Source organism: Takifugu flavidus, chromosome 4 (genome assembly GCF_003711565.1).
Source record: "Takifugu flavidus isolate HTHZ2018 chromosome 4, ASM371156v2, whole genome shotgun sequence".
NCBI classification, from domain to species: Eukaryota; Metazoa; Chordata; class Actinopteri; order Tetraodontiformes; family Tetraodontidae; genus Takifugu; species Takifugu flavidus.
Genome location: NC_079523.1, coordinates 2233461 through 3087591, shown reverse-complemented (window position 1 = coordinate 3087591; position 854131 = coordinate 2233461). Strand labels below are relative to the sequence as shown.

Here is an 854131-nt window from a genome sequence, read left to right as displayed (position 1 = left end):
GAAGAGAAATACGTCTGGATTTGGGCTGGCTGGAATAACCAGACAGTGCAGGTGATTTTTACTAGGTGAGCTCCAGCTGTTAAGGAGTATCTTTATCTCATTTTAGTAGTTAAATATTGTCCCTTTGGAAACTCGGCAGCAGACTTCTGGAAAAACCAGAACGTGTGTCAGGTCGTCAGACAACAAATTGCTGCAAAGTTGATTTCAATCAGATCTGTGGACGCACAACTGGGTCAGCGCAGGAGGCTCGGGAGTGCTCCCCTTCCACCACCTCCCCCGTCTCTTCCTTCCCCAAAGGCACCTTCATTGATAATGAGGGAAGGAATGCAGGTAGAGCTGGGACTCGGGGGGGTTTCAATTAACGCCCTGCAGATTGTTAAGAGAGTAATAAGGCGCTCTGCATTTCTGTGTGCATGTGTGTGTGTTTTTTTCTCACGTGTTCGTGTGTATGCATGTAAAAGAGACGCCTGTCGCTCAGCGGGATGGAGGGGCTGGAGGCAGGAGCGGGCTGTGGGAGAGCCGCGGCCCACCGTGGCGTGGAGAGCCTGGTAGCATCGCTCTTCTTGGATGTAAAACGAGGGTTTTTAATTGGTCATCTGCTTGGTGTTGCCACACTGCGATTAACAGCAGGAAGTCCGGGGGTCATTAAATGCACTCAGGAGTTGCAAACATGCGTATGTCCACAGGTTCGGATGACACCTTTCCTCTCTGCAATTATGAGAAATCTTTTTTTTTGCCTAGTGTGATGTAAGACTTCTGCTGGATGAAATCAGACCATGTTTTTGAACAGATCTGCAGTTAGACCGGAAAGAGAAGTGAAGTGGGCGACACCTGTACCTGTCAGGGAACACAATCAGCATGTGTTTGTTTGCTGGAAGTCTCTGTTGCATTTCCCATGATGCCTCAGTAAACACACAAACATACCCAAACACACCCTGATGATTCACTAAACAGTTATTAATTGGTTGACTTGCTTCAGCGGAACTCTGCACCTCCTGCTCTGACTCTCGTTAAGACTAAGTAAAAGAATGCACCTGCAGCTATCGTTAACCTCTACGGGCTGGATAAGAGCCCCTCGCTGTCTTTTCAGCATCTTTGTACAAAACAATCTTTTATAATGTTTGCAAGAGCAACAAAGGCAGGCTTGCGTGGTCGGTTCCTTCACCGTTCACCTAGATTCACCAGCTTTTGTCTCAGCCACGTAACATGCCCCTCATATCTCAGTCTCGCGGGGCAAATATTTACCCATGCTGCAGAGCTGGATGTGAGGTATGTTGTTATTGCTAGACGAAAAGGCATTTGTTGTATTTACTGTTATGGGCCTGGGTGTGAGCCTTCTGCGTCAAAGTCTGTGTTTGTAGTGCAGAGGAACGACATGCAGTGGACAAGCCTGCAGATCTGAAAGGCAGATACCAGCTGACATGTGCACTGTGTGCGTGAGAAGGACTCGTCTGTACAGTATATGACTTTGGCATGTTCTAACCTTGATTTATGGTGCAGAGTGGTTTTTGCTGTGCTGCAAGCCTGCGAGTGAATGTTTAGGGGTGAAAAGGACGCGTTCAGGTACCCTGAGGCTTATTTAATGTGTGAAAACAAAGTCCTGGGCCCCTGAGATGAGCAGCTGCGTGAATGATTGAAGGACACATGGCTCCACCCCGATGCTTGCATTGGAAAAAGGAATGCATCAACGTCTATTTAAATGTCAACAGAAACCGTAAACCATTTGACCAGAAAAGCTGCCGGGAAGATGAAAATAATAAACTGTAACAACGTGCAGGGGCGTCACTCTCTAGGCCGAGACTGCACATGCACGGACAGCTCAGACCGAGCAGCTGGGGAGATGGAGTTTTCTACCGTTGACATCAGCAGGTGTATTTTAGGTTGTTGTGTGTTTTTCGCAGCGAGAACTGACTTTTCTACAAAGCTGCAGTAGGTGAGAGGGAACGACACAGGAGGAGGTGGGACACTTTACTGGCAAGACAAGATTTAGGGAAGAATGCGACGCACTGAATGTGAGCATGGCCAGAAGCCGAGCTCCATAGGCCGGCAGGAAGGACCGCTGGACGTGTCACCCCACAAACGAGTGACGTCGTCCCAGTTGAACACGAGCGTAAGACTGATGGGAGCACGCCCTGGTGATGGCCACCATTGAGGACTAGGCATTGATCTAAAAGGGCCCATTTGCAGTGTTTGAAAAACTTTCAAGGGAGCTTCTACTTGATAACTGGCTGAACTGGTTTATTCTTCCTCGATTTTCATTCCTACTTAATGGGTTAATAGTCTGTATCAAACATGCTTTACTAGGGTTTTTATCTGTAAAAAGAGCTTAATCCTTTAATTGTAGCCACTGTAATGGAACACAAAGGTACGTCCTCGTGGGTTCCTGCCTGGTTCGATCTGTTTGGTGCAGACTGATGCGGCTTTTGGATTCAAAAAATAGACTTAATGGATGTTCTCTGCAGAGCACCAGGCCACTTCTAAAAGGCACCAAAAACAGGCTGCGATGCTGGAAACACAACCGTTGAGTAGAACAGCTACAGATCGGCTCGGCCTGAGCGTGTTTTTGTTTAATATCCTCAAACTCTTTGTGGAATGGACAGAAAAAAACGCAACAGTAAATAACAAGGAGGAGGACAAAGCATGATGGGCCGGAGCGCTGCGGAGAGAGAATCAATCAGTCTTCAAGGGTCTGTTGATTAGATATTCCACAGCCTTCTTCATCTTTGTTAGGCTTTAATTAATTCATAATACTGAAACAAATTACCTTTGCACGGATGAAAATTACACCTAAATGTGCCATGGCAGTTTGGCATTTGGTGATTAAATTATCTCTGGAGATTCCGGGAGTTTGATAGAGCAGCCTTGTCTTGATGGAGTCATGTAACATTATTGAGTTTGAAATAACAATCCACTCATTTCCTACATGGGACCAATTGTTAGAGAGGAGAGGGAAGACAGCGAGGAGAGGAGCGCCGGGCCGCCTGAACCGCACTTCTTTGTTAAATACGTCGGCATTTGGGCTTTACTCACCCGTCTGCGCCTTCATGACAACTGAAAAGATCGCCAAGTTTCTTAATCCACCTTTTTATAGGAAGTCTTATCGCACAGGAGAATGCAAGAAGGCATCAAATTCAAACAGCAGTTTTCTTTCTCAAGCCATGCTCATTGTTCACCAGATCACCACTGTGCAAATCCTCCACAGACAATAAGATATAATAAAAAAAATGTGCAATAAGAATACTTCTGCTGCCCGATACAATAAAACAGCCTTGCAGGAATAAAGGAAGCAGGAGAGCCCATCTTTGAAAACTGATAAAGGAGTTAAGGAATAGAATGGACAGGACTCCTTTCTTCTCTTTTTATAGGTTAAAGATTATGGTAAGCAGATAGTCTTTATCTTTGCGTGAGGCAACTTCAGCTTAAATGAAGAAGTGGTTCCATCTATGCATCATCACCACAATCAGTCCACCTGCAGCATCCGTCTGATATTTACTGCACAATGTCCACCAGATTAAATGTATTTAATAGATTTTCTTTTATCCCCAACACACACAGGAAAGGGTTGATGTTTAAAACTAAAAAAGAAACTATTCCAATAAAAGCTGGCATCACCATAAACCAAAAATCCAGAGTGAATCTATTAAATTACAGCACAGACACACAAACACATGTACATCTGCATCTGTTTGCTATCTCCCTAAAGGCGCCGTGGAGGGGGAAAAAAACCCTCCTCCGCAGGCGACGGGAGCCTCCGTGTCAATTATCCTGCCCTGAACCTGCGATCTCCTCTCGTCTCTCCTCCCTGCCTCCCATCATCCTCTGCTCCTCTAATAGGCCCTCTCTCAGGATGATGAGAGGACATGCTCGCCTCTGATGGCAGCCCAGCACAGCTCACAATGCTCTGTGTCAGGGCAAGATTAAGACAGGGCAGAGGGAAAAACATTCCCCATCAGACGTGTGTGTGCGTGCATGTGTGTGTGTGTGTGTGTGTGACAGGTATTACACTATCAGGTATTGTCGCTTCCTCAAAGGAAACATGCCAAACAGGGCTGAGATACTAATAAACATGGATTGAATGCAAGCCTCTTTGTAACAAAGCGAGCGCACACACAGATACACACACACACACACGCACGCACGCACTTTCAGAAAGGATGAGCAGCGGAAGCAAGGAAACAGGAGAGAGAGACACACACATACACAGGAAAAGGGGGAGAAAGATGTATAAACTGTCAACACTGTCACAGAAAATGGCCCTCAAATTAAGCCGAGCGTGTGGTTCTACAAGGGACTCAGGGAAATTGCCTTTTATCGCTTCCCAAACAATGGGCCGTCTGACAGCGTTACGTATGATAACACACACACACACGCACACACACGCATGCGAGTCTGACAGTGCTGTGCCTGATAACTCAGCCAGCCGCTATTTACATTATTCCTCCCTCTCTGCCACCCTCCCACTGTCTTCTTCAGTGACTTTTACTGTCCCCGGCAGCCGCACGCTTTCATGTGGTTAATATCATGCAAAATAACAGCTTCTTATTTTCCTGCCGCCCCCCCCCCCACCCGCTCCTCCACATCCCGTCTTTAATGGGGGCTAAACGCTGTAAGCTGGCTGAGCGTGAGGGCCTTTTACACACACTAGCGTGGTTCCCTCTCCTCTGTTTATCATTGTTATTATTATTAATGCTCGGCTGTAAACGCAGCGCCTGAGACGAGTGCGGAGGAGAGAGGGACAAATAGAAGGAGGAAGAAGAAGAAGAGGGTTGAGGCACGTCTCTGATGTGATGCTTGTTAAATAAACTCCTATTTACCGCACTGACAGAGCGATTATTTACAAGCTCGCATCATTACGCCGCCTCCTGGCTCGCCTCCGTTTCAGAGTGGCGCCGGCGTTTGATGCTCCGTGAGGGCCACCCTGGTCGGAGGATTACCACGGCTGACAGCGTAATGAAATGCTGCTACTGTACTGCGTAATGATGATTGAGGCCTGCAACACGTTGCTATCTGAGGGGATTTGTAATGCTCCGAAGTTCAGGATAATGAAGGAAGTGCTGCGCTGAGCCACAAAGCCAGCCAGAAGTGTAATCTCATACATGTGGGCCCGTCAATGCCAGCGTTCTCATGCTTTCTTTCTAAGATTCCTCAATCTCAGTGTGCAACTCAAGTTCAGACGGAGTTTTCCAGAAAGCATCCAAAAAATGGGCACGGGGTCAAAGGTCATACGCCGTTGATGCTGGCATCGTGTATGTCGTGGGTACATTACTGGCCACATGTTCCACGTGTGAACGCCTTTTCTGCATGATGATGATGTTCTGCCCCCTGTGATTTATCTTAAACGTATTATTTGGTTGCCCAGGAACTGCATGTGACAAAAGGGTCTGGACGACCGTCTACACATAGGTCTTAAGTCCCTCTTCACACATTAGAATATGTGGGTGTTTTCCTCCGTCTGAGTGTGATCAGATAGCACTTGATGGCATGAAAGTGCAGGTGTAAATGCACGCAAAGCATCAGGGTGCGTTGTGATTCAACCTTCCAAACCACTTGAGAAGGTGGTCAGGGACGCATGGTGGACACATTCAAGCATGAATGCAAACGCAACTGCAGCCCACAGAGTCCACGTGCGCGGTGGAAGAAAAGGCAGGTGGTCGATGGATAGCAAAAGGATGAATTATAGAATCTGGTGGTTAAAGCAACCAAGGACAGTGCACGTGAGAAGCTATGTGGAGTACGTGGATGTAAGTGGAGAGAAAAAGCAAACGGGCAGAAAAATGTGATATATGAAAGCCCACCAAAAAACATTTGTGTCAGGTGGATAACTGTCACCCAAAAGTTCTGATTGCTTGCAATCCACATTTGAGCCGAGGTCTGTGGCGTTTCCCCTATCATCCACACATGACAAGCCGTCGGCTGACTTCAACGGACACACACGCACGTCAGAGCGATCCCTGCCGTCCCCTGGGGGAGCGGGAGGACGGGGGGGTGAGGGGCATCGACCATTACGTCATACTTAATATTCATCAACTGTTTCACTCACACCCATCCGCCCATTCAGGGGATGAGAGATGCTCCATTGAGATTTTTCTGTTTGAAAACTCCTCCCCTGAAACCTCACAATATGCCCCGCTTCAAACTGCTCTAATGGTCTGGTGCTCTGAGGGCCCGTTAGAGAGGTGTGTGCGTGCACGTGGAAATGTGTGTTAGCCAGGAGGGGATAGTAATGTGGTCTCAAGGGCCTTTTCTTGACACTGAAGGGGATGAATTCAGGAGAGCAAAAAAGGGAGGGAAGGAGGGGGCAGACGTTGAGGCAGATTTATCTGGCCAATCGCCAAACCTCTTTTGTGATTTCCACCAGCCACAGAAGTCCCACCTTCCTCGTGCATCTCATCAACATCGAGCTTCATCCCACTGTCCCAAAAGTGAGAAACTCTGGGAGACAGGTGCCAACAGCCGGCTGTGCTCATCCCTTTTGCAGCCAGGACTTGTTCATCTTTATATACAGTCTGTGATATCCATCAATTTATCCACACTGATGCCTGTGTGTGTGTGTGTACGTGTGTGTGTGTGTGTGTGTGTGTGTGTGTGTGTGTGTGTGTCTGGGCTTGCAACATGAATCCTAAGCTAACAGGCCCATTCACATAGCCGGTGGCTTGTAACCAAGACCTTGTTTGTAACCAGAGTCTCAAGGATTACGGTGAAAGGGGAGAAGTCTGATCTTGAAAATCACAACACCCCAACCTTTGTCGGAGACACACACCCATGCACACACAGACGCACACACACACAATGGCTCATTATCTTACACGTGTGTCACCGCCGTTTTACGGCTTCTATAGAGGCCGTATTCAGAGTATTGGAGGTGAAGCCTGGAGCAGACTGGTGTACAGTTCTTTATATTTTCTTTGCCTTTTAACACCCCAGCTCCCCTCCCTCCCCTGCTGAGTCCATTAAAGGCCTGCAAGTTTATCAGGCTAATGTTAGCGTACACAGCTTTCCCCCCGTAGCACATCCTCTTTTCCATATCTCAGCCACTCACTGTGCACAAACCTCACTAATGCTATCTCTGCCATTCACAGCGGATGGGTCCCGCTAACGATGCTAATTAGCAAGTGAGTACAATGCACGCTTCATCTCCCCTCCCACCTGTCAGTGGAACACGCTGCACAGCCTCAAAAAACAGAGAAAATAACTTCCTTCGCCTCTCTCCTCCCCCCCACCGCCCCCCACCACCCTCACATTTCTGTGTTAGCGCTGTTTTATGTTTTGTTTGGCTTCCCTGTGAAAACTCAATGAGAAACTTTACTACCTGTCTCCAGGCGCGTGTGTTCGCGCTCCCTTCAGTGCAATTTCATTTGATAAGAATATTGAGAGGGAGGCGCGGAGGGTGAAGAGACCAAACAAAGTGAGGACATGACAGGCGCGGGGAGAGGGGGAAACCCTAGTAAATGAAAAGATCCCCCGCTGTTTACAGCTGTAACCTCTGTTCTTTCCCTCGTACGAGTCTTTGACAGAGGACAGAAGAGTTTCCTGTGTGAGAAGGCGAGAGAGAAAGAAACACAACACCAAAGGAGGGCAGGGACCGCCGGATCCCTAAACTGTGCACCACACCCCGGTACGTATCTTTATCCCTGGCTCCACACACCTTGAGGGCATTCTGCTGTTCACCTCTCAGATGAAAAGAGTGAATGTAGCCTTTCTGATGCTAAACAGAGTGGTGTGTTTCTGCTCCCCAGAGGATGCACAATCCCATTTCATCAATTCAACCAGCTGCCCACACACACAAGTGCTCGTCGAGTGCACGTGCGTGGGCCAGTGTGTGTGAGAGACAGCAAGAGAGTGTGTGTTTTAGCCCAAACGCATTGTGTCATTGGTGGGTAAAATGCGACGGCAAAAGCTGCACTCTAAAACGGTACTCATCCTCTGAAGGGCCTACTGTGTTTCAGTGGCGCTTCCTAACGAGGCATTCATACTGATCTATTACAGACTATCACACACACACTCACACACCGACACACACACAGTAGAGAGAGAGAGAGAGAGAGAGAGACAGGGGGCATAACCAAGGCTATATGAGTGAAATGAGTGGAATGAAATCAGAAATTAGATTAGATTTGTGACAAAGGGCAGTTAAATAATTCTCTTTGGTTTTTAATGATGTATTCACACGTTTAAAGGATGCATATAAAAGGTAAAGTTGAGCTCTGATGATTGCTCAAAACTTTAGTGCTCATTTCTGTTCAAATGTCTCAAATGCAGGTTTGCAGATTTGCCTGGAGTTTCTCTTTTAGCTCATCGCTCTTCATTTTTACACATTTTATCACAATAACGTCAAGGTCACAGGTTTGTTCTCACAGAAAAGGTTGTGCTGAGGCACTTTACATAAGAGAGGATGCTGATATAAACGTGTGTGTGTGTGTGTGTGTGTGTGTGTGTGTGTTGTGTGTGTGTGTGTGTGGTGTGTGTGTGTGTGATGACATCCGTCCTCATGTTGCGGCCGCTGGTGATGAAGATTTGGGTTTTAAGAGTTTTAACAATGTAGAAAATAACAGCTATTTTTGCCCCTCTGTGTCTGATAATGACTTAAAAAAAATCATATAGGATACTTTAACTAACGAGTTCCCACCCAAATTGATAATGACTCAGCATATTTCGATGCTCTTGGAACCAGCATGAGTCATCAAAAAAACTTTATTATAAATCATTTTAAAAATGAACCATTGCAAATATAATCATTTAAACTGAAAAAAAGTATATAAATACACATTGATAATGAATGATTTTAGGTCTGAGTGTGCTCCATTATTACTGTGTTAATAAGTTATTTCTGCAGCCCGTAATGTTGACCTGCTGAAATATTATCGATCTGTTACCGTCTTTATGGACGAGAATCAAAGAATCTCCTCCAGTGACAAACACTTCGCAGGGCTGGAGACAACGAGACCATCCGAGACTCAAGTTTCCAAATGCAGCCCTGCAAAATTCTTTCATTCTTTCAATTACAAGGGCAAGCACAACAGCAAAATGATAGCGCTGCACTCAGATACGTGTGTGTGTGTGTGTGTGTGTGTCAGACTGTGCTCTTTGTGTCTGTATCTTTGTGTCGTACTCAATCCATCCAAGACATTGATTTCTCCTTATGACAGACGGAGGCCTCTATGAGGGGACAAAGATGGAGTGATGAATGGCTGCTGTCCTCAAGAGGGGTGCTTGTTTTCCCGTCTCCCTTTGATGAGGTCAAAGACGCGTCACTAAATCACAGACCATTTACAGATCCACATAAAAACCCTCTTTGCTGTACAGTAGGTCTCCACTTGGCAGCGCGGTCGCAAAGTTTTAAGGTTTTCTTTCACATTTCTTTATGTTGCCGTCTTTAGAAACCTGTGAATAGAGAAAATCATTGCATCGGCACGAGTGTTCTGAGCTTTTATGACACGGGAATTTCAGCTCTGGGGACCTTCCACTGCAGTGGGACCGGTCAAACCTCGACTGGAGTCCAGCGGTGGCAGATTTAGCCGATTGGACTCGACTGGGAGACACCTGTCTGTATAAGGTCCAGATGGACACAGTGGAGACCAATGAGGCTAAAAGAACTGTTTGTGGTGTTCAGAGGAAGCAGAGCAGATCTGGGAAAGGCTACAAATAAGTGAGCAGGGGTTGTTTATGTGTCTTTACCTGCCCGGCCCCCACAGCCAAGCATAAGGGGGGGGGGTTGATGGATGGATGGATGGATGGATGGATGGATGTTTGGATGGATGGATGGATGGATGGATGGATGGATGGATGGATGGATGGATGTATGTAGTATGTTTGAGGATGGATGGATGGATGGATGGATGGATGGAATGGCGATGGATGGATGGATGGGTGGGTGGGTGATGGATGGATGGATGGATGGGTGGGTGGATGGATGGATGGATGGATGGATGGATGGATGGATGGATGGATGGATGGATGGATGGATGGATGGATGGATGGGTGCACTGGCCTCCTCACATGCACTTCTTATCTGTGAATCCTGTTTGTATCAATGAGCACGTGTTTGTGTGCGCTCGCATCCCAGTGTCAGAGGTCAAAAGGGGGAGGAGCCAGGGGTGCTCATGAAGTCAACAACCAAATTCCAGCCAAACAAAGCTGGATTTGTGCACGTCTACAATGGAAAGGCTTTGGGAAATGCTGAGAGGTCACAACTCTTCACTTCCTTATTCCCTTTATTACACGTTTTAAAATGGGAATTTTTTTGGTTCAAATAGTCATTAAAAGAAGGAGTCAAGAAACTAAAGAATTTCTTTTTTCCACTTTTATTCCTTCATCCTTTTTGCCACTGTGCGCACACGTGCACGAGCACGAGTGTGTGGCGCCTTGCTGTGGAGCGCTGAGGTCAAGAGGAGCCGACCTCCCTTCATGCTGAAAGATGAATGAAACACACAGAAACGGGTCGGAGCTGCAGAGACGCTCGCACATGATTCAGACCGGATCCTCCAACATATAACCTGATCATTAATAGCTGCTGCTGGTCCGGTTCCATCCTCGGTTCGGCCCGTTGCTCAGATCCGCAGGGTCGTCTCCGCCCTCCCAAATGAGGGATGAACACGTCGCACCTTCACACCTGCTCAGGCGCTCTCCTTCCCTCCACCCTATATTTTCCCTCCTCGCCTCTCTCAGACTAAACAAATCGCACTTGCATGGGAAACCGCTCTGAATCCAGATGCTGCCCCTCTCTCACTCCCTGATCCTTCACTGCTCGTCCCGCACACCCTCCCTCCGCTGACCTTCGACCCCACCCCCGGCGCACCCCTGCCCCTCTCGCGGCACCTCTTCCCTCTGCCTTTCAAAAGTGACCTCCACCCCCCCCAGCGACACCAAAGTTGAGAGTTGCTCTCCTTCTCTTGTCCATGCGCTCTTCTCTTTTGGAGACAGGCCGCTGCTCAGCCTCGGTGCTCTTTTGATAACTCTGTTGTCCTCACATTTGCAAAAAAAAAAAAAAAAACCTTTGGGAAAGGAACCAGGAGAAGGGACGCGGGTGTAACCGCTAAGTGACCCTTATCACGCCGGCACACCTCTGCTTTTGATCGCTTCAATTAAACACTTTGCGTCACTTGAGAGCCCAGAGAGGCCATTGTGTGTTTTAAAATCACAGGTGCTCACTCACATCTCTGTCACTTAGCAGAAACATTTCAACATGGCTACGCTTTTATCCCTCTGATGCAAGATTGCTGCATGAAAAGCACTTGTTCTGCGCCGTAATGGCCATCCGGACTGGGAATCAACCCTGTGCCCACCCCAGCACAGTGAGAGAGGCAGACCCAGACCATCACAGACAGAACTTTTCTTTTTTCTAGGCCTGCAGTTATATTTCCCAGGACAGCTTTCCTTCTCCATTAACTGCTCTGGTGCAGTTTCTGGCCTCCTCTGGCCCAGATTTGTTCTAAAATAAACCAGAAATGGCCAAAATGTGGGTCTCCGAGCACCTTTGGTGTAATTCCTTCCACTGGATAGAGAGAAAAGAGCAAAATATTAGTACAACTGCATCTCCCACTCACCACAACCAAAGCGGGGCCACCCTGACACACGGGACGGCACTGCTGACCTCTTCCTTTACAAATCTCTCCCCTTGAATTTAGCTGCAGAGACATATGTGGGATTTCTGTGTCTCTGTGTGTGTGTGTGTGTGTGTGTGTGTGTGTGTGTGTGCGCGCAGGGGTCTCCAGTGATTCCCCAGAGCCAGTCCCATTTCTGAGCTTTTCCAAACATCACCTCTCAAAGTCCATTCTCAAATAAAAGACAACATGGAAAGAAAAACAGGACAGCGGCAGAAAAAGGAGGAAATGTTATTTAAAAGGTACCAGACCACAGCATTTTCCACTGATATTATATACTCCCTGCCCAATCCAAAATATATACGGGCCGCAGGCCAAGAATGTAAAAATAAAACACATAGACTCAACATCTGGAGCAAACAGAACAAAACCCTCATTTAATCTGCCCTGAATACGACATTCTACCGAGCCTGTCTCACTGACTGACACACACACTCACTCAAGCCGCGCACAAACACACATTCTCTGTCACTTTAGTCCACATGTACTGTCATGGATCTGCAGAATGGAAACGAGGCATGAAGGCAGAACCAGATTTTAAGGTAAATGAAGAACAAAACAGGGGAAAAACCCTGCTTCAATAAGTTTAGAAGAAAAGAGGTTTTTAGCTGAAAATAATTAATCACAATTTAAAAAGGGAATAATGGGGCTGTACATGCGGCTCAGCATGTGTTTTTCATCCTCCTTATTTCCTTTTTAACTCAAGCAAACATCAATAAAAGGCCAAGAAATCAGATAATCATCGGATGGAATCACAAACTGCACAAGTATTGCAGCTTATCACGTTGAGCGGTCTGTTTTCCTCATGCAGGGCAGTACACAGAGTGTCAGATGGTGGGCGGAAAAGATGACAGCGATCTTATCGCTCATGTCAAAGCGAACAAACGAACACACACAAACAATGAAGAACACGATGAGCGAGAGAAACGGCGTGGAGAGAGTCCCAGAGTCTGCTCACACTGATACAGCTGTCAAGGCCAGAGGTGTGTGCATGCATACGTGAATATTAGTGGCTCTGGGTGTGTGTGTGTGTGTGTGTGTGTGTGTGTGTGTGTGTGTGTGTGTGTGTGATAACCTGTAACCTCAAAATTCAATCCAGCTTTTTACTGACAGCAGTGACAACAGAACAAAGAAATACATCAGAAATATTTTTTTCTCTCTTTCTCTCTCTCTCTCTCTCTCTCTCTCACACACACACACACACACACACACATTACACAGTGACTATTGATAACCTTGTAATAACTCATGATAGAGCTGTATTGTTTAAATGGGTCCTTGCAAACTGTGTCTTATAAATATTTCATTTACTCCAGAAGAATTCCCACTTTGTCTTTAAATTTAGTGTCCACTTAAAGGGAATTTTATTCAATTAAAAGCACTGAGATGAAGTTTAGACTTCAGGTTTAGTGAGAGGATTTGCAGAACAGCCCACTGACACCACATATATGCAGCATATTTTATGCTATTTTAATACGTAATTATTTATCAATTATTTATTGCAATAGAAAGTGGAGACAAAAGCTAAACTAAATATATGTATATTTTTTGTGGCAGAAAAGCAATGTTTAATGTGTGTAATATCCCATTTTAGTGAGCATTTCCACTTTTCTTTTGAATTTATTGAACAAACCTATGAAAGAAAGATGACGTGCAAAGACGTGCAGCTGTGGTGACCTTTCTGACCCCTTTGATTCTTCCTTTGATCATTCTGTCATGTTTAGTTCATTTACTGTTTGTTTATCGGGAGTGAATCAAAGCACACCCAGAGCAGATGCTGTACATGTTAATAATGCAGTAAATCATTGCATTATTGATTATTAAAACAACACTGGGCTATGATTCACATCCTCTTTCCCTTTAAATTTGAAGATTAGTCTTAACATCTCTCTCCTCCCTCCAGTCTCTCTGTTGTCCAGCCGTCCTCCCTCCTCCCCTCCTCCCCTCCTCCCCTCCTCCTCCAGCTTCGTTAATTCACGATCAGCATCATGATTGAATATTAATAATTCACGTCAGCTTTCCCCCGTGACTCATTACACCCCTTCGGTTGGAGAAGGAGGAGAACTGCTCACAGATGAAAATGTAAAATTTCCCCAGTGTGGGATAAATAAAGTCTTTTCTTATAAAAGAATGCACGTGCATGCTCATGCGCGTGCACACTCGTGACCATTTTCCTTTCAGAAATGTATAAAGTTTGGTATTTTGGCCCGGACAAGCATGCATAAACACACACTCCCTTTTAGAAGCTGCTTATTTGAATGAGCCGTGAGGTGCGGCCGTGGTGCGAGGGCCGTGACACTGTGCATCAGGAGAGACTCAGAAATTACTTCAGCAGTACGATCAAAAGCCTTTGTGCTCGACAAAAAAGCAGGAGGGCGCCACATAAAGCGTAACCTTTCCTTGAGAGGGAAAACAAACGTGAAAATCAGCTTGATTTTGACGGCGTCTGTGTCTGCATATGTAACTCATGATGGCAACATCTCAGGGAGGTCAAGGTAACGCCCGCGAGTCCCGGTCACAGTAGAGCCATTCTCTTTGAGTTAACAAAGTATGTTATTAATCCAGTAATTAAATATGCTGGGAGACTTTTCACAGCGAATCAAGCATCCTTGCAAAGTTGTCATGGCAGTGGCAGCCTGAAGAGTTCTGGTTTCAATGGAATTTTCATGTCGCTCTCAAGTGCAGAGAAGAATGAACGCACCACCTAAAGTCAACCCCAGAAACTCTAGCGACTATCTTTCTCTATACGATAGGGTTTTAAAGCTAAGCACAATGCTCAGAGGCTCCGCAAACACACACACACACACACACACACACACACACACACACACACACACACACACACACACACACACACACACAGGTGCAGTCTTGTACAACCATTTAGCCCCATTAGACACAAACAGGGGTGAACACCTTTCAGACTGAGAAGTGTGTGTCAATCAATGGAGGTTAAACCTGCGAGTTCAAATATAAACAACTGGATAAGTCACAATCGATACCTCCCATCCCCTCAGCAAGTGGTCAATACTTTCACACCTCTACTGACGGAGAGAGAGAGAGAGAGAGAGAGAACTGTGTATATATTCATTAACAGCCTTATCACAAAAATGCACATCTCCCCCCTTCTCTCTCTCTCTCTCTCTCTCTCTCACACACACACACACATACTCACACTTGATTTGCTCTGATTTGACGAACCTGTTAGCAGAACAGCTGCAACTGGATAGGCAGCGGCTCAGATTTATAAAAAGAAAACACAACGCTTCCTATTGATTTTCCTGTCGTGCCGGCGTACCTCTGGCTGCCAGCTCACTTTAACAAATGTCTATTCTCATCCCAGCCACGTTACAAATGAAAACGACACACGTGCGCACGCATCTGCGGCCCCTCGGTGGAGCCGGTTTGTGCTGATGATACAACGCTAATGTTTTTTATATTTGTGAAATAATAAATATAATTTTCCCCCCAGTGTCAGGCCAGAAACCAAATCTCTGTCAACCCCAAATGCGGGAAAAAGGTTCTGTGTGTGTGCGTGCATGTGTGTGTGTTTTGCTGCTGAGTGCTTGTGTGTCTCAGTGTTAAGCCGCAGAGGAGATGGACTCCATATGCAGAGTGTTTTCACAGGCCTGGAGGAAATCATGACTGTAGCAGAAAACCCACCTCTTTCACTCAGGTCTCATTTGTCTGTGTCTCCGAGTGCATTCGGTGTGAGTGCGCGGTGCACGTGTGTGTTACCCGTGCAAGCCCATGTGTATTCCTTTGGCGATTTCTGTTTTCAGTGCTGGCGTGCAGGGTGTATCACGCCCACCGCTCTGTGACCAGCACAAAAATAAAAACATACCTTACCTCCCATTAACATACCAGCCTATGTGTGTGTGTGTGAGAGAGAGAGTGTGTGTGTGTGCAAATGCGTATATATTTATGTTTCCAAGGTTGATGAGTGGGTGTTGGGAGTGTGTCTTTGGTGTGTGACTCCTCTAATTGAGGGCTCTCTCCTTCAGAAGGCTATTAAGGGTGCTGTTGGGCCTGAATGTGGCTGCACTCCTGGAGGAACGTTAATCTGCTTTTATGTATTTGTTAGCGATGGTGGAGGAAATTGTCATTTAGGGGCCATTCAGGAGTGCGTCCATCTCCTCATCGTGGAGGTCTCTTACCTTTTTCGTCTTCTTCTCGCAACTTGGTCCAGATATCAGCAGCAGGCATCGTGGGAGAGCCTCCTGAATCAGTTCTCAGTCATGTCATGAGAGCAGGAGAGCAGGGCTCTAATGTGGAGCTTTATCACCGCAGTAAAGCTGAAGCTATCAGTGATTGCTAATACAGCTCAGCCTAATGATTTACACTGACAGTCTTAGCAGAGCACAAGCTAATAGCTCGCTGGTGTCTCCACAGCGAGTGCTAGCCAGTTGTGTTGCTGTCTAACGTCGCGCTGTTGCTTTGCAAAAGAGGGACTCACGTGTTGGTCATTGTGAGGAGGCCAGAGAAGAAGGAGCCCAGGAATAGCTGAGGGTGACGATGAGACCTGAGATACCAGAGCGGATGAGGGAGGAAGCCAAGAGAGTCAGATGAAATTCCACAGATGAGGACGGCAGGTGTTAGTTATGAACTTGTCAGAGGAGCAGAAGTGGAAAAACAGGCATGGAAAGGAGCCCAAAGAGCCGCGGACACAGGAGACAGTCTGTCCTTATGATAGAATCAATAACCATTCATGCTCGGGTGCTCTGGAACCAGCAGTTCTTCCTCTAACGCACACAGATCAATCCAGGTGATTGTCAGAATGAACTCTTTGCTCTCTGGCTTTGATGTTGAATCTCCAGGCGCACAACATGGTTTAATTCCCCGAGGTATTGAGCTAACGATTGCAACACGAACGGCGGCCTCCTCCGTATCACTTCACTTCCGTGTCCTTCATCCTTCTGTCATTTCTGGCATCAGAACTCCCTATTTCCTCCCCGTCTTTTGCGTCAACACTTGCGTGCGTGGGTGTGCGTGTCGGGCGAGGGCGCCCCGGGTTGACGCCGCGCCTGAGGTCGACCCCTCGCTCTCATTAGTCATGACCCCCCGCAACCTCCCCTCATCTTCAGTGACACGCGGGTCAGAGCGAGTGCACTAATTATGGAGGCTCGGCCACGGAGGGAGTCGATGTTTGCAGGCTGCAAACAGGCAAACAATAATTAAAGCCGGGGTAAACAGGAGGTCCTGACACGGGCTCGGAGGTTTTCACCTAATGTCATGCTGATGCTACGGATCCTCCGGTGGCTGCTTGAGAGTTTGGGAAACACAATAACGCGCAGACATTTAGCTTCAGCAGCTGCTCTGACTCTTGCGTATAGAGAGGACTTATATTGTCAGGGGTGTGTCACTGTCAGGCCAGGCCAACTCTTGAGATCCTCCCCTGGAGGTTTGTTCCCGTTACTGCGTTATTATCACTGCTCAGTGTGTGTGTGTGTGTGGGGGGGCTCATCGGGAACTCACGGAACTCTCTGGCACCGCCACATCCACCTCACAACATGAAACAACCTTCAAAGAACAGGAGGCGCCGCCGGGCGCCAACAGCGAGCGATAATTTCATTTTCCAACTGCATTTACGTCTATTCGGTAAGATAAAGCCCTAATGGTGTACTTTTGGGTGACGTGTGCATAAACAGGCACATCAGTATAAATGGTGCGTTTTGCAATTCAAAGTCCCTCCAGAACCGCACGTCCTCAACCAGCATGGTGCCGCCAAACAAAAGCTCGTGGTTGGCGGCGGGGAGAGGAAATAAGGAGGTAAGGACAGATAGGAGCCGACGAGGGGCTACGATAACGAACCATTAAACCCGGCACCGCTGTCCAAAATCCTGAGGAGAGAGAGATAGAGCATCTTTAAACACTGTCATTTGACTTTGAACAAAGTGACTTTTGAAGTGAAAGAAGCCGTTTCCCCTCTTTTTTTCCCCTTTTTTCCTTTTCCTCCACATTTTAATGCTCCCTGCTCTATCATGTAAATCCCCATTCAAATTAGTTGGGCATTAGAGCCCTCAGCAGTAATGTCAGAGCGACTGAATGAGATGGGGGACTTAAGCACCTAACGAACAATGAAATTCCCAAGCCTTGGGACAGGACAATTAAGAAGCAGGCTTAGCCAATGATGAAAATTTATTGCTATCTAATACATATTTCTATTTTCTGAACACTAACCAATTTGAATGTGATTAAGGGGGGTGGGGCGCTTCATTAAAGAGACGCTGGCTCTCAGAGGTCGCTGGAAGAGGAGCCTTTTGATGTTAAATTACAAATACGGAGGAGAAAGCCACTGTCATTGTCTTTTGGGGGTCCGAGTATTGTTTTCTGTGGTTCCCCTTAAACGGGTTAGTTAACCCCTCACTGTCCAGGAGAGATGCTAATATGACGGGCCTCAGGGAGCGAGAAGGGGGGGCCAGAAATGGAGAGGGCTTTTTTGGGGGGGATAATAGACAAAATAAATGCCTTAGCATTTATTCCTTTCATCAGAATGAAAGCATCCATCCTGCCATTGTTTCCTTTCTTTCCTTCTGCGTCGGTCGGTCTATCGGCTGCGCTCGCAGATTGGGGGGGGGGGGGGGGGGGGGGGGGGGGGGCACGGTGAGCCGGAGTGAAAGGAAGAGCAAAAGAGGAGTAAAACTAACAAGCTCATCTGAAAACAGCACCGTTGACGGCAGGTTACACCTCTGTGATGTTCAGATAATCCACAAATATGTTCAGGCCGAGGACCCAGGAAGGGACGCGAAATGACACTTTAACTGGTGATTCTGACGCGATTCCAACGACACAACAGCTCACCTGTTGGCTGAAACAGAAACCAACCCATTTCTGTTGAAGAACCCCCGGACAGAACGACAGCCACAACGTCTGCACAGAAACTCTGCATAATGTTGGTTCAACGGGTAAAAACGCAGTGAGAATAATTTTTCAGAATACTGAGGGAGAGGAGAACAATGCATCTTTTGTCATTTAACCGTCCTGCCCAGGCAGACAGACCATAATTTGGGTTGGAGAGGAGGGCAGCAAACTGTGCATATATCTTCTCCCCTGCAACACGCACAGGGCCAGATTAATTTACGTTAATGGATGCGTTCTCAGGCCTAGTTTGGAGGGGATAAAGGACATTTTCATTAACTTTCTTTATATTTAATGTTCAATTAGTTGCGGGTATAACCGGACCATAATCAGATGGAAACATGGGCAGGAATTAATGCCCCGGCAGGAAGAAAGAAAGACCAAGGGATTGGTATGCACCCACTGTAAGCTGTGTGTGTGTGTATGTGTGTGTGCACGTGTGCACGTGCATGAGAGAGCTTGTCCTCATAAGGGTGTAAAACCCAGTGCTGAGCATGCATAGTATTACAGTACAAAGGCATTAAATCTCATAAATATATTTATAGAGATTAGTTGAGATATTTACATGAATACACAAATATATGCTGTGTTGACAGCAGCAGCGCCGGCGGGGGAAGACTCGAGGAGGTTTACGACGGCGGAAGGAGGAAATGAATGACACGGAAAATGGAAAAATCAAACACTTTATTGTGTGGGTGAGGAACGCTTTTATCATCCTGATAGGCAGTGTTTAACGCCGTGTGTATGTGCGTCTGTGACTGATGCGGCGTGTTGTGTTGCATGTCACGCTGAATGATAGGATTACTCATTTTCCCCTTAGCAGAACACAAATCACTCTTTTATCCGCCATCATTGAATCTTTATAGGGTTAAGTGTCTATGTTCACAGCTTCACAGTGAGCGAGTGTGTGTGTGTGTGTGTGTGTGTGTGTGTGGGGGGGGGGGTGGTAGAGACAGACACAGAACGTGCACTCACTCCAGTTTTGTTTGCATGTTCAACAGATTTTGCCTCCCTCCCTATCAACATCAATCAAATATCTAAATGTCTGTCAGAAGAGTGATGTCTCACTCTGCTACAGAAAAGATGTGTGTGTTTGTTTACACCCACCGGTTCGTTACAAGTCTGATATATGGGGCCCGTTGAAAAGGGGCGGAGCAAAGTGGACTTTTCTCTTTTTATTGCCCGTTAGAGAGAATATTAGCTCATGCCTTGAGTATCTTATCGTGCCGTTTGTTTAATGGGTTTACAGTAGAAATCCCACCTTTTTTTATGGTTTCTGGTCAAGTAAGAACAAAAGAATAAGAAGAAAAACAGCTTCACAGCTGCAGCATGCTGGTTACCAGCTGGACCAGTAGCTGATCCACAGGTTTACTCCGTCAGACACATGCTTTTCCTCCCGCCTGAATGGATCAGCAGCTGAATTCTTCACCCTTCCCTTTGATGCTGTGAATTCCTGGCCTTGAGTCCAGCGTGGTAAAGATCATGATGGCAACGTGTTCTTCCTTTGACGGAAAGAATGAGGAGAATGATTTCATTTCTGCTGCTGCTGGTGGTGAAAGTCCAGGACGGATGATTCCACTTTCTGTAACTTTGTCGTACTTAGAGATTTTTAGCACTGTGCTCCGTCCTTCTAACCTGGATTCTCCATATCTGAGATATAGAAATCTGCTTTTAAGAGTAAATCAGCACTAACATTTGGCAAGATGCCAAACTAATCATATTATTTTCAAATCCGGAGTGGATAAATCCAAATAAATGTCTTATCAGAACCGTATATATAAATAAAGCAGCAAAAAAAACCTTACTATATCATTTTCTCCACCTTTTACATCAATTTCATCAGTGTATTCAGAGCCCCACCCCTGTCTGTGTCCAGGTGAGATATTCATCATGTTTGGTGATGTTGTAGTCATTAAAAATGATGAAAAGATCAGGTCTGAATGTTTTTAAATACAGCAAAAGTATTTCCTCCTCTCATGTAAGGGCTCCAGTATTTGCACTCTCCATTCAGCCGAATTCTTTTCCTACTTTCAAACAATTTCATGCTCCAATTCTAAACCCTGCTGCTTAAAAGATAACAGGGAACACAGAGGAAATACTGATCACTTGGCCGTGATTTCCTCTGAGTTCATTAGCTGCCTGCATTAATTAAAAACAAACAGGATAAATTGACCACAAATGGAATTTTGGGTGAAATCTTGTCAGCAATCCAATAAAGACATGGGGGGGGGGGGAATATAATTTCAATTAGAATGTAAGCTGCTAAAGCTAGGGTCAGACCTGCCCCTCTCCGCTGAACTTCAGGGCTTCCTGGGCTCTGTCTTGGTGAGAGTATCCAGGGAGTTGAATACAGGCGATTACTGAGGTAATTTGGCTGAAAGCCCACTTGAATTGGCCCAAACCCTCGATGCTATCAGCTTCACAATTAACCAACAAAAACAGATAACCTCAAAATCTCTGCAAGCCGCTGCAGCCATAATATCTCACTGGTCCAACACACACACGCACACACACACACACACACTGTACTTGTACAGACACGGGGTACTAACGCTCGTGAAGTCACACAAAACTGCTTACACGAACTCAAATACACTGCAGGGATTTCTGCCCAATTAATATGCATGCAAAGCAATTTAGAACCCAACAAGATGTTTTTGTCTGACTGCTCGAGGGTAATTTAGCACTTCTGTTTCCACACAAGCTTGCTATGCAGAGAGAGAAGCAAGAAGCAAAGAGGGGTTAGAAAAGTGGAATGGATTTCTTGATTAAAACTGCCCTTTTCCCCTCCTTCTCTCCGCGTACAGAGGCACGAGGCTGCAGCCACACACACACTGCAAACATGCAGCGAATCCATATGCCCTAATACAGAAGCGGCATCATTGTTAATTTCCTTTGTTAGCTGTCTGCTCCCCTGGCCGATTTAATTTGTGGTGGTGTTTTAGTGAGCAGTGGGCAGGAATTGAATTAACAGACATTCGTTCAGCGGCGCGTTCCTCTGTCTCCGTCCAGACGTGTGTGTCAGCTTCACATATTGTTCAATAATTGGACCTAGATTACTGTTGATGTGAATGCATGATCACACTGATGCCTCTCTGTAACAGGCATCTGCCAGAGGTGGATAATGGAACGGCTCGCCGCTCATTCCTAAATGATTCCCCCGCAAGATGTGGGGAAGAAAAATCACCATAGGCAAGAATTTGTTTGATGTGTTTATCACTCGTGAGGCAAACGGGAGTCAAAGTGACCATAATGGTTGGAACAATCGATAGAAAAAAGAGTGTGTCTGCTTCCTCCGCATAATTAAACCTTTAGTCACTTTCAATTAGCTAGCCTTTCTCCCTGTGCACGCCTTTATGCAAAAAATAATTAGCCAATTAGCCAATTAACATGTGTGCAGGTCTTTGTGTTAACGAGGCTTTTACAAGCCGCAGCCACCTTGCAGTGAAGGCAGACAGGCGGCGGACATCGTGGGACCGCCCCCGCATCCACGTGCACGCTTTTATTTGCCCCGCGCAGACACATGGACGTATGCTTATTTTAGCCAGCTCCGTGATTACATGTCTTTCATTAGGCGAATCAAGTGTGTTGGGACAGGACTGGAGGGAAGCCAGTGGTCCCAGTAGAGCCCTCATGTTGCTTCAGTGGGGCCCAGTGTCCTACAGTCTATGAGGCCCGCACCACAAATCACACAAGTTTATTTTTACACCGCATTGTGCACAAACGCACATCTTTCAAGCGGCGTATTATGCATCTTTCAGAGACAGAGACGTGCACGCGCTCTGGTTGTATCAGTGTCTGTTCTGTGTCTGTTCTGTGTATAAATACGGCTCAGAGACATCAATAATGGCTTCTGCTTCAAATAAACAGAGAGCAGAAAAGCCTCCCATCCCTGCTTTCCTCTGACCTAAATCACAGCTGGATGGACACCCCGCTTCCTCACACTGGACGCTCTCAAGGACGCCGGCGCACCGCTACCAGATCCTTTAGCGCCTACGTGCGTTTAAGCCAGAGGGCGAGCGAGACGGAGGGGAAGAGAGAGTTTTGATATATTCCACATGTTGCTCGTAGCCCAGACACAACAACTCCTCGGCACAAGTGGGAGTGTTATGAGGGGAAAAAAGAATTGTGGAGACGGCGGAGAGGTTTCTGCTGGCGTGGAGAAAAAAGAGGGAGCTGCTGAGATAAACTGAGAGGTTGCTGGGGGTTCATCGAAAAAGAACCCTCTGGTCAACCAAACGGCACTCAGAACAGAACCCCTATTTCAGCCCCACACACACACACACACACACACACACACTCACATTTAGTAGCGGAGATCTCTCTGTCAGTAAAGAGCTCCGGCCTCCTTTAGAACGTTTATTTTCCCATTCGGTCAATCTAAACAATCCCTTAAAAGGGATCCTGGATGTTTATAGGCCTTCACAGAACAAATGCTGCCTTTCTGACCCTCGCATGAATACACACACACACACACACACACACACACACACACACACACACACACACACACAACACACACACACACACACGCTCGCCCACATGCACAAAAAAAGAAATGTGCTCTCCAGCAGAAGGAACGGTCAAGTGCTTGTAGCAGAGGCACTAGGAGAGATAAAGAACCAAAGGCAGCAGTGCTCATAACTTTGCGACACAACAAACACTCCATACACTCGTCCCGCTTCGATAGTCGGAGCTGGAGTGCAGCCCACAGGTCAGGATTTACACTAAAAACACACCGATTGCCACTCTTGCGATGTCATCTTGAGGCAATGATTTGGAGCATGTGGAGGAAATAAAAGGGAAGGTTGCGTTTGCCTGGTTTTTTTAAAGCCTTGTTAAGGAGACTGCCCGCTCGGCCTGGATTCTAAAGCCACTCAGACAAGCCGTGTTTTAGTGTAAACACACACAGCGGTTTTCCCCTTACATGGCCATGTGCTGCCAAACTGTGTTTGTGAGTGTGTACGTGTGTGTGTCGAGGATGGGTGATTATGGTCATTATTATCCTGCTCCGTGTGTGTGTGTGTGTGTGTGTGTGTGTGTGTGTGTGCGGACCGGACCGGACTCGTTGTTGCAGAGCTCTGTTGTTTAAACACAGCCAGGTATTTAATGTCATCTACAGTGCAGCTTTCATCTCAGGCATGCGCCCACACGTTACGCTGCATTCACACTCGAAACCGCCGTTAAAAGAAGGCGAGGGGACGCTGCACTATCTTCATGTAAAACTTTATTGGGGGAATTCTTATTGATTGCAGTTTGCCTTTAAAGCATGTTCCTCATTTCTATCTGTAGAATAACGAAGTTTGAGCTTCTGTAGCCCAAAGACTCGTCAGGCTATCACAGCACATGTGTCGGCATGATAGTGCTGGTTATAACTTTGGGCAGTCGGGGACACAGGGGAGTGTGAGGGGCTGGCAGAAGGGTGTCGGGGGTTCCTGGAGTCTAGTAATGAAGCTCAATCTATCATTTCGTCTCATGCACACACACACATAGCTACACACACACACACACACACACACACACACACACACACACACACTGGGAATGGCCAACTTCACAGACTCTAAGGGCACCAAAAAACTGATTACGATTGGCTGGTGATGAAAAATTAACAGGTTTATCTCTTTTCCTCCCACTTCTCTCAGTCTTTTTCTCTGCCCCTCTTTGTCATAGTTACACTTTGCGCACCACCCTTCCCCCCCGTTCCGTCCATCTCCGCTCGTCTCCACCTCCTGCCCGGCGATACTTTTCCAATTTTCCTTCCGTGTCTCCCACTGAGCCCAGGGGAGGACCGGGGCAGAATGGAGCTGTGATTAAGTTGATACATTGGAGATAATAAAAGCAGAATGGCTATCATTCTCCGCTCCCCGCTGTAGCGGGAGAACTTAAAGCCTCTTCGCTCCATCCCGCACCGCTCTGGGCAGTTTGGACACCGGTAGACGAACCATATGTAAGGAGAACGGCTGGTAGACGGCGCTGAGAGGCAGAGGAGGCGATGAGATCGCAGAGTCAGCTTTAGTCTCGCTCGTTGCAGTTTCATTCAACGGGAAGAGACGAGGCGCGCTGAGACGTACAGCTTATTCTGCTTTGCCTGCCTTTAAAACTTTTGACTAGTTCAACAACCAACTCTGAACACTCTCACTCAGCCCTTATTTTCATTTACACGACTGGATTCAAACATGTGCTTTGACTGTGACACAGAGAGACACACGACACCAGCAGAAACCTTCCCGGCCTCTTGAAGTTCATACAAATTATCCTCAAGCTTCAAGAATATGTCGTGAATTCTTTCAGCAGAAGCATCAGGAATGTACTTTTGCTTTGCGTATCCAAGCCTCTGCGTATAAGTAAGGAACATTTAAGTGAGATCTAAACATTCACAGAAAAATGTGTCATAAGAACATTTTTCACTCCTGGGATCTTGTGAGACATAATGGACTCATTCAGGAGCCGTGTCTCTTCGGGTGACTTCTTTTGACTTGGATTTGAATGACACAAGAACCAGCCTTGGTGTTGGAGCAGGAGGAATAAAAAAAAAAACAACTCTCAAAGTCTCCAGTAAAAAGGAAAAATCTAAGGAGAAACAGACATTTGAGTGCTCTTCTGCCAACGGAACACTTTGTTCCTCCGGGACGTAAACATGCTGATTTATCTCAACAGCCTCTCTTCAGAGACGGCGGCGCTCCCTCCTCCTCGCCTCTCTTCGGCAGACCTCTGCAGCTCAGTGTCCCTCTGCGTCCGGCTGCGTTGGGCTGCGACCCGCTGCCCTCGCTCACTTTGGGCACCAGTGATGTCTGCGTCGGTGCTCAGGTGCCTCACAAACACGTCGTACCCGGGTTCTCCGGCGATGACCGGCCTCCGTTCCCCGCCTTCCCTCCTTTCTTTCTCCTCCTTCCAGTCGTTCCTTTTAGCCACACGTGCACCAACGTCCGTTCCTCTTTCTTCTTTCTCCAAAGATAGAAGTTTGATAGCGGAAGCATCAGAACCAGACTGACAGTTGACATTCTCTCCCCCCTTTTTTTGTATAATACCTGTCCTTCTCCTTTATTTCCTTCGCTCTCCTTTTGTTGGAGGTGCAGCAGTGAGGGGGGGTGGGGGGTGCAGGGAGAGATAGCAGCTTTGACAGTCTTGTACGATTTTAGAGCGCCGGGATGGGTGAAGAGGAGGCCGGGGGAAATGGAGGTACGAGGGAGACAAAAAGAGAGACGGGGCAGGTCTGGAGAGTCCGAACGGTGCTCTCAGTCCCTTGTTCATTCATTCATGCCCCGATGTCACCCCTCCCCATGTTTACACTTTTTACATCCTCTGTTTTCTCTGCTCTTCTTCCTCTCCTCCGTCTTTCACACCAAGAGGGGATTTCTTGTGAAATTGAGTTTGTCCATGTGGAAAAAACAATACAAGACAGAAAAATACTTTATGCCTGGTATTTTGTATACATGTCAGATCGAATGAGCGTAACTTTAAATTGGGACCGTTTGTGTGTTGTGTGTGAAAAAGAGGGCGAGGTGCTGAGTTGAGAGGAGGTTTTAGTTTATCTTCAGCAGGAAGCAGATGAGGCATTCATGAGAATCTATTTTTTTAAAAAGCTTCACATTTGGCGGCTTGTTTTTTTTTTACATACTTTGACAAAATGACTCCGACTCCAAAGATCTTGTGTTCTAAAAACACATTGTCACCCACTCCTGGAGCATCTAATTATAGTGGAGGGGTTTGTGTGCCCCAGTGACCCCCGGAGGACCGGAAGGGCCCAAACAAAGTGTGGTTCAACAAGAAGCCTGTGAGGAACACAAGAGTGTGGCCTGTATGGGGCCCCATCCTGGAGCCAAGCCTTAAGGAAGACACTTTGGGGGGGTTGTGCTGTGTCGATGGTCAGTTGGGGGGGTCAAAAGTGCTCAAAGTGAAAGGTGAAGATGTTTCACGAGCACCTGAAGGCTTCTTCATTTCTGAAACCCGAGGAGGACGTCCTGGTTCTTCACCTGGCAGGTTGCAGGTGTGCAGCACAGGAAGCTCTCGAAGGCCTCGCTGCCAACAGAAAAGTCACATTTAATCTCGTTGCACATCCCTCAGCCACGTCTGACAGATGATCAAACCCAAATCCATCCAAATGGCACGCGAGTCAGCGGATTCATCGATTTGTTTTTGTTTCAGGTAAATAAAGTCAAATAAAATAAGATGAGTAAAAACAACATCTATGTTTCAGATCCTGGATTTTTACTATCAGGAATCTGACAATTATTATGGCTATAAAAGGAGATCTTAGAAATTACAACACTTAACAGATTAAATTGGATGAAATAAACTATATTGGGATCTTAAAATGAAGCACTTTCAGATTTATTTTAGGTACATTGTTTTACACTTTTAAAAAAAATTAATAATGCATAATTGTAGCAGAGCCATGCAAAGAGAGTGAGGGTCCCTCAGCTGTGTTACTTCTATGAATAATCATGTCTTTATTTAAACTCAAGGATTGTTAAGGCCGAGGCCCTCATTTACAAGGATGTCCTGCAGATAAAATAAATATTGAAATAAATAAATGTAATGAAATGAGATCACATCAGATGGGAGCTCATTTGAGTTGTACATTAAAAGCAGCTGCAACACCAGGGCCCAAGTCATTTGGCCCTCCCAGGAAAAAATACATTTGCAATATTTTAAAAATGTGATACTTTATTCACAAATCAACATCTTTCCACCAGATATATTTCTATAAAATGGTTCTTCACTTAGAGTATCTGCCCAACAGGAACCAAATATAATCACTATTCCTGTGTCTCCATCTGTGTGTGTGTGTATCTCATAACACAATATATATATTTTATAAATATATTAAACAGCACATCTCAAATCTGATGCTAAAGGTTCAACAAACCTCTTTTCTCGTCCCCTCCCAAAACAACCTTCCCCTTCCCGTCTCTGCCACTTGTCCATCTGTGTGATGTGTTTAAGCCAATCCCATAATAAAGGATGCAGCCATACATATTCATGATAGAAATCTAGTAATTAGTAAACCCCCCCATGCACCCCACACACACACACATACACATGCCTCATGCATATGTATGTCTGGGGCAAACAAAGGCGGTGGCAACGCGGGCCATTCTCTATTAACGCACACATCCATTTGTGATGGCGCAGATAGCAGTGCTGCCACTCACGCATACGTGCAGGTACACGGGCGTGGATGCTCCAAACTATCCCACACACACACACAGGCACGCACACACACTCACGCAGATGCAGGAGGATGAGAGGGGAGGGGCTTTTTCCTCTGTCATCAACAGAGAACCTGTAATTTCCTGCAGGCTGAAAAACTGTTTTAAACACAGACTCAGATCAGCACTGACGAGCAGATGCTCTTTCACTGTCTGACTCTCTCTCTCACACACACGCACACACACAACACACACACACACACACACACACAACACACACACACGCAACACACACACACACACACACAACCCTGCATCAGTGTTGCATCACGTTCAACAAAAAGGCAGCCAGGCATATTTAACAATCCAAACCCTTGTGGGATGCTGCCTCCTCAACCCTATCCCTCAGCTACACAAACACACACACACACACACACACACACACACACACACACACACACACACACACACAGAGTGTTTTCTCTCGATGAACATAAAAAGCGAAATGCAAGTGAGAATTGCAACAATCAATGCAAAGCGATTGCATCATGTGAAGCTCCTGTTGCTTTGAACGTGACGGCTTGGTGGGTTTTCGTGCCATCTGACGTCTTCAAGCGCAGAAGTTTAAATCTGCTCCGGTTGAAGTTGTTTCACAAAGAGAACCGTGAGGAGTAGTGAGGTGAGGGATGAGCTATAGGTGGAAAAGTTTTCTCCCCCATATCTCAGCAAGCAAAACAAGAGTAGAGACGACGCCAACGTCGGCCTTCTTGGAGGACTCGGTTCTTGCTTTCTTCTGATTGGCCAAAGTGCTCAACAGGCTACTACAAAGGTCACATTAATAAAACAACCCTCGATAACAACAGCATCGCTGCCCTTCTGATGGGGCTAAGTTTGTTTTCCAAGATGAAAATGAGATGAGAGATGTTGTGAAAGGTGCACAACCTTCTGTCACCTTACATTCTGTTATAAATCGTGCACATATTCTGTTTCCAAATGGTTTTTAGTCACCTGGTGAGCGATTTATCCCATTAATCCTTCTTAAATTCCTGTTGTTACCGAAGAGAAAAGTAAAAAGAAATGCAACAGCTGGTTCTGTCGGTTAAAAAAAAAAAAAAAGAAATCCGATATTTAAAAGCGGATTCCGGCTCAGTTGATTGAGCGTTCCTTGTCACTTCACTCTCGCTGAACTTGCGTAACTGAGAAAACAAAAAACGCAAACTAATTAAATGAGTGAGCAACTAAGGTGGCAGCAGGGAGCAGGAAGAGAAAGTAGGTCAGGAAGGGCTGCAGTGCTGCACACCACAGACAAATGGATTATTTCTTCTCTGGGAAGGCTAAAAGCCGAGTGATGAATGGATTACAGCGAATTAATTAAAACATCAGCATGGACTTCAAATATATGACCAATTTTCCAGGTGTCCCTTTAGTTTTCTGAACTTCATGACAGCAATTTTTTTTTAAAACAAAGACCTCCTGTCACTCAGACTGCTTCTTTTATTCGGGATTTAAAAAGTCGTACTCGGGGAAACGCTTAAACGTTCAGCGGTTTTCATTCCCTCGCGCTGAAAGTTATAAAAATTAGCTCAACGCCTGGGAGGACAACGGTGTCACTGAGATTTCAGAGTAGAAAAACATGATTTTCCAGGGGACAATAGGACTTTCTGTGCTCACGTGGCTGCGGCCCAGCTAAAGTATTTGGACAGCACCACCTGCAGAGAATGCTCCTCCATCGTGAATATCACATCCTCGAAGGTGCACACACACACACACACATACACACGCTTCCAGGACAGGCTCATCTGAAGTTGTAATGGGTCAGGTATAAAAGGCCTTTTTGTGTGCGTGCCAATCAGGGGAGCAGGAAAGCCAATAAGCGTGTGGAGAAAATGAGAGGTTTGCCACAAAGAAACATTCAGATGCCTAAAATAATACCGTTCAGCAGCCATTCACAGGTTCACTTTAGCATATGAATCATAGAGAATAATCGTGTTTCCGTCAAGGGAAAACTCTTTAAATTAGATGGCAGCAGCAGCTCTGAAAGGCGACGAAAGAATAAAGATGGAGCGCTAAAGATCTGATGTTGCCAGTTTGAGGTGTTTGCTGGACATTCATTATGTGCAGTCTGGGCCGTAAAACGTTAGCACACTCGCTGATGTTCACCAGGTTGTTATGGTGTAACGTTAGTCCAGAACAGGGCTGACGGATCATTCAACTGGCCTGGAAGACACTGTCTAAATTTAAACCTTTCTGGACAGAAACGCAGCACATTTTTCAACTGCTGGGACACAAAAAAAACATAAAATACGAGGCTGAGTCGACGCTGAGGAGTCAAAGTCAGCGTGAAAGTAATCTAAATATTTATAGAGGGTTAAGCAGACATGCATCATCACAACTGCCACCAGAAGAACAAGCAGAATGTCACCATTTCCGAGAAAAATGGACCAATGGTGTTCTTTGTTGAAGTGAAAGGTGAGTCAGTGTCACTTGGGGAGGTGTGGAGCTCACAGAGATGGAAAAGTCCATTCTCCTCTCTCAAAAAAGCGTGCACGTGTGAATGTGCTGGACACGCTCGTCGCCGATGCAGAGATTTAAGAGTCACACATACACACACACACACACACACACACACACAGTTCCAGAGCATCAACAAAATCCCAGGTATGGCTGAAAAACACACCGAAGGACAGCGAACGACTGCAGGATTCAACCTTCACAGTGGAAACAAAACCTGAAGGATCAAAGCTCTGACAGCTGCAGGTGGAACACAGCAAACACCCATTTTTCTCTCATTATTTACGAGGTTATTTACCTCTCCAAGCCACATTTTAACCACTATCAACAGTTTAAATTGAAACTTTAACACAAACAGATCTGTTTGCATTGTTGAGAGCAGGAGTGTGCCTGCAGGATTACACATTTCTATTGTTATTTTTCAGACGAGTTATACTATTTAAGGTTACCTGGGGAAATGTCCAAACACCCCGTAAGAGAGAGTAAGAGAATATCAGTTCTGGAAACTTTGAACAATTTGGATGTTGAGGTTCTGACAAGAACCTGCTCCTCAAAAAAACAGGTGAGGATCCAACGACCAAATAAGAAGAACAAATAAGACCCTGAACTGATGCACAACCATGTTTAATCTATGCAAAGCACCCAAGTCTGCATCTCTTTAGAGAGTGAACGACAGGTCAGAGTGCCTCTTTACAACAGACAGGAAAACACACCCCTGGGCACGATTTAGTTCTGTGAGGTGAACAATGCCGGGAGTACACAAAAGAAAATAATGTAAAGAGGAGGAGAAGCAGGAGGGCGAAGGAGGAGCAGGAAATGAACTAAACCCCAGTAAACTGCACCTGCAGGGATCTCCTCCTGCGTATAATGAGAGTGTTTAATGAGTGCACGCTGCTTCACGCCTGTGTGTGCGCGTGGCTCGGGTCGTGTGTACATGTGACTACGATAATTGAACGCACTCTTCATTCCAGCCTGCAGCAAAGACAAAAATGCACAAATCTATTTTGTGTTTCATGTTTGGCGGCACAACAGGCAACAAGGTTGCATTCATGGGCTCTAATTAAAACGGCAAGCTTACAGATGCAGGTGGTGACACTGAGAAGTCTGAGAGAAAAACTCCTTTTATTCTGTGGTTGTCTCAATGCAAAGGTCATGCACAGCTGTGCTAGCCTGTGTGCGCACGTGTGAAATGCTATTAATTTTCAAATGCGACATCTTCGGGAGGAGCTTGTTGCAAGAAGGCACTCAGGACATGGAGAAAAGGGGTGGTGGGGGGGTGGAGGAGGAGGAGGAGGAGGAGGAGGAGGAGAGGAGGAGGAGGAGGAGGAGGAGGAGGAGGAGGAGGAGGAGGAGATGAGCAGCTCAATTTATCAAACCCCTTTGTTGGGGAAGACTAATTAATTGTTTGTGTGATTGCTTTTCCACAGAGCGCACATAGAAGCATGTGTGTTCATCACGCTCAGCCAAATCCCTGGATTGGTTTATTCAGCAAGAATAATGTCTGTTCTCTGCTCTTAATGCATGTGACATATACATCAGACAGCTTTTAAACCTCGGATTCATGAGCAGGGCCCCCTCAGCCGTCACCATCTGCTAAACTCGTGTCTAATAACGCTTTTGCATTTGAACCCAGATAGTCTCTTAATTACAACTGGCTGATCCCACATTCCAAGTTAAACTCATAGTTCATTTATCCTGTTTTGTAGGTAATGTTTAGTCAGCTCAGAAACAAAAGTAATAAGATACTTATAGACTCTGGAGCCGACAGCAAAGTGAGTTTTGTTCAATTGAACATCACGTTTTTGACTTTATGAACCCCCATATCCTAAAATTAGCTTATTAAGATGTCTGAATGAGGCTAAACTGTTTATTTTTTTAAAGAAAAACCCAATAAAAGAAAATAAACTACACTTGTTTAATCAGAGGCACTAAAAACAACAGCAGTTTTAAGAACAAATACAGGTTGATTAATGAAAGAGATTTTCAGCTGCCACAGCCGTCGGGAGGGAAGGGAGTCGTTTCAAGCTGATGGTTTTTCAGTTGTGGCTTGTTTATTGTGTGTTTGTAGCTTGTGTGGTGTCACTGTTGTGAAATGGAGTGAATCCAAACACGGGTTTGTCGCGTCAAAATGAAACACAGCTGCAGATTGTCGAAGAAGAGAAGTGTTGAGGAGGAGAGAGAGAGAGAGGGAGAGGAGAGAGAGAGAGGAGAGAGAGAGAGAGAGAGAGAGTCAACTCTGAGGGCCGTCGGACGCCCGTCAGGCTCTGCAACCAAGCAAAAGCCCACCCCCCCCCCCTGCAGAAACAAGCATGACACACAATAACCAGCCAACCGCCACCTCTGCACCCCCTTAATCCTTTGCAGGTGACTGTGTGTCTGAGGAAAACACAGTTTGGTGGAGGAATAACACAATACCACAGTTACAGAAAGGTCGAAGTATTTTTCAAATTGTTTGAAGAGAAAAAGCCCCCTCGTTAAAATGTGGGACGAAAATCCAAGTTGCTAAAGCCCCCCCCACACCGAGCGGTATTAAGGTTTCCTGCAGAGCGGAGAAGTGTGTCTTCCACTGCTGGCTTGGAAGAGCAAGGTCACGCTAGAAAGCCAAAGCCCACTTTTTATCCTGACCTCCAGGTTGCTCCGAGGCGGATAGGTCACAGCTCACGGAAGGCTCGGAACTGGTGCGTTCGCCACAAATCGCTCCCCATTTTAAAACACACACACACACACCACAGACACCCACACAGACACACACTCTTGCCAAAAAAATGGACAAACCTCAGAAGTTTAGGTCAGTACGAGGAAAAGTGCACCCAGGCTTCACCTGCATCACCCAAACACCGTTTACTATCTCCTAAGTAGGCAGACAAGCGTCCGGATAACTTGGCGCAGAGCCACAAACAAACCGAACGCCGAATCAACAGCGCTCGCCTCCGGTCACCGTTGCCTGGGCGAGCTGGAGGAGCCCTGATTGAAAATCGGCTCGCTTCACAAAGCGTGACACAAAAAGCGAGAGGATGAGCGCTTTCCCAATGTTTTGGGCGTGCGGGGGTTTAGTAGGTAGCTGGAAGAGGTCAGACCGGTTCTCTGGCCCAGCCCAGTACCCAGCCGGACTCCGGGGTAGGGGAGAGGCAGATAAGGGGCAGGGAGAGGGTTAAATCCCGGCTGCCATGGCTAATGCCTCAATCTTCTTGCTCCCCTTGCTACAACAACACGGGATCAACAAAGACAGGATCAACAAAGCTCCAGCCAAAATCCTCAGATGCACTGACACAGAAAATTCCCAGTCCTCTGCAGGCCACACAGGGAAGACGCACACAAACACACACACGCTCGTGCGTGCACGCGCGCGCGCACACACACGCACCTCCGACTGCTTAGGGAACAACAAACAAAGGCGGTAAATACAGCTGCAGACGGCTGGGCAGATAACAGACAATCCCATTCCCAGAGTGCTCCGTGGCTCAGTGGCTGCTGACCGCCCTCTGCAGCTCCGTACCTTGGCCATGCCTCCTACACACAGCGCAAACACCTGCTGCGTAATGCTTCAACTCACTCAATTACAGCCTCCCTCCTGCAACGGCAAACTTTCCCTCCTCCCGGGCGCGTTCCACTTTTATCTGTTTGTTTCAAACTCGCTGAATTGTTCATTTATGACCGATTCAGTCTGGATAGAAACACAATCAGCATTTATTGTTTGGACAGACAGTCTTGACTTTGCAGCATCCTCATTCGGTCTCATGTGTTCTCAGAGTACAAGTCATGTATTACAGTCCTGGGGGGGGGGTTGTTCCAAACTATGGGTGTACAGCTATTTATCACATTTTAATAACTCAGCTTTTATATAAAGATATGTGCATTACCTTTTTTTATTGTACATGGATAGATAATAACAGTCAAAGCTGATGTTTCCATCCACATAAAGGGATTTATTTTTATTTTTGGTGTGTTGTGGAATTTCCAGTGGAAACCGGACTTTCAGTGTTGACTGTAGGCTGGCTGATTTCATCCTGGTCAAATTACCAGAAACTGAGCTAAACGAGCTCATAATGGATCACAGACAGCTGGAGGCTCGTCTGATGGGCCGTCTATTAGCGTGGGTGCATTTTAGATTGACACTGAAATAGTGCGGAGGCCAGAAATGTCCGTAGCCGTCCGTGTTTTAGCCGTGCCAAGAGCGCACGAAGCGAGGCAGAGAGCGCTCGCGGAGGGAGCGCGGCCTCCTCGCTGCTGTTTGATGTAATTCAGGAAGTTGGTTCAGTAACTTCATCCCTCCATCGCGGTGACGGACAGGAGAAAGAGTGATGAAGGAGGCCCTTGTCTGGAGAGCCAGGGGTTTTCCACATCTGTCCTCTGCATTGTAGCCAGCCTTTCTAAACAGCCCAGGAGTCTATGACACACACACACACACACACACACTCACACACACAGCAGCTATGTCTGAGCGAGCCTTTGGAATGCTTTAACGCTGACTGCAGTTAGGCGTTAAATCATCCATACTAAAGTTACCATTGAGAGAAAACAATCCATAGCTGAGCAATGTCTGTGTTTGCTGCGTGTGTGTGTGTGTGTGCGTGCGTGTGTGTTTATGAAACGCCAGTCACGCAACACTGCTCTGCCTGCTGAAGGGATCCTTGTCTTTCTTTTTTCTTCCTTCTCTCTTTTCCTTCCCTCTGGAATACTCTCCAGCATGCACTCGCCTTTTCTTTCTCCAGGATATATGATAGGTGGCCCCCCCAAATCCCCACAACACGCTCTCGCACCCGCAACCTCCTCCCTCCCCCTCCCAAAGCAACTCCATTCTCCCACTAAGTGTCAGTATGTAAACAGCAGCAACGCATCCAGGCACATTTACACAATCCAGCCGAGCCAAACTCGAGGCCGCTTGCTTCAGTCTATTAATGTCAGAATCCAAAAATCGGAAGTTTTCCCGCCCAAATACGCGCTGCTAATTTATGCATGACCAACAAGGATCAGCTCTATTTTCATCTTTTACTCAATTTTCCTCTGTGTCAGTTTCTTAGCAAAGTGCTCCCTCCAACATTGTTTCTTTCATCCTCTCGATTTCAGCCGTTTTATGCTCATCTCAGCAGGCTGACATGTCAGCGTGGTGGGCGTTTGACAGTCAAACACATTTCAGCGTAATTGCCACCTCATAACGTCGTAATTACAATCGAAGCTACAGCACTCACTTGTGAGAGGCTTGACAATAATGGAAAAGCTGTAATGATAGGTGTGTATCATGAACACACACACGCGCGCACACACACAGGCCAAAACAGCATTGTTCGCTCTGCTCTGGCCCTGTTTTTTAAGCCGTTTCTCTTCATGGAGATATCTCCCGTTTAATTCAATTAAAACATTTAAGCAGCCTAATTGGAAACAACTGCCTGGAAAAATTAAATTACATAAACAAAAAATATTCTGACAGATTACGTCTAATATTCGGCATCTGGGCCTTATTAGGCTCCAGCAATAACAGCGCCAGCGCACGGGCCGGAGGAGGGAGGAGAACTATTTTCTCCTGTATGAGCTCGGACCGACCAGGAACCCCAAAGGTGAGCTGTCTGTGTATGTGTGTGTGTGTGTGTGTGTGTGTACGTGTGCGCGCACACCTCGTGTTTATTTATCCTCTATTAGGACCGGAGCAGACTTAAACCCAAACAGACCTGAGGAGTGCCCCCTCCCCATATTTCAGCGCCCCCCCCCCCCCCCCTTCTCTTTGGCCCGATTAGGAACATATGGGGATGGAACATGCAAAAGGTGAAACAGAGGGGAGGAAAATGAAGGTGGGCCGCTGCTGGGCTGATGTATCGCCGCCGCTGCGTCCCATAAAATCACCCGTGTGTCGTCGGTGACATCCACGGCTGTGACATAACACCTTCCTGTCGGTAACGGCGCGCGGAGCTTCCCGGCGGCAGGCGCTGACTCATCGCCGCCGCCGCGGGAAACGTCTCCCCGAGCGGCTCCGGGCCTCCGCTGCTTTTGTCAAGGTCATTTTTCAGCTTCTCCTTCTCTCTGTTCCAGCCATGAAAACGTCCTCGCTGGTCTGCAGCTGACCCTACACCCCCCTTCCCCTCCTCTCTCACGTACCTGCTGTGGTTTCGCCCCATGTCATCACATCAGAGTCGACAGCTCTAATCACTGTGCAGAGCGCACGGGCTGTAAAACATGGCAGGGTCTGACAGCTGGGCTCAACACACACCTTTCATTTTCCTTTACCAGCACACAGACTCGCGTATACAATACATATGTATGGACAGAGATACACAGCTGTGCAACCAAACACACACACACACACACACACAGGCTGTCGGTGTTCTGTAGCCATGGTTTCTCTCCTGGGTTCCTCCGTAACCCTAAACACGGTAGGTGGGAGGAAACAGGAGGATCTGTCAGTCAACGTCTGATCCACCTAATCCTCAGGTAAGACGGGAGCTTTAAGATGGGGAGACTGTCACAGGCCACCCGAAGAAGAAAAAAACATGCACGTGTGAATCTGACCCTGGACAGGGACGCACCGCTTTGCACTCCTCTTTTTTGGTTTTACATTTTGAATGAATTTCGTGTGTCACCGGTGAAGACGTGAGACATTTGGACCTGTTCAAGGTTTTATCACTCAGAGCCTGTGGCAGGAAAACCAAATCCAATATTAATTAAGGTCATGGCGATTTGTTCACAAATGATTAATTCAAAAGGACAAATCTTTTGGGCGAACAGACGGAGTGAATCGACTTCCTGAATGATTGTTTTTTTTTCTCCTTTTCGTGGGTCTGTTGGAGTTTGGGATTGAACTGCAGGATGAGCAGAAATGAGTCCTTGGCTGACACAAATAATCAATAATCATGTGCACAAGTGCACAAGCACAGCAAGTTTGCTTTGTCCGAGGAGCCGCTGAGTGTTTCTGTCTTTCAATCCAAGGAGAGCAAGTAAGTGAAGTGAGCGTATGAACAGGAAAAAGGATCCTTGTGAATGACAAGTGCAGGAACTCTGAGAGAATAACGCCACCTTCTAGCTTCTTGAACACCGCTGCATCTCATGTAAGCACTTAGAACATACGGAATCAATAATTAGTCCTTTGATCCAGGCAAAGTCCTGTTCCTCTGAACTGGTTTGAATTGCTCTTTAACTGTTTTCATGCCAGTCAAACACGCCCCTGCATCTGCACGCTGACCTACTTGCAATATAGTCCGCCGCTGCTGTAAGTTCTAAAATTGGACAAACCCATCCAGGCGTGTTTGAATGAGACGCCGAATCCAGGAATGAGCAGGAAGAGCTAATTGTACCAGCTGAAGCAGCCAAATAAGTTTTCCTTCTAACTAGTTATCACACGGATACAGTTTTAGCAACTGGCCACATGGGGGACTCCCCAGGGATCTGAGGTTCCCCTGGGGGGGGGGGGGTTCTGGCGGCGCTGGCAGTGGGAACAGTGCAGTGCAGAGGACCCCAAACAGCAGGCAGAATGAATCTGAATAAGCAGCGCTGTGGTGGAGGCTGCCATCATGAACTCAGATTTATTTTGTCTCCAAACCAGGTTTAATTTCCCCAACATGCTAACTTTAGCATTTTCCCCGGTTAGCATCCCCTGTTGGGCATTTTGTTAATAATAAACTACATTAAAGAGGTGCATCGGCGATGTAACCAATAGATAAAGCTTGGTTTGAATTGTGATGCGTGTGCACCTGCACGTCAAATCTGAGTGGTGGAAAGCGTCAAGTTCTCTGATTTAATCAGCCTCCGTTTATCTCCAAAGATAAGTCAACGCCAAAAAGTGTTTTTTTTCCAAAAAAGTTATTAATCCCCCCAGTTTTTATCTTTGGATACAAGGCTTCAAAGAAGTGCAATCACAAATGTTTGGGTATTTATGGGTTTTACTACTCAAAGCAAGCAAATGTTTTCCGCATATAAGTATTCAAATTATCATTATTCCTTTTTGCTGCTTGCTTTAGGAGAAAGGACCAGTGCCTCTCAAGGTCGGGCTGATTGTAGTTGAAGTGGGTTGTGTCCTTGCAATGTCCAGTCCTTGTATCCTCTCCAGTGTTCGGGGCGTGCACGTCTGTCTGCGCATGTGAAGCCACGCGTGTGCTCGCACGTGTGCGCACATTGAGGGAACTTTATTGACAGCCGCTCAAATACAATAGAAATGGAAAATTCTTGAATCCCTTAAGGACACAACAAGCACTAAATACGGGCAGAATGTTTGAGTTCAAACCCATTTTACTCAGCCAAACACAATTACGCATAATAAAAAATTGAAGTGGGCACAATTAACTCGAAATTAAAAGAGGCTGCTGTCACATGCACAAATAATCACTGCGTCCTCTGTAATACACTGCAGCTTCATTCAGGAAGACAAATGAAAGGTGACTGCTGCCAAAGAATAAAACTGGTTAAAACACCTTAAATTTTACGTCCTTGAGCATTCCTGGAATACGGAATAACGTCGATAGGTTCTCTTAAAAACAGCCATGAGGGAAGATTGAGCTCTCGAAGCACCTGAGCACCAAACAATTTTTTTCTTATTTATTTATTTCTTTTTACCAGCCTTTAGTTGGAGAAATTTCCTCACAATGTCCATTCAAAAGCCGCAATCCTGAAAGAGTTTTGCTCAAAAGAAGCAAGGCTACCGCTACGTTTTTCTCTGCTGGAACAACGTAAACCAAGGAAACACGCCGCTCAGTAAATCCGGACGCCGCCATAGTGAGTCGGCTGTGACGGCAATGTCAATATTTAACAAACAAAACTGGTGAGTCACAGCTCTGTGTGTGTGTGTGTGTGTGTGTGTGTGTGTGTGTGTGTGTGTGTGTGTGTGTGTGTGTGTGTGTGTGGTGTGTGTGTGTGTGTGTGGTGTGTGTGTGTGTGTGTCAGGAAGCAAAAGGGCTTCAGAAGATTTATCACTGCTTGATCAGGTTGCATATGAGTTACTGCAGTTACCCACAGCCCTCCTCCATGAGCCCAGGGGCCAGGCTGGTGTTTCAGCCCGTGTGTGACACACACACACCCACACACACACACACGCGGCTCTTCTTGGGCTCTGTGTGTGTCATGTGGCCATTAGAGAGTAATGGCTGGGTGAGGAGAGTAGAGTTTCCCTGTGGGCTCAGCACAGCAGCATTGATTACACACAACAGAAGCACCATCCAGGCCTTGCCGCTCACTGGGCGGAAAGACAGGGAGGAGGACAAAAAACGGGCTGGAGAATGAGGAACAGGTAGCGTGTCAGGAGTTCAGGGGAGCTTTCTGTTCTCCCATCAGCAAAGACTTGGGAAATCTGGATGAAGCGCGGCTCCAAAAGGCAGAAATAACAGTTAAAAAAAGTTCCATAAATCACCCCCGTTTTGTGAAGGCTTCTTTTAAACTGCCAACAGCTTGAACAGCCACTGGGGGGGAACAAAATAACATGTAATAAATAATTGTGTCGCGTTTCTGTGACAAAGTGAGTCAGCAGAAACAGACCCAGACAGCGAAGCAGCTCTCGGTACGATTGTCACTTCCTTTAGGTGCATCCATGCTTTTCCCTTTCTAGCTTCTCTTATTCTGCTTTATTGTTATCAAATATGCAGTTAAAGTGGGTTTTTTGTTGTTTTTTTGGAGTCCTCAGTGCTGCTTCTTTGTAATCCTGCTGTTGTTGAGTCTGAGTGATTCTCACAGCAGGTTCCCACGTAAATCATCATCAAGTCCAAGCCTTCTCTACTGTAACAACAGGTCCTTCATTAGCTCGTTAACCTGCTATTATTGCAAATCCCGTGGTCCCCCATCCCCATATTGATGTGATTCTGGGTAGTAGATGAAGATGACCTCAGTAAACCAGCTGGTAAAAGGCTTTTTCTGGGTGCAGCAGGTGTTGGAATGGAACTTTAAGGTTTTCCCACTTTTGTCCTCAGCCTGCCCAGGAAGCCCATTCTACGACTCTTTCCTGAAATCAGCAAAGGCAAACTTCTGACTGACAAAAGTCAAGGACGTGCTTTTCAGGAGAACTTGTGCAGGTGAGCCGGATCTGGCCATCATTGTTGTGCACGTGCACGCGACTCCAGGTAAATCTGGAGCCACCTGTTGTTTGTCTCAAGTCGATGCAATTTCTATCCAGGAAATGCAAAATTTACCCCTTTGTTTCAAAGAACTGAACATATCGAGGGAACCTGGTGACAGATAATGAATTCATTCTTTTATTCCTGAAGCCACCCTGGTTCCCCTAATCGAGTATTCTCTGTAACCCCAACAGCAGGATTAGGAAGCGTTAAAAAGCAGCGTTGCACACGGGGGACGTACAACATGTTAGCATTGCACAAGATGCGTGAATGGGCTGTAATTCCCCAGTTTAAGTCCCTTATTTCCATTTTGTCATGTCTGATCGGCTGTCGTGCTTTTGAACAAACATTGACATAATTAAAATGCAAATGCCGTTTGGTGGTTGAGAAGACAGACAGATTTCTGAGCTGATACGCACACATGATGAGCATCAGGAGAAACACACACACACACACACACACACTCACACAGCGATACTTTAAAGACACCCACAGAATTATAGAAATAATTATAAAAGTTCAGGGAGAAATAAACATTCCCTCTTGGAGCAGAGGACCTTTTGAGTGGGATTTGTGCTGAAAGTATAGGTGTATATCTGTACACACACACACACACACACACACACACACACACACACACACACACACAGAAAGGACTCTGCTCCCCAGCCACTGGCCTTTCTTAAGAGCAGTTGTTTGATGAGAAAAGAAGCCAGCCTTCACCCCAGGGCCTGGAAGAAGCCTGGGGAGTGGGTAAGTGGGTTAACCCAGAGGCCCAGACAAAGCCTGAGGAATGGATAAGTGGGTCACCCGCCCTCAACTGAACACTCAAAGGATCCACTCTGACTTCTCTTTTATTATTAGAGCTGGTCTAATATGTGAGGGGACCCGGAACAGGAGCACACCTCTCGGCAGCAGTGTATCGGCTCCTGCGTACGGGAATGTGCGCAGCCGATCGTCATCAACGCGGCCTTAATTGGCGCAGGGCGCTTGTTTCCATCCAAACTTTCATGAAGATATACTGGAAATGTAGGAATCGGGATCGTACTCTGTCTCAGAAGAGCCACTTGGAGGGTACTTGAGGACCCCTGACTATCTATCCAGCTGCAAACTGATAAAGAGCAAGACTGCACGGAAAATCTTCCCCAGCCTGGAAGCTTAATGGTTAGAGTGCAAAGACTTCAGTGCAGCATGGTGCAGCCTGCCCCACAATACACACCCATACACACACTCCGAGAAGTGCATACTTCAGTGAGGAGATCAGCAGGAGGATCAAGTGTAGTCTCTTGTGGTGCAGAAAGGCCTTTGATGAAGAGCACAAACAGCGAAAGCAGCCCAACATAAAATGCACACACACACACACACACACACGCATGGAAAAAGAGAGTGCGATTGGCTAATTTCCTGTTAGCGGCAATTACGTTTTCACCACAGATTCAATACATTTTTTTTAAAAATATGGCAAATTTGATTCATGTGGTTCTTTTTCATTTGTTCATCAGCCGCTCCTCGTTTCCTGTAATTTGTAAGGCGTTGCAAGATTAATGAATGACTTTTACCCCCGCTAATTTTGAGTGACATCTTCCACACAGACACGCACGCGCACGCGCGAGCACCAACGCGCACGTGCACGCAGGCACACAGAGTTCCCACATAAACAAACAGAGCGGGTCTTTGTATTCCGCTGCACGTCACCACAACACAGATCAACAGTCCCTGAGGTAACGGCCAAAATAAAGATCTCATTACTTTACTCTCTCTCCCGCTCTCGTCAGCTGCCAGACCCTGACGTCTCCTTTCATGTTGGCCGGGCCTCTGAGAGGAGTTGAGAGATGCTGAGAGGCGCAGAGAGCCTCCCAGGGCTTTGCGCAGCGTTTGATTCCTGCTAGATAATAGCTGGTTCGCTGTCAGCCCTGGGATGATCAGTTAAATCCTTAATCACTGCCTGTCCACTTGCATGACAGTTATTTTAGGGCTCCTTTCTGGACCTTCTCTTCTCTCCTTCCAGCTCTCCACCTCCCTCCCTCCCCCGGTGAAAAGTAATCCCACAACAGAAGCAACAGAAAACAGCAAGTGGTGGATGAGTTCAAGGATGGAGGGACACTGTGTGGTGGTGGTGGTGGTGGGGGGGGCATCATATGTGGGGATTCCTAAGTGGAGCTTATGTTACCCACATAAAAACAAGCAGAGTTGGGCTCAGAACTAAATAATTGGTGAAAAAACACTTGCAACTGTGGTAATTTATATTTTCTGTTGCATCTGAGCTTTTTTTTTTTAGAAAAAATGATCTACAGAAATGAAAGCTGAGACGGAGGGTTGGATGGTACTGATTGGGTAATAACTAAACATCCTGGATGAAACTAATATTTCAGATACATTACAATGTAACAACAATAGAACTAAAAGAGAAGAAGTCCAGAGGGGGGAAGGGGGGCGTGTCAAGATCAAACTGAGAGGAAGTCGTCTCCGACCCATCAGAGCTGCTCTTTTCTTCTTCATGTACCTGCCTGATGTGGAGGACATTCAAAGCCGAGCAGAGACAGTGAAGGCGCTTCCTGACAGCCTGTCCTGTCACCATGTCACGAGGTGAGCGCTACGGCGGGAGGAGAGCTCCCCGTTCATGTCCAATCCAGGGGTTTGATCAAGGCTGCTCCACCTCCAGGTGACTGCTGACAGCCCCCCCAACTTCTCTCCGTCTGCTAGAAGGAGGGCATTTAACTTTGAAAAGGACTGAAGTTTTTTTGGTGAGAAGACTGAGGCAACCTGAAGTTCTGTTCACTACAGAGGAATCACATGAGGCTTTGGACAGCCTGGACACTGATGGTGCTGAGCCGGTACCTTTGAAGCCGAGTGACGACTAGACTGGAAGTAAGTTTAGGGATCAAGTAGAATGTGAAAAACAGAATTTCATTGAGGGTCAGAATAAAACGAAGCTGAAACAGTTGCTAATTTCACAGCAATCCTATAGATGATGCTTTTGGCTTCATACTTATGTGTTTGTCATCAAAGAAGTAATTACAAATTAATAAGACCGTAAAACTCACAAAAGATGGTTGAAGGGTGCCATAAATCTTACATTTTCTGATGCATTCTGGTGGTTGTGCGCACCACTGAGTGTGCAGAATGCTGCTATTGTGGCCCTGGTGCAGCGGCAGCCATACCCCATTGCCTCATTTCCACAGTCTCGACCTCTGACCTCCGGGCTCTGAGTGGCGGTGCTTTGCTGCAGTGCACAGGGAGCCATTCAGCCAATGGAATCAGAGCACAGCTGGAGGTCAGGGGGTCAGCGACACATCATGTATGGAATTCCATAGAGCCGCCGAGGTCAGAGGTCACATTCGATCACAGCCAATACAGAGCAAAGCAACCAAGAGGCTTCCACAGCCAAAGCAAAACAATGACATGGACAAGAGGCACAGAGGGGGGGCAGTTTAATAGTGGTGGGGGGGTAAATGATTGAGTGATGGTGAACCAGGGTGTCTGTGTGGTGGACTTCACCGGAAGCGTCTTTGGGACGGGGTCAGTGTTCCCAGCAAGTTCTGCTGCTGGTGCATTTGAGTAAATCCTCTTAGCGTTAATATTTCTTCAATGTGTGTGTGTGTGCGTGTGTGTGTGTGTGTGTGTGTGTGTGTGTGTGTGTGTGTGTTATTGTGTTGTGTACATGTTTCTGTGAGGACTCCCAGAGGGGATCCTGCTGCCGAGACCACTAAAAGATCTGTTCAAAGATCAAGAGTCTTTCCTCTTAATCTTCGGCTATGAGGGCACGTTACGCCTATAGACTGTGTGTGTGTGTGTGTGCACGCGCGTGTGTGTCGCTGTGGGAGCATGCTCGCTGCTCCCTCTGCCTAACACTCACTTTCATCACACACACACTCAGAAGTGACAGTCCCTGTCTCTACAAAGGGATTTAGAATAGCACCAAGAGACCTGCCATCTTGTTCTCTCTCTCAGTCTCTCTCACACACACACACACACACACACACACACACACACTCTCGCACACAGAAATACCCACACAAAGCTCGGTACAAAGGGATTCGTGATGTCACCCAGAGACGTAAGTTAGTTGCACATAATTTCTCATTATTTCTCCTAATGAATCTCAAAAACAAGATAGAGGCTGTTAAATTGCCACTTGTTCTCTTCTCGCCTCTCCTCATATTTATTTCCTGTCATCCCTGGCAGACCTCCTCCACATCCCGCTCCCCACTGACACGTATCCCCAGAACGCACACGTAAACACCAGACCCACAAAGGCCTACGCGCCTCAGCTAACAACCGACACACAAAAACACGACAACAAAGCGGTTGTTGTCGAGTTGTTAAGTCCCTGCCACTGTTGCCAAGGGTCGAGGAGATGGCAAGCCGACAGAAAGAGGCATAACACGATGAGATGGGCTTTGGAGAATAAAAGACGGCTAATCCCTGCATTTGGATATGAGAAACGTGGGCCCGCAGGAGAACGCATCAAAGCCGGCGCTAAATTAGCCTACATACAGAGAGTGAGAGGAGGAGAGACGCTGCTGATTCGAGACGGTGTGAGAGGAGCACAGAGAGGTAGTCTCCTAGGGCCCAGATTAGCAACACACACTCATTATTCTCTGGCATCGCACAAACACACACGCACACACAGGCATGCACACAGATTAGAAACATACACTCATTATTCTGTCTCAGTGGGATGCTAAACCCTAAAATCCAGCACGCTTGCTGGGAGCACTTCCAACTGGCTAACGGACTAACTGGGTCCGACACTGTCTTTGTATTTGTGTGTTTGTGAGTGTGTGTGTGTGTGTGTGTGTATGTGTGTGTCATGGAAGGGCTAAGGAAAGGAGGCAATTAGGACTGAGAGAGTGCTGGTTCATTCAGCTCCACAAGTGGAACCATCCAAAGCAGGAATTGAAACTGGAAAATTGAGGCAAAGTGTGTGAAAGTATTTGTGTTTTGAGGGTTAGAAGAGCTTGAGAATAATGAGACGTGGTGTCTCATTGAAAAGATTTAATAAACGGGCAAAGAAGATGGCAGTTACCAAGGTAAATGAAAGGGAACAAAAATGTGAGCTACATCTCCGAACACATTATAATAACCCTTCTGTGGCTGCTTGTGTGGAGTTTATCTGAGCAGTCCTCAGTAGTTCAGCCCAGGGCGCCAGCCGGTGATGTCCTCATCATTGGCCTGATCCATAATGACAGAACAGAGTGGAATAATTGCGTACGAGCTTCCACTGACTTCACCTTGAGGACGCGTCAGGTGAGGTGAGCAGAAAACGGTGCGTGTGTGTGTGTGTGTGTGTGTGTGTTGTGTGTGTGTGTGTGTGTGCGTGAGTAATTCATCGACCTTTTTTACACCAAACCGTTTTCTGTACTTTTAGGAGTTCAGACTTTATCCAATTTTAATGGTGATAGTGGAATTTTCAACTGTTTCCTAAAAGAAGTCGTACTGAGATTATGTGTGAAACTACTTTGTTTGCTCAGAGGCCAATAGGTCAGTATTATTAACCATAAAGAGGGTGGAAGTCTACATTTTTGGATGCGTCTTAACGTCCAGCTATGGTTTCTATACACGCCTCTTCCTTCCTGACATTTGCAGTTTATTACCGAAGCGATGCCCACGAGCAAGTTATCAGCCAGCATGAACATCCAGTTCATACATGTTACCTGAGCAGTGAATATGAGCGTTCCTTTCATTTTAATGCGCTGACATTTATAACTATGCTAATGTTAGCATAAAATGTTAGCTTTCATTAGCTCAATGCTGTACTGAGCTTCTTTGCACTGGACCAAAACATCAACTTTCATTTCTTGTAATTCTACATTTTATACTCTACGTGGAAGGATTTATCCTCCTTGAAGACAAAGTCAATATCCATCGTGAAATTCTCCCTAATTCCCGATGTGATCACCGTAATCTCCGGCTTCCTCGCTCTCCTCCCTCCTCCTCCTCACCCCCTTCTTCTTCCAGTCCTCAGAGGGTAGAGTTCCAACCTGAAAGATGCAGCCGTACCTACAGTAGCAGCTTCAGCAGCTGCCTCACTCAGCCAGACATGGACAGACACACACATACACACACACACACACACACCCAGTAGCAATTATGGCAATCAGCAAGCCGACCCAATTAGTGTTTCCTGCTTGTTAAGCCCTAGGGGTTGGCTGCCCGACCACCTCACTTTGCATAACTTAATCTGCAATGACAGGGTGTGACACTCAGACTTCTGACCCCACCAGCAGCTTGTGTGAGCACGAGTTTGTGTGTGTGTGCGTGTGTGTGTTGGGGAGAGAGAGAGACATCATCCATGTGTGGTTGCAATTTTACAATTTACGTGCGTCAAATTGCTCCCAGACTGAACGGGCTTTAACGGGTGCGAGTCCTGGATCCAGGGGAGGAGCGCTCGATGTGAGCCTGATTCCACAGCTGCTGCTTTTCTCCTGTGGCTTTCTCTCCTGTCTGAGCTGGTTAGAGGCTGACGGACAGCTCTCTTAGCACGTATCCTGTGAGCGGGCAAACACAAACACCGGCCCGGCCCTGAGACAAACACACATTGGCAACAAGCAGAGGGAGCACACACACTCCTCCACCGCGTGTAGGTAGGAAGGGAAGCCGAACCCCCCCACAGCTACGTTCAGATGCCTCTAAGCATGTGCCGCCATAGTAAAATTTATTTCACGGTCAACCACTTGTGATGTTATGAAGTGTACCATCGGCCCTCCCCTTCCCATTGAGTGGTTGGCCCATGACACATGTTGCTAGGCATTAAACCTGACAGAAACCATGGTTACTGAACACAAAAGAACTATTGTGGAGGTGTGTTTGATCCTCGTGTGCGTGTGTGTGTGTGTGTGTGTATTTGAACTCAGCGTGAACCACATGGTGTCTGCGGAAGCTTTCTTGGAGGGGAACAAAAGCCCAGCCGAGGGTGTGAGTGTACCCGTCACCCTGAGAGAGGAGGCACAACAACTCACATCTTCCCCAAGTTTATATCCTCTTCTTAATTCTCCAATTTTCCGTTCCACCACTAATTGTTTTCCCTCCTTTTTCTTCGTTAATTTTCACTCTCTTGAGTTCAAAACTGGCAGAGGGAAGGACGGCGTGGCGGCTGTTTTGCACGAGTATCTCTGTGGTGCCTATTCCATTAAAGGCAGACTGATAAACAGGCTAGGATAATTAAAGGGGAGTGATAAATAGTGCTGCCTTAATTAAAGGGGAATGATGAGGACACGTGTCGAAATGTTTTGTTAGCGGGCCGACAGACAGATGAAGGAGGAGAGTAATTGCTTTGGATTAATTATTTGGATACGGGCAGCGAGAGGGGAGACACATCTCTCGAGGGCTCTCTCAGGATGGAGGGATGGAGAGGAGGGGCAGAGGAAGAAGCCTGGAAGGCTGCTTTCCACGACGCTTTCACAAACCTCCGTGTCTTTTTGAGCCGAGACCGAAAACTTGGATCAGAGAGGTGAGGGTGAGGTGGGCAGAAATGGGAGGAGACGGGAGGAGACGGGAGGAGACGGGAGGAGACGGGTTCGATAGCAACTGAAACTAAAAGTGAAAGAAATGGAAAAATAAAGAGCTCGTTTCCATCTTTAGTCTCACTCTGAGTTCAGGAGTTAAGCTGACCTGGCGTTTTCTCTCGGGGGCATGAACTGTGAAACACACACACACACACACACACACACACACACACACACACACACACACACACACACACACACACAACATCTACCTAACCCTACCTCACCTCTTTATATATACTTTACCATGTGAGGGAATCATTTAACCATATTAATTGACAGTAAACTCACCCTAGAACGAAGGCCCCAGACTCCTGCATACACACGCACGCTCACACGCACACACACACATTCCTCCATCACAGGTGGGTTCCTTCACTCACAGGAGCAGCGAGCGGGTAACTGGTGGTAACCGGACTCTGATCAAAAGGAAGATTGACATAAATAAAGAGCCGGCAGGAATGCATTGTGAAAACAAAATATGAGCTGGGCCCCACAACATTCCCTGGAGGAGAGGGCACGGCGGAGGGGGGGCGAGCGAGCGAGCAGGAGAGAGAAAGGGGGGGGGGGGGGGGGGCAGTTTTATTTAAGTCTCTCTTGAATTCAGATCCACTGTCTCTGCTATTTGTCTCAGTCCCAAAGATGAAAAACCGGTGAGGTGAAGACGCATGTGCACGGCGGCCGTTTCTGACAGCGACCAACCACCAAACTGGTGTGATACCCCCCCCCCCTCCCCCCAACAGCCTGGGTTTCTCCCCTCTAGTGACAGCCCAGTCTCGCCGCCCCTTGTTGAATAAGAGCGAAGCGTCATGGAGGCAGTGATACTCAACTCCCTGTTAGCTGAACCTTTGCTAGCCTTCCTTCACCCATGGGTGGTTAGGGTTTATGTACACACAGATAAAGACCGGCACGCTCACACTCACACACACACACACACACACAACAAAAACCTGTCTGGAGAACTTCCATGTAGCTTCTGTGTGTTTGTCTCCATGTAAGGCATTAAATCGAGAAGGGAAAACAAAGCCTACGTAGCGGCTGTACACACGGCCGTAACACTACCATAAGAGGAGTCTGCAGCTGGCACTGCCGGGTCACTTCCACTGGCCAGGGGACATTTTTAGGTTTTCTTTTCCAAAACAGAACCACAACTATATTGGTAAAAAAATAAAAAAAAGCCTTCGCTGAGATCAGTTGGGTGGAGAAACACCCACGAGGAGCATCGCTCGAGGAGGAGCAGAGAGACGTAACGGAGGGCGTCCAGACAGGAGGTGGCACAGGGGAGACCCCCAGCCTGGACGGAGCGGGTGTCAGTGCACCTGAAAAGTGTGTGTCAGTGCCCCACCACACACACACACACACACACACACACACACACACACACACACTGGAGGGGAAACAGCAAGATCCTGCTGCGTGCTGCTCCCACTCAAGTCAATGAGGCCGAGAGTACAGGTGATGGAAAGAGAGAGAGAGAGAGAAACCCCCCCAGAGGGGCGAGATTCAAAATCAAGGAAGGGAAAAACACCTCAGATGGAAAAAAAGAAGGAAAGATCAACAAGGAAAGGTAAATCTAATTACAGAGGGCAGATATGGCGGCGCGGTGAGTTAACACTGAGACAATAAACACTGATCCCAGCCAGGCAGACAGCGCGTGTGCGTGTGTGTGTGTGTGTGTGTGTGTGTGTGTGTGTGTGTGTGTGTGTGTTGTGTGTGTGTGTGTGTGTGTGTGTGTTTGTTTTCATGTGAGTGATAGGGACCAGAGGAGGGCAACAAGGAAAGACGAGCCCATGTTTGTTTGTACATGGCTGTTTCTCAGGCCCTTGACACTGACATTCCACACACACACACACACACACACACACACACCACACACACACACACTGACATTTCCATCAAGCAGAGGTCAGCACACACCCTGTGACTAAGTCTTAAACCGCATTTCCACCAAGGTCTGGTTCTGTCTGCGTTTCCATTGTCAAAGGTGGGGATGTGTACCGAAGCTGTGCTCCACCATCCTGCTTCTGTGCATTTGTATCTGGCTTTATGAATATTCCACGTCAGACACACAACAAACCTGAAACGGACGACCTGAAGGGTTCTGCCTGCACCGGGCTTATTAAACCTAAAAAAAAAAAAAAAATCTAGCACATATTACACTTGTTTTTACAGTCAGTAACACCTTCATTCCCGATCCTGCAGTGAAACAGAGCCCAGTAAGTCCAGTAAATACCGCTGCTCTCAAACACACACACATCTGATGACCCCGGTCCGTACACACACACACACACACACACACACACACACCTCGCAGGTCAGAGTCGGGGGGGGGGCAGCATACCGCTGTATTAGTGTTCTTTTACCGCGGATAAAGAACGGCCATAAAAGGTAAAACTGTCCTGCTCGGACCTGCTTACTGTAAACAAGCAGCGCGAGGGAGCGGGTGAGAGATGCCGTCTGGAGGTGCAGAAGATGGAGAGAAGTGGAGGGAGGAAGGAGGAACGGGAAGGCTGGCACAGCGACAGGACCTCGGGGCCCGCGGCCTTCTGTGAGCTACCTCTGTCGTCATTACAATGTAATAACTCTTTCTTCACATTGCAGGTGTTGATTGTTTGAGGCAGATTTCATATTTATGCATTATTAAGTCCAAGGCCACCTCCCTGTTTGTTTTTTACAGAATTTTACAAGGAAAATGAGTCTGTCTAGTAAATAAACAAAGGAACTCAAGCACCACACCATTGGGCTCGTCCGGGATAAACCACAGTGGAGGGTTTGGGATGGATTTTTGCCGATTTTTGTCTTCCTTCAGCGCTAATCTTCAACTCAACTGACATGTTTCCTAAATTAAGGTGGCTATTTTTATTATTCAGTGCGGAACTGAAGTGCTGTGGTGTGTTTAATAACATCAGCGCTTTAGTAAGTGCACTTTTACAGAAAAATCTGAAAAAAAAACCCTCTTAGAAACTTGCTAAACCCTGCGCAGACGCTCCAGAGCATCGTAGCTGTCGATGCGGCGCATTAGCCCGCGGCTAATTGGCTGATTAATGAACATCTCAGCACAAAAATGTCATGATATGTTTCCAATTTAGAGTTTCTGCCCCGTTATAAAACATCTCAGCACAATGTTGACCATCTTGGTGCTCCTGTCCTGGCGTTTGACTGCTGTCAATCACAGGATGCTTCTGTCATCTGGATCATGTTAAATCCAACAGACTTCTTCATTAAGGATAGAAAAGACCTCCATTAATGTCTAATCGGCCACGTTTAATAGATGTAAATGTATTAATAAATGTCCTCATAAATATGGCAACATGTCCAACATCAATATCTCTGTTTTTTTCCCAATTTCCTCCTATTTTTTCAATAAATAGGAAAAAAAGTGAAAGAAATCAACATCTCATCGTCCTAACAGATAAATGGCATTGACCAAAAATTACATTTTAGAGAAGTAATAGCTTCCAGGCTTTGGATGTTTTTCCTTCTTGTTATTTCTTTTAAAGTCCGAACCAAAGCTATATGTATGTGCACGCTGTCACACGTGCAGATTGGCCAGGGGCGCCGTAACAATGCTAAGTGGGGAATGAAAAACACGAGTCGCGCTGTCGGGCGTGAAAAAGGACGTCTTTAAATGAATAGGGTAAACCACCGCAAATGGAGAGATGCATCAAGGTGGAGGCTGGATGAGCCGTGAATGGAAGCAGGAGGGTGAAACAGGCACAGGCTGATTTGCGTAATCCCATCATGGAAATTGACTTTTAAATGCAATATTCAATTTCCTCACACAAGAGGGAGAGGCGGCGGCTTTTTGGGTTAATAATAATAACAAAATAATGTACTTGAGACGTAAAAGCAAATAGGAGAAAAGTGAAAATAGGTGAGCCTTTGAGGGTAAAGACGCGTTCCTGCAGCACGCAAACAATGAGCAGCAGCCTTCGCTAACAAGTCTAAGAGAATTAGTTCCACCTTGGCCCCTCGGCTCTCACAATGAGAGGCAGAAGCGGCGCGGCTATCAGCAGGAACACAGGAGTCGGGGCAAATATGCAGAATAAACAGCCTTCTTTCAATGTAAGCATTTGAGAAAGGAGCAGACTTTAAAGCAAACGTGACCAAACAAGGCAGCGAAGGCTGAGACGTGTGATGCGCTGCAGCACCTGGATGGTTGAGGGTTCGGGTCTGTGTGTGGGCTCTTGGATTTGCCGTAGCAGAAAACTCGCTCTGCTAGCAAAGTGGGGACATTTTGGCTGGTCCTCAAAGCATCATGGGACCGTTTTAAGGTTAAGACTTGGTTGGAGGTTAGAACTGGGTCAGAGTTAGGGTTGGAGCTGGGGCTGGGTAGTGTTTTATGCCTATAAAGTCCCCACAAAGATAGACTGATTTTGCTGTGTAGCGAGAGTTTGCTAAGCCAGTGTTTTGGATTGATGGTTTGTATCTATCCGGTGTTGTGAGGTTATATTCATCAATATGACAATATTAATCAATATTAATCAATCAATATTAATCACAACTTAAAGATTCCACAGACTCACACTTTTTGACAGGTTTGATTGGTTTTGCAGGATTTAGGCTGTTGGATGAATTTCAGCACCAACGAAGAAGGCAGTATTGTTTTTGGGATAAACAATGCAGACATAATTTGTTGACTCGCCTCACAGCATTGAGGGAATGACAGTGACCTCTGACCTCTGACACCTTTCAATACATAAACAAAACCTCCAATGTTGAGAGCCTGAGGCAGAAAGCAAAACGTACTTCTTTTTAAAACAAAAAATGATCAAAGTGTTTGCAAATGCAGAAATTTCAGAACCTTCTGCATATTCATTCACGTACTTATTAGCATGCTAAACATTTCAACACGTCCTCAAATTTCTGAGACCAGATTAGAATCTTGGGCTGGGCCCTTCTCTCCTCTCCGTCGTGTTTTTCCGCCGCATAATTACCTTTATATTAACCGCTTTCCATTGGATTATCGTAAACGAGTCACCTCAGACAGTAATTAAATCATCCAACAGGTGAAAAGAGGAGATGATGGACATCTCCTTTCACGGGAGCCTCTCGAGTGGCTCCTCGCTGAACTCCGCGACGGGTCAAGATGCATTTTATTAATTCTGCGTTCGCAAAATTCATTTTGGGCATTAATTTGTAGAAAATGTGATTGAACTGCAGGAATGTTTCAGTGTGCTGTTATCCAATCAATGTCCCAAGGGCACGGCGTCAATTTTCTCTTGACAGTAATGAAAATCAAAGGCTGTTATATGAGTGGGTGTTTTTTATGCACTTTTAAGCACTTAATTAAACATTCTCGGAATTAACTAAATGTTAAACGCTGCTGCCTTCCAAGATGTGGCGTTAACGTGCACATTGGCTGTTCATCAGACCTCGGCTCCGCGGGGAGAACGCTGCGTCCAGGAGCTGAAGCTGGAAGGAGGGAAGCGGTTCACGGGCCAGTCTCGGTAGCCGTCTCGGAACCACGGACGCTCACACACACCTTCTCCGAGGACTGATGGAGGGAACGGAGACAGCGACAGAGGGGATAAACAAAGGGGTGAAATATGGAGACAGGAGGAAGCTGGGAGTCAAAATAAAAGCGGAGGAAGCAGAGGGATGAGGACAGGATGAAGCTGACAGATATTAAAACAGCCAGAACACACCGAGAGAGCTTTCCCTTCCTGATAGCTCATATACAGAGATTAGTGGGAGCCGGCGAGAGAGGACTCCTCGCTGGAAGAAAGAATCTTAAAACTGCACAGGAAAGTGAAACTTCTTTAAACCCATTGGGGGCTTATCAGGCTTTCTTCTTCGCTTTTTAAAACTCTCAAAAGTAATTATGATATTTTCAACCAAAAAAAAAACCTCCACACGTCGCGTGCAGACTTTGAAACCGGCAGTCAACAGCAAAAGCAGGAGATTATTCTAATGAAGAACATTTGGGGCTGATATTAACATTATAGAAAAAGCTGGATCAATAATGTGTTCCTTTTTTTATTCCTCCTGTTGTCACATCAAATACTGAAGCTCAGTTTGAGTAAATATCCGGGACGATTCCGAACACGTCTATTCTGTTCCCATATAAACTACGGATGGGATTATATGACATTTAAGTGTGGCAGCGTAAGCTTTGGAGGCTGTTTTATCATACGATGCGTTTGTAGGGAGGTCGAAAAATGTATTTGCACATTAAACCACATTTGTAACCCTGTAAGGAGAGTTTTTACACATTTTTACACGTTTTTCCACATGCACGAATGTGTGAAATCATTTCACTCCGAATCTGTTGCTTTGTGTCTCCCAGGGAGAGTCCAGGTACACCCCCCCCCCCCCCACCACCACCTTCAGGGTTCTACGCTCTGTTCCACCAGCCGACACATGAGGCGTGAACGAAAACACACACACACACACACACACACACACACACCACACACACACACACACACACACACACGGCGTGCAGGTGGGTGCAGGAATCTCACTGTTCCCTTGAGAGAGATTGATGTGATCTGTTCAGCATTTCATTGTTTGAGGACAATCCAAGCGAGCAGGCCGCACATCAGACCGTGTGTGTGTGTGTGTGTGTGTGTGTGTGCACGCGCACGTGCGCAGCAGAGCGCGAGCGTTAGCGAAAGAAATTGCTCTATTATTTTAGCGACTGCAACAAATCAGCTGCTTCACCTTTGCCCCCTCTCAATTGTCGAGGCAAACGTGGACAAACTCCGCCGGCACGCACGGCGGCGGCGGCGGCGGCGTGTTCGTGCGGCGCCCGGCCGAGTGAATAGAGTCTTTCACATCTGCAGATAAAGGGATGAAGGGTAATAATAAGTGTTTACTTTATTCACTAATACACTTGAGCTGCCCTTTCAGGCAGCTCTGCTACAGAGGCTGTGAAGGTGACAGCAAAACACTCTTCGTTCGCAGCGTCTGAAAAGGCAGAAACTTCCCTCAACTAAGCTCTTCACGCGTCCCGAGAGAACAAATAAATAATCAAACTCCAACAAAATGGCTCCACTGGACTGATGGAAACATGACGGGCAGCGTCTGAGTTCACCTGGTAGATGAGTTCTCTCACTCTTCAAGGTTGAATTTATGTTGCACCTTCTTTTGTAAAATAGGTTATTTAAGAACTGTATTAAAAATGTGAGATTAAGTCAGCAATATGATACAGAAAAAATAGGTTTCTTTACACTAATGATATAGCGGAATGATCTAAAAGTGAATACTCTGAGTTATAATAATTAACTGACGTGTGATTACTGAACCTCGAGGGGCAGAGCCCATTCAGAGATGGATTTTCAAAAGAAAAGCGTAGAGTGAACCGGCTAATCACTTCTCTGGTTTGTCACTCAGGTGGCACTTTTTAAAAATCAAAAAGGAAAATGGGTATCGTGGGAGGAGGGAGCGACATTGAGACAGAGAGAGAGAGGGAGGCAGTTGGTCCCTGTGGCGTGCACATATCACGCCTGCACAAATTCTTTGACGGTCTTGAATACATTTCTACGGCAGGTCCATCTCACCTCAGGCTAGAACATTGCAGAACATTGTTATGTATGTGGAGATGCAGTTTTTAGGTGTAAAACAGTCGTAGATGAACGCTCATTCAGTGTTGGTGTGACGCACGGCGCGTTCTCATGCCAGGCCACTAGTGGGCAGTGTTTGTTGCTTCAACAGGTGTGTGCAGGAGAATTTCAGGAGGTTTTCCTTGTCTACACGCAAGTGAAGGCTGGGTCATTACACTCCCAACAGTACCACTGTTGCCATGTAAACATGGATCTTCTGTTTGTAGCTGATCAACTTTAGCATTAGCTTGTTCCTGTCTGCTCATGTGGTTTAAGGGGAACCTGTCAAAGAACCAGGTTTCATCTGCGCTAACCAGAAGTGACATCACATTTGTTAGTGCTCCGAGGGAACACCTCAAAGGTGACGCGCCACTTTTTGACACCGTCTAAGCCGGACCTTCTCGGGATTCTTGGCGGCGCCTCGCAAGCGGTGCTTCAGCCAAAGTGTTACTACTTTGTTCTTTTCTCAGACGCGTCTCCATAATGAGGAGCGTCAAGTCCCATCAAGCCCAGGGTGACAGGTCCACATTACAGATGCATACATCAGTGCACTCATTTCAATGTAATAACACCTGTCAGGCCTGATGAGGGGGGAGGGGGGACGGCTCTGTCTGGGAGCACACACACACACACACCCACACACACACACACACACAGGTGAGCGCAAAATGAAGTCATCAAGAGGCATCTATTGACCAGTAAACTAACAGATAAACACATCAGATCTGAAGCCTAAAGGTGTTTTTTGACCTATGACCTCTGACACTAGTCTTTAGTGGTGTCTTTCGACAACAATGCAGTTTTATTAAAAATAAATAAGAGCAGAGCGTCTGAACGCTCGCACCACCTTTGATCCAGATTGTGTTTGGCTTGGTCCGTTGTCCTGATGTTCTTGTAATAAACACCACGGATGCTTTAGCGGATCGGTCCGGACGAACCAGGAAGTGAACGTCACCCCCGAGCGTGTGCGGCGTTCCTCGGCGGGGCGGCCACATGCGCACGCTCACATGCGCACGCTCACGTCTGCCCCTGCGCGCTGGCGGCAGAAGCTGCAGAACAAGGCATTACCATAAATTCATTAAAGTGGCCGGGCAGCATTTATAAACACGTTGAGATGTTGTTTAGAATGTCTGACTGGATGGATTACACGTCTGCACGGGCGAGTGAGGGAAACACTCCCGATACACACACTGTTTACACTGGGGGGGTGGGGTGGGGGGGTTAATACATCGCTCCACGGGGTCCCTGAGTGGCATGTTTTACAGAGTGAAATAAACATCCAATAAAATAAACAGCAGTCGGCTGAGGTTCTGTCCCAGAACAGCAAGTCTTCATCTGCCAGGCACACACACACACACACACACACACACACACACACACACACACACACATCCACAGGTGTGTGTAGAGACACGGGACAGAAAATAACCTGAGAAATGTGAAATTCTTTTCATTTTCGTATTCCTCCACTGAGGGTGAAGGTAAAGGTGAGAACTTCTGTCTCTCCACTGGAGCAGTTTGAGCTGAAATTATTGATTATTGGTCGATCGGATATCCAATATTCCTCTGTGGTCTCCTAGAGACAGAGAGCTGGTGCGAACTTCAGACACGTCTTTCCGTTTCATTGGCTCCTGGATTAGAGACTCCAGGGAGCGTCTATAAAGTGCAGCGACAGCGAAAAAAAAGCCCAAACATATTCCAAAACCAGCGTGACCTTCGATGACCCCTGCAATTTTCCCATCAATCTGCCACTTTTATTCTTTAACATCCGCGCACGAGTGAAATAAAAAATCGGATCAAATTTAAGCATATGCTGAATAAATGGGAATATTTGGAAAGACCTGTAGCGATCAATACTGAACAGAAGCAGGCGCACCCGGCTGGGGGTGGGAGACGTCTTCATCTCTTCATCGGTTCTGACACTGAGATACATAAAGAGTTTCTACCGCTGCCTCTCCCTTTGAAGCACTGGTGTTTTGCCAGTGATTTTATTTAAATTAATGGTGCTTCTGGCCTTGACACTCACTGCCATAAAACAAGGGAGCGCAAATGTGGGCAGAGAGGAGTTGCAGGGGGGGGCGAGGGTGTTGATAGAGCACGGAGAAGAGAGAGAGGGAGATTTGGAGGACAAATTTACTGCTCTGTGGAGAAGCCTATGGGGGGAGGAAGAGGGGAGGAGGAAGAGGGGAGAGAAATCAGACAGGTTGGACTATGAGAGCACACACAGACGCACTCTGTTTAATGTCTCGCTGACATTTCTGGTCTCCATCTCCTCCCCGCTGACCTGCTCCTGCTGGAGGGACGTGCAGGAGGGAGAAGGAGAGGGATGGAGAGAGGGAGCCCAGGGAGGAGGAGGCGCTCCCGCTGTACTCCAACCAAGGTCACGAGCCCCAGACAAAGTCGAGGGTCAGGGTTCGCGGGAGGGCCAGCCAATCAGGACGGGCGAGGATCCAGTTCCACTCGGCGATGAGGCTTTTTTCATCCGTCTTCCCGCCCGACCGTCTTTTGTGTTTTCTCTTCCGACACCCGCAGGTTTCCATCCATCCGTGCCGTCTTTCATCCCGTGATTTGTGGCCTTGTTATGAAGTTATAAATGCGACGGGGGGAAAAAAAGAAGAAGAAGAAGTGAGCAGGAGTATCTGCGGGGCAGTTTAGAGGCTACCTAATAGTTCACTCCCTGAGTCCTTGAGTGGATTCCTTCTGGATTCCGTCACTCTATTAACCCGTGCAGGCTCCGTGCATGTGTGTGTGTGTGTGTGTGTGTGTGTGTGTGTGTGTGTGTGTGTTTGTGCATCATCGAGGTTTTCGTTCACTGTCACTGCTCCGTGTCTGGTGCTCATTTCATTGGACTAAACTAAACCATCTGTGTACGCACTGGCTGGAATGTTCGACACATATGTGCACACACACACACACGCACACACACACACACACACACAGATGCTGCTGCTGCTGCAGTTGCTGCCTCAACACCTCCCATCCGGTGACCCAAACCTAAATGCCGGTGTCCATATCAGCAGATGCTAGCTTCCAGGGGCTCCGCTGACCCCCGCGCATCAGCTCGACGGGCTGCTCGGATCTTCGCGCCACAGAAAGGGAGAAATCCGGCGTTTCAATGGGCCCCCGAAACATCCCCGATGACAAAATAACAAATAATAATCAGAGCTCGGGGTCTGTATAAACCTTTTACTGATGACAGAGCGTTTATCCGAGCGGTGTCTGGGGCCTGGAGGGCGCGGTGCAGCGTTGGCAGAGGCAGCGGCGTGCAGCTCCGGCCAGGCCCGGGAACGCTTCACTAACCTGATCAGCACCAAGACAAATAGAGGGGTGATTGCTTCCCCGTGGCACATCTGGCTTCTCTTAAAGCGTCGAGAGGGAAGGAGCAGGGTGGGCGTAGGCTGCGTGTGTGTGCTTTTAGAGGCTGACACTTTGCATAGGGTCTTTCAAACACGCCGCTGACTGGCCGGACAATTACAGCCAATCGGTGCTGTCGGCTTGGCTGCTCTCGCCTGTCAATAAAAACATTTTCGTTGGGAGCGCTCGGGCTTCTCTGGACCGCCGCCCAGGCCCAAACAAACGTCTGCCTCCGAGTTCCAAAACGGAAGCGGCACAATTCCAAACTGGTGGAATCAAAATCTCTGCAATTTTGCAGAGGAAACCGAGGGGCGAGCTTCATCCTGATGAAGGTGAGGAGGGAAACCAGTTGACCGTGGAGGCGTGTGCGGCTCTGTGTGTTCACAGGTGGCAACGCTTTCCCGTACAGGGCGGGTGGAGCCCCCTGAAAGTTATTCTGAGTGTTATGATAGATAACCTGCGGCAAATACCAACAATAAAACTGAACCAACAGGGACCACCTCGTCTTTACTGGGACAGACTGGACCTAAAGGAACCCTCAAGGCAGCACTGGGTCAGAGCTCCTCCGCCTGGTGGCGGAGAACGGAACTACAGGCAGTCTTGTGCCAGGCTGTAATAGATGAAACTCGTGTTTATTCTAATAAAGCTCTGTTTTTGTATCCATTCAGGATCTGCTGACTGGCTTTCTGCTTCTGCTTTCTGTCTCTCTCTTTCTGCTTCTATTCCTTTCAGCAGATAGTAAACAGCGCTGCTGACGGGACGGGAGCTGTCCAAACAGCAGGACAATAATTGTTTGTTGTCGCCAAGGATACACACCAACACACACGGACGCATCTGGCTTCTATTAACTGTATCCAAGCATCTTACACACTTATATCACTTTGTGTGTGTCTGTGAGAGAGAGAGAGAGAGAGAGAGAGAGAGAGAGAGAGAGAGAGAGAGAGAGAGAGAGAGAGAGAGAGAGAGAGAGAGAGAGAGAGAGAGAGAGAGAGTTTGCATATGCACACGCGTGTACATTGGCTAAGGAATGCCCTTTCCAGTTAGGGAGCAGGGGCCCACGCTAGGGGCTTTAGAGAGGGGCCCAGTGTGTGTGTGTGTGTGTGTGTGTGTGTGTGTGGTGTGGTGTGAGTGAGCCAGTGGGAGCTTAGCAAGGGGCCCTGTGTTTTGTTCTGTTCCACATCAATGGGACGTCAAGCCGGGTTTGGGCCTGACAGCACCCGGATTAAAGGTTTTCTACCAGACTCTCTGCCCCCTCCCCCAGCACACAAACACACACACACACACACACACCACACACACACACACACACACACACACACACAAACACATAGACACACACACCGTAATGAGAAAAAGGGCTTTAAAAAAGTGTGTGTGTGTGTGTGTGGTGTGTGTGTGTGTTGTGTGTGTGTGTGTGTGTGTGTGTGTGTGTGTGTGTGTGTGTGTTTGTGTGTGTGTGTGTGTGTGTGTGTGTGTGTGTGTCCCTGACAGAAAACATCATTTCTTTAGGTTGTTACAATAATCTCCACACGGTCTCCATCATCAGCTCCTTTATTTGCTTTAAGTCCCACAAAATCCCCATTAAAAATGCTAAAAAGCAGAATTCTAATCAAACAGATTTTAAAAAGCCACGCGAGTAACAACAAGCAGGAAAATATTTTGTTTCCTTTCACATCCAGGACTTCTCATCAAATCCAAAAGAAATTTTTGAAATACAGAAAAAAAAATTGAGGAATGAATCATGGAGAGAAAATAAGGGAACATAAGGGCCGAACTAACCCAAGGTCAAATTAAAAAGCCAGGACAATGAAAAGAAACACAGAGCCCGTGTGTGTGTGTGTGTGTGTGTGTGTGTGTGTGTGTGTGTGTGTGTGTGTGTGTGTGCCTGCCTTGAACCTTTTTATCCATGTTTGTTTTGTTGTTTTGAACATTAAATCTTTCACAATGTCTTCATGGAAAAATGGAGTTTAATCTCTGGTCCTGGTCCCGGTCCTGGTCCCGGTTCTGGTCCTGGTCCTGGTTCCGGCCCTGATGTAGCAGCTTGTATCTGTTCCGTTCAATTTTAGATCATTTTATGTGAGGATGAAAAGGCCCAGAGATCAGTTCATAGCTTGAATATTTGTCTGATTTAACAGGATATTAAGAGATCAAAGGTCATTCCTGGTTGAAAATGAAAAATGCTTCAATCAGATTAGGTTCTTTCTGGTTCTGGTCGAATCACAGGTTGAAACGGGTCAGCTTTAGTTTATTAACAGGTGTTTGAGTTTGGCCAGGGACCCAGCGAAGGTGCTAGTTTGAAGCCCAAACAGAAACACTTGGACTGAGCGTTTGGAGCCACCTGGAGCTCCACCAGGGCCTCTCAGGACTCTCAGAAGCTGCTCCTTTCCCCTCCCAGGTGGGTTTTGCAGATCCGGCCTGAACCGGACATTCAGCTGACAACAAACCCTGTTTGATGCTAGCTGCTGTCGGGCCCCCGCGGTCGGGGTGTTGGGGAAGACATCGGCGCCGGCCGCCTCGGCTCCCCCATGACTTAATTAGTGCTCTCTGATTCCCTGCATCAGTTTACTGCATCGGAACAACTTTTATCCTTATCTGTAATCAGCTCGCCCAGAAGACTTGAGCACAATAGAAGCCCGTTTGAAGTTTTCTGTCTTATGTGGAGCTCTCCAACAGGGGCCCAGCGCAGTTTGCCTCAGAGGAGAATGCGGGGCCGGGAGCGTGTGGAGAACCTGCGCCGCTGCGTGCGGTGAAGCACCTGATGTTCTGTTTTCCAGCCCAGAAGGCTCAGATGCCACCGCTTCCCACTAAGAGATTTCCCAAATAAGGTTGAAAAAGCGGCATCCTGTCCCGAAGGGCCCAACGTGAGCATGTTCATCATTTATCTGCGCTTTTCCCTCCTCGCCTGCAGAAGAAAAAGAGCCCAGTGATGAATACTTGAGGTGTCATTAATATGCATAATCAGGCAAAGCTGGACATTAGCCTCTCCTCTTAGCTCTATTATCAAGAGATGACCATGACAGACTGCACAGCTTTTATGAACCTCTTTATGTGTCTTATGAGATATTCTCATCTCTCTGGTGATCAAGGTGACCGCTAATTTCATGGCGATCCCCCTCATCAGCACCTGCAAGTAAAAAATAAATTAAAAAAAAAAACTCTTGTGATCTGACGGAAGTATTTAAATACGAAATTATTTATTCTCTGTTAAATGGACAGTTTGAATTTTAACAGACACGCTGTGTTTTAGGGCGAAATCAAGTGTACAATTGATGTGCGTGCGTGCGTGCATGCGTGCGTGTGGGTTAGCGTTCCTCCTTTGCCAAGATCGCGGCCATTACTGGTGCAATTGCGACATCTAGTGTTAAAATAAGGCAACAACGCCTTCGTCGCTTTGAATTTTCTAAATTATTTTTGCTATTTTTTTTAAATTAAACATTAAATATTTCATCTATGATAAGTAATAAATGTGTATTTTTTTGTTCTGGCGGTGAAGATCTAATTCTGGCAGCTGTCACCGAATCTGAACACGAATGTTGTGGCCATTTAGGGTCTTTTTTGACACTTTGTCTTTTTAGAAGTTGCATTCAATAGAAATATCTGGGGGGAAGAGATAAATATGCAGCATCTATTTAGAAGGGTGTGTGTGTGTGTGTGGGGGGGGGGGGTCCTAAAATAAACCTTTCATTATTCAAATATAGCAAAAGTTTGTTTAAAGGATTATAAAGAGTTACAGTCTGTCCTCGTCACACAGGCTGTTTTCTGGGTGGCGTCCCTCCATATTTCCAGCAGAGGGCGCCAGAGCGCCAAATTAGGTTTAAACCACGGAACGCCTTGAACTTTGACTACATTCATTTAATTATGTTTTTTTATGACGTAAGTACTGAATGGTTTGATACAATACACAAACCACAACAAAGGATCATTTAACTAATCTCCTGGCAGCCTGACAACCGATACTCCCTGTGTTTACTCTGACCGTTGTCCCTGAGAAACAGTTATATACTCACCCTCCCACCCCCACCCCCACCCCCCAGCATTACAGTAACACCTGTCATGTACACACAGTGGCTCCAGACAGGTGAACATTTAACCTGTCCGACTGGTTCAGAGCTACTCTGTGACGCCATTAGTGGAATTACTCCAAATGGAAAAAGCAGGTGACGGATGTCACACTTAAATCCTGACAACTATGTTGCCATAGTTCATTTATCCGATTAGAATCCTGAAGATGTGGAATGATTATAAAAGTAGATACAAAAAGGTTAAAAAAAAGCGAGGAAAATATGGATTTCTTCTCATCAACTGTCAAGATCATGTAAACAACACTGGCATTAATTAATGAGATTAATTATTTGAACTTTTATTTAGGGACGGTCCCAGGAGGGAGGTACCAGGTACCAGTACCAGGTACCAGGTTCTGGTGATCCGTCCTCCTGGCTGTTATCACTGGGAAGAGGGATGCTGAGGTCTGTGAAACAAGCCGAGTCTGGCCTCCGGTTCTGTTCCACTCCCATCGTTTCTCGCTCCTGGACCCGCTTCCGCTCTGATTCTGCGTCTCGTCCTGCAGACGCCGGCGCCGGCCCCATCGGGCGGGAGCATCCTCGCCAGCTCTGGAGATGATTCCAAATTTGGACAGATTCCTCCTGAACGGGCCAAACCACAACTATTTCTTCCTGACGCTCATTTCAGCGCGAGCGTGTCAGAGCAGCACCTCAGGACACCTGAGAGGGGGGCAACATGTTGAGGAAGGTGTGTGGTGGTGGGAGGAACCCCTGCAGATATAGAACCAGCACAGCTATAAAATAGACACAACACACGCGTGGTTTCAGGCTGATGCGTGATAAAGAGGTTAGAAACGACAAAGCACGTCGAAATAAAAGAAACACGCTGCAAATTCAAGATATTTTGGAAAAAAAAACAACTTTTTTTTTAATTTAACAAGCATACAAAAACAACAATCATCTGTTTAAACTACCAATACAGTTTCAGTGCAATTCCAAAATATACTTTATGTTCTCAGCAGGGCGTGTTAATCAAAGTTACCGACGTCAGAAAGCACTTCTGAAATCTTTGATTATCCTCTCCCAGCTCGTCCCGACCAGAGGAAGCGAGCGTGGTACCTCGGTGAGGTAAAAACCGTCCGCGTTCAGTCTTTCCCGTACAAAACGGCACAAGACAAATGAAATATTAAATACAGAAGGAATCATCATTCACTAGAGAACAACACAGCATGGACCAATTATCCTGTAAACAAAGCTTGTAAACAAAAACAATGACGGGCTGTTTTTGGACTGTGGGTTTTCACAAATGACCAGCAGATGCGTCGCCACTCGGGGCGCACGTGCGGCCGCCGGTTATCATGTGCAGGCGACACGAGTGGGCGGCGTGTCGCTTCTGTGAGAATCATAAATAACGACCCCCCCACCCCCCCCCCCCCCCACCGGGAAGCCTGATGCTGGAGGATTCAGGCTGCATCACTGAAGCGCTATAAAAAAGTGCGAGAGGGGGCACGTGGCTAAATAAATATCCGAGCAGCGACATCTAAAGTGAAAGAAACCCCGAAATCTGAGCCTAACAAGCGGAGAGCAACATCCAGTACCCAGCTCCCACGACTCAGAGGATCCAAAGGCCTGGTTCTAACCTGTCTGGAGGCGGAGCTCTATTGATATGGTCCATCATTCTTTGGGGAATATTTCCATTTTGCTGCGTATTGTCTTTCTCTGCTACAACATATGCTGCAAAAATAAAAAAAGACAGACCCAGGACATTAACATTAAGAACTCTCCATTATTGTGTCGGCGCTCCGCATGGACGGTGCTACAAAAAGGCACCTTTTCGTGTGCAGCTTCCTCTGGAATTAGCTAAACGTTGCAATTCCTCTCCAGGCCTCCAGGGAAGCGCGGCGTGATCGTCCGTTAGTCTGTTAGTACCAGATTCATCACAAACGCTGCATTTGACCATAAATGACTAATCAAACCCAGATCTCTGTGAAGCCCACATCACAAATGTCCTCTAAAATCAAAGCCAAAGACTTGTGGGTGCATATCATTCAGTATTTGTGCTATATCGATTATGGGGGCGCCGATAGGCGTTCACTGCAACCATTTAAGACATGAAAATGGGAGAATTTTCTTATAGCTGTACAGCAAACTTGAAGATAAATGATAGGCAAACTGTGATAAACTGATCAGGAAAGACAAGCATTCACCAGGTTTCACCCAAATCTCTCACACCAGGCTGCTCCAAACCTTCCAAATGCACTTGATGAGTTTTCAGTGCATTTCAGCCAAAATAAGTTCAAGAGTTCATTTCCACAAATGAAAACGGTGTCTGACCGCGTGCGTGTGTGTGTGTGTGCTTTTGACAGTGGATAAATAAAATCACAGGTAAAGGCATGATCACAGGTTAAAGGGCAACTCAATACCAAATTAAATGGGGCTACATTTAATTAAAGCTGCACTTTTCTGCCCTATTTGTTTCAGTATTCAACTACCCTTTGAGTCTTCTCTTCTTCTTGTGCATGATTTAAACCCTCTCTTCTACGTCTCCGACAGTGGCGTCCCAAGTCTCTCACAGTCTGTCCCCCTCTCTACCTGATACACTCCTCCTCTGAGGGGCTTTCTGACTCTTCGTTCTCGCTGTCCTCCAGCTCTGGAAGATCTCCCCATAGGAGCAAATTCAGACCTGCGGCGAGAAACCTGGCATGAGTATAAATACAGCTAACTGCTGGTGCACCCAGAGGCTCACACTGACCAGTGGAGTCCAGTCTGTTGAGAGTTGACACGGCGTCGCTGTTGAACATCCAGAAATGGCCGTTGTTGCAGGAGAGCAGGCAGGGCTTGCATGGGGCAACAACGTGATAGCCCACAACATTACCACTGGGACAGAGGGAGGAGGGAGACAGAATAAAGGAGAGATGTCTGTCAGCACTTTGCTACAGGCCCTTCTGAAAAGTGCTAAATCCACTAGTGGGCGTCTATTATCTGAGAGATGTTTGTTTTTGCCCTGTTTACAGCAACAACAAAAGGCCTGGAAAAACAAAAGGGCCCGATAAAACCACGGTGTAGCGTTAAAATCTGCCTCCTTTTAGAAAACAAATGAGCGGGATTTAATTTTAACTAGCTCTTAATTGCTAAGAGACCAACTGCAGAGGGACTTCCTGAATTACAATTAACATGATGGGTGTTTGCAGCTCTTCAGGTGATTACTGTTTGCTGAGCCACACAGCAGCAGGGGGTCTTTTTAAAAAAAATAATAATAATAAAAAAGAAATTTCTGCAGGCTATAGGAGACTTTGACATACCACTTGAGACATGCAATGTCCCTCAGTTTGCATTTGCAGCTTTCAGTGGAGTAGCAGCTGGCCACAAAGTCAACAGTTCTTGGAGGAGGTGCATGTAAAAAGAAGAAAATGTACAACTAAAACGCCCATTTGATACACAGTCACGTCATCGCCAACATCTCTGTCACGGATCCCTCTCAAATGGTAATTAGCCCTTTATGTGCACATCCGTTCTAACTGTAAACAATGAGGGTAAACGACAGCACACAATCGCTAGCATTGCTAACTGCTTTAGCACTTACCGATTTGGAGGTATATCAGTCGAAAAAAGCTCAACCTCGGTGTCTGCAAGCAGAACTGCTTTCATGCCTCTTGTGCAAAGCAGGCTGTCACAGTATATGCAGTTCACCTGGGTCACGCACTTGTTTTTGAAATTTGCGTTGGATGTAGACATTGTTAACCTGGCCACAATGGAGGCACTCTCGCTATTTCTACCCACAGCCAGCAAACACGCAGGAAATCCCACAATCGGATGCCGAAATAGCTTGCTATTTGTTTAATAGCAAAACCCGATGCAAAAATAAAAAATAAAACGTCTTTGTGCAGCCTCCGTTGTCCTTCTTAAACGTCAAAACAGAAGACGGCTAATGTTAGCTCGCTAAGTAAATGCACAGTCAATGAAAACGCGTACGGTCAAACTATCTCAATTTTTTTTAAAAATGCGTCATACCAATAAATCGCCGTAAAAACAGACGCGTTTTACGCGGCTGGCTGAGCATCTATGCAGGTGAAGATAACGGCTAAAACCAAAAGCTGTCCGCTTTGTTTACAACTTCCTGGTATCTAATGACATTTCCTGAAACTATCTTTAAAAGACCCTTCGGCTGATTCTGATTGGGCGAACCTGACAGCGGCACGTCCCCATTGGACGGATTGATCTTCGAGTCTGGATTCTATTGGCTGGAAGCACGAACAGGAACGCCCACATTCAAAAACTCGAAGAGGGATTAGCCGAATCGCGCGTCACTCAACTCTTATTCCACCAATCGGGGTGTGAGAAGGAGAAAAAGGGTGGCGTTGGGGGGTTTGTTCTGAAGAGCAAATAAATAAATAAGTAAAAACTGTTGATGCGTTGACCTGGGAGTTGGGGGTCGTCTTGTTCAGAACTCAAATTACACACTGTATATCTAAAAATATGCGTTTCCCTTGTGTCGCTGCCGTTAGCTTTAGCTTAACTACAACTGCAGCAAAACGATAGCATAAAGTTAGCGTGTACTTTAGTTTAGACAGCTAAATTAGCTGCGGATTATACTTTACTTTATTACTTTACTATTTTTATTTCGCCATAAAACACACTTTAAAACAGGCTTTACATGACCAACCAAATATTTTAGCCACTTTTCCGCATGTACCGACTAATAACGTGCGTGCATGCCGGCATCCCGAGCTGATATCACGGTTGGAAGTTGACGCGGTTTTAACCTCGTGGGAGTTTTGGAGTTTCTGCACGCACACGCATGCTATCCACGCGTTCGTCCGTGCCCATCTTGCGCTGTGAGGCTGAGGAGCCAGTCCCACATCTCTTGGTTCCTCCTCTCTCTCACTTCAGGGGGGACGAGGAGTGCAGTTGGTGCAGTTTGGACAGGCGGGCGGCCAGAAGCGAGGCCAGGACCCACTCCGGACAAGCATGAACGACCTGATCTGAGCGCCAACTTCCGAGCCATTGTGTTCCTTCACCCCCCCAAGAGTGGAATGAAATGCGCGCTCTCTGGAAGTTGTTTGCACCATAACCGGTTTTGAAGAGGCGCGGCGGCGGATGGAAACGGAGCAAAAGCAGCGGCAGCAGCGCCAAACTCACAATGCGCCTGGACTGAACACGAACACGAGCACCGCGGAGACAATACGAGCCGAGGAGCCGCACTCACTTTCCCCGGAGCCGTCGCCCTTCGCTTCGAATCCCGTCTCGGCGCGTCGTTCGCAAGATCCCCGGCTGATTTATTGATTAGTTGGGACAAAATTGACTTCGCCACCGGTTTGATCTCCACGCTCAGCCATGACGTCTCCGGCAAAATTCCGAAAGGACAAGGAGATTGTGGCCGAATATGATACTCAAGTGAAAGGTAATACCTTCGTTTATTAAATAAAGCAAATAAACATCAACGCGTAACTCGAGGTGAAGGAATGCGCCTTGAAAACTGTTGGAACTGCAGCGAGCCTCCGAGTTGCCATGCTTGTCTGTCTCCCCTCACCTCAGGCGTAAAGGGGACGCTCGCCTTTGTGCTCACCCATCATTTACGGGGCTTGATTGACATTTGCGGACGCGGCAGATCGATAATACGATCAATCAACCGTCATTCAGAAGCAAGACGTCATGGCCAGAGTGGTTTCCAGCCGCTGGCAGCAGTAGCGCAGCGCCTGGATGTCCAACAAAGGCAAAAAAAAAAAAAAAAGGCAATTCCCCCCCCCAAAAAAAACCCTGCTGAGATATCAGAGCTTCTGTGCAGATGTGGCCCCTCTGGAGCATTTGGAGAAGAGCTTAATTGAGTTTCATGTGCGTGTGCGTTTTATTGTGTGCTGCTCGGAGGGGTTGGGGTTTCGACTCGGAGCAGGGCGTTTTCTCTCCCTCGCTGTCTCCGGCGAGACTCTGCTGGTGTGCAGCCTCGTCGTGCCGCAGGAGCGTGCGTGTGCGCCGCGGCCTGCGCGAAGATTACCGTCCGCGACGGGTGATCAATTTGTGCAGAGGCTTGTCTATTGATTGTAGCCCCTCGGTGTCGCAGTCGTTGGCGATCAAGGACGTGACAGGGCAGTTTGGAGTGGCTGGAGGGGGACGCTCAGACTTTAACCGTTTCCATGCTGAAGTGCGCGTCTGTCGCCAGGCAGGAAAACTGTCCAGCTTCCACGGTGTAGACCCCAGGCTGGGGAGGAAGGGGGGATGCACAGGTGGCAGGAAGGAGAGGGGATGTGGAAAATGAGGAGAGCAGGATGTTACGCTGCTGCGGCGCCAGATCAACTGGAAAACCACCTTTCTCATCCAGTCAGGTCTCTTCAGATTACGACTGATCCCTTTTCCAGTATCGTCCTTCGGAACAGTCTTCCTTGACTTTGTAGGACATTACTGACAGCAGTTGTTATCTTAATTGCTCTGTTGGTAAACCAGGGGGGGGTGGTGCCAGTATTCCCAGTTAACAGGAAAGCAACAAGTCAGTTGTCATTATGAATCATTGCAAGGTTTAGAACCACTGGTGCCACAGAAATTTCCTGACACATGGACCGTTCCAAATGCCGTCCCTGGATCCTCTCGGTTGCCATAGCGTTGTCACTGTTTCCTTCCTTTGTGCAAAAGCGCAACCACGGAGCCCTGAAATACACCTGAAGCCAAGCATTGCTAGATAAATAGATCATTTATCTTTCATTAGAACTGCCCGTATGGACAGAAATCCGTCCCATTGCTGGTATAGGTGGCCTCAAATGGATAAAGGAGTGTTCAGATGGGTGTCGGGTAATTCCGCTGTTTGACACTTCTTCTTAACCTGCTAATCTGCTAACTCCTTTAGCTGTCGACACAGTCCCATTAGTGGCGGCTGTCTGTTGGGTTTTCAGCCTGTTGACTAAACCTTTGTCCGTCGACCGCCTGGATCGATTCGTCCCGTCAGTTACTTCATTACTGCCGGGACGACCGGCCTTTTGTTGCCCCATCCACACTCCCGCTTCCCTTCCTGGGCTGGAAGAAAGCTGAACTTCTTCAGCTCCGCGTGTGTCATGTGACGTCGACGTGGCATCCCCAGCAGTCCTCTGCGTCTGGGAAATGCACGCGGCCTGTCATTAACCTGTAGCCACTGCTCATGATTGTCTGACTGAGGGTACGAAGTGGCCGTACGCAAGACACTTGAACGTCGCGTCTCTGTCTCCCTGCGTTTGCTAACCTCTGTCCAGCGAGCTCACTGAACGCCGCAGATCCTTCTGCCCCTCGTGATTGACAGCTGCACAGCGGAAGCTGAAACCGTGGCTGCTGTTCCCAGATGCTAGCTGCACGCAGTAGATGCAAGTGTCCCATCATCCGTCTCAGTTTCCAGTCCCTGAAGCGCATGTGAAAATGATTATCCCCACTACCACCAGCATGAGATGATTAATACCTTCAGCCCACGAGCTGAAAAATATTGCTTTTATTCTCTCTTGCAGACAGAGTGCTTGCTAATTTGAGGATAGTTCTCATATTCCTCGTGAGGAGGGTGTTTGTTTCAGTGACAGCAGAAGAAAGAGGAAATAAAACAGGAATATGGAACGTATCGTTCAAGTTAAAGCAGGTTTAGGTTTTATTTGGGGAAGTCGACGGCTACCACGGTCTTCTGATAACAAGTCAGCAAGCTCCCCATATTATTTCAAAGGGAGGGTTATTGTAAATCAGGCGGTGGGAAAGATTCAGAAAATTAGGGCGTGCTGCTAAGAGCGCGGCAGATGTTTCATTTTACAAGTACATTTTGGCTAAGAGGTTAAACATCTGTCAGTGTTTTACACATCTGGGAGTGTCAATAAGGAGCTGCCTTTCAAATACCTGCTGCAACCAAGAGAAATATATGGATTCTTCTTCATTACTCAGAAAAGCTGCAAACCTCAATGCATATTCTCATCCTGTGATTAAAAGTTTATTGATTTCTTTTGCCTGAATAAGGCGGTTTCTCTACACACTCGAATTCATGTCTGCGTAGGTTACTGGGCTGCCTATTCACAAGGTCGCCAAGGTCAAATGTATGTCTAAATGGATGATTTTCATTGGCACACACACAATAGGAAAAAGTGGTGACACAGCAGATGTTTGTCTGCAGCCAGGGTCACTGATCTCTCTGTGTGGGGGTTCACGCCTGCTCTGTCCCCTACGTTTATTCTCTGTATTTGATCAAGAGAGGCTCAGATATTGCCGAGGGGTCGGCTGACCGATTCACCAACCCTCTTCCTTCTTTATTAATGTGGAAGAAACAGAAAAGAAAGTAATGAAAAAGCAGCTGAATTTTATATTGAAAGGCTGCGGTTGCCTTCACTGGCTACTTGTGGTTGAGAGGACCATGAAAACCACTTGGTGAATCAATTAGTCGCATTTTTGTGTTGAATCCTTTAAACAACACGCTGCCAATCACAGCCAGATTGTACTGACAGAGTTCAGCGGTCCAGTTAGGAACCACACGTCATTCGCAGCTCTTTTTTTTGCACTGGTTTGCCTTGAAATCTGCACGTCGCGTGTCTCTATGTTCTGCTGAAATCTGTAAATGCTAGCACGGGGCGCTAAATAAAAATGAAAACGCTCAAAAACATCAATGGGGAAGGATGTGTGATAAATGATAGCTTCAGTCAGATCTGCGTGCGTGTGTGTGTGTGTCACTTCCTTCTACGATTGTAGCTTCGAGACAAACAACATGACACACACTTTATCACTGCAGTCAGCACTCTTACTTCTGGGAATAAAAAGGAACTTGGATATAAAGTTTTTGTAGTTATCGAGCATTTTAACCCTTTTTTTTCTAAACTCGTATGTCAGAATGAAATAGGCAAAAAGGAAAAACTGCCCTTTAAACAAGCTCTTGTTGTAGACGCAGGCCGAAGCCATGAGCAAAGCATGCAGGCAGGTATTTCACAGCTTTTGCCATGGTGGAGGATAAAATAGTCCACCCACGGCCGAATACCTCCTCCTAGCTACATTTTAGATCTGTGCCATGAAAAAATGGTTCAAGAATTGTCCCGCCGAGGCGACTAAACGTTGCGTGACTGGCTGTTACACCGCTTCATCCATTTTCGAGGACCTGACCCTTACAGGAGCCGCATAAATGAGGAACCGGCTGAAGTGCTGACAGATGCAGTCGTAGGGAAACTGGACGCTGCGAGGAACCAAAAACCACCATGGACCCAGAGCATGTGGGCTCCTCAACTAGCCTCTGCTGCCTGCCTGTGAAGGAGGCCCCTGAGATGGAGGATACGGATGCAGGTCGGCCCCCGTACTGGCCCTTCAGCACTGGCCCTTCAGCACTGAGGCATACCGGCTTTTTTGACTCGGGAGATGTTCATTTGCGTCCTTTTGCTGGATTCAATGGCACCGTCTAATTGCACTCATTATCATTCCTTCTATAAGCATGCTCGGTGATCGTGTCAGAAGATGAAGAATTCAAAATCCAACAAGAACTGACAAGGCAAGCCAAACTTGACGCGGCGTCCCGTCTGCCAACACTTATTAATCACACGTTTGAGAGGTCAGCATATTGCATTTCAATACGCATTAGAACAGAGCTGAGAGGGGGGAAATTCCAGATTTTCCGGGGTGTAATAGCATTAATATGGGCTGATAATCTCTGAAAATGTGCCAACCTCTTCAATAATTCCAGCTGGTAAGTGCTCTATATTTCAGTAATTTAATAAAAAATGTTCCCGGTAAAGAGCAGGAATACGGTTAAACAAGTGAACCCTGAATCTCTCGGCAGCTTTGAGATGAGCTCGTTCTAGAGCATTTTATTGGGAGAGGTGTTGGAATTGGAAACCAAGTAGCAGCGACGTTTTCAGCCCAACCTACAACTTATCAGCTGTACTTATCAGCACCAGTTTAAACCCATGACTACCGGAGGGACTGGTTCTGACTGAGGTAACGAGTTCACCTCCGTGGCGCTCAAGGCCGGCGCCAACTTGTCAGGATATATTTGTCAGTCGTGAGGAAATGACACGCAAAGTTCATCAGAACCCGGACGGCAGGTTTAAGATGATGAGTTCAGCTCTGCGGTCATGAAGCCACCACATGCACTCAACCAGGACGTGTGTGTGAGAAGGTCTCTATATAGAGCGCCCAGCACGGCTGAGACAAAGCCCCCTCATATCCTTTGTAAAATAATCAATAGAAGAACAGGCATCCAGCTGTAAATAAATAAAGAAGAGGCCGAATGAGGAGAAGAAGAAGAAGGGAAAAAAGCCGAGGGGGTAAAGGTCGGATCCTGCTCCCAAGGGGAGGCCTGAGGAAACAGGTTGTGTTTGAACAGCCTTCTCGTATCCAGGCGGTAAAAGGAGTAAAGTACGTCCAGGGAAAGGGAAAGAGCCTGCTCAGGAGGAGGGGAGGGTGGGACAACAGTTGCGATTGGGAGTGTTTTGAGCATAAAACGGGGAATAAAACCCACTTCTGCTGATCCGTGCAGCCACCCGGTTCAGCACGTGCATGTTGTGGGAAACGTGCGCTCGTTTTTGTGTATTTTCTGCTCTCCATCCCCTTGTCTCCCTTTACCTCTCCTTCCCCCTCCATCAGCAGCTTTCCTCGGCACGTAGGCACCATCGGTTGCCAGGGTTACTAAATTGCCCCCATTTTTCTAGGGTTGTGAGGAGCACGAGGAAAATGAGAAAGAATAATGTAGATTTGCCTCCCCGGTAGGACGGAGCTAATCACGGTCCCACCGTACGTGCACACGCGGCATGGTGTCGGCACACGGAACCGTCACGCCTCATTCTTCGGGTTTTTTTTCCATTCTTTTATTTTCTTTCCTACCTCCCGTTTACCGTTGGCTCTCTTCAGTCTCAGTTTCCTTTTGTTCCTTTCTTTTCCACAGAATCACCACTGCTGTCTCCTTATCTTCTCAGGTTGTTGGGCACTTTGTTCTGTGCCCTCCCCAAAAAGCAGTTTGGGTCGTCATCCGTGTGTTTAGGCTGGATATTTCTGGAGGCGTTGGCTAACATTTTGAACGTATATCGGCTTTAAATGGGTTGATTAGTCTTGGCCGGTGTCAAATAGAGTAATTCAGCGCAGTGGCAGGTTTCTTCATGTGTGTTGGAACCTGGAAGTGGGCATTTGCCACCGACTGACACGCTCCACTCGGGTTCATGCCTCCGTTAATGCTCTTTTAATGAAGCCATTCATCACATTGTCTCAGCTGAATCAGCTCTTTCTTGCTACCCCCCCTCCCGGTTGCTACGTGGATGCTCTGGTTCTATTTTTGGTATTTTGCTGCATTAAAGCCAGCTGGTGTCGATACGTCCCCCCCAAAAAAGTTCTTTTTAATGCATTTCAGATTGTTTATTGGAAGGATGTAATGTCCAGGCTGAAGGCGAGACACAGTGTCCGGCGAAAATGGCGAAGTCACTCTCGGGTAGGAAGCCTGAAAGCTAACCAGGAACATCCTCTTCTCCCTGATGCTGAAATTGGAGAATCAAGCTTTGTTTCCCTGTCCCAGGCCCCTCGGTTCACACTCAAACCAGATGCAACGTTCACCTAAACAGGTCACGGGCTGCATGTTGGAGTTGGGCTGTATTTTTCTGCTACTTGGTTTGGTTTCACCGCTACGTCTGCAGTTGAATGCAAAGATGAACGTTTCTTTTATCCACGTCAGCCAACTCGTGACGGAGGCCCCTGCTGTTCAAACACGGACGCGGGCATGTGCACGTGCGTGTGCAGGAGCAGACTCGCAGGGAAAACAAAGAAATGTCACGCGTTAGCTGACAGTGGCAGAATGAAAAAACTGCTTTGGTGGTTGATCTGAGCTGGTTTTAAATGTCCCCCATAAGGAATCACCTGACCCGACGGGACTGTTGCCACACCAGAGCGACTCTCCTGACCACCCGGTGAAATGCTTGATGGGTAATTTACCTACAATGAATCGTACGTCACGCCGTTTCTTACCAAACACTCAGTCAGTTTTTTGGGATAATTTGAATTGTACAAGCGTGGACATGCACGCTGGACAGCCACGTCGAACAGAAACCTGCTGAAACTCATGAGCCGGTATCCTTTGAACTAATAAGTGTGTTTATCTTTGGATTACTGTGTGCACGTGTGACTTGCACAGTATGCACTGGTGTGCATGAACCCACCCTGACGATGTTATTTGCGTCCTGCAGCCTGTTCTGTTGGGAGGCCGCGACACCAACCCCGGACTTGATATTTATCTTTCTGATTTTTTTTTTTAGGCACCGTCCCTTGTTCTGTCTCACCGAGCGTAGCTGGGGGGCAACGATGTGCGTGCAAAACATGCGGCTATTTTCTTCTGTCATGCATATTAACAGCGTCCCCAGGCCGTGGAATGCACTCTGTCAAAGTCTCCCAACCCGTCGTGTACAAACACAACCTGCGCCGAGCGTTTGCGCCCATTGTTGCGCTTCCGCTCTTTTAGCTAAACGGCCGTTGAATGAGCTTGTTAATACTTGACTCTCGTCTGGCCGATCAAATTTGAAGTGGTGATTCATAACCAGCCGCGCACGCTTCCAACTTCTACGCCGCTCTGTTGACTCGCCCGTCATCCAGATGGTGAGATTGAGTCCGTGTTTGATCAGCGAAGTTATTGCGTCCCAGTAACTTTATACATTCGCTTTACACTTGCAATTATGGGCTATGACATCATTTCAGTTGCTCGGATCGTGCGAGTCAACCTGCGATGGGTTACAGCGGGGCACAAAACTGCACTGTCATGTAGTGCAGACCCCCTGCTGAGACCTGGGCATGCTCACAGAGGAGCGTGTGCTGTGGGATAGCCCTCTCAGCTCACTGCCCCCTGCACCCTTCACCCATCCCAACATTCCAATTTAGTGGAAATGGGAACATCCTTGTCCTTCCACATGCACAAACACACTCCCATTCCTCTTGTGCAGTGGCCCATATTTCAGGGCTGTGTGAGGCCGATGGGCGCTCTCCAAACAGATTACATCGAGTGTTGGAGACGCTGTCGTCTCGTTGGGATCTGTGCTGAGCTGGATGCTGTCTGAGACCAGTGTGGGGTTTTTTTTTCCTACTTTTCTTGGAAACGATCAGAGGTGGGCCTCTGGTGCCGGCCGGAGGGATGGTGAAGTCAACAAAGAGGAGAGTATAGACAAGGGTGGTGCCTTTTCACACAAAGACCATCTCAGCAACCCCTGCATGGCGTAGCTGCTGGACATGAGCGTGCACTGGTGCCCCATCACGCTTTCTTTTCCAGATCTCTCCTCTCTCACCCTCTTTCCATGTGTGACTGCTCTCTGTGTGATGGTTGCACAGTCTGTTAAAGGTTACTGTCCCCGACACATGCACATTCACACAGGCATTCTTTCTGTGTGAAAGGCTGCACTGGGAGACAAAGGGCCGAGTGGCTGAGTGTGAGTGGGGCTCTTGTCATGTGCTTATGGTATTCCCTCTCAGGAATGTGCACGGGAGTGCTTCCCAGTCTGCTTGTGTGAATTCCCAACGTTGGACTCCTCCTGGAGCACATATTGCAATGTTTTAGGAACCGCATTCATTTTTACGGTGGTTATGCGTGATAATCTGTCCAAATTACAAACTTGTTGCTTTGACTCGGTCATAATTTTGCATAACGACGGCTATTATCAATATAAAGGATAGAATAGGGGTCATATTATAGGGTCATATTCCTACAGGGTGGAAAATAGCTACGAATCACCACATACGGGGATTTAAAATAAATCCACATGACTGTTTTTTATATAACTCAATCAATCAATCAATCCTTATTTATATAGCGTCTGTTACAGTCAAAACTGTCTCTAGGCGCTTTCCAGAATCCCAGGGCCTGACCCCCAACAAGCAACAGTGGCAAGGAAAAACTTCCCTATAACAGGAAGAAACCTTGAGCAGGACCAGGCTCATGTAGGAAATACATTCATTATAACAAACTGCTATATAGGAGTTGAGTGTCTCAGCGGGGTCGGAGGTCAGTAGGTCAGCATACAGCTATGAAGGTGGCAATAATGCACATAATCTCAAGAATATTAAATTTGCTGCTTTTAAGGTAACGCCTATTAACGGGCCTTAAGATAGCAATTCATCTAAAACTATTCTGGAGGGACCAAAAGGGGAAAATGTTTTAGAATAATTTCCAGTACGTTAGAGCAGCTATTGTATTTCTACAGAGATTTCAACGTCGCACACATTGTTTTTCGTTTCCTTTGTCAGTGATAATGGCCAGGAAGGCTTACAGTACACGTGAGTCAGGTCCCTGCCTGTAACCCTCTCCATTGTGGTGTTCTGGTACCAGACAATGAAGAGCGCTGTCCTCCAGCTGGAATCACCCTCATAGCTCACATTCTGCATGGTCCATATGAACACAGCTTGGCTTTTACAGCCTCGGCTCAGAAGCCATTTTGCATTTGTGAATTATTTTGTTGTCTTTGGTGTAACACAGAGACGGGGTCTTATTTTGAAAGGGGGGGGGGGGTCTGTCAGAGAAGAAGGGAACATCTGGGAGCAGAACAGCAGGAGTCTCCCAGATCAAACAAGGTTCCTCTGTGAAAAGAAATAGAAAATCCCTGCCAGGAAAAGGGATCCACAGATTCAAAGAGAGATTTTTTTTTTCTTGATCAAACCAGTGAAAACCATTGAAGAATAAATACCACTCCTGATTTGTCTAAATATGCCTGATGATCTATTTCCCTGTGTAAATGGAAGCTGCAGAAGAAGCGACATGTCCTCCTCAAGTCTCTGAGCTCTCTCACAGCTACTGCGAACTGCCTCAGAGGTGTATCTCAGCTCTGGCTTTTTATAGATGTTTATTATGCAAAGATTCTTTCTAGTTTCACACTTCGGTGTCCTGAAGCAGCATCAATAATTCAGCAACATTGCAGAACTTGCTGCTGTACACAATGGTTCTCTCTCTCTGTAGATTCCTCCATATTTATCTGTCGTTGCTGTCACTCCTTTTTTATCCTTCCCAGCTCTGAGTTCTCTCTGTTCTCTGTCAGGTTTGTCAGGATCTGTCAAGATTCCCATTTAATTAGAACTCGTTTTTATACCGTGTATAAAAAGTGGATGATCACAGAATTTATTTTTCCTTCCGTGGAGAAAAAGGTTCCAATGTGATGTAAGGAGATAAGAGAGAAGTGTAGAGGGAAAGGAACCGTGTGAGATGAACAGATGGAGTGTTATGGCAGCCAACGCTGGCTGACTGCTCGCTGTTTGTTGGTGGTGTGACTGCTGATGGGAGAACGATGACCATATTTTCAGACATGCTGCAAACTGTTAGATAGTTAACTCACATTGTGGACGAGCGTTTCCAATGTATCTGCTCTCACACACCTCTTTATCACCCCTTTCTTTTAGAAGAAAGGATGCTGTGGGGGGACCACAGGGTCACAAGAAAGAGGCGTGGCCGCCCACATTGCACTCTATTGTGTTTCTTCTCTCACACGCACATCACTTCACGGGAAAGGACACACACACACACTCCGTGCAAAGTCACTGACCTCTTGTTCAGTGGCTTCACATTGGGGGGGTTTAATCTCCTGGTATCAGGGTTGTCCGGGCATTTCTGAGTGCAGATAACTTTGTTTTTGTTGTCACGAGACACCAGGCTCCTGCAGCATCAGAGGCCAGGGTGGAGATACGACTCAACTCCACTGAACATGTGTAGTCAGCAAGCTACCAAGAGAAGGTGAGATAAATCAAGGTGTGACGTGTGGATTGATGATTTGCCCTCTTCATTTGCCTAAAAAGAGGCAAGATGCATTTTTTGGAAGAGTTTCACAACACATTTGATAGCCGCAGCATTTTTTCCTCCTTATCTATGGACAAGAAGACTTGACTGCATCACAAAATTGGACCTTGACTCATCAGAAGTGGATTATGCTATATTGGCCAAAGAATGTATGTGCCTGGTTGCTTCATCATACTGTCGAGACGCCCATTATGACTCATGAAATGCTGAGATTTGAGCTACGGGGTTGATGGTCTGCATAAGTATGCAGGCCTTAATGCCTGAGAAAGCAGAACAGACCTTTGAGTGTTTGTATGTTCTGAGAAGCACAAAGGCCTCAAGTTGACCCTCAGATGGTTTTAGATTGACACGTCCATCCGAGTCCATATAGTTGCAGTATAATGGAGCCAAAGTCCACACGTAGACGCAGTTATTCTCTGTCTGCCACACTACATGGCCTGAGAATCAAATGACATGTTAATCAAAACATCCATGTGAACTATTCCCTTTGTTGTCTACAACTCTCTCATCCATATGCTCCAATAACTGACCTGCATTGTGCCCCCAGTAGTGCGTTGGTGTTGTGAACTAGTGGCCTCATTCAGTATTTTTATAACAAGCGTTTACCTCATGGGGGACTTTAATGACGGGAATTATAAACAGCTGCGTGAAATAGCGCTAACAATAAAGAAAAATCTGTTTTTCCTCAAGAGAGCTGTGCTGTTGTCTCATGATTTTAAAAAACAGGAAAAACATTTTAAGCTGCACAGAAGCGGAGGCGCAATAAGATCCTTTCTCGGGCAATTCCCCTGGACCTCCGTGGTACAGAACGGCTGCGGTGGTTTGCTGTGTTGAAGTGGTAAGTTACTCTCCTCCCTGGGAGATTGTCGGAGCGGTTTGGCCCACTTTTCTCTCCGTATTCTCTGCGTCTCTGCAGCACTTTTGTGAACAGATGGGGAGTTCACGTTTGAAAGAATTTCACAGTAGCAGAGAATGGTCCCTGCTGCAGGAAAACCATCACAAAGGGTTGAAAGCTGTAATCATTTCTGCTGCTCTGTAATGAGTCATTTCTTAGGATCAACCTGTGCCTGCACCGTGCTGCCGTGGTGTTTACTGGACGGGGGCAGGTTTGGTGGCGCGCCAATCGTTTTAGGTGCCAGTTTCATCCATTCTCACCTTCACAGGCTTTGCTTGTGACTGGCTGCCTGGGTGAAAATGTGGCTGTATTTATTCTCGAGCCTGACAACACTTTCAAATTCAGGCCATTTGTCTGCAGGGATCGTGATGCATCCAAGCCCTTCCTCACACTTTGTATGCGCACTTAGGCAGGCGTGAGAATGAATTCTACCCCTGCAGTAGCAGGTTGGAAGGGGGAAATGGATGCAGAAAGAAAGGGAGGCCCCGTGACTGCAGTTGCTGCATAGAATGAGCCTGATTCAGCTTTTTTTCTGCCTACAGTGAGTCTGAGAGCCAAAACTCGCATGAAGCTAATGGCATGCCGCTTTTAACCTCTGCATCACCTCAGGTTTATTATCTTTTTGCTACAGTTGAAGATACGTCATACGGCATATTGGTCGGTTTTCCCAGATTTGCCTGAATGGTGTATAAAGCTGCATAATTCCACAATGTCACCTCCAGGTGTGGCGATAGCATCTGGTACCATCAACTTTTGTTCCTTCTGCGAGCATGTTCCACTGCGTTCTCACCCCTAGCCTCGCTGCTCTCCACTGATACCCAGATAAAGATCAGCAGCCATCAGCTGATATCGTCGTTAGCTTGCAGTGCCGCCTCTCTCCTCTACTCCATTCCCATTTCAGCAGCTCATGGAATGCAGCGATAAGAGTTTGGTCACGTACACATCTGTATGTATATTTTTACATATGTGGAGAGTTTGCTGTCTGACAGAGCCAGTCATACACAACTGGTAAATGACAGAGTGGAGGCTATTACACACTGCGTTAGGCTTCAAAGTGCTAATGGTTTCCTCTGGGGGCAGGAAGGGGTGGGGAAGCTTCGCTGCACGCTAAACAAACCAGCCCAGACGAAGCACGTCAGTCATCTAACCGGACCAATTCTGACTGATGGGTGGCTGAAAAATTAGGATCACTTTTCCAACCCCGAAGGAGGCAGTCATCACACACCCTGCCCCGATCTGACGAGCCTGCTAATGCCGCCAGCGGGCCTCGGCTCCACTGACGACGTGTCTTCTCATGAAAAGCATCCATGCCAAATTATGAAAATCGGCTCATATCACGGACGTGATTCAGGTGGGGTTTGATAGTAGGAAAGAACCGCACACGAGATTTAGATCAGTGCAGAATCTGTCAGACAGGCCTAATGCAGACGGACACACACTCGGCAGGCCTCCTTCCCTGCTTGTGTTGTGGATTATTCAAATCCCCTGACTGGCTACTAAGCTGATTAATGGGCATGTTATGTGCTGGCCATTTAGAAAAACTGGAAAGAGTCTCCCATCTCTCTCTCTCTCTCTCTCTCTCTTTCTCTCTCCTTTAATCTTTCTATTTCCTTTTCTCTTACACACACACACTCCCCTGCTGGCCATGGTGGTACAATAAATGTGTGTTTTTGTCTGATACCTATCCACACCACCTCAGACAGATGGTCCAGGTACTGACAGGGTGAGCAAATACAAGAAAGATGAAGACTGCTGGAACAGACTGATGCCCAGATGGCTGCGTCCGGCAGAGACAGGAAATAGAAGTGACAGCAGGTGGAGTGTGGATGGACGACGCACACAAATTAGCCTTGATGTGCGCGTAAAGCATGGCAATTTATGGATTGAAGATTCCGTGCGATGTTATTTTCCACTTAAGCAATTCATCAAAATTCCTCCAAAGATCCACAGTGTAATGCAAAACAAACGTAGGATTTGATGTCAAATTTGACTGCTTGAGTAATATCTGGACTCAAAGTAATTCAATAATGAATTAAGCACTATAATAACTGAGGGGGGAGTAAAAATGTGTTGTGGAGCTCAACAGAAAACCCAATTAATGATTTTTTTTTTCCATCTTCGTTGCTCTGTGTCTCCAGAATGGGTCAGGCGGGGGCTGTAAATGGTTAATGAGGTATTTAACTTTTGATAAGGAGCCTTTTTCACTATGCAGAGAGACTCCAGCCTCCCAATTTACAGTCCTGCTGCCCCTTTTGCCCACACGAATAAGGGAGCAGAGCATGAGTAAAGGTGGTCGGTGGATGAAAGCGCACTAATAAAAACAGACTTTGGTAGGTGAATAGACCCAGTTGACGGGATTAGTGTCAAGTCATTTTCACACCAGTCACAGCTGAAATTGATCGCTCTATTGTTGGTGGACGTAGGATTCTAACTCCCTCCAGCGGTTTCCTGACCCCTGACCCCTGACCTGTGCACCGCTCGGAGTGCAACGCGGCCCTAGCGGAGCCCACATGGCACCGGCGAGAGTCCCGTCCCCCTCCTGTCACTTCAGATAAACCGCCCAGCTACCTCAAGGAGGGTTAATCACTTCCTGATCTGAGGAATTCACCCCTGCTGTTTTCCGCCTCCCCACACGTCACCGCAACCGCCACGCCACCCTCTTCTCCCCGTCCCCCTCCTCTTGCCGTGAACCAGTAATGGCGACCAGGCCAGACGCCCAAAAGCTTGAGAGGCAAGTGCTGCTGTTGCCCTGTTGACATCATTTGGAGCAGAATCTGCACCACAGCATCCAGACAGTAGAATCGCAGGGTCAATTTCCCACCCACAGGCTAACCACCCACTTAGTTGTCAAGTAGGACGCTTCGCTCGTGTTATTGTAGCTGGGTGAAACCGAAGTTTGTCTTCTTTAGGGCTCTGTCTATTTTCCTGTACAGTATAATGCTCCCTGAGCCACTTTCACACATGTGCTCCAATCCCGACTGTTTCTGCATTTTTGACCCAGATTTTATCCTCTGCTGGTTCCCTTGTACAAATTCCAAGTGAACCTAATGTCTGACTGCAGCAGGAAAACCTTCAAAGCAGCAAGTCGTCTTTTCTTTTCCTCGAGTTTGCCAGTTGTTTAATTGTTTTGGGCATTTTTCTGCCAAAGTTGAAGGCATTTAGGTCAGAGGGTTTCTCTCCTGCTGCACTAAATTCAAGTCTCTGAAATCTCCCTTTTTTCATGCTCAACTGTAGCACAGAGCAGGTTTTATTTCCTTCTTATCGTCTTCCATCTCTTTACGCAGCGGGCGCGCAGTGGCTTGGCCTGAGCACAGTTTTCCATGTCTAAAAGTCACTAAACTCATTTAGCAGCCTCCTGGAGACGACACTTCTTTTCCGAAAGGTTTTTAACTTTGGGTGAGAAAGGAAATGCCTAAACAAGTTAGTGTGTGTGCGTGTTTGTTTTCAGAGGAAGGTCCATATCCAAGGAAAAGACATTGGCTGAAATCTTTCCATTCCTGCAATAGTTTTCCCTCCAACACCGTACTGTACTGAAATTCTATCTTTTCCTGCCGTCCCCTCCTCTCTCCTCCGTGCATGGACGCATGTACAGGGGAGCTCTATTAGGCAGGCATGCCTGGAACTAATGGACTCCACTTGGCTGAAGGCTCTTATTAAGAATACTACCTCCAACCTGAGGTTTCAGACAGATCGCTCAATCAAAAGCCCTAAGAAATCACATGTCACGCCCCCCCTTCCCACCACTGACTCGTATGAAAACACACCCAAGCCCAGCCTACAAGCCTCAGGCCTCAGTTTCCCTGCCTGGTTTCAGGTTCAGGGAATTATATTGGTGAGCTTCACAGCTGCCTGTTTTTCTTCAAGCCTTCATATTTGAAGAAACTCAGACACACACACACACACACACACATTTCCTGTGGTTGTTTTACTATGACCCTCCCCTCCTGTGGGCTCCCTACAGACTATGAACTGGTCCGACTGACTTCCTGTCTCTCTGTCCTCTCTTCCTGTGTGTACAAGGATGAATGGACATATTATTCGCTGTGACGCAGTACCCCCACCTCGCCACCCCCCCAGCTCACACTTTACACTGCCTTCTGTTCTTTCTCCTCTTTTTGCCTCTTTCATTCTTCTGTGAACAATGGTATGAGCTCACAGTGGTACAACTCAAAACCATTTCTACCCCCTGTTGCTCCCCCTCCTCTTCTGCACTCCTCTGTGCTGCAGTATCAGCCCCCGGAGCAACAAAGCCCAGGCCTTTCTGCAGAAACAGTGTGGACAGAGGTGCATGCACACACAAATAAATCACATATGAAGGTGAAATTCTACATAGAACTATTTTCTAAGTCTTAATTGGTCGTAGATTATCAACTTTTTTCTGTAATGCTCATACTGATCTCTGTCCCATTTCATTTGGTGCAGAGAGAAAGTGCGTCAGAAGGTGTGTTTCTGTTGTTTTTGTCTGCAGGCTTGACAGCAAAATACTTATATCACTTGGATCCCAGTCAAGCAATACAATGCATCAGCTTCTGTTGGAGCCCCGGGCATCATCTGTTGTGGTTTCTGGTTCTTCTGGGGTTTTTTTTTCCTTCCCCAGCAGCCTTCCCACTCTCATCTCAAACCTCCCCGTGACTGAATGTTCGTGTGTGTCTTATCCAATAATAAGAAGGACAGATCTGGGATGGAGCTTCCAAAAGCTGGGCTGGATAAGTGCCGACAGGACAGCTCAGACAGCTTGGACTCGCAGCATGTCGTGCCCGCGGCTTAAGGTGTTTTCAGGTACTGTCGGCTCAGAGCGACGCGTTTTGCTCCTGTAACCAGGCCGGTTCAGAATAACCCCGAGGACACGTTACGTCTCTCAGTTTCCACCCCACCACTCCTAACAAAGCAGTTTGACAGAAGAAATCAAGAAGAACAAGAAGAAATCCTTTTCCACTTTAGCATTTTGACCTCTAACCTGCGAAACAAGCAGCCGCAGCGACACCGAATGTGGTGGCTGCACCATTCATCTCTGGCTTCTTCATCTGTCAGGCATCACTCCCCATTTTTGTTTTATGTAGGTCACAGTCAGATCAATAATAAATGACTAGTCAGGCAGGTTTGGATGATGTCAGATTTCTATCTGATTTTTCTACATTTCCATGCTCTCAAGTAAAACAGAATTAACCAGCAGGTTACTTCTGGAGCTCTTAGACCAGCAAGAAAAGGAACTTTTTTAGAGAACTGCCTTGATAATTCCGGTAAGTTGTTGCTCCAATCACTGGTGCCGGTTACAGCACGAGCAGGATTTCCCAGCGTGATTTCCTCCCATGCGAGCAACTGCAGATGTCGGGGCTTATCATCAAGCAAAAAGTGACCGTTTCTACTATGAGTGCAGTATGACATCACTAGAAAGCTGCGTAAAAACATGTGGAATGGAAAAATAAGGTCAGAGCGTGCTCAGGGTTGAGCAATAACTGTCCTTTTGCAACGTGGTCTTAGGCGTCATTGTGCTTTCGGTGAACAACGTGAAAACTCTGTGATCGAGGATCGAGCAGGGGGAGCCAGACAGAAGGAGGAGGAAAGGGGGGGGCGGTATCTGTTAAGTAGAATCCCAGAGCCAGAAGACCTGTTCTCATCTTCCTGGAAAATGTGACCAGACATTTTGGATGGGCTGCCGGGGCGTCACATTACAATTCGCTTCCCTTTTTTTTTGGGGTTCTGGTCCCACAGAATGATTAAATTTAATAAGATGGGAAACCTTGAATTTTCTGGTGCAACCTTTACAGACTTGTTCGCCTCTTGTAAAACCACTCTTAATATAAACAAAGAGTTTATAGTCCAAATCATTTTCCTTGGGTAATTCGGAGTCATGGAAGATCACAGGACTTTCTCACCCATTAGTATTAAAGCTGCTGGAACATTTCTTTACTCAAATGGCATAAATGAAGCCTTTATCCCCACTCAACTGGGTCCAAACTGGTACAGACACACTCGGTTTACCGGCCTATACGTCAGACTAGTGTAATTCCAGCGTGTTGTTCCCTGTTAATTAGTTAGAAGAACATCTCTCATAGTTGTACCTAGGTCGTTGTTGCTCTTTTGACTTCTGTTGTTTACGGGATCTCTTCCTGTCACTGCTTTGGAAGTCAAAACACCACTAAAGCTTTTTTACTTTATAAACGATGGTGATTAACGATGGCTTCATTTGTTTGCGTGCTGCAGTTTTTGGCTAATTATATGGCCAAAAATCTCAAGGCAGCCTCGCGAGGCGGTTGTCTGACTCACTCGCCAAGACCGACAACAGGGCGCTCCACACATACTCCGACCGCAAGTCAATAACAATGCAGATACTCAGACTAGGTCATTAACACAGACGCAGGCCGTGTTTATGGTGTAGCGCCACGGGACAACAAAACTCCCCCGTTCCAGTCTGAAGAACGACACCGCCGGGGGCTAAAATAACTTCTAGGACCGTGTTCACGAAAGAGAAGTGCTAGTAGGAGCAGAAATGGTCATTTCAATACGCCGCTTTTCATTGTGGAGAGCAGAAACCGCCCTCTCAGCTGTCAAACACAGGGGCAACATCAAGTCAGCCTGATGCGTGGATGGCTCGTGTGTGTCTAAATCGGTGTGTCTGCGATACGTCTGTGCCTCGCTGAATCTGGGATGGAGGCCAAAACCATCCCAATCCTCTTCAGCCGACATTGTAAAGGTGGGACGGTGGTGTGAGGCTACAGCATGGTGCAGCTGCACAGGCTGACAATTGGAGAAGCGTGTGCGTGAGCGTGTCATTGCTAAATTCTTAGAAATGGATGTGTGTGCCGTCTGCTGGGCATTGGCAGACAGCTACGAGGGCATAACATTAATCTGTCAGCTGCCACCGCTGATCCAGCTTATCACCATCATGTGCTCGGATGTGTGCACGTGTTGCCGTGGACGCTCCGTGACTCTGCGGCACACACCGATTATTTTTACTCACAGAGGCTCATTATGTCTGATCAAGCTTAACTCTTGCTAAAGCTGTATTTTTGATTTGATCGGATGCTTTTCGTTTCGATCCCTGAAAGGTTTCGACCACAAAACTCTCAAACGTTGCAGGTTCCCAGTCTGATCGGCCAAATCTCAGAGGGCAGTTTGACTGCATTGGGTTTTTGAAAATGTTCCCCCTCTCATCCAGAGGTTCACTGGGTCCTAAAAGAGTCCCACACTTTTAAATCTGCTGTTGTCACTTCAGAAGTGATGCTGAGAACATGCGTCACACATACTGCGATTGCCTTGCATTACAGGTTTGATGTTTAATGAGGGTTTCCATGGAAATGGAGCAGAAACGCAGGACTTGAGGCCAACTCAGTCACGCTTTGTTGTAAATGGTTGTTCAAAGTCTTCTGCAGTAAACATTCTTGTCAGTGGTGCTTTCTACCTTCAGTATGTTAATTACGCGTCTTCTGGTGAGGATCTGGCAAACATAAAATTCTCATCTCTCTCATCTCCCTGTGTCACGCAGAGGTCCGTGCCCAGCTGGTGGAGCAGCTCAAGTGTCTGGACCAGCAATGTGAGCTCAGAGTGCAGCTGCTGCAGGACCTGCAGGACTTCTTCAGGAAGAAGGCGGAAATAGAGGTGGATTACAGCCGCAATCTGGAGAAGCTAGCCGAGAGGTTCCTCACCAAAACGCGCAGTACCAAGGACCATCTACTCAAGTATGGGCTCACCCACCTCCAGTCACACACTCACATTTTGTCTCTTTTGGATGCCAACCGAGGAGACGAGTGGCTGCCTTTAAGGTGCCGTTAAAGTTGCCACAGTAATGATGATTACCAAGAGTGATGGGGGAAGTCCAGGCAGGCCGAAATCTACAGACTTGCACCAATCGCTGCTTCCTGCTGCTTAAGGAAACACTCGACTCTTCAGTTGTGCGTTAGGAAACATGCCTGTTACCCGTGGGGTCATGTGACCTTGCCCAAGGCTGTCTTTGAGTGCTTCTCTGTCATTTTTCCCCCTTCAAAGGACAGGTGGTAATTCTGTGCTCTGACTGTTTTGTAGAGTCGTGCTGTGTGTGCAGGCTTGCCAAAATGGAGATCTCTCTCTCTCTCTCTCTCTCTCTCTCTCTCTCTCTCTCTCTCTCTCTCTCTCTCTCTCTCTCTCTCTCTCTCACACACACACTCACAAAAATACAAACTAAAGCTCATCAGTGTTCACAGCATGATGTGTTCCTATTTATCTGGCAGGTTTTGGTGGGAGAGAGCAGTTTGTTGCTCTGTAGGAATGTTTCACTGAGCTGTTTATCCTCATCACAGCACACACACACACACACACACACACACGCATTCATTTTTGCTCATTACCCTCCTCATATCTTTGCTCCTGTCTTTCAATCCTGGGACTGGTTCTAATGTCTTTTAAAACTCCAAATGTCTCGTAGTTTGATTTTGAAATTACAGATTTAAAATGTATAATAATATTATTGATAATAACGTAGAAGTTGGTGATTTTCAAGGTTCAGAATTGATCACTGCAGGCCTAAACTGGTCTGATCTGAGCAGCTGTTGAGTGTTTTGATTTGATGGTGGCTGTTTTTGGAACCTAAATCTGATCAGACTGACAATTTCCATCACAACTCTTTGGAGTTTGGGTCTGGAAGGACAGCAGGGTTATCTAAAGCGTCGCTGCAGGTTCATCGTTTACTCGCTGATCCAGTAACTGATTTCTCATGTCTCTCCATGTATCCACAATGGGGGGTGCATCGGGAAAAAATGCAAGTTAAGGGGAAAATGAGGCAGTTTAGGAGAATTAAGATGCACCCTGGGCTCACTGTGGTTTGTGGAACAGCTGTTTGTCATTGGAATTGCTTACTTCTCAGAATGGTGCTGTTTAATTGGCTATTGATCTGCTGTTTTGGACACCATTTTTTTATTTTCTCAAAAACTATCTTGAACCTAGAGAATTCCCAGATGATATCTTACTCTAATCAGAAGAATTATGGTATTTTTCATAGACCACAAGCACCATCTGTTACAATCTGTTGACGTTTGGGTGATATTCCAAAATTAAACCTTGTCAGCTTTATCCTGGAATTGAAAGGACGGTTTGAAATAATAAAAAGTCTAATTGAATGAGCACCATTTTAGATTTGGGAATGCAGAGATGTCAAGCATCCTCGTTCACGATGTTAGACAGGAGCCAATTAACTCTAGAAAAGAAGATTTGTGTCATCTGTCTCACGAATGCGAAATCAGCTTCATTCACAAGATAAATCGACACCATTTGAAGTCTCTGCTAATCATATGAATTTAGTTCTGTCGCTGGTGTAACGCTGCAACCAGGGCAAACCCAAGAGTCTTCAGGCCTACTGAAGAAACATCTGCTTGGAAAGCATAAATTATGTAAATTACAGCCTCAATGGTGCATAAAGTAGACAGCTACCAGGTACTAACACCAGTTAAGACGGTATCATTCAGAATGCCTGAAGGTGACTCGACCTTGTCTGTCTGGGCTTGTCGTTGTCTATATTTATTTCACTGTTCATCATTTCTACATTCGAGCGTTCTTGTGCTCTTTCCTGTTGCGTGGAACCTCGTTCTGCAGACACATTCACTTCTCAACTGACACAAGCCCGCACTCTGATGCTCTTTCATGCACTCAAGCGGAGGCAGAAAGAGATCGATCAAAATAAAAAGGCCGAGAGGACACGCACCTTATAAACGCACACATTTAGAGTACACAAACACCGGCCATAGTACACACATCCCGCACGGATCAATACGGACAGTTGCTGAGAGCGTGGTAAACGAGTCAAACTGGAAAGGAAAAGGAGGTTAAAGGGGGCATCGTTGAAAATGCAGGAGAGGAGGTCAGCTGCTGCTGTAGGTCTGTTCAAAACGCCGTTTCAATCCATCAAAGATGGCCGGAGACTAAATGCGTGGACATGCTCGGCCTTGTGTCATGTGTCTCTTTAACGTTTTCTCCTCAACCAGCAACTTTGGCTTTATCTCCACGCATCACGCAATCTGGGTGCCACCCTGGAATTTCAGCTATGTTCCATGTGCTAGCATGTGCGTTGCCTTTCGCATGTACAGCCCGGCGCTGACTGCTCCCAGCAGTGCGTGTATGTGTTGATCCTTTGGAGACCCCTGGTATTTATGCTATTTGGCAGGCTGCATATGTCAGAGGCTGGTTACACCGCTAAAGTACAATGTGCGTGCGAGTGTGTGTAGGCTTGTGTGCTATGAGGCTGACAGACTGAGAGGTCACATGGTGAAACCCTCACAAGTTGACTCAAAGCCCGTCCTTATGCTTAATATTAGGCCATGTTTACAGTTAATTAGATGCAGCCCGTATACAATTCTGTGGATCTGAGATCATATGACCACTGACCACATGCGCTGGTATTTTATTCTCAACAATTAGTGTTATTAGCCCTGTTGTGATTGTTGTCTTTGCCTATGTAAGCATTCTACTTCTGAGGAAGCGGCTTTAATTACGAATATAAATGACTATTTTAGCATTTTCACTCCATTTTCACTGGCAGCACCCGACCTGCAGACTGACTCTGCTCCCAGCCCGCTCTGGGTGACCTTCTACGGGCCAGTGACATTTCAGTGTTTGCCTTGTGATAACTGAGGGTCAGAAAGAGTTGGGTGACATCGCCATGGTGATGGCTGGTGGCTTGACAGCGGTGTGTCACATGGATGTGGACTGACTGGGCGGTTGTGCAGATAGAGGAACTGTGGCTCCTTTCTGGTGGTGAAAAGCAAACTGTAAAGATGTTTTGCCGGAAAACAAAGACAAAGCAGAGCAGCAGAAACGGAAACTGCAGAACCTATGAACACACGAACATCATTAGACATCAAACACACTTGTATCTTTACAGATGTTTTTTTCCTAAAATGATGTTTGTTGACCTCAGCCATCTGATCAGTAACATCTGTACCACTGTGTCATATGAACTGTGTGTGACTCCAAACCCTCCAGTCAAAGACACAGTCTGTCTGACTGTCTGCTTGGGTCACAGTCTGACTTTTCCTGAACCCCTCTGTGTGTGTGTGTGTGTGTGTGTGTGTGTGTGTGTGTGTGTGCACGCGCACGAGCTTGTGTGCACGTGTGCATGTGCAATGTAAATGCCTGGCAGCACTTTACTGTCACTATCCAGTTAAAGCTGCTTTTAACTGAACAAAGATGCTCTTTCATCCACTTACATGCACTTATAATCCCTTTTACCCACTCGATTGTCCATGGATCATCCATGTTTTACACACACACACACACACACACACACACACACAATCAACTAATGTGTGCACACAACGATAGTGCCAGTGTTACCAAGTTATTGACATTGTGCATCTTTCTGGACGCTTGAATCCAACCCAGTAAATCAGCACTGAGCCACCAGACTGTTTTCTCGCTCCCCCTGCTGCCTTTTTTTTTTTTAACACTTTATTTATTTCTGTGACAGCTGTGCTTCTGAGGGAGTCTGACCTCTTCCTGCTGGGTTCTGTACCCTGGCTGAATCCACTGTTTGAGTTGGCTTTCACATTGTGCATGTGTGTGAGTGGAGGGGATGCCTTGTTGCCCTTCCTGTCCTATCCCAATGCCATTTTCTATCCAGTTTGTGTAGATTATGTCTGCCTCCTCTCTCAGCAGAGGAAATAGCATCACCAGATTACATCAAAACCTTGATAAATAGTGTGATCATACATTCTTCATGCCGTCTTTTTGCCTGCATTTCCAGGAAGGAGCAGACCATTTTGTCTCCGGTGAACTGCTGGAATCTGTTGCTGCTCCAGGTGAAGAGGGAGAGCCGTGACCATGCTACTCTGTCTGACCTCTACCTCAACAACATCATTCCCCGCTTTGCACAGATCAGTGAGGACTCAGGACGCCTCTTCAAGAAGGTGCCGCACATTTACAGAAGGATTACTTCCATTTAATTTACAAATTCCTGAAATTTCAACACATTAAAAATGGTTCTAATTCACAGGTGTATTAGCATAAATATCCAGTGAGCTTTTGCCTTCATTTTGACAAGCTGATACATTGAATTCATGTCATTTTTTGCCCTTCCTGTGCACCTCGCCACCATCTGCTTTCTGTCATGGTTGATTTATTGACAGACTGCAAGTTGGCTGAACCTCAGGCCAGAATAGTTTATCTGTAGCTTCTACAGACAACACAGTTTGGGCCTTCTATAGGAAAGAAACTGGTTGTTCTTTGGCATGAGGGTTGCATCCATCAAGTCTGGGTCACAACATGTCTGCACTAATGCACAAAGAGCATTATCTAATACCTAGATAATTAGCAGATAAGTGTTTCTTTATACCCTTAGTCAGACTACCAATAACAACAGTGGTAAGGATTTTTATGCATGTGTAGGAGTCACTGATGCAAAGAGAAGTGGTCACATTTCAGTCATTTTGACAGGAAGTGATACTGTCAGAAGCACAGCAAAGTTATCATTGCTTGTTTTGAAATGGAAGATGTGCTAACTTGCCTTACACTATTAATAGGAGCACAGAGTCCTCTGTGGCCGAGCACATCGAGGCTAATGAAATGTGGTGGTTGCTGGTTACTGTCTTGCTCTCACTGATGCAGACATATAACCACAGGCAGCATGATGCATCAAAAGGTCATGATCTGAAGTTGGTAGACAAGCTGGCTTGGACATGATACATTCGTATTTTACAGAATGAAGGTGAAGCAGGCTCCATTATCCTGTCATCTCTACCCTAAATACTACTATCTTTCTCTGCTGCATACACATGTGTTCTTCCTCCATGTTTACCTTGTTTGTTTCTAACATTTAGCGGCATAAGCTGATGCTGGTTTTATCCTCCCATTTTTATATTTTCTCCTCTTAACTGCCTGTTGGCTCGTTGTTGCATTTTCCTTCAGATCGACGTATGGAAGGATCACATAGTCATACGAAACAATTATATGATGGTCATCATTTTTGATTTGTCTCCTCAGAGCAAAGAAGTTGGAGTTCAGCTCCAGGAGGATCTGATAAAGGTTCTTAATGAGCTTTACACGGTAAGAAAAAGCCTAAATGGAATGTTTTGCATCAATGGGGAGAGTCCTGTTCTCATATCAGGGTTAGAAGTTTGTCCTCACAGCTGGTATATGTATTAAATACTTATTGATTTTATTTAGACACTATTTAATGGCAAAAACAATGATTACTTGTATAGATGTGTGGAGTTAATACAATAATGTGTTGGCAAAAGGCTTATTAGATCATGCTGAATGTATGTAGGGCTGCTTTCCAAAGCTTAATAGGCTTCCAAAAGACTTACAGCAGTTGTCATAGCAACTGGCTCACCAAGTTTTGCCTTATACATGTAGCAAACAGGGCAGAATATCTAGCTCAAAGCAGAGACTTGCAGAGCAATGCAGCCGATTTCAGGTGAAATCAGACAAAGTGTGTGTGTGTGTGTGCGTGTGTGTGTGTGTGTGTGTGTGTGCGCGTGTGTGTGTGTGTGTGTGTGTGTGTGTGGGTTCGTTAGATTTGGTCATTGATATTTCACTGTCGCCGTATGTTGTTTGGACTTCTCACGCTGTCAGAGGGCATTGTAGCATCTGGTTACACATGTCCATGGTCCTGCCAAGAGGAATGAGTCAATTACTGTGTTTTACTGTGTGTGTTGGTGTGTCAGAAAGTTTCCTCACACACCACTGCCATGGGCAGTAGGCCACAGTTTAGCTTGAGCTCAGCCAAGCCTATAAAAGCCAGCTTTTTGCTTTAATTGTAGTATATATTACGGGATAGAAATAGATTTGGTCTAAGTAACGCGCTCTTGGTCACGTGCATACTCGCAGACATGCATCTGTGTTTTTCTGGGGCATCTTGGATCTGAGGTTTGAGTAGTGTAATGATGGCTCTGGTGGTGGCCACTAGAATAAGGCTGACACTGCACACAATTATTTGTTAGACTCTTCTCCAACTTTGCTAAAAAGCTTCTGCAAACTGTTTGAGCGAGTCATTTGCTAAGATGCCATTTATCAATGCTAATTAAAAGTCATATTTGTGGTGCTGAGTTGTCCTGCAGAGTCCACCACACACACACACACACACACACACACACACACACTGCAGGGCTGGACAATAAAGATAGCTCATGTTTGTCATCACCTCTCCATCCCCGTTTCCAGGTGATGAAGACGTACCACATGTACAACACTGACAGCATCAATGCCGAATCCAAACTGAAGGAGGCGGAGAAGCAGGAGGAGAAACAGATGGGACGCTCCGGTCGACTAGACGACAGACAGACGCCACGCTCCCCTGACACCTTGGCCAGCATCAAAAGTGAAGAGAAACCCATCCGTCGTTCCAGTGTCAAAAAAATAGAGAAGATGAAGGAGAAGGTGGGACCTTGGGCAGGGGGAGCTCCACCTGTTGTCTTTGTTTCCCATGAATGATTTATGAGAGCATGTCTGGCTTATTGCTAACCTTGTTTGTACCAGCTGGGAATTGTCACAGCAGAATTGTCACAACTGTTATCCGTGATCAGTACTGAGGCTTCTCCTTCCACCATCTATTATACTCTTTTCCTTTTTCTGTCATTCCTGCTGGATTTCTGTGCCTCTATTGTTAATAGACTGGTTTTTTTTTTGTCTTGCTGTTATCAGAGACAAGCAAAGTACACAGAGAACAGGCTGAAGGCCATCAAGGCTAGGAATGAATACCTGCTGGCACTGGAGGCCACCAACAGCTGCGTCTTCAAATATTACATCCACGATCTGTCCGACATCATTGACGTGAGTATAAACACACGCTGATAGTAACATTTTGTCATGTGTGTGTGTCTGTGTGAGGTAGTGTTGCCATGTGTTTTGACCAGCGGTGGTCCTCTCTAGAATATAAAAGTAAAGGAGTTGAGTTGAAAGAGTAGAACAGACCATAAATCTCCTTTGATTACCTCCGTATGCTACGCCAACTTGATTTATCCTTCGTATTTGTGTGTGTTTATGCGTGACAGTGCTGTGACCTTGGCTACCATGCCAGCCTGCAGCGAGCCCTGAGGACCTACTTGTCTGCTGAACAGAACGTAGAGACATCCAAGCACTCGGGCCTGGAGATGCTGGAGGGGGCCACGGAGAGTCTGGAAGCCAACGGAGACAAGCAGAAACTGATGGAGACCTACAATAATGTCTTTTGCCCCCCAGCTCGCTTTGATTTCCAGTCCCATATGGGAGACACGGTACATGTCCCGTTCTTTTGGAACACTTCTTGGTTTTTTGGTTGTTGTTTTTTTTTTTTAATTGCACATTTAAAAATCTTTTCTCCTTGCTTGTGGGCACAGATGGGAGTGGTGTGTGCGCAGCAGCCCCTGGAAAGCGAGCTGCTCCAGAGGTGTCAGCAGCTGCAGTCCCGCCTCTCCACACTGAAGATTGAGAATGAAGAGGTCAGACTTCGCGGAGCTCCCTCTAATATAACTCAAGCTACCTGGTCTGTCTCGGATAAAGAGAATGTTTCTCTTATCAGGTTAAGAAAACAATGGAGGCCACTCTGTGCACCATCCAAGACATGGTGACGGTGGAAGACTACGATGTGTCTGAATGCTTCCACCACAGTAACAGCATGGAGTCCGTCAAGTCCACCTTCAGTGAATCCTATCTGAGCAAGCCCAGTCTTGCCAAACGACGGGCCAACCAGCAGGAGACGGAGCAGTTTTACTTCACGGTGGGTGTAGTGGACGCTCGTCCATGGTTTCCCGAGTCCCGAGTAAGCTTTATTGTGGTTTTGTGTGAGGATGTGTTTTTCTTTTGTAGAAACTGAAGGAGTTTCTTGAAGGCAGGAACTTGATCACCAAACTCGAGGCCAAGCATGACCTCATTGAGAAGACCATGGGGGAGAGTAAGTGGAAATATTACAGCGGCCTTTCACCTTTCATGGGAAAATCTCTGCTGCCTGTGTGTACAGCTTTAAGAAGAAAAGATTATTCCGTTTCTGTCCATCTGAATCTGTTTCCTGCCCTGCTTCTCTCCACCTCTCTCTCTTTCTCCCTCCCTCTCTCCCCTCCCCCCTTCCTGTTTCTCCCTCTTTTAGGTCAGAAGACTGACTGTTGCCTTGCCAGGTAGGTGTGGTGAAGGAAGGAAATATGCTCCAACTCACACTTGCAGTACATGCAGTACAGCAGCATTAAAGTTTGATTTCTTGGCATCAAGGCATATTATTTTCAAGTCACGGTTTGTGTATGTTCTTTGCACATGGTCACGTGTGCACAGATGGAGCATGACAGACTTTTGAGCATAAATACACACTCTCTGGAGACGTAATGACAGAGTACTGTATCTTTCTCCTGTGTCTTTCTGTCTCCGTGTAGCAGACAGAGAAACTCAACAGTTCGGAAGCAGGTAATTATCTGTTAAATGTATATTAATCTATGGATCTTTGTCTCTCAGTCACTGTCAGCCGCTGCTGGGATGATTCATTTTAGCTATTTTTACTGTATCCTCCCTCACAGCGCTTCATGGGACTTCTTGTTATTAAAGATGTTGTTATAGACTTAAAGTTTTACTTTAGTTCTCCAAAGCATCAGCCACACTCGCGAAGGTCATATTTGTGGCTCCCCCTTGTGGACAGTTTGGTTTTTTGCTTTATCTTTAACATTTCAGATACATTTTTTACATTTTTAACTTACTGCAAAACCGAAGCTTGATAACTGCTACAGACACCATTCAACACATTAAAACTGTGGTTTCCTAGCAACGCCTGTTTCTCGCACCCACGTTGTACACACAGAAATACTAACGTGCAGTAAGGTGAGCTTGTTCAGACGTGTCGGTGTGTCTGTGTGTTTTTTTGGATGCTGCACTTTTCTTTTCCTCCTCAATAGGAAGTAATTCTGCTCTGCCTCATTTAGGACTCTGCTGAAGCCATTCCTCTGATGGTGGAGAGCTGCATCCGCTTCATCAGTCGCCATGGTGAGCGGAATTCTGCAGTGATGTCATTGTTCAGGAGCAGCTGTTCCTGTGTTGCGACTGGTTGCTTAGCGTCAAGTCTGAGCAGTCCTGTCAAACTGGCTTTGGAAACGCAGGAACACTTGGGTTTCAACTATAACTAATCCCATGCGTGTTTGTAGGTCTGCAGCATGAAGGCATCTTCAGAGTGTCTGGCTCTCAGGTGGAAGTCAATGACATCAAGAATGCTTTTGAGAGGGGTAAGATGCCCTGACCCAGCAGGAAGTGGTAGGAAGGAGATTTCAGATGTTTCACCTGCTTGTCCTTATAAAAGGCGAGGATCCACTGGCAGGAGACCAGAATGACCACGCCATGGATTCTATTGCTGGTGTTCTGAAGCTGTACTTTAGAGGAATGGATCAAGCCCTCTTCCCTAAGGATGTGTTCCATGACCTCATATCCTGTGTCTGTAAGTCTCTAATCCTTTGGTCTGTTTTTGTTTGAGTGTGTGTTTATGTGCTGAGTAATCTCCTGGCTGTCATGGTTGTTCCAGCCATGGAGAGCCTCCAGGACCGGGCTGTCCACGTTAAGAAAGTCCTGCAGTCTCTGCCAAGCAAAACCCTCATCATCATGAGATACCTGTTCGCCTTCCTCAACCAGTGAGTAGCAGGATACACACATGCTGAAGAGGGATTCACACATTATCCTAAAAAATCCTTCGTAAGCTGGTTGAAAAGGAATGACCAGTAATTTCAATAAAATCTTCGTTAATCAGCAGAGAAAAGCTGATCCGTGTAATCTTTTTAACGCATCATTTAAGGACAGGAACCCATGTTGAACTTGTCACTGACACTGTCACACTGATTTAGGTGTCCTCAAGTGTTGCAGAAGCTCCAGATAATTGCTATAAAGGTGAACGCAGCACAGTTGCTGAAGGAGTTATTGAGAGCAGTTGGTGGTTAGTTGTCCTGGAGGCAGGTTCATCTGACAGTCGCATCCCTAAAATCCATGACAAAGTGAGAAATGGGATGTCAGAAGAGTGAAATTTGAGATTCATGGTAAATCAAGTAGCTCCAGAGAGCTTCTTTGCAGAAGAAATAGGAGCTGCTGCTTTTTCTGGAATGATTCATGTGCAAACTTCGCAGATCCTCCAACTCACGGTGAAATATGTTTTTATTTTCATGTTTTCATACACTGTGTCCTGGATTCTGGAACTTCTATTTCAAGGAGCAGTTAGGTTTGTGTCCTCTGCTATGCGAGATTGCCCTCTAAATGACTGACCTTTCCAACCTACCAGCTTGTCCCAGTACAGCGAGGAGAACATGATGGACCCCTACAACCTGGCCATCTGTTTTGGCCCCACCCTGATGTCTGTCCCAGAAGGCCATGACCAGGTCTCTTGCCAGGCCCACGTCAATGAGCTCATTAAAACTATCATCATCCACCATGACAGCATCTTCCCAGGACCACAAGACCTGCAGGGCCCCATCTACACCATCCCTGGTGCTGGAGACGACTTCTGGTGAGTGTGTACAGCACAGAACGCAGCGAGAAAGTGTTTTCTTATTGGTTTCTAACCAGTTTGATAAAGAAGAATAGGCCAGAAAAGGGGGTGGGGTGGTGGTGATAAAGGGTCCGTCATGGAGTGCTGGCGGGCTTGACCTGTCTGCCCTGCTCTGAGACGGGACCACGAGGATCAGCTTACCCTCCATCCCACGGTAGATTAAAGTAGGGTCTGATCACATATCTAGCACAGCGCTCAGCACCCAAGGGTCAACTTTGAGTTTCAATACAACTACAAACCTCAGGCATTGATTAGTGCTGGTCAGCAGAGTTGTTAAGACTGTCGATCACCCTGCAGTGATCACCCTCCACCGTCCACAGAAGCCTTTTATCACATTGGCCCATCTGGGATTAGTTTATACGGCTCCCTTCATGCTTAGGTTGGAGACTGACTATTGAAGTGGTGGAAACTTTGACAACCTATTGTGAGTTCCCACTTTAATTACAAGAAATTCACTCTTAAAAATAAATATCTTTGGGATGGAATTTTTCAATCAAAATGTTTATCTCTTGTGTTTTTTTTAGAACCAATCAATTTAAACTGAACCAGCCATATAACAACATCTATAATATAGATTAAGTGCTGTTTGTATATTATATAATGTCTGTCATAGAGTTGTTTGTAGTTTGTGATAGTCGCCTGTAGTGACGGATGACAAAGTGTGCACGTGTGTGTCCTGTGTTAACTGTAGTTAACACCTGAGCCTGTGTGATCCAAATCTGATTTCTGCTTTTACATCCTCATGACTTTGTCTCTCCTCCCTCTGTCCGCATTAGTGACAGTCCACACTGTGAGCCCCCCCTGGTGGAAGAGCCTGCGCCTGACACCGGCTCCGTCAGCCACAACAGCGAAGACGGTACGTAAGCCAAATCCTCTCCAGCGTATCGGTTTTCTTTTCCTCCTTCCTCACTTGTAAATTTTGGCTGTGACAACTGAGAGCAGCTCACCTTCTTCTGCTTTGCTCAGCAGCTTTGTACAGCAAGACTAACCAGCTCTGCACTAATCCAGCTTCCCCTTTCTGCTCCGCTTCTGTTTTTTCCTACTCTCCGTTTCTCTGCCACTTCCTGTGTCTGGCCCCCCTCCTCTGAATCACAGGCTCGTTGGCTGTTTCAGAGACTGACCCGTTTGAAGCCGTCGCTCGCTTCGACTACTGCGGCAGGACCAGTCGGGAGCTGACGTTCAAGAAGGGAGCTTCTCTGCTTCTGTACCAGCGGGCGTCTGATGACTGGTGGGAGGGACGCCATAATGGAGTGGATGGACTGGTGCCCCACCAGTACATTGTGGTCCAAGACAAGTACGACAAATTGTCAAATCTGTTTGCCATCAGGGTGAAGAGACTAAAAACAACTTCAAACATGCATAAAAATGACTTGTGGCCTTAAAATGATCAAAAGACAGAAAATAGTCTGATGGAATTTCCCACAGCTAAATAGGTTGATGTATCAAGATAATGTTTATTAGCGCACATCATAGAAGAGGAACTGCACTGTCGGTTTTCTGTTTTGGGCTCGTACACGTTACATATATTTACACACTCTCTGGTTTAATGGTTTCAGGGTTGATGGTGGCAGAGGAAGTCCAAAACCGGATGTAGACAGCAGGGATCTGCTGGAGGAGAGGGTGTCTACTCGAGGCAGCGCTGCTTCTCCCACTGGGGCCCATGTGGCTGACATCTACCTGGCCAACCTCAACAAGTGCGTCTCACGCTGAAACCAAAACCCTAAAAAAGAATACGATAAACATTTAAATATAAAACTGAAATGTTTCGTTCAGGATGAGAAAACGCCCCGAGTTGGGGGGCATCCGCAGAACATTCCGCGGCTCCGAAAATGACGGTTCTGGTCCAGGTGCCAGCGGAGGAAGTGCCAGCATGAGGACAGCTTCTCTCCCTGTGGGCAGTGCCCTGGTGAAAGAGGCCGGGGAGAAACGACCCGTCAGCTCTCACAGCATCCTCAATTCAGTCACTCGCCATTCCTCTCTCAAGACCAAGGTACGGATGAGTCTTCGGGGCAATTTGCTGAACCGACTGTTCTGTTTGACTGTGCTGCTAACATTCTGAACCTGCAGGTGGAGAGTCCACAGTTACGGAAGTCGACACCAGCAGGACGCTCAAAGAGCTTCAGCAACCACAGACCACTGGATCATGAGGTGTTTTCTCAGGTGGAGCACAGCTCACAGGTGCGGATCACTCCGATAAAACCATCTTTTCCTTATTTTACCTCCACAGCTTCTGCTTGGGCCGTTGAAAGAAAAAATGGTTTAACCCCAAAAAGTAAAATGTTGACTTTCAGCGTTAATTTGAGAGTGTAACAGAAGATTATTGTGTGTGAACCACCAATCCAATGTAGTTGGAAGGTTGGGTGGTCCCTCATCGTTCTAAATGTTGCTTTTGTCTGATTCCTGGTGGTGTTGCAGGACATGGAGACTGCAGTGAGCTCTGCATTAAGCGAGTTCGGTAAGGTGGAGAGACAGAATGCATCTAAACATACGCACGCCCCCGACGTAGTCCTGGACACACTGGAACAGCTCAAAGGCGTGGGCGGCGGCGGCGGTGGAGGAGGAGCTTCAGAGCCATCCAGTCCACTCCACTCCCGTTTGTTTAGGGACAGCGAGGGCGGCTCCTCACACGCCCACCCGCTTCAACGCAGCGCCTCTTCAGCCAGCGACGTGCCCTCATCTTTCCGCCCAGCTAAGAGTCAACCACGGAGCCCTCTGCCCTCTGCTACGTCCCCCTCGCTCTCCTCCTCCTCCCTCTCCTCTTCTGTACCCTCCTTTAGAGAGTTGCGACCCCCGGCAACAAGGCCCAAACCAGTGGTGTTCCCAAAGAGCGGAGGAGGGGCTAGCAGCCCTGCCATGGGTTCCCCGACTTCAACGGTCCCCCCTACACCCCCGCCTCCACTCACAGGCCAGACACACTCTCTCCCTCACACCCTCCCCCTCCTCCTTCCCCCCAGTCTAATGATAAGTCCTGTCCAGTTTAGAGCCCCCCTCCTCCCGTGTGATCCCCGATTCTTGCAAACTCTTCGATTCAGATCCTAACAGGCGCAGGAAGCACTTCATTTGTTTCAACCCCACTTTTTATGTGTAGCATTCCCTAGTGTGTGTGTCCAGATGACTTCAGAAGATGCTGGGTTCCCTTTACAATTTCAAGATTTTTATTTTTTTTCTCGACTCGGGGCAACTGGTTTTAATCCACATCCAATAACACCCTGCACAGTTTGATGGTGATTTCAGGCTTGTTTTTTTGTTTTTTTTTACTTTGCCACCAGAGATTCACTGGAAAAGGGAACAGGACTTCAGTAAGGAAGCTAACAGACCTGCAGTTAAATACACTAGTTTGTAATGTTTGAGTGGGTGTGCAAGAGTGTTATTTGCCTGTGCACACAGATCTAAGTGAGGATTAAAAAGCACTGTTTGATTTCTTTCTTCTGCATTGCAAACATTTCTCACGACCCATGACTGGTGAATGGGAAGAGAGTGTTTCCTTCTTGAGAAGAGACTGTGAAATGCAAAGCTTTCCAAACAAACTCTCTGACTTCACACATAAAAACGGACTTGAAAAGACAACCGGGCCAGATGTGGCCATAAGTCCAGCAAAAAAAAAGAGCTTTAGTTAATATTTTCTTCCATTGGGGTTTTTTTGGTGATTTTTATTACTGGTAATATTAATAGTCATTACTAGCATCCCAGTGGGAGCAGCGTTTTCCAAGATGTAACATTCTGAATGCAAAAATAGCAATAAAAATCCGTTTTTGGTTTGAGGCATTACTTCCCTTCTGCAGCTCTATATTTTATATGTAGAGGACCACTGAAACCCAGCATTTTATATTGGTAATGTTGGACTGAACACGCAGACACACACTTCAACTTCAAACTCGTGTGTGATGGCGTTTTTTTTTTCTTTTATTTTTGTTTTGTTTCGGCAGCTAAACGCCTTTCAGGTTTTCCGTGCATGCTGGGGCCATAGCTGGCAGCCACAGCGATGAGCTGCCTGCTTGCATCCGTTCGTACGGATGCGGTACCAGCTACAGGACAGCATTAAGGCTTACGGCTTAATCATTTACAATAAAAAAAGGAGGTTTTATAATTGTAATAGTGTGTATGTTTGTGTAATAATCACGATGAAAACTGGAAGCATGAAACTGAGGATCCTCCTGAGTGTGTTTAGACAGAAGCACAACCGACCACCTCATCTGTGCATCAGCGTTGATTTTATTATGATTGTTGTTGTTCTTACTTTCCACTTGTCTATAAATGCTCAGAATCTGTAATGGTGAAACGTCGTAGCTGTCCAAATGTGTGAGCATGCGTGAATGTGGAGCGCGAGTCCATTTTAAAGGGAGGCTGCCTGGTGGCTTTATCAGAGACGCACACTTGGGGAAAAGACTAAAAAACTTGTCCCGTGTTCTGGAGGAACAGCAGCCTCGCGAGCTGAATAAATATGCACTGTGTACACAGAAGCAGATTATTAAAAAGCCTGTAGTGGTACCTGAAAGGGTGTCTCTTTATAAAAGCTTTACAGAGAAATTTACTGATGGTTACCAGAATATCCCTTTGCAAAATCTGGTTTTTATAACCGATAAATTGAATCGTGCCATTCAGGATACACCGAATAAATTATTTTCAGGGTGTTTTTTTTTTTAAATAAATATATAAAGTTTCTCCACTTCCAGAAATCCAGCAGAGAATTCTCAATGATAATTGTTTTTTTTTAAAAAGTGTTTTTAATCACTGTGTGCATAACCTGGGGAATTTGTGTCGCTCTTACCTCATCGTGGCAACAGGAGGGAACGTGACAGCTTGTGTGTGTGTGTGTGTGTGTGTGTTTTGGTGGTGAGTTACACACACTCTGTCGCACACAGACATGTGGTGTAATCGGTTGGTGTGTTTTGTCCCGGCGGCGCTGACGGTGAAGCGTAAGCCGGGACTCGACTCATCAATCTCAAATCAGTCTTAGTGCACTTGAACAACTCTGCTTGCGTGTGAACTAACTGCGTGGGGGCTGATGTGTCAGAAATGTTCATTTTGCATTTTTGTGTCCATTTGAAATCAAGAGAATTAAAAAAAAAAAACGAGACCATAATGTCAAAAGTATTTATAGTTGTCTCTGTATTACTGGAGAATCCTGTGCTCAGATATACTTTGTATATACAATGTTGTACATTACAGAGGTACACTCTTTTTTGGTACAATATTGTACATAGCAATAGTAGTTAAATCAAATAGGCCTTATATAATTCTGTGTAGTTCTTGTAGTAGATCTGTTTTATGTTTTGTTTTTAATAAACATTGCTTGCTATATAAATATTTGCTTTGGTGATTGAAACCATAAACATATCATGAAATTATGACTAAAACTAACGAGATTACAAAAGATCTATATCCCCAGCATTTTTGATGCGAGTCTAGAATATTCAACTTTTGTCTTGGTAATAGTTGTTCCAAACTTTTGATTTTTCTTTTCTCTTCTAACTCATTTATACAATGTATATAAAAATTAAATCGATATGTTCAGATGAATAAACTTCCACGAAGTTGACTGGTACTGAGAGTAGCTGATTTTGTCAATAAATGTAACAATTATATAAAACGTGAATAATTAATCTACTTAAAAACGAAACGGGCCTGTAAATATTGTCTGAAAGGATTCCGGAACATTTTACAGTAACTTTTGTTTTCAGGGGAGGACTTTAATGGTGGCAATCGGAGCTTCTCGCGTTGTAAACAAGTGTTTCACCAGTCAAATAACTTCTTTCCTTTTGGAGATAAACGTCAGACTTCTATTTAAAGTGATGTTTATAATTAATTAACAACACTGTCGGTGTTGTCGACGCCTTCGGCCGCTCCGTTTGCGCTCGGGTGCTTTATTTTGCGGATCTCCCGCAGACCGAAGCCCGTCCCTTCCGAACCTCCGCACTTCCTAAAACTGTGACCGGCTGCTGCTGGTGTTGTCTGGCGGGGCGGATCGACGCTCGAACCGAAGAAAATGAGCGGCCGAGTCCCTCGGCAGAGCTTCCGGCACTGACGTACCTGTTGCAGAGGCAGGTGAGAAACCGGCCTTTCTGGCACAAACAAGGAAACCGACGTTGTTATGACTCGCTGGATTTTCCGTGCAGCGCCGGAAAATCATGAGCTGTAACTGACGAAACTAACTCTGACACCACAAATCCCGGAAGACGAGGCCTTCCAGTGGCCGCCGGAGAAGTAGCGAAGCTAACTGCAGCTCCAGACAGGTAAAAGCGACCTTTACTGCTGCATATTGAACTACCGTTTAATTAAGTCCAGTCTTGTAGATGTCAATAGGAGGATTAGTTAGTATGGGGTGTAGTTGTACCCAATTCCCGACCTGAATGTCAGCTAATGTAAGCTAAAGCTACATGTCATTTACTTTATGGTGTTTTACTGTAATTGGCTCTACACAGAAGAGGAAGGAGTTTAATGGTTTTACATTGATATTTTAATGCCCCTGCTGTTTCGCCAATTGGTATAGAGTATTTTCTTTAGTTCTCTGCAAAAATAGTCTTGTGTCATTGCAATATTTACTAAGGAAAGGCTCATGTGTTGTTGGAATTGTTAGGCAACAGCTCATAAAAAGTCGTATTTTCTCTTTGCAGGATATAAATTATGTTTATAATGTTGCTATCTATATGTGTTAAAAAAATAGGGACCACACATTTTTATAAAAAGACTTGAAGAATTACTTTTACTTTACAATCTGGAAATCTTTTAATTAAATCCAGTTAGGAACAAAAAGGTTTATTTGTAAATGGTTATTGATATGTTACATAAGAGCCAGCTCACATTAGTATATAATTAGTATATTAATATAGAATCATATGATAAAATATTAAATATATTGCATATGTTTTTCTCATTCGCCCCTAAGGTGGATGTAGAGGTTCCTTTTTAAAATAATGTCAAATTTGGTTGTTTTGACAGTGGTTGTTCCAGCCTGAAGAACGGGAACAGATTCTTATTTGGTATCATTTGCTCAGTCTTTACTGCAGCATGTCAGGGATGATGGCCAGCACACCAAACTACCTGTGGTCCTTACAAGATGTCCTGGGTCAAGGGGCCACAGCCAGTGTCTACAAGGCACGGAATAAGGTAGCCAAACACCGTAGGATGCTGTCCTAACACACTTTCAAGGTTGCTTTTTTAAGCAAAGCTTAAGCCTAGTTTTTATTTTATTTTAACGCAACAAGAGTTATTGGAATAAGAAAGGCTTTATGGCTGTAGATTTGAAGGTGACCTTACTGTGTGAAACTAATTTAATAGTACGTTTGTGTGCGCGCGCGCGTGTGTGTGTGTGTGTTTGCAGAAATCAGGCGAGCTGGTGGCTGTTAAGGTTTTTAACACTATGAGCTACAACCGCCCGCACGATGTCCAGATGAGAGAGTTTGAGATGCTGAGGAAGCTCAACCACAGCAACATTGTCAGGCTGTATGCAGTGGAAGAGGTGGGTTGCCTCCACCTCTCTGTTTTATATGGGCTTTAAAACATCCACTTCACATTTCTCCGTTGGTCTGCAGCTTCCGTCCAAGCAGAAGATCCTGGTGATGGAATACTGTTCAGGTGGAAGTCTGCTCACTGTACTGGAGGAGCCAGAAAATGCCTTTGGCCTTCCTGAAACAGAGTTCCTCACAGTTTTACAGTGTGTCGGTGGGTGTAGATCTGTTTTTATCAATTATTTCATCTGTCGGCATTAAGGTTGCTTTCTGCTCCTCAGTCCGGGGGATGAACCACCTCCGTGAAAATGGAGTGGTGCACAGGGACATTAAGCCGGGCAACATCATGCGGCAAGCTGGGGAAGACGGCAAATCTGTCTATAAGCTGACTGACTTTGGTGCGGCGAGAGAGCTGGAAGATGATGAAAAGTTTATTTCCATCTATGGAACTGAAGAATATCTGGTAAAGTAGCTGTCGCACTGGTGCACATCAGCTGCATCTCACAGCGGAGGAACCTTTTTATTTATTTAATGTAAATGCAGATCTATGCGAAGCATACTGAAATTAATCATACTGCTTCCTGATAATGCAGTTTTTGTGACGTTTAGCAATGCAAAATACTGAAGGGGTGATTTTCATGTTTCTGGTGAGACTTAAAGGACATGCATCGGTGAACGCGACTGAATACTCAAGACAATTAAATTAACTGCGATGTAACAGTTTTCAGATGAAGTGTTTAAGTCCATTCAGAGTTTTTTTTTCTTTTCTGGTCTGTATTAAACAGAAGGAAGCAGGGTTTACACGCGTTCCACAAAGCCACAACTTGCTTTGCTATAAACCTCAGATGCACTAGAAATGGAACATTTGAGCAGTATCTGCATGAGAGGGTGTAGCCGTTCACAGTACACAATGGAAAGAGTCACCGCCCATTTGTTAAGCTCCAACAGCATTGGTTTTCCTAAATTTGCCTCTCAATATTTTCTGTCACGTATTTTATGAGTTCTACCAGTGACGGCAGTGAATGGTGATGAAATTGTGTTAATGTCATGGCCATTCAGGAAAAGTGCAGGTCTTAATGCTGAAGAGCAGCTCTCACGGTCAAGGCCGGGTTTCCCTCTAGTGGGGTAATGTGGTACTGCACCGTTTACATGATCTAAAAATGGCCTCGCGCTCTCCCCCAAGATGGATTTAATTTATCGGTGGTCTTGAAGGTAGGGGGTCAGGCAGGGGGTAACCTGTGGTCAGGCAGGTTCCTGGTGGTGCCAAAGCCCGTAGAAGATTGTAATGTATTTGCTGTTATGTGTGTGTAGCATCCAGACATGTACGAACGCGCCGTGCTGCGTAAGCCTCATCAGAAATCCTACGGAGTGAGCGTGGACCTGTGGAGTATCGGCGTGACGTTTTACCACGCTGCCACCGGGAGTCTCCCCTTCATTCCGTATGGAGGACCCAGAAAGAACAAACTGACCATGTAGGACCGCATCAGCTGCACTTCACATGTGTGAAAGAGGCAAAAGTAGATGAGAAACACCATTCAGCATCTGTGAGCGTTCCTGTTCTAATCTGTAGGTTTAAAATAACAACGGAGAAGCCAACGGGCGCCATTTCTGGATTACAGCGCGTTGCAGACGGATCCATAGAGTGGAGCTACAGCCTCCCCCACAGCTGCCAACTGTCACAGTATGTCGGCACCTAAAACCATGTTAGACACCGGCGCTCTGCATTTATCCGTTCTTTCGGTCTGCCTGTAGGGGCTTGAAAGTGCTGCTGGTTCCAGTGCTCGCTGGTATAATGGAGGCCGACCAGGAGAAGTGTTGGGGTTTCGACCAGTTCTTTACAGCCACTACAGACATCCTGAAGCGGCAGCCAGTTCACCTCTTCTCTCTGCAGCAGGCCATGGCTCATTGCATCTACATACACCACTACGACACGTATGTGCTCACACACGCCCGCACCGCTCACATTATGCAGCTTGTATGGGAATATATGCAGGTTGGACTCTCCTGACCTTTAAATGTGTGTTGCCACATCAGAGTTTGTGTTTATTTTATAGCACAGAGAACATGTGGGTGGATCCAAGTGAATCAGGTACTGAAAATGTGCCCAAGATCAACTGTAAATGTAAATCATTTGCAGAACCGCGAGGACACAAACCTGTGTGTGTGTGTGTGTGTGTGCGGAGTTTCTAACTAGCTACATGATGTGATCGTGATTCTACATCTCAATCCTTTCAGGGTGGCGACGTTCTTTGAAGAGGTGGCGTCTCAGACCGGTATAGGAGTGGAGCAGCAACATCTGCTGTACCTGGGTCACGCGCTCCCTTTAGAAGGCAGCATGAAGGCGGTCAACCTTCCCCACACCTCGCCCACGCAGCCCCTCACTCTGCTCAGCTACGGCTTTGAACCAAATCCCAGCCTGCCCTTTAGAGAGCGTAAGACACTCCAGCACACCTCTGATGCACATCTGTGAAGACGCTTTACTGTTGTCCTCAGAAGACGATGTGCAAGTCCTCTGATGTACATATAAGTGACAGGAGCAGATGCTTTCTAAGATTCACATCATGTTTGGGGTTTTTCTGTGTAGCGGAGACTCCAGTTATTCCACCCAAGTTTGATGTTCTGGCAGACTACAATTTCACTAAGGTACGGCGGTATATTCCATAATCGTCCATCTTTTAATCCGACTTTAAATGACACTTGTTTTTGTTGTTTTTAGCGTTATTTAATGGCCTTCTGGTTTCCTCCAGTTCATGTTTCTCCTCCCCCTCTCTGTTGTCTCCAGGTGATAGTGGGAGCCGTGCACCAGTATCTGATGGTCACACAGTTGTTGCGCACACACAGAGAGCTGCTTCTGCAGGGCTTCTACAGCTACATGTGAGACACACACACAAACAGGCTTGTGTCACTACACCGATGACTACACGGCCCCCTACATTTCTCCTCCCTCTTTGTCCCTCTCGCATGTTTCGTCATCAGGATGAAACTGCAAAAGGAGTGTGGAGAAGTGATGCACAGCATCGCGATGATCACCATCAGACTACAGTCGTGCCTCAACTTGGACCACAGGATTCACATGCTGTGAGTTCCTACGTGTGTGTTAGCGATACACGCGCTGGTGTTTTATTAAATGTCTTGAGCTCCTATCTGACACATGCTGCTCCCCCCTCGCTGTGTTCTTACACTTTTAGAGGCCACTATGCTTCTGGAAACCAAAGTCCTGCTGACAACAGTCAGAAGCTGAAGTCGGTGAGCATCTTCAAAGACAAATCTGCTGATATTTGATGATAAAAGTGGATCAAAGAGATTAGATAAAGTAGGAATGATCAACAATGCGTAGCGGCGCTTGTACTTGAAATATTACAGTTGATTGAATCAGGATGAAAAGGTCCGCTCAGGGTGTCACATGATAAAAGTGGCAGTTGCGATGAAATAGCTCCAGCTATTTATCTTTAAAGGCAAAGAGGTTTATTCATTCATGTGACAGCACACTAGCAACAACACGTCGTCACTGCGCTCATTAGCGTTCTCGTTGAAGTCGTTCTCTGACCGTTACCCCTGCCGATGGGTCGGCCCGATTGCTTAATTGCTAATCCGGGATTAGAGGCCATTAAGCCCCTGTCAGACTTGCGATCTGTTGATCCAGGATTCAGCCTGTTCCCGTCTCCTCAGGTCCATGAGCACTTGCCGATTTACGCCGCCTGCATCCAGGAGTTTCAGAGCCGGCTGGACCACCTGCAGATAGAGCAGGCCAAGCTGGCGGAGGTGCTGGCCAGTGACAAAAGGTGCCCGGGTTCAGATCTGCGCTGCCATGGTGGCTCTGTGGTGTCTGACCTCTGACCTCCTGTCCCCCCTCGCAGCTGTCAGAAGATGCAGGTGCTGCTGCAGAAGATAACGGCGATCCATCAGCATTATCGTAAAGACAGACTTAACGGCAGTATGTATGTTTACCTCAGTGCATCTTCATCCCTTTGGTCTGTTGCTCTTTTGACAGAAGACTCTAATCATTTCCCGCAGAGTTGCCGTATAACGACGAACAAATCCACAAGTTTGAGAAGTGAGTGGGAGCCCGCTCACGCAGCCTGGGGCAGATTCTCTGCTCACCTCTCTGTAATCTGCTAACTCTGCTCTCCCTCTGAAGGATCCACCTGTCGAACCACATTAAGAGGGTGAAGTCTCTCTTCAGAGAAGACTCTGTGCTGAGGTACAAGGAGCTTTTGGCCTCAACCCGGATATGGAGCAGGTCAGAGCCGGTCCCATCCTTAACCCCGGGCACGTGTAGCCTTGTTGGTTGCAAATCAAAATTTAAAAGAATGTTTTTGTTTATGTGTGTCTTCTGTTGTACAAAGCAGCGATGCCATAGCCTGAGATGGTTTTTCTCAACATTTTTTACTTTCCTTTCACCACGTTTGCAGCGTTTTACTGGAGATGCAGACCCGGCTGCAGGAGTTCAACTCTTTCTCCATCGGCTTGTTGGCAGACTTGGAGATGAGTGAGCAGCAAAAAAATAAGGTCGGTTTTGCACTCTGCCAGATTAAAGATTGGAACCTGACAGGCAGGAAATTCACTTACCCTCACCCTTCCTGAGTGCGTAATCATATCACAGCCTGCACTGACCCATTTCTTTGGTTAAACTGGAGCCACTTTAGCTAAAGGACACAACAGAGGCACCACAACTGGATTTTCTCATTTTATAATTAAAGTTAGATTTGGGCTGTCTGAGCTGTGGGTGCGTGGGGGTGTTTAACGCTAATTGTTGGCCTCCTGTGAGGCCTTTATTTGATCAGGCTGGCTGGCCTTTATTTAGCTACCCGCAACACCACTGGTCTTTACTGGCTGTTGTTCCATATACAATGACCTTGTGTGCTTTTAATAGCCAGCATTGGATGCATATCCTGTACTGTCTATTTTACGGGAGTCTCATTCCCATCGTTTCCTGTGTGATCCAGTCACCTTTTGCCCTGTAGCATCTCATCAATGTAATTTAGCATCTTGTGTCTTACGTAGGCTCTGGACAGGATCCTTTACAGCCTTCAGTCCAACCAAGAACCACAGCAGCCTGGATTGGAACCCACTGATAAACAACACATGGTGTTGAGGTTCGTGTGTGTGTGTGTGTGTGTGTGTGTGTGTGTGTGTGTGTATGGGGGGAAGGGGGGCAGGCCACTGATGCTTGTTCTAAGACCTGTTCTCACTGTAGGATGCATCATCTGAAGGAGGAAATGGAGATTCTGGTGAGAGAGCTGAAATGCAACAACAGTATTATTGAGAGGTCAGTTCGGTGAATTCCAGTCCGTCATTTGACAAACCGCAGGGACGACGCTGATACGGTTCGGTTTTGTTTATCTGCAGCCTCGGGGCAGCGAACGCTGCGGCAGCTCTGGAGCCGAATCCGTCCAGACCTTCGACAATGTGATCCAAAGGCCAGCGTCTCTCACAAGCTCGCTCCTCCTCTCAGGCACCGACTGATGACGTGTCCCCCCCATCTGAACGTGCTTCAGAGATTATTACAGATGTTTTCCAGCTTAAAGCCTTTAACTACAACTCGGGGCGAGTCAACACCTCAGATGTTGATGAACAGGAACTCTGATTCCTCAGAGTGACCACATTCTTGTTGTAAATGGGATTTTATGTACAATATTTGTGTGAAATCAGGTAAAAGTTTCAAAGATGTAGCAAGAATGACCACTGACACATCATGTGTGCATGTGTGTGTGCAAGCACGCGTGCCATTAACTGTCCTGACCTCACTGACATCTTTAATATTCAATCAGAATATTAGTGTCTCCAAAAATCTTCTCTTCTTCTTTACTGCTTCAACCCGTCGGGCTCACGGGGAGGGTCCACCCCTGGACGAGTCGCATGTTCGTGGCAGGGTCTTATATGAGCATTTGTGGGTTCGGTACCTTGCTCAAGGGTAGCTCAGCAGTCTGCACTGGGGTTTGAACCAGAACCCTTCAGTTCTCAGACCAGTTCCCAACAGACTCGGATATCAAGGATTTATTTAATGTGAATGTCACCTCTGTGGGTTTAATGACAGACCATCAGGAGTCCGTATCAACACTGCCTGCCCCCCCCCCCCCCTCTCTGTTGATGTTTTACTTGAATGATGGGGTTTATTTTCCAAGACAGAGAAGGTGGGGCGGCTTCTAAAGCCAAATAATGATGAGCTGCAGAGTGAAAGTGAAAGTTGCTGTCCTTTCAGGGGCTTTTCTCAACAGGGTTATTGGGAGAGCACAACTGCCGCTGCTTTTGTGGTTCTGTCCGACTCGTGACACACGCCTGACAAAATGGAACATTTCAGAAATGTCCTGCCCTCAGCCCACGTCGTCAGGTGACGTTATTCTGTGGTAACATGAAGTGAAAGCGGTGTTGGTTCTTATTCAGAAAGCCTTCCTAACATGCAGGGCTGGATTTAATAACCAAACATTTAAAATCCTACATTTGTGACAGAATTTAAGTATATATATGTATTTCTATATGCTTACTCCCCGCCCAGTAGCTCTGAGACCGAATAGCAGAGGGACATCGGTAAATCCCGGATTTACGCGCGCTCCCGTCGCTTTAACGGGGGCGCGCCCGTGGTGTTTAAACCCGTCACTTCTGCGTCATTACTCCACGTTGAGGGCGTGAGTTGAGTTTACATTCAAGACACGGAGGGAAAATCGCGCACTCACATTGTGGAGATTTCGGAATGATGGCGTCTGCGAGCGTGGTGGGGCAGCACCCGGGTCCGCACAGGCTGGACCCGGAGCCGCAGATCCTCATCCTAAAGCTGCGGGGCTCCAAGAAGAGAGTCACCCTGCCGAGGAGGTCGTCCTGGGAGAGGATGGTGCTGCGGAGGAGCAGCGAGGACTCCGCCGAAGAGGAGACTAAACCCCGTCCGGTGTCTCCGTCCGCAGCGGTGAAGGGAGAAAGGATGCCCGGAGAGGGAGGCGCACCTCCGGTCACCCCCGCTGCGCCACGCAGCGACGCGGATGGGCACCAAGGAGACAGTGGAAGCGTCCTAGCCGCTGACTGCCAAAGCGACTGTGATTTCAATCATAACACGCGTGAGCGACCGTGGAGGTCCGCCGGCAGCGTCCTGCCCATTGGACAGAAAGAAGCGCACCGACCGCGGGAGCCGGCGCACGGGAGACGGGACACATGGAGCGGAGACAGCAGGCAGAGCATCCTCTGCTCATGCTCCTCCGTGCTCGCGCCGGGTGGCAGCAGCCTCCCCCCGCTGCAGAGGCTCACCCAGGGCAGGACCGGAGTCGTGAGGCTGACCCGGACCGATCCGCCACGCAGGGAGGCCTGGTCGATCTTTGAAATGGATCCACGAGTGATGTCGGAGCGGGGCGAAGGGCACAGGTTCGAGGCGAAGCCCGTTAAACAGGACTGGTGCGACGTGTGCAACCGCCAGATCACCGCGCAGGCACTCAAGTGTCAAAGTAAGTGGTCCCGCAGAAGCGTGCAGGCCTCTTCTTCTCATCTGCGTGTTGTTTCACACATGAAATGAGGTTTATAGGCGACAAACCTGCACAATTGCAACCTTAAAGTCTACTCCGTGTGACTGCTGGGGGACTTTCTGCTGTTAGAAAGGCGAAGTTGCCCGTCCCGCTGATGCGTTTGGGAGACACAGTAACCTTTTAGATACCGCTGCCTTTCTTCCTCTAGCTCTGACAGCGCGGGTATTCTTGGGGGGATTTCACCACACGGGAGGAAACGGCGTAAATGTGCAGGTCCGATGAACTTTATGAGCTATTTATTGCCCGTGAAGGCATGGAGCCTGATTATCTGTGCAGCCACACACCAAACCTGCGCTGCGCTGGCGTTGATGACGTCACGCCCACCTGCACAGCCCAGTTGATCTGCACACACGTTTGATCTGGCACATGCACACGTGCAGACATTTAAACCTTCTGCTGTCTCTGAGTGTGTGTGTGTGTGTGTGTGTGTGTGGTGTGTGTGTGTGTGTGGTGTGTGTGTGTGTGTGTGTGTGTGATAGAAATAAGGAGAGACGGAACAATAGAACAAATATAATGGAACGGAAAGAGAACAAGTGTGAGCGAGGGATTCAGGAAAAGAGTGAGAGTTTGTCCAGCACAGCAGAGATGTCTGATTTACTGAGCTCAGTGGAGCGAGAGCAGTGATTACGGAGGCACCACACACACACACACACACACACGCTGGAACGACTCTCAACCCAACAACTTCACTGGAAGTTTGTCGTCTCATCGCTGCAGGGGTCAGGACATTTGTCACTGTTGATTCTGCTCCTCGGTTTTCTCAGAAAACCGGAAGTCCTGCATGGGAGGAGGGGGGTCCACTTTACCAGCAGTACTAAGTTGGACGTTTCAGGGGATTTTTATGGGGAGAAACAACCAATTCTGCCAAAAATCAAAACACCCGCATGCGCTGCTTTCAGTTCCACCCAGCAAATGACAGGGCGTCTGAGCCGGCGTCCGTAAACGGGCAGCGTTCCCTCCCTTTGTCTTCTTGCTCCCTTCCTCTCTAATTTATCACCACCTCGTGTGCGTGCCGGCTTGTTGCATTTGGATCTTGGCGAAACAGCAATGCAGCGCTCTTCCCCTGGGAGGGGGGGCTGTTGTGATGTGGCTGCGCCTGCAGGAGTCCGGCCAGAGCTGCCAGACTCCCAGACTGCTGTCGTGCTCTTGTGTAATCCTCTGAATTATTGCTATGGTTGACTTTTGTCTATTTTTATGTTCTTATTGCTCAGAGTTAAATGCTAGGTTTGTATCCGATTACCCCCCAACACACACACACAAATCTGCTTCACATAAAGGAAATGCAGCGTTTTTCTCTTCTTCACGGATAAAATAATCCATATTTCTTTCTAAAATGTGTCCCTACGTAAATCGAATCCCGCAGTGCAGGGATGACTGAGGGAGGGGCGCCACGACCTTCCTAATCCCGGGTCTGAGTGTCTCCTGTCTGGGATTATGTATATAAAGATGAGGTGGGGATTACAGGCCTTCAGCCAGAGTCAGATGCCAGATTAATATTCACTTAAAGCTTTAGGGGTTAACCCCCCCCCCCCCCCCCCCCACTGTACAGCCAGATTACTCTGCATATGTTCTATATATACTGTGTATGTTTATCAATCTGCTGCCATTTAGACCTGACCAGGCTTTCACCACCACCTGATTAAGAACAAATGTAGGTCGCATTGAGCCGTGAGGTAGTTTTTTTGTTATATCACCATATTTGTGTGAATGGGTGTGCCCCCCCCCCCCTTCTCCAGAGGCACAATTGTGCTTTCGCAACAAAAAGCAGGTCTTAACACCGCGGATCTCCCTCCGACGGTGGACGGGAGCTCCAGAAGGCTGGAACAGATGGGGGATTGTTGCCCGGCAGCAGATGTGGCTCCTGTCAGGCACATGGACGGAGACCCGCACTGATACACATGGCTGCCAGGAAGCCCCCACAGACCCAGACACACACGAGTATTGACCACAGACCTGCACAGAGAGCTCCCAGTGTGTTCTTTATGTCTCGTGGTAATCCTGCCCCCCCACCCACCCCCCCCCCAGTTGGGCCCTGCTCCACATAAAGCAGACTCTGTCCCACGAACCTTTTAACCACTTCACCTCGGCACCGTCAAAGGTCACCGAGCTTAATGGCTCCCAACCTTATTCCCAATATTCCCTCATCGTTTCAAAAGCCCGGACGAAGAATTCAAGAAACCGAACACTTGGTCCCGTTTCTGCGTGCAGGTTCTCTCCTCGATGCTCCGCCGCATGTGTGGCGGCGCGGTGGGGAGTTTCAACCGGGCTATATTTAGGTCGTCCTTGGTGGACGGTGATGGGAAGGACGCGGCTAAAGGGCAGAAAACTCTGGATGAAAAGAGGCCGTTTTATTCTAAGCACCTTCATTCCTCACCGAGGTTGCCGAGTTAAGAGTTTAATTGTAGAGTCGAGACGTTGCCTCCCTCTTCTTTTTACCTCTGCTGGTTATATAATACGAGTAAGAACATCCTGTCCCCCCCCCCCCCCCCGCCTTTGATTCTTGAAATAGGGTATGTTAAATCTCAGCGTTTTTCTTTCTCAGCACATATTAATCACAACAACACACATTCAGCCCCCCCCACACACACACACACACACACTCACGATGGTCTACGGTTGCTGTGTGGACCAGCGGGACACCTCTGCAGTGGTCTGTGACGTCCCCACACTCCCACCACCTTCTTTCTGCCTGAATGAAGTGCGAGGGGGTGTCTGTCTCTTTAAGCCGGCTGTTTGCTGCTGCAGAGCGTGTGGGTGCTGCAGTGGAGGCAGAGGGAAGATCGGGCGGCATCGATCGAGGTCGTGCAGCAGAGACGCAGAGCTGATGTCCACGGGTTCCCCGAGCGAGGAGCAGTCGGAAGTCAGCGGAGCCAGAGCGGCGAGAACATCAACATTCCTGTGAGGAGTACAGGTGGAGGGGTGGCAGAGCAGGTGGAGAGGGGGCTGTTTATTCGGAGCGTGGCACCAGTGGCAGAGTGGCTCCGCTGGGATGGCAGAGGGGGGAACTGGGGGGGCTGGCGCTGGGGCAGTCCCCAGAGGGACAGGGCCACCAGGAGGGCCAACGAGGGCTACGCACACAGGACGGTGCCAGCAGGATGGTGCCGCCACGCTTCATCCATGGCACAGATAGCGCCTCTTGTCGCAGGGCGCAATGACGCCAAGGAGGAGGCGGCACCCGCGGCCAGGTCGGGGAGAGGTGAAGGCGTCGGGCCAGGCAGGACTTTCCTGGGCCAGGTCTCGCTGCATCTGGAAGAAGTCAGGGGGGAGCCGGAGGGGGACGTTGGCAGCGCCTGTTTCGGACAGGTGTCGCGCCGGCTGGGGCGGTTCCTGAAGAGGCTGCCGAAGTCTCGCTCGTGGAGCGACGGCCTGCGACTCCTCCGACGGTCGTCCTCTAACGGATCTCTGCTCACCACCTCAGGTACGGGCGAGGAGACCGGAGTGTGTGCACGGCACAACAGGAACCAAAAAAAGGAACCATTTGGCTCCTGGAAGTTGTGCTTTAAAGGTGGCGAAAGAGGGAGAAGGGTTGAGCCGACATGTTGAGCCGGGCCGGCCTCAGAGGCTGCCAGCCCACATTTTTGAGCATTGTTTGTGCCGGTCAGTCGATCTGAACCGCACTGACCTTCCAGCCCTGTCAGGCTTTGTCTGCATCCCCTCACCCACACATATTGGCTGATCCCTGCTCTTTTGTGCGAGGGCGGCCGCGTGTGTGAACCGGGAGGCTGCCGGCCGGCCGCAAACGTCCGAATCGTCCAGTAAACGGCTCGGATGAAAGCAGATGGCGCCGGGTTTTTTTTTTTCTTTTCCTTGATCCAGAGAAGCAGAGAAACAGCCAGCTAACTTTAATTAGATAACTTTAATGATTTTAATGACAGCAACATCAAAGATCTCTTTGGTGTGTGTGTGTGTGTGTGTGTGTGTGTGAGACCAGGTGAATCATGACTCGGTGGTTCTCCTCTCCACCTTTGTGACGTCACAGTGAGCAGAGTAAAGGTCATTTCTGTGACGGAGTTCCCTGTTGAGTAACTCATTGAAAGTTTCCCAGAGTAGATTCCGCGGTTCCTCTTTTAAACTTCTTCTTTCTGTTATTTTTGGTGTTTTTCTTTGATGATTCAGGTCAGGCTGGAAATTCCTTTGCTATTCCTGGAATTGCTAAGAACAGCCTGGGTGAGCACCGTCTGGCCTTTGGAAGTAAAACCTGTTTTTACTCGAAGCTCATTTGTCTCTTAATATTTCAGTAAAGCTGAATGTCGAGGGGGTTTTCTGGGATTGTGGACTCAAACATGGACATCGAGCATTTTTGGGGTATTGGTGTCTCACGAAATCAGAAATAAAAGCAACTGAAGCCTTTTCTCCCTCCCTTTCTTTAACTGAAGGAGCGTCTGCAGCCGAGCAGATGGGTGAAGGGAGGGAGGGCAGACGAGGAAGTGATGGAGATACGGAATGTTTGCATCAAATATCACTTCAATGCTCGAGTCCAAACACGCACAGATGTCCCAGTAAACGGCGTGTCCTCGGCGTTTGATCAGGAACATGATCAAGAGGAGAGGGCTGTTTATTTCCCTCCTCCGAAGCCGTTCTGCCAAGTGCAGAAGGAGGCGCGTCCGTGTGGCGAAGCTGAAACAGTAGACGTGCACAGATGGGAATGACGCCATCCTCCTCAAACCCGCCCGGAATATATCCATGGAAAACAATAATGTTATCAGTTAAAACAGGCCAAACAGAAAAGTGGGTATCCAGCTCTCGATGATCTCTGGGTCCACAAACGCTAACAGAAGTGAGGGGTGCTGATGTGGATTTCTGTGACGTTCAGCTGTAATTGTGCCAGTCACGCAGTGGGAGAACTGGGATAGATGCTCCAAATGAGCTCTGATGGGATCAGACTGGGTAAATCCCCCCAAAGACCCCCGAGCTCCTCTTAATTCCTTTGTAAGACCTGGAGAACGCCGTTTAGGGTCGTTAGCGACTGTGTTAATATCCGCGGCCCCCTATTAAATCTGCACCTTCCACCTCAGCAGACGGATCCAGGCTGCTGCTCTATCTGCCGCCTGCAGACATCCTCCATGAGCCCCTAATCCCAGTCCCAGTATCTGACAAGCAACCGCCCTCATCCACGCTGGGAGGTCACATTTGGAGCCGATTCTTTTGTGAATGGTGTGATGGGAAGACTTCAGGGTCTGAGCGACCGTGGCGACACATAACAGCGCCGCCGCCCTCGTCCTTGTTGGGCCAACAGAACCTTTGTGAGGATGAGGGTTTACGGGTTTCCTCTGCCATCACACCGCCTAGGGAAGGTTATGTTCATGTGACCTGAATTTAACTTCATGAAGACAAAATGGACAAACAAATTCACAAAAATACCCCCCAAATATGAAGTCCAAAAAGAACCTTAGACGGCCCAAATAATCTGTCAGGTCACCATCAGTCAGACGGGGGAATCACAGGTTTAAGGCTGAACTTCCCCTCTTGTGGTTTGGACAATATTGAATCTTCTGCAGATGAGAAAGAGGGAAACACCTGAAGGTCCCGGAGGTCAGTCTCATGTCGGATACTTTTCAGAAAAGTACCGTCCTTTTCTGCTGGTTGTGTTTGTGCCAGCAGGCCTGCGTATCCTCCTCTGACTGCAGCCTTTTCTGAACCTGCTTATTACAGTGGCCTGCATGAGAGAGCCAGCACGTGCTATCAGTGTGGGAACGATGGGGGTCACAGGTGACCTGCTGACAGAGGCGTATCTGACTGGGTGTGGATCAGGAGGAAGTATCTCTGAGGGTCTCCTCCCAGTTTCCAAAATACCGACTGAATCAGTTATCAGGAAAGGACCGCACCTTTTCTTCAGAGCACCTGCGATCCAACACAAATACAGCTTTTTCTCTTGAGGATGACGCCAAAGGAAGTTTAAAGGTGGGGTTTTCACCACCCCAGAGGCCGTTTGGGCTTTCCATGATCTGATCCACTGGCCTCAACAGAGAATCCTTAAAGAAAAAGCTAGCTTAGCATTACAACAGTGCCTGGGTTTTGGACTCAAACAGGACCTCAAAATGATGAAACTGAAATCAACAGTTGGGTTTAATATGTCTGTATATATTGTTGTGAGATTAAACACAAGACCAGAGGAGACGACGGAGGTCCTCCCTTGCGTCACTCTGCCCAGTTCCCATCTTATCTCTCTGAGTTGACCTCTAAGCTGTCATGAACAGCATCCCATATCTGAACTCGATACTCTTTCCTCGACACTTCCATCCTGTTGTCGGGGAAGTGCAGCCTTCAGCCCTTCCCTTCATTGTTACCCTGTAGTCCAACACAACACACACACACGGTGTTCGTCGGGAAAAAATGGTCTATGTTTTTAATCCCAGCCATTTCTGTTTTGTTTCTAAGTGAAAGTGGGGAAGTGAGAGCTTAATTCAGAACTGTAGTGAAGACAACGTTGCTCAGGGACCAACGATATTCCACAAACTGAAGCGTTCCATGTGCTTGTTATCTACGCACAGCTATTCCCCCCGCAGAAACACCATTAATGACATTTCCAGATAAGCAGCCCCTTAGAGACGGAAAGAAAGACAAAATAAAAAAATAAAAAAACTGAGTTACCAAGGTTTGTTTGGGGAATTTTGGGGAAAGTACCAAAACCTACTTGTAGTAAAAAACAAACAAAAGCCACTTTTTAAGATGTGTGATGGAATTATGTACAATCTAGTATAGAGTGTTGAAGTGTACACCAGTTGGTATTTCAACTGTTCATATTTAACCCTGTCCAAACGTGATATTCAAATGAGATTAACAGATGAGGATCTCCAATGGGCCATGAGCTCACAGGTGCGTCACCGCAGAATGGCCACTAGATGGCGCATTTTACCGTTAGATGGATTGCGTCGTTAGACGTACTAATTGATTAAATTAGATTTGAATTGTCTTCTGTCCTTCAGACTAACTTTCAGCCCGATGCTAAATGTAGTTCATGACATTTGCTTCTCAGCAAATGGTTTTATTCTTTTCTTCTCTGACCAGTGTATTTTTGTGTCCACCAGACTGCAGCTACACCTGCCACCTGGAGTGTGAGAGGAAGGTGCAACTGGACTGTAACCAGAGAGATAAAGAACTAGGGCAAACTCCATCTCCCAGAAGCCATTGCTCCTCCACTGCACCACAACAAAAGGTGAATATTTTAAACCTGAATCCAAAGTTTTATTGTGGAGTGATTTTTTTTTTTTTTAATTGCTGTTCAGAATTGAGTTTACAGTTAATCCAGCAAAAGCAGAAACCTCAATCATTTCTGCTACTACGGCCACGATTCCTCATGTAGAATCAGAGCAACTTGTTGAAGCCTCAGGAGGTTCTGTGTGCATGTCTATGGATGAATGTATTTTTACTTATGCATGCGTTTGCTCGGGAGGGGGGGGGGGGGGGTCGCCATGTTCCAGGTTATTACTGAGACCGTACATCACCCAAGGATCTTGTGTACCTCCTCCTGTCCCTCCCGCGGCAGCCTCATCCCTGTCAGGGATTATATCACCTCATGTCTTCAACTCTCATGTGAATCCAGGCTAATTACTGGTGCTGGTGGGGGGTGGGGGGTCTCACTCCTGTCTGTTGCCATGATTTAGGTCCAAAGCTGGAGTCTTTCTACTCCCTTACTGTCCGAGCTACAAGCCATCCAGTCATGGTTGTACATGCACGCACATGTAGGAAACTGTTATGAGCCTGTGCTCAGCTTTTCAGGATCCCTGCATTAGTCACCCACACACAGCAGTTCACACACTCACACACACCCCACAGGCCTGCAGCAGAATGTTGGCAGTTGCTCTATGCGCCCTTTGGGGCAGATATTATAAAATTAGCCCTTTGGTGACATGTCAGGAAGACTCTGCGTTCAGTCGGTACAATGACACACTCGGAAACATTCTGATGAGAATGATGAGAATGATGAGAGTGGGGGAGGGGGCACTCAAGTAAAACGTACCAAATGTCAAGCAGCAAACATGTTCCTTCATTGGCTGCTTCTTCTTTGGGTACGAGCTGTTTGTAATGGCGTCATAATTAAGGAAATGAGGTGAAAGTCCGAATCAAGCGAGCGTTGGTGATGCCTGGCTCGAAGGTTTGTGCCTCGCTCTGCACTCTTGTTCGGTTCATAGAGTGCGCTAATGCTCAGACCAGAGGAGACATGACGGCTCATTTCCTGCAGTCTTCTTCCCTCCCCTTTATTCTCTTTTATTGCCACTGTTATGTGTGTGTGTGTGTGTGAGTGTGTGTGTGTGTGTGTGTGTCTTTACAGGTTTTTGTGTGTGCCTCAGCAGTAATCGATCCCTTTCTTCCACAATAAGCAGTTACAACATGCAGCAGAGCAGCACCGGTCCATCGCCTAGTCCTGTTCTGTGTGTGTGTGTGTGTGTGTGTGTGTGTGTGTGTGTGCGTACCGCCCTTCAATTTAACTGATTATCCTGATGGAGCAGGGCTGCAGGTCATCCGTCTTTGAGACAGAAAGACAGCCGGTGAAATGACGACATGCTGTCTTCGCATTCTGCAGCCCTCCAGCAGCATATAGATTTATCTATAATCAACTCTGACTAGATTCTAGGATCCCAGAGAGACACGCATGTGCGCGCTCAGCTGGAGTAATTAGGTGCTTTCTGACATGGAGGTCCCAGAGGCGGTCAGAGGGCAGATTGGCAGGTGGAGGGCGCCCGCGGCGTGGAGGGAAATCCCACGTTGCTGCAGAGCATCCACAGCCTCTCCTTCCGGCATGGCCCTGTTTTTGCAGCCTGTTTGCATAGTGTAAAGCTGCTCGCTCACTTCCTGTATGTGCTGCTCTTGCATATGCAAGCGTGCGGCTTTTTCCTCTCTTGCTCATCACTCATTTCACTTCCTGCTCACCGCTGCCTCCCCCTGCGCAAGAGCTGACCATGCTCTGCTCAGCGGAGGAGAGGGAGGAAGGGGGGGGAGGGTGTCTGCAGGCTGATAACGCACCACAGATGGTTGAGCAAGGCTGCGAGAGAGTGAGAGCGCAGGAGTGAGCGAGCAGGAGAGGATCGGATGGAGCGGGAGGCATCTGTCTCTGTTAGAAAAGAGCGAGGAGGCGGCGCCGGCTCTGAGAGAAGCAGCGGATCTCGCTCACTGTGAGGATGGAAGCGTCGGCCCAATTGATCTGCTGCCACAACCGGGACTTAAAAGGAGGCTTTTTTTCTTCGGCGACACAGAGCGGGATGTGTTGTGGCGCACACGCTGCCTACGAGTGTCTGCTTGCAGATGCTAGAGGGGCTCTCAGGTGAGCTGGGTCAACTTGAAACCAACCTGTAAACCGACTCCAGGACGCCAACACGCAAGCACAAATGGACATTCTGTGAACACGTACGCGTGCGTGTACAGCTGTCGGTGACAAGGTGAGTGCGCTATATGCTATGTGCACGATTGTGACACCAGCGCACTCACCCACACACAGGAGGAAGTGACACGTCTGGGCTGCACTTTCCTGGTTGTCTCTCTGGTGGCACGCAAGGGCGACGGATCTTCAGCCGGGCTCACCTGCCGGGTTCACAGGTGGGATTCATACGTTCGGGAGGCAGCAGAGGAGCCCTGACGTCCCTGGTTGTGGAAAGGAACAGGTTCTGATTTTAAAAAAAGAAGGAAAGAAAGGTACAACCCTTCTTCCTGCTGCTGCTCCACTGCATCCAGGCTGTTGCCATCTCAGGACTTCTCCATGACTGTCAACACAGTGGAGACCCCGTCCATGACCAGCAGCAACAGCATGAGCAGCGGGTACTGCAGCCTGGACGACGAGAGCGAGGACTTCACCTTCTTCACGGCCAAGACCTCGTTCTTCCGCAAGCCCAAGCAGGCGCCTAAGGTACAGAAGCGAGACGGATCGCACCACGTGGTCCGAAAAGCTCAGATGTGACGGGCCTTTCGTGCCGACTAAAAAAGAAGTTGTTGCACCAAATCCAGGCCATATAGCAGAAGTGTAAAAAGGAAGTGGCGTGTGAATAAGCCTGTCGGTGCGGGGAACAGGAACTGACACGCTTCTGTTCTGCCACATTGACCCCTCAGCCTTCTTCACCAGCCCCTGTGCTTTTTGACCCTATACTTTCCGTGTGTGTGTGTGTGCGCGTGTGTGTGTATGGTTGGCTATGGTGTGCTTCCTCGTCTCAGCAGGCACGCCGATTGTGAGTCCGGTAGGTTTTGTGCGTGGGAGTTCTTTCCTCGAAGCAGAACTCACACACAAGCACTAAAATGTGTGTGTGAGTGTGGGACAACCACTTACCGTGAGCCATTTTTTTAGTTACCATAGCAACCCATTGGTTGTATTGGCACTGGTATTTGTTCTACAGTACATCCGTGTGCTCGGCTCATGAACTGTGTTAACCGATATAATTGCATTAAACGCGGCATTACTTGAGGATTGGCCCCATGATGCCCAGTAAATTAGTGATACACCGGAGGCTGGTGTGAAGCCCGGAACGAGAAGCTCTTTGCATTTATGTAAATGATGCCCGTCTCCGTGGCTGCGGTCGTCCTAGCAGGGTCTCAGCTGTCTGGGTTAGAGGAGGTATAATCTCTGAATAATTGACCATCTGTGATGTCAGCGTGTACAGTCGGAGTCGCTGGCAGTGGCGGTGGTATCGGCGTTGACGCGTCTGGGCTCGGCCCGTCTGAGGGACACGGATGTGTGTGACACGTGCTGTACGTCTCCATCCTGTGCAGTAATTCAATTATGACTCCTCCGATGACATGTTTGAACTCCTTCAAGCGGCGTGGAAGGGATCTCATCTGAAGACATGTATGTGTGTATCGAATTCAAAGAAAATGTTCACTGTTTCTGCATTAGTGTGCAAATCTATTTACTCAGATACCCTGGTGGACACATTCAGGAGAGTTCTGATCCTCTTTTCTTTATGAATTATTTCCAGAGATGAGCCTTTTGCTCCAGATTAGCCAGCCAGCATTAATGTGTGTGTGTGTGTGTGTGTGTGTGTGTGTGTGTGTGTGTGTTTTGCTGCCGCCGCCGTTCCTCTGGCCTGTTTTAGCATTAGCAGTGACTCTTGACCACTTGTAAGATTCGACCCGATGGAACCGAATCTAATGTGACACTCGCAGAGACGGAGGGAAGGATGGCGAGGGACGGCCAGGCCAGGTAACATGGAGACGGCGCTGGCATGTGATTAAAAACCAACTCCTTTGCAGCAGCCGCGCGACCTCTTATGTCTGGTCTCATTAGAGCGTCAACGTTTACCCCTGTCACCCGGAGGTGTGCACGTCCCTGTTTGTCTGCGTGACGAGTACATGTGTGAATGTGCACACATCTACCCTGCAACCCTTATGTAACAGTCCTAGATGTCTGTACACTTTCAGACTGGTTTACATCAGTCTGTGTGTCGCCCTCACACGGCCTGTGGTGGTCACCTCTGATTCAAGACAGCCAGAGGTCACCAGCGGGTGACTTTACGACCCGGTAAAGCTTCAGTTATGGAAGCACTGGTGTAGGAATGTGCTTGTCCCTTAGAATTGGTGTTTTCCTGTGACCACAGAGCCAAAAAACACAAATAATTAAGGGTTCGCATTTTTTTGGTTCTTTCGTGTCATCGGCTCCTTCGTGACCCATCGGAGGGCGTGTTCCAGGAATTTTTCTGGAACTCAGAGGCGGAAACTCCTCTATTGTCCCGCTCTTTTGTCCCTTGACCGCTGGGGCTGGTATTTGGAGAGCGAGCCCAGGGCGCTGCCTCCCATATATTTCAAAAGTTGCATACAAACGCAGGAATTCCTGTGTGGTTCTATTGAATCTAAGGAATTTGAGATGCAACCTAAAGCTACAGTCTGCTGCACCGCTCCACACACTGCTGCAGAGAACTGCGCTTCGTGCAAATAATCAAATACATGATGTCATGGATTAACAGCAGACATGGAAAAATCATAAATTATATAAAACAAACACGATTAAACAACCTTTGAATAAAGGTCTTCACTTCACTTAAACCAAACTATGAGGGAAGAGTCATTATTGTAGCTTAATGGAGGGTGAATGAATGTAGGAAAAATGAGGTAAGTGGCACACACACACACACACACACACACATGCACACACTGCATGCTCTCTGTTGAATGAAATAGTGACTTCATCACCTGAGGACTCCCCCTGAAGAAAAGATTCCAGCTCTCTTTCTCTCTCTGGCCCAGAAACTGGAAACACAGAGGAGCAGGAAAAAACTGTTATTGTGAGATAGCGAGGGAGCATCCTTCGGTTCTATAAATAACCCAGTCAAACTCTGTGTTGCTAAGGCTGGCTCAGCAGCCAGTCTTTCATCATTCCTCACCCTTTACTCGCCTCGTTCACTGCTCTCAGCCCCCCCTTCCTTATTTACTTATTTATGCTTGTGGTCACATGCCACTGAGCAGGCGGCATGAGTTTGCGACCTTCTCATTCTGCGATGCTGAAAGTGCGTTTTGTCCCATTCACAAACTTTCACTGTAGCGTCAGAGGCTGCTTTTCTCTCTGAGGGTGCAAAAATGAAAGAAGTAATTAAATAAAACATGGGGACATCGGTTGTTGTGGGTAAACACCCAAAGGTAAAAAAAAAACGAAAATAAAACTCAGTTTAAGGTGGAAGATTCTGATCCAGATATTTATTCATAAACCTGAAAAGGCATCTGAGAGGATTTGTTTCGGTAGAAACGGCGCCATCTGCTGGTCAGGCCACACCACTGCTACTACCGGCGCTGATTCGATTGTCCCTTTTGCCTTTTCAGCCAAATGAAGCAAAGGAGGATGAGGACAAGGGAACAAAGGAGCTGTCAAAGGAAGAGGTGAAGGCACGGATACAACAGTATAACTCTCAAGTTTCTGACATCGGCATGAAACTGGTAAGCTTTTAAGCCGTTGCGAACGTATTGTACAAAGTGCACGACAAGAGCTCAGCATTCCAAATTGTTAATTCACCTTATTTCAGGCTTCAGATGGAACCTACACCGGCTTCATCAAGGTCAACCTGCGCCTCAGTCGGCCTGTCACGGTCTCTGCTGTCGAGTCGTTCAGCTCTGACGGGCCGATTATACTCGGCAAGGCGGCAACAGAGTGCCTGGAGGGAACAGACAGGGAACGGACTGATAAGAGAACGTCCTTCTACTTGCCCTCCGACTGTATGAAGCAGATCCACCTCAGCTCTGTTAGCACCACCAGAGACGTCATCCAGGGTTTGCTGAAGAAGTTCATGGTTTTGGACAATCCCTGCAAGTTCGCGTTGTACAAGCAGATGCACCGCGATGGACAAGGTGGGGAAAACTGGCCTTGTTTGGAGAAAACGCCGCCTTATTTTCCATTATCATCTCATTCGCTGTTGTCGCTGCACCTGCAGATCTGTTCCAGAAGCTTCCTCTGCACGAGCGTCCTCTTCTTCTAAGGTTGAAAGCAGGACCTGATCTTCAACGGCTCAGCTTCGTCCTTAAGGAAAATGAGACGGGAGAGGTGGAGGTAAGAAATGACTTGTCCAGAGGGCAGTAAACACAACGCAGAACGAGCATCTCTCAAAGCTAACTTCCTGTTCTCTCCTCTCCCGAACACTCCTCTTTCCTCGACAGTGGCATGCGTTTTCCATCCCTGAGCTGCAAAACTTCCTAGTGATCCTGGAGAAAGAGGAGGCGGAGCGAGTCCGGGCAGTGGAGCAAAAATACAGCATATACAGACAGAAACTACAGAAGGCCCTACGACAACACGACCCCTGACCCCCCCCCCCTCACCTGTTACCTCCTCAGGCCAGGAAGAAAGGAACCATTTGTCCTTTAAGGACTGGAAATTCATTCTGAGGACTACAGACAGAGCTGAACTTGTCTTACACGTGTAACACCTGGACATACGGAGCATCCGCATGCAGAGACACACTCTCTCTCAGGCTCAGGACCCCACCGCCCCACCCCCGCCATCATCCCAGCGCCCCTGAGGAGAGAATCTGGGCTCTAGCGTGAAGTGAAAAGGCTGCGGGGGGGGGGTCTGATGGCCGATAGACAAAGACAACAAAGCAGCATCTGAAACCTGGACTTGAACTTTTGTGTGCTTGAAATGACGAACCCCTAATGTCATTAAAACTTCTCCCCCTCCTTCTCATCCTCCTCCTCCTCATCCTCCTCCTCCTCCTCCTCCTCCTCCTCCTCCTCCTCCTCCTCCTTCTGCTGCTGCTACGACTAAGTGTTACTTATGCATGAGTCTCCTCAACTCGTCCTCCTCCACATAGTTACGAGTGAATCAGTGGTCACCTGAGAACTTTCTTGAGAATCTCTTTAGGATGGAGGGACAATCGTTCAATGTTTTCTCAATCATCATTATTACTAAAAAGGATTTTAAAGGGGGTGTTCGCCAGGTGCATTTTGAGGGAGGGAGGCGTTTCAGGCCAGAGTTGTTGGTTTGGGAAGTTTAGAAGCAGCGAGAAGAAAGAGATGAGAATACTGGAGGATCTGTTCTCTGATTTTATTTTATTTTTCTCAGGGAAAAGAAAACTTTAAAAAAAGTATCTCCAAGTCTCCACGTTGTCCTGACTTATTTTCCAGCTTTAAAGAAGGTTCCAGGTGTTTTTAAACACGGTTCCATTTTATTTTGCATGTGTAACTGATTCATATCAGAGGTTCTGGAATCCTGAACAGGGTTTTTGGGCTCATGGCCCTGCAGAGATCCGAATTCTCAGGAGACACCCGGCTTTTGCCTCGTCTACGTGCTCACTTCAGGCATTGCAACGTGCACTTTGAGCGCGTCGAAGGCAGATGTAACCTTGACATTTGGCGCTGCCCTGAGGATTTGGTTGCAGTTCTGCTCCCCATGTTGTGGTGACATGCTTCACTCAGCCAAAACAAGGACCTACAGTGGAACACATGTTAAAAAAATCCTGGATTTCCCCTCTGATGCCGTGGGATACAGCTGTCACGCACCTCTGTGACAGGAACTCTGACAGATCCAAACAACCACGCATGAACTTTACCCCCAGTTAAAGCACATTTACTGGTTAAGCTGGGCCACAGACATCACAACAGACAGGACGTTGTTGCAGGAGTGAGGCTGCTAGTGTTTGGCTTAAACGTGAGGGGATTTTACGCCAAATGTTATAGAGGGTTATATAGAGGTTTATCTAATCAAGGGTGGTGACATGAAAACTAAAAGCTGTTGTTTTTGCAAAGGTGCAGGTCACTGAATGGCTCTTTTATCGCCACGCTTTTTCCCCTCAGTGATGCAGACGCAGAATAAAGTTTGTGATAACGGCTCTGATGGACCAATGGTGTGTTTGCAAAGCATATGTATAACATAGACACTGGTTAACGAGTCACTCATTAGTGTGTGTGTGTGTGTGTGTGTGTGTGTGTGTGTGTGTGGTGTGTGTGTGTTGTGTGTGTGTGTGGTGTGTGTGTGTGTGTGTGTGTGTGTGTTTAGGTGCTCCTAACTGATTCATTCTTAATTAAACATGCATTTCATGCACGTGTAACACTGTGCAAATGTAATTGGTCGTACCAGATGTTTGCCGTGCATGCACCAAAAGAAGGCGTTTACCAAAGCATTAGCGCTCTTGTTCTCCTACAATAACAATATTGACATATGAAGCTTGTTGCTTCTTAATAAAACCCAAACCTACTGTCGTGGAATTTACTTAATGCCACCACCCATACTGTACCCGCTGGCAGTGCCTTTGTGTCCCGTGCTCCTGCTGTCTGCCTGTGTGTGTGTTGTGTGTGTGTGTGTGTGTGTGTGTGTGTGTGTGTGTGTGTGTGTGTGTGTGTGTGTGTGTGTGTGGTGTGTGTGTGTGTGTGTGTGTGTGTGTGTGTGTGATAACTGGGAAATTTGCATGTGTGCAAATCACAGTTTCAGGTGTTGCTGTTGAGTTACGTAACGTTACTTTCTCGCCCTTCTTGTGAACACATTTCCCTTCCCAGCAGACCGTGTGTGTGTGTGTGTGTGTGTGAAGTGAGTAATTTATTTCACAGTACATCTTATTGATATTATGTAATTTCAAGGATGTGGAGATTTAAAGCTTTTATCACAATTTATTTTGTTTTAATTGTGTATAAGAATAGCAGCAGAACTGTACAGAATATTGAACTGAAATAAAAAGTCACCTCTAAACATCCTCTTTTTGCTGTTTTCATGCTTCTACCTTGTAATACTGGTATTTCAATAGGGTTTTTTTTTTAAATTCTTTATTTTAAAAGGTCCAAGCTTAACATAGACTGAGATGAACCACTTTGCTCAGCGCTGATCTGAGCGGAATGTTTGTGCTCTGGTTGGAAAGTGCTGAGAGTTGCAACATGTGCTAATACATAGCATGAGTGGCTCTGAGAGGCCAATTGTAACTGAATAATTACAATTTTCTTCACACACACACACACCACACACACACACACACACACACACACACACACACACATCACACACACACACACACACACACACACACACACACACACACACACACACACTTTTTCAGGCTGATTCTCTTCAAGGGACATTAAGAAAGAACGTGTTGGGCCAGTAAACTGGCCGCAGGTGTCGGTGTCTGTCACCTCCAGGGAGTCCAAATACAGCCATAACCTTTTCAACCCACCAGAAGGACTTCTACCTGCACCTGGTCACCCCTCTTGTCGTGCACAGTTGTCAATCTGTAGTTTGTGAGTGGAGCATCGCTTTGCTGTGTGCACATGCTTGCACTTTGGACTCTTTTACAGCTGAAAGTGTGAGGAATACATCGGTTTATAGGTATTGTCACTCTGCTCTCTCTGCACGCCGCCATCTAATAATAATCCTCACCATGTCCAGGCTGGCCTTAAAGGCTGGCTGCTGACCAGAGGTCTGCCCGAATCTGTGTCAGTATGCTTATTTATGGCAGCAAATATAGACAGACCCCGTTTCTCACCTCTGAGAAAGAGCTAAGATTAGCATCACCCCCTGCTCAGTATGTATCACTGTTTGAATTTAGCCTGTCTACCTCCCATCCCAGCCTAGTCTTTCTGCCAGTCCTCTGGCCTGTATGCCCCTACCTCCCAGTATAGATCTCCATACACTCTCCAGTTTCAGTCCATCATTCAGCTTTCATGACAGGATAACCAACACCACCCTGAGTGCCGCGGGCCGAGAAAAGGGTCTATGGCGTTAGATAGTATTGTACATTTATTATTTATTAATTAAGCGTGCGCTATTTTAGTAATTACTCAAGCAGTGCAAACAAAGTACACTCATCATCAAGATCATTTCATTACAAGTACATGTCAAATTTGCGACCGTCCAAAAATTAAGAAGACAGTGGCCATAACTCTAGATGACCGGTCATTCTCAAGCCAGAGGGCTCTTAACGATGCATTTACGAACCTCTGGTTCTAATTCTTATTTTTCAGGGTGCACATGTAGCACCTTTACGAACGAAGTTTCCACAGGCGAACGTGTTTTTCCACCCACGTTGGGGCGCTGCAGTGACGCCGCTCAGACGGTAGGTGGCGCCCGTGTGCGTACTGCGCGGCTCCCCCGCTCAAGCCCCGCCCCGCTCCCCGCTCTTCGCCCGTCGCTGACTCCGGGGCAGGTTCTGTGAAGACGCCCTTAGCAACAACACACAGCTGGGTCGAATAAGATACTCCTACTGTACAGGCGACGTATCAAACTCCGCTGCTTTAGCTCCACGAATGCAGTCGGAACCCCCCTGCACGAAGACGACGTGCTCCTGGGTTTGTGCACTCAACATGGGGCTTGAGCACAGATAGCGAGCTAGCCTGTTTTGGCTAGCCACCCCCCAAAGACGAGCGAAGCAGCCCCGAGCTGTCCCGAAGGAGGACGAGGTCCCGGTGGTCACATCGAACGCTGGCATCGCTGTTTGCTAACTGCAAAGTCAGCTAACCGGAGATAAAGACGGGAATGGTGCTCTGGATCTGCTCCCTGTATCGACGAAGAGAGGCGAGGGGCACCCCAGTCAGACCAGCAAGCTGTGATATTTGGACTTAAGCTGTTTTTAAACCACTCTCCGCCAGACGGGTGTTTTTGTAGCCGTGCGAGCTAGCTGGCTAGCCGACCGAAGGGAAACGACCCCCACCGCCTTTGCCCAAGTTCTCTCCGACCGCAGCCGAGGCTAATGGGAGCCAGGGCGAGTGTGTGAGCGGCACCCCGAACACACACCCCGTGGCTTTACCAAAACACCAGTTTAAGAAGAAAGGTAGATAATCACAAGGAGAAAATAACTTGAGCTCAACCGAAACCTCAGCTCACGAAAGTCTGCAGGTTTGGGTTTTTTTTTTTTTTTTTTTTTTTTTTAGCAAACTGAGTTTGCAACGTGACTATAGTGTGATTTTTTTTTACTTTCCTCTTATTTTTTTGGTGGATTTTGTTTTTACTTCGGATGCTGGCATCACATATCTGCAAACATGATGATAATCAGCAGAAAACCAGAGGGCCCAATAGCAACAGGTAACCACAACTACCGTCCCTGTCTGTCCTCAGCTGCTGTCGTCCTGTCCAAATGTGTCTCTTTGGATCGGCTTTAGTCTAAACTCCACGCAGCTCTTGGCATTCTCTCCAATACTCGTGATCAAAATAACATCGGCAGATATTCCGTCTGCTCTGCGGGTCGGACTCGACCTCCAGGTCCTTTCGAAACACGTTTTATTTCGCTCTCACGTTGCGTTTTGGAGGATTGAACACTTATTTGGTGTGATCATCTATAGGCCAGAGCTTTACAGTCCCATTAAAGTGTGTATGCTCGTGCATATCGTTCATATTTGCCTTCCCTGTTTAAGACAGGGGGAATGATTAACCTGCATGTACAAAGTTTGCCTGTAAAGCCCGGGTCAGGCCGACCCTGCTGTGTTCCTATAGATGTGGTCTGAGAGCAGCAAGAGGAGGACAAAGAGCTGTGACTTCACCCCGCTACACGTTTCCTGACACATGATCTGCTTTATGCCTCTGTGCTTGAACCGTGTTCTGCAGACAGCTGAACGCCAGCTGGATGTACTATCCTGGCTTTTGGTCTTTTTTTTTTTTTTTCCACCCCAGGAAAGTTTGCTTGAAAAACAAAGTGGAGAACGTGATTAACTCCTCCTAATGGTAGCTCGTCCTGCTAATATTGTATGCAAAGCCCTAATGCCTTTGTTTGCTGTGCTGTGCAGGTCTAATGCATCTGTATCCAGGCAGCGAGCCTAATCTGTCCCAGGGCCCGTCTGCTTTGCACCTCAGAGACCTGGGCTGTGACGCACCTGCAGATGGTTACGACAGCCCCATGGGCAAATCAGAGAGAACATTAAACCTGTCACAGTTTTGGGATTTTGTTAATGAGCTAATCCTCGCTAAATGGCTCATGCTAGCTGGCTGCAGGCTCATATTGTAACCGTAGAGCCGCACAGCCGGTGGATGAAGCTTTGTCACACGAGGAACCGGCTTCCTGCCCCCGTCTCCGGCACTCACCCCCGCTCACCCCCCTGCATATCAGCTCACATTTTGTGCCAGGCTTGATGCCACAGAGGCGTCGCCATTGACTGACGTGCGCCCGCGTCCTTCATGCGAGCTCTATTTCTGAGCACACCTGTGTGCTCTACTTGACTTTGCCCAACTGGACAGATGGGCAGATGGAAAGATGCTGTCGTCACAGGGGCATCTGTTACCCCTAATAGGCCAGTAATGCCACTTGCAACGCTAGCGATCTGAGACCCTAAGCCCTAGCTAAGCCGGACAGGTTGAAGGTCCACTATTGGGTGAACAGCAATAGACACTGGAGATGTAACAAGGCTCCGTTCATCATTGTTGGTTAGATAATGCGGAAGCATTGTCCCCTTGTGTGTGTGATAAGTGATGAAATAATCAATGGGGCTGCCCGGTTTGGGGGGGGTTGACGTCCTCTGCGGGGATGAGATTATCTGACTCGCAGATCTGATGTTTTTACGTGATGACTGATTTGAGTTTGTTCCTTCTCCGTCTCCTTCAGCGAGGCACGGTGATGGTCTGTACGACTCCTACATGAGGACCGACCACATCCTTAAAGATGAAGCCGATACTGGTCCGTCAGGGCTGCCCCCCATGCCCAAACACACTGTAAGTATCCACACAAGCGTCCAGACACGGGCAGTAAAGCCTCGGTCTCACTGAGAGTTGATCACTCCTTTATAGGACTCATGGACAATAACAAGCTCATGTGAGTTATAATGATTGACAGCCTGGGGGGGATAATATGAACATTTCCTGAACATTTTCCCGGAGCTTTTTGAACACTGAAATACTCTGAACACTGCTGATACAGGCACCGGGCCCAACCTTTGACTTGAGATCTTGTTGGTGATCATTTGGCTAAATCAGCTTTGTCTCCGCTTTATGGCCCTTATCAGTTTAAGTAGTTGCTACCTTTTAACCCCGTTTGTCATTTAGTCCTGGTTGTTCAGAGACAATCGAGCCCCAGCCCGGCATGTTTCTGCTGTGGCCCCTCTCTGAAAAGGCCCCATGGCAGAAAAAGAACACAATCACAGACAATAAAGGTCCACCAGCCAAAGGGGGAAGTCGTTTCTGATATATTGTAAAGATTTATTGGGCTTTAAAACGTGACCCACTAATCAGCGTTCTCATGCTCCGCCCCTTCCTCTGTCTCGTGCTCTCTGTTATCAGTGATCATGCACGATGCTCAGGCCTACTTTTCTATTCCAGTTCCGGCCTTTAACCTTCTGTGTTTACTGTCACGTTCGCAGGGGTAATCTGCTGAACGTGAATGGGAGCAGATCTGCCCGCTTTGGCTCGTCGCACCGGCCGCGTCCTCCCTTGGTGTCATAAAACGTCACGTGGCGTACCTGTTGTTGCGCCTTTGTTTGCGGATCGGCGGGCGGTTGTGCAACTTTGTGTGCTCGCAGAGAAGCTCTTATTAAGGTGTTTGTCTTACCCCAAAGAGATTAGCTCCTGTCCATCTGCTCCGCTGCAGTCAGGCACACGTAGTACTCTCAACCCCAGTCTGGGCGCTAAACACGCTCCAAACACGGGTCGTGGCCATCGTTGGCTAGTTTAAAAGGCAGCCGCAGCCCCGGCCAATCAATAACCTATCAGAGTTGGTGCTCCACATATAGAAATAGTGAGTGTTTTGGTGTGAGGGGGCCTCAATCAATGGCTGCCGAGCCCGTCTGTAGCCGACAGCGGGGCAACAGCTGCCTGGAATCGCAGGTCAGCCGGTTGTAATACGTTAAGACTCCGCGGTTACATGTATGGAAACCCGTCCTACATTCCGCCTCTATTTTGGATCTGAAACTTACAACACAAACACGCGCTGAGCTGTTTCTCCTTTCAGAGCGACGCGTCAACACCTGCTTTTAATTTACATTCTCCGATGTGTTGTCTTCTTCGGCTGACATGTCCGCGGCCGTAGACCTGCTCCGCTGTGTGAACGAGCCGAAGCCAGAAGCCCCTTCGGGGGGCAGGGCGGCCCCGTGGTCTGGAGAGTGAAAATTATCCTTAGAATAAAAGCTGCCGTTGGAAAAAAGCATTAGCGCTGCTTCAGTGTTGAATCTGTGTCAGCTGATCTTATTAGGAGCCACGCTGCTGCTACGGTTTCGGAGCGTAATCTAAATATAATGACCATCATTTCCCTCAGGGTCCATAATTTTGTGAAGCGCTCTTTCCGCTGGTGAGACAGAGAGGGAGAGAAGGGAGCGTCAGGAAGGAAGAATTCCTGGGGTTGCTTAAAAGAAGCTGTTTACTGGCAGGCGAGGCAGCCGGAGAAACCCTTCTAACCATTCAGTATGATTTGAGCAAAAACAGGTCTGTCCGATTTAGGATTTATGGATGTTGTGTTATCCAGTTTGGATAACACAACACGTTCCCGCTGTTTAGCCTCAATCAAGTTCAGATGAAGGCTCTCTGAGATTCACACTCCCAAATCCAAGTGTTGATATGATCCAAGCAACACGGAGCTGGAAATGGAGATGAATTTGCATGCGTTGGTTTTGAGGGTGGGTCTGTTTCGATTTGTTACCAAACTGGATGTTGAGCCGGTCCTGCTGGTTCAGCTCCTCTGCTCAGAGCCGGCGCTTATCCGTATTTGTTAAATAACGTCATTTCATGCGTGTTTTGACCTTGAATCATCGGTGCTTATTCGGCCGATATGCTGCCAACTTTTGTTTTTCAGATTTAGCTCTTTTAATCACTTTTCCTTGAAATTCCGTGAAAAGTCAGTGTTGCAGCCTTAAAGGTTTCGGAACTTTTGCTACGTCTGGGTCACGTGTCTTTGTAAAGTCTGTATTTTACTGTGGCTTTTGTGCGCGGCTGTGTGTGGCCTCAGTGTTCCACTGTTATCCACCCAGACTGTTGATGCAGAGCAACACAGACGCACTGTCTTCACTCTGACTGTATTGATTCATCACAGACACCATGGTGTGCATACAGGAAAGTACGCCATGTACGCCATGTTTGACTTGTTCTGCTGTGATGTTTAACAGTTTTCTATGGTTCCTTTTCATGTCTCCTCTCTCTCTCTTCAATCTCTTATAGGTTGTCAGTAACAAGACAGTCCTGAGGGATCAGGTGACTGTACGGGGCGGCCAACTGAAGGTCAAATACCTGTATGAGGACTCCACCAACAACCGAAAGATCAGCGCTATAACCACAGCGACTACTCAGAACGGTGGGACCACTGGCCACACGCCCACTAAACCGGTCCAGGTCTCCAGCTTGTCTAAGGAACGCAGCGTAGACAGGTGAGCCAGACGCGCCCATGACCTCATGACCTTAACCGTATGTGGTCATTATACGGGGAAATCACTTAATTGTACATCCTATTTCTGTCACACACAGCACTGAATCCACTAAGGGTCCCGGTGAATCCACCGGCCAACATGGACTAGGGAGCGCAGGGAACAGTGTGAAGATGTGTGGCCCCCTCACCCCTGACCAGGCTCTGAGGCTGTACAGATCACAGCTGACCCCCTTGGAGCAGGCGGAGGTCCAGTCGTACCCCGACGTCTACTTCGTGGGGCCCAACGCCAAGAAGAGGCCTGCTGTAGCTGGAGGCACCAACAACTCTGGTTATGATGATGAGCAGGGCGGATACATCCACGTGGCCCATGATCATCTAGCTTATCGCTACGAGTTCCTGAAGGTAGGACGTGAACACTGTCAAGTGTGCGTAGTCAGCCATAATCGCAGTGGAATCAGGAATAAACTTCTCTGTGATTTGTGCGTCTCCAGATTATCGGTAAAGGCAGTTTCGGTCAGGTGGCTAAAGTCTACGACCACAAACTGCAGCAGCACCTGGCGCTGAAAATGGTCCGCAATGAGAAGCGTTTTCACCGGCAGGCGCAGGAGGAGATCCGCATCCTGGAGCACCTGCGCAAGCAGGACCGTAACGGCACCATGAACGTCGTGCACATGCTGGAAAACTTCACCTTCCGAAACCACATCTGCATGACCTTTGAGCTGCTGAGCATGAACCTGTATGAGCTGATCAAGCGCAACAAGTTCCAGGGGTTCAGCCTACCGCTGGTCCGAAAGTTTGCACACTCCATCTTGCAGTGCCTGGAGGCCTTGAGTCGGCACAGGATCATCCACTGTGATCTGAAACCAGAGAACATCCTACTGAAACAGCAGGGGCGCAGTGGCATTAAGGTAGGAGTTATGGAGGCCTTGAGGGAATTGTGTGTACGCTGGGACCTGCTCTCCGGATTTAAGTGGATGCTTTGTTTGTCTCCACCAGGTGATTGACTTTGGCTCCAGCTGTTTTGAGCACCAGAGGGTGTACACCTACATCCAGTCTCGTTTCTACCGAGCTCCAGAGGTGATCCTTGGTTCCCGTTATGGCCTTCCTATCGATATGTGGAGTTTTGGCTGCATACTGGCCGAGCTGCTGACCGGCTACCCCCTGTTTCCTGGAGAGGATGAGGGCGACCAGTTGGCCTGCGTCATGGAGCTGCTGGGCATGCCTCCACAGAAGGTCCTGGAACAGGCCAAAAGAGCGAAAAACTTCATCAACTCCAAAGGTCATCCCCGCTACTGCGGAGCCAACACCCTGCCCACGGGGGCCACCGTGCTCACAGGGTCCCGCTCTCGCCGTGGCAAGATGAGAGGTCCTCCGGGTAGCAAGGAGTGGAGCGTGGCACTCAAAGGCTGCGAGGACCCCACCTTTACTGACTTCATAAAGAAGTGCTTGGACTGGGATCCTTCCACTCGCCTCACTCCTAGCCAGGCCCTCAGACACCCCTGGCTGTATCGACGCCTACCGAAGCCCCTTCCTGGGAACGACAAGAGCCCAGGCGTGGTGAAGCGGCTCCCGGAGCACCACAGCACCTCTTTTCCCTCCATCCTCGCTAAAGGGGGTCCTGTCTTGGGTACCACAGCTGACAAACTAAGGAGCAATATGATGGGAGATTCTGGGGAGGCCATACCTCTTCGCACAGTCCTACCTAAACTTGTCTCTTAGACAGAGAGAGAGAGTCCTGCGATCTCCTCTCCCCTCCCTCCTCTCCTCCTCTGAACTCCTCAGGAGGGGTCAGAGCACAGGAGATTGTGGATTTGAGGTTTTAAAACTCGTTTGGTTGGTCTTTTAATTGTTTTCTGCTGAGAGGTGTCGACACCCCAGTTACTGGTTTTTAATATTAGCTGAACAGAGGCAGAAAAAATGTTTTTATACAGAGGATTTCTTGCACGGCTGTGGGATTTCTATACACAGCCATTGATTATGGTTTGGTTTAGATGATGCTTTTTAAAATCCTGTGTGAGTGAGTGGACAGCTTCCTACATGAGCAAATGTTTCTAACTTCTTACGTGTCGTAAGTGAAACACACTCGGAGCACATCTGCACTCTCACTTGCGCACGCTTAACACTCAGAAGACGTCCCCCCTTTTTCGGGGGGCATGTTTATATTAGTCAAACTTGAAAAGGGCTGTCGAGATTACTCTTATCTGGTTTGAGTTGCTCAGCAAATGTTTGGTCAGCCACCGCGATTCAATAAGAATGAAATTAATCACGCTCTCAAGTTTTGGCCCCGCCCACTGAGACACTTTTGTCCCTTACAGACACAAAGGCCTTGACCCAGGGACTGACATTATGTAGTGACTGAAAGAGTAGATTTCTTTAGCAATAAATCTCCACTTCTTTCTCTTTTCCACCCTCACACCCTCGCTCGCTCTCTCCACTGCATGTCATCTCAGTATGTGTTGTAAGTGTGTGTGTGCGTGCGCTCGGTGGTCCTAGTGTGGGAGACATTAAGAGGCTGTAGGACAACCTATTTACAGCCACCCTGCTCCCAGCTCCCCCACAGCTCCACTGGAACTGTCACAGAGGTGTCACTCCATACTTCACAAACCAGTTTACGTGCGACCGCCTTGTGAAGCTGGCCCACTTAAACCGACAGTCTCTGCTCATGTACTAATTCAGGATGGAAAGTTGGCTTTGGAAAGTAAATATCAATGAATATCACCTGCCAGCGTTCCCAATCGACCCCTGCGGCCGTTGGCAGCTGTTTATTAATCCTAATGGAAGATTGATTGAGATCATGCAGTGAAATAAAGCGAGCCAGGTGGATCCTCAGAGGGATGTGTAGAAGAGGACAGGACGTCTGGGTGACTAAGGAGGTTTTTTACGGTACTGAAGACAGACACGCTTCTCAGGGAGACATACTCGATACATCCCTTAATCTTACAGACTGTTCAGCTTAGATCCAATGTCCTTTACTGTGGATAAACATGCAGTTTTGTCTTCTGTGAGTTAGTAAGAGATGCATTATATGAGTGTTTCTGCGACAGGGGTCCGCTAGCTCCACAATCTGACCTAGTTTCTCCTCCCCCACCGTCTCTGTCTCTCATTTCTCTCTCCAGCTCATGTAGGGCAGGGAACCTCTTAATACACACAGTAAATGATGGTGCTGTCCAAATTTACGCGCTCAGAGACGCACGTCAGGTGCATGTTGTACGGACCACGCCGCTCAAAGAGATCTTTAATCCCCATTTTGATGTGAACAAGTCAGGGATTTCTACTGTCTCCATTTTTTTTTTTTTTTTTATAGAATTGGTGTCTATCGCAGTTCGGTCCAGAATATCAGATGATATCAAATGCAAAAATGTGGAAAAAGAGAAAGATAATCTGTTATGTTCTCGATGTGTGTTCGTAGGAGGGTGTTTGTTGTTCCAGCATGAAGTCACAACCTATTACCAAGACGGAGATGAGAAGAGAAACTGTACAGTAACCAAATGAAGTTGTGATAGTTTTTTTTCTAAAGAAAATAAAATAATTAACTAAAAAAAATGCTTGTCTTGGGTTATTTTTCACAAAACTGCAGACATTACATTATTTATTTAGCCTGCAGATTGTTAAAATGCAGATTAATGTAAATAAAACGGATTGAGAGCAGTGACAATTCATTTTTAAGTTCATCTCCTGAATCACCATAAACCACTCTCTAAGTACACATGGCTCATTATGACCACGATTGACCTCCCAGTTATGTTGCATATTCTGGAAGCCTGGTGAAACTTGTGATAGTGGCTCTGTTCCGACGGTGGAGGACGGCGGGAACGGGGCGCGAGCGTCCTGATGGGTTCGTGTTTTAAAAAAATACCTACAAGTTGCCAAAATCAGGAATAGCTTGACTTAAACGTAGGATGGGGAAGGACCAAATGAACCTGTTAGAACTGGCTCTTTCACCTCATGTAATCTCATTTTGATTCATTCATGTTAAATAGAAAAATAAGACAAGATGCGTTCTTTACTTCAGGACTTCGGCAGGTGATTGTTTGTTGCCCCGAAGGATCATTTTGATTTTGGATATAAATTTGACCGGCTCAGGCTTGTTTACATCCTAAACCAGCCTTGATGCCATGTGGGCGCCTCGGTAATGATGCCACTTCCTGCTGAGATCCAGCCATTGATGCTTGTGGCCCTGGGGAGGAAAACTCAGCTGCAAGTGCAACAGAAGAAGAAGCTGGTTGGGCAACATCACTTAGTGAACAAGATGTATAAGGTGTTGGAGTTGTTGGGTAATTTGAGGCAGGTGTTAAATGCCAGCCGATCTTGAAAGTATGGAGGACACTTCACGGTAAAATGTGGGGATCGCCTTTCGTGTCGCCACGAGCTCAGCTCGCTCGCTCCATTAACAGCTAGTCGGCGTGTTCTTGTTAACATGTTTATCTAAATTACTGTGAGATCATGTTGAACCAAGGAGCAGGAAGAGAAAAACTGGACCGGCGGGATTTTTCTCTGCTGTTTCACTTCCTGTCTGTAAATCAATGACTGAGCCGTATCTGATGGCGCACGTGGGTCAACAAACAAATCAAGGTGTGGAGGCTCACGACAGACACTTTAAGCAAGGACGAATGGCTTAAAAAGTCTGTTTTGTTCTGTTTGTTCCTTTAAATAATGCAATCACTTCTTCTGGAGCAAGAACAGTCCTCCTGATGTAAAGCAGATTAGGTCAATCCCATTAGAACCCAATCCAGTCACCTTCTGACCATATGGTCTAAAGCTCATGTGCTACATCTCCTCTGACACGGTGACTTCTCCTCTCCTCTTCTGCCCTTCTCTAGTCTCTCCATGGAAGCGTAGGCTGGACCATATGGACTCACAGCAGGAAGGCGAGAGGGGGCAGAATGACTATTAACGCCGATGACCAGAACTCCAGGGTGGGAACATTGTTTTACTCTCTGAATGTACTCATGTTTGCACCTGGAGACCCTGGAAACATTGCAAACATTCCCACCTCACCTCGATGTACCTTCCCTTCAAGGAGCTAATCCAGCCCCTGCTTTTGCTAGACACATCTGTAGCTTTATCTTCTTTATTTTAATACAGCTTTGGTTGTAAAATTTCCTACAACACAGCACAAAACAATACTCCACTGGTGCAATCCATATTTTTGCCAACACTCAGAGGAAGAGGAAGAGGAAGAGGAAGCACAACACATATTATATATGTTTGGACTTTCATTCTATTGTCATCGTCCAAGGGAACTTGGGTCGTCTGGACTAAAGCCAGAGATTTTTTTTTAGCTTGATTTTCAAATAAACAATGGAACATACACACACTGACACACACACGCTGCGGGTCACAGAGGGCAGATAAACACCAGAACTATGAGTGTCATCTGGCTTCAGTCCACCAGGACAGCTGAGGTACGAACCGGGCCATGGAAGCAGCAGGAGAATGTCACATTGGTCCCGCATTGCACCGACAGGCCAACGTGCGCACACACGATGCAGAAGCGATGCAACAAATGTGCCCAGAGGCACAACAGCAGACTACAGTCTTACTCATATGTGCACAATGATACACTCAGGGCTCCCACAGCTGAGCACATGTCCACACAGGCTGAACAGTTGCAGATCCCTGGAAGAGGTGGGGCCGTGCACGAGCAACATTTGCCCACCCAACCCACCATTCCATGCAGTCTCTATGGGAAATATCCACCGTGCACTGCGTGCGCTGCATTTCTGAGGAAGCCTTTTACTGATGCCTCCAACAACAGCTCACTTGAGCTCGCCCAACTGTAACTGCTACTGTGATTTCTGCCCACATATGCAGCTCCCAGATTTAGGTTTTCGGTTTCCCCGTCTTGTTTACACGACCCGGCTGGGTCACAGTTCAGACTGGAATAGAGGGTGAGTCATCCTCCCTTCCACCGAGGCGCGTCGAACTGCCTGTTTCTGCGTGTGCGTGTGTATGTGATTCTGTAGGTATTTCAATTTCCAGTTCTGCAGCCTGGAGGTAGAAGGTCTGCACAGCAACACTCCAGGAAGAGGCTCCGAGGATCCAGTAAAAGGCCTGCTTGGCAACATCTGCACAACTGCACCTTCTACTGTTTAAAATCCGAGACCGGGATCGTAAAGTGGGTTATTCATAGTCCTGAGCTACTTTAAAATGACTTTATGAGCTGCAATAGACAGCAGTATTACCACTGTACTGATATCTATGTGTGTTCCTTGTTCATTCCCACTGATTCCAATAAACTCAATACACAAGATGAAAACAGAAAAAAACCCCATGAAGACGCAGATATATAAATAGGGCTTTTAACGAGGGGGGATTTTTGTTCCCACGCAATGAAATTGATTATTCGCATCCGTTTGGACGTTCAGTGGTGCTGTCTGTGCTCCTTGTGTGTGCCAGCACTGAGGTTGAGCACTGACGGGGGGGTGGAGACTCAGCGTACTGTATGTCCTTATATGTACTCTGCTTTAAACCATAAATGGCAGCCAGATACTGTCCTCAGAGAGCTTTAGAACACAGTTCACTCCAGCTGCTCCTGCTGTACCTCACAGCTGCGTGCATCCCAACGATCCCAGGTCACCTGAGACCATCGGCCTTACAGGTGTCGCTGGGATGGGATGCGTTGCCATCGTGTTTTGGAGTCTTATCTGTTGCTGGGTGAATGGGATATTTTTACGGTCGGTTTCAGATTTCTCTGGGAAAAGAGGACAACCTTCAGCAGGGAATTTTTGGAGTTTGGGAGACAGCGATCCGCTGGCATGAGCCGCGGTGCGTGGTGCTTGTTGCCCGTGGCGACTCGGGGGCCGCCACATCACACATAAACAACCTCGCTTTGGTTGATCATTCGGACTTTTTTTACGCAGACACTTGTTAAAAAAATATCCCATTATTGTCTGCAGAGTTCCATGTGTGCATGTTCACGTGGTGTGTCTGTGTGTAAACACACCAGTTTCTGTCACATGCTTCCTCTTGTTTGTAGTTGAAACTGAAACCATTTTTCTCAGTACAAAATTCAATGTACGGTAGTCAGTGTTACCCAGAAAGAACAAAGTATCAGTGAAATTCCATGAAATCCCATTTAGTGCCCCAGTTCTGAGGTCAGGACATGTGTGTCATCCAATATTTCATAAGCAGCGGGTGTTTGTTAAGTGAATTCAGTGCAGATTATAGATAATCTAGTTTGAAGACACACTACATTACAGTGACAAAAGGGACAAAAGCCTCTATTGAAATGTTTTAAACACAACATTATGTGGCAAAATTTGCAGGACATTGTGTCTCCAGTAGAAATATATGTGAAATGTATATATAGTTATGTTTAAGCGTGTGTCGGGGGGGTGTCACTGGCCTCGTTCTCTCTGTTGCCCTCGCTCTCTCATGTATCCCTCTCATTTGTAGCAGCTGTTAGCTGAAGTGTTTTTCTTCCACGGCGGAACATGGAGAGCCCGTTTCCGTCTGCTTCTGACAGGAAACACGCTGAACCGCAGAGAACGGCCCAGCTGATGGCACACGCCGCCCCACATGCTCAGACTTTGGAAATATCTGAACATCGATCACAATCTGGGAACCTTCCCCTTCCCTTTGATCCCTCCCTTTCCTACCTTAGCTAATAAATGTGATCAGGCTGGCTTTGCCCTACTTGAAATACACTGACTGCCATACACTAACCCTAACACTGACTGCATCTTTACAGTATCTGCTCAATGTAAATCCCACATTAGAGATGGGGGGGTGGGGGGGTGGTTACCCTGTTCAGCATGGGACAGGAGGTCGCCAACTGTCGGCACGCGTGCCGTGACTGGCACACCGCCACATAAACATGGGGCCATATGCGCAGGACTCTCTCAGCAAGAGGTAAAACCGTCTGTTAAACAAAGCATCAGCTTTACTGGCAGCCCCTCGTTTTCGTTTACTTCGCCGACGCTCCGGAGCATCACATTACTGCCCGAGGCCCAGCGCGTCTCTACCCTGCTCAACCATTTAAGACGGGTTTTTATTGGGCGTTTGCATGGGGTCCGGGCTCTTTCATACAGTGCCCGAACTCCCCAAATAATTCAAAATCTGTAAAGTGTGCGCAGGTTTTGACGGCGTTATTATGCAGCGTGCGCACAGCCAAGGTCACTCACACTGGCATACACACACGTTGGGAAAGGCTGAGCAGAATGTTGCGAGACCTACTGCACCAAACTGTGGTTTACCACCCTCTGTGTTCCCTGAGTGCATTAAGTGTCGAGTTCAAGAGTTCAGGGCTTAATGTTACTAATCCTGTCAGTTGGTGAAATGCACACTGAAAACGTGATGTGGTGTTTTTTCACTCTGTGGGAATAGATTGGGGGTCCATAAGGACATCTATATATGTCATCCTGTGAATGAGTTCTTTAAGATGGGCAGGTGTCTGCTGCAAGCGCATGTGGGCCACATATGTCAAGCGTAGCATTGAACGGGCTCCAGACGTGACAAGGCGCGATTCTGGCTGAAGGGAATACATGTCGGAGCACCAGGAATGGAAATCTACACCAGTGGTGCATGCTGGTCCGTGGGTCCTACCACCGTACAAGGGCATAGTGGAGGCAGAGGACTGGTGTACCAGCCCTGCACATGCACACATCTATGTGGGTGTGTGCAGCTACATGTGTGCGTGCGTATGGGAGGAGAGGCAGGACGGGGGGTTGATGGGATTGCAGTGCCAGCTGGGCAGCTTAAATATAGTGCAGAGGTGAGCATTGCAACTGCATGGGACACGAGGAAGCCATGACTGCCAGTCCAATAGTAATTCGCAGCGGATTTCTCTCAGTCTGTGATGACAGATGAGATGAGAGAGGATGATGATTAAACTGACTTGTCTCATGGAGTCCAAGCTGAGCCTTTAATGATGGAAGGCTGGGACCTAGTGTGCAGTTTGCACATTAGGGGCAATGTTATAGGCATGTGGGGGAGAACCGAGTTACAGGTGGGACGGGACCGGAAAGCTGAGGAGTATATGGAGTGTGTAGAACAGACTCACAAGGGCAGTGGGGCAGTAGGCTGTGTGTAGGAGGTGAAACGTGACAGGGATCAGACTGGCAGGATTAAAGAGCACTGGAATGACTTCGGCTAATGCACAGAACAGAGGGATTGGATGGGGGGGAAAACACAGTCGGGGGGGCACAACAGCAGCTGCTCGATAAAGAACACAGTGCATACACACTTTATGTGTATGTCCCACACTTAAGGGTGTATATAAATGCATGGGCATGCATATATTCAACATACAAGCGTAGTCAGAGTTGTTTAAACTGGTTGTTAATCTCATGCACAAAGTGGCTCTTTCACCTCATGTAATCTCAGTTTGGATTAAGATGGATTATTGGATTACACGACCTGGACAGGCAGAGAGAGAACCAGCCATAAGGAAATATGGATAGAAGCTTGGAGCAGAACGTACACAAATACTTTGTAATATTAGGGGCAAGCACAGCTAGCCACAGAAATCAGTAAAAGAGATCAGAAACTTCTTTAATCCAACACTGTCTGAGCCAAATTTAATAAATAGCTCATCTGAGGGTAACTGCAGATTTGAAAAAATTGTATTTGCCACATTCAATAAAAAAATGCTCACCAATAAATGCTAAGCTAAGCTAACTAGCTGCTGCCGTCACATTTAAGGCCAGTGGGTCTTTCTAACACCGCAAAGCCAAAACAAGGACCGCGTATCTGTGGACACGCCTAAACTCACACGTGCACGCATGCATTCATGCAAGCGTGCAGTTTGTGAAAGGCATTTTAAAGGCCCAGCTGTATTCCCGGTCATCATAGTGACACACTGAAACCCTCCACCAAGTGGTGCCCATAAGAGGGTCTGAGCACAGGTTTATATGTAATCACCAAGCCTGAAGGTCAGTGGCCTGGACAGAATTATTGGGTCTGCACCCAAAACTACAGAGGCGATCTCTGTGTGGATGAAATGGAGCATCCTGGTGTCACTGGCTCAGCAGAATCAGGCCTGAGTGAGAGTGAAACCCCAGAGGAAAAAAACAAAAAACAAACAAAGTTGAGCAACAAGTATGCAAATGTGTGAGAGGGTGTGTAGCGTTGTGGTGAAGTTGGCTGTAAGCAACACTGTAAGTGAAATTAGGGCATTCTTTATGGAAGACATGCTGGCACCAGAAGTAGGCTAAATAATCGTCCCTTATCAACGGCCTCTTGTTTATCGGGTGACATGAGGGAAAAAAGGAATGCCCATGTGACTAAAATGTGGTGGCAACTGCTCACACGTGGGTCAACAACTTGTTGTCCTACTAACCTTGAAAGCAGAAAAGAACAACGTATACAGCCAGCACTCATTTTTTTCCTTTATAGCTGCATTTTGGATTCAAAATACATTCACGATTCAGTTAATAATAAGGTAATAAAAGACATAATTCATAGCTTATTGCACACATTCCTCCGTGGGACCCATGTGGGTCAGGCTCTGCTGATAGATGAAAAGGGGGCTTCCACTGGCGGTCACATGCTCCCTGCCGGGCTCTACAGGAGGCCACCCAACTGAGGAATGACGAGCCGAATACATGGATTCCTTTGTGTAGATGCATGTGCAGATTTTTGCGGTATTGTGCGGCTCCTCTGTTAAATCGGTTAAATCTGTCTGGCTTCCCACAATGCAAGCAGTGTGCCCTCTGTGCTTTTAAGTGGTACGTGCACTCAGACCACAGCAGTCCGAAATGTGACTGGGCCGCAGCTGATCTTGAATCATAAATGAGCTACTCTAATAGCTGTATTAATAAATTACAACCCCAGGAAGTCACGATACGTTTGCACAGACTGTGCGAATTTTGCACTTGTATCCATCAGCTGAGATGGATTTATATCCCCCCCATCGTTTAGTGTGCAAATACATTTGAAAAATGAGTGTGTGAAGCAAGAGAGAACGGAGGACCGGAGGGACACGAGCCCTTGGCCATAAGGGGTGGCCTTGGCCGCTAGTTACCAGGAAACCACCTCTCTCATCCCCGGCATTTATAACAGTTCAATGAGGTGAACCAGGCCGCGAGCAAATCAAGACACAAATAGACCAACAAGTAAACGAGTTGACAGACTGATCGGGAGGCAAAGTTTCCAGAGTCTCTTTTAAGGCTCGGCTAAGATCGTCCGTGTGTAAACAAATTCATCGCAGCAGTCGAAGGATGCGGATAAAGTGGGATAAAATGAGATCACACGTAAATGTGGGCCCTCGGTGCTCTACATAGCAATTAGAGAGAGATACAGAGACAAAGAGAAAAGGGGGAGTGAGAGATGAAAAGAGGGCGGGGGGTGTCTGCCTGCGTGCATCACCGGGGTGAGCAGGTTCAGCAGGTTCTATGTTGGGTGGAGTGTCCAGGTGCTAGAATCCCGTATCAGAGCCAGCACTGACCATGGGTCTATATCAAGATCCGGCTAGGGTTTCAGCCCCAGGCGGCGATGAAGGATTATTCCGACAAAGACGGGTTCTGACCAGCCTGAAATAACTGATCCAAACTTGCTCCGACTTTTGCGCACTAATGAAGAACAGAGGGGCGGGAGGGGCGGAGGAGATGCACCTCTTGCCCCCGAGCCTCCCGTACTGTCAGGAAGTTAAAAGAAGTGCTGTGAAACTGGAGAGAGTGTCAAGGGAGCATTCTGGGAAGGAGCTGAGAAAAGGAAAATGTCAGCATGTCAAATTCTCCATCTCTTTGCACTCTTTCCTGATGGTTCTGGACGCTGGTGGAGAACCCAAATACAGACCTTACGGCTTCAGTGCAACTTGATAATGCAGAAAATAACAAATGGATCCACGCCGTGTCCCCCGGGACACAACGCTGCAGCCAAACGGTCCCACTGAGGGCCAGCTATAAGTGACCCTGCAGCTATGCACACTAACTGTAACTCTGTATCTTGTGCGAATCCATCAGCACAAAGTCGCCGATGCTCGAGCAACAGTTTCCAGTTTTGGAACCTTCTCAGTCATGTGTCTGTGCATGTTCTTGTGCACAGGTGTTTGAAAAGGTGCACTCAGAGTATATATGGACACCATGAGCTCATGTGATGTTCACGCCTTACGTAACTGGGGTAATAACAGTCACTTGTTGCTCTTTGCTCAGTTTCGCTGGGTTTTTATTTGTGTTTCACAGAAAAGCCGGTTGGTGCACGTTCAGCTCCAGGTGGAATAGATTTTAAGAACTGCGCAGCTAAACATTCCAATTAAAAGTTAAGCATAAAGTGTTGCGCAATTTTGGCCATTGTTTTATTTCTAATGACCTGCTCAAATTCAAACCCATCTTTTGTCATTTTTTTGGAAAGTTTCTCTCATGAGTCACAGTGGTTTTGTTGTTTTTTGTTTTGTTTTTACGTGAGGCCTGAAAGCAGGATCACACAATTCCATTTTGACGAATTTAGTTAAAATGACATTTTCATCCATTTTCGTATGTAGCGCGTCTGAGCCATTGAAAAGAAAGATATTTCTTAAGAGTGGCGCTCTAATCTTATTTTCACATTTAATCTTGTTTAAAGCCATAAACAACCACTGTATTTTTTAAAGCAACCTTTTATAAACAAAAGAGACAATGTTAATGCCACATCACCACATAAAAACATCTAAATTTAGGTTCTGTCCCGTCTTGATTATTGATGTATTTAACCGGAAGGGCTGAGTGTCGCTCTAACAAACCCTGCGCTGTCGCGCCACCTAGTGGTTAAAATGGGTGGCACATGTAGTCTGGGGTAAAACCAGACGTTTCGTCACTTGGTAAAATTTGGGGGCATTTCCAAGTGAAAATGAAAGAGCTCCCCGGGGTGAGGGTGGAAGGGGATCGGGCAGCGTCGGGATCAGGGCAGATCAGAATCAGGGCAGATCTCACTAAGGGCAGATCTCATTCAGGGCAGATCTCACTCAGGGCAGATCTGAATCAGGGCAGATCTCACTCAGGGCAGACCAGAACGCTAATGTATGCATATTTTCATATTTCACTCGAAGGTGACCTTGGGGTTATTTTGTACAACGTGGCTGAACTGTAGCCGTCTCACCTTGAGGTAACCTTTAGGGACTCCGGTGAGAGATTGTGATCTATTTTGGACCCCGGACCTCCCATTTTACAACCAAAACAGTCCGAAAGGCCCTTCTCTCAACCGGGTCACGACATCGCTGCGGCGAATCTTAATTCCCATTCTGGAGCCGATAAAGTCAAACTCTGAGCCGCGTTTGTCAACACCTGTGCGACGTCTGCCTACGTTTATTGACGCACTTCCCCTTTAAGCGGGCGGGAGGGGGGTCTATGACGTCAGCAGTCAAACCTGCTCCTCCTGGGTGTCCGTCGGAAAGTGAAGTGTTTGCCGTGCTACTGTCCTGTTGCCCCAACGTTCGCTGGCTTTTTAGTCGATTTTTAACTTCGCATGTCGGGTTTTGTGCCATCGGGTTAGAGAACCGGCCGCGTTGATGATTTATGGGGTGTTTTATGAAAGTTCAAGAAGTACTGCTCGACGAACCGGTGGACGGCGGACGCCACCGGCGATGGGTAAGCTAGCGCGGAGCGATAGCTGAGTGGTTAGCCGAAAGTCACAAGTCAAGAATAGGATCGAGTTAGCATGCTAAAGGCTAGCCGCTACACGGTTTATCGGCTAACAAAGTGATTTTCCTCTCGGCGGCGACGTCACAAGTAGCCGTGATATTCGGTCGGGCCTTGTTGCTGCGCACCGTAGCGCTCGTCACAGGCCAGCGAAACCGAGAAGAGGACCGAGTTTTGAGGAAGAGGGCAGAAAAGTATTGTTGTGAGGCGGCTGTTCGTCTCTCAGCCCAAGACAATGCTATCCAACGCACAGAACCACCCACTGTTTCCTAACCCGGGGGGTCAGCCGAACCCGACCGGACAACAGAATCCCGCCGGGCACTTTCTCCCATTTCACGCCAGACCCGGCTTACAGATAAAGAAGAATGCCATATCTGACGACTACAAGGTGACCAGCCAGGTGCTGGGACTGGGCATCAACGGGAAGGTGCTTGAAATCTTCCACAAGAAGAGCGCCGACAAGTATGCACTGAAGGTGAGACCTGGATCCTGCCGGGGGTCGTGTTGTTGCCCCTGCAGGGGGGACGTGTTGTTGCCCCTGCAGGGGGACGTGTAGCCGGAAATGGTGGCATCCTGGCAGCAACCGCAGGGTTTTTACACACTAAAGCCATGCCTGATGGAGACTTAGTGCACCTTTGAAACAGGGGTTAAATTAAATCTACCTCCCCCCCTCCCCAGTCTTTGCAGAAGAATAGTTTGCAGAATATTTTTGACTGCTTCTAAAGATGCACGCGTGCAGACTTTAACCCCCGGAGCCTCACAGCCTTGGTTACACCATCATACAACTTTATTAACTTTATTACAAAACTGCTGTTCTCCTCGATAAAGCGGAGGTGATTCCACCAAGGCGGAGGGGGGGGGTCATTTATTCACATCAAGTCCTCCCACTATGGCCTCAATAATCTAACGTCTGTTCAATCAACACCCCTGAGTTTTTATTCCTTTTGTAACTGTAGTTGTGGTGAAAATCGAGTTTTTCTCTATGTCGTTACTCAATAATGGAAACCCCACCCCCACCCCCAACGCCGTGACCTTAAAATGTTTTTTTTGTGTGTTTGTGTCAGGTAGTTGGGTGTTTGGATGCCTCCCTTAGCTTAAATGCTGGGTAAGAGACTAAAAACCGAGCTAGATGCTTTTTAGTTAGTAACATTAATATCCTGCGCTCCAGTCACACCATTTATACCTGCAGCCTCTCTGTCGTCATCATCAGACACCTTTCACTCATTATCGGCACCTTTTAGAGGAAGTCGAATGTCTACGCTGCCGTCTCAACATTCCAGGTGATTGGGAGGACCTTCTCCATGGACTCCTGAGCCTGTAATCAGGCCGTGTTCCGGAAAAGGCAGTTTGTTCTTGTTTTTTGTAGACGGATATTTGGGATTCTTCTGCATTGACGGGACTCGTGTCCAGGTGTTTTATCATACGTGATGGTCACATTATGGTAACACGGGTCAACAGCCGGTCCTACTGAGGACTGACCGTTCTGGATGTTGACCTTTAGCATCTTCCAAAGGTTCTTCTACTCTGGGCTTTGCTGTTGATTTAATGAGAACATTTCTGCCCAAACGCCTCCTTGAGCAGCCCAGTCAGTACAGGCCTCGGTGCTAGGCTGTGTTGGCTTTATTAGACCCGTTTGTGGGGCATTTTGGTCCTAAATGTCCTCTGGTTTATCCTCCCTCCCAGGTTCTGCCCCCTCTCCTGTTTGTCCTCACCTCTTTGAGGACTTCTCACTGGTGTCACGGGTTAAATAAAACCCCGAGACGTGTTTGCGTATTTAATGAATCACCAGAAATTAAAGCTCCTGAAGTTTGGAAAGACGTGTTTCACCACTAAGATGTTAAATCCTGCCCAGTGAGTCACTGCTGGGTTAATCCAACCTGTCAAGGTCCAACTGGGGAGGGAGGTCTGACAGTCAGAGGCTCTTGTTTACTGGGTCGATCCTGGAGGAGGTGATGTGACGTTAATGTACGTGAAAATACGCCACCAGCAGTAGTAAAACTCTAAACCAGTCGAGACTGGTCCAGGAGTTTGAGCCAGTCAGTCAGATGGAAGCTGCTCCTCGGAATCCTGAATCACTGGAAGAACTGAATGTGTAGAGACACAAAGGAAGATGAGGAGGGAAGGAAGAGACGGGAGCGTCAGAGGAAGGAAGGCGTGCTAAATTAACCCCTTTCAGCCCATTAAAGGCTAAAACGGCATCGCCAAACGGCTCGTCCGTGTTTCAAGTTCTCTACCGGAGAGGGAAGCGGTAAAAGCGCCGTTGTCCCAGTCGGAGGTGATGCGCTGCACGTCCGATCTGAGAAAAGGAAGTCTGGGTTGATTCCTGCTGATTGGTGGTAACAGTAGAGGAAGTGATGTTTGTTGTAGATTCAAGTGCGTTTGTGCAGGCCAGGAGCCAGAGCTGCTCGTCTCTCGTCAGCTGGGTTGTGTGTTCCGTCGACGCCGGCGGGGATTTACACCGCGACCACGTGATGTCAGAGGGGCTGAGCTCCCGAGCCCAAGTCACCGGGACGCCTTAAATGAGTCAAAAAGCACCCGTCCCCGCCGGCACTGTTTGAAGACCCGCCCAGACCTGCTCCGTCTCTACGCCGTCTCCTCCTCCCGTGAGACGAACTCCTCCACGCCGGAAGGCTCAGGAAATGAGCCGACAGTTTCTATGTGTCACGCTGAGCTCAGACACTCTCACTTCCTCTCTCGCGGTCGTCATTCATACTGGTGTCTGCATGTGTGCAGCGGGACACCTGCTGGCCTGTAAACCTGTGTTTTTCGCTGTCGCCGTGACGACGAGAGAGCTTTGTGACCAGATATGTATGTCAGTGGCACGGCCACCTCCCACTTGGGTCCGAATCTCCTCTGTAATACAGACACAAACGCACCTGCTGCTCCTTAATAAGGTCAGTTGTCAGGAGGCATTCGGTGTGGTAATTATTATGTGGAGTTAAGAGGCTTTTCTGATCCAGCCGGGCTTAACCCCAAACCCCGTATAATCTCTCACCTCCACAAATGTGGCCGTCCCGGAGCCCTCTGTGATTTTAGATCCATGCATCAGCAGCTGGAGGATGGGGTGCTACCTCAGCTAATTCCCCCCCCCCCACCTCCCGGTGCCTGCCCTCTGGCCCGGGAGCTTTTGTGTGCCCATCTGCCCCCTTATCTCCCTCCTTAAGAGCAGATGGGATCCTCCTGATGGCGGATATGATTGGTCATATTTTGATGGAGTCCTTTGTTGCCATTTGTAGGCCACAGCAGAGTGAACATCTCAACATGTGATACTGTGAAGCCACTTTGAAATAACGTATAAAATAGGACGCTTTTTTCGCCGAACTCTGGAGGCCCAGGCTCAGGAGCTAGGCTGCCAGCTCCAGTGATACAAAGGTCATCAGTTCTGGGCCCCTGCAGGCAAAGTGTCCTTGAGCAAGATACTGAACCCCAAAATAGCCTCCGCGGCTCCATCTATGGTGTCCGAATGTGCATGATTGGTTAAACCTGACGGACATGTGGCGCCCAGGGAATGGACGTCGGCGTGAGTGCAGATAAGAAAGAGTGCTGCATAAATGCAGAACGTTGCCATTTATTAGCTCCGTTTTCATTCTCGCCCATAAATATTATAGCTGCGTGACCCCAGATGTGATCATTGTGCCCCATCGTACACATCTGCTCTTTAAAGTGGCGGCAGTAAGACTGTGAACGGGTGACACAACAGGCTCTGCAGATCCTCGGCTTGGTTCGCCCCCTGTTGTGTGCTGGACTTGAAGCCCACTGTGGCGCTGCCACTGTGGGCAGTGTTGGAATGCACCAGACGAGAGACGCTTGCTTATTGTCTGCCGACGGCTGAATTCTTTCCACTGAAGGGCAGAGATATTTTAGGCGTTTATTTGTGTGTATAGAGCGCAATACCGTCATATCTGGTGCACGACTCAGGATTCAACTGGCAACACCTTTTCACAGAAACTGTTGCACAAACTGCTCCTAACTAAATAGAGATTAGCACACACAATTAATAGACATTCCTAGTTATCTTCTTCCGTCATTATAAATCTATTCTTATCTCATTTATTTGTGTTCTCATGTTTAAAACAAATTCAGTTTGTAACTGGGGTGTAATGCAGACTTCTGCCAGCTGAGGGCAGCACTGCACTTCCATCCTTCACTGTTGTTGCTGTTGTAAAGTGGCAATAGAAAAGATGTCGAGGAAAGGAACACCAAACCTTCATCACTTTGAGCAGCTTTGAACATTGGAATGTGATCTCACTCCCTTATGCTCATTCCTGGTTCTTGTGCCGCTTCCAGATTTTACAGGACTGTGCCAAAGCCCGCCGGGAGGTAGAGCTCCACTGGAGGGCATCGCCTTGTGCCAACATCGTACGCATCGTCGACGTCTATGAGAATCTCTATCATAGCAGGAAGTGTCTTTTGATTGTGATGGAGTGGTGAGAGAACACGCACGCACGCACACACACACACGCACACACAATGCATTCTAATCATTTCTCTAGCATAATTGACTCAGAAATATAGTTTCATATTTGTAATCTATGACCAGAGCTCCCACCTTCCGCCGTACCTTCTTAGCTAATGTCAGTTGTGCTTCGCCATCTCTGTACTTGTCATCAATTGTTCAAAGCTCCCTTTGATTATGGTAAAGTCTCGTGACCACCTTTAGTTGTAAATGGCCCGTTTCTCCTAAATGGGCGGAACGTCTGATCTTTCTTTGTGCTGCGCTACATCAAACCACCAAACCTCCATCCACCTTTGCACATGCACAGGTTGTGGTTACTGTATTGGTTGGGATCTTGCCTCGACTACAATGGTTTTTATTTATGAGAAAGTCGTTGAGAAAAAGAGCAGAAGAGCCACTGTTGAAACCTATATAATTCTCAGAAGACTGCAACAGGAAGCATGATGTGATTTTTCAAGTAAGATGACCTTTGATTACATCCTCCCTGTTGTGTAAAAGGATGTCATGATCTTTGGATCACCTCAGTCATGTAGGAACGTCTCGAGGAAGGATGTATGGTGTTGCTCAATTTTCCCGTTAAATCCTACTTAATTTCTCCGAATGCTTTATTGACTCCTTTAAACCTCCGATCATTTATACAGAGAAATGTTTATTTAACCAGCTGTCAAAACCTAAGTTGGCGGTTCCTCGCTGAGAACACAAGACTGTTTTAAACCAAAACTAAACTCAACATTGTTGCTTGGAGGGCTACAAACACACCTGAGGTGAGCGGTCCACTCAGGTGCACCACAGAAGGAACCCGCTCCGCTCCTATAGTGCAGCAAGAAACAATGAAACCGGCAGTTTTCATTTCTTTTTCATTTCCTGTCGCCACTGTTTTGTTTTTTCAGAAATATTGGTACCGATTTACCAAGCTATTGTTTTTCTCCGCCCTCGTTAGCACCTGTGCTAGTTAGCACGTGCCTCCCAATAAAGGCCACTTGCACTATAACAGCGTTATAGGTTATGTTCCATACGTTTATGCCAACAACTCAATTGGTGCGTCAAAAAATCCGATGGAAGCAACCAGAACCTGTTGTCTTCTGCCCCCGATAAAGACACGGATTTAAAACTGGCACGTGAACACCGGGTGGACCTGCGTGGAAGACCATGAGCAGCAAAAGGTGCCCGAGCTGTGCCTGATCAGAAAGCAGTAGTGATAATTAATTAATTCTTGCCGCCTTCAAAAATAAACCAGTTTAAGTGATGAAACCAGAATACGGCCCTGCCTTATGAGAAAGGAAGCACGAGCACAAAGGTGTTGGTACATCTGCTGATAAGGTCTGTTAGCAAGTCTTTTAAAAATCAATCTGCTGAGAATTCACACCATTTTGACACTGGGGGTGAAGTCAGCATATTTACGGAGCGTTTCTCCTTAAAAGAAGCCCTCGGCCAAGTGTGAGAAAACTCATCCCTGAGTGTGGTTCATCCTTTTGATATCAAAAATCACTCACACCCCCCCCCCCCCCCCTCCCTCCCTCCCTCGCCATGCAAGGCCTGAGTGAGTGATTTGAGAAGTTTGATGTGTGCTGTGGTTTTGCAGCCCCGCTCTGATGCTCACGATCTGCAGTTCAGCTTTCATTTCAACGTGTGCCTCTGAAGTATCGGGCCGCGCTTTCATGCACACGTTCACACACGACGCCCAGCGATGACTGTACACGAAACTTAAACGGGCAAAAGAAGCAGCTCCGCTTCTCTCGCAGCCGAATTCTCTGAATTTCCAAATTCAACCGAGCTGCGGAAACTCACTTTATTCAACTTCCCTCAACAATACCGAGGTTTAATCCTCAAAAGAAGAGCTGCTACCTGTCACACACGGCATCAGATCCAACATTTAAAGTGATGAATCGCCACTTCATTAATCCCCAATAAACATGCTTTGTTTGTTTGTTTGTTTGTTGACAGTATGGACGGCGGGGAGCTTTTCAGTCGCATCCAAGACAGAGGAGACCAAGCGTTCACAGAAAGAGGTGATTTGGCCCACACTAGAACCAGAAGGATGACGTCTAAAAGTTGAACAAAAACTCACACCTGCTGAAAGACAAACACATCTCTAAGATTCCCGCGGTTCCGGTTCTTTATTTTCATTTTTCTCTCAAGACCCCTGGGAATAAAGGGCAGGAACACCTGGAGAAAGCAACAAACTGCTGCGCTCCACTTTCCTTGACGGATCTATTTTCTCTGTTTGCTTTAGAGGCCTCCGGCATCATGAAGAACATCGGGGAGGCGATCCAATACTTACATGCCGTCAACATTGCGCACAGAGACGTCAAGGTTTGCATCACAGCTCGCGCCGTCTCCCGCCAGAGGAGGGTGCTTTTGAGAATCACAAGACATTGCGTGTTTCACTCTGCCCTGACTTTCCCAATCTTTCCTGCAGCCGGAGAATTTATTGTACTCCTCAAAGAGGCAGAATGCCCTCCTCAAGCTGACCGACTTTGGCTTCGCCAAGGAAACCACTACTCATAACTCTCTGGCGACGCCCTGCTACACGCCGTACTATGTTGGTAAGAGTCTGACCATGTCATCTGGCAGCTTTTGGACTTGTCAGTCGACCAACTTGATCTGCCCGTCCTGTCTGCAGCTCCAGAAGTTCTCGGTCCAGAGAAGTACGACAAGTCATGTGACATGTGGTCCTTGGGCGTAATCATGTATATCCTGTGAGTGAAAGCGAGCCCCTCCCCTCCTCAGATTACCCGGGCTTGTTGGAGCTGATTTAGTCTTTTCCAAACCTTCAGGTTGTGCGGGTACCCTCCCTTCTACTCAAACCACGGTTTGCCCATCTCCCCTGGAATGAAGAGGAGGATCCGGATGGGCCAGTATGAGTTCCCCTACCCTGAGTGGTCCGATGTGTCAGAGGAAGGTGAGCGATTTTTTTTCCAAGTGGGTCCAGCTGTGGGGGAATTACTGTCTGGATTTATTACGTCAAGACTTTATAGTGAATGACTGGATGTTTAATGCTCCAATGAAGCAATAAAGATTGTTTTCTGTACAGCCAAACAGCTTATTAGAACCCTGCTTAAGACGGAGCCGACACAACGGATGACCATCACAGAGTTCATGAATCATCCCTGGATCAATGTAAGCGCTCTTTCTGAAGGTACAGCACCTCCGCTTCAGCACGTCTGAGTGTGTTTCTGTGTCCGTCCCCAGCAATCGATGGAGGTGCCTCAGACTCCACTTCACACCAGCCGGGTGCTGAAGGAAGAGAAGGATGCGTGGGAGGATGTCAAGGTGGGATATATCTCCTTAATTAATGGCGCCTCAGCGCAGCCTCTACTGCCCAGGATTCCCCACTTTTGACAATTTCTGTTCCACTTTATTTTAGGAGGAGATGACCAGTGCCTTGGCGACAATTAGGGTGGATTATGATCAAATCAAGATCAAGACCATTAAGGACTCGACCAATCCGCTGCTAACGAAAAGGAGGCTGAAGGCCAATAACACCATTGTGAACCCGCAGCCTGCAGCCCACTGAAAGACGCACGTGTGCATGCACATGCAAACACAGGTTGTATATCGGAAGCAATAATCTGGCGACACAGGACTGGCATGCATGGATTTTCTGTGTTTTCTTTTTCATGGTAAATTCTAATGTTTTGTAGGATTGTTTTTATTACTCTACCACTTTAGCCCTCCCAGGAAAGAGATTATACGTTTTAGAGAAGGGGGGGAGAGCGGATCTGTGAGCGCTCTCTCCTGTCCTTTCCCAACCAGCAGGTTGGGAGTTTAAAGGGGTTTTATGTTGGAAGTAAAGCCTTAGCCTTGGTTAGCAGTAGCCTTCCACCCTGCAGCCCCTTTCCAGCTCTTACCCCAAACCTGTGAATGTTTAATTCAACGGCTAAATTCCAAAAATAAAAGTAAGGGACAGTTTCTTAACACATAAGCAGATGTATTTTAAACTGACTGGTGGAATGTACGGACACTGTACCTGACTGTTGGGAATATCCACTCGCTCCGGAGCCCGAACTGGGAGTCAAAGGAACTGAATTGGGAGGCCGGAGATCGTCTGAGGTTCTGTTGATCTTTTTGAATGTTGGAAAGAGGCCTATGCACTCACACAACGGCCACGTGCCACCTGGCAGAGCACCTCACTCTTGACCCCTCCCTCCTGCCTCCACCTGCACCCGCGGTCCGACGGCAGAGACAGACGTCATGTTTAAAATGGAAAACCGGCTCCGTCTTTCTCCCACAAGTAGCTCACGGGAGGATGGGAGCCAGAAGATACTGTATTTTTTCATAGATTTTTCAGACATGTTAGCTTAGGCCTTGCCGATTGTTGCTAAAGCAGCAGGTGACTTTTAACCCCCACCTACCTTTTACCAATGTTCTGTTCAAGAATTCATTACAGTGCCAGATGATTTCAGGTTCCTGCTATGCAGACGTGGTTGTCAGTACCGCTAAGACCTTCTGTTAGCCTCCTTTCTTTGCTAATAGCAGTATGTGTGTCTTTCATGTACGTTGTAGCATTCTTAAGGAAGTTAAACGAGCCTCTCGCTTAGTGTTACTGTTGCCCACACCATGTGGGGGGGGGGCAGAACATGCAGCTTCCCCACTTCCAGGAAGACTGGTCTTAAGATAGAGTTCTTACAAGCTGTTCCTTTTCCTGGAGCAGACACAGGCGTACCACCAGCAAGCTGTCTTCTCATTAACAATGGCTGTGATGGATTCTTCTGTTACCCCCCCCCCCCCCCCCCCACCCCCACCCCACTCACTCAGATACACGGGAAACTATTTTTCGTCACTATTAAATCACATCTACATCACTCTCCACCTGGCACCAATAAATGTCACCGTCTGAATGTTAATTTAATGTTTGTGACGATGTTCCTTTTCTCACGGGTCTGGACACATTTATTTTTGGTAGATGAAGCACACGTGTCTTTTCTCGTTGACTTCCACCGGCCATACTTTTGTCTGCTTCAGCTTTCAATTAAAAAGAAACCTAAATCTTCCTCTCTTCTCATTTCTCGGCGTCTTTGATGTGGCTTCCGAACTCAATTTAGAAACAGAATCTTATTTTTCTGACCCAGTTATTGATCTTTTAACTCTGAAGCTCTACCACACCGAGCACAAGATTGTATTTTTTTTTTTTAATTTTTGTCTAAGTCATGTTTCCCTTCTGACTCAGGAGTCTGGTGGGTTCAGGATTAGTGGCGAAGACACAAGCTGCCGACTAAACTCGTGACGAGCAGACTTGGTTAGCATGAGTGACATCTGGAATATACACGTTTGCGCAGCAGCCCAGTGTGGTGGCGTTGAGTCAACCAGGACATTTGACAACACCGGGCTCTTCCGAGCCGTTTCCCGTTAATGCACGAGGTCGCTTCTCTTCAGGTGAACCTCGCCGTCGATATTAGTGAGGCGAAACCTACAGTCACCCCTCTCTTCAGGGGGCGGGGGGGGGGGGGGCGCGGGGGTGTCCCCAAAGGTGGCACTTCTGAGAAAGAACCACCCGAGCCAACATCCTCTTCAGAAAATGCAGAAAGGCTTTATTTAAGATGGGCCGTGAGCCTAATGAAGCCCGTCATGGCGGCGTCCCGCCTACAAAGTGGAATGTCAACACTTTAGTGTCGCACGAGGCCTTTAAAGGTGAGCGGAAACGCAAAGACTGACAACTTCTCAGCTGAGGAGTGCGGACTTCTTTGAAGTGCCACGGCGTTCTGATTGTCACACATAAAAACACATCCTGTGTGAGCCGTCACATCTCACCTGATGCGGCGGCATGTGCGATGCCACACGAAAACAACCACACGGCGGCTCGGAACCAACGCCGCCGAGGCCTCCTGGACGCCGTGGCATGGAAAACAACGAAACGTGCCAAAACATGCCAATCTGTGGCGTGTGCTGGAAATGACATTGTTGGTGTGCTTGGGCTGTGAGTGCGTATGTGGAGGCTGCTCTGGTTGCTCTGATTGGTGGTTGGTCTTAAAACATGCGTCTTTTGCCGAAACCTTTTTTTTCTTCTGAGAACTGCAGCAGTGGGAAACATGTCGAATTACGCATGCATGTGATCGAGACGCTGACAAGCTGCAATGGGGGGGTTAAAGTCCTTATGTTCTGCCACTTTCTCTGCATTTTACCTCGAATATCAAGATGCTGCTGAAGGAGGTCGTCTGTTCAGATTAGCACGCCTCCATCAACTTTTTTCTTTTAATACCAAAAGTGGCGCTTTGTTTTCAAGGTATCGATGAAGTGATACTACGTTTCGTCCCACGTTTGCTGAGCAGGTGACTGAGGAGAGTGGTTTCACTGCACAGGCCTGAGTCACCACCAGGACTTTCACGGCAGGCGGGCGGACCGGCGCCTGCTGCTCGTGCGCGTCTTCACGGAGGTTCTTCTGCCTCGGCTCAGCAGTGAAGCCCGTCAGGTTCCCCCACGATGCTCCAGTAAAGCTCCTGCTGATCTGCACAGCTGCAGTTTTGCATGTCGAGACTGCACACGAGACTGGCTGCTCAAATTACTGTAAACTACCATAGTTCTTGCTGGGAAGTGATGTATATATGGGTCACATTTGAGGTTGGAACCCCCCCCAACACACACGGCAGCTCTGCAGGATGTGATGTACATGCTGAGCTACATGCTCACACAGCAAAGCCATAAAAACAGTCGTCCGTATCAACATCTTATTTATTAAACAAAGTATTCAATAAATTATGCATACATATAAAAGAGGAAAATAAATATTACAAGTAGCAATATGGGGTGTACGTTAAAGACACAATATGGTCTGAAAACTTGTCCTCAGGACAATTAAGATCAGCAGAGGTCTCGGAACATGAAAGCTGGTGCAACAGTTGTTGACACCCACAAAAACTAACGGACTGGCCTCCTTTTCCCCACATTTGAGGCTCCTCAGGCCACGTTGCGGCGCCTCTTTGAAGCCAGGTAGCTCTCGATGTAGTTGAAGAGCAGGTCCAGCTCCCCCATGGCTTTATACAAGCCTTTATCCTCCATCTGTGGACAAGCAGGTTTGCAACTTCAGTAAACTTCAGTCGGAGTGCACGAACTTGAGTAGTAAAGTTCTGCTGCTTACCTTGGTGTAAGTCGAGTTCAGGACATTGATGTCAAAGCGATTCTTACACGCGAAGTAATGTTTCTGGAAATGTGAAAAAGGAAGCTTTGGTTAGCCTCTCCTGGCCTGGAAAACCCGCCCTCTGTCCCCGGATGGGACCGGGGGGCTCACAAATCCGCTCAGCTGTTTCTCATTCATTTTTAATTCGGATCCCGCTGCCCTCTAAATAACCGCCGTCCGAAAATGGAAGCGTTAAATGTGGCCCGAGCGCGGTCGCCGCGGTGCACGTCGGGCACAGAACAAAGAAACTCCATTTGCGTCAACGCCGCAGTCATCGTGGACGCGCTGCACAGCATTACGCACGGGGAAGAGAAGCGTACTCACACAATTCGTGACCTCGATCTTGAGCTGGTCGAAGATCTGCTGAATGGATTCCACATGGGGCTTCAGGTTCCTGGTTTCCGCCGTGACCGTGGCCAGCGCCCTGGGCAGAACCGAGTCCAGGTAGAACCTCAGGATCCCGTCCATAAGGTGGCAAGCAAACGGCGTCTGGAGAGGAGCCAAAGCGCACACGTGAGTGTGGTACTACTTTCCTTGTGAGCGCGCTTTCTTTCGATTGTTTAGAGGGGCTTCCGACATAAGGGGGGGAGAGGGGAGGGGAGGGGAGGGGAGAACCCAAATCTTACTTTAAACGTATCTACGATGCTTTGGTCCAGAAGCACAATGTCCAAGTCGTCGTTTGCTTCCTGCAAAGAGAGAGCGCGCAATGAGCAGATGGACACATGCAGCATCCCTTGGACGCGGCCGGTGGCCGGCCCCTCTGCTGGGAGGGGGGGGCGAGGGGGGGCGCTGGCTGCTGCAGGTGCCGCCTCTACTCACATAGTAGTCCCGGATCTGAGAGTAGTTTTCTCTGAGCATCTTCAGGCGCGCAGGGAAGCCCTCCACGAAGCTGCAGCAGCGGTTGTTGCACAGCGCCGCGCACCAGACGGTGCAGGCGCAGCACAGCAGCAGCAGGACGGAGAGCAGAGAGCCGGGAGTCATGTCGGGGGTCTTCTGGAGGAGCAGGGCGGAGGTGGACGCGGAGCTCCGAGGTGCATGCTTTGGAGCTTATTCTTATCTTAATTTATAGCCGAGGAGTCTGGGAGGAGTCTTACTGGACGCAGCGCGGGGATTTTTTTTTTCCAAGAGACATTCATCAGTGATGAACCACTCCTCTCATTAAGTGATGATGCTGGTTTAATTCTTGAGGTAATAATTTGCGCAACACGCGGAATTTTCCCACGTTATCAAATTTACACCGATTTTTAGTTTTGTGGAGATTATTCAGCATTAGAAGCGCGCCAAGGGGCTCTCGAGAGGAAATAAGTAGCACGCGACTGCGATGCTAGTTGATGCTACATTTTTGGGGTCTATTTTTTTTGTTGTTGTTCTTTCTAAAATTAGAAATAAATGTAAAAACATTTTAATGAGCATTAAATGCATGGAAGAGGGACTGGACAGACAGCTGGATCTTTAAAATACACATGAAAAGCTCCATTAAAGCACGAGGGGCTGCTCCTCTGTCTCTCAGTGGACAGGTGTCGGTGTCCCCAGTGTCCACCACAGGTCTTGGTGGGTCCAGTCCCACTGAGCCCACCTTTCATGGACAACTTGGGATGACCAAACTGCACATTCTTGCGTACTATCATGGTTTTGTTCAAGCCTCCAGCTACAAAATCGAGCGTCTCATCGGTGTATTTTAAAATCTCGCAGTGTTGTTGTTTTTTTTAAAAATAGCTTAGAAAAAAAAGCGAAACACAAAGAGGAACTGGTGACACACGAGTTGTGTCTTCCCTCACTTTATCACTAATGCGTGATCTGACAGATGACATCTACTCATACTTTAAATGAGTAATCGCAGCTCTGAGGTTGAGCTGTGTGCCTATAACATGTTTGTCAATGTAAAGAACAACATAAGGAAGTGGACAGAACCAATGGTGCTTTCCCATCAGTACTTTTTCTGTTCTGTCCAATTTTCCAACACTTTGCTCTCTTTGGTTCTTCTTTTGGGCAACACTGGTATTTTCTCATCGCCTCGTTCTCCCGGGGCAACTCGAGTCCAGGTTGTTCTGTCTCGGCCCCCGTTTGTTCTGAAAGTCCGTTTCTGTTCAGCATCCTGACAGATTCATACTATAATTTGGGATGAGTCAGCAGTAACGCTGTGGGGAAACTGGTGCGTGCGTACGTGTGTGTGCGTATGTGTGTGTGTGTGTGTGTGTGTGTGTGTGTGTGCTACCTGTGTGCCCACATTACACTGGGACTTTGTCATCTGCCATACCAGCTGAGCTGTTACGTGTCGTGTTAATCACCATTAATCACCATTAATCACCATTAATAAATGTTGATCGCTGCATGTCAGAGGAGACTCCTCGACTTGAAGGAGGTCAATGTCCTGTGCTCTGTTTTGAACTCTCCCATTAGTGGCCTCCCCAGGAACCGACTCGGCTCGTTCATGCTCTTCATTCCGCTGATCTTCTGCAGCCGGATGGGAGCGAGGACGGTCAGCTGCGTCGGGGGGGGGGGGGGGGGGGGGGGCGGTCGTCCTGCAGCCTTCAGGTGGTAAGCGCCTGCATTCCTCACCACTGCCGTGTCCTTTAGGGGAAATGGATCTGTCTTTTCAAACAGTCACCGCACTCTTTCACTTTCACACGTATGCCGTGCAACCATTTATGTTTTTGTTTCAGAAATATGATTGTGTCAGATAGGAGAACAACTAACAGTAAAGCTCAGAGTTCCTCTTACCGAGGAAAAGGGGCACAGGCACATGATGACAGCTGACCCCCACGCACTCAGCTGGGTGTCCACACAAATTCCACACAAAGTTAAGTCAGCCGCCAAACATGTGGCTGCTCTCCCACAACGCACAAAAGTGATTGAAACAGAGGCTGAATCCCCTAGAACCGCCTCGCTTCTTCTGAGCAATGACACATGCACTGATGTCAACTCGAACGCACGTTGCCCGCTAAGCAAATTTCCTCGCGGGTGCAGATGAAACTCTGAAGTTCCCTCTGCACACCAGGCATCTCCCTGACATGATTACGAATGCACATGCGTAAGAGGGCCCAAGTTAGTGATACATTCCAGTGCAATGGGCTCAAAATGGCTGCGGTAGCCTCATGTTTTGGTGCACCTTTGCTAATGCGTAAGCACACGCCTTTGATTTGCCGTTAGCACAGGAGATTGCGATGGTGTTAACCGCACCGTGCGACGCTCGTTTTGACAGCTCATGTGTTTCCATGAATGTTTAATCGGCCGAGAGCTGAATTAGCGAAAGTAAAAAAAAAAAAAGAACAGTGTTTCTCAATGTCATTTGAATTAGGAGATGCTGAGTAATGGTTCGGTTTATTTTTAATTCGATTCATGGAGCTGGGCTAATGAATGGGCTTGAGGAAATCGAGAATGGAGGGTGTGGGCGAGACTTAAAAAAAGGTGAAATGATGAAAATGACGCGTGCCTGTGGTTTTTGTTTTAGATTATTGTGTGTGTGTGCATCAGTTTGCATTGATGATAAAACCTGAAAGTAAAACTTGCTTTTTTTTGCTAAACTTCTCGCTGATTGTCGGAGGCGTTCAGGCGGCATTCGATCTATAGTGGGTACATGTAAATATTATCATCAAAGGTGTGAAAGCAGGAACTCCAAGCATCATGTAGTGGGATGGGTCCTAGAGGTCGACGTTATCACGTTTGGGTTTAACCTCCGTTGGTGTTTTACAGCGTTTCACCGCTACGGTAACGCAGAGACCCAGATCGCGGCTCACTCTCTCACCAAAAACGGTCAGAACTGACCCTTTGCCAAAGGTAATAGTAACAGTCTGGGAGTATCCGAGACAGAAAGGACTACCACGTGCATCTGAGAAATGTGTTCACAGCGGGGTAATGTTGACGGCGAGGACGTTCAGAGACTCACCCGCTACAAGAACTACAATGTTATTGCAGCACATGCTAACACAATAGATTGTTTTATTTTAAGGTAACTTGGATTTATGAATATAGTGTTTGATATGTGATATGTTGCTAAGTGGTAGGATTTCCATTTGTCTATAGTGCACCAGGATGTTCCTATACCGTGGATTTGAACGTATTAATATATATTTACCTGGTACAATTTTACCCTCAAGTGGAACGCAGTAACTTTTAATATTCAACTGCCATCTTGTAGCTATCAACTGTGTGTTAATTAGCGTTAGCATCCTACCTTGGAACAAACATGGTAGTTTTAGTTGTCTTCAGCTGCGACTGAGTTCTTCCACACTGTTTATCCATATTTGACATCTCTTCGGTGGTATTTTTGGTTTTGGGAAAGGCGTCACTCAACGTCACCGAAACGTTGTGGATATCTTTCTCAGGAAATGCACGTCTACACATGCAGCCCTTCGGCATTTTGCTCCAGAAGTGCCGGAGTGTAAGTCGTGCCTAGCTTAGTTACCCTTGCTAAGACACAATTGGTCAGTGGCAGTTTAGGTCCTAAAGTGTCAGCAGCCGAGGAAACCACTTTCAGGGAAGTGGTAATCACAGACACAATTCAGATGCGACAGAATAAAATCAAATGGGGTGAAAGTTGGTTGTTGGCTTTGTTGTTTGCTTCCTCTTTACTGTTCATTCATGGCTGATGAGCATTTTCTCTGAAGGTTACCAGGTAACTTCACACCTGGCCGACCAGCTCACAACTTAATATTTCTTACTTACAACACTATATCGCCTAATGTATCATATTTGATACAAAAAATGTCATAAACAAAATGATATGGCAAAAAAAAAGGGATTTTGTTAAAACGTTCAATAAACATCTTATTTCCAAAAAATTAGAATTTTCTGGCTATTTTTTGATGTGTCAGGCTTTATAGGGCTAAAGAGGGTTATACGACAGCCGGCTTGGTTGTTGGACCTTCACAAAAAAAAACCAAAAAAAAACTCGAAAAGTCCTGAATGGATTTCAAAGGATTTTTCAGGAAAGATCCCATTAAATATTGGTGATTTTCTGGCTTCAAGAGGGATCAAAGGTGATTAACAATGTCAAGGCTATAACTATACTATGCAACCGTCATTACTATGCTATGCTATTCTACGGGTATAAGTGTCTATGTAGAGAAATTAGCTGCTTGTTTTTAGGTTGAAGAGCCTCCATTAACAGAAGACAACTCATCTCTCTATAAGGGCCTCGTTTCTCTAATCAGAATCATAGTCTATAATCTGCCACCTACGCCTGTGATCCTTTCACCGACCATCTGAGCAAAATATGGAGGCAAACTCATCGCAGGAATGCTTTGTGTCTCGATATATAACGTTAGACGGAAACATTTAAGGTCAGAGTAATAATGGGTTTTGCAACGAGTGCAGGATGCGCGGTTATGTCAGCAAATTTCTGACGAATGCGTTGAAGCAATTTAAATTTCTGAGTCAAACACTTCCCTTTTAGACCTTCACAATATACATGTGCACACAGAATGTCTAGATCACACATTTTGTCCAAAAAAGGGATTTTATTTTGGCCTGAAATTCCTGTCGCTAAATTTAGCAACAGAAATTGTTAATCATAAAAAATAAAGTTTAAAAGATAGGTTCGACCCACGTAAATGACAGTTTGTTGTAATTCTCTCAGTGCCAGAAGAGGGAGACAACACTTTCCCAGTTCATTCAGAGACACATGTTAGCATGCTAGCAGGACAAATGTTTGGTGCTGATATATAACCGATAGAAGTCTTGGTTGATGGTCGCACAGTTCAGAGTGGACCTCTAATAAAATCTAACATCTTTGAACTGGAATGAAATAGAAAAAGCCACAAGGATTATTAAAGGTTTTTAAAAATCTTTATTTCTTTCCACCCCTAAAATACAACTTGGGTCCAAAATAGTAGAAAAATGCAGTAGAATACCTTCAAAAGGTTATTGGTCTGATAAATATTATAAATATATCACAAACACATCGAATAATTTAAAAAATGAGAGAAATGTATAAGATTCAGAGTGATAATTGCTGAACACCTTCACTCTGGGGTGATATAAGAGCCAGACATTGTCAGGGTTGCACCGAATATCGGGACCATTCAGCTCAGACTTTTCTGCTCGGAGTCCTGCAGCCATCCCAGAATAATGTCCAGTTCTCCCACAGCCTTCCGTGCAGCCTTGCCGATTTCCAACTGTTCAACAAAAAGGGAGCCAACGTGACCTTCTCGAATAACAAACGACACTTTGTAATATAAATATAACTGTAAACCTCCCTAATGTCTCAAGTTGCATCGTAATCGATGTGTTCAGGTTAAACAAAGCAGTAAATCTGGCCTGATATTGTTCTATAAATGCTGTTTCCAGCAAGTATTGAAGAGAAAGTTGTAGAGTGCAAGAGATTGGAGGTTGCTCGGACGCTTTAGCGCCCCCTGCCGTCCACTGCCGGTACAGCCCAGCCCACGTGAGGACGTTCCGGTTCTGTACCGCTTCTGCTCACGTACCTGGTTGAACGCTTGGTGCAGGGCGTCCACTCGTTTCTGCGTCGGCTCCTCGCAGAGGCAGTGCTGTACACAAGAAGACGTCATTATCACCCCGGCCTGTCCAACCTGTTTGGCACCTGTCTCCCTGCGCAGGTGACTTACACATTTATGCATGTCCTTCCTGATGATGATGAAGGTGTTGGCCAGCGAGCTGAGGATACGCTCATCCTGAGGCTGAGAAGACGTGTAGCTCCTGAACACTCTCTCCACGTAGAAACGCAGCACAAGGCGCAGGAAACAGCATCTCTGGCCGTCCTAAGAGGCAGAGCTGGCTGTTAGACAGGTGCTCTCACGCACACGTGCTGCTTCTGAGGCAGCAGTGTGAGGAGATTTATCCAGATAGAAGCGTTCTAAAGCGTTGGAGCTGATGGAGCCTCTTTTCTTTGCTCCATTTCTACTATTTGAATGGGAAAAGTTTTTTAAAAAAAACCCTCACCTGGACATGTTCAATCAGGGATTTGTCCAGAAATTTCACTCCGATCTCGTCGTCCCCTGTTATCTGGAGTTTTAAAAACAAAAGCCACAACCGGTGAGGATCAAATGGGATTCCTGGTCGCTGGTGTTTCCGTTGGACTGCTCACTCACGGCATTCAGACGGATGCTGTAGTAATGTTTGCGCAGCTCCTCCAGGTTAACGTTGACGGAGCAGCTGTTGAGGAGCAGCGTTTGGCTCCTCGCCGGCTTCGTCAGACAGCAGAGCAGGAGGAAGAGGAGGCAGAGGGATGACAGAGTCTTCATCGCTGCGTCTGAACCCACACAGATAAAATAAAATAAATATACACGGTCGTTCAGTTTCAATAATAATATAAAGGAACTCTGGCTTGATGCTGTCACAGAAAGATGCAGCATCCAACAAAGATCAATCAACCATCTCTATCAGACCCAAAAAGAGAGATCAACCGGATCAGCTCTGAGCAGATCCACCTGTCTTCACACTCACCTGTGTGTGTGTGTGTCTCAGAGGAAGAGTCCAGGACCGATGCATCTCTGTGTTTCCATCCCATCTCTTCTTATAGTGCAGCAAGGTGGTTTTTTTTCTTTCCTCACCAGGTATTGCACAGGTGCACGAACATGCACCCACATGGCAATTATTTTAAAAGGAGAAGGAAGTGGGTCGAGATTAAAGGAAATGCCTGCTGGTGTCACAATAGCTTTTGGAACATAAAGAGAAAGTTCTCTGGATGGGGAAATCTTTCCACGCAGTGACGAGGAAGGCATCATTGGAGAGAAGTGGCTTGGCTCCCGCGCTGATCTTTCATTCTCTCATTAGTCATTTGGATTCCTTCATTATTATTATGATAAAGGAATCAGCAAATGAGCTCACGCTCATTGTACAAGTGTCTGATGCGAGTGTTAATCATTTGCTTCGGTTTTAAGAGGAATTTGGTGGAACTCCACATCTGCTTTGTCTTCCTCTCCATTTTCTGGAGGGTCATTCTGATGACGTCTCTCCTGTCAGACGTGCTTTGAGCGGAAACAGCTACACCAAACCACCTTTCTTCCTGTATAGCTGCTGTGGAAAGAATCCTGAACCGGGAAGTCCAAGAAAACCAGTAAATCCTGTGATGGCAGTAATCCCAAGATCATCAAAATGCCTCTAGTCTGACATATAACTGTATAGAAGGAAGTGCCAAAATTTCCCTCTTGGAATTTTTATCTTTGGCCTGCGGCGGAACGCCCAATGCATACTTCCGGCCACTAGAGGGCCCCACAGCGCCGTCGGGTTGTGTGGAAGCCGTGCTCAGAGGTGTTAGCCCTAAAGTCTCCTTAGCTACATACAAGGCGATTAACAGTTTGCATATTCTGCTTAAGTTGCGCCTCTCCGATCATATCCTGGAGTTTATCCTCTTCCTCACATTCATAAAAGATGTCATCAGCTTTTACATCAAACTCCAAACACAATTAAATGAGACACAAGTTTTTATTTTCAATTGTTTGTACAAGGCGTCTTCATACAGACGAATAATATACAGAAGACTAAGTAAAAACATATATATATATATATATTTTAACATGGAATACCTTGAAAATCACAGGCACATGTGGGACAGTTTCAACTACACGGTAGTTGTGCTTGTTCCTCTGACATCCACCGCAGATCTGGTGTCCCTGGTTTCGGCGTTGCTCCGCCACAGTGAACAAACTACCATCCTCGTCTGTAGTGCGTCTCTCAAAGTACCTGTAATTTCAGGTTTCACTATGCTTTATTCTGCAAAGTAAGTCAATAAGAGAGAAATGACTGATACAAAGTAAAACTCCTACAAATCCAAATGTGTCAAATGTCAAGCTGTCCCCTCTTTCTCCTGAATCTGACAAAAACAAAAGCACAAAAAAAACAAAACCCAAAAGCAGAAACTATTTATTTGTTGTCACAGAAATCAAGACCTGTTCTAAATGAAGCCTTAAATTAATTCTGCTGCGTGTGACGGTGGGTAGCATGTTGTGGCTCCTCTACAAGACAATCGAGCGGAGGTGTCTGAAGCACATGATGACGCTCATGGGGATGGGAGGGCTCAGGTGGTTCCCATCCAAACGCAGGTACCTGGGGCAACAGTGACAGAAGTAGTTAAGTCTGTAGGTCATGACATTGATCAGAAGCTGAGGGTTGGTACCTTAGTCTGGGGACCAGAGACTCGTCTGCTAGTTCATCTTCTAAGGTAACTGGGCAGATCTGGGTGCCGTTGATGCCTGGAAGCAAGAATCGGTTTTGGTGCCGCACAAGGAATGAGCAGGAAGGGACAAAGGACAGGACACACTCTTAACCATTCAAACAGACCTGTAAATAGTGAGACTAAGCTGTAGTATCCAGATCAGAGGTTTGGAGTGTGTTGGAACACTCACCACTCTGCTGGCTTCCCCTCCAGACTCCTATTGACAGTCTGGAGTATTAAATAACTGACTTATTTAATAAAACAGAACATTATGAGCAAAGCCAAGGTGAGACAAAAGCTTGCATTTGCTAAGAAGACCTAACAGAAATCAGTGAAGAGGGATCCCTGGAGCGAATCGAAGCTGTTGCAAGGCCGGCTTACTCTCAATTTGGTTGTGGTTGAGGTGCAGGTGCTCCAGGTGAGAGCTGATCATGGGGATGGAGTTGATCTGGTTGTGGGACAGTTGCAGGTCCAGCAGGGTGGAAATATTGAACACGCCTTTGGGAAGCCCTTTGTCACTCAGCTGATTGCGGTTCAGTCTCACAAAAGACAGATGATACATGTCTTTGAAGTAGTCCCTGAGGAGCAGATGAAGAGAAAACTGGATGAGTTCAAATCCAGGGAAGGTTGTAAAAGCCCCCCAATGCTCCAGCTTATTGAGGACTCGCAGTGAGAGGAACTAAATTCAAGTAGATTATTCTGAACAGACCGGCGCTCATCCGTGATGAGGCACCGTATACTTGCTTTGGGATGTCATCTATACTGTTCCTGTCTAGGAAAAGCTGGATGAGGCCGCTGGGAAGAGCGGGAGGCATCTTTCTCAGGATGTTGCGAGCCAGATTGAGCTGCACGAGGCTCTTCAGGTCCTTGAATGTGTTTGCTCCCAGGTCAGAGTCAGCCAGCTAGAAGACACAAGCAGATCACCACCTTTGTTCAACCTTATTCACACTTCTCATAACATCCACGTGAGATGTGGCAGGAGGATCAAGGGCACCTGGTTGTAATACAAATCCAGCAGAGTCAGGTTTCCCATTTTACTGAAGGCGCCTGCAGGGATCTTAGAAATCCTGTTCTTACTGAGCCGGAGCTGTTCAAGACTGGCCGGCAGACCTGAAGGAATCTCTTTCAGCCGGTTCTCTTGTGCGTACAGATACAGCAGTGCCGGGATCTTCTCAAACACCTGTAGGAGTCATATTTACAGGGAGATGTAGAATGAATGGTGTCTAGCAAATTATGGCATCATAACTACTGAGCGCTGAAGCTCCCAGACCTGCTTGTTTATCTGGTGAATTCGATTATTCGCCAAGTTGATCCAGCGGACCTCAGTAGCATTGACGAAAGCCCCCTCTGTCACCTCTGTGATGTAGTTGTTCTGCAAATACAAGTAGTGGGTTCTAAACGGGATGGTAGGGATCACGCGGATGTTCCGGTTCTCACAGTTGAGGGCGTTTGGGTAGCTGGGGTAGCATGTGCACTCTCTGGGACAGTCAGGAAATGCAGAGGGCGGCCCCAAAATGACCGGGGGGAACTCTGTGGGCTCCTTGGGCTCCGGCTGTGCCGGTGCACCGGGCTTGGCCACGGAGGGCTTCTTGGTAGTTGGTGGACGTTTCGTGGGTTTCTTTCCACGAGCTCTCTGGGTGGACACCTCTCCCATCAGGAGGAACAGAACCAATGCAGAGACGAGTCCCGCGCGGGCCTTCATGGTCCTACGGCAGGCCGAGAAAGAAACATTCAAAGACCTTCAACACACGCTCCATTTGTTCTGCTGCCAACTACAAATATCCCCTGTGAGGGAGACGGTTAGGTCGGTTAAACCTCCCTCTATATTCCACCCCTGTTGGAGGCCCTCAGCGGTGCACTCTGACGCTCGCTGCAGGCCAGGACACAGGGAGAAATTATTTATGTATATAATAAATCTCAGTTAGCAATGGTTAGCATTTGCTAGTGAATGTTTCTGACAGGAGGTTTTATTATGCTTGTGCTGACAGGCCAGTTCGGTAGTGGTCAAGAGAGACTGGCTATAAATTTGTACACCGTGTCCAACCTCCCGAAACATAAACATTGGCTGAATATTTATTCCCACACGAGATGCTGCTGTGTGACACGATAACACAACTAAACGAGGACCTTCTCTGATCACGTTAGCGTCCGCTCGTGTTGCGAACATGTAAGCCAATGATGTGAGTAATTGGTGCAAATTGATCACACGCTCTGAAAATAAAACACTATCCCAATTGAAACGACTGGAAGATGCTGATTTGGAGGCCTGGAAAAAAGAGCAACGATGGAGATTGTTTAATATGACGAATTTCTGGAGGAGGGGGCAGATACTTCTCCAGGAAGTCAGTACTTATGAGAGAGAGGAAAGGGAAGGTTTGAGGATAAAGACTCTATTGTCAGCTCCAACCACCAGAGAGAAATGATAATGAAAAGTGCAGGTCTGAGAGGCTAGGACTCTCTGACCCAGGCAGGACAAGAAGAAAAGTGCATCAAATTCCCCCTGGATGGAGACAAAACAACTGTATTGGAAATACAGAGATTTGGCTTTTACACAATTGGCCTGATGTAAACAGCCACCACAAAAAAATGCAGCTTTCCAATCAGTCTGTTCTGGCTGAGCAGCAAACTCCTGCCAATTTGACAACCTTCTCATATGAATCACAGGCCAGGAATGGGGCTCAGGGCCAGCTCGTGTCCTGCCTGGAAAAATAAATCTCAACGTTTCTCTCAAGTGTTCCATGGCACTACCCTTCCTCTTGCCTCTCAGCCCCCCTAAAGCTTCCAATCCTATTGTTCAAAGCCAGAACCAGCACCACTGGTATCACAACCTGCAGCCTGGGACTAAAGGTGGAGCCGGGTGACCCCCCCATAAGCAACTCTGATCAATTCTAAAACTTAATTGCAGATTTCTGCAGGTCCTGACAAACACCAGAATGACCAGAAGCACCACAGATGGCTATAATTCACGTGACCCCGGGCCATATTAAATACACTTTACAACCAACCATTATTGTGGCATGTAATTACATCCTCCTTGCCACGTACAGCACATAGGCGCACACTTGGGCGCCCTGCAGCTTTGGATCAGGCTGGAACAATGTCCCCAATCACGGCACCTTTATTTACTCTGCATCCCAACTCATCGTCCAAACCGATATACGTTACGCAACACCTGCGCACAATCAGCCGCTGTTTGAACTATTTAGAGAGTCTTGATTCTCACCAGAGCTCACGGGTGATATCATAACAGGACCAAAACCTCCATCATCAGCACATATTCTGCAGCAGCGTCGGTGCCAGCAGCTCGTGTGGGTGTGGCGGTCCAGGCTGTGCAACGCTCCGCTTTCATTTGGAGGTTTCAGCCACAGACATCCTGCCCTGGTGATCGGGTGTGATCGATGGCTGTTTTTGAATTGATTAGTATTTTGAAAGTGCTGAAGAGCAGTTTTCAGGCGGGCTGCCGCCTTCTCGTCTTGGTCTTCAGCAGCTCAGCCCATTGTTTTGCTTTTGCATTCTTCATCAGAGGATTTGAAAAGTTCAGCCCAGTCACGGCCCAGTGCTCCAGCTCCACAGTTCCAGAATGTTCGTCCTCTCTGCACACTTCAACCAGCTCATCCTAATCTTATTAACACAAATGTCTCACACAAACAGCCATGAAATTGTGATTGATGTGCTGAGGGAGCCTTTCCTGCACCAACAGAGAGCTTTCCATGTTTTAGCTGCTGCTTTAATGAAGGAAGCTGAAATCAACCCAGATAAGAAATAATGAAAGCCACAGTCTGTCCTTATGCCACCAGTGTGGACCAGTGGTGCCAGGACCACCCACACACACCCACACACACACATGCATGCATGCAGTTTACGGAGGCCCGAAACAGTAACAAACAAAGCTGCTTACCTGCCTCTGGTACTGCCCTCTTTTGTCAAGTCCCAAATTTGCGTCTTGCCTTCTCTGCCTCTCTCGCCCTCTCTCTTCCTCTGTTTCTCTCTGTCCCAAGCCTGCCCTGCCCACCCTCTCTCTCTCTCGCACTCTGTCTTTCTCTCTCTCTCTGTCTTTCTCTCTTGTGCATGGCTCCTTTCCCTCTGAAGGTCACAGCGGTTCTTTCTTTCCCTCTTCTCGGCTCCGGGCCAGTGAGGTTTAATCTTAATGCCTTCTGGAGGTCCGTTGGCTCTTTCCTGTGTCTGAACTGTGTCAAAGTTTGCTTTCATGAGTTTTTAAAGCAGGGAAACATCTGATGCATGTTTGTGTTTGTGCATTTCTGCCCAAGACGTTAGGATTTGCTGTGAACAGGGCACCTCTGTGGAACGCTGAGCTGTAATTGCGAATCTCTCCCACTATTGTTTAGAATATTGCACTCATGTCCGGTCATGTGGCTTCCATTAGCAGCATCTCTCTTGGTGTCAGTTAATGTCCCAGAGCCTTTTCTTCTCCCCCAGCATCACTAAACCGTCTGATTACTGGGGTCCCGAGGAGATATGTGGGCAGTTGTGGAGGTGGGGGTATTCCGGGAATTAAGGTTTTGTGGCACAGTGACTGTGTGTGTGTGTTCGTGTGTGTGTGTACACACCCTTGGGGGCTGTACATGTGTTTTGCTGCCCTGCATTCTTGTCGAATGAGCTCCATTATGAAGCAAACATATGTTCCGCATTTCTCTCAGCTCTTTTCTTGAATTTGCACTATAGGTCGACACGTTGCCAAACAGCTGCTCCTCACAGGTCCCCAAAGGAGGATACTTCCTCAAATACGACATGGAGAAAAGTGGCATGTGTAACAATGATGTCATCTTTGGGTGGTTGCTTGATTCTGCTACCACTTAACAAATCGACCAAGAACGCTATTTAACAAGTGCTGGACAGCTTAGATGTGATCATCAAGTCTCAGAGATCAAACTACAGACTTGAGATACTTTCAAAAAGCCCCCCCCCCCCCCCCCCATTCGATGACAGCATGCGGGTTTAAATATGGACACCACTGGACGGAAAGCAGACCTTGACATCGTGCAGGCCGGTTTACAAACGGAGAGCACGTCAAAGGTCAGAGTGCTGTCAGCCTCCCAACACATGTTGTCACAAATGCTGCGGAGCATCAGCCCAGATTAGCTCTGGTGCCGTCATCCTGCACCACCAGGTGGTTCTAAGGTCGGCGCCACAGACCAACGCCAGCTCCTTTCTTTGCATATAGCAGTAAAACGTGCTGAGAAACCCTAAATGTTAGAGTAGACAAGCTGGTTTCTCTCTATAGTTTCACACCAAGCGAGAAGACAGATGTGATCCGAGTTTACAGGGAGAAAAGCTGCATTTGTTTTTTTTGGGGGGGGGTGTTGTTGAACATTGTTGCTTTTACGAAAGCTGGTAAAATATCTGTTTTTGCACACACATCTGGGTTGTTGGTTTTTTATTTTGTGATGTGTGTTTTTCTGACCTCTCACACCAGGGTCTCCGGTCCTGTATTATTACCTTTGGCTTTAAAAACAAGCACCAAAGCACATTTTAAACATTTCTCCCTACACGTCAAACCTTGCAGAGAGCCCGTAGAATCCTGTATCGGCCAGGTTTCCATGGCAACCTGTTGCCTCAAGAGGGGAGATTGTAAAGATGACTGGAGGAACGCTTTAAGTTGCGCTGTTAAACACGGCTGCAGCTGTTTCCCAGGCAGATACAGAGCGAGCGAGGCAGGCTCAGGCTGCGGCCCAACCTAACGTGTTCTGTGTAACGATTTGAGAAGCTTCCAACAGTGGTCTGTTCTGTCATCTAAAGCTGGAACCGCACGGATGAGCGCTTTGATTTTAAGGAGACAAATGAGTTTCAATTGGACGCGTTCCTGGAGGAAATATACTGTCAGACATTTGCGGGCGGAGGCCACACATCTGAGCTCCACAACTGCTCACATGTTTCTTCCAAACATGAAAGTGTTGCTTTGTAGCTCTGAAAATCATCCCAGTAATCAAGATCTCATTACTTTCTGCAAACTCAGCAATTCTTACCCTTTTATATCCCTGAGTTCGGGGAGTTTATATTCACTTTTCACTGACTAATACTGAGACTCTGTGTATACAACAGCAGAGCAGATGGGCAGTTGGAAGGTGGTTTGTTTAATATATGATGTCACATGAAAATTATTCATCCTTACATAACATGAACCATATGGTTCTGACACTCAAACAGAGAAAGATAGCCAGTAGAAGATTAAAAAGTGTTTATGTGTTACGTTTTACAACTATAGGTTCTTTTTGTATAGGATCAAATGTTTCCCAATTCACAGTGTTCATCCCCCCAATATTAGGCTGAACTAATTTCTCTTTAAGGGCGTTGCATCAAATGTCTGTGCTGTGACCTCAGCCGGGCGTGGGCCCAGACAAGTGGACCTCATCTGGAAGGCTGTGGGATGTAAGCGTACAGAACCAAGACCGAGAGTCACATGATTTAGATGGTGGGATTGTGGGTGAGTTACAATAAGCTAATTTATCAGTCACATGACAGACTCCATGTTCTGTCTGATTAACTTCAGCCTTGATTCCAAACAATTATTTGTTGAGTTTGATGAATGCACGCAAGATAACGACTCCCATCCTCCTTGAGTAAAAGCATATTGACAAAAGCTACATTTTGCTTCTTCGATCTATTTTGTCTCCCTTCACCACTTTGAGCTAAACTCTGTTTCAGACAGACATCTTTTAATTGTTTCCATCAGTTAAGAATCTTGTCTCTGATGCACCAAAGATCTGTTTTCAGTGTGTTCTTGGCCATGAGACCACCATAAAAGACTGCTAGATTTTGATGTGATCTACACGCTTCATCCGTCTGGATCTATCTGATCTCCTCGTCAGCATGTCTGACTGTGTTTGAGGCTCATTTCCTGATCAACAACATGAAAACAACGTTTTAATGGCACGCTCGTGGCGCTCTCAAACCTTAAGTACGTTTTAGGAAGTTCCTGTCAGGTTGACATTGATGCCTGGTTTAAAATCTCCATATTTAGTTTGAATTTGCAGGTCACAGCATCAACTAAAGACAAAATTAAAAGGCTGAAAAATCTACAGAAAATTCCACAGTGTTGCGACGCTCAGTGAGAGACTCAGACAAGACCAAGTTGTCTGGTCTTCAGTGCTGGGGAACACTGACGTAGGAAGGAGAGGGCTGATTGCACATGCAAGTGTCTGATTAAAAAGGTGTTTAAATCAGTATTTTTCCACATTTGAAGCAAAAACAGGAACGTTGTCATGGAAAAATGCCAAACGGACATGGAAAATTCTATTCATAGTCCAAAAATGTTCCCTTCAAAGCAGCAGCACCGGGTTGTTAATCATAATGAGGTGCTACTCATGTACCAGAGATTTTCTTTCTATAAGTATATCAGACAGTTACCGAAGACGTATCAATAATTCTTTTCAAGTTAATTTTTGTAAACCCAAACAGACCAAAACAGGGGCTGGTGGAGGCATTAAAGCCCATTCCTGAGCTCTGCCTTGGAAACCAGCAGTCAAAACAATGTGCAGCGACGCTCCCTGTGGTGTAATAGGTGCAAACGTGAGAGCTAAAAAACTCAGGGGGCCTCACATGTCCAAGACTCATGATTACAACAGGCTGAAATCTCTTCCACCACTGTTGGTGTTTAGAAGCAACAGTAATAATTCCAGAAGTTCTCTTTGGTCCCCTTTGGGTTGAGCTTCATTCTGGAAAGATGATACGACAATAGTAGGTTAAAAATAGTAGACTAACATGCTGATACCTTCCTGCTAATAAATCTGTGCTACATTTTGACGGCCATGCTTCATGGCAGTGAAAAGGAGGAATGCAGGAGGGCTCTGGTTTCTGGGTTAAGGACAAAACTCCTTAAAAAACAGAAAAAAATGGAGTGTGCCAGACATAAGAGGGGCAGGGGGGTTAAATGGATAAATGTTTACTGTTGAACAACGTTATAACAGAAACAGAGGCTACCATGCGCATTAAACCTTGCGTCTGCAGATCATTTGAACTTGGATGTGGTCATGCAGCTCTGCAGCATCTCCCGATAGCTCATGATCAGCTGATCTGCCTGTGGTTGAGCTGGAGCTACTCCGCCAAAGACTTGAAGTCACAAAGACAAACATGCTTGACAACGCCAGTTGTCCCCCAGACACATTTCTTTTCTCCTGAATCATAGCCAAAGGATGAATATTAGCAATTAACAGAAAACAGCAAAGCTTTCATGATAATCCGTCAACAGAGCCCCGACTGCTCATCGCTGGAGTTTAGGGCTGAAGGTTGATCTGGGTCCCAGAAGCCCTGCAGCACCATCAGACATGCGGACAGAGTTTAAAAAGACATTGTGTCACCTGGAAACTATGGCCCGGGATGTAGTAATGGTAAATACACAGAAGACACACAACCAGAGCTGTGAGGTGTTGTTGCTGGAGTAACTGAGCGTCTGAGAGTCACTCTGAACCTGTAAAAATGACGTATTGAAGTATTGAACAAAATGACTCCAGAGGAAAACAGGCAGTTGTTAAGTTCTTGTGCAGAAAACCTTCCGCTTTCTAAGAGTGGAGTAAACCCACATGTGGCCATGAATCATAATAATTACCAGGGATAATAAACTGTGACTGCTTGTGATGAGTCGTGGGCGATAATGACTTCGATAAGTAATGCCATCTTTAGAAAATATCTACTATCTGATCTGAGTCATGCATCTATTATGAGCATTTGTTAGCTGTAAATATCATCACTTTCTTGGATTCCTCCGTGGATTCTTACTGCATTGTGGAGGTATTAAACACTTCTAGACATTGGTGCTGTCTTTCCCACTCCAGGACAATGTCAGTGAAAGCATCTGGAATCACTACACCATTTTTATGCGTCGTTAAAATCTTTATTTTTGTATCCACTGCATATATTTTCATTGCATTTGCTGCATTACGCTCGGGATGACAGACTCCAGCCTTCAACTCAACGGTCAGCAGGTCCCAGGTGTAATGGTTCCACCGTGGGTCAGAACCATTCGAACTCTCTCCCCGTCCCCACTCACACAGCTCAGCACAACCCCAGCGTATGATTTTTCGGGTATTTCGTAGCTTATATTGAGTAATAACATACAGATGTGCAGCCCCGCTGCGGCAGAGCCTGCGCACGGACAGAGTGAGAGGCAGGAATTTAGTGGGAAGGTCTGCTTGTGTGAGAAATGTTTTGATCAGTATTGGACCTCTGAGAAAAAAATGTGGTTTCTTGTACAACATCAAGCTGTGGCATATGTTAAAGAAAAGTAGAGCCTTTTCAATGTTTGGCAGCACATCAGTCAGACCGATTATTTCTGTCTGCTCTGTGACTTTGAAATTGACCTTACAAATAACGGCTTAAACATCGTCCTTCCGTTTATTTAGTCACAACTTCCAGGTTCAGACAGTAAACTTGCTGTATTTTTGCTTTTCCTCGTCAGAATTACAGGTAAATACTCTGGAGCACTCTCAGGCACAACATCCAGTCTGGCGGTATTTGTTGGTAGGACATGTTGTTTCCATCCAGTCGCAATACCTTCATCCTGGAGTAGGACAGAGGGCCCACCTCTCTGCAGAAGCTGGTCGTGTTGAACCCTGAAGCAGACAGATGGAGAAGAAAGACATGCATGGTTTCTTAGATTCAGCAGTGACAAATGTGGATTTACTGCTCTGTCCGGATGTGGAAAACCAGCCAACAGATTTCACATCGTGTTGCATGTGTTTGTCACATGTACTATACAGTCAAAACACCAGTTTCATCTTATCAAAGACAGTCTTTGTAATCTGAAAATGCTCTTCCTTCCATAGGTTCCGCGTTTCCTATTGGATCACTTGCAGGTACGGCACTGAGACTGGAGCACAAACTAACCGCAGCGCCTTCTTTGGCCTATTTTATTTTATTTTCATACTTCTGTCGGCCCAGACTGTCGTCTTTGGCACTGGAAGCCACCACGGTAGCTGACCTGCTGCTAGCGAGACAATGAGGTGTGTGTCTCTGCGTGAGTGTTTTGCCATCTGTCTGTCTCGTTGGTACCGAGCACTGCTGTGTGTTGCACCAGGGAATGAGAAACAAGAAAAATGTTTTCACAGAGCTCGTGCGCTGAATCTCCAGCCGGGCCATCCGTGCTGGACGATCACGCGAGCCCAAATTCGACCACAGCCTGCAGGCCTCTGACAGAAATCCTATCTGCGAAATAAAAAAGGCGAGAGGGGGAAGAAGAGACCGTAGAGAGGAGAACAGCATGTGCTTCTGGCTCATCTGCTGCAGCTACTTTAGAATCCATCTCAGATGTTTTCTCCTCTTTTCATGACACAGCCCACTTTCCCTGAATGTCAAACAACCAGGATTTTCTCCTCTTCTTCTCTTCTACCTTTTATCCCTTCATGTCTCTCAGTCCACGAAAATTACCTTTCAACTATATCCTCCATCCATTCCATACTGACAACGCACATGTTACCCATTTTTGTAATTTTCTTTGCAGATGACACTGATTTATATTCTCCTGCCTCCAAGTAGGTCTATAACGTCATCTGATGGTAACCAGCCTTTGTTTTAACCTTCACTACTCTATTGTGGGAAATCAAATATCGTATTAAACATGCTGGAGGGTCAGTTTTTGTTTGGACTGGAAAATGTTGTAGAAATTTCCACTTTGTTCCCTGGCAGCCACCGTAGGATCACCAACAAGCCTGAAAAGGAACAGATCTGATTTTCCTTCCTCTTAGGGCTTTTCTTTCTTTTGGGATGTGATCTTATCACCTAGTCTTGTGGTTTGTATCTTTTTTTTGCTCTCTGGACTCGAAAGCTTAAAATGGAGAAAAGAAAAAAAAACGTCCTCGTCTTGTTCCCAAACCACAGCCCAGCCATTATCTCGAGGTCCGGCTGCATTCAAGTAGGCCATGGCTTTACTTCAGCTCTCACATTTTCCACATTCTGTCATTCCCCGGAGCGTAAGCTCCGGTTCTCCCACAGATGGTCGCTCAGGCAGAAGGTCAGTCACATATCTCATTAATATCATAATTAGCTATAGAAATGTCTCACATGTGATGAGAACTACATTACCTCACCTTTTATTTCATTGGCTTCCAGGTAGAGGTACTGCAGGCTGGTGGGGACAGTCGGAATAGCGGCAAGTTTGTTGTAAGAAAGATCCAGTTCCACCAAACTGGAGAGGTTGAAGACCTGTGGGCGGAGGCCACTGCTCTGAAGACCACAGCGACTTAGACGAAGGTACTTCAGACCAGAAAGTCCAGAAAAACTGTCATCACTCAGCTGAGAGAGACTGTTATCGGAGAGATAGAGCTGCTGGATGGAGGGCGGCAGATGTGTGGGGACCGATGAGAGCAAGTTCCCACTGAGCTCCAGCAGCGTCAGGCTGAGCAAACCTGCAGGGTGAGCAAAGGGACACGTGCACACACTCATTAAAGACACGTGCACACACTCATTAAAGACACGTGCACACACTCATTAACGAGCATTCACAGGAAATAGATGTAATGCGGTCTTTATAAGTGAACAATCATAAGTTGCACTGATTATGATAACATTTCTGATTAAGATGTTCAAAACCACATATGTGTGATCTTTATGACTAGGCCGCGATTGCTCAACTCTCGGTGAAGCACAGCTCGCTGCAGATACTTCTTTGGCTTGGCAACCAGCCTGTTGCAGTAGCCAACGAGGAAGTATCGCATTGTTTTTCTGAGCTTAAGTGACTCTCTCAGGAAATTTCCAAATGTGTGATTCATGTCATTTGTGCACTGACGACAATTCAGCAGCAGCTTCGCTCAAAGGCGACTGTAAAACCTCAGCCGAAGGGGATTGGACCGACAACCTTTATTTGACCGGAGGCACCGGTCTACCACCTTACAGAAACACATTAGTTGCAGCTCTGCACATATGTGTAATTAGTCTTTTAGCACTATAAAATGGACAGGTGTCAACTGCGGATGAAGATAAAGTTGCCGTGACCTCATTAGGTTGTTTGGCTGATTTTCCTTTCCCTGTAGTTCCATCACCAGTATGTGCAACATGTGCAGGGTGCAAAAGGAAATGACGCATAACAAAACCTTTGAGGTCTCCGCCTGTTATGGTTTGCAGCCTGTTTCCCTGCAGCAGTAATAGCCTCAGTTTGCTCATGTTCCTGAAGGCTCCCGGACTGATGCTGCTGACTCGATTATGGGCTAGTCGCAGCTCCTGGAGTCCAGCCGGGAGAGTGTTGGGCACTGATTCCAGGTTGTTGTGGTTGGCAAACAAGTAGCACATCTGGGTTTGGCTCTGCAGGGCGGCCTGGTCCAGTTTATCGCTCCGCAGCTGATTGTGGTCCAGGATGAGCCAGCGCAGATCGGTTGTGTTGGTTAGAGACGAGGACAGGGATGAAATGTTGTTGCGCTGTAAAGAAAGAGGAAGGGGGGCAATTTACCATTTTATCCTTCAGGAAGTCGACCAAAAACCAACTGATTCCTACCTGCAGAAACAGATATTGAGTTCTGTCTGGCAGATCGTTGGGGGCGTCTGTCAGGTTCCCGTGGTCGCAGTAGACCGCGGTGGGCCAATGAACAGGACACACGCATCGCCGCGGGCAACCGTGGAGGTTGTTGGCCCGGATCCAGGCTGGACCCAATCGTCCGTGCAGGCTCATCACACTGGGTTCTCCTGCCAGACGGTTGATCCACAGAGGAACCCCTCCGTAATCCATGTCAGCTTCGGCGCCTGAGATGGCGCCACAAGCCAACAGCAGCACCGTCAAAATGCGACAGGAGAGAGCCATGGAGACGGAAAATCCTTTAGAGAAAACAGCAGGATTCTGTTCAGCTTTCCTTGATTCAGTGGATCATTTTTATGAAGGTGCTTCAGAAGAACAGAATGTTTGGTTTGGAAACTTGACCAGCTTCGTTAGGTAACTTCAACAGGAAGTTTCCGTCTGGTACATTCTGCTCAGGCTGGATCGATCCTGGTGGCAGGAAGGTTTTCTGCTCTGACATTTTCAACTTAACTCTTCTATTATTACTACTGTTTTACTACTTAAGGGATTTTATTTATTATTTAATCTTTCTATTTAAGGCCTTCAGACTAAATTTCGGGAATAATAAATCAGAAGGCCAACGCAAGATAACCAATAAATGATTAAAGTTTGTGTGTGAATACAAAGGCAGAGCTGTTAGCATTCGGAACAACTCAGTTTTTTATCTCCTAGGGCAGAGAAATAGCAGTGTTTATATTTTAAAGAACTTATATAAGACTTCCAACCCTTATAAAAAGCTCCATAACATGCCAAGATCACCCATACTTAAGATTCTGCTGTCAGATTATAGAAATTTCGGTTTCTTGAGGGTGGTCAAGATGAGCTCCTGATAATTCTGTTATCCACAGTCTCATTCCATGAACACGCTTTTACTGTCAAACCTCTGAGAGGAAGAACAATACAGGTTTCCCTGCAGATACAGCTGTTAATGGTTACAGTAATCCCCACACTGGTGCACGCAACTCTTTGATTTACTGTATGACACGTTGGTGCACGACAGCGGTTTGCCTCATCAGGAAGTTAGATCTCAGCAGCACGCCTGCAGCCATCCGTCTGCGCTTCCCTGCAGACTGTGCAGGGACGGACACGCTCGAGCTGCTGCCGCTCGAGAAGCTGCTGCTCAGCACGCACGGCCGCGCTCACATCTGACTGGCGGTTAGGGTTTCTGCAGAGTCAAAGAAGCACATTTCAGCATTCCCACTTTTACCTGCTCGGACGAAACAGAGTGACGCTCCGGCTTCACAGAAGAGACTCGTCCTGTTGACATTTCCAGCAAATCCCCTGGGAACTCTGTGTGTGTGTGTGTGTGGTGAGAGAGAGAGAAAGAGAGAGAGTGTCTTCTGCCTGAAGGCAACTAAGCCACAAAGTACCTGGGGACCCAAAGAGACCATTCAGTGTGTGTGTGTGTGTGGTGTGTGTGTGTGTGTGTGTGTGTGTGTGTGTGTGTGTGTGTGTTCCAAACAGAAGAGCACATTAGCACAAGTGGAAAAATTAGGAAAGAATTTCCTGGTGAACGCGCAGAGAGAGCGCCCCCTTCGGGAAAGTTCCCCCACAATGGTTCTGATTCAAACGGATGACGTAACAGATTATATCACTAATTTGGTGTTTGACCAGTGTCTCTCTTTTTTTTTTTTCTTGAATATTTCAGTGGATTTAAATGAAATATTGCATAGGAGTTATGTGAATCATACTGACTGTTTTTTTAATGTTTTCTATTTAAACTTAGCCAAGTTGTCCTACGTTACCATATTATGTAGGTTTCCGTTTCCCACATTCTGAATTTCTCCTAAACACTTTCATGGTTGTTGTAACTGCCGAGCGAGTTTTTTTCTGGGAAGCTGAAGGTTGTTTCTGTCAGCAGGAGCTTCTCTCCGCTTCTCTCTGTCTGCTTTCGTCATAGACTAGGGGAAGGAATGTCATCCACTCTGGCTCCAATCCATCGCACATTCCACTGAAACACACCTGCGCACCAGCTCAGTCGGCACTAGTTCTCACCAGTTACAAGAATTAAATGCTGTGTTATTCTGGACATGGTCAAGCTGCACTCTGCAGGATTGATCTGCTTCTGAAGGCAGAAATATCATTTAACACCACGTCCTGATGGATATGTTCTGATTTCCCGGGTCTGGTTCAGGAACTTTCGCCCCTCCTGCTTTGGTTTAACACAGTCAGCTTTCAATAACACAGAGAGAACAGGTCAATATTGGGACAAAACTGTTTAATAAACCAACAGATCTCTCTGTAAATAGAATAAGTGGCTCTCTGACGTGCAGCTGACCTCAAAAAGTCCCTTTCATTTTCAAATAAATCACTTCCCTCCCAAAAGATTCTGTGAAGGTGACTAAATGCAACATCCTATGCCATCCTTCTCACCATGTGATGAGCAGAATTTGGCCCCGGGGTGTTTTTTTTTTTACAGGCTGACATGAGCAGCAGGTTCTCCGCAGTCTGTCAGGTGCTGCCAGGGAGTAGCTGAAACAGATTTCTTATAACCGCTAAACTCTATCAAATGTTGCAATGCAGCATTTCCTGTCCAGGTCACAGAGATTTTTCCTTTTAGACGAATCCCGACAGAAGTGGAAAAAAGTGGAAAAAAAGAAGAAAAGAATATTGAGCGCACCTAAACAGGATCTACGGAGCGAGACGGAGACAAAACAAATCTTCCTGTGGACGAACGCGCTCTTTTTCCCGCGCACATCTACAAGCACCGAGCAGGATCATCTTAGATTGTGCAGAAAAACGCCGCATTTCTGCCTGCAGACAGAAACAGAAACGACAATTATAGCATTTGATAAGACCATAATAAGCTCTCTTTATAAATTAAATAATTAACATTTCACTTTTAGATGATTGGCCTAACCCCCCCTACACCACTGTGCCCCCCACCCCCGTCTTGTTATTAGACGTGTCTTAAACTCTCTCTGTCGTTATCTTTGTTTAGAATTGAGTGTTTAGAAATTTTCCACTATTCACTCACCAGCCCTGTGCGGGGAAAATAACAACAATGTGAACATTCAGAATCTCAACCAACCTGCCTAGCCGGTGAACTACTGCAGTACCCCAAATGTCCACTAGAGGGCACCGTTTCATCTGGAATGAGCGCATCCATCACACGTCAATACAGCGCAACCAAACACTGAAGATCCTTTGAGAGTTTATTACAGCACAAGATTTATCGTCTATTTTCATTACATCCTCATTTGAATCACAAGTATGGGCAAGATTTAGGAGGGAAAATCCTCAGCTTTTATCTGTAGGAGGAAAAGATGGTGCTGGACTTGGCAATGTGTTGCACGTGTTTGTGTAAGGGTTTTCTGCATGAACATCTGCTTTCTATCATATGGTTTATGCTGTCCGGTGTGCCTCAGAGCGCCGGTTCAAGTTACCTTGAGGAGAGTCCCAAGAGTGGACCTCTTTTACTTTAATTACCACCACCGAGGAGGTTATATGACAATTTGTTTGTTTGTTTGTCTCACTCTTAGCAAAATAACTTGAACAGACATGATTGGATTTTAATGAAATCTCCAGGAAATGTTTTTAATGAGCCGCAGAAGATCTCAAGAGATTAATTATTGGTGATTTTCCGAATTCAGGAGGAACTTTGACCTTTGTTCATCCAAAGATTGAAGTCAAGGAGCTCTGATCATAAAGTGACCTTCTATGTTAGGTAACCTCGTTTACTACTGCCTATATATACTATACTACTGGTACTGGTTAACTTGTAGTTATTTTCAGGCTGAACAGCCTCAATCACAGGAAGGCAACTCAACTCTCCAAGTCCTGCTTGGCAGGATCAGTCTGAAGAGAACAACCATAAAACCGTTTTGTCCCGTTCACCCAAACCACAAAGGATGGTGTTTAAGGGCTTCATGCTGCAGGTGAGTGACAAAGAAACCTGCATTAGAAGCTGAATTCCTGTGACATTCCTGTGAAAGGTTCATGGCCTGCGAGGTCCTCAGATCTCCTGATCCCACCGCTGTTCATAAACCAGAGACAGGGATGGGAGGAGGGGCGCTGTTGGGGGGTTGATGGGCAAATACACCTTCAGGTTTTACTTCTTTAAGTCCTGGAGCCAATCAGTTACAAACTCACTTGAGGTTATTGGGTCAAAGGTCACCTCCGAATGGTGATAAAATTGTCTCCAGTAATAAATAATCAAAGTAATGACGAGTTTGTGGTCGCGTGTCCTTGAGGTTTGAGGGTGTTGTCACTTCCTGCATCAGTGTGACCTAAAACCGCACAGTGACAATAATAGAGAATATCACCAGGCCTCAGTGACTCTTTGCTTTTAAATATGTTTGGGGTTATTTTTCTACGCTCGGTGATTATTTCTATCCCATCATTGAGATCAAACCTGGCTGATCTTCGTGACCTTTGTGACCTGTTTTCAAAGCATTTCCACATGGATATTTCTGTCACCATTCCAGTGTCTTCTACTTTAATTTTTTGGTTTTCTGGGATAAGGACATTTTTTCTTTTTCTTTTATTCGATCAATTCTCTTGTTTTGACCTCAATCTGCCAATGGACTGTGATAAAGGGCGACCTTTGACCTTAATAAATCAGTTGAACCACTTCAGCCATTTTCCCGGAATAAAGAGTCTCTGGGGTTTTTGTCACACTTTTTAATTAAAAATCACTTTTAAAAACATTTAAGAACACGTGTTTTCATACACAGTAAATCAGATGGATGAATCTCAAACAGTGCTGAACAATGACGTCCAGATGTGGAACCAGTCCCGGCATGTGGAGGCAAGACGAAAGCAAAAGTAAAACGTCTCGTTCGGCGCGCTCTTCCTGGGAGTAAATGTGCCAAAACAGTAGACTTGAACCCGAGGCAATTTAATTTCACTTAGTCACCCGATAAACGGTTGTTTATCCAGAGAAATGGTTTTTGTAACTTCGCCCTGAGTGTGAGTGGAATTCTGAGGCAACAAAGAAGAAAAAGATGTTTCCTGGTGCTGCAAATGATGGAGGATATTATATAACCTCCTCCACGCTGCAGATGGTGCTGCCGGCATCTCTCCAGGTCCTCTGTCCCCCAGTGTGACCCTCTATTCTCTCTAAAATGACTTGATCAAACCCGGAGTGATTTGTTTGATGTGCTTTCATATTTAGTCTTGAATGTTTCCTTGAAACCTCACTTCCTGGTGCAACAGAATCTTCAAAGCTCGCACCTTTTGTTTCCTTGTGTCATAAAACACAAAGCGGTGATTAAAGGACTGGAGAGGAGGGAGTGAAACGGGCTCTGATGGAGCCGACCATGGAGGAAAGGTGCAGAGCAGGAAGAGGCCCAGGCAGACACCAAGAGAACAAAGTCACACATGTTTTCATTTAACCTCGTACAAGATGTGAAATAGTGAGGAATGAAGAAAGTTGGAAACAACCCAACCTCTATTTTAATGGATGAAGCTTTTCTTTCAGTCAAAAAAACATTAAAGAGTTAATAAGAGTTAATAAACATAAGAGCAGCGCAGGGCTAAAACATCCTTTGCGATTGTTTTAACTGTCCAACAATAAGAAGAATGAACCAGGAGCAGATAGAGGGTGTCAAACCCATTACAATTAAGCAAAATATTAGCCCAAACACAATCGGTACTGGTGTTGGTAGGTCAAAGTCAGGCCTGAAATGGGGCGCAGGCGGGCAGATGAAGGGGTGGAAGGAGCCAACACGGAGGGAACATAAGAAGAGGTGGAGAAAGGGGGTGGCAGAGCAGAAAACAGAGCCCGGGGACAGAGCCCGGCTTTTTTTTTGCTGCTGGTTTTTGAGTCCAGTTTGCAGCTGAGCAGAGAGGACGGCCGGTCTGATCAGGTAGGTGTGTGAGAGGGATTCTGCTGTTGCTTCTACATATTTTACTCTTGTTTTCTAGAATTTCTCCAGTTTTGAGGCAGAAGCGTCGACAGTCACCAGGCTGGCGTTCACCGTGTTGTTTTCAGTATTTAATGCTTCCTGTCTGGATTCCCTGTGGATTAAGACCCCAAAGAATGCGCCGTTCTGCAGGCATTACATGTCCCGGCCGACTCACTGCAGATTCCAGGGGGATAATAGTCGTCCCCACTAAAACCTTTCCAAAAATGTTCTTTTGTTGTTTCTATTCTTTAATCACCCCCCAGATCTACGTGTGTGTTTCACTTATTACTCCACACAAAGCTTTTCTTTTCAAGACGTCTCATCTTTTTACTGTTTTTGACATGTTCCTCCAGAAAAAGCCGCAGATCTGGGACCATGACCACGCGCGTCGTCGCCTTCCTCCTGACCGTTCTCCTTCCGCTCTCTCTCGCCCACTTGAACGACCCGTTAGCTTGGCTCTACACCCGCAACACGCAGGGTAATGATCACGCCTCCCTGCAGGCAGATGCTGCCATCAGTGCCTGTCCAGATGTGTGTGACTGCCCCCCGACGTTTCCGGTGGCCATGTACTGTGATGGGCGGGGCCTGACAGCCGTTCCCTCCATCCCCTCCCACATCAAATACTTGTACCTCCAAAACAACGCCATCACGGCCCTGCCCGACTCGGCTCTGGTCAACGCAACCAGTCTGGTGTGGCTCATGCTGCACCACAACCAGCTGACCTCCGAGGCCATCGGAGCGAAGGTAAACAGATGTGGTCAGAGAGAATAAATAAATATTCGCTCCAAACTACGACGTCACAGCTGTGATAATACGGTTATGTAAAATTGTCCTGTCATTGCATCGATATTTTACTAAATGAATATTAACTCGAGAAAATGCTCTAGAACGTTGGCTCGTGCTTTTACAAGCCCAGTTTTCTCATCAGCTGCAGCACATTTAACATCTTTTTCACATGAAAATCGCTGTGGTCCACTCTTTAACCTTCAGTTCCTCATTGAACAACACACAGATTGTCACCTGTCCCTCTGCTGCTGCTCAGCCTGACCTTATTTTAGATCTTTCTGTGTTTTTTTTTTAGGCTTTTCTGAAGCTGGAGGCGCTAGAACGTCTGTACCTCCAACACAATAGCCTGACCAGCATTCCTGCAAACCTCCCTCGCACCCTGAAGGACCTGAGAATGAACCACAACAAGATCGAAAAGGTAACGTTTGGCGGTTTTGGGCGGGTTTGAACCCTTTAAAATGATCTCCCCATCACTCACAGGTGGCGGTTGCAGACTTGGAAGGAATGGACCAACTCTCCCTCCTGTACCTCCATGACAACGCCATCACAGACATGGGAACCTCCCTGAAGGCCCTGAAATCCCTCATGGTGCTGGACATCAGCAGCAACCAGTTAACAAAGGTCATCATCCCTTTGCAAATATTCCATCCCTGTTCTGCTACCAACCTCCGGTGTCCCCGTAGGTCCCAGACTCCCTCCCTGAACAAGTGCACCAACTCTACATGGACCACAACTCCATCGACTCCCTCCCAGAGAGTTTCCTGACCAGTCTGACCCAGCTCCAGTATGTCAGGCTGGCGCACAACCAGCTCACTGACCAGGGCGTCCCCGCCAACACCTTCAACGTGTCCGGCCTGGTGGAGCTGGACCTGAGCTTCAACAGGCTGGAGAGAATCCCCACCGTGAGCACGTCCCTGCAGCACCTCTACCTGCAGGCCAACCGGATCAAAGGTACACACACCCCAATCATGGCGCCGCGTCATTGGTCTGTTGTTGACGGACCTACGACTGCTGCTGGTTGTATGCTAACGTCCTCTCCCCCCCCCCCCAGAGTTCACTCTGGGAAGCTTCTGCGTCTTCACGGACGTCACCAACTTCTCCAGACTGCAAACGCTGCGGCTGGACGGCAACGAGATCGGTATGGAGGACATCCCTGCCGACTCGTCCCTCTGCCTGCGTTCGGCTTCCGCCATCGACGTTTGATTGGCGTTGTGACGCGTGGCGGCGGCAACTCGTCTCATTGGTGCGAGATGTGGTTGGCTGGGAGACTTGTTCTGTTATAGCCGTCCTTATTTTGCAGTTTGCATTTGTTTTTCTTTACTAAATAGTTAAACACGCCACTAATCCTGTGTGTATTTGATACCTTGGCAGTTTTTATCTGCCTCTATCTACCTTTTTCTTTCTTTCCGTGCATGTCTTCCAGTGATGTGTGTGTGTGTTTTAAATAATAAGCTGCATGTTTTTGTAACTATCTGCAGGATCGTCTCAACTTTCCACAATGAAACTGGTGTAAGAACCAAAGACCAGACTTCAGTTTTGTGGCCTTTGCCGTGAAGAAAATGTTGGTTTTCTGTCCGTGATCCTGTTTGTTCTTGTCATTGAATGATTTTTATGTAAAATAAATCGATACTGGGTTTTGAATTTGGCACCTGTTTCTTGTCAACAAACCACTTTTCCTTTGATACAGTTTCTGTTGAATGACACTGGTTCCGTGTGTTGAACAACCCATTGACCTGATTTAATGAATAAGCCATCTGACTGTTAAACAAGTGCGTGTTTGCTCAATGTGTTTGTTTGTGCCCAGGAATGTCAAAGTCACTCAGAGAATTTGACCTTTGGAATCTGACCTGTTCTTTCACCAGCGTGTCAGAAACCAAAACCTCAAACCGCTGCGACGTCATTTTCCTAGCAAGACGATTCTGACATTGTGAAAATATGAATTTCTGAGGAAAATGGCATCATCTACATGTGGTTGTCTGTTATTGAGTGCTGTTATCTGTGGTTTCATCAGCAGATACCAGCGCAGCATGACAACGCCGGTATGACTGTCACTCCCCATTTCACGCTGATCTCTCAATTATTATTAACTATGAGTCTATTCTTACTCTCAGTTCATCAAATGAGTAATCCTCGTGACAATAAACTCACCCAGCATGCGTCAGAATATTAATATTAATCATAGATTAAGCCTGTCAGGCCCCCTGACAATGGAGCATTTTAGCGTAATAAAAGATTGAAGCATCCTGTTTGTGTTTCACCACAACAGACCAACAGAAGCGGAATAAAGGGAGGTGAAGCTGTGGTTTGATGACATGACGTTACCGAGACTGTGGTTGTGTTTGGACGCCACCGGCCAAAATTAGAGCTAACATCATCGCTCGCAACAGCAGCTTATGAGATTAATGCTCTAATAGAGAGGGAGGTGTAAGGTCATTACTACACACACACAGACACACCCGCACACACCCACACCCACCCACACACACACACACACTCTGAAGGAGGGTCCAGTTAAGTGATTGGACTGGAACACTCCTTTGTTTTGTGATGACTGAAGGGAGGGGGCTTTAAAGCCACCCTGCTTAGGTAAAAAGATTTCTTTCTCATTAGGGAGCAGGGAGACAGAGATGAAGGAAAACGGTTTAAAAAGTTTCAAGGATTTAGTTTTTGGGAATCCTGCGGTTGTGGAAGAAGTAAGATTCCCAATCTCATGTCCTTCACATTCACTGGAGGGTCGAACAAACATTGTTTTCCATATGAATATTGATTATAAATGACAGGATTGCGGGATTTAAGGTCCATCATCGCTCTGAATGCTTCACTCAGCAGAACCCACATGTGGATGATGGTGATGAGAACACAGAACGTGGGAACTGGACCAGTAAGAAAGAGTACCTCCTCTCCACCATCGGTTATGCTGTCGGCTTGGGAAATATATGGAGATTCCCATATTTGGCCTATAAGAATGGAGGAGGTAAAGTTGTTAAATCCACCTTCCGCCTCATCTGGCTTTGATATGAGGATTGTTGATGTGCTGTTTATTTTGCTCATGAGGGCAGGTGCCTTCCTGATCCCTTACTTTGTGATGTTGGTGGTTACTGGAATACCTCTCTTCTTCCTGGAGAGTGCTTTTGGGCAATTTTGCAGCCAAGGTCCCATCAACATTTGGAGAGCAGTTCCAATCATGCAGGGTAGGTGTGAATTCATTCCGGTTTAGGGACAAGGAGAACAAGACGAACTGGTTGAGCAGCTGAATTCGGTTCGTCACTGATTTCACCTTTTATGACCTTTGTTTATTTGCTTTGAAGGTAGGAAGGAAAGTTTAGCAGCACTGATCATTTTAGTGCCGTTGGACCCATATTTGGGCCTTTTTTGACCCCTCTTATCCTCTCCAGGTGTCGGTGTTGGGATGGTGATGGTGACGTTAATAGTTTCCATTTACTATAACGTCATCGTCGCCTACAGCCTGTACTACATGTTCGCCTCCTTCCAGTTTCCTCTGCCGTGGTCCGCCTGCTTCAGCTGGGCTGACGCCAACTGCAGCACCACCCCCGCAGGTCTGATTGTGGTGATTTTAGAGCTTCGCCTCAGCTGTGAGACGATGTTTGAAACTTTTGTCTATTTCTTCGATCTTCCAGGGTCTTGTAATGAAACTGGTGTTTTGGGGGCCAACTGGACTCAGGAAAACCGCACATGTCCTTCATCCGTGCAGAGCCCGAGCGAGCAGTACTGGGAGTAAGAAACACACACTCGTGCAAATTAAACAAACACACACACAAACACACACACGCACACACTCGTGTTCTCATTTGCAGCCGGGTGGCTCTGCAGAGATCCTCTGGTCTGGATGAAACGGGACCGGTGGTCTGGCCGTTGGCCCTCTGCCTGCTGCTCAGCTCCATCCTGGTCTGCGCATCACTCATCAAGGGTATCAAGTCATCTGGAAAAGTAAGTCAACATTGGTCAAAATGAGTGAATTTCTGGCTCTAAACTAAAGTTTGCATTGGAACATGTTTAAAGTTATTTAGGAAATTGACTGAATGTTTCATTTTCTCTCACTAAATGACAGAAAAATGAGGCAGATATCAGGTCTGGGGTTCCTGTCTTAAATTAGATTTAAGGAGCATTTATAATGATCAATACTATGTGTTAAGTATTAAAACTTCAAGATTCTCTAAACAAAATAGCTAAAATTCACCAGTGGTAAATGCCATAACTGGGCTGTTGAAAGAAAGTTCTCGTGTGTTCATTTGGGCTTTTGTCCCTGCAGGTTGTGTATTTCACAGCTACGTTTCCTTATGTGGTGATTCTGATCCTGCTGATCAGAGGCGCAACACTAGAGGGCGCCAGAGACGGCATAGAGTTCTACATTGGTTCCCAATCAAATCTGACTAAAGTGCTGGATGTACAGGTAAGTGTGGAAAAGAAGGAACAAAATAATAACAGCATCACATTCACGCTGAGTTTGTGCTTATCATAAAGGTGTGGAAGGATGCAGCTACTCAGACCTTCTACTCTCTGTCTATCGGTTGGGGGGGAGTCATGACTCTTTCCTCCTACAGCAACTTCCACAACAACATGTTCAAGGATACTTTTGTGGTCACACTCACCAATGCTGGTAGGAGCACAGATATCTGAACAGGATCTAACATGATTCTGCAATTTTTCTACCCGTTAATGCCACGTTTGTTGCGTGTGACAGGTACCAGCGTGTTAGCGGGCTTCGCCATATTTTCCATACTAGGTCACATGGCCTATATCTACCAAATGCCTGTGGGAGAGGTGGTGAAGGAAGGTCAGACACGCCATGTAGATTAGCTCCTAATCAGAAGTCACACAGCCTGTGGGTTGGGTTGTCTAATTCCATGGGTTTCTGTCCTCGTGTCTGTGTTTGCAGGATTTGGTTTAGCATTCATTGCGTATCCTGATGCTCTTTCCAAACTTCCCATTTCACCCCTGTGGTCCATTTTGTTCTTCTTTATGCTCTTGACTGTTGGGCTGGACTCCCAGTTCACAGGCATTGGTGAGCCCTTTATCTGTCCTCCATGCTGGTAGATATCAGACCGTTGCTCTTGTCATGGCTTCACCAAAATTATTATAATATTATCATCATTATCATCACTAGAGGTGCTCACCACCTGCCTGACTGATGCGTTCCCTAAATTCTTGTCAAACAAACGGAGTTTGGTGACTGTACCCACCTGCCTCATCCTCTACCTCCTGGGCCTCCCGTGTGTCTCCAGGGTACGTCTGGCTTGTCTTCTACCAACTCTTCCTCTGATGGGAGCCTCCTCACTCTCTGTGGTGTGTGCTTGTGTGTCAACAGGCAGGAATCTACTGGGTGACGCTCATGGACCAGTTTGTCGCCAGCTGGGTGCTGCTGTTTTTGACGCTCTTTGAGATCATCGGCGTCTGCTACATTTACGGTGAGCTTGACCTTCTGGAGACGTTTGCACCCCGAGCTGCAGCGGTGACGGGCTCTCCTCGTGCCTTCGCAGGAGGAAACCGCTTCATTGAAGACATCGAAATGATGCTCGGAAAAAAGAGCTGCGGGTTCTGGCTGTGGTGGAGAGCTTGCTGGTTCTGCATCTGTCCGGGCATCATAGTGGTGGGTGCAACGCCAACCATAGGTGTCACGGGGTTCTGTGGAGAAGAACGGACTTTTATTATGCTTGTGAACTTTTAAATATTCATCGTTTTATCCTGGGAGAAAAAAAATGCAGGTTCTAAATAACTGCCAGACTCTAAAACCTCTAAAAGTAGAGAGACACAAATGCCTTTGTCACAGGTGATCCTGGTCTGGTCTTTGATGACCTTCACCTCACCTTCCTATGGAGGGGTGCCGTTCCCAGGCTGGGGCTTGGCTCTGGGCTGGTGCATGACAGCGTTTGTCCTCGTCTGGATCCCCGCCATCGCAGGCTGGAAACTGCTGAGAGCGGAGGGAAACCTCTGGAAGGTCTGAGGCTACCTTAAGGTGTGAATTCTGTGAACTGCGTGACAACGCGACTCTCTCTCATTCCCTCAGCGCCTGAAGACGTTGTGCTCTCCAGCTGAAGACTGGCATCCCTTCCTGGACGCCCATCGAGGAGAGCGTTACTCCAAAGAGAGCCGCCAAGCCCGAGGGGACGATACAGTCGATCCGAACGGGATCTCAAGCTCGTGGCTGTGATGGATGTTTACGCAGCCGGCAAATGCGCTGAAAGATAAAGTGACAAGAGCAGATTAATTCAAAGAAAATCACCTGGGGCGTATCAAAGCTGAAGAGCTAGAAAACCGCCTGTAAATGATTGTTAAGACGACACAAACACCATCGTGACAATAACAATTTATCACGATGATATCAGGTCCAACATTTTGATTAGACAGATAAATGCACTTATGTTATTTTCTGTAATCTTTGTTCTTTTTTTCCTCATTGTTCTTTTTCTGCTCTTGACTGTGGGGCTGGACTCCCAGTTCACAGGTATTGAATATTTATATTTTCGCTGTTTGATACTTGCGTATAAAAGATAATAAAGGATTTCTTTCTACGGAGACCCGGAGGCAGTGGAATCCGTCCAGGCTTCAACTGCGATGTGCTGATTTTAAAGTTTGAACGCAGTCAGGAAGGTCTGACAGCTGTCAGAGCAGCTCATCTTCATGGAGGTTATAAGGTCCACGTTGTTCTTAAAGGTTTGTAGTGTCACAGGGTGTGCACAGGAAAGTCACATTTGAATTAGCCAAGCATGTGACTCCAATGCCTGAAGACATTAAATATTAAGAAAAACCTGCAGCAGTCCACCAATATTAAACTCAGCTTTATAAATGCCTTATAATGTCTGATAGCTTAATAAATTAATAAATCTACATTTTAATTGTAATTGTAAAGAGTCTTGCTGGTAGAAGGGCCGGAAAAGGCTCTTAAACATAAAATGTGCATGTACATGCACAGGTTTTCAGGAGTCAGGCTGTAAAAATGCATTTTATGGGCATCGTCGTGCACCGATTGGCTCTTCCCCTAAAGAGGTTCCTGGTCCAACGGAGGCGATTGGCTGATCTGAAGTGTAAATGCTGCGCTGTGGATTTGACAAACACACTCATTTAACTTGAGGACTCTTTGCTCAGACACTTTGATCACTGAACACACTCTTCAGCGCCATGAAGCGCTTAAAAGAAATATGGATGAACAGCTCGAGCGAATCCAAGGACCGGATTGTGGATCAGGTCAGTGATCAGGTCACATTTACGATGGGACGCTCAACGCTTGTTGAATTATTTGGCAAATACGCCATTTAAACTGGTTTGGTCAGAATACGTGTATGTGTGTGCACGTGTATGTGTATGTGTGTGCACGTGTATGTGTATGTGTGTGCATGTGTGTGTGCATGTGTGTGTGTGCGTGTGTGTGTGTGCGTGTGTGCGAGGGAGAGAGAGAGAGATGTGCTAGTTTTTATTTAATTTTTTCTCAATGTCTGAGTCTTCATGAGGCCTGTAAAACACTCACGTCTGAGTGTGATCAGAATGTTGATGGAATTCATCCTTTAACTTCTTTCTTCTAACTTCTGCTAATAACAACAATTAAAAAGAGCCCATTTCATCTTCAAGACACCACCTTCAGCATGTGTGACGCACGCTGTTCCCTTTGATTCTGTTCTTTGATCCTTCTATGGATCCTTTATTTTGTGAAGACTCGCTCTAATCTCCTGTGGTGCTGTTGCTCTCCCAGCGGGATTGTGGAAGGAAAACACGGATCAGTCGGGTCTGACGGCCTCGTTCCCTCACATCGATTCACTGTCACTACAGTCAAGTCTCTTCGATCTGCACAAAAAGCCCCTGAACATGTCCAACTGTCCAAATAGTAGATCAACAACATGGCTCCTGTGTCATAATTTTGTAATTGCACTGAAATTGAAGCTAAACATCTGCTCTATAGTCCCATTTCATCCATGTACGCAGCCAAGTGAAGCCGTTGGGTAGTAAAAGCTGGGACTGGTTTGGATCTTTTCTGAACAGGAAACACACGGTGATAATGGCGACGCCACTCCACAGCGCCCTCATTGGTCCAACCGGGTAGAGTACATGCTCTCAATGGTCGGCTTTGCAATCGGGCTGGGAAACATCTGGAAATTCCCTTACATGGCCTACAATAACGGCGGAGGTAAGTGTTTCCAACGCTGAGAAATGTTTGGATACGGCAGGTATCGGGGAAAACATGCTTTTATTCCTGTGAGCAGGTGTTTTTCTCATTCCCTATTTCCTGATGTTGGTTTTTTGTGGAATTCCTTTATTTGCGTTGGAAACGGCCGTTGGGCAGTTTTGCAGCCAGGGCTCCATTAACGTGTGGAGAGCTGTGCCGATAATGCAGGGTAAGAAACAAACACAACCGACATTTTCCCCATCACAATCTTAAAGCTCCTTCGCCTAACTCTTATTCCCCAGGCGTGGGCTTCTCTATGGTCATGGCGGCCGCGCTGGTGACAGTTTACTATGGCGTCATCATCGCCTACAGCCTGTACTACATGTTCGCCTCCTTCCAGTTTCCTCTGCCGTGGTCCGCCTGCTTCAGCTGGGCTGACGCCAACTGCAGCACCACCCCCGCAGGTGCTTTCACACTCACGAGTCCGCGGCATCGAGCGTCCACGTTAAGGCCGACCCTTCATGCACGCCGTCTGGTTGTTGTGTTTCCAGTGTCTTGCAATGTCAGTGGTGTTTTGGTGGCCAACTGGACGCAGGAGAACCGCACTTGTCCTTCCGCCGACATGATAACGGTTCCAGTGCAGAGCCCCAGCGAGCAGTACTGGGAGTAAGAGTCACACACTGGGACAAATGCTGGCACACACACTCACACACAAGCAGGTGTGTTCAGATGTGTTCTCTGTCTCAGCCGTGTGGCGCTGCAGAGATCCTCTGGTCTGGATGACACCGGACCGGTGGTCTGGCACTTGGCCCTCTGTCTGCTGCTCAGCTCCATCCTGGTTGCTGTAATCCTCACCAGAGGCATCAAGTCATCGGGCAAAGTAAGAGGCTTTACACCAAACACACTCCGTTTAAAATGCTGCATAACACACTGCGCGTTTCTACATCCGGTGTTTCACAGTCTGGGAATAAGTGTGTGTTTATCTCCTCTCCAGGCTGTGTATATTACAGCCACGTTTCCCTATGTGGTGATTCTGATCCTGCTGGTCAGGGGTGTAACGCTAGAGGGCGCCAGAGATGGGATAGAATTCTTCATTGGCTCCAAATCTAACTGGACTAAACTGGCGGAGGGAAAAGTATGGGAAAATGACACAATAAGGAGAAACGAGGCAGACTTAGTCACTACATGATCAAAACGGTGTCTGTGTAACCCATGCTGTGCGTTTTAGGTCTGGAATGATGCAGCAGCTCTGACTTTTTTCACCTTATCAGTTGGCATGGGTGGAATTTTCACGATCTCTTCCTACAGCGACTTCCACACCAACGTATTCCTGTACTCAGTTATGATGATCTTCATTAGTTACGGTAGGACCAAGTCACCTTCACAAATCACAGAATTGAATGATCGTCAGAGTAAAAAGCATGGCTAAAAATGGTTGACAATAAGTGAAGCTTCACTATCTGAAGTGGGGTGAAAACTAATACAATTTTCTGGAAACAAGCCTGTAGATCCACTGTTGGATCCACTGTTGTAGATCCACTCTTCCATCAATCAACAATTTCAAGGTCACCATATCCTGGTGTGCAAACTGCAGCTTCATCCCGAAGTCAAATATTATCATACCAGATGAAGTTTTCTTCCCTGTGTCATCGTGAAGACGACTGCCTCAAGGCTGCAGCGACAACTGATAGAAAACTTTAGACAAAAGGTTGTTTTGTTTTTTGTGCTGGAGCAGAATATCATATATTGTTTTTCAAAGAGCGCTAAAACAAAAAGGCGTTCAAGCCCTTTAAGATATTGTCGGAGTTCCAGGGCTGAACTGTCCTTAAAGTGACTGAAAGCTCTAGGAAGACTATATATTTATTTAGCTCTAGGAAGACTATATATTTATTTAGCTCTAGGAAGACTATATATCTATTTTGCTCTCTTCTTTGAGTGAATAAAAATCCCGTCTTCCGTGTGTGCAGACAAGGGCGATGCAGTGCGTGTATTTGGCCACTAGAGGGAACTAAAACGCATTAATACCAGCTTTGGCAGAGCAGTGACTTAATTTCATTGTTTCCAGTGGAAATAATTGCAGCGATCTCTCACATTCAAGAGAAGAATTCCCTTTGTCCTTTGTTCAGGGATCTGTCATATGTATTTATGTTGCTAAATCCAGTATATGTTTTTTGGTGGTTTCCTGTAATCTGCCTGCTTTCCTCTCCCCACAGGGACCAGTGTGTTGGCGGGCGTAGCCATCTTTTCAATTCTAGGTCACATGGCTCACATCTACAGAAAGCCTATTGGAGAAGTGGTGAAGGAAGGTCAGGTTAACACCGAAGCCATTTCTTGGAAAAGAAAGCCTCATATAATAACCTTGCGTCACGTTTTCTCGTCTTTCTGCAGGGTTCGGCCTCGCTTTTATTGCATATCCAGAGGCTTTAACCCAGCTGCCCATTTCCCCTTTATGGTGCGTCCTGTTTTTTTTCATGCTTTTCATCATTGGCGTGGACTCTCAGTTCACTCTCATAGGTGAGACCCGTCTCTCCCTTCTCGTAACCGCTCTACCTCCTCGGCTCACTCTTCCTCTTCTGCTCTGTAGAAGTGATCATCACCTGCATTTGTGATTCCTTCCCCGAAGTGGCTAAAACCAGACGTCACTTCATCGCCTTCACCGTCTGTGCTGTAATCTTCCTGCTGGCGCTGCCGTGCACCACACAGGTGCGTCACTTCCTGTCTGACTCTTGAGTCACAACATGATGACTGACAGTATGACTCTGTGTGTCTGTGTGATAGGCAGGAATATATTGGATAACTCTAGTAGACACATTTTCTTCCAACTGGGTGCTCCTCATCTTGGCTCTGGCAGAGGTCATCGGCTTCATCTATATATACGGTACATGCAACAAGCTGGTCTTTCTGTGAAATCAGTCCTAACGTGCGCGTGCTTTACCGTCTTTGGTTAACTCACCTGTGCTTAAGGCTTCCGATGAGATGCAAAATGGGGAATCTTTTGTTCTGTCTCTGGGAATTTTGTCCATTTTTCCATGTTTCCCTGTTGCACTGCAGGGGGGAAGCATTTTATAGAAGATGTTGAGATGATGGTTGGGAGCAGGAACTATATCTTCTGGTTGTGGTGGAAAGCGTGCTGGTATCTCTTCAGTCCCGTCATTATTGTGGTGAGTGCAGCCTCACATCAGGTTGGCGAGTTTCTTTTTTTTAAAAAAACCTTAAATACCATCATTAGATAGTCGATTACATTATATTTGAGTTTCTAAAATCTGCAAGGAAGAAAATAGCATAGCATCGTACCTAATATCTATCGCATATGGTAAATGTTGCATCCTTGGTTTTGTCCAGGTGATCCTGCTCTGGTCCATAGTAAAATCTGCGCCCCCCACCTATGGAACGGTGCCCTTTCCAGCGTGGGGCCTGGCTTTGGGCTGGTGTATGGTGGCAGTGGTCCTCGTCTGGATCCCCGCCGTGGCTGCATACAAGCTGACACGAGAGGAAGGAACCTTCTGGAAGGTGGGTGTGATGCCTGTCACAGCATATGGAGCCTTTTATTGATGTCTGGTGGATCCATTGGTGTCGCTAACGTTGCCGCTCTTTCTGCAGCGATTGAAAACACTTTGCTCTCCCAGCGAGAAATGGCACCCCTACCTAGATGTTGACCGAGGAGAACGTTACTCAGCAGAACGTTGCAGCAGAAGAAGAGCAGAGGCCACAAACAATGAGCAAATGTTAAAAAAAACAACCAGCAAGTAAGATCAAGGAAATGGACATTGCACTAGAAAAGGACTGCTAGTTAATACCTCGACAGTGGTATTAAGACTGTGTCTTTCGTGGCATTATTGTCATCAAGATTGGTGCTTGTGTGAAAAACTGGTGTCTAAAATCAGGATTTTAGTTTCCAGTGCGTCAGCTTGGGCGCCGCCTAGTGGTGAGAATACAGAATACCCTGAAGCGTTTGATGACCATGTTGTGTTGAGCGATTATTTAAAGATTATTTCGTTATTTTTCAACATAAAATGCATACGCAATCACATCTGTTTAGATTGATTTTGTTTTTTAGGGAATATTTGATCCGAATGAAAATGTAATTAAGGTAATCTACAGCGCAGCGCTTATCTGCAGTTCCAGATTCAACCACCAGAGGGAGACAACAACCCATACACAGTTCTTTCAGTCTAACAGTGGCTCAGAAGACGTAACAACTTATTTTAAATAATACTTCCTCTGCTGACGTAACCTGCTGTTTAAAAGGTTTTTTTGCTGAAAACAATAAAACAAAGGTATTTTTAAAGACCGTGCTATAGACCTGTTGATGCATACACACGCGTGCGTGCAAACGCAGTGATTTAACATGTGCCAGATAGAGACGATGATTAAAGTGCACCCATCTGCTGCTGCTGCTGCACCGACAAGTGACGCAATTACAATGCATTTATGTCTATTTTCAGTGGTTCAGCTGCGGGGGAGCAGGTGTGATTAAGTTGTACAATTAAGCGTGGCTTCTTTACAGACTGTGCGAGTTGCCTGATCCTTGGATTCCCCCCCACCCCCCACCCCCTCACTCAAATAAATCAAATTAAATTTAAACAAAACGTGGTTATTGTGCAGGATGTGAGCACCACACAGTGCGATTATTTCCCTCCGCTTCCTCCTCCTCCTCCCTCAACCGCATCTCTCCCTCTAACGACAGGATGCTCAACAGCCCCACCGCGATTACATACTGCTGTTCTTGTCACCATGGCAGCAAATTCTCAGTCATTTTTTTTTATTCTTGGCCACATTTCTGTGTGTGCGCTCGCACCATATACCCTCGCATACACATTTAGCTGTGATGTGGGAGGGTTGTCCTTGAGAAGTCCCTTGGCCAGCTGAAGAGCAGTCCACCTGTGAACAGAATTCAAATGGTGCAGCAGAGAAGGGACACTATGCAGGCATTAGCATACTGCACTCCCGACATGATTCAACTGTTCTGCTGTTTATGCCACTGTGACTGTGTGTTTCTGTGTGTGCGTTCTTTGTCCTATAGGTGAACCTCGCACTGTTGATGTTGCGCCGCGTGGATCTTTTCTGCTCCTGTTCCGATGAGTGTCAGAGTGGGTTCGGGGTTTTCTAACACTGACACCAAAATCGATGAAAACGCACTTTCATTCGGCCCGTGTTGCTGCAGCGAAACTGTTAAAACTCAAACACATCATCTTCTTTTCTCTAAACCATCATAAATGTTGAAAAAAAACAATCAGTGTACCAACAAAGGTTGAGCTTCTGCTCTTCCCAGGCAGCCGACACTGAAAGCCCATATTAACAGAGAGAAAAAGAGGGAGGTGAGACAGAAAGGGAACCGAGTGAGGAGAGATGAAAGATAGGCAGAGCTGATTTTCTTTCTCCAATAAAAGCGACAACCTCCGGTGTTGCTATGGTGACCTCTTCTCTTTCTTTCTTTCACTGAGCTACCACTTATCCTTGCTGCCTTTCAGTCAGTCTGTGTATGTACGCGTGTGTGTGTGATGATGATGATGATGATTATGGCTCCCGAATGAGGACATGAATATAGCAAATGAAGAGGAAAGCCATTAGGCAACTCGCTAGAACTTTAAAAGAACAGCAGCGTTTCCCGGGTACAGAGGACGCGTAGAGAGTTAACAGGGTGGCCAAACTGACAGAAGTTAACAAGAGAAAAGTCAGTGAAAACGCTGCTAAACTGGCAGAAATATGCGCCACAAACAGATGAGCTGGAGGCAAAAGACAGAGAAACTGGAATTGGAAGCACAAAAAAGGCAGCAGCAGGCAGGAAAATGGAGCGAGAAGCCTCCAACATGAACGCGTCCGCACTTTGATTCTCTCATGTTTGACTCTGGATAAATGGCCAGCAGGGGAGACCCAGTCCGACCAGTTTATTCCACTGCCTGCATCAGCTTACTGCTGCATCAGAGAGCAGAGTCCCACCGTCCCCGTGTCACAGCACCGTTGGGCTGTACGAGGCTTAAATCTGCAAACAAGGCTGGAAATATTTAGTGAGAGCAGACTGCACAGCCTGGGCTGAATTACACCACTTTCGTAGATCACAGAGCTCATCAAACATGCTGCAAAATTCTGAGGATTCGCCAACTGACGCGGTTGCTATGGCGCACGAAACTCCAATCATTTCACAGCAAATCCCAACAGGACACTTTGTTTCTTTGAGATGACTTAGCATTTCTTCCTTTTTAATTACCAACACTGGCTCTTTGATGGGAAAAGCTGTTAAACACACGTCCTCATGTGAAAAGATCAGAAAGAAGTGGGACTTTCAGCAAACACTGATTTAAGGAGCCGCTAACCAACAGTTCTGACTGCACTTGTTTTATTCTGGGCTTTGGTTTAAGATTAATGGACATTTACTCAACTCAGGTTCGTGACTCATGCACGCTGCTGCTTCACTGCAGGAGTACCAGCATCACCATTAGCAGAGTGTCTCCTTTATTAATTAAGTTCCTTTAAATTCCTCTTTTCGGTTCGTTGGTCAGCAGGGAAGCGAAGACAAGCATTTCTGTCTAGTGCTAGATTAATTCTTTAGGGGTTTTTTTTTCTGCTCGGAGAAACATCTGCAGCCGTTCCGCATATGAAGGCTGATCAGAGCAACATTGCACGTGTTATTTTAATGCTTTAGTTGTAATTTTAAATGAAATCATGTTGAAAGGTTTATTATGCTGGATTGTGAGAAGGGTCTCCATTAGGTAATAAGAGGCCTTATTTCTCTTTTATTAATATAAAAGACATCCCGAACATCCCATTCCTGGAAGAAAAGCAAGTTAGACAAACAGTTACGTGTCTTTGTTTTCAAGCTGTTTTAATATTTGATTAAACATAAAAAAAAGTCATTGTACTCTTTAAACTCCTGACTGCACCACAGCCTTAAGCATTCTGGCTCTAATCCTTTTCAAACTCGGGCACATCCTGATTTTTCTGGTACTATTTCACACCCAGCGTGCTTCCTTTTGCATCCTACAATGACCTGACAGTATAAGCAGGTTTCTGATCCACAGGAAAAAGGCGCAAAGATAAAATGCAGCTCAAGCCAAAGAGAGTTTATGATCTGGAAAAGTGGCACGCTGTCACCGATGTAAGTGATTTTCCTTTGTGAGGCGCGTCAGTGGGTGAGGAGGAGAGATGAGAGGGACAGAAGCTCCACTGCAGAGCACACCTCATCTCCATTTTAGCTGGAAGGAGGGAGATGAGAAGAGAGAGAGAGAGAGAGAGAGAGACGGTATGTGCAGATTTTCTCTTCAGCTCACAGAGAGGAGAGCGCCAGTGAAGCGATATTTCAGGAATGTCAAGAGCTCCACTGGCAAGCAGACATCCCATCACTGAAGGACCAGGAGAAGGAGAACGGCGGCACAGGCAGACGAGGAGGAGGAGGAGAGGGGAGCGAAGGATGTAGCAGCTGATCCAGTTGTGGTGAGAAAACCCTGGACATGTTGATGAGGTTTTGTTTCTGGGCAAACATGCCGTTACTTGTGCACACACGCGTCCGCATCTGTTCTGTTCCTGCATATCTGCATGCTGCAGTTAAATCATTTATGTTATGTGGATCTATATCACTCAGCTCTCCTCTGCCCCCCCCCCTCCACCCCCACCCTGTTGCAACAAAAACACACCTTATGAAATGGACCATGTCAGTAACACATGTACTCCTCTTCCATCCCTCCTCTCCCTCTCTCTCTCCATCGTTTCATCCTCCACATCCTCATCCTAAAATGTCTCCTCTCTTTCCTGGATAGTTAAAGGGCTGCAAACCTTCAGAGTTCTGCCTTTTATCTGACGTCTTTCGTGGTGATTCTTGTTCCACACGTGATTTCTTAAATCCTGACAAACGCTCGAAACAAAGGAGAATTAGCAGTGTCATCAGTCCTACAGTAAAAGAGAAAACGTCAGTTCGTAAAAAGGAGACGAGAGAGCCGACGCTTGTTTCTGGTTCTTAAGCCTCTAATTAGGCAGCATTAATCGGGAATGAAGTGAGACGCTCGCATCATCGACAAACCGTCAAGAAAGCCAAAGCAAAGCTAATCAATGCTGTATAATTACGCTGCCTGGTGTCTGAGCAATCTGGAACTGCTTCAGACGTCAGCTTCAGAACATCTCAGGATCAGAAGTTGGAGAAGTTTGGAGCCGAGATGAGTCGAGTGCTGCTGTGAAGGAGGAAGAGGTTAAAAACAAGCTGATAAAGCCGGAGTTTTATGGTGAGATGAGCTCGCATCAGACATCAACAGCTGGTAGAAATGCAGTTTATCCTCTTCAGTTTAAGGCATTTGTGCAGAATAACACCGGTCATGATGTTTCCTCCCAGTTCTCTGAGCGATTCTGCGCAGTAAACTAAAATTCTAGGAATCTAGATCAAAAGTCTCTGTTGAGGTTCGTGTATTAAAGCAGAAATCACAATCACTTTTCATGAACTCCAAGAATCATTGGCACAGAGACAAACACCAACATACAGACAACATACAGCTCGTCTAAATTATCTATAGGTGTCTGAGTGCAAATATCTGCACGGTCTTTTCTTCCTGTTTGAAAAGACTGGGCCATCTTGGCTCCACACAAAGGCAAAATTCTTCTATAGCTGCATATGTGGAAGGAGTGTGCGAGTGACGTCTGGCACTTCTGCAGAAAAGGGAGCTGCCGTTATGGGATGTTCGAGCTGCCACAGATGCTTCAGAGGCCACAGGTTTTTGTTCCCCCTCGTTCGATATCGCATCATCATTCATTTGGACCCAAAACTCGATTCCTAAGCAAACCTCAAAACATTGAGGACCGAGTAAGTCTGGGAGATTTGTTTCCATGGCAACTGTGCAGTAAGCCTGGCACTGCTTGTGAGCAAATACCAGTGTCACATAATAGAACTCGGATCCAACAAATTGTTTTATTCTTTCCCGTGTGCGAGAAAACTGTTGCATGTAACTCTGTCAGTTCCAGGGCTGAATTTAATTTATATATAACGTCTCAGTTCAGCTGTAAAACTCGGAAAAGTTATTACATCCAGAACGTGAGCAAACGTCTTTTATTTTTGTCAGGGATTCGTGGGCACGCGAGACAAAAGTGGTGCCTGAATGTTGACAGAGCGAATGGATAAATGGCAAAATGACCAGACAAAGGGTGAAGAGGACGGTGAGCACTTTCAGGACTAATGGTGTAAAAGACCAACAGGGAACGGAGCAGAACACTTCGACACGCGCTGAATGAGAAGCACGGGCATGAAATATTTAGGAGCTTCATGATTTCATCACTCCTCGCGTATTCTTCTCTGGGCTGAAAGAACAGATAACATCAAAGTAGTCACATTTCTACAACTGAATCTTCTTTTTTTCCCCACTTTTCCTTCAGTTATCACATTTTTTCTATATTCTATTCATTTTTCCTCTCTCTTCTCTCAGTGAGGAAAACAGTGAGCTGCCATGCTGCGACCCACGAGTCCCGCACCCGTGACCAGGACGAGCTGAGAAGGTCGCCCTCGCCGCCCGCCGAATCTTTGACCAGGAGGGAAACTCAGTCTGTTCTTTACATCAGAAGCATTTGTCAGAAACGCGACCACTGAAGGATGAGACCGATCCGGCTGCACAACCGTTTACTGCCCGCACACACACCTTGAAAGTGTTACCAGAGCACACACACTCTGGATGATTCATCCCGCGCCTTTCTAACAGACACATTCTGACCTTGATCGCCGCCGCCGAGGATTATGAGGCCAGCATTCATGTTTTCACACTGTCTCCTGTGTCTCTTTGTGGGTGTGTGTGTACCAGCTGTGGTGCGCTCGCTGCCTCATTCGCTGCCGTGGCCTGTGCTCTGCCCGTCACGGTGCGTGTGTCAGATCAAACCGTGGTTCTCCTTTGACTCCGTCTACCATGAAGCCCCCACTGTGGACTGCAACGACCTGCTGCTGAGCCGGCTCCCGTCACCTATACCCGTAACCACACACACCCTCCGCCTGCAGAGCAACCTGCTGTCCGAGCTCGACGCCACGGTCCTGCATGGGCTCCCCAACCTCACCGACCTCGACCTTTCCCAGAACCGCTTCAGCCACGCCAGATCAGTAACCCAGAATTGCTCCTTACCTGCTCTGCTCTCCCTCCACCTGGAGGAGAATCATCTCAGTCACCTCCCCGACGCCTCCTTCTCCTCGCTGCCGAATTTGCAGGAACTGTTTCTCAACCACAATAATTTACGCTCAATAGCACCCGGAGCGTTCATGGGTCTCGACTCTCTGCTGCGCCTGCATATCAACAACAACAGACTCTCCACGGTTGACCCTCAATGGTTCAGGGCATTGCCTCACTTAGAGGTTCTCATGCTGGGAGGAAACCCCGTAGAGGTCCTACCAGAGCGAGGCTTCTCCACTCTTAAATCCCTCCGGAGCCTTGTCCTCGGTGGTATGGGTCTAAGAAGCTTGGCAGAAAACGCGCTGGATGGGTTGGAAAGTTTAGAGAGTCTGTCCTTCTACGAGAACCTTCTAACGACAGTTCCCACTCAGGCCCTCAGGACGGTTTCGGGACTAAAGTTTCTCGACCTTAACAAGAACCGCATCAAACTAATCAAGACCGGAGACTTCCAAGACATGATCCATCTCAAAGAGCTCGGTCTGAACAACATGGAGGAGCTGGTGTCGATTGAGAGGGCTGCCCTGGACAACCTCCCAGAGCTCACCAAGCTGGAGATCACGAACAACCCACGCTTGTCCTACATACACCCAGAGGCTTTCCTGCAGCTGAGTAGGCTGGAGAGTCTGATGCTCAACTCCAACTCACTGATCGCTCTGCACCAGCACACCATGCTCACCCTGCCAAGCCTCCAGGAGGTGAGCTTACACTCCAACCCACTGCGATGCGACTGCCTGTTCCGTTGGGCTCCCGACGAGGTCTCTCACCTCCGCAGAGAAGATTCGCGGACGAACCCTCCGACGCCTCGGACGGTGCGTTTGATTCAGCCTCAGGCTACGCTGTGCTCTGAGCCTCCGGAGCTCAGAGGACGCAGGGTGAGGGAGGTAGCCCCCAGAGAGATGTCGGCGTCATGCCTCCCTGTCATCCCACCTGGCTACCTTCCCTTCTACGTTAAGGTGAGAGAAGGTGGGAAACTGCTGCTGCACTGCAGAGCTCTTGCAGAACCGCAACCAAACATCTACTGGGTGACTCCTTCTGGAATCAGAGTTGGTCCTACCCCTGCACACGCATCAAACGATGGACCGCCTCCGGCTCCGTGCCGCAACCTGGCAACCTTGGAGGGATTCGATCAGACGTCCACCTCCAGGAACACTCCAGATCAGACTCCGTGTGCCCGGTCCAAACAGTATCAAGTGATGCCTGAGGGAACTCTGGAGGTGAATAACATCACCCTCAGCGAGGCAGGATTGTACACCTGCATAGCCGAGAATGCCCTGGGAGCAGACACACGCAGCGTTACCGTGGGCGTGCACGGTAGAGACAGAAAGGGAAAGAGGGGGGTGGCTGCTGGCACGAAGAAAGATCCATTACTGAAGGTGGGCGCCAGGATGGAGGTGAGGGAGGCGGGGCCGCACTACGCCGTGTTGTCGTGGCAGAGCAGGAACAACCTGCCGTCGACGCGCCTCTCCTGGCAAGCCATGTACTCAGACTCACACAAACCCACCTACATGACTCGCATCCTGGCCGGCACGCAGAGCTTCAACCTGACCCACCTGCAGGCAAAGACCTTTTACCGCGTGTGTCTACATTTGGGGACTGGCGAGGGGTCCAAGCGGGCCAGCAGGAGATCGAGAGAGACCAGAAAGACCGAATGTGTCTCATTCAGGACAAAGGAGGCGCCGGACCCTCCGACCAGCCTGCACCTGAGTCCCGAGCTGACCTCCACAGCGGTGACCCTCCTGCTCCTCGCGCTCATACTGCTGCTGCTGGCGACCCAGGGCTGGGACGCCGATCCCGGGGAAAGGAGGCGCCACAGCGCCCTCCTCCAGGGAACAACACATCCCAAATCTCTGATCCTGAATCAGTTTTCAAATGAGAGCGACAAAGATCAGCCAAAGCAGAGTGAGAAACTGCTCCTACATATGGACTGCTGAAATATTGGTACACTTCAATAAAAGAACCCATCACCCCCAACTCAACACACACACACACACACACACACACAGAAGAGTGGAGTCATATCTCAGTGCAGTGGTCTGTAGAAAGAGATTTGTATTTATTTTCTATAACGTATATATTGACATTGGTATGTGTTGCGTTGTGATGTAAAGAATGCCTAAAGCCTATCCAGGGAATGAAAACTGGACAATCATGTGTGAGCGGCTCTGGGAGGAAAAACGCTGAACTGAAACTAAAGAGAAAAGCGACGGCTACTGAACTCCAGGACGCTCATATTTCCTCTCTATATGTTTCTGAGACCGAACGTTTTCCACGCTGATAAAGTCTGAACGCAATCGCTGCATTGATGTGAACAACCTTTTTGCTTAGCTTCTAGTGCCCCCGTACGAGCCCCCCCCCCCCCCCGCAGAACACGTGCAGTATTCTTACCCCGTCTAACATCCTCTTTCAGTGCGAGTGACCTAAAAGTGATTGTGTTAAATTCTATTTTGAGCTATTATACAATAAAGTTTAATTTCCACAGTTTCTCTCTTCAGACCCGTTTTCTCAACTTTGTAGCGTAAATGAAAAAAATAAATGAAAAGAATCCAGTGATGCACAGCTGGAAGCACAGAACGGCTGAGCTTACTTCATCAGAATTCTTTAGATTTTCTCCAAGAAGACGATGGTAACAACATCCCAACAGACTGAGAAGTGAAACTCACATATTTTAACACCCACATTATTGTAGCAGTATTACGTTATAAACCGTAAATACATCTATTTCACTACATATGGTATATTAAAATTAGATCATTAGAGCACACATTAACAAACATATACTGTACATATAGATAGATAGATAGATAGATAGATAGATAGATAGATAGATAGATAGATAGATAGATAGATAGATAGATAGATAGATTAGATAGATAGATAGATAGATAGATACACCCTGTTTGACCCTCTCAAACTGTCACCAGTCAGATTTGACTCATCAGTAAAAACACAATTTCAACATTAGTCAGAATTTATTTATTCACACAAAACATTTTCTTGAATAAGGCAGCACAATACTGTATATACATACAAAGATCTATATGTATACCACATTTTTGACTTCACTGTTATTTCTTCAAGAATGCGTCGTTCTTCACCATCACTGGCAGCGAATGTAAATAAATATTTAAGAATGTAGAAGAGAAAACTACACGGAACCGCCCTTTACTGACTGATATTTGAGCTCTCGGCTTCACTGGGATCTAAAATAACCCACTAAAGCAGCTGAAGTGTTTACATTCAGTACATTTGCAAAGTCTTTTAAAGTAACTGAAGTGTTCGCTCACATCCGTCTTTCCTACTTCGCTGCCTTTTTGCACATTAATGTTCCCGTTTGTGCTGGTAAAAAAAAAAAAAAAAAAACTGGGACATTTTCAAAGAAATGATGGAGTGAAAACACATCAGCTACAAGAGAACACAGAAAACATCCGGGGAAAAACCCTCCAAGTCTTTTTGCTTTCACAAACACCATTAAGACATTTATGCCAGTTAGCATTTAGCTATATTAGCACTGCTGTCATCTTCAGGTTCTGTTGCGGCTCAGTCTAACATTACGCGCTCAATAATCTGAGCAGATAAGACCTAAACTGTCTTCTTTTGTTGTTTTTAATCTAAACGTCTGCATTATGACCACGTTAAATAGACTTTACAGCGTGAAACAAGGACAAAAAGTGATGCGATTCTCCCCAACATCATAGTCATGTTTTACAAAAATATATACTATTCTGCATAAACAAACGACAAAAATACTCTCAAAGCTCACACGACAACTCATCTGAATAAAACCTTTCTCAAACGAATGTCACCAAGAATATAGCTATGTGTGCTGTAATGTCAGTCCGAGAAAACCAAAAACCCTTGTTTGATCTCGTTGGATTGTTGAGCGAGTAACCAAGACTCGCTGATTAGGCGAAATCACCAAACGCAACTCGTCTCTTCTCAAATACGGTTCAACCTCATTTCTCAGGTGTGTAAACTCATGATCATCGTCGTCACCATTTTTAAGAAATCTGGAAATATTTAATGGCCTCATCTATGCATGTAGCGCTTACAAGACTTAAGAATATTTTTTGTTATTCATGTTTTAGTTGTTGCAGTTTAACAATAATGTCTACCCTATTTATGGGATATCTGCTTCAATCCATTCCTGTGTTCGCTGCTTATTTATGCTACGCTAACGCCGCGATTAGAGTTCAAGGTCAGTTTTTGTCTGATTTTATCAAAGAAATGATTGAAGCCATAAAACCAGCACAATTACACCCCAGAGACACGCACTTAGTGTGAAGTATATACACAAAGTATGAAGGGCAGCGGCATCGTTTTGTCTCGTATCCGAGCCAGAAGAGTCACGTTAGTATCACCCAGTCCGTCTGTGCTGGTTCTGTCTCGGACTAAGTGCAGGAACGTGGCGGCTAAAGGCTCTCGAGCTGGTGTTTTATGGCACAAATAAGGCCTCATGCATCAGAAAATGTACACATTCAAAACTCCACACTGAACATTCAACATCTTCACAGATCGGCACAAAATGGAGGCTTGCGTGCACTAATGCGACCCGACACGAGCGTCCACACAGGACATGATTATTACGAAAGTAACGGAAACTCAAATGACGCAGTCCCAGGCTTTAGCGCTCCGCCGCGTGATAGAACAGCTGATTATCTTTTATCACCTTTTCCTCATCTTCTGCTTTACACGTCTTTCAATTTAAAAAAAAATTACATTTCTCTTTATCACTACATCTCGTGGGCTCGTTCTGTTCTACTGCAGTGTCCTTGAGCAAAAAGTTAAGTGTGTGAATCTCATTTAACGAGTGTATGAGAGCGGAAACTCTGAACATTGCACATCTGTACTCTGGAGGGGGAAATGCTGGAAAATAACCCAGGATATCTGAAGTAGAATAATGGCCGGAGGTAAAAATCAGGGCTGTCAAACAACATAAAGAATAATAAAGCCTCATATATTTAGAGTTGGGGTTGGTTACTGAACAATAATATTTCCGTTCTTATTGAAACAGTCTCATATCATCATCTAATATTTGTTGTTAAAGAATAATTAAACAGATTGGACAGATTATATCATTTAGGTATTGATAAATAATTTTCTAATTATGATCTAATATTTTTTACGTAATTTTTCTAATCCATTGGTTCTACACCAGATATCACATCACTAATCTATACCAGACTCTGGATATTTACAGGACCCATTTTTGCTTTATTAAGCTTTTTCTTTCTTGTATCAAACTTGAAAAGCTCAATAAAAACCTTGTAAATGAAACATTTTAAGCAATTCTTTCCAGAGCATTTTGATTGGAATTAAATGGATATTAAGTGAGTTGATTGTCCAGAGTCTTTTCCCACAATCTCGATCAGTAATCCCTGTTTTTCCATATTTGTAATTAATGAAGCATTATTAACATTTTCATGTCTGCTCAAACTCACTATTTTGGTGATATTTGGCTACTTTTAACTTGTTCAGCTACTCATTCAGGGGTATTTTTCTATTAATAAGGAACCAGGGTCAGAAGTGTGTTGTTGTCATTCTCCACCACCACCTGACAGCCCTACAACTGTATAAACTACTGTAGTTGTTTGATAAAGCACATGAAAACAAAAGAAATACTCATTCGGAGACGCCTCAGCTGTAGTTGTAGGAGAAGTTGTACGAGCTGGGCTCTTTGGGAACTGGCGGCGGGGCTTCTGGGATGGTGATGTTCTCCAGATCGAGGAGGCGGAGCTTCATCTCCATGCTAATGAGTGTGTCTAAGTCGCTGCGTGTCAGGTCGCTCCCCATCTCCCTGCCCAGCAGCGCACACAGCCCGTCTGTCCAGATGCAGTACTGCTCACGAAGACACACGCAGAACGACTTCATCACAACAAGGTCCAGAGTCAAAAGCTCATGAATGTCGAGTGCTGGGCAACGCAGCCCGAAGCCTCACCGAACTCACCTCGTATTTGTTCGGCGCGACAAAATTTAGGGTCTCGTCTGGATCATAGAGTACGGAGAAGGCCAACTCCAGCACCTCCTGGAGGCAGCAGAGAAAACAGAGGATCTCATTTCACGAACTGGACTGAAAAACAGCAACACTCAAGGGGGAGACGGAGAACTTGGTCCATCACCTTGTTTTGCTTGAGAGCACTTTTTTCTTTCATGTGAGGACAGTCTTTCCCGGTCACCACAGACTTGATATCGGAAACAGGGACTGGGGGAGAGAAACTGAACAGTCACACAAGCGAATCCAGGTTTCGGTGCGGGCGGCTGTTTTGAAGCATCTTACTCTTGTCACTCAGCAGCTCAAAGGGAACTTCCCCCTGAGGCGACTCGTCAAGGTCCCCGTAGTGCAACACTTTGTGATTCAGCGAGAGTCTGCAGAACCAAAATTTCTCTAACAACGATGAAAAAAAAGACAGAGGTAAATGATGCTGGATTCACAATGTAACACAACATTAGTAAATTAACGGTGAAACGTAAAGGGTGACCTGTTCATACCCTGCCGTCTGCGATTGCCAAGTTTACGGAAGCAGCTTCCTTCACAGAGCCGGTTGAGCCGCTGTTGCTTTATGAGCTCTAAGATCTCCGGCTGAATCCTCTCCCGCAGCTCACTGCAACATGAACACAACATCAGCAAGAGGGATGCACACATACACGCAGGGGCCGCGGTGCGGATTCAGGATAAATCACCCAGCAACAGATGGAAGAAGCTCGATTAGTTGGGACAGACCATTTAAGCTACAGCTGCACAAATTTAACAGTGGATGATTTACCCTCCATCCACCGTAAAACCAATGGTGACTAATCACAAAGCACTAACGCTGGCGGAAGACGAGACTTTCAATGTCACACTGACATTGCCACAGCAATGAAACATCAGGCAGAAACACACAAGAACTAAATCAAAAGACACTAATGATGCTGCCTCAGAATGTTTACTCAGTACTAACATGATCGGAGGAGACTGGAAGTCGTCCTGGCTCATCCGCTCGGACTGACGCAGACGCAGAATCTCGGAATAGTTGAGGCCTCGTAGTTTGTTCTTCAGCTGGTCCAAAGATGACGGCTTCATTGCCAGAGCTCTGGTGATCTGCTCCCGGACCACCTGCATCACCTGCTCCGCGCAGACGTGAAGAACATGCAGGTGATGATAATACAGTAAAATATCAGAAAGATTACATATATTTGGTGTTGATGACTTCTGCCTTTTTGTTCTTTCACCGGTTTATTAGCTCTTAATAAAGGAAAACCTAAAGATACTGTATGTGTGCTGCCCTCTAGTGGCCAGATTGCACCTCATGAGACTGTACTGTGCTGTGTCCTCAGTGCTAATGTGAGATCCTGTGTTGTTTTAACATTCATTTACCACCCATCATACAGCACCTGAACTGTTCCTGCTGTTGTTAAGACTCGCTGTTATTGTGAGCTAAGCGCATTTGCCTCTTTTGCTTTCAATTTGTCGACAGGTCAGACGATGTTAAATTCACCGCATTAGCAGGGCGGTAATTACTGAACCGAATGAATTTGTTGGAGGGGATGAATGCAGAAGCAAAAGTGCATCTATTAAGCACGATTAAGTGGGTTAATACCAACCTTATTGAAGTCTTCAGCTGTGGCTCTCATCTCCTTCCAGGTTTTATTAAGCAGCTGGATGCAGACACAGAAGAACTCCTCCCATGCTCGGTCATGAGTGAAGAACATGGGGTGGTAGTCGTTGCAGCCCTCGTTAGCTGAAAAAAAAGAGAAGAAAGAAAAACACTTCAACTGTAAAACTGAAATTAGAAGCAGGGAATACGTGCGATGGCTACAGAGCATAATGACTACGATCGTGCATTAATAAATCAATGACTAAGGCTTCGGGTAAGTACTCACGCAATTCCCCGACCTGGAGTATCTCACACAACATCCTGGTGAGCTCGATGGCACATCGGCCAAAGGGGCATTCGTGTTTGTCCTCGCGGCTGCTGTTCTCCAGGACGATCTGTTAATTACCAACCGGTGATGGATGAGATCAAGCTGTGGATGTTTTCTGTTTTCCACCTCGTTAAGATGAAAAAGGCTAAGACTAACCCTGATATACGTGTCCTGGTGAACCTTGGCCAGGTACAACATGTTGTCCACGGCCAGCATCCCAGGAGGCGTTTGGGTGAAGTCCATGGCCGGGTTGACGTGGTTCTGCATTTAAAACATCAGGGGTGTGACACAAAACCATGAGGCGGTTTTATCAATGTGGCTGCCTGACTCACAGTGAAGCCCAGCATCTTGTAGTCCTTAGTGTACATGGCCTTTCTCTTCTCAGTGCCTGTGGGGTCGTTTTCTCCATCAAAGGCAATTCTACGCAGCTCAAAAATGACGTCCCTCTGAGCCTGAAACGCAACAATCAAAGACATGTTCTTTTGTAAACTTGTAAATGTCAAACCTTTCAAGTATGTAACATCTCAATACTTCCTGTGAGTTTTCACCTGGTCATTAGGATCCATTTTGGTCATCATTCGCTCTTCCAAAAGGTTAAAGGTCAACACTTGCAGCACGTAAAGCTGGTGCGCCATTTCTGCTTTGATTGGTCGATTTCCTCTAATGATGTGCTAAGAGACAAAGATGAGGGACAATATGTTAGCAACAACGTTTAAATTTATGGGCAAAACTGGTCAAATATTGCTGCAGAAAAGAGTGTGACAGGCATCCCGGTGAGCTCAGATATCGGAGCAGCACAGCTGATAGCAGCAACCGGTTCAGATCAAACACTTCCAGAGGAGTTGGTGCCAGGAAAAACTGCTTTCGGAGCAGAGTTTGTTCCACTTCACAGACCACATGTCTCATCACATTTGCTGGTTCTGTGGCAGAGCTCTCCGGGTATGTAAATCTTTCAGTTTCTGAACTATTTTAGGCTTTCAACACCCCCCAAACACCAGCGGAGGACAGACTCAAGGAGGATGACCACGGTCCAAATCGATGCAAACTGCATAAATAACTTCTAAATTATGTCGGAAAGTTTAATGCCCCTGTCAAACATGCATTTTAGACACATTACTCACATTGAGGATGATAGATCGCAGGTGTTTCTGAGCCAAGGTGCTTGCCATTTCCTATGGAGTTATTAAAAACCAGATAAATCAGATGCAGGGAGGATGCTTAGATATGCAGTCAACAAAGGCGTGGATGAACGCTCGGTCGTGTTCAGCAAAGCCTTCACACCTTCTGCATAACATGGGACATACGTGAGTTTAAATCCGATCCATCAGCTCAGATTGTTTGCTGCTGCAGCAAGTTCTGCGTTAATATTCATGGATTATGGAGAGGCTTTCCAGAGCACAGAGAGAGCGAGAGCGAAGGAGGACAACAGCTCCGGGGTGGAGCGGGGACGGTGTGCGATGTGGAGGGATGCGTACTCACGGTGAGGTGCTGCTCCAGCGGGTTAGTAAACTCCACCTCCAGGTTGACAGGAAGGAGGTGGGACGTGGGAGTGACAGTGATGAAAGCAGAGTGCACACATGGACAAAGAGACATGGAGACGTGAGCATGCGACACGATAAGAACATGAGAACACATCGCGGAGAACGGGACGTTCAGCAGTGGAGACCCAAAGCTGTTGGACAGCCTGACGCGTGCAGGATTAGACAGGCGCGGCTGTAAAAATGTGAATAAGTCTGTTAAAAAACTGGTTGGGTTGTTGTAATTATCCGGCATCAGCAGCAGAGCACAAACATTCAGCAGAAAACACACTACAGAAGGGGAATTACTAACAACACACCAGAACAACAATACATTCACAACAACAACAATTCATTTATATTTCTGGAAGGAGATTCTTTGACTCTCATCAGCTATCATCGATAGATGATCGATAAATAAAGATGAATTGAGTCAGCCTGACGTTGTGCTCGGCTGGAAACTGGCAAGTAAAATAATTCAGTTTGAAATCAAACAAGAAAATGAAATAAATCTTTCTTGTCATGGAAAATGTGCACTACCGAAAACAATCTTTCTGTTAAGCTTCACTGGCACGTTTTTTTATTGCCCTGCCTCTTTTATTTAAATCTAATTCAGCTGTGCTCTTGGATGTAATTAGCCAGTTTTTACTGTCTACTGACTCCATTCTCTGCACTTTCCTCCACTTTAATTGCAAAGTTATTACTTTTTGCTATGGAAGCGCACTTTAAAGTGTTCTGTTTCTCTACATTAAACACTTAAAGTGAAACCGACAAGTTCAAAATGAAGAACAATCATTATAAATGAGACACCTACACAGAGGCGCAGAGGACAAGAATGGGAAGCAGGAGGAAAAGTTCGGTGGCGGCAGGACGTGAGCCAAGACAGGGATGACTAACAAAGACACAACCTCCCTTCGCGAAACGTTTGAATTATACAGACGGAGCAACTTTGGATGCAGCAGGATTTTGCACATCATTATTAACAATGTAAGAAAAACACACAGTTAAATCTATAAACACATCCTGCAGCTCTCTGAGCACAACAGACATGCTGCTTTGATGCAAAATGTCCGTTCATGTGTCATAGATGTGATGCAATGAGGGAGCAGCCATAAATACACCCCCACTCTGGTGCATGTGTGCGTGTGTGAGTGTGTGGGGGGGACTGACCTGCCGTCTGTCCTCAGGAGCTTTGAGGAAGAGAGCGTTGATGAGGGCGATGGCGTAGGTCTGGATCTCCTGGTTTGACCTGGAGGAATGTTACGCAACAGAACAACCGGTTAGAAGCATCGTGCCCTGCGAGCGTCAAACTACAGGCCGACAACGACTAACCTGCACTTTAAGCTCTACTGGCGCTCAAACAAGGAGATAAACGATCATATTTACAGTTTTAAACAAAACCAACAATGATTTGAACCTGCTGACGTGTTTTTGGAAACCTCCTACGGTGGTGACGAAAGCAAAATGACATCAGCCTGAATTCTTTTTCCTGGGGCAGACCCCATTATGAAAGGCAAGTGAACAGTCTGCATTAATCAATTCATCAATCAAGGGCATGAGCTACAAAGGAGTGCTGATGATTAGGGCACTGTTGGTTTCGCCTTAACAAAAGGAAGTCTGCTCCTCCGTCCATCAGAGTGCGTGACGCCCCTGTGCGTGTGTGTGTGCTCACACTTGCAGGTGCCCGATGAGCTGTCCCACGGTGATCTCCTGAGCCACTCGGTGGTACAGGCTGTGACTGTTGAGCACCATGCTCTCCAGGATGGCGAGCGAGCGCTGCAGGATGGACACGTCCACCATGGGCTGGTTCACGTAGCCTGCGATCTGAGCGTGGACAGAGAAGACGAGGAGACGTCTGTCAGGCGCGAACAGCAAATCTGCTTTTGAAACTCCACGTCATTTTAGAGTACAACATTTCTCGATGAGTGAGAGTTGTTCATACACAGGCAACAATGTCTGCATAATATGAGCGGTAGCTTGGCAACAGCACCCACTCACATCCAGCAGGAAGAAAGACATAAAGGATGAATAAAGTGAGAAAAAAACTGTCCATGAATTTCTGCAGGAAGCCTGCAGAGTGAAACACGCTGTGGTGTCCTAATGAAAGTGCCCTGTGGTTGAGGTGGCACCTGTTTGATGAAGGACAGGGAGATAAGGTCCCACGACACAATTCCGTGATCCATCAGCTCTAAGAAGGCAGTGAGGGTGAAGGCCAGCATCTCACCAAAGCTGCGGGACACAAATCAGCCACTTTTACCTCACCAGACTGGGTTACAGGACAAAATGTGACAAAGACAAGCAGCCTGTCCACTCACTGGGTGCCGCTCTCCACCAAACGTGCGAGTGTCCCGATGCCCTCCATGTTGATGAACTCCGCGGCGAAGGTCGGGTCCGCCGACAGCTTGGCGAGTTCTTTCAGGGCCTCCAGTCGAGCGTCGATGCCGTGGGACTGGACCCGCTCCAGGAGCTGACGGGCAGCACGAGCCTGCAAACAGGAGTAAAGATCAGAAATGAGACGAGATGAGATGCAAATCCAGTCAGAACCGTGAGACGTTCGAGTACGTCTGTGATGTCACGCGTTAATTTGTACCCAAAAGTCCATTTTTATTAATTCATATGTTTGCAGAGGGGGGAAAATGAACATACTTGTAAAAAAAAAAAAAAGAAAACAGAAAAATAAACAAGTAGGACTTTGCTCATCCAGTGCTGGAGGAGTGCGGTGCACCCGCAGTGCACTTGGAGACGGGGTGGGATTAGCAGAATATATTATCATACATTATCATTCAGAGCGCTGGATGCTGGTATCAACCGTGGAAAATCAACAGCTTTCAGCCTTTTCAGAGCCGAGCTCTCCTGTCGAGTAAAGATGAGCGTGTCTTGAAGAAAATTACACGACACAAAGTTTGTGACGGCCATGTAAAAACCAGGAATATTCTCAAGAGGGAGTCCACAAATAGAAACAGGAGCCACAGTAACACAGACAGAATAAAACAGGAGTAAACAAAGCGCACTCACAGGCGAGATGGCTAATCGAAGGATGGTGCCATTCTTGATTTCACTGCGACTCTGTAGGATTAAAAAAAAAACAGGACAGAGAGTTAAAAATAATTCCCTAATCTGAGCATGGCTTTCCATAAACGCCAAAGCTGACCTGCTCTGTGATATAAAGCTGAGGCCCGTCGGCGTAACGCAAGGCAAACTGTTCCGAGCCTGACAAAGACCAGCTGAGGACACAGAGAAGAGCAGTTACTCATAAATAAATGCTGAATTATGGTGAAGCAATAGAGGCACACAAAGCCACTCAAAAATTGAGAATAACATGTGCAGTATGTGAGAGTTCGCTCCAGGGCAAACACAAATCTGTGCGGAGGAGAATCATTCAGTGGGTGTAGAAGTAGTCAGAGGAACGTTTAGTTTTCCAAACTGGGGTGGTGGGCAGAATCAGGCAGGGATGAGATTTAATTGTAGGGAACGTCACACATCTAAATGGATGCAGATTTAATTCAGCTGCAGCGAGCTTGTTTATTTATTTAGTTGGTGCAAAATCTGAAGAATTTACATTCTATTTAAGTGAGATTATGATACTTACCCATCACATACTTCCCGGATTATTGAAGACAAAGCCCGTTTCTGCAAATAAACAGAAAAATGAGTTACACCGGTTGCACAGTGAGGCGCGAGCGGTGCCTGTGAACGCAGCACGGACCTGGTCCATCTCTATCAGCTGGGCGTTCGCCCCTGGCCACTCGATAGCAACCTTCACTATGTCCGACGGAGGCGGCATGTCTGCGTAGTAACAGCGATCTGCAAAAATCAAGTGATGTGGAGAAAAAGAAGTGTAACGACAGATGACCGACAAGGCTTTGATTCCGAAACAAACTATCGCCTTAATCATTCACCACGGCAACAGCATGTTGAAATGCCTGGATGCCTCCTGAGCTTAAACTCAGCAGCTGAATGATATTAAGGTTATATGTCACCTGAAGAGGACGTGTGGGGGCGGTCAATCACTCTGAAAGCTCTGCTGTATCGACCTCTGTGTCAGCACCTCTGCAAGCACAGAAAAACCACACAGCCGGCAAGTCAGCACAGAAATTCCTTTTAAGTCCCACATTTCGCCTCATCCAAGCAGCTGCTCGCACTGAATCTCTGAATCATTAATCTTGACCTTTTACAAACCCACCCACCTGTCGGCCCACTCACACACAAGCAGCAGGCACTCATTTTCTTACTTTACAAACAAATTATTTTTCTAAACCTTCATATAGTTGCAGATTTGGAAAAAAGCCAAAATGTTTTGCTGTTTGCAGAAGAAAAACTCATGTATCTGCAGCAAAACAAATTGAAACATGAAGTCCCTTTAGGCCCATTTAATGCAAATTAAATGCAAACAAGAGTCTAACTGTAGTTTAAAAAAAGTGCTTTTTGTGGTATTGTGGGCATTAAGTTAAAACTATAACATATGTAAGACAGCAGTATAAAGTGTTATGTCAGTTACAATATAATAAAATTAGATTATGAATGCAGCCATAGAACAAAAACTTTGATAGAAATCATTAATTCAGCCATCTTGGTGTTTTTAAACACGGTCCAGATCTAAATTATGTTCTGCAGGTTCCAAACTTCGAGAGACATATTTCTAATTAAATGTGTACAATAACTTTTGTGAGAGTGATAAAAGCTAGCATCTGTCCGCTTTCCTTCGTTGTTGTCATTTGTTTTTCTCCAGCCCAGTGATGTAACTGCTGCAGAACTGGGTTTACTGGGCTGTGGTTCTGGGACATTTGGACCGCTGTGCTGATGCTTGTAGCATAGCAACAGGAGCAGCTAACTCTGACAAAACATCCCACATTTCAAAAACACTCATTCTGTCGCTACACGCAGATTCAGGATGCGGTTTACCTGCACATATACTGCGGTTTTGGCCTCTGGTAGCAACAGATTTACATCAATTTCTGCATTTAAATCCAACTTTTGAAAATTCTACAATTAGCCAAACTCGCTGAATGTGTCGAACAGCGCCCCCAGTGGTCAAGCGGCGCGGCTCCCAAAGTCATGACTTCTCCATTAGTGGACAAAACATGGACATTCTAACCATCTCATTCTCAAGATGATTAAATTAAGCTGCATTTAAATGTATTTAGCGTGAATGTTGATGGTAATCACCGACCGCTCGGGTGATGTTTGTATCATCTCACTGAAGTCTCCGATCACTGATCAATAACCCGAGTATCGCCTCGTCCGTCAGAAAACCAAACCGGAATAATCAAATGGTTAAAAAAAAAAATCAAATACAAAAATCGAGCTCTAGGGGATCGATCAGGCTGTGCTGGAGACACTATAACCGCGGGGATCCCACGGACTCCAGCGGCGAAGGCTGCGTTTTGCAGCACCGTGATTTTGCAGCCAAACCAGCCACAACTTCCATCGACACGTCTAAAATAACAATAACAGTAATAACAATATAAATACCGAACATCTGATCGAGTTATTTCCACCGTGAGATGACAACAACAGCCTCCCCCCGTTATCAGAACCAGCAGCAGCCGTTTTCCACGAAAGGTGGCTCGTGTTATTCAAGCAGCCTCCATTGCGGTGAGTCAGGACCGGGCTCAACAGACGTCCTGGTGCCTCCGTGGACCCATCATCTGCCTGGAGGCCACTTACCCGCGAAGCTGTGCGAGCAGATACTCCCCCGATGAGTCGGCCATCGATGATGCTCCCTGTATCCCCCCCCCACCACCTCTCTCTCTCTCCCTCTTTCTTCAAGGGAAAATACTTTCGGACGGCACCGCGATTCCACGCCTTGTAGGCGGGACAGCGTGGAAAATGTCACCGTCTGGAGGCGAGCTGCTGCTGCAGGCCTCCGCGCATCGCTGCAGCCCGACATCCTGCAGGAGCCCCCGCCGACCGGGGGCCAAAGCTCTGGCACGGGCTCCAGGTGAGGGTGGTACAGATGTTCAGCGCATGGGAATATATTCTCTGGAAAAGAGGGGTGAGGATGATGGGATTAGAGCGCGTCCATCCGTTTAAACCCGAAACTCTGCCAGATCACGACTGCTTACCTGGATGTGCACAGAGGAAAACATTTAAATCGGATGGAAATGTGCCCATTACTCATTTAAAATGTAAAAACATAACGAGACTGGTGCAATATGGAGAAGGCAAATGTTCCATTTTCCACTTCCTAAAGACAAAACGCCTCCGTCTCATCCCAAAGCAGCATGTTTACATTTGTGCTCTCCTTGTTTAACTCCTAAATAATCCAATTTTACACCCGGCAGTGAACACAACACAACCTCAATGCTTCCACATCACGTTTTATTGAGCACGTAAATCCACGTGTACAGGAAAACTATTCACAGCCCCGACCGACGAGTCACACCCAGGAGACGACAGTTTGGAAACCAACAGCTCAAACATTACATTACATGCATGACATCAAAAAATAGTATTTCTGTTAAATATTCACCCCCATGAACGAACCTGGACACGCCCGACCTCAGATAGTTGACAGGCACAGACACCCAGCTCAAGTACCGCTCTGGAAAACTACACACAGTCATATTTAGATGATATTTTTTTAAAATGTCCATCGGTCAGCGACACGTTCTGCAGGTCTCTGGGTCAAACGAACCCCGGGAGGATGTTCAGAGGAACTAGAAGGCCGTCTCCATGCAAGTGGCAAACAGATGCATCTCTTTGCTGCGATGTCGCAGCATTTCTTCCGTTTGTAAAAAACAAAATAAAATAGATATCGGCACATAAACACAAAGATGACGGTGACGATACTGTAAAACAGACATCAGCAGAAGCAAGTCACAGCGGTTTGGGGTTAGTAACATACAGGAGTGTGTGTGGCCTTAATGTGTGTGTTTTGTACGTTTGCTCATCACCGACAACCTGTCAAAACTGCAGGGCTGGTTTCATCCTCTGACACGAGCCACAAAAGATTTAGAGGTAGGGCACGGGTTCGTTAGTCGGGGTTCACACCTCACGCACGTTGTTTGACCAGTTGGGACGCCCAACGCCCGACAACACAGCAGAGATATTGCACTTTGACACTTAAGTCCGTACAGAAAGACGAATTAAAACAGGAAAATTAGGTTGGATTTGGATTCAGTCTAATTTCTCTGCAGTCGGCGTGAGCGTCAGTCGGTAAATACACACAAACGCTCAACGTTACAATCAAAGTAGCAACGTCATCCGTCTTTATATTTCAAAGGCCACTGAGGGTAGTTGGGTGCCTCGAAACTGGCCAAATCCTTAAAATCATCAGCTTGAAACACTGAAGGAACACTGATTATATTGGGTTGCTTTTAACAACACCCCAACGTCTAAAATTATTTCAGTTAGCCAGTAAATAACCACCAGATCTTACAAATACACAATGTCAAAAGGTGAAGAGGCTCCAGACGAGGTTACGTTTACAGTACAGCTGAGGGTCAAAGGTCACCCCTTCAGCGCATGACCCACAGTGAATAAATCCATCTACTGCAAGACTCCAGCTACTGACGTATGGAAAGTGTAAACGCCATTAAGGGAACTCGTGAAGCTGTCATTTCCCCTTAATATCATTTAAACTGGTATCAGCCCACTTCAGGGTCAGAAAGAGAAAAAGGTTCATATTTATTTTAGAAAGAATTCTCCATAACTACTGTAAACATTTACGTTAAACTCTGCTGCTGCATGTTAGAAACTGGCAGGCGAAACGAGAACAGCATTCAACAAATATTAAAAATAATTTAATAATTCTGGACGCGATTAGCGAGCGTTTCCAGCATGAGAATGTTTTAAATCAGCAAAAGCAAAAGTTCTCTCCTCCAGCAAAGCCTTCCGATCAGGAATGATTTGAATTATGTTTAATGTAAAGGAATGATTCGGTAATTTGACTGAAAGCTCAGCTGTTTTCTGTCGGTGTCATCTTTGCTAAACAAACTCCTGCTTCATTAATATGATGAACCACTTTATAACTACAGTATCTAAAATTGGCATATTATGGGATGTAGAAAAATAAAATAATGCCATGAGTGTTGGGTCAATCATACAGTCGTCTATAAGGGTTTGTATTTACAGCGTTATATTTTTCTCTGTCGTGCATAAGTTTTATACTTCAATGATGAATTCTGCATGGTGTTGGTTAGTTCTCCATTAAAACTAATATATCTGGACAGATTCTGACCATATGTACACGGATTAGTTGAGATCTGTGGGGCGGTTCACAATAGACAGATACCAGTCAGTTTTCCTGTAAGGACATTAGTTTAAAAATGGAAAACTTTGAAGGGACTGATGGGAATCTAGCTGAAGATGCTCCTCAAAGTGCCGGTGAGATGAACAGATGGAAACAGAAAGAAGGCCAGAGAAACGGTGATGTGTGGCAGCCAGGTCACCACCCGGCGCTGTCCCAAGATTCCTCGGCGGGTTTTGTGGGACTCTTCTTTGACTTCCCGCCTGCGTTCTCCCAGTTGTTGTCCCAGGCCTCCCAGCTCTCCTCTGTGCTGTGTTTGTTGTTGGACGCTGCTTCAGAGCCCCAATTGTCCCAACTGTCAGAGCTCTTCTTTGCAGAGTTATCTGCCATGGTCCAGCTGTCACTGCTGGGAGATTTCTTGGCTTTTAAAGAAGTATTACTGCCAAAGGTCTCCCAGAAGTCCCTTGAGACGGACTGGCTGCCTTGATACCCCTGGTTGGGATCCATGTTCTGGTAGCTCTCTTCAGTTGAGCTAACATCAAAGAAAACAAAGAGAATGGGTTCAATGCCGTTAGGAAGCCTCACATTTGGAAACGGGAGACTCGGCTCTATCTGGTCGTTACTCTTACCCGTCTTCTGCTTTTCCCATGAAGAGGTTAGTCAGCTTTGTTCCAGCTCCCTGAACCTAAAGGCGAGAGAACACTTGAGACGCCAGCATGCTTGAGCAATTTATGAATGAAAGTGTGAAAACATCCAGATTTTAGATCTCTAGTGGGACTAACAACCAACTATAATAAACAACAAAGTGTGCAGCAATGAGAAAACCTACAGACCTAAAATTTAAAAAAAAAAAACAAGAAAGAAAGAAATTCTTCAGCCTAACCTTAGCAACAGTCAAATGTGGTTAATATAAAGACACGTATGTTGAAACACTAACTGCTATTTTACTCACCACATTAAAAAGGCAGCAAGAAAAATAAGAGATTACATTAAATTAGTATTGTTCAGATATACATTTTCCCAGCAAAACCAGTCTCCCTCGCACATGGAGGCACATTGGAGCAGACTACAGATGTGGATCCGATAGATGTGAGGTGGTATTAGTTGCTCAGGAGATTGGTTTTGCCCCAGTGTGGCAGACGTCTGCCCATCCTACCTTGTTTGCCAGCCCAGTCACGCTGACTGCCATTTCATCTAGTAATTTGCCATCTTTCACCTGGATGAGCCAAATTATCGTTAAGAAACCAAAGACAAATGACAGTTTCCAATGTTTGACAGACGTGAGTTCAGCGAGCATCTGCGTGTTTTTTGGGAAGCGATTTGTGTTAAGCACAGTTCCAATCAACACGAGAAAAAGCTTTGCTTAAAAAGTAAATAATGCAACCGAGAAACTGCAAGCAAGAAAGACAGTTGTCATGTGGCAATGCATAGACGCTAAAGTCAACTGTACATCAAAAGACAAAACTAAAGAATCCCAGTCTCTCTTCCAAAAGTCACATGACAGTCAGAGTCCCCCCCGAGGGGGGTTAAATAAGTGTTTGGAATAAGGCTTGGCATCCAAATATCTGGGGTTTACTGTTAAGCCACATCCAATAATAGTGCTGTGAGTCTACAATGACTCATGCGTATTTCTAAATATACTGTGCAGCCATGAGCTTCGGCTCCACGGCTGAGTCACAAACACAAGTGCTTAAAAGTTTTGTCTTTTGATATAAACTGACAAAGCAGACAAACTAAAGCAAGCAGGGCAGAAAAGGGCAAAACTGCAGCTGCTTATGTTAGAGCACCGCCACCACTACCCCACCACATTAACTCCACGTATGGCGTTACCTTTTCTTGTGTAGGTTTGATAACATTCTCATTTAATGTCTGTCCTAACTCTGTGGCCTAGTCAGAGGTCAGAGGGGGAGAATTCACTTGAATGAAACAGTTTGTCATTCATCAAAAGAGCAAGATGCTGCACTGCTGTGTGGAACGACAGGTCATTCATCACCATCACACTGAACCAGAGAAGGAGGGGTAAAAAGCATCAGCATACCAGAAATATAGACTTAAAAATAAAATCATGGCATGTTTAGTGCATTAAAGGCAGTCCCACTGAAACTGGCATGCATGGATAGATAACCCTGCCCCCAAAAGGTCATGGGGCATTTCTCTAGCGGGGCAGAAATTGAAGGCAATTCCAGCCCCAACTGTTTTTCACAGGTTATCTACAAAATTAAAATACAGACTTCAAGGCAAACAAGATGCAAAGTTATTCAAGCTGAAGTGTTAAAACATTTATATGACATAAATGAAAATGGCTAATGTGAATGATCAAATAAAAACACATGATGCAAAAAGAAGCACCATGCACCCATTATCTGCTTTACCGGTTCTGGGGGCGCTTTATAGCCCTTTAACTAAATCCAGAGAAGGCAAAGAGATAGTAAGGTAATAACAGAGGTATGTTAAGATTTACCATTCACAAAATGGCCTATATTATGGCTTAGAGTATATTTTAATAACACAGAAAAGCACAAAGGATAAACAGAATCCTGACCCAATAAATTGTTAAGTAAAGCAAGTATCATCTCAGTCATCTTACCTTCAGGGTCGCTTGATTTGCAAGTTTAGCTGTCTGCACGACAGAAAAAAAACACCTAATTAAAAATGCAGTAAAACAAATACATTATTTATAAGTACACAAAGGGTGCATCTTTTACTGACACCCTGTGCATTAATAAAAGATCTCTAATCAGCATATCTAAATGATTACAATTATTACAATTATGACTGTGGCAACGTGTTGGTTTTGCAGACGTCTACGGGAAATTCAGCCTGGGTGTCGCCAGGCCTCGTCCGTGTACACACCCTGACAGGCTGATGGTGAACAACATCACAGTTATGCAGCACCATTCAGTTGTGGTTGAAACTGCTGTCTGTGGTCCTGGATCAGCAGTAAAAACATCAGCGGGATCAGCCTTTCAAACACTTACATTGTCTTTGGCGATGGACGCAATCTTGCTAGCTCCAACCGTAAAACTGCTCCAACCCTGAAAAACAGGCAGACAAAAGGTGAGAAAAACAAAACACAGAGTGCCAATAATTGAACACATCTCGACCTACCGAGTAAATAGAAGACATGGCATTGTTGAATAAGTCGTCCTCTTTTTTTTCAGGTGTCACAGTGTTCCCAAAACCAACATAACGGTTCTCTTGATTCCCACTGTAGCCTCCTCCACTGTCCCAGTACAAATACATTTGAATTAGTGAGAAAAATAGGCATGTATGTATTAATTTAAACTGTAAAGTAACAAAATATGTACCTCTGATAAGAATTAACATCATCACTCAACCAGTCTTCAAAAGCTTTGTCATTTGATGCAGCGGTGTTCTGCCCAGATCCTCCAGAGCTGAGGGCAGAGGCACGACTTACTGCTTTGAGCTGTTAACTTTAAATACCGGATTTTTCAAACGTTCACGCCACTTTTACCGGTGAGAGGAAGAGAGGCCAGTCTTGGGTTGAGGAGATGTCCAGTTCCTTGCAGGGGACGTTTCCATGGACCACTCCTTCCCCTCAGCTAAAGTTGCCACCTGGCAACACAAAAGAATCATCAACTCACACCCCTGTACTGGTTTGCAAATTTAAATTCAGAGGATTTCCTACCCTGCGAAACATTTTAATATATATATTTTTGTTGTTTAAATGCGTTTAAATGCCTTTAACCTCACAGACATGTGGACTTTTAGAGAAGTGTCTGCATCTTTCACCTTGTCTCGGAAGAGTGCTGCAGCTTTGCTGTTATATTTCTCCTGCAGGGTCCAGTTGGGGTTGAAATCATCCTGGAGTTCCAGAAACAGTCTGAATTTTCCATTTCCTCCAGCTTTCATCTTTTCAAGCTCAATATCTTTCCACTTGTCCATGGTGACAGAGCGGACAAAACTGCAGGCAGTGGAGAAGAGACAATAATAATGTAATTACCAGATTCTGTTACTTTAAAAGTATTAGTCGACTCTACACGAATCAACACGATGCTGCATTCCAGTGAGCTTACCTGAGATGGACTCCGAGGCCCCTGTGCTTCCCAGAGCACTCGAGACAAATCCAGATCCCATATGTCACACTAACCCACTGAGGATTAAAAGCCCCACACTCAAAACAAAGCTGGAAAAAGAATAGAAAATGGCATTATGTGCAGTCCATTATTGAACCAATCAATTTTACAATTTTAATAGATACAGTATACAGTGCAGTGTTTTATGAGGACATTTTTAAAACAATGTACTTATAACATGCATATTTAACATTTGATTTAAGTTTGACTTGATTAATTCTCCGGTCTTCACACTAGAAAGGGATTATAGAAGCAGGGATTTTCAGAAACTACCACAGTAACACAACAGAATTATAAATTGCATCGTACATTATTCTCATCTTGAGTCCTCACTTCCTTCAAAACTCTTCGGGTCCGTGGACTCGCCATCCTGATCAATACCTACCAAAAATATGAAAAGACAGAGTGATTAATTTAAATTATAATATACTGAACACCCACAGCTAATGCTTCCAACCCACTTAATGGTTTAATGGTGTCTCTCTTTCCAAGAGAACTGCAGACAATACAGTTATAACACATACTTGCAAAGCATTGACAGGTGTTGCCGTTTGAATGAATGTCCATATTTTGCCCATTTTTAAATTTTATGCTGCCCTGATTTTCACGACATCGAGTCTCTTACACTAGTTTAGTATTTCCCTCAGTTCATTTTTCGGCCTCCGATTTCTGCTTCTTGATGGTAGCGTTTACCGTATTTAGTCTGCTGTCGAGCTCTTTAATTGCCAAAACTCGACCATTTTTCAAAACAGTCCGGTAGTTTAACCCTAACACTGAGGTCTAGTTTAAATTCAGCATTAGCTCTCTGTTCACCTATTTATTGGGATTTGATTAAAATGATGTGGCGACTGACGGGTACCGCTAATGTTAGCTACATTCGCTCATTTCTTACCTGTCTGTGGTTGACTGAAGAGAAGACGCTGGTTTTAGACGGTCCGACTCCCTTACCGACAAACTCTACCAAGACTTTTCTTCTGTGATAAAGGACAACAAATGTTATGTTGTCAAGGCTGTTAAATGGCCGATAGAATTATTACCACAATCGGCTGCTGATGTTACACACCGGTAGCCATGTTCCTGTTTGCATACGTTGGCAGTGCAAGGAATTGTGGGAAACGTATTTCCTCAATATTCCTCTTCTTCTGGGGAAAATGACTGCCTCTGTTTTTAGTTCGTACGCCCTCTAGTGCTTTGGAGTGGCACATGCGCGAATATAGACAAAGTGTACTTGAAACTCCGAAAGAAACACCCCAAATGTCTGTCAGAGTTGGTTTTCGATTTTAATCCCGTAAACATGACGCTATATTAATTTTTGTTTTGTCTTAAAAAAGAGATGAAGAAGTTTTCATGTAATGTGGAATGAAGAACACAAATTTCAAATATGGATACTTAAAACCCTGTTGAAATACAACAGAAGTAAACCAAGGGTTTATTTATTTTTTTATTAATATTGCACTTGGCTACCCAAAGATATTTCCCGTATACAAGGTGATATCTGATATCGTACAGATGGTGATATATGGAATTTGAGCTTAAAGTACACGCCTCAAAGAGGTTGCAGTGTTAAATAACCACGACCTTGGCTTCCCCTGTTTAGCCAATGCCATTAACAGCTCTTATCAGGGCAACTAATTGTATAAAATGAGACCGCTGTTGAGGCAAGAACACAGTCTGTCATCATGAATACCTCTACAAGTTTGAGGGTGCGCTTGCCTGCACTTGTGCTAGTGCTGCAGGTTGTCATCATAACTCTTTACGCTCTCTTTGTTACTTACGATGACAATGCAGACGCTAAAATGCAGAACAATGAGACAAACCCGATGGAGAACTCCGTTTATCGCGACTACCCGTTTTTTGCCGACGTGCAGGTGATGATCTTCATAGGTTTTGGCTGCCTGTTGGCCTTTTTTCGTTTTTACGGCTTCAGCGGAATGGTCTTCAATTTTCTGACAGCTACATTCACCATCCAGTGGGCCATCCTTGTGCAGGGATTCTTCCAGTTTTACTATGATGGTAAAATTCACCTGGGGGTGATCAACCTTGTGAATGCAGAGTTTGCCTGTGCCGTGATCCTCATTTCTTTTGGTGCTGTGCTGGGCAAGACGAGCCCTGTCCAGCTCTTGTTCATGGCTATACTGGAGGTCCCTTTCTTTGCTGTGACAGAGTGGGCTGTGTTGAAATACCTGAGGATCAATGACGCAGGGGGTTCCATTCTTATTCACCTGTTTGCCTGCTACTTTGGCCTGGGGGTGACATTTGTGCTGTACCGCCCAGTTTTAAATAAGGGACATGCAAAAGAGATCACCAGCTACCATTCTGACATCCTCTCTGTAATGGGGACCCTGTTCCTGTGGGTGTTCTGGCCTTCGTTCAACTCTGCTCTTACCATAAAAGGCGATGACCAGCACAGGGCAATTCTCCACACTTTCATCGGTCTGAGCTCCTCCACCATCACCGCCTTTGCCCTCTCGGCATTGTTCAACAAAAGAGGAAAACTCACGATGGCTGATATTCAGAATGTGACTCTAGCCGGAGGTGTAACTGTGGGGGCATCTGCGGACATGATGATTTCCCCTGTAGCTGCATATGTACTAGGCATTATGGGCTGTACTGCCTGTTTCTTTGGCTACAGGTACCTGTCACCTTTTCTGGCCCAGACCATGAGGATCCAAGACCAGTGTGGGATTCACAATCTCCACGGGCTGACAGGCCTCATTTCCTCCACGGCAGGGATCTGTGCCATCCTCCTGGCCAATGAGGAAACCTACGGGCCCAGCATGTACCAGATCTTCTCCCATCGAGCGCCACCTTTGGGTGATCCAAAGCTGCTGGAACTGCAGAAGCTGATACCCGGGCTGAAACCGGGCTTGGGGCGCTCTGCGGAGGAGCAGGCCATGTACCAGCTGGCAGCCATCGCCTCCACCATAGCAGCAGCTACGATCGGCGGGCTGATCACAGGGTGGGTCATGAGGCTCCCCTTCATGGCGTCGCCGCCCGACGGCGACTGTTTTGACGACGAGCTGTTCTTCGACCTGCCGCCTGACGCCGGCACAACGGTGCTCAGCGACACCAAAATCTTTGATGAAAAACTGAAAATGAACTCAGTGTGAACTTTTGAACAGGCATTACATCTAAGATCTTTTATTCAAATGTTTTTATTTGTTATTTAAAGAGACAAAAGTAGCTTAATGCCAATGTTTGTATCACCAATGACACGTTATTGCTTGAGGATAACTGTAAACTGAAATAAAGCCCATTAAAAGTGCATCATTTGTTGTTTTTATCTTTTGCGAGTTTATCACTATATCAATATCAATCTGATGACAAAATTAGCAACAAAATCCGTCACAGAGACATGAATTAAATGGAATGAGCACATGAAAAAGAGGCATTTTAATAAAACAGAGGCAGAATGAATATCTATCATAAAACAGGGATTCTAGAAATGTATTCTATAGGCAGATGGGTGGAAGGGTAACAAAAACATTCATTTCTAACAGAAACATTCATTTCTAACAGAAGCATTCATTTCTTGCATTCGTTTCAGAAGCATTTTCCCCCCTTTTGCATATTATGGGCTCTTTCCTCGCTATAGGATACCAAGTTTGACCTTACGTTCGGTACATCAGAATGAAAACAACACTGGGGTCAAATGTTCAGATATCAGTGTCCAACGGCATTATTTTATTGGAGCTCAAGTTTTATGGTCACAGTTCTCTGTCAGATAAACCGGGGGTGGATCGAACATCGTGTGCTGTTTGTGGCGCTGCTGCAGACTAAAGAACGTAAGTCACGATGTCACGGATGTTGCAACGAACAAGATTTACAGTGTCGCCAAACTGAAAACAAACTGATTCTTAAAACGAAGAATCCACATTTCTCACCTGCGTCCACACGTTTATTAACATATTATGAAAAGTGATTATGATTAGCACATTATGGATGCTGAGCAGAGATGATTACTTACTGTTGGTACGATAGAGGTCAAGTTCTGGTGCTCTGGGCCTAATGAACAAAACATGAAATCATTAAATCATCAAATGATTGAAACACAAATCATCACAACATCCGAGGAACTCGGTCATTATAAATAATCTAAATAATCTTGCTGATTCTTAATTTAGATTCTCCACTGATTAATGCAACAATCACTTTAATTGGATATACTACTTTTATAGTTTAATGGACCGCTTAAATAAATGAATATTAAAAGTGATGTCAACTCTCGCACATTAACCTCAATAAAGAGAACACGCAGGAGTACATTTATTTATTTATTACATCATTGATAAAGTGTTGCCAATAACAGATAATGGGTGAGGTAAAGTAGTGGGTCACCGACTGCCTTTATCCAATTAGCAAAGTCACCTTTGAATTACTGATAAAGTTGAGAAAAGCGTTTGCAAAGTCCTTGGATTCAGAATGTGTGTTATATGCACAGGTTTGTTTGTAAGAAGGGGAACATGTAACTTTAATAAACCACACCCTGCTTTTATACACATACAGTGATTTTTAATAGTTAATATTCTTTATTATGAAACCTCCCCGTGATTTCATCTTCACCAGTCAATGGCTAAAAGGTCGAATGAAGATCTGCAATGTGAAATGCAACTGTTATTCTCTGGTTATGTAATAAATGTATTATTTAATTGCACCCACTGATGTTATCGTCGATCTCAAACCTGCGCTCAGCAAATACCACCGGGGTTGAAAAAGAAAACAACGTGGACTAGTCAATTAGAGGTCAACTTTCAGTGATTACAGTGGCTTAAATTAAATGCTTAATCAAAGCATTGCGTCAGAAAAAGATGTTTACAAATGCTTCAGCAACTTCTCCAGATGGACTCAAGCCAAAATAATTCTCTTTAATAAAGTTGTTTTATATGATACCTCAGTTAGTAAATGCAGCCTAATATGATCATTATAAAAGTTTATTATCTTCCAGTCTTATTGGCCTCTTTAACTGTTATCACTGACATCACATATAAAGTCATGTTATGTAAGCAATAATACAAAGTACGAATAAATAATCTTCTGCATCAAGCTCACCACCAGCACCACCAGCCGCAGCAGTAGCAGCAGCAGCAGCACCACCACCACCAGCACCACCAGCCGCAGCAGAAGCAGAAGCAGAAGCAGTAGCAGCAGCCTGGTGGGGTGGTTCAAGGCAGGACTGATCTGTACATTCCTCTTATTTACACCAAACACTAAACAGCTGTTTCTGAAACACTCAGACCAGCCCATCAACACCAACCACCAGCCTCGTTCAAAGCCACTCAAGTCCACTTTCTTTCCACCCCAGTGCTGAATTTGAACTTCAGCAAGTCGTCTTGACCATGTCTAGATGTCTAAGTTGCAGCCATGTGATTGGCTGATTAGGGTTTAATAGTTTAAAAGAACTTTTTAAAACGGAGTCTTCGATTGCCATCTGGTGGTGGATTTTGCTTTGTTGCTGAAGTCCACCCATCAGTTTTCTGGCTATTCCTTTTTCTCCCCTGAGAAGATCTTTGGAAATAATAAATAAATGCTTTGATGAGCAGCGATTGCAATCATTTTAATATGTAAAACAGAGGTGCTGAAATTTAAATTTTTGATTCCTTTAGTTCATTTTCTCCTGTGTGTAAAAAGACTACAGAGATCAACGTTATCCTTATCCATATTTGTCAGACTGGAGACACAGAATCAGGATAAAGCTTCAAACAACGACAATCCGGGCCCGACATGCTGCATCTTTGTCCTCTTCGTTTGGATATTGCAGCGCAGCACCACAGCGCCATCCAGCGGTTATACGTCGACATGCACAAAACTTCATGTGGCGTTTCACCACGTCTCAAAGATGGTTGGCATAACCCTCTCCCTCTCCTGCAGGGTCGATGGTTTTAACGCGATGGGTTTGCACAGAAGCGTACAGATCGGACACGATGGAGGCGCCCTCCGTGCAGCCTTCGTCTTCCCTGTCTGACTCTGGAAGATCCTGGACCTGAATGATATCTGAGTACTGTATCTGTGGAGAGTTGTGGCCAGACTGCACTCTGGGGGCCTTCAGGGTCAGGTTAGCATAGCACTCCCGAGGTGCTCCCTGAGAAGACAAACAAGAATACAAGTTATTTTTAACAGCACAGCTTTTGCTTCATATTATTGTAAATCCAGATCACTCCCAGAATCACTGACTAAGGGTACACTGAATGAGACCTTTATATAATCTATAGATGAGTTATCGAGGCTTGGTTGAGCTCTTGAATGTGGAGAATCAGATTCAGCGATGAGAGTCATGCCTGCGGAGTAAAACACATCATATTTAAACACTGACAGATGTTGAAAGAGAGAGAGAAAATATCCAAGACACTTACTTGTATAGGTTAAGTTCCCATAAATTGGATTTTCCTCCATCTGTCTCGAGCTCCGTCTCAATATGGAAAGAGAGGAAAGGTGTATTTTTCAGCCTTTGGTTTAAGTTCTCAAAAAGCCCCGAGGCTGCCTTCGTTAACAAAGAGTCTATAGCAAATACACACCGTTGCTGCTTCTTTGACTGACGTATTGCAGTTCCTGTTGCGCAAAGAGAAGCACATCAAATACATCAAGTACATAGGAAGTGAAAAATCTTTCTCCAACAGTACGAGATTACCTGAGCGACATCTTGACACACAGCAGTAAATATTCAAACACAGTGAGAGGACCAGCAATGCTGTCAAAATCCCAATGCTGTAAAAATAACTGGGCTTGCTTCCCCAAAGACACCAAGTATCATCTAGAGAAACAAAGAAAATGGTTTTGAGAGTCGATTAAATTAAAACAGCTTATTGTGTCTGTCAGTGTTGTCTTTCCAGGGTTTCCCTGCGCACCATCCCACCATTACAAGGATCAACAACACAGAATCAAATGAAATTACTCTTAAAACTGCTGTGATTAATAGTTTCAGCACAGTATAGTTTATTTGGAAAATATTCCAAACTCGGCATGCAAAACCGTGTGTACTGACACCATAGAAAGTAGCACGGCAGCTTTTCCTGAGAGGTTGCTTAAGTGATTTGCATTGTCACTGTCGACAGCACATGGGGGCTTGTGAAATACCCTGAGTGATGAGGATTTAATATAGCTTTTAAACAGCCACTGTTATTAAAGGCCACTCTCCCAGGTTCCAAGGAGCACCTGAATAACACAACCTACAGAAAACGCCAAAATGTTTTGTTTTAGTATAATATAATAGGTGAATATTTGAATGTTAAAGCTGAATAAAAGAGAGCAGAACCATCTCTCAGACTGTACCAACTGCATGTTTCTAGTGTATTATTCTGCTGGTAACAGGAGTCCCGCTGGCGCAATATGAACACACATATAACACATATAACTCAAGTCATCTCAGCATTTGATGGTCGTTGGTCTGGTTGATAAAAACGCACACAACTAACCATTAAAAATGCAATCAAATCGTTCTGGGGTTCAGGCAACATTCAGTCTTGCACTCACCGTTATTTGCTGTGTCGTTAAACATCGCCGTAACGCAGATCTCAGCATGTGAGGAGACACTGCAGCAAATTCTCCACTCAGAAGTGTTACAGGATGTGTGCTTTTGCAGAAAACCACAAAAGTTCGAGAGAGAACATTGCGATAATGTCTATTATATTTGTTTTCTTTTTACATTATTGATTAATGTTGGGTTGCTTTAAAAAATTAAAGGATTAATTGGGTCTACACCAAGAAACTAGGGATGGAGGGAAATTAAACCGTTTAAGACACAATTTATATTCTCGGGGGATCTACAGTTTTTTTGCATGAATAAAAGGAGGGAGGGGTTAGGATCTATTTACTGTTCCTCTTCAGCAGTGGAGCATGAACTACTGTGTGAGCTGATAAAGTCGTTAAACCAACAAATATGAATCCAACATGTTCTAAACACAGAGATATGCGAGTCGCTGATATGAAGATTTAGAAAAACGATGTCTTTTCCTTTAATAATGGGAACACGCCACATAAGTGGAAACTTAGGGCGTTTTAAAACTTAATTTTCCAAACAAAAAGAAAATTGTGATTTTCTTGTTATCGTCATTTCCTAACTGTCTTCGTTTTTAGTTAGGATCTCGGCCAGTTTTACCAAAATAACTCGAAACGTTATTCATGGGACAAAGAGCAGACGGTTCCGGGGGGACTTTGACTTGTTGCACTTGAAAGGATGAATGATATTCAGTCTCACTTCTTCTTATTGTCTAATTTGTAATCGAATGTGTGGCCCCTCCCCGATGGGCGGGTCTAAACGCTCAACCCCGCCCCCTCCCGTACCCCTGTCCTCTTCTCTTCCCGAACGCTGATGTGTTCTTAACTTCAGCCCTGCGCTCCGACAAAATGTTCAGTTTGGGTTCTAAACTGCTGCTTCTCTTCCTCCTCGCGTTTCCCTGCGGCCTCGTATCTGTCGGTGAGTCAGGTTTGTGCAGCTGTTCGACCTTTTTAAAGTTTCAGTGTTTGATAATGTGATCGCTGGGAAAACCTTGACGTGGCATATTCACACATCTGTGCACAGCAGCTGGAAACGTCCTGCAACGATCCCGCACGTTTGGGCGTTTCATCTGTATTTAGTGTTTTCACTCCAAATGAATTAAAGTGTTTCTACTTCTAGCTGCAGCCACTTAAACGAATTACAAACAAATTGATTTTTTTTTTTTTTAATGTGGAGTTAGGTGTCTCCTTGTGCAACAGAATTATGTTTTATTCAGTTATGAGCGTGTCAGGATGCACAGCTTTCACACGTCATCATAGATAAGTATGAAACTTGTGCTTGTGGGGGCTGCTGATCTGCTGACGTACATCAATACTGAGAAGTGACAAATGCCCCTAAACTTACGTTATTACAGTCGCAAATGGGAAAAGTCAGAGGCGTTTAAGAAAAGAAAATTGAAAGACTGTAGGTGAGACAATCGTGGATCAATTGTATTTATCGGCAAATTGAGTTTTTTGGATTTACACCATGTTTTTGCTCAGATATGCTACATTGTTGCTAACTGCTGCCCTGCTTGTGCTCGGTGCTGCATACTGAGGGCAAGTTGGGTCACGAGAACACCAAAACCTCATTAATATTCCACCATTTGCGACTAATGTGCCCCTGTTCCACGCAGGCCACGTCGCCGCGGACGCTGACTCGGCCGAGGATGTAGCCGAGGATCCCGAAGCCGCCGTAGACGAGGAGGAAGATGATGGCGACGAAATGCTGGTTGAGGAGGACCAGATGAGGCCAACGGTCTGTGTTCTGCGATGTGTCACCGATTCTAATTTAACATTCTGACGATGTAACAGTGTCGTTATGGTTTCTTCAGGATGGGGACGAGGAGGACATGGACGAAACAGACGACAAACCGTTGTCTTCACACCCCGATGCTGACACAGCCATCATCTTCGTGACCGGCGAAGGTTGGTTCGGCTCCCTTGCGTCATGTAGGTTGTATCTGTCGAAAGGCGGATTGAAACCCGAACCGTCTCCTTATGACAACTTTAGAGTTTCCGGCCAATGAAATTGTGAAGTTCTTGGTGGGGTTCACCAACAAAGGAAGTCAGGAATTCACCGTCAAATCACTGGAGGCCTCCTTCCGTTACCCTCAAGAGTTCCAGGTCTACATCCAGAATGTGAGTTTGATCGGCTGTGGCCATTTAATTCAGAATGAATAGTGCTGGCACCATTTATCTTGACAAACTTAACTCCAGTCTCCTCCAGAAACTCCCACATGAGAGCGATTTAAATTGCCCGTAGATGTGAGTGTATGAGTGCATGTTGTGTGTGCAGGAGTGTAAAGCCTTGTGTGTTTAGATTCATGAATCTTTTATTTCTGTGTGTAGTTCACAGCTCTGCCTCTGGACACCGCTGTGCAGCCAAAGGCTCAGGCCTCCTTCGAGTACTCCTTCATCCCTGCTCAGCCCCTGGCAGGTCGCCCATTTGGCCTCGTCATCCTCCTCAACTATCTTGATGCCGAGGTAAAAATAAAGGCTATGACTTATTTATAGATCTTTATTGAAGGCTTGCGCGTGAGTTTTGTCTGGTCTTTAAAAATGCAGCGTGACGGTGCTGCGTGAAGATGCTCCGTCAGGGGTTTCTCCTCCCAACCCAGCCTGGTCTCACAGAGCTCATAGAGTTCTCAATAGGTCACGTAGCCTTTTACGAGCTAATGTCAATTTCTGATTTTGTTCAGGGTGGGGTGTTCCAGAATGCTGTCTACAACCAGACTGTCACGATCACTGAACCAGACGAGGGACTGGATGGAGAAACGTAAGCCTTCTTTTTACAGGTTAAGCCGTCCAGGTTAGATGCAGTTATTTCTCATAAGGCTTCAGGCAGCTCTCATCATGAATCTGGCCTCCCCAGTGGATCGCAGCGCATGTAGGAGCCTGTGAACAGAGGTGTGAAATGGGCGCAGGGAGCTGTTGAATTGTTCCTCTGGTGCAGGTTTCAGAAAAAGACACCAGCAAATGTCGCCTTTCCTCCTCAAATCATTGCCGGTTCAGTCTTTCTACTTGAATGTTGCACGTTTGCAGCTGTAACACAGACAGGCTTCCTCTACATCTGCCTATATGAGTCACGGAGGTCTGGAGGACACCGGGAGACCCATAACCGCTCCAGCTGTTGCATTGTTCTCAATGCCCGTGTATGTTTTAGCTTTTGAAGAGTATCTGTTTCTCTGTAGGATGTTCATGTACATCTTCCTGGGTGGCCTGGTGGTTCTGATGCTGTTCGGGATGTACCAGGTCCTGGAGACAAGGACGGTGTGTGTTTTTGGTTCTTTTCCATTGACCTGTTTTTAAGATTGCTGGTGTTTGACAATAATAATCTTTTCATTGGGTTCCTACAGAGGAAGCGGATCCCTCTGAAAGTGGAGAAGGGCACCGGCGGGATGAGTGATGTTGACATCAGCTGGATTCCTCAGGAGACTCTCAACGCCATGAGTATGTTCATATGTTCATGTTTCTGCAGTAATTCAAATGCAAAAATCTGATATCAAATATTCCATTTTTCAGACAAGGCTTCACCTCGAGCATCTCCAAGGAAACGAGCCAACAGAGCGGCCGGAGCGGATCAGTGATTCCTTCCATCACTGTACTTAAAAGGGAATCAACAGTGTGTTAAAGATGTTTGTATTGATTCAGCCTGCTGAAGCTTCCTGGACTCCTCTGCTCAGATAAGAACTGTCAACACTAAAAGGACGGAGCTACAGCTCTTCCTTAAACGGACCCCTTTGTCCCCACATATGTGTGAGAAAATAATGGTCATTAATCTGTCATAATTTGTGCCTTTTTAGGGAAAATATAAAGGAATAATCCACATACATTACAACCACCACTGTGCCTTATTTGTATGTATTTGTGGTGCCCTGCCAATATTCAAAATTTTAATAATAAAAGGGTTTCTTTGTAAAAAAAAAAAAAAATGTAGCCTGAGGAATGTTAAACATGTATTTCTTAGGAAGGCAATGGCAGCTGCACATACAACAAATGTTAAAACAGTGTTCTGGAAGACTGTTATTGCTGTGAGAGGCTCTCGGAGCTTTTTCCAAACACAATAAACGGGTGAACCAAATGCCTGTTGTGTGAAATGCTCCCGATTTTATGTAGATATCATTTTTAAAGCTAGGATTAAGGCTGCAACGTGTCAAAAGTTCGATTTGTACCATGAGTGGATGGTGCATGAGGTGCGCTGAGGTAGCATCAGATATTAAACGGAATAAAGTGAGAGGGCAGAGGCAGCCGCATCCTCCTGCTCCTCCCTGCCTCCTCGGGGAGGAGGATGGGGGCTGTCCGGTGTTGAGGGGGGATGATGAGCTCAGTGCGCGCCGGCGGAAGGCCACATCAGCAGTGCGGAGCAGAGAAAGACTGTTCACACTCACAAATCAAGTGTTGATCTCATCGGAATCAGGGAGCCACAGTGATAATTGTCTGACAATCCACGATCCGCCGTTGAGATCCGCTCGCATCAATGGACGCGCCCGCAGAATCCCGCACTCTCAGTCTGTCTTGAAATGGGATGACATGGGATTTTTCACGTCGAAGAAGATCGGAGGGATCCTGCCGTTTGCCTTGGGTGAGACACTTTCATGCGTTTACCCCCGTTTGGGGAAAAATGCAACGCGTGCTTTCGAGATTCACCGCAACTACTCGGTTTTTATCAGTTTGCGTGATGGTTACCGAGACTTGTGTCGTCACGAACAGCTCACGCACCCCTCGATGAGAGATGATGTATGCTGTGTGCAAGCTTCTGTACATTCAGCCGTGTGAAATACAACTCAATCGATGTCTGGGGAGGTTGCCTCTAATTTAATATTTCATTAACGTTTTTGTTACACCGGCACTTATTTTGCGCTGTGTTTGTCCAGGATTTTACATGTTTTTGAATGTCTTTTTCCCTCCTGTGGAGCGGATGCCAGCCTTGTAGTACTCTGGTATCATGAAACTTCATTTGGAGAGGCACGACCTTTGAAATTCACACCGATGTGGAAAAAACCAAAATGCGTGCACTATTAAATTAAAACTCAAGCATGTGAGTGAAAAACACCGTGTGTGTGTGTGTGTGTGTGTGTGTGTGTGTGTGTGTGTGTGTGTGTGGTGTGTGTGTGTGTGTGTGTGTGTGTGTGTGAGTGAGTGTGTAAAGCACACAAAAGTATTTAAAGGACCTCGCTGGAACAATGTCAATTAAAATGATGTGACTCTTGTCTTGTCTGGTCTTGCAGCACTTTTCTCTCTGGTGGTGTCAGGGAACCCCACAGGTGCAGACGTGAGGTGTGAGAACGTCTATAAAGACTTTTCTGACTGTGTCCTGGAGCTGGGCGCGAGCATGGACAACTATCAGGAGAATGTGACCAGCGAAAAGGGAGTGGCGGCCGTGTGCAGGTGATGATGACTGAATGACACGAACCGATTTCAGCCCAGAAGGCGGAGAGAGCTGGGATTAGGCTCGACACAGAAGTGTGTGGCGGTATTAGAGCTCGAAATGCTGCAGGGACAAAGCCCAGATGCCATCATCTCAGTGGGAGAACAGAGAAACGGTGCTCAGGCGCCGAGCTGTTCGTCTAAATAATCGATGAATTTGCTGCCGTCGTCAAATCCTGGAGATGATTTTTGTCCTTGTTTCTGCAAACAGAGTTTAGCAGAAGAAACACGCACCGTCCCTCCGACTTGTTAAATCGCCCGTGATATTGGTTCACTTTTTGATGCAGTTACCATGGTAATTAAAAGCCCAGTCTGACTTAGCTGCATCCAATGTAGCCATCTGAGTGTCAAGATATTGGCGAGTAAATCAACCCATGGCAACGCTGGCTGCCTGCACCTTCTTGCTGGAATGAAAACTGTCCACGTGTCTGATGATCCTCTGTTTGTCACAGCCACTGGGAAGCTTTTCACACGTGCGCCCTCACCGCGCTGGCCGACTGTCGGGATGAAGTCAGCTCCATCTGGGAGACGCTGAGGCAGGCCTCCAAGAAGATGCGCTTCCAAGGGAGTCTGTTCGACCTGTGCAGCCCCAGCTCGTCGCCCAGAATGAGGTCACCTTTTGCCCTCCTTGCCCTGACACCAATAGTCGTGCTGATAGCGACCGAGCCGATCTGGTCGTTTGGTTAGAGGAGAGGGGCGAGAAGCCCGTCTATATTATCATAAAGCCAAGGATTAAAGTTTTAATAAGAATAATTTTGACAGAGCAATAGAGATCCGACAAGCCGAACAGTATTTCTAATTGTATTTCCATCTGTATCCACGCACGTTAGGAAACCGATCGACTGTTTGGGGAAAAAGAAGATCGATTGTGAGTAAATCAATTCAAGGAATTTCACATGCAGAGAAGCGTGTGATCAGATAAGTCAGAATCCGATAGCCAATAATCTGATCAGCAGTGATAAAGGTAAATACTCTGTAACCATACACAGAGTTTGTATATTTATTTACAGAGTATATTCTAGAATCTCTAAAGAAAATCCCTTATCTTAAGTGAGATTTGGTACCAGTGCTGTATCCTCACTCACATTGATCAAAAGGACCAGTTAGCTCAAATATTCCAAACACAAGCGCTGATCTGTAAAACTAGTCACATGATCTTAGAGGAGAATTTGACAAATTGTTCTTAATATTCTCAAGCATGAATAAACACTCAACTCCTCCAACCTAATTTTTCCATCACTACAGATAATAATTTTCTCTATGTTTCAGATCTGGGAAGAAGTTTTATTGTCATTTATGTTATTTACTTTTTTTATGGTCGTGAGAGACGTTAGCTGCTAAATCTGCACCGGAACTAAACGAAAAAGCACAACTCGTTCTTAAATGAGGAAATACAGTCATACTTCAGAACGGCGAGCAAGGATGAGCCATCAGCAAAACTATCAGAGGCAAAGAAATATCCGTACAAATGGTTTTGTATCAGACGTGTCTGTTTGAGATCACCCTTAAATGTGTGATGTCAGACTCCTGTAGGCACACTGAGCAGATACCATCAACCTGTTACTGAACTCTTTTATTTTCACATGAACCAGTTTGTGAGAGTTGTTTAACTGACATGGTATCAACAATCATTTAGTCTCTTCTGTCACAAATGCATGAAGCTTTTTTGGGCTGTTAGAATATTAAACCCTCCCTGCCTCTTTTTTTTTCTTTTGTAACTGTATAGTTGGTTGGTCTGTGCATGAAAATGACTCCTTAAATGTATCAGTAATATTTTGCATACATTGATCAGACATTAAATTCATTAGCGTTAGCATGCTAGTTCCATTTCTGGGTTCATTATGACATTATGTGTTTTGGGATACAAAACCAGTTGTGATTTCTTCAGTCGCATGAGCAATGTGAGTACTTAAGATGGGACAATATCTGTTATTATGCTATTGAGGAGAGCATGAAAATGACTGTTTTCCTATTTTTACAACATGATTCCTGCTAGTGGTTTTAATGTGGAATGACCCTGAAGAATTAAAGTTTAGTACTCGTGTTTCAAAGAAAAGTACACTATTTACAAAACTGTATGGAGCAATATGAGGCAAAATGTATTAGAGACAATAAAGCACCAAGTTTAAAGTGTGTGTGTCTGTGTGTGAGAGAGCATCATTCCCCTAACAGTGGAACATATAATCAATGCAGTCTGACTCATGTAATACAGAATTTTCTGTTTATAGACTTCCCTGAAGCAAAGTGTTGGTAATGAGCACAGAAACCAGCATCTTTCAACTCGTTAGTGTTCTCCCATCTGCTTCTTCCCACCTGGACACTGTCAGCCAAGGCAGCAGTGGGCGAACATGAGACACAGCAAAGCCCCTTTAAAGTCATGGGCATTTTGGCTTTTTTAAAATCACCTGCTTTTCATTTGTTACAGTGTAAAGAGATGCTTGTGTTTTACTATTATTCCTATGTTTAATACAATACTGTTGTCACCAAAATACATTGAAATAGAAAAGGGGAAAATGTACATAAATCATCTTTTCTGTACCTCCAGTAATGCATACAGTCTGTCTCTAAAGCAACTAAAAGGCTCCTGACTAAATTTCCTCTGGTTCCTCTTGAAACAAAAAAGAACATTGGAATCAAAGCCAGTGACTTAAAAGAATAATCCTCCCTGATTAATCTTCTGATCGCACTGATAATACAAGTATATATTAGTATCCAATCTCTAGTATAATTATCAGATGGAACTTTAGAATTTATTTTTCTGATGCCTGTCTAAAGCATGTATGTATGTATGTATGTATGTATGTATGTATGTATGTATGTATGTATGTTGGACGTGTTCCTTGTTCAATAAAGTTTGTTTTGGAAAAAGTCGGTAGCCGGAAGTAGACCGCTTCTGGACCACTTCTGCGCATGCGCCAAAGTGTACCATGAATATTATTTAGCAACACTGGGAACGAAACTTCACGCCAGTGGATAGAGACAAACTATGGCCAAAGGTGCATTTTACGATGCCCTTCGGCAATATAAAGAGTCCAGAAAAATAACGTTGCCGATTAGCAGACCGGAGCGGAAACAAGTAATCCGGGTCGCAAAGAATTTCATCCTAAAAGGTAGCGAACGGTGATCTGCATTATCTCTTAAAAGTTGGGATTCATGTGATACGTACGTTCCATAGTAAACTAATTCTACGATTCAGAATTATGCTATTTATTACTAATACTGCGTTCTAATAGTTTAATGCAAAACCACGTATTATCAGCATGCTGATCAACACTGCGTAGGATATACCTATTCATATTTTGATTTTCCTAGTGTGTAAAGCATGTTTTTCCTTTTGCCCATTAGAGGGGCAGCTATTCTACACTGGCCCAAACAGACAGTACATGAGGCTGGTTGTGCAGTCTGATGCACATAAGGAAGCTGTGCTGCAGGAGTGTCACAGTGATCCCTGTACCGGCAAACACAACGGAATCCGTAGCACCAGAAACACGGTGGTTTCTACATACTATTGGTCCACAATAACCGAAGATGTCAACGACTGGGTAAGGCAGGTTTCAATGGATTTCACTCATCATTAAATGTTACACAGTTCTCTGTGAGAACATGGGAAATCAAGTTATCGTACGCTTCCCTCTTTTTTTTTATCTTCAGGTATCACATCTTATCAGTTTTATACTTTCAAAGTGATATTAATTTAACCATGAATCTCAACATCAGGTCAAACGTTGTCATCACTGCCAACTACATAAAGCAACAATTAAGACAGCGCCGCGTCCCATGAAGGTAGTGTGCCCTGCCATATTTACATTTGCAAAAACAAACATCCACATTGTGCAAGATAACGTACTAATATCTCATTTCTCCACAGGTTAAAGAGCCATGGGAAGTGGTGGGAATGGACCTGATTGGTCCTCTGCGGGCTACAGCCAACAAGAACCAATATATCCTCACCATGACTGATCTCTACACCAAATGGGTTGTTGCAGAAGCTCTTCACACTAAGTCTGGAACCGAAGTAGCAACAGCCATTGTCAACAAGTTGTATTTGTTCGGAATGGTCCGGAAAGTTATTACAAAGCAGGAAATAGCTTTTGTGAATGAGGTATGTATTGGAATATTCCACTCCTTACAGAATACTTTTGGGTGGGTTGTCTGATCACGTTAGTGACACTGACTGATGTAAGAACTGATGCGGTTTTACATGTTTCTTAATTACTGACAGCTCAACAGAAGAATCTTCAAAGCACTGAACATTAAACGTGTGGTGACCTGTGCACACCATCCAGAAACCTATGACCCAGTAAGTGCATCATAGCATACATCCTTTTCTAGGTACGCAAACTTAATATTTGAGCAAAGCAGAGTATCGGAAATCACCCATTTTTCACAGGGATCTGTGTAAATCTATTGTGAGTAAGAATGTGTGTGCAGTCATCTTTCTCAATGCATCTTTATGGTGAAGATTAAGAAGACCAATCAAAATATAAAGGATGCCCTCGGAAAATATGCGAATGAGCCGGAGGATGACTGGGACCTGCATCTGCAGGCTGTTGTATACGGCATCAACACCGCAAAACAGGTGAGCATATTTTTTAGGTAAACCACTACCTAACTGCTTCTGCATTGTAATGTTTGAATGCTTTTCAATACCTCCTTTAACGTAGGTGCCTACAGCCGAGACTCCGTACTATCGTTTTTTCCAAAGACACCCCCGAATTCCAGAGGGCAACAACACCTGTCCCACGGAGAACACCTTGGCCATGGTAGAAGGTGACCCAGAGGATGAGCTTGAGAGGGCGCTGACCGCTGTGAAAGCTCTGAATGCAGAGGTTGGGACTATTTTGTAAGACCACAGTGCTTTATGGACCGTCTTGCATGTTAAATTCTGTGTACTGATCCTTTAGGTTCTTGGCAACATTGAGACCGCTCAGGAACAGCAGAAGAAAGCCTCCTCTAAAAGTAGAGGAAAGCAGGCGAGACAGCGCGACGTGGACGTTAGTGGCAGACCTTGTTTCCGACCTCTGCTTCAGGACAAGCATAAGGAACCATCCGCCCTTCCTGCAGCGTCAGTTAAAGATGAGGAAAGTGTCAGTAGGGAGGTTCAGACAGTCAGAGACTCGCGGCTTGTGCCGTATCAGCTAAAAGGTAAGAATTATCTCCTATTATGCCTTTATGTCTTGTGGAGGATTCTTTGGGATTTATGCTAATAACCGTATCAAAGTTCTTTCTGAAGAGCCAAAGGCTGAGAACCTCGAGGACCACTGCTATGCAGCCAGTCCCACCCTGGCTGACCACCAATATGCCAGCCAAGGTCCACTGTGGCTGAAGGAATGTGACGCTCTCCAGGATGAGCTGGTAGGTGGGATTCGACTTGTCACGTACGGTATTTCATCCTGGATAAAGGACCTAAGTATGATCGCTCGAGTGTTTTCATCATCAGTGTTACACATTACTTCAATTTTAGATGAATTATGAGCTGGATCCCAGTCGGCCAGCATTTTTTGTGCAGGAGGGAAACATCTGCCTCACAAGGGAGAACATATGGAGCCTGGGGTTCCAACACTACATAGACAGAAATGTAAGTTGATATTAAGTTGGACTTTTATGTGCTTCTGCAGCAAATGAAAATTTAGTCGTAATTCAAATGTTTCATAGATGTCCGTTAACAGTCAAGTCATCAAGATGATTTACATCATTTGAGACAAGCATTCGTTATCTGCAAGTGGTTTAACATTCACTATGTAGCTCTAAACCGACAAATCATATGTACCAAATAATAAACAAGTTATTGTTAGCAATCATCATTTTAAAACAAATGCTCTGGGTTGAGTGAATATTCTCTTATCATTAACACTGAACCTTTAATAATATAAAATGTCCCATCTTTCAGGCACACAGTCAGAATCTCAAGACAAGTTCCCAAACAGTACCGTTAAAAATAAATACTATGTAAGGGTATTTACATCTGTCTGGTGTACATGAGAGATTCAAGAAATATTACCAGCCAATATCACCAGCAGTCAGTGAGAGTAGCAGTCTCAGCAAAGTGGACCACATGCTGACTGTAATTACATAGTATCAAACATGAGTGAATTATTTACTTATTTCCTCATGCATTTAAACAAAAAAATGGACAAAATGTTTAAATATACAACAAGTTCATAGTCAGGACACAGCTGGGTGACAAATACTGTTAAAGCACTGTATGAGAATCATGTGTAACTAAGTATATTTTTAGTCTGGTAAAATGTGTTTATATTCTAAAGCATAAACCCTCAGTTGCGTCTTAATTTTTTTTTTTTTTTTACCAGGAAACAGTAAAAAAAAACAGATTCTGTTGAGATTAGATGATTTTTAGGTGATTAAATTAACCAGTAAATATAACTTATTTCAAAACCTTTCCACTTAAATGGTGGTAGGATGTAGTGCTGATGTTTGCCTTTGCTTTTATTTGAAATGTGTGCATGAATCAAGCATATTCTATTTCTCTATATGATATGAGGCTCAGTGTAAAGACTTAAAATAACCGCATTTAATCAAGATTAGGTCAAGAAATGTGTGTACTGACAAATGCTTACATATGCACTAAAATATCTTATGCTACAGAGTTAATATCAGTCCATCTGCTTTGTCAGAGAAAAGTCCAACATTTGGCTGATGTAGGTCAATACTTTACAAGCTTCCAGTTCCTTTACAAGCAGCAAAAAAGCCCTTTGAGCCAGGTCCTTGGTGGTTAATCGTACACAAACTTTCAGTGGTTTACACCAAAGATTTACAGGTTAGATTTGGGTCCACTGTTGACTGGAATTGCCCTCAGTTCTGTGCGCATACACAAGTACTCTCCGATCACAGCGGTCAGGGCTATGCAGGCGACGTTGATGAGCCACCAGGACAGGGCAGCTGGAGGGTGCGCGTTGTAGATCCAGCATCCAATCAAATGGAAGAAGTGCACGGTGACGGTAAAGTCAAGGCACTGCTTCCCTCGCCGGATGAAAAACCACAGACCGAGGGCACTGCGAGAACAACAAAGTCATCAGCTGTGCTCATTCATTTGATGTAAGCATTTATATGTTCAAACAGCATTTATAAGTTTGAATTTATAAGTTCAAACTCAAGGAAAACTTCACTTAAGTAGTTACAGCTATAACTGGGGACAAAAGAGATATCTAACCATGTCAGTGAGTTCAAGATGAATGCCATCATGGAAAGTCTGCCCTGCATGGTTGCAAAACCAAGGGCCTGTAAAATAAAATGGATACAAATGGCATTTCAGCTCGTGAACGTACGTGTTTGATTCTCAGAAATTTGGAACTTACTTCATAACTGAAGATCTGGTCAAGTGAACGACTTGTTTGTATCAGACTGTCCATACCAGCTAACCACAGGCCCAAGAAGCTGTAGTAGATGCACTGCATCAATAGAATCTGGCTCACAATGAGGACAGGGTCCCAGATGTAGCTACGGAAATTGGCCATAATGGCCTGATCTTATAGGAACAAGCCTATAGGACGTCTAGATGCGGTCCATCCAGTGTAACTTGTGTGTGACCTTAAAACCTGAAGAGAGAAAAATGATACCATAATTATTTTGTTTTGCTCTTTTAGTCAGGCATCCATCAGCTATAATGTAAACTGTGACTAAAGGGCATTCACCTATATCACCGGTGTCTCAAATATTAATCAGGCTATAGGTATTCGCCATAAAAACACCTAAGTCAATCGTTTCATCACGTATTTCTTCACGTATCTTAGTTTTCTTTGCCACGTTGTCATATCAAGAGATTAAACAAAGGTATCTGACTCGGATTATAATTAACAGTTGCATAAAAAGTACTGTTTTCCTGTAGCTTTAAAAATCACCATATGGTAAGAGTAAGTGACGTAGTAATGCAATGCTATAAGTCATTCCGTTACAGGTAGCATAAAACTGGTCGATTGATTGACTCGCTGATACCAAGAACACAAGAATTGGCTAACTTTTAAACGTCAATGAGGCCACTTTTCGTAAAAGAATATGAAGCAGCTAGAATTCTGCGTGTTCTTATAAAGCTGCTCGTTGCCATAGCTATTCATAGATATATTCACTAGGTACATTTCTTGCTACGTCATCCAACTCCATTATAGTCTGCATTTATTATACGACTCTTTCCACGTACTCCACCAGAAACTTTGCCAAATATGTGCACACTTACGCGGAGAGTGAAGCCGATTCTTATTCTAACGGTATCATTACTGTTACGAGACGGAAATCGGCAAGTTACGAATCGTTAACGTGGCTGTTTTCTTTCACAACAGACAAAGCGCCAGTAAAACTTAAAATATAAGTGTTACTGACCTAGAAAACGAATCGGAACACGTTCAGTATGCCGTATGCATCTCTTTAGCGGCTTATTGCGAATTAAACGCCGGCAAAATGGGCCTCGTAGCCTCGTAGCTAAACAATCTTAACACGGAAGTAACCGAGGTGAACTCGGAAGTGAAATGTCACGTGTACATTTTACAAAATAAGAGTCGTAGTACACAAATATTCTATGTTATACAGTGAATGCTATCGTTCTTGTTCAGTTTTAAGAATTATGCTCTGTTTTTTCCTCTTAAAGTTGCACATAACAATTCAAAAAGGCGGGCGTTTCCCTGAGTTGAAGAGATGCAGCACATGCTGCACAGCTTACCACTGCCCATTCTGTCGGCCTTCTTTGTTTCGTCCTACAAAGCTGAGCAAAGTCAGAGCTCATTTGGACTCCCACTTCAACAGGGCCGTTTTCCATGCAGGTAAAGTATACAAATGTTTTACTGTGAAATTTAACATAATCACCTGCATTAATGATCATCATCATGGATACTCTAATTTTATTGTGGTAACCTGAGACTTGATTTAGATTACTGATAAGTTAAAGGTTAAATATCTGCATGATTATTCTTGTTTTGTTTGTCGTGTTCTTATATTTTAGAGTATACCATTCACAGATGTGGTTTAAAGTGCCGACCACATTGGCATTACCACTGCATATACTGCAAGACGATGCTTTTTCGAAAAGCAGACTTCAGGAATCACCTGAGGATTTGCGAGGCAAAGCAACTTCCATTTTCCGAACCATCCCACCTCCAACAACCATCCCTCCTCCAGCCAGCCAGTTGGAAAGAGTGCACATGAGGCCAGTGCTTATAGATTTTCCTATATGCTGGCCTTTTATGAATAGGAACAATTTTAAAAGGGACAAAGAACACAGCCGAACATAAAGACATCATCGGCAAACCTGGGAGACGTAGACCAACATTGTCATTTATTTGGAATCCTGTTTGTTTTCAGCTGATAAATAAATGATAAAGTGTTGTGGTGGAAGTATTCTGACCCTTTACAAAGGTGAAAGTACCTAGCAGCAATGTCAAAGTACTCCAGTACCAACAAGAATCCTACATTAAAGGTCCTACTACACTAAAAGTACGCAAGTATTAACAGCTAAGGGTCCTAGAACTACAGTACCTGAAACACATGTATGATTCTGCATATTTGAATGATATCGGGATAATAGGAATTCTAAAATTCCTTGGCATTTGGGCCAATTTCTGCAGACCTGCAGGCAGGGTGTCCTCTGGCTCATGCGGTGGTGCTCTGGTGAAAACCAGAGACTCAGAACTACAGGCGTCAAACTGCTGCCATCTGACCTGCAGAGATAAAAATACCACTGATGTCACTGGCCTTGGAAAAATTATCAACACGGAAGTAACCCCAGTCAACCAGAGTTAAATCTCACATATATGTATTTTTTCCAATAAAATAAGAACCTTTGCAAAAAGCAAAAATAAATGGATATTTTACAGACATTTTCTGTGTGTGTTGGAATACTTTATCAAATGTGTTTGTAAATCATTCTTGGATCTGGATTTTCAAGCACATTTCCTGCCACAGTACTGTGACAGTGAGTGTGCAGATGCCCAGTGAAGATGGTGGAAACTCTTGTGTTTCCACTCTGTGTGTAAACTCTTCTGACCCATCACCTCGAAGGTGAGTCTAAGGAAGGAAGGTTGTGTTTTAAGGACCTATATTCATTCTTTGAATGCTCCCTCTCTGTGCAGCCTCCCTGCTGCATCCCTTTGACTTTTGGTTCTCCAAAAACCTGCATCTACAACTTATTCATAATTGCAGAATTTGATTTAACATTTCATTTAAAAAAAAAAAAAGATTCATGGGAAAATGTCTCGTGGCAGGAGGACACCGTTAATGGTGTTATTAGAGATCAGTGATTACAACTACAGGCTTGAATCATGTGACCACTGGTAAAGTCCAGACGGGTTAGCTGGTCATACGAGACCTGTCACAAGTGTTCAAAAGCAGTGCAGGATGGAGGGGCACCAACAGAGGGGCGGTCTTACGCAGCAAGGCACTGTGGGAGAGTGTGGATTTCAAACCTTGGACCGGTGGAACGGTTTAATGTTTAACAGCTTGAACTCCTGCTTGTGCCGGTTCAACAGCGAGCGCTGCTTCAACACAAGCAAAGATGGTGTCATGTGTGAGGCTGCACAGGAGCCTGCCATGCTTCCATCGTGCTGTAGGTAAGAACCAAATTCCTCTTTGTGGTTGTTGAATGGGAGGTGGGATTCAGAGAGGAGCAAGGAAATAAACTACCATCGTGATGTAGGCCCGGAGAAATGAAAGCTTGTGTAGAAAGATGCCGCTCTCTTTTATGCTTCACAGATCTGCAGCTGTAAGAACTGAGGTGCTTTACAGAAAATGTTTTCGCCTTATTTCTCATTATATTAGATAGTAGATCTGCTTGTACATAAACACAGAGACAGACGCTGGTATAATCTTTAAAATTATTTATGGAACTACAGAACTTTAAACTTTTTTAATGAGGAAAAATGAGTAGAAAATGAGTTCTGTCAGGCTTTTCATTTCTTAAATTGGCCTTCAATTATGCTTAAATTTGTGACGAATGTACTGTTGCTTATATTGTGTGACTGCTCTCTTTCTTTCTGCTGCAGGTGGGCTGAGGTGGAGGAGCAGCTACACTCCAGCCCCCTCCATCACAGCGGCCCCAGTTCGCACCCTCGTAGATGAGCAGATCAACATAAAAGCCCATTTCCTGCCGCGACACTCTCCTGTGACGGTGTGCGCGCAGATGCACAGTGAGGATGGCGACCTGTGGGAAGCCTTCGCACATTATAACACAGATGCCGACGGAACTGTCAGCTGTGAGTTACGCTCCGTGCACGTTATTAAAACTGATGACCAATGAATTAATAGATTGTCAGTGAGTGTTTCCTCATTTTACTTTTGTATTTTCATTTTTTTCAAATGAGAAATAAAACAGTAAAGAAATGATTCATAGTGTTAAATGGGTAATTTGTATATTTTGTGTCATCAGCGGTGTTTTTAACCCTTTTGATTATTCAGAACTGTGTGTTTTTCACCAGTAACCAGCGATCAGTCAGTCGGCGGTTCGTATTTGGGCTGTGAGCCGATGGGACTGTTCTGGAGTCTGCAGCCAGCTCCTGGAGGACGGGAAGGTTTAAGGCAGGTGACGATATCGGGATCACTGAAAGGTTCTCCAGTATCTCTGAATAACTCCATTACTACAACCTTTGATACAAAATGTTAAACATGTACGAGGAAACTGCAGTGTATCAGTGAAGGAAATGTTCTTCTGCATATGTTCCTTTTGAGACACTAAGAGGAGGTTCTGGGTCTCATACGTTCTAGTTTTTTGATCATTTCCTATTAGAGCAGGAAAATGACCTCAGAAATGTGCTTGTTTCAACAATCCCCTCATTCACCCAGCTTCATCCCAGCACATGTGCTATATCAGCTCTGCTGCTCACACCAGAGCGTCCCCCTTCATTAGACATTTACAGGTTCACAATATGCTGGTTTAAACATTTGCCGGGATTCTAAACGTGTTCTGCTGCTTAAACGGCAACAGTGGGTAAGAGATTCCTGACCTGTCTCTGCTCTTCTTTACAGGCTGAGGAAGAAAAATGTGGAAATTCCTTTTGTTGTGCACGTGTCGCTGATAGAGGGCCACGTTTCACCCTGCGAGGCGGAGGGAGCCGAGCTGGCTGCAGTAACCACCGAGCGCTGGTACGTGGCTCCAGGCGTGAGGAGAACCCCTGTCCGTCACGGGGGCATTATAGGGACTTTGTTCTTGCCACCAGGTGAGTTCTGGGGCTTTTACCGGGCTGGAATGAGAACACTGCGTCCTCTGAACGGTGATTCCCTGCAGGCCCAGGTCCGTTCCCGGCCATGCTGGATCTGTGGGGAATGGGTGGAGGTTTGGTGGAGTACCGTGCTGCCTTGTTTGCATCCAGGGGTTATGCAAGCCTGTCACTCGCCTACATCGGCCACAAAGAATTACCAGCTCCACACAACCGCATGAATGTTGGGGATTCCTATTTTAAGGTAAAATGCCCTGCACTCTCTGTTGGTGTCGTATTACTTGCTTTCCTCCTTTTCTTTATTTATTTTTTGACAGAGAGCATTCCAGCTACTTCAGGATCATCCTCAGGTCTGTGCTGGCAAAGTTGGGATCATCGGCCTCTCCTTTGGGGTCTATCTGGCTCTTCGAACAGCCGCTCAGCCTGGCATCAATGTTTGTAACATCATAGCCTTTTTTAAAGTTTTTTTTTTTAGAAATCAAGTTTGATCATTTTAAAAGATGAAACTTCCATTGATTCCTGTTCTCTCTCTCTTCCAGCCGTCCTGTTTAGTCTGTGTCAATGGTCCTGCAGGAAGCACGGTCAAACTGTCTGACACAGAGGGCAGAACTGAGGCCTTTGAAGGTAAATGATAAACTTCAACTAGCAGGTCTGGTGAAACTCCTGCACACACCCCCTCAGAGTGAGTGTGTGAGTGAGGGTGTGTGTCCCGTAATGGTTCTCACCCAGTGACACCAGCAACCCTGCAACCCAGACAGTTGGATAACTAGTAACATCTCAATATCATTCAAATCCTAAAACATCTTTGACTCATGGTGGAGTAATCAGATCTGTTTAACTTTAACTGTCATTTGTTTCCTTTATTCTCTGTGTTTTTACCTTCCAGCGAGCTCAAATACTGGAGCTTTGATAATAAAGGCCATGTCAGCTTTAAAGACGTCTCCTTGCCTGCTAACCTGTCCCCTGAGAATATGGTGAAGGTAAAAAATCACACACACACACGGGTGTTCTTCATTAGGTTTTCTGACATTCGGGCATGTTTGCAGGTAGAAAACATCGACTGTCCATTAATGTTCATTGTGGGCGAAGATGACTTGAGCTCTGCGAGTAAAGAGAATGCAGATCTGGTTTGGCTCATTTGTTCATTGTTCCCCAACTGATAACTCATCTGTTATAAGCTGCGTATTTCCTACAGGTTGTTTCATTTGTCCTCAGATCGAGGAAACCCTAAAGGCTGCAGGTAAATCCCACCTGTTCACCCGTTTATCGTACCCTGGTGCCGGTCACCTGATAGAACCGCCCTACATGCCAAATTCAAGAGCCTCCCTGTGGAGCGCCAAGCCAAAAAAATGTGAGCAAGGACCCAGTTCAACCAGTGACTGTTCCCAGTCCCAATTCTTCCTTCACTGTTCTTTGTTTTACAGTGATCACTCTGTGGGGGGGCCATCCTGCCCCTCATGCTGCTGCTCAGGAGGATTCCTGGAGGAAGATCCTGCATTTTATGGAGTTTAATCTAAGACAATGATTTTATGGCATCTCCACATCACCTGCCAGTGGCCCTCATGGACTAATGTGCATCAGAGACTCACAAAGGGACTCATTCATATTTAACGGGCTGGTAAACAGCTTTTATCTCCATCGTGCTGCACACCACGTCCTGAATCATCCTCATCATCTCACCAATAAGAAGGATTACGTTCATGTACCACAGACCTACAAGCAGATCTGCTGTTAAGGGGCCTTCAGTTAATGAAGCTCAGGACTGGAAATACAGGAATGAGGGGTAAAACTGTCAGAATATGCAAAAAACGATCTTTTACAAACATTATACAGTGGTTCTGAAATCCATTAGATCAGACCAAAAAATATCCAGTTTGTCATTTAATTCTTTCATTTGCGTACTTAAATCATAAATTAAATCTAATAAAGTTTTGCAAAGTAGCAAACTGTCAAAAAGGTCCCTTGAATCCTCAAGGAACATAGTGCAGTTTAGAACATTTGTTACAGTTTTTTAATTCTTTTTTATTCATTAGTGTTTCAACACAGAACAGATTTTTCCACTTACCTTCGGCCCTCTGTCACATCATACTGTCCAAAGGATTTAATCAGTACTTCTCATCTCAGATGTGCTCTGATTTCCCCCACTGACGCTGAGCCTTGCAACAGCACAGAAAGTGCACGCCTGCATGTACCCACAGACGTGCACAATAAAAATCATCAATGAATGAGTGATCCTCCATCAGCAGCAGTTAATGTTTAATAATTATTCACTGTAAAGAAACTGTTTCGCTTAGAAAAATCTATTCTAAATGTAAGAAAATGGAACCGCTAACTCCAAATCTAAGATTGGGATCTAAAGAGGCAAGTCGACAGAGTAGATGAGAAAGATTACTTACACCAGCTGTGATTTATATAAAGTGGGATTTAAAAGCACGATTCAAGTCCATCTTAAGCTTCCACAGGTGTTGGAGACGCATTTTCATGCAGCGTTTCTTAAATCGTGCTCGTTTGTCAGTTTTTAACTGGGTGAAACGCTCCCACCCGAGAGCGTATGCCCGTCTCACAGTTTTCCACTGCACTAAGCAATGAGGATGGAAACATTACCTTGGGAACCAGTCAGAGCGACAATTAGAGGACAGCCATAACTACTGACTGCATGGAAACGGGAAAAGGTCAAAGGTGATAACAACGCAGCAGGTCTGGAAATGTTAGATGCTAGTAAACAACTGACCTAAACCATGTCTGAACTGTAACATTTTTTTTATTCTACAAATTTTAATACAGAAAAATATATCACAAATTGTAAAATGTTCTAAAAATGGCTGTGAAAACCTCTTTTCTCCACAGCCGAAACCAAAAATTGAGAGAATTACATTGACTTTCTCCTGGCGCGAGTCTTTCTTCTTCCCGTACAAACAGCTGCACTTCTGGGAGAAGCCTGCGATGACGCAGCACAGGAGCTGCAGGACGCCCGCTCCACCCTGTAGGAGATGGAGCTGTAAAAAACAGGGTTACTGTGGCCGCCGTGAGGGGGAGGGGGACTCTCAGAGCTGCCCCGATCACAGCACACGCAGGAGAGAAGCATCCTGAGTCTGCTGGGTTCTGAAACCTCCAAGCCTTCAGGTACATCAGGTCTGTGCTCCTTAATGGGAGAAGACAGGAGATTGGTGCTGCTGCTGCCCCCCTCCATGGGAAGGCTCAGGCTGCACAGACTCCTGTGTCCTGTTTCTGCACCAGTCTGCGACCCCTCCCTGTTCTCCTGCATCACTTTTGGTTGTGATTCCTGCTCCGCGGGACTCACTGTGAGAAATCTTAAGACCACAAGGTTAAGAAAGGCCCCGATCACCGTGAGCCCAACTAAAATGTACATGAAACTGAACGCCACGTAGGGGGTTTGCTCCTGGAGAGTGTTGTTCTTCTGCAGGGCGACAAAATCCCCGAGTCCGATGGTAGTGAGCGTGACGAAGCAGTAGTAATAGGCATGGAAGAAGCTCCAGTCCTCAAAGTGGGAGAAGGTTGCAGCTCCGATGCAGAGAGTGCTCATGCATGACAGCAGTCCCACCAGGACCATGTTCCCCATGGACACCTCGCTCTTCTGCAGGCCCAGGCCGCGCTTGGCTCTGCGCAGGAGGTAGCGGACAAAAGTGTTGATCCTCTCGCCCAAACTCTGGAACATGACCAGCGTCAGAGGGATCCCTAAGACGGCGTAAAACATACAGAAGGTCTTTCCAGCATCAGTGCGAGGAGCAGCGTGGCCATAACCTACGAAATCACGGCGTAATCAAGGTCATTGACGCTGATGTTTACAAGATTATCAATCACCAAATGAATCAGATTTTCCAGGAATTTCTGAGGCTGTGGTTGCAACATCCAGGTTCCACGAGTTCCACCAACAAAAAAACTTTTTCTTTTTTAGTGGATGATTTTAATAATTCATTAAATACATTGAAATTATATATACTGAATATATTATTCAGAAACGAGCTACTAGGGGTTTGGTACCTTGCTCAAGAGTACCCTGGCACTGCTCTGAAGGTGTTCTGACACCTCCCGCTACTACCAGGTCAATTTTAGTAATCAATATCATTAAAAAAAGAGTCACGGTTGAGTTAAAGTAAATAGGAACGTTGTGCATAAGCACGTGCATTTTTCCCCCACATCAGTACAAAAACACAAGTTTAAAACAAGCTGGTTGGCTCGAACTGCAGGATTGTGCTCAGAGCGAATGGAGTCAGACAAAAGCACGTCGACACACTTACCAATCGTGGTGATGACAGTAATGGCAAAATAAAAGGAGCCGGCGAACTTCCACTGCCTGCCGGCGCGGTGCGGCGCCGCCTGCAGCACCACCCTCTCCACCTCCCGGTAATCGCCCTCGCTGAAGCCGTATTTCATCTTCAGCTCCTCCAGCTTCTCCTCCAGCGCCTCCGTCTTCGCGCTCTCGCTGTCCGACTCCAAAGCGTCGAACACGGCGGCTCCGATGAGGAGGTAAAGAACGATGGAGAGGATGAGACACAGGCTCCTGAGGTTCTTCTCTTCCATCCTCATGAGGGGCGCGCACAGAGGAGGGATGGTCGGGGGCCGCAGCTGCTGCTGCGGCTCGGGGGGGCGGGAGAGCATCCACACTTTGATCATCTCCTGCTCATCAGGTTGGTGCTACAATGGTGGAACCGTGTCCTGGATGGCGAGTCTTCGCGCGTCCGCAGGTGGAAAAGGTGCCGCACCTGTGCGCGCGCAGGTAATCGGAGCTCAGGAGCTCGCAGCGACTTTCCACAGGATGTTTGTCTGCAGCCAGAGGAGCATTCATAACCACAGCAACATGCAGCCCGAGCACTTAAACACCACTTCACATACATTTGTACTCATTTGAAACTGGAAGTTATGATAAAACAGAAATAAAAAGCCTTGTTTTTTTTCAATTGGTTTATGTTTTCACACTGACTTGAGACCCAGTACAGGCTTTAATATTCCTCTTTCTCAGACACAACCAGTCTGTTTGCATACCTGCAGTGTGGAGTCATTAAAGGTGTGCAGCAAATACTCTGTAGCCTCTTTACTGGGAACCGTTGGTGCCAATGTGGGATAAATCAGATACTGCTAAATCTGGAAAAACTGTATAGACCCAACATTATTCCAGATCTTTCTTATTGCTTATTTTGATTCATTTAAGTGCTGCTGTGACTTTGAGTGTCCTTTATGGACTACTCTGTTTTGCCTCATGAAGCCTTCATCTGTAGATTTCACCTGAGCACTGAAGCATTAGCTGGAGGCTTTGTCAAGCTTGAGTGATCCAGTGAGCGTTTAGCTAACTCCAGTGTACCCAGTGAGCGGTGATGTCACACCAGTAGCATCTGAGGACCAACTGACTGGTTCCTCGACACGTCAGCCCTGGACGTTTCTGACATCTCTGCTATCTGCTGTTTTAATTTCAAGTCATGCATGAAGTTTCCACCTATTCCAGGAGATATTTCACCTGGTGGGACTTATTTCCACACTGAAAAGGACCATAAAAGAGCCTGAAACCGAGCCCGAAAGTCATTAAAATCCACTTTTATGGCCTCTATTCTATATACAACATATGGTGATCTCCTTTTTCCGCTTCAGTGAGCACAGAGCAGAGACGACATTAATGGTGCAGCATGCTTGATTTTCCACACTCACCGAGAGCACAATTATCTCCTTTTAAAACGAGTCTCTGAGAGATAACAATCTCATTCTCTGGGCCCCACCATTGCTAAATTAACATCCTGATGCCATCATGTGATGGCGATGTCTCACAGGGTGATGTATAGGAGGACATTAGGAGCAGGATGTCCTAAGTGGAGTCTTATCTGTGCCAGAGTGTCGGTGCATAAAGAAAATGAGGGTTTATTTGCAGCAAACACCAGTTGAGACTAACAGCAAATGATTTGGAGTCATTGGTGTTTCATAGCAATAAAATTAATACTGAGTGAGAGATGTTAATGTGACAAAAGGGGCGAGAAATATGGTTTCAATATGACTGAGCTAAAATACACAGCAGACTCAAAATAGCCACCAGCTTATCGTTTATTTATTTTAACCCACTGGGACAGTTTTAAACTAAATCTAATCTTTCTTTTATTGGAACTTTTCTTTATTATCATTGCTGGTTTTCTGACCCCCTTAACAGGTGATGCAGGAAACGGCCCCAGTTAAGTTCCTGTTTTCTGTCAAAAATACGTTTCTGTTTGAGAGAAATCGAAAGTGAAATCAATTTAGCGCACGGTGACAAATTTCCTAGCTCGATTTGTGTTCGCAATGGCCTGGAAGGTTTATAGACGCTTTTCTTCTCTGCTCGAGTGGCTCTGGCGCAAAATACTTTTTCTCCGGCCCTATTTCGCACCGGCCCTTTATTTCGCCATTGGATACATGGTCAAAGCGATATCGTGGCGTAAAGGTTCCAGGGGCGGCCAGGATGAGGGTCAGGAGAGACCCGGAGAGCGAGACCAGGAGGCCGCTGCAGGCGGCGGGGAGTTTGACCACAACGACGGGGAAACGGAGCCGAGCGAGATATCGACGTATGGAGTGTATGAACAACTAATTATTACAGATAAATACATTTAGTATTCTGAGATATATGCACATTATCGTGACATTCGCCCATAAGGTAATGATTTAATCATATTAACATAATTCTTATAATGTAATCACGACAAACCTCGTAGTTTTGGTAAGAATGATTAAAAAAAAAAATCAGAGTCGTGTGATTCATTTTATATTTTGAGGGGGTTATGTCAGTATTTCTAACTTAACCAGTGTTTTTATTTTATACGTTTTTATTTATTTATTTTCAAAATTATAATGTAAAGGCTGACGTAAATCTAAATATTTTGAGTTCAGCGCTTGGGTATGACGTCATCAAAACGCGTCGCTCTTCCTCGTGTGGTAACAGCGAGAATAGATGATCTAGAATAGTAGATCACAGGATGATCTAGAATAGAAGATCATCATGAAACAAATCTCTATAAAAAATGCTGTCGTATCAAATAAATTTCACTTTGCTTCAAGAGTTTGCGTTCACAACCGTAAGGTGATTTTTCAGTTGAAGTTCAATCAACATTAATTCCACTTTGAAAACCTTTTAAGGTGTCAAGAAGAGCAGGAGAACAGTGACGAGTATCGGGTTGAGTCCGTGGATGAGTTTTACTGCTGCTATGATTCGACCTGGGAGACTGATGAAGGAACATCACAGACACAATGGCTACCTTCAACATCCAGAAATGTATGTAATTCAAACAGGTGGTTCCTCTTCTGGTCTGTCCCATGAGCAACATTTATACAAAAAACAAAACCAAACACACACACACACACCAAAAAAAATCCTAAGGGAAGCCAGTCTGTAATGTAATGCTAGATTTGATATTTTTTTTAATTTAATTGTAAACTGAAGTTTAAAGGAATTTTTTGGAATGTTTTTTCTGTGCATTAGTACAACTTTAAAAGATTCGAAAATGCTGCAAAAGACATGCAGAACTACAGGCACGACTACCCTGTAAGTAAAAAACACACAGATTCAGTTTTCCTACGGGGATGAATAAAGTACATCTTGAAAACTGTCCAGACTTGTCCAGATAAAATTAAATTCATACTCGCATAATTCTCACTGTCTCAGAGGAAGCCACATCACTGGAGGAACCGGTCGTCGGTGAGTATTTTATCTTTGTGACTGCCCGATTGCTCCAAATAATCATTTAAATAAAAATTCTCTTTTGTGTAGGATGAGATGCCTAATTTGAATTTCTACTGTGGACTTCAGCACTCTGAACCCGATGGTATGGTCCAGAAATACTTTTGTTTTGCTAACTACTCAATCTGTTGATGAACTGAATAACATAAAACAGTAACATCTCAGGACTTTTTAAATATAAAGGACAAGCATGTGGTCCATCCTCCAGGTCCAACATTTTCTTACTTTATTTACCTGCAGTGATGTGTGTGTTTCTTTGATCAGGTATTTACATCCACACTTTTCACACTGAGTGGTTTGGGAGATATGACAAACTGGAGTATGTACACACCTATATTCAGTGGTGAGTTAGTCTTGATCTGCTCAAGTTTTGTGGACTGTTTCTATTGTTATTTATTGCATTTTTTCCTTTAAAGGTTGTTTCCACTGCAAGAACCTGGGATGAACGCACAGGCCCCGCCTCTGACAAAAAGAGAAATCAAAGTAAAACTGTCAAAAGCCACAAAACCCCTTGAAATTAAAACACACGCACTTGTGCTATTCTGAGTTTTACTTTATTCCTCAAGGCTTTTCTGGAAAACGACACTGCCAAGAAAAATCTGCTGGAGTCCTACAAGCTGATGCTGGACTTCTATGGGATCCAGCTGGAGAGTGAGACAACAGGACGGGTCAAGAGGGCGCCGAACTGGGCCGAGAGATTTGAGAACCTCAACATGTGAGAATTTATATCTAACACGACTAACAGAAACAACAAAGCAAGCCATCAGCTCTGCCCGTTTCTCTCCCTCGTTGACAGGAACACTCACAACAACCTGCGCATCACTCGCATCCTCAAGTGCCTGGGAAAGCTGGGGTACCCACACTACCAAGCCCCCCTGGTCCGCTTCTTCCTGGAGGAGACTCTTGTCCACCATACACTCCCAAATGTCAAGAACAGTGCTCTCAACTACTTCCTGTTTGCTGTCCTCGACAAGAATCAACGCAGGGAACTGGTGAAGTTTGCCTATTCCAGCTATGACCGCAGGGAGGAGTTTGTCTGGTGCCCGAAGAAACTTCAAACGCTGTGGTCCCAGCCGTCTCGTCTTAAAATTAAATAGGAAGCAATTCTATATTGACCTGTTCACCTTTGACGATTTCCCCAACATATCTGCATTTGTGGCCTTGTCTTTATGCTGTGGCGTCGATGAGGAAACCAATGTTCTGTTGCTATTATGGATGCACTCCTGCCATTTAGTTTTAATGCTATTGAAGTGTTGAAGTTCAACTATTAAACAATATGTTTTTGGAAGCTACAGTCAGGCAGCATTGTTAGTGCCAAAGTTACTCTCTGAATACAAAAAACTCCACAACTAACATGTCATCATACTGTTTTAATTGGGCTGGATTATAACAGAAACATCATTAACATCCATTGACTGAATACTGTAGATAGGTGAGTCTTTGATTTCTAATCTGCTGGACACATTCACATCAGCTAACAGTGTGGCCTTACTTTCACATGTTCCATCTCAGATATATGGCTTTTAATTTCTCTATTTAGAAAAGTACGATTAAAAACAGTATATACACAAAGTTTCATATTTACAGGTTCCAAATGGTGTGTTAATGTTCTTAAAAAAAAAAAAGCTTCAACAATGATTGGACTCAGTCTGTCAAACACTTTGGAGACAAGCAACTTACAACGCATTAAAAAAAAATAGAAAACTTCAAGTGACAAAAAGAATAGTGAGTGAAACTTAACGAAATACTGGTTGTCTATGTTTACAGTGATGCTTTCTACGGGCTTAACAGTCTCCGAACTCCATAATGTAGTGTTCATTTCTCAGAGGACACGCTTTTTGCATTTTCTGCAGGTTTTTCCCCCTCCTTGGATGTACTATGTTTGTCTTTTTTCTCCTCTCGCTTTTCTTTGCTTCTGCTCCCATCGCGACGATCCCTCTCTTTGTCTTTTTCCTTGTCCTTGTCCTTGTCCCTGTCCCTGTCCCTCTCCCTATCTCGGTCTCTGTCCCGCTCCCTGTCCCTGTCCCTATCTCTCTCACGGTCACGGTCTCGGTCTCTATCTCGTCCCCGGTCTTTCCCGCGGTCTCGGTCTCTGTCTCTGTCCCTGTCCCGCTCCTTGCTTCTGGATCGCTCGCGTCTCTTTTCTCGCTCTCTCTCTCGTTCCCGCTCACGGTCGCGGTTTCTTCCTCTGTCGCGGTCATGATCCCTCCTGTCAGAATCTCTGGTTCTGTCTCTGTCCCGATCTCTCCTTTTCTCTGCATCTTGATCTCTGTGTCGCTCTCCCTCCGTCTCCCGGTGCCTCTCGCCCTCCTTCCCCCTGCTGCGCTCCCTTTCTCGGCTGCGCTCTCGCTCGCGCTCTTTTTCTTTGCTCCGATCGCGATCTCTGCTCCAGCGCTTGACTTGGTTCCTGTCCCATGGCGGTCTGCCACTGTGGGCTTCCCGGTCTCTTTCCCTCCTGCGGTCCTCGGACGCCTCCCTTGTTCTCTCTTCGGAGGGTTGCAAAGGTGCCGAAGCAGGTTCTCTGTGGCTTTCAAACCGACTAAAGCGTTCTCCACTGTGGACTTCTGCGTCCTCTCGGTTGGTGCTGCTCCTCCTCCGTATTTCGGGAGAGCGCCGCCGCCAATGGTCATCCCTGTGTCGGTCTGGGCTTTGAGCTCTTGCAGAGCCTAAAGCCTCTGGAGGAGTTGGCAGTAAGGCCCCACTGTGGCGGACAGGTCTAACCTCTTCAGACAGCCTATCGAAGCGGTACTGCTCAGATCCTCCAAAATGATGAGCTCGACCTTCATGAGGAGCAGGAACTCTGTGCTCATCAAACGACCCTCGGTGCGGTGGCGAGGGATGCGGCCTGGAGCCGTACTGGCTATGTGGATTAAAATGCGGGCCGCTCATCTCACCACTGGAGGGTGGGCCTCTTCTGTCCTCGTACTGATTAGGCGGAGGTCCACGGTACACCGGACCTGGTGGAGGACCTTGATTATCTTTGAAAATATGGTGAGGATTTGCATTCTGGTCTGCATTTAAACTGAAAGAGCTGTCTTTATGTTGGTCGACCATTGAGGGTGGAGTGGCGTGGCCACCATACTGAGACGGTGGTGGACCCCTCGGGCCGGGGAAAGGGGCTGGAGGAGGAATTCTGCTACCGAACTGAGGAGGCGGCGGACCCGTGAAAGGTGGAGGAGGACCTCTGTTTGCAGAGAAATTAAATGGTGGTGGAAGGCCGGAGAATCGTGGTGGGGGTAAACTAGTCTGCCCATCAAAAACAGGAGGTGGGGGGAGGCCGAGAGGGGGGCCTGACGGAGGAGCTTGTTGTCCAGCGTGCTGAGGAGGAATGGAATGATCAAACATTTGAGGAGTGGGTCCTCTTGGTGCCACTGGAGGAAACGGTGGTGGTGGCGGCCCTCTGAGTGGCATGATATTCTGAAGTGGTGGTCCAGGGGGCGGCTGCTGGGGTGGTGGTTGTGTCCCTGGCCACTGGTTCTGATAGGGGGGGTATATAGCTGGAGGTGGACCATATTGCTGGTTGTTATCAGCGGGGATGGATGGAAGATTATGGACAGGGGGAGGAACACGGATGGGTAGAGGCGGTCCCTGCATGTGAGGGGGGCCTGACATGGGTGGAAGACCCTGCATGGGGGGTGGCATTGATATTGGTAGGGGTCTCATAGCTGTATTTTGTCCTGGCAATGAGTGGGAGGGTGGGGGGTAGTTGGATGGTGGAGGAACATCAGCTGGAGGCCCATATTTATTATCAAAGCCTGATGCTGACATGTGATGCTGCAGGTGGTGGGGCTGACTCTCAACCATTTGCGTGCTCTGGGCGAGGACCGGGATCGCTGAGGTTATTGCGGAAGCGTTGACGGGCTCGTTATAATAACTAGTGGTTGGAGTATTGCAGCTATTCTCTTCATTCTCACACTCCTCAACTTTTAAAATACTTGCTGCATTTGGCCAAATACTGTACTTGTCCAGTTCTGCTTCTGCTTTGACCGGCTCGTCTTCCTCCATTTTCTCCTCTTTGTCAACCAGGTAATTGACCTCCATATCGGGGTGCAACTCCTCTCCTAATAATGGAATCGATACCTCCACCTTGTTGGACTCATTGAAAGGTAGAATCTCATGTTTCATTGACTCTTCTGGCTGTGCTGCTTCTGAATTATTTGAGCCATCTGTCACCTCAGCTGGAGTTACCAGCTGAGGCTCTGGGTCAGCAGGTTGAGAAACATCAGGCACCACAGCAGGAGCCTCCTCTTCTTTAACTTCAGGTTCATCATTTGATGTTTTGCCTGTTAGAGACTGACGAGGGTCCCTGCTCTGTCGTGGATCTCTCCTCTGGTTGATCAAGGGGCTGGTTGAAGACGACTTCACCAGCTCCTCAACCTTTTTGCCGAGCTGGAGCAGCTGAGTACTCGCCAAAAGCGATTTGGAAGGTTGACCTAAAAGCGTTTCTGGAATCGACAAAGGAGTCACAGTAGTCATTTCCTGTTCTCTCTGTTTCTGCAATGCTTCATCTCCAATCTGTTTGAGGCTTTCCAAGATCTTCTGTGGATCGGCTATGGGCTCGATTGCAGATTTAGCTTGGTCTGCTGCTGAAGCTTTGACATCATCAAAAATGGAGTCATCCTCTGGGTCATACGCCACATCTTCACCTTCAGACACCTCGGGCTTCTGTGAGAGCTCAGACTTGCTCAGTAATTCAGCAGATTTCTTAGGCATATTGAAACCCCTCCTGGGATCATATTCCTCCTCTGGATCATATGGTCTGTCATCTTCATCCTCCTCTATGTGCTTATCATCAGAACTTTGTGCAAACTGTCGCACAATCGGGTCAAGCATTGTAGCAGCTGGGATGGAGAGTTCGCCGCCCTGATCAGATGGAGAGTTGGAAGCTTCTGAATCTTGTTTTTTTGTCCCGAAGAGTTTTTTCAGGATGGTCTGAAGGGGCGTTGCAGTCGCGGAGGAGACGTTGACCGAGGTGGATGAAGATGGGGAGTCCCTTCCAGCAGTGGCGGCCATGGCGACGGGGGCTTTTACAGATGACAAAATGGAAAAGACAGAGGAGGTGGTCACACTGCTGCTTGAAGTGTCAGAAGAGCTGGACGGAGGGGACCCCGGAGGTGTCGTGCTAAAGGGAATTTCCAGACTTTGCCGAGTGCTTCGTTCTGTCCTGGCAGAAGGTGCCTTTGGACCAGTGTCTTCAACGTCTTTAGCTTGAATCTTGGAACGCTTTTCTTCCATTTCCAGTGGAGCTGCAACACGCTTCCTGTCCTTCTGGCAGATTAGCAGGCCCAAAAGAATGTTGGGACGAGCTGGTTCCAGCCCTGCAAATGAGAAAACAAATATTTTAGAATAACATGAACACATATACTACCTTGTGAAAAGCAAATCCTCCAAAAGTTTGGAATTAACCGACAACTTTTGGTTGCATCCACGTTCTCTTCGTAGAAGCAGATCCACAAATGTTTAAGTCTCTGAGGATCAACTCGGTGTTGATGCTTTATTTTGAACATATCACAGATTGTCATTGATTTAATTTAACTGATTTATGAATTGAGAATCTCAGAGCAGCGCGTCACTGTCGCAATTTAAGTCATTTAAAATATTGAATCATTTTAATTTATAAATTTGATGAAAACAAAAGGCTGAACTGGACTCAAGTGACATCAACCTGTGATGCAAATGTCTTTTATTAGAAATGCTTGATACAATACTATGTACACAATATAGGACAGCAGCTAATATGCAAATAACATTAAGTTTCAGTGCCCCCTATAGGACAAACCCAAAACTTCCTAAATTATTCTAACAGTACAATAATGACAGTTTACTTTGCATTATCCAAAACTCCCATGTATATGCTTACCTGGTCCATCAAATGGTAAAAGATTGGAGGGTAATGGATCTTTGGAGCCCAGTGGAATGAGATAGAGGTCTTTGATGCGCCGATTGTTGTTAGCCACCACACCAAATCGCTGTCTACTGCTAAAGTAAGAGAAAAGGGAGACATATGCCACCTCCTCCTCCTCTGTAGCTGGGTGAAAACGGATCAGACACAGTTCCTGGAAACAGTGCAACAGCATGGCATGAGGAATGGGAAGCCTTTCACACAAAGAGGAGATAGTCATAGAAACTGATGTTCTAAACAAACCTTGGAGAGGGAGGTTTTCAGCTTTCCAACATAGTCCCACACTGTGCTCGGTGATATGCGTCCTCCGATGTGAATGGTGTCAGGCAAATCCTGCAGCATTGACATTATTGACATGAGTTGACTAAGCTTCAATGAGTTGACTAAACTTCAATGTAGCAGCAGTTTATTGATTAGGGAAAACACTGACCTCCTTCAGGTGATCAAAGGATCCAGACACCAGATAAGCTTTGGTCACAAACTTGGCTACCGACTGCATATAAATAAGTCCTTTCCAAATCTTCTCCTGACCATGGAGGAAGATTGCAGTTTCACCTTCAGCAGAAGGCTCAATTGTGCTGCAAATCCAAAACAAAATCCTCATTTAATGTCATCCATAAGCCATCACAAAAGCCTGGATACAATTTTTCAAACGTCACTCGTTTTCTTAAAAAAATGCCACAGATCATATTGCACTGCAGCCCACACATACTCAACGTTTAATGCTTTTGTTTAATGCTGATGTGCACCTTGTTTTTGCTGGTTTGGACACAGGTACTGAAGTTGGTGGGGCTGGAGGCATCGGCAGCGGCAACTTGGATCCAAGCTCTGATGGAGCGGGAGCAGCTGTGGGAGCCGAGAGCGGGTCCAACATGCTGTTTGTGGGCTTTTCTGGAGGAGTGTAGCTAACCGTCACAGCAGCACTGTGCCGAGCCATGCGTGGATCTCTGCGGGTGTTGGTGATGGAAGACACTGTGGAAGTGATGGGGGCAAGAGGGGGCAGTTTACTGAAGTCCTGATTCGACTGTGGCACCGAGTCTGGCACAGCCGCATCCGTGTTTGCTTGACTGGATGGTGCGAGTGCTGGTTGGTAGGCTAAAGGATCCTGGTGCTGGTATGTTGCGGTGACCTGTGGTTGGGCGTCCCCGGACCTGGATGAATGGAGTTCCTGTCTTGGTGACTTCATTTCAGGTTTCTTGGTTAGCTTCATTTTCTTAGCAGCATATTCATCTTCACTCTTTTGACCTGATGGGAGATTATTGGAAATATATTATTAGGGTTATTCTTTAAAAAGACTGATCACACAACCAACACTTTACTTTGTTGCATTTACCTGTGCATATTTTACAATTGAGGTCAAACAGGTGAGTCCTGTGTTCAGAAGTGGTGTCTTTGAGCATGGAACTGAAAATATCTGGCATACTGCTGCTGTTTCTTTCCACAGCGGAGGCTTGAGCTGAACTGACTGGAGTTTCATCCTGGTCCTGTGGGCAAAATAAAAGTGAGGATACACGTTGTGGCAGAGGTAATTAGATCAGGTCATCTTTTATGATGATTCATATAACCCTGTGGATGCACTTATATTTTAAGGAAAGAAGTAATGAAAAGAAGAGTCAGAAAGATCCCAATATATTGGTCCTTAACTTGTCAAATCAGTCCAGGACTGGACCCATGCAAAGGTGTAAACAGTGTGAAAGTTTAGAAAGAGGAGCCCGCCACCACTTACAGGAGCAGAAGCCATGCGAGCAGACGAAGAGGCAGCAGGAATACATACATCTGCATCAGACGCTGGTGGGACATCATCCACATCCATGCTGTGTGTGCCAGAGTGTCTGCTGCCCTGTTTGGAGTGTCCAGAATGAGCCCTCGTACCAGAGCCACGCTCCTGCCAGAAACAATCATACACTGTGAACTTTTTACAGTCCATCTCAAGTGCTAATTCTTGGTATTTAGTTTCAGCCACATTTACCTCAGGGGCATCTGGCTTCCTCCATTCCGACATCTCTTTAGACAGCAGCTCTTCGGCACTGAGTCGCACTAGTCTGAAAGGAGTCACGTCACCGCCGATCACCCTGTAGAACAACCCCTGCGCCAAATGGATAACCATGTTACACACCCGGTGTCTTTACACGCAGTTCTATTGCATACCACGGTAATAAACTCACTTTGTTTTTAGGATCTTTCAGGTTGAACATCAAGGACCTGTACTTATTTTTGTACTTGCTGTCAGTGTTAAGGCAGAGGTTGAACATTTCCTTTTCAATGGCAAAGGCCAGTCTTCCCACCTCGCTCTCAGTCATTTTCAGATCATCACTGTCGCTCACCCTGGTCATAACAGACATTTAAGATCCCGCACGGTAAAAAGCATTTTCCAAAAGGCTTATTTGTTTTGTGTGATTCTCACCTCTTATACAGGATGTCTGTCAGTGAGCGGCGGATGTTCTGTCTCATCTGGTTGTTTGGTGGTGGGGGCACAGGTGAGGCAGGTGGTACCGAGGAAGCCGAGTGAGGTCTGGATGAGGAATGACTGGAGGAAGCAGAGAAGGCCTGAGAGGATGGGACTCTGGAGGAGGAGTGACTCTCGGATGAAGCGTCTTTTTGCTGTGGCTGCTTCTTGGGAATAGTGAAGTTGGACTTGGTGACTCTGAGAGCTCCAGTAATGTGGATGGGGCCGGGAGGGAAGGAAGATTGGGGCTTTGAAGTCGAAGAGGCTAATTTCTTTGTCTTTGAAGAAGTTTTATTGTGGGGGGTGACGGGTTTCTTGGAGCTTGAATGATGTGACTGCTTCCTGTCTCTGAGGGAAACCTTGGCTGCTTTAGTGATGGGAGCCTTCTTGTTTCCTTTGACTGGTGTTGCTGAAGCGGGTTTCTCTGGGCTCTTTTCAGGTGCTGCTTCCTTCTCCTCTTTTGCAGGGGCTAAAAACCAAGGACAATAAAAGCTATAATTTCACATAACAGAAGAAAAATATGTAGTTCATAATGCAAATTGGCACCATTTTTGGTGCACTGGATCGGCAACGCTAAAAAAGCTTTAAAAATAACATCAAGCAACTTTAAGATTAAATACAGAACAATATATCACAAAAAGTTAATAATGAACACATCTCAAGCTAAAAAAACCTGATTCACATTCTTAATTAAATATTCAATTTGGTCAATTAAAGTCCCCCCTTTTTTCATAGCTTAAACATTTTAATGTGGGTCATTGAAGAAATATATTTCTTTCTATAATGCTACCGGCCAGGAAATATTTTTGCGATGCACCACTTAACACGCAAAAATGAAACATGAATAGTCGGTACAATGAAAACACCAGCAAGTTACTCTGTGGCCTTTAAAATCCAGTCCTCTTATCTACAGTGGCTAAAGGTGAGTCCCTTTGTTCCACTAAATTGTGCGCAAATAAAGCATTAATCCAAAGTATGTAAGTCACTGTATGTAAAAGAGCATGCGATATTAACATGTTTAAGTGACAAGCTCAGCTGCACATCTTAATAAAACTGCTATATCCACTACTGATTGACCAGGAAATGCATCCAAACCAGTCTCATAATTGTCCAGCGCGTAAAAATGTTTAGCATCAGCGAAAAATGTACTTTTAAATCAGGGAATGGCATATGTATATAGTTAAAATTCATTCATCTGATCAACTTTGTTATATATTTAAACCAGAGAAAAATGCAATGCAACATTTGCAAAACTAAACACAACCAGTCAACCATCTTATCACAATACTGCTTGGCATCATTTGGACAATGTAAGCACAACTGTGGCCTCCTGTTCCGACACTCCTCATAGCAAACTTCTGCCTGAGACCTCAACTCCTGCTGTAAACTGCATCCTTTCCCTCCAGTGGCCTGACATGAACTGTGCACACAGCAAAGAAATCCTCAGTATATTCATTTGGTGTAAAACGTGCAATCAGGTGGGCCCATCAGCTTCTCAGTCTTCTGCATCCAGTCTTCATCTGTGGGCTTCCAGAATTCCACCATCTTCCAGCTGGTCTGGCATTCTTCCTCCAGCTCCTCACCATATGCAGCTTTATCCAGTTCCAGAGTGTATTTATGTAACAGATGTGTGCATGTTGGATTTGATCAGGATATCCAAACAGCAAGCCAACAGTGCTCACATAATCAACTGAGCCATCCTAAAATCTGTTAGATGCCTTTTATTTCAAAGCCAGTTGCCCACTCAAGTCATGAGGTATCATATTCAATATGAATCAGCAATTAGCCATAAATTATATTTTTAAATAAACAAACACAGACAAGGTTGTGCAAAAGGAGCCGATGTTATCTCAGTACGAGCCAGGTAACCTCCAGATTATCAGAGGGGAATTCTGAGAAACCTACCTGCTGTAGGGGAGACAGTGACCAACCTAACAGCTGAGGTGACGGACGCAGGAAGTGGAGAGACATGAGCATGTGACGGAAAATCTCACACAAACAAAGTCCAGGCGCACCTTTGTTAATATAAATCTGTCCGGTGGGTTAACTGGACATTCAAAAGGGGTACCCCAGTCATTCAATATTGCACTTAGATAGACTCCAAGTATGCATAATGTTGATGCAACAGGTAAGAGCCTACATTACCCATAATTCCTAAAAACCGTATGTAAAACTTCACTTTAATTAGTGCCTTCTTCATATAAATCAGGATTTTAGTGTCTCAAAAACTGAGATACTCTTGGTTCTATCAGAACTAGTATTCAAGACTAATGCCATGGTAGATGTTAAAATACATCCACAGATTTGATGCCCGTACCTCTCACCCCCCCCAAACATGTCAGTGCAACGTTTGGAGTGCCCCTTTAAAAAATGATGTTGAATTCTTGAATACTTACCCATCATGAGAAACTTACCTTTTCCACGGCTGCCAGCATCATCCAGCAACATAACTACTATAATCATGAAACCCTTTGGATCTTTTCAAGTCTAGAATACAGCTAAGATCCTCTGAGGAGTGTGCGTTTGTCTCCAAAGACATTTCTAATTATCACAGAATACAGTCACGGAAAAAAGTGGTTTCATCAACAGGCCAAGACCTTCAAAGAGATACATACACTTTCTGTTTAACACTGTAGCTGATATGGGTGTAGTCTTTTCTGCTGCTACTGCAATGTAATTATGGTCGCTGGACCAGGATGCAGTATTTGGCGGGGGCCGTTCTTCCACGGCGTGCTCGTCTTCCTCGTCTGGATCGGGGCTGTGTTCTTCCTCGCTGCCCGACTCTTCCGACGACATTTTCTGCGTCTTCTTCCCACCATGACTGCTCTTCTGGAGAGAAAAGAACAACCCGGTTTCAGTGGCAACACCGAGCTCTGTGGGTTAAAAAAAAACTGAATAGAGCTGAAGTGATGTTCGTTGGTTTAAGGTTCTTGACTGGAGGAACATCAGAGCATGATCGGCTACTCCCAAACTATTACTGCTGAGGTAAAAATGATCCAATTACAGAGACACAACTAATGTGCCGTTGATCTCACATATGCTAAGGCCACAACTATGACTTGATAAATACTGTCTACACCTGATCGAGCTACATTGGATACTGCATTTGCAATTAAGATAATGTGACTTTACGCATTCCACCTTAATTATCGAGTATTTGACGCACTCGGGCTCTATTAAATACATTTTTTTCCACTGAACTCACCTCGGATTTAATAGCATTTGGGATCAGATGGTGCCTATTCAGCTGCTAATGGCACCCTTTCAATGTAAGTGGTTGTTATAGCAACAGAGTGGTTAACTGCTGACAAGATGCACGTGGACAAGATTGGACAAATGGAGGGGACTGTGTCTGATTCTCTTTATGGGTCTGTTTGTTGCAATAAGGACATAAGTTATCATTAAAAGGGCTGAGGAGGGAAGGAAAACACACTCCAAATGGAAACAAGTTCAATTGAGATTAAGGATTTTGTAAAAATTAAATCTCTTCAGGATTTACATATTTCTCTCCTCAATCTCATACCGCAGAGTGAGAATTGCACCGAATGTCACATTCACGGTGTATTTAAAGAGGTAAGCGTGAAAAATAAGGAAGAAACAGTGCACAAATAAGTGTGAGCAAAGTCTATTGTCTGGAAGTGTGGAACACCAGCAACCATTAAGAATATATTCTTTTAAACAACAATGTGCTTTCAGCAGCACTGACGCTGACAAAGCCGAAGCTGAGTACGTATTAAATATTCACCCACGAAGCAGTGACAGGAAACATTGAAATTGACACAGCAACAGAATTTCTTCTCTCATCTTAATGCAGAGAACATGACAACTAATGAGTCAACGGGTCCATCACACATTTTGAGCATAATGAAGGTCCTAGCGAAGGCAGTGTTTCATTTTTAGGTGAAGGAGGTTGCATAAATATAGATCCCATCACTTAACATTAACAAAGAAATTAGATTTTAGTCATTCAAACAGAAGCTATATATTGAGATTAATGTACGTTATAAAAATGACATTTGTTTTAGGACAGGATAAAAAGGTGTAGGGCTCAGTGTCAAGGCAACAGAAACCAGTCAAATACTCAGCACTATCAGCACACTCCAAACTACGAATTTATAGTGGTCAGATTTCTAGTCTACAAAGCTTCAAACTGGTATTGTTCTGAGCGCTCCGAGTTACCTTTGGTGTAGGCTTGGTTTTCTCAGGCTTGACTTTGTCCTGTCCGGGCTCCTTGTCGTCACTGATGGACTTCATGGCCGCTGCGGCGTGTCTCAGGATGCAGTCGTTGCCACAGTAGACAGAGTCTGGCTGGGCATCGTTCTCGCAGCCTGGGCCGATGCACTTGGGAAGGGAAGCCTCCTCGCCGGGCTTCTCCACGACCTTTTCCTCGGGCGCTTCCCCCGTTGGTGTCGTTTTTACTTCTACATTTGATGCCACTTTCGGCTCCGTGTCCTGTACTGGTTTCTGCTCCGCTGCCTTCTTTTCCGCTGGCAGTTTCTGACCTTTTGGTTCAAGTGGTTGCTGCAAGTATGACTTAGGTTAATGATGACAATAACATAACCATAAGATGGACTGAAATGTTTTAAATATTTAATGACTTAAGATGGCCTGGGAGTAAAAATATGAAAACAACCTGGACAATTACATGTTGTCACTCACAACCCTCAGGATGAGTTGTAACCTACCGGCTGAAAGATTTTAATCTTCTTTTTCCCGGTTGGATTAGTGGCTTTCTCTATCCTGCCTTTGATGCCCATATCGTCACTTCCCGCCCCCGTGGAGAACGCTGCTCCGACAGGTGACTGATCTCCGAGACTGTTTGCCTTCTCGGCTGAGACGGAACCAACAGCAGCAGATGCCGCTGCTGGACCAACTCCGACTCTGGGCTTCCCGATCGCCAGGCTTGCAGAAAGGTTTGATGTAGCAGGTCTGACCAGCTGGTTTTTCTTGGTGGTGCAGTTGGGACAGATATAGTCTTCGCCATTTCGCTCCATCAAGCGGCCGCGGGCCTCCGTGATGCCCACACAGTCTCCATGGAACCACTCCTCACAGCGATCGCAACAAATCATAAATCTAGTTAAGACAGAAGCATGACAAAGATGTGGAAAACCAAAATAAATGCAACAAAATCTGTTTTTTCCCCCTTCTGGCACTTTTCTGTTTAAACATTTATTTTTAACTATACCGGTTTAGAAAATACCTTTTATTATGTTTCTGCCGACAGATGCAATAAAGCGCGTTGGGGTCGTAGCCACTGTCCGACTCGGAGGACGATGAAGTAGAAGAGTCGTCGTCGTCGTCATCATCATCGTCCTCTTCATCTTCGTCATCCTCCTCTTCCTCCTCGTCATTACATCTCTGGCGTGTCTGTATCTTTCCAGAACCCTGGGGAGACTTGGCCCTGGTCTCTCTCTTGATGGAAGTAGTGGTCTTGCTGGCTGGAGCTTTCACTAAAGATGTGTTCTTATTGGCTACTTTCTTTTTATTAACATAAGTTCTTAGTGGTCCACGTTTTACCAAACCCACAACAGTCTTTTCGGTACCATCTTGGTTCGTGTCTTTTTCGGCTTCCTTCTTTATTTGTTCTTTGATATTCTCATCGTCATGTTCATTCTTCTGCTCAACCCCCCCACTCTGAGTAGCGTCCATCTCTGGTTGCGACTGTGCCCTTCTCGTGTCCCCCACATTTACAGAACACTCTTCCTCTTTTTTATCTCCTTTGTGGTCCTCAGTGGCAGCATCTTTGTCATCGTCCTCATTCTCGGAGCTTTCTTCGTCCTTGACCGTCACTCTACCGCCTCCCCGAGTCTGTCTGCCACCTTGACTTTTCTGCTGTTGCTTCCTTGCGCTGCTTCTTGTCCTCCTCTCTGGAGACTCTTCTTTGTCTTCTTCATTCTTAAAATCGGGGTTACCATCTAAGCTGGCTTCTGATGCAGTCTCTGCATCAGTAGGTGTTTGTAAAAGGGGCTCCCCACTCTTTCTAGACCCCCTTTTAGCACTGGAAAGGAATTCCTCCAGCTTGTCAGTACGTTTTGCCTGTCTACCGCTGCGGCGTACAGGGTAGCGGCTCTCTGGACTGTCAGCTGCCGTCTCCACTGGCATTTCTCTTTTGGCAACAGAAGGTTCTCTGAAACACCCAAGTCTTATTTCACCGTTTGCCTTTGAAGGTTGTGTGACTTCTCTAGTGTTGGACCTGCCACATTGCCATGTTCCTTTTATTCGAAGCCTCCTGTAAAAGAGTATCATAGGTTATGGCATGCAACCAATAAACTATCACAAATTCTGTGTGATTTCCTACTGTTTTGGATTTCAAGATGCATGAAGTATATATAAATAACATAACTGTGCAAAACCTATGTGTAGCTCTACAGAGAACCATTTTACCCTATATGTTCTCAATTCTAAACCATGTTGGAACACTACAAACAAAAATCTCTTAACACTTAATGGCCAAAGACTCCCTATTTTAAAGGAAATTGACAAGCTTCAATTCAGTTAGATTGGGACTACGCAATGCTTTTCAAACAAGGGGAAACTCTTTTTCAACATATGTGCACCATACACCCTTAACAGGCATTAACAACAAACTATGTAAATTGCTGAGCAACTTTAATACCAATGGATGATAAAAATGAATTTGGTAAATGTCTGGGCAAACAATCCTGACTCTTTCGTGCCCCACGTTACCATTTCAGCCTGATCACATTGTATATAAAGACCAATTTGCATGAAATCAGGTAATCTTACATGTTTTAAAGACACCAAGTAAACGTGCTATTCAAGACAACTGACACAGGCGGGTTTGTTTCTCCCCATGCAAACAGTTCAGTCCTGTAACTGAATCTTTTTTCAAATAATCTATTAAGAATGGTTATTTAACACTAAATATATATGTATATAAATATATAGTTGTTTTTTGGGTTTTTTTTCCTACAAACAACACTACACAGGTATACATGTCATTCTGATTTCATTAGGACTGAAATTCAGATCATTCAAAACAAATTTTCAATATGAATCGCAATTATGAAGTCATGGAATATGTGAAACAAGGACAAATAGTGAAAACTACACGCAGGATCCAGTCGTTCATTATTAAAACGTTACTCAACAGTAATCTTCAAAAGCGTCTAATGGCAAGCAAAACAGCAGTTCAAATTATTATTCAGATTATATTGCACTGCATAAAAAAGGTTTATCTAGTACTCACAAAATTGCAATGGCTATAAATAAGGCATACGCCGATCCTTCAATTCTGAAAATAAATTGATAATTTCACTAAAAGTGACCGCCAACTACGCAAATAGTTAACGACGCTAGGTTGATTTAATTTACAAGATGATTGTACAATGTCAGTTAATAAGGTCACTTCGGTTATCGATTTAAGGGGATTGTTTTTATTTCCAGGTACAAAAACGAATTTTGTGCCATTTTAATTATAAAACACCCTAACGTCAATGAGTGCGTTATGTCGTAAAAACAAGGTAAAAAAAGAAAACAGGCGGAAACTGATGACGACACTGCCACGTGAATGGGTGGGGCGTTACCATATAAGGAGGGACAGGCCCGGGGGAGAAAAAAAAACATTTTAACGCAACTACTTTATAAACATCTGGTACTATCATTGCGTTATTTACTTTGCAACATTGTTAAAGTGGCCAGATTAGATACATCGACCAAGCGCGACCCGATCCCGAGAAGCGGGAGCCATACGGGGCCTTTGGGCGTAACATGTTGTGTTAGCACTAATCATAACCACTGAGCGTCACGTGTATGAGAGAAAACGTGATCTGTATACAAGTAGAAAAAGGAGGATTGTACGATAAAGTACATATAAGGTGGTTTGCACACGGAAAAAAATCCGTTCCAACAAGCGACCACATTTTACTGCACAGGCCACATTAACGACGGCCGCAAAACCGTCATCCTGCCAAACGTAAGAAAGCTCAACAATAACTCAACCGTAATTTAATACACAGGAATCACCTGTCATTTTAACAAAATAGAGAAAAATGCGGAGCTTTACCGTGTAGCGCAACAACAAAAGACAAATTATCAACACATACGATTTACATCGAGGAACGGTGACGGCAAAACGTGCATCTGTAGTTAGCAAGCTTAGTTGCGCTGTTAGCAACTGATCAGGCGTAGTCTAGCAACCGATTTTTCAATGTCCAAAGCCCATTTCAATTTTATCCCTCAAATCCATGTGACAAATATCCCCAAATTTTACTGTGACTATAGAAATACCTGTTCAGACAAATTATTACTGCACGCTAGTCGATGCACTAGTAGGTATACAAGCTAATGCTCCGGGAACACTGCCTCATATACCTACATGTTACAGGCGAATTGCTCAGAAATTTAAGACTCCCACAATTACACACTTCTTCAGTGTTGTCGAAATGTTGAATCGCGATAGTCTACCCACCTACACGCACGAAATACCGATATGCCCTCGTTCTTCGGTCAATCCTCCATTTTCCATTCCCGCTGGAGCTAACTGACTGCGGCAGATGGCTGACCGTACAACAAAGGGCTAATCTTTTTACAGCGCCCCCACTGGCCCGGAGGACATATTCAAGACTTTGTGGACATGATTCCACTAAAGGCCTTTAAATAATAATAATAATTTTTTAAAAAACTGAACACATTTATCTAAATTGCATACACCGATTATACCATGTACAGAGTATTTGCTGTTTACAGTCGGCTCACAGCTTTTATTTTAAAAAATATTCTATTTTGTTGTAAGGTTAGGTTGTGGTTTTTACTATCAGGCACCATTCCAGAAAGCCTGGCATGACCATTTTAAATCATCTCATTTAACTCCATGCTGAAAGTATTGATAGTCTGTTGGATTTCTAATCTTTTTGCATGAACTGCTTTATTGTGTCTGTTGCTACTTCCTTTTTTGGGTCAGGACACTGTCCAGTAACAACAGACATAATAAATTTCATACAAAAATGTAGACCAAAAATATAATTTTTACAGTACAAATTTTGCAAATCATACCGCTTCACAAGTAGTGTCTAACTTTTTAGAAAGTTGTTATTTTCTTTACGGTATACAGCAGGCATTCTTAGGATAACAGTTTAAGAATGTGGAAAACAGCAACTAATTTACAGACATTTCTGCCAACAATTCTTCAACGCAACTCTTGATGGACTAGAAGTGTGCAGGACTAAGTGCATGTTCTGTGAAGGTCATGCATGTTCTTTGATAATTATACTGTAAGATTTCTATATGCATTAATTTCTATAAACTCTTCCTGCAGGAAGTGGCCATTAACTTTGCACTGCCAATCAGGTACTTTAAGATTGTTTCAATACAGTGACCTAGACCCCCCTTAAAAGCAAACAAAAATATTTAAATTAAAAATATACCCTCTTTGACAACAGTTTACATATACAAGATACGTAAGAGTTATAAAACATCTAGATACATTTACACTTCAAGTACGCCAAACTCTGTTAGGACGATGCGATGTTGTCAGTGCTCTTCTCCGTGTCTTGGTCCTTATCTGCCGGTGTAGAGACCATTGGGTCTCTAAAAGAGTTTGAGCCACCGCCGGGCTGCCCTAAACCTTTGTTTGGAAGGTCTGCTGTGGACTCAGCCTCTGGTTCTTGCTGCGGGGCAGTGGCTACAACAGAGGAGATTTGAAATAAAAATCACACCAGAATTAAGAAAAAGGACTGAAACTGTGCCCCGAGGGAATCAAAAGGTTGTCAAAGCAGTCAAAGGGTGTTACCTGACTGTGTGCAGGACTTCATGTGTTCTGGCCAGTGTGCTTGCTGACAGGGGTAATCGCAGTAACTGGTGTTCCAGCAGCAGTAAAAGATGGCCTCCTTCCTGCAGTTGGCACACCACTGTTTCTTTTTTGTCTCATCCACTGCTTGTTGCTTCTCCACTTCTGTCTGCTTCTTTACCTCAGACACTAACCTCTCTCTTTCCTGTTCCAGACTTTGCCTCATCTCTGCCATTGTAAGCTCTAAACAAAATAAGGGTTGGGACAGGAAAAAAGAGACATCACACGGCATTGAAACACATGAAAAAAATGATTGTATTAACGGTGTATTTAAGATCTCACCGAGATTGTGCTTCATTTCTGACAACTCTTGCTGATGGAGCCACTGTAACTTTTCAATTTCAATCCTCAGTCTTCTAATCTGAAAGCCAGTCGCACGTTCAGGTAAATGAAGGTCCAGATGCAAATTTATGGCTATAATCTGATCATTCGTCTCCCTAAGGGCAAGGTCAAACTGATACCTCTGCTATTGTGTTCCCTGATGTACTCTTGGAAAGATCATTGTAAATCTCTGTCATTGTACCCTTGATTGCATCCATTATCTGAAAAGGACGAGCAAATACACTGAAAACTGTGTTATGGGCTATTAAAATCCAAGCATTGTGTTAATATGTGACCTGTCTTAAAAAAAAAAAGCAGAGAATAATGAGACTTTACCAAAGTCAAGATGAACATGCATCTCAAAAAGACAAGTATTAACAGTAAATGCAACTAACTTTGTTTGTGTACTTGGCAATGTCTGCAGCTACATCGGCTGAGGCAGTGGGAATATACACATCTGTTTCCGCTGGTGAGGATGTAGCAACTGGACTACTGGATACCAGGGTGACAGCCGATGTGGATGTGCTGAGTGGAGTGTCTTTTTGTTGTACAGCTTTATGTAAAAAACAGACCAATTGGGCAATTGTTTCACAAGAAAGTGATAATGTAACATGATTAGAATTTATACATCCGACTGAACATGCACGCTCCTACCTTTAACGGCCTGTCTGGTTTGATAGCGTGTACTCTGCGAGGACTGTTGTGCCGAAGATGATGCCAAGCCATTTCCAGCCACCTTTGTTTGGGTAGGCACCTGAGTCTGGCCTTGCAGCTTAGAGGTTGACACAAGTTGCTGACGCTGCACCTTCTGCATGTGCCACTTCTGAGAGGAGGTCTGAAACTTGGCAGTAGAATTCCACACTACTGCTCCCTGCACCACCGGCACTGTTTCTCTGGGCAGCAGAGGGCGCTGCTTCTTCAATGCTGGTGTGTTGGTGGATGAAGCAGACGATGATGAAGTAGGGGGTGTTGCTGAAGTGTTGGACATAGCTGTGATGCTAATTGTTGCAGGAGAGGAAGCAGTGAAGGAGACCATGTTGACAGGAATGGGCACAGGAGACTGTGAGGAAGCACTGCTGGTTGTGAAAGGAACTAGAGCATTTTGAGGTGTGGCTGCAGCTGGGGTCGGGCCTTTGCCTTGAAACACAAAATACACAATATTCACACTTAGTTAACAAGACTACTGATTATTCCAAGTATATCCAATAACATAAATTCAGTTTTGACCATTTATTCCATGTTGGGTTATTTCTTTTAGGATCGAAAGGGGAAAAAAGTACAACCATACCTTCAGGTTTACAAGCAGAAGACTCTTTAGCACCGTTATCTTTTCTATTCTTCCTTTTGTCCTTGCCCTCCTGATCATCTCCAAGGTCAATAACCAGCTCCCTCTCTGAGTCAGAGTCCTCCACAGGCACAGGCTGACTTGTTTCTTCTTTTCCCTCAGATTTCTCTCTGGGCCCAGGTGATAAAGGTGGTACTGGGACTTTCTCTGAGCTTTCTTTCTCTGACTCTTTGCTGGTTTTCTCTTTATTCGGAGCATCGGATGATGGTGCGGATGAATTTCCCACTGACTCTACTTTCTCAGATTTACCGTCCTTATCTTGGTTCGGGGAGGTTTGGTCTTTTTTCGGTTTCTCTTCCGGGGCTTCACTGGTGGGTGCGGCATCTTGATTATTCTTGGTCTTGTGTTCAACGTCACTGCCGTACTCACTGTCACTAGAATCCGATTTATCAGAGTCTTCCGAGTCACTGTGCTCCACCCCTTTATACGCATCAACAGAGATCTCATCAATACCTGCAAAACCAAGGAAAAAGAGAAATACAGTAGCTTTATTAATGGTACTCAGAGAAGCTGCAGAGAGGCAAAATTTGCTTCCATCAGCTGTCCACAAAATTCCATCTGCTATCACAGATATAAATAAAATCACATTTATAATGCTTTTATTTGTTGTTTGCAGTTCACTGACCCAGCTGTGCCTTGCAACTCTCAATGGTTTTGTCCAAATTCAGCTGGAAACGGCTCTTGATTTGTCTTTTCGGAGAGGTGAGGACTGGCAAAACTCCTTGTTTCTGCTGAACGGTTTCACTAAGCTCCTTTAGGTCCATTTCTGCTTTACTACGGTCTATAAGAAAAGAATCAACATAAATATTGACTCCCAATTGTCTACAGAAAACACAGTTTTAGATTTGCGATTCACCTAGATTGAGGTTCAGGATGCTTCCTGTTGGTGGTGTCTTCTCCTGCTTACCAATTCCAGCAGGACGACAATGAAACGGTTTAGGGCCGTCTAAGGAACTGCCTGCAGGACCTGGGCGAGGATGCGCCGGTGATGCTGTTCAAATGCATTTAGACTATTCAAAAATCATCTCAAGTGAGATGCAACAATTTTAAAATGTATCTGCTGAAATACCTGTTGAGTCCATGGACTCTTCTCCTGTGCTGTACTGGTTGTTGGTTACCGGTACTTTTGTCTGGGACTTGTCGGCAGTCTCCTGTTCCCCATCTGAACCAGTGTGAGCAGAAGAGTTGGTGCTTGTGGGGGAGCGAGGCATGTCAGCAAGAGGCAGCCGCCTACCCGCAGTGGTCCCTCTCGCCCCTGCCAGCATGGGCCTGACCAGAGGGATCTTGGGTGATGCTGTCATATCAAAGCTCAGCTTGATCTTCTCCTTTTTATCAGCTTTAACTGGAGTGGATGAGGGGTTCGCAGGATCTTGAAGCATCTGGAAGTTGTTGTCAGGAGTGTAAGGTGTTCTGAAGGGGGCATAGTTGAAGACTCCAAACTTCTTCCTCATGTTCTCCACATAGACCTCCATCTCTTGCATGGCACTGTTGAAGATGCTTTTGGTCTTCTTCACGGAGAACGGAATCTCTTTGGACATGAGGTAGCAATTGTTTAATGGAACCCAAGCCCTGAATGACAGAGAGTCACACTATAAAATAATCCTCAATGTTCTTCACAGTCCACGGACGTGAGGTTTGATACCTGTCATGTTGACCAAAAAAGCGAGCATCTACTTGTCCATCTTTGTCTCTCAGTGCTTTAGCAGGCCAGAATGGAAATCCCTTCAGTTTTGCCCACACGAGCGGGTGCGGGTTACTCTGCAGGCATACAGTGAAACACTGGAACTTAGCTGCAGTATTTCAGTATGTCTGAATGAGTAAAACAAACATCATTGTTTCATTAACAGGAACTTCCATGTTGGTCAGCAAGCTTACACAAGGCTCACAGAACCAGTTGTCTCTCTTTTGGCAAGCAGACAGGTAACACTCAGGACAAACTTCGATCTCATTCATCTGTAAAAACATAATCGGAAGATGTACAAAACCCTGCAACTCCACTCCAAACATGTTCATAATCAAACTACACACCTACCTCATGTTCGCAGATTTTCACTATGACCTTTGCAGTTGCTGTGAGTTTGTGATTACCTAAAGGGAGAGCATCTTGTTAGCTGGTATTATAAACACAATGTTACCTGTATCGTCTTATTCAGTCACATATTTACCCTTTTCCTGTAATAAAACATGTTATCATAAACAGAAGTTGGAATATTTAGTCTGTTGCCAATTTGTGATTAACGACCCCTACCTCCATTGTATATAATACAGTTGTGCAAAATCCATTTTGCATCTGCCAAGAATGCTTCCGTGCATCCATACATTTTCTTTTTAATATTCTGCAGGACAAAATGGAAAAAAAAATGAAAAATTGGAAGTATGCACATAAAAAATGCAACAGCCCAAATGTTCACCTTCTCAAGCGTGCAAATATCCATGGGATGAAAAATGTACTCCGCATAGTCTGGATGCTGCTCAAGAGAGACGGGTTTCTGGAAGGGTTCAGTCTAGATGACAAAGATAACGGAAAGCAAAGTGAACACGGGGGAAACTCTGCCTGCACAGCCTTCCCCTCAACCAAGCATGAACATGCTACCCACATGCTACTAAAAGCCACTTGAAAGAAAAAGAAGAAAAACAGTTGAGGACGAAATCATGAAGGGGTCTTTGTTAGTAGTGTATTTGATTACCCAATTAAAAGTCTTTCTCTGCATGGAAGCTGCATGGGGGGAGCGAGATGACAAGCGGGGATGATCCTGAAAGAGAGTAAGAGGGGCAGCTGTATCCTCACCACCAGCTTCATGGTTTCTGGCCATGGCAGGCCCAATGCTTATGATCATTAGCTCTGCTGTTAGAAGTCAGTTGCACATGCAAATCAACAATATATCATGCGGGACTGATATGTAGACTGGTCGCATCTTAAAACGGAATTGTCGGGACTGTGATGACCAGATCAAGCGTTTCCCTTTATGCAGAAGCCATCTAAAAGATTAGCCAGCGAGGAATGCATGCCATCATCGAAACAAAAGCAACAACATATTGAACCAAATTAAAAAGAAACACTGGCTCTCACAACACAATACCAGAGGGAGGAAGAACACGGGGGCAACAGGACTTACACCTGGCTGTTTCATCTTCTGAAGGGCAAACTTTAGCAGGTAAGACAGTTGTTCTAGTGTCAGCATCATCATGGCTTTGCTTTGAGTCTCTATACACTCGGCAACTGTTATTTTCTGGAACACAATGACAGGATAATATCAGCAAAGAATGCAACTTGTTTTTCCACTCAAGCCAGTGCTTGATAAGAAGTCCACAGATCATCAATGCATGTAATCGCCCTGCGCGTTGCCGTGAGTACCTCACACTCTGGGCAGAACCAGTCACCCTCTGGCTCGGCTGGGAGTTTGAGGCACTTGGCGTGGTACACCCTGGGGCAGAGCTCACAGCAGAGCACCTGTCCCTCTCGGTGGCACAACCAGCAATAGAAATCATTCCTGCCGTCCTGCGGTACCACATCAACAGGGTCTGTGGTGAGCGCTGGCTGCTTCACATAGTAAAAGGGACCGTGTCTTAGCTCTGACTGGAAAGCAGGCAAAAAACACAAAGTTGGGAAAAGGTCAAAGTTGGGGCAAGGATTAGAAGAAGCCAAGCAGACATAATGAAGTTCTACAGGTTGTGTCCAGTGTGGCTCAGTTTTCAGTTCTTTTTTGTGGTGGGTACCTGATCCTTGCTGCTGCTCAGAGCACCTGGTTTCTTCTTCTTTTTAATTTGACATGGAGATGTTTCAGCAGAAGAGTGGCTATTGGAAGAATGCGACGGGCTCGGCATCTTTCGTTTTTGGGCCGGTCGCTCTGTCGACCCTGGGTCTGAAACTGTAGGTCAATGGTTACACAAACAACATAAAGGGCAAACCACTCAACGTGTCACTGCTGGAAATGAGGAAATACCAATACAGGTCTGCCAACTTATCTACGAAACAGCATCTTTACCTCGAGAGCGTGTTGAAATTTCCATTCCTTCTGATATAATCTGGGGTTTCCCAGTGTCTTCTTCCACACTGGCATAAAAACAGAGCATCATCAATCAGGACACAACATTTCTTGTGTGTGATAATCACCGGACAATTTATCATACAGAGAAAATCGACGGAATCAGAAAGTAGCGCTAGGTTGACACAGCACAAGAAAATCTGTCAAATACGAATGTAGGATATTTTATACATGCTACTCTGCACATTTCAGTTCTCTAATTTAGAACATTAAGGGCCCTTAAGGGCAAACATCAATGAAACATTATCACCCAAATGAAAAGGTTTTTATCTTATCAATCACAGGTGGTTCAGTCCAAACCTACCATCAGAAACACATTGTGCTATAAGTCAGGCTGAAGGCAATATTCCTCTGCAGGAAAATGAGTTCTGCCACTTCCTATCCAAAAATATGGTTAGAGCATCGAGGCTGTGGATCAGTAAGGTGCAGGCTGGACAGGTCGCAGGTGGTTTCTGTCATTTTAGAAATCTTTTATCACACTGGTTTGTACTGTTAACTTTGCCCACGTTTGGGTGTCTGGGTGGGTGATGCTACAGCTCCAGTGCACAGTCATCGTTACTCCTTAACGGTATGAAGTAGCTGCTTAACATCAACAGATTTAAACATGTACCATGTGTGTGTTTCACAATGTGAAGAAAAGGCTGGATCAGAGCTGATCAGAAGTCAAGCAGATCTCCACTCATGAAGAGCAAACCTCCGTAAGCAGACCATGGGTCTATAAATACTCACACCACATGAATATACTGAACAGTGGAGTCTTCAACACAGCAGTTTGGGTGCCAACAAATGAAAAGCAGATTCCCCCGCTGTTCAAAAACAAAAATAACCACTGATCAAATGACCTTATGAAACAGAACTGAGAAACATTTCCATAAGAGGGGAAACCAAAATCTGCTCTAAAACCCGCCATTCTCTCTGTCCAACAGGTATTCATCCAGGATAACGTGACTCATCCTGTTTCGCAGGCACGCCGGTTTTATTCTGTTTAATTTCATGTACTACGGAGAAAAAACCCTGTTGTGGGTATAATGTAGAAAACAGTGATGGGCTGAAAACAAAAACATGGCTTCCATCTCGCTCCTCCTCAGTCTCTACAGGATTAAATGACAGAGAGGACATCTGCTGAGGCCGACAGAGGTGCAGTAAATGGTTTCTGCATGGCCAGCCTGAGACTATCTCACAGAGCAATATCATGGCCAGGGCCCGAAGCACAGCAACAAGAGACAAAGAGGAAACACATCGCTGCCCAGGCTGACAAAAACCTTTCTAAATCAACACCACAGATCACACGACACAGCCTATTGTAACCTACCAGGACACCCCCTTCCACACCCACCACTGCCACAACACCCATGCTTCAACGTAGGAAATCAGCAGCATACCTTTGTTCTCTTTCACACACAGAGTCTTCAGCCTATTTTTTCATCTTTTTAAATTATTAAGGCCGTTGGGGGATGAGGGATAAGATGGGTCCAGGTTTCCCAGAAGGCCTTCTCTCCCTGCTGCTCTCTTCTGCAATTGTCAATCTTTAACCTCGGCTGCACGCTGCCGATTGGCTTGAGCACCACACGGAGGTGCCTGATTGGGCGCTCGGCTCGGTGTGCCATACAGGCTCTCTTCTCCTCGCTCTCCTCAACCACAGTGCTGCAATGCAGCGAGGACGGCTCCCAGCCGATGCTGGGAACCTTTTAAAAATCAAGCCCCTCACTCCCTTTAAACCCCCATAGTGACACAGACTGGCAGCGAGCTTTATCACACACGAGGAGTCGTCCTTCAGACTCGACAGCGGCTGGAACCGAGCCCCCCCGCCTTCAGCTCTCTCTCAGCCTGTATATGTGCATGGTATCCATTTTGCACACACGCTCTCTCTCTCCCCCTCTGTATCTCTCCCTCTCTTGCTGGCACTGCACACAGAGCACGTACACACAGCGATTATATATATATATATATATATATATAAAATGATATGTGGCTTAATATGTGTTCTAGCATGTTGATGTGAAACATGGTCACATGATGGGCTCAAACATGGGGTCAGGCCTCTTGGTCAGCACAGACAGTCTTCTTGTGCTCATTGGGACATACAGAGCTACGCTGACATCAGACAATAAATCGATGATAATTGACAGTAATATATTATAAATATGTCATTTTACCAGGCGTCTTAACCCTATTCAGAAATAATACCTCCAATTCATGAGGAAAACTGTGCGCAGGCCTCATGCTTTTGTGAGACCAGACGTACCCAACAAGGAAGAATAAATGTGTGATCTTCAACGAAACCAGCAAACCTAACAGAAAGACAGGCCTGAAACTGAAAGTGCAGACTTGACCGAGCTTCTATCAGTCCCTCCACGCCATGATGGAATGGAGAGATTAAAGAATTGACCACACACCATTCACAAAACGTTGGGGGAGGGAAGGGCTACGAGGGTCACTGCAGGCTGCTCCTGAGCCCTGGTCAGGCAACACGTGCACCACAGTCCCGTTTACTCCTGACGTAAAGCTTTTGTCGGGCATCCAAACCCTGCGACAGATTTTCCATCTGGAACGTGTTCAAATGTAAACAACACTCACAGGCTTGATGATGCATCTAGACTCATTTACCAAAATCTAGTCCTCCTAATCTAATTCATGCACACAGAAAAGCAGCATCATGGTCATAAACAGGAGTCAGTCTAACCTTAAAGGCTTGACAAAACAGGTTTCCCTGCCTCTCTGGATGAGACGAGGTTTCTATGCAGAGTCTTTTCAGCGGAAGTCCTTCCTTTCTCCTTCCCTGCTCTCACTCTCTGTCTCTCTCTCTCTCTCACACACACACACACACACACGCGCACGGTGTGCTTGGAGCAGAGGGATGGGAAAGGGAAGCAATCTAAAATGGCTGACAGACAACAGCACAGAACAACAGTGGGAGGCAGAGCACACCATCATGCTCAAGCTATCCCTCCACCCTTTTGATAAATAAACTGCTAGGGCGTGGTTTGGTTGCAGGTCACTGGTATTATTATTCTGGAGGTAAACGGTACATCCAAATGACAGATGTGAAGTGGTTTTTAGGATCCGTAAAGATTAGGTAGCTATTTCCAGTATCTTCCCTTTGGTTCCATTTACTGATGTGTCCTGCTGCCTCATTCTTGCTCCGGTTTTAGGCCTGAATTAAACACATTCTGCTGCCAGATTGTGCTAATTCCTCTCCCCACAGCACTGATTCCAGTCTCTCCCATCATGCCTCTATACCTCACTGGGCCTGTAGGCCAGGCCTGCCTGCAAAACTCAATTGTCTTTTCTTAACAAAAGATCCTTTTAGGTCAGTGTACTGTATACATACGATGATATTAATCTCATCCACTGTGTGTCAAACTGGTCTGTCCAGACAGCCAACCAGTGACAGTATATGCCCGTCTTGCAGGCCCCAGTCACATGCTGGGAGGTGTCACACTCTTGCCAGTGCCCCAGACTTCCATACAAACCTGTACTTTTACCCAGGCACATACCATCCTGGTGCCTTATGAACAGAGTACAGAACATGTCAAAGAAGGAAAATAAGGCTTACCTCTGTGGATGCATGGTTAAACACTCTGTTTGATATGTCAGTGCTTATTAGAACATGGAGGACAGCACTGCCAGCCTTTAGCCTGCACAGAAAAGTCACGGCTATGCAAGCCGTTGGATTGACTGCTCTAATAAAAGCCTCGCTCAGAATGGTTGCACATGGGGGCAGAATATAAGACAGCGGCTGATTGGCTGGTCCATTTCCTGGCTGCTTGTCTTTTGTTCAGCGCAGCAGTAACACAAGAGCTCAGAGCTAGAAGAGCTGCAGGCCCAAATCAAATCAACTGCTGCAGGCATTTTTTCCCCCCTGCGTAACTATGAACAGTTGTCTTGGGTTCTAATAGATAATGTCATCACATTAGCTCCTCAGTAAAGATAAACCAAGCCTCATGTGAAAGGTAAATACCGACCACGTTGGAAGAATAAAAACCTTTTTCGTATAAAGCTTTAACAACAATGTCAGGAATGCAAACTGCAGCAATACAACAGTGACAGAGTGATTTTCCTGACAGTGGCCTTTGAACAGATGTGTTTACAGTGTGGCTCTGTGTAGATAAACCAAGATTGTACTGAAAGTTTCAATCCAGTAGAACATTTTTAGTGATTTACACCGAGACTGTCAATCGGGGTTAAGGAACAACCATTCAAGCACTGAGGACGCCGCGTCTGGAGCTATGTCGGAGTTCAGCGTCTCACTCAAGGAAACTTGAAGTTTTGCAAACAAACCAAAGATATCAATGAAGACCTAAACCATATACTGAATGCTTTGTCTTCTAGGCTGCAGAGTGTTGTATTATGTACGTCTACAATTCTACAAAACAAAATACAGCAATATGTTAAACTGGGTGTATTGTGCCTGCCCCCTATCGGCACAACAGTGACATCTTGTGGACATAATCTGTAACTTACCACTGCTGTATAATGTACGTCCACTGTATAAACAGGAAGTACAGACAATAACTACGTTTGTGCTAAATTCAATCACTATTTACGTGTGAAACATCAAGCAGTATTTATAAATATCAGTTGGCGGCGTTTCAATAAACACTCAACAAGCCTTGGGGTAAAGGGATTAGAACCCAAGATTTCCGCATCAAATTGCGAGAAAATGACACAGGTTAGAGTAGGATGTCAAGCATGACCATAAAACGCAACCTCATATTTGCACAGCAAGTTTAAAGTCCACAATAATAGTTAGCATTCCTGCAAGCAATCAGCTAATATTTGTAATGTAGTATTACCTGAATTTATTAAAATAAATAAATGGATAATGACGACAAGAACGACTTTGCATGGGTACTCTGGTAACATAAAATATAGGACTTGTGTGCGTTAGAATTACCTTACTGCATATTCTGTCAACTTTCATCAAGATGGTGACACGTCCTTTACCGTTGGCAGGTTGTAATATTTTCTTTATTCCACAAGACGGCGCCCTTGTTCAGCTTTCACAACCTGCGTTTACCATTAAATTGTACACGCAGCCTACTACATGTTTAAATTGTTTAAAAGATGTATTTACCTTTGCTCTTCCATTTACTGTGTTCATATGATTAGTATATTTTGTGTGTGAAATTGTAATAATATATTTTATTGAGCGTGCTTTTTTCTGAGAGATTTATTCCTTTATTCGTCGAAAATTGTTGGGAAAAAAAAGCTAAAGGTGTAAAGTGAGATCATTAGAAACAGTTGGCCCTTCAGCTAAGACGTTTGGGCTGGTTAAAGGCGTTTAAATCCTTTTCCTTTTTCAGTATTCCTATACTGGATTGCCGGATTTAAAGCCTTGGTGCAGTAAGATCCTATAAAAATAAATAAAAACACCAATTACTATGCCCATAAAATAAAATGTTATCTTAGTCCACTGATATCTGAACATATTGAAATAAATAATGACATAAAATGTAGTCTTGACAGCTATTTGGATTCGCATGAGCAGTTGCGTTTTGTCTTTGTCTGAATTTGAGCGAGGTTTTGGTTTAGAGCAGAGAAATACACGCAGTTTGCAGGTAAACTAATCAGAATACACCAATGAACGTGGAGCTATGTCCTGTCTTCTCAAACTGTTATCTCCTGTCCTTTTCAAAGTAGATGGCTTCTGAAGGGAGGGGGATGGGATAAAGTGTCTCGCACTCAGGGGGGAGGTCAGTTTGCCACGTTTTGTGGGGGAAGGGACACAAACACAGGGCCACTGGGCCCCTCTTGGGTCTCCATGGAATGTAATTGAGGCTGTGTCACTCAGGCAGACACAAACAGACCAAACATCAAGTCATGGACCATTACAACTCTCCCAACACGAGCCAAAAAACTGTTCTCCCGTTTGCAACAATATCAAGAGTAACATGAATGGACCAAATTAGCTTTAAAAAATTTGAAGAGAAACTGGGGGAGATGCTAAAAGTGTTAATGTGAGTCACTTCTGTCCTAACAAGTATTGTAATCTATTTATTTGTCCCACCTAAGCATACTGATCTTAAACACAACTTCACTGGCCCAGTTATTTATCTATGTACGACTTGATCCGCGAAGACAAACATAATGTCTCTCCTATAATCCAGTACATTTCAAACGTCATCTGGTGTTAATTTTCCAATAAACGCAAATTCCACATATTAAATGGCAAAAAAAATGGAATCAAATATATGCACGTTGAATAACAGTAATGGCACACAACAAATAATTTAAAGGCAGTCCTTATAATACCAGACTATAAATACATTTTTAAATCTCTCCCTTAATATCAGTGACTGCTGCTCGTATCACCTACGGCCACTGGTGTACGTGTAGTTCATTTCCACGATGTGACAAACACGTAGATTCGGCTTCGCTGAGGAATAAACTACATTACCCACAGTTCCTCTCGCGGCCACAGGCTGTCTCCCTCCGCTCTGGGAGTGTTTCGCATTTAAACAAACACCGTCCTGCTGAAGATGGCGGAGTTTTTAGAGGCGTAAAAGAAACTGCTTTACTCAATGAAACCATCGAAGCCGGTGAGTTTTCCGTCCCGGCCTCGGCGCTTGTTTGTTATTAAGTTTGGAACTAACGGTAACGTGTGTTTGGACGCCCAGTTTGTCTTTGACACAGTTGGTGTTGCTCCGCTTCCGCGCAGGCTGTGGTTTTTAGCTACCTACCCCGATACAATGAACCAGCGCAGCTCTGCCCATTTATTATGGGCTGTTTGTTATGATTTTACCAACCCAGAAACTTTAACTAACACCGTCATCGACAAACCCGGCTTCACGGTTCCCCTCGTTTACGATCTTCGCTGGCTTATATCTTTTATTCCCCAGCTCCAAAGTTGAGCTCCCTGATTGGTTTGGGTGCAGTAGCTTTAGCTGATTATTCTCACCGCTGAGCAGGAGTTTACTGGTCCGGGTTCCAGAAGGTGAAGGGAAAGGTTGATGGCATCGCTTCCTTTGCCACAACCCGTCAGAATGTGCAGTATAATGAACAGAGTGGGCTGCATTTCTTGTTGCAGGCTGTCTTGCTTGCAGTTTCGGTGCCGGGGTGAGGGTGGTGGTGGTGAGGGTTGGGGGGGGGGTGTTGGCTGCAGAATTGTCCCGGTTCATGTGAGTTACACTGTAGTTTGATCTAAGGTAAACCAGAGGGAAAACAACCCACCACAACCTGTGTGTGACATTATTACAATTATATTATTATTATTACATTAGTGTTCCACTCCTTTGCAGGGATTCAAGGGGCATCAAAATAGTGCAATAAAGAAAAACAAGAAACTTGCACCATTTTATTGTGATGTTTCTTGTTGTAACCAGGTCACGATTCACCAGTTTACCAGTTACAGCAAAACTCGACCCAGAGATTTACAGTCTGCTGTTCATTTTCACAACTTTGGTGATCAGAGAGGACTGTTCAGGAGCCCCAAAAATGGCCCGTCGGGCTGTGATATACGCTGTTCCCTACAGGTGATAAATCATATTTAGGTAAATGTGTGTGAGCCAGACAGGCAGACGGAGGTGGAGAGATGTGTTCCAGTGTAGGGGAGGACGAACTCCGCAGGGTTCGTTCAGAGTCCAAGTTCGACTTCACCATTTTCAATAAGGTTCTCTACGTTTTCTGCCTCACACGGTCGTGAGAGGACATTCCTGGCGCGTGCGTTAATGTGTAGGCAGACAATGCAGAGGTAGGTCGGCCATTCTGCTGAGATGCTAAGGCGTAAGATTCCTGTGACTCTTGATGCTGGGGGCCACCCCTGCTGGTGTTCATATTTTTGCGGTGATGTTCCCCGGCATAGGTCGCTTGTATCAGGAATGTTATACGCGTTATTCAAACGCACCCGTAAACTCTAACAGACTACCGAATCTCAGAGATATGATTTAGGGTGTGTGTGTGTGTGTGTGTAGCTGAGAGTATAAAATTGAGCAATGCTGTTGGCGGGCTTCACCAATAAGAAGACCTAACTTGTCTTTACTTCTGATGGAATGCCATTACTCATGCCCACTTTTCTGTTATTTTGGGAGGAATGACCACTGTGGGAACCTGTCCAGTGAACTCCTTCTGGTCATATTCCTGGCAAACGGAGCCCCCTGTCCCCTATTCTCTGTCCCTTTATCTACCAGTTTCTTTCTCCCTCACATAGGCTGTCAGGCTGTATTAACAATGAATCAATCTTTGGGGGGATTGTTTGACTGCAGATGGGCTGAAGAAGTGACTGGGATGCATAGCTTTCGCTCTTTGTCCATTGGCCCCGGCGCTTTCAATAATTCATTAACTTATCACTTTTTTCTCGTGGGATTGGAAGAAGCCTCTGCGTGGTGACCGATTCTGTGCTTACATCAACTCCCCCTTTGTTTAACAAATGACCACCGTTCTCTTAAGCTGCGTATCTGTTATTGTGATGCCGTTTTTAACTTTAAACTCTTGTACTTGAATGAGACGAACGGGAGGAAATTTGTTCTTTCCAGCTTCCAATTTGTAGCCAAATTGTAGACTCAATTTTTTTTGAGTCAAAACAATTGCGAATCTGATGACGCAAGTCATTTAAAAGCCATTTTAATGTCACCCAGGTAAAAATCTTAATAACCAGCCACTCACTTGTGACAGGTTCTTCTGGTTGTCTAAATGCTGTAAACTTTTTACTGCCATTTAGACACTGACAGGTGAAGAAAGATCGGGCGAACGGCTTCCAATTGTTGGAGCCACGGTTGATAAGTGTCTTTTCTCTGCCTTTGTCGAGGCGCATTTTCTCATCGCCGCTTCCTGAATAGATGGAATTCTTTCTTTCTTCATCAGCTCGCGTGTCTTTGAGTCTGAGCGGCGGTTTCGTTTGACACCGTGTGGTATGTGATCAGACCGAGGTCCCTATCTGGGCACGTGAGCGGACAGAACTCGGAGAGAAACCCGATTGTTTCTCCTGAACGAAACACGACCTCTTGGCGTTGGTCCTGCCGGCAGTACAGGTAGCGTTGGAGTCCAGCAGGACGGGCTCAGGTACGCAGAATGGAGCTCATGAACATGTGGACCTGCTGCTGAGCTAGAATCACATGAAACATCCTGTTTAGCCCCCCCATCTCAAGGTCAATGTGCAGCGATCTGTGTTTGTATTTGCACACATTCGCCACCGCGCCAACATGTGCCCAACAGGTAGGTTGACTTTTCCCACTTGCGTCGAAGGGCTAAATATAGAAAACTCTGCCTAACGAGACCGTTGTGTTTCCACCGCTGAAATATTCAGATTCTTTGTGAGTGAGTGAGAATATGACACGAGAGCTGCCGAAGCCCCACTCATTTTACTGGCTAGTCGGGGGAAATCGGATCGTCGGGACCCGGTTCAGGCAGCAGAGTTTGTTCTTTTCCGCTGTTTGAAGTCGAGCCTTCTTCATCTGCTCGTTCCCCTCTTCTTCACCTCTGAGGTAATGCCCGAGTGTGAGACTTGCTTGGCCATATGTGAGCCATGCACACTTCTGCAAGCCAAACGGCCAGTCTGAAGCAATCATTGCACCTAATTCCAGTTTATAACCAGCAAGGATTTGGAAGAGTGTTCTCTCTGTAGTCCTTGTTGATTGGATGAAGGCACATTTTATTAAGGAAGGGGGTGCCAAGAGTTGTCCCCCTCCCCTCTTTGCCCTTCCTCTTTAACCTCAACTCCCCATTTAACTTTCTCTCCCCGAGCTGAAGAATGCTCATAAAACGGTTTCACCTGAACAAGCTAGTGGGAGGGCAGCTCCCTCGCTAAGTTTTGTTACCGTTGTAAAATGTTAGCAGGACCTTGTTTGTTTTTTTGTTTAGGGCCCCTTATATAAAAATGCATTTGGGGAAGAGAGTGCGAGGGTGAAAAAAGCTGGTTTATGTGATAACTACTACCAGATGCGCCGCCTCTAAGTTTGAGAGCGTGAAAGGACTGAGCAAGAGGGGCGACGGAAAAGGAAAATGACACTGCTAGAACTTCTTAGTTTCACATGTTGTGTGATCTATAAATGCACCCGAAACCGACCTTTATGGCCCCCCAACACTCCCTTCTAGTTGAAGAATGGTTAGTTGTTTGTTTACTGTCTGCTTTAAAAAAAAAAAAAAAAAAAAAAATATATATATATATATAAAATCTGAGCCAATATCCACCCTGACAGCCACTTTAAGACATTCTACACCACTGCAGGGTTTTTATGGAAATCACCGTTTGACTCTCAGAGAAGTGAAGGAAATGGAAATAAGAATCATACGAACATCTACGCAGGTTTGCAAACTTCAGGGTTCTGTTCCATCAGTGCGGCTTCCTACACCTCCAAGCTATTTCAGGAGCTAAATGTTGGATTTTGTTTCCTCTGGGGAGTTCACGCCCCACTGTCAAGTTTACAGCTACATCTCTAACTGCTTACATGTGCTGTGATATATGCAGCTGTGACATTAGAGCGTGTACATGGAAACATTCACAGACTGGAACCCTCGCGGAGAGAACTCCCGCAGTCTGCCAGCGCTTAATTGGTACCTGATCCCATTCTTCCTATTAACTTGGTAGTCAGGTCTGGTCGAGGTTTAAGGTTAGAATAAAGACACCTGAGCTCGTGTTTGAAGGTGGCATGGCAGTAAAACTTTATATTAATTCGCCGAATATTTGAAAATAACCCGAAACTGTTTGATTCAGCGCTACGTGGTCCCAACGGACGTTCATCTGTCCTCTTATTTATCAGCAGATAGCGGCGCTGATCTGACGCGCTGCTCCTTCGGCCGACCTGAAGCAGAGAGCTGCGAGGAAACGGCAGGTTCTATCAGCGGCTGGTTGACTCGCGCTCCATCGCGCGATTGCAAAGAGCTATTTTGCACTTTTGTGACAGTGGAATCTCAAAACCAGTTTGTCAGATTTCTTAAACTGAGCAGTTAATTGGACCAGTGCAGCAGCATATGTGGTAACAGACGACACAGTCCTACGTGCTCATTAAAGCCAAACCCTTTTGCTTATTACGTGTGGCTTGGAAATTCAGCAACGTGGAATGGACTTCCGCTTTTTTTGTCTTCCAAAGTACTGAGTGGAAAACGTTTAAAGGGGAGACCGGAGCGGCTCGGCTCGGCTCGGCTCGGTCGGCATCTGCCGCCCTGCCGCAGAGTTGAGCGACTTGATTAGCAGGACGGCCTTAATCACCCAGCAGATGGGAACAGAGCGCAGTGTCACCCAGACAAAAACAAACCCACGATTGGATTACGGCTCATGTGGCGTGCGTGTACGCGTCCGGTCAGAACGAGCGCTCCTCTGATTGTCAGTCCAAAAACAGATTGTTCTCCACTGTCGGGCCACACAAGCTCCTTTGCGGCCCGGCTCCCCGTTTGCCTTTCAGCTCTCGGCGCTCGTGACCCCTGCGTCCCGCCTGTCCTCATAAGTCACCGAAACACGGTTTTAATAGTGTTAACCTGAAACTGAGCGACATGTGGTCGTTGTGTTGGTGGCTCTGACAACTTGTCTTAGCAAAATGATGCAGAGAATAGTGGGAACAACGTGTCTTTAGCTGCCCGACTCGAATCTTAATCGACAATTACGTGGCTCCGCTTGCGAAATAGATTTGATTATCAAACATCTTAATGGATGCAGGAAGCGAGGTGTCGTTTTGTTTTAATTCGGCCGTTTAGATTTTGGATCATCGGGAGCTTCGTGGTTCCCGTTCAAATCTCCATTTCTGGAATTTTCATGCCTACTCTCTGTTTTCCAGTTGAAAGAAATAATAATAATAAAAAAAAGGTAAGTAGTAAGTGGGTAAAAATGGGAGGAGGGATATGGTGCTGTTGTGGAACTGGCATCAGACCGTCTTTTGAGTGGAATTCTTTGCCGGGGTCAGAGTTCATATGCATCAGCGTGGCTCTGTGATTGGCTGAGGAAAGGTGAAATGAAAACCACAGTAAACTTTTGACCCCGGCACAGGAGCTGCGCAGGAACGCCCAGCCCCTGCTCTGGCGTGGTGGAACAGAGCCTGCTCTCTTCCTGTGTTTACTCCACCAATCCAGCAGGGACTGTGGGGGAGGGAGGGCACACGCGGAGGGAGGAGAGAGAGAAAATGGGCAAAAGGGAGGAAGGGAACGGCGAGAATATCGTCGGAGCTGGGCTGCGGACTGAAAATGAACGCGCTTTTATTTATTTTTTCCTTTCCGGAGCGGCACAGTTAAACCCTGCTTCTGCAATTCAACAATTCGGCGTCTTCCTTTCCTTCCGAGGTCATTTTAAATAGATCGCCGCGATCTCTAAAGGTGTATCCCGGCACAGAAATCCGTGCGGCCGGATGGGATTTTTGTTTCTAAAAGGTCTGCCGGTGTTATCAGAGGGGTCAAAGTGGAAGCAGGACAGTCCCAGGCGCTCTGCTCCTCCAGATAAAAGCCCGTTTTGCCATTGATTAATGAACTCATTTCCATAATATTAGCCCTGTGTGATCACAGCCTATAGCCTCGTATGCAGGCGTGAACAATATAGTGACCTCATTGTTATCAGTCCTTCATAAACAATATAGAGTCTTCAATATAGAGAAGAAATAAAATGTGTGTTGGATGCACAGATTGTGGGATGGATATCTCCGTGGGTCTGACTGCGTTGCCTGGCTTTGTCTCTATTAATGATGGATAGTTGAGGGTAATGCATGTGCAGAACTCTCTCTCACACACACACACACACACACACACACACACACACACACACACACACACACACACACACACACACACACACACACACACACACAGGAATCGGCCACCCCTTTGTTTCCAACTTCATTTATTTCCTTAGGTTTTTAGACACATTTTATGTGAGGGGTAAAGGGGAGATTCAGCCTGTGTGTGTGTGTGTGTGTGTGTGTGTGTGTGTGGTAGAGAGGGAGTGATTTGGACTCGAGTGGGGGATGTTTTCTCGGAGAGAGAGAGAGAATGCAGTTCTATTGAAGCTGTTTTTCTCTGCTTACCCTCCACACCGCATTTATCTCTATAGTTCGGTATGATCGGAATGTTTGCCGCAATTTATCTGCATTTTGACATAACTATTTATTCGGTCTCTCATTAGTGCATACCATAACCAACGCACCCAAGTAATTAATATACACACAGAAGTGTGTTAAATTAAACGTTGCCTTGGTGCTGCCGGCGACTCCCCAGCTTCTTTTACCCTGTATAAAGTTTCGCTAATATTCCGACCGGTGTCACTCATTTTTGCAAATGTCAATTTGGGTAAAAGTAATCAGCTGATGGAACGAGTGGTATCATCCTGTAATTTGTTTATTGGCCTCACAAAGTGCTCTCACAGGCCTTGTGGGGAATCATGTGACGGCCTGTTCCTTTCCCATGTGACTCTTTGAATAGGCTGATTTTCTGTAAGATGTGACAAATATAACCGCACAAGTGTACAGACCAACATTGCTACTTTCAGTTTGATTTATAACGCTTTTGTGGGGCATTTTTTGAGGCAACTCAAATGTACCGTCTCATCCTAGGCTAACAAACCTAATGCTACACTGTTCACTTGCTCCACCCGGTATGCTGAAATTAACTGTACAGTTCTTTAGCATTAGTGTCCCTCTGAAGTTGTGTTATTAGTGTAGTGGTTTGTGTTTTCTCTTTATCTTTAGTCCCGAGCTCAGGCCGAACGCCTCTGTTATTACTTTATCACCATCTGGGTGTGAAATGAGTTTGGCTTGATGCTTTTCTGGTGGGACTTAGAAAAGCAGCTGAGCAGTATGTTTCCACCACATTACCTTAATTTCCTGAAGAACTGTGCGGCTTCTTTTTAATCACCGTTCTGTGAGGTGGGAACCGTGATGGTAGCTAATAACAAGCTCTGGAATTAGACCAGGTCTCCAGTAGCGTGCTGTTTGTCCTTCCGTGGTGCATAGATTTGCATAGGAGACTGAAAAAAGCTGTTCTTTCTTTTTCCCTCCCTAAAATAAAGAAAGAAACCACTTTATATTACATAAAAACAGGGAGGATAATTAAATAAGAGGCAACAGCTCACACTGCAGGCTCCTCTCTCTCTGTCCGTCTATGTCTCTCTCCCCAGATGAGCGCGCGTTTGCATGCCTCAACAAACAAGCACATTTTTTATAGAAACGACACATGTTTCAAATGAGCGGCGATTCGTAATAATCGGCACTTAAATGATGAAGATGGAGAGGATGCACCAGAATCATAAATGTAAAACGTGGAAAAGCATGTTTTTGGTAACAAGTGTTGGCAGGAGCCGCCTCTGATTAAACCGTGTTTGGACAGTTGTCGGTAAGGGAGAGCTTTTCTCTCTTTTGTATTAAATAATTCAGCTGCCGCATTAGCTCAGTAACAGCCCAGCATGTAGGATTTATGGCTTCAGTGGTCAGACTGAGAGAGAGGGTGGTACGCTTGTAATGTCTGCGTTGTTAATTGGTAATAACATTCTAAGACCTGACTGTGGGCCACATTTATTTCAGCACATCACAATTTCTGTTCCTGCAATTGATAATATCTGTCATGAAGACTAATTTAACAATAGTTTTGTATCTGGATTTGAAAAGCATTAATAGCACATGTGATATTTGTGATGCTCCTTGTGAAAATATGCCTAGAAATGCTTCAAGGTAATACGAACTTATTATTTGCAACTTCCATGTTCAAATGTTATACGTGTAATTCCAAAGTGGTAAAAATGTAATCAAAATGTCCGCGACCTGCTTAAGAGATTAATTTCTGTCGCATTGAATTAAAGCTTATCCACTTTCTCTAATGAGAACACACAAAACCCCAGAGAGCCCTACAGTAATTCTGAGCAGCATTACAGTGATGAAGGCTGTGGAAGCTTAAATATGTTATGCGCATTGTTTTAATGTTAGAATAAGCACTGAATATTATGATGCATCCACAGCGGCGTCTGAAGCGAAGGGAGCTTTTCAAAAGTAGGAACTAACGTGACCGTCAACATAAAAATAATATGTTAATAAGGTGGAAGAGTGGCCACATTTCCAGGAAAGGGAAGTGATGACGTAGTGGAACAGGCTGAAGGGAAGATGCAAACAGGATGCCGTCTGCTGCGGCTTCCTGTGAAGTTTGAACAAAATCACATTTTTTCCATGCATTTCTGTGAAAGCAAAACAAGAGCTCGTGCATTTTTATTGGAAGCAAAACAGTGCCAGTGTCATATTGGAGCACACGTGACTCAGTGTCTCACTTCATTGCATTTTCTCTTTTGCTTTTAGGAGATGGAGACACCTTGAAGCAATACTACACCCCTGGATGGTGCTTCACTGGGGCTGGTCGAGGTCAAGGTGAGTCTGTGGGTTTTGAAACTCACATATTCACCACATTTGGCATCTTAAGAACATCTTTAGCTGTGGAGGTTTGTGTTTCTCACACTAGCAGGTGTTGTCTATGTAGTTTGGGGCAACACAGGTGGTCACTGAGCAGGTTTCACTTGTCACTTGATTTGACTTGTCACTGACACATTGCATGACTTGTTGTGACTCTTTTGTGGTCACCATTTTGCCCACTGAGCTCAAGATGTTTTCTATTTAGCTTGTCAGTTTTTATACTCCAGTAATGTATTGTAGAAACTGTTCTACACAACTATGCATTCTTTGTTCTGACAAAGACCCCCATGCACCCACCGGCTCTCTCACAAGGCTGACGTCATATGTTTCCAGCGCTGCAAAGGTGAGGTTTACCACATAAATTAGGAAGGATGGCAGCTTTGGTAAAGGGTGAAAGATAATATACATGCATCTCACATTCATGTCTGAGACTTTGTGCTCTTCTAATAGTCGTAGTGGTTGACTGGGCTGCATGTCCTAGCTTGCTGTTGCTGAGTAGAAGTTGCATAATAACTCCGTCCACTATGCTATTTTCCAGTCTGGAATGACATGGTTCCTTATTAAAGAGTGCTTCTGTGCACCACACACACACTCATACACACGTTCGGGTGTGCTGGGGCTTTGTGTGTGTTTGTGTAGGACTTGGAAAAAGCTGCGACCTTACAGACTGAACCAGGCTTTCCTCTGTCGTGAACTCTGAGGGGTCAGTGGCAGGGCAATACCAGAGCAGGAAAACAAGGGCATGGTCCTCAGCCTTCTACTGCTACACCCAGGGAGGAAGGGGAGAGGGAAAGAAGGGAGGGGTTGTCTTAGGATGGTAAGAGGAAAACTGCAGCTCAAGCCGATTGGAAGAAAGAACGGATGTAGCCTAGTATGGAGAATGCAGAGCAGAGGGAATGCGGAAGAGGGATAATTCTCACTAGTCTGAAATGCACCGTTGAGCCTTTCCTGGATTGCTGCTGCGCTTTGCAATTTCGCACATATCTTTTTTTTTTTCAGTTGTGAAGCAAAGAGGCAGGCTTGCTCTTCCTTACATGCCTGAACATGTAGTGGAAACGGAGTGTATATGCTGTGTGCTGTGTTGGGTAGTATCATTCCAGCGGTTGGTGCCTGAACGCAGGATGACCCGTCTCCCCTGAGGCTCCCAGTCACATCATCATCATCATCAGTCGCTCCTCGCCGCGGAACAGATGAGATTTCACTCCTATCAAATGCTAAATAGGAAACACGGCTAGATAGGCCACCCTTATAAATATCTATGAATAAAAACTCTGCTGGTGTTATGGAAGCCTCATCACTTGGAATGTGTGCAGCTGTGGGATTTTCAGGCTTTGAGTGTTTTTTTGTGAAGAAATGGCAGCAGATGTAATCAATGCATCAATCCTCCGATCAGATTGTACCGCACACACGAGTGTTAATGAAGACACATTTTACTCTAATTTCAGCCTGTATATCTGCCTTTAGAGTGTGCGATGTGTGTGTGCTTTCAGCTGCTGATATGCTTTGAAGATGAGTGGTATAGGGGACAACTCGTTGGAGCCGTTGTGCTCTGACCGCAAACGTAAACTGTCCACCTGTGACACTCCAGGTTTAGGGTAAGTGCTGTAATATGTGTGTTAATCACATACACACACACACAATATCTATATACGATGCATGTTTCAGTGCATGTGTCAGCAGGTGCATTATCTTATATCATTCCTCTTTGCCCGACTGACTGTAAACACCCCTGTATTCCATGTAGTATGTTTTTTTTCTCCTGCAAAATATCTAAATCTCAAGCATGGCTGTATGGCGTGCATATGGACCAAGCATGGGGAACTCATGTTGTCATGGTTACACGTCTAATCCCTTTGGCGCCCTGGCAGGTGTGACAAGCGTCGGAGGGAACAGGAGAGCAAGTACATCGAAGAGCTAGCTGAGCTCATCTCTGCCAACCTCTCCAACATCGACAGCTTCAATGTCAAGCCTGACAAATGCGCAATCCTCAAGGAGACCGTGAGACAGATCAGACAAATCAAAGAGCAAGGTAGCAACGCTGTCCAAGTTACACTGTAACAATGCAATAATGCACTACATTACAAGGGGGACGCGATCTGGGCCGATTGTGTCAGGTCCAGTGCTACAGTCAGATGTCAAACAGTGGTGGAATGGTGTGTTTGTTTTCAGGCTCATTCAGTCTGACGGGCTGTTTTTGTTGCTCAGAAAGTTGTACAGTTGTAATTCAGGGCAATACTTGATTCTCATATCTCCAACAAAACCCTTCTCAAAGGATTATTTTGATGGGAAATAGACTTACAAAGCCATGTTATGTTTTGCCATTTTGCTTAGCACTAGAAATAACCTTTCTATGCTCAGAGGTATCTTTCAAATCCTCCAACACATGCTCATCTTAAAAATAGAAAGGCATGCTAGCAATGTTTCTGTGGCCAATGCTGCCACCAGCTGGCCAAGAAGGAACTGTCATTAGCTCGGGGTAGCCAAACTGACCTCAGTCATGTATGTGGGTAATGTTGTCTAGAAGAAATAATATCTAATGTGTTATATGTGAAATGTTACCATATATTTTCTAAGATATAAAAAAGCCAAACAATGCTTCATTGCTTCTGTTCTGTTGCTTCAACTGTCCCCAGGAAAGAGCGCATGCAGTGATGATGATGTACAGAAGGCAGATGTTTCCTCCACTGGTCAAGGGGTCATTGATAAAGACCATCTGGGACCGCTTCTCCTGCAGGTCAGCTTGGGGCCCATTACCCCAGGACAAGAGATTAACACCCGCTACCTCATGTTTCCCGTGCTGGGATATGCTGTGCAGACATTACTGGCCTACTAACGTTTTAGTAGCCGGTGTTTGTTTGAAATGAATCTCTTGAATTACCTTCTTTCTCTTGTCAGGCCTTGGACGGCTTTCTCTTTGTGGTTAATCGTGAGGGCAGCATTGTATTCGTCTCAGACAACGTCACGCAGTACCTTCAGTACAAGCAGGAAGAGCTGATCAACACCAGTGTGTACAACATAATCCATGATGAGGACAGGGAGGAGTTTCATAAGAATCTACCCAAGACAAATGGTGAGAAGTGGTTTGAAGTACAAATTGTTTTACAAACTCCAGTTGATGTCATGAGTTAAAGCTCATCTACTGTTTTTTTTCCCCTTCAATAGTTTCAAATGGAGCACCGTGGGGTGGAGATACACCCCGACAGAAAAGTCACACTTTCAACTGTCGAATGCTGGTGAACACAGTTCATGGTCAGAGTCATGGGCTGTCAGAAGAAAGGCCACCTGGGGGGCAGCGCTATGAGGCTATGCAGTGTTTTGCACTCACTCAGCATCGTGCCATGATGGAGGAGGGAGAAGGTAACTAGTAAACTCTAGTAACCTTTTCAGTTCTCCTCAGGTACGAGCCAATGATGTCTTAAAATCGCCACGTGTCTTTATGCAGATTTGCACTCGTGTATGATTTGTGTGGCCCGACGCATCATTGCAGTGGAAAGGACAGAGAGATTTAGCACTCGTCATGAACTGTCGGGTAAGCTTTTGTCATGTTACAGCGCAACTAAATGATTACTAATTGATTGATTCTACTAATTGATTGAAACTGTACAGTATATGACAGGACTTCTCCTTTCATAATAATTAATCAAATGCGAGGATCTTTAAATGACTACCCCCGGACGTTACTGTATATACAATCCTAACTCTGCCTCTAATTGCAGGTAAATTGGTGGAAATAGAACAGCAAGCGTCTCTTCACACCACTATGCGCCCTGGTTGGGAGGACCTGGTGAGGAGATGCATGCAGATGTTCCTCCATCGCAGTGAAGGGCAGTCATGGTCCTACAAACGCCACTATCAAGAGGGTATATGATTACATTCCAAATATGTGATTTACAGTATTCCCATCTCTTAGTGACATTCATTGATATTGATGAAGGCTTTGATTATATGACATTTTAATTTTCTTTCTCCTGGTTCGAAGTTGCTGCTAAAGCCAACCTTTCATTGGCATTTGCCATTATTTTACTGTTATCTGTAATTTTTCAGATTTTAACTGTTGTTTTTGTTTCAGCTTTCCATAATGGCCATGCAGAGACCCCTCTGTACCGCTTCTCCCTCTCAGATGGCACCCCGGTCACAGCTCAGACCAGGACTGACCTCTGCAGGAACTCCAGCAATAATGAGCCCCACTCTTTCCTCTCCACACACTTTCTACAAAGGTACAGATGTTGTAACAGTTACAAGTACCTACATTATTCCTCAAAAATCCAAATATTCCTACTGTGTTTGCGTGCTCCCAGTTTTCCCTCCCTGATTTCTGATATTTATAAAATTGTCATACAGGGAACAGAACAGTTATCGTGGAAACCAGGCTGGAGGTATGCGGCCTCAAAATATGGCCGTAAACAACCCAAACCAACAGATGGGGATGGGTCCTGGAGGGGCCATGGCAATGAATAGAGGCTACAACATGGCCGACCAGGGCAACATGTCTCAAAGAGGAATGCCTCCTTATACTGGTGGCAATCGCATGAATCAGATGAATGCCATGAATCAAATGAATCCTATGCACCAGATGAATCAAATGAACTCAATGGGTCAGATGAACTCCATGCATCCGATGAACCACATGAATTCCACACATCAGATGAACATGGGTCAGATGAATTCCATGCACTCCATGAACCAGATGGGCCACCATGGTATGCAGCAGCAGCAGAATCAGCATCAGCAGATGGGTCAGTTCCATGGAGGTGGACCTGTGACTGGAGGTTATGGGATGGGAATTACAAGCCCCACTCAGGCCAGCCCAGGGATTAATGCCCCTCCGCACAGTGTCATGAATTCACCCAGAGTAAGAGGCAGCCCCAAAATGGGGGCCAGCCCTTTCTCTCCTGGAGGTATGAACCAAAGTTTATTTTTTAAAAATATATACATTTAAGTTCGACTCAGACTTATGGCATGACATACACTCAAAAGTAGTGACTGACCATGTGACTGTCACGGTTCTATTTTAATCCACAATTTAACCACCTGTTCTTGAACTGACATTGTGTATTGATGTGGTTATCATGGTTCTTAGGTATCAATTCTCCAATGAGCTCCAATCACCCTGGTAATTCTGGAGGTGGAGGAGGAAGCACCTTTTCCAGCAGCTCCTTGAATGCCCTCCAAGCCATTAGTGAGGGTGTAGGTAATCCAATGCCCTCTCCCCTCACCTCACCTCCCCCCCAACGGCCTGACAGCTCCCCCAGCATCAACTCCACCAACCAGGTACCAACGGGACCCTGTAAACTGCCACCTTACACAGATTCCAAGAGTCCAGGCAGCTTATTGGGAGCTGGAGGAGAGCATCAATCCCAGCAGCACCCACATACCCCTGTCAGTGAGGTGCCTACTGAAAAGCCAGACAGTCAGGCCAGAGAGGTAGGAGTTCCTGGAGGAGAATCCGGTAGGCGTGTCCCTGACAGTAAGACCCACAAGAAACTTTTGCAGCTCCTCACCTCACCAACAGATGACCTGGTGCCTTCTAATCACCTACCAACATCTGGGCCCAGCGCCACACCCGAAGCTAAAGATGGAGCACCTGCTGTGACCAGCCCCTCACCTTCAGGAGTTTCTTCCTCCACCGGTGGAAATCACAGTACTGTGTCATCTTCTGGTGGTGCTGGACAGTCAACCAGTCAGTCGCTGCAGGAGAAGCACAAGATCCTACATAAGCTCCTGCAGAACGGGAACACTCCTGACGAAGTGGCTCGGATCACAGCCGAGGCCACGGGGAAATGTGCTACAGATTCAGCAGCACAAGACCCAGTCACTGTGGGGACCAGGGGAACAGACTTGAAACAGGAGCAGCTGAGCCCCAAGAAGGAGAAGCCCAATGCCCTCCTTCATTACCTCCTCAACAAGGATGACTCTAAAGAAGGTGGTGATATCAAACCAAAGCTGGATGAATTGGAAGGGAGAGGAGTTCAGGGTGCAGGGGTGACCAGCTCTGACCCCCACTGCATGAATGGAAAGGTCAAGATGGAGCCATCTGATGAGGTAAGCCTGTGTCTAATTTATCACTTGAACTTAATATCGACACAACTTTGTTTTGTGATCATTTTTAAAATGTGGTTGTTTAGGCAGAGACGCTGGAGAACATTCTCGGTGTCCAGAGAAACAGCTCTGCATTCTACCCTGAACCAGACTCCAGAACAGGGAAGGAAGTGGGAAACAAACCTGACAGTTTACACGGTGTGGAAGACAAATGACTTGTCATGCTTTGCATTTATCATCAGACTCAACTTTCATTATTCATAATTAAACTCTGAAAGTCGTTAAAATGTCCTTTAAAATCTTGGTCCTGGCTGTTATGCAGAGGGGGAGAGAGTCCCAGTGCCTGCTGGTCAGCGTGTTGCCTACCAGAGAGCCTTGTCCATGGATGCCAAGCCCATGGGTGGAGAAGGACCAGTGGCAGTGGGGTTGGCTGGCAGAAGAAATGCTCCTTGTCCCACACTAGTTAAACAGGAGAACGTGGAGGCCCCAATTCGAATCGGTGGCGTTCCAAATGGATTTCCAGGGGGAAGTGGCGTGTGTCCACCCAGAGGCAATCTAACAAGTAACTGCAATATGTTTATGTTCATTCCTTTGATGATCAAGTCCCCAAACTGTACTACACGGGGGTATTTTGTCCTCACCGGGCTGTAGTAAATCAGTTACTTTTAAAGCCCGAGTTTAAATGGCTAATCGTTTTGATCGTGTGTCATTCAGGGGGTTTGGGCAGAGGAATGGCAATGCCTCAACAACGGCCTCCCATCTCAGGGCCTGGGGACTGGGGAATGCCAAGATCAGCTGGCAGTCCTGTAGTGAGACCAGGACACCCTGGAATGCCTGGAATGCGTGCTAATTCAGGACCAATGATCAGCCGTTCTAATAGCCTACCTGGAAACACCAGATCTATGCTGCAGCAGCAGCTAATGGACATGGGTATGTCTGTGAGCAGCTGCAACTTATAAATGTTTGAAGCCTCTAAGAAGTGCTACAGTATCTGATGATGTAATGTTTTTATTTTGTTCTCCTCCCCGCTTCCCTGTCTGTTCCCACTTCTGCAGGTGCCAATGAAAACAGTATGGGTATGAGTAGATTTGGTGGACCTGGTCCCCCTCCCCAGTCCCCCTCATGGCAAGGTCCTCCTCTGGGAGTGGATGGACCTCAGAGAAACACAAGCAGGTAAAGAATTTCTATACTGTCTATATATTTGGTGTAAATAGAATTGTGTTTGATTATTTTGCTTTTAATTCCATTTTAAAGCATTAGAGTGACCGAGTATCTCTATTTTCCATGGTAGGGACCAGTTCGGAAACCCGTTGGAGGAATTATTGGGGCCTCTGACCAGCAATGAAGGCCAGAGTGATGAAAGAGCTTTACTGGACCAGCTCGATTCTCTTCTCAACACAGCAGATGTTGGTGCCCTGCAGGAGATAGATCGAGCTTTAGGAATCCCTGAAATAGTGGGTCAGGTACATCAGACACGAGTGTGTATTCTGTTTTCAAGTTAATAACCAAATTTTCAACATCATTTATTCGGCAAAGTTTATCCAGCTAAAGTGCGACATCTCTTCACCAGAGCCAGGGACCTGAAACCCGCCTCGGAGGTCTAGAACAAGGCCATGCACCCTGCCCATCTGCAGAGTCTTTCCCTGGCCAAGACGCCTCCCTAAGCATGGATCAAAAACCCAGGTATAACCAAGGCTATCCGGGACCTCCAGGTCCTCCCCCTGTAAGTATGCAGCCTGGTTATGGTGGCAATGCAATGCAAGGGCAACCACCTGGAGGCTTCAACCCCATGATGAATCAAATGGGCCAGACGGGGAACTTCCCTGGCATGGGAGGCATGAGCAATCCGAACGCCAACATGATGCGGCCTCGCATGATGACGGCTACGAAACCTCTCAGATTACAGCTCCAGCAAAGACTACAAGGACAACAGGTAATCTTCCAACCAGTACGTTTACACGCACAGCTTAATCGAGTGGTGCTCATAAAGTCGACTTTGGCGTCTGGTCAGAATTCAGTCCTTGTCCCAGTTTAAATGGACCTCAGAAAATCGGATTAATGGCGTGAACATGTCCTCCTTAACACAAGCTGGTGATAGTATGGCCACCCTTTCCTGTTGACTATTACATCACACAATAAACTACTAGAGTTGAACAACAGGAAGATGGATGATCCTACAGCTCTGTTCATCTTATACCTGCCATTAGGACGCACACTGTCCATTGTTGTGTTCTTCGTCTGTCACTGACTTTTTGGGATTTTTTTTTGTTTTGGGGTCATATGCTAGTGGAGGTCTTGTGGAGCACGTGCACATGCGTTTTGTAGTTTAACTCTGATTAAGGTGTAGTACATGCCGAAGAAAGACGAATTTCCAGCTTTAGTCACTGAGAAGGACTCCAATGTTAGTCAAACTATCGTGTTTACATCCACCTCAGTTTTTCAGTTGTTGTCGGATTAAGACAATACCGTGATTTGTTTTTTCTGTTGTTGTGTAAATGTAGTGAGTATCACAATTGTTGGTGATATGCTTAATTATTGCAAGCATTAATAAGCTAAATGGCTTTGCTCTCTCTTGGTAGTTTATGAATCAGACAAGACAAGGAATAAAAGTGGAGCATAATCCTGGAGGAAACCCTGCCATGCATCCAGGCATGCAGCCTGGCATGCAGCCTGCAGGCATGGGGGGTCAGGTATGTAACATCTAATTTAATGTAAATACATTGGCTCATTTTATTTGTGGGCTAATTATGGACGTTTGTCTGCAGCCTGGTTTCCTGAATCCTCAGATGGTGGCTCAACGCAACAGAGAGATGATGACGATCTCTCAAATGAGGAGACAGCAAATGATGATGCTGATGCATCAACAAGGGCAAGGGGCAGCAGGGGGCTTTAACCCCCCTCCAAATGTCACTGCGCCGGTAGGCATGGACGGTCCAGTGGGAGGGCCTGCCATGAACCAAACAGGACAGCAGGGCTTTAACTATGGGGCTAATTATGGTGAGTTGCTGGTTAGGTTGATTTTTATCCACTTAAGGATCTTTGTTTCTCAATTTATTGAGTGTTGAGTTTCTGTTTGTGTTGTATTTACAGGAATGAACCAGCAGGGGGACCCATCGTTCATGGCTCCAGGAAGCAGCCCACCGGGAAACGTGATGCAGGGACGGATGGGAGGTCCTCCTCAGAACACAATGATGCCTGGGGTGCAGGGCAACCCACAAGGAGGGTCCATGTACCCATCTGGAGACATGAAAGGGTGGCCACAAGGGAACATGCCACGGAACAAGTATGTCGGATCCAGCTTCCTCCAGGACAATTTTTATTCGTCCTTGCATCAGCAGATTTTCTCTAATCAAAATGTCCCTTTTTTGTGGTTTGTAGTTCATACTCGCAGCCACAGTTCCCTCAGCAGGGTAACCAAAACCAGTTTGGGCCTATGATGATGAATAACTCCATTGGTGCGCCCGGGCCGGTCAGTGGCGCCGGTGCCGGACAAATGGGTCAGATGCAAGGACAGAGGCAGAGCCAGATGGGAATGAACCCAATGGGAATGGGAAGAATGCCAATGGGTCCTGATCAGGTAAGTGAACAGGGGTGAACAGGATGTCTGTGAATTTGATGTCCTCCAGTCTGATCACATGTTTTGTCTTGTAGAAATATTGCTGAAGAACTGAGAATCCTGAGCTTCTCCAACCCGGGGAACTGAGCCTTGAGGTGCTAAACCCACGTCAATACACACAGTCGGATCTCTCCAGGAGAACATGTGACACAACATCTTAAAAGATGTTTCAACCCTGGTCTGAGCGGCATCCCCAGCTGAAGTGTCGGTGTGCTGCACATGTACCGGAGCTGCCTGGCGGTATTCAGCGAGCAGGCTGCCGAGTGGAACTATGGTACAACCGGCCGGGGCTGCACTTTACCTGGAGCAACCTCTGTGTGGAACAAAGACTGATGCAATATTTCTTCATCTTTACCGCCTTATTAGAGATTCAATGCCTTCACAACTATAGGGTTCTCTTTTTTTTGTCTCTTTGTTTGCATCTCATTCTCGGAGTTAATGGAAGCTTAAAAGCACACAGTTGACTTCGTTATGCAGATCGGAGCAATAACTCCTGCCTCTGTGCTTTAGACTAACAGAGCATTGCAACCTCTGATATAAGCAACAAAATGGTACTGCAGTATTAGACGGCCCAAATGTCCTCTGTGAATACAAAATGTAAATATTTCAAAATATATATATATCAAACATGCTTTTAAAGGCCCATTATTGCACAAAGTATGAGACCTGGTTGTATTTTTGTGTTTAATAGGTCAGTACTGTTTTTTTAATTATTATTTTTGCATAATAATGCTGGCAGGTTTGGATTTTTCTCTCCATTATACTTTCAGAATGCTGTCTTTTTTTTTTTAATTAAAAAAAAAGTCATGTTTTAACAAGGCACTTTTACTTGTGATGGGTTAAAAAAAAATTCAGTTGTAGAATCAGTTCAATTCTGCCCACTTAGTGGATTTTATGGAATAACACGACTCTCCTGAGCTGTGGGAGGGGAGCTGAGGGAGGTTGTTGGTTCAAAAGCCGACCCGACGTCAGCAGTGTTCTGGCCCTCTCGGCCGTTTCCTCTGCAAGTGTATTTTTATTCACATCTTCTCAACTGTAGCATCTCTCTAAATCTATTTTTTCAACATGCGCAGTCCAAAGATATTTTTCCACATGTCTGTATAATTTCTGGTGTACATTTTTAAATGTGTTATATTAGTCTAATGGTAAATGGGTACATATCATGAATCTATTATGGTTATTTACTGTAAGTACAAAGGACTTATGGCACAGTTGTTTGCATTGTAAAAAGGGCTGGAAACAGAACTACAGCTCAGTTTTTGCTCCAGGATAAAACCCTAAGCATGTTTTTTTTTTCTTTCTTCTGTGAATAAAGAAATCCAGGATAAGATATATCTTTCATAACTTGCAGGAAATAAATTAAATGTCCCAATTGTGTTACTTCAGGAAAAGGGAACTTTGTAGAGTTTGAATGAAGGGCAAAAAGAGGCGTGAGATCCTTTTGGTTTGAGATAAGCTGTCATTTTACAGGATGTATATTACAAATTTCTTTCTGTTTATGGATGTAAATACAAATTTCTATTTAAACAACCATGTGTGTTTCTCTTTTGCCGTCTGGCTTATATCAGAATCCTCACTCTGATCCAACTCCCCTGACAGCCGAATGAATCACACGGTTCTGTTTTACATCTAATCTGTCAGAAAATGCTGCTTTAGGTGGATTTTTCTTATTACACCCAGTTTAATATCAAGCCAAGTTGATATGCGTGTTCTCCAGGAGAGGCGGTTACTAGGCAACTTGCTGCTGAGAACACACTGACATGTATCAATTATCTTAATATTGTGCCTGGATGCTGGAAAATGGTCCCTTTTCCACTCTCACCGGCCGGAGGAGTACCGGTGCCTGGTGAGGGACTTTGTTGCCTGGTGCCACAACAACGGTCTGCAGCTCAACACCTCCAAAACTAAAGAACTGGTCATTGACTTTGGGAGGGACCGACCGAGACCTAGACCAGTTCAGATAGGAACGGAGGAGGTGGAGGGCGTGCAGACCTACAAATATCTTGGGCTGTGGCTGGACTGGACAAGCAACACGAGGCAGCTGTACAAGAAGACCCAGAGCAGGATGTACTTCCTGAGGAGACTCAGATCCATCAACATCTGCAGGAAACTCCTCTGGATGTTCTACCAGCGTCCTGTCCTACGCTGTGGTGTGCTGGGGGGGGGAGTGTGACAAAAGCAGACCTCTCCAGGCTGGAGAAGCTGATCAGGCGGGCCAGCTCGGTGGTTGGGATGAAGCTGAAACCTCTGGCGACAGTGGCAGAGAGGAGAACTATCGACAAGCTGCGGAGCATCATGGACAATGACCGCCACCCTCTGCACACTGTCATCCACAGCCAGAGAAGCCTGATCAGCCAGAGGCTGCGCCTCCCCAAGTACAGGACAAACAGACTGGGGAACTCATTCATCCCCCGAGCCATCAGACTGTTCAACTCCTCACTGGGGGGGAGGAGGGCCAACAGAAGGACTAGAACAACACTGCAATAAGATAATACTGGGACATCCATTCATTCAGTTAATTCATTCATTCAGTTCATTTATTTACATTTCTATAGTTTTATATTTATATTCTATTTTTAATTTATTCTATTTTATTTCTTATTTTATTTTTATTATTTTTAATATTTTAAACAGTGCTGTACGTTTCTTTGGGGAGATGCTAATTTCCCTAATGGACACCCCCTAAAGGGATCAATAAAGTACCCTGATTCTGATTCTGATTCTTTTAATGTCACCTTATTGTGACGTTTCAGTTGATGCCAATCCTGATATGACTAGACTAGCCCAGTGGGTGATGGCTATGATAGACATTCCTTGGGCTACGTCTTAAAAAATATTCCCAACCTTTAAGGATTAAAGTCTCCAAGATGACCAGGCGGTGGCGCTGTTGTCCACGGTTTTTCTCACCTGCGCTAACGCGGCCATGTGTCGCTTCAGGTTCCAGCTGCTGTGTCCCTCAGGAGGGCGCTCCAAGTATCATGGAACATCTCTGCTCGCTAAGCAATAATAAAGTAGTAATTAACAATAAACTTAATGTAGGATAAGAATCAGAATGTTCCGGCTGACGTCGAGGCCAGGCTGGTTTTTATTTTCTCCACAACTGTATTACGTCACTCAAACCTTTTTATGTGTATTACATGTCTCATTAAAAGAAATCAAAATTCTAAACGCTACATTAACAACATTGCTTTTAACATTCAATTTTTTTTGTAGAATCCAATATAAATTAAAGCTGATCTACTTATAAGCACATTTCCTGCCACTCTCTAAGGTTTATATGCATTTTCTAAAGTGCGTATATTAATAGCAGCTTTATAACACTGCTGTACTGTGGGAATCTCTCTCCCTCTCCCTCTCTCTCTGTGTTGGCGTGGCTCCCGGCCCATCTGCGGCCTGGCCCGTGGATTACTGTTTGTTAATGTTTCAATCAGCTGTGTGTTGAGGAATGTGGAGCTATTTAACCTGAACTTCCCCAGGTGTGCCGAGGCGCCGCTCAGTCTGGGCCCCGCCGCCCTCCCCTGCCCTTGGCACAAAGCTATCACACAAACACAATCACACACTGGCCACGCCGGGGCTGCAGCTGTGCGCATCGCACCGCAGGGAAATGGGAAAAACATTGCACCAGGGAGACAGAATAAATCTTAAAACGAATCCACTCGCCAAATCCTGCTTAACCCCTGCAGTGCCTGAGGAGAAACCTGCTGATTTACACGATAAGCAACCGAAACACCATATTTAAATGGAATTTTAAATGAAACTGACCCTTTATTGTGACCCCTGTTTTACACCTTAACCAAATTACGCCACTTTTGTGTCTGAAACCAATCAAGTTATTTCTATTCTTTCACTTTATCCAGCCTGTGGTGACCTTTTCGTATCTAATTGGAATTTTTTGCCACTGTATTTGGTTTGTTTTTTTTCTTTAACCCTGGCGATTTCAAATTAAACTTCCTTTTGTAATGCGATACGGTAATGACCCTCAGAGTTTAATTGCCTTTTTAACTGGCTATCAGCCATCGTGTTGAGCACCAGACACTGGTTTTATGTTACACGGACGACTTAACGGCTTCTCCTAACGTTTAGTCCTTTATGGTGACCAATTTACACCCCTGTGATGAGTCAGCAGCGAGGTGGGTTGTTTATGTGGATGATGGACAATGATGTTGCTTTAGCAGCCCATAATAATACCGCGTCATGTTTCACAACTCTGCTTCTAGGTTTTGTCCTGGCTCAACGCCGTTCCTCACACACGCACGCACGCACGCACACACCACGGCAAGGAGGGGTCGTTTTAAAAATAATTGTCTTGTTTTAATAAAAACACCAATAAAGTACATTGTAAGAAACAATATCTTCACATAAGATGGCATTGTAATATACAATACAGTTTGTCGCTCAGGAATCTGAGAAATGTTTTTTTTCTTTTACAAAATGATGGATTCTCGTAACAGTAAACACAAGATACAAAATTTACATAAATTCTACAAGCAACCGGCGACGCTGGTTGCGCGGAACTTTTCTTGGTCCCCAGCTAATCCCAGTCTGCAGCTTCTCTCGGGGCTCTCTGGAGAATCGAGGGCCCCGGGCGACAGAGATCCTCAACCGGCTCACGACGTCCACACGACGGCTTCTTTCTCTTCTAGCATTTTGGGGGGGGGGCTTCAAACGTCCCTACACAGTTCAAGGTTTGGAATGGATGTGTTCGCCACATCGCCCGGCCTTGTTCTTTCATCGCGGTGCTCACTGCGTGTGGATGAATGCGCGGCGCTCCATCAGCGCTTAACGGCACATAATGCGGTCATCCGAGCATCCGTTCTGCGGAGAGAAGGGAGGAAGAGCCGTTAGTACATCCGCGTTACGCCTCGGCCACCTCGAACCCGACCGCGCGCGCCGTGCGGCTTTACGCGCGTCGCGCGTCAGGACGTAAACAAACATGTTGCTTTAAAAACACGCAAACGAGCCGATATTTACCTCCACTGCGATGCTGGCGAGCTCTGCGTTCAGCGTGGTCAGCGGCGTGCGGGGCACGCTGCCCGCAAGCTGGCGGCTCTTCTCCGGCTCGTCGAGCTCCACTTGCAAGTCCCAGATGTAGTCGATGACGTGCTGTAGGATCTCCACCTTGCTGGCCTTCTTGTTGGTGGGCAGGGTGGGTACGAGCTCCTTCAGCTTGCTGTAGCAGCTGTTCATGTCCTGCAGCAGAACGGCCATTTGCTCGTCCAGCAGCGGGATCTTGCATTTGGAGATGGTCAGGCTCTGGTCGGACAGGCAGCGCACCATCTCCTCGCTGCCGACCTTGCTCTTGAGGGCGCACGTAGATCCAACAACCTTCATGGTGGTAAGAGTAGCTTCCACGGTTGGCGAGTGAGACGGAATGACTACAGCAGAAAGACTTCTCTCCGAAGCGCTGGTTATGTTGACAGTTCTCAACAGCCACATGGGCGAACCTCCTCACATTTATGGGGAAGAAGAGGCGGGGGCGTGCCGGGGCGGGCCGGTGAGGAGATTCCCAGCCAACCGGGCGGCCGCGTTTGCGTTGACTGCGCGGGCCACGAATCCTCCCGGATCCAATGAGCGCGTCCGCCTGGTTATCGGGATTTACAATCTGTTTGAAGGATGGCGTTACAAATGGAAACAAATGTGTGTCTTTTATGGGTAATATGTGGGAATCCAGCTGTCGGTGGCTTGGGGACTCTGCAGGTGTAGATCGCCTGGGGACAGTGGAGGGGTGGTGAATGCCCGAGAATGTGTGTGGGATGCACTGGGATGAATAGGATGAATGGTTAATGATAATTAGGCTTCCACGGTGCCCTAGATTCGATTCTCATGATTATAAAACGGCACTGCAGATGTGGGAGACAACAGTACAGTAAAATAAGACGGTTAATAGTTTCTGATTCACTTTCTGAATGAGGGCGAGCATTGATTAAAGTTTTAAAGACGAGATGTTTGTTTTTATTTCGGAAACACGCTGTATTCCGTTTGCAGATCGACGCGCGTCGTTCTAAACTTTGGTAAAACTTCCCAAAGTCGCTCTTTTCTAACCGTTTGAACAGATTCCTTCACATGTTGCTGCGCTGTGTGCTCAGCCTTGTGTGCACACTCGGATCACATCGCTCTGTTCCGAATCTTCCCCCCAGATTGTCCAAACAAGCCCGAGCAGACTGGCAGGCGCGGCGCGGTGACGTCACCCATTCATCCGAGCCTTGACGCCTGTCAGCCTGGCGCCGCTCGGGCGGTCTCCATGGAGACGTCAAACAAGAGCGTTCGCACTCCTCCATTCACCTGTGAGCAGAGGCTCCGAGAACAAACCGGCTCTGAGGCTTTTGTCGTCCATTTATCACCTTAAAGCAGCGGGACCAGATCACCGCCCAGCGCACCTGCAGCGCGGAGGAGGACGGTTCATCCTCGGTGTTACGCTTTAAACAGCAAATTAACGTCGCATTCCTCCACACACGGGCCCCGAGGGCAATTAGACTAGCCCGAGTTAAAATAATTAGGTTGTGTAGAATAATATAGATATTATCTTTAAAGGATTCTTTAATGTTGCTAAATGTTGGTATGTTTTCTTTTTAGTTTGCCTAATCTAAAGTGACACAATTATAGTGGTATTTTGCAACCGTCCTCAATGTTTAATGTCTTTTAAATTGCAAGCAATTGTCACATTATTATTATTTGTGTGGAATTATTGAGGAATGTGGAAATAATTCCATCTATAAAATAATCCAAAATAGATAAAAGAGCACCAATACTCAAAACTATACTGATTATATTTTCTATATTTTACCATGAATAGAAGCAAAGGTTTGGTTACTTTGATAATAAAATGTGCTGTGGAATGTAATGAAGTTTATATATTAAGTAAAGAACCTCATAATTGCACTTAAGTACATTCTTAGAATGACTGTAATCAAGTTACACTTAGCTTAAGTCCTCTGTGCACGTTGTGCTTTTCAAGTAGTATAATTGGTTTATAAATGGAATATTATGTTCAAATTGCTATGTGATGTAATGCACATTTTCTTGGAATGTTGTAAACTGCAACCAGACTTAAAGAAAATCTGGCTGTTTGCATATTTGTAGAACTTTTTATGGGACTTTTTCCTGCAGGGATTTTCTGTTTGTTCATCTGCCTCGCTTTACTGTCCTGCAGCACAAGCTAACCAGGGGACAGTTAGCCGTTGCAGTAGCCTGTAAAACTTTAAAAACTTTCTTTTTCTCTCTCTTTTTTTGCCCTCTGTCCCAGGTCGCAGCTGACAGGGCGGAGGGAGGGCCGGGTGGGCAGAACAATGGGAGTGCGGTGCAGGGATTGTGGGAGAGAATCTAGGCTGGAGCCACAGTGTCTGGAGCGCCCCTCCACTCCCCTCATCCAGCTTTTGTTCAGCTGCAAAAGCTATCAGCACTTCCTACTGACACCAACAATAACTCCACACAGCTGGGCCCTTTTTAGCCTGTTTACAGCACATCAAGGCGAGGGGTGAGAGAAGACAGAGGGAAGAGCCAGAGGAGGGGAAGGAAAAGTGAAACATATTAGCTCCTGATTTTAACTGACAGAATGGCACTGCCTCCCTCCGGTTCGCCTTCCCTCCATTTATCTCTGATATAAGAGTTGGCTTCCCAGCGGACTCTTTAAATGTGAGTCGATTATCGTTTGGCGTTTCATTTTCGATGTCAGGCTACTGTTGTCAGTGCTGATGCAACACCCTGCCTCTGTCAAACATCTGCAAAAACAACGCTCGCGCTTTCAAAGTTTCAGTAGAAAGGACACCGTGTGTCTTGGATACTTTCCTGCATAAATCATTCCCGGTCAATTTTTTAAAAAAAAAAATAAAAAGAAGAAGAAGAAGAAATTGTTCCATTTGGTAGAGGGGAAACCTATTGACTCATACGCCCTTTTTATCACGAATGGAACTAGAAAAGCACACTACAGGAAACCACGAGGGGGGAAAAACTTGGTACAGGAATTCGTGTGGAGGAAACAGGACATTCCACCGGTGCTTTCACACTTTTGCTGCTATTATTATTGCTGTGCGGACAATATGCAGCGTGAATACTACTTCCTGAAAAGGTCACGCGAACGCCAATGATGCAGGAGCGTCAGGTTTTTCTTAGACAGAAGAGAGCGGAGGCTTAAGAATGATTCCTGAGAATTCTGATGAAAAGAAATGTGCAGGAATTCAATTATGAGAGGAGGGGAAACACACACACACACACACACACACCCCACACACCCACACACACACAGATCACCTCGCAGCTGTGGGATTAGTTTCCAGTTCCCAGTCTCGCTCTTCCTGTTTGCTTGATAATGATCACACCTGTGTGCAGGTGTGTGGAGCCGCTCATATGGGACTGGGCGGGGGTGAGCGTGGTGTCAGCTACAATAACCTTTACCACGTTTCAGCGACACATCCTGTCCCCAGCTGACTGATGATTGGTCGGGAATCCGTCGGGTTGTGAACGGAGGAGGTCTGTGATGAATGTGAGATTTCGGAAGGTTGTGTGTCATGGAGTCTGTGGGTGTTTGCTAATGTATGTTTCTTTTCTGGATTCCGTGGTGGGTTGGCCTGGTACCTCCCTGGGCAGCCCAGCCTCTGTAATGACTGAGGACCGGTGGTTGGCCAACACTTCCTGTGGGAGTCCTGGTTCACTGATGTGTCATCAGCAACACAGACTGGCTGGAGCCTGGCTGTCTGTTGTGTATTTTCCCTGTGTGCCGGCTGTGCACTGGGTGGATGGATGCCCTTCCCAGAGAGCCAGGGGCAGGCTGCAGGAACATTATCTCCATCTGATAGTTTGTGTGCAGAGAAGCCTCACTGAGATCCTTGAAGCCCCACAGGTGTCCTGTGCTCTCTGTCCTTGGCCAAAGATGACTCACGGGGACAGCCTGGTCTTTCTCTATCTCTTTTTTTTTTCATTTTGTGTACATGTGTGTGCATTCGTCGGGCCGAAAGCTCACACCCCTGTGGCCATCTCCCTCCGCCTGGTTCCCACACACACTATCAAAGCCCTTTAATGGCTTCTAATTAGCTCCCCATCTGCTGGTGACAGCGCACTGGTGGCATGCTAAAGCACCCATTGAGAGCAAAGGCATTGTGCTCTGGAATACTTTCCACTCCAGTGGCAATTGCCTGGAGAGAGCTTGAGTTGGGGGGTGCAGGGGTGGGGTAGAGTGGGTGAGGAGGCGGGGGTGCTGTGTTCTCTCAGGGCAAGGGCTCGGGGGAGGGCAGGGGTGGAGGGATGCACAATGGGAGACAGTGTTACAGCTTGTTGCAAATCTAATAACGCCAGTGTCCCTTTTCCGTCCACTGGTCATCACCCCCCCACCCACCCACCCCCCATCACCACCAGCAGAAACTATTTCTAATCCCACCTCATCTTCCCCTCTTCTAATTCTTCTTCCACATTTGCCACAGTTTGGTGAGAATGCCTTACAGCAAAACTGGCAACTCAATCTGAGAAGTTGCTCCATTGTCAGCAGGATGAAACAATGGTTGCACCTGCGTAGAACCTGAAAACGTAACCTAATGAGGGCTTAACGGAACCTGCCTGAGTGTGATTGTGGCTCTCTTGTCCTACGGTGTCTTCTTTTCACAGCGCTTCCAGCAGGGTCTAGGTCCTCTGGTTGCAGAGAGGACCAGCTGTTCCCAGCTGGTAGCCAGAGGACGCCTACAGGGGACGGGCCTGATAGCTGTTAGCCAGCTGCTCCCTGCTGTGGGAGTGAGATGAACAAAAATGACTTCTAAAATCACTTCTGTTAGACTGGAATTGGAAGGTTATGACTAAACATGTGGAGCGCCAAAACACTCTTCCTGTGGTGCCAATCAAGCACCATATCATATATGGTGCATACATCTAAAGCTACACAGCATCAGTCGACTCATCAATAACACTGTAAATGTAAATTCACTCATCATACATGAGTGAATTTTCAATATTATAGACAGTTTTTTGTTCATTTTGACAACAAAGCATTGCTGAAAAATGACAGGATTCTCCCTGAAGCCGCATATTTGTGTCTCTGAGAGATGAATGGCCGGTCACCTAACCTCTCCTTCAATTGCGCGCAAACATGCACATCGCCACAGCTGCACAGAGGCGTCCAGTCAGCACGGCCAGGGGACATGGGAGCCAAAGCCCAAAGATGGAGCTTGGACAGTGGCAGCTGGGGAGCTGACAAAGCCCCATTCAGAGGGCCCCGGCCCGGGGACAATGACTTGGCCAAGCTGAGCCCTCTCCTCCACTCTTCCACCAAAGATTAATACTTCAGATGGGCTTCCCGGTGGCAGGCAGGGCTAAAAAGAGAGCCCTCCTGTTTGTCACTGGGCATTGTGTGAGTCGCCTGAGAACCAACCTTTTGGATGAGCTTGACAAATGAGAGCCGCCATTGGCAGTGAACAGATTGGGCCTGCCACTTTTGTTTTGATTGTAGGGCGGGTATAATCAAGTTATTTGGCCCTTGTGGAGTTTTTGTTTCACCCTCCTGATGCTCTTGACACCAGAGTCCCACCTTAACAGTCTCTGCTGGTTCAGCTGTGATCTGAGTTTCCCCTCCGCTCTGTCGTTGCTATTTATCAAAGCTGTATAGAGCGCACAACGGCAAGAGGAAGTTAATTTACAAGGGTGTGGGAATCTGGATCCCCATTCATGTTCCCTACAGAAGGTAGCACAGGTGCGACAGGTGTAGGTGTGTGTATTCTTGTCACAGTCAATGGGGCTACAGTGGGGTTATTGTTATGATTTGTATGCAGATATTCCCTGAAAACCTGACCTATGTAATTCTAAAAGGATAGATCACCCAGGGGTTCCCAGTAACTAGAGACCCCGTTGACTCAGGGCTGGGTTTAAATACAAGCAGCTCAGGTGTACCCTTCCACCCTCCCTTGCCCTTTCTCTGTAATGTGGCGTAGCGAGTACAGTGCAGGTGTTTAGCCCTGAGCAAGGCAGCATTTCAGGTTAAACTGCAGGAACGCTGCCCCGCCCTCGCCGTGCGAAACTAAAAGTGCGTCACACCTGCACGCCCGGTGCTTTGCCACACCTCCCCAGATTTGACAATACAATCATGTCAATGGCTAAATCAAACTGACTTTAAGTTAATTACATGTTAGCTTGTATCCCCGGCCACCTAGTGTTCCCGCACCTTTGACCGGCTGATGAAGCCACAAGCAAAGAGCAAACATTTGTTTTCATGCTCTGTGGCTACAATAATGAAGGCCTAGGCCATCTGCCCTCTCTGTTATTGCTGTGCATCGAGGAACCATTCTCACGATAAAGGAATGCGGCCTTCTTGTAAACATATATTCAACCCCCCACGACCACCACCGCCAGACTCTTCCCTTATGTACCTCTCCACCAGCCCCTCCTGGTCTGTTCACTACTATCCAGACCTCGTCTGCTCAGAGAGGATCCTCCTTTGGTTCCCACGTAGAGCCCAGAAAAGACCCTGCTTTTCACCCAAGGCCCACTTCCAGGAATCTGCTTGTGTGAAACTTCAGTGCAGCAGAAGGTGCCCTACTTTTAAACTCCATTCTTCTCCCTGGGATTGTTTCTGGCCCTTAACAAAAGGGGAGAGCCTGTGTGCGGGTCAGCAGGGGTGTGTGCATATGTGCATCTAGGTTGTACCGGGATGCCTGCTTTTTTGCGTGCACGCCCGCGTTCCCAAATCGACGTGCATGTGTGCACGTGAGGGGAGGGCTGGAGGATTATAAAGAGGAAGTGAATGGGAAGTACACACTCGGTGACAAAGTAAGAGGGAGACATTCCTTTGCTGCCCCTCCCCTCACCATACTTGTTCCCTCTTTCTTTGCCCTCCCTCCGCTGTGGCAGGGTCCCTGGGAAAATCAAACAGGTGGTTTGGGCCTGGCAGGAAAGCTGGCTGGGCCCAGGGTGGGCAGGCCTACAGGCTGCTGGGGGCTATCAAAAGCTCTTAGGCCCAGCTTTAGGCCAGTATTCTGAATGGCCCCGGGCTTCATTATCATGTGAATTCTGGGAACTGCCCCGGGCCCCCAGTAACACCAGTGAGCTGCCCATATGGTGTTCGCTTGGCAACTAAGGAGACCAAGCAACCCCCCACCCCCCCACCCCTTTTTACCAGTATTACTCCTTCATTCCAGCACTCCCAATATCAAAGAAGAACAAGAAGGAAAAAGACAGGGAGGCCTGAGAGCCCCCCCAGCCCTCTCTTTTTTTTGGGGGGGGGGGGTTAAGGCTGGACCACACAGAGCAGTGGACGGTCCTTAGGGACCCTGGATAACACCGCTGCTCGGCAGGGCACGGCAGCTCGGGATGGATTTAGCCATCAATGTAGAAGTAAAGACACATTCGGAAGCAACCGCGTTAGCATCAGCGCTGGTGCCGTAACACATAAAGAAATCAGCCTTTTGCCACCATTAAATCAAATCTGCATGCATTTTCCCACGATGCCCGTCAGTTCACGTCTCTATTCTTCGACTGTACTGAAATGAAATGTAAATACAAAATTTTCACGAGGTAAATAAGCGTGAGGTAAATAAGCTGATGACTCATGTGATCTTCCCGGACGAGGGCGAGGGCCCTTCTATGAAGGAGATGTCGCTTGACAACCGAGCAGGAATGCAGCTCCAGCTGCAGCGCACGGCCACCTGCGCATTAATGCAGGAAGTGTGTGAGCAAAGAGGGTTATATATGCGGCATGAGCTCATGCTGATGAACAGACCCTGGATGGCTCCACCATTGTTCATTGTGAGCGCTGTGCTGCATGTCACATATCGCACGTGTGGCCGACAAGCGAGTCTGCCCGCACCCCACTGCTCGCACCTGTGATGAAGAAATGCAAAGGATGGGAAAACGGAGGAAAGAAAAACAGGGAGGGAGGTGCGAGAGTGAGCTGAAAGAGTGATCTGACATCTGAGGAACTCTGCTGGTGATTCATGCTGTTACACATGGAGCGATTCACTCCCTCTGCAGCTGTGCAGGCCACATGCGCAATATGATTTCACAACATCTCCTCTGTCCTTGGAAATTCCTCTCTTTCGTGCAGCTCTCTTCCCTGGCGTTACTGTTCTGCGCCGCTGCCCTGACAGAGAGGCAGGTGCAGGAGTTAGTCAGCTCGCTCTTCCCAAACAAGCGTCAGCTTCGCCGTGGTGTTAGTCAGCTCGAAGGCCTCAGCCAGAAGGTCCTGTCAGAGTCATGTGTTTATTAGGAATCAGCCAGAAAGAAGCCAGGACGGTTCCTGGCACTCCAGTGAGTCATCATGTCTTTCTGGTTTCAGTTCTGGATTTTGCCTTAAAGGGTTATTTCACTCAAAACATCTAAAAATAATTAAAATGCCTCTTGCGTTAAGACTGAAACTGGTTTAATTCGTGCCATGTTTCTTTTTTCCCTGATGTTTACAGTTTTTCTGCGGAGCAGCAGGGCCATCATCAGCTCTGGATGAGTCCTCAAGACTTTCATCTGCTGGTTGTTATGTTTTTTAAAAAGCAATGATGGTTGAACTATAGATATAAGGGAACACTGCAATTTTCTGAAACCCCAGCAGTCAAAGTCCCTGCACCCCTCTGTCCCCATATATTGATTATTTATCGATTAACTTTCCCTTCATATACGAATTTAGGACGCTCGGTCTTCAAAAGATTCCATCCTCTCCATATCCAGCTGTGGATGGGATCATACCCAGGATGACGTGCGTGTGCCGGAGCTATGTTTCATCACCCAGCTGCCCCCTCTCTGACCGGCTCTGCAGCCCAAAGCTGAAGCTGTTCGCAACAGATCCAAAGCATAAATATGCTTTCACATTTGGCCGCTGCGGCCGAGCCAGTTTTCTAGGTAATGCGGCTGTTCAGGATCAGCGAAGCCGCACACTTGTGAGATTCCTTCTGCATTCGCTCATTTGATGTGCGTCGCAGCAGCCTGGAACAGCATAAACCATCAAAGTTAATAAGTTTCGCATTGACACAGACTAATTTTAATTATTCAAGCTGGCTGCTAATAAGGAATGCTGGGAAACGTTACAGTTGTCTTGCTGTGAATATAGGGATGTTTGATATAGATAGATCAGTCTGCTAGAAGCGATATTTATTGTTTGATGAAGCATTTTGGGTGCTAATCCCCTCTCCACCCACCCACACAGACATATATATACTGCTTATCCCTCCTCGCGCCCAAAAGAGCCAGCAGGAGCAAGTGAAAGGCTAGAGAATAGGCCTTCGAAGGCCGAGGAATGAGAGTTTAGGAGCAAGCAAGTGTGTTGGAGAATGAGAAAATGAGAAGGAGAGACAGCATGGATTCTTTTCTTTGGGGCCTTAAAGACATGTTTCCCTCAGATGTTGGCTCTTCTTCAGATGCTAATGGTTCACTCTTATTCCCAAGATGGGCCTTAGCATAACAATGCAGTGGAAGTGAAAGAGCTAAACCTCTGCTTTCTTTAGGAAGCCAAAGCTGGGCTTTTCTTGTGGACTAATGCCCCTCTCCCTCTTTGTGTTCCCGGTGAAAGGCCTGCAGAACGCAAAAGCAAGGTGATCACAGAGTTTACTGAAAATGAGACTGAAACAACACACGGGACCAGGCTTAAGTTGTATTGGTGAAGTCACTGCGAACCTGGAGAAATGACCAAATATAGAGCACAGAACTGAATGACCCTGAGGCAGCACACTCACTCTCCAGAGATTGATGGCAGCCATCTTTCGGAAAATTATCAGTTTCTGCTTTTAAAGCTGTACTGAATTATGTCTGTAGGAATGCTGCAATCCGAATGTTTTGACTGTGCGTCCCGTGCTGACTCCAAGAGTCATCTGATCATCTGAACAGCAGGGCGAGCTCGAGGCGTTTTCTGGATGAACCGTTCTCTGACCTTGAACGAGCCCTGGGAGATACTGTTTTAACAGCCCGATAGCCTCTGATAGCGGAGGGAGAGCGCGCCTCTTCCAGTTTTATCATTAATCAAAAAGAATGGACAGAATGAGACGTAAAGGACATGCAGGAGAACACAGAGACACTGTACGTGTCACGCTGGCTGTGACACTCATACATGCGTTCATACAGTCATCTTGTTTATTCTTTCTTTGTTTTTTTTACTCACACAGTGTAACTTTCCCCATAAACTTTGCATATCGATTAAACTGTACATGGAAATAAACACCAATGCTGAAAATAGCATTGAAAAAAGCATCGGCTAAAGGGTAAATGTTGAGTTTTACAGGTAGGTCAGCGTCGTCAGTCAGACAGACGTTACCGATCCATCTGCTAACACAATCTCCCTGCAATCTGGACACGTCTCGAACTGGAAGTACGGGCTGATATCAAACATAAATATGACAACAAAAACCCCAGAAACACTTTAAAAGTTTCCAACATTTGGCAAATGTGTTGTCGGGTTATTTTAGTCTGCAGATGTGCTGGTTTAACGTATCGCATTTTCCACGGAAACGCACAGTTTGGGATCACTTTGAATCAACTCCAACAATTTATGCAGTAAATTAGTAATGAGGTCAGCCTGACAAAACTGAAAATTAAGTTAGATGTTAGAAAGGAAGAGCAGCTCTCAGCTGCTGATTGCTGTAGCTGATATGTGTTAAAGTCCTGGCAGCTCAAAGTGTGAAGTCAGAGAAATCCAAATGAGGCTTTATCTGTTGTCCAACATGTCCTGTGATGACAATGGTCCACTAAGTGTCGCCCCTTTCTGCAATTACAGGGTTTTAACCCATTAACACCTCTGATGTGGTCTCTCCCTACTTCATTGCAGCCCCCCCAACACACACACACACACACACACACACACACACACACACACACACACACACAGTCTTTATGCATATGAGTAGAACCCAGGTGCAACACAGAGGAAGTTAACACCTCCTTGACAGTGACACACTATTTACATGCAAAACACTGAGCCTAGTCAGAAAACGTGTGAACACAGGTGTGGGTCTGTGTGTGTGTGTGTGTGTGTGTGTGAGAGAGAGACCGAGACAGTGTGGCACCAGAGCCAAAAATCCCAGTGTCTTTACATTTTCAACGTTTGCCCCGACACTGTTAGCATCGCGGCTGCAAACACGCTCAGAGGGAAACTGCAGAGTCTGAAAATAACCGACGATGTCGTGTTTTCTCACGCTGAGCTGAGCTTTTCTCATCTGCAGGGATGCTGGTGGTCACACCAGTCTGGCGCCACAACATCAGGGAAAACACTCCCCGATGCCAGGCTTGTTTTTTTATAAGGGCTCAGTAAAAGACACATCTGGTTGTGCAGAGACAGCTGTCACTGCCGTCACTGAACCCTGATCTGTCTTTACCTCGCTCTCACACTCTGAAGTTCAGCTGGGCCGGCTCCCCTCCCTTCCTCCCACCCACCCCGCAGACTCCAGACTTTGTGGAGCCGAGGCTGCAAAAACTCACTTCCTGGAGCTGGGTTTTTACTTCCTTTCCTTTTTGAGGGACTTCCTGTGCTGCTTGGGAGAGACTTCCTGATGCACAGACAGCTGGGGAGATAATTCTCTCTTTCTGCCTTTGTCAGGAGTTTTTTCGATTACTCCTTTTGGGTCTCCAGAGGTCTGCTTTTCCTGTTGTACTGTTTTCCATTTACTCTGTCAATCTCTGGGTTTATTTTGATATGAAACAAAGTTGGTTTTAGATGGACCATCTCCTGGAAAAGCAGCCTTGCAAGACAGATTGTGCAGTCTAAAGACACCAGACCCAGTTCATACCTGCAGTCTATGAGACATCTGTGTCATCCAATAATTACCAATAATACCCCCCAACCCCCCCTCATCTGGGTGCATCGACAATGATGGTGAGCTCTGACTGGCACCAGTTGGTACCCAAGTAAATTCTGCTGTGGTGTGTCAGGCAGCACAGAGCCCAGGCAGCTCGCTAGGAGGCCTCAAAGGGTGAGCCAGCACAGGCCTGCGCATTTCAGATTGTATTTGAAGCCGTCAAAATCTGGGTAGACTGAAAAGCTGGTTTACACACTCTGTTTCAGGGGGAGGAGGGGAGTGCCCAGAAGCGTTCGGCCATGCTGAAGGCACACTGTGAGAGCCTCCTTTAAGAGACGTGGGCTCTTCACGGGCTGAACAGGTTGTGTGTCAGCAGACTCTAACACTCCACATCCATTGCACCCAGCAAATGGGTGTGGAGTGCTGCCCCTCCATTTGAACACTTTCTCTCAGACATTTGAGGTTCTCTGAGGGGGCTGACCTGTCAGGGGCAATAAATAGCTGGGCTGGATAAGTGGTGTTGTTTCACCTGAACATCCAGTCTGCAGTCAAACAGGCCCGTGAGACAGCAATTACAATGCGGAGGATTACATTTCCCGAGTAAACATCGACTCAGATAGTATCAAATGTTTTTATGCGGATGTGAATCCAAATCACAGCGAGGTGTCTGCAGACAGATAGCAGTGTTTTCTACAACGCTTTGGCACATTCTTCGTACAGCTAAAAAGATCTATCCATCATAACCGTGGCTCCTGCCCAAGATAAGGTCTGTGCTCAGGGCAAGTTCTGACAGGATCGTGCCTCTCTGCTGTTCCTCCAGACCCTCTGGCTCGGCCCGGCTGGCTGTTCCCTAGAGTGCTGAGTGACAGGAGAACATGACGGCCTCTCCACACGTTCCTCCGCTTCCCGAGCTACCGCTGGGCTTGGCAGCCCTCTGTTGCTCCACATGGCAGCAGGCTAAGTACACACACAGGAAGAGGTGACATCTGAAACAGCAAATGCCGCAAAAGCTTTGTTTGTTGTCTCGTTTAGACAGATGAAGGTTTGGTTTGTGCATCATGTCTCTGGGTCCCACCGGAGCCTTTGCCAGCTCCAAAACCAAAAGTCACTATAAAAATTAACAGGTTTTCATCCCCTGTAAAAGAAAATTTACTGGGTGGATTTAAATCAACCAAATAGTTCATTCACAGTGTAAGTATGGTTAATAGTATTAGTTCTGATTTCACCATTTAATTACAATGTTGCCATCTATGATATGTTTTTTTAAAAAAATACAGAATATAAATATAATTAGCTGGTTTTATCATCTAAAAGCTTTGACATGTCCTGGGAAAACACCCTCAAACGTGTGCGGTAAAATCACAACAGCACAACAGACAATTTAGCTCTTATTATAATAATAACTATTGTGATTATTTGAACATTCCAAGGCATCAACCAGCTTAGGCCTGAATGTTTTTTTTCATATAAAGGAGATGCTTTAGAAGAGCTCAGGGATGAATGTGTAATGAGCTCAAAATAACCCAAATCCCTTTTTTCTCTCTTTTTCTCCGCTCTGTGTCCTCCCTCCCTCCCTCCTCCCTGTCTTTTTCTTTCTCCTCTTTTGGGAAACATGCCTTTCCCAGCTGCACAGCCCCCACAGCGCGGGGCCAGGCCAGGAGCACAGCTGGCCAGACTTGGTGGAGCCAGTCGACAGGCGCATGGAGCGCAGCCCGCCCAGGGCCCGCTTCCTCCGCAAACATGCCCAGGTGTGGGGCCTCTGAGCTGGGCTTCTGATCTCTACACTGCTGTGTGTGTGTGTGTGTGTGTGTGTGCGTCTGAGTGTGAGAGAGAGTGAAGGGAGGGGTGATGGAATGAGGGATCAAGAAGGCAAAAAGAGGGGCAGGAGTGTGTGTGTGTGTGTGTGGGGGGGGGGGGGGTCCCTGCTGAAGCTGTGTCAACATTGTGTGCTAATGTGCACGAGTATGTGCATCTGTATCTGCATGTGTTTGTGTTTCGGGAAGTGAGGGGTCACCCCTCGGGGAGACGGTGGGCAACAACAATTACTGCAGCATTGTAGCTAAATTGTGCCTGAATTGTTCGTCCCTGCACACAAACAGCCTGTGCCAGCAGAGAAAAGCTCAGAGTGACTGGCTAATGACTGCGTGCTGGCTCATTTGAAAAATACAACCCTGCTTATTAGCATATAATGAAAAATAAACGATCACCTGCAGCTGGGCTGTTCATGCAAAGCTCACAGGGCTATTTGAAGAATGTAATTCTCTCCAAATCACTGAATACCCTCCACATAATAAGCGGCTACCTTCAGGTGACTCTAGTTTACTGCTAACTGATGTCTTCTGGTTGAGCTTTGGTGCTGATAATCTTGGATAAAAACACACACAGATTCCTCCTGATTCACTTCCCCATATCTATCACATACGCCCCCAGATGTCATAAAGCTTTAGAAACGATACCTGTTGCTGATTTCAGAAGCAACCCTGTTCTGAACTCTTATTGTTTGATTGTGTTACAACTACCGTGACCTCACACTGGCCTGGTGGACATCCAAACCAAGCATTCATTATAATTTCCAGATTCCAACACACCCCATAACAGTAACACACACATGCTAGCCTTCACGTGCACACATGGGAGATGTAATCGCCAGGGGGTCAGATCAGATATTGTGAGGGAAGACCGCCTCAGATAAGGCCTCTGAACAACTATCTACAGCGTCAGGGTGACGTCCTCTCCTCCGGCCATTTCACGTGATGACCCGGCGGCGCCCGCTGGCCGGGCCCCGCTGCTAATTAACTGGGAGAGCCCAGGAGTCCTCTAACTGACTGCCTTGTCTCCTGCAGCCCCATCACACAATTGCTCATGCATGCACGCTGCAAACACACACAGACTCCTACAGTCAGGGACCCTTTGGAGACGGTGTAGGTGGCCCTCTTGTGGTATAGGATGAGGACAGTGGAGGAGCTTATTAGCGTTCACAGGCTGGTTCCTCACAGACGAGATAGTGAACCTGAGGGTAAACATGGTCCTCTCTTAATTATTGTCATGGACTCTGAGGATATGAGAGGCACCTCGTTTAAGACGTTTTCCAGATCCACAATCAGTTGAGGCTACTGGTTGGAAATTACCGGAGACTTTGTGGGACACAGGCGGAGAGAACGTGGAGAACATGCAAACCTCCAGACAGAGAGGCTCTGAGTCGAACCCAGGACCTTTTTGCTCTGAGGGCACAATGTGAACCACCAAACCCGCAACCCACCGTCTTCAGTGCTGTCTATATATTTAGAAATCCGTGCTGGAATTTGGAAATGTAAGTTTTATACTTTCAAAGTGATTATATGAGAACATTTGAGCACAAATTTGGTAAAAACAGCATCTGCACTCAATGACAGTTTGACTCCTTTAGCTTCAGCGCTGCACACTGGAAGCTTTTCTTGCACATCTGCACCGTGTCTGTTAACCAAACACTGGCTCGAATGCACTCATCTTCATGTCATGAGCACTTGGTTGTCTAATGTAAGCTTCTGATGACAGTCCAGTTGGAGGTCTGTGCTGTTTTAGCAGTGCTCCCCTCCCACGGTGCAGAGGTTAAAGCCCAGTTAACCTCATGTGTCCGGCAGCATTCCGACGGCTGTCAGCTGTTTTTCCCTGCAGGGTTTCATGCAGTGTTTGGGCCTTGATGCTGGGACGCCTCCTGCTGAATCCCCACAACAAGAGACAACATAATCAGGGTATTTGAAAGAACACAATGCTTGTTTGACACACACACACGGACACATGTGGACACAGAAGGACGTTAAGTGAGTGCTGCTGTTGCTGCTGCTGGAATCTCTGGACGAGGAAACATGACTGTGCTTAGGGAGAATCAGCAGGGATGTGTGTATTTGAGATGTGCGGGTGTGTGATTAGGTGTGTTTGAGGGGTTTGGTGGGACAGTGGATAGTGGAGCACTCACCTGTTCACACACAGTGGACAGAAAGGGAAGCAGCTTCTTTTCACAGGGCCACAGTCACCACCAAATGTACACACACACACACACACACACACAGTTGTCCACAGTTGTCCCCACGCTCACCTGTTTGCTCAGAGGATGTCTGCAGCCCGATCAACTTAAACACAGCACCCAGGTTTCCGCGCTACCTGTTTGAACAGCTGAGGGAAGAGTTGACTTTAGCACATTGCACAATAGCTCGGGGTGGGTTTGGAAACAGACCTTTGCTCCTCCTGCGCCCTTTCTGCCGGCGTGGACCTGGATGTTCTGAACCCTGCCCACCGAAGAGTCCCTGTGTGGAAACGACTGACTCCGGCTGGATGGAGTACAATAAAAAAAAAGGGTTTTTGTTTTTCTTTTAGGACTGCGGTAGCATTGCTTACTATATTTGGGCCGGTCCAACATCTAATTATGTGTTGACTGCTGATGGGAAAGGATTACAGACACAGTCACATCCAGCAGGAATCTGTAATTGTGCGAACGTGCTCTGTGGACGTTGGAGTGGATGGGAATATGGGAAGCAGCTTGCTATTGAAGGAATGCCCTGGTGCCAGTCAGACTAGGGAGCCGAGCAGCAGACGAGCTGCGGTGGGGCTAAACGAGGAGAGGCAGCCGTGTTTATGACGACGCATTCCTCTGCGGTCTGCTTGCAGCTGTACGCGGATGCGCATTATCAGCTTTTAGAACGCACACCTCCACGTGCAGGCAAACGAAATAAGAGGCTAAATTAGACGGGGCTGGGCGGCGAGTTTTATAAGTTGGTGCTCATTCCCGTGTATGTAGTGAGGGAGTCTATTACAGACTTTACTCGACACAGTGGGCTCATCGGCGTCCGCCTGTCGCTGGCCGGTCTGTTTTGGGGGTCCAGGCGGAGGGGTTTTGTGGCTGTGGTGCTGCCTGGAGCCTGGTTTGGACCTGATTTACAGGGACATTTGCCTGGGATACTCCCAGAGCAGCTTGGTGGGGGCCAAAACAGCCACAGCGCTGCTGCCTGCACATCTGGAGTCTAGACTGAGCGGCTCTGCTGAGCGCCTCGCTCCCTCCCTCCATCCCTCTGCACATCTATCCATCCCTCTGCCTCAGCTGCTTCACCCCCCTCAATATATCCACCCGCCATCATCATCCATTTGTCTGGCTGCCAAGGTTGAATTGAAATTTAAGATCTTTTCTCACTTTTTCTTCTCTCCCACTCGCTTTCTTTCACTTTTGTCTTTCTGCTTCTTCTGTCTTCTCTTCTCGCACCAAAGGAAGACAAGTAAAAAGAGGGAGAGCGTCACAGAGCGCATGTGGAAGGCATCACAGAGGGGATTATTATTCCTCCCTTTCTGAAAGCAGGCGTTCACATGGGGACCTTTCAGTGATCTTTCAGGGAATTGGGGATCAAGCTGCTGAGCCATAGAGCGGTCATCTAAACATATTGACCCTGACATACGTGATAAACAGCAGAGCGATAAATATGACACCTCACATACCGTCTCCATCACACACACTTTGTTTGAAAGGTGCTGTGTGTGTGTGTGTGTGAAGGCCGGCACTCTTCTGAAGACCACGTGCAGACAAAGATCTTTATCCTCCCACTTCAAACCTCCAAACACAGAGACACATCTTTTATTACCACCAGTAACTATAATTTATTGCCGCTCTCCCGAACCCACACGGGAACGAGGTAAATCCTCTGATGTTGCTGCTGTCTATGTAAGGCAACACTCGTTTAGAAGGCTAATGTATAAACACAGACGCGCGTTATCTCCCATTGCACCAACGTGATGGATGCGTCAGGCGCTCTCATGTCATAAATATGTCTTACTTTAGGTGGGATGTTTAAGAACCGGTCCATATATTTTCTCCCTGTGCTCGTGCATCAGGGTTTCCTCCTGGCACATGAACACAATGGAAAGTTGTTGAGGAAAGTTCTGTCTGTGGATGCTGAGAGCTCGGCGTCAGCAGAATTTACTGCTGGAACAGGGATCCCTCTTTCTTGCCATGTAGCCCGATTTCCTCCCCTACCTCCTCTTTTTTACTGCCGTGGTCACCCTATCGGGCTCACGCCGTGTTGCGCGTTGTGGGATAAATGGCTGTGTTCAGCTCTGTGGTGTTAAACAGGTCGTAAAAGGCAGCTACGCGATACTCTTCCAACAAGGCCAGAACCTGTGAGGCTGCTCGCCTGACTGTCGCCTGCCGGCCCACCTCTGCCCGCCCCCCAAATGGAACAAATTATCCAGCTACTTGGGTAAAACAAGGTTATATTCATTTCTGAGGAGGGAAAGAAGGTAAAGACATGGAGAAAACATCTGGACCGCTGTTTGCCTTCTCTGGAAACCATTAGAAGTTTCTCTTTTGCACATCCTCTCAACACCTGTATCAGCTTTGTTTGGGGGCAGATATTAGGTGTGAGGGGAGGGCGGTTGGGTCAGTCCACGCAGCAAAAGGGTGACAGAGGTGTGCTCATCTGTTCAGAATGTACACACGTCAAAACTGGAGGGATGTTTGGTTTGCAACAAGATGAGATGGGGGGGGGCATAAGACTCCAATCCTTCGTGGTGTATTGTGAGATGTTGGGAGGATCTTACCTCACCGACAGAGGGTAAAACCCTTCAATTACAACAGAATCCAACTAAACCTTCTCATATTTTCAGCCGTGGAGGTGCAGCAGAGTGGCGCAGCGTCTGGAAGGAGGTTCTGGGAGGTTCGTGGTCTCGCCCGTGTGTCCTGGCATCCACTTCATCCGTCAGGGTGCGACAGACAGGACAGGCTCTTATGGACACTGGCCTTTATCTGATGACTGACAGTCAATAATCCTCACCTGAGTAAATCAGTTCACCAGGGTTTAAAAGCAGGACCTACCTGGAGGCGGGGCATAGCACCAAGCATAAATCATAGCAACAGTCGTCGTTATTGTGTTGGATCACACTGTCCTTCCAGTATATCCTGCACAGTTGTGTGAGATGTGTGTGTTTCACCACCCGCACTACAACAGGTGTGTGCACCAGTGGGGTGTGTCGACGCCCACAGATTGGCACTGTGTTGTGTGTGAATCAATAGACTCACTCGGGCTACAGTTCTGTCAACACAGGCCGACAGCAGAGGCTCGACCTCTGCGTATAAACCCGATTGGTGCTCGACTGTGTCGGGTAAAACGGACCATAGGTGAGAAAAAGGAGCACGTGGGGCGATGAAAGGGTGATGAAGTAATGAGATGACCCTTAAATCACACGATTTCATCATCAGTGTTGTGCGAGAACAAATATTTCACACTTACTCAGACTGTAGGTTATGATATATGGTTTGTATACGTGTCATGTTGAGAATTATTATCTGGAAAGAGGAGTGGGAGTGACGTGAAAGGGAAAGGTTAAAGTCGGCGGTCACACCCTGCCAGGGAGAACCCGACCAGAACTGACTGTGACAGCTGACAGAAGACGTTATTATGGCGCTCAGTCCAGTGGATCGTATCCGACGGAGATCATGGTTTCCAGTGTGCGTGCGTGTGTATGTGTGTCTGCTCAACGTGCTCATACTACTGTTGTAAACTGTTCCAGCGTGTTAACCAGGGTTGTAACAAACTGAGTTAAAGGGTTTTTTTACGGCCGTGTTGTGACATTCTTAGCAGCATCTGCAGGTGGTGCTTAACCTTACACTCAACTTTCTCCGCTAGCTTTCACCAGTCTCTTCTAACTTTGGGTTTGATTCACTTTAAAGGGCTGCATCTACTTTTTCTTTTCTTTATGTGCCCTCCTCCACAACTCCAGAGAGAAAACTTTAGGCCAAAGCAAAAAGAACCAGACAGGCAGCTATCACCTACTGCTAATTAGCTTAGCATAACTAGTTGTAGTGAACTGCTAATGCTGGCCTGGTTTCTTTAGCATCAGACAAATGCATCAGTCTCCTTGTATTGACTTTCCCACATGTCAATATGACCGTGTTGTATTGTTTCAGGATCAAATGATTCGATGTCAACAGGCCAAAGCGCAAAATCCGTTAACTTGATGTGTAATGATGCAACAAAGAAGTTTATTGGGTCTGTTTTTAATAGAAAATAACTCTACTTCTACGGAATCAGGAGTCAGGAGTCATTTCCACGTGAGCCTAAGTGGATTATCCATCTGGCAATTTTATCTTAACCAATCCTTAATCCTAATTAGGTTGGTAGCCTGTCACAGGACAACATGAGGGCAAATTCTGAGTGTCCAATGAACCCTCCCAAAACTGGGACTGGACCAGAAACAACCAGAGAAATGACAAAAACTGGCATCTGCCTGTATTTATATGTCTCACACAGTTTCTTGTTGCCGTTGCTGGCCTCACCTTGCTTAGAGTTGCTTTTTTTGTGCCTGTAATAACAGTTCTGCTGGTGATGACAGCAGCTATTCTCACAGACACACAGTATATAAACAGATTATGGGCGCTAATCCCTGAACACAACCTGTTGTTTCACCTGCAAATGACGGCTGTATCATCCATCACCTCCAGAGAAACAAGCAAACAGTGTTGCTTTTTAAAGATAGAGGTATCTCAGTTCAGCACGAGGATGCATGTGTGTAAGAGGCCCGTCTTCCAGGAGCTCGGTGCCTCTGGGAAATAATGAAAAACAAACACAGAGTCTCGATGTTGACTCAGGAAGAATGATCCACAGTTTATTACTGCACTCCTCTCTCTACTGCTCTCCCAGGATGAGTTTATGTAATCAGAGGAGAATACTCCCCTGAACGAACACACACACACACACACACACAGGGTTCATGGATCTTTTAAACCTAATAAACTCAAACATGATGTCATTTAATGTCGGTTTTAATCAGGATATTGACAAGGAAGAGTTGATTTGGTTTTAGTAGATTAAACTGCGTGTGGCTGACATTAAAAGCAAACATTTATAATGATCTTTGCCTGTAAAGTCATTCTCTCTCCTCGCCTGAAAATAACTGTACAAAATTAGATAATTAGTGGTCCGGTGGCGCCCCCTGGTGTTTAAATGTGGAAAAGGAAAAATACAATGTTGACGTTTTAACGCCTCACAAAGAAATTCTCGTCAGGTTAACCAAGGTAAGATGCTGGAGTTCAATATATAGATTACATATATACGTACATAAAATAAGTGTGCATGTATGAAATGTAATAAACGTGCACGAAACGGGTACCTTTACTGGGCTCCCTCTTTATTTCTTACAAATTCTGATCGTGTTACAGGACAAAAATCGATGAAGCCAAACAAGCTAAACTTCTGTTTGATTATTATTATTTTCCTGGATAATAATAATGATACAACAGAAGTCTAATTATTATAGTTTTCCAGGACAAAAGTTAAATGAAAATATTTGATAATTTCTCGTAATTTTTTTTAATGCCATGCTATTTCAGAGACATCCAGAAGGGGGCGCTGCAAAACAAGGCAAGACGGCAGACAGGGTGCTAAAGCAGGTGCGTAAATTAGACACTTTTATTTAGTCTTTAATTATCTTAGTTGGAATTAATTTTTAAAAAAATGCTGACGTGCCGAAATAATGTGCAGGACCGCGCAGGAAAGGGATGAGAAAAATAAAACCAGAGATTTAAAAGTCCACTAAAACGAAGTCGCTTTAGTCGCTGCAGCCGCTCGACTGACCGCCTGTGGGTCTGTGGATTTGATATTAATAGGTTGTGCGTGATGTTTGGCTATTCAATACTCTGAATTATAGATGAAACGTCTTGGAAAACAAAACAAAACGACAGCGAGAGAGAGAGAAACATGGACTATTAGCGAAGGCAGAGATACTGGAGATTAATCTGTCTCGTACCCTGACTCTGGTACTGGGGTCACTGGAATGGCCAGTTGCTGGGTGTATTTGGGGCACCATCGCCTGTGAGGTCACCAACTGCTTTTATTAGCTGTGACAAATGTTGCAGCCACGTTTCCGATGTAGACACCTAAAGCTGCTACAGATGCGTCTGGTGCAGGCAGGAACGCCCGGATTGGTTCTGATTTTCACATTTCAGTTAAACGGTGCGTCGAAGCTGCCGCTAACTTCCAGTCCAAGAAGAGGAAAACATCAAAAATAACACACAAGTGTTCCTCTGCAGTGAATTTGCTCTGAGAATTCATTTTGTCGCCGTCGATTAACTCTTTATTATGACCTCACCTCTCTGAACATAAGGTTCCTTCTCCTCTCTCCCCAGTCCCCCCTTGAATCCCTCCATCTGTGCTCCTTGCTGGCTGACTCCATCTCTCCTCTGAGTGGGTTCCAGCCCCAACCAGGTTTGAAGCGTTCCTGTTTTTAATGAGCCGATTGTTCTTGTTCTGTTCCCCTCGGGGAGCGTGGCGTCGCTAACAACATTCTGCTCACCACTGCTTTAAAGCACGTTCACTGGGAGGGATCTGGGCCGGCGGAACACCGGTGTCTCGGAGCATGTATACAAAATGGAAAAAATGCGTTAATGGCTCCCGCTCTGTGGAAGCGACGACGTATTCGTCTCCCGACAAATTAAATCTTGCTTATTCAAAAGCAATTTGCGGCTCCTGGGGGGGTGAGAATCAAAACACAGACCTTCCCCTGCTGGGATCCTGTGAGTGATGCCTCCACTTTCGCACCACGCGGCCCCGTTTGAGACGTCCAATATCAAAGTTAGCAACCAGCCAAAGTGTTCAATCAGCACGTCTTCCTCCCTGGAAGGCAGTGAGAAGGTAGGAAGTTTATTCCAGGGTGTGTGTCTCTGTTGTCTCAGTGTGTGCGTGCTATTGATACAGCTGGCATTCAGCAGCCTGATTAATTGCCACGGCATTTGGCTGTTCTGGGTAAATGCCATCACCCATGCTGCGTGCTCGGGTAATGGATGTCTGCCCACGGCAGGTCCGGCATCGACCCTTCCTTTCTTCGCCCCCCCTCTTTTCTCGCTTCTCCCCCTTTTCTGTCTGCTGAAAGGGCTTGTTTGCGCATTCTCAGCAGGAGCAGACGCACGACTGCGGACGTCCTCGCTCTTGACAGCTCCGCCCGGGGCTGAGCCCCAAAGGTCGAGTAAGGTCGCGGCCTCTTCCTTCTTCTATTTAATCTACTGTAAATGTGCTGAGAGCGGAGGTCTTCAAATTTCTCAGCCTTCAGACCTAATTTCGGTTTGTCTCTGTAGCTCCGAAGAGGGAAAAAGAGAGAAAAAAACCCCTCGGAAGAATCAGCTCACATCCTGCAGTGAATTAGTTTGCTCTATCTTAATAAGGGTTGCCATGTCAGAGAACAGTTCAGAGCTCCGTGCAGACAGAAATTGGAGCAGAGCATTAGCTCCCCAACTACAAAAATACCTCCAGCGTGCCGCCGTAATTCGGAAACATTACAACGCAATTATTGTTATGCACAATTTAGCCTCGTCGCATCCCAATGAAAGGGCGGGCAGAGCAGAAATAAGGTGCTTTTTTTCTTATTTGGAAAACTCATTTACAGAATCTAATTGGCTGCAGCAAAAAAAAAAAAAAAAAAGCCTGTTTCTGGGCGGAAGCCTGGAACGGAGCTGTGCAAATGCACCCGGGATCGTTGGTGATGATTTGGCAGGATTTCATGGGTGGTGCAGGTCCGACAGAAGGGTGACTGAGCCACACCTGGGGGGCGCAGGAGGGAGGCAACGGGCCTGATAAATGATTGTGTTGTGGATTTTCTCTCATTTGACTTTGACAGCTCGTTAAAGGCGCCTGTCGCCGGCTGGACGAGAGCGTTCCTCCTCCTTCCTCCTTCCACGTAACTGCTTTAATTTCTGTTTGTTTTTTAATATCCGGGGCCAAATAACACTTTACACACTTCATCACTTTGCTCCGTGTGGGTGCGGGCGAGATGCAATTTCGTCCTCCCACTCGTCTGCTTACGGAGCTGTTTTGGGCAGCTACTGAGGGATGGAGCGACGACGGAGATACGGGATCGATCATCTCTGGAAGGCTGCTGTGACTTCAGTATAGTGGCGACAGTGGGGCCTCTATTTAAAGGTATAGAAAAAACCCTCTGATGTATAATTCACGCCTCTGTCTCCTGTGACAGCTGAGATGGGGGGGGGGGGCATTAAAGGGCCCCAGAGACCTGAGTGGAGGCAGGTGAGTGGCCATGAGATGGTCCTTTCAGCAGCTTTTTAATGGTAAAATCACACCAACGCTGCATTCTGCTCCATTATAAATACTGTGATCGTCCCATTTATGGGGGGGGGCGGGGGTTCGACGCTCGGCGTAACTCCGCGCGACGTTTTCATGCCATTACAACCGTGTTTGCGCTGGAACACTGGGGTGCCTCGTTAGACAAACCCACACGCTTCCCTGCTCAGTGCGTGAGGCAGACGCGCTGAACGCTGCACTTTAGGAATTTCAATAACACGACATCAGAAGGGTTTTAGTTAATTAGCTGGAGATGCAGAGTTGGCTTCGGCTGGTTTGGGGAGGGGCTCTTTGATCTTTCCATCGCACGGTTCGTGGCTGTTGCCCAACTTCTGCGGTGCCTTACCAGGAGGGAGTGTGCGTGTGCGCACGCACGTTTTCCCTGCTTCTGTTCTCCTGAGGGAGAAACTTTAGAAAGTTTAGGTGAAGTTAGCGGGATTTGGTGGGAGTTACTGGCTCTAGGGGCTGAGCGGAGGTCGGGGTCATGTCGGCGGCGGCTGCACGGACACAACTTTTATCACCGTGCAACTTTTAGAGTTTGAACCTAAACCCTCCAACCTGAGGCAACGCATGCAAATAGAAGCAAAAAGGTTCTCGACCCTCAAAATGCGCAGATCCATATTGTTATATAGCCCGATGGCTCACAGTCTCTGGTTCTGATATATTATTTGAATTGGAAGTGTATAAAAAAAGTGCAAAGTTGTTAGACACCAACCGCTGAGTCTGAGAATCTGAATTTATTAGCGCCGATGTCGACGTGGTTCGTGTGTTGGCGCTGTTCTATATGGCTGCATAAATCAGGAGCATCGCTGAGGTCTTTTGTCATTTGTGCGGCGACACTACGACAGGATTTCCACTGGAGATGGTGAAATTGGATTATTCTCACCTCAGTACGTCACTTCTGCTTTCTCACCTTCTGGGGAATCTGGATCTGCTTCAGAGGCGTCGGGTCGAATCCCATCAAACAGTGTTTTTGTCATGAAATATAAAAAAAAACAACTTTTTAAGGGTTCAGCCTATGACAGCGTTGGGTTATTTTTAATGTTCTGGATGTTGAAGGTGTCAGAAGTTAAATTCTATCGTCTCATTGAGAGTTTTGGACCTTTAAATAAATATATTTTTATAGTGATTCCAACATTGCTGCTTGTTTAAAGGCAGCCGTGAGTTCAGAGACCTGGGACAGCATCTAAATGAAAGACAATCAGGATTATTTGAGCTCAGAATTTGAATCTCTCAATATTTTTCTTAAGTTGAAGAAAATTGGTATTTGTTCAATGAAACAAGTGATTGAATATTCCACCTTGAGTGATAGAAATTCGTATTCGGTCTTAATCCAGGCTCACACCTAGAACCTTTACAGCGCGGCTCAGAGGCCAACGTGCACGCCCGAGGCTGAACTCGTGCGCTTCAGCTGCAGCGGTGGCATAATTCAGATTCCTCATAATTCTGCATATCAGTGCAGTTTTCCACCGTGTGATGAGTCAGGTTATTTTTCTACGCCTCTGGTTGCCTGCAGAAGATCCTCCCTGATGCTCCTACACCTCCCGTTAATGGCTGATTATCAGACAACATGGACGCTGACGCTGGGATTCAGGCAGGTGGACGTCTGGATAGTACCTGATTTGCATACGGTAGCGCAGGACAGCCTTTGTTTGTGTTTGTCCTTGTCACTTCAGATGTCTCTGCAGGAGAACAGCCTCTCATGGGACGGTGTCTCCTGTCTGGGAGATCCTCAGTCTCCCTCCAATTAAGGAGGAAACGCTGTTTCCACTGATGTGTTTACCATTTAATATCCCACTGAAGCGTCGATGAGTCTGTGAAGGTCTATGACCAACAGTGGGAAACTTTTCTCAAGCCTGAAACCTTAATTGCATCAGTCTGGGTTTATGGGACGCTCGTGAATGTATAATAAAAAATCACCTCCGGATGTGGAAAATAAGCCGCTCATAACTGGCTTATTAAGTATTTATGGATTCAGTGGGATCCTGCAGGACGATAAATGATGAAACACACGAGATGGTAAATGCGGTGTGACAGGATGACGTGTGTCCAATGATCTCAGATCTTTTCTGACGGGCCCACATGTTCTTGTTCTGGCAGGGAAACGCTGCATTTTTACCCTCGACATCCTGCAGCAGACCTAGTTTGGTGTTGACTTCAATATTTGGTGCGTATTTATCAGCGATGATCACAGTCTGAAACCCTCGTTCCGGGGCTGGAGCCTCTAATTTTCACGTGCAGTCCTCGGGCGTTCTTTACCACACGCAGGAGTCGTGTTTACAGAAGCCAGTTTGTTGGTTAAATGCTGTCTATGCTTCCCTGAAGCTACACACTCAGGGGTGAAACAGCCTTTATCTGCACCGCACTGCGATAAAGCTGTTTCACTTGACTCATTTTCCGTCCCGTCAGTCTTGTTTCCGTCAGTTATCCCGCTGTCGACTCCCATGGATGCTCTCATGGATGCTGGGAGGAACATTTTTCTTGGGATATTCTGAACATATTTGAAGGTAAACAGAGCCAATGCACGCGTACGCCTACACACCGGGGAGGAGTGGATGAAGTGCACGTTGGGAGGGCGCGCGCATGTGTGCGGAGAGATGGTGGAGGATCCATCCTTGAACCAAACCAAGAGAATAATAGGAGCTGTACTCTCAGAGATAGAGGTGAGGGCGGAGGAGGAGGGTCTGCCTCATTTGCACTGCAGTCTTCCTCTCCTCACACAGGTGACAGGATATTTTTATCAGCACCCCCCCCCCCCCCACCCCCCCACCCCCCCCACCCCCCCACCCCCCACCCCTGACACACAGTAGAAAAAGAACAAATTCATTTGTAAAAGCGCAGCCAAGGACAAGATCTCAGCAGGCTAGAACATGACTGCCTTTGAGAGGAGGAATAGTTCATTTTTATTTATGCATCCCTTTCGCCAATATTAACACACTCACACACACACACACACACACATACACACACTCACAGCAAAAATGCAAAGATGTGTTCCCCCACAGACCTTTTTAATCTGGCTGTTACTGCTCTGTGTGGCTGATATGGGAGTTTAACTGCTGCTTTGATGGAGGATGCATCTGTTGATCTGAACCCAATTAGGTCAGCGGGATGACACAGCCAGAGCGCGCGTGAGAGCGAGTGAAAGAGTGAGCAGGAGCATCAATAAACCATGTTCTAAAGCGGTGTCACCGGGCTGCCGTCAGCGTGTGGAAAAAAAAAACCGCGGCCATCTCGGGGGCATTGTCTGTAATCTGGCGTGTTAGAGCAACGAGATGGCTCCCTTACGTAAGCCGTCCCAGAGTCTCAGACATCATCTGATATGCACACGGCGGAGATACAAATAATGTTTGAGCAGTAGGTTTTGTTTTAAGGTGATTAGGAACGATGTTGGAATGGGCTAATCCTTTCTTACAAAGAGCTTAAGGTTCCAATTTGCGTGAATGACAATGTGCTTTTTTCCCCAGGAGGGATTAGAGCTGCATGAAGCCAATATTAATGTGGAAATAATATACACATTTTCTTTATCCTCCAACAACACCCAAATCACCAGTCTGATTGGTTTGTTTTTCATCCGGACAGTCACAGCCAGAAAACGGATTTTTCAAAGGTGGTTTCATCTTTTTGCTGTCAGAACGATGATCCATCGTCGACGCGGTAATTGAAAACACTCAGAGGGGGGCACACAATTAATTTGTCTTCCTCTTTCTGCTTCGGATTTAAACGGAGGAATGCCTCAAAATGCAGATAATTGATAAGGGGTTTATTGATTTGATGGGTTGACGTGGTGCCGCGCGTCTTCGTCGCTAATCTCTCCGGCTGCGACTGCATCTAAATAACCTGCAGAGAGGGATAAACAGCTGCATCCATCACGGGACGGTGGCATGGACAGTGACGGATGCCTCCGCCCTCTGCTGCCCTCTGCTGCAGCTCTCCACCCCGTACTGGGAATACCTGGCTTAAACTGGGCAGAAAAATGCCTGTCTTGTTCTGCTTGGTGGAGGGATTCAGAAATGTGCAACCGTGTGTGTGTGTGTGTGTGTGTGGTGTGTGTGTGTGTGTGTGTGTGTGTGTGTGTGTGTGTGTGTGTGTTTTGTGCTGCATACTAAGTACAAAAATACTGAGTTTAAATTGGGTTAAGGTTAGGGGTTAGAGTTGGGATAAGCAGCTGGGTAATGCATGATGACTATGAAAGTCCTCACAAAGATAGAAGTATGTGTGTGTGTTGTGTGTGTGTGTGTGTGTGTGTGTGTGTGTGTGTGTGTGAGAGAGAGAGAGATAGTGAAGCAGCTCTGGCCATCTGTTGGAGCTTGTGAGCTTCACCTATTCACAGTGTCATAAAGGCAGAGGCACACAGAGGAGCGGCAGAGAAAGGAATGGGAGGGAACTGGGGATCGATCTTTATTCTACAGGGGGTGAGGAGGGACGGCACAGCCTGGCACACACACACACATACACACACACACACCCCATGACTGTCAGACTGGCACCTCAGAGGCAGGCTGGCAGAGCCACGGCTGCTGACTGGGAGACGCCGAGGACTCTGGCAGAAAGAACAGCAAACTTTGCTATTAATTAACGAGACATTTTGGTTTGAGATCCGGTTGCACACTAAAAATGAAAAAAAAAAACCCTGAGCCTGAGTTGTTTTAAAATGTCATCAGTTTGGCAGCTTGGAAATCCAAGCTTGGGTAATTTTGTGCAAGAATATTGAAAATATTGCCTGCAAAAAGGCAAATAACAGAGGATGATGAAATACTATATTGCCTCCCCGTCTCTCCAGTAAATGAATACAGTGGGTTCTTAGCAACGATGCCTTACACACACTGAAATTAGTTTCTATGGGAGCACAAATGAAGATAAAAGCCACGAGGCTGTGCGCGCACGCATGCACAAAACCAATTTCCTTTTGGACAATACAAGCGGGATATATCAAAAACACGATGATCCTCGGGGGGATAATTCTACAGAATGTCAAAACTGCACACACAAGCGTGCACACACAAGCGTCCACACACAAGCGTGCACACACAAGCGTGCACACACAAGCGTGCACACACGCGCACACACAGCGTCTGAGAGCTTAAGAACGAAGTAAAAGAGTTTAATGTGATGAAAAATGTGGAGGACAATCAGACGGAAACAGGGAGGATTAAAACGGGGAGAAGGACGGAAGCATTTAAACGAAGGAAAAACAAACAAAAATCAATAAAGACAGAAATTCCGCTGAAAAGAGAGTGAGGCTCAAATTGAATTGTAGATTGGGGGACCCTCTCTCCTCCCTCTTTCCCTCCCTCTTTTATTCATCTCAAGGCAAACCACGCCTCTCTCCTTTCACTTGTCAGTGCATCTATAACGGCGAGCTGTCTGCGCCGGGCTGCGTGGGGGGTGAAGCCAGCTCCTCTCTCGGCCAGTGCTGAGGACTGAATCTGAACGGACCAGACAGCTCTGGATGGTGCTGGACAGCCCGGAACAGGTGTGTGGATTTGGGTAACGTAACAAAGTGTGTGTGTGTGTGTGTGTGTGTGTGTGTGCCTGGTTGAGACCATTTTTCCAGGACTTCCAGAGTAGCATATCCAGAGAGCACAGTGCTCCAGCCTTGCCCTAGTTTACACTTGAATGCTCCGAGCCGTTCCGTTTGCCTGTGAGACATATGTACTAACGGTGCCGCTCAGCGTCACAGATAAAGCCGCTCATTCAGCAGCGCCGCCGCTCTCATTCACAGAGCGTGCGGCTGTGAATCGGGGCAGCGGCGTGCAGAGGGACAGCTGCCGCCGCGTTACAAGTTTGTGGCAGTTGAAGCACGTAATGTGTCTCCTCTGTCTCTGCAGTTATCCTGATTTACGAAGCAGCGGCGTTGAGGCAGGCGGAGAAATTCCGGCCGTCTTCAAAGTCTCTGAGACTTTGGGTCGGACTCGTTTTGAAGCAGAAGCCAGTTCATTGAGCAGCCCTTTGTGCTGGCTGACTGCCTTTCCATATCTGGAATGCTAGTTTTCTTGACATCTCCCCTCCCCCAAATAAATAAATAAAAACGTAAATACCCTGACAGCAACAGATCGAAGATTTTAAATCAGACTTGAACATATGTTGCTCAAGTGTTTCTGCAGCCTGTTTTAGGAAACGCTTCAAAATGTCTTCTCATTTGTTCCATGTAATTTTTATGGTTTGGGACGTCTAAAAATGGAGGAGGCATTCAGCAGCACTTGTTCGAATGTGGCCATTTCCACAGTTGCAGCCCCCTTTAGACGCCCGCATGGTTCAGCTCGACAGCCATCGCCCCGGCCGATCGGCTCACCGTCAGTGCTTTGCCAATATGTTTACGGGTCAAAGGCTGCGTCGCCTCCGGTTGGGAGCCGCCGACCAGCAGCGGATGCAGGCGGGGGTCTAAAAGCTGCAGAATTAATAACGGAACAGCTGAAGATCCGTGCTGTTGGCTGTGGTACGAGTGGATGGAAGGGGGGATGTAAGGACATGGGATGGATGTGAAGTAAGCTCCAGCGATCTGTTCTTTAAGCATTCATTATTTATCGCAGCGCACTCTTCCATGGAAGCCCCACATCAACTGGCCTCTTTTCTGACTGAGACATGAGGATGGACTTGAGGACGGTCCTGTCTGCCTACCTGTTACACACGCACACGCACACACACGCACACACAGTCTGTGGCAGAGAGTGATGACCTTCAGACTTGTTGATGTTCTGTGCTGTGGCCATGCTGTGAATGCCTAAGCGGGCACGCGTGACCGATGGTGAACATGGGCAGCCTGACACCACTTGTAAAAATGACTGGAAAGTGTGCAGCGGGGTTGGCGATGCAGTGGAGCGCAGAGATCGGCATGAATATGTATTGTATGCTAATACCCTACACAGAGGCTGTTGATGAAAGCAGAGGACGTGCCCCCCCTTCCCTCTCTCGGCGCTTAGAATGCGCGTTTATCGGCAAACCGATCATCGCCGCCACCGCGTCCTCTGGCCCGGGGGACTCTGTGGTGACAGGTGGTGGATATCGGTGACAACAGCCAAGGTGACACAGCTCAAAGGTCTCTGTGGGCCCGCAGGCGGCCGGGGCTGCGCCCGTGTCTGCTCATTTTACTACCGCCTTGACCTTTTGTGATTACACATGGAGGGGTGGTATTGGAGGGGCCCCAAAGCTAATGTCTCCCATTAGCCTTGTTAAGCACTTACCGAGCTACGCCTTCTACCTGCACTGTCTGTTGCAGATTTAACGCTTGAAAATCCTGATGGAAGCAGAATTTGGAGGTCTTTCTCCCGTGTGACGGAAGCAGCTGTGTCCATATGAATATCAAATTTTTTTAATCCCACTTGCTCTGTCTTTGTCGTTAAGGATATAGATGCTGTTGGTTTACTACGAGGCCGCGTCTGTAAATTCTGATGCAGCTGCAGATGCTTTTCTCCAACAGTGAGTAAAGACCAGCGTACTCAAACGTGCTGTCGGTCATGCTCTCTGCTTAGCTAATGTTCGCGTGCCGCCTTCTCTGTGTTGCAGGAGTCATATCGGCTCATTCTGCTCACTGTGCCCTGCGCGTAATTCCCTGCATTCACATTTGAACAGCCATTCGACAGTGTGAGTGCAATCAGATTTCAATCTCGTTCCACTGTGGCTGAGCAGCGGTGGTGCAGGTGTCCCACAGGGAAATGTAATTATAACCTGCCGGCTAGCGAGTGCAGGCTTCAGTGCCCCGACTGTCTCAGGAGAGACAGCGACAAGAGTCTCCTTCACATATCAAACAGAACTAAAGCCCTCATATCTCTCTTTTTTTTGGCATTAAATCGTTTCTCTGTTCTCTTCTGAGCTTTTTTTTTTTTTTAGCTCACAAGCATATCTGCTGAGTTTTTAAAAAATGTATATATAATTCATGACAAAATTAACTGTTATTATGTTGAGTAATCATCTTGTATGTTGTTGGGGTTTATCTTTTAATGACTTTGTCCCCCCGCCACTCGCTCTTGGCTCTGTTCTGACTGAGATGTGCGTTGAAATGGTTTCCATTAGCAAAGAAACACAGAGACTCACCGATCTCTCCTGGATCTAAGCAAACAATCAATGGAAGCACTCTTGTAATAGCGATCTAAATGGCCCATTTATGTCAGGATTAAAATAATACAGGATGCCGCCTTCTCAAACAAAAACAGCAAAGGCTGATTTTTTCTTTTTTGTGTTCTGAAATTCTAAACGCACGCACAAAGCTTTACCCAAACCCAGCCCGCTCCAGCTCAGAGCAAAGAAAGGATTATGTTAAAATAAAATAAAGATAAGGAGAAATAAAAGAAGTCGTGAACTACGTAAGACCAGCAGGTTGGTGTCATTCAGGGTCAGTTCAGAAAGCGTCATAATTAAGACAGTGCTACAATTCCTCTTTATTTTGGAAAACACGTGAGCACCAAAGACAAACATCAGGATTCATTATTGGATGAGAACGCACCTGATTGAGTCCTGTGTTTGTCCCTCCATCCTTGTGTGTAGCCTGGTTGTAACTTCAACCGCTCTAACACACACACACACACACACACACACACACACCACACACACACACACACACACACACACACACACACACACACACTCCTTCCTGCCGCTCCTTCAGGCTGTAGCAGCCATTGTAGTGCCTAATAAGGTTTATGGAATTACAGATCTCTGAAATTGGATTTTCTCACTTCACCAAAGCGGTGAGATTACGTTTTTAAGGGCAGTCGCGGCGAAACACAACTGACCTGTGACTGAACTGTTTTTTTTTCCATTACTTCACCCGAGAAAAACAGACTCCTTGTGCCTGTTTCAGGCGGCAGACAACTCATCAGCTACTCTTCCTATGTTTCTCTCCGCCGTGTCCGCCGCTTTCACAAACTCCTCCTCCGAAGGCTTTTAACTGCGTTTGATCTGAGGCTAATCCAGTGGATCCTTTGATCGTGCTCATCTGACACCCAGATACATCTCTGCATCTAAAGTTTTATAAATTCGCATTAATCTGGGATTCTCTTGAGGCGATCAGCTATCTCCTCACTGATGTTAAATGAGGTGCGGCGTTCCTTTGCTAACCTTGAGCTGCTCCATCTTGTCAAAAGCACCGTAAATTCCACCCTTGCTGCACAGCTGACTCGGTAATTTAACCCTCACTGAAACGGAGGCGTGGAGTCCTAACGGGAAGATATAGGTACCGTCGTAAAGGTTGCATTAATGAGGAGTGATCCACCGTGGCGGCTTAGTGAACTCTTAATTGGGGAGGAGACCAGGCCGGGGGGTGAGGGATCAATAGGAAAGAGCCAGGGCTCCATCCCAGGGAAACTAATCAGCTTCCGGCTCAACGGGGAGACGCAACTGATCCCAAAATAAGTAAATAAATAATCATAGCTGAGCCTCGGTCACTTTTACGGTCTCGGTCGGGAGCGTCTGGAGTTGCGTGATTGCTTTTATTTGCGCACGTGGGTCATTCAGTGTCATAGCTGGAGCAATTCAAAATGCCATTAGGGTTCAGCGTAACTCTGCCCGGAGCAGCAGATTATCGTGACTAATAAAATAAGATTCATTACCACGGGAGTTCTTTATGGAGAAGAATAGTAAATGAACCCCTGGAGTATTTTTACTCCTCCACTAAAAATAGACGCCTCTTCATTGTTCACTTCACCTGGGTAATAGCCGTCTTTCTGCGCCGTCACTTTTTGATGTATCGTCCTCTTCTTCACATCAAGGACGGGTCCAGGCGTTGCATTTTCACACTTGTCACCTGTTTCGGTTCCCCCTCGTTCTGCTGCCGTCTCTCCGAGGGTTTACTATATTAAATCTGCCACTCTTTTACTCACACGAAAGAATCGAGATTAAACCGCTCGGTTTCTGCTGAAACCCGCGTGTTTGTGTAGGTGTCAGCTCTGGCCAAGAACCGTCGCTGATTGCTGTCAGGATGAGCGATGGTTCTGGTGTCGTTTCAGTGGTGGGATCCCTCCTCCACGCCTCGGTTTTGGCTCTAGAGTCAGGCTGTGCCGGTGGGACGTGAAACCAAATGCTAATATTGTTTTTGCAGGAGGTGCTGAGTTGTTTTTGTACTGCTCGGGAAAACAGGCAGACGCGATCGTCCAGCTTCAGCTGTTGTCGGCTGGAGCGGATGGAGATGCAGGCAGAAACACGTCTGTGGTTTATTCTTAGCCAGGTTACAACAGCACCTAGAAATGTCAGAGTAAGCCTGAGATTTGCACACGAAGGTGTCGAAGTGGGCGTGGCTCGACGCGCTGACAGCTGGTCACCATCGGGACACGGATGTGACGTTTCCTGTCATGGGGACACGTCTGCGGAGAAAAGGGTTGCGTTCCCAACAACATCCCAACTGAGGCTGTGGAAGCAGTTTAATTGCACGTGAAAGTGATGGTTTGAAATGACAGAAAAGGCCTCTTGAAGTGCGTTGAAAACAATCTGATGTTGCGCCTCCAGTGGTCGGAATTAACAAGAATGTCACCCGTTCACGCGCTCATCCCAGCCTGCACGCGTGTCCTATCAGACACACATACAGCGTGTGCTTGTTTGTCTCCAGCCCCCACAGTTGGTGACAGTGTTACCGTGTGAACAGATGTGTCACCGTCCCCTGGGAGAGCGCGAGGCAGGAGTTGTGTCTGTGCTTTATGTTTAATACCGAGCCCTGTCACACACCAGGCTGGGTATATTTGGGCTGCTCTCTCTGAGATGCATAGATGATCACACACTATGGAATTTGTCTCTTTTCTTGCAGAGCCTGGAAGCCAGTGGCTGATTTCCGTGGGAGAAGAGAAGATCAGAGACGGCCTGTTTAGAAGAGAAGGTATGGTGAGAGCCTCTCCCGTCCTCGTGTTTCCGCCTCATACGGTGTCTCCAGATGTTTGTGGGATTAAGGCCACATCTGCAGCCCTCCTCATCGCACTTTATATGCATTTTTGAATCCCTCCACCTGTCGACATCAACTCCGTATCTAAGAAAACAAACTATTGTCCTTGTTACCATGGAGTCTGCAGCCCTGAGAGGAAAGAGACAACACAGCCGGCTCGAGTTAACGTCAACAGCGTGTTTACTGTGGGGAATAGAGCGGTTGCAACTGTCGTACGTCAGAAACCCTTTTACCCAGTCTCAGAATCCCATCACCTCTCCCGGTCTTACCTACAAGGGATCACCGTTTCACTCTGCATAAATAAGATGTTATTGCTGACAAGGTTGCTGAGATGAAATCAATGATCAGAGAGTGCTGTGGGTGCTGCGGTTGTGTTGTGGCCACATCAGCCGCTGCCCCCACCCCTGCCACTGCTAGTTCAAAGAGCGATCGCGTAGAAAGAATGGAGCCACGACAGAATAGTCGGTCAATTTTTAGTCAAAACCGCCCCCGCTGCAGCCTAATTGGCCAAATGTAGCCATTCGTAACAGAAATGTACTCGTCAATGTCAGATTTGTCAAATCACCCGTCTGCAACTAGCCAAGGTTAAAGGATAATTTACTCCGAGACAACAACAAAAAATGTGCATGGGGCGGCACACACGGCCGCCCCACAGTTGGCTGTTTACCAGGAATACATATGAGCTCCTGCCGCTGCTGCCGGGATCAGACTCATCCTGTGCAAACAGGCGGACGGCAGCGGCAGCTCGCCGAGCATGTGGGGACATTATGTGCACAGCTGTGCACAGCCGACTCATTACTCCAGAACATCAGTAGGTGACGGTAATCAGTTTCTCTTTTGGATTGACTTTCAATAAGGACGACTTGATAAACATCTGATGTGCTGCGAAAACAGGAAGTGCGCACGTCTTCAGTTAATATTCAGCGTAGATAATCTCTGGTTTCCTTCATCCACCATTAATGGCGAGCGAGTGAGTGATGTGCCTTTGCTATTCTGTTTGAGGACTCATCTCCACTTCAAAACCTGCAGCACCAGGACAGCATTCACCTCTGCCTTTCCACCTCTTTTTGTTGCAGCCAGAGGAAGCCTCCTGGTAGTGTGGGATACAAACTATAAATCTTCAAGAGAAACTCTTCAAAGGCACGGCTCCTGTGCCGACGGAAGTTTCTCTTTCTTAAACCGCTGTCCCCTCCACGCACACTTGAGCTACGGGATATTTCCTCTCTGTTGTTAGCAGTTAAGCTGCTTTAGATATCTTGTGAGTGAAATCATATATGCTTTTAACTCGATGTGGTATTATAACCTAGCGTTAATGGCCACTTCTCTGCGAGCTGATACCACCCCCCCCCCTTCCCGGGGTCTACGATGCACATGTACGAGGCCCTAGCAGCAATTTCCAGACCCTCGTTTTCCACAGAAATGAGCGGGGACCTGCCATCTGCCTGCTGATTAAAAGTCAAATATTACAGTGTTCTGTTGTGAGGTCACCCTAATTGATTCTTTCCGCTGGGTGCGCACAGAATGAGCTGACAGCAGGCGATACCAGGCTTTGTCAACATCGGGCACGCCGCCTGACTCAGGACGGCACCCCAGTAAAACCCCCCCGTGAGTGTGCCAGCCCGCGGTGCCACACACACCGAGGCCACTCGGCACTCTGGCAAAGCTTTGTAGTGACAACACAGAAGAAGCTCTTTTGCTGTGTGTCGGCTCCAGATCGTGTGTGTGCGTGCATTCGTGCGCGTCTGTGTGTTTGCTAATGCATGGGAGAGTATCTCTTTTGCCAGTTGCATGACCGCTCGGCTAACTTCAGCTATCTGGGGCGGTGTTGCTGAAAGGAGGCCTCATCTGTATTCCACAAATGGTCCCGGTCCTTTCCTCTTCTGATCCTCGGCTCCCTGGCCGTTAAGGTAATTCCTTTTAATCACAGCGGTGTTTAACAAGGAGCTTAAAGATGGCACCACTTATGTCAACTGCCCACCGGTTAAAAAAAAAAAAAAGGCACATCTGGTGGAAATACGGAGCTTCTGTGTGACGCCTCTTGTTTGCATTTTTATTGCATTCATTACATAACTTGAAGCATTTTGTGGCTTTTTTGGTTCACTGTGGCTCTCACAGGCCTGTCAGAGTTCCTTTGGGGTGCATTTGTAAAATAAAGCCTGGAGAAATCGGTGCTCTCTAGGCTCTCTAGTTTTCTGAGGCGCACAAAGCAAATTAATTGTCGCCATTGACTTCATTGATCCCATCCACACTAATTGGCCCATTGTCTGTAATTACTTGCAGATACTTGTTTGTTCTCTCCGACTTCCTTATCTTTGCTACTTTTTCAACTTCTCTGCCAGGGATCATTCACATGGGAGGCATAATGAATGTACCACTGTTGAGATGACAGTTTCTGGTACATTGTGGTTGTAAGCTACTGTTTCTATATGCAAAACTGGAGAAAAGCTTTATATGAGCATGTGTTGAAATGGAACTCTGCATTAGCGCAGGAGAAAAAAGTTCTCCCTTTCTTCTCTGCAGTGATGCCTAAATGAATTTGCTGGTCATGGTCTGAACTGTCTGAACTCCACATTTATTTTCTAATCCCGCACCATTTCACAGCAAAGTGCAACAGCAGTCTTGACACAGTACAACGCTCATTAAAGTGCCGGCATCCATCCTCGCTTCTTTTCTCATGAATCTGATTGACCTTTTAGCTCTGTGTGATCCACAGCAAAAGGTTATAGACACCAATTAAACACACTGGTTGAAAAGCTGGGTATAATTCTTGAGCTGTCTAGTGTTTTATGTACCATCTGATAGGAATGTGCGATAAAATGGTTTAAAGATGTGTGGAGGCAGGGTGGCAATGGTCAAAGACCCGGTGCAGTAATTGCTTGATTTTGGCCGTTACGCAAGGTTTGACAAAGCATTAGCTCCAACCCAAGTGTGATAAAGCTGATAAGGACCTGTTAAAAGTGTGTGAGGCTGAGAAACCATTTAGAGGTGCCTCGGTGTTACTATCACTGCTATACCTCATGTGTGATAGATAGGAGGCACAAATCGGCTCCCTGCAGCCAGAGGAAGGAAGGGGGCCCAGAGGCTGAGTGGGGGGAGGACATGATCAACGGCCACGGAGGGTTAGACTGCCGACTGCCTCTCTGACAGGAAGCTAATGGAGGCCTAATTGGAGAGAATCGAGCAGAGATGGCTTTTCCCTGACACGATCCTGCCCAGGCAGGCAGGCAGGCTGGGACACCATCGGGAATGGAAACAAGGAAAGCAGCTCTAAACAGGCAGGGAAGGGGTTTCTTCATTTGCTCTTTAAATTCTTCTAAATTGTGATGAAATATTTGGTTTGTTGGACCAATTTTCCATGTTTTATTTATGCGAGCAGACAGAAAGAGCTCATATTTAATATTTGATCTTAAAAGATCCTTATAACAAAGTATTACATTTGACACACTACTAAACACTAACAATCCAGTAAAGCAAGTAAAATGTCCACAGTGAGTGTGAGACATCGTGCATGTGTGCCCAGCCTCAAAAGAATAGTAATGTTCCAGCACAATTACCACCGTAAAACGCATGGATGCACAAACGAGATGCAGGTTTTGGCTCTGTCAGGTGTAGATCGGATGGTGGTCAGCACCACAGGGACCACCAATGAGCATCATCAACAGTCAGGGGAGAGCAATTATTACCTGATCAATCAGAGCTCTCATTAAAAGGATGCCAAGGCCTTTGCAACCTGATACAATATCAATATTATATCAACTCAGAGAGACCATCACAGCTGTTAGGCTAGCCGCAATACGTTTAGCTGTCATTATGGAACTAACATGCCCGAGACCCCCCCTCAGTGCCCACTTAGGCAGTCAGACAGTTGCGGCCCCCATGGTCCCAGACACAGGTCAAAGCAGACAGATGGCACCTTTCCCAGTGATGGGGCAGAGAAAGATGAATACCAACCTGAAGAGCAGGAGACATCTGGAGACGGCTCAGGACAAAGAAGGATGATGTTGACTGTGTGCAGTTAACTATTGCTGCAGTTTCACCTCAGGCTTCTGTTTGATATTATCGTCTATGTGACTCGATTACAAAGTATTTTCGGTGTCTCTCTTGAGCATCCTGCAAGCAAACTGGGGTAGTATAATTGGCCATACATTGAATTCCATTGTAATTCAGCTGTCTGGATGCAAATCTCCTTTTTGTATCCTCTATGTTCCAACATGGGGAGGGACGTACTGGTCCGTGAATCCCTAAACCCTCAATGATCCGTCAACAAAAGAGCCAAGTGAAGCAGATAGCAAATGTATGAGGGCGTGGGATGGAGAATAAGAGAAGTGAGGCTCTAACAAAGTGGATGTCACCTCTCCAACCACAAGGGTGGTTTGATCTCTGCCACCCAAGAGAAAAACATCCTTCCTCTGCGTCGGGCCCCTTTAAATAACGGCGAAGCATTGTTCATCAGTCAAGTGAATCCAGAGTCTGAAACAATAATCACTTCTGCAGCAGCTGACCTTCAAACTCCAGCCAGTGCATCGATTCCTCCAGACCCTTGCCGATACATCCACCGTGTTCCTGGCAGTTATTTACTTGGAAGTGAGACCAGGACTGTCTGTAATCATCATTAAGTCAGAGCAATTACAAAGAGTCCCCACTGAAGGTGCTAATTTGATGATGGGGGAGAATTAATGTGTAATTAAAACAAAATAAATGGAAGCCTGAAAGCTGAGAGTCTTTAACTGGCTTCACCAACATATGCTGGAGTTATTAGAAGGCTGCTTGGACTCTCAGTTGAGGTGATGTTATGGAAAGTCAGGCAGAAGTCATTTGGCTGTGCTGGGGTCTCAGTGAGGTAGTTAGGTCGCCGGAACAATTGCCCCCGACTGATTTGTCAGTAATCCATTTAGTTAAGATGTGACACACTGCAGGGGGGCTTTGCCTCTGGTCAATAAGTGCCAATAAGAAACAGCCATCACTCAGCGGGCTGTCCTGTCCACCAGCTCGCTCACTTGTTTCAGCTGTCAGCTCCTGTCTCAAAGGAGCTGGCAATTGTACCGCTCTCTCAGACGCGCCACAAATGGCGTTCCCATACAAACCTCAATGGGACAGGAAAGGCAAGGACACTCCTGGACTGCAAAGCAGCCGCATTTCCCTCCAACATCTGAAAAAAAAACCCCATCTGAAGTGAAAATGGCTACATGTTTACAAAACACCATTGACCATTTTCCATTCTTAAAGATCTGGAGGTGGGGCCGCGGGGGTTTGAACCCAAGCCGGAGACAATCGGGGCTCTGTTTGCGTTGTCCCTAATACCCCTGTGTTCATATTGGACCCTGACTGAGTGTACGGCAGAGATGCATTGGAGGGGGTAAATGTTGCGACCCCACTGTGGACCCTGAGAAACCCCGCAGACCACCACGCAGGAGCTACATGCCACTGCGTTGCTGCTGGAAACACCAAGAACGTTGTGCGGGGGTGTGGGGCGCATCCTCATTTTAGAGTTGTTATTTATGATTTGGCTGCACTTGTGAGGAAGCTTGTCTGGAAGTTGGTTTGTTAAACCTGGATGAGACAATAAAAGCGTGACTGAATAAAATTCGGAACAAAACAAAGAGGTTCACTTCCTCCTGATTCAGAGATAATTAGCCTAACCAGGGTTCTTGTCTTTTAAGTCCCGCTGCTGCAGAAAGACGTCTGATGAAAGTCGACGCTCTGAAGACGTGTGTTTGAGTGGCTGAAGGCTGCTGTGTTTGTGTGATTTTATAGCCAACAAAACATATTCAGGGAATCTGTCAGAGCTCTTTGAAAACATCATGACTGGGCCTTTTGTGAGCGCTGACACCTTCATACAGTCTCTTTCTTCCACCCTTCCTATTCTTCTCCTCCTCGGTCCTTTCATCCACTTTCTCATCCGTCTCTGTTGTATTAGACAAAAGATAATTACCCTTGTGGATGATGAAGTTGCAGAGATTTCTTTTCTTTTTTTTTTTAAGCCCTGTAGCATTAATTTTTTTTGTAGGAGGAAAGACTGATGATGCAGGACTGAAATCCAAAATCTCCTAATCTGTTCCATCGACATTACATAAGAACTGTTCAGGCTCGCATATGCAAACAAAGACATTTGCTGCCCAAAATGCCTCCTTTGTCTTGGGAGGGCCTCACCCAGCGCTTTTGGAAGTTAAAAGCTGGAATTTGCCACAAGAACCATGCCGACAAAGTCTGACCCAGCTGGTGTTCCTTATCTCAAATTAGAAATCTCTATTAAAATTAGAACGTGAGATAAATTCTTTACGGGCTGCATACTGTTAGATTAAGGTTTAGATTAAGATAAGATTTGCATAAATGTAAGCACTAAAGCTGTTTATAATCAGAAATATTCATAATTGAAGCGTGTGTGTGTGTGTTTGTTGGAGGGAACGCTCTCCCAGCCAGAACACATTATAGTTTTAAACATCCTCTAAGGCCAGCAGGCTTAGTACAGGATTAATGATGTGTTAAGCACTAAAATTACACTCATTCATATTTCACTGGCTGTGCAGCACTTTCCTTCCGTGGTTTTAAAGGAATATGATAAATAATCAAGAAAAGAAAGGCAAATGTTGAGGCAACTCACTCAACAGTAATTGCAGGGAGATATAGTTCCAGCGTGAAGTTCCCTTGTTACACAAAAGTCACATTTCCTCCATTTTTAAAGCCTAACCTGCTTATTATAACTGTGCATTCAAAGAGAAAATTGCTCTGTGGTTTTTGACTCTGTCTTTAAACGTCTGCTGCGTACCGGGCTTATCAGAACCTGAGGGAAATCTAAATGAAATCTTCCCAGTGAATGGAGTCAGCTGCTGTATTATCTTTTGTCATTGCCAGCTATTAAAGTTAGTTAATATGAAGGACCTACACATTAAATGTGATGTGCGTAAAAAATAGTTTAAATCAAAGCGCTGCTAAAAATGGTTTCCCTACTTTCACTTAGGGAATGGAGTTTTTAGGTCAGTGCTCAGTGTTCGTAGTACTTATTTTGTGTTTTTGAACCAACTTGAGTAAATCATGAAAGTCCGTTTGACAGAGAAGACATCAACCCAACATATGTAAAAGTACATATGGACCACATAACAGAATCATCAGAGCCCAGTTAAGGAGAGCTGGAATACGACTGATCTTCCGATGTTGGTGATGGAGCTCATGGAGATACGATGTGATGTCACAACTTTCCCGTTTGCTTGTTTGCAGCAAAATATCCGCAGTCCTTCATCTCCTTGTTAATGAATCAAACTGGATGAGCTGGAGCATATAGCAGCTACCAGGCCTGATATCTCCCAAAGGAACCAGTACTGATGGAACTTGAGATGAACAAAAATATAAAAGCAACCAGATGGATGCATAAATGGGTCCAAATGAACTATGTGATTTATATAAGTGCTCTTGGTTTGCATATGAGCCCAGCTGTAGCGCTTCCATCCCTATCTCAATTACAGACTAATGTGGAATATGTGGCTCATTTCAGAGGAAATTGTCAACAGACATATTTAGGTCTGTAACTGATGAGCCGCCATGAAGACCATCTTCCCAGATTTGATGGAGCAAATTTCTGCCAGCAGGGAGTCGAGAAAGACAGCAACTGTCCTTGGCTGCTTATTATCATGAAAAAAGCATTCCATACTGTATTGAGCGTTATGGGCCCCTCCTATAACCTACACATCCTCCCCTCATGCATGCACACATGCACAGGAGCCCCTCTAAAAGTTGCTCTCTCTCTCAGAAGCATGCCGTTGCAGTATTTGCATCTGAATACTGGTAAATTCAAGGGTGCTTGGAGGTTTTGCACATTCTGTTTAAAGCTAAGCAGGCCAATGGGAACTAAGTCACACACAAGCAAAGCCCTGCCAGCCTCAATTATTACCAAAAGGATTGGCTTGATGGTGTTTCACTGGGCTACATTCAGAAGTGGATGTGTCTATTTAAGCTTCCCTGGACGTTTCCCTCATGTTTCCATCACACACACACAAAAACGGTGCCAAAGTTTTGCTGAATCCAGAGTGATGCGGAGGAGATTTTTAGACTTTAGATTTTTGCTCCTCTCTCTTATTCCATATAGAAGGTCTGTAAATCTGGTTTTCATGTTTCATCTGCATACAAATTGCTCCGGCTTTGTTCTCCCTCATCTGTCCGTGTTTCTCTTTTTCACACGTTCGCTGTTTTCTCGCTCCATCTTCGTCTATCCGTGTTTTTCCACAGGCCTGACAAGATACGGCTGATTAAAATGTGAGCGTTCGCCGTGACTCATTCATCAGTTACAAATAAAAGCTTTTCTCACTCTCACTCTCTTCTCGTCATATCTGTTTTAAAGCCTTGGATTTTTTACAGGAGTGAAGTAGATTTACACCTCCACACAGTCTTTGCAATAATTATCACGTCGTCTTTCAGCTTCCCCTCTGCCTGACTTGTACTGGGATGTTGGCTGCTGTAGCATATCTGTCTGGTGTGTGTTTTCATCCCTGCACACTTGCCGCCACCTTCCCATAATGCCCAGGTTTTGACATGGCCGGCTCTGTTGTCGAGGCATTTATAATTCAGCCTTCTCAATAAAAGATGCAAGGCATTAAGTTTTTATCTGGTGATGCGGTACTGCTGTCTCTTAGAGCCTCTTTACAAGCGAATGACTGATGAGTGAAACTTTCCGTCTGTGTCCAGACTTCCAGGCATCGCTCGGCATTAGTGCGACCCTAAACGATTCCCCGATTCTCATATGCATTTAGAGTTTTATTCCCTGTGATCTCATCTTCGGCATGCTGTCTTTAGTGAGTTTATGAGTTCTTTCTGTTGTGTTTTTCAGGGTGAGTAACAAGAAATGGCCCTGCGGTCTTTGCCTTTAGTGCAAAGAACTGGTGTGGGAGGAGCTCACAAAGGAAACAAGTGCTGTATTATTAGAAGAAACTACAGGACTTCAAATCAAATAGAAACTTCTTTTCATAACATTTCGCATTGTTGGAGAACAGAAAAATGTCCACAATGTTTTCAGTTTTGATTCCTCCCCCTCTCCTCCTGTATCCATGCGGCATCTCCCTCACTGAGGGATGAAAATGCAAATAGATAAAAGGGGAAAGGGGAGAACAAGCCCGGATGAAAGGGTTGTATGTGTCGGTTCAAGCCGATAAATCCTAGAAATCCAATTAGTCCTCAGTATCACGGGGATGGGGGGGCCTCATGAGAAGAATGTCAGAAGAAAAATCCCTTAAGAGTCCATGTCAATAACAGAAAAATTTGCATACTTTGGTTGTTAACAGATCAATCTGTGGAATCTGATCGCTTCTTGTGCCTTTGGTCTATATTTAGAACATTTGTGACCAGCTTTTCATGCACACAAACTACGAGCCAGTGAGAGAGAACCATTCCAGTTTGCATTTTTCACTCGCTCCTTTTTTTCCCTCCTGTTCCTTGTCACTAGCTTCCCTTCTATTCAAAATGAAAAGGGAATGCAGGCATCGAGCACAAAAAAGAGCAAGGACAATTTCAAACAGAGGATCACCCCGGGTCACAGTTCCTCCGGGGAGAATCACATGGCCTGCAAGTAGGAAAGCAGAGCAAACACAGCTGCTGTTGCACAGATTATATTCTGTGTGTATGTGTGTGTGTGTGTGTGTGTGTGTGTGTGTGTGTGCACCCATGTGGAGTTTCTTGCATGTGTAGGTGTGTTTGTGCAAAGCAGGACCACAGAGGAGGATGAAGGACGTGTGTGGGAGTTTGAGACGGCCTTAATGAGCACAATGTGGACAACGGAACAGAAGGGAACAGGGAGCAGTGTGTGTTAGACAGAACAGTCGTCCTGCATTCACGAGTTTCGGCAAAGAGATAAACAAGTTTTTCCTCGAAGCGTCTCTGTCCTTAAATGCTTTTTGCATTTTGTGCAGCTTTCACCCTGACATTGATAGCAACAGTTGCGCCTGTGCACGTGTCTGTTCTGGTGTATACATTCAGCTCGTTACCGATGCTTCAGCTGTGAGAGGTCACCTCTGGGTTTCTCCACTTTACCATATGCTGCTTCTAAACTCACATCCCAGAGAAAGTCGTGCACAGGGAGTTTAGAAGTTGTCACAGCACGCTCTGTGGCGATATGCACTATTAACGAGGGAGAGAAGACAGAGAACAAGATCAGAGTGCAGTTTTAGATAACTGCACGCAGAGATCCAGGAGCTCTTTGCGACAGTCATACAAACCTTAATTGTTATGTTGCACTCAGCAGAATTTGCAATTTTCTTCACACCTTGGGTGCAATTTGTTTTATAATGCCATGTAATTTCATTAGATTTTTCACAAGAGCTTTTTGCACTTTCTGCTCCACTCCACTGTGTTTCAGTCTGTGTTTCCAATCTGTGCTGTCTCTGTTTATTGACCCTTGCTTGAATCGGCCCTTTTTAACCCTCTTTTTCATCTTCACCTCTGCACCCAACACCTCTCACAGTGCTCATATCCACGCCAACCCTCTCAGGGGGACTTTGACTTCTGAGCTGGCCCAGGGCCAGGGCCCATTAGTCCTGGCCTGGCAGCCATGTGCTCATCACCAGAGATCATTACATGCAGCCAATGACACCACTCTAATGCATCATTAATGATTGATTAACAAGCTGAGATCAGCCCAAACGGGTGCATTTGGATGGAAGAGCACACAGTAATGGCTTTGCAAAGCTTGCATCTGCTATTTTCATCATGTTTTGCATTTGTGTGTGTGTGGTTTAGGCTGCGTTGGAGCTGCAGACTCCTGTGTGTGAGACAAAGGACCGAGGACGTGACTACAGATTGCCGTAATGGCTGGGTGGGGGCTTTTCGCCCCTCTCCCTCTACTCCTTCTGCTGGTCCTGGTGGGAATCCTCCCGGTGTCCCAGGGCTCTGGATACCTGTCTGGATATCGCCCCAGGTCCCGTCTCCAGAGGGACCGCCACGTGCGCAACATCCGACCCAATATCATTCTGTTTCTCACCGACGACCAGGACATCGAACTGGGTAAAATTCTGCCCTCTATCAGACCTTTACTGTGTGTTTGTGCATCTGTTTATCCTTCTGTTGGCTTTGTGTTCATCTCCCGGGAGGTTGGATATTCTGGCCATGTGTATCCAACAGTATCAACAAGGGAAAGTCAGCCTAACGCTGCCTCTTGGCACCATAACAACAGGCCCACTCAAAGTCATGTTCTCCCCTTGCCAGCTCCTCCATTGCTGGCATGAAATGAGGGCGGCCTATGGCTTCCATTGTCCATGTGCCAAACTCTGGCCATCTCCCTTCCCGCTTAAGTCCTTTAGTGGCGTATTGGACTGGAGTGGCTGCATAATGGCCTCTGTGACATCTTTTGTCCCCCTGTGAACGCTAGTGAGAACACTTCTATTGAAAAGCAGGAATTTATGGTCAAGCATCTGTTTTCCCAAACAATTACCATCAGCGTGAAAAGCTTTCAGCACCAAGAATCTAAATGGCTTACACTTTACCAAAAAGATTTGTCCCCTCAATTATTTTGCTGCCTTACTTTAATCGCACCACATCCATAATGTTTATTCTTTTCCACTCGTGCGCTGCCTTGAGTTTTTTCTAACCCTCTTTTTTTCTGCCTCGCTCTCTTTCTCCTATTTTCCACCATTTTATGTCCTCTGTGCCCCTTCCAATTCAATCCTCGGCCTTAAAATCTCCTCTCCCCCCCGTCCGCCCCCTCTCTGTTGTCTCCCAGGCTCGATGCAGGCCATGAACAAAACCCGAGACATCATGGAGAAGGGTGGCATGCATTTCTCCAACGCTTTCTCCACCACACCCATGTGTTGCCCTTCCCGTTCCTCCATTCTGACGGGCAAGTATGTGCACAACCACCACACCTACACCAACAATGAGAACTGCTCGTCGCCCTCCTGGCAGGCCCACCATGAGCCGCACACCTTCGCTGTACATCTCAACAACTCTGGCTACAGGACAGGTGAATTGCCAAGAGGCTCCACCGAGATCCTCCATGCACGTTTAGAGTGATTCCTGTATACATCAAAGGTCATCAAAGTAAATGCGCTGCCCATGTGCTCCTCACTCAGGCTTCTTTGGGAAGTATCTGAACGAGTACAATGGCTCGTATGTGCCCCCTGGCTGGAAGGAATGGGTAGCGCTGGTGAAGAACTCCCGCTTTTACAACTACACCCTCTGCAGGAACGGAGTACGTGAGAAGCACAGCAGCGACTACCCAAAGGTATTTATGCACTCTAACTGTGCGATAACACCCCCTGTATTTACACAAAAGCCTTTTTACAGCAGCCAGGCAGAGTTGATGCACATGAGTGCACCTTGCTGCGGCATAAAAGAATCATAATGCTATAAAAGGAGGACAACCTGGGAGCAAATCTGAACATTTATACTGAAGAAGTCGGGCCTTGGGGCTGCAGGAGACTGCAGTGTTTTAGTGTTGTTATGGGTTGAGGCACTGCTAACATTTAGCTACCAATTCATCGAGAATATCAAATGACCCAAATTTAAATGGTACATGTTGACTGCTTTGAGAGGAAGATCTCGTGCCAGTGCCATGTTCACTAAAATCACACTGGGATACTGGGCTGGGACACATGGAACCAACTGGCTGTCGAAACATCTGTCGGCATCTGTTGCCTGCCTCCATCGGCACCATCGGCATCATCTTCCCTCTTTGTACTTGGAAACGACATGAGAGTGCATATTCAGATCAGCATAGGCAATGAATCTGAACTCCAACCATCCAAAGAGCAGATCCAAGCCACTGCTGCTTAGAATCTGCATCAGACCAGAGAAACACGACTGGTTACCAGTCAGCACACTATCAATTTCATTCTGCTATTCTGTCCCTCTCCTCTCCACAGGACTACCTCACTGACATCATCACAAATGAAAGCATCAACTACTTCCGCACGTCCAAGAGAACGTACCCGAACCGTCCTGTGATGATGGTCCTGAGCCACGTGGCTCCACATGGGCCAGAGGACTCCGCCCCCCAGTACAGCTCCGCCTTCCCCAATGCATCGCAGCACATGTAAGAGACCGAGTGGTTGTGATTAACCAAACTGTGGCTGATGAATGGTGCTCAGCATGGTGCTCAAGGTCCTGGAGAGTTCCCTCACACTGCCAGAAGTGCACGTTGGCTTGAATTTTGTAGGACGAGGCACGAAACCACAAAGGAGAATCGTTACACTTTTCTGACACGCAGCTTTTCCTGAATGTGAGCCATCGACACTTTCAGGCTCTCTTTCATTTGACCTAGAATGACATGAATTTTAAATTCTCAGCTTGATTTTATCTTCCTCTGCTGCAGACTGCTGGTGACAGCTGAGCCGTCTCCACACGCAGCCACTGTTTCCAGTGCGTTTGGCTCGTGTGTTCACATTAGTGTTATCTCTGTAATGAGCAGGGCTAATTTGTACCATTTTGTCAGACATGATTAAAGAGATCATGAATGATGTATATTTAATGCATAGGTAATGATTCTGCTACATGCACGCACATGTGCACACACAAATACATAGAAAGAGCTGAATGATGTCACTAATATTCACTAATGCTGTCGATTAGCGTGATACTGATTGTTGTTTTGTTTGTTTGATTTGTGATCATTAACAAATTTTCATCTCCCTGGTTTTAGGTTTTCCTGCAGATTTGCCTTCATACATTTACATTTTCTGCTTCATCTTGCTTCAGCCTTTAGCCCGGTCCTCACATGGGTAGTAAATCTGAGCCATGAGGACAACAATGCTCTATTTGATTGATCAAGTCTATTGCAAGCTGTAAAGTGTGGCACCCTTAAGACTTATAAATAAGACATGTTTGATTGGTATCAGTACCTATTGATGCATTGGATTGCTTAGTGCATTTTTGTGCAGTGATAGAATTAAAATATGTGTGGAGCCAACCTTTTAGACTGGCAGCGTTGCAGCCTTTATCATCCTGACTGCCTGGAGGCCTGCTGCTGGCCTCTAGAGACTGATCCGAGGCCAGTAATGAGACTGCAGTTTCCACTCTCTCTCCAAACCCTTCATGCCCATCTTCCGCTTTAGCTAATCCCTCTGGCATCATTAACCTGTGCCATGTCGACTTTATACACAGAATATTCTGAAAATTCCACCCTGGTGTCTCTGCACAAACTTTTAATTGCTTTTCCTCCATAAATCTCTTCTCCCTGGGGTGATGTTTTCTGAGAGATATTCTCTAGCTGCTTTTCTCACTCTGGATCCCTCTGCTCTTATGTACAAGATAGGTAGTAAAAGTCCTGTATTCCACTGGCAATAAACTTTCTTCTCACCTTGCTGAATGCGTCATGCCTGCACATCGTTATACTACATTATAGTTCCGGCAGCCTGGGAGACATTAGCATTTCTCACGACTCAAATCGATCCTCTCCAGTCGTTAAATATATTTTCTTCTCGGCTCTTATTTGCTATTTACCATTGTTTATTCTCAAATAATTAAAGTTCCATATTGCTCACTGTTAATTATTGATTAAAATGTACTTTGCGTGTTCGGGCCTATCGATTAGAGTTCTTTGCATTTTGCATGCGGAAGTGCTGCGTAAACATTTTCTCAGCTACGCTGCAAAGAAAAGTCCTGTCAGCAGACAGGCAGCGGCATGAACAACAGAGGCTGCCTGCTGCAATTGTGTACACTTTTATTTGCTGTAATCTGATTTAAAGATATAACAAATAAAAGACATGAATGAAGATGGAAATACACACACTATGAAGAGTGTTTTAGCTCTGTGTTTTAGCATGCCCGTGCAGCAGAAATGAAATGCTCAAAATGATCTCAGCATGTTGCGGCTTTTCTCTCCTCTACCTCTTTCAGAACTCCGAGCTATAACTATGCCCCCAACCCAGACAAACACTGGATCCTCCGCTACACAGGGGCCATGAAGCCCGTCCACATGCAGTTCACCAATATGCTGCAGCGTAGGAGGATGCAGACGCTGCTCTCAGTGGACGACTCTGTGGAGAAGGTAGGCAGCTACAGACCAGAGCCAAAAAGAGACACTTCAACACCTTTTATGTGAGGGGCCATGAGTCCTCAGAGAACCGTGTATGTTTTGACTCAGAGTTTATATAAACGGCACAGCGTTGGTTTTGAATTGTGTCTTCATCCGCAGGTGTTTAACATGCTGGCGGAGACGGGCGAGCTGGACAACACCTACCTCATCTACACTTCAGACCATGGCTACCACATCGGCCAGTTTGGTCTGGTTAAGGGCAAATCGATGCCTTATGAGTTCGACATCCGCGTTCCCTTCTTCATACGAGGACCTAACGTGGAACAAGGCGCCACGTGAGTGATTTTATGTAGTTTGCATTACACTGTAATAATTAGTCTTCCTGCCAGTGTTGCGTGAGGCGGATGACTGTTTCTCCTCTCTGCAGCAACCCTCATATCGTGTTAAACATCGACTTGGCACCGACTCTGCTGGATATGGCTGGTATCGATATTCCTTCAGAAATGGACGGCAAGTCTGTCCTCAAACTGCTGGAAACAGACCGGCCAGTCAATCGGTACACACGCATCAATAATTTCTCATTGTCTTCTTGAATTCAGCAGACACACAATGGCGCCTGAGCCTTGACGGAGACTCGGCTCCGATAAACAATCTCCGCACGTGTTTGTGTCTAACTATTTACAACCATATTTTTCTGGATTGTTTTCTAGGTTCCAGTTGAACAGGAAGGGGAAAACATGGAGAGACTCTTTCTTGGTGGAGCGCGGGTATGTTTCATTGATTGACCTTTGGCTCTTCTCATTCCGGACATTGTCCTTTGATGTCTTCCTTCACCGTGTCCTTGGTTGTTGCGAACATCTTTTCCTGTTCTTTCAGGAAGCCCCTGCACAAGAGAGCTGATGGGAAGGAAGTGTCCCAGGAGGAGAATTTCCTGCCAAAATACCAGCGGGTGAAGGACCTGTGCCAGAGAGCAGAGTACCAGACCTCGTGCCAGCAGCCTGGACAGGTACTTGATGTCCAGGATTTACGCAATAGAATCTTTTCAAGATTTAAGTGAAACTTGTTGAAAGGTGTCAATTTGTCTTTCCCGAAATTTCCCTCTGGCTTCTTTTAGAAGTGGCAGTGCGTTGAGGACTCAACTGGCAAGCTGAGGCTGTATAAGTGCAAGGGCATGGCTGGTCTGTACGCCCCACGCATGCAGGCACTAATGGCCAGAGGTGCCTCTCAGCCGTCTGCTGCCGCTGCTGATAGTTCCGACAGCTGCAACTGCGGAAACTGGGGCTTGAAAAAGACAGCGGTCCTGAAAAGGAAGAAGATGTCCACCAAGAAAGGCACTTGTCACTTACATGTTCTACAGTTCTGGTAGTTCTTGATAGATTTAATTTTGTTCTGACAAAATGAGTGCTTTAAATTTTACTGCAGTCGTTTTCAAAGACTTTCCAAACAAGGTAATTTATATCCGGTTCAGCTGCGTTTGAAGGATTCATTGGTTGAGGAGCGCGTGTTTCTGCTGCCACCCAGTGGTAGTGTGGAGTAGTTCAGTCACACTTGTAATATGGATGTTTACACTGACAAACACATTCCTTTGCTCTCCTCTACTTCAGGCTCTTCTGTCTCATCTTACTCGGAGATGAAACCCAGTAAGGCTGTCTCCAGGAAACGCTGGGCCCGTTCTGTATCATTCGAGCTGGGTGGAGACCTGTATGCTGTAGACCTTGAGGAGGGCTATCGGCCCCTGAGCTCCAGCAACAGCAGCTGGGCCAGATTCAAGAATGACGAAGACAATGACGAGTTCAGTGGTATGGGGGTGACAGCCAGACCCACCAACAACAACAGACTCACACCTCCCGCTGCCCTTAAAGTCACATACAGGTGCTGCTCTGCGCATCTGACCACAATGGAAAATGTTCAGTGAGGATAGAACGAGCTCACTCGTTATGTTTGTCTTCTGAAGGTGCTCCATTCTAATGAACGACACGGTGAAATGCGACGGAGGTCTCTACAAGTCTCTCCAAGCATGGAAAGATCACAAACTGCACATTGAGCATGAAGTACATCCACATTATATCCCTCGTAACCCTGTCAATTTAGCAGGTCATTAATTTAGTATAATGACTGTTTTTTTTGTGTGTCTCTCTTCAGATCGAAACCTTGCAGACCAAGATCAAGAACCTTCGTGAGGTCAAAGGTCACCTGAAAAAGGTGCGACCAGAGGAATGTCAGTGTGACCCTCCAAGGTGAGACTATTTTAGAAGAATGCTGGTCTGCATACAGAGGAGTACATGTTTAACAAGAAGTCCCTGTTTTTACAGCAGTTTCCTCAAAAATAAAGAGCCGTTCAGGTTCAGTGCTGCTCGCGTGCAACCCCTCAGGTGAGCACAAACATCGGTGATGTTGATTGAACTATTCCTGGTGCCTTTTTTAGGCTGGATGCATTTCATGTTCTGTTCATGTTTCATCAGAGTTCCATCAAAGCAGAAGACTCAGTGGCTGCAAAAGGAGCAGAAGCGCAGGAAGAAACTGCGGAAATTCCTCAAGAGGCTCCAGAACAACGACACATGCAGCATGCCAGGCCTCACCTGCTTCACCCACGACAACCACCACTGGCAGACTGCCCCCTTCTGGACAAGTGAGGGAAAAACACCAGTTAGCTGTGGAAATTGTTTGTTGTGGAACTGTTTTGAAATGCAGGTACAGTTTTGGAAAACTGTTGTAACATCCTTGTTTTTTTGCCCTCATCCCTCCCTTCCTCACTACTCCTCCCCCACCTCAGTGGGTCCTTTCTGTGCATGCACCAGTGCCAACAATAACACCTACTGGTGTCTGAGGACCATTAATGACACACACAACTTCCTGTTCTGTGAATTTGCTACTGGCTTCCTGGAGTATTTTGACCTCAACACTGACCCATACCAGGTAGGCCTCAAGATATCCAAGACAAACTGCTTACCAGAAATAACAGCTTTCCTGTCAGCACAGTGGGATGGGGGGGTCTGTTCTTTGTCACTTTTCCAAACATTAGCTATAGTTTCCAAAGCTGCTTTTGACATTTTCTCCATGTTATTCGTGCAGCTGATAAATGCCGTCAGCACGCTCGACCGCAACGCTCTTAACGCAATGCATCAACAGCTCATGGACCTGCGGGGCTGCAAGGGACATAAGCAATGCACCCCGGAGAAGGGTGAGTAATGGGCCTTTAACAGGAATGACGGTGTCACGGGTAATCTCAGACGCTGGCTAATGTTACACCTGCTTTCTTTTAGGAGCCAAAGAGCGCAGCTACTTCAGTGAATACAGGTACATTCACTTTCTTCACACAGCAGTTTTTATTACTGGAACAGCTGCAGATGACATTCGTGTTACTCTTTGAACTCTGGGGCTTTATGGCTTCCCTATGGCTATGTTTCTACTTTATTATGTATGGTTTATATCATGTGAAATAAGTAAAGTGCACTGAAAGGGCATTTCTTCAGCCAGCATGTTCAGACAAATGCATTTCAGCTTCTCCCTTTTCTGTAATGGAGTCTAATTGTTTGTCTCTGCTGTGTGCGTGCGTGGGCATGTTTTTGTGTGGGTGCTTGTTTTGCGCGCGTGTGTATATATCTGTGTGTTTTGTCTCCATGCACGTGCATTTGCCCTGCGCGTGCTATGCATGCTTCAGGCCAGTTCAACGTCGAAAGAGGCCAAAAGTGAAGAAGCCTTCCTCCAAATCGCTGTGAGTTCGTCATGACCCAAGTTCCCCAGTTTGTCTCTTCTACTGACTGTTGTCTATTTTACAGTATAGCACTCATTTACCTGCATTGTATCATTACCTGTCTCACTCAAGTCAGTCAGTAAATCAATGCAGGTCTGACATTGTCTTGTTATGCTGTCTTGTTATTGTCACTTGTTACGTTTCCTCCCAGTTCTGGTGGGCTCAGATCACAACTGAAGCCACAATTTCCCGTCACTGTCCCGTTTACTGATGTCACCTCTTGACTCTTTTATTTCGCCCACACAGAGGACAGATTTGGGAAGGGTGGGTTGGGTAACCACCCTGCGTCCAGAGACCCTGAGGACCTTGACCATATTTCCATGGACCATAACCAAGCTTACTTTCATCTGATCTGGGTTTTTATTCCCGCGAGGGCAGCTCTCTGTCACTCTCGCCGAGACTGGGGTGATGCTGAAAGGGAGAAAAACCAGAAAGGCCTCCTTGGCAGTTGACTCATCCTTCACCCTCTGCTGCCAGACCACTAAAGTCAACAGGATGTCGGGATTCATGCGCTACATGCCCACAAGCCATTGGATGATGCTACGTGTGTATATATCAGCTTTAATCAGCTCTTCTGTGCCAGTCAGAATGGACTTTTTCTTTCACACCTTTACCGCTGTGCACTGACATCATGACCACGTGATCTCTGTGTGGCACATGTTAATTAGCTCTCATTTGTTTGTGCTTGGAGAAACGTGACGTTTTATTTCCCTGCGCCTACAGGTCTGCACACAAGAGTGGTGTCGACTTTTGTCAAACATTAACAAACTGTTTGCCATTATCTTTTGTATACTAGTTGATCTTAATGCTGATGAATGTGTGTTATGGAGTACCGTCCGACTCTGAGGCGGGAGATAGTTACACCTTGACCAGTCCTTTACCACCGGCAGAATGCATCAATAGTGAATGCCATTTTCCTCCTCCTCCTTTGTATTGTCAGTATCACACTGTAGAAGTATCCAAATAGTTTGTTCAGCTTGCTATATATGGTGCTACAGGATAACAATACAGAAGTGAAATCTTGCTGTACAGTACAGTATGTATTTGAATGTATGTTGTGCAATTAATATAAATGTTTACAATATTTTTTTATAATACTGAAAAGGCAGCCCCCATTGTATGATATGAGTTTATTTTAGGGAGGGATGTATCTTTGGAAACGTACTTGTCCACCATTTTTATGTTTATTTCCCCCACTTTTCTCACAGGCATCAGAAAAGCACTTAAAGGGTTCAATGTTAACATGAACTTTTAACCGAGGAACACCACATTGTAATACTCATTGATGTGAATTTATGCTGCTTTTCTTGGCTTCTTTGATTTCTTTTTTTTAGCAGTCTCCTTAGAATCGAGTACTGATAGTTATTGTGAATAAAGTGTTGTTTGACCCAATGAGGCCTGTATTTTGAATGGTCGCTGTAGTTGTTATTCCTGTCCAGCAGAGGTCGCTGTCAGTTCGCTGACCACAGGTTGCCGCCTTCTTCACTGTATTTACAATAGGGTTCACGCGACGCTACCTGACTGGCTGAGGCAGGTGGGGCTAGTCAAAAAAACGAGCCAATCAAACAATTGATCTTTGATTCAAAAATTACACCAGTACTTATACTACACGTGAATTAAGCCCCGGCATAAAATAAAGCCATAGTTTTAATGGCATTGTATTACAACAAAAATGTAGTAGGTCTGAGAATGTTGTAACGCGTTTGAAAGTTAACTTTAAAGTGAATCACTTTTTGTAGAGTGGCCTTTGGTAGCAGTAGTCCTGTTTTTCCTCCAATGGATGGGGGACATTGACGGAGTGCGGTCGCGGAGGGCGAAAGGGTGGGTGCACGCGGGGTGGGTGACCCCCCGTCCCGACCTATGACTCACGTGCGGAGGCGGAGACTCGCTCGCGGATCCATCTCTCCGGAAGATCACTCCGCGTTCACTCCGCGGACTGAAACGTGAGGCGGCGTTCACCCCGACGCCCATCGGCTCATCTTCTGCTTTTGTTTACGTCTTGTTTACAATGTGAAGGAAATGGCCGGAACCGGGTAAGATGACTTTAAACTCACCTCCAAACTATTGCAAACTCCACCGGACAAAGTTTAGACTCTGCTGGGTCTTTATCAAGCCGCCGCCGACGGTTACCGAGCGCAGCCAGACCGCCACAAAAAGCAATTTCATTTTATAAATGACTTTTATCTATTAGCGAAACTTTATTCAACAGAGTTTTTTTTTTAAAAATGCCTATTTAATGCATAAATTGAGATGCTATCATGAGAAAAGTCCACGTTTAAAGTCATTTAAAACTTTATTTTTCTGTTTGCCGGGGGAAAAAATAGGTTTGTTGTAAATGGGCCTGAAACACTTTATGATTATTTTCTTTTTTTTTTTAAATCAGTTTTTCCTGTCGCCACCTTTCATATCTTTACCGTTTTTCCTCATTAACTTGGCCCCAAGTCGTGGGAGCCCATTTAAGCCTTTACTGTGGTTTAAAACCAATAAAAGAAGCGGAAGGCAAATGTTCCATTTGTCGCTCCCAGTTTTTATTGCTGGAAGGTAACTGGGACTCGGATCTTCAGAGGCTGGTTTGATCCCCACATGATGCTCTTTTCTTCTCCTTCTTCAGCTTGCTTTGACTGCAGATGGGCACTGAAAGTCTGTTTTGCTTTCTGGAGCCTTCTGGTTTACTTTAGCCCACAGTGTTATTTAAAGCTTCAGAGATGTAGAAAGCAAACAACTTTTAACAATCCCTTAACTGTTTTGGGATGAAATATATGCTTATTAGACCTACCGCCGAATAACATTTCAGTCTTTGTGGCTTCTCAACGGTAAAGTTGTATTTGTGAGAATATTTGATGTCCAAGTATTACTAAACTCTTCTTACCCACAAGTAGCTGCTGCTGAGGAGCGTGACGCTGGGCTTTTTTCTTTTCTGACCCGGAGCTCTAAGACTGACACTAAATGCCAACCTGACTCATGCAGACGGCGGTAACACCATCCCGCTGCCAGCTGGTACTCGTCTGCTCACTGTGTGGTTTGGGTTTTTGCAGACATATTAACTTTCTTATCTGCCCAGTACCACTCACCCGACAATGTAGTGCAGCCAGGCCAGAGTTTTCGCGCTCAAATGGTGGAATATCTCCTAAAAGAATATTTATCTCAATCCCTTTCTTATCGGGCCCGTTTGTGTGATGCGCCATAATTGCTTCCATGGTATTTTTGGAACGATGGCGTGTCCTTTTCCATTTCGTGCATGACTGTGATAAAATTGATCATCTGGGCCCATTGACTGTGAAAACCTCTGTTTTCCATCCTTGTTGTCAACAGTAGCCAGTAACAAGGGAACAAACTGTGTCATTTCCTCTGCAATATGATTTCAATTTTGGCATATGGACAACTGCAAGGCAGGATGTCCATCCTACGGCCGAGCAGACAATGGACAAGTTTGTTTTCCCGCTGAATGTTTTACAGTCTTGCATGTACAATAGTCTGCTATTTGCGGGGTTGAGATGTTTTCGATGATACTTTCCAAGATAAAAACTTTTTTACGGGTCCAACAAACTGCCACAAGTCGGGGAGAGTTGAACGTTATGGATCAATTCTCTGGATAAATGAGTCTGGGAGTTGTGACACGCCAAAATTACTGCTCATCCATAAAACGATAATGCGATGCAATTTCCTTGTGGGTGGGTTATCACAAACTATTAATCGACCCCCATAAATCATGGAAGTTAACTTCTATTACTGCACCGCTCGGAGTTTTCTGTCTGCACCTTTACTTCCTGCAGAAGTTCAGACATTTCTTTCCTGTGTGGCTCTTCCGCCCGTGTTGACCCCCGAATCACCCTCGTAACACAGCTCTGGGATTAGACTCTGGCCTCGTTTGTCATGTCAGCAGGGGAGGAATCGGGGGGATGGTACCATTGAGTTTGAAATGAAGTTCCAAACTGCTCTTGGATGTAGGTAAACAGGTCAGAACACTGTAGAAAATATCATTCTGGTTGATGACTTCCATGCGTGCACACAATATCACAAATAAGGCCCGAAGCAGGTAATGAAAGGTAAGGGGCTATAAAAACATTTAACCCCTCATATGTTCATCAATTTTCCTGTTTGTAAAAGTGACCCCATTGTTCCTGCACTGACAGCTGGTCTACTGGACAGGAAAGACGGTCCGTATGTAGTTAACACCCTGATCCCATCCTCTAACCCTCTCGTGCACATGTTCACTCTCGTCCAGAGTCTAATCTGACCTGAAAACACCCCATGTGCTCTCCAGCTAAGGAAAGGGGGTGGACTCCTGTTTGGTGGGGCTTACCCCATAAAGAGGGAATTTATTGACCTGTTGCCCAATAGTGCCCCAGACAGACACCGGGTGTTTGGTGGAGCAGTAAAGGGGGCCGGAAGTTCTCTGAATTTCAGCTAAAAGCTGCAGCATTTGTGGGAGAGGAGACGGCGGCTGGGTGGGACAAGGCTCCTTTCTGCAGTTACTCCGTAGGAGGGTTACTGTGACTGCATCTGAAGAAACATTCAAGGCTGCCAACGCAAAAATGCCCTTCTGGAGTGAGGTGAGGTAAAACATTGTTATTTGAAATCGTAGAAAGAATGGGTTTGTTTCAGTCTGGGCAAACAATTTGGCAGGTCCGGGAAATGAATTCACCTTGTCCGTGTAAAATTACTATTTGGAAAGCGGCATGGGAAAAACTGGCCGTGCCGAGGGCGGCCCAACGACCCTGTGAGATCCATTCTGATCCGGGGCCAACAGAGATGTGAAACCGTCTAGTTCTGGTTAGGGCAGCTGTTGAAGGAGGTCACCCCCGGACCTCCTCTAGGCCCCTCCCTGCTGCTCAGATTGGCTGGGCCCCCTGTGTGGTGGCAATACAGAGAGTTCTAGTTGAATGAAGTCTTCCTTTTATCTGACAATAGTCTGTATTGTTCTACACCATCACAGGCTTCTGTGTAGGCCACATTTCATAATCTTTGTTATGCATATGAGCACGGGTCATCACGGGACATTCTTGTTAACCGGGTAACCACTTTTTCTCTCCTCGAGGACTCCTCGGACGGGATTGTTAGCGTTAAATAAAGGCAATTTCTTGTGCGTGCAGATTAGCGTGTGTGAGGGAAAATTAGCGCTCAGTTAAGAGGAGGCTTTTGGTGGCAGCATTACTGGGTTTGGTTTTTAAAGATGTCCCACAGACGACACATATTTGTATGAAGCTGACAGGCGGCACAGAAACCAAACCAGACTTTCTACTTCTTGACGCGTCGGGGCCGGCGTTGACAGCATGCTGACTCGGAGCTTTCAGTGGATTCTTTCGCACAGGATGAACTCGTCCACATTTACGCAACTGTGGACGGAGCTGCCCCCTTTTCTGTGTGTTTGTAATGTAAAGTAGCTCCTGCTTGTTGGGCCACATTTTCATGAAGCATCTTGGCAGAATGCGGAGCTTGACCTGGTGTGGTGTGCTAAGCTGGCTTGGCTCGGTGTCTCCCAACAAGTCCAGGTGGCGGAACGTCTGGCTGGTGCATCCTTTTGAGCCAGTTCAGGTGGGCTCAACGCTCTACCCTTCTGTTCATCCTCCATCCCAGCTTTGTTACCTTTGCCAGGCATGTGGACGAACCGAGTGCTGGGTCTTAAAGTGATCCACCTTTCCACCGCTGCGACCGGCTCTCCCAGCGGCCTGGTCAGCTCGCGCCAGGCCTGCCCCGTCTTGCCTGCCTGTCTCTCCCTGAAAGACGACCCCTGAACTTGTTTGCCAGCGTCAGCAGTGCACAACAAGTGAGGAATGAACCGACAGCTGCGCCTCTGGGGTGGGGAAGTGAAGCCAAAAGTGGAGGAAGGGTGAAATACAGGCAAATCTTTTACCCATATTAAAATCACACGTGGACACTCTCCAAGCTCTCCCATTTATTTATCTGTACAGCAGTTTATGTGAAAAACAGCAGGCATAATGTCGTCATAAATGGATGATATACCCTCTCAGACCTTCAATCATAAACTTTACTAACGTCTCAGAAGTCTGCTAACGGGGACAAAAGACTCAGTATGCAGCCTGGGGATCTGGTTTACAAAGCAGAAATATACTGGCTATAAATATGTCTGTCCCAACTTTGAGTTTTTATTTTATGAGGGTTTCTGCTTGGCTGCCAAGAAGCCCAGACCGTCTCAGAAGTCTGTTCCCCCACAGCAGCGGATGCCGTCTTTATGCTGGCTTGTTTGTTGTTAAATTAGTTGCAGGGCGAGCACGTTGTGCTGTGCCTTCATTTTACCGACCTCCATCCCTGGCGAGGCGGCAGGAACGAGAGGTGTCAAACAAAAGCGCGAAAGAATGTGTGTGACAGGTGCTGGGCTTTTTTCTCTCATCTGAAACATGCGCATTGTGACCCGCGTCCCATGTGATTGTTCTGGACATGCGGGCAGGGTGTAGCAGCCTGCTTCCATATCCTGCACGAGGGCCAAATACGTACGCTTTGTTCCAGCCTGATTGGTAGTAAAGACAATTGGGTCAGGGTTGAACTCCTGGAAACAAGCGTCTCCTCCTGCTCAGTTCTGATTGGTGGTGTACAAAGAAACAACCTAGCGTCTCTTTTATGACAGGTTTTCTTGGACTCTGTACATCTTGACCCAGATAAAACGACCAAGAAAATGTCTTTGTAGGATGAAATTGGGTTGAGTTTAACTATTAAAACTTTCAGCTTTCTCTGTATCCCCCCCCAACACACACACACACACACTTTGGATTGATTATTTATTAAAAACTTTACCCTAGCGCTTGTCAATCATGCTACACTCTCGTGAGTCACAGCTTCAGGAACCGCTGCCAAATAACTTTGTCCCCGCTCTGTTGTTCAATATTTAGATAAGCTCGTTGCCTAGCAGTCATGTTGAATAGACTTTGCACATGGTTTATACATAATGAAACAGGAGTGGATCCCCTTTGGGATTATCGTAAAGGCCAGCTCCCTCGTTCTGTTAGAGTAATACACTAAATGTTTTCTTCGTCTGTTATATATATATATATATTTTTTTTTTTTTTAACCTGTGTGGCAGAGTGCATTTTAAGGAATGTATCCAAGGAGAAAGAATGGTTTCTGCTGCTAAATAGGAGGTTCCACTTGTTGCCATGCTGCCTGGAAGACTGCGCTAGGGTTTCCTCAGTGAATGGCAGGTCAGAGACCCGAAGCACGCAATGGGTCCATAAGGGACAGTCACAAGCAATGGCTTAGAATAGTCTGTTGTTGGAAGAATGTTAAAGGTTACCCTGCAAAGGGCTGTAATTGGTAAATTAAAACTTGGCCTGCTCAGTGTTTTGGGTCTGTTATCTTTCCACAAGTGAATGTAGTGTTATTACCCTGTCCCATCTTCCATCCATCAGAAATGCCACAGTGGCACTCGCGCATAAAGCGGCATTTCAAGCCTTACTAGATTATCTGATTATCTGGTGCTTTGGGCTGGACTCAATGCTCCACAGAGAAGACCCCCCCCCCTTCCCCCTCACTGTGTGGTTTAGCTTTTATACAAAATCAGCACCCACAGCATCAGCTTGTTGTATGACACAAGGCTGCCTGGTGCCCTGTTTCCATTGGAAGTATTGTCCAGTTCTGTTTACTGCTGCTGGGGAAAGCGCCGTTTACTATTTGGCATTGGCTTCAAACAATGGGACAGATTCCATGAGCTATATTCTGTTGTTTCCCTCACTCTGGGAAACCGCTCCGAGTTCCAGGCTGTAAATTGTGGATGATATATGAAGTCTTTCTTTGGCACGCAGGGACTGGGAGTAGCTCAGTGGCGAGGAAGGTGGTGTGCCTTCCTTCATGTAACTGGCTTCAGTTTTTTTTTAACCATTCGACAAGCTTTATTTTTAGCCAATGTGAAATAACCACAGCCTGGCAAAACATCTTGAGCCAGAGGAGAAGAAAAGAATGAGAGGAGCAGAGAGACTCTTTCACACGGCTATCAAGAGAAAAATATATTAACTGACGTTTGATGTCTTTCAAAGTTGCTTCCACATAGGTATAAAGCTCAAAGGAGGAAAAATCCAATCAATACTTAAAATTGCTTGTGAAGTCAAATTCACACACTATGTTTAATGTAGCTCTTTGGTACAAAGGTCTTCTTTAAATTAGATTGGAATTCCATAGACTCAGATCAGGTGCCGTGTCCTGAGTCACAGGACTGTGTGTGTGTGTGTGTGTGTGTGTGTGCTTCTAAGTTAATTTTAGGTCAATATAAAACATTACCCTTGGAGTTAAAACTTCACGGAGCTGGTGCATACTGCATTCCAAACCATTTATGAACATTTGCTGCACGAAGCAGGCCGCTCTGATCATCTGGAGTCGAGTCTGAGGAGTCGGCAAAAGCCAAATATGTTCAACGGCGCGATGAAAAGCTGCGAGCTTACTAAAAGAAGGCAAAATACAAGCTCTTTTTGTATTGGACAAACCCGTGTAATGGTCATTCTATGTTTGAGCATTTCCAAATGTGACGTTCCAGGAATTTCAGAATCTGGACCCTGGTTGTATCAACAGAGCCCAACAGGCTTGCTTTAAGCCCCCACTGCAGTTTATTTACCTAGAGGGAACAGTCTTAGTGCAACCACTAGACCCCGTGCTGCTAAACTCGTCAGCCACGACCTCCATGGCTGACCCCCAAACTCTGATTTCCTGCCAGGGTGTTGAGGATACATTCAGTTCAGTTTTGAGCTTGTTTTCCCAGTGGCATCGGTGCTATGGGATTTTTTATGGATTCCCTTCCACTTGCAGTGTTCTTTGATTCCCCTTGCTCCAGGAGTTGGCTTATTTCAGATTGAATCAGTGCATTCAGGGGTTTGTAAATAGGGCTAAAGGAAAAGGAATGCAAGGTGGACAGATCAGTGTCTTGATGTGGAAAGGCCTCTTTTTGGAGGGAGGGCAACGTTAAAGTACGAGGGCTCTGGTATGTGTGGGGCGGTATTGGCTGTTTAGCCTCCTTGAATGCTCTATTATCTGCTCGGCTGCCCGCCCATGACGTGTCAGGGATCTAATCGCTCTGAAAGTCATCTTCTTATAGTTGTCTTGCTTTGTGTCTCATTTTGAAAGAAAGCAGAAGGACAAACACTGTTGTTTAAATTGATCTCCAGCTACACACTCATTTGCATATGTAAACGTTTACCTGCCGTTCATTCCATTTATCCTTTATCAATTCCTCTTGTGATTCTGCAGTAGTAAAAGTCTGACAGTGGTGACGTAAACATCCAAATGTCGCACTTTTTTTTTTGAGACTGGCTCTTTTTTTGGAATGAAACTACCATGTTGGGTTCATTACGGTAAAGGCTGCTTCTGGTCTGGTGTAATACACTGAGCAGATGGTTTTCCAGCAGTCAGGCAGGAAGGCTCCTATATCCTTTCTTTTGACTGTTAAATCGACCTTATGGAGATCCCGGGGCCATCTCTGGCAGAGCATCAGAGATATAGACTAGATTGATACTTGATTAACGGGTACGTCAGTTACTGGAGGCTTTAGCATTAAAACGCGGAGCAGCTGCTGCTTACACTGAGTCAACACTGTGGCATTGCATCCCTGGCAGACCTGCTTGGCACCTAGCTCCTCTGTTGCTGAGGCCCTGTGAACACACAGGGTTCATTTGGCAGGTATATAAAGAGCAAATGTGGGTGTTTGGTACACATTGCGGGCGCTGTTATCAAGTGCTAAGCGCCGTGCTGCTTCTGATCATCAGTTAGTCCAAACAGCAACCTTGTGTGACCATGACACAGCAAGGGAGTAGAAAAGGGTATTTTCAGTGAGGTGAAACCTTGGAAAAGACTAAATACTATGGCAGATTGATGTGGCGCTAATGGTGGATTTGGCTACTTAAGACAAGAAATGTCACTCTTCTGCCAGCTGCCTCAAGTGGTCATTACAAGAGGCTAGAATGAGGTGTTTGTGTGTCTGTCCTGTGATGTAGACTGTGTCTGATACTTTAAAAAGAGTTCCTGGCAGGTGTCTGCAGCACCCCTGTTCCCACATGGATTTGCTGGAACAGTTGAGGCCTGTTTTAAGGAAGTGTATCAAAGGAAATGTAATGAAACCCTGACGAGGCCGTCAGGATCTGGAAATAGAACCCCTAAACTCCAGCCCTTCCTCGTTTAGCACATTTGTTTGATCCTGACCTATGTGCGGGACATCGTCCTGGGTCGTCTCTCTCTCTCTCTCTCTCTCTCCTCTCCTCTCCGTGTTTTTGTGTGTATTGTGCTGAGCTGGCTGTTGCCACTCTGATTGCAGTTAAGCTCGGCGGCGTTTTGCCTGGTATCGCTCGCAGCGTATGGTTCGCTCCGGCCTCTGCTGACTCCATGCCTGGTGTCTCACACAGTGCGTGCACCTGTCTTCTTATTCACAGTACGCACATCATCACTCTTACTGCTTCGCTGCCTACCAGAACAATGACATCACTGCTAATGCACACACACACACACACACTCGTACAGAAGCATGGAGGGGACACAAACATTGACACTCTCTCCATATGGCCAAGTGTGCAGTTTTGGGCCCCTCCGGCTGTCAACCAGCATGAGTTGTTTACAGCATGTCAAGCGGATTAGTACTCAAGCGTGACTCTAGCCTCTTGTGCATCGTGGCATCGTTTCCTTGAATACTGTGTCATTCTCCGTTGTAAATCTCTCTCAAAGGCGGTGTTTTGTTTCTTGTCATTCCAGTTCTGATTGGGTGGAGATTGTGGAGCCACGCTCCCGTGAGCACATGTATGTGAATTTGACCACTGGTGAATGCGGCTGGGATCCCCCTACAGGCGTTCCTGTCCGCCAGACCGACGGCAACCAATGGTGGGAGCTCTTTGACCACCAGAGCGGCCGCTTTTACTACTACAACTCTACTGAGCGCCGCACAGTCTGGCATCGACCCCAGGGGGCCGATATCGTACCCCTCTCACAGCTCCAGGCCATGAGGCGCTGTAGAGATATCAAGAGGGCTGGCAGAGCCATCGAAAAGCACCACCCTGGGACCACCGGGAGTATCGGCAGCACAGGGAGCCAGGGTCAGTGCACACCCCTACCCGAGGAGGACAGTTACCCCCTCCCCAGAGGTCTCGAGGCCAGTGAAGAGGACGCTGTCCCTGAGCTGGATCCAGCAGTGGACGGTAGACTTCAGGAAAAAGGAAGCGGCACCGAACACACCGCAGACGGTGGTAAAGACCCGCAAAGGTAAACCTTCCAGAACCTTCAGTAGCATCAGCAGTAGGTTTTCAAAGGGATCTGTGCTTGATCATTAGTAGATCACATTTCCATGAGAAAGAAGGAGCAACGTGATAGTTCAAATGGCTTTAAAGTTTAAAACCCTCTGTGAGGTGTCCCTTTGGGATTATTTTAACGTTTGACTACTCTGATTGAAGTCAAACTTTTTTTTTTTTCCCCAAACATTTATTCTCGCTTATCTGCACATTCCATATGGCCTAAGTTTTCATACGTCTGCCTTTGAACCATGCACAGCCATTTAAGCAAATTGCTACCAAATGGGGAGACAGGCAGTTACATTAGAGTTCAGCGTATTTACCCTAGCATGACTGAGCGGGAGAACAGCCCTAAACAGTCGGTCCTTCACAGACCCCCATCATGTGCTCTGCATTGCGGTCTCATCCAAACCACCATCTCTTCCCTCCAAGTCAGATTCCAGACATGCCACTTAATTTTCCCCTGGCACTGGGCCACGGGCACCATTTTGGTGTCCTCCCCGTGTGCTCGGCACCAACAACACCACCCTGCTTCATACAGCGCTCACTTCTTTCTCTAAAGTAAATCTGGGCCTCGGGGCATCTGAAACTTTAACGCCCCTCAGGGGTGAGAACCTTAATGTGCGTGAGAGGCATGTGAGAGTGTTGTCTGTGGTTAATAACAAGCAGAACCACCACATTCCAGCTGCCTATAAACAAGCCTGACCCTGCTGGATGTCAGAGGTTCTGCCATGGAGACTATACCTCTATGGTTCCTCCTGACTCTTCTTGTGTGTCACCAGCTGCCATTAGGAGGTCACTCCTTTGACCCTCTGGCCCTTTCTGATTTGGTGGAGTGGAAACTGTTGTTAGATACAGGAGGCTACAGATTCTGCAGTCGGAGCCCAACTTTCTTCTAGTTCTTTGTCGTTGTCCAGAACTTTTTTCTGTCTCTGCTAAAAACAATGGCCAGCTGTGTTCCTCAGATGAGGGCTGAGGAGTCTCTACCCCACAGAGGACTGATACTGTATTTAGCCATATGGTCTATTACGTGCTCACCAGCCTCCATCTCCGAGCAGCTAATTAGAATCCACCGCAGAAAGCGTAGAAGGTGGAATGTGGCTGCTCAAGATGGATGAAAACAAACTCCGAGACGTGCTTGTCTTCAGTTAGCAAACGACTTTATTGACGATGACAAAGATCAATGAGAAGTAAGAAGAAGATTTTAACAAAGGGGCTTTCCAAATGCAGTTTGAGTTTCACTTACTCCTGTTCCATCCAGATTTTCAGGGACTTTCGCAAATTCTGCCACCGCTTTGATAATTTCACTTCTGGTCAGTCGCCGCTGACGAACCTTCCCGCTTCCTCAGTTTGCTGCTTGAAGCTCCGTTGTCACATGTTCTTTTGTCCTTTTCATCAGAAAAAAGGGAAATTGGCTTTAAAACGTAAACGACGCAGGTACGGCACTTTTAGTTTCGAACGAAAGTTACATCTCGCCACGACCTCAAAATAAATCGGTTCATAACAGGCAGAAAAGTTTCCAGTGTGTCCACACAACACACCCTGTGTGTTATTCTAAGCACTGGGTGGTTGCCACCACTTCCTTTCTGTCTGTCCCCCCCTTTTGTAGAGATGGTGCATCCATGTAGACATATGTGTTCTCTGTCGTGTTAACTCGTTTGCCAAATTTCCCTACTGGCCAAGTCTTATCACATGTCCTGGGAATTTCTGGGTACTTTGAACCTGCAGAGCCCATCTGGGAAGTACCGCAATCTAAATAGGTAAACACGTCAGTCACGTGGAATTGTGAACAAAGGAAGCCACTTGGTCTCTTTCCATGCAATATACTCCAGAAGTGTGATGACTAATTTATAACAGCTGAGTTAAATCTTGTCCATCTTTAATTACAGCAGCGTGCCTGTGTGGTGTTGTCATCAATCAGTGTGTATGGGATTGCACTCTAGATAACCAGTTGTGTCTCTGTGTGTCCTTATTCTGAGTTTCTTCCCACCATGCCGAAGTGGTTCACATCAGGGTCACTGCACTTTTTTCTACTATGGGCTGGCTCTAAATATATAATTGGCCACTAAAAAGAACAAAGGGGGTCACTCTATCCCAGTTGCCCCCAGTCATCTTTTCTCCAAGCAGGAAGTCCAGGTATGCGGGATAAAGAAGGGCGGTAAAAGACTCGTATGTTCCCTCTCATTTGGTTCCATAATGACACAGTGGTGCAGAAGCATTCAGCGTATGGCAACCACGCTGACACCTGACCATTAAACCTGTCTGTCCTCATTGTTCTTCCAGCATCGGAGCACTTCAGAGATTTAGCTTCCACTGCGGTAGGTGTGGAAATATGTTAGCATGTAGCTATAAACACTTAAAAGTGTTTTTGTTGGGTTACTTATCAATATAATATTGGTACTCTAAGATGAATTTACTACCTATCTGTTTATGGTAGGTGTTTTATGTCCAGGAGAGAATAAAATGCCCTAACAAGAAAGCTGTTATGTGCTTGTGACTGCCTGATGTCACGGATGAGGAGTCACCCTGGGGCCTCCTTTTTAGAAATGAAAAGGAATCTTACACTCAGGGAAAAAATTTTCTAATTAGTCACAGATTTTCTGAGGGAGCAAAGCTCAAGGGCTTCTCATTTGTTGTCACTCTGGAGAATAAGGCTGCAATATTTTTACATGCAAAAACTTGTCGTCTATTTACTTCAAGTTGAGTCTTCAGCTCGGCTGGATTCAGCTGGTTAATTAAATATTTTTGCGGCTCACTGAGAGGCAGATTACTGATAATTTAATAATTCACTTAAAAAAGTTTTTCCTACATTACCAACGATTAATAAGATTTATTGTTTTACTTGTTTTTTTAATTTCAACTTTTAAATGAGGGTTTGTTTTTGGTTTTTTACATTTTGTTACACAAATAATATTGGATCCATATATTTCTCTGCAGTTCATCATCACAGTATATGAGTGATTTATTTTCCACAAAACTGAATCATGAGATGCTGATTTGGGTCGGTTTAAACAGTACACAGAGCAGCGTACAGACCTCGGGCCTGCAGCTCTGCCTGCCTCAGCTGACTTTTAGAACGCAGAAATTCTTTTATTTGGGCATTCCTCTCATATTTACATCAAATGCAGCATGTTTACTGCCAGCATGTGGCTTTGTGTCTGCTGTGACCTTGATCATATTTTGGGCATCTCTGAGGCTTCTTCCTTGCGTGCAGAGAGGTGGGTCATAAACGGTTCGCACTCATTGCAGAGGTGGTTCTCTCTGGAACTCGGTCGGGTCGGCTTCACCCTGTCTGTTTAAAGGAGCCCAAGTGGTAGTCCTTGGGCCCAGCCCAGTTATCTACATAGAGTCAGGATGAGGGACCGCAGACATGCACAACTGGTAGACATCATGGCGAGGAGGGAAGGGAGGCGTTGCACTTCAGCTGTCGCAGGACAGCTGGTTCTCTGAAGGTGTCCAGCAGCCAGCCTAAAAGGTTATATCGAAGTTCTGCTCACTCACCATTCAGAAGGAGGAGGAAAACGGCTTAGAACATTGCTGAAGTGGACATTATATTGTCCTCTGAATCCTCTTTGTCCTTTCAGTTTCCTTCCTCCGCACTGATCGTGAGGCTCTCATTGGCTTACGCCGAGAGGTGTTTGTGGAGCAGAAATCGGCCTGTATGACCTTATTTCCTCTTCCTGTCCAGCCAGTGTTAATAATAATCCTTGTTCTTTAGAGCCAACCATTTTCCTCAGGGTACATTTAGGAATTCATAAATCCATATACCTAACTGCTGGAGTGATTCAGGTGATGGCTTTTCCATTAACGGCTGTTCCACTCAGGAAAGAAATACGAGACGGAACATGTGCAGAACACGCCAACTCCACGTATTATATTTAGCCATCATTGAGGCAACCTGACCACAACATATCCAGAACACTGATATCTGGGATTGTGTGTGGTTGTGAGACACCAGAGCTGCAACGAAAGTTGTTGACCACATGTTAATGTGAAGGCTCGGGGACCAGGCATATTACCTGTTCCATTCCAAAGGGCTTTCCACCCTTTTATTCCCCTTTTCTGTTTGTAAAGTTCTCACGCGTTAGCTCCAGGCTTGTCTGGAGGAGGTTTCAGGAACGTTTGTGGACACAGCCGAGTAATCACTTTGTACACAGCAAGTGATTTTGTCAACAAGTCAAACACTCGCAGCAAGTCTTTTTGAATCTGGTGATAAATTGCTCGTGCTGATCCCCACCTTAAGCCAATATTCAACAAACACCAGGCAGACTAGCAGCAAACACACCCTTTACACAGAATAACGTCCAGGCCTGTTGGGTGTTGCAGAGCCACTCGCCCTGGTCATTTCTGATGTTTATAGACGACTCTTTTAGGTTCGGTTCTTACCACTTTTTCGCTCCCCCCTTCTTTGAATTCACTCGTGTTGCTAAGGGAGGGGTCGCCGTGGCGATGGCACAGCCACGCATTGTCTAAGGCTCACCACACTGCCCCAGAGGCCCTTGTGTGAGCCCTGAGGAATCCCAACCTTCCCGCTCATTCTCTCGCTGCACTCTCCCACGACTAATCCCCACCCCTTCTCACTTACACCCCCACACACCCCCCCCTCTTGTCTCTCAGGCTTTATCAAACCCCCCCTCCAAACCAGTCGACTCACAAATCTAGGCCTGTTTTTATTTTCTCTTTGCACTTTGTTCCTCCCTTTTTAGTGTAGTGTTTGTAGCACGATTTATTTGGGCGACCTAAAGTGTGCTGCCACGCATGTGTTGCTCTAGCTGTGTAATAGGATTAGCAGCTTTGGACAGATATCGAAGACACTGTGAACCCTTCCTGTTAGAGTTGGCTGCGAGTCCTCATTTAAATCGCAGTGATCATGGAATCATACTCCCTGCCCAACATAATGTGGTAGCTTTAGAGGGGATGGATACTCTCCATGTCATCCCTAAAGAAAGGTGAATGGTCAATGAAGATAAAAACATGTAAGAAGATTTGCTCCCTCTCAGCAAGGTATAGTCTAATCTTAAGCTATAATTAAGTCCTTATATCGATATAGCTCTGAAACATATGGGGCTCCACTGCCTTGTTATGAAAATAAATCCCACACTTCCGGCCTGGACGTTGTGTGTGAACATTATATTCGGCATTTCCTGTTTGTTTTAAATATGGGGAAGGTCTCCTTGCACTGCTGCTGAAGACCTCAGACAGGAAGCAGAGGTCACCGCCATGTCAGGGTCGGTCCCCATAAAGCACGTCATCCACCCACCATCATCACTTATGCTCTTTTGTTTTTTGTTTTTTTTACAGCCATCACATGAACCCCCAGAGGTCAGTTTCAGTCTGTTTGATTTGCTTGTGGATAAAGGAAGTGGAATTTGATTATTGTGGTAGTGTGTGAGGTCCACTGTGTTATTTGTCCTACCAGTAAAAAAAAAAAAAACCCTTGATGTTGCGCGTGTGAGTTTCTCCCGCCGTAACAAACCGGTGTTAAATATTCAGCTGCCGAGGTGGGAACGGTTTTGTGGCCTTACCATCACCTCTTCCCAGTTGACAGTGCCAGAGTGAGAAAACACGCAGTGTTTCAAGGAGCAAACAGTGGCTTCTCGTCTTTTACGGCCGTCACCTTTACTCACCTAACTGTCTGGACAGTCAGCTGGTGGGATGGTTTGAAGATGAGAGTCTTTTGTTTACATTCAAACTGATGAGTTACAGCAACTCCTCGCACGGGGAGGAGAGTGTGTGTGCTGAGCTGTTTTTTTTAAGGACGAAAGGAAGTTTGTCATCGGCCCCAAGGTCATCAGGGAATGGTTTGAGTATTGTTCCAGGGAGACGTAAGGGGGGGGGGGGGGTGTTCAGACTCTAACTCCTCCCTCTGCATCCTCTTATTGCCGTTAACAACTCAGTTCCTAACTGTTGGCCACAGAGGAAGCCTTTGAAATTGTTAGATTCCGCACAGATCTGTATTTGTTTTTGTTTTAGACCAACAGAAGGTGATCTTTCGAACTTATTCATTTCTGCCTCCCGAGTTTGGTAAGTCCCGCTTTAAAAAAGAAAAGAAAGAAAAGTCATACTATATTAAAAGTTTTGCTTCAACAATGAAGTCGTTTGAGCTTGAATACGGTGTCACATGTCTTACTTGTGTCGGCCGTGTCCATGTGCCTCGGTGTAATAATGTCCGATTTTCACAGACTGGTTTAAGAGGGCAAGTTTTTGATCAGATAAGGAATGTAAAGTCCCGCTGGATGTGGAAGATTATGGGGCGTTGGTGGCAGACCACAACGCCATAACCAGATTGATGGCAGATTGCTTTACATTGCTGGGATTAGTAGTGTGCCCCTGAGTTTGAGGTTTGCCCAGCCGTTGAACCAAATGGGGAAGAATTAACCTTTAGTCCTGAAAGATCTACTCAGCTGTAAACTACAACAGTCCTTGGATCAGTTTTAACTCATTTTAATGCTGTTAATATTCCTCAAGCATACTGTAATTCAGTTCAGCCCTTATAAATGTTGACTTTTTTACATGTGATTTAAAACAATCTTTACACTCTATTTCTTTTTAAAATGAGTGTGTTAAACTTCTACAACCCTGTGTGTTTTTTCCATACCTGCAGCCACTGGCTGGCTACAGTGAGAAATATTGGCCACTCTGACCTCACATTTGAAGCTGCAGCAGATATTTGAGCTGTTGTTTCTTGAAATGTTTAAAAACCTATTTGTCTGCAAGATGAAGTCTTTGGATATCCATCTACTTTGGGAGGAATGTGTGGATCGCTTCTGCTTTCCCTCCAAAACTGTCAGCCATACATTTTTAACCGAAATGATTTTTCATGCTTGTATATGAATACATGTTGTAACTGTTGCTCTCTCTCTCTCTTTCCCTGTCTCTCTCTCTTTCATAGAAATGCTTCTCAAAGGTGGCAGCCAACGCCCGGTTCTAAAGCAGCCATGTTGGTGAAAGTGAACAGCATGAGCCGCGGCCAATCCAGCCCAGCTTTACAGCCACACCTTCAACACACTCCGCAAGGCAAAAACAACACCTTCAATGTGCACACTTCCAACAAGAATCAGGGCGGACAGTTAGCCTCCAGCCAAGGATATAAAACCGCTCCTTCTGGCAAGATGACCGCTGATGCTCGTCAAGCTCATCACTTGAGAAAATCCAGCAACGGTAGTTACTGTTTGGTGACATCTGACAGTAGCCATCCTAGTCCTTTACTTCACAGATCTCAGACCAGCACACCACGCCCTGTGTCTCCTCACTATGGTTCTACTGCCCCAATCTATGATGAGCCAGTTACAGAATACCCCATATATGATGAACCCCCAACAGACATGGAGGTTGAGGGCGCACACGTGTGCAACGGGCAACCTCTGTCTCGCTTGACGCCTACTCATAGTCTTCAAAAGCCGAGACTGCTCCAGCACCCTGGTCCATCTCATCCAGGTTCCAGACACAGGAGAAATCCTTCTGCTTCCGACTATAGTCCAGCTGGTTTGGAGTGCATCAAGCACATGATCAATGTGGACCCCAAACAGGGGCATCTGTCTGGCTCCCCTGCACCTACACGTGCGCCCTCCCCTACCTCCAGAAAAGATACTGTATCACCCCAGCCTCATCCACAGCCCCACTCCCATTCTCTGCCCCAAGGTCGTGCTCAGGTGAGGGACAAAGACTTGGTGAGCCCAGGCCCAAATACACTGGACAAGAAGCAAAACTGGCGGGTTCTCGAAGCAACTGTCCAACGTGCTATGGAGGCCCGACACAGCCGGCAAAGCAGCCAAGCCTCCCAAGACTTTCCGTCATCAGCCCCTCAGGCCACAGCGAATTATCAGGATTCTGGTTACTCTACTGGTCCTTCGCCAAGTTTAAGAAGGAAGAGCAGGAGAAGGGTGGGAGCTGGTGGCAGTACAGGAGGCAGGCCAGGGTCAGTAGGCAGCAGCGGGGAGCTGTGCGCTCTCAACGAGAGGCTGATGGCTGAGATGAGGGAGGTGGTGAGCCGTTCGAACACCATGAGGGAGGTGAGAGCGGGACTGGATCCAGAAATGAGCGAGAGAGTAGTCGTGCCTCGCACACGCTCACCTGCAGAATCACTAAGGTGGTACGGTGGAGGGGGAGGGGGGTCGACAGGCAGATGTGCATCACGGGAGGACATCGTTCCTCAGTCACTGAGTAGGGCAGGTAACCAAAGCAACTCTGCCCTTGCCCCTCTGGAGATACCAGGGAGACAGAAAAGGACGTATGAAAAGGTGGACACCTTGGAAATGAGCGTCACCAGCCAGACCAGCCTGTCCTCACCAGAGACCCCAGGACCACCCTCACAGGTAACCTTACCTCCTTTAGGTGTGGGTTTTGCAAAGACCAAGAAGTTTCTTTGATAAAAAACCATTTGACAGAGTTTAATCTACCACTGTGTTCCATTGTTGTCTGATTACAGGAGCTCAAGTCTGTTTGTGCCCTTTTTCGAAGGCAGATTTGCTTGGTTCAGTTTTACTTGTTCAAAAAATGTTGATATTTCGCAGATTCAATTATGGATGAGAGACAAAAAATGCTGGTTGTTTAAATTAACCAACTGACAACTGAGCTTTTAACAACAATACAAAGTTACTTGAAACAACAGGTTTAGTTTCATTTTGAAATTTGAGTTGCCTAAATTGAGAACAGAATGTAAAGGATGTTCTCGCAAATGAATGTTTTGGGGGGGAAGTTTACAGCAAAAGTTGCACGAGATCGGCAATAAAAGGACTATTTGAATTCTCAGCTTGTTATGTAAGTGGCACCATGCAGATCCAGCTCGACAATCTGCTCATTTTAATCTCTAAATCTTCTTTTGCAACAGAATTACATCCCATACCTCCACGTGTTTTGTCCCCCCTCCAAGCAGACATAAAGCCCCTCTGCCCTTCATAAGCAGATTGATTCAACATGTAGCCATCAGAAAGATCAGGAAAAACCAAAATTGTGTCTTTAAAACCGGTAGCCGATTCCGATAATTCACGTGACATCATTACTGCTGATACGTCCCCACTGATCAGTGGGCCGGCTGCACACGCTACAGATTGCCAGCATCCATCTGTCATGCACTCTAGGTACTGTGTGTGTTCATGTGCCAGTGCTGTGCTGGAACATATTAGAGCTTCAGGACATGGCTTCCTTTGGTCAGGAAGAAGGGTTACTGTGATCCATATGGCCAAGACCTGGCAGCGTAGGGAGTAGGAGGGTAGCGAGGCAGGATTGTGTTGCTCTAAAGCAGTCGCACAATGTTGAGCAAGCCTCTTAAGTCTACATTGGAATGTTCTTTGGACCCGCTGCTCCATCATTCTCAAACATTCCCAGCCTCTGAGCGGCTTAGATGATTCTCCTGCAGTGATATTTTTACATCCATATTGGTTCTGGAGCATGCACGTGTCATTTCTTGTCTGTAACGTTCTCTGAATCAGTGCAACATACTGTACTCGTAGTAAAACCTCATCCCATTCCCAAGACAGACACAACCTTGAATGCCAAAACTGAACAGATCAGATTCACTGCTTGTAAATGTCGCAATCTACAGTCCAGCTCCTCTGGCACTTGTCAGTGACACGTTACAGCAGAGTCTCGGTAAAAAAAACACATCAGTTCATTTTGGGTTGTAACGGCACATCGCAGCTTTTATTGAGGCTCAGATTTCATATTGTTTCTGGCTGTTTGCAGACCATATCTGGGTTACTGGTTTTCCCTTTTAAAGGAGATTCTGTGCTCCTCACAGTCATAAAATCCACAGTAGGGAGGACAGGGAGGACCTGTAAAACTTGGCTTTGCAGCATTTTCAAGCCTGAAAAGATCTAGTGAGGCACAGATCGTGGTTAGCAAATTCACTATTTCTTTGAAATGTCCGTAGGGAAGATAAAACTGGATAGAGTTAAAGCTGCATGCATAAAATATATCAACATTAGGCACACAGGCCTGGCTTCATTCACCATTTCCTCCTTAGAATTGTCTATAATTCTCTTGCTCTTCATCTGTGAAATGGCTGTCTTATATCCTGCTTTCCTACAGGTGGGCACTCTGGAGCTTCAGGCTCAGTTGGAGAGCAGGAAGAAAGGCATGACTGATGGCCGGACAGCTTCGTTGGGCCCTCATCGCCCCACTGCCCATGACAACAGAGAAGGAGAGGGTGGAACAGGAGAAAGGCCACAGGGATCCTCCTATCAGCTCTCGTACGCCACGCTGCGGCAGCCCCCACCTCCCAGCATGGGAATGGAGGACTGGGCCAGCAAACACCTCAACTTGCACACGCAAGGCCTGTTCCGTCGCCGCGTCTCCATCGCCAACATGCTGTCTTGGAACCGCGGATCCATCAAGAAGCCCATGCTGGTCACCAGTAATCGCATCGTCAGGAAAGAGGCCTGTGAAATGTTCAAGCTAGTGCAGGCCTACATGGGTGACAGGCCATCGCGGCTGGACCGGCGCCACTGCGCCCTCCTTATTGTCACCAAGTGCTGGGACGTACCGGGTCTGCGAGATGAGCTGTACGTCCAACTTGTGAGGCAGACCACGGGCAATGCCACCCCCAGGAGCCTGGCAGCTGGCTGGGAGCTGATGGCTGTCAGCCTGGCTTTCTTTGCCCCCTCTCCGAAGTTCCGCTGTTACCTGGAGGGCTACATCCAGAGACACACGGAGCCCACCAGTGACAAGAAATGTGAGTTCAGACTCCATGCTTGGCTTGACTTTATTATCAGAATTCTTTATGTATAAAAAATAATTGGATTGTCTTTGTTGACTTTACATTTTCTGCTGAATTTATATTCATATATATATTTTCAATATTTAGGTTTCACCCTGGTTAACACAGCTTTGTAATCTGGTTAACATGTCTGCCTAACTAAACCTAAAAGTCTCGGTATATGTTGCTTTTATAGTGACTCGTTACATATTGGAACAGCAGGAACTTGAGAAGAAGAAGAATTCTAAGTCTCGAAAGAAGCGCAAACAGAATACAGATGAGGAGGAAGGTAAGTTCTGGTTTAAAACACCAATAATATCTGTGCCAGCTTGTCTGTTTGAATTAGCAACATGTGCAAAAGTCAATGAAGGAAATCCCAAATGTGTCATTCCTTCCTTCAAAAGCCTCACTACTTCTCCAGCAAAATGCTCCCCATGGGGAGGCGACCACACTGACCTCTATGGAAAACCGATGTGCTTGTGGACACCAGGAACTGGTTTTATGGAAGAATGAACTGGAAAAAAGTGCAGGATGAGAATTTCAGAAGGCGTTTGTTGTACAGCAGCCGCCACTGTGAATCATACCGTGGTCTCTAGCTGGTTGCATGTCAGGCAGCCATTTAAGGGGTTACAGACTCATCGGCACGTGTTCTCATTAGAGCAACTCACATCTCTGGGTGCGATGAAGTCACTGGAGAGGAACCCAATCAGCTCTCTCTAGACACCGCAGCAGTGCCCCCACACATTGTGCCTCAGTGACTCAGATTCTGCGTTCAAAGCGGGAAAACCGCTAACTGACTCAGAAGTGAAAGAGAGACCCTGCTGAGCGCTTCTGACTGACTGTAAACCTCTTTGATAAGCAAAGTATGCTGTAGTCATAAAATCCAAGAAAAACTATAAAGGGAGCTGCTGTGCGTTTAATGGATGGAGGAGAGAGAACACACGCTTTGTGCCTGAGCTGAGCAGCGGTGGTAGGAGTCACATGTGGGAACTGGAGGCCTCTTGTCTGGCCCGGTCTGGGCTTAGTCCTTTTGGGTCAGGGTTGATTTGGCCTTATAAAAAACTGAGTCGGACGAGACAGAAGTTTCTCCTCAACGTGCTTTAACGGCTCTAAGTTGTTGTGCAGTATGGCTCAAAGCCTCATGCAGACAGGTGTCGGGCTACTCAGCCGGATGCACAACACTCCAGCTCCAATTAGGCTTGTGTATCTCCTGGGCTATGGTTGCTTTTCTATGCCAGCCTGATGTAAATATAGACCAACAGTGCTGGAAGAGGCCTTCTCAAACACAACAGCTCATTCTGCAGTTGGGAGCTTGGTTGAACAGACCATATTTGACAGGACCAAGGCCAAATTATTTTCATGATCTCTCTCTAATTAAGCATAATTAGAGTTAAACTTGGCTGTGTGAGTCACCCATTTTGCATGAATGTGTTTACTTTTGGAGCAGGAAGAAGCTAAAAACCATAATCATGGTTGCAGAAGCTTTAATAGTCAAAACTTTTCGGGGACTTTTTAATAACTCTAGGTGTACAGAACGCTTTTGACACACAGATCGCACCATTTTAGCTTTTCCAGGGCTCAAAAGCAGCACTGCTGTTTCATTATAGTTTTCTGCTTGGGTGGATTTGGGCCGTACAGTTGGGCAGGTAGCAGACAGGAGGCCTCTGTATTTCTCATTTTCTTTGGAGCCCTCTTTGTGTGTACACTGATGAATCACCTGAGCGTTGAAAATGTAGGCAGGATCCTGTCTAAAGCTTTTGTTCGACAGCAGTAAATCTTGCCTCAGCCTGACAGTTTAGTTGGGCCTCCTCTAATCCCCATATGCCAGAAACAGAGTCAACATGTCTCTCCAATTACCTTTGCCTGCCCTTTACATACTAATTGACAGCTATAGGAAAGGATATATGAATTGGAAGAATTCATGGTGGGTTTTTTTTTTTAACCATGTTTGGAATTTCTTAAGAAGTCTCCAAGATAGGCGGTTTAAGAATTGTTGGAGCTTGGTTTTATTCTTTTTCAGCCTTTTCCTCCTTTGTCAACCCGCAGGTTTGCCGGTTAGCACATACGCCAAGTTCTGCCATCGCAAGCTGCAGAAGGTGGCCATCACCGGGGGCAAAAAGGTGAGTGGGAAGAAGATTAACAGGATTGTGTGTCGGTTTTCACACGGTAAAAGCAGGATGAATCTGTTGTGACTCAACGTTTGACTCACCGAGGTACCATTGTAGCGAGACTGAAAATTACAGGCACTCTAACAGTCGCAGGTAGAGACATAAAGAGCCCCCATCATCTTCACACAGCTGCAGAGGCGGTATCAGGTTCTCTGACATACCCAGTAGTAAATCTTCCTTTACCTCTCACCCCTCCAGGGTCTACGCAAGCCCACCTTGGAGGAGATCGACCACAGCAGGCGGGCTATTGTCACACCCTCCCTGTTTGGCAGTTCTCTGGAGGAGGTGATGGAGCGACAGAGTGAACTCTTCCCAGACAGGAAACTGCCCTGGGTGCAGGTTCAGCTTTCCCAGTATGTGTTGGGCCTGGGTGGGGCTCAGACAGAGGGCATCTTCAGGTAAGACCACACCTAAATCAGCAGTGGAAGAAAGGTGAAACCTCTGATATTATAAGGGGGATTAATCTACAGTTTGTTTGTTCTTGTTTGTATATTGTTGACAGTGGGAGATGAATGAATGTGTGTGGTCTTAATGCTGTTATTTTTAAAGTAAAATGCAGACTCTGTGTATAATACATGCAGCAGACAGTCGAGCAAACACAGCCCATCTTACCATTTCAGATTAGCACTGTTTAATTTGATACTTCATGATATGTTTACATTACTGCTTAATCTTAGAGACTCGCAACTGTTTGTCCAGAATTCTCTCTAGATAGATCCGTAATATCTTGAAATGCTTGGAAAAGCATTCCCTGCCTATATACTTCTCATATGAGGATTTTCTATGATATGTTTTTGTTTTGTTCTAAAGAGACACTGCAAATAACCAACTGAGTCACCGCTCCACATGCAAAGTGTGCGTGAGCAGTGGATCTGCGGTTGATAGTCAGTAATGATAGAGGAAGAGCTCCCCCTTGTGGACACGCGTGTAAGCGACGTTGTGCTTTGTTTTCAGAGTGCCCGGAGACATTGATGAAGTCAACGCACTGAAGCTCCAAGTGGATCAGTGGAGGATACCCGAGAATCTGTCAGACCCCAATGTTCCAGGTCAGTATGGATGTATTTGTTGACTTGGCTCCTTTTTCCCTCCAGTTTTGCAAAAAACGGTCATTGTGTAAAACATTATTATCTTTTATGGATTCTTTCCTTTTTTCGATATTGGATACCACTTGCCCAGCCACTCGAGACCTCTGTTGTTATGTCTTTTATTGCACATTGTGCTGTGCTTGCAACGGCCTCAGTTTATTTCCAGGTCCCACCCGAGGGTTGGACCTTCTCTGCCCCTTGTGTCTTATTTTGTTTTACTGATGTTTCTCTCGGTTTGTTGTCTTGTTTAGCATCTCTCATGAAGCTGTGGTATCGAGAGCTGGAGGAACCTCTCATCCCAATGGACTTCTACAAGCAGTGTGTCAGTAACTGTGACGATCCAGTGGCAGCCATCACTGTGGTTCAGTCTCTGCCAGAACTCAACAGGCTGGTGCTTTGTTACTTCATCAACTTTCTACAGGTAAGCACCATTTTCCCAAAAATGTATAACTATAGAAATGTGCGAAGAAAAGAAACATTCCAAACTTACCCTTTTTTAAGGTACAAACTTGTACAGCAGCTAAATGGCTCCATCTTTTCATGACTTCTAGGTATTTGCCCAGCCCTCTAATGTGGCTGTGACCAAGATGGATGTAAACAACCTGGCTATGGTGATGGCCCCCAACTGCCTTCGATGCCAATCTGATGATCCACGGATCATCTTTGAGAACACACGCAAGGAGATGGCCTTCCTGCGAATGCTCATAGTTCATCTGGACACTAGCTTCATCGAAGGCGTGGTGTAGACACTGTCAACCACGGTGCGCACTGCTGCTGATTCAGGCCTTTGGAAATTTTCAGTTGCACATTTACATTCATGCAAATAGGCTTTTTTTTTTTTGTTCAGACCACACTGGAAACCTTTGGTTAGTTATTATTCATCTCACAACAGAGTGAAAACAGCCTGGACTTTGTTCTCACTTCCCACATAGATTGCTTCTGTGAACGCCCACATGTAGAACACAAGATTCAATATTCTGAATCAGTTATTAAACCTCTGTAAGTCCGATTGCGTCCCTGTCTGAGTAAAGCAGGTCGCTGTCCAGTGAATTTATGAGTGAGTGTAGCAGTTGCACCTTTCTGCTTGCTTGTATATTGCTTCTTTCCTCTTCTTTTCAAGCATATATAAACCAAGATACAGTGTAATATTCCTACTAAAACAGAGTAATTGTTAAGATTAGTCCTGATGTAAGTCATTCAGGCACCACAAACGAGTCGTCTGGAGTTTGACGGAATACTCCTGACCCTACGGAGTGTTTAGTAATATAATTCACAGTTTTAAAGTGACTCCCTTTAATAAATTGCTGTGTGTGAGAACAGGTTATCTTACTAATCCAGTCGAGTTGTGAAACCAAACTGTGCAAGTTAGAATCGACAGTATTCCCATCAAACAAAACGTCAACAGTTTTCCTCGCTGGTTTCATTAAAATATGTTTGCGTGTGTGTGATTGCTATATTGAAGCATATGTTGACATGACAGGAAGCGAAGGACCAGGTGAGATGGTGCCCTGGCGAAAAGCTTGCCAGCGATGTTTGAAGTAGCTGTGAAACCGCCACAGCACATACCTAAAAACATGTGCAGAAGGTGCTTTTTTATATAAATGGTGGCAAATCTTTACAAGCATCTCTCCCCAGCGATCTGCTGTTGGTCTTTCAACGGTGTTTTCCACTTTCCAAGAAGTCGGTTCCAATCGGAATTGTGTTCTTTGTCCCGAATGGCTCAGGTTTAGTAACAAAAACTGTGATCCTCAGACTGACCACAGTCCCCTGTACTGACAATACTGTTCATCTGCCGAGCACTAATGTGAAATAAGCTTTTAGTCTCCACTCTCGAGCTTTGCTAGTGTAAATAAAAATGTCTGTAAATAGTTTTACCTCTTATTTTACTGTCATAATCCAGGTAACACGTGAAGACATGTTGCTGTAAATAATTTTTTTTTGTAATTAATTGTTAATTACACTGCTGTAACTGCCTGCCTCTTGAGTTTAGGACTGATTCAGACCACTTTCCGCGTGTGTATATGTGTGTTTGCATTATCATTATAATATGGAAGGACTGTCCATAAATAAAGGTTACATTGTAAAGTGGATGCCTCAACTTTCATGTTTAACTTTTTTCAAACACACAAATGAACTATTAATCAGTTTGATGTTTAAAAAGAAATAATTTAACTCTTGCAATTTGATGTAAAATGTATTTCACATATAGATTTTTTTGCACATTTTAAAAACAGCTCTCGTGTAAACGTGCATTTCCACATAAGGAAATATATAGGCCTGCATATTTCAAGGAATTTTTAGTCTTTTTTGTCAGAATACTAGGAATTAAAAGTGCACTTGACATCTTTTTAAGGTCATTTTTAAAATAAAACGAGTTTAGATCTAACTCCCTTGGCATCATGCATGTTGCGCCCCTTTGAAAACATTCCTGAGTGTTTACTTGCTTACTCTGATAATCCAACACATTTCCACCATAAACTGACTTCAGCGTCGGCTCCCTTTAGCCAACTCTTCAAGCACTCGTGCACAGGTGAAGTTATAAACGGTCATATTTAACTCTTGGACTTGTGTCTCCTCTAAACATGTTTTCGGGTTGTTATGAGGCAGAGGGGTCGGGGCCGGGGCCTGCGCATGCGCGTTGCGGCTCCGCTCTGCCCGCGCCGCCGAATGTGACTGGAAGAAATCTAACTGCGTGATCGGGACCCGCAGACGAAGGTGGCGGCATCGGTACCCGTTATTCGGAGGGATTATACGAAACGTTTTGCAGCAAACCGGACCCAAGAGTGACTGGACAACAGGTAAGAGCTCCCAAATCGTGCCGTTTCCTCCTTTGAGAGTGAACATAACCGGGTGATAGGGCCGTGTGGCGCATCAACAGCGGAGGTGGCGTGGAGCCGCATGTCGGCTTTCTTAGTTCAAAACAAACGTAGGAAAATGGGAGATAAAAATGTCACGTCTGGACATTCCACTGCTGCGTTTGTGTAGGTGGCAGAAAAGGTCTCGCCCCCACGGCCCCCGCGTCCACTGGGTGCTTTGTAAAAGTCGCTGCGATTTGTGCTCTTGGTGAAGTTTATCGCGCTACATTTCCACGCCGCTCGTTGTCAGCAGGAAAAGTACTGAAAGTAGGCCTAGCGCGAGGCCCGAGCCGCGCTCTGACTGACACTCGAAGAACCAATAGGAAGCGAGGGTTACGCCCCCCGCGTTCCCGTTGACCAATCAGATGTGGCGAAAACCCTCCTGCGACCAAGACTTCACTCACATGTTACGCCCACCGGTTATAAAACAACAGACAATAAAGTGTGAATAAAAGTGAAACAAAACTATACACTAAAGGCAATTGGTGTAGTTTTTTAAAATATCTATATATTGTAAATTCGCTGATTTACAATAAAAATGAGAAGGCATGTGTTTGTTCTTAATGACTCTACGAATAAACTATATTTACTAATCAGGTTACCCACAAATTCACTGCATTTTAAATAGATGGTGATTTGCTATCTTGGTTTTGCCCGCAGCATCCCCATTTCCCGCTTTTGGCTCCCATTTCTTTGTCGTGTCTCTGCCTCTGGCCATTAAAGATGCGTGGTTTCATTTCTGCATTTTACACCCCCAAAAAAACACCCCCTCGCTAATATCGCGCCATATACTCGGCTGAGCCCTACGACTATTGTCTCCTATTGTATCCATACGTTGATTTGTGACTGGAAAACACGTGGGCCGGGTGGTGCGACCATATCCGGTTTATGGGTTGCGTCAAAAGGCAACAATTCCCCGCTCCGCGTCCGCTATGGCGAACCAATTTAGCGGCGCCGTCGACAAAAGTAAGGAATTCTGCCATTTAACGTGCATGTTTTACTACCCAACGAGCTGGTGTATTTGGTCGTTTTTCCCCTTATGCTGGGAATCGTGCAGTTATCGCGGTTGAACGCACGGTTTGTCAGACAAAGAGGCTTTTTTAAGGCATCTCTGTAACACAATGCTATCGGCTGTAGCCTGCAGGTGTGGGATTTAATGTAAAGACTCATCTTTAACGAGCGTTTTTGCCTTCCCTTGGTGCACGATTGCACAATTGGTCCTGTTCTTGTGGGCGTTTAAAGTAGGAAATGAAATCTGAGCCATTTTCGTGGCTTTTTCTTTTTTTAGTTTTTAAAAAAAATCATCATTCGAGATAATTCATGACGGGAATTGGATATTTCACAAAGATAGGAAATTGACTCTTCACTCTCATGAATTATTGCATATTTCATCACCATTTGAAGGACATGGCTCACCATAATGTTCCAGGTTTATACTGTCTAACATCTGCGTTATAATGCAAGCTGTGTAATTTATAGCTTGTCTATGTGGATATTTGGACGCATTTCCAATAACTTAGACTGTATTTAGCTTAAAAAAAAACAAAATCAGCATGAGCGGCACATTTAAACCTCTTATATCTGCCAAGCTGTGCTATTGAAAACATCTCAAAGTAAAATAATTGTAAATGACCTGAGATTGAAAAAGGTTTTTAATCAGCAGATTTCCAATAGTCTCCGCAACCTCAGTGTGTTGTGTGTTTTTTATTTCTATTTTTTTGATTGGTATATTTATTTGTCTATGTGCAGGATAGGAGCCTTGATGTGGGCAGTATGAATAAGACGCCCCCTACCAGAAGTGGGATAACATTTGAGGTTGGTGCTCAGCTTGAGGCCAGAGACAGCCTCAAAAACTGGTGAGTCATGGCCTTACTCATCTCTCTGTTTATATAACTGGTCGCTCTCTTAAATGATCTTTTTTGAAGAAAAAAACCCTGCGTTTTTCCCAAGCTGTTCCTTATAATCACTGTCCGATCCAAACAACAGTCCAACCTTTCATCTTATTAGCTTCTCTGGAACATTTGGTAATGATTGTCATATGTGCCTGCAAGCTGCAGATCGTCTGCAGTGATAAAGAAATGCTCTAAAATATTCCATCTGACAACAAGCTGCCTTTGATATCGCGCTTCCAGATTGCTGCGTCATAGGCATCCACTCATTTCCAGTCATTATCTAGAGGCGCTGCATCCAACAATAGGAAATATCAACTGGTCGGGCAGGAAAGCTCAGCCACCGGACCAAATTATCACTGGCTGACGAGGAAATATGATGCATGTAAAGTTCCTGATCTGACATTTCTCCCCACGGAATCATACACACTGATTTTAATTTTGCAGGTATGCTGCCAACATCGAGAAAATTGACTACGAAGAAGAAAAGGTTCTGATCCATTATCGCCAGTGGAGCCACCGTTACGACGAATGGTTTGACTGGGCCAGTCCCTACCTTAGACCAGTGGAGAGGGTCCAGCCGCGGAGAAAAAGCCTGAATGACGACCCTTCGATGCCTGTAAGCTGACAACATTCTTCCTGATTGTGCGCAGAGAAACATATTTGTCATATCTGTGGTTCTCCCTTCAGGGTTTCCATGTGAATGACAAGGTGCTCGCCAGCTGGTCTGACTGCCGTTTCTACCCCGCTAAGGTCATTGCTGTTAATAAAGATGGTGAGTCCTGGAATACAGCTTAGCCTTTTGTGTTTTTACCTCCGCCTGTTTTATGGGACACTTGGTGTTTGACTCTTATCAAAATAAAAATAAAAATTATAAGCAGATTTAAACAGAAGTTTGAGGAAACGATAATGCACCAAGGAAGCGCTGATTAAGTTTTGGTTATATTCTCCAAAGATCAAAGCCTCTATCTTACCTTGTATCACTAATGACTATAGACTATACTGTGTGGGTGGGTGTGTGTGAGATTGATCTTTTACACACTTCCTTATTGTCCCGGAAATACCAAGACGATGTTTGAAGCAACCTCCCTATTTTATCAAGAACGGCAGAAGCCAGAAAAAACAAAGGTTTTTGCAGTATCCCAGGGTGTTCTGGTTCTGCCCAAAAACAGCCCTGTCTTTTCATTCTTTCCCGATTGACAGCAATGTTAAAGGAAAATGGATTCAGGCGATCCGGCGGGAGGAAGGGCCAAATTTCGTTATTAAGAAGGGGAGCACGTATGTCTGTAGCAGACATTTCACATCTGAGGATTACACCTTGGGCTGCAGTGTTAGCCGTTTAATACCCGGGGCTGTTCCCAGTCTTTTCCCTTGGAAAAACTTCAAATCTTGTCCAAAAAGAGAGTCTATTCGTGACAGATCCGACAAGCGACTGTCTGTACTATTGCACCAACACGACCTAGCGTCGTATGTGGTGGAACCCAATCACAATTATACAACGCCGCCCCAACCAGCTGAGAGATTCTTACTCAAGTCGACCTGGCCAAAGAGGTGCCCTTATTATATACCCCTATCTATTTTACATCGAGTTAACAACTATAATGCTATAGTATGTAAGGTCTTATCCTCATACTTTATACTATCCATAAACAGGGTCTTACTAATGATTTGTCATGCTAGCTAACATTTCACCCGATACGTCTCTACTTGCATCGATAACTGCCGACAAATCCCTGGTGGGAAAACCTGAAACCTTATATTTGTTGGCCTATATGCTGGAATGTTCCGCCATGTCTCTAATAAAATCTGTAAAAGAAAACTGTTAGAAACTCTGAGTTTGTTGAGTCCACTGTCTCGGTGCCTTTTTTGTTGCGTTGTGTTAACCAGCGGCTTAAAGTCACATTGTTGTCTACGTATTTGCGGTTAGTGTGTAAAAGTACTATTTACAATATATGTGGAAATTATCTGCTTGGCGGAGGTCTGTGCTGTCAGTGTGCTTTTATTCTGAAGGGTCTCCATAGCTGTCTTCTCAACACTTGTTTTATCCCTACAGCTTCTTACACTGTAAGGTTCTATGATGGTGTCATCCAGAAAGTAAAGGGAATACACGTGAAGCCTTTTATTAAAGAGGTATGAATCATTTATTCATCGACCTTCCTCCATTTAGTCTTCACTAATGATTCCCCCCTGACCTCAATCACCTGTGTTTGACTGCCGATACAGAAAGCTGGTTTTGGAGGAGGGAAATCCACTGAAAGAAACATGGTTAGGAGGGGCCCAAACCGAAGGGACCGAAGGTCTCAGGAGAACGGTGGCCCGAAAAACAAGCGAGCCCGGCGCAGAACCTCCGATCAGGAAGAGGAAACGTACAGCGAGGACGAGGAATGTGACGACATGATGCTTGCTGAAAAGAACAAGAAGGCAAACGGCGAGGTGCTCACGCCACCCACTGTCAAACAGGAAGAGGAAATGGAGCAGACAGTCCAGAACAAGCCCGCGGGCACAGAAAATGGGCTAGAATTTACAAATGGGGTGAAGATGGAAGACGATGAGCAGAATAAGAAGAGATATCCCATGAATGGAGATGTAAAAAAGGAACTAGTGTCAGATGCCAGTGGAACAAAGCCATATTCAGATTCATCTAAGCCTGCAGAGTTGCCTATGCATAAGGAGCAAGTGTCTGTCTCTATGACAACGACAGCCTCCAGTGGAGAGGTGGAGCAGAAACCCAACATCCAATCGGAAAGCTCTCGGCCTGCTGAAGATGTTCCACCTCCTCCGCCGTAAAACGTAAGCGTTAATGTTCTAAATTAGCAAAGATATCAACACATCCACTTTGTGTGAATGAGGGTGTTTTTGAATGACACAAAGCATCTTTTTGCATTTCTTAAAAAAACGAGTGTGTGGACTAATTTATCTTCTTTGTGGACAGCGGTAAGGAAGCAGGGCTTCCACAACCCCAACAGGTTCAGCAGAGAACCATGTGAGTACAACTCAAAATGTGCCAAATACAAGCATTCATGCCAGACTTTAACCCATGGCCATTTTTGTTTTAGTGTACAGAGTTATCAAAAACCAGCCTCCACCTGTGCTGTCTATCAACCTCGACCACAACCCATTTAAGTGCAGTGCTCCGGGCTGCACAAAGTCATTCCGTAAGGCCAAGCTGCTGCACTATCACATGAAGTATTACCATGGCGATGAGCATGCTCTGGAAGAGGAGCGTAGCCCGACCAGGAGTGTCCAGACCAGGGCCTCTGATAAACAAGTCAGTGGTTTGGATGGACCAAAGAGAAGACGCACCATCTCCGCCTCTATGCGTAGGTTCCCCTCTGCTTTTGTCACATATATTGCTCATCTGAATTCTTAATTAGTTTCTAATTGTCTTCTTTAACTCGTCTATTGTCTAGACTCGGTTGGAGCTATGACTGCTGCGCGCGGCGAAGTGAAGACGGCGGGTCGGCGAGTATCGGCGCCACCCATGGTCAATAGCCACGGGCAGCAGAGGGCACTTCTGAGAGAGAAGAGCAAGGAGAACCAGCTGGACAGGAACGGATGCCAGCAGCAGGACCGGGATTCAGACAAGGGCTGTTTTGAAGTTGGTCAGTATCACACAGTAAATGGACCATGATGTCAGGAGAAAAGTGTTAAGTGCCATTGGTTCCTTGTGTTCGGGTTTCCCTTGAAGAACCGCTGTGCAGACATGGCATACTTATTAGCTCTTTATGCTCCTCAGGGTCAGTAAAAGAAAAGCTGAAAGAAAAGCCAAAACAGAAGGACTTCCTCCGCATCAAATTAAAAAAGAAGAGGAGGAGGAGGAAGAAGGCCAAGTTTGGTGAGAGCTTCCTGCCCTTTGGCTTTATAAACATGCTGCTGTTCTGCATGTTCCCCTCCTCTCATCGTGGAAATGGCTGGCCTGCAAAGCATTAAGCACTCCTGTCGGTGTGGTGGTTGAGCTCCTGTGTGTGGGGAGAACGCTCCTTTCTCACTGCCAATCCAAAGCACCAACGCTCACATTTGTCCCCTCACATAACAGACTGATGGTTGTGGTGATGAAAAGCCAGATTTTGTTCTTCCACATCCTTCTCTGTGGCGTGCGTGGCGTGCCCACAGATGTGGACATCACCTTTGTCGTAGGATTTAATGAACCACAGCAGCTGCCACTTTTTTTTTTCTCTTTCAAAATCATTTCCCTGACTGTTTTTTATGTCCATGTTTGTTGTGCCACATTTTGTCACCTCCTCATGACGGTCTCTTTTCAGAAGCATTTTCAAAGTTGACATTTTGTTTTACATCTGCTCCCCCTTCCTTGTATTACCCAGACTACACAGGCAGTGAGGAGAATATTGACATCTCAGTATTGGGTCTTCAGTCCAAATTGACTTTGCCATTCAAACATCCCCCCACACACAGTCACAAGCCCGAGGCCTACGCCCGCAGGCCTGGATACAGCTGCTCAGATCAGATACATGTGGATGGTGCGTATCTCTGTGATGGCGTGTGTGTGTGTTTGTGTGTGTGAGAGAGAGAGAGAGACACTGCATGGCTTTCTCTCCCCTCCATTATTTCCTCTGGATTCAATCCATCACGTCACTTTTAGATTGAACTGCTTTACACTATAAATCTGTCTAATGCCCCTTTTTTGTTGCAAAGGAAGATCCTAGGAAAGTTATCGAATATTTGCTGGTTTGTTAAATGGGACTCATTTTATTAAAAACCTGATCGATTGAATCCTGAGCTGTTTTTCTTTTGCTGCTCTGGCTTGCATCATCTTGCCATTAAATAGATTACGCTTGGATTTTTATTATATTAAAGAAATAAGAATACATAGCTGGAAAGATGAAGTTAAGGACTCACGGTGTGTCTGACTTTAAACGTAGATGAGGACAGTTTTAGTGACTGGTCCACTGACAGCTGTGGCTGGAGCGACGAAGATTGTGGGGTGGATTTGGACTTCACCACGCCGCCCCTGAGCGTGGACTCGGGGGCCGTGGACACGAGTGACCAAGAGATCGTGCGGTGCATCTGCGAGGTGGAGGAAGAGAACGATTTCATGATTCAGGTGAGCTCTTTACCTCCTGCTAAGTTTTATTATGCCCCAGCTTGGGGTAATCTTTTAAACTCTTGTTTCAGTGTGAAGACTGTTTGTGTTGGCAACACGGAACCTGCATGGGCCTGCTAGAAGACAACGTCCCAGACAGATACACCTGCTACATCTGCAGGGACCCACCTGGTGAGGGGAAACGATCATTAACGCCTACAATTCCTGGTCGCGTATTGGCATTTGTCAACAAATAAGTCCATTTTTTTCTCTCCCAGGTCAGCGGCAGAGTCTGCGCTACTGGTATGACCGCGAGTGGCTGAGCAACGGTCACATGTATGGCCTGTCGTTCCTGGAGGAGAATTACTCTCACCAAAATGCAAAGAAGATCACCACTACCCATCAGCTCCTGGGAGATGTGCACCACCTGGTAGAAGTCCTCAACGGGCTGCAGCTTAAGATGAGCGTCCTGCAGTGAGTACAAATCCTGCTTCCTCTGAGCTAAAGATGTTAGCGCTAATCACTAGCCACCGCTCTGCTTGTTCCTCCTCTCCAGAAGCAACACCCACCCTGACCTGCAGCTGTGGCAGCAGCCCTGGAAGCATTTGGAGAGGTCCTGGAAGCGCGCTGACTCGTGTCACGGCAGTGAATCGGCTCCTTCGCCCGCGACCCCTGATGAAGATATGACCCGGGGGGAAATTTTGATGTCCAATGCTCTGGAGAGGCTGAGCCGGGCCGCCACGTCCACATCCACCTCTTCTATGTCCAGCTCTTCGTCCCCCTACACGTCCTTCCAGAACTCGTACATTACCAGTGAACATTGCTATCAGAAGCCACGGGCGTATTACCCGGCGGTGGAGCAGCGTCTGGTGGTGGAGACCCGACAGGGGTCAGAGCTGGAGGACAGTATGAGAAGCACAGAGGAGCTCCTGGAGAGGGAGCAGCGTTATGGAAGCCTGCTGGAGACAGAGAAGTCCAAACCAGCAGGCACCACGAACAAGGTTTGTGTTTTACCTTCTCTGTTTGATTTCCTTATTTTGTCTGTTGTCATCAATGTGTCTCGACTGATTTTGTTAAATTTGTTCCTTTTCAAGGCTTTGATCAGCGACTCTCGGTCGCAGACTGAGATAAAGGAAGAGGAGGGAAGAAAGCTGGAAGTTCCAGACAACAACTGCAGGCAGCACCAGCAAAGGCAGATCAACCTGCTGGATCACATCGACGCAGTCCAAGATGAGGTCTCGCACAGGATGGACTTCATCGAAAGGGAGCTGGATGGTAAGGCGGTCAGAAGGGATGAGTACGGTTTTTAATAGCATCCTTGGTTTTTGTTGTTCTTATTTTGCCCTCTTTCCTCAGTACTGGAGAGCTGGATGGACTACACTGGGGAGCTGGAGCCTCCTGAGCCCCTGTCCCGTCTGCCTCAGCTCAAACATCGCATGAAGCGGTTGTTGACCCAGCTGGGGAAGGTGCAACAGATCTCTCTGTACAGCTCCACATGAGGGCGCCACAAGCTCGAGTCTCCACAGTGTTCGGTCCAAGTGAAACGACGACTTTAAAAGTGACCGTTGGATTGTTCAGCACGTGCTGAAGCTGCTGCTGCTGTTCCTCAGTGAGGGTGGAATTCAGTGCTGCAGTCAGCCAATGTCATATGACTATATGAACATTTATCTAAACCTCGGCACGTAAAATCAGGAATAAATATAAAATAACTTCGTATACCCAGGAGAAAATGATCTGGACCAGATTCCTCTTGTTCCCATGCAACTGTAAGCCTTCTGAATGCCTTTTTGTCCAAGCTGTTGCCCCGTCTCAGTACGCAGTGCTTAACGTGCAGAAGCTTTATATTCAGAATTGCAAGGGAGGTCTTGAACCTATGTTGTCTCTGCGATGGCTTTGGAACAGTTTTGGTGTTCAATTTTCTTTGTGATTTACCCAAAGTGTGGTCGTGTCATAACTGCATTGAAAAGGTGTAGAAGCATTGTCTGCAAATCCGTTTTGTATTACACCTACTCAAGTCACCTTTATTAGACTGTGAAGTTAATCATGTCTGGAGTAAAATGCATCTATTTTTTTTCCAGTTTCAAGCATTATAAAAGCGATTTCTGGTCCGTAAACTAATGTTTCTTCCCTAAGTGCTCTCAGTGATATATCGGCTGTATCATTTGTCCTTGTGGGCCCTTTTATCCCTCTCTTCAATTTAATCTTAGTTGTTGCTTCAGCACTTGAACTGTGGTTCACTGAAAACTGTAATGTGGTCTTGTCTTTTGTTAACCTAGAGCATCTTGTGGTTTGTCATTGAGAAATACTTGGAAAACCTGTTATTTTCATGTTTATTTCACTGTATTTGATTTGTAAATATGTTACTCAGAATGTCCTGTTTAAAACCATTTTTCCCCAATCAGATATTGTATGCTACTGTACTGTAAGCCTGGCTTGGTAGCAGGGAAGTGTCAAAAACAATGCAAACATGTGGTCATAAATAAACGCCATTGTCAATCACCATGGAAACAGTCTTGGGTGTGTTCCTAACTTTGTTCACTGTGCTTTGTAATCATTGACACGTAATACACCAACCTTTCGGTGATTGGCCTGAGGAAACCACACGTTTCCACCAGTTTAGAGGTAATGGAACAGGGTGATGAAGAACACTGCTGTTTGGAGCTGCTCAAAGGAGAGCTGCTTTACTGTGTGCGTGCACGCTATTGATGCACCCTGATTTTAATCTACTGGCGAATTTGCGGCGTTACGTAAGCAGATAGCTGGATGGGAATTCCACTGGATTAATCTTCAAAATTTGAGCCACTTCACATGATGATTAATGGTTAAAAGGCAAGCCCTCTGAGAACTGTCAAATTCCCGGCATTTATAGTGACCCCAATAAGAAAAACAATTAACTAATCCCCAAATTGGCGTTTACTCTCATTACACTTTGTTTCACGATATGATACGTACAGTTGATTTCGCGAGACATTTCCTGTCCTCGCATTTAGTGTCGGAGTGAGACGTCGTGTGCCTCCGCCTATCTGTGCCGTGCGTCCTGTGCTCCTATTGGCCTTCCGGCGGTGTCGCAGCGTTGTAGTTCCGCCCAGAGTCACATCGAAATACGAGTGGGGAGACTGAGGAAGCGGCTCGGAGGCACCGTCTGCTCCAGAAAATACATCTATTGCGACTAATATTTACCAAAAATTAGCCGCAGCAACCCGATTGGAACCCGCTACACACGCCTTTGATAAAAGAGGTCAGTGAAACACGCATGTTTTCTGAGGTTTGGTTCCCCAGCGTGCCGTGCACAGATGTGTCCGATGCTACGGCAGATTATCTCGCTCGCTGGATTCCCCAACCTGTTCATGTCGCTGATCGGACATGGTTTACTGGAGGATTTGATGCACCAAAGCCGCACAATTACTTATGCAAAGGCCGAGGTAAACACGGGGAAAGACATCGCTGGTACTTTCGGAGGGTTTTATTGGGGGGAACTGCTGGCTTGAATGGAGCGAGTTCACCGCGGCTCCGTTAATGCGACACAACAGCTATTTTAACATAATAAATCCTCATTTTGTTAGAGCATTATGTTTTAAAAGTGGATTTTTTTTTATAAACATTCTGAATTGTAACTGACTTGTAGCTCTTGGTCTTGGACCGCTACTTTATTTCAAAAGATCGAACTAGAGCCAAACATTCATTAAGTGAACGGCTTATAAATTACATCCATGTGAAATAAATCACAAAAGGCCTCTGGTTTAACTTTACAACAAAAACATATCTCGGAGTGCGACAGATAAATGAGAAAAAAGTCTGGTCGTTTTGAAGAAATATCACAGTTTAGAGGTGCGACGTTGATTGGAGTTCGGACATGATCTTTATGGCGAACTATAACGCTAAAAACCCCTCTGTCTTGGCTTTACCATCAATCATGGCGGCGATGGAGATAATACCGGTTATTGTGTCCGCTTCTCCAGCCTGTGTGGATGTGGCAGATGGATTTGTGAGCAGTCCCAGAGCCCCGGTGACATGGCTGCAGCGTGAGTCCCATTCAGACACCACGTGATGAATGACAATGTCACCGGTGACTCTAGAAGGTCACACAGGTGGGACGTGAAGCCCAGTGGGCATCAGGTGTTTCCCCTCCCGCCTCAAAACCACCGTTTTCTGCTAAAATACCTCAGAGCAGCAGTTGGTAGACTCAAGGTCTGCAGACTTAAGCCACGGTTGCCAATAATTTAGCATAACGGGGATGAATTCAAGTGTCTTGTGTGGGATTTGCACTGCACGGTTGTAGTTTAGGCTGCAGCCAACCACGACCACGCTGTTGTTGTCAGTCACAACACCGTCCCAGTGTCACCTGAGCAGGTAGCTTTAACACCAAGCCGACCTCTGTTCCCCTTCCTTGTTTTGAAAGCAAATGAAGAGCATATTGAGAGCAGCCAAGAGTTTGTTGCCACAACCTCTTGTTGTTCATCTCCTGGTTGATTATTATAGCGGAAACCGGCTGTATAACTAATGGTGTGTGCCGAGGGTTGCTTATTAAGCCACAAATCTTACACGGTCTTGAAATTTCCACGAAGGATCTTATTAGCCCCTGTGGACATTTTGCATGATACAAATGTGCGTGTGCGTGCTTCATTACCAGCTTTTGATCCAAACCTTGAAATCCTTTCCTTTCTTTCCTCCGTTTAGTCCTGTCTCACTTGTGTTCAGACAGGATAATTACCCTACCTGATCATTCTGGCCAAACGTATATACAGAAATGTGCTTTTAAAGCGGAAGTAATGCTATAAATGAACAATTCAGCATGGATTACTACATGCAGGGATTACAGAGTACATAAAAGCAAGAAATACTCTTATGTAGAAGCGGATTTCTTATAGGGATGAATGTCAGGGAATAACAGTCGCTGGAGAGATAGACATTAATTAAGGTGCAGTGTTGACAGCCAGCCCCGCGTTCACCCGCTGCTCTGTAAAACATAACCCATGCCAGACACAGACATTTATTTGGACCATTCCCATAATTGGAATAATAATAATTCTTCTGATAGCAGAATTTTGCTGTTGCCTTTCAGTTTTGGAAAGCTTCAAAGGCACTATAAATATATTTCTCACACCATCCTGCCTCTCGCTGCCCCTGAGCGCTGATGGGGTTTTTTTTTTTCCCACTGCTTTTGAAAATGCATCTGCATTTTAAGGCATCGCCAGTCCTGCAGTACGAGATGGAATTCATCAGCGTTCCTCCCCCAAAGCAGCTGATACACAGACCCTTTTACATGCGATTACATTAGATTACATACAGTTGTTGTCGAGGGATGTATGAACAAACAAAACAGACAATATGGCCTTCTTCTCTACTTCCATCCCGTCAGCATTAAAGATCAGTTCTCAGGAATAATTAAAAGAACCACTTGTGCAACGTCCTAATTTCAAGGGATGTTTGTGCGTCAGACCTCTCTTAAAGTTGCTCTGTGTTTGTTGCTTCATAAACACACGTTGAGTGCAATAACACACAGTTTTGTCTTGTGTGTGTGTGTCATAGTGTGTGTAGATAGATTTGTGGACGATATTGGAAGTGTTGAAAGAGGACGAGGAACACGTGGAGAATCACACATGTCGTCAGCATTGGTCCGTGCACGCCGTGCATCACCTCTCGCCAGGCTTGGCTTTACTGACCCAGGGAACACGTGGATGTTAAGCGCTCGGTGGATTCGTGGTCGTCATCACCTCTGTCTCTGATAAAGAGAAGCTGGGAATGACCGCACACCTGTTTCTCATAGCAGGGAGACGTCTGTATGTCCTCCTCCCGCCGGTGCTCTGGAACTTGATGCACGTTCTGAAAGTGAGGTGAGAGGAGTAAAGAATTCCACATCGGGTGTTTCATGATGAGAAAGCAACGACTATGTAAATGATGGAGGAAAAGGTCATACGATTACACAAGCAGAGCTGAAGATGTTGTGGGGGGGGGGCTTGTTGCCAAGGACACCGCCAACCTCCGTAGGGAGGACACGGGGGGGGGCTCCGACCCTGAGTCCTGCTCTCTCCGGGTGCGAGGGTTCTCATGTCTCTGCTCTGTTAATATTTAACCGGTTCTAAGGTTTCCTCCGAGCCTGTTGAACTCATTCTGCGTGCACGCGCGAGATAACGCCCGGTGGCGGCGCTACGCAGATGGTCTCGCCGCCGCCCCCGTGGCCCTGCGGCCGCTGTCCTCAGATCCTGCGCAGCCTCCAGCAGCGCTCTCTGTTTCTGGAAACCCTGCCTGCTAGCGTCAGCCAGATGGTTCAGGACACACACACACACACACACGTGCACACAGAGCATCCCTGGATCACTTTGTCTTTCCTGCCTGCACGAGTGAAAGTGGCTGAGGAATCCCTGCGGCCCGTGTGGGAGTTAGGCTAACGTAGCGGAGCAGGGGCAGGTGCTGTGTTAACAGCAGCGCGCGCACGGCCGACACGCCTGGCACTTCACTCTTATTTAAGGCCGGATTCATGAAGGAGGACAGCCAGGAGGGGGTAATTCATGTTGGCAGGCTCCTCCGTAACACATCCCAGCAGATATTCATTGTGGAAGATCCATGTTTGTTGGTGTTTATTGATTTACTGATTATGTGCGACAAATTTACGGCTTCCTGCGGCGCCGTGCGGTTATTATGGGGTTCGTCCCTGTCTTTTCCAGGACATCTTAATCTGTTGCAGCGGACTTCAAGATTAAATAGCCGAAAATCCACTTAGGTGACATGAATATAGTGGTGACTGGGAAATTCATACCACTTATATCCTTAATGAAAACTCAATATATTCTTGTTGCTGCAGGTTGAAACATGATGGGGACAATATCTATTGATATGACAAGGCCTTAACAAAGCTGTAGTCATTAATTAACCTTGAATTTCTCAGGGGGGGGTTGTCACTTCAGATGTTGGAATCCTCTTTCCTGAGCAGTTTCCACGTCAGCGTTGACATTAATTCCCACTGATTTGTGGTTATACACCAGTATAGATGCTCCACTCTAAACTAGATGATCCATTTGCAGATAAAGTAGCCTCTTGAGGAATAATGTTGTCCTGTAAAACCCCCTCAGAGGGTAATGTGCGGGGTGGTGTCTGCGCTGCCTCCATCCTATTGGTGGGCCGTCCGTGGTAAACGTTTAGCCCCGCCCCTTCGTGGTATTGCCTCTAAGATAGGCAAAATCAGCCAGGCTAACTTACACACCGCTAACTTGATATTAATGTAGGCAGCTCATCATTCTCAAGTTTAAATATGCACACTTTGCGCTGTCATTGAGTTTCACAGCCGAGGACAAGGTCACAAGTCTCCTCCTGCACATTACAGCCGTGCACGTGTGTGTTGTACTCGCAGCAGCTCTCTCTATCGCCCCTGTATGTAACATCCATGTCTCCCGTCCCAGCGCGACGTCCTCAGCATTTTTATTTTATATTATAGTAACGCTGTATTTAGCATTTATCGGTCGCTTCCATTGCTGGGCCGATGAGATAATTCCTATTCGTACCTCTGTCCAGAAATAGATTGTTTTTCACGCGGTTTCCTCTTTCCTGTGTGATCGGGCTGCTTTGTCTTTAATGAATTAGCTTCTTTCTTTATTGAGCAGGGTGACGTGAACAAAACTTTCAGTGTTCTTCGCTATTTTTTGCTGCCTTGTCAGAGGAAGGGAAAAAAAAGATTTGTCAGCTCGGATCACAAGACGTAAGGAGGATGATGGGGCCTCGGGAGAGCGAGCTGTTATAATTAAAAATATGTGAGGGAAAGAAACCGAGAGTGTGTGTGTGTGGACTCAGCTGTTGTTACTGACGGCATCAGCTGGGGATCTTCTCTGCTATAGGTCAAGATTCTCATGATAGAATCGGAGAAAAGGCCACGTCAGGTTCCTGCCCTTTCCAATAAAAGTGAATGACGCGTTTCTGTGTTTCCAGTCGGCCAGATGATTAGTGAGGGGTGGCGACACGCAGAGGGAGTGATTCCCTTACGTCTGTTACCACAAGGCCCACATTATGGCAGTAATCTGCAGTTGTGACTTGACGCAGGCCATTATCTTCGCTCCGGAGAGATTACTGCTCGTTCTTCTTGTGGAAAGTTGGAGAAGAATTTCAGAAATGAAAATAAAGGGGGGGGGGAGTCGGCCTCTAAACTGACTGTGTACGAGCAGGTAGTTATCGGGGGTTGTTTTAGGGATCGCCGTCTGTTTTAGATGTCCGGAATTTTTAATTGATGGCTTATATTGACAAACTGTCGTATCTGATCCAGATTTATGTTTAATATTACATAGAAGGACTGGGTGATTTGAAGGGGGATTTAAAACTTCCTCTCTGCCCACTTGGTTTTGTAATTGTGGGATATTCTGTTGATTAATCATCCACAAATTGTGCTTTTTACAGGAAACGGTTTCAATCAAAGGTTCGGGAAGAAGGTTGGCGCAGGATTTTATTTGCACTCGAAGCTAATCCACCCTGTAAAATGTGGCCTCTTGTCCAGAAAGATCTCATCATTTTGATGCTTCTGCCAGATATTAATGCAGTTTAAAAGCTCCAATCTGCAACTTTCATCGTAAATTCTGAATGTCAACCGTGCTTCTCGCAGCAGTCTATAGGTACACACTATACATTACAGGCAACCTGTCATTAGCGTGAGCCACAACTGTGCAGCTGAGGACCAGATCAGCGTCCAAGCCTTGGTCAAGGACACTGAGAGGAGAATTAACCTACATAGATGTTTCTGATGCTGTAGAAACTGGGGCGCTGGCAGGAAACCGACGCACCAACAGATCCACGAGCAGAAGCACCGAGCGCCTTCAATCAGGACGTCTGCACCAATATTCAGGGGGATTTTTGTCATTGTGGGAGGTAACGAGAAACAGGCGCGGGTGGATTTATTTTGGCTTAGGTTTGCATTTATTGATGCTGTTGATGTTATTGTTGATGGGACGGATTAAAGTGCTGAGTGAGAGTATAGACCAACATGGTTTCAGCCATTACGTAGGTTAATTAGTAAAGGTAGTGTGATTTATTCCTTACAAGAGGTGGGATTAGGCTTGTTAACAGCATTCATTTATAGTGGGAGAACTCTTAAGTTCTTTATGGAAGTAGTCCATGTATGGAATGAATCCCAGTTACATTAAAAAAAACTGCGAAATGATGTGTAAATCGACCAAAACCAAAATATGTATGTGATTGGACTACTTTCCTGCACAAACACGGCGTAAAAGATCCACGGAGGGATTAAATTTCAGAATAAATTGGATGGAATAAATCATTAATCCACCTCATCAATAGTTCATGTTTCTGAATTAATAGACGAATGGATGAGATTCGTGGCGTGAGTGAGATTCACCTAAAATAGATCAAAATGTCGCCATTACCAAACGCATGACTCGACCGCACGCCACCCGGGGCGGTTGTGATGCAGCATTGTGGGCTTTGGGTCGCCATGGTATCACGTCTGTTGCTTGAGTCTGTGGTGGTGGGTTACAGGAGGTCACCGGGTCATCACTTACGGCGGCCGCAGAGGTCAGTCGATGCACAGCTGTGATCTGGAAGATAATTGCACGGAGCAAAGTTGAGCATGCCGTTGCCATGGCGTTTAAGAGCTACGGCGTAATCCGAAGAGCCCGGGGCCGTCGTCATAACTCGGCTGCTAGGCATTACTTCATGAAGCCCCACCGACCGAGGTGGGATGGAGATGGATAGGCGAAGCCAGACGGCGTGGAGCGAGTGAAGGGGGGATTAAAGTGGCGTGCATCGATCTGCCGGCGCCGCCTGCTGATGTAGCAGCCGAAGAACCACATTTCTTAGCATCACCGTGACATCGTTGTCCTCATAGATGCATTCTGGTGCCTTCAGATTCTGATGGGACCTCTTTTCTGCATCTTATCCAGGGAAACGGGCCCGAAGGAGCAAGGCTGCCCTCTGTGTGTTGTATATCTGTCACCGCTGAGGTGCTACTGCAGCGGACAAAGGTGCTGGATTAATGTTCACAATATGAACACAGACTCCACGTTTGCCTCGAGTCGTCTCGTGCTGTTCCAATTGTACTGAGAGTCACTGTCAGACGGTCACAAGCGCGACCGTCCGGGGTCACGACAGCACTTTACGGAATATTTCTCAGCCTCACATGATTGCTTTTTCCTCATTCTCATCACTATCTTCCCCCCTCCTCTGCTTTGCCTCGCATCTGTCCCTTGGGGCTTTCCCTGCTTAGAATAAACATCAGCTACCAGCTTTATCTCTATGGCAACAGTGGAACATGTAGTCGAGCAAGCGCCGAGAAGGTAGGACAGGGTGTTGAAATCCAGTGCACCTTCAGGTGATTTGATTCAAGATGTGAGACCGTTTAGAAGCCTTGGGGGGCGATTTCAGGCAGAAACCCAGCGATGGATGGGATGGATGGGATGGCACACACATGCTCCTGTATCTCCAGCGTGATGGGAGGGGGGGGGGGGTCATCTGGTTGGTCTGCTGCTTGGATTAAGCCCACTCTGACCTCGTCTCCATTAACACCTCAATTACTCAGCGAGTCTGCTGCAATTAAAGCGGCTTTTACCTACTTCCAATTTCCACTTGCTTGCAGTCTCTGGAAAAGCCTGAGGAAGTGTTACATTGATCCAGTCAATACGCTCAAGCATGTGGAGTATTTGTTTTTCCTTTTCCCCCTTGTTCACTTGTCTAAATATTATTTTGTTCCACCATTGAGCCGGATTTGTGAGCAGGGACTTTGTCTGGCATGTTTTGCTCCCCTTGTTGGTGGCTGAGTACTTCAGTTCTCAAAGTTTCTCCATTTTTCCCTAATGATTGGTTTGTTTGATTTTCCCAGGGATCTAACTGCTCCTATCATTTTCGGCTTTTATCGGGCCAAGGTGACCCCTGTTTTGATTCTTCCAGTCCAGCTGTCCTTTCAAATATTTCATTTCCTTCTCCGTTGACGGATGATCTACTCCTAACAACCCAAGGTCAGTGCAGGCGAGTTGGATCTGGTGGCTCGGTGAGACGATGCGGAGCGCTGCCTCTGTGTCCGGCAGCATTTATACAATACAACCTTGTTTTGTGGTGTGATGCAGTTAGGTTTGGCTGCTGTCCAATAGGTTTAAGCATCGACCTATCGGAGGCGAACGCTTCGACTTGTCTTTTGTGCAACTTGAGCCGCTGTCCTGGGCTCAGCCGTGTAATTCCATCCCACTTCCTGTCCTCACCTTCCGCGAGTCGCCATCGGATAAGAAGCACCGTATCGGGGAATTTTGCAGAAGGCGATGTTCTGCTCAGTGACGAGCTGTAGGGACAAAGTCTAACAAGTGAGGTGGGCTTTAGAGGCGCTTGTTAAACTCCATCAGACTCATTTCTGTGTTTGCACACCATCTGTGTGAACTCAATGTGTGACCTCTCCTCGGGTGTTTTCTGAGAAAATAGCCTCCATTTCTTTCCAGGGCCGCTATTGTATTATTCAACAGTGACTGGCTGTACAGAAATGTACCATTCCCAACCCGGTGAATGCTCAGTGACACCAGAATAGACTTCAGTCTCACGTTATCACCTGATTTCACATGGGTATGTTGTGTTGTCTCCATTTTATAAGGCAAGTTTACATTCTAAAGTCTACGTACAGCACATGTAGTAATGGAGAACAAGGTGAGGCCGTTTATGCTGTAAACGGTCAATTATTTGCTAGTAACTTGGTCGTAATTCGTAGAACATATGCGCGATTACCGACCACTAGGTGGTGCTGTTTCGTCGATACACCTCCATATACGGTAATTATTTTTTAAAGTTAGACTACTAAATATATAATCACAAAATCAAATACTTCATGGTAACATGACATGTTGCCATTGGCCAAAAGATGGTTTTCCTGTATATTAAATGGATTTTAAGCTGTGCTTTTGTTAGACAAACGTAAACTTGTAAATATGAACTGTTAAATGAAATGTGTTTTCTTCTGCAGCTACGGTAACACTGCACCAACGCTTGAGTCATTGTTGAGTCTAAATCGTCTTCACTGCTGATCATATTATAATCTTTTTTCCCCACAGTTTCCAGTGACGACCAGGAAGATGGATGAGCTGCAGGATGTACAGCTGACTGAAATCAAGCCACTGCTGACCAATAAGGTGAGCTGGGAGAGAACGCCTGACTCTTTCAATTCCTATTCAGGAAAGAAGCAAAGCGGTTTTCTATACGACTCATCCTATCATACATAAGTTAATACACCGCGCATGCGGACTCTGCTGCCTTGATCATCAAAGTGAATTATTCATGTGCTTGAGTGTCGGAGGGAAAAGAAAAGAAAAGAAAAGGAAATCGCTAGTCAAAAATGATTGTGGACAGAATGAGGCAAGAAAGGTGGTGTGAAAAAGACTTCAAAGCAGCAGCTGGAAGAAATCTCTCTCAGATTGGTGAGAACAAAAGTACAAAGGAGGAAGAGCAGCCTCTATCCTCGTCCTCCTCCGTTTTGCCAGGTTGGCGAGCAGGTGTGAAGTGAGCGGAGTGTCGCTGTTCCCGACGGTCGTCGGGGACGGGCGCGAGGGCTGTCTGACATCTACTGCTGATGGGTTCAAAAAGAAGATAGAATATATGTATTTGCCAGGTTGCATCTGTAAGGCAGGAAATGCACATGTAGAAGAACAGGGCAGTGCTGGTGCTGCTGTCTCACGCCACCTAGTGGCCGGTGAATTTAAAGGCCAGATGAGCACAAACACATTTTTACTTCTCTTAACTTCTCATAATTTCTGCTTCTCTGATGCTGTTTTGGATTAATCATAGCAGGAGAGGGTTTTATTAAACAGATGTTTCTGCTTCCCAGACACCAGTCTGGCTGCATTTAACCCCACAAGTATCTCCTCTGTTGCTGTTGCCCGTTCTTACGTTATAACTCGCTTGTTCCAGAAATATTTCTGAATTCTAACTGTGACTTTTCCACAATTGTTTTCCCATTGATTCCATATTCTATATTTGGTTAATCTATAGTGGATTGGCTCAATTATTTGAGAATAAAACCCACATTTATTGTGTATTTTAACTGGTTGTTGTTTTTTTGCTGTTTTTGCAGAACGCCCGCAACTTCCAAGACTTTGACTGCCAGGTGAGTGTTTCTCTCTGGGATGAGTTAATGGTGATGGGATGGTGAAGGACACGGGCTGAGGTGACATGCGGACCTCTGTGTTTAGCAGGAATTAACTTTGTGCATATGCTCGTGTAACAATCCACAGTTACTCTTTCTACGACATACAAAGGTGCATGAGTCCAGTTCACTGTGGTGAACCAGTGTAAGTGTCACCCAACAGCTTTGAAGTTGTGTTTAGAGACATGTTGATAGAATCAGAATTAAATGTAATGTCTAAGAGATGCTGGCCTGTGATTGGAGGCATTTCATCCATGATGAAATCATCTTCTAGTCATGGTTTGGGAACTATTTTCTTAAACAAAGCAGTCATTGTCGTTGAGCGGGGAGCGTTCCAGATCCCAGTGTCTTTGATGGTGTTTTTGCCCGATGAATGCTGGCCCACTGCCCCTGTGGTGCACAATGTTTTCTTCACACTAAGGATTCTCTTGCTTCTCGCAGCCAAGTGTGCTGTGTTGCATGAGCGTCCAACCTGTAAAGGGTTAAAGCTTTCATCCCGTCCTGATTTTCTGCAGTCGGGGCTGTTCCCAGCATCCCAGCAGGGCTAAATATAGCTACTGCAGACAGGCATGGCGGTTAGTGCGAGCATGCTCCGTACCTCTGTGCTTCCATTCACGTTTGCTCCACAGCCACAAGTGTCTCTCTCCCTTAATGGTTTAATCTGATTTTTCACATTTTCTTCTTCTTCTTTTCTCCTCCTGGGGTTCATTGTTGCATTGATGCAGATTTAAGTGTGCTTATTGGAGTGGCGTCCGTTCTGACCGAGCTGAGTCCTCAAACAAATTATAGCGACACTCATCATCGCTATTTTTAATTCATGTAGTGACACTCCTGCAGCTGATGGAAAAATCATAGGTAGTTGTCCTGAACTTCTTTACTCCTGTGTCTGCACAAGCAGGGCTGGGGTGGTTAAGGAGAAGGGGAGAGCCTGGAGGGTGTGGTGCCGCAGGGGCAAATACTGTATGTGTCAGGCTGCACCACACTTGGACCAGAAACAAGGAAGTGATTGACTATACTCCTTAATGTAAAACATGGAGCAATTTTAGTTCTTTTGTTTTATTTCCCAGAACCCTGGGACCTGCTTTAGCTGATGTTCTGTCGCCCCAGGATAGCAGGAGACAACCTGACCATCCATCCCCCATTTTCTTATATGTTCCTTTTGTATATATCATGCTTTGTTTTATCATGTGACGCTTACACTTACGCTTATTGTAATCTTACATGTTCGTGTGCTAGTATAAGAATGCGCCTCACCAGGGCCCACACTTGTAGCTCACACTGCAGACGTGTGGTTGCCCTTGCAGCACGTAAACTGAAGCTTCCGTCTCATTCCTCTGATGGCAACAGCACGGGAAGAAAACTAATGTGGGGTTTTCTTTTTTTTATTATTAAATAAACGGATGTAAAATATCTTGTAATCAGCAGAGGGCGCTGTAGGCCTTTCTTATTATTGCTTCATTAAAGGCTTCAAGGGAAAATGGTGTCACATTGAGCCTGGCTGAGATGCGCGCACACACACACACATACGTCTATTCAAAGGAAAAAAAACTTGTACGTTGTGGCGTGAACGCGTCATTAACCTCAGCTGATGCCACAGGTCAGGTGCTGGAACGTGACAGAAAAAATAGTTCGGACATAATTACATGTTTTGCAATGCTATATGTGTCATGTGTTTGTTTGTTTCTGAAAACAGACACTGTAGCAACCTCTGCGGGTTCTGTGGTTTAGGGTGAAGAGCAGAAAAACACGAGCTCGCTGCTGCATTGACGGTCCAATAAGACGTCATGGGCGTGTGTGGCGCCCTCTCCTCTGTGTGTGTGCGTTAGAATGACGTTGGCAGTCCGTCTCAGTCCTGACACACTGCAGAGGACAGAGGAAAGAAGAAGAGGCAGAGATCCATAGGTCATAGCTGAGAGGAAGATTTATGCCACCTCCATATATTTGCAAATTAATAAATACCTCTTCCTTTATTCCCGTTCCAGCTTGGAAACTGGTGAAGGTTATATTAGAGCGATAGTGGAAGACGATAAGGTGGTTGTTACTCTTCCCCCACAGCGAGGTGACACTGAGGCAGATCTGGAGACCCGCACAGACTCGGCAGCAGCCATTTTGCTGATGCAGAACCCTGCAGAGGGTGAGCTGTCAAAGTCATCCTCCTCTTTCTGTCGGTACCACGGCGTGACGTCAGCATCCTGCCTGTTTTTCTGGCCTGGCTCTGCATCAGTTGTATCCCATCACCCGTCTTCCACGCACGCGCCCCCCCCCCCACACCTTTTTTTCACCCCCCTCCCTCCTGTTATTCCTTGCTAGCCTCCAGGCCCCTCCCTCTCCCTCTACCCACATGACCTTCTGCTGGCCAATTAGCAGCATCGGTGGATGGATGTATGGACGCACGGTGACTACTAAGCACAAACTGCAGTCTCACTCTCCTCCCCCACTCTCTATTTTCCTGCTCTCTTTCCCACCTTTCGTCTCCGTCTATCTCTCGTTCTCCCTGCTTGGTATCCACACCCCCTTCTTCTGCTCTCATTCACATTATTTACTCATCCCCTCCTTTCTGCTGTCTTTCTCCTCCCTCTTTTCCTCCCGGCTGCTGTTCTTGCCATCCCACCCTACATCCCTCCCTTTCCTAACAGTGCTCCCTCCCTCCATCCCTCCTCCTGCTGGAGATCTTCAAAGCTGACCTGCACACGTATAGCGTAACTCACTCCTCTCCTGTGTGGGGAAAAACATGTCAGCTATTCTGGATCTGGACCAGATTGCATGCTCTGGGAATGAAGTGGTGAGTGACAAATGTGTTTTTGCCTTCCTTGACACACCTGCCGGGGTCTTTGCAGCCGAGGACCGTAGTTCACATTGAGTAGAGGGGGTTGTTTGACATTCTCCACCAAGACAGGGTGGCAGCAGCTGGCTCGGATGAAGGGCTAAAATGTTGGGAGGGGGGTGTCTTTTTTGGATGACTTGTCACCACCTTCAGTAGACCGCTCAGGCGCAGAAGCCGTTCTTTTCCTGTAGGTGCAGTTTTTTGTGTGTGCAGGTCACCTAGACTTCATGTGCACGTTAATATGACAGAATTCTCTCGTGTCCCTGAGTTTGCAAAATGCCACAACCACGTGGCGTGTGTTTCAGCCAGACAGTGACCGGGCATCAGCGAATGGGATGGGTCATGTATGGACTTCAGTCTTGTGTGTTCCATGCATCTCTGGTTTAGTAGCAGCGTGCGGGCTCTGCATCCTAATCTGCAGACAGCTGTGGATGGTGCATTTTGATAGCACCTAAAAAAAAAAATCCAAACCCCTCTTTTGGTACCTCCCTTCTCCTGCAGAGACCTTGAGTTTATACTTTTGACCCACTGTACAAAACACATACATGCATACACAAAACGTGCGCCGCGGGTGGGGGTGGGTCTGTCTACCAGGACATTTATGCACACTAGATGATCCCATGTAAGTGTTTTTTTGTGAGGTGTGATAGTGATAGTTTCTGCCCTGCAACACTGCTCTCAGGGGTGGATGATGGCATTCCTGGCAGGGTGGGGGGAAAGAAGTGGGAGTGGGGGCTGATAAGAGAAGGATTACAGGAAGAAGGACAACATATTGTTACCATTTCTAGTTTGATTCATTCATTTTCCTCAATCGTTATCTCGGTATTCGGAACTCCGGCTCCACAGAGACACCCACACGGACTCTCTATCTTTGTGCCGACTGTTGCAGTGTTTTCCAGGCTGACAGCCCCACCCCGCGTCTCTGATCCGAGACACTTCTGAACGTATACTGGCCCTTACAAATCATCTTTGACACCAGTTAAAGCTTTTGTACGTGTGGGGAAGCATCCTCGTCCTTCGCCCCATTTCCACAGCCCTTTCCTCGACTTTAGTGGCAGGACATGGCAGCAAAGGCATGATAAATTTAAGCCCTGCTCCCTCTGTTGCTCTGTCATGCTCTACCCCCCCCTCCATTTCTAGTCTTTTATATCTTCAGTATGGTTCATATTTCCTGTCTGTGATGGCTGTCTGATGTCTGCTCTCTCCAGAAGCAGTTATTGTACAGAAATGACAGAAAGCATTATGACATCCCTCCCTAAATAAAACCCTAATATTCCACAGTAACATCATGTACATTTCTCGACTGCTGCCGTCTCACGCCACGAACCCCCGAAGGACCCGAGGTAGCGCGGAGTCGCCCTGCCAGCCTTGTCAGCAGGACTCAACACTCAAAACGTCTTCATATCGTTCGTTTTCCACCGTTCTTGTGTTTACTGAGATCATGTTTAGTGTGACGGGCTCGTCATCACCGCTACATAAGCAGACGTGCCCTTGCACACCTGGCAGGGGCAGAATCGTCCCTATGTGCCGCGTATTCTTTACAGATTGCAGATGAAATTTCCTGCTGCATTGTCCTTGAAAATGAATATCTCCAAACAGATACTGATAAAGACTATCACCCAAACATCCGCCACTGAGGGGGAGAACAGCATCAGGCTCCTGCTCTGTCAGTTAGCCATAATCCATGTTCCACTCAGCCTCCCGCTCTTTATTATTGATGACCTGAGGGCCTTGAGAACGGGCCCCGCCTGTTGTGCCTCCTGTCCTGCGAAACACTCACAAACACATCCATCTACATGACTGCACATTCTTCTGCGCTGGGCCATGCACTTCTGCTGAAATGTCTGATGCAAGAAAGGTGTAGAAACTCAATCTAAATGTATTTGAATCACACGGGGCTGATGGATTAAATGGCGTTTCAAACATTTACGTGCATGTGTTGAAAGGGCTGATTAAACGCATGTACAATTAAACATCCCAGTAAGTAAAATTCTGCAAACATGTTCTTTTTTGCAGAGTCATACTTGTGAAAAGGGAGTGAGATTAGTTTGAACCCCGGGGCAAAACAACTGTCGGGCCATTTAATGCCCTGTATCCAAGGGTACGAAGGATGTGTGCCAGGAAAGAGGCTGCTTGCCTTAAATTCTTAATCTGAGCTCGAATCACAGCATTTATTTGGTTGCTGGGTGTTTTAGATCATGTATTCTAATGTGATGTCTTTGTTTAAAGCCGGAGTCTAATCTATTGAAACAATTCTAAATATTTCCGGTGTTGACAGTGGTGCTCATGGCTGCACACCACTCGTGATACTACACGGATACGTGCTCGCACAAGCAAATGAGCACTTTAATCCTTTTATCGTCTCCTTACGAGAAAATACTTTACCACTTTTGCTACATTTCTAACCAAAGCTGAGCATTAAGGGATATAATGTGTGCGCCCACGTACATTAAGCGCGTCTTGTGTTGATCTTCTCTGTGGCCACAGGAGCATGACATCGAGACTCCTCATGGTGTCCTCCATGTGACCATGAGAGGCGTCCCCAAGGGCAACAGACCTGTCATCCTCACCTATCACGACATCGGCCTCAACCGTGAGTCAGAACCACAGCCAGAACCAAGTGGAAGTATCTCCAGTTAGGATGTTCCCTCATTAACGGCGTCTAATCTAAATGAAGCCGAGCTGAAACAGTCTGTGACCAGAATGAAACACAAACCGAAGCACATGAATGCATGAATCACCACCTGCGCCCGGTGAGCACATTATCTTTCTCTGCGGATCCTTTCCAGACAAGTCGTGTTTCAACACCCTCTTCAACTACGAGGACATGCAGGAGATCACGCAGCACTTCGCCGTGGTTCACGTGGACGCGCCTGGACAGCAGGAGGGTGCACCACCCTTCCCCAGCGGGTGAGTGTGGACGACCTGGGGGGGATGAGTGTTTACTCTTTGCTGCAGTGAGTTCATTTATCTGAAATGTAAACAGCTTTGGAAACTCGTTGACTAATGACAGCTTATTTATGCTGCTGCAGAGCTCCGGATTTCTGATTAATATAAGTATCCATACGTGTGTGTGTGTGCGTGTGTGTGTCTCCAGCTATCGCTACCCCACCATGGACGAGCTGGCTGAAATGCTCCCCTCTGTGTTGACTCAGCTTAAGTAAGTGCCCCCCCCCTCCACTCACTCCCCCATCAATAGGAGATCAATGATAATGTGCAGGAATAGACGGTTCCTCCCTGGTTCTTCTGTAACTGCTGGTTTCTCCGCAGCGTCAACAGCATGATCGGCATTGGTGTGGGAGCAGGAGCGTACGTCCTCACCCGCTTTGCTGTAAGTCGCTTTTTATTTTTAATTAAATTACGCTGACCTTTACGCCCTTCAGACGGGATCCAATCTGCTCCATATTCTCTCGTCTCCCTCCGAGATCGCCTCTCTTTCCGTTTCTTTGGCCTTGTTTTAATACTGGAAGCAGCCGCGGATCTAAAATAAGCTCAGTCCGGGTACGTCAGAGCAGAAGGAACCAGGAGTGACAATGAGGGAGCAAAGCGAGCGCTGAAAATGAATAATGGAAGAGGGAGAATGGTGTTAGGTGGGTTCAAAAGGCGCTTTGGTTTTAAAAGAAGGAAGAAATATTGACTCCAAAATGGATTTCTTGGAAAGGAATGTTCCTACGGGTGGATTTCTAGCAGCTGTTGCTCATTTGCATTCATGTTGACGGCTGCATTCCCAGTGTTCCCACAGGGTCTGCCCGGTAAGATGGAGATAAGGCAATTTACAAACCCGATTCTGGAATGCAGAAGCTCTTCATGTTTCTCCTTCATCTAAACTCGGAGACACTCTCCACTCTGTTATGTGCGTACGTGTCCCGCAGAGGGAACAGAACCTCCGTTTTACTCTGATGTGTCTGTCCTCTTGCAGCTGAACAATCCCACCCTGGTGGAAGGGCTGGTTCTGATCAATGTGGACCCCTGCGCTGAAGGCTGGATCGACTGGGCAGCTTCAAAGGTAGACCCCCAGCAGAACACCAAAGCAACACTCCCAATGCTTCGGCCACTCCTCTCTGGTCACTGATGTCCTTCAAAATGACTTTTATGTTACGTAATCCCGGAATTGTGACGCCCTGTTTTTATAAAGTAATCGCTATCCTGCCGCTCTGGTTTAAGATTAACGCCAGCTTTGTTTTGTGGTAAGTTGTTTTGGAGTGAATGGCACTGACAGGGGACCTAATTCCTTATTAATTGTTTGCTGCGGTTTTTAATGACATTCCAAAGATTCCAAAATCGAATCTCACTCTCTGGTTTTTGCTGAGCAGCACAGCTCCTGTGGAATAATTCAAATTTAAGGAGTTTTAGGGCCAAAGCTGTAGTGTAATGATAGAACTTGCATGCAGATTTGTGTGTATGAAGTGGATCTGTCCCCCCTCTCTGCAGCTGACTGGATGGACCAGTAATTTGGTGGATATCATCATGGCTCATCACTTCAGCACTGTGAGTTTCTCCTTTGGGTTTTTTTCCCGTTTTCCAGCATGTCTGAGGTGCAGACTGATGGATTGTGATCTATAGAGGATAGATTCTCTTTAAATAGATGCATAAAGATGCTGAATATGCTTCGAACTTGGACGGAATAGTTATTTTTTTTTTTTTACGGTTTTATCTACAACAGGATGAGCTGACGGACAACCAGGAGCTGATCCAGACCTACCGCCTTCACATCGCCCAGGACATCAACCAGGATAACCTGGCTCTCTTCTGTGGATCCTATCAATAGTACGACAGTAGATTTCTGTCAGCTCCATGTCTCGTGGACTTTCTCTCGTTTAGAATTGTGTTTTGGTGTCAAATGTGGCGGGTTTATATTACACCCAAGAGAAAACGGTGCGGTTTTAATGAGTTGAGTTGTGTGTTTCTCCTCCCGCCCCAGCCGTCGGGATCTCGGGATTGAGAGGCCAGTTGTGGGTCTGAATGAGGACACGGTCAACACACTAATGTAGGTTCTGATCTTAATGTCAGTCGTGGTCGGGATCTTTGGTGTGGAATATTCAACGGTCCTTTTCCCCTGCAGATGTCCTGCGCTGCTGGTGGTTGGAGACACATCACCTGCTGTGGAGGCCGTCGTGAGTTTCACACCAACGTCTGAGCGCCATAAGGAGCTTTGGGAAATGTTTGCAGCTCAGCTCAGCATTAACGTCTTATTAATGTTCCCCCAGGTGGAATGCAACTCCAGGTTAAATCCAACAAAGACCACGCTGTTGAAGGTGAAATGACTTATTTAATGACTATACATGTTTGTTTTTGACCATACAAATTAATCCTAATGTGACTTTATGCATTTTTCCACAGATGGCAGACTGTGGAGGCTTACCTCAGGTTGTGCAGGTAAGTGTGTGTGTGCGTGTGCGTGTGTGTGTGTGCGTGTAAATTTTTCCAATTGAATTGCATTAAATGATCTTATCACCTACATCTTTATCTGTGTTTGCAGCCGGGGAAACTTGCTGAGGCCTTCAAGTACTTTGTTCAGGGAATGGGCTACAGTAAGTACTCATGACCTTATGTTCTTTCTGTTGCATCATCAAATGAAACCTGGTACCGGTCCAAATGAGCTGCTGTAACCTTTCACACAAAAATAAGAATTGTTTACTTGTTGGACTGATGTGTTTGGGGTGGAGACTTCCTGTTGACGAGAGTGAGGGCCATCAGTTTTGTATGAACATGTTGCTGAGCACCCCTCTTGGGGTTTGGTGTGCAACCAGCAAAGCTTAAAAAAGGCCATGTATCGGCCCGGTCGCTCTTTGAGCCACTCGCTGGAGGTTCACGTGGTTTCCTCTCTGCTCTCTGCAGCTTGTGGCCACCGCAGGTTTGAGTAGGTGAGGTGTGAGTTCTTCTTGCATCACTGAAGTGAGACCTGTGTGCTTCTCTTCATTTTTACTGAGGCGCAAACTTAAAGAAGGTCATCGAGGCTTTTCATTCCGCTGCAGTGAAACTGCAGTTCTAGTCACAGCAGCTTGATGCCCGTGTGTGTGTGTTTGTGTGTTTCTCTGTAGATTAAATTCTCTATCACAAGAATGAAAACTCTTTGCTGTTGGAGGCACCCATGGGTGCAGCCTGTGCGTCCGTGCCTCACTTGCTTTAAAGGCCATCGAGTCTCCCTGTTGCGTAAATGCCACTGCAGGATTACAACAGAGTGAAAGAACCATTTTCACACAAAGAAAGCGTGGAAAATCTTAACCCGTCAGTCTGTTTCTAAAAGCTGCTTTTCCTTCATTAACACCTTAGCCCAGTGCGAAAACCACATATTTATCCAGCGAAAAGTAGGACGTCTAAAAATAAAAATGAATACGGGACATAGTTGTTACCTGTTGAGATGAAGCAACATGTTACCAACTGCTCTCCTTTCTTTCCTTCTTTAATCATTGCTTTCAGTTCCCTACGTTCTCCTCAGCCACCTGAGCAACGAATCAGGTACCGGGTTCTTGAATAGCTGCCTGACTAGAGGGCTGTGAACCCAGTGGCCTGTTGGTTCTCGACAGTGGATAAATGTCAGCGTATGCAGAAATGCTGTTTGATACTCAGATGAGTGTGCGCAAGCAGCCGTTATTCTGCATACTTTGACCCGCACTGTACGAGTGTAGCTAGCTCTGTTAGCATGGATTCTGTTCCCAGTCTCCTGTTTTGCTGCATGACTTGCTGCTCTTTTTTTTTTTTCTTTTTTTTTTGGTCGGTTCCTTACGATCACACGTGTGCTGTTTTGCTTTATCTACCGTTTTCTTTTAAAAAGGACGGGCCCCCCGTGCAATCAACCTTCAGTACTGCTTCCGTTGGTGTGAGAATAGTTTGCATGTTTAGCACTTCTTTTGTGGTTGCATCAGGGCATCTAAGTGTTCCCACAGAGCGGCGAGTCTCTGCGGCACGAGCGGAATATTAATGGGCGTCTCTCTTCTTTTAGTGCCGTCGGCAGGAATGACTCGTCTGGCTCGCTCGCGCACCACCTCCTCTTCCAGCATCACCTCCATGGACAGCAGCCGCAGCCGTAGCAACCTCAACAGCCTGCTGGAGGGCACCGCCGCCGGGAACCTGGACAACCAGGCTGGGCCCCAGACCATGGAGGTGTCATGCTAAACCCTCCTCATCCCCACAGTAACTTATACTCCTCTCTCTTCCCTCCCTCTCCAACAAATATATAAGATACACGAGGAGGATCTGTAATGAACTATGTTATTAGATACAGAGGGTAGATCAGCTGTATTAACAGATGCATATTATTAAATATTAAATACACTATAGAAGTTGCACTGTCTAAAAAAAAACAAACCCTAAATACATTCAGATGTGTTGTATGTTCCAGTAGTTAATCTCAACCGGTCTCACGTCCAGCTCCTCGTATTTATTGTTTCTCACACTGTGGAATTTTTTTTCATCTCCTGAAAATCTGTTGTCATGTCTTTTTTTTTTCTTCTTTTTTTTAAAAATTTGACGGTACAGCTGCTTTTGAACGCTCGCCTCGTGGATTAAATTGCCGCTTCGCCGCTACGACTGTTTTTAATTTTGTTGCAACATAAGGGCCAGAGATTATACAGAGGGATCCTCGAACCCGGGAGAACTGCAGATCTCGAAAAACCCGTCTAAAAACACGAAGGCAGAAGCTGATTTCAACATTTGTCGACGCTTGTATTTGTCTTTGGATCAATGTTGTGATTGAGCACATCTTAATTTCTTTGTTTTCTGTTGACCTGTTTTTTTTGCTGATTTGCCCGGATGTATTTGTGATCTTCAACGCGCTCCGACGTGCACGGCGAGCCTCCTCGCCGAGGGAGGCGGCGCTTCTGTCTGCTGGTTCATTTTGTTTATTACTACCGAATAAAGATGCACTGTAACAAGTGTCTGACCTTTGAATTTTTCAGCACATCACACCAATTATCGAGTGTACACGAGCAAGCGCACGTTTCAGAGGGAGCCCGCCCAGTATACTGAACATCTCTGTTTTCCTCTTGTGTTAGTGGAAAATTGAGGTGACAGTTGTTTCCAACCGCACTTTCCTCTCAGCGACTTCTGACATGAGAGACACTGCAGTCTATTTTTAGCGCACATTAATTCAACAAACCCACAACTGAGATGAGAATTAAAAACACAACCAAACGTTGACACCTGAAGCTAGTCCCTGTGCTTTTTTTTTTTTTTTGCAGCCATGTGCAGTACTGTACTTCATTAATTTCAGATCTTTCTGGTGCTACATCTGATTTGCATCCTCCAGCCTCTTCACTGCCTTAATTGGAAATGTGAAACGCTCTTTTTCAATGACAGACACTAATATTCCAGCCAGCCGCCTGCAGTTTTTGGCTCTAATCAGCGTTTCTGTTCTTTCCATCAAATGTGATGTTTGAGGTTTTGTATAGAGATAAAAACTAGAAAAAGAAGCGATACCATTTTGAAAACTGGATTTTGCGGCCTCGTATCACGCTATCATCTGTGAATTCTCTCCGCCGCCTCTGCCAAGCATTGCGGTGTGATCATTAGCTGTTAATGTGATTTGTCTCCGGCTACTAAACTGGTGCTGTGGGTGTGATGGAGGACTGCTGATAAATCAGAAGCTGTTGCTCATTTCTCAGATATTGATAGTGTCGCTTTCTGAGATGCAAGAAAAAACTAAATTTGGCTTCGGAACAGTGATTGCAAATGATTGCATTTCCTAAACCTCCCGCACATCGCATATCCGATATTTACGGTCTAATAGATAAAAGAGATAAAAAGCAACTTTTGAGGGAACACGCAGAATAGGGCGGGTGACAAAGTGATGCTGCAGAGGTTCTTTCAGGACTTAAAGGTCACAAAATGCTGGTTGACCTACAGAAACACTCGACAACTGTAGTCGACCAAAGTCCCTAACAGCCTCTGAAACAACCAACAATGAGCTGTCGTCTAAAGCTGTTTTTAACGTGGTCCTAAAGTACAAGAATAACATTTCTACCAGTCTTGTTTCCACCGTTGTTTAATAACTGTGGGGCAGTTAGAAAGGATTTGAAGACTCCATTTTAAGATCACCCGGCTCATCCTTGATTTTAACTTGATTTTTTTTATGGCTTAACATTAAAAAAAAAAAAAACCTGAGTAAATGCAAAAGTTGAGCAAACGTTTGTTTAGAGTGGACAAACTGAGGATTCTGCCGTGTTTCATGCTAAACCTCATCATGGAGAGCTGATCTGTGTCAGGATGTCAAGGTCTTGAGCGTCACAGGAAGCTTCACAGGCCCACTTAGATGCAGGAAGCCAGTCTGTGAGGTCACCCCCCCTATAAACAGCTGCAACAACACAGAAGTCTTCATGGGAGCAGGAAAGGGAACAGTCGCTCTGATTGACCGGTGCCTGAGAGGGGATCTGAGCTGAGACAGACGTCCTTCTGTGTGCGAGGAGGCAGGAACCCGTCTTTCAGCAACTAATCTGGAGCTCTTCGCTCGATCGGAGGAGGATCTCGCCCTCAGCCGCTGCAGAACCGAACTCAGGTGGACCGGATTTCAAACGGATACTGAAAGAGGTGAGTAGAAAGTCCCGAGTTATTGTTTAAGATGCAGTTGTTTCATGAGTGAATGTGCATTGAAATCAGATGAAATAGAAACTTTTATTTTTTTTCCACTCAAATGCAAATCAAACAGTTTAAAGTGATTATCTTGTTTTATGAATTTGCATACATGGGAAAAATAGTCTCTTACCTCCCTGTATTGAATTTCTTACTCTTTTCTAAAGACGGTTGCGCCTTGCTAACCTGAATTCAACAGGAAATTCAGGCTTTCTCTTGTGGTTTGACATCGAGGGTACCTTTCACACATGCAGAATTAGAAACTGAAGATGATCTACAAATGTAACTTTGAGTGTTCTTTTAAAAATACAAATTAAATCCAATTAGGCTCCCTGATATCACGTTGAATCTCAGCAATGCTACAAAAACCTGTCTCGTTTGTTTCGTTCTGTCGCATCAAAACGTGCATAAATAGATCAACTAATTCGGGCTCATTCACAGACGATGGGGATCTGCCCCATCAGATGTCGGTCCAACATGTCAATCCTGGAAAACACATCCGAATCTTCGGCACCAGGTACAAACCTGTACATCAGCTCAAAACTGATCAACATAAATGTCCTGAAAATGCAACAAACGACTGGATTTGTCTCTGCAGCACAAGAGGACGCCATCGTTGTCTCCCTGTGTAACTACCCCGCCTTTGGGCAAATAGACCCGACCATGTGCATCGGGGAACGGCTCACCGTCATGTCCGAGTGGGTGACGCCACGTTCAGTGTTTCATAACCATCATGACGACCTCCATGAGCTCATGACTGCTTTTTTCCCCCTCAACAGTGACGGCGACTTTTTGATTGTTAGGTCTGCGACTACAGGCCTGGAGAGCTACATTCCCACCTCCTACACCGCCAAGGTGACTCACATGTAAGTCCCAGGGCAAAACAGAGGCGTTCAATGAGGGGGGGGGGTTCCCTGTCTGGTGGAAGGAGGCTCTGTCTTCTGAGGCGACCTTTACATGAGTGGGGACTGGGTTCTCTCCGGTGACCTTAAACCTGCCTCTGCACTCTGGCATCCTCCAGTGCCCCCGGATTGTTCTAATGAAGTCTCAAAATGATGGCTTTTCTTTTTTTTTTGGTTGCCATGACACCGCGAGTGAACGTTTCCCGTTGTGTGTCTGCACAGGTGGCTGTTCACAGGCATCAGCAGGTACAAAGCCATAGAGCTGCTCATGCTGCCAAACAACCACAACGGAGCCTTTCTGATCCGAGAATCACAGACCAATGCAGGTTTGTCAGTTCAGGCAGGAAATGGAGGTGAATAAATGGTAAAGGTGTTAGAAAAACAACCTGTCTGTTGTCTTGGGGCAGATGGTTACTCGTTATCTATCCTGAGGAGGTCCGGCTCTTCGTACCACGATTCTGTAAAGCACTACCGTATTTCCTGCCTCCCGAACGGCTGGTTCTACATATCTCCCAGGCTCACCTTCCCTTCCCTGCATCACCTGGTGGAACACTACTCAGGTCTGTACCGCGCGGACCGCGTTCTGCTGCCCGAACGTTCATCGGGAGTCCTGGAAGATCGACGGTTAAAGGTCGTCTCTTTTCAGAGTGTGCGGATGGTTTGTGCTGTCGGCTGACAGCTCCCTGCTTCATCAAGAGCTCCGAGGGAGAGACCAAACTTGTGAGGAGGCCCACGTTCAACTGGAAGGACATCAGCAGGTGTGTGTGTGGGGGGGCTTTATTCTCACCGGGCCCAAAGAGAGATTCCTGAACGAATCTTCATCCGTGCTTGATAGAGGCTTCGTTTTGATGCAGGTGCTGTTTTTCGTTCATGTCTGAGAAAGTTCTGCCTCTTCCAGGTCGATGGTCTTCAAGAAGAAACTAACAGAATCAGACAACCCTTTGGTGAGCGAGGGCCTGCGGGAGGCCATCTCCTCCTACCTCCAAATGACGGAGGGCAGCAGTGACAGCTGGGAAACTTGAACAAGAGGATGCAGTAACATTCAAAGAGGAAGATGCAACCTTGTCTCATGAACAGTTTTGGGCCTGCCGGGTGAAGAGGCCTTCTGCACGGACAAACTCAGTATTTGTTGGCCGGCCCGGAGGAGCCGCAGGGGATAAACACTACAGAATTCAGAGGTGTCGAGAACACTGGCGTCCAAAGAGACATGTGGTGTAGATGTGAGCTGGAAAAAAAAAAAAAAACATCATTCAATAAGAAACTGTCCCTCAGAATGAGCCCAGAAGATGAATGTTTGCTTAACTTAACATAAATGCAATGCTTGCAGGGTTTGAACACAGCGTGCAATATGTGAATATATTCCATCTATGTATGCAGTATGGGTACAACTAATAAACAATATTTAGATCCAATAAAAGCAGCAAAGGTGGTGTTTTAATGCAGAGATACTTCGTGCATCATGCGGACGTGGTCCCTGCCAGCAGATGCCGCTTAATTGCCTCCAATATTTCCTGAAAAGCTTCCACTTCCTGTTTGAACGGCTCACTTCAGGAAGAAGAAATAATGGCGACGCTTCTGGGGTCTTACTCCCCTCAGACAGGAGGAAAACCAAGGAACTGCTGCAGCAACATCGTCACAAGGTTCACCGGCAGCAAGATCACTGGCCAGGGCTTCAGTCGAGGCACACAGGTGAGAGGACGGAGCCGCGGGTCCGTTGTTCGGGTGTCCCAATGTTGGTCGGGAGAAGCCGGGGACTCGCGCTTGGAGCCCTGCCGGAAATTGAAGACCTTGTCCGGCGGGGTTGGTTGGGGATGCTGCCGTTATTCTCAGCCTTGGTTTTTACGGCCGACTGTGACACTGCGGAGAAGTATTACACAAGGGAAGCTGCGGTGCTGTTGAGCTGTGGATAATGGCCGGAGTTGCTTAGCGAATTTAAGTGGAAAGAGTATAAAGTAAGCTCCGCTTCAGCTGGGTCTTTTGTTGTTAGCTTAGTGTTAGCTTAGCATTTAAGGCCAGTGGTGTTTGTAACGTTCCCGATTTTAACTGGTTGTATGGCGGATTGTTTTCGTGCGCGTTGCGGGTGTGTAATGTTTCTGGTGAGCTCGTCGCTTGATGGAATTGAAATTAAACCACAATAGTGTCTCGATAATCTGGCTGTCGTCTGACAACTTCTGTCGCCAGTTAGCTCGCCAGCTAACGTGTGAAGCTCAGGCGATTACGTAATGACGCAATCGCCACAATAATACACCGAGATGAAAGGTTTCTCAAACGATCAGAGGGGAGAACATGCTTAAAAACCCCACAATCCTATGTTTTATCCTCTCTGCATACTGAAGACGGCTCGTATGTGTTTAGGTGCAAAGTTTTAATTATGTGGCGCTAGTGGAGGAATGTCACACCTGTTCAGTCATCGTAATGTCATAACACATTCTGCTCCTATATGCTTTAAGTCATTTTAACCTTTATGTGTTTGCATTATGCTAACATGCAGGCACATCATTAATGGCCGATGATCCCGAAATGATAAGTACACCTCTGGGGGTACTGTGATCAATATCTAAAATGTGGAAAATTCTATTAACACGGATTAAATAGTGGGCAGGAGAAAACATGGAGGTGAGTGTGTGTGTGTGTTATAAGCATCCCCATCCCCCCCCCCCCCCCCACACACACACACACACACACTCCCCATATACATAGATTCAGTGATGTGGTGAGAAGGGTGTATTTGTTGTGTACAGGATGTACAAGAAGTCCCTAAAAGCCAAATTAGCAGCTTGGTGATGAACATTTTGGCAGCTGCGAAACACTTTTTGCGCGCGTGATGACGTCAAACTGTATTGCTGGGCTAAAACCACACAGCTGAGATGAGAGACAAACTTCTGTCGAAATGGAGACAGCACTGATTACAAGTCACGGTGAATTTCCACCCTCGCTCTACTGCCATGAATCTACACCTTCAACAGCGTATGACTAAAACAAAAATTATGTTGAAACACTAAACTAAGAGCACAGTTTCACACTGGGCTAAAAGCCAAAGAATAAAGGTGTAATAGATGTAACCTTGCATTAGTTCTACCTGTATATGAGCTCTACTACTGGCACTGGTTAAGTTATTTGTAAGATGGACGACCTCCATTAGCCTGTGTGGCAGAGGTCGTTTACATGTTAAAATGTAATTATCCACCTAGTGTAGGTCACAGATGTCTTCCAGCAGGAGTTTTGGTGGATTCTTTTAACTTTGGGACAGTCACCCATGAATTGTCAGGGTGCAAATGACAGTATTTAATGTCTTTTGCGTGTTGTAGCTCCCTGGAGGGTTGCTGCAGGAGCGAGATAAGAGGGCTAAGTGGAAAGGCATCCCTACTCTACTACAGAAGCTGTACGAGAGCAGCCATCTCAACAGTGACCTCTCCCATGCTCATGGCTTTCTCAAGGTAACCACACAGGACCAGACCGTTCACCAGCAGGCATGTGGTGTTACCAGTTCTCTCATGCTCTTGGCTTCCTGTTTTAATTTGGAACATTGGTAAAGTAATTTAACGGCGTGTTTTTTTTTTTTTTGTTTCAGTTGTTGTCGTCCCAGCTATCCATGGAGGCAATGTCCTTTGTCACAGAGGACAGGAAGACCGTTCAGGAATCCACCTTCCCCAACACGCACACCTTTGACCTCTTTGGTGGAGTTGATGTAAGCCAACATTTTTGATGCCTGTTTTTGCTATTCAACTACTGGCCTCAGTAGGACGTCACCTGTGACTCTTTTTTTCCAAAGCTGCTTGTGGAGATCTTGATGAGACCTACGTTAACTATGCAGAAGAAAAAGCCCAAAAGCAAGTGCTCAATATTCCGTTAATATTCCGTATGTTGCGTGTTGCTGACTAACGTCTGTCTTTTTTTGTTCATGCAGTGAACGATGATTTGGTCAAAGACTGCCTTAGTGTTCTGTACAACTGTTGTATATGTGTAAGTATTCGGATCCTTTCAGTGACACGCTCCTCCTCGCTTCAGCACAATAGCTGTATATTTTTGATTTTCAAAATATAGACGGAGGGAGTGACGAAGAGCCTGGCAGCCCGGGACGACTTTGTTCTTTTCCTGTTCACCCTGATGACGAATAAGAAGACCTTCCTGCAGACTGCCACCCTCATCGAGGATATTCTCGGAGTCAAAAAGGTCAGCGCTGCCCCCATCAAATCAAATTATGATCCCAAAGTTCAGGTTTGGATCACCCACATTTACGTTTCCTGGTCCGCTTCCATTTTGGTAACAGTGAAGTTCTGTTTTTCAGGACATGATCCAGTTGGAGGGTATCCCCAATCTGTCCGGTCTGGTCCAGAGCTTCGACCAGCAGCAGCTGGCCAACTTCTGCCGCATCCTTTCTGTCACCATCTCAGAACCGGATGTTGGGAACGATGACAAGCACACGCTGCTGGCGAAGAACGCTCAACAGAAGCGCAACGCTAGCCCCTCGAGGGCAGAGGTCAATCAAGGTGTGGACGTGGCTCAAACTGAGGGGGTTTTCCGAGGCGTCGCTGAGAATAAACTTTGGGAAAACTTAGCTTCTTACTTTTCCAACAGTGACTCTGCTGAACATCCCCGGCTTCATTGAGCGGCTGTGTAAACTGGCCACCAGGAAAGTGTCGGAGGCCACGGGGGCTAACTTCCTGCAGGAGCTGGAGGACTGGTACACCTGGCTGGACAACGCTCTGGTGCTGGATACCCTCATGCAAATGGCCACAGAGGAAGCTGAGCAAAGCAGTACAGGTGAGGCACTCGTACTTTCAGTTTGTCCTCTTTTGATCAAGCCTTCGGACCTTTAGCAGTGTTTTTACCTTCAGAGTCGTCGGATGAGAGTTCAGTGGCCACCAGTCCCCTTCGGCACCGGCTGCCCCAGTCCATGAAGATTGTCCATGAGATCATGTATAAATTGGAGGTTCTTTATGTGTTGTGTGTCCTTCTGATGGGCCGCCAGAGGAACCAGGTACTCAGAAACTGTCCGTCCTCTTTCAGTCTGTAAAGGGTGGAAACCGTGTGTTTTACTCACCGTGTCGTCTCTCTGCAGGTCCACAAGATGCTGGCTGAGTTCCGTCTCATCCCAGGACTCAACAACCTGTTTGACAAGCTGATCTGGAGGAAATTCACTGCTTCTAATCACGTGGTGCACGGCCAGAACGAGAACTGCGACTGCAGCCCCGTACGAACCTCCGACTCCTCATTCTGATGCTTCTAAAAACACCTTCGGCTCATGATTCTCTTCTCAATCTACAGGAAATCTCTTTCAAAATCCAGTTCCTGCGGTTACTGCAGAGTTTTAGTGATCACCACGAGTAAGTGCCTCCAAATTTACTTTATAGATTTGCTACATTTACTATATATACTGACGGTATAGTTGTTTTTAACATATCTGCACAGAAGACTTGGGTTTGATTTTGCTGAATTTAATGTAGCTCTGCCTCAGCTTGACCGGTTTTGCCGTCTCCTTGGTTTTTAGAAATAAGTACCTGCTGCTGAACAGCCAGGAGCTAAACGAACTGAGTGCCATATCCATGAAGGCCAACATCCCTGAGGTGGAAGCTCTGGTCAACACGGACAGAAGCCTGGTGTGTGATGGGAAGAAGGGTCTGCTCACGCGTATCCTGACTGTCATGAAGAGGGAGCCCCCGGACTCATCTTTCAGGTTGGTGTTGCTTAGAGAACCAGCTCAGCTCTGTAAATGTTTTGGGATCGGTCTGTTTATAGCTGCTTATTTTCCTAATGGTTGTAGGTTCTGGCAGGCCCGAGCAGTTGAGAGCTTCCTGAGAGGAGCCACATCTTATGCAGATCAGATGTTCCTCCTGAAGAGGGGGCTGTTGGAGGTAAAAGCACACACAGCCCTCAGCTGGAGGTGTGAGAGGTTGAGGACGCTCAGTTTCTTCCTTCCCTCCACAGCACATCCTGTTCTGCATCATCGACAGCGGCTGCACGTCACGAGATGTCCTCCAGAGCTACTTTGATCTCCTTGGAGAGCTTATGAAGTTCAACATCGATGCCTTCAAACGATTCAACAAATATGTCAACACTCCAGAGAAGGTACAGTTACCTGCTTCAGTATCCGAGTATCTGCTACCTCCTGAGTACAACCGTTCCCTGGTGGCCTCCATGTTGTACCAGTTGTAAATTCATTTGTTTCCGAATCTTAAACGAATGAATAACACGTGTGAAATCCTCACCTGTAGTTTCAGACCTTTCTGACACAGATCAACAGCTCTCTGGTGGACTCTAATATGTTGGTACGCTGCATCGTCCTCTCGTTGGACCGCTTTGAGAGCCAAACCGAGGACGTCAAAGGTAATGCGCACGTGACCGTTTGCTTATGTCCATAATTGAGCGTTTACAGGTGGAACCACATCTCTCTGGATGAGGCACAATGCTGTGAACAGGCTTCTGTCCCACATCAGTCTTCTTTTCTAAGCAACGTTACTCTTTTCCAGTGGTGGAGGTACTTTCTGAGTGCTGCCTGCTCTCCTACATGGCCAGAGTTGAGAACAGGCTTTCCTTCCTTTTCCGACTGATCAACATCATCAACGTCCAGACGCTGACGCAGGTCTTTGATTTTCTCTTTGACATCATTGTGCTTTTATTGGAGTTGTGTTCTGGTGTTTTATCCTCGGCCCCGATTACCGTGCAGGAGAACGTCAGCTGTCTGAACACCAGCTTGGTGATCTTGATGCTGGCCAGACGAAAGGCTAAACTGCCCTTCTACCTCAATGCTCTCCGGGAGAAGGAGTATGCTGAGAAGTACCCAGGCTGTCTGCTGAACAACTTCCACAACCTGCTTCGTTTCTGGCAGCGACACTACCTCAACAAGGACAAGGACAGCACCTGTCTGGAGAATGTGAGCAGCTGGCACTATTTCCTTTGAAGATTAGAAATACCTCCATTCCAAGGTGGATGCCAACGGTTTCATCGTGCCCGTAGCCAGTTAACAGAAGGATGTGGTTTTATATAGGAGATGTATCTGGGCTGAATGAATCTCTCAAACCCTCTTTGGTTTCCTCCTCAGAGCTCGTGTATTCCCTTCAGCTACTGGAAGGAGACGGTGTCGGTGCTGCTTGGCTCGGACAGGACTTCTCTTTGTGCCATAGTGAGCTACATTGACGAGCCGTTCATGGATCTGGACAGAGACCTGCTGGACGACTGACCTTTACTTCAGACCGGGGAGGGACGGGGGCGGAGTACGGACACCAAACGCTGGTGACGAGTCCTCTGGGCGGAGCCATCCAGATGACTTGACGTTGTGCTCTGGATGTAAAAAAAATAATAAAAAAATTTAAAAAATGGAGCCATGAGATGGAGCTCGTGGTGACAGATGTGAGGACGTAATTCACGCCGCTGTCCTCTTCATCAAAGAAAGAGGGTGAAACTAGTCTGCCCCTCACACACAGCGTTAAAGAGACTATTAATGAACTCCTGAAATGACACCTGAGTTGGTTGCTTGCTTTAGGTGAAACCGAAATAGAGCCTTTTATATAACATACAAATTCTATAATAATGTGTATAATTCCATATATTATATGTAGGACAAAAGTTTGTTTTCACATGAACTTGTTTGGCCACAGGTCACACCGTCGCCCGGGTCAGTGGTCGATCTGGTGACTGCCTCGCCCGCTGCCTGACCTGCGGGGGTCCAGGTCACGTTGGAGCTTTTGGCAGGGGTCTTCTCAGTGAACCCTTTTAATTTAACCCGTCTATAGGTGGGTGTTGATCAGTACGTTCTGGCTCCACACAGCAGATTTCAGTTGTCAGCTTCCTGACAGGTCCCCTCACCTGAACATCCAGATCCTCTATAACGGGTTCCTTTTGTTTATTTGTTGAAAAGAATGGCTTTTAACTCTGGGTAAAGTCTAGAATAAAATATTGCACAGATTCCTCTGTTTTTACTGTTCATTTTAACGCTGTTTGAGTTTGAAAAAGCCGTTTTGTGACGGGAGTGTGTGTCCATGTTGCAGCCGAAGCCTTTGGGAGGAGAATAAAACTATGCAGACGCTAATGTAAAGCCGCCACTTCCATCGTTCCAACCTGCGTTGGACTGACCCTTCTGAGAATGACAATCTATGTGCGCTGGCTCTTTTTGCATGGCACCATTCGATCTCCAGCTTGGACAAGGATGAAGCGGCGTGTGCGGTTGTGTTTACGATGTGTTTATTTTGTGTCCACGCTCAGAATGTGCAGCTGCTCAGAGGTGGAGGAAAAAACGGAGGCTGCGGTGAACAGATTCGTTCTCAAATTAACCCGACCTGACTTCAGATGAGTTTGAGTGGATTAGCTACCTCTTTTCATCCAGACCTGGTTCTGATTAAACCACCCTGTGGTTGGATCACACATGTTCTAGTGAATGTATAAGAATGCAGGTATATTCACCCGTCCACAAAGAATCTGTAAAATCCTTAAATGCTCTTTTTCTTCCTCATGTCTTAACTCGGTGTGCACTCGTGTTTAATTAGACGTGCCGGCCGGAGGTGATAGTAGTTGGTTCTTGTCGATTGAGTAGATGTGGGTGAACCGAGGCGGTTGTTGGTGTGAAAACATGAATGTTCAGTGCTAATCTGGAGCTGTTAGATTACCAGTCCCCGACTCTTGGTGCTTTGTGACCTGATGTTTGATGCTCAGCACTTTGGCTGTTTGTGGTTCGCAGTTGGCCTTAGACTTCATTCATTGGTTTGTTGAAAATGGTGACGTGTTATTGGCCAAAATAGATTTTAAAATAATGCTGCGCAGCGTTGGATACGACGCTATTTTGTTCCCGGTGGCTCTTGTTTGATCAGATCTGTGACGGGTTCTGAGGCCGGTTGTAAACTCGTGTTTAAATCTTTGGTGCTCTTTAAAAAGTCACGTTTGTGTCTCATCCCAGCAGGAGCATCGACGGCGACCATGAACATTCATGCTGTTAAATCCAGAACCTTCGCTCCAATTGGACGACGCCAAATGTCACTCGTGCTCACTTGGTTAATCACAATATGCCCGTCAATAGTTTCACATTCTACCATAAACACCTGTCACGCTCTTGTTTCTCCCACTGTTGATCTGTGACTTCTTTCCCTTATTTAACAATTGTTTGTAAAAATTAATAATGTAATAAATTCTTCCTCAGACATTTTTTTTTCCCCCTGGGATTTTTGTGACATTGGAACTGAACGGAGGAAAACAAAGTAAGACGTATTTGAAGGTTGCAAGCATTTTATTGTTTATTTGACGCGTTCTCACAGTTTAGCACAGCTGTTGCAGCTGGCTGCTGCGGCTGCAGTGTCGGGGCCTCGGCGCATCACTCGGCCAGCTGGAACGACACCAGAACAGGGATTGTTTATTAGCAACTGCACACGGTGTCGGAGTTACTCGTCACATGAGCGATCGCATGAACCATCTCCAGCGTGTCTACGTTAATTCGGAGGATTACACATGGTCTCCTCTAAAATTAGCTCTCGCCTGCAAACTATTCCTGACCAATATTTCCAAAGGCCGCGCAGTTGGAGCGGCGCTATCGTACGAAACGCGATCCGCATTTGTTTACTGACCTTGCTGCCTTGGTCGCGGGTGCGGACCCGCAGCTTATTGACCTGCGTTTCGGCCATGTCGGCCCTCTCCTCCGCGTCGTTGAGCTCATGCTGGAGCTTCCTGTACTTGGACAGGTTGCAGTTGGCCTGCTCCTCCTGCAGACATGACTGGGGGTTCAATGACCTGAAGACGTGCTCGGTGTATTTTAAAAAGCTATGAGCTGTCCCAGGATCTCGGATATGGCTGATGATGTGGTCAGGAGGTGCAAAATCAAGGGTGACTGCATATAAATGCGTAACGTAACCACTTCAGTAACTGTGCTTTTTTCCCCAGCACTGGTGAACTCACCGCTTCCTCAGTCTGTCTTTTGTAACTCTTCACTTTGACCTGGAGCTTATCGATGAGCTCCTGCAGTCGGATCAGGTTCTTCTTGTCTTCCTCAGCCTGCAGGGAAAAAGCAGGATAACAGATCTTTCTTAGTGAAAAGGGAAGCGGCTGAAATAATCAGACTCGCGTTACCTGGTAGGAGAGCTCTTTGATTCTCCTCTCATATTTGCGCACTCCTTTCTGGAACTCTTGGCTCTTTTTCTGCTCAGATTCCAGCTCGTTCTCCAGTTCTTTCACCTTCAAGTAGCATCGGATCCAGTCAGGAGACATTCGGATTGTTTGCCTAGGAGAATAGCGTCACTCGTTTCTCACCCTGGCCTCCAGCTTCTGCACCTGCTTCTTCCCACCCTTCAGTGCGATCTGTTCAGCCTCATCCAGGCGCATCTGCAGATCCTTTACCGTCTGCTCCATGTTCTTCTTCATCCTCTCCAGATGGGCGCTGGTGTCCTGCTCCTTCTTCAGTTCCTCGGCCATCATGGCCGCCTACAAGATGGCGGACCCGTTTTCATTTGACTGACACGTCAACCAGGTCCCTGGGCACAGTTTAGAGCTTACATCGGTGATGGCCTTTTTGGCCTTGTCCTCTGCGTTGCGGCACTCCTGCACAGCATCGTCCACCTCATTTGACAGCGTGGACAGGTCATTCTCTAGCTTCTTCTTCTGGCTGATCAAAGATGTGTTCTGAAACAGGAATTCATTGAATTCATTCAGCAAAATTACCTGTGGATTAAACTGAGACTTTGAGGAAAACTGTTTTATGCCGCATTTAAGGGTGATTTTCACTTTGTACCTGAGAGTGCAACAGGTTGACTCTCTCAGTGGCTTCAAGCAGCTCGTGCTCGGCTAGCTTGCGTGCGCGGTCATTCTGCTCCAGCAGCGCCCTGAGCTCCTCCACCTCTGCAGCCAGCAGGTTGTTGCGGCGCTCGGTCACCACCACCTGATCCTTCAGCTCCTCATTCTGATGAACAGTCTCATCAAGTTCCATCTGAATGTCCTGCAGTCAGCAACCAGGTTGAGGTCTTATGAACTGGCTCGCTGAGGAAAGACGTCAATGGATGAATCTGATGAAGGCTCACCTTGATCTGAACTTGCAGGTTTCTCAGAAGCTTCTGGGACTCTGCAGCCTGCCTGTTAGCGTGGTTCAGCTGCACCTCCATCTCGTTCAGGTCGCCCTCCATCTTCTTCCTCAGGCGCACCGCCTCGTTGCGAGACTTAGCCTCTGCATCCAAGGTGGCCTGCATGGACTCAAGGGTTCTCTGATGGTTACGACTGCAACGAGAGATGAGAGGAAACGTCAGCAGGGTGTGATGACACATCAGTGAAAATCCAGGTATTCGCAGAATCCCACCGAAGGTTGTCCAGTTCCTCATCTTTCTCTGCCAGCTTCCTGTCGACGTCGGCCTTCATCTGGTTCAACTCCAGCTGGATGCGCAGAGTTTTGCTTTCTTCGTGCTCCAGAGTGCCCTGAGACAGACCGATGGACCTTGGTCAAACATCTGTCCTCGCAGCAAGTAAAAGAAGGTGCAAAACTGCTTACTTCAACTTCTTCCAGAGCAGCTTGAATCTCACTTTTTTCCAGTTCCAGCCCTTTCTTGATCTTCTCCAGTTCATGGATGGTCTTCGCACCCTGACTGATTTGATCCGTCAGGTCCGCGATCTCCTCTGTGGGGGTCAAAGTGTTATTAGATACATTCTAGTCTCTAGTGGAATGAGCTATCATGCTCTACCTTGGAGGTTCTTGTTTTCCCTCTTGACAGTCTCCAGATGGTCCAGGCTTTCCTCGTAGGAGTTCTTCAGTTTGAACAGCTCGGTGCTCAGTCCACGAGACTCTTTTTGAGAGGCCTCGAGCTCTGACTGACACTCCTCATACTTCTGTCTGCACTCAGCCAACACCTGGAGAAAACGAAACGAACACCCTGGATTACTGCGACCAGGTTTCACCTCACAACAGGCACTTTCATCGGTTGTTGATGAGGAGGAACCGACGAACCTTGTCAAAGTTGCGTTGCTTCTTGTCAAGAGCAGTGGCTGCAGCGTTGGCACGTTCCAGGTCAACAACCAGGTCCTCGATCTCGGTCTGCAGGCGGTGCTTGGTCTTCTCCAGGGACAAACACTTGGCGTTAGATCCCTCCACAGTCTCCTCGGCCTCCTGCAGACGCATCACCAGCTTCTTCCTAATGAGATGTAAACGGTCGTTCTTTTAACTGTTAAAGATCTCCTGATTAAGTCAAGCAAACACCAGACTCACTTGGCTTCCTCCAGCTCCTCGGTCCTCTGGATGGCATCAGTTTCATACTTCGTTCTCCACTGAGCCACCTCGGCGTTGGCCTTGGACAGAGCTCTCTGCAGTTCACCCTTGGCCTCCTGCTCCTCCTCATACTGCTCTCTGAGGAGATCGCAGTCGTGTCGAGATGACTGCAGTGCGTGGGCCAGAGAACTTTTGGCCTTTATGGATCAAAAGTTGGAGAGCATTGAGTCCAGCTTCATAGGTTTGGCTACAAGACCAGCAGAGGAGCATGCAGAGATCAGAAGCCGACCTTGTTCTCCTCCTCCAGCTGTTTCTTGAGCTCCTCGACACTCTGGCTGAAGGAGTTCTTGGAACGTTGCAGCTGGGCAACCATGGCTTCTCGCTCTTCAAGCTTTCGGCTCAGCTCACCTTTATGGTGACGGGAAACAGACGCTCTACTATTATTCTGCGAATCAGTCTGAGCTGACCAAGTTCAGATGAAGATCCTCACCACTCTCGGTCTGCGCACGAGCCCTTTGACTGTTGCTGTCGTTGAGCTGCCTCTGGAGCTCATCGACCTTTGCTTTGGCCTCGTTCATTTGGTCTTCATACAGTCGGCAGGTCTTCTCTGCTGATGCCTGCAGATCAGAAGTGTATGTTTTTACTTCCTCTGCCTTCTTTGATTCGGTAACTGTGATCATTTGTGTCCTGTTTCTGGATTTTTAATTGTGTTTATAGTCTGTTCTGTCAACCTTGTTTTTGGACAGTTGCTCCACCGTGGAGGCCAGATCATCAATTTCCATCTTGGCCTCGCTTCGCTCCTTCTCCAGCTTCTGCTTGACTCGCTGCAGGCTGTCGATCTGCTCGCTCAGCTCCGCCACGCTGTCGGCGTGTTTCTTCCTCAGGGCTGCCGTGGTGGCCTCGTGGTGCAGCATGGCCTCCTCCAGGTCTCTCCGGAGCTTCAAGAAATCGGCCTCCCTCTTCTTGTTCATTTCAATCTGGGCTGACGTCGCCCCACCGGCCTCCTCCAGGCGCTCGCTGAGCTCTTCCAGCTCACGAGCCACCTCACTTCGCTGCTTCTCCACTTTGGCCCTGCAAGCCCGCTCTGACTCCAGCTCCTCCTCCAGCTCCTCAGTACGAGCCTGAAAGGAACCATAAATCAGTTCCTGATAATATGTGATTGATCAGTTCTAGAGTCCCAAAACTCGCACCTGTAGCTCCTTTATCTTCTTCTGGAGCTGATTGACCAGGGCCTGCTCATCTTCGACGCGGGTGCTCAGCTCATTCATTTCAAAGTCTTTCCTGGAGGAAATTTTCGAGATACTGTTTATTTGTGTTCATGTGCAATGATGACCTGGAAATGCAGCAAATCTCACTTTTTCAGCTTCTCTTCGAGTTGCTGTTTGTCATTCTCCAAGTCCATAATTGATTCCAAGGAGAGCTTCACATCCCCCTCCAGCTTACGTTTGGCCCTCTCCAGATCCATACGCAGCTTCTTCTCTTGTTCCAGTGAACCTTCCAGCTGATTTGGGAAGTTAACTCAATGTTATACACAGTACATCCCGTTTTATAGCAGCGTTCGCTTCTGATCTTGGTGAACAGACTCACATCATCTACTTGTTGCTCCAGCTTGATCTTGGCTTTGGTCAGAGTGTTGACTTTGTCTTCCTCTGCCTGTAGGTCATCTAGAGTCTGCTGGTGGGCCTCCTGGAGAGCCTTCTTCTCTTTGCTCAGCTTCAGTATGGTTTCATCAAGAGCTGCCATTTCCTCAATCAGGTTCTTCACCTGCAAACAAGGAGAACAAAAACTCAGATCTGAATCCACTGGATGTCTCCTCGCTTGCCCCCCCACCCCCCCATTTTCCTCACCTTGTTCTCAGTGGCATGTTTCTCTTTTTCCACCTTAGCCAGAGTGATCTCCAGATCATCAATGTCTTTCTTTAACTCAGCGCACTCGTCCTCCAGCTTGCGCTTACTAGCAAGGATGCTGGTGTTGATCTCCTCTTCGTCCTCTAGCCTCTCCATGATTTCCTTCACTTTGGCCTCCAGGTGGATCTTAGTTTTGATGAGCAGGTCACAGCGCTCCTCTGCATCAGCTAGGTTGTCTTGCTCCTGCAGGGATGAGGAGAAACTCTAAGCTGGGTGCATCATCACGCCACAGCAACTTCTGTCCCCTTCACAGTGACAACGTACCGCCTGCAGTTGTAGAGCGAGGTCATTCTTCTCTTGGATCAGGCTGACCTGCCTCTCCTCCAGCTCTTTCCGTTTGACCTCGGACTTCTCCAGGGCCTCCTTCAGCTTAGCCAGCTCCTCCTTTAGAGAGGCCAGCTCTTTCTCAGTGGTGGCGCTCTTCAGGAGAGGCTTTATTTTGAAGAAGAGCTTCATCCATGGCCAGTGCTTGACCGCATTGAAGGCACGAATGTTCCACTGGATGATCATCAGCGCATCCCTAAAGAATTAATGAAGGGTGAGTGTTTTCCAACATAATAGTTAATTAAATGATGTTTAGATATATATTTTAAATGACACCTTCAGAGTTACACAAAAAAAACCCAGACTATGTAGTTAATTAAACCAAAACCTGTAGAAAAACCTCAAATGGGGCACTGCAGCCAGGGCACTATAAAGGTGGCACTATAAAGTTATCATACAGTGGATCATTCCAGTCTAATAGTGTGTGCTATTATATATTCTGAGGAGTTTATGTGGCCACTGGTGTTTTGGTGGCTTTTTAGCAAAATAACAGAACATTTTTGAGCAGATTTTCAGGAAATGTTGATAGAGGCCGCTCTCAGAGCACTTTTTTATGTAATCAAAATATAATAAAGCAGATAATTATGTATAAAGTGTAGCGCGTGTGTAGCAACATACAACATGAAAGAACGGGAATGACGACAAGGTCAGGGTGTCTTTGAAACAGGCGAAATGAAGTTCAGATCAAGTAAAGGGAAGAAGGTCAGGAAGATTTATGTGGGAGTTCCCCATCTATTTATTTATGCAGTTACTTGTCCTTGGTGCTTAATGTGTTGGTGCACTAATCCTGCAACCGTCCCCTCCAACATGAAATCATAAACCTGCTGCTGCTGCTTTTGAAGTTTCACGGCTGGGAAAGAGCAGAGTGACCAGGCTGATTTGGTCTCTGGAGAATGGTGTCTCGTGGGCCTAAATTTGGACCCAGAGCACGCTGGTCAAGGACTTCCCGTCAATGTTAAAAGCCTGAGCGTAAGTGTCCACACAAGATAGGGAGGCGGCTGCATGGGTGGGGGGAGGTGGGTGGCGGGGCTGATTACATTTTTGACATGGCTGTGTGTTGCATGACTCTCAAAGGTGAGCGTCTGTGTTTATTTAGAAACCAAAGCCCTCTGTCCGGCGTCCCACGTAAATCCTCTGTCACCCGCCACATATCCCATCAATGCACTCACTGAGAAGTGCAGGCGCCATGGACAAAAGGGGCCAGAGGCCATCGGGCAGTGGGGGGGGAGGGTTGTATTTTTAGGGAGGGCCGAGGCAGCTGCTGCTTGACACATGTCGCCACCTGGCTCCGCAGGACGCCATCGGCATTGTTTAATTTAGAGAGTGTGAATGGAGAGAATGGCCAGAGACCTGTAGGAGTGGTGCGTGTGTGAAGGTTGAGTGGAGCTCTTATTAAGAGTTGAGGCCACACACATGCCTGGTGACCATAGAAGGGCAAGCACACGCCTCACACACGTCGAAAACACTGCCCTTGCATGCCGCACATACTGGAGCGAGGGAGCGAACACTAAGGTATAGTGTATCACACGCTGAAAAACTCGCAGCTGATCGTGTTGCTATTGAACCTGTTCAGAAAAACAACTGCTGGGGGGGAGGCTTTTTTTTTTTAAGAACTCGTGTTTTCACCTTCCAGCGCGGGGTTATGTTCAAAGGCTTTCCCGCATCTAGAAATACTTCCTTTATTCATTTAGGCTTTTAAAAAAGGAATTTCTGGACAAAGATTAAAGCCACCTTGACCTATTTTTACCTTCTTTCCGTCATCTTCCTCAATTCCATCCTCATTATTTTGCCTCGAGCAGCTGCCTGCAGCAAGGTCAGGACTTTGGCCAAACGCTCGTCCCTCATCTCCTCGAGGTGACCCAGCAGACCAGCCTTAAAAAACACCTTTGTGATGGGAACAGCGCAAAGGAAATGTCACGAGAGAGATTTCCAGGGTGTGTCAGCTGATTTTTACGAAGCGTGTCTTCCCACCTTTGTGTGTCCAAATCGGTACTGGTTGTGGTCGATGTCCAGTGTGCTCAGTAGCTTCTCTGCACCTTTCCGACTGTCCACGAACTTATCATCGGGAATAGCCTGAGGGTTCAGGATGCGATAACTAAATACAACAGGGAAAGAGTCGGACTTTAGTCAGGATCCAGAATGAAATAAAGACTGGACTGAAGTTGGGCTGTACCGCTGTTTGAATTCAGCGTAGAGGATTCGGTTTGGGAACCCCTTTCTGCAGATCCTGATGCCTTCCAGAACACCGTTGCAGCGCAGCTGGTGCAGCACCAGGAATGGGTCTATGATTCCTGCACAGAACAGGTACCAAAGGTGAGCCTGTGCTCCCACAGCGAGCTGAGGTGGTGGTGGTGGTGGTGCCGAGCGTTACCTGGAGTCTTGGTCTCGTTTGGGATAATACAGCGGACGAAGTGTGGCTGGGTGCTGCGCAGGTTGGTCATCAGCTTGTTCAGGTTTTCCTGCAGCGTCAGAGAAGCAATCAGTCACCCAGCACAGAAATAAAGCTGCTGGTGGATTTGGATCTCCTCACAGGTGACGTCCTTGGCGTGATGAGGAGAGGAGCCAGCACAGACTTAAAGTGATGTTCATGTGATCATTGCCCTAAACATCACTGCAAGTCTTAACTGCCTCCATCCCAGCTTTTCCCACTCAGAACTTCGGACAGCACGCGTCAACATTCGACCCCCGTTCCGACCTCCCTCTCACCTTGTGAACCTGAGACACCGTCTGGAAAGAGGCGGCCTTCTTCCTCTTTTCTTTGATTCCTGTCTTGTGGTCGGACGCTGTGAGAAATACCAGCACTTTAATTTGGGGAACAAACTGCTTCCTGTATGCTGAAACACGCTCCGGTGTTGATCCATACCTGAGTCTGAGCCCACATAATTCTCATACAGACAAGCGAGCAGCTTGTTGGCAGACTTCTGGAAACAGGCCACCACCGTCTCATTTAGTGGATCTTTGTTTTTGTCCAGCCATCCAACAATGTTATAAGGCACCTAAAACAGCAGCAATTAGCAAACTGAATTCCTAAAAACTCTAAAAACCTCCTGGCAGCTCACTTACCACTCCAGCGTAGTGGACCAGCTCAAAGTGGGCCTCATACTTGCGCTTCTTGTCCGGCCGCGGCTTTTGGAAATTAGGTGACTTGCCGATATGATTATCGTACAGCTTAGCTTTGAAACTGTAGTCTGTGGCCTTCGGGAACATGCACTCCTCTTCGAGGATGGACATGATGCCCATTGGCTGGAGGGAAGAAAAAGAAATCAGTTCATACTTATAGTTTATTCTATAAGTGGGAAAGGCTCTATTCACCTTCTCTATTAGGTCAATGCAGGCTTGGAGGTCAAGCCCAAAGTCGATGAACGTCCATTCGATCCCCTCCCTCTTGTACTCCTCCTGCTCCAGGATGAACATGTGATGGTTGAAAAACTGTTGCAGTTTCTCGTTGGTGAAGTTGATGCACAGCTGCTCGAAGCTGTTGAGCTGCAGCGAAAGAGGAAGCAGCGTTCAAAGGCGGGCACGAGCACGAGCACGAGCACGCACTTATCTTTTTACCGCCTGACTTAACCACGATATGGATCAACCCACCTCAAAGATCTCAAAACCAGCAATATCCAGGACTCCTATGAAGTACTGGCGAGGGAGGGAGGTGTAGAGGGTCCGGTTGATGCGTCCCACGAGCCACTTGAACATGCGGTCATAAGTGGCTTTGGCCAGAGCGCCGACGGCATAGTTGACCTACCCAGAGGGAAACACATGCTTCTATGGTGGGTAATGATCAAGATGGCCTAGCATTGAAATGTGTTTTTAGGTCCAGGATCTCACCTGTTCGACATTCTGTCCTTTCACCACATACTCATTGCCCACCTTCACCCTCGGGTGGAGGAGGCCTTTCATGAGGTCAGCTGAACTGACGCCCATCAGGTACGAGGCCTTGTCGGCACCTGCTGACCAAACGCCAGAAGCTAAAAGTCTGACTCTTATTTCTGCGTCCACGCGCACCGAGGGCGACTCTTACTTTCGGTGCCATCGGCCTCTGCCTGCTCCTCCCGCTGCTTCTGCTTGAACTTCATGTTGCCGAAGTGCATGATGGCCCCGACTATTTTGTAGCAGCCGTACTTCTCATCGGGCAGGAAGCCGAGGATATCCATGGCGTGCTGCGAGGAAGCCGCCAAACGTCATCTCACAGCTTCGCAGATCGAATGAACACGTTTCAGTGAAATGCAGCTGAATATTAGAAGCTCTTACATCTGTTGCCATCAGCTCCTGTCCGTCATCCATGCTCTCCACGGTGGTCACGCCCTGGGAGCAGAAGTGGTAGTCGTAAGGGTTGGAGGAAACCAGCAGCATGTCTGCAACAAAGGGATTAGACCGTGAGGAGGCAATCGTAGACGTAGACCAAACATCCGTAGTGGACGGCAAGGCTAACCTAGCAGTTCTGGTTTCTTCTGCGACATGATCTGGTAGTAGATGTGGTAGCTCCTCTCCCCAGGCTGCTGAAATATCACTCTGGATTTTTCCAGAAGATCTGAAGGACAGATTGATTGTGTGAAAGGGTGACGGAGAGAAGAAATGTTCTTTTGAGGGTTGGCTCACATATGTCAATATCGGCCGAGGCTAATTTGCCAGTATGCCCGAAGTGGATCCTGATGAATTTACCCTGTTGGAAGAACCAGTGGAACGTTTCAGACCTGATCCGTTAGCAGCTCTCACACATCATGAAAGTGTGTCAATCCGGCAGGAAAAAACCCGGCACTTACAAAACGGGACGAGTTGTCGTTCCTAATTGTTTTGGCATTTCCAAAAGCCTCCATGGCAGGATTTGCCTCAATGATCTGATCTTCCAGGGTCCCCTGAAGGAAAACACGGGCAAATTGATGTTGCAAATATATATATGTTTTCACCTAAAATGGGTTTTAGCAATTGAAACTCACCCCTGTTTTGGTGGCGGGCCCTTGCTGCAACAGAGAAAGACATGAAGCCTGTGAGGTTTGTGCCATTTTTATAGCTGACCAACACAACCACAACCAAGGACAAATATTACAAACAATCTGGAAATTAGACAAAGCCAAGGCGGGAAAAAATGGCCTTTGTGTTTGATAAGATGAAGTGTAGCAAATGAAAAGGGCGGGAAAAGGTAGGAAAAACTGACGTGAAACAACACATTTGATAGCAGCTCAAAGCCAAGGAAAAGGAAAGGGGGGGAAAAAGGACAAAGAAGAGAAAAGGAAAAATAGTTTAAAATCAACAAGAAGGCAGAATAAAGCAGCTGCAGGTGGTGACACATTAGGGTGGAGACATGAATGCAGTTCTCACATTCACCATTTTTAAAAAAGGGAAAATGTATGAAAATGACTTCAGGGGAAAACACTGAAGGATTCCTGGGATCAAAAAAAATGAAAAGGAAAAACAAAAACAAAAAAAACGGTGCAAAAATGGGAAATAAAAAAAATATGGGTTGCCACATCAGCCTTACTCCTTTTTTGGCAGTTGTGTCCCCAAGAGCTGCCACAATGGCAAAATACTGAATGACACGTTTCGTGTTGACAGTTTTGCCAGCACCGGATTCTCCGCTATAGGAGTGTGAAAAAAAATAATAATAAAATGTACATACAACAGGTCAAAAGTGGTCACAAAACTGGTGTAGAAAATCCAAATCAACACAATACACAGGAGAGAAAGTCAACAAAAAAGTGAGGAGAGATTTCAACGGGAGGGGGGGAAAAAGGAGGAAAAAGGAGCGAAGATGTTTACGTGTTGCGCGGCTGCTTCCCCTAAAAGGACAGACTTACGTGATGAGCATAGACTGATTCTCACGATCTGAAAGGAGAATAAACAGAGATGAAAGGACGATCACCTGTCTCCACTCTCGCGCTCATTGGCAGATTTTACGCGGCTCACTTCGCAGCATGTCGTTGTACGCGTTATCTGCGATGGAGTAGATGTGCGGAGGAGACTCGGAGCGGCGTTTGCCCTTGTAGGCGGCGACCACGGGGGCCGTGTAGACCGGCAGCCATTTGTAGGGATTCACCGTCACACAGAAGAGCCCCGAGTAGGTCTGAGGAAACGAGGAAAGGAGGAAACGAGGTTCAGTCGAGACGAAGCCTGCGTGCTTCCCACGATCGTGGCGGCGGTGGACTCACGTAGATCATCCAGGCCGAGTAGCGTCTGCGCAGGTTGTACAAGACGGACGCCTCGTTGAGGTGCGTCAGCATGGCCATGTCCTCCATCATGTCGTACTTGGGAGGGTTCATCTGCTGGATGTCACCATCCTTTACCGTCAGAGTCTGTGAACACCAGAGGGAACGTTTCGCTACACGTGCCTAGTTTCCTGCGGCCTTCTGAGCGACGGTCACCTACCCTCCCATCTTTGGTTTCAACGATGACTTTGTCACCTTTGAGCTCCTTGATTTCAATCTCGATGTAGGCTTCTTTATCGTCAGGGATCCAGGCTCGTTTCTTGCCTGATCAGCCAAAATCAAGGAGTTACAGCAATGCTCCAAATATGTGGCAGAAATAAAGAAGCACTTAAAAGCTCCATGTAAACTATAATTTGTTGAACGTTTGGACTTTTAGAATTTCAGACTTGAAAATTGCGAGAATAATTTGGTCTGTGTATCACATTCGCTTTGTGAAAATTAAACAGCCAACAATATGAGCCACAGTTTAAACCCCTTTTAAAACACCCTACCGTCAAAGGCAACGGTGCGCGACGTCAGCAGCTCCTGGTCGGACTTGCGTAAATACGGAGCAGCCTCCCCGAACTCCGTCGTGTCAAAGAGCGGCATGGTGGCAACTCCGCGCCGGTTCCCAAAAGCCCGAACGCAGCAGAGACGGACGAGGAGGGATTCCTTAGCTAAAAATAAGTAAGAACTCTGCAGTTGTTTCAAGTCGTTTTTTCAGAGTTGCAGCTATTTCTGCTATTTCGGCCTACACGCTGGATGAAAACACACAACACTCTTTTCGTGCCAAAGATCAAAATAACATCCACAATCACAGAAAAAAAAGAGAAACAGAGTGTTAACTGACACATGGCGGAGAAGTTAGCAGTAATACTACACTTAAATAAGGCGTATTATTAGTCTATAATAAGATTTAGAGGTTCGTCCCTGCGCGCGTAAAGTGCGTAATAAGCGACCTACCTAAAAGTTGTCCACTGACCCCGGGGCGATCAGAACGAAATAACAGCCTGTGGAGATGGGGTCTTCCTTTATACCGTGTTTCTCAAGGTCACGGTCAGTGGACATTTGTCACTGATTAGCATATGCCACCACCTCCGGCGCCCATTGGTGCGGAGCGCCTGTCTCAATTGACACAAAAGGAAAGCTGCGTTTTTGTCATTGCGCTGAACCCAAGCCGGCTATTTTTGTATCTCAGTGATTTTATGCACTGGAGAGGATTGCATCAGGAGCATCCCGGCATGGGCAGATTTAGTTTTTTCGCAGTGCATTTTGAAGGACTCATCAAGTGGTGAGTTGTGTCAGCAAACGGAAGAAAACTGCCAGAAACCCATTTTTTTGGAGACATACCCATCTATAGCATAGTTATTTTATAGATTCCACCGTCACCCTTCTGATAAATAGAGGTGAAGCCCCCCTCTCTGTAAATGACTGCTGCTTATGAACTCATGTTGCCCTTAGGTAATCGTCCTGCAATAGTGCCAAAAGAGATGTTTGCTATTGTGTGGCTAAAGAGGATGCAACCTTAGAAGAGCTTATTTCAGGAGCGGCACGGCATTAAACAGGCTACTATAAATACACATCATTATATTAATAGAGATAAACATGGCGCGGCTCTCGATGCGATAAAAAGCCTGATTTCGGTGAAAAGAGAGGGACAGTTTTTACGAGTCTAAGGAGCGGTTACAGATTCTGTGAAGTTGCAGGCAGCAAAGGTGTTGCACCAGCAGCCTCGGCCCTAAACCAAATGATGGGCTGTCTCTTTAGTCACGCTACTGTCAGGACGCGGTCTGTGTTCCTGCGCACGGGAGACGTCTTTCTGGACACTGGCTATTTCTTGATGAAGTGTTGCGTTCGGGTGCCTGACTGACCTCACCACATCTGACCTTCAGAGCAAGGGGAGAGGTTGGTGCCTGGTATGAGAGCAGGGTGACAGTGCGGCACAGGGTGGGGAAGGGGTCCACAGTTTCTCAGAATAGACAAAGCCAGAGTCCAGCATTCCTGATAGGGAGATTGGCTGTTAGCTGTTAGCGGCGCTGGAATCTGCGAAAGCCACACGGATGAGGCAGCGACTCTCGGGTGCTCGGAGTACGACGGAGCGCCTAAAGGGGAAAATAACCCCTGTGGAAGTTTTTACGCGGCGGGTGGCCATCTTTGTTGATGCCGCTTATCTGTTGCTGTGGCAGATTGAGGTGTTGCCCGACGGCTCCAACTTTCTTGGACATCAGCGAGATAGAGCGGGCCTGAACGGGCCGGAGCTATTCTGGGACGAGGGGCTCTTCAGAGAGGCTGTTTTGTGTACTGTCTCACATGCTGCTCCATTTGAAAAGCTGGCATGCTGATAACACATGAGGAGGAGATGAATCCCAAAGTCCCCATAGCTGCTGGCTTTAAATAAGTCCGCATACTCCTGCACCAAAACACACACACACACACACACACACACACAGTGAGTGTCGTCCCCCTGCACATCTCCCTGCGCTGCTACACTGCAGATCAGTGCAACAGCTGATTTCTAGCAGCTCTCTTTACGTCCCCTGTGCTCCTCAAAATCATTTAGTCCTGAATGCAGCCAAGCCCATCGGTGTTTTGATTATCAGACATTTGTCGCCGCTTGAAACGACCCTCCCAGATAAAATGACCAAACCGACAACCAGCTGGAGTCCCGAAAACACTGGAGCACAGTCCTCGGCGCGGTCGCAGCGATCGCTGGCCGACCGCGCGGTGATGTGCGCGCGAGGAGGCGACATTTCGGGCATCAAGATTTGATCTGGGGGTCGGTCACAGTTGTTTTAGATCATCATGCACCGGATGCCAGCGGGCTTAGGCAGGGAGATGGAGAGAGATTTGGAATTATGATTGCAGCCATTCCCAGTAGAGTCTAATCGCAGACGACAGTCAGATTCCTCCATCAGCTGCAGAGGTCCTGCTGATAACCTGAAGCAGGACTTTCAGAGGACAGAGGAAAAGATCCTCTGGAAGAGGAAAAGGGCGAGATCGTAAATATCTGAAATATCTGTAAAATATCTATAAAATTAAAAGAGTTGATTTGTATCAAAAACAACTGATTTACACACAGAAAGAAGTTAACAAAAACTAAAAAAGATCAGAATTTTCTTTGGCCAATTCTTCCTCATGTTCTGATGCAGAAAACCTGTAGAACTTAAGATTTTCAGCTTGTCGGACCATGTTTTTGTTCTCTGGCTGTGACCTAAAATGGCCCGTGAAGCCTCGTTACCTTTCAGATCTAAGCATCGGTGGACAGTGGATGTTTCTGTAATCACACGACTGCCCACAATACCTTGCAGCAACTGCGTGGGCTCAGCTCTCAGCCGTCGGTTCGTCAGAGTGGAGACGGGCTGACGCGTGGCACAAACGCACACTAAAGCCTCAATTACCCGAACGCGCCGGCTGCACCTCGCTGACACCCGCCCACACGCAGGCTTCAGTAACCCAGCGGAGTTAATCAGCCTCTTCGTGAGCCATTGTTGGGGAGTTTAATACCTCGGCTATTAACCTCTGGCTCCAGACAATACCCCGTCCCTCTTTGTGCTAAGTTGTGGTCTGGGTCAGTGGGCCCGGCCTGCCCAACCAGCCCTACCCAGAGTATGCATGGCAGCTCTCAGCTGTCTTTCTATTTCAGGAGCGCGGAGGCATACCTCCACCCAGCTGGGGCATCAGAGACAATGGACGTGCCGCCTTATCCAAACACAGGCCTGCAGACAATCTGACGCACTCCGGGATCCCTGCGGGAGCCACCCTGTGGCCCCCTGCTGTCAGGTGAAGCAGAATGAAAGGGTTAGCAAGGCTGCGCGTCAGCCTGGAGCGTGAAGGCTGTCTGATAAACTGTTCAATAACAGAAACATTCAGGTCACATTGATCGTCTGGTGTTCCGATGCCATCAGGACTCCAAGTTTCCAATGGAAATCACACTTCCTGGGCAGCCGTACGGACTTCAGCTGCTCTGCGCAGCTATAAACAGACTTGGAAGGAAAACTTCCAGTTCAGGAAGACCTTCAGTTTGTGACCTACAGCATCTCGCTGTCAGAGGGAGCACGGCCTCGTCTGATTTACGGTTGGTCGTGCCGGTGCAGGTGGCAGTGAGCGCTCGGCCTCGGGTGTGCCGCCTGTTGCTGTTCTGGGTGCCCTTTCACAGGTCACACAGGCTCTGGGCCCCCATTTGCATTAAACATTCACTCAGACTCCCTCACACCATGAGTTTTAGACGTGGACGTGTTTGCCAGACAGAACCCGAGCACTTCAATTAGTTGCACTTCAATTACCCCCCCAGTGCTTTAAATGTATTTTATCCATGTTGAAAACTCATTTAACAGAATTCTGCTTGTACGTAAAGTACATTAAAGTAATGTCTGGTGCATTTGAAGCCAGAGGTCTAATCTGAATATTAGAAATGTATAGGTTGTTCTTTTGTTTGTTGTTTTCTCTCTTTTATGTGTGGTACTCGCACGACAGGTGACAGTGAGTGTGTGGACCAGCCACCTCATGGTTGGCCGCAGAATCTTTTCCTAGGATGCTGAGCAGGAGTGTAAGCAGGTGAAAAGCGTCCTTGGGGGGGAAACTCTGCTCGTGCTTCACTCACTGAGATGTAACAGAAGGATCAACTTGGCATCCAGAGAAGTGCTACTTCCCGGCAGCAGGCCAGACCCTCGGACAGCTGACACCCCGAGTGTGTGCGTGCGTGTGTGTGTGTGTGTGTGAGAGAGAGACAGAATCAGTCCTCATCTTCATCCACACTTCACAATACAGAAATGTGTGTGTGTGTTGCCATCTCTTAATTGGCAGTGTTAGAATAGTGTGAACATCAGTGCTCGAGCTCTGGTTCAAGCCTCTTACCTGTGCATGAAGCCAGAATTTAAACAATTGGAGGGATTCAGACACAGGGCAATGGTTCCCTCTGAGGAGGCGACAAAGGCACCTTTTTACTATAAAAGCAGCTTTAAAATTAGTACGAAAATAACCAAATTTACCTCGTCGGGAACTTTTGTGGTCCTGTGTACCTCTGCCCCCTAGTGGTATATAATCATACCTACATACTGTAGTACTATCAGCCTTTGATAATTTAAAATTATATATCATCACCATGAGTCACATACTACCATACAATAATAAAATATATTAAAAAAAGACAGCATGTGAGCTTGCAAAAGCTAAATAATGTTCTTAAACAAACAGTTCAGTACATTATAATGTGTTGCAATGGGACCTAAAGTGGATGAAAGAAGACCTCACGTCAACATGCTCATCATTATTGGAGATGTCAAATAGATCTCAGATCTCACATTGATGCGTTTTTACAAGTAAATGGATACAAATTTAAAGTTATGGGGCAAAACAGATATTGAGCTAAAGAGACCGAAGGTTGCAGATGTTTTGTTGCTTATGCCTTCAGGCTTATTTCCCCATTTGTGATTTGTAGTGAAGAGAACGGTCAGAGATAAGTCATCGCTCAGCGTTTTTGTTTCCCAGAAAATTCTGGGTAGATAATGGCTCTGTTTGCTGCTGGCTGAGCCAACATGTCTGACAGCCTCAAAGGAAAACTCAGGAAACTGTTGCAGGATTTACGTTCCATTCTTGTGTTCGTAGTTGTGGAGTACAAGAATCACCTGCAGACTCCACTTCTCTTTCTCTGAGTTCCCCCTCATTTGTAGCCATGGCTACATAAACCACTTATTTTTGACTCTAGCTTTTAAACTAACCTTGGCTCCAGTATGTGACCAGTAAGTGTGTGAACTGCAGCAATATGAGGACCAAACGCGCATTATTTCAGATTATTGAATGATTTTAAAGAAATGGCCACTGTGTCCATCATTTCTGTTAATTTTGAGTCTTCTCACACTAGTTCTGCTCCAGTAAATGTTCTTATTTTAGTCAAAATGTAACAGTAAATTTTGGAGAGCGGGGGGAGGGAAAGCTGCAGCAGAAAAAACAAACTTCCCAACCTCTGATCTTCACACACATATTTCCTGTGGCCAAATTTGACGAAAACGAATGTTGACACAAATCTGGATGTAATGAAGTGTCTGCGATGTCCGCCATGATTTTCCAGTGATTTCTTGAACAGAGGTATGTTTGGAAATGTTAGATTGTGTATGCTGCAGCACCACAAACAGATGTTTTATCTGGCACAGGAAACTGCTAGTGTGGAGAGTGATAATGGGATGTAAAGCAGCCTGGACAACCCTCTAATGTTCTGTTTGTGGCGATCAAAAACCTACAAAAAATTAAATGTGTGTCAAAAATGAAGGCCAGCAGAGGTGATGTAAATTATTGGTTATATATGCAGTATTTTTGTGGGCTTTTGTTTAAGCTGTTACTCTAATCCAGACTGATCCTTTTGTCGATGTATATTTAAGACTTGGCAGAATTATTCAGCAGATTTTCTCCTTGGAAACACCACATTTTTTATGCTGTATATCAGTATGAAATTACCAGCCTAAAAGGTTTTGCTGCAGTTCATTAATGTAACGCCCCTGCCTCGCCAGCAGAGGGAGCGCTGACCCCGTCTGACCATTAAGACGAAGTTATGAATATGGCTCACATGTGGCCAGTTGAGCCTGAGAGGAAGCAGAACAGGAACCTTATGAGTGACTATACTGCACCTTGCAAACAGCTGGTTGTATAGCTTACAGAACAGGAACAGAGAAGAAGTTACACTTAACTCGTGAAGGCCTGTGTTATCAGGTTGGAAACCAGCTTGGGTTTAATGTCAATGATGCACCGTTTAAAACGACAGAATGACCCTGAGTGGAGCTAACTGCCATTACCAAGGTGGTTTTGTGTGTGTTTCTCAATGACAGGAAAGGGCTATCTCATAGGAAGTGGAAGTAGGAGCGTCCCTCTTTCTCTCTGACACAAACATACAAGCACGCATGCACACTCATACGTACACATTGAAATGCACCCCCCACGGTCATCCACTCGCCTGCCCATCCTGTAGCTGTGAGCAGTGTGAGCCAGGAACACCCCCTCTCTGTGCAGCTATGGCCGCCTGCTAGTGTTTTGGTAATCGTCATCCTCCCTGACCTGCTGGCCCGATCCTGGCGCCAGGAGTCTCCTTGCCTCCCCTCCACCTCTGCGAGCCAACTACCCCCGACCCCACGGATAATTCAGACCAGCTGTTGCAAGGTGCCTTGCCTCCTCCCACCCACTATATTCACACTTGCTTCTTCTATAGTTCTGGACTTGAAAAAAAGCAAAACACTGTGTGCTTTTTTGGCAGCCTCTTGGTCTTTGCATGGGGTATCACCGGTGTGTCACGCCAGTTTAAGAACTGGCCCAGTTCCCGTTCCGCAACACGTCGGTGCTGAGTCTGGAATTAATGTTGCGATGTGGAAACAAGGGGTTTTTTTGCGCCACGTTTTCTGCCTCTCCGCCAGTGTCACAGAATTTCTCCCGTTCCTCGTGAGGATCCAGTCTTAATGTCGTGGAATGTCAGTGTGAAAGGGAGAGCACGGACACACTCGTGTCTTGTTGCAGATCCATCTCCTCATTGGAGTCACATGAAGAGCATGTGCATCCTCCGTGATCAAGAGAGACGGGGTGGGGATCGGGGGTTATTGACAAGGAATGTTTTGAGGACGACAAAGGAAAAGGGCCCCGATTTGTGGCAAAGCCTTCTGTGTTGAATTTGTGATGCAGGAAGGAAAACTCTTCCATTCCATGTGTGTGCATTTCTTTTGTGTACTTAAGTGGGCTTTTTTTTAACCATTTTGGGGCTTTTGAGTAATATAAGGTGCCTCTCTGTCTATGGTCTAACCACAGTGGGCTGAGATGGAGGGGAACCCCAAGCGTTTGATCCCCAGTCTTCAACTCTAGCTGACGAGTGCCCACTTTGTGTGTGTGTGTGTGTGTGTGTGTGTGTGTGTGTGTGTGTGTGTGTGTGTGTGTGTGTGTGTGTGATAGAGAGAGAGACAGGCAGAGGTTTGGATTGTCTTTTTGGCGACCGTTGTGGTGCGTTTGCCTTGCAGAGCAGTAGAGGATGGTCGCCTCAGGGGTGGGGAGGTGGGGGGGCTGGTACAAAGAGCTGTTCTGGTGGAACTATGGAGGAAAATAGTTCAGGCAGCACTGGGATTTCCTGCCTTTGCCCTGGCTCGCCCCCCACTCCCTTCCCTCTCCAGTCTGCCTGCTCTGCTCTTGACACCCTTCAGCAGGATGGAAAGTGCCCGGGTGGCGTCTCGTTTGGGTACGGGTGAAGGGGCTAATTTGATTAGAGGAACGGGAGGATCGGGGGGGCTGGGGGGGATATTCACTGTTGATCCAGACATTTGAAATCAGGTTTTCATAATTCAATTTCCTGCCCTTATACAATACGGATGAAAAGTGGCAGCATGTAAAGCCTCGTCTGTGTCGTGAACAGCTGGAATACACATTATTTGTCCCCACGTCGACGCTGCGAACGGACGCACGCCGTTGTCACGCTGCCGCCTGAGTCAGATGCAGAAAAGACAGGTGTGTCACCATTTGGCTGCCCTCAGACGTATCGCGTGGGTGTCAAAGAGGAGGTGGATGGGGACAAGTGGAGGGGGGAACTGGGTTTAATGTTCCAACCAGTTTTCTCCTTCTCTTCCAGGGCTTTGATCTTAGGTGTCAGTGGTGGGACTGGGGGGCATGTGTCACTCATTAGCACCGGGGTGTGAGTGCTCCGGCTCACAAGTTTCTCCAGTGTGAAGCAGAGTTGGGAGAATGCTATGAAAATGGCCGCGCCTGGGGTGTTCCTGCTAATAAACTCTGAGGGTGGTGTCAGATTTGGGGGGCTGTGGGGGCTGGAAAGAGAAAGAAGGACTGTAGGAAAGTGTTAAAGTCCACCCTGATATCTGCTTCTGAGCCGAACATCTCTTGCAGGACTGTTTGTGGTGTAAGACTCATGCTAAACTGATAGCACAGGAAGTCGAACAGACTATTCCATTGAAAAGCCGCACTGCCAGCATTCGCTGTCTTATAAGGGGAGGGAAATGGAAACCAGATGTCTGAGATCCTCCGTGAATATGTCAAAGCTTTCAGACTATGTCAGTTCCTCCGTGTCCCATTGGTGGACTGAAACTTTTCTGCACCGTCATCAGTAATGTCTATAATACTCCCTCCCCGTGGACATCTCACACAGCCTTGGCTGCAGGCTCCGGGAAAAGAGGCTTCGCTCCTTCCAAAAAAAGTTTTTTTTTCTCTTCTCGTCTCTATTCCTTAGGTTTCAGACCTCACCGCATTCCTCAGATTTCAGGGTAACTTCCCATATCCCAAGACTCTGTCGGGTGGCAAATCTCTCAGCACTCCTTTGTGGATAGATTGCTTTCTCTTGCTTGAGAAAATAACAAGCTATAGAGTAATGACTTAACAAGCAACAGGATAATGGCTTCAACATGTGCAGGGCTGTGTGCATGTGTGTGAGCTTCATTGCGTGTATGTGTGTGAGTGTGTGTGTATTGTTTGGGAGCCAGCAGTGCAGAATCAGCTAGTGCTCTGTTTGATTGGAGTTGTTTGAAAGTTGGACCGCTGATGAATAGATTGCTCCTTTCAGTCCTGGAGCCTGGGAGTCTTCGGGGAATCATCCCCCCCGGTGTGTCACAATGACAGGGACGGCCTGTGGGGTGCTGGTGGGCTGTCGGGTGTTTTCCATCAGAACCAGCTGCTGCACAGGCCTCCCACACGGTGATGCTGGGCGAGCAGGCGTCCATGCCGGACAATGACGGCAAAAACGCGGGCGTCATCATTTGCGTCGGTGTTTGCTTTGTGTTTTGTTGCCATGCCTGTGCTCACTGGACTGTTTGGGTTTTAGTGGAAAAAGTGGAGAGAACTCGACACCTCTGCCTATAATGGGGAGAAACCTCCTGTTCCCAGTCTCATACTGGTCTAACTTTATGTGAGCGACTTTTGTCACGGCATGATGTGGCTTGCTATCTCAGGTGCATCTCCCTTTCACACACTGGAGGCTCTGTGTGTGTGTGTGTGTGTGCACCAGCTGATGCTGCAACATGCCTGCACAAGTGTTTTCTGGTCTCTGTTCCCTCTTTCATAACACTTTGTAGATGCCTCCGGCAAGAGCTCAACGTCCTTTTGCACCTTGCCTGGGAAAATATGCTCAGGTTGATTCCTACGCAGCAAACAGGTGAATTACTTTCCCTCCAGAGGAAGAGGAACCCTGCAGTCGAACCAACTCCGATGCTATTTTGGTCTGTGTGGACTGAAATCGCTCTGCCGAAACCGCATTTAAAATTGTGCACTTTAATGGCAACGTTGTGAGGCAGGTGGTGCCAGCTCTAAACCAACTCAGAGGATCGCCATCTTCAGTTAAGAGGCTCCCGTTTATAAAAGTTGTTAATATTATAAAGTTATTGTTATTATATAGACGTTTTTAGCATTCAGCTAATACCCTGCTCCTTGGTTCACTCAGATGCCACACAAGAATTTAGGAGTAATGACACTTAAGAAAGCTGGGTCAGAATTAGAATCTCCTGTTTCCTGTCCCGGGGTAGAAGTCAGGTTTATTACTCCTCCCCTCCATTTCCACCAGCCCCAGTATGAGGCATTGCCAAGAAGAACACAGAGGAAAAATAGAGAGCTCAGGCGCCATCCATTCTTCCGCCTCTCCCCCTTCTCCGCTCACTCGCTGTGCTTCTCACTGGCACTGAGTTTGCTGCAACACATGTCTCTGATCAAGTCCAGCCTGCGTCATCAGTTAGTAAACTCCAGGCTCCAGGAAAACCAACAGAGAGTACATTCATAGCCGGCGACCCTGTGACTGAGTGTGTGATTCATTACTCTTTAATATGCACCCCTACCCCCATCCACTAACCCACCCGACCGCTTCTCCCATCCAGCCTCTGGGTAAACGCACAGCCTGATCAAATCCATCATTAGGCATACTTGTGGTGTCACCGCTGTTTACCAGATGCAGAGCTTGTGTCTCTGGCAGCTTGGCAGAGAAGCGTTACCTCTGGATTCTGACATCGGGCCCAAGAGCAGGGACAAGGACCCCCAGGGTGATGGGGGCAGTTGTTAAATCTGCATCGTTTCGGACACGGCTGTGGCCGACCCTGAGAGCTACTGATCCCAGCGGGTAATCATAGTATGTAATAAATGAGACGTGGATAACATGAAAGCAGCCTTTCTGTCAAAACAGAACTCTTTCTGTTCGTAGAGCATGAAGATGGGCTCCTTACGTCCCCCCCAGGCTGGCCTTTAACACTGAGCCCACTGTACTCTATTTTACATGCTTGGTAATGTCGCACGTCACGCACTATCTAAGCTGCCCAGCGCTGACAATCAGAACGAACGAGTGACTCTCAGGTGACAGTCACATGTGAAAATTGCCATGCACGTTTGGCGGTGGGCGCCGGGTAGGTCAAAAAGCCCGCTGCAGACAGAGCAAGTGGTCGTCAAACCGATTTTCCCAGGAGAGATTTCTCCAGGTCTTGTGAGTAACGAGCCCAGGATGGGTCCTGTTTATGGGACACTGACAGCTCCTTCCTGTCTCCCAGGCCATGAGATCCAACTGTTGCTGCTGCAGCAGCGCCACAGGCCGCTGCACAGTCCCGGGACACCCAGCTCCTCCCTGAAAACAGGGCTGGAAGAGCAGCCACGGGCAGGACAGCTGTTGGAGGGGGGGATGGGATACTAGGCTGGCAGTGGCAGTGCAGCCGCGACAGCAGCAGAGAGAGTGCTGGAGCTCTGCAGCTCCTTGAGAGAGGCGTCTTTTTTCTGGCTAAAGTAGGCCAATGTAAACTCCCACTTCCTGTTGGCCATGTCTCTGAGCGAGAGACGATCCTCCTGCGATGGGGGAAAAGTCGGCTGCTCTGTGGGGACCACAAACACACACACACACACACACACACACACAAATAGAAATAGAGCCAAAGAGGCAGGCAGGAGAGTGGGAGTGGGAGAGAGCGAGTGAGTGAGTGAGAGAGCTAGGAATACACAAACACAGCGGGGTCCAGGAATGTTAAACACATGCTTTATGGCATAAATAGCAGCCACTTTTGGTAAATTACAGTGAGTGCTCTGGCACTGTAAAGCACACAGCAGGAAAACACTCTCAAATTTCAGATCCACTCTCCCCAACGAAGAACGTTGTTTTTACAGCTATGTGTCTGAGATTTGCTGCTGCCCCTCATTAACGCCGCCGCTCACAGATATCGACGGGGGGAAAAGTCGGAACAACAAACAGCAACTCGAGAATAAAGGAAAGTCCGAAAAGAGGATGATTGTGTTTGCTGGCAGAGCTAACACCCCCACCTCAGGACATACCAGCTGACATCATCACAACGGTCCTGAGCTAATGTCCAACAGCTGAAACCTTCATCCGAGAGCATCTCAAAATGGCTGAAGGAGCCGCTATCAGACCTCTACGAGTTCCGCGCTGGCCCGGTTCCCGTTCAGGCACAGATGTTTGAGGATCTGCATGAGCAACTCGAGGTGAATCACCGCTACATGCTGCAATAATCCCGACTGTTAGCTGTGAGCACATTTCACTGACTCAGAGCAGAACGAGGAACGGAGGTGGAAGAGCTGACTTCATCCTGCGCTGGCCCGACCGGGCCTCAGCCCCCGCACACCCAGCGTACCACGGCCTGAGCGCAGAGGAGCCGTGGGATCCTGACGCTCCAGTCTGGGCAGACTCTGACTCACAGTCGGGGTGGAAGAAGAGAACACTTTCCCAGGAGGAGGAGGAGAAAACCTATACACTCACACCCTGCAGACAGGAATACGGATGGCTGAAATTCCACCTTAAGATAATTTCAAGGGCTCTGGCTGGCATGTATGAACCGGTGCAAATTCTTTGTATTGAGTGGAAGCAGACCTTGACCAAAGTTCTTCAACTGCACACGCGCGCACACCTCGAGCAGTGTTTGCACAGTGACGCTGAGGGCGACGGCAGGTGGAAACTGGAGGCAGGTGCAGTCGGTTGTTCCTGTCCATCACCCAGGTGTGCTCACCTGCACATTCGGCTCTGCCGCGCCGGTCAGTTGCCTCCCCCAGCGTAAGATGCAGTTAATGATCTAACGATCCGATGTTTCAATCGTCCCGACAATGACAGGGCAAAATGTAATAAACATAAATTACTTTATTGAAATGGAAATTTTAACAGTTACAACATACAAGAAACTTAAGTGAACACACAAGTATGGTATAAAACTGAAATCTGCACATCACGCTACAAAACATGGCTGTAATGTTTAGGAATTGTAATTTTAAAAAAAAGAAAAATCATCTTTATGATCACATGTTAGACAACCGTGTCTCGATAACGTAAACCTTAAAATATTTGGTCCCAGCCTTCTTGCATTTTCAAAATATTGCTAATCTACTAATACTGTCGTCAGTGACTTTTCTTTAATCCGCAAATACTATCTGAGGTAAAAGGCACTTTTTCTTTTCTTGTTTCAAAATTCATTAAAAAATAAAAAAGCAAGGCACAAATTCATTTACATTAAAAAATATGGCTTTGGCTTATTATTAACACTGCGGTAACCTTGAGTGCACGGCATCGCCCACCTGCGAAGTAAAGCTTCTTTGGACAACGAGTGGGTGGATGTCTCTTCCTATCTCTTGAAAGCATCAGATTAAAGAGGCGGTTTGGATGTGGTCAAAACAGAGGCTTAAACTGATCGCCAGCGGTGACACAGACACCATACATTTTTGATGGTATGTATCCTTTATTTTCCTAAGCAAACCAAGGGCAGTGGAAGTCACCTGCCGTCAGCCGGCGAAGGTCACGGCTGCAGCACCTGTTAGCACCTCGTCTATCTGCACCACAGCTCCAGGGACAGCTGGGTGTGCATTTGCTTTGGTGTGTATGCGTGTGTGCGTGTGTGTGTGTGTGTGTGTGTGTGTGTGTGCTATAAGGCATACTGAGAGATTTAGTCCACCCACGCACCCCTACCTCTCAGCAGCTGTGTCTGGGCTGTGATCCTGAGCTGGTCGGCACCAGGATAGAGACAGGAAAGACCACCTCTTACCCCAAAGAGTTCACTGCATGTTTGGTCGTTGGAATGAGCACAATAGCAACGGGGCTGAGGGTGAAGTGAGTGTCTGGAAAGCTCTGCTTGGATTTGGTCCGGCTTCAGAACCGCAACCTAGATTGCGAGAAATGAAGACTAGGCTCTCCGAGTCTTCCCTCATGGAGCAGAGAAGGTGATAAGCTAATCAGATCCACGAATGAGGCTCAGTTGGTTCCAGCAGGCCATGCCAGGCTCTTTGTGACCTTGCAAGGGGGGGTCAGCTGGGCTTGTGTCTGGACCACTTGACCAGCCGGTTCTCAGAACTCTGAGTGGGTGTCCTCCGTCCGTCTCTGTGGCGCTTCATACTGCAGTGGAGCAGCACCCTGAGGAGCTGTGCTTCTGCAGCAGCGACATGCGGCTGAAGGTACGAGAGCAGATGCCGCACTGGTACTTTTTAACTTCGGCGTGGGTCTGCAGATGGGCCCGCAGGTTGGAGCGGTCGGCAAAGGCCCGATTGCAGTGGGGGCAGGAGAACGGGCGCTCACCTGAACGGGGAGGAGAGGAAGCACAGGTCATGTAGTTATACATCAGTTCCAGTGGGCGTCCTTGCATATTGAAGAGTGGCCTCTGTCTCCACAAAAGCCTTTCATTAACACTTTACGCCCACTAGATAACGAGGAAGCACATGATAGGCTGGTTGGGTCAGAGTCTGTCTGAAGCAACGTGATTGAATCACAGCAAAATGAGATTAGCATGCTAACAAGTCGCAGCAGGTACTAACAGTTCATTGACAGCAAAGTCCCTTCAGGCATTCTTTTAAACCTTTTATCAACCCTGTGCTGCGTCCCCCAGCAGCCACAACAAGATAATTAGTCAACGAATCATTGTTGCCGGGGCATTAAACACAATGAGTGATCAATGAGTGCAGGGTCCATGAAGGGCTTCCCCCTGTGTGATAATGTCTGCTGATCAAGCATGTGAGCTCAGCGTGCTGATTGTCATGGATATCCTGCAGCCTAATCTCACAGATCAAACTAAAGGTTGAATTCAAAAGCCAAAGAGAAAAAAAACCCCTATGACGTTATTGGAATGTCTTCATACCTGTGTGTGTGCGTATGTGGCCTCGCAGCAGCCACGGCCTGGAGAAAGCCTTTCCACAGGTGGTGCACACACACGGCAAGGTGTGTGAGCGGATGTGCATCTTCAGCGCCCCCAGGCTGGTGTATTCTTTTGGGCAGTGTTTGCAGAGGAAGGCTGGCCTGGCTGCCGTGGCGGGGGCCTCTCTCTCCTCCTCTTCCTCAGGGGGACTGCTGTGAGCCATGACACCGGTGCATTTCATCCGCTGGCGAGGGGCAAATGTGTGCACGGGCTCTGGGCTGGGGGGGTCCGAGGTGCGTCCTTCATCTTCTTCTCCGCAGCTGCTGGCGCTGCTGCTGAGGCTGGAAGGGGAACTGAGGTCGAGGGGGCCTGGGATGGAAGTTGGTTCTGTTTGAGAGGTGGGCAGGTATAAGGTTGGCAGGACGCTCAGGTCCCACACGAGACCTGTTGTGAGGCAGGTGGCGGCGCTGCTGTCTGCTGATGGGAGCTCGGCGAAGGGATAACTTTCCTGGGAAGTATCTGCGGCAAAAAAGGACAATTTCTTAATGATTGAACTGCACCACGAGGGTGATATATGTGTTTGTTATTAGCTCATCACACAAGATTATGTTTTTGGGGTTTTTTTTTTTGCAGCATTTAACGGGTTTAAAGCCATACGGGCCGTTTCCTCCCACGTATTCACAAGAACTTGTAACATGAATGGGGCACTGTCTGGTTGCACAAGGGGGGAAAAGTGCGTCTAACGGGCCGGGTCTAAGCTGGAGTTTGAAGCTAAATTAGGTCTTTAAAAAATATATACCACAATTTTTGTTTTGGTTGTAAGGTAAAATCTCACAGGAAAACAGGTGGTTTCCGCCACTTATGTAAAACTTATTTCATAATCTACAAAAGACATAAAGGGGGGAAAAAATCCTCAAACTCACCATTCTGACATTCCAGCTCACTGTAATTCGGCTTTTGTTTCGCGAAGTACTTTTTGACCAAAAAAGACCGAGGCATTGTCCTTGAGCGCGTGCGTAAAAGTACCCTGCGGTCACGACGCACAGCTTCAACAAGAACGGTGGTGTAAAAATAAAGTAGATTTTCGATCCTCAATATCCTCAATAAACGGAAAAAAAACAACCCAGAAACAGCCCGAAATGTGTGGGTGGATGTCAGCGTGTCTCAGCGTTCATAGAAAATGACTAAATGCTGGCCTGTGTTCTGAAATAGTCTGACATAGGCGGGAGGGGTGTGCTCGCCCCGAGGGCCCTCCCCACCTCCCCACCTCCCATACCAGCGCTCAAGTGCGCAGGAAGATGTCTGCATGCTCGCACACTTTCCCAACAACATAAACACGACTTTACACTGTTTACAACGGCAATCCTTCATTGCGGACCTGCGCTGATACTGTAATAACAAGAATCATTTTGATTTTTGTGACGAGGCACAAACTGTCTCGGAAAGTTCTAATGATGGTCGCCAGTCCATCAACTTCACCACACTTTGAGCCTCCAGATGATTTCCTCTTAAAGTCTCCTAATCTGGAAGTCTTTAGACCGATTTGGCTTTTTTTGTCACCTTATATTATGCTTATAGTCATCAGTTTTATGAATTTCAGGAAGCTGAAATGAAACATTTGTCAAACTGCACATAAAGGGAAATGAGACACAAATGCTGTCTGAGCGCATCTTTCATTAAAATCTGATGTTTATGTGTTTGAAGGTTACTTAAATGTTGTTTGATGGTTTCTCTCTTATTGTGCTGTTGTCTGTCCAGCTTCTGGCCTACTTTATTTTAAAAAGGCTACACCCTGGAGCCCCGGCCGTCTCAATAGAGTCACTGCGCCATCTACTGGATGAAAGTGACAGTCAACAATATAAAAAAAATGACCTTTTATACATTATTCTTTGGGTTTGATTTGATTCATGGGATAGAGTTAGCGCATCATTTTGCCCCCATTAATGTAATATTAATATAATTACAAAATAAGTACTGTGAATATGCTTTAATGTGCTCACTTGAATAATTTATTTAAGAAGGCAAGCAATATAGTTGGAGATAAAGTGCTCAAAATTGGACACACTAAAGGACTAAATGGCGACTGCGCCTGCGCCCCTGGAAGAGGTGGGTGACTACGATAAAAACCACCAGGTGGAGACAGTTGTGAGCAAAATGTGTGTGTCAGTGTGAGTATGGGCCTCTGTTGAGATGCTCCATGCTGCTCAAAGAAAATGCACCGAATATTTATTTTCATCAGTAGTCATTGAATAAGGCACCATGTTGAAGTCTTTTTCTGTAGTTTTAATATAGTTTATATTTAAATCATTTGAGAGAAGCATTAAATCTATCAATTTTCTGTGGTTTTATGTTGTATACCACAAAGAAGCCTTCGTCAAAGTAATTGTAAATTCGCTGTTTGAACTAGTACCAGAGTTTTGTCTCGGTTGACATCATATCACTCCGCGGATTAAATTACAGGGCTCTGATTGGTGCGTTTTCAACGGTGGGCGTGGCCACGGGGCGGATTTGTTGTCTGCGGAGGGTTTGAAATTCAAAATAACCATTTGGTGAAAAGCTCATAAAAATCTTACTGCATTGACAGTATTTTAAGAGGAACATTCGCATTAAATCGGCTGCAGCTGAGAAACACTAACCGAAGGTAAGGATGTTGCAGAGCTAATGCTGAATTAAGACTGTACAGTAGACTATACAGCAGTGTATATGACAACAACAACAACAATAATAATAATAATAGGGGCTGCATAATGGATTTTCTGTATCAAGTTAACTGGTTTAAAGTCGGGTGATGGCACCTCCAATTATCGCCTTTTCTGCTGTCTCTGGTACCTTTAAATTACGTATCACAATAGGTTATAAAATCTACTCAATTTTGCTTGCGCAGTATTTTTTGAGCGTAATATTTCTGGGAAGTGCAACTGTGTGATTGTGAAAACGTTGCAACAATGCGGGGTCGCCAAAGTCGATTGCCTGTAAACGCTGCAGACTAATCTTGCACTAATTATATGTTTGATAAAGGAGCCCCTCCCCCATCTATTAAGAGCAGATGGACCAGAACAAAAGTCCTGGGGAGTGGGCATTACTCGGACCTCTGTGTCTCTTGCCATGGATTACCTGATCTGCTGACCCAGTTCCTTTAAATTTTGAACAACATTACAGAAGAAAGAATACTTTGGCATTACCACCGTGACTTTATTAAGGGATATGAACATGCAAATGACCCCATGAGCTGTTGTTTCCCTTGTCTTCGGCAGTCTGAGTCTGCAGCTAAACAAAAGGGACAAGACAAGACAAAGAGAACCCGGCGATGTTCAGAGCCATCGCCCGTCTGCTTTTTGGAGGAGAGGAGCAGACCCCCGATGACTTCAAATCTGGAGAAATGGCAGCAGAGGAGTGGCAGGTTGTCAGTCATCAAGGTCAGCCAGAGAAAATGTTACTCCTGCATTAGCAATTAACACTGAAAACAAGCAAAACAAAACCCTTCATGTTATTTAATTAGATTTTTTTTTAAATGTAAATCTCATTTTTAAGTAATGGGAAAACATTCTGTCTCAACAGAGGCAGATTCTGCAGAGAACCAGGGTCCGGAGCAGACCCCTGTGGAACAGTCCGGCTCAGCTCATCCCCAGGACACTCTGGCAAACAAGGGAGCCTTAAATGTGATCAGGTGAGAGAAAATGTTTACCACAAATTGGGGAGGGAAAAGCAATGAATGGCATAGAAATGTTGCAGCTTCCATTCTCTTCTCTTTCTAGTGTTGTAGATCCAGAACCTACAGGTCAAAGCAGCTCCGCCCATCCAGCGGTGGCAGGTGCGGCTCCGCAGCTTAAACCTTTGACAGTAGTGGAGCAGCTAACCCTGGTTCAGAAGGCCAGGACCTGGGCAGACCGGCACCACGTGACGCGCAACACCCTGCAGCGCCACAACCGCGTTCGACTGGGAGTCCAGCAGAGCCTCTTCCACCTCCAGCAGCCGGGACGTCGCAGCCTCGCTCACTGAGGCTCACACACTAACTGCAACATAAAAGGCAGCTACCTTAAAATCCGTCCCCTGTTTCCAATATACCATGAAGTTTACCTGGATGAGAGCTGTGTGTTTTTCTTTGTGCGTCTCCACATGAATCACGAGTCTCTGTGGTCATTAAATTGCAAAGTGCCAGAATCTGGCAGGTCACCACAGGCTTATAAAAGGCAAACGGCATCCACATCTGGTATCATACGTGTTCTTTACCGCCTGTTTCTTTCACATTTATCATTACTGTCTTCAGTTGGGCCTCTATGACTTGCTCATTGCATAAAGTTGAGAAAACCCAGGAAGTAACATGTGAGCACTGTTAAGAAATTGGGCCATTAAAAACCACAAGACTGTGTTTTAGAGACGGGCCTCCTCCCCACAGAAGGAGCTGTCAGCAGGTGGAGTTGGCATCACGGGATCAGCGGCGAGATGGTGTGACTTTCTATGACATGAGTGACCCGAAGGGAAATGTACGGCATGCTGCAAACGGCATTCTTGTATCTTATCTGATGAGCTCCCCGAGCACGCTGTTCCAAGGAGGAACCAGAACTTGGTCAGGTGTGATTGAACAGACGCGTCCTCCAGGTGTCTGGACAAACTCAAGGCAAGGCCGTCCCTCCGTCCAGAGCTTTGCCTTGAGAAGAAATAGTTATTATGTAAGAGGGCCGTTTCTCTCATTATACCCATAATAATGGTACCAGCATGGCATCCTGTTGGGACCGAAGTACGGAATTTAGGTAGATGACAGATTTTTGAGTTTAATCGGACGGGTTTGGTCGATTTTGTTTAATTATTTGCAGATTTTACGTTTATGCTTCAGCTGCTGATCCGTGCGCCGCCCTTCTATAAACAGACAAATAACAATACGTTCCTGAGAAGAAACCAGTCGGGCAGATGTTTTATTGGCTGTGCGCAGGAAGGAGGAGGTTTTAGTTGCTGCATTAGCCTCTCCAGGCTGTCTGATTTCCCTGTAATGTCTGTAATCAGAGTTTCTTAGATCAGATTTGCAAACAAAGAACATTAAAAACCACAAAATTTCTTTAATTTTCTCTCCATTGTCCTCACCTATTAAGCATCAGACTAAAGACTTTTAGTCTTCGAAGAATTGGTTAGCTGAAACTGTGAAATGAGGGCTCTTATGTAAGCCTGATGTGCAGTCGAGATACAGCCTTTCATTCCAGCAGGATCACATGGTGGAACATGTCACATGTGCTCTGCTTGCAGATAAACATGCCAATCAAAACACTGCAGGTAGTGCAGCTACACAACAGCCCCGGACGTGTGCGTGTCAGCGACATGATTTGAGTTATGTGACAATATTTTTAAGATCCGATTTTTCCTTCACCCAAACAAAACAATTGAGAGCCACGACAGTTTGATTGGGTTTTGATGTAAGAGCTCCCTTCGAGTCCTGCTGTTGTTTGAGGTTATGAGATCAGTTTTTGAGGCGGAGACGCCAAGTGGGTGTTGCCAGTCACATGCAGGTCAGTAATAAATCCTCCAGCGTCACTTTACCTCCTCCAGTCAGCAGGAACATTCACCTGCTGTGAGCCGATTATTCGCAGGCAAATAATGAAGTAATCTGTCTGCAGGTTAGAGCTTCGCCAGTTAAAACGGTAAGAAAACAATATGTTGAAGGAGAGTGTTTGAGAACACTGATGTGTTTGATGTCAGCAGTTTCAAAGTTTATTTTAGATTACTCCTGCTGTTTGCATTCTTAGTGTCATAAGATCGTTAAACAAGGTTCTACATGGTCACCTCTGAAGAAATGTTTCCTCTAACATCTTTTCAAAAGCCTTTGCCTGGATTAGAAGTGTGCATGTGTGCTGGACACGACCCAAGGATGAATTAAGCCACCTGGGGTTGTGATTCACATGATGGATGTTTTATCACCAGCATAACTCAGTTGAAATTTGGCTTCTGACCTGATTTACGTTCATATTCTGAAAATTGATAGGCTTTTGGCTAAATTGGTGTGTTGCCGTGTGAGAAGCTGCATCCGCAGTGCTTTTGTTCCATCTATTAAAACCAGCACTGTCTTCTCAATACAGCAGGTTCTGTGAACGATATCAACTTCAAAACGGACTGCAAAAACCATCAATGGAGGCTAAAACTCCAGCAAACGACAAGTATTTCATCGTGATCCGGGGGAAGTCCAGGAAGGGCTTTTGCCGGGGATGTATCGGTCGGGTGGAGACGGAGACGCCTCATGGGGAGATAATGGGGCTGTTATACGCCACGGGGAGCCCACAGAGCGGGGGCATCGTCGCACGGGAGGACACCTACCCTCTGACCCGCCACCAGGCCCAGCTGCTGCTCTTCGTTTCCAACATTGGGAGGCGCCTGGAGCTGCTGTGCAACCCCCAGCTGTTCTCAGCCATCTGTGAGCTGGCGCTGGATGACCTGGTGGTGGTGAAGCACAGGAAGGGACACCTTCCCGGGGTGGTGAGGAACCTCATGCAGGTTGGGAGGAAGGAGAGCAAAGACGACCTGCACATGCTTGGCTTTGAGGTGGAGTTCATGGTGGGTACATGCATTCTCCCGTCCAAACATAGTCACAGATTTAGAAAGCGACATGAATCTTTCATCCACGTGCATATGTTGTTTTTAATATTGTGCCTGTTATGCTCTGTCGCAGGATTTTGATAGCACCCTGTCATCCAAAAAACCTGCTCCTCTGCTGCTCTTCAGCGCTGCAGACATCGTTCAGGTGGTCCCCTCTTACTCCCCCGTGGGACTGCACTGGAGAGACGGCCGGAGTGAGAGTAAGTAGAGGGCATCAGGCATCGGTAATGTTGATGTGTGGAACTTAAAAACATTATCAAGCAGCACCCATTCAACCCAGGAATGGTATGCAGCTGGAAAAACCAGTCTCGGCGCGATGGAATGTGTGGTGTGTTAAAGCACATTGTGCATCGCTGAGGTGTCCACATACTGCACAGTCTAAAGTGACACGACTCGGGGGGGTCAGATGACTTCTTAGTCACCACCACATCCTCCACACACCTCTGCAGGCCCGAACAAGAGAGCGGTGACTCGCATCAACTCCATGCCGAACCTACGCTCGAACACGCTGCAGAGAGGAAACCACACCGAGGAGGGCGTCATTCAGGGGTCCGGCGTCTCTCAGGTGCCTCTGGAGGTGGGATCCATCGTGGAAGTGGAGTCGACTACTGGCATCCGGCTGTACGGGGTGGTCCGGTGGTTGGGGCTCCTTAAAGGGAAGAGAAACGTGTGGGCAGGAATTGAGCTGGTGAGGTTTGCACCAGTATGATATGCTTCTCACCTCAGAAGCTCTGGTTTAGAAAAGGATTTGTCTTCGCAGGACTACGAGATTAATGGCTGCTCTGACGGAACGTGCGCAGGCCAGCGGTATTTCAGCTGCAAGGGGAACCGGGCGTTGTTCGTCCCTGCCAACAAGTGTAGTCCAGATAGTCGGCTGGGCTGCTATGAAGAACCAGCACCGACATCACCAGGTTAGAGGCCGGTGTTTGAAATTTCCATGAGCTAAATGTAACAGGAAAACTAACACTATTAAGCATTCCGGAAGATTTGAGAGACGTTTAAATTAAAATCGTGCGATTTGTGTTAAAATGCCATCTAACTGGAATACGTGCGTGGGCTGGTTTCAGTTCCTCCGTTTGAGGACTCCGCGGAGGATGCACCACCCATCCCTGAGTCAGAAGCCCTTTCTCTGTTAGTGGGGAGAATGAAAGGCATTCAGGGTCACGTCAACTCTTGTTATCTCGACGCCACCCTCTTCAGGTAAAGACGCCCGCTCCTCTGGACAGCTGAGAGCCAGATCAGACTCCCTGGAATCAGGGTAGCAGATTAGAGATGGTAACCCTGAGTTTCTCTCTCTCCAGCCTGTTTAGCTCATCTCTGACCCTGGACAACATCTGCAGGAAGCCTGCTGACACAGAGAAACCCACTGCATGCACTCTGAGAAAAATAGTTAACCGCTTACGGAGGTTTGTTTCTCATATGCCTCATGTTATCATCTGCCTTGCCAAACAAGAACATGATGACATTGCACAGTGCATGTTCCCGGCACCGATAGCCTCCACCAGCAACAAAAACCAGTCTGCTCCTGCGTTACTGATGGCTGCCGTGTGTTTTGTAGACAGGGGTTCGTACCTGCCGACAGCGTGGCGCTTTTTCGCAGACAGCTCGGCTGTGACACGTTCAGGACAGAGGAAAAAGGTACCGGCCACCTTTGTCACGTGGAACAATCTCATTCCTTTGTGGAGCGTAAAGGAACCATTAAAATTCTTTGCTTTGCAGACCCAGAAGAGTTCATCACCCTCTTGTTCCAGAAGGTGTTTAGTGTAGAACCTCTGCTGAAGCTAAGGTATTAGTCTCACGCTCTCAGGACCGCATCAGGGTTTAGCATCGGGTATCAACTTTGTGTCTTTGTGTCTCGTTAGGTCCGCAGAGGGAACCTCTCAAGGCACCTACACATTCCAGATCTTTCTGGAGAAAGAGCAGATGGGGGCGATGCCCACCGTCCAGCAGCTGCTGGACACGTCCTGTCTGTCAGGCGGCCTCAAGTTTGAAGAGGTGAGCGAGCGCTCCCTTTTTTTTTAAAATGAGAAGGTCTGTACATTAATTAATCGTTCTTGTTTGTTCTCAGGTACCGTCATGTCTGATGGTCCAAATGCCCAGGTTTGGAAACAAGTATAAGATGTTCTCTCATATCATTCCCTCTACCGAGCTGGACATCACGGATCTTTTGTGCCACTGTGAGGAGCAGCGCTAATTTACACGTCGCATACTATGAATTTAAAAATGGGTTTAATCCCTTTCTGTGTGTGTGTGTGTGTGTGTGTGTGTGTGTGTGTGTCCACCAGCTCAAAGAGAATGCTTCATCTGTGGACGGTCGGCAGAGCACGAGTGTCTTCAGTGTTTACCCGATCGCAAACTGCAGCCAGGCAGAATCAAACAGTATTGCTCGATTTGCAACTCACAGGTAGAACCTCAGGGTCTCCACCAAACTCCCTCAGCCCAGAACCAGCCCGTAAAAGCTTTGCTGTTTCCTCAGGTGCATAAACACCCCTGTCGCCAGGGGCACGACCCCAAGGTGCTGACAGCAGCAGCCAGTAGAGCCGACGACGGTCCCGTTTCCAGGAGCACGATGGAGCTGTTCGCCGTCCTCTGCATTCATACCAGCCACTACGTGTGCTTCGTCAAATACGGCCCCGGGCCCCGCTCCTGGATCTTCTTCGACAGCATGGCAGACAGATGTGGTGAGACTCTATCCTTGCTTCGTTTCACGCGTTTTCTTCTATTCGCGATGTTCGTGCAAACACTCCCTGGCTACGCATGGCTTCTTCATCATGTGATAACACTGCAGATAAAAGCTGGCTCTGACGTCCACAAACGCTCTTTATCTCCGTCACTCTTAAAGACGCTCTTCTTTGCAGGAGACGATCAGAACGGCTACAACATTCCTGAGATCCGAGCTTGTCCAGAGGTGGGTGAATTCCTGTCTCGGCCAGAAGAGGAGCTGGCTCGCACCGACCCCCGCCAGACGCCCGACCTTGTGCGGAGGTTGCTGTGTGACTCCTACATGTTTTTATACCAGAACCCCACCGAGTCATGATCACAAACACGGTGTTAAACACGCGTGTGCATTAAACAATGCGACGTATTAACCTTGCAGCTGCGAGATTACGCCTTTTATCTTGCAGTAATAGGAAAGATAACCTCTGTTCAGGGTCAATGTTAAAGGTCAGAAATATGAATGTGGTTGATCTCAGGCAAAACTGGTAGAGTGACTCTTTGTTATTGTTGGTTTAAACGTCTTTGCTGCACCAGTTATTTATCTGTGTTTTTAAATGAAAATGTAAAGACTTTAACATGCGTGTAAAAGGCAATAAACATGAAAACAACACCTTCCAACGCACTCGGTTGCCGTGCGTGTCACTTTTAAACATGCAACCCTCCAGTGTGTCTGGGGTCACGGGGTCAAGCGTTTGAATGGGAAAGCGCTCAAACCTTCAGGCACCTTTAAACTCCTCCTGAATGTCCGGGCCTGTGGCCTTCAGGGGATATCTGGTCCTACTCTTTAAGACGACCTTTTCCGTCTTTTTTTATTATCAACCACCATTCAGTTGTAATCAGGGTCAGAGGTCAGATGGAAAACACCTGGAGCAGGTGTCCAGTCCATTGCAAAGTATGCACGCCATCGCTCACGGCTCGGGGTCGGTCGATGGTCACCAGACAGTCTGGATTATTGAGAAACACAAACCGGCATGAGCTGTGAGGTGGGTCGCTATACAGGGATAATAAATTAATAGTAGCATTATTAAAGTTTCAAATGCACGTGTCTTTGAAGCCGGGAACACCCCGTCCCACACATCCTCATTTAAAATCGCATTTGACATCAGACGGATCGTTGAAAGCAGGAGCAGGGACGCGTGGAGGGCACAATGTTCCAGCACAAAACTAATTAGGACTGAGATGTTCACACTTGAATCAACCGACTTAGACACAGAGGCCGAGTTGGAGCTCATTTAGCTTCCTACACGTTTAAAAGAAGGTGATTCTCGGCTTGTTAATCAGAGAATCGGCCGTGTTAAAACAGTGCACCAAAGTTCTGTACCACTATTTTTAATACTTGTGCTGGTAATTTAAACACGGTCCATCTGAAGGTTGTAGAATTGACCGTTTGTTGTGAATTTCCGGTTAAAAGTCAGAGTTTTACAGCCACTAAATTAGGAAACCCGTCTTGTCTCCTTACGACTGTATGAAACAGCGCCACCCGGTGGACAGGATGGGTGCAGGGCTGAGTGAAAGTGGTCCGAAGTGAAGTTTTGTTTGAGTAAATAGAGCAGCGGCTGAATGTCTGAGTGAGTTACTGAAAGGCAACGACAGGATGCATCTTCTGGGAAAGGATGATGCTGAGGATGTTGAAAGCGATGCTGCTGTTCATCTGATGGATGGATCAGTGCAAGAACCTCTTCTCTCCTCTCCCCCACACTGATTGCAGCAGCAGCCCTCATCAGCTTTTGTGACAAAGGTGTTTTATGAGTGCATAAAATTGATACTCGCATATTTCAAATGGGTGTCAAAGGTGGGGGACATCATTTACGGCTCTATTTCGCCATAATGAGTCAGCCTGGCTGCTGGGTGCAGGAGGATCCTACGCGTGTGGAAATTCCCAACCTCTTTCACAAGCAAGTTTAAATGCAACTTCTTAATTCCGCATAACTTCCACCTTGACACCCAATTATTTCCATTGTATTTCAACCATGATGTGTTTGTATACAGCTCAAGCAAATGTGTGCCTGCCTTGCTCTTATTTACAGGTTTAGTCCTTATTTATGTCTGCGCAGCTTCTTCTCTCAATCTGCAACAAACAAGTCGTAAACACTGGTGCACAAAGGACGCTTCTCCTTCTGCTGACCCCGGGAGAAGCGCCTGGTTCTCCCCGGCTTCTGCCGGAGCAGGTGACCCAGGAGCAACACGTTTCCGGAAGAGGCGGGCCCACGCTGCCGTTTAAATCGCGGCGCATGCGCAGTGGCGAACATGAGGGACTTAGGGCTCTTACACAATTGTCTTTTCTTCATTCTGCCTGGCTGCTTCTCCAGCTCACCGGCTTGTGGAAACACACACACTTCTCATTTTTGTTTTTCCCTTTTTACCACCCCCACAGCCAAACGACGCTAAGGAAATGAGTGGGGACCATTCCCACAACGAGGACCAGGTAATGTCAAAGCAGACTTCCCGATGACAGCGCTGGAAGTTGCCGGCTGCATTTTGTCGCTACGCTTTAATTTGGCTGGTTTGACAAGACAACTCTGCTAGCTAACGTGGATGGTCCCGAGCTAGCTCATATTAGCCGTGTGTGTTTGTCAGACAACTCGCTCCGGTGCTTACGCTGCCGTGACAGGTTTAATCACGTTTTATTTCTCATGTTTCTAATGCGACTAGGTCCATGTATCGTATGGCGTTATTGGCAGACATTATTGTCGGTGCGGCGTACCACTGTTACTCGGCATTAGCCGTTAGCTGTAGCCCATGCTAGTCGTAGCAACCCCAGTATTCGCTAAGCTGGAGTGCCGGTCAGTGTAGCGAGCTAGCAGCGGAGCTAACAAACTCGCTCTCACCCAGCAAGTTCAAAGTTAGCCGGCTAGCTTTCACGGAATGTAACGTTAATCTGTTTTTGATTTTGCAGGTCGACGGCGGTTCTCGTTTCAGCGGTAAGTCTGTGACACCCAGCTGCGGCCCGTGGGCGGATTTCTTCAAATTTGGTGTTGTTTTCGGACGGCAAACGTAGCGTTTTGGTAGTTTTCAGCAGAGGACAGAAATGGCGTCCAGAGACTAAGTCCTCTGTCTCACTCACTAGCACCTATTGTTCAAAAGGAAGGTCTATTGGAAGCCTTTCCGTGGAGTCTTTTCCCACGCAGACTTCATTTTGGCAAACAACTCGAGGTGTTTTGTCAGTTTGTCGTGTTAGAATTATTTGTTGGGTGGGCTTTAGTGGTAAAATTAGCACCTGAAAGTGAGGGTTTGGGGGTTGTGGACTTAGTCTCTGCGCCATTTTCTTTTTCCAGTGTAGCGGCCCGGCAGCACAACCTGACCCGGGCTGAGAGGTAGCGGCAGCTGTGGAGGGGAGACGCGGTTCCACGGTGCTTTATCGGGGCCTCGTCGGTCACAAGTTGTTTTAAGAACCTCTAAACACTCCATTCCTACTTTAACCTGCACTTTCTCACCGTCTCCCAGGTGTGGAGAGCTTTGATCACACGGCTGCAACGGTGCACCTTTAATGGGATTTTAAAAAAAATAGCCGACTAATGTCATTTTATTTGTACAAAGAGAGCAGAGGCAAAGGCCATTGTTGCATGTGTATCTCGGAAATGATGCTAATAATGCTTTCAGATATCAGATATGTGTGTTCAATGATGAGCTCTTTGGTGTGTTTTATTTGCCCGTCGGACTCTTGTTGCCTTCTGCCGTCCGAGGCCTTTATAAAGCATGCACGGAAACTGGCGTTGCATCCTCCAATCCATCATCTTTGAGTAATGGATGAGACCAACTATTGATTAAACAGTTGTGACGGAGCTGAAAGTAGATTTTAAACGTGGGTTTTATGATGAGATGTGGAAGACGGGGACGTTCGGAGGCGCTTGGCGCCCGTTTGCCACCTGTCTGCTCCACTGACAGTTTTTACCTGTGAAGCCCGTCTGTCAATTCAGACTTTTGAGGATAGAGTAAAAGCCAGTTTTGATCGCTAGCGTGTTTCAGCCTGTCGGGTGTTTTGTTTTCAGGGCTCTTGTGTGGTGGTGGTGGGAGGAACGCCATGGATGTTGTCTTATATTCATAAAGACCTTTACAGCGTTGTGCATGTCCAGGGCTTGTTTTGAGCTTTGATTCCCTCTCTGTGGGTGGAGTGTTTGCATGATGGTAGTTTTTGTTTCTCGGCTTTTACACCGGCCAAATCTGTCTCGTCAGATTCGCACAAACACCACAAAGACAAATTCAAGAAGGAACACAAACAAAAGGACCTTAGGAAGGAGAAGGAACGGGACAAATCAAAGCATGGCAACAGGTAGAGAGTGACTGGCGTCTTTTTTAGCTTATTTTTAACGTGGCGTTGAAGTGAAGGCCACCTGATTTCCGTGTCTCGTGCGGTTGTAGCGACCACAAGGACTTTTCTGACAAAAAACACAAAGACAAGGAGAAGATGAAGCACAAAGATGGCAGCACAGACAAATACAAGGACAAGTACAAGGAGAAACGCAAGGAGGAGAAGGTGAGCTAACGCACCCGTCGCTCGGGCCGGACGGCCTTTAATCAATTTAAATGACACTTGCAGTACTCGCTGATGAATGAAGCCGTTCAGCGTTTAACCGTTTGCCCCTTTTTCTAGATCAAGTCCTTCGACTATAAAGTCAAGTTGGAAAAAGAGAACGGGTTCGCCAGGTGAGTCCGGGCTGCGTTTTTGGCCTGATTGGGCTCCTGTGCTGCCCGGTTAAGGCACTTGGTTTTCTTTTTCAGTCCTCTGCACATGAAGTTGGAGCCCGATGAGGACAGTTACCACTGTCCCAAGAACGCCAAGACCCTGAAGAGGGAGCGGGACGACGACAACGAGTGAGCGCGCTTTAATCCCCCCTAATCTAAAGTCCTGCTGCTGGTGGCCGACGCCTGCATGCTTCCGGAGCGTTGACCACTCACCACATAGGTGTCCGTATCTTTCAGCTATGAGTTCAAGCCCAAGAAAATAAAGACTGAGAACGAGAAGAAGGCCAAGAAACGAAAACTGGATGAGGTTGGTGAAGAGACAGAGCTCCAGTTTCAAACTCAGTCCAGTTAATTTTGGGAATTCCGAAGAGACTCTGTCTCAGTCTCTGAGCTGTTTTAAACCCGGAATGAGGTGTTTAAAAAATCCTCTCTTCCCTCTTCAGAACATCAAAGCCGTGAAGACGAAAAACAAAAAAGGCGACGTCGCTGACGGGAAGAAGAAAGCAAAGAAGGAACAGGAGGAGAAGTGGAAATGGTGAGTGACGGCGGTGGGATCGGCGTGGCCCCGGCTGGGCGTGTCCTCACCGCTCGCCCTGATCTTTCAGGTGGGAAGAAGAGCGGTACACAGACGGGGTCAAATGGAAGTTCCTGGAGCACAAAGGACCCGTGTTCGCGCCGCCGTACGAGCCGCTTCCGAGCAACGTGAAGTTCTACTACGATGGTGGGCGTCGCACGCCGGCTACCCGCTCTGTAGTCTCGTGGCGCCCTGTTGAACGCTGTCTCTGACCCTTTCAGGTAAGGCCTTCATGCTGAGTGCGGGTGCAGAGGAGGTGGCCACGTTCTTCGCCAAGATGCTGGACCACGAGTACACCACCAAAGACGTCTTTCGCAAGAACTTCTTTAAAGACTGGAGGAAGGTACGTTCGGGCTCCGCCTCCACCGCCCCACCAGCGTAGGAGTACTTCCTTTCTTAACAAGTGACTTCTGCCAAACAGGAAATGACATCCGAGGAGAAGGCGAAGATAACAGACCTGAAGAAGTGCGACTTCTCCGAGATGCACCAGTATTTCAAAGCGCAGTCGGAGGCGCGGAAGGCCATGTCGAAGGAGGAGAAGCTGGTCGGTCCAAATCGTTACAGCCGTGCTTCCGAAACCTGGCGGGCAGATCAATCAGGTTTTCTTCTACCTTCTAGAAAATTAAAGAAGAGAACGAGCGCCTCTTGCAGCAATATGGTTTCTGCATCATGGACAACCACAAGGAACGCATCGCTAACTTCCGCATCGAGCCCCCGGGGCTGTTCCGCGGCCGAGGTGACCACCCCAAGATGGGCATGCTGAAACGGCGCATCAGACCCCAAGACATCATCATCAACTGCAGCAAGTGAGGGGGGGGTTTGAAGTCCTTCTCTCCTCCAGAGTGTTTCACTGCACACATTCTGACGCTTGAATGCTTCTCAAAGGGACTCGAAGTACCCGGAACCTCCTCCAGGAACCAAGTGGAAAGAAGTCCGTCACGACAACAAAGTAACGTGGCTGGTGTCGTGGACGGAGAACATCCAGGGCTCCATCAAGTACATCATGCTGAACCCCAGCTCCAGGATTAAGGTGCGCGTTGGTAGTGGTGGGCTAACGTTTCCACGCCTCGTCCTGACGTCTGGAATGTGGCTCTGCAGGGAGAGAAGGACTGGCAGAAATACGAGACGGCTCGCCGGCTGAAGAAGTGCGTGGACCGCATCAGGAACCAGTACCGCGAGGACTGGAAGTCCAAGGAGATGAGGATCAGACAGAGGGCCGTGGCGCTCTACTTCATCGACAAGGTGAGGTTCGCGGAGGTCGCGGCCGCGGCGTGACTCTTGTCCTGAGGCTGATGTTCTCCCGGTGCCGTCCAGCTGGCTCTGAGAGCAGGTAACGAGAAGGAGGAGGGCGAGACCGCCGACACCGTGGGCTGCTGCTCGCTGCGGGTGGAACACATCAAACTGTACCCGGAGATCGACGGTCAGGAGTACGTGGTGGAGTTTGACTTCCTGGGTAAAGACTCCATCCGCTACTACAACAAAGTCCCTGTGGAGAAACGGGTACGAGTGCTGCCGTTTCCTCCCAATTTAGATTGTTCCCTTATCGAGTCGGCGTTCCCACACGTGTGTTCTGCTTGTAGGTGTTCAAGAACCTCCAGTTGTTCATGGAGAACAAGGAGCCCGACGATGATCTGTTTGATCGCCTCAATGTGAGCGAAACACAACCTCTGGAGTCAAACGCGGCCGTCTCAAAGCTGCTTTGGTCTCAGTCGCATGTTCTTCTTCCAGACTTCTATCCTCAACAAGCACCTCCAGGAGCTGATGGACGGCCTGACGGCCAAAGTTTTCCGTACTTACAACGCCTCGATCACCCTGCAGGCGCAGCTGAAGGAGCTGACGAGCGGTACGTCCCTGCACGACACCACGCTTCACTGTCGGGCCGTGATCAAAGGCCCGCGTGAAAGATGAAAGGCCGTGAACTGGGCTGGCTTTAGCGGCGGGCCTTTATCCGGGCCTGACTCGGCGTTTCGCTCTTCTCTGCAGCGGAGGAAAACATTCCGGCCAAGATCTTGTCCTACAACAGGGCCAACAGAGCTGTGGCCATCCTGTGCAACCATCAGAGGGCCCCACCCAAGACCTTTGAGAAGTCCATGCAGAACCTGCAGACGAAGGTCAGAACTCTGTTAATTGGGCCGCGGATGTTTGATCTGGGTCAAATTCACCGCCACTAATCTGTCCGTGCAAATATTCCGGTTTCTTCTTTTTCTTTGGGAGTTCCTGAGAGCGTTGAGCGTCTTCATTGTCCCATTTTCTTGCTCCAGATCGACGCTAAGAAGGCCCAGCTTTCTGCTGCCAAGCGAGAGCTAAAGAGCGCCAAGGCCGACGCCAAAGTACGGAGAGACGAGAAATCTAAAAAGTGAGTGTGCGTGTTCAGGTGTGCGGAGCACCGTGTTGTGGTCTGGTGGTTACGGACGCCGTCTGTCCCGCAGGGCTGTGGAGGCCAAGAAGAAAGCGGTTCAGAGGATAGACGATCAGCTGATGAAGCTGGAGGTGCAGGCGACCGACCGCGAGGAGAACAAGCAGATCGCCCTGGGCACTTCCAAGCTCAACTACCTGGACCCCCGCATCTCCGTGGCATGGTGAGAGCCTTGAATCCCAGGGGGGCGCCGCGCTCATCCGACCGCCGAGCTTTGTAAAACCCCTCCTTTCTGCCCGTGTGTGTCTCAGGTGTAAGAAGTGGGGCATCCCCGTGGAGAAGATCTACAACAAAACCCAGCGTGAGAAGTTCGCCTGGGCCATCGACATGGCCGACGACGACTATGAATTTTAAACTCGTTTGTGGTTTTAACTGAGACAAAAAAAAAGAGAAAGACCCATTTTTCTATTGGATGTTTTTTAGCTTAATTGAATTTTTTGCTCTGACCTGACCAAGAAATTCAGACAATTTGAGCAGAAAAGAGCAGCAGAGTGATGCGTCTGAGTTGAGGGATCAAGGCTGAACTGCACCCGCAACAGAGGCAAAGTTTCGGTAATTGGAAGACAGTTTTTTTAAAAACCTTTTCTTTATCCTGGACGAACCTGACGCCACCCGAAACCTTTGAACTCTGTGGTCCTGTAGCTATTGTATACAGCAAAAAATTACCGAGATGCTTTGTACCGTTTTTCTTCTCACTTGCTCTTTCGTTTTAGCCCTTCTGTGTATTATCAATGAATTCTATATTTTTAAAATAGACGCAGTTAAAAGTATCCTTAATTACACCCGTGCGCCTTCAAGGAAGCGGAAAGCCTGATGTCCGAGGCAGGTGCGTGCTTGCGTGTGTGTTGCGTGTCGGATCTGAGCATTTTAAACTGGATCATGTTGAATTTGAAGCAGATGTCTGGACGAGCAAAGGGGGAAAAAACTGCAACCATGTCAATATTTCTTTACTACAGCTGAATGTGAATATTGTTCCAGTCTCATCAGGGACTTTTTTTTTTTTTTAAGTGTAAATGTGAACCTGTCATTTTTATGATAACATCCTCACTCTCTGCAACCCCCCACCCCTCCCCCAACTTGATTTTAACTTAATTTAACAGTTGTACCAAGAAAAGAAAATGCTCCCCTATCTGTTACTTGAAGATAATGGTATGAAATGTATTTAAAGCGTGAACTGAGTGTTTTATTTTTCCCAGCGGGTTATGTGAGGGATACCAACTTTGCCAAAAAAAAAACCCACACACATCACCAATCTGTTACACTTAAGTCTATTTTTTAATTGTGTAAAGAATGAGGAAAAGTAACATTAAATGTGAATCACCAGTACATTTATTCCACTATAAAGATAGGAACACTGTAAGTAGCTGTAAAGTCGACATCTTATTCCTCTTCTGTCATAGCCTTCGACCTGTTCTTTTTCTTTTTTTTTTTTTGTTTGTTTTATGCTCATTGTAGGTTGAATAATGAATAAAATCCTACAGTTAAATGCAGCCTTCCTGTCTTTGTTTTTGGAAATTGGGTGTTTTTTGTGAATGGGGTATTTTGTAAATACCCTTCCTGCTGCCTCTTGACCCCTGACCTGCGCCATCGCCATGGCTGACACGTTGATTGCTGTGATGTCCGACCTTGTCTTTCCATCCACGCCGTCATGTGATCAGCCAACAACAACGTTTGAATCGACATGTGGTCACGCCCGATAAAATTGCCCGTCAGGTTTTGCTTGTTGCTTTTGGCCTCGCCGCTGCTCCGGAGGGTTTTTTTTTTTTTTTACCAGCACAGTTCACCTTCGCCTCTTCAAACACATTTCGGTTGTGTTTTCCAGACAAGTCTCGACTAAATATTTGCCTTCTTTGGCTGAAAGCGTGAAAAGCGTTTCAGTCTGTGGCAAACTTTCTCCTCCAAGAATGTTGTGTTCTCTCTTGAATTTCTGTACATCCCTGTTACTGATTCTGTGCCTGCTTTGGCAGGCTGACACACAAGCGGGAATGAATTCCTCCCAGTGCTCTGTACAGGAAAATATTAATTGATTATTCTTCCATTTCCTCTATAAGGCGCCGTACACTTCCATGCACCGTCGGCCAGTGACCGGCAGGTGGTGCTGTTTGAGTTTCCGTAAAACCAGTACATTTACCATCACTTACCATTCATCCCACTGCAGCATTTAACTGGTTTTAATGGTTTACTGCAGTCATCAGATGCTGATCCAATAATGAGACAAGACTGCTCGGTGAGTATTAAGTTTATTCTGTAAAGATTCAGAAGTGTAGAAAGGATGATACAACAGTGCTTTATGATCAGATTATTTCATAAAAGATTTTTTTTTTTTAAAGTGATCATAACACCGTAAGTCCAGATTCCATTTATTTCAAACCAAAATAAATTTGTAACATTCGACACAAGTGCATACACTGCTGGTAGGAGATCAGTCTCCAATTTCACTTTGGATGGTATAGCACCGTTCTTGGCTATTAGCAGCTTGACAAAGATGCAGCTTAATAGGATTCATGTAGTGACTGTATGTTTATATAAACACAAGAAAATTCAGAGGAGAGCAGAGATCTCCTCATTTGGCTCTCTAGCTAGCACAATGTCTCACTCTGCCAGTGTCTGGGGATCAAATTGGTAATTTTACTTGAAAGCAACATTGCCAGTTACGATAGTTGATACAATTACAGCCTCAAAGTGTACAGAAAGCAGCACAAGATTGTATTTTTTTTTCTTCCACAGATATAGACAAATAGTGATGCACTGGCATGTTTTTTTTTTGTTTTTTTTTAAATTCATTTTTTTTAAGCTGGAAAGCAAGGTGACAGACAAACAGGTCATATAACCACATGGACAGAGCTGAGTAAGGCAACGTTAGCGTGACAGTTTTCTCTCTGTTCAGTTTGCAGGGCAGTGTGTAGTGTATCGATCCTGACACAGCTGTCAATACGTTTACTGTGGGACTGTGTGTGTGTGTGCATTTTTTTTATCTTATTTTTTAGCATTGCTGTTCATTAGTGCATTGTATATAGTCTCTTGCGTGTAGCTGAGCTGCAAAGTGATCACCAACATCAACACAGATCTAAATAAACCATGTTTGATTGTATCTGGACTTACAGTGACTATAGAAGAGTATATAGAATTGGAAAAACCGAATAACAGAAAAAAGTAAAATTCAAGGCAGTGCTGAAGTACTGGTTGCTAAAAAAGTAAAAAATATCACAAAGCCAACAATAACATTTCCTCGACACATCTTTTGTTTGTCCAGTCAGTACAAACACTCGTTTATAGTGCAGTTTCAACCATATATATTTCTACCTCTGACCCACAAGAACAATCTTTCGGCCCTATCCCAGCCTATCTCCGCTCATTCAAGTCAGTTTTCCAGTCAGTGTGCGTCTTTTCTCGTTCTTTTCTTTGATCCCTTGTACTGACCTCATTGTGCACCCTCCCCACACAACCACAAGAAGCATGAAAGGCTTAAACATCACAGGACTCAAAGGTGAGAAGTTCTCTCTTTTTTTTTCTTTTTTTTTGACGATGGCAGGAAGTGATGGCAGATGGAAGAGGAGAAGGAGGAGGAGAGGTGGGGGGTATTCACAGTTACAGTCAGAGTCCAACGGTCCGCTACAATCACATCTGCTGTCATTATGAACACTCAGACCACAGCCAGAGGAGCAAACCAGCCTCCAAACGTGTTGTTACTCCGGCCTGAATGGGCCCGCTTCCTCACACCTCCAGCAGCTCCATCCTCGGGCGGTCCCTTGCAAACAGGGAAACAACGGCACGCGTTAATCGTGTGGTAAAAACGTGGCACGTGCAGATGAAACGGCCTCCTGGATGTGCACCCCCCGACAGAGACAATTGTCATAATTTATTCAAATATATTTGCACGCGCTCTCGATCTATAATTCAACGGCTCCGACTCCTCCTCGGCTAAAAATATCTTCTTAAAAACAGACCTTTGATAGCCCGAACAAGCTGCTCAGCGTGACTTACCTGTACGCGCCTCTCCTACATCCTTTTTACTGTAAATCAAGCAGCGGCAACCACAAAGAACAAGCTGTCAGCCTTTTATCATCCCGGCAGATTAACACTGTCTTTCTGCACAAAGCTTTATTACCACCCTCATGAAAAGTAGATCCTAGTTTAGCAACGTCCGTCACGCTTGAAATTTGAGCAATCAAGCTAGAAGAAAAGTACCTGGCCTGGCTGGCGTCCGTCTGTTGTTCCATGAGTGACGGAGCGGCCCCTGGCTGCTGGTGGTCCTCTGCTCTCTCCGGCCAGGTGTCCTGCAGAGCTCCCTGCTGCGCCGCCTCCTCGGCTCGGCCCCGGTCGCCGCTCCGTTCAGCCCTGATCAGGCCCAGCAGCGGAGAATATGAATCCTGCCACACCATCCGCTGCCCTGCCGCTTCACCCTCAAGGCGCCTCTTTACCTCTTGCTCAACAAGTTTCTTTTTGGCCGCGGGGGAGTCCCTCGGGAACTCGGGATCAGCACCGCCGAAGCCCCTTCCTTCCTCTGGACTTGGGAATGGTCGCTGATATGTGTCCAGCCATCTCAGCTGCCCATTTTTGTGGCTGTACCGGCTGTCGCTGAACCAGCGCACCACCTCTGACTTGGGGAGGCCCGTCTGGATGCTCAGGTCCTCGTACTGCTGGCTGCTGGGCCAGCGGGTGTTGGAGAAAACCTGCCGGAGGACGTGCAGTTGCTGGGGAGTCTTGTTGCCCCAAGGTAGCGGGAAAGGCTGCTGACACGCAGAAATCTCGGCGAGCTCCGATCTGTTTTCTGGACGCGCGCCCTCGCCGTCGCCCTCCTGTTCGCTCACTTTTGTCCTCTTGAAGCTGATTTTGAAGGGGTCGTGTTGCAGCTCGGGGCAGCCCCTCTCCCTGCCAAACAACTCGTCCTCTTTAATGAGTTGTTGTAAGATTGACATGCCTTTCGCGGGAAGGTCCTTGTTTCCTCTCCCCTCATCTAAAATGGATGAACCGCTTTTTGTAATGACAGAGGTGCTGGTGCTTTCAGTGGGAGATTTGCTGGTATGGTTGGGGGCGCTGTCATTACAGGCAACACTGGGAAACTCGCCGCTAATACTGACGTTGTTGGAATTGTGGCTGTAGCTGTTGTGTTTCGCGTCCCCCGTTGCATTGTGGGCCTGCTCTTTCGGACTGACGCCGCTGCCGCTGCTGTGGTTGTTGCAGGTGCTGTTGGATTTGCTGGTGTTGTCGGCGATGGTTTGATTCCTGGAGCCGTTTGATTCCATTCCGATCAGTAAACCGTTGTTCTTGACGTTTGGCTTACTGTTGGTGTCGGCGGCACAGTGCTCATCATTATTGCTAATGCTGAGGGCGCAGGCGACGGTGCTGTTGACGCTCTTGGTCGGGCTGCTGTTGTGCAGCATTTTCCTGGTGATGGCTTCGCTGCTGTTAATACTACTGGAATAGCTGCTGATGCTGCTGCTGCTGCTACTGCAACTACTGCTGCTACTGTTGCTTCGACTGTTGCTGGTGCTACTGACACAACCGCCGCCTCTGGCCACGTCCAGGCTGAGCCCATTGGTCTTGTCGGGCTCCGCAGGGGGTTGAGTGTTCTTGGTGAGTACCTTCGAGGGTCTGACCGCGGACAGGAACTCCGCCGGGACAACTGGAGTAGAATACGAGACCCTGGTGACGTGTGGGTTGGTTGAAACGCTCGCCTGCGTGGCGGCGGCTCCGACAGGCCTGGTCTTTATGCTGCCGTAAGGAAGTTTGGCCATCTGAAAGTTTGGACCCTTTGATCCGGGGTGCGCGCTGACGGTGTGGTGGGTCAGAAGGTGGTTGGCGTGCTTTTGCGTAGCGAGATGCTTCTGAGGTGCCCCGCCCTGGAACACGGTATTAAACATCTTCCTCCTCGCCTCCTCGATCTCTTCCGGAGACCAGCTTATTCCCTGCTTGAGCCTCTGGGCGGTGAACCACAGTTTGATCTGCTCTTCGGGGAACTCTGACACCACGGTCAGGTAGCAGAGTTCGGCTTTGGTCGGGTAGGGGAACTTGCCAAAAGACGTCTTGAGAAAGCTGCTGGTGTCCATGGCAGCATCGTAGGTGGGGATGCTGCTCAGCGGGATCATCACCTTTGGAAGGTCCTTATTGGAGTCGGAGGAGGGGGGAGAGTAAAGGGAAGGAGTGTGCTGGTGAAAGACTTGGTTGGACCCTGTCGAATTAATCGCGTGATTGACAGTGGTCCTCGGCATAGCTGGGGCTGCAGGAGCGCTGAGGGCCCCGTTTTGGAGTTCAGGCACATTAATCAGCAAGCTGGGATCTAAACCCTTTCCAGTGTCTATCTTTCGTACCTCCACGGTGTGAGAAACCACAATCTTTTTGTGCTCCCCCTTGGCTTTCATCATTTTTGCGATTGGTCTTTTGGGGAGGGAAATCCCAGACTCTCTGTAGTTCTCTCCATTGTCTGTAAAGAGGCTTTGCTCCACTGTTGTTACTCCATCCCTCTTATTGACAGTTAGGGAAGCAGTGACCAAGCCCTCCATTATCTTAGGATGGGCGGTAGCGTTATGCAGAGCCAGAGCCTCAAAGCGGACAACTGACACCCCACAGTCTAAGCAGTAGAAGGTGGGCTGGGCCCTGAAGTCTAAGTGGCAGTTGTGCATGTGATCCAAAAAATAATTTAGATCTCTGGACTCAAAGCGGCACTTTGGACAGCTGTACGTTCCTCCCTTCTGCACCTCCGTGCCAGTTTCAGCTTTGCTGTGAGAGAAATGGCCAGACTCTTCTCCGGAGATGCTGAGTATGCTGTCCTCTGGGATGGTGGGTAGAAGCTCTGGAAGGGAGCCCAGTATGATTTCCTCACGGCCGTGTTTGGATTTGGATGGTATCATGCAGGGTATGGTGGATTTCCTCTTGCTGGCCATCGTGCAGCTCTGTGTAGGTGCGACGGCGAGCGGTTACTTGTGTGGTGTGATGAAAGCAGAGGGTGGGTGGAGAGTGGAGATGACTGGATGGAGTTTAGTGTCATGGACCAGCCACTATGCTGTCACAGTGCTGCTTCATGCCTTCTACTTGAGGACTCCTGTTACACGGATAAATCTGACAACTCCCATAGAACCTGCGAAAAAGGCAGAGACCAACGTTACCGGAACAAAAAGCTGCGACACTTCTGTGCCTGAGTCAACCCCAAATCTGAAATTTAAATCGCATGAAACAATTAGGAGAGGTGGTTGGCATCAACGTTCGCGAGGAATCTGAAAGGCTCGGATGGAAATAATTGGTATTTCTCAGCAATTACAAACAAAAGTCTTTCACACTTTTTCGGGTGTGTTTATTGCGCTAAAGCTGAAGCGAGTGCCGGTAATGGACGTATAATTCCCAAATCATTTGCATGTAAATTATTTTTTGTTAAATGAACCAAAAATATCTGCAAAATCGGGAAAAAAACAAACGGCTTTTCAACACTCAAAATACACACACACACACACACACACAGAAAATCAATGCACACTGTCCACCTACCTACGCTGATAAACACGCTTTTGTCTACCTGTCCTCTTTTATGAATTCTGTAAAAAAATTTAAAAAAAATAAAAAAAAGACAGGACATATCTTAAAATGTCTCATCTCTGTTATTTTTGTTGTTTACTGTTGCCATGGCGAGGGCATTTCTATTCATTGGTGGCATGCGTCTGGAATTATTTTGGGCAAAGAGTCCAGATCTTCATAAAAGGTAATAAAAATTCTGATTGACCAGATCTGACCACAATAACGCTGCAGTTATTACCGATGCGCTTTGTCTGAGTCGGGTCTGATGATGGAGAAATAAATATTGTCCGTAACCTCCTGTTGGGTCCTGTTTCTGCTCTGGGGGGGGCCACTACAGTGTAACAGAGCTCATATCTAGAAACCCAGAACATGGAATGAGACGCACACAGCTGCCATCCTGCAAAAGATGCATCATTCACACCTTCATGCTAACATCCTTTGCATATTCAATTTTGTTTGTAGATTTTCCGGACCTAACCGGTCGCCCGCCACCAGGGGGCGCTGCCATCGTTGAGTACACACCCACATGTACGTTTGCAGCCGGACCGTGAAACTAACCGCCAACTGCGCAGAACAGGTATGAGGCTACATTTAGTTTCGAATTGGTGACACATTTCACTTTAGTGACACATCTTTTTAGTGATAATTACTAAAGATTACAAACTGCACAAAACCACGGGCAAACCACAACCACACACTTTCACTTCTTTAATATTCTCAGGACGGAGGTCAATACTGTTGGCAGCCTTCAGCACGATGAAGTGAAAGCTTTTGTCTTACATTGTATTTATTGCTTCATATTGCACAACTGATTTTCACACATGCTCCAGCACTGGAACTCATACTGGAAACGGTTGAAAAAAAACATCCCAGTGGAGATGGCTCTGCAACCACTGCCCGCTGCATGAACCTTTAACACACATGTACACACACACACACACACACACAGCCTCTGTAAATCAGTCTCTTCTTTTTCTGAAACTGGAGAAGTGTTAATATGTTACATTCTGGTGAAAGCTAATCTCATCCCATCATCATCTATGTATATCTTGCAGACTCACGGGAAGCTTATCGTTCCGGGAAGGATGTCAGCTGCACAAATTCAGCCCCAAACCTGCTTTCGGCTGAAATCGGGAACATCTTGGACATCTAAACAAAGCTGCATGTTATTAATTACACCAGGCTCAGATTCATAGATTTCAGCAGTGAACAAAGTCAGGCGAGCTCTGCTGCATCCGCCCGCATGTGAACCACCGACGTCTGGATGGTAAATAAAAGATGAACCTGTTCCAGAATTAAAGCCCTCAAATGACCGCCCATCAGCGCGAGCTGATCCCAGACAAACTGTGATGTCTGTCCCTTTGTCAGTCCTGCTGATGGCCGCTGCCGTCTGACGGAAGAAAAAAAAACTAAAACAAAGCAAAAACAAACAACAACAAAAACTAGGTCACCGGCATCTTATGCAGTAATCCCACTTCACTGCGTCCACAGTGTGCTGTATGTTGTGCCGCCAGTGAGGTCATGATATCCTCCGGCGGCGTACTCGATTAACCCCTGGTGAGGACACGGCGTTCACCCACTTTGTTCCACCGTACGGGCGGATTTAGAAAAAGAGCTTCTCTCCTGCGGACCGCCGCCGCCGCGCACATCCCTAAGCATCTGGGGGAGAGATGCTGCTGCGCCGCGGAACATTACTGCACTGACACCGCGCGACGTGTCCGGAGGTTTCACAACGAGCCACTGTGGCCGCCGGGTTGTGACTGGCGTCGCGGCGCCCAGAAGGGAGGCTGGTCGCTCTTTGATGAGACAGACGCTGGCTCAGTTCGGACGCTCCCGTGTCCAACAACAAAAAAAAACAAAAAAAAACCCACTTCCTGCATGAGAAAAACCAACACAGGCCAAGTTGAGAAAGGTTACGTAAAGAATCAGGTCACCTATCCGAAGAAAGGGCTGCTTTATCTGGGGAGCGAGACGTGCGATCGGACACAAGACAAGGGAGACGCTGAAAGGCCCCGTCTGAAAGGACCGGCCTCGTGTTTCACCGGGCATGTCGGAGACGCTCAGGTGACCGCCGTCCCCCCCTGCGTGTCGTCTGTCCCCGCTACGGCGTCCCGCTCGGGGAGAGGAAAACCCTCTTGGAAAGGGATCGCGTCTAAAATAAAGGCGAGCGGCGCCGCTCCTGACCGTGCTCCCTGAACGCCCGACGCGGGGGCCCTCGCTCGCTCGCCAAACACACGTCGGAGCCATTCAACGTTTCAAAAACAAGTGTTTCAAAATAAATGGGATTAGGCCAGGGTTAAATTCTGATGGGGTTTATGCGTTCCGCCTGATTTAATAGCAGCTTTAAGATTTTCGGGCTGTGGGGGGGGGTCATTTACATAACAATATTTATATCTTTTTAATGTATAATTGTGTTAACCATGCTTTTGCACAGCACCCAGCTAAGCGTGTCTTTCCTTTCATCATCTCATAAACTGCTGCAGTAATTACAATATAACAACAGAAAAAAATAGCGTGTCAAGACTCCAGCAAGGCTGCTGCCCGTGGAAAAGGAGGCGATGGGCTAAAGTGGTTTCTGCATATTAAAATTTAATTCAAAACAGTCCACTGATTCAGACACTCCCCACATTGTTGGGTCACCCACAGCTGACATTAACAAACAGAGATTGGTGTTTTGGTGGCGGCGCCTGTCACTCCGATGCGGATGTGCGGGCTCCAGGAGGAAGAAGGACAAAGGAAGATTAAATTCAGACATTTTGGGGAGTGAAGTGAGGGGATGACTGATGATGATGACAGGCTCTGCCGTTTCAATATTCCTCCCCGCTGACACCTCGCAGCGCACGTCTCCCCGTGCGCTCCCTCCTCACCTCCGCGACGGTTAGCACCTGCACTGTTCTGCCTCTTTCTTTGATAGAGAATCAGGCGAAGAGTCTCTTGACGCGACAGCCGCACAATTCGCTTTAAAACAGGTTTTTTTTTGGCGCGTGACAGTGTTTGTTTTGTCGCTAATTTGCTTTGACGCTGATCCGCGGCTGTCATAAACTGCTTATTTTTATTTGGTTTTTTTTGTTTTTTTAGATTTATTCAGAATTTTCGAGAGTTGGCGGAAAAAGAGAAACTCCTGACACGAATTTGCATAATTGAAGAAAAAAAAAATCTGTTTAGCGAGAACATTTTCTGCAAATGGCCATTAAATAGATTAATGTCATGTGAGTGCTTCGACCGGCCGTCCAAATATAAGCCAGAGACACACAGCAACGACTGCCTCGCAGAGCCCAGATTGGGAACAATGGTGTCTCATCTATAAGGGGAAACGTGATCCAGAGCCGGGAGCCTTTATATGACTGACAGTCAAATTGCAGTTGTTCTCTTTCTGATTTTTTTTTGGTGTCTCTGGTGTCCATCAGGCTGCCAGCGCCGACTAATTCCATTTTTTTTTTTTACTGACAGTAGAGTGGGTGTGTCTCACTTTGGGGATCTTTGTGTGTAAATGGCAGTGCCCGGTTGCCAGCGTGAGTAAGTGTCAGGCTCCAGCGTTACGTGTGTTGAAAAGCAATCGAGACCCTTCGCGGTTCTCAGCACAGCTACAAGTCCACGGTCCCCACCGGCATTCAGGCCGTGCCTTCAGAGACGATGGATGAGCGTATTAGTATCTAAATTAGGGTTTCAAATGCAGGTCTTGTCAGTCAGACTCTCTCTCACGTGCACACACACACACACACACACACCAAGACTGCAGCCTCGTCTGGGAGACCGGTCGGTGGTGCCACTCATGTGTTAACATTACCATGGCAACCCATCTCTTCCCCTTGCCCGCCACACCACACACAGCGGAGTCACTCGTCCACACCCACTGATCTCAAAACACACACACACACACACACACACTCACAACCATACACACAGAAGCCCCTGGACTACATCCGGTGCAAGACAAACTTAATCCTCGGGGCCCACCAGCCAATTTTGAGAAGTCCATTCATGGTCCAAGTCTCTTTCAGGCAGTTTTAGGTGAGGTCCAGGGCAACAACTTAGCATTTCTTTCCCCGTCGTGGCACAAAATTTTAGCCCCGCTCAAGTTGAATAAAGAAATTTTGTAGCGTTACATGCTACAAGTGACCTCCTGGTACTGTTACAGTGCAGAGGCCCCGGGTCTGGTGCAGAACATTACCTACATACTGCCAGCCCGAGCATCTTTGTTGCCTGGTCCTGTTTCTTTTTTTCTTCTTTTTTTTTTTTTTTGCATTGTTTGCTGAAAACTCTTTTTTCTTTCCCTGTGGCTGAGATGAATGACAGACAAATAAACTATGGTGTGCAGAGAAAAACAAATTCTGAGTCATGTATCCGTTTGCATCACCTTTGATGAATTGATTCTTCAGTTCTGTAGCCAAGACTACAGGCATTCATTTGGCAACTTTTAAAGAAAAGAAAGAAAAATGGCGGCATACTGCACATTGTACTGTCCATCCTAAAATGGCTGACATCAGTAAGCCTGTTCTTACTGCCAGACCCAGACAAATGCCAATTCCTGCAGAACCTTTCTTGCATGGGACAGAGAAAGTGGCAGGGGCTTTTTTCCCACCAACCCAGAGGTTCCCCCTCCTTGTCAGCGTGCGGGTGTTTCTTTTAGCTGAAACTGTGCAAACATGCTATTTTAGTGAGGCTTTCGGGCGGCCGGGGCTTCGCCACGCCATTGGTCCGATGACAAAAGCGATGCGAAAAAGGATGAAAGCCTCAAATAAAAGTGAATCTGTGCAAAAAGCCGTCCTTTCTGCTGGGGAGGGGGGCGAAAATAGGACTCCGCATTGTGGTTCTGAGAATTTTTTGGAGGATCATGAGGCATGCCACTATCATGAATGCATGTTTGTGTAAAAATGGCTGGAAAATAGATCTGGATGGCATTAGCTGATTTTCTTCTCTCAACTAAGGGAATGTTATACACTCCATGTCATCTAAATCTGCAAATCATGAACATATGACCTTTCTTGGCCCTCTCCGACAGAGGATTCATTTGAGCTGGAGGAGGCATGCACAAACATAACATCTACAGCCACATCTGCTGCAAAACAGCTCACCAAACGCTGAAAAGTACAGTTCTGCAGGTATACGAGGGATGGCATGTGCACAGACGCTGCTTCACAGAGGGGAGTGGGCAGCCTTGGCCCACTGCATTGTGTCTGTGTATACAAACACTTTGCTGTGGCCATAACGAAAACTGCGAGCTGTGCCTAATTGCAGGGAGTGAGGGATGAAAGGCAATATGCCTGGCCTCATTAGAGCGGTTCCGAGAAGGGAGATGGAAGACTGTTCCCATGGACCCACAAAGGGAATTGACATTCCCCTAGTGTAAGCGTCCTGCTGGAGTGCAAACCTACCCTAACACACACACACACATGCACACCACTCACCGGGCCAAGCTGAACCCAGTGTGCCTGTTCCGCACAGTAAGAGCTCATTTACCTTTGTTTAGCTGGCCATCGCACATGCCTGAAAATTAACTGTCAGAGTGTAGAAATGTCCAGCGGAGACGCTCTCCACGGTCCAAACGCCTACTCTCTCAGGAACACCTCAGTGCCTGGAGTGTTGTGCAGTCATTTCCGTGACCTATATTATATGTAACAAGCTTACATGATTAAATAATGAAAACACACTCACCCCCGAAAACAGCGACCGGGGCTTGTTTGTGTGACATTATGGATATTACGGCGCTGCCTGATGCGTTGGGGACCCACACAGGAGGAACCATTAGTCAGCTGAGAGCCCCCCCCCCCAGAGGCAGAGGGAGACACATGGCATTCACAGCTCCAATATTTATGTGCAGATGGAACATGTGACCCTAAAGCAACTGATATTTTTAAGACACTGCCTCGGTGGTAATCCACAGTTTGCAAAATATCTCCGTGACCCTGAAATGCGCAGCACTTCTTACTGTACTCTGTAGGTTTCCGCGTGCGCGCCCGCCCGCGCGCGTGTAGGGCAGCACATGTTGGCAGGAGGGAGAGGAGGAAATGAAAGGAGGAAAAAAAAGAGGGAGAGAGAGAGTCCTGTGCATAGACATACAGGCCTACCTTTCTGCCGAGACGCGCGGAAGGATTGCGTGGAGAGTGAGCGATCGATACGCCAAAATTGATAGTTGCCGTGCTCTTAGAACATCTACGGGCTCGAAACCGTCTTCTACCACTCGATAAACCCGCCACGGCGCTCTTTTCACAAGTCTTTCAAAACTCAAAGCCAGGAAAGTGACTGTACAGCGGGCAGATACAGCGCGTTGTGCAATAAAATAAGCAGATACGCCACATCGTATAGCACGAAGGGGGAGCGCAAATCATCCAGACGGCGGATCCGCGCTCGTAACTGTAACAAACTGACGAGTTAACCCGTTTCACTCCATTCACAAGGCTGTGGGGCAACACACCACCTTGGAGTCTACTTGCGAAAGGCGATCTGGCACTCTATATAACCTTACGAATATTCCCCAAAATCCTCCACCCCCTCCTCCACCTACTGTCGCCATTTTATACATAGGCGACTTCATATAAACTGCCTTGACTACAGCGCCAGATGAAAATTCAATATTCAATAGCGAGGCGTAATTTCAGTAAACAACTTTGGAAATCGCACCGCACCAGCAATGTAAGGTATTCGCCTTTTGGAGCAGTAGAAGTGTCCTTACCTCAACAGTCGCCGGGAAAAATGGAATCCGACATTAATATATAAATGAATAATATTGTATTGGCTCCGATCGTTCCGATTTAAGAAGAAGAGGAGGCGAGCAGGGGGTGGGAGCTCTCCTCAAGTGAACCCTGTGAACTGGCGTGAACCCGTCAGTGACCACGGCAAGGTACATTACACTACATTAGCCGTCCACCCCTCTGCCACACTGTATGGAGACGGCAAAACAACTATGGTCGGCGGTGCAGGACGAGGCAGCTCCAAAAAAATTATAGCGAGTGTATTTCCTAGGAACACGTGATTCGGAGCGTCATCCAAAATCCAAAAGCCCTTTCATCTAAAATTTTGGAGTTGGGCGGGGATGAGATGGAGATGTGTGTGTGTGTCTCTCTCTCTCAGTGTGTGTGTGTGTGTGTAGGGCGGGCGGAGGGCGAGGAGGGGTGCGTATATGGAGCTCATAGCACATTTGGGAATGTCGTTATAGGGGTAAGGCAATGCTGTGACCGATCGGGTTATACATAGCTACAATGGCGCCGGCAGCGTGTTGAATAGATGGATTGTTTTGAATAAATTCGGAATATGACAGTTTTACTCATCTTCCTCATCCTCTCTTCTTAGGACACATTCTTTCGCTACGTCTTAAAGAAATAAAATGAAAGTAAAATGAAATAAACTAGTTTGGCTTCAGTGAAAATTAATCGGTGTGGGAATTCTGATTTGGAGCACTGACCTATTAGCCCACGGGTTTAAAATAGACTTTTACGCACACGCGTAAGAGTGATAGATGCACAGCAAATTCACCCTGACGTACATCTTTAAGGATGCACACGAAGTGACATTAATCAGTCAAACTGACAATATTATGTTTGGTACCCCCCCTTCAGATAAGGTTGACCCGCGCGGTGTTGACCTTCCGTGCGTAAAAGCGCGCAATAAAAGCGCAAAGGCCCATATGGGGAAAATTGAGGATTTGCTTGACGGACAACATTGAGATCACTTATCAACCAGTCACATTAACAACAGATATCAAGCACTGAGGCTGGAAGGTTGACACTGAGGTATTTGGACCTCCATACCTTACTATACCTACAGTAATGTTGTTAAGTGCTTAGTTTGAACCTTTTAGACGCACATTTACAGCGGATGATCCTTCGTGTACACAATAGCTCAGAATAAATAAAACACGTCCCCATTGCCCTCACTGTCAGTTAAAACTATTTACATATTAGGCTATATTAGAAGCCTGCAGCACCATGAACGTACTCTCCCCTCCCACTTTATCCTGACAGGGTTCAGACGTTGCCCGAGGCTGGGGCTATATACAGTCAGGAAAACCAAAGATTATCAGTCGAATAGATGAATCACTCTACAGGAGACACGTTTTCGGGCTGTGAGATACGATCTGGGCTTCAGTCTGTCTCCAAAGTGTCATGACCGAACAGTTGATGCACAAGCGGACACTGCAGCCACAATAAAAAACACTCGTGAGTTGTTTGCTTTGCCTTTTCCAACACTAACCCCTTTGTTTCAGGCCAGGTCTTAATGATTGCGCCACAAGTTCACCATCGGTTGATTCTCACAAGCTTTGACTGTGTTAGTCTCAATGCAAAGCCGGTCATGCCCGCTCGCTTTATGTAAAACGGCGGACAGGTGTCCCAGGATGGTGACCAATACACCTACAAGACATGAACCGGGGCCACCAGTTCCAGTCCACAGAATTTAGCATTGAACACGTATCCTGTTTTTAATTATTAATATTAATGAGTGTGCTTTAGTTAAACCAAGGTGGCCCGAGCACTGAGAGTTTTCATTCGGTTGAAGTTAGATCAGCAGCATCCGTCAGAATTGGAAACTGTTGCTATGGTTACTCACAGTTTGTGCACCTAGTTTGCAGATTTTGTCACTGTGGATGAGGCTCTATGTGATTTTAAAAAACATTCTCTCATCTGGCGTGAGCAGGAGTGCAAATTTCCGCGAACACCTTAAAAACCGATTTATTATCGATACATTTTGCTCTCCTTACAGATGTTTTAGGTAACTCATGCCATGGATACATTTTAAAAACATTCCACTCATTGCCTGAAATACTATCCCCCAGCGACGGTGTACTTGATGCACTTTGCGGTTCACGTGAAGCCTAAATGCACGTTGACTGAGATTTATGACCACAATGTACAGAAAAAGGCGTCAGAGTGAGAGCTCGCTGTTTTGCGCTCCTCTCTGCGGACAAACCGGATCGTGACAGAGCTGGTGGGCGTGGCAGGAGGATTGTTTTCCTCCGAATCAGCCAATGGGCTTCAGTTCTCTCAAGATTGACAGCCACCACCAGCCAATAGCGGGTCGCCATACTGGCTCGACACTCAACCGAAAGCCAATACGGAAGCACCTCCAACGGAATGGAGGGAAAAAAATCAAATACGAATTCGTCTTCCGGTGGTTCAAAACTTACCTGTCACCTCCCGGGCGGTTCAGGTCCGTTGGGTAAGACGGGGGAGCAGCATCCGTGAACATGGCTCTGTCGCAGCTCCTGGACGACTCACCTCTGAGGTCAGACCCCAAACAGGCCGGGGCCGAGGACCTGTACAACGAGAGGCACCGGCTGGCTCTGGAGGAGCTTCTGTCGGGGGGGCTCGACTGCTTCCTGGAGTTCCTCAGGAAAGAGAAGCTCCCGAACTTTCTGTCGGACGACGAGATCCGGCAGATCAGGGGCGCCGCCGTGTCCCCGCGGTGCGTGTCCCTTCACGGGGAGGACCAGGGTCTGGAGCAGTCGCTCAGCAGCTCCGTTGACTGCTCGTCCGTCACTTATTTCCCCGATGTGTCCGACCTGGAGCCACCGCTGCTGGAGCTGGGCTGGCCCGCCTTCACTGCTGGCTCCTACCGGGGTGTCACCCGGGCCGTCGCCCACTTCCAGCCCAACTATGGGGAGTGCATATACGGCTGCAAGGAGGCTGCGAGGCGCCTGATTAAAAGCGCCAGAGAGGTACCAAAGAGCCATAAAGGAATGAATATATTCAGGAATTTTATTCCTTTAGTGAAGGTGCATGATAACAGAACTGTAGATTTAAATTTTATAGTTTTAAATAGGTTTTAGAGAAGAATTATATCATTTAAAATGTGCATAACAGTGGAAGAGGATGAGAGCTGCAGGTCGAAGCATAATTTGGTAGCAGTTATTGTGGTTTTCATAAGATTTATAAAAGGTTTGTAGAAGTTCTGGGCCTTGTGTGAAAAGTATTCATATATATTCTTTCTTTTTTTACCCTATTTTGATCACAACATTGCAAAAAATAATGATTCTCTAATCCTAAACATTTTATGGCTCAATATGTCTTTAAAATTATAAGTGCAGGATCCAATAATTTCCCGGGATAATGAGCAGAAATAATAAGCTACACTTAATACAACTGCACATGTTTTGATCTGTACCTGGGTAGATTGTCTGTTCAAAATGTCTTTCCATATCAGAAATCTAAAGTTGTCAAAAGACAAAACCCCAGACATTAAAATATGCGCGTGGTTGACTCCGCATGGTCCCAGAGGAATCTCCTTGATCTGTGAAAGTCACACGTTGGATCGCTTGAAATCTTGATCAGAAAGAAAGTGGTGACCAAAAAGAAAGCATGAATATTCATGACAGCGTTGGGATGCGAGCTGTCAGTCCGGCTTCTGGTTTTGAAAGGAGACGTTCCTCCATGAAGGGAGCGTGCAGCTGCAGCGGCACCTCGGGCCCGTGCACGGCCTGCGTGCCAGATGTGCACCAGCTCGCTCCCTTGCATGAAAGTTTACATTCTCTCCCTCTTTAGAGCTTTAAACACTCACTTTGGCTCTGATTTACAACTGCAATCTGATGTTTCAGACACTGTTCTGACAGCCTTTTAAAAAAAAAAAAAGCTCTTGTCTGCGTTCCACTATTAGATTCTGTCCTTTTGTGATGTGGAACAGATTTATCGCACAATGCCAGCGACTGTAACGCCGCTGTGGTGTCACAGTTCACAGGAACAGCACCGGCCTCAGCTGAGTATTTTTAACATGTCGTTTTTAGCGCATTTAAAAAAACACACTTTCATCCTGGTCATGTGGGCATCTCCCGATGAAGCTGCATGCTGATTAAACTAGTCCGAGGCAATAAATTCGATGTGCGTAAACATCCGTGTGGGATTCTTGACACGCGGCCGTTTCGACAGCCTGGGAAATTCCATCCGTCCCTGTGAAAAAGAGAAAGTCGTGAGCTCCAGAGAAATAGAGGACAGCCCTATAGAGCATCTACTCATGCCTTGTACAAAAGTAACTTGTTTGTTGAGCCAGCGTTACTGCCAATCGCCATGGTAACAGACCTCAGTCAATAGAAAGCTCATCTACACACATTATTGGGAGTGGGCCTGACGGTGCTTCAGCTCTGTTTGAATAAGACCTTGCGTTTGGTAATAAAAACAGCGATGTTCTACATGTGGGAGAGCAGGCTGCAGCTCTCGGTGGAATTCTATTATATTACTTCTGTATTTTTCCACTGCAGGTGATTGCCATAGTTACAGACTCCCTGACAGACCTGGATATCTTTAAGGATCTTCAGGAGGCGTGCGCCATCCGCAACGTCCCCGTCTACGTCCTGCTGGACCAATCATGCGCCCCTGCTTTCCTCAAGATGTGCAGAAATATTGGCGTTTGTTTGGATGACCTTCAGGTATGTGGCTGGTTCAGTGCCGCTGGGTGTGGCCGCGTGTGCACAATAACACCATGGCGCGGCATCAAATGAAAGTATGTCCTTGCCAGGTTCGATTACAGCTGGGCGGGTCGGTCACGTCTGTCACGTCTCTTCTCTCTGCAGCAAATGAGGGTGCGAACAATAACCGGGACACATTTCTACATGAGATCAGGTGTGAAGGTCACCGGGAAGGTGCACGAGAGGTTTATGCTGATTGATGGGATCAAAGTTGCCACAGGCTCTTACAGGTAACGGACCGGCACGGGCCAGCGCCGCGGTTCCGCTGACGTACCTCCGCTGAAGTCGCGTCTGCTGTTAAATTCCCTCCCAGGTTCGACTGGACTGATGGGAAACTCAACAGCAGCAACCTGGTGGAGCTCTCCGGTCAGATAACGGAGAAATTTGACGAGGAGTTCCGCATCCTGTACGCCCAGTCCTCCCCTATCAACGCTCGCAGACCCCCGGCCTCCACTCGTCCCTCCTCCTCAAACGCCGCGCACCTCCTCTCCGCAGGTCGCCAGACAGAAGCCTGCAGATGCGGCGTGTCTGACCAGCACGCCCTGTCGTACACGCCAGACGGGAGCGGCGCCTCCTCTGTGTGAGCCTTCGACTCCGGAGCAGCGGAACGCTAACCCGGCAGACCGATCGTCCACCGTGGATGAGCCCGAGCACATGCAGGAGGAGATCCTGGCTGGTAACGCTGCTCAGCTGCCCCCCGTGGTGGTCTTCGGCCACGCCTCTACGCAAGCCAGCCGCTCGCTGACGGACGCCGCCGTCCAGACTGACTTCCAGCTCCAAAACGAGCTCCCCTCGCCAGGACGGATCACCCAGGCGCCTCCAGACGCCACCTTCGGAGATCCCCCCCACAAGCAGTGCGGAGAGCGCCAGCGCCGCTACGCCGTCATCCGCGCTAAGCTGGAGCACATGGTGACCAGCCTGTCTGAGAGGCGCGAGCTGGCAGATGCCAACGCCACCGCCGAGAGCCACAAGAGCTGCAGCAGGCCGAGGACGCACAAAGACGACATTCAGGAACCAGGAAGGCTGCCCTGACGCACGGGCGCCGCTCCCAGACCCAGATGTGCGCAGCAGTTCGCGGGGATCCTTTTCTTTGAAACTCGACTTCCAGATCCTCTGATCTGCTGCACCGACTTTTGCTTCTCCTTTTATTTTTTTGTCACGTTTCAATTGGGCTGAAGTTGAAAAGGCTTTTTAAATGACACTACGCAAAAGAAAAAAAGAAAAGAAGACGATAACCAAAGACAGACGCAGTGCAGAGAACTTTTATCAAGAAGGTTTAATGAGACTAATTTGCTGACTGGGAAACATCCACATCCATAGTGGAATGAGTGACAACGTGTTGATTTGCTGTTTTGCTCATTTGGCCGCCACAAAAGAACATTCCAGAGAGCAGCTGCCTCACAGTGTGTCTGTTTGGCTCCTTTACTAAGAATATGTTTAGAAAGTGTTTGTTCTCAAGTTGCAGGACACAAAATAAGGCAAAAAGCAGCACCACACAAAAACATGCGCTCGTGTTGAGTCGGACGGGTGGCAACATCTGCCAGAGGGGACGCAGTTGCTGTTTAAAGTAGCACTTTTAGACCAGTTAAACCTTCTTTAGCTTCAGATAAAATGTTGCATTTTGCAACACCAAAAACCCATCGACTGATTCCACAAAATGGCGCCGAGCTGCAGAACCAAGGCCAAACCTCAATTTGCTGATGTGGTTCTAAATGATCTATTGACTGGAGCTGATGAGAGCAAAGAAGTCTGTAACTACTGTACAAATAAACTGAAGAGTTTTATTAAAATCTAGTCTCACAAAACTGGGTCAACTGGTCGCCGGTATAATAAAGTTAATTTATTAATGTGAACAGGCCTGTTTTGCTTTCGGTGACTGTTTTTCTTTTCTGGAATTTTCTCTCATTTCCATTTTTAAAAAGAAAACAATATAATGATATTATAAATACAAAAGCTGAACAATTATAGTTCATAGTAAAAGAAAAGACACTATGTGATTAATCCAAATATAATATTTTACATGAACCACTTTAATGCTGCTTAATGTAAGAATAAACACTGGAAATATATGCAAATGTTTCCTGTTTTTCATTTTGTCATTTTAATTTCTTCCACACATGAATTTATCATTTGAATAATTTGATGAGGGTCTAACCGGAATTTATATTTCCTTTTGGTTTGAGACTCACAAAAAAATCAGAAATTGTTCCCATGGATCAAAATTGAAACAACCATCAGTTGGAAAAGAAAAAAAATCTATTAATATCGTCCACACATGGCCCTCATTTCAGACTATTATTTTGCAATAATGTAATAACAGTGGTCTGCTCAGTGAGAGCCTCCCACCAGGAGAAGCCATCAAAAGCCTGTGTGTTCATCCTGTAAGATGGCCTGGAAACAAAGGAAGGGAAGTAAACAGCGGTAATATGAGAGGAGGATTTGATTTTAATTGATGGCTGCAAAACAACCCCTGAGTGTAATCAGGAAAAGAATAGGCACAAAGGTAAACGTGTGTAGAGCTTAAAGAGCGATTTTTGATTCCACCTGTGTTTTAAAGCTTTGTTTCCAGTTCACTGGCTGGTGTTGAGCAATGGTGACAGTAGCGAGACCCGGCCAGCAGAGGGCGCCATGTCTTTAAAATAAGATCAACCCCTGGTAAACCTGTTTTATCTTAAAGGTTTTTCCTAAAAAAACAAAAACCCAAAACACTGCTGCATCACAGTTGAAGAGAAAACTGTTCACACTAAGGGAGCTGTAAATATTTGTGAAAGACAAACAGATACAGCCTGACGACCTTTCCCAGGTCACTCGGGGATCTCTGGGGAACGGTAGTGGCACTCCATCTCTGTCCTCCACCACTGAGGTCAGCAGATTCGATGGAAGGTGTAACATTATACCTTCAGTATTCTATGGAGCCTAAATGCAGTTGGGCAACAGAAACATCGCAGCCTGTAGATGAATTCTAATCCAGATGATCGTTCCTTTTTGTGGAGGGATTCTTCTCCACTGCTCATCCACCCTCCGAGGCCCAAATCACACATCAGGATGATGCAGTTGGGCAGTGCTGATCACAGCATTGATTACTGTATGTCTGTACTTACTGAACAACTTAACTGTCTTACCCTAACCCTTTTAATGTCGAGTAGCCGGTCTTTAAGACCAGATTTTGGTGATGAAGAACACCAAATCGGTCTTCTGACGCCAGCTAAATGGCTCTCCCGGCGCTGAACATAAACATTTTAATTACTGGAAACACGGCGGATGAGTTCAGAGCTTGATTACTTGACCTTCATTACTCTGATTGTGACTCCCGGAGGTGCAATTTGGCATCTTTAAATACTGCCCACCTCGGTGTTGAGTGCACCCCAAACAGGTGCGCGGGCTCACATGCACACAGCTACACACAGAGGCGTTATTATCAGTCCGGACAGGCAGGTATGGATGCAGGAATTTCCGTCAGCGCCTCAAATCGGAACAAAACAAGCCAAAGTAAAAGAAAACAGCGGTTAAATGTGCTTTGTGGGCTGCCTGTCATAATAACTTGGTGTTTACTGAACCATCTCGCCTTTGTTTTCCGTCAGGCCGGCCGGTGGTTGTCGCTGCACCGTGGGGGGGTTGGGGGGGGTGGGGGGTTCCGCCTCGGGCCACCACCAACTGATAGCGAGTGTTCATCTCGCTGGAAAAATCAAGCGTGTCGGAATGATGCGGTCAGGATCTGGCTGTTGTTTGGGTGCGTGAGTCAGACGCAGCGCCGCGCACGGACGCCCAGTTTGTCAGTCACTTCCTGCGCCCCGGCGCCGTTGCCAGGCCACGCTCAGCAAACGCAGGTGGACGGCGTTGTGGATCAGCTGTCCGCTACACTGCACGTTGGGCCTCGGCGTGCTGTCCGGCAGAAACCTCGGCGGTATTTTTAGACCGGTACAGCTGCTCCTCAGCACCCAACGCTCATTCTCCAGAGATTTATGGAACCGGCCTGCGAGAAACAGCTGTACGTTCTCCTCGTGCACCAGGACCTGCGAGCCTTTTCTTGCTGGTTCTGTCAATTTCGGCTGCCGCTATCAGTGAGTGGGACGCTGTGTGGCAACCACAAGTCTGAAACGTCCAGTGCTGCAGCAGTGAGTCAGGCTCCGGTCACAACGCCACCTGGGCTCACCACAAGAGTTGAACAGCTCCCCCACAGCACCATGTGTCCCACTAGATTAGCTCAGCAGTGGCTTTTAAAAAAAAGACTCCAAGGACTTTGTGTTTTAACCAAAAAACAGATTATTCTTGTTCACTTTCTGTCTGACTGTTCCTCTGATAGTTTATCTGCAGTCCAGTTTACCCCAGCATGAGTCTCACATGATTATTGTAAAAAAAAAAAAAGCTTTCCTGCTGCAAAAAAGACAGAAAAAGTAAACAAATGCTTCCAAATGTGTGGACCCCCACAGCCAAACCACGGCAGCTGAGCCATGACGTTCAGCTTATCGCTGTCGGTTTGTTGTCTCCATTATTCAAAAAGACGCCTTATCAGGCCGCTGGAATTAGCCCTCTCCACCGCGAGCTGAAAGCAATGATGTCCCACAATGTTGCACATTAACTCTGGTGTCTGTTTCAGCAGCTCTCTATCCATTTATTGATGCTTGTCTTACATTGATCCCTGCATTGATTGGCCAGGCAATCCATTACCCATCTGTCTGTTCCAGTGGGCTTTTAAATGATTTGTCAGATTGAGCTATTAAGGGGAGTAGCAGTGAAGTTCAAAGGTTGATGATACATTCAGGGAAGATGGGAGCTCTCTATCTCCTGTATGTGTGTGTTAGCCAACAGTGATATGACACACACGCTGGCAGCTGAGGCGTCTTAACCTCCTCAGCAAGATTTACAGGAAAACAGTAAAACCAGTCAAATATATCTGGGCCATGCTCCCGTTTCTGTCTGCAGGCAAGTTCAAATAACCACACACGCTAAACACTGACCACACGGAGCCTTCGGAACCTTGACTCCTTTTGTGCACATGTGATAAAAAATGGAAAACTCTCATTAGGATGAATTATTCAGACGATTCGGGCAGCAGCAGGATTGAGGATAAACACACAACCCGACGGCGCGCCGAGTCTTGTGGTGTTTTTTTTTTAACAGGAAACAAAAGTAATGGGGGGGGGGGTGTAGATGAAGAATCAAGATGGATTCATATATATTCATGGATTCAGTCCTAAAAGTCAGAGGGAGGCAGTATGATAATCTGGCAGTGATTGCATTTTTCCCCCTGGACCGATCTTGGCAGCCCCGTCGGGAAGGTGGTCTCACGCTGGTGAACGGTGGATACACTCTGACCCTGTACCGGAGGCCAGTTAATCCAGGATGGGGTCAAGTGCTGGTTATGCCAGATCCAGTGGATTCATGGGTAATGGGATGGCCATCATTAGTCATTAGATGGTCAATTATATGTTTAATTAAGCAAGAGAGACATGAGATAATTGAACTACTGACTTATATCGCTGAGTCACATTCGTCTTCTGATTCGGGACGACTGGTTTTACTGGTTTATACAAGAGCGAGTTCCACATTATGGATCGGAGATTTCACACAATCGTCCCACCATTATCTTCATTACAGAGTTTTGGGGCTCAAACGTTTCCCTCCGGCTGCGTATTCACGTATATAATGAACATGTCTCTCAAACACACGGTTGATAACGAACCACACGTGATTTATGTGCCTTCATTCAGCCTCAGGCTAAAGTCAGAGGAACTTTCTTTCTCCATTTTGTTCTCTGACGGTGCACAAACAAAAACAGAAACATCCAAAGGGCCATATTTCAAACTCTCAGGCGTGTTTTTTTTTTTTTTCCCCACTCTTGTCAGTCTGCTGGATGCACGTCAGGAGCCATCTGAAAAGTGCTGACACTGCTGCCCTCCTGTCCGGCAGCCCGCTCCCTCTGTGTGAACTTGGATTTAGCTCAAGGGTATAGCCACCCGGCTAATGTGATGTAGCTCCGAGAGGGAAACAAATTGGCCTGACGGCTCATGCGCTGCCTTGTCTTGATTGTGTGATGGCTTCTGCTGCTAATGTGCTACGATGGGTAGACCCGCACGGGCGCGAGTATGTGTGTGTGCGTGTGTGTGTGTGTGTGTGAGGCGGGGGCTGCAGGGTGGGAGGGGAGATGGGGCTCGGTCTGCAAGATCAGCACAAGTGGAATTGCATTGATTCAGTTAACTGCAGAGTTGGAGCGTGATGTGGAATTGTGTTTATCAAGGGTGGAGTTTACACGACAGGCTCCATTTTGATCTCGGTTCCAGCAACAGCAGCGATGTACCAGATCCTACTGGAACATCAGCAACACGTTCTGGACAGTGTGTACAGTAAGGTTAGCGCGAACGTCTCAGCTCAGACGTGAGCTGAGACGTTGACGGCGCCATAATCTGGGGCTCATCTACGCGCCCAGATGCAGCTGACGCCGGGTCCTGTAAATCAGCCGCAAACGTGCTGCATAGCAAGTTGGTTTGACCAGAATCAGCATCTGCTGAACGCGACACAACCGCCACCGCGGCGCAGCTCGGCCATTAATTAGACGAAGAGTTAAAACCTAAAAAACTATTGCGAAAGCATCTTTTTTTCCCGCGGCTGTTTCAGAGGCACGTTCCCGGGGACTCACGGAGGAGACGAATTAAATTAACAACACAAATTTTTCAAAGAGGAGATGTCACAGATGCATATTTTCCTTTCTCCTTAACCTCTCCTCCCCTCTCTATTCTCACTTTATCCTCCGTCTTGCGAGGAATTTGTCTCAAAGGCTTTATGGGGCCGGCCTCTTATCCCCCTCCCCGGTTTGTCATTCTGCTGACCCAAACGCTTTCTCATATTTTAGTATTCTTATCATCCGCCGGCAGTAAGATGATCATTTATTTCTTAGAAGTGCGACTGTAGTCTAAGTCAATACCCACGGAATGAATTCAGCCAGCGAGGGGGGCTAACTGGGGGAGCGGCCGCTGGTTAGCGGCTGCGGCGGCGGTGATACTGGTGACGCGGGACACTTTTTGAAATCCGGAGTCAGCAAGGGTAAAATGTCACGCATTTCTTGGAGAAGCGGCTCCATAGGATTCCATTCAGAGCTTTAATCTTAATTGAGAGCATCACACATTGATATTCCATAGGCCTCTTTGCCCTTCGCCTCTCAGCTACTTTCATTTAAAGGACGGCCGTACCGCTCTGGAGCGTAGGGATTGCTTTGTCAGACAGCCAAGAGGCCAAAGGCAAGGTCAACCTCTCTTTGTAATGGCGGCTTGCTGTGGAGCAAGGCATCACCTCTTTGATGCCGTCAGTACATTAATAACACCGGTAGGAATCTTCCGAAAGTAAAAATGAGTGAAATGTGTCTTGAAAGGAAGTTACACGGGCATAAAAGCTTAGTTTGGACTCCGAGTTAGACGACTTGATGTTCTGAAGTCATTGGAGGCGTATTTAACACCCATGATCTGATCCCTCACACAGGAAGAAGTCTGTGTTTGGTCCTCGTTAGAATCCTCCTAATTTAGTTTGTTGCCCTGCATCCCCTAATCCTAAAACAAAGGGGGAGTGTCCGGAATGACAGATTCTCCGATAAGACCTGCGGAGGGATGCGTCACCGTTGTGGGAAGACTCGTCACGCCGCCACCTTTGCAGAAATGATGGAAACAGATGAAAATAAAAGAGGTGGACAAACAACCCCTATCCCCGGGACTGAGGACCGCGCTCGCCATCGTTTCTCATGCGGTCGTCTTTGCTGACGCAGACAGGCCGCGGAGAGATGCACAGATAGGGACGGACGCGCATGCGAAAGAACAACACGATACACTCACAGCACACTTTCGCTATCACACACAGGAGTGAGAGTGGGACACCGAAGCTTCGGTACGGATGAAACTGCAAATCGGGATTAAAGGATAAGTCCTTCAAAGACCTGTTTTGCCAGCACATACGATGAGTAACAGGTTCCTATGGAGGAACCGCAGCTTCTGACAGATTTATCAGGGTGATAAAGCCTCAGAGAAGCTGCTCCTATTTCAAAGTCTCCTCCTGCGGTGTCTGTGGGAAAGCCCAGTCCTCCTGCTTTCCACTCCTCACACCAATCAACAAACGGCGGCTTCTACCAAACACCTCGGCTGCCACCGGCCGATCAACAGCCTCCAGATCTATCAGACAACAAAGCAGCTGAAGGACAAGTCCAAAAATCCTCTAAAGACAGGGCTCACTGTCACATGATCAATAAAATCTATCCGACCCAGGCGCTGATACGGGGCCTAATTATGAGGAAAAGGGGGAATGTTGTGCAAACGTCTTTATAAAACCACGAAATGTGTGATTTATTTCAGGGGTTACAGTTAAGCGATTCCTAATTTTAGCCACAGATTGCAACATGGGTGTCTTTAAATAAAAGATCACAATTATGCTGGCAGTTGAATTTCACTTTTTCTGTGTGGAAAGAGGATGAGCAGATGTCCACGAGTCCTGGCAGTTCCTCTCCTCGGGATTTAAATATAGCCCCGCTCGCCGCTGCTGCTGTCACTACCCAGACTTATGGTGGCCTTTTGACCCCGCCCGTACAAAGGAGACTTGAAGCTGACATATCAAACCAAACGCTGTTCAGAAAAACGCGCCCATGTTTTCCGGGCTTTGAATGATGCGCCTGAAGTCTGACACGCGTTTCCTCCGTCCGCGGTCCCGGTTTTGCTGCCGAGGACAGCGAAATTTGCGGGTGCAGGACGGTGGAGGCCGACCCCGATCGGACGGCCCAACGCGTCTGGACAGCTGATCTGCAGGCCCGGGGTCAGAGTTTGCCACAACTCACAGGCCACCTACGCGTCGCGCGGCTCGGGCCGGACCCGTCGGTGCTGCAGGCCACGGCTCGGCCACGTGTGGGCAGTGCGAAACTTTAGACAATTTACTTTCACTTCTCTGACACCCCGCCGCCGCCGCCACTCCTATTTGTTTCATCCATTTTATTTTTACACCAGTGGGATCAAAGGTTGAGAGAAATTCAGTATAATTAGATCCAGATAATTATCAGATATAAATCAACATAAAAAAGCTGCTTTAATTAGATTCGATTCTGAGGTTAGAGCTTAAACTCCCAAAAGCCCCCCAGTGAAAACATATTAACACAGTTTTCATGTGTGATAAAACTTTGCACGAATAATTTTATAAAACATGTAAATGACCGTCCGCCTTGACCACTGGTCCAGCCGGGAAGCAGCAAACAGGAAGTTGCAGTTTCTAGCTCAATTTGGCGTAAATGCCAAAGAGGAAGACCAGAAATGGAGAACGGCAAAAATGGAACTTTTTTGACGTTCCAGAAGACTAAAGAGCAACGGAGATATCACCACTGATGAGATATAAAGTCCAAACTGTGGGTTGTCAGCCTGCAACAGGGGGTCGCGGCGTGTAGAATCAGACATTTAAATGCAGCTGAGTTTAAATGCAACAATGGTTACGTGTTTTACAGTGAAAATGTATGAGTGGAGGGTGAACAAGGCTCCCGAAACCAGCAATGTTCTCGTGTGTGATTGCTGGGAACTTTCAAAATAGCACATCGGGTAAAACCATTCTGAACTCCACCCCCCACCTAATAATCTCACGTTTACTGGTAACCTTTCATTTTGATATTTGTTCTTTTTAAAGTTGAGGTTTCGTTCTGTAAACCGTTAGATCCCAGAAAAACAGAAAAAAGCACTTCCTGTATCTTAACCACAGAGAGAAAACAAGTACATGGGTTTACTGTAGTATAAAGCTGTCTGGACCAATGACACGCTGTCTCGCCCTCACAGTCCAACCACAGAAAGCTCGCCATCGTTCCTCAGCAGGGCCACGACGGCCGGAGTCGGGTGTGTGTGTCCCTGAGCACCAAAATGGCCGCAGGCCCCGACAGGCTGATGTCCAGCGCTTTCTGAGAAACACTGTGAGAAGCGTTATGACACAGAGGTGACGTTAAGACGGCACATTAGCGAAAGAGAAACACACCCAATTCTAAAGAGGCCCGTTAAACTTTAAGAACGTATGACACCGCGGCCGTATTCCCTCTTCATTGACACCCACAGAAACTTATGAAGAGGGGTGTGAAGTGTACACACGCACCAAAAAAAAAGGTTTCATCTGACAACAAGTGTTTTCTCAGTAATGGAAAGAAAGAAAACAGTTCCAGGAGATGATCTGCTGTCTTTAAGTCTCCTTTTGGGTTCAAAATACACTTAAATTATTTGTTTTTCCTGATTTTACTGTCAGAGCTTTGTGAAAAATCCACATCTGTTTTAAAATTTAGAAGGGTCCCACTGTAAAATAGTTGCAAAAAAAACCAAAAGTCCTGATTTAAATAAAATCTCCACTTGGAGGGAAAAGAAATCGGACAATTCCTCAGAATTCTGACCTTCTGACCATTTTAATAAGGTAAAAATACTGCTTTTGACATTTATGCGCAAATATTGGCATGAAAATATTTGTATTGACATTTAATATTACTTCACATTTAATTAAACAGTTTTATGAGCCAGTTTCCTGGACGCCGGTCGCTTATATCAGCGCTCACACGGGTCTCGGTCTGCTTTCCAGGTAGAGTTTATTTACTTGTTTACATCAGACCAGCTTTTCCAACAGCAACTGAGCTCCACATTTATCAGTCCTATAGATAGATGTAGGCTGCATACGTGTTCCGGGGAAAGGGAAGAAGCTGTCATGGAAGGAGGTGAGGAGCCTGAGTTAACCTCTGTGGCTCGTGTTTCTACTGGGCACTAATGGACGCCTGTCATCATTACGGACAGAAACAGGAGGGCGCCTGCCAGCTGCATGACCCCCATAAAACAGAGCAGGAAATCCTAGCAGGGAATGAAAGGGAAAGAGATGGCTTCTTTTTTCTGCTCTTCTCTTTAAAGACCGTCCCTCCCTGTGCAAACGCCGCCGCCTAAAACTGCAGAGCGCGCCGAGGAAGTGTGTGGAATGCATATTAAATGATTAGTCAAATGGGCTGCACAGTTCATGTACCCCCCCTGCACACGCCAGTAAAACACCTCTATTTTCCAAGCCTGTTAACAGGCGGTTTTATAATGTTTCTGTCACGCTGTGAGGAGCCTGTATAATCATTACATACAGATTGGCCTTTGCTCGGCGACCAGAGTCCAGGGTTTGTAATGTGACAGAACACAGTCACACTTCTGTCAGTGATGTCCACTTAAAACGTGACAAGCACTTTATCAGAGGGACTTCCTATCAGATCCCCAGGAGTTGGTGTACACGATAAGCGCAAGGTTCAGGAAGCCAGTCTTTATTGTGACCAATAAGATAGCAGCTTTATTGTCGCTCTAAGGCTACACATTAATCCAATCTGCTGTGGCCAACAGTGCTCATCATGTGATAACTTTAGTCATTAGCCACAGTACAATCGTAATTGCGGGGAATCTTTTCAACGTGTGGCAACAGCTCTTCAAGCCCCAGCTGATCACTCATAAAAGAGATGAACTTCATTAAAATGTGGCAGCAAATGTTAAAAATGTTTTCTCTCTGTGACATGAAATCACACACATATGAAAGTCTGTATTTGCATACGCATGTCTGTGTGTGTGTGCGTGCGTGTGTGTGTGTGTGTGTCTCTGTGTGTGATCGTTGCATGATTCAGAATGTCACAACCATACGCAGAAACAACTGGGCATCCTGACCGGAAACCGCAGCCATCGAAGCTGCGCTTTCCTGCGACACTCTCACAAAGAGTCACTTGACTGGACCCTCATAAAGGAAGTGAAAGAGGAAGCCTCTCCTCCATCCTGTCCTCCATCCCAATCTCTGCACTGGGCTTCACGTGAAGACGCGCTTAAAAGATGAGTAGGAGCCTCCTCTCTTGCAAAACAGCAGCGGTAGAACTGGCTGAGGCTGGAAACTGCTTGCTATTGGGGGTCAAATGTCTGGCCGCTTGACATTTAGTCACAGAAGATTAGCCGCAAACGTCGCAGTGAATGCAGAATAGAGAGACTGACCCCTGGGGTTCGTGTGAAACAAAAGAATATTTACACAACTGATTAGGCGCTGGCGGGGCCGTCGGGAGAGCTTCAACGCGACACTGTCAGGAGGTAAACTTGAGAAAAACGGGCCCTGTCAGGCAGAACTGGGTACGATATCACAAACGGAGGAGGCGAGTGTGTGATAGTGGGGCCCCTGGCTGTGTTCACTGGTGACAGTGTCCCTAACTGGCAGCCCGCATTCCTCTGCCTTTCCCCACACAATGGCGAGTATCTCCCAGCATTCCTCTGTCTGAGATGCAGTCAGGCCTTGGCAAACCGCAACACTCAGGTTGGCATCACATTTAACAGGTTCTGACACACGCGGGTCTGAATATTCTCACAAAGATGCCCGTTGCCGTGCAAAACCAGGCTAGGGCTAACTCCCCGGCCTCGCACTGTTTATCAGCCACACAGAGGGGGTTTTTAAATAAATGTCGAAGCCGAGGACGCTTCCTGTTCAAACCGCGTTTCTGCATGACTTTTATTTTCCGCGCAATTAATCTGCGAGTCCATCTGTTTATTAAAAACTCTCTGAAAGCCGCTCTTGATCCTCCTCCAGCCATTATGCTTTAGCTCTTGTTCTGATGCCACAGCCACGCAGACACCTTTTCCTCCTGCTGACTCAGTAGCCAGCCTCAGGCGCTGTGGGCTCGGGGTGTTGGTGGTGGGGAGGAGGAGGAGGGGGGGGGCTCTCACATCAGGCTCCCCAGCCTATCACGTGCTAGAAAAAAGAGCTGGCTAATCGTTTCTACAATGGCACCCAGTGCGCTGTCACACAGCACCACAAACCACTTTCCTTGCCCAACACTTCTACTGTATTATTCCACTGTTGTTTGATGTCCACGCGCGACGCACGCAAGTACGGTCAGCCATATGACTCCCGGCGGGGGAGGGGCACTGCAACGGCCTCAGTGCGTCACATCATACGATGTCATTACGGGCCATCCCAAAACCGCAGCATTCGACAATATTAATGAGGGTTTATTGGTTGTTGTTTTTTTTACTAATGCACACATTTAACATGGATAAAAACCTCACCACAGACAGGGGGAAAGACTGCCTGAATAAGGAGGGGTGTTATTTATTTTCCGTGTCGTACCCGATGCTCATTAACCCGACCTTCTGGGTCAGAGCCTGATCTCAGAGAGAAAGTGCTTTTGCACCTGTGCTGTGATTTTACTGCTGCTTTCCTTTTTCAGTGGTGGGCTGAGGTCAAAACTGAGGAGGGGGGGGAGCACACGTGAAAAAAGGGAGCCGGTCTCAAGTCTGAAGAGTGGGGCCGTCGACAGAAACACCTGCCCGGCTGAACTCTCTGCGCGGGTGAATGGTGAGAAAGAGCTGAAGCAAAAACATGAGGGGGGAAAAAAAAAACTTCCTTCAGGATCTGAAGAGGCTATAAGCTCGGTTTTACAACGCGGCGGATTATCAGCACTTATCGCGGTGACCTATGGTCATCCAAATATTATTCTGAACGATACGTGCGGAGGAATTTCGCCTGATTCCGGCCGTAACGGGCAAACTCATTGGGAAGAGCCTCGGCGGCGTCGGGCGGTTGTTGTTTCCCTCTTCCTCTGTTAATAAACGCAGAGGTGATCCGTCTGTCCGAGGAAGAGAGCAGATGGGAAGTCTGATTTCCACTCCGTTTTATCTGCGCCCCGCAGCCCCTGCCAGGCAGACCCCTGTGCTTTCACATGCCGAGATCCCACAGGAAGCAACACTCCACGAAGGCCAAAGGTCAGGGAAAAGGGGAAGGCTGCTCGTCCTTTCATTCAAACAAACACACGGCGCCGTTGCTCCTCTCCTTCCTCTGGCCAGCGGTCAAATTAGATATGATACACCAATAAAGTTATACGACTAAGGTATCCTTATGTTTTACAGCATATGGTGTTCTAGGGGAACGCTACGGTGGAATTTTGTTTGGTGCCGTAGAAAAATAATCAGCTTCTGTGTGTTACAGTCCTGCTCTTATTTTCTAACGCATTTATACTTTTATGAGACTCGATTATTAAATGAAATATGTCACGCCTCGGCACACGTGAGTCCAGTCATTCACACAATCCCCTCAAAGGCCAGTTTTAAAAAGTTGCAGTAGGTTTATTGATCCATAACAAATCAAAAACATGGCTGATGAAAAGCAATTTGCATATTTATATATTATCATAAAAAAAGAAAGGCAAATAAAGACATCTGCCCAGCAGAATCCGCTTCGTAAAACGACAGAAACGTCCTCCTCGATCATTCGTCTCGGGATGTTTGTCCGGTTTTCATGAAGTATTAGTACAAAATATCATTTGGGCTACAAAAAAAACTAAAAGCAAAGCACAAATCATCAGAAGACTAAACAGTAACTGAAGCAGCGGGGTTAAAATCAGATAGGAAAAGTGTGATATTCTATGATTTCAAGTATATTCCTTCAGTCAAAATACAGAGTTTGTAGAAAAAAAAATCTCATACATGTCCTGCATGCATGCCTCATTACAGTTTTCTATTAGTAACTTCTTGTCTACTAGGATCTATTACAATTATCTGAATGATATGTCCAGTAATAATGCACATACAGCTTGGTGACGTCGCAGGATTGCTTGTAAGGCCGGTTGTCAACATAATGCCTTCTGAAATATAAACCAGTTCTCCGAGAAATGAGCGAACTCACATGGAATATTCGGGGGAGGAAGGATTGTCACTGGTGGACCCGGTTTCGTGATAACAGTTCGCGCCGGACAGTTTCTCACATTTCATTTTGTACGCGTCCCTCTCACGGATGAGTCTGTTGAGTTCCAGTTTCAGCTGCTCGACCTGTGACACCAGGCTGCTCTTTTCGTGCTCCAGAATGTGTTTCTGCTGGACGCGCTTGTAGCGGCAGGACTGTGCGTAACCCCGGTTCTTCAGGGTCCGGCGCTTCTGCTTCAGCCGCATCACCTCGTCTTTGCTGAGGCCTCTGAGGAGCCGGTTCAGCTCCCGCACGGACATGGACACCAGCTGCTCGTCGGAGAAGTGGGATTCGACTCCCGATCTCCTGTCGTGGCGGCTGTGCGGCCCCTGGAGGTGATGGTGGGCCCCGAGGATCTGCTGGGCCTCCGGCGACTCAGGTGACTCGCAGCCCGTGTCGTCTTTGAGGTAAGGGTCTTGGCAGTGGCCGTCCGGGATGCCTTGCATGTCGGCGTGGGATGGGAGTCCTGGGTACATCTGGACCGGCTCGTTCAAGCGGCCGTAGCCGTCGTATTCTGCTTGGAAAGGCGGCGGATTGTGGCTCTGGGGCGCCGATGGGTGTCCCTGCTGCGCCGTGGCCCCAATTAGGGCCTCCATTGCGTCCTCGGGTGTCAGACCGAAAACTTGAGGATACATTTGCTGAGGGTAGCCCCCGTTGTTTGGTATCCAGAAGTGGTCGCCCCCGGGGTTGTTTCTCTGCTCGTTAAGATTGAGGTTTGGCGAGGACGGAACTGAGTTGCAGGGCGTGCTGCCTGGGGTGGAAGGTACAGAATCTGGTCTCTGAAGCTGGCTGCACGGCCCGATGAAGGAGCGTTCTATGCCCTGCATCGTTTCCTTCTTGACGCCGAACTTCATCAAGTCAAAATCACTGACGAAATCCATAGTTTTCTGCAGTCCCGAGTCTGCGGCTCCTTCCAAATCTCCACGGCTACTGCATGCAGCCACGCCGAAACTACTCGTTCAAAACTTTGAATTCAGCTCAGGAAAAAGGAAAAAAAAAAATGCGTGCGTGCGTAAAAGCCACTTGTACCGCGCACAGCCTGCTCGGCTCCGGCAGCGGATGTAGAGGACAGGACGTGCAGTTACAGTACCTTTGACTGTCAGGGGTCTCGCACCTTCTTCATAAAGCTGTAATAGCATGATGTCACGCATTTAGACTACACCTCCACGCTCGCGACCAATGAAAACACGCCGAAGAGGATCCCATGCACAAATGCTGCGCGCATGTCCAGCATGTACGACTGGGTTGTGAAGATCACTTGACCAAAACCCATTAAGTTGTATATGGCACATTACATAAGTACATAAGCAGTATGTGATTGCCTGTTCTCTTTAGATTTATGCCTTTTGTGCCACATGACTGCCTCGAAATACTGGGTTAATATGCGAGTGAGATTTACAGCCCGAGTCATTGTTATTGTCTAGTCGCAATACTTTAAGATCAATACAAACAAAACAGAACCTAATTTATTTATGCTTTTTTTGTCTTGTATTTCTGCCGAAATGTAGATGGCCCAAGGTTGCTGAGGATCACGCTTTCAACGGTGTGCTTGCTAGTTCTTGGGGAAACACTGACACCTTGTGGTCATTGTTGTGAACTACAACCTTCATGATTTGAACTCCACAACCCACATTTCTCCTTCTCACCCTGATAATTCAGGAACACTTCCAGAACCTCGTGCAATCGTGAACACCAGAACCCATCAGAAGCTTGACAGATGAACAGAGTGTATGGTTTTTAGAGTAAAAAGTCACTGAGAGGTAAAAGAGCATTTAAACTTTCACACTAATTTGGCTCCATCGTCTGGAGAACTGGTTTCATAGGTCAAAGTCAAGCAACTTATAAACAACCTTGACTGGCGATGGTGTTTTACATACATTTTATTTTTTAAATACAATGATACGTTTTTTTTTGTTTTTTTTTTAAATTGCAATCTCAGCAATGATGCAGATAAAAACAGATCCGACTAAAGCTTTAAAAAAAGATTCTAGGCGCTTTCCAGAATCCCAGGGCCTGACCCCAAACAAGCAACAGTGGCAAGGAAAAACTCCCCTTTAACAGGAAGAAACCTTGAGCAGGACCAGGCTCGTGTAGGGGGACCCTCCTGCTGATGGAGGGCTGGGTAGAGAGGGAGGAGAAGGGGGGAGGACAGGTAGATGATAGAGAGGAGAGGAGAGGAGAGGAGAGGAGAGGAGAGGAGAGGAGAGGAGAGGAGAGAGAGGAGAGGAGAGGAGAGGAGAGGAGAGAGGAGAGGAGAGGAGAGAGAGGAGAGGAGAGGATAGGCATAGAATACCTCCAGAACATGCTGCGGTAAAATCGTCCCACAGTTTAGGAGCAACAAATGTAAATGCCTGCTAACCTGATGTTTTTTTAGCCACCATTTTGGCACATTCATTAGTTTTGTGAACATGTGAGTGTTCAGCGAAATACACAGGAGACGCGTCATTCAAATTTTTAAAAACAAGCAGCAGGATGTTCAAAATCAATATTTAACGGGACAGGGAGTCAGAACTGAGGTTATTTATGCTGTTGTTCCTGTCAGAAGACAAGCAGCAGCAGTCCGCACTAGCCGCAGAACGCTCACAAAGAACGCTGGTCTAATCATGCTTATGAGTTACAATAATCCAGCCCTGGAAAAAATAAAGGCATCAGTTGCTTTAACAGGTCACCAGGAGATGGTTTTACCTTGGCCAGAAGCCACAGCTAGACTCCAGAACCAATTTGCCTCAAATTTAAACTCACTCTCAAGCACGAAACAAGGCTCTTAATGACGGAGCAATTTTTTGAACCCAGGGAGAGGAGAAGTGCATCAGCACAATCACTGTAATGTACATTAGTTCTACCGGGATATTATTATTGCCCCACAACTCAGAACACAGGATGAAACATTTCCTGGATGTGCTGTGTGATTTATGGACATGTGTCCAAGTTACCAAGGGGTTAAGCCATATTCCTGCACTGCATGTGACCCTCGCACACAGTGTTTGCTCCAGAGATAGTTAAAGCTTCGCTGACAAGATAGAGTATTGAGGCCAAAACCAATAGAAAACGATGTCCCAGAATGCTGGGGTGTTGTTTCAGTCGCTCCAAGTTGCTGGGAATAAAGGAAAAGAGGAGACATTGTGACTGAGAGAAGATGCCTTGGGGACACGTGTTGGGACCTACGCCAGTGGCGCAGGGTCACAGCGTGCATGAGTTATGTTAATGCAGGCACGCTCACAGCATATGTGCACTTCAGATGAGATTATACCACATGTGAGAACGGCCACGTCCCCTTCAAGGAATTTATCTAGTCATTCCAGTACAATCAATATTATTAATCAAAGCCTAAACAAAGGTTGTAAAGCTCTTCCTGCCCTGCTTCATACTTCACCAGACCTCACGGCTGGAACAGGGAACGCTGCTCTCTCTATCTGCTAATTCCATTAAAGCCAACAGGATTTATGTTAATTAAAAGTCTGGAAGCAAAGCTGCTTCACACCCTAGGTCAGATTTTGTGGGATTTGTGTTGCAACCCCCCCCCGCCCAAGCCAAAAAAATACCAACAAATTGTGTTAGCATGTGGCTCCATGCAGATTCTACCTGCTCCCCGTCTGTATACACAACATCTTTCCCACATCGCACCGGGGGTTCCGTGTGTTTCGGCGGCTGTTGTGTACACAAACAGGCCCAGAACTTTAGCGCTGCCTCCACTTACTGTCAGGTGCACGCACAACAAACATGGAGCGCACAAGTAGCATCAGGAGAAAAACCATAACCCGACAGCACAAAGCCGAAGTGATGATCGCCGGAGAACAACTCAGGTATGAGCGGAGAAGCGTGGGAGTGATTCGGAGCTCAGAGATGATCGTTAACTTCAGCTAAATTTCAAGGTTGAGGCTCCACGACGGAAAGCTGATCAAGGACAGGCGCTACCACCTGCGCACGTATCCCAACTGCTTCGTGGCTCAGGAGCTCACAGACTGGATTGTGAGCCATAAAGAAGCTCCCGATCGAGCGACCGCCGTCTGCCTGCTGCAGCACCTCATGGACCATGACATCATTCACCACGGTAGGCCGGGAAAAGCACAAAGGTCGGGAAGGGCGTCGCTCTCCTTTTCATCACCGTGCTTATCTGCCGTTTCTAGTTTGTGACCAAAGGCATGTCTTCAAGGATGCCAAACTGCTGTACCGCTTCCGCAAGGATGACGGCACGTTTCCCTTCAACACCGAGGTGAAGATTTTCATGAGAGGACAACGACTGTACGAGAAGTAAGAGCTTCCGTTGGACAGGTTGGCGGACTGACCCCGCAGTGGAACAACAGGCGGTTAATCTGCACCCCCCCTCTCTCCTCTGGCTTCAGCCTCGTAGGGGACAAGAACTCCATCCTGCAGCTGAGAGAGGAGCACGGCGTCGCGTACAGGCGCTCAATACCTGGCTGCAAGCTGATCGACTGGCTGCTCCAGAATGGAGAAGTAGAAAGCCGACGTCAGGGAGTGGAGCTGTGCCGCGCTTTACTCGAGCAAGGCATCATCCAACATGGTAAGACCCCATTAACCAATCAATTTAGCTCCTCTGTCACACTAAAACCAGTGCTTCTCCCCACCCTGCCCACTATAGCCACACATATAGTGATTGTAGTCTCCGTCCCAGAATACCTTGTACATTTAGGCTGTCGCAATCCTCAGAGGATGGAACAAAAAAAAGAGGTCACCAATCATTTAACGAGGCACTACTGAGGTCTAATCAGCCACCCTTGATTTGAATCAATAAATCCGTGTGGTCAAACCCAGACTGACTCTTCTGTTTACAAGTGGAAAAGAAGCACGAGTTCTTCGACAGCGGCCTACTTTACCATTTCTGCATCAACTTTCGCCGCCGCCGCCGCCTGTCGGAGCTGCTGAATAAGGCCGAGCCAGACTTGGACGGAGGCGTGTCGGCGTCCGGGGCCGAGGACAGCCATCCCGACAGTCCGTTCCTTCTGCGTAAAAACCAACCTCAGGAAGAAAACGCTGTTTTCCAGTCTGGTGAATTTAAAAACAAATTAATTGAATTAAAATGATTCAGTTAAAAAAAAAACCTCCTTTGAATTCCACAAGGTTTGACGTTGATTCGTTTCTAATTCACCTGCAGTGGGGCCCAGCAAAGATCTTAAACAGGTTACCGGTGGTTCTCGCTCCCTTCAGCTTCACCCCGCTGGTTTTCCGCCTCTTGGCCAGCCAACAGTTTCAACAGGGAGATGCAATCCTAAATCAGGCGAGTGTGTAATTAAAATCACTTCAAAACAGATTTTTTTCTTCATTCTTATCTGAAAATGCAACAATTTTTGAATCTTACATTTACAGTTTTCTCAAGAACTTTCACATGTGAAGAGTTACTAGCGCCTGGTGCACCTTTTATCAAGAAAGTATTGACGGTAGGCTTGTGGGAATTAACATGTGGTCTAACATATGAAATAACTGAGAACATGGATTCACATTTTTAATTCTCACCCTCCAACAGGTCATAGGAGATGTGCTGGGCTGGGGCTTTGTGGTCAGGGGCCAGGCCCCTTGTTATGTGCAGGCTGTTGACCCCGGAAGCCCCGCAGCAGCCGCTGGGGTGAAGGTGGGCTCAGGCTGAAGCGAGTTAATGAAAGACAAAAGAAAACAATAATAATTAACTCCACATAACTGTTTTAAGGTGCGGCACTTTGTGTGCCAAGTCAACGGGGAGTGTGTCCTGCACCTGAATTACAGAACTGTGTCCAGAATGGTGATGACAGGAACGCGCACCGTTGTGCTGGAAGTTTTGGAACCACTGGAATGACAATTGCTACAATAAAAACAACAAGATTTAGGCCTCAGTCTCGTTTGTAATGGATTATTTTGGTGCCGATTAAAGATATTATCTCAGTAATACTCTAGTATGGTGGGTTATGGTATTTATATTTGAAGAACAAATATAGACCTTTGATATATGACCCACACATAGTGATAAAAGTGGGGTTTTACAGGAATTAGAGCAGAATTAGAGCAAACTTTGGCTCTCCCATCGTTGCACAGCTCCGCGCTGCTACAACTTCCGTTGTTTCGCCGCCGCCATTTTGGATTGAGAGTTGTCTCAGTGGGCAGAAGCATCGGCGGCTACCACGTTAGCCTCATCAGCACGGAAAGTAGCACGCATTGTTCAGGGGGCACCGGCTGGTCCGAGCATTTGTGGATTATCCCGGTTTGATGCCATGTGCACCAGTCCGTGTTGATGCTTGCCCTCACGGCCGGCGAGTTAGCACCCGCATCGGAGCAGATGTGCCAGCTAACCAGCTAGTTAGCTGTGAAGCATCAGCACCGGCTTCGAGAAGAACGAGCATCATCAGTCCGCACGCACCGACCAAATCCATTAACCTTTTAGGATATTCTGTCGTGAAGCAAACACTATAGTACTATTTCCCCCCAAAAAACATAACATAAGGTGAGTAAACACTGTGGGGAGGAGGGAGGGGGCAGAACCGCTAACAAGCTATTGAGCGTTAGCATTTTCCTATGTGAGTGAGGTTGCAGCGGGGTGCTGCGTTGCTAATATTGACACCACAGTCTCAATCTCATCCTCGCAACCGACCGTGGAACAGAAAAGGTCACGGATTTGCTCCCAGGCTGAGTCTTAATCGTCCGTTTCGAGTCGGCCGCTAATGAAAGCAAAGTTTCTGCCCGGCTGCTGAATCAGCGATTTCGCTGAAATCACAACAATCTTTGTCCCACGTCGAGGCGTTTGAAACGGGATTATCCTGATCACAGTGTGGCATCCAAGATGCCTGGCTTCTCCGGTGATTTTAGCTGTTTATTAACGAATCTTTCTGCAGGCTGACGGCAGTTTTCTATTTGACAGATGTACCAGCTCCCGGTAAATAACCTCTCCAGAATTAGAAGAGCAAGGAAAAAAGTGAAAAGAGCACTTGAGGACATTGGACTGGACTATTGCAAAGAAGCCGCCGAGGTGAGTGTATCTAGTTTCATCTGGATAGAAGCTAATCTCTCGCACAATCTGATGTGGTTCCGGGGCTTCTAGGTTGGGATTTGTGTGTGGAACCATGGAAGTTAAAGTCAGTGGCTGTTCTTCAGGTCTCGGCGGCACCGATGATGGCAGACGAGGGAAATAGTCATGAGAAAAATTGTAGAAATTAACAAGTGTTGTAATCTGTGCCATTATCTCCGCAGGAGTTAAAAGAGTTTTGCCCCGATGAGCAATTTGTGAAAGGCACACTTTGTCTGGACATCTGTGCCTGGGACCCTTCGTACTCCAAATTACAGGTAATCCTCTATTTGTAAATCATTTTTATAGGAATTAGTTGCATTAGCATTTATTTACCAAAATGCTTCCCAGAGGCTGTACTGTATTGTGACACAATAGGTTTTCTATAAACACTGTACCTTTTCATGACAAATTTGAAAATCTTTGATTTATGAAGCTGGAAATGGTTTGATTCATTTTGGTTTGATCTCATTATTCTGGTGTTTTCCAGGAATATCGATCAAAGCCATTTTGCTGCACAGAGTGCTCCTTTTCCTCCAAATACTACTCAGGCTACAAGAATCACTTCCGCAATGTGCACAGACAGTTTTTCGAGAGTAAAATCCTTCTCAACTGTCCCTACTGCACCTTCACCGCAAACAAGAGAACTTTGGAGACACATGTTAAAATATTCCACATGCCCACAACAAGACAGAACACTGGAAATCCACAGGGATCCCTCGTGGGGAAGAAGGACAAAATGTGTCTCGATCGATCCAGAATGGCAGACGGGGTGGAAAAGGCAATGTACTTCTGCAAAAAATGCACCTTCCGGGACGCGCTCTACAATGTCGTTCGAAAGCACATCTACAGGGAACATTTCAAACACATCGTTTCGCCGTATCTCAGTATTATTTCGGAATCGTCGGTCAAAAACGGCGCCAGTTCTGCCAGCGGCAACAACATTCTGTGTAAACGCTGCCAGTTTTCTACGCGAAACTACGAAGCGCTCGTGCAGCACGTCATTGAGTACCACGAGCGCATCGGTGCTCAGGTAAGCACGATGATTGGTCACGCCAACATTCTCGTCTCCAGGAGCCAGTATGTTCCCAACGCCTCCCACAAAGCACCCATTACGATTAACCGGGGCGCACAAAGACCTGAAGCCATAGCACAACCAGTAATCGGCTATTTAAAGCCTCTGACCCCTCCTGTTAAGAACCAGTCTTCCATAGGAGCGATCCAGGTGCACGTGAAAGGTTCTGGCTACGGCACCGCGGCTGACAACAACTCTACAGGCGTGAACACCGCGCAGACGCAGAAGTGGAAGATATGCACCGTCTGCAACGAACTCTTCCCCGAAAACCTCTACAGTGCGCACTTCGAGAGCGCGCACAAGGCCAAAAAAGTCTGGGCGTTGGCCAAGTACATCATGAAGATCCACAACTTCACCAGCAAGTGTTTGCTGTGCAACCGATATCTCCCCAGCGACACGCTGCTAAATCACATGCTGATCCACGGCCTCACCTGCCCACAGTGCCACGTGGTCTTCCACAGCGTGGAGAAGCTGATGGAGCATGTGACCCAGAGCCATCCCAGCGATTACGCGGGGCCGCCGCGCGCCTCGCCTTTGACCTTCGACCTCACCATCAAAGAAAAGTCCAATAACATACAGCTGGTTGTTCTCACGTTCAACATGAAGGAGTCCATCAATGGCCAAGATCAGTCCGTAACTGCTCGGAACACGTCGCTGTTGGAGAAGAAGAGCGAACCGCGGGTGGCCAGTCTACCCGTGCGGACTCAAAAGAGTGAAGTCGGGAAGACTTTATGTCCCTTGTGTTTCACAATCCTCAAAGGTCCCATCTCGGAAGCTCTGGCCATGCACCTGAGGGAGCGGCACCAGGTGCTCCAGACGATGCACCCCGTTGAGAAGAAGATGACCTACAAGTGCATCCATTGCTTGGGGGTGTACACCAGTAATATGGTGGCCTCCACCATCACGCTACACCTCGTGCAGTGCAGGGCTGTTGGGCGGAACCAGGGAAGCCAAGGCTTCAAACCCGCCCTGACCCTCAACTCATCCGGTGCCGGCTTCCTCAAGAGGCAGCCGCCCACGCAGGCCGACGTGTCCGCCGCCAAGAGGATGAGACTGAGTAAAGATTCAAAGATCTCGTCGGATTTTGAAAACAAGTTTGACTTCGATGACCTCGCCTTGGATCCCAGAAGCTTCGAGCACAAGACCTATGAGGCCAGGAAGAACTTCCTGACTGCCTACTTTCACCGGCGACCGTACATCTCAACCGGGGAAGAGGAGAAACTGTCCGCCAGCCTGTGGCTCTGGAAATCAGACGTTTGTAACCATTTTGCAGCCAAGCAAAAAATGTGCGAAGGGCATTGTCAAGCCACGAAGGCGTCCGTGTTGCTCGGCTTTGACATGAACGCTCTAAAGGAGCTTAAACACGACTTGGTGTTTGAGAACAGCAGACTCGATGGGCCGTCCACTGGAAGATCCGGTGCTCCCAACACAGCCCGGAAGAGAGGAACCAGGAGAACCAACTGTGAGGTCAATCGCAGCATGCACATCGAGACGATTTCCATTGACTCGGACAGCGAGACGGAGGATCCACCTGCCGAAAATGGGAAGGCCGATGCAAGCCAACAGCAAACTGTAAAATCTGGGGACGCAGAAGTGACAGAAGCCACAAACGTGGCCGGTGTTTCTACCTGGTGAAGGTGGTGCACGTGGGTGGACACAAATGTTTGCGTGCCTTGGTGGAGTTTTGCTACACAATTTACAGGTCAAACTGGACTTTCTGCCGCTTAAAAGCGGCCCGAGGAGGAAAATCCCATAATGCACCAAGTATGTGATTGACATTGTATGAGTTTTAGCAGTTATACTTTATTAGATTGTTCAGTAAGATCATTTACTGACCTTTTGAAATCACCTTTATGAAGCGAGCCTTCTACTTTTCCCGTCTTCATTGTTTTGCTTTGGTCAACTGTGACAAACTAGGCATTTAACGTGTAGAAAGTGTAGAATATCACAATTGTATTCACTTCACGTTTTAATAAATTGTTTAATTAAACATTTTGACGCCTACGGACAGTAATCTATTATCTCTCCCAAAGAAAGACAACCAAGCTTCATACACGCACACATTGAAGTTGAAGAAAAAAGTCCGGGTATTAAACATTTCCTGCTGTATAATTTCTGAGCAAGCAAGTTTAAATAATGCTGAAGTTACGCGCGACGCAGCTGCTTTTTGAATTTTTTTTTTTTTATTATTGTAATAAAGGTGAAGTGCTGTGACTGGTTGGCTGCACTTGAATTCGAGCTTTTGATTTGATTCTCAATTTGCAACTTCCGCTACAGCTCGGGCGCCGATTGGCGCAGCGGCCGGAAGTGGGCGGGTCATCTGGCTGCCAGCAGAGAGGGAGTTGGCCAACCGCCAGCGTGCATCAGCGTTCAGGCCAGAGTGCAGATGCAAAAATGTCCGTATTGTGTCTGCTGTTACAACTATCTACATAGCTGCATTCTCACAGAGAAAACAGCCTTTCAGCGCCCGTAAGTAGAATTGTTACAGGTGGTTACTTCACATTAGTCTCGTGGACGTACTTTGTAGTTGTTTTCGTTGTATTTGGTGCGGATCATTTGCTCCAAAATAGCAAGTTAGCGGCTGAAGCTAAATCTGCTTGTAGCGAGACCTGTCAGCGTATGCTTGGCTTTTGATAAGGGAATCAGCTATTATTGCTCGATTTCTACAATATTTGGCTACAAATACCACCTTTAGCTTAATAATATTTGATCCTTTTTGTACGTTAGATTTACAAACGGAGATTTACAAAGTGCTTTCACAATAAAACGAAAAGCAGAAGATGGTAAAAACCGATGGCTGGCGAAGTGAAACGGCTGCAACTTTCCTGTGAAAATCAGTAAGAAACTAAATTAAAAGGCCCAAACATGTGAAGCAATCAGCAACATATAAAACAAAAATATAAGCTCTAAGATTAAGCCCCAACCAAAAAATTAAATATTCGTCAGTCGCAGTATAAAACATTGGATTAAAATTAAGGTAAAATGAGAAACGTTTATGTGTCTGGAAATCAAGGAAAACGCCTTAAAAATCACATCAATCACATGATACGTTTTCTAACCTCCTCTGATGTTTATCTCTGTAAATTGTTGTTGGTCACCTTAAAAGAAACATTCCAAAGTCTTGATTTGGAAATCCAACAATAATCTGAGGTTGTAAAAATATCAATGATGATAATTTATCTGGTTGATCACCCAGCTCAAAATACATATGTGATAGGACAATGTCTGAATTTGTATTCAGACCTTTGCTGGCAGCGAATGATGTCATGTTGTGCTATTCTTTCAGGATGCTGTTGCTAGCTGCAACATAAGACGACGATGCTTTGATGAGACGCTTGAGTAAGAGGAATGGAAGGAAAAACCATGGCTTCAGATTAACCAGTTTAAAGACAATTGATCTGTTCCTATTGATGAGTCCTGACCAACAACCAAACCAGAATCCTCCTAATCTGTTGAATCAGTGCATTCCAGTCCCCGCCCAACAGTCTGAATAATGTCGTATAACAACAGAGAGCTGGTGGAGCACTTCTTAAGATACAAGCTGTCTCAGAGGAACTACCCATCTTCTCTGCTGAGACCAGAGGATACTGATGGAAGGACAGAGGGAGAAAAGAGGAGCCCCGCTGCTTCCAATGGCCTGCTGGTCCGCAGCAGGAACAGGGGTGGAGCGTCTCCATCCGCAGGTGCTGGCATAGAGGCTGTGAACGCAGCTCTTCGGGACTCGGCAGAAGAGTTTGAGAAGCTCTTTGCTCAAGCATTCAGCGACCTCTCCTCACAGCTCGACATCACTCCTGACACGGCTTACCAGAGCTTTAAGAATGTGATGGACGAGGTGTTCAAGGACGGAGTCAACTGGGGACGAGTTGTGGGACTATTTGCCTTTGGCGGGGTACTATGTGTGGAATGTGTCGAGAAGGATGCGAGCCAACTGGTTTGCCGCATTGCAGACTGGATGACCATTTACCTGGATGAGCATATTAACCCGTGGATCCAGAGTCAAGGAGGATGGGTGAGTGTGTGGGAGAGTGGCTCAAATTCCAGCTTTGTCAACGTGAGATTTGTCACCCTGATTACTATAATCTGTTCTTTTTTAGAAGAATGATTAATGACCTTGAGTTGATTATCCAAATCTTATTCAGCTGACAACATGAAATAGTGTTACCTCTGAACAGAACTGAGTATTAAGGTAATGGAAGTGGGCGATGCTGTGTATTAGCTGTATTATATGAAGATAAAAATATCCCATCTCACTCGCCAGCTCACAGGTTTTCCAAGATTAGTCAAATTGTTTTACTAGATTTTTTTTTGAGTTGTCATTTAAGAGAGATTATATGTGTACAAGTCAATGTGCAAGCGTGGAAAAGAAAAAAAACCTTGTTTATTTGGAATCAGGATCCAAAATCACATGTCGATGAATCACACCATCATTTAACATGACTTGGCAGTTTTTTTTCTCTCCCTCAGTTGTTGAGAGCGCACGTTGAGAATCGGCTCTGTTGGGGCGGAGATTAGGTCACTAACAAAAGGGCTCTTTCCTCTGTGGCCTAAAAGTGATCAGATAGACTCGATCAATATTATCAATCCTGCTGCGTCTGTCAGCTGTCCCCGTCAATATGTCCTCTCTTCAGTTAGCGCTGCATTCCTACTAGGGCAAAGATGAAGTAGAGGACACAGTCATTGGTTTTCCTGGGGATTGCGTAAGTGTGTTTGAAATGGTTGCAATTGTAAACTTTGTCCCTCTTTGTTTTTTCCCCCTGAATGTTTGCAGGATTGCTTCGCGAAGATTTTTGGGGACGACGCCGCGGCAGAGGGGAGGAGAGCTCGCGAGAACCTGAGTAGATGGATGCTGGGCGGATTGGCGCTGCTGATGGGAGTTTTGGTCGGCGCTTTCATCGTCAAGAAACATTGAAACCGCCGCAGCAAGTTCACCCCGAAGGACGCCAACGAGACAAAAACATGTTTACAAAAAGCCTAGTTTGCTTGTGCACTGAGAGACATTCGGTATCAGTAAAATGTAGCTTGGTGACCTGTTAACAACCTCTCACCCCGCTTCGTGTGTTTTATTTTTGTAAAACACGGCAGAGACGTTGAAGTGAACCAGATAAGCTAAGTCGGTGTGAAAAAGTTTCAGCTGGTTGGAAGTGACTATTATTAATTTCCCTCTGCGTGTTCACTAAGGACCAATTTTTATGACCTGCAAACTGACAGAGACTATAACTTATTTTTCCTTGTCACTGTGTAAAGCTTAGCTCCTTTTGTTGGCTGTACTGGAGTTTTAGGCATGCTTTAAAAAAAAAATAAATATATTTATGTTTTTCTTGCGTCTTGTTGAAGTAGGTTTTTTTTAAAAATAAATAAAAAGAAATTCAGTGTACAATAAATGGAGAAAAATAGCACATCAGTTAAGCAAATATACCTGGAATTTGGTTTTAAATCTTTGGTATTGTAGCTCATATTAACTACTAATGCGTTACTTTGTTCTACATGATTAACTGGATGTTCATGTCAAGTCTAAACCGATTGAACATCAATAAGTCAGTCTAGAGAAAAATCATCCTAAAGAATCTCCCCGCAGGTGCTGCGGCTCTACAAAGTGCATTCTGGGACTTGTAGTGTCTTGACGGTAGCGCCGCATCAAAGACCAGTCTAAAATGAGTTGAACAGGTCAGAATGAATAGAATTTAGTTAGTATTTTTAAATTTACAAAGAACAAACGAGGTCTACCCTCCTCTGCCACCTCCCTTCTATTAAATATAGACGCGGGGTATACATAAAAACACAAGCGTATTCAAAAAGTAAATTATATATATTATATTATATTATAAGCTCAGTTCCGGAATGATACCAACTTTTGCACAAGATGGCAATATGCACACACACCGGTATGTGTGTGTGTGTGTGTGTGTGTGTGTGTGTGTGCGTGCGTGTGCGTGCGTGTTCGTGTGTGTGTGTGTGTGTGTGTGTGTGGTGTGTGTGTGTGTGTGTTATCTCCGAGCTGCAGCGTTCGGGCGTCTACATCCTGTGGCAGCAGAGAGAACCTGAAGGTGCAGTGCTTCTTCCGGCCATGTGGGGGCACCGTTATCCCAGTTTCCTGCGTTGTATTTTACTGCGTTCCCACCGCTCAATTCTAGTGAATTTAAAACGTTTTGTGTGGACGTTACACACGAGGTGAGCGCAGCAGTAGAAACGCACACGCACCTTCCGCCGGAAGGTTCAGGGAGGAGGTTGAAGCCCGTCAATCATAAAGCCGTCATTATCAAATCGCCTCTGTTGCATCGACCCCCAACCACAAGTGATAGATAGATAGATAGATAGATAGATAGATAGATAGATAGATAGATAGATGGATAGATGGATAGATGGATAGATGGATAGATAGATAGATAGATGGATAGATAGATGGATAGATAGATAGATAGATAGATAGATAGATAGATAGATAGATAGATAGATAGATAGATAGATAGAAACCTTATTCATCTCTCACAAGAAATTCACATGCCTTCTGAGGCTAAATGGGAAAAAGTGCAACCATCACTGGAGTAGAAGACACAAGGCTTCTAACGGATGGCCCTATGAGCAGGCCTGTGGTTGCTAATCTGTCCCCAGCATTTGTTGCCATTTCCCCAGAGCAGAGCTGGCGGCTGCAACAGATAAACAGATAGACAGTTAAGGAAAAGAGTCTAAATTATGGATGTGCTTGCCAAATCCTCTTCTTTTTTTTGTCATGTTTGTTTTAACTACAGCGGTTCATTTTTGGAGGGAAACCTTTCGAAGATCTTTCGAAGATCTTCTGCTCCTGATTTTAGAGACTAAATTGAGGGTGAACCTGATAAATGGGACCAGAAAAGGCCGTAAATGTCTGCAGTGAATTAGATAAAACACAGCAACGAAACTGAGGAGAATCACTGAACAGCTTTGTGTTGATTCCCTGATATGTTTTCCCCTCTGAGCTGGTTTTAGGCCTGTGGGGTGCGACCGTGTGTTCTGCAGCATCATGAGTGGGGGGGGGGGCATCAAAAAGCTCTCCATCAGCTGTGAGGCCAAACGCACTGAAAGTTCATCTTCAGTAAAGCGTGCACGGCAGAAAACACCCAGTGTGATTGTTTCTCCTGCATATTTGAGCGAATCTCTCCTTAAATCACCCGACGAACACTATCAGGTTTACATTTAAACAGTTTCTAGTCCTCTGAGGTCACCCAGGTGAAACTCGTTTTGTTTGTCAGTCTTTTCTGTTTTTTTTTTTTAACGTCCTGTCGTAAAAAGAAAGTGAGGCGCCTCTCGCCACCTAACTGACAGGGGGTGTGTAGGAGTAGTGCCTGCAGCAGGTGGATGGTTTGGGGTCTGTGGCGTCTGATAACATATCAGTCATTCCCCACTCCTGAGTACAACCCCAGCCCCGCTGCTCGGCGCCCAACGCTGCTGCAAACATGCTGATGAAACAGCAATATTCAAGTTTGGGTTTCAGCAACCACAAGTTTCTTTTCTCCTCCGTTTTGTTGCATTAGCAGAGGGCACCGCGGCCTGTTAAACATCTCAGAATCGCCTTCTCAGATCCATCCACGCATAAATCAACCGAGAAAATCCGGACAATGTCCAAAATTCCCACACAAGTCAAGAGATAATGAGTTACTGATGCTATGTTTGGTTTAAGGACCAACCTTAACCAGGAAGGAGAGCGGTGTTTTATTGTGTTGTCTCGATTGCTAATGGCGCGTTTCAGTTGATCGTTTTACATATCAGGTCAGATCAGAGGCACAAACACTTCACCTGAAGCCTATCGCACTTATTTCTGGATTCTTGGCAAATGTTGTACTTAAACAGTTGAGCAGTTGCCATTTATACAGGCAGAATTTGCATGTACATGCACAATTCCACAGGCAAAGTGAAACGCTCTGTGTACAATGAGTCCAGTGTACCAGAGCGGCTTCGGGACAATAGAAGCTGTCAGGAGGCCTCAGTGTGGTCACCTCACTGGTTAAAAATTCAAATACCATCGCAGACGAATCGGTAGCACGTTTTATTGATTCAATATGGTCATTTTGCAAATACAAAAGAGATAACTGTTTAACAAAAAAAAACAAAAAACAATGCATTTTTTTACATATAAATTCACACTTTAAAGAAACACTGGATCAAATATCTACATTTTAGCATCTCGACGGAAATACAGTGGAAAACAAACACACACAAAAACTTCACAGATGTAGAAACACACGTCCCCGCCGAAGGCCGACCCCTGCTCCCCGTTCCCTGGCTTCACACCAGTGTGGACACCATGCCAGTGTTCAGGTGGTGCGTGTAGGGTAAGGAGGTGGGGGGGTGCAGGGTGGAGGGTGTGGGGATGAGGTGTGGCGAGTGGCTGTAGTTCAGCAGAGTTCCGGGGCTCAGGGGGAAAGGTCCACCGCCGCTGTCCAGAGAGGAGGACGGCGCCATCGCCTCCGAGTACGGCTCGAACATGGCGGCCTTCTTGGACTTCTTGTTCTTGCTGGACACTTTCCTGTTGCGGGTTTGGATGCCTTCTTTCTTCATGGTGAGGGGCCGGTTGACCTGCGGGAGGCGAGTGTCAGAATGTTGCACTTTCGCACACGTTTCTCTGCAGCAGTGGAGGAACTCTCAGACTCACGTTGTGCAGTTTGAAGTAGAGGCCGCAGGCGTTACACACGGGCTCCCCGCTGGCGTTGCGTCTCCACAGCGTCGTCGTGCTCGTGTGACAGTTGGCGCAAAGCGTCCCGGCTCTCTTGCTGACAATCTGAAGCAGGGATCAGAAATCATCTCAGCCGCTGGGGTCACGCGTTTCAATTCAAATCTGACCGCGGTTCACGGGCGTAATCGGGAGTCCAATAGGCATACCAGTCGCTTCTTTGGGCGAATCAGAGGCCTGTTCTGGCCGTTCATCTTGTGGTACAGCCCACACGCGTTACACAGGTAGTGACCGGTCCCGTCACGGCGCCAAAGAGGCGTCGCCGTGGCGCCACAGTTGACGCACTCTCTGGCCTCTGCGTCACGTCAGAATCACACAGGTGTCAATTTCTCATGCAAATTTACAAAGTACAAAACAGAAAAAGAGCATTTGTTGGTGGTTTTTTTTTTACCTGGAGTGGATATCCGCATCTTGTTGTGGAGTTTGGGCGAGAACGAGGGATTGATCCAGGACCCGGGGGTGGAGTAGAGGGCAGCGGGGTTGTAATCCTGTGGCGCCGCCATGTACGGGCTGTAGGGACTCAGCATGTGCGGTTGGGACGACGGATTGTACAGATTCCCAGCAGAGTTGGTCAGATTCAGGAAGCTGCCACTGCTCCCCAAACCGCCCGACGGGCTCAGACGTTCCGCCTTCAGGCTGTCATGGAGTTGGGGGCTCTCCCTGCCCTCTCTGCCGGGAGAGGAGCATCCATCTCTGGGGCTGGTGAAGGGGGGAGAGTAGAGGGAGCTGGTGGCGAGGGAGTGCAGTGGGGGCTTGGCGAAGGGGCTGCTGCCCCAGGAGGAGACTGATGGATTGTACGGAGAGCCCAAGGAATGGCTTCCAGGCCCATCTAGCAGCTGCAGATTACTGAAGGTGTTGGAGGAGCTCAACACCTGACGGACTGTGGAGAGCAGCAGATGGATGAAGTCACACGGTGGAACTCGAGGATTTCGATTATGGATGAGAGAGGGCGGAAGCACCGACCTGAGCTGTGCCTGTAGGTGGATGGCGCTCGGCTGTGATTGGGGCTGGAGTAGAAGGAGGGCAGACCGCTGAGGTCGGAGTCCTGGCCGGAGAAGAAGGCCTCGCTCTCTTCTCCAGGAGGCAGCAGGATGGGCTCAGAGGAGAAACTGGCCAGAGCATCTGAGCTGAGCAGGGTGGGGGACGCCCAGTGGGACTGTTCCGGTGAGTCCTCCATGCCGACAGACCGACCCACGACCTGAAGCGCCGTCAGTGGTGGGGGTGGTCAGAAAGTTCTGCAGAAAACAGCTTCTTACAACATCTAACAAGACCTCTTCCTCTCTGAGCTAAACTAAGTTTAACAGTGGCTAAAAGACTAAACTGAAAAAACAAAATCCTGTAAAAAGTATCCATGGCGACGATTCCACAGCGACCTTTCTGCTGAAGGTGTGTCAGTCAAAATGAAACCGCATCTCCTCAGCGTCAAATTAAGGCCACGACAATACACCAAGAAAAAAACCCAAAGCTTCAAACAGAGATTCAGGTGCCAGACCACACGATTCCCACACCTCATATCTTAAGAGGAAAGAGAAACAACTGATAGTGCTGAGAAAATCTGATAAAGCGCTTTGTTATAGCGCTAAATATATCCAGCACTGACACCAGTCTAATCAGATTCATAGAAATCTGACTAGCAATATGTGGTGAACAGGTTGCGTCAACATTTCGGAATGATTCACCTCCAAAATTCTGCTCATAGTTCAGATCTACACACGTCTAAGTGCACGAAACTCAAGAGAAACCAGCAACAAAAACGACCAGAGCTGATATTCTGAGCTCTGCGATTAAACTTGGTCTTATCTTCTATTTTGGGGTTACCTGAGAAGAGCAGGAGCCGGTGAACAGCCAGGCGTGGAGGTCGCCGACCCGGGTGGATGTCACGGACGGACTGGGGGTCGGAGAGGTGCAACGGCGAAGGAGGCGCAGCTCCAGCGTCTTCCCCAGTTATTGGTTACAAGAACAACTTCTCCAACCACCAGTGAAGTTTAGGGCCAAGTTGGTGGGAGGAGCCGGGGACATCTTTTCGAAAGACACACCTCTTTAGTCCAGGGACAAAAAAAGACAAAACACGATTTCTGACAGACAGGATACGTCCCATCAAAGCCTTTAAGAATCTGAAGCCAGCAGGTTTAATTCTGGCGGAGTTTTATTGATGACGTATTGATCCGATTGAGTGGAGCGCAGGAAGGACCCGACTAGCTTCAGAATATGGCAGTTTAATGTGAGGCGACCTGTTTGTAGGAGGCAGAAAGGCTGCCTTTTGTCCGGTGATGAAATGTGCATACGGCCCCTGATAAGAGCGAGTCCACAGGAAAAAGACGACACGCACATTTGACCCAAGCAAATGTGAAATGCAAAGACTCAGTTTCAACAGCTTGGAGTGGGAAGACAGTAATGCAAATCAGGAGGAGAGCAGCAATCCTGGTGTGAAGATACAGGTTGGACCTGGCCTGGATGTGCACAAGCCCTGCACTGTGCCCGTCATTTGATAGTCAAAGCAGCTTCCCAACTTTCCTCTCTCTTTTGTTCATTTACAGTTTTCAGGGAAATCAGGAGAGGATAACAATTTGTAAGAGTGGAGGCTTAATAACACCAGAACGGGGGATTTTGGGGGTTTTTTGTGTTATGGGGGGCACGTTTTGTAAATTCAACCCCTCGGTCGTGACTGCGAGCTCCACAGGGCTTCAGCCGCCCCACCAACCGTAGTCATAACCACGATTTTTACCTCCTAAAGTGTCCGGAGGAAGAAAATCCACATCACTTTGGTTTGTCTGATTTCCACTGACCCTCCATTAGCGTGACAATAAATAGTGTAATCAAGATCAGGATAGATTAATATTAAGTTATGAAATAAAATAAAAAATCGTAATTGTGATTACAAAATTGCCTTGAACTTGTAAATATGTAAATACGTGCGTGTCCTTAATGTGGGACCTGTAACACAAAGGTCAGATGGTGCACCACACTCAAATGTACTTCCTGCCTGTTTATGCATATTAACGTTACCCTCGTGTCCCACATTTGAATAAAATTGAACGAAAATGTCCTTGGACTCACGGGATCATTGCGCTCTGGTGCACGCGTTTTGTTTTCTTCGCGTTTATTACAGATGTGCAGCAGGTGCAGGATGCAGTGGCTGCCCCAGGGCATGCTGGGTACAGGTTAAACATGCAGGAAGCCGTGTTTTGGGCGAGCAGGTCGGGAGGTGTCATGGCTGCAGCGAGGTGGCGGCGGCGGCGGCGGCGTGGGCAGCTGAGCAGGGATGTGGCTGAGCAGCCTGCTCTGCTCTGATAAGAGGTTATCAAGCTGAAAAAGGGAGGCCAGGAATTACAGGGCCCGACGCTCGCTGTCAGAGAGCAGCGCCGACGCGCACGTAGGCCTCGAAGACGCCTGTGATCATCGCAGGTTGTAAATCTGCACGCACGCGCGCGTGCACGTGTCAGGCCTGCTCTGGTGGAAGCCTGTGAGCAGGAGAAGCGGTTGGGGCTGACGCGGGGACGCCGGGGGGAGACAGTTGGTTGTTGGTGGGAGCCCGTCGTTGTCCTCTGATGGATGGCGCCGTGCGTCAACAGTGGACGCTCAGAGACGGCTCACTAATTCCCTTGAAACAGGCTTCTGTGTAGGCGGTGGTCTTATCTCTGTCCTGCAGTGACATACCCCAGAGAGCTCTCGCCCTCTCTCGCCCTCTCTCTCCCTCTCTCTCTGTGTCTCTCTACCTCTCTCTCCTGACGTGCGCTGTCCTGTCACTTCATCCACCCTCACTTGTGGTAGGTACAGAGGACGGATGATGCTGCATCACCTCTCTGGCTGACACTTTGCGGCCTCTGGCTTTAAATTCAAGGAGATTCTGCACAAAATGGGACTTCTGTTAAAGTTGGGCTTGTTTTTAAATATCAACGTTTCTCCTTTCAAGTTCCATCTGCAGAAATGATCTCAAAGGCACAAAAACGTGAAACTGCACAGTTTGGTCTAAATTATGCCTGAATTAAAACACTGCATCCCTAGGTGGCGCTGCAATGATCGGTTTTATAAATTCTCAGCTCGGCCCACAATCAAAAACACTGGAGACTGGTTCTGCTTCATCGTAATGCCCCCCCCCTCCTCCTCCTCCTCCTCCTCCTCATTACAAGCCAAACGGGTTGTTTTCTGATATTCACGCTGTAAATATGCATTTTTGTTCCCTCCATCCAACGTTTATGGGGTATCATGACATTTCCCTAAACTCTGTCCTAAAATTAAATAAATACATCTTGTACGAGAGATTAAAATGACAGAATCACTTCTGGACAAAAAACTTGTAAAATGTTTCTGTGGTAATTGTATGAAAACGATCTACATCTAATCAGAACAACACCGGGGTGATCGCGATGTTTAAGAGCTACAATTAATAATAGTGACGAGATTGTATCGGTTTCAGAACCTGGTGCCTGTACCGCCCTCTAGCGGCCAAACTAAAACCAGCTCCAAATTTAATTTAAATATTTGTAAACGCGCCGCAGTTGTGTCCAGCAAAAACACGCTTAGAAAACCAAAGTTTAATGCTTAAAGTCCATTTACTGGATCTTAATACTAAAGTAATAAAACAGCTCATCGCAGCCCAAAAGGTGCTTTAACTCAAAAAGAAGACACGCAATCCCTTTATGTTTAACATGTTTATTTCTTTTTTGATGATAAAAGATACATTACTCCCTACAGTACAAAAACACACATTGGAAAATACAGGACATTTCCAGATAACCTGCAAACAGCCGAGAGAAAGTCAAAAGTGAGCGCTGAGGGCAGCGCTTGTCCCAGGGCGGGAGGGAAAGTTCAGAGAGCTCGGCACTGCTGATGATGACCTATCTAACCAGGGTGCAAAAATAGTGACCCAGCAACAGTACTGTGGAAGAAAAGGACACAACTGTATACCACATGGAGAGGAACAAACTTATTAAATTTTTTTTTTTCCTTTTTCTTTTCTTTGAGATCTTTCAGCTTATGGTCTAACTTAAGGCATCACTACTAAAATACACTGTTTTTGCATGCATGTCTAGTTTTGATCAACAGACACACCGACACGCACAAAAATTATGAATGCATATGAATAGAAAGTTTCATCTCTAGAAAGTAAATGGGGGAGGGGGGGGCGGGGACCCCACGGAACCGATAACCGAGGCGCCAACCGGAGAAACGTGAAAACCCTTGGCTCGGATCTTCCAGGCTGTCGCCATCGCAACTGAATTCGGCCTCACACAGTAAATATACACTCCTGTCCAATCAGAAACCTGCATCCTGTACAACGTTTGTACGGTCATGAAGCGAGCGTGAAATAACTACAGTGACTCAAAGCAAATCAGAACAATCAGGGAGACTATATATATATATATATTTATATATAGAATTTTGTTTTTATGACTAAGGACACAAAAAGGCAATCAAGAGATGAGCGACATGTAAAAACTGTTACAGGTAATTATATAAAAGGCAAAAGTGTTTTTTTTTTTTTTTTCTTTCTTGGTTTTATTCTTGCTCTGAACTAATTTACAGGTGAGGCGGCTCCGGCTATGTTAGCTTGCTTTGACGTTTGCACGCCGTCTGTGGGCTGAAATACAGAGCCGTGGTAGGAAAAGAAATGCAAATTTATTAAATGGATTCACATACATCAATGGGATGGGGGGGGGGGTGTGCCTACTAATAGTATTTCTAAAAATTAAAGAATCGAGACACCACATTCATGAGCATAAAACGTGTTTAGGACAATCGGTAAGGATGTTGCGGGGAGGAAACTGGTGTGACCGGAGGAAAAAAAAAAGGGTTTTCTTCCTTCAAACCCTGTGAAAATTCCATGTTTGGCAAATGGAGCAACACAAGCGTCGAGTAGTAAACAAAGTAAAAACTCTCCTCTCCCTGGGTCCACTTCAAAAGTTCCCTTCAGTCCTATTAACCTCTGCGATTCTACGTGGAACAAATACAAAAGTTTCTCTCTCTTTTACCGTCCGTCAACAGCAACATACGACCGACCGAACGAAGACCTTTAAAAATACAGCGGCCACATCGAGACGGCCGCTCGGCTTCTCACAAACAAAAACTATGTGGATGAACAACAGTTAAAAAAATTGAAGGTTCTTAAAAATGCACACAAGATACAGACAAAGGAGGGGGGGGGGGGAGCTTAAAAAATACAAAAATAAACTACACAAAGGATCTTTTGCGTCATTGCTTGCTAAATATTTGGGAAGATTTTGCAATTTTGTGTGTTTTGCAAGTGTCAGTCCAGGAAAAGTCTGTCGTTCTTTTCGGGGGAACAAAAACAAAAAAAATCTCTTTGTCGCTCTTTTGTCCACGACATGTCGACGCTCAGTCTTCAGCTCGGGGCCAAAAGCACAGTGATGGCAGACTTGGTTCTTGACGAAGCAAATTTGTCTTGAGCAACCAAAGAGGGAGGAAAGATCGATGTCCTTGTTCAGCGAGGACAAGTGCTTTAATTGTTACCATACCGATTTTTACTCTCGTTTAAGCGAATGCAGCCGCAGCCGTCTTCAACACTGTACATCGTTTTATGTAGTCTCTCTCTACAGCCCCCCGGGATTCACAAAATAGACACACAAAAAAAACCAACAAAAAAAGAGAATGTTATCACCGAGCTCAGGCTGGCTCCCAGTTCGTGAAAAAGATTTAAATGCTTCTCTAAACTGCTCAACTACTGAAACAAGCCAAAAATAGATTTTAAATGGTGGAAGGGGTGTGGCTGAAAAAGATAATGTGCTTCTAACATTGTGTTGCTCTAAAAATAGTTATAACCAAGAGAACGGGGAAGGTGAAGCGGGGGGGGGGGGGGTTATCTACAGGATCATCTCAGATCGACTCGCTTCTCGGCTCCGAGCGGATGTTGGGCCTCCGTCACTGCCTGGATCTGAGACTTGAGGGCGGAGGATGAGATTTAGGATGAGCATGATGGTCAGTCTTCCTGATTAAAGGACAGTGAGTTGGGGGGGGGGGAGGAGAAAACTGGCAGGGGCCTCTGGGCGACCTCACTGGTCCGTCCTCGCTTTCTTTGGACCAGTAGCCTTACTGCAAGAGCACACAAGAGCGGAGTCAGTGCTTGGCCGCGTCACCGGGACCGCGCAGGGAACGAAGGTGAACTTACGCGTCAGGGGAGGTGCCTGGTCTTTTGGGAGCCGGTTTCGCAGAGGAAGCGTCTTTGCCAGATTCTACAGAGCAGACGGGACATTTGAGATCGATGGTTAAGGAGCTCGTTCACATTAGCGGCTTAGTTCGTGTCGGCGTTCTCACCTTGGAGCCATCGAACTTGAGTGGCGGGGCCGTAGCCCTTCTCGTTGCGGGCGGCGATACGGAAGATGATGGCTGGCTTGGTGGTGTAGTCGATGTGTGCGTTGGAGAGGCTGGACGACTGCACCAAGCACGATGGGTTGGGTCCACAATATACCCGCATGAAGGCTAGCTGTGCTGGTGTGGAGGCCTTGGCTTCGGCCGTCTGGTTGCTCTGGATGGCAAGATACACCGAGTACTCGATGATCTTCCCCGACGTCACAGACGGCGGCTCCCAGGTCAGGTGAGCACCATCCGAGCTCTGCGGGGGAAGCGTGGGAGGAAGGCCGGTCAGTGGCTGTCACTGGCTGTCACGTCACGTCTTCCTGTTAACCTGATGTGCTTACCTTGCTAATTTTGATGGCGCACGGCGCTCCGGGGAAGCCCGGTAGGCAAGTCTTGAAAGCGGATATCTCTGAAAAGGACCCGCGGCCACAAGCGTTGATTCCCGCAACACGGAACTTGTAAGCCGTTCCAGGCTGCAGCTCCATTTTCTTCATCTGAGCGTAGTCTGGCACGACACCAGAGTCATCCTGCAACCAGGGAGCAGAGGTTTCACTTCCGCCATGAACACAGCAGAATGGGAGGAAAAGGCCCAGCGGGCACTCACGTCTCCATGGGAATCATCCGCTGGCACATAAAAGTGTGTGACGACCATATTTGTAACTTTAACAATTCCAACGTCGAACCACTGGTTTTCTTTCTTTACAGCTGGTTTCACTGGGGCTGGTTGAGGGTCTTGCTTCTGTAAAAAACAACACAGTTCCACATGTAACTCCTGTCCGAGTTATGTACAGGATGTTCAGTAAAAAAGCAGCGGCTCACCTCTCCCTCGATGCCGTTGGCCACCTCTGCTAAAGTGGCTGCAGCCTGCAGTTTGGCGGGACTCGCCACCGACACAACGGGCGCAAACGTGCTCGATGGAGCGAGCGCTGTGGAAAGAAGGAAGGAAAACGGGATCAATTTAACGTTCGGAAGACGTCCAAATCGAACGTCAGGTGTCCAACACCTACTCTCTGCGGTGGCACACGGAAGCAATGAGGCCACGGCGCTGGTGACGGCGGCAGCCATCTCATTGTGCCCGTTGCTCTCGACGGAGGGGTCGTTGAGGCTGTCGGCGGGGGCGAGGCCCTCGGTGGGTAGACTGGTGCCCACCGAGGCTTGCTGAGCAGCTGCCTGAGCCTCCTGCAGCTGCTGCTGCTGGACAAGTGCTGCAAGCTCCTGCTGCGTCAGCATGATTGGGATGTTTGTAGGCTGTTGGGTTTCTGCTGTGGAATCTCCCTCGCCTGTTAGCGGACAATAGCCCACATGTTAAAACATCTCGGCATCACAGGAACAGCAGATCATCGTGGACATCACATTGGCTGAACTCACTCATGACGGCTTGCTGAGCTGCCTGGAGGACGGCCTGGATGGCGAGCGCCTGAGCTTCCTCGGTGGCTGCGGCATGAGCGGCAGCTTCGGCCGCTGCGGTCACGGCCAGCTCCTCGTCCGACAGCCCCGTCACCATCAGCGTGGCTCCTTGGCCTTCGGTCATCAGCTCGGAGGGAAGATTCAACGCTGCTGCTGCGGCCGTCTCCCCCTAAAGATGCGATACCGGTTACATCTACACGCCATCTGCAGAAGCTTAAGCAATATCACGACTTACTTCCGCCTGCGCCTCCATCGCCACTGCTGCCGCAGCCTCCTCCGCCGCAGGTGCCGACTCAGCTGATGGCGTCTCATCGGTCTGCATGGGTTCCTCTGTGGAGCTCTCAGCAGTGCTCACGCCCTCTGTGATCGATGAAATCAACTGCAGACAGGAACCCGAGAAAGATTTGGCACAGGGTGAGAAATGTTTCAGATAAAGATTCAGTGTAACTCAACACCAGCTGGTTATTGTAACTTACTCCAGGGGCATATTAAACAGTTCTGATAGCAATGACTTTCTTACAGGAACAGATGGTCCGGGGGCTGGAGTAGACTGAGTGACAGTAGTGATGGCCCTGCCCTGAGTGGTGGTAACGATGTCAGTCGCTGCAGTGGTGGCAACTACCTCCGTGTTGCTAGCGGCTTTAGCTTCCCCTTCCGTCTGCTGGGTGGCTGTGTAATAAAATATATAACATTACTCTGACCTTATGAAGTGAAGTCACTACGGCCATAAAATTAGAAATAAATCTGCCATGTGTTACACCCCCCCCTCCCAGAGTTCCCACACAAGAAGTGCAGTTATACCTGTTCCTTCAGTTGTTTCCATGCTACAGGTAGCAGTGGTGGCTGTGTTGGTGGTCCCAGTTTCATGCGTTTCACAAGGTGGGTTTGAACATTCCTGCTGGACAATGCCCGTAACTGTACTTGTCTGCTCACCTCCCATGCTGGAGGTGGCCGTGGACGGGGTGTTGGTGGTCCCCGTCTCGTGTGTTTCACAGGGCGGGTTTGAGCACACCCTCTGCGTGGTTCCTGTCAGGCTTGTGTTCATGTTAGAGGAGGACTGGGTTGCTGTGTTGGTGGTACCTGTGACGTGGGTTTCACAGGGTGGATTGGAGCACACCTGCTGGGGCTGTCCTATATTAGCTGATGCTGTGGTTGCTGTGTTAGTTGTCCCAGTTTCGTGGGTCTCACGCGGTGGGTTGGAGCATACACGGAGTGCAGACATGTTTGAAGATGCAGTTGTGGCCGTGTTGGTAGTCCCTGTCTCGTGGGTCTCACAGGGTGGGTTGGAGCACACTTTTCCTGCTCCGATGGTAGCAGAGGAAGTTGTAGCTGTATTGGTTGTTCCCGTCTCGTGGGTCTCACAAGGTGGGTTGGAACACACTTTTCCCACTCCGATGGTAGCAGAGGAAGTTGTAGCTGTATTGGTTGTTCCCGTCTCGTGGGTCTCACAGGGTGGGTTGGAGCACACTTTTCCCGCTCCGATGGTAGCAGAGGAAGTTGTAGCTGTATTGGTTGTTCCCGTCTCGTGGGTCTCACAGGGTGGGTTGGAACACACTTTTCCTGCTCCCATGGTAGCAGAGGAAGTTGTAGCTGTATTGGTTGTTCCTGTCTCGTGGGTCTCACAAGGTGGGTTTGAGCAGACCAGGGTCACAGTCCCAGACCCATCACCAGCTGCTCCAGCCTCAGTGGAGCTGGGCTGTTCAGACGTGGGTGAAGCCAGGATGGACACTGGTAGATCCTGGACTGGCTGAGCTTCTACACCACTTGGAGTTGTGATTAGAGTCACCTGGGTGGGCTGATTCTGAACAACAGAAAAGAAAATTATCTTAAAACCATAAAACCGCATGACAAAGTCCCCCTACTAACTTAACAGAATAGTCAGTTGAACCTTAAGGACAAGCATAAGCAGGTTTTTTACCTGAACAGTCATGGTTGAGGAGGGCAGCGTGGACGCAGACGTTAGACTAGTCTGGGCAGCAGACACAGTCATAGCGGATGGGGTGATGACCTGGCTGGACAAGGTAGCAATGGTCCCCAGTGTGGTGATGGGGGTAACCAGAGAGGCGTTGGAACTGTCGACTGTATTTCCTGCCAGGCTGGTGGAGACAGTACCACTCACTGTCCCAAGCGTGGTGACACCTACAAAGGAAGGTTTCAGGATATTCGACACTTACAAAAAAAAATCCCCGTGAGGTTAAACTATGACGTCTGAACGTTTGACAGAAAAGTGTTTCTCTCACCTGTGGTCCCCTTGACAACCAGCGTTGTGACAGTGGGTTTAACAGCAGACACAGTCACTGGTGTGACAAGCCGTACACCCCCCATTGTGCTCATTGGTACAGTCCGCAAAATGGTGCCAGGCTGGCCGGGAGCTCCCTTTAACACCACCTAAAGGCAAACAAGTTTGGATTAGACTTCTTAACTGTGTTACAAACGTAGCTCAAAGTTTTAGCACACCTGTAAATTAAAATGGGCATTATTACAAGATTTCACACCAAGGCCTCACCTGTGTAAGACCCTGTTGACCAGCTGCAGTGGCGAGTTTGGGCACTGCAGTGATGATCTTCCCCGGAGTTCCAGTGGTCATCACCTTTGTGGTAAGGATTGTGATGGGGGTTTTGATGCCTGTGCTGCTTGTTACACCTGAAATGACCAAATGTATTGGGTACTTGTTTCATAATTCAGTGGGACCTCTACTTATGAACGTCTCTACATGCGAGATTTTCAGGTTACGAAGCGTCTCAACGGGAAAATATTTCCTCTCGTTACGAAAGAAATTTCAGGATACAAAGGTCAAAAATATGCTACCGCTGCTACTCGCAGCTCGCGGAGTTTAGCGAACACAAACTTGCTTGTAGCTGCTCTGCCATTGGCTATTGCCTAGCATTTTCCTGTCATCCCATTGGCTAGGAGGGACGTCAATATGTACAAGTTTGTGTGTATCCCAGCGTTGCCTTTGTTTAACTTTTATTTATTGTGGGTGTTCGTATCTTTGTCCATTAGATGGTGTTACCACAAGTGTTAACGTTCGTTGCTAGTAATGACGGCTAACGTAAGATTAGCCCGTAATAAAGTTTATTTTGTTCCTGGAGAAGCCTTGCACTGAATCCTACATTTATTGTGCGGTAATCTAATTGTAACATGTATTTGTTACATGTTTTGATGCATTTTTATGATTTATTAAAAAAAATTATGTCCGAATTTTTGGGGGCTTGGAACGGATTGGGGCATTTACATGGAAAACGCGTCTCTACTTTTGCAATCTTCAGGTTACCAAACAACTTCTGGAACGAATTAAATTCGTAAGTAGAGGTCCCACTGTAATCATCTCTGCTTTTAGAGAGTTGTAAAATGATACAACTGAATAAATATAGACCTGTAGCACCAGGCTGTGTCATGATGGCCGACATGGGGATGGTTTTAATAATCGTGGTGCCCTGTTTAGTGGTGGTAGGAGAAACTCCACTGATGTTCAGGATAGTGGGCTTATTTCCTGTTCCTCCTGCCTGAGATGTGGTAATGATAGTTGTAGGCTTGCCATCTGCAGAAGTCACGAGCTTTAAAATGGTGCCGGCTGGGAGCGGACCCTTTGTCTGGGAAGAAGAAGAAATGTTGCGTAAGCATAAATAAATCTACCTCCTGAGTTGTTCTCGTACTCATGCAGATAGCTGACCTGTATGATCTGTGTGAGAGGGTTGGTGGAAGCCTGGCCTGTGACAGCTGATGTCTGCACTGGCTTGGTCTGCACCACAGACATCATCTTGCCAAGGTTGGAGATCTGCAAAAGAAAATAGAAGGTGTGATGTGTGTGTAGAAACACAAAGAGGTTACTCCGAGAATGTCAGTATAACTTCTAGGAAGCCCCGTTTTCTTACCATAGCGCCACTTCCGCCCATAGCGAGGGGACTCTTAACCAGAGTAATGGTTTTGGTAACTCCTCCCACTACGGTGGTTACCACTTGGGCCTGCTGAGACACTGTGACAGTGCCTGACTTGTGCACAGTGATGATGGGTCTGGTGGTGGTAGGAGATGCTGCTGCTGCTGTGCCCACCTGTGCTGCAGCGGTTTTTAGCATCCGTGTGGCTGGGTTGCTGACCTATTGACGCACACAAATATGTCGGCAGCTGTCATACAGTTCACAGGATCCCTACATTGTTCAAAACAGAGGAGTTTCTTTGGCTCTGTACCATGACCGGAGAAGCAACTTTCATGGTGGTAGCACCAGGAGTCACAGCGACTGTCTTGAGAATAGTTGCACCAGCAGGAACGTTGAGAACTGTGCCTGCAGACGAAGGTGGGATCTTCTGTGTTGCTGCTGCAGCTGCTGCTAAAGCTGCCATGCCACTCATCTGAGGGCTGGAACCAATTGGCTAAAACAAGAAATATAAATTCAACAGGCTCATCCAACATATTAAGTATGACAAAAAAAGAAAAAAGAATGAATTGTCACTCCTACCGTTCCTTGAGTGGACTGTGCAGGAACTACCATTCGAACTCCTGGAGGAAGTGATGTCACAGTGACAGGAGATTTTATGGGCTGACTGGGTCGAACGGTGACAACAGATGCACCCGTTGCAGACTGCTGAGCTGCAACCTTTAACACAGCTGGACAAAAATGGACAACCATTACACTTAAGAATTTACACATTACTGAGAATTTCATGAGAGAAACAAGAAGAAAAAAAAAAAAAAGAAAGAGAAAAACCACCAGTCACCTGTCTGTGGTAAACTCTGAGCTGAGGGGGCTGCAGCAGCCGGGGCGGGGCTCTTGGGAGAGTTTACTGGCAGTGAGGAGGTTGCACTCATGGCTGGAGAAGCTGCAGCTGGAGTTGCAGGGATGTCATACTTCTGAAGCTGCAGTAAGTAGGTGTCAGCCGTTGAAACGGCACCCCAGCTCACCTCCAGGGAGTTTGTGTTGGCACGGACTAACTGCACCCTGGCGGGGGCATGTGGACGCTCTGGAGATGGGAAGGGCAGCAATTTACCAACCTATCTTTGTGAAGGCACCATCATTTGGTGAATTAAACCCACCTGTTTCTAGGTACCAGAGGTCTTTACAACAAACCTGGTTGTTCCAGGCTTTGCGATAACCATCACGGCCACTCCAAACGTAGAGTCGGGAATTGATGGCCACAGCACAGTGGCCAGCACGGGCCCTGGGGATGTTGTCCTCAAGAGTATCCATCAACACTGTTTCCCAGCACATGTTATCTACAAACGTATAAAAGTTCTTCTTTTAAAGCAGCTCTTTAATGCCAAGTCATATACTGATATGATAAATAGATTTCCAAACCGAGATTTAGGCAGGCAAGGGTGTTTGTGCACTTCCACTCTTTCTCATGCGTGGCCACTTTGACATCATCCATTACTAAAGGAACCCATCCTCCAAAAACGTACATCCTGTATAATGACAGAATAAGATGTTACAGCAAGGCTCACCCTGACATACTGGAAGATAAACATGAATAATGTAAAAAAGTGCAAGTTATTGTCGGGTTGTAGCATTTTTTACTTGTTTGTGATAGTGGTGGCAGAGTGAAGACTTCTTGGAAGCGGAGCTGTCCCACTAACTGAAGGTTTGTTCCATGTAAGGGTATCTGGAAAAAGCAGCATTACGTTTGTGGGGTGATATGCAAACAAAGGAACCAGATCTCGCTGATGCTTCAATCCCTTGTTAAACAGTATCATTGACACCTTTTTTTCTTTTAAAAAATGAAGACAAAAACAAACGCACCAATGTCAAGAGTCCACAGATCTCCAAGGCGACAGCCACTCATCCCTCCATAAATTATCAGCCGTGATTTCCTGCTTGCCTTGTCTGTGTATACGACAGCAGTGTGGCTTTCCCGCGGAGGAGGCAGAACTCCATAAGTAATAGGAATATCCCATCCTACCACACTAGAACCAGCACGGAGCTCAAGTGTGTACAAATCATTTAAATATCTGAGAACAGAAAAACACCACATTCACAATTAGTTGAACAAAAGTCTGTAGCACCTGCACGAGGCCTGCAGGCTTCCCGCTGTACCTGGGAATGTTGTTTTTTGGGTCCTCGCTGTCATTAGCTAGTCCACCAAACAAGTAGCATTTGTTGCCAACTAGAGAAAAACTGTGGCCAAGACGAGGACAAGGAGGGGGGCCATTCTTTGGATTTTTGGCTTTTAATTTTTTCCATTCCCATCTGCTGGCCTATGACAGATACAGACAAAACACAGTTTTGCATTGATGTTCATAGATGTAGAGACACCAAGCTGAAACCTGTATAACATTGACAGATCAACTTAAAATGTACCACTCAAACCTGTAAGAGCATGTCGACATGGACTGTTACCTGAAGCTCATAGAGATCATTGCTGTACTTTCCATATTCAACCATTCCACCAAATACCAACAACCTTGTGCCATCGCAGACAAACCCATAGGCAGCACAACCTGGAGGAATATCGCCACGGACTGCTGGGATGAACCACTGGTTTGTAGCTATAAATACAAAAAAAGACAGTCAAGTTAGTAGACACTTTCCTGCATCGAGTACTACCAACTGTGTAACAACTATAGATGACCTAAACACAAAATAAACAAAGAGGGATTGGTTCAAATGATATTTATGACTATACTGGACACACTGCGCTGCATTATCAGGTCCTTCATGCGAAGCCGTAAAACAAGAGGGGGAGTCCCATTATGTGCATCATAACTTATAAAGAGCACATGTGGAACAATACTTAAAAAAAGGGGGATGGCAACCATGTTTGGTTTCAAATGTATTTCAATTTAGAAAAAAATAAACATAGGTGCTATAAATTTAATACCACAATAAAAAGGAGAATTGCACTACAAGTCTGATTCTGTATCTGTCAGAATTTCATTCAGGGTAACCAAACTAAATTAAGATGGGCATAATACCTAAACCTTACCCTAAAAAAGGACCATAATAACTTAAGAACATAATGCCAACTATGTATGCAAGTGCCCACAATTTTTGCTCAATTTGTCCGTCCTTGTTGATTCAAGGACGGTCTGGAATCAAACCGAATCATCCATTTTACTTTAGCCCGCCTTTTTTACGCGCGTAACTGACCGGTTCCGCCGGAAGAGGGCGCCAAATGCGATCGCGCGGTATTTTGGCCCACTGAGGCCTACACATCAGTTTTTGTGCGTCATGAATCGGTGTTTATAATAAATAATTACAGTGCGTTAAGACTAAGTTTTAGTGTAAAAATGTTTTCTTTTTTAAATCCCACGTCTGGCGTTAAGATTAAAAGTACGCATACGAAACAAATGACCTAAATATATCGGCAAAGTTCATCTTACCTGTATTATATACGTGTAGTTCATCAACAATCCCCTCATTTCCACCACCAAAGACGACCATAAGCTCCTTTATGGCCACTGCTCTGTGTCCATGTCTGGGCCGCGGAACCGGACCGGACCATCCGAGGACCCGTTTCCACCGCGGCTGCAGAACTGACGCCGTGGTCCCAGTGGCAGACATGACTTCTACCAGACGCAAAAATAAAAACACGCATTTTTAACGCTTACTGTGATTGTTCCTAAATTCTCTCTTCATCTGTCCTAAAAGTTCGACTGCTGCATCTGTCACCCGAGGTTGTGTATATTCCCCCCCAGAGAAGACCGGAAAAACGTAAAGCAGCTTGGATTCTTAAAGTTGCAATTGCAGAATATAAATCCAGTGTACTTCACAGAGGTAGTCCCTCGCCGTAAACGGCGGCAGCAGCTTGAAACTAAACATTTCAGCGCATTATTTGTACAAGTGCTAGCTTATTTGTCTCTAACCATTGAATTCATTCCATGGAAGCCGCCATCTTGTAGCCAAACAAACCCCCGCTAACCCCGCTGCCAATCTGAAAAATGGCGGAAGCGGTTAAAGAAGAAAATCTATTATAGCTCGCCAACGACAGCGGTCAAATATGAAACGCACATGAATCAATAGGTCACCAAATAAACACAACAATGTGTAGGTGCGACTCGCAATTAACGTGCGCTGCAAAATGTTATCAAGAGTCGGCTATTTTCATGCCTCCCTGGGAGTCGCCATCTTGTAGCTACCAAGCTTAGCATTCTTTGCAACCAGTATAACGCAATTATTAACAACAGGGATCATTAAAAACTTACAAATGTAACCGCGAAAGAAACAATTGGATTATCCCACGTCGAATAAGTTTGAGAGTAGTTCCAGAAATGAGGCCGGTCTGAAGAATCGAATGCTTTATAATGCTAGCTACACTCTTAGCATTAGCGGCAACATGCTAAACCTAATTCACCAAAGCTAACAGCATTAGCTGTGCGGCTGGCATCTGTCAAAGCGTCGCTTAAAATTACATTTATATGCAACACGTTTTCGTATTATTTTGATATGCACAATCTTCCTGGCATAAAAGTACATTTAACGCCAATCTCCAAAGAGCGCTAAATGGAATTTAACTGCACAAACAGAATGTTATTGTGTTTCATGCCGTCTCTGGAAGCAGCCATCTTTTCGACAATCGGCCTAGTTGTACAGCTCCCACAAGAAAAATGGCCGGGCGGTTTGCCACAACAAAGCAAAACAAACTACGGGAGCGCGAATATTTCAAAATTGTACTCACTTTTTTCGGTGCAGTAAGTCCAAAAACACTGGCGTGTAGTCTGATCGTGCAACAATAGTCCAAATTCATTCGATTTTTGAAGAAGTATCTCCTCTCATGCCTGCCTGGAAGCTGCCATCTTCTTGACAACCAGAGGCGGAGGAAAATGGAAGAGAGTTGGCGTCACCCAAAGTAAACATGGCGATGGAGAACCGCTCGCTGCTCATCTGTGACAAACGCGTAGGATTTTTTTGACGTATCTGGAATTCTCAATAAGTCATTAGGGCTCTGTCTAGTCAGATGCTGTAAAATCCAGCCGATACGAACGTGGGGCCAACATTAAATGGTGAAGATAAGGAGTTGCAGCAAATTGCAATAAGTTGTGTTGCAGCACTCGGCTTATTGTCCCTTACTAAAGATGGCGACTTCTGTGCATAAATAACTTTTTCTTTACTCCTCTTGTTGTGCCATTTGTTTTTCATTCGCGTACAATGTTTAGAACTTTGTAGAGGTGAAAAAACTGTCGGGTTTGAGCATTAAATTTCCGTTTTAGCCTTGCGTTGCCACGCCCACACCGACGGTTTGAGAGCCCCCTGCTGGCACAAGGCGGTATCACACACCCAGCGAGCGTCGCGACGCATCCGAGCTGCTTTTTCTGTCGCTCTCGAACACTTAAATGTACTTTCTAAAACTTGTTCATCATCAAACATCGCATGTCTTCTGCCATCAGACCAAATCTAAAATAATTCTATAATTCAGGTAATTAATTGATAGCATATTTTAACATTTATTGCAGCGCAGTTATTGTTACAGTAAGAGTTGGGTTTTTAAAATTGTCATATTATATTATAGCCTTAGGAATTTGATGTGTATTTTCGCATGTAGGTGCAATAATCTGTAGTACTTTTTCAGTGTTTAAATAATTTGAAACTCATTTCGATAATCAACAATATAATGTAATGTGTCTGAGCAGACTTTGAAAGTCCTGATTCTTGCAGTTATCTCATATCCATCTATGTGATTATTATGAAAGCTGAGGAAATTGTTCAGTCTCTTTATTGTTGTCATGTCATGTTTTCATGTCACTTTCAGGTCTGTATGCACAATAAATAAATGTATTTTTTTTAAATCAACCCAAATAGGTTTAGAAAACTAAAGTGAAATTGGACAGAAAAGACACATTTGTGTGATCCAGGCCCTTAAAATTGCCCAATGATTGTACCTCACGTGTGCCACTAAGTTTTATATTTGAAGGTTCAAAATGATACTACTTTTGATCCGAATGATGCTTGTGTGTTGTGAGCTGCACAGCGGAGTTCCAGGTCAGTGGAGCTGAGACAAACACACTGATCTTCAGTTCTAATCTCCGCTGCTTGTGTGGGTTTACATTCTTTAAGAGCCTTAGACAACAAGTGGAGGGCTGAACTTTGACGGCCTAACAAGATAAAAGCACAAAGTCTCGCAAATGACATGCATCCAGGATTACCGAGGCAGCAGTTGGAGATTCTTTTGAACAAGATGTGTGTGGATTTTAACTATAAATATCACAACAGTTTCTCCAGTCAGAATTGGTTCACATTTCTGTGTTCGTGAACACTTTGATGGTTTTAATTCCAGCATTTAAAGGTTGTGATCACACAGTCGACCAATCAGCTGATGTTGGTCAATGTGTCAGTGCTCTATTGAACTGTAATCTCAAAGAATTATTCTGTATCTATAGAAACCATTTTAGTGGCAAGTCCATGCTTTGTAAGGGCTTTACTTTGGCCTGTGTAGAGTGTTTGTTCGCATTCATTTCAGCACTTAAAGAAATATATAAATGTTTGAGAGCCCTGAAGCAACTGGATTTTTCTTTTTTTTAGTGTAGGATTTTACTTCCTGTACTGGCCTCAGGCTTCAGCTGATAGTCGTGTGTTGTTAACCATCATATAGGATATTTTCAAAGGCAACTTTGAAGGTTTATTAAAGAGGTAGAGATACATCCCACATTCTAATTGTGACACTGGCTTTGGACATGCTGAAGAGAGGTTAATCATTTCCTGATAGCATATTAAAGGTCAAGATTATCCAGCCTAATTCGCGCAACAAGCAGGTTACACAGACAGAATACGATTAGTAAGGAGTATTAGTCCTGACTGGATTAACCTCTCCAAGGGATTCAATGCAACCAGCTTGGACACCAACGGACTTAACTTGTGTATCGTTTTGTTACTTATGGTTGTTTAAAGTGGTGGGTAATAGCATATGAAGGATGGTACTGAATACTGAAGTTTATATTCAAGTTTGACCATTCCTGGCTACCGTACAACCACATGGAGGATTCCCCGCATCCAAGACGTATATCATAAAGCATGTTTATGCAGATTATTGTTGACGATTGGCAACAGCTGCTTAAAAATCCTACACATCTGACCTTCCATGTTTTTTTCCTTTCTGCTGCTCAATGAAAATGCTCATCAGCATCGTGACTAATTTCTCCAAACGTGGTCCTGCCGAGTGTTCTAGTCTCTGTTTGGTGAATTGTGAGTGAAAGGCACACACACTGATGGTGTGACCGTGATTTCAACATGTCGCTTTATTATCATCTACAACAGTTTTCTGTAATGGGTCGGTGTCGTCAGCGCCCTGCACATCCGGTAATCTTGGGGAAAAAGGCAGAGGGCCAAGGTGGTGACACAAAGTCTGTGTTAACCCACTCGAGTGGATTATAAAAGGCTACAGTACATGAGATTATCAGACTTACTATTATGTGAAATCAGATTAGCTGGCAAATGCTGCCGCACTCTTCCTTAAAACAGATGCATTATTAAGTGGCTCCAACTTTTGATGTAAAGAAACGTCCAAAGAAGAAGAACTGCTGCTTTTAAGAACACTGTTGTTTGTCTAATCCTCACAAAAAGCAGCCAAATCAACCACAGTTGCTGTCTGGTAGTTTAAAAAAGAGGCGGAGGTGTTTCAAGACCGAAGAGAGAAATAAAAAAAACAGGAAAAAGACATGAGGAAACTAAAGGCCCGCCGTACCCAAAAATGACAAAATCCAGTTTGACAACATCATTACCTCCTTTAATTTGGGTGGGGCGCCGACTTAGTCTCGTCTCAGAGTCTTTACAGTAAATGCAGAAGGTAAAAATCACTCCTAAATGAAATCATGAGAATATCTGGTGTAACTTTAATAATACTCATTTGAAGTAAAGGCTAAAAACCACCAAACACAGTCAAAACCAGAAGAACACCAAACGGGAACCTAAAACTGATGACACATGACTGATGGCTGTCAGTTATTGAAGGTGTTTATTTGTCACAATTATTGAAAGCGAGGTTTCCACGAGTGAAATCTGACTCTACTATGAAAAGATCTGAAGGTTAAAGTCCAGTAACAAAAAGAATAAATGCTCGTTGAATGCTGATGCACTCTTAGCTTTGGAACACACCTTCACCAATTTCAAGGTGAACCAATGATAAGAGGCCGCGCATCACGTGTGGTAGTACGACTCTGTGTGGCCGCTGAAGCAGAGCTTTGGTAAAACAAATCCTTCCCATAAGCCAATTAAGTTGAGTCCTCAAAGTTCCTATAAATGTGGCTTTAACGCCCCTCCAGCGAGAGCGAGACGGCCTTGCTGTCACATGAATTTGGATCTAAGATTAACTACAGTAGCGTTTTAGGATACTTATGAAAAGAGCTTTTCATAAGTATTGATTTTTTTTTATATTATTTGCTACTCTAAAAGATGAGAATGAGGGGAGTTCGCCAGCATGAATTCCAAGAAGACTTCTATATCCCCATTCCCCTGGACACTGACAACATCACAGCCCTCAGCCCGTTCCTGGTCCCACAGGATCACTTGGGGAGTCCTGTAATCTTTTACGGGATGTCAGCATTCATGTTTTTCCTATTTGTGGCTGGTACAGGCATAAATGTGCTCACAATTGCATGCACTATCCAATATAAGAAGCTCCGGTCCCATCTGAACTACATCCTGGTGAACTTGGCTTTTTCAAACCTCCTGGTCACCACTGTGGGCTCCTTCTGCTGCTTCTGCTGCTTCTTTGCCAGATACATGATAGTTGGTCCCCTGGGATGCAAGATCGAGGGATTTGCAGCAACCCTTGGTGGTAAGGACTTTAAAGAGTGACATATTAAATAGAGAGTTTAGTCTTTAATGAGCCAGGGATTCTTTAATGTCGTTGAGACAGACGTCTTGTGCACCAGACCGACTCGTTTGAAACGGACCAGGCTGCGGCGATTTCATCCCTCTCTGTTTTGGTTGCAGGTATGGTAAGCCTGTGGTCTCTCGCTGTCGTAGCCTTTGAGAGATGGCTGGTGGTCTGCAAGCCGCTCGGGAACTTCATCTTCAAACCCGATCACGCTATAGTTTGTTGCGTATTTACCTGGTTCTTTGCTTTGATCATCTCAGCTCCTCCTCTCTTTGGATGGAGTAGGTCAGTATGAACAAGTGATTATTACCAGCAGGTAACTGCAGTCAGCAGCTAAAGTATCACCTTAAAAACCAACAAAGTGAAGCTATTCTGCACCTCCTGAACAGCACAGATTCACTGTGTGTGTGTGTGTGTTTGTGTGTGTGTGTTTAGGTATATCCCAGAGGGCTTCCAGTGCTCCTGTGGACCAGACTGGTATACGACTGGCAACAAGTATAACAACGAGTCCTATGTGATGTTCATATTTGGCTTTGGCTTTGCCGTCCCTTTATTTGTCATCGTTTTCTGCTACTCGCAGCTACTTTTCATGCTGAAATCCGTAAGTGAAGCATCTTTACTGAGCGTTATTGTGTGTGTAGAGTGTACACAGGAGGTTAAGGCTACGCTATGTTAAGTGGATGGAAAGTGGGTCTGTGTGCTTTGTTTGAGAACATCTCCTCCAAATGTTACGCTCTGTTTTAGCTCATGTGTTTTTTGGACAAAATCATTTTTCAGTCATGGAAGAATAGAGAAACAGCTTTTGATCATCAAAATATGAAGAATTCATGACCGCAGTCATGACTTTAAACTTGAAAATTCTGATTTAAAGCTCAACCTATAAATAAGTTGTTGTAAGTTCCTATCACATTCCCTCATGAGACATTATTATATAGTTCCTAACTGTACAAACATGCAACTTTAATAGTTTTCTTCTTTATTTTAAATTATAGTCTTAATGTACTCTTAATTCATACCTTTATTAAATATGATTAAATCAGGATTCTTACACCATTTATGTCCATTTCATCCTATTGCCTCTATCTCAAATGTGACTTTGACTTTAGCAGCTCAGGCTCTGCAATAATAGAGAAAAATGAAATATAAAATGTCACACTTTTCTCACTTCTGTCTGATCTGGTCTTTCCCCGCAGGCAGCAAAGGCCCAGGCTGAGTCTGCGTCCACCCAGAAGGCAGAAAGGGAGGTAACCAGGATGGTGGTGGTCATGATATTAGGCTTCCTGGTGTGCTGGCTGCCTTATGCAAGTTTTGCTCTGTGGGTTGTCAATAATCGTGGGACACCATTTGATCTGAGACTGGCGACCATCCCCTCCTGTTTTTCGAAAGCCTCCACAGTGTACAACCCTATTATCTACGTCGTCCTCAATAAACAGGTTGGTGAATCGACCTTTGTGGACTTATTAAGATCGGCTGCGCCCTCTAGTGGAGATTCAAGGAAACGACAGGGGAAAGATGTTTTCCTCAGTAACAAATTTTCCTTGTCTCGTTTTCTCCTTTTAGTTCCGCTCATGTATGAAGAAAATGCTGGGAATGAGTGGAGGCGACGATGAGGAATCATCAAGTCAATCCGTCACTGAAGTCTCCAAAGTTTCACCTTCTTAAGTTGTTGAAGCTTGTTTGTGACATAGATATTGTAAATAGCTTTGAGTGGGCTTCTAATATTCTTATCATCAAGAGTTGTATGCAAAGACAAAAATGTAAAAAAAACCAAGTGAAATAAATATATCATGCTATGGATTAGCTTTGTCTTTATTTTAAAATTCCTACTCTTTGTATGTTATAGTAGCACACAAATACCCCAAATTATTCAACACATGGAAATAAGAAATGGAACCCAATTGCATAGCATGCACAGTTCAATAACAAATTCTTACCTGGTGCCTGGACACACACACACACACTGGACCAATTTGAAGTACATTTTCATAAATGAATACATCTTTATTGCAGTAAATATGTATCAGTAAGACACCTGTAGTCTAAAATAAATCATAAATGAGCAGACATTTTCTGTACGGACATTTAACATGCACACATATCATAGACTAAGAACAGTCTTATTTCCTGATGTGAGCTAAACATCAGGCCATATAAAGGTTGGCTTTGTTTAACCCACACCAGTATAATCATGCACAGTAAGTGGACATAAAAAGCAGCTGCTTCTCAAACTCCGAGCCTAATCCATCACTTCAGACAGCAGAAGGGGAGATTTCCTCGACGGTAGTCGGGAGCAAATCTGAGTTCTGCTAGTAGTGAACTTTTACCAAACATGAATAGTTCAGAACTAGCGGAATTCCAGACCTGCCCTCGAAATATCGCATCATCACAGGAAAGTAACCGGCAGCGATTCAATGATGAACTACTCATTTTGAAATGAACATTAGCATCTTTTTTTAGACATTTTTAACTAATCTGTTTTTCAAACATTTAAATACAGTTTAACAGATTTAATCCTCAATCATCTAGGAAACTGAGGTCTATTTGTAATTAAACAATGTAAAAAATATTACATATTTCTCCAGGATCCATCCTCTTCTTGGTGTGAAGTGCTCCTCTCACAGATGTGGAAGCCAGCTCACCTGCATGTAAAATGTGGACTCCAGACTTACCAATCCCAGAATCATCATATTATATAAAGCAGTAAAGGGCTGTTGTTATCCTCAGCTTTATCCCGCAATGAACCGTCGTTCCGGAGAGATTAAAGTGTTACGGAGAGGCCCTGCCAGAAGTAATCACTCAGTGTTAATCTGTTTTGTGGAGGACCCTGAGTTGTCCCTGTAATCTTATTTGGTTTTTTGAGACATTAGAAATCGTCACCTAGATTTCAATGGATCAACCTACTTCGAGTGTAGTTAGTGACGGGAGACACTCTCACAATAGCTGCTCCCCTTTCTCTGCCCATAAGATCAGGTCATATGCTGTCAGCCTGATGGACGTCATTAAATATCTCTAAAATGTGCTGAAACTAGGCCACACTCCCAAGTTTGGCTTGATCAACAGCACAGAAGCTTCCAGAAGCAACCGAGCGCAAACTTCACCGCGAGGACCTCGAAAACGAAAAAGCGGACTTGTGTTAGTCTTTTGAACGTGTGCAAAGACAAATGTAAATGAACAGACTATAGTTTTACACACACTACATGTGCCGGTTGGGTATAGGGGCATAACCATTTACACATTTGACCAAAGAAGATGCAGCTTCAGCGAAGATCTGGGGTTTGGATCTAAGACAGGTCACCGTGCAGACCTCCAGCACCCAAAATCAAGCCCCTGACCTCATGGATACTGGAGCAACTGGGCCACAAACTTGAAATAACAAGATGATGCCTGTTCTTGTCACTGAAATAAAAGGAATTGTCCAGAAACTTGCAGTGATGTGTGTCGAATTATTGAATTTAATAAATGTTTACATATACGTATTGTTAATTAATTCTTCACAAACGAACCACTGTTGCTTTTAACGCAGGTTTATTTTCTACAGTCTGGAGTCCAAATAACTTTAAAAAAAAAGGCAAAAACTGTGTGAGAGTTTTCTTTGTTGTTTTCTAGATAGATTGCGGTTTCTAGGATATGACTATTAATATCCTCATTGTCAGTGGAACCTGCAAATCGTGACGTTTGTATTCGACACTCTGAAAGCCGCCTTTTGTTCGCGCGGAAGTGCCGATACCTACTTTGCCCTTGGGGCCATAAGGTCTATGACGTGAGTTGCTGGGTCAAAGAAGTGCCAAAGAATCCTTGTTCTGAGGTGAACTCGTCTTTCCGGAGGGATTAAAGGGGTCTGACTCCACTCACCTGACGTCTATTAACAACTTGTCAGTCACCACTTATCCGCTCAGCTTTAGGAATCGGCTGTCCTCTTATGCACAAAGTTTGCATATTTATGTTTGCAAAATCTTTAGAATTATATAAAAATTTCATAATCATTTTGCCACCGGGCTCTTTTTACCCTGCTAATTTGACTCAGTATTGTGCAAAGGATTCCCAATATAAGGTGTCAAAATGAACCATATTGTCCTGCATCCAAAATAATATTAAAAATAAAGAAATAAGATCCGTTTAACGTACGTCGATCACACCTCCTTTGGCCAACGATGGCCTAAAATTTGCATCAGTGTGATAATCAAATGTCTCAGAAGTAATCCATGTGTAATGGAGTGGACTTAAATCCGCTTTCAAACAAGATTATTAGTGCATTTTGTGTCTTAACCTGATAAGCTGATAACTTTAATCACCGTTCAAAATACGCTCGCTTTTGCTTACCTTGCACAGGTAGTGGCGAGCGAGTGGCACACCACAGCAGTAATTTGATAATCCAATTCAGAGTCTGCAGCAAAAGTATAAAAGCTAAAGTCAGAGGTGTCTCAGTAGTCGCCCACGGAGCCTGCGAGAGACAAGAAAGGCCAACTGCCGGTGACCTCCTGCAATCAGAATGGCAGAGGAATGGGGAAAACAGTCGTTTGCTGCCAGGCGGTACCACGAGGACACAACGAGAGGATCCGCTTTCGTTTACACAAACAGCAATCATACCAGAGGTACCGCGCTGCAGCCCCATTGTTATTAGTTAAGAACTTAATTATTACCGACAGACTAGAAATAGGATCATTTAAGGTATGGCGACGTCTCCTTTATAAGTTTGCTCTGTTTTCTTTCCTCAGATCCCTTCGAGGGGCCCAACTACCACATTGCTCCACGATGGGTTTACAACGTCGCGACAATCTGGATGTTTATTGTGGTCGTCTTATCTGTCTTCACCAACGGTCTCGTGTTGGTGGCCACTGCAAAGTTCAAGAAACTCCGTCATCCTCTAAACTGGATCTTGGTCAATCTTGCCATTGCTGATCTTGGAGAGACAGTTTTTGCCAGCACTATTAGCGTATGCAATCAGTTTTTTGGCTACTTTATTCTGGGACATCCAATGTGCGTCTTTGAGGGTTACACTGTCTCCACTTGTGGTGAGCACTCGGAGTGTGTTTGAAGTAAAATGCCGCGTGTGTGCGCCAGTAATGAGCATTCCACGTCCTTACACAGGTATCGCTGCTCTCTGGTCGCTGACCATCATCTCCTGGGAGAGATGGGTCGTCGTGTGCAAGCCTTTTGGAAACGTCAAGTTCGATGCCAAATGGGCCACAGGGGGAATTGTGTTCTCCTGGGTGTGGTCAGCAGCCTGGTGTGCCCCCCCCATCTTCGGATGGAGCAGGTAGCTTGATGCGCATCTTGTCAGTTTGTTTTTTCTTGATTTAAAAAGAATGAAAATCAGAAACTCAAGGTCTTCTTGCATCAGGTACTGGCCTCATGGACTGAAGACCTCCTGTGGACCTGATGTGTTCAGCGGCAGCGAGGACCCAGGAGTCCAGTCCTACATGATCGTTCTCATGATCACATGCTGTATAATTCCTCTGGCTATCATCATCTTGTGCTACCTTGCAGTGTGGCTGGCTATCAGATCAGTAAGTCGATAGCAGCCGGTTGCTCTCTGCTCAAAGAGAGGTTACAGTGTGCAGAGTTTCTCACGGCGTCCTCCTGTCAATCACAGGTTGCCATGCAACAGAAGGAATCAGAATCCACCCAGAAAGCTGAGAAAGAAGTGTCCAGGATGGTGGTTGTCATGATTTTGGCATACTGTGTGTGTTGGGGACCGTACACCTTCTTTGCCTGTTTCGCTGCGGCTAACCCGGGATATGCCTTCCATCCTCTGGCTGCTGCCATGCCTGCGTACTTTGCCAAGAGCGCCACCATTTACAATCCAGTTATCTACGTCTTCATGAACCGACAGGTGGGCACGGCTGTCACACACGTCGCACGTTTATGTTTGAAAGTGCTGTCATTTTGCTGAATATGTCTCCTGTTGTCGCCATGGCAGTTCCGCGTTTGCATTATGAAGCTCTTTGGCAAAGAAGTGGATGATGGCTCTGAAGTATCTACATCGAAGACAGAGGTTTCCTCTGTGGCTCCTGCATAAATCTTCATGTTCTCTCTTTTGTAAACAAAGGGAGAAATGCTACGATTTGTACAGTACATGTTAATTGTTTATTTTATTTTTTTTTAGTAAATATAGCTTTCTGGCAAAGGCAAAAACAATAAAAAAATATGAAAAATATCTTTCTTTTGGTTGGTGTTTATCTTTAGGTGCTTTGGATGTAGAAAGCCTGAAATTCCTGGTGAGAAATATAAATGCAGCTTTTTAGCAGCAAATGTGAAAATGGGATAAAAACAAGTTTATTTGTGTCAATGACGATCTATGTATCACATCTACATGGGCGCATTAAAAGTCAAGGATACTAAACGAAGAGCAGAGTATTTGGGTCATAACCTGCTCTGCATGCAGGACACAGAACCAGTCAGAGCCACATTCCTGCCTGTCGTCTGTCCACGGCCACACGGGACTCTTCCAGTGGGTGCGGAAGGTCCTCACCCCCTCTGAAATGGTTCCCTTTTTTTATTCTGTTTTGCTCTGATAAGCACTAAATTAGGCCTTACTTCGACAGGTGCGTGCCCGGTCCAGCCCATTTACTCAACTTTGATGAGTCCATCTTGGGCTGTCCTCATGTGGCACCGAGTCTAGATGGATGAGGGGGAAAAGTGACCATTTTTCATTTTGATGTGAGGCTTAAGAAACCATAAGAAATGAGGGTGTGAATACATTCCCACAGACATGAAGCATGTTGCACACACAGAAACAATGAGTTCTGATTTGAGGATTCAGAAACAGACATATTTGATTTGGTGTCTGGCACTAATTTAGCTAATTGTTAATGGTGGGATTAAGAGAGAAGCAGAACTGTGTACAATCTGCAAATAGAAAATAATGTTTCATCTTGGAGTGTGTAACGGGTGCTCCAAACATAACTGATGTCAGGAGAAAATGCTTGTTGGACTATCTGTGGCTACTTGTAAGAGGTTAACAGAAGAAAAAGGTCTGGATAACTGTGTCAAATTGGTTGAGGGGTGGTTCATTTATCCCATGTGAGACCTTCCTGAAGCAAAGGAGCAGGTCCAGGATCAGGATTAGGATCACGATCCGTGCTGTTCCTCTCCGGATGTCATAGACGCGAGGTCAGAACAAATCTTGGAGGTGATTTCCTGTAAGCAGGAGTAATCCACAAAGCAGCTTTAGGAAACCTCTGCTTTGCTCTAGTGAAAAGTCATTCCGGAGAGATAAAGAAGTCAAATCACTGGAGGTAATTGAGCCAATCAATTTTCTGGGGCAGCCTGTCACTCCGTGGCTGGTTCACGGACACGTGAGTACCTGTGTCAGCCAGGGTGTTGAGAGCATGGAAAAAGCTTCCGCAAATCCTAAATATGAAAAAGACAAATTTTTAATGATGACAAAAGTAACAATGGACACAACAAAGTATTTTAAAATGAGAAATAGGAAACTGATATATCAAAAACACATAAGTAAGATGTTGAAAGAGACAGATTCTGATTATATTAGTTTATTGCTTAACTGCTTGTATCCCTAAATTTTATTTTATTTTACTTACCAGTGCCTCTACCAGTAATAATATTGAATAAAAGTCAGACTTTTCCAGGCAATTAATATTGTTTACTGCTAGTGTTTTCTATGCACACTTGGATATAGCTGATATTTTAGTATTGTTTTTCAATTTACTGTGTTTTATGGTGCTTCATAGCTTAACAAAATCAACCACTGGCTCCTTGATGTTAGAAGCAATTCTAAAACTGGCTACTACTAAGCTTTTGGATAAAATAGGCTCCTATGTTTCATTCAAGTTATTGAGCACTGCATAAAACTGTGCACATGTTTAGCCCATCACATCCTCTGCATCCCAACAGTCTCTCTTCTCGGTCCACTAATAAAAAAAACCTCTCTGCCCAGAACTGGGCTGTAGGGTTTGATTAAAATGACTTGATTAATTTTCTTACTGTCTTAAAGGATCTTCAAATCCTGACATTTAAAGGTCCTTTATTTATTTCTAAAATAGCTGATGCCGCACTGACTCTCTACAGCATCAGTGCCTAACTGCGGTGGATTTAATTTTTTTTCCTAATGAAGAATAAGAATATTTTCGGACCAGTCAGTGTTCCCTTGTGCTTTTATTTTGACATCACCCGGATGTTGTCGGAGACGTCAGTCCTCCTCTTGCACACGTGAAGCGCACAGAGCGGAGAGATGTCGAAAGCTAGTATGTTTTTAAAATCTTTATTTAATAAATGTAATTGACGTTCGCAACTATTCAACATGTTAACGTGATTCTGTGTTTTCCTTAAATTTACAGAACAAAAACGAGCGAAGCGTCTCGGCTTCTTTGGGAAATTTAAGGTTAGTGCTAACATTACCCCGCTAATGTTTAACTTTTTAGGCTAACACACGCAAACTCTGGGTAGTTATAGTAATTTGGTGCAGAGTATCTTTAATTGTGAATAAAACCCACCATATTATAACTGTAATATGAATAGAAAAGATGCATTTATTACTACCCGATGAAGTCATCATCAAGTTTTCCGTTTCTTGTTTTAGTTATCAAGTTGTCACTTGTTTTAAAAGCACCCCCGTAAGGTCAAAACTAAAATAAGTCCATTTATTAAACTTGCCATTTTCTTTTATAGAATGCAGATGAGCGAAAGGGTGAAGCTTCAGGGAGAGCCAAGAATTCTGAGCATTCATCTGTGCAGCACGTCAAAAGAAATCCAGAAGAGACGCGAAAACAAAGAGTGACTATTTAGTCTTGATTGTATCTTCGTGTATTAAGTTTTTGTGCGTTAACTTGGGGTTAACCAATGTTCCATCCTGTCTCTTCCATTTAGCTTCAACACCTTCAGGAGCAACAAAAATTATCCAGAGAGCGAGAATTGATGAAGAGGAGGAATCTGCAAAACTTTCAAAATGACATCTTACAGCGTCAGAGAGAGTTTGAACAGCGGGTAAGTCAAAGATTTCTCCTGAACAAACATGTTACTGTAAAACTACTCAACACCATTGACATTTGTGGATATTAGTTACATGAGCCTCACCACCTCTAGCAATGCGAGAGACCGTTTCACCAATCTTTTCTCCTAATTTAATATTGGCTTCTTGATATGATTGTGGCAGTAATTTGTGACTGGCCCTTGCAGACAGACCAGTTTTTATTAGTTGGACTTCTTTTCCATGATATTAGTAATAATCAGTAAGGCCTTTGTTTTTATAGCTGTGTTCAACACTTCTTTTGTAGTAGTTACTGTTACTTTATTTGTTTTCTGTTCACAGGAAGCAGATATGCAGTCTTTGGAGAAGCATGTTAATTTTGAAAATGAGAATTCAAGAAAAGCATATTACAGGGAATTTAAAAAGGTAGGACTCCACCTCAGACCTTTCAAACCTCGGTCCAGAATAGAGATTTGGTGGCATTTTTTTGTGCGGATGCGCACAGACACATAATTTAATAGGTTTTTTTATAGTGTATTATTTTGTTCACAGGTAATTGAAGCATCCGACGTGATCTTGGAAGTATTGGATGCACGTGACCCTCTTGGCTGTAGATGCCCTCAGGTTGAACAGGCAGTAATACAGAGTGGAGCCAACAAAAAAATTGTTTTAGTGCTTAACAAAATTGGTAAGACAAAATAAAATGTTTTTTATGAATTGTTCCCTGCGCAAATTCTGACACGGGTGATTCTTGATCTGGTCACAGATTTGGTGTCAAAAGACATTGTGGAAAAATGGATTAGGTATCTTCGGAACGAGTTTCCAACGGTCGCTTTTAAAGCATCCACCCAGCAACAGACAAAGAACCTGGTATGCCCAGTTATTATCTATTTATTTAGGAATGATTAAAATCCAAAACCCCGGCAGAAAATTTCACGCTCGTACCGTTTTGTGATGAGCAGAAACGCAGCAACGTGCCGGTGACACAAGCGACCGCAGAGCTTCTCAGCAGCAGCGCTTGTGTCGGCGCAGACTGCCTGATGAAACATCTCGGGAACTACTGTCGCAACCTGGACATAAAGACCGCCATCACTGTGGGCGTTGTGGGTAAGCCTCTCGTTCACTCTGGCTGCGTTGCTGTCACTCAAAGTGACGTGTTTCCCCGCTTTACCCCGGCAGGCTTCCCAAACGTGGGAAAGAGCAGTTTGATCAACAGTCTGAAACGAGCGCGCGCCTGTAATGTTGGCGCCACTCCTGGCGTCACCAAGTAAGTGCCCGGAAGACTGCCGAGACCCATTTGTGGCCTTCTGCTCTTCTAAAAGGCTTGTTGGATTTCAGGTGCCTTCAACAGGTGCATTTGGACAAACACATCAAGCTTCTGGATTGCCCTGGCATTGTCATGGCGACCTCAACCACCGACGCTGCCATGATTCTTCGTAACTGTGTGAAAATTGAACAGCTGGTAGATCCTCTCCCTCCTGTTGAAGCCATCCTTCGACGCTGCAACAAGATGCAGGTATGCAAGGCCTCCGCTCCACAACAGCTGTAGAGAAACGTGACGGCGAATCTGTTTATTATGACGGTGAATAGTGAGTGTTTTGTGTTGCCTGTTTTGAGTTAACTGCTCTGTAAGCATGTAATTATCATAGCAACATTAATCAACGTTAACTGGAGTCACTAACAAATCACACACACTAAACTGGGGGCTGAATTGTGGCATTTTCGCCCCAAACTGGCATTAAATATTCGTTTTTGGTACAGATTATGGAGCACTACAATGTTCCAGACTTTCACACAGCGCTGGAGTTTTTGTCATTGCTTGCAAGGCGGCAGGGCAAACTGAGAAAGGGGGGGCTGCCTGACACTGATAAGGCAGCTAAGTGCGTGCTTATGGACTGGACCGGGTGAGGAAATGAGATCTGGTGAATGTTTGGCAAATATGATGATGGGGTTTTGACTTTAAGTTGTTATTTAGTGGCAGGATCGGCTACTTCACGCACCCTCCAGAGACACACACCCTTCCCACGCACATCAGCGCTGAAATCATCACGGAGATGGGTAAAGCCTTTGACTGGGATGAGCTGGAAAAGGGGAATCAGGAAGTTCTTGCAGGTAGGAAAAACCTGAACAGGTTGTCCAGATAAACCGAACTTAACTGTTGGTTCCAATCTTCCAATGTTAACACAACTGTGTTTCAGAGTCGTCTTGTCCTGATATTCAAATGGGATTCTGCATGGAAACTACTGGAATGACAGAAAGCGATGAACACGCCGCATTGGGAATGGCGGGAGCGTCCCTGGAAGACCCAGAAATCAAAGATGAAACTGAATCTATGGATGATGAACGGGACCCTGAGGTGGGAAAACGCCCAACTCATATGTTTGTTTCAGTGTGAATGATTGTGAACTTGAAATCGGTCATAAACTGTCACTCACTGTGCTTTTCTGTTTCTCTAATAGTTTGGTCCAATGACAGTGGAAATAAAATCCCACAAGTCAAAAACAGATTTGCCTGCAAGTGATGCAGCAGCCAGAGCTCCTCGTTTGAGGGACATAGTTGATGTTGATCCCCTCCAGCAGGGTCAGGCTCTCCTGGCCGCCAACAAAAACAGGAAAAAGCAACAGAAAAGAGCAGGTTGGTATAGATATTCATCTCAATTGTGCATACGGGGTATTAATGATCTCCTTTGGTTTCTTTAACATTCACTAGTAAAATGTGCGACACCATACCTTATTTACATCATTTATTGCTGAAAAAAATGGTTGGGTTTATTTTTCTTGAGTTCATATAATAGTTTATGACCATGTGGTGTAAATGCTGATCTGTTAACATGTGTGAAAGTTTCTTTTCTGTGTGATTGACCCCTGAAATGTGGCTAAGATGAAGCCTTCATCTAGAACCTTTCTTTTTCACGTTTGCAGACAAAATTGCCACCAAGCTGTCGGACACCTTCGCATCTGCAATGGACTTCTAATTTTCAGATTGTAATTAAAGTACATCTTAAATTATTAATTCTGGAATGGATTTTCTTTATTTATTTATTTTTTAAAAACTTTTATTTCTACTTGATAATGATAATGACAGTGCGAATTGCGCAATGGTTCTGCAACGTTTTCCGGTGAGTTTTGAAGCTGTGTGTAGCAGTGAAATAGTTCCGGGTGACCCACGACCGATGACTTCATTCCGCCTGCCTCAGATAAACAATCCCGTGCGATGACTAACGACTGTAGGAATTACCTGTGTTAGCGGACCATAAAATGAAGAAAACGGAGGAACTGGGTGATTTCTGCCTGTGATTCCATCAAACGAACCCATTTTCACAGTATGTTGTTTATCTTGACTCGAACGCACTATTTAACTTGTTATGTAGCGTTAGCATTCCGACGCTAGTAGCTTAGTTAGCTAAACTGTAACTTCCTCTTTTTTTTTAGTCACATGTTTTTATTCACTTGCTTTTTGGCGTGGAATTTCCAGTTGACAATAGTTTGCGATTTGACAGAAGTTATAGTTTAATGTCTCTGGGTTAAATTATTTGGGTTAATTTAGGTCCATGTCCTAATTCAGACAGATGCGGGCCCGTTAGCATTAGGTGTTGGGTGTCAAACTGCGAACTCCCGACGCTCTTCTGGAGCCCCTGACAGCTACACGCAAATGCCCATTTAACCTATCTTTTTTGTTTTAATCGGAAATAAAAATAAAATTACAGATTGACATTCAAGCGAGCCCTATGTTTGCTGTTTTAGAACAGATCTTAAGAAACCAGAAATGTCTCTGGCATTTACCAAGGTATACACTAATCTAAAATTGTTTTGGTTTTTTAAAAATTATGAAATTCATCCCTTACAGCTAATATAGAGATAAGACTGGGTGCAAACCTTCAGAATAGATAAACTATTATATGGGAGGTACTCTTTTGCACTTGGTGTTTGACCCTGTAAAAAGGTGTCTACTCTGGATTTTACAGCATTTCACAGTTCCTATAATCTCTTTATCTGGTTTGTAATGCCATCAGAATGTAATGTTAAACTTGTATTTGCCTGGAAACAAAGTGAAGAGTAGTGGCATAATAAAAAGAATGTGCTGTTATGTAATGATCGCAGTCTTGCTTGTGAATGAGGCCATGTAATTAGATTTTCTCAAACTTACAATAGACTTTCACTGGGAACCAATTCTAGGATTAAATGGAGGAGCTGCTATCTGGATATACCATACATTTTGTTCATATTAGGTTTATAATACAGTAACAGATGTTTTAGAGTGTGGCATTAAAAAGGTTCTCCTGTCTTAAGCTCCATCCCTAGGTCTCAATATCTGCTTCAACCATGTCGTCAAGAGTGTTGCTGCGCCAGCAGCTGATGAGGGAGCAGGCTCAGCAGCAGGAGAGGCGCGAGGCGCAGCAGCAGGCCTCTGCTTCTCAGCTCCGGCCAGCTGACACCACTCCAGCCATCTCTGTCACCCTGCCCCAGAATGCTGCCCGTCCCCCACCTGCACAGGTGCCTGTGGAGGTGCTAAAAGTAAGAGGGTTTGGAACAACGTTTTTTCTTAAAATCCCCTTTGTTCGGTGTGTGCTGAGCTCCTGAGGAAAAAAATAATTTCTTCTCAAAATATTCAGGTGCAGACCCATTTGGAAAATCCCACAAAGTACCACATCCAGCAGGCCCAGAGGCAGCAGGTGAAGCAGTACCTGTCGACCACCTTGGGGAACGTGGCGGTTCATCGGACTCTGGGCGTGTCCCCCGTGCAACAGTCCACTTCAGCCCCTGAAGCTGCCCCGGCTGCCAGCAGTGCTCCGAACAGTCCGATGGCTCAACTGAACATCGGGTCGAACAAGGAGGAAGTACGGAAACTTTTTATGCAAGTGGTTTGCCCATTGTTTCACTTCCAGACTGTAGACCTGATTTTCTGGTAAAACTGATTATTCCGCCTTGTCACCGGTTTCCCTCCTCGGTTTTTTTTAGAAGTTTAATGTGTAACTTTTGGCTCACCCCTAGCCTAATTGCTTTCATGTTTGCTCCTCACTGATGTGGCAGAAGGTCCCACTGCGGTGATGCATGCCTCCTTCATCTCCTCTTGGCTTGCTGCCACAATCGGATGTTAAATACTGCGCCTGTAGCTGAAAGCCCCCAGCTGAATGCAGCCGGGTCTTTGGGATCGTCGGGCTATCTGTTTACCGTTAGCTCTCAGCTGTTATAGAGCGTAGATTAATGTGATTCAAAGACAGAATGTGGACCCAGTTTCTGTCACACACGTTAACATGTTTCCTCTTTATCTAGATTGACGATGTGATTGAAGACATCATTAGTCTTGAATCCAGTTTTAACGATGACATCATCACGTTGATCGACTCAGGTCTTCAGTTGCCCAGCACGGTAGGAAAACCAATTCAACCGTTCAACCACAAACGCAACACTTCTCCCTCTTCCCCTTTTCTTCCTTTCTTTTATTTAGCTGTGTAAGGCAAATAGTTAATGCCACGTGTGTCCTTTCTGCTGTTGCTCGGAGTCCAGTTTGAAGGTAGAGCTTCTTTGTGAGGAATTGTGAAGCAGTAGAAGCAAATCTACACATTTGGCACTCGGTCACTATTCTTTACAAAACTGCTGGGTGGGAGTGGTGAAGCTGGCAGAGAGTACGAGGAAGGCTGAAGTGAGAGAAAGAGAGGGTTGTGCTTACAAAACGGACGGTTTTAACTGGCAGCTTCCTGCACATTTGGCTGCCAAGCCAAAAAAAAATGAAGATCATGGTGATGCTGTTGGAAGAAATGAAAAAGAGCAGTGAGGTAAAATGTTTTAGGATTCTTTGCTGGACCTTTTGGAGCCTTTTACCAGGCTAAACCTTCACTTTGAAATTCTGCTGTGCACCAGCAATATGGAGAAACACGAATATGTGATGTGCTACTCTTAATAATCAAACGAGTCATATTTATTTACCATTTTGAAAATATCACTCAAAGCATGTTGCATCCCTGCAGCTCCCGGGAAATCTGCTGGATGTTTACCACAGCCCTGGGATGGCAGCACCCACTCTGACTGCCAGTAACTCCTGTCCTGCTGATCTGCCAAAGATTAAAAGGGAAATTACAGGTATAGTAACGTTGATGCTTGTTATGATCAGGGAGTTAATGGTAATTACTACAATTAATGGGTTTTTTTTTGGTTTTGTTTTTCAGAAACAGATGCGAAAGCTTTACTGAAAGAAAGGCAGAAGAAAGACAACCATAACCTCAGTAAGTCCGTGCAGATCTGCCCCTTTTGATTGATGGATTTCTTTGCCTTCAAATACCAGACCTGAAAAACTTAGGAGTGTTTTTTCCGCCTGTCGTTCATGCTTGTCTGCAGTTGAGAGGAGAAGAAGATTCAACATTAATGACCGTATAAAGGAGCTGGGTACCATGATACCCAAATCCACTGATCCGTAAGTCTGACAGATGCAAATAAAAGTCTTTGTTCTTTGCTGAATTGTGTTACAAATCAGAACCGTGAGTGTGGAAAGTGCGAAGTCATGGCAGCAACAGAAAACCGCTCGCTTCGCCCTTGTCACTTCCTTTTTCGCAATGCTGACAGTGAGATGCGTTGGAACAAAGGCACCATTCTGAAGGCGTCAGTTGACTACATTAGGAAGTTACAAAAGGAGCAGCACAGAGCCAAGGACATCGAGATGCGTCAGAAAAAGCTTGAGCAGGCAAACCACGCTCTCCTGCTACGCATCCAGGTCAGTTTGAACCACATTATATTCTCGGAACTACAGTCTTCTGCAGTTTTATTTCCTCTGTGTTGAATCTGTGGCTGTTGTTTTCAGGAGCTAGAAATGCAGGCCCGACTCCACGGCCTCCCCTCAGCTAGCAGCATCTCCTCGCCTCTCGCCTCTGATCCGACCCTCCTGCAGCAGCAGCAGCAGCATCAGCAGCAGGTTCCTCAGGGCCGCCAGTCTCTGACTCCCAGCGCAGGTGGAACCTCCTCCCAGAACCTCCTCGCTATTGGTGCAGCAGCCATCGGGGAGTCTCTGCCAGCCTCGTTCCTGTCCCCGCCATCTTCCAACTCCCCGGCCCGCGGTACCATCAGCAGCCCCCTGGATCTGGGCAGCCTGAGCTTCGCCGAACTAGACGACGGCTCGGCGTCAGCGCTCTACCCCGACGTTGGCTTGGGAGACATTCTCATGGACGATGGGTGTGCCCTGTCCCCAGATAGGACAGGCGAGCCCCTGTTTTCTCCTCTGTCACCGGGTGCCTCTAAAACCAGCAGCCGCAGCAGCTTTGAAATGGACGAGGACTTGTGATGGCGGTCAGAAAGTGGTGGTCAGAAAGTCTCCGTAGGGACAGAAAACGTCAGGTAGTGTGGCCGATCCTCAAATAATGTCTAAGAGTCTATTTATAGTTTACACTGTAGGTACCGACTTATATTCCAGACTAACGTGGACGTTGATTAGTTTGCCGCACGGCCCTAAATAATTGTGTATGCCGCTGGTCAGGTGTTCATATTCAGGTTTATACATGCAATCCTATCAAAAATGCAATATTGAATATTACATTAATAGTCTAAACTGCCAAGAAACAAAAATATTACACTATTTTTAAGTCTTTGAGATTGAGGAGGGACATAATTTTAGCTTTATGTAGTCGTTAGGGAAGAAAGCTGTGAGTTTTTTTTCTGGTTGGCTTTATAAACTGATTAAGAGATTACAACACAAAGTAAATTATAATGTAATTATAATGAAATTATAGAAATATATTTTAACTGAGTCAAATCAGGGTTTATTATTAGCAGTGGCGGGCTCATCGATGGTTGAGTTATTTCACCAGCAGCTACAAAAGGGATCTTTGTTAAAATCAATTGGCACAATGTGGAATATTTTCTACATTTTGTAAATAAGGATATTTTATTTTGAGCAATTTTATCGCACCTTATTTTGTGACTTCTATGCATCTTAAGAGAGTTTATGTCTTCTTTTTAAAAAGTGCATCACAGGTAATGGACAGTTTACACCCAGGTTGCATGACGTTTGGAATAAACCTTGAGAGCAGCAGGAAATCACCGGCTGCTGCCGCTAGTTAGCCAAAGCAAGACTTCTTCCAGCACAGCTGCAAAATAAAAATCAGCATTTTATTTTTGAGATTCACGTGTTGAGTGAAAACGATGCAAGACGGCACAAGAAAAGCAGAGCAATTTTATCGATTCAGTACTGTAGTTCACAGCGTTTTCCAGTGTCCCAATAATAGTTTGATAAGCAACTTCTCCTAATTGGTGTATGTGTTGCCAGCGATTTGCTCATTAATCTGATGGTCTTCCGGGCATTACAGTGCATCCGTGCTCATTCAAACATCAATTTTTAATGACCTCATCAACATAACCATTTGCCTCACTTTTAAGGAATAACCTGCTTGACCTTACGATGTTTATTCCGTACAAAATCACAGCAATTAGAAAGCGTCTTCAGCTGATCATATGTACATAAAGGAAAACCTTCGGCATTAGTGACGTTTAAACACTGACGCCTTGAGTGTTTCTTTGCTCCCCAGTGCAGTGCTCCAAGTTATTGAATTATGTGATCTGTTTAAACATGACAATAAGTAAGGGAACTTTAATCTTTAAGCTTGTTTCAACACTTTTATAATGACCACTCCATTTTTGTTTTTTAGCTTAACTCGTCGCTACTGACTGCATCGTTTCTGGTCTCACAATATCGCTGTCCTTCCACCTGTGTTCAAAGCTATTTATTTCCTGTCATATACTCAAGCGCTAATACTGACTGTTAACCATGAGCTCATATTTGTGTCTTGTCCATACAAGTTGGCTTTTTCACAAGATTTGAACAAATAAAAGTTTCCCTAAAGTCCCTGTGTTGGGGTGACGTTCTGCTCATTAGTGGTAAAGCATTTGGGAAATTTCCATGCCGAAGTCCAGGCACTCTGTGGTCTGCCTGCAGATGTCACAGACGGAGCAGCAGTGAGGGCCCACGCACCCGCACGGGTCACACTGGTGGCCGACCCCCACGAGGGGCTGCAGGCTGCTGGACTTGCAGCCGCACGCCGAGGTGCAAAGAGAGCAGATCCAGCTGTTGCACCCTCGGACCGTGGCCAGTAAGCAGTCCAGAGGTTGGCAGAAGAGGCAGGCCAGCAGAATCGCAGCGCAAAGTTCTCGGAAAGAAAACGTGAAACTCCTGTTCAGTGTTAAACAGGGACGGTGAGACCGTACACAACATTTAAATGTTCCTACCTTCGCTGTCTGGCTCGGTGTCGGCAGTGGTCGACTTGAAGCTCTCGGCCTTTCTGCTGACCGACGTGAGCGACGGACTCTCTTCCCCGGATGCGCCGACCTCGGTGGGCGATGGCGGCCGGGCACCTGGCCGAGGGGCCGTCTTATCTGGTACAACAGACGCTGAACTACAGACCGACGCTGCCCTCGTCGTGCCACAGGTTTTGTTCATTTCAACAGAAATTCCCGTTCCTATCACAAGTAAATCAACTTGTTTTAGAACCACCTAATTTAAAAAAAAACAACCAACCATTATTTACATCTAAATACCTGTAGGATGTGCCATGACGGGGTCGTTGGGTGTGAGAGACACATTGGAAGCTATGGTGAGAGAGCTAAATTCATCTTCAGAATTTGGTACGGTATCCATGGTGACTGTCTCTTAAATCCCAGCTGTCCTTGTATGACATAGTGAGGAAGATGGAACATTTTCCCAACAGTGTGCTGTTATCTCAACTACTTTAATTACCAGGGTTTTATAATGGAACATCATCCATATATTAAAAAACACATGTATTTTACTGAATAACTGCAATTAAAATTCAATCTAAACTTGTACCACAGAGACTCAAGAGTCCAAACGTGCAGCTGAGGTTTGATAGCATTACTGGTGAGTAGACAATAGGAAATTGTAGTGAAGTTATTTATTATTAATCACCGTTTTACGATGGGAATGAAAGGCAGCATAACCGCATAGAGAAGTGATAGAAATGTAAGACCATGGTTAGAATATGAATAATTCAGTAAGTTCAATTTATAGTTTGTGGTTCACATCATTATATTAAGGTTGTCTTTTACTATTGGGGTTAAAGAAAGGAAAATTAGAGCAGTATGATTAAATAACCACAATGGAGTATCTCCTTAAAACATTGTATTGTATAATAAGTTGTCTTTTCAATCATAGTCTTACTGTCTTTTTTCCCTTCTGCCTGGCTGACAAGAGCTTTAAAATATAAATAATATACTCACTTTCCAAAAAAATGTTGATCCCCCAGGGTCCTGAGTGCTGTCAGCAGCAGCAGAGCAATAAGAGCATACAGTATATTATCTCCCTCTCTCTCTCTCGCTCTCTCTCTCTCTGTCACACACACACACACACACGCACACGCACGCACGCACGCACGCACGCACGCACCCAGGACAATAACACAAAAAGGTGCATCATGCATAAAACTACAGTATTTTGCAAATAGACGAACAAAAATATACATAGAATGAAAAGAAAATCATAGGAATAAGCGCAGTACGTATGTGTTCCGATAGATGTCGACATACAATTCGTGGATATTGTTCTTTAACAAACGAAGAAGAACGGCGACCAATCAGCGCCCCCGCTTTTCCGAAAAAGAACGAATTTAGACGATCTTCAGCGAAAAATACCACTGTGTTTACACAGATTCTGCGTTAGCTTTAGCTTTTGAGCACAGCAAGATACTTGTTTGCACATCAGTATATTTCCAAACATATACAGCGTGGAAATAATGGTAGGTAAAAATGTTTTCTAGGTTTTACTGGGACTTACAACAGGGAACATTTAAGTCTCTGTAATTGACCAAGTGCACATCCGTAACTTCGCCGTAACCCTCCACCGACAAGAGTTGCGATTAATTTAGCGTTTATATTGTTGTACAATTTTTTTATTTAGTGTGTTTGATATGACGCTGAATTCGTTACGACAGTTTTTAATAGCTTGTGGATACTTTATGAAACTCCAAACTAATTTAGTTAAGAATAAACGTGGACGGTAATTTAGCTCTGGTAGCTGACTATGCTAGCTAAGCTAAGCTTCCAACATTTAGCAGCGTAAACTTTATAAATCTGCAAACTAACTTAATGTGCATTTTATTTGGGATGTTCTCGTTATTTTTTCTGTTTCCCACCATAGTTTAAGTAAAAAAAATACATCTCAAGGGACAAAACTTGCGATGAAAGTAATTAAGCTAAGGTTTTATGTCTAAAATTCAGTCTGTCCAGTGTTTCATGTCCTCCAACTTCTTAATAAAATGTTTTATTCTTAAAATTTTGCTGTTTGACCAGGCCTTTCTAAATCAGAAACTCGCACTGACTTCCTCCTTTTTAAATCCTTTTTGGTGCATAGATGCAAAATACCACAAAACAAGAAAAACTAGCTCAAATGATCATTAAATCCATTATACATGTGTCCCACAGCGCCTTTATAGTATACTGCTCAGCATAGTGTGTGGTTTCTTTCTGGTCCTTTTAGGATAGTGATTTGTCTGACATTGAGCCCGCACCGGGGCCCGAGACCAGCAGTATGGAGGGGGAGAATGCGCCGCTGTACTGTATCTGCAGGAAGCCAGACATCAACTGCTTCATGATGTAAGTCAACGCTGGGGATGGTGACAAATCCCTACGCTGATTGTTATGTCGTCATAATATGGTCACATGAGTGGTCATTGATTTGTCCTCTTTCCTTCTGACAGTGGCTGTGATAATTGCAATGAGTGGTTCCATGGCCATTGCATTAACATTACAGAGAAGATGGCAAAGGCCATTCGGGAATGGTATTGCATGAGATGCAGAGGTGATGAAAAATAAATCCTAACATTTCAAAATGGCTTATCTCTAACCATCTATGACCATCTTTACAAATAAGACATTGCAATTTTATTCCGTCTGCTATCAGATAAATACCCCTCCCTGGAAATAAAGTATAGATCGAAGAAAACCAGGGAGAAGGACTCGGAGCCAGAGAGACAGTACAGCACTCCGAGCACTCCAGAATACAGGAGTGAAAGGCGACGTGGATCGAAAGTAAGCTGGAAATCTGTTTTGAAGCATTGTTTGTGTTTCTGGAATTTAAAGCACTAAAGTGGACTCATGGTTTGAGGGCTCCCAGGTGAAAAGGTCAGTGAGAATGTGTGGCGAGTGTGAGCCCTGCAGAAGGACGGAGGACTGCACCCAGTGCGACTTCTGCAAAGACATGAAGAAGTTTGGAGGCCCCAACAAAATCAGACAGAAGTGCCGGTTTCGGCAGTGCGTGGTCCGAGCCAGGGTGAGAGCACTTTGGCCTTGACGCGCGTTTGAAGCCGCCAGTTCTCGGAGTTACCAAACATTCAACCTCTCTGTGTAGAAAATGTTGCGAGTGAAGGAAGAAGAAAGGTCTTCTCGTGAAAGAAGGGACGGCTCCTACCACAGACGCAGACGCTACTCTGACGACTACGACAGTGAGCTCGAACTCTACCAGCAGTACAAGGCAGCAGGACTCGACACCAAACTGCTGCGCACGGTACAGACGCGCACTCTCCTAACACTCATCCAGCCCCAATCATTCGGGTTCGCCATCTTTGGCTCAATATTTCCTGTTATTGTCACACAGACGTATCTAAGTGATGAAGACGATGATCTGTACTTGAGTCCAGTCTTGCGTAAGAAAGCCGTGAAGGTGAAGCACGTCAAGAGGCGGGAAAAGAAGTTCGATAAGAAAGTAAGCGCCGCGTCCTCGTTTATTATCATTGTTGCGCAACGACTGGTGAGTGGACGCTGCTCCTTTTAAAACGCACAGAAGGAGTCACGTCGGCACAAACAGAAACAGAAGCACAAAGAGAGAACCCGATATGGAGAGAAAGGTGAGCTGCGGGACACCACGGGGCATCGTCAGTGTCTGGGGCCCGGCTGTATGGCGGCTTCAAGGCCGAACTCCAAATACTGCTCTGAGGACTGCGGCATGAAATTAGCTGCTAAGTACGAGCGCCTATTTTCACCTCTTCCTAACTCAAGAGTTGGCGCCAGAACGTCTGTTCTCAACCTTTTTTTATGCTTTCCAGTCGCATCTACGAGATCCTTCCTCAGCGTATCCAGCAGTGGCAGCAGAGTCCCTGCATCGCCGAGGAGCACGGCAAGAAGCAGCTGGAACGCATCCGGCGGGAGCAGCAGAACGCCCGGCTGCGCCTCACCGAGATGGAGCGACGCTTCCACGAGCTGGAGGGCATCATCGCCAAGGCCAAGCAGCAGCACGTGCAGCAGGACGAGGAGGTGAACGCTCGCTCCCAACCGTTTTCGTGCCGGTTCTCCGCGAGAACCGCGGAAGCCGGGAATGCTGACGCCGCCTCCATTTCCCCGCAGGTGAACGAAGGCGACAGCGACGACACGGACCTGCAGATTTTCTGCGTGTCTTGCAGCCACCCCGTCAACCCAAAGGTGGCGCTGCGGCACATGGAGCGATGCTACGCGAAGGTGAGCTGAAAGCACGCAGCGCGACACAAACGCACGTTTAGCGTCTCCTAACGTCGTTTAACGTCTCCTCGCGTGTCTCGACAGTATGAGAGCCAGACCTCGTTTGGCTCCATGTATCCCACACGGATAGAAGGGTGAGAAGAAGAAATCCTCTGATCTACGGGTGGGTACATTTAGCATCTAAATGAAGCTTAATCTCCTTTAAATTGCTTCCCCCCCGCAGAGCGACCAGGCTCTTCTGCGACGTTTACAACCCCCAAAGCAAAACCTACTGCAAGAGGCTTCAGGTTTTGTGTCCAGAACATTCCAGAGACCCAAAGGTCAGAAAAAGTTCAGCTCTACACTCTTTATTTTGTGCTTGTCATGAACCTTGACGTAACAGTACGTACGGAGGCTACAATATATCAGTTCTGAGTGAGGAGAGAGGGACTCTACGCTGCGTCTCCTGTGTCCTGTCCAGGTCTCCGTGGATGAGGTCTGCGGGTGTCCCCTGGTGAAGAACGTCTTTGAGCTGACGGGAGATTTCTGCCGGGTCTCCAAGAGGAAATGCAACAAGCATTACAACTGGGAGAAGCTCCGGAGGGCAGAAGTGGACTTGGAGCGGGTCCGAGTGGTAAGGACACGTAGGCGGACAACTGTCCGTGTTCCGGGAGGAGTCATGGGGGTGTCATGGCGACCGATCCTGTTTTTGGTCCACAGTGGTACAAGCTGGACGAGCTTTTCGAGCAGGAGCGTAACGTCAGAACGGCCATGACCAACAGAGCGGGTCTGCTTGCCCTGATGTTGCATCAGACCATCCAGCACGACCCGCTGACCACTGATCTCCGCGGCAACAAAGAGAGATAACAGGCCCAGTTTGCACTAGTGTGCGGCACAATGTTTCATCTTCAGGTGTCTAGAATAACGACCACAGACACATAAACGGAATTGTTACCCAAGCATATATGTTGAGAGCTTTGTGTAATTAACTTTAAGATGTAAATTGAGATAATTTTATCGATCTGGTAGAACTATTGCTTATGAAATACTGCTGTTTTTGATATGGTGACCCTGAATAAAACCTATATTTGCGCAGAAAAAGTGTATTTCAGTGATGCATCTGCTACTTTATCATAATTTAGGCTTTTCTATACGGTTAAACAGGACAACAGCCGACAGAATTCATCTTACCTGAAAGGTGACGCTGCTCAGGTAGAATCCTGACATCTAGCGGCGGCGATGCGAATTGCAACACCACCGTTCTTCCCTTTTGGCGACCACAAATTTGCTAAAATTGTTTTTTTTTCTTTAAGTATATGTATTTTTATAATGGTATATTTATTTTTATTCTGCAAAAGTGTTTTATTATATATTTTATGCTCAGCTGAAGCCATTTTAGCGGCCCTTTGGGCAGCTTATTCATTTCCAATAGATTACGATTGTGCCATGAGCCTGAAATTGACATTTGGGTCTTTTGAGAGCCGGTTCAGGATTTAACCAGTATAGCAATGGCCAGGAATACTGGGAGGACTTGTATAACAAGCAAGAAAAGTTGGCAGTGATTGTAGTATAAGATTTGACTATATGTGCAGTTTTCCTTCAGATTTTCCCCCTCAGGACTGAAGACACAATTGCAAGAACTCAGGTTTGGTGTGAAAACTGCCGTCAAGCTGCTCAGCAACGCAAAATTAGGAGCCTGTGCAAATATTAAATGAACCAGAAAGGAAAAATAAAAACCTTGATTCCCTGCGAGCCGCTGCAGCGCTGAACACCCGCGACTATTAAAATCGTTAAGACACAGTTATTGGCTTTAATGACTGCTTTATACCTAAAAAGGGCCGTATTTTGAGCCACCCTATACGCACATGTTGGCAGCCCAACCTATAGGCGGGGTCAGAGTTTATTTTCATGCATTTTGTGTTTAGCCTTCCTTTGTCCAACCACTGCTTCCGTTAGCGCCTGTTGTTAGCTAGCTCCGTTTGCTGTCTTCCAAAGAGTCAAGTAGCTTCTCTTATTAGTAACAGACCAAAGCCAAGAAAGAAAAATCATTCCGTCGCTGTTTCTGTTTCCCATGTGAATGAATAGACAAACATTTTTACAGCGGCAATGATAAACAGAAAAAGAGTGATGGAATATTGATGTAGCATCCATGGTGGAAGGCTAACCGAGGCTATGGTTTCCACCCTCTGCAGAATCAATATTTATAATGTCATTTCTGCTTGTCTAAAGTACCGGTAAGTGTTGCCTAGCGTGACACCACGCTGCTTATGTTTGTTCTGAGGTCCTAGATCCGAAAAGTGTAAAAATGAGCTTCAGAACCAGAACCGCTTCCAGCTGTTGAGTTTGCTAGTGTTGCTAACACGATACTTATGCACATGCTGTCCTCTTCCTTAAACTTACCGTTAAGATCAGTAAAACCAAACACGATAAAGGTGATTTAAGGTTGCATGTGTTAACACGCTGGGATGTGTGCACGACACATGCACGCACATATGACTAAACGGGCCGCTAATGCTAACGTAGGTAACACGGTTTCGACCACTAAACAGTAAGTTGTGTTGTTAGTTTTGGACATGTTTTATTTCATCCTCTTTGTATTTAAGGGAACTGGTAATTGCAGTTCATCAGCCTTCAGGCCGGAGCAGAAGTGCGTGATGCATCTGATGACCCTTTTAAATGGGATGCGAGGTGCCATTTAGAGCATCTGTGGCTTGTTTCCAGAAAAAACACCTTGGTCCGTTTGTGCATCAATGAGCCAAGAACCTGAGAGTCCTGTTCCTTCCAAGGAACCTGAGGAAGATTTGGGAGAAATCACAGATGAGGACAACACTGAGGATGGATCCACTTCAGAGGAAGCAGCTCAGGATCCAATGGAACCCTCACAACCTAAAACGGAACGCCCCAATTCAGTCGCGGTCCGGGAAATTCTGGGAGAGGAAATGGAGGACTCAAAGGCCGCGTTCGACGAGGCCCCCGTTGATTGGTTCGAGCCTCTGGAGGAGGACGAGGAGTTTGACGGCATTGGCAAGAAGGATCCAGAAGAGGAAAGTGTGGCAGGAGAAAGTGAACGGAGCGAGAGCGTGTACGGCAGCGAGAAGGCCTACAAGAAGGTCTTTCAGTAGGTTCACACTACAGCCGCGTAAGATGATGCAAGGCGGAGATGTCGGGGTCGTGTGATTGTTTTAGTCTTTGTCCGTCTCGAGGCTGAAATTCTCTTATCCAATAATAAGCAGCTCTGCTTTTCCGCTGTGATTTCAGTATTGACGAGATCTCATGAGATTTTTCCCCCCTTTTTCTCATTTGAATTCAGCCGCGTTCCCCGCCGTCGGCGCTCACATCCGGACGAAGGATGGGTCGAGTGGCCCGTGCTTGGAGAGGGCTGGAAACGGAAGGAAGTTGTCCGGCGCTCGGGCTGCAGCATGGGGCAGAAAGACGTGTATTACATGGGGTAAATACGCGTCCGTGTGGGCAGGAAGCACCTTGTTCTGTATATCCTGTGGGACGGGCCAGTTCAGGAGGGATGCTGGGAAGCACCTGAGCACTGATGGACTCTGTGTGTGTGTGTGTGTGTGTGTGTGTGTGTGTGTGTGTGTTTGTCTTTTTCAGTCCCCACGGTGACCGTTTTAGAAGCAGAGTGGAGCTGGTGTCAGTTCTGAATGGAATCCTTGACCTGACGACGTTTGATTACAAGACGGGGCAGTTCTGGGACGGCAAAATACCACCCATAAGAAGCCGAACCAGAAAGGTATCGTTAACGTCATGATTATTAGACCGTTTGTCTTTGACGTGCAGAATAATTCAGACGTGATTTTGATTCATCATTCCGTTGCTTTAGCGTCCGATGTTGCGCAACAGCAACCCCTTTTTCCTTTCATGTCGCCCCCCTGAATGCAGAAAAAGGGGCAAACACACTGTAATCTCACACTTTTCTTCATCTTCCCATCAGAGGAAAGCGCGGGAGCGTTCCTCCTCAGAGTCCAGCTGGATGGAGCGAGACGAAGGCGCCGACACCCCCGACTCCCTCCACACACTCACTCCCAGCCTGGGAGCCAAAAACCACTGCAACCAGGACTCCAGCCACCGCTATCCACCCGCAGAAGATAAAATTAAACTTCCTCTTTTCTCGCAATCGTCCAGACGGATGCCTGTCCCCTCAATTAATGGAGAAATTGGGTCAGAGGACAAAACCCTGTGAGTCTATTGTTATTACGCTTCAGACCTTATCGGCGACGCCCTCGGGGTGATTAAGGGAGGATTTGAGCCGTGTGTTTGTCTGCAGGGTCTGTGCCAAATGTGGCGTGTCCTTCACAGGAACCTGGTACGACAAGCAGAGGAAGCGGCCCTGCTGCCCGATGTGCTGGGGTATGTGGCGCTCTGCCTTTGCGTTGTTCTCAGAGAATCCGTGAATGAAAGGCCGGGCAGAGTGACGGCCACCTGTGACAGCTGTGCTATTTCCTCTTCCAGCAGCATCTAAGCATAAAGAGCATCCCATGATTCGCTTCAGAAAGGTAACGCCTTCCCCGTTTTTCGCTTTATTTTCGCACCCTCAACCACAATCGGCTCGGGTTCAGAACGTTCCCACGACACCGTTGACCCGAAGCAGGCGGGGTCCAGCTGTGGTGGGCTCAGGAACCCTGACGTGTTGTCAGAACCCCCTGAGATGTTCTCCAGTTGTCCGTAATATGACGTCTGACTGCACGATGCAGCTGTCACTGTCTGACCTACACACCCGAGAGGAGAACTGAAGACCAGCTCAGGGATTAAGGTTCCACAGAAACTCACCCTCCACCTCTGTAAACAGTGATGAAGATCAGCTGGGTCCTGCTCAGTTACCATTGAAACCGTCCTTGGATCATGTCTGAAGGTTCTCAGTCATCCAGGTCCTGGTGGTTCTCACCCAAGAGGCTTCAGCTCCAGCTGACTGTTGGGGAGTTCCAGGTTCTTCTCCTCTTCAGGAGCCAGGAACAGGGTGGCGGTCTGGAACATTCTCCCAACAGTCAGCTGGAACTGATGAAGCCTCTTGGGTGGGGGCCAAACGTCTTCATGGAACTCAAGGAGCCCATTAGTCACGCTTCACCTCCCGGAACGTTCCTAAATGATGCAGCTACTGTGCCTTTAAGGCTGGATGAGCGTGCAGACGCGTGCACGAACGGTGTCGTTGACTCTCACCTCTCCTCCCTCCCAGTGGATCCCGTGTGGTCAGTGCGTCGGCTGCCACAACACGGTGAACTGCGGGCAGTGCGCCAACTGCAAACACGGGACGCAGAGCCCCGAGTCCCGGAGACGTCTGTGTCGAAAACGCAAATGCATCTGTCCCGTTCGCAAGGTAGGCGGACGGACACCCGATCGCCACGTCCGGACGCTCCTCAGGCAGCTGAAGACTCTTTTAATTGATCCAACAGGGTTCTGGGAGCGGAAGTTTCCTCCAGCAGATGAGTTACGACAGTCCTGACCCAATTACTGATGGCGTGAGGTTAAAGGTGATTAAAACCGGGCTGTTTCATGAGAAACGTGCGCTGGATTCTCAGTGTCGCTCACTCCGCAGCAGCTTTGACTCATAAGACCTTCAAACTCTAACAAGCACTTTGTTTTACAGGCTGAAGTCACAGACCCGCAGGTACGTTCTGATATCCACCTCCAGCCGCTGCAGCCCGCCCTTCCCCCCTCTCACCGCCGATGTCTCCTCCTCCAGTACCCGAGTTTTAAAAGCAGCGACACGGAGAACCTCTCGCTCAGCCTGGACATGGACGACGAAGACGACGTGTCGACGGACGACGACGAGGACGTGAGTTTTCCTCCAGCCACCGATACGGACTCGGCGACGGCGCCGCGCCCCTCCTGGGTCACGGCCGCTGTGGCCTCTTCCTACATAGCTAACGGAATCTCATCCATTGTTCTTTTTTTTGACCTGTCAGAATTTGAAGTTCTACTATAAAATCAAATCAAATGATTTAGGATCTGTTCTTGTTTTTAGTGGCATAAGAAGCGAAAGCGGCGATCCTGTGGAGAATGTAAAGCCTGTCTATGCAGGAAAGACTGTGGCACATGTGATTTCTGCATAGACAAACCCAAATTCGGTGGTAGCAATAAGAAGCGACAGAAGTGCCGATTACGTCAGTGTCAGAGACAGGCAATGGTAGAACCCTACTCATTTCCATGAAGTCACTAGTTTATTTCATGCAGTAATTATATGAGAGAGATGGATTTTAAATGTTCCTGTGCTTATTATCTGGCAGAGACACTTGTTGCCTTTCCAGATGGGACAAGATGACTGCGAGCAGGACGGCGCGGCGCCGCCGGGCAGGCCGAGGCCTCACTACACCTACAGCCGCAAGTCGACATTCAAGAAAAATAAAGGGGCGGCTTCTGGTCTGGACCTGACTGACAATGAAGATGACAACAGCAACTCTAAAGTGGTGGGTTCCTGCCACGGTCTCCTGGCCTGCTGGAATGTCCAGGAATATTTAGCATTTGCTCCATGTGTTGGTGCTTGATTCTTAGATAAGTTGGAGCACGGAACCGGCTGGACCCCCCACTGAAACCGATGTGAGAAGCAAACAGTCGTCCAAAGAGGTCAGAATAGACTGTGAACGCGTTTGTGTTGTCATTTAAGGTCTCTTGGTGAAATGACAGCTTGATTTTACTCTTCCAGCTTGTGAATGATTTGGATTCTGGGCAGAAGAACGGATTACCCGAGAAGGACGTTAAAGTCAACCACCTCGACTCCGAGCTGGTATGTTTCTGTTAGTCAGGATCTCAGAAAACCTTCCCCATTCCCCGTGGATGGACTGTAAAGTTCTGTTGCTCAGCAGTTCTTGTGCGTTGGATTATATAATAGAAGTTGGAGTTTAAGCTTTAAAATGATATAATTCCAGGAGCACCTCAGCAGATGGGATGCAGAAAAATCCCACCCGGTCAGAGACAGTCCCAAGCATCCTGATGAAGATGAAAAGGAGGAATTCCCCAAAGTATGTTCCTTTAGTCTGACATTTCATCAGACACAAACACCCTCTAAGTTTAATTTCCCGCATATTTCAGTGACAAATCTGAAATAAACTGCTTGTTAAGACGGCAGATGTGTAAACCAGGATGAGAACTGCACTTTTAAGGAAAGCAAGCGGCCGTTTATCACCCTGGTTGGAACCTAATGTTGTGACAGTCTGGTTTGCTAACCTCAATATTGCAGAACAGGAAAAGCCTCATAGACGACTCTCGTTTTTCTCAGCATCTCTTTTCATCCCGGGTTTTGTTTTGCACAGATAACGGAAACCTTCAGTTTGGCGGACGTCCCAGCCGGGAGCGCCGCGGACGCAGAGAGCCAGCTCATGAAGCTGCTCCAGTCTCTACGCACCACCGTGCTGCCAATCCTTTGGTACGCCATAATGGTGCAAGGCCCACAGCTGCAGCTCATCCAGTGCTCCAAACGCTCCACCATGACTGACACTATAGTGATCATCGACCCGGGCTTCTACTATAAGATCACGGTCCAGAAGCAGCCGCTGCTCCCCACCCACCCGCTCTACGACCAGCACCCGGGACGCCTGACCTCGGCCGGCGAAGTCGTCAATCTGCTTTTAGCCCTGGAGAAGTATGTCGTGTGTCACGGACTTCCCCCTAAACAGAATTTTTATTACAAAGACCCCCTCATATTGGAGCGAGCGTCCACCTGCCACTTCTTAGTTAAAAAGAAAGAAGGCGTCTGTAGTAATTGTCAAGCGCTGCGAGGATTTTAAGGTTCTGTTGTGGTGTTTTCCCATTTTTGTCTTTTAAAAATTGAAATGACCCCCCCCTCATTTCTGGATTTACACATTTACCTCTGGACTAAGCTAGAGGGAATCCACATAGGCATTCCAGGAGCCGTGACAGAGTTCCTCCTCGGGTCTTTGGAAGCTCTGCTGGCGTTTTACAGCTCAGATCCCATCAGCCCTCCGTGTGGCCATGGAGGGGGGGGTTGAAGACCCTCCAGTCATTATTCCAGGTTAGAACGGCTGCTTATCCCCAGATTCATCTTCTCTCTGACCAAAAACACAAGTGAAATTGGCTCTCGGTCCTTTCGTAACCACCAATATTTGACCACAGTGCAGATCTGTTACACATGTGCAGTATATTTAAGTTTTTTTTTTGCTTTTTTTAGCAAAAGGAACAACATTCAATCAATATATTTCCTCAGAAAGTATTGCAGAAAATACGGATGCACAAATGTTTATAGTGTTTACCATTGTGGAGTTACATTATTAAAAAAAAGGAGTGTAATAAACAAGACTGTTTCAGATGGATTGTAGGTGATAAAACATTTAAACATGCTAAAGTCTCCCAACAGGCCCGGGCTGGTGTACGTAAATCACACTGGAATTTCAATTCAGTGTCGGAGGGAGAGACGCTGAATAAAGCATGAAGCTGAAAGGTCGGTCGGGATGATCCATGTGGCTCCGCGGAGGAGTTTGGAGGCTGTTCAGACAACAGCTGGTGCTTCAACAGTTGCAGCTTCAGACGCCTGCAGGAGGGAACTGCTGCAGCAAAGGAAATAAAGCCGATGAAGCTCCTTTCAACTTCAGCTGCTTTCAGGGAAAAAACCCAACCCTCCACTGTTGTTCTGGAATCCTGATCCCTCTATTGTTTACTGGTCGGGACCCATTAGCAGGATTTTCACTTCTAATGTGAGTTAGTGTGAAGAGGAGGTCAAAGATGGTGTCTTCAGCATGTTTCTCCCTTATTTTCTTCCTGTTACGCTTCTTTCTTGTCACAGAAAGGCCCCTCTATGAAACATGCTCATCCCTTCAATGATGTTTTTGTTGGAATCTTTGTCTTCACGTTTTACAGAAGTTAAAAGCAAACGTCCGTCCATCATGTGGAAACTAAAGAGTGGCGTAAATCTGCACTCCAACCAAATTGGTTCTCTGGAGTTCTGCTAAATTCAATAAGACCAGGAGAATCAGCCAGGGTGGGATGTCCTCAACGTAGAGTGACAAGTGTCCAGTTCAGTTTAGACTTTACGAGAGCGCGATGAAAGGAAATTAAATCAACATCTTGTAGGAGACTCCAAGGTCAGCTGTGATAAGGTCCTTGTATATGAGGAGAGAAAATTAAAGAAGATAAACAGGATTCACTCTGAGAAGGAAGCCTCCAGCAAGACAGGAGGAGGCTGAAACACAGAGAAATCTGCACAGAAATGATTTAAAGGTGGATTTTTCTGGAGCCGAAGTCCAAACACCGACCTGAGAAGAGTGGTTGGCCGGACTTGAAAAAGAACCCACATCTGATCCGCATGAAACCTGTCAGAGAAACGGGAGGAAAATTACAGTCTTCAGATGTCTGAGACCTGCAAAGGCAAAAAAAAAAGGCTTCTACATTTGAAAAAGCAGAACAATAAAGCCGTGTAAATGCTGTCACGTGTGCTAAGGAATCGGCAAACGTTTATTGGCACCATATAAATGGCTTTTAAAACAAGCCAAATCTCAGTTGCCTTCATTCGTCCTTAGGAACGCGGGCGGACGCGCGCCTGCACGCAGCCTAATTGGTTCTACTGGCGCACTTTATTGTGCGTTGGGAGCCACGCATGGTAACATCTGGGAGGGGCCTCGCTGCTGTGACCGTGTGGAGGCTCCTGGCTGTGGGGGTTTTCATCCGGTGGAGACGGGAAAGCTTTCTTCTCCGGGAGATCTTCAGGGATGCGCAGCGCCGTGACACTGCTGCTGCTGAGACCAGAGTCGGGACGCGAAGCCACCATGAAACAGGCGCCTCTCTCCGCCGATCGCAGATCTCGGAAGGCTTAATTGGCTGATATTTTCTCCCAGGGAGGATCTCGTCCTCTGCTGTCACACGGAAATGATTTTTCTCGTCTCGCTTTTGCGTCAGAGGACCATGGAAACCTCCGGAGGCATCGGTCATGCTCTCGGGTAAGAAGGGCTTCTGCTCCAAGATGTCCTCGTCCCGACTGGGCGTTTTAGTCAATAATACCCGTGGATGTGTTGCGTGCTCAGCAGCCAGGCTGTGGTTCTACATGCATTCATCATTTGAGACGCACCTGGGTCGTGTTTTGGCGTCTACAAATGTGTTTCATTATCAGCCGCAGCTGCCCGCCACGACCAGACCAGATGCAGATGCAGGATGGTTGTTGCAGATCCACAAGCCGGTTTAAACACATGCACGGACTCCCCGCTGCTTCTGCTGATCAACAGGCAAAGGCAATTATTCCAGCATGATCAGTTGACCACAGGCCGGGTTTGAATCAGGGGAAACTTGTCATTGCTCTGTGCATCTGGTCCCTTCGTTTCACCGTTCCCACATACGACTGCCGCCTGTTCTCATGCAGCAGCCTTAAGCCCCATTATTAACAGATTCCTGAACAAGCATGTGCGTCTGGATCTGAAAAAACTCTCCCAAACGCGTCGTTGGGGTCAGCCGGCGCCTTCGGGCTGATTCACGGCTTGTCCGCCTCTCTGTTTTCAGAGGATTTTCCACTTTGCTGCAAGCGTTTGGTTAAAGTGCTGATCCTCCTTATTTTTGGTTGTTGTGTTTGCACAGGCATTAATTCTGAGACCATTGGGCTGGTTGCAGACAGGTTTGATGTGGCTTTTTTTTGTGTGAGGGAAGCCAGGCCTTTCATGCTCCGATTCATCTTGTTCGGGGGGATTTTGACACATAATGGGTGTTTGTTTCCTTTAATTAAAGTCTCCCTGTGGGATTTCTGCTAGTGTGAGTGTTGCAGCTCAGTCAAACACTTTGAGTTGGATCCCGACTGGCACGTACACAACCATCCACACGGTAGCGGCGTGAGGTTCAGCAGCTGCTGGAAGGTTCAGGTGTTTCCGAGAAAGCCTTTTATTTAATGAAAATGCGCTCTCGGTTTCATCCAAATGGGTGAGTAGTGCATGAGCGTAGGGAGTCAAATCCCCAAAGTTATCAAGGAAATATGTCAGAGCAGCAGAGATAAAGCGGGGAATTCACCTACATTTCTTTCGTCAATGTCGGAGACTTTATCTACAGGATGTGTAGGTAATGACCGCTAAGTTAGCCTCCACACACCCTAATCTCCCCCCAGGATCCCCCCAAAATCAGACACAGGTGAGCCACAGTTTTAACAACTTTAGGGTGACGAATACTGTACAGGAATCCCTCCAGGTGTTGCAGGGCAAAGGGAAAATGCAAAGGTATAATCCCAGGAGAGGTTAGCCCTACATTCCATTCTTTATTACACCCCCACCCCCCCTTTAGTTTAGCAAAATCCAGGTGGATAGCAATCACCAAGATTACTTTATTTGAGCCCTGGTAGCTGTGTCAAAGGTGAGCGTCGAGGCCAGGGAGGAGGAAAATGACAGGATTGGTCACTCGTTGCTAAGCTGCCCTGCTGCATGCAGATAAGCGTGTTATAAAGTGGTATTTTTAGTATTTTTATGGATTTAGAGGACACATAGGAGGAGACAATAGTAGTGAGGGAGGGGCAGAGTCACAAGACCTCAGGTGGAGGTAGCTGAGGTAATCCTCTGATGTGCTTCCAAATTCGCCTCACATTTATTTTTACATCGAAAACATTTGGAATTTTCCTGACATTTTCTTGTGGTTAAATGCCAATGAGGAGCGTCCAAGTCCCCCCCCCCCCCGTAGGTGGACGTTAAATGGTGGGGGAGTACTTACAGCAAAAGTCACATCACAGGCCTCCTGCACATGAGTAACGGGAGGGTTCAAAGGCCGGACGGCTTCAGGAAGGGTTGCCATGGCGGCGGGAGTGATGACCTTGCAAAATGAGACATTGATTTCAAAGGCTCGCGTTCTGCAGCCGTTCCCGTCGTTGTGAGCGTGGCAGCAGTCTCGGGAATGCTGGAATCAGGCTGTGGCGGGAGCGGCGTGCTGGAAACCCGGCCCTGGTTACTACAGTACGCCTGCTGCAGCTGTGTCAACACCAACAGTCAACACGCCGGCTGGAGCGTCACCTGTCTGCAGCTCAGCTGCTCCACTGTCTGCTAAAGGAGTGTGTCCACAGACGTGGACTTGCAGGAGAATCACGCCCTGTCCTGATAATGGCTGTGACAGTAGTAGCATGTTTCTGGAACTCCTGGGCCAGATAAAAGCTGACAGCAGAGAGAGAGAGAGAGCGAGAGAGCATCTGTCTGTGTTTATCAAGGGATAAAGAGGCCTGATGTAAAACTGTTGCCTGTAGTAATTCAGCTCCGCCATGAACGTTGCAATCTAATATGTATGACTTCCAAGCCTGTGAGAGAGCCGTGCACTTCCTTGTGTGGACACAGTGGGTTTGGGTCTACCTTACAGGCTTCAGCGTTTAGCCCGCCGGACTTGAATATTAAAGCGCTCGCTGATTTGCATTCGTGTGATGCTGCGCGGGGGCAGCGCTCCCATCGCTCGGCTCATGTTTTAATCAACATGGCTCCCACCGTGCGACGTATCCACCCCACCCTCCTCAACACAAGCTAAGTCAACACGTGCTCGATGTGTTGCATTCGCATCTCTCGCCCTCATTTCTATGCCGAGCCCTCCTTTGATGCGGCTCTCCCCGTGACTGATTGTCGGCCGTCCCGCCATCGCTCCTGTGGGCTTCTCTGGAATGCCGTACGGCTACCGTACCTTTACCTCCGCACGCAGCTGCGCACCAGATGTTTGAGCAGTTGGTGCTTCGCTCCACCCGTCAGTAGTTTGGCCTGGAGGTGACCCGTTATTGTTGAAGGACTCACCTTTGTCTTGTGGTGCCCTATTGATTATTCTAACAATGTCATTTCAAAATAAAAGCCTATTTTAGGAAACTGAGGAGAGATACAAGTTCCGGGATGGATCCCAGCAGCCCATTTTGAGCCAGAGGCTTTTCCATGATATCTGATTTTTTTTTATTATAAATCATCTACTGCATTTTACAGTGAAGCAATAATATTTCTACCTGCTTTGTAGCTTCTGGTGGCGTGAACACATACATTATGGTATGTCTCCCAGGCTGAGGTCTGACTGACCGGATGAACACAGATGGGAGAGGTTTCAAGGGGCATCGTGCTGGATATTAAAAATAATTGATGATTCCAGTTGAGACACTGAAACTGTGCTGCCCTACACAGAAATGTGCACAGGAGAGTCATTAAGTAAATGCATTTGCGCTGCGTTTTTACAGCCCCTTTCAAGTCCACTGGCTCCTCCAAGCTCTTTATAACGCCTGTCACATTCGCCTCGTCACACATGTGTTCTCACACCCGTCGCCGGCCCTTCAGACGCCGTTTGGGAACGTTTGACACGTGCTCCGAAGCCTCCTTATATTTTCAATTCGAAAGAAGGATTTGTTAGGAAATGTTGAAGGAAGTCTGAGCCAAACTGCGAGTTTACCCAAATATTTCATTTTTTTGTCGTTGGAAAAGACGGGATTAGCGTGGGGGCGGAAAATTAAGCAAAACCTGTGCTTTTAAAGCGAAGGTCCCAGGACCTGAGAGAGGATGTCTCAGTTGGTTAGAGGAAATTCCAAATGGCCGCGTGTGAGAGCAGCGAAGGACGGTCTGGTTGGAAGAACAAATTGTGGGTCTAAACAAACTAAACCCCCCCTGAACTGAACTTTCTCTGAAGCTTTGTTCATCCTCTGCTGGTCATAAAGTTCAAGCGAGCCCCCGGCAGCAGAACAGCTGAGTGTTCAAGAGAACAAAAGTGCATTTTATTGGCAGTAAATTTCACCTTTTTCTCATTTGTGTTCTTTAAGTGTTACCTTCTCCTCTCCTGCCATAAATTATCGGCATAAATGAAACAGCAGCTAAACCAACGCGTCGGAGGCCTGGTGGCCTTTTCCTTCCGAATTCTGCTGCCCGGCAACCATCCAGATGAATCCAAAAACCTCAGAAAGTTCCCCTCAGTGGGTCTTCCTGCTCCTCCACGTTCGATTAGAGGGACATCGGATGATCGCAGCCCTGTTTTGTGAAGCTTCCCTCACGCGAGGTGCGTTTGTGTGAGCAGCGGTCGTAAATCTGCTCGTCGTTGTCAGTCAGCGGGAGGTCAAGCATGCCGGAGGTTTTCACTCAGCCCAGCGCAAACACGAGCTGTTGGTACAGTTTTCTGCGCAGGGGCAACCTCGGCAAAAGTATTCCAAGTATGTTGTCTCGTTCTTTGTAGTTTTTGACTGGAGATAACACAAAAACTCATTTTTCCTGATCTGGACCAGCTGCTCGTGTACTTAAACAACCCGTTCCCTTTTTTTACAGATAGATACAGAACGCCGCGCACGTATTCCTCAGACGATTCCTCTTATGCCTTCCGTCTCCATCTGCCTGAAGTGGGTGTCGAGATGCTTCTTTACGGCGGCGGCTTGCGAGCCGCGCTGAATGAGATGCATTTGGCAGAAATCGGCGTCTCTATTTCTGGATGTCAGATCTCCGTTGGGCTTTATGGGAGAGGCTTTGTTTGGGGTGAATCTCCATTGTGCACATGTGCACGTTACAGCATCATTTGACTCATCTGAACATTTTTCGTGGGGTGTGGAAGCAGAATTGAATAGCAGTCTAATTTAATTTCAGGTAAATTGGGATGTTTGTGCTTGGAGCAAAGAGAAAGTACAGAATATCTGCCTTTATTCCTTTTCCACTCTGCTTATTCCGTAACTTGTAGCGTCCCCGTGGCGCTTTCTTTCCCTACTGTATCTACTGAGACGTAACACACGTAGGGATTTGATTTCTCCCTCTTTGTTTCTGTTCATACATTATTAATGTTACCTCATTCTTCCTTTCCTTTCCATATTAATTGGCTGCTAATTGTATCTGAGAGCTAATTATAGAGGCTATTTCCACTTTGCGAAAGCCTTAAGGTGCACACGAACTTCTGTTCAGAAACTTTCTGATATGTGGAAGGAAGGCGCAGACAGTAGTTTGTTCCGTCCCGATGTTGCTTAGCTGATAAGCTGAATACATGTCTGACCTTGTATGGCTGTGTGAGCGGTTAGCAGTGAGCCAGCTTTGGCTAAGATGGTGTGGGACTAAAATCAGAAAAATAGTCCCTTACTACAAGTGGGGGCAAAATATAAACATTGAGAGCAGACGTCCAAACAGTAAGGATGTTAATTTAAATGTAAGATCCTCGACTACACAGTCCATGGGTATTGAGGGTGGTAATTAGAGAATTAAGTGTTTATCTTCTATTCTTTTTCCCCTTTCACCAGGTAAGGGTGTGGCTCGGCGCGCGTTGTGAAGTCCCTGGATTTATTGCACATGGAGGTCAAAGGACATGTGATCACATCCATGGGTTTGGGGGCTCCCGGTGAGTATTGACGACCTGCAGATTAAAGGCAGACACCGTTGAGTCTGGGCAAGCCTGAGGCGGCCTGAGAAGTCTGATGGCTTTTCCTCTTGTTTCTCCCCACACAGAAGAAAAACAAAAGTGTTTTTTCTCACGGGAACCACCAGCTGAAAAAGCAGCTTCAAGTGTGAAGGCCTTTTGTTAACGTACTGTCCCCGCAGCTGTCAGCTAGTTTTATCAGAACGCTGAGAGAACGGCCATGAGAGGACGTCAAATTTTAACAAGGAGGAATGTTGGAAAAGAAAACATTTGGAAACAGTCAAATGAATACGATATTAATAGTACAGTTCCCCTCCAGGTGAAGATTAAAGACTAACGTCAGTGAAAATATCAGATTAGGATCAGGACCCGATGAGCCTTAAATATTCAAACTGAGCTTTCCTGAGATCACATGTCTCATTTCATCATTTTTGCTCAGTTTTTCCTGCAACTTCCTGCTGTCGAGAGCTTCATCGACATTCACGTCGCTAAATTGATCCCACAAAACTACCAGCACGGTGCCCTCTAACGCTTTGAGATCCCATATCTGCTTTTTAGGAGGAAAAGACACATCATTTTGAGAGTTTACCTACCAATCAAAACTGAGGAAAGTGATATTTTATCTAAAAACGAAGCTCTTTTCTGCTATACTATTTATTTGCAAACGCTCACCTTTTTCTCCCGTGTTTTAATTTCCGTTGCTACGTTTTCACACACCGAGATGATATCAGGGTGGAATCAAGCATCCGACAACCCATCGTAATGAATTTTCGGGCTGCTTTCCTTTTCTCTGGAATGTGCGGGAACGAAACAAGATAACGTTCTAATTCGGTCTGTCTGATGCTGCGTAGATGTTCAAGACGGCCAGGACAGCAAGCAGCAGGCTGAGAGGATCGCAGCCCTGCAGGAGAGGAAGGAGGCCCTGGAGGCTCTGCTCCACAGCCGAGTGGGAGAGCTCAGACAAGTCTGTCTGCAGGAAGCCGTGAGTAACTCACCCCTCTGTAAAAAATGCTGTGTTTCCCTTAATTATATCGTCTGGAATCAAGCTGGGAATCACTGTTGTTTTCCTTTTGTTTGCCTCAGAAAAGTTGCATATTGAAGCTGGTGCAGCTCCAGCTTGTACAGCTGAAATCACTGCTTAATGACTGTTTATGTCTGTATTTTATTCTGGAGACGTTTGTATGGCTGCTTTGTTCCCGGCTTCAATAGTCTGAGATATCACCCACTGGTGCATCTTTCCTCCTTTCATGATGAGTTATGACAGAAGCTTTAGTTCTGCCACAGGAATTATAGGTTGTCAGCTGTTTAAAGGCTGACACTTGCAGTCAACTCTTAAGTGGTGTCATTTTATATAACACTTGGAGCTCACAGGCCAGTGAGGAAATAGATTTTAGCTCCTGAGCACTAATGAATGTCCTCTGCAGGAGTTGACCGGGAAGTTGCCGTGTTCCTTCCCCCTGGAGACGGGAGAGAAACCCCCGCTGGTGCAGCGCAGAGCTGGCCTGGCGCCCAACGCCAAGGCAGACGTACGCCGTTACCTTGAATGTCACGTTTTAACGGCGCGAGTGTGAAGTCGGGTGCTAACTGTGCGCTGACTCTTTTAGGATGAGGCTGCCCAACGGAAGCAGATGAAGGCCATTTTCAGCGGCGCTCTGTACCGACACTCTGAAAACGATCGCAATGTCCCGAACAACAAGAGGACGGTCCACCGAGGCTGTCACACAGGTACCATCGCAAACCTGCGGAAAAGTGACAAATGTGCACGTGGTGCATCACCCGGTTATGTTTTACTATCTTTCAGAGGACACTGTCATGTCAGAGAGCACGAGCTCCATGTCAGATTCAACGTCTCACGACAACGGTGAGTCGCCCAGACCCAAACTGCCTCCCAACGTTTGCCTTTGTCTCTGGCGTTTATCCGACATTTTCATATCGGTAATGAGCTTAACTGGTGCAGTAGCTGGCAGGCAGGAGGCGTCACATTCAAAATGCGTCACTCTCACTCAGAGTAGCGGGTGAGAAATTCATTTACGCCTCTGACGTAAGTGCTTTTCACCCTTGTTCCGCCGCTACCAAACACCAGCGGAGAGCTTTTCACTCATTTGAATCAGTGTGTGTGTGTGTGTGTGTGTGTGTGCGTGTGTGTGTGTGTGTGTGTGTGTGTGTGTGTGTGTGTGTGTGTGCTGCAGTTTTGTTCCATCAGCCGCATTTAAGCTGCAGAATGTCTCAGAGCATCTGTTGGCTTCTTGATTCTGTGATTTCTTCTCTGCAATGACAGAGTCCTCCGATAGAGTTGTTGCTTTTCTTTTTCTTTTTTTTAACATTATTCACTGTTTTTGCAACCTTAGTCACAACACTGGTGTTATTTTTTTAAACGGACAAGAATCCATTAATTATCCTAAACACTATCAGGCGATAGACGCTGAAAAACATGAAAAGGGAGCACCTAGTGGACACATTGCGTATTACATGTGATTTTGTCTAATCTCAAAGCCAAACACTCATCTTGAAATGAGAGCTAAAAACAACATTTAGCAAGCTTTTGGATGCCTTTGTGCGTTCCCCTTTTTCATATTCGAGACTGAATTTTAATGATCTTTTCTTTTCCATGAAGAGTCTTCCCCAAGCGTGGCTGCCGACCAGCGCTCTCTGTCCCAGCCCCGGCTCACCGTGGGCAGCCCCGACCACAGGATCAGCAGGAAGTTGTCTCCGGTCGAGATTTACTACGAGATGAGGACGCGCCGCAACTCCGTCACGAGCTCCGTCAGGTACCAGTTGACCTGGCCTTTATAGCTGTTAACCTGATGTTGATGCTGGACACAAACCTATACGATAACCTCTGCCTCTCGCAGCCCAACTCACTCTTTACCAAGAAGTGCGTCTAATGTTGAGGGTAGAAGCGTTCCGGCTACGCCGCTCTTGGCCCGAACTGCTCCAATGAGCGTTCACGTCAGGTAATCCTGCGATACGCCGCTGCTTCTGTCCGATGCAGCCCAGCTAGCGCCCCACTGCTCTGTCCGTGGGTGAGAACGGCTTAATGATTTAGAAAGCAAGCGCAGAGTCGGGGCTCTTGTGATGATTAGTGTCATATTTAGCTACCAGCACCAGCTTGAGCCCGTCATTTGGTCTTTACACATTAAACTGTTCCCCCGATTTAAGTGATTTTCTGTGAAATTGAATTTCATGGTTGTGATGCTTTGGACTTACTCTTCTTCATCCTCAGCGACTGCGAGTCCTCCTAATTTCTGTGCTTTGCTTTATTCTCTCACAGGTCAGATGCGCCAGGCGGGAATGGGTTTAAGCAGTGGTCTGGCAGCCTGGACGTGCCCTATGTGATTCCCCTGGCCCAGGAGGGCTCGTCTGACCTCCGCAGCTGCCCTTACAGCTCTCGGGCCAGGCGCAGTAACAGCTCCGAGGCTCTGCTGGATAGGTCGAGTCTCCCAGATGATCCCGTGCCCAGAAATGGGATGCCCTCCAGAGGGGGGCCCTATAAGAGCTCAGAGACACTGACCGACGGCAAGCTGAGACACATCCACATGGGCAGCCCAGAGAGGCATGCCGACGGTTCCGTGGAACAGGCCAAGATGCGTCTGTCCATGGGTGGCAGAGGAGCCGGTGCCGGCTACAATGAGCTGCTCATGGACTACATCTGGGGGAAGCAGCAGAGGATGCAGCAGCAATTGTACCAGTCCACCGGCAGGATCTGGCAAGACCTGTCCGCTCCCTGGTCCCCCGCTGTGGTTGTACCTCCTCATACCAATGGATTTTCTCATTCTCAGGTGCACCTCCCCAGTGCTGCACCTCCTTACAGCCCCATGGTCCTCCGAGGGTCGCAAGCTGAGCTGCGCAGGGTCAAAGTCACCAGAACCAAATCTTGTGGACCATTTATTCCCTTGCAGCAGCACAGCCAGGACACCATCCTGCTGTCGGCATACGAGTCTCCTGCCTCTGGCACCACCACATCCTCCATTCCCAACCTACACCCCTACCAAACAGACCTATCCGGCGCCCCCTTCAGCCGCAGACCCCCGCAGTACTCCCTCCCGACCCCGGAAGACTCTACGCGAAGCTTACACAAAGCCCTCGCTCTGGAGGGTTTGAGGGACTGGTACCTGAGGAACGCCTTGGGATATCCCACCACCCCAAAGGGTCACGAGGCGGGGATCTCTCGCCTCTCACACCCCCACCCGCTGGTGCACCAGGCCCAGTCGGTCCAAGGAGAAACCGCCAACCTCCACAGATCCCAGATTCCACAATCAGCCAGCTTCCACGGTCACCCGCTGCATGGAAGGTCAGTGAATTCAGTGTTTTATGGAACTGCGACCGTTTTTACGAGTTGCATTCCGAAATTACACAGATAACATGTAAACTTTGACCTTTGACCTTGCTTCATGCAGCTTGTTGTCTGTGAAGCTCGATTTATTTTTGCTTTGTCCCCTCGGCAGATCAATGGAGTTCTCACTCTATCAGGAGCCTCCCCATCCACAGATGCAAGAAGGAACCCCAGCAGAACCCAGTACTGACCCAGGAACCCTGGTCTGAAGCAGCAGAAATCACTCACACACACACACACACACACTCACACACACAACTGTAGCTTTACTCATTCTTTTACGTCGCTCTCTGACTGCAAGAGTGGATTTAAGTGCAACATTCTTCCCTGGCATCTTCAGCTCTGTGGTTTAGTCTTTTAATCCAGATTATTTGCTATTATGAGGGGTTTACAGAGATTATAACCTCATAAAATGGTGTCGTACTCAAACTCCATCCCGATAATATCGATTATTTTCTATTGACGCGTCACTGCTGCAGATCGTCGCACCAGATCACGGGTGTCCCCCCCCAAACCCGTTGGATCTCCTGAGCCCACACACACACACACACACACACATGTTGATTTAACGTGACCTCAGCAGCGAAACATGGCAACCTCAGCAGAAAGAGACTGGTATCACTAAGAAATTGTAGCCCTGGAACATGAAGATGCCTTTGTAGCTTCTGTGTGTTCTGACCTGTACACGATCTTTAGGCTTCCGCTGCGCTCATGTAAACGTGCACTCACACCAGTAACAATAATAGTCATGCTTCACTTGATGTATCGATCGTTCTGACCCAGCATAAGCAGTAAGCACCTTCCTTATAACCCTGACATCCCTGTTAAAACTTTTTTTTTTTTTTTTACCAGAACTGATTTGACTCTAAATAAATTTTGTATCTTCTCTGACATAAAGCTCATCAACCTTGTGCCATACAAAGATGACCTGTAGTGCACCAGTGTAGCAGACAGGAGTGCCTGGAAGTTTTAACGCCAAACTAATTAATAGTTCCAAATGTGATTTTAAATAATGTGAAAGCGAAACCCCTAATGAGACAGGCCGGGGGATATATTCTCATATGCTGTTATCATCAGCCAGTTTGGGATCTTGTTGTATCAGGATATGGCTAATGTTTTTTTTTTCCTGTCAAGGCTAAAGAATAAAGTCTCAAGAATATTGGAATCTCACAGAAACATGGTTAATATCTTGCCCGAAGCCCCTACCACAGAGAATGATGTCATAGCAGTAGTGGTTGTTTTTAGTGTGTTTTTGTAATTTGGCTCCTAAATGTAGCCGTTGCCGCGCCGACCTTGACCCTGAGGGCTGCTGTGAGACAGTGCTGTACGGCTGTAGCGCGACTGTGTGACATAGATTTATGTGCAGTATGCTGTGGAGGACTTGAGTGTCGTATGGAGCACTTTAAGAACATCTTAAGCCTTAATTCAACACAGAGATGAGGGGCAGTAGGAAGACTTTGACAGGGTTTATTTTTCCTAACATCTACTGAAGGTCTAACCAAGCGTGAGTCTGTATATAGTGTGGATTGAACTGGTGCATTTCATGCTTATATTTTACTCCTGTGCTAACAATATAATCTTTAATATTAGCTAGAGTAGCATCTAACCAGAGAACCCCCGCCTCCCTCCTCTCACCCCTGGGTGAGGACTTTCATTGGTGGTAAAGGGTGGAGACGGTGGTGTGAACGGAGGGCTGATGCAGTTTTCAATGATGGTGTGAGCAGGTCTCACATCTTTGCATTTGTTAATCAGAATTCCTGCTGGCTGATTTGTTTCTCTCTTTTTTTAAATATGTAAAAATTTCAACTCATTTCATGTTTGTGTTTTCATGTTTTAAAAGCAAAACTGCAGTTTTTTCTTTTTTTAAAAAGAGCTATGTATAATAATGAAATATATTTGTAATCAAGATCTTACTAGCTGCAATGTAGACTTAACTGAAGGTAGAACAATTAATAAAATTCTCAGTAAAACAGAAGGTATTTGTCTCGTGTAAACAGGTATGTTTCTGGTTTCATGTAAGCCATTTTGGGGCTTTATTTGAATGTAAATCTTTATGTTGTCATAAGTGAGGTTCTGTCTCTTTGTTCTAAAACTGTAGCACACTCACTGTTTCAGGTTTCTGCCATCAGCTGATGCGAAATCAAAGACCAAACTTCTGTGCACGTGGGGGCCATAAATGTATTTTTCATATACACTAATGTACTCTGTAAGCAGAAAAACAAATGATATAAATTTAGCTGAAAAACAAACTATATTATATTTATGAAGCTATAATATTTTGTAGCTATCTAAACGTAGCTCGATCTCATCCGTGCGGGGATTGGTACTGTGTTAAAAAACAAAGCATTTTATTCAGCAGTGTGTTGTGATGACATTTGATTATTACATTATTTTTTAAATATTTAAGTGCAGCTGTTTTCTCTATCATTCTCTCTTTATAACCAGGCCTATACGTTGTAGGCTTGTCCCATACTGTATGTATGAGGTCTCGCATTCATTCTACTAAATAAAGTGTCATGTTGAAGTCAGCGTGTTTGTTTATTCTGTTTTTTCAGGCCGTTTAAACCGGCTCAGTTCTATGGTATAGCAGGAGCGCCCTACGATGGGTTTGTTTCATCAGAGCCCTCAGGCACATGCCAAGGCCCCCCCCACCCAGACCAGGCTCCAGGATCAGCTCACAGGCAGATTACGTAAATTTCTCAAAGGAACTGACGTAAATCTAAATCTTCTGATGCTAAAGATTGCTGCATTTTGGCTGCGTGTGTCTGCACGTGTGCACGCTATAAAAACGCCAGAAAAACAGAAAAGAGTGAAATATTTCACAGTCATTCTAAACAGGTGGCCTTTGCTCCTCCTCATCACCTCTGGTGATAAATAAAATAAATCAAAAAAAGGAGAGAATGAGCCTCTTTCCACCTCTGGAAATAGAGCTGGCAGCAGCAGGCTGATAAATGTCAAAAAGCCAGGAATAGAACCAGCAGCAGCAGGTTTCTATTCCTGGATGAAGTGTTTTGCAGGCAGTGGGGTGGGGAGCAGATAACCCCCCCCAGGCTCAGGAACTCGGGTCAGGCTGCAACGATTTCCCACCCTACAAGCGCTCAACGTGGACAGACGCAGGGGTAAGTCGACTCCCCCTCTAACGCTGTGCGGAATTTCTTGAGAATGAGGATCGCTAAGATTTGGTCCAGCATAATTATGATAGATTAATATCAGTAATCCAGCTGGAACTCTCTAGACTTGATGTAAACCCTTCAAAATAAACGTAATGGTGGTGGAGTATGAAGCTTTAGGATATAGCGAATCAGAGGCAGGTATGTGCTGTGTTATTTATGCATTGTTGTGGAAATGATGTGTAATGTACAAAGGTGTGTGTCGGTTCATGCCCTTCCAACAATTTGGCCCTCGACGCGCAAGTTTTCAAGTTTTGATTTTTAAGTTGAAAACTCACGTGATGGAGCACGCCGTTTGGTTTGAGCGATGTAACGAGAGCAGGATTCTGACTGTGCTCTGGAAGGAGCCAGCGATGTGTGACGCCACAGCGGAATAACCGAGCAAACCGAGAGGTGTGAACCGCCGCACTGCTCGCTTACTGGATCAGATCATCTACAAAGAAGCAGCATTCAAATCAGCAGTTGTTCCTCTTTACACCCCCCACACACGTACACACACGCACACACGAGTGAGAGGGAAGCTTGGGTTACAGATGGGCTGGGGTCAGCAGCTCTTTACATTGACGTGTCAGTCGTCAGGCTAAAAATAACGACACCCAGTGGAGCCGCCCATAGTCCGCAGAATAAAGGCACGAAGGAGCAGGATGGAGAGTCCAGTGATGCAAACATGACGGCGGAAGCGTGTTTTCCTGTGCCCGTCTCCCTGCAGCTGTGCTCCGGTCAGACATGTCGTCTTCCTACGCCGCTGCCATATCAGTCCTGACTTCAGACGGCTCCTTGAGCCCACCCCCGAGGCCCCAGACGTCCCCAGACACGACGAGGAGAACCGCAGCTTTCTGTCCGTCCGGCAAGTCGGTCCGTAAGCCTCCGGTGGCAGCAACGCGTTCCCATGAGCCCTTTGATGAGCAGCAGGAGAACCCGGAAGACTACGGCATCGGTGAGCTGCACCTACAGGAAAAGAACCTCTTTATGGAAACATGAAGGATTATAGAAAATTCCCATTTTAATACTGTCCTCACTTTACATTTACACTCCGTAAACACGTGTATCTTGGCAGACAAGACAAATATTTGGGCCAGTTGGATTAGATAATTAGTTCAGTTGGTTACATAGGACAGAGGTCAGAGGTCAAAGGTCACATTCTCAGACAACATTCCTGCCACATTTGTGAGACTTGTGCTCTGCTTCAGTAGAGATATTTCACCTTCACCAGAAAGTTTCTTCAGGGCTTCATATGAGCTTGGGGTATTTTTTTTACAGGTGGTTATTACCGGGTGGAAATTGGAGAGATCTTTGTGGACCGTTACCAGGTGGTTCGAAAGCTGGGATGGGGTCATTTCTCCACGGTGTGGCTCTGCTGGGATATGATGTAAGTCCAGCTTGTTTGCTGCTGGTTTATAGTGATGGAGTGATACTGGAAGGGTTAATAAATAACTAGGGCAACTGTATGATGCAGGAAGAGGTGTTTTGTGGCTCTGAAGGTCGTGAGGAGCGCTCAGATGTTTACAGAGACGGCGTTGGATGAAATCAGACTCCTGAAATGTGTGAGTTCAGGAAACTCTTTGGACGAGAAACCTCGATTTCGCCGTAATTGCGGCGCGTTCGTGTCCTCAGGTGAGGGACAGCGACGCTAAAGACTTGAAACGCGACAGAGTCGTGCATCTCATCGACGATTTCAGGATCACCGGAGAAAACGGGGAGCGTATCCTTGTCATTTCCATCCCCAAAACTGTATCTACAGCTGTGAGACAAGTTCCAGATCCACAGGAAAGCAGATCTCTCCAGAATAAAACAAGCTCCTTAACTTCTCCAGATGTGTGTATGGTTCTGGAGGTGCTGGGCCACCAGCTGCTGAGATGGATCGTCACATCTAACTACACGGGCCTCCCCCTGCCCTGCGTTAAGAGCATCCTCAGACAGGTGCTTCTTCTGCCTAATTGGCCCTCTGACGCCCCTGAGTAGACGCAGTGCACAGTGACAGTATTTTTATCTCTTGTCGCAGGTTCTGCAGGGTTTAGATTACCTGCACACTAAATGCAAGATTATCCACACAGACATCAAGCCAGAAAACATCCTCCTGAAGGTGGATGAGGCCTACATTCAGAACCTGGCGTCCGACACTAAACTGTGGCAGCTGCCCGCGCCCTCCAGCGCCCCAGGTAGTAGCTATCGAAGCTTTTATTTTGAAATGTTTAAACGAGCAAGGTCTGTTTTTTGAAGCTCACACCAGCTTTCGTTTTTAACTGCTGTTTTTTGCCTTTTTGTCGCGTTAAACGTTCACTTCCTGCCAGCAAACAGGGGCAACCGAGAAAAGCAGGTGTGTTTTTTTCCATTTTCAAACGGGCAGAGTTGTTTCGTCATGAACTGCATCCTGACCTGTTCCTGCTCTTTTTTCTGAAGGGTTTGTCCAGTTTACTGGGGAAGCTGACCGGGCTTTTCCACAGTCTTGGGGAGTGGGTAAGAAATGATTTGCCTCTCCTGGAATAAAACTGGATTAGAGACACATGATTTCAGGATTTTTCATTTGTTACCCGTCCTACTGTCCAGACGCTGTAAGAAATGTTTGATTTTTGGTGGATTTGGAGGTATTTGGTTATGAATTACATTACATTAATATTAATTAGTAAGCTCTTATCTAATTTCCATCTTTCTGCATATTTTAAATAATGACTTTTCCCTTTAAATTATTATTTGACTCTATGTAATCATGCAAATCTACAGTCCAGCAAAGCCTCCAGGAGTCCGATGAAGCGACTGACGAGGAAGGACGGGAGTCGACGAAGACATCCGAGTGCCTCAGACGCACGGCGAGACCGACCACATGCGTCCGAGGTCACCGGTACCTCCATCTCCTGTAGCTCCACCTGTCTGTCTGAGGTGAAAGGTCCTCGGCTCTTGTTGAAGAGGCACACCGTCCTGTTTGGAGACCACCTGGAGTCAGTCCCGTGCGGCAGAGACGGCGTCGGCTCCTGGAGCGACCTCAGCGGGCGGGTTCCCGCATCGTTACGTCAGACGACAGGCAACCAGGCGCCACCAACGCCGTCCTCTCCCCACGGTCAGCTTCTTCTTTGGATCTTCCTACATCCTCCAGCGTAGCTCAGATTTTATCGATGTAAAATACAACACGTAAAGATGTTTTTTGCCGTTTGTTGCAGGGATGAGTGACCCCAGTCGACCCCTGGATCTACTCAGGCCACAGAACGCTGATAAAATTGCCATCAAGATTGCTGACCTGGGTAATGCCTGCTGGGTGGTGAGTAAACACACGTGCTCTAGTTACTTTACTAAATGTCCGACTTTGCTATAAAGAGAAGGTGTTTCTCTCCGGTTCTCAGCACCAACACTTCACCGAGGACATCCAGACGTGTCAGTACCGCTCGGTGGAGGTTCTGATCGGTGCAGACTACGGCACACCTGCAGACATCTGGAGCACCGCCTGTATGGTGAGTCGGTTTCAGCTGCTCCCATAATCTCCCCTGTATGAGAGCGGGATGGTGCAGATGATGCATGAGTTCCAGTTAATGTCAGTCTGGGTCTCATGTGTTCAGGCTTTTGAACTGGCAACAGGGGATTATCTGTTCGACCCCCAAGCAGGGGCCACTTTCTCCCGGGAAGAAGGTTTGAGTCTAATCTCTCTGTGCTTGATCACTGGGCTTTTGTTACAATATCTCCTCCTCTGCTTTCAGACCATATCGCCCACATCATCGAGCTGCTGGGACCCCTCCCTTCCCAGTTTGCACTTTCGGGACGACACTCGAAACGATACTTCAACCGCAGAGGTAAAATTCCGACAGTCTCGTGTGCTGTAAGGTGAAAATGGCCGAAGCAGTCAAGGTTCACCCTCCGCAGGACAATTACGCCGCATCGCCAAGCTGCAGCCGTGGAGCTTATTGGAGATCCTGCTGGACAAGTACGAGTGGCGTCAGGAGGAGGCCTCCCAGTTCAGCTCCTTCCTCCTGACCATGTTGGAGCTGCTGCCGGAGAAAAGAGCCACGGCCGCTCAGTGTTTGAAACACCCCTGGATCACCTCGTAGATACAGGTGTGCACCAGATGTCAGCGTCAGCCAGCAGGGATCTCAGGCTGGCAGCATTTCCCATTGACTCTGCATGTTTTCTCCTTTGTTGTACTTTCATGATGCATTTATATTGCACAAAGACTAAAGAAAAGTTTTCATTGTTCTTTTTTCACCCCATGGTTGCCAATAAAGAAATGAGGATTTTAAAAAAAGGACTCTTTTCAGCGATTTTCTGATTATTGCTGGGTGTTGATGTAAACAGGGGAACTGTGAAATGACTGAAACATTTATGGAGGTTGTCTGGTTTCATGTGGGGAATTCTATTATGAAAATACCTCTAAGAATATGGAGATGTGTGATAACAGTGTGACGTTTGCAATGTACGGCTCAGTTCTGAATTATCTGATGGACCTTCCCCCCGCAGGAGACCTGATTGGTTTATGTTTTCTTGTGCACAATATATTATTTATTCAATTCAGACTAACAGAGTCAATGCTCATCAATAAACAAACGTGTAAATGAGCCAGAACCGTTTCAGAAACCTGCCATTAGCACGATGCTCTAATTAGGATCAACTTAAAGGTTTGAATACGCCCAAAGATGACTGGTCAACAAGTGGAAACCTGGGAATTTGAACGTTCAAGGGGAAATTCTTGTTTAGTCACTGGCACCAGTCTTTCTCCGCCCGCGCGTATTTGCGCCTCATGTGCGCGCTTTCCTTTAATTCCATTTCACGGGGTTTTTCAGGGCGCCACAGAAGAGTAGAGGGAGGAGTTTCTTTGTGGTCGATCCTGTGGTCGATCCCTGGCTTCTCCCCTCGGTAGGAGCGCCTCTGCCTCGCCAAGGTAAGTCTTCTCTCTGGTCGAGCCGAGCGGCTCAGTGAAGCCTAACACGCATCCACGCGTTGCTTGCGCGGGCTCCAGATTAACCGGTTTTAATTCTGGATTAGCATTGTGGTAAATATTGTCACTGTGAATGAGGGGGGGTCAATTTCAGTATCCGCTGACCCTACAGAGGAAACGCGTCGACAGTTCCTGAACAAAAGGTATCATGTCTTGATTCTGACATCGCTACATTTGACACATTTATGTGCCATTTTGGTTTGAGCAACTTTCTGTCGCCCTGTTCGTAGACGTGCACGCGTCTTCGTGTGCAGTCGTCCTCTCTGCAAGCTGCCGAACGATGAACTTGTTGGCCAAATCGCGAATCTTCCAGGTTTCTGCTCCAGAATCTCTGGCTTTGTTCGCGCTAGGAGGGAGCTAAAGTAAAGGTCAGAGCCCATGTGTGCTGCCTTTTGTGGCACAGCTCTGAACCCTCAGCCTGTTGCCATGCAACTCAAACTCTGAATCAAGACGAATTAACTCAGCATCTGCTGGTTGGCCACAGTTGCAGAAGTCATGGTGATGCAGCTTCCAGCACTCTCCGGAATCCGCCAGTTTGTTGTTTTCTGCTCTCTTTCCCCCTCTCTTATCTGTTTACCTGCCACAAACATGGCTGCTGCTTTGATTTACAGCCGTTTGTGTGCATGGTTGCGTCCACTCAGACTGTAGCTAGAGCTACTGAATCAGTTGGGGCCTAAATAAGGGGATTCATGGTGTTGGTGGACATCTGTGCTTTGTTGAGCACCTTTGATTTAAAAGTTATAACAAACTTGATAGAGTGGTTGGGGGGCGGGGCTGAGAAGCAAAGGGTTCTTGGTTCAATCCCCGGCGCAGGCAAAACATGAAAGGTTTTCTGGTTGTTGGGGAAGGTGCCAGAAGAAACCTCAGAGCACTGCCAAGGTACCCTTGAGCAAGCTGGCCCTTTCCTGACCCTGAAAGGGAAAAAGTGGTTGAGAAGATAAAACGAAACAAACTTGACCATGAAGAGAAATGCTTCGGAAAGATCAGGAGAAAACCTTCTCACCGAATATAAGATGTTTTGTTTAATTTTGTATGAATATGAGTGTAAGTCACTGATATCCTGAGTAAAACCTCACATTTATAAAATGGGTAAAATCATCTGCTGGGATTTGCTTCCAAAAAAACAACCAAAATCTGCTTCAATTTTGCAAATGATCAAAGAAAATGGGAATGTCTGTAAATTCATCGGCAATTCTCCTTATGGATGCTTCTTACTCCACAGGGATTATTACAGATAACAGGCGGCATCAGCTGATAGAGGAGCTGCATAGTAAACACCCATTTCATTAGCTCGGCACAAAAGGGAGTGAGGGCAGATGAGAGGCGAGCTGTCATTTATCATGCAGATGTGCTGATACCGCGCCGTGTCGGTGCCCGTTTCTCATGGTCTGTTGATGCAGAGAGCCATACTGAAGAGATGTTCTCTGCTCTGGCTGCAGGATGTGGCTGACGCTTCTCTACAGTTGCAGCGGCGGCGCAGCTCTCCTGTACATTCTGTACAGATGGGTTATACCGTCCATCGTGCAGTATCACGCAGGGCTGGCGCTCATGTGGCACGACGTCATCGTGGAGAGGTTGCTGGATGTTCTGACCCGATCCACCCGTCCGCAGGTGTGGCTTTAATATCCCGTGTTGGCCTGTGACCACAGCAGCAGCTACAGGCACAGAAGAATGTTGCAGTTGTTTTTCTTTCTTAACAGTTTCCAGTATTCATATTTAAACATCCCTAAAGCAAAATACATGTAAACATGTTTACGCCTAAATTAAATAGAAAGGACACACCTTTTAAGAAAAGCACCCTTTCAGTTTGTTTGTCTTCTCATTAATAACACGGTCAGAGGCTGTTGGCTGCAGTACAGAAGAACGCCACTAGAGGGGACCCTCGCAGCGTGGTCAAAGCCATCGATGAGTTCTGCAGATACACAGAGTGGGCCATGAATGTGGGGGACGAAAAAGGTACAGATAGCCAATCAGTCGACTGTTCGCATGAGCAAAATAAGGAACCGAATGCTCTTTTGTCTGTGGTTCACAGGCTGCATTCTGGACTCAGTGGTGTCAGAGGTAAATCCAGCCACCGTGTTGGAGCTGGGCACCTACTGTGGTTACTCCACAGTGCGGATCGCCACGCTCCTTCCCCCTGATGCGAAGCTCATCACTCTTGAGTTCAACCCAGACTTTGCTGTGATTGCCCGTCAAGTCATTGCCTGGGCGGGGCAAGAGGAAAAGGTACATTCCTCATCCAGTAAAATAAAAATTTATAGATTGAATAATCCTAAACTGCAGATCTTCCAGGATAAACTTACACTGAGCTTCGTCTTTGTAGGTTCACCTAGTCGAAGGTTCCTCTGGTGACTTGATTCCCAAAATGAAGGAGCAGTTTGGGGTGAAATCCTTTGACCTGGTTTTCCTGGATCACTGGAAGGATCGGTACCTCCCTGACGCAAAGCTCATGGAGGCAGGTTTTATTCTCATTCATCAACATTGTTTCGCAGCCTCTCATATAGACTTACATTCCTCTTGTAGGAATGTGGCCTTCTCGGGAAAGGCAGCGTCCTTCTGGCCGACAACGTCATCTGTCCCGGAAGTCCCGATTACCTGGATTATGTCCGGAACAGCCCGAAATACAGAAGCCAGTATTTCAAGTCTCACCTGGAGTACACCAAAGTGGAGGATGGCTTAGAGAAATCTGTGTTCTTGGGCTAATCTAAGACACACACACACACATGCACGCCCATGTTTTGTATTAGAAAACCTCTGATAGACATGATTTCTCTAATTTCTTGAGATTAAACGTGATGTGGGAACCCCTTATTTGCCTGTTGTGAATTCTTTCTGTGACACCAGCAGATGGAAGCCTCGCGGTTTGACGCTCTCTCTGAACGTCTACGCTGAAACAGTAGCAGTAATTATATCTCCAAGAATCTATTTGACAGACAAAAAGGCTGCAAACTGATCCAGGGGCGGCTTCCCCCCCCCCCCCCCCAGCGTAAATCTAATCGAATAAATAATAAATCTAATCCAGCTGCATTCTGTGCTGCACAAACCTATTTTGCAGCTTTGAAATTCTCCACCGCTGCATTGACAGGTGCGTGGAGCGCACGCGTGCGTACGTGTGTGTTTGAGAGACGGTTTGAATCAAATCTAATCTCTGAAAGTGAGTTCCAGCACAGCGTTGGGGGGTGGAGAGGGTTCCGCATCTGCTCCAGCTGTGTGAGGGGAAAAAAAGGAACAGGCTCGTCATCCTCGTGCTTTCTTCACAGATGCCTGCATGATAATCCCAATCTGTAGCCATTAGTGCAGCCAGAGAACAAGCAAGGAGCGGGTGCAACGCAGAGAGGGAGAGAGAGAGAGAGAGACGGAGAGGGAGAGAGACGGAGAGAGAGGGAGCTTTTAAAGGATTTGGCAGTGATTTGTAGAATCTCACTGCTGTAATGTTGCTCTTTCTGTCTACTTTTCTGCCATGATACTAAAAGCTGGACCCTCAGGAGTCGGGACCTTCCATTTTGTCGTTTTCAGTCAAAAGTGTTTCTTTTCCACGTCATTGTTTTCAGGGTGTTTTGTTGATTTTTAAGAGCGCGCCCTGAAATGACAGAGGATTTAGTGTTGGGGAAGAGAGAAGAGCCGTGCCTCTAAGGTTTAATCAGATTTTGGACCATGGATGGTGGCCTTTGTGGAGGAGCTCCTGTGGTTCTTCATCTAAAGGCTGGTCAATGAAGAATGGACAGGTAAGGGAAGGTGCCTCCTGACAACTTTATCCCAAAATTAACAAAAATGTGTCCATTTTAAATTGTAGATTATTCAAACTAAACACTAAGTTTTGCAGGATTATTCAAATAAAAACTACAACTTCCGAAACTGCAATCAGGAATAAAGCATCGCTGTGGATTAAAACACACACATTTGAATTTTTCCTACAGAACAGATTTTATTTATTTATTAGCTGTGCATTTTGTCATGCAGATGAAATTTCCCTCCACGTTCCAACTTTTGGAGCATGAAATTCCACCAAGCTTGTCCTGATCTTTCCTGTTGTGCAAAATTGATGGTGTTTTCCAGCCTGTTCCAGCTCTGCACCATAAAAGCCTCCAACGGTCACCCAGACTCGTGTCACGTGCTGGCTAAAATCTCCACTGGAGCTTCCTCGGAGTCTGAGCACGGATGTGGCTTTTGTGTGTTCAGATAATTGGACAAAATGGTCCAGAACAAATGAGAACATTATAGCATTATTACCATTTCTAATTCACTGCACGTGGAAAAAGATGCCAAAAACAATTGTGTATTTTTCCCCAATGAGTAAAATCTCATGTTGCATTAGCAAAGGACAGCAAATTACTACTACTACTAACAACAACAAAAACAACAATAATACTAAGAAAACGACTTTAGAGTAAATAGGGGCAAAATTTTTATCCAGGTTTAAAACTGGACAGTGATCTTATGAGGAGCATTAACGGCTAAAAATAGGTAAATGTCCTGCTGTTATGATGAGTTAAAGTCCAGCTGTCTGACTGTCCTCAGGTGTCCAAGGTAGAGGGAGCGGCCTGGTGTCTTCAGTACCTGTGCTGGTCATCACCATGGCAACAGAGTTGCACTCTTCCCTTGTTTCACCTCCCGAGTACCAAGCGTGGGTTCGGCTGCTGTGGCTGCTGCTGGTTGGCGTGGGCCCGGGCTCGCGGGCTCAGCAGGGCACACAGCCCCAGTCCATCAAGATTGAGGGGGACATTACCCTAGGGGGGCTTTTCCCCGTGCACTCCCGGGGTCCTGCCGGGGTGCCCTGTGGGGAAGTCAAGAAGGAAAAGGGGATCCACCGGCTGGAGGCCATGATGTACGCCTTGGATCAGATCAACAGCGACCCGGATTTGCTGCCCAACATCACGCTGGGGGCCAGGATCCTGGACACCTGCTCCAGAGACACCTACGCCCTGGAGCAGTCGCTCACCTTCGTGCAGGCCCTCATCCAGAAGGATAATTCCGATGTGCGTTGCTCAAACGGCGAGCCTCCCATTATCCCCAAACCGGAGCGGGTGGTGGGAGTGATCGGCGCCTCTGGCAGCTCCGTGTCCATCATGGTGGCCAACGTTCTCAGACTGTTCGCTGTGAGTTTTCTTTTCTCTGTCTTGTGCGGCGCACGTGCACGTGACCCACCAGTCGAGAGGCAGTTTAACCTTTAGATTTTGATGCTTTCCTCTAGCATATCCAGCACATGGACCCTCTCAGATGACCGGCTGCTGGTGCCTGTTTGAGGGTCAAATCTGTTGCATCCTCTTCAGGTTTGCTTACATCTGAAGCTAAACGGCACCAGCGGAGTTCAGAGCAGCAGAGCCGAACCGGTGGCAGCGCTGCTGCTGGTTTACTCCGGCACATGGAGCTCGATGGTGATTCTTTTCCATCACCAAACTCACTTTTGCGTTACAACTATTAGCTCACTCCTAATTATGAGGTCGTATCGATGGCGAACTTCACTTTTAAGCGGGGCGACATCAATTGCAGTTAGGATTTACACAACAATAGATTAAGGCCATTAAAGCGGTCATATTTCTGGATGTGTATTGCCATATTGTTGCTTTTTAAACAGACAGCGGACACATATTCCCCCCGATCTCACGTGATTCATAATTTGAATGATTTCGGTCTTAATGGATGCAGACTTGACGGGATTTTCAATCCATTGTCAGCGGAGGCTCTGGCAGGCTAATCCTCGCTATGTGTTCACGGCTGTTGTCGATTGACCTCTGATCATTTATTACACTGCTCATATCAATAATGGAGGCCCGACTCTGTAAATCCCCCATTACGCCATGTTCCCGTGGACTTACCCACAGAACTCTGGAGACCTCCAAAAATAATCCCCAGTCGGAGGAAAATTGGCCAAATAAGTTTTGCATGAAATTGCCCCGATGTGAATTTTGCATTCTTGAGAGGGAGGATGTTGAGCTGACAACCAAGGAGCGGGAGCTGGCACCCAAGGCAGATGTTAGCTGGAGAATTATAGATCCCTACCTCCGCTAAGCCCCTCTCAGCAGCTCAGGACCCCACGCTGAAAATAGAGCATCAGTGTGACGGGATGACATTGGTTATAGAATAACAGCAACTTGCGGCCTGGACTGCATGGAGCAGATTTAGCTAAATGGTGTACTTACTCCTACGTCCATATGTGCTGCCCTCTGCACCGCCGATGCTTGTAGACCCTCGTTCTCTATACGCTGAACATCTGCTCTGAGCCAGGGCAGAGGTGCCAGAGGTGCATCACCATATATATGTGCATATATACGTACGGACATATGCAGGCATGAACTCATACGTGTATGTATATTCTTATAAATACATGTGTCTCGGTGTAGACATAACTATATATTGGTGTATATATATATTTAGACTTAATATTATCCTGCATGTATCTAATGTACTTAAGCCTGCCTGGGAAACGAGCTTTGAGGTCACATTTTGTTCTTAAAGATTAAAGAATAAAGACCAGGGCTTCATCTTCCCGTTTCCGAGTGTTTGAGCTGAAACTGATGCCTGGGCCACTGATACGGTTCATTGATTTTTACGAGGCGAAGTGCAGATCACCTCTCTGGCTTTTGCTTGTGGATTAAACGTTTTGTTAGGCATAAATTTGAGCGCAGTCACAGTGACACAGATTCCCCTGCAAAAGCAAACGTCGGAGAGATCGCCGCGTGTTGGAATGCTGCGGCTTTGATTAATTTTTGCCCTCATTGGTGCTGACCAGTTAATTCGATCTTAATGGAGTTTACTCACCCATGAAAGTGATGGGCGTGTCAGAGAGAAGCTGCCTGAGGTTATCAGAATTAAATATATTGTATGGCTTACAGCTGAGAAATGCTAGCCTTTTTCTAGTCTCTTGATCTCTGTCTCTCCCTCTGTGCTTAATGTAATTTGACTAAAACCCCTATAATCCTTCTAGATAATCTGTGAAATGGTTCTCTCGTTCCTCTCTCCTTCTCTACCCCTTGTGTCTACCTTTCTCTCCTCGTCAACTCCAGAGGGCCCGATGCTAAGCCACGCCGGGGGCACCGGCATTAGCAGGGTCAGGGCGGAGACAGTCATTAAAATGTAGCACACCCGTAAATTAATCTTCTTGTTCATTTTTATTCTAAACAAATGCATTTACAGCCGGGTTTTCCGACCACCTGTATTTCACTTGGGCGCTATCTCGACCTATTTTGCCATCACTGAACCGTCCTTGTCTCTCAGATCCCTCAGATCAGCTACGCGTCCACCGCCCCAGAGCTGAGTGACAACAGCCGCTACGAGTTCTTCTCCCGTGTGGTGCCTCCTGACTCCTACCAGGCCCAGGCCATGCTGGACATAGTGAAAGCCATGGGCTGGAACTACGTCTCTACGCTGGCCTCTGAGGGAAATTACGGAGAGAGCGGCGTTGACGCCTTCCAGCAGATTTCCAGAGAAGCAGGTCGTGTGTGGTTGGATGAAGTCATGATCTCAAACCTTTGACTCTTTAAATATCTGAAATACTATTTACTATTCGGTTCAGTTCACCTTTATTTCAAAAGTTAGAATCAAGACTGTCTGTCAGGAACCCTGAGCTAGTGAAAGTGGCAGGAAAAACGCTGTTAACAGGAAGAAACTTCGACTAGGACCAGGCTTGTGTTGGGACTTAGCCACATAGCAGCAACAGGAATGTGTTGAATCAAAAAAAATTCTACTTGTTTTCTAATCACAGTAGTAGCACATTGGTTTGTTTGTATGTGTGTCTTTAAAATCTGTATTAGAGCATCAGGACTGCCTTGTTGTCCCCGGGGGGAAAAGCCCCCATCCATGTCTCGGACCGCTGGTCACCGGAAAGTGGAGCATTGGCCAGAGGATATGATCAAAAAAGGCAAACTGATATGTTGACCAGGGCATCCTCACTCTCTTCCTGCTCTCAGCCCTATTGATTGAACCATCCAGTGATTGTATTGCAATTAATTTTGCTGCCCTTGTTCTTGTGTAATGCTATAGATGAAATGTGTATGTCGTCACATTACGGTATTAATAACAATATTTACAGGTGCTAGAATTGCAGGACTGAGGTTTATTGTGGAAAGTGAAAAGGATGATTCAGATTATTGACTGAGAGAGTCTGCAGGAGTTTAGTTTAATAGTCAAACATGATGAACGACTTCCTGTGGGCCTCTGTGGTGCAGCTCAGTCATATCAATTTCATATCGAAGGACCTGCAGAGTCTGTCCTGGAGTAACATATTATGGCTAGCCTGATCATGTTTGTGCTCATGCTAAAGGGTGTGAGCCTCCCTGGATATGGGATGGATGGTTGGCCAGTAAAGCTTCAGTAAAGAGGAAATGTGGATGAGGAAGATGCAGAGCTAGGAGACACTCTGCTGAATACTAACAAGCTAGACTATAGCTTTTCATTAGAGATATAGAAAAGCTTCAAAATTCACAGTTGTAAAATGAAAACACATTTTCAATGTTTCTGCATTAGGAGGTCTGTGTATTGCGCAATCTATAAAGATCCCAAGAGAACCAAAACCAGGGGAGTTTGACAAGATCATCAAGCGGCTGATGGAGACCTCCAACGCTCGTGGAGTCATCATCTTCGCCAACGAGGACGACATCAAGTGAGTGGCTGAAACCACCCAGTCATTACTGTGCATCAAGGCTCCTGCGGGATAATCGGACCGTAATCTGTCCTCTTCCAGACGTGTGCTGCAGGCTGCCAAAAAGTCCAACCTGACCGGTCACTTCCTGTTTGTGGGCTCAGACAGTTGGGGGGCCAAGATTTCCCCCATCCAAGATCAAGAAGACGTGGCAGAAGGCGCCGTCACCATCCTTCCCAAAAGAGCCTCGATCGACGGTAGACCGCATCTATATTCTATTACCCACAGATGGAATCTGTATAATCAAAGATATTATCTGTGATCAGAGCAGTTCCTGACATTGATTGATTGAATTTAATATCGCGCCAAATTAATGATGTCACAAGTCTGCAAGCAATATTTTCATCCTGTCACCTAAAATGAGGAAAAGCGAGTCACTGTCGCGCTTTATTGTATTTTCTCATGTGCTTTTCTGCTTCCTCTATTCATTGACTGGTCACCTCCACCACTAATGAGCATTTCTTTTTTGTGCGTCGACTCAGGTTTCGACCAGTATTTCACCTCGAGATCTCTTGAGAACAACAGAAGAAACATCTGGTTTGCAGAATTCTGGGAGGACGACTTCAAGTGTAAGCTGACCCGCCCTGGCATAAAGTATGAACTCGGTCGGAGGAAATGCACAGGTAAAGGGGAGGGGGTGGGGACAGACCTCCACCACTAATAATTCTCCTTACCGACATTATTGGGCTCTTTTCTGACTCTTTTCTCGCCTGTTAGGTGACGAGCGAATCAGCCGAGATTCCCAGTACGAACAGGAGGGCAAGGTGCAGTTTGTAATCGATGCCGTGTACGCCATGGCCCACGCCCTGCACAGCATGCACATGGACCTCTGCCCTGGCTCCATGGGCGTCTGCGACAAGATGGACCCTGTGGAAGGGCGCATGCTCCTCCAGTACATCCGTGGGGTCAATTTTAACGGTGAGCGCTCCGGCGCTTGGTGTTCCACGCCATCATAATCTGTACGATAAAGCGCTCCGCCTGCGTCGCTCCAGAAGAGGGAAGATTGTGTTGGCTGATGGAACAGGAGCACAAAGGCAGCCAAAGCCACAGAGTTAAGACACTCCGCGGAGTCACACTTATCGCAATAACAAAGAGGGTAATACGGAGGAAGCTCGGATGGAATCTCGAGCAGAAAAGAAGCGAGGCTCCTTCTATGGAACCTTCCTGATATGCGTCTTTAACAACAGCCAACCCACACATAAGCAAACACAATGCAAACAATGTGAGCTTTCAGAAAACCGAACATCTCCCGTCCATCCGCAACATTAAGCCTTTGTCCTGTCCTCTTTGTGTGTCTCCAGCCTTCCCTCCTCTCTCATTTGTCAAGGTCAACCACCAGTGTCACAGGAGCAAACAGAAAAGTTCTCATTCTCTCCATCTTCAAACAAACCGTTTACATTCGAACGCACCGACTCTTCCTGCAAACGGGTCCATCTTTTCTTCCTAAGGTGTCGTAACGTGATCGCTGCCAACGGCTTTTAAATCGGACGTGACAGCCATAAGCGATAAGCCTTGTGCTTTTCCATCTCTGCTCCTTCACGACTTAAAAGTTTTGAAAAGAAGAATATTTGAAAAAAAAAAAACAGATTAAAAGTGGGAATGCGTCTAGCTACAGAACCTTTCCTCAAAGCGTATCACGCTCCTGAGGGCTGACTCTTTGCTCTTCTGTACACACAACAGCGATCCCTTTCATCTTCACCTTTCATGGAAAAGTTAGTTTGAAGAAAAAGATAGAACAGCATTCTATGAGAGCATCCTATTTACTGCCCTCCACTCGCTGGGTGACCTTGTCTTCTATGAAAGATTTTCTGAATGGTCGCCTGCAGGGACCTGGGAGGAACATTCAATCACGTTAGAGCAGCAGAGCAGAGCGTACTGAAAGGACTGTCTGTGCCCACGACAACCTAAAGAGCATCCTGCACTCAGCGTTCACTCGGCTGCACAACTCTGCAGAAAGCAAACATGAATTTCACTCTGCAGCATGTGGGTGATGCGGTGGGGGGAGGGGGGGGGGGGGGGGGGGGTCACGTGTCTCCATCTGAGACAACCTGGATTCTTTAATCTCTCTTTCCGAAGAAAACAACTAATTTGATTTCTGTTCTCACTGAACAGGAAGTGCAGGGACTGGAGTAATGTTCAATGAGAACGGGGATGCGCCCGGTCGTTATGACATCTTCCAGTACCAAATGTCCAACATCAGTAACCCTGGTTACAGGAACATCGGCCAGTGGACCAACCACCTCCGGCTCAACGTAACTATTCTGCTCTCAGTTTGGAGACATTTGTGTCCCTCTAACTTGGTTAATAGCTCTACCTGTTATTGTAGCTCGTGCATGTGTGTCGTGTGATGGAATCTTTGTTTGTCCGTCCACCCAGTTGGAGGAGATGCAGTGGTCAGGCGGCGACCGCAAGATCCCAGAGTCGGTGTGCAGCTTCCCCTGCGAATCTGGAGAGAGGAAAAAGATGGTGAAGGGCGTTCCCTGCTGTTGGCACTGTGAGCTCTGTGACGGCTACCAGTACCTCCTGGACGAGTTCACCTGCGACATGTGCCCCTACGACATGAGGCCGTTAAAGAACCGCACCGGCTGTCGACCCACACCCATCATCAAGCTGGAGTGGAGCTCACCCTGGGCCATTATCCCCGTCTTCCTGGCCATCCTGGGCATCCTGGCCACCACTGGGGTCATCGCCACCTTCATCCGCTTCAACGACACGCCCATCGTTCGAGCCTCTGGCAGGGAGCTCAGCTACGTGTTGCTTACGGGCATTTTCCTCATCTACCTCATCACCTTCCTCATGATCGCCGAGCCAAGTGTGGCTGTGTGTGCCTTCCGCAGGCTGTTTCTGGGGCTCGGCATGTGCATCAGCTACTCGGCCATGCTCACCAAGACCAACCGGATCTACCGGATCTTTGAGCAGGGCAAAAAGTCAGTCACGCCCCCGAAATTTATCAGCCCCACCTCCCAGCTGATTATCACCTTCATACTCATCTCAGTGCAGGTATACATGCGCATTCACGTGCACGATCTGCTGCGAAGCCTCTGCTAACCCCAGCCCCCGTGCTCCTTCTCGCAGCTTCTCGGGGTCTTCATCTGGTTTGGCGTGATGCCTCCGCACACCATCATCGACTACGAAGAGCAGAAGCCCCCGAATCCGGAGTTTGCCCGCGGAGTCCTGAAGTGCGACATGTCTGACCTCTCCCTCATCTTATGTCTGAGCTACAGTCTGGTGCTGATGATCACCTGCACGGTGTACGCCATCAAGAGCAGAGGGGTCCCAGAGACCTTCAACGAGGCCAAGCCCATCGGCTTCACCATGTACACCACCTGCATCGTCTGGCTGGCCTTCGTGCCCATCTTCTTTGGCACAGCGCAGTCTACGGAGAAGGTAGGAGGCAGTGACACGTCCTGCGTCTCTTTCTCCTCTTTGCCATCCGCTAATGATCACAGAAACTATTGCGTTTTGCTTCCTGTCACAGTAACACGCGTTTCCTGCTGTACTCATACGATAAGCGACCTTTGTGACTATTTCTCCGAACTATGTCGCTGATGGAGGACTGTTTGGGAAACTCATAAAGAGCTTTATTATGAACCAGTCAGGCTGAAACAATTAAAGCCCGAGGAACTTTCAAGATCTTTTCACCTCCTCATAAATGGAAATGGAATGAATTAAGTGCAGTGAGGGAGGGAAATGAAAGGAGGTCAGATTAGCTAAGGGACATCAGGGATGACGGTCAGCGCCCCCCCATCGGCATTCAAGTAATCGTCACTTTAAAGGAAGGAGCTAAATATAGGCGTTAACAGGCTTATTGAAATATGAAAAATGATAAATCATCCTCTCATGTGTGAAGCCGCGTGCACGAGGTGGCGATTTACCTGTTTGATTTCTGCGCGGAAGAAGTGGGCGAGTGTCGCCTCGGGCCAAGTGCATGAACACAGACCATAAATCAGGTCCTTTAGAAACTATAGAGGTCACAGAATGGAGCTGAAAAGCATGACAGGAAGGAGGCTCCAGCCGCCGACGTCAGACCTGACTGCAGTGGATGGTGTGTGATTGATGACTAATTTATGGAACAAATATATCTTATTTATGGCACACGTGGCTTCATTTCTTTACAGTTTGCTTGAATATTTAAGTTCATCATTTTTCAGAAAATTGATGTCAGGAGAAGTCGGTTCTGATTGTGGTGTCAAATCTGCAACGAGAGGACAGGCAGTGGTGAGGAAAAATGGTCAGAGCCCATAAATAAATCCTTTTTACAGCCTAAAGTACATACTGGTCGTTAATCATTCATCAGGGGAGAAGCGCCGCCAACTGTGCTTTGAGATTTAACTTGTAAGAGCTGCATTGTGTCAGAATATCAAACCTGAAATCTGCTTTTTGCTTGCTATGGGATGGTGTTCCATCTGAGATGTGGCATATTTCTTCCAGATGTTCATCCAAACCACGACCTTGACTGTCTCCATGAGCCTGAGCGCCACCGTATCCCTGGGCATGCTCTACATACCCAAGGTCTATGTCATCATCTTCCACCCGGAGCAGAACGTCCAGAAGAGAAAGCGCAGCTTCAAAGCAGTGGTGCAGGCAGCCACTGTGTCCACCCGCTTGTCTCAGAAGTCCAGCGACAAACAGAACGGAGAGTCCAAGATCGAGCCAGACAGGTCTCAGTGACACGAGCCAAACAGGGTCCCCATGCGGAGATGGGTGGAAACGCTGCATGCAGGGAGCAGGAAAGATGCTCCTGGGTGTTTCTTTTTCACCGATTTAAGTGACTCAGACCGACAGAAACTGGGACGAAGCATTGAAATAAATAAGCGACACTTCGAATTGAAATACTGTCCTAAAAAGAAAAAAATGGAACACTACTTACCACAGCCCAGAAACAAGGTGTTTTTAAGTTCTCCCCCTGAGAAGTCAATTTCTTTCCTACTGGTGTATAAATCCAGTGAGGTTCCAGAGTTTTCTGGCTTACTGGCCTCAGAACGCACTGCATGGATTGTTCTCTATGTAGATGAAGGTGTGTGTGTGTTTTTTTAAAGTGACGTATGTAGGGTTTGTTTTTTCATCGCACAGGAAGGAAAGACTATTTTAAATGCATCACCTTATCATTTTATAAAACATACTGGCCAAGCTGATTTACTACAAATCAAATTACTGAGAGGGAAGGAAAACTGTTTTTTTTATACAGTTAACGATGCTTACTTGCACACAATCAAGATATTTTAGATGGGAAATTCTCCCTGGTTGGTAAAGGTTCCACTCCTCCTGTTTGTTAAAGCAACATATTCAAAAATTACACGACCCAGCCAATTTTTTGCATGGAAATATCGTCAGATTGATTCTGTGTCGTGATTGATTTTCTCTTAAAAAGCTGCTTTATTACCCACATTTGCCGGCATGGTTTGTAGGATTTTTGGGTGACTTGATCACAATGCATCTCAGGTTTTAGTGACAGTGAATATTTTAATACAAATGGAGTCAGAGGTTACCACCTGGTGTGTTTCTCCTTCAGCAGGCTGCAACCACAGGATTTAAAATGAGCAGCAAGTCTAAATGTCGGGTGATGAAACACTGACCTCTACTGGCCAAAACGCGTCACTGCTTAAAAAAGAGCGGCCGGTCACATCGTGGACCCCAGAAAAAGGTTCAAAAAATTTATTATGACATTATTCCCATCCAACAGGACTGATAAGACAGAAAACACCTACAATATAAAATAACATATTTTCCCAGGTATTGGGGTTTAGATAAGTGCAAAAAACCAAAGGCTTATTTTTCATGACGGAACTGCACAGGTGAAAATGCAGACTTAAAAAAACGTTTGCAGGTGTGTTGGTTTGTCTCTCACACAAATATTAATATATGACCTCTGAGAACACAATCCCTGAAAAATTAGGTTAATCGCACACCAAAAAAAAGGGCAGATTTCCAGATGTCACCAAAACATCTGTTGTCTCGGTGAAGTTCCTCTTTCATTGTTAAATCTAGTTCAGCCAGCAGAACCACTTCTGGATGGTTCTCAGTGCCACAGCAGAGGAAACCTGCTTCCACAGAACGTTGGGACTCCACAGGAAAGGAGAAGAGGTGAGGATTTACTCCAAGAAGCTATCCAGAGTCAGGCCAGCAGCGGTCTTGGGTGGAGGCCTGGTTACCTTTTTCCTTTTAGCTTTCATCAGTGGGCGAATCTCTGCTAAAGGTGACTGAGCAGAGTTTTTGGTTAAGGAAGGGCTGAATTGCTGATTCTTTATCTGCTGGTTTATTAAATAAAGATCAAAACCGACCCACTAGTGACAGCATAAATAGATGATGATTTCAGTGCTCACACACTCTTCCCCGACAGAATAAAAAAGGATACGGGCTGGATGAATTTAGTTCGTCCTCCCAAACCATCATAACCCGACTGAACCTAATTAAAAAAAGACAGTTTGTGAGCCAAAACCAAAAGAGAGTAATCAATGTCGACTGTGTTACACACTACTCCAGTTTTCCTCTGAGGGTCCAACATGCTGCCAAAAGTCTTCTTTCTGAAGAGGAAGGAGTTCCTAAAAAAGGGATCCATGGATTCTCCACCACCGCGCCTCTGAAGCAAGACGACTCATGAGAAACACCAACAACGAAACCAGGCATGTGTCTTGAGGGGCATCAACAAACTTACCTTGATTGCTGACGAGATTTTTGTACTTTGTTCGAAGGAGGATGACCTGAAAATGTAATTTTATACCCGATTTAACACCTTTCTACTTGAAATGAATGTTCTGTCTGATCCACACACACATTTCCAGTGTAAACTTACACCACAGAGTCCAAATGCATCTTCTTGGACGGGACTTTTTTGGGTCTCTTCCGCACATCGTCTGGCGTGGTGACATCATAGGTCATGTTGAGGTCGATGTCTTCGTTACCCGAGGGTGGGTGGAGGCACGGCTGCCTCACATCTAATGGAGCTGGGCTAAAAATGCGACAGATAAGGAAATCAAACACGCTTTGCTAACACGTGAATTTGCGGTGGAGCGGCGCCACACCTTTCGAAGAAGAGTCGACCGAGCGCTTCGTTCGTGCGCGTGGGCGTGCTGAGAGCCTCCTGAAGAAACTCCACTTTCTTCTTCAGGCTCTGTGGAAAGAGAATCAGGCAAGTGATGCAACCGACAGTTTCCTGGCGCTGGAGACTAAATTGGATTTGACAGATTTTCCCTTACAGAGATCTCTTTTTCTGCATTTGTCAGATCATTCTGCAGAGACTTCATGTCGTCTCTGGCCTTTGTAAGCTCCAGTAATGCTTTGTGCAACTACAATGAAAAAACAAAACAGACACAACAACAAACCCAGCTGCAGCGCATATGTGGAAGGGTTGATTTCTCTGGCTAAATCAACAGATCCATAGAAATTACCTTGTTGTTTGAGGTGAGCACTTCTCTCTTTAGCTTCTCGCACATCTCATTTGAAGACTTCAGACCTCCTTTAAGATTATCATACTCTCTTGATAAAGACAAGAAACAGCTCTGTCAACAGGGAAGTTGTGTCAGATGTGGGATGGAAGGGATGCACCAGTGAAAGGAAGCTCCCACTTTTTGAGCGAGATGCAGTAGATGGAGAGCTGCTCCACTGCAGCCTGGCCGATGCCCATGTCGGTGATCATGGACTCCACCTCCGCTCTCTGGCCCTGCAACACCACATCCAGGCTGCAGGCGAACCAGAAACATTAATACACACCTCAACAAGCATGAATTTGCATTTGATTCTGATTTTGAAAATGTGCGTTTTTGACATTTTGGCCCTCTAAACAGCCTCTTTAGCAGCCACAGTTATATTATAATTATACCAGGTACCTTTCAAAGGTTTTCATTTTGATCCTGAGTCTTCGGACTTCTTCTTTTGCAGCCCGAGTATCATTATGTTGTGATTCCAAGTATGTCATCTGAGTCTGTGTAGGAAATAAAAATTCAAACCAAAAAAGAATCACAAACACTCAACAGTGAATAAAAACAATCAGCATTCTTACTCTGAGGGCAGAACACAGCTTCTCCTTTTCCATAACATCTTTCTGTAAATTCTCCAAAGCTTTCCGCTGCAGCTCCACAGTTTCCATCAAATCATCCATCGCCTTCTGCTTTTCCCGCCAGTCTCGCTCTGGAATTTGATAAGACACGCGATGAACTAAAGTCGCCCACTTTAATGAATGAAACGTCCCGGGATCACAACTCAAGCCTCTCACCTCTAGAGCTAAAATTTACTTTCACTCGATCTAGCTCATTCTGGGGAAGGTGGAAACACAGAATTTAGACAAATTTATGACAAGGCAGAACAACTCTTGATAATGGAATGGTTGCAAGCAACATATAGATTAAGATATGTCAATAATATAAGGTTAGGACACATACCTGCAAGCTCTCGGGGTCTCCCACGCTGGAATCGTCTAAACCAACGTCAAAATAGAGCCTCGAGATAATGTGTCTGGTGCTGACCTACACAAAAGACCACAATATCCTGTAAAATGTCTGGGGTCATAACAAGATTGGTACAATTAAGAGGTTTATTACTACACCTGTTTTCTACATTGTGGACAGGTTTTCGTGGGGGCTGTCTGAAACCACCGGACAAGACTGACAGAGTGATGGAAAGCATATTAATCAGAATGTAAGTCAAAATGATTCACAATTAAAAAACAAACTGGACGAACCATTCATGGTGGAAAGTGTGTCCGCAGTGGATGGCTGCAACATCTCTGGAGTGATCGAAGAAGTCGGAACAAATTGTGCACTGTGCTCGGATAGGCATCTTCTGTCACGGAGATCGCCCTGTTCAAAGTCATACAGACAATTAGGAATATTGTTCATGGCGATGGTGTCACCTTTACCAAAAAGCCTACATGTGTACAGACTCCCCATTTGTTGGCTAACAAAGTAGCATGGATGTAGCATAACATGTAACGTTTGTAGCGTCAATGCTAGATCTAGCATTCTAAGCTTGGCGCTATTTCTGTTATTCTAAAGTACAAGGGCTTTACTCACAAAGCGAATGTTTTGTATCCGTGTTCCTTTCTTCGCTAAGAACCTAAACGTCCATAACCGTGAGCAGAATCTAACGATGATGTTAAAGACAACTCTCCAACCGTAGGCTAAAGGCAACACAGCGATAACTGCATGTCGCCGCTGCGCGTTCAAACGCAAGTCCCGCCCCTTGTGCTGCGTTCAAATGCTGTATGTAAAAATTAGGCAGTTCAAAGTATTCTTCTCACCTTTTCGTTTATTTCGTATAATTCATAGTTATATTTTGTATTAGATATATTTACAGAGTAATTCACCTTGTTGCAAAGTTACGAGATGATGCTGCCCCAGTCTCAGCGCCGCTCAATATTGGCACCGAAATAAAAAATGTCGCGTCACCGAGACCTGATTTTATTTTTAATTGTAACTTCAAGTCCCACAATTCCTACTTCCGCAATCCTACAGGAAGACTTTTGTTAGCTGCAGATGCGGGCTCGGTGAAGAGCGGAGCGATCAAACCTAGACAACTACGGAAATGAAAGGTAATGATCTCCAAGTCATTGGAAAATGTCATAAGTCTTCTGTATTTGCCCTGAGCGAAGGGCTTCAAATGGCGATGCTTGTATGCTAAAGTTAGCTGCTGTTGTACTTGTCGCTTTTGGTGCCAAACATATGACATGTCACCAGCGTGTCATATGTTACTGTGAAACTGAAAGTTGCCAGATTATTCTTATTATTACAGAGAAGAAAGCCCGTTAAACCAGGATCAGTTCCTTACTGTGTTACAATTCGGTATCACGGCGTGTGACAAGAATGAGAATTAAGTTTCTTAGCTAGTGAAAAGTTGACCTTCCTCCCCTCCTTATTCCATGAACTTTGGTCCCATTGTTGCCTGTTACTCACCAGGTGTGTGTTCGTGCCATAACTAGCAGTAATGGATGGAGAAGCCCAAAATGAATCTGTGGCATGCGAGAAAGCAACTCTGGCTCCTGTGGACCACCTGCGCTCCAACAGGGCGGAGAGCCCCATGCCAGGTCTGGTAGAGGGAACCGAACCAGGTGAGATTGCCTTCACTTTAGTTCCATACATACGTTGCTGACCCTTCTTTCTAACCCTGCCAGTAGATCAGTCTGAATATTGGCGTTCAAATGATGAAAGGCAACACACATTGCACCTAACGCCACTTCCCCTCCACTGATTCCAGGTGCTGTTCAGAAGAGTGCGTTTTTTGCTCATGCACAGTCTTTTGAAGATCTCACTGCTGAGGCTGAGGAAAAAGCTGAGCAAGAAGGTGTTGTGGAGGATTCAGGACAGACTGAAGATGATCTTCAGGTGCTAGTGGGAGAGAGAACCATCACTGAGCAGCGCGCCCAAGATGTTTCTCCACAGAGTAGATCTAAGGAGGAAGACATGTCCAGTGAGGCCTGGAGAAGCCACAGAAAACATGTGTTTGTCCTGAGTGAAGCGGGAAAGCCAATCTACACCCGCTATGGCTCAGAGGAGGCTCTGTCCAGCACCATGGGGGTGATGATGGCCCTTGTGTCCTTTGTTGAGTCTGATAAGAACACAATTCGTTCCATCCATGCAGGTCAGAATATTACAGATATGTGGTTTATGTGTGAAACTGCGTGAGTCAAAGTGCTGCTGTAATGTGTCACCTTTGCCTTTTGTGTCAGATGGCTGCAAAGTGGTTTTCCTCGCCAAGAGTCCTCTGGTCCTGGTGGGCGTATCACAAACCTATCAGTCAGACAAGGAGTTGCTGCGGGAGCTGCAGTACATCTACTACCAGATCGTCAGTCTGCTCACCCTCACTCAGCTCAATCACATCTTTAAGAACAAACAGAACTATGACCTGCGTCGCCTGCTCGCCGGCTCTGAGTACCTCACTGACAACCTCCTGCACCGGCTAGACCGGGACCCCGGTCTGCTGCTCAGCGCCGTCACCTGCCTGCCTCTCTCTAATTCTGTCAGAGATGTGGTCTCCTCGAGCCTGCAGGCAGCTAAAGCCAAAAATCTGGTGTTCTCTATACTTTTGGCCGGGGACCGCCTGGTTACACTGGTGAGAAAAAAGGACCAGTTCCTTCACCACATAGACTTGCATCTAGTCATGAACCTCGTAGGTTCTTCCTCATCCTTTCGAGAGGGTGAGGGATGGACCCCCATCTGTCTGCCTAAGTTCAACACTGCTGGATTTTTCCACGCTCATATTTCTTACCTGGAGTCTGCATCTGAACTCTGCCTCATCCTGGTCTCAACTGACCGGGAGGACTTTTTTAACATGTCCGACTGCAAGCAAAGGTTCCTGGAGAGGTTAACCAAGCGCAGTGCCTACCAGGCCTTGAAGGAGGCACTGAAATGTCCCAGCTATTCTGTGGAGCAGGTCGGTATTCCAGAGCTCAGGCACTTCCTGTACAAATCAAAGAGCTCAGGATTGTACACAAGGTTGGTAACTCATCTTTAGACTTCCATCTGTGGTTCTATCTCTGTTAGGTTTTCCATAAAAAAATGACTTGCTCTTTAATTCTTGCTGCACTTGAGCTTTCAAATGGACCACTGTGCTTATCTCACAGCCCAGAGTTTCCTGAGCTGTATCAGTCTGATGAAGAGCAGGAACGGCTGATGGGATTGTATCAGGATCTTCACAGTCACCTGCATCATCCAGTCAGGCCTCTCCGCTTCTTCTACCGCTGCACGAACAAAGAGAACCTGCTAGCATGGGTAAACATCCACTACACCTGTATGTGTTTTGCACTGAATTCACCATGATGAAATGTTTGGTCAGTTTTTTCCAAAATATAGAATAACACACAACATGACCTCTTAGTTTGGGAGCTGACCTTCTCCCTCCACACACACATCTTCTAGGGGTCATGCAGATGTAAAGGATGAGGTCACAACAGTAGTTCTACCTTTGTAAGGACCTGGAAGCCCCTTAAATGTCTTAGTCTGGCCAACAAGAAGTTCGTTTAAAAAAAAGACTGCGTCTGCAACACTTGGTGTGGCTGAAGAGAGGTGGGCTGTGCATGATCAGAGCCTGAAACTGTGGCGGACCTCTCCTGGTCATCATCTTCATGATTGTGTTTTGTGTGTCACAGTAGCTTAAGTCCTTTTTCTGCAACACTTTAATCTCCTCGTCTCCTTTTCCTTTCCCTGCCGTAGGTGACCAATGGCTTCCAACTCTACCTCTGCTTCAGTCCACTGGGGACCAAGGCGATGGCTGTCTCTGCTGTCAACAAACTGCTGAAGTGGATCAGGAAGGAGGAGGATCGACTCTTCATCCTGAGCCCTCTGACGTACTGAGCTCTCGCCGCTGCCTGACCTGAAACGAAAACTGTCAACTTGAATAGACTCGGTGCTAACCCGGCTGTGGGTGATGAACTAGTTCTCGTTTAACTTGATTCGCTCTTCTGGCTCTCCAGGTGAAGTTGCAGGTTTGTGGGTGAGGTTGGGCAAGTTGAAGCTGTTTTAGTTGGCTGGATTTTAAAATTTGCAAAGATAGACGTAGCATCACAGATACAATAACTGGAATTTTTTGAACACTGGTTGTGCAACATATTCTCTTTTTGTAATAAACTATAGAGGACTTTTGGCTTAAATACACTCCTGTTTATCTCTACTTGTTAATCAGTGTAAGAACCAACATGATTTTGCAGGTGACCTTCAAGCAAACAAAAAAACCTCTTCCTGGGGCTGCAATGTTTCCCGCACTCCTACTGACTTTTATTGTAAGCACTATGACACAGACTAACTATAAATGCATTACATGATGTGTTCATGCATGTGCCACAACATGCTCGTTGATTATGAAATCATTACTCACACCAGAGGCTATCCGAGTAGCTTTCCACTGTTGCCACATCTGTCATGTATAATCATTTCTTTACTAATGACCACCGTGCAAAACTAAACGTGAGGTTGCAATAATGTACAGAATAATAACTAGTTTAATAAACCATTTTAAATAAAGCCTGGTCATCAACGTGTGTTGCATTCCCTTATTTTCCTTTAGACGCCTCTGTCATGTACAGTGAGCGGCTGTACCATTACAGCCTAAAGGTCAACACAAGGTCAACACAAGGCTCTGGTGCCTAAAGGATGAAGCAGGTTCACTTTTGTGACGTAAATATTGAATTAATAGATCACCTGTCCTGACGTGATCGCGACAGCCCCACTCATAACACATGAAAAGACATGAAAAGGTAAAGTTTAGTTTCATTATCAACCACCGTTCACTCTTCTTTCCTTGCCATACATTCTTTATATCCTCTTAAGAAACGTTTGCGTCGGCTACTGAAATGGTGATTTAAGGTGCACATAAATGCGTCGTGCGTCACAGAGCGCACAGCTTGTGCCGCTCGCACCGCGGGGAGGAGCCAGAACAGCCAGTAACAGAGCTACTCATACTGGGAATTCCAGTCAAATCCGAAACCAGAACAGTTTTACACCCTGGGCTTCTCCGGGAAGCTTTTGATTTATTTATTTATTTTTTGTAAAAGTGAACGTAATCCTGAACTTTACTGTCTACAAAACCCGCTGTTCGGGCGCCAAAGAGAAGCAGCGTTTCATCCCCGAAGAGGACGGAGTCTAACCTGCACAGGTAGGCTGACAGTATCACAGCACACACCGGAGTCTTCTCAACTGTGCTGCTTAGGACCATTCATTCTTGAATTTAACTCAGTTTCGGTCCATAAATGCTACGGTTTTTGTCACGATCAGTGAAAAATCCGTTTGTTCAAATAGAAATGGAACTTTATTAATCCGGTTCTGTATAATCCCAGCATGAACTTGTTCATAATCACAATTTCCCCTAATCTTTGAGTGTATTCTTTGTAGATAGACATGAGTCCATAATGCCCAGCCTTAAATATGATTAAAGCAGCACTGCTACACTTCTCCCATCTTTAAAAGCAGGAGAACGAACCTGTAGATAAGAACCATCTAGCAAACATATCACAGGTCCAGAGATAAGGCAGGGCTGAATTATGCTTGCAGGTGGATTCCATGATGAATTATTGATTGATTTCTCATCTGTCATGGTCACAGTGCTGCATATGTAGTGTTGTGTCTGTGATGGGTAAACACAGCACCTCGGGGGGCATAAATGCATAAATTCACTGGGAATGTGTCCCAAACCATCAATTGTTTGAGAAGCAGATTGCATCTTGAGATCCCTGTGGATCCCTATGTGGCGATCGATTCCATCCAGACGGCCATTCTCTCTCTAATTATACTTAACCAATGTACCAGAGAGCAAGGCACCACTGGTGCGTATTGTAACCAAACGCACGCGGTTCAAATGTCATTGCTCCTACTGAAATGCACAGTTGAAGAAATAAGGAGAAAACAGTTTGTCAGGATAGAATAACTGGTCAATGGACATCATCGGGTCATAGAGGACGGTAGAATCCTGTGGAATTTAACAGGCAAAACTGGTTCTGGAGGTGCGGAAGTGTGTTTTTAAGACATGGATGCAGTCCTGGAATAGACTGCTGAATGGAAAAGTTTCAACCATTTGCTTTATTAACCATGAACATAAGGAAAGTCAATCAGTGTCATTACTATGTATACCCATGTCCTGACACCTTTGCCCGAGTTTCACATGAGGCTCCCAATGTTAAAATGTAACGCGCCACTTGGAGGGTTTTATGAATTATTGATGTGTAAACCAGCAGGCATTAAAGATAAATATGCTTTAATGACCTAAATATGGATCATAATTTAATTCTACTCCTGCTGCTGCAAGAAAAACCAACAACTTTTTTTTTCTTCACTTCAAATGGAACGTGTTGTCTTATGAGCATCAGCCCGTGCACATCTTTCCTCATGAACAGCACGAACTGGCTGTGACAGGAATGCAAAGTAGCGAGGCTGCGGCTGCGTGAATACGGCTTTACCATAATGTGTCTGGTTAATGATCCACCAAACATTTGTCCATGATGGAGATCCGGCTCAGCATTTGAAACTCCTGTGTGGAGCTGGCTGCTGTTCCGATCCTGGCGTCCCGTACACACCATGTAATATTATTATTACCAAACACATTGTTTTTCTTGGTGATCTTTGCTGTAATGATTGTTTTATTACACTTGACTTTATGGACATAAGTCAACGGAAGCTTTTTATCTTTTTACGACAGCTCTGTGTCCAATGTCCTCAAATACTTCCAGATTTTCATCATTGAGACACAAACCTGAACACTGCCTCCACCATGTATTAAATATTAAATAGATAAATACATATTCAAATTAATATCTGCCCTTTAGTTATTTGAGGGTGTTTTGCTTTGCAGAAAATAAACTAGATGAGATATATTAAATAATTTTAGACTCCGACATGAGTCAGAAAACCACATGGTCTAGAGTTCACGTTCATTTTACACATAGATCTCTTCTGTGTTTTGCTGAAGATGGAGATGCTCAACTTTAGGCAAAACACTGACATATTTGAACTTGTTTGTCTTCAACCAGGCATTAGTGGCTGCTCTTCAGGATGCTCTTGAGCTGGCAGCAGACCTGGAGGTAACCCCACACAGTCTGTGCCGCTGCACCACAGAGTGGAGATGGTCCACTGGACCTCACAGTGGTGGACATGCGTCTGGCTTCAGACCCTGCTGGCCTTCACCTGGACCACCTCCTCCACACCGGCGCCCAGCCCAGTCAACTTCTCTGTGGTTTACACCATGCCTTTCTTCCAAGCGGGAGGCCCCATCCAGAACATAGTCAACAACTCCTTTTACCAGGAGGTTTATGTGGCTTCTCAGAATGTGATCGAAGCTGTCAACCAGAGTTTGGAGAAGGTATGGGAGCTCCGCACCGGGCCGGTGGGAAGCCCTGAGTGTAAGATATGTGATTTATGCAACACAGACAAGGATCCCAGCTTCTTAGAGGACACAAACAATGAAGTTTTGCTGCTGGATACTCTGTTTATGTATTTGTACACTTGTGGAAGCTCTCAGTATGGCGTTTGCTATTTCCACCAACTTAACTCGACCGGAGAGCCGCCGTCTCTGTCCAAGTGTTTGTATCGAAAGAAATCAAACTCTGCTGCCTACTGTCCCGACTGTGTGGCCAGTTCTCTGGGCACCAAGGTCACGATGGTCGAAGAAGGTCAGACGGTCTACTTCTTTGTTGCCACCACCGTCAACGACAGTGTGACGCAACGCTACGGAAGGAAGTCCTTGTCAGTGCGCCGACCACTGGCCACGGAGGACGGCTTCTACAGCGATGTGCGTGGCCTCACCGTCCTCCCAAGCTTGAGGAATACTTATCATATCGAATATGTCTACAGCTTCTTCACCCAGGAGTTTGTCTTTTTTCTGTCGGTTCAAAGAGAGAGCCCCGATCAGGAGTCATCTCCGTTTCAGACCCGCCTGGGCCGTCTCCCCCGGAATGAATGGGAGATGAAGCGGTACCGTGAGGTGATCTTGGAGTGCCGGTTTGAACCAAAACGCAGGAGGAGGACTGTGGGTAGTGAACCCTATAAAGATGTGGTCTACAATGTGGTCCAGGCAGCCCACTTTGGCAAAGCAGGAAGGGAGCTGGCAGAGGAGTTGGGGGCAGAGGAGGAGGATGATATCCTCTATGGGGTGTTTGCTGTTACAGATGACAATGGTGTTACCGAACACGACTCGGCCCTTTGCGCCTTCCCCGTGGACAACGTGAACAAAGCCATCGCAGACGGTGTGGACGACTGCTGCCAGTCTGGGCCAGAGCAGCTCTCCAGGGGGCTCTGCCATTTCCAGCCTTGTGAGAGCTGCCCACACGAGGTGAGTTTAAAGTTGTGACTGTTTCATTTCTGCTCTGTTCTTCTTCCGACATTTGTATTTTTGCTAGCTTTGCACCGCCAAGAGCTGGAGCAGTGTTGTGGTAATCTCCTGGAAAAACAGGCTATTTTTGGGCTTTCTCCATTATTAATGTATTAATAATCTAATTATCGGCTTTTCGAGGGTTCAGACCCAATCGCAGATGCTGAAACTCTTGGTCTGGGAACCTTTAAAGTTTATGTTGGGGGTGATGAGAAAGAATGTGGAGCTTACTGCTTTAGATGATTCATGTGTTTCCAGCAGTGCATCAATCAGATTGGGAACTAAAAATAACAAGCACAGTTTCCTTCAAGCGCGGTTATCCTATTCTTAAAGATAACTATTTGTTTTTAAGTCTTAATCATCTGGACATTAAGTCATAAATCAGTTAAAACTGTTTTTGTGTGCCTGAGTCTGTTGACATTCAAGCCACATACATATTTCCCATAATGCCATTGTTGTTTTAAATGTGATCACTGTTTGGGTGGTAGGATGCAGTAAGACTTCCTGTTGCCTAGTTTGGAAAAGGTAATTTTTTGCTTTTTTTTCCGTTCCTCACGCCCGAGTTGGTCTTTTACCTCCGTGTCTGTGATTTTATTCTCTGTGAGCTGTCTTACAGAAACACAATCACACTCACACAGAAACAAAAGCTGAACATTTCCCTCCTCTAATTTTAGCTGTCAGATTAAAACACAAAGGCCGTTTTAATTAGCACGTTCTCTGCTTTAAATGTTATTTTGACTTTTTGTCTTCTGTGGAATTGCTTGGAAAGACCAACTTCTCCCTTCAGGCTAATTATGATGTTTCAGGTCAGTGGGATTTTCCACCCTTCTGAACTCCTCTTTTTGCATTTCTTACCGATGAAATGTTGTTGCCTCCGAACCAATAGGATTTTGGTACCTGTCATCACCCCAGTTTTCAATTTTCAGCAGCTACTATAATGAAACAAATAATAAGATAAAATGAATCAACTCCTTTAGCCTTTAATCTGTTTTTTCATGGCTGCTGCAGTGGGTGATTCCATCATTGCATTAAGGTTCTGGTTTAAAAACAAAGTTCTGGCCCGTGTGATTGTTCCTGCATCTGCATGGATTTTCTACAGCTTCTGCATCAATTCCCCGCGGTACTATGACCTCCTCCTATAATCCATAGACATCCAGGCCACCTTAATTGATGCTTCCAATTTGCCCGTAGGGAAAAATGTGAGACAAAGGTTGTTTGTGTCAGTGTGTTTGGCCTTGTCCTGAAATCCGTCATCTACTGAGGACGATCTGTAAATGTCGTTATTGATAGTGCTACATTAGCATCTTCTGATCACTCCTGATGTTGTATTGAGCGAAACTTTATTCTGATGTTTGTTTGTGCCAGAGCATGGAGAACAACGCCACCTGCAGAGACCAGCCCACCATGGTGTCAAAGCCGTACTACAGGGTGGATCTCTTCAACAGGCAGATGACAGACGTCCTGCTCACGTCTCTACTGGTCACCACCATTGAGAACAAGACGGTCGCCCATATCGGCACCTCCACTGGACGCCTGCTACAGGTTCATCTTGATTCATGAAATTTACCTCAACTTACATGGGATGTAATAATAATCAGATGTGTTTTCGTTGACAGCTTGTTCTAACAAGATCCAGCCCCATTATCTTTGCTAATTACTCTCTTGTGGAGAACCAGAGGGTCTCATCGATCGCTGCTGTTTACTCATCAGAGTATCTTCTCTTTGTGGTTGGAGACAAGGTACAGCAAAATAGGCTTGCCTTTAAATAAGAGTAAAAGCATCATATCACACAGAGGTCTGTGAAGATGTACAATGTCGGAAAATGTCGAGAGCATGAAGCAACATTGGTGTCAGTTGAGCTCCAGCTTTATGTGGAGGTTAAACCATGTTCTTTCCTGCATTCCTGCCCAGTGCATGCTGGGATTGGTGTATCCCCTGTGACCTGAAGAATGACCCAGTGTCTAAAGAAAATCTATACATTTGGAAAGGACTGAGAGTAATCTCATAGGCCTTGTCGTGCATTTAATTCATTAAATCAATCTTCAATTGTCTTAGCTTGTTTGATTTCATAGGAAATCAATAGCTGTCTGTGCAATAGTGGTGGGTTCTCTTTTCCTGACTCTCTGCTCATTAGGAATATTGAGGAGGGTTTTTCATTCTATAAGTATTTTAATGATTATTTGATGGTTTTATATGTTCCCATGTCAGCATGTGACTTTCATAATTTTCTGTTTCAGATGATCCAAGTGCCCCAGAGAGGACCAGGCTGCCAGCACTTCCTCACCTGTGCCGTGTGCCTGACGGCGCCTAAGTTCATGGGCTGTGGCTGGTGCTCTGGCGTGTGTTCCTGGGAGAGCGACTGCGACCATCACTGGAGGAATGATTCCTGTCCTCCTGGAATCACGGGGGTGAGCCTTCCTTCAAGTCACAAACATAGAATTTCTTGCCAATAGTGTTGGACTGAAAAAAATCACCAGATGTAGAAGTCAATAAATGCACGTTTATTAAAAACTCATCAGTAAGTTAAATCTGATGAAAGAACAGCAAAAGTACCAAAAGGCAAAGAAAAAAGGGCTGGAGACTCCAGGGATTAGGGGAAAAAACTCAAAGCAGCTGCAAAGGCAGGCACAGGTTACAAAAGGTGAAACAAAACGTGCAGGGAACTGGAGACTGGCTGTCTCTCAGACAGAAAAAACAGGCATAACATGCAGAATTATCTGGAACCAGAGGGAAACCAGCTCCAGCCTTTGAAAGAGAATTGATTAGTCACTGGCTGCAGCTGGTTTAGATGCTCCTGCGGGACTCCTGGTCGGATGAGCCTGATGAGGGTCTCAAGAACAAGAATAGGAAGAAGAAACAGGGAGAGAGAGGATGAAAACACGTCACAGAATAACCCAGAAAAGCCAGAGCATGACAGACATGTATCTACTGACACAGTTCTTCCCCCGGACTGCTCCTCCTGACGGTCAGACAGAGCTGACGGTGTTCGGTTGGGAGTTTCAGTCCCCTTTGAGACCTGCCATCACTTCCAGAACCCACCAAGTGCGACTGGGACAAACCGCCTGCACCGTGCTTCCTGCCAAAAGCAATAACAGCCAGTGAGTAGACGTGCAGCTCCTGTTCTTCTTCATGAAAGCATTTATTTCTGTTGATTTTTAAACAGACTTGTTGCAGCCTGAGATCAGAACTCAGGGTCGTGGTATTAAAAACGAGTGGCACACATGCTGGCCTCATAGCCTTGCACAGTTTTCTGTTCCTAGCAGGGATTAAAGGCTCCAAACCCACCCTGGACCAACCTCTGTGGGTGGTCAAAATTTTCCTGACCCTATGAGACGCATAAACGGTCTTAGTTTTCCTCTCCTATAATGTTCATGTCCAATAATTTACTACAGAGTAAGTAAAGGTGAGACGTTGTGGAAGTTTGAATATTGATGTTACAACAGTGTTTTGTCTTGCTTCCTAGTCTGGTTTGTAAGATTCGCATAGGGACGATGGAGCTGTTCAGACCCGTCAACATAACAGTCGAAGTGCACGAGGACAAAGCGGAGGGACGCTACTCTATTGACGGGAAGGCGGAAATGTCGGGATTCACATTTGTGGTAACGATCACTAGAGTTGCTACTATTCAATATCTTCATCAAAGGTGATAACAGCAGAATAAAATCCCTCCAGATACCCAACATCACTGAAATCCAGCCCAATTACGGGCCCCGTATTGGGGGAACACTCATCACAGTGACTGGATCACACCTGGATTCTGGGAAGACCAGGAAGGTCACGCTCAATGAAGTGCTTTGTCCGATAAAGAGGTCTGAATGTCTCCCTGTAGCTGGTGCATGAGCTGGAAGCCTTACATAGTTGCTAAGCTAAGCTAAGCTAAGCTAAGGAGAAGAGTTTATGGCCACATTTTACTACAGTGGGGCAGTAAGCGAACATTTTTGTGTGGAATAATTAAAGGGATTGACTTCCATAGACTGACCTGTCTTATACAGAGTATATTCTAAATGCTGACGTCTTTTTTGTGTAGTACAGTAGGCTTAGCTTGTAATTAACATTCCTCCATCTCTCTGCAGAGTCACGCAGCCCAAAGGCAACGTGTCCTCCATCATTTGTCTGTCCCAGCACATCTCAGAGGTCAGGGATGTTCCGCTGAGCGTCTTCATCGACAAGTCCCCCATTCTTACCACAAAGGTGTTTTATTATAAAGAAAACCCAACGATCACAGCCGTCCTGCCCGACTGTAGCTTTGATAGGTAAGTCGGTAATTTTCTCACCGGACACTCAGTTTGTCTGTTCGCCGGCCCAAAATAACCAGTTGTTTGTCTGAATTGCAGGGGTTCGAAGATTGTGATTGAGGGGGAGAACCTGGACTCTGTTTATCGCACTATCGTCCGCTTCAAACCCAATGAGAGCCATTTAAAGCCTGTGACAAGGGTACAGTGGTCACCATAATGCGCTGGACATACAGTAGATACAAATTAAAGCAGTTTTTAGAGTTACTTCATTTGCCTTTAGCTCCCTGCTGTGTTTATAAACCTGTCGGCCAGTCCAAATGTTCCGCTCCCCGACCAGAAAGGTTTATGTTGTGTGTTTTTGTGTTGCATCGTCGTGTCTTAAATATTCCATGTGCCTATAATTTTTGGTGTTTTGCGTAACTGAGGTGACATCATACTTTTCTCTTCAGGAGTGTGTTGGGAATTCCTCTCCAACGAAGATGGAGTGTTTCACGCCAGAGTTTCCCAGGGACGAGACGGAGGAAGGAGAGCTTTCCTTCGACATGGACGGGGCTTTGGGACTTTGGAATAAGGAGTTTTCCTACCACCCCTACGGCCAGCCCATACCGTTTGAAACAGAGGGACACGTGCTGAGTTTGTACCCGGGGTTTGATGAAGTATCGCTACATGTGAGTGAGCCCACCGAGGCAAGAATTAAAGCGACACCGTGACATCCATCAGAGTAGACGTGATCCTCGTGCCGCCTCTGTTCCCAGCATCAGAAGCTGAATCTGGTGAGCTCCTGCATGACCATCGTCATGACCATGGCTGGTGTCAACTGTGATGCTAAAGTCCTGGACAATGAGATCACCTGCAGGATCCCCAAAAACATGAGCATCCCCAGTGAAGGGCTGCCAGTGAAGGTCGGGCAGAGTAGCGGGCCAAATTGAAATCCTTCATTTCTCCTGACCGGCTCGTGTCAGACAGAGAACACAGCCAGGGTCAGTGTAAACAGCTTCGATAATTATTAAGCTGCCGTTTTCTTTTTTTTGTCTCTGGACTTTGATTTCCAGATTTCCATCAATGGCCAGATCCACAACGTGGGCACGGTGGTGAGGGTCAGCAACCACTACATGGTGGGCATCGTCCTGGGGATCCTGGCTGCTCTGGTGGCAGGGGCGGTGCTGGCCTTTCTGGTCATGAAGCACCTCAGGAAGAAGAAGAAAGGTGGGCCGCTGTCCTCCCTCTGGACCTTGGCCTGACCTGGGAGATTTGTAATTTGTGGAAGTCTTTCAACTAGAACATCTTTGTCACCGCTGAGGACGTACAAGTGTTCCTCCGCAGAGTTGATGATTAAAAAGAGTTATGAAATCTTTTTCAGCTATGATGATAGAGAACCGGCTGTCACAAACTGCCACCCGCTCCGGTGCCAATAATGTAGAGATGATGCCTGTTGGAGACTACAGAAGAGGTGGCTGTACATCTGTGGGATTTCCTCTGACACTTATGGACCCCTCCTGTTGGACCTTTAAAGGACATCTTACACCTTGTCTTGTCTTTTACTAGTGGCGACCCTGAATCCTCCCACGCCCCTGTCTGGATCGGCGGGCTTCCCAAGCTTGGCTTATGCTACTGGCAGCATCGATCCCACTCTCACCCCTCTCATTCCCCCAGACAAAATCTCCATCTCAAATTTTAGGCCGGAATTGTTGGAAGAGGTGAAAGATGTTCTAATTCCTGCAGAGATGCTTGTTGTGCAGCACCATCGAATCATAGGAAAAGGTATAAAAGTTCACAACCGTTTATCTGAAACAAAATGGGCCTCGTTTGTGCAATCGTATAATCTATCTATCTATCTATCTATCTATCTATCTATCTATCTATCTATCTATCTATCTATCTCTATCTATCTATCTATCTATCTATCTATCTATCTATCTATCTATCTATCTATCTATCTATCTATCTATCTATCTATCCATCCATAGGTCATTTCGGAACTGTCTATCACGGCTACTTTGCAGACTGCAACAGCAGAGAAATCCACTGTGCTGTCAAGTCTTTAAATAGTGAGCAACATCTGTTTCTTTGATCTTGCGTCGGCTTTCTTCAGATTGTTTACCTTTAAATGGAATCCTTTCTATATGTATAATTCATCAGGAATAACAGATGCGGAGGAAGTGGAGCAGTTCCTGAAGGAGGGCATCATCATGAAGGGCTTCCATCACTGTAACGTGCTCTCTCTTCTCGGGATCCTTCTGCCTCAAGAAGGGCTCCCTCTAGTGGTGCTGCCCTACATGAAACACGGGGACCTGCGGCACTTCATCCGCTGTGATAAGAGGGTGAGGAGAGGAGAGGGCGGCTAAACTAAAACCATGGAAATGAAACTAAAACCATTTGGTCATTACTGTGCAGCTTTTCCAACTGTTTTGATTCAGCCTTTTTTCTTTTTTAATCTGTTTTGGATTGGCTTTAGAACCCTACTGTGAAGGATCTGATCGGCTTCGGGCTGCAGGTTGCCACGGGAATGGAATATTTGGCCCAGAAGAAATTTGTGCACAGAGATCTCGCTGCACGCAACTGCATGTAAGTCACGGACATGTGGGGAGCAGCAGCAGCGGCATCTTTCCCACTAGGCGCAAAAATGCTGTTTCATTTTCTGGGTTCAGGCTGGACGAGTCGTACACGGTCAAGGTGGCAGACTTTGGCATGGCCAGGGATGTTTTGGACAAAGAGTATTACAGCGTTCAGAATCACAGGAAGGCGAAGCTGCCCGTCAAGTGGATGGCCATCGAGAGTCTACAGACCCAAAAATTCACCTCCAAATCAGATGTGGTGAGAATTTGGAGCACAACCTGATATAAGAGAGGAAGATGCTCCACTGATACAGTATGTCAGCAGGCTCAAGCCTGAGAGTTCCTGTAAAGACTCTTCCCTCCCTCTCTGACGCAGTGGTCCTTTGGTGTTCTGATATGGGAGATGCTGACCAGAGGAGCGAGTCCCTACCCAGACGTGGACCCATATGATATAACACATTACCTCCTGAGGGGCAGGAGGCTTCCGCAGCCTCAGTTCTGCCCTGACCCTCTGTAAGAAAGACATTTTGTAAATATATATGTCATTTCCATTTTATTATGGATTTATATACTGCAGTAATGGGATTTTTAATTTGAAAAGAACAAAGTTCCCACACTAGGATGATGTTAGACGGGCCACTCAATGTCAGAACTGTACAGTGGCTCCTGACGAGAGTTTCTTTGGGAGTTAATGTGTACGTTTTCTTGACGCTTTGGAAAACACTGTAAGTGGGGCTCCTATAGGGCTCCTCACTAAGGAATAACCAGCATGTCGTACTGCTGTAATGATAAATCTGTTCACTGTAAGTTTTTAAACACTGACTTACAGGCTGACAGTGAATAAATCATCCATTTCAATTCTTTGTCAACTCAGGCTTTATGATACGGCCCTCATGGGTTAGGAAACGTGTCGCCCAAGGATGGATGTAGAGCACCATATGGCACCTTTAAACACATACGGTGACCTCTTTGAAAACAAAGTCAAGAAAAACACAGCTGCAAACCTTTCAAAATGATTAACACTTATTTCTGTACAGCAGTGCAATTTTATTTCCTTTTTAATTTGTTGCTTTCTCAGATTTGTGCCTTGCTGCCAACTGGTTCCAATTAGCATCCTTTCATTTATCGTAATAATAAAACCAGCCTTGTTGTTTTTAGATGCATTGGGATGAAACGGTTGTCTGACTTGAAATAAGTTAAAATGATGGGAAAAGAAACATGCTGACAATATGTGACACTGCGGTTCCTGTTGTGCTTCCAGGTATCGCATCATGCTGCAGTGCTGGGACCCCGATCCAGAGCTCAGACCCAGTTTTGCTACTTTAGTGTCAGCTGTGTCCGTCATTCTGTCCAATCTGGAGGGAGAACACTACATCAGCCTGAATGTGACCTACGTCAACCTGGACCACGCGGCCCTAACCTACCCCGCCCTCACCGAGTCCGCTGACGAGTACGACTCCACGGATGCTGAGGATTCTGGATCGGCGTCTTCCTGACCTGCTCCTCTCTGCACTTAAACTTGTACCGCTGCTAATAAAGGGAGCACAAAACACCTCAGTCAGCCGTGACCACAGATCATCCTAGATGAACTAAGTACAGGGACGTTAGAAGGAGTCTGCAGCCCAGCGGAGCTCGTTCACTCCTGCAACAATGTGACAGTCAAGGGCGTCGACAGATTCAAAAGAATCTAAAAGTATTCATTAGACATTTGGTTTCTGTGTTATTTTGTACTAATAAAGCATCCATCCTCGCCTTGACTGGCTCAACAGCGCTAGAACCAAGCTATTTGTGAACATTTCTTATGTTAGCAGCTAATTAACAACACTAATTTGTTAGACTTTCTTCAGAACAAATACAGTTTAAAGGCTTTCAGGCACATTTATGTGAGCGACAGATCTTGTACTTTACCCTGGATCTGCAGATTTTTAATCGGTGTTAGAGTAAACATTACAAATTATTTTTATTACGACAAATAATTCTTTTCCCATGTCTGTGTAGGAGGTTGAGGCAGTTGCAACTGGGGAGGCAACATTTCCCCCTCTATCATAGTGTTGCTGAGGGTTCCAGCAGTGCAGCGCATGTCTAATTATACTGAGATATTTGCTTCTAATTAGTTTACAGAGATGCAATTGTTCCGTCTACTTTGGATCATATTGACCATAAGGTTCTCATTTAACGTCACCAACTTTCTTGCGCTCCTGACACACTGTTTTCAAGATAGTTTAATAAATTAAGATATTTATTTGTTTATAGATTTGTTCCCATGCTGTTGAGTAAATTTGAGAATTTATTCAAATTTAAATCTGCTACTTGCTGTTTTTATTGGACCAGACGTCCACCAGGGGTCAGTATTCTGCCACAAATGATGGTGATACGCGTCAACATACAACACAAACACTTTTTGCATAGTAACACAGCAACACAAGATCTCAACCTTAAACCCATTTAAAAAAAACAAACAACACAGTTCCTCTGCCCATCACTTTTTACTTTAAACACCTGACAATAAATGACTGCGTTTTCCAACCCACCCATTAACAGGTTTGTGGTGCACACACCACAGCACAGATGTCTCTCTCCCTCTCTCACACATGCAAACGAACATACAAACCACAGAGAAATAAACATAAGTCTTCTCTCTTTTGTGCTGCCAAGACCAAAAGTCAATCCCTGCATGGTGGACTCTTTCATATGCCAAAGGCGTGTACAGCCACTGAGGCCAGCAAATGTGTGTGTGCGATCGTGAAGCTCTTATGTAGCAGACGGCAGAAACAAAAGCCACGAGGTGTCTTTTTCCTTTTTCTCGCCTCGTCTCTCCCTGTTGGCACTTTGGGAGCCATGAAAAAGGTGCACACTTCTTGTGCAAAAGGCCGGTCACCGCTACTCTCAGTGTCTATGATTTCCAGCATCCTGGCCATCAGGCTCCATGCACGAACGCTCCTCTTCTGTACCTTTATTTAGCTGTATATTTATAGTCCGTGACAGCTGGTGTCCGTTGTTAGGAGAGCAGTAAATATTTAGACATCCTATGTGTAATATGACTGCGTCATTGCAGGCTCTATGAATAACTACTGCTCAAACGTGTCAGAAGTGTTCAAAAGTTTGGAAGGAGAAGAAGGAACGTGTGAGACCTGTGTTACCTGTAAGAGCTGGGCTAAATATTTCTGTTGATGGCAGAAGCTCACAAAAAGGAGGACCTGGAGCCAAACTGGGAGTCCGTTGGGTTTCAGCAGGACTCCGTGTGAAAGGTGTCCTGTGAAAAACCCGATGTGACCACCACGTAGGCCCCTCATCTTTTATTTCCCAGCAGGAAACAGTCCAAATGAGCGGAGACAGACACGGGTTCACCTGTTAGCCTGGGCAGATTCCTTCTGTCCATCTTTAGTGGCTGATCCTGGATTCATCTGCAGTTGTTAAAAGGACTAAAAGGCGCATAAATTAGATGCAAACATCCTGCAAAATGAGCCCTACGAGGTTTTAATGTGCTCAGTTTTGCAACCTTGCACTTTCATCTCAACACAACCAGCAAATTACCGACTTTACGAGGGACTCAAAACCGTTTTGGCAATATTAAAGTGCTCGGCCTTTAAACGGAGGCTTTTGAGAAAGGAAAAAAGAACAAAATATTGTTGCACCTCTTTTGTTCCTAATTGTTACCTCCGGCTCTCAGTGCTACTGCATGGTTTGTTTTTTTTAATTTGCTGATTATTATGTAATGAGGAAATACCTTGTGGCTATATGCTAAACACCTCAAATGGCAACAAATGAGGTCAGTCGGAACATATGTCACTATTAGTATCTGGACTCTGCGCCTCCAAGTAAAAGTGTGAAAAAAGGGGTTTAAGAAATGTAAACTGTTCTTTTACTGATCTTTTTAGCTGTAGGTGGCGCTGCAGTGGTGCGCTGATGTGTGAAATGATAATTAAAAAAAATCTATATTGTGATTTACATTGCAATGAACATTTTCATCATGCTAATGAATAAAAGTGACCATGTTTAAACAGCAAAATTCTCCTCAAGCGGGATGAAACCCATTCATGTTTACGCTGTTTACTCCTACTTTTCCGGGATCAGTTTATGGTATTTCGTATGTCCACCTACACATCAACACTTCCCAGTTGTCCCTGTGGGATTATGCTGAGTGACAGTTCAGCCTGCCCAGATTAGCTCCGACTCCTCTGAAATCCCAGAATCTTCCAACACTCTTTCGTGGCCTCCCAGAAATCCTCCCAACGCCCACACCTGAGATTTAACTTTTTCCTGACACCTCCTGGCTGAGGCGTCCTCCAAAAGGCTCCGTCTTCAGCTGCAGTGCCTCCTCCATCACTACCGTCATGAACATGTGGGAGCTTTCAGGGTTAGGGGACCCCTGAAGGACCACTTGGAGACAAGTGGTGGCTTCCATCTTCCCCACCTGGCAACCCTCCACTCACACACTCCTCCTCTACCCCCCCAACGATCTGCAGGACTTTTGATTATGAAGTTGTGAAAAATCCTTCAGTCATTCCCACTTCTGCCGACTTGAAGCCCAACGAGCGGCAGCAGAGGAGAGGGATGTGTTGCTAGGCCGATGCGGGTTCGGCATTAGGAGGAAGAACTTCTCTCTCAGGGGAGACCTGGTCCACATCAATGAGGCATTAATAATTTACACTTGTTTTGTTTTTCAGTTGGAGAAAAAAAATCAAACTTTGTCCAACCTGTGCTGACAGCAGAAAACAGATGTGCTCTGTCCAAGAGCAGCTCCTGAGCTTAAAACATCATGATGTTAAAAATATAGATTTTAATGCTTCCCAGGAGGTCTTTTTTTGCAGTATTTTTTACCTGCAGGACATGGCATAGGTGTATGAGATCATTCCAGACTTGGACAACAGAGACTTTACAAAGCAAAAGCATTTTTAAAAGAAATCTATCATCCATCCTCTATAACACAGCAGGACAATCAAATACTGAGAGACTGACTTACTGCTTCTCAACTTTTAATGTTGGACTTCCAGCTATCCAGACTGAGAGCAAAGCAGGGGGATTAATGATTTCCTGTCCCCATTAATCTTTATCAGGCTGTGGCAGGCTTCCCAGGTGTCCACAGGGAGAAGTAAATTGTAAACTGGAGAGCAGAGATCTCAGTCCTTCAGGTCCATTCACACCTCCGCCCCGGAGTGCAGACTCTATTAAATTGTGGTGTGTGGAAGGTGCATTTAAGTGGTCGGGGTCCTGCTGGAATATGTAATAATGACAGCATGCTCCGATCACTCTGTTGCACCAGTAATAGAAAGTCATGTTTTTTCCTTTATATAGCGCCTGCGTCATGTCAGCACACAGGAAGAAAAGGGCGGCAGCAGGTCGGAAAGAAGCATATCGGGCCATGTTGGGTTTCCACTTCTTTTGGCACTTTTGTTGATTTATTACCTGAGCTGGGAGGTTCCGTTAAAATCAGCTCCTGTTGCTCTCATTTGTTGCAGGAATTTCAATCAATGGATGAGGAGCTGATGCCGTAATAACTTTCTGTTTATGATATAAGGAAAAATGAGAGGGAATCCCAAAACAACAGGTTAGACCAGCTGAAGGCACCCTGCAGCCGAGCCCAAATCAGTTAATATTATTTTGGTTGCATTTTGCATGTCTCAATGTTTGCAGGCATTAAATCACAGAGGTTGTTTTTAAAGTCAACATCTAAAACACAGCTGGGAAGATATAATTCATATCACCTGAATAATTTAAGCAAAACGCCTCCCGAACAGGATCTTGATTAGTGCTTGTCCTTTTGACGGGGGACACGTGCAACATCTGAAATGCATTTAAAAGAAATGGGTTAAACACACTGTGAGGGGAACAGCTACCACTTGGAGACATTGTTGTTACATTTTATTGCTGAAGAACTCCTCTAAAAATCCTTTTGGACACTGTGAAGTGATATTACCACCCTGGAAAACTGAGCCGAACCTATCAAAAAAAGACTCTTTTTCCATGCACGCACTGTAATAAAGCTGAGTTTCTTGTCTTGGAAGATATTAACTTCTTTCTTTATGTTTCTGAAAGCACCAGCAGTAAAAGAATGCATGAAGCAGGAGACTGCTGAGATAATGTACAGATAATCCCCTCAGTGGATATAAATAGTTGCAGGTAAAGACATTTTTTTATTAAAGCAAATATTGAGTCGCTGTTTGTTTAGTCCCAGGTTCATCCATCTTCTTGTTTTGTCACTAAGGAGGTGACAAAACTTTATTTTCTCTCTTTAAAACTACATTTTTTTTGTTTTCAACATCTGGGTTATTTTCTGATCTAACACAAAAGCCTTTTATAAAAAAAAACCAACAGATTTCCCAAATAGAGCTTGATATAAACCTCGAACCTGGACGCTCATGAAGTATTAATGAAGATCCTGTAAAACACTGTAAAACTTTAAAGGTTTATTTTCTCTGGACAGAATGGGCCTTTGGGCCACTTTTCCTCAACACACAGCATTAAACAAAAGAAGCAATATGACATTGTGGGAAAAAAAGGAAACCACTAATTTAACTTTGAAAAAAAAAGTTGGACCAAGAGACAGAAAACAAGACAAAATAAGAAAAGAAAAAAAGAACAAGAGTGGAAAAGTCTACCCCACAAAAACAGGTATTTCAAAGTAAAACTATTGAATGAAAACCATTTTCCCAACCCCAAACAAATCAGACGTCTTTGTTTGGCCATCAGAATAAAAATGGAAGAACAGCTTCCAGCGTGTCGGCGGCTGGTTCCAGGTTCCAAAGACAGAGTTCAATTATGGACGTCTTTGTCCCTGTCCTGTTCCTTCAGCCCCGCATTGTGTCTCCTCACGGCTCGAGCAGAAAGAGTGATAAGCCCGTCCTAACGGACACCAAGTGGTGTGCAGGGTGATAACTCTGCAGCACAATGGGGGGGGCGAGAGAGCACATATTTGGCTCATCTGTGTAATTGTCACGCTCGGTAATGGCGGCTTTCGCCTATTGTGCCTCCAGCTTTGATGGAAATTTCTTTTCGCCCCTTCATCTTCCACGTGCGTTATCTCAGAGGGACCTGCTGATGTGAGAGACAGCCCAATTTCCTCCAGTAATCATATTATCATAGCAGTTCATTTGCTCCGGTTAGTGAAGTGACGCCATTAGGCTGGCTCGGCTTTAACGGGTTCGACTCGACTTCTCGGTAACGGCCGAGTAAAAACCGTCTCCTGAACTATCAGATGCATCCTAGTTTCGAGTACTTATTTCTTTTAAACAGCTATAACTCTGCAAATCTAAAGATGTTCAAGCAGCCGGCGTCAGACTCTTCCCTCTTCCTCAGAAGAGCGAGACAGGTCTGCACACACCAGGGTGTTTTTAATGCATAGCAAACTCTCCTCTCCCCAATCCTCACACCCCGAACCACCCGAGCAACTGTTTACCATTCATGCTGATATATGTAGGTCTTGTATATTTCATGCTTTTGTGATCGGAGGTTCCCATTCGTCACCAGGAACACTGTGTCCTTTTCCTGCTGACTAGGGCGGCGCACAAACCTCATGAAGAAATCATCCGTCTTGCAAATCCTCCCAGCTTGTCACTTAGCACACTCTGCTTGCTGTCTATAATCAATAACCCATCAATGAGCACCACGTCCGGGGACAGCAATCTAACTGCTCTTCTTGTTTTCCCTCTTTTCTGCGCGAGAGTGCCGCGGCGGCACCAGGCCGACGCTCTACCTCGCGCCGGCATCCATTTTTAATCATCGTATCTGGCCTCGCCGCTGCTCATCAAGTGCCCCGGCCTGCTGTCAGAGTCAGGGCTTGCAGAGAAGGATGAGAGCTCTTACTGCTGCGATGTGGAAATAGATGTGCCTTCACAGCTGCCCACCTCTCCTGCGTGTCTCTGGAGTGGCGCACTTTGTGACTGTTACATAAGGCGCTCGCAGCAGGCTCACATTCCGCTAACGTGCCCCTCGATTTGCTGGATCTCTGTCTAGGATTTTTCTTTAACAGCGTTTTCCTATGAGGACGGTGGAGGCCGCAGGTAAACGCCGTGACCTTACATTAAAGAGGCGTCACGTGTTGGAGACTTCCCGTGGTTTCGGTGCGCGCCTGAGTCAACGCTGGAGATCGCAGCAGATGGTGCCGCCTCTGTAGTGGGCTCAGCGGGGGGCTTCCATGGGACGCCGCAGACCTTTCGTCAGTGTCAATAATCCAGAGCAGGTCTGGTGGTTGGAAGGTGCAGATGGAGAGACGCCACCTGTGACGCCACTGCTTTGGGATGAGAGTTTACATGAGAAATAATATGAGAAGTAATAGAGATGGTCTCTAATCTAGACAGCGTTTGTGTGTGTGCATCTAGCGTGCCATCAAACATGGCGGTGCATCTACAGTGGTACGTGGGGGCGGGGCATCTAATGAGCGATTATACTGTATATGTATTCAATTATACTTACAGAATGTACTATGTAAACATATGACCATCCCATGCCATCTAATGTCTCAGTTAGCCCCCCGCAGTGCAAATACTCTCCCTTCATGCTTTGCTAATGTTACAAATGATCCAAGTGGAAATGCACCATCAAACCGACGGCTCTGCATATTTAATTAAAGCAACAGTGTCCAGAAGCTGTTACTGCTGACAGCTGTGGCGCTGCTAACCACAGCGCTCATGGAGGTCCAAAAGTGAAACTTTCTTTTAAAAAAGAAAGGTGAGTGATGCGTTTGGATGTTTAAAAATGTGATATCCCGACGCTTTTCACTGGCAGAAGACGAGGTAATGCCAACCATCCCTGCGCACAGGTGGCAGCCAACGCCTCAGGAGCCGAATACAGCAGCGGTTGTCATGGAAACAGATGACAGATTGATACAGACAGGCTTACAGCAGATTGGGGCCCTGTGGTCCAGCGTCTTTCATCTCCTTAAACATAAAACGTCTGCAGTCAGGGGACCAACTGGGATCCCAATCGAGCTGCGCTGACGTCAGCGTCGTTAAGGGGAAAACGCAGCAAATTATGCAGAATATGTAGCAAAGTCATGAGATGTGAGACTCCAGCAAATGACAGTGGCTTCTAAAACTAACGTAAAGCTGCAGCTCCTTCATCGGTGCAGCGGGAATTTGCATAATAATTACAACATGGCGAGGACGGTGAGGGAGGGAGGACAGCAGAACAAACTCTTGCCAGTCGAATAAGTGTAATTTAGCGTACAGTAAAAATAGCTGCCGCTTCCCCGGTCAGGCAACTATTTTGTTGTCTCACCACTCAATTCATAAAGCCTCTCGCAGCGTCTGCAGTGCTGCCGGTTGAGAGATCCTTTATTATTAGCACACTAAAATAATATATGCTAATATATGCACATACATGCATCATAATATAAGGACAATTAAGCCATAAATACATGCAATTAGTCATTTTAGATTATTTACAATTTGGTGTGATTGTAATATTTTCATTTATGGCTGATACATTGACATGTTGTTCATATATTAGGAATTCTAAAGTATTTAAATACCTCTCCCCCCCCCTGTAAATTTGCAGTGATGGAACGCACTGCAGAGAAAGATGTAACGCTCCAGCCACAGGAACAGACCTGTGCAGGTAGCCGTTCAGGCCGTTTATTCCAAGATGCTGTCAGCAGTCTGTAAATCAGGCCGCGGATACATTATTCACAATGAACCTGGAGCTGGCGTTCATTTGCCCGTCAGCTTCCTGAGCCCATAAGCAAAGAAAGAAAATAAGATCAGCATTCTTCAAACTGCTTGCTGGGAAGAAAAGGTAAATTTGACAGCGTTTAACTTTCTACAGTCACACAGCTAAATTATTTAGGATGCTTTTGTTCTGTTTCTCATTGTGTTGGTTGAGAAAAGGCATTTTAGCTGAGCTCTACTGCCTGAAAATAAATCCGACAGGTGAGATACGCCGTTTTCGATGGGGTGGAATGTTCTAAAGCTATATTAGCACGTGTTGCACATTAGCTTTTAAGAAGAATTCACATCATTCCATCTGTGGTCAGCAAACTGTTTTGAATTGTGGATATTGAGTGAGATATCGTGAAAGTGATTGACATAACCTGATAATAAAAATGCAAATGAGCCCCGCCATGAAATTACATTTGGATTTACCCTATCAAACACATCTATAATGCAAACATAAGCTTTGAAGTCTCCTCTCTGACATTTAATTATTCTAATTAGAGCCATAGTTATTTCTTAATACTGGTTGGCTGTGTTTGCGTTAACATGGTTACACAACATTTAGAAATGTGGTATTGATTGTTGTTGCCACATCCGGATTTCTCCATGACTGAATATCAATGAGATGGCGAAATAAACCTTTAGTATATACATACATACATACATATATAAAACCCCCTCAATTCTTTAAAAAGACCAAATATTGAATTAGACTATCATGAACTGTGCTTCTGAAAACCCTTCTGTGGAATTGACGATTTCCAGCAGCGTGAACATCTTTGAGGCTCTTTATCCGACGCCGTGTGTGATGCTAATAAATAATTCACAAGAGTAAAGCTCCACCTCATTTGTAAGTTTGGCTTCAGCTTTCTTTTCGCTCTGCATTCACAAAACGTATCTGCAAACACACACACGGACACACACAGACACACACACCAATTAAAATGGTGCATTCGCCCCAAAGCTGCAGCGTGTGCGTGGATGCGCTAACGAGCACCTTGTCCCTTTTACGTTCATTTACCCCAACACTTAAGTTATTCCTCAAAAGCAAATAAATGCAATTAAATTATTCGACTTGGTTTAGACGGTGCTGATTATTCCTGCTTTTGGAAAACAGACTGGACTTAAGCACGCCAACATGCTAACGCGTGTCTAATGTGGTCAGATCAGGGATCAGGCCGGGAAGCTTTACACTGTGAATGACGACGCTGTTGAGCCCAACAACATGATTGTATTAGTTGACAGTTTTAGAGAGCAATTCTACGTGTTGTCACCGTCGTAAATCCAATTTGTTGGTGTCACCAGGGGCCGAGGGTCGGACCATAAATCATTTCACTTCCACCAAATGAAATCTCTGATTACTCAGATGCAGTTTGGAAGTGTGAAATGCATTCAAGCGCGACAGCCTGTATGTGTCACACTGACGTCTGCTTCAGTTTGGTCTAAATTTTATATTGGTGTATCACTTCATGTGTTGGATTATGCAAATGTAACGACAGGATTTATGTGTTTACTGAATACTTGGATGTGTTTGAGCGGTCTGGAACGTTGCGGTTTTATAGCAAATACAAATTACATACATTTAAAGAAACAGAGCTCAGATATTTATTCATTTTATTGTTGTTTAATCGAGTTTTCTCCACACTATTCCACCTGGAACAGTGTTTTCAGCTGCCCATGGATAGCATGGTGGCTGTGGAGACAGACACACAGACTGACAGAAATTCACTGACACAAAGGGACACAGAGTGGCCACATAATGTAAAGGCCATGTTTTCCAACTGGGAGTGGAAACCGGAGAGCCGAGAGGGAAGCACACTGACCCTGGAGCCTCCTGCAGATTCAAGCCATGTTTCATGAGCTCGACCCACCACTGGGATGTAGAACTTCTGCTCATACTGTTGCCCAAAGGCCTAAATTAAAAGCACCAAAAACATAAACTAGTAACTCAAGTAAGAAATAACAAGGGATTAAACAGGGATGTGGTAATTTGTGAAGTGATGGATCGCCCCTCGACCACATCTAGAGGAGTAATTTTGGTGCTAATTCAATTTTGGATGAATTCTGTTTCTGCAGGCTAACGAGAAATGTTAGCGCACACACACACACACACACACACACGCACACTCTCGGCTTTTAATGAAGCCCACTGCATCTAAAGCAACAGAAATTGCATAAAGTTGCATGATGATAAAGACTGAACAAAAACTCACAGAGAGCCAAAGAGAAGAAGAGAGAATGTGCGTGTGTATGTGTGTGTGTGTGTACTTCTTCCTGAACACATTTATTGAGGCAAAACATTTAAACACAATCCGATTGTAGCTTTCACATCTCATTTTAAGCCGTCAGTTAGCAATTGAGCTAACAGCTGCGGCAGCAGCAGAACATCTGTTGGCTTAAATTACCCCAGTCAAGCTCGCCAAGGGCATGTAATGCATGATAAACACACAGATGCCGCTCAGAACACTTTTACTCCATGTGTTTACTCCAAGTACCCATTGATTCCTGTTTGCTCTGTAAAAACGCAGAGTGGTTTCAAGTGATGTGTCAGAACACTTGTTGTGTGAGGTGAGAGCGGCTGTACAGTGAACGTCCTTAAATATGTAAATGTGACACTCGGTACCATCCTCCACGACACATCACGATGTGTTTGTCTCCTAAAATGTTCTCTTTGTGGTGTGCTTGTTACCAAGGTAACTGCTGTTTTCACAATGGGGATGTGTAGGATGCCAGCAGAGATGCCAGAATTTGGGTTAGTATAGATAACCAGGTTTTACTTCCACATTGGAACAGATTGGAAAAATGAACATGTTGTAGTAAGAATCTGCAACCACCGGCGTTCACTGCAGAAGGGTTTTTTTTCCCCCTTCTTGCGGATGGAGTGCAGAATAAATGTTGTAAATAATGAATTAGGATCAGCAAGACTCGTAGTACGTATTGTGTGTGCTTGCAGAATCGACACCCCAGGCCAAATTTCAGCTCTTCTGAAATGCTGCAGCCGTTACATAAGCTTCAGTGGGTCATAATGCAGGTTTACTCACAAATGTGGGGAAAAAAAGCAAAATCAGAGAAAACTTCTTGTTTTTCTTGTCAAGACTCCAAGAATAATTCCTTCGTTAAACCTCAGAATTAGCCATTGTTGGTCTCTGTGATCAAGGCAGCGCCCAAAAGCAACTTGTTAGGTTAGTTCCCAAAACAGGTCTATGACAGTATCCACGTGCACAAGTATCCATTTACCTACTTTAACATTTTATTCGAAGCAAACGTGAAAAGAAACGTTTGAATAAAAGCACCACATTTCCAAGAAGTTTGTAAGGATTCTTAGTCATGTTATAACAGGTACCTATAACAATTTTGACTACAGGGCTAAACCACAGGGGTCTTTACGACAGAGGACGGGTGTTTCACTGAATTATTCATCCCAGTCAGGCCAGTTTAAACATTAATGGGTGAGTGGGAGTTCCTCTCAGCACCTCCCAGGGGGACATAAAATAGTTGAGAGGACAGTCTAATTGCTAACTCTTGTCCAGTAGGACTCTTTAATTAAAGCGAGTAAGAGAACGTTGGATTTTCCTCAGAGTGCAGCCCGTCGACCTCTGGAGACTGGGACCGTCTGACAGGCAAAGTGGTTTCCGTATGGCCTGCACGCCCGCTCAGTCATGTTAAAATTACATGCAGGGATAATGCCTTTGACGACATTAAAGCATATTAACTGAGTGGGAGCTGATGTTTCAATCAGTTCGCAGCATGTCCCTGAACGTCACGTGTCACAGCTGCTGCGAGACAAACCCTGACGTCTAATCTAATCTTTGCTCGCTATGGTGGAGATTGCTGAATGTTTGGTGGGTTCTTTAAGGTTCTTTTGGCGTGCTGACCTCTGTTCAGATCTCATTTGGCATTTGGTGCAGTTAACAAAGGTCAAACCTCAGACATGAAGTGCGAGTCTGATTTGTAAAAGGTTGGGAAAAGCCGGGAACTGATTCCACTTTCTCATCTCCAGATTTCTATCAGATCCTCTCAGGTAATTAACACATTTACCTCAAATCACTTCAAGTTGCCCTCGTATGAGTCGTTACACCGGTTTTGTCCTTCCCACGTGAAGAGATCGGCCGTATTCAGCGTCTAAATCTGAGTGTTGCTTTATGTAACTGTGGCCAAACCTGAGTAATCACACCGTGCAGTCATTAATCTGACAGAAGTGTGATGAAAAGCACTCACGTCAGCCCTTCCCCTCATGCAAGGCATTAGTACCTCAACCGCCACCTCCGCTTCACAGGTCTGCCTACCCTCAGATCCTCTACCTACCCACCTGCCCACCCACCCCAAACCGACGTGCATATCTGGCCCTCCTTAACGGCCTCTGTTTCCATGGCAGCGGGCAATCAATTGCAGAACTCCAATCTATTTGGGAGATGCATTGATCTCCCCCATTTCCAGCCTTCATCATCTCCATCATTAGTGTCTCTGTCATCACAGTGGCTAAAAAAGATTCTCCTCCTCTTGTTTGTGAGTGACCGCTCTGTAATGGGCTCATCTGAGAGCCTCTCACAAACACAGAGAGAAAACTGGTGTTTCAGAACCTTTCAGAACCTCCAGTAATGGATTCCAGGTGATTCCAGGTGAAGCAGTAGTCTTTCAGAAGGATAGCGGCAGGAGATGTTTAACCACTTAACCACTGTTTTGACAGCACGCATATTAGCTGCTAAATTTAGCGCCCCCGTGCAGATTAGTGTCGTTTTAATGCAGACATAATCCAGATGGCAGAGAAAGGAGCAGATTCTGCTGATGCGGGCCACCCTGTCTCCAACGGTGTCAGATCCGTGTCGTCTCAGGATTTGGGGACAGATTAGCCTATTGTCGTTTCATTTCGCAAATAGAACCGTTGTTTCTCCGTCGGGTACAATTCTCAATTTTAAACACAAACCTGAAGCAAACAGAGGCGCTGTCTCTGTCTGACTCACACAAACGCTGGATTAAGAACATCTGAAAACGCTGCCAAAATATTGGGATGAAAGGAGGGCCTTCAGATTTCCTCTCTTCCACAAATGAACCACAAACGCATGTGGACAAAAATACAATCAACTGATAATGAAATTTCAGCAGCCAAAACAGAAGCGCTGATCACGCAGCCGCTTTTGAATCCACCGTCTTAATTCCTTTCTTCGGAGATGATGGCGTTACCATTTACTGGAGTGCAGGTGAGTTCTTTGCAGGGGAGATTTTATGTGTTCATTTATTAGTAATTTCTTCATTCAGCTCTGTTTTACCACTGCTTCCCATATCTATGGCAACCGGCTCAAGGAGAAGCTGGGTCTCTCATAAGAGAGGATGAATAACAAAAATGTGAATGTTTTCTTACATTTTCACACTTTTGGCAGCGTAAAGCAATACATCTTCCCAGTCAATGAAGAGACTTCATCGCCTTGAAAAAACAACCCACAAACAAAACAAAGAAAAAGATCTGCCCACGAGCAGCCGTCAGCCACATCCCACCACCTACCAGCTGCCTGGAATACAGACAGTGTGGGGGATGCAGCGGGCAGCAGGCGATCTCCGAAGGCAGCTCAGCTTCCATTCACTACTACAAGCCCTGTCATCTCTGGTGGCTGCCTTGTGTCTGCTCGTGAACATCCGGCGTTACCCAGTGACCCAACACACCCTGTTACAGATGTTTTAACAGTTTAACAGTCTTGTTTTTGGCTCCTTCCTCTATGAATGTGAAAACTAGCTGTGTGTCTCGTTACGGGATGAACACGCTGGGGTTCCTTCCAAAAATGCACGATTGGTTACGTGCTATTGCCAATCTCGGTTAATTAAAGAGTCATTAACTTGACCTTTTCTGCATTTAGCCTTGAAGTGAGCACTTCCTGCACGAGTGCGTCATCGTTCTTTGTCCTGTAGGTCCCCATCAGTTAAAGTGCACCACTTTACACAAGGAGAGGCGGAAAGATACTCGTCATGTGAAAAAGGACTCCTTTTATAGAATACAACAAAGTCCCCACTAAGATATGCATGTGACAATTTGTTAACAATTTCTGTAGCTTAGTCTTCTTTGTATGAAAATAGTTCCTCTTTTTTGTTCTTCCCTTCAATCTGCACCGTACAGATTCTTACTGATAAAGATTCCTATTAAAAATCTGCATTCTAGACCTTTAGGGTGAGATGATAATTGCTTGTACTCTCTGCCGCTGCTTGTTTCCATGCGGTTGGTTTAAGGGGCTTGCTAACATTCAGACAGTGATGCACATCCGAGCCCCCATGGGTGGCGGGGGGTCCGATCGCTGAAGAGGTAAGGTCCTGGCGGAGCACCTTGTTTCCTGGCAGGAATCCTCCCCTCTTAAAGAGAGCGTCTCCGCCTCACAGATTCAGAATGTATTTATTACTAATTAGCAGGAAGTCAAGATGTGCTGCTTTGAAATAATATAGTATAGTCAAAGGTGAAAACGGAGGGGTGTCTGACCCAGAAGCTGAGAACTTTAATGTTTTTGTGACACCCTGGCTGGAACTAATCCCCACATCTGTATCTCCTCCTGATGTGTCTTTAAGCCTTATTTCTTCTTCCGACCGTCCTGGTTTCTTAATTTCCTGTAATTTAACTGTAATACAACAGATCTCAACTGTCCCCAAAACTGACAGGACCTCTGTCCCACCCACATCGATAACATCACCCAGGCCACGTGTTTCTGTCTCCCTAAAGCTTCTAAACTCTGCAGCTTGTATAATCAGCAACACACCCTGCAGCAGCTTCACGGGCCGCGGGTTCGGTTCTGCATAGACTCCGTATAATCCAGTTATTTACATTAAAGCCCGTCCACAACATATGTGTCTGACCTTCTCCACATCGCCACCCCCTCCTTATATGTCATCCAGCTCACATCTCATGGCCAGCCTGTATCCCCGACTGTAGTGGAAAGCACGGATACATAGTAAGCAATAAAACGACTGACTTGTTTACATCATTAGACAATTCTGAACAGATTTTAAATTAAGTGCATGATTAGACCAACTACTGTTTGTGTTTCTATGGCGACTCGGTTCAGCCCCGGGAGTCGGGGAGTCAGGTGAGACGCAGCACATCCGTTCAGCCGCCGTGTGTTGGGGGTCTGTTGGGAGTCGGTGAATGACATCGCTCGCCCTGAAGCTGTAGCTGTGACATTTCTGTTCTCCTCTCCCTCGGGCAGCATCCTCTGCTTTGGTGATTTGTCCTTTTAGCAAGCCGAGCGGCGTGTACAGGGGGAGGTCAAATGGGATCAACGCACCAATGATTGTAATCAGCCTATAAGCAGGAAAGGGGAGGGCAGGTTTGAATTGTTGCTGGTGTTACAAACCCCCCCCCCCCCCCATCCTAGACCTCCCTCACTCTTCAGATCTGTAAGAGAGTTTGAAAAGTCAAACATTAAAGAACCATGAAGAGATCTTGTGATTGGTTCCATCGGTTCCTTGAGTCATTTTCCAACAGCTCTGAATATTCTGTGCAGAACTGAATGAGATGAACAAACAGGACACCTTATAAAAGACATAAAGCTCCTGTCAAATCTCAAGTCTCAGCGCTTAGTGTGTTCAGCAGAACTTCACAGCTTATCCTACATGCTTCTGTAGGTGGACGAAGTTTAATTTTCTCTCCCTTTGACGCTAACATTGTGTACACATACAGATATTAAGTGCAAAGATAAAATACAGTGTGTACAGGCGCACGCCTGTGTGTTCACTTGGCCTGGGAGACCTGTGGGATGTAATCTCCTTTCTTCACACACGCATCCAAGCTCGCGGGGTTTGGGATTAACAAGCCAATAAAGCTTTATGGATGAAATAGCAGCCCTCCACCTCAGCCCGTCGATCTGCCATGGGAAGACGCGAATTTACAGTCAGAAAAGCCTTTGTTAGAAAAATAATAGATTCCAGCGCACTTAAAAATTCAGTTTCTCGCATTTACAGGAATGCTCTAAGCAGTTGTTGTCGGCTCTTTTTTTCCTCAGGTGTTTAGCTCAGCATCTGCAATCAGGCTGCGGGAGTCTTCCCTCAAAGGATTTTGCTCAAGAAATTGGATTTAGCCTCTTACTTGATACGTTTTCTTCATCGCAATTTGCCTCCACACTTGTTTTCCACTTAGAGCAACACTGACTTGTTTAGCTGTGAAAAACATGCTGTGTGACAAGGTTGCAGATTCCCAGAACCTCCTGTGTACATCAAACGACGTCCCAAACAATCTTTTATGTGTTTTGGGTTTTTCATTCGGAGCCGTTTTCTAATGAGAGCTCTCAGACGCGGTGGGGTGGTGAAGAGGAGAAATGGTGTTACAGGAAGAGCTGACATGCTGCAATCATGTTGGAGACCCTCTTACTGTGAATGAAATTACCAATCACTCTCCACAGCACCAATCCGATGTTCTCTTATCACTGAAATTGGTGTTTGGCACAGAGTGCTGGAGGCTGGGCGCCATCTTCAGTGATGATGATGATGTTGATGATGATGGGGGATAAAACGCTGACCCAGTCGATCCGCTCCACACACTGTGACACAGATCTCACACACCACTGAAAGATTCATGAGTAACCCGGGAAGCCGGTGCGGATGAAAATTCCCATTTCCCCCGTTATTATCTTTAAGAGAGGAAGTGACAAATGACTGAGGATGCAACTTTGCAATGCAGCGTGGGTAAGAGCTGAGGGAGGCAGGAAACCAGCGAGCACAGTGCTCGCAGCTGCTGGAACCTCACACACACACACCAAAAAAACCCAAAACTCTTCCTCGCCCTCCTGGGTGGTGCCTCCTTCCTTCAGACTCGGGTCCTCTACCAGAGGCCTGGGAGTCTGAGGGTTCTGCCCAGGATCTTAGCTGTTCCTAGGTCTGTGCTCTTCTGGACAGAGATCTCTCATGTGGTTCCTGGTATCTGTTGGAGCCATCTACTCAGCTTGGGTGTTACTGCCCCTAGTGTCCCGATCACTACTGGGACCACTGTTGCCTTCATGCCCCACATTCTCTCCATCTCCTCCTTCAGGCTTTGGTACTTCTCCAGCTTCTCGTGTTCCTTCTTCCTGATGTTGCCATCACTTAGGATTGCTACATCTATCACCACCACTGTCTTCTGGTGTTTATCCACCACCACTATGTCAGGCTGGTTGGCCACCACCATCTTGTCAGTCTGGATCTGGAAGTCCCACAGGATCTTGGCCTGCTTGTTCTCCAGCACTATGGGGGTGTCTCCCACCTGGACCCTGGGACCTCCAGTCCATACTCAGTGCAGATGTTCCTCTCCACTATGCCAGCCACCTGGTTATGCTGCTCCATGTATGCCTTGCCTGCTAACATCTTGCACCCTGCTGGGGTGGGGTCTTGTCTGGTATGGTAGACCCTGGCCTCTATTGCTCTGGTGCTCAGGGCCTGTTCCATGAGTAGTCTCATATTATAAAATGAAATCATTTGTGGCGCAGTTGAACTGAAACAGCTGATGTCTCTGCACGGCTGTGAGACCAGAGGTGCAGTAACCGTAACAGTGACGAGAAGGTAATTGCTTTGCTTAATTCTGAGATTGCAATAGTGTGTTTATCATTCTATCTCTTCTCCCTCTCTCTCACACACGCAAGCTCGTCAAAAATCTAAATTTGGGTGCCACCTCTTATGATTTATGAGACACTCTTGGACGAAAGTCAAATTTTGATTGGGTAAAGTGATGATCCAGCCACACAGCGATGGTGCTGCATTTTAAAGTGACATTTATGCTCTCTCCGCCGCACCCCCATCCCCCAACACCACCCACTCTCTGCCACCCCTCCCCCATCACTAATTCTTCCCTTCCGTTATTCTTCCTGCTCCTGCTGCTGCTGCCAGTGACATGTAGACATCCCTTCCTTCTGCAACAAGCAAAATTTGAGAAATACAGACGGAAGGGATTGGAAAAAAACCCCACTCAAACACTTTTTAATTAAAGGCGCGCCAGCTGGAGGTCTTCAGAAAGGTTCTCATAAGCAAGACAGCCAGGAGAATCTGAAGTTTTAGGCTGCTCAGCCCTGTTAATTGTTGTCAGTTATAGTTTGCCGTGTCCTTTCGGGCCGTGTTTAATTGGAAACACATTGAAAGCAGATTAATGCAAGTGAAACTAGAGCTGCTCAACATGCACCTTTATTCACTACAGGTGCACAATATCAGCATCAGCCTTGAGGACATTATGTAATCACGCTCCCAGTTCCAGGAGCAACAACCTATCAAGATGCTGGATTCTACTCTCCAGGTTGCCATGGTTGCAGTGAAGTTGTGTCATCCAAACTGTGATTTCATTGTTGACGGTAACAAAGGATGACATGTAAACATACCACACTACTCTGGCACGCAAGCGCCATCGTAAGACGTGTGAGTTGCGCACATGCTCTCAGCGAAGGATGTGTGAGAAGATTAGAAGAAGATAAGAGCTGAGTACACAGGTGACAGCAATGTCTCCTTACAACGTTATTCTAGACACACGTGTCCAGATAAGGGAAGTCAGTCTGAACTTACGTCTTTGTCCTACTCTGGCCAGCCTCCCTGGTTCTGTTAAATTTACCTGAAGGGTTCAGGATAGAAACTGGCCTTTCTCGCTGCATCTGGGGACAGTGTTTCAGGATCAGAAATTTGACCCGAATTCTCCCTCTGCTCAGTAGATGCCAAACCCAGTAGCAGAGAAGCAATGCAGTAGGTGTAGCCGAATGAAGTGGGTAAAAATAAATGTATGCAATAGAAAGAGGCACGTTTCGGTGATACGAGTGCCTCCGTGGCGGCAGAAAAGGACAGTTTAATCCTCTTGCCATACGCAGGATTACAACAGCACAGGCATCCTTCCAATCACAGAGTGTGATCTCATTCTGACAGATGGAGCTGATGAGCTTCGCTGCACTGCTGGTTTCTTTTACAGTAGCTCAGCAGAAAATTTGAACCCATCCGCCTGGGCTTTCTTTCCAATCATGATTTGAGCTTTTTCTTGTAGAGCCGCTCACGCCTCACCGTGCCCTGGATATGTCGGGCCTCAGTCTGTGCTGCATGAAGCGCACACACACCGGCCCGTTCTCCCGTTACATGACCTGTCCAGTGTGTAAATATCGTCTTCTTTGCCCATGTTTGTATGTTTCTGCTTGCAAGTCGTCATCAACACGCCCACACTCTGCTCCGGAGGTTCTCCTGCTGGTTTCAAACGTTAGGCTCAGCGAGGGTTTGTAGTACAGAGCCAGGAGGATCAAAACAGCAGACATTTGTGTTCTCCCTATAAACTCTCAATAAAACAGATTGATTCTAAGTGCTTGTCTGTTTGGGGGTTCTGTGTATAAGTTTCTGGTTAAGTTTTGGCTGTTTATACCATCTGTTCTAAAGGCTTGTTAGATGTTGTCCCCACATCACTGATGGAGTTTGAAGAGGCCCAGCAGGAAACTGGAGCTCAAGGTCTGTTCATGGTTGAATGGCAGCGCTGGGACTGTTCAGGGCTCCGTACCAGCATGACGCCAGTAAAATACTTGTGCATTCTAAAATAAGAAAACAACATCATCCCCTTTCTACGTGCACGCGCTCCTCCAGGAATGAACGCAACGCTCAGTAATTCTTATTAAGCTCACAGTCACCCATTGTTGTGGAAACTCATTCATTGCATAAAAAACTGCTAAAAATAAACCCGCTGTCGTGTCCGTAGATGCAGAAACAAGAGTGTTGGCAAGGACTGATAAATACTACCTGCCACAAATAAACAAAGGCAAAGAGAGTTGGACAGCTATTCCAGTGCTGGCTGCACGCCTGCAACGAAGAAACTCCTCCCAGTACAAACACATTCACCTGCTGGAAGGCTCCGCTTCCCCAATCTGCAATGGTGATGCTGAGACTCTCATCTGAGCATAGATCAACTTTTAAAATTTCCCAAACACTGATACTATATGCTTGAAGCTGTTCTACTCTGTCTTAGTAATAGAAAGTCACAGCAAGAAAACACAATTCCATGCCACTTTCTTCACGTCCCTCCTTTTAATTTGCACTGGAACTGTTCAAAGACAATTTGCCCTTTTTTTCAGATCAGATGTAAAAAAACAAACAAAAACAAAACGCGCACAGAGGGTGAAGTGGATGGATCCGGAAGCTGCAAGTGGCCTTAGATTACTGCAGTGGGCTGTGATGGAGGAACGAGGAAAAACATTCCCCTGTAAACACGAGTCATGATAACAGCATGTTCTCCACAGACTGCACCATCTGCTCTCCCAGAAAAGATTTACATTTGTCAATTAAAAAAGTAATTTTTTACAGTACAATGTGCAGTAAACAGTCAGCAAAAGCAGCCACTAGACAGACGAATACGTCAGTAATTACCCTATAAATGTCACCTATGGGCTTGAACATAAAGTATCACCTTGCTGGTGACTGATTATGAAATCATCCCCCATCATATCCTCAATATGCTCACAAACACTGGAAAAAAAAACCCTCTTATCACTTGTTGCCATAGCAACTCCAGCTCGAGCGCTGTGATCTTGGATGTTTTTGTGAAATGAAGCATTTGCAGTGAAACAGCACAGTCTGTCTGTGAGCAAAAGTACTGGGTACACTTATGGACCAGAGTGGCCAGCCCAGAATAACCGCCTCAAGTACACGCGTCAACTCTAAACCTTTAAAGTCGTGTGGACCGAGACCAGTGAGCGGTACCGGTCCCGCCCATCACCTGACAGGAAGGTTGACAGAACTTCATAGGTTCAACTCTGTTTCCACATTTTCATTGAGATCGTGATCACCTTTTAACAGAACTCACCGACGGCGTCTGATCGTTTCCACCCACTTTCGTGCTTCTGTCCGTTTGATTCTGTCTCCACTGGCCGTTGAGCCAGATGTCAGAGTGATCCATAAAGTGTTTTCACACTACAGATGAATTCAACCAAGGTCCATTTCATCCTGGGCCAGGACCAGCGGTTAGTGTCACACCTGCCTCTTTGGAAAACATCAAAGCTCAGAGATCCGGACGGATGGAGGTAGATCTGAATCTACGTTCACGTTTAAGGCTCCTGGCGAAAAGACCTTTTCCCTCCAGACAAAACCGTCTGTCAACACGTTTAAGCTTCCTGAACATGTTGTGGGTTTCTGGCCCTCGCTGCTCTCTTCTTCTGCCATGCCATCACACGAGTGACCGAGCCTGGCAGTTGCACCATCAATGGTCAAGAGGCTTGATCCCATTTGGCAGGAGCGCTCCAGTAAACGGCCAGTGAGGCAGCTTGGCTCCTCTCGGTGGTTACAGATGGCACCAGAGTCACCGTTCCGTCTGGACCCTGCTCACTATCCTCACCTACCTGAGCCTCCCTGTGGGTGAGGAGGCAGCGGTTTCTGGAGGATAGCCTTACATTTTACTCCTTTTATGCCGGACAGATGTGTAAATCGACTTAAGAAGTGACGGTTGGGCCAGAATCTGAACTGGAAAACATGTGCATTTTCAAAAGAGCTGGCTCATGAGCATCAATCACAGCTCTGCATTTGCAGATCTGATTTCAATAGTCATCAGCAGTGGCAGGAATACAATTTTTAATTATTTTCTGCATTTGAAAATCACCTGTGTCCCCATTTGCAGAGAAAAATCCATTAATATCAATTGTCGATGACGTCCGCTGGAGCATTTGTTGTTCCATTCTCTCTCTTTTTTGAGGTTATGTTGGTAAAAATGATAGATTTAGGTACACATATATGCTTGTACAATAGAATTTTTTTCTTCTTTGGTAACCAGTAATTCTTGAAAAGCTTTGTCTATAAATAGTGTTTGACAGAATGTTCTTTATGCCTGTCACCGCAGCTTATTTTATCTACTGGGACATGAATGCGCTGAAATGAATGTATTCGATTTTTCCGCGCACGCCATTCAGTGTGGGTAGTTCACGTGTAGGATCCTGTAAATTAATCTCTTACTTATTGATTCTAGTGGAGCTGGAAGTCAGATTGCGCTCGACCCTCTCCCGGTGCGCTCTGCGCTTCTGCCGTGCGCTCTGGTCACCAAACCCCCGCCCTCTCGGCTCCTGACGACACGGCGCAGCGCTCGACGCGCACTGGCACAACAGATGGTAGTGTACTACTACAGACTGCGGGAGCGCAGGAATTTGTGGCACAAGTACTTTTATTTTCCCAAACTTCACGGGAACGTTTAGTGTGAGCGGAGGAAGAGCGTTCTTTGGCGGTCTCAGCATCTCCCGTTCAGAGGTGGAATTTGGTTCCAAGGTAAGTTGTGTTTCAATATTCACGATTGCATTTCAACACGAATGATGAGCAGGGATTTATCCAGAAATCCCGAGTTTAACGTCCCATTTTTGGATTTTGTTAATATTATATGTTTATGCATTTTTAGAGGACAACAAATTAATTACCGAATTGCTTAGTGGTGTAAATTTAATGAGACACGTGATGTATAACGCGTTGAACAGTGATTTAAATAAAATGTAGGGCGGTCAAATCAGTAGTAAAATAAACCTTTATTATATATTTGAGTTCTGCAACAGTTTCCCAAACTAAGTAAAGCTGTCAAAATTCAAATGAGATACTAATTTTAAATTGCAAAGTTTCCTGATCTCCTGAAATCGTGAATTCTCCACCCTGTGACACTTTAAGTTCTGCTATTCCACACAGGCACATATATCTCTGTTGAGCTGTGATGCTGTGGGGGTCTCTGTGGGGAAGCTGAACAAATTAAAAATGCTACACAATACGCATTTTTCAAGGATTTAGACCGTGCCAGCGTAAAGAGCCAAACACTAACGTCACTCTTCCCACCCAACATAATGGCTTTTAATCTAGCACGAGGTCGGGGTTAAAGACTACTTGTTCTAATTGCCGAACAGTGGAGATATCCAATAATGACCATAACTGAGACCGAGTATCCTCCCCACTCTGCCCGGAATGAGATGAAAGAACCCAGACTGTTTGAGGTTAATACCATAAATGCTATATACCCAGCAGCACATGAACTTTGCAGACGTTAAAATAATTGACTTTTTCAAGAACGTGGCATGATTATGGGGTTCACATTCTGCAACGTTCACAAGGGTGGAAGAGATGATTCTTTTAAATGTAATAACCTGCAAGACAGTGACGCTAATCTGTCTGAACTTAAGCATGATCCCTACATCAGGAGAACATTAGAGTACACACACACTTTGAATCACCGAGTCTGGATCTGCCTCTTGACACCCAATAACGTTAAGCTGCCATAGACCGAAAATCAGCTCTTGGAATTCCAGTAAGCCAGCTGAGACGCAGGGATGTAAAATTCCTCAGAGTGTTTCTAGGATTCCTGCAAACGCTTATCCATATGTTCCATCCTGTAGTCTCGTTTAAATGCAGAGATTCTTACTGGGTCACTGCTGAGCTGCATGCAATGATTTGTTATGTCACAGAGAAGATCCAGTCCTAGGAGGACCCCAGATGTCCTCACAGAGACCGGAAGATGGAGCAAATTAGCACGCGAGCTTACAATGTGTACACAATTAGATCTCCAGGGAGAGATGCTTGAACTTTGTGTTCCTCTTGATTCTGTGCGAGCAGCTGACAGCGAATGTGCAAATGTGCAAAATGCTTTGAAATGAAACTGCAGATGAAAAAGAAAGGGACATTATTTAAATCTTTCAGTCATTGCTGGGAATTAATTGGCTTCAGTTACTTAAATAATAGTGGAGGTGATAATTGTGTTTACACTTTCATGCTTTTTCCCCCCACACAGATGTGTTAAAGTAGCTTTTTCCAAATGAAGAAGTCTCTCGAATGAGACGAGAAATGCTTCCAGGTTGCTTCAACGGTCCAGTTGAACCTTCGTGGACAAACCTCTCTGGAAATGTCCTTATCCTCATCACGAATTTCCCGTTCGATTTGATGTTTCATCCCTTATGCAGATGCGGCCGACATCTTGACCTGTTTGTCCTCAATCTGTCGGTGCAGGTTGAGGTTAATACCTTAAACAGCCAGTTTGCTGTGTGTGCTCTTACATAGAACAACGAAGCATCCTGCAGCAGAGCCAACATGCAGGGAGAGGAGACGGTTTATTGACTCCGTGAGCGGCAGCCTTCCCGAAGTGTGCGGTGTTTACCGGAGATCCAGCACGGAAAGTTAGGAGTGGCTCTCCACATGGGGAGCGTTAAGTGCGGTCTCTCACTTTGAGAGGTGGAATCTGAAGTGTTTGGATATTTAGCCGCTGCAGAGGCTGACTGTTGTATTGACTTTACGTAACCCAAATGTGAGACAGACTGCTTAAATACAGATTTCCACGGACTGAATAGATGCGTGTATTTTTATTCCAGGCTTATCGAATAGCTCAGAGGAATTTTAATGAAATGATAGATGCTCGCTCGTGTGAGAATGTGATGTCACCCAAACACGAAGGGAATGATTTTGATATTGTCTTAAAGGAGACAAACTAAAAAAATGAATTAAAAAAAAACCCCACTGCTAGCTCTTCTTGGTGCCTGTTTATATGATTTCTGCTGCTGCTCTGCCACTATTAAAGCCATAAAGCTCTCTTCTCTTATGACTCAAGAGACAGTCTGCTGGTACACTTGCTGTATCAAAGGCGATCATTCTTTCTGATCGATATTGTGCTTCCAGAGGCTGGAGAAGGGAAAAAAAACAGCAGATATACGGTAAATAAATCCAGCAGCCGTACCTGCAGCGGCGGTTTTGCCATCCAACATGTAATATTAAGCTGCTAATCTCAATATGAAAGAGAGAAAGCTTATTTGTGCAGAAGATGATGGATGGGTTAAAGATGATGAATTCAAAAAAAAAAAAAAAAAAACCCACGCAGTTTGCACACATTGCAGGATAACTGTCAACAGCCCAGATCCTTTTCATTCAGATCTCCCAGAGGTTTTCTGAACTCTGTTCTCTGGCAGATGATTTAAGGAGATGAGGACTGGCTGCAGCTCCTGACCGGCCAGTCGAGGAAAATGCATGTGATGTCACGGAGCATGGCTTCATGCACAAACACAAACACTCCCCCCCAAAAAGAGACGTTGTGCAGTCGACCGTGCAGCCGGATTAAAGACAACGCCGGTCTCCGATGGGTGTCTTTAGAAGAAAACATAAATGTTCACACTTTTCTTCTGAAAATCCTTTTTTTGTTGGTACCCTGTAGCGGTGTAGCTGCTCTGTTGATTGTACCTGACCTCACTCACCTGTCCAGGTAGTCCTCTTGTTTTTCTGGACTATGTGTGGTCATTTTTGTGCTCAGGGAGGTGTTTGCTCGAGGTCAAAGGTGAGTCTGGCAGCTGCCAGATAACAAATTGCTGCATTTTATTGAGTAATTTCATAGAGCAGCACCATCGTCAGTGTTCTGCTTCCTCATTTTACAAATCAGCACACTTTACTGCTATTACGTCACTGTAGTTTCCATATCTGACACAGTTCTTTTCATGCCTCCTACACACTCGCAGCAGAAAGACGAGCTACCCCATCGCCCGTTGTTACGCACGGAACTGAGCTGTACGCTGTAGCTTCCAGATAATATGGTGAAAGCAGTTGGTCAGTCGGTCCGATGGCGACGCCATTTTTAATCAGTGGAAATACGTAAACAGTTTTTGGGGAGGCAGTTAGTTGGTTAAGTTAATTAAAATGGGCTCAATCACCACACACACTGAACAAAGTGTCAGCCGTGAGAAGTGTTTTCTTCTCTCAGCTCTGTGGCTTCAAAAGCCTCCTGGCTGGAACCCACAAATATAGAAAATTTGAAGGAGAATTTTAAAATGGAGAAGGATTAATATTTCACCTTAACACTGACTCGACTGCAGGCCTGTTCATCAGCGAGGAGCCTCACAGACAGTGCACATGGCTCACTATCTTCACTTTTTAACCTTTTTATGACAGGTGAGGAAGAAATATTTCATTATTCTACATTTTTCACTATATCCGAGACAGAAAGATCTTTTATTTGCTTTAAGAATTTATGATGCAATCATGGACTTGGGTAATGGAATAAGAAGAAAATACTGTAAATTCCATTGTGATTTCTTTCTCTACATGTTCTGGTCTCAGTTGCGTGTGGCTCCGGTTAAGAGAGGGGAAAATCTATGTTCATTAAAATTGCATGTTGCAGGCTGAAGACAACGGGCAGTTGCATGACAGCAATCAATGGTCCTTCCTCAAGCTCTGACAGCTCGTCACTGTGATGCAGGTTCACATACTAGCAAAAACACGATCACGTGTGAGTTTAGGGCTTCTGTTACAATTTTGAGCTATTTTGCCGCTTTTAAGTTTCAAAATCCCAGTTATAAATGAAGCGAGCCCAAACAGACGGCGTGCAACCCAAAGAAAATGCATTTTATTGCAATACATCCATGTCTGAGTTCAGTTTACAGCAAAATACACGACCGTCGGTCATCAGTTCTTTTCTTCATCACACCTTGGGAGGTCCTCTTGTAGTTTGCAGAGCATCTGACAGAAACACTAACCTCAACTCACAGCTTCTGGGCAAAAAGTCTCTGGTATGCAACATTCCAGACGCTTAATCCAAGTGTCATCAACAATGTTGTTGCTGTGTTTCTCTTGTCACGCCTGCTTAACGTTTCTTTCTGAGGGAGACTCGCACGTGCAGTTCGTTGGAAAAAGTCCCCCTGAGCAACAAGAATGCTCTTTGTTTACAGATGAGTTTATGTTTCACGCACGGCACCGGCTGATCTTCTCTTAGACTCATCAACAATTAAAATACCAAGAGTATTGACTTAATGGCGTTTGCCTAAACTACGCATTCGGAGTTTATTGATTCATCTGCTTCTGCACTCGGTTATGCTGCGATGCTAGAACCCTCTAAGGTGGCGTACAGTAATGTTTATGTCTTTCACCTGAGGGTGTGACACTAATTAGCAACAGAGAAACAGCAATTTCACATTGAAGGAGATCTACTTTGCAAAGGCAATTAGATCCACTTTGTCAACAGACAAGTAGGAGGGAAAGTAGGCCAAGGGAACAGGTGGCAGACATTAATGAGCAGCTCAGATACGTTTCAGTCAAAGCGAAACCCTCAATAGTAGTATTGATCTGTGTGAGAGCTGCATGAGAGGAGTTTTTGATGAAAACTCGTAGATTCCCAAAGAGGGCAGGGGAAATCTGTAATTAGAAATATGCAATATAGAGCCTCCGTCCTCTTCCCAAGGAACTGACGCTCTCCTCTGCATTGAGGGGAAAGAGTACAGTACTATGATGCCATAAGGAAGGGCTTTGTAACCAAGGCAACAAACAACAGGCGCAGAAAATGGTCAGATTAACTGCTGAGGTGTGAAGTGAAAGCAGAATTTTCTTACAGTAGAAAAAATAAAAAAAACGCTCAAATGAAAAATAAAAAAAAAATTGCCTGAATAACTGTTACCAGCAGTGAGCTGTGATGGAAATCTGAGCTTTTTTCTGAAGTGGCAGAAGAAAACACGGCAGCATCGGCAGTTTTTGTGCAAATGTGCATGTTAAACTAGCGTTCACACGTTGACGGCACATTGAGAGGTGCTGGAGCTGGAATAAACGGGTTGGCGGAGGTGGATTCTGCCATTAGTAACGATTAACACGTAAGTCATTCACCCGCCACCTCCCACTGCAGTGACCCTGTCACATGTTCTGAGTCACCTGGCTTCACTCCGCCCTGCCTGATCTGTCAGAGCGGCACGTCAGGCTCTATTTCTTCCTCTTTTTGGCTCGCTCCTCATGAAGCACACCAACACGCGTGCAGATTAACTGTATCCGCTGAGACAAGCCACGGAAGTATATTTAGGTACAGTCTGCTACTACCGACTGAAGAAAGGCCTCAGAGATAGACTTCTTCATTCATGTGGGATGAAAAGAAGCACGAGTCTAGCTTCATGGAGGATCGTTATGGAGCAGCGCGCTGGTCTTGCAGCCAATTTTATGAGAAAGGCCAAGTGTGCATCAGAGGTCCGTCCCTGTGGGCTTTCTGTGTTCCGGCTTCGGCCTTCAAAGTGCATTTTTATGCAGAGGATGCGCTGTTTTTTCTTGGATTTTGGATTTAATTGAATCAGACAGTTTAGGCCAGATACCGAGATGGTCTCAAACTAAATCACCATCACGAATCTCCCAAATAAAGCACCGGTTTCACGCATGTCACATTTTCTTTCGCGGTGCATTTACCACTATATTTCCCAATTAAAACTTTCCTCATCCCAGAGGAAGTCTGCTTCAGCGCAGCACTAGCAAATGTCGGATCGTGCTCTGTCTTTTCTCTCCCTGCAAAGGACAAATGTGATCATGCGGTGAGTGTGAAACATGCACGAGTGCCTACAACAATTCAGGCTTTTGCTCCACGACAGCCTGGATGAGTTCGGGCTTTTTTGAGGAGCTCTGTGTTTGCATATGTGCAACAGGAAATGAAACCAGCATGGGGATCTGCTTTTCTTGCGGTCCCTAAGGAGCAGGTGGGTTGGACTGGTGCGTAGGTGGTGCTGTGATTCTATTAGGACCATCAAGGCCATATGCAGGACCACTCACCCCCGCTCAGTGGCACCAGGCGTTAACACATGCACTCGCCCCGGTCTGAGTGTGTCTTCCCGGCAGGAAAAGTTATTTCTACACCACGAATGTGTCATCCCTCGCAGATAGGCCGTCCCCTTCTGCTGTTTCACCAGCGCAACTGCCATGTAACCATGGTGACAGGGGCTGCTACCTTGCTTACACTAATGTGAACTGTTAGGTCTTGGCAATGTTTATCCAGGCTCCCGTTCTAACTTGCATTTCCTGCACGCGTTCAACAGTGCCTTCAACATCTGTCGAACTGCTCGCTGCACAGCTGCTTCGTTTGGTTTTAAATGGTTACAGCAGAGGAAGAGAGCTTTTACTGCAGCACCTGCACGGCAAACTCCTTATTACACCTCCCTCATCCTCATATATATATCTAGTCAAAGTGGCTGATGAATGTTCTGTGTATGCCTGCAGCTTTCACAAACCATAATATGCTTTCCCCCCCATGGCCCTGCTTATTTGAACCTGACGCCTGCACACAGATGTGCACGCTCCTGATTCTTACATGAATTTGCAATGCCTTCAGCTATTTCTGTCAAAGGATGTATGTGTCTATAGTTTAAGCGGTCATGCGTGGACTATAATTAATCTCTGTAAATTAAGAATTTAAAGTGCTGCCTGGCCTTACTTCTGAAACACCCGTATAGAGATATATTATTGTTCATTTTCAGGGCTTCTCTCTAAAGCAGACAAAAACAAATCTTTTTTTATGCTCCAAGCCCGAGACAGCAACAGATCTGCTGCACTTCAACGGATCGTATTCTGTCTCCTCTGACCTCGGAGCTGACAGGGGGCAGTGGTGGTGTGATGCTTTTGCTTTGCTTTATTTTTTGTAAATAAAAGAGGGTTTAAATTTACATTCTTTTTCACGGTTGAAATCAGAGCTACGTTAATCCCCTTGTGAACGGTAAAAATCCGTTGTGAACTAGTGAATCATTGTCTCCTGGAGGCTTTTCCTCTGTTTCTACGGACTTTAGATGGTTTTCAGCTTCAGAAAGAGCCTAGTTGATATCGGTCACGCAGATTTAACCTGCCTTTGTGCAACAATGTCGAATCTTGCACGTCAGTGCTTCTGCTTTTGCTGATTCTACAGCACTTTTTCGCTGTATATCAAAAATCCACACCAGAGCCGGAGTTCTGAGAGTTGTAGTCACTGGACAGAGGCAACAGATCTGTTCCGAGCAGTTGCCTTACTGCTTCTTGCTTTAATGTTTAGAATATCTCTGGATTGTATTTTATTATCATCAGCTTACTTTTGTGCATATTTCATGAGAATTTCAACATCTTTTATTCAATTGTTGCAGTTTGCTGCAAACATGCAGCCTTGAACATCTCTGCGCTCATAGATTCAGGCTAGTTCGTTAACAAAGGAAGGGGGGAATCACATAGAATGGATCTTAAGTGTGCAGATGTCCAGAGCGCCCTCATGCACGCACTGCCTTTGAGCCACATACTCATCACAGTGCAGCTGCTGGACTTCAGACACAACCCTGCAAATCTGCCTCGTTTCAAACATCAGGCTTCAACAAAGGAATTCTCTGCTCTGAACTTCCTCTTCTCGCTTCGGTGAAACAATGATATAGGATGCCGTATCTTGCTGTAACAGAATAGATCTGTTCAGATTGAAAGAAAGAAGGGGTGACAGACGGATAGATACCCCACCAATCTCTGCATATTTCCTCTCTGGGAACCAAAGTGTAGCCAATATTTCCCATGATTCAAAGTTGTAATGCGCTCCTGTGCAGTAAATTGTCACAGAGAAAACTTACCCACCATTGTCCTGCAGTGCTTCAGGTATCCATGGCTACCCATCAGAGAAGCTGTGGAATAAGACCATTTTTCTCTCTCTCTCAAATTCACATATGGAAAAAATACGTCACACGCTCAACAGGTAAAACAGTAACTCTTTATGAATACACCTATAACTATGTGGGTAAACTATCTGTTAACAAAGTTCAAAAGCACTTTTATCTTCCCTCAGAACAGACCAGAAAGTTCACATCAGCACTTTCTCTCTTGTCCTTGTTAGAGCATCACTGATGCCTCAGTGGAGGATTCACAAAATATCCCTATGATTAGGGAGCGCCGGCACAAAATAACTATATATATGTATATACAGTATATATGCTAATTCTGGAGCTAGATTTTGCTCCTGACAGAATGTTTCTTAAGAGACTGAAAAATGGGAATGCCTTCCATCAGTTTGACAGGTTGCCATGGGTGATCTGTCGTGAGTTGCCTCTGCTCCGCTCTGATGCGCACGTTGCCGTTGGCCTGTGGGTTTAGTCACAGTTGCTGCAGAACATCAGCAAAGTGTGAAACCTTCCTGTCAAAGAGGTGAATTAAAAACAGAGACCAGGTTCAGTTACAGGGCGAAGAGGCAGCAGCATGTAAAGACCCCAAAATTGGACCCATCAGGCCCATTCAGACCAGGAGGGTTGGAGTTCTGGTGGACACCAGAGCCGTCGAGTCTAATGTAACAAACACATTCAATCTAATGTGAGACGCAGAGTTGACAGTGAATGTGGGACCCTGCATCGTGCACTTCAACTGGTCGTGTAAGAGATGCGATAGAGAATCGTAAGGGTCGTGTTAGATTCATGGAGGATATGGAATTAGACTGGAGGGGTTTCCACTGTCGTGCACCAAATTCCCAGCAGAGAAAAGTCAATATCCACTAACAGGGAGGCATTCCCTGTGGCCTGCTGTTGTTTACTCTCAATATCATCAATTTACGCTCTCCTCCCTCCAGGATTTTTAAAAGCCTGTCTTGAATTTATTGCTAATAATTTGCATCTCGTTTGCTTGTCACAGTCAGCACTCTGAGGAGCTTTTCAATTAAAACAAGACGAACCATTAAATTTTATTTCCTGTATCTCTGCCTGTAGAAGTTAATATTTCATGCACTGCAGAATTTGTGTGTGGCAGAATTTAGAGGATAAATCAAATGTATTTGTCATCATTGAATTGAAGCATAAATATCTGCTTTTAGAATTATTTCTTTAAAGCTCAGGCTCTGTGTCATGTGTGGGCACACAAACTCGCTCCTGACTAGTGTAATAAAGCTCATCAATCCAAAATGACTGGCTGAGTCCGGCCAGGATGATCAAACTCCCCTGCACAGGTGTAGCATCTTAGCTCAGCTCGTTTTTTCCTCTATCAGACCCGACATAGCCTTAAGGCACCGATGGTGACAGTGGAGAGGACGTGACGGCATCATTAGCAGGATGTTACACCACCGTCTCCAGTACAACGGAGCGCACCTCATATCTATGCGCGCGAACATCGTTCTCTCCCTCGGGATAAATCATCTGTAGATGTTTGAGAAAACCATGCTGGCATTTGTCGTCCCACACTCTCTCACTCAGTTGCACAGGGAGTGTATGAGCTATTGTACCTGAAGAGTAATCTGGTTATTTATAGATAATTCGGTTCACAGTGAAGCACCCTCAGGCAGCCGTGGCGAAGCGAAGCTGTACAGCTGCTGAAGCTCCGTGATTCACAGCAACTTAGCTCTCAGCAAATGTTTGTTCAGGCCATTGAAACTGTTTTTGGTAAACATCTGTCCTTTCACACATACAGGAAGTTAAAATAAATTTAAAATGTAGAGTTATAATATAATAATTTAGGACTCATTGGATGGATTCATGGATGGTTGCAGCCTTTAAACGGCTCTTTATAGGCAAGTTAAGCTCTTGTGACTTGATGAGTCTCCACACAGACAGTGTGAGAATGCGTGAGAGGACCATCACAGAACATCAGAAGGAAAAGAAACAGAATCGAAGTGACTTTTTAGGCTGCACCGGGGAGTAAAATACAGACAATAAAGCTTCTGATATGTCTTCAAAAGAATGATTAAGGCCCCATGTTCTTGATTCCACAGCTGCCATGCTGTTAAAAAGATTCCTCGATGCAAGAACAACACAAACCTCGGGCCTGGAGAGACGCTGATGGGAAAGCGATGAATAATTAATTCAGTTTTGTTCACCACATTTTTAAACCTTTGCCACTGTTTTAATCTGATTCATCTTGATTTGTGTTGCTGATTATCGCGACTTTCCCGGCATGCTTTTATTTTCTGTGTTCTACATTCCGTTTCTGACTAATAAACCCTCAGTCCCATCGAGGCATATCCAAGTAGTATCCTGTGAAGGAGAATTTGGCTCTTTGGATAATAGAATAGAAATCTTCATGTAAGGGCATCCTCAGAGGCACACGTTTGCTGTATAATATCGGTCATCCAACACTAATGGACTCTCTTGGCTATTTATCTGTCCTGTGTTCATTAAAATCGGCTCATTGTGGCAGCTGTCTTGTTCCTCTGTATCACCAATCTGAATAAGTATGAAACCAAAGTGAATAAGCGGATTTTCTGCTTTTCTTACAGTATTTTAGTGGTAGTTTTTAGTCGTGCCACATGTAACTGGAACTAGAGTTTATCTCCTGTTAAAACCCCTTAATTTGTTCTTTAATTTAACTATGTTTTATATATGCTGACGTATGCTCAATTCTTGTCAGCCCTCACTCCCTCTGGTGCCTTTTACTTACATTAGTACCTAAACTGGCAGGTGAAAATAGCAGAAGGCATCCTCACTTCCTTTTTTCCGAGTGGTCGATTAACATTTGCTCTCTTGCTCCTCTGTGTCGATCCTATCTTCCCTCTTCAGCTGCCAGCAAAACGCTACCTTAGCCTGTAGGGCGAGATCAGCAGCATAGCAAAAACAATGTTGAGTATTCTTCAGGCCAAGAGAGGTTTCGGGTGGTCTGAGGCTCAAACCGACTCCAGGCAGCAGAGGACAAAAGCCATCAACAGAGAGGCGAGAATTAGTGTTTGAGATGGTTGAGATGGTTGAGCAGCCTCGCTGCCGTTTGGTGCTGCAGCCTTTTAACTGGACTTTAACATCCAAATATACAGGCGCAGCAGGAATGGGGGGTTATTGTTAGAGTAAAAAGTGATATGGATAGGCACACAGACCCAGACGGGACCCCTGAGTAAGCTGGTCTGATCACAAAGAGCGTCCTAAGCCAGAGGAAAAGTAGGTCGGAAGGGTGAACGGATGGAGACGCCCCTGAAGGAACAGCAATTTAAAAAGAGGGAAAACTTATCCGACTCTGAGGAATTTAATGGGGGGATTAGTGCAAACAGGTGCTCTCTCACATCCGTAAAGGCTTACCCTACCCAGCAGAAGCCAGAGGTGTTGTTCCACTGCAGCAGGTAAAATAATCCTCCTGGCCGCCGCTCTTAAAACATCCTGACACAGTTCACACCATCACTATTTTCAGCCCTGATTCCAAAATTCTCCCAGACTTAAGCTCTTAAACCTTTTTTTATCGATTTCAACGGGCCTAAATGAAACCACGGTTGCGCCCAATGTCTCCGGGCTGGGTGAAGCGCTCCGCTCGCTCACGGTAATAAACCCAAGATCCATATCACCGACTCACTCTTTGTTTTCACTGCATCTCCACAAAATCCGCAGTGACATAACAGAGAGGCCTCACGCTGGCCCCGCTCTCACTCTGGGCTATAAATGCCATCGATTGGCACTTCTGAGGTGTTTAACAGTCAGAATATGATGCCGTAATGCTCGGATGCTGCTAACGGTCAACCCAAATGAGCCCATTGTACACTTGATGGTTTATGATCCAATCAGCGTGCTGCATTTTCCACGCGGAGCGCTTCATCCATTAAAGCTCCTCAAACGGGGAAATGTGAGAGCCAGCCTGAGATGAGGAGGACTTGTAAACTAATTTTCCCTTTGATTCTGCACTTAAAGCGAAATCTCCTCCATACCTTCTCATTTTGTTGATTTCCGAATGAGGTTTATTAGATCTCCCCATAATTGTAAATTCATTTTGCTCTCCTCTCCATGTAACCACCTACAACAATACTGCTCTCTTGCGTCTAATAGATTTTTCCACCCAACCTGCCTCGTATAGTCCTGCACCTGCCAGAAGTGCTCAGAGTTATTTTTATTTAAGCCGGCATCCTTGCAGAACCTTCCAGTTTTTCTTTCGCTTAAAGTTTTTATGTCAGAGAGATAGAGATGGGTAGCCGGGAAAGGTCAGCCCGTCCCACTGACGACGCTCGGGTTTGGAGACCGAGCACAGTTTGCTCTGGCTGTGTTGAGCCCAGCTGGATGAGATGGAGGTGCATTAAGCCGTGGTGAACAGGCTCCTCTTCTCACACTAGCGGTACTCATTTACATGTGGGCATTCATCACCTGTGTTGGCACAGATGAACGCTGCCTGGAGATGAATAACGTCTTTTTCACACTGTATTCATCTGGAGAGATTTTGCTCTGCAGAAATGTTCCTGTCGTGCATCACGCCTCGCTGCACATTCAAACCAGTGAACGCAAGAATATGCGACTCTCTTCCTCGAGTTATTGTTGCGCTGATTAGTGGGCTTCCTTCAGGTAGAGGCAACATCTCCTTAGAGGTGAGCGTTTGAACCAATAGTCCATTTTCTCCTGCTTTTCCTTTGGCGGCAGATTTCCACCTTGTTCCTGAGTCTTTGCAACCTTCAGCTTCAACATGAAAGAGCGAAAAGATCCAACCATCGCTCAACTTTTTATCATGCGGCATTTGCACGGCATGATGTACTTCTGCTGATCTCATCTGTGAACAGTTGATGAAGATCTGTCTGCTTCTTCACCTTCAGGTCGAGCGTGGCCATGCCGTTTGGCTGTTTAACGATCAGGGAAAAGAGGGAGTACAACAATCCTTCAGACGTGACAGACAAATATGACCTGGGCCAGATTGTTAAATCGTGAGTATCCGTGCTTCTTTAGCGTGACGTGAGATCGCTCCTCTCGTAAACTCGACTTGTGTTTTTGTTTCAGGGAGGAGTTCTGTGAGATCTTCAGGGCTAAGGACAAGACCACGATGAAAATGTACACGTGTAAAAAGTTCCTGAAAAAGGATGGGAGGAAGGTCCGTAAGGCTGCAAAAAATGAGATCCTCATTTTAAAGATGTAAGTTCTAAAGGCCTGATTCCAAGATTCTCTCAGGAACACATTTCCTGCATATCTGGGTGATCCTCCAGGTCTCCAGTAGGAACCAATCACCAATTTAATCATTTCATTGACATTATCAAAGGCTGAGGAAGATTGTTGGAACACCATCAATCACATGATAGAAGAGATATTTACCCTTTCATATTATTTCCTTTCTTGTATTAAAACAGATCTGATGAAAGGAATGTGGTTTAAACTGGCTCTAGATGTTAATATCATGCCGTAACTGTTGTCATCTGTCACTCTGGACCGTTAACACCCCAGAAATGGTCACTGATTCTCTCTCATTTGTGACTATCATTCTCAGGGTGAAGCATCCCAATATTCTCCAACTGGTGGACGTCTTCGAGACCAAAAAAGAGTACTTCCTGTTTCTGGAACTGTAAGTTTGGATGCGTGATGGTCTGCTGATTTTGTGTTGATTCTGAGCTCATGAGCTGTAGCTGGAGGCCCAGGAGATATTAGACCAGCTCTGAACTCTGCTCATTTGGTATTCAGATATGATTGCTCTCCTCATTGGCATGCATTCATAGGGAATTTGATGCATTTTTATGGATCCGCTACGCCTGCGTTACTTGTGCCGTCCTTTGAGGACATGTGATTCAGAGGTTTAGAAATTATAGAAAGGAAATGATCAAACATGACGAGCATACCTTTGGGGGAAATGCTCAACACACCTCTGCTTTGACAGGTGCGTTGACTTATTTACATATGCGATTTGAGATGGTATATTTATGTGCTCTCCTTATTATTTTTCTTGCTTTCCCTGAATAATTGACGGCACATTATAATGATGATGCAAAGGTGGCGCAGGATCTTCCACTGCTGGAATCACAGATGTTGTGGCTCTTGTTTCTCTGTAGCGCCACAGGCAGAGAGGTGTTCGACTGGATCCTGGACCAAGGTTACTACTCAGAGCGCGACACCAGTAACGTGATTCGCCAGGTGTTGGAGGCAGTGGCTTATCTCCACTCCCTCCACATTGTTCACAGAAACCTCAAGGTAATGCTGTTCTGAAGACACGGAGGAAATGTGCTATAGGCAATGGAGGGATCTCATTGTTAAATCTTCATCGAGGACTTTACTTTTGCCGCAAAACGCAGGTTCCATAAATCAGATCTTGGCCCTGAATATCATTAAGAAGATGCTGCAAGGTGGATTGCACCGTCAGCTTTAAATACTAAAGTCACTGAATTACAAAACTGGAGACCCATCCAGGATCCGTTCATGAATATATTTTAATTTGAGTCACACTATACTTTGCTAAGTTAGCAAATCTGTTCCAGCTAATTAGATTTTTCAATTTTCTCCCTCTCTTTTACTGTGTTTGTCATCCCCCTTAATATTCACCAGATCATTAACTTTGAAAACGAAAACCCTTAAACATGGATGCACCAACTGTCATCACTCTCGTATGCTCTTTTAGCTGGAGAACTTGGTTTATTACAACCGTCTGAAGCATTCTAAAATAGTCATCAGCGACTTCCATCTTGCTAAACTGGAGAACGGGCTAATTAAAGACCCCTGTGGGACGCCTGAATACCTGGGTGAGTGAATATTCCACACCTTTTTAGAGGTGTTGCAGCCTGTTGTGGCAGAAATAATGAGGTTGGTGCGCTCTCGTGCAGCTCCGGAGGTGGTCGGCAGACAGAGGTATGGCCGGCCAGTGGACTGCTGGGCGACAGGTGTCATCATGTACATTCTGTAAGTCGGCGATTGTTCAGAACACGAAAAATAGATTTTTTTACTCCTTCATTTGAAGCACTTGCACTACATTAGCCATCAGAACTGGATGAAATATTCGATTATCTAGAACCAAACGGGCTTTAAGGACAAGAATCACGGGTGTTTTAATGATGACTGGTCTCCCAGGTTGTCGGGTAACCCCCCCTTCTACGACGAAAGCGACGAAGACGATTATGAAAACCACGATAAGAACCTGTTCCGGAAAATCCTCGCAGGCGATTACGAGTTTGACTCTCCGTACTGGGACGAAATCTCGGATTCAGGTACCGGCTTTTGTTTTTAGCAGCGAATTCTAACATTTGCTGGGTGAACTTCCCCTCCTGTCACCTCTGCATGTCGTTTTTATGGCGACTCCTTTTGTCATCTCCCTCCAACAGCCAAGAGCCTGGTCGCACGTCTAATGGAAGTGGATCAAGACCAGAGACTGACGGCCCAGGAGGCCATAAACCACGAATGGTTTGCAACCTTTTATATGCCGATAGAGCCAAGGAACTCTATAAAACTAATAATGTTGCGCTCATCAGTAGTGATTATCTTTGGTTTTTTTTAGTTTTTATCAAACTAAACACAGTTTAGCACAGTTTTTCTGTGATATGGTTTGTTTTTATCTCCATATTTCCATGTATTATTCACGGTTAAGTATCGCTTTAAACCCAGAAATCTGCACGTGTTTTTCTGACTGTAGAGAAATTAGGAGAGAGATGAAACACTCTCTGCAGTCAGTGACAGTAATTCAATTAAAGATTAATCTTGTGTGCAACAGCCTGTGGCAGTCACAGACAGATGAGGCAGAAAGCTCTGTTCTGAAGTGGCTTTTTTCACCTTTTGTTTTTTGTATTTGTACGACAGGATCTCTGGCGGCGCAGCTTCAGATAAGAACATTAAGGAGAACGTCTGCGCACAAATAGAGAAGAACTTTGCCAGAGCTAAGTGGAAGGTAAAACCGCTCTTCTTTTTCTGGCAGCTCTTCTTGGAGCTTTCAGAGGTTGTTAAATATAGATGATTTGATGTGAGCAGCATATTTTACTGGGTCTAGAACTCCACCTGTTGCCCTGAACTGGGCAATATCCAGTAGTGACAGAAAAATAAATAAATGTTTAAAATCCCCCCCCCCAAAAAAAGAAAAAAAATTCTCAACAAGTTTTTCTGATTAATTCATGAGTGCAGTCTTTGGAGTAAATGGAAACAATTGGATTCAAACACACCAAAGAGCATTTTCTAAGATGCAGGAAGCTCAAGTTGCATGTGCCCCCCCCCCCCCCCCCCCTACAGAAAGCTGTGCGGGTCACCACCATCATGAAGCGCCTCAGAGCACCCGAGCAAAGTGACTCCAGATCAAACAGTCCGGCGGCCGGAGCCACGGCTCCTCCTCCGGCTGATGCTTCGAGTCCACCTTCGACCACCACCGTACCTGAGGGAGGTGCCCCCGCCCCCGCAGAGACCCCTACCGGAGGGGGGGCGAGCCAACCGCCGCCGGAGGCCGCAGCCCCGGCCGTAGAGCCGCAAGCAGACGTGCAGCAGGTTGAGCCGGCGTCACGTTGTAACGGAGAGTCCTCTGCAGCTCTCTGCGCAGCCACTGAGACTGGGAACGAGCAGGGTTAGACCTCCACCCCCTCCACCCCCCCCCCCCCCCCTCGCTGTGTGACCTCAGCAGTCCCCACCGACTCCCACACACTGTACATTAGCTGCTAGCATAGTGACACTGACTCTGCTTCTCTCTCACTCGCAGCGTTAGTCTCCTCTCATGGAAGCTACCTTTCCTCAGAGCTGCGTCGCGTTGGCTTTCTAGCGTCTCGATGTTCACTGACTTTCTTGTGTGTTGTCAGTTTATATAAACCACGTTGCTGTTCATGCACTTTTGTAGAGGCAGATTTGTTCATACAGCTGGGTCTTCATTCTTATCTTCTTAGCGATGAGGTCGTTTACGACAACACAAGAAAATGGCCTTGATCCATTCCATGAAGAAAGATAGGAAACTTTTCTTTTCCAGTTGTAATGCTGAATCACAATTTATTGTCCTAGAAAAAAAAGTTATTTTTCCAGTTTTTCTGTTTGCACTGAGTAGCTTGTTGTGCGTCGAATAATGCTGAGATTGGTGACTGCGACTCGTATTTTAAACTAGGCAGCTTCGCTCATGAGCACACATCTGTTCCTTAGCTAACTTTCTGCTCAGGAAAGAACCTCACCGCTGTAAGTGTAAAGATTCTGTACATAGAGACCTTTGTAGAAGTAGCCAGAACAGCATGAGTTTTCACTTTTAACTGTCCCTATTGAGAGCCACACTCTGGAAAGAGATTTGGTAGCTTCAGCCTCGTCCAACCACTAACGCCACCATCGCCACGTTGAAGCTAAGGGTTTTTTTTATACGCGCAGTAGAATATCGCTGCATTGCTATTAATGTGATTACACGCTAGTGCTATACATCCATATCATTTCTGCAAATGATTCGCAGTCGTATCATCATCCACAGGTGGGAGGGAAGGCTTATTTTGTTACTGAAGCACTTGACATGTTCTAGTCATGTCCCCCATGTCAGGACGCAGACCTAAATGCCAATTAGTCTTACTGATAATTGTACTTGTGCGCTTGCTCTTCGCGCTGATTTAAAGGGAAGACAAACATCATTTTGGCTTGGTGGCGGCTTCAGCTTGTCTGATCTACTGTACACTGTAGTAAGAAAACAACCATTCCATCTCATTTTACTCCTTTTTTATTTGGTAGATTTTCATTTTCATCTTGATGAGCTGTAATAATAACCTAGACTGTCCTGTCGCTGGCATTCTGGTGGGTAGATAAAGGTAAAGAGAAGCAGTTTGTCATCATCACTTTAAAGGAAATTGAGCAATATTAATATAACTGGCTGCAGAAACTGTGATTCCTGGTGTCCTTTCGATAGCGTCCATGTATGTGTGAGTACAAGTCTGTAGTCTTTACCAGCTATCAGGACCAAACACAAGGCTGCTGTTAACTAACCAGTGTTACCTGATAAAAGTGGCGCCTCAACCTGTGCATTTCACAAGGTGTCACGTGTTTGGACCCAAATGTTCGACTCTACTTTTCCAATTTGAGGTTGGAGTTGGATTCAGGTTATTGTGTGGGCATAAACACGCCAAAGTTTGGGTCCTAATGTAAAAATCAGTGGAAAATGTCAGTGTGAAAGCCTCTGCAAAGATAGAAACCCCACATGTCATCCTCTGGGCTGAGGGTGCTCCTGGTATATACTCATATAGAACTACAGCGTAAGGTTATTGGATGTTAACCTATAAGATTTTAAGGGTCTTTCCTGGAAAAACATTTTTACCATGTGTACCAATTCTAGCATGACAGAGCTTTTTACTTAGAGAGACCAATTGAAGTTTACCAATTCTTGCATTGTGAAAGGTTCATGTCATATTTCCATTTTTAAGGAGGAAAAGATCATTTTGATGTGTATAGACTGTGTAATTTATGTCACACTTTAGGTTTTGTTGGCACAAACGAATACTGTAAGGATCTCCTCCCAGTACATTTCCCATCTAGTTTCCCACGTCTTGATTTTTCCATGTATTTCAGGTGTAACTGTAGATATAGATGTTTGCAGGACCAGTGGTCACCTCTGGGTCCTGTCTTGCATTCGTGAGCTCTGTAATGTACTCTCTGACTGGGTTTCTGACTTTGATGGTAATAAAATTAATCTGTTTATTCACCTGTGGTCCTGTTTGTTTTCTCCCTGACCAAGGGGAAAAAAACGGCGCCCTCGTCGAAGCATTGACAGGAAATGTGGGAAGCAGCTTGTGTCTGCCCCCACTCCCCCCTCACCCGGAGGAGAGCATCTGTGTATGACACTCTCAATTAGCACAAGCTTAGCACCCATCCTGGTGGAGTGTGAACTTGCATTTGGAAAAAGCCATCGGGGCCATTTGGTGACACTTTCCGGGACGCTGGAGCTGCGTCGAGCTCGGATGATGATGCAGAAAGGGACAATTCCGGGGGCCTCTGGGATTTCAAAAGGCTTCCACTTGGGAGATTTTCTAGGCTCGTTTTCCAGTAGCATGCATCCATCCGTGCACTCACGGCGTCTCAGGGGAACTCTCTTTTTTTGGCATGGCTTCATTAACAGCAGTAGGGTGAGAAGTGTCAATTCTCTCAGTTCTCAAGCAGAAATGAAGAGATAAGACTCTACTGATCACTGTCCAGCCCTTCTGAGAACCTCACAAAGAAATTAGAAAGTATCTCATCCTCTTGAGGCTCACTTTGGAAATGAAGTGAAATAATAGACACAGCACACTGCAGATCATCAGCAGAGCAACACTCCAGCAGCTGCAAGCATAAGCAGTTTACGTGTACAACACATTGGATTTAACGTGGCGCTGCTCTGCTCGTGTTCCCGATGCTACAGCTGATGTTTTCCCCTCTTTTTTATACATCTAGAGCAGCATTCCAGGCCAGGGCTTTTGTGAGTTATGAATGTGAGACACTAACATTGATCCTTTGGCATGAGGTTAAAAGTGATTCAGCTCTGCCTACATGCCAAATTTATGCAGTTTGAGAATTAATGATAAATTAATGGCTCCCCACACACTCAAATGTAACATCAGCCTGCTTGCTAACTTCTATATACTGTCTATGCTCGTTTGTTTGTTTTCCAATAAAATTAATTGTGTATGACTTTATTGCAACACATTTTACAACCTACTTTGTATATATGATGCAAAGTTCCCCTTAATGGCCAAGTTCCCACCAAATCAATATAAAAACTAGTATAATGTAATAGCAAACAATAACAGTATTAAAATGGGGGGTAACAAACATTATCATTAAAGATAGGATATTCCAACAGAACAATATTTAATATTTCAGCATTTTCAATTTGCATTTTCCGTGTTGAGGGCATTAAAATATTGTGGAGGTTTAATGTTTTTTATGGTTATATTTACGTGGTTCGTTTAAAAGAGATACCGAATTGGCTGTTGCCTCCTGCCCCCTGCTGGCTGTTGTTGTGTAGTGCAGTTAAGCCTCTGCCGAGGGTTGACTGGGCGGCAGAGGACAGTGTTGTTCTCTGGGTTCAGCCATCACCTTCTCTCCGTAAAGCAGCACCACTGGCTGAACTTTGATGACTGGTTTTCCACACTCTCCCCAGGGTCTCATCTGCGTGGTGACGGCATGAGAAGGTTCCGAACTGCGTAGAAACGCCAAAACACGATGTGATGTTTCAAAGAAAACACTCTGAAGCTGGATGAGCAGTGCCTCGTTAGTCTTTACACAGCTGATTTCAGTTTTCAACAATGACAAAAGTCTCTGGGTGCCTGTGAAAAACCGCCTCCCAGCGTGCCAGATTCCTGTGTCCTGCAGTTCTCCATGCCAAAGAGATGGACCAGATAAGTAGGGAATGCTGCAACTATTTCTGAACCACAAGTGCCAGATCGGACTCTGATAAGACAATAACTGATTCGTGTCATACTGTCTGATGTCACGCGACAAACCCCAGCGTCCCTCATAAATGCATCACTGTTGTGGGCTGAGATGTGTGGATGAGCCCGTTTAGGGAAGCAGAGGTGGATGAATTCGAAGGGAATTTGTGGGGGAGGCTGACCCCCCCGAATATTGGTGCTCTGTGCTCGATTGTCCTCGCCTGCTCTGCTGCTCCAAGGAGGGCATCAGATAAGAGAAATGAACAACCCTCGTTCTGTGGCAGGCGGAACAACGGAGGTTTGTAGCGCTGAGCTGTCATCTGACGACCGCCGCTGGTCCTGTTTGGTTCGGTAACTCCGGACATCTTTCCATTTGAGGTTCTTGGTCATCGGTCATGGTCTCCTCCTCCTCCTCGCCTCTCCTCTCAGAGGTTCTGCTCAAGGTTTCTTCCAGTTAGAGGCAGCTTTTCCCATTTTCTTCTTACCCTCTCTTCTTTAACATTTTGCTTTGACCTTTTCTTCTGTGGGAGGGTGTCGGCCACCCTCGATCTGAGGTCAGGTCCTTTATTAGATACACTGACCCCCGTGGGCCTGGCTGACCTGACAGCAGCTTGTTTTGTTGGTGCTCTGAGCCACACTTGCCCTTGTGAACTGCATCACACATCCTAAACGGCTCATTATGGGATAGAGGGATTATTACTGCCTAGTGTTGTTACATGGAGATTCATGATTAACAGATGAATAGTTTTCAGACATTTCAACAAGTTGGCCTGGTGTTAGTTTATCACTGATCTATGTCAAATAATCTCAGCCTTTAGAAGCGTGTTCACTCAGAATACCACGTGGATAATTGAAACAGGTAAGTGGAACAGTGGGTAAGAAGGCCTGGGCAAAGGTTCACCAGTTTACTGGACCACAGCGCCACAAGTAGGCAAGGTTTTTGCTAAATGATGCTACTGCTTGTTGTGAGTGGGCTCACCTTTACTTAAAGCTTTCCTCACAAATCCAGTGTGATTTTTATCAGTTTTTACCTGATATTTTGGTGCACTAGCTGTTAAAGCTCTATTTTGAGAGGCAGACGTCTCACTTAATCAAACATGTGACAGAAGTCTTAATCTTTGTGGTCGTGAACTCAATAAATATGCAGTTAACTTTTTTGTATAAACCAAAAATATGTCGGTTCTACAGACACAGAGGTGTAGAGTTTACACAAATGTGCATCCATGTCTTTAACAGGTACAACTTTATTCCAAGGATCCATGAAGTTGTGTGCAGAACATGGGAAACATCCAGTATCAAGGCAATCACAATGAAGGGTGGGAACATTCCATTCTTATAAAATATAGAGCTTTAATTTATTAGTCGGCAACAACAATGGAAAGGGAGGAGTAATTTACACACGTCATTACAACAACATCACCTCTGTGCATTGAATTTTCTAACCTTTTTTTCCCCAGAATGTCTGATGATGCAAAAATACAAAACAAACAAAACACTAAAACTACGGACACATTAAAAAAAAATGTATAAAAAAAAAATTGTACATTTCTTTGCGGTTTGTGCTGTATAGACCCCCCGGACCCCTCCGTGTGAAGGAGACATTCGGGAGGTATGAGCGATTCTGGGAGCAGACAGACATCCCGACTGGGGAAGCAGATACACGTACGCAATCCCAGCATGAGTCATGGATGCACCTTCCAGCGGGAAGACACGGCCTGGAAAATAGCTTGGATTAAACGATAGCATATCCAAAACCGCTTGTTATCGGAACACATACTCAATTTCCCAGAATACTCGTGTCCCTGGTAAGACGCATCATGTTTCAGACAGGATTTATCTGCACTATGGACATCATGTACAAGCATTTACTGCCCACAATGGAAGTCTACACCGTTAGAGATGAAGAGAGGGCAAAGACGGGGAAAATGACTACAGGGGATTTCTTCAGAATTACAACACAAATACACGTTCATGCACACAATGAAAGCCAGTTTCCCAATAGTTAGTGTCACGACATTTTTACAATGCTCTCTTGTGTATACGGGCAAGTATTCTTTTCCACAAATCAACAACATCGACAACAATAACAACAAAAAACGTCTTGTCTGCTCAGAAATGCAGTCCGACTGGGACACATCTTTCATTCCAAACTGGATCCTTTTTTATTACACAGGTCAGCTTTAACTTGTTGTGCTTGGTGTATTTGGGCCCATTTAATGCCCCTTGAAAGTAGAATAATAATGCCCTTTGTGCAGAAACCTTGACCTTTTATTGCCCCCAGTTCAAAGGAGCTCGTGTTTGGAAGCATCCACAAATGGTATGTAGATAAGCACAATTAGCATCAGAGCTGCAACGTTTGACAATCATCCAATCAGGAAGGCCCTGGAAGAGAAACAAAGGTTTCCAACAAGAGGCCCAATTAAACCAGTGAGATCATCTGAACGGTCATGAGAACGTGTTCTCACATTGGAAGGGTTGTATCTACACCATAAGTAGGACCATGTGTCGCTGGTCCCACGTGTGATATTTAGTCTCTGTCCTGAAGAGTCCAGAAATAAATCCTCGCATCAAGTCAGGGCAAGCACAGAAGGACAGAGATCCCATCACCGCGCGTCATCATCTAACCCCCACCTTCCAGAGAGCGCCTCGCTCCCAACAGATTACATGTCTGATCCAAACGGTCGCCAGGGTGAACGGAACGCTGACAGATGGGTTTTGTAATGACAGTAACAGCAACAATAAAATTAACATCAATAATAACAATATTTGCCCCAAAGGTATCTATACACAAAGAGCATGGTTCTTTTTTTTTCTCTAAGTACAAAGAAATCCACAGAATGATACTATATACAACCTACAATAAATACTGTGTATCATATATCTTACTGGTTGAGAGTGTGTGTGGCGGTTTTGTTCGTACGTCAGTTTTTTTTTTCCTGTTTGTGGATTTTTTTTTTCACGCTGCTACGCTCCATGAGTCTCTTCCACTTTTTAAAGGGTGGGGGTGTGGGTGGGTGGGATGGTTGAGGGTGCTTCGGATGTAAAGCTGAACTCCTCATGTCTCTACCTCCTCCTGCTCCTCTTCCTCCTCCCCCTCCCCATGATGCCGGCGGTTGCGGGGCTTCTTCTGCTCCTTGAGCTCCTTCAGGTCTTTGGCCTTGAGGGCTCCCAGGAGGGGGTCTCCAAACTGCCAGTAGTCCTGGCAGTACTGATTGATCAGGGTCATCTCCGGCTGGCTGAGGATGGTCAGAAGGTCCTTGTATTGGCCAGCGCTGGGGGTCCACTGGGTGCTGCTGGAATGCAGAGAGGATGACACAATGCCCCCTGCCCCCTCCACCAGCGCGTTGTTTACGGCCCGGCTGGACAGCACCACCAACTGCAGCTTGACCAGCAAGTGTTTGAAGTTCTTCTCTGTGGCCGTACACTGGTACATGCCGGAGTCGGAGGGCTGCAGAGACCGCAGGAGGAGCCCCTGTTCCGTCTTCAAAACCCGGCCGTCAGAGCGCATCTGCACGCGGAGGAGGGTTAAAGCAAATATTAGACATCTGATGCACAGGAATCAAGAATTACTGTCAAGAAATCAAGGAAATATAGTCGGTGACCGGTAAAATAAGGCGTAAAACGGCACAAAACTGACTTCATTTCCTATGTTCGGAGGTGTTCGTGCTGACAACTCAAACTCAAACTTTCAAACTCATGTCTGAGACACATAAAGTGTATTTAAACAGCGTTATAAAAGCAGGTCAAAGTCTGTGGAGATGTTCAGGGTGGTTCCTGTAAAAGGAAAGAAGGATATTTTCCCCCCAGTTTGTCTGGGGACTAATTCACTGGGACTTTGCACTGGATGCTTGATAGGAACTGGGAGGAGGGATTTTCCCACTGTTGAGCATGATAAACTACATTTTAGTTGGATTATACTTCTCGTATTCAGACGTATTTTATCTTAAGCATCTATGTTAGAGATTGAAAAGAAAGCACATAGGCTGGACTGATTAAACGTATACGTGGCCACTATTTTCATAAACCTATTTAGATATGCAAATAAGCGACAGTGAGATGTGAGAGGCAGCTCTGCCTGTGGGCTCGACAATAACCTTGCAATAAAACTTTAACTAGTGCCTGGAGGTCAGATATCGCTGCACTGTGCTTCTCCACGCCTGGTCGCGAGGACAGCTGGTGGTCTGTCTGGGAAATCTAGCAGCATTCAATCAAAGTTCCTTAATTATGGGGAACAGATTGGAAAATAATGACGCTGGGACGTCGCTCCGGTGAGTGACACTGCATCTGCACATTAAAGATCATCATCATACGGCTGCGGTAACTGTAAAAGCCTCTTTGGTTTGTGGCCCGGGTGCTTTTATCCCAAGTAGTGCCTCATCAAACAGACAACAGGACAGCCCACCTCTTTCCTGCGGTCGCTGTTGTCTCGCTGCAGATGCCATTTAATGACGGCGTGTGGAGAACGCGCCTGACACTCCAGGAAGGTGCTGCTTCCCTCCACCCCATACTGCACCATCTCCAGGGTGTTCTTATTGGCTGCAGGTAGACACACAGAAAGGGACTTCCATCTTAACCGAGCATTCGTTCATCTGGCTTCCTTTCTAATCCAACCTCGCTGAGGTTAGCATGAAACCCTCGATAATATCGTGATCTTACCGTTGGAGTTGAAGCCTCTGCACTGGCGGATGGGGTTCCCGTACTTGACGTCCTGCCTTCGGCTTCGTCTAAATGGGTCAGACCAGTGTTGCCAAATACGGAGAAAAAAAGATCATAAAGCAACCACAAGCCACTCAAAGCCATTCAGCCAAACCTGTACAATAACCCCCCCACCGTATTAGTGTGGAATTTTTGGTTTCCTTGTTGAAACCCTGTTTAAATTCCAACTAAACTGTAAATTAGTAGAATTATTAGTCGTTTGGAACAGCCGTTTCAGCCATCCAGGCAACTTCTCCTTAGTATCATCAAACTCGGTGCCTGGGTCAGCCAGTTACTGAGTTAGTGGAGCCAACGCTGCTGTGGGTGCTTACCTCTTCTGCGAGGCAGAGTAACGGGAGCAGGATTTGCCATCCCAGGCACAATAAGGATCTCTGGCAAGACAGCAGTCAGCGCAGGCTTCCCCGTACATATCACATCTGTGAAGAGCCAGCTGAGTCAGTCCTACCATGGAAGACACGTACATCTGTTGCTGTTGACGAAGAGCGGATGGAAAATAGTGTTATTACATGTTCAACTATGAAGGATAAGGAAAGCACTATGAACCACATGGATCAATAGAAGCTATTGCTAAAGTGTCCAATAGTCACTTTTGTATGTAAAAAGAAAACTCCAGTTTGTGTTTGTATTAAGCGAAGCGCGGTTCTGTTCTTTTGGACTGTAAGGTCGTAAGGTCAGCCTTGCATGGAAAATCAGATGATTAGTTGAATTTGTGGGTCAAACCTGCCTTTGGTGACAGAAATCTCCCACATAACTGAGGAATCTAAGCAAGCGTGCTCGGCTGAATTACATGATCTCAAAGTGAACTTGTGTTTCTCATCCTGGACTGTCTGTTTTGATTTCTCTGACACTCCGGTCCACCCTCCCTCCTCCTCAGGTCAGTGTCATTTGTGTTGCTTCTGACATCTGTTGGGGTCATGTTTGTTCTATACCTGAGTCATTACACGCAGGCACATGGAAGGCCAGTGGTGTGTGTTGCTAAAGCCCTGCCACATGCCTGCAGGCAGCTCTGAGGATAAAGACATATTGCCAAATATAACTTGGCTATGCGTCTTTATGTTATAAAAAGAACCATGGAGCTCATCCCCGATATCCCAGAGAGCAATCAGTTCTGCCTTCGCCTCTGTTCCGAATGCTAAACATGCAGCATTTACAGTTAGCGCGTACGGTATATAAGATATCCTGTGCTGTAACATGTTCAGGATGTTCAGGACCTTTTGGAAGAACAGTGACTTCATGTTTCTCAGGTTACCCTCATCATTTTATAAGCTGATGTTTGAAACCCAAGTCCGGACATTTTGGTGCAATACAAACTGCAGAATGATGTCACGTAGAATCAGGATTTTAATCACTACACACTAAGCACTTTCCATATTTCTACTTTTCTTGCTGCCGCTCCCAGCGATGACTTATGGAGGGAGGCCTCAGTTAAGCACAGCTGCGTATATTTAGCTCGCAACTTTTCCAGATCGCATGGCTTTCATTGCTTTGGAAGATTATTTCTTTTCTCAGGTTCAGAAAAACGCTGCGCGGCCTCGCTTACTCTTTTGGATGAGATCTTCATTGTTGTAATCGGAGTCGGGACCTTGACAGAAAACAAACATGTTGCTGTGAGTATGACGTCACATTAATATTATGTAATAAATGTTGGAGCAAATGAGAGGATGGATGGAAGGAATGTGGTTGAAATTAAAGCCCACCTTGAAGACCTCCACCTCCTCCAGAACTAGCTCCTCTGTTTGCAGGTCATCTCTGGGCAGAACAATAACTTTCTGAACCGTCCCCTTGTCTGCAGACAAACACACACCTGTGAGCTACGATCCCATAACCCTCTGATTGCCAACAGCCTCTTGAGTTCCCATTTTACTCCCTCAGCATCCACCACTGTGGGATAATCCTCAAACAGTCGGCTTTCACTTTACTCTCCACCTCGGTTGAAGAGCTTCTATTGAGTTTAACTTTTACATCGTGACAAGAAGCTGTTGCACCGCTTCTACCATCCTCGGCTCCCCTTTCTTTGCTCTGACCCATTCATCTGGACTCCATAAGACATTCTTTGGCATGTTTGATTCCTATAAAGAGTCCGGCATTCGAGGCATTCCTGCGAGCGGGATACCTGAGATTTATTACGAGTTTGGAACCGAGCACAGATTCAGAGATGAATAGCGGCCTCTGACAGCAGCTGAAAGGGTCGCTGCTGCACACAAACTCATTAGTCTCCTCCCCATAATGCACACACAGACAGGGCCCTGGTTAAGAGCTTTCATATGCCACATGTGAGAGCATCATCTTTGTCATAGCATACTGGGAGTTATATTAGAACTACGCATAAGCATGCAGACAAACAGATAATCTTTCTCACACCAGTGGGCAGGATTAAGTTGATGGATATCCTAACTGTACCCTCATGGCTTTTCTCTCACTGTTTATCCACCCAGCCCCCCAGGTACAAATATCTGGTTGTTTACTTCATATGAATGGAGAGCAGAATAAACCCTGTGATTGAAGCACAAAAGGTGAGAAGGCTTTTCTCCTAATGATGAATGACTGCAGGGGAGACAAGGCCTCCACTTACATGGGATTTATTTCCATGGGGAGATCACCCCCCCCCCCCCCCCCCACTCCATTATTCCCACTGGAACTGTCATTCTGCATTGTGACTGTGATCAAAGGGTTCATTAGCTCATGATGACTTCATGTTCACATGTTTGCTTGAACTTTAACTTTGATAAAAGCACACACATTGGTCTCCCTCCCTGCTTTTAACACTTCTCACACTCACCAGTTCCTAGAAAGAGAACTTCATAGTTTCCGTCCGCGGCTGCGACCTGGTCCACTGCGACGGTGGTGAACTCATAGTCCACGTTGGTGCGAACCACCAGGGGGCGCTTGTGCACTGGGTAGACTGGATTGTACATGGCGGGGTGATTCCTCATGAAGTTGATCACTTCATCTGGATAGTCCTTGGTGGATTTCATGTTGGGGGTGAACGTGCCTCCCGGGCACTGAAACGGAAAAGCAAAAACCATTAAACTCAACTGCGAGTCCAAACCAAGAAGAACATTTAAGACAAACACAACTGCAAAATCACATTAGAGGGGGTCATTTGTAGAAACACAAAGCCTTTGCTTGTGTTGATGGCTGCAGTTTGTTCACAATTCATAATTGCTGTTAATCAGACACATGTGGATTTTAAATTCACCGTGCCGGGTCGAGGGTAGGGGATCTTTCCGGTGTAGGCCACCCACTGGTAATTGGGACCCTCTTTATGAGCAAAGGGTCCATTGAAGACCATGCGGATGTCAGCCATGGAGTAGACACACACTGCTGAACCTTTGAAGACTGAACTGTGAGGAAAGAGAAAGAAGAAATAGGAATATCTCAAAATCCACACAGAAACATGGAGCATCAGCTACCGAACACTTACCCCGAGACAGAGAAGACTCCATAAATGACGGGATTCTTGGTGTCCTGTGTTGGCTGTATGTAGACATCTCCTATAAGTGGAGAGTTAAAACTGTGTTACAAGAGGAAAAATTCATGCTTCACAGCACTCCGCTCTTCTCCATTAATATTTACACAGCTTTCAGTCAATCAATCCCTTCTTCAGCCGGGAGACCTTCGGGCTACATGACCCTAGAAGCTAAAAACACATTCGGCCAAAAACACCTGGAACCCAGTTTGGGATTTGGATAATCAAGAAAATATGGTAAAACATACTAAACTCACATATCTGGGAGAGACGCATATATATTGCAAAAGAAAATCAGTTTTAAATGCTACAGCTATGACTATAACATCATTTATGGACAAGGTGGACGCTACAAGCGGGTGCTTCATACAGACAAAGAGGTTTGTATGTAAATGAAGATATATGGAAGCGATGGGTGCAGCTAAGCCCTTGCTCCTCAAAAACTTAACCAGAATTTGACAGATGTGATGACATTTAGCAGGGGGGCAGTAAACTCAAACAGCCGGCAACTGCTGTCTAGACTGGGACGTGATTGCAAAACCACCTGAGACAGACAATTTAAACATGATGTGGTGAGAACTTGGTCTTCCTGCAAGCTGAAGAGCTGATGTCTTCCACTTTGAGGGGAAGGAAAAATGTCTTCCCTCCCAGAGGATAACTGCATCATATACACTTGAGGCGGTTGTGGAGGTCGGTAAATCGGGAAGGATCTCTGTCCTAGGGCACTCTGCCTTCAGCCACTGATTTAGATGATGCTTTTGTCCGTACCTTGGAGAAGGCCACAGTAACAAATGGAGAGGAGATAAACATGTGAGGGGTGATAAGTCTCTCTCCTGTTTTAAGCTTGACCTAAATACTAGTCCCAGGAGGCATGTTTGTTGCCAACAATAGGACGAGTGCTGCCTGCAGAAAACTCTCGACCTGTTTGTCCAGGGAGGCGAACTAATGACACAATGTGCAACAAGTCAGAGGCAGAGGGGCTAAAAGATTTTAATGACTGCCATTCCCTCACAGACCAGCATGATGGATATACTGGCAGGCTGTTTTTAGATAGACTGATGCTATATTAGGGCTGACCATTGTGCTCAAAACATAACTGATAAGCTTACGTCCTGTTAACATTACCGAGTCTACAATCAAGTTTTCCTCTGGGGACGTTCTCAGACCGGCTGCTCGGTCCTGCACGGAGGGAACAAGCAGGGAGTTATCCGGTGCTCATACACGGCTATCGTTCCCAGCTGCCAGAACAAGAGCAGTGGAACGGTCACGGGTTAGCTTGGACCCAGCGTGTCGGGCTGACACCACCGTCACACAACAGATGATCCCGGTTACGACATACAGCTGTTGTGATGCCGAAACGGGCGATTTGCACGCAAGCACGGGCAAATGTGCATGTTGGAAGACAAACTGTCAATGGAACCAAGATAGAGCTATCACGGTCAGTCGCTAACGGCAGATAAAGGCGTTGGGAAAGAATATGATAACAGCTATGTGATTTACAAAAAAAGGCTTTCCCGAGAGAGTAGAGATGGGTTTGCTCCGGGGGGAGTTGTAGGTTAATAATGGATAAGAACCAAGCTTCAACACACGTTTCCTATTTCCTTATGATAATAAAATCTCTGCAACCATAGATTCCACTTCCTCACAAATCTATCTGTATCTATACATCATTTTTGTTTTCTCTTGCACATTTTTTCCATCATGCTGCCAGTGTTTGTGTAACCAGCAATGACAGAAGACTCGCTGATTATTGCCCGTTCAGCCGAACACACACCTACGAATTAATGAAGGTGCCGTGGGGGAGGGTGGTGTCGTAACACCATCATTTGAAATAACCACCTCATTAAATGCAGAAAGGTTGGAGAACGGGCTCATTTAGCTCAGCCTAGGACAGTCTAGTTAACTGTACCTGTCCAGGTTTATTCAGTAAACAACACTGTTACCAATTATTTTTCTGTCAGAACCCAAAGTTTCTAAAGAAGAATCTGTTAACTCATATGAAACCTTTCAATCTTTACTTCAGGCTCTTCTCTACAGGTAAAGAAGTAAGAAATCTGAAAATAGTGAAGCTATTAGCATGAAAAGTAATCATATCCAATCACAGTCCACTCCAGGAGTCCTTGGGGGGAGGGTTCTTTCCACCCTGTCACACCCGTCCAGGCCAATGAACATTGTGTGTACATACAATATTATTTGAGGGTCCTTAAAGTCATTATTAGACCCTCTCCAACTTTCCGACTCTGTCAGCACAGAACTGTCGAGTAGAGCCTTTACCCTCATTTGTTAAGGCAAGTGAGCCGTTTTCCACCAGGTCAAGAGCTAAAATAATGTCACCCCCGACAACACGGCGTGCGCTGTCAGGGGTGAAAAATGACAGCAGCACTGGTGGGATTATGCAAGTGATTTCCACTATATTATTCTACATGCAGCATGTGATGGGAGGAGGCTGCTGCCACGTCGGCTCAGGCCTGAATCCTGGAGTGTGTGTGTGTGTTAATACAAGTTTGTTGCTGCAGGAGAAACAGCTAAATGACTTAACTCTGCCTGATATTTCAGATGGGATCATACATGACAGGAACCTGAAAATGAATCTGGTCATGCTGGTTTTGCTTTTTTTCCCGCAGTTGATAAAGACTGTTAAGCTGACTGAATGTGTAAAGAAAAGGTTTAGTGTCCTTTAGAAAACTGGGTGCAGCACATATCCTCAGTTCATGAAAAACACATTACAGGAGCTTTGATACTGTCAACACCTGATGTTGACAGAACAAGCTTTGGTAATCTGCTGCACAATCGTGTACATTTTCTGTTCTCAACACTTGTTCACGCTCGTATGAAAGAAGGAAACACACACTCAGGAGTCACATGAAGAGCTAAAATGATCTGTAGATGTCTCCTAGATGCATACAGTCGACAGACCAGTGAAGGACCTCCAGAAAATTCAGTGGAAAGGAAGTTTACACAACACCCCATAAAGTGATAGCATCATTTGAGAAACCACAAAAGAATCTTTTTACTCACGGAGCTCATCAAAGTGTGTCTCCATGCCGTCTGTCCCTGGCACCGAGCAGATGAGCCTGGCCTTCAGGAAGGTGCTCCACTTGTTTACCAGGCAACAGTGTCCACCGTCGTCGTTCTGTTTATGACACAGAAGAGTTTCTCCATCACTCACTCTCATCTTCTTCCTGCCTTCCGCCAGCACCCAAACCCAAGTGGAGCCACCCACATAAACAGTGCATGTTGATTTGGAAGAAAAAACATGGGGGGATGTGGGGGGGCAAGATGGTAAACACTGTCTCCTCCTATTTAGATTCTCCCATCTGTGGTGGCAGAAGTCCAGAACCTACCCAGTACAAAAGAACTGGAACCACCATGTAGATACGGGAGGTCTGAAATATGAAGGACTGCTAGCAGGAAGGCTAACACCTACAAGTGATTAAATCAAATATTTTTAACAATATTGTATTTATAAATAACATAAAAGTTCCAGCCTGGAAATAAAAGCTTAATTTAGGCCAGTGGTAGGACTGGTGGCCGGGATGTCTGTGGTATATGCTTCAAAGGTAACTCAATCGGTGTCACGATACGACAATATGGTGCTAAACGTATCTCCCCTTCCAGTACGTGGTTTGTATATGTCGTGCATGTCTGCAGGGTACAAAAAGTGGCAGTAAGCCTATCCAGATGTGTGTTGAAGGAAGAATGGCAGGACCGGGTCTCTAGAGGCTGTGGCATGGCCACCACCCCCCATAGAATTGGGGGGGGGGGTTGTGTTTGTGTGCCGGGTCAACGTCTGACCCCTTTTAAAAAACACGATGAGTGAACAGCTGAGGCGACAAACACACGTACGCCACATTTTCTCACTGTTCTTACATGAGCTGCCCCGCACAAACATGCACGTAACCTCAGGATGGAACCGGCAGTCACGGCGGCACCGTATAAACCTCGTGCACGGCTTTCCAGTAACCGTCGTTTGCTCCACCCACTTTAGAAGTGCGCTTTAACTGCGAAGGACTCTACTCACGAACTAGCTTTCACTTTTTTACATTACAAGTTTTAAGTGTTTGGGGACTGCCGAGGTACAAAGGTCAGAAAACCACAGGGTCAGAGGTCAAAGGGCAACCTCATAGACAGAGCCATGCATTGTGGACAGGAAGGTTAAGGACACATGTGGATTCCAGCACATCAGCATTGGTTAAACACTCGTTCTCTGCCCCGCAAACATCCAAACACAGCAGGGGACTCGCCTCGCGAACCGCTGTGCTGTTTTTTTTCCCAAAGTTTTCCGTTCACAGCATTCCCACAACAAACCAAACAGGCCTCTGTGTGTGAGTACACACCAGGCAGATACGTCCTATACGGGACTGGGTCACCGGACTCTGGCCCATCTCTGACGACTTCTCTCGGAAGAAGAAGTACAGCTTGTCGTCGTTTCTCTCCGCGCTGTCGGGAATGAGGTGTACGTGGATGAAAGTGGGGTCTGTGGGGGGAAGATGTGGAGAAATATCAGAAAAAACTATGTGTGGGATCATCTGGTGAAGATCAGCCTGGCCTGATTTTCAGAAACATATGCAATCTCCTGGAACGTTACATGCCAGCGACATGTTTGGAACTCTTTGAAAGTCTTGTGGGAAGGCTACACGAGCTAATCCAGAGTCCCACCAATCACTGAGAGGCTGAACAGGACACTCACCATTTAACCATCTGGAGTTGTACTGATCTGTTCGCATGGCGGTCTTTGTCCCCAACGTACGGAAAATGGCAGAGTCCGTTCCCATGAAGTCGACATAGACTCCTGCATACAGCTCGCCATCTTAAAAGGAGAGAAAACATTAAGGGAGATTCCTCGACTCTGACATTAGTCCAGCACCACCCTTGGCACCAACATCGGGTTGTTAGTAACATGTCAGGACTCCTTCCAAAAAGCAAAGGCTGCACCAAACACCCGCATATCTGTTTTATTTAGACACACATTTAAATGTAAAGCTATGTAAAGCTGCAATATATAAGTGAACTTCAACAATTCATCATCCATTAGAGGGAAAATGGAAATCAGGCCTCATCAATCAGGGCCAGAACATCGTAGCAACGCAGGTTAATGTGGGAGCAGAAGCTTCCCTCACCCACATTTGCAGTGATTTCACAACAATTCTCTTTAAATTGATCTTATTCTAGCACATCTTCATTGGGCTGAATTTGTAGGAATAATGACTGTTAATAGACTGTGCCAATGTCAAGTTCATGATTGGTTCACGTCATTCTTTTAGAAACATTGCCAAGTCTAGGTAGTAAACAAGTTAGTCCCATTCTGGAGGACAAAGAGCCAAGTAATGGTGATGAGGATCATTTAAAGCTTTAATTGACCAGAGAGGAATAATCAAATGTAAAAGAAATGGTTCCAGAAACCATAACCCAGGCCTCCAGAAACAGCCTTCACACCCACTCTACAAGGACATAAAAAATGAGTACATCCATGTGTGCAAGCTGACAAATGCATACAACAGCCTTGTTAAGCCACAGGAAGGAAAGGTGTTGGTTCTCCAGCTGCTGCAAAGGCCACGCCAGAGAGCAGGTGTGAGCGTCACAGTCGAGAGAGTTGGAGTAAAGAACCAGCGGGAGGCAGAGCCGAGGAAACAAAAGCCCCGTTCCACCATCATTATACCCAACGTCACGCCTCTATATGGAGATTGATGATACATCATTAAAGCGTCTCCAGATAATGAGATGTCTAATGTGGCGAAGAGCTGAGCAGTCAGTGGCATATCTGCTGTCGTGGTACACGGTGCGTAAGCCTTGTCAACACAAACACCAGTGTTCCTGGAATGATTCGAACCGGTGGAAGTGGGAGGTAAATTCATCTTGGATGACAGTACTGGTTCCATACTGGTCAGCTGGCGCTGCGTTAATGTGGGAAAGCGGCGCCAGTGATTTACACCCTCTGCCTCGCCCCACATGAGGAAGATCGTCTTTCACTGGTGGCAACTGTGTTCTTTGGACCTGAATAAGTGACCTTGTATCAGAAGAAGACCACATGAATGCTACAACTGATGTGAGGCAGCACTGTGAAGACTGTTTACAAGGGAGTTTGTTTTTGAGCCACAAACTGTGAATATTTTGAAATGATCTAAACGTTCTGATCATTTGTTAGTGACCTTCCTTCCACTGTTACCCCTGTTATACATGAATGAGTCAAAAGATAAAGAAGACACGTTGTAATTATACTGAGAACACATGAGTCCTCATCCGGACACATTCCTTGCAAAGCCTGTTGTTATGACTGATTTATGACAATTTGGAGGACAAATAACTTAAAAGTAAAATACCACGAACTCAAATTATTGCACATGACTGCCCTAATCCGGAGGCGTCCGCACAAAGAGAAGTGGCAGAAGCAGCATTGAGCCTTGGCACTGATCACCTGAGTTTCTCCCCTCCAGCCAGTTTTTTGGTATTTTTATTAGGCATTTTGTTACGTCCTGTTTTATCCTGATAGTCTGTTGGCCTGGCCTCACTCTCACATCCTGTTCTTGCCTGTCTAACTGCAGTTGCCGCCCTAATGTCCTGCATCAGGGACTTATTGTGCTCCTCTTCCTCGAGGGCTTAAACCGTGTTCCCCTGGAACTTATAGTCTCTCTATCCCTGGTGTTGGAAAGATATTGTAAACTAGAGATTTTTGCCTTTTGTGTTTGATGGTGCACTAATCCAACCTCCCGTATCACATCAGCCTTTGGCTTTCTGCATATAAAGAGCTTTGATTGAGGTCGAGAATATTAAATGATTCATATATTAGTAGGCAGGATACAATAATTAGGCTTAGACATTGTTGACAGTGCGGCCTACAGACGTTAAATATGTTTTTTTTTAAAAATAAATAAATAACAACATCCACAAATAGAAGGACATGGAAAACCAGGCTGACAGGGACAATGCGGTGTTAACCACTGGGAATGCTGGGCCATGTCTACACCCAGGAGCCAAATGATACTCACTGATCAAAGCTGACACACTGTTGAGCTTTGGGTCATATGAACACTTTCCCTTCCCAGATTCCACTCTGCCTGGCTCCAAATGGAAGATGTCTTCCTGAAATGGGAAAATCACACAGAGACAGCAATAAATTCAGTATTGTTCTACCTGTCACTGAAATTCCCTGTTGGGAGGACGAAAGCGGCAGGCGTGCTCCCGAGAGACCGACACAGCCTGATGTGGGAGGAAATATTAGAATAATGAGCGTGCATGTGTTCAAACAAAAAATGCATGCAGGGCCAGCAAGAAATTTCAAATCCATCTTTATGCCATTCGGCTGTGGAAAAGAATGTGCCGCGGACCGAGACTGCTGGCATAATGAAGCGCACGCCAGATATCCCTCGGTTTGGTGGTGCCTTTGGCTGTGCAGGCCTCCTGCTGACACCTGTAATCCAGGACTGTGAAAACAAACCTGGAATGGAGGCTGGATGACTGATGCTCACTGCTCGTGGCATCCCTGCACGCAAGCCCTGGAAGGTGATTGGCAGAAATTTGCGTACGAGAGCGGGGGAAATGAATTAGGGGCATGCAATGACATGTGCTGTAGTGCAGACCAGAGCATGTTCATTCCCCATTTTTCACTCCCAAAGGGTGCAGAGAAGAAGACATTTCTGTCAGTTTCCATCATCACTAAAGGAGGGGAGAGGGTGGCATTTTGCCAAATTCCCTTCACTGGCTAATACAAACACACTTGTGCAATTCACAACTCCTCATTGATTAAATCACCACTCATTCAGATGAGAAGGTGCTGGCAGCTCACTCTTAGCCTTGCCAGATGCTGATGCATGAAAAGGTCACAAACATTTATGCGTACCAGTGGGGAACTGTGCCCCGAAAAGCTTTTTACAACCCTGCTGTAAAATATGACCCCTCAGAAAAGTTGCTGCATGTTTACAAAAGGGACAATAAAGAAACCCTCCAAGAATTTAAAAGGGTCCCACTTCACCTGAAGCCCTAATGTCCTTCAGACTTCTTTCCTGTGTTCCAAAGACACTGGAGAGCTCAAACAGTGAGGATATGTTCACGTGTGCGGCTGTTTTATTTCACATACAGCACAGCTAGTTGGCTGCAGATGGCTGGTGTTTGCTCTGGGCTAACAGAGCCTGCTGTGGGAGGGGGTCACATGCTGACTAGTCTTGCCGCCTGTGTGGGAGCGACTGCAGCACATTCCTGCAGAAGGTGGAAGTGACGGGTGGAACATTGTGCGCATGAGTGGAGGAAATTATTGTGGTGTTTGTTGCTAAATAAATGTCAAATAGATGCTAAATAACTGTGATTGTGCCATGCATGAGGCGGCAGTGAAAGCAGTTCATTACATTTCTGGTAGGTAAAGTCAACTGATTTTTTTTTTTGCCTGATAAGCCATTTGCATACGATAATGATGCTCTCATGCAAAATATGACATTTAGCACAAATGATACAAAAGGACAACGAGGAATATGAAAGGGTGCTCAGACAATGAGGTTTTGAGAGACAAAGCGACTATGAAATTTCATGTAATTCCACATTGCACAGGACATGCTTGAGATTACGCGTGGTAAATGTTATGGGGATAAAGAAATCGGGGCGAACTTAAAGAGGTGATGGGGAAATGTGATCACACACACACACAGGGACAGCATGCTGCTGGTGACTGCCAGCCCAAACAGGATGGAGGGCTGTGGTTCTGGCGGGGCCAGCACTGCACCTTCAGTCCAAGTGTCTCGTGCACTGCACTGGGATCAGCTGCGCGGCTAGCCCGTCCTCTGGCCTGGGCCATCTGAAGATACATGGATGTCTAAAGCAGAAGACAGCAACACAGTTGGGATGTTACACCACAGGTTCGGAAGCATCAAGGACTCGAGATACTCGACAATCCGAAATGACTGAAATCTGACCATGGAAAACATAGATGTGCACATCCACGCTTTTAACAAGTTGCTGCACTTGAACAGATGCTGGGGAAGTCAACAATGGTTCTCTATCCCGTGGCTAAGCCAGTAAAGGCCCTCACAGTAGGCTACATAAATTACACTCAGGTTTCGGCCCAAGTAAAACACACATGTCTACAGTTTAGGTAAAGCAGAAGTGGAGAATATAGCCTACAGCTGTTATCAAATCACAATCCATCTCACTGTAGAATTATTAACGCTTACACATTCCCTCATTTATGTCAGGATATGTGTGGGCATGCTTCTGTCTGAGTGTATAGGTTCATGTTTCAAAAATCACATTTACTTCCCAGTCCAAAGGAAAAAGGCACCTAACTAAATTTATTAAACTAACTCAACGTTACAGTTTTGACATGTTTGATTTTAAAATATTTACCTTTTCTGCTACTTTAAATCAACACTTTGTGACAATTTAATGGAAAATAATGTGCTGCTGCTACATAAATATGATATTTCTAGTTAGTTTGCAGATTATATGCAGAATCAGCACTTTTTAAAATATTTCTTACCACTGAAAGTGCTCTAGACTGCTCTGTTTGTCAAGAGAGAGACAGGGAAATTTACTTGCTTTTTATCCTTTAACATTTGTCCCTTGGACATCTTTGGGGACCAAGCGTAACATTCTGAATGAAGTGGTGCGTCCAATGGGAGTAGGAAAGGGCAGCGATGCCTCACTATGGTTGAGAAAATTCAAGAGGTCCCATTAAAGACTGAGACTAAACAAGGTGACACTAACAGCACCTTCGGGACGATAGCTGTGTTGGCGACTTTGCCGGTTGCAAAGACGTAGAACCACAAAGAAGCCCGGTGATGAAAACTATTATAAAAGGAAAGTAGCCTGCAGGTGGATGGAGAGCAAATGACTGGAGAAGAAAAAGGAAAAAGCCAGCCACTGTAGGCCATCTGTGATGCACGTGAATAAAGCTGTCTGATAATTTGATGTGCCACTCGTATAATCCGTAAACCTTTAATCCTCACCTGGGGTCTGCGGCCACGGTTGACGAATGTGCAGACTGGGTTGTAAGCGCCGGTTCCACAGACATACAGCTGAGTGCGATTCCACGGCTCAATTAGACGAATGAAGTTTGCACACTCCTCCTGATGAGAAATGTCCTGAATTATTTACTAACCAAGATTATCATTCAAACGAAAGTTCATTCACAGGCTACTGTGTGGATGGACAAAATGCACAATCAGGAGAATTGTATGTTTTCAAGCTATGTGTTGGAAAAATTAATATTTTATTTTTATAACCTAAAAATGAACAGTATGGAACGATATGACCTGGCCTAATAAATACTGTTAACAAGCTTACTTACATTGGCGTCCTTCCCACTCACAAGACATTCCATCTTTCTTCGTTCGGACACCGGCCAGTGGATCTGCGAGAGGGGAAAACAGGACATTTTATGGTTCAAAATTCAACATTTATAAAACTGTGGGTATTTATTAGATATCTGGGATAAAACTGCAAAATGGCTGTCCACCTAAGCTGATATTTGTCCTGTTGGAATTGACCAAACCCAATTACAGTGTTGTAGTGATCCAACATCCACTCCAATATAAAGTCATTTTCAGCTATCCCACATGGTTTCAGGACAGATTTGGAGAAGCTGAACAGAACATTTTGCCCTGGGGGCAGCACTTGTAGCACTGCCTTCCTCTAACAGCCCATTAGAGGGGCCAGAGTTTGGGGTGAGTGGAGGTGTGCTATGAGAATGTGCGAATGATCTTACAATATGTGGGTCCTTGTTGATGTCATGGAGGTCCAGAGACAGGATATGGTCCTTGCTTCCAATGTACATGCGATCATAATCCTCATCCATGCGCAAGATGCGGTAGTCAGTTGTGTTGAGGAGATAAGCAAAGTGATGAGCAGTCCCAGTGGATCTCAGCTCTGTTTCAAACAGATAGATAAATCATTTAAAGTCAGCTGTGGTGCTCTTTTTGCTGCACATATGTATGGACAACTGACACATTCCTTGTGACAGTCCTGCATACCAACATGGCACTATCTGATGGTTTTCCACCAACATGGCTGTAACCTAACGCTGCACATTAGACATAAGTGCTACTGATCGTCTGTCACATCGTGTTGATGGTTTAATACCACCAAAGTGGATCAGAAGATGTAAAAAGTCTCTCATCACTGACTGCATGTGACTTCCAGCCATTAGCCAGTAAAGGAACAGAATTCAACCATAGGGTGAGTTACACCAAACTGGTGGGTGTAGAAAACTGAACAGTGCCTCGGATCACAACACCGAGCACATTTGCAAAGACAATATAACTGACACTTCCTCCCAATATTCATTCTTTCACCAGCTCCATGTTAGAGTATTTGTTTGATATGTTCTCCCCGGTTCAACAACCATACACAGAGAGAGCAGAGAGGCTGCTGCTAAGACAGCAGAAGGCCCCACGCTACACCATGGACAAACACACTCCTTTGCGATCAAGAGGGGAGAGGCAATAGAGGGTGGCAATGACATATTGTTAAACAAACACAGTATTTCAGCCAGCAGGAAAGCCCCCTTCTAGCTTTATTCTGCAACCAGGAGACCACAAAAACTCAACAGGCAACCTGAAGGTTTCCCTGAGTTCTTTTGTGTTGATTTAGCAGCAACATTGGAAGGGGAACCAGATGATAAGCTGTCAAATACCTTTAGATTTGTTTATATGTTTGAAAATGACACATCAGACCACTGTGCCAGCGTAGAATGAAAGGAAGAAAGTGTGAAACATAGCCAAGGGGGACAGAACACCATAGCATACTTAGAAAATACATGATGAAGATGATTTAAAATTATGTAAATGGTTCCTACGGTTCATAGCAAAGCACATAGATTTGCAGAAAAGAATGACTAATGTGACCAGGTGAGGAGGTCGTGCAGGAAAGAGGCCGGACACCAAAGTATGCAGAGCCATCAGTATGTCCGCCACTGGGCCTTAAAATAAACAGCATGTAGACACTTTTTAAACAGACTCCTCGTGGAATCTGATATTATGAGTCTTTCCAGCCAGATCTAAATTTAACAGGGGGTTACGTCAATAAGCGAAGATTAATAGCATTAGATTTGCTATATTTGTACAGTTTGATTTAATAGCCATGCCCACCACAGGAATGTTTGCAGGTCAGCAGAATGACTGACAGCTGTCAGAGCCCACTGAAGAGGCGCTGCAACATGTGGTTGGACCTCTGATTATTTGTGTTGGAGGCTTAGGTTGACTGATGAGTCCCCATACAGCCCAGCTATGAGCACACACACATGCACACACACATCCAGAAAGAGGCAGACACACAGGGAGTCCAATGGTGAGTCAAAGTCTCTCCTAAAGATGAGTGTCAACAGCTACTCCATGTGTGTTTGTTCCCAGAGAGCAGGATGAGACTGTGTCAGCTGAGGGGAATGTGTGCACGGTAACAACACGTCAGATATTAGGAAACAAACTCAGATGTACTCTCTTGTCATCTAACATTATCCTATAACTGTGCATGTGCAGCCCAGTCTGTACACAGCAAACATGACACATGGAAATAAAAAAAGCTGGTCTAAGGTCACAAAGAAAGGTAAAGTAATGAAGACAACACCACACAAAGCAATGAATTTTAAATGATGCTACCAATGAAATGGTGCCGAGACCTTTAATCTCTGCAAATGAATGACAGTTGAAGCAGAGATATCAGATTTACATATGGAGCCCACAATGAGGCCTAAATGTCACTGGTCCTTCTGGTGTAATGGAGAATGTAATAAAAGCTGTAATGACAGGTCAAAATGAAAAAGGTAAGAAATCTGGGTCTCCAATTCTGCTAACCTTTTCTTAGTTTAGCCATTCTCTACTGTGTCCCTGTGAAATTAACACCACGAGGACATACAAAGTATACAGTATGACCCATTTGACTGCTTTGCTTAAGGCCAACAGGATCCAGGACTGAGCCTAGAGCCAGGTAGCTACCCAGTCCTGACCAGCTCTGCAGTGCCAGATGTCTGAGCACTTTAAATTTAATACAAACGAGAAACATTTGATTTTATATTTAACCCACATATACCAATTTGACCGCATATCCGTGAACATGAGCAGTCCGGAGAGGCTGAACCACCGCGCTCTTTGTCAGACACATTAAGGCATGACAGCATTTTCCGCACACAGACTTATCCTGGAGATTTAGAGGCTGGGAGCAGGGCACACGTCTGTCTATTAGAGCCACATAAAGTCCTAAACTAGCCCATTACTGCTGTATGGTTCAGGCTCACTCTGGGGGGTCTGCACACACACAGCAGGCGCTTTGTTCCAGGAACGCACCACTTCCCCTTGTGGAATGGCGGTGGCTCTATTAGAGGTGAAAGTAAGCCAGTGGTGGAACGTGATCCTTGCACTCAATCCCTCTGCCATTGCTGTTGTCCCTTATTGTCTTACTTTTTATGCTAGGAGGCAGCATTTGAAAGCAAGAAAAAGGTCACACGGTCTGACCTCTACCTGCTTTCTTCCCTCTAATGTTCTGTCTGAGCCACTTATCTGTATGGTTACACATACATTAAAGAGATTATAAAGGGAGAAGTGGGAATACAGATTATTAACAGGATCAGAAGTAAAACACACACACACACACACACACACAGATAGATAGATAGATAGATAGATAGATAGATAGATAGATAGATAGATAGATAGATAGATAGATAGATAGATAGATATAGATAGATAGATAGATAGATAGATAGATAGATAGATAGATAGATAGATAGATAGAATAAAATTGAAACAGATGGGATTTTTCTTTATCTTATCTTGTATCTTGTGGGAAAATGTGTGTTTATTGGACAGCGATGGGCCAGAGAGCGAATGCAGAAAAAACAGTTGGAATGGAACCAACGACGGCTGAGAACATGCTGTTGAATGAAGGGAGCTGTGGCCACTTTGCTACCAAGGTGCTGGTTGGAGGGTCCTAGATGTCTGGAAGCTTTCCCAGTTTATTCTGTTTTAGTTCAATTCCTGGCCCACAGCATGATTAGAAACATGATACACGGCAACGACTATAATTCAGATAGATCGTCTTTGGCTTCGTGTACGTACATGTTCAGATTCTTCCAGGGAATACTCATGCACATCCCCAGGCACTCAAGCCAATAAATAAGCCATCATACTTACACACATGATACCTAGAACACTGTTTCTGCCTGCACCACCTGAGGTGCTGGTTGTTTTACCCACTTGTGTCACACAGAAGCACTGTCCAAAAGCACTGAAGCAACACTGGGACAAGAGGCTGAATCACAAATAAACATGATTTATTGTGTTTTTCAACCCGAGATTTTATTACATTAATTTGCTTTGTTTAATTCAGAAACTCCACAGGAAATTGTGGCAGAAACTTAAATCTCGCTTTCACCATGCGCTCAATGAGCGCAAGCTTCCTGCCAAACCCTGAGGTGGATTACAGTGGTTATGCTGGGAAACCTGGTTTTGTCCCGCAATATGAATATAACCCACTACCCAGGCCTTATATAAAAATATGAATATATCTTGTTAACCTTGATTAAATCAGGTATAAAAACACCGAGGTATGCCTCAGTGTCAGGCTGAGCCAGGCCTTCTACCCCTCAGAAAATACTTTGCTTGTGTTCTCGAGAGCTGCGAGCCCTCTTGTCATAGCAACTCTATCTTAAATTAATAAGCAACAAGCCAAGTTGACTCAAGAAATGTATTTGGATTGGAAAAGTTTACTATGAGCATCACATCTTGAGAAATAAGACAGCACAACTGCTGGATGCTGTGCTGTGATGAAATGATTTCCCACCACGGTGTCACACAGGGGAGCCGAGAGACTTCTTCTGATGTATCGGGTTCGGCTCTTAATGCATCCTATATAGTGCAGAGCCAGTAACATCAGAACTTCCTTTCATTACGGTACAATTACTGGATGACATTTGACTTAACACAGCAAACAGCGCTCGCAGGGTTCCAGGCAAACTCATGGCAGCCATCGAGGAAGTGATCACAGAAAATAGTGAACAGTGAGACAGCTAAGGGGGAGAATACATATCCTACGTCTTGACAGTGCAGTGCACACTGGTGACATGATACCGATATGGGAGTCCCACCCTGCAACATGTTTCTCTGGTTTCAAATTGACTAAATTACTGGCCGTTGCCAATAAGAGCGTGTTGCTGCTTGAAGCCTGCACTGCCTCTGCAGAAAACTACTGAAAATAAAGAGGATGGGGGATGGGAAGAGCCCAAACTTAGTGGTCTAATGTATTAACAATGAAAAGGAAGCAAGTGGCGAGCAGTGCCAAGCACAGTTTTGCAATCACCTGTTCACTTCACGGGTCTGTGGTTTTCCTTTGTTGAGCACATGGTTGAAAATCAGAAACTGAAACGACATCAACCGGGCCAAAGATAAAAGTGACGCACTAAAACCAGATGTCCATTCTACTCCATCTATCCATCAATCTTTTTTCAGTTTTTAAAAAACTAAGAAACAGGCTCTTGGCTTCTAACACAGTTTCTAAGCTGCATTAGCTGCTGTCCTGGGGCAGTTTCCAACCTGTCAGAAAGAGGTGTGTTATTTCACACACACACCCGACTCACAGCAGTGATAATTGGGGTGTTTAAGATGGGGCGGGAGGGGTGACAGGGTCTCAAACATCAAAGGAAGCACTTGTCAGGAATCCTGGATGATTATCTTGAATGCCATCAATTCAGTGATTGAACATTCTGGTTCAGACAGAGCTTCAATTTAGTATTATATTTTATTATTGCATCAGGATAGTCTCATGTTCTTTAATGTATTTGGATATTTTTTACATGGGTGTAGTTTTTAATCTATTCACACATTGCAGGTTTGATTTGAGTCCAGAAACGCATATCTGAGGATGCTTTATCTTATCTTCATAAAGCAAAACATTCTACTTGTATGTCCTAGAGAATATAGGGGATCTCTGCCCCCAGCAACAGCCAGACAGAGATTTAACAACCCGCTGCTTCCTCTGAATATGACTGCTGGGCGGCAGAACCTGCACCTGCGCTGCTATCTTGTTAGCAGCATTTTAAGTCCCTCCTGCGATTCTCAGGGCCCAGAGTACCTTTCTTCACCCTGCTCCAACAGCTCCTTTCAACACGACTTGTCTTCATGTCAAATATTCCCATAACTTGTTTAGGTTGGTGGAAGCTCCACGCTTCAAAGCCAGTGGAGAAATGACACGGTTGTTAAAGAATGTCTGTATGATGCCTGGAGAGTGGTTACGAGGTTAACTGGGCTCCTGAATCAAAAGGAACCGTAACAGCATGTGAACATGGCAGCTGCTTGCCTCGGCTTAGGATAATAACGGCGGCCGGACGCTCGGTCACTGTGTCACATCAGATAAGGACATTTCATTCAGCAGAAAATGAATATGCAAGGGTGAGGCATAGCGAGATAGCATCTGAGCCTCCGCTAATGTCAGAGCCTGCCTATAAAGAATAGTGACATGGTTGAGCTTCACTGAATGTTCTGTGCGTGTGTGTGTGTGAGTGTGTGTAGGGAGGAGAGACAGGCTCAGCAGCTTGCTGCTAGGAGAGAAAACACAGACATAATAGCATAGCTACACAAACACCTGCCCAGACATTCCTGTATATAATCATAATCAGTCTAACAGGTATCGACTAGAAGTTTAGATTTTTTAGTTTCAAAATGTGCCCTTGTTGGTGCTGTTGTTTGACCACTTGTGGTTTCAACTGCTATTAAAAAATCAACAGCTCCCATGTTGTTGCTGTATTTTGTTGCTGTTGCTTCCTCACCGGGAAGGAGCTGTGATCATCTCTTGTGTCAACACGTGTTAGGCGTGATCCCTCAAAATGGACCTGCACTTAAAGTTGTGCAGCATCTCACATCATTAAGCACCGCACAGTATCCAGAATTAGCAACACAATGCACTATGGGACATGTCACTTTAATGATTACCACTGTCATCACCTCATTACTACACACACACACACGCCCTTTGACCTAGGGCGCATAAGTGCTCTATAATTAGTGACCACTGCAATGCCCCGCCCCTCCTCTGCCCACCATTAAAGCTAACAGCACCAATTTGTATTTACTGTCGGCTGTGATGAGCTCTCATGTGAAGAGGCAGCCTTATCACAAGGCCTCTGGGCGCTGTCACATAAGCCCCCTTTCTGCCGCCTGCCAAGGAAAGTGCATTGACAGACAGATGTGTTTGTGGGGAGGGGGATCAGATTTGGTTCTATTTTCAGGTAAAAGAGGCTCAACAATTAGAGGCGATGAGGAGCCTCTGGTCTCTTCTTCTGCGACGTGCACAACTTTCCACTGGTTTTCCTCCCCGTAATTGAGGGTCCTCGTTCTGTTCAGCCATGCACGTTATGTTATAAACTCTGAACTGCCGCAAGCTACGAGTGTGTGGGAATGGTTTAAGTTACCTGTGATTGACTGGCTACATATTGAAGGGGTAATTCTGTCTCCTACCCAATGATTGCTGGAATAAGATCCAGCATTATCACAGAAAGTGATCACTGTTATATTATCTCTGATCTGATCTCAGCAACTGATGGACAGGTGACTGCTGAAAGGTTCACGAAGCATTTAAATTGTTACTAAGTTAAAGAATGTATAAAGATACAATAGTGATCCACACGTTAAGGTTTGAAATGATCTTTGATCAAACCTTAAATACACAGCAGGTGGATCTTTTAAAAGTATGAATACTCTACCCGTTTGGACCCCAAAGCAAGAACAGCAAGAGCATTAATATGAATTATTAGACCTGAGCTACATCTGGGGATGGTGTGAAATGTAGAGAATTTATGGTTTTTCTTCAGTTACAGTTTGTCTTCACGGTGGCACTAATAATTTGAAATGACACAGATGATGGCTTAGTATGAGCTGGTCAGCAGGGCTTCAGCAGCCAGCACCAGGAGATGTGGGGGGGTTACTGGGCAGCAGTGGCCGTGCTTTATGTTCTGGTTTAATCTGGGATTAACTCAGGGTCAGGGTTATCTCTCCTCATCTTGAGAGGAATCAGGAAACAGGGATTGCCTGGGGTAAAGTGGCATTACTGCGCAGCCTGGCCAGAATTACAATGAGCCCGTGTCTGACAATGCAAAGGTAAAAAAAAAAAAAACAGGAGCAGGAGAAAAGAGAGAGTGTTCAGCATGATTCATGTGGCCTTGCTCATCTTTCTAACCCTCTCATTACTCCAGTTTATGGCCATGGGTTCCAGATCTAGATGCCCTGTGGTTGCAAATTACTACATCCCACAAAATGAATCATGTGATGATTTTCTATTTCTAACCTTTCGTGTGACTATCTTGTTCCCTTTTGTGTATTTAAAAATACAACATAATCATATCAATGTGATAAACACTTAAAAAATGTGATAAATGTGATAAAGCTTAAACTTTGAATAAAACAGCCTGCTACCTTTAGCCTCCCTTATCGTAACCCGTTATGCCTGTTTTCTGTCAGACTATAATCCCCACATGCTGGATGAGCTCCGATGCAGACAGTGTCCACCATCTCTGTTCCTGATGTCTGCTTTAAGAGGTTCGTGCACCTGGGAGCTGTGCCGGCTGTTAAACCTGAGTGCCCTCCGTGTAATGAAGATGGATCTTCCTTAGACTCCATCACGCTGTAAAATGTTAGAAGCAGCGAAAGTGACTGGAGCTTTAACTCACACTCTTAATGAAACCCTGCTGCACCCAGTTAAAGACAGTCACATAATATAATGTATGATTCAGAAATATAAAGTATACCTATGCCTTAGGGAGAAGACTGGACGATGCAGTTCTGAGCACTATGAGAATGCCACACTGAGCTCAGGTGCATCCTGACAAGCCAGGAGCAGAGTTACAACAGCCCAGAGACAGGAAGTGACATCGTAACAGTGTGACGAGTGATCTTCACTGTGGTTCTGAATAGTGGATTTGTTTCAGCCGTGTGGGGTCACAGTGTGGGAGGCCAGTTGTTGTTCCTATTCTTCCTGAGAATGACAGGAAGGCAGGATAGATTGTGACAGCAGCCATTGTGGCTTTGGTCCGGTTCTCTTCCTCTCGCCAGGACCCTGCTGCTCCTCCACCCAGATTAAATGCCCACGGTGCTGCCTCAGCACCAACAGCGTTGTTTGGGCGGCAGAATTGAGTTCAACCCTCATGATTTTATGTGTCGTGTACGGATGTTCCGGCACAACAACACAACAAGAGACAGGAGACTGGCGGGGCGCCCCCGACGATTGAGTTCCGACACAGGTCTGATTCCCAGAGCTTGGGGACAGGATGTGGGATTAGGAGACAAATCCTATTTTTCAATGCACATGTCAGCAGCATCAATCCATTTAGCCTCAGCACTTACTTTTGTTATCCAAAGGGCATTCATCCAAAAGCAACTTTGTGTATTCAGATGCTGCTGCATCACTGGGTCTGTCAGTCCTTAGTCACAAACCAACCACTCACGTTCACACTTTCTTCGACCAGCTGGGCTATTCAGCCAAACACTGCAACCTCATCATCACACAACAACTGCTGAACCTGCAAAATCCACAGTTAAGACGCTCAAAGGTGAAGAGCAAAGAGGCGATCTGTGATGCTATAATCCTGCTGTTCTTAAACCACGCTCGTTTTAAAGGGCCTTATAATGCTCTGCACTCTTATCCTCTATTCACTCAGAAGGAGATAATAGGTTGTCTAAGATGTGAAGATTCAATCTACCTGAAGAGGATGTCTCAGTCTGATCAATTTAGTCCTTCTGAAGTCTCGTAGTGAACTGCGTTGGATGTAAAAATCCTTAGAAGTATCATCCACACATGATGTTTGTTTTGAGAGTACTGCTATCAGCAGGGTCCATTTCCTGTATTCAATGAAACAACTTTGAGTGAGTCAGTGCACTAATTCAATTTTTGGTTCCTCCAGCTTCATCTCTCTTAAGACTGTTATTTTGGCAGACTGGGCCCGTCACCCATATAAGGTTAAAACAGATAGTGGCATGCACGGGGGGAGGGCAGGGTCAGCGAGTTTTCCAAGCCGATTTAGCCATCCCAGTTTGTCACTGGTAATCTTCCTGCAGCTAACAGGATGATAAAATCAGCCTGATAACTGCAGGGGATGGATAAGGAGGGAAGCGCACATAGTAGGTGAGAGAGAGACCCGCTTGTGTGTGTGTGTGTGTGTGTGTGTGTGTGTGTGTGTGTGTGTGTGTGTGTGTTTGTGTATCTTAGACACCTTTCAAACCTCATCCCTCTGTCTCTATCTTACACACATTTAGATACGATGACTGCAAATGTATGTTCCTTGTATGTGCCCATTGAGCTTCCTAAGAGAAGAGAAATTTAAATACAATAGAGCCAGTCCAGTATTTTATGTGAGCTGAAGGTGTGACAGCAATCAAGCAGTGGAAGTGTTTGGTTTGGACAACACCACATACGCCACAGGCATCACCCTTGTCAGTAACCCTTCACTGTGCCTTTGTATAGCAACAGCAGCTCTTTCTTACTGGAGGCTTTTACTCTTTCTCATGTTTCCAGCCAAGCAGAATTATCCTGACAAGGTCACACCATGATGGAAAATTCATCCTAAATAAGGAGCTCATGAAGGATAGAACGATGGGTCTGACCTTTTGCCGACAGCACAGAGCAACGTTATTTATTTTCTAGCTTGTACTTCAACACATTAGGAGGAAATATGCTTGTCAAATGTATTTAGTGAGTCCAGGTGCAACCACGTTAAGCACTATTATGCGGTGGGATGAAATGCCACTCCGCAGGTTGTCTTGGCTAACCCCTAACTGCAGGGCTATACATCTTCTTTTCAATATTCTGTGTATGTTACAGGAGTCAAATGGCCAAGAAAAACAGTCAGTGTGTGATTTATTTGTTCTGACTGCATTTAACTGTACAAAAGTGAAACCCGTTCAGTTAGCTGTACTTGTAATTATGGCCCAAACGCACGTCTTAGCAGTGTTAATCCTTAAACCAGGTTCTTCCTGGCTCCTCACAGCAGAGACAGTCATTCGCTTGGCTCAACCTCCGCCAGGTTAAACTAAAATCCAGGGAGACAAAACAAACCCTGCGTCTCACCCATCACTTAATAGGCCTGCAGCTCTGCAACACACTCAAATTGGCAAAGTGACCTTGATGAGGGAAACACCAACTGTCAATCATTGATTACCCAGACTTTCACTTAAGGGCTCCCCTTTCAAGTTTGATCAATATTAGCCAAAAAGTAGTCCAACAGTAACACTGTGGAGTGGCTATTAGGGGGCACGGAGCCTGAGGAAAGGCAGTACAATTAAAATGGAGAGTTTATGTGAGAGAATAGGGGGGGTTCTATACAAGCCATTAAACAGTTTCCCCTCGGTGATACTGATGTTAAGAGGGAATCGTACATTTTTCTACTCATTAAAAACACTCGGAGACATTCACAGTTTCAACCACGGACTGTCGTTTCTGTAGCTTTCACCTCAGTTTAGTTTTGACGCCACTGAACTGAGAAAATTCTTAGATATCCAAAATGTGGCTTTCAAAAGTTTAAAAGGTCTCGCAGCATCACACTTTCAGCTGTCGGTGGAGTGAGCAGCGAGCACTTACACTCTGAAACAATTAAGGAACGTCTCTCTCAAAACCTGTGACCTCAGCCTGGTGAAACCACCGGGTAAATATCTGTCTTTCACCTGCTAGTTTTAATTTGAAAAGAAATGACATGTGTTGAACTGTTTTTCTGCATCTGAACGAAAAACCTGAGACCACGACAACAGTGCCAAAGCTCCAGACTGCTGCATAACACAGAAAAGGGAACTCCAGAAGTGGGAATTGTAGTAAACCACCTCAATTTAAGACACACACTGGCTAATCTGTGAACAGTTGACGTCCTGTCTAAATATTCCTGGAGAGATTTTTTGACATGGACTCATATGGACATGGACAATCCTGCTGTCTGGTCCTACCAGGAGAGCCTCACGACCAGGCAGTTGAAGCGGTTGAGGGATTGCTGGACTGTCCTGTGAGCCAAGACCATTGGTGGAGTTTGTGGCCAGAGCTTTGCACTCCCCGTAATGACTCATTGATCTGAGCTCCTCAATCCCTGCTCGCCTTATCTTAGCTAATGGGGCGGCATCCTGGTCCGTCACAGGCGGCAATCTCTCCAGGAGACGGAGTGCACTTAGAGGTCAGCGCTGCCGCTCGCCGGCGAGCTACACTGAGGCCGGCTGGAGGGGAGAAAAGCTTTTCTGTATCTTTTTGAACGCTTGCTCTTCTTTGCTGACAGGTCCGCACTCCCTCCTGACAACTGGGCTGTTATTTTTTGGAGTTGGATGATTTAGTATCCCTCTAGGATGTTCTTTTATCATTCCAATAACAGATTCTCACTTTACACATCCATGATTCTTCTGGATGCATGATACCCTTACATTGACCCCAAAGATTTAAGGCCTACAAAAGGACGCCCCTCCACAAGCCAGTGAAAAGGCTCTCAAACACACAACTTTTGGGGCTGGCATGACAGCAGAATGCTGAAAGTGGGAGGGAGGAGAAGGCCAAAGAGAAGAGCATCCGAGGCAAATGATTCCCTGTAACACTGTCCCTTCTATTAACTTCCCCTACTGGCATTTATAGATAAATTATAAATATTATAAAGCAGATATAATGAAATACAGATGACACTAATGCAAGTACTTGTGTATTCTTTCAGTAATGCAGGCTTTAAAAAACAGGAAGCACTTTTAGAAGTACCCTGCAGACCACAGCGTCCAATATTCTATTAAATTGCCTAATTATCAGTGTTTTTCAATCCTGAATTATTAACTGGGGTCTGCAGAGCGGTGTACACCGAGGCAACGAGAGCGACCATGGCCTCCTTATGTCTGTCCCCTCATCATCACAGCTCTTCCTCATTATGGCAGAGGAGAGCTGTGTCCCTTGATTTCATCATGCCTGAGGTGTCGTCCACACATGGCAGCAGGCAGGAAGACGGCGTGACAGCTGCGGAAAGACACTGAGCTTTTCAGAAATCAAAACTCAACCTTCATGTGAGGATTTTAATGACTAGAAAGACTTTCCACACTAAATCTGCAACACCCCTGACAGTCCTGACGTTTGAGTGACAGGAAGGATATCCTACACTGCGACCTTGAAGCCCTCCTCCTCTGCAGCTCTGGGAGCACATAATGAGCAATATGGGAGAAGTCGGATGTCAACATTGCCGAATGTCCAAAAGCAGCTCCTGTTCAGAGTAAATTCCGCGATGAAGAAGACGAGAAGCCAGAGGGGGAAGAGTCATCCTGGGCTAATTTTTTCAAAGACAAAAGTGAGATAAGTGAAGTAATTCCAGAGTTTGAAAGGTTTCGACGAAGGTTCCACTCCAGCTACAGTGAGATCACAGGCTGCTGTGGAAACAAAAACGCAGTCTGTGTTTTGGGGCATGTTGCTACAGGTATGAGAAAGATTATACATGATCCAGGACACTGAGTTTGAGTGATTAAGCCCTGCCTTTGAAGCCTTATCTTATAGTTTATGCAACATAAGGTAATGTAAGTACTATTAATATTATTTTCCCTCATAACAATTTTGGAGTAACTGATACTGTTATTGATAACAGAGTTACAAAACATACCAGGAATGTTCTGTGGCCACTGAAGAGTGTTGCATTCTGTAGCAAAAGTCAAGTTGGACATTTCTGCATGAGGAAGCCACATTTTTCCTCTCTATCTTCACATGGTTTACATTAATCTCGTTTACTATTGTGTTACATGGTTTCATTCACATAGTGTGTTGAAACACGGAACAATTTGAGCTGCACAGAGCGGCAGCTGAAACATCCTGTATTAAGTCTAGTGCAAGCCTCCATGGTGGGAACTCACATTCTCACACTCGTTTCTGGCCATGCAGCATTCAGCAATTAGAATATCAGTTGTAAAGAGCCCCACTTCAGAGTCCTTCTCTGCACACACGAGGAATCTTATTGGTTTTATCCTTCCCAAACCTAATAAAAATGAACCTGAGTGTGTAAGCAATTAATAAGGTAGGAGGTAATTGGCCTTGCATAATACAGATTATTAAATCAATATCAAAACAAATTAGGCTTTATCACACAGTTTATGAACTACATCTTAATAAATGCCCTTGTCACTTGTTCACATCTATACGTTTCTCTGCTTTGGACAAGAGAACACACGTAACGCCTGCCTTCAGCTGCTCCCCACTCCCCAGGCAGCCAATTCTCACTCCCTCTGCAATAACACTGCAGGCGATGCACAGCGCCGAACAAGACAGAGCATCTCGCCGCTGCGTCCCGCACCAATGATGCTTCTGAAAAATATTTTAATTGACACGGCGATTAAGCGAGACAAGTTGAAACGCCGCTCCTCTGGAACCTCTGTGTGAAGACTTTGCTACTTCCCCGGGCAAGTTGATCTTGACACTACTGAGCGTCTGTCGTGATGTATGGCTTGTATTTCAGCCAGAGTTCACTGTAGAGAAAATATTTGCTGTAACTGACTGCCACGATTGGCCGAGGAGAAGAGTGAGATTAAGTGATGCACATCACTGTTAGGGGGTCAGAAAGTGCTCAAGAAGAGTTTAGCTCATTTACTACATATCGTGCATGTCTTGGACAGCTGCAGACCTGATTTTTTATTAATTAACTCATGCATTCTGCATGGATACATCCAACAGTTTCAGTCCTGACATGGATACTAATGCCCAGTTGAAATCTCATGTTTAATTAATAAAATCTATGCCTCGCTGTGAGCGAACTGAATCGTTAAATCACTAAATTGGTTCGGCTTGTGGTGACCAGTTCAAGTTTGACCAATTTGCAACAAGTAAAATATGAAATGCTTTACATTTTAATCATCATTTGTGTAACGCACCTGATTTGGCAACAGTTATGACGAGTGAGCTGCTATTTATACAAGAACAAAGCAGCATTGTGATGCATCTCTCGGAGATTTTACGTGTGCACATTAGTGCGTTCATTTTCCTTCATCACTTTAATAGCAGCAGTTTCTCTCTCCTGACATGGCACGATATAAATAGTGGCTCACACTATAGCCCGGTGACGTTAACAGTGATATATTACCGGCATGAGCTTGTTTTTAAGATGATATTAATCACAATCAACCTCAGGGCCTTTTTCCTTCCAAACAACCATCTGAGGGATGAACCAAGGATGCAGCCTTAACTTGCAATGGTGCATTCAAGAGTAATGATTCCCATCTTGACATCCAGCTATCGTCAAAAGGACTTTCTGATTAAATAATCTTCTTCCGGTTCTGTTCCTTCCAGGTGCACGGCATTTTAATTCATTTGGAATTCATTGTTCAGCACTTGGGTGATGTATGAACCCATTTTAAGAAAGGGGTAAATGATCATGTTTATCATACACTTTCCAGGATTATGACATCTTTTTTGCAGCGAACCTCTGATCCTACTTGTAAACACAAAGCAGGATTTTCAAGCATCTCAAGAGGCTTCCATTGCCAAGCAGCAAATGATTGTTGGTAGTCAGACATGTAGAAGGATAAATTAATTTACTACTGTAAGATAAAATATCTGAGAAATCTGCAGTGAGATTTTCACTGCAAAGCTAAGGCCCATGCCTTGGGAGGGTGAAAAATCAAATGGATTTTGCCTCAAAACAACTGAAAAGTGGCTTCACTTGATTTTGTGATGATTTTCACACACCCCAGTGCAGCCAGCAAGTCCCAAGAAGCCTTCGAGATTAACCCAGTAACATAAACGCATGACTGAGAGCTTTGCCATACAGAGTCTCTCACCAAAGAGTTAAGTCTGCTGTGCATTCCATCCCCACAGCGTGTCATTAAAAGCGTCACATCTCACCTAACCATCATTTATCTCTCCTCTGCTGATTAGTTCCGATCAATTACCTTTCCTCAATGCTGCGTCCATGTTTAAGAAAACAGGAAGAGTTCCCTTTTCACTGCTGCACTTTTAGCCACTCTTTTCATTTTTCCCTCGGGTGAGTTGAGCTACTTTTTTTTTTTTTTGTACTGGGAGGCCTCCATTAAAACACCATTGCTCACTACAGGGCCAACATGTGACAGAGGTGGGCGCTGGGACCTCCTGGAACCCCTCTCTGGTCATGCATTATGAAGAAAAAGGGGAGGAGGTTAACTGACTTAATTAGAGGCTTTAAAATAGCAAACACTTGCCACGGTTGAGCTGTAATACTGAGCAGAGCAGGAGAGATGAACCCCTTCCACATCATTTAAACCTCAATTACATGTAAAAGGAAAATATTTTCCAGCATTACATACTTAATAACATCAGATTAATAATATCAATAGCGTCCAGATTGCAGATCACCGCCGAGTTGTTCGCATTTATTTTTTATTATTATTTTCATAGGTGGGTTTTTAAAAGAAAATAAAAGTCTACTTCAAGCAGAAAATCGTTGGAGATAATTACGATCATGTGGAAAAAGTAAAAATGGGTCATATTTGAAATATTTCTGCTTTCAAAGAAACAGGAATTTGCAGGTTTAAGAGCTGCTGTCTGGACTCAGAAAGGCTTCTTCATGTTCCCTCCTTTAACCAAGATTTTTATTTAATAAATCACTTTGTCAGTGATTTTCACTGTTGTGGTGTCTTCCTCTGTGGCACCATGTGCTGATGTGGTGATGGTGAAAACATCCCACACCGTTTGATATTGATAGCTGACTGATTACTAGATCACAGATCACATCTGCAGAAATTTGTGCTCCCCTGCAAAATCCTCCCCTGGTCCCTATCATTTACACCCTGTAAGGTAAGAATATAGTAAAAATTGTGTTGGTGGGATAGAGGGATTGTTCAAGTGGAATAAATCGTGAACGACGCCAAGAGAGGCTTTGGAAGGAAGAAGGAGAAGTGAAATCCTAACCCTCCTCTCTATCCACTTTTCTGTAAAGGACTCTGGCAGAGGCAGAGTGGTTCATGTTGGACTCGAGACCTGTTTGTCTTCTCATAGAAAGAAAATGCAAAGCAGGCTGCATCAAAACTCTGGGAAACGCCACAGGACATCCCCAAGGGGGGAAAATAAGCTACTGAGATCTAGAGTGGAGTGGCAATAAAGTATTCATTAACCTTCTATTGAAAAGCTAAGAAGGGAAACAAGTAACTGTTAAGAAGTCAAACAGGGATTTAACACCATCTTCTCTCATCTTAAGATTTACAAAACAATGAGAGGACTTTCAGAGCTCAAAAGCATGTACATCCTGCTTAAACAAGGAGTGGGACTCAAGGAAGTGAGTGACTGTCTATATAAATTATGCAACATTAGTTGGAAAACGTTAGCCCGATATTTCACTGCTTTCATTTCGAGATAGATCTTCTGGTCCATGTGTGGCAGCATGATGGGATGGGGTAAAGCATGCAAACAATGTTCTATACACTCCTCTTGACTTTTATTTCCCCTCGATCCAAAGATCTCATTTTTCACCTCCATTCTAAGCTGCGGGCCTTCTTTTGCAGCTCCTCAGACCTGGACAGAGGAATCTATAGGCAGCTCAGAGAAAGGCCTGTGGGACGCTCTGCACACCTTTCATTGACAAAAAAGGCCTGATGCCAGTTTGACGCCCACCCCCAGGTCTCCCAGAATGTGAATGAACTTTTTTGAATACGAGGCAAACCTACACAGACACCCCTGCAGCTATAGGACCTTCAGGAGGGAAGAGTGTGTGGGCGACGTCAAACAGCAACAACAACAAGGCGAATTGCATGCCAGGGTTCTTCTTTTTCACTCCTTCGCCAATCATGGAGAGGCGCTGCCACAGGAGGGGGGCTTGAAAGGATGGGTCGCTGACAAAAACGGCCTGTCAGGGGGTCACTGCTGGCCCCGGCTCGGCCTCAATGGATGTGAGTGAGGGACCGTCGACACACAGCAATTAACACCTACTCCACAAACAGGCAGGAGGCAGTAATAGGGACGTCTCCAAATCAGCATTTCAAAACCACAACGCTACAATAGCATCAAAGCCACTGCATTGAAATATGCAGGAGTGCTCTTATGGTTTAAACATCTGTTTCCCAAACAGCCTCCTTTCCCCTTACAAACATGGGATGGTGGATGACCTCATCACTGACCACAAGAAGAGCAAAGTAGGGACAAATGCGATCGGACTACAATTCCAGGGGGGGAAAAATGCTATTTTCCAAACTTACAATAAAGCTTCTGTTTGGTATTCTGATATTCTGTCAATGAATTTCAGATCCCAGGAATATGTGAATATATTTTCCTCAGATCAGTTCAACGTGTAGCTTTAATTGCAAAAATGTCAAGCTCCTAATATACACTACTCTGAACATGCTCCTTGGTATATTTCCGAGCCCTAACTCCACAGCACTTGAAATGCAATCCCCCACTGACAGAGGGTGAGAAATTATGGTGTTGTTGTGGGCCATAGACGTGTCATGGCTTTGGCCTCTGGAGTCAGGATCAGGCCCTTCTACTTGACCTTATGGAGAGACCCTCATAATATGCTGAAATGGATCTACAACATGCAGCAACTCAGCACTTTAAATGTTTGAGGCGTGGGCTAATGGCCTTCCTTCTCATTTCTGAGGGCATTCCACCTCTAATCTGGGAATATTGAGTGGACTTTTACTCCACAGTGTTGTGTTCACCTTGGAGCTGCAATCACGTGGAATATTACTGGTAGATAGACTGAGGTGTAAATGAGAGTTGAGACAGTCAGGAAGGAATCTCATCATTCATCAAAACTTTCTGGTGGTTAATGTAAAGATGATGCGTTCTGGCTTTAAATAGACAATGCCCACAGCAGGAAGTGCAGAATAGGACAATTAAATAAAAACAAGCCAATAAAAACCATCATTTTCTATTTTGGTAAAAGGTCAGTCTATTAATTTACAACTTTCAAAAGAGCCTTTAAAGTAATCAAGAGACTGATCTGCACGTATTTAAAAGGCCAAAAAGAGTCATGAAAAAGCTGGTCGTTAACCTTTACGTCAAAATAAACGAGATTATAGCAGCCAGTATCCTGTCTACACCTTTTCAATTTGACTCACCAGGAAAGAATTCAGAGTCCTGGAAGCAGGTGGAAGGGAGCTTTAAGAATTCGTTTCATATTGTCATGTTTTTCTTCTAGCTCCAATATTTATTTATTTTTTTTACCAAGATGGCATTTAATAATATCCTTTATCACACCTGTGCAGGCTTGAACCAGATCTCACAACAGATCCAATCAATCAGGACCATTATTGCTGTTGACAACTTAATCTGACATAATAGAAACATTCCAGCTAAGAATATACAGCCTCCTCCTCCAGGGTCATTAAAGCGTCCTCAACCTGTCCGTCCAGTCTCCGTGAATGCTCAGTTGTCACAGGTGACGCAGGAGGTTCTGATTGTGACACCAAGGGAAAAGGACCAACCTTTAAGCTTGTTGAAACGCGACAGTCACGTAATTCATGCATTGTGCTGAGACTGAGAATGCTGCAACAACCTCGACTATGGTTTCTTAAGAAAGGAAGTGGTTTAAAAACAATCAGTGATCATTCAGTGAAACAATTTATGTAGCTTGTAGATGATGGCACATCATGATCTGATGGTTTCTCAATGCAAGAGTCACAAAATTCTCTCCACACTTCCTTCCTCCCTCCCTATTTCATACTTCCTTCAAGTGAGCATATAAGACAGACAGTATATATTGAATCTATACTGCAATAACAAACAGCCCACTACAAGCCCACTCTCTTTCATCCACAGTTGTTCTAATTCTGCCGTGTCACACAACACATGGAAACAGATGCTGCAGCACTGGGGAGAACTGAGACAGTCTGCGCCACTACGGGTGGACTGGAGGGAGGGCACGAGCAGATGCAACCGCATGCCTGTGAAAGACAAGATGGACAGACAACACTGGGCCCTCAGTCTTTTCAACAAGGGCCCAGGAACTGGCACTGCCAGAGCCTGAAACCTGATTCAGGAGGCATAGGTGAAGGGGAATAGCATATTCCCAACACAACATACCCTTGTCTCTGCAGTCCAAGTCCTTGCCTGGAAACCCAAACACAGAGGAGAGATGAGAAACGTGAGCTTTCAAAGATGAGCTGGACTTTACTTAGATGGCATCTGCCCCCTTCAGTTTTTGCTGCCTCTGTACTGGTTCTGCTCTCACTTCTACACCTGCGCACACAAAAACCAACTGCTGGCCAGATGTTAGAGAGGCCAAAGACAAGCAAAGATACCCCTTCCTCTTGGGTCACACATCAGGACCACCCAAGCTGACCGTGATAGACATTAGAAACTCTTGGGCCATATGGTTTGGAAATCGACGCGAGCCAGGTTTCAGGTGGCTGTATTCTCTGACTCTGAAGCACAATGGCCCGATTCACTGACCGTCATCAGGACAGTCTGGCGTTTTCAACACTGATGGGACACAGCAGATGAAATGGACAAACCAGAAGCTGTCGCACCGAACGTGGGTGTGAGCACAGACGGCACTAATGGACTGCTGGCTCTGCCATGAGACGACACCGTGACCGTGACCTGTCTGCCTTTGCACTCACCGTCAGCAGCCTACAGGCCGAGTCCAGTGGTTAACCACGACGCCACAAGCTCCTGCTGTTTCCCTGCTGAGCGAAATGAGTTTTACCCTAACTACAACCTGGCTTAGCTGCTGTAGACAGAAACTGAGGTTTGGGAAATGGCCAAATTAACAGCAGCTGTTATTAATTTACTGCTGCAGGATACAAACGTATTCTTAACAGTCACCTTCTTTCTAAAAAGCAACGGTGGTTTGAGGGTTTCTATGAGTGGTCACACCGGGATCATTATAGGATGTGAAGAGGATGTTTTCTGCTACAGGACATGGAATTATAATTACAGAAGGTGAGCATGAAAATGAAAATGAAAATGAACACTTATCTCAAGAACTGTCAATAAATGATGTCATTCAGGGTGTAATATGAGTTCCATCACTGATGTAAATTCCAAGATAAACTACAGTGTTGTGTGAGCAACAGTACCACCATTTAAATCACCATTTAAACATTTACTAGCATGATCGTTAGCCTGCAATAAAGGGGCAAACCCAGAGATGAAGTGACAACAAACGGCTGACTTATCAAAACAACAACTCACATTTATGGACGTGCTAAGCAGCTTTTATCTCACATGTTCAAATGTAATCCTCATCTGTTGTTGTGATTGAGAATTAGGAACAAACACATAACTGCTTCATCACAATGGGCTGACGCGCACTAAAAGACCTGACGCCCAACTGCAAAGGGAGGGTTGTAACTCCCTCTCTCACCACACACACACACACACACACACACACACACACACCTGACAAACTGTAGACTGCATTGGAAAGTTTAGAACAGTTGTAGCAGAAGAGTGCACAGCTCAATAACATTGAGCCAGAGCTGCTTCCACCAAAGCCTGCAGCGGTGAGCTTGTGGCAAATCTGACCCACATTCTAGAGTGGTCTCTGTGGATTTGGCCTCCTGTGTACTCACTGGAACAAGTGTGTGTGTGTGTGTGTGTGGTGTGTGTGTGTGTGTGTGTGTGTGTGTGTGTGTGTAGTGTCATCCTGTATGGGTTTATGAACCCATTGAGTTAGGTCATCCTTCAGCAGCTGATTTAAATGTCATCATCGTCGAGATGAAGGTGCTCTGCAGCAATTTACACATTATTTTTAACTCTGAGCTGCGGATTATGTTAGCAGCATTTTCCTTCTTCACCTCTGTCCTTCTTCCACACCATTGTTATCTAAGCAAGCCAACTCCTATTTAATTGGGTCTAAATGTCACTAATTTAATTTCTAGTTCAACGTTCAGTGCAAATAAGGACATTTATAGCACGTTCATACTCAAATATCTTGTCAGGAGCTTGGGCCAAGACACATTTGGCATAAAAGCTACTCACAAGATGAGGTTTTAGCAGTCAAAAACAAGCATCTCATGCTGAATTCCATCACCGACCAGAGTGACCGTGAGAATCTGCTCACACGCAATCTTTTCATGTTATTTTCCCTCTTTCACTTCACTGACCGGCAGCTAAAAATGGATCAATCTGGTATTTTCTCACACGGCTGACTAAGAGTACATGATTCTCCTGTTCTGACACCATCAACCATCCAAGATTTCACTGGCACAGCCGAATTCTTTCAACATTGTTGGTCAATTTCACAGCAGGGCCGAATACGTCTCCTTCCTTGGACCGGGTCAGAGGCATCGAACGCGTTGAAACGAAACTAATCGCGTTGAAGCGAATCCCTCCGATCGTCCCAACACCAGCGTTCTAAACCGAGCTAAACTTCTGTCCTTTCTCCCGTCTTAACTCTACTCTGTCTTTGTGCTTTATTAGAGCTGAAGAGGTGATAAGCACTGAACAAAGTCTACTTCCAAGGTTTCTCACTTTGACTTTACAAACTCTAATGGAACAGAAACGTACCCATTTCTGTCCTCGAAGCGGTTAAACTTTGGAGATTCCTTTGTCTTTCCAGTTTCACAGACAGCATCGTAAATCTGGGCACACTGGATGAAGCCAGGCCGAGCAATTAGGTGCCGTGATTTACTTTACCTGCTTTAGCAGGGAAGTGTGGGCCTCCCAGATGGAGGTCACGGTTGTGAACTTAACTTCTCGGCTACTGAGTTAATCAGTTCGGAACATGTGTTGAGTTCAATGCTGAGAGAAAAACCTTCAGTTTTATGGCCGCAATTAAATTTTTCTTCAACACCGCCCAAATGATTAATAAATTTACCCAGGGAACTGATAATTATCGCATTTTTTTCCTCTGCGGCTCACATTTTTTAAAGGTCTGCATCAACATTTGTCACCGTATTGTGTTCCATTACAGTTGCTGCTCTGAGGCAATCTGCTTTTGCAACCGGCTCAAGCAAAAACTCTGCACGCACAACATCATGATGCATCTGGGGAAACGCTGCCGTCCAGCCAAGGAGAGGACTACACGGGCCTCTCAAAAAGCAATTAAAGGGGAGAGAGTCATAATATTGAATGGAGTGAGGAGTGCATTCCTCTGAGAGAGGCAGCAGCAGTAGACTGTGAAATTCATATTGACTGGAGAAGCAAACATACACAGGTAAGCAGGAGAGCTTTTTCCACCCTCCTCGCCAGCGAGGAACAGCGGCTGCAGACCGTGGCTCGCAGGCTTATTTCATATGAGCTCAGTCATCCAGAGACGCTCACATATAAAAGCATCTGTTCACGGAAAATTCCTATCGAGCACAAGAAAAATACGTTCTGCTGAGTTTTATAAAACAAACCGGTTTGTTAGCAGCAGGCTAAAATCATATTTGTTTAAACTAAAAAGGCAACGGGTGTTAGACCACTGATGTGTTAAATCCTACCTGATTAAAGCAGGAAAATGCCCTTAACATTGGACTGTGCCAGTCCACTTAATTAAGTCAACTTGTACTGTGGAACACTGGGAAATAGAAAGCAAAGCAAACAGGGACACTGCCGCCTATTCCCTCTGCCTTTCTCTGGATGCTAATCAAAGGCTTGATCACTAAGCAGGACAGGCCTCTGGGATGTCTCTCCGCTTGGCTGATCCTGGCAATTTGCTCTCGATAATACCCGCTCTCACTCTGCAGCCCTCAGAACCCGGCAACCCACCACACCTCATCTGCGCGGCTGCTGAACTGCACAAACGCAGCCCCCTAAACGGCATGTTTGCCTCACCAGGGAATAATCACATAATGACTATAGAGTTATTACATGCTCCTTATTATCTCATCGCTCTGTGTGGCTCCAATTCAGGGATAATTAAAACGACTGAGAACAAAAGGGGAAAAAAATCTAAAGGCTGAACAACCACAATAACAACCATATATGGAGTATATTCCAAAAATGAGTGGAATAAGAAATACACAATATCTTTGATTTGTGCCTGTGCTTCCTAATGGCTTGTGGTTTTAATTGTGCATTGTATGAAAAGGGGAGCATCTGGTGAATATTATGATGCCCGGAGGTCTGAGGAGGGGGACGGCGGATGAGAAGAGCATGATTTATGTGCAGCTTTCTCTGTGTTATAACACGTACGTCTGCAACAAACCCTTCAGCTCTTAGCCAACCACATTTGCTCCTGTTGCACAAATGTCACATCAACAGACAGGAAATCAGCAGTGAGAAGCACAAAGGAGGCAAGAGTGCAGGACGACATGCAGGTTCCTACCTTTGAAGGAGATGAAAACGCGAGGTGCTGCCAGTGGCTCGTTGAGGATGGGGTTCCCCAGAGCAAAGCCGGACAGGGCCAGGAGGGTGTGGACCGTCCACAGACCGTCCAGCTGCATCTTTGACCGACCTGCGACCTCCTGCGGCGCACGCGGGCTGATTTGAGCAAATCTCTGTGGGGACAATAGGTGATTATGAGAGTTTCTCTACTCAGTGCATGAATGTGATGCTTTTGTTTATCATTTTATTTGATGCGTCAGGATCTTTGGCTCTCAGGGGCCCCATCAGCGAGAGTTCCGTGGATTACGCCAAGATGTTGAAGAGCTTCACAAACAAAAGTGATGAGCCTGTTGGAGGGGCTCTCAGAGATGAGTTAGCTTGTCAGTTTGGTAAGGCTGTACGTCTGATTTTTAGCATGCATGTGTGTCATTCTTTGGAAAAGAAAGGCAGTAGTGGGGTTTTTTTGGTTTCCTCTCCATGCACTCAGAACACATTCCAACTCCATGACAGCACATGGACTGTCACGCTGTAATTTTACGCCCACCCCATTCAAGGTTCCGTCACCTTCTCATACTTAACAAATGCAAATGGTGCAATTACAAATAAAATATTAACTCCTCGCTGAAGTCCTTACGACTCGTGTCGGCTCAAACGCTACGTGCAACAGCTTAACAAGTCTTCCCAACAATACACCGCGGGCGGCAATACAGTCTCCAGTTAATGATTGACAGCCACCATGGAGTGACCACAATGACCTACAAATCAGCATAATGACTGCTCTAACTGCTCACCTTTTGCCCCTCTTCGTTCCCATCAAATGCCCTCACATGGTGAAACTTTTTTTTAACCACACCCTATACTCCCAACGCCCTGACCTCACTCTGTCTCTCTCTCTCTCTCTCACACACACACACACACACACACTTATTACATTACAAATTTACATCGGGTCCTTTCAAACACCTCTCGAGACCTCGGCACAGCTAAAGAGTGCTCTGATTGCTGAGGTGGATTTATGAGCATAAGCAGCTGTTTAAACCTGACAAATTTTAAAGCATCCAGCTGTTTATTCCCAGACTGAGACTGACTCCTTCACACCCCCAGATCAAATCAAATAAGACAACTGCTCACAAATGACCCAGAGGAGACGGAAACACACTGAGGCCACTCACATCCTGCAGTGAGGATACAATCCAGGTTTGCATTTGGTAACAAATATGAATCTAAGCTAAAGCAACTCCTGTAACTCCAGGGAAATATCATTCTACATCCAGTGATGCTCTTCTTTAGTTGCTGCTCAGTAATCACAGCCACATGTTGGACTGGAAATGCAACACAACCAGTAAAACTTAGAGACACAAACAGTTGGTCAGGGCAAGCAAGAATCATTGCAAAAAATTACAATTACTGGTGTTATAAGCACTTTTAGTAATAACGCCGCCCAATATTAAACTTTAAATTAATGGATTTTTATTAATATTGTGGGGATAAAATGAGACAGAAAATGAGCACAAGCGTTATTTTTAATGTAGCTCCAACACGATATATGTCGACAGGAATCTGGAGCAGGCTGGCAGCCTTGGCTACACATGGGCGACAGAACTGTAAACAGTCTGGTGTGGTATTAGAGCGCACTGTAAACTCGACAGAAATGAATAATTTAACTGCAATCTTATCCGTGGGGAGGGGAGGGGGGGCAATGATTGTAATGCAAATAAATCTGCGATTTAAAGCTTTAAGCAAAGTAAAATTAACCCTAATTTCCCACATACACACAGGTGATTTTAGAGTAAATTTAAATAAAACCTTACCTTGCTGTTTTTACAGTTTTCTGAATTCAAATTCAGATCCAAGCTTAAAAGTCATTGAGCAAAAACCAATCCCAACAGCTCGTTCACAGCGCCGTCTAAACTGAAATCAGTAATAATCCCGTTGCTGCTGGTGGACAGTCCCTGCGGACCAGTGTACCTGTGCGCACTGCGCGGTTATTGGCTCCGGGTCTTCAGGGTTAAGGCGACAGTTTACCGAAAAAGGGGGGGAAATGTTTCTTTAGTATGTGCCAAACAGCGAGGCGCGCAGATGCTGTCCGGTAAGCGCCGCGATCACCATACCGCGGAGCAGAGAGCGGCACTTGGAAACAAAGTCCCTGTGGCGAAGCGCGGTCCGGGAGCGCAGCGTACGCTCCTCCACAAACTTGGGCTCTCCTGACTGTGGAGAGGCAGGGTGCTAGCAGGTGGATGCAGGGGCCCATTTGCCTTAAACACACCCACAGGGCGGGCAGCGACGAGCCGAGCCGCCCATCACCAGCCAGGGGCAGACGTGATTTACTGGCGCGTATGCGGTCAGAGGAGCGTGCTGGGAGGAGAATGAACACTAGCGAGCCAAACTCAACACAGAACTTTTATTATCCTCATTTGTTTAGTAAATGACAGTTATATGAGGGCTGCACGGACCGTCCTTATAATCCATTATAGATGCTGACGTATTGTGCTCATTTCTGCTGTTTCAATGCAACCGGGTAATTACGCAGATTCATTTATGACACCAGCAGACACGGAGACGTGCGGGAGTTAATATGACTTTGCCAAAGCAGTACAAGAAATATGCGCGTGTATTCGCTTTGATTTATTAAGGTCCCCACACAGATTCCGGTAATTGTCTGTAAATTCTTTTCAAATTCTTTTCTTTTTAGGGAGCGCGTAAAATATGTTCCGAAACAACAGAGAAAAAAATGACCCGTCAATTTACTCTGGCGCAGTTTACAGTCATGCGATGTTTACTCTTGTGTTTGGACCGTGGAAAATAAATCAGAGGACATTTTAAAAGCTTTCTCAGAATCATTGTGGAGGACAGAATGTCCAAAGTGCAACAAGGGCTTGGACACTGTTCATTTGCTTGCATTTGTTGAGCTTCTTCTGTAAAAAGGCAGTTAATTAAAACGTGGTCTGTTTAAAAGGTAGTCACACGCGCAATGCACAAATGATGAACTGGCCTCAAACTGACGGAAAAAAAATAAAATTTCAAAGCTCTCTGCTGGGACAAAAAAGACATATCATGAATTAAATGCAGCAAAGCATTTGAAAAAGCCCTTGAAAAAAAGATAGAAAAGTGTGCGCCACCACCACAGAGAGTGCTTGCTTTAAAGAAAAGTAAGCCGTGTCATTGTAGCGTCAGCATTTGTCGCCCACACACGAAGCGTGGAGGGAAATTATTCAACAGGATCAGGCTTAAACACCAGCTACATGTGTTTGCTCATTCAACAAGTGACTGATTTTATTATAATTTGGTTAAACATGTGCACAATTTCGGTCCGAGCGGCTGAGTTTCTTTTAAAAGTGTATGCAGACACGTTCAAAAAGTTACATTAAAGAGTTTATCGGAGCGCTGCACTCTCTGGATTCCACTGAATGTTTGACCTGCCAAGTCAATTTCCATGACCGGGACTGTGGACAATATAAAGAGTGTCGGGAGCAAATTGAAAAGTCTTATCTTAGTTATTTAAAAGAGAGAGCAGTGCAATTCATGCAATTCGTGTGATGGTGGACAGGAAGTGGTGATTAAAGTCCTTCATTTGCTGCTCCATTCAAATGCTGATTGGTTGATTCAGTCCCAAAGTTGTGGACTGTGGAGATTTTCTAAAGCTCATTGAAAATTAAACATTTTACAGTTTTTAATCATATTTCATTCAGTGTCCTTTCACACCTGCCTTATCTGCCCTTCGTTCAATCTGGGTCTTTGAATGACTGCATGCGTGTTTAATTTGTCTTAACCTTAATGGTTTGTCAGGGTTTTATTTCTTCTCAACCTTCCTCCTGCGTGACGATGGTGGAGCTGGGCCTTCACCGAGCCACTAAATGTACATGTATACGTGTATTTTGGGGCGTTTAGCTACGAAGCCTGATCTTCTTCACTTCCCACCTTGCTGCTCTGCCTTTCAGAGAAGAAAATAAATCCATCAACCAGCCCCCATTTTGCAATAGTTGATGGTTTTGGTTGATGGAGATCCTTGATGAGTTCTATACACCATCCAGAATGAGATTATGCTCAGGAAATGGTCTGAATTGCTGTATTAGAGATAGAAATCGTGTCTGTGCTTGATTCTGGCACACTGTTGACATCTATCTAAGTGGTGTATGATGATGTTTTAATCTTTTAAAGAGGAACCTGCATTCCTGCTGAGGTGTGAACAGTGTTTTCTGTGGGTCTCAGCCTGCAGGGCATCATCAGATGCCATCAGCATTTGTGATTGTAACACGGTTCAAGACACGATCCACAATTCCACTTTCAACGTGCGCGGAGAGATGTGGCTTTCATTCTGCAGGCTGCTTTGTATCCTTGAATGCACTGAAGCATCCATCTGTTTTCAAGTCCATCTCATCAGTTATCAGTGTTTTGTCACAGCTGCTCCCGAGACATCCAGATGCAAAATGTGCACACGTTGGGATGAGGGACAAAAGCTGCGGCTGTCTTTTGCTTGAACTTAACCAAAGTAACTGAATCAGTGAATTCAACCTTTTGGAGGTGAATTCCATCCACCAATGGGCCAACCGGGGGGGGGGGGGGGGGGGGGGATTTACTTAAGTGTAACGCTTTTTTGGGAGGGGTGGGGGAATGAATCTGTTGTTTGTTTCCTGTGTGCATGTACATGTTGGCATGTAATAAAGTCACAACTGTGTAGCTGAATCAAGTCTTCGCAGTTTAAATTAAGCAGGCGGGTGCTCACCTTGTGCTGATAGCAGAAAAGCTTCGCTTCCAGCACTTTCTACACATGATGTCCTCAAAGCCATTAGCATTTAAATTAGAAAAGAAAAGTATTTTATCTAGATCACAAGAAAGGTGCTCTGAAAGTTCAAAAATCCGCATGGAGTTCCGTACAAACTTTTCTCATCTTCTGAGTTGATTGAGTTGTAGTGAGCGAGTCTGTAGTGGTTAAAGAAGGAAATGAGGTGCTTGGTTTAGAGAAGTGGGCAGAATGTGGAACTCTGACTGGACCTGAGCATAGACTAAAAGCATGCAACCCCTTTGAGTGGAGGTTCTGTTTGTGGACCACCTTCCTTCTCTCCTACCTCTGGTTGATGCCTTTGACCAACACTTTCCCCTGTTGTTCTTGGCAGCTGCAGCGCGCCGTACACTTCCCAGACTCTACAGGCTCAACTGTATTTTACTGCCAGCATCGCCCCTCCTGCCCCAGGGAACCACAACCTACATCAGCCAGAGTGAAGGAAATGGCTTTGATTTCCTTCCACTTTTCACACATCAAATGGGGAAAGAGAAAGACGAGTGTGTGTCGGACCTGACCGAGCTGGATAAACACTCTCGAGTGTGCGTGCATATGTACAGTATTAAAGTGTGTGTTTGGAGGAGCAGGTGAGTTCATTTCTTCCTGTCACAGCTCTACATCACTTGTTGACTTTATGGGAAAGGTAAATACTTCATAATTGAATAAAATTACAAACCGAGCCATCGGCTCAGGGAGAAACAGCCAGCCCACTTTGGGATTCTAAAGACACCTCTGTTCTCTGAGGCTGGCCATCTGGGCTCTGGTTTTGGCTGTCACCGTGAAGTTGAGTGGCAAAATTTGAGCAAACAATCCATCAATCCGAGCCTGAAAGGTGATTCTATTCAGCGAGCGACTAAGTTTTGTTATTAAAAAAGAAACAAGTCATCTAGGTAGGTCATTTATGATTCATGCTGAGTATGTGTCACTCTTCACACCAACGTTCTGGGAGGTAGCGAGCAGAGTTGTGCTCCTGGGACCTTTAGGAGGGTTCTTTAAAAATGGCCAACACCACTGAGCCACTCGAATCAGATACACACCTAAAAGCATGTATGAGAAACTCTAAAGTCAACTATATGGGAGGTCTAGTACTACCACAGGACAATAAGACACCAAAATGAACAATAAAATGGTCTGAAACCTGACAAAGCTCCTTTCTCACCCGATTAAACACTTTATATTGCCTGATATTCAATTCACAGCATTCAAAAATACATTTTTTTTACAGTGTGATCTAAAACACTTATTTCCTTCCAGCTGGTTCATTGCCAGTTTCAGCAGGGTCACTCATATATCTGGGGTGAAGAGGCCCCCTCACACCTCATCCTGCACACCCACTTGTTTCCCTTTGCTTGATAAAACACCTTTCGAACGCCTACAGTTATTAGAACAATAAAAAATGCTCAGACTTGTTCTACCTCAGTCAGCAGCCATCTTTTTGGTGCATTTCAGTAAGGAGCATGTTTATCTCTACTTCTCTATCTATGATGCTTTTGATTTGGCTCTGTAGTTTCAGTCATGCGTAACTGCGCATGTCATGTGACCAATGATGGACAAGTGCGTTCTCGAAACTTTTATTTTTTTACTTGTTGCTTTTCGATATGACTGAGGTCACACCTCCAGCAAGTAAAAGCAATGAACAGACTGAGCTTCTGTAAAAACGATTTCAATGTCAACTAATTTTAGGTATTGAACATATTTGAGGTTCTTATACTGGTTGTTCTAATTGAAAGGTGAGACTGTGGTGCAGGGACTGCACAGGTAACACAGGGATGTGCTACCTAAACCCATCATAAAAAGCATAAATCCTTCTTAATTCCAATCTGGCTGATTGCAGCTTTAATGCACCAATCAGCGGTGCGATCCCACCCCAGGAAACCGCAAGGCGCCACTTTTGTTATTGTCGTTATTGCCATGCCAACCGTGTAAAGTAGCCTGGTATATTTGGGAGTTGTCACCGTTAGAGCTGGGAGGTTATCTTAGACTCTCTGGTGCAGCTAATCCTCCAAACACTGGCCTGTCCAACTATTGCATTGTTTCTACAGGGGCAGGATACTCCCTTCCTCTCTCACACCCATCACGCCATGAGGTCACTCTCAGAATGTCAGCTAATCACATTTACTTGGTATGAGTCCAGCGGGCAATCCTCATTTCACTTGAGCTACATGTAGCAAATTTCAATCAGTCTGTGGTTTGACTACACATTAAACTGTCAATGCGTTGTCTCAACATATATATGACAGCTGAGCCATCCAAGAGTGAGGCCAGAACATCCTGATCATGGATGTGGGCCAAAACAAAGAGCTGTTTTCATTGTTTCTGAACATACCCTCTGCATATGTGTCTCCTGTGATCATTGATAAATGGATCTCAACCCCACAGCATGCTAACAAAGACACGTTCTGTCTGTGAAACTCGAATGTATTTCATACCCGCTGTTTGCAAAGCTTCATACAATCATCAGTTGGCGAGGTGTAGTGGGGGTCGTCACTTTTTTTAAATGGTTAAAAGTTTTCTGGGAGCATTTATAGCTCGGTAAGTGGAAATACTATAAGACATATCAGCTAAAACATTAATCGTTGAAGTAATACATGTTTTATTACACCACACACTAAATCCCCTCGGCTTCCTTCTTGACAGCAGTTTCTTTCCTCGATCCCAGACAGAATATTGGTGCCATGGTTACACTAGCAGCACAGAAGGGTGTGCCATGCACATGCACACGCACATGCACATGCACCACCCATCCTGACGGAATCCAGCTCTTGCGCTGCTGAGTGGGATTAGCCTCGATGGCATAACTAAGTCAATCGTTCCCCCCCTGGTCTGATTCCAGGTTTGCTGACACATGTTATGCTTGGGTCGCCGTGCTGCTGTGATTAAGATACAGGGGGTGGGAACTGGAGGAAATAACGAAAACACATGTACTGGCTTCAGTATCACCCATAAATCCACCAGCCAGAGTCCAGTAAAAGCTGGCAGCAGGAAGGACATCCTTAAAAAGCAATTTAACAATTTCAAAACGCAACAGTCGCGTGATATAAGCACACTTGGAGCTCTGGAAAGGCAACATCATGTTCCTGCATCTTGCAGTTGAAACACGGTGCACTGTCAAGGTTGTCAGTGTAGCCTCGTGGTTCTCAGTCCATAGAAAACCAAAACATAGAGATTTTATAATTTGGCAATGAGGCTGTGTATAATTACCGGTGCTGTTTCTTTATTAAGCTTGTGTGATACATTTCTGAGGCTCTGACATATGTATGATTAATCACTGTTATTATTTCAGACCCATCAAGGCCAGAGAACCACCATACTATGAGCTATACTGTTATACTGAGAAACAAGACTCACTCGCAGCCCTCTGAGTGAACCTTTGAGCCTAAAACTGTTTTGGTTACCAAGCTTGGGTGGACTTTTGTCTTTCCGTGAAACCGTTTGTGCACTCATGACCAGCTGGCAGAGCTGCCACAAGAGGATTTTCCAGTATGGATTTGCACCCTGGCATCGAACTTTAGACTAATGAAAACCTTTGGCTGCGTTTGACACATGACTCACGCTTGAAAAACACTTTTACCCACAGTTAGAAAACACATATAGATTCGTTTTCGCTTTGCTACAGTCCTGGGAATTCTTACTTGTATTTTTCTTTTTACAAGTGAAGAGATTTTGAAGACCAAACTGCTTGAAACTAATGCAATGGAGCAGTCCACAGATGGAACAACCCTCAAATATAACTCCACGGGTGGATCTGTTTCTGTTTTTCTTCCACTTAAATCAAGAATAAAACACAATGGAAAGAAATGAATCAGCTCTGGACTTTGTTAGTCCAGTCAGGTTCTTGAGGAGAATCTCATAACAGATCAGAAAGGAACATTAACTTGTTCTCTGAGGTGAGGAACATATGGACAGCAGGAGAAGAGAAGAGGATCATCACCACAGCTTGTCCTTAGGAAGTAATCTCAAAACAGCACAGTAGGAAAGAACCTGTAGAAGGAATGTTTTAGCAAATACCTCCAGGCCATCCTGACTTTTTCTGCTGAATGTGAAAGGATGAAAGGGTCCTTTGTTGAGCCCTGCCGTAGCCTTTCTCCTTACCTCTGAATCCAGGTTTGTCGTGAGAAATACCTGCAGGGAACCAGGGGCGCATGCCTGTGTGGGGCGTGAATAAAGGCCACTAATGTAAAGAAACCAAAGGATGATTTAGCAGGAAGTAAAGACAAAAATAGGTGAATGAAGAGGAAAGCACCATCCAGGGAGTGAGGGAAGGAAGTGAGGAAATGGTGATCTGATAATCCTCCTGTCCCAGCCAGTATTACCAGCAACCACCTCTCTGATGGAGGTCTGGATAGTGACACACAGCTGAACCAGGAGGGGAAAGGATATACAGAGATTAAAATCTGTATCTCCCAACAAAAGAGGTGGAATTCACATGCAAACAATACACATCCAACAATCCTGCTGCCACACAGAAGAAAGACGCCATATGATCTTGAATTGTTGTCCACTGGACTGATGACAGCATTCTTTTTCAGACCGTTTCAAATGCGCATGAATGCGAAAACACATTCACACCTTAAACGCCCCCTACGACATTGCCCATAAAGACACATGCACACACCTTTACCTCAGATGGGCTCACATGCTGTGGGTATCTACATCACAATGTCAGAGCTCTGGAGTTTCATTGAGATGGAAATTCCACAGAGATGGTGTAGAATTAATCACACTGCACACAGATCAGTCTTGTATTACTGGACCAACATTTTGGATGGTGGTAACTGAAAAGTACTAACATTTATTTCTGTATTTTCAGCTTGTTTTCTTGTAAACTGAAGCTAAGAAAAGACAAGACAGTATGGAGCTATAATGTAAAGTCCTTTCTTAGCCAGTCAGATAATACCACTGGAACGTTCCCAGCATGTTTTATATCCCCAGCAGAATAATTGGCCTTAAAGTGACCTCAGAACTCTGCATTCTCCACTGCTGCCCACCGTGAGCTTATTAAAGATAGAGAGACCACCACAGGTGCTGACATTGGCTGCTTAAATGGCCGCAGTGGTTTGCCAAGACATATTCTCAACACAAGATAGCTTTGCTCCACAATGTCACAAAAATGTGCAATCAATGAGAAGCAGTCATGCTGAAATCATATATTATAAATCACAATCATCCCCCACCCATATGGAAATTGAGCAAAGCTAAGGCGTAAAGATTCCCTGCTGTAGTTGCAACCAGGTTGGAAACGTTGGGGGTGTCATTCAAACTCAACAAGAATGAATCCAGAATGCTACAATGCTAAACAATATAGTTAACAATACTAGTTAACAGATGTCTTTTTTTATGAGAAGTGTTTCAGTAATGTTGCTCCATAAATATTTGAAATAATTCTTATGAGAAAACCCTTTTTAACTTAGATGTTAGACAATACAAGGTGAGCTGATATGATATTGCTGTTTGATCCAGGCTGCCAGAGATGGGAGGGGGAAAATGAAAAAAAACATATTAAAATTCTCCAGCCTTGCTCTGTGCTCCCCAGAGAACGACCAAGCAAAAGGAATATCTGATAATAAAAAAAAAGAAATCGCCTGAGAAACTTTGAATTATTAAGGCTGGTGTTTGTGTTAGGATTGTGCTGGGATTGTTTCATGTGGGAGAGCTCATCTGTGGATGCTGTATGCAGGCAAACCCTGATAGCAAAGTCAGGATTAACTACATTACAGTTCAGTAATGAGCTGGATTTTCAGCCCTCATGTTTTATTACAGCAGAAAGTCAGAAACATTCATTTCAATCATCACCTCCGTACAGCTCAGAGATACAGAGAGATAGTTCACACTGTAGCATTTATTTCTGACACTTTGATTTGGATATCTGAGGTAGTGTGGCCTTCACACAGCTCCATGCGGAGACGAAAGGAAATTGATGCTGAGGTGGTATCCATGGTGACCACCGCAGAGTTAAAGCATTGTGTGTCTAGACCATGTAAGTGTTTCCAGTTGGTTGGACGAAGTCTTCTGCATCCCGCTTTCATGTGCCAGATCAGAGCCATGCTAATGTAACCTTCGGCAGTGTAACCAGCTCCCAGCTCAGCCTTCGCCTCCATCACCACGTGCCCATAGCAACCTGGGGTTGTGAATAATGCTGTTGCTGTGTAGTTGTTGATAAGAGCAATTCCAGAGTCAGCAGGTGGCTGAGTCTGCCGCTAATTTAACTGCGATATTCAGAAACTAATTTGGAAAAATAAAATGGATTAATTTAAGCACTTTTCCTGCCAGGCGGCAACTAAAATGTCTTTGATTTAGCGCATTTTAATGGACTTTTGCTCATGTATCAGTAAACTTTTAACCTTTCAATAATTCAAAAATTCCTTTTTTGCATGAAAATATTGTAATTTGTCCCCTGGGAGAAGCCAGAGCACGGCCGCTCTAGACAAGGCAATATAAGGGAGCAGCTAAGCACTCTGGCATGCATCCTGGCATGTGATTAAACGCTCAATCACCATTCCATTTTAGTTTTTCTGGCAGCAAAATCAAATGAAAGACAAACACTTGATTGTTTGGGCTGTGATCGAGCTGGTCTGGAACCAGCCACTCAGCAGTGATATTTAATAAAACTCTGTACCCCAGGATCCTGCTAATCCATTCAGGTATCTCATTGTTCGATATGAGAAGCAGGAGGGCAGCTGTGTTACAGATGTTGACTGACGTCTCCTTTAATCTCCGATCCAGCTGTTTTCCTCTATGAACCACATAAAAAAATGTAACCTGTTCCAGTTCATGGAATATGGGCCTGTGGACATAGCGGCATCTCAGCTGAGGTTGTCACCAGTAGGAATAATCGCATCTGTCTGTCAAGCCAAAGATTTCTGAACTTGGTTAAATTCCGTCGGACTATTTTTGATGTCGGGGGCCGTCCCGAGTTTTTGACCTTAAACACGCATTCGGACTCAGACTGAAATGCTTTCCCACACACTCACAGTTGGCACGTTTTCGTCAGCGTTTTATCACGGTGAGCCTGGGAGCCGGGAGACAGCTGTGCGTGCAGCAGCTTCATCTCACAGCAGGACAGTAAGATGGACCACTGACAAGAGGCCAAAATCCAGATGAAGACATCAATTACAGGTTTATTTCATTTAGCAAATGATCACGATGAGACGCAACAAGACAAAACCAGGAGAATGATAGACAGCTGCACAAAGGACAGCTGATTCTGGGCTGCTTCTGCAGTGTTTCCATGTTTTCTGCAGTCAGAACAAAGTGGCAGCAGATGAGAGTCACATCTACAGACAGTCCTGACACTTTGCTCTCCATCAAGGTTGAATTCCTAAGAAATACAGAACGTTTACCTCAGCGTTGTGCAGCCGTATTTAATGCTGAAGAAATCCAAAAGTATGTGTTCACGGTGCCTTTAAAATGAGTTCAGGGGGAGACATAAAGATGTTCCCTGTATTGAACCTGGCCGCTGCAGCACGGACGGCCTTAAAGGGGTAATAATGTGAGTCTAGAACAGACGCTTTGCTCTGACCTCGCCAGGCTGTCGCTTCACGCTGCTCTGTAATTACTTTGACCTGCAAAGACAAACTGGCTTCACACTTCAAAAGAGTGCAGCCCTTGTGCATTTCTGTCTGAATATAGCTGTTAGGATATGAACACCTCCAGCAGGTCAAATTCCTTTTCGGTGGACTTCTGGCTCCTAATTCATTTGTGTTGTTTTCGTCTCTGAGGAGTTTAAACAGACAAGATGGTTGGAACCTGTAACACAACAGTGTGGAGGGAACACACACAGCAGAGGACTGTAGAAGAGCTGAACAACCCTGACTAATAAATCTGGGGATGTGTGGCTTGACTTTTATGTTTCTGGAAAGTCTGGGAGTGTGCAATGTAGAAACTGGATTCAATGTATGTGTGTAACTGTGGACATTTCCCCCTCCCAGTTCTTTAGCTCCTCATCAGCTGGTTGTTTATTCTAACAATACAAAAAGTTGTCTTCTTTCACCACGGCAGGCCATCAGGAGAGGAAAGAGCGATGGTCGCTGAGCTCCAACTCCAATATGGGGGTGCATGCCAACAATAATGTTCATGTTGGGGAGGGTCTTTTTATTGAACCTCTCAGAGACAGCCTTGGCTGTGGGAGGGCCTCTATGGCAGCCTGTTGCTGCCAGGCTTAGAATAAGCCCTCCACAGGGACAGGATTACAACATAATTAAAATGATGTCATCTAAATGTGTGGCAGAGGGCACCTAACATCGTTATCCTCCTCATTCACCAGTGTCCAATTAATGCCACACTTGTTCCACCTGGGAACCTACACAAGATGAGATCCTGTCCACATGGACGCCCATATTTCTTCTGTTGTAGTAATGTACAGCAGGCTGTAGCTGACTGAGATCAGAGAGAAATCAAGTGGTCAAAAAATCCATCTCACACAGACGTTCTCCTCTCTGTCTCCACTCCGGGAGGGAAGGCCATAATTCAGCAGCTCCAGTTAAAATACCAGTTTGTCATTCTGTAATAAAGTGTAATAACCTTTCTTGTAATTTGTGTTGACCCAACCTTGAACTCAGCTTTAAAACATCATCAAACACAGATGTGCATTTGGTGGCAGCACAACAAGCTGGAGGTGAGTTATGAAGAGGTTATTCACAGCAGCAGTCGGGTGGTGTTACAGGCCGAAACCTGCAAGCTCACCAAGGATTCAACCCAGAATCCAGCAAATAAACACTGTCAGTTGATGTGGTGATGACACGTTCAATCTTAATCAATGCAAAGCAGAAAACAATAATAAATAAAATCATATTTGTTTGTTTTTGTTCTAATACAGTGGTTTCCTGACAGGTTTCCAATGTCAACATGTCTGATATGGAGTTATATGGAAAGCACAATTCTAGCAAGTAAAAACATGCGTAAACTGTGAATCAACGGAGACAACAGTGTAAAAGTGTAGCACAAAGCATGCAAAGCAAATTAGAGGACTTAAAAAATGCTTTGAGTTCAAAATTAATACAAAGAGCTTGACTTTCCCATCACTCTTTCTTAAAATAAATGCCTTTGCTGCAGTAATCTAATTTCTCAATTTCCACATCTGCATTATCTTTACTTTGTAAATCTTTATGGAGAGAGGTAATTTCTTCCTCCTGCTTTGACCTGAAGGAATCAGAAACAGATTGAAACTCTAGACTGTCAAAATAGCACAACATGACTGGGAAAAGAGATTAAATAACAACACAGGGCCCCCTGAAATGTATAACTGGACAATTTGCAGGACGGGCTACATTGTGTGATCTGGAGCAGAGGTCTAACTGCTCGGTTGAGCCAGCAGAAGCTCAATGGAGTTTTAAAGAAATGCACTCTGAGAAAGACCTGACCCAGCATTCAGATGAGTTCTACTGAATCAGAGAATAAGCATGAATTGACACCATGTGACCGGAAAGATGAGCCAATTTTCGCTGTTTCATTACAAAAGCAGTTTTCTTCTGTGCAGCTCACATGGACGTAGACAATCTTTCCCAATTTGAGATTTGGCTAAAGTCTCGGTACTTTATGCAAAGCAGAGTGAAATGATGGCAGCTAAATACGCTCTGTCTGGCAAGACACACACACACACACACACACACACACACACACCACACACACACACACACACACACACACACACAATTAATTGTTCAATTAAATGACTTTAAATAATTCCTATTTCAATAATGGGAACGTTTATGGTGTTCAGAGAGCAAACTTTGAGACTGTTTAAGTCATTGTTCAGAATATCTGGTGAGAAAATACTGTTTATTGGTGCAACACAGAATATCAACGGCAGATGGGTGGTGGAAGTGAGAAGAGGACAGGGACTGAGGCAGGAGGCTGGGCGTGACTGGCTGGTTGAAGCGAGAGAGCCTGGGCACGCGAAAGAGACAAAATGGCAGGTCAGACGAGACATCAGTACAAAGTCCATAATCTAAAAACCAGAAGGCAAAAACACAAAGTCCTCAAGAGCTTAATATTCAACAATGAATGGATGCTTCAGTGGATCGGAGCTGGAAGACACATTATGAAGAATATGGTAATGGATGTGTCTAAACACAGATATGAAATATGTCATGTAAGGTCACTATTCTGCAAATAATCCATAAGAAAAGTCTTTCACGCTCCATCATTTCTACATACATTTAATATTTATATTGAACGGATAGAAACAGAAAAGTTCATTCGTTGAACTCGGTGGGCAACTGACGTTTTAGCGAAGTCTAACGAGGAGACATTATTCCATAGATTCCATAGAAGTTCCCGGTACTCCCAGACCAGACTGACAGTTGTTGAAATTGGGGCTATCACAGCTGCCATCACAACATTCTTATCAGTCAGACATGCTCTACAGGCGAAACGACTCAGGGCACAACACGCAGCGCATGAAACATGCTGCCGTCTCCGCTGGTGCACAGTTGCGCCGTATACGGTGATGTGAACGGCCCAGGATTTGCATTTGGAAGGTCGTCAACAATGCAGTGTGTTTTATCCCAGATATATCAATTTCCTCCGACAAATAAGAGAAAGCTGTTAGAAACTGGAGCAGAAACAAGTTCCTCCAGGCTGAAGAAAGTTTGGCGCGGAGAACTCATTGACTCATTCTGTAATCGGGCCACAAGGCAAACGCTCACGAGTTTAATGTATGGAGTTCATTGTTAATTATGATGGTTTTTTGACTGACTGTTCAAATTATATTCTCTGTGTGTAAATTCTTCTCTTACAATGGTTCTCGTGACGTTATAAATATACTTCCTGTTGTTTCACTACTGAACAAAAGGCATCTAGGGCCTCTGCAACACCAACCATGGTGTGACGCAAACTTAATATATTTGTGTTGAGTTGTGCAAATGTTTATCCTCCAGCAAACATGAGTTTACTTGGGTTTTTCCTCCGAACTCTAGAACATTTTCGGCGCTTGGATCTTTTCACCCCATCCTGAATGCATTTGGACTGATTTTGAACTTGATTGAAACCAGTTGGTGCTCTTGTGATTCAATAGGTCCATGACCTAGAATACTGATTTCTGCTCTGTTCACTTTTAAAACCGGTCCTCTTGTTTCAGGAACACATAAATATTCGGTTGTTGTATTGCGTATATATGCAACGACAAATTTACCATAAAAAGTTATGACTAATTTTCCAAGAGCAGGACTCACATTTCCAGCTAACATTGTCAGCTAAAACCATCTGTGGTGCCACCACGTGATACAAACCTAAACCTGCAAACACACATCGCACGTTTATTAATGTTGAGGGAAAATCCTATAACTGACCTTTGAAAACGAGAACCTGCTGTCTGAACGCAGACTTTACCAAAATAATCTGTGCTGCAGCTGAACGCGACGCCACTGAATGTTTTTGCATGTCAGGTTAAAGCCACTACAGAATATTTTGGGTTCAGTCCTGCTCAGCGTCAAATCCCTGGGATTGCTGCCTGTGTGAAATAAATAAAGAAAACATGGCTCTATCAGAGCAGGACTCCCACGTGACCACTTGGTGTTTACACCCATCATTCCCCGTTAATTACCCGCATGTCTCAGGAGCCTTCACTTATATCCTCAGTGATAACTGGCATTAAAGCGGCATATTTCAAGCAGCAATCTTATCTTTTAATCGCCTTAATTGCCCGTGCTTTGAGGATTTGTTCCCGGTGAAATCTCTGGACTTCAAAACAAAACAGACATGTGTATAACAATGCCTGATATAAAGGAAGGTAGGCCCCACCCCGCTGAGGGTCCAGGCATTTTCACGAAAGTCCTCCGCACGGAATACCAAGTGGCTGCTGGGAAACGCTTTGTTGTGCCATGATGGGGAATAGGGGTATTTGACTTAGATCTCTGTGATTGCTGTGGGGATGTGGCTACACTCCATATTTTGCAGTTTTCAATAAAGTCTGCGAGAGATTGGGACCAACATTCCTTTTCTGCTATTAATTTATCTTCTGCAGCTCTAAAACTGTGCAGTACAGCATGTATTTACACGAGAACATGTATATATGGACAAAATAATACCCTGCGGTGAAAATGGCTGATTACACTGAAATTAAGCTTTTATCTTCAAACCTGCTGATCCAATACGGAAAATATTAGATTCTATTTCTGATTACAGACACAAACGTGTCTCTCTGAAAACATGACAGGAATAATTTATGCATTTTAGCGAACATTTAATTGGAATCCCACCCAGTTTGTGTCTTTGTTCATATGTTCGGCTGTGAGTGTCAGCCTTGGCTGGCTTCATATAGAAGGATTAACCTCCGTCTGTTTGACTGATGCAGACACTAATGGAACACAATCTCTTTTGGAGATTATTGAGGTCTTCTGCAGATAAAGATGTCATCTCCTGAGGCTTTTGTTTGGATGGCTTTACACTTTTATCAGTCGCTCTTGGAGCCTGTCTGACCAAGGCGCTCACGCACCGCCTGCATCCAAGCTCACCTCAGACGCTTGGATGTCGGTCACAGCGGTCAAAGGAGCACTGGGGTTTTGCCACACAGTCTCTTTATCATCTTTACAGTTTACTTTTTTGTTTTCCTTCTGTACATCTGCTTTTCATCAGACAGCTGCGTGCACTTGATTTTCCGCAGACCTTGGCAATATCAGGTCGCCATACAAATTCTGCAAGTGGTTTGTTGCTCAATAGATTATCAAGTGATAATAGATTTCATGTGGAGGCAGTGATTGAAAAAGCCTTTAAAAACAAACTGTAGATGAAGCGTTGTGAGCAAGGTGGAACTGCTGAAATGGCCTTCTGATAAACTCACTGACACACTATATGATGTTTGTGTGCAGAGTCGAATGGATACTGAGTCCATCCCCAAAACTAAAGACCTGTATACAATATCATGCATAGCACTGGCCTAGCAGAGAGCATCGGTTTTCCCTTAGAATTAGTTCAAACACAAGAGAAGTGTACAGGAAAGTCAGCACACAAATCATTGCCAATTAATAATAAGTGGGGTAAGTGAGAATCTGCTGTCTGGGATTAAACTTTACTTCTACTGCGGTCAAAAAGTTCTCCTGTAGTAAAAAACAAATAATTGCATGAGTCATATGAACGTAAGGAACTGTGAGATATTATGTAATATGTGTTTATGTGCATCCCAACCTCCCCTCAAAACCCCAATTTTTTTAAATTAATAGAAAAGGTTAGCCAAGTTTGATTGTAGTCATCAGATTCCATTGAGTGGAAGCACTAAAGGACTCATCATATGTGAACCGCTGATTGAAAACAGTGAACCCTACACCTCTGGATGTTGTCTGGAAATGGAGAGCCAGGGAGCCTGTTTGGCTGACCTTTCTCATCATTAATCAACCGCAGCCGCCACAACTTCACATGAGGCTGACACGCCACTGCAAACAACACCACGCCACACTTAAACCTTCAAATACCACACTGATAATTTGCAATCAGTGTCAGTATGCTAATGAGATATAGCCCATCCAAAGGTCAGTCCAGTCCAAACTGTCCGACCCAGCTCGCATCATCCACGATGTGTGATGGAAAACAGGAACAGCTTCCTCTCTTTGGCAAATTTAAAGGTTCTTTATGTTTTGCTGCTTTGCATTAATGCGATAATTTAGAAACGACAGGAAATGTATTCATTCAACACGGTGGAGAGATTTTAATTGGAAAGGCAAGGGTCAAGATTTATTTGCTTAAGATCAAACAAGGCCTGGAAATAACATAGAGGCTTCACCGTACGCCGCCTGTTGCATGTTCACACAGAGCTTTACATGTGAGCTTGGACCATCACTGACCACACCATGCTGTGTAACATGAGAGCTGGGGAACTGGCAGTGGTAGAAAAGCTGGTATGATTGGGTTTAAGAGGCTTCCCATGTCACATAACAGGGGACACCATGCTGGGAGAGACAGACAAGAGAACAGGGAGACGCCATGGAGATCAGGGCAGCCCTTACCGCAGGAGGGGCAGCTGGTTGACTGGGGGAGATTGGGTTTCTCTACAACTTGTTGCCTGGTGCTAAAGAAACGCTGGCATGTTTTGTAGAGACATCCTACCCCATGGCTGAAGGGCGATCGTCCCGAGCCGTTCACAGAGCCCAAATTCTGACCCCTGTGGTGCACCCGTAACCTTTTGGTCCCTTTACACTGATCTGTCATCCCTTTCCTGCCTATTGGTGCTCCTGTCATGTCTGAAAGTGGGAAGGGCTTGGTTGCTTGAGACTAACAAGAAGGTATGTGTTGTTTCCCAATCTCAGCTATCCCTTCAGGATGTCTCAAACTTGTCAGTGGTGACTCTCATTTTTGTTCCACCAGCCTCATAAAAAACATCAGGTGTGTCTGTTGTTACTTTGCAAATGTCTCATATTACTTACGCAAAATGGAACTGAATCTAATCACCTTTGGCTTAATTCCTTGTGTGTTGGGGACCGCTGTGATGGGATCTGGGATCATACTAGGAAGGGCCTCTGACCCTCTTATTTTGGAAATCCAAAGCTATACTCTCATGTTTTTCTTCAAATTTGTCTAGAAAGAAAAAGGCCTGCACAGCTCTGCAGACCTCGCCTGCTCGGTTCTGCAGCACAAAGGGAATTTATCATGAAAGAAGCACAATCAATATCTCTCACCCCCTGCATGGCAAAGTAAAGTACAGCCCTGACTGTGAAGCCTGGCGGTGCGCTTTGTGAGGAAATGCAGCGTACCAGAGGAATTAATTAAACCAGGGAATGTCTAGCTGGTTAGTCCACATCCAGTGGTGGGAATGGTGCTAATGAGATGTGCTGAACATACATCGACGGGCTGTTATTGCAACATGGAAGATCACTGCACACCCTAATATCATATGCTCGTATAATCATTCACATGATGTATAATTAATATTTTTTATTCCCTTCTGGGGCCTCTTGGCAAGTAAAATCTGACAGTAATAATACTGTAAAGTATAATATCATGTTCTGACAGTTGTAGGAATTCAGTATGCAAATGCAACCAACCCTGAAATCAAAATATGTAAATGCTTAGAAAAATCACTTTACATGCAACGGACAGCAGTTATGTCTAAATTTGTGTATTACACACACACGCACACACACACACACACACACACACACACACACACCACACACACACACACACACACACACACACACACACAGCTCTGGGACAGAAAACATGGGCTGTCCCAGACCCAAATCTCTAGGTCCATCAGAATCACCGTTGCCTGCACCCCCCTCAGTTTCTTGGGCTCTTTACGAGGGTAAATATTTACAAATGTGCACTCAATAACATCTGCTGCAGTTTGGGCTCAGCAACATGGTGGAAAAGACAGAGCGCATCATGAACTCGAGGGAACGTGCACAGTCTCGGGTTCCATACGGTACAGGCCTCAAATCCAACAAACAACTGGTCCCAGATGTAGGGCATGATGCAACGCAGATGGATTAAAAGCTCAGGGGAATATTTAGCATAAGGAATAGATAACTTGGCATTTGGCAGAACTATTACAGTGAAATATGGAGCAGCAGATGGGCCTTGGGAGCCAGTGAGCAAAGAAACGCTACTCCAAACCTGAATTTGGCAACTTTAAATTAGCACAGTTAGCCTATGTCTGGGGTGGCCAACCCACATGTGTGTAAGAATGTATGTCTCTAACAATGTAGCTCTTAAATCAAGAGCACTATAAATTAAGAAAAATCAAGTTAAAAAAAGTTTTTGCATGTCTTCTTTTAATTGTTGTTATGCTTGGGTGCATATTATTATTTTTAGGGCCATTCCTAATATTTTAGACTTGAAAATAATTTATCAGGAGATGAAAAAATCCTATTTTGCAGGAATTATTAATTCATAATTGCCACAGCAGGTTTAATAGCAGCGGGTGGATCTTAGGCGTTTTAGGCTCTTGTCATTCCACAAAACAGAAGTCATTTGGTTATTTAAACACTAGTTGATGGGTTTTTTTTCCGTAAAGAAATTTAACATCTCGGTAAAATTAGCTTTATACAAAGTATCGCGAAATCTCGTAGTTTGGATATAAAAAACGGGAGCGCTGTAAACACACCTGTAAACACACTGAGCACGCCAAGGTAACACTCGCGCGAGATTTCGCGAGACTATGCGAGACTTTGTATTCAAGCTAATTTTACAAATAAATCCCCATTCTAAGGGACAAATCCCTCAATTAATGTTTAAACAGCGGTTTTGATGCCGGGATGCCAGAAGTGTCATCGAGTTCAAAACACCAATAAGGTAAAAATAAAATAAATAAATATATATATATGTTTAGAGTACATGCTCTTTTTATTGGATGATGTTGCAGATGTATATATTTCTATATGGACTTGCCTTTGTCCTGCGTGATATTTATGTCAATGGCTGGCCTGTAGACTTGAGATGAGCTGAAGCCTGCTTGTGTCAATCTCCTGCATGTATCGAGGAGTTTGTGACGTTTGTGACCTGCCGAATTGTCTATATTTCTGTGTACATCTGCACATGCACGCTGTGGCTCTCTGAAGTGCCACATATAAAGTGCAAGCGGGTGTTTTTCATTTTCTGGGGAATGTGCTTGGTTATGAATTGTTGTGATTATTGCAAATGATCATTATTCCATGTGTACTGTTATCACAAAGCAGACAGTATAATATATAAGTATGTGACTGCATCTTCTGATCAGTTATGTAGTAAATAAAAGGTATGAATGCAGCACACTTCAAGTACAAAATAATCAAATGCTCTTTTTACTATATACTAATATTACAACATATTTTAAAAGTAACATTGTGAAAGTGGAATCAAAACTGAAAAGCCAAGTTGTCGTCAGCCGTTGCGTAACAACTTTAAAATAGCTTTTGAGAGTTGTGTTAATATACTGAATCAATGATGGTCTCTTTTGGTGGTTGTAGGAAAAAAAACATTCTAAATGTCACCAATAAACAAAAGCTGCAAATATTTAGCAAACGGCCCACTCGGCAGATTCTGCAAACGTCATGAACAAGTTGAAGGGAAAGAGGAAGGAAAAGAGGACAAAGGAAGAGAGCTGAGCGACTTTGACCGAGTCACTTTGGTTGGCAAATACAGCATTTTATATGTTGGCTTGGTTTACTCCTCTGACTGCACCTGCTGGCATATTTTAGAAACGAAAGCTTAGCTTTTTACAATATTACCTTCATTTTCTCTTATACATCAGAATTGCGTTCAGTTTGATGTTTATTTTGGGTCAATGTTCTAGTTGAGAGCGCCGTCTCTGCATTAATTACCATCTGTCAATTTAACGATGGACTATATTAATACTAAAGCGTGTACCCAATAAACCAGAAGGCTCATTACGCTTTTGGGGTGCCGCGTCAAACCATGACTCATAAAAAAAGTTGCCTAAGGCAGCTGCAGGGCAGCATTTCTCACTTATACAGGTATTATTTATGCAGGAAGTTGGTAAAGATCGCTTGGTGGCCGGTCCAACACATGGCTGATGGAGTCCAGCTTATATGACCTTGGTGCCAGAGGCCCTAGCGGCCATTGCCGCGGGAAACCATCATGGAACGTGGAGATTTTTATGGTGCATTGTCCAATGTGTGAGTGGAGGTTGGAGCCCCAGAGGGCGCGACCTTTGTACCTTCACTCATACAAGCAGACGTCTATGCTCTCAACTACACACTTGAGCCTTTCATCTCTTCTGGTAATCGGAACATAGCAAGCATAACAAGCAAAGTTAGTAATTTATGTTTGTTAGGCCTCTTCCTTGGCTCTTATTGCTCATCTTACTGACATATTGGGTCCATTAAACCAGGGTTGGGTCCATTAAATGTGAGTATGTTTGCAGTGTGAGCAACATCTCGGTAGGACGGATGTATTCTAATCTTACTCGGTCCATCTGTGAATCATCGGTCACTGTGGGAGTGATTCAGCGGTGACCAAAACTGGATCCTTTCCACATTTTCTTTGTAGTATTTTTAGCTTTTGAATAATTGTTTTAAATCATACACAGGCTTTTGGGGGGGTCAAAGGGCATGCACAGTAGAGACAATAATTTAAACCTGGTGTTTGAGGCGTGTGTTTACACTTAAAGAGCTTAACTGAATTTCAATGATGATCTCAAAGTTCAAGCGTCACTCTGGGGTCTGAATTCCTCTTCTCTTTATGTCTATAATGATTCAAGCAATATAATGAAAAAGTGGATTCAGTTTCTTTGAAATGAAGTGTTGAGATTAAAGGCTAATGTGAGACAGGATTATTAAGCAGGACGATGGACCTCGACTCTGTCACCATTTGCAGACTTCAGGGGAAAACTTTTTTGTCTTTTGTGACAGGAAGGAAACGGTCAGAAGTCGTTAGTCAGCACACTGAAGCGCAGAGGCTCGTTTAGAGGTTGCACTTTTCCTTTTTTCCATTAAAGTCACACTAGCAGAGTTAATGCCTTCGAACCTGACGTGTAACCTTACAGCGGTCACTCTTAAGCTGCTCTGGTCTCACATTAATCAGTGTCACATGTTTACCTGCTCTGGCCTGAGACATGCTCAGACCAATTCCAGCCTCCAAGACAGAAACAAAACTTTTAACTGCAGATTACAGGCAGCCCGGAGAGTCAGGTCATTCACGTTTCCGACATTATTGTGTATCTTTGACAATCTTAAAGGTTCTCGAGAAGGTGAACCTCTCACTGCTGTGGGTCGTTTTTAACAAAACCCTCTCATGACACACAGTTCATCACTTTTATGTGCATGGTTGTGTGGAGGACACAGAGGAGGAAGTGACTAATGACCCCATGTTTACTTATGGGCACCCGGCAAGACCACTCGTCCAGTTCATGAGGTTTTAGTACCACCCATACCCTCAGCTCTGAGTAAGAATATTTACTATGAGTCTATTTCCGTTCACAATCCTGGCTGCAACCTGATCTCAACTCTTGTTGGAAATGTTCCTCTGGATTATATTAAACAGTAGCAAGAAATTGTGCTTTGGCAGAAGGGCACGGTGCCAGACGGAGAACAATATTCAAGTGTTCAGGCTTTTGCTAAAGGGTCAACTTTAATCTCATGCATCCACATTATTGATGAGCAAAAAGAGAGATGCAGCATTCAATGGTGATAATGGTTTGAATCATGTCATTGGGGAATAAACAAAATCTTACCTGTTTTTACCTTAATAGCTCCTCCTCTGTCAACCTTTTCTTATACTCTTGTCAGCCCTTGGTGTTTCGGTACATCCTGAGATAAGGATTTAATGTGGAAGTGATGTCAAGCCACTGCAGCCTCAGAGGGCTCAGAAACTTCAGGCAAATTGAACAAATAGTGTCATTTTGTGCAGTTGTGGGTGGAGGCTGAGGTGGAGTGTAAAGTCGTAATTAATGTTTGCATTCCATTTGAAAAGAAGCCTCTAGATTAATTTCCAGTTATGGTATGTAATGTTAATGGCTGACTACAGCTATTGACCAAGCCCTTAAAAACTCTTTTTTATTTCAATCATATTTTAACATTTAAAAAACTGGCATTTGATTCAGAAAGGTCTTACCCTCATATACAATTGCTTTAGAGATATTTAAAGAGTGTTCTAACACAAATCAAATGAATCTTTATTTCTATAACGTCTGTTACAATCAAAATTGTTTCTAGGCGCTTTCCAGAATCCCAGGGCCTGACCCCAACAAGCAACAGTGGCAAGGAAAAACTCCCCTTTAACAGGAAGAAACCTTGAGCAGGACCAGGCTCATGTAGGGGGACCCTCCTGCTGATGGCCGGCTGGGTAGAGAGGGAGGAGGAGAAGGGGGAGAGGGCAGGGAGAGGAGAGAATAGGCAGAGATCAGGGAAATACATTAATTATAACAAAGTGCTGGTGTAGGAGTTGAGTGTGTCAGCAGGGTCAGAGGTAAGTAGGTCAGCATACAGCTATAAAGACGGCCATACCTGTAGATGGATACAGAGAGAGAGAGAGAGGTGGGAGAAACAGAGAAACTACACAATAAATAACATCATCGCTGATCTACGAGGAGGAGAGGAGAGGAGAGGAGAGGAGAGGAGAGGAGAGGAGAGGAGAGGAGAGGAGAGGAGAGGAGAGGAGAGGAGAGGAGAGGAGAGGAGAGCAGAGCATGACCCAGTGGGGTGACAGAGGCCTGTCAGGTGATCATGTTTCCGGAAGGCAGCCTTGGCCTATAACAGCACAGCTAAGATGTTAACCTAATGTTTAGACGACCCCCCCAGTATGATAATTTGTCTGTCTATGATAGTAACTGGAACTACTGAATTACTGACATTAAGCTTTTTCAAAGAGGAAGGTTTTAAGCCTAATTTTAAAAGTAGCGATGGAGTCAGCCTCCTGTACCTGGACATGGAGCTGGTTCCATAGCAGGGGGGGCTGGTAGCTAAATGCTCGGCCCCTCATTCTACTCCCAGAGACTCTATGAACCACAAGTAGACCAGCATTCTGAGAGCGGAGTGGTCTATTGGGCTGATAAGGTGCCACTAGCTCCTCCAGGTAGGATGGAGCTAGGCCTCTGAGAACCTGGTAGGTCAAAAGAAGGGTTTTAAAAATTATTCTAAATTTAAGGGGCAGCCAATGAAGCGACGCCAGTACAGGAGTTATGTGATCTCTTTGGTCAATATCTGTCAGAACTCTGGCTGCAGCATTTTGGATCACCTGGAGGCTTCTTAAAGAGTTGTTTGGACACCCTGATAATAAAGAATTACAATAGTCCAGCCTGGAAGTAACAAATGCTGGACTAACTTTTCAGTATCATGAGGCGTCAGTAGCTTCCTGATCTTTCCAGAAGAAGATGAAAAGCTATGCAATCATATACATTTATTATATACATTTATGCATCCAAAAGTTCACTTTCACTTTCTTCCATGACATTTGGTCAGCGAGGGTGCTTTGGGAAGACGTGTGTCCCACGACCAATGTGTAAAAAGCAAGACTCACTACAGCCATTATGTTCCACATCTGAGCCCAGATCCAGAAGCCTCGATGCAGGTTGTGTTTTATGTGGCTGTTAACTCCACACAGCTCCAAAAGTTAATGGCTGCGAGATGACTGAGAGGCCTGTTCTGCATCACACAGGTGTTACTTTGTCATGTGTCAAACTGCAAGAGGAAATGTTGATTTTGATAGACAGCAGACATGTTCCTCACATCCAGTTCATCTAAAGCACCAGTGTGCTGTATGAATTTTTCAAACAAGCAACTGTTAAGTATTTAAAACATGCCGAGAGGGCCTCTTTGACAGACATGCATGGAGCAGAGGCAAGCCCTCTGAGGTCATTATGAGTGACAATGTAAAGGAGTTGAGGTCAGGAGGGACTCAATAGCTGCAGTTCTTTCGTCACGCTCCCTTGCCAACTTCTCCCAGGTCCAGAGATGAGACCCAGAGAGGAGTCGAGCACAAATAATGCCCATTATCGCTCTGTTCAACAGCACCAACACATTGGAATGGGTTGGGTTTCATTGGAAACAGCACTGTTGAAGAAAAAAGAGAAAGACAGATTCCCGGCTGAGTAATATGTGGTTAATGAGCTGCTGCTCGTTCCTCAAGTCTACAATGTGAGCGTCAGAGCAGAAAGATTTGACCAGGAAGTACCATGAAGCAGGAAGGAGGTTTTCCTGCTTCTCCCCCTCACTTCGTCACTGCAAGTGTCAAGACTTTGGATCTGAACAAAATCAGTTCCAGGTCAGCCAACCAGAATGTCTGACCGCCCGAACCAAAACTGGGGCACTACCGGGCTTCTGCCTGTTCCTGAGTCTGGCTGGGATGTCCATCGTCAACAATGCCTCATTTAGCCCATCACCAGATAATGACCGTCATTTTTCCTTTGTGAAGACGTGAGAGAGATAAAAATAATTGTGAGCAAAGGGCCATGAATACAGTTATTTGTTCTGTGTGTGCTGGATGAAACAGTGTGTGTCTTTGTTTATACCTGAGGGGCTCTGAGGGGGTCAGAATACTGACAGACGTCAAAGGTGTGGCTGCTGCTGCTGAGCACTGCAGCTACAACCGATTTAAAGATAATACTTGACCTCTGGAGGGACAAGTGCCTGGTTATGAATGCAAGGTTCCTCTTTTCCTTTAACAAATTCCAAATGCCTTTAGCTCATGAAGATGTTTTGATTCTTGTGTTTGCTTGGTCATGGGACGTTAACATTAGCATTAACATTGCTGGAACACCTGTTCTGTCTGAAATATGGCTCACAAAAGTGTTTCGGTGGAGCAAAAATAACCTTAAAAGATCCAGATTAGTAACTTTAATGCTCCCAATACCAAAACCATTTAGTAAATGAAATATCTGTTACATTCGGCTTGATATTGCTAATGTCTGTCGTTATGCGAGTCGTAACACAAAAGCCCATCCTTCTATGGTCAGTAGAAAGACGAGATCCATGGTTCACATGAGAGTCCTGACTGCATGTGACATTGATGAAAGGATCCGCCCAGATGGGTTACAGATCTTTTTTCTCAGCCTTCTTTGAAAAATCTCTTTTTCTTAGATGAATCCCAGCACTCTCTGGGGACCGAAGAGGAGATCAGAGCTGCGTTCGCTTCATTCGGCCCAACATGGACAAATTCACGTTGTGAAGGCGCCTCGGGGCATTTCCAATGTTATGGCGAGAACTGGATGAAACGGTCAAACGGAGCTCCAGACTGTTTTGAGACTAACTCTCCACATGTCTAATCTGTGATGTCTGAAACGAGGAAGCAACCACAGATTGAACTGCTCCTATCACAAGCTTAAATGACAGCACTTTCTCATCCTGCAGCTTCTTTCATCCTTGTCTAAAAAAGTGCGATATAGAACCGCCGCATCTCAAAACACCCACTTGTTATTTTCTTTTCAAGGTCCTGACATTTTCCTTCCTTCCTTTTACTTTCATATTTTCATTTATATCGATTTGTCTGGCAAACCTGTAAGTATAGAAGTGTATAAGCTTTCTGGGGTGAACTTGTTTGGGTTCTCTAAACCTTCTGTGACCTCTAATCCTCTTAGATACTTTAACCTTGAACACAGGTCACAGGCTAATATTTAACTCATACATGCATACATCCAATGTACACTAAGCATCTCGCTCAGGTCTTAATTCGGTTTGGTATGAAGTAGAAGCCTTTTCATGATGTGTTGCTGCCAAAATGCTCCCACATTTTCAAGAAAATTATCCAAAATCCAGCTAAGAAAGGAGATAACTTTGCTATGTATCAGCATCTATTGGTTTCTTCTCGTTCCAAAGACATTCATGAGCTCAGTCACATCCATCCACCCCAGGAGCAACATCTGGGCGCCACATGTGGCTGGGTGGACCAGAGCCAGGCACCAAAATAGCTCAGGGGGACATTTTATGCAAGGCTGAGATTGCTGGATTAACTTGCTTGTCACTCATTTTTAATTATTGATTATTGATGAGAGCTCTTTCGGGCTTGTTTCGGCTGAATGAAAGATCGAGTTTTGCTTATTAGCAGAGGTCATTTACGTGCATCTTTCCCTCGTGTCCGGGTCTTGAATTACTAGATTAACTGGTTTGTTAGAACTGTTCTGAAGACCGTGCAAAGTCAAAACTGCTTTACAGCTTTTATAGCTTTTACGTCACTGATCTTTTATGCGTGTTTGGCACATGTTTTGCTTGTGCTTGCATAATTTTCCAAAGCACAAGCTATTTTTCAGCTAAAACTGCTGAATATGTTTTGCCTTAATTTAACAGTTCCTTTAAAATTATAATCAAATTAGCTCCTATTAATGCACTCAGCAATAGATGACATAGTAAAGGAATAACTGGTAGCACATGACCACAGAACTCCTAAAGTTAAATCTGTTTGTGCGTGCAGACAAACACGTGGACATCAAGTGTGGAGGAGTAGGTGGAAAAACCAAAAAGGAATTTCCTTTTCTTTGTGTAAAACAGTGACTGTGGCACCGTTGTTCATAAACACGAGAGCCGTCACACATTTCAGTACCTCTGTACTCGTCACCACACCAACAATTTCCTGCTGGCTCCGAAGCCTGTACAGTAAACAGGAGATTAATGTTACCGTGTTAACGTTACAACATCACTGTAAAACCTAAGACATTTTGAAGAAACAAAACCTTTCACCTTTTAGAGGCTTTATGAATCTACAGGGCTGAACGTCTGCGTTTGCTGTTGTCTGATGTTGTCATGGAACCACACTATTTTCTGGGAGTGATGGAGCCCCAATTCTTGGATTCAAGCTCTAACTTTGCTATTTCTGGGGAAAGAAGGTCCTTTTTTACCATTTAACCCTGATGGAGTGTTTGCTTTCACGTCCAATATCGGCTGTAATTACACAGTGGAGAGCAGCTATAAAGGAAAAAGAACAGTCACTCACCGGTTGTATCACGTATCCTTACAAACAGGGTGAATGGGCCAATTAAAATCCAAGACTGGTTGACTGGAAATTAGTGTTTATTTTATAATAAACATTAATTGCCCCAGGTCTGTCCAGTGATATAAATACTGGTCCCAACAGTGATGACACAGTTTTATTTGCTACACCAGCTTCTCTCTTTGACGACCGTGAAATATGATGAGAGTGGCGCTGCCTGCGTCTGATGACATATTTACAAGTGTTGTGGTGGCGTTTTTAATCAAAGTATCAAACTTTTGGAGGTAAACGTCAGCTGTTTGGAGCAGAATCTGGAGCTGAGAGCAGACCAGAGCAGACAGTGACGCACGAGCATCAGCCAACGTTCACCGCAAAGTCAGAAAATTCACTGTTTTACTGGACAGTCTGCACATTTTTATTTCCCATAAATGCTTCCAATGTTGTCCTTCATGTTTTAGTCACCGAACGAGAATTTCCAAGATTTCAACAATGACTTAAATCACAGGGGAAACAAGTTTGGATGAAACGGACACACAGCAGGACCTGAGCAGCTTTTCACCACTGCTGTTGTGTCTGCAGTGGTTGGAGACGCTCACTGCTGTGTGTGTGTGGTGTGTGTGTGTGTGTGTGTGCGTGGTGTGTGCGTGTGCGTCTGTGTGTGTGTGTGTATGTGTGTGTGTGTGTCCTGAACCACCAGAGACAAGACCCATCAGGTAAGACAAAAGTGATAGTGAGTAAAGTGGCAAACATGAAAAATAGGAGTCGTTAAAAGCATAAAACTGTATGAAAGTCTGTCTGTGTTTGATGTTCCTCCTGCTTAGGATAGATTAGGTCCTTTTAATGCTCATCGGCCCGCTAAAACTATCTTTCAGCTATTGTTAAGACAACATTTTGATTGGTGAATTTACTTTATGTGCTTATAAAAGTTGTTAGACAGCTCTAATTTAGTTTTCTAAAGGAACACAAATACTTAGCGCAAGCATGCAGAGAAATTCGGCCTCTCCGTGCACAAATACGTGCAACAATTTTATAGTTTATACTATATGTGAGCAAGCATGTGCATTATGTGCATTTAAAGGACTCAGAGTAGGTCATGCCTGGCACCAGCCTCCATATGCAGGGAAATACAATCCTTCTCCTACTTTGAGGCTTAATAAACTAAAATTGCAGTGCCCCTCTAGGAAAAATGTTCATGAAAACGGGTCCTGTTCGGCGCTTCGCTCTGGAGAATGTAATCACTGGTACCTGAGGACAAACAAAGTGGCATTTCATACACTGCTCACTGCTGCTGTGCCGATCTGAGCGCTTGGCTGCACAAGTGCCTTTTTTATCTTGCTGTGTGGCAGCAAACTTCATGGTTCACGCACAAACTTACTGCCTTCGTTATACATTAAAGGAGGGGGAAAAAAGTTGATAAGCCTAGATAATCCTGTGACAAAATTATTGCTATGAATTGCAGGAAAATATCGTGAAATCACTTTATTGTGGCCCCACAAGAAGCAGTTCAGTTTTGGCGCATAGCTGCACTCCATTTAGCTCCAACTTGGAAATGTTAAGTACTATAAAGAATGTTTGGGCAAGAAAAACTAGCATCTGTAGCACAATAGCGTCACCAGAGATTGTTAATGAGTTTGAAGAGGTTCAAGATGCTCCAACAGGAGATCTTCTACAGACCTTCTACAGCACGTTTGGAGTGCGTTGCAGTAAAGAACAAGAGAAAGTTTGGACCTCATGATGAGTTGAACAAACCCGTCACATTAAAATGGCTGCTAAAGATTCACTTCACTGCTTATTAAACGCTTGTCAAGGCATTTATCCGCTCTTTCTTTTCACCTCTGATGCACAGCGAGTGAGTGTTACTGAGCCACATTATAAAGTTGCTCTGAGAAAAGGTCCAGGCAACAATATGCTGAGAGCAGGGCTCATGCAGAGGTTCTGTTCCGTGTCTAATCAGCTCCCGTGAGTGTCTCCGATCTAAAGTACTAGACATCGTACAGGCAAACATCCAGATTGCATGTCAGCACGCGACAGATAAAGACAAAAACAAACACTCCAAAACAGCGAGGAAAATACCCAGACAGACACTGCTGAGAGATAACAGGTTCATCCTCTTTACTATCACGCTAACATTTTAAATATGGAATCACTTGGTTTCCGTGGGGAGACTGAGCAAAAGGATTGAGCTCATGGGATGAGATGTGTATCGCTTTGTTCTTTCTTATCAGGGTGAACACAAACATTTTTAGTGGCTTTATGGCCGATGATGATGGGCTCAGTGTCGTAGTGACCAAGCACCGGGACGAACGGTGACGTTGAGCTGCTCATTGTTGCCCTCGGACATTTTCCAACATCGTGCAGGTGATATTGAATTGAACACAGTTACAGTGTGTTTGCATGATGGAGACGGGGAGATGCCACAGCGATGGCACGCGAGAAGATGCGGTCAGTGACATAATTCCCACTGTGTCACAATCTGATCAGAGACGCACGGGCTCTCCTTTAAAGTTCCCCTATGTTAAGATGCCCTGTTGAACAATGTGCTGTTGGTGGCTTTAGGCCACTAATGGAACAGTGAATGTCAGTAAAAAGCAGAAAAGATTGACACCAGTGTTGTCCCAGGCGCGGAGGCGAAGCCAGGACATAATATTCCTCTTCCAACAATGATCCCGCGACAGGTGATGGATGTACAATAAAGAGTCTCACGCTGCTACGAGGGTAGAATTAGAGCCCCCAGGGCAGGTCTCCCTCTATCTTTCACCAACATTAACAGCTGGACCCTTTTGTAATATTTGTCTCAGGTTTCACACAAAGCTGGATGACAAAGTTTTGTGTCATAAACACACCCTATCGTGTTACAGTGTGACGGAAATGAGGCTGTCAGGTTGAATGCAGATGATTCAGAAAGGAATGCGTTATTCATCCGCTCTTCGCACCAGTGTGTAATAAAGTGTCTTTGCTGAGTCACGTTGTGGTCACGGACATGTTATTTTACCATCTGATGGGAGCGCTGGCCCTATAAATTCAACACGTCATGAATTCCGCCTTTAATTAAGAAGGTTTCCCACATTTGGAATTGTATTAACATTTCACTGCACTGAAATCCGCAGATTTTGGGTTTCAGCTGTAATTTCAAACTTGCACAGCGGTGTAATCTGATTACAGAGCAGCCATGACCTTTTCCCAGCTGTTTGTTTAGCTTTAGCATCATGTTCTGCATGTTGAACACTGGTACCGTGGAGGCTACAAACCTGTGTCCACCTGACATGAGGAAAGGCTGGCCTCCCCTGACCAAACAAACCCTCTCTCTGCACCTCCAGACAGTTTATTACTCACATGTTCTCTGGCTCCAGCAGGCCTCGGGGCTCCACATCTCAACCTCTCCCTAATTTATGCTCGACTCTGCTGCGAGCCCACGTGCCTGTTCATGTTGTTTATGTGGTAGCTGCTGAAAAGGTATTAAAGCTTTGACACTGGTACTATTTGTCCTGACCCCAAAGCTCCTGAAAACAGGTTTGAATGTCTTCCAAGACAGAAAGTGATGGTTAAGTCTTTAACTTTGAGGTTCATGATGGTTTTGTGCTGCACTCAGACAAATAGAGGCGATGCCGCTGACATTTAGCAAGAGGGGCAACAAGGAGGGGCATTAGTGCTACCAGTGGTTTATTTCTTATCACTTCTGGAGTTTTATTTTCTCGTTTTTCTTTATCTCTCATAGTGTTAAGATGTTGGCTGCAGCAAAATCCCTAAGGAGAGACAACTCATGAACCACCTTCCACAGTTGGAAAGTGATTTACAGGACTGTAAGATTTAAAATAGGCTCACTGGCAGTCAAATAATAGCTCTCGCGTCAAGTGTGAAATGTGTCCTCCGTCTACGTGTGAAACAACTTCCATTTCATTCATTTTTTAGAGTCACAGTTTTGCTGTAATTGGCAGCAGTGGTGAATGAAGAATCTTCTTTACTCTCGTTCTGGTGTCAGAGCCCCCCTCTTCTGCTCCACAGACCGATGATATTTTGATAACCCAGTTGCTCTAATGTAATTAGCTGTAAGTGAAGGCCTCAAACAGCAGCTGCAGTGAGATTAACCTCCTCTACAGATCCTGTAAAACTTACAGCAGCCTTCTGTCAAGATATTCCATGTTATCCACACAGTTACATACTTAGCATAGATAAAGTTTATTAGGCTAATTAGCAGCCATGCTAGCTTGATTATTATTATGATTATATCAAGAATCAAGGAATACTTTTGAAAAACTGCAAATTAACCGATAATTAAAGCCTAATTGAATTTGACAAAAAGCTTAATGGAGCATTTAAAAGTCGGAGATTACCAATAACAGGACCATTCAGGAAATCCTGTTTTAGTCTCCGGGCAGTCGTATACATTACTCACAGCAAAGATATAATCAGCCATCATGCATAAAACAAACACCGTGTAAATTCTTTGTTTTAAAAAGTAAATGGGGGAAGCTTCGGTGTTTGTTATCGCAGCTGAGACATGAGCGTGTTTGTGTGTTTTTGTGAGTGTGTACGGGATGTTGGGGGTGGTAACACCCGCCATTTCAACCCGCACCGCCGGCCAGATTCTCTTATAGGGTCAAATATTTATAATAGCTTGTTTGGTGGTTCAGGAAGAGCAGGATGAGCAGTAAAAAGGACTGGATATATTACAGCGTTGAGCGGGAAGTTTACTGATTTGCTTTTACAAGTAACATGCTGCTATTTGTAATCTTTATGTAAGTAGTCTGAGATTAGAATATCAGATTACAATAAGACACAGAACATCACTCCACTTCATCTGAGGGCATAAAAGGAAAGCAATTATCCAGCTAAAGTTTCAGCTGAAGTATGTCATGAAGCAGTTGAGAAGGTGTCACATTAAGGTAGTGACATCATCTGATGGCTTAATACTGTAAATCTCCTCTAAAAACAGGCCGATCGTTCCCAAGGCTGCACAGAACAGCTAACATTCTGCAAATGCAGGTCTACCTCAGTGGGTGGGAGTCTGTAACCGCGATGTTTCTGGTCACAATAGGCTTCTTTTGGGATCGCTGGGGCAGTTGTCCCAGACCAGAGGGGAACAGGTGGCTGTTCATGTAACCAAGCCTTTCCCTTACATCAGTGTACACAGTAAGCAGGGCGTTAACACTTTTACAGCTCCCCCGAGCATCCTGAGACCCCCGCTGCCCCCTGTAAAAGCCTGTGGTGACAGGTCACATTGGCAGAGTGACAGTGGCACGTCTGCCTCTGTCTGCACACAGAGATGCAACGTCTGCATTAAGATGCTGCAGGAGAGGAGCACCAACAGGTGGTGTTGCTCTAAAAACAGCCTGCGCTGCCAGCAGAGTCCCCAGTTTTATTGAAAACGATTTAATTGTACCAAAAATACTTGATACTATATGTTCTTGCAGTTGGAGTTTGATGGAAATGCTGCGAAGGGTAAAATCTAAAATAAAGGATTACTATCTGATTTATCCCACCAGTAAATCAGTCAAAATGATCGCACACATTCTTACCTTTATCTTCCATCTCACTTTAATTTCATCCTGCAGCGACTCAAGTCTGACAACAGTGATCCTGATACTTCAGCAGAGTGATCTCAAACACCCAAGACGCTGAATCTACATTGTTTTTACCAAAGCAATAAAGAAGACTGTTGCCTCGGCCACTAATCCGCTAATGTTTCACATTATCGGGCAATCTTTGATTTATGGAATCATTATGGTGATGAAAATCATTTCACAGGGGGATGTGTTGACAGCAAGAACTTGTTGTACAGGTCCAGAAAAGTGCCAGTGGGGTGGGGTGGGGGGGGGGGCACCACCTAATGATGTCATCTATACACTAAATAATGTGAAACTTCTGCTTAAATATAATTAAACTATGTGACATCTAACTTTTTTCAAAAACTACAATAGGTCATCATATATTGTACTATAGGTGATGCTGAATTAAGATTAAAAGTGCTTTGCCGGCGCTCATTGTTCATCTGTGTAACGACAACAAAAGCCCTGGTCCGCTGTTAAGTTCAACGTTGTGTCCTGATGAATTCCGTCGTCCAGCACTGAGCTTCCTTGAACCGTTCAAGTGGCCGTCACGGCGAACCACCTGGTGCCATGCGGCGTTTGAGAACATCGATTATTAAGAACAACAGTCACACATCAGAAGTCACCTGATCATCTTTTCTACAAATGCGGATCACAAATGTTAAAGAGAAACTGGTTTAGTGCATTCTTTGATCTGGTCCCAGGGAAAGGTCATGAATCCGACCCTATACGAGATTACACGCTATTAAAGGTGTATGAGGAAGGCCGGAGGAAGAGAAGAGCTGGGAGGAGGAGGAGAGCTGGGAGGAGGAGGAGGAGGAAGAAAAGGAGGAGGAGGAGGAGAGGAGGAGGAGGAAGAGGAGGAGGAGGAGAGGAAGAGTAGAGCTGGGAGGAGGAGGAGGAGGAGGAGGAGGAAGAGTAGAGCTGGGAGGAAAAGGAGGAGGAGGAGGAAGAGTAGAGCTGGGAGGAACAGGAGGAGGAGGAGGAGGAAGAAGAGTAGAGCAGGGAGGAAGAGGAGGAGGAAGAGTAGAGCTGGGAGGAACAGGAGGAGGAGGAGGAAAAGTAGAGCTGGGAGGAGGAGGAGGAGGAGGAAGAGTAGAGCTGGGAGGAACAGGAGGAGGAGGAGGAAGAGTAGAGCTGGGAGGAGGAGGAGGAGGAGGAGGAGGAGGAGGAGGAGGAGGAGGAGGAGAGGAAGAGTAGAGCTGGGAGGAGGAGGAGAGGAGGAGGAGGAAGAGTAGAGCTGGGAGGAGGAGGAGGAGGAAGAGGAGGAGGAGGAGAGCTGGGAGGAACAGGAGGAGGAAGAGTAGAGCTGGGAGGAAGGAGGAGGAGGAGGAGGAAGAGTAGAGCTGGGAGGAGGAGGAGGAGGAAGAGTAGAGTTGGGAGGAACAGGAGGAGGAGGAGGAGGAGGAGGAGGAAGAGTAGAGCTGGGAGGAACAGGAGGAGGAGGAGGAGGAAGAGTAGAGCTGGGAGGAACAGGAGGAGGAGGAGGAAGAGTAGAGCTGGGAGGAACAGGAGGAGGAGGAGGAGGAGGTGTCTGCAGGAAAGTCTCCAGCTCGCCTGGAATGATTCCGGCTGACATGCCGCCCCCCCTTTTTTGTGCCCCCATCACAGCCCATGAAACAGGTTCATTACAAGAGTCCTGCCAGCTTATTTGATCCCAGACAGCCTGATTGGAAAAGGCCATCATAGAAACCAGGAATATACGCTAACGTCTGGCTCAGCTGCAAAGTCAAACAGATTTAACGTGACAAAATCACAGCGGGAGGATTTCCTCTACCTGCAGCAGATCACCAGGATATTCATTTTCATCGGGGATTACCCTCGTGCACGCGCAGCAGTCCACTGTTTGTGCAGTGGAATTATCCTGAATGTTCTCTCCTGACCTGCAGTGTCTCATCTCAGAGTCGATCTCCACCAGGATGAATCTCTCATTAAAACAGTAATAGAGAGATAAAATATCGAAAAAGCAAAATTCAGATGACAACTCCTTTAAAACACACAGCTATAGAACGTGTGTGTACAGTCACACGTGTGTGTTTGACACTGTTATTTCTTGTAGTTACATAAAAATATAAAATAGTTTTGCTCTTTGTGGGTCTTTATATTCATAATGGCAAATTAAAATGAACACCCGCTGCACCTTTGTGCTTAGCAGAAAGACCCTGAATCACTTCCCCTCCTGACAGTTGCATAAAAGCAGCTTTGTCTAAGTAAAACATCGCAGTGTGCAAGAGGCCCCGGTCCACTTGGCCTCTCCTCCGGCTCTCCAACGGTTCATCAAAGCCAGGATAAGGAAGGAACTCCGCTGTGGTTTGACGGCATCCTCATCTGGACGCCGCGTCGTTTCACAGCGGCTTTCTGATGTTGAAGGTCAGGCTTTGTTGACGCGTCTACCCCTGGTTTGGTGACGCAGTTCTCGGACCGGCCGGACAGACCACAGTCCCCGGATGAGTGTGCGACAGGCCGGAGGTGGGGACGGCTGAAGCGCCTGGGAACTTCATTCCAGGGGGATGACAGCTCTATAAATCAGGCGCTGATAAAACAGTCAAAAGTGACAATCTGTGGGCCGCAGCCAGCGCAGCGTCCATCCTGCTCAGATAAAGCCAGACAGGCCATCCATCAGTCAGGAGAGCTGGACCCAAACTCTCCCACCATTCAGTGACCAGTCGCTGCTGGAATGGGCCCAGCCTCCTGCTCTCAAGAGGTGCTGGTGGGAGGAACAAAGATGGCTGTGAGCCCTCCCTGGAGGACCCATGCGGAGAGATTAGGGAGAGTGCACGATGAGGTAGAGGTAGAGCCGCGTCTCTGGGTGAAAGGGTAGAGACGGAGGCTGATGGGGACACGGCATGTCTTTCAAGCCTAGAGGACCACCATGGCAGCACAGAACCTTCATACCATAATGAGAAAGCAATAAGCCATGGAAAACTGCTGATGTCACATATTACATTCCACACGTCAAGCCTGCACACGAGAAGACAAAGGCGGCTTCACAAGTACTGTAAAAGAGCAGAAATCCCACCTCCAAGTGCCTTTCAGGTTGAAGGGAAGGCTGCAGAATTTCAAAGAGAAGGGAGTACAGATAAAGAGATAAAATTTCAAACTACCGTGAAGGCAAGACATCAGTGGAAGATCCTCTTCAGGCCTTTCTGCTCCGTTCATCACACCAGTTGTCAGAGTCTCACTAGCAATCAGTCCATTTGTTGTCTCGGTGAGACTGGCACGACAGGATGGTATTTGCTGGAATTCAGTGGTTTTGGATAATCTTTAATCTTTACGTGAAGATGTGGCAGAAACACCAAGAATCAATCCCCTCAACGACAGGAACCAGTAACATCCTGGTAGAAAGGTTCTAGGACCCACTGGTGTTTCCTATAAAGCTGCACTTGTTGGCTGTGGAGTGAAGTTTCAACTGGCGGTGACCTCCCAGCGGCCTATTGTGTCCCTGCCTGACGTGTCCTTGGACGCCAGGTCATTGTTCAGGGCCAGCCTCTCTGAAGTCTCACCTTCAGAGGAGACTGGACTCATTGTGAGCCTGACACAATCACCTCAGAAACGGGGGACTTGTGCTCATTTGTGAGTGAAGTGCCAACAGGAGTGCAACATTAATGGAAGGAAAGTCTTCCAGTCTTCCCTCATCCTGCTTCAATCCAAATAAACCCTCACTTGTCATGTTTTTCTAACAAGCAACCTTTAATCAAGCCCTCAGAAGTGCTTTTAACTCGACAACAGCATGAGCGCGAAGGACACGCCAAGTAAAAAAAATGCAGTTCTCTCCTCAGCTGAAATTGCCGCGTCTCATCCGCTTCCCCGTCAAACACTTTAAACACTTGGTATTTACAACATAACACATCGGGAGGGTTGGATTGGCAAGTCTTCACACCGAACACGGCGACAGAATTACTGACAGGAAAGTTTGATTTGGCAACGGCTCAGCGGCGACATGTTAAGGGAAAAATGCCACTTGGAAACCTGCGCACGCAAGTCAGCGAGATCCAAATGGACAATCCATTAGATTCATGCAGAACATGGTGGAAAACATGACCTTATGGAAATGGAAAAGAGGTCACTGTCTGCCTCGGAATCCCTGCAAAAAAGTCATTAAGCATAAGTGAATTAAAAAAGCCCGAATCCACAAAGAAAACTCTGTTTCTCCTGTATGAAAAAGAAACATGTCACGCATGAGGCAGAATTCCCTCCTAACAAAGATCCATTTATGACCTGTCAACGCTCCTCCAGGGTGCAGGGTCCCGGGGGGCTGGAGCATCAGTGGGGTCCATCCTGGACAGGTTGCTGTTCAAGTCTGATCTATAAATATCAATTAGCTAGTTTGCACCTCAACATTACATCAAACACTGGAGTCGTCTTCATTTATCAGTTCATCCTGAGCTGTCTTGACTCCATCGTTGCTCCACGTGGAATGTATGTGTACGGCCACTGGGTCTGTTCTGACTCTTGGAAAGTTCACAGGGTCTCCTGGCAAGCGATGAGACTGCGTCTGTTCTTCCATCTGATTGTCCTCCTGTTGCCTGCCAGGGCAGCTACCTGCAGAAGAAAGGTTCTGTTGATATCAAAGGCGGGTTACCTGCCTCGGATCCAGCTGTCATCAGGTTTCCAGCCAATCTGGCCCGAGGGAACATCTGTCCCCCTCATTGAACTGACTCCAGCATCTCATCAAGGCCTTATTAAGAGATGAAGGTGATAAGAACGATGCCCCATCGCTCAGAGGAGGAAGAACATTAAAGGATGTGTCTGCAAACTACATTTACTCTCCGTTTGGTGCAGAAAAGGCCAAAACCTCCTGCATATTCCAGGCTGGGCCTCCAACTTTGAGGACTATTGTTACATTTTGTCAACATTCCAGCCTGTGGTGCACCATTTGTCCTGTCAGCCTCTCTATTCACACCCCCCCTACCGTTTCCAAGCATTGTCAACCTGATTCCACAGTGACTGGAGGATAAAGAACTCACACGACCCCTGTGAAGTCACATACCTGATGTTGCTTCCAGATAAAGAGTAATAGATTCCTCAAGAATTCATCCAGAAAATGTACACAAAGGAGCTACACACAAATTTGTTTTTGCTCTTTTTTAAATCATATTGTGAGTAGTGTGGGGATATTTTCACCCACTAGGTGGCACACTAGAGCTGTTTCAAAAGGTTATTAATATCCAGTGAATTTTATATAGATAATAAAGGAACACAAGTTGGTCTTTCAGCAGGTCAGACACATATATATGTATAGACAGATCTAAAGCATTTATCGAACTCTGTCGTGTTTATGTGGAATAAAAACTGGCCAAACTGCTCCAACGACAGTTGGAATTTCATCTGACCACATCCCACTCGTTATTATTCACCGTGCATACCAAGCATATTCCCTTGTTCAAAGAATTACACTGCCTACATCAACTTTTCATTAAATATACATAAATCCAACATGGTTTAATGAAGTGGACTACACTGAATCTGCCTTAAACTGCAGACTGATAAATACTCAATCTATATGTAAATACGAGGTACACTGGGAAAAAAATTCAAAAAGCAAGAAAAATGCATTAGCTGCTCTATTTGATCGAGCTGCAGGAGCTGAAGTTATGCTTTTTAATGGAATCTGAGGAGGGGAGTGGGTTAGAGCCGAGGCACGGAGGTGAGAGTATGAAAGCATTCACGGGCGCGCTGGCTATCAGAGAGGACTCTGGATAACAGAATGGAGCTGAAAGATTACTCACAGAGTGCAAATGGAAATACTGTGTTTGGAGGCCTCAGCAGCTTTTCTGCTTTTCACAATAACAGAAACAGAAAGTTAAAGTCACAAACTGTGTTTTTCTGTGCACCCAAACCTGAAACTAAAACCACGTTGGCCGTCCAGGCTGCAGACAGCAGTGGTAGCTCGACCACCGGGGCTCCGGCGACGTTCCAAAGTGCTGTTGTTTGTTTGATAATCAGCAAAGTGAAAAAGAAAGTCCCATGAAACTTCTAACGTGACCCCAAACCAGCAACCAGGATGGTTCTAACTTTGGGCCAGAGCAAGTTGTGCGTAAATGGTGTTATTTAGCGTGCAGCTCTGCCTGAATCATGTGACTTTCCCCACGCAGTGATTGCTGCCATATTATGGTCCACGCAGGGAGCCCAGTGAAGTGTTCTTAGATGTCTGTCAGCACCGGAGGCTCAGAACACTAATTTCAAGTCTGTGTTTTAACTGCTGGATGCTACCGAAGACAGAAACTTTAAAATCCATTCACCAAAAATGACACTGGCCTGGAAACGGCTTTAAATGCTGAACTACATCCTCTTTGTTTAAAGTTAAACTTCACATCTTTGGCTGTGGTGGTAAATGTAATGAAGACCAAAAGGGCTTTAGATGCCAACGAGATGATTTAATTGCTAGAAATGAGTTATTTTCACTTTGAACATGAATTCCAGAAGCGGTTTGGATCACTTTTTTCTTAATACATTCACACAAGTGCTTGATATAGCCATAAACCTGAATCATTTAAAAAAAAAAATTCCTTTTACTAGTCTGGTAAACTCTATAAAAACACCCTGATGATTTATTCAGATCTCACACAGGATGTGTCAAAAAAATTATTATAAGGGTGCACAAAGTAGGTGTGATGTGTTCGTGTGCTGCCAGTAAAGCGCAGGCTCGCAGGCAGTGCTGTGAGAGCGTGTGCAGGACTGTTTGTGGTTTCTGTGCATTAAATGTGGTCGGGCTTTAGAATTGAACTTGTAAATCAGGATGACCACAGCTCAGCTGTACGTGTTAACACTTGAATTAGTGCGAGCATTTGTGTGCTACATCCTGATCGAGGACACTGGGTTTTACAGCAGATTTACAAGCTTAGGGGTGTTTTCATTGGGTGAATAATGTCTGGAGGAATAGAACATAATTCAACTTATAGCTGTTCTTGCTATTTTGCCGACGAGTAGACATTCATTGACTTGTGAAAAATAAAGTGCTGTTGTGTCAGGTGCTAAATGCACAACACGTATTACATAATGATCTCACAGCTAATGGAGCGTAACTATATTAATTACATGTCACGCCTTCAGGTCTATGCCATGACCTCCTCACATAAATTCTAATGGCATATTTGTAACCTCTACCTAATCTCATGTGGTCGGTTCAGTGGTAAACCACACACACACTCTCCCATGACCCCTGGAATTCATCAGAAAACACCTACAGCACATCCGTCCACATGTTCCTCTAAATACTAGTGGACTGACATACAAAAGATGTCAGCAGCTGTTCATGAAACGCTGCGTCTAATAAATTGGATTAATTAGGCTGCTCCTGCTGTATCAGATCTTCTCTAAAACCAGACCCACGCAGCTGCAGGAAGACATTTACTGCAAAAAACCCTGCTAAACTGTGCACAGCAGTGCCATTCCTCTATGCAGTGGACGTGTTCAGTTATTCTAAGTGTTGTTAGGAATTAGACATACCTGCAAAGTAAGTTCGTGTATATGCAGAATATTAAGGAAATAAGTTTTCCACTCTCAATGACACCTACGGGATTCTGTCGCCATCTAGCGGCGACACCCGGAAGAGCATCGAGTTTCACACTTGAACTTAAAAATAAAACAAATTTATTAGCAATCACAGAGAAAGAATGCATGACATCTACTTGAGCCTTTGTCAGAATAAAAATGCCAACTTTTTATTTACAAAGTCTGCAATTGAATGTGAAATTGCTCAGCACATGCACATTACAAATTGCAAATAGTAGCTATATCATCATTATTATTATTGTTATTATTATTACTACACAGGTAACAAAGCTTTCCCGATATAATCACCCACGATACATATTTTTTAAACAACCCCTCTCTGCTGCTGTGGTCCCATCAATCGGCATGTAGGATTACAACAATCACCAATAGACAAAGCATAACAGTGAAGTGTGGGACAACCTTTAAGAAAAAGGCAGAAGCCAAGTCGGTCCACGCGTAGTATTATAGCAGTGACAATACCTCATTCTCATCCTGCAACACACATCGAAAAGCTATCGAGATACATTGATACATTGGCTGCACAAGAAGCAGATTTAAATTCATTGTCCTCTCGCTGAGAGAAAAGTTTGTCTCAAGCAATACATCACATTTCTTGGATTACTAAGGCTGAAACAAAAAGACACAGGGAGTCAGGCCAGATGTGGATGACGGCACGCAGCCGATACTCTAAAGAAAGGGACTTTTTGTTCTCCGTGCGCTCCCTTGTAATCGTTAACACAGTCGGTTCCAATCAAAAAAAAAAAAAACACGCCGTGTCAAGACGTTTCTTAAAAAATCGGTGTCATGACCTGAGACGCTGCAAGGCAAAGTGAGCCTACGTGTCAAACAGCATTCAGATTACCAGCACACTAAACATGTAACATCCCCTCGTTCACCGCGGGAGCCTGCACTCCAGGACGTCAGGCAACGCTCTCCATCATTAGTAAAAGTTTGGATTTTTCATTCGTTACAAACCATAAAATGAGATTGTTGAGGGTTGCTGTTAGGAGGAGGTGACGCTCGCGCCCTCTGTCTGACGAGCTTTAGAAATTGCTCTGGGCGGCAACGATCCGACAGGACCACTCAGCTCAAGGCACTTAAAACCAATTATCAGGCCATCTTAAGAGTGCGCCTCGGACGCATGAATAAAACCGATGCTCATGTGATTGGTTTCAATGATTGCGGCACAATTTATCAGGAGGTGAAGGCATTGATAGCGATGATCAGCGCTTGGCAAATAACCTAAATAGTTACATTCTGTGACACAACTGCCAGATGTTGAAGAGGCTCCACAGTTGCACTACAGAGCGACATCGTTAGGCTCGTGCAGTAGGATGCCGGCAGTGTGTGACGTGTACGGACAGATTGCGACCGTGATGAACATTCCACCCTCCAGCACAGGACAGATTCATTTGCTCAGACAGAAACAGCTGCTGGGGCGCTGCGGTAGTGCTGTACAGGGGCTACATATCTATGGTAGTGTAGTGGATGGTGCAGGTTGTGGCGGTAGTGAGCGGACAAAGTGAGTACACGGAGGCAGTGGAGGGATGGCTGTCAGGGACCCGTGACCATTGGGGGGGTGGGGTGGGGTGCTGAGGCCACAGCTGCAACTGGGGAGGCTTCACTTTCAGCTTCGCCTCGACTTTGAGTGCTGGATGAGCCACTGCAGTGTGATATCTGCACACAACAACACGTGATTCTGACAACAGCGGGCTGAGATTCTCCGGCTAAGTTCGTGACGTAGCGGGCGGCTTACCTATGTTATCCTTCTCCTTACAAGAGACAGAGTAGCAGCAGATCTCTCGGTCCTGAATGGCAGATAGATTCCTAGAAAAAGATCAGAGATTAGCTACTTGCAGTTATGTTTAAACCTCATTAAATGTGCCATATGTATTGATTTAGGAGCCCAACGTGGTCATCTGTCCAGGATTACTTCACGAATGGCTCATGAAATGAGATCATGGCTACGTCACTCCTTAGCCATAGCATGATTGAACACAAATGCAGTATTTGTCTTACATTTTTTCAATGAGTTGTTTCTCATCAAGTGCATTTGGTAGATCTCTTTTGTTGCCCAGTACTAGAACCTGACATGAGACGGGGGAAAAGAGAGCTGATTAATGTTCAGCACAGCATCGTAGCACCATTAGCAGACAGCGGGAGCTCTGAGCTGGAACGTTTCCCCTCATCACCTTTACCCGGTGGTGCTGAGTCACAGCAAAGAGAGGCCTGATCTTGGCTTCAATGTCACATCGGACACCGAAAACACAGTTTAATAACGCGGCTTCAAATGTCCGCACTCACTGACGGTGGCCCGGGAGACCGGCCTATATCGATCGCATCGTGGTGAAGGACCACCGAGTTTTTGCAGAAATATCTTACGGGAATTCCTTGTAGCTGCGGCTTTTCTAAAAGATTGTGGAGTTCATTTCTGGAGGCTTCGATCTTCTCCCTGTCTGCTGCATCCACCATGTAACTGCAACAAAGTGGGAGAGGTTAAGAACGACCGATGGAGCGTCTGTCAGTTCAAAACGGGAGCAGGTGCTTCGTGACATCACATTTACTCAGAATAAGGTGAGCGATTGGCCCACAGACTTACACGATAGCATTCACCCCTCGACAGTAGCGCTCCCACATGCTTCTGAACCGAGGCTGTCCACCTATGTCCCATATCTGAGGGCAGAGGTCACCATACGTTCATGAGCAAAACAGGCACTGGTCAGCCGAGACAGGGCAGAACTCCAATATTGAAAATGATGCTTCTACACATACCTTTATGGTCACATTGCCTTTTGTGACCTTTCGCATATTGAAACCAACCGTGGGAATCATGTCTTCACTGAAATGCCCCGACTGCAGGAGGAAAATGCAGAATAAAGACCAGTGAAGGTAAATAGCTCATGTCATTCTGGTTACCAACTCACAATAATAAACGGACTTTTACTAGACTGCATACATTTCGAACCAATTCTAGTACGGACCTAAATCCTCCTGTTAAATGACTCTTTTCCCTCTTGTGGCACAAAACAGACAATTTGGCAAACCAAGTTCCAATACACAAACTTTAAAAGTGATTCTGTAGGGATTTTTATTCTGAAGCAACAAACCCAGCAACCTTGACCTGCCAAACAGGCTTGTTCATCTATAATCACCTGACATAAAAACCAACTTTACTAGAAGCTCATAGCTATAATCCCTACCCCCTGAGGAGGGATTCTGAACTTTCCAAATCAGGGCTGTGGCCATCCAAACCAGTCAGGCATGGCAACAAAACCACCAAGGACAAGAAATCGAGCAGGTTTTAATTCTGTCAGCAACAACAAGTCCCACCGGAGAAGCTGACGTGGCTGAAATCCCAAAGTCCTCCGATTAATCCAGAATAGATCACCCGGTGTAAAGTCGGGCACCTATTCCAGCTGTCTGACCGCCTTTCTGTCCCAGGCCTCGTCCCTTCAGAGTGCCAGCAGATCTACTGCGTAGCTGCTGGAGATGTTGTCACAGCTGGCCGGTGTTGACAGCACATCCCGGGTGTTGACACACCGGCAGGCATAGCTAACCTGCCAACCGAACCCGCTCACATGACCGCTTTCATAAGCGCGACAAGGACTTCACCATCCAACTGAAAACAACGGGGATTCTTCTTTTTTTGAATTAGCAATCGATGGATTATTTGTTCAATGCAAATTCATCATAAACTCAAAGTAGCCCTTTATCAAAGCCTCCCCGGGATATGAGAGCGGGCCCGCACTGAGCTAGCCTTACTCACCGCTATCACATTAACGAATGTAGTTTTCCCGGAGTATTGAAGTCCCACCAATGTAAGTTCCATCTCCTCTTTCCAAAAGAGGGACCTGAACCAGTCCAAAAGCCGGTTTATGAGCGCCAGCATCTTGGTTGACACAGAGGTCTCAGTCGTTTTAGACGCTTGTATGTTGGCTGGGGTTAGCAACTCCAACAGGAAGTAGCTAGCTGCTTTGTCATGTCATGTGACTCACTGGTGATTGTTACTGCGCATGCGTACGTTCGCAGAAACGCTTGAGTGCACGAGGAAACAAAATTCCAGTGTGTACCTTTACCTACAGATCCCTGATAGAGGTAAATGCACGATTATTTTAACTCTAGAAAAGATCAACTATTAAATGAGGATAACTTAAACGTTCTCATGTATCTGGTAATATCCCATGTTTTCTAATGCAGCCGCTAAATATCGAATATAATATATTTTATCACTCCAATAAAAAATACCATGAACTCTATGTGGCACACATTACTCTATAATATTATAAAAATATATACTGAATGTAAAACTAAATAAAGTGAATTAAAACGCCTAACTGTAACATGGAGAACTACTCCTGAAGGTGCAATGACACATGTGTCCACCCGATGGTGCTGTTTTGCTGTCAACGCATCTCATAATCGTGAACTGTTCCATAACACTTCATTACAAACTGACAAACAAAGATGCTTATGGAAAACACCTAACCATTGTTGGAAATTGTGGTAACATCACTTCAACAATGCGGTGCTTTAAAAAAGTCCCCTGTGATGTGGAACATGTCAAACAGTGTTTTGTTCAACAGGAGTAAGCAGCAGTCAGAATGATTTGATATTTTTAGAATACCTCAGATAAGCTTACATTTTTCACCAACAGCTTTTTTTTACAGATTCAGCCAAGTCTTGAGTTGAACAGAGCAGGCAATTAAAGTAGCTGTAAATTAAAGTTCAGTTTATATGACAGCTGAATACAGTAAAAGAAATAGGCATCCACAGGCCAACAACATTTTAGGAATTTAAACTTATTTTCTTTCAGTAAGTTACAACATTAGTCGTCATTACAAGGTAATTAAGACTGCAATGAAATACTGATGACAAAATTAGCAGGAATGCTTGTTTGAGGCACCAAGGCAGCTCCCGCGTACCATCCTTACGCCATGTTCAGGTCGGTCGGCAGCCCTTCAAAGAGAAGAGGAGTTGTTAGAAGGAGTGACTCTCTGATTCTGAAGACAAAATAACGAATACAAGTTGAGATATGCATGTAATTACCTGAGGTCTGACGAGTGTGTTGTACTTCTCTGGAGACGCTGCACTCATTATCGTTGTATAAACAGTAATTCTGGGGATCATTAACAGAATGGAAATGCTATAACATGTTACAGAAGTTACCATAAAACTACAAAGTAAAGATACACATTTGAACATAATTCTTTAGGAATATAGGCCAAATCCCTCTCGGCAACTATTGATTTTCCATATGCTTCTTGCTATCTGCTTAGGTATGATTTAAGACAAAGGACTATTGACACTAATGCTGAGGTTGGCCAGAGAGAACAGAAACTGGAACGCACACTGTTGCCTCAACTCAACAGTCATGTGATTTCCTCTAACCAACAAAACAGCATAAAGCAGGTTCTGCTTACCCATTACATACTGGGAACAGCGACAAAACCTGTAGGGAAGAAGGCGTGTTACAGATGTTTTGCTCACATTTGCAGTGTGTCCTAGCAATGATTAGCTGTTTCACATGTTAGCACATTTGGCTATCCTGTCACCTGTTCAACCTGATCACGACCCAGTCAGAACTGACAACAGCACAGACCAAGAGTTATCTGCGGGGTGTCAATGTTGTCAGTGCTATCTTTCCATTAATGGGTCCATGATATCACGATGCTAAAGAGTTTCCTGATAAATGGGCTGTGTTTTCAGACGGAGACATGCATGAATTCATAGTTATAAAGATCAGAAAAACTGGGGAAAAGAGCGGCAAAATTAGAAACACAGTGGAAGCACGTCCATACACATATTTGCTTCGTACTTGCCTGGTAAAGTGTCTCCATATTGATGCCATCCTGGCCGGTAGCATTTAGCGCCACGGTGGCCGCTTCCCTGTTAATCCAACACACAACAGGAGCATAACGAGGGAACGACTAACGAGGGAACAACTGCACTATCGTGGCAGGACTCACCTGCGATGATCTCGAGCTGGTGGAGGCAGCCAGTGGTCAAAGTTGGTCTCCACTCTGAACCATCTTATCAGAGGAAAAACCTTTAAATGCTAACTGAATAACACTGTTCAACCGATAGTGTTTTTTTGGTTTTTTTTTCCTCCACTTACTCGCCACTCACGGGCTCGAGTGGCCAGATATCAACGGGCCCATTGCGGTCTCTGGTAATTACAACCCCTTCTCCAGCTCGCACGCCTCCCACGATGTAATACACTCCGGTGATGATGGGAATTTTGGAGAGACGCAACACGGCGTCCTGAAAGTCCTGCGCTTCCTCCAGCGTCTGCACAGGTTACGCCCAGAGGTCAGGCTCTTCTCTCATGTGTTATAACAGCTTTATTACACCGCTCTGCTGCGGCACACTCACCTCCCTCAACAACCAGCTGACTGGTGATCTCCGCAGCAGCAGCGCAGACACCACGTTCTTCCACCAGTTCCACCAGTGTTCGCTACCTGAATCAGAGACAGACAGGTGGACGTCAAAGAATTAAAGCTAGCAGCATCTTTTTGCTAAATAATGTGATTTTACCTCGCTGGTCCCCGGAGACAGTGAACTTATCGGGACTCTGTGCTGTCCATAAACCAACGTAGCCGGCAAATGAGGTTCCCTGGTAGACCACCTACCCAAAAACATGCACAGGCTGCATCTTTAGTCCAATTATTTAGCTTTTTTTTCATCTTAACTGACATGAACACACATTGTACCTTTCCATCCTTAAGGAAAACTGCGTTGAGAGTCATATTCCTCAGTACGGGATGGGGATAATCGAGGTTCCTGCCGTGATACACGCTGCCATTTTTGTCCTGAGCAACGATGCTAGTGCAGAATCTGAGAATCCATAGAGCCTGTTCCAGTTATATGTTTTCACTGCACATCACGGCAAAATTAGTGGTGACACATACGCAGATATTTCATAGGCAAAGTTGAGAATGATGACGTCGGAGAGGCTGTCCCCAAAGTGTGAAGCCAGGCCACGGATCTCCCCGGCATAAGGCTGCGGAATGTACTTCTCCAAAGCCAGCACGACCGGTTTAATGGCGTGGTGCACCCATTTAGGGACTGTGGAGCTGAGCAAAAAACAGGTTTGAATGCAATCACAGTTAGAGGCACAGCTGGAAGATGAGCAAATAGTCCCAGCGCTCACTGGTTTACCTGGTTGACACAACCTGCTAGTTTTGATTGAGGATTCATCCGTCATGTGTTAAAGGGTAATACAATCTATTTTCTTTCTCACGCTGAGCCATCGCACTTTTGCTTCAGTTGTCTTTTTCTGCACCGTTTATAACCAGAGATAACTTTTAAAATCGCTGACAGCATGAAAATGCCACGAGTGCAATCCCAGCGGTAATTACGTTGTTATTACATTTAACAGTGTAAAGTCTTGTGAAAGTCTGCTGTGATAAACTTACTCAATAATCTCCGCGGCGGCTTTCTTGAGGTATTCCACGTCAAATGCTTTGATGAGAGGATCCCAGCGCACTTCGGGATCTTCATCCAGGCTGATGTTGAGTGTCGGCGGAGCGAACTCGGCCCGCAACGACAGAACGAGTCCGAGCAGCAGCACCGCATCCCGCAGCACCGCATCCCGCAGCATCGTGTCCGGTGTCCGGTGTCCCGCGTCTGCGACCACCGCAGCCTGTCACGGACGCGGACTACGGACGGGTTGAAAGCCACCAGGGCGAAGCGGAACGGAATAGCGAGCTTCCGCTCTGGACCTTTCACAATAAAAGCTGGCAGGAACTAAAAAAGTAGTAGCGACAGCGGCATAATGACCTTGGTCATGTAATTTGTTATAAATAAGTTTACCGCTTTCAATGAATGCCTGTTTTGTTCCTTATTGGGTCTCATAGTCCAGAAAAAGAACGTTGATATTTTTCTGTCACATTTCTGTGGTTTATGAATGTCGAGTTTCATGTGACTTTTTTTTTTTTTTGCTAAATATTTCACACAGTTGTCTCTCCTCTGTGCAGGAACTATCAATTTTCCACAGAAAATCACATCCCTATTCGGCTCAATACACACTTCTCTTCTGTTCAGCAGAAAGGGGAAGGAGGCCAAAGCAAACAAAAATAAGCTATTGAACTTATGACTTAATTTAAATGCTTCTGTCCAGGTGTCATGAGCAATTTCCATAGCAGAGACAACTATTTCCTGCTGTTATTAAAATATTTCTTGACAGACATACTGGCAGACACAGCAGATCCTCGTGTGTGCGTGTGTGTGTGTGTGTGTGTGTGTTGGGGGATAACAGGAAAGATTTAATTGTTTGTTTCACACACTCGCCGCTAGAGGTCTCTGCGTGCGTCCAGGATGTGGTACGCGCGGTGTCCACGAGATGGCGGTGTTGCTTCGTTTTCAAGCCTCGTCAGTCGTCAGATGTTAGATTTCGCAGCACAACCTTCATTAGTTTTCCCACTGCTCCGAAAATCAAATCACACTGATGAGTTTAAAGGAAAATAAAACAATTTCAGATTTTTACTGGGAGGCGAGGAGGACGAGGGGCATGTGACTTTTCAGAGTCAATGCAACCAGTTACCAGCCCCAAAGCAAAACAACATGGTGGGAAACCATTTCTTCTATTACACAAAATGTAAAATTTAAGAAAAGGGAATGAATAAGCGAAATATAACATTATTTAAAGCACTGATGGCACCCACTGAAGACATTTTCAAGTTGTCAGTTGTATTTTCTGCATCGAATCGGCGCAATTTCACAATTGCAACGGCAACTCCCAAACAGTACATAAACTATACAACCGTGTTTAGAGAAATGACTGGAGCAGAGGCAAAATTTGATCATTTTATGAAGAACAGATAGTCATTATGTCTACTTTCTTATATATTTTGTGGAGTGAGATCCTATTTCTATCATATTGCTTCTAAATATGAGTAAAAGTTTCACAAAGATCCTCCTTCAGAGATCAGATATGTTTCTGAATTTCAAATATCTTAGGCTATTGATTTACACTGGATCTGCAGCTTTATGGGTTATGTAAGTCTTATGTAAGTATGGGTTGCTATGAGGAGCTGTCAGGTTGGCTGTCGACAGCACGTTTAAGCCAACAGGCAGTAAAGCAGCTTCAACGGTGGAGAAAAAAAGCTTTATTAATATTTTAATATATATCAATAATACTTTATGTACAAAATATGTACAGCAAATACACTTTTGTTACATTTCAAAATAAAAACCCCAAGTACCTTTTCCTATACAAAACTATTAATTTTTTGTTTGAACTTTACATTCACTCTCTGCCACTGACACAGCGTTTAAAGCGGAAATACAGTTGAAAACCGGCAACAGTGTCTGTGTTACATGATTAAAGGCAACGGTAGGAGGAGCTAAGGTCAGGCCTTAACGGGGAATTTCTGGGAAAGACGCAGATCCATCGAGCAAAACGCTGTAAGCTGTACACGGCCTCAAACCGGCAGTCGGCAGGTGACGTCTAAACCCAAACTTTCTATGTTTAGGAGCTACGTATCAAAAATAATAAAGCAAAAATAGACATGAACAAGTAGCGCCGACGAAACTCGTCATAGGAAATGACTGCACGGAAACTCGATGCACAAAGTAAATTCAAACGCGCGCACGGTCACATGAATCCGACGGACACGGATGACACACCTGGTACAGCGGCAACGCCCTGAATTCTTTGAACGCACGTGTTCAGTTTACGTAATGTCTCGATCGAAGATATCGAGAGGGACATTTTTCTGTATCGTTCGAGGACTGATAACAGTTAAAGGAGCGACAAAAACCAAAGGTAGATCCCCCATCTACAGATCTACAGCAGGTCGTAAGACAAGCAGCATCTACAAGGACCATTTTAAATACCTACATTCATTGCAAACTGGGGTGTGTGTGTCTGTATGTGTGTGTGTGTGTGTGTGCAAACAGGTTATTCGGGGGGGAGGGATTTATCTGTACCTTACATTTTAGATTTACCTCTGACATTCAATACTGAGGGTGGTGAAGATGAGCCCTTGCCAAAAATAAAACATCTTAGCACATCTGCCATCTTAAACACTTCACAGTGCCCCGGAGCCACGCAGAAGGAGCTCTGGGCTTCACACAAAAACAGGTTTTGGTGGCCATTTCGCTCTCTTTTCTGGGATCAGTGTTTCAAAAGGAGGCTCGAGGAGGTACCAGTTTAGGCTGGGACACTCGCTGAGTCCCGTCAACAAACGAACCCTCCGGCTGCTCAGTCTCTCGTTTCCAAATTTAAAGGTGCAATCTGTTTTAAAGCTTTGTGAAGAGCAGGCGAGTCCAAGGAGTTCTGGTTGGTAACCGGAGACCCTGCCCTCGGGGACATCACCAGAGATGGCGGGAGGGCCTCTGGGGACAAGCACGCGCCTGAGGTATTCATGCCCGGGTACAGGATGGGCATGCCACCGGAATACCAGTACTTTTCCAGCATGGGCAGATAGGCCGCAACTGGTGCTGTTGCTGGAGGGAGTAAGTAGAAGGGGAAACAAAACTGGGTCTGGCTGGGGGAGAAGCTCATGTAGCTGCCGTCTCCGGCCATGTGGCCAGGAAGGATCTCCTCTCCTGGTGATTCAGACCTTGATTTCTTGGCCTGGGGTTCGTCCCCCTCCTGCTTGATACCGCCGGCCGTCCTTTCGGGCGCCGCATGTTTGCACAGCTCCCCTTCCTTCGCATGTCGTTGAGTCCACTGAGCTTTGGGGTCACGCTTGTCGTGCTCTCCCCCGTAGCCGCTGTCAGTGTCTGTGTCGCTGCCGCTCTGCTCCCCGATCCCATGCGCATTAGTCCTCTGGATCACAGGAACGCAGTTCTTAGCGGGGGCCTGGGTCACCTTGTGCGGCTGCATGCCGGGCTTCTTCGGCTTCTCTGGAGCCCGGGCGACCGACTCCTCCGGGCGCAGCTCGTTTCGCTGCTGCAGGACCTCCGCTGCCACTTTCTGGATGTGGCTGATGACCTGGGAGGGGGTCAGGTCCCTGCTGCTTTCTTGGCTGGCCACATATTCCAGGACCTCTTTAGCGCACAGGTGGAAGCCGGAGCGGAACATCTCCTTGCTGTTCTCCGCACTGTCGCCTCCGTGATCACCTGATCCAAGAGATCAGCACATTTAGCTTAAATAAACGCGTAAAAGTGGCTCCGAGCGTCACATCAACAATGATATTTGAGGAGACTTACTGATTTGCAAGTCCTGCTGGAGTGCGGTGATCTTCTTCTGCTGCTGCTCCAGCAGGGTGCTCAGGGCTTTCACGTGCTTCAGAGTGAGTTCCAGCACCACAGCTTTCTCCAAATGCCCCAGCGTCTAAAACAGGAAGACCTTCGATAAGCATGTTGATCTTTCTTATGTAACACATTCTGCAAATGAGGACAAGCCTCGGGAAGTCATGCAATCCGCACACATGCACGGACAATCTGTGAAACCTTTACACACTTTAAACGGGGGAAAATCGATTTACTTTGTCAATTTAGAAGGAAAAAAAGCTGGAACACGTGTTTGTATTTATCATCTAGTCGGAGTACTAAACTTTTGCGCGCTGCACGTCTCATATTCGGACTGTGGTGTAGAAATAATTACCGTAAGTTTCAGATGTTCTGGCAGCAGATCCTTCAGCTGGGCGATGCACTCGTTTATTCGGTCACGTCGCTTCTTTTCGATCAGACGGTGTGGCAACTTGGAGGTCTCCTGAGCCAAAAATAAAGAGCCTCGGTGAGGTCCTGGCTGCGCAATCCCGATCAATAAATGACGACAAACGTGTGAAAGGCGGTTATAATTTACCTTGCTGTCGTCCCCGCGCTTCATGGCCCTCCTGGGCTTGTACACATACATGGGAAAATCCATTCTGAGGGGACAAAATATGAACTTGTTATTTTGGAGCAGGTTCGAGTTTCAAAAAACCAAAAAAGAAAACAAACTAAAACAAAAAAACTAACCTTTGCATATCTGCCATGTCCACCGGTGCGTATTTAGGCACACAGGGAGGCGGTTGCGCGCTAGTAATCCTCTCCATGTCGCCGACAAAAAAACCTTCAAAGTGTTGTTAAAATATTCCAAAAACGTTTATCTGCAGTGGCGATTCGGGGGTAAAGTTGCTGGCGTGCGTATCCAGTGTGCGTTGTCCGGACTGGCTCGGGTATCGAGCGCGCTCCACGCCCGCTGAGTGTGAGGACTCTGGGTGGGTTTGTGCGTCCGACCAGCCTACGTGTTAAATACACCCTGTGACTGCAGGCACGTCTCTCCGGGACAGACTCAGACTCGACGCCGTCACATGAGCCTCACGTGTTGGACGGCGCTTTCAACTCCTCACCCTCCCCATGCAGGCGGGCGGGCACACACGCAGGCACGCACGCACGCACGCACACTCACACCTCCCCTCCCCCTCGTGCTGCTGGAGTACAGCCCACGTCTGTAGTAACCTCCATTGGGGCCGTGTCCCGTGTACCGCCACGCTTTTGTTTACAAAGACCAAAAGTGGAGCAACGGCTCGCGCACTGGGGGGTAGAAATTTACTGGATTAAGATGAAATAAAATCATACACTTTAAATAGGACGACGACCACTTTACTGTTATCCGCGCGATGTCATCAATATGGGAAACTTAACATATGCCAGGTGTATGGCGAGACCAATAATTCTAACTCCAACGGTAATAACAGTAATAACAACAGTATTAATAACGCGCTTATCTCCGTGACTTTGAGCAGCTCTAATCCTGCCCCGTCTCGTTGTGTCACGTGCAGATAAGGACGGCGTGTAATTACACGGTTCGGCACGTGCACCTGCGGCGCGCTGACACCGTCCGTGGCGGAACGTTCTGTTTGCTCCGCTTTGATCTCTAAGCCAGTTTGTACCCGGCGGCCGGTCACGTTGAGCTCCTCATGGCCGCGAGACAAGCGACGAGCGGCGTGACGTGACGCACGAAGTCGGCCCGAGAAAGCCCGACTGGCCGCTCGGTTCCACCCGGCGATGTCCCGCAGTGGCGAGGAGCAGGAAGGCTGTCGGAATAGGTACTAACCGACCAACTAACTAAACAACTAACGCTCAATTCAAGGAGTCTGCACCAGCCGACCAAAACACACACACAGCACATAAAAAGGGCTAATAAAGCTACATTTGCATGTATGAATGAATGGGAAATATAGGAATTCTGAATCTAGAGGAGACTTTAGATTTTAATCTCAATTTCTAATGTTCTATTTGATCTATATCTAGTATCTACTTGTCTACATGCAACTGAACTAGTTTGAACAATATTGCAATGATGTGGTTAAAACCTTGACACTATCTTGTTTATTAAGATCTAAATATCTAAAGGTGGTGCCAGTTTTTGGTAACAAGGCATGTCAGATTGCATATGTTACTTTTTGTCACCATTACTTCGTATATTAATATTTAAAATATTCTGCAGTCACCGATTTGCGTTGTTTTAATTCAGTTGCTTTAAACTATCAGGTAGATTGAAGGTCACATTCTATAAGGTCAAGTAGATTATTATGTAATTTTTAGGTTTTACTGTAATTACACTCCAATAATCAAATAACACAAATCAGTTACACCAACTTTAATAAATAATTCTATCATTTATTCAATTATTATACAAATTGACAGTACTTAATTTTTACTTAATCGCAACATTCATGATAACATGAATTCCTCCTTGTAAAAATGCAAAGAAAAGCTACAAACATTTGGAACACACAGAAATCTGACTTTAAAAACAAGGAGTTTAAGTTAATGTTTATTACAGTTAAAGTTCCACAACTCCTGAGCAGCTGTAAGAGCATAAATGATCCTAAACAAATAAATTACAGAGTATAAATGACATTTCAGATATTTTAAATCTAAATTTACTGAAATTAAATGACCTACAAATATGAGAATTGGTTTGAGAGACAAAAGAAATCTATATTATTTACAGTATTGCTGACATAATATACTCTCTATGCACATTATCAATAAAGAAAAGAAATACTTTTAGCAAGGCCATCTTATAGAGTATTTCTGTATTTATTTAAGTTACTAATCCCTAGTTCATCCTGTAGCAATAAAGTACAAAAAAAAGGGAACATTGGCCAAACACTTTTTAAAATAAGTAACAGCTGATCTTAAATGTACAAACCAGAGGTTTCATATTTAAGTCAATATATTGCACAAGGTACAAATATAAGACATGTAACAATACGTCACAAATAAATTACAGAACAAAATGAATAACATTAACACAAAACACTGAAAAAGACATGGATGGTCCTCCCGCTCAGCCGGCTGCAATAATCGAGTCCCCCCCCCCCAAAGGCCATTTGATGAGAAACTCCAGTTTATTCTACCTAGAAACCGTTTGGCACCAGCTTGAAGCAGACCGAGCAGAAGTTACCGAGTAACACGTGCGCGGGCAGAGCTACACTTGGCCTCATGTTTAGCTATGTTACAGTGCGTCCCTACTGTTGCACAGGATGGTGCAGCGTCGCCGCCGTCACCTCGACGCCAGCTCAGCCTTACGCGGGCTGCTGCGGGTTGATGTTCATGTGCTGAGGGTGCCCCAGCAGGCCGATGCGCTGTTTCTGCTTCCTCTGTTCTGTCATCTGATAAGAAAAAACACACACAAAAGGCTGACTCGTCCCATATGTACGGTTCAGGTCCTCTCCCACTGACCGGGATACAGAAGTTCGGGGGCCTGGCAGCCGATAGTCCTCATCGATCCACCCACCAAAGCGTGTAAGAGAAGCTACAGCGAAGGTACAGCTTCAAATCTATCTACTGACGAAAGCAGCAGAATAAAAACTACTAATAACGAAACTCGGCCCCGTGAAATTTCAGAGATCAAGCAAAGCAAGTGAGTCATAACGTAGGTTTGAACCTTCATACTGGTGGGACAGAAGAATGGGGTTTGTTGAGAATTAGCTTTAAGCGACACAAGAAAGGAATTTGCAGCACGGCGATACCAAAGCGAGACAATGCAGTGGTCTTGTAATGAGTGTTCCCAGAAATATGGCTCATTTGGAGGTCTTTTGGGGACCAAAAGTCGCTCAATCGGGGGGGCTATTCCGATGTTTTACTTGTTTTTATAGTTATGATGTAATTTCAAAACACGGCTAGTCTTGTTTTCCCATTTTAGCTCCACTCGGATGAATGAAGGAAATGAAATACAGGAGTGACCTTTTACAAAAAACGGCCTCAGCAGATGGTTCCGTGGCTGATGGCACCGTGCCCTGCAGGACTTTCAGCAACAAACCCATCATTTCCCTCCTGTCTGGGTCAAAACGTCTCACTTGCATTCACTTCCTCATAGATAGTTCTCATTTCGAGGGTAAAGCCATTTTTTTACAATGTGGTTTACTAGAAACCAGTGATTGTAGAAGTTGTGCAATTTAAGCCTTATTTTCTTCTGGCCCTTTATCAGCAGAATTGAAGTAATGAGTGAAATCTTACATGACTGGAGGCCTCGTGCAGCCTTCAATGCTATTTTACTCATTCATCGCAGAGGAAAAAAACACAATGTTGTTCGAAATTTCTTTTTGGCTTTCTGGAGTAATTAGTGGCACATTAAAAAATGTAAGACGGATAAGAAACTGTTGCTCGGTGACGAACAAAATCAGGCCGCATCTCTCACTGGGGACTATGACTCATCGGCTTTTGCATTTAGCAAGTTCTGCATCTAAAGGTCAACAAACAGCAAAACAAGCAAACCTCAAGCGACTTGTGCCGTCAACATTCTCTATAACACGCCCGTCAAGACTGTGTGACAACTCTGCCAGAGGTGCATTTCAATTGGCCCCACCTGTTCCTTCAGCTCGGTCAGCTGGCCCGACAGGTTGGACACCAGTTTCATGGTGGACTCCAGCTTCTCCTGCAGGCTCCTGATCTCGTTCTGCTCCCCGTCTGCGTCACTGCTGACCAACGACATGGCCCGCATCCGTGGGAACCAGTCCAGGTTGTGCTCCTGAAAGCACAAAGTATGACACGGGTGCAGCACGTTGTCGCCACCGAAACACCTGCTTTTTGTCAGCGAAGCTGCTTGTCGTTACGAGGTCGAATTTAGGCCGTTTCCCACCATCAGCTCTTCTTTTGCATCTTCCACGAGGCTCTGTGATTTTGTAAAAATCAAACCAAGCCATTCAGGGATTTTGTTAGAATCACACGTTCCCCCGTTGGTTTTCCAGTATCTTCTCTGGACACACCTCACAGGATGAAACCGACAAAGAGGCTAGGCGTCAGCGTTTCTCACCAATCCTTTCTGCCACATCTGAGGCCAAGGTAAACAAGTCTTTAATTTTCCTGGGAGCCACAACTGACACTCCCGTGAACAAACTGCTCAGCCAGGTGGAACATTTAAATCACCTACCAGGTTCTGACTGGCATCCATCGCGTACTAATGTGTGGATTTAATCAGCTATTTCACAACAGTGACTGAACCGTTTGCCAAGTAACAGTAAGAATCTGTCATCTGGCAGGAAATATTCTCATCACTGTGAGTCACGTTTATGGTCTGAAGGTTTCACATGGAATCGACTGACTTCAACATTTATTGACGTTCGTTGTTATTATTTGCTCCTGTACACCAACAAAGTAAGCCCAGCGCCTATTATTATACTCCAACCACCATGGAATTGCTGCTGGGGGACATAAATTTGGCACTGTATCAAAATTTCTGTATTTTGCAAGATTGAATTTTTTTGACATGTAGAATTTAGGTAACGATTACATATTATTACATATTACATAGAATACACATTACTATAGCTAAAGATTAGTTGTGTTTATCTTATATATTTTATTTGGATTGGATTATTTCTTGACTGCTGCAAAAATAACCAAAAAAAAAAAAAGATAAAATACATTTCAGACAAAAATGACCCGATACTTTGATGGTTCCTTTGTTAGTTTTGATTTAATTTCATTTTGTTTAGTGATGAAGATTTGCGATTCTGATTTGTGTCTGTGTTTATGGCTGCGGAAAAGCTGGTGTCTGGAGCATTTATGCATCGTCTACTCAGCAGTTTGTGGTCGGGCTGAATCAGGCACTGATTGAGCTGCTGTTTAAAGTCCTGTTGATGGTCTTGAATGTTCTCTCAACACTGTGGTGGCAGTTTTACTAAAAGACAATCAACTACTGAACTGAATTGAGCCATGATTGTGGTGAAAAACTATGATAATATTTACTTTGTCTTTGGAGAAAGTGAAGTTTTTCGGCATTCGGAGGTCACAGTTACTATCAGCGCTCGGAGCTCGTGTAGATTTAGAAAAACGAGGCCGCTGCTTGGTCAGTACGTTATCACTATTGCACGTGTAGAAAAAAAAATACTGAAGTTGTGGGGGAATGTTACACCAGCCCTTGAAGCTCTCGTCTGTAACAGGTTGAGTTTTGCAGCGACATGAAAGCCAGCAGCGATGTCAGGGTCCGCCGTGTATGACATTCTTTCACACTTCCATCTCCTCCACCACTTAACAACCACATGCCATTGTTATTGTGCACGAAGCAAACCTGCTCCCAAAGGTGTCAAAGTCATGTCACGGCAGTGTTAAAAGAAACACCCACCCAACACAGCCCCGGCAAAGTCATGTGCCCTCTGTCAGCACGTCCGCTCCCTCCGACACCGGTGGCTAACGTATTGTTACGAAGAAGTGGTCTAAGAAAGTCCCCAGATTGTATTGGTAGACTTGGAAATGTAGCAGCAAGGGAGGCATCTGTGAAAACCACAAACCAAGCTTGGGTTGGACAGCAACACAAGGGGAATCACACAAGAGTAAGATAATAAGCGCGCGCACTCATTGTGAAAGGAGGAGAGGACTGCTGTGAGCAAGTTCCACTTCCTGAAAGCAGAGAGGCAGGCACGCGTGTGTTTGGTTGACGACAATGACTTTCCATCCCGTGTTTACAAATGAAAGCGCTTCCAGTAAACTGAGAAGTGGAGCCATGAGTTTGAGACTCGGCATCACGCCGGTTCATTGGAAATGACGGAAGTGCTGTTTATTTTAATGATGGAACCAGCTGTGAAACAGGATGCTTTGTGGCCAAAACGGCAACACAGCATGTAGCACTCACACTACATACCACCGGATGGGCTGGTGGCCCACTCAGTCAGATTTAAAGAGGGCAAATGCCAAAGAAATACACCACTTTAACCAAAGAAGTGTGGTTCTGTGACACCAACTGAACCCTCTGCCATTGACGTCAGTCCGAGTCATTATCAGACCAACCTCACGTCTACACCTCCTTCTGCCTCACGTTGCTTCCACGGTAATGAGCATCAAACACACACAAGTGTGGCCGAGATAGAAAAAGGGACGATAAGAGTGATTATGACGATGAGATTACCAACTGTCAGATACATCTGCATTCATGGGAATGAAATCCACTCACATCTTCCGAGTGAATGTATGTGTTTTTTTTAAACGCTGATTAAAAATTAAAATGGGATATCAGCCATTTGAGCTTTATATATCATGCAAGAAGCATCGTCATTAGGTCGGTCAGCCATCTTCTGTTTCCTAACCGGGGTCAAGCGGTATGCTGGAGCAGCTCCCAGTGGTAACTGGGCGAGAGGCAGATCACGGTCCAGTTCCTTTATATCCCCATTAATTACATTTCTTAATTACAAATTTCAGTGCAATTTTTAAGTGGCGGAGAAGCTGGAACAGGACGCGCACATTTGCTCCTAATATCTAGTAACTTTAACTCTTTTATTGATTCAAGATTCAAGAGTACTTTATTGATCCCTTTAGGGGGTGTCCATCAGGGAAATTAGCATCTCCAAAAAAACGTACAGCACTGTACAAAATTACCCACCACCATTACACACCATTAAACCTATTAAAGACACACATCCCAAAGCACCCATCTACAGACTGGGATTTAAAATATATAAAGCACTATTCAATCATGCTTCTCTAGAATTTATCTAGGAGAAAAATGTTTTATTCAATGAAAAACTGGCATGTGGAGCTCAGAGCTAATGTTAACGATCACCGGGTCAGCTGATTGGTCGTTCGCACCATGAGTGCCTCCTCTGCACCGTCTGCCCCTTCAGCCTTGTGCAAACTCATTTCTGGCTCGCTGGTGTGCAAGGTTAATGAGGGGGAGGATGGAAGGGGGAGGTCAATCCCAAATCAGGTGGTTTTTCACAAGACCGCTTCTAACAGATCAGGCCACAAAGACAAATAAGTGGGTAAAGCATTTTCTTGTGAAGAAAAAAAAAAAAAAAACTGTCAGAAACTGACATCAACACAAGTGCGTCAGAGAAAGGAACACTAGAAGAAGGGGCTTTCCTTTGGAAGTTTAAAAAGCTCTCTAATTGCTCAGAGGTTATGAGCATGATGCAAGAATGAGGGAAAAAAAAGTTTTGTTTCCCTTTTATTGGGGTTGCTTTTGGCGTCTATAAGCATCTGCGTGTGAGTTTTTATGTGATAAAAAGGAGGAATAGCCACACTTCTGCTCAAAAGATCACGGGACTGGGCTCAGCTCAGCCAGCACGTCTACCAAAGATTCATATGGGCAAGCTGGCGAGACCTGTGTGTGTTTGAGCATGTGTGTTTGGTAAGCCATGACTGCTTTGGAGGATTAACACATTTTATGCCAACTGCAGACTCTGTCTGAAAGTTAATTCTCTAGACACAAAGCTGACTGATGTGATAATACTTTGGAGAGATTTTAGGTCATGGAAGCGAGGATTACATAATCTGAGACGGACGAGGTAAATAATAAGAATAGAAGTGTTAATTGGCCCTGCAGAGACGACAGCACACGTGAACTTCAGGGCCCTCGATCATAAAGGAGGAGGTGTTCATGCACATTTTATGCGTTCCACACCGCAGTTCAGCTAAAGTGTGCACATTTGCGACGGCTAACCTTACCCTGATCATTTCAGCCACGTAGCTTTCTGGCCCGGTGTACTCAGTGGAATCCTTGACCTTCACCAGGACGATGAAGAACAGGTAATGCCACATGTTGTGCTCAACTTTGATGTGCTCTTCAAAGGTGACCGTCTTATTGTCAAACTTGTCTCTCTCCAGACCTAAAATGGGAGAATACAGTGTAACAAATCATTCATTTATTACATTTCATGAGGCAATTCATCTTGAGAGCCAAATGCCAGCAGCTGACCCAAAACCAAACCAGCTGCAGACCACTCCGTGACAAGATTTTAAACACTAGTTATTACACACTAGTTGCTCATTTTACATTTGCAAAAGAGGAATGACCCTATTACCAAATACCAATGGAAGAGCTGTGTGATGCAACGCGGTTTAGCGATGGATGCGGCGGGCGTGTGCGTGAGTGTGCAGACTGACATGGTCAAGACCCAAATGGCAACAGGAAGAAACACTCCTCCTCCACAACAGCATCTGTGGTGACTAACCATTCATTCTGGGAAGAGGAGGCGTTTCGTTGTTTATACTACACAGAAACAAAACAGCCCGTTTCGCACCAAGAGATTCTGCAACATCGCAGTTGCACACTCGTACACGGCTCATTACAGACTGCTTCTCTGATTCGTGACCAGCTGTGCACATCTGCAAGACCACCTGTCTAGTGCTGCGTTGCTTCTCCCCTCTGTTCTAAAAGTGACAACTGACAACAGTGACAATGAGGTCAAAGGTTAGGAGGCCTGTATTTTGACATCACACTGTTTTCAATTTAAAAAAAACCCAAAAACAACTCTTCCTCACGAGGGATGATATTCCCACAAGAACACGACTGATTCTGAGACTGACCTCATCTCTGAATTCCCCAGATCTGCATCAATCTGGTGATCGATTATTTCCTCACCACAGATAAAACACGTCGTTTTCAGTATCTCCTCTTTCTTCTGTTTCTCGCTCCTCAGGTCAGCAAAAGTGTCAATGATGACACCAAAGATGAGGTTGAGGACAATGATGATGACCATGAAGAAGAAAAGCAGGTCGTAGATCACTCTGGCAGCAAAAAGGGGCTCCTGTTAAACCCAAACACATAAAAAGTCCATTAAACTTTTACTCAGTTACTGGTATAAGTCAACATTACCCAGACTACTTGTGCAGCTCATGTACATTAATCATCCATAGTCAAACAATAATTAAAAATGGTATGTTAAATGAATAGATTAAAGGATTAAATAAGAAAAGATAACTTTAGATGCTTTCTTGACTGATAATACGTGAATAATACGTGAAGTTTCAGTTCTAATTGTACACATACAATATCGAAGCTCTTTGTATTTGTTAAAGTCTGACTTGTGGCTGCTGAGAGCAGCATCGAATTGCATATCCGTGAAGCATAAATGAGCGGAAACAGACCACACAAGTTACATCACATCCACTTTTTAGCTGAACTCTTTTGTGGTAGGGGATCATGTTACCCCTTCGATTTTGAAAAGACCGAGTTTTTTTTTATGTGTTGTTGTGTGTTGTACCTCTTTGGAAGGCTTCCGCAGAACATCTCCTACACCTCCTCCACTCCTGAGACCGTGACTCAATACAGTGACAATGCACATGAGCAAGGAATCACACGTTCGCTCTTTGTCCTCGATCACCACTGCTGAGGGCTGCACAGTAATGGAAGCTAAGAAGAGATAACAGGCCTGTCATTACTTATCTAGTTATAAACCGCTGTAATAACTTTTAATGTTTTCTGATCAAGATTTTGAGTTTGACTACTTTCTGTTCTTTCCAAATCCAACAACATAAACAACAGAGGAGCAGCAAGTGAAACTTGAAACTGATTTCTATATGCAACTAAAGGCTCTGGTATGTCCTCAGGCCCTATGTGTGTATTCAAACCCTACTAGCTATACACACATAATTAAATGGTTCCCCACGTTGGTCTGAGAGGGTAAAGCAAAAATTGCAATGTTCTCAATTATTCACACAGTCAGCAGACACTCATCATTAGCGTGTGTGGTGGTGGGCAGGGGGTTTATGAGAGGTCAGGACCCATGCTGATTGAGGATTCAACATGGGTGGATGAGCAATGTTCAAGGTGGCACATATTTTAGACTGGAAGCATTTGTCATTAAGGCAATTAAGGTTTCGCAAAAACTCATGTGCTCGAAGCAAAGCACGCTCTACGCCGTCACAGAGCGGACCCCGTGACCTGCTTGTATCTGATGGTAGTTAATCCCTGACCTTTCAACCCAGAGCCCCTACATCAGGCTCTCCCCTCAGAAACACATGGAGTCTAAACCCGGCTCCCTGAAAGCCTCTGGTTGTCTCAACAATGCTTAATCCCATGACCACACGGCTGCCCAGATTTACAGCTCTGGAGGGGATAAATCCCCTCAGGAGGATTCTACAAGCATTAAAACATGAAAAAACATGAATGGCCATGGGAACTGTCCCACGTGCACAGATATCTAAAAATAAGTCTGGATTCAAAAATAGGAATCAGTTAATCCAAAGGTACTGTTACTTTACAAGAGTTTAACCTACCATCCATCACAGCCTCTGAGGAGCAATTCTCCCCATTTTCTTTGTGGCACCCGCCAGAGAAGAACTCCCCAAAAATACTGGCTCCAATCTCTATTTCAAGACAGCATTAACCAAGTTATGCAAAACTTTGACCTACAAATGTAGTTTCAACATGTGGTTTTGCTGAAAAACAGTCACAGTTTATGTCTACTAACTGTCTGGGTCAAGCAGGACAAACTGATGCTTGTTCCAGGCAGGTAATGTCGTACCTAGTGTTTTGTTGGGTATCCTGTCGACGGCCAAAAGGAAGTCGTCTTTGAAGAAAATATAACCCACAATGGAGAAGAGATAGACGAGAATAAGAGCCAGCACGGCAGTGAGAACAATGGAGCGGCCATTGCGGGTCACGCTCTTTATCACGTTCAGCAAGGTTTCTTCTCTGTAAACCAGATCAAAGAGCTGGAGGAAGAAGATTCACAAAAGAAACGTATAAAAACCTTTGTTTGATGACCACATTGAAATAAAACAGGGCAGGATCCATGCAACTGCTTTTAACTGGTCTAGTGACCACGTCTCCTTTATGCACATTTAGGTATTTATGTGTCGTGTGTGCTCACATACTAGCAGGCTGTAAAAGAAGACGTGAAGAAAGACCCCAAGGCAGCAGATGATCAGGTACATCAGGTGGTACAGGAACTCCACATCTGTAATAATAGCTTTGTAACCGCGAGTGAAGGTTCCACGGTTCCCAACAAAACTCATCAGGAAGATGACCTTGTTGCATAGCTGAAGAACAATGAAAAACATATAAAGGACACTCAAAACGAGCAGCCACACCTTGTAAAATGATTGAGCAGAAAGCGGAATGCTTACAGGGTTGAAAGGATTTCAACTTATCACTGACATGATCATTAAAATGATAGATTAGAAATATGGACTTATCACCAGATGGCTGAGGACTGACTGCTCTGACGCCCTCTCAACTGTTGTCAGATACGCTTTAGCAACAAGGGTGATGCTCATTTTATTTGTTTTGCCACGTGAACAGGTTTTAGTCCAGATATCTGCTGGGCTACTGCATTGATTCATCACCCAGTCCCATCTCACATGGTGCACGGGTTCTGAAGAAATGCTGAAATTACTTTGGAAAAACGCTTACGTTGAACGCTCCCAACAGGAATAAGGTGGGCTCCAGGCCCACAGAGAAGATCAGGCGTAGGATGGTGGAAGCGATAAGTGCCCGAATGCCGTGAGGCTGAGGCAAGACGATGACAATGGCCAGGGAAACTAGCATTGCCATCCATAGAAGGGCAGATAAGTGGGGCTCCAGGGTACCTGAGGGTGGAGAAAGGAGGGAGAAATGACCATTTCTCTTTTTTCCTTCAGAAATGTAACCATCCCTCTCCTTTTGTGCGAAATTCTCTGGTTCTTAGTTGTGAAAATCCAGATGAAGAGATCACACATCACATTTTCACAGCGCCACTGAAAACCAACACTCCCTTCTGAAGCCTCCTTCTTTTGCCTCTGCATGTACAGGATCACATGACAGGTACTTGTTACATAACTCTTGGCTGTGGCCTAAAAATACATTTGGCTTCAGCTAAATTCACAAGGAATAGTCCTAAGTAGTGCATTGTAGCAGGCTGCCAGAGGACTTGGCAGCAAATTCACTCCCTAACGCTCCTATATCAAACACCTACAATGAAATGTTTACTGAACAGTTAACAGAAGACAGACTGGGCTTCCCACTAACTGATTGGGTCAGTTCTACTCACAGCGTGATGTTTACTACAATGAAAACGCCATGAGCATTTTCCTATCTGGCTGCTGGAGCTCACGTTAGAGCAGCACTTGGCTGGAATGTCTGGCATCTTGCCTTCTTCTGCAGGATAAACTACAGCAAGCGGGCGTAGTTAGGTTATTTAAGGTATCCTACGTCACCAGCACCAGCACCAGCACATCTGGTGAATTGTGGGAACTCCCGAGGCCACAGTTGTTTTTTTAAACCATCCACAATCTACGGGTTGGCGTGGGCGAGGTGAGCAGCTGATGGGCGGGGCAGGCAGCTGAGACGATGTAAAAGGAGAGTTTTGTGGTTTCTTTTGTGTATATAATTAGCAAATTCAGCATATCTTCACTTCATTATACTTTATAAGTGGTTTAATGTTAGGCTGGCAGCAACTTCCTAAATTAAGTGATGCAGCCTACTTTATTCTCGGTTTACAAGCACTTGGTTTGAATATTAACCTAAAACGCCTGAGCTGGCACGAATTGAGGACATGGTGTGAGTTTAGGCACCTTAACAGCAGCTGAGAAATTCCTTCCCTGGATCAAAACCTGGCCTGCCCTGGAATGAACTACTAAGCTCGCAGACCTTTGACACTGAAAACCACATGAAGTATCTGGAACTAAGCTAACAACCTCTTTTTTGTATGGCCTAGTCTGATGTGAGGAAGTTTAAACAAAAGGGACCTCACTGTTTGACCCCAGAAAGAACAATTGAAAATTTATGTGTTGAATAACAATGTGTGTCTTCTCTACACTACTCTGGAATGGAACAATGCCGCCCTTAACGTCTGCTGCTTTTCGCGTCCCCACAAATATCAGCTTCAAGGAGAACTGCAAGCAAACTCGACAGAAATAATATGTAAGCTACTTATTTGTTGCTTATCTCTAAAGAACAGACTTATGCAGGACATTATTCACTAGGACATTCTCGTTTGAATGGATATTTCAAATCTAAGGCAATCTCCTGCCCCTTCTGACCTCCTGAGCTTTCTCAACCTTAAATCATTACGTTACGACCACATGACTGTCCAGACACGCCAGGGGTTAATAAGGTGTCAGGACAAAGGTCAGACATGTAGACTAAATTATCCCTTGTCTTTGCACTTCCCAATAATGTTACTCCAATCACTCCATTCAGGTTTTATTGTCTTCTTGAGTGATCTTTTATATAGTTTTTATTCATCTATATTTGAAAATTATTAACTAACTAAAAGTGTTACAATTTAATTGACGTTCTAAGGGTCATTTTGCGGTGTGAGGAAAATGAGCACATGTGCAACTGAGTTTCCAGAGCAACAGGAACTCCATCTTCTTTGAAGTTATTGCGCCCCTAATTTAAAATGCCTATTTAACTCTTTCAGCTGGTTCAGAGGATTTTTTTTTAACAGTTAACTTGCGACAAAGTGGCTGTTCCATTATGCCAGTTGTTGAAGCGCCCTGGTCGAGGCGAGGATAGGTTTAGGGTTGTTAGGGCAGGTAGCTGGGGAAGACGTCAGTGGCAGACAGTTGGAGTCCAAAGGCTCTGTTCTAAGTGTTTGGAAAGAGTCGTTCCAACTGAACATGATTAGCTCTCAAGCCACCTCTCCTCTCTGCCTGTGTGCACATGTGCATTCTCGCAAAAAGAACACTCCTATGTTGGATACGTCTTTATGGAGAGCTGGTTTGGTCTCTTCTCTATGCGAGTCAGAACAGTCCTCAGAACACTGGACAGCATACACAGCATTGCTTAGCCTGTTGGGAGATATTTTGTCCTAAGGGTGAACATCTTTCTTGGTGAGCTGCTTATTTTAAAGTTATCTGGGATGTTGTTCTTGTTCAAACTCTTTTACATACAGTCTCTCATACAGTCCTGCACATAAGTCACAGTCATGCTGGATGATGTTCTCGGTCCTGCTCTGGTGTAGTGTTCTGATGGACATCACTGGTCCTGGGGTGTAACTTGACTGGAATGTTTTGCAGATGTCTATAGAGGTCTGAATGTGCTCTTCTCCACCAGTGGACACCAGTCTATCAACCTTTGTCGTCAGCCAAAGAGGGCTGCTACAGTTGGTTAAGAGGGAGTGGGACACACCCAAACAACATATTCCAGTAAAACGTAGCATCCATGATCTGACTCGATGCCTCAAGTCACCTAACGAGATACTTACCTCAAAGGATCTTTTAACCTTCAAAACCTGAACGCATTTCAGACGAGAACTCAGATGCCACTTATAGACACTGACCTCCACGAACTGCCTCCAGAGGGTAGAAAAAGGCCACCAGCAGGTTCATCAGCACAGCCAGGTTGAAGGAGATGCTGCTCCAGAATGACATGTTGCGAGAGCACCAGTAAAGGATGGGCTGAGCTGTGTTTCAGCAAAGAAACACAGATCACTGTACAGCAGGCAAATGCAAAATGTATCATTTCACAAACAGAACCAAACTTTGATGCTACGAAGTGCAGTTTAGCCTCTAAGATTGCTCCTCTAACAGCGGCATGCAACGTTCAGGAAGGAGGCTGAAAGTGATCACCTCGCAGTTTCTTCTGCCAGTTCATCTCGTTAAAGAGGTCTTCAGAACGCAGAAAGAAGTCATTAATCTTGCTGCCTTGCTCATCCCGTTCTGTGGTGTAGTAGACACGCAGCTTGGACTCTTGGGTGAGAAACTCGCAGATGTTGGGCACAGGAAAGACGATCTGCTCCATGGTGCGATCCAGCCGCACTATCTGGACACAATCACAGATGCAGCACAAATGTAAACTCTTGCCCCGTCCTCTTATACACCCCGAATTCACATCATATATTATTACTTTACATAGTAATACATAGTATTACTTTACTATTGTCGCTTGTCACCTGCACATAAACTAAAAGGCCTTTGTTTTCATCAGTCATTATTTGATGCGAGCCAACAACTTGAGGTCATATTGCTGACAGCAATTAGCATTCCTCGTCCTCAACGCACTCGCAGAGAAATGTGCAAACATGCCAGAGGTGTATGCCATTCTAAGTAACAAAACAACGCTGAAGTGCACAAGAAAAAACACCATCACATGCTTCAAGACAACTGGGAAGCAGAAATGTGTTGCAACCGAGCTCAGGCACACATCTTGTGATATGCCGTCAGATAGTACGTGAAAAAACAGGGAAACGAGAAATGTCAAGATAACGATAAAAACTTGTTGCAGGTGGGATCATTTGGTCTGGACAGGAACACGACATTTGACCTCGATCTGGGCTGTGTGCTTGGCGTAGAATTCCAGGGCCTCGTCCCCCTCTCCATATGTCCCCCCTGGCTTCAACATGGCCTGCAGCTCCTTGTTGTGACGGGCTAGCTGTAATAATAATAATAATAAATAAGTAAATCCATCAATATCTGACAGAATCAAGCACATCTACGACTCTTATTATCAGCAAAAGGACTGAAATATACAGTCTGCAAGTGCCCAACGCTACAATATTAGGTCTCGGTTATAATAATTGGAAGCTGTTGTTACTACTTTTTTCAGTCTTTTCAGTCACGAGTCTGCCTTATGTGACTGAAGATGGGGGTGTTGTAATTAGTTTTACAGTATGTTTGCAACAGAAGCATAGCGCAGCCTTCCATCTATTGCAGTTTTGTTCTGGTTTTGCTTATTTTTCTGTTGCTTTTGTAAAGTATGTGTTGTATGAGAAGCTGTATTGGCTGTTAAACATGCATTTTGGTATGGATTTGTAGACGGTGCGATGTCTGACAAAGAGGAGGTGAGTGTAAAAGGGCAGGAATCATGGTGAATGATCCAGATAGTGTTTTCACACACACTTTGTTCCTTACTTGATGTGCCAAGATGTAGATGTTATGACCAACATTGCGTGGTGAGGCAGAATGCTCCTCTTCCCCATCTTCACCCTCCTCTGGTTCTTCCACCTCTATCTCACCCTGCATGTAGGCCTTTTTGATCACCTCCACCTGCAAGAACACAGCCTGTCATACAAAATCCGAACGACACCAGCTGACGACATGCACACAGGCATTCGCACCAGCTCCTTTGGTCTCATGTTGTACAGGATTCTCTCTGCAGTCTCGCTGTCATGGCGACTCTCCATAATTGCAAGAAGGAGCTTAGAGGCATTATTCTGCAAAAAATACACAAAGGAATAACTTAGTTATCAAGTTGCCCTTTTGAATTTATAATTGAGTACACGTGTGGTGTAAGCCTACAGTATGAACCTGCACGGAGGTGGGAAAGGAGCATTCCTATTATATAGTCAAATAGTTGATATTGCTGTAAGGCGAGTATGATCGCTTCCATTCTGCATTATGAGGACTTATGATCTACGGTTAGGACAGGTTGAGTAGCTGCAGTTCAATTATTTGTTTTAACTTCAATGCCAAAGTAGATGTTTGCTTTTAACTGTCATTAATTTGTGATTATATAAACAAAGCTGACGAATCTCCAGAGTTTAAATAGAATATGTACATCTTCACCTCATAACAATTAAAAAAATGGATAACTGAGAACGGCCTTGATGTCAGAACTAATGAGCGGATCGATTAAACACTCACTTTGAGTTCCAACACAAGATCCATCCTCTTCTTCCCGAGGGGGTTGATGTCATTGAGGATGAGCGCGATGATAATGTCAATACCATTACACTCATGAGTGGCAATGCAGTTCTGAGGAGAAGACGACATTTAAGAGAATGAAGAGTGGTGCTGTCATTGTTATAAGCAGCAGTGGCACCGAGCATGAACAGGAGATTAATGAATAAAAGCTCATCTCTGTTTCACATCTGTTAACAAATGCAGCAGTTCTCTTGCACCTGGATTAAAGCTCACTTTGTTAGACATGTGCCAAAACTCCAACTGTGGTTTGTGGCGGCAGCATGTGTTTTATGATGCCTCTTAAAAACTAGAATTACCACTATTGCGGTGCAATTGCTGCATGCAAATGTCAACTTGCAGTTTAGATCCATACAACTGTTGACTTTGATTGACAGAACTAAATGTCTCATTTGGTTGTGGTGGTGGTTAAAGGCCACATTATCTCACCTTATTTTAAACCAGGAAACTTTGACATTTGTTACTGAACATTACAATCACATCACAAAATTTCACTTATACATGCGTATACCCTAAAGAGACCTTAATTTTTTTTCAAATGCAATTATAAGAAGTGGTTATGATTACGCCGGTGTGAGGATTTAATAAAATGATCGATTGAGTAAACAGTTTGATATACAAATACAACATTTGCATTTAGGCAACTTGGTGTAAATGTGGTGCATCCTAAACTGCAAGCTGTGTATCACCTGATTCTCATGACAGGGACCCTGGCAGTACTCAGTCAGGCTCTCCACTGTCTGGTTGATAAGACCAACGTTCTTCTCATTGATGTAGAGGCCCAGCAGGCCCAGTCCTCCGGTGGTACTGCCACAAATACAGTCCAAGAACTGGAGTGTCTCACATACAAGGTTGTAATTGTTCTTGTTATTCTGGTTACGCAGAAAGTTCTGAAATGTAAAATAAAGCACAGACAGATCAGACATTATCCTTTCTGGGAGGTTTTGCTCCAACATCTGAGGCCAAAGTTGGTTCCCAAAGTACCGGGACTCATGGAAGGTTTCCCCTCGGGCAATAAAAAAGACATTATCAGTGGGTCAAGGGATACAGATATATGCGAGTTAAAAGGAAAAACTGTTGTGAGGTTCAATCTCCTCTTGTTTTAGGTACAGAACAGCCACAAAATGACTCCATGTCTGTGCAAGAAACAGAAGCATTTTGTCATATTGATCATCTGTGTTGCCTGGCAAGATGTGAATCAATATCTTGTATGCAAAGTGGGTCAAGATGGCGGACACACACACACACACCCACACACACACACACACACACACACACCCACACACACACACACACACACACACACACCCACACACACACAAAAAAGGGGATTCAGCACCCAGCCAACTTTCATTTAATGGAAGCATGTACTGGTTTGGGGCTCTCATAATCAGTGCAAGAGGAAACATTTCTTTCTGGGCTTAGCCATTTCCAAACAACACATTGCTCAGAATGAAACCAGACCAAGACGGACCAGATATAGAAACAGCTGCATCAGGGCATTCCGAAAACAGCGCCTTTTTTTTTTTTAATGGTTTCAATTCTTTATAACCAATCACGAAGAGACATTAAAATGACGGCTCAGGAAATGTCCGCATTCCTCAGAGATGGATGTGAGTAAAGGCGACAGGCAAAGCAAATCAGCAGCTGACCTGCAGATCTCTGTTATGGTTCTCACACAGCAGCTGCAAGAGGCGCAAGATCGGCTGCATGATGGTGATGATGACGCTCATCTCGCCTTCCTCCTGGCCCTTATCTGCTGCGGGGACAGGGGTGCCCTCAGCGGCTGCCTGGTGCTCTTCGGCTTCCATCTCCCGTTTGTAGGTGGTGAAGGCTTTTTTGGTGACAGCAGAAGCTTCCACCAGCTGCTCCTTCACCTCCTCTGTCACCACTGCCACCACTGGCACATCTTTGACTAACCACAAGTAAATGAGTCAATTAAAGATCATGAGAGAGGAGACGCAGATTTGTTGACTAATGTTTGGGATAGTCTCGGGTTTTTAACTTGAGGTTGTCTGAGGTGTGGTCACTAAAGCAACAGAGCATCATCATTGGGATGATAAGCTACCTTTTTCTAACTGCTTTGGCCAATTAATAGGAAAAATCACCCTATTTGTAGCATGACATCAGCTTAGCCTAACACCACCCACTGTATGTTGGCAGCAAATACAACCACATATGAAAAATAATTATCCCTCTAAGGATATGATTTGTTTTTAGAGTGCTATTCTCGACCCCTGACCTTTCTTTCGTGCTGGCGCATCTTTGTCCGCTGGTTCCTCATCCTTCTTCTTACTCCCCAGATCGCTCGTATTAACCGTCATGGTGGCTTTGATCTCCTGCTGAGCCAGTTTCATGCGATCATTAAAGACTCTGAAGAATTTTTCTGACTTGTTGTCCCTAGTTAGACGAATGAAGAATGACCTCTGGGATAAAAAGAGAAAAAAAGAACAGTGTATTTATTATATGTACTCTTTATGATGTGGGTGCATCCTGGCAGATGCTTACACTCATAATTTAAGATAGAGGGTGGCTCAATTTTTCCTCTTTTTGATTTTGATCAGCAGCATGCTATATCCGTGATGCTTTCCCTGAACAGAATTTCTAGAGCATTTGTCTTGAAATTCCTAAATGTTACCCCACAATGCAAGAGGGCAGAATTTCTCTTTTTAAAAAAAAGTTATACAAGGCCACTATTTTCTGGAAGAAAAAAAAAAAAAGGTTCTGGGTCCTGAGGACTCTACTGAGAATTACCACTTACAAATGGGGAACATCAAACCAGATCTGGGTTTTCCATGAAATCATGCACCAGCTAATCACACATACACAGAATTTAACTGTGCAATAATCCAAATCAAACGAATGCATTTATAGGTGCGGCTAAACAGTGCCGCAGTAGCTGAGTTCAAAGGCTTGGCCTCAATTACGCTACAGTAAAAATCTGCAAAGGCAGCAGTTGTTGGCTTTTCAGCCTCACAAAAGTAGGTCTGGGCCAGCATGAGGCAGCAGCAAGTGAAGCCTATGTTAGGAAGGAAATGTTCTGCCTGTAGCTGAACTGCATAGAGGGCTGCCTTGTTTGAAAGCCGTGTTTCTTGCAGCTGTTGTTTTTCTGCAACAGGCTCTTATGTTCTGTCCCATTTTCCCTGACAATCCCTCCTTACATAAGACCTGTAATCAGCTGAGTGGTTACAGTAAGGGCACGCGGCGCCTCAGCTCTATTGCTGTTACATCAGCCCACGGAGCGGGACACACGGGGAGGAAAACCCTGCCCTACTTTTCCGTGCCAGAATCGTAGACAGTGAGCAAGTGGTGTGAGAGGAGAGGCACCAAAAGTGCATGAAGGTGGTAGTTTTGAGTTCATAATGCAATTTATTGCATTAAGCAAGAGTATATATACACAGGCAAGCCTTGCCCCAAGCGCAAGATTTTAAAATTCAAACGGGTTTCCATGTTTGTTGACAGGATACAGCCAATTGTTGCTAACATTCGGATTAATATTCAGCAGACGGCTTGTGCAAACAGGCCGACTCATCCACACAGCAGATGCTGATAAAAACGGCCATATTAAATTGGTCTCATGGCTGGAGTCATTAAAACATGAATCATTTTATCAAGAGTTATAGTTACTAACCAATTTAAACTGTGTATGAATTATGCAACTTTAATAAAGTGTTGACACTTCATTAATTCACATTTTTCTCGCATCATTATATGGTGACTATTTTTATTCTGCTCAAACAATATTGCAGATTTTACACATTTGAAACCCAATGAAACTGACACAAGGAAACAAGAACGGACAAAATCTCTGATCACAACAATTTTGCACAGAGATCGTTATCATCCAACTCTTCCTGTTGAGTCATACGTGCAAGAAAGAGGCCATTCAGCCCGTGAGCCTATTGAAGATTTGTATTAACACATGAGTGTTAAACTACCTCGTCGCATAACGCAAGAGTGTTATACTACTGAGGTCGTATAAGTATAGGAGTATACGAATTCAACGCGGTGGCAATGCAAAGCCTCCGGTTTTCCCTCCAACCCCTGTCAGCTGCCACCTCGGCACCTGGCATCAGCACGGACCGGTTACGTAAAGCCTGTTTAAACCAGCAGTTCTCTGTTATTATCCCTCTTCTCTCCTGCCTGACACCTTGTGAGGGAGTGACACAAGCATCTTTATGCTTATTGGATGGCTTTGGGCAAATATTCTCACACACCCTCTGGAGTGGTGATATGACTGCCAGCTGCTGAACTAAAAATAAAGGACACAACAGCACGCAGGGTTCAAGGAAATTTACAGGAAAGGAGTTAAAGCCCTGAACGCATCACTTCAAGACACAAAGTGGGTCTTTAAACTGTTTAAAAGGGGGGGAAAACAGCACTGTTCATGTTAGAGAAAAGGTTGCTTTGTTTAGACATTTTAATGTCCCCATTATAAGTGGTCGAGACAACAAGGAGCGTATGGACACAATATGAGATATGGGATATGTTTGACACCCTGCTGGTGTGTGGGAATGCTGTGATGAAACCGGAACATTTGAATGCACCTGTAACCTGGATCCAAAGCCCACTCTGTACTGGGTACAGTATGCTGGTGACACTGATGCCTGGGAGCTAACTTTGCTAAAGCTTTTTAAAGACAGCAGAGACAGCAGTAAAGTGAACTCCAACAAATGTGGAGGTGGGTTGAGGAGTGATACATGTTTGGAAAAGGGCTGAGGAAGGCAGCGTGTCGCAACAAGCCAGAGTAATAGCGTAATAGCAACGCCACCTGTTTGCTCCTGTGACAGTTTAAGGTCTGAGGTCATGAAGACAGCGATGGCTCCATGGACCACCGACAGCAGAGTAGAGTCTCCACAATCCTTCTCTTACATAACACGCAAACACACATAAAGGCTCTTAATGGAAAGTTTTGTATGTCAGTGGCTAATGTGTGACATGTGTACGTGGTGTTGTATAAGTGACGTGTCATTCATTGCCAGTTCTTAAAGCAGAAGGTATTTTTTTTACGATTATATATAAAAATTATATAAAAATACTGTAACCGCACAATGTTTTGTCACCATTTTGGGTTTAGAATTTTTTTAAACTCCAGCTTCAGTATGTCTTACATGAGGAGGATGGCTCTCGCCACTTACAAACAATGGTTTGATTAAAAGCCTGGAGTTCATGTTTAAAAGAAGCACTGAAAGAGAATCAACAGCTTCTTCACCCACTCGTGACCAAGTATTAATAGTACATCGGGGATTTTCACTGTGCGTGCTCTTGTCATTTAGAAAGATTTGGTGATTAAACGATTGAAAAGCATTCTGTGACTTTTAAAATAATTGATTCATCATATTGGTCTGTTCATTTGAGAAGCATAAAATCCACAATCTGCTGGCTCCAGTTTGATAAATTTGGAAAATGCCTGGCTTCCTATGTAAATCAATGATGACAAGTAGTGTGAGGGGTAAAGACAGTTATAGACACAAGTGAACGGGCGTGCATCCTCTTGTAGTTTGAGTGGGCAGTTTGTATTAGCACCGTCCCTTCAGAACAAGGTTACGGGTTTGAATCCTGGCTTATGGCCTTGTGTGGCTTTTGCTGACAAAGATAAGTAAATAATACATTATCTCAACTGAATTGGCTGCATCATGGAGTCGATATACTGTAACGGCAAGCTCTGGAGGACAGGTAAATACACTGTCGAGCCACATATAAAAAGTTGATCTCCCCTCTAAACTTTTGCTGTCTAGACTACGATCGTCGGTTGCCCAAAAACAAGCATACAAACAGACAGCTTATTTTTATTTTCATCACTGCTTTTCATTTAGAAAACAAGAGGCTTTCTGTGCTTAATTGGGACAAGCAACCAGCCGTTATGCAAGACAAGGAAATGGGGTGTATCTGCTGTATATAGTAAATTCACTCTGAGCCATGCGTGATCCATCAACAAAGCTCTCTTGTCTCTGTTCTAAGAAAGAGAAAAACAGCAAATTCAACCTGTGAGAGACGAAATGCCTCAGAAAATTGCAACTTCTTCATGTTAAGTTCAATACACTACACTTAAAATTTCCCATTCGGGCTTGTCCTGACAGCTCTAACTCCTATTACAAATGCTCGTATTCTAATGTGATGCATACATTTGTATGCAAACTTTGACTTTATCGGGACAAATATTTGAAGATATCACCAAAGCCTCAGGAGAAAAAAAAAAATGTTAAGACAAACTTTTTACATCCATTTGAATCATTACGTTTATTCTTCTTCTTTCACCTTCAAGTACAATGAGAGAAAAGTCAACATAATAAATTAATTATATTTGCTGTAGGCTGCAGGAATCTGCCATTTGCCAACTCTGGGATCTCTCGGTAAGACCTGCTATTACATCTGTTTACTGGCTTCACATGAAATTTAAGAGTCCAGTGGGGAGGCCTGGGGCGATTGGGCAGCACTTAGAGTACACAGGCCACAGTTTCAGTGAGCGTTCACTTTTACTTATGTAGTAGAAGTCATGTGAGCACCTTTGTGCATGCTCTGGAAAGTGAGGCTTCATCAGGCAATGACCAGGGAGAAATTGATCTATCACTGCTGAGTTCTTTCATGTTGAAAGTTATGCTGACAGAGTGAAACAAGTAGAAAGGCACTGAGCCTTTGTGCCTACTCCGACTCCAGATCCAGGCTTTTACACTGATCTGCACTTCAAAACTAACGTTTTTTTCCTCAGCACATTCTCTTTACCCTTGACCACGAACAGCAAAACAGTCACATCAGAATGATGCGGCAGATAAGATTCCTAGTTTGCTACTACTTTTATAATGCAAATACCAGACTTTCAGCCAGACAACCCCATAAAGATGAATAATGGACAAACACAGCAAGTCTGTCTGTCAACCTGCTTGCTGTGAGGTTCAAAAAGACTTTGTGTTGCCTTAGCAACCCTCTGCTGGCTGTGTGGAGGTAATGACGTGTTTGGCTGCTAAGCTTGTGACCTCTCCCCAGCAGACTACTGGTTCTCTACAGACTTCCCTTTCTTGTCTCGTCAACTTAAACTCTGCCAAAAGGACCAGCAATCCATTATTTTTCTCTTTTTTTTATTGACAGCAATAAATAGAATTCTTCCCACCACTGCATCTGATAAAACATTCCCCTTCTGAAATTCTGAACAGCATCCTATGTTTAAGTCACTTTTGACTGGGAGCTGGATGTGGGAGCACTGGACCTCATTACTGCACAACCTCCCTAAACCCTTGAACCCAGTGACCTCTGCTTACCTGGATCACTGGATTCCCTCCCTCCAGCAATGCGATGGCCAACAGTATGCTCTCCTGGAAGATCCTGTCACTGGTAGCATTCATGATGAGATCGATGACCAGATCAGAGGCTCCTTCTTTGTCTAGGTGGCACTGGACCTCTGCCAAACTCAGTTCTCCTCGTCCCCCAACGCCAGAACTGACAACTATTAAAAACAAAACGATCATTATCTAAGTCCAGCTCTCGATTATTATCAAGTTCACATTTCTTTTTCAAAGGTATTTTGCTTTTAGTGATGATGCATTAACCTAAAAAAAGAAATGGCAACAGGACTGAATGAATTGATACTGATCAATATCAAGATGAACACATATGATGCAACACATTTACATTTTCTGCCTTCTGTGTTCTCTAAACACACTATAAATGAGTCATTAGGGCAACACTGCTTCATGATATGCAATGGGGAATATATAGGGTACATAAACATAATACTACAGTATTACAATTGTAATTTGTCACATTATTGTGACACTATTGTGACTGTTTTCTGAGAAGTGTGAGTCTTTGCTCACTCTGCACTGTTTAGTTTTGACCTAAAACAGACAGATTTAAACAATTCCTCATTTCCACATACATTTAGAATGCTGGAGTTTTTGAGACTTGGGTTACACCACATGCATGTTTTCTTTGGGGGCTTCACATAAACTTGAGATGTGGCTTTAAGCCATGGAGACACTTTACCTCCTACTGCTGCTGGCTACCACAGCCAGCTAGAGAGGCAGGGGTGAGATAACAGCACCCATCAGAGCCATCTCTGGCTGGCCGAGTCATTGAATCAACAACACATCCCATTCTAGACACAGCCCGGCTCACTGGTCGCCTGGCAACAACACGACCCACACTCTGCTCACAAGCAGAGCCAAGGTCTAAGGACTTATAGGGGTACAGGGCCATGACTGTGAATTAGATTACATTTTCTTCCCTCAGTTACAGATCACCGGAGACAAAGGAGACAGATTCAGAATGAAAATAGTCAGTTAGGGAGAATCAATTACATTTATAAATCTGAGGGTCTGCCCAGGCAATCATTTAGGAAATTATTGTTAAAATGATGTAGTTTGTTCTTACATCGTAAGATCAAGTTCAGATGGGTCTACTCTTGGTGATGTGGACCCACCTTAGATCCAGTGTAGTACAGTGCCTGTTACTACAGGCTATAAGCTAAAATGATATTACAGAGATTAACTGATTTGTAATTAAATGATCTTCAATTATTGACACCTCCTGGAATTAGATTTTCACCTACAGCACAAAGTCCAGATAGAGCAAACAGTTATTTCCTATCCATTTAAATACCATAAAGTTTTGATGGCATGAGTGCTGCACTTTATTTTGTTATTTATATTTAAACTCATCTCCTGACAGATGTACTGCACCATTTAATGTAATTAAAGTGCACTTTTATTGCCTTTTTGGCACTGTGTATTGACCTTGTTGAGGCACTGACCCACTTTCAGTCAATCATTTTGAAATCAACCTATCTTTATGAGCGAACCAAAAAGGCAGTCATTTACACACCTGCTGGTACTTTTCCCTGCGCACCAGGGGTAACTGGGCCATTGCTAAAGCTTGCGAGGCTCTCTCTTCTCTGGCTAGATTTGACGTTTCCATAATATCGATTAACCAAGATGTGACGCAGAGCTTCACCCTGTCAAAACAAATGTCAGTAGATTTAGTGAAACACTGAAAACTGGAACTGGAACCAAAGTTCCTTTTCTAGTCTCATTACAAACAACATTGCAACAACAAACAACTACATAAAATGGATTGATTGATAGACAGATAATAACTACATAAATTACAGTATATTTTCTTCATATCCACTGTATTCTGGCCATTTATGAGGCCATGTATTCATTCTAAACATGAAAATTTCCCCATAATAATTCAGATTAAATGAGTGTGTTTGATACCTCTTACGTGATTCCCAAAGAGAGCCCACAGCCATAAACAAACACCTGAGGAACAACTCATATCCACCATGTGATATGTATCAAATATCACATATCGTGTTATTTAGAGGGGGTGAGTGAGCGCCATGCTGCGGGAGCGGTGTGATTAAGAAGACCGTCCCCACCCACACGTGTGTACCATCCACAGGATTCCTGCTTGGATCAGACCACCACAAATCCACACTTAGTACCTACCCTCTTCTGATCTTCCTGCTGCTTCTGTGGCTGGGTGGGATCAAGCTCCTTTAAGGTGAGGTGCGTTAGCAGAAAGCAGTAAAATAAGAAGTTTTAAAAATGAAAAGGTGTGTAAGGAAGTTAGACAACAAAATAGGATGTTAATACATTGTATGTTGGTTAATTTACTAGCATGCAGAAGATTTAGTTCTGATAAAAAAAAAAAGTCATGCCAGGCCTCATGCAAGGACGTGCTGGATAGTAATCATTCAAATGATTGACAGATTTATTGTTTAAATCCCTTTTTTTGCAAGCATCTACTGAAGACACATTTAAAGACACTTCTGTATTTGTCATGGATGAAATCAATCAGTGTTACAGTCAGTGTCAATAAATCTTTTTACATGAGAAAATAGGAAGTGTGGCAAGAAAAAAAATGTTCATATTACATAATGGAATTGTGAGCCACTGACACACAATGTAAGCACCAATCTGGGATGGAAAAACACAAGCTCAACCCCACCACCCAACTGAAAAGAAGGTCAGGAAATCGGACGTTGCTAAAAACCAAGAGGTAGACAGAAAAAATGGGGAGGCGGCAGGGACGGGAGAACAGATGACTACACAAGAGGGAGGTGGCGAAAAGATGTAGCATACTTCCACAGTCATAAATGCAAGAGTGTCCTCATAAGAGGAACTCTTATCAGTGCACATAAAGAGATGTTCAAGATCGAACAACGAGATGACGTTAGTATCCAACTGTGACAAATGATCTTTGATCAGCGGTGACCCATATTAGCAGGCAGAGCTGCATTATGGCCCTTAAACACACCTCAACAGGGACGTCAGGCTCCGGCAGAGGTGCCAGCTGATTGGAAATAAAAGGATGATGTTAGTCAGAAGTTGGAGATGTTAAATTAGTCATGGAGCAACCAGAAAAGCAGTAGGCTGCCTGAAAGCTACATCTAAAACTCTTGACACCCTTAAAAGTTGACAAACCTTCCCACTGTTCTATTTCTATTGTTCCGCCCAGTCACATGCCCAAATGCATGTCACACATGCTCATGACTTTAAAACATCACTTTTTCAGACCTGCCGTGATAATAGATTGTTTACAGCATGGAGAAAAATATATCATCTAGATGAGTCTCGTGATGTGAACTCTAATGGAGCTATTCTCGTGGGAAGCAACGTGGATGGCAAGCAGTGAGGAAGCAGAAACTGTACAAAAAAGAAAGCAAATTATGATAATTCTATAATAACAGCCCTGCTTTGAACACACTCTCGACCTTTGGCTGCCGTTCCGCTCTGTTGTACTGCTGCCAACCCCTCTCACAAAACCAATAATACACATTTCTCGCTCGGTGAGTCAAACAAAATGAGGATAAACACCACAGAGTTTGTCTCTACAAAAGACTAAATACAGTAAATCTCTTAAAATCTCTTTGCCGCTGCAGAAAAGAGTGCATTTCTGAAACGTACAGGAAGAAATTACCCATTAATGTTAATTATGACTGTGAGCTGTGAGGTACTTAACAGGATAAATATAATACAATCAAGTAGTCAGGGTAAACAAAAGTTTCAATAGTTTTTTACAACGCCAGTTAAATTTGTTTTCCTTTCCTCCCTCAGAACTACTGAATAGCGATTAAAATACCAAAATAACTTATATTCATTTGCATGTGGTTTGTGCTGATTAATTCAGCAACTGGAGAGGAATTTCCAAGTAATAATCTTTTAAGACAGAATTGATTTCCATAGGAAAATAAAAGCTGAAAGATTCTCATCAGGGCAGTTTCAAAGTTGGGCCAAACGTTTTATTTATATCTTTTATAATTAGACGTACTACAACTGAAATGTGTTCATTAGTCATGCTCCACCAAGCCTGATAAAATCTTCAGAGCATTCATTTGCAAATGTGATCTCATGATTTCACAGACCAGAAAGAAAAATTCTATACTGGATAAGAACTGATATCTCAACAGAAGCAACAAATGCTGCTTTGGTTTCTACATGTGATTAATTCAACTGACAAGTGTATCACTACAGGAAGGAATTGCACTTTAATTTACAATTATTGCAGGTCGTGTAAGTGGAGGGTTAAAAATTCCAAGAAAAAGAGCAAAAAACAATTTTCTTCTTATGTAACTGCATCCGGAGAGCTGGCTGGAGCTCAAGAATCTCGCACCATTAAGTTAAGGAAACTGGAACGGCGCTGAGTGTTCCTGAGGAACGTCTGCAGCGCCCTCTGTTGACTACAATGAGAACAACAACCCAAGTTTAACCCCGACTTCACCTAAAGAAGCAGGTGGGGAGATAAACTGGTTTATCCGAGGCCATTGGGCAAACAGTGATCAGTGCTGATTAGCGGGGAAAACATGACATGGACACAAAATGGACACATTTGTGAAAACTTTGGGTTTGGTGGGCTGACATAAAGATAAGGAGACGGAGAGCTCTCCAGACATGCTGATCACCAGACTAGCACAGAAATAATTTGTTACATAACTCCAGCTAAATGAATGGGATGTGTGCTTGGTAAAGTCTCTTACATCATGGGAACAACACGTCGTCCCTGTCTGACCCCTTGGGCTTCTTACAGTCCATCAAACAAATCCTACCACATGCACAAGGCAACACCACTGCAGGCAGTCAGCTGTGTGACTGGGCCTGACTATGAAGGTGGTAAGCTAGCATAGTCTTGTTTTCTTCTGGCCCACAGTCTAGTTCTGCGAGAAAGGGATAACCTCTTCTGATACATGAACTGTCACATGCATACTTGCACTGAGCGTGCAATTAGCTAGCGTGACAGGATTCTTATCAACCAGTGGTGAAACAGACAAACAATCTTTGAAACTTTTGGGAGGGAGCTGGGGTGTGTAATGGAAGGATAGGGAGCAGCAGGCTGAACGCTGGGGTTACATAACGGGCACGGCAGCGGTGTGTGCTAATACTGCTGAGGGGAAGTTGGGGTTGTGCTCGTCTTTCTTCTGAATGCCAGATCCACACATGCTGCCAGTCCACATACAAGCAAAGTACTGTGTCGTTAATGCCAGCGTGCCACAATGAGTGACATCCAGCATGTGCCGTGAGGGTAAGCTAGCGTGCATGCATTCCTAACATGCATGCGGCACGGGATGAGGGAACAAAGCTCAGCTCTCAGAACAGCTCTGTTTTTATAGAAGCTGGGGATTTCCACTGCCACTGTGCCAAGTGGGATAAGGGAGGAGGGAGGGAAAATGAGACGAAAGACATAACAAGGAAACCGACAACATGTCGCTTCCTCGCCATTGTGGAAAGACCCTTTCTGAAAACATCTCGTCGCACACAAACATTATTGTTCTCTTTATTTCTGATGAAGTGGCTTGTCTGCCATCGCCCCCCCCCATCACTGTTATTCTGCTGGCATGAGTTTCTACCAAACGTGTAGATTGTAAACGGCAATATGGCAAATCCAACAAAAACAATCGGAAAAGAAAGATCATTTCCGTCCTCTGAAGCTTTTCTCCACAGGATTTCACCTTCATTACACCGTCTTCATCAAAAGATGAGTATGCTTTCAGGCTTCGCTGTCGGGAATATGATTGCACTTGTGTTGAATTAAGTTATGAAAATGAATAGATTTATAGTTAAGACTGGAATGATTATAACAAGATGATTATAAAGGTCTAGACACAGACTTTTGTTACCGTTGCTGTCAGTGCAATATTAACAGTGCAACCCAGAGACAAGTTTAGGTAAAGAATGATAGAAAACAATCATGAACTCTCTTATATGGCATCCTACGCTCAAAGAAATGCTGATTACACCATTTTATTTCGTTAACAGACACAATTTTAGTCACCATAATAAGAGGGGATGCAGTTCCTCTGGAGTCACATCCTTAATCCCTGTAACCATTATCGGCTAAGACAGAACCACTAACCTATTTCTGAAATGTACACTCATGACCCGCCACACACAGTCCAGCTCCTGTCTAACCCTCCCCGATGAAGTGTTAGGAGTCATTTGTTAGAGTGTATCTAGAACTCGATCTGTGCCTCCTATATATACGCCAACGCCTGGCTCAAGGCTTAAAGAATATACTGTCTAAAAGCACAATCTGTCATAACAGCACCATGTAGCCTGTAGAAGCCTGACCAAGCACTACATGGATAGGAATGTAGCTTTTGAGGAGAAGATCTCAGAAGAACGTAGCGCCTAGAAATGCCTAAACTCCAAAACTAAATGTTGGCTGCATCTGGATATTGCAATTCATTTACAAGCAGACTGATATCTTTAAGACCTATTTTAAAAACATGCAGGCGTTTTGCGTAATGAGTGCTAGACATGGCGGCGGTATGCTGACACTTTAACATGGCGATCTGGAGCAACTCCTACGGGAGCAGAGCAGGGAGGGATGGACTAAGCTATATTCAAATTTGACAGATGAGAATGAAGCGCTAGGAGATCTACATGTGGCACAATGCATGTCTATGTTGTTAGTGGGACACAAATCACAGTAGTAAGTAAAGTGATCAACCTCAGCCACATCCATTTCATCACCAAAGGCAATCAGCTGCAAGAGAAAAGTATATGGGGCAGTTAGTAAAGCTAGAGAAGTGGGTTACAGTGAGGCTTGGTATGTAAAGTGTAAAGCTCGTCACACACGCGCGCACACACACAGCATGTTAAAATGTTGTATTTATACACTTTCCCCAGATTTTCACTATAACAATGGCAAAACAAAGCATCTGATGCAGCTGCTTTAATACCACTTCACCTTGAGGAGCCTGACTCCTTTATCCTCTTTTCCCAGATTCGTTTGCAACAGGACTACAGTCTCGTAGTCCGAAGTTTTTGTTTCTTGTTTTTATTTTAAAAGGAAGTCATCAATACGATTAGGAGAACCTTAGCAGCAGTTGAGGTGATTAGTAACAAGTGGATGCTGAGTGAACATGCATGTTGTTAATAATGAAACTACGGTTATAAAGAACACAGGGAAGGTCAATTTGTGCTACAACTGTCTCAAACTGAACACGACCTTCCAGCACTATCGACAGACATTTCATATACAGGTCTGGAAGGTTTTTTTCTTCTTTGCGCTTAATGTACAAGCACCAGAAGCAACCAAGGTAAAGTCAGTAGCTTCTCTTATTTCTTTGTATGATGTATCTGACATCCAATAATTTGTCTCAGAGGGACAAAGACATTGTCTCCTGAGGGTCAGTAAAGATTTTTTTTATACATGTGAAGGTGAACGTTGGGCACATTTTCAAGAAAACGATGAGGGACAGAAACAGGGACGCGTGTACCTTCTCCCCGTATCCTCGATCTTTTGTCATCATTTCCCTCAGCGTCTGCAGCACCTTGATGCACAGGCGCTCCTCATTCTCCTCCAGCAGCTGCTTGGTGTGTTTGATCAGTCTGGTCAGGGACAGAAAAAGTACAGTGAAAGATGTGGATATATATGTGTGTGTGTGTATGTGGGGGGTGGGGTGGTCAGTGTCGGATAGTGTCTTTAAAGGCTAAACTCCTACAATCGCAGCTGTGTGCCTTTTCATGTTGTAAGGCCACAGTAACCCCTGTGGGCTTACTTTGATATAAATCCCCCACTTTCACATTTCCTGCGAGCGTCGGTGTTTTCAGGGAAGAGCAGCTCTGGACGATGCAGGACGTCTACCAGCACTGACAGTTCAGCTTGAACCAGTGGTCTCAGGCGGTCCTCCAGCGCAGACACTATGTCCTACAGTGAAACAAAAACAGATGTTCTGGAACATTACTGAGGACAGATTTGGACGTGTTTGTAAGTATATGTAAAAAGATGGCGATTTGTTGTGATTTTTCTTGATACGTGTCAAACATGACGGGGAGATGCAGTAGTTTGTTGACCTTCTACATCCACACTGGTTATTGTCTGTGGCATCAGGCTGCACTAAGCTTCACATCATCGGCCTGACTGCCTCCTGACGTTAATGCAGGACAAACAGAAGTACAGGGCAATAATACGAGAAAGCAAACCATGTGTGATGAATGAACACAACCTGCTACTCCCCTACACTTCCTGTATCGTTCGCTGACGAGTAGTGAAGAAATATGAAAAGATTTCTACCCTGCTGTTATAGCACTTTGTGGGCTGTGGAGTAGTTTTGGTGCAACAGGAAGGATCTTGAGTGGTGAAAACAGTAGCTACACGCAAAAAAAACACAACTATGTAATATAAACTGTTATGACTGAAATGAGTCTGTTGATGATTCTGTCATGTAATTACTGTAAGTGAATTATATTCTGTATTACTCAATATCACAGGTCATTCTACTGTTTCACCCACATTTTTGCCTCAGGGCTCAATATCTACGTACCGGTAAATAAGCAACCCTTCACTGACCTGCAGCCTCTCAATTATGTTGCGGTAGTCTTTAGATGTTGTCAGGGTGGAGTCTCTTCGGGAGGTGTTCTTGGCAGAAAGTCTCCAGCTGAGGATGCTCTTCTGCACCACATTGTTGGACTTGACAAACAAGTTGTTCACTTGACTGTCCAAGTCCACTGGGATGGCAATAGCTCTGCTTTTAGCTGGTTAATTATAGCAAAGTAGAGGTTACTGTTGTCCGTTCCTATGAAAAAGTGCCTTTTGATATTGTAACATTAACATGCCACCTCAGTTTCTTACCTACGTCTGACAGTACTTTTATGCAAGCTTCTACAGAGGCTTTCTGAACAGGGTTGAGCCAGTTACAGTGGTACACTCTGAACACTCCCTGGAGCAGTTGTACAAACACTGGCTGACGAGTCTGTAAGAGAGTCCGAAAACACAGGATAAGAGAAAAACACAATGATTTAGGCATAGATCGTACAAGAGGAAAACCTGATGTATATATTTGAAGACATATCTCTAAACCACGAACACTATGTTTGTGTGAAAGATATCGTGAATGCAGAGCAGCTTCGTCCGTCAGTTTTCGATCAGATCACGTGCACTCCAGACACCATCACCAGCCCGGTGTTTATCACAGCACACAACTTGATTTCTATCACCATAACGTAAAGGCTATCTATCAGCCTGCCACATCCCGAGAGTGCAATACCTCAGTTATCTTCCCAAGAATGGCAGCCTGTTGTAAGAGAAAAGGCTGATATTATCATGTACTGGTTAGCCTCAGAATTCTCAGAAGGTTTAATAAAAACGAATTACGTAATAAAATCAGCTACAGCACTGGAGCTAATTTGGTCAACACAACTCACCGTAACAACAAACTGGGGTTGTACTTGGATAGGTGCGTTTGATTAGACACGACTGAATTGTAAAAGGGACTAGAAAGCCTATAAGGATGTGGCCACTGTTTGTTGGAACAGCACTAACCAAGCACTACAACAAGGTCTACAGAAATGGTGTGACCTCGTTGCATGAGTACATGATGAGCAACGTGTCTCAATAATACACACCCACAGATCTGGGAACAACTGAGTGTGTGTGCTGACTAAGCTATGGAAATGTGAAAACCCACACAGTAAACAGCACTTTACTTTTCAGAGCCTACTGATAAGCCACCAAGGATTTGGGAAGTAAAATAGTGGAGCAATACAGGAAGGTACTTACATATATATGATGTGCAATCTATACAGGAAGCAGAGTTATAGCCTTCTTTTAAAAAGAAATACAGTACGTGTGTCTGTGCGAGTGGACATTTGTGTTTTAAATCTTATATTTCTCAGTGCGGATTACCTGGAGGCTTGTGCTTTGGTCAGAAAAGGGAGAGCTAAAGAAACATGTGACAATGCTCATGACCGTCTCTGTTACATAACGCTCCAGCGTGGTGTCCGCGTGTTTCCTGTCACTGGTGTTGTTGCATACCTAGGCAATAACAGAGAATATGTAATGTATAATGCACACCGAATCACACTTCCTGCACATGTGCATCGGGTAAGGTGCTGCATGATGCTTTGCCATATTCACCCACACAAATAATACAGTGCAAAGAAGAGCCGTCCTCCCCATCTCCAGTAATCATCTCTTTTTTTTAAGATGTTACAGATGGCTTACCCTACAAATGTCCACCAGGAAATTCTCAAATAGCTTCCACATGTGGTTGGAGGTGTAAATCTCCTTCATCTCCACCTCCGTGTCAACATAGCAATGATTCAGGAAGTTGATATAAGCTATCTTCACCTGCAGAGGCACACAAAACCATACGTATTAATGTACTTTTACCTGGAACAGAGTGGTGATTGAGGCTCTAGCTTTCGATGTGCAACTGTATTTACGCATGCCAAGCACAGAGCATGTATGCAGCAAGATGTGTTGCATTCACAGAGATTTTCAGCAAAATTTAAAGAGATCATCCTTTTGGCTCTCAAACGGTATAATGGTAGCTCAGTTAAGTGCTAATGATTTTAGCGCTATTCCTACCTCAGGGATGCAGTCTTCATGGGTGACAACGCGAACTATATCATCCAGGGGAAGCAAAGAATTACACTTGATCTCAGTGTATACATTCTTTCCCTCAGTGCAGACAGCCAGTAATTCCACCAGATGGATGTGGTATAAGAGAGGGCTGTTTTCATCCATCCGGTCCCGCTCCGAGCGCATCATCTGTATCAGGGTCTGGAAGGAGGCGCGATCGTTGTAGAAGACCAGGACATCTTCACCTGAGTTCACCATCTGGAGGGTGGAGTCACAACACACCGGTGAACTTATGATGAATATTACCAGTCTTTTTACTGATATTTGCAAAACCAAATCTCCTTTTGACCTCAGCCATGACGATGTCCTGGCCCTTTTTAATGGATTTGTTCTCAGCTTTCACAATGGTCTGCAAGAACTTTAGATACTGGACGTGTCGTCCGTGGGTCTCAGTACAGTGAACAAAGTGCTGAACCACCCGCTCATTGATCTCACTACATAGCTGGAAGTTGTTCATGAAGATGTGTTGCATGGTGGTTGCCTCTAGGATCTGAGAGAGCGACAAAACCATGATTAAACACCACAGTTGATTTAAAAAAAAAAAAACAGTGAATGTCTGAAAAGGTGTCTGTTCTACTCACTCCAGGGTTAAGAAACAGGTTTATGTGTTTGTGGAGGAGAGCCTGATTCTGCTGATTTCCTGCGCAAAAATTCTGCAGAAACTCATGAGCCAGTTTCATTATTTCCTGCATTCGAAAATCCTCTCCCTGTTGCATAAAATGAAAGGTCGCTTTCTGCATAAATACACATCCATGATAAACTTTAAAGTTTGCTTCCTTTAGCAGGGCTGCACCTTCTCATATGGGATCTGCAGGAGCTCCAGTACCACACTGTGTGCCCCCATGTTCCTCAGCAGCCTTTGTTGCTGTTTTTTGCTCTTCTTTCCTGAAGTCCCTTCCTGGATACACAGCTTACTGAGACGCAGCAGGATCTATTCACACACAGCGTCAATAACAATCTTATTATTTGTTATTAAACCTGAAAGCACCGTTTTTGAATAGAATCAAGCGAACCTCTTTCACAACTCTGTAGTTGTAATTGCTGGTTCCTTCCAACCTGTCTGATACCGGAGAGTCTCCCTGTAAGGATCAACAGTAAAAGTAAATAAATTGTTATGTGGAAGAATCTAATCCAACCTTTGATAAACTTAGCTTTCGTGTTACTATGCACCTTCTTTTTATTGTCAGATTCGGAAGGTCCATCTGCATCCATCCCGTCTTCTCCTTGTCTCTTATAAACCCACAGTTCAGACTTCTCCACAATAGAGCGGAGCTGGTCCAGGTCTGACTTGATCTGCTTATAGTTATCCACATCCTGACTCGTCACTAGCAGTTGGACCTAATGTGGACACAGAATAGAAATTCATGTGATCTGTAAACCTTTAAAATCCAGAACTGTCACGTTTAAGAAAATTAATTTGCGTGTAAGAATTTACTTGTTTGAAAGCCATGAGGACCTCCTGCCTCTGGCTGAAGTGTCTGAAGAGAAGGTGCAGGGCCCCAGACACGAGAGGAGGGTAATCATGCATGGTCAGATGCAAGAGGACCCGTAGGAAGGTACGGCCTCCATGATCATCCAAGTCTAGTGGGCTGTTCTCTTCACTTGTAAGGAAGCAGAGCCAACTTAGTTAAAACCTCATCTTGCCTCAAGTGACTTGGGATTGATGAGTACTAGTGAAATATGATTTACCTTCCTCCAAAGATTCCCTCTGCCTGTTCTTCAATTTTTTCAAAGTCAAGATTTCCTGCAGACATAAAAAGCAATGTGTTATATTATAATATATTATTACAATGTCTCAGCATTGTGACATCTGTGCTTTTCCCACTCTGATAAAACTCGTGTCTGTCGTAACGCTCCAGCATACCTGGCATCTGACTTGTCACATTATTTGTTCCGTTCTGACTGGAAGCTCCATCTGCTTGTGGGTTACTCTCATCAAACTCATGTTTGAAGATACAAAGCAGGCAGGAGATCCTGTAGTCTAGCCGCACGTTCAAAATGAACTGAAGGGAAAAGGTCAAAGTCAAATCTCAAGTCAAACCAAATTGTCTGTAGTAGCGTCTCCAAATGTCCCACCTGTAGAATCTCAATGATCTTCAGCTTCGTATCCATGACCATGATGTCCTCCCGCTCTGGTTCAGTCTGTGTTTTAACCACATCACCCTGTGGCTGGCGGGTTGGTGTGGTGGGCAACAGACCGCCTCCTCGCAGCACGACCTGGGTCATCAACTCCCCAACTCCATGGATGGATTTCATCACGTTGCTGCCTGCTAAAAAAGGCGAGGTGACAAATCAAATTTTATACTGATATTTTAAAAAACTTTTATAAATTCAATATTAAACTGTTTGAATTCCAAGAAAACAAGAACAATCTAAAATGAAACTGTAAAAAAACTGAACCGCTCTTCGGAAAAAGAAAGTTCGGTGTTTACCCTTGTTCTCCTCCTCTTTCTCCATCTTGTTAATGGGGTAAATTGTGCTGACATGGACACAGTCTAAAATATTAAGTAAGACCTTTGTCAGTCGCAGCAGGTCGCTAAAGTTGTAGAAACCAAAGTATATGAGGTTCCTAGCCAGGTTCACCACCTGTAAAATCAAAGCCAAAACTTTTATTCAAAACTTCTCATCTGTTCACACAAACACCAAACAATTGAGACTTACCTCAAATGTAAGTTTGTTCTTCTCCTTGTCAGAAAAGGGGATGTTCTGTGACACCACCTCTCTCAGGTAGTTCTCCACAAAGTCCATGGTGAGGGAGAAACGCTCCTTAATCTCATCCCTGGTTGTTCCGTCATTGTCGTAGCTGCATTTATGAATGAAAATTAATAAATTGTCTTACTTCTTTTGGACGACAACACAAGTCAATTAAAAAAATGTAACTCACTCGTCAATGGCGATCTTTGAGGGAATCTCAGACCAGAGACGTGCGTATTTGACAGGTGTGACCTGTTCCTGAGGGTCACGGTCCACATGCATGTGCAACATCAGGCGGCAGAAAGAGGCCCTCAAGTCAAAGGGCAAGTCCTCGTCAGACATGCAGCGCAGGATCAAATCCACATCCAGCTGACTGGAGATCTTGTTGATAGCCAGATACTGACGGTCCAGGCACATCCGGGCAAAAAGGTTCAGCTGACATCTGGTGGAAAATTGTTTTGTCTGTAGCTTTCTTCTTCCTCTTTTTTATGTGTGTATTCAAATAGACCTTACCTGTAGTAGCTGACCACCTCAAGGTCTTCTTTCTGACCCTCCTTGGCATCTTGAGCCAACTCCCGAATGCTCTTACTCCGGATCTCCTTGCAGTTGTCTTTCCAGAACAGCCAGACTTCCTCCTCATCCTCTGCCTCCACTGGACTCTCTCCATTTGATACCGTCTCGATCTCAAACCTCGACAGCACCAATCTGGTGGATAGCATATAAATTGTTTCTGAACTCTGTTATTATTTATGGAATACATCATGGAATGAGATAAAGAGAGGCTGACTTGGTCTCGATGAGGATGTCGGCATTACTGGGATCCAGTACAGCATTGCAGATGAGCTCCTGTGTCACAGGGATGGATTTCTGCATGGACACGCAGAGATCTGAGAGGTAATCCAAAAACCTAGACAAACAATGCTTAATTTTAGTTTTTAATAAACCAGGGACATTAAGGGAATGCATAAATCAGTGTGATTTATATGAACTATAATACATTGCAAACTCATTACGATCCATATATATATCTGGACTTTATAAATGCATATCCTTTTGAAGATCTTTTAACAAATAAAATGGAACCTCAACGCTCCACCACTGGGCACCCACCTCGGTTCCCTGTTTTTCCTCACTAGAGTGACAAATGTGTCAATCTCAGCAGCAGTGATGTGCTTCTCCAGCAGTTTGCGGTTATTGTGCAGCAGAGCTGTTATTGTGTCTTCTGCCAGCACATCGTATCCGATCTGCTTCTGCATGAAACGGAACTGTTTGGCTATGTATTCCTGTAAAGAAAAGGACGAAGGCTTTTAGTGCTACAAGGTTCCGTCAAAAGGGTAAAAAGCAGATTTTCTGCATCCACCCACCTGGTTCTTCCTGTAATCCTGCTGAGAATGTCGCAACACTCGGTAGCAGAGCCTACAGATGTGTCTAAATGGAGCATGCCGCTGGTCCCCGAGTTCCTCCAGTCGCAGCATGGGACCATCTCCACTGTCCGTGAAAGGAGCTTGAAGGAGTTTGAAAATCTGAAATGAAAGTGGAGCATCTTACTTCCCTAAAATATATTCAAATTCAAACAGGACAGCTGTGAAAGTACAACCAACCTGCTTCAGAATGTTTTGCTCTCTCATGAGTTTTTGTCTTTCTCTGCTGGGTTTGTTAACCATGATATCCAAGACATCTTGTCCACTGTTGGGAATGTCCACCACAAAGAAAACTAGATCTTCCAGAAGTTTGGTTACAAATCTGAAGACGGCACACATGCAAGTTAAATGCAACAATAAGATAGCATTTAAATGAGAGTTTTATCTAAAGTCAGTATCTCGGATACCTCCTTTCATTCTGAGTAATAGTCCCTTTCTCCAGTTTACCAGCGATGGACGCCAGCACTTTGCTTGCATCATTAGCAAAATCTAAATCACGAACTTCAACTGGTGGCACTGGTACTATGGCAAAAGCTTCTTTGTCCTCCTTAACTGCAGATGTTCCAATCTAGGAAAAATCATGCATCTTTGGTCATCTTGTCTCTCAGTACCGAATCCTTACATTTGCATCATCTCCTCACCATTAACATAACAGGCTTCTCCTCTTCTTTGTCAATTGGCAGCACCGTGCTGTGGACCCAAGTGTTTGTGCACAAATGTCTCAGCCTCACATAGGAGTTCCTAGAAGTAGCAGGGGATGAAGAGATTCTTTAAAATACATAAGAGAAATCTAAATGGCCAAGAATAGCTATTGGTCAGTTTAATGAGTTATTTCTAGTAGTTAAACCTACTTTATTTTTAGTACAAGCAGGCATTCATGCAGATGGACAGAACTTAAATCACCAGTCACCCAGCAAGTTCCTGCAGTTCTACTAAATTCTACTAAGTTACACATTCCGGACCTCTGCAAGATGTCACTGACATACTGCCAGTACAGGATATCTTTTAAAAAGCCCGGTATCAAATGTGCTTCCTAGGAGAAGACACATCTGTTTCCATTATCTGCAAAATCACGATTACTGTAATAAAGGCAACACTTTACAGAAAATCTATTTTGATAATTGAGAAACACCTAGGTGAAGGCGAGAAATGCATGGCGTACAGGAACAAAAGAGTTATGCTGAGAAGTGCAATGCACGTAACAGAGATGACAATAGATAAGGATGTTTCTAGGAAAAACCTTTACGCAATTCTCAGAAATTACTTTAGATTCATACTGATCTTAATTATAAAGTTTTGCATTGTACTTGGTTGAAGCAGGTTTTTCCTGCGTTACTTGCCAACACAGAAAAAAAGAAAATCAATGACATAAAGTCTGAGCAAAACACGTCTTTTATATCCATGTACAACATATGTAAGTGTGCCTTTTCAGATTTTGGTACATACATCAGGTCATAGATAACATTGCTGGCGGAGCCACAAAAACGCACTGAACCTGAGAGGTTTACCTCTATTATTAACCATTAATTAGCCCCCCAGCCAAGTTTGAACAAGCTTGTTTTACATGCAAACATGAGTTGCTAGCATGTGACATCTAAGCAAACACTAAACTGTAACACAGGTTACCCTTAATTGAGTTGTTTTTAGATTGTTAGATTTTACATATCATACCTGGGCACCATGGAGTCCCCACCTCTCAGAGTGGTGGGGTCAAGCTCAAATATGGAGGAGATGTCCATGCCATCAGGAACAGGTACAAGTGTGTACATGACCTTCTCCTGAGGAGCACGGAGGCGACCTCTCAAAGCTTCATTATCTGCATCCAGCTATGGGAGGGTATGAGAAGAGGCAAGTCTGGTAGAGTTAATTCAGTTTCAAGGCTATAGGGAACAGTTTCATCATATAAACTGAAAAGGTGGCCTTTAAGAGTCACAATGGTTTGTGCAACACTGCCACCTACTGGCATCATTTGATCATGCTAAAGTCATCTTTTCATATTTCAGACAACTTAACAAGTGTACCTGGAAATTAAAGGGAGTGAAGTCCACCACCTTAAGCAGAAAGGAAAAGACCCAACACAAAAAAAGGATATGAACAATGGCAGAGGTGTAGGGGGGTGTAGCACGGTGAAAATAAGAGCACTTACCGAAGAACGCTGCTCAGCGCTCTCTTCCTCAAAGTCTTGATTTACCTGAGCAACACATACTCGTGTTAAATCTATTACAAACCATGCCAGCACAAAAAAATGATCTTAAATAATCCATACGCCACCATACATAAGGTGTATTAACATAGGTAACCAATTAATAGAGTGACACATACCTCACCCACTTCTGCAGCCAAATAACACCCTGTGGCCAAGTGTTTGAACCTAAACAGGCTGTTCCAGTAGCCTGCACCTCCCCTGCATGGATCATGGTGAACCACCTTAATAGAGCCAAAATAATTAAAATCTCCTGCAGATAAAACAGGCATCAGGCACCTTTAGACAGTCTGAGTCTGTGCTTACTCTTGACACAGAGCCTGGCTTGAATCAGAAATCACCAACATTAACAGAACTGGTTTTCACCTTGACAACACACAATGCTTACTTCGACTTCCCACAGTGCTTTGCTGCTGGTGGCTGAAGTGGCAGACTGACGACCTGTGGTTCTGAGAAAAACATATTGCTTTTTCCTGTGGTCATCACAGGTGAGAAACTTCTCCTGCTCTGCATGGAACAACCGGACTACGTCCCCCTACAAACGCCAAACATACAAACAAATAAGTAAATAAATAATAAGAGTCAAAATGCAACCCAAGAAAATTGGGTAAAATCAGGGAGGTTGTTGCATCACTGTTTTGCAAAGACCTGCTTTAAAACGCGTTTGGTTTTTTTTAAAACTATAACTGAGGCTATTCTATCATGTTATGGCACCTGTAAAAACAATGTAATGTCAGGAACAGTCTACCCACCCCTTTTAGTATCGTTTCCTTGTTGTCACTCCATTTCATGAACAGAACAACCTTCCAGCTTGTGTTGCAATTGACAGAATTGACCTGAGTTTTCACAAAACCAAAGGAGATTTTTAAAATGCAATGTCATCAGGAAATTGTAAAGCTTGTTTACATCCTGGAGACTATATGTAATGCAAGCCAACAACACAAGTGGACACACACCTCATTGCATCCTGGGTTGTCAACTAGCTGGTGACTACTGGCATGTAGAGGCTGTCCTGCATTCACAGGGTTAAGGACCACTTTGTCTCCTATTACAACCTGCAGGACAGAACGAAATTGGATTAGATAAGTTGAGAAATGTCAAATAAAAACAGAATTACAGGTTAATGCAAAACAGGTGCAATAATATAAGGAAATTCAGAATCACTAGGTTTATATTCATTAATATTTTTTTATTTTGCAAATGTCATTTCTCATAAGGCGAACATGACTCCAACAACTGCCAGGGGGAGCTACAGACCACAATGTGTTAAGGAGTTCAGGGTCCATACTTTTTATGCAGGATGTAAGAAATTAATGCGTGGCATCGGGGGGCTAACTATACTATACACGAGGCTAAAGATGCTGACAAGCTGAAAAAATTTCTTTGCATGTTGCAGAGAACTGATGTAACAATGTGTGTCCGTGTTAACAATTGTTTTTAAAAGCAAAAATAATTTTCTCTGGAAATATTTGACCTTTGTTTAAGCTCTTTGAGCAACACAGGCCTGTAATTAGTGCCTAGTTCCTGCACATTACCATCCCCGTTTTTCCCCAAACGGACTTAATAAGCGTAACCGAATTTGCAAATTAGCCATATTATCGCTATCAGCATCCATCAGCCACTAGCAGAAATTACAGCATAATCGGCCAATAGCGATGTTGCTTTGAAGCCCCATTATACCTGAAAACTTTTTACACTTTTGAACAGTGAAAAAATAAATATATGCATGTTTTATTAAGTAATTCCACATTGCACCTGTCCGTCACTCATGCTTAAGGCCCTACCCTCTGCTGCTGAGGTGTTCAACAACATACAGTAGCAGAAACGTGTTGGCTTAGGATGTGAAACTCACTTTTCAGCACCTTCCCTAATGAATATGCAAATAAAACAAACTCTCTAATTTCAGAATATCTATCATTGCTTCCAAATCCTTCTTTTAAAAGCAGTACTTGATGGGGGCATGAATAAAATATGCAAACTGCTCTCTAATGTCATCTTTCAAAAAGCTTTCAAAGCCTGTGAGACCTAACGTGGCACAACACTCCAATCTACCCACACTGTCTCCCAGGGATCGCAGCTTGTAGAAGGGCTGAATGTAGAACCAGGATCCCTCGTTTCCCGCTGAGTCCAGTGTTACTCTCATGGCGTTTTTCTCCAGCAGCGCAGGTAGGCGCTTGTTCACCGTCAGATATTTATTGCTTTTCAGGTGCAGCAGCTGTTAGCAAAACAAGAAATATTGGTGCGTGTCGACAAGGCTCATAGCATCAGCATGTAAAAGCGATATATCTCCAGAGCTCGTCTCTGGTATCTTTATCTGTTCTAGGAAAACTCTTCAGGTACTTGAAAACTCTTAATCTCCTAATTCCCATGACCTTTTTCAGTAGTCCCATTCAGGCAACTCTTCCCACGCCTGTCAAAAATAGTTTAATGCCAACTGGACTGGAAACACACCAGCTGTGCATTTTTTTGAGGCCTTAACTTCACTTTAATCCTACAAAGAGATATATGGTGTTTGAGCTGGAGCCAAGAATGTACACTGCCAGCTGTAGGATGCACCCGAGACATCAGTCAGTAGAGCAGAAATTCATGGTGGACACACCTGGATGACATTTCCATACTGGATGATGGTTCCCAGCAGCTTGCGGTTTTCAGACTCGTTCTGCTTCTTCTCCAGGTCAGCAGCATGCTACATAGAGAGAGGCACCCAGTAAACCCTGAATAATCAGGCTGATATTTTTAGGACTTCTCCCGCACATACGTGAAGTTTGTTGAGGAGGACTGCGTCCGTGGTGCTGTTGCCTCCAGGTTTTGCCGCCTTCCAGAACTGTTTCTGTGCCGAGTATCTGTTCATAGGACACAGTCTGAAGAGGCAGTCTGAGGAAATAAAACGAGAGGAGAACGCCAGTGAGCTCCAAAAAGATCAGATGTCATCCTCATGATGGTCCTACACAATTTAGCCCACTCTGGCAAAGACAGTATTAGGGGAAAAAAATCTAAACAGATCAAACATTTTTACTCTAAAGGAGTATCACCATCTCCTACATGCTGCAAACAGGTAAAGCTGTCTCTCACACATAATAATCAAATCACCCGTCACACACCAGCATCACCATTCAGACAGAAACAAATCTCCCCCTGTTGTCAAGCTTTATAAGCATGAACTGGATTTTATTTTTTAAAAATCAGGATGTAATACAAAAAAAAGAAAATAATAATCAGAAAGATCATGTTTAAAACCGGTGTTCGTACACTGTTCACAGAGCAACTATATGCCAGCTGATGAGGGGGACCCAGTGAGCCTTAACCAGGGCAGAAATAGCAGCTCTAAAGTTTCTGAAAAATGGGGCCAAGCGAAGAGGCTCCAGGGATTAACCATCATTGAGCACAGGGTGGAGGAGAAGGCCATGGACTGATGAAAAACTGGGGCATCTGTCTGCCAGGGACAAGCAAACTAGGCCGTTAAGATTAGAAGAATCTAATGTGTGGATTCACGGGGTGGCATCATGTTCCCCACAAAAGTTAATAGAGGATTTTAAAAACAGCAACTCAGTAAGTTGTTTCAACAGTACAACAGCCCAAAAAGTAAAACAGGTAACTGATGATCGAGGAGAGACAGCAGCCTGTGCTTATTTTAGACAAACCCTCCCTTATTAACATCCTTATCTAAATTTGCATAACCTGTAGAAATGATACTGTGCCCAGTCTGAGTTTAAAGGTCAACTTACTGTTATAGTTGAATTCATTTATTTATATGGTTTCTGTTACACTCAATACTGTCTCAAAATGTTTTACGGACACCCAGAGCCTGGGTATGCTGGGTATTTACTTATCAGCACAGCTAGTTTAAAGTACGGGTAGTTATATTTGCATTAAAAAGCAGAGCTTTGGTTATGATTTGAATAGCTCAGTTAGGAGGCAGCAATGAAACTGCATCATCACCGTGCCAGAACACTGCTCTTCGCAGTTCCTTTTCTGCTCTTTTGGTGTCGAAAATTGGCAAGGGAGCCTCTCTGGCGCAAATTATACAGGTAGTAGGAAAACTATGACAGCAAGCACGTTATTTTGGGGCTTACCTCTGAATTTCTTAGGTGGGTTGTTGAGGTCACCTGTGTCTGGCTGTACCACACAGCGGTCATCAACAAGTCTGTGGACATGACAGTCGTGACAGTTTGTGAATCTTCCATGATCTATACCATCAAAGGCTTTAAAACTCAATATTCTTTTATGAAGCATTCCGTATGACGTGATGTAAACAGGAAAATGATGAAAAGAAAAAATGCAAGAATTTAAATGCCACTGTTGGTATTTTGAGTATCGTGATCTCGACGCCATTAGTGTGAGGAATTTTAATATGATTAATCAACCTTTCACCAAGGCTTCTGTTTAGACAATCGGGTCAGGGGTTTCTCCACATTTGAACTAAACCTGCTGGAGATACTCCAGATGGTTCAGCACTAACCCACAACACCAGAAGCTCTTGGATGGGTTTCACCTCCCCAGTTTAAAAGCTTTGTGGTGTCGACAGAATGTAAACATCACTCTTCTTCTTCTTCTTTACTCTTGGATTGGATCAGTGTATTCTGAGGTTCACAATGCCAGTCTTTAACAAGCCAACTTCCTGTTGTGCACAATCTTTTTGTTTGTTTTTAGGCTGTATTATGCAGGAGCCACCATTCCCTCCATGTGAATTGATAATCCTGATCAAACTCGTGCGTTTCTGAGTGAAGGTCTACATGAACAAGGGTCATTGTGCAGTGAAATTAAGAATAAACCTCCTGAAATCTGATGAGGCTGAGATTTTATAATCCAGTCTGCAGGCGACTAAATGCCAGACAGCATCCTCTCTGAGGCAGGGCTGGTCTGCAGCGGTCTCTTGGGGGTCACATTCATAACACTGACAGTAAAACAACATCTAATACAATAACGCCATTTATAGTTCCATTCTCAACAGAAGTGCTCATGGCCACAGTGGGGTGGGGGGTGATTACTAGGCCTAACAATATGAGGTGGGAAATCTGACAAACAAGCTCCATCATGGCAGTCTTCAAAGCTGTGCACACATTTGTTGCCATGGTGGGTGACGCACAAATCTAAACTGTGAGCGTGGTTTCCAAGAGCTGGCAGGAGGAAGGACTCGGTGCTGCCTGTGGTGAGTGGCAAGGCGAATAGCAGCATGCCGAGGAGAGGAAAACAACAGCACTTGAAGAGGATGGGACGCAGATGACAACAACGATGCTCATTTTCACCTCACTGAAGGAAAAACAAACACCATGTGGTGGGACATAGAAAAGGAAAGAAGCGTGCAGAACTGAACCTGACATTGCAAGGATATCGTCTGACAACAGCAGCCACAGCAGCGATTGCCTCACTGCATCTCCTTTTAGCCCTCTGTTCACAATGTTGCCTTTCTATCAAGGATTGCTCAGTTTGGACATAATGACATGCACTTTGAACTACTTGCCTACAATTAGGGCGGAGGGAAAACGTCACGTAAATGGCACTTAGCATGGAGCAGGAAAAAAAATAGCAAGGTACTTCGGATCGAGAGCATCAACTAAGCACACGGTGCCATGGAAATGAGAGGGCAGCCAAAACTATAACAACATCCCATGTTTTTTATACAAGACAGTACTAGTTATATTTCAAACTCCTTGCAGACAGCTGTCAAGGCTTTTTTATTTGCAGATGAGACTAAAGTGGTGACATTTTGAATATCATCTGCAATATGATTTTTTTTTAGAAGGGTTTGACAAAAAGTCAAAGGAAAATGGCACATTACCGTAAATAAAATGTTTTTCAATATACCATAGTCTTCTGATTTTTATGCATAGCAAAACGTATGGCAGGAGTTGCTGTGATAAACCTGATTTCCTTCAATTACACAAATTGAGATCCAGAAAGTAGATCTTCCTCTGTATATAAAGTAAGCAAAGGCCAGATCTGATCCAACAGATCCATCCTGCAGTCATAGCCACAGTAAATATGTGTTTAAGCAGGCATTTCCAGAGGAAAAAAACATTAAAGAATATATATAACCCTTTGTTTTTGTTTTTTTAAATAGAGTGATTCAAAATATTGAAGTGCACTGCTTAGAGGGACAGAAAAAATACACAAGAAATACAAATTCCAACAATGAATAAGTGAGTATGCTGATGATTGGTTTAATAAGCTATATCTATAGATTATAATGTGTTACTGTTGACTTTGAGATGATCCATCCATCCCACCAGGATGTAAGGAGGGAAAGTAGAGGTGAGAAAGGGGTCATAGAAACCCAAATGAGTAAAAAGCAGAGCGTTTTTACCCTAAAGTGCTGATAAATCCACTGGTGGTGCCCTCTGCATACAGGGAACATATGTCCCCAATGTGGAGGAAGCTGGACATCTTGTCCGACATGGTTCCTTGGTGGTGACGGCACCTGCAATAGATTATTGCTGAAACGTTTTTGACTGTGGATTAGATATTTAACCCCCTCATGCAGGTCAAGTGTTCAGCAAAATGACTCCACTTGCATATTACACCCCTCCTGTTTCTGCAGGTAAATGTTACCAATCCCTTAGAATACCTATTCTAATCATGACTAATTTCTCTCTCTCTAGAGCTCTACCTAATATTAGCTCCTGATATACAATTATGAAGCACCTAATTGCAATTAGCTTCAAAACGAGTACAATGAGATACATTGAGACCAGTTACAGATTTTTCCCGTTCACGTTGATTGGACTATGCATTATGATACAGAATGTACACGTATACAGACATCTTTTCTTACAGCTTTTGTCAGAATCTAACTGTGACTAGTGACGCAGACATGCAGAACTTTTTCTTTTTCTACACAAAAAAAAAACAAAAAGGCCTGCGATTATGTCCGCATTATAGCGTCATACGTCTGAATCTGGAGGTCACTGATGCCTCAAGCGCACAAAATTCGGTTTACTAACAAAATTCGGTTTACTAACAGTGCTGTTGCTTGACAGGCTGCACCTTCCGCGTAGCTATGGCGATGTCATGGTGACGTTTGACATTTTTGACGTTTTCTGCCACTAAAATTGGACAATAATAAAACCACGTTGTTGTTTTTTTTGTTTGTTTTTTAATGGCACGAGCAAAAATGTGCGCGTGGGCTACTTCCTGACATCTCAATGACAAAATTAGCTTTGGCTCAACACATGAAGGCAACTGCTGGTGATAAGAACGACAACATAGACGCCTCTTACTTGACAGAGATGAAATAAGGCGTCAAAGAAAGAGGGAGAGCCGCGAGAAGAAGTGGGTCAGCAGAGGATAATTTCCACAGCGCTATCCTCGGTTAAGTCCATGGTGGTGAAAGTCCAGGTAAGAGCAGGCTGAGCGGAGTTATCTCTGACAGCTCAACGCGTCCTCAGCAACAATCCGCTTCTTACCTCCTCCACATGGCAAAGAGGACACGCCCCTTTATACAGCAGCGAGGCCTTCTGGGTAATGAAGTCCTCACGGTGGTCACTCGGGGATTCACCAACTCACTGCCTGGCTGATTAAATTTCTAATTAATTGTAGTTCTGACGGCCCAAATGTGAAACACTTGAACTATGCTGGAAAGATTTTTGACTTCTGAGTAACGAAAACCTTTGCACAGCACTTCACATATCCTACTGTGTGTAATTAACATGTGTCTGCATTGTCAAATCCAGCTTTCTGTTCATCTCCACAATTTTCTATATATGTCAGGAACAGAAGCTCAGATCAGAGGGGTTCATGCTGTGCCTTTCGAGGTGTGAAAGGATGTAGGATGAAGGCATCAGATGTGTGTGGATGAGTTTTCTGTCAGAAACGCTAATTTAGCCAATGTGGACACACAGATACACCTGCTGTTTCTGTTGACACATGCTGAGACTGACTTTCATTCTTTCTTCACCTGGCTCATAAATTGAGACAATCTGGCTGATCTGTAGTCCCCCCATAAATAAATAAATAAATAAATAAAATCAATTAGAGTCATCTTCAACATCTGTAAATTGAGCAGAATTATTCTCAACACAGTGACCTGTTCAATGAATAAAATAAAATAAAATCTACCTCGCCTCTGTAAAAACCCGCTCATGCTTTAAATATGCAAAAATGAGCAAAAGCATCACTCCTGATCAGAGGGGGTTTTCTTCTTTTCTGGGTCTCAAAAATTGCTGCCACTTATTATCAGGTGGAATAAAACCTCATGCATTAATGTGCAGTGGTCCTGAGCTACGGCACAAAATCGAGCTTTGATAAATTTGGGAGAGACTAATGCAAATGCCGTAAATATGGTTTGGTGTGTCCGTGTCGCGGCTCTGTACTCACTACTTATTGTTATATCATGAATAATGCAATTAGGATATTTGCAGCACAAAGCAGATGAATTCAACACATAATTGTGTAACACATTCACTTGGGTTTTAATGATGTCACATACATGACATCACAATATCTGTCGTGAGATGCTAACAGAAGGAGTTTACTGGCCTTCAATAAATTTGAATACTGATGGTGGAGTATGCAGTTGTCATGGATACACTGTGCAGGCAACTGGCGACCACAAAGAAAAAGAGGTGGTTGCACCTCACGTAAAACTGTAAACATTAGCTGGATTCTGATATGAAAGGTAAACACTAGCAACAGCCAGAAAATGTTCCCATATGCAGAGGGTGAGATGGATGTAGTGACAGTTTATTTCTGTGATTGGTTTAACTTGTAGCTGACATGTCCCACCTTATTTTTACTGCATTAAAACATCATCATTAAAAAAAAAACCCCGCAACTATTCATGCACACAGACAGAAGCACGATACTCTTCAGCAACCCAAAGTGTGGGTGCACGGACTGTGAGCCTTATCGCTGTGCATGTGACCGAGTATTTTCTTGTGCGCTTTCAGGCCTTCCCTCAGCAGTGCTGTGTGGGCACTGTGGTTGGTAGATCTCTAGACTCAGGCGGAGATACTCGTCTGTGTGGGCCAGGCCTTCAAAGTAAACTCTACATTCATCGAGTCGAGCTCAGTGGGATCGGAACAAAGTGTCTTTTCATCATTCTCTATTGTTTCTAACGCCATTTAAGAAGCCTATCAGGGACTGTAACTACAGTACTGAGCATTTTCTGTTGCCATGACGCACACCTTCCCACCACCAGCACCTTCCAGACAACCCAAAAACTTTCTGCTATTTTCAAACAACCTGTTTGAGTTGGGAACAAGGACGTGATGTAATTTCTAATCTCCTAATGACATCGACTCACACGCAGTCAAAGCTTAAGAGGTTTACTGTCCTGCAGCTCTCACCCAGACAGGTACACTGGCACATATTAATAGAAACTCCTGAGAATGCCCACATACATTGTCTTCAGTGAAAATCTAATGTGGAACCATAGTTTATTATATTATCCAACAACCAAAGTATGGCAACCCAGCATAAGAGAGAGTTACCACACCAAAAATAAAAGACAATTACCCTTGCCCAGTGGCATAATAACCTGCATATCCCCAATGGAAATAAATGGAAAGGATTATACCAGCTACTGGAATATTCTAATTTGGATTTGTGATCTTGTGCCAAAACATATTATTCATACAGCCATACATGCCACTCTGCATTAAATTGTTGGGTGTGTGTGTGTGTGTGTCCTTCCCTTTCAATCAGGAGCTGCACATAGTAATCAACATGCCAGACCATGGAAACACACCAGCTGGAGTTCTGGAGACTCACACTAGCAGAGGTCGAGCACTTTGCCTTTGAATTAAACACATTCAAAGGCAACTTGACCGAGAACAATAGCCAACGGTGCCATGGTCTGAACTCACCTGTTTGACCTGCTGTAAGCCACTTTAATGACACGTAATCCGTTAGGATCAACTCGGTTGTAGGACCTATCCTTAACTTTCTCTACAGTTTTATAACACGATGGATCCCTTTAGTGAGCACGTTTGTTTTAAATTATCTGTCACTGATCTTGCTTCAGATTCACACCGCATTCAGGGATATTCCCCCAGATTTATAGAACATCTTTTCATTATCCTTGCTAATTAGGAGAGAATTTTGAAGAAGCAAAAGATGGCTGTCCTAAAATAGATGGGGTCAAATGTCCAAATGAGGAAAGGATACACAAATAGGTTTGTGAGATAGTTTTATTCATTAAATTAGCTGAAGGCATTTTAATTTCTACATAATGTATTAACAATTTATTACAACGCTCTGAATGTTAACACCCTAAGACTCCTCAGGCACCCTCAAACCTGCTGAAAACATCAGATGAGCGCTCTGAAAATGCCAAAAATGCCGCCCAGTAAAGTGAGTGTAGGTGTATTGGAGACCTAGTGCGTATGCACGTGTAGGTCTGATCAGTGACGAGAGCAGCTGTGGAGGAAGCCGTCTCTTCTCTTCTAGAACTTCCTGCTCAGCCTGCTGCAGGTGTACTGGGCCAAATTTAACTTCACATCTGTCACGGGAGGAGCCCATGTGAGAAAAACAAAACGTGACATCCTTTCTCTGTACCACTGAGCTAGAGATGAAAAACCACCCAAAGTATAATGCACAACAATACAGGAGGGGAACACAGGGGCATCAAAGCTACAGTCAGGTCTAGGAAATTCTCAACAAATTTATTTTGAGGAAGCAGCAAATTGCTGATGACACAACTAAAGAGCTAATGCTAATATGCTAATTGATTTTGTTATCCAATGTAAAATATTTGGCTACCAACTCCTGCCACTTCCTCAGTGACCTTTTTTTTACATCTTTGAGACAGTAAGCTTGAATGTTTTTTGAATATTGGAGCTCCTGTCGCTGTGGAATGAACAAGTCTGCTCTGTGATTCTGGGCTTTCTCTGTAAAAGTTTTGATGTTCTCTATTGGGTTCCTCTTACTCATATTTACCACTGTATGTTTTATTAGCATGGGGGCTTAGTTCATTTGCTGCTATTTATAGCTTCATCATACACAAAAAACCTAAAAGATCTTTGAAACCTTTAGGCATGTATTTCTAAATGTATATAGCTTTAAGGTAAGTCAGAGTCTGAACATCTGGCTTATAAACTGGTTGACACAGCAGGGAAACCAGTAGAGAAGTGTGTGTGTGTGTGTGTGTGTCTCACAGTCATTTAGCCTCTTTCAGCCCCAGTGTGGTCCCATTTCTCGATGCAACATGGTCTCCATCCTAATTAACCCAGATGTGGATATTAATAACACAAAAGCAGGTCTAGACTAGAAACAGGGCAGATTGAACAGAGGTTCTGATTTCAGAATGGCCACATGATAAATGGGACACTCTCAGCCCTCCTTTGACAGGGGAATGAGGTCCATTTCTAAATAAAAAAACCCTCCAGGCGCTTTATAATTGTTTCTAAATCTCTTGAGGCTTCAGAAAAATGAGAGGCTGAGAATATCTGCAATGGTGTAATGCATAAAAACATCAAATAAAGTGAAGTGGATCCAAACATAACTATTCATCAAAAATATATACTTGATTTTGACTGAAAACAAGTGCTATTAACAGATAACCCAAATTAGCTCTGTAGCTCTGGACAGAAAGCTGTGAATCCTTTTATGGGTCTGCACACAAGACACTTCTGATTCATGTTCTCTGAGAAAGTGTCAGTACAGGGCTCCAGCAAACACTTTTAGTCTGGTGAAAATGGTCTCTCACTTACTGAACGAGAACCCCCTGACACATGAAACGGAGCAGTTAAAAATTGAAACTTAACCGGGGCAACCAAACAGCAAATACAGACGGGCACTGATATCCGACTCTTTCTTATGGTTCTCACTATGAAGCCATCAACATTCTCTGACATTTGGAAACAGACACACAAAAACAATTTTAAAATATTGAGACAGACACCAAAACTGAATAAATCAGCTGAGAATAGATAAATCCAGTGGGAGGGACTGAGCACAGTTTTTGGCCCCGCAGTGGCACTTTTTCCTCAGGGGTCCATCTGTCCCACTGACCTGAGAGGCAGCATCACGTTGACTGGACGACAACGCTTCAGGTGTTTGGTTATGGTATCCTCCTGAGTAGTCAAATGTGAGCTCCTCTTGCACGTGTATGTTCCGGATAGCAAACAGTGCCAATCTAGGAACTACAGAGTGCACACGGACCGGCAGCATTATCAGGTTAGGCTGGCAGGAGTGGTTGATAAAGCGGCCTACATTTCCCACTGCAGCTGGATCCACAAATGTCTCTGTGGTGGAGCCACTTCCTGCATGTTCTCTCACTGCTATTATATAGTTGTGGTCCATAGACTTCTGAGCAAGTTGCCTGCGTCTAGCTTCCGCAAAACTGATCACCTCTCCTGCATACTCACATACAAAGGTTCCATTTGGGATCATTTCAAGGGTGCGTACTCCCCATCCTTTGTTCTTGGTGCTAAAAACCTCCAATTTGAGCCTCAGTCCTCTCTGCACCGCACGGTTAGAGCAGGCATCACTGCAGCCACACAGAGCGTTGCACTCAAACACAGGTGAGGAATAAGAGTCTGTTCTGATGAGGTTTAGTAGTTTGCCACTGGTGTCGTATGCTTGTCCATATGTTTGCAGGCAGGAGCAGCTTCCAGGAAGGCAAGAATGAGACTGACAGGAGCATCCAGGTACATTTACTTCAGTGGGGTCAATACTGCATCCTGGTCCCTGGACATTGTCTGGGGAATACTGCAACACGATAAAGAACAGTCACACATCACACAGCAATAAATGCAAGTGAGAATGCACAAGTACAATAAGGATATAAGGTGTGCATTATTTCTGCATGTACATCCCTAAATCTTAGCAATGGATTATGGAGTGCATCAATGTATGAAAACAGTACAATATATATAACCTGTACCCACTTCTTACTGAGTTAATCCTATTTTCTGAAAGGAACAGCAACAGATTAAAATGGCTCTTTATTACTTCACAGGTGTGGTTGACGAAACAGTTTTTGATATGCAATATCTCCCAAAAAGATGCTTTCCAACTCATGACCTGCTGAACTTTGTGTTATTTCACCATAAAATAAGGTGATGCCTAACAGCTAAGGAGACCAATTTGAAAGGGAGAATATTAAATTACTAAAGAAAATGATTTCAGCATGATTTCTCAGGTTAAATTTGGGGTTTGTGATTCTGCACAATCACGATCATAAAGCCTTAGCTGATACTTTGCTGCCATCTGCTGTGGAAAAAAAGTGGTTGAAATGATCATTATTATAAACCCAAGTTGTAAAACGACGCTGCAGCTCTACATACTCAAACGGGGAAACGTATACTGTAAAATCGGCTATGAAATCACAGGTTTTCGTGTAGCTTAAGCATTTTTTTTACATTCAGTGTTAGATATTCTACAGGGGAAGCAATAAATGATACCTGAAATTCAGGAAAAGGCAGAAGTCCTGAGCTCTCAACTAAAACAGGAACCTCTTCGAGGCTATTGCTCAAATCCATGTGTTATATTTTGTACCCTTGCTAAACGATCATGTTCAAAGTTTAGAAATCGAATTATGAAACCCAAACCGGAAGCTTTGACTCTATGACTTCCGGTTGTAAACACACTAGCGCCCCAAGTGGAGTTCTGGTGTAACTACGACATTGAGGGACGTAATGTGCAATTAGCGTCAGTCCTGGAATTAACAGATTAAAGCTTTCTGTCCACCAGCCATTGTTTTAAATGTGCTTACTTTTTGTATCACCTTCCCGGTGGATGTTATGGTTGTTAGCTTACAGAGACTGACTTCAGCACTCACGTTCATGGATTAAAGTTTTATTAAAGGTTATAAAAACTCACATTAGGGATGATTAATTAAGGCGCCATCCAATAAAGGTTATATGAATTCAAATAATACCTAAACCTTTTTCCTAAGTATGTATGAAATTCTGTCCTGTCCTCACGTCTCTGTGGTTGCAGTAATATAATGTGACCGACAGGTGTCAGTATTTGTTAACTAACGTTATCGATCAGGCATTTTAATTGAACAGAACAAAATAACAGGAATTAGTTAAAAATCAATACTAGAAAATCTATTTACAATCTAATTATAATCAGCAGCCTGGAGACAAACAGCTAACAAAAGATTCAAGGCCTTCCTCACCTTTGTCCAATTAATGCTTTCTAAGCTTTGGTCTCAGGGTAGTTTATATCATACTGTACTGTTAATACAGTATATGTTTTCCAGACAGAGATGTTTATGACAGAACAGATTTTGCGCCGAATAATTCAACATTTGCTGTACAAAACAGGAGCATTTGCTGAACCTGCTTTCTCCGGTATGTGACAGAAATATCTACAAACGGGCTGGTTCACTTTTATTCTGAAGTTTGATAGAAAAACACATCAGTGGTGTTAAGGAATAGCTACAAGCAGCAAATTACCACATGGTTTTTGAGACCCTGCAAAAAAAAGTATAACCTTTGACCAGCTGGCACTGCTCAAGGAAAATTATCAATGGTGTCAGCATTAATTTCATGGCAACCAACTGCTGCCTGACAGACAGACATTGTGGTCCTTGGTGACACCCAGCAAGCGTGAGTAAAAATAGCACTGGTTTCAAAGGAAGAGTCTGCCAACATGGAAATATACAGATATTAGACATCTGAACATTGCAGCTCATTTCAGCCCATTTCTGTCCTTAAAATGAACAGAATTTAGATCAACACAAAACCTGCTAATTAGCTTGGCTAAAAATATCTTTAGTAAATGTGCAGTGCTGCTGTCATCTGTAGTCACTGGAGGAAACAGTTCAATTACCATAAATCCACTGTTTGTGAATATCTTTTCCATTTTTCTATTTAAATGCTATTTATAGTTGATCATTTTCAAAGATTTGGGGAAATTCTGCTTTGAGGAGAACACAGAAACAGACCGGCGGGACATGCTTTGAGGAAGGACTTGAACGGAGAGTTAATGAACCAAACACCCGACAGAGCCCGTTCACTGGGGACATCATCAACAACAGAGCTGCATTCCCTCTGCTGCCGTGCTGATTGATTTGACCCCAAATTGCCTGCGATGCTTCTCCCAGCTTGTAAGGAAAGCTGTGCCGGGGCCACGTGGATGCACGGGTCTGAGAAGAAGGGAACTTTCAAAGGTCTCTCTCATTTGCCTTTGTCAGCAAGTCGGTGTAATTATGATAAGTTGAACCACAGGTTTCCAAGGTGCTTTGCAACACTTCATCAATCAACAGAGAAAGACAGAGATTCAAACACTTTGACAAACTAAACTTTGTCAGTCAAACTTTAGGGTGAAAACTTGAATCAAGCTCACACTTGCACTCCCTGCGGCATTTCGCAGACTTCTGGGTTTCTTCTCATTACTCGTGTGATGAAGATCTCATATAATCATTAAACCAGGATTAAACTGGGTTCATCAGCTCCCTGAGGCAAACAACAGAGTTATCGAAAGTTTTGCAGGTGGAATAACTCATTAAGACGGCAAACACATTACATTTTTGGCTAAAATGTAAAAGCCTAGGGTTCCGAGACGGCTCACATCTCTGGATCACAGACGTAAAAAAGTTCAAGCTATTCACATTAACATTAACTAAGAGAGTGCTCTCATTTTCCTCTGCTCATTTTCATTGTCTCAGTAATGATGTCGCACCTAAACCAGCCACACACTCATGTGCATTCTCCATCCTGCCTTCAGAACGTGCTCAGGCATGAAGTGGAGCATCTATGAGCAGCCAATTTGGTCCAGTCAGAGTGGAGAGTGATTAGAACACGCAGCTATGGACCATTCTAACGTCCATACTGCAATATCATCGCAGAAAATAAGGAGGCAAGTTGTTTTTGTTCTTTACATGAAAGAATATGTAACCTAGTTAAAGGATCATTTGAATAAATTCTAGTTTGCTTTTGGCTTTAGGCTTTTAGAAATTAGCCTAGAATGATAAATTTAGAATGTGGCTGCATCTACAGCGATTCAGGAGATCTGAGACTTGTCTGGAAGCAGAAGCATCCTAATCTGCCTGGAAATCTGTATTCTAGCGAGCAGACGTAGGGCACACAAGGTCACACGTGCTGATATCTAAAATATTAGAGCGGTAATGTATTATCTCTAATGAATACATTTAAACTGGTGAGATGATAACCTTTTTGGCCAAATATGGGAAGAATAAGTATAAAAAAAAAAACAGTAGTGGAGCACAAATATCTCAAATAATCAGTTCAGACCATGAGCACAACGTCATCTCTGCAGGATAATAAAATAATAATTAAGAACCAAGTCATGTAGTTTTTGTTACATTGAATGACTTCACTTTTTGCTATTTCTGGCCAATTGAAATTTTGTGCAGTGGGTGTCCTCAGAGGAAAGCGTCAGTGGATAATTTATCCTCTGGGCACCATGAATGTCAGCATTGTAATGTGATTTCATATCCAATAGTTCTTGAATTACTTCAGACCAAAGTGATGAGCTCACTCAGAAGCTGCGTCGTCTCTCCACTAAAGTATCCAAGCCTGAGTTCAACTCCCACGCTCACAATCCCCCATTTCACATGAACGTTAGGAGAGGAGGATCAAGCCAAGTTTATCTTTCTGTATCTCTTTGTCTGCTTTCAAATGTCACCAGGATAAGGTCAGGCCCGTGCAAGGATCCATTTTATGATTGGAAAACCCTTCACACAGATGTATGTGCCTTCCTCCTGTGTTCACACAGAGAAAGAATATGAGAAGAATTGAATTGTGCTGTTGCAATCAATAGAGTAATGGAGTGTGGCAGCCTCTGATGCTATTGTCACATTATTGTTTCACCTTCGTGTCAAAGAGAATCGTTTGTAAAATTGTTTTACGGGTGAAACAGGAAAGTGAGTCTGTGCACTGTGTTTGAATTTGGATTCTTTTTCCCCATGTCTGTAAGCTTACGAACACACACACACAACACAAGGAGCACACGTCTGTCTTCTGAAGATGGTAATGAGCTTCAAGCCTCTGTGTCAGCAGTGAGGATTCACACACGTTCACAACGTACGTTCAGCGTGCTGCAGGCAACAAGCTTTAATTGGGCCCTGGGAGGAAACAGCAGAACAATCCATCCCGCGATTCATTATGCATTTAACAGATTATTAACATCGCTAAAATGTATTATGTTCCCACATTTTATCCCCCACTTCTTCTGCACAGTATATTTCCATTATTCACACTCTACAGAAGCAATAATGTCAGCAATAAATCACACATATGAAGGCACGCAGCAGCGGATACTTATCTCCCATCCTCCTCTCCTGGAGATTGTACTCTACTTTATTTTAGCTGCAGGCTTGATTTAAAATCCATGTCAGACTCTGGTTACACTGTTTTTCAATGGGAACGTTTTCATTTTATTGCTGTTGGATAATTTATAATGACGTCTTGGCAACATTTCGTCAGCATAATTTGTTTAACTAGAATTTTGCCTCTCATTTCCAGTGTTCAATTCTGGTTCTGGAAATAGCTGTTGAAGGTGGATTGTGAGAGTTTAAACAGTTGAACAGCGGCTCCTAAAGCCAGGGTGTAGTTTAAGTCAAACATCTAACACCACTGATGAATCTTCATCTTCTTACATCTGTTTTTTTAGCCCCACATCCCTGAAGATGTTATTTACAGAACATTTAATGCCATTACAGACATGTGAGCAAGTGTGAGTGTGAGCAGCTAAATCTGTCTTTGCACGTGAGCGTTTGTGTTATGAGAGAAGAAGCGTGCCGGTGTTGTCTCTTCAGGCATCACTCGCAGGAACAGGTGAAGTTACACCCACAATCTTCTCAGAGCAGAGCAAAGCTCGGCCAGCATTGATACCCAGCAACAAACTACACCTGATTATACATGCCCCCTTTTACATTTACACAGATAAACAGCTATTTGAGGTTCCATATAACTGAATCCTGTCTGTTATATGTATGTTTTTTGTGGAGCACATCATCCTGTCCAAATGCAGGTGGAAAGAAGCTGCCAGGCCAGAAAGCAAAAGGTCCTTAAGTTACCCATTCTAATTCTCATACAGCTGCATTCGTCACCGGGTGTTGTTGACATTTGCAGCCAGTGTGCACAGTAAGAGAAGCTTTGGCGTTGCCCACTACGGTATGTGTGTGGTCATGGGGCCACCGTCTGATCTGTCATCCGCCTTTTTACAGTACTTATTTAGTGTATTAAGTCCCAATGTTGCCCGAGCAGCTGGCTAATTTTGGCAGCATGTAGCTCAGAGCATGTATCCCCGCAGAGGTGTCTGTCTGTCGCTCTAAAAAGACCAAAGCCTTTGCCGTCTACGGAAGCAGACATGCCGCTCTACCACCTGCGGGTTTTAACCTTGTCGGTGGCATTTAAGGCTCTGGGGACATTTTTCACTCGGCTGCCAGCGTCCGCAGGTGGATGCGGAGATGGGTTGTCAAGGAAACGGGCCACTTGGATGGGACGCGGCACAGGCTCCAGCACACGCTGTGAAAGGCTTTCATTGATAGCCGTTCCAATGAGCTGATTTCCGGTCTGTTACTAGGCGACCTAGTGGGCCTGTATCAAAGCGATCCTGCTCTGTGCAGATGAAAGGCCTGCGATGCTGTGCAGCAGAGTGAATGTGCACATTTACCAAAATTTAAACTGCTGCCAAACAAACCTACACTGCCATTGTGACAGGTCACTGTGCAAGGCTACCTGGCGGTCATTAGCATTCTTCTAACGTATCTGTTAGCAGTCGTTGTTGGAAGCCTGAAACCAGGCTACTTCAAACCTCGGTGAACTAATTATGGGTATTTAACAGTGAGCTAATCAGAAAATAATTGGAGCACAAGACCCAGAGCTGTCAGTCAACATCAGATGGAAACTGAGTTTCTTATCTCCCACTGGAGATCCCTGAAACTGGGTTGAACACTGTTTGAGTTGAGCACCGCTGATGGGCTTAAGTCAGCAGATGCGCATCACTCTGGATTTCAGATGTTCCGTGATGTATTTAATTACATTAAATAAAAATTCAGCATGCAGATTTTATTTTCATATTCAAACCGTTATAGGGTTTGTAACCACATTTATAATGATATAATAAAATAGTATCATTTCCCCTCAACATCTTATAACCAGAAGACAGAGTTGAAATCACCGTTTAAAAATATGAGGAAAGGATTTTATTTGACTTGCTCCTCAATAGACATGTTTGTCTTTGTGTGTAAAGCACAACACAACCAGTGATTGTATACATGTTCTAGCAAAATAAGAAAGGGAATATTTAAGAAATTTAAAAAGCTTTACATCTACTGTATTTACCTACTTCATAACATTCATATTTCTATTGCTGGTTTACAGTAGCTGCTCTGCAAATGTCGGTCTAAATCAAACATTACTTCCTGTACAAAATGTAGATTAAATTATAGCTGATACAACATTACAGAGGAAGTGCTAACATTATTCAATAGACGGCATATAAAGTCTTAATGTACTCTGTCAGCTTATATTTGACTTGATAGACAAATCAGTATATATTTTAGTGCACAATAGCCACCAGTGGAACCATTTTACAAGAGAAAGAAAAAAACAGCATTTCTGCCAGAGAAACATGTCAAAAGCAGGTTGGATTTCAGCTTCTCCTTCTGTCTTTCAAGCCGAATCCAATGTTCATGCTGTGTTCACCAAAGCAAGGCCTAAAAAGTCCAGGAAGCTAAACAAAGCTGCCATTTTACGTGCTAAAGGCAAAAAGACATGATGCTAAAATAAAGATGAGAAATTTGCTTTGGAGCGTTAAGTCAGAGAGAAACACGTGGAGTAAAAAAGTGAAAAAAGGAAATCCTGATTCCGTTCACGACCCAGTTCACCTTAACACTAAGAAGCAAGATGATATTTGTGCTCCTGAAACAAGCATGTCCCTGTAGCTCTCACCACATGTAATAGCTGCGGGTGGTGTCCACCTGACTGGTTTTAGTCTCAGATGAGCCCTCTTTCTCCTTTTCACTGTCTGCCTCCCATAAGTTGATGAGAGGAGGGTAGAGCTCGTTGAGCGGGATTGATGAGGTTTTCTGCATATACTTTTTCAAAGAATGGTGGTAGTTTTTCCTCTTCCACCTCTTGGCGATGTACACTCCCAGAGAGGCCAGACTGAGGACTGCAAACATCGTTCCCATGACGGCCGCCAGCTCGGTGTTGTTCCCTTGCTCCGATATCTCCACAGTGAAGGTCGCCTGCTTTGTTGTCACATTAACGCACGACCTCTGGGTTTGTGGGTGGATGTTGGAGACGGTGAGACACACCTCGTACTCAGTCCCGGGCTGTAAATGCGTGAGGTTGTACTCGTGGACGTCCACGGGGACCCTGGCGGTGTAACTTATATCTGGATTGTCTATTTTCATAGTCGCGGATGACCATTTGAGGTTAGAGGTCATGACGTTGGAGTTGATTTTCCAGGAGACCAGGATAGAGTGGGATTCGGTGTGTTTGATGTAAATCTTAATAAGCTGAGTCGCGTCGAACAGAGTCCCGTTGACCCGTATCGCCGTCACCCTCGTATCAGCTCCCTCGGAATTTTGAGCCACACACGTGTACCTGCCAGAATCCTCAACTTGGATATGAGAAATTCTCAGCGTCCCCTCGCTGTTGAGGCTGTACTTGTCAGACAGCGAGTCCATCATCACTTTGTTCCCCATTGGAGTCACCCAGTAGATTTCAGGCTCCGGTTGGGACATGGCTCTGCAGTCCAGGTCCACAGTCATGCCGATTTCCAGGCTGAGGTGGCTCGGAAAAGAATCGTGGGCAATCATAGGCAGACACTGGTTTGCTAAATTCTTCTGCAGGACCTCCCGCACAAACATGCCCCTTACTTCTGATGGCGTAGCGCAGATCATGGACAGCGGTTCCATAAAGCGGACGGTGGTTTTGTTGGAGCTCATCCACTGGATCACGCAGTCACAGTGCAGAGGGTTGCTGTGGATGCTGATCTCCCGTAAGTTGGGTAAGGAGTTGATTGCAGACTGGTAGAGGGAATTCAGAGCGTTGTTGTTCAGCATCAGACTTTCCAAAGCTGGGACATCACGGAAGGCCTGGTGGTTGATGTAGGAGAGTTTTGGGTTGTTTGTTGCCTCCAGCTTTGTGAGCTCAGGTAGGTTGTCCAGAGCGTACTGGTCAATGGAAACCAGCTCTGCCATGTTGTTGATACCCAGCTCCTTCAGGCGCAGCAGGTTCTTGAAGTCACCCTCTTGAATCTTATGCACTGGGTTTTTGTTCAGGTCCAGGAACTTGAGGTTTGGTAGCTTCTGAAGGGCTCGCCGAGGAACATGGACCAGCTTATTGTCATAGAAAGATAGACTTTCGAGATTGTCAAGTCCAACAAAGGCATTTCCAGGGATGTCTGTTAAGTCCATCCCAGCCAAAACCAGGCTTCTGAGATTCCCGAGAGGCCTGAAATTAAAGTCCACTATTCCAGTAATGGGATTCTCTCCGATCATAAGGATCTCTAAGTTGGGTGTAGATTCAAACCACTGGCTGTCAATGACCTTGATCTTATTAGAGTTCAGGTGAAGCCTGAGCAGGTTTTGGAGACCAGAGAAAGCACTGGGGGAAATAATTTTGATCTGATTGTGATTGATGTAGAGCTCCTGCAGATTGCTGAGATCTTGCAGACAGTAATCAGGCATTTCTGTGATCTGATTCTCTTCCAGGTGAAGCGTGGTGAGCTGGGACATGTTGATGAGGCCAACATCTCGGATGCTACTGAAGTTGTTCTGGGACAAGTCCAGTTCAGTCAGGTTGAAGAGCTGTTCAAGCTCCTCACTGGTCCTTGCAATGTAGTTGCTCTGTAAAAGCAGAACTTGAGTGTCAGTGGAGAGGTTGCCCGGGATACGGGTTAAGCGGAGGTCATTGCAGTCCACCGTGATTGCCTCTCTGTAGGTGGATTGGGGAGTAAACCACGGCCGGATCCCACATACACACATCTGCGGGCATTCATTGCTCTGGACCACAGACAGTCCAATCGTTACCAGGAACAGGCCCGCTAATGTTTGTTCTAGCTGGATGCAGCCTAACCTCTGTCTAGCCATATTGTGGAGGGACTGGAGGATGACCAAATGACTTTTGGAGACTGTCTCTTATGGTCATCCAGCAGATTTGCGTGGATTTCTTGGCTTCTGGTGGTGGGACGGGAAATCGGTGATCGCAGTGGCAGGATACCCTGGAAAGACAGACAAAATAAACATATATTATAAGAAATGTGATGAAAAATACTATGGAGAAACATTCTAATTCATGTCCAAACTGTCTGCATTTCTTGATTTTAGCAGTTCTTGCAGTAAAGCCATCAATGAGGTGTCATTGGACTAAAACTTTGTGACAAATATTAGCTTTGATAACAGCGCATACATATTTACAATCTTATAAAGATTACCTGGAAATTAAATAGTATTGTGGTATACAGTAGATATTACCTCTGCCAGTGTGTCATTGCTTATATTTCATGGTGATGTTAGCATTTAGCTCAGGGCAAAATTGTTAGATTGAGGCTCACAAAGCAGCCGGCTTGAAAGACTCTTAATCTTGCTGCATCTAAAACGAACCTGACTGCAAGAGGTAGAAATGATTTCATACGCTAAAGAATTTCATCTCAAAATAACTTGAGAGTACTGTCCTGATCCTTCTCTGCTTTGTTCTTTTCAACGACAACACTTTTCTTTATTATATATAGCTTCGTTTCTATAAATAATGCATTGCCTGGCAACAGGTTTGTTTTTGGATGTGTGTTGTCTCAGTCCAGAGTTTTGCTCACGAGCAAAGACGATTAGACTAGCCTGCTTAAACTACCAGTGGCTCTTTAACAAATCTATGCAGCAACACCTCAGGGAGCCAATTACTCAATTAGATGTATTTACTCGAGGAAGACTGCACCCAAACATGAGGTAGGACAGGGGTCGGCAACGCAAACTGTTGAAAGAGCCATATTGGACCAAGAAAACAATAACAAATCCGTCTGGAGCCGCAAAAACTTAAAAGCCTTATAATGAAGGCAACACATGCTGTAAGTGTCGATATTAGCTTTATTAGCCTACTATTAAAATGATAATTAGGCTACAAATACATAACGAGCATCCTGGAGAGAATGACGCACCATGTGACCACTCTGCTGTACGATGGTGCTTTAAGTTTAACTTCCATTATAATGAGATGTGGAAATTAAATATTTATTATATAAATGTTTACAGCATTGGAAAACTTTAAGAATGTTTGTCATGTTTTTCCTCCTACAGAAATTATATTAAAACAAGAAATATATTCACACATATTTTTCCTATATTTGCTAAAGCTCCAAAGAGCCACTAGGGCGGCGCTAAAGAGTTGCCGACCCCTGAGGTAGGACCACAACCCAATTGCCTCTAACACGCAGCTTTTTGGTCAACGCCGGCTTAGGAAGCCTAAGAGGCTTTCAAACAAAAGAGCTGACTAATTCATCTGAATGCAAACTGCCTGGCAACAGCACCAGAGAGATAGCAGCACTTCTCCTCCTGCTCCTCCTATATTGGGGATTCCCTATGGAACAAGGCGGAGCGTGACCATTACTGGGTTTGTAAACGACTGCACTGACCTACCGGACTGTATTCAGCGGTGTAAAGCTTACTGCGTCCTTCAGGATTAGGTAGATGAAAATATTGATGTAGAGATTATATTAGTGTGCTGAGCATAATCCCACAAAGAAGAAGCTACAATGTGCAGAACAGATGTGGAGTCCTAAGTACCAAAACTTCAGTCAGTGAAAGAAAACATTTGATTCAGATATAGTCTGAAAATACAGAGTGATACAGATTATTTATTCTTCCCTAATAAAATCACATAAAAAGACTTAAAAAGTTCTTTACATGAAAAAGTGAGCACTTAAAGGAAAGCTTGAAAATAAAAATGCATACAGAGAGGGAAAACTAGTTTCTATATCATTTAAAATGTGAAAAGAGGACTAAAGATGCACGTTTCAGACCTTGCCAGAACCGTAAGGTTAAATCTGCTGAGGCAAGATAAATGCAATAAGATTATCAGAAGTCTGAAAAGTTTGATGTTTGTATTAAATTGGATGATTGTGAGTGACATAAGTTCAAACCTGCAGTGAAACGAATGCAACAAAAGCTGAACCATCTCGTGTGAGATTTCTGCATGAGAATCTTTTGTAACTTTAATGATTCCTGAATATGATAAGAATTTGAACTGATGTGAACTGATAAGAGAAGCATTAACAACCTTGCTTCGTCTCATTTTATCTGTTTCAGTTCAGTCACAAGACACAAAGAGAGGAAAGAAACTAAAAAAATCGAATTCACGACTTTGTAATACAATCATTTAAACAATTATTTACGATTAATATCATCGAGAGAATCTTTGCTTTACTAGAACTACAGTTACAGCAAAGGCGGTAGCAGCACATACTGGGAACCAGCTGATGTCTGTTCACCATTGTGGTGGAAGTTCAACATCAAGAAATTATTGTTTTTCCTATTTTAATAAAAAAAATGCAAGTCTTTAACATGATTTCTGCAGGTGCCCACATTTTCCTGGATGAAGGGCGCGCACGCACGCACACACACAGACACACGGTGTCTCTGCCCTGGTTGGAGACTGGGCCACTTTATAATCAGCAACACTTCCAGTATTGATTTTACAGAAGCCTGATTGCTGCAGTCCTCTAACTCGCTCACCTTCAGCCATAAAAGCTAAAATCTCAAAGATGGTCCCGGGATCTTAACAAGATGACTGATTTAAGGGTGTCCGAGGAAGAACCAAGAAGCCCAGAGTAACAGCACTACGCAAATTTAAACTAATGATTATTTTCTTTAAATGCTTTCATAGCTTTAAGTGCTGTTCAAATTATAAATCATGAGGACAATTTAATTATGGAGAGCAATGTGGACGTCTGATCTGTCAGCTTAATATCAGGCCTGTATTGGCAGTGAGTCCGGAACAGTGAAGTGTTTTTGGCTGCACTGGCAGGAAGTTTGATGGGAGCTGTTGTTAGAGCAGCAGCTACACTGGTTCCTGCAGGTGTGAGGTTCATGTCACCCGTCAATTACTCCCGCCAGCGTATTTGTGCGATCTGTCAGCACCGCTACAGGCTACTGAACGCCTCAAATGCCTCCATCCTGTCTGGATGAGGTCTGGCCGTGAGGTCGGCTTTGACTGTTCGGACAAGAGTGCTGAGCATATTATTAATGCGATGGCCGTGACTTTATTTCATATGTGTGAAAAGAACACGCGTGTTGTGGTGCAGGCATGTTGTGGAGCGTGTGCTCAGCAGACCTGAACACATATGGCACATTCAATTGTTGGTTGAAGATGCTAATTGGGCACCAAGTAAACTGTCTGAGTTCTTGGAGATCTGATGTTCTCAGAAGACAAAGAGTTTTAATTCCTCAGCCCTTCTTAAGAATAATAGCAGTCTTACAGACCGTGCGCCCCCTCCTCTCTGCTTTAAACCCTTGGGACTTAAATGTTGGTGAAATGGGGGTGGGGGTTACCCTCTCCAAAGAACTCCTGCTGTTGCCTGACAACCCCACCCACGCGCACGCACACACCTGCAGGAGGCATATAGAGCACAGTGGAGTTCAGCATTTATAATCCAAAACCACCACGTACAACAGGGCAAGTTAGACCAAACAGCGAATTGTAGCTTTTTCTGCAACAACACACACCCGAGATGAACAAACAGACGTGTGCGCGCTGCGTCCTTAACGAGACAAATAATCACACTCGTGCGGTGCGAGTCAGCAGTCAGGCTCCATCACAAAAGCGCAACAGCTGCAGCGACAGAAGCAGCGTTTGGGAGCCACAATAGACCCCCCGCCAATGTAACCCCATTCTCAGCACATCATCCTGCACACACACCCTTGTCTCCTCTCCCTAAAACACACCCCGCGACTTTTAATTGATTAAAACGGAGGAATCGAGACATCTGCCGACATACTTTGACATTAATATGCAAATCACATAACGCGCAGCGATGCGCACACGCCTCCCGCTGGCACGGCGTGTGCGTACCGCAGGAGATCAAAGTTTTGGTTTGTGTGGAACATATCACTTGACGCATTATTTTTAAAAATATGGCTTTTTTCCCCTTAAGACGTGTTGTGAGACTGCACCGTGCGCCTCGTTGCCTCATGTGGATTTAAACCCAAATCCCAGTCCGCAGCGATTGCTTGTATAATATCATGCCCTTGAGTGTGTCTCCATATCATATTCCAACTAATCTGGCTGTCCTGTAATGCTGTAAACAACATTCAGACAGTAAGCATCACCTTACACGCCAAAACAAACAGAACAGTCGACGCTTTTGCCTCTGGACGCGTTGATCACACTATAACGCTGTTGTTTTTTCTTTCGCTAAAAAAAAAGCATCTCAAAATTACTTGTGAAATTAATTTAAACGATTAATGTGTCCCATCCTCACCTTTAAAATCCAGCCAGTCTTTTTTTCCTCGGGCGCAGGGTTGTTTTTTTATCCAGACATATGCGTCAATAAACGGTAAATAACGCCGTGGTGCCAAAGGGGAGTCCCGCAGGCTCAGCTGGCGGCTGCTTGCTGCGATTTGTCGCCTGTGAGTCCGATCAGTCCCACCAAGAGAGACATGATGCGCGCTGCAGTGAGACGCATGAGCCGCTGCAGCCCCAGACCGACTGGTTATTGTCACCCCGATATTCCTCCGCTTTGTCGCCGCCGCCCGCTCCTCCCGCAGATGGAGGAGAGAAATGATAAAAAACACCTGGCGCTGTCCGAGCCAGTCAGCTGATTCCGAGGCAGGCTATTGGAGGAGAACGCACGTCTGTCACTGCGAAGCAGAGCACCATCTGCTCCGGGCTTGTTGTGATGAGAACAAAGGCAGGAGAGGGCGGCGGGGCACCAGGCGAGGGGAGGTTGGTTGGCTGGGGACAGAGGGGGTCGTATGTGGCATTACTATTGGAAAATAACTCCCTCTGTGCTTTTTATACTGGAATATATCTAATTAATGTGCCACTGCGTTGTTATCTTATATAAAAAACCTCTATAAACACGCTATAAACTGCTGAAGGATGAGAATACACACATTAAAGTTGTAACCCTGAAGGCTCGTCTCCAAAGGCTTTACTGATGTTCACACAAAGCAGGTGGTCACACCCCAACAGGAATGACCACGGAGGACGTTTTGGCATTTATGTCAGTGCCGATTTCATATGATCGCTGATTTTTACAACTTCGGGGGTTCAAACAAGCAAGTGGAGATATTTGCATGAGGCTGTGGGAGAGCAGCGGAGTAAAAGGTCAAGATGGGAGAAAATCGTAGAACAGATTTTCCCTTTTAAAATAAAAAAACACAGTATGAATATATGACACTGTGTTGTGTTCCCATGCAGGAGCTGCCAAAGTAGAGCCTGTGAGTAGACACGTGTTCTTTGGACCACAGCCCCAAATTCTAACACTCCATTTATATACATGAACAATTAAATGGAGCTGTCATTGAAAAGACTCGTCTTTCTGAGTTTTTGGTGCAGGATTCTTGGACAGCTGCACCCCCTGTCCTCTAGAATCAATTTGCTCCATGAGTGTCCTTCACTTTGAAGCATCGCCGTCCTAATGGAGTCCTTCAGTGGATAAAAGTGCGTTCTTTAAAGCTTAGCAGCAAAGGAAAGACGTTCAACTGCAAATACCATCTAACATTCTGAACATTTCTGATGACTTTGCAATTTTGCTCAACATTTATTACCATGCAGAAGAGGAGGACTCATGGTGTGTGTGTGTGTGTGGGGGGGGGGGGCTTATATTTGCACTGCAGGGTGGACAGGATAATATGGCATACAGAGTGTTCTATCAGCAGGATGTTTGCACTGTATTTGCAGTTTTTCTTGTATCTCTGTGGACCTTCAGCTCCTGATCACCACCAACCACATGAACACCAGGTTGGCACCAAGGAACCCCAGAGTTCCAGTCACACTCTGTGCAACAAATCTCAAAGTTAAGAGTTATACAGGACATTTTGAAAACTTGAATTCCATCTAATGTTCTAAGAAAGCTGGCTGATAATAGAAAGAAACAAGTGTGTGAGGGAGTACAGTGATTGGACCTGGGTGAATTTGTTCCCGATCTGAGGTGGCATTTGGCTATCGAACCTCTTGGAGGTCAGCCTGCCAGTCAGGGAGAGTGACAGCGAGCTGAGCTGGAGTCAGCGCTGCAGCCTGGAGGCAGACAGACAGAGCGGCTGGACGGTTGACTGGAGCCTTAGAGAATCACACTCCAACTTCTTGGATTAGACTGGAAAAGAAAAATGGCCATTTTCCAACTGTCTGCCTGGTCGAGTGAAAATAGGTGAAATGATGTCTTTTTAGTGCTGCTCACCATTTCACAATTACACTCCAGAGCGTAAACTGGTAGAATTAACCATGATCATCCGCCAGGAGGCCTGTTTCTCTCTCCCTCACACTGTTCCGCTTATCTCCCGTCAGCATCTGAGCTCATGTTGCTATTTCCTCTGGCAAAGCCAGCAATCCTCTGAGGCCTCATTCACGTATTGGCTTTCCTACCTGGCAGGAATTTCACCCTCAGGACGGACCGGCACTGTGGTTATAATTAGGGATGCTCAATAAGGAATGTAGCTGATATGATAACTCAAATTCACCTGCATTTTTCAGAATTTTGTTTAATTCTTGAAAGGGGGCAAAAGATATGTGGGGCTAACAAAGGCTAACATGTAGTGAGCATAGATGGATGCATGCTTATTACGTCTCCTCACCTTGTCTGTGGTAACTCAGAGTTTTACATTTTTCTAGGAGGAAACTTATCTTCTTCCTCACCTACTGAATACACAAAGCTGCAACCATGGCAACAGCAAACACAGGCTGCATTTTTAATTTTATCCCTTCTAGACAAATAGATGGCAAGTTTAGCCTCACTTATTAAAAAATTTAAAACCTGGCTTTTCCCCCTTCCTGCCCTCTTGTGCCTTAGACCACAAATAAACACAGCAGTGGAGAACACGACCTTAAAAAGCCTAAAAACATCAGTTAAAACACTAAAAAGACCCACCAGCCTACTGCACCCGGTAAAAACATGGAAGACACTCTCGTTAAAATCACAGAAAGGACAGTTGTTTAAAATGTTCGGGTTTAAAATTGACAGGAAGGCACCGGTGGCGATGGCGCCATGTAAAATCCTCCATTGGAAAGAAAGAAAGGAAGAAAGAAAGACAGAAACTGCCCATTGCCTTTGAGCCCTTGGATTATAATGAGCTGTGACTCTTCACAGACGTGTTCCGGTCTGAATGACAGGTCCTCGAAAGCATGAACTCCTTCGGCTAATGCTTGCTAAGCTAAATGTGGTTGCTGGGTAGATTTGGCAGCTCAATGGTTTTCGTTTTTTCCATGTTGTTTTTTTAACCTTCCTTTCCACGCCAAAGTCTTGTCTCCATATGACAGAGCGCACAAGTGTTTTGTTAATTGCTTTCCCCACATTTGCAGACATGCATATGCATAATCAAACAGTTAAAATAAAGCATGAAAACCAGCCAAAAACAGGGGGTGGGGTGGGGGGGGGGGGACGGGGGCTCACTGAATCTGCTAGAGGTTTGATGCATGAGGAATATGAATAAGAGAACATGGTGTGAAAGGGTTTTTGTGTATTCCATCAAGTGTTTGTGACAAAGTACCATATGAACAACCCTGCATCTGGAAGAATCTTCTACTTTATCCCAGGAGAATGCTGAGCTTCTGCACAGGGAAAGAAGTTAATGTACACCACAACGTGAAAAAGAACAGCGCGTTTAAATATTAATAACATCTGCCTAGTAACTAAACATCTGTCCTCAGGATGCTCTCCTGCTGGTGCCTACATAACAGTCAGGCCTGAGATAGAAACCACTCACCCTCATGGACAGATCTGTGGTCGAGGATTCAGGGAGCTGAAAAACCAAGAGGGAAGTTCACATATATGTGCCCCAAATATGAGATTAAAAGGGGGCTGATAATCTGCTCTTTACCTCCCCTCGCTCCAGAAATGTGCAGGGGTAGATTTTTCCTCCTCTGAACAGCAAGAGCCTGTGGGATAAAACGGGTGCTCAGACTGGTGCATTTCACCCAGGGAATCATTTCTAAGTTTCATAACCAGATTCCCGGAAACCCAGAGATGGGCTCCTGCTTTAAAAATGGGAATTTCCTAGTTTCCCATACCAGTGTCTCTCTCCATAGACGTTTCTTTTTTGACCTCATTAGAAAAAATAGAATTATTAGGCATATAACATTTTGGACTACAGTTTGAGAAACATTCTGCAGCAGAGATCTTGGTCCAAATAAAACTGCAGGTATTGGTATTGCTAACAAAAACTTGCTATGTAGCAACTTCTTTTTTGTAGCCAAATGTAAGTAAACGCCTCACATGACCTTAATCCTTGTAATCTGATCAGTGTGAGGTTTTGACTGTTGTTATTATTGCTTTGTTTGACAGTCTTATTTAAGGACTTTTGTCTACTTTTAGGTTTTTGAATTCAGGCCAAGCTTCTATTAACAGTCAGTAATCTGTGGGATACATTTGCATTTTAGTCGTATTGATTCTAATCGTGTGCACAGCCTCTTAAAATTGGAAGTTATCCTGCATGTTGTGCAGCATAACTCATAAAATTACTTATTTTATTAAACGTACAAAGCCGTTTCACCCCCAATACCACAAAAGAAGTGTTTTTCCATCCCTCCTGTCTTCCAACCAAATCAGGAAAACACAACAGCATTGGAATCTATTTCCAAGTGGTCACATGCAGGACCAGGTCGATGCTTGTAAGGCTGCACACTGCATTACTGAGCACAACAGCAAACGGCACAGCAGCATTAGGGGGCCTGTAGATGCTCCACAAAAAGGGTGATTACACCTGCTGGTGCTCAGTACAAGGAGCACAAAGCTGCTCTTTAAAACACATTTGCAAAAGAGGATTGTGTATATATTGAACCCCCTCCCATTACTGCCACTTCAGACAGAAGAAGCTTAAACGCTGACCTCCTGGGGATCAAACCCAGTCCATGGAGTGAGGAGCAGCCGGTTACCAGCATGAGGCCTCGCCATGGCGGGAGTGTTGGGTCCCCTCAAGCCAAAAAGCCATTAAACTGCTCTTAATTAACAATAAAGGAAACCTGAAAAGGACACCATCTGCTATTTTTGTTTTCTATCAATATGGAACATAGAATAATAACCAAGTTAATCATAAATTAGCCATACTCTCTCAAAAGTGGCAACACACAAACCTGTACGTGTGTATTCTGCACAGCCAAATTCTAATTATAGTCTAGTGAATAAACACGAGATTTTGCGTTAACGCCAATTTAACTGTCTTTAAAAATACAAACTATTGGGATGTCATTGTCACTGAGGGTGCTGTAGGAATTTTAACAGCTTGAAAGAGCTGTAGTGGTTCAAAACACAGCAACAATTAAAAGCTACTTTATGGACTATAAATGCCAGGATAGGTCTTTAGATGGTGGTTCTTTTTTTAAACTGCTGTTTAATGAGGAGAGTTTGCTACCAAAAGACACAGCAGATATGCAGTTGAGTCAGGCAGGACTGTTCCATCACCTGCGACAGTGGTCACTGACTTTACTCTCAAGATATAAATGCCATGACAATCAGAGAAGTGTGAAAGCCAACTATTAGTAACTAGCCAGGACTTTATATAGGAGCTGAAAAGTGACATAAACACTGACATGGTCGCCCTTTGAAACAGAAAAAGAGCATTTGGATTCTACACTGGAACAGATGGAGCTCCAGCCATCCATATGCATGAGGCAGGAGGCCACCAGCTCATCACCTTGACCCTTGCTGCTGTTCTCTGACCTTAGACTAAATGAAAAGGAATGGGACCAGTCTGAGCTGTGGGCTCAAGGCTGTCATGCTGCTGGTGGGAAGAGCCAGAACCAGTCTCATGGTGGAGGAATGTTGTCCTGCTCCCCAACACCTGCCTGGTCCAAAGGAATTAGTGTTTACAAATGGTAAAAGAGGGGAGGGAATTTCACAAAGACTCCTTTGTGTCTCGGTCAGATGTCTCGCAAGGCGAAATTACCATCATCAATTAGATAATTATCATTATATCCACAGATTGAATTTAACTACTGCAAATTTGTTTGAAAGGATAAAGAGATGTACGACTTAAGAGTAAAGCCACACACACACACACACACACACACACACACACACACACACACACACACACACACACACAGTTTCCAAGATCCCAAAGTGCCATTTCTTCTTTTGCAGCTGAACTGAAAAGCTTAGACTTTAAGAAACCAGATTAATGCATTAAGACTGCATCTCTTCTCTTCAGCAATCCTATTATTGTTGGACTAATACTTTAGTCAAACTCTTAAAATTTGATGAACACTCATAGTCATGGTGTGCTGCATTAATGTACTAAATTTGCCACAGCACGAGCCAGATTTGTTAAAGGACACGATTCTGTGACCAAGAGCCTCAATGAATGACTGTGCTGCGCTCTCACTGTGCCACAATGGGGCCGATGTTCAGGGGTCACCACCAGCCTGTTAAACCATAGAGAACATCAAATCAACTGGCCAATATCTGTATCAGTTGATAATCATTGTCACCAGTGCAAAGCATCTCCATCTTATATTCTGCTCACTAATTGGTGGAAGGACTGAAACTATGTTGCAGCACGCTGGAGATCTCAGACAGAGACAGCATTTCTAAAGGAGACAAATGTTGACAGCAAAATCGTTTCTGCTGGACCTGAAGACGTGCTTCCCTCCGATTAGCTGGCACTGCTCTTCCAAGAGCAGAGCAGAAATGGAACTGAGCACAAGGCTCATCTATCTGACCTCACCAGGGCTGTAATCCAACACTTCCAGTTCTCTGTCTCGAAACAGGTGGACACACACACTGCGACGACAAACAAAACAACACCTTCAAAGCTCTGTTTCGTCAGTTTATGACCCCAGGCTTGATATTTCCCTGGGGCCCAAATCAGCCCCACCCTCCTCTCTCTTTCGTCACACTCGCTGCTCCATGGCAACAAATGAAATGCTAATGTTGCATTAGCTACCACAAAGGGCAAAACCGGGCATCTCGTCACAACCTGGTCGCAGGAAATCAGGAAATCTGCATACTGCACCAGCCCTTTAAACATTAAATATCAAAGGGGCCATGATTTGAATTTGAAATGAGGTAAACTCATCTAATATTAAAGCAAAATGAATTAATCCCTTGGAAAAATGGTCTTTAGACTGAAGTAAGAGTTAGCATTTCGCTTGTGTTTTTACGTACTGGTGTTTTTCTGTGATAGTCGTAATTGCTCCTCCCTGCTGGACATCCCTAAAGCTTTGTTTTTGTTTTTTGGAACTAAAAGTTACTGTCTTTTGGGGGTAAATCCACCCAACATTAGCTTTGTTTTTTTTAAAAAGGGGAGATTTTTTCATTTGTTCTTGCTTTGTTTGGCAGCATTTTAGTGGCTCCTCCTTTATTTTTAGCCTTGGCACTTTACGTTGGCTCCCTTTAGGAGACTTTTTCAGTTGTTCGTTGGGGGTTCTGTGGGGGTAAAGATCAGGAAGAGAAGCTGCCAGCAAGAATGACAATGAGGGAACAAGATGGCGTCGCTGCCTCTTGTTCTGCCAACTGTTTTCAGTTGAAACGAGGATTTACCTGCATAGTGATCATGGACTACTGTAAAAATAAAAATAAAAAACACTGGGACAAATGATGTAAAAACCAGGTTCAAAACTCAAAATTTCAACTGCTGAATGTTGTTGTGACGTGTTTGATTTGTAGGAATAAACACACGAACAACAGAATGGGATGATGGGAGTGAGCAACTGTCTCGAGGGATGTGTGAATGACCATCCACTCCACTCTGACCTTCACCCCTTTTGGCACTTTGGAATGTTGGTTGCATGGTAGGCATGCATCATTTGTCTGAAGACCCCGCCGGCACCTGCTGCTGAAGATGGGTCTCTATCACCTACCACAGCTGTAATGGATTCACAAGTTTGTTCCCACTCTGTGACCTCAACAGAGGGGGAATTAGCACTGAATCCATCAGCTGTGTGAATGGATAAGGCGGAAACACAAGGCCAGTCTGTGATGTTTTATTGATTTTTCTGCAGCATTTTTATATCAGCTGTGCTGGAAACACATGCATTGGAAAAGCAACTTTGAGCAGAGTTCAGTTGGAAATGAGCTAAAGCCAAAGCAAGACTCAGCTCCCGACACAACAGATCCGATTGGTACACCGAGCGCCTCTCTGCCATGGACACATTGCTTAATGCTCAAATATTAATCAATCTCAAAACTTCCATTAAACAAAGTCCCGGGTCCTAAATGCAATGCATCAGTTCTGTGAAATTCAGCCTCGCCATCACTGTGACATCAGCTCCCCCACAAACCATTAGGCATCAAGTGATGCATCGGGGTCTCATCAGACGTCTTCATTTGATGAGTTTGGAGCAGGAACTGGCTCCAGGGTGCTGAATAAACAGGTTACACTCAGCAGAATAGTCGATTACGCAATATAATAACTGGCTATGTGATGGAGTCATCATTAAGCGCACTCATCAGGAGAGCGAGGTAACGCGTGGTGGCAGTAGATGGAAACAGACGTGTTTTACTGTGTTCTACATCGCTTACATCACAAGTGCTTCCAAAACACAGTTAAATGAATGTGTAAATGTTTGCCTCTAAATGTTTGGACCAAAGCCACAGCTGGGAAATAAGATATAGATGAGCCAAATGTTAGATCAGTTGGGGACCAGCGAAAAGGCCCCCACAGTCACCATGGAGATGCAGCCGAGACAGGCCCTCTAAATCAAAATGGCTAAAAATAAAAGCAGTTTGCATTTGTTGTGGCTAATTAGCCGTGGCCATGATGACTGTAATCTGCTGGTTTGTGCCTGCCTGGTTGGACACTCTTGGGTTATCAAGGGTCTCTATGGAGTGAGTGCTGATGTTGGTCATTTCTATAACAATTACCACTACTCCGACTGCTCGCACGGGACGCAGCATCCCGAATCCTCTAAGCAGGACTGATTAATTCTGATGGCACTTTCTGGAGGAACAGGACCCTTCCATGGCTGATAGAGGCAATATGTTCTGTCAGGCCTTTGAAATTCAAATGCCACATTCCACTTTGTGTCTCAGTGACAGCTTTGAACGTTCTCATAAAAGGACAGCAACAGAAATGGAGGTGCCACGAGCTGAAGTCGGTGAAATCAGCTCCATCCCAAAAATAGATAACTGCGCTGCCAAGAAGAAGCAAACGCATAAATCAAAAACTAGCTGGATAAAGTAATTCAGACAATCTGAATAATATGGATGTATTAATATTTTTATGCAGGTACTGGCATTTAGATCACACGGTGTCCTCTGAACATCATAATGAACATAAAAAATATTTTAAAAGCCATTTGAACTAACCAATTCTAATAATAGCTGTGCTATTTTAAGGATATTTCTTACATTCAAAAACCAAATTAACATTTTAGGCTTACATGCAGAACACACAAAAAGTAGAAAACCTACCTGAAATTTTAATAATAATTTTCTGTGATCTTTACTGTGATATTGAGACATATTCTTATCAGACATCTAGGGCTTTTTAAACATAATTTATTCCTGTAATTATGTGGCTTAAAACATGTCTTTAAAGCCCCCTTATCTTAACCGGTAACAGTGCAGTAAGCCAATCAATAAACCACATGGCTGCATCACTGAATCATGTCCACCATGGAGCTCATGGAAAAGACAGTTCAGTTCTAACCATACTTTCATCCACAACAGAACCGGGTCACTGACACTGGCGATGTGAGACGGTGATCGGACCACTTCCGCGCCCAAGTTCGACAATCATTCCTTGTCTGATGGTGTTTCCAACATTCTAGAGTTACTTTTCACTTTCTATATTTTAGCTTTTACAGGAAGTCTTGGTGTCAATAATTAAAATCCTCTTCAGGGAAGTTTTGATGTAAAGGCTCCTAGACAGTTTCCATACAGCAAATTTACTACAAACTGGGAATATTGCCATCCATTTTGCACATTTTAATGGAATCTTTCTCATCCTATCTCTGGCTTAAATTGATTGAAGTAATGTGAGTCTTTAACCCACAGAAGAAGAGCTGTTTGCAGTC

The 854131-nt window shown here is 45.7% G+C and overlaps 66 protein-coding genes and 5 long non-coding RNA genes across 190 annotated transcripts; 43 read left to right on the top strand and 28 right to left on the bottom strand.

Moving 5' to 3' along the window:
* The first annotated feature begins 58273 nt into the window (after positions 1-58273).
* Positions 58274-59221, top strand: LOC130524277 (uncharacterized). Its single transcript, XR_008950093.1, has 2 exons — positions 58274-58890; positions 59052-59221. It is a non-coding gene; the product is annotated as an uncharacterized LOC130524277 (long non-coding RNA).
* A 3676-nt stretch (positions 59222-62897) lies between these two features.
* fam72a (family with sequence similarity 72 member A) lies at positions 62898-66673 on the bottom strand. Of its 4 annotated transcripts, none has more exons than XM_057030264.1 (5): positions 66143-66653; positions 65862-65939; positions 65312-65436; positions 65152-65242; positions 62898-63353 (listed from the first exon to the last, which is right to left on the bottom strand). In XM_057030264.1, the coding sequence occupies exons 1-5, from the start codon at positions 66292-66294 to the stop codon at positions 63239-63241; spliced, it is 561 nt and encodes a 186-aa protein (XP_056886244.1). In that variant the 5' UTR covers positions 66295-66653; the 3' UTR covers positions 62898-63238. The 4 variants fall into 4 exon arrangements, with proteins under 4 accessions (XP_056886244.1, XP_056886245.1, XP_056886247.1 ...); XM_057030265.1 differs by having other exon boundaries at positions 62898-63330; positions 66143-66650; XM_057030267.1 differs by having other exon boundaries at positions 62898-63279; positions 66143-66639.
* A 797-nt stretch (positions 66674-67470) lies between these two features.
* srgap2 (SLIT-ROBO Rho GTPase activating protein 2) lies at positions 67471-102916 on the top strand. Its single transcript, XM_057030239.1, is given in 24 exon segments — positions 67471-67960; positions 86653-86845; positions 90877-91039; positions 92112-92174; positions 93294-93509; positions 93774-93902; positions 94124-94345; positions 94448-94549; positions 94630-94827; positions 94917-95001; positions 95194-95221; positions 95471-95501; positions 96011-96071; positions 96230-96307; positions 96382-96516; positions 96601-96706; positions 97345-97569; positions 98388-98467; positions 98707-98905; positions 99168-99305; positions 99385-99601; positions 99679-99789; positions 100027-100537; positions 100540-102916. Coding segments are annotated over 24 exon segments (3411 nt in total). The 5' UTR covers positions 67471-67893; the 3' UTR covers positions 100593-102916.
* A 397-nt stretch (positions 102917-103313) lies between these two features.
* ikbke (inhibitor of nuclear factor kappa B kinase subunit epsilon) lies at positions 103314-110850 on the top strand. Of its 6 annotated transcripts, none has more exons than XM_057030244.1 (22): positions 103314-103656; positions 103728-103840; positions 104607-104718; positions 104933-105070; positions 105144-105273; positions 105341-105522; positions 106371-106531; positions 106630-106740; positions 106812-106991; positions 107295-107491; positions 107644-107702; positions 107842-107933; positions 108036-108137; positions 108248-108305; positions 108729-108841; positions 108917-108993; positions 109074-109113; positions 109198-109299; positions 109472-109568; positions 110064-110155; positions 110257-110328; positions 110409-110850. In XM_057030244.1, the coding sequence occupies exons 3-22, from the start codon at positions 104620-104622 to the stop codon at positions 110470-110472; spliced, it is 2166 nt and encodes a 721-aa protein (XP_056886224.1). In that variant the 5' UTR covers positions 103314-103656; positions 103728-103840; positions 104607-104619; the 3' UTR covers positions 110473-110850. The 6 variants fall into 6 exon arrangements, with proteins under 6 accessions (XP_056886224.1, XP_056886222.1, XP_056886223.1 ...); XM_057030242.1 differs by having other exon boundaries at positions 104551-104718; XM_057030243.1 differs by having other exon boundaries at positions 103728-103844.
* An 885-nt stretch (positions 110851-111735) lies between these two features.
* Positions 111736-127797, top strand: rassf5 (Ras association domain family member 5). 4 transcript variants are annotated; one of them, XM_057030248.1, is made up of 6 exons: positions 111736-112489; positions 119596-119723; positions 125303-125416; positions 125503-125824; positions 125908-126023; positions 126131-127797. In XM_057030248.1, exons 1-6 carry the CDS (start codon positions 111751-111753, stop codon positions 126272-126274), a joined length of 1563 nt encoding a protein of 520 aa, XP_056886228.1. In that variant the 5' UTR covers positions 111736-111750; the 3' UTR covers positions 126275-127797. The 4 variants fall into 4 exon arrangements, with proteins under 4 accessions (XP_056886228.1, XP_056886229.1, XP_056886231.1 ...); XM_057030249.1 differs by lacking the exon at positions 111736-112489 and adding an exon at positions 115210-115985; XM_057030251.1 differs by lacking the exons at positions 111736-112489; positions 119596-119723 and adding exons at positions 121038-121829; positions 122004-122408.
* A 2272-nt stretch (positions 127798-130069) lies between these two features.
* Positions 130070-138768, top strand: dyrk3 (dual specificity tyrosine phosphorylation regulated kinase 3). The gene is made up of 6 exons (XM_057030247.1): positions 130070-130973; positions 132484-132590; positions 135021-135226; positions 135324-135627; positions 135717-136133; positions 136222-138768. Exons 1-6 carry the CDS (start codon positions 130931-130933, stop codon positions 136942-136944), a joined length of 1800 nt encoding a protein of 599 aa, XP_056886227.1. The 5' UTR covers positions 130070-130930; the 3' UTR covers positions 136945-138768.
* Positions 138769-148490: 9722 nt separating this feature from the next.
* mapkapk2a (MAPK activated protein kinase 2a) lies at positions 148491-158231 on the top strand. Its single transcript, XM_057030262.1, has 10 exons — positions 148491-149256; positions 153069-153208; positions 155182-155246; positions 155471-155550; positions 155657-155783; positions 155861-155936; positions 156015-156139; positions 156272-156357; positions 156430-156510; positions 156605-158231. Exons 1-10 carry the CDS (start codon positions 149017-149019, stop codon positions 156752-156754), a joined length of 1170 nt encoding a protein of 389 aa, XP_056886242.1. The 5' UTR covers positions 148491-149016; the 3' UTR covers positions 156755-158231.
* A 1669-nt stretch (positions 158232-159900) lies between these two features.
* il10 (interleukin 10) lies at positions 159901-161381 on the bottom strand. The gene is made up of 5 exons (XM_057030268.1): positions 161171-161381; positions 160978-161037; positions 160676-160840; positions 160313-160375; positions 159901-160233 (listed from the first exon to the last, which is right to left on the bottom strand). The coding sequence occupies exons 1-5, from the start codon at positions 161330-161332 to the stop codon at positions 160132-160134; spliced, it is 552 nt and encodes a 183-aa protein (XP_056886248.1). The 5' UTR covers positions 161333-161381; the 3' UTR covers positions 159901-160131.
* fmoda (fibromodulin a) lies at positions 160675-190238 on the top strand. 7 transcript variants are annotated; one of them, XM_057030255.1, is made up of 9 exons: positions 160675-160864; positions 180297-180429; positions 180528-180830; positions 185556-185840; positions 188165-188555; positions 188893-189015; positions 189078-189218; positions 189281-189548; positions 189649-190238. In XM_057030255.1, the coding sequence occupies exons 4-9, from the start codon at positions 185623-185625 to the stop codon at positions 189798-189800; spliced, it is 1293 nt and encodes a 430-aa protein (XP_056886235.1). In that variant the 5' UTR covers positions 160675-160864; positions 180297-180429; positions 180528-180830; positions 185556-185622; the 3' UTR covers positions 189801-190238. The 7 variants fall into 7 exon arrangements, with proteins under 7 accessions (XP_056886235.1, XP_056886240.1, XP_056886237.1 ...); XM_057030256.1 differs by lacking the exon at positions 160675-160864 and adding an exon at positions 179056-180208; XM_057030258.1 differs by lacking the exon at positions 160675-160864 and having other exon boundaries at positions 179056-180429; positions 185556-185629; positions 185698-185840.
* Positions 165744-168563, bottom strand: il19l (interleukin 19 like). Its single transcript, XM_057030263.1, has 6 exons — positions 167752-168563; positions 167401-167561; positions 167252-167314; positions 166918-167070; positions 166777-166839; positions 165744-166467 (listed from the first exon to the last, which is right to left on the bottom strand). The coding sequence occupies exons 1-6, from the start codon at positions 167798-167800 to the stop codon at positions 166375-166377; spliced, it is 582 nt and encodes a 193-aa protein (XP_056886243.1). The 5' UTR covers positions 167801-168563; the 3' UTR covers positions 165744-166374.
* Positions 168718-173690, bottom strand: prelp (proline/arginine-rich end leucine-rich repeat protein). 2 transcript variants are annotated; one of them, XM_057030252.1, is made up of 7 exons: positions 173365-173690; positions 170737-171172; positions 170461-170646; positions 170211-170368; positions 169848-170044; positions 169428-169503; positions 168718-169357 (listed from the first exon to the last, which is right to left on the bottom strand). In XM_057030252.1, the coding sequence occupies exons 1-7, from the start codon at positions 173673-173675 to the stop codon at positions 169267-169269; spliced, it is 1455 nt and encodes a 484-aa protein (XP_056886232.1). In that variant the 5' UTR covers positions 173676-173690; the 3' UTR covers positions 168718-169266. The 2 variants fall into 2 exon arrangements, with proteins under 2 accessions (XP_056886232.1, XP_056886233.1); XM_057030253.1 differs by having other exon boundaries at positions 173369-173484.
* Positions 190239-191165: 927 nt separating the features above from the next.
* On the top strand, positions 191166-195339 carry slc6a14 (solute carrier family 6 member 14). 4 transcript variants are annotated; one of them, XM_057031287.1, is made up of 15 exons: positions 191166-191290; positions 191427-191571; positions 191657-191788; positions 191993-192154; positions 192236-192332; positions 192413-192545; positions 192868-193008; positions 193080-193215; positions 193300-193392; positions 193495-193620; positions 193723-193841; positions 193924-194023; positions 194096-194205; positions 194386-194553; positions 194623-195332. In XM_057031287.1, the coding sequence occupies exons 1-15, from the start codon at positions 191225-191227 to the stop codon at positions 194764-194766; spliced, it is 1872 nt and encodes a 623-aa protein (XP_056887267.1). In that variant the 5' UTR covers positions 191166-191224; the 3' UTR covers positions 194767-195332. The 4 variants fall into 4 exon arrangements, with proteins under 4 accessions (XP_056887267.1, XP_056887264.1, XP_056887265.1 ...); XM_057031285.1 differs by having other exon boundaries at positions 191214-191290; positions 191424-191571; XM_057031284.1 differs by having other exon boundaries at positions 191993-192332; positions 194623-195338.
* A 1325-nt stretch (positions 195340-196664) lies between these two features.
* LOC130523926 (sodium- and chloride-dependent neutral and basic amino acid transporter B(0+)-like) lies at positions 196665-201011 on the top strand. The gene is made up of 13 exons (XM_057029550.1): positions 196665-196734; positions 197016-197177; positions 197265-197379; positions 197461-197593; positions 197708-197848; positions 197942-198077; positions 198927-199019; positions 199102-199227; positions 199298-199416; positions 199492-199591; positions 199765-199874; positions 200056-200223; positions 200314-201011. Exons 1-13 carry the CDS (start codon positions 196665-196667, stop codon positions 200461-200463), a joined length of 1623 nt encoding a protein of 540 aa, XP_056885530.1. The 3' UTR covers positions 200464-201011.
* A 2845-nt stretch (positions 201012-203856) lies between these two features.
* lrrn2 (leucine rich repeat neuronal 2) lies at positions 203857-209318 on the top strand. Of its 2 annotated transcripts, XM_057029237.1 has the most exons (3): positions 203857-204144; positions 204808-204926; positions 206115-209318. In XM_057029237.1, exon 3 carries the CDS (start codon positions 206420-206422, stop codon positions 208769-208771), a length of 2352 nt encoding a protein of 783 aa, XP_056885217.1. In that variant the 5' UTR covers positions 203857-204144; positions 204808-204926; positions 206115-206419; the 3' UTR covers positions 208772-209318. The 2 variants fall into 2 exon arrangements, with proteins under 2 accessions (XP_056885217.1, XP_056885215.1); XM_057029235.1 differs by lacking the exon at positions 204808-204926.
* A 472-nt stretch (positions 209319-209790) lies between these two features.
* elmo2 (engulfment and cell motility 2) lies at positions 209791-222133 on the bottom strand. 5 transcript variants are annotated; one of them, XM_057029238.1, is made up of 23 exons: positions 221927-222133; positions 220240-220309; positions 219966-220063; positions 219849-219889; positions 219411-219483; positions 219275-219325; positions 218575-218744; positions 218389-218488; positions 217932-218083; positions 217430-217508; positions 216222-216257; positions 215864-215914; positions 215291-215413; positions 215075-215194; positions 214899-215003; positions 214701-214809; positions 214422-214558; positions 213779-213942; positions 213327-213439; positions 213115-213222; positions 212957-213039; positions 212785-212862; positions 209791-212675 (listed from the first exon to the last, which is right to left on the bottom strand). In XM_057029238.1, the coding sequence occupies exons 3-23, from the start codon at positions 220041-220043 to the stop codon at positions 212475-212477; spliced, it is 2172 nt and encodes a 723-aa protein (XP_056885218.1). In that variant the 5' UTR covers positions 220044-220063; positions 220240-220309; positions 221927-222133; the 3' UTR covers positions 209791-212474. The 5 variants fall into 5 exon arrangements, with proteins under 5 accessions (XP_056885218.1, XP_056885220.1, XP_056885219.1 ...); XM_057029240.1 differs by having other exon boundaries at positions 217938-218083; XM_057029239.1 differs by having other exon boundaries at positions 221732-221998.
* A 430-nt stretch (positions 222134-222563) lies between these two features.
* arfgap1 (ADP-ribosylation factor GTPase activating protein 1) lies at positions 222564-229649 on the bottom strand. 7 transcript variants are annotated; one of them, XM_057029244.1, is made up of 15 exons: positions 229611-229649; positions 229440-229521; positions 228857-228928; positions 228488-228597; positions 228204-228375; positions 227926-228026; positions 227759-227845; positions 227559-227673; positions 227429-227485; positions 227038-227070; positions 226823-226852; positions 226281-226337; positions 225607-225666; positions 225080-225135; positions 222564-224982 (listed from the first exon to the last, which is right to left on the bottom strand). In XM_057029244.1, the coding sequence occupies exons 3-15, from the start codon at positions 228914-228916 to the stop codon at positions 224649-224651; spliced, it is 1272 nt and encodes a 423-aa protein (XP_056885224.1). In that variant the 5' UTR covers positions 228917-228928; positions 229440-229521; positions 229611-229649; the 3' UTR covers positions 222564-224648. The 7 variants fall into 7 exon arrangements, with proteins under 7 accessions (XP_056885224.1, XP_056885227.1, XP_056885226.1 ...); XM_057029247.1 differs by lacking the exon at positions 225607-225666 and having other exon boundaries at positions 225080-225129; positions 229440-229637; XM_057029246.1 differs by lacking the exon at positions 226823-226852 and having other exon boundaries at positions 229440-229637.
* On the top strand, positions 229637-231812 carry rh50 (Rh50-like protein). Its single transcript, XM_057029243.1, has one exon. It carries the CDS (start codon positions 230227-230229, stop codon positions 231655-231657), a length of 1431 nt encoding a protein of 476 aa, XP_056885223.1. The 5' UTR covers positions 229637-230226; the 3' UTR covers positions 231658-231812.
* A 5000-nt stretch (positions 231813-236812) lies between these two features.
* LOC130523912 (translocon-associated protein subunit alpha-like) lies at positions 236813-240101 on the top strand. Of its 2 annotated transcripts, none has more exons than XM_057029535.1 (9): positions 236813-236957; positions 237655-237776; positions 237853-237946; positions 238032-238159; positions 238370-238504; positions 238720-238796; positions 239212-239290; positions 239377-239470; positions 239543-240101. In XM_057029535.1, exons 1-9 carry the CDS (start codon positions 236888-236890, stop codon positions 239605-239607), a joined length of 864 nt encoding a protein of 287 aa, XP_056885515.1. In that variant the 5' UTR covers positions 236813-236887; the 3' UTR covers positions 239608-240101. The 2 variants fall into 2 exon arrangements, with proteins under 2 accessions (XP_056885515.1, XP_056885514.1); XM_057029534.1 differs by having other exon boundaries at positions 236829-236966.
* Positions 240102-240272: 171 nt separating this feature from the next.
* Positions 240273-243577, top strand: LOC130523913 (neuritin-like). The gene is made up of 5 exons (XM_057029536.1): positions 240273-240602; positions 241249-241408; positions 241900-242058; positions 242278-242315; positions 242717-243577. The coding sequence occupies exons 1-5, from the start codon at positions 240551-240553 to the stop codon at positions 242779-242781; spliced, it is 474 nt and encodes a 157-aa protein (XP_056885516.1). The 5' UTR covers positions 240273-240550; the 3' UTR covers positions 242782-243577.
* A 3706-nt stretch (positions 243578-247283) lies between these two features.
* On the bottom strand, positions 247284-249931 carry sys1 (SYS1 golgi trafficking protein). Of its 2 annotated transcripts, none has more exons than XM_057029537.1 (4): positions 249782-249931; positions 248764-249003; positions 248619-248686; positions 247284-248460 (listed from the first exon to the last, which is right to left on the bottom strand). In XM_057029537.1, the coding sequence occupies exons 2-4, from the start codon at positions 248920-248922 to the stop codon at positions 248220-248222; spliced, it is 468 nt and encodes a 155-aa protein (XP_056885517.1). In that variant the 5' UTR covers positions 248923-249003; positions 249782-249931; the 3' UTR covers positions 247284-248219. The 2 variants fall into 2 exon arrangements, with proteins under 2 accessions (XP_056885517.1, XP_056885518.1); XM_057029538.1 differs by having other exon boundaries at positions 249639-249922.
* A 1818-nt stretch (positions 249932-251749) lies between these two features.
* LOC130523915 (peroxisomal succinyl-coenzyme A thioesterase-like) lies at positions 251750-255850 on the top strand. The gene is made up of 11 exons (XM_057029539.1): positions 251750-252000; positions 252433-252642; positions 252865-252964; positions 253412-253602; positions 253671-253846; positions 253920-254036; positions 254142-254206; positions 254477-254582; positions 254649-254729; positions 254818-254953; positions 255027-255850. Exons 1-11 carry the CDS (start codon positions 251946-251948, stop codon positions 255125-255127), a joined length of 1338 nt encoding a protein of 445 aa, XP_056885519.1. The 5' UTR covers positions 251750-251945; the 3' UTR covers positions 255128-255850.
* Positions 255851-256345: 495 nt separating this feature from the next.
* Positions 256346-258450, bottom strand: LOC130523911 (potassium channel subfamily K member 15-like). Of its 2 annotated transcripts, none has more exons than XM_057029531.1 (2): positions 257862-258450; positions 256346-257364 (listed from the first exon to the last, which is right to left on the bottom strand). In XM_057029531.1, the coding sequence occupies exons 1-2, from the start codon at positions 258235-258237 to the stop codon at positions 256472-256474; spliced, it is 1269 nt and encodes a 422-aa protein (XP_056885511.1). In that variant the 5' UTR covers positions 258238-258450; the 3' UTR covers positions 256346-256471. The 2 variants fall into 2 exon arrangements, with proteins under 2 accessions (XP_056885511.1, XP_056885512.1); XM_057029532.1 differs by having other exon boundaries at positions 256346-257298.
* A 1378-nt stretch (positions 258451-259828) lies between these two features.
* Positions 259829-262604, top strand: LOC130523659 (opioid growth factor receptor-like). 3 transcript variants are annotated; one of them, XM_057029052.1, is made up of 9 exons: positions 259829-260141; positions 260710-260845; positions 261053-261115; positions 261236-261268; positions 261341-261395; positions 261575-261653; positions 261727-261793; positions 261877-262025; positions 262107-262604. In XM_057029052.1, the coding sequence occupies exons 1-9, from the start codon at positions 259882-259884 to the stop codon at positions 262405-262407; spliced, it is 1143 nt and encodes a 380-aa protein (XP_056885032.1). In that variant the 5' UTR covers positions 259829-259881; the 3' UTR covers positions 262408-262604. The 3 variants fall into 3 exon arrangements, with proteins under 3 accessions (XP_056885032.1, XP_056885033.1, XP_056885031.1); XM_057029051.1 differs by having other exon boundaries at positions 259831-260150; XM_057029053.1 differs by lacking the exon at positions 261053-261115 and having other exon boundaries at positions 259830-260150.
* Positions 262605-262665: 61 nt separating this feature from the next.
* dido1 (death inducer-obliterator 1) lies at positions 262666-278221 on the bottom strand. Of its 3 annotated transcripts, none has more exons than XM_057029005.1 (15): positions 278090-278221; positions 274859-275887; positions 274344-274731; positions 273838-274179; positions 272274-272487; positions 269617-270127; positions 269378-269537; positions 269182-269298; positions 268939-269097; positions 268546-268696; positions 267962-268457; positions 267643-267790; positions 267456-267545; positions 267171-267366; positions 262666-266628 (listed from the first exon to the last, which is right to left on the bottom strand). In XM_057029005.1, the coding sequence occupies exons 2-15, from the start codon at positions 275758-275760 to the stop codon at positions 263126-263128; spliced, it is 7377 nt and encodes a 2458-aa protein (XP_056884985.1). In that variant the 5' UTR covers positions 275761-275887; positions 278090-278221; the 3' UTR covers positions 262666-263125. The 3 variants fall into 3 exon arrangements, with proteins under 3 accessions (XP_056884985.1, XP_056884987.1, XP_056884986.1); XM_057029007.1 differs by having other exon boundaries at positions 268987-269097; XM_057029006.1 differs by lacking the exon at positions 278090-278221 and adding an exon at positions 276869-278083.
* A 470-nt stretch (positions 278222-278691) lies between these two features.
* Positions 278692-292193, bottom strand: zmynd8 (zinc finger, MYND-type containing 8). Of its 19 annotated transcripts, none has more exons than XM_057029018.1 (22): positions 289975-290042; positions 285119-285186; positions 284850-285001; positions 284488-284709; positions 284249-284362; positions 283820-283885; positions 283544-283636; positions 283381-283468; positions 283165-283220; positions 283008-283085; positions 282775-282890; positions 282367-282701; positions 282202-282294; positions 281989-282123; positions 281758-281913; positions 281076-281585; positions 280442-280924; positions 280183-280340; positions 279928-280008; positions 279749-279827; positions 279410-279649; positions 278692-279301 (listed from the first exon to the last, which is right to left on the bottom strand). In XM_057029018.1, exons 1-22 carry the CDS (start codon positions 290025-290027, stop codon positions 279132-279134), a joined length of 3546 nt encoding a protein of 1181 aa, XP_056884998.1. In that variant the 5' UTR covers positions 290028-290042; the 3' UTR covers positions 278692-279131. The 19 variants fall into 19 exon arrangements, with proteins under 19 accessions (XP_056884998.1, XP_056885000.1, XP_056885008.1 ...); XM_057029020.1 differs by lacking the exon at positions 289975-290042 and adding exons at positions 287575-287723; positions 287862-288685 and having other exon boundaries at positions 282202-282701; XM_057029028.1 differs by lacking the exon at positions 289975-290042 and adding exons at positions 287575-287723; positions 287862-288685 and having other exon boundaries at positions 282202-282701; positions 284850-284995.
* Positions 291574-311668, top strand: LOC130523651 (nuclear receptor coactivator 3-like). Of its 2 annotated transcripts, none has more exons than XM_057029010.1 (23): positions 291574-291720; positions 300373-300441; positions 301974-302078; positions 302352-302512; positions 303117-303217; positions 303379-303553; positions 303646-303840; positions 303926-304012; positions 304200-304343; positions 304553-304700; positions 304825-305381; positions 305564-306525; positions 306609-306720; positions 306845-307084; positions 307237-307452; positions 307578-307695; positions 307814-307985; positions 308093-308455; positions 309102-309212; positions 309288-309519; positions 309613-309805; positions 309901-310099; positions 310174-311668. In XM_057029010.1, exons 3-23 carry the CDS (start codon positions 301993-301995, stop codon positions 310183-310185), a joined length of 4584 nt encoding a protein of 1527 aa, XP_056884990.1. In that variant the 5' UTR covers positions 291574-291720; positions 300373-300441; positions 301974-301992; the 3' UTR covers positions 310186-311668. The 2 variants fall into 2 exon arrangements, with proteins under 2 accessions (XP_056884990.1, XP_056884989.1); XM_057029009.1 differs by having other exon boundaries at positions 307814-308000.
* A 2756-nt stretch (positions 311669-314424) lies between these two features.
* Positions 314425-315577, bottom strand: id1 (inhibitor of DNA binding 1, HLH protein). The gene is made up of 2 exons (XM_057029057.1): positions 315110-315577; positions 314425-314953 (listed from the first exon to the last, which is right to left on the bottom strand). The coding sequence occupies exons 1-2, from the start codon at positions 315572-315574 to the stop codon at positions 314918-314920; spliced, it is 501 nt and encodes a 166-aa protein (XP_056885037.1). The 5' UTR covers positions 315575-315577; the 3' UTR covers positions 314425-314917.
* A 28651-nt stretch (positions 315578-344228) lies between these two features.
* On the top strand, positions 344229-369872 carry sulf2a (sulfatase 2a). 5 transcript variants are annotated; one of them, XM_057029039.1, is made up of 22 exons: positions 344229-344385; positions 349645-349713; positions 360496-360759; positions 361475-361714; positions 361824-361975; positions 362616-362785; positions 364588-364738; positions 364886-365061; positions 365154-365282; positions 365437-365493; positions 365603-365732; positions 365841-366057; positions 366331-366598; positions 366681-366777; positions 366869-366963; positions 367042-367098; positions 367189-367355; positions 367500-367642; positions 367799-367907; positions 367990-368023; positions 368388-368441; positions 368727-369872. In XM_057029039.1, the coding sequence occupies exons 3-22, from the start codon at positions 360564-360566 to the stop codon at positions 368755-368757; spliced, it is 2673 nt and encodes an 890-aa protein (XP_056885019.1). In that variant the 5' UTR covers positions 344229-344385; positions 349645-349713; positions 360496-360563; the 3' UTR covers positions 368758-369872. The 5 variants fall into 5 exon arrangements, with proteins under 5 accessions (XP_056885019.1, XP_056885015.1, XP_056885020.1 ...); XM_057029035.1 differs by having other exon boundaries at positions 367039-367098; XM_057029037.1 differs by lacking the exon at positions 344229-344385 and adding an exon at positions 346470-346493 and having other exon boundaries at positions 367039-367098.
* Positions 369873-370329: 457 nt separating this feature from the next.
* arhgap46a (Rho GTPase activating protein 46a) lies at positions 370330-395729 on the top strand. Of its 3 annotated transcripts, XM_057029032.1 has the most exons (10): positions 370330-370513; positions 379161-379664; positions 386583-388005; positions 389720-390362; positions 390583-390675; positions 392433-392506; positions 392753-392952; positions 393509-393600; positions 393891-394060; positions 394191-395729. In XM_057029032.1, exons 1-10 carry the CDS (start codon positions 370500-370502, stop codon positions 394383-394385), a joined length of 3408 nt encoding a protein of 1135 aa, XP_056885012.1. In that variant the 5' UTR covers positions 370330-370499; the 3' UTR covers positions 394386-395729. The 3 variants fall into 3 exon arrangements, with proteins under 3 accessions (XP_056885012.1, XP_056885013.1, XP_056885014.1); XM_057029033.1 differs by lacking the exon at positions 379161-379664 and having other exon boundaries at positions 370333-370513; XM_057029034.1 differs by lacking the exons at positions 370330-370513; positions 379161-379664 and adding an exon at positions 385568-385714.
* A 1571-nt stretch (positions 395730-397300) lies between these two features.
* phf20a (PHD finger protein 20, a) lies at positions 397301-405932 on the top strand. Its single transcript, XM_057029058.1, has 17 exons — positions 397301-397460; positions 398244-398350; positions 398831-399002; positions 399074-399158; positions 400437-400513; positions 400607-401166; positions 401284-401366; positions 401440-401703; positions 401794-401985; positions 402120-402218; positions 402706-402861; positions 403264-403445; positions 403517-403616; positions 403703-403898; positions 403981-404425; positions 404519-404699; positions 404781-405932. The coding sequence occupies exons 1-17, from the start codon at positions 397383-397385 to the stop codon at positions 404921-404923; spliced, it is 3120 nt and encodes a 1039-aa protein (XP_056885038.1). The 5' UTR covers positions 397301-397382; the 3' UTR covers positions 404924-405932.
* Positions 405933-406495: 563 nt separating this feature from the next.
* Positions 406496-427234, top strand: ndrg3a (ndrg family member 3a). 4 transcript variants are annotated; one of them, XM_057029049.1, is made up of 17 exons: positions 406496-406662; positions 415448-415525; positions 416464-416496; positions 421847-421952; positions 422149-422269; positions 422457-422519; positions 422630-422690; positions 423279-423365; positions 423791-423847; positions 424023-424126; positions 424281-424346; positions 424422-424473; positions 424567-424614; positions 424700-424735; positions 424839-424890; positions 425780-425818; positions 426303-427234. In XM_057029049.1, the coding sequence occupies exons 2-17, from the start codon at positions 415469-415471 to the stop codon at positions 426473-426475; spliced, it is 1155 nt and encodes a 384-aa protein (XP_056885029.1). In that variant the 5' UTR covers positions 406496-406662; positions 415448-415468; the 3' UTR covers positions 426476-427234. The 4 variants fall into 4 exon arrangements, with proteins under 4 accessions (XP_056885029.1, XP_056885027.1, XP_056885028.1 ...); XM_057029047.1 differs by lacking the exon at positions 406496-406662 and adding an exon at positions 406703-406846; XM_057029048.1 differs by lacking the exons at positions 406496-406662; positions 425780-425818 and adding an exon at positions 406703-406846.
* Positions 417948-418792, bottom strand: LOC130523664 (uncharacterized). Its single transcript, XR_008949961.1, has 2 exons — positions 418495-418792; positions 417948-418395 (listed from the first exon to the last, which is right to left on the bottom strand). It is a non-coding gene; the product is annotated as an uncharacterized LOC130523664 (long non-coding RNA).
* A 1372-nt stretch (positions 427235-428606) lies between the features above and the next one.
* Positions 428607-431245, top strand: sla2a (Src like adaptor 2a). The gene is made up of 8 exons (XM_057029055.1): positions 428607-428884; positions 429368-429443; positions 429525-429624; positions 429706-429792; positions 430051-430154; positions 430236-430388; positions 430475-430586; positions 430727-431245. Exons 2-8 carry the CDS (start codon positions 429371-429373, stop codon positions 430848-430850), a joined length of 753 nt encoding a protein of 250 aa, XP_056885035.1. The 5' UTR covers positions 428607-428884; positions 429368-429370; the 3' UTR covers positions 430851-431245.
* Positions 431246-431319: 74 nt separating this feature from the next.
* On the top strand, positions 431320-438959 carry trpc4apa (transient receptor potential cation channel, subfamily C, member 4 associated protein a). Of its 2 annotated transcripts, XR_008949960.1 has the most exons (19): positions 431320-431517; positions 433137-433265; positions 433400-433516; positions 433601-433658; positions 433736-433791; positions 433873-434001; positions 434117-434318; positions 434407-434592; positions 434667-434809; positions 434891-435022; positions 435097-435155; positions 435320-435505; positions 435593-435683; positions 435757-435897; positions 436044-436155; positions 436299-436411; positions 436496-436702; positions 436871-437561; positions 438719-438959. XR_008949960.1 is itself a non-coding variant. In XM_057029041.1 (18 exons), exons 1-18 carry the CDS (start codon positions 431392-431394, stop codon positions 437006-437008), a joined length of 2325 nt encoding a protein of 774 aa, XP_056885021.1. In that variant the 5' UTR covers positions 431320-431391; the 3' UTR covers positions 437009-438959. The 2 variants fall into 2 exon arrangements, 1 of the variants encoding a protein (XP_056885021.1); XM_057029041.1 differs by having other exon boundaries at positions 436871-438959.
* Positions 438960-439026: 67 nt separating this feature from the next.
* Positions 439027-451525, bottom strand: myh7ba (myosin, heavy chain 7B, cardiac muscle, beta a). Its single transcript, XM_057029008.1, has 44 exons — positions 451368-451525; positions 450917-451081; positions 450586-450689; positions 450369-450512; positions 450127-450283; positions 450018-450045; positions 449702-449798; positions 449160-449183; positions 448986-449078; positions 448822-448885; positions 448655-448753; positions 448474-448577; positions 448244-448382; positions 448051-448169; positions 447814-447963; positions 447538-447708; positions 447289-447468; positions 447089-447221; positions 446932-447008; positions 446597-446684; positions 446399-446516; positions 446197-446320; positions 445973-446109; positions 444166-444421; positions 443842-444084; positions 443582-443758; positions 443350-443495; positions 443185-443275; positions 442726-443115; positions 442485-442611; positions 442284-442402; positions 441995-442191; positions 441737-441920; positions 441474-441639; positions 441284-441408; positions 441095-441210; positions 440823-441015; positions 440537-440740; positions 440302-440427; positions 440059-440229; positions 439879-439983; positions 439708-439803; positions 439380-439514; positions 439027-439141 (listed from the first exon to the last, which is right to left on the bottom strand). Exons 2-44 carry the CDS (start codon positions 451011-451013, stop codon positions 439130-439132), a joined length of 5826 nt encoding a protein of 1941 aa, XP_056884988.1. The 5' UTR covers positions 451014-451081; positions 451368-451525; the 3' UTR covers positions 439027-439129.
* Positions 451526-462205: 10680 nt separating this feature from the next.
* Positions 462206-463625, top strand: LOC130523665 (uncharacterized). Its single transcript, XR_008949962.1, has 2 exons — positions 462206-462833; positions 462904-463625. It is a non-coding gene; the product is annotated as an uncharacterized LOC130523665 (long non-coding RNA).
* Positions 463465-466635, bottom strand: snai1a (snail family zinc finger 1a). The gene is made up of 3 exons (XM_057029054.1): positions 466381-466635; positions 465461-465976; positions 463465-464904 (listed from the first exon to the last, which is right to left on the bottom strand). The coding sequence occupies exons 1-3, from the start codon at positions 466454-466456 to the stop codon at positions 464720-464722; spliced, it is 777 nt and encodes a 258-aa protein (XP_056885034.1). The 5' UTR covers positions 466457-466635; the 3' UTR covers positions 463465-464719.
* Positions 466636-470932: 4297 nt separating this feature from the next.
* Positions 470933-475376, top strand: cyldb (cylindromatosis (turban tumor syndrome), b). 3 transcript variants are annotated; one of them, XM_057029044.1, is made up of 14 exons: positions 470933-471087; positions 471523-471994; positions 472110-472236; positions 472486-472724; positions 472797-472947; positions 473104-473236; positions 473338-473442; positions 473595-473674; positions 473756-473822; positions 473899-474031; positions 474105-474213; positions 474322-474440; positions 474513-474717; positions 474895-475376. In XM_057029044.1, exons 2-14 carry the CDS (start codon positions 471572-471574, stop codon positions 475071-475073), a joined length of 2070 nt encoding a protein of 689 aa, XP_056885024.1. In that variant the 5' UTR covers positions 470933-471087; positions 471523-471571; the 3' UTR covers positions 475074-475376. The 3 variants fall into 3 exon arrangements, with proteins under 3 accessions (XP_056885024.1, XP_056885022.1, XP_056885023.1); XM_057029042.1 differs by having other exon boundaries at positions 473595-473822; XM_057029043.1 differs by having other exon boundaries at positions 470948-471087; positions 471526-471994; positions 473595-473822.
* Positions 475377-476909: 1533 nt separating this feature from the next.
* On the top strand, positions 476910-483913 carry top1a (DNA topoisomerase Ia). The gene is made up of 21 exons (XM_057031249.1): positions 476910-477179; positions 477651-477675; positions 478928-479024; positions 479114-479228; positions 479346-479398; positions 479474-479566; positions 479675-479744; positions 479881-479972; positions 480043-480158; positions 480233-480354; positions 480433-480555; positions 480630-480817; positions 480897-481041; positions 481110-481253; positions 481326-481511; positions 481592-481660; positions 481740-481854; positions 481995-482122; positions 482273-482367; positions 482441-482590; positions 482679-483913. The coding sequence occupies exons 1-21, from the start codon at positions 477147-477149 to the stop codon at positions 482779-482781; spliced, it is 2262 nt and encodes a 753-aa protein (XP_056887229.1). The 5' UTR covers positions 476910-477146; the 3' UTR covers positions 482782-483913.
* Positions 483914-484648: 735 nt separating this feature from the next.
* On the bottom strand, positions 484649-496941 carry zhx3a (zinc fingers and homeoboxes 3a). Of its 5 annotated transcripts, none has more exons than XM_057031245.1 (4): positions 496610-496940; positions 490998-491085; positions 486616-489505; positions 484649-486175 (listed from the first exon to the last, which is right to left on the bottom strand). In XM_057031245.1, exons 3-4 carry the CDS (start codon positions 489309-489311, stop codon positions 486142-486144), a joined length of 2730 nt encoding a protein of 909 aa, XP_056887225.1. In that variant the 5' UTR covers positions 489312-489505; positions 490998-491085; positions 496610-496940; the 3' UTR covers positions 484649-486141. The 5 variants fall into 5 exon arrangements, 4 of the variants coding, with proteins under 4 accessions (XP_056887225.1, XP_056887224.1, XP_056887226.1 ...); XR_008950249.1 differs by lacking the exon at positions 490998-491085 and having other exon boundaries at positions 486159-486175; positions 486616-486765; positions 486849-489505; positions 496610-496941; XM_057031244.1 differs by lacking the exon at positions 490998-491085 and having other exon boundaries at positions 496610-496939.
* A 2072-nt stretch (positions 496942-499013) lies between these two features.
* Positions 499014-503397, top strand: fam83d (family with sequence similarity 83 member D). Its single transcript, XM_057031250.1, is given in 5 exon segments — positions 499014-499588; positions 501122-501289; positions 501434-501558; positions 501642-501806; positions 501808-503397. Coding segments are annotated over 5 exon segments (1482 nt in total). The 5' UTR covers positions 499014-499117; the 3' UTR covers positions 502361-503397.
* On the bottom strand, positions 499615-522097 carry LOC130524809 (uncharacterized). 2 transcript variants are annotated; one of them, XR_008950251.1, is made up of 6 exons: positions 521970-522097; positions 521748-521834; positions 521513-521638; positions 521148-521267; positions 520876-521044; positions 499615-500813 (listed from the first exon to the last, which is right to left on the bottom strand). It is a non-coding gene; the product is annotated as an uncharacterized LOC130524809 (long non-coding RNA). The 2 variants fall into 2 exon arrangements; XR_008950250.1 differs by lacking the exons at positions 520876-521044; positions 521148-521267; positions 521513-521638; positions 521748-521834; positions 521970-522097 and adding exons at positions 501155-501427; positions 501603-501736.
* mafbb (v-maf avian musculoaponeurotic fibrosarcoma oncogene homolog Bb) lies at positions 515404-517156 on the bottom strand. The gene has a single exon (XM_057031252.1). The coding sequence runs from the start codon at positions 516919-516921 to the stop codon at positions 515980-515982; it is 942 nt and encodes a 313-aa protein (XP_056887232.1). The 5' UTR covers positions 516922-517156; the 3' UTR covers positions 515404-515979.
* On the top strand, positions 519211-521918 carry si:dkeyp-97e7.9 (DEP domain-containing mTOR-interacting protein). Its single transcript, XM_057031251.1, has 9 exons — positions 519211-519843; positions 519913-520091; positions 520168-520291; positions 520384-520562; positions 520835-521047; positions 521154-521276; positions 521366-521436; positions 521523-521627; positions 521703-521918. The coding sequence occupies exons 1-9, from the start codon at positions 519761-519763 to the stop codon at positions 521826-521828; spliced, it is 1203 nt and encodes a 400-aa protein (XP_056887231.1). The 5' UTR covers positions 519211-519760; the 3' UTR covers positions 521829-521918.
* Positions 522098-522121: 24 nt separating the features above from the next.
* Positions 522122-526093, top strand: adnpa (activity-dependent neuroprotector homeobox a). Its single transcript, XM_057031248.1, has 4 exons — positions 522122-522470; positions 522885-522992; positions 523214-523306; positions 523519-526093. The coding sequence occupies exons 2-4, from the start codon at positions 522885-522887 to the stop codon at positions 525736-525738; spliced, it is 2421 nt and encodes an 806-aa protein (XP_056887228.1). The 5' UTR covers positions 522122-522470; the 3' UTR covers positions 525739-526093.
* Positions 526094-526346: 253 nt separating this feature from the next.
* Positions 526347-529424, top strand: LOC130524808 (bcl-2-like protein 1). Its single transcript, XM_057031253.1, has 3 exons — positions 526347-526572; positions 527390-528112; positions 528872-529424. The coding sequence occupies exons 2-3, from the start codon at positions 527597-527599 to the stop codon at positions 529010-529012; spliced, it is 657 nt and encodes a 218-aa protein (XP_056887233.1). The 5' UTR covers positions 526347-526572; positions 527390-527596; the 3' UTR covers positions 529013-529424.
* Positions 529425-532108: 2684 nt separating this feature from the next.
* On the bottom strand, positions 532109-534810 carry gata1a (GATA binding protein 1a). 2 transcript variants are annotated; one of them, XM_057030773.1, is made up of 6 exons: positions 534626-534810; positions 533771-534042; positions 533199-533687; positions 532957-533102; positions 532730-532855; positions 532109-532653 (listed from the first exon to the last, which is right to left on the bottom strand). In XM_057030773.1, exons 2-6 carry the CDS (start codon positions 533982-533984, stop codon positions 532363-532365), a joined length of 1266 nt encoding a protein of 421 aa, XP_056886753.1. In that variant the 5' UTR covers positions 533985-534042; positions 534626-534810; the 3' UTR covers positions 532109-532362. The 2 variants fall into 2 exon arrangements, with proteins under 2 accessions (XP_056886753.1, XP_056886754.1); XM_057030774.1 differs by having other exon boundaries at positions 533771-534005; positions 534626-534808.
* Positions 534811-537444: 2634 nt separating this feature from the next.
* Positions 537445-550479, bottom strand: hcfc1a (host cell factor C1a). Of its 4 annotated transcripts, none has more exons than XM_057030754.1 (28): positions 550135-550479; positions 548844-549026; positions 547861-548009; positions 547558-547718; positions 547264-547472; positions 547042-547126; positions 546823-546929; positions 546561-546740; positions 546245-546487; positions 545986-546134; positions 545717-545899; positions 545404-545625; positions 545202-545306; positions 544905-545121; positions 544035-544171; positions 543769-543916; positions 543447-543667; positions 542330-543329; positions 542049-542197; positions 541764-541907; positions 541490-541697; positions 541129-541401; positions 540941-541047; positions 540726-540860; positions 540463-540648; positions 540080-540377; positions 539934-539997; positions 537445-539857 (listed from the first exon to the last, which is right to left on the bottom strand). In XM_057030754.1, exons 1-28 carry the CDS (start codon positions 550205-550207, stop codon positions 539818-539820), a joined length of 5376 nt encoding a protein of 1791 aa, XP_056886734.1. In that variant the 5' UTR covers positions 550208-550479; the 3' UTR covers positions 537445-539817. The 4 variants fall into 4 exon arrangements, with proteins under 4 accessions (XP_056886734.1, XP_056886735.1, XP_056886736.1 ...); XM_057030755.1 differs by having other exon boundaries at positions 548844-549029; positions 550139-550475; XM_057030756.1 differs by lacking the exon at positions 550135-550479 and adding an exon at positions 549666-550010 and having other exon boundaries at positions 548844-549029.
* A 3226-nt stretch (positions 550480-553705) lies between these two features.
* Positions 553706-556069, top strand: opn1sw2 (opsin 1 (cone pigments), short-wave-sensitive 2). Its single transcript, XM_057030777.1, has 5 exons — positions 553706-554230; positions 554389-554557; positions 554708-554873; positions 555466-555705; positions 555833-556069. Exons 1-5 carry the CDS (start codon positions 553846-553848, stop codon positions 555932-555934), a joined length of 1062 nt encoding a protein of 353 aa, XP_056886757.1. The 5' UTR covers positions 553706-553845; the 3' UTR covers positions 555935-556069.
* A 2518-nt stretch (positions 556070-558587) lies between these two features.
* Positions 558588-560431, top strand: LOC130524534 (red-sensitive opsin). Its single transcript, XM_057030776.1, has 6 exons — positions 558588-558864; positions 558988-559284; positions 559361-559529; positions 559614-559779; positions 559866-560105; positions 560193-560431. Exons 1-6 carry the CDS (start codon positions 558762-558764, stop codon positions 560289-560291), a joined length of 1074 nt encoding a protein of 357 aa, XP_056886756.1. The 5' UTR covers positions 558588-558761; the 3' UTR covers positions 560292-560431.
* Positions 560432-562370: 1939 nt separating this feature from the next.
* On the top strand, positions 562371-566213 carry gnl3l (guanine nucleotide binding protein-like 3 (nucleolar)-like). Its single transcript, XM_057030771.1, has 15 exons — positions 562371-562479; positions 562573-562616; positions 562904-563008; positions 563102-563218; positions 563544-563627; positions 563754-563889; positions 563968-564071; positions 564164-564308; positions 564381-564468; positions 564540-564717; positions 564963-565105; positions 565177-565313; positions 565400-565557; positions 565661-565835; positions 566123-566213. Exons 1-15 carry the CDS (start codon positions 562467-562469, stop codon positions 566173-566175), a joined length of 1680 nt encoding a protein of 559 aa, XP_056886751.1. The 5' UTR covers positions 562371-562466; the 3' UTR covers positions 566176-566213.
* Positions 566214-566348: 135 nt separating this feature from the next.
* tfe3b (transcription factor binding to IGHM enhancer 3b) lies at positions 566349-572027 on the top strand. The gene is made up of 9 exons (XM_057030772.1): positions 566349-566523; positions 567491-567715; positions 567814-568038; positions 568475-568570; positions 569170-569281; positions 569368-569424; positions 569537-569612; positions 569762-569909; positions 569997-572027. The coding sequence occupies exons 2-9, from the start codon at positions 567524-567526 to the stop codon at positions 570471-570473; spliced, it is 1383 nt and encodes a 460-aa protein (XP_056886752.1). The 5' UTR covers positions 566349-566523; positions 567491-567523; the 3' UTR covers positions 570474-572027.
* Positions 569020-573544, bottom strand: si:dkey-245f22.3 (uncharacterized protein LOC492819 homolog). Of its 5 annotated transcripts, none has more exons than XR_008950159.1 (4): positions 573419-573544; positions 572720-572847; positions 572411-572641; positions 569020-569530 (listed from the first exon to the last, which is right to left on the bottom strand). XR_008950159.1 is itself a non-coding variant. In XM_057030779.1 (4 exons), exons 2-4 carry the CDS (start codon positions 572817-572819, stop codon positions 572057-572059), a joined length of 606 nt encoding a protein of 201 aa, XP_056886759.1. In that variant the 5' UTR covers positions 572820-572847; positions 573419-573540; the 3' UTR covers positions 571277-572056. The 5 variants fall into 5 exon arrangements, 2 of the variants coding, with proteins under 2 accessions (XP_056886759.1, XP_056886758.1); XM_057030779.1 differs by lacking the exon at positions 569020-569530 and adding an exon at positions 571277-572331 and having other exon boundaries at positions 573419-573540; XR_008950158.1 differs by lacking the exon at positions 569020-569530 and having other exon boundaries at positions 571277-572641; positions 572720-572842.
* Positions 573545-573774: 230 nt separating this feature from the next.
* On the top strand, positions 573775-577726 carry cxxc1b (CXXC finger protein 1b). 2 transcript variants are annotated; one of them, XM_057030770.1, is made up of 14 exons: positions 573775-573933; positions 574674-574789; positions 574894-574994; positions 575097-575224; positions 575310-575465; positions 575544-575699; positions 575790-575897; positions 575976-576154; positions 576238-576445; positions 576536-576646; positions 576731-576780; positions 576870-576966; positions 577107-577259; positions 577346-577726. In XM_057030770.1, exons 1-14 carry the CDS (start codon positions 573931-573933, stop codon positions 577490-577492), a joined length of 1713 nt encoding a protein of 570 aa, XP_056886750.1. In that variant the 5' UTR covers positions 573775-573930; the 3' UTR covers positions 577493-577726. The 2 variants fall into 2 exon arrangements, with proteins under 2 accessions (XP_056886750.1, XP_056886749.1); XM_057030769.1 differs by having other exon boundaries at positions 575301-575465.
* Positions 577727-578083: 357 nt separating this feature from the next.
* Positions 578084-584885, top strand: mbd1b (methyl-CpG binding domain protein 1b). Of its 7 annotated transcripts, XM_057030762.1 has the most exons (17): positions 578143-578859; positions 579229-579743; positions 579936-580073; positions 580232-580370; positions 580572-580816; positions 580905-580987; positions 581090-581133; positions 581811-581951; positions 582028-582105; positions 582222-582242; positions 582318-582410; positions 582600-582761; positions 582862-583041; positions 583127-583198; positions 583278-583358; positions 583501-583593; positions 583885-584885. In XM_057030762.1, the coding sequence occupies exons 2-17, from the start codon at positions 579376-579378 to the stop codon at positions 584356-584358; spliced, it is 2412 nt and encodes an 803-aa protein (XP_056886742.1). In that variant the 5' UTR covers positions 578143-578859; positions 579229-579375; the 3' UTR covers positions 584359-584885. The 7 variants fall into 7 exon arrangements, with proteins under 7 accessions (XP_056886741.1, XP_056886740.1, XP_056886744.1 ...); XM_057030761.1 differs by having other exon boundaries at positions 578084-578859; positions 582222-582410; positions 582883-583041; XM_057030760.1 differs by having other exon boundaries at positions 578095-578859; positions 581093-581133; positions 582222-582410.
* A 1228-nt stretch (positions 584886-586113) lies between these two features.
* Positions 586114-598732, top strand: ccdc120b (coiled-coil domain containing 120b). 3 transcript variants are annotated; one of them, XM_057030766.1, is made up of 11 exons: positions 589559-590693; positions 590806-591009; positions 591756-591853; positions 592723-592853; positions 593296-593397; positions 593476-593596; positions 593673-593732; positions 594486-594639; positions 594724-594825; positions 595143-596162; positions 596317-598732. In XM_057030766.1, the coding sequence occupies exons 3-11, from the start codon at positions 591805-591807 to the stop codon at positions 596411-596413; spliced, it is 1836 nt and encodes a 611-aa protein (XP_056886746.1). In that variant the 5' UTR covers positions 589559-590693; positions 590806-591009; positions 591756-591804; the 3' UTR covers positions 596414-598732. The 3 variants fall into 3 exon arrangements, with proteins under 3 accessions (XP_056886745.1, XP_056886748.1, XP_056886746.1); XM_057030765.1 differs by lacking the exons at positions 589559-590693; positions 590806-591009 and adding an exon at positions 586114-586521; XM_057030768.1 differs by lacking the exons at positions 589559-590693; positions 590806-591009; positions 594724-594825 and adding an exon at positions 586117-586521.
* A 486-nt stretch (positions 598733-599218) lies between these two features.
* Positions 599219-603605, top strand: LOC130524294 (SRSF protein kinase 2-like). Of its 2 annotated transcripts, XM_057030299.1 has the most exons (15): positions 599219-599323; positions 600084-600311; positions 600635-600743; positions 600831-600918; positions 600989-601076; positions 601188-601294; positions 601377-601533; positions 601666-601691; positions 601775-601831; positions 602096-602429; positions 602530-602627; positions 602710-602817; positions 602923-602992; positions 603061-603153; positions 603224-603605. In XM_057030299.1, the coding sequence occupies exons 2-15, from the start codon at positions 600101-600103 to the stop codon at positions 603406-603408; spliced, it is 1731 nt and encodes a 576-aa protein (XP_056886279.1). In that variant the 5' UTR covers positions 599219-599323; positions 600084-600100; the 3' UTR covers positions 603409-603605. The 2 variants fall into 2 exon arrangements, with proteins under 2 accessions (XP_056886279.1, XP_056886280.1); XM_057030300.1 differs by lacking the exon at positions 602923-602992.
* Positions 603606-604066: 461 nt separating this feature from the next.
* Positions 604067-607103, top strand: comtb (catechol-O-methyltransferase b). Of its 3 annotated transcripts, XM_057030298.1 has the most exons (7): positions 604282-604435; positions 604523-604660; positions 605732-605903; positions 606131-606248; positions 606325-606518; positions 606616-606747; positions 606816-607103. In XM_057030298.1, exons 3-7 carry the CDS (start codon positions 605733-605735, stop codon positions 606993-606995), a joined length of 795 nt encoding a protein of 264 aa, XP_056886278.1. In that variant the 5' UTR covers positions 604282-604435; positions 604523-604660; position 605732; the 3' UTR covers positions 606996-607103. The 3 variants fall into 3 exon arrangements, with proteins under 3 accessions (XP_056886275.1, XP_056886277.1, XP_056886278.1); XM_057030295.1 differs by lacking the exons at positions 604282-604435; positions 604523-604660 and adding an exon at positions 604067-604235; XM_057030297.1 differs by lacking the exon at positions 604523-604660 and having other exon boundaries at positions 604280-604435.
* A 384-nt stretch (positions 607104-607487) lies between these two features.
* On the top strand, positions 607488-617757 carry grm6b (glutamate receptor, metabotropic 6b). Its single transcript, XM_057030291.1, has 11 exons — positions 607488-608017; positions 608811-609388; positions 611508-611724; positions 612756-612891; positions 612973-613127; positions 613413-613553; positions 613648-613848; positions 615043-615182; positions 615307-615930; positions 616006-616317; positions 617362-617757. The coding sequence occupies exons 2-11, from the start codon at positions 608867-608869 to the stop codon at positions 617599-617601; spliced, it is 2688 nt and encodes an 895-aa protein (XP_056886271.1). The 5' UTR covers positions 607488-608017; positions 608811-608866; the 3' UTR covers positions 617602-617757.
* Positions 617758-618570: 813 nt separating this feature from the next.
* On the bottom strand, positions 618571-622105 carry traip (TRAF-interacting protein). The gene is made up of 16 exons (XM_057030294.1): positions 621939-622105; positions 621608-621725; positions 621473-621530; positions 621309-621392; positions 621143-621182; positions 620930-621057; positions 620757-620851; positions 620496-620609; positions 620319-620406; positions 620127-620216; positions 619953-620041; positions 619724-619879; positions 619586-619631; positions 619406-619510; positions 619286-619336; positions 618571-619130 (listed from the first exon to the last, which is right to left on the bottom strand). Exons 2-16 carry the CDS (start codon positions 621703-621705, stop codon positions 619023-619025), a joined length of 1350 nt encoding a protein of 449 aa, XP_056886274.1. The 5' UTR covers positions 621706-621725; positions 621939-622105; the 3' UTR covers positions 618571-619022.
* A 213-nt stretch (positions 622106-622318) lies between these two features.
* On the top strand, positions 622319-625893 carry mon1a (MON1 secretory trafficking family member A). Of its 2 annotated transcripts, none has more exons than XM_057030293.1 (6): positions 622319-622456; positions 622821-622972; positions 623119-623502; positions 623591-624356; positions 624485-624632; positions 625074-625893. In XM_057030293.1, the coding sequence occupies exons 2-6, from the start codon at positions 622849-622851 to the stop codon at positions 625212-625214; spliced, it is 1563 nt and encodes a 520-aa protein (XP_056886273.1). In that variant the 5' UTR covers positions 622319-622456; positions 622821-622848; the 3' UTR covers positions 625215-625893. The 2 variants fall into 2 exon arrangements, with proteins under 2 accessions (XP_056886273.1, XP_056886272.1); XM_057030292.1 differs by having other exon boundaries at positions 622383-622456; positions 622847-622972.
* A 401-nt stretch (positions 625894-626294) lies between these two features.
* On the top strand, positions 626295-638286 carry mst1rb (macrophage stimulating 1 receptor b). Its single transcript, XM_057030800.1, has 21 exons — positions 626295-626511; positions 628379-629676; positions 631081-631257; positions 631332-631454; positions 631953-632123; positions 632653-632813; positions 633179-633314; positions 633388-633524; positions 633789-633968; positions 634050-634149; positions 634400-634618; positions 634706-634852; positions 635003-635156; positions 635311-635400; positions 635496-635711; positions 635918-635998; positions 636090-636271; positions 636406-636515; positions 636599-636764; positions 636882-637018; positions 637767-638286. The coding sequence occupies exons 2-21, from the start codon at positions 628471-628473 to the stop codon at positions 637999-638001; spliced, it is 4128 nt and encodes a 1375-aa protein (XP_056886780.1). The 5' UTR covers positions 626295-626511; positions 628379-628470; the 3' UTR covers positions 638002-638286.
* A 21791-nt stretch (positions 638287-660077) lies between these two features.
* On the top strand, positions 660078-679080 carry camkvb (CaM kinase-like vesicle-associated b). Its single transcript, XM_057030720.1, has 11 exons — positions 660078-660351; positions 673295-673402; positions 673476-673607; positions 673957-674031; positions 674513-674651; positions 675076-675196; positions 675278-675353; positions 675522-675658; positions 675773-675851; positions 676245-676332; positions 676668-679080. Exons 2-11 carry the CDS (start codon positions 673308-673310, stop codon positions 676995-676997), a joined length of 1272 nt encoding a protein of 423 aa, XP_056886700.1. The 5' UTR covers positions 660078-660351; positions 673295-673307; the 3' UTR covers positions 676998-679080.
* A 2929-nt stretch (positions 679081-682009) lies between these two features.
* sema3fb (sema domain, immunoglobulin domain (Ig), short basic domain, secreted, (semaphorin) 3Fb) lies at positions 682010-725332 on the bottom strand. Of its 5 annotated transcripts, none has more exons than XM_057030529.1 (19): positions 724889-725332; positions 723079-723250; positions 699661-699821; positions 699244-699306; positions 698903-699022; positions 697681-697770; positions 695957-696050; positions 693661-693780; positions 693308-693447; positions 691989-692103; positions 688926-688995; positions 688701-688845; positions 688281-688503; positions 687199-687287; positions 687042-687083; positions 685813-685970; positions 685442-685509; positions 685188-685321; positions 682010-684293 (listed from the first exon to the last, which is right to left on the bottom strand). In XM_057030529.1, the coding sequence occupies exons 2-19, from the start codon at positions 723194-723196 to the stop codon at positions 683841-683843; spliced, it is 2403 nt and encodes an 800-aa protein (XP_056886509.1). In that variant the 5' UTR covers positions 723197-723250; positions 724889-725332; the 3' UTR covers positions 682010-683840. The 5 variants fall into 5 exon arrangements, with proteins under 5 accessions (XP_056886509.1, XP_056886507.1, XP_056886508.1 ...); XM_057030527.1 differs by having other exon boundaries at positions 685442-685534; positions 685814-685970; positions 724889-725331; XM_057030528.1 differs by having other exon boundaries at positions 685442-685525; positions 685814-685970; positions 724889-725330.
* Positions 725333-765267: 39935 nt separating this feature from the next.
* On the bottom strand, positions 765268-769190 carry arl8bb (ADP-ribosylation factor-like 8Bb). The gene is made up of 7 exons (XM_057031348.1): positions 768955-769190; positions 767961-768041; positions 767788-767861; positions 767571-767664; positions 767208-767275; positions 766945-767015; positions 765268-766865 (listed from the first exon to the last, which is right to left on the bottom strand). The coding sequence occupies exons 1-7, from the start codon at positions 769075-769077 to the stop codon at positions 766816-766818; spliced, it is 561 nt and encodes a 186-aa protein (XP_056887328.1). The 5' UTR covers positions 769078-769190; the 3' UTR covers positions 765268-766815.
* A 594-nt stretch (positions 769191-769784) lies between these two features.
* LOC130524859 (N-acylethanolamine-hydrolyzing acid amidase-like) lies at positions 769785-772984 on the bottom strand. The gene is made up of 11 exons (XM_057031347.1): positions 772604-772984; positions 772097-772261; positions 771899-772022; positions 771723-771813; positions 771561-771646; positions 771304-771476; positions 771155-771217; positions 771008-771074; positions 770609-770637; positions 770235-770304; positions 769785-770144 (listed from the first exon to the last, which is right to left on the bottom strand). Exons 1-11 carry the CDS (start codon positions 772786-772788, stop codon positions 770127-770129), a joined length of 1071 nt encoding a protein of 356 aa, XP_056887327.1. The 5' UTR covers positions 772789-772984; the 3' UTR covers positions 769785-770126.
* Positions 772175-773013, top strand: LOC130524861 (uncharacterized). The gene is made up of 2 exons (XR_008950265.1): positions 772175-772402; positions 772484-773013. It is a non-coding gene; the product is annotated as an uncharacterized LOC130524861 (long non-coding RNA).
* A 1265-nt stretch (positions 773014-774278) lies between these two features.
* bhlhe40 (basic helix-loop-helix family, member e40) lies at positions 774279-778041 on the bottom strand. The gene is made up of 5 exons (XM_057031346.1): positions 777099-778041; positions 776944-777007; positions 776743-776850; positions 776346-776469; positions 774279-776255 (listed from the first exon to the last, which is right to left on the bottom strand). Exons 1-5 carry the CDS (start codon positions 777173-777175, stop codon positions 775393-775395), a joined length of 1236 nt encoding a protein of 411 aa, XP_056887326.1. The 5' UTR covers positions 777176-778041; the 3' UTR covers positions 774279-775392.
* Positions 778042-778710: 669 nt separating this feature from the next.
* On the bottom strand, positions 778711-825495 carry itpr1b (inositol 1,4,5-trisphosphate receptor, type 1b). 20 transcript variants are annotated; one of them, XM_057031324.1, is made up of 63 exons: positions 825317-825494; positions 824404-824517; positions 822173-822243; positions 820858-820973; positions 820699-820785; positions 820156-820314; positions 819056-819154; positions 818852-818935; positions 818488-818634; positions 818219-818323; positions 818043-818087; positions 817918-817947; positions 817568-817722; positions 816538-816637; positions 816304-816464; positions 816077-816218; positions 815840-815998; positions 815586-815758; positions 815263-815382; positions 814989-815180; positions 814666-814917; positions 814443-814584; positions 814214-814367; positions 813858-814051; positions 813646-813784; positions 813471-813525; positions 813217-813382; positions 812952-813119; positions 812795-812860; positions 812575-812712; positions 812363-812488; positions 812071-812271; positions 811728-811979; positions 811362-811487; positions 811044-811172; positions 810406-810432; positions 809991-810111; positions 809709-809893; positions 808918-809066; positions 808636-808747; positions 807864-807899; positions 804174-804209; positions 803363-803410; positions 802734-802863; positions 801173-801357; positions 796159-796342; positions 795569-795831; positions 794606-794806; positions 793860-793970; positions 793334-793429; positions 793128-793262; positions 792541-792648; positions 791847-792039; positions 791558-791680; positions 788707-788882; positions 788169-788333; positions 787817-788006; positions 787569-787658; positions 786554-786702; positions 785932-786097; positions 785016-785176; positions 780943-781104; positions 778711-779746 (listed from the first exon to the last, which is right to left on the bottom strand). In XM_057031324.1, exons 2-63 carry the CDS (start codon positions 824493-824495, stop codon positions 779660-779662), a joined length of 8334 nt encoding a protein of 2777 aa, XP_056887304.1. In that variant the 5' UTR covers positions 824496-824517; positions 825317-825494; the 3' UTR covers positions 778711-779659. The 20 variants fall into 20 exon arrangements, with proteins under 20 accessions (XP_056887304.1, XP_056887305.1, XP_056887311.1 ...); XM_057031325.1 differs by having other exon boundaries at positions 813858-814048; XM_057031331.1 differs by lacking the exon at positions 803363-803410.
* Positions 825496-828208: 2713 nt separating this feature from the next.
* On the bottom strand, positions 828209-831617 carry setmar (SET domain and mariner transposase fusion gene). Its single transcript, XM_057030785.1, has 2 exons — positions 831443-831617; positions 828209-830747 (listed from the first exon to the last, which is right to left on the bottom strand). The coding sequence occupies exons 1-2, from the start codon at positions 831518-831520 to the stop codon at positions 829953-829955; spliced, it is 873 nt and encodes a 290-aa protein (XP_056886765.1). The 5' UTR covers positions 831521-831617; the 3' UTR covers positions 828209-829952.
* A 3424-nt stretch (positions 831618-835041) lies between these two features.
* Positions 835042-844815, bottom strand: LOC130524537 (leucine-rich repeat neuronal protein 1-like). The gene is made up of 2 exons (XM_057030780.1): positions 844440-844815; positions 835042-840191 (listed from the first exon to the last, which is right to left on the bottom strand). The coding sequence occupies exon 2, from the start codon at positions 840058-840060 to the stop codon at positions 837907-837909; it is 2154 nt and encodes a 717-aa protein (XP_056886760.1). The 5' UTR covers positions 840061-840191; positions 844440-844815; the 3' UTR covers positions 835042-837906.
* Between the last annotated feature and the right edge of the window lie 9316 nt (positions 844816-854131).

Bases quoted from the DNA above. Each gene is read 5' to 3' on its own strand.
- arl8bb (XM_057031348.1), bottom strand. From the start codon at position 769,077: ATGCTGGCGCTCATAAACCGGCTTTTGGACTGGTTCAGGTCCCTCTTT. The intron at 768,042-768,954 runs GTGAGTAAGGCT...TTCCTCCTGCAG, and splicing joins CATTCGTTAATGTGATAGCG to TCGGGGCATTTCAGTGAAGA. The intron at 767,862-767,960 runs GTATGTGTAGAA...CTCTGCCCTCAG, and splicing joins AAGGCAATGTGACCATAAAG to ATATGGGACATAGGTGGACA.
- LOC130524859 (XM_057031347.1), bottom strand. From the start codon at position 772,788: ATGCTGCGGGATGCGGTGCTGCGGGATGCGGTGCTGCTGCTCGGACTC. The intron at 772,262-772,603 runs GTAAGTTTATCA...TTTTTTGCTCAG, and splicing joins GCCGCCGCGGAGATTATTGA to CTCCACAGTCCCTAAATGGG. The intron at 771,075-771,154 runs GTGAGTCCTGCC...TTGGATTAACAG, and splicing joins CCAGCTCGAGATCATCGCAG to GGAAGCGGCCACCGTGGCGC.
- zhx3a (XM_057031245.1), bottom strand. From the start codon at position 489,311: ATGGCCAGCAAGAGGAAATCCACCATACCCTGCATGATACCATCCAAA. The intron at 486,176-486,615 runs GTACTTTTCTTC...CCTGTTTGCAAG, and splicing joins ACGGACGCCAGCCAGGCCAG to GGACCGCCCGAGGATGGAGC.
- sys1 (XM_057029537.1), bottom strand. From the start codon at position 248,922: ATGGCCAATTTCCGTAGCTACATCTGGGACCCTGTCCTCATTGTGAGC. The intron at 248,687-248,763 runs GTAAGTTCCAAA...TTTATTTTACAG, and splicing joins ACCAGATCTTCAGTTATGAA to GCCCTTGGTTTTGCAACCAT. The intron at 248,461-248,618 runs GTTAGATATCTC...TTGTTCTCGCAG, and splicing joins ATCTTGAACTCACTGACATG to TGCCCTCGGTCTGTGGTTTT.
- prelp (XM_057030252.1), bottom strand. From the start codon at position 173,675: ATGAAAGCAAACTTTGACACAGTTCAGACACAGGAAAGAGCCAACGGA. The intron at 170,647-170,736 runs GTCTGGGAGCTT...TGACTCCTACAG, and splicing joins TTCACCAGATAAACAAGCAG to GTGTTTGAGAAGATCCCGGC. The intron at 170,369-170,460 runs GTGCCCTTGATC...TGTGTCTTCTAG, and splicing joins TGGATTTGTATTACAACCAG to CTGGCTGACTCTGACCTGGG.
- dido1 (XM_057029005.1), bottom strand. From the start codon at position 275,760: ATGCCAGTGGAGACGGCAGCTGACAGTCCAGAGAGCCGCTACCCTGTA. The intron at 267,546-267,642 runs GTCAGTGTTTTC...TCAATGCTGCAG, and splicing joins CCTTTGATCACCTGAAGGAG to GATTTGCCTGACACCATTCA. The intron at 266,629-267,170 runs GTAAGCATATAC...TCTCATTTGCAG, and splicing joins TTTACCATTTGATGGACCAG to GGCTGGAACCAGCTCGTCCC.
- id1 (XM_057029057.1), bottom strand. From the start codon at position 315,574: ATGTGGCTGTTGAGAACTGTCAACATAACCAGCGCTTCGGAGAGAAGT. The intron at 314,954-315,109 runs GTAAATATCGGC...TTCTCTCCGCAG, and splicing joins TCGCCAGCATCGCAGTGGAG to AACGGATGCTCGGATGACCG.
- trpc4apa (XM_057029041.1), top strand. From the start codon at position 431,392: ATGGCGACGCTTCTGGGGTCTTACTCCCCTCAGACAGGAGGAAAACCA. The intron at 434,002-434,116 runs GTCAGCGCTGCC...TCTGTTTTTCAG, and splicing joins ATATTCTCGGAGTCAAAAAG to GACATGATCCAGTTGGAGGG. The intron at 434,593-434,666 runs GTGAGGCACTCG...TTTTACCTTCAG, and splicing joins AGCTGAGCAAAGCAGTACAG to AGTCGTCGGATGAGAGTTCA.
- gata1a (XM_057030773.1), bottom strand. From the start codon at position 533,984: ATGGAGGACTCACCGGAACAGTCCCACTGGGCGTCCCCCACCCTGCTC. The intron at 532,856-532,956 runs GTATGCCTATTG...TCCCTGCTTCAG, and splicing joins TTCGCCCAAAGAAGCGACTG to ATTGTCAGCAAGAGAGCCGG. The intron at 532,654-532,729 runs GTGAGTCTGAGA...CGCCTCCCGCAG, and splicing joins TCTACTTCAAACTGCACAAC to GTCAACCGGCCCCTCACCAT.
- il19l (XM_057030263.1), bottom strand. From the start codon at position 167,800: ATGCATCGGTCCTGGACTCTTCCTCTGAGACACACACACACACAGGTG. The intron at 167,562-167,751 runs GTGTGAAGACAG...GTGTGGGTTCAG, and splicing joins ACACACACACACACAGGTGA to ACGCAGCGATGAAGACTCTG. The intron at 167,071-167,251 runs GTGAGGGTTTTT...TCTGCCTCTTAG, and splicing joins CCCTGATTGAACATGTCCAG to GACGGCCAGAGATGCTGTTT.
- mon1a (XM_057030292.1), top strand. The intron at 623,503-623,590 runs GTCAGAATATTA...CTTTTGTGTCAG, and splicing joins AATTCGTTCCATCCATGCAG to ATGGCTGCAAAGTGGTTTTC. The intron at 624,633-625,073 runs GTAAACATCCAC...TCCCTGCCGTAG, and splicing joins AAGAGAACCTGCTAGCATGG to GTGACCAATGGCTTCCAACT.
- setmar (XM_057030785.1), bottom strand. From the start codon at position 831,520: ATGGATTTGAGCAATAGCCTCGAAGAGGTTCCTGTTTTAGTTGAGAGC. The intron at 830,748-831,442 runs GTATCATTTATT...ATCGTGTTGCAG, and splicing joins TGCCTTTTCCTGAATTTCAG to TATTCCCCAGACAATGTCCA.
- sulf2a (XM_057029035.1), top strand. From the start codon at position 360,564: ATGGCTGGGTGGGGGCTTTTCGCCCCTCTCCCTCTACTCCTTCTGCTG. The intron at 367,908-367,989 runs GTGAGTAATGGG...GCTTTCTTTTAG, and splicing joins GCAATGCACCCCGGAGAAGG to GAGCCAAAGAGCGCAGCTAC. The intron at 368,024-368,387 runs GTACATTCACTT...TGCATGCTTCAG, and splicing joins AGCTACTTCAGTGAATACAG to GCCAGTTCAACGTCGAAAGA.
- arhgap46a (XM_057029032.1), top strand. The intron at 390,363-390,582 runs GTGAGTTCAGAC...TTGCTTTTATAG, and splicing joins GCCCACCAGTGACAAGAAAT to TGACTCGTTACATATTGGAA. The intron at 392,953-393,508 runs GTAAGACCACAC...CTTTGTTTTCAG, and splicing joins CAGACAGAGGGCATCTTCAG to AGTGCCCGGAGACATTGATG.
- mapkapk2a (XM_057030262.1), top strand. From the start codon at position 149,017: ATGCTATCCAACGCACAGAACCACCCACTGTTTCCTAACCCGGGGGGT. The intron at 155,247-155,470 runs GTGATTTGGCCC...TGTTTGCTTTAG, and splicing joins CCAAGCGTTCACAGAAAGAG to AGGCCTCCGGCATCATGAAG. The intron at 155,784-155,860 runs GTAAGAGTCTGA...TCCTGTCTGCAG, and splicing joins CTACACGCCGTACTATGTTG to CTCCAGAAGTTCTCGGTCCA.
- LOC130524537 (XM_057030780.1), bottom strand. From the start codon at position 840,060: ATGGCTAGACAGAGGTTAGGCTGCATCCAGCTAGAACAAACATTAGCG.
- cxxc1b (XM_057030769.1), top strand. The intron at 575,700-575,789 runs GTACAGACGCGC...ATTGTCACACAG, and splicing joins ACACCAAACTGCTGCGCACG to ACGTATCTAAGTGATGAAGA. The intron at 576,155-576,237 runs GTACGAGCGCCT...TATGCTTTCCAG, and splicing joins GGCATGAAATTAGCTGCTAA to TCGCATCTACGAGATCCTTC.
- phf20a (XM_057029058.1), top strand. From the start codon at position 397,383: ATGGGTTGCGTCAAAAGGCAACAATTCCCCGCTCCGCGTCCGCTATGG. The intron at 399,159-400,436 runs GTGAGTCCTGGA...TTATCCCTACAG, and splicing joins CATTGCTGTTAATAAAGATG to CTTCTTACACTGTAAGGTTC. The intron at 403,899-403,980 runs GTGAGTACAAAT...CCTCCTCTCCAG, and splicing joins CTTAAGATGAGCGTCCTGCA to AAGCAACACCCACCCTGACC.
- LOC130524294 (XM_057030299.1), top strand. From the start codon at position 600,101: ATGTCGTCTTCCTACGCCGCTGCCATATCAGTCCTGACTTCAGACGGC. The intron at 601,077-601,187 runs GTATCCTTGTCA...TAACTTCTCCAG, and splicing joins CACCGGAGAAAACGGGGAGC to ATGTGTGTATGGTTCTGGAG. The intron at 601,534-601,665 runs GTAGTAGCTATC...ACTTCCTGCCAG, and splicing joins CGCGCCCTCCAGCGCCCCAG to CAAACAGGGGCAACCGAGAA.
- LOC130524808 (XM_057031253.1), top strand. From the start codon at position 527,597: ATGTCGTATAACAACAGAGAGCTGGTGGAGCACTTCTTAAGATACAAG. The intron at 528,113-528,871 runs GTGAGTGTGTGG...GAATGTTTGCAG, and splicing joins TCCAGAGTCAAGGAGGATGG to GATTGCTTCGCGAAGATTTT.
- dyrk3 (XM_057030247.1), top strand. From the start codon at position 130,931: ATGATGATAATCAGCAGAAAACCAGAGGGCCCAATAGCAACAG. The intron at 130,974-132,483 runs GTAACCACAACT...CGTCTCCTTCAG, and splicing joins AGAGGGCCCAATAGCAACAG to CGAGGCACGGTGATGGTCTG. The intron at 135,227-135,323 runs GTGAGCCAGACG...TGTCACACACAG, and splicing joins AAGGAACGCAGCGTAGACAG to CACTGAATCCACTAAGGGTC.
- slc6a14 (XM_057031283.1), top strand. From the start codon at position 191,225: ATGAAGGAAAACGGTTTAAAAAGTTTCAAGGATTTAGTTTTTGGGAAT. The intron at 191,291-191,423 runs GTAAGATTCCCA...TGCTTCACTCAG, and splicing joins ATCCTGCGGTTGTGGAAGAA to CAGAACCCACATGTGGATGA. The intron at 192,333-192,412 runs GTAAGAAACACA...TCTCATTTGCAG, and splicing joins CCGAGCGAGCAGTACTGGGA to CCGGGTGGCTCTGCAGAGAT.
- top1a (XM_057031249.1), top strand. From the start codon at position 477,147: ATGAGTGGGGACCATTCCCACAACGAGGACCAG. The intron at 479,229-479,345 runs GTGAGCTAACGC...CCCTTTTTCTAG, and splicing joins AGAAACGCAAGGAGGAGAAG to ATCAAGTCCTTCGACTATAA. The intron at 479,973-480,042 runs GTGAGTGACGGC...CTGATCTTTCAG, and splicing joins CAGGAGGAGAAGTGGAAATG to GTGGGAAGAAGAGCGGTACA.
- mbd1b (XM_057030758.1), top strand. From the start codon at position 579,376: ATGAGCCAAGAACCTGAGAGTCCTGTTCCTTCCAAGGAACCTGAGGAA. The intron at 581,134-581,810 runs GTAACGCCTTCC...CCTCCCTCCCAG, and splicing joins CCATGATTCGCTTCAGAAAG to TGGATCCCGTGTGGTCAGTG. The intron at 581,952-582,027 runs GTAGGCGGACGG...TTGATCCAACAG, and splicing joins GCATCTGTCCCGTTCGCAAG to GGTTCTGGGAGCGGAAGTTT.
- si:dkey-245f22.3 (XM_057030778.1), bottom strand. From the start codon at position 572,819: ATGGATACCGTACCAAATTCTGAAGATGAATTTAGCTCTCTCACCATA. The intron at 572,642-572,719 runs GTATTTAGATGT...TACTTGTGATAG, and splicing joins CGTCATGGCACATCCTACAG to GAACGGGAATTTCTGTTGAA. The intron at 572,355-572,410 runs GTAGGAACATTT...AACACTGAACAG, and splicing joins CACCGAGCCAGACAGCGAAG to GAGTTTCACGTTTTCTTTCC.
- cyldb (XM_057029042.1), top strand. From the start codon at position 471,572: ATGGAGGCTAAAACTCCAGCAAACGACAAGTATTTCATCGTGATCCGG. The intron at 473,823-473,898 runs GTATTAGTCTCA...GTGTCTCGTTAG, and splicing joins GAACCTCTGCTGAAGCTAAG to GTCCGCAGAGGGAACCTCTC. The intron at 474,214-474,321 runs GTGAGGAGCAGC...TGTGTCCACCAG, and splicing joins CACGGATCTTTTGTGCCACT to CTCAAAGAGAATGCTTCATC.
- ndrg3a (XM_057029047.1), top strand. From the start codon at position 406,718: ATGTGTCCGATGCTACGGCAGATTATCTCGCTCGCTGGATTCCCCAAC. The intron at 422,270-422,456 runs GTGAGTGTGGAC...GTGTGTCTCCAG, and splicing joins GCACCACCCTTCCCCAGCGG to CTATCGCTACCCCACCATGG. The intron at 423,848-424,022 runs GTGAGTTTCTCC...TATCTACAACAG, and splicing joins TGGCTCATCACTTCAGCACT to GATGAGCTGACGGACAACCA.
- LOC130524534 (XM_057030776.1), top strand. From the start codon at position 558,762: ATGGCAGAGGAATGGGGAAAACAGTCGTTTGCTGCCAGGCGGTACCAC. The intron at 559,530-559,613 runs GTAGCTTGATGC...TTCTTGCATCAG, and splicing joins CCCATCTTCGGATGGAGCAG to GTACTGGCCTCATGGACTGA. The intron at 560,106-560,192 runs GTGGGCACGGCT...TCGCCATGGCAG, and splicing joins ACGTCTTCATGAACCGACAG to TTCCGCGTTTGCATTATGAA.
- LOC130523915 (XM_057029539.1), top strand. From the start codon at position 251,946: ATGGTGTCATGTGTGAGGCTGCACAGGAGCCTGCCATGCTTCCATCGT. The intron at 252,965-253,411 runs GCAGGTGACGAT...TCTTCTTTACAG, and splicing joins GGAGGACGGGAAGGTTTAAG to GCTGAGGAAGAAAAATGTGG. The intron at 253,603-253,670 runs GTGAGTTCTGGG...GATTCCCTGCAG, and splicing joins GACTTTGTTCTTGCCACCAG to GCCCAGGTCCGTTCCCGGCC.
- LOC130523911 (XM_057029531.1), bottom strand. From the start codon at position 258,237: ATGATCAAAGTGTGGATGCTCTCCCGCCCCCCCGAGCCGCAGCAGCAG. The intron at 257,365-257,861 runs GTAAGTGTGTCG...GTGATTTCGTAG, and splicing joins TACTGTCATCACCACGATTG to GTTATGGCCACGCTGCTCCT.
- LOC130523913 (XM_057029536.1), top strand. From the start codon at position 240,551: ATGGGATTTTTCACGTCGAAGAAGATCGGAGGGATCCTGCCGTTTGCC. The intron at 240,603-241,248 runs GTGAGACACTTT...CTGGTCTTGCAG, and splicing joins GATCCTGCCGTTTGCCTTGG to CACTTTTCTCTCTGGTGGTG. The intron at 242,316-242,716 runs GTGAGTAAATCA...TCTATGTTTCAG, and splicing joins GGGGAAAAAGAAGATCGATT to ATCTGGGAAGAAGTTTTATT.
- camkvb (XM_057030720.1), top strand. From the start codon at position 673,308: ATGCCGTTTGGCTGTTTAACGATCAGGGAAAAGAGGGAGTACAACAAT. The intron at 674,032-674,512 runs GTAAGTTTGGAT...GTTTCTCTGTAG, and splicing joins TACTTCCTGTTTCTGGAACT to CGCCACAGGCAGAGAGGTGT. The intron at 675,197-675,277 runs GTGAGTGAATAT...GCTCTCGTGCAG, and splicing joins TGGGACGCCTGAATACCTGG to CTCCGGAGGTGGTCGGCAGA.
- comtb (XM_057030295.1), top strand. From the start codon at position 605,733: ATGTGGCTGACGCTTCTCTACAGTTGCAGCGGCGGCGCAGCTCTCCTG. The intron at 605,904-606,130 runs GTGTGGCTTTAA...TAACACGGTCAG, and splicing joins CCCGATCCACCCGTCCGCAG to AGGCTGTTGGCTGCAGTACA. The intron at 606,249-606,324 runs GTACAGATAGCC...TGTGGTTCACAG, and splicing joins GAATGTGGGGGACGAAAAAG to GCTGCATTCTGGACTCAGTG.
- LOC130523659 (XM_057029051.1), top strand. From the start codon at position 259,882: ATGGCCTGGAAGGTTTATAGACGCTTTTCTTCTCTGCTCGAGTGGCTC. The intron at 261,116-261,235 runs GTAAGTAAAAAA...TCACTGTCTCAG, and splicing joins ACTACAGGCACGACTACCCT to AGGAAGCCACATCACTGGAG. The intron at 261,269-261,340 runs GTGAGTATTTTA...TCTTTTGTGTAG, and splicing joins ACTGGAGGAACCGGTCGTCG to GATGAGATGCCTAATTTGAA.
- mst1rb (XM_057030800.1), top strand. From the start codon at position 628,471: ATGGTCCACTGGACCTCACAGTGGTGGACATGCGTCTGGCTTCAGACC. The intron at 633,315-633,387 runs GTAACGATCACT...AAATCCCTCCAG, and splicing joins TGTCGGGATTCACATTTGTG to ATACCCAACATCACTGAAAT. The intron at 635,999-636,089 runs GTGAGCAACATC...ATAATTCATCAG, and splicing joins TGCTGTCAAGTCTTTAAATA to GAATAACAGATGCGGAGGAA.
- traip (XM_057030294.1), bottom strand. From the start codon at position 621,705: ATGCCTATCCGAGCACAGTGCACAATTTGTTCCGACTTCTTCGATCAC. The intron at 621,183-621,308 runs GTATGTGTCCTA...CACCTTCCCCAG, and splicing joins GAGACCCCGAGAGCTTGCAG to AATGAGCTAGATCGAGTGAA. The intron at 621,058-621,142 runs GTGAGAGGCTTG...ATCAAATTCCAG, and splicing joins AGTAAATTTTAGCTCTAGAG to AGCGAGACTGGCGGGAAAAG.
- gnl3l (XM_057030771.1), top strand. The intron at 564,309-564,380 runs GTAAGCCTCTCG...TTACCCCGGCAG, and splicing joins CATCACTGTGGGCGTTGTGG to GCTTCCCAAACGTGGGAAAG. The intron at 564,718-564,962 runs GTATGCAAGGCC...TTTTTGGTACAG, and splicing joins GACGCTGCAACAAGATGCAG to ATTATGGAGCACTACAATGT.
- snai1a (XM_057029054.1), bottom strand. From the start codon at position 466,456: ATGCCTCGGTCTTTTTTGGTCAAAAAGTACTTCGCGAAACAAAAGCCG. The intron at 465,977-466,380 runs GTGAGTTTGAGG...TTTTTGCCGCAG, and splicing joins TGAGCTGGAATGTCAGAATG to ATACTTCCCAGGAAAGTTAT. The intron at 464,905-465,460 runs GTATGAAGACAT...CTCCCCGTTCAG, and splicing joins CCACATACGCACACACACAG to GTGAGCGCCCGTTCTCCTGC.
- zmynd8 (XM_057029012.1), bottom strand. From the start codon at position 290,027: ATGCAAAGTCGTTCTTGTCGTCATTATCCATTTATTTATTTTAATAAA. The intron at 283,469-283,543 runs GTGAACATTTGG...TTTGTCCTGCAG, and splicing joins ATATTTGCACGCTTGAGAAG to AATATTAAAAAGAAAATGTA. The intron at 282,124-282,201 runs GTATTTCAGCAG...GCATTTGAACAG, and splicing joins AGAGTCCATGGACTCAACAG to CATCACCGGCGCATCCTCGC.
- adnpa (XM_057031248.1), top strand. From the start codon at position 522,885: ATGTACCAGCTCCCGGTAAATAACCTCTCCAGAATTAGAAGAGCAAGG. The intron at 522,993-523,213 runs GTGAGTGTATCT...TTATCTCCGCAG, and splicing joins ATTGCAAAGAAGCCGCCGAG to GAGTTAAAAGAGTTTTGCCC. The intron at 523,307-523,518 runs GTAATCCTCTAT...GGTGTTTTCCAG, and splicing joins CTTCGTACTCCAAATTACAG to GAATATCGATCAAAGCCATT.
- il10 (XM_057030268.1), bottom strand. From the start codon at position 161,332: ATGACTCCCGGCTCTCTGCTCTCCGTCCTGCTGCTGCTGTGCTGCGCC. The intron at 160,841-160,977 runs GTAAGATTTGGG...GCTCCTCTCCAG, and splicing joins GCATCGTAGATACGTTTAAA to ACGCCGTTTGCTTGCCACCT. The intron at 160,234-160,312 runs GTAAGCAGCAGA...GCTTGTCCACAG, and splicing joins TGAACTCGACTTACACCAAG to ATGGAGGATAAAGGCTTGTA.
- bhlhe40 (XM_057031346.1), bottom strand. From the start codon at position 777,175: ATGGAGAGGATTACTAGCGCGCAACCGCCTCCCTGTGTGCCTAAATAC. The intron at 776,851-776,943 runs GTAAATTATAAC...TTTTTGGCTCAG, and splicing joins AGCGCGGGGACGACAGCAAG to GAGACCTCCAAGTTGCCACA. The intron at 776,256-776,345 runs GTAAGTCTCCTC...CTCTTGGATCAG, and splicing joins CCAGCAGGACTTGCAAATCA to GTGATCACGGAGGCGACAGT.
- myh7ba (XM_057029008.1), bottom strand. From the start codon at position 451,013: ATGCCGCTCTTTGACACGACGGAGTTCGGGGAGGCTGCTCCGTATTTA. The intron at 447,964-448,050 runs GTGAGATCCTGG...CCCTCTGGGTAG, and splicing joins AAGGACAGAATGTCGAACAG to GTCAACTATGCCGTCGGCGC. The intron at 439,804-439,878 runs GTAACGCGAGTC...TTTTCCCTGCAG, and splicing joins TCAAAGAGCTCTCCTACCAG to GCTGAGGAAGACAAGAAGAA.
- arfgap1 (XM_057029244.1), bottom strand. From the start codon at position 228,916: ATGGCGAGTCCACGGACCCGAAGAGTTTTGAAGGAAGTGAGGACTCAA. The intron at 227,071-227,428 runs GTAAGTGTTTGA...TCTGTCGTGCAG, and splicing joins CGTCCATCGCCAAAGACAAT to ACAGCTAAACTTGCAAATCA. The intron at 225,136-225,606 runs GTAGGATGGGCA...TCTCGCCTTTAG, and splicing joins TGACTGGGCTGGCAAACAAG to GTTCAGGGAGCTGGAACAAA.
- mafbb (XM_057031252.1), bottom strand. From the start codon at position 516,921: ATGGATTTCGTCAGTGATTTTGACTTGATGAAGTTCGGCGTCAAGAAG.
- sla2a (XM_057029055.1), top strand. From the start codon at position 429,371: ATGGGGATCTGCCCCATCAGATGTCGGTCCAACATGTCAATCCTGGAA. The intron at 429,625-429,705 runs GTGGGTGACGCC...CCCCCTCAACAG, and splicing joins CGGCTCACCGTCATGTCCGA to TGACGGCGACTTTTTGATTG. The intron at 429,793-430,050 runs GTAAGTCCCAGG...GTGTCTGCACAG, and splicing joins ACCGCCAAGGTGACTCACAT to GTGGCTGTTCACAGGCATCA.
- rassf5 (XM_057030248.1), top strand. From the start codon at position 111,751: ATGATGGCGTCTGCGAGCGTGGTGGGGCAGCACCCGGGTCCGCACAGG. The intron at 119,724-125,302 runs GTGAATATTTTA...TTGCCTTTTCAG, and splicing joins CCACTGCACCACAACAAAAG to CCAAATGAAGCAAAGGAGGA. The intron at 125,825-125,907 runs GTGGGGAAAACT...CTGCACCTGCAG, and splicing joins GATGCACCGCGATGGACAAG to ATCTGTTCCAGAAGCTTCCT.
- lrrn2 (XM_057029235.1), top strand. From the start codon at position 206,420: ATGAGGCCAGCATTCATGTTTTCACACTGTCTCCTGTGTCTCTTTGTG.
- LOC130523651 (XM_057029009.1), top strand. From the start codon at position 301,993: ATGAGTGGTATAGGGGACAACTCGTTGGAGCCGTTGTGCTCTGACCGC. The intron at 304,701-304,824 runs GTACAGATGTTG...ATTGTCATACAG, and splicing joins TCCACACACTTTCTACAAAG to GGAACAGAACAGTTATCGTG. The intron at 307,696-307,813 runs GTAAAGAATTTC...TTTCCATGGTAG, and splicing joins CCTCAGAGAAACACAAGCAG to GGACCAGTTCGGAAACCCGT.
- grm6b (XM_057030291.1), top strand. From the start codon at position 608,867: ATGGCAACAGAGTTGCACTCTTCCCTTGTTTCACCTCCCGAGTACCAA. The intron at 609,389-611,507 runs GTGAGTTTTCTT...CTTGTCTCTCAG, and splicing joins ACGTTCTCAGACTGTTCGCT to ATCCCTCAGATCAGCTACGC. The intron at 616,318-617,361 runs GTAGGAGGCAGT...TATTTCTTCCAG, and splicing joins CAGCGCAGTCTACGGAGAAG to ATGTTCATCCAAACCACGAC.
- si:dkeyp-97e7.9 (XM_057031251.1), top strand. From the start codon at position 519,761: ATGGAGCGCACAAGTAGCATCAGGAGAAAAACCATAACCCGACAGCAC. The intron at 519,844-519,912 runs GTATGAGCGGAG...CTAAATTTCAAG, and splicing joins ATCGCCGGAGAACAACTCAG to GTTGAGGCTCCACGACGGAA. The intron at 521,437-521,522 runs GTAGGCTTGTGG...ACCCTCCAACAG, and splicing joins TTATCAAGAAAGTATTGACG to GTCATAGGAGATGTGCTGGG.
- hcfc1a (XM_057030754.1), bottom strand. From the start codon at position 550,207: ATGAATTTGGACTATTGTTGCACGATCAGACTACACGCCAGTGTTTTT. The intron at 545,900-545,985 runs GTAGGAGTGACA...TTCTTGTTTTAG, and splicing joins CACAGTCCACTCAAGGAACG to CCAATTGGTTCCAGCCCTCA. The intron at 542,198-542,329 runs GTATAACTGCAC...TTTATTACACAG, and splicing joins GGAAACAACTGAAGGAACAG to CCACCCAGCAGACGGAAGGG.
- fmoda (XM_057030255.1), top strand. From the start codon at position 185,623: ATGTTAGGTAACCTCGTTTACTACTGCCTATATATACTATACTACTGG. The intron at 185,841-188,164 runs GTGAGTGACAAA...ATGTTCCTCCAG, and splicing joins TTAAGGGCTTCATGCTGCAG to AAAAAGCCGCAGATCTGGGA. The intron at 188,556-188,892 runs GTAAACAGATGT...TTTTTTTTTTAG, and splicing joins CCGAGGCCATCGGAGCGAAG to GCTTTTCTGAAGCTGGAGGC.
- elmo2 (XM_057029238.1), bottom strand. From the start codon at position 220,043: ATGCCGCCTCCGTCGGACATAGTGAAGGTTGCTATCGAGTGGCCAGGG. The intron at 215,915-216,221 runs GTGAGTACGCAT...ATAACTCCATAG, and splicing joins CGCTGGAGCAGCACCTCACC to GAAATGGCAAGCACCTTGGC. The intron at 212,676-212,784 runs GTGAGTTCGGTG...CTTCGTGAGCAG, and splicing joins TCGCGCCGAACAAATACGAG to TACTGCATCTGGACAGACGG.
- fam72a (XM_057030264.1), bottom strand. From the start codon at position 66,294: ATGTCTACATCCAACGCAAATTTCAAAAACAAGTGCGTGACCCAGGTG. The intron at 65,940-66,142 runs GTAAGTGCTAAA...ACCTCCTCCAAG, and splicing joins ACTGATATACCTCCAAATCG to AACTGTTGACTTTGTGGCCA. The intron at 65,437-65,861 runs GTATGTCAAAGT...CCTCTGTCCCAG, and splicing joins GACATTGCATGTCTCAAGTG to TGGTAATGTTGTGGGCTATC.
- ccdc120b (XM_057030765.1), top strand. From the start codon at position 591,805: ATGGAGGTCAAAGGACATGTGATCACATCCATGGGTTTGGGGGCTCCC. The intron at 592,854-593,295 runs GTGAGTAACTCA...TGTCCTCTGCAG, and splicing joins AAGTCTGTCTGCAGGAAGCC to GAGTTGACCGGGAAGTTGCC. The intron at 594,640-594,723 runs GTACCAGTTGAC...TGCCTCTCGCAG, and splicing joins TCCGTCACGAGCTCCGTCAG to CCCAACTCACTCTTTACCAA.
- sema3fb (XM_057030527.1), bottom strand. From the start codon at position 723,196: ATGCAGCTGGACGGTCTGTGGACGGTCCACACCCTCCTGGCCCTGTCC. The intron at 696,051-697,680 runs GTGCAGTGCTGG...TTCCCATTTCAG, and splicing joins ACGAGACACTTGGACTGAAG to GAAGACATCTTCCATTTGGA. The intron at 693,781-695,956 runs GTGAGTATCATT...TCTCCTTTTAAG, and splicing joins CAGTGTGTCAGCTTTGATCA to ATGGCGAGCTGTATGCAGGA.
- opn1sw2 (XM_057030777.1), top strand. From the start codon at position 553,846: ATGAGAATGAGGGGAGTTCGCCAGCATGAATTCCAAGAAGACTTCTAT. The intron at 554,874-555,465 runs GTAAGTGAAGCA...CTTTCCCCGCAG, and splicing joins TACTTTTCATGCTGAAATCC to GCAGCAAAGGCCCAGGCTGA. The intron at 555,706-555,832 runs GTTGGTGAATCG...TTCTCCTTTTAG, and splicing joins ACGTCGTCCTCAATAAACAG to TTCCGCTCATGTATGAAGAA.
- ikbke (XM_057030244.1), top strand. From the start codon at position 104,620: ATGTCAGGGATGATGGCCAGCACACCAAACTACCTGTGGTCCTTACAA. The intron at 105,274-105,340 runs GTGGGTGTAGAT...TCTGCTCCTCAG, and splicing joins CACAGTTTTACAGTGTGTCG to TCCGGGGGATGAACCACCTC. The intron at 107,492-107,643 runs GTAAGACACTCC...TTTTCTGTGTAG, and splicing joins CAGCCTGCCCTTTAGAGAGC to CGGAGACTCCAGTTATTCCA.
- LOC130523926 (XM_057029550.1), top strand. From the start codon at position 196,665: ATGGTCGGCTTTGCAATCGGGCTGGGAAACATCTGGAAATTCCCTTAC. The intron at 197,178-197,264 runs GTGCTTTCACAC...TTGTGTTTCCAG, and splicing joins CTGCAGCACCACCCCCGCAG to TGTCTTGCAATGTCAGTGGT. The intron at 197,380-197,460 runs GTAAGAGTCACA...TCTCTGTCTCAG, and splicing joins CCCAGCGAGCAGTACTGGGA to CCGTGTGGCGCTGCAGAGAT.
- rh50 (XM_057029243.1), top strand. From the start codon at position 230,227: ATGAATACCTCTACAAGTTTGAGGGTGCGCTTGCCTGCACTTGTGCTA.
- tfe3b (XM_057030772.1), top strand. From the start codon at position 567,524: ATGTCGTCAAGAGTGTTGCTGCGCCAGCAGCTGATGAGGGAGCAGGCT. The intron at 568,039-568,474 runs GTACGGAAACTT...CTCTTTATCTAG, and splicing joins TCGGGTCGAACAAGGAGGAA to ATTGACGATGTGATTGAAGA. The intron at 569,282-569,367 runs GTATAGTAACGT...TTTGTTTTTCAG, and splicing joins GATTAAAAGGGAAATTACAG to AAACAGATGCGAAAGCTTTA.
- itpr1b (XM_057031324.1), bottom strand. From the start codon at position 824,495: ATGTCGGACAAGATGTCCAGCTTCCTCCACATTGGGGACATATGTTCC. The intron at 812,489-812,574 runs GTGCAGCCCTGC...TTTATGCAACAG, and splicing joins TGCAGATCCCATATGAGAAG to GGAGAGGATTTTCGAATGCA. The intron at 811,488-811,727 runs GTAGGAATAGCG...GTGCCTCTGCAG, and splicing joins ATGAAGACTGCATCCCTGAG to GTGAAGATAGCTTATATCAA.
- LOC130523912 (XM_057029534.1), top strand. From the start codon at position 236,888: ATGTTCAGTTTGGGTTCTAAACTGCTGCTTCTCTTCCTCCTCGCGTTT. The intron at 237,947-238,031 runs GTTGGTTCGGCT...TGACAACTTTAG, and splicing joins CATCTTCGTGACCGGCGAAG to AGTTTCCGGCCAATGAAATT. The intron at 238,160-238,369 runs GTGAGTTTGATC...TTCTGTGTGTAG, and splicing joins TCCAGGTCTACATCCAGAAT to TTCACAGCTCTGCCTCTGGA.